The sequence below is a fragment of the Phocoena sinus genome, chromosome 3 (assembly GCF_008692025.1).
Source record: "Phocoena sinus isolate mPhoSin1 chromosome 3, mPhoSin1.pri, whole genome shotgun sequence".
Classification (NCBI taxonomy): Eukaryota; Metazoa; Chordata; class Mammalia; order Artiodactyla; family Phocoenidae; genus Phocoena; species Phocoena sinus.
The window spans coordinates 48,071,933-49,225,365 of record NC_045765.1 but is presented as its reverse complement, the minus strand read 5'-3'; the positions used below and the strand labels follow the sequence as shown (position 1 = coordinate 49,225,365).

At 41.4% G+C, this 1,153,433-nt stretch overlaps 7 protein-coding genes, 1 non-coding gene and 1 pseudogene across 23 annotated transcripts; 6 read left to right on the top strand and 3 right to left on the bottom strand.

Moving 5' to 3' along the window:
- Nucleotides 1-23,493: 23,493 nt before the first annotated feature.
- On the top strand, nucleotides 23,494-24,827 carry POU4F3 (POU class 4 homeobox 3). The gene is made up of 2 exons (XM_032628235.1): nucleotides 23,494-23,613; nucleotides 23,931-24,827. The coding sequence occupies exons 1-2, from the start codon at nucleotides 23,494-23,496 to the stop codon at nucleotides 24,825-24,827; spliced, it is 1,017 nt and encodes a 338-aa protein (XP_032484126.1).
- A 75,987-nt stretch (nucleotides 24,828-100,814) lies between these two features.
- On the top strand, nucleotides 100,815-100,921 carry LOC116752463. Its single transcript, XR_004349529.1, has one exon. It is a non-coding gene; the product is annotated as a U6 spliceosomal RNA (small nuclear RNA).
- A 21,065-nt stretch (nucleotides 100,922-121,986) lies between these two features.
- On the top strand, nucleotides 121,987-182,806 carry TCERG1 (transcription elongation regulator 1). Of its 9 annotated transcripts, XR_004349163.1 has the most exons (24): nucleotides 122,013-122,098; nucleotides 127,906-128,131; nucleotides 130,556-130,708; nucleotides 131,768-132,233; nucleotides 132,544-132,663; nucleotides 136,570-136,812; nucleotides 141,025-141,087; nucleotides 142,629-142,829; nucleotides 143,554-143,666; nucleotides 144,791-144,879; nucleotides 155,853-156,013; nucleotides 157,076-157,132; nucleotides 157,496-157,562; nucleotides 160,063-160,198; nucleotides 161,016-161,105; nucleotides 166,745-166,863; nucleotides 171,303-171,453; nucleotides 175,590-175,754; nucleotides 176,016-176,198; nucleotides 178,167-178,346; nucleotides 179,038-179,121; nucleotides 180,431-180,531; nucleotides 181,354-181,447; nucleotides 181,727-182,806. XR_004349163.1 is itself a non-coding variant. In XM_032626381.1 (23 exons), the coding sequence occupies exons 1-23, from the start codon at nucleotides 122,040-122,042 to the stop codon at nucleotides 181,926-181,928; spliced, it is 3,360 nt and encodes a 1,119-aa protein (XP_032482272.1). In that variant the 5' UTR covers nucleotides 122,000-122,039; the 3' UTR covers nucleotides 181,929-182,804. The 9 variants fall into 9 exon arrangements, 7 of the variants coding, with proteins under 7 accessions (XP_032482271.1, XP_032482276.1, XP_032482272.1 ...); XR_004349164.1 differs by lacking the exon at nucleotides 141,025-141,087 and having other exon boundaries at nucleotides 121,987-122,098; XM_032626381.1 differs by lacking the exons at nucleotides 132,544-132,663; nucleotides 181,354-181,447 and adding an exon at nucleotides 158,641-158,691 and having other exon boundaries at nucleotides 122,000-122,098; nucleotides 181,727-182,804.
- A 3,371-nt stretch (nucleotides 182,807-186,177) lies between these two features.
- GPR151 (G protein-coupled receptor 151) lies at nucleotides 186,178-187,437 on the bottom strand. The gene has a single exon (XM_032625389.1). The coding sequence runs from the start codon at nucleotides 187,435-187,437 to the stop codon at nucleotides 186,178-186,180; it is 1,260 nt and encodes a 419-aa protein (XP_032481280.1).
- Nucleotides 187,438-281,957: 94,520 nt separating this feature from the next.
- On the bottom strand, nucleotides 281,958-960,225 carry PPP2R2B (protein phosphatase 2 regulatory subunit Bbeta). Of its 3 annotated transcripts, XM_032628594.1 has the most exons (12): nucleotides 960,094-960,225; nucleotides 891,425-891,578; nucleotides 810,500-810,586; nucleotides 737,276-737,353; nucleotides 391,825-391,922; nucleotides 388,650-388,815; nucleotides 381,638-381,750; nucleotides 344,837-345,014; nucleotides 331,382-331,546; nucleotides 292,802-292,971; nucleotides 285,341-285,432; nucleotides 281,958-282,683 (listed from the first exon to the last, which is right to left on the bottom strand). In XM_032628594.1, exons 4-12 carry the CDS (start codon nucleotides 737,295-737,297, stop codon nucleotides 282,404-282,406), a joined length of 1,284 nt encoding a protein of 427 aa, XP_032484485.1. In that variant the 5' UTR covers nucleotides 737,298-737,353; nucleotides 810,500-810,586; nucleotides 891,425-891,578; nucleotides 960,094-960,225; the 3' UTR covers nucleotides 281,958-282,403. The 3 variants fall into 3 exon arrangements, with proteins under 3 accessions (XP_032484485.1, XP_032484486.1, XP_032484484.1); XM_032628595.1 differs by lacking the exon at nucleotides 891,425-891,578; XM_032628593.1 differs by lacking the exons at nucleotides 737,276-737,353; nucleotides 810,500-810,586; nucleotides 891,425-891,578; nucleotides 960,094-960,225 and adding an exon at nucleotides 575,707-576,218.
- Nucleotides 295,788-297,494, top strand: LOC116750508 (annotated as a pseudogene).
- STK32A (serine/threonine kinase 32A) lies at nucleotides 854,336-970,326 on the top strand. Of its 2 annotated transcripts, XM_032628596.1 has the most exons (12): nucleotides 854,336-854,486; nucleotides 883,639-883,694; nucleotides 884,756-884,907; nucleotides 915,568-915,741; nucleotides 935,943-935,980; nucleotides 943,013-943,102; nucleotides 951,213-951,310; nucleotides 956,558-956,674; nucleotides 959,057-959,182; nucleotides 960,667-960,795; nucleotides 966,869-966,933; nucleotides 967,326-970,326. In XM_032628596.1, exons 3-12 carry the CDS (start codon nucleotides 884,789-884,791, stop codon nucleotides 967,414-967,416), a joined length of 1,047 nt encoding a protein of 348 aa, XP_032484487.1. In that variant the 5' UTR covers nucleotides 854,336-854,486; nucleotides 883,639-883,694; nucleotides 884,756-884,788; the 3' UTR covers nucleotides 967,417-970,326. The 2 variants fall into 2 exon arrangements, with proteins under 2 accessions (XP_032484487.1, XP_032484488.1); XM_032628597.1 differs by lacking the exon at nucleotides 966,869-966,933 and having other exon boundaries at nucleotides 967,326-967,395.
- A 2,602-nt stretch (nucleotides 970,327-972,928) lies between these two features.
- On the bottom strand, nucleotides 972,929-1,130,878 carry DPYSL3 (dihydropyrimidinase like 3). 5 transcript variants are annotated; one of them, XM_032627694.1, is made up of 14 exons: nucleotides 1,130,720-1,130,878; nucleotides 1,008,530-1,008,618; nucleotides 1,006,374-1,006,558; nucleotides 1,003,746-1,003,910; nucleotides 1,001,408-1,001,469; nucleotides 1,000,415-1,000,495; nucleotides 996,160-996,228; nucleotides 991,545-991,665; nucleotides 987,600-987,756; nucleotides 986,784-986,925; nucleotides 982,651-982,821; nucleotides 981,254-981,433; nucleotides 977,623-977,785; nucleotides 972,929-976,174 (listed from the first exon to the last, which is right to left on the bottom strand). In XM_032627694.1, the coding sequence occupies exons 2-14, from the start codon at nucleotides 1,008,547-1,008,549 to the stop codon at nucleotides 976,086-976,088; spliced, it is 1,605 nt and encodes a 534-aa protein (XP_032483585.1). In that variant the 5' UTR covers nucleotides 1,008,550-1,008,618; nucleotides 1,130,720-1,130,878; the 3' UTR covers nucleotides 972,929-976,085. The 5 variants fall into 5 exon arrangements, with proteins under 5 accessions (XP_032483585.1, XP_032483586.1, XP_032483584.1 ...); XM_032627695.1 differs by lacking the exon at nucleotides 1,130,720-1,130,878 and adding an exon at nucleotides 1,073,385-1,073,449; XM_032627693.1 differs by lacking the exon at nucleotides 1,130,720-1,130,878 and adding an exon at nucleotides 1,037,689-1,037,878.
- Nucleotides 1,113,695-1,114,129, top strand: LOC116751593 (ferritin light chain-like). Its single transcript, XM_032627696.1, has one exon. The coding sequence runs from the start codon at nucleotides 1,113,695-1,113,697 to the stop codon at nucleotides 1,114,127-1,114,129; it is 435 nt and encodes a 144-aa protein (XP_032483587.1).
- Nucleotides 1,130,879-1,153,433: the final 22,555 nt, after the last annotated feature.

The window sequence follows — 1,153,433 nt, the reverse complement described above, 5'->3', positions numbered from 1 at the left end:
TGAGGGTCATTACTGCTGCTGATCAAATGCAAGGTATTCAGAAGTCTGGAAACAAGAAAATATAATTCTCTCACAAATTGTAATATTAATAAACTGTTCATTATGATTCTCCTATGTTTTCAGACTTTGCAGACACTTTGTACTTCTGCTTCCCCGCCATCTAGGGACAAAATTGGACCAGGCATCCCTTACCTCCATGGGGTTAAGTGTGGCCATATGACTTGCTTTGGCCCATGAAATGGGAGAAGAAACATGTATCAGTTCCCTGTAAAAGCCTTTAAGAAACAGTCCAGTTTGCTCTAATCTCTCTTCCCTGCCATGGACTTGGAATTGTCCAATTGTAAAAACTTAGTCAGCCTTTATTGCTGAGTGAGTGTGACCTGGGCAGAGACCATCTCCCATTTCCACTGGAGTATGATGGACACATAATGTGAGAGAGAAACAATTCTTGATTTGAGATGACTGAGATGTGGGTGTTGCTTTTTATTACAGCATAACCCGGCTTATCCTGACTAGTACATGCACTTATCACAGGTGTAGTTTTACATTTGCTAGTGTAATTTTTAGTCTCACCTATGGCGCCTGTCTCTTACGTACAGACACTGTACTAGAACATGGAACCTCAGCAATGAACAAGGTAAACAAAGTCCCCTGCTCTCGTAGAGTTTCATTCTGATGGGAGAGACAGATCATGAGAAAATAAAGCAGAGATCTGCATGAAAACAAGTCATGTGTACAATACGGGAGCAGAGGGCTCCAGACAGAGGGATGAGTGAGTTCAGAGTGGGGTCCTGAAGTTCCTGAGGCTGGGGTGTGGGAAGCAGGGTAGAGAATGGGAAGTGGTGGAGATGAAGATTGTAGAGGCAGTGGGGGAGGGGGGAAGATCATATAGGATCTTGTAGCCCTGGATAAGTCTTGGGATTTTATTCTGAGTGTGATGGGAAGCTATTGGAAGGTTTTGAGCAAAGGTATGATATGATAAAACTCATTTTAAAAGGATCACTGGTTATTGTTTGGAGAATCAGAGAGACAGGGAGATAAGGACAGAAGTCAGGAGGTCAGTTAGAAGGCAACAGGGGTTGCTGGTCTAGACACGAGTGACGACCTTGGAAGTAGTTTGGAAAGTGGGGGAGATAGGGATTGGTCAATGGATTGGATGTGGGGTGTGCAAGAGAGGAATCAAACAACATTCCTAGAAATTGTCCTGAGCAACCAGGCAAATGGTGGTACTATTTGTGGGATAGGCAACATCGAGAGAGGAGAGAGCTTGGAAGGGGTGGTAGAAATGAACTGTTGTATGAACGAAAACGAGTGTCCAGAAAATAAAAAAGAGCAGGATGTTATTTATTAACTGCTATAATAAGCACACAATAAGAAAAAATCGTTTTTAGAGATAAGTTGTATTTTTCCAATTATAATTTGGGGGTTGTGGGAGTCCAGCAAAGTTCTCTGATAGCCCTCAACAATCCTCTAATGTTTTAAAATTTGTACTTTCCTTCCTCATTCAGCAGTACCCACTCCCTTTGAAATACCCCCAGGTCAGTGATCACTATGACATGAGAAGGAAGAAATTGAAGGGAGAAAATATAATTTAGAGAAGTAATATTTTTCAGGGTAAAAATTAATTTTTAACTGCAAAACTGCATAAGCCTAGCACATGCTTGAGCCCGCCAGTTGTGTATGAAGTTACTTCTGCCTGTTCTAATTGCTTTCTGCATCACCGGAGGCAGTATCCTTAGAAGGGGAGCCTCTGAACTCACTCAACCCTGGGTTCAAGTCCAGGTTTTGACACTTCTTCTCTCCATCACCATAGTTATTTAACAATCTGTGCCTCTGTTTTCACACCGGCAAATGGGGAGACAAATAATACAAGCTGCCTAGGCTTGCCGTGAAGATCGAATTCAATAGTGCCCTAAATGCTGAGTATGATGCCTGCCCTTTGTAAATGCTGGTAAATCCTGGCTACTGTTACCCTTGTTGTTAGTTTGGGGAGGGACTAGGGATAGAATAGCCTCGTCGTATGGGGACTAGCTTATGTTTTAGTACTGGTTATAATGAGTACTCACAACTAACCCTGGGAGGTAGGTACTAATAGTACCCCTACTTTACAAATGAGGAAACTGAAACTCAGCCCAGGTCACACAGCTGGGAAGAGGCAAAGTAGGGCTTCCAGCTCCTGTCCCTCTGCCTGTAGGGCTGGTGCTCTTAAGCCATTATTGCACACCATCTTCCAGTGGAGCTGATACATGCTATGTCTGTTGCGTGTATCCTCTGGGTCCCCATTTAGGAGAGTGCGTTCCTTGTTACCCATCTGCCATTCTGATTGTAGCAAACACATGCTGATGGAGCCCTTCCCAACCGCACAAGATTGTTGCCAGAGCCTGACTCACTGTCTTAACTGCACCTCACCTTTCCAACACCAGCCACTACCGTGGGCTAAGCAGGGGCAGGTCCCTGGGGACAGACTCTGTTACTGCCAGGGGTGTTTCGTCCAAACATTTTGTTTTCCAAGTCTGTGAATTTAAAGACTTTTTGGAGCTTATTATCATACCACAAGTTTTTTTTTTTTTTTTAATAAATTTATTTATTTATTTATTTTTAGCTGCGTTGAGTCTTCATTGCTGCGCGCAGGCTTCCTCTAGTTGCGGCGAGCGGGGGCTACTCTTCTTTGCGGTGCACGGGCTTCTCATTGTGGTGGCTTCTGTTGTTGCAGAGCACAGGCTCTAGGTGCGCGGGCTTCAGTAGTTGTGGCTCATGTCCTCTAGAGCGCAGGCTCAGTAGTTGTGGCGCACGGGCTTAGTTGCTCTGCGGCATGTGGGATCCTTCCGGACCAGGGCTCGAACCCGTGTCCCCTGCCTTGGCAGGCGGATTCTTAACCACTGCACCACCAGGGAAGTCCCACCACAAGTTCTTAATGGGAATTGATTACATCAATTCTCTCTCATCCATTTCTGTTTTATGGAACAGACTCCAGGCACTAGTTCTATTGCTACCACTCGTGGTTACCACTTAATGACACAGAGAGAGCTAAGTCATGCTCACAGGTTCACAGACACAAGTCTGAAATGCCCTGGGTAAAGTGTATAACAATGATGCTTTAATCCACAAAAAGTAGAACTGATCCATCGGGAAGGGGCTGTGATGTGTGACTGTGGACTGCACAAACCCTTTCCCAGCTTCAGGGCCCGTTCAGTGACTGAAATGGCCCTTTGCAAAGTGTTGCTCAAGTGGCCTGATAAACCTTCTCCCACGCACATCCCTGCCTTCCAGAAGCCTTGGGGGAAACCATGTAATTAGAACAAGGCAAACATCACACCAGAAGTCATGGGAGGACACAATAAAATGTAGAGCAAAGCTGTAACTTATTCACATAATTAGAAGAGAAACACAGACCTCCTTGTTCCAATTACAGTGATTTTGGAGAAAGCCTTCAAACCTCCGATGAGAAATAAAAGCTTTTGCTTCATTTCAGAACCAACCATGTAATACATTCCATTTGCCTTAAAAAGTGTATATTGGGAGAAAAGATCATTATAATAGGTTTAAAATTGTTATATGTCTTTAAAAAGTGTATGTGATATTTTAAATGTGCATGTTTACACATTTAAAATATATAAGATACTGTATAGCACAGGGAACTATATTCAGTATCCTGTGATAAACCATAATGGAAAGGAATAGGAAAAAGAATGTATACATGTGTAACTGAATCACTTTGCTGTACAGCAGAAATTAACACAACACTGTAAATCAACTATACTTCAATAAAATAAATTTTTTAAAATAATAAAATACATAGGAACTTCCCTTCGCTGCCCCCAAAACTTCCCAAATGAAGGTGGCACATCATAGTTATGATTATTTGCATGTGAACATGTGGATTCTTAGACAGTCCACTTGCCCGTTGCAGTATAATAGAAAGGGACATTGTCCAGGACACCATGATTATATAAGGGCTGGGACTGAAATTCATACTGGGGCTCTTAATAACATTTAACTAGCTGAACATAACATTGATGTTTGCAGTCTGGATGCTGTTAAACATTGCAAAGAATAAAGAAAGATCTAATTTTCTTGCTTTAGAGGGGTATCATCATGTGCTAGGTCTCTCTGGGATGCTTAATTAGTGATAACATTGGGAAATTTGTTTGTCTGTCATTTAAAGATCAGCTGGGTGAGACCTTCTTCAGCAACTCTAAAGTAGTACTTCACTTATATCTACAAATGTGTGTGTTTAATAAGGACTTTCAGTATCTGATACACAACAGGGACAAGTGATTGCAAGTAACAAAATATTTACAAAATATTTAAAACTATTTTTCTTACTACATATGTGATACATTATAATCATTCTAAGAAATTCAGAGAATACAGATGAATACATAAATCACGAAATATCCTTACAATGGAATACTACACAGTCAGGAAAAAGCTAAGACAGAGCTTTATGTACTGATGCGGAAAGATGAACATGGTGACCACTGCCACCGCCACAACAATGGTAACAGCTATTAATGTTAACGAAGACCTACATGTTTCAGACCCTGAGCACTCTGCGCATATTGATCTATTTTTCCCCTTAAAACAACCCCATGAATAGGTACCAAATACTATATTCTGAATGCAGATGAGTTACTCTCTGTAACTTTCCTACCCAAGGGTAGGACTTTCTGGCTCCTAAGCTTGAGCTGAATTCAGGACTGAACAACTGAGTGCCGTCTGACCGTACTGTCCACCAGTAAGTCCCTGTAACCACTTGGTGGGCAAAATAGACACAATTTAAGATGTGACATTTCGACAAGGTATTTCGAAATCAGTGAATATAGGGGGGCTGTCAGTTCAACAGACTTCACCCAGTGTTGCACGGCAGAGTAGTTCCTCTTGGTGGTCTAGACGGGCCCAAGTATTTGCACTATATATAGATTTTAGCTAGTTCTTAAGAAGCATATGATGGGAACTTCTTAAAATTAATGTTATTTACCTGCTAGGATGTAAATGCTAAAAGGATGTGGTCTACATTATGGACAAGGGCTCTGTAAAACATGATATTAGAAAATGGAAATTTTACGAGTTCTGGGAACAGAAACAGGTGATGTGAGTGAAATGGGAGAAAATTCTAATTTTTGCTACCTTGCTAGAACTTAATCCAAAGTACTTTATTTAAAAAAAAACCCATGAATAATAGAACTACAACATTCCTGGTTTAATTGTGCTCACTTTGGCTCCCTCGAGTTGCCTGTTTCTGAGAAATAACCCTTCTACTTAAAACAGTGGTCCTTTACACGGGTGTTCATGGGGTTAGAATCACAGAACTCCTAGCTATTGAGGCTCTCAGGGCTGTCAATCCATCTCCTAGCCTGGGACATGAATTCCTCTTCGTTGGGGGGTTATGTCATCTGGCTTGGAGACTTCCACAGTGGGTGGTGGTAGAGTGTAGTGGGCAAGACCTCAACAGACTTTGCTTTCAAATGGTCCTCACTAACTCTGTGACCTTGGGTGTTGCTTAGCCTAAGATTTTGTTCAATTCATTTCTAAAATGAGAATACCTCATGGGACAGTTGGAAGGGTTAAATGAAGAAATCTCAGGAAAGTTGGTGATTAAAGTGCCTGACAAAGCATCAGTAGCTATCTTTATCCTCATCATCATTATCATCACCAGCATGGCAGGGAGGAGTAACCATGAGAGAGCTGTCATGATGTGGGGCTTCAGACTCCTGCCGTTGGAGAGAGTGATAAGGCCCTAGGGCTATGTTTGACCATAAACCACCCCTTTATCTTGAAATAGGGACCAGTCTCCATGAGCCTGGTCCTTGTGAGAACTCTTCCCTCGTTGTAAAGGAATTCTTATGGTACTCTTCTCCTATTTTGAATGTTACTTGACATCAAAAAAGACCTACCTCGGGGCTTCCCTGGTGGCGCAGTTGTTGAGAGTCCGCCTGCCGATGCAGGGGACACGGGTTCATGCCCCGGTCCGGGAAGATCCTACATGCCGCGGAGCGGCTGGGCCCGTGAGCCATGGCCGCTGAGCCTGCGAGTCCGGAACCTGTGCTACGCAACGGGAGAGGCCACAGCAGTGAGAGGCCCGCGTACCGCAAAAAAAAAAAAAAAAAAAGAAAACCCTAAAGACCTACCTCGTGCAAGTGCTTTCTGTAGTACGGGCAGAACAGAAAACCAAAATTAAATCTATCAAAAAGGGAAACAAGCTGATTGATTCTGCCCACTTCCCTCCCACCCTCCCCAATTAAAGCCTAATTCTTCGAGTACAATATTAACCTACAATATAGTTGTAAGTACATAGTGATAAATACTTTCTCATATTTTATTTCATTTAATTATTACTGGCAAACTTGAGAGGAAGAAAGAGCAGAGTATACATTATCATCCCTGTTCTATAGATTACGGAAACCGAGAGAGGGAAAGCAACTAACTTGCTTAAGATACACAGTTAATGATAGAAAATCAGAATCTCTACCCATAGGCCCATTGTCTTTTCATTGCACCAGAGAACGCGAACATGTGCAGCCACTTTCTCACTCTTCACTCGTAACAGACATCACTAATCAACCACCAGATTCTCTCCCACCACCTGAACGTCTGCTCAGAGCCATTCTCATCACAGTGTTCCAGACAGCCATCACCAGGTGAGTGTAAGTGACATAGGAATATAACAAACTTATTTGCCATTCCTGGACAAGAGTATCTAGCCTTCATCACTGATCTCATCAGCTAATTCACTTGGCGTATCAAAGCTGGAGGGAGGATCTTTCCTTAGAAATCTTATGCCAGGTCCTGTTTCCAGTGGGTATGTGGTCAACATTTATTGTGAGCTCCTCCAGGCCAGAATCCTGGGCGTTTTCATTTCCCATAACCTGGAACGGAACCTGACACAGAAGGATGTTGAACCATGCTTTGATGGATGGATGGATGCGTTTAGCAATTGAATAGGCCCATAGAAACGGGTCCAGTGTTGGGAAAGAGCCTCTACTGCTGATGGTTTTATAGACTTTCACTTCGGATGATGGCTTGACGCCTTTGTGTCTCCCTAGGATTGGGCTGTCAATCTAGAAAGCACTGTCCACCTTCCAAACACTATTTACTCCATTTATCAGAGGATATTATTAGACATTGTGCTGCTGAGGTAGCAAATTAGTCAGGGCTTTTAGTTCTGGGTCTGTGATAAGGATTGGGGGAAATGCGTTCTGCCAGCGGAGGGCAGGTCCATGGTGTCTCTATTACTCTGGCCTGATGACAGCTGCTAGCACTCTGCTGAATGGTCAATAACTGGCTGCCAGTCCAATCACTCCTCATTGGCTATTTTAAGGACTGCTACAGAGATCCACCGTGGACTCACGAGGAAATATTGTGATCAAGGAAGTCCATTGCTTCTCCTCTATACAAGCTTTGACCTCAGTCACAGAGCCCAGGGATGCACGCAAGTCCAGGAGACCCTTCTGAGGGGTACCACTGAAAGCCATTTATGATGGGGCTGAGGGTCAGCCATTCCCATGCACTTAGACATCGATCAGGGTGCTGTCCCACTGGCGCCTCGACTTCAGCATTGTTGGTGAGAATTTGAGGTTCCAGTTATTTCCGCCTTCCCTGGATTGCTTTCCATTTTAGTTGCCTCTTTCTCAAATAAAGATAAAAGGAATTTGCAAGAGGTCCAGACAGTCACCAAAGAGTCTTAGTTTATAAGAACAGTTGCTTTTACAAGGACAGGTTTTTTAAAAATAGGATTTCTTTCCTTTACTTACTTTGTGTTTTATATACAGAACCTCTGGGAAGAACTTACAGGACTGGGCAAAGTTTTTGACCTAATGACAATTTTTGTGGGCTTGGAGTTTATTTACCCTGCAATATGTGCTAGAATTGGTATCACATATGTATTTCCATTTCCAGTACTCTTTTGGAGAACAGATGTTACAATCTCTTTTGTGGTAATGATGACTAATAAAAAATACTTAGTGTAGACTTCAGTTAACTTTATTTTTTTAAGTGAACTAGTTCAAAAATATGAAAAGGCATGGAGAATAAAATTAACCTATGTAACTATCCCCAGCTTAGAAATAAAATATTATAAATACAGTTCAGTCTCCCCAGTGATATTCTTTACTCCAAACTTCACCCCTACTCCCAAGGGAGTCACTACACTGATTCTGGCGTTTTTTATTCCCATGCATGCCTTTATGCTATATGTTTGTATCAGTAGACAATAATATTTTGCATGCTTTAAAGTATTATATAAATGGCAACAAGCCAAATGTTTCTTTCTGGGAATGGATTTACAGAACTCATCAACATATATATGAGGTTTTTTTCCCCATTTGTACATGGAGTTAAAGTTAATTTTTGACTTCAAGCAATTGATTTTTCCAGGACCGATTTGAGAGTCCAAGAGGGGAGACTTCTCTAATCCCTAGACCAGGTTAGCTCTCCCTGTTACGGGATTTCATCACACTCTGCTTTTCTCTGTAATGTTTAATTACACTGCTTTTAATTAGTTTTGTTTAATGATTAAATATGTCATTATGGATTGATGTCATGTCTGTTTTCCCTGCTGGAAGGTAAGCTCCCTGAGGTCAGGGACCATATATCTCTTGCTCACGGCTGTATTCATCACACTTAGCTCAGTGCCTGGCACAGAACAGGTGGATGAATGGAGTAGGCTTTCCTGCCTCCAGTATAAAACTCAGCTTCCTTAGAATTACATATGGCGTATTTAGTGATCTGGTTCCCACTTCTGTTTCTGGGCCTAATTCCTGCCCTCCTGTGACCTGGGCCCTACTCCTTTGTCCCGCTAAAAAGTTTGCAGTTCCTGGGACTTCCCTGGTGGTGCAGTGGTTGGGAGTCCGCCTGACAGTGCAGGGGGCTTGGATTCGAGCCCCGGTCCTTGCTGCGGAGCAACTAAGCCCGTGCGCCACAACTACTGAGCCTGTGCTCTAGAGCCTGAGAGCCACAACTACTGAGCCTGCAAACCACAACTACTGAAGCCCGTGTGCCACAACTACTGAGCCTGTGAGCCTAGAGCTCGTGCTCTGCAACAAGAGAAGTCACCGCATTGAGAAGCCTGTGCACCCCAATGAAGACCCAACACAGCCAAAAATATAAATAAATAAATAAATAAATAAGTTTGCAGTTCCTGAACTCCCTTGGGACTCTTGATTTTGCACACGCTGTCCCTTCAGACTGGAACATCTACCCACCTTTGTTTGCCTGTCAAACTCCCTCTCCTCCTTCAAGACTCACCTGAAATGACACCACCTCCAGGCAGCCATCTGCAACAATTTCAAGCATAATGCAGTACTCCTTCTCTGTGCTCTCACAGCATCATCAAAATTCCCTCATACTTTATTCATTAATTTATTGAAAAATATTTACTGTGCTCCTATGAGCCAGGCCTCTCTCTGTGTTCTAGAGATGCAGAGATGAACAAGATATGGTCCCTGTCATTTACAAATAAGTCAACAGGATCTATGAAGGCCTTAAATGGGGTCATGGGACATGGTCCTTGGCAGTCTTCTTTAGGGAGGGTAATGGAGGAAGGCCTGGCTGAGGAGCTGACATTTGAGCTGAGACCTAAGAAGATGCGAACAAGTCAGTCCCGTGTAGGGCTGTGGCAGTATTTTCCAGAATGCGTGTCCTCACGCCCACTCCCCAACCCTGAGGACAGGAATTGCTTATAATTTATCTGCTTCCCCAATGCCAGCAAATGACCATGAAAAGTATTTCACGGGGAATTCCTTGGCAGTCCAGTTGTTGGGACTCTGCACTCTCACTTCCAAGGGCCCAGTTCCATCCTTGGTCGGGGAACTAAGATCCTCAAGCCGTATGGGATGGTGGGGGACAGCACAACCAAAAAGAAAAAAAAAGTATTTCATGAATGAATGAATGATGGAATGAAAGGGCCAAATTATGCTGGTTCAGAATGAACCTCAGTTATCAAACGCACAACAGCTTCACCTCGCATGAAATATTCACATCAACCCAAATCAGGCCCTTCTCAGGTGCTAACAGCTGTGGGAAGAAAGGAATTCCATTGAACCCTGCGACCAGGTGATACTCAAGTGTAGAGGGAAAGTGGCTTGGCTTGCTGTGGAGTCTGTGTGTACGAGTAGAGTTTCCCCGTGAGGAGCCTGCTCCGTTGTCACTGCTTGTCATTAACGTTTCCACAGCATCAAAGCGAGAGAGAGGCATGGACATGTATACACTACCAAACGTAAGGTGGATAGCTAGTGGGAAGCAGCCGCATAGCACAGGGAGGTCAGCTCGGTGCTTTGTGACCACCTGGAGGGGTGCGATAGGGAGGGTGGGAGGGAGGGAGACGCAAGAGGGAAGAGATATGGGAACATATGTATATGTATAACTGATTCACTTTGTTATGAAGCAGAAACTAACACACCATTGTAAAGCAATTATACTCCAATAAAGATGTAAAAAACATAAAAAATAAATAAAGATAATTATCCCCTGTGGAGTGGTTAGCACGAGCCATGCATGGTCTCACTCAATCCTCACTTTGTTCCCATTATTATCTCTGAGAAAATGGAGGCTCACTGAGGCCTTACCTCTGGTAAAGGTGAAGCCTGGGCTCACCAGAGTTGGTCTCACTCGGAAGCCTGCACAGCTGTACAGGCCTTATGCTTGGAAGGGCCCCGTGCTTGGTTTAACTGTCCGCTGTTGCCATCTTGAAATTCTTCATAATTTTTGAACAAGGGGATTTACATTTTTATTTTGCAATGGGCCCGGCAAATTAGGTAACTGGTCCTGCCTATACCACATGAGGTCCTGGAACATTGGATATAGTGAGCCTCCTGATTTTGTGATAACCCTGCGTCAACCCCTGTATGAGCTGAAGCTGGAATCACAAGCTCCTTTCCTCACGATCTGTATGTTGAAATCTGATTTTTTTTTTTTTTTTTTTTGGCCACGCCATGCAGCTTGCCTGACTAGGGACTGAATCCGGGCCCTCGGCAGTGAGAGCTTGGAGTCCTAACCGCTGGGATGCCAGGGTATTGATCCATGAGTCTTTTTTTTTTTTGATTATAAAAGTTATACAGAGAAATGCTGGAAGTAGCAGTCAAGGGGATTATAGTTTTATCTACAGTGGAACATATTTTTATAAGGAAAAAGTTAATTATGTTGCATGTATAAATCTTTGTGTCCTCTATACAAACGTTTGTATCCTGTTTATAAAATTTCCTGTCCTTACAATGATTTTTAGACTCAGTCTCAGATGGATGCCTGAAGAGAAAAATCCAAGAATTCGTAGCACCCAGGGGATTTTTTGTTATGCTTGCAGTGTACTTTTGCTCAATTATATGCTAGATAAGCATCTTTGACTTTTAACTAAAACATTAACAGTATGTGTTGTAAAATATTCTTACTCTTCCTGGTAAATATTGCCCTCATTTGGAAAAGGTGATTTAGCTCATGTCTGTTTTTAAAAAATTTTTATTGAAATATAATTGACTTACAGTGTTGTATTAGTTTCAGTTGTACAGCAAAATGATTCAGTTATACATATATATATTCTTCTTTTAATATTCTCTTCCATTATAGGCTATTACAACATATTGAGTATAGTTCCCTCTGCTATACAGTAGGTCCTTGATGGTTATCTATTTTATATACAGTAATGTGTATACTTTAATCTCAAACTCCTAATTTATCCCTCCCCCGCCTTTCCCCTTTGGTAACCACAAGTTTGTTTTTTATGGCTGTGAGTCTATTTATATTTTCTCAGCCATAAAAAAGAATGAAATCATGCCATTTGCAGCAACATGGATGGCCCTAGAGATTGTCATCCTAAGTGAAGTTAGCCAGACAGGGAAAGCCAAATGTCATATCATACAGCTTATAGGTGGAGTCTAAAAAAATGATACAAATGAACTTATTTAGCTTCTGTCTTGTACATTCCTTCTGATGTCTCTAAACCCAGCCCATCGGCCCTCAACCCCCTTCCCGTTGCCCAAGCTGAAACTAGCCCCAGTGGGGTTTACCACTTGATCTCTCGTGCTGGTGATCCCTGGGCCCTCTCTTGCCACGAAAAGACTCATATTGTGGAGGGTGCAGTGTTGTGGGCTGGTCAGGTAACTTCTGTTACTTAGCAACTTTCTCCTGCTTTGTTAAGTCGGGCTGTTCAATCTCCTTAATGAATAAGAGCATCAAGCCAGGTAATTGATGCCTGGACGTTTAGCTCATGAATAATTGACTGTCTGGGTAATCCTAGATACATTTCCTCCATCAGATTGTACAATGGAACAGTCATGTCATAGCCAGGGTTGAGTTTTTATTGTTTTTTTGTCCTGATCAGTTTTATGATGTCAATAATCTGCTTTCTTGACCCAAAGGCTCAGGTGAACAATGGAAGCAGTGACCCTCCCAGGGCTGGGACATGCTTCCTCTTCCCTGTACGAGAGCTCAGCATTTCCCCTGGAGTCTGGGCTTAGAAAAGTTTCAGCTCTTCTTGTTTATCTTTTCGGGTATCTTTTCCCACATACATCGGGAAGGCAGTGTGCTCTAAAGGGGAGGAGGGAACTGGGAATTGGATTTCCTGGGCAATGCCAGTCACTTACTCTGCACCTCTAGGCCAACCTTAGCTTGTCTGACTTATTTATTCATTTATGCATTCATTCAGTACACGCTTTGAGCACCTCCTATGTGCCAGGCACTGGGGAGTCCATAAAAAACAAGGGTGACTTCGTCTGCTTTCATGGAGCTTACATTCTATTGAAAGCACGTGAGCGATAAGCACGTAAACAAGGAAAGGAACAAGTTACTTTCGGATAGCGGAAGCGCTAGGTTGAAAAACACCACTGGAGTGATGGAATAGAAAGTGACCAGTGGAGGGACGGGATAGATGGAAATCATTTTGATTGGGTGGCCAGCGAAGGTCAGGGATGTCCCCTCTGAGGCGGTGACATTTGAGTTAAGAACTGAATGACAAGGAGGAACTAGCCAAGTAAAGAAATGGGGGAAGAAACTTCTAGTTAGAGGAACATGAAGGCAGAGGTTTAGAGATGGGGATGGGTTTAGCATGTTTGAGGGACGTAAAGAGGGCCATGGGGCTAGAACAGAATGATGTGGGGCACAGTAGGAGGTGAGGTTGATGCCCACCCCTCCTTTGATACCCTTCAAGAGCACAAAAACTGTGTGGCCTCCCCTTAGACATGAGGGCCTGAATGAGGGATGTGGATGGAGCTAACTCTTTCCAAGTACATGCCTCATCAACAGTGCAGGCAGTGCCATTCTTCGTCTATAGTGAGCAGGTGCCGTCAAAACTCCGCTCGGGTTAATTCGTTTATTCCACCCATACCTACTGAGCTTTAGGCAGCGTCTGTGACACTAGGTATGCAAGAGGGACTAAAGCCACACTCCTGCCCTCATCAAACATATCCTATCTGGAAAATAGGCAATAAGAATCATAAAACAGGAAGATACACATATCTTATATGAAGTACATAAGATAACGAGTGTTATGGAGATGAATAAAGCAGGGCGGGGCAGAGGAAATGAGGGAGGAGGGCGAGAGAGTTGAAATGTTAAAAAGAGCAGTCAGGGAAGGCTTCGCTGAGAAGCGGACAGTTCAGCTGCCACGTGAAGGGAGTGTGAAAGTGAGCCCTGTGACCGTCCAGGGAGGAGAATTCCAGGCAGAGGGAGCAGCAAAAGTACCCCCCTTTTTTTCTGGAAAACCTCCCTGCCAGCAGCCTGCCTCTAGACTGGGTCGTGTCCCCTTTTATGAGACTTTTATCACAATATGTATCACTCTCCTGCTTCAAACCTCTCACTGCACTTGGAATAAAGCATACGTTTCTTACCATGCTTACAAGGTCCTATTTAACCCCTTCACCTCTCCAAACTCCTCTCCCTCATTTCATTGGCTCCAGCCACAGCAGCTTTCTGCCTGGTCTCTGAACACGCAGACTCATTCCCAGCTCACTGCTCTCTCTGCCTAGAAACTCTCCCCAGAGCTTGTCCTATGGTTGCTTCCTTCTTCTCATTAAGGTCTTAGCAACTCAGAAAAGGCTTCCCCGACTCCCCAAATCCTCTGCGCATTCCCTGTCACATGGCCACTTCCCACTCATAGCCTTTATCAGAGGCTCAACTATCCGGAAGACCTACCACTTATTCACAAAGGAAACAGTCATTTCCTACTGCACAGAATCTGGCCCATTATGTATAATACGCTCTTTGGAGAATAAGGAGGTTATAAATGTGAGATGAAATGTAACAGAGTACCCACCTACCATATCGTGAGGCTTACAGCCCTTCAGAATACGACATTCACTTCCAGATCCTTCTACTTACCACCAGACCTGATTTTGAATTTTAAAAGGCTCCACTGCAAATGCATGCAAAATTCTCTACCCTGCTCAGGAAGTAGGATGTAAGAGCAGAAGAAATGGATGAACTGCCCTTTTCACAGGAAAGAAAAAAGGTCTGAAAAAACACTGGAAAAGAGCTTCCAGGTTCCCTGTATTTCTAACCTACTAGAACTTGGATGTTGAACCCACTCGTAAGGCCAGAACTTCATTGTCTTATTTGTTGTGTTAAAAAATTTTGGGGGGAAATATAATAAGTTATGGATAAATATACATGGGAAGAAGGGGAAGGGGGTAGTATTTGCTTATAGTGTTTTGTATTGTTTGTAAAGTGATTAATTTTAGCAAAGAGAAAGCAGCTATCTGTAAAACCCTTCTGGACTAATGTATTAAAATATGTCAACGGTAAGGTCAAATTATGTCAAAAGCTGAAATAATCTTTGATCTCAGTTCACCCAAATGGGTTAGACCAGACAGAAGACATGGGTCTTGGAAGATGAGGTCTCCACCACCATCACCACCACCACTACCACCATTAGCACCACCATCACTCCCCTTCTAAGTCCCATAAGTGAATCCACTAGGTGAAAATAAGCTCAATGCCCAGGATGGCAACTCTTTCAGTAGTGCTGTGCTTAGGGCCACAGGACAAGCAAAAAACATAGACACATATTTATCCTCCAGCTGAAATTTAATGGTGGAGTAAATAGGTAGTTGTGTGTGAGCTTCTTTTAAACCCGCTCTGGGGAGGGGGGTACGTTATCAGAGCGTGGGAAATTAAAGAGCTTTCAAAAGGGAGCTGGACAGTTTCTCCTCAGTAAGAAATGCCCATCCTCGGTCTCTCAAGGAAAAGAAAGGAGGGTCATTAGTTGGGGAAGGTTCTGTCTGCCCCACCTCCGGACAGAAAGCCGCTCAACATGGCTCTACTGGAAGGAACCCAAATGAAGGAAGAGGGCCACGGGGGGCTGTTCTTTATTCCCCAGCCTGTCCACCCTCAGCCCGCTGGGTAAGCTCACCCTCTCCCCATTTCCAAAGGTTCAACCCTGAGTGAGTCATCACTGCTATTTCCAGTTTGGTGGATTTTTTTTCTTTTCAAATGCAGGGGACCCATCAATTATTTAGGGCCCCAGGATGATCTCAGGTGGTGACACCTCTGTAGGTTTGTATGGCCTTTCTGAAGGGAAACCATCTGGCCTTCCTTAGCTTGTTCATCCCTGGGCTTCTCTCCCGGCTTGTAAGGTGTGGCAGCCACAGAGAGAGCCAAAACCATCAATATTTCACGGCCTTAATTAAAGTAAGCCGAGAGCCTCGGGCCTCTCACAACTGGCTTCCTTTTCCAAAACAAGTGCCTGGCGTCTTGAGCAGGGGGCACACACAGGGAAATGGGAGTCTGACTAAAGTTGGGCTGGGGGAGTGAGGGAGCACAAGATTTCATTTACCAGGACCTTCGGGAGTTATAAGGCCGCCAGAGAGGTGCAGTATATCCTCTGGTGCTGGCGGCAGGGCGGGAAAGAGAGAAGGGGGGCTGCCTTTGTGCTTTTTTTGGACAACACTTGAAAGGGAGTAGACACTGGGCAGCCGGGAGCTGTGGCCAGGCTTCGACTTCGGGCTGCATCCGCTAGTCTAATGTGAAATAGCTCCTGGGTCCCAGCAAAGGCTTCACAAAACACGGGGCGCGGCGGGGGGCGGTAGCTTTGGTGCAGGTCTCTTTGCTGCTGCTGCCCCGCCCCTTCCCTCGTGGTGCCCAAGTGCCAAGGAGGCCCACGCCGCCATCCAGCGGGGCGGGCAGGAGAACCGAGAGCCCTGCGATTTATACGTCTATTAATTACCTCCAGCATGGAAGAACTGCCTATAAATACAGTGGCACTTTAGATAAAACTTTCATGCAGCTATTTAGATCCTTTAAAATATAAATGATTTCCTCTAAATTTTTTATCATAAATCAGGGCATGGAGCTAGGCGACAAGACGCCGATTTCCCCCCGATGGGAGCAAAGCCTTCACCTGTCTTCCCTCTTTCTTTTTCTTTTCTGCCTTTCTTTTTCTTCTTCTTCTTCTTTTTTTTTTTAATTTACAGAGGCTTGTTAATGACTCTGCTTCTCTTTGCTGCATCCAGGGCTTAAAGGAAAGTGAACAAGTGGCAGAAGTTTCGCCCATTTTCCTGGAGGCTGTCTAGTGTGTGCAGGAAAGCTTGTGGCCTCTGGGCAGCACACCTGAGTTCAAATCCTATCCCTGCCACTTATTCCTGTGTGACCTCAAGGAGCACACTTAACTTCTCTGACTGAGCCTCAGGGCTCCCCTCTGTGAAACAGATGTAATAATAGTACCTACATCATAGAGAGGGTGGCTGTGAGGATTAAGTGACATAAAGCACAGAGCCAGGCTGGCAGAGTTAGAGCTCAAGAAACAATGAGCTGTGCACTGATAGACAAGTTACTTCACATCTCTGAACCGGTTTCCTTATCTAGAAAGAAAAGGTGGAGGGATAATGCTCACTTCTGGGAGTATTAGGAGGACTGAATAAGACAACAGCAGACTCTAAGCTTCTTGAAGCAGGGACCATGTAGCCCTTGTTTATCATTTGATCTCCAGACCTAGCAGGTGCCGGGCACAGACTAGGTGCTCAGCAAGCATTTGACGGATACACAAAGCAACAGAAGTCCCTGCTTTACTTACAGAGCACACTGCAGAACCATCAGAACGTGGTTTCCGTTTATGGCGATGGATTTGGCCTCTACCTTTTCCCCAAGATCTACACTTGAAACCTTGAGGTATCCACACAGGTCCTGAAGGGGCCTGTGGAGCCCGTCTCCCTAATCCTGTTATAGTGATAAGGAAACTGAGGCCCAGACACCACGAGTGACTTGTTCAGGATCACATAGCAGGTTAGTTATACATCCATATTAGAATCCACACTTCCTGTGCTCTGTCCACCACCTGCTCTGTTCACAGCCAAGCTAGCTGGGTAAGAGAAATGGCCTAATCCGTTGGCCATGGAAGAGGTAACAACAAGCTAGGCCACAGGGGGATTGGCTTTATGACTTTGAACTCTGAGACACCTATGAACTGGAGAAGAGGGAGGCAAAACCAGTCCTCATGTGCCAGAACCATGTGTTTATGGAGTCCAGCTTCTTGAGGGCAAGCACAGAGCTGGCCACACTGCTCACAACACATATGATAATGTCTAGAGCTCGAAGATGAAGACACAGGGGACCTACATAGGGTGTGGAGGGAGGAATATGCAAAAGCTGTGGGAAGTTATTAGGAAGAGTCTCCTGGGCCATGACACCTCAAACTCAAACGATTCCCCATGAAGTCCAGGACTAAACCCAGAAAACATGGGGTCTCTCGCCTCCACTCTGGACCACCCACTGGAAGTAGACCTCGAATCCTATCTCTGTCCTGTTTAAATGCTCTGCTGGCTCCCCACTTTCCTTGGAGCAAAACCCAACCTCTCTGCAAAATCCAGCTCCTACCTTTTGACTCTGCCATTGCCCACATTCGCAGTTTTCCCACCACACTCCCCCCACTCTAGCCTTCCTGCTCGTCCCTGAACACCCCAAGCTGATCCCACCTCAGGACCTTCACCCTGAGCTGTTCCCCTTTATCTTCCGTTTTCTCCTTCCGGTCTTGGCTCAAACGTTACTCCTCCCCTTCCTGTCCATGCATTTTCTGTTCCATCACCCTGGTTTATTTTCTCTGTAGTAGTTATCACTACTGGAGGCTTTCTTTTTTATTGCTCATCTTCTGCTGAAGCAGCAGCTCCAGGAGGGTAGGGGTGGCAGGTGAAAGTCGGGGACTGTTTCACTTGCAGCTGAATTCCTACCTCTTAACATAGTGGCTGCCACATAGTAGGCACTCAGTAAATGTCTTCAGTGAAAGAATGCGTGGTGGAGAAGGGCTCTTGGCGATCCCTGGGCTCGGTCCTCTCATGTTTCAGATAAGGAAACAGGCCGTGAGGAATCAGGGACCTGCATGGAGCCCTACTGCCTGAGAGCCAGCGCTTGGTCTGTGGCGGGGACCCCAGGGGAAGGGGAGGACGCCTGGCGCGTGCCGGGCCCTTACGGATGCTCGGCCCCGGGCTCCTGAGTCCCACTGGGCGTCTCGGATCGTCCAAGGCCGCTCAGACAATACGAGGCAAGCGGCCGACAGGCGAGTCCGCAGCAGCTGCGCAGGCGGCAGGTACATGTGAGAAGTTTGTGAAAGGAGACGAGAGAAAGGGAGAGGAAGGCGAGGCGGGCGGCTGCGAACACCTGGCCAGGCAGCAGCTCCGCCAGCTGCCTCCCCGCGATGGCATCTTGAGTTCGGGCTGTCCTATCGGGGTCGTCTCCCATTCCACCCCTTTTCTCTCTCCCCAGCACTGGAAGGTGAAGGTTGGCCAGGGATGGAGGTGGGAGGGCGGGTAGCTGCTGGCTTCTCCCTGTGGCCTCAGCCGGAAGCACGCCTGGAGCGGGGCCAGACTCTGAGCCTCTGGAAGCATGGCCTTCTGAGAAAGGAATAAAAGCTGGCTCGCCCCGCTGCCTCAGGCCCTGGGCTTGGGTGGTGGGGAACTGGTGCCAGTCCGGGATGTTAGTCAACTTTCAGCATGGGCTTGGGAGTCAGAGACCTGGCTTCCAGTCCCCACTCTACCATGCTTACTGCCTTCAGGCAGCTCAGTCTCTCCGTGCCTCAGTTTTCTTATCTGTGAACCAGAGAGAATGATATCGACCTCACAGGCTTGATGTGGGGATTCAGCGCATAATACTGCTGAAGCACTCAGCCCAGAGTCTGGCACACAAGGAGCCATCCCACCAATGGCTCCTCTTGTTGTCACTGTCATCACAGGCCAGAGTCCTGGGGAGGATATTATTCACGCATTCATTCATTCAACACAAATTATTAAGTTCCTGCACGTATACCTATATATACAGGAGCTTAATATATCTCTATCTGTAGACACGGCGACAGATAAGACTCATCTTCAAAGAAGTCCCGGGGTCCTTCGAGAAACAGAGGCCGTGAAACATCATGTTCTTCCCAAGACATAATAGAGGAAGATGCGAAAGAGTCAAAGAAGGAAAACTCTTTGAGTCCTGGTGAAACTTACATAATTAAATCAGGGCTTTAACATCATCATGTAACAAGTGTGCAGAGCAAGTTTTTCTGAATTGATGGTCCCGGATCATCTGCACACAAATCAAGGATGTCTATTTAAAAAGCGCCTTAGTCCTTGTAGCCAAATCTCTGTGTGTGGCCCTAGGATGCTGTATTTTAAGAGGTTGCGGGGCTTCCCTGGTGGCGCAGTGGTTGAGAGTCCGCCTGCCGATGCAGGGGACACGGGTTCGTGCCCCGGTCCGGGAAGATCCCACATGCCGCGGAGCAGCTAGGCCCGTGAGCCATGGCCGCTGAGCCTGCGCGTCCGGAGCCTGTGCTCCGCGACGGGAGAGGCCACAACAGTGAGAGGCCCGTGTACCGCAAAAAAAAAAAAAAAAAAAAAAAAAGAGGTTGCGGATGATTCCTACTCACAGTAAAGCTGAAAGCCACTCCTCAGGGAAGATGCCTCTCCCCACCCCGCTCTTCCTAGCACTCCTATAGGGCTATAGTCCTTCTGGAGAACATGGTGCTTTGTGTCCTGACTTAGGCTTACATGTAGCCATTCTATTGTCCCCACTAGACTATGAGCCCCTGAAGCAGTGTGCTCTATTCCCGCAGAACCTATACAAGGCCCAGCTGTCAGTAGGTATTCGGAAATGGTTGTAGCACGAAGAAAATGCCCCATTTAGGGTCACTTGCATAAATGCCCATGTGGTCCTTCCCTGGACCCTCAGACAGATTTTGTTTGGTCCATACGTGATGTGTGTGTGTGTGTGTGTGTGTGTGTGTGTGTGTGTGTGTGTTAACCGTAATTTAACGCATGGGGTGGGGACATGTGCTCTCCAGTTTACCACAGTCCCAATCCTCCCTTGTATACACCCAGCTAATTAATTTTACCAGAATTGCCCCTGACAGAATTTAAGTCTGCAAATCCCGTACAGTACAGAGGATGTTATCAACTGCATTCTGGGGCTCTCCTTCCAGTTACTTTCTGAATGGCCTTTTCCTTCATTCTTCTCCAGTCTGTTATCTCCAGGGCCTTCTCAGTAAGAGTGGTCCCTAAAGATGGCAGTCATCTTCCTGCTGGCTGCTTAGAGCTGCTAGTAGACCCTCTTGAAGGGAAGGGTGGGAAAAACCCAGGGAACACAGGTTGTCTGATGCAAGCATGGTTTTTGATTTGTGATCCTAATGCCTCAGGAGGCTGGAGTGAGGGCTGGTGAGCCAAAGGTCTGCACTGGATGCCTAAGGGGGCTAGTTGGTTGTGCTCTGTCTCTGACCCCTGTCTGACCTCGACCCTGGCTAGTATCTCCCAGGCCCCTGAAGGGACAAAGCGGGGGAGAATGGATGTAGACGGGCCTTTCCCTTCATTTCTGGGGGTTCAGCTTCACAGACAACTAGGGTCTCAGGGCACCGCGAAGCCAGGCGAGTTACAGATTCTTCTCCCTAGAGGATCCAGTATACCCAGCTTTTGTCCCCATTTTCTCTTTTGGCTTCTAGTATTGGGCAGAAAACAAGAATGAGTGGTCCTAGATGCTGGTGAGTGATACAATAATGCTGCTTTTAGCTTCTGGAGAGTTGAGGATTCCTGGAGAGAAGCTCCTGACCTGCTCAAATTGTATTTCATTCAAATTAACCAGAATGGTAGTCTTTTGCTACAGCTGGAAGCATTTAGCGATCATCTAGTCCAGCCCTCTCTTATGGGTAAACTGAGGCTCAGCCAGCATCACACTGACACAGTGTTTGAATGCTGTCCCAAGCCCAGGCCTCCTGAGGCTCACGGTCCCGGGTGTGTATTCTGTATTTCAAGAATCCCACCAGCTTTGCTCTGTGTCTTGTGCATGAATCTACATCCCCTCCACTGCAGTGCAAGTTCACTGTCAACTTCCCGCAGTGGATTTTAGACTGGTGATTCCGTGAGGGTAGGGATGGTGTCTGATTCACATCTGTGTCTCAACCTTCACCACGGACTCTGGTGCAAAGCAGGTGAACAGAGGAGAGCAAGGAGCCAGTTTGTACCTGCAGACAAACCGTTCTCTAGAGAGAGGACCCAGGCCACTCCTGTTCCCAAAGGAGGGAGGAAGAAGAGAGGAACAAACATTATTCCATGATTTCAGTGTGCCAGGCACTGTGTCAAGTGCTTATCTCAGCGCATTCCTCACAACAATCAGTGGAGGTGAAACTACAATGTCCATTTAACAGATGAGGAAACCGCAGTACACAGACACCGAGTTGGCTCCTGGCCTCTAGCAAGCAAGATCCCAGGGCAGAGCCTGAGGCCCCAAGCATCAGGTTGTGAGGAAGGTGACTCAGTGCTCTCCTTTCTACTCCAGCTGTCAAACATCTTCACCAGAACCCAAGAAGGCATAGCAATGCAATTCCCATTTCAGAGCTCAGGAAACCGAGGCTCAGAAACGGTTAGTGAAAGGGCCACACGTGGCTTCCGCACCGGGGTTAATCCTCTCCGCCGGTTGGAGGAGAGGACCCAGGCAAGGGGGTTGACTCCGATGTGGAGAAGACCTGAGGGTGGGGAGGCCAGACCCGCAGGCTTCCTCTTAGGCCAGGGGGTGGCCCCTTTCACCCCGCCCCACCCCCGTTAACCTTCGTGGAATCCTGACTCACAGCCCCAGGCGTGGGGTCCTAGCTTACAGGCTGCCAGGATCACTGAAACCCGAAGGCCGCTCCACGGTGGAGGCGACGAGGTGGGCTCAGCTGGGCGCGCAGGGCTCTTCTCCCAAGCCCGAGGGCGGCGCGGCCACGGTCCCAGGATTCCCCATGCATTATTCACGATGTTTACTAGCGCGGGGAAAGGAGAGGAGAGAAGAGGGAAGGAGAGGGGAGCAGAGGGGAGGCGAGGGCGGGGCAGCACTAACCTCGGGGCACGCAAGTCCGAAACTTCGGGAGGAAAGATAAAGTAGCTGAGTGGTTAAGAGCCTGGGAAGTCAGACGTGGCTCCTGGCACACAGTAGGCCACCAGTAAATACGTGTGTAACGGATAACGACAACGGAACGAGTGAGTGAATGGCTTTGCTCCCAACCAGTTATGTTGTCTTGGGCTTAACCCATCTGACCCTCGTTTTCTTCGTCTATAAAATGGCATAACAGTAACTATTCCACAGGGTATTGAGGGCACCCTGAGCCAACTCTAACACACAGTAGGAGCTCTGAAATGAACGCTGCTGTTGTGGGTAATGGGGCTTGTAAGCATCAGCGGCCCAGCAGAAGTCCTCTGATCGACTCCCAAGGCCGGTGGGCAGTTCTAAAAACTAACCTGCAAGATTCCTTAGACTGGCGGCTTGGGGAATGGGGGAGGCGGGGGGCAAATTGTCTTTCTCAAGCGAAGGCAAGAAAGACAAGTGCAGGGAGGAAACTTCAGACCTCCTGCACTGGGCAGGCAGTTACTTTCCCCACCTCCACCCCGGGAGGTGGAGGTCACCTGGGGCTCATTCTAGTAGTTTCTCATCCTCCCCGGAGCCCGTCTGGGCGCTTGGAGGCGCCCCTTCGCTGCGCGGCTGGGCCGGACTCTGGTGGACCGCACCGGCGTGGGACCAGGAGCGCCCTGGAAATGGGCAGTTTGGCGGCAGCCGGGCAAAGTGTGTGTATGGGGTGGGGGGTGGGGAGAGGGAGGGTCAGCTTCCCGGCCTACGGCTGCCCTTCTATCTGGGTTATGAGAGTTGGGACAGGATGGAGAGGTTTGGGACTTTGGGGGAAAGAAGGTCCGAGAAGAAGAAGAAAGAATCCGGAAGGTCTGCGGGCTGGAGCCGGGCAGGGCGGGGCGGACGGGGAGAGGCCCGGCCCGGCCAGGGTATAAATGCTGTGTCTGGGGCGGCGGGGGCCCGCGCGGAGAGCTGCTGCCTGGCCTCGCCTCCCGGGCCGCCCCCGCGAGTCTCGGGCACGTGAGCACGCCTGCGCGCGCGCCCGGGCCCTTCCTGGCAGGCTGCTTGTAAGATGAGTGAAGGAGCAGGTGGGGGAGAGGGGAGGCAGCGAGCGAGAGGGCGAGGGGAGCGCGGGCGCTGAGCGGCGCTCACTTGGAGTGCGGCGAGCGAGAGAGCGACAAGAGCCTGATCCATGTCCCTCGCTGCCTCCCTGCCCGGCGTGCGAAGATGATGGCCATGAACGCCAAGCAGCCTTTCGGCATGCACCCGGTGCTTCAAGAACCCAAATTCTCCAGCCTCCACTCCGGCTCTGAGGCCATGCGCCGAGTCTGTCTCCCAGCCCCGCAGGTACGTAGTGGAGCATAATTACCGCTCTAAGGCACATTTTTTGACAGGCACTTGGTTCATGTTTTTTTCATGTCGCCCAGAACAATCGCCGCTGTCTGAACCCCTCTCCTTGTCTCCCCCGTGCTCTCTCCCGGCGCGCGCTCTCTCTCTCATTCATGTCTCTGATCCACACGTCTGTTTCAGCAGAGCCTCTGTCTCCGTATTAATTTTTATGACCTGGGCTTTGAGGAGAGGCATCTCGGTTGCTTGAAAACGTGTTTTAATCCTGAGTTGACAGTATTCCCCACTGACCGTGCTGTGCGCCTTCTCGCTTGCAGCTGCAGGGTAATATATTTGGAAGCTTTGATGAGAGCCTGCTGGCACGCGCCGAAGCTCTGGCGGCGGTGGATATCGTCTCCCATGGCAAGAACCATCCGTTCAAGCCAGACGCCACCTACCATACCATGAGCAGCGTGCCCTGCACGTCCACTTCGTCCACCGTGCCCATCTCCCACCCGGCCACCCTCACCTCGCATCCGCACCACGCAGTGCACCAGGGCCTCGAGGGCGACCTGCTAGAGCACATCTCGCCCACGCTGAGCGTCAGCGGCTTGGGAGCCCCCGAGCACTCGGTGATGCCGGCACAGATCCACCCGCATCACCTGGGTGCCATGGGCCACCTGCATCAGGCCATGGGCATGAGCCACCCACATGCCGTGGCGCCTCATAGCACCATGCCCGCATGCCTCAGCGACGTGGAGTCGGACCCGCGAGAGCTCGAGGCCTTCGCGGAGCGCTTCAAGCAGCGGCGCATCAAGCTGGGGGTGACCCAGGCGGACGTGGGTGCGGCTCTAGCCAACCTCAAGATCCCCGGCGTCGGCTCGCTCAGCCAGAGCACCATCTGCAGGTTTGAGTCTCTCACTCTTTCGCACAACAACATGATCGCCCTCAAGCCGGTGCTCCAGGCCTGGCTGGAGGAAGCCGAGGCCGCCTACCGAGAGAAAAACAGCAAGCCGGAGCTCTTCAACGGCAGTGAGAGGAAGCGCAAACGCACGTCTATCGCGGCACCGGAGAAGCGCTCGCTGGAGGCCTACTTCGCTATCCAGCCGCGGCCCTCATCCGAAAAGATCGCGGCCATCGCCGAGAAACTGGACCTTAAAAAGAACGTGGTGAGGGTCTGGTTCTGTAACCAAAGACAGAAACAGAAACGAATGAAGTACTCGGCTGTCCACTGACTGCTGCGGGGCGGAGCGTCCGGGGCCGGGAGAGCTGAGTGTATGTCCCCCTGGAGTTGGGGGGCACGGTTATGGGAGCCCCGAGACGTTTCCTGGTAGGTCAGGCTCTCTCCCCCGAAGTCACAGACTTTCCCCTTTATCCCACCTCGTTGCCTCCCGGCCTTCTCTTTCCACTCTTTTCTTTCTATTCCCACCAGAAAAGTTTGGGCGCTAAGAAAAAAATTCCTGAAAGGCAGGCCTGGAGGGGCTTGTGCTGTCCGTGGTGCTGAAAATCGCCCTCGCGCACAAGACCGCGCGACCTCACGGCGGGAGCCCAAATGCAGGGGATGGTCAATTGGCCCGAACGCACGACTCTGGGGTGAAGACACCACTTTACTAAGCGCGACTAGACAAGGGGTAAAGGGATGGGAAGGAAGCGATAAGGAATAACACAGAGTCTAAGTGGGGCACAAACATGTACTGGAGATTTATTTAGAGTATAAAATACATGTATGTTTCCAAAGGATAGCCTTATACTCCGTTCGTCGCCTAAATTTTATCCATTTCATCCTTTGGTTTGTTGTAAGTTGTCTAAGGTAGCATAGATTAGGTTCAGGGAAAATGTTCGGGGAGTAGCGGGCTCCGAGCTGTTCTCCACCATAAGGTGGGCTCCAGAAAAGGTGGACCCAATTCAGCGACTGAAAATGCTGGGGTGGGGTGGGGGGGATCCTGTAGCTGGTTTGCAAGCAGCAGCCGGCCCCTGCTGTGGCCCGTCCGCCACGATCTGCTGGGTAATGACAGCAGTTTGAGGGGTAATGCCCACCTGCAGGAAAGCAGGACACTGGTAGCAGTCGGACTGAGGACTCTCTGACCCCAGCTCGCTCTTCCAGCCAGACTCCCAGAGCAGTTGCGTAGAGGCAGCTGCTCGAACGAAAGTAACTGTAACTTTTCCGAATCATATGCAAGTCCTTCTAACATGTCTCACCTCATTGTGCTTTTATTATTATTGTTAGCACCGTTATTTACTGTTATTTATTTAACTCTACTTCTTTCCATCCCCCAACCTCTCGGCGGAGGTTCACTCATAGCTTTGAACGGAAAGAGGGGCGAAACCCCGGCCTGGATCTTTCTCACCCCAAGTCCCTCTGGCCCCGTCACATGTTTTCTTTCGTTGCTTCATGTAATTTGTGTGTTGCTGTGTGACCTTTGGTTTCATTGTCCGAATAGACACAAATAAAATATTGTTTCCTTCTCTCTTTACCCCTTGAATTAACTTCTAAAATAAATGCTTTATTTTTCAACCAGAATTGCAGTGTTTTTTCTTTCTCGGAGATTAAGGAGTACTAGTCTTGGAAAGGATTTAAAAGTGAGAACCCAAAAGGGCCGGACTTTCATTTCCAGGAGGCCAGTCTCCTGCAATCTTCCCTCCTTGCTCCTCTTTCGGGGCTGCCTCATCTTCTCACCCAGATCCTCCCCGGACCTCAGGGTTTCCAGGCCCTTCCTCCACGCTTCCCACGTGCTAATCTTTCAGCTTCTATTTGCTCAACTTGACTCAGACAGAAAACTTTTAGGCCTGACTGATGGGAGTAGGGGCCCCCAATGCCTCCACTCATTGGCTGAACGATCCTGAAGTGAGTGTAACTTCTCTGAGTCTCCATCGGTTGTCTGCAGCATGCAGATATGAATACTTACAAGGCTATTGTCAGGACTAAGTAAGATTATTTATTTAAGGTGTCTGGTAGTGCTTGGCTCTTCTCGGGAAACGATTATTTTAAAAGTTTCAAACAGCTAGATGGGAGGTGAGGAGAGATGCAAAAAAGGGAGGAAAGTGTTCTTTGCTGGGACAGAGTCGTTTGGGCTTCCTCGAGGTCAATTCAGAAATTCATTTGGAATTGTCACCCAGGAGATTATTCCACGGTCTATCGAGGCTTCTGTCTGTGTGTGTGGGGGGGTGGGGGTTGGATAATGAGATAATTGCGGCAAAGATCCTGGCCTGGTGCCTATACACAGTAGGTGCTCAACAGATGCCGGTTTCCTTCTCTCTCTTCCACATACTCTAAAAGGGGGAGGAAATCTTATCTGTGAGACGCAGAAACACCTTCATGATTTAAAAATTAATGTTCCAAGTCCTGGAGTCGTCTGTACATTTCCCCACTGTGTCTGCAAAGAACTCTGCGTCATCACCTCTGGACTGAAATTCGAAGCAGAGCGGGTCTCCCCTCCGAGCGATACGCCCCCCTATTGCAAAAGCAAACCTGGGGATCATCCCCAGCCCCTGGGTCTCACCCTGTCGCCCCCGCCTTGCGCACCAGCCCCAGCGATTCCTCCACCTCCCTCTCCATCGGGTGTCCTTTAATAATAAATGCCCTTATGCCATTACATTATATTGTGGGTTTTGAAAATTTAAAATACGGCTGATGCAATATTAATTGCCTATAGTGGTATAAAACACAGGGCCAGAGCCCAGCCGGGCTGCAGATGAGGTGGCCGTGAGCGTCCCGCGCGCCGAAGCGAAGTGCTCCAGACAGACGCGCCTTTGCGGGGCTGGGAGGTTTCCTGCAGGTAAGGGCCTTCGGCTTTTTTGGCCCGGGGAAGAACCCGATATCCGCCTCCATCTCCTTTTCGGAAAGTTCCCCGCTGTTATATATTTGCTTATTCATTTGTTTGTTTTATTAATAACCTCAAAAGTTTGGGAGACTTTTTTTGGAGAGGGCGAGATGAGTCGCCTGAATGCAAGGTCTGCGTCAGTAGTGGCCCGGCAGGGTTGTGAGTTGGAGCCGCGCGTTTCGGCGTCATCCGCTTCAGACGCCCGGGACCGTCCGCGCGCACGAGTACTTTGACCAGTTTCTACCTGCCGGCGGGAGCTGTGGCCGGGTCCACGAAGCGCCCCATCCTCTCCCGCCCCCTGAGCGCGCCGGGCAGGCGCCGCTGCCTCTCTCCTTGGGCTCTCTCAGGAAGCGTCGGGAGCTGTGGTTTCTCTGAAACTGTTCAGTCGCCTCTGCCACTCGTCCGGTGGAGGCACAGACTTCTCAAGGGGTGTGTGTATGTGTGTTTGTGTGGCGGGGGTCGGGATCTGGGTACCAGACGGTCTGGGATTCACGCAGGCCTGATTTGCATCCTGGCGGGTCATTTCCTAATCGTGTGACCTTGGGCAAGTCACATTACCTCTCTAAGCCTCTGCTGATGGCTGTACAACCGCACAAAAATTACTCTGAAGAGTAATTGAAAAGCACTCTGGAGCAGATTTTCTTTTACCAAGTCTCATCAACTTGCAGCATTCACTGCCTAAGGCCCAGCTGGGGGTTTCTTTAGACTGTGCCAAGGTAAAGGTGAGGCCAATGTTCTGGGCTGCTTTTATGGAAAGCTGCACTTGGCCTCTCATGATGGGACTTTGAGAGTCATCTGTGGACCAGAGTAAGGCTCCTAGGCCCCTACCTGGCTGGAACCAGGGCCTGACCTGGAATGAGGCAGGCATACACAAGCCAGCACGGCTGAAGCCTTGAGAGGCAGAATGTGGAGGAAGGAGCCCTGGGCTCCTGGGCCCAGGCTGTGTGATCTCTGGCCAGGAGCTTCCTCTGTCTGTGTGCCTCTGGTAGTGTGAGTTTTGTCTGTTTCATGCTTAATGCCAGCTCAGGGTCTGGCTCAGAGTGGCAGACAATACGTATCTGTTGAATGAATGAATGAGGTTTTGTTTTGTAAAATGGAAGGACCCCTCTAGCCCAATCCTCTCTGGATTTTGGGGACTATAGGGAAAGACAGAGGCCGTCAAGAATAAACAAGTCAGGAGCAGGGCCAGGGCCAAGGGTCTGCATATCAAGCTTCCATTTAAAGACAGCGAGTTTCCCTCCTATTTAAATTAGAAGAGGCCTTGCCTCACTCTGTGGTGATCATGGGTAGAGATGGGGTACTCTTTGACATGGGCTTTAGAAACTTGAAGAGGAATCTCAAGGATCAGGGTGTGACCTCTGGCCTGCTGAGTGTGCCTGACCCTCTCTTGGCCCTACTATGAGCCTGGGTTGTTTTACTTTCCTGCTGAGATGTAAACCGCTCCAGCTCTGGAGTGGACAGACCTAGGGTGGAATACCTACTCCATCTCTTAGTTGACTAAGTGACTTTACCACTCTGAGCCTCGGTGCCTTTATCTGTGAAACTGGAAAAAAAAAAATGACTGTCTTTCAGGATTGCTTTGATGAGTAAATGAAATCACAGAAGCCAGGGCCTGACACATAGTAGGCATTAATGGATACTCTCTTTAAAATATTATACTCAGAAAAATGAGAGATTATGTTGCAGTGGCAAATTTCAGGATTTGGAGTCAGGTGGGATCAACATTTTTCCTCTGTAAACCATCATCTGTTCATGTACAAAATGAGAGTAGTGAGAGATGCCTCCGTCAGAGGCAAGCTAGAAAGCATAAAAGAAACTTCTTTGCATTCTGTTCATCCCAGTGACGGAAGGAACGAGGAATTCGCTTCCCAGGAGCCCATAGAGCGATTATGTAGCTCCTACTAAGAGGCTTGACCCTCTGACAGTTCTCTGGACTCAAGCCTTCCTCCTCTGTAGAATCCTGGCAAACATCAACTGTCAGTGACATTTCGAGACTCAGCGCGGCGCTTCCCCTGGAGGGGCGGGGCTCCAGAGGGCAGAGGAGGCGCTGAGGATGAGGCCCCTGGCTGTTCTCCCCGCCCTGCACCCACCATTGGCCGCCGGGGTTAGAATGCGTCAGCCAAGACGCAGAGCGAAGAAGCATCTCTTTTCACTGAAGGAGAGACTGAGGCCCAGAGAAGGGCGGGCACACTCCTTCTACCTTAAATTGTTCTTTTACCCTGTCACGCTATCAAACTACGCCGTTGAATTTCTTTCTTAGTCCTTATTACTCCTATGATAGCACCCCGTTTGTTTATTGAGCAGTAAAAGCGCTTGGGGCGAGCAAGAACCATGTCGGCCCAGTTCCCCGGTCTCCTTGAATCGAGTGTAGGACAGCACACAGAGTGAGTGCTCCACAAATATTTGTTGGATAAATGAGTAATAATGATCTCTGACACGTATTGAGAGCTTCCTGTATGTCAGGTTTTGTTCCAAGCACTTTATATGCATTGGCTTATTAATCCTTAACACCGTTGAGTAGGTACCTTTTTTTTTTTTTTTTTTGCGGTACGCGGGCCTCTCACTGTTGCGGCCTCTCCCGTTGCGGAGCACAGGCTCCGGACGCGCAGGCTCAGCGGCCATGGCTCACGGGCCCAGCCGCTCCGCGGCGTAGGGGATTCCCCCCGGACTGGGGCATGAACCCGCGTCCCCTGCATCGGCAGGCGGACTCCCAACCACTGCGCCACCAGGGAAGCCCGAGTAGGTACCATTTTTAAGCCCAGTTTACAGATGAAAACTTGGAGGCACAGAGTGTTTATGTAACTTGCCCAGGGCAAGTCGTGAACTTGTTTAGTTCAACTGTTTAGCTGTTTGGTGGAGAGATCTGGCAGAAACCTGCTGATTCGCCTCACCCGTCCCCAAGTGAGACTCGACCCTGGCGAGGGGCAGGGGAGGGGGGCCGCCAAGGGTGGGGGCGAAGCAGGCGTGTCGGATTTGGCTGGAGACGCCAGGGGCGCAGAGGAGGTGGCGGAAGCCGACGAGGCCTGCTCTCCTCGCCGGGTTCTGGGGGGGGCTCCATCTCTGCGGGTCTCCCCCTCGTGGTTCTGCGCCTCTCACGTCTCTGTTCCTTGCTGTGTCTGTTTACTTATCTCCCACACACCCGCTCTCAGCTTCCCTCGGACTTCTCAGGCGCGAAAGTCTGGCTCCAAAGTGCAGGAGCGAGGCAGGCCGCGTCCCCGGGGCGAGCACAGGGCCCTTTTCCCTTCTTTCTTCTCTTCCGCTAAGCGGCAGGATCCCCCGCGGTAACCCGCCCGGCGGGCTAGACGGAGCCAGCGAGGACCCCAGCGGACAAATTAGTCTCCCCTTTGATCGCTCTTTTCTGATCAGGTCAGGTTTCCCTCCGCCCCGCGACGGCGCTTCCGCACCGGCCCGGCTCCCTGGGCTCCCCCAAGGGGTCAGGGTTCGCCCGGCTCCGCCCCGCGCCTCCGCAGGAGACTTCTGCCGCGTTCCGGGCCTGGAGCCCCCTAGACTTTGGGCGGGGCGTTTCGGAGAGAGGAGTGGGCGCCGGTCCCAGGCTGCTCGCGGGAGTCCTCCCCTCCTCCCCCATCCCCCCACCCCCGGCCTCGCCTCCGGTCCTCAGCGCGCGGAGTACCTGTCTCCGTAAAACGTCAGTTCTCTGCTCCGTCCCTCAACCCAGTCCGGCCCAGTCCGGCACGGGAGGCAAACTGGTACCGAAATAGCATTCTCTCTCTTTTGAGTTTTTCAGTTTTAGAATTTCACACCCACAAAAATCCAAGTGTTCATCCTGGGAAAATCCGAATTTCATTGGACTTCTTTATACATAGTTAGGATTTAATATTGATTTTACTTTGAATTACATAGGGAGGAGGAACCACCATAATTTCAAGAGCTCTCTGCCCGAATCCCACTCCTAAGGCCAATATCTCTTTCCTCTATTGACAAACTCCCTGCCCCCCATCAGCCCAGCTCCAAGACCCAACATCCCCGCCGTGATAGTGCCCCCCAATGCCTGGGGCTTTGCTAAGCAGCTCACCTCTTGGCAGATATAGTTAACGTCCAGCCCTCATAAATCAAGACCATAAAAAGCTTACTTTCATATGCACTCAATTTCTACAAAACCTAAACTAATTGCATAAATTCCTTTAGGCCACTCAGAGTTGCTCTCTGGGTTGGGATCTGATCAATTAGTCATTAGGCACTCCATTAGCTGGGGTTTAAGCTGCCTCATATAAATGTCTCCTGTCAATTTGCTTGTAATTGAATGAATAAAAAAGGGTATAGTTATTAGCACAGAGGATCAGAATGAGGAGAGGTCAATTTTATTCAAATATTCTTAAAATGTCTTAATCTAATAATATTAATAATAACAATAAGAAGAAGGCATTTGGACACCAGCCACACCATGCTAAGGAAAGCTCTGGCCTGAGACACAGCCACCTGAGTGGTATCCCAGCCCTGCCACCTTGGGAAACTAGTCTCTCCCACCCCAGTGGCCTGAGTTTCTTTACATATAAAACGAGTTGGTTGAGGTGATTTTCTTTCTTTTCTAATTAGTTTTACATTTTGTCAAAGTAATTTATGCACATGGTTAAAAAATTGAATACAGAAGGGCAAAATGACCAACGCTCTCCTTAGCCACTTTTAGCTGTTTCTTTTGGAAGTTAATTATATCTAAATAATATATATTTAGCACTATTTAAAATTCAAGGTTTACGTATGCTAACACGTATATATGGAATCTTAAAAAAAAAGTTTCAGCAGAACCTAGGAGCAGGACAGGAACAAAGACGCAGACGTAGAGAATGGACTTGAGGACACAGGGAAGGGTTAGGGTAAGCTGGGACGAAGTGAGAGAGTGGCATGGACATATATACACTACCAAATGTAAAATAGATAGCTAGTGGGGAGCAGCCGAATAGCACAGGGAGATCAGCTCGGTGCTTTGTGACCACCTAGAGGGGTGGGATAGGGAGGGTGGGAGGGAGGGAGAAGGAAGAGGGAGGAGATACGGGGATATATGTATATGTATAGTTGATTCACTTTGTTATAAAGCAGAACCTAACACCATTGTAAAGCTATTATACTCCAGTAAAGATATTTTAAAAATTCAAGATTTATTTGAATATTAAGAATTTTAAGAAATGTTAAGATTTTGATTAAATGATACATGATTCAAATTCAAAAGAATTAGAAGATTTACAGTGAAAAGTCTTTCTCTCACCCTTGACCCAACTTACCCAGTTCCCTTTGTTGAAGGCAAATAACAATTTCTTGTGTCTACTTCAGAGATAGTTTATTGGCTGCCATTTCTTGATCTGTCTTTCTTAGTCATTGTGCATTAACTTCTTGCTATGATATCAGAGAACTAGAGATATAATAATCTCGAATAATCTCCCCACACCAGTATGCTAAGAAGTTTTGTATAAAATCAATAATTAAAAAGCATGAACTGCATGGGCAGTTGAAAATTCTGATTCTTTGTGTGTGTGTGTGTGTGTGTGTGTGACCAAAAATTAATTTGGAGATGTGGACACCACAAATATATAAAAACTGCCTACTCACAAAGATAAAGAGAGTGTTTATAGGTTGATTTGAGTTCTAGCCTTCCAAATAGAATTCAAAGCAGCCTATCTGGGGAAGACATGGATGAAATGATTTAATAATCCACCTAAGGTTAGGGATTGAGCATCGGACTACAGAAACTCCAGCTGAGCTCCCACACGTGAGGAAGCCAAGTGCTTTGGGAAATAAATTCTACCTCTGACAGAGGTTCAAAGTGGTGATCCTGACTGGCTGCTTGGAGAGGTACACGGAACCATTGTTCCCAGGGCAGGATGGATTTGTATTGAGCCCTGCGTATTCTCAGTGAATTCCTCTTGTTAGTAAAAAGCTTGTACTGGAAGAGAGTTAACTGGGAGAATTGGAATCATCTCTGGTCAGCCTACAGAGCACAGGCCACATGGTTCTTGGAAGGTACACAAAAAGTTCTGAATTCCAGGCCTTACTCTGTTCTACGTGACCTTGGTAACTCTACTCATTTCTCAGTTTCCCCAACTCTAACTTGAGGAAATTGACCTAGGTAGTAGTTCAGTTTTGGTGAGGGTTTTTGGACTTCCTTGAGAATCTGAGGAAAACTGTTTTTTCTAACCCAGAAAAATGCACATCTGTGCACTCAAAAGTTTTGCTAACTTGTTGGAGTTCAATCATGGATTCCCTGGGTTCAACCCAGGAGTTTTTGGTCCACGGTTAATACCCCTTGGACTAGGTGATCTAAAGTCCTTTCTTTATGTCACTATCTGAATTTACAGTCAAATACCTGTAGACACTGAAACCAGTTTAGGAAACTGGGAAGAACTTTACTGAAGGCAAAAATAAAGTGTTAATTAGACTATAAGCCAATTGTTGATAAAGACTCCAAATGGCTTTGGCAAAATTATTTTTCAGATCAATAGTCAGTCTCCCAAGAGGTAATGAGGTGGAGTGAAAAAAGCACTACATTAGGGGTCAAAATCTAGGTGTTTTTTTACCAGTCTTCCAACACCTAGAATTGAGATTTTTGAGCTGGGGGCTTCCCTGCTCTGGCCCCCTCTTTTCTTATCAGTAAAATGAGAGGGTTGGACCACATGACTCCTGAAGCTGTCAGCTGTAACTTCATGTGAGTTTATACGTAAAGACATTGGCATGTCTTACATTTGGTATTTGTTTTGGTTTATTTTATTTTTCTATTTTGTTTTCAAAAGGATAGTTGTACAAAGTGGTGCTGGAAGAAAGGTTAGTTCCTAGTTCCTGGGTTCCTAAGCACTGAGGCTTCTAAAACCACGTGGCAGAAGCACAACACCTAATGGAAAAACAACAACAATTTGTAAGTTTAAAATTTAAAGGCAGGGTGGGAGTAGGAGGCAGGATGAAATTAAAACATTTTGTTAGACTAAATAGTTCTGGCTCAGCCAAGCCAGGTCATCAGCAGGCCTGGGGAGACTCAGCCCAGTGGGGAGCAGAGGGCAGTTGTGGGCTGGGCAGGGCACCCAAGCCTGTCCCAGCTCTGGCTGGAATCCACAGATAAGAGAATGCTGACCAGGGCTCCTGTTGTCTGCTCTCAGATCTTCAGTTTTTCTACCTTCTGACTTGGGTTAGTGTTTGCAGCTGTGAGCTCACTCAGCCCTTGAGGGTCTGCGTTACTGGTCACATTACTCAAGTGAAATGATAAGAATGTCATGTCAACTTCAACTCTTCCATTTCCAACTTACCAGAATTTCTCCTGTCTATTTTATAGTGTCCCCCCCTCCCCCGTTTTACTGAGATATAATTGGCCTATAACATTGTATAAGTTTAAGGGGTACAACATAATGATTTGATATTTGTATATATTGCAAAATGATTACCATAGTAAGATTAGTTAACAGCTATTACGTTACATAGTTCCAATATTTTTTCCTTGTGGTAAGAGCTTTTAACATCTACTGTCTTGGCAACTTTCAAATATACAGTACAGTATTGTTAACTATAGTCATCATGTTGTACATTACATCCCGGGACTTATTTATCTTCTAACTGCAAGTTTGAACCTTTTGACCACCTTCCCCTAATTCCCCTGTTCTGTAGCTTTGACGTCTTGAGTTTTTCACTCACAGCTCTTTACTGTTGCTTTTGGTTGTGTGTAGTATGACTCTATGCTTCTACTAATGCTTTTAGGTCATGAGGGGAAGGTTTGTATTTCTTGACTGTCACAGTAGGGGTTTTTTCATCACAAAAAAGAGTTTTGATAATATTTACTCAAGTGCTTTATATTGTCACTGTCAGAAGCATGGAATCCTAGAATGTGAGCCAAGATGAATTCTTAAGAGATTCACTGGCTGGAGAATATGATGTTGTCATTCTAGGGACCCAGGAATCTATATTTTTCACCATGTCTCCGCATGTCTCTGCTTATTTGCCCAGATTTAGGAAGATGTTTCTTATACTTTTTTTTTTTTTCCTCACCGAAGTGCCCTCACACTGGAGTTTGGGTATATAGCCTGAAACACAAAATTGCTTTCAATTCTGATTTCATTAAATGTGGTGTAAACTTTGCATTCCATCCACAACATGTCTGTGACTGTTTTGCCCTGCCCACCATTGCTATGGTAACTTACTTACCATGGAGTAAATTGTTGCAACACCCAGAACTTTTGGCTACAGCCATACTCTGCACACTGATATGTAGCCTAGTTTGAAAGTAAATTCTAATGCAACCTTTTTATTGTAGGGCAAAAAATGAGACCTAAAAGAAATTTAGTAAATATATGGTATAAAATATATTTAGTATATAACAGTAAAAAAAAGCAACATCTCTAAAAAAAAAAAGGTTCTGAAGAACCTAGGGGCAAGACAGGAATAAAGATGCAGACATAGAGAATGGATTTGAGCACACAGGGAGGGGGAAGTGTAAGCTGGGACGAGGTGAGAGAGTGGCATGGATATATGTAAAATAGACAGCTAGTGGGAAGCAGCTGCGTAGCACAAGGAGATCACCTCGGTGCTTTGCCAGCACCTAGAGGGGTGGGATAAGGAGGGTGGGAGGGAGATGCAAGAAGGAGGGGATTTGGTGATATACGTATGCATACAGCTGCTTCACTTAGTTATGCAGCAGAAACTAACACACCGTTGCAAAGCAATTATACTCCAATACAATAAAGATGTTAAATAAAAAAAAGCAACCTCTCTACTGATCACTTTAGAATAATAGGTATTTAACAAATATCTGACATTAAGTCTATGAATGAGCGATTCTTACTTATTTTCCTCCTGACCACACCCCTTCCCCGCAAAGGTCAAGGAAGGCAAGGATGAAATTTTAAGATATGGAATATTCCTATACTCAAGGTGCTGCCCTTCTAAAATGTTTTACACGCCTAGTTTAATCCATATTTTATAAATTTCCAAGGCCATACAACTAATAAGTGATAGAATTTAGGAGTTAAGCCCAGGATTGTCTGCCTCTAGAACTGACCTCTTTGCACTGTTCCATGCTTGCTCTTGTAGAAGATGATGGACTTAAGTTTTTAAGGTAAAATCTGTAGGACTCTAATGTGAAAGAAGTCTTACTCTTGTTCTACAGGGCCACAAGGGGTACACTAAATAGAAAATGAAAGTCACAGAGAGGAAAAATTTCAGTTTCATAGAAAAAAGAAGACTTTGGTAGTCACCGTGGTCCAAGGAGTGGGCTCTACTGTGAGTCCTTGGGTTGGAGGATCCGAACAGAGATTTTAGTGAGTGACGCTGGGGGTGGATTTCAGTATCAGACGTGTGGTTGAATGAGGTGACATCTCATTCCAACCTGAGAGTCAGTGCTGCTCTACATGGTTGTCCATTTCACCTCCAGTGAAAAATATAAAGGAACTATCTCATAAAAGAACGTACAAGTCCCTTAAAGGAGCATGGGAAGTAAATATTACTTAAAAATATTTGTTCTTTGCATTTGCCTTTTGGAATGCCAAGATATATACTTCAAACTAACAAAAATAAAAACGTTAGGCTCTGGTCCTTTATCGACTTGGTGTATTAGAAGAACCTAACAACATTTGGCTGCCTGAGTGTGGGCAGAGGAAGTCACTAGAGACTTCAGGGGAGAATGGGAGTGTCACTGAGGAGCTGTTATTTTAAAATGGTTTTGTAGAGTAGGGACCAGACTTGGGGTCCTGCCTGCCTTTTGCCTACCGGCATGGCTTTGTGTCCTCTCCCATCTTTTCCCCCTTAAAAAAAAAAAGCTTCTTTTCTTTTGTTCCTTCAGTTCTTTCTCTCCCTGTCTCCCTTTCCCTGATCACAGTGTCAACGTGCTTGCAAGGACTGGTTACTGTTTAACTTTTTCATCTGGACCCTTGAAGGCTCCAGAGGCAACAGACCATGTAGAACGCTCTGAGCCAGGGCTCAGTTACCAGAAGGCAGTCTAAACATGCACTTTGGGTACTTGCAAAGGAAAGACACCCCAAAATAACAAAGGATGTTTTGGAAGACTTCAGTATTTGGTATTTTAAAAAGCATCCTGGGAATTCCCCAGCAGTCCAATGGTTAGGACTCCAAGCTTTCACTGCTGGCGGTGGGGGAGGGGTGCGGGTTCAACCTCTGGTCAGGGAACTAAGATCCCACAAGCCACGTGGCCAAAAATAAATAAATAAATAATTAAAATTTTAAAAAGTAGAAAATCATCCTTGTTGTCGAGTTCAAAAGGGTGCTGGACTTCCTCCCATGTGTTTTATGAGATAGTGTTTTAAATTTCATACAGTAGAATGGGTAACATAAAGCATTCAGGGTTTCAAGCTTCTAAAGATCTTCATTTGACCCAACATAAAATAAATACAATTATAAAAATGATTATGAACACTGTGCCATGTCTAGCTCAAGTTGACCAAAGAATTGAAAAAAAATGGGGTCTCTTCTGGTTTCCGTGGAGATGTTTGGTTTCGTCAGAAATAGCTGAGGTCTAATACAGGACAGACTGGTGGTTGCCCAGGGGGAGGGGGGCTGGGGGAGGGATGGAGTGGGAGTTTGGGGTTAGCAGCTGTAAGCTATTATATGTAGGATGGATAAACAACAAGGCCCTACTGTAGAGCGCAGAGAACTATATTCAATATCCTATGATAAACCATAATGGAAAAGGATATGAAAAAAGAGAATGTATATATATATGTATAACTGAATCACTTTGCCATGCAACAGTATTTAACACAACATTGTAAATCAACTATACTTCAATAAAAAAATAAACAGCTGAGGTCTAGAAACATAATGAGTTAGTTCAACAAATATTTATGTTATTTACTCTGTGACAGACCTTGCCCAGGATGCTGGGGATTCAGCCAAAAACTCGGGACTCAGACCTCTCCCCCGTGGTGCTTACACTCAAATTGGGGTCTAGGATATCTCATTCCTGGGATTCAGGGCCAATATCTTCGTTAGGTGTTGACCAAGTTAACCTGACCTTTACCTGTCTGCAGTGTTTGAGAACCAGTCCTAAAGTTTCGGAATGTCTCTGTTAGCATACTATGTAATCTGTTAATACTGTTCTCCTCTCCCCCCACCCCTGCCCTCCTCTTCAGGGAGAAAAGTCATGGAGCTGAAAAGAAGAGACAGAAAATAACCTCCAAAGCCTGGTGATTTTGCATCACAGCAGTTGGTAACAAGCTGTGGAACCTGACTATGATTTTTTTGAAAAAAATGACAAGTGGAAGTAATAGTCAAGTGGAGAGGAACGTGTGTGTTCCTGGCAACCACACCAGATCATGACACTGATGGCGCCCCTGCCTGTGTCTCCCGTGGGCCACCAGTTGCATGAATCCAGCTTTTACATGACCCTCCTCTTTGTACACGCCGTGTTGAGATGGATGCCTCTTCTCCAGAACAAACTAACTGCTGACCTGTATGCAGCTGGACTCTTCAGAGTTTAAACCCAGTTTAAACGGTTTTCTAAGGTGAGGAGAGTGTAAGAAGAGCTGCTTCTTTTCTGAAGGATGAGAGGTTTGATGCCAATAGGGTCAAAGGTTGTGTTCTAGGATTGAGATTAGTTAGGAACTAGGTGATGCTTATGTTTTTCCCAAGAGTCAGAGCAAGATTTCTTTTCTTTTTAATTTCTTTTTAAAATAAAAGTTATATGTGTCCATAGTTCTAAGATTCAAATAGTTCAGCAAGACTTGGTTTGATAAAGAGCTGTCTTACAGCTTTAAATGCTTCCAGCTGGTTCTTTTGCTATTTACATCACTATCTTTATTTTATTTTATTTTTATAAATTTATTTATTTATGGCTGCGTTGGGTCTTCATTACTGTACGCGGGTTTTCTTTAGCTGGTTGAGCGGAGGCTACCCTTCGTTGCGGTGTGTGGGCTTCTCACTGTGGTGGCTTCTCTTGTCGCGGAGCATGGGCTCTAGGCACACAGGCTTCAGTAGTTGTGGCTTGCAGGCTCAGTAGTTGTGGTGCACAGGCTCAGTAATTGTGGCGCACGGGCTTAGTTCCTCTGCGGCATGTGGGATCTTCCCGGACCAGGACTCAAACCTGTGTCCCCTACATTGGCAGGCAGATTCTTAACCACTGTGCCACCAGGGAAGTCCCTGCTGAGCAATTTTCAATCTTGACATTCACAATTTTTATTACAGGAAGTTTTCTTGCATTATTTCTTTGAAGTTTTCTGGGTTTTTTTCTTTATATTTTCATATTTCTGAATGCCTATTGTTTTGATATTGGGCCACCTGTATTGATTTCTTGATTTATTTATCATTTCTCTACTGTTTTTCTCTTTGTCTTTTTGTTCTTTTGTGTGATGTTTTCTTACATTTTATATTTCAAACCTTCTACTGAGTTTTAAATTTCTCCTATCATTAAAAAATAAATCTAGGGCTTCCCTGGTGGTGCAGTGGTTGAGAGTCCGCCTGCCGATGCAGGAGACATGGATTCGTGCCCTGGTCCGGGAAGATCCCACATGCTGTGGAGCGGCTGGTCCCATGAGCCATGGCTGCCGAGCCTGCGCATCCGGAGCCTGTGCTCCGCAACGGGAGAGGCCACAACAGTGAGAGGCCTGCGTACCACAAAAAAAATAAAAATAAAAATAAATAAATAAATAAATAAATCTAATAGATCTTTTGTTCTTTAAATTGAGGAAAAAATATTTTTCTTGTTTCATGGATGCTATCTTTTTAGTTATAGCTCTGAGTGCTATTCAGTTATGTCTCTAATATTGAAAATAGTTTCTCTTTAATTTCTTCTTCCCTCAGAGTCTATTTCCTCCAAAGTGCTTTTATTTTCCAAAAACGTAAAGCACTGTTCTGTCTCTGTGCCTTGTATTAGGTATTGTTTATTTAATTGGGTAAAACGTTGATTGGAAGCTCTGCACATCTCAGCTGGCCTTGTTTACTTTGGTTTTCTGTCTAGAGTGACCTGGCTGGGCTGTTTCCTTGGGATCTTGGAGTTGTCTCATGGCAGGGGTTTTTTTGTTTTGGTTTTTTTTTCTTTTTTGGACTGGCTGATTCTCTCAATTTCCTGTTTGGAGGGTATATGTCTGGTAGCTGATGTCCAAGGTGCTGAGTGAGGGAAAGGAATGGGGTTTTCAACATTTAGAATGTAAAATTTCACGTAATTCCTCTGTTTTCAATATGGTTTCCCACCCTTAACTGTGGTTGGTGTCTCAAATACAATGACTTTTAAAAAACATTTTTTTCTTGTGAATGAATTACCAGTATTCTGCCAGGTTTGGGTGAGGCAGTTGCCTGCTTGTGCCAAGTGGGTGAGGTAATCTGAGGGTCTGATTGCTTCTTAAACAAACTCTCAACGGAGCCACCCATTGCAGCTTCGTCTCAACTCCAGAGATGTGTGCTACTATCCCTTCCAAAGTCTTTTAGGGAATCTGCTCCGCATTTCAGTTTGCTTATCAGCTCTCCCCAGTGCTGACTTAGATTCAGCTTTTTTGAGTCTCTCAAATCAATTACCTCTTATCTATTTGCTTTCCAGTGTCCTTTTATTTATTTATTTTTTTGCAATTGTCTCCTTTCTCATTGTCTTCATCATTGTAAGTGGTGTATGCTTTAAATGTCCTTTACTCATCATTTTAGGTTAGGTTTAAGGAGAGAATGGAGCTGATGCCTGTGTCCAGTCTCCTACTTTAACTCAAAATCTCCAGAACTGAGATTCTGAACTAAGGTCTCAGGACTCCTGGAAGAGTCAGAGATGGGTTTTATTTGTACCCCCTGAAACTGTATGAAAATTATGTGTATATTTCCACCCTCACTAAGTCTATAGCTTTTATCAAATTCTCAAAGTGATCTGTGACCTCAAAATCTAAGTATCATTTCTTTAGAGGCCAAGACTATGTTACATTGGGAAGAAGATGGCGTAGGTTTGAAGAGACTCAAACTCGGGAGAATATTAGACCAGCCCCAAACTTTTCAATGCTGCTAATAGATGAAGTTTCCAACAGGGACTGGGCATTCCTTGAAAACTAATTCATTCCTATTCGTCACACCATATAGTCCTAGGTCCAAAGAACCACTGCACTATCCCTGGGGACAGAGCACCTACATGTTGAAATCATAGGTGCAAAGTAACTGATGAAACCTTTGAAATGATCCTTTCAGATGAACAGATTCAAATGCCAGAAGGTCATGGAGATGAGAACAATGAGCCACACACAAGGTGGGAGAGAGTGGTGCAGACTGTGGTGAACTGAAGGGCAGGGGCCTGACCTAAAGGGGGTAGAAGTTACTCAGCACCAGCCGGTGACTGCCCTGTGGGGAAATGAGCCCAATGTGAGGTGAACAAATCGGATTTGCCAAGAGAAGCTGTAATGCTTCTAAAATGTGATATCTACTTATCTCTCCTTCCTTAAAGTAAAGGTAAAAAAAAAAAAAAATCAGGTAGGTCAAACTGAACACACGTGCAGGCCAGATTTAGCTCACAGACCACCAGTTTGTGAAATCTGATCTACTCCAATCTTCTTTTGCATATTGGGATCCTGTTGCCCAGAATGAGGAAGCTCCCATGTCAGCGTTATCCAAGAGAAGGTTCTAGACTGGTCCTTGGATCCCTGAGGGGAGCCCTGGGTCCTTCAATATAGACCAAAGGGTGGAAATTGGTGGCGCTGGAGAGTGTGTGTGAAAGAGAGGTAGAGTGTTGGGGGAAAGAGGGGAGGACTCTGGTGAGGAGATAAGATGAAGAGAGAGTGTTGGTTTTGACCATTATAGTTATACTTCTCAGAGTTTGCTGGAAGAGTTATACAAAGTTGGGGGTGGGTGGGAATTGTGAACAAGGCAACAATGACTGAGTAGTTTTAAAAGATTCTAGAAAGGTTCAATGCTGTCCAATAAAACTTTCTGCAATTATGGAAATGTTCTGTATCTGCACTGTCCAATATGGTAGCCACTAGCCACATGTGGTTATTGAGTACTTGAAATGTGGCTAATTCAACTGAAGGACTGAATTTTAAATTTTAATTTAATTTAAATTTAGAAGCTACCTGTGGCTACTGAACTGGGCATTGCAGAACAACAGACCAATATATCCTGAAGTGTGTTATGTCTTCCTTTGCAAGTGACATGTGGTTAATTAAGACAGAAAAACATGTCTGTATTTGTAGCTACACCCACCCTCTAGACAGACAGACAGACACACACACACACACACACCCCAAACCATGATTTCATGGATACTGTTGCCTGGCTGAGACCAAGTTTAAAAAAGGAGTAAGTTAAAGAAAAATGTTAGTTAAACATTTTTAGTAAATGTATTTAATAAATAGTATATGGGTGGTATATACATAAGGCAAATATCATAAAGGTCATACAAATGACTGAAATTTGGGAAACAATGAACTATATGGATTTTTATCAAGCTGTGGTCTTACATACCACTGATAATTCATAAAGTATTGTTTCACTATAAAAAGTATCGCGTCAGAAAGTAAAATAAGTTTGGGAAATTTTCGAACAGGTTTGTTGTTGTTTCTGTTTGTTTTAACTGCAGAACTCTTTGGAGTCTTTTATAAGTTGAGATGAATGTGAATCTCTAGGACAGGAAGCTAGAATAGAGCATTTCTCAAACATATTTGACCAAGGAATGACCCCTCTCCCCCCCTTTTTTTTTCTTAATTATCATCATTGTTTTGAGGGAGGCTAGTTTTCCTTAGAACCCCTGAGAGACCCAGCTTGGAGCAGAGCCACTGAAACTTCTGTGCCTCTGTACCCTACAGAAACCTCTCCTGAGCCCAGTGTGGAGGGTGGGTGGCTCGCTCTGGGGCAGCTGGTTTTTCCAGCTTCAGGGCCCCGGAAAGTGGAGGAAGACATTCTTTGGGAGATTGATGACTCAGTCAGAAGCACCTGTTAAGGAAGGTAGCCTCAGATCTTGGCCACTGCCAAACTGTACGGTAGCTGGAAAAGGGAAGAGGATGCAGTAGAGAGAACAGTACCTCAGGAGACACCTTGCCAGTTTCTAGTTTAACCAACCATTAACCTGAATTTGACCTCATGGCAACTTGAAAGTGGAGAGAGTGGAAAGAGCACGGGCTTTGCAGTCTGAAAGACATGGGTATGAATGCCAGCCATGCCACTTACTAGTTATGTGACCGTGGGCAGGTCCCATGGCTTAGCCTTTCTGTTCTTATCTGGGAACTGAGAATGATGGTAATAGTAACTAACATTCATTGAGTCTCCACTATGTGCCGTGCAGTCACTCAACTAGACTCTGGGCAGACAGGTGAGATGCCTGCTCTCAATGAGCCTCCATTTTAATTAGAGCATAGGAAGAGATAGGCAGTACACAGATGACATAGAGACTTGCAAATTGTGATCCACACATGATGGAAAGTAACTGCAGGGTTGCAAGTACCCACTTAAGCTGAGGTGAAAAGGGATGGGCTTCCTGTATAAGTGACACTTAAGCTGAGGATGAGTATATTTATTGCGTCCTTACCACGAACTGGTCACCTACCTTTAAATGCAGGACCTCATTGGAGGTAAGCACCAGTGTTATCCTCACTTTATAACTGAGAAAACTCTGGCACAGAGAGGTTAAGTATCTTACCCAAGGGCGCACAGCCTAGGAAAGGGCCAAGTAGGGACTTTAACTAGGACTTTCTGACACCAAGTCCCCTACTCCTTTTTTTTTTTTTTTTTGCGGTATGCAGGCCTCTCACTGTTGTGGCCTCTCCCGTTGCGGAGCACAGGCTCCGGACGCGCAGGCTCAGCGGCCACGGCTCACGGGCCCAGCTGCTCCGCAGCATGTGGGATCTTCCCGGACCGGGGCACGAACCTGTGTCCCCTGCATCGGCAGGCGGACTCTCAACCACTGCGCCACCAGGGAAGTCCCTCTACTCCTTTTTTCATTCTACTTATGTTACAACATGTGCTAAAGCTCGAATAAGAATATATGTGAAGTGCTCAAGCTGCTTATTCAATAACAGCCCTGCCCTTAATCCCACTCCTCTACGTCTAAGCTTTTGGGATGTCTTTCCTGGGGTCTTGAGGTTAAGCGACTAGAGAGCAGGCCCCCAGGCCTTGATCCTGGAGGATTTCTACAATGAAATAAATCTAAATGAGGTTCTGCAGCTGGGACTCCACCCCTTTCTAGACCACAGCCCAGCAAAGGGGCAAGGGAAGTAGGGATCCGTTCAGGGCAGGAAGACATTAATCCTTACCTGGACTTCCAGGTGAGTTCAACAGTGTATTGTTCCAGGAACGAGAAGCCATTGCCCCAAGGACTAGGTCCCTTAAGGCGGGTTTCGGAACCCTGCCCTGTCCCCCACCTCCTTTTCCCATTCTCGCATGCTCCTTAATATCCGGCTTTGCATCTCCTGAGAACTGGAGCCTCGGAGATGAAAGCCAAGAAAACGCGACGAGCCATCGGCGGCACTCACTCAATTGATTTTTACACAAAATTTGCCTTCATGAACGAAGGATGGAAAAATGATCCCATAAATAATGGATAACAAAAACAAATGCAGGGAGGAAATCAATAGTCACACACTTGATACTGCAGGGAGATGGGAGAGGAAAATATGGAGCCCGCTCCGGCTAAACAACACCCCAGGGAACCCCTTCCAGCTGGGGAGGGAGAGGCACGTGTTGCCCTAGCAGGCCTCAGGGGACAGTGAGCTGGGAGAATTTGTCTGAGCTTCTCTCAATGTGTCAGAGTCGATCTCAGGACAAAGGAACTATCTGCCCCTCAAGGATCACCCTGATTTGCCGCCCACAGACCAGGGTACCTGCCCTGGTTCTTTTCCTGAGCCGTCCACAGCCTCAGGAGCTCCATCTTTCAGAGATGCCAAAAGGCTTCCATGCTCTCTCTGAGCTTTTCCCCTTTTTCTATTCACAGCAAGTTGCCTCCAGATCTGGTTACCTGCTCTGGTGCTATGGAAGCCCCGTGAGTGGTGTGGGGTTAGGGATTTGAATCCTGGTTCTACCATTTCTTCTACCTGTGTGACTGACTCTTGGTAAGTCATGTAACCTCTCTGAACTTTCGGTTCTTCATCTGTAAAATGGGGCTAGTAAAATCTTTTATGCTGGTAGGAAGGATTAAATGACTCGATGTGTATAAAGTGCCTGGCATATAGTAAATGCTCAAAATAGGGCAGGTAAAATCACCCTCGCCTGATCCCCCAAATCTGTGCCCTTCCTCCATGCTCACCTCCACTGACTCCAGGGCTTCACTGCCTCACGATTGCATGGGTCAGTAGCCTCGTAATTAGTCTCCCTGCCTCTGGCCTCTTTCTTTTTTTTTTTTTTGCTGTATACGGGCCTCTCACTGTTGTGGCCTCTCCCATCACGGAGCACAGGCTCCGGACATGCAGGCTTAGCGGCCATGGATCACGGGCAGAGCCTCTCTGTGGCATGTGGGATCTTCCCGGACCGGGGCACGAACCCGTGTCCCCTGCATCAGCAGGCGGACCCCCAACCACTGCGCCACCAGGGAAGACCCTGGCCTCTTTCCTCTTGGGTTGTTGCTTCTCACAATCTTCATCCTCCTGAAAAATACGTCTGATCATAACTTTTTTTTTTTTAGTTTTAATCATACTCAATTTGTTTGACTAGGTGTTACATTCACATGGTCCCAAATTGAAAAGGTGCCAAATGCTATACAGTTAAAATCCCTTCTACTTCTCTTCCCATCCACCCAGCACAATTATCAATTTCTTGTGTGTCCTTCCAGAGAAATTTTACTAATTATAAGCATATGCATTTTCTTATTTATGTATGTGTGTATCAATACATATTTATGTATATGTGTTTTCATGTATTCTTTTTTTCTCAAGGTGGTAACAAACTATGCATACTGTTCTATGCTTTTCTTATTATACTTAATATATCTTGGAGATTATTCCCTGTCAATATATAAGGAGTTTATTCTCTCTCTCTCTCTCTCTCTCTCTCTCTCTCTCTTTCTTTCACAGCTTCCCATTTTATTCCATTCTAGGGACGTATCATAATTTATTCAACCAATCCCTGTTCATGGAATTGAAGTTTTTTTCCAGTCTTTTGCTTTCACAAGCAATGCTGTGATAGGTAACATTGTACCTATGTGACTTCACAACTTATCTCTAGGATAGATTACTAGATGTGTCATTCTTGGGTCAAAGGGGATATGCAATTGTACTTTTGATAGATATTGCCAATTTGTTCTCCATAAAGCATATGCCTTGAGCGTACCCAACAGCAATGTGAGAAAGTGCCTCTGTCTCCCACTCTGGCCTGCATTCCCAGGATGTCTTCACCATGCCACACAAGTCCCTTTACCCATCTTTCAGCCTCCACTCCACGTGCTCAGGCTCTGCATGGATTCTCCACTCCAAACATTCAGAAGTATCCCTGTTTCCCCATTGTGTCATACTCTTTCCTGCTGCCATAACTCTCACATGCTGTTCCCTCTCCCTGGCAAAATTCCAGCCATCCTTCAAGTCCTTACTCCAAGGCCACCTCCTGTGTGATGCTTCCCTGTCTTCCCTAGGCTGAGTCAGCCAGTAGCTCCTTTCTCTGTTCTCCCACACGACATGCCATTTGTATAGCACTCATCACACATGTCATGTTTGTTGATGTACTTATTCTCCAGGTCTTACTCATCTGTGTAACCTCAGTAGGAACTGTAAGCGCTGAGTTAATATTTACTGGAGGGACATGCAAGGCACTACACTAAACTGTACTGGGGATACAGCGAGAAAAAAGGCAGGATCCCTGCTCTTGAGGAACTTGCAGAGCTTATTAGAACTCTTTGATCTTAGATAAGTGGATAGCTGTTCATTTTAATCATTTTTATAGCTGTCGCAGAATTCATGTGAACCTTGCAGTGAACTCTACACAGAGGTTAGGGAATGTATATGTGCCCTAGAGTTAAAGGAGTATGCACATAAGCAAGCCCATCTTCATCTTAAATAGGTTTTCTTTTCTTTTGCCTTCCACCCTCCTTCCCTCCCTCTCTCCTTCTCTCTTTCTTTTCTTCCTTCCCTTCTTCCTCCCTCCCTCCCTCCCTCCCTCCCTTCCTTCCTTCCTTATTTCTTTCCTTCCCTTCTTTCTCTCTCACTCTCGCTCTTTCTGAAACAGGTAAGGGAAAAATGGCTTTGCCCAAGTATATAGGAACCTTTGAAATGTCAGGTGCATGCCAAAAACACATTGTGCTGCTTTCTGCTTCTAATATATGTATTTCACTTTAAGACCAAATCAGAGAGCTCTCAGGAAGAAGTGATAGCGAATACAGTTTATACTTCAAGAAACCACAGTAAGGTAAAGGAAAAGTTATAGGAAGGGGAAAACATTGACATGAGACAGAAGCCAATCCTGAGAAGTGAAGCTTGAGCCCTGCCAGCCCCAGTCACTTCACTGAACTGGAAGAGAATTCTGAGCTTCTCATTCTCTTGGCTACCCGATTTGAAACCCCAAACCTAGCAGAGGAGCTTGATCCTTAATGTGGATTATTATTTTACAAATTATGAAGAAGAGCAATATCTCTCTGTTTACTGAATGTCATAACAAAAGAGATAGGAGGGAAACCAAGACATTGTCTACCCAAAGAGCCCAGCATTTGGACAGTGTAAAATCACTAAATAATTCAGCATCTATTTGAAAGTATAGTGTTTTGTAATTTCGACAGAACCGTCTTAGTCTGGCTGTCTGTAACACAGAATTTTAAAAAGATGCTTGCCTTCGTGAGGATCTATTTCTAGGAGAAACGGGAGTTGGGTAGAAACGCTGGGCAGGAGAAAGAGGGCTGTCTAATTAGAGAACCTCGTGTTTACTCGGATGTTAAACTTTCATGAGCCTGCCGAGGGTCTAACCATTTTCTAGTAATATCTTTCTTTCTCTGTGCCCACACACGTGCTCTAACTATACAGATCTGTGCCCTGTATGTCCATGGAAAGGGAGACCATTGTGTCTGAGGTGATCATGACACATTGACAGAAAGAAGAATGGAGAAGACAAATGTAACCCCATGAACTGTTGCAGTAAGGTTGGTCGTGTCTGGTTTGTCTCGTTCAGAATAGCTGGAGACTCCAGCCCAGCAGCACGTGGGAGAGGCTGCACCCTGACAGGACTGAGGTGGGATGACGCAAGGAGGAGGAGGGCTGATTCCAAAGGATGCCACCACTCATGATTTGTTTGTTTGTTTCTGACCTTACTACAGGGAGGATTTCATGCCGTTTACCATGGTGCACAAAATTAAAACAAAGCATGCTTAGTATGACTGGGAGACAGAATAGCATGATAAATAAGAGAGTGCTTGGGTTGGTGTCTAGGCTCTGCTACCCCCTGGCTACATGACCATGGGAGAGTGACTTCAGCTCTGTGGGTCTCAGTGTCCTGATCTTTTTTTTTTTTTTTTGCGGTGCGCGGGCCTCTCACTGTTGTGGCCTCTCCCGTTGCGGAGCACAGGCTCCGGACGCGCAGGCTCACGGGCCTAGCCGCTCTGCGGCATGTGGGATCTTCCACGAACCCATGTCCCCTGCATCGGCAGGCGGACTCTCAACCACCGCGCCACCAGGGAAGCCCTCGGTGTCCTGATCTTTAAGATGCAGGTCAATCATTGTGCTTACCTCCCAGGGTTGTTGTGAGGATTATACCAGAAAATAATGTAAAGGAGCAGAACAATGCTTGGCACCTGGTAAGTGCTTACTATGTGTCAGCTACTATTATTCCTTTGCCATTAGTTCCTCTGAACCCCAAGAATTAGGGTAGGCAAGTAGCTACTTATAGAGAACAGAGCTCTGTGTTTTATGTGGCTATTGAGTGAGAGCCTCTGCAAGTGCTTATTGGCAAGACAGACTCCTATGGATGAGTTATGTAAGTGGCATCCCAGAGGTCCCGGCATGGATACAAACCAATTAAGTTAAGCACTTACCGCAGTCACAAGTGCAACTCATAGGTTTAAAAGTGGGTAAGAGAGGATATGTGAAATTGGCTTTGCAGAACTTGGCTTTGTCAAATCTACTAGAAATACAGCCCGTGAATACTTCACTCTTGTTCTTCTAAATTCTGGAATACTTTTTGTCGAACGAAGTGTAGAATTCTGGCTCTATTTTTTCCTAAGCTGTGCAATCTTGGAGATCTATTTATATCTATTATATTTATACTCTCTTAAGACTCAGTTTCATTATCCATAAAAAAGGTTCAGTGTAGGAATCAGATATCACCCTAAGAATTTTGAAACACAGAGATTTATTACTGGGAATGCAGTACTTACAAAATTGTTGGAAGGGCAGAAGGCGTGGGCTGTAGGTTGGACATGTAGGGATGGCTCTCAGAATATGATGGGAGCTATGACCTTTGTCACAATCTTGACAGTGAGTAATTGGCAGCTCACTGGAACAACTGAGGTCCAGAACATATCATCTTGCTGCTATCCAGGAATCAGGAAAGGCTCCAGTGCCAATCCAATGTCCAATGTGGACACTAGATCACTGAAACCAGCTGCCACTACCACTACAACTGCCTATGGAAGCTGGAGATGAGACCTTAGTGTCTCCATACTTTTTCTTGCCAGATGAAAACAGCATAATAGCAGGAAATTGCCCTTCACTTTATTTCTGCCTTCTAAATCTTGCCTGAGCATATCTACTTCATGAAATCTATCTCACATCTAGAGTCCTACAAGGGAGCCTGGAAATGAATGACTAGCTTTCTAGCCTCTCCAAAACAGGAAGCTACCTTAAAGAAGATGGAGATTGAGACTCCCCTGGTGGTCCAGTGGTTAAGACTCCACACTTCCAATGCAGGGGGCGAGGGTCTGGTCCCTGGTTGGGGAACTAGGATCCCACACGCCACATGGTGTGGCCAAAAGAAAAAAGAAGATGATGGAAATTGATGCCAAGTAACAACTGAACCATATCCAGACCAGAAAATAATAATAGTAGCTATGTCATAGAGTTATTGTGAGGATTAAATAAGATAATGAAATAGTTTGAACACTAGCAAAAAGTAGACAATCATGGGGGCTTCCCTGGTGGCGCAGTGGTTGAGAGTCCGCCTGCCGATGCAGGGGACACGGGTTCATGCCCCGGTCCGGGAAGATCCCACATGCTGTGGAGTGGCTGGGCCCATGAGCCATGGCCGCTGAGCCTGCGCGTCCGGAGCCTGTGCTCCGCAACGGGAGAGGCCACAGCAGTGAGAGGCCCGCGTACCGCAAAAAAAAAAAAAGTAGACAATCAATAAATTATTTCTAGCACTACTCCTTCAGTGGGATACAATGCTTCATCTTCTAAAGGTAACCAAAGGGAGTGATTCTTTCCTCAGATGTCGGGCTGAATTTCCTGCAAGGATAGGAGAATTCTCTACCAGCTTAGTGTCCTCAGTGTAACCAATGGTTCCCTCCCTACCTGAGGTCATAGCACAGGTGCCTATAATAGCCCTCCTTGTCTATATGTCAGTGCTTCAGGGAAAGTTTCCAGGCCATTCCTCCAGTTCTCCATTCAGCCCCTTCACACCCCCACTCCCCATTCTGGACTCTAAGTTCCCATCCTGTTGCTTCAGGCCAAATTCCTAATTCTCTGCTTGCCCCTGTCATGGTGAGATCTGAGTAGAATGAATTATTTGCTTCATCTTTGTTTTATCCCCGGTCAGTACTGTTCCTATTTCATACCTAGCCCAGGCCTTTGGACCCTGTACTAAGCGTGGAGCCTAAGGCCCCACTAGTCATCAAGGAAACTATACATAATTAGGTAAAAGATGGAAGAAAGTACTGAGAATTCCAAGACAAAGCTCTAACAAAATAGGTTGGTCTATGACAAACACAGAGAACATTTATCTTTAATGTCTTCCAAACCCCGTTTTGTTGTTCGGTATTTTCCACTTACATATTGAACTTGAGAGTTGCCTTTTTACTTGGTATCATAACAGATATTCTCAACCAGTGTTACTTGTTCTGCATCTCATTTTTTTCAGGGTTTTATAAAGTGGCCAGTTGGCTCAGGGATTCTCAAGACTGCTTGTGCCTCACCTCAGCTCAGTTGAATCTGAATCTCAAGGGGGACAGCTGAGGTCTGGGCAGCAGTATATTTTAAAGGTCTCCAAAGATAATAATTATAATGTGCAGCCAGAGTTGAGAACCACAGGGCTGGCTAATCTGACAATCTGACTGGGGTTGACATGACAACGGGTGCAAATGTCTTAATATACTGGCCCATCTAGGGCAGTTCTGGTTCTCTTTCCCAAGGACTGTCTTCAGGCAATGCCATAGTCAAAAAGTAAGTTCATGATGGCGTCTCCAGGCCCACTGGCAGGAGAAAGTGATAGGTGAAGCTCTGGGGTCAGGACAATATTTTAATATCCCTCAGGTTATACCGTTTAAGCAGGTGACTCTTACACCTATTCACAAAACTAGTTCTGGCAGTTAACATTTAATTCTTGATAAAAAATTTTTTATTCTATAAAATGAAATTATACTTTTAATTCTCTATTCTTCTGTGTAACCCCAGGCAATTACCATTTTGTGTAATCTCTGACCCCTGATTTCTTCATTTATTCAATAGGGATAATAATAGTAAGAGAGTTGTACTGTGATAGTTATATGTGATTGACAACATATATAAAATATCTGGCATATTAGAGATGAAAAATATATTTGATCTACTATTACTATTATTGAATTATTAGTGTTTATAAAACTAGGCATAATGTTTATAAAACTAGGTGATGTCAGCATGTAAATTGGACATTTTCTGGATAAAGAAGATGTGGCACATATATACAATGGAATATTACTCAGCCATAAAAAGAAATGAAATTGAGTTATTTGTAGTGAGGTGGATGGACCTAGAGTCTGTCATACAGAGTGAAGTAAGTCAGAAAGAGAAAAACAAATAACTATGCTAACACGTATACATGGAATCTAAAAAAAAAATGGTTCTCATGAACCTAGGGGCAGGACAGGAATCAAGATGAAGACATAGAGAATGCACTTGAGGACACGGGGAGGGGGAAGGGTAAGCTGGGACGAAGTGAGAGAGTAACACTGACATATATACACCACCAAATGTAAAATAGATAGCTGGTGGGAAGCAGCTGCATAGCACAGGGAGATCAGCTCGGGGCTGTGTGACCACCTAGAGGGGTGGGATAGGGAGGGTGGGAGGGAGACGCAAGAGGGAGGGGATATGGGGATATATATATATACATAGAGCTGATTCACTTTCTTATACAGCAGAAATTAACACAACATTGTAAAGCAATTATACTCCAATAAAGATGTAAAAAAACCTTATTTGATATAAAAAATAATTGGACATTCTCAGTTCTGTGATCAGTGGAAGAAACAGAAATGTGTCCTCTCTGGGAACCGGTGGAGTACTACTTAACATGGAGTAACCCTCATGGAAATTTCCAATAAGGATGGCAAGTTTAGGGTTACCTGCTTGGCTTGTTTATCCAAGTTGGACTGCTCCTGCTTGTGAGCTGCAGAACCAATGAAGTAGGTAACATGTTCTGAGTTGTTTGCTCCACCACTTTTCACATGAAATGGATTATCAAAGTTCATTATATGAATGAGGCTAATATAGATGCAGGGAGAGAAAGGGTGATGGAAAATCCAAGGTGTTCTAACTACCATATGTTCACAACAGCATGAATGAAGATCTTGAAAATTTGGAAACGATTCACGTGTAGCCATACGCAAATGCCAAAATAAGCTATGGTGTGTTCACTCAATTTAATGAGCTTTAATGGACATTTAAATGTGTGCCAGGCACTGAGCTAGTGCTAGGAAGAAAAAGATACATAAGACACAGGCACAGCCCTCCAGAGGTCAAGGACCCCTGGGGAGATTGATAAATAAAGAAATAATTATTAAACAGTGTGATCGAAAGTAATGGTTTTTGGACTATTTGATAACATTGAAAGAATAAGGAAACATTAACTTAAAAATGTAAGATATGGGCGTCTCGCCTTCTGAGATGGCCCACACTCTGTCTGTGCAGTGTGTTTCTCCCTCGGCTTTTCTTAATTTCTGAGATGACCCCATGCCCTGGGGCCGCTCTCGCCTTTTGAGACGGACTGCATTCTGTCTATAGAATGTGTATCTCTCTAAATAAATCCTCTTCTTACCTAAAAAAAATGGTAAGATATGCAGTGACGTATAGAGTATAATTCTCTTGATATTAAAATTTGCCTAGAAAAAGACTGAAAAGAAATACAGTATATCAAATCATTTTGCTGGACACCTTAAACTTATACAGTGCTATATGTCAATTATTTCTCAAAAAAACTGAAGAAAAATAAAAAGTGCATGGGACCAGAAAAAAAAAAAGAAAAGAAAATTGATGGATTAAGATTCCTATAATTTGCAAATTAGAGAAAGCTTACCCTACTGTCAATGCAAGAAGTTCTAACTAATAAAATGAATGTATTTAAAAGATTAATTAATTAAAAAATATAGCATATAAAAATTCTGGCTATAAAAATTCTGGCTAGTAATTTTATTAAGGTGGTGGTATTATGGCTAGGGTTTCCCCTTCAGTTCTCTAGTTCGAAAGTTTCTCTATTTTTTAAATATATTTTTTCTTAATGAATTTAAGCATAAAATATTTTTGAAAGTCCTGAATCAAACAAAAATGATCCACCTTCTATCTATTTACTCGCCCCAGCTTCATACTTGCCTCAGTTCATACGTTTCCTGAAAGCCGAGACACAAACTTAGGAGCAGATATTTTCTATGGGAGGTGATCCCGGGAAGACTGACTGAAAGAATGAGGAAAGTGAGACACAATGAAGAAAAGTTAATACACACAGCGTGCACTTGTGAGCTGGTTATCACTGGAGCAACTGGAGCTCAGCCTCCCTCGCAGTCCCTCTGAGGAACCACGTGATCTGTGCTTCAGCTGAACAGTCCCTCTGAAAGATGGGAAGCTGGGCATTTATCCACTGACATCTATGCACCATTGACTGAGAATTGCTCTTGGAAACTTCAACTCCCTCCCAACTTCCAGGCTTTGCTGTGCCAGGGCTAAGTGGCCACGCTTGGCCTTGGAGAAAGCCTGGAAGTAGAGTAGCAGAGAGACACCAGAGGGAGAACTAGATGCTGACCATGTGTGCTGAGCTATCCACCGCTGCACTGAAATCAGGTGCACAGAAGGCGTGGGCAGGGCACGCAAAGCCCCTGCAGTATCCAGACATGTTCAACTTCAAGGGTCTCTCCTCGCTGCTGTTTAATGTTTATGAAAAACTTAGAAACCTGAAAGGCAGGCTTATCGTGTTTCGAAATAGCACAGAGTTGGGAGATGAGAAAAAATTCAATGAATATCAAGTTCTGAAATATCTCAAGAGGTTGGACTGATGGACCAGATTTAAGAACGGAATTGAAATAGTGAGAAGTGCACATTAAAAATGTATACATAGTTCCAAACAATTGCAGAGGCAAAGGACTGGAAAACATGGTTTAACAAAAGAAAATTTTATGCAACAAAACACATGTGGGTTTGAGTCAAGCCTTAACATGAAATATGAACCAACAGAAATTTCATCTCACACTGCAATGTCTGCACTGCCTGTGGGGAGTATAAGGCCCATGGTATTCTGAATGAACTAGCCAGCAGGAGTGCTGGGCTGGGTTGTGGGCACCCACCTTGAAGTGGGGCGTAGACCAAGTGGAGAGTGGGTACAGGAGAATCATCAGCGTTGGCCCCCCAGTGAGGGGGAGTCAGAAACCATTCACTTTGGGCTGAAGACACTGAGGATTTTCACCTAGAAAGAGAAGCCTCAGAGAGTCAGGAGGGGATAGGGAACACGAGAGCTTACTTCAAGTATCTCAGGGGTTCTTGAGCGGGAAGCAGTGAGAGACTGTGTGGCACGATGGTAAAAAGCATGGGGTATTGAGTCAGACACACCTGGATTTGTTGGAATCCCATTCCAGTGTTTACTGATGGCCTTGTTCAGGTCATCTGAAAGATGAGAACACTAACGATACCCACGTCACATGGTTGTGAGTGGATTAAATGAGATGTGTACGTAAGTTGCTTAGCATAGTACCTACCTACAGGTGTGCTCAAATAATGACGATAGTTAGAAACCCACTTACAAGAGGAGTTAGACTTGGTTTCTTTGGCCACAAATTGGTGAATTAAGACCACTAGAAGTTAGTAATTTGATGTTAATCTACAGAAGGTCTCTGGCACCATCAGAATGGTCCAAACATTGGATAGGCTCCCTTTGGAATAGTGGTGTCCCTGACACTGGATGTATGTAGTCAGCCAGATGGTCTCTGGCTGAACCCTTAAAGGAGATTAGAGAGCTCTTTAAGTCTCCTACATCTAGGGTTTTCTCTAGGCTTTTGCTGCCCCCTGTGACTGGCATGGAGTCACCAGTGGCAAGGGTTTCCATGGGAACCATGAGGGGCTTAGAATTCTGTATCTGAACACTGCCTCCCAGAGGAAAGAGACAAGCACTGAAGCAGTCTCTCCCATAATAGTATTCATTTTCAAAAAACCTGTCTAATTAAATATTAACCCCAGAGATGGATCATTAATGGGTCTCTTATGTAAACTTTGTACACCTCATAACCAACCGGGAAAGGACTTAGGTAGAACATTCCAAGGAAATTAAATCTATATACCTGTCTCTTTCTTCCATGCCATCACTAACAAACGGCACAGAGGGTGGTCCTGGGCTCACCGCCCTCTCTGTATCTCCTTTATTGACCACAGGTGCTTGGGAGGAAGGTGGGGTAGAAGTGTCAGGAGGGAGGGCCCAGGGCCAAACCTGACATCCTCTTTGCACCTATCCTGACTTTCCTTCTCTCCTTCTACATTTTGTACATCTCTGGAGTCCTAAAATAATGGATTCTTGGGAGGTGATGCAGGCAGAAGTAGTAGGGGTGGTTAAAGAGTTAGGGGGTAGAGGTGAGTGGGAGATGGGAACATTTAGTGGAGTAGCTGGGAAACAGGAGACATAGGTTTTTGCCTTAGTTTTGTGATTATGGACAAATCCAGTGATCTTTCTGGGCTCTTCTGGGGGAAAAAAAAAAGAGGATTTGAACTACAGCTCATGGATTTCTTGAGCGAGTATTTCTGAGCATTTCCGATGCACCTGGAATACAGTAAGGAAAAACGCCCAATTCCTGCCTTGGAGGACCTCACAGTATAGCTCAGAGGGTCTCAGTCTGGGGTCCATGTATATCCCTTGTGGTCAAGAAAGGGCCTTCAGTGCACCTGCAAGAACCTTGCCTTTGCACCCTAAATTTGTGAGTATTTGTATTTGTGTTGTGGAGGTGCAAGCAAGTCCTTTGCTTTAATCAAATTCTTAAAAAAAATTTTTCATCAAGTTCTTATAGGGATGCATGACCCTCCAAACTATTAAGAATCGCTGGTTCTCTTGCAGTTCTCTGTCATTTGTGTGTCCTTTATCATCTTTGCCCTCTTTGCATATCAACTGTGTGTAATTTAATATTTCTTTAAAGTTGAACGCTGGAGTATATCTGCTTTAACAACAATATTAATGAAATTGTGAGTATGGGTTTGATGAGTGAGCTACATCTCCGTTTCTATCTGTATCTGTATCTGTGTCTCCATTTCTTCTGTCTCTGTCTCTATTTCTATCCCTAACTCTGTCAACTTTAAAATAAATACAGACCCATGAAAATAAAAGTGTTATCACCCCAATACTCTCCTTACCATCGACACTGCATATTTCGCCAGCAGCGTATTTCTGGAAACATGGGTTTGATTATTCCCCCAAATTCATCCCAGCTGTGGGCTTCTTAGGAGTTTTCCACCCACTTTCCATCTACTCCCTCCTCAGCTTCCTCTGGGGCCAGTCAAGGGGCAGATATTAACGTCCCTCCTTTCCACATTGTCGGAGGCAGCTGCCAAACTCCAGAGCTGTCCCCAGACGCCAGCTAGCGGCAGGGAACGCCAAGTTTCCACCTTGAGCATCCCCTCCCCGCCTCCAGGGCCTGCGCGGAGGGCCTTGCCGCCGCCTAGCTGACTTCCGCGTGAGTGACAGGGGCTGGCGGAAGGCTGGCAGTGAGTGGAAGCAGTCCTGACACCCGAGCTGTGTGAGGCGCGCTAATTACGCGGGTGTGGGGTCTGGGCCGCTCGGTCCTTTGCTCAGAGGAAGGATGCGATGCAGGCGCTGGGAGCAAGCGGCTCTGCAGAGGAAGCAGGGGGAACAGCAGCACCTAGGCGCATCCATAATTTATAAAATGCCAGCAGCAACAAAGGCAAAGAGGGACTAGAACCAGGAGAACAGAATAGCATAAAGCTTTTTAATGGTCTTTTTGTATTAATGTCAGATGGGCGACCGTTTTTCAAGTGGGTGGAAGGGTTCCAACGCCTGCACAGTTCAGTCACAAAAGCTAAATGCTGCCATTTACCCCTCCTCTCCCAGCTTTATGGAAGAGCTTAGCTGTCCTCTAAGGCAAGTGTAATATTTGAGGGTCGAGTGGGCAACTGATCCTCCTAGAGAAGCTGCCTGCTCTTTTAGAGGAGTTTCTAGCAGAAGAACTGAAACTGCTCTGTTCTTTTGCAATGATAATATCCCCAGCAATTTAGTATTTCTAACATTTGTAAAAGGCTCTAGAGTGCAGATTTGAAGAGCACAGACTCTGGAGTGAGACCATGGAAACCTACTGACTCCTCTCTGTGCCTCAGTTTCTTCACTTTTAAAATGGAGATGATAAAATTATCTACCTCTTGAGACTATTGGGATGATTTGCTGATAATGTATATAAATTGACTTAACAGAGTAAGGGCTTGTTAGCTTAACACTTTCCAGGGGCTTCCAAATTCAGTCTTATTTTTTCTGCTATTCACATTCTCCCAGAAGTAACTGGTCTGCTAAAGTTGGGCGTATATTACCCACGCCCATTAAAAAACTTTTTTTATTTTTTTGCTATATTAGTATCTTTTTTTTTTTTTTTTTTTTTTGCAGTACGTGGGCCTCTCACTGTTGTGGCCTCTCCCGTTGCAGAGCACAGGCTCCGGACGCGCAGGCTCAGCGGCCATGGCTCACGGGCCTAGCCGCTCTGCAGCATGTGGGATCCTCCCGGACCTGGGCACGAACCCGTGTCCCTTGCATCGGCAGGCAGACTCTCAACCACTGTGCCACCAGGGAAGCCCTATATTAGTATCTTTAAACAACTTCCTATTTTGGCGATTTGTCCATGTCACTACATGTAGCTCTGCTTCATTTATGAATTCTGCTGGACAGAATCCCATAACTGATTTTTCTGTTTTTGTATTGCTCTTCAAAATATATAATAATTAGATCATTCCAATTCTCTTGCTTTGCTCATAGTCCCCACTCTGTCTGAATCTCCCCCCATTCTCTCTTTTATGGATTTTCCACTTGGTTTTCTAGTAAGGAGCCTGCACCAGGCCCCCAGAATTTTTTTCCCATTGGATCAGCATTTCTTAAGCATCAGATTTAGAAAATATATATATCTTTGACAAATATTTTCTTCTTACACATTTTCTGGAGGCAAGTTTTCTCTAAGAGTCAGTCTCCCATTGAATCCAGGAACACCTTGGGATCAAGGATACCTTTTATGTCTACTGTATACTCATAAGTAGCCTGTGTCACTGAACACCAAAACTGGAAAAATTGGGCTTCCCTGGTGGCGCAGTGGTTGAGAGTCCGCCTGCCGATGCAGGGGACACGGGTTCGTGCCCCGGTCCGGGAAGATCCCACATGCCGTGGAGCGACTGGGCCCGTGAGCCATGGCCACTGAGCCTGCGCGTCCGGAGCCTGTGCTCTAGCAACAGGAGAGGCCACAGCAGTGAGAGGCCCGCGTACCGCAAAAAAAAAAAAAAAAAAAAAAAACTGGAAAAATTATCTGACATATTAAGCAGGAACAAGGTAAATGCTTTCAGTTATATTGAACAATAGCTAATCTCCCAAGGTGCTGTGCAAATGTTTTAAGCTCAAAGGAACTTTAAGGGCTCAGTGGATAGAATTAGGCCTACAGAACAAAATGCAGAATGGTAAAGAGCTAAAAAAGTCAAAAAACAAACAAACAGAAAACGCAAACCAAAAAACCCTAAAAAATATCCATGGTGATAAAGGGAAGAGAAATAGATGCCAAAGCAGGTATCCAGTAACCTCAGATCATTGATCTCTAGTTTAGATGCCAAGATTACTCATTCCAGTGTGCATTAGTTTCCTAGGGCTGCTGTAACAAAGCACTACAGACTGGGTGGTTTAAACGACAGAATTTTATCGTCTTCCAGTTCTGGAGGCAAGAAGTCCGAGATCAGGGTGTCAGCAGGGTTGGTTCCTTCTGAAGGCTGTGACAGAATCTATTCCAGGCATCTCTCTGAGCTTCGGGTGCTCTTCTGTCAATCTTTGGCATTCCTTGGTTTGGAGAAGCTTCACCCTAATCTCTACCTTCATTTTGGCCTTCTCCCTGTGTGCGTATCTCTGTGTCCAAATTTCCCCTTTAATAAGAACACGGTCGTCTTAACTTGATCATCTGCCAAGACCCGATTTCCAAGGTCACACTTACCAGGACTAGTGGTTAGGACTTCAACTTCTTTTTGGTGGACACAATTCAACCCATAACACCATTTATGGGAAGCATTTTAGAGATCTACTAGATTTTTGAAAAGTTTTTACTTTTCAAAAGGATTCACCACATTTGGCCACAAAAAAATCTATACATGAATGTTCATAACAGCATTGTTCATAATAATCTAAAAGTGAAATCAGGGCTTCCCTGGTGGCACAGTGGTTGAAAGTCTGCCTGCTAGTGCAGGGGACACGGGTTCGAGCCCTGGTCTAGGAGGATCCCACACGCCACGGAGCAACTAGGCCCGTGAGCCACAACTACTGAGCCTGCACGTCTGGAGCCTGTGCTCCGCAACAAGAGAGGCCGCGATAGTGAGAGGCCCACGCACCGCGATGAAGAGTGGCCCCTGCTTGCCACAACTAGAGAAAGCCCTCGCACAGAAACGAAGACCCCACACAGCAAAAATAAATAAATTAATTAATAAACTCCTACCCCCAACATCTAAAAAAACCAAAAAAACCCCAAAAAATCCAACACAGATGTGATGCCTCTTAATCAAATATATATGAATTTATTTTTTAAAAAAGTGAAATCAATCTAAATGCCCATCAACTAATAAATGGACAAATTGTGTTATAGCCATAAAATGGAATATTTTTCAGCCATAAAAAAAAATGAAGTACTGATACATGTTACAACATGGATAAACCTTGAAAACATTACGGTAAGTGAAAGAAGCCAGACACAAAAGGCCATATATTGTATGATTCCATTTACATGACATGTCTAGAATAGAGAAATCCTTATAGACAGAGGATAGACCAGTGGTTGCCAAGAGCTGGGGGGAGTAAAGAATAGGGAATGACTACTAATAGGTATGGGGTTTTTGGGGGGGATGATGAAATTTTCTGAAATTTGATACTGATGATTGTCTCACTACTTTGCAAACGTACTAAAAAACACTGAATATTATGAGAAGGTGAGTTTTATGGTATTTTAATTATATCTCAACAAAAAAAAATTTTTTTAAAAAGATTCACCTGTATGAGCATGGTTCCTTTAATTAACAGTTATTTTAATACTTGGAAGAACTGAGTACCAAAAAGGCATCTATATGCATGAATAACATTAGAGTGTTAGGAATGATTATCTCTCAGAAGTGGATTAAGGATCATTATTTGTGTTTTTCTTCTTTCTCTATATTTTCCAAATTTTCTACAATAAACATTTACTAATTTTACAATAAAATTTTTTTAAAAGAATTGTTTTCAAGTAGTGTTGAGTGTAGCTAGAGAGCACAGAAATTTAAAGAAGAGCTAAAAGTAATAATAACTGCTAAAATTCACTGGGTATTTACTTTGTGCCAAGTACTGTGTGTTGTTATGCATTGTTCACTAAGACCAAGACAAACTCTCTTTTACACACATAGAAAACGGGATTCGAAAACAGTAAGTAATGGGCTCAAGGAGATGTAACTAGTAAAAAGTGGAGTTGAATTCAAACTCTCCAGCTGGCTGCTTCAAAAGCCAGAACACTTTACTGCCACATTATCATACTTCGAAAGGCTGAAGCTCAGGCAGCAATGAAGCAATTCTGAACTCATTAGCCAATGGGAAAATGAGTACTAGTTAATTTAACAACACCAAACAAAACAATTCCCAAATTATTTACATGTATCTTTGCAGAAATACATCTCTCTGCAAAATGACTCCTGTTTAAGAGTCTTATTTACCTATCACCCTTTTGCTCCACAGCTTTTTCTCCATGATTGAGTTTAAAAGGGAAAGATCTTGACATTTCCTTTTCCACACAATTAAGTGATGACTGGGATGCACAAAGGACAATTGCAGTCTGGGATAACAGTGAATTGTGTGAGGTTATTTACTACAAAGGCATTGGGACTCAGCCGGCTGCATGTGCCCAGCACAAAGGAAAGTGGGTATTTGATAGCTCTCCAGTCCTCCTGTCTGGGGATTCAGCCAAATGGAATCATCCAGGCTCAACACACACTTTGGGGTCTGAATTTTCTATTGCAGCTGTCTCCACTAATCAAATGAACTAGGTAAGAGAAGTACGGAGCTCAGATGCTCTATCCATCAATGTCCCAGGCTGAATTTGGGGATTTGAAACTCTAATTTGGAGGAAGGAGGAAGATTGGCCAGAGAGAGGACAACAGCATATTCTGCTGTAGTGTCCGAAGACTTGTCTGTATGTTTAAGCCCAGGAAGGAGATAGAGAAAGAAGGGGCAGGTGGAAATCATAGCCAAAGGAGTGTTGCTGGTAAGGAAAGCCACACAGTAAGGAATCTTGGTTTGAATAATTATTGTTCAAAGATCAACTATATGAGGTCTTATATGCAGCTAGGTACTCCAGGACTTGAATCTCCTAGGGGCTGCGGTGAATGTCCAACCTCTATTTCCTGTTCTAGCACCTCACTTGTCCTTGGGGGACATCCATTTTCCCTCTTGATGAAGCTGTCAATCAAGGCATCTTTGCCTCTTGGACAAATATGTTTGTGATCCAGGCAGGCCACACTGTTCCCTGAGAGCACTACCCTCAAGAAAGAGTTCTTATCAGTTCCTGCCACACAGATGCCCCAAGCTACTTTGGTTTCTGCCCTTTCTGGTTCTTTAAGTTTTCTGTGTTTGTGTGAGCTCCTCCATAGCTTTTTAACAAGTGTCCTCCCCCTTTTTTGGCCCAAGTTAACCAGTCAGTCTTTTTCACCTAGCTGATGAGTCCCTACCATGTAAACCTTTCATTGCATGATGCGTCAGTGGTTCAAGAGAAACTTGAAGGATTTGGCAAGCGTTCTGAGGACAGTCACAAAAATGATTAGCAGATGATAGATTTGTGGGGCCCACTTAAAGAAACCTCATTTTGTCCCAAGAAAGGAAATTTGTGCTGACTTAGAATAACCATTTTTGTCTGAGTCTATGCTCTCAAACAAGATGAAGAATTGAGAAAATTGGAAACTCATGTGAAAATGTTGCCCCTGAAATATGGTAACATCTAGGACCAAGGTGTCTTTTAAGAGATAATTTGTGTGAAAATTTGCACCCAATTCTCCATTTTATTTTCTTATTTTTGCACGGAGACATATCAAACTTCTTCAAAGCATTGTTTACATTTGTTGTCTACAATTTTTCATATCCATGTCACTCTTTAATTCACTACAGTCTGGTGTCTACCCTCACAGCTGCCATAGTCAAATCTAATGGGCCTTCTCTAGACGTCATTTTACTTGGCCTCTTGGCAATATTGGACATGGGACCACTCCTTCCTTCTTAAATCACCTCTTCCTTTGGCTTCCATGACTCCACATTCTCCTGATTTTTTCCCTCCCACTTCTTCAGCTGATTCTTCTTATTTTCTTTTGGAAGCCCCTTCTCTCGCCCATCCTTTAAACGCTGGTATTCTTTAGGGCTTGACTTAGGTCTTCCTTTCTTTATACTCCATAGAGATGATGGGTTGTTTTATCCACTCCCATGGCTTCCATTGTCATCTAGTTGCAGATAAATCTTAAATGTACGTCTCTCTCTTTCTCACTTCCCTAAGTGCCAGGCCCTGTGTATAACAGCCCCCAAGAATATTCTTTTGGATATGTCATGCAAACCCAAATTTTCAAAACTGATTTATCTATTCTCTCATGTGCCATATTTCAGCAAATGGCATCACCAGCCACCCAGTTCTCCAGGTCAGAAACTGGAGCATCCTCTTTGACTCATCCTTTTTCTTGACTCTCCAAAGCCAACAAATCAGTAAGACCTATTAATTCAACCCACTAAAACATCTCTTAAATCCATTGCTTTCTCTCCAGCTCCATTGCCACGTCCCTATTCCAGGCCACCATCAACTCTCACCCCATGGCCTTTTAGCTAGTTCTGCTATCCCCAGAGGTGTTTTCCTCTAACTCTTTACCCACACCAAGGCAGCCAGAGTGAAGCTTTCAAAGCACAAATTGATGGTGTCCCTTCTCTGTTTAAAAGCCATCAGTGCTTCCACTGCCTTTAGGATAAAGTCCAAGTTATCGGTATAAATGGGTAGCCCTTCCTAACACGCTCTTGTCAGCCCCACCTGCCTCATCTTGGTTGCCTTTCTCTTGCCTCCCTGTGTTCCTGGCACACTGAATATCTCACACTCTGCTCTCTCCCACCCTCAGCCGTTCATACATGTTCACACATTGTCCCTTTTGCTGTTCATCTAGTCTTTTTTTTTTTAAAGCCAAGTTCCTTTTATTTTATTTATTTATTTTTAAAAGTTTTTGGCTGCGTTACGCGGCATGTGGGATCTCAGTTCCCCAACCAGGGATTGAACCCGCACCCACTGCATTGGAAGCATGGTGTCTTAACCACTGGACCACCAGGGAAGTCCAGCTTTTTTTTTTTTTTTTTTTGCAGTACGCGGGCCTCTCACCGCTGTGGCCTCTCCCGTTCCGGAGCACAGGCTCCGGACGCGCAGGCTCAGCGGCCATGGCTCACGGTCCCAGCTGCTCCGCGGCATGTGGGAGCTTCCCAGACCGGGGCACGAACCCGTGTCCCCTGCATCAGCAGGCGGACTCTCAACCACTGCGCCACCAGGGAAGCCCGGAAGTCCAGCTTTTCACCTAGTCTTGCTCATCTTCCACATCTTTTCTTCCTGGAAGCCATCCATGCGCTTCTCCTTCCCTCCTTCTCTCCATCAATTAGATTACTGCCTCTGTTTTGTGTTCATATAAGACTCTGTTCCACCCCAATTATATCTCTTATCACAGCATATTGAAATCCCATATGTTTAGCCACTTGACTGTATAGTTGGGGAGATAAAGGACCATGGTTTCCCACCGTTCTACACCCAGCATCTAGTTCACAGTCAGTACTCATTTTACATTTCATGAATGAATGAGTTAGTAGCATAAGAGAATATAAGAGAAGCTGGCAATTCATTTTTTATCACTACCATGAATACACGATGAGCAAATAATTACATAAGAGCAAGGGAAGTTTGATTGAGCTATTTGGGAAATACTTCTGTAAGCTTGGGTTCTTCTACATTAGTCTTAGCTTTCTCTGGGGCATGGTGGCATCTTCTTAGGAAACAAAATACAAAAGAGAATCTTGCCTGCTTAGGAAAGCAGACAGACGCTGGTGACATCTTCATGTTGGTCCTATGAATTTATGAAATCTGGCCAGATCTGGGAGCTGGCTGACTCAACAAAGTGCTTTTTATCCGTTTCTATGCTACAAAATCGCACCTTCGTTATGAAAACGCACATTATTAAAAGATAAATAGCTTAAATACTGAGAGGAACTATTATAATGATTCCTTGTCATATATCCTTAACCCCTCGGCTCTCCTGTCACTTCTTCACAGTCGAGGAAAACCACAGCTTTTGTTCATCCTAACACCTACATACTCTGATCCTGTATCCACGCAGCTGAATGTGCTGGAGGAAATCCCACCACCACATCGACTGGATTCACTTTAAAAAGATGACTTTGAAACTCCAGCGGCCCCCTTCCAGGCAATCATATTACTTGTACTGGGTTCATTCATCCTCCTATATTCTACACAATTATTTCACACATTACCTTTCCCATTTCCTAATACCTCCTCCCCAATCCTCATTTTCAACTGGTAAATCAGTTTTATGCTTCACGGAGAAAACGGAAGCAAACAGCAACCAAACCCAAACCTCCCAGTGTCTTCATGAAGCTGTAGAGGAGCTTTCCATACTCGTATCTAAATCCAGTACCTTTGCTTCTGTGCTAAATCCTCTCTCCTCTCACTCACTTCAAGACGTAACTTTGAAAAGTCTATCCTCACTCCCCACGTAATCAATTTTTGCTCTCTACAGCATATTAATCCCGTCTTACAAAAATCTTCTCTTGACTCCATTCCCCTCACCAGCTACTGTTTGCTCCCCTTTTCATCAAAACTTCTCTAGAGTTGTCTGTGCTTCCTGTCTTCAATTCTTCTTCTTTGCATCTCTCTTGCATCCAGTTCACTCAAGTTCCACCCAAACTGCTCTATCAATTTTATCAATGACCTCTACTTGGCTAAATTCATTGGTTAATAATCAGCCCTCAGCATCCTAAACCCATCAGCAGTATTTGACCAGTTGATCACTCCTTCTGTTTGATGCACCTTTCACTTTGCTTTCAGGATGACACATTCTCTTGGTTTTCTCCTACCTCGTTGGTTACTCCTTCACCGTCTCCTTTGCAGGTTCCTTCTCTTTTCTCCCAGCTCTTAGCTGCAGCGTCTCAGGCTCGGTCCTTGGACTTCTTCTCTATCTACACGCTCTCTACTGACCACCTCATCAAATCCCATCTCAAGTCCGTTGACTCACACATATACATTTCCAGCATTCATCTCTCTTCTGAATTTAAGACTTGTATATCCTACCGCTGATTTGACTTCTCTATTCAGACGTCTAATAGACACCTAAAACTTAATATGTCCAAGGACAGAACTACTGATCTTCCTCAGTAAACCTGCTCTAGCCCTAGCCTTCTCCATCTCAGTTTATTGTAATTCCATTCTTCCAGGTGCTCAGGTCAAAAAACTCAGTCATTCTTCATGTCAGTTCATCAGCAAGTCCTGTTAACTCTTCCTTTGAAATATATCTGCCCACTTCTCACTGCCTTCATGGCTACTACCCTAACCCAGGCTGTCATCGTCTCCTAGGGTAGCCTCCTAACAAATGGGTTTCCCTTCTTCCACTCTTGCTCCTCTTTGGGCTGTTCTCAACAAAGCAGCTAATATAAGTCAGATCATGTCACATCTATGCTCAAATCATTCCCTTGGGGTAAATATCAACATATTTACAAAGGCCCACAAAGGTCTGTGTGATCCAGATTCCCACTCCCTCTCTGTCCTCATCCTCTCCCTGGCTTACTCCGTTCTGCACTCTGGCCTCCCTGCTGTTACATGAACATGCCAAGCCACTCTATTTTTGCTGTTACTGTTCCCTCTGCTTGGAATGCTCTTCCACACATATCTATTTGCCCATCCTCCTCACCTCCCCGAAATGTTTGTTCAAATCTCACCCACTCACTTTCTGACCATGCTATGTAATACTTGCCATGTCCCCTACTCTTTTTTTTTTCTTTTTTTTTTTTTGCGATACGCGGGCCTCTCACTGTTGTGGCCTCTCCCGTTGCGGAGCACAGGCTCCGGACGCGCAGGCTCAGCGGCCATGGCTCACGGGCCCATCCGCTCCGCGGCACGTGGGATCTTCCCGGACCGGGGCACGAACCCGCGTCCCCTGCATCGGCAGGCGGACTCTCAACCACTGCACCACCAGGGAAGCCCATGTCCCCTACTCTTGATTCTCTTTACCTTGCTCAACTTTGTCTTTCTTGTTGCAGTACCTATCACCTTCTAATTTACTTATTACTTTAACAGTCTGTTTTCTGACTCCCTGTAGAATTTATTCATCTTTTTCTGTTCTGGGATATTACTTTCCCGAGCCTCTAGGACAGGGTTTCTCATCTGCAGCACCGTTGACCTTCAGGCTTGTGATGGGCTGCTGTTCTGTGCTTTGTAGGATGTCAAGCAGTATCCATGGCCTCTAACCTCTAGTTGTCAGTAGCGCCCCTTAGATGTGACAACCGAAACCATCTCCAGACATTGCCAAATGTCCCCTGGAGAGCAAAATTGTCCCCAGTTGGGAACTAAGCTTCTAGAAGAGTGCCTGCCACTGGCCGACATTCAATCATTATTCGCTGAAAGAAAGAAAACAAGGATGAGCAATTTTAGGTGTGTGTATTCCTCATGGGTTCTCCCAGCATTCATAATTTACCAGTTAGGAGCAGCTTTCACCTTAGAGCAGTAAAAGCAGTAAATCTCACTGAACACAATGGCTGGCTCTGTCCTTGTTTTTGTGCAAGACAACTTGTGGGAGAGAAAGGTACAAAGTTAAGGATAGTAAAAGAAAATTAGGCATCAGAATAGAGACACACTGAGAGGCAAGCTGCCTAGGAAGGTACTGCTTATAAGAATTATGTGGATTTGTTCAGGAGGATTTATAGATCTCGGGACATTGAGTATTTTTCTGTACTGCTTCCATTCCCTTTTACAGTCATCTTTCCTCCTCAATATACATATAAATCGGTCTGAGGTTTCAACAACTGGTTCTGTCCAAAGATAGTAGTAATAAAAAAAAAACAACTAATAATAAGAAGAATGTTTGTTGAGCCCTTATGTGCGCTGTCATTTAATTCATAACAGCTCTGTGAGGCAGGTCCTACTGTTATCCCCCATGTTACATATGAAGAAACAGGCTCAGAAAGGTTAAGTCATTTGTCCAAGGTGCACAGCTAGAACTGAGAATGAGCTGGAATGATAAAGTATATTAATGTAAAATACAGTGCAATCACAAGACCCATGCAAAAGTCAGTCTCACTGACAGCTACAAATGCTATCTGAGGCCATTTCTTTTCCACAGCCAGAAAAGGTATAGCACACCAAATCATAAAGGCAATAATAATTTAAGACTTTGGGCTGGTTCTTTGATTTGAGTGTTCTGTTTCATTTTCAAAGGAAGAGTACTCTGTAGGAAAGAATGAGGCCAACAGTTCTGTTCAGTGAAAAGACTCAGTGGGTTTAACATGATTTGAGGGATAAGGAAAGGCTGCCTTTACCAAAGAGTATTTTTCCTAAAGGATGTGTCCTAGGAGCCAGGATTCAGTTGAGCTTATTTATTTATTTACTTACTTACTTACGTATGTATTATGTTGAAAGGCAAATCATGCACATGGTACAAAAATCAAAAAAAAAGGCCTTCCCTGGTGGCGCAGTGGTTGGGGGTCCGCCTGCCGACGCAGGGGACACGGGTTCGTGTCCCGGTCCAGGAAGATCCCACATGCCGTGGAGCGGCTGGGCCCGTGAGCCATGGCCGCTGAGCCTGTGCGTCCGGAGCCTGTGCTCCACAACGGGAGAGGCCACAGCAGTGAGAGGCCCGCGTACTGCAAAAAAAAAAAAAAAAAGATCTACAGTGAAAAGTCAGTCTCTCTCCCTCTCCTGTCTCCCAGTCACCGAGTTTCTTTTTCTAGAGATGACTCCTGTCTCCAGGTCTATGCGAGTCCTTCTGGACCTCTGCATAAACAGGCATGTAGGTGAATTCAGGGCTTCATCTGGAGAGGGTTTCCTGTTTCCAGAGCAAATCCACATCCAGAGCATCTTCTCTTCTGATCCTCTCCGCAAACAGCCCAACCGTGTGAAGGAAATCTGCTGATTGTCTCCACACGTGTCCCCTTCACAGCGCTCATTCAGGGTCCTGAGACATTTAATTAGGTCTGCTGTTTCTCCCACAAGTGGCTACTCCCTCTCCATCTTCTTCGAAAAAATCTGAACACAAATGTCCCACAGGTATTTAGTCATAAAACCCAAGTAAAATGGATAAGCACTTGCCAGGGTTGTTTTTTTTTTTTTTTTAAAGTAGTGATCCTTTAATTTCCCTACACAGGCACACTTCTCCCCTTCTCTGCTGGGCTCAGATGCCAGCTGTATGTTGCCATGGTCCGAAGAAGGACCTGTGGGTCTCCCCTGGCAGATGTTACCACTGTTTTAGCCTGAAGGCCCTGCAGGAAGCCCCTGGCAACATTTTTAATTCAACATCAAACTTCAACTGGAAATTTGAAAAAGAGGGGGAAAAATGACAAGATGTCAAAGTCTCGGAACCCAGCAAGCAGGGCTTGCAAATGTACTCAGTCTGGATTGCTTTGAGCAGGGAGGTGTGTGAGGGGGAGTTCAATGGCCCAATGTGGCCATTGAAAGTGACTGTATGCTATCAAAGGGACCATAAAGGATGCTGGAAGAACTTGAAGGGGCTGCTATGTCTCAAGAAGAGTCCTCCAGGGCTTCCCTGGTGGCGCAGTGGTTGAGAGTCCGCCTGCCGATGCAGCGGACACGGGTTCGTGCCCCGGTCCCGTGTACCACAAAAAAAAAAAAAAAAAGAGTCCTCCAGATCTGGTCAGAGAGCCTTTTAAGTGAACTCAGGTGGAAAGCTTTCCAGGGTGTATTTTTCATCAAAAGGGCAGGTTGCGAAACAGTGCATATAAAAGGCCCCATCCTTGGAAAAAAATTATGTGACTATATAGCAAACATTTTGGCAAGCTATACTCCCTAAAATTCACAGTTCTAAGATTGTATAATATTTAGAATTTCTTCCTTATACCTTTCTCTATTTTCTGAATGTTTTTTGTGCAGAGACCCAATGTATTACATTTATAACCACAAAAATGCTGTCTATATAAAATTTGAAAATAAAAAAGATAACAAAGCTGGATGCCTATCCCCTCAGTGCCCACAGACTCCTAAAGCAGAAACCAGCAAGTTCTCAACTGCCCAGGCAGCTAGCACTCAAATCTACAGGTGTATAGAGTTCAGGGGGCAAGTTCACTCAGCACAGTGCCTGGCGCAGCGCGAACCAGAGTTCAGTAATAATAGGGTCCATCTGGATAGAGCTTCAGAGCACGGCACTGCTTTCGTCATCTCATTCCATCCCACATTAACGCTGGGAAGTATACAGAGCAGCCATTTTTACTGGCAATTTGCATATAAAGAAACTGAGGCTACAGAAATGTAGAAGGTAAGTAGTAGCCTGGGACTTGAAGTCCATAGCGTTTACCACCGCATATTTTAAGATGTGTGCGCATTTGGGAATGATCTCGTGAACTCCGAACCATACACTGCTCATTTGGGGTGGTGATGAGAAAATTTTCCTCTAGAATCACAAGTGTCAACTTGGCAGGCACTTGGGGGTGAAGACTTCTGAAGGTAATACATTATCAACCCCAGTTAGTTGCGTTACTGGAAACAGATCTGATGATCAGGGAATTGTGCTGTCCTACCTGGCCTCTAATGAAGATTTTGCAGGATTTTAAGGGACTGAAATTTGGGCAGGGGCTGCCTCGTGTTCTAGCTTTAGCTCCGGACCCTAACATGCGCGTGACACAATTTTCTTGATGAACAAAAGAATGAATGAATTTGAATCAGAGCTTTAGAGGAGGGAGACCCTTCCTTCTCTGTCCCAAGCTCTGAGTCTGCTTCCCCACATGACTCACCTCTGATCCTCTCTGCTTCTCATCCCCTACCGGACTCCTCCCCTGCCTCTGATTAGAGCTTCGACTTGGTGGTGGGTGGCATGGAGGGTAGAGGTGAGGGAAGTATGGGGAGTAGAGAAAATAAGATATGCTAAGAAGAGGGGTGAGTAGTCAAATCTAAGATATTAAAAGAAAAACGTAATCCCTTTGCTCCCCCATTTCCCAGAAAAGGAATGCAATTTCCCCTCAATTCTAGCTGCCCTGGGCACTAACTGTAAAAATACTAAATGAGAAACGGAGTCGGTTGTCATTTCAAACACAAATGGGCATGTACATTCAGCCTTTATGGCTAGATAGCTTCCACTTCCAGTGCTCTGTATTTATTGGCTTTGACTTATCGATAGAACATCCTGGGGCCTTAAGTCCTCCTTCCCACAGAGCAAAGATACCATCAGCAACCGCCTTCTCCTCTCAACCCATGAATAATAATGTGGATGATGATGACGGTGTTATTATTATCATTTGGTATTTAGCCAGCGTCTTTCCCCGAAGTACTTAAAGCACTTTATAGGCATTGCCTTATTATTCCTCACAATACCTCCCCTGAGAGAGGGCCAGAAGAGAGATTTGATTTCCATTTCACTGAGAGGAGAAGCTGAGACCCAGAGCGATGAAAGGGCTGCTCCAAGGTCACCTGGAAAAACTGGGCCGAGGTTAGGAGAAGAACTGAGGGCTCCTAATGGCTGTTTAAGGGCACCTTCCCACCCACCTTGAGGGAGAAGGAGTCATTAGCTCAGTCACTGAGCAGAAGTGTAATAGGACATTAAAAGGGAAATTTTCACTAAGGCACATTCTAAAGTGAGGTGCTTGAACAAAACAAACATTTTCAAAGGGGACGGCTGAGAAACCCCTCACTTACCTCAAGGGCATAAAAGGGCCATTAGTTGGAGATGAGAGGAGTTTCGAAGAGGATTTCTTAACCCCAGGGGGAGGGTGGAGGCTGAACTTCACCTGAAGTTCAGGGAAAAAGACTTCAAGTAAACCATCAAAGAGCTTAAAATGAGTCCTTTGCTGTTCCTGGTGTACAGTGGACGGGTGTGAGCCGTGTCCGAGAAATCTAAGGAAGATGAGGTTGGCTGGAGTGGCCTCTGGCACTGAATGGAGGCCTGAAACTTGGGAAATAATTGCTCTCCTAGAGTTTAATGGAGCGAAGGATAGGTGAGTATTTCCCATGATCAGGTGTGGACCATGTGCATGAGAAAGTCAGCCTGGGGTCATTGTGGATTCTGCCCAAGAAGACCACCACAAGAGGCAAAGGGGTCTTGGTAGAAAGAACATGGAAGTGGAATCCAAGACACCCAGGGGTGATGGGTGGAGGCATGAGCAATGATCAGAAGAGGCGCACAGTCGTTCACACCAAGGAAATGGAAGCAAGTGATCTGCATTGATGGGGGTCTCCAAAGAACCCAAGAAAGCGCCTCAAGAGAAAGGGTGAGCTGCATCCTTCTGCCAAGTCTAATATTAGCATTGTTCGGGGAGAACTTTCCTTCTTCTGTGTATGGTCAGGCCACTCAAGATGGCTGTTCTCTTGCTCTCCGTACACCCCCTGCCCTACCAGCGCCCGCTTCACCTACACCCTATGCACGTGACTGACCTTCCTACATACTTGCCCCAGGCCCAGCTGGTGTCTGTTCTTATCAAAGGGGCGGTGAGGGGCGTGCAGCTCTGCTGGTTTCCCTGGTAACTAATGAGCCAACCTGATGTCAGTTCCCCCTATAACTGGCAATCTCTTCCTCCCCCGGGAGCGAAGCCTGCCGCCATGGCCTGCCCACTGTCCGCTGCACACAGTGGGGTGTCGCTCCGGGACCTTGCTTCAGACATGTAAGATCCCCCATCCATTAAACCACTGATGTCTCTGTCACTGACTCTGAGCTCTTTCTTTGGTCTTAAAGCTGGGTAAGTGCAGGGCTTGCAGGCCTGTGAGGTCCAGCCCAACATCCTGTTACCTCTTTTCCCTCAGCCCACCTGGCCCTGCAGGACTTAGGGGGAGTTAGGAATAAGCAGTACTTACAGAAGTCTGTCACATCCCATTCCCCAACTCCAGCTCTAAGGCAGGAGAGCTGAACATTTAACTTTAAGTCATATTAGATATATTTATTAGTACATGGGGACTGGGCATCTTAATTACCAAACTGAGATGATGTTTTATGAATTAAAGTGAATAAAATTTGCCTAAGAGTAAACAGCATAGTCGTGGGAACCTGCCTAAAATTTTATCCTGTGGCAGAAGAACTCTCCCCACAGAGATGTGCTTGTTTAACAGAATGATTATATAAGCTTTCATGAGGTCAGGGGTGGCACCAAGAAGCAATGCTGTGCTGCAAACCTGTGATGTTCACCATCATTTATACCCAGTTTTATCCAATAACATGTAAGAACAGCTACCACTTTAAAGCATTTATCTTGGGTGAGGCACTGAGAAAGCACTTCATATACATCATCTCGTTTAATGCTCTCAGTTACCCTAAGAAGTAGATTTTTCCTCCCATTTTCTAGATGAGGAAACTGAGGCATAGAGAGGTAAAATAAACTTGCCCACAGGCATGCAGCTTGTTAAGTGGCAGAGCTAGAATTCACCCCAGGTTTGTCTGACTCCAAAGCCTTGCTTCTAAAGCACGCTACAAGCCTCCTTTAGAGTCATAAAAACTGTTCCGGGCCCCTTCTTTGTCCAATGCTCTTCCCAGCTAGGGTGGCACACATTTAACCTTTGATCTTCTGCGCATCTATATCACTGTCTGGAAGTTTGCCCAAATTGAGTACCCTGAGCTCAGCAGTGTCTTGGTCCGTAGTGGGAACTTAAAGGCAGCTGCTGACTGGCTGAAAACACATATTCAACTGTGGGCTTTGGAGTCAAGTCGACATCTTCCATTTACTAGCTGTGTGATCTTGGGTAAATTACTTATCCTCAGTTTCTTCATCTGTGAAATGGGTTGATAATGCCTTCCCGGGAGGGCAGCTGGGAGGATTGAATAAGCCTGTTATCACTCTATATGCCTTCAGTGGTTAGGGTTGAATGAAATTACTAAGTCTGGTGCTGCCTTGTGTTGTTCCTTATTCACACATTTCAAGCCTTATCTTTCCAATCAGCTCAGAGGCTCCATAATGGGTCAGCTCTCATCCACTGTACAAGTGTTAGGCAGCAGTGCTGGGTGGATGTTAGCAGCTAATTGACATCGTCTTTGCCATGGAAGACTGCATGGTCTGGAAGCCCTCCTATCGATGTAGAGAAGTATATAGTCAGGGAAGTGCATTTCAGGGAAGTGAAGTAAGGGTACCTGGCTAATAAAGGTGCTCAATTAAGTTGATGGCTAAAAAATATATGTTATGAGTCAGTGCATATCCGAAGTGCCTTACATATAATCTCACTGACTCCTCACACAACGCTGTGAAGTAGACTCTATTATTGCATCCCTTTTTTGTTTTTTTTTTTTTGGCATGAGAAAACTGAGGCTTAGAGACATTAAGTAACTTACCCAAGGTCACATGACTATCATGGGGATGATGGTATTGAAACCCATTAACCATTTACTGGACCTACGAAGTCTGCCTTTAGTAATTCCTACTTCTGATTTTCCTTATACATAATTCTAGTGCTCCCCTAGCATGAAATCAGTTGTCACATGTCTTTTCTTACCTATTGTTTTATAAGCATTTTGAATTCAGAGACCATGTCCTCCCCATCTTTGTGTCTTTTCTGGGCCTGTTCAGAGCATGTGCTTAATAAAGTCTTGTTAAATAGACTCTTGGCCAGATCGACACCCCAAATATGTATCCAATCTGTCCACGTCTCTCCAGCTCCACTGCAACTCCAGTTCAAGCGGCAAATATTTCCTCTGGAGAACAATAAACCAGCTTCCAACTTTCTCTTCAATTTCCACACTGCAACTGCAGAGATATTTTTATATCATTTGTAACAGTAATAGTAACTTGGAAAATTTAAACTAATATACCATTCTTTTCCCCATGAAGAAGAATCTCAAACAGCTGATTGGCCACAGCAGCCTCTGGTAAGAGTGAATGGTGATGTCTCTTCTGGAGGAAGGAGAAAGTGATACAGGAAGTCCCGACCAGAGGAAGAAGAAGAGGGAGCCTGAATCCTTCTACCCCAGGGGGCTGGAGGTAAGATTAGGGGACAGAGATGGTGAAACACATGTGCCCAATCTCCCTTGTTAGGTGGATTGAGGGGAGACTTTTACTTGGCTTCCTGACTCTGATTTGGACTCTGGGAGGAGACTGCCTTGCTGGTGCCATCTGGGCAAATGTGGAAAAGCCACTTCAGGGTAAAACCAGTGGCACGGCATCAGTAGAGTTAAATCGCAAAAAAATCCAACCTTGGCTCCTTATAGCATGAAAAGTATCCAGAAGCTCCCATGTGCTCCGTGGAGGGATGTAGCAGAGCTGTTTGGAAAGCTTACTGACCGTGGAATAACTGAGGACTATAAGGCTGACCCCCAAGCCCAGGGTTGAATGGGAGTTGAGGGCAGGCTGCAGGTCTGTAGCACCAGCAAGATCAAAACTGGGTCAACTGGGTTGGGATGTTGTGGGTTGGGAACATCACTATGGATAAAAGAGGCGTGCTCACTCTTTACAGCCTTTCTGCAACAGGGAGGTAAGGAGAGGAAAGCAAGGGCGCATTCCTGCTGCAGAGTCTAGAAAGATTCCGAGACCCTCACAAGGACCCGCATTAGGTCCAAGACCCTCCCCCCGCCAACGCAAGGATTTGTGTGTAAGCTCCCATACCCCAGGGGCCATCTTGAGAAGAAAAAGGGCCAGGTCCTCCTGGCATTTTCTGAGACCAAGATACGATGAATACTGAAAAGTCAAGTTCCTGCTGGAGTTAGGAAAATTTTAAGATTGGACCCACGTGAGAAAATAGAGACTGCATTTTCTTTGCACATCTGAATGCAGTGGAGTAAGTTTCTACTTGCAGATAAGTTAGATGCAAACTCCTTCCCACAGCCTACGGAGCTCGGCACCATCTGGGCCAGGTCAAACTCCCCCGACTCACATCTGACCTTGCATCAGTTCTGAGCACATGCGCACCTCTTTCCCGGGGACTTGCACCTGCTGCTTCCCTCCCCGGACTGTGCCTCGCCCTGCATTCTCACAACTGCATCCTCCTCTCTCTTCAGGCCTCAGGTTACAAGTCACCCACTCAGAGAAGCCTTCTGTGACTACCTCAACGAAAATACGTGCCTCTCCCCGCTTGTCTGTTATCGTCTATCCCGGTACTCTACTTCCTTCAGAGCAATGGTCACAATTTGGAATTATTTTGTGTGTTTATTCATTTCCTTGTTCACTGCCTGACTCCTTACTTAGACTCTAAGCACCCTGAGGACTAGTTTACTAAAGTATCTGTTGGAGGGAGTGTGGAAAGAAGAGAGGGAGGGAGCCTCGTTTACAGATATTGTCAACGTGAACAGAACTGCTTAGTCATTCTCACATTGTCAAAAACTGTGTCTTAAGCATCATAGCAGACGCAGTTGGTACCCAACCTGGATCCCTTTACCAGGCCAGCGAACCCATCCCCCAGCTGCTGCAGATGTTGGCTGCTACCGGCTCACATACTTGTACTCTTCTCTAGAGGGCTATCCGCGCTTGCAGAGAGCCTCATGGTGGGAGATGCCTGGGAGGTTACCTCCCACCCCAAGGGTGGGAATGACATGGCATTTGGCTTCTTAATGGGGGGAGCATAACGGTCCAGCCCCCTTACCTGGGCAGGACATCCGTGGAGATGCAATTCATCCTGCAGAGGAGAGGTCCCAGGGAGACTGGATCTAGGCTAGGTTTTTCCTAAATCCCATCTTTGCCCAGCTCCTTTTCCTGCCCCGTTCTCCTTCTCTCCCTCTTTCTATCCCCTCTCCCCTGACCCAATAAAGGCTTCTTCTGAGGGTAGTCACTTGCACAAGAATCGCCATCTGGGCCTCTGCATCTAGAGAACCTGGTTTAAGACAAACTTCTTTCACGGACATGGCGCTGGGCAAGGGCAATGGAGGAGGGGGTACAGAGAAGAGGACACAGGGCACCACTGAGGCTGCTGTGAGGCCACATCAGTGTCACCTTCCTCTTCCCCAGCCTTCCCACCCCGATTCAACCCTGAGATGCCACGGACGTGCCACTCAGAACACCATCAGTTACGGAAGAAGCTCCGAAAGGAGGGATTGTAAACGAAGATGAAAGATTCCAATGGAAGACACACAGGTCCCACTGCTTGGGGAGGACCGAAGCAATCACGTCTGGGGGAAAAAAGCATTTTAGTTTCCTGCCGTGAGAAAGCTCCACATGCTTTGGAGCCTGAAGAAGCAGTTCTGACACAGACAGGAGTTTGAGGGCGGGGCTGATGGGTCTTTTGCATCTCCCCTCTCTTTGGCTGATCAAGAGGCAGGCGCTGTAAATCTGATGGCAAGGGCTGAGATGGTAGCAAACCTCTTTTCATCTCCCCTCTTGTGTTTTGGAGACAGGAAGGCGTGGGAAGCCAGCCAGGCCCCAACTATCAGGAAGGTGGCAGCCTCAGAAGGGGAGAGACCGGGTCTGGGGAGTCTCGCCCTGGTCCTCAGGTTTGCGGGGGATCAGCAATAACAATGCCCGTGTGGGGCGTAAGATGACATTCCCTTCCCAGTTGTCCTCAGGGTCATGTCAGGCACTTGTAGCCAAGGAAGAATGGGAGTGAATTCAGGTCAAGAGTAAAATCAAAGCGGGAACATTTTAAAAGGGATATTTAAATGCAGTGTTTTCATATGAAGAAACCTGGCCACCCCCCCCCCCACTCCTTTTGGAAGCCTAAATGTCAAACAACAACTACTAATATTTATTAAGAACTTACAAGGATGTAGCCACTGAGCTAGGCATTGATACAAGTCCCAGCCCCCCAAAATGAGACAAGCTCAGTGGTGGATTCAAACCAGCCGGGGAATCCAGTCGTGCTGAAGATGTGCATCTTCCACCACATCTGTGGATGGAAGTCCAGATTTATGATTCAGGCTCGTTCGGGACGCTGGGAAGGTTGTAAGCTCCTTGAGAACAGGGGGCTTTTGTCTGTCTCGTTCCCCGGAGTATCTCCAGTGTTCAGAACAGTGGCTGGGACCTAGAAGGGGCTCAACAGATGTCTGCGGAATGAAAGAATAAATGGGCAAGATAAGTGTACTGACTTGGGAGTCATTGACCACTCAGTTCTGTTTCTCATGAGCCAGGTTTCTTGAGCAAACTATCTTGAATTTTCTGAGCTTTGGTTTCCTCAACTATAAAGCGTGAAAAAATACTAGCTGCCTCCTAGGTTACAGATGAGGTTTGAACAAGCTATGCTGTACGTAGCACAGCGGATGGCACAGGGTAAGCACTGCCAAACGGTAGTGACTGTCATTATGAAGCCTTGTATATTTCATAGGACAAATGAACAGCAAAAGAATTTTCTAGGAGTGAAAACTGAATGCAAAGGAGATCTGTGAATAAGCAAAGTAAAACAGGGCAGTGACATCCACATTTTCCTGACCGATTATTTTAAAAAGTGCCAGAAAAAACTAAGGCCATTCTTAGTTGTCAAGAAGCCTAAAATAGCAATTTTGAAATAAAGGAGGCAGTAATGTGTTACAAAACCCAATGTGTCTATTCACATCTATTTCAAAAGACTCAAAATTAAATGATCATAAAAAGATCTTGGAGAAATACCATTAAGGGAAGCAAGCTAGTTATCTAATTATGTACTGTGTGAATTATATCTAATTCTAATCCAATTTAATATAAATGCATTCATTTATAATAAAAACCTAATGATGATTTAAAAGCATCCCATTCAGCTTTGATTTTAAAATGAAATACTTACTCCCTCACACAGATTTGATGTGATATGTCCCGGACAGCCTATGAATATTCATAGCCAGTATATGAACTACATGTCCATATTTATACAATACACTTCTTATCCAAGCTGAGAGATGCACCCTTTTTCCTCTGGAAAGAAAATCAGAAAAGTGTAGTGGAAAATGGAAAAGGCAACTGTCCCTTAAAAAGGTACCGTGTCCAGAGGGGCTGCCAGCCTAATAAATTGTTTGTTTAACTCGTTTGGGATGATGAGGTTGACAAGGCAACAGGAAGCTTAAAAAGGAAATCTGCCTCGGTGGCTGATACACCTGGGGCTCAGGCTTCCTGCGGTGCGTCCATCAGGCATGATGAAATTCTCAGAAGCCCCACATGCTCTGCTGGAAGTAAAGGCACAATTCACTGAGTGTGTCAGTTGGAGATCTCGCCTAGCCCCTTCCAACCACAGGCAAGCCTGATCTTGGGACCCAGGAGGTTCTTTGCTACTTAGTGCTGCACCTGGCTGCTCCACCTCCCAGAGGACTGCTAGGTGGAGACATCTCAAATGAGAGGCTGGGGTCCTGAGCTAGGATGTGGACATACACAGATGGACGTCATTTTACTCACTAGATGTGGCCCTTAAAATCACTTGCGTGTTCAACAGATTTTTCTAAGCTGACTATTGTTTTCCATGTACAATGCAGTAAAAGAATCCTAAAGCAAAATCTGTTGTAAGATAAGGAGTGCTTTTGGAGAGCTGCTCTCTCTTCTACAATTATGGGGTGCAGTCTGGCACACAAGGAGCTCTCAGCAAATATGAGGGAGTGGCTTAGCAATGTAGTGCCTGGCCTTTGGGGTCACACATTCTATTGAATTTGGGTTCTACCACTAGGTGAAGTAAGACTGTTTACCCTAGCTAAGCCTCTAAATAGAGGAATCTTCATCTCTAAAATGGGGATAGTAATATCTGCCCTATAAAGGAACAGAGAATGAAATAAGCATGGACACAGTGACACAGGAAATCCTCACTCAGTGTCAGCACTCATTAGTTGATGCTCCTCGAAGTGGAAAGACCCCCCCCACACACACACACACACTCACAAAGGATCCAGCCGAGTCAAGGCTGTAACTCGTACAGGGTTGAAGAGGGTAGACCTCCAGGCAGATTTGCTACTCCTTCCCTGCTCCACAGCCTTTGCTGGAGCCTCTGGGGAAGCTCTTACTCCACTCGCCGCTGACTGTTTGCATGTCTGTCTTCCCATCTAAACTGAAGCTCTTGGAGAGTTGTCTTAGATATGGTATCAATGTGGGACCAGCACAGTGCCTGGCACACACTAAGTGTGGAACTGGATTAATTCAAGTTGCTGTTTTAAATATCTCCACATGTGGCTTTGGGTGGCAAGAAAAGGGGAAAGAAAACCTTGTAGGTTAGGATTCTTTTATTTGTAAGTACAGGAAGCCCAATTTCAATGGGCTTAAACACAGGTAACTGTGAAGTCCAAGAGTTGGGTGCCTCAGGTGATGCCACCAGGAACTGACTTCTCTCTTCCTCTGTCATTTGGCTCTACTTTCTTTCATTGGCTCTGTTTCAGACAGGTTGTTTGCCTCTAGCTAGCAAAATGGCTGCTTAGCTCCAGACCTAAAACTTCCCCAGTCTCTAATCCAGCAGGAAAAAAAAATATCAAGAGTTTTTGTCCCAGGAGGAGAAGTGTGCAGCTTTATTGTGGTCATACGTCCATCTTTGAGACACTGTTGATGTGACAGGTTGACTGGCTTAGACCTGAGCTGTATATTCCTCCCTGAGCCGGAGGTGAGAACAGCTCCCCTTTAATCATGAATTGAGATTGAAGTTGGGGTGGGTTCTCAGGGTTGATACTTGTTTGAGAATATACCTAGGGGACTTCCCTGGTGGCGCAGTGGTTAAGAATCTGCCTACCAATGCAGGGGACAGCGGTTTGAGCCCTGGTCCAGGAAGATCCCACATGCCACGGAGCAACTAAGCCTGTGTGTCACAACTACTGAGCCTGCGCTCTAGAGCCCGCGAGCCACAACTACTGAGCCCACACGCCACAACTACTGAGGCCCACACGCTCTAGGGCCTGTGCTCCGCAGCAGGAGAAGCCACCACAATGAGAAGCCTGCTCACTGCAACTAGAGAAAGCCCGCGCATAGCAATGAAGACCCAACACAGCCAAAAAATAAATTCATTAAAGAAAATGTACCTAGGATTTTGTTTTTATACAGATATGGACAGGTCAACACATCAGGAGGTGACTGCTGTTGAAAAGATAGTTTGTTACCCAGAGTTCCCAAGAGGAGGGGGCATGCCACGCCATGCAGGGCCACAAAGGGGAAGTACCAGGAGTCAGACGGAGCAAGGGCAGAGCATGAGTAAAAGCCCTTATTGTGGTTTCCACAGGAAGCAATGGGCTAGGGAGGGTAAACAGCTGAGTAGGTTTAGAGTTTGGATAATTTTGGAGGGCTCTGGACTGCAGGGGTGGTCCCTAGTTACCTGGTACCTAGCCCTGGGTGATTTAGGGTAGGAGGATGGTGTCCGGGAAGGCAGGAGCCTAGTAAAAGGAGGTAGATATGGGGTATGGGCTCAGGACTGATTGGTTTGCATATTAAAGATGCACTCGCTGGTAAATTGTTTGCTATTTCTAGGAATTAGCTACCCCTGGGAGGGGCCGTTCTTCTCTGGGTCCACAGGGCCTCAAGATGTCAAAGCATCACAAAATATAGAAAGTTAAAGACATGATTAATACAGTATGGGGTGATAAAAAGCCACAGATATGTACTATGAAAACCAAGGTCTAACATAGGGCTGTCATCTCATTGATTTAGCCATTCATGCATCCACTCATTCAGTTATTCACACAGCATTTACTGAGCAACTATAATGTACCACACCCTGAACTAGGTGCAAGGGACACAGAAGTGAACAAACCAGGCATGGTTCTGCCCTCCTGATAATTAGAGCCATTGATCAAATAGTTAGAATTCTTTTTTTTTTAGTGCTGACTTTATTTATCTATTTATTTATTTATTTATTTATTTTTGGCTGCATCGGGTCTTCGTTGCTGTGCGCGGACTTTCTCTAGTTGCGCTGAGCGGGGGCTACTCTTTGTTGTGGTGCGCGGGCTTCTTGTTGCGGTGGCTTCTCTTGCTGCGGAGCATGCGTTCTCGGCGCGCGGGCTCAGTAGTTGTGGCTCGTGGGCTCTAGAGCTTAGGCTCAGTAGTTGTGGCACACGGGCTTAGTTGCTCCGCAGCTTGTGGGATCTTCCCGGACCAGGGCTCGAACCCGTGTCCCCTGCACTGGCAGGCAGATTCTTAACCACTGCGCCACCAGGAAAATCCGTTAGAATTCTTAAGAATGCTTCGTTCTGTCCTACTAGGACCTATTCTACGTGATCTGGGATCCAACAATTCATTTTTAAAGGCTTTAATACACTTATTTATTTTAGGCTACAGTGAGATGTTTGGCCTGGAAGTATATCCTGGGCCACTGGGAAAAGAAATCTGATACCCATAAATAAAAGCACTACCAGTGAGGCTAATCCTTCATGACATGTACAGCATTTCAGAGATTACAAAATGTTTTAACTATTCTCATGTATTCCTCACAACATCCCCATTACAGAGATTATTATCATCTCATTTTACAGCTGGGGAAGCTGAGGTTTTAAGAAGAGGTGAAGTGATTGGCCCGAGGATTTATAATCAGCAAGTGGCCAGGCCAGGGCTAGAAACCAAGTCCAACTCTCCTTCCATTTTACTGGTACTTTCCAAACTAGGGACTGCTACCAGTGGCACACAGGCAAGAGCATCAAAGTACATGACCTTACCTGGTAAGAAGTTTATTTCCACTCCACTTCGCCTTCAATCTTAGTTGCCCTTTAGTTCTGCCAAGGGCAAAGTCTCCTGTCTGTGCTAATATATCTTTAACACCTTTTACTTGCTAATCTCCCTCTCTCTTTAGAAACCAAGAAAGTGCAGGACTCTGTCTCAGAACCTTTGGCAGATAAATTCAATATAGAATCTAATAACATTGTTTTGCTTTATTTATGACAAGCGATATTGGTTTTTCCATTGATGGTTGAGGTACTCAGTTTCCCTTTGAAATAAATTTATTTTTGAAGTTAAGACAAGTGTTGATTTAAAACAAATGCTAAATAAACAATATATAGATGATTTGTGGAGATGGGCAAGTTGTGAAAACAATACCCAAATTACTGCAACCTGGGAACATTGCATAGACCAAGCGAGTAGGAAGAGACACCTGGAAGGCATTAGAGGGTCTCTCTCACTTCTCTCTTTTCCAGGAGGGAAGAGGACTGGGTCAGATCCCGCTCCCCATAGAAGACATGGTCATGAGCCTGGAAGACAGTGGTTCTCAAGCCAGGGTCCAAAATCCAAGATGCTGTTTCCAAATCCTTTGTGAGAAGAAAAATAAGGACGCTGTGTATGTCAGGGCAGGAATGCCAGTTGTTCTTTCTTAGGTAAGGATGTACTTTATTCTGGAATTATGATCTTATTTTGGTATGAGTACATGTGTGTTAAATGTTCATGCTTTAGTGGTTGCCTGATGATAATAGATGGACATTGTTTCTTGTGATTGTTTCAATAGCTTTACTTGGCAAAACAAAAAGCCGGCAATCTTATCTTAACAATCTCCTCCTCTATTTTTTTCCTATATATCACTGAATCTCTGTTCTAGGAGACTTCAATTGCAGGAAACAGCTTGCCTTCTATAGTTAGAGGAAAAAGGTATTGATAGACCCACCATTATAATTGTGGTTAATAGCAATGCAAAAAAGTAAGCCATAAATCCTTATTGAACCCAGGAGCTGCTGTTTATCATTGAAGAGATCATTCTTTCTCTCCAGTGTAACTAAATAAAGATGGGAGATTAGCGAAATAAGATAGCTGTTAAATTAAAGAGGAAAAAAGTTCAAGTTTCAAGGAGGCTGTTACAAAAACAAACAAATATACAAATAAACCAACCCCCAAACTCCTAGACCAATATGTAGCTCTCAGTGGCCTTGAAGACCATCTCACTTGAGATGGGCAAGCTGATAGCCCATTAAAAATGGCAGCCCCACCCTCTCTCATACTCTGTTGATGGAAATGCAAACTGGTGTGTCAGGCTAACTCCTTGACCTAGTGATTCCTTTTCCACTCATTTGCCTGAGAAAATACCATAATTGGGCACAAGTAATTAATTACAAGGCTACTCATCAAAAACATCACTTACAGTAAATAGTGAAAAACTAAATACAACTTAAATATCCAATCCCAAGAGACTGGTTGGGTAAGTCATGGTACATCTATAGACTAGAATAGTGGAAATATATAAAAATATGCTGTAGAAAATACAAAATGTTGTATAAAGATGTTAAGTATATATTGTTAAACGAGAAAAGCAAAAGAGTGAAACAGGTACAGAACGTCGGATACAGGATGATTTAATTTTGACTTAAAAGACTGGTACATTTTATCTGGATGGTGACATTATGGGTGAGTTCTCTTTTCTTCTTTTAGTGTAAAGGTATTTTCTAAAAACGTCTACAGTGAAAATGTACTACTTTTACTTTAAGGGGGAAAAAAAGGTGATTTCTTTAAATCGGGCCCCACTTAACCTGTTTAAATGGGTCAGCACCCATACGCCTAAGCTTAAAGGTATGTATTTGTGGACTTGCATTTTGCAGTGCTGACGTGCTTCCCCTAGAACCAAAGGGAGACACTAAACCTCTCTGCAAACTCTTTGTAGATTCCCATCTGTGACTTGATAAATATTTGATGCAGTGGCCAGTCAACATCCCTACATTAGTGAAACTTCTGCCCAGGAGCAACTGCACAGCTCTCAGCGATGAGATCGGAATAAGTTAAAAAGAGTGTATTCATTAGCTACTTCAAAAGGTTTGGTTTTTTTAGCTGGCAACTTCACAGACCGGATTATTGGCTCTGCTGTCTACTGCGTGACAACCAAATAACATACTATTGCAAGGAGGAGCCTGCTTCTTCCCTTAACAATATTTTCTTTCCTTTTTGTTCACAGCCCAGGAGGCAAGTGCAGCATGACTCACCCCCTCCCTTCCCCTTGGTTAAACAGCTGTGAATATCTAAAATGAGTTTAGGGTCTGCCCAGTAACTTTGATGTCCCAAACCTGGAATCTGGTCCCCCTGTCTGATATAGTTTTACATAATGAGATGGACCACTTATTCTCTCCACACATTCATGGTTACAATGGATAATTAAAAAAGTCAGCACTTCTGTTCCCAAGTAGCTTGAGTTGACAAGTAGAATGGGTGAACAAAATGTAGCAGGGCAGAGAAGGGCCCTGAAAATAGCTGAAATTAATTGCAACTGTAGGGGCCTCCAGAAGGACCTGGGCAAACTCCTACTCATTCCTCAAACCTCAGTTTAGATGTCACATCTTCTTGGAAGCCTACCAGGATCCATCTCTACTGTTTCAGGCTTGGTGTCCCTCCCCTGAGCTTCCATAACTACTGTGATTCTCCTGCAAGAGCACCTAGGCTGTACTATAGTTACATGCTGGTTTCTAGCTCTCTGTAGCCAACTGAGTTTCAGGAAGACTGTCCCGTTCACCACTGCCTAGCATAGTATCTGGCACTTTGAAAAGTGCTGAATAAATAGTTATGGAATTGAATACATTTGTCTGGAAATTACTGCTGCAGAGGACTTAGAACATTGCAGGATCATATGGCATCACATTTGAAAGTTTCCTCCATTCAGTGCTCCATGCCCTACCTGTCACAGCTCTCCAAGCAAGCAGTTGTTCAATCTCCTTGCACACTTCTAATGACAAGGAGTTCACCTCCTTCAAAATAGAGGTAGACTTTGAGTGACTTAGGAAGATGAGTAAAATAAAAGATGAGCATGACCAGTCCTGAGCTAAATCAGGAAGTACTTAATCCAGCTTCTCATTTTTCTGCTGGACCTTTATCTCAACTGGGGAGGTCAAGTAAACCCCACCCACTTGCCCACTGATAGCAGTTTAAGGCTCTGCTTTCTAAGCCAGAGGGCTGGACAGTATGCCAAGGAGTTCTTGAGCTCTAAGAGGAACATGGAGTGAAGCATCATTTTTACTTAGAGATCTGGAGGGAAACATTTTTATATTAAAAAATATATATATATATTATGGAGAAAAATATATGCATGACTTTAAAGAAATAACACAAGACTTAAAAGAAATTGATCAGAATCTTTTGGGCTGAGCCTTCAGACTCCTGGGGGTTAAGAATTCAGTTTTGGTCCAATGGGTTACTTTGGTGGAAAAAATATGAGAAGTACTCCTGGCTTCACATGTTAGCATCTTTTACCCCCTGGGAAGATTTGCATTTCCATTGGTTTCTTTTGGAGACTGGAAAGGCTTTAGAACTAAAAGGAATCACTGTATATAATGGTGGAATTTCAGGCGGCATGAATTGGGATAGAGTGACAGACATTTCCCAGAAGAGGCCTTGCATTTATAAAGCCCATTCCCTAGTACTCTGTCAGCCCTAACAGTTAGTCCCAGTTCAGGATGGGTACAGTAAATGTCCATTTGATTCAATTTTGACACTGTTTGAGCAGCGACTTTAACCCCTCTAAAGCCTCAGTTTCCCTAGCTGTAAAATGAAATGGGAGTATTTGCCTTGTAGAGGTGTTGTGAGCCTACTGTATAAAAAGTACCTAGCTCGGTGCCCAGTACATGATAAGCACTTAATGGTAGTTCTTGTCAGCATTACTTATAAAATGAACATGTGCTGAATTAGACCCACCCCTGAATTTGTGGACCTGGGCAAAAATATAAATGGAGAACCATATGTCTAAATATTTAAAGTTATAAACAAGCCAACAACTGTTAAATAATAGTAAAGTATGTCCTATCCTCCTACAGTTAAAACAAAATTGAAAATAGGTCTTTTTTGTCCTTAAACATTAAAAAAATTTTTTTTTATGGTAAGAACATATAACGTGAGACCTAGAGAACAAGTTTGCTTATTTATTTATTTGGCTGCATCGGGTCTTAGCTGAGGCATGTGGGATCTTTTTTGTGGCACACAGGCTTCTCTCTAGTTGTGGCGTGTGGGCTCAGTAGTTGTGGCACACGGGCTTAGTTGCCCCACGGCATGTGGGATCGTAGTTCCCCAACCAGGGATCGAACCTGCGTCCCCTGCATTGGAAGGTGGATTCTTAACCACTGGACCACCAGGGAAGTCCCTACAGAACAAGTTTTATATGACTGAATATCAGCAGGCTTTAAAGTTGACTGCTCTTTTTTTTTATTTATTTAATTTTATTTATTTATTTTTCTATACAGCAGGTTCCTATTAGTTCTCTATTTTATACATATTAGTGTATACATGTCAATTCCAATCTCCCAACTCATCCCATCTCCCACCCCCACGCTTTCCCCCCTTGGTGTCCATACGTTTGTTCTCTACATATGTGTCTCTATTTCTGCTTTGCAAATCGCTTCATCTGTACCATTTTTCTAGGTTCCACATATATGTGTTAATATACGATATTTGTTTTTCTCCTTCTGACTTCACACTGTATGACAGTCTCCAGGTTCATCCATGTCTCTACAAATGACCCAATTTTGTTCCTTTTATGGCTGAGTAATATTTAATTATATATATGTACCACATCTTCTTTATCCATTCATCTGTTGATGGGCATTTAAGTACTTCTGTGACCTGGCTACTGTAAATAGTGCTGAAATGAACATTGGGGTGCATGTGTCTTTTTGAATTATGCCTTTCTCAGGGTATATGCCCAGTAATGGGATGCTGGGTCATATGGTAATTCTATTTTTACTTTTTTAAGGAACCTCCATACTCTTCTCCATAGTGGCTCTATCAATTTACATTCCCACCAACAGTGCAAGAGGGTTCCCTTTCCTCCAAACCCTCTCCAGCATTTGTTGTTTGTAGATTTTCTGATGATGGCCATTCTAACTGATGTGAGGTGATGCCTCATTGTAGTTTTGATTTGCATTTCTCTAATAATTAGTGATGTTGAGCAGCTTTTCATGTGCCTCTTGGCCATCTGTATGTCTTCTTTGGAGAAATGTCTATTTAGGTCTTCTGCCCATTTTTTAAAATAAATTAATTAAATTAATTAATTAACTTAGGCTGCATTGGGTCTTCGTTGCTGCACACGGAGTTTCTCTAGTTATGGTGAGCAGGGGCTACTTTTCATTGTGGTGCACGGGCTTCTCATTGCGGTGGCTTCTCCTGTTGTGGAGCATGGGCTGTAGGTGCACAGGCTTCAGTAGTTGTGGCACACGGGCTCAGTAGTTGTGGCACACAGACTTAGTTGCTCCGCAGCATGTGGGATCTTCCCAGACCAGGGCTTGAGCCCGTGTCCCCTGCATTGGCAGGCAGATTCTTAACCACTGCGCCACCAGGGAAGTCCTTCTGCCCATTTTTTGATTGGGTTATGTTTTTAATATTGAGCTGCAAGAGCTGTTTATATATTTTGGAGATTAATCCCTTGTCCATTTATTCATTTGCAAATATTTTCTCCCATTCTGAGGGTTGTCTTTTTGTCTTATTTATAGTTTCCTTTGTTGTGCAAAAGCCTAATGAAGCAAAAGCTTCATTACGTCCCATTTTTTTATCTTTGTTTTTATTTCCATTACTCGAGGAGGTGGGTCAAAAAAGATCTTGCTGTGATTTATGTAAAAACGAGTGTTCTGCCTATGTTTTCCTCTAAGACTTTTATAGTATCCAGTCTTACATTTAGGTCTTTAATCCATTTTGAGTTTATTTTTGTGTATAGTGTTAGGGAGTGTTCTAATTTCAATCTTTTACATGTAGCTGTCCAGTTTTCCCAACACCACTTATTGAAGAGACTGTCTTTTCCCCATTGTATATCCTTGCCTCCTTTGTCATAGATTAGTTGATCATGGGTATATGGGTTTACCTCTGGGCTTTCTATCCTGTTCCATTGATTTATATTTCTGTTTTTGTGCCAGTACCATATTGTCTTGATTACTGTAGCTTTGTAGTATAGTCTGAAGTTAGGGAGTCTGATTCCTCCAGCTCAGTTTCTTTCCCTCAAGATTGCTTTGGCTATTTGGGGTCTTTTGTGTCTCCATACAGATTTTAAGATATTTTTGTTCTAGTTATGTAAAAAATGCCATTGGTAATTTGATAGGGATTGCACTGGATCTGTAGATTGCTTTGGGTAGTATAGTCATTTTCACAATATTGGTTCTTCCAATCCAAGAACATGGTATATCTCTCCATCTGTTTGTGTCATCTTTGATTTCTTTCATCAGTGTCTTATAGTTTTCTGAGTACAGGTCTTTTGTCTCCATAGGTAGATTTATTCCTAGGTATTTTATTCTTCTGGTTGCGATGGTGAATGGGATTGTTTCCTTAATTTCTCTTTCTGATCTTTCATTGTTAGTGTATAGAAATGCAAGAGATTTCTGTGCATTAATTTTGTATCCTGAAACTTTACCAAATTCATTGATTAGCTCAAGTAGTTTTCTGGTGGCATCTTTAGGATTTTCTATGTCTAATATCATGTCATCTGCCAACAATGACAGTTTTACTTCTTCTTTTCCAATTTGTATTCCTTTTATATCTTTTTCTTCTCTGATTGCTGTGGCTAGGACTTCCAAAACTGTATTGACTAATAGTGGCAAGAGTGGACATCCTTGTCTTGTTCCTTACCTTAGAGGAAATGCTTTCAGTTTTTCACCATTGAGAGTGATGCTTGCTGTGGGTTTGTCATATATGGCCTTTATTATGTTGAGGTAGGTTCCCTCTTTGCCTGCTTTCTGGAGAGTTTTTATCATAAATCAGTGTTGAATTTTGTCAAAAGCTTTTTCTGCATCTATTGAGATGATCATATGGTTTTTATTCTTCAATTTGTTAATATGGTGTATCACATTGATTGATTTGCATATATTGAAGAATCCTTGCATCCCTGGGATAAATCCCGCTTAATCATGGTGTATGATCCTTTTAATGTGCTGTTGGATTCTGTTTGCTAATATTTTGTTGAGGAGTTTTGCATCTATATTCATCAGTGATATTGGTCTGTAATTTTCTTTTTCTGTAGTATCTTTGTCTGGTTTTGGTATCAGGGTGATGGTGGCCTTGTAGAATGAGTGTGGGAATGTTCCTTCCTCTGCAATTTTTTGGAAGAGTTTGAGAAGGATGGGTGTTGACTCTTCTCTAAGTGTTGGATAGAATTCACCTGTGAAGCCATCTGGTTCTGGACTTTTGTTTGTTGGAAGATTTTTAATCACAGTTTCAATTTCATTACTGTGATTGGTCTGTTCATATTTTCCATTTCTTCCTGGTTAAGTCTTGGAAGGTTATACCTTTCCAAGAATTTGTCCATTTCTTCCAGGTTGTCCATTTTATTGGCACAGGGTTGCTTGTAGTAGTCTCTTATGATGCTTTGTATTTCTGCGGTGTCCGTTGTAACTTCTCCTTTTTCATTTGTAATTTTATTGATTTGAGTCCTCTCCCTCTTTTTCTTGATGAGTCTGGCTAAAGGTTTATCTTCTCAAAGAACCAGCTTTTAGTTTTATTGATCTTTGCTGTTGTTTTCTTTGTTTCTATTTCATTTATTTTTGCTCTGATCTTTATAATTTCTTTCCTTCTACTAACTTTGGGTTTTGTTTGTTCTTCTTTCTCTAATTGCTTTAGGTGTAAGGTTAGATTATTTATTTGAGATTTTTCTCGTTTCTTGAGGTAGGATTGTATTGCTATAAACTTCCCTCTTAGAACTGCTTTTGCTGCATCCCATAGGTTTTGGATCATTGTGTTTTTGTTGTTTTTTGTCTGTAGGTATTTTTTGATTTCCTCTTTGATTTCTTCACTGATCTCTTGGTTATTTAGTAAGGTATTGTTTAGCCTCCATGTGTTTGTGTTTTTTACATTTTTTCCCCCTGTAATTGATTTCTAATCTCATAGCATTGTGGTCAGAAAAGATGCTTGATGTGATTTCAATTTTCTTAAATTTACCAAAGCTTGATTTGTGACCCAAGATGTGATCTATCATGGAGAATGTTCTGTGTGCACTTGAGAAGAAAGTGTAATCTGCTGTTTTCGGATAGAATGTCCTATAAATATCAATTAAATCTATCTGGTCTATTGTGTCAAAAGCTCATGTTTCCTTATTAATTTTCTGTCTGGATGATCTGTCCATTGGTGTAAGTGAGGTGTTAAAGTCCCCCACTATTACTGTGTTACTGTCAATTTCCTCTTTTATAGCTGTTAGCATTCACCTTATGTATTGAGGTGCTCCTATGTTGGGTGCATATATATTTATAATTGTTATATCTTCTTGGATTTTGATCCCTTGATCATTATGTAGTGTCCTTCCTTGTCTCTTGTAACATTCCTTATTTTAAAGTCTATTTTATCTGATATGAGTATTGCTACTCCCGCTTTCTTTTGATTTCCATTTGCAAGGAATATCTTTCTCCATCCCCTCACTTTCAGTCTGTATGTGTCCCTAGGTCTGAAGTGGGTCTCTTGTGGACAGCATGTATATGGGTCTTGTTTTTGTATCCATTCAGCCAGTCTTTGTCTTTTGGTTGGAGCATTTAATCCATTCACATTTAAGGTAATTATTGACATGTAGGTTCCTATTACCATTTTCTTAATTGTTTTGGGTTTGTTTTTGTAGGTCCTTTTCTTCTTTTGTGTTTCCTGCTTAGAGAATTTCCTTTAGCCTTAGTTGTAGAGCTGGTTTGGTGGTGCTCAATTCTCTTAGCTGTTGCTTGTCTGTAAAGCTTTTGATTTATCTGTCGAATCTGATGAGATCCTTGCCAGGTAGAGTAATGTTGGTTGTAAGTTCTTCCCTTTCATCACTTTAAATATATTGTGCCACTCTCCTCTGACTTGTAGACTTTCTGCTGAGAATCAGCTGTTAACCTTATGGGAGTTCCCTTATATGTTATTTGTCTTTTTTCCCTTGTTGCTTTTAATACTTTTTCTTTGTCTTTAATTTTTGTCAATTTGATTACTATGTATCTCAGCATGTTTCTCCTTGGTTTTATCTTGCCTGAGACTCTCTGTGCTTCCTGGACTTGGATGGCTATTTCCTTTCCCATGTTAGGGAAGTTTTTGACTATAATATCTTCAAATATTTTCTCAGGTACTTTCTCTCTCTCTTCTCCTTCTGGGACCCCTGTAATGTGAATGTTGGTGTGATTAATGTTGTCCCAGTGGTCTCTTAGGCTGTCTCCTTTTCTTTTCATTCTTTTTTCTTTATTCTGTTACACAGCAGTGAATTCCACCATTCTGTCTTCCAGGTCACTTATCCATTCTTCTGCCTCAGTTATTCTGCTGTTGATTCCTTTTAGTGTATTTTTCCTTTCAGTTATTGTATTGTTCATCTCTGTTTGTTTGTTCTGTAATTCTTCTAGGTGTTTGTTCTTTAACTCTTCTAGGTCTTTGTTAAACATTTCTTGTCCTTGCAAACAGTTCTAGATCTTTGCCTCCATTCTTTTTCAGAGGTCCTGGATCATCTTCACTATCATTGCTCTGAATTCTTTTTCTGGAAGGTTGCTTATCTCCACTTCATTTAGTTGTTTTTCTGGGGTTTTATCTTGTTTCTTCATCTGGTACCTAGTCTTCTGCCTTTTCATCTTGACTATCTTTCTGTGAATGTGGTTTTCGTTCCACAGGCTGCAGGACTATAGTTCTTCTTGTTTCTCCTTCTGCTCTCTCATGGATGAGGCTATCTAAGAGGCTTATGCAAGCTTTCTGATAGGAGGGACTGGTGGTTGGTAGAGCTGGGTGTTGCTCTTGTGGGCAGAGTTTAGTAAAACTTTAATCCTCTTGTCTGCTGATGGGTGGGGCTGAGTTCCCTCCCTGTTGGTTGTTTGGCCTGTAGGCTGCAGCACTAGAGCCTACAGGCTCTTTGGTGGGGCTAATGGTGGACGCCTTCAAAGTCTGATTCTCTGGAAATTCCTTCTCCCATTGCCGGACCCCCAGGTTGGGAAGCCTGACATGAGGCTCAGAACCTTTGCTCCAGTGGGTGCACTTCTGTGGTATAATTGTTCTCTAGTTTGTCTTGACTGATCTTTAATTTTTTGCACATATCTGAGAGTTTTGTTGTTTGGCTGACAAAGGCATATGTAGTTCATACATTATGATATATGTGTACTCAGCCATAAAAAGAAATGAAATTGAGTTATTTGTAGTAAGGTGGATGGACCTAAAGACTGTCATATAGAGTGAAGTAAGTCAGAAAGAGAAAAGCAAATACTGTATGTTAACACATATATATGGAATCTTAAAGAAAAAAAAAGGTTCTGAAGAACCTAGGGGCAGGGCAGGAATAAAGACGCACATGCAGAAAATGGACTTGAGGACACGGGGAGGGGGAAGGTTAAGCTGGGATGAAGTGAGAGTGTGGCATGGACATATATACACTACCAAATGTAAAATAGATAGCTAGTGGGAAGCAGCCGCATAGCACAGGGAGGTCAGCTTGGTGCTTTGTGTCCAGCTAGAGGGGTGGGTTAGGGAGGATGGGAGGGAGACGCAAGAGGGAGGAGAAATGGGAATATATGTATATGTATAGCTGATTCACTTTGTTATACAGCAGAAACTAACACACCATTGTAAAGCAATTACACTCTAATAAAGATGTTAAATTTTTTTTTCTTATTTTCACTTTAGCAGTATTGCTAATTATGTTGTTATAATTAGGATTTTTACATAATTTGTGTTCCAATTATAGTAATGCCAAATTAGTCAACCTTGCTTAAGTCATTGTATTTTTTTTTTTTGGCAGTACGCGGGCCTCTCACTGTTGTGGCCTCTCCCGTTGAGGAGCACAGGCTCTGGACGCGCAGGCTCAGCGGCCACGGCTCACGGGCCCAGCCGCTCCGCGGCGTGTGGGATCTTCCCGGACCGGGGCACGAACCCGTGTCCCCTGCATCAGCAGGCGGACTCTCAACCACTGTGCCACCAGGGAAGCCCAAGTCATTGTATTTTTAAATCAATTTTCCGATAGAGAAAATTTGCTGTTTAGTCAATAGCAACTGAAATAGTCAATAAAATTATTGTAGTAACATTTGCATTGAGAAATCAACAATGAATTTTACACATAAATTTCAAGTAGTGTGATGGGGTCTTATGTTAATTATTATCATAGAAATATTATAAAATATTCTAAGTTCATCATATAAATCATCACTTGTATTACAGTTTTCACCTTCTCTAAAAGCAGTATCTAGATCCATAAAATATTGAAGTCCTTTTTTAAAAATTTCAAGTCTGAAATATTGTAAGGAAGACCAAAAATTGGTAATATGTTCTACGATTTATTCAAATCTCTATTTAATTGACACTGTACCTTGATCCATAGTAACCCAAAAATAGTCTCATTAGAAGTTAGTTTGGAGATTATTTATATGTGAATATTCTTTTAGAGTGATGCAAACATTTTTATTTACTTGTTTTGATTTTCTTATATTTTATAAGAATGTCACATTTGTTACATACTTCACATACTGTGTATTTCAATTTAGGGGAAAATAGTTTCTCTAAATTAAAAGAATTCATCTTAAAAAGGCAAAACAGCCAAACTTGTATCAGTTTGAGTTTTTGGAGTTTCTGCAAGCTTTGGCTAATATTATTATAGCAAGCAGCAGTTCACAGATAAATGTGGGTAGTGCAAATTCAAAAATAATTTTTTGTCGAAGATCACCATTCTCTTAAGGATCATCTTTTCTCTCTTGTACAATTCTAGTGCATCTTGTCATCTTGTGTAAATTAACTTTTAATGCTTTAATGGTGTTTAGTCAGCATTCCCTTTGTGTGTCTGAAAGTGGTTGTAGTGGTAAATATGACATGTTTTTCTTATCAAGATATTTCATATTTGGGCAAATATAGAAAATATCTTATGTAATCATTGAATTGCTCCAAATATGCCATACTTAGTACAGTTGAGAACGTGTCTCTGAATAAGGAATTCAAATGATGCATTGTCCATGGATCACAAAAAATGCTTGTTCCTTCCTAATGGCTATTATTGTTAGCTTGCCTTCACTAGTCTTTCATTCGATACCTGAAATTCAAAGTTATTTGTGCAGTTCAACATTTTACAGTTAGCATGAAACCAATAAAATGTTCATTAATTTTGACTTCCTCGATTTTCATCTTTTGATAGTTTGACAGTACATGTGATGAATGTTATTTGTTCAATATGATTTGTCCCAGTGTACACTAGTTAAATTAGTTATCATTAATGTTAAAATTGTATGTGTAATTTCTTTTCTCACTTTTAATACTATTTTGAATTCTCTATTTTTATATGATTTTTTAAATTAGTTTTTAATCTATCTTATATTCTTGGCCATTCTGGCATCAAATTTGAAAGTAATTTTTTCTACCAAACTAGAAAATGTCCATTGTTTTCTATCAATGTTGTACTGTTGCCACACAAGGCTTAGCTAAATATGGAACAGCTATGATTATTCTTTTTTTTTACTTGAAGTATAGTTGATTTACAACGTTGTGTTAGCTTTAGGTGTACAGCACAGTGATTCAGTTACATATATATATACGTATATACATATATAAATACATATACATACACACACACACATATATATTCTTTTTCAGATTCTCTTCCCTTATAGGTTATTACAAAATATTGAGTCCTATGACTATTCTTTAAGAATATCATAGCAATATTTTATATCAGTATTTACATGTTTACTGGTTTCTTGGTTGATTACTATTTGCTATTCTTTTAGGTTTTTTTTTTTTTTCAGTTCTAGTATTTGCATATGCTGGGGTTTTTGTTTGTTTGTTTTTGGTACAGGTAACATTTTGTATTCTTTTAGTTGAGAACCTCAGCATTTCCAGTCACAAATAGTTTCACTGGCCAAAGCTAATTGTGAAATACGTAACAATAGTAACAAAATACTTCGGTCTTTTTCAACTTAAAATATTAAAAAGTTTCTGTGGTTTCTTTCTCTATTTGAAAAACATTTTATTTTGATGTGAAATAATTAAAATAATTAAATTTTCTGCCATGTTTATTCAATGGAAAATTCATAGCCAATAATTTGAGTCATCTTACATTTTTCCTGAAGTAGTCTCATGATTTCAGAAGGGTATGACAGACTTTTTCCAGGATACTTTCCAACAAACAGTAAAGAGCCAAAGTTTTCATATTTCTCATCCAATTTGCCAATTTTCTTGCAAGTTCTTTATCTTCTGATGGGCAGGCCAGAATTGCATGTGTTTTTTCTGAGTTGTGAATTTTATAGGAAAAGTATATTTTTTATTGTTTTCTTTTGATCAGGAAAAAAATTTCATTAGTAAAGAACATAAAGTAACAGGTGTTTCATTCAACCTTTTCCAGTCGTGGATGCTAAGAATAATTTGGTTGCATATTTTCCTTGTTTTGCTCAGTAACTAAAATACATTAAATAAAGAACTTGTCATGCCTGTTTGTGAATTGTGTGTGGGTCGTGCTCAGCAAAAGTCTGTTTACTTTCAATGTCTGCAATTTAAAAAATTGAAGCAGACCACCTCTTTGAATGTATTTTACTTTTATCTTTTCAGTCCTTAGTATCCTGAGCCCCACTTTCATATTTTGTGGTTCTACCCCAATCTCAACTTGTTCTCATTCTCAGTGATCTGTAGAATTAAAAGATAAAATGTAATCATATTCAAAAGATTCCAAATTGAATATGTGTCAGCAAAAATATAATTAAAGTAAATGTTAAAATACTGAAAAATTAAAATTATTTTTCTTATTTGCTGTGTCTCACAGAATAGGGATCCCTGAGGAGAGGGACCTCCTCTCCTCAGAAAGTCACTTTTTTTCTAAATATCCAAAATAATCTACTAAACTTAAAAATAAAAATAATAATTAATGATCATTAAAATTTAAACAAAAATTATTCAAATAAGCTTAGTTTTTACTTTAGTTTAAAATGTAATTATATTTTATAAAATATTCTCATAAACAAAATTATTTGCAATTCTGCATTCAATATCCATCAGTTGCTAATGCCAAAAAGTGGTATTATGCTTCATGCCTCAAACATGTTATATCTAGGGTATGCATAAAAATGATTTAAGGATAATATTGTTTAATATTGCAAAATGTTCTCTGGCTGCCTCGTGTAACTATTGCAAATACTGCAGTAATTCGCGAGTGCTTACAGGTCTAGAAACTGGAACTCAAAGAAAGGAAGAAAGTAGATGCTCAGCACTCCTGGGAAATGATACTTTATTATGCAAGAATCTATAACATTCATGACATCTGAAAGGAAGGATTTGACAAGTGAATTAATTTGTCTTTTCTCTTACCTAAATGCTTCCACAGCTCAAATTCTCCTTACACTCCTAAGCAGTGTCCTTCCACAATGCTGGCAGCAAGATAACCAATGATTCTTCTTGACATTTGAATCAAGTCACCTTTTGCTTTCAGGACAGAGGGCAAGAGATGTGGAGAAGCATTTCCTGTGGCCTGAATGGTGTTAGTCATCAGTGTGGATGTTTAGGGTGATGGCTGCTCTGTGTCAGCAGTGGGTACCCAATCTCATAGGTTCTTTAATAAGCTTACCTTTTCATTGTGTGTTTGCAATTTTCAGACTCTCTAATACATGAGGTCCAAGGTAGGAGCCCCTCTTGACCAGATCTGAGGGTCATCCTGAACTCAGTAAAAGAATTCAGGGCTTCCCTGGTGGCGCAGTGGTTGAGAGTCCGCCTGCTGATGCAGGGGACACGGGTTCGTGCCCCGGTCCGGGAAGATCCCACACGCCGCGGAGCGGCTGGGCCCGTGAGCCATGGCCGCTGAGCCTGCGCATCCAGAGCCTGTGCTCTGCAACGGAAGAGACCACAACAGTGAGAGGCCCTCGTACCGCAACAAAAAAAAAAAAAAAAAAAGAATTCAACACTACTTATCTGTGCAACCCATATGTATAAAGTGGAAATAGCTAACCCCCACAAGTACCTGAATAAATTACCATATAAAAAGTTGGGTGTTTCTTTTTCTAGGCAACTTTTACAGTAACGTACACACACATATATTTTTAATGTTTTAAAAAATATATAAATGCTATCATACTATAAACTTTGTAAGCTTCTTCTCTGACTTAACATATTATATACTGCTTTCCATATTGTTATATAAAATTCAACACTGACTTCACCTTACTAAAAACTACAATGATATCACTAAATTTTTAAGCCAGTTCCTCCTTGATTGACATTTGTTTTTTCAAATTTTTATTCTAGATGGACAAGATATTCTCATGAACCTCAAAATATGAGCAGGTGGAGGAAAACTACCAATAGCTCAAGAACCACATCGTATCAGTGTCTGCGCAGGAGGGAGCCATGAGGTATCTGATAGACCTGAGAACAGAACTCTAAAACTGGCAATAGTACTCATTGAAAAGCGGGGTAGACCAATTTGAGAACAACTACTAAAACTGGGAGGGGATTTTCTACACTTCAGTAAAGATGTGGGTGTGTGGGGTCCAAGATAAGGCCTAAAGGAGCTGGTGTGGTTTTTGGCTCTGTGAACTTCAAATTACAAAGCTCCTTTTCAGAAGAAAGTCTCACACCAAAAGAATACTTCTGAGAGTAGAATCCAAATGAAGAAGGATGGGGTAATAGAAGCAAAGGAAAAAGAAAGTCTAGATAAAAGAACAGAGGAACTACATCTCAGAAAGTACAGGCCATTAAAAAGTTCTTGGTAAGGACACCAGAAGAAGGAAATCTAAAGTAATGAAGCCAGAAAAGTTATCCTGATTCACCCTTCCTTCATAAAAGAAAAAGTAAATCCATATAAAAATGAACAATAGAATAAGATTGTGTTCAAATCCAGCACTAAGTTAGATGTGTTAACTAACCATATTGTGGTGATCATTTTGCAATGTATAAGTGTATCACATTATTACATTGTACACCTTAAACTTACACAATGTTATATATTAATTATATCTCAATAAAGCTGGAAAAAAATCCAACTCTAAGTCATTATAAGAAAAAAAGAGGACTTCCCTGGTGGCGCAGTGGTTAAGAATCCATCTGCCAATGCAGGGGACATGGGTTCAAGCCCTGGTCCAGGAAGATCCCACATGCCGCAGAGCAACTAAGCCTGTGCGCCACAACTACTGAGCCTGTGCTCTAGAGCCCGTGAGCCACAACTACTGAGCCTGTATGCCACAACTACTGAAGCCTGTGTGCCTTGAGCCCATGTTCTGCAACAAGAGAAGCCACTGCAATGAGAAGCCCATGCACTGCAACTAAGAGTAGCCCCTGCTTGCCGCATCTAGAGAAAGCCTGCGCACAGCAACGAAGACCCAACACAGCCAAATATAAATAAATTAATTTTAAAAAATAAAAGAAAAAGAAAGGGCAGAATATCATTCTAATAGTGAAAACATATCAGAAAGACATGCTTATAAAACAGATGAAAAATTTATTATTTCAAAATGAGATAAAAAACTAATAAAATAATATCAGAGAGGAAAGGACTATATAAATCAGAATTAGAGAAGCTCAGAAATGATGTAGGAGAACTCAGAATTAATCATTTGAGAGATGGAGACTAAAATAGAAAAAAACAGAAGAGTGAATAAATATATCAGATAACAGTAGGTGAAAAGGAGGGAATTCCAACAAATCAAAGAGATCTGTGAGAAAGTGGTAGATGTGGAAAGGTAAACAAATGAACAAACTATAATAGAAGACCCACCAAAAAAAAAGCAGAGGAAATTTTAAAATAATTTAAAAAGCAAACATTTTGAGAAAAGTTCTCCTGAAGTAAAAAAGATTTGACACTAGTACCTAGGAAAATCAATCCAGAATGACCAATGTCAAGGTATATTCTCAGAAAACTTCTGGACTTTACAAGAAAAGAAAAAACTCTTTTGGGCATCTAGTCAAAATATCAAGTCACCTAAATGGGAAAGAAATGATTGTCTTTGAACTTTATTCCAGAAGAAGTAGAGAGACAGGGACTTCCCTGGTGGTCCAGTGGTTAAGAATCTGCCTTCCAATGCAGGGGATGCGGGTTCGATCCCTGGTCGGGGGACTAAGATACCACATTCCACGGGGCAACTAAGCCCGCATGCTGCAACTACTGAGCCCACGTGCTCTAAAGCCCACGCACCACAACTAGAGAGCCCCTGTGCTCTGGAGCCTGCACGCCACAACAAAAGATCCCGCACGCTGCAACGAAGATCCTACGTGCCGCAACTAAGACCTGACGCAGCCAAATAAAGAAATAAAGAGAGTAACATATTGAAGATATTCAAGGAAAGAAAACATGAGCCAACGATTTTATATCTAGTCAACATGCCACAAATGATGAACATGAAAGAATCAGAGACTACTGCTCCCATGAATTTACTGAAGAAAGGTTTTTTAGACAACCAAAATGGAAAGACATTGGCATAAGGACTGATGGTAAGCATAAAATATGTATTTACCTATAAAACTACGATGGTTATAAGAAGACTACATGACCAGGCAAAGTAGATATTATATAATAATTAAAAGGGAAGAATGGTAAGAGGGATAAAATATAGAATATACTTGTTGCTGATGAGGATAAAAGGATATTTATTCAAATGAGATACTGCTGGATAGGGATAAGAGAGGATAGAAGAAATTATTAATTAATTTTAATATTGTTGAGGAACCAATAGAAAATAACAAAAATAAGATGGGGGGATGGAGTTTTATTTTAGTTTAGTATAAAAGTAACCATTAAAATAAAAATAAAACCTTCCTAAATACCAAATACATTTGAGAGAGCAAATAAGTGAAACACCAGTGCTATAAAACACTTGCATTTGTACAACATAAAACAATATGAAGTGAAAACAATAACGTGCAAAAGAGTATATGCGGTATACTACTATTTGAATAAAAAAGGCAAAAATGAGGATATATGTATATGCATGCACATATACATATATATTATTTGCTTATTTTTGCAATTAAGAAAGGATAAACCAGAAACTTACACGCAGGGATTGAGAAAACTACTCTGAGTTACATTTTATATAGTTTTGACTTTTTAACTATGCTACTGTTTTACATATTCAAAAAATTAAATTAGTGCTTGCTTTGGCAGCATGTATACTAAAATTGAAATGATACAGAGAAGATTAGCATGGCCCCTGAACAAGGATGACATGCAAATTTGTGAAGCATTCCATATTTTTGTCATGGATGTTAACTAAACTTTGGTAATTGTATCAATATATACATGTGCCAAATCATTATGTTGTATACCTTAAACTTACAATCTTATATAGCAGTTATATCTTAATAAAACTGGAAAAAAATTAAGAAGCCCACTATCACAAAGAAAAAAATTAAGTCAACAAGGAAAGGAAAACTCTAACACTGAATATAAAAAGAAACAAATGAACCTATTTCGAGGTTAAAAGTTTTTTTAACAGATCTTTTTACCTTTAGTGGGCTATATTCTAGGGATTAAAAAGAAAGCACTGCAAACAATCTGGAACTTTATTAGTAGATTTGTTCTTGGTAGTGGTACTGATACAGTAATTCTGATACTATTGGGTGTATTGTAAGGAGGAGCAAATGAGTAAATATATTGATGTTGGATTGAAAACCAGGTTTTCACTGTGGGAGAAAAGAGATAAAAAATATGCACTGGGAGGAAAAGAGGAAGAATCCTGTGGTGTTGGACTGGAGTTGGGGGATAAAGATAAATTTATGATTTAAAATCAAACATACTTCCTGGCTCTGTCCACTGAAAGGACCTAGACACAATGACATCCCGATAGCAATGAGCACTCTTACCACCCAGTTTTTGCTTTCTATGAACTACTTCTCACTAAAAGTAATCAAGTTATCTTGGGGAAATGGCTGATTCTAGGTGTGAATCAAAGGAAAATACAAAATGAGCTTGGGCTTTCCTCTGCTAGAGAGCAAAGAAGTGCTCAAACAAAGATGGGGTTATGTCTGAAGGACAGAGACCAGCTGGAAGGGGCTCCCACCTTGAAGGGGCCAAATTTGGGACAAATTGAAAATCGAAAAGAAAATGAGTGGTAATGAAAAATCTGAGTTCATAATAATACTCAAGAAAATTAAAAAGTGAGTGTGAGGGAAGAGAAAGCTCTTTTCCTTAAGCAGTAGAATGCCATCTAATAAATGTAGAGAGGAAATGATAAAATTTAAAAAAATGTGATCTTTGTAATCACATAGTTGATTCAGGCAAGGTTTACTAATGGCTGCTAAAACTTTGGGTGAAAGTTGTTGGGGAACAAGATATTCTCAAAGTACTATCCCACAGATTACTTATTCATTGTAAAGACATCTTTTCAAACTCTTTATAATGGAGCATTCTAGCAGATAGCACCTTAATCAACTGATTAAACTTAGCACGACCAATAATAGGACACAGTGGCTCCCTGTGCCTCTTGTGATGTGCTAAGAAGGACCCAACATCACCTCTGTAGAGTTTTTGCTAAAAATCTTTAACGAAATCTAATTCTGAAGAAACAACCAGATAAAAACAACTGGCCTGAAAGTGACAGGAGAGACCAAAAAAAAAAAAAAAAAAAAAAGCAGAAGAGCTGTTTTAGAATAAAGGAGACTGGACCAAACAAACCAAAGAAAAAATGCTCTAAAGGACATTACTGAGAAAATTGAAGAATTTAGTAAGATTTTTACATTAGAGAATAATCAGTATTAAATCTACTATAATGACTGTTTGGTTATATAGGAAAATGTTCTTGTTTCTTAGGAGATAAATGCTGAAGTACTTTGGGGTGAAGCTTCATAAACTCTCTAACTTACTTTCAAATGGTTCAGTGAAAAAAATAACCTCATATATATGGAAATATTATACAATGAACATATACAGCATTTAGCTGCATATGTTAACAATCTAGGTGAGGGGTATTTCAGTGTTCACTGTATTATTTCCTCAACTTTTCTGTAGGTGTAAAAATTTTCATAATAAAAGTTTGGGGCAGGGGAATAAACACATGGATTGGAGGTAGGTGTGTGACAGGATAGCCTGCTAGTGACCTGGAACCTGAGTGACCTGGCCTGAAAAGATGAGCTATACTGTATCGGTCAGGATCCTTTTGGCTTCATGTAACAGGATACTGGAGTCAAAGTAGCTTAAACTGTAAGGATACCTAATTATCTCATGTAACAAGAAGTTTAAAGGTACATGGCTCCGGGGTTGGTTAATTTGTCAGCTCAAGGCTTTGTAGCCCGATTCTGCCAGTTCCTCTCTAAGTCTCTTGGCTTTACTTCATGGTTGCAAAATGGCTGCCATGGCTTCATATATCATGTCCTCACATGACATATCCAAAGTAGGCAGGAAGGGGATGGACTAGCTCCTCCTTGGGCTTTGCCTTCTTGTATCAAGGATAAAATTCTTTCCATAAGCCTCCCAAGAAGATTCCTTTTACATCTCATTGCCCTTAACAAACCAATTCTGGTCCATCACCCTGGGTTGTTCACCTGAACAAAACTGATTGGGAGGGATGATTGTGGGATGGGCAGCCAATAGTGTTTTGCCATATGAGCCAATCAGACTCTCTTGCTCAGAAATCTGAGCCAAGAAACCCAGCCTGGGTTTGCTGTTAGTGAATGGACAGCAAACCAGAAGTTGAGCTGAGGCCATGACATACCAGGCCATGTACAAGCTAAGGTTATGACAAGAAAAATTCTATAGAGAGTGTGAGGAAGCCATTTGGTAGAGAAAGGAGAATGGCGCGCATCTGCAGAGGTGGGTGGAGCTGCCCTGAGGGTTAGAAACAGTTCCCTAAACTGCCTAGATCCCTGATGTTTTCTGGTTATGATTTCACTTCCAGGCTAGAGAGAATGTACCAGTTAGGACTCAGAAAAAAGCAAACAAAAACTGCCCTAGCACAAAAGAGGAATTAGTTATCAATGTCTTTCCTACCCAAGGCAGGAAGTTTACCCTGTCCTTAGGAAGTACTGGAACCAGAAAGGGCCAGAATGAGGTGACTTCTGTCTGCCTCTTCCTCTGTGTTTCTCCGTAGTTTATTGCATTTTTTTTTGAAGTATAGTTGATTTACAATGTTGTGTTAGTTTCAGGTGTACAGCACAATGATTTAGTTACTATTTTATTACTGTTCTTTTTCAGGTTCTTTTCCATTATAGGTTATTACAAAATATTGAGTGTAGTTCCTGTATACAGTAGGTCCTTGTTGGTTATCTATTTTATATATAGTAGTGTGTATATGTTAATCCCTACCTCCTAATTTATTCCCCATCCCCGTAGTTTATTTCATTCTTATCTCTGCAGTAGTATATCTCTGCTTCATGTTCCCCACATTATCATACATCCGCCCACATCTTCTAAATTTGCGTTTAAGTTTTGTCCCCCTGAAGAACCCAGCTGGTACTCAGTCCCTGGGTCCTAGTTTCAAATTCCCAAAGGAAAGAAGCTGAGAGACCTAAGTTGGGTCAGATGTCCAATCTGCCCAGTCCATAGGCTTCAGGTCACAACACACAAGCATGGGATAGTGAGGAGCAGAACTAGGAGAAAAAGGGGTCATTGACTCAGGCTGGAAAGACACCCCAAAAGATTTCCACCATGATCCTTAAAAAAATGGCTTTCAAGATTGAGGGGTAGGGACTTCCCTGGTGGTGCAGTGGTTAAGAATCCGCCTGCCAATGCAAGGGACATGGGTTCAAGCCTTGGTCCGGGAAGATCCCACATGCTGCAGAGCAACTAAGCCCATGCGCCACAACTACTGAGCCTGCGCTCTAGAGCCCGTGTGCCGCAACTACTGAGCCTGCTCGCCACAACTACTGAAGCCCGCGCACCACAACTACTGAGCCTGCAAGCCACAACTACTGAGCCCGTGCGCCACAACTACTGAAGCCTGCAAGCCTACGGCCCGTGCTCCGCAACAAGAGAAGCCACCGCAATGAGAAGCCCACACACCTCAATGAAGAGTAGCCCCTGCTCACTGCAACTAGAGAAAAGCCCGCGTGCAGCAATGAAGACCCAACGCAGCCAAAATTAAATAAATAAATACAATTAAAAAAAACAAAAAAGATTGGGGAGTGGGAATTTGCCCCTCGGGGACATTTTGCAATGTCTGAAAACATTTTTGGTCATCACAACTTAGGGCATGAGTACTGCCTGTATCTAATGGGGAGAGGCCAGGGATGTTGCTAAAATCCTAGAGTGTTCTCACAACAAAGAATTATCTCATCCAAAGTGTCAATAGCAGTAAGGTTGAGAAACTCTGCCTCCCTTTTGATTCTAGTAACTGTTCTTTCAATCAAATGGAGCATCTGTACCCAGAGAGCACACACCCAGGCCTGGTAAGTCCCAGGGCTCAGTAAATATTTGTAGGGCAGAGATCAAATGAAAACACCATCCTGGGATTCTGTGGATGCTGATTCTACTGCTGCTTACCTGGATTCAGGGTGCATTCTTGGTGAAGGAGCCCACAAAGGCAGGAGATGCCGAGGTTCCTGCCCTGGGTGGGGGATTGTTAAAAAGAAAAGGGAAGATGGAATAAGCAGAAACAGATCCAAGCAGAAGACAGAACTAGAAACACACACACAACTTGCTCTTACAAATGCTCAAAACATAAACAACAGCTGCCTAGCTGGTACCTGCTCCTCCCCAAACACCATAAGGGAGAGCCGTAAATCCTTATGTCCCAAACAGCTGTCGGTGATGACAGAGGCATCTTTTTTTCCACACTAACTTGTCTGGCAGGGAGGTACAGGCTCCAGGCCATTGGGTTTCTTTTTGGCTTAGTCAATACAACATCTGCTATCATTTCCTAAGGAGCATTGTCCCTGGAATCTTAAAACAAACAAACAAAACAAAAAACCTGTAAATGACTCAGAGAGGAGAAGGCTTCAGGAATAAGGAGAAGAAAGAAATTTTAAGGCAAGACATTTCCCTGAAATTCCTGATAAACACGACACGCTGCTATTTGGCAAAGGGGAATAAGTTTTCAAAGGTTTCTGGAGGAAACCCCAGAAATTAGATAACTTAGGGTCTTTGCTGCCCTCTACTGATTACGATGAAGACTAGCAGGGGGTTCGAGATGGAGAACGGTGTTTCAGTGGATTGCTTCATTCCTTCATTTGATTTTCAAACACATATTTACTGTGTATAAGTATACTTTGCCTATACCCTGTGCAGGTGCTGTGCTAAGCATTAGTGCAACGGTAAAAAATACATGTCCCTTTTCTCCTGGGATGTACATTCTAGCAAATGAGACAGACTATGTGTAAGTCAACAAATAAGAAACATTTAAAGTTTGTTCAGATGGCTCTGAAAGCACTTAACAGGCAATTTAAGACTCGGGGGCTGGGAGGTGACACTTGAGCTGAGACCGGGAGGTTGAGACAAACTCAGCTGAGCTGAGAGCAGAGCCCAGGGCTCTGCGGGCAGATTGAGAAGTGGGTCCCTGAACCTGTCGTGGGAGCAGGGACCAGTGTGGAGGGAAGGCCAGAGGGGCGAGTAGGGGCCAGGTCATGCAGGGACCCTGCAGTCTGCGAAGGAACTTGGATTTTCTTCTGTAAATCTGGCCCAATAGAGGAAGCTGTTGAAAGGTCGCTACTTTTGTTTTTAAAAGATTATTCTGGGACTTCCCTGGTGGTCTAGCAGTTAAGATTCTGCACTCCCAGTGCAGGGGGCCCAGGTTCGATCCCTGGTCGGGGAACTAAGATCCCAGATGCTGCGACTAAGCCCCTGCAACCACTGAGCCCGCATACAGCATCAAAGACCCAGCACGGCCAAAATTATAAATAAATAAAATTTAAAAGAGATTATTCTTTCAGTAGGACATTTTCGCTCTACAATTTCCATAAAGATTTTCCCAGAAGTATCAGAAAGTTTACAGGTGCGTACATGAAAGAAATAAGTAAACATCTAGAGGATCACTCTGTCTCCTGTGTGGATCATGGAAGGTAGGGCAGGGGACAAGCCTAGGAGGCAGAGCCAGGCAGGGGCTGTGTGGGGGGTAGGCTGGACCAGAGTGGTGCCGTGGACATGGGCAGAAATGGATGGACAGAAGATGCCTTTGGGAGCTGCACCTTCAGGACCCACTGATGAGTCAGACGTGGCAGAGGATGACTGACAGCTGCCAAGGCTACGAGGGCAAGCCGATCAGCCGTGACACGCGATTGAAGAAATGTGGCACCTGCAAGGCTCCGATCTGGGCTCTTTGCGGGCCGGGGAGCGAGGACCGTTACTCGCCAGCCCTTGCTCTCTCCTTCTGCTTGGCCTGGGTGACTATACCTGACAGGTCTCAGGGAGGCAGCCCTCATAAAAATGGCTGTAAAGCCTTTTGCTAATACACAGCCTCCCATAAATGTCAGGGGATGAGAATTACAGCCCTGCAGGCTCATCAAAGAGAGAGGGGGTTGCAGCTTGAGGAAGCTACAGCGACTGTAAGGGCACTAAGCTGTCTTTCTAAGCTGTATTTTAGTGTCAGGGAAGATGTGACCAGAGGAAGTGGAGTGCTAGCGGAGGCCAAAGTGACCCAGAGCCTTTCTTGTAAGTTTAGGTATCAAATCTGTCTGCAAAGCTCCTCTTCACTCAGCCCAGGGCTTCTTCAAGGTGGAGAGGAGCATAGTCTTCACTTGTACCAATTGAGCCAGGAGGAGTGGCGATGTTAGGGAACCTGGCCTCGGGCAGCCTCCCATTCTGGGAAGTAAACAACATACTGTTTCCCGCCTTTTCCAACCCTTGACCCACCTGTCAGCTAATTAGTACCTAGCACCTAGGAGTGTTCCCCTGCTCACCAGCTGTCTGGCGGTCCTTTGATGCACCGCATATGTCTAACAGCCCTGACCTCCAACTCCCTTTCTTTCTCCCCTTTCATTTCTCTCTTTCTTTAATATGCACTCAACATACAGCTAAAAATCACTGGGATCGTATGATAAGCATGGCATTGTGTTGGGGTCCTGGAAACTGGGCTGGGGAGGGTGGGTAAAGAAATATGATATGAAGACCCTATTCAGAAGAAGTTATTCATCTAGCTGGCTGCCAGCTGTATGAGTAACTTCCGGGAGCACAGACACACTGAAAAATTAGAACAATAACAAGTAATGGTGGCTAACATCTCTTCCGAGGGCAGACTGAAAGCCAGGTACCTGCCAGGGGCATTGTCTCAAGGGGTCCTCATGATAACCTTACGAGGTGAGTACTATTGCCATTCTCGCTTTCAGATGAAGCTGAGGCTCGGGGAGGTGGTGACTTTTGCAGGGTGACAGCTAGTGAGTGATGGAATCCTTTTTTAACCCAAGTCTGCCTGATCCTGAAGCCTGTGCACTACTCTGTCTCTGGCCCATCAGTTAGGTTAACAGGAGATTACTAATAGCATGGGGGATAATCTACATGCCACTCCACTTCTGAGGCCATGCTGCCTTTTGTTTTTCCCTAACTTCTACACACTTGTGCACACAAACACACACACGTACACCCCTTGATCCATACCGCCATCCTGACCCTAATTTTTTGGACCCTAATGGCATTTTTGACATTGAATCAAAATTATACCAACACTGTTACATGTTCATTGAGAAAGCATTTTCAGGATCAAAGTCCAATAAATCATAAACCCCAATAAATAATCCTCCCCCAAAACACCAATACTTTTCTGGATCAGTTTTCTGTATTGGACAGTATTTTTTCATTTTTTGCTATTTTTTTATTTACTAAAGTTTCTTTTTAAAAAATGTTATTTATTTATTTTTGGCTGCATCGGGTCTTCGTTGCTGCACAAGGGTTTTCTCTAGTTGCTGCGAGTGGGGGCTACTCTTCCCCCACTACTACTACTACTCTTCGTTGCAGTGCGCGGGCTTCTCACTGCGGTGGCTTCTCTTGTTGCGGAGCACGGGCTCTAGGCGCGCGGGCTTCAGTAGTTATGGCTCACAGGCTCTAGAGTGCAGGCTCAGTAGTTGTGGCACGCAGGCGCACGGGTTGTGGCACACGGGTTTAGTTGCTCCGCGGCATGTGGGATCTTCCTGGACAAGGGATTGAACCTGTGTCCCGTGCATTGGCAGGCGGATTTTTAAACACTGCTCTACCAGGGTTATTTCTGACAGAATTAGTTCTTCGTTTAAATTTCAGAGTGAAGATTTGAGTCATCCAGCAGTTCTGTCTGCATCAAATTTTATCAATTGTTATATAGTTGTGTGAAGTTTCTTCAATGACTGTTATTTCTACCAGGCTCAACTTTGCTGGCTCAAATTTTGCATATTTGCACTTTAAGATTTGATCTTCAGTCAATTTTTAGTCAATATCACATTTTACTACATGCAATGATAGCTATTTTCAGTTTCAATTTGTATTGGTTATTTTTACCAGAAATATCCATTATGAATTGGACATCAGACTAATACTTTGTATTTATTACTTAGCTAACCTATGAGAAAACTGAGAGCAGTATATGCAACAGAGAGAGCCAGGTAAAACAGAGAGAAAGCTTCAGACATGAGAGATAAAGACAGCAAGAGGAGGTCAAATAATAAGAAAAAATATTATATTTATAGAAAAGGTAATAGCTAATTTTTATTGAGCACTTACTATGAGCCCTGTTCTAAACACTTTAAATGGGCTTACATTCATTTAACCCCCACAGAAACTCTGCGGAGATACAATTATTATTCCCATTTTAAGATGGGGAAACTTTGGCACAAGGAGTGGAAATAAATTGTCCCCAATTGTGCAGCAGGTAAAAGGCAGATCCAGGATTCAAACCCAGGCAACCTGTGACAGAGAAGCTGCAGCAGTCCTTCGATATTGCTTGCTTACTTCTTGGTATTGCAGCATTGAAACATCTCCTGGAACAAAATGGTGGGGTGAGTCAAAATGTCCTTCTTCCATCCCATGCTTTGCTGCTACCTGAAATGCCCACCACATTGTCTGTGCCTAATACAATCACATGCTTCCTACAGGGTAGGCGGCCTGACCTCAGGGAGGAGGGGCCACTGCCCTCAGGGCTGGGTCTCCTTACCCTCTTCTGGGATTCCCAGCATCTGAGCTAATCCTGTTGGAAATTTTATCATCTGTGCTGCAGTTTTAGCTTCTTAGTCTTCCTAAACTAGACCATAAGCTCCTTGAGGGCAGGAGCTGGGTCTCATTATACTGTTTCCATTTACAAGTGTAGAAATGTATAAATTAGAAAGGCTATGAATGAATGTGTCATTTCACTAATAGTGAATTCCACTAAAAGTGATTTGCTTTATTATTTACTTTTTAGTATGATTACTTTGGCCTAACAAGTTCTTCTGCATAAAGGGATCTGTGACCTTTCATGTTAGTTCTGGAAACTTCCTAATTCAAATCTCATGAAGTTTTGATGTTCTGATGCAAGTGACTGGGCTGTGGGTAAACCATTTAATTTCCACATTCCTCTGTTTCTGTTTCGTTCTAAAAGTCCTACAGTATCTGGTTAACAAGGAAATTTGAATATGATACAGAGAGTCTAAACCCAGCAAGTCTATTTAGAATTTGTCTGTGACTATAACTATATACTTGATCTCTGAGGTTGGAGAAGTTATCCCTATGTAACCCAGGCTGCCCCAGTTAGAAATCTTAATGTGGCCTAAAATTCTCCACCTGTCCCACACTCAAATCCAATCACTCACCTAGTTTTGTTGATCCTACCTTTTAAATAGCTCCTGCTCTGGGACAGTGCGGGAACCAGCAATCTTTCAGGTGAGGTGCCCCAGAGGAGGTAGAGCACATGTGCATCTCACGAGGTCAGGCATGAAAGAGGGCTGGCGGAAAACAGCGCCGGTGAAGGGAGACTGTCGGCATGGCCTCTGACGTAAGGGATGAAGTAACAGATTAGGTATGAAAGCTAGTCATTTCCCTTCAACATGTGTCACTTTGCTGCCTTCCCTTCTCTTAAATTGTCTTCACTTAGCCATTAGCTTCAGCAACGCGGATCTTCGGGGGCTGAGGCTTGTATAACTGACCATTTTGCGTTTCAACAATCATCATAATCTCATTGAGATTTAAGAACGCTCGGGAGTTCCCTGGTGGTCTAGTGGTTAGGATTTGGCACTTTCACTGCGGTGGCCAGGGTTCAATCCCTGGCCCGGGAACTGAGATCCCTCAAGACGCACGGGTGCGGAAAAAAAAAAAAAAAGAAAAAGGAAAAAACAAACAAAAAAAACCCTTACTTTGTTTCCACCTGAGTGGAAGAAAGAGAATAGAAGTATGTTCCAAATGGAATACGCCAATATTTCAAGCAAGGGCTACCCACAAAAAAGTTTGCAGAAAAGTGGACAAATGGCTAAAAGTTTCTAAAGTCTTCTTTTTTGATATCACACCTGCAACTTCCTTGTTTAATTACAGGTGATTCCATCCTGTTTTACAAAATATATTTCTGAAAAGTTATATATATATACACACTTACATGTAATAAGGACGAATCTATAAAAGATAACAAGTTCACAGTTACACTTAACCGTTTGTTTAGAGCTTATCTTTGATGATGTATTTGCAACATTTCATATCTCTGGTCTTTGACCAACTCAAATCAAATAACTTCTAATCAGAAAAAAAAAAAAAAAAAAAAAGCTCCTGAACCTGTCCCCTCTTCTCCAGTCTTGCTGTCATTGTCTTAGCTCAAAGTCTCATTATGGTCAATCACAACAATTTCTACTGTCTCCCTGACTGCAAACTTACTCTTTTCTAACTCATCATACTGACTGTAGTCAGCAAATCTGATCCTGTCACTTCCCTACTTGAAACCCCTGAATAAAAACTTATTACCGGGCTTCCCTGGTGGCGCAGTGGTTGAGGGTCCGCCTGCTGATGCAGGGGACGCGGGTTCGTGCCCCGGTCCGGGAGGATCCCACATGCCGCAGAGCGGCTGGACCAGTGGGCCATGGCCGCTGAGCCTGTGCGTCCGGAGCCTGTGCTCTGCAACGGGAGAGGCCACAACAGTGAGAGGCCTACGTACCGCAAAAAAACCCCACAAAACTTATTACCTATGGAATAAATATAACCTCACCCACCTTTCTAGTTCATCTCCTGCCACTCCCCTGTACATTAGTGCTTTAGTTCCTAAAATTGCTTCCAAAATGCTGTCCCTTAATGCATCCTTTCCTGGTCCTTGTTTGCTTCCTCAGTTTGCATCTTCACAGTGGACTTTCCCTCCAATCAGAGCCCCTGCTTCTGTGTTTCTGCCTGCATTCCCAGCAGTATGGCATTCAGATTCAGGGCAAATGCAATAGTGTGGAATTGCCTGACTACACCACTTAAACTGTATGAGTTTGGGCAACTCGATGAACCTTTCTAATTCTCAGCTACCTCATCTGTGAAGTGGGGATAAATTGTTGCCGCATATGATTGTCATGAGGACTTAACTGGGAAGTTCCATGTAAAATGCTTGCATGTGGTAGTCACTTAGTCAACACGAGTCATTTGCCATGGCTATGATTTGGTTTATCTACTTCCTCTTCTAGGCTGTGTACTCCATGGACAGCGACTCTTGTTTCTTTAGCAACTGTGATAGGTCCTAGCACACAGTAAGTGTTCATCAAATGTTTGCCAAACGGACAAATGAATGGATTTGCCAAATTGACAAATGAGTTATCTTCTGAATTCAAAATTAGAACACTTGGTCTGATACGTTTTTGTAATGGAGAGGAGTTCATGTAACTTCTAAGATGGAGTTATTGCTACAGCAATAACAAATTATTACTTTACTTTGTCCTGAGACTGGTGTGGTGCTTAATGATATGCTACAGATGTTGAGTTCTGTAAATTTTAAGAGACAGAGCTTTCAAATTGAACTGAGGAAGCACAATGTTGTCAAGACTTGGGTTCTAGTCCTGTTTTTGCCACTAACTGGATATGTGACTGTGAGAAAGTTAATAATCAAACTCTCAGGGTCTCTGCTTCCTCATCAAATTTGTGCAAAGAACGGACTAGATGATCTCAAAGATTCTTTTTAGCTTTCCAATTAACTGCTTTTGTAACTTCTCAAGTTGGCAATTTGGGGAAATTGTGTATGACAGTATTTAAAACAATTACATTATAATAGAGTCTTAAATATTACTTTTATGAAAAAAAACAAAGACTAAGAATGCTCTTTAGTCAACTTGAACCCTTTCCCTTGGGTCCCAGGATTGCTTTAGGGACACACCTCTTCCTTAGACAGTACACCCATTCATTTTACTATGTGTAGGGAAAGTATTTGTTGTTTTAGTTGGCTAATTAAAGTCTTTTAAAAATAATGTTATCTTTTAGAGCTGTCCTTTCACAGCTTTCAATCATAACGTCTCTTAAAATAAACAAAATCCTTAACTTCCTAATTAAAAAAATAACCATTATGTGAGGATTCCTGAGATGATGTTGTTTTAATTTTGAAAAACAGAAAAACTGGGGCTTCCCTGGTGGCGCAGTGGTTGAGAGTCCGCCTGCTGATGCAGGGGACATGGGTTCGTGCCCTGGTCCAGGAAGATCCCACATGCTGTGGAGTGGCTGGGCCCGTGAGCCATGGCCGCTGGGCCTGCATGTCTGGAGCCTGTGCTCTGCAACGGGAGAGGCCACAGCAGTGAGAGGCCCGGGTACCACAAAAAAAAAAAAAAAAAAAAAAAACAGAAAAATTTTGATAGTATGATTTTAGAGCTGGAATGAACCCCAAAAGACATAATTGTTGTTGCTAAAAGAAGGAAAGAGAAATGCCTTACCAATTTAGTAAGATAAATAGCAGTTACTTTAAACAATGCATTTGATTAACAGTTTATATTAATGAACCAAGAGATTATAAATGTGTCATTGAGTATTTTGGAACAAATCCAGAGTTTCTTGGAGTTAAACTAGTAAAATGCATATATAATACAATAGACTTAGGTATAGTCATTTATGTTAATAAACCAAGAGATTGCAAATGAGTGGTTGATTATTCTAGGACAAATCCAAATGAGGGTAATCCTAGGGAATGTGATTATCATTTAATAAGTGGAAGCCTAAATAATTATATGGTATTCTATTGGGAAAAATTGTGGAAACGAAACATAGATGGTCATCCCAGAGTACTGTACTCTACCCTGTGGCTTGCAGATCCCAGGAGATCCATGAAATTATCTTAAAGGACTGCAAATTCATGAGCTCACTAATTATTTATTGTTTGTTGAGTGAATCAGCCAATGATGTTAATAATAAAAATGACTTCCTTTCTGTTTGCTTCCTATACAGTGGAACAGAAAAGAACACACCTCTTTTTAAATCTCCTCTTAGCTAGAGAAGTAGGCTTAGCTATATATGCAAGGAAGAGGTTCTTGGGTGGGACAGAGAGTTCCCCAATGCAAGAGTAGGCAAAGATGCTCTAAGTGGAAAGTATATCTCTATTTGGGATAGTGAATTTCAGACTATCATGACCCAATCCCACTAAAGATTCAAATCAAATAACTTACTGCCCTTGTTCTGCTTCCAATCACATTGAACTGCTTTCTGATAATTTTGCTTGCTCTGTAATCCTGCCCACAGAGAGGATAGGAATGTCTGGCTCACCTGACAGGTGTAATTCTCTGTAAATAAATTGGCATTCTGGTTTATCGAAATGGATCTTTGGTTCTAGTCTTTTTTTTTTTTTTATAAATATATTTATTTATTTATTATTGGCTGTGTTGGGTCTTCGTTGCTGCATGTGGGCTTTCTCTAGTTGTGGTGAGCACGGGCTACTCTTCGTTGCGGAGTGCAGACTTCTCATTGTGGTGGCTTCTCTTGTTGTGGAACACGGGCTCTAGGTGCGCAGGCTTCAGTAGTTGTGGCACATGGGCTCAGTAGTTGTGGCTTGCGGGCTGTAGAGTGCAGGCTCAGTAGTTGCGGTGCACGGGCTTAGCTGCTTCACAGCATGTGGGATCTTCCTGGATGAGAGATTGAACCCGTGTCCCCTGCATTGGCAGGTGGATTCTTAACCACTGTGCCATCAGGGAAGTCCCTGGTTCTAGTCTTATTTTGCCAAGAAAATATATTTGGAGAACAGTAAAGCTAGGAGTACAATCCTTAACCACACTTATTTCCCAAAGTCAAGGGTACCTTGGGTGCTCTCTTGGCACTCAGGTAACTGAGCCTTTACTAGGGACATTTCTGTGCACTGCTTGCCCTGATCATTGGATGAGCATCTTGTCCAACCCTCTCATTTTATAGATGGATAATAAGGCATACATCACAATATGGCTGTGGTTTCCACCCTCTGCACTTGGCATCATTGAGAGTTAGCTATCTGGAAGCTGAAAACATATTTTAAAAACTTTTTATTTGAAATAATTTTGGATTTACAGAAGAGTTGCAAAGTTAATACCGAAATCCTCTGCACCCAGCTTCCCTTAGTGTCAACATAACCATGGTACATTTATCAAAACTAAGAGGTACAGGGGACTTCCCTGGTGGCACAGTGGTTAAGAATCTGCCTGCCAATGCAGGGGACACACGTTTGAGCCCTGGTCTGCAAAGATCCCACAAGCTGTGGAGCAGCTAAGCCCATGTGCCACAACTAGTGAGCCTGCGCTCTAGAGCCCACGAGCCACAACTACTGAGCCCATGTGCCACAACTACTGAGCCCGGATGCCACAACTACTGAAGCCCGTGCGCCTAGAGCCTGTGCTCTGCAACAAGAGAAGCCACCGCAATGAGAAGCCTGCGCACCGCAATGAAGAGTAGCCCCTACTCACAGCAACTAGAGAAAGCCCACACGCAACAATGAAGACCTAACGCAGCCAAAAATAAAACAAACAAACAAACAAACAAACCTAAGAGGTACAATACTAACTAAACTACACACTGTATTAAGATTTCCATGGCTTTTCCCGCTAGTGTCCTTTTTTGGTTCCAGGATGCAAGCCAAGATCCCACATTGCAGTTAGTTGTCATGTTTCCTTTGTTGCCTTAAACAGTTTCTCTGTCTTTACCTGTCTTTCATGACTTAGATACTTTTGAAGAATAGTGATCAGGTGTTTTGTAAAATGTTCTTCAATTTGAGTTTGTTTAATGTTTCCTCAAGTTTAGATGGAGGTTACAGATTTTGCGGAAGAATAGCACAGAGGTGAAGAGCCCTTCTCATCATGTCATATTAGGGGTGCATGCTGTCACTGAAGATGTTAATCTCCATCACTTGGTTAAGATGATGTCTGTTGGGTTTCTCCACTGCAAATGTAAGCTGTATCTGGTGGTCACTAAGTCTAACTTACACTCAAGGAGAGGGGAGACTTAACTCCACCTTCTGAAGGGAGGACTACCAAAGAACTTGTGGACATATGTTAAAACAACCACAGTGATTTATAAATTTGGGGTGGAGATACTTTGAGTAATGCAATATCCTGTTTCTCCTTAAAGTTTCACCCACTAATTTTAGCACTCATCAGTAGATCTTGCCTGCAGCAATGATTACTGTGGTGTTCTAATGGTAATTTTCTGTTTTCCTCATTCCTTTCATGTTTACTTGAAAACAAGGTTTTAAATGGATATCTATTTGTACCCCAGTGTGTTTTGTGACCTGGTGTCTTTTTATCTGGCTCCTCAATTTGGTCAACTTGGATAAATCCTTCTCTTGAGGATATCTTTTCTTCTAGAAGACAGATTCACAAGTTTCTTTTCCCCTTCCTTTTGTAGTCATCAGATTTTCTACAAGTTTTGGCGTTAAAAAAAAAAGCATACAGCATTGTTGGCTTTCCAACAAAAGGTCAAACGAGTTAATTATATCTCAATTTTTAAGAAGTCAAACATGAGATTTTTGTTACCTTAATCTCCCTTATGAAGATGTTTTTACTCTTTACGTGTGTTGGGGTACCTCATATCATCTCCTTTACTTTCTCATCGACTGTCCAACTAAAAACTAACAATGTAAGCAGACACGTTTTGCTGTGTATCAGTTTAAATACTTTTAGGCAGCTTCCTATAGTTGAATGTTTCAAGGGCTTAGAATATTTTCTCTATGAATGGATGATTTCAATATTAAAAAAGTAGAAAGGATAGTATCATAAACCCTCAACTCCCCATCATCCAGCTTCAACAGTTATCAAGGTATAGTCAACCTTGTTTCATCTATAACCTGCTGCCCTCCCCTCACATTCTCTCCCTGACCTTGCTGCTCCCCATTCTTGTTTATTTTGAAGCTAATCCCAGATATTATTTTATCCGAAAGTCTTTAGTAGGTATTAGAATTTTTTTTTTTGGTGTCAACTAGAAATGATAATCATTAACTAATTTGCTCATTGACTTATTTGTTAACTGGCACTGAGCTATATTCACTGATTAAAAACATGAATGCATTCCTACTCTCTTGGAGTCTGTATTCAGCTGCACATTGAAGTTACTATCTGAGCCACCTTAGTAAATTTCTTAGTTACCTAACTTCTCTTTGTCTCAGTTTCTTGATATGTAAAAGAGACAGTGATATTACCTTACTTAGATGATTGTTGTAAAAAGAAAATGGATAATGTAAGAAATTTCTAGCATCAAAAATGATTATTGATTGTAGCTAATTGAAACGGATTGAATAACTGAAAACCCGTGTGTCTGTAATAATACTTAAAGAAGTCAGAAAAAAGAATCTGTTCCCAGTTGAGATGACTATCAAACCATCATTTTATTTTGAAAGTTGATAAATGAAGGGAAAGAACTAAGCATTTATCCACTTTTAGCATAGAAACTGTATTTGGGGGCAATAGCCCCTGTTGTTGAAGGAGATCTCTAATTTACAGAAGAATTGTTAGCTAGTAAATGTAGAAAGTAACATGTAATTAGAAAATCATTATTTTGCTAGCCCTAAGGAAAGTATTGATTCAGGAAAAGATAAAATCATTAAACCATTAGGTCACGGTGGATAGGTAGGGTGACCATTTGTTCAATTTTGCTGGAGATGGTCTTGGTTTATGACTGTTGTCCAAAAGTAATTATTAATAGTGCAGATAACATTCTGATTACAATGTAAGGATTGAGCTGTCATAACCTTAACCCAATGTCAGTGATTAAGGGTGGGAAATTGAGATATTCATGTGTCTCCTGGTATGATGTGACTGAAATACACAGTACTACTTATGAAGTCCTCTTGATAAAAATGTTCAATTTATATCTGATCAAGTCTTCAGATCTAACTTCCAACTTATAAAAAATACAAGGGTTAGAGGAATCAATCAGACAGATCCAAAAGGTGGAACTGGCCTGGGATCTTTAGCAAGTCAGTGTCATGAAAAAACGGACTGTTCTAGGTTAAAAGGGTCTTAAGTGACATAGCAACCAGATGCATTGTATGGTTCTGAATTGGATCCTGATTGGATCAGAACAAACCAGTTGAAAAGGACATTTTAGCGACAGTTGGGGAAATTTGAATATGGATTTGGTATTACTGCTAATTATGTTAGAAGTGAAAATGTTATTTTTGATATGTAGAAAACTATGGGATTTTTAAAAAGAGATAAATACTGATGTATTGAGGGATGGAATGTCATGATGTTTATAATTTACTTTAAAATACTTCAGAATTAAAAACAATAAAGTGAGTTGACAGGAAAAGAAATAAGGTAAAATATGTAAAACACATTATACCCATAATGCTCAATGTCACAATAGGTAGTAACAAGTGCTTGGAATGTTACAAAGGCATCTTGTGTGCTATAGGAAAATATGATAGGGGAAATTACCTAGATGGGGGTGGCTAGCGGTCAGATTTTCTCTCTGAAGAATGCTTCCTGGAGGAAGTAATTGTGTAAGTTGAAACCTGAAAGGAAGTGTGGTAGGTGAGATGGCCCCCAGTGATCCCACCTCCTGGTATTCAGCTCTTGTGCAATCCGCTCCCCTTAAGTGTGGGCTGGATGTATTGACTTGCTTTAATGAATAGAGTATGGGCAGAAGTGATGGAATTTCACTCTAATATTAGGTTACAAAATGTCTGTGGCTTCCATCTTGGGTATTCTCTCTCTGTCTCTCTCTCTTCCTCTCTTTCTTAGATTGGTCATGCTGGGAGAAGCAAACTGCCATGTTGTCATCAGCCCCATGAAGAGACCCATGTGGTATGTCCTCAGTCTAACAACCCACGAGGAAGTGACATATGCCAACAATCATGTGAGTGAACTCAGAAGCAGATTCTATCAATACAAACTTGGGTGAGTCTTACCCCTGAGCCTCAGTGTCCCCATATGTAAAATGGGGACAGTATGCCTGCCCTGCAGGGGATTAAAACTAGTGTATGCAAAGTACCTACCATGGGCTTAAGATAAGTGTTCAAAAATGGTAGTTATTAAGAAAAAAAAAACTGACTCAGCATTGGAAACACTTCTCAAGAGTCACTTCTGAAGAGTGACTTCATAACAAAGACTTAGAGCCCTGATGATATTAATCAGTTTTGAGCCAACACTGCCTCTTCAGTTCACTTTGATATACTAAATGTTAGGATCTATAACTCAGTTGCTGCCAATTAGGCAAAGATGGTATTTGTTTTTCTGTTCTGTACAGCTATGCTCATCTGTAGTATCTTAAGAGTTATCAAGCTTTGACTACAGGAAGTCTATTTGGTTTCTTAAAAGATTCACTGAATTTCTTTAATTCTTTTTTTACATTGATTTAATAAAATGGTTCACTGAAGACACAGCTCATATTTGCGTTATGTTTTTAATAGCTATTGAGTGCAAAATACCTGAATTTCAAGGACATGTTTATGTGAGTAAACTATAGTAGTGAAGCAATGAAATGATTTTATATCTATCTATATCTATCTATCTAATTATATTTATCGAATTATATCTATCTCTATATCTAATACGTGTGATACGTCTACATATGTATATATGTCTGCCCCACAAGGCATTCTTCCATCCATTCAAACTGACAGTTTGTTGTCATCTTTTATAATATGCCAGTGACTATCTTTCTGTAAGGTATCCATTTTGAGGTGGGTTTTTTTTGTTTTGTTTTGTTTTCCAGCAGTGGGGATTAGTCTGTCTTGAGCCATCTATATAAGTATTATTTTTGGAATAGTTTGCCAGGACTTGGAGATGCATGCTGATGTTGAAAAAGGGATCTAACCATTCACTCTCATTCAAGCTCCAGTTTGTTAAAATGTTACATATTTAGTGAAATTTTAACCATACTTTCCTTTTTCCAAATGATCATGGTCAGAACTGTGTTCAGCCTTTATCACATTTTATCATACTTCGTTGATTTTGAATATTTAACTGGCATTCAGTATAGCATGGTACTTATTGAAATACTGTAATTCACGTACAATAAAATTCACTCTTTAAAGTGTACAATTCAACAGGTTTTAGTATATTCACCAAATTGTGCAATCATCACCGCTATCTAATTTTAGAATATTTTTATCATCCAAAAAGAAATCCCATACCCATTAGCAGTCACTCCCCACCCCCATCCTGGAAATCTACTTTCCATCTCTATGGATTTGCCTCTTCTGGATACTTCATTAAATGGAATCATATTGAGGCAGGAGGTAGATGGGCCCCCCTAGGGTTAGCAATTGGAGTTCATTCCCTGTGAACAGAAACTCCAAAATATCAACAACAGGACAATTGAGAGAGGAGGCTGGGCCCTGCCCAGATAAAAGATAAGAGACCTCATATTTCTCATTTTTGAAGTCAAGGAGACCTTCTCAACTAGAAAGCTCCTTGGAGGTCAAAAGGGGAATGATGTCAAGTATACCCATAGGCCTCTTTGCTGGAATCCATCTTGACTGAGAGATGCACGCACACACATGGGAAGATCCTGAGATATACCAAATACGGACTCTGAACCAGGCAAGTCAAAATGATTGGCCAAAGAAAACCCGGAAGAAATACCCCACATAAGTGATTGTAAACTACCACGAGGGCACAACTCTATCAGCCAAGATTGAGGCAGGACATAATTGGCCACCCACCCTGCCCAGGGTAAGCAACTGGAGTTCATTCCCTGTGGACAGAAACTCCAGTTGTTTACCCTGCAGGGGGGCCCACCTATCTCTTGCCTCAATATGATATGTAGCCTTTGGTGTCTGGCTTCTTTCACCTGGCATAACGTTTTCAAGGTTCATCCATGTTGTAGCATGTATCAGTACTTAATTATTTTTTATGGCTGAATAATATCCCTTTGTATAAATATACCATATTTTTAAATTGATTCACCAATTGCTTGGACATTTTAGCTATTATGAATAATGCTGCTATGAATATTTTTGTACAAGTTTTTGTGTACATGTATGTTTTCAGTTTTTCTTGGATCACGGTGTTTAGCAACGGGGCTTTGCTGACATACTGTCTCAGGTTTAAGGCCAGGCTCTGCCATTTATTAGCTGTGTAAACTTGGCCAAGTTACTTAACTTCTCTCTGCCTCAGTCTCATCTATAAACTGTGGCTATTCATAGTACTCACCTCTTATAAGGCCTTTTTATGAGGCCTAAAACAGATAATACATGGAAAGTAATTAGGACAGTGCTTGGTATATATGCTTAGGTCTGAGTAAAATATATCTATTATTAGTTTAATATTTTGAGTTCCTTAATGGTAGAATTCATCTTCATCATGACTTTGAAACTCCAGTGCCTAAAGTTTTGTTTTGTTTTGTTTTTTTAATAAAAAGACAAATAAATATTCAGAATTCCTTCTGGGTATCAGGGTATGCTCATTTCAGACAAGTGTATTTTGAAATTGAAGGACAGATGGTTTAAACTGTAAATTGCCTGAGGCTTGCCTCCTGCAACTTACTTAATACAGCAACTTACAACACTTCTTAGCCTGCGACTAATTATTTAATACAATTTGAGGTATTCTTGTAGTTAGTAATGTATTATTTAATAACACGGGTATAATCCAGTGGTGCCTTAAGACTGCTGATTCTGAAAAGCTGGGAAATGGCTCATTTCCACAGCAACTCTGTGATTGGTTTACCGGCGACCCAGGTCGATTTTTGATTGGCTCACGCAATGGAAATGGTCTCCGCCCGAGCCAATATGTCCAGTATGAGGCCAATATGGCTCCACAACTGACTTTTCTGGAAGCCGGCAGACACGTGGCTACCGCAGGCCGAGGAGTACGTGGGAGGACCCAGTTTCACTTACCGCGAGAGGGCGCCGGCAGTTCCCCGTTGCTGAAGTCTCGTTTACCATAAAGCCTCCGAGCGACCAATCAACTGGCTGTCTCCATACCGCTTTCAAAGTCGGCGGGCCCTTTCACCAATAATAAGGCAGATACCATCCTCAGCTCGAGGATTGATAGAAAGTCTGGCCAGTCATTTCACAGATCTCTGCTATCTCCGCCTCTGTCGCGCGAGATTGACGATCCGCCCGGCCAATAGGGGACGCTGAGGCGGCGGGTGGAAGAACGCGGCCCTCTGTAATGGCGGAGCGTGGCGGGGACGGGGGGGACGGTGAGCGATTCAACCCGGGGGAGCTCAGGTAAGGGCGCTGCTCTACCTTACATCTTGGCGCTCCGGCGTCCCAGGGGCTCGGCCCGCCGCGCGGAGGGCCGGGGTGGAGGGTGGGCCGAAGACGCGCGGCGGCTGGGGGCCAGGACCGCATGGGATTGGAGAAGGGGGAAGGGAAGGCGGCTTGAATGAGGGAGCCGGGCCGGGGCTGGGTCGCGGCCTCCTGCACGTTCTCGGGGCGCTTCCTGCGGTTTTCGCGGGGCCCCGGCGCCCTTCGCGGCCTGCGGCCCTTGGGCCGGACCCGGCGTTCCCGCTTTGGGGCCCCGCCTCAGGCGCGGGCCGCCTCAGCCTTGCTCCCGGCGCGACGCCGGCGGGGGCCCAGTTTTCTTCCCGGAAGCCTTCCATGCCTCAGCCAACCCCCCGGCTCGGCCTTCTCCACGCCCTCCGCCGCCCTTTGGGGTCCCCACGTCTGCCCTGTTCCTTCTTCCCCACGTTGCTTGCTTTTCATTAACTTCGTGCGGCCTTCCTTTCTCGTATCCTTTGGTTTCTTACCCCGTATTTGTGAGTAGTAACAATAGCAGCAGCCGTTTGTTAGGTGCTTCCAGGGGCCAGAGGACCCTTTCCTTAGACTTGTCTCTTGTGATCCTCACACCCATCCTTTGGAGTAGTTGCTGTTCTTATTTTGCAGGCCCCAGTGCAAGAGCCATCTTCAGTTAAGTGACTTGCCCATTAGGGCAAGTTAAGTGACTTCCTACTTCCTTACAGGTGAGGAAACTGAGCCTCGTAGAGGTTGGGGAAGTAGAACCGGCTCGGTTTGGTGGAATCGTGGCTCCAGGAAGTGGCTTGAACCCAGGCAGCCAGACTCGGTGCACTCTTCCATTCCTCTTCCTTCTGTTTGTCTGCTCACGCCATCGCCCTAAGGATGGCAGTGACCTTTCTTGCCTTGGTTTTTCCCTGCCTCTGGAATTTATAATTAAGTGCCTTGGAGAGAAAAATCTTTAGTCAGTGGTTTTTAAGGAAAACGAGGTACTGAGCTTTGCGTGTATTTGATACTTCTTTTTTTTTTTTATGTTTCTGGGTGGGAAAAATGTCATGTCAGATGTTCAGCTCCCATTCTGAATTGTGCCACTGTCAATCTTTGAGAATGAAAAAGCGCAGAATAAGTTATGAGGACTCTAGTATTGTCTAGAGCACCAGATGAAATTGTATAAGGAAAACGGGTATTGTTACTCAAGTTTTCAGGGAAAAAGAAAAAGTCATGTCTTTTAGATTCTGAATGGTCACAAAAATTCTTACTCTGGTAGGAATAAAGTCTTATTACAGGGATGTATCTCAAATCCTTTAACCCCCACGTGTACACTTAAGTAATGAGTGATCAAAGTGCATTGCCAGGGTTGCTCAGTTTTCGTGATGAAAGGTTCATTCCTGATTCTGACCTTAAGAGAAGGTTACTAGTCTTACAGGTTTATTTGGGAACATTACTTTGCGTTTTAGAGAGTATTTTTCTTCAGTTTTACAATGAGTAGCCTTTTAGACTTTAATAGTAGTCTAGACATTGTTGCAAAACTGATTTGAATAGGACTTTAAATTAGGTGTTCTGTTGGAAATGTTTTATACCTTAGCCTGTTGGGTTGGAAGTTCCTTCCAGAGCATCTTGTAGACTTTTATTTTAACATTTGTCATGGTTTAAGAGAAATTAGTTGTTTTTGTGGCCTCTGATGGCAGAAATTGGGGCTTAATTTTTGTATTTGTATTCTGAACGCATGTCATGGTGTGTCACTATCATAGTGCCTGAAGAATAAGGTGTTCAGTGTATATATATTGTAAATAAATGAATAGAGGAGATTTAGAGATGGTCCGTTTAGTGGACCCACATTGATTAAGTGTGTGCAGTGTGAGAGTCACTGACCTAGGTGCTGGCAGTAGAATCTTGAACCAGACTAAAAACCTCTTTCCTCAGGGACCTTCCATGCTAATTAAGATTGATCTAAATTCCAAACTAACCACATCAAATGAGGAAATCAGCCTGCAAATGTGAAGAGAATTACACAGGGTCACCGAGGTATTGGCAGGGTCTGGATTAAAACCTAGGTCTCCTCACTTAGTCTTCCTTTTAATTTGCCTGCCATATATCAGCATTTAAAAAAATTTTGCTCTTCCTGTTATATTAAAGTATTTGCAGACTTGTCTTCACCATTGGGAAGATTGCATATCTGGATTTAGTACTTCTAGGGAAATACATTTGTTCTTGTAAAAAAAATTTTTTGGGTTTCTGTTCATGCAAGTAGGCTTCTGTTTTCCTAAAGATTGAAAGTGGTAGGAATGCAAATAACCTACAATAGACAGAATTTATTTGGAGTTCCAAATGCCTTTCTATTCCTTTATGGTTGAGGGCCATTAAGATTTAGAGTTATATTTGTATAGATCCTTTACCCAAGGCCTATATTTACTTATTAATGCTTTATGACTTATGATAAGGTACTTGACAGTCTAAATTTCCTCAGCTGTATAATGGGAATAAGAATATGTTGGTGTTACCACTGACTAACTACCACAAACAAGTTCTTTTTCTGTGCCATAGTTTCCTCTGTAAAAATGGTGCCAAACTTATCTCATTGGGTTGTTGTTAGGATTGAAAGACTTAGTACAAATAATGTCCCTATAACCGTACCAGGTATATATATAGGAAGTACCCAGGGTTCACTATCATTATTAAAACAATAATTGAACACTACCATCCTGGACACTGAGATGCATCACTATAATAAGGAGAAACTATGTACTAGTGGGTAGAGATAATACAAAAGTAAACAAATAAGTGAGATGTTTTTTTTCATAGCATTTACCATAATTGTAAACTCAAATTGGGTAATGAAATAGAGAGGGGCTGGGAGAGACTAGGGTGATAAAGGAGTTTAAGGTGAACTTTGAGCTGAGACTGAAGAGTGAGTCAGTTATATAAAGATCTGGGGAAAAGCATGCCAGGCAGAGGGAACAACTGCAGAGGCTTCAGGGTAATCAGGTAGTTGATCAGAAAGACTATAGAGTCTGTAGCGAGGTCAGCAAGGGCCAGGTTATGTAAAGCCTGCTAATAATAATTATAGTAATAGTTAACACTACTAATATTAATACCATTTAACAGTAATTTTAGTATTTTACTAATACTCTTACTATACTGATGTTACAGCAACAGCAATAATAGCTAATACTTAACGTGCTGGGTGCTGTTCCAAGTTCTTTATTAGCTCATTTAATCCTCAGTGCAGGTCTGGTGAGGTTGTTGTGATGAAGAAGTGTATATAAAGAGCTCAGCACATATGCTATACATATCTGACATCAGAAAATGGCAACTTGAGGCTGTCCATAGAGGAAATTATGTGAATTTTGCCACCATTTTCATGGCAGACTTTGAAAGCCATCTAGTCAAATTGGCCACCAAGCTTTTCAGGTAGAGCACTATGCTAGGTTTGTGGGGGAATGAAAGTAATGATAGTTAAAATAGTTTACTGTGTACCAGGTACTATCCTAAATGTTTCATGGGGATTATCTCATTGAACAGAGGTTTTATTTCTATTCCCCCCCACACCCCACTCCCCGCTCATTTACATGTGAGTATATTCAGGCTCAGAAAAAATGTGAGCAGCCTGACAACAAAAGGCAGAGCCCTGATTTGACTCTTCATGCTTTTAGAACCTAAAATGCTTATCTTTAAGTTATAACTAGGAAGTGTGAAATTCTAAAGAGAGAAATAGTATAGATTTTTTGAAAAGGAAGAGGCAGATTCAGGAAATCTTAGATTAAGATACATTGTTAACTGAAGGCTGAAATGGAATATCTTTTCTTGGTGGTTAAGTTTTTTCCTGCCCTAAAGGTTAAGACATTGCTTCAATAACAGTGACCATCTGTCTTTTGGGAGTGCATATAATTTGAAAAAGACTGATTATTCTTTTTGCAATCACTTTTAAACTCATACTTTCTAACATTGGGTGTAGGATCATTTGCAGATTTGGTGAAATATATTTGGTATGGTAGTTCTGGATGTGTTTACAATCCTAGTGCTCTCCTAGAAGGCAAATTGGTTCTTTATTAGGATTTTTTGTGTCAGAATTGAATTACGATGTGGAAAACTTAGAGAACATTGAAACGGGGGTAGTCTTAAGCACAGGATTGAAAAGTGTAGGAAAGTTGGAAGAGCCTGGTGAGGAGAGAATATAAGAATGATTACCATCAAATGTACATGAGGAATATAATTGTTAATCTTCTCTTGAGCACTGAAATGTAAATTTCATGTATAATGGAGAGATTTATCATAGCTACTGGGAAGACTGTGATAGGTGCTCAGTAAATTGACTGGCAAATTATAGTAAATATTTTTTTAACGTTCTATATACCCTATTTGTAAGATACAGTATTACCTAGGTGTTCAGTGGTACATTCAGCAAATACTTATTGAGCCTTACTATGGGCAGGCATAACTATGTGCTGGGGATATAAAGGTGAACAGGACAGACAATTCTTGCTCAAAAGGGGCTTAGATAGAAAGCATGGTATAGCATTTAAGATCCATTCACCTGTGTTTGAATTCTGGCTTTACCACTGAAGCAGCTGTGTAAGGGCAAGTTATCTTACTTTTGTGCACCTTAATCTGTAAAATGAGTTTGATAAAATCTATCTCAGGGTTGCTGTGATGATTAAATAACTTAAAAAGAGCTTATGATTACTGCCTGGCACATAGTAAGCACTTGTTAGAGTTAATAATTTTTTTAAAAAAGCACTTATGAGAGGAGATAGATAATGCCATCTTATGTGATATTGCTTATGTGCTTGAGTGCCATGGAGAAAATAGGGTGTTTAGCTAGAGATTGAAGGGTGGGGTGGGGTGCAGTGTACAGAGGGCTTTCCCTTTAGTTAGAGAATACTAATGATCTCTTAAGCTGCTCCCCTCCCCTGCTATAAAAACCTTGTATTTGGAAGTAATTTCAAACTTCCAAAAAGTTGCAAAAACAAAAATAGTATGCTTAGTGTTAATATTTTACCTGTTCTGCTTTATTACTTGTCACATACATGCTCTCTGTTTCTCTGAGCCATTTGAGGGTAAGACACACACACACACACACACACACACACACACACGGCCCTTTACCCCTAAATACTTGAGTATTTATTTTCTAAGGATAGAGATCTTCTCTTACTTAACTACAGCACAGGTATCAATGTAAATTTGCCTTGATAAAATAATCTGTTGTCTGTATTCCAGTGTTGTCTATTAATCCATTATGTCCTTTATAGCATTTCTTCTCTCTAGTTTAGGATCCTGTCTAGAGTTGGTATTGTGTTGTCATGTCTCTTTGGCCTCTTTAATGTAGAACATTTCCACAGCCTTCCTTTGTCTTTTTTGTATAACATCAACTTTCTGAAGAGTATACTCCCTGCTGCCCCCTTTCTAATAGAACATTCTTCATTTTGTGTTTGTCGAATAGCTCCTTCTTAGACTGAGGTTATGCATTCTTGCCTGGAATAGGTGATGTTGTGTCCCTCTCAGTCACATTAGGTCAGTTTCTCTATTGCATAGGTGTTTTGTTCATCCTTCTTTGCAACTGTAAGAAACATGTGGGAAGATACTTTAAGACTATCCAAATAACCTCCCTCATCTAAATTTCCTCCTAGATTTGGTGTCCATTGATCATTCTTACTGATGCACTCTATTGCAGTGGTGCAATATGACTTTCCAACTCTACTTGCTCTTAAGGGCTTTAAAAATTTGATGTAATTAGAGATTAGTAGCTACATTTTTGTTAAGTTGAGAAAGAAAAATTTATTCATGGCTTTCCCACACAGGATGGCTCAACAGCAGGCCTTGAGGTTCCGAGGCCCAGCTCCCCCACCAAATGCAGTGATGCGAGGCCCACCACCTCTCATGCGACCTCCTCCACCTTTTGGTATGATGCGAGGCCCTCCTCCACCACCTCGGCCCCCATTTGGACGTCCTCCTTTTGATCCTAATATGCCACCAATGCCTCCCCCAGGAGGGATTCCTCCACCTATGGGCCCTCCACACCTCCAGGTAAAGAATATAGAGGTAGCTGTTTCTTTGTTGGCATTAGTGTCAATATTATATATGAGTTTTGCCTTTAAAACCTGTGTTCTTGGTCTTATAGGAAAATGGGAACTAAAGAGAACATCCTTATATTAACGTGTTGCTCTAAAAGCACTGGTAACAATAATTAGTATGGAAATTCAGACTGGAAATGTATATGGTGATAGAAAAATGTGTTAAGTTAGGATTGAATAGGGTAGTTCTAACCTGCCTTCGTCTCTGAAAATTGTCTTTAGTAATCCATCTTCTTTATGGGAGATGAAGTTTGAAATCTTACGTATAGAGTAGAGGAAATTTGTTTTCAGTGATACATATTGCAGGTAAACTTAAATATATATGTATGTATATTCCTGAGCAGTTCTCCCCAGAAATGATGCCTAGTATAGAATGTAGAAAGTGACAACAAACACATTTTGTAAGCACAATATTTGGATTTTTTTCCTTCCCCAGAAAAAAAATACAGTTATCTTACAATTTTAGAAATAGAATTGTTGTGGGATTTCTTCAAATAAAAACTTTCGTGGTGTTTTAACCTGAGGCATGTATCCCTCTTTAGTGTAAATAGACCCAGTTATTGTCTGAAATGAGGTTATGAAGGTATCAACTCTCAAAAATATCTACTTTTGAGATTATATTCTTTTTGACTGAGTATGTTTCTATGTTTTCTTAGTTTATTCAGCCTGTACCATTCTGAAACGAAATAAATACAGTAGTATCATCTCCCTTCTGTTAGCTTGGATAACCAAGAATGAACTTACTAAAAATAGAAAGAGATAATGAGCTACTGTTTAAATGATGTTAACTCTGTTTCAATAGGGTTATATTTATGGAAGAAACACCAGGTTTTAATACTTTGCTTAGTAATTTTGTTGCCTTCCTAGTAATGAGCAGCCCCCCCTTCCCCCACCCCCTTAAACAAATTGTTAAATGGTTTTATGTTTTCTTCAGGATTAGAATAGGAAGTAACTTTGACCTACTGACTGGTATAACTTGTTACATGTGAATTTATTCTACTTTGTGCCTTTAATAGTTAAAGTCTTTGCAGAATATTATAAAATGTAATGGATTAATGTAATCCTCTAATGAAAGTATATCAGATGCTATAATGGGATACTTTCTAATGTTGTGATGCTTTTCTTGGTCTTGATGGATGATTGTGTGGTTTTACAGTAAATCCAAGTGATTTCCAGCTCCTGGTGCATGAGATATATTTGGGGTAGATATTTTATAGAACATGGGCCTGTGTGCTGATGCTTGAAAGACAGCGAGCTGAATCCAGAAAGACTGGAGTATGGAAAAGAAAACATTTTTAGGAAAATGAAATACAGTTGCACATTATTAGCATAATGTCAATTCCATTATCCAGATTAAGATGCTTTGGATAATTGAATTCTAATGTTACTTGTAGATTATAGAGGAAATCTTTTAATCCCTGTTCAAAATCTGTTTTCAAAATGGCAGACCTCTTTTCTGCTTTGGTGAGTAAGATATAGCAGTTACAGTTAAATTGTTTGGTTCAGGATCTTGGCTTGGGTCAGCAGTCGTTGAAGGAATTATCAGAGATAGTGTTGAATCAGTAATGAATGGTTCCAGGAGTTGTTTTTTTTTAACTATAATATATACCATTTAAATTCTCATTTTCCTGAAAAGTAAAAGGGATAATTTTTTTAATTGTATCTTTTAAACTTACTGATGTTAACATCTTTGGTGAGCTACATTATTATTATTTGAAAAATAGGAAATGATGAATATTTTCCTAGCTAATTTTTTTTTTTTCTTGTAGGAAAAGAGAACAAAGGGTTAGGTATATCTGGTTTTTCCTTTTTAGTTATTGCTATGTTATTTGTAAATAAGAATCAGTTTTTTTCTTTTGAAAGTAATCTAGTGCCCAGTGTATGAAATAGGCAGTTAGGGTATAAAGAACAAAGCAAAACTCACCCATAATGCTATAACCCAGAGATGACTATTGTTAGTACTTTTTTTTTTTTTTTTTTGCGGTACGTGGGCCTCTCACTGCTATGGCCTCTCACGTTGCGGAGCACAGGCTCCGGACACGCACGCTCAGCGGCCATGGCTCATGGGCCCAGCTGCTCCACGGCATGTGGGATCTTCCCGGACCGGGGCGCGAACCCGTGTCCTCTGCATCAGCAGGCGGACTCTCACCACTGCGCCACCAGGGAAGCCCTATTAGTATTTTGATGTACTTCTTTCTAGTCTATTTAGTAATCATTTTTATTACAGAGAAACTTCTCTTACATAACCTAGATAAATGTATCTGAATTGACTATAAAACTAGTTTTTCTTACAGTGCTTTACTTTTGGGTAGAATTTAGTAATAATTTGAAGGAAAAAAGATAAACACAAGTGACATTACTTCTTGTGAATTAACAGAGACCACCTTTCATGCCTCCACCCATGGGAACCATGCCTCCTCCACCGGGTATGATGTTTCCACCAGGAATGCCTCCTGTGACTGCTCCTGGTACTCCAGCGCTGCCTCCTACTGAGGAGATATGGGTTGAAAATAAAACTCCAGATGGGAAGGTAAATTATAAAATGTATTTAGGTTGTTAGCTTCTTAGTAACAGAAGAGTAAAACAGGAGTTCTGGCAGATTGGGATCAGTGACTGTATCTTTGCCAATTAGGAATGAGCCTTGGGTAAGCCAGGGTGGGGCAGGACTCCTGGAAAGCCTCACTGGATTGGACTTATGCACAGACATAAAGTGGCCTGGAGCACTTACATAGGTTTGCCTATATGATTCTGGAAGCCTGTATTTTAGATATGTGCCTTGGGTCCCCAAAACAGCCCTCAGGTTTAGTGTTTGCTAGGAGAACTCACAAGACTCAGCATGTAGTTGTATTTGCAGCTAAGACTAATTACAGAGAAAAGATACAAAGCAAAACCAGCAAAGAGAAGGAGGTTGCATGGGCTGCAGTCTGGAGCAACCAAGCACAAGCTTTCCGGAGTCCTTTCAGTGGAATCGTATAGAATATGTTTAATTCCTGCGACTTGGCATTGTGAACACACAGGTGAAGTGTTGTCTGCTGGGAAAGCTCTCTTGAGCTGAGGAGTCGAGGGTTTTCATTGGGGACTGGTCCTATATCTGGCAACATCTGCCCAGCACATACCACATTCCAGACTCCCAGAAGGAAGGCATGTATTCAGCATAAACTGCATTGTTTGCATAAACAGTTTAAACATAATGAGCCATTCTTATCAGTTAGGGAATGATGGGAACCCTCCTGAAATCTAAGTTTCCAGATGCCAGCCAAGGACCAACATTGTGGGCAGGGCTTTCTAAGGATAGCAGTCTCAGGCCCGCTGTGTTAACTTTGTGCACAAAATATAACCTTGGTTCTCCTTTTTTGGTGTGTGTTAAAAATATAGTGTGCTCATTATAGAAAACGGGGGTGGGGGGGGGGAGGAAAAAAGGAGTGAAGAAGTACCTTTAGTCTCATCATATACAAACAGCCAATTTTGGTGTACTTTCTGTTTTGTAAGGTTTTTTTTAATACTGTTTAAGACAAAATATAGTTGTATTATTGTTTATAAATGATAGTTGACAGATTCGTTGATACTGATGATTTTGCTTTCTCTGCAGGTTTATTATTACAATGCTCGGACACGTGAATCTGCATGGACCAAGCCAGATGGAGTTAAGGTCATTCAGCAGTCAGAACTGACACCTATGCTTGCAGCCCAGGCCCAGGTTCAGGCCCAGGCCCAGGCCCAGGCGCAGGCCCAGGCCCAGGCCCAGGCCCAGGCCCAGGCCCAGGCCCAGGCCCAGGCACAAGCTCAAGCTCAAGCTCAAGCTCAAGCGCAGGCCCAGGCACAAGCACAGGCGCAGGCGCAGGCACAGGCTCAGGCTCAGGCTCAGGCCCAGGCCCAGGCCCAGGCCCAGGCGCAGGCCCAGGTGCAGGCGCAAGTGCAAGCACAAGCAGTGGGAGCTTCCACCCCTACGACCAGTAGCCCAGCACCTGCGGTATCCACTTCAACGTCATCATCAACCCCATCCTCTACCACTTCTACCACAACAACTGCCTCTTCAGTTTCGCAGACAGTATCAAGTGAGTACTAGTCAGCATGTGTTTTCTTTTAGGGGCTAGAGAAATGGACAAGTGGGAATGCATTCCAAAATGATCCTAGTGTTTTAGGTATTATCCTTGATGTTATTTAAAATATGTTTTTGACATTAAGAATTTTGGCTAAAAAGAACAGAAATTTACATTAGTAGAAGAAATTATTTGCCCAGTTGAAATTCATGAAGCTAAACTGGGGAAGTGTAGAGTTAGCTATTCAACTTGGCCAACAGTAATGCTGGGTGATGTGGGGTTTGCAGAATAAGTGTAAGTCTTGGCCCCTGCCCCTATCTTGCAGAGTTTCCAGTTTTTCTAATTGAGGAGGCAAGAATAATGCATGTGAAACAATTAGAGAATAGCGTGCAAAGTTATGCAGCGAAAATAGAAGATATAAGAATTCAAGAAAACGGAGAGACAAGTGAGTGGACTACATGGGTATTGAGGTTTATCATAAAGGATGTGTGATAGGATTTGAATAGGTTCAAAGTTTCGGAGAGGTGTTTCAGGTAGTGGGAAATGTAGGTCAGGAAATAAGGATAAATATAGTTTATGAATTGTTAGGTGGGAGGATTTATATTGGTTAATATATTGAATAAGAGACCAGGTTATGAAGAGTTTTAAGAACAAGGCAAATGGGTGAGGCAGGCAGGCACTAGGCGGTCTATATGAATGCAGTATTCTGGAAGATTTTTATGGCACTCGTTCTTTGGGTAGTGTTGAAATCAAGGAAACTTAGGAACTTTTCAGTAACCTTGTTTAGAGGTAGATGGGTCCCAGAATGGGATGCAGGCAGATGAAATGTGGAATTGTGTTAGAAGCAGTTTGAAAGGTAAGAGAATTTTCAGGTATGAAGACACAGAGGCCCAAAGGTTACATCTTTTTTATAAAGATGAGAGACAATTAATAGATTTCAGGGATGAGGAGAGAAGAATATTAATTTGCTTGAAAGATTGTCATTAATATTTATGCTACTAGTTCTGGATTTTATTTTGTTCTTTTTTTTTTGATATAAGTATGCTGCTACTTTTTCTACAGGCTGAGATTGAGCCCCCAAATATTTACATAATTTTATTTATTTGATTATTATGACACTGGCATGAAGATACATAATTATCCCTACAAGGCGATTATAATTTAGATTATTTTGCTACCTGGATAATGGGAGAGAATTAAAAAAAAAAAAACTGTCTCTCTTCCCTCCCCCAATAGCTTCAGGGACTAGGGAATTATTAGTGTATATTACCTTGTAAGAAATATGTACATGAGAGAAATTTAGTCATCCTACTGAATTTAAATTCAAATTTGATTTTATTTTACTGATGTGCGTAGTAACCGAAGAAGTAAGGTACATGTGATATGGAGACAGGTCTTTTAAAGGCCCTATCTGATATATTTTTTTTTTTTTCCTATCTGATATTTTTTAGAGGGCTTGGGAGAAAATGTACTTAATAGGAAGATGTAAATAATGCTTTACAGGTCTCTTGTAGCCAAGTTGAATTCTGAAAATACAGATTAACAGTGATACTAGCTAGTTGGTTGAAGGTCTTTGCCTTTTTATAGGCAAATGCTTCTAAAACCTGCAGGGCAAGGCAGAAAATAGTTTTTATGGGGTACTTGTGGTGGTGATGGGAAAAGGAGATTAATTAAAAGCAGTGTGGTTCTATGTGGAGGCTCTGTGTTGCTTCTGTTTTATTCCCTGCCTCTTCGGAAGGAAAAATAGAAGTACTTTGTTTTAAGGGAGGTGGGTAGCCAAAAACTTTTAACTGTTCTCTTTGTATTTCATTTCCATATCGGAGTGGTCTGTCAGTAGGCCCATAGGTATCTTGTCCATTACCAACCATTCTATTCAGAATTCCTGTTTTTCATTTTTTGTACTACCCTTCAGTGATAGGGAGGCGTTTATTCTAAGAACAGAATAGCAAAATCTTGTTCTTTTTACTGCCTTTAAACATCAATTTTGATGTTGTCTTTCTGAGTATTCCTGATAGCTGTTTTTATTTCGCTTGATTGGGTGTCAAGAAGTGTTATCAGTCTTAATATTTCTCCATCTCTTAGAGATAGTCACTTGTCTTTTTTAGTTAAGATCTGAGGCTGGATTAGTAGTATATTTTGAGGTCTAGTGTTACACTAGTCATTTTAGCAAATGGAGTTAGTAGGAATTTACCTAAAGTCCTAGCTACCATTCTCCCAGCTTCCCAGTTAATTCTTTTGTTGCCTTTGTCCCTTTTCTCTCATGACGCATGGCAACTAATCAAATTCAGAAAATCCTGTGTCAGCAAGAGGAATAGGTTGAGTGAATACTTTTTGCCTTCTCCATTTCGTGTTCCTTTCCCCCTGAAATTTGATGCCTTTGTAACTCATTTTATTTTCCTGACTCAGTACTTTGTATTGTGAGTTTAGCAAATATTACTAAATACTAGTACCATGATTTTTAAAAAAATGTAATTCTGTGAACTGCAGTATAAACCTGTGGGTAAATTGAACTAAAAATTAAGGAATTTATATTTTAACCTCAGTTGAGCATAAACTCATTTTATCCTATGCAAGTTTGTGAAAAATGCTGATGAAATCCTCCTCCTCAGGGAAGTTGGGAAGAATAACTTGATATATATTCAGCCATTGCAGTAGATTACAAATGCTAAATGGTATATGTATGGGACTGGGCAAATGTTGCATGTAATTTGTATTTTTCATACTGTTATAAAATTATATTAATATGATACTGTACCCTAAGGCTAGGTCTATGCTAGACCACCAATTCATTCCTGGGCCCCTGAAGATACTTGTTTGGCCCTGCTGTCTATTTAGCCAAGGTGAGTCCCTCATTAACAAGTATGAAATTGCTCACATCTTCCCAGCCTAAGTGAGTTTTTCATTGTTAGGAGCTGAAGGAAAGACAGTGAGAAATTTTTTCAGTTGGATTATTGGGTGGTTTGCATTAAACAGTGTGCTTTCCCTTAGAATAAAATTGGCATAAAGATTAGGAAAGCACTGTTTTATTTAATTTGATAAATTTCATTTTTATTCCAGTATAGGTAAAGTTTGACATTTTTCTTTATATCAAGATAAAGATGAATTATTAGTTACCAATGAATTATGAAAATGAATTTTGTTTTGGAACTAGATGGGTTGTGAATAAATAACAAAAAATGTTTTATAATATTTGAGAACTGAAACTTAAAAAAAAGGAAATGAATTTTATATATTTTGGGGGTCACAAAGTGTGATTACTAGGGATAAAATGTTTTATTTTTGATATTTAAAAATAACGTATTAGCAGAACCAAATTATCCTGAATTTCACATTTTGCTGGTCTCTCACACTGGAAACCTGAGTTATTATTTTTTTTTCTTTTTTTACCTTTTTATTTTGAAATAATTATAGAGAAACCCAAGTCGTTTTGGACTCCATTTGTTCATATCCAGTCAGTCATTAGTTATTGCATACCTTTTTCTCTCTGTTCTTCCTTGCTTGGACAACTCCAGATACGTTGAAATTGATTTTCCCACCTCTGTTCTTCCTTTTCTTCCTATGCATCTGCCAGGTTAATTCATCAAATGAACAGTGATTGTTACTCTTCCATACAGAAGCCTTCATTCTACCTCCCCCACATCCCTTTTACATTCATGAAGTCACATAAATAACATGTGAATGCATTCTTATAAAAAAAATCAAACTCGTTAACGAAGCATGTGTAGTAAAAAGTAAAAGGTGTACACATACGTTTTGGTGTTCATTCTTTTAGATCATTTCTCTACGTTTACATAAGTTCTTCCCTTTCCCTACCCAGTCAAGTGCGGACTCCTTAGTCGTCTGTTCAAGGCCTCCCACTTTGTGCCTCTGGCCTGCCTTTCCAGCTGTAACTCACTGGTTCTGTTGGTATGCCTAGTGTTTTACTAGTTGACTGCTTGTCTTCTGTTTTCTAAACAATACCTTGTTGTCCCCTACTCTTTGCTTTTACTCACTTTTCTCACCACTTGCTTATTTACTCCTTTCACTTTGTCATTTTCCTTGTTGAAATCCTAATCTTTCAAGGCCTGTCACCACACTATAAAATTTTCTGTACTGTCTCAGAGTAAGAAATGGTCTTTGGGTCTTGAGTTACACTCCTATACATTTATCCCATTTCACTTTGTGTTTTAGTTATTGTTTGTTTCATTTAACTATTTTCAAGCTTCTTGGAAGACAGAGACCTTGTTATAAATTCCTTGCAGTGCATGGAATGGGCCCTAAATACTTACATGCTGAATGAGTGAATGATGAATGAATATAGTACAATGGTTTATGAAGGAGTGATACATATTTCTGTTTTATCTTTTATCAGCACCCACAACACAAGATCAGACCCCAAGTTCTGCTGTTTCAGTTGCCACGCCTACAGTTAGTGTTTCAACTCCTGCTCCTACAGCCACACCTGTGCAAACTGTTCCTCAGCCACACCCCCAGGCGTTACCTCCTGCCGTTCCTCATTCAGTACCTCAGCCAGCAGCAGCAATACCTGCTTTTCCACCAGTAATGGTACCTCCATTTCGTGTTCCCCTTCCTGGCATGCCAATTCCTCTTCCAGGTAAACCAATAGATAATAATAGTTTTTCCAGCTATGTTTTCATATTGTCAGTTAGTTTGTTCTCATGTGTCTGTTGCATTTGAAATTTGCCTTGAATCTCACTTGTTTGAAACATTTTTGAAAGATTCATGGCTAACTGCAGTATTTTTCTCTTCAGTTTTGGTAAATGTCCTTTTCTGTTGTTGTTGTTTACATGTCTTAAAATTAGAGCCACATTTAAAGCTACACTCATTTTGGATAATGGCCCCAATGAATTAAAAATGATCATCTTTTTGTGTAAATATGTTCTAAATGCAATATTTTAAGGGACTAAGTGTATGAAGTTAAGAAATCACAGGTCACAATAGATAACACAAGTTAAGTGATTTCTATATCATGCATTGGTCTAAGCACTTTACATGGAACAATTCGTTTAGTTTTCACAACCGTCTTATGAGGTAGATACACACACAGGTTAAGTTACTTGCCCGTGGTCACATAGCTAATAAGTGATGGTGTTGGGGTTTGAGTCTGGGCACTCCAGATCCAAGAACCATGCTCGTAATAATTACGTTATACTGAGAAGAAAATGTGAGTCACTTAACTTAAAAAAAATCATCTAAAACAGAAAGCATAAGTTTCCCTTGTAACAATTGTGAAGTATAACAGGCACCATTTTAACGTTTAATTATGGTGAGTTCATGTGTTTTATTTTTTTAGGGGAAATCATTTCAACTAGAGAAGGAATTAAAAGATTGTGGAGTAGAATTTTTTCCCACAGGGATTGAACAGTGGTAGTGTTTGGCATCGTAATTTGAGTGTGTTTGCTGTTGTCAAACATATTTACTCCTTAATCCATGGTCCGTTCTCCTAGAATTATAGTTGAAAATGTTGACGCCTTAGAGAGGTCAAGCTCACAAGGCTAGTTTGTAGCAAAGATGAATAGAACCTAGGCCTCTTGTCTCCTAATTTCACACTCCTTTCACTATGGTTGCTGCTTTATTGTACTAGTTTTTGTGTAAGAATAGGGTTGTGATAAAGCTATTTCTTAGATTTGCACACATTTTAATTATCACACTATTTCCTTGTAACTACTTCGAAAAGAACACTTTCGTATATTACACCTTAGCAAGAAAGAAACCAAAAATTTAAGAATTAGTGGGTTTTTTGGAAAACCTTTTTACATGTTGTTGATGTAGTGTTAGATAATTAAATGACCAGTATGTGATGTTTAAGAAACCGAAATCACTTAAAAGTAAGAAGAAAATAAAAAATGTTGTCTCTAATACTAGGGATTACCCTTTTTCAAAATTAAATTTAAGATTAAGCAGCTGATACTTTCCTCTTTGGATATACTCTTTGTAGAAAATTAAGTGATGAATGGATAAAAGCTTGATATTCGTCATAACCTCTTGCAATCTTGGTCTGCTTTAGGGTCAGGGACAGTGTTAAGACCAGATCCTGGATTCTGAGCGATCTTAAGGAGCTGAGATTGTTAATTCTGTAGAGAGAAGATTGAGAGGTAGCATAATAACATATATGAGGTATTGGAAAGGCTGTTGTCTAAAAGAACTTTGGTTTTGCTTTAGAGGTTCTTAATAGGACCAGTGGGTGAAAGAGTAGCAAAATTTATTTCTGTAGAAAGTGGAATTTTGTCACAGTAAAATCCCTTCAGTTATAGCTGTCTTTGGATGCCTTGGTCTTCTCTGGTCCTCATCCCACCGTTAAATTTTAGAACAGGTGGTAACCATTTGTATTACCAGATGAGGTAGTACCTATGAAGTTTGGCAGTAAAAGGCATTTAATAAATGGGAGCCACTAATATTACTTTGTAGGTCAGTTGGAAGAGAACCTGAGTTAGATAATCTGTAAAATTTTATGCAAGATACCAGAGATTCTTTGGAGAGGGAACTAATGTTTTATAGAAAGTAATATTTGTTTTATATAGTAAGGCATCTTAGAATTCGTTCATTTTCTCATTTCCCCTTTTAATTCAGTCATCTAAGGTACTTTAGTAAAAAAAAAAAGAAGAATGGAAAAGAAGACTTGTTTTTCTCCTCCCCAAATCTTTGGTTTTATGTATAATGCCATCTATCTCTGTTTTTCCTTTTTTATATCAATTCAACAGTAAGGTAAACCAGGAGGAATTTGGATGTAATTTATCTTGGAGCCTTATATTCTATTTGAAATAGCAATGTATGGTGCTAATGAGGATGATTAAAGAAGGGATAGTGAAGATGAAGAAAAGGAGTGGAAGAGTTAGGTAAAATATAGGAGTAAGAGGTGGAGTTGGGGATAGTGAATTGGATTAGGATTACAGGATTTCTACTTTGTAGTCTGTAAAATCTTATTTGGAATTTTAAGAAGCTTATGGTCAGTGACATCAGGATTATCCAGAATACTAAATGGAATTTTCTAATTTCCTGGTAGAATATAATTTGAGGGTAGAGTTGTAGGAAAATTGAACAAATGCTCCTTTTTCAAAGAAGGTTAAAAATTTAGATGTTTGGTTATTTTGTGAGTCTTCATGATATGCATATAGTCACCCTTAGAAAACCTTAAGTTGGTCTTTTTAACATGAGAAGAAACAAATATGTCCTTTTATTATGGCCTATAATGTTGATAGTCAAATACAAGAGTTCTGTGTTGGCCCAGCTGATATTTAGCAATGGCAGTTAGGCCTGAATATGAGTATATTTGACTTTCTTCTGTTTAAGTTGTATAGTTGAAATTACTGATTAGGAGATGGTTTTGGAGAACAGTCTTTGAGAGTTCAGAGTCTAAGAATTGAATTTCTAGTGCTGACTTAGTAGGCTCAGTGATCCTGCAGATAGCAGTATTTATACTAATTTAAAACTAATATATGCTGTAACTTCCTTAATCAAATGAATTTTTCCATTGCTTTCTTTAAACATTATGGAAAATAAAACTATACATAAACTTTATTCAGCATACTTTTTTGATCCAGTGCGTTTGTTTTAGTTTCATTGTTAATAGAAAGTTTAGCTTTAATATTTTTATTTAAAATAGTAATTAAGAAATTAAGGCACTTTTCAAAAATTGGCAGTATTTTGTGTGTGTGTGCGCATGAACATAGGTATGTTATTTACAAATGCAGGGGTTTAATTTAATTTTTCTCTGAATTAGGAAAATTTTATTTTTATGTACTTTAGTGGGGAAAAGAATTTATTACTTTTAATTTTTATCGGTACCAAAATAGGTTTAGTGTTTTTTTTTAGCCAAAACAAATAGAAAATAAAATTTAACTTCCCAACCCTTTGCCTTCAGCCTTTTCCTTTAAAAGTTTTAAAAAACTCTTAATTTTGATTTTCCTCAATTAATCAGTCTTAGTTTTCCAGCTTTTCGTTTCATTCCCTTTTTATCACCATTGTAATGCATCATGATGAGTCTTCATTCTTCTAAGAACTGTACGTAATTTCCATTCTTTAATACAAGTGCTACTCCTTTAGCTGGCTTAAACGATTGAGGTTTCTAAAGTAATCAGCCCAGGTAGTCATTAATGATACTAAAGGGACTGTCTTCTTCTTAATTTGTTAGCCTGCCCCCACAGTGTTCCAGGCCCGTGGCATTCCGTACAGCAGGCACTACACATGGATATTTTGTCATTAGTTGAATGCTACCCTCCTCTTCATCTTTGCCCTTTTATTTAAAGTATTATTTGCAGTGGTATATTGGGATCTGTCTTATACTTTATTTTCTTCCTTTCCCTCCCACCCCTCTTTGTCCTATCTTACTCTTTTTCTACTTCTGCATGGTTATGCTCCATGCCTCTGCTTTTGCATGTAGTTCCCACTTAGCAGCAGCACAGAGAAAGTGTCTTGTTAGTGTCATGCTGCGTCTGCCTTTCACTGGTGTCTTAAGCAGCATGGGTTTGATGTCCTGTGGGAAAATGTCCCACATGAAAGCATGAAAACTTGTTATGCATACGTAATGAAGGGGCTTTCCTTTGTTGAATTTAAACTCTTGAGACTCCTTCAAATATTAACTGGTTTGATAAAAAGGTAATTGATGCTATAATTTAGAATTAGTTATCATTGGATTTGGCACCACTTCCCACAAAATGTCAAACAAAAAGAAATTCTACTCCATCCTTGGTCTTTTTCATTGGAAATAACATTCTAAATTGTAGTGGTAAATTATTTCCCTGAATCCCAGTGGTAGCCGACATACAATGGCAGCTTTCCAACGTATGCTTGCTTATCCATTTTACAGGTGTAGCAATGATGCAAATAGTCAGCTGCCCGTATGTAAAGACAGTCGCTACCACCAAGACCGGTAATTTTTAAAACCATCTTAGTTTGTTTTGTCTGTAAGTTGGCATGGTAGTGAATGTTGTTGTTTATCCTTTTATTTATTTATTTTGCCCAAGTGAGTGGATTTTTTTATATTTTTCTTTTTAATGAGCAGTATAAATGCAGTTGTCATATTTGGCCAACACTTAATTTTCCCAATTGCCTGTAGTATTAGCTTCGTTGGTTCACAAAAGCAAATAAGGTCAAATCACTTTATATCTTAATTTTTGTAATAAGTGTAAACAACTTCATTCTCATATTCATAACATTTAATTTTATTTTTTGACGTGTGTTTTTAAGTTAAATATAAAAAAATCATTTCCATGTGTAAAGTGATGTGATTATGCTTGCATGCTAGTGAGTATATGTGTGTGAATATTTGTGTGTGTAGTATAAATTTGCATTTTAAAGTTACTGAAGTTATCTACCTGAAACTTAAATTCTGGTATAGGATTTGAGTTTCTTTTTTTTTTTCAATTTTGATTCACGTTTTTGATTATTTATAATACCAGCTTGTTTAGTTGTCTGGTGAAAAATATAGATCTTGGCTTATCTTTTAAAAGAAAAAAAAAAGAAACATTGCTCTCTTTCCGGAAAAGAATAAACTGAAAGAGTTTACAGGGATATTTCACTTAATCACTTAGTATATTAAAGTTGATTTGATAGTAAACTCAGTCATTTACTTTATTTTTACTTATTTATTTTTTCAGTCATTTACCTTAAAATAGAATTTTATTCATATCCTTTTTAGGTACCTTAGAACAAGAAAACAATTTTGCCTCAGGAAACATGCTTAGTAAATGTGCTTGTTGCATTGATTTCATTAGAATTTGAGGAAATTCTTTTTTTTTTTTTTTTTTTTTTTTCAAATAAATTTTATTTATTTATTTTTGGCTGCGCTGGGTCTTTGTTGCTGTGCACAGGCTTTCTCTAGTTGCACGAGCGGGGGCCCCTCTTTCGCTGCAGTGCACGGGCTTCTCACCGTGGCGGGCCCTTCGTTGTGGAGCACAGGCTCCAGGCACACGGGCCTCAGCAGTTGTGGCATACGGGCTCAGTAGTTGCGGCGCATGGGCCCAGCTGCTCCTCAGCATGTGGGGTCCTCCCAGACCAGGGATCGAACCCGTGTCCCCTGCATTGGCAGGCGGATTCCTAACCACTGCACCACCAGGGAAGCCCAGGAAATTCTTTATAAAAATATATTTCTATTAATAAGTAGAGAATGTACAATTATTTTTATAATTTATTATGTTATATTTTATTAAGATTTCACTTATAGGTGTGACCCAAATTTCTGACTGTTCTTAAGGTACTTCTTGGGTTCAATTTCTGAATCTAATTGAATTTAGGCATTAGAAGTAAACCAGGGATATAGATTTAAGTAATTAAATCATAATTTATATGATTTTTTTTGTTTCAACTGGCTCATTCATTATTAATGTTTAGTAGAAAGATTTAGCTCATATTTCAGAGTTTTATATCACAATTTGATACTTGGATCTAATTTTTTTATTCTTCTTCTTCTAGGTGTATTGCCAGGAATGGCCCCTCCTATTGTACCCATGATACACCCCCAGGTTGCTATTGCAGCTTCACCTGCTACCTTAGCTGGAGCAACAGCAGTTTCTGAGTGGACTGAATATAAAACAGCAGATGGGAAGACATATTATTATAATAATAGAACATTAGAATCAACCTGGGAAAAACCCCAAGAGCTAAAGGAAAAAGGTATAGTTTTAATGACTTGGTGGGACATAGTATAAATAGAAATGCTATTTGAAATTCTGAGTTAATTCCTTTTTTAAAACGTTTAAGGGATTTTCTAGTTACACAGTGTTGGATTATTTATTTCCTCTGAATTGTTAAATATGTATTCATTTAAAAAGCCAGTTCTTCTACTTACATGTTTGTCCATCACTTTACCATCTGGAGAAGTTAAATTATATGTACACACTAATATATATTTTTTACTCTGGTCAGGAATTGCATAATTATTTTACTGAATAATTATCGTTATCCTTATTGAGATTGATAGTAATGATCAGGAAGGAATGTGTTTATTGTATGTGTTCTGAAGAAAAACTTTAGGCTGTTGGAATCTTGGAGGAAGAGGACTCATAATTTTCTATTGCACAAGTCCCTGTTTCTGTTTTTTAGTATGTTATCGCTTTCAGCAAAATGAATGATTGCTACAAATGATATATGAATGACCTGAAAGACTTTATGTCCCTCTGAAATCAGTAGTTCTTTTCTACTGACAGTTTCCTGATTGGTATAGCAAGGTATTTGAAGTTGAACATTACATTAGATGCAAATCAATGATATTACAAGGAAGAACATTTTATTTTTGTGGTTAATAACTAGAAATGGAATATCTTAACTGCCTAGTCTCTGAAAGTTCATCAGAAGTTACTTCAGAACCACTGTGTGATGTTATCTCAATTTTTAATAGAAAAATTAGAGGAGAAGATTAAAGAGCCAATTAAAGAACCTTCTGAAGAACCTCTGCCAATGGAAACGGAGGAGGAGGATCCTAAAGAAGAGCCAATAAAGGAGATAAAAGAGGTAAAGGGGCCATTACCTGTTTACCTGGGAGCCAGCATTGATTGTTGGGTACAGTTTACTTGTAACTGAAAATCCATTTGCTGTAGTTTTATTTTTTACAAATTTATTTTATTTTTGGCTGCATTTGGTCTTCTTTGCTGTGCGCAGGCTTTCTCTAGTTGAGGCAAGTGGCAGCTACTCTTCATTGCGGTGTGCAGGCTTCTCATTGCAGTGGCTTCTATTGTTCTGGAGCACGGGCCCTAGGTGCACGGGCTTCAGTAATTGCAGCATGCATGGTCAGTAGTTGTGGCTCGCGGGCTCTAGAGCGCAGGCTCAGTAGTTGTGGCACACGGGCTTAGTTGCTCCGCGGTATGTGAGATCTTCCTGGACCAGGGCTCGAACCTGAGTCCCTTGCAGTGGCAGGCGGATTCTTAACCACTGTGCCACCAGGGAAACCCATTTGCTGTAGTTTTAGATAATTGCTGTAAATCTGACCTCTGCAATTTTAGGGTTCTTTGAAATTTCTAATTCAGTTTTTCCTTTGAAAGTTTTACTAAATTACTTCTTATACTAAACCAAGACCCCCTTAGAATGAAAGAACCTTGGACCAGAGCTGATGTCCCCTCCTGACTTACAGACTGGTACATGTTATAATTAGAAGTACAACTTCATATTGGAGAATGATCGTTGTATTTTATTTGTCATCTCGTGGCATGGAATAATCTCTGTACAGCACTAAAAGAGCTCTGCTTTTTGGAAGCTTTTCTTACTCAATGAGGGACCAATGGTAGTCTTGTCTTATCAGTAAGGAATTTTGCAGAAAAAAGAAACAACCTTAGATGAAGTGGTCTCCTGTCATCTTCTATACCCTTCTCCTTATTTCTACTCTTAAACAGATGGTTAGTGAGTCTGTAAGATAGGACCTGCTGCTGATGGGGTCTACTGTTGTGCAATTCGGCTCTGTCTCAGGGGCGAGGATTTAGAACTTATTTAGAAATTCTGACTCAGAGTCTCTCCTCTGTATGCTAGCAACACACCTTATGTTGGTTGTACTTTAAGGTATTTGCAATCTTTCTTGTATTTGTGGGGTATTCAGGTATAGTTTTGTAATATTAATTTAATGGGAGTAATATCATTTCCCATAGGAGCCCAAAGAAGAGGAGATGACTGAGGAAGAAAAGGCTGCCCAGAAGGCAAAACCAGTGGCTACTACTCCTATTCCTGGTACTCCATGGTATGTACTTGACTTAAGCTGTTTGATTGATTGATTGCCATGCTTGATTATTACATTATTATCCAATAGGAAGAAAAAGTACTTTAAAAAAGCATGTGTCAAATACCTGTTTGCTTATTTATTTTGGCTGCGTTGGGTCTTCTTTGCTGTGCATGGGCTTTCTCTCTAGTTGTGGTGAGCAGGGGCCACTCTTCGCTGCAGTGCGCGGGCCTCTAATTGCGGTGGCTTCTCTTGTTGCTGAGCACAGGCTCTAGGCGTGCGGGCTTCCGTAGTTGTGGCACATGGGCTCAGCAGTTGTGGCTTGCAGGCTCTAGAGCGCAGGCTCAGTAGTTGTGACGCACGGGCTTAGTTGCTCTGCGGCATGTGGGATCTTCCCGGACCAGGGCTCGAACCCATGTCCCCTGCATTGGCAGGTGGATTCTTAACCACTGCGCCACCAAGGAAGTCCTCAAATACCTGTTTTTATCTACTGAATATTTTTTGGTTCTTGTTCATTGTATTTTGGGTGCTCAAAATTCAACTGCTGCAGTGTCTTCCTCCCTTCATGGAACTCTCCATTAATATTTATTGTTTAAAATTATAGATTTGAACCACTAAGATCCTGAATCTACTTTTTTATTGTTTAAAATGTTTTAAAATTGCTTTTGTGTATATATTCTCATATGTGATTATGTTTACAGAACTTTGTAAAATTATGTCTTTTTATCTTAGCATTGAATAGTCTATTTTTTTTCTTTTCTTCATATGTTTGGTTTTCCCTTTTCTTCCTCTCCCCACATGAGGGCTTTCTCTCCTGTTCCCATTCTAATTTATTTAATCTGCGTACAGTCTACATATGGCAATGAGTTGGCTTGTTTCTTAAGTTTTATAATCTACAGATTCCCCTCCAACTTGTTTTCCTTGCTTTTTTCCTCCTTGTTTTTATATTGAAAAAAATAAATGTGTGTGTTCTATAGAGTCCCACAGTCTGGATTTTATTGCATTCTCATGATACTCTTTAATAGAACCCTCCATTCCTGAATTTCCTGCAAGTTAGCAGGCAGTTACAGAGATGTGCCGGATTCATGTGTGATCTTTATCTCATATATTTCCTATTTCAGACCTAGATTCAGCCATTTTCCAAGGAGCCCTGGTTTCTTTTTGTGAGAAGTGGCATTTTTACACCATGTGGGATCTAGGGATAGTTGTTACTACTGAATTAGTCATTATTTTTAGACCTCTTTGGTAGACAGAGGTGGAAGATACATACGTTTAAAGATACATCTTAAGTTCACACCATTACTTGCAGTTCAAGTCTACTACAAGATTTTTACTGACTCTCATCATCTATCTTAATTCAGTACCTCCTTTTCTTCTGAAAACCATCTTTGAGTGATAGCAACATAATTATTCATTTGCTTTTCTCATTTTCTCATTCATTTGCTTGCCTAAGTAAGGCAAGACCAGTACTATCACCAACAGTGTGATTACTGAAGACAGTTTAAGCTTTTTTTTTTCCAGTTATTTTTATGTTTAGGGTATATTACTCTAGGGATGTATAGTCAAATCATTGTGTTTTAAAAGCATTTTGGGGCTTCCCTGGTGGCGCAGTGGTTGAGAGTCTGCCTGCCGATGCAGGGGACACGGGTTCAGGCCCTGGTCTGGGAAGATCCCACGTGCCGCGGAGTGGCTGGGCCCGTGAGCTACAAATACTGAGCTCTGCGCGTCTGGAGCCTGTGCTCCGCAGCAAGAGAGGCCGCGACAGTGAGAGGCCCGCGCACCGCGATGAAGAGTGGCCCCCGCTTGCCACAACTAGAGAAAGCCCTTGCACAGAAACGAAGACCCAACACAGCCAAAAATAAATAAATGAATAAATAAATTTATAAAAAAAAAAAAAAAAAAAACATTTTGGAATAGTTTGTTTTGTTTTGTTTTGTTTTTTTGTTTTTTATGGTACGTGGGCCTCTCACTGCCGTGGCCTCTCCTGTTGTGGAGCACAGGCTCCGGACGCGCAGGCTCAGCGGCCATGGCTCACGGGCCCAGCCGCTCCGCGGCATGCAGAATCCTCCCGGACCGGGGCACGAACCCGCATCCCCTGCATTGGCAGGCGGACTCTCAACCACTGCGCCACCAGGGAGGCCCTGGAATAGTTGTTTTTTATGTAGTTATTCTACCAACTTGGTACACAGGTTCCCTTTCAAAAATAATTGTGCAAAATATTTACCCAGTTCTAGAATCAAAGTTACGAAAACAATTTGTTTAAAAGAATGCATTTCTTGGGCTTCCCTGGTGGCGCAGTGGTTGAGAGTCCGCCTGCTGATGCAGGGGATTACGGGTTCGTGCCCCGGTCCGGGAAGATCCCGCATGCCGCGGAGTGGCTGGGCCCGTGAGCCATGGCTGCTGAGCCTGCGCGTCCGGAGCCTGTGCTCCGCAATGGGAGAGGCCACAATGGTGAGAGGCCCGTGAGAGGCCCGCATACCGCAAAAAAAAAAAGAATGTATTTCTAGATTGTGGTTTCTCTGAGAATTGTACATGAAAAGCCGGTAACCAGCTCCAAACCCTACCAGTCTGGAGTTTGTGGACGTTAGCAGTTTTCAGACTTGGGTCTTTTCTCAGATTATTAAAATTTTCTTTTGGAATTTGTCTAAGTAATGCTTTTTTTCATCTGTTTCTTTTCCCTTTTCTGGAACATTTGTAACTTGCTTGTTGAGTATCTTGTACTTATGCTAAATCTCTTACTTTTTCTCTCACCCTTTATATCTATAATTCTTATACTTTGTTATTTTCTCATTGATCTGATATGATATTAGATGAAAGCATACAAAAGAAAGCATACAATATAAAGGAATTATATGAAGTAAAAAATTACAGAATTCCACTGTCACCAAGCCCTTCCTCGTTAGTAAAAGTGTGGTACATATGCTTTCTGCACCTTCTGCTATATTGTGTTTTATGCACATGTGTGTGGAGATGTGTGTGTGTTATACATTCACATTACAGTGTCTTTAGAAAGTATATTATTTTCTGAATTTTTTAGTAAATATGTCCTAGACATTTTGCAGTTTTAGTACATGTAAATCTATTTGTGATAACATAGTTTTCTGTTGTATGAAAATAGGTAATTTGCCTACAAATGGGTGATTAGGTGGTCTTCTGTTTTTGTATTGTTTGTGTTTTTTTGTTTGTTTGTTTTGCCCTGGCATTACGAAAGTTGCTGTTTAGGGCATCCTTTATACATACATATTTCTTTGTGAACACATGCAAGTATTTCTGTTGGATTTATCTCTAGAAGTGAAATTGTTGAATCAAGTGATAAAGCTATTTAAAATTTTGGTGAATATTGCTAAATAGACCTCAGAAAGGGTTTTTTTTGTGGGAAGAAGGGGGTGTACCAGTTAATATTCCCAGCAACAGCCTGAGCGTACCAGTTTTCTCTCACTCTCACCAGTGTAGGGATATTCCTTTTAAATCTTTAGTATCCTGATAAGAAAAGAAATCTTGTATGTTTCCAGAATGTTGGTATAATTGAACCTATTTTACGTCTGTTGGCTGTGCATTGCCTCTTTGCAGTTTTTGCTCATCTTTTTATGGACTTGTCTTTTTCTTATTGGTATGTGGGAGCTTTGTACGTATACTGCTTTTAACTCTGACATAAAGAACTCGCACACCTCAATAATATGGAAAACAATCCAACAAAAAAGTAGTCAAAAGACATGAACATGTACTTTACAAGCAGTACGTGTGAAGGAAGCTCCTTGTCATTAGTACTCAGAGAAATGTAAATTAAAACCACACCTATGGGCTTCCCTCGTGGTGCAGTGGTTGAGAGTCCACCTGCCGATGCAGGGGACACGGGTTCATGCCCCGGTCTGGGAAGATCCCACGTGCCGTGGAGCGGCTGGGCCTGTGAGCTATGACCGCTGAGCCTGCGCGTCCAGAGCCTGTGCTCCGCAACGGGAGAGGCCACAACAGTGAGAGGCCCGCGTACTGCAAAAAAACCCACAAAAAACCACACCTATTAGAATGGCTAAAAGTTTTGAAAACTGGGCATGCCAAATGTTTTAGAGGATGGTGAGCAGCTGAAACTCTCATACACTGCTGATGGGAATTTCAAAATGGTAGGACCACTTTGCAAAGCAGTTGGGCAGTTTCCTAGGAAGAATATATAATAAATAATTCAGCCATTCCACTTCTATTTATTCGAGAGAAACAGAAACATATGTCTATACTTTTACAAGAATGTTCCTAACAGTTTTATTTGTAATTTATTTGGGCTGTTTCCAATTTTTGGCTATTACAAATAAGCAGGTATCTAGGAGTGGAAAAATAGAAAACTAGAAACACCCCAAATGTGCATCAACAGGTATATGGATAAACAAATTGTGGCATGCTACTCAGCAATAAAAAGGAACAACTATAGATGCACTCAACAATATAGATGGATATCAAAGTCATTATTGCTAGGTGAAATCTTTTGTGGAAATTATTTTTGTCATGGAATCCAACCCAAAACTAGGGCTTACTGATCCTAGGGAATACAAAATACTTCTAGTTTTGATTTTTCTTTATAATTAATTTAAAGGCAGGAGTTGGGGGGGGGTGAGTGTAATACATTTTCATCCAATTATTCAGTGCAGAGTCCTCTTCAAGAATTTCCATTAGAACCATCCTGAGACACTTAAGCAATCTTGTTAGATGTTTAACTTTATTGGGAAAAAACTAAGCCTAAATTTTCAATACCAATTTCTGAAACACTGTTTGATCCATATTAATAGCAATAACTACTTTGAGATGGAGGTACTATTCTACTAACTCATGTTGGCTTCAAAATACCTAGGTGTGCTAATACAGCTCCAATGGTATTAGCGGTAAATGTGGAGTGAGAAGCTGTCAGGACATTTCAGCATTAATAGAAACACTATGGACAAAGAATTCTTGTGTCGCAAAACTACCCTGTGCTAATAATATGCATGATAAAGTGATTAGGGGTGAAGTGTACTGATAATCTGCATTTTTTAATGTATCAAGAAAAGTAAGACTGGCAGATGCATTGATGGAAGCATAGATAAGTGATAAAGCATATATGATAAAATGTTAAATGTAAAATCTAGGTGGTCAGTATCTAGTGTTCATTGTTCTAGAAACATTCTTTCGATATTTCTGTATGTTTCAATTTTTTCATAATATTGGGGGTAAAAAACTATGGAAACAAAAGAAACCCTAGAAAAGCAGCAGTTGATTGATATAAATGTATATGTAAATAAAAATAAAGTCCCTGTGCCACTATAGGTAAATACAAAAGTTTAAATACTATAAGTTCAAAGATAAATTTTTCATAAGTTAAAACCCAACACAGATTACAGACAAATAAAACATGGCAAATACAGGCAGCCCTCAATTTGCACTTTGTACGGGACTGTAAAAAATTTATGGCAGGGGCTTCCCTGGTGGCGCAGTGGTTGAGCGTCCGCCTGCCGATGCGGGGGACATGGGTTCGTGCCCCGGTCCAGGAGGATCCCACATGCCGCGGAGCGGCTGGGCCCGTGAGCCATGGCCATTGAGCCTGTGCTCCGCAACGGGAGAGGCCACAGCAGTGAGAGGCCCGCGTACCGCAAAAAAAAAAAAAAAAAAAAAAAAAAATTTATGGCAGGCTAAATCTTTGTGATGCAATCTTAGTAAGCAATGGAAAAAGTTACAGTTCTCAATGACCTTAAAAATTTTTGTCAAAACATTAAAAACTCTCTTAGAACCAGAAACTAAAGCTTACTGATCTAGGAAATATAAAATGCTTTTAATTTTGACCTCTCTTTATTCTTAAAACAACAACAACAAAAAGTCAGATTGATGCTCTGAAATACCAGGAAAAGAATTCTAGTATCGTTAAGGAAAACATGGAACCTCATGTTTTTTACATTTAGCTTCTTATCTCTAAAGAAATAATAATTTGAAGAGCAACATCTAAAGATATCAAAAAAAATAAACTAATAAAGTGTGATTATCCAAATGAAATAGCATACTTGCTTAGCTGAACAATTCGTTTAACTTAGAGTTAGCACTTACCCATCTTATAAGAAATAGAAAATAAATTAGGGAATTAAGTTTACACTGATAGTACATTCCTTCATTGACAGAACTTGGAAGATAATTTGGACAAGTGGTTATCTTTCATGTATTCAGATGGACTGTAAAAACACTAGGACCATGTAGTTGCATTTTTGGAGAAGGAATGGGGTGCTTCCTAAGGCACAACCTAGAAGCTGTAAATAAAAAGATAAATAAATTTGACCTCATAAAAATATAAAATTTATATGTGATATGGTTTCATATATTAATTTTGTAGACTAGACTCTTGCTAAATGCATTTATTACTGTTTTGTAGATTCTCTGGGATTTTCTACATAAATAATCGTATCACCCACAGATGGGAGCTCATTTATTTCTTATTCTCTGATCTTTAATGCCACTTATTTTTCTCTTCTTATTGCTAGGACTATCATATCAGAGCAATGCTAAATAAAAGAGGTGAACATCCCTGCCTTATTCGCCATGTAGAATGAGAAAATTCAACCTTTTTTAAAATTTTATTTTAATATAAATTTATTTATTTTTGGCTGTGTTGGGTCTTCGTTGCTGCACGTGAGCTTTCTCTAGTTGCGGTGAGCGGGGCTACTCTTCATTGTGGTGCACGTGCTTCTCATTGCGGTGGCTTCTCTTGCTGCAGAGCATGGGCTGTAGGCTCGCGGGCTTCAGTAGTTGTGGCTCGCGAGCTCCAGAGCACAGGCTCAGTAGTTGCGGCACACGGGCTTAGTTGCTCCGTGGCATGTGGGATCTTCCCGGACCAGGGTTCAAACCCGTGTCTCCTGCATATTGGCAGGCGGATTCTTAACCACTGCGCCACCAGGGAATTCCGAAAATTCAGTCTTTTACATCAGATATAATACTAGCTATAGGGTTTCTTTTTTAATTTGCTACTGTTTTTATCATAAATCTGCATCTTTCAAAATGAGTTTTTCTCCTTCATTCTTTTAATATGGTGAATTACACTGAGTTTTGAATGTTAAACTAGCTTTGCATTTCTGGAATAAACCTTGTCATGGTAGATTAATCTTTTTAGTATATTGTTGGATTTGATTTCCTAATGTTTGATTAAGTATTTTTGCATCTATACTCCTGTGGGATATGGATCTGTAAGTTTCTTTTGTAATGTTTCTGTTAGGTTTTGGTATTAGGCTTATGCTGGTTTCATAAAAATGAGTTGGGTAGTGATTGGTGATTACCATTCCTCTGTTTACTGAAAGTTTGTAAGATGATAGTACTTTTTCCTTAAGGTTTTATAGAATTAACAAGTAAACCATCTGGGATCAGAGTTTTTTTGGGAGGGAAGGTTTTTGATAACAAATTAAATTTCTTTAATAGTTATAGGACTATTCAGTTATTTTTGTTGTTTCTTCTGTCAGCTTTGGTAAGTTTTTCAAGAAATTTGCTTATTTTGTCTAGGTTGAATTTGTTCTCATTATTCTCTTAATATCCTTTATTTTTAAAAATACTTTATTTTTTCTTATGGCTGCATTGGGTCTTCCTTGTGGCACATGGGCTTCTCTCTAGTTGTGGCTAGCAGGTTTCCTCTCTGTAGTTGCACCATGCAGGCTCAGTTGCCCTGCGGCATGTGGGATCTTAGTTCCCCGACCAGGGATCATCTTGTGTCCCCTGCATTGGAAGGCAGATTCTTTACCACTGGACCATCAGGGAAGTCCCCTCTTAATATCCTTTAAATGTCTTTGTTCTTAATTATTCTCTTAATATCCTTTAATGTCTATGACCTGTGGTGATAACGCCTTTTTCTTTCCACATAGTGGTGACGTGTTCTTTTTTTTGGATCAGTCAAACCAGAGGTTTGCCAATTTTGTGGTCTTTCGTAAAGACCACCAGCTTTGGGGTGGTTGGGCCCCTCCCCCCTTTTCCCGCTCTTATTTCCTTTTTTGTAATTACTTTGGGTTTACTTTATGCTTTTCCTAGCTTCTTATGATGTCCTCTTAGGTCATTAGTATTAGTTCTTTTCTAATATAATCATTTAAAGCTTAACATAGTTTCCTTTTAAGCACTACTTCAGCACCAGTCTACAGATTTTGATATGTTGTATTTTCGTTACCATTCAGTTCTTACTATTATGAAATTTACTTTTTGATTTTGTCTTTGACTCATGTATTATTTAGAAGTCTGTCATTTCATTTCCTTAATTTGGGGTTTTTCTAGGTATTTCACTGTTAGTGATTTAATTGTGGTCAAAGAATGCATTTTCTTTGGTTTTGATACTTCAAAATTCACTCTTTTTTTTTTTATTGTTCAGATGGCCTTTAGTACTCTTAGTTTTGGGGTTTGGTTTGTCTGTCAGTTGTTGAGAGAGAGTTCTGTTAATCTTTTATAATAGTGGGATTGTGTATTCCTCTCTAACTGGTCCGTTCTTCATCTATCTTTTTTTTTTTTTTTTTTTTTGCTGTACGCGGGCCTCACTGTTGTGGCCTCTGCCGTTGCGGAGCACAGGCTCCGGACGCGCAGGCTCAGCGGCCATGGCTCACAGGCCCAGGCGCTCCGCGGCATGTGGGATCCCCCCACACCGGGGCACGAACCCGTGTCCCCTACATCGGCAGGCAAACTCTCAACCACTGGGCCACCAGGGAAGCCCCTCATCTATTTTTAAGCTCTCTAAATAGGCTTATATACATTTTACAGTTGTTATGTGTTCCTGATTGTCTTTTTTTTATCATTATGAAATGACCCTATTTATCTCATAATACCCTTTGTCTTCATCTGTTATTAAAATAGCCATGCCTGCCTTAATGTTGTGTGCATCTTTTTCCATCCATTTACTTTCACCCTTTCTATGATTTTATGTTTAAACTTTGTCTCTTAAGACAGCTTATAGTAGTGTCTTGTGTTTTTATTCACTGTCAATTCTGATGCAATTCATGAAATAAATGAAAGAGAAATATGAAATCAGAAATAACAATATAATAACAGAAATTAAAGCCACATTAGAAATAGTAAAAAGGTGAACAGGCTCTGCTTGGTAATAGTCAAGAACAAGAAGAAACATTTGAGAAGGCTGAGAAAAATAAACAGAAAGAACAACCACATGAATGTAACTTTTGGTTGGATTTAGATCTATTATTTTTTCTGTCTTCTTTATTTTTGTTCCTCTGTTCCCCTTTTACTACTTGCATTTGAATTATTTGAACATTTTCCAACATTCCATTTAATAATTTATCTGTTGGCTTTCTGGTGATATCTCTTTGCATTAACTTTTGTTGTTCTAGGGATTACAGTATACATACCTAACCATTATATAGCCTACTTAGAGTTATTATTGTACCACTTCACATAAAAGATGGAAACCTTGCTACCATATAGGTTCGTTTTGAGTAATTTTTCATACATATTTTGAAGAACTTAAGAGGAAAAAATATCTTAGATATTTACCATTTCTGTTGTTTTCCCTTCATTACTAAAGATCCAGGGGTGGTTGTTTTTTTTTTTTTTGAAGAATCATTTCCTTTCAGAAAAACTTTCTTATAGGGCAATTCTGATGGAGATGAAATCTCTTAGTTTCCCTTCATTGGGGAATGTCTTCTTTTCCCTTGTTCCTGAAGGATATTTTTGCTGTATATGGAGTTCTAGGTTTGCATTTCCTTTTTCCAGAACTTTAAGGATGTTGTTTTACTGTATTTTTGCCTCTGATTTCTGGTAATTAATTCACGATCATTGGACTTGTTTCCCTGTTTGTTTTGTGCCATATTTTTCTTAGCTGCTATCAAGGATTTTTCTATTTGATTTTCACCTGTTTGATTATGTGTGTCTAAAAATGATTTTCTGGAAGTTTATCCTGTTTGGGGTTGACTGAGCTTCCTTAGTATTTATGTCTTTTACCAAATTTGGAGATTTTTGGGAGCCATTTTGTCTTCAAATTTTTTCTGCCCCAATAGTCTCTTCTTCTGGGATCCCAAAGACGTGCCTGTTAGGCATTTTGATATAGTCCCATAGGTTTCTGAGACACTTTTCATTCTTTTTTTTCACAGTTTCTCTGCTGAGAACTTCTGTCTTCATTCATTTCAAGTTTTTGCTTATCTTTGTTTTTGTTTTTCTAACTGCTGCTGTAAAGTCTTTGATATTTCAACAATAGAAGCTTTGTTTGATAATTTCAACATCTAGGTCACCTTGATGGCAGCTGTGGATTAACTTTTGATTATCTGGTCATAAAGACCTGGTTTCTCTTAGAGTTTTAGCTGCCTGTGCTACTATCACTGTGCAACTAGGGGCCACCTCAGGGCAGAGGTTTGAGAGAGGAGGCGAAATTTATACCCTTGCTTCTCTAAATTTTCACTCCATATGTCTGTTTTTTTAAAAAAACCTTATAGAGTTCTCATGTACTTGTTTTTTCTATGTTGTTGCTGAGTTTCTAGTTGTAATTAATAGGAACAGTGGGCTGTAGTGGGCTACAGTGCCATAGCACGATAGGGACTTCTCTTTATTTTTTAATATTTGATATAGTCAGATATTAAAGCCTTCATAAATGATTGATTTGAGTTTGTAATCTGGTTTGGTAAGAAACATTAAGAAGTATTATGTAATACGTAGGGTGCCATGGTCTGTTCTTTAGCTTCAGAACTGCTTAATAGCATTATTTTTTGCTAGTAAATTCATCTTTTGTGATAGGTTAAAATTGAGTGTGCCAGACTTAAGTTCCTGAGCACTCTAAATTCTGATAACAAATTGCTTTGCTTTTCCTGGTTTTCTCCATAAGTATGTTGAGCTGCTATTTTACCCATAGCCAGTCAGCTCTGTTCTGTTCTAAAAATCATATTTTGCTCTCTATAAGTAATAATACGAGTGTGTTCTTCCCCACCACCTCCTCCCCTTTTGGTTGGATGGTAGTAAAAGACCTAACTATAAAATAATGTTCCATAACATAAGAAAATAATGTTTGAATCAATTCATAGGTGTGTTGTTTGGACTGGTGATGAGAGGGTCTTCTTTTATAATCCTACCACCCGTCTTTCTATGTGGGACCGACCTGATGATCTGATTGGAAGGGCGGATGTTGACAAAATTATTCAGGAGCCCCCTCATAAAAAAGGAATGGAAGAAGTGAAGAAACTAAGTAAGTTTTAAATTAGGAGTTACCTCTAATTTTAATATTCTTTTAATATTTTTATGGAAAGTGTGAGGCAATTTAGAAATCCTCTCTGTTTTCAAGGAATATAAGAAAAGGAATATTTGAGAAATGGAAAATAGACTGCTTTTCTAGGTTGAGTTCAGTAATTTAAAAAATAGAGAATTTGGGTAAAATTATGTTTTGTAAAATATTATATATATATTTTTTTAACTTCTTGTCCTTTTCAGGGTTGTCAGTCCAAGATATGTAGGTACTGCTCATGCCTGCTCCATGCTTATTAAAATGCTCCTCAGTGAGCCTTTTAGCACCTTTTGTGATTAGTAATATATATTTTGAAATAATCAAACTGTACAGAGTATTTTTAAAATAAAGTTTACTAAAGTTTTGTAAAATAAAAATGCAAAGGTCTTTTAAACTTGATGAAATTTAGGGAAGGTAAGCCTTATTCCTGAGACTAGGGAGACTCCTGCACCTTATTAAGGGATAATCTTTTAATCTACTTTATGTTCAGATAGCATTTCAGTATATATGATATATAATAAATAGGAATATTTGTACATATTTTTATTGCATGTGTTTTATTGGTAATTTGCCATTGTATTGATATGGTTGTGTTTTTAAAGAACCCCCTTGTGTAGTATAGAAGCATGATAAATGAATCATTTAATAATTCAATTGAAATAAATCCTGGTATGTCATTTAATAATAATTGAGAAATCTTCGTAGATTATGTATACGTGGTACTAACATTTTCTGCTTACTAGTGATTTCCAAATTAGTGAAACTTCATCTACCCGGTGCAGAAGACACAAGAATTTGATTCATTTATTTGATAAATACATGTGTTAATAAAGATTTCAAAATGAATCAAAGATTTAATGTAAAGGGAAGATGAATAGAGGAGGTTTAGAATTATCATGCTTTGTTTAATGTTTTATAAAGAAGTGTTATGAGATAGATATATAAACAGTAATTTTTTAAAAGAAAAGATTGTGTACCATGTGCATGTAACTATTCATAATATTTGAAATGTTTTTTTTTTGCCAGGGCACCCAACCCCGACAATGCTGTCCATCCAAAAGTGGCAGTTCTCTATGAGCGCAAGTGAGTGAACTATAAGTTGCAGCTTTAAAAAAATGCTGCTAACACCAGTGTTCCAGTAGTGGTTAGTGGAAGGATTCATACCTAAATATTTAAATTTTTGCTTACTTACTTTATCTTATTTTTTGCGGTACGCGGGCCTCTCACTGCTGTGGCCTCTCCTGTTGTGGAGCACAGGCTCTGGACACACAGGCTCAGCGGCCATGGCTCACGGGCCCAGCCGCTCCGTAGCATATGGGATCCTCCTGGACCAGGGCACGAACCCGTGTCCCCTGCATCGGCAGGTGGACTCTCAACCACTGCGCCACCAGGGAAGCCCCTGCTTGCTTATTTTTATTCTGATAGTTTAATTAAATTTTCTTATAGTTAAAGAAGAACAAGAATTAATGGAAGAAATGAATGAAGATGAACCTGTTAAAGCCAAAAAACGGAAGTAAGTAATACTTGCTGTTTATGTAATTTAGGTAGATTTTTACCTTTTAAAAGCTGTGATTAGGCGCAGTCAGTTCATGATTGGGACAGGTAATGTGTGTGTTAGGAGATAGAAGCCACGATTGCTCTCTTTAGGCCTGTTATTAAAAAGCTTTGCTTCAGGATGTAGAAATGGTGTCCCTTCTGTTGCTAGATGTGCAAAAGATTTGGTTATTTAAATATGTATTATGAAGTCAAATGACATTTTAGGAGTTAGTTGATAAATTATTTTCAGACATTCATTATGCCTGAATTTTATAAAAATGTTACCTCCTTAATGTAGACCCCAACAGACACCATTCCAAAAATCTGATAAATGTAAACCCAGATTTCTCTCTCTTTTTATATACTGGTCACTTCACTAGTCCTTGTGTCCGTGGTCATTACTTGGAGGGAACCTATCAGCTTATTAGAAAGTGCTCCGAGAGAAAGAGAGTGGTATAAGTGGAAGTATTAGCTTGACCAGTGCTTGGTAAAATGAATGTTACTAACTATGGGGGGTGAAAGGGTGGGGTAGAAGGTGTTTGTGTATGGGCCGGGGAGGCATGGGCCCATTATTTAGCAGCAAAAAGGAAAGTTTGAAGACGTTACTATGGACTGGTTTATCATAGTCCTTATCTGAAAAGGACAGATTGAATGCAGCCAAATTACGGCAAAGAAATCAGTAAGACAACCCCTGTCAAGGGTGGTTCTTTTTTAAAGAATTTTCTTTATTGGCAACAATGTTAAAGAAAGTAAGATATTAAAGAGTCACTCATAATTGACCACAGTAACAACAGCTGTTTGAATTTTTACAGTTGACTTTTTTAGTTCTTGTCCAAATGTATAAGTATTTTTATTGGTTGTAATCAACTGAATTTGTGTTCTTTTTTTAAAAAATGTAGAATAAGATGTTTGTTTTCTTAATTATTATAAATGACTGTATTCATTCTGTTTATGTACCATAATTTTGGATGTTCCTACAATGTTAAACTTTTAGGTTGTTTTTAATTGTTTGTTCTTATAGACAACTCTGTAAGGTTTTTAACTGCTTTTATCAGGAGAATGTCAAAGAAGTCCTTTATGTGGATTGCCCGAGCTTCTCTATTTAGGTACAAAGCTAAAAGCCTATTTTTCCTGGCTTAGTTTTTCTTTATTTCTTTTATTGAGATAGATAGTGATAGTTTGTATTGTGACATTTTCATTTAGTATAATTCTATAAAGGTTATTTGTTTTCATTAGTTGTATTTCTTGGATGTCTTTTAACTCTTTATTTAAATAGTTTTTAAATGAATTATTATAAGAGGGTATATTGTTTGGCAAATTGCTTTTACCTGTTTGTTTTGTGCATATCTTAGGTCACAGACTATCTCGCTAAGTTCCTGCAGGTCACGGACTATATCTTCTATTTTTGATTCATTCCCTAAATTGCCAGTTACCTCTCACTGTATTTGTGGGCTGGCCTTATTAGTTCCAATCATCTCCTGGGCTACCTTCATTTTCCTATATAGCATGCTTTTGAATTTCCTGATGTTCTGTTTTCCTAATTCTCTCAAGTTTATGCAGGAAATATGAACCAATTTTATTTTTATACTTAGCAGATCGAATTTAAGAAGGAAGATCTGCTTAAACACACCTGAACGTTACTGAATTACTTTTTTTGATTATTCACATGAATGGTGCTTCTTCATAGGGCAGAGGTTTGAGAGTTGACTCAATTTCATGTTTACAATCTCACTTGAGTACCGTACAGCAGCAGGGTTGCCCTTAGCCCTGAGGTGCATTTTTGGAGAAACAAGAAGTAGTTTAGTCCTTGATGAACAGTTCTAATTCCACCTAACTACTCCGGGGCCTATGTTGCTCTCTGGGACCTGTCCTTCAACTTAAATCTCATCTTATCACCCAGAAAGTGAGTAAAAAAAATGTCAGGTAGGTAAGGTATATATCTCACATATCCACTTGGCCAGGTTTGCAGATATTTTCATTTTATTTTCAAAATAAATATTTGAGATTACTAAGACTTATACCAATTTTTATTAGATTAAAAATTGTATGCATTTATAATGTAAAACATTTTGGAAAATACTGTTTTTCCTATACCATTTCAAGAACTAAAAATTATATTCTGTGCTGTTTGATTCTAACACATAGAGTTTTAATGCAATATTAGATAAGTTTTTTGTTTTTAAGTAAGGTAGTTCATTTTGTGTATCAGCTAGTGTCAGGGAGAGACAGCACATTAAAGGTATTTTTCATTCCTAACAATGCAGCCACTGTAACATCATTAGAAGCTCATTGTAACTTTATTATTTTAGTGAAAGTTGCTTATCCCTTAGAGTTTATTTGAAACCCTCAATATAATTCTTTTTTGCCAAAAATATGCTGCTCAGTAGTGAGTCTTGGATATTCCAGTGATCTTAAGATTTTAATAAGATTCCTTATTAATATTTTGTCAGTTGATGCCTATATTTTCTTTTTTATAGGAGAGACGATAATAAAGACATTGATTCAGAGAAAGAAGCTGCCATGGAAGCTGAAATTAAAGCTGCCCGAGAAAGGGCCATTGTCCCTCTGGAGGCCCGAATGAAGCAGTTCAAGGACATGCTGCTAGAGAGAGGGGTCAGAAAACAATCTTTGGGGGAGATATTTCTGTTTTGTATAAGTAATATAAATATGTCTTGCTAAAAGGTCAAATCTAAGGTTAGTGCTCATGTTGTGGGGGGCGGATAAGGGAAGCCTGTCAAATCACTGTACTCTTTCAAACAGCCTTTTTCCTGGCTAATGATATCATGTTTAACTAGATGCCATTTTACTGTCCTTTTAAGTACAAATAACATTTAACATTTATTGGGTCATTAAATTTTGGTGAGTAATATAAGACGAATATTAACATTACAGAATGGCGGACTACACGGAATAGGTAAGGTATATGTGATTCTTTTAATATCTACAGAATGGCTTTTGGTTAAAGGAGAACTGGTACTTTATGATATTACTGTTAATGAAGCTTAATTGAGAAGGGATTTCAACCTCTTGTTTATATTCACAGATTCATTTGAGTAAGTAAAATTGTTCAACTTTAAATCCCAACATTGTTCACAAGGTTGGAGCAAGCTTGGGAAATCAAAATGCAGATCTTCAAGGCTTTTTCTGATGTACTGATTTTTAAAATGTCACACAGTAGTGGTTATTTTAATGAGTAATTAAGTGTTTGTTATTTCTGTATAATATAGAAATGTTCAGAGCCAATTAGTGTGGAAGTGTGCTATTGCTAGCCTCCCACTGCTTGTCATTTATTAGTGATGGAAACGGCAGTATGGCTTTTATTATGTGTCCTTTTTAAGCAGATGTCCTGTAGATTTCAAGCAAAATTATATGACCTTTCTGTTTTTAGAGCCAACTTAATTATGAGGCAATACATTTTTTTATTTTAAAGGTGTCTGCTTTTTCAACATGGGAGAAGGAGTTACACAAGATAGTTTTTGATCCTCGGTACTTATTGCTTAATCCAAAAGAGAGAAAACAGGTAAAAGGAAAATAACAGTATTTAAGTAATGTATACCCCTTGCCAGCACAGTTTTTTAAATTAATTAATTAATATAAATTTATTTATTTATTTATGGCTGTTTTGGGTCTTTGTTGTGGTGCACCAGCTTCTCATTGTGGTGGCTTCTCTTGTTGTGGAGCACGGGCTCTAGGCACGCAGGCTTCACTAGTTGTGGCACGTGGGCTCAGTAGTTGTGGCACGTGGGCTCTAGAGCACAGGCTCAGTAGTTGTGGTGCATGGGCCTCGGTGCTCCGTGGCATGTGGGATCTTCCCGGACCAGGGCTCAAACCCGTGTCCCCTGCATTGGCAGGCAGATTCTTAACCACTGCGCCACCAGGGAAGTCTCCAGTATAATTTTTAAATTGTAAGGGATAAAGTACGATCCTTTATTTTTCTAACATAGTACTTTAAGAACAGTTTCATACCTTAGAACATAGTGATCCTTTGTGTGGACATTTCTGCCTCAGAAATACTTGGATTCTTTTGCCATTGTGGACATGGCTTTGCCTCATGCACATTTTGTCCTTATGCTTCATACATACTGATGTTATACCAAGGTTTCAGGGTCATTTCACATGCATCTATTAACTTAGTTTTTACTGGTCAAATGATGCAAATTTAATGTAGAAAAATAGCAAAATACAGATGAGTAAAAAGGAATAAAACCTACCTCCAATCATTTCCAGCTGATAGGCCCATTGTTGAATACTTGACCCTTCCCAACTGTTAAGTGCTAATATACATATACATATATGTGTCTGTATTGTAGATAGACAAGACTCAGCGTGTTTTTATCTCACACATGCTACCCACACAAAGTCCACATCTATTAAGTGGCAACTGTTAAAATGTCTTTTCATCGTAAACTTAGAGTAATAATGGACGCTTCAAGGTCTCTACTGAACTAGTACGAATTATAAGAACTAGAGTTAACTTGTTACTGAGCTGCCATTTATTTCCACGATGATTCAGTGACACATACCATCTCATAGTGATTGCTGCTTCCTCTAAAGTCTTGCACACTTCCAACTTACATAATTCCTGAATTACCTGGACCACCCTGACAGTCATTTCTGTAAAATGGTGAGTATGTCGAACCACTTGCTATAGTGCTGCTGAGCTACACGATTTCATTTGCTAGAGGTAGTGTCCATCTTCCATATTTATAGTTTAATGGTTGTAATAATTCTCTGCACAGTTTGTACCATTATGCATGTAGGTCTAATCATAGACATTTTATGAAGAGATGAAATTTACAGTGTACCAAACATGTATTTTAGATTCATAATAGGAAGACATGATTTTCAATATGTATTTGCATCTGTGTTTCATGCACTGTAGTCTTTTTTATTTTAAACTATTTGTGTGTGATGGTCTCATTTTCACCTCAGTTGATGGCCCTATCAAAACCTATAAATTAGCTTGATTCTTTACTTTTCCCCACTGTGCATTTCAAGTCTTATCAGCAAAATCTACCTCCAAAACCTTTTCTAAATTATTTACCATTTATTTACCTCTTATTTACCATTTCCCTTGCTATACCCTAATTCAAGGTACCATGGTCATCTGTGTGGCCCCTAATTGATCTCCTTGCCTCCTTCCATTCTTGCTCTCCTCTGTAGTCAAGTTCTTTTTCCACACAGCAGCCAGACTAATTTTAAAGTTTGACAAGTTAAGGCACTGTTCCCTTGCTTAAAAAATGTGCATTGCATACTATTTCATTTAGGATAAAATTGAAACTTTTTTTCGTGACCTATAAGATTCTACATACACTCATGTCTGCATACTTCTCAAGCCTCTTTTTTTATGTTCATTTATTCTAGCCACGCTGGCCTTGATATGCCTTGGCCAATACAGGCATATTCTGGTACTTATTAGTCCCTTTTCCTGGAATGTTCTTCCCCTAGGTGTTTGCATAGCTGACTAAATCATTACATTCAGATACTTGACCAGGTGCCTTCTGATTAACCTGTCTCTTTGCCTTCTTTACTTTCTTTGTAGCACTCAGAATTCTATCTAAAATTATCTTAACCATCTGTCTTTTCCTACCACAGAGGGCAGGAACTTTGTTTTGTTGATTGCTCTGTATGTGGTACCTGGAACAGTGCTTTAACCTGAATATCCCTGAAGACTTAACTTTAAAACTTTTATGACTTTTACTCTTCATGGCACCGAATGTTGCAGTTTCTGAGTTAAATTACAAGTGCATATTGAGAACTAAAATTCTTTTTTAATTTTGAAGGCATTTTATAAGCTGGTGGTATTATTAACTCCTTAATAGAGTTACAGTTAAAAAGAGAAAAAGTATCAAGCATTATTCTGTTTTAAATAAAAACTCAAAGGTTCTCATACTTTTTGAGTAGAAATCTTTTTTTAAAACTGGAGTGTAAGGAATGAGGGAACGTAAAGCCGATTGTATTGGGAGGCATGGCACAAATAATTAGGAGAAACTTGGAAGCATACCAGAATTTCTAATTTTCTATGAGATGTTCATCTCAGAGAGTGAATCCTAACCTTGGTGTGGGATATCCTAGAGGAGAGGATATGAAGTTTTTTCCAGCTTCTGAAAGGAAACTTAATATAAATTCACTTGGCTTTTATTTATAATTTAGTACTTTTACAAGTAAGAAGTATATACTGAGATAGGAGAGGGGTTGGAAACAACACTCTTCCCCACTTCTGTTAGCCTGCAGGTACTTTCATGAGCTACTACAGTGCTATATTTAGAAGGTTTTGAAAATGACCTACATGCCTAGCAGGGGACTGCTGAGATAATTGTATATATTTCTATATAGCTTTTAAAGATTTGTGGATATATATGAACTTACCTGGAAAGAGGTCTTAAGTGTTTAAGTATTTATTTATTTATTTGTTTGGTTGCACTGGGTCTTTGTTGTGGCAGGGAGGCTCCTTAGTTGTGGCATGTGTGTGGGATCTAGTTCCCTGATCAGGGATCGAACCCAAGGTCTTAAGTATTAAAAAAAAAATCTTTTTCTGTTTTACCTTTTTCCAACACGTGCATGCACATTTTTAAGGAGCCACAGAGTTCTTTAAGATATGTTTGGAAAAATATTAGAGTGTTTTATCTTCCAGAAGACATTTCTTTCAGAGCCTTCTGACTTTCTTCAGTCTGGACTGGTTGCCCTCAACACCTGATGTACAGCTGTCATTTTTGAGGATGACAGCTCTTGATCATCATCCTGGGGATTTCCTTCATCTCTTTTTTTGTGGAGGGGGAAGTTTACCTGTCTCCTGCATTGTATGTCGTTTCTTTCTTGGTTTACTCTCTTCTAATGCATTCTATCTCTGTAGTAGCTTCCTGAGAGAATGTGCATGGGAAATAAATTTTTGAGGCCTTATATATTTGAAAACACTTTTATTGTACCCTTATTTGGAATTGTTTGGCTTGCTAAGGAATTTGAAGTTGGAAATCTTGTTCCTTCAGGATTTTGAAGGCATTGCTCTGCATATAGTTTTCACTGTTATTTTTGGAACTTCTGTTTATTACTTGTTCCCTTGTATGTGGACCTTCTTATTTTTTCTGTAACATGTAGGATCTTCTCTTAGTCTTCAGTGTTCTGAAATTTCATGGTGATTGTGTATGGCTGGTGGAAGGGCCCTTTGTGCTAGGCACTTGGTGGCCCTTCCAATGTAGAAACTTTTATCTTTCAGTTCTTAGATTTTCTTGCATTGCTTTTTTGATTTCCTTCCAGCTGCTTTATTTTTCCATTCTGGGCCAGAGCATTTGTGCTCTGGGCTGGTCCTCAGAGTTTCGTATCATTCCTCTCTTGTTTTCTATCTCTGTCTTTTTAAAAAACTTTCTGGATGATTTTCTCAACTTTATTGTCTAATAACCCTTCAGGTAGATTTTTTATTTTCTTTGTCATGCTTTAGGAGTTCTTTTTTTGTTGAGTTTTCTTGTTTCATGGTTGCAATGTCTTAATTTTATGATATAGTTTAGGATTTTTTTCTTATTTTTCATTTTCCTGTATAGTCTCTCTTTCCCCTAAGGTTTTTCTGTCTTGGTCTCTTTTTTTCATGTTGGAGAGTATCCTTAGATGTCTTTGTGGACCCTAACTGCTGATGATTAAGAACAAGGCACTAAGATGCTATATGGGCACTCTTAGCATCTGGGTGGGCTCTCATGATTGTTGGCTTTACTGTAGAACAGTGGTTCTCAACCAGGGTATTTTTGCCCTAGGGGACATTTTTGTTTGTCACAACTGAGGGAGTGCTGCTGGCATCTTTTGGCCAGCGATGCTGCTGAACATGATCTGGTCCAAAATGTCAAAAGTGCTGAGGTTGAAACCTCCCCCCCCACCCAGCCGCCCCGCTGTAAGGTGATTTAGGCTGGTTTGTTGCGATCCTGCAGAGCACGTAATTTTTAGGCTGGTTAGATCCTGGATAAGGACTTTTAGTCTCCTTGCTCTTGCTGCATTGGTTCTGAAAGAACTGTGTCTTGGTATGTGGTAAGTAACTGCTTAATTCCCTGTTTTCTCAATCTGGTACGCCTCATTCTTAATTTATGTTACCCCAGACCAGAGAGAGTGTTTTGCCTTTTAGAACAAGGGTCAGCAAATTTTTAACATAAAGGGTTAGATAATAAATATTTTAGGTTTTGTGGGCCACGTGGTCTCCATCATGCTTGTGTAACTCTACTGTTGTAGTGTGAGAAGACCCACAGATTTATGTAAAGGAATGAGCATGACTGTGTTCAAATAAAGCTTTATGGACACTGAAATTTAAATTTCATTTAATTTTCGTGTATCATGAAGTTTTCTCTTACTTTCCCCAACCATATAAAAATATCAAAACTATTCTTGTGCTGTAAAGAAAGAGGCAACAGGCCAGATTTGGCTAGCAGATTGCGATTTGGTAACCCTTACTCTAGAGAATAACCCCTTGCCTTACTGAGTTTCAGGAGTGTCAGTGCCCCAGATACATAAAGTTGACAATGAGGATCTAGTGGTTAAACTGCTTCTTAAAAAGCTTTATTGTAGCATTACCCTATCCTCACTTCATGGGTATCTGGTGCTATCAATTCTGGAGCTGTTTGAGGATTCTCTAATTTACAAAATTGGTTACTTTGTTTTCTTGACTGCTGGTTTAGGGCCAGCTTTCTTGTGTCTGCCAAATCCTTTATCACCTCTCCATGTGCTTTTCAGCTTCCAGAGTTGCTATTTCTTTTTTCCACATTTCTCTGTTCTTATTGGTTTGTGACTTCAAAAGTTCATCATCTTGACTATACATTATTAAGTGGGAAAAAATATATAGAATATGTGTAAAGCAAGATTACATTTTGGGTGAAAATAATTATGTCTTAAAGAGAAGCGGGGGCTTCCCTGGCGGCGCAGTGGTTGGGAATCTGCCTGCCGATGCAGGGGGCGCGGGTTCGTGTCCCGGTCCGGGAGGATCCCACATGCCGTGGAGCGGCTGGGCCCGTGGCCCATGGCCACTGAGCCTGCGTGTCTGGAGCCTGTGCTCTGCAGCAGGAGGGGCCACAGCGGTGAGAGGCCCGCATACCGCAAAAAAAAAAGAGAAGCAAAGATTCTACACTTTGGTATTTAGATTACCTATATGAAAGACTAACTTGTCAAATTGGTTTATTTTTGTAATAGGTATTTGATCAGTATGTAAAGACCAGGGCAGAGGAAGAACGCAGGGAAAAGAAAAACAAAATAATGCAAGCCAAGGAAGATTTCAAAAAAATGATGGAAGAAGCAAAATTTAATCCAAGGTATATGGTTTATTACTATCAAATATTGAAGTATGTATATATTTTCTCCTAGATCAGTTGAATATATATATGTGTGTGTATACACATGCACACACACACACACACACACACACACATCTTTTGGACTTCTGGACATGAAAAACTTCTTGTTTCATTATTGGTTTCTGCCTTTCTAAGAATCTTCGTTCTTTGGAGGGAATCCCTGGTGCTCTGTGAGGCATGGTTTTCAAGAAAGGGTACCTTTGTTTTAAAAGCTTCCCTCTGAGAATAAGTTTCCTTCTCTGGAAACTGGTAAATGATTAAAAACCTGTCCCTGTCTTCTTTAAGTTATACATATAATGAATTGCAGAGTGGGAACATTATTTTGATTGAATTGAAGTGGTGAAGGACCTTTCATTTCAAAAATTTCGAAGTGTCTAGATTATTGTCTGACATTTTCATTTAATTGTTAATATATATTGAATATATGTAAAGGGCTAAAGAAAAGGAGACATTTTAAACTTACGTGCTTAGCATTATAATAATAATGGCATCAGTTATTGGATATTTTAGATAGATGTATGAACTTACACATATATGCAGTTAAAGTACATGCATATGTGTGTGTATATTATCTCATTCAGTCTTCAAAACAACCAGTGTGATTTAGGTGCTCATATCCTACCTATTTTACAGATAAGGAAAGTAAGATATATGCAAATTAGGTAACTTCCCTGAGTGAATGTGGGATTTCAGCTAGGTTCCAGTATTACACAGAATAGTCAAGACAGGGAGAATCACTTTCTTGTAGAGATATTAAGTTGCTTTGAATATACAAGAACATGGAGAATCTCTAAAACTATGGGGTAGAATCATGGAGTCTCTGGGTTAAATGGCACTTTTTATAAAAGTTTATCTTGTTTAAACAGTTATTTTTGTCAGTGGAGACAGGGAAGAGTATTGTTGTTTGGAAAAGTGTATTTGGTACACTTTTTCAAAAGTGTATATTTGAAAAATGAAGGGAAACTTAATGGTGTTATTAATACAGATTTCATATAAGCAAGCTGAGTATTTGTGACCATAAAGAATGTAATATTCTTCAGAGGTTAACAGAGTTTCAGACTTTCCAGGGGGTCTTAGGGTTTTTCTTAATCAAAAGGGTAAGTTCATGGGTCAATGCAATTGCGACTGGGTTATAAAAGACGTTTTGGGGCTTCCCTGGTGGTGCAGTGGTTGAGAATCCGCCTGCCGATGCAGGGGACGTGGGTTCGTGCCCCGGTCTGGGAGGATCCCGCATGCCGCGGAGCGGCTGGGCCCGTGAGCCATGGCTGCTGAGCCTGCGCGTCTGGAACCTGTGCTCCGCAACGGGAGAGGCCACAGCAGTGAGAGGCCCGCGTACCGCAAAAAAAAAAAAAAAAAAAAAAAAGACGTTTTGGAAGGCAGTTGAGGAAATTGGAACATGAATTGGTATTATATAATATTAGAGATTAGCAATTTTCTTGGATATTGTGGTTATGGAAGAAAAAGGATTTAGCCTCAGGAGATGTATGCTGAAATGTTTATAGATGGAGTCTCATGATGTCTACAGGTTATTTTCAAATGATTCAGCAAAATATATCTATAAAAACCCTTTATGGGTCTGGGAATAATTGAGACTCCAATGAGATTTCTCTTTTGTGGATTTGACAAATTAAGTCTTGCTGTATCACAGTACCCTACTGATACTCTTTTGGGGCAGATAGAATTGTTGAAGTGATCTTTACTATGCAGGTTACTTCAGAAAGTAAAACCATCAGGCACATAACTGGAAGTCTTAGCACTTGGGGCATTGTGCTGTATTGCTAAGTTGATGCATTTTAATACTAGCATAGAGATTAGGACCAATTTTAGTAAGTAGTAGAAAACAGAGGAAAAACTTAAAGTTGAGAAAATACCGTCCATAGACCTACTTTGAATTGGGAAAAGACCACTAACTGTTCTTCAGTACAGTTCATAGATATAAAGCACTGGAGTTTATTCCAAGGGAAGGAATGGCTGGGGAGAATTACCTAACTTTAGTGCCTGTTTCTTCTATGTCATTTTTCTTTTTTAATGGAAATTTCAGGTGTACCTCCTATGGTCAACTGCGAGTCACTATACTCTTTCCCATCCTCTACCACCAACCAACTATCCACCTCATTTTTTTCCTGCAAAAGATTCTCTACCTTGTCTGTTATAAAATAGCATTTTTGGAATTAAAAGATGAGTCATATGAAAACATCTGTATGGGAATCTAATGCTAAAACTTCATTTTAGTCTCTTCTGGTAAAAAATAGATATATTTTACATATTTTTTTAACCTATTCTAAATAATATAAATATGTATAAAATAATTGAATTCTCACTTTTATACATTGATTTTACATTTTTAAAAGTTTATTTAATCATAGTAATAATTACTTTTTTGTCTTAAAATTATAAAGCAAGGTATACTTAATTTATCATGAAAAGAAAATAGATTTAATGGAGTACATATTATCCCTTTTCTGGGGTATGCATTTTTATTTTACCATATAATTTTATTATGGTTACATATCCATTGTATGTATATGTGTGGTTACATACCCAGTTTTGCAATGTATCCTTTTGTTAAAAACATTGAATTAATGAAGTTAGATATTTTGAGTAATACCAGTTGCATATAAAAAGATTGTTAGAATCTGGCTTTGGTTAGCAAAGCTTAAAAATAGCAAATGTTAGCAGTGAGTAGTACGCCTATTCTTCAGTTGATGTTTTAAACTCTAAATTCTAAAGTTAACCAGCCAGTTTTTTCTTGATAATTAAAGTAGTAATTTAATCTTTGTGTTAATACCTAAGCGGAGGTGTTTTATTTTTGAATTGAGATAAGTAGTTTTATAGGGGAAAGTAAGCTTTATTCTTCACCTCTAAAAATGTGCTAAATATGGGAGTGTTTATTATAAGAGTGAATTCTTATTATGTAAGGTGAAATATATGAAAGCATTATAAATGCCTTTTATTCATGAAGAAACTTTTTTAATACTTAGTTTCATTAGCCCTCATAGACCTTAATTTTCCATATCTCTGCTGGAACTCCCTAATTGTTCATCCATTAAGATCATGTCTTTGAACATATTTTTTAATTCTTCCAGTATAATTATAATAGTTTTTTTTTTTGTTTTTTTTTTTTGTGGTACACGGGCCTCTCACTGTTGTGGCCTCTCCCGTTGCGGAGCACAGGCTCTGGATGCGCAGGCTCAGCGGCCGTGGCTCACGGGCCCAGCCGCTCCGCGGCATGTGGGATCCTCCCGGACCAGGGGCACGAACCTGCGTCCCCTGCATCGGCAGGCGGACTCTCAACCACTGCGCCACCAGGGAAGCCCAATTATAATAATTTTAAAGGATTTGTCTGTACCTAAAACAACATCTGGGCATCCTGGGATAATTTCTATTGGCTTAAAAATATTTTTCCATATGGATCCCATGTTTCTTTGTATGTTTAGTGATTTTTAATTGAATATTGGAAATTGTGGATAATAGGTAGAGACTTGAATCTGTTATCTTTCTCTCAAGAGTGTGTATTCTTATTTTAGCAGGCCAGTTACAGGCCAGTCACTTTAAGTTTAGGTTTGAGTTTATGCTTTGTTAGTATGGATCTCAGAAAATGGAAGGAGTTTTTGTCAGACTTCCGACTTTGTCTCCCTTGTGGATCTTTTGTGGGCTTTGTTGTCTTAATATTGTTCTTTTTCCAGCACTACTCAGTGTCTGGTATCTCTTTTTTGCTCTTAAGCATGTAGCAGTTTGGTACCGGGAGTGGTCTTTCTGCTGTCTTATAGCTTGGCCTTGGCTATCTACTTATTCATGAGGGATTTCGAAATGGTATTCTTCTGGGGTAGTACCCTTTTTCTATAGCTTATTCCTCTGCCATTTTAGCACTGAAACTCTGATCTCTGCTGCTTCTAGCTCATTGGGACCACTGTACTCTGCCTGGACTCTACCTCTTTGCATTTTGGGAAATTGTCCTGAGGCACAGTGCCACGGGGCTTCTTACCTCAGTCTTACTCTACCTGTTGTCCACTGCTTGAAATCAATTGCCTCATATATTTTGTCTGGATTTATAGTTGCTTATGGAAGGAGAGCTAATTCAATAAGAGTTACTCCACCATGGGTGGAAGCAAGAACTCAGCCTCATCTTAGGGTGGAAATAGATGGACCCTTTAAGTCTCTTGAAGTACACAAATTCTTTGCTCTCAGATGTCTATCCCCCTAACACTATGCTGATAGTATACAGATCTCTAACCACATTTTCACTCTTTAGCCCTTTCACTCCTTTCTGTAGGCAGATTTGGGACTCATTGTCTTGTTGGCACATATTCTTACTGGGAAGATGGTATCGTCTACTATACCTTTCTACAAGTAGAAAAAGCTCTACCAAAGTTAGCACACTTGCCATTTTGTTACAGAGCTACTTTTAGTGAATTTGCAGCCAAGCATGCTAAAGATTCAAGATTCAAAGCAATTGAAAAGATGAAAGATCGAGAAGCCTTGTTTAATGAATTTGTAGCAGCTGCAAGGAAGAAAGAGAAAGAAGATTCGAAGACCAGAGGTGAGAAGGTAAGATGGTTTTAGTTCCAGTGGTGTGATTGATGGGAGTGTGAGTGGGAAGGGACTGAACTGGTGCTGCGTTTCTAATCTCATTCATGGGCATACATAACAGGACCCACATTTATTGTTTAGCTTTTTAAGTTAACTTTTACAGTTGTTTATATTATCACTTCACTTCAATGATGCATACATTTTAGTAGTGTCGCTAAGCTGCATAGGTTTTCTTTAAATTTTATTAATACTAGGATGCCCAATAAACCCAGAAGTGGTTATTAGGCCTATCTATTCACTGGTGCCTGCCTGCTAAGATTTCAAGGTTCTTTATAGGTAGTAACATTTAAGTTTTTCAAAAAGCTTCTTTATATTTTTTGCCCTCTAAAAAATAGCATTTTGGTGACTTTCTAATCTTTTAGTAAACATAGCTTACATATGAATTATTGCTTATCAGAATTAAAGGTCAGCTATTAAAGATTAATGAATTCCAAATGTCATTTGATAGTGGTGTCAGGAGTGGAGAGGAGCTCACCACTGAGGAGGCAGACTGGTAGGGAGGTGGCACCAGTGGTGCGTAAACCATCAAAACATGCAGCCAGTCTCCTTAGTGACCCTGTGTGCTTTGTGAATAGAGAAAAAGAACCTCTGAAGCTTTATCATTCTTGACATTTAAAATTGCCTCTTATTCTAGAAAGTTAAAATATTACAGATTCTTATTAAGAAATGTTGTTATGGAAGTAACACCACTCTTATTGGGAGGAAGCCTCTTTCATTGAAAATAGCAACAGTATTAGGTGAAATAACTTTTGTCAGAAATAACTGAAATTTCCTGATTATCTGATTTATTATGCTTCAAGGTAGATTTTTCGAGAATTATTTCACTGTTGACTGTCTTTGGTAAATGATTATGCTTCTCAGAGGAAATGTGCACGGTTGAGTTCTGCATAAACATTTTGACTGTTGAATTAGAATCATGTCAATGAATTGTTTGCTACTTTTGACTTTTAGTAAGAACCTTTTTTTTTTTAAAGAAAACCAAGTAAATAAATGATTGATACTGTATGATTGCTTTTAAACAAATGGAATGTTTTTCTCTTTGCATTTGTAACTAATGTTCTTTTTCTGAACACTTTTTTTGGTAATTATTTTATGTATTCTGTTTTATAACAAGTGGATAGACTTTATAGTTTTGTGCTGTGTGGCCTGTCAATCAGTTTGGTCTGACAGCTGTCAATCACTGCTGTGCAAAGTATTATGGGATTCTCTAGTGAGGAAAGAATTGATATCTCTCTGTGTGGTCACTTTAGCCTCCCACAGTTCCGGTACATTACATTTTTTTTAGTCTTTTTCCTTATGAAGTAATGAGAGTTGTGCCCAGGATGTGTTAATTAAAATAAGAAATTAAATAAACATTGCATCTAAATGAACTTAATATATTCAACTTTACTTTCTTTTGATTGTAAAATTTGAATTCTCTAAATTAAAGGTTTATCTTTGTACTATTACATTGAAAAAAAAGGAAATTACCAAAGTAAAACTTTCTCAGCCAGTTTAAAGAATGCAAAATCAATTACTAACTTATGAAAGCAGAAATCTTTATAAAGGTTTAAATGTACTTTTTATACTTACATTTTGAGAAGTATCTGGTTAGTGAAGTTTTATCATTTCATGACTTTCACTGTGTATTTATTCTTATGAAGTATATTGGCAGTACGTTTTTTAAAAATGGCATTTTAGCTGTGTGTAATTGAATAATAAACTGGTATATTGGAGTTTCTTTGTTCTTAAGATTCCTAACTGGCCTTTGTAACATTGAGACAATTGAATCAATAGCCGAATAGTAAAAATTTAAAGGTAATTACTTGCTGAGTCAAAAACCTGTGAAGGGCATTGACTTTTGGTGAAATCCTTTTTTCCCTTTAGTAGGCATTTTCGAGCTAAAGGGTGCAATCATCATTTTCATGTAGCTTTTCACTGGTAGTTTTATAAAAAATGCCCCCAAAGCTGTTTTACTGGATTATTTTGTTTACCAAAGTAGCTACCCTCTAGTTTTTGTTTATTTGATTATAATTTATTATTATTATTATAACCAATTTTTATTAAATTGTGTTTCAAATAATTTATTTTTTGGAACAACAGATTTGAAGTTGCATATAATGGAGTTAATCCTCTTATGAAGTTGGCATTTTTCTCTCTTCCCTCTCTTTTGAATTAGCTGCTGAGCAATTTTTGTTTCAGTACATTTGGCTGAGGAAACTATTTCTCCCTTTTTAACTAAACAGCTTAGTTGGTAAGGTACTTCCATTTTTGGAGAGAAGAAAATAGGGACAGTAGGACCTTGAATTGTTGCTAATGGAAATTGACATTTATGCAGTTGTTAAATAATTCTTCTCATATAAAAAGCAGCTTCAAAAAAAAAAAAAGCTTCAGTAAGCCATTTGTAGCCTGTCATGGTAATATCCACAGTGAAAGAAGTTAAATTTTATTTAAAGTTCACTTTGTTTATACATCATATATTTTTTAAACTATATGATAATTATTTATAGGCTTCATGTCTAATGTTTGAAATATTTTTAAGTTAATGTGAATTCTTATGGCTTAGAAAGATTCCTATTTGATGCAGCTTACATGTTTTATTTAACATAAATTTTGCCTTCTAGTTATCCCATGCATCTGGGAATTTGGTGTTCATTGTGTCAGATACAAAGTTAGACAGATGAACAGAAAAGTTGTGTTACATCGCTACCTCAAGTATAGTTTCTTTATTGCCATCTAGAAATATTGGGCTTATGAGTTATTTCTCATTAATCCTAACAGTCAAGAGCCAAGTTAGGTGAGTGGAGAAATCCACAGCTGAATAGCTCATATTTTAAAAAGTTCTCTAATGCAGAAGCTCTGTTTTTTATAACCTTACAAGTGTTTTCTAGAAAGGACATCTACCTCCCTTTTAATCCTCTATTAGGAGAAATGAGGTTACAGCGAGAAGTGAGAGGGTTGGAATAGGCAGAAGGAATGATTCATTTATTTTGTGCCCACACAGAAATTCTGATTCCATTTCTAATTTCTCATTCCCTTGGTCAGGTAGGAAGGCAGCATGTTTAATTCCTATGGGGAGGAGAGGTTCTTGACCTGGTCAGAATCCTCTGTTGAAATGACTTTAGCTACCTCGGGTGTCTTCCCTGGTAGCAGTACATAATAATTTAAATGAGACTGAATTTTAGAAGAGGTCCTCAAAGTGCATAGAAACAAATGCCTTGTTTATTCTTTTCTTCTCTTATTAAAGTAAAATTTTTAACAATTCTAACAAATTTTTCCAGTTTTAACAATTTGGAAGAGACGTTCTAAGTATTGTATACGTTGACACTAAAAGGTTAATATTATTTAACACCTTTAGTATAATGTTACTAACTTGGTACTTGATTTGTTAAGAACGTTAATTTCATTGACACTTATATTCTGGTGAAGGCATACATGTTTAATGGCTAAAGAGCACAGGAAATCTGAATATAGTGTTTTTTTTAGAAATGACTAATTATGACCATAGAAATTCTATAATTTTCTTATATATAAAGGTAAAAACATTGCTTTTTTAAAACCAAAATATAAAAGTTTATTTTTTGTTTGTTTTTACACATTTGACAGTATAGTTTCAGATTTGTAATGAATAAAACTTGCTTTTTGTGCTCAACTGTTTCTAAATTCCCCTGTTAGTTTTAACAAACAGTTTTATTCATCTGCTTTTTAAAATATTCTTGCTATCTTGATGTTAAAGTATTTTTGCCATTAGTTCATAAGCCTGAATCTTACGGCAAATTCATATTCTTCATAAAAACATGACAGTTCTGAGATCAGAAGTTATAAACAACCTAAAAAAGTTATTTCTATATTTGAATAATTTCATTGAAGGATATGATTTATTTTGAATTTGGTAGATTTTAAATGAGAGCCTATATGTGTATTGATTTTTATATTTCTCATAAAAGAGCAATTCTGATATTCTTTTTTACTAAAATTCTGCTCTAACTGCATTAAAAAAGTTATTCTCATCTTTAAGGTAAGTGAACTTTTTTTCTAGTTGTAAACATTTATATATGAGGAATTTCTTATGGCATATTGTTTTCCTCCCACCTCACACCTGTTTTGAAATACAGATAAAATCAGATTTCTTTGAACTATTATCTAATCATCACTTGGACAGTCAGTCTCGATGGAGCAAAGTAAAAGACAAAGTAGAAAGTGATCCACGTTACAAAGCAGTGGATAGTTCATCAATGAGAGAAGACCTTTTCAAACAGTACATTGAAAAAATAGCCAAGGTAACCATTGTGTTTACTCATATAGTAACCATGGAATAGTAAAACTCTTAATTGCAGTGTAAAGCCATTTGCTACTGCTTTGGGTTTAGAATTTTTCTTGTTGGTATTCCTAATACTCTCTAGTAGTTGACTTTGAAATGAGTATTTAGGTATATTGGTTAAAAACTAGGTTTGAAATTTTGTATTTGGCCAACTAGTTATTCTGTAGAGGCATATTTTGATGGAGTTAGTAAGAAGGTTAATGTAATTTCACTTTTACAGAATTTAGACTCAGAAAAAGAAAAGGAGCTTGAAAGGCAGGCCCGCATTGAGGCAAGCCTCCGAGAAAGAGAAAGAGAGGTGCAGAAGGCTCGTTCAGAACAAACAAAAGAAATAGATCGAGAGAGAGAACAGCACAAACGAGAAGAAGCTATCCAGAATTTCAAGGCTCTTCTGTCTGATATGGTATTACTCTTTTGCTTTTTTCTCTGAAGTACTGGATGTTAGAAATCTATTACATTACCTTATTAGTGGACATTTTAATATTCTTTAAATTGACTCAGATATAATTTAGTAAGTTACCTATGAAGTATTTTAAAATTGAGTACTTGGTATTAACACCATTAGAATAGGAAAACCCTAGTTATTTAAAATTTTCAGAGGTTTGATGTTTTGTATAAAAATTCATAGTCTTTTAGTCTCAAAGCTTTTTAAAAAATTATCCTTGATGAAGTCATCTTAAATCATCACACACTTGCATGTCATAGTAATAAAGTGTGCTGAACATGAGTTCATCTTTAGATGATTTGGGTCATCATTGTGATGATCAGTTATTGTACATGTAGACGGTATGGAATGTAGGACTGGAGGTTTACTGACCCCTGGGATTTTTTTTGAAAATCCTCCTGTATTATCCAGGGTTGTTGAGGTAGGTAGGGTTTTTTGTCCCTACACCGAATGCCCCCAGACCACTCTGCTGTTCTATTTGTTTTTTTCCTCTTCTCTTCGTCACTGTCTCTCCTACTGTTTCTTTTCTTTCTTTCAAGAAAGCTCTTCTCATCACTCCTGTTGCTTCTTCTGATTTCTTCCCTTGCTTCTGCTGATCTGTTTTCAATGACTTTTTTCTGTTCTCTGGGCAATTACAGTTGTTTCTTGTTTTCTGTCTCTGCCTCTGCTTCCCCCAAATTCATCCTATTTATTGCAATCACAGAAGTCTTTGTAAAAAGCAAATCTGATGATTTTGTCACTCTCCCTGTTACTTGAAGAAGGTAAAGGTCCTCCCTACTTCTGGAAGTTCCCTACATTTCAAATTCAGTCTCCTTAGCATAATATAAGAAACTGTTCATTCCTTGACTCCCTACCTTCATATTACCTTATCCTCTGGTTTCCTCTCTTGCCCCCTAAGCTGTAGCCTTGCTGAACTTACCTTTAATGAACCATACTTAGTTTAATGAATGCTATCATTACACATGCCAATCCCTCCACCTACAGTGTTTTTATCTTTTTTATTATTATTATTTTTTTTTGCAGTACGCGGGCCTCTCACTGTTGTGGCCTCTCCCATTGCGGAGCACAGGCTCCGGACGCGTAGGCTTAGCGGCCATGGCTCACGGGCCCAGCCGCTCCGTGGCATGTGGGATCCTCCCAGACCGGGGCACGAACCCGTGTTCCCTGCATTGGCAGGCAGACTCTCAAACAATGCGCCACCAGGGAAGCCCTATAATGCTTTTAAATTTCCCACCACAGTGGCAAACTTTGTCATTCTTGAGGAGCACACTCAAGTAACTCTCTGTAAGGCTGATCGTGACCCATCTGGGCAGATTTGATCTCACTGTTGCCATTTACCAAACTTGTGCTCAGCATATGCCTTTGCAGCACTTATTACATGTTAGTGCAGTTCTTTATCTTCCCTACAAAAAGTAAGCCCTTTGAAGGAAGACATAACTGTGTTATTTATTTAGTATTCCCAGTGCCAAGTTCAGTGTTCACCTGACATGGTTTTAGGTGCTTGATAAATGTTGTTAAGTCCCAGATTGAACTCAAGAAAAAATTTTTTTATCTGGTGAGCTGCTTGTGCTGTGAGATGGTATATTTCCTCTTTTATTTATATCCATTTCTACTACTAACAGAAGTTGGTAAGATGTTCAGTAGGTACCTAGGTACTTAAAGTTCTTAGGGACCAAGGTTGATGGGAGATATCTTCTCTTCATCCTTGCCACCTCTAAACCCATACTACATAACTTAGGTGAGCTCTGGGAGGTGAGATTTCTGGCTTAAAGAAGTAGATGTTCAGTGACTGCTTGACTAAGATGGAGTCATCAGAAACTTCTTTTATTAAGTGTATTGTTCCTAAACCAAATAAATGAGTCTTTTATTGATGAAATAATGAAAAGGTAAGTCTGTTTGGTGATAGATACCATTCTCTATTTTTAGGTACGTTCTTCAGATGTGTCCTGGTCTGATACTCGGAGGACTCTTCGGAAAGATCACCGCTGGGAATCTGGATCCTTGTTGGAAAGAGAGGAGAAAGAGAAGCTTTTTAATGAACACATAGAAGCACTTACCAAAAAGAAGAGGGAGCACTTTAGGCAACTTTTGGATGAAACTTCTGCAGTAAGCGGCTCTTACTTTTCTACTTTAATCTAGGTGAATCTTTGTTAATAATTCCCAAAGTAAAACATTGATATGACTTTTAATGTCATTCTCTTTAGACCCATTACTGGAGTTCATGGGTTTTATGACACTTTCTTCTCTGATTTTTTTGTTCGTTTGCTTAAATAAAATGTTGATGGTACTTTCACTGTTCAGAAGTTACTTCCTTTTGCAGTTTTTAAGTTCATATCTGCTCCCTTAGTAATTCCATATGTCCTTAGCTGTGTGTGATCATTGATGCTTCCTGATGATAGAGTTAATAGATTCCTTCTTTTGCTCCATTTTCAATTTGGTACCGTGGCCCTCTTGTTTGGCAGTTTGTACCCTTTGTTCAGGTTTTGCTCCTATTTATCTGATCTCTCTTTGGTGATGGTTTCTTCAGAAGTTACGATGTTGCCCATGGAGATACAGGGTTTGCACGTGATTGTCTTAGGTCATCTTGAAAGTATGGCCATGAACATAACTCTTGTGGCAAGCCAACAAAAAGAAATTGCATTAAAGCTGCTTCCCTGTCCCTAACTTAGTCCAGTTATGCTTGGGCATTACAAGAGATTGCAGGTCAGTGTAATGTTATGTACCATATGTGCTGCAGTTTGATCCCCTCGATAAAAGTGAGTTCTATTTATGTTTTTTATTCACTTGTCTTTCAAAGATTACCTTAACATCCACGTGGAAAGAAGTAAAAAAAATCATTAAGGAAGATCCTCGGTGCATTAAGTTCTCCTCCAGTGACAGGGTAAGAAAATTTTGTCTGAGATTTACTTTCAGTTTATAAATATTAATTGGGTGCTTAATCAGCAGCATTAATATCTTGACTGAAATGAAGTTCATGGTTTTAAGGGAATAACTTTTAAGTGTATGAGAAATAAATCTGAATTTCAAGTTTATATTTTCTTTCTTGTACAGTATATTAACAAGACAGCACAAGAGGAACTTTAAAAATTTAATCCTTGGGGTTAAGCCTGTGTTTTGGGATCTTCTAAGAGACTAATGAAGCTATAGTTTTTATTTATTGTATAGCCAGGTCCCACTAGATAGATATTATTCAGCCTGGCAGTTGGTACCAGGCTATCAAAGTGCTTGACTCTTACAGCCACGCTAGCAGAAAAACATAACATGATTTCTAGTTCTTATATGCTCCAGAGACTTTGGAGTAGGGGAACCTCAGATGTGTGAGGTTTGTAGAAGCTGAGCTCTCTTCTGGTGCACTCTGGCTCCTGTGTAGGAGAGGAACTCACCAAGGGTCTGAAATAGTGAATGATGTCAAGGAAAGTGTAGCTTATTCCAGTCCATTTTGTCCCTCAGCCTTCATATGTTCCTTCTTCCCATCATTCTGTCCTGGTTGGTTTCTCTAGGTCTAGAGTCCAAATAGCCCATGATCTATTATTCTTCCCCCTCCTACTCCATTAGGTGGAATTTTAGATGTGTGGACCACAAAATATACGTGGTTGGAAAAGAGTGGTAGACGGATAGCTGAGAGAACCAGTCTCAGTCTCTAACTTTTCTGATTTTTAGAATTGATAATAAGGTCTTTTTTTTTTTTAAAGCTCAGAGTTTATACTTTGCTATTCCCTTACCAAGCTCCCTTACTGAGCTAAACGCTCAGTTGAACTTTAAAAGTTCTGCGCATTATCTTATAAATTATGCCACATTATTTTTGTGCTTGAAGATATAAATACAGTCTTTAGGAATGCACATTTAACCCTTAATTTCCTTATTTTTAAGAGTGTCTACCCCTTGAGGTTGTTATGAAGGGTAAAGGAGATATCTTATAAAACCCTCAGCACAGTGTAGCACATAGCAAGCCCTGAAGTTTTAGCTACTACTAATATATTATATGGTTTCTCATTCTTGCTTTTTCCCTTAAAAATGTACACTGCAGATTTTCCTTTTTAATGAATGTTACATGGATAAAACATACCTTATTTCCTTTCTCTTTTGAATTATTTTATGTCGTGACTTACAGGTTACTTGTTTAATAAATAATTGATACTAATTTTGGAATTAGTAGAATTTTCCCCCCTAATCTTATTGTCTTTTTGCAGAAAAAACAAAGAGAGTTTGAAGAATACATCAGAGACAAATACATCACAGCCAAAGCTGACTTCAGGACGCTTTTGAAAGAGACCAAATTTATAACATATAGGTGTGTGCAGTGAAATGTTTCATATCAGCAGTCATTGTCTTTACTAGTCCTTACTCTGATGGCCAAAGCATACTTTGCATTCACACACATGTTGACATTATTAATTTTTAGGAATAAGAAGAAGGCAACTTTATCAAAGATTGAATACAGCCCATATCTACCCTTACCTTTTTTCTTTCTTTTTTCTCTTTTTTTTTCAAAGAAAGGGCCCAGATGTTAATTCTTATTTTGTGTTACCCACCCATCCAGTTTTTAAACATACTTTTGTTTTCACTTCACTGCTTTTTTAGAAATATTTCCAAATATTATAAGAATTGTATTTCATGAAGAGACTTAAAAAAAAAAACTTTCACTATCAGTTATCTTTGCCTCCTCTGAAGACTATTCAGTGTTCATTCTAAAGCTTGAAATCATCTTATTTGAGCTCAGCAAAAACATTTTTTCTCAGAGGAAAGCAGTTTGCTGGCTACTTTTAAATTAAAACTTTAAATTATAAAATCAGAGCTTTAAAACGAATTTTCTCTGTAACATACCCAGTAGTTCCCCACCCCCAGCAAGTTGTCATCGGGAGAACAGTTTTACATTGCTTAGCAATCAGTGTGCAGGAAACCATTTTTGTTTCATGCTCCAGCTTTTCTTCTTTTAAGAGAAAAATTTGAAATATCTTAATGAAGGGTATGTGCACGGGAGGATAGATAGTGCTGAGGGTGTGGTTTTTAGGTATTTTGTGATTGGATTTTTTGGTCAGGATCCTTAATGTTTTGCATCAGCTTGGGCTTTTAAATTAGATGTGAAGTAAGACTTCTTTCTACATTTTTATAGTTAATTTAGTGAAAGATGTGAAAGTGAAAGCTTGTGAAAGATGCTGGGATTGGCAGCCCCGCAGACTGAAGTCCTCTGTTCATCCACAGAACAGGTACAGCACGGGCAAGATTTACCCACCCACCCTCAGCCCTGATCTGGAGGGACCACCAGTAGGGGTGGGAGGGTAATTCAGTTTCTGAGGCCCTTTCACTCCTTGGAGTCTTTGCTGAGGCGACTTACAAAGGTGACCACTGCAGTGAATTTTTCTTAAAAAAAAAAAAAAAAAAAAAAAATGGAAACACAATTAGGAACTAGATGGACATTTCCAGCTCATTTCTGAAAGACCTATGAACAGCAGTCAGTAATTCTTGGACTTCTTTTCTTATTTCAGATCCAAAAAGCTAATCCAGGAATCTGATCAGCACCTGAAAGATGTAGAAAAAATTTTGCAGAATGACAAACGGTATCTAGTACTAGACTGTGTGCCAGAGGAGAGGCGCAAACTGATTGTGGCATATGTGGATGACCTGGATCGCCGGGGTCCACCCCCACCTCCCACAGCATCAGAGCCCACAAGACGATCAACAAAATAATTCTGAATACTCTTCCACAGGGGTGTCTGTTAATTCAAAACGCTTGCATGAGCCAATTTTCAGGTTTTTACATGTATGTGCATTAGTCAAACTATTGCAAAACCATCTGATGAACAGAAGGAGAAGCATCCGTGAACAGTTTCTGAACAGAGAACACTTTGGAAATATTTATGCTTTTCTTTGTGTGGCATGACTGACTTGCATACTCAAATATAGGCTGTCTCTAGTAAATCTAAAATCTTGAAGCTAAAAAATTATCCTTTTATGAGGTGTGGAAGTCAGTGACTTTTGGTGACGTTCTTTCTAGCAGTGTTATAATACATGCAAGACGTAAGAGCATTTGTGGTTTGAACTTGCAAGATGCAGATACCACAGACTCCAAAAAAACCTAAGTTGGGGTTTGTTTTGTTTTGATTTTGTTTTTTAAAGCGGGTAAAAGACAAAACACTGAAAATTGAATTCTTATCTTCCAGAGGCTAAGATTATTAAAATGGACATACTTTTACCTTTGTCTCTAAAGAACACTTTAGTTTTATTTGTTCACTTATGTGCTTTGATTATCCCCTTTGAATTATAGGCCAAGTCTTGTTGTTTAGCCTAAGAGAAGATTTATTTAGTAATTTCTTCTCAGGTATGGAACCATGGTCATAACTAACATGTTGACCAGACTAGGACTGCTGGTTAAAAACATTTTATTCACCATTAAGTGATCTTTATCAATATTCTGGATTAGACAACAAATTACCTTTCTTGGGTGTTCCCTGTAAACTGTACTCCTATTTGAATGTTAAATTTTTGTTTCTAAAGTTTAATTTTAAGATGTTTGAATGTTCAGTTTATGTATTTGAACTACAATAAACCAACCCTTTTTATATACATGGATTGTATATGATTATTGTTATATAATTTATAAATACTTCTTTTAAACCTGTTCTTAAAAGCAGCAGCAAATGTAATTTGGCACAAAGAAAGTTTAAATTTTGAAAATCTCATCATTTTAAAAGGCTTGAATATAATAAGTTGCCTGCATCATAAAAGGGAAGGAGTTTGAAGAACCATTCTGGTGCTCAGTCTCTCAGCAGTATCTTACTGCTTCATAGCAAGAAGGTGCTGATTTCTGTCTGTCTGTTTTCTTGTTTTTGTCTTTTATATTAACATATTGATGATGAATGCCTTTTTGGGCTCCTTTCAATGTGTCATGCACATCATACCGTGAAACTTACCTTTGATTCCCAATTGCTCTTTCTAGCTTTACCTCCCCAGTTTAAAAAGATCCCTCTATTTCATTCCTTCATAGATTTCTAGTTTGAGTTACCACATAAATAAAATGTTTAAGAAAAATATGTAAACAGGATAAATTGTTTTCCCTGTTACCTCACACCTGCTGTGATTGCAGCAAAACCTAAAAAAAGCGACAACGGTATTTGTATTTGTTGTATGCATACAGACCCAGACATGCATCACACACATACAAAAATACAGTCACATCTCTGTGACTTAGTGCTTAGCTTAAATATATGATGAAGCACCACAGAAATGATGTGAGTTCTATATGTAGAAACCTGGAGTGGGTTATCTGACTAAAGTCTAACCTATAAAATTGGTAATTAACAGGATTTTTTTTTAATAAATCCATTGAGTGATTTTGAAGCTTGTCAGAAGTGAAACAAAATGTGTGCCCAAAGGAACACAACTATTATAGAATAGGACTGTCCTACAAAGGTGAAGTTTCTAGAATGCTTTATTTTGTTATTCTGAATTCCACATATATTGTTTGCATACTCACTATGTTCCATTTCTCACCATAGAAAAGTGTGAAGAAAATGGTTTGGTGATACCTATTTTAATTTCCTACTTTTGCTTTAAAGTATTTGGAATTAATGTTTCACGTAAGGTGTAAATCAAACTTTTCTATGCAGATTTCTTAAAGGGAGTGAGGACTTTGTATATTAGGTTCTTTTTTTTTTAATTGAAGTATAGTTGATTTACAGTGTCATGTTAGTTTCAGGTTACAGCAGAGTGATTCAGTTATACGTATGTATATACTTTTTCAGGTTCTTTTCCCTTATTTAACCTTATAAGATATTGAGTATAGTTTCCTGTGCTATACAGTAGGCCCTTGTTGTTTATCTGTTTTATATACAGTAGTGTGTGTATATTAATCCCAAACTCTTAATTTATCCCCCCTACCCCCTATTAGGTTCTTAATGACAGGGTCATTGTAATTACATTGTGTTTCAATATCTTCATTTTGATCTGGAGCTTATCAGCAAGCTCTTTAAAAATACATGGTTCGTTGGCGCGCTGATACCTGTGCAAGTGTTAAGGTCTGACCTCCCTGTAAAGCCCCCTTGTGCAATGATGATTTCGAAAGCAGCATTCAAAACAAAGACAGCTTTAAGTCTCCAAAACTATCTGAAGTAAAACATAATTGTTTTTATTTGTTTACAAGTTAAAATGTCACACAGTGAAAGCTTACATCCTGCATTTACTATAGATAATGAACATAGAAATCTTTAATTCAAATAGTTCATCACAGTTTTAAAGGTAATCCAAATTATATAACTATTGTCTCACAAGACAGTATTTTAGGTACTTGGATTAACTGTATGTGCTCTTGTGAGCCTTAAAATGAAATATGTTATGAACCAAGGCAAAAATCCTTAACCTTCTGTGTTAAAAAAGCAAATCATGACCATTTATAAAGAATAAACCAAAAAACCCACAGACTGTACATAAAAAAAATTCCATCCACAGCATATTTTTATATTTCCTCCACTGCTTGCCGTAAATGCAGTTTTTTTGTTTTTTTTTTTCAGAGAGAACCCCTCAGTGAAAATATCCCAGAATTCCATTAGAGTAACCAAGAATCATGGATAAATGTCTTTATTATATTTAATAGGGGAAGAAATGTTATCATCATCATTGCTTTATGGGGTATGCTTTACCATGCTGTAAATTGAACAGTTATTGCTTGTTATTCAAATTATACTGGTAATACGTTTTGGAACACAGAATTTAATTTTATTGCTTTTTCTGCATTGCCTTGTTTTCTATTAGCCAGATTCTCTGTCTTATGTCCATTGAATTTTCTCTTTTCCATGCTAACTCTTTCTCTCTTCCTCCCTCCCTTTCTTCCTCTCTCTCTTTTCCCCCACTCCCTACCCCCACCCCACCTTGGGTTACTCTTGATAGTCTTTGTAACTTAAAAACCCTGAGGTATTTTAAAAGTTGGGCACGGTTCATGTTCAGTGTTAGGGCTATGTTTAATGCTCATTCAACAAAAAAGATGACCATCTTTATATTTGAGGGTTACATTCACCAATTAATACCTTTATCATTAACCATAATGGTATGGTTAACCATAACATAGCTTATAGTTTATCTTGAGAGAAAGAAGATTTGGGGAGAAACATTGATTTCAGCTTGTAGAAGATTGTCTCATGCTACTCTTTGGAAGAGGAGTTAATTGGGAAGAGAATTAAGGGTGTTTTTTAAGTTCTTTCTCAAAATCAGAATATAGAATATCATGATAGGCTGCTAAAATCCCCAGACTTAGAAACTGAAGACTCACAGAGGTGCTTTAAAAAGATCAGTGAAGCAGATTTTAGTATAAGGCAAAGTCTGAATTTACTTAAACTTAGCCAAAATAAGCCATGGTTTGAAATTAGTGCAGAATTGGAATAAGGTGATGTTCCTTATTCTTCAACCTTCAGTCATGGAAATTCTGTATGGATTTTCATCAAGTAAATGAATATTTCTTAAGCAAATGAAGATAACTCATTAAAATTTATGTGTTAAAAATCTCAAGTAGAAGTAGATTTTGAGCTCTGGTTATGTGCAATAAGGTTCAATAGGTGAAGTTAGAGTTAGCAGGTTCAGGAGGAAACTAAACGTAAAGAGATTGAAACTTTGACAGATAAGCTGCACTCCAGCCAGTACATGGCTGGTCCTAAGGACTACCCAGTAAAACAGCCATTGTGGACAAGTGACAAAACAGCTGGCCTTTCTAATCACTTGTGACAGAAGCATCTTCAAACAACACAGTTCTTTGGATAACCAGGTTATAACATAGTTATTCTAATACGGTGTCCTACTTACCAAATTGCACATTTTGGAAATGCAGACTGCGAAGCATTTTTGTAATTCCTAATGGTAATTTTATTATGTTTCTTACGGCAAAGTCAACAATACTGATTAGCAGCATTACAAATAAATAACAGTAATCGCAATTTGTTTTGCTTTGAAACTATTTATCACCATCTCCTGTCTCTTGATCTTCGTGTTCCCAGGGGATAGGGTCATTGTCCTGTACACAAGGGACTGTGTCTCTCTCATGCCAAAACTGCTCTACATCAGGGAGAATGGGAATCTCTGCCTTCTCAGCCTTCTCTTTGCTGGATAAGGGAGAGCCAGTTTTCTCTCTCTCTGGTATGGATGATGGGGATTCTGGAGATGGAACATTGTCACGAAGGACCTGTGAGTTACCAGCGGGTGTTTCCTGAGACTCTGAAGCAGTTGGATGTTTTTTGGTTATCATCCATTTCCATAAGCCTTTTAAGCCTTCCTTGAACTCCTCTGACATCACTAGAAAAATGAGAGGATTTGCTGAAGAGATGGAAAACATTAGGACTTGAGACAGGGCTATAAAACCTTGCGGTGGGGCCGGGCCTCCGGCCTTCAGATGCCACATCCACAGCCACGCTATCCATTCAGGGAGCCACAGAATAGCGGAGGTGATGGCAATGCTCAGCAACATCACTGTGAGTTGCTTTGAGTGCATCTGGCTTCGAGGATTTTGAGACTTAGTTCCTCGTTTCTGACATTGGCCATAAGCTCTCCAGAAATAAAAGCCGGCAAAGAGTAACGGAAAGCAAAATACCAGGAGAGGGTAGAGCTTACCAAACGTTGACATGAACTTTTCGGCCATAGCGGGTACATCCATGAGGCACATTTCCACACCTGCGTGATGCCTGGTGGTGCTAAAGAACCATTCTGGCAGGGGTAGCAGGCTGGCCACAGCCCAGATGGCTGCCAGCGCTGACCAGATGGTGCAGTTGTGGATATTTTCTTGCTTGGCTGGGTCACAAGCATACATGAAGCATACTTTGGCCACTGCAACGATTGTCAGGCTCTTGGCTGCCATGCATGTGTGGATGAACCAGTCAGAGGACTTGCAGACAAACCAGCCTAGATCCCAAACACCTTTGGAGTATGCTGTAGCTCGCACAGGTGCAGAAAACATCAGGAGAGAGAGATCAGCCAGGCTGAGATTCAGAATCAGGGAGTGGATCATGGATGGCTTTCCTTTCCAAGCACTGTGGAGGAGGATGCCAATCACACACAGATTCCCCACGAAGCCCACCAGGCAGACAGCCACCAAGAGAGCTGGGACTATGGTCCTCCAGTCCTTGGAGTCAGAGGGCAGGTACCCACCGGCAAAGTGGAGGTGAGCAAAGGACCCGTTCATGGTGCTGGAGTTGGAGTCTGCCAAGGCAGCTGTCAGCATACCCCTTTCCATCCAGCTTCTACTTGCTGAAGTTAGCTTCTATTTGTCTTTCTGCCTTGGCTCTTTTGTGTAGGAAGTAAATACGTCATCGTCAGTGTCAACTGACACCTCTGGACCCTCCTCTTGCTTACTTCCTGAGAGCAGGCTGTGGAAGAAGTTTGACTCTTCTCTGCTGTGTGTGCTAGCTCTTGCCTGCACTGAGTGACAAGCAGCAGGAGAGCATGGTTGCTGCTCATTAGCAAGTCTAATATCAGATTGTCAGCTCTTTGGAGTAAAAAACTCCCCAATATACCCATCAATGATAAATGAGGAGAACATACATGTAAGTGAGTTATGTTCCTGGGGGGGTCACTAGAGCCAGTTAAGGCAATTATTTTCAACTAGCTGTTTCTAAAGCTAGACCTCCGTCCGTAATACAGCAAACACCGCATCTGAATAACCAAGTCCTTTGCACTCAGGCACGTATTAGAATCACCTGCGTGGCTTGATCCAGCGGGTCTGGGGGAGGGCCCTAAAATGTGCATTTCTAACAAGTTCCCAGGGGATGATGATGATGCGGGTTGGGGGAACCACACTTTTAAAGGAAGAACCAACACTGCTTTTCCCCTCCCCTCTGCAGGGATGAGCTTCCTCTTCTTTTACCAAACCCTCACCACCACTTCAGCCCCGTCAACGGCTGGCTGAAATCAAACACACAGAGCTAGATAATGAAAAAAAGCTGCTGGTGAGAAGTCCTATTAAAATCTAATTATGGATGACTCTAAGTTTAGTCTATAGCGAATTTCTTAGAGGTATTTCGGAGCATTGCGTTAGAACGAGTTTACATACTAATAAGACTTTTAAACAAGTGATGGTGATTAAAGCAACCAAATGATGAATTAGGCTTCTTTTCAGAGAGAATTCCTAAAGGATTTACTGACAAGTGAAATAAAAGGAAAATAATTTCTATGCAGAAGACATTTATGAGATTTTAAAGAAAATGACATTTTAAAGTTGGGAAAAGAAAAACTTCTTGGATAAAATGATTCTAGAACCAGTCTTGAAATTTTATAATGGGCAGTGGAAGGATACTCTGGAGGAGGTCAGAGGAGCTGGAATTGTTCAGGGAAAAGGGTTTGTGGAATTGAAAGGATTTGTGTCCTACTCTGTGCTGAATCAGAAATGCTTAGTGTCATATAATGGAAAGTGTGCTGAGCTCAGAGTCTGACGACTGAGCTCTGGTTCTAACTGCTTTCACCAGTTTTTCTCTGGAAACTAAGGATTACATTTAAAATCTCCCCAAAGACCCGGAACTCAACAAATAAGTATTGACTCAATAAAAACGTAGTGGATATTAGGAAAGCTGTCCGTGGTGCTGGGTTACCTTTTCTGTTTTCTTTCCCTTTCCCTGTAGGAAGTAGCTCTATCTATGAAACAGTAAACGAGGGTAATGTCTTGTCCCAGCAATTCACGGTAACCCCCAGTTAGTGCTGTGGACAATGAAATATCCTTAAGCCTCAATAGGACCCCTTTTGAGGGTGAAGAGGCCCACACCATCTTCTAGGAAGGCAAACGGTGAGGGGGGACAGTATGCAGAGAAACACGTTGAGTACTACTTAGAGCAAATGAATGTTTTGTGAATTACAGGCTACAGCAGAGCCAGTCCTACCTGATGTATGTGAAAGAGATGAGTTCAGGACCAGAAAACAAATACTACTTTACATTAGGGCTTATAAACTTGGCATGCTCAAGTCTCCTGAAGATACAGAAGACAAAAAGCTAAATGATTCAAGGAGGTTTTAACAGCATGAAAGTTTGATTCTAACTTTTTGTTTTGAAATAATTGCAAACTTATAGGGGAAAAAAGCAAGAATAGTACAAAGAATTATCCTATACACTTCATTCTGATTTTCTAATTATTAACAGTTTGCACACACACACACACACACACACACACACACTTACATATATATACACACATAAACATACGTATTGTTTTCTGAACCATTTGAGAATTGGAAATGCATTTTTGAGTTTTCTTCCTGGATTATCATTAGATATAAAAATCAAAATGAGACTATGTGCTTGTAGCAAAAAGAAATTCTCTCCTTTGGCAACCCTCATTAACCAATCCAAGTTTCTGTTTGTCTTTTGATATATCAGCACTTGTGCATCTAGATATTTGACAAATGTAATATGTAGCTTGTATCTGCTCTTTGTTTTAACATCATTTCCATTTAAACGATAAGTGTAGCTTAGCCAACCTAAAAGAAGAATTACATCATATGAATTTTTCTTATTTACATTATGAATTCAAGTTATTTTGATCTTTCTTGATAGCATATTCATCTAAAATACAGGATTAAATTATATGCGTGGTGGACATTTGTTAGGTTTCCTTATTTTTATTTATTTTGGGGAGTTGCCTCTTTCTTATTTGATAGAAGGGATCCTGGGGAAAAATGATACAGGTGAGGTGGATGGAGAAGTACAATACAGAAAAAAGACTCAGAGTGTTTGGGATGAATACTGGAAACAACCCCTTACCCTCACCCCAAAATGCTGGAAAGAACTCAACTATCCACCAGTTGGTGAATGGGTAAAGAAACGGATGTATTCATACAACGGACTACTATTTAGCAATATAAAGGAATAAATACTACAACATGGAGGAACCTCACAAATACTATGCCAGTGGAAAGAAGCCAGACACAAAGATGACGTATTGTGAGATTCCATTTATATGAAATGTCCAGAAAAGGCAAATCTATAGAGATGGAAAGTAGAATAGTGTTTCCCTGGAGCTAGGGGTGGGAAATGGGAGTGACTGCAAATGGGCACAAAGGACCTTTTTTGGGGTGAGGAAAATGTTCTCAATTGGGATCGTGGGGATGGTTATAGAACTCTGTAAATGTACTGAAAACCTTGAATTGTACACTGAAAACGAATGATTTTTATGGTATGTAAATCATACCTCAATAAAACTGTTGGGTTTTTTTTAAGTTATTTGGGATGGAGAAAAGGTAAAGAGCAGACGTTTTTGCTCTTAGAATGCTGAGTAGCCTCCAGTATGAGGGGATATTCCATTCTGAAACTGTGATTAAAATATATATATGGAGGCAGGGAGAGATTGTGACCTAGAAGGACCAAGCCAAAGGACAGTACTAGGTGGGAAAGGGCAGTGGGGAGAAGGGAGACCCAGAATGCTGGGATTCAGAACTTGCTGCCCCTGTTGCCTGGCTTCCCCAGCTTGGAAATGGGCTTTCATCATAGCCTTCCCCCTCCGCTTCCCTGCCAAGACACTAGCAGCAGGGCAGCCATCACATCCAAATACCTCAGCTGGGTTCCAGGCTACTTTTCCTTTCCCTGACAGGGACGCCACCCACAGTGATGATGCCAAGAGGTAACCCTTGGAAACTGAGAAACAGTAACAAAACAACGGAAAATCTGAGCCATAGACCTCCTTAAAGTTTTTTTTTTTTTTTTTAATTTAAGTTACAAGGGACCTCAGACAACTTAATCCTCAAAAGAACCCAGGCAAAGCAAATTAGTGGCCAAGATTGTTAAGTGGCTTCGGATAAAAGCAGAGCTAGGTGTGAGCTCTTAAACTAGAGTAAACTAGTTTACTTAAACTAGAGTAAAGTAGGTAAAGTTTATCCTATAGCTCAGTTCCAGGGAAGGGGAGATAATGAAAACAATCATTTATTGAGTGAGTCCTCAGTGCCAACTTCTGTGCTAAGCTTTCTATGTCCTGAGTCTTCACGATAGCTCCTGGAGATACTATTACTATCCCCTTCTTACAGATGATGACACTGGGGCATAAAGAGGTGAATAACTCACCCGTGGGAATGTAGATCACACAGCTATTAGATGAGAGAGTTGGTATAGAGACCCCCATGGGTCTGAGCCCCAAGTCAGGGTTCCAGAGCTGGTGTTCGTAAGCTGTGTGCTGTCCTGCCCCACTAAGGACGTTGTGGGATACTCACTGTTCTCTAAGCATTGCGATTATGAAATTGGTAACTTCAACAAGCATGTATTGAGCCCTTTGGCACTGGGAATATAAAGTCCGCGTATTTTTCTTTTCTTCTTTTCTGGGGACCTGGCATTGTGAGTCTAGGACAGGAGCTGGGGACCTGATATACCTTGGTCTAGGCAGTAAGTTGGGAACCTGGAACACCCTGGGTCTAAGAGGAGCTGGGTGCTTCTGACACCTGGGTCCAAGAGAGGATCCCAGCTACATAGGTATATGGGATTCCTGGGTCTACAGTGGGAGCTGGCTGTCTGGGATCCCTTAGTCCTGTAGGGGGAATGGGTACCTTGGATCCCCCAGTCCTGAATGGGAATTGGAAGCCTGGATGATGCCTGGGTCCAGGAGAGAAGCTGAGGGCCTAGGATCAGAGCTTGGACCTTATGTGAAGCAGGTGTGGGGTGTGGAATTAGAGTCTGGGATCCCTTGGTCCTAGGAGGGAACCAAAGGCCCTAGACCCTTGAGTTCTGGAGGGGAGATGTTCCATGGGTCCTGGAAGAGAAATAGGGGCTCTAAATCCATCAGTGGAGAGAGAAGAAGGGGATCCCTGGATTTCCTCTCGCTCTCGGGCCACCCCACCCCTGGAAGTATCTGTCTCCAATGCCTCAAGCAGGCATGTGCCTGGCTCACCCACCCAGGCTCCTGGGGCACTAACCCAGATCTCGTGTATTTTTCTTTCAGTGAATATTTGCTGAGCCACTTCCCCCGGGCCAAACACAATGCCAACCCCTGGGAACCCACTGTGGTAGAAGGGTCCCTTTTCTAGTGGAGTTACCGTGTAGTTGGAGAGGTGAACACGCAAGAAGTTGCAATGCCTGCGCTGCAGGATACCAGCTGATGATGCCTGCCCGAGGGGCGCCTGGAGCGAACACACCGGTAAACAGCTGCTTCTCATCAGAGAAGTTAGCATGGCTGGCTTTCGGGTTCTAAGAGTAACCTCCTTCCACCTGTGGATTTTCAGGTTCTGAAGGTTGCAGGTGGAGCTCAGGGAGGAGCAGAGTGGGTCAGGTGGGGCTTCTTGACCAGCTGCACTTTGTTGGCTTGTAGAGCATGCTCAGTTCCGTCTCCGTGGGCAGTAGAGAACTGAGCTCTCAGATGTGCACGCACTTTACCACCCTGCGCTCCCACTCCCAAGGTCAGTAATACACGGTTGGTGGTTCCTTCTTTGACAACAGTCTTGCTTTGCTGAAGCTTCCTTTCTCCAGTCCTCTGACGGTGCTCCTTTCTGGACCACAGTTCCTTGTTTTTGTGGAGTATCTTTTGCTGTGCGGCCTTCCTGAGTGACCTGTCCCAGTATTTCGTGTCCAGTGTCTTGGAGTGTTGTTCCAGGCTGCGGGTGCAAAGCTGAGTGACACTCCATCTCTAAGGAAAGTGTTGGGTAAGTCTGGCTGGGTCTGAGTGGCCGCTCCTACAAGACAGCCCCTTCCCTCTCCCTGCTGCTTCTGCTGTTGGTTAGGTAGCTCTTAAGTCCACTGTGGGGAAGATGATGGAAGTAGATGGATTGTGCTGTTAGTTACAAAGCGGGCAAGTCTGGAAACATAGATCATTATCTTGTCATGTTATTTAACATCAATAACCATTTATTATGTGTTAGCACATGTTTCCACACTGGATGGCCTGTCTATTTCACATTCTACAGACTGGGAGTCAGGAGATCTGAACCCTTCCTTACAAAATGAGACTGTTAGATCTGCAAGGGACCCTTTCGGATTGTCTGTGTCACAACTTCATTTTCCAGATTGGGAGACAGATGCTCAGAAAGCGTAAGTGACCTGTTCTAGGTCACTTGGTTCCTTGGTAGCTGGGCACCAGCTGGGATCCAGGAATCTCAGCTGCTAGGTGGATACCTTTTGTTCTTCATACTGTCTTGGACTTTTTCCTGCTGGTTTTTTTTGCCTTTGTTAATAACTTGTGTTTTGACTTTATGGAGGATAAAATTTGGATGTAGATGCGAAGCCCCTTTGGAAAACAAGAAGATGGTGAGAACATAAGGTAGTTGCATTGCACCAGCTTATGTAGAACTTAAACTTGCTTTTCTTGAAAAAAACAAATTTCTTGTCCTATCAAAACACAGCTGTTGTTAATATGATGATGTATTTTTGTTTTACGTTTTTTTTTTTCGTTGCAAGAGTTTGTTTGCTTTTTACATTGTTAGAATGCAAATTGTAATTGAAGCTCTGAGTTTTGTTGTAATGAGAGGCACTGATTGTCCAAAATGACCCTAGAGAGAACTGTCTCAGGGTTGATTTCACCACAGTGAAGATGACAGTCTGCTTTTTGTAGAGACCATAGTCCTAGGAGAACAGCAAGTAAAGGACTAACATATATATATGGGCCCAGAATGGTTAAAATCATGTTTTGTATGCATGTTTTTTCAGGGTACAGTTTGCTGTGTGTTCTTACGGAATGACGTGTCCCGTCATTTAGAGGAAACTCTAGTTGTTAAAAAAAAAAATCAAAAATTTATTGCTATATCCACCTTGTACAGTGAATTTTTTTCACACTTTTTTTTTTTAAAAAAAGAGCTTTATAGAGATATAATTCACATACCATATGCTTCACCCATTGAATGTACAATTCAGTGGTTTTTGGTATTTTACTCTTTTCACATTCTTGCCCATCCTAAGTGGCTAGTGTAGATGTGATGCTGTCTTCAGCACTGCCTAGAGTTGTTTCCATGACTACTGAATCCAGCAGGTGGTGTGGCATCGTTGCACACGTCTCAGACATCCCTGGACTAGATGGGCTGGGGAGGGAATGAGCTGTGTTCAGAGATCTCACGCTAACGCAGTTTCCCGGGGGCCTATTAGAAAGGAGAGTACACCACCATCCCTAAGTCCCCGACTTTGCCCTTGTTTTTAAAATGGGAGAGGCAGCTCTTGTGTCTGTAGGTCTTGCCCTTCATGTTTACTCTTGGGAGGAAAAAAAGTAAAAAAAAATTTTTTTTAAATCCTCAATAATATCATATTCCAAATCCTGGAAAGAAAAAATGTTTGGATGGAAAGGAAGGAGGTGTTGAATTTGATTTCAAATGTTTCAACCTGGGTACAAAATACTGTCAATCAGCTTTTCTGCTCAGTGCATTAAAACAAAACCTTTTAACACTTTTCGGTCCCTCACAAATCCTTGTTGAAAGTTCAGGAAATTCTTCTAAAAGTTTAAAACTTTCCACTATATGCATTATTTTACCCCTTATTCAGTAGTTGTAATTGAGAAGTTGAGATGTGGAAGTTTGATTTATTCTTGTAACGTCTATAATGTTTACCTTCATAAAAAATTTTAATATTAGGTATAAGAGGTGATAATGTCATCATTTTGTAGAAGAAACTGAAGCACCCCAGAGGTTTTGACTTTCTGATAGTTACAAAACTTGTTAGTTACTGAACTGAGAGAGACCCTGGATTCCTGATTCTAGTTCCAGTTCTTCCCACCAGATCAGGCTCCCAACGGGACATCAGTATATTGAAAGATGTTTTCAGGTGTTCTGTTTTAGTTTCTTGTTGCTGCTACTGAAATTACCATGAGTTTACCAGCTTGAAACAACACATGCAATAGTCCTGGAGATTGAGAGTCCTAAAATAAAGGTCACAGCTGGCCTGCATTCTTTCTGGAGGCTTTAGGGGAGTCTTTTCCAGCTTCTAGAGGTCACCCACAGTTCCTGGCTCCTCGCCCTTTCCTTCATCTGCAAAGCCAGCAGCATATCATCTTCATCTTTCTCTCTCTCTTTCTCTAACTTCTGTTTTCGTCCCATATCCTTCTCTGACTCTGGCTTCTGACCCTACCACTTCCTCCTTATATAAAGGACCTTTGTGATTACACTGGGCCCACCGCATAATCCAGGATAATTTCTCCATCTCCAAATCCTTACCTTAATCATATCTGCAAAGTTCCTTTGGTCAGGTAAGGTGAATATTGACAGGTTCCTGGGATTAGGAACAGATGTCTTTTGGGAAGTTATTTTTCTCTGCTCCAAAGTTTGGTGGTAGTAAATTTGGTATATGCTGTGTTAAATAGGACTTCTTGCACTTTAAAAAATATATAGCCAAATAAAAAATAAGAACCAAAGCTTACACTTGTTGAGACTTTACTATTTGTGAAGCACTTTGCTAAATTTTACATGTATTATCTCATTTCATTCTCATGACAGTACTAAGGAGTTCTGTTCCCATTTATCAAATGAAGAAACTAGGGTTGGACGAATTGGGGGATTAGAATTTTGACACATATACACTACCCTGTGCAAAATAGGTAGCTAGTGAGAACCTGCTGTATAGCACAGGGAGCTCAGCTGGGTGCTCTGTGATGACCTAGAGGGGTGGGATGGGGGGATGGGAGGGAGGTCCAAGAGGGAGGAGATACATGTATACATATAGCTGATTCACTTCGTTGTACGGCAGATATTAACACAGCATTGGAAAGCAGATATACTCCAATAAAACAAACAAACAAACAAAAAAAGTGAAGGAACTTGCTCAAGTTCACATTGTTAAATCAGTGGCACAGCTGGTATTCAAACTCAGATCTATTTCATGCTAGAGCATGAGTCTTGGAGTTTTTTTTTTTTTAACATCTTTATTGGAGTATAATTGCTTTACAATGGTATGTTAGTTTCTGCTGTATAACGAAGTGAATCAGCTATACGTATACATATATCCCCATATTTCCCCCCTCTTGCATCTCCCTCCCACCCTCCCTATCCCACCCCTCTAGGTGGTCACAAAGCACCGAGCTGATCTCCCTGTGCTATGTGGCTGCTTCCCACTAGCTATCTATTTTACATTTGGTAGTGGATATATGTCCATGCCACTCTCTCACTTTGTCCCAGCTTACATTTCCCCCTCCCCGTGTCCTCAAGTCCATTCTCTACATCTGCGTCTTTGTTCCTGTCCCGCCCCTAGGATCTTCAGAACCTTTTTTTTTCTTTAGATTCCATATTTATGTGTTAGCATACAGTATTTGTTTTTCTCTTTCTGACTTCTTTCAGTCTGTATGACAGACTCTAGGCCTATCCACGTCACTACAAATAATTCAATTTCGTTTCTTTTTATGGCTGAGTAATATTCCATTGTACATATGTGCCACATCTTCTTTACCCATTCATCTGTCAATGGACACTTAGGTTGCTTCCATGACCTGGCTATTGTAAATAGTGCTGCAATGAACATTGTGGTACGTGACTCTTTTTGAATTATGGTTTTCTCAGGGTATATGCCCAGTAGTGGGATTGCCAGGTCATATGGTAGTTGTATTTTTAGTTTTTTAAGGATCCTCCATACTGTTCTCCATAGTGGTTGTATCAATTTACATTCCCACCAACAGTGCAAGAGGGTTCCCTTTTCACCCCACCCTTTCCAGCATTTATTGTTTCTAGCTTTTTTATTTTTTATTTTTTTGCGGTACGCGGGCCTCTCACTGTTGTGGCCTCTCCCGTTGCGGAGCACAGGCTCCAGATGCACAGGCTTAGCGGCCATGGCTCAAGGGCCCAGCCGCTCCGCGGCATGTGGGATCTTCCCGGACTGAGGCATGAACCCGGGTCCCGTGCATCGGCAGGCGGACTCTCAACCACTGCGCCACCAGGGAAGCCCACATTTTAATTTTTTAAAAAATCTTTATTGCAATATAATTTCTTTACAGTGGTGTGTTAGTTTCTGCTTTACAACAAAGTGAATCAGCTATACATATAGGTATATCCCCATATCTCCTCCTTCTTGCGTCTCCCTCTCAACCTCCCTATCCCACCCCTCTAGGTGGTCACAAAGCATGGAGCTGATCACCCTGTGCTATGCAGCTGCTTCCCACTAGCTATCTATTTTATATTTGGTTGTGTATATATGTCCATGCCACTCTCTCACTTCGTCGCAGCTTACCCTTCCCCCTTCCCATGTCCTCAAGTCCATTCTCTGTGTCTGCATCTTTATTCTTTTCCTGCCCCTAGGTTCTTCAGAACCTTTTTTTTTTTTTTTAGATTCCATATATATGTGTTAGCATACAGTATTTGTTTTCCTCTTTCTGACTTACTTCACTCTGTATGACAGACTCTAGATCCATCCACCTCACTACATATAACTCAATTTCGTTTCTTTTTATGGCTGAGTAATATTCCGTTGTATATATGTGCCACATCTTCTTTATCCATTCATCTGTCGATGGACACTTAGGTTTCTTCCATGTCCTGGCTATTGTAAATAGAGCTGCAATGAACATTGTGGTACATGACTCTTTTTGAATTATGGTTTTCTCAGGGTATATGCCCAGTAGTGGGGTTGCCGGATCGTATGGTAGTTCTATTTTTAGTTTTGTAAGGAATCTCCATACTGTTCTCCATAGTGGCTGTATCAACTTACATTCCCACCAACGATGCAAGAGGGTTCCCTTTTCTCCACACCCTCTCCAGCATTTTTTGTTTGTAGATTTTTTGATGATGGCCATTCTGACCGGTGTGAAGTGATTCCCCATTGTAGTTGTGATTTGCATTTCTCTAATGATTAGTGATATTGAGCATCCTTTCATGTATTTGTTGTCAGTCTTCATATATTCTCTGGAGAAATGACAGTTTAGGTCTTCTGCCCATTTTTTGGATTGGGTTTGTTCTTCTGATGTTGAGCTGCATGAGCTGCTTGTATATTTTGGAGATTAATCCTTTGTCAGTTGCTTCATTTGCAAATATTTTCTCCCATTCTGAAGGTTGTCTTTTCGTCTTGTTTATGTTTTCCTTTGCTGTGCAAAAGCTTTTAAGTTTCATTAGGTCCTATTTGTTTATTTTTGTTTTTATCTCCATTTCTCTAGGAGGTGGGTCTAAAAAGATCTTGCTATGATTTGTGTCATAGAGTGTCGTGCCTATGTTTTCCTCTAAGAGTTTTATAGTGCCTGGCCTTACATTTAGGTCTTTAATCCATTTTTAGTTTGTTTTTGTGTATGGTGTTAGGGAGTGTTCTAATTTCATTCTTTTACATGTAGCTGTACAGTTTTCCCAGCACCACTTATTGAAGGGGCTGTCTTTTCTCCACTGTATATTCTTGCCTCCTTTATCAAAGATAAGGTGACCATATGTGTGTGGGTTTATCTCTGGGCTTTCTATCCTGTTCCATTGATCTATATTTCTGTTTTTGTGACAGTACCATACTATCTTGCTTACTGTAGCTTTGTAGTATAGTCTGAAGTCAGGGGGCCAGATTCCTCCAGTTCCATTTTTCTTTCTCAAGATTGCTTTAGCTATTCAGGGTCTGTTGTGTTTCCACGCAAACTGAAAACTTTTGTTCTAGTTCTGTGAAAAATGCCACTGGTAGTTTGACAGTGATTGCACTGAATCTGTAGAGATAGCTTTGGGTAGTTTAGTCATTTTCACAGTGTTGATTCTTCCAATCCAAGAACACGGTATACCTCTCCATCTATTTGTATCATATTTAATTTCTTCCATCAGTGTCTTATAGTTTTCTGCATATAGGTCTATTGTCTCCTTAGGTAGGTTTATTCCTAGAAATTTTATTCTTTTTGTTGCAATGGTAAATGGGAGTGTTTCCTTAATTTCTCTTTCAGATTTTTCATTAGTGTATAGTAATGCAAGAGATTTCTGTGTATTAATTTTGTGTGCTGCTACTTTACCAAATTCATTGATTAGCTCTAGTAGTTTTCTGGTAGCATCTTGACGCTTCCCTATGTATAGTATCATGTCATCTGCAAACAGTGACAGCTTTACTTCTTCTTTTCCAATTTGGATTCCTTTTATTTCTTTTTCACCTCTGATTGCTGTGGCTAAAACTTCCAAAACTATGTTGAATAAGAGTGGTGAGAGTGGGCAACCTTGTCTTGTTCCTGATCTTAGTGGAAATGGTTTCAGCTTTTCACCATTGAGAATGATGTTGGCTGTGGGTTTGTTATATATGACCTTTATTATGTTGAGGTAAATTCCCTGTATGCCTGCTTTCTGGAGGGTTTTATCATAAATGGGTGTTGAATTTTGTTGAAAGCTTTCTCTGCATCTATTGAGATGCTCATATGATTTTTCTCCTTCTATTTGTTAATATGGTGTATCACATTGATTGATTTGCATATATTGAAGAATCCTTGCATTCCTGGGTAAACCCCACTTGATCATGGTGAGTGATCTTTTTAATGTGCTGTTGGATTCTGTTTGCTAGTATTTTGTTGAGGATCTTTGCATCTATGTTCATCAGTGATATTGGCATGTAATTTTCTTTCTTTGTGACATCTTTGTCTGGTTTTGGCATCAGGGTAATTAATGGTGGCCTCATAGAATGAGTTTGGGAGTGTTCTTCACTCTGCTATAGTTTGGAAGAGTTTGAGAAGGATAGGTATTAGCTCTTCTCTAAATGTTTGATAGAATTCACCTGTGAAGCCATCTGGTCCTGGGCTTTTGTTTTTTGGAAGATTTCAAATCACAGTTTCAATTTCAGTGCTTGTGATTGGTCTGTTCATATTTTCTATTTCTTCCTGGTTCAGTCTTGGCAGGTTGTGCTTTTCTAAGAATTTGTCCATTTCTTCCAGGTTGTCCATTTTATTGGCATAGAGTTGTTCGTAGTAATCTCTCATGATCCTTTGTGTTTCTGCAGTGTCAGTTGTTACTTCTCCCTTTTCATTTCTAATTCTATTGATTTGAGTCTTCTCCCTTTTTTTCTTGATGAGTCTGGCTAATGGTTTATCAATTTTGTTTATCTTCTCAAAGAAACAGCTTTTAGTTTTATTGATCTTTGCTATTGTTTCCTTCATTTCTTTTTCATTTATTTCTGATCTGATCTTTATGATTTCTTTCCTTCTGCTAACTTTGGGGTTTTTTGTTCTTCTTTCTCTAATTGCTTTAGATGTAAGGTTAGGTTGTTTATTTGAGGTGTTTCTTGTTTCTTAAGGTAGGATGTATTGCTATAAACTTCCCTCTTAGAACTACTTTTGCTGCATCCCATAGGTTTTGGGTCGTCGTGTTTTCACTGTCATTTGTTTCTAGGTATTTTTTTGATTTCCTCTTTGATTTCTTCAGTGATCTCTTGGTTATTAAGTAATGTGTTGTTTAGCCTCCATGTGTGCGTATTTTTTACAGATTTTTTCCTGTAATTGATATCTAGTCTCATAACATTGTGGTCGTAAAAGATACTTAATATGATTTCAGTTTTCTTAAATGTACCAAGGCTTGATTTGTCACCCAAGATATGTTCTATCCTGCAGAATGTTCCATGAGAACTTGTGAAGAAAGTGTATTCTGTTGTTTTTGGTTGGAATGTCCTATAAATATCAATTAAATCCATTTTGTTTAATGTGTCATTTAAAGCTTGTGTTTCCTTATTTATTTTCATTTTGGATGATCTGTCCATTGGTGAAAGTGGGGTGTTAAAGTCCTCTACTATGATTGTGTCACTCTTTCCCCTTTTATGGCTGTTAGGATTTGCCTTATGTTTATAAATATTTATAAATATAAACATTTACAATTGTTATATCTTCTTCTTGGACTGATCCCTGGGTCATTATGTAGTGTCCTTCTTTGTCTCTTGTAATAGTCTTTATTTTAAAGCCTATTTTGTTTGATATAAGAATTGCTACTCCAGCTTTCTTTTGATTTCCATTTGCATGGAATATCTTTTTCCATCCCCTCGCTTTCAGTCTTTATGTGTCCCTAGGTCTGAAGTGGGTTTCTTGTAGACAGCATATGTAAGGGTCTTGTTTTTGTATCCATTCAGCCAGTCTATGTCTTTTGGTTGGAGCATTTAATCCATTTACATATAAGGTATTTATTGATATGTATGCTCCTATTACCATTTTCTTAATTGTTTTGGGTTTGTTATTGTAGGTCTTTTCCTTCTCTTGTGTTTCCTGCCTAGAGAAGTTCCTTTAGCATTTGTTGTAAAGCTGGTTTGGTGGTGCTGACTTCTCTTAGCTTTTGCTTCTCTTTAAAAATTTTAATTTCTCTGTCGAATCTGAATGAGATCCTCGCTGGGTAGGGTAATCTTGGTTGTAGGTTTTTCCCTTTCATCACTTTAAATAAGTCCTGCACTGCCTTTTGGCTTGCACAATTTCTGCTGCAAGATCAGCTGTTAACCTTATGGGGATTTCCTTGTATGTTATTTGTTGCTTTTCCCTTGTTGCTTTTAATATTTTTTCTTTGTATCTAATTTTTGATAGTTTGATTAATATGTGTTTTGGAGTGTTTCTCCTTGGTTTTATCCTTTATGGTACTCTCTGTTCTTCCTGGATTTGACTATTTCCTTTCCCATATTAGGGAAGTTTTCAACTATAATCTCTTCAAATATTTTCTCAGTTCCTTTCTTTTTCTCTTCTTCTTCTGGGACCTCTATAATTTGAATGTTGCTGCATTTAATGTTGTCCCAGAGGTCTCTGAGGCTGTCCTCAATTCTTTTCATTCTTTTTTCTTTATTATGCTCTGCGGTAGTCATTTCCACTGTTATACCTTCCAGGTCGCCTATCCATTCTTCTGCTTCAGTTATTCTGCTATTGATTCCTTCTAGAGAATTTTTAATTTCATTTATTTTGTTGTCCATCATTGTTTGTTTGCTCTTTAGTTCTTCTAGGTCCTTGTTAAACGTTTCTTGTATTTTCTCCATTCTATTTCCAAGATTTTGGATCACCTTTACTATCATTATTGTGAACTCTTTTTCAAGTAGACTGCCTATTTCCTCTTCATTTGTTTGGTCTGGTGGGTTTTTACTTTGCTCCTTCATCTGGTGTGTATTTTTCTGTCTTCTCATTTTGCTTAACTTACTGTTTTGGGGGTCTCCTTTTCACAGGCTGCAGGTTTGTAGTTCCTGTTGTTTTTGGTGTCTGCCCCCAGTGGGTAAGGTTGGTTCAGTAGGTTGTGTAGGCTTCCTGGTGGAGGGGACTGGTGCCTGCCTGTGTTCTGGTGGATGAGGCTGGATCTTGTGTTTCTGGTGGTAGGACTGCGTCTGGTGGTGTGTTTTGGTTTGTCTGTGAACTTATTATGATCTTAGGCAGACTCTCTGCTAATGGATGGGGTTGTGTTCCTGTCTTGCTAGTTGTTTGGCATGGGGTGTCTAGCACTGGAGCTTGCTGGTCATTGAGTGGAGCTGGGTCTTAGCGCTGAGACAGAGGTCTCTGGAAGAGCTCTCACCGATTGATATTATGTGGGGCTGGGAAGTCTCTGGTGGTCCAATGTCCTAAACTCGGCTCTGCCACCTCAGAGGCTCAGACCTGACACCTGGCCAGAGCACCAAGACCTTGTCAGCCACATGGCTTACATGTAAATGGGTTAAATTCTCCAATCCAAAGGCACAGGGTGGCCAGCCTTCTGTGCTCTGCACAGTCCTCCAGCTGGACAGTCCTCTGGGCCTGGTCGATACGGAGAGCCTATTTTGGATCCAGGTCCAGCTGCCTTTCCTAGCATCTAAAAGAAGTAGCCGACACCCTCATCCTCCCTTATCCCTGCTGTAACTTGTCACGATCCTGGAGCTCCCCAGTCTTGGAGTTTTATAATATTAATATTGTAATATGTAAAGCAGGGGGTTTAGGATGCAGAAATTTCCAGATTAATTTACCCAGAGTCATGGTATCTTACCAGGCTAGTGTTCTTCAGAACACTTTATGAAACGTTAAGCTTGTTGGCCTTTATGTCAATGCTGTCCTACAGAACTTTGTGTGATGATGGAAATGTACTGTATCTGCGTTGTCCAGTATGGGAGCTACTAGCCACATGTGGCTATTCAACACTTGAAATGTGGTTAGGACAACCGAGGGACTGAATTTTAAATTTTATTTGATTTAAATTATTTAAGTAGAAATAATCACATGTGGCTAATGGTTTCCAAATTGGACAGCCCAGTTCTTTATTCTTCTGTATCTGATGTTTAAGGTTAGCCAGGCCCATGTAGTTACTTTACTTTTGAGCATAATATTGTATTTGGTAATTCCTTGGTATCAAATATCATTTGAAGAATGGTTGTTGATAGCTTCAGGAAATGCTTCTGAAAAGGAGGTGCGTTTGGGGTGGGAGATAATAGTAAGACAGGATTTCAGGTGTCATGGGCAGAGCCAGTGGAGATTTGTAGACCACTGAGTCCTAGTCTTTGATGGAACTTTGTGGGGTGTTGGTTAGTTGACAGTCTCCCCTAAAGATGGATGTCCTAGTGAAAGAACTCTTCAATCATTCAACAAAAGGTATGAAGATAATCTAGAAATTGTGGGGAATCAAGGAAGTAGGAAGGGCCTGTCAGATCTTTGAAGAAATTCAGGGGAAACAGCATGCACTTTGGTGAAAAGATCATCTGTAATGTTATATAAGACTATATCATTGGAAACGTTGTAAAGAAAGTACCAAGTTAATGTTATGGCCAATGATGTTCACACTTACTTTAGCTGTGGAGAACAGTTTTTCAGATGAAATCGTAGGTAGAAGTCCAATAACTGTGACAGATGAAAGGGGAGCTGTCCTGTGTGAAGCAAGTGTTGGGTGGAATTGTGGTCCTATTTTCCGAGGCCCCCTCTTTTACTGCTGTGGCCGTTGAGGTACCTCCCTGAAATTCTAGGGGGTATAAGTCACTGACAAAGTCCAGAAAAGGGTTTAAAAGCTAAGAGGCAGGAGTGTTCCTGGGTTTCTGAGGGAAGCTGCATGGAAAGGAGAGACATGATACTTCCCAGATATCTCTATATGCATACTTTCAAATACATTTTATACACATGTATAATTTTGAAAGGATACCATTAGATGCTATTGTAAATTTGCTTTTTCTTCTTCTATTATGTCATAAGTAACTCTCTGTGTTATCACCTGATCTGCATCTTTAAAATGGTGCTTGAGGGTTCTCTTTTATTCTTGTATGGGACAGGGCATAGGTTGGGGAGAAAGGGGCATCCTTAGGGTCTCATGTCACTGACCTAAGACAGGCCCTTCCCAACATCCTTGGGTATATTCTTTACTCAGAACCAGCCAATTATTTTTTAGAAAGAGCTATTCCCAAATGACACTGGAGATCAGTGAATTGGCTTTAAATCTTGCTACTGTCGTTTGCATTACCTGGGTTATGTGGGCACGGGAATTACATGGATAATTGAATCAGGTTGAGGCTTTGAGTTCTTCATGTAGTCTATTTCAAGGTCTTGTCCCACCCAATCTTGAGCATTCCACTGCATGAAGTAATGGATTCAAGTTTACATGGCTAGTGAGTGATAGGCCTAAAATTTGAACCCAGGTAGTCTGGCTTTGGCATTTGAACTCCAACTCATTAACCCGTCTCCAAAATAGGCTTTCTTTCCAATAATGGTAACAGTAGGTAATGAGTTATCAAAGGGAGGCCCCTGGTGAATAGGACAAATGTAATAAACACTGTCTCTCTTTCTCATATGAAGTCGTTATTTCTCCCATCATATTGACCAGAACCTAGATATCTCCTCCATGGGGTCCCCTCTCAACAGCAGCCCTACTTTACTGTAAAAATAACTCAGTGGTTTGGTGAACACCCTTCCATATATGTCTTTATCCAAATTTACAAATAAACTATATACATGTATGTGATTTAAAATGGCATCCTACTAGATTCCATCATACAGGAATACACTCTTTCTTACTGTGTGCTATGTGCAATACCATTGCTTAAGAGACTTTTTTGCCAGGGGTGTGTGTGGAGGTGACCTACGATGAGACAGAGCTCTGGTCAAGGTGCAATTAATAAATATTATAAATTACCCAATAATAACTTGGCTTTAGAATTAATATTCAATCTGTTTCTTGGAATCAGACAAGGTCTTAATTTTCTTGTTTTTCATAAACAAACACAGCTGATTGTCATGAAGCCTCTACTAAGGCCAAAGAGTTTTCATTTTTATTTCATTTTGGCCTACTTAATCATGGCTATTGCTGTATCACTTGTGCTCTGTTTGAGACTTAGGCTTCCGGTCACCACCTGCAATTTAATTTTTCCAGTTCCCATCCATTTTTAATAATATGTTCATGTAATCCTGCAGTTCCACAGCTCTACCAACGCTGCTGCCTAAGCTGAACTACTGATGGGCAGGCAGTGCCCCTTGTGGGCAGCTCAAAACACTAGTTCAGCTGATGGAGAAAAGAATGATTGTGGTGTTTGTTCTAAAGGTAGTTTTTTGGGTTTTTTTGTTTTTGTTTTTTTTTCCCATTTGCAGCAAAATGGATAGACCTAGAGATTATCATACTAACTGAAGTAGGCCAAAGACAAATATATGATATCGCTTATATGTGGAATCTAAAAAAAAAAAAAAAAAAGATACAAATGAACTTATTTACAAAACGGAAATAGACCCACAGATATAGAATACAGACATGATTACCAAAGGGGAAAGGAGGGGAGGGATAAATGAGGAGTTTGGGATTAACATATACACACTACTATATATAAAACAGATAACCAACAAGGATCTACTGTATAGCGCAGGGAACTCTACTCAATATTTTGTAATAACCTAGGGAAAAGAATCTGAGAAAGAATAGATATACATCTGAATCACTTTGCTGACACTAACACAACATTGTAAATCAACTATATACTTCAACAACAACAAAAAAGTAGTTTGTGGGCATCAGTGACTAACATACAAAATAAAAGTTGAATGAAGGTCAGGGACGTTTGTTGAATGGGACGTGGATGAAAAGTACTTTTAGGATAAGCATGTTTGAGTATAGACGGAGGAAAATGAACACAGAAATAAGAAATGGTTAAAGATGCCCATGAGAGGAGGTGTGCAATCTTCTTCTAAACTGTGGAAGGAGGACCAGCAATGTGGGTACTGCTTGGGAGCTTGTTAGAAATGCAGAATCCCAGGTCCCACTCCAGACCCTCGAATCGGAATCTGCATTTAACAAGGACTGCCGATGATTCCTCTGCCTGGTAAAGTGTGAGAAACACTGGTGTACAGCATGGCAGAAGTGCTTGGCCCGTGGACCTAAGACTTAGGTAGAATTGGGTTGGAATGCCAATTCTGCCACTTACTACCTGGGTGAACTTGGGCAGGTAACACTTCTGTGCCTCAGTTTCCTCATCTGTAAATGAGGAATAATACCAGTATATCCCTCATAGGATTATCGTTAGGCAACTGTCACCACCACCATCACCACCATCACCAGCATCATTGCTAATGTTTAATGAGGGCTCACCACACTCCAGGTACTGCCCTAAGCACTTTTTAAGAATTCATGAATGGGATGCGGAAGGCTACATGCTGGGCAGATGGTAAGCCTCATCAAATCTTAAAAAATGATGGGCTGTGATTATTATAATCACTCTAAAGCATGGCCTTTAGCAAGTGGGATGGAATGGAATTCCTCAGCTGAAGAAGTGAAGACTATAGGTTTGGTGAGTGGACGTGGATCCTGGGACGGCTGGAGCCTTGAAGCCCTGAACTCTGAACACTTGACCCACACTTTTCATCAGTGATGCAAAAAAGATTGTTTATGGTCAAACCAGTTTTCTGAGAGTTTGCTTAATCTAGGAAGCGGCAGGAAAACTGTTTAAAACAGTGGTTCTCAAACTTTTTGCTCTGAGAGGACCCCGTTACCATTATTGAGGACCCCATAGAGCTTTTTGTTTATGTGATTATATCTATCGAAATTGACCCTATTCGAAACTAAAGCTGAGAACATTTAAAAATATTAATTTAAAAGAAACAATAACCCACAGCCTGTTAATATTAAGCAATACTTTTATAAGAAATAACTATACTTTCTAAAACAAAAAAATTTAGTTCCCTGATGGCCTAGTTGTTAGGATTCTGGGCTTTCACTGCCTGGGCCTGGGTTCAACGGGAACTGAGATCCTGCAAGCCGCACGGTGTGGCCAAAAAGAGAAAAGAAAAAATGAGTGAGAAGAGTGGTATTTTCCCACGTTTTTGCAAATCTCCTTAAAGCCTGGCTTCATAGAATAGAGCTGGATTCTCTTGGTCTGCTTCTGCATTCAGTCTGTGGACGTATCACTCATCACGTGGCCTCTAGAAAAGTCCAGTGTATACGTACAGGAGCAAATGAGAGTGAAAAAGGCACATAATACTTTAGTATTACTAAGAATTGGGTTTGATCTTGTAGACCCCCTGAAAATGTCTCAGGGACTCCCAGGAAACTGGGGATTTAAAAGATGAAAGTGCATTCATTGCAAGCAAATATATGTAGTTGAAGTATTTATTTTCTACATTAATTAATTGCTTAATAGGGCAAAGCTCTGCTGGGATCCCACGCTGTACTTGAAATGCATGAAACAGAATTTCTGTAAGAATGATAATTCTCCATTTTTGCTAATTCGGATTGGTCATACACACCTGTGGGTTTTTTCATATTTCCATGGGAGTCTTTGATTGGGTGCCCTTGGCAATTACCCCTAGACTTCCAATTCAGCTGCAAAAATTGTAACTTTTTGTATTCTTTGGTTGTTCCTGCTGCTAGTTGGGAATTGGTGATTAACTTACAGGGTATGATCAAAGCATTGCTTTCTTGTCATATTTCATCTTTTAGAGAGAAGAGAATAGTGGTAAAAAGTAGAGTAGGAATCTCTTTAATTGAATATATGACTTTCCAAATAGAACTGTTGAAGTACATCAAATTGCAGTGGGCTGTAAAATCTCTGCACGCAGATTGGGGATGCCCTGTGAGGCGGTGATTTCCCCTGCTTGGAGGGTTGCATTTGGCAGCAGCTCAGTGACAAAGAGCCTCTTGTTTTGTTTTGACCCCTGTGATGGCTACTGTGAGCACTGAGTTGTGACATTAGTTTAGCATCACAATCTTTGGGATGATTAAGTGCAGTGTAGCTCACGGAAACTTCGGGATGAAATTAATGTGCCTTAATCATATTCAGGAATATGGTAGGAAATGATTGCATACGCAATTTTTGGAAAAAATTAAAGCTTTGTTATGTAAATGAAGTAGTTCTGAATTCTCTTCACAAATAAATCCAAACTGAAATAAGCGATTTGTATTTGATGAATGCACAGGCATCATCTGATGTTGGGAGGAGGTCAGGAATTTTTGTTTTGGTTTTGGTAAAGAATTTTGTTTTTTGAGTGGCTGACCTACCGGATTATTCCAATCAACAGGCTGGAATAATATGGTAGTTTTGTGCAGCTGCATGGAATCGTCAGCAGAGGGCGAGAGACTAACATACCTTGCCGATGCTAACACCAAGGAGGTGTAGCGTGTATGAATTCAGACGCCTAGATGGTACGGGTGGTGGAGGCTTTAGTGAGCTGGAGAGGGGTTCCAGGTCTGAAAGCACAGACTTGCACTCAGTTCTCTAATGGTTGTCTTGTGAAAGAAAGCCCTCGTGTTGCCAGGTCTGATTTTTCAGGAGAGAAAACATTTCAGATTTCTCTCTGAAATTTTCTGATTTAAAAAGATTGCTTAATTTCTTTTAAAGCATCATTCAGGGCAAAAAAAAAAAAAAAAAAAACTTGTAGGATCCCAGGATTATAAATGGCCCAGTCTTGTTTGTCTCTTTTTCTAAAAGGACATTTCCATAGTATTTCTTTAAAAGGGGGGAGAGTGAAGTCTAGACAACAAGGGTAGAGTGGCTTTAATATTTCAGGAGGAAGTTGTGCAGTCTCAACTGGATTAAAATTTCAAGACGACAAGAAGCTTTTGTTTTGGAATCCTGATAGGAATTGACCTGCTTGTTAAACAAGAATTCTCCTTCCAGTAATAAATTACTCTGAGTATCTATAATAAAAATATTTTAAATAAGTATTTATAGTAAGCCTACTGCTGTAGGAATGACCACACACTCCAGGTTTTGTGGGATTGTTGGACTTCTAAATATTCTGCCTTGTTTCCCTATAACGATTTCCACACTTGTGAGGATCGTGTCTTACTTTTAATTTGAAAGACGGAGTACTCTCTGGCTGGTGACCCACAGCCCGCCCTCAAGTTCTACTATGAGAGAGAGCCTCCTAAGAGGTCTGTCTGCATTTTTCTGGTCTTTATCCATGTTCTTCTTGTAATTTTTCTCCGCAAGGCTTACCAGAGTCATCTTTTGAAAACTCCAGTTTGATTAAGTTTTTCCAGCTTCCGCATTCTTCCTTTACTTTTTTTTTAAACATCTTTGTTGGAGTATAATTGCTTTACAATGGTGTGTTAGGTTCTGCTTTATAACAAAGTGAATCAGTTATGCATATATCTCCATATCCCCTCCCTCTTGCGTCTCCCTGCCACCCTCCCTGTCCTACCCCTCTAGGTGGTCACAAAGCACCAAGCTGATCTCCCTGAGCTATGCCGCTGCTTCCCACTAGCTATCTATTTTACATCTGGTAGTGTATATATGTCCATGCCACTCTCTCACTTCGTCCCAGCTTACCCCTCCCTCTCCCCGTGTCCTCAAGTCCATTCTCTATGTCTGCATCTTTACTCCTGTCCTGCCCCTAGGTTCTTCAGAACCATTTTTTTTTTTTTTAGTTTCCATTTATATGTGTTAGCATACGGTATTTGTTTTTCTCTTTCTGACTTACTTCACTCTGTATGACAGATTCTAGGTCCATCCACTTCACTACAAATAACTCAATTTTGTTTCTTTTTATGACTGAGTAATACTCCATTGTATATATGTGCCACATCTTTCTTTTTCTTTTTTTTGTGATGCCATTTATTTTATTTTACTTTCTTAAACATCTTTATTGGAGTATAATTGCTTTACAATGGTGTGTTATTTTCTGCTGTATAACAAGGTGAATCCATTATACATATACATATGTCCCCATATCTCTTCCCTCTTGCGCCTCCCACCCTCCCTATCCCACCCCTCTAGGTGGTCACAAAGCAACATTCGGATCTCCCTGTGCTATGCGGCTGCTTCCCACTAGCTATCTGTTTTACACTTGGTAGTGTATATATGTCCATGCCACTCTCTCACTTTGTCCCAGCTTACCCTTCCCTGTCCCCGTATCCTCAACTCCATTCCCTAGTACATCTGCATCTTTATTCCCGTATTGCCCCTCGGTTCTTCAGAACATTTTTTTTTTTTAGATTCCATATATATGTGTTAGCATATGGTATTTGTTTTTCTCTTTCTGACTTACTTCACACTGTATGACAGACTCTAGGTCCATCCACCTCACTATAAATAACTCAATTTCGTTCCTTTTTATGGCTGAGTAATATTCCATTGTATATATGTGCCACATCTTCTTGATCCATTCATCTGTTGATGGACACTTAGATTGCTTCCGTGTCTTGGCTATTGTAAATAGTGCTGTAATGAACATTTTGGTACATGACTCTTTTTGAATTATGGTTTTCTCAGGGTATATGCCAGTAGTGGGATTGCTGGGTCATACGGTTGTTCTATTTTTAGTTTTTTAAGGAACCTCCATACTGTTCTCCATGGTGGCTGTATCAATTTACATTCCCACCAACAGTGCAAGAGAGTTCCCTTTCCTCCACACCCTCTCCATCATTTACTGTTTGTAGATTTTTTGATGATGGCCATTCTGACTGGTGTGAGATGATATCTCATTGTAGTTTTGATGTGCATTTCTCTAATGATTAATGATGTTGAGCATTCTTTCATGTGTTTGTTGGTGATCTGTATATCTTCTTTGGAGAAATGTCTATTTAGGTCTTCTGCCCATTTTTGGATTGGGTTGTTTGTTTTTATATTGAGCTGCATGAGCTGCTTGTAAATTTTGGAGATTAATCCTTTGTCAGTTGCTTCATTTGCAAATATTTTCTCCCATTCTGAAGGTTGTCTTTTCGTCTTGTTTATGTTTTCCTTTGTTGTGCAAAAGCCTTTAAGTTTCATTAGGTCCCATTTGTTTATTTTTGTTTTTACTTCCATTTCTATAGGAGATGGGTCAAAAAGGCTCTTGCTGTGATTTATGTCATAGAATGTTCTGCCTATGTTTTCCTCTAAGCGTTTGACAGTGTCTGGCCTTACATTAGGTCTTTAATCCATTTTGAGTTTATTTTTGTGTATGGTGTTAGGGATTGTTCTAATTTCATTCTTTTACATGTAGCTGTCCAGTTTTCCCAGCACCACTTATTGAAGAGGCTGTCTTTTCTCCACTGTATAATCTTGCCTCCTTTATCAAAGATAAGGTGACCATATGTGCATGGGTTTATCTCTGGACTTTCTATCCTCTTCCCTTGATCTATGTTTCTATTTTTGTGCCAGTACCATACTGTCTTGATTACTCTAGCTTTGTAGTATAGTCTGAGGTCAGGGAGCCTGATTCCTCCAGCTCCGCTTTTCTTTCTCAAGATTGCTTTGGCTATTTTGGGTCTTTTGTGTTTCCAAACAAATTGTGCAATTTTTTGTTCTAGTTCTGTGAAAAATGCCAGTGATAGTTTGATAAGGATTGCATTGAATCTGTAGATTGCTTTGGGTAGTAGAGTCATTTTCACAATGTTGATTCTTCCAATCCAAGAACATGGTATATCTCTCCATCTATTTGTATCATCCTTAATTTCTTTCATCAGTGTCTTATAATATTCTGCCTACAGGTCTTTTATCTCCTTAGGTAGGTTTATTCCTAGATATTTTATTCTTTTTGTTGTAATGGTAAATGGGAGTGTTCTCTTAATTTCACTTTCATATTTTTCATCATTAATGTATAGGAATGCAAGAGATTTCTGTACATTAATTTTGTATCCTGCTACTTTACCAAATTCATTGATTAGCTCTAGTAGTTTTCTTGTAGCATCTTGACGCTTCCCTATGTATAGTATCATGTCATCTGCAAACAGTGACAGCTTTACTTCTTTTCCAATTTGGATTCCTTTTATTTCTTTTTCATCTCTGATCGCTGTGGCTAAAACTTACAAAACTAAGTTGAATAATAGTGGTGAGACTGGGCAACGTTGTCTTGTTCCTGATCTTAGTGGAAATGGTTTCAGTTTTTCACCATTCAGGATGATGTTGGCTGTGGATTTTTCATATATGGCCTTTACTATATTGAGGAAAGTTCCCTCTATGCCTACTTTCTGGAGGGTTTTTATAATAAATGGGTGTTGAATTTTGTTGAAAGCTTTCTCTGCATCTATTGAGATGATCATATGGTTTTTCTCCTTTTATTTGTTAATATGGTATATCACATTGATTGATTTGTGTATATTGAAGAATCCTTGCATTCCTGGGGTAAACCCCACTTGATCATGGTGTATGATCCTTTTAATGTGCTGTTGGATTCTGTTTGCTAGTATTTTGTTGAGGATTTTTGCATCTATGTTCATCAGTGATATTGGCATGTAGTTTTCTTTCTTTGTGACGTCTTTGTCTGGTTTTGGTATCAGGGTGATGGTGGCCTCGTAGAATGAGTTTGGGAGTGTTCCTCCCTCTGCTATATTTTGGAAGAGTTTGAGAAGGATGGGTGTTATCTCTTCTCTAAATGTTTGATAGAATTCGCCTGTGAAGTCATCTGGTCCTGGGCTTTTGTTTGTTGGAAGATTTTAAATCACAGTTTCAATTTCAGTGCTTGTGATTGGTCTGTTCATATTTTCTATTTCTTCCTGGTTCAGTCTTGGCAGGTTGTGCATTTCTAAGAATTTGTCCATTTCTTCCAGGTTGTCCATTTTATTGGCATAGAGTTGCTTGTAGTAATCTCTCATGATCTTTTGTATTTCTGCAGGTTCAGTAGTTACTTCTCCCTTTTCATTGCTAATTCTATTGATTTGAGTCTTCTCCCTTTTTTCTTGATGAGTCTGGCTAATGGTTTATCAATTTTGTTTATCTTTTCAAAGAAACAGCTTTTAGTTTTATTGATCTTTGCTATCATTTCCCTCATTTCTTTTTCATTTATTTCTGATCTGATCTTTATGATTTCTTTCCTTCTGCTAACTTTGGGTTTTTTTTTGTTCTTCTTTCTCTAATTGCTTGAGGTGTAAGGTTAGGTTGTTTATTTGAGGTGTTTCTTGTTTCTTAAGGTAGTATGTATTGCTATAAACTTCCCTCTTAGAACTGCTTTTGCTGCATCCCATAGGTTTTGGGTCGTCGTGTTTTCATTGCCATTTGTTTCTAGGTATTTTTTGATTTCCTCTTTGATTTCTTCAGTGATCTCTTGGTTATTAAGTAGTGTGTTGTTTAGCCTCCATGTATGTGTATTTTTTTACAGATTTTTTCCTGTAATTGATATCTAGTCTCATAGCGTTGTGGTCGGAAAAAATACTTGATACAATTTCAATTTTCTTAAATGTACCAAGGCTTGCTTTGTGACCCAAGATATGATCTATCCTGGAGAATGTTCCATGAGCACTTGAGAGGAAAGTGTATTCTGTTCTTTTTGGTTGGAATGTCCTATAAATATCAATTAAATCCATCTTGTTTAATGTGTCATTTAAAGCTTGTGTTTCTGTATTTATTTTCATTTTGGATGATCTGTCCATTGGTGAAAGTGGGGTGTTAAAGTCCCCTACTACAATTGTGTTACTGTCAATTTCCCATTTTATGGCTGTTAGCATTTGCCTTATGTATTGAAGTGCTCCTATGTTGGGTGCATAAATATTTACAGTTGTTATATGTTCTTCTTGCATTGATCCCTGGATCATTATGTAGTGTCCTCTTTGTCTCTTGTAATAGCCTTTGTTTTAAAGTCTATTTTGTCTGATACGAGAATTGCTACTCCAGCTTTCTTTTGATTTCCATTTGCATGGAATATCTTTTTCCATCCCCTCACTTTCAGTCTGTATGTTTCCCTAGGTCTGAAGTGGGTCTCTCATAGACAGCATATATACGGGTCTTGTTTTTGTACCCATTTGGCCAGTCTATTTCTTTTGGTTGCAGCATTTAATCCATTTATATTTAAGGTAATTATCGATATGTGTGTTCCTATTAGCATTTTCTTAATTGTTTTGGGTTTGTTATTGTAGGTCTTTTCCTTCTCTTGTGTTTCCTGCCTAGGGAAGTTCCTTTAGCATTTGTTGTAAAGCTGGTTTTATGGTGCTGAATTCTCTTAGCTTTTACTCATCTGTAAAGATTTTAATTTCTCTGTCGAATCTGAATGAGATCCTTGCTGGGTAGAGTAATCTCGGTTGTAGGTTTTTCTCCTTCATCACTTTAAATATGTCCTGTCACTCCCTTCTGGCTTGCAGAGTTTCTGCTGAAAGATCAGCTGTTAACCTCATGGGGATTCCCTTGTGTGTTATTTGTCTCTTTTCCCTTGCTGCTTTTAACATTTTTTCTTTGTATTTAATTTTTGATAGTTTGACTAATATGTGTCTTGGCATGTTTCTCCTTGGATTTATCCTGTATGGTATTCTCTGTGCTTCCTGGACTTGATTAACTATTTCCTTTCCCATATTAGGGACGTTTTCAACTATAATCTCTTCAAATATTTTCTCAATCCCTTTCTTTTTCTCTTCTTTTCCTGGGACCCCTATAATTCGAATGTTGGTGCATTTAATATTGTCCCAGAGGTCTCTGAGACTGTCCTCAGTTCTTTTCATTCTTTTTTCTTTATTCTGCTCTGCAGTAGTTATTTCCATTATTTTATCTTCCAGGTCACTTATCCGTTCTTCTGCCATTGATCCCTTCTAGAGAATTTTTAATTTCATTTATTGCTTTTTTCATCACTGTTTGTTTACTCTTTCATTCTTCTAGGTCCTTGTTAAACGTTTCTTGTATTTTCTCCATTCTATTTCCAAGATTTTGGATCATCTTTACTCTCATTATTCTGAATTCTTTTTCAGGTAGACTGCCTATTTCCTCTTCATTTTGTTAGTTCTGGTGGGTTTTTGCCCTGCTCCTTCATCTGTTGTGTGTTTCTCTGTCTTCTCATTTTGCTTAACTTACTGTGTTTGGGGCCTCCTTTTTGCAGGCTGCAGGTTCGTAGTTCCCGTTGTTTTTGGTGTCTGTCCCTAGTGGCTAAGGTTGGTTCAGTGGGTTGTGTAGGCTTCCTGGTGGAGGGGACTGGTGCCTGTGTTCTGGTGGATGAGGCTGGATCTTGTCTTTCTGGTGGGCGGGTCCACGTCTGGTGATGTGTTTTGGGGTGTCTGTGGCCTTATTATGATTTTAGGCAGCCTCTGTGCTAATGCATGAGGTTGTGCTCCTGTGTTGCTAGTTGTTTGGCATAGGGTATCCAGCACTGTAGCTTGCTGGTCGTTGAATGGAGCTGCGTGTTGGTGTTGAGATGGAGATCTCTGGGAGATTTTCACTGTTTGATACTATGTGGAGCTGGGAGGTCTCTTGTGGACTGTGTCCTGAACTTGGCTCTTCCACCTCAGAGGCACAGCCCTGAGGCCTGGCTGGAGCACCAAGACCCTGTCATCCACACGGCTTGTGATCAGTGTGGTAAATCTTGTGACATCACTGTTGAGAAATCTTTACTTTTGAACTGAGATTTGCAGTGGATGGGAGTTTTGCCTTCCCCAAATAGTTGAAGGTTACAATTTTTGTTTTTGGAAACCCCACCACCTCCTCAGTTCTGTTATTATTTTTGCAAGAAAAGTATAAAGAGAGTTGGAGTGGAGGTGAGATTTGTGAGTGGGAAGGCCCTGGGCACCCTCCTTCTCTGTCTTCCTCCTCTTTCTCTCTGATTAGTTCCTATCCAGCAGCAGCCACATCTTCTTTATCCATTCATCTGTCGATGGACGCTTAGGTTGCTTCTACGTCCTGGCTATTGTAAATAGAGCTGAAGTGAACATTGTGGTACGTGACTCTTCTTGAATTATGGTTTTCTCAGGGTATATCCCCAGTAGTGGGATTGCTGGGTCGTATGGTAGTTCTATTTTTAGTTTTTTAGGGAACCTCCATACTGTTCTCCATAGTGGCTGTATCAATTTACATTCCCACCAACCGTGCAAGAGGGTTCCCTTTTTTCCACACCCTCTCCAGCATTTATTGTTTGTAGAATTCTTGCTGATGGCCATTCTGACTGGTATGAGATGATACCTCACTGTAGTTTTGATTTGCATTTCACTAATGATTAGTGATGTTGAGCATCCTTTCATGTGTGTGTTGGCAATCTGTATATCTTCTTTGGAGAAATGTCTATTCAGATCTTCTGCCCATTTTTGGATTGGGTTTTTTTTTTTTTTTGATATTGAGCTACATGAGCTGCTTGTAAATTTTGGAGATTAATCCTTCATCAGTTCCTTCATTTGCATTCTGAGTGTTGTCTTTTTGTCTTGTTTTTGTTTTCCTTTGCTGTACAAAAGCTTTTAAGTTTCATTAGGTCCCACTTGTTTATTTTTGTTTTTATTTCCATTTCTCTAGGAGGTCTTCCTTGTACTCTTATAATCCTCCAGGGGCCTATTAGTGTTCCTTATGCTAAAGATAGACCTCTCCATGCCTGTTTCTCCCGATTTATCTCAATCATCTCCTCCTCTTTGCACTCCAGCCACCCTGGCCTTGCAGTTACCATGTACCTTCACCTCACAGCTTTGGAACAAATCTATTTTAAACCTCCCAAGAGAGCTTTGCTTAAAGTTATAGTTGAAATCACAGGCAACAAGTTCTGTGGAATCAGATGAGAAGCACTGAGTAAAGGTGGTGTAGACATAAGAGTTTCGAGTTACGGTTATTCTTTATCTTTTATTTAGAGACCTAAAGGAAAAGGATAGGGAATATTGACAAACTGGGAACCATAAAATTTGAGTTAAATATGTACTGATTATCTTATCAGTAAAAAGTTGCATTTCTAAGTGTTCACTTAAAAAGGGCAAAGAAACTTCCCAGTAATATTCAGTGATTGGGTTGAATAGTTATCTTCCAAGGATTGTAGACCTGTAACTTTGAAGCTTCTTATAAGTAAAACAGCATTTGTTAACATGTTTGTTGAAGAATATTGTTCACCAAATTTGTAATATTAACCACAGATCATTAGTTTACTGATCTTCTATAATTAATCCAAAAAATGTATTTACAAATAAAATCAAACAGAACCCCAAACTCCTATTCACCTCCCTGCTTCCAGTTGTTTAGATCAGCAAGGTCCAATAGCCATTTGTATGGTGATGGAAATGTTCTCTCTTTGTACTGTCCAATATGAAATGTGGCTGGTGAAACTGAGGAACTGGATAGTTCATTTTATTTAATTTTAGTTAAAATTGCCACATGTGGATATTGGCTACTGCTATCGTCTGAGTGTTTGTGTTCCTCCAAAATTCATATGTTGAAATCTTAACCCCCAAGGTGACGGTGTTAGGAGGTGGAGCATTTGGGAGGTGATTAGGTCATGAGGGCAGAGCCCTCATTCATGGAATTAGCACCTTTCTGAAGGAGACCCCACAGAGCTCCTTAGCCCCATCTGCCATGTGGGGGTCGAATGAGAAGTTTGTGACCAGGAAGAGGGCTCTCACCTGACAATGCTGGCACCCTGATCTTGGACTTCTAGCCTCCAGAACTGTTAGAAGCACATTTCTGTTTTTTATAAGCCACCCAGTCTGTGGGATTTTGTTATAGCAGCCCGAATGGATCAAAACAGCTAACAGATATAGATTACTTGGTTATTATATATCTGGAAGACTATCCTTCTTCAGAATTTATATTTGCAAATAAAAATACCTGGGTGATTCTAACAGTTGAATTTCAAAGTACCATGTGAACTCTTTGTTTTTTCATAGGATCTATGAATACACAGGGTCCCACTGCCTGGGATATTATTTTTTCCCTTTTTTCCCAGTTAACTCCTTCTCATTCTTCAGATCTTGTTCAACAACTGCTTCCTCTGGGAAACCTTCCTGATATTTCTCATGCCTCCTTTTACAGCACTGGTCCCTGTTCTTCACTAGAGCCAATGTGTGTGTTGGAGAGAATGAGGCAGAGGTGAAAGAGAGACTGATCACTCCATACACACTGAAACAGCCTAAGGAGTGGCAACTGCTTTGGGAAGTCGGGAGGCAGGGGATCCAGATCCCGTGTTGGGGACTGGCCTTAAATAGGAGGAGGGCAGTTAGTTGTCTGCTGTGGAAGAGGGCAGGTGGCAGATGGGTGCAGACACAGGGAGCATTTGCTGTTTGGAGGTGGCCACTCCTGTTTTCTTGATAGCAGCCAGTAAATAACGGGACAGAGTGTGGAAGGTTTGAGAATTAGGACAAATTAAGACCTGTTACTCTGAAACAGCAGAATTGGTGGGTCTGCCCAGGCCAGGCTTCACAGGTGTGGGCATAGAGGAAGCTGATGGTTGGGCTCTTCAGGGTTGTGCTTTGGCCAAGTCTGCAGGTAAATGAGGACAGATCTGTCGAAATCAGGGAGGGTCACTCTCCATTTGTGCCCCATTGTGATACATCTGGGAGTCCTTGCTGATGTTGCTAAAAATGTGAAGCTGGTGAATGTGAATTGAATATGGACTTAAAATCTTAGTGACGTGCCCCATGTCCTCCTACACCTGGCTAGTTAGCTTCCCATCCCTCTGTTATTTGGGGACCAGCAGAATTTGTAAGTCAGCCTTTTATCCTGGGCTCTTTGCTGACACAGGATGGAGTTGTATGGCGTCACTCTTATCACACGGGAGAATGCCGAAACAGCATCATCTCTGTCACTTCCGTACAGCTCCCTCCCAACTTATAAATACTGATCTCGAAAGAGAAAACAATTCTCCGACAGGGAAAGTGATTGAACCTAACCCTTGCCTCTGGAGTCTGATGATTCAGTGACTACAGAGCCCCACAAATATCTCATCTGGTGTTTGTTTTTATTGGGAGGGAACCAGGCTTATGGCCTGCTGGAGGGTTTGGGGCGGTCATTCCACAGGTGAAATGTCTCTGATGGGGGTGCCCAGGTAAGTCCTCTGGTGGGGTGGTTGCTATGATGACCCAGCCCTTCCAGGGCTGCAGCAGGCTAGCCTGGTAAAAAGCAGCTCTGGAGCAGCTGAGGCCCTGGGCTCTGCCAGCTGCTGCTTCCTCAGACTCTTTCTCTTTTTAATTTAACATGGACGTTTCCACCTTATTTAAAAATCAGTTTTTAGGTGTACAAACACATGAATGAATTCTAAAGAATCAAGTATGAAAGAGCCCTGTTTTCCTTGGACTTCTCTGTGCCACTGCACTCCTTTCCTCCTCTCCCCAGAGATGATAACTGAAATTAGTTTAGTGCGTATCTTTGCAGACAGTTGGATTTGCCTACTCTCTTACTTAGGATTAGATTTGGCTGTGTATGATAGGGAAACCTCAAATAAGAATAGCTTAAAATAAAACAGAAGTTTCTTTTTCACATGCCAGGGTTGGCATGGTGGCTCCAGGTTGTTTTCAGGGATCCAAGCGCCAGTCTGCCATCCTCTTTCCATTGTCTCCATCCTCAAGGTCACCTCCTGGTCCATCATGGTGGCAAAGCACTAAACATTGTGTCCACATCCCAGGCCAGACATAGAAGGAAGGAGGTCTTTCACTTCTGAGTACATCTCATTGACCAGAATTTAGTCATAATGCTATGCTTAGATGCAAGAGATCATGGGAACTGTAGTCTTTTGGCTGAATTAATTGCTACAAACCAATAAAATCATGGTTCTATTATTAAATAGCAAGTAGACTGGGCAACTAGCAATCTCGGTCGTGCAAACGTGTATATAAAATTACATGGCATTATTTTTCCTTCTTCCCCACATATAATATTTCAACTTGTTTTTTTTCCCCAGTATAATATGTTTTAGAGATCTTAGCATGTTAGTACATATCTACTGCATTTCACTCACCGCTGCATAGTATTCCATATTGTGAAAATATTGTAATTTGTTCAGCTACTTCTCCACGGGTAATCATTTAAGTTATTTCCAGCTTTTCACTTACAAACAGTACCATGATGGATACCCTTGGACAGTGTTTCTTGTGCACACTTGGCTGCTACCTTAGTCTGTTCAGGCTACTGTAATAAAATACCACAGACTGGGTGGCTTATAAACAACAGAAATGTATCTCTCACAGTTCTGGAGTCTGGAAGTCCAAGATCTGGGTGCCAGCATGACCATGTGAGGGCTCTCTTCCAGGTTTGCAGACTGATAACTTCTTGCTGTGTCCTCACAGGCTGGAAGGGGGCTAGGGAGCTCCATGGGTCTATATTATAAGACCACTAATCCCATTCATGAGGACTCCACCCTCATGACCTAATCACCCCCAAAGGCCCCACCACTTAATACCATCACACTGAATGTTAGGATTCCAACGTGAATTTTTTTGGGGGGTACTTAAACCTTCAGACCATAGCAGGTGTCATATTCCGGAAGAGATATCCGAGAAGTGAAACTGGTGAGTTGAAGTTTATGCTCATTCAAAATGTATCAGATACGGCCAAATTTGCCTCTAAACTGGCTCTATGATTTTATACCCTTTCCATTTGTGGATGAGGGTTCTGTCTCACCTAACTTTGCCTATACTGACGTTCTATTACTGTAAAATTTTGAGCACCTTATATTGGATCCAAAGAGATGCCTGCTGAGACTAATGAGTTTGCCACTAATTTGATTCATAAATTAGCTTTTATCTAAAACTTCAAATGTCCTGTCTATTAAGTAATTTTACCGCCAACTCTGTTTCTCATTTTGAGTGGAACTATTTTACAACCATATGTTGGCCATCAGAGGAACAGGATTTGTGTCAATCAGAGAGAAGACCTTTGTGTACTAGGGGCCTATTACTAAGAGCTGACATTGACTGAGCACTGACTGACTATATGCTTGACACACTTATGTCCAAAGATCATCCCATTATTGATCTTATTGATGAAGAAGGTTAAGTAAATTGTCCAGGATTGTACACACAGAAGGTGGTAGAGTTGGGATTCAGACCGGGCTAAGATCTCTTAATCATTCTGAAATATTGCACATGCCTGTGGTAGATTAATATTTTAAACACATGATTGTTATTGAGTCCCTCCACATGCAAAGCACTCTGATAACGAGCAGTGTGGCTGTTGGGAGTAGGGAGAGGGACAGGAGAGTGAATGGAGAAGCTTAGGAAGATCTTATGTACAACCCCATCATCACCTTCAAGGCCCAGCTCCAGGCCAGAGGGAGAGCGTGTAAGACTCCACTAGTTGTTGCTGTAACCCTTCTGTCAGTCATGACCTTGTATTTTGTGATGAACACGATGTGCTATGTGAGTTTCTGGGGTGGGGAGGATGCCTTTGCATAGGAAGAGGTAGGTTGGGCAATCTATGGCAAACCCTAGTTGAAGCCACTGTCTTCCAGACCTTTCTCTCGTCTCCGTCCTTCTGCCTTTGTCCCACATGGCACACAGAGTGATCGTTTAGAAATGAAAATCAGATAGTATCACTGTGCTCTAACCACACTGATCTTCTTGCTGGAATATGCCAGAACACCTTCCCACTCGAACATCTTGACACTTGCTTTTTTCTCTGGAATGCTCTTCCTGGAGATCTTCTCTTGGCAGGCTTCGGTTCTCCTGCAGGTGTTGGCTTATTTGTCCTCTCAGGGAAGCGCTCCCTCACTTGCTCTGTGATCCTGGCGGGAGACACCCAGTCCCTCCCGCGCTGTACTCTAGTCTCTAAGGGCACTCCCTGGGAAGTTCTCGTGCCTCACGAGGAGCCCGGGTGGGACCTCCACCAGGCAGAGCCCTTGTCACACTGCATCCCCGCCTGGAACAGCATCTGGCACAATTGATGGCCATTTTGTGAAGGATGAAAGCTGGGGCTCCGGCAGATCAATGTTTAGTTTACCTGTAAGTTGGTTCCTTTTTGGAATCTGCCTTTTCCTTTACCATATAGAGGGAAATGAATATGTAATAAGCAAATGTTATGTGGCACACATCGTGCTAACTACTTGACTTACACGATCTAGATCTGTCCCTCTAAAGCTCATGCCCTTCTCACTGCCCAAGAACTCAATGTTGCTAGCAGTTTTTTTGTTTGTTTGTTTTTTCCCCCTGGGACATAACACAGTTGGGTTCTTTAAAGAGCCATAAGCAATTAAGTCTGTCAGCTATTTTTACCTTTTAAAGTCAAAGCAAGCAAAGCAGTCACATGTTTTCTCGGTATTGTCAGACTGGGCCGCACAGCATCTGCCCTGCTCAGCTCCCAGTCTGTCCCGTTTCACCACTAAATAAATTTTCCTAGGCTGGCTTGGCGGGAGATCACACATGTGATGTCGTTGTATTTAAAAAGTGGGTAATTCATTTGTTAAATGAATACAGCAATTATAAATTTCAATTTATCCTGTTTATTGGGAACAGCTGTTCATTAACATTTATTTAACTGCTAATTTTAGAGCCGAGCTAATTACCTCAAACACACAGCGCTGTGGTATCCTGTATGGAGACGTGCTCTAACTGCCCTGCGTGCCAGAATATAAAAATAGCGAGCTCTCCGGGGTGTTGTTTTTCAGGTGGCCAGGTGAGGGCTCTCCACAATTGGAGTTCAGACCTTATGCCACAGTGCTGATCTCAGGGCCTAAATGCTACCACCTGCTCTAATGCCAGAGAAGCAAACTGTTTGGGGGGTCGGGAGGGGCGGTGGTGAGGTTGGCCATAAAAAGGATGAAATGGGAAGGTCTAAGACGTCACACAGCCTCACTGGTCTATATTTGTTTCTGTGCTTTTGATCAACGTAGAGTTACTAGAAAACTTTCTTTTTTCTGTTTATCTAGATATATTCTTCTTCATATTCTTTTCCATTATGGTTTATTCCAGGACACTGAATATAGTTCCCCGTGCTTTACAGCAGAACCTTGTTGTCCATCCATTCTCTATGTGATAGTTTGCACCTGCTAACCCCAAACTCCCAGTCCATCCCTCGCCCAGCCCCCTCCCCCTTGGCAACCACAAGTCTGTTCTCTATGTCTGTGAGTCTGTTTCTGCTCAAGAAATCTTTCTTTATGGTAAAAAAGACTATTTCAAGCATGGTGATAAGGGCCATTGACCCTCAGCCTGAAATTCCAGGAGACAGTAAGGAAGGGTGGAGATTGTAGTAAAGTAGAGGGGTCGGCATCTGCTTCCCAGAGGAGCCAGCTGTCAGTTGGGGATGTGGTCTCCAAATGGTTAGTTCTTCTACTTTTTCAAAAGAAACCAGATATATAGATTTTTACATGAAATCTCCCAAATTTTAGATGTTAGTTCAAATGTTAAAAGAATACACAGTGTATAATATCAATAAAAGAATACAGATGTGGCTTGAGGGCTACCCATTTGTAACTTCTGCATTTAGGGTTTCCTGGGATCTGTGGGTAATACTCAAGTGGCTGGTGAATAGACTTGCCTTCTGAGGTTAAATCTAATTTATTTGGTTTTCAATCATTTCTTTGGCCCACAAAATTCTCTCTCACTAGAAGTATTTTAAGGAAAATTCTTAACCTGTCTGTGCTTCACTTTCCTAGTTTTTAAAATGAAGGTGTTGGGTTTTATTTTCTGTGAAGTCTAAATCTAACTTTTATGATTTGCAACTTTAATGTGATTTAAAACTATGCAAGAAACACGAGCTTTATAGGGGGCATTAAAACAATTTTCACATAGGAGCCATTTTGCTTTGAATCTTTTTCTTCCCACCTCTCCCATTACGTTTATAGGTAAATTCCTTTTGCTATAATCCAGAGGTTCTCAATCTTTAGTGTGTGTTGAAGGATTCTTGAGGCCCTTGTTAAAATGCAGATACCCAGAGATTCTGAGTGTATATGTTTGCCATCTGGTAGGCACCCCCAACAGTTCTGAGGCAGAGGCTCCCTAGAGCACACTTTGAGAATTTGTGCTAGATGTTGTGTCTTGGCACTCAGCATCTGTTTCCATCACCTTCTGTGTCCCCATACCCCTCATCACAGGGGCTAGAAGGCTAAGAACCACATTTTCCTGACTCTTTGGCCACTAGGATTCTGGGTGCAGTTTAGATTTTGGTAAGGAGATGCCCTTGCGATCTTGAAGGTAGAAGAGAGGCAAAGACCATCCTTTTCTTTTTTTTTTCTTTCCCCTTGAGATTTTGTGCTGCTGATATATGTGAATGTTGGCAGTAGCTGGACTTCTCAGTCACTGTTTACCTAGCTTCACCGTCTGGAGAAGCTGTGGCTTCAGCAGTGGTGGTAGCTGTGGAAACAGCAATAGCCTGACACCTCACTGGCAGTAATAGTCCCTGTCCTCTGGATCATGGCTATGGGAGTTATAATTTTGAAGTCAGAACCCGTTTCAGTCAGCGTAGGCGCGGTGCTGCTGTGGTAACAAACAACCTCAAAATCTTAAGTGTTTTGTTTTTTCCTTACAATCAAGCTTTATTTCTTGTTTCTGCTATGTGCTGGCTGTGGATTGCTGAGGGGCTGTGCTTCGTGCTCCTCATGCTAGGATCCACACTGATGCAGCAGCCATCAGCTCTATCTCTGCTGGGTACTGTGGCAGAGGGGTGGTAAGGTGTAGGCATATTGTGCTAGCAATTAAATGCTCTGACCTAGAAGCAGTACATGTCACTTACTCTCAAAATCCAATGGTCATAACTAGTCACAAGTCCCACCTAACCACAGAGGGGCTAGGAAGTGTTCCCAGAAGGTGGAAAGCTGGAAAGTCTTGGTGAACAGTTCTTATACTCCTACAGGAACCTAGAGGCAACCTTTTGAATTCTGTTCAGCTAGCACTTCCCCCGATTTTGCAAGCAACTAATCCCTGATTTAAATCTCATTCTTCTCAAGATATCTAGAGTGGTTTTTGCTTCCTGCACTGAACTCCGACCAGTAAATAAATATTACCTTAGATGTTCTCCCTCCTTCCCCACCCCGTTTGTATGTATGTATGTGTGATATAGTCAATCACACAATCTTGAATTTGTATTTAATGCACTATATTAAATTATGTTCTTTGAAAATGTCTATTCGTATGGTGTTCTTACCCATGGAGGCCCTACCTTAACTTTCTCTATTAGTTAAATGCTATTCTCTGCGTTCTTACAACTGTGGGGTATATGCAATCCATCAAAACTCTGCATTTCCAGAGACCTTCCTCTCTGTCCCTGACACCTTCAGCAACCTGTGAGGTCAACCTTCCCACATCACTCTAAAGAGATGCTTCAGTCTGTGGCCAGCATAGTATTCTAGTTAGAGGACGGCCTCTGGAGCTAGGCTGACTGGGTTTGAATCCCAGCTCAACCATTTCCTGGTAGTATGACCCAGGGAAATTTCTTAACCTCATATCCCATTTTTTTTCTCATATATAAACTGGAGTTGTTTGGAGTATAAAGCTTTTAATATGGTGACTGGTCCAGGTTCAGTAAAACTTAGCCAATTATGCATTGTCCAATGTTTCAAAGATTTGACACTTACATGGTCTGATAGATGGGTTTTGGGGGGGCACACAGACCTAACATAGGTAACGTTTAACTCACACAGGTATACGTTCTTTCAATTCTTTTTTAAAGACTTTTTTGATGTGGACCATTTTTTAAAGTCTTTTTTTAAAAAATTTGTTACAATACTGTTCCTGTTTATGTTTTGTTTTATGGACCTTGGGGCATGTGGGGATCTTAGCTGCCCGACCAGGGATTGAACCCGCACCCCCTGCATTGGAAGGCAACATCTCAACCACTGGACCAGCAGGGAAGTCCCTCTATTTCAATTCTTCTTTCATCTTTCAAGGACAACTTCTTGCTTAGTTGCTAGTATGTCTATTACCACCTCTTTTACACTCACTAACAGGAATGGTATGAATGAATGAAGTTTGAAAAACCCTGATCCAGTCCATTAAGCAGACTTCGGCAGTCACTCATTTCGCTACATGGTTTCCGTGATTATGTAGCCTCTTAAATGAAGAGCTTATTCATACCTATCCAAAGTAGCCAGACTTTGTGGTTTTCCTCTGGCAAAGAGGGCTCAAGAGAGTGAATATTGATCAAGAAGCATCTTTCTGAGGCTGATTCCCGGGTTAATAGGTCCTTGCTGAATTTTACTAGTTTGCTCCTAGACACAACCTTACCAACAAATTAAAATTAGCCCTTTGCATTTCCCTCCAAGCTCAGCTCTCTTTCTTCTCTCCCCTGTTTCTGTTAATGGTGCCACAGTTTTGCTGGATAAGTTTCATATTTCAACTTATCAGGAGTGGCTGCCTGGAAAGAAAGATTCCTGAAATCTAAGAAGAGTGGAATGGACATCAGTAATTATTTTCTGCCTTGGGTATAGAGTGGGCAGAGTTGGCCAACTTGATCAACTACTCAGCTACAACTAAACTGGGCATTTTGTCCCTTTTCTCTGACTTTATTTCCTCCATTACATCTCCCTGGGCTATATTTCTTTCTTTCTTTTTTTTTTAACATCTTTATTGGAGTATAACTGCTTTACAATGGTGTGTTAGTTTTCTGCTGTATAACAAAGTGAATCCGCATACATATACATACAATCCGCATATCCCCTCTCTTTGGCGTCTCCCTCCCACCCTCCCTATCCCACCCCTCTAAGTGGTCACAAAGAACCAAGCTGATCTCCCTGTGCTATGCGGTTGCTTCCCACTAGCTATCTATTTTACATTTGGTAGTGTATATATGTCCACGCCACTCTCTCACTTCGTCCCAGCTTACCCCTCCCCCTCCCCGTGTCCTCAAGTCCATTCTCTATGTCTGCATCTTTATTCCTGTCCTGCCCCTAGGTTCTTCAGACCCTTTTTTTTGGTAAGATTCCATGTATATGTGTTAGCATACAGTATTTGTTTTTTCTCTTTCTCTTTTCTCTGACTTACTTCACTCTGTGTGACAGTCTCAAGGTCCATCCACCTCACTACAAAATAACTCAATTTCATTTCCTTTTATGGCTGAGTAATATTCCATTGTATATATGTGCACATCTTCTTTATCCATTTCATCTGTCGATGGACACTTAGGTGCTTCCATGTCCTGGCTATTGTAAATAGAGCTGCAATGAACACTGTGGTACATGACTCTTTTTGAATTATGGTTTTCTCAGGGTATATGCCCAGTAGTGGGATTGCTGGGTCATATGGTAGTTCTATTTTTAGTTTTTTAAGGAACCTCCATACTGTTCTCCATAGTGGCTGTATCAATTTACATTCCCACCAACAGTACAAGAGGGTTCTCCCTGGGCTATATTTCTTCATTTTCCCACCAATCCAATTTGTCCTCTCTCTGAAGATGCAGTGAAAACCCTATTTTCTTTCATCCATAAAGACTGTTTTTTAGAGCTGTTTTAGGTTTACAAATGTATAATGCCATGTATCTGTCATTGTTTCATACAGAGTATTTTCACTGCGCTAAAATTCCTCTGTGCTTTGCCTATTCACACACCCCGCCTTCCCCACAACCACTGTTATTTTTATTGTCTCCATAGTTTTGCTTTTTTTTCAGAGCTTTGCCTTTTTTATGTAGTTAGAATTACATAGTCTGATTTTCAAAGAAGTAACCTTTTCAGATTGGCTTCTTTCATTTAGCAATATGCATTTAAGATTTCTCCATATCTTTTCATGGCCTGGTGACTCATTCCTTTTAGTGCCAAATAATATTTCATTGTCTGGATAACCCACAGTTTATTTATCCATTCACCTACTGAAGGATATCTTGGTTGCTTCCAAGTGCTGGCAATTATGAATAAAGCTGCTGTAAATATCCATGTGCAGATTTTGTGTGGATCTAAGTTTTCAGCTTCTTTGGGTAAATACCAAGGTGCATGATTGCTGGGTCATATGGTAAGAGCATGTTTAGTTTGTAAGAAAACTGTTTTCTTAGGAAGCTGTCTTCCACAGTAGCTGTACCATTTTGCATTCTCTCCAACAATGTGTGAGAGTTCCTGTTGCTCCATATCCTCATCAGCATTTGGTGTTGTCAGTGTTCTGGGTTTTGGCTATTTTGATAGGTATGTGGTGAACCCTATCTTTCTTGACCCAGATAATGTGTCTCAGTCATTTTTGTTTTCTACACAATGTTGAGTCCATAATAGTTGCTGAATAAATACTTGCTGAATGAATAAAAGACTACACCTTCTGTTGTTGCATTGAACAACCTACACGTTTTTTCTTAACTATTTATGAATTTCTATTGGCTTCAAAACTAGAATGGGTACTATGGAGGGCAGGGATGAACCAGACCTTATTCTCATTTGTGTAATCTTCATTGACCTGTTCATAGAGACTTAAACAATAGTGTTTGATTTGAGAATTTTGTCCTTCAGGTTGTTGCCATTCCATGGCTGGGTCTCGGAGCATATACTTTCCAGCCTGTAAATGATGATGTTCAGGGACCTTTGAATTTCTGAGGGAGGGGTGTGGATAAGGCATGGTGGATGACTGCCTGACCAAATATCCTCCTCTCCACCTACCCCCATCCACTCTTTACCTTGGTACCAGCTCATATCCTTTGGGTTTCAACTTATTGGCCACACTTCCTCAGAGAAGTCCTTGTCTTATCTGGGTAGCTTATCCCTCTGATAGTACTGGCAACTTTTACTACTTTGTGTTTCTTTATACAATCACTAGCTTTTTTTTTTTTTTTTTAAACATCTTTATTGGATGTTATAATTGCCTTACAATGGTGTGTTAGTTTCTGCTGTATAACAGAGTAAGTCAGCTATACGTATACATATATCCCCATATCCCCTCCCTCTTGCGTCTCCCTCCGACCTTCCCTATTTCACCCCTCTGGGTGGTCATAAAGCACCAAGCTGATCTCCCTGTGCTATGCGGCTGCTTCCCACTAGCTATTTTACATTTGGTTGTGTATATACGTCCATGCCACTCTCACTTTGTCCCAGCTTACCCTTCCCCCTCCCCGTATCCTCAAGTCCATTCTCTACATCTGCATCTTTATACAATCACTAGCTTTTTCGTCCACTAGCCTGGGAACTCCCTGAGGTGCCTGACTCCCTTTGTTCTTCATTGTGGCCCCAAACGCTGTATGATTCCTGGAAGATAGCAGACGTTGTGTCGAGATTGTTTGGATGAAGGAATGACTACCCAGTACATTAACTCTTAATTGCATTTTGATTAATTACCATCATTTAGCATTATCACTATCACAACTTGAATTACAACTCTAATATATTAGGATGGGTGAAAGATTTGGCATGGTGGGAGGTGGAGTATGGTTTCTCTAAATAATTACATATTCTAGATTACACTAACCTTACACCCAATGCTAAATTTTCTTTTAACTTCACTAAATTTTACCCGATAATGAACATGTTTTCTTGCTTTTTTTCTTTTCCTTTTTTTTTTTTTAATTTCTTATTGGAGTATAGTTGATTTACAGTGTTGTGTTAGTTTCAGGTGTACAGAAAAGTGAATCAGTTATACATATACATATTCTTTTTTCTTTTTAAAAACTGTGATGGCCCTTCTGAGCCTTTCAAGGCCTCAGATTCATCATGTACATACCATCATATACCTTGGCTGTGAGGAAGGACCAAGATATACACGGTCAGCTTAAGACTGTCAGAGGCAACACAAACCACACATATTTAAGAGAACAATTCTCTTCTTCTGCAATATCAGAATGACTTCAGGACCATGGTTTCCAAGGTAGCATTTCACTTTGAAGTTTAGCTCTAAGCCACTGACAAATAGGACTTGAATCCATGGTAAGAACTCTGCCCTTAGAGAAAAAAAAATCCCCATTGTAGACAGCAGAGGGATGCAAAGAATGAATTGCCTTGTCAGGCTTCATTTTCTGCATAGTTACACTGGGCTATTCTTTAGACTTCAGCCAAGTGTGCAAGCATACCCATGTCCTTTTTTTTTTAAAATTTATTTTTGGCTGTGTTGGGTCTTCGTTTCTGTGCGAGGGCTTTCTCTAGTTGTGGCGAGCGGGGGCCACTCTTCATCGCAGTGAGCGGGCCTCTCACTGTCGCGGGCTCTCTTGTGGCGGAGCACGGGCTGCAGACGCGCAGGCTCAGTAGTTGTGGCACATGGGCCCAGTTGCTCCGCGGCATGTGGGATCCACCCAGACTAGGGCTTGAACCCGTATCCCCTGCATTGGCAGGCAGATTCTCAACCACTGCGCCACCAGGGAAGCCCCCTGTGTCCTTTTTAAATGGTAAGGTTGGAGCCTACTCGTGAGCCCCATGAGGACCTCAGATTTCTCTTTTCCACACATGGGACTTGAGGCAAGTCATTAAAATGGAAGAACCCTCACGTGCCGAGCTGAGGAGCCCGCCTGTGGCATGGTGGAATCTGGAAAATGCAAGGGAGGCCCTGGCATCACAGCGCCAGTTTAGCGGCAGAGCGGGCGATGGTCCCTGGGTGGCCAGGCTAACAGTGATGTCAAGAATAGTACACAAGTGGCCTTGATGTTCTCAGGTGTCAGAGGCACTGGCCTATCTATATGTTGAGTGTCTATAGTTCTACCCTTTCCCCATGACTCTCATCATGGATACATCTAAAATGAGTCTATTTCTATCATCTGCCTGGATCACCCCCAGTGGCCAGAGCAGTAGTTGCTGAAAATAATGCTAATTGTAGCACTAATAATAATAGCTGACATTTATTGGCCATCTGCTAGGTTCTAGTAAGTTGCTAAGGGCTTTCCATGCATTATCTTGTTTATTCTCCACAGCCATCCTATTGTCGTAGGCATTTCTCCTGGGGGAGCACTGCCGTTGTGCATGTCTTTATGTGATTCTCCCTTGTGTGGGGAATCCAGGCAGGGCTCTACCTCCATGGATGCCTCCTCATCTTCCCTCTCCCTGCCGCCAGCCGACAGGTCAACCAGCAGACACTCATGTTGGATTCTTTAAATGTGAGCTTGAGTCCAGAGGTGTGAGGGCAGAGACAGGATGGCAGAACCTGTGCTGCTGTAGCAGAGTTCTAGACGATGTGCTGCCCAGCGGCCAGAGCGTTCAGGGCTGATCCTGCACGTGTGCACATTTTTACTTCTGTGGATTCTTTTTTTTTTTTTTTGCGGTTCGCGGGCCTCTCACTGTTGTGACCTCTCCCATTGTGGAGCACAGGCTCCAGACGCGCAGGCTCAGCGGCCATGGCTCACGGGCACAGCTGCTCCGCGGCATGTGGGATCCTCTCGGACCGGGGCACGAACCCGTGTCCCCTGCATCGGCAGGCGGACTCTCAACCACTGCGCCACCAGGGAAGCCCTACTTCTGTGGATTCTAATACATCCTTCTTGCTTGCAACCGAGTACCCTGTCATATCTACGAATCGAGTGCTGTTATTCTTCCTACTTTACGGGAGAGGAGACTGAAACTCATGTAAGATAAATAACCTGACCAAGGTCGTGTGTGAGCATGTTGCAGGGCTGGGACTCAATCTCACAGACATCAGATACTAAAATTGTCCCTTCCATTGGCCGATTAAGCGGACCCTTACCTCTGCTTGCCTGGTCTGTTAGATGGGGTTGCAGCATCTGAGAAAAACAACAGAATGGCCTATTCTTCAGAAAAGACACATGACTAGGTATTTCCTCCCTTTAACAAGATAAGAGCCGCCTTGATTTTCATTACCCAGTTGATCTCTTCAATTCGCAACCCCCCCAACCAATTTGTTCACCCCTCTTTTCCCCCTTTTAATGCACCAAAGGATTGCAAACCCATGAGTGATTTAAATTAAACACTATATTTTTGTTTCCTGAAATCTAAAGCTCCAATTAAAAGAAAAATAAACAAACCCACAACTGCATAAAACTTTATCACTTGAGCCCCAAGACAGGAAGCAGCCATAAAACAGTGACAGGGGGCTTCCCTGGTGGCGCAGTGGTTGGGAGTCCGCCTGCCGATGCAGGGGACATGGGTTCGTGTCCCGGTCCGGGAAGATCCCACATGCCGCGGCAGCGGCTGGGCCCGTGAGCCATGGCCGCTGAGCCTGCGCGTCCGGAGCCTGTGCTCCACAACGGGAGAGGCCACAGCAGTGAGAGGCCCGCGTATCGCAAAAAAAAAAAAAAAAAAAAAAAAACAGTGACAGGCTGGAAACAAATTACATGCATTTATCAGTAGATGGGGCTGTGTATGCTAATGGGCTTCGGCTTGGGAACAGGAGGCCTGGCTGCATCAGGCTGGTTAAAAGCACAATTCATTACCAGGAGCCAGTGAAGGATAAGACTTGCAGTGGTTAGTGCCTGCTGCCAGTCCCACAGAAGCAGCTGGGCGTGTGCATTTACCTTTGGGATCAATTCTGCAGAGCTGTAGTTGTGAAGGGGCTGGGATTGAGTGGAGACTTCAGGAAAGCACAACCACGCTGAGCCAGCCAAGGCAGGGGAACCTCAGACCAGCACTTGTCAAGCTCCTGGGATGTGTCAATTACTATACTAGGAGCTTTAATTATTTATTTATTTTCGTCATTTAATCCTCAAGGTAACCTTTGGGTACAGGCAGTATTAACCCCATTTAAAAGGGGAAGAAATTGGGGATTCAGAAAGGTCAATTGCTGAAGGTCACATAGGGAGGAATAAGTAGGACTTGAACCCAATTTTTACTCCAGAGCTCTATCTTATGACCTTGGCAGTTGGTTTATCTCACAGGACCTGTTTCTGAGGTAGAGGATCTCCAATAGTCAAAGGATGGGCTTTGATATTGGGCCGACCTGGTTTCAAGCCTCTTTCTCTAACTACCTGTATGACACCTGACAAATAACCTCTCTGAGCGTCTGTTTCTCTGTTTGTTACACGGAGTTTTAGTTAGTTATCAAGACATAAGATCACACCAATATATGACACAGTTAGTGTAGGACACGTTTGACAATCGATGGTCGTCGATACTGCTCTTCTTATTATTTTTTTAACTTATTTTGCCTCTGAGGGCTATACATTCTTTGTATTTATTTCCCTGTGGGCTTCCTTTTCCTGGCTTTAGATTCTTCTGTCATCCCAATGCATGGGCATTGACATAGAGCCCTCATGTTAATGCTGTGAGGCTGGGTGCTGCCAGGAATGCAGGTGAGAATGAAACTGTATCCTATCCTTCTCCTCTTCTTTTTCTGCAACAGGCCATCAGTCTTTTACATTAAAAAAATGTCTGAGCTCTTTCTCTTCCTCATACGTGAGCTTGGTGGAGGCAAAGTAAAATAGGGTTGAGATTTCAAGGAGACCAGCATTTAAGACTATGCACTAGAACTGCTTTGCAACGTTTTTCCTTTTCTAGTAAAGTTTGAAAAAATCAAGATACTATCTTGAGTTATTCATAAAGCTGAATTTATTGTTTTAAAGGATTAAAAAAAAAATCCTGAGACTATGTTCTTCCTACCTTTTTTTTTTTCTGGAGGTACGCGGGCCTCTCACTGTTGTGGCCTCTCCCGTTGCGGAGCACAGGCTCCGGACGCGCAGGCTCAGCGGCCATGGCTCACGGGCCCAGCCGCTCTGCAGCATGCAGGACCCTCCTGGACCAGGGCACGAACCCGTGTCCCCCGCCTCGGCAGGCGGACTCCCAACCACTGCGCCATCAGGGAAGCCCTCTTCCTACATTTTATCTTTCTTTCATATACTATAGTAAAGGTAGGGAACAATCCTTTCTTTTTTTAAGGCAAAAAACCAAAACCCCCAAAACGTGTGTCTCCATTTTGGGGGTAGGTGGGTAAATTTCACGAAATTTGAAGGTCTAAAATAGGAGAGGGGGCTCTGCATTTTTTAGGTTATATATCTCTTTTTATACAAAATTTTGAGCAGGAAATCTTAGTTTATATATATTTATTTATAAATTATGTCTGTTATTGATTCAATATAGGTTAAATATTACTGAAGTATAAATGCTTATTTTTTGATTAAAACAATAAATATTTCCATACTTCAGTGGACCAATTTGCATTTTACAGGCCTTTGGTTTGGTTTAGAAAATAAAAAACCTCTGAGCTTTGAACAAAGAGTCTCAGAAAACATCTCTCCAGGGCTACCTATCCTGGCTTCTATGGATGGTCTTCAGATCATTTTCATCCCCATGGGATCCTATGCAAAATGGTGTATTTATAGTCATTTTTCTGGAGTTTTGCTTCATTGCTTGAATCAGATCCTCAAAGATTAAAGTCTAAAGACAAACCCACTAATCTAGTCCAGCTGCTCCACAAGACGGAAAAGAGAGCATATTACCAGGGTGAAGACAGTAAATTCAGTACTGAGATGGGATTTGCATTTACTGAGTTCCTATTCATTGCTTTTAGGATTGCAGAGATTTCTGTTGCAGTCTCATTTTTGGGAATTAGGTATTCACAAACAAAACTGTATAACACATACCCTCAATCGTAAGGTAGATTTTTCACATTTTTAAATGCTAACAATACTTTATTAAGGAATAGTTTACATAGAGTAAAATGCACAGATTTTAAACACGCAACTTGATGAGTTTTGACAAACACATACATGTGTGTAGCCATCACCCAGATTAAGATACGGAAGTTTTCCACCACCTCTGAATCTTCCTTTAATCCCTGTTGCAGTCAACCCTTCCTTACCACCGGAGGCAATCACTATTACAATTTCTACCACTGGTGGTTATTTGGGCTAGTTTTGAATTTCATGTAAATTGAATCATTTGGTGTTCATTCTTTTTTTTGGTGACTCATTTCTTTCATTCAGCCTAATGTTTTTGGCATTCATCCAAGTTGTTGCTTGTAGTAGTCCATTCTAACTGCTGAGAAATATTCAATGATATGGATATACCACAGTTCATCCATTCTCCTGATAATGAATATTTAGGTCATTTCTGTCTTATGTTAGTATAAATAATGATGCTATGGACATTGATGTAGATGCATTTTTGTGGACATATGCACTCACTTCTCTTAGGAATATAGGAGTGAAATTTATGGGTCATATGGTAGAAAAGTGCCAAACTGTTTTTGAAAGTGATTGTACCCTTTTTCGTTTCTATCAGAACTATGTGACTGTTCCAAGTGCTCTGTATCCTTGTTCACACTTAGTATTGTCTTTTAAAATTTAGCCATGCTAGTGGATGTGCTCTTCTTCTCCCTGCTCTTCATTTTAACATTAAAAAAAATTTTTGTTTCTTAACACTTTTGAAGTTAAGATGTTTTTTGAGTTAATATCAAAAGAAATTTACCAGGCAGAGGAATAAGTAGTGACAGGTCAGAGGTTGTCTCTGACTGTTCAAATTCAAACTTAGAGTTCATAGAAGGACTCTGTCCACTGATTATCACCTTGCCTGAGAGATTTTTTTGGTAGCACCTTTCAAAGTAAATCTAAAATTAAATGTGGATATCTCATTGCTGGTTAAAGTATCCTCAAAAAGATCATACTGTCATGTAACATACAAACAAAATTATTGTAAATATACATTGCCACAGTTGCAACTAAATGCAGTAATGTTTTCTAAACGTCTTAGAATAGTTGATAGAGTTTTCTAAGCTCTAAGAGGCTGGTATGACAATTCATGTGCTTGAACTTCCTATGATTGACTTTAGAAAGAAGCTATTTAACTTCCAGTTGCATATATTTCAGTTAAGGAAAACAGAAATGATGAGTTTAACCAAACAGAAAATGAAAGTGAAGCCTTGTTATACTTTGAGTTGTCTTGAAAGTATTTAAAAAATTATACCTTTACATGATTGCAAATTCAAGAGTTATAAAAGTAAACAGTTAAGTGTCTCCCTCTTACCCTGTTCTCCCTGGAAGCAGCCAGTGTTTGTTTCTTGTGTGAAATTTATATGAAAATAAGCAAATATGATTATCTTCTCTTGCTGCTACCTCATCCTCTTCCTCTTTTTAAAAAACCAAATTAAAAAACTCCCAAAGCAAAACAAACAAAACAAAGAGACGCATACAAAACATGTTGTTCAATACTCAGTTTTTTTCATTTAACAGTATGCTTTGATTTACTTCAATATTTTCCTCCTACTCCTGAAGTAGTGTCATAAAGGTCAAGATCACAAATGTGAGTTAGGGAAAGCTAAGCATTGCTACAATGCCAACAAGACTGCCCAAGGCCAAAAGCAATTCAGAAGAATCTTTGCATTCTGAAGGCTGTCTCAGATACTGCTTGAGAGGACTCAGGAAGAAAGAGTTATGTTGTTATATGCGTAAGTGTATACAGTTATTAGTAAAGTTAAAAATCGTGTATCTTTAATAGAATTTATTTTTTAAGTCCTTGAAATGTTGGTATTTTGTTGGTGGGCACCTCCATCATTTCGAGGAAGATGAAATTTATAGGAAATTTTCTCTTGGTGCAGTATCTAAATACTGTCTGTCTCTAGTGTAGTGGTCCTGTAGCCCTTTGAAAAACTGGTCGAAGCGGTGAAATTTCATCCCAGAAAAATCCATGTAGATATGGATAAATTTAACTTTAACTTTAGGGGGTTCACAGATTACCTGAAGACATTGGTGGCAAATACCTTTAAGCAAAAGTCAGTTCTGATCTGCCTGGGGAATAGGTACACAAACAAATGTAATTTGTGTTCTGTTGGTTGACGGTCCCTTGGGATTATTAGCATGGAACCTATCATTTTTATGATTTCAGGGACTGTAGTAAATAAAAAAGACGACTGCAACTTTTTGAGGGGCCCATGTGTAAGCTTCCAAATGATTTCCTTCCACCATTTCCCCCCAGAATAATGTGTTTGAATTTGGCCACTTAGAAATAGTATACATACAATAATGTAGTTGTTAAGAGTGTGGGCTTTATATAAGTCAGATCTTGAGGACGGGGAGCAAGATCCAAACTCTGTTCTGCCACTTACCTAGCACAGGACAGTTGAATCTTTCTTAGTCTCACTTTTTTTTATCTGTAAAGTAGGGTTAACAGTGAATTTTATGGCATGGTGTGAGGATTAAATGATATAATGAATGAAAAGCTATATGTATACAGTAAGTCCCCTACATACGAACCTCCAAGCTGCGAACTTTCAAAGATGTGAACGTGCATCTGGTTCCAGCAAGGAACCAGAACCTGTGCCATCAACGTCAGGCATGAGTGAAATTACAGCTTGCTCTCCATCTCCTATTGCTGATGATCCTTCAGTTCTATCATCTCCCACCTCCTCTCCCTCCTCCAGTCAGTAACTCCTCTTGCCTATTCACTTGATGCCAGCCCCTGTATGCCAGCTGTTGTACTACTGTACTTTTCAAGGTACTGTACTGTAGATTAAAAATGTTTTATTTTTTATGTTTGCTTTTTATGTATTACTTGTGTGAAAAGTATTATAAACATATTACAGTATTATATAGCTGATGGTATTAGTTGGGTACCTAGGCTAACTTTGTTGGACTTACAAACAAATTGGACTTATGAACACACTCTCAGAAAGGAACTCGTTTGTATGTAGGGAACTTACTGTAGTGTCTGGCATGAATAAGAATTCAGTTAATAATATCTGTCAATTCTTCCCTGATGTTTGAGATTCTTAATATTTTGGAATTGTATCAGATGGATCTATATCATCTTCATCATTATTTTAAGTTATGTAATCACCTTGAGACTAGTTGAGAAGTTCAAGACCATGGTTTGCCAAGCGGCAAAACTGTAGTTAAAACATATGGTTGGAGTACTTTTGGGAACTTGGAGAAATGGGTTTTATAGGGATGCTAGAAATGTTAAATAAAGTTTATGGAACAGAATAATTATTGTAACAGTAACTTCAACATCTTGTATTCATACATATTGGTCTTCTCACTGCTAGGAAGATTTTTATTATCATCACTGTTAAACAAGTAGGTTAAATGGGATCCCATCCACAAAAGCTGAGAAACTTCTTAAAATTACAACATATGTTTGTCCTTGAATTGGTCCCATGGTTCTTGAGAATTAAAAGGAGGCTTACGACTATTTGAAGGAATTTATTGAAGGAATTTATTCATATTCACAGAAGGTTTATTGAAAATACCAGGTTTCCCAAATTTGGGAGATTCTCCCTATCTTTTTTAATTCCAAAGACAAAACTCACCCTGCAGTCAATTATTTACTTATTTTTTTTAAACCCAAGCAGGGAGCATGCTAGCTGGCCATCTGAAAACTAAGCAGGCTTTTGCCAAACTCAGGTTGTGTGTGTGTGTGTGTGTGTGGGTGTATTTCTGTGTACATGTATCCAGTGTGTATGCATGTATCTGTGTGTGTGTCTATGTATGTATCTGTGTATGTGCATGTTTCTGCATCTATATTGTTTCCCAGTCATCTTATGACTGAGAAGAGAAAAGATACTGAGAAATAAAGGCATGAGAAGACTATTCATCACTGGGGTCTGCCTCTCAGTCTGACTAGTAGCTCCCCAGGGAGTCTTCACAAGGTACGGTTGAGTCCAAATTCTTCTCCCCATGCCCACAGAATCCCAGGGACACTATAATTTGAGGCTGTTCTATCACCTTCACCCTCAGCCTCTGCAGGACCACCCCCCCCCATTCATCTCTGGGCCCATCAGGGATGTGGGCAAAGGGAGCATTGCATTAATATGGGTGGATTGATAGCCTCAGGATCACATTGATCTTCATACGTGTTGAATGTTATGTCAATTATTCATCACTCAGAGATATCATTGCAGGGAAAACATCACATTAAGAGCAGCCAGGAAAACTAGAGGTTATAAATTCTAACCCCGGCATAGTTACTGGCAGCTCTGGAATTCAGTGCCATCTCCTTTGTGGTCTCATTGGAATGCAGGAGTCTCAGACCTTCTTTTAGAAATGTTTTCTCTCCTGTCTTGCCTTCCACTGAGCAGAGAATCAACCTATCCAGAAGTGAAAAAAAGCTGATAAATATGTAAACACAATGCTCCTAAGTTTCCTTTGAATTCTGACATCACCTCCAGTTGGCTGTCTAAAAAATGCAATTTTCTCTCAGTTGACTCAAGGAAGCATTTTCTGCAGGGCTAGATGATACCAAAAATGAGTGTCTGAGAAGATGGAAAATGCCACAATGTAAATATAACTCAACCCAGCATACAGAGTTGTTGACAGAGAGAGAGTGGGAGTGTAAGATCTCTGCCACCAGGCAATGACTCAACCTTTCTAAACCTGTATTTCCTCATCCTGTGAGTTTAGGGATCCTGCCAAATCCAGTGGGTGGTTGTGAGGATTAAATTAGGTAACCTAAATCACATAATTCTGAGTCCCCCAACCTTATGGAGCTGCTATTACTTTATACCACACTTTGTGGGAGGGCCACCAAGTTGTTCTTCAGAGTCTCTGAAGGTTCCCATGGTGAAGCTTAGGTGTCTTCAGTGCTGTGATGTCTTCTCTTGGATGGCTGGTCCTGCAGACACTACTCTCCCTCCCCAGCCTCCTTTTCACAACTAAATGTGACTCTTATTTCATTCCATCAAGGAAACACCAATACAGGGGCCATCTATCTATCCATTCATGTGGTAGCTTCTTGAGCTCCTACTATGTGCTATGCAGCAGCAGTTTTGAACAAGATGAAAGGTTCCCCTCTCTAGGAGCGTATATTCCAGTCTGAATGACCAAAAATGAGTCCACAGCAGGTGCACCAGCCAATTCAGGTGGTAACGGGTGCTTTGAAGGTGATAATACCGGGTGATGTGATGCAGAGTGTGAGGTCAGGGAAGGCATTATCAGGAGATGACAATGAAGCCATCACCTGAAGGGTAGAAGGGGGCCAGTTATGTGAAGACCTCAGGAAAGAGTGTTCCAGGCAAAGGGAGCTGCAAGTTCGAGTCTGATATGGGCGGAGATGAGGTCATTTTAGTAGCAGAAAGGAGAACAACATGACAGGAAAGTGTGGTCTGAGATGATCAGAGGGATAGGCAGAGCTTGAGAGGCCATAATAAGGAATCTGGATTGTATTCTTGTACAACTGGATGATTTTCAGCAGATGCATGACACATTTTGATTCGTGGTTCATGTGGGGAGGTCGCTTTAGCTGACTTGGACAGAATAGGTTTGGGGGGGGGGGAGGAATAGGAGTGGGAAGAGCAGTTAGAGGTTCTGCGGTTGTTAAGTCCAAGCTGGTGGTGACTTGGACTAGGGTAGTATCAGTGGAAAGATGTAAATAAATGACAGGGCTCAGGAGCTGTTGTGGAAGCTTTGGAATTCGGTGCTAATTCCTGTGTATTGAGATTGGATGTGGGCGAGGGTGGAGGGAGGGAAAGAGAGGATGGCTCCTAGGTATTTTGTAAGCTTTGGCTACCCCCAAATGTAGAAAAAGAGGGCAAATGTGGCTCATGAAATGTATCAGTTTTTCCCTGCCCTGGGAATTTTCTCACTGGCTATGCATCTCCATGGGCTTTGGTCTCCCGTCCCCTCTGTCTGTTTTCCATGGCTTTCTCCTCTTCTGTGTGTGCGCTGTTCTGAGGGCTGAATATTTTTAAACAGAGGGTGACATTATTCACAGCTTTTTAAAAAAAATTTTATTTTATTTCTTTTTTTAAACAGCAGGTTCTTATTAGTTATCCATATTAGTGTATACATGTCAATCCCAATCTTCCAATTCATCACACCACCACCACCACCCTGCCACTTTCCCCCTTGGTGTCCATACGTTTGTTCTCTACATCTGTGTCTCTATTTCTGCCCTGCAAACTGGTTCACCTGTACCGTTTTTCTAGGTTCCACATGTATGCGTTAATATATGATATTTGTTTTTCTCTTTATGACTTACTTCATTCTGTATGAGGGTCTCTAGATCCACCCACGTCTCTACAAATGACTCAGTTTCGTTCCTTTTTATGGCTAATATTCCATTGTATATATGTACCACATCTTCTTTACCCATTCGTCTGTCGATGGGCATTTAGGTTGCTTCCATGACCTGGCTATTATAAATAGTGTTGTGATGAACATTAGGGTGCATGTGTCTTTCTGAATTACGGTTTTCTCTGGGTATATGCCCAGTAATGGGATTGCTGGGTCATACGGTAGTTCTAGTTTTAGTTTTTTAAGGAACCTCCATACTGTTCTCCATAGTGGCTGTATCAATTTACATTCCCACCAACAGTGCAAGAGGATTCTTTTTTTCTCCATGCCCTCTCCAGCATTTGTTGTTTGTAGATTTTCTGATGATGCCCATTCTAACTGGTGTGAGGTGATACCTCATTGTAGTTTTGATTTGCATTTCTCTAATCATTAGTGATGTTGAGCAGCTTTTCATGTGCTTCTTGGCCACCTGTATGTCTTTTTTGGAGAAATGTCTATTTAGGTCTTCTGCCCATTTTTTGATTGGGTTGTTTGTTATTTTTAATAATGAGCTGCATGAGCTGTTTATATATTATGGAGATTAATCCTTTGTCCATTGATTCATTTGCAAATATTTTTTCCCATTCTGAGGGTTGTCATTTCGTCTTGTTTGTAGTTTCCTTTGCTTTGGAAAAGCTTTTAAGTTTCATTAGATCCCATTTGTTTATTTTTGTTTTTATTTCCATTACTCTAGGAGGTGGAGCAAAAAAGATCTTGCTGTGATTTATGTCAAAGAGTGTTCTTCCTATGTTTTCCTCTAAGAGTTTTATAGTGTCCAGTTTTACATTTGGACCTCTAATCCATTTTGAGTTTATTTTTGTGTATCGTGTTAGGGAGTGTTCTAATTTCATTCTTTTACATGTAGCTGTCCAGTTTTCCCAGCACCACTTATTGAAGAGGCTGTTTTTTTCTCCATTGTATATCCTTGCCTCCTTTGTCATAGATTAGTTGACCATAGGTGCATGGGTTTACCTCTGGGCTTTCTACCCTGTTCCATTGATCTATATTTCTGTTTTTGTGCCAATACCATATTGTCTTGATCACTGTAGCTTTGTAGTATAGTCTGAAGTCAGGGAGTCTGATTCCTCCAGCTCCGTTTTTTCCCCTCAAGACTGCTTTGGCTATTCGGGGTCGTTTGTGTCTCCATACTAATTTTAAGATTTTTTCTTCTAGTTCTGTAAAAAAATGCCATTGGTAATTTGATAGGGATTGCATTGAATCTGTAGATTGCTTTGAATCTGTAGCTTGCTTTGGGTAGTATAGTCATTTTCACGATATTGATTCTTCCAATCCATGAACATGGTATATCTCTCCATCTGTTGGTAACATCCTTAATTTCTTTCATCAGTGTTTTATAGTTTTCTGCATACATGTCTTTTGTCTCCCTAGGTAGGTTTATTCCTAGGTGTTTTATTCTTTTTGTTGCAATGGTAAATGGGGGTGTTTCCTTAATTTCTCTTTCGGATTTTTCATCATTAGTGTATAGGAATGCAAGAGACTTCTGGGCATTAATTTTGTATCCTTCTACTTTACCAAATTCATTGATTAGCTCTAGTAGTTTTCTGGTGGCATCTTTAGGATTCTCTATGTATAGTACCATGTCATCTGCAAACAGTGACAGTTTTAATTCCTCTTTTCCAATTTGTATTCCTTTTATTTCTTTTTCTTCTCTGATTGCTGTGGCTAGGACTTCCAAAACTATGTTGAATAATAGTGGTGAGAGTGGACATCCCTGTCTTGTTCCTTACCTTAGAGGAAATGCTTTCAGTTTTTCACCATTGAGAATGATGTTTGCTGTGGGTTTGTCATATATGGCCTTCATTATGTTGAGATAGGTTCCCTCTTTGCCCACTTTCTGGAGAGCTTTTATCATAAATGCGTGTTGAATTTTCTCAAAAGCTTTTTTTGCATCTATCGAGATGATCATATGGTTTTTCTTCTTCAATTTGTTAATATGGTGTATCACATCGATTGATTTGCGCATATTGAAGAATCCTTGCATCCCTGGGATAAATCTCACTTGATCATGGTGTATGATCCTTTTAATGTGTTGTTGGATTCTGTTTGCTAGTATTTTGTTGAGGATTTTTGCATCTATATTCATCAGTGATATTGGTCTGTAATTTTCTTTTTTTTGTAGTATCTTTTTCTGGTTTTGGTATCAGGGTGATGGTGGCCTCATAGAATGAATTTGGGAGTGTTCCTTCCTCTGCAATCTTTTGGAAGAGTTTGAGAAGGATGAGTGTTAGCTCTTTTCTAAACATTTGATAGAATTCACCTGTGAAGCCATCTGGTCCTGGACTTTTGTTTGTTGGAAGATTTTTTTTTTTTTTAAACATCTTTATTGGGGTATAATTGCTTTACAATGGTGTGTTAGTTTCTGCTTTATAACAAAGTGAATCAGCTATACATATACATGTGCTCCCATGTGTCTTCCCTCTTGCGTCTCCCTCCCTCCCACTCTCCCCTTCCCACCCCTCCAGGCTGTCCCAAAGCCCCGAGCTAATATCCCTGTGCCTTGCGGCTGCTTCCCCCTAGCTATCTACCTTACTACGTTTGTTAGTGTGTATATGTCCATGACTCTCTCTCGCCCTGTCAAAACTCACACTTCCCCCTCCCCATATCCTCAAGTCCGTTCTCCAGTAGGTCTGCGGCTCTATTCCTGTCTTATCCCTAGGTTCTTCATGACATTTTCTTCCCTTAAATTCCATATATATGTGTTAGCATACGGTATTTGTCTTTTTCTTTCTGACTTACTTCACTCTGTATGACAGACTCTAGGTCTATCCATCTCATTACAAATAACTCAATTTCATTTCTTTTTAAGGCTGAGTAATATTCCATTGTGTATATGTGCCACATCTTCTTTATCCATTCGTCCGATGATGGGCGCTTAGGTTCTTTCCATCTCCGGGCTATTGTAAATAGAGCTGCAATGAACATTTTGGTACATGACTCTTTTTGAATTTTGGTTTTCTCAGGGTATATGCCCAGTAGTGGTATTGCTGGGTCATATGGTAATTCTATTTGTAGTTTTTTAAGGAACCTCCATACTGTTCTCCATAGTGGCTGAACCAATTCACATTCCCACCAGCAGTGCAAGAGTGTCCCCTTTTCTCCACACCCTCTCCAGCATTTATTGTTTCTAGATTTTTTGATGATGGCCATTCTGACTGGTGTGAGATGATATCTCATTGTAGTTTTGATTTGCATTTCTCTAATGATTAATGATGTTGAGCATTCTTTCATGTGTTTGTTGGCATTCTGTATATCTTCTTTGGAGAAATGTCTATTTTGGTCTTCTGCCCATTTTTGGATGGGGTTGTTTGTTTTTTTGTTATTGAGCTGCATGAGCTGCTTGTAAATTTTGGAGATTAATCCTTTGTCAGTTGCTTCATTTGCAAATGTTTTCTCCCATTCTGAGGGTTGTCTTTTGGTCTTGATTATGGTTTCCTTTGCTGTGCAAAAGCTTTGAAGTTTCATTAGGTCCCATTTGTTTATTTTTGTTTTTATTTCCATTACTCTAGGAGGTGAGTCAGAAAGGATCTTGCTGTGATTTATGTCATAGAGTGTTCTTCCTATGTTTTCCTCTAAGAGTTTGATAGTTTCTGGCCTTACATTTAGGTCTTTAATCCATTTTGAGCTTATTTTTGTGTATGGTGTTAGGGAGTGATCTAATCTCATACTTTTACATGTACCTGTCCAGTTTTCCCAGCACCATTTATTGAAGAGGCTGTCCTTTCTCCACTGTACATTCTTGCCTCCTTTATCAAAGATAAGGTGTCCATATGTGCGTGGGTTTATCTCTGGGCTTTCTATCCTGTTCCACTGATCTATCTTTCTGTTTTTGTGCCAGTACCATACTGTCTTGATTACTGTTGCTTTGTAGTATAGTCTGAAGTCAGGGAGCCTGATTCCTCCAGCTCCTTTTTTCGTTCTCAAGATTGCTTTGGCTATTCGGGGTCTTTTGTGTTTCCATACAAATTGCGAAATTTTTTGTTCTAGTTCTGTGAAAAATGCCAGTGGTAGTTTGATAGGGATTGCATTGAATCTGTAGATTGCTTTGGGTAGTAGAGTCATTTTCACAATGTTGATTCTTCCCATCCAAGAACATGGTATATCTCTCCATCTATTTGTATCATCTTTAATTTCTTTCATCAGTGTCTTATAATTTTCTGCATACAGGTCTTTCGTCTCCTTAGGTAGGTTTATTCCTAGATATTTTATTCTTTTTGTTGCACTGGTAAATGGGAGTGTTTTCTTGATTTCACTTTCAGATTTTTCATCATTAGTATATAGGAATGCCAGAGATTTGTGTGCATTAATTTTGTATCCTGCTACTTTACCAAATTCATTGATTAGCTCTAGTAGTTTTCTGGTAGCATCTTTAGGATTCTCTATGTATAGTATCATGTCATCTGCAAACAGTGACAGCTTTACTTCTTCTTTTCCAATTTGGATTCCTTTTATTTCCATTTCTTCTCTGATTGCTGTGGCTAAAACTTCCAAAACTATATTGAATAAGAGTGGTGAGAGTGGGCAACCTTGTCTTGTTCCTGATCTTAGTGGAAATGCTTTCAGTTTTTCACCATTGAGGATGATGTTTGCTGTGGGATTGTCATATATGGCCTTTATTATGTTGAGGAAAGTTCCCTCTATGCCTACTTTCTGGAGGGTTTTATCATAAATGGGTGTTGAATTTTGTCGAAAGCTTTCTCTGCATCTATTGAGATGATCATATGGTTTTTCTCCTTCAATTTGTTAATATAGTTTATCACATTGATAGATTTGCGTATATTGAAGAATCCTTGCATTCCTGGAATAAACCCCACTTGATCATGGTGTATGATCCTTTTAATGTGCTGTTGGATTCTGTTTGCTAGTATTTTGTTGAGGATTTCTGCATCTATGTTCATCAGTGATATTGGCCTGTAGTTTTCTTTCTTTGTGGCATCCTTGTCTGGTTTTGGTATCAAGGTGATGGTGGCCTCGTAGAAGGAATTTGGGAGTGTTCCTCCCTCTGCTATATTTTGGAAGAGTTCGAGAAGGATAGGTGTTAGCTCTTCTCTAAACGTTTGATAGAATTCACCTGTGAAGCCATCTGGTGCTGGGCTTTTGTTTGTTGGAAGATTTTTAATCACAGTTTCAATTTCAGTGCTTGTGATTGGTCTGTTCATATTTTCTATTTCTTCCTGATTCAGTCTTGGCAGGTTGTGCATTTCTAAGAATTTGTCCATTTCTTCCAGATTGTCCATTTTATTGGCATAGAGTTGCTTGTAGTAATCTCTCATGATTTTTTTTATTTCTGCAGTGTCAGTTGTTACTTCTCCTTTCTCATTTCTAATTCTATTGATTTGAGTCTTCTCCCTTTTTTTCTTGATGAGTCTGGCTAGTGGTTTATCTATTTTGTTTATCTTCTCAAAGAACAAGCTTTTAGTTTTATTGATCTTTGCTATCGTTTCCTTCATTTCTTTTTCATTTATTTCTGATCTGATTTTTATGATTTCTTTCCTTCTGCTAGCTTTGGGGCTTTTTTGTTCTTCTTTCTCTAATTGCTTGAGGTGCAAGGTTAGGTTGTTTATTCAAGATGTTTCCTGCTTCTTAAGGTGGGCTTGTATTGCTATAAACTTCCCCCTTAGAACTGCTTTTGCTGCATCCCATAGGTTTTGGGTCGTTGTGTCTCCATTGTCATTTGTTTCTAGGTATTTTTTTATTTCCTCTTTGATTTCTTCAGTGATCACTTCATTATTAAGTAGTGTATTGTTTAGCCTCCATGTGTTTGTATATTTTACAGATCTTTTCCTGTAATTGATATCTAGTCTCATGGCGTTGTGGTCAGAAAAGATACTTGATACAATTTCAGTTTTCTTAAATTTACCAAGGCTTGATTTGTGACCCAAGATATGATCTAGCCTGGAGAATGTTCCATGAGCACTTGAGAAAAATGTGTATTCTGTTGTTTTTGGATGGAGTGTCCTATAAATATCAATTAAGTCCATCTTGTTTAATATATCATTTAAAGCTTGTGTTTCCTTATTTATTTTCATTTTGGATGATCTGTCCATGGGTGAAAGTGGGGTGTTAAAGTCCCCTAGTATGAATGTGTTACTGTCGATCTCCCCTTTTATGGCTGTTAGTATTTGCCTTATGTATTGAGGTGCTCCTATGTTGGGTGCATAGATATTTACAATTGTTATATCTTCTTCTTGGATCGATCCCTTGATCATTATGTAGTGTCCTTCTTTGTCCCTTTTAATAGTCCTTATTTTAAAGTCTATTTTGTCTGATATGAGAACTGCTACTCCAGCTTTCTTTTGGTTTCCATTTGCATGGAATATCTTTTTCCATCCCCTTACTTTCAGTCTGTATGTGTCTCTAGGTCTGAAGTGGGTCTCTTGTAGACAGCATATATAAGGGTCTTGTTTCTGTATCCATTCAGCCAATCAGTGTCTTTTGGTGGGAGCATTTAGTCCATTTACATTTAAGGTAATTATCGATATGTATGTTCCTATTCCCATTTTCTATATTATTTTGGGTTTGTTACTATAGGTCGTTTCCTTCTCTTGTGTTTCTTGTCTAGAGAAGTTCCTTTAGCATTTGTTGTAAAGCTGGTTTGGTGGTGCTGAACTCTCTCAGCTTTTGCTTGTCTGTAAAGGTTTTAATTTCTCCATCAAATCTGAATGAGATCCTTGCTGGGTAGAGTAGTCTTGGTTGCAGGTTTTTCTCCATCATCACTTTCAGTATGTCCTGCCACTCCCTTCTGGCTTGTAGGGTTTCTGCTGAGAGATCAGCTGTTAACCTTATGGGGGTTCCCTTGTGTGTTATTTGTTGTTTTTCCCTTGCTGCTTTTAATATGCTTTCTTTGTATTTAATTTTTGACAGTTTGATTAATATGTGTCTTGGCGTGTTTCTCCTTGTATTTATCCTGTATGGGACCCTCTGTGCTTCCTGGACTTGATTAACTATTTCCTTTCCCATATTAGGGAAGTTTTCAACTATAATCTCTTCAAATATTTTCTCAGTCCCTTTCTTTCTTTCTTCTTCTTCTGGAACCCCTATAATTCGAATGTTGGTGCGTTTCATGTTGTCCCAGAGGTCTCTGAGACTGTCCTCAGTTCTTTTCATTCTTTTTTCTTTATTCTGCTCTGCAGTAGTTATTTCCACTACTTTATCTTCCAGGTCACTTATCCGTTCTTCTGCCTCAGTTATTCTGCTATTGATCCTATCTAGAGTGATTTTAATTTCATTTATTGCATTGTTCATCGTTGCTTGTTTCATCTTTAGTTCTTGTAGGTCCTTGTTAACTGTTTCTTGCATTTTGTCCATTCTACTTCCAAGATTTCGGATCATCCTTACTATCATTATTCTCAATTCTTTTTCAGGTAGATTGCCTATTTCCTCTTCATTTGTTAGGTCTGGTGGGTTTTTATCTTGCTCCTTCATCTGCTGTGTGTTTTTCTGTCTTCTCATTTTGCTTATCTTACTGTGTTTGGGGTCTCCTTTTTTGCAGGCTGCAGGTTCGTAGTTCCCGTTGTTTTTGATGTCTGTCTCCAGTGGCTAAGGTTGTTTCAGTGGGTTGTGTAGGCTTCCTGGTGGAGGGGACTAGTGCCTGTGTTGTGCTGGATGAGGCTGGATCTTGTCTCTCTAGTGGGCAGGTTCACGTCTGGTGGTGTGTTTTGGGGTGTCTGTGGCCTTATTATGATTTTAGGCAGCCTCTCTGCTAATGGGTGGGGTTGTGTTCCTGTTTTGCTAGTTGTTTGGCATAGGTTGTCCAGCACTGTGGCTTGCTGGTCGTTGAGTGAAGCTGGGTGCTGGTGTTAAGATGGAGGTCTCTGGGAGATTTCCGCTGTTTAATATTATGTGGAGCTGGGAGGTCTCTTGTTGACCAGTGACCTGAAGTTGGCTCTCCTACCTCAGAGGCAGAGCCCTGACTCCTGGCTGGAGCACCAAGAGCCTTTCATCCACACGGCTCAGAATAAAAGGGAGAAAAAGTAGAGAGAATTAGTAGAAGTATGAGGAAAGAAAGAAGGAAAGGAGGAAAGGAAGGAAGGAAGAAAGAAGCAAAGAAGGAAAGAAAGGAGGGAGGGAGGGAAGGAGGGAGGAAGGAAGGAAGGAAGGAGGGAAAGAAGGAAAAAAGACAGAAAGAAAGAAGATACAGTAAAAATAAAATGAAGTATAATATAGTTATTGAATTAAAAAATATTTAGAAAAAAAAAAGGGACGGATAGAACCTTAGGACAAATGTTGGAAGCAAAGCTATACAGAGAAAATCTTACACAGAAGCATATACATACACGTTCACAAAAAGAGGTAAAGGGGGAAAAATCATAAATCTTGCTCTCAGAGACCACCTCCTCAATTTGGGGTGATTCGTTGTCTAAAGGAGGGAAGGAAGGAAGGAAAGAAAGAAAGAATGAAGGTAAAGTATAATAAAGTTATTACAATTAAAATTAATTATTAAGAAAAAAATTTTTTAAAAAAACCATGGACGGATAGAGCCCTAGGACAAATGGTGGAAGCAAGACTATACAGACAAGATCTCACACAGAAGCATACACGTACACATTCACAAAAAGAGGAAAAGGGAAAAAAATCATAGATCTCGCTCCTAAATTCCCCCTCTTCAATTTGGGATCATTCCTTGTCTATTCAGGTATTCCACAGATGCAGGGTATATCAAGTTGATTGTGGAGCTTTAATCCGCTGCTTCTGTGGCTGCTGGGAGAGATTTCCCTTTCTCGTCTTTGTTCTCATAGCTCACAGGAGCTCAGCTTTGGATTTGGCCCTGCCTCTGCGTGTAGGTCGCTGGAGGGCGTCTGTTTTTTGCTCAGACAGGACGGGGTTAAAGGAGCCGCTGATTCGGGAGCTCCGGCTCACTCAGGCCGGGGGGTGGGGGGTGGGGGAAGGAGGGGCACTGCGTGCGGGGCGGGCCTGCGGCGGCAGAGGCGGCGTGACGTTGCGGCAGAGGCCGGCGTGACGTTGCACCAGCCTGAGGCCCGCCGTGCGTACTCCCGGGGAAGTTGTCCCTGGATCCCGGGAACCTGGCAGTGGCGGGATGCACAGGCTCCGCAGAAGAGTGGTGTGGAGAGTGACCTGTGCTCGCACACACGCCCCTTGGTGGCGGCAGCAGCAGCCTTAGCGTCTCCCGCCCGTCTCTGAGGTCCGCGGTTTTAGCCGCGGCTCGCGCCAGTCTCTGGGGTTTGCGCTTTCAGCCGTGGCTCGCGCCCGTCTCTGGGGTCCGCGCTTCTAGCCGCGGCTCGCGCCCGTCTCTGGGGTTCGCGCTTTTAGCCGCGGCTCGCGCCCGTCTCTGGAGTTCCTTTAAGCAGCGCTCTTAAACCCCTCTCCTCGCGCACCAGGAAACAAAGAGGGAAGAAGAAGTCTCTTGCCTCTTCGGCCGGTGCAGGCTTTTCCCCGAACTCCCTCCCGGCTAGTCGTGGCGCACCAACCCCTTCAGGCTATGTTCAAGCCGCCAACCCCAGTCCTCTCCCTGCGCTCCATCCAAAACCGAAACCCGAGCCTCAGCTCGCAGCCCCGCCCGCCCCGGCGGGTGAGCAGACAAGCCTCTCGGGCTGTTTAGTGCCGGTCGGCACCGATCGTCTGTGCAGGAATCGCCCCGCTTTGCCCTCCGCACCCGTCGCTGTGCACTCCTCCGCGGTCCCGAAGCTCCCCCCTCCGCCTCCCGCAGTCTCCGCCCGCGGAGGGGCTTCCTACTGTGTGGAAACTTTTCCTCCTTCACAGCTCCCTCCCACTGGTGCAGGTGCCGTCCTTATTCTTTTGTCTCTGTTTTTTCTTTTGCCCTACCCAGGTACGTGGGGAGTTTCTTGCCTTTTGGGAGGTCTGCGGTCTTCTGCCAGCCTTCAGTAGGTGTTCTGTAGGAGTTGTTCCACGTGTAGATGTATTGCTGGTGTATCCGTGGGGAGGAAGGCGATCTCCGCGTCTTACTCTTCCGCCATCTTCCTGTTTCCTGTTTCTTAAGGTAGGATTGTACTGCTGTAAACTTCCCTCTTAGAACTGCTTTTGCTGCATCCCATAGATTTTGGGTCGTTGTGTCTCCATTGTCATTTGTTTCTAGGTATTTTTTTATTTCCTCTTTGATTTCTTCAGTGATCACTCGTTATTAAGTAGTGTATTGTTTAGCCTCCATGTGCTTGTGTTTTTTACAGATCTTTTCCTCTCATTGATATCTAATCTCATAGCGTTGTGGTCGGAAAAGATACTTGATACAATTTAAATTTTCTTAAGTTTACTAAGGCTTGATTTGTGACCCAAGATATGATCTATCCTGGAGAATGTTCCATGAACACTTGCGAAAAATGTGTATTCTGTTGCTTTTGGATGGAATGGCCTATAAATATCAATTAAGTCCATCTTGTTTAATATATCATTTAAAGCTTGTGTTTCCTTATTTATTTTCATTTTGGATGATCTGTCCATGGGTGAAAGTGGGGTGTTAAAGTCCCCTAGTATGAATGTGTTACTGTCGATCTCCCCTTTGATGGCTGTTAGTATTTGCCTTATGTATTAGGTGCTCCTATGTTGTGTGCATAAATATTTATAATTGTTATATCTTCTTTTTGGATCGATCCCTTGATCACTATGTAGTGTCCTTCTTTGTCTCTTCTAATAGTCTTTATTTTAAAGTCTATTTTGTCTGATATGAGAATTGCTACTCCAGCTTTCTTTTGGTTTCCATTTGCATGAAATATCTTTTTCCATCCCCTTACTTTCAGTCTGTATGTGTCTCTAGGTCTGAAGTGGGTCTCTTCTAGACAGCAAATATATGGGTCTTGTTTTTGTATCCATTCAGCCAATCTGTGTCTTTTGGTGGGAGCATTTAATCCATTTACATTTAAGGTAATTATCGATATGTATGTTTCTATTCCCATTTTCTTAATTGTTTTGGGTTCATTATTGTAGGTCTTTTCCTTCTCTTGCATTTTTTGTCTAGAGAAGTTCCTTTAGCAGTTGTTGTAAAGATGGTTTGGTGGTGCTGAACTCTCTCAGCGAAACTTTTGTCTTAAATCAAGTATCCACATATCTGCAAATCTGTTTCTGGATTCTATTCTATGCCATCTGTTTATTTGTCTGTGCTTGTACCAGTACTACAGTATCTTAATTGCTATAATTTTTGTAATAAGTCCTGATATCTGGTAGGGAAATTGTTCCTACCAGTTCTTAAGAGAGTCTTGTTTATTATTGGCTCTTTGCCTTTCCATATAAATTACTTGTCAAGTTCCCCCAAAATACCTGTTAGGATTTTTTTTTTTTTTTTTTTTTTTTTTTATTCGTTACGCGGGCCTCTCACTGTTGTGGCCTCTCCCGTTGCGGAGGACAGGCTCCGGACGCGCAGGCTCAGCGGCCATGGCTCACGGGCCCAGCCGCTCCGCGGCATGTGGGATCTTCCCAGACCGGGGCACGAACCCGTGTCCCCTGCATCGGCAGGCGGACTCCCAACCACTGCGCCACCAGGGAAGCCCACCTGTTAGGATTTTGATTGAGATTACACTGAATCTATATATCAGTTTGAGGAGAGCACTTAAAAAATATCATCTGTTCATCTGATGCTATCATCTTGGTAGGATCTGGACCTGTCCTTGCCTTCCAGACTCTGCTACCTTCCACATTCTGGGGTATAAGCAGCCAACTGAGAAAGACGCTCAACATTTAGATCTTTGATGAGAACACAGTGGAAGGCCCCTCCATCTTCTCAAGGGCAGAAAGTCCCTGGCAAGGTTCTAGAATCCTAGGATGCAGAAAAAATTGGAGTCTCAGGGGAACCACACCAAATATCCTTGGGTAGGGACCTTGTGCCCCGTGTGTGAGTTTTCAGGGGCCACTCATTCTTGGGCTCACTTTAACCCAAGGTAGATCAATAGAAATTACCTGCCTAGAGAGCAGATAAGATGCTTTCTACTCCTCACTCTTCTCTACCTTCTCTGTCACTGGTCTTGCTATTTGCTCTGTGGCCTCAGACCAAGTTTCATGCAGAAGCCAATTACAAATGTAGAGAATCATGCAGACTGGCTGATCAGGCAGGAGAGGAAAAGAACAGAAGAAAGGAGCTTCTTAAAGGTGTCTCTGGCATCTGAAGAGGATTGATAAGATGAAGATGAAGGCAAAATAGAGATAGCAGTAAGATAAGCAGGATGGAAAAGAGGTCCTGTAAGGAACCAAGCTTACCTTTCATACTGAATGTTGTTTGGCCTTCTTCTTGAATTCCCTATGTCCATCAGGTCAGGCTTCTGGAAGTCCACAATCCTGGCAATTCTGAACTGAATTTCACCAGATCTGTCCCACTAGTAGAGAACCCATCTCTTCAGGAGGAGACTTGTGAATTACTAGGTTGAGGGTAGCTGGAGCGTCGGTGAGGACCAGAGTCCAAGGGACTAGAAGAAAGGCTAGGAGGAGGAGTAGAGGCAAAGACAAAGGAGTAATGGGAAAGGGGACAATATGAACAGGGTGGCAAGTGGATGGTCCAGAAGGACCAAGGGAAGAGCTGGGCACAGAAATCCTTAAGGTAGGGTGGCAGGAAGGGATGGCACTAGTCAGAAGAGGGAAACAGGTAGGGCCCAAAGCTGAAAGAGGTGGATGGTGCTGGGGAGTAGGCTGAGGGCTGAAAGATGGAGGAGACAGGGGAGGAAGGCGACTTCGACAATGAGAGCAAAAGAAGGAACAGGAAGAGGAGGTGGAGGCTGGGACTGAGATGGGGAAATTGCAGGTAGCTTTCTTGTCATTTTTTCAACTGGTATTCTGTGCTTACTCATCTTGTGAAATTTGGTAACTGGCGGAAGCTCAGACCTGCTCCAGCAGTTATATCACACTACTGCATGTATCACCCCATTCATAATGGAAATACCCTCTATGAAGGGTACATACCACTTCCTTTGGGGCTGGTGAGTAGGCTCCACCAACCATGGAAATGGTCCCAGTTTCTAGGTTGAAGAATGGTCAGGGGAAGTGGCAAAGAGAGTAAATGGATTCTAATAGTCGTCCCTATTCCTTGGGATAACATGTAGTTTTGCCCCCTGGCAAGAAAAGATTGATCAAAGGGTTAGGATGGAGTTGGAGGTTGGGACCTAGGAGAACAGGTCTGAAACAGGAATGGCCAAAATGTGGAGAAATCATTACCCCCATCTATTTAACTTACTACATTTTCCAAAGCCTTTTCACATCATTTATATCACTCCATAAACACAAGGTAATCAGAGAAGAGAGATTATGCCCATTTTACCAATAGGGATACTGAAGGCCACAGAGGGACCTATATAGGCAGGTAGTGGTTGACAGAGCAGACCACCTAGACTAGAACTTGGGCCAAAAGTCAAGGAGTAGAGGGTATGTAGGAGGGAGCATGAAATGGCCCATGACAGCATGACCCCACCCCATGTTTCTGGACAGAATCTTACAGGGGGACTTCAGAGCAGAACTTTATAGTATAACCTTCCTCTTGGTGCCTATGATCCCTTGGTATTTTGCCTGACTCTTAATTAGAACCAGAAACACAGGGTCAAGCTGATAGGATGGCTGCCCACTCCTTAGTGTCTAATGACTGGATTTGGACTTTCTTGCTCACTATCCTACATGCCCAACTCCATGTCAGATGATTTAGGAGGCTACTGCACCCTCTCCCTTTCTTTTGTCTGATGTAGCAATTTTTTTTTGCTTATCATTCCTGGTTTCTTTTTTTTAAATTGTAGTATAGTTGACTTACAATGCTCTATTAGTTTCAGATGTACAAGATAGTGATTTGAAATTTTTATAGTTTATGCCTCATATAAGGTTATTATAAAATACTGGCTGTGTTCCTTGTGCTTTACATTACATCCTTGTAACTTTTTAAAAATACCTAATTGTTTGTACCTCTTAATCCCCTTCCTGTATCTTGCTCCTCTCCTCACCCTTCTCCCCACTGGTAACCACTAGTTTGTTCTCTGTTTCTGTGAGTCTGTTTTGTTAAATTCGTTTGTTTTATTTTTTAGATGCCACATATAAGTGAAAACATACAGTATTTGTCTTTCTCTGACTTATTTCACTAAGCATAATACACTGTAGGTCCATCCATGTTGTTGCAAATGGCAAAATTTAATTCTTTTTTATGACTGAGTGATATTCCATTCTGTGGATATGTGTGTGTGTGTGTGTATCACATTATCTTTATCTATTCATCTGTCCATGGGCACTTAGGTGGCTTCCATATCTTGGCAATTGTAAATAATGCTGCTATGAGTATTGGGGTGCATATATCTTTTTGAATCAGTGTTTTTGTTTTCTTTGGATAAGTCCCCAGGAGTAGAATTGCTGGATCTTATGATAGTTCTATTTTTAATTTTTTGAGGACTCTCCATACTGTTTTCCATAGTGACTGCACCAATTTCCATTCACATCAACAGTGCACAACAATTCCCTTTTTCTGCACATTCTCACCAACACTTGTTATTTGTAGACTTTTATGCAATGGCCATTCTGACAGATATCTGCGGTGATATCTCATTGTGGATTTTGTGGTTCCCTGATTAGTGAGGTTGAGCATCTTTTCATATGTCTGTTGCCCATGTGTATATCTTCTTTAGAAAAATGCCTATTCAGTTTCTCTGCCCCTTTAAAAATCAGATTGTTTGGTTTTCCGAAGTTGAGTTGTAGGATTTCTTTACATAGTTTGGATAATAACCCCTTATAAGACATATTATTTGCAGATATCTTCTCTCATTCAGTAGGTTGTCTTTTCATTTTGTTGATGGTTCCCTTCTCTGTGCAAAAGTTTTTAAGTTGATTAGGTCCCCTTTGTTTATTTTTGCTTCTGTTTCCCTTGCCTAAGGAGACTGATCCAAAGAAATGCTGCTGAGACCACTTTCAAAGAACATGCTGCCTACTTTTTCTTATAGGAGTTTTATGGTTTCTGGTCTTATATTTAGATTTAATCCATTTTGAGTTTATTTTTGTATATGGTGTGAAAAAATGTTGCAATTTCATTCTTTTACATGTAAGGTGTCCAGATTTCCCAACACCACTTATTGAAGAGATTGTCCTTTCCCCATTGTATATTCTTGCCTCCTTTGTCATAGATTAATTGGCCATATGTGCATGGATTAATTTCTGGGCTTTCCTGTTCTGTGTGTCTGTTTTTGTGCTAGTACCATACTATTTTGATTACTGTAGCTTTGTAATATAGGCTGAAGTCAGGGAGTGTGATACCTCCAGTTTAGTTCTTTATTTTCCTTAAATTTATTTTATTGAAGTATAGTTGACTTACAATGCTGCGTTAATTTCTGCTGTACAGCAAAGTGATTCAGTTATACATATATATTCATTCTTTTTCATATTCTTTTCCATTATAGTTTATCACAGGATGTTGAATATAGTTCCCTGTGCTATAAGTAGGACCTTGTTGTTTATCCATTCTATATATAGTAGTTTGCATCTGCTAATCCCAAACTCCCAATCCATCCCTCCCCCACCTCCCTCCCCCTTGGCAACCACAACTCTATGTCTGTGAGTCTGTTTCTGTTTTGTAGATAAGTTCATTTGTGTTGTATTTTAGATTCCACATATAAGTGATATCATACGGTATTTGTCTTTCTCTTTCTGAGTTACTTCACTTAGTTTGATAATCTCTAGGTCCATCCATGTTGCTGCAGATGGCATTATTTCACTCTTTTTTATGTCTGAGTAGTATTCCTTTGTATATATGTACCACATCTTTATCCATTCATCTGTTGATGGACATTTAGGTTGTTTCCATGTCTTGACTATTGTGAATAGTGCTGCTATTAACAGAGGGGTGCATGTATCTTTTTGAATTATAGTTTTGTCTGGATATATGCCCAGGCGTGGGATTGCTGAATTATATGGTAACTCTATTTTTAGTTTTTTGAGGAACTTACATACTGTTCTCTATAGTGGCTGCATCAATTTACATTCCCGCCAACCATGTAGGAGGGTTCCCTTTTCTCCACACCCTCTCCAGCATTTGTTATTTGTAGATTTTTAAATTATGGCTATTCTGACTGGTGTGAGGTTGTACCTCATTGTAGTTTTGATTTGAATTTCTTTTCTCTCAAGATTGTTTTGGCTATTTGGTCTTTTGCGGTTCCATACAAATTTTAGTATTATTCTAGTTCTGTGAAAAATGTCATGGGTATTTGGATATGGATTGTATTAAATCTAGATTTCTTTGGGTACTATGGACATTTTAACAATTTTAATTCTAATCCACGAGCCTGCAATATCTTTCCATTTTTATCACCTTCAGTTTCCTTAATCAGTGTCTCATAGTTTTCAGAGTACAGATCTTTCACCTCCTTGATTAAAATTACTCCTAGGTATTTTACTCTTTCTGATACAATTGTAAATGAGATCGTTTTCTCGATTTCTCTGATAGTTCATTTATTCATGTATGGAAATGAAACAGATTTCTTTACATTAATTTTGTATCTTGCAAATTTACTGAATTCATTGATGAACTCTAGTAGTTTTTTTGGTGGCTTCTTGAGGATTTTCTGTGTATGGTATCATGTCACCTGCAAACAGTGACAGTTTTACTTCTTCCTTTCCAATTTGCATTCCTTTTTCTTATCTGATTGCTGTGTCTAGGACTTCCAATGCTAGGTTGAATGAAAGTGGTGAGAATGGGCATTCTTATCTTGTTCCTGATCTTAGTATGATGTTTGCTGTGGTCACATCATATATAGCCTTTACTCTGTTGAGGTATGTTCCCTTTATATCCACCTTTTTGAGAGTTTTTATCATGATTGAATGTTGAATTTTATTAATTTCTTTTTCTGCATCTATTGAGATGATTGTGTGATTTTTATCTTTTGTTAATGTGGTGTATCACATTGTTTGATTTACAAATATCAACCCATCCTCGCATCCTGAAATAAATCCCACTTGTTCATGGTGTATGATCCTCTTTATGGTTTTTTTTTTTAATTAAATTAAATTAATTTATCTTTGGCTGTGTTGGGCAATCGTTGCTGTGTGTGGGCTTTCTCTAGTTGTGGAGAGCAGGGGTCACTCTTCGCTGCAGTGAACAGGCCTCTCGCTGCAGAGCACAGGCTGTAGGCATGTGGGCTTCCATAGTTGTGGCACATGGGCTCAGTAGTTGTGGCTCACAGGCTCCAGAGCACAGGCTCAGCAGCTGTGGCGCATGGGCTCAGCCGCTCCATGGCACGTGAGATCTTCCCAGACCAGGGCCCCAACCCGTGTCCCCTGCATTGGCAGGCAGACTCTCAACCACTGCGCCACCGGGGAAGCCCCCCTCTTTATGTTTTGTTGAATGTGATTTGCTAATCTTTTGTTGAGTACTTTTGCATCTATGTTCATCATGGATATTGGCCTATGACTTTCTTTTTGTTGTTGTTGTTGTGTCTTTGGTTTTGGAATCACAATAATACTGGACTCGTAGAATGAGTTTGGAAATATTCCCTTTCTTTAACTTTTTGAAAAGGTATTAACTCTTCTTTAAATGTTTAGTAGAATTTTCCTGTGAAGTTGTCCAGTCCTGGGCTTTTTTTTGTTGTTGGGAGTTCTTTGATTACTGATTACTAGTAGTTGGTCTGTTCAGCTTTTCTATTTCTTCCTAATTTAGTCTTGGAATATTGTATATTTCTAGGAATTTATCTATTTCTTGTAGGTTGCCCAATTTGTTGATGTATAACTGTTTATAGTATTCTCTTATGATTGTGTTTCTGTGATATCAGTTGTAATTTCTCCTCTTTCATTTCTAATTTTGTTTATTTGGCCCTCTCTCTCTTTTTCTTAATGAGTCTAGCTAAAGTCTTATCAATTTTGTTTATCTTTTCCAAAAAAACCAGCTCCTAGTTTCATGGGTCTTTTCTACTTTTTAAGTCTCTACTTGTTTCCACTCTGATATTTATCATTTCCTTCCTTCTGCTGACTCTGGGATTTGTTCTTCTTTTTCTAATTCCTTTAGATGGTAGGTTAGGTTGTTTGAGATTTTTCTTGTTCTTTTAAGGTAGGCCTGTATCACTATAAATTTCCTTCTTAGAACTGCTTTTGCTGCATCCCATAGATTTTGGAAAGTTGTGTTTTTATTTTCATTTGTTTTGAAGTATTTTCTGATTTGTCCTTTGATTTCTTCATTTACCCATTTGTTTTTGAGTAGCATGTTGTTTAGTCTTCACGTTTGTGTTTTTCCCATTTTCGTCCTGTAATTGATTTCTAGTTTCAAACCACTGTGGTCAGAAAAAAATGCTTGATATAATTTCTATCCTTTTAAATTTGTTGAGACTTGTTTTGTGGCCTAGCAAGTGATCTAGCTTGGAGAATATTTCATGTGAACTTGAATGTGTATTCTGCTGTTTTTGGATGGAATGTCCTGTAGATATCTATTAAGTGCAACTGGTCTATTGTGCCATTTAAGACTACTGCTTCTGTATTGACTTTTTGTCTGGATGATATAAGTGGGGTGTTATAGTCCCCTACTATTATTGCATTATTTTCAATTTCTCCCTTTTATGTCTGTTAATATTTGCCTTATATATTTAGGCGCTCCTATATTGGGTGCATAAAAATTAATGAGTATTATATCCTCTTCTTGTATTGATCCCTTTATCATTATATAGTGCCCTTTTTGTCTTTTGTTAGACTTGTTTTAAAGTCTATTTTGTCTAATATGAGACAAAGAAAACTACCCCTGCTTTCTTGTCATTTCTGTTTGCATGAACTATCTTTTCTATCCCCTCACCTTCAGCCTGTATGTCTTTAGCTCTGAAATGAGTTTCTTGTAAGCAGCATATAAATGGGTCTGCTTTTTTTTCATCCAATCAGCTACCCTATGTCTTCTGATTGGAGCATTTAGTCCATTGACATTTAAAGTGATTGTTGATGGTTATGTATTGATACTAATTGCCATTTTGTTACTTGTTTTTCAGTTGTTTTTGTAACTCTTCTCTGTTCTTTTCCTCTTCTTTTAGTTTCTTCCTTTGTGGTTTGATGATTTTCTATAGTAGTATGCGTGTACTCCTTTCCTACTAGTTTTTGTGTATCTATTATATGTTCTTAATTTGTGATTACAATGGAGTTCATATATGTTCACCTATAACTATATCCTCTTGTTTTAAACTGGTGGTCATTTAAGTTCAAACACATAGATGTCTACATTGTTTTACTCCTTTCTCCCACATTTTGGGTTTTTGATGTCATATTCTACATCTTCATGTTTATCCCCTCACTTGTTTATTGTAGTTATAGTTAATTTTACAATTTTTTTTGTCCTTTAATCTTTGTACTAGCTTATATAAGTGGTTGGTCCACTGCCTTTATTACATATTTACCTTTGCTGGTGTGATTTTTCCTTTCCTATAGATTGTTACTTCTTGATGTAGCCTTTTCCACTTAAGAGAAGACCCTTTAACATGTCTTTTAGGGTAGATTTAGTGTTAATGAACTCTTAGTTTTTGCTTGTATGAGAAGATCTTTATTTTTCCTTCTATTCTAAATGATAATCTTGCTGGTAGAGTATCCTCAGTTGTAGGTTTTTCCCTTTCAACACTTTCAATATACCATGGCACTCCCTTCTGGACTATAAAGTTTCTGTATAAAAATCAGCCGATAACCTTATGGGGGTCTCTTGTATACGGCTCTTTGTTTTCCTCTTGCTGCCTTTTGAATCCTCTTTCTTTCTTTAACTTTTGCCATTTTAATTGTGATATGTCTTGGTGTGGGTCTCTTTGGGTTCATCTTGTTTGGGACTTTTTGTGCTTCCTGGACCTGGATATCTGTTTCCTTCTTCAGGTTTGGGAAGTTTTCAGCCATAATTTTATCAAATACATTTTCTGCCCCTTTCTCTCTCTCTTCTCATTCTAATGAGACCCCTCTAATGCAAATATTAGTATGCTTGATGTTGTCCCAGAGATCCCTTAAAGTATCCTCATTAAAACATTTTTTTTCTTTTTGCTGTTCTAGTTGGATGATTTTCACTCTTCTGTCTTCTAGGTCACGTATGCATTCTTCTTTATCACCTAATTTACACAGTCTAGTGTATTTTTCATTTCGGTTATTATATTCTTTGGCTCTGATTGGTTTTTTTAAATGTTTTCTAGTTTTTTGTTGGTCTTTTCACTCTGTTTCTCTATTTTCTTTAGCTTAGTGAGCATTTTTATTATTATTGCTCTGAACTCTTTATGAAGTAAATTATTTATCTCCATTTTATTAGCATTTTTTTCCTGGGGTTTTGTTTTATTATTTCGTTTGAAACATATTCTTCTGTCTTCTCATTTTGTTTGACTTTTTCTGTTTGTCTCTATGAAATTAGGCAAAACAGTTACCTAGCCGGGTCAGTCTTGAGGGTGTGCCCTTATGTGGGAGCATCCCTGTGCAGTCTGTGTGTGCCCAGTGGCTTTGGTGGGAAAGCTGAATTTGTTGTGAGCTGTGAGCACAGGCTGTGTCTTCTCCTGGGGTGTGCTGACAGCTGCTGCTTTTGTGAGTGGTAGGGCTAGAGTTGGAGGGGTTAGAGCCAAAGCCAGGTGCAAGCCTGGGCTTCTGCCGTGCTCAGTAGTGATTGCTGCCCTATTGGGGGGAGGGGCTGAAGCAGGAGCCCTGAGGGAGCTGGGCTTTTCCCTGGGGTGATGGCAGTCTCTTCCTTAGTGAGGAGAAGTGCCAGAGCAGGAGGGGCTGGAGCAGAAGCCCAGTGTGGACTGGGGTGGGTGCACTGGGGCAGTCCTGGTAAGCCGATGAGAGCACCAGGCAGTTTTTAATCTGCTGCCTCTGTGCTGGGACTGGGAGCAAGCAAGTCTGTGTGTATCATCTTCAAGAGCAAAGTTCTGGTTTCTTACAGCCCTCCAGTAAGCCCCACTGATTTTCAAACCAGCCAAGGGGGCTCATCCTTCCAGTGCCAGAGCCCCAGGGCTTGGGGACTTACTTTGGGGCTCAACTCCCTTGCTCCTTAGGGAAGATCCTTAAGCCTGTGCTTAAGCCTGTGCTAACCCCCTCCCCTTCTGAGTCACCCACTAGGGACTTGATCCCCTCTCCTCCCCTCCTACCACAGACTCCATGTGGTTCTTTCTTTATAGCCTTGGTGGTCAAAAGCTGTTCTGCTAGTCTTCCGGTCATTCTCAGCAAGAATTGCTCTATATGTAGTTGCGGTTTTGATGTGTTCATGGGGGAACAGGAGCTCAGCGTCTTCCCGCTCTGTTCCTACTCTTGATCCTGCCTCCTGAGTTTAGATTTGAATCATGCTTCTGCCTGGCGTGCCCTTGGTAAACACTTAATTTCTAAGCCTTAATTTTATTTTATTTTTATTTAAAGTGGGGATAATACTCTCTACAGCATAGGGTTGTGGTAACACTTAGCCTGATGGGATCTGACAGAAAACTAATGTTTATCAAGCACTTATTTTTATTAGTGAAATCTGGTCAACTATAACTCTTAGATGAGTAGCGTGTGGTGTGCTTGCAGAGAGCTAATTTTACTAAACTACTTGAAAATATTAATTGCTTTAGTGTACATTTATTTCACAAGCAGCATACAGGTAAATCCAATAAAAATTATCTTAGATTGCAGCAAATTCTAGAATAGTGAAGTTGGAATGGATTTTAATTTTTTTTATTGCACTAGAGCCACCATTCCATAAATCTTTTCCATACCTGAAGGCACCCAGTTTTCTTGTGTTCATTGCTCATTGCTTGGATGTCAGGCGATCTGCCTGGAGCTGGTTATTGGGACCTAAATTCAGAATCTGCCTACCAATAAGGTCCAGAAAGATGGATGACTTCAATCACCTGAAACTGTTATTAGAAAACACATGCACTAACCCATCAAGAGAATGAGAGAGATGGAGAGAGAGGTAAGCCCTGGAGAGCAGGCAGACGTGGCTTAAATGGTGGTGGTGGGGTTGTGATGGATTGGTTAGCATCTATAAACAAATATCTGAGGCCAGGGCTCTTCTGGCTGTTGGAAATCCAGTCCAGATGTTCAATGACTGACTGAATCGTTGTTCAACTTAAGTCCATGCCATTTGTACATTTGATGGATTTTCAGAGACATCTTACAGCAATTCCCTGCCACTGCTTGGAGAAATAGTGTCCTAAGATCCAACTTTATTTCTTGTTTAGTTTTGTGAGATGCTTCCTGCAAAAATAGCTTTTATGTTATATATATATTTATACATATATATGTATATATAAATGAATTTCTGCACTGTATACCTGAAACTAACACAGTATTGTAAACCAACTATACTTCAGTTACAAGAAAAAGCTTTTACGTGGCCCAAAGCACTTGGCTATTGTTGGTTTCTACTAACTGATAACAGCCAGTCTCACTGAGCAGGAGGCCTTTGCATTTGGGTTTCAGAAAGGAATGTGTATGTGAAGAGACTTCCTGGTTTGCCAAGAAGCAAGAATGGCTGAGCCTAACTGTTTTGATGACCAAAAAAAAAAAATTAGTCATGTTGCTGAGGCTCACCTTTTTGTTCTGTTACTCTCCATGGGTGGTTAATGGTATGGGCTTTGGAGTAAGATACATTCAGGTTCATGCCCTGCCTTCATGTCTTCCCAACTGCTATCTTGGACAAGTTACAGGATCTCTCTGAACTTTTCCCCCATCTGTAAAGGGGGGATAACAACAGCATTTCCTAGGGTTGTGAGGGTACTAAAATATGTAGCAGGCCTGGCACAGAGTTAGTTTTTGATAAATGGTATTTATTATAATTACTGGTCTTTCTTCTCTGCTTCAGCTTCTTCCTTGTCTTAGCTGGTAGTTTTGAAGGGCTGGTCTGTTTTCCTTGTCATATATAATTTCCTTCCTTGTATGTATTGCTCTCTGAGATGATCTTGTTTATTGATTTATTTGTTTAGCTGTTGGCTGTCTCTCTCCTCCCACTCTGACATGAACTCCATATGGCAACCTGCATGCACCTGCTCACACCTGTTCACTCAGTGAGAGCACCTAGTAGGCCGTCTCTATATATTTGTTGACTAACGCTCCTCTGTTTCAACCATTTTTATTCTCTTCTCCATGATTCCTACATAAAGAACCATTTTATTTTAGAATTAATGGTCTAGCCAAGGATGAGAATGAAAAGATGATTGTTGCTTTGACTTGCTTTGATGGAGTCTCAGGTTAGGAGAAGTTCTTAGAAAACTAGGATAAAGACCAGTATGGCTTTTTTTTTTCTCTCTTCAGAGACTGGTGTGAATATATTCATTAGGACTCTAGTTTCAAGGCCCATAAAATCACATGAGCTAGCTTCAGCAGAAAAGGAATGTTCATCACAAGGACTCAGGAATGTTTTTTAATCTAATGACATGGGTGTCATCAAGCCTCAGGAATGGGCTGGAACCAGGGCCTCCTTCACAAACATCTGTCTCTGCCTTTTTTTTTTCCCCACTGTCTGCAGATCTATGTTTGTTTCTCTGAAATCCAGTGTTTCCCAAACTGTGCCAAAACACAGCAAAAATTATTTATGCCAAAATGAAATACACCCTAATTTTTATTCTTAGATACCATAGTCATAAAATTACTTCTGTCAAATTTCTATAAAGGTTTCTAAATGCTTATTTTCAATTTCTGTACTTAATTCCTCATGGGCTGTTAACAAAGTGCTTGTAGGTAAGCATGGCTGTAGTGCACATAGCAACTGTAAAGCAGCTCCCCTCAGCTCTCAAGTTTACACCCCTCTATAGGAAACCAGACCAACGTGCCCTGTGATCTTAGCTCCCCAACCCACCCCGGTGTGGGTCAGGCTTTGCTTTAAGCGTCTTGTACAATACTCTGGTCTGTGCAGCTATGGCCACTAGGTGGCAGCACGGGGTAAAAACATGGCAGCCAGGGGTGTGGCCGTGTGGGTGGGAACAGAGTTAAGAGGGGAGGCCAACAATACCCCAGAATGTGTCCACAAGGGAGGTCTCCAGCACTTTTGATTTCTATTTCTCTTGAAAACGTGTCACAAGGAGTTTTGGGTTTCCTGGTTTCCAGGGACTCTGGAAGGTGACTCTGAATGTGTGACAGCACAGAGGAGAAAAGTCATAAGCTTGTGTCCCGATTGTCCTCACCAGAGTCTTTTGGGGGAGTTACCATCATGTTTATACTTTCTGCCAGCCTATTTCTATTCCTATACCCCAATATTTTTTGAGCATACAACTTTCCAGATGGCACTAACTCTTAAAGCCATTGCGTGCTTTCCACACAAATGTTTTGTGGGTTAATTTTCTATTTCATGGGAGGGGTTTTACATGTCCACTTGGGGTTTAGTCAAGCAAATGTCGAGATATTTCCTGGATGGTGACGACTTCAAAAACCATTACCATGTAGGGGAGAGGCATAGAGTACATCCTAAATGAATTTGTCAGTGCTCTTCCTTACTTTACCTAAGAAAAGGGCGTGGAGTATAAACTTACATGAGTGTAGGCCTTGGTTATAATGGGTGGTCCTCTTTCCCATCTTCTTCTCTTGAAACAGGCTTGCTTAGCCGGCAGATACCCGTAAGAACTGGGACTGGTACACTCAAAGAAAGACTTTGGTTTAAGAGACTTAGGCCAATTCAAGTCCAGTATTTAAAGTGCCAAAAGTTACTGTGATATGGGAATTACACAGATGAGAAGTGAGGCACAACAGATGAGTATTTAAGCGTGTGGACTTTGGAGTGAAGCAGCTGTATTTGAATCCTGTCTCTCTGTGTCTTTAGTCAAGATACTTAATTTCTCAGCATCAGTTTCCTCATCTTTGAAGGGGCATAATAGCTCCTTCCAAGGGTTGTTGGTCACTCATTTGACAGCCATTTCACTGAGAGTGGATAGACACTGGGTTAACACTGGTAAAGTAGTGAACAAGAGAAGTAATCTCTACCTCTCATGGGACATTACAGGAGAGTGTTTGCTTGCAAACCATCTAACACAATGCCTGGCATATAGTCAGTGTTCAAATGATCAGTATGAATAATAATGGTGACAGTTTTATTTATATATTTTTATTTTATTTTTTAATTGAAGTATAGTTGATTTACAGTGTTGTGTTAACTATTGCTGTACAGCACAGTGACTCAGTTATACATATATATATATTCTTTTTCATATTCTTTTCCATTATAGTTTATCACAGGATATTGAATATAGTTTCCTGTGCTGTACAGTAGGACCTTGTTGTTTATCCATTCTATATATACCAGTTTGCATCTGCTAATCCCGAACTCCCAATCCATCCCTCCCCCACCTCCCCTCCTCCTTGGCAACTACCAGTCTATTCTCTATGTCCATGATTCTCTTTCTGTTTCATAGCTCGGTTTCATATGACACATATATCATATGTGTCATATTTTAGATTCCACATATAAATGATATCATGTGGTATTTGTCGTTCTCTTTCTGATTTACTTCACTTAGTATGATAATCTCTAGTTGCATCCATGTTGCTGCAAATGGCATTATTTCATTCTCTTTTATGGCTGAGTAATATTCCATTGCATATATGTACCACATCTTTATCCATTCATCTGTTGATGGACATTTAGGTTGTTTCCATGTTTTGGCTATTGTGAATAGTGCTGCTATGAACATTGGGGTGCATGTATCTTTTTAAATTATAGTTTTGTCCAAGTATATTCTCAGGAGTGAGATTGCTAGGTCATATGGTAGCTCTATTTTTAGTTTTCTGAGGAACCTCCATACTGTTCTCCATAGTGGCTGCACCAATTTACATTCCCACCAACAGTGTAGGAGGGTTCCCTTTTCTCCACACCCTCTCCAGCACTTGTTATTTGTAGACTTTTTAATGATGGCCATTTTGACCACTGTGAGGTGATACTTCATTGTAGTTTTGATTTGCATTTCTCTAATAATTAGTGTTGTTGAGCATATTTTCATGTGCCTACTGGCCATTTGTATGTCTAGAATCTTTCAACTTAAGAATGTTGAAATGAGTAGGGAAGAAAAGGTCTTCACTAGGAGGTCTTCATTAGGAGTACAGAATTCATCAGTTAGTTTGGCCATTTGGTATTTATGGAATATCTTTGGGCACTCAGTGTTTGGTGATGAGGACATTGACGCAAAATGGGCACTTTTCAATAGAGAGATAGATAAGCAAATTTATAATTCCATATTGTGAGGTTAAGTACTGGGATAGGAGTTGGGGTAGACAGAATTCTGGGATAGCTCTCATGATTCTGAACTCCTTGGTGTACAACCCTCCCCTTCCCTCTGATATAATCCTCTCATTTTGACTGTAGGTGGAGCCTGTGAATATGATGGGATAGCACTCCTGAGACTGGGTTACTCATCAGCTGACTTTGAGTTAATCCAAAGAGAAATTATCCTGGGTGGGCCTGACCTAATCTGGCAAGCCCTTAAAAGGGACTGGGTCTTCCTGAGGTCAGAAGAGATTCACAGTGTGAGAGACGCCCTCCTCCTGGCCTGGAAGATACAGCTTCCATGAGTTCCACAGTTGCAAGAAAATGAGTTCTGCCAGCACCCATGTAATTACGGACGAGGACCCCAGCCCCAGCTCTGGCACCTTGGAGGCCTTGAGCAGAAGGCCCAGCTAACCCATGCCCAGACTCCTGACCTAGAGAAACTGTGAGATAATACATTTGTATTTTTCAAAGGCACTAAGTTGGTGGTAATTTGTGTTGTGGAATAGACAACTAATACAGAGGTATCACTTATAGCCAAGTACCCACGTCACCTGGGAACCAGTCAGAGATCCAGATTCTCAGGCCCCACCCCAGACCCGCTGAATCAGAACCTCTGAAGATGGGCCCAGCAGTGTGTGTGTTAACGAGCCCTCAGGGTGACCTTGATGCACATTCATGTTTGAGAACCACTGCTCTACACAGCTCATAGATAGCTGTAGAATTACTAGGAATCCTTTTTTAACAAATAGATGGTATCTCTGTTGATTTGAGAAGAAGAAATGCATCTGAGCAAGTTTTCAGGGAGGTGGTAGTGGTATTCCCACCATGTGGGTTAAGAATTTGGGAAGGATAGGATATTCCTAGCAATAGCTAATTAAATTTTAAGGAAAAAAAAGTATCCAGGTTCTTGGCTCATTTGCAATCTGAATTCAAAAGCCCCTCTTTCTATGAATGTAAAACAAATCAAGTTAATCATGCAATTGTTTTTTCTGCTGTAGATTAAGGACATTACCTTCATCAGTGACACTTTACATTTTCAGGACTATTAATTTTATCACTTCCTGGGTTAGAGGAGAAACTTGCTCTTTCAAAGCCTTTGCTGACCTCATTCATGCAAACAGCATTTGTTGAACCTTCTAAGAGAAAATGTACTTGGTAAAGAAACACGAAATGTAGGATGATTTCCAGTTTTTTTCTGCAGGCAGTTTAAAGTATATGGGTTTGAAATGGAATAAAGGCTCATAAATGAAGTTAGAAATGGAGACCACACATCTAAAAATTTATAGCTCTTTTGGCCAATTTCTTTCTCTCTCACAAGCATACACTAAGAGAACATTTACAAAGCTCATTAATATTACTTGGGATCAGCCCCTAGAATTCATGACCTAACGTGGGGATAAAGAGGTTTCATTTCACATACCGACTTTGATTGATTGAGAGAGACTGCTTAGGTCCTGTTTTGAGGGGGAAAACATGTCTGTCTTAATCGACCCGTGCTGCTGTAACAAAATACCATAGACCAGGTGGCTTAAACAATAGGAATTTATTTCTCATCGTTCTGGGGACTGGAAGTCTGAGATCAAGGTGCCAGCAGGGTCGGTATCTGGTGAAAACCCTCTCCTAAGTTTGCAGATGGCTGTCTTCTCACTGCGTTGTCACATGTCCTTTCCTCAGTGTGTGCAGGTGGAGAGAAAGGGAGGAAGCAATCTCTGTGATGTTTCTTCTTATAAAGACGCTAATCCCATATTGAGGACCCCACACTCATGACCTCAACTAACCCTCATTGCCTCCCAAAGGCCCCATCTCTGAATACCATTAACTGGGAGGTTAGGGCTTCAACATATGAATTTGGAGGTGGGGGATGCAGTTCAGTTCACAGCCGCGTGTGAGGCCCTAACTGGGTTTAGTGAGAGAAAAAGCTGTGTTCCATTGGTGATGTCTGTGATGGGCACAGAAATGAGGGAGGTTACACCACAGCTGTTAGGTAATTGTCATTCCTATCCAGATTTCATTCATTTATTCAGATGGAGTAATTTCACTTATAAGATGGAAAAACAGCTCAAACTGTTTTAAGCAAAAAAGGAATTTATTACCTTATGTAGCTGAATAGCCTGGGCTAAGAACTTTGGCCCATTTTGATCTTGGGCTCCAATGATACAAGACTGGGTTTCTTTTTTCTGGCACTGTTGACAGTGATCATGATAAAGATGATAGCAGTTAACACACGTAGCACTTCAGTGTGTCAGGCACTCTTGTAAGCACTTTATACTTACTAATTCATTTAATTCTCATAATGAGTCTAGGAGGTAGGTGGTATTATTATTTCCATTTACAGATGAGACAAGTGAGGCATAGAGAGATGAAGTAACTTGCTTAGGACTGAGTGAATAACAGAGCCAGGATTTGAGTCTATGTGCTATTTCTAGAGCCCATGCATTAAATCAGGGGTTGGCAAACTCTGGCCTACAGGCCAAATTCCACCTCCACCCATTTTTGTAAATAAAGCTTTATTGGAACACAGCCACCATCATTTATTTATGTATTATAAATAGATGTTTTCACACTACAATGACAGAGCTGAGTAGTTACAACACAGACGGTACAGCTTGTGAAGCCTAAAATATTTCTGTCTGGCCCTTTATAGGGAGAGTTGACTGACTCCTGCTCTAAACCCCACCTCTGCTCTATTGGATTTTACCATTCTCAGGCTTCATATGGTGGCAAGACGGCTGCAGCTTTTCCTGTTCCTGAAATCCCTTTCTGTTCATATTCATCAAGAAAGAACATGTTCAATTCTCTCATTGCTCAAACGAAGCCCTAGAATTGAGCCTTGCTGGCCCTGGCTGGCCTGACTCAGGTCATCTATTATGAACAGTGGCCAGGGCTCATTGGCTTGGCTCAGGTCCCATGCTCCATCCTTGGAGCTAGGAGTAAGGTCAGCTTCATTCAAGGTATGTGGCCAGTTGTTGGGAGAGTGCGGTCTACCCTAAGAGATATCTAGGGATTTTGTTGTAAGAAAGAGGGCAGAATTCTGGGTAGTGAAAACAAATGTTGGCTGCATTAATAATGATCTGTTCAGTACATTTTCCTATTTAATGAGGTAAATGAAAATATTGGATGGAAATATTCCAGTAATGTACCAAGATATTTTGGGAAGGTAATGTCTCCACCCCCTAGTTTCTTGATCATATGCTTAATCCCCACAAGAAGCTGGACACTAACAGTGGCTATTCTTTCTTGGGACGGTTAAGAAAACGATCATTGAAGATAGAAGGATGAGGAAGAATTCTGAAAGGAAAGGAGAGAATTTGAATTTACACCCAACTCCCAGGTTGAGCACTTGTTCTCTTTCAGCTATAGCTGCTGTAGCCTCTGTAACTTTCCTTTTCTCTGTTGTGAATTTCACGCTTCTTGCCTTGTCCAGCAGCAAACACAGAATTAGCTTGATATTTTCTTGATGACTCAGTCATCATTGTAAACATGCTGTCCTGTGTTGTGATTCACTGGTGCCCTCCAGGGCTCTTGACAGGTAGTCGGGGCTGTTTTCCCCAACATAAAACGGTCTCATACTGTTAGAGTGTTTGAGTCCCTCTCTAGCATTAAAAAAAATCTTTTATAATGTGAAATATAATACAGAGAAAATTGAATAGCTCAAATGGAAAACTTAGTGAACAATTATAAATGGAAAGCCTTTGAAACGGTCAACTGGTTTTGTGTCCGCTTCTCAGAATTCTTCTGAATGCCTCCTCCTAGTGACACCTTCTTCTTTTGCCCAAAGATAATCATTGTCCTTAATTATATAATAACTGCTTGTTTTGCTTTATGGTCTTACCACCTAAATATTCATCTTAAACATTATAGTTCAGTTTTGCCTGTTTGTGACTTTTTTTAATTGCTTTGAATTTTATGTAATTGTAATCACGAAGCACATATTTTTTGTTTGGTTTCTTTTACTCAACCTATATTTGTAAAATACATCCATGTTGTTGTCCAAAGTTGTAGTTCCTTCATTTTATATCGAATTCCATTTTGTGAGAGGAACATACTGTTTCGTTCTATTGGTGGTCGTTTGTGTTCTTGTCTAATTTTAGCATTTACAAATAGTGTTGCTGTGAACTTGGCTCTTGGTATACATGTGCATAAATTTTCTGGGTATAGCCTTAGAAGTGGAATGTGTTGCTGGGTCATAGGGAATGAATATCTTCAATGCTATTAGATAGTGCCACATTGTTTTTCTTTCTTTTTTTAAAAAATTAATTAATTTTTTATCTTTGGCTGCATTGGGTCTTCGCTGCTGGGTGTGGGCTTTCTCTAGTTGCAGTGAGCGGGGGCTTCTCTTCATTGCAGTGCACGGGCTTCTCATTGCGGTGGCTTCTCTTGTTGCAGAGTACGGGCTCTAGGCGTGCAGGCCTCAGTAGTTGCGGTGTGCAGGCTTCAGTAGTTGTGGCTCGTGGGCTCTAGAGCGCAGGCTCAGTAGTTGTGGCGCATGGGCTTAGTTGCTCCGCAGCATGTGAGATCTTCCCAGCCCAGGGCTCGAACCTGTGTCCCCTGCCTTGGCAGGTGGATTCTTAACCACTGTGCCACCAGGGAAGTCCCCACATTGATTTTCAAAGTGATGGATTTATAATCTCACCAGCAGTGTATGAGTGTTCCAGTTGTGCCAAAGCTTTGCCAACACTTGTTAGTGTCAGCCCTTCTATTTGCATTCATTCTGTGGCTGTACAGTACTATTTACATTTCTCTGATTCCTAAGTAGAGCACGTTTCTTATGTTCATTGATTTTCTGGATATCTTATGTGAATTGCCTTCAAGTCCATTACCCACTTTTTTACTGGATTTCTGTTTGTTTGTTTGTTTTTTAATATAGATTTATAGGAGCTGCATTTTTCAATGAGGGAACTCTACTCCCTTATCTCCATGTTATCCTTCGCCCCCGGTTCTTTTCGTGTCTCCGACGCTTCCTTCTCTATTGCTTTGGGTGGCCACCCCCTCTGTCTATTCCTTAACGTACTGCTCCGCAGGGCCTACTCCTCAGCTAACACAGTCTCACTGTACTTTCTCCCTGTGTCATCCTCTCTAGAAAGGCCAGGACACGCTAGTGACTAACTCTCCATCTTGTCAATGACATCTTGGTCATAGACCTTTTTATCTTGATACCTGCTGGGATTCTCCCTTCACCTGGCTGCCCCACTAGCTCCTCACTCACTCTGTCCCAAATTAGACTCATCTTTCTCTTCTCCTTCCGCTAAACCCTACTCTCCAATTCCTTTAGTCTCCAACTCTGTTCATGCCATTGCTTATTGTCTTAGGTATCCACCTGGGCATCTTTATGAACTTCTCTCTTTGCTCTCATCAAGTCATTCTCTAAGTTATATTGATCTTACCTCCTCCGTTTTTTCCTCCATCCCCAGTTCAGGCTCTCATCATCACTTTTCTGGACCACTTCAACCGTTTCCTGTTTTCAATCTTGTCTACTTCAAATATGTCATTTACACAGTTACCAGAGGGATCTTTGGAAATGTAATTCCAACTATGTCAATTATCTCCTTAAAAATCTTCCAGTGGGCTTCCCTGGTGGCGCAGTGGTTGAGGGTCGGCCTGCTGATGCAGGGGACGCGGGTTCGTGTCCCAGTCTGGGAGGATCTCACATGCCGCGGAGTGGCTGGGCCCGTGAGCCATGGCCGCTGGGCCTGTGCGTCCGGAGCCTGTGCTCCGCGGCGGGAGAGGCCGCAACAGTGAGAGGCCCGCGTACCGCAAAAAAAAAAAAAAAAAAAATCTTCCAGTGATACTCCATTGGCTACTGAGGGACGTCTAAGCTCTCTAAATGGCCCTCTGCAATCTGGTCCCTGTTCAGTCATAAGCACTCCAGCCAGTCCTAGCCAAGAGTCTTTCCTTTCAGCAAAATCAACCTGCTCGTAGTACTCAGAGACAGATGGGGCTTCTCAACCATGTGCCTTTGCTCATGTTCAAGGTCACCTGGCTGCCCTGTCCTCCTTTAGGATTGAACTTCATTTCATCTCCTCCAGAAGATCAGATTCTTTAACTCTGTACACCCCTAATAACTTACATCTCTGCCATTACCTTAGCCATGTTATATTAAAGTCACGTGTTGGAATTTCATTTCTTATTGGACTATATTCCTTGAGGACCGGAATTGTGCCGTGATTATCTACGTAGCTTACTCTGCAGCACATGATCAGGTATGAATTATTGTTTGGTGAAGAGATGTGTAGGAAGGCAAATAAGTGATAGCATTTAAATTTGTAGGTATGTAATGTGATGAATAAAGGCAGTGGGTCCACCTCTGTGAACCTGTGCCAACGTGGACACCAGTGAGCCTGGGTGTGAGGCAGCCCTCTGAGCACACCACTGAGGAAATTGTCTTTGGTACCAACAGGCACAAATGCTGAATGCTCCGGAGTAGGAATTAAAATATCTTATCAAGACCTTTGATCTAGGTTTGAGTCCACCCATTGCTTTTAGACACATGGAAACATGAAAAACAACCATGAAGTAAGGCTGATCTCAGAGATTCAAAAGACCTGGTTTCAGTGTTGGTCTTGGAGTGACTCTGTGTAACCTTGGGCGGTTTGCACAACTTCTCTGGTTGTGAAAGTGCCTCAGTAAATTGAAATGTCTCCACAAACGATAATGTTCAATTATTGCTCATCACCGGGACAGTTATTCCACCCAAAGTGAACAATATCACGAGCAGGTGAAAAAGGAAGTTCTTACAATGTAAAATTTATTATCCACTAAGCCAGTGGGGTTTTCATTTGTAAACGGATCTCCAGTCCTGGTATAAAATACCATAAAACAAATTTATAGCCTTTGTCTCCGGGTTGTGTCATTAATCACCTGGGAAACATCCTCCATTCCTAAAGGAAGGATCACAAATTCGTAGATGATGCTCTGAGAGGGGGGTCTGTTAGTGGGGCGTTGCGGCTGTGTGTGTGTGTGATGTTATGTTAAGAAGAATCCATCATGTGTTTAGTGCTGGAGGAGAGGGAAGAGCTGTAATCACCGCTCTTGCAGGAGCCTCCCCAATGTCCTTCTTGGGACATCATCTGACACCAGTGGAGTTACTTAACTGTTCCTGTGCTGGTCAAAGTGAAGAGCTGCTTTGAACCCCATTCCGTTCCTGAAGTGGTATTCTTTCTGTACTTTGGAAAGTGAGCTTTTGAACCGAGAGTTCTTTTTCCATGATAGACACTTTATAAGCTTCTATGACGTTTGTCACATCTTCATTGAATATACCCATCTTTGAGTTTCAGGTGATTCCGTCGAGAACCATTTCAAATATAACTAGTTAACCTTTTCAAAAAGAGTATGAAAACTAAGAGCGGTATCCTTCATCTTGTCAGAGAGGAAATGAGGGGCTGAAAAATGGAGCCTGCCATTAAATAAATGCACCTCAGAATTAAGAAATCAACCCTGGTGTCCTAGCCCCGGGCTTCTTCCTGTTAGAGTCCCATCAGAGGCTAAGGAATCGTGCTGCAGAGGACTGCACAGCGGTATTGTGTCGTGGTTAGGATGTAACATGACCCGTTCCACCTTCCCCTGCTGAGAAATAGGTGCTGTTTAACATGCAATTGTTTGCTGTTCTCTTTGATCAATTCAGGCTGACTGTTCATAAGGCACCTGCACTTGGAGTTGGAAATCATTGGCCTAGATGAAATATGACTTTCAATTATGCCACAGTCAGAGAAGCTGAAATAAGAAAGCCCAACGGGGTGGGCGGGGGGAGTCAAGTTGTTTTTTTCTTAGAGTGACCTGGGCATGTAGGATGAAATCCAGCATTCACACCTCACACATCCCCGCCAACCCAACCATCCTCCCCCTTCTCATTTATTGTTGTGCTTCTCAGTTGCCCACAAAGGTCCACTTCTATATTGTGGACATCCAGGCAAATGAAGATGCCAATCTTCTCCCATCCCTGTCTTGTTGCATGAGGCATGGGCTCGGCTCTGAGCAAGGGGAACTGGCTTGCCTTCCCCTAAGAACACCCAGGGGAAGCTTTGCCTCACCTCTTGCTTCCAAGCGGGAGGGTTGAAAATAATAGCTGTCACTTCCCTTAGCCTTGTTATGGGGAATATTTAGTGTTCCAGCCGGGATGTGGGGGTAATATCTCGGATGTGATAATGTCGCTCCCTGCATCGGTGAGCATGGTATTGATTGTAAGCTGTCAACCTTTTTGCATACTGTGCGAGGTCCCAGAAGACTAACTACTGCTGGGAGGTAATGCATCAGGCGGGCACACGTGTGCTCTATTAACTAACGCTGCTCTCTGAGCTCGGTCGCTTTTTCTAAACACATCTTGGCTCACTGGCTCTCCATTTTTTCTATTTCATTCCTTGGCTCCTCTGAGCAGTCCAGTGATGCCCTGCACCAAGCTCCCCTTAACTCAAACTCCCAGTGGGACACTGGTCAGCTTGTAAGCTTCCTGAGGGCAGAGTCTGTACCTGTCTTCCTCACACATTTATTTGTTCATTCATTCATTCATTCATTCATCCAACATTTACTGAGCACCTACTATGAGCCAGACTCTTCTCTATGCTTTGGGGATACCAGAGGGGGAAATCAAGAATACCTTGGTCCTCATAGACGTTAGGGTGGTCAGGAAAGGCTTCTCCAAGGAGTTGACACTTGAGCTGAGTTTCTCAATATATCCCCTGTGCCAGGACCATTCATATTTGTTACATTATGGAAACCTAAAATTCCTCAGTTGAGCGGCTCATAGCCTAGCTATTGGAGAACCCCTGATGTGTGAACTTCACTAAGGCCATGCAATTTTATTTCTCATATCATGCATTACTGTCCCCTGACCTTATGTCCCTTTACTTTTCTTGGTTTGCATCCCTGCTTTTTTTTACTAGTCAGTCATACCAGATTATTATAATTCCTTAATTACACCATGTGCTCCTTGCCTTTACATATACCATATTGATGCCTGGAGCACTATTTTCCTCTCTCATCCCCTGGATAACTAATTTCCTGCTTATCTCTCAGGTTTTACAGTAGTCATCAGCTGTCTGGGGAACTCGTGGTCCGGGTGAGGTACTGTTACTTTGTCTTCTCCTGGCACAGGAGATACCCATGAGGGCATGCATAAGACCGGTTTTCAGCACTAGGAGAACAAGAGCAAGAAATGTGCATTGACTCCTTATTGCTGGCTAGGAATCTTCATGGCAATTTTCTGAGACAGGTGCCATTTTTATCCTTATTTCATCAGTAAGGAAACTTGAGACACAGAGATTAATTTGTTAAGGGTCATTTAGCTTATAAGTGGTGGAGCTTCGATTTCAACCCAGGCAAGCATCCTGGGTTCTTACCCTTGATATTCTACTGCTATCATCACCTGGGAGTTTGCCTGCATCTCCCATGACACTATAAGCCCTATGAAGACAGGGACTGTCACTACTGCTTCCCCAGACCACCCTGGCACAGGGCTTGGCAGGTAGTACATGATGAATCTTTAAATGTTTATTGAGGAATGAATGAATGAATGCATGAATATCACCCAGCTGAGTGACTGTTTTATAGAGTGCCCAGATACTGCTTTTTCTTCTGCCAGCGAGGCAGCCTCCTTCCCTCACTGCTACTCCAGCCTTCGTGGGGTTCTCTTTGACCTCCACAAGAATTTACTGTTTTGGCTGGGAGGATGTGTATCACTAGCCGACCACAGCAAGAATCCCAGTGCTTGTGGCTGGTCCCACTTTGCTGTGTTCTCAGGGTTTCCACGCAAGGATGAGTTCAGGAGAAATGCTCTCTCTGCTCAAACCAAATGCAGCTACCAAATGACTGGGGTTGCAACTGGAAGTTGAGACAGGTGAGTAGGAGGGGCTCTGGTGGGAAACTGTCCATCCAAGAGACCAAGCTTGACTCTTCAGGAAATTGGGGGTAGGGAGTGGATTGAGAATCTGGAAACAGTCACTAAACCCCTGTTTCTGGCCCTACAGTGATCATTGTTTTGACAGCGTCCGAGGTAGGAATCAGCAGAGACAGCCGATCACCTTGGTTCTGCCACCAGCAGTTAAACCAATGGGGTGTGGAAGATCTAAATTGGGGGATGGTTAAACAGTAAGAGTAAGGTCAGGGTCAGTGGCTGGAGACCTCTGTGAGCCACTTGACTTCACTCTCTGCTTTGGTGACAGATCAAATTTGTTTTCCTGGTCAGCTGTCAGGCAATGTTTGGTCACAGAGAGATGGTTTGTGAATATCCTCACTAGTGGAAAAAAATAAGACAAGGTAGCTATGCATTACCTGGAAAGAAGTACAGGACAGATCTCGATAAAATGTCTGGCTGTGTCACAGTGACTGTGTCACTTAACCCTTATGAATCTGTTTATCAACTATAAAATTGGAATAATGTATTTACCTGTCAGGTGATTGTAATGATTTTAAAAAGTGCCTAGCACAACACTTGCTGCGTAATAAGTGCTCATAATTATCGGTTTCCTTTTATTCTTTCTATCTATTTTACATTTAAATACAGTACTTGTATGGGGAGGTTTTAACAAATATTTATTATTGGATGAATGAAAGAAAGAAGGGGTAGGCCCGTTCTGGCAAATTGAAAATGTGTTTTTAGTAGAATTCGAGAAACACTGACTTCACGCTTCCCTGCCAAACCCATTCTTGCTTCGGTAACTCACATGTGTTGTTCTCTCTCTTGGAAACGCGTATCATTCTTTGTGGAGGAAACTGCTTTAGCACTCGGCTCAGATATCACTTATTCACTTATGTCACACTTATTATATGAGAAACTTTTTCTTACCAGTCCTCATTAATTAACCATTTCCTTCTCTGTACCATTTCTGCACTCTGTACGTCGTATTGTAAGTATGTCCACCACACACATGGCTGTCATCTCCTGGAGGGCGGGGACCAGCGGCTTACACATCTCAGGAACCCCAGCCCCGCGCCTAGGGCCTGGCTGCTTGGCTGCCTGACAGAAACCGGGCACTCAAATGTTTAACGTTGATGAACTTACTGGCCATTACTGGAACTCGTTTTCTAATCGGTAACTTCCATCTATATATAATGTGAGATGGGGAGAGAGGATAAGAACTTTGACCAAAATGTCTGGCTCTGTCCCTTGTGAACTGTATAAAGTTAGTAAAGTTGTATCATCTCTCTGCTTCCTTATCTGTAAAAGGGAACAATAATAGTATCTGCCTCTAGAGTTTTGGAGGTAAATGAGTTAATACGTGGGGAATTTGTTGACCCAAGCCTGGCCCATAGAAAGCACTCAAAAAATGTTAGCTACTATCATGTATTAGAAGCAGCATTTTAAGAACTCTGGCTTTAGAGTCTGAAACCTTGAGTTGGAGACCAGGTTCTACCACTTACTGGCTATGTGCTCTTGGCTATGTTGAAAACTTGAGTCTCTTTTCCCATCTGCAAAATGGGAATAACACTGGCATGTATCTCATGGGGTTAAGGGAAGGAGATATGAGAAATCACCCATATGTCCTCCGTGAATATTGTTGCTGTTGTTATCTGGTGATGCTTTAAGCTTATCGAAGTGGTTATAAGTAAATGAGTTTCTTGTGTCCCTCACAGTCATTCCATGAGTGAGGGTGGATGGCTTTCTGACCCCTTTTCAGGCGATGTGACTGCTGTAGGCACTGAGAGGCTTGCCTAAGCTCCTCACTCAGCGGCAGAGCCAGGAACAGGACCCACATTTCCTGTCCCCTAGTTCCATGTTCTTTCCATTGACCAGGCAAGTCATTCCCACGGCAAGTGGCTCCTGAGACTTGACCTAGAAGTACAGGGGGAAGAGGCAAGTTAAGGTATGACAGAGGCCCAGAGTGTGAACGTTTCCCAGGGGTGAACGGGGGTTTGCTGTGTCTTGGGGGGTAGTGTTTAAAACACACCAGCCTCATCTGCACATGGCCATGATGGAAGAGGACAAATTAGGAATGGTTCCTTCGTTCAGTCTGTGGACAATAGTGTCCCCCCAAAACTTTGTTATTAGGCCTACTAGGGTCTTCTTGAGCCCTGGAGGCAGCCAGCAGAGGGGCTGAAAAAAGAATGGGGCCCAGGGTGGGGGCGGGTAGGAGGGAAGCTTTGGGTAGTTACTCTGCAGGTTTGAAGGAAGAGAAATGGTCTCCCACGTTGTCAGCGATGAGGTGTTAGAGGGTCTAACTTTTATTATAATGGACCCTGGAGGTTCAAAAGAAATACCTTGGAGACAGCTGACTTACTTCATCGGGTCACTGAGCTAAAAGAATCGTAGCTTCATCTTTGTTCCACCTGACAATTGTTCTGCCTTCCACATGCTGGTTGCCTAATGCATGTTGATACGGTTGAGTTAATTACAAGGTCACTGAGAGGTTGAGAGATGGTCCCCCGCCCTCAAGAGTAAAGGCAGGAGCCAGAGATTAAAGAGTTAAGAAGCATGTTGGTTCCTGTTGCCTCTTCACCTCTGGACATCCCACTGCTGCATGCTGCCTTGTATCTTCCTTCTCTGTTTCTTCCAGCTCACCTTCCTCCTCTGGAGGTGAAAGCATGGATGTCTGCCAACGTTCAGCTTTTGAACTGCTTGTTAAAATGTCAGGAATGGACTGTTGCATTAGGATGATTTTAATCAAAGCCCGGGAAGCTGCAGCTCCCATTTCCCAGAAGTCAACAGACATCCTCCAGTATAACCTGAGGGCTGGTACAAAGCAGCAGGCCTTGTGGGGTAAATTTAAGGTAGGGCAGGATTCTGAGAGCACAACAAACCGTCGAAAAGGTGGCAAGTCAGCTTTCACATAGCTTTGAGTGTCAGCTGGAAAAGGGACTGACTTCTAGGTGCCACCAACCAAGAAAATCACCAGCCCTGGGGCAGAAGGAGATGGCAAGTGTAAATACCTAGTTCTGTACCTGGCGCAGAGCAGGTCATTGGCTGAAGCATGGTGGTGGGGACTGTTGCCAAGGCCTGACCTCTAGGGCCTTCTCCTCCTGCTTGCATTTAGGAGTCTTCGATGGTTGCTCTGGTGCATCCTTTGTTCAGGGGGAAGGGGAGGATGGCGGCCCTCTGCTCTTGGCTCTGACGTCTTTTGCAAGTTCCTCCCACGCTGTAGATCTCAGACTGTACACCTATGTGGTGAGGGTATTGGATTAGTGTAGGAGCTTTGAGATGGAGGCCACAGGTAGGCTATAGGGGGGCCTGTGAACCCCTTAAAGGCATGACCAAAATTGTTCATGTATGTGCTCCGGGGAACACTCTTGACTCCAGTCTGTGAAGAACCGCTGTCCATGGCAAGTCTCTGATGGCTCCAAAGGCTTAAATGTTCTGTGGCATCAGAGCTCAGTGTCCCGAAGTTCGGTAAGCATGCGTCCTGGGGCTCACAAAATGCCTGTAGGTGGTGAATGGGTACGTGTTTGTTACACGAATGGTTATGTGATCATTTTAATGTTAGAACAAAACATTAAAACTGACATTTCATGAATATTCTTTGTGTGGAGGAGGCTAAGTCTTGCTTTTAGAAAAGGTGACTTAAATAAATGTGAAATGAGGAACAGTACAGAGGTGGGTCGATGCTTAAGTATGAGGAAGAATGATCTGTCCTGTCAACTGGTACAGACAGAAGGGCTGAGTGTTGGGGAAGCAGAGAAAAGGCTGTGAGGAAGTTGATGGTCAACTCAGGACAGGAACCGGCTGGTCCTTCTATCTATCTTGATACCACAGTTCTGTGTGAGTTGGACAAGTTTCTGATGCTCTCTTGGTCTCCTCTGAGAACACTGTCCCCCTCAGGCCAGGCATCCTGCCCCAAGAGTTTCCACTGGGGCTTTCATCACAGGAAAGATAAATACGGAGAAGAAAGGCACGCTTTCATCCACATGCTTCCTCAATTTTGAGATGTACTTGTTCACATTTTAATGTTTCTGAAATTGAGCCGCATCTTACGAAATTGTTCATTTAAGTAGTTATTTCCTTGCCAAAAAGCTGTTATTAAATGGATAGTAGCTTAGAATTGAAAGATGGTTCTTTCACCATTTTTCCCTCTTCCAAAACAAATTACACTTGAACGTTGGGACTTCTTATAAATATACAATGCGAAAGAAAATTTCTCTTTAAAAGGAGAATTCTCATGTCAAGCCATTTCACTAAATGCAAGTCTGGGGAAATGAGTCATGGTGACAGGAATGGAGACACTGAGCCCAGGCCCGGCTTTGAGTACCTCCCACCTCCTCCCTGAGCCTCCGTTTCAAATTTCTCTGTCTTTTGAATTCATTTAGTCTCCTTCCCAGAGGTGCGTCACAGGAGACCTTCTGGAAGTTATATGTCTGAATCCTCAACGGGTGGGAAGGATGAACCAGCCTCCCCAGTTTCAAGCAGACTCTACTTTGATGTCAAAGCTTCTTGATTCCCCCATATTCCATTTTTGTAGGAGGAGAACCCTCTGGTCTGTTTTTCTAGATGGTGAGCTTAGGGTGGATTAGAAGCACTTGATTAGCCTTTACAGAGCAGCGTTCTGTATTGGCCATTTTTGTTCTAGCTACAGTGGAGATTGATGGATTGTTACTTTTGGTTACAAAACCCAGGAAGAGGGGAGGGGGCTGCTTTGGAGACACTTTCTCGGGGAGCCAGGGGTGCTGCCATGGCCTCCAACTTACTGTTGCATTTAGAATGCCAGATAATAAACAACCAGGACTCGGCCTTTAGAAAGAAGTCAATGGAATAAATAAGCTGGAAAAGGTTGAAGGGAAAAAGCCAAGGAACATGTAAGTAGACGATTATATGGAGCCATTTAAAACAACAAAAAGCAACAGTAACAAAGCAGCAGATGGAATCTGGCCGCACATGGCCTTGCCAAGTTAACTCTGAGAAGCGAAGTGTTCTCTTTATGTCCCCTGAAGCATTCATGGTGTTTCCTAGCCAAATTCTCAGGCTGTTTCTATGGTGCTTACGAGAAAAGAATATAGCAGAGTTGATGTGGCCCTTTTCCCTCCCCATTCTGCATCCTCTTTGCAGCCTTGTGAAATAAATCTCTGGTTCAAATGAAATTGTGAAAAAGAAAATGGAAAATGGAAAAAAAAAAGTGCTGTAGGGGCAGGATATGCTGACTGGTTCCGATTTTTCACAAAACAAGGAGAATTTCTCTAAGAGTAGAGTAAACGGTGTTTATTTTTCGTTGAATTTTTTTTCAATCATCAAATGGAGTTGCTTAATTAAAAAAAAAAGTATCTCTTTCTTTTCTCTTTAAATACTACAGACAACCTCATTTTATCTCAGCAGACACCTAGAAACAAAACACTGGACCCACCAGAGAAAACGGGGCAATGAAAGCATCAGAAATTCAAGTCAGCTATGGAAGAATTACTGTTAGCTGGCAGCTCTCAATTCTAAACAGAAGTGTCCCAGAACCTGTTGGGTTTGACAAAATTTCTTAGAACTGGGGATTTGGGAAGGTTGGACTCCATGGACTTCTATTCCATTTGTTTCCTGCAGAGGGAAATTAGAGTCGATGCATCAAATGAACACCCAAAGAAACATTTAAAAACGTGTTTGACTAGTACTCAGTATGTGAGATTATTAAGTAATAACTTGTCCTCCTAGTTAACCTTGTCCTGGAATATATATAGGTTATTTGTAGCCGCCACTGCTATAATATTTTCTGAAGGATGCCAAGCTGTATGCAAGATCTTTTTGCTAAAGTCCAGACTGTCGACACTGATCTCGTCTTTTCTCCGCTTGCCCCCCACGCACACTTTGCGCGGTTTTAGGATAGCTCGGGGTTTGCTGTTTTCCCTCGAGGCCTCAAGGGTGACGTCGCGCTTGGTGTTTCGGTCAAACATCCTGAAGAAGTTGTTGTAGGAGCCCGTCATGATGACACTGCAAGGCAGAGAGGAAAAAGGGAGTGACTGAGTGCGACAGACAAAGGCTTTCTAGAGCAAACAGCACCACAAAGTGGCCAGTTTATGGCACCACACGAGAAACAAACAAGAGAGCCAAAACTGCAACAGGCTTTGTAGTGTGACTGTTGAGTTTCTTTGGAATCACTAAGAGCAACAAACTCTTTGGCTGGGTGAAGGATCGTTGAAAGCCCTCCTTGTTATTTACCAATAGATTCCTTTTGGTTCTTGGGCTCCATAAATGAGTCCAGTGGTTTTAATGATCCCAGCCCACCTCCCTCACATCAGGATTCTGAGGCTGGGGTGAAGTTATGAGTAGGAACACTGAGAACAACCGTCATTGTATTGTGTACATTTAAAGCACAGCTACAGTAGGAGGGATTCTGTGTTGCCCGACCGCTAAGGCTTTCTTGCATCAGCACTGCAGGAGGGATGCTGGCAGTACAGCACACATACCAGCATGTTTCCTCCCCCTGCTAAGAACTAGATCTAAATTCAGCCTTTTCCAAAAAATTAGATGCCATCATGGTCTCACTCGGGAAGGGAGTAAACAAAAATTCAATTCTGAAGGGATGTAGGATAAGGAAGTAAGCCTTTGAGGGGACTGACAGATGGTTCCTACCTTTCTACAAGAGTTATCCATTCTCAGGCATATCTCCAATTGATTAAGAGAGCAGTGAATGCCAGAGCCTTCCAGAAGCAATGGACTGACTCTTTAATGGCGACAGTTTGGACAAGATGACAGGCTGAGGGAAAGACACCAAGTAGCGTCCCATTGTGGCTGCCCCCTGCGGAGGTGGGCATGGCCTTGTTTGTGGGTGAGGCTCTGACTGGATGGTTAGGATGGGAGAACGCAGAGCGAGCTATTATTACCTCATCAGGCAGGGTGCTGAGTGCTTTACCCCAGACTTCATTTACTCTTCCTTCATCCCATGTAAGGGATTTACACAGGAGGAAAAGTGAGTGACTTGTACAGTGTCACACATCTAATAAGTAGCCAAGTCAGTTCTCCAGCCCACATCTGCCTGACTCTGGGGCACAAGCATTCAGCCACTTGGCCTCACTGCTTCCCATGCACTGACCTTTGCTTCCCTCACCATGACCTGACTTGTTTTTTTTTTTTTTTGCAGTACGTGGGCCTCTCACTGTTGTGGCCTCTCCCGTTGCGGAGCACAGGCTCCGGACGCACAGGCTCAGCGGCCATGGCTCACGGGCCCAGACGCTCCGCGGCATGTGGGATCTTCCCGGACCGGGGCACGAACCCGCGTCCCCTGCATCGGCAGGCGGACTCTCAACCACTGCGCCACCAGGGAAGCCCGACTCGACTTGTTTTTAAACAGTAAGAGAAAGTCTTTTCTGGGAAAATAATCTCAACCTTATCTGGACCAAGAATAACATTTTCTCAGTTATGGAAAGAAATTGTAATGTGGTGGAAAGCGTGTTGATTTTAGGATTCAAACTCTTCCTCTTGTCTCTACTGCTTACTAGCTCATGAGCTTGGGCAGATTACTTTATCTGGCTGAGCCTCCGTTTCCTCAGCTGGAAAATGGGGATGGTGAAAACAATCTCGATAGATTGTGGTCGGGATTAAAAAACATCATGTGTGTGAAAGTACCTAGTAAGTACAGTTTTTGAATCTTGGTTAAGATAGGAGGGAAACTGGAACAATAACAACCACAAATATTAAAAAAAAAAACCCTATTCTTAATAAACAATGAATAAATGACAGTTGTAAATGAAAATAAATAAAATAATAGGGCTGGGCTAGCTTCTTTTCCCCTCGAGGGCCTTTGTTAATATGTCACAGTTGCTCTGCCCTCTGCCCTCTACCAACTGGGCACGTCCTCTGCCACGTGGTGATTCCTTCCAGGCCTAAGTGGAAGGCTGATTTTGGATCACTGACCAAAAAAAAGCCCAACAAGGGTCACAGAGGGAGAGCCTGCGCTCACTAAGAGCTCGACTCTCCGAGTGCTTTGCCGTGATAGAATTTCCCCGCTTCCGAGCACTACTGCCGGTGCTGCCTTCATCGAGGAACAGCCCCTGGTAGACTGTGCTTACTTCTCCTGGAAATCAGAGGGTCACCTGTAATATTTGTCAAACCAGAAAGAAACTATGGGGAGGTAATAGGAAGTACTGTTGAAATCAAAGGCCTTAAAACAGTCATAAATCACCTTCAGGACATGTGATAAATGAGGCCGAGTAGAATTCGGTTAATGAACCACCAGGGCCTTCGGCCAGGTCTATACTGGCAGCTTCGAGGAATAATTTTCCATCTAGAAAGCCCACTCTGCAATCATCTGAACTATTCATGCTGGAAATGTGCTGGTGGAGCTTCATTTTAGCCATGTTGACCTAGCTCTGGGAGTGTCTTGTGTGTACGAGGTAGGATTTTCTTGAGGTTAAGTGGTCCCCTGAGCCAGTCCTGAAAGAGGAGTCAAGGGTGTCACTCATCCCTCCCTCCTTTCCAGGCCTGCCTCAAGGGTCATCCAGTGGTCTACACGGTGCGTCTCTGCCAGGCCTCGGGGCCGATTTTGATCTCCCTTTGGTTGTATCCCGCTTAGGATACACAGCCCAGAGCCTTCGCAAGGAGAGGGGGACCACCTTTGGAAAGTTCCCAGCCACGCAGACCTTTCTTACCTGTCTGACCCATTCCACACACATTCAAATTTATCAAAAATGCAGTCATTTTCGTAGAGGGAGCACAGCTTGCTGCGGAGGTAGTCGTGAACCTGGTTGGGGGCGGGGAGGACACATTAAGAGGGTGTTATTATTTTTAAAAATGATTTCTCTGTGTGAAGCTCCTCTTTGGATGTGAGCTGTTAATTTTCAGTGTAAATGCGGATTGAATCAGACGGGCTCAGATCTGAACCCAGGTGTGGCCCTTTTCGGCCTTGGCACATTAAGATGAGTTGGTGAGCTGCTTACACGGCTAGTGTGGATTAAACAAACTTGCTTACATAGATGGTGGCATAGAGCAGGGCCCATTAAGCGGGAGAGCCCCATTTTCTAAGCTGATTTAGAGGACACCGTTCATTCAGCCTCTTTTTTTTTTTTTTTTTTTTTTCCCTGCGGTAGGCGGGCCTCTCACTGTTGTGGCCTCTCCCGTTGCGGAGCACAGGCTCCGGGCGCGCAGGCTCAGCGGCCATGGCTCACGGGCCCAGCCTCTCCGCGGCGTGTGGGATCTTCCCGGATCGGGCACGAACCCCTGTCCCCTGCATCGGCAGGCGGACTCTCAACCACTGCGCCACCAGGGAAGCTCTTCTTTTTTTTCATTCAGCCTTTTATTCGACAAATATTTATTGAATGCCTGCTATGTGGTTGGGAGAGAGACCCGTGAACAGAATACCCCTGGGGTGCTTTCCTCCTAGTGTTGGGGAAGAGACTGTATAACCAAGTAAGTATATAAGATAGTTTAGATGGTGATAAAGATATAGAGAAAAAAACATGGAAAAAGGGAGTGGGAGTATTATATTATACAGGGTGAGTAGTCAAGGGTTCACCTGAGATGGTGGCCAGAAGGTGCAGTGTGGAGGCCTCAGCGTGTGCTCACCAGTTCCCGTAGGCCCCTTACTCTGAGTGATGTGAACAGACTTCACAGAAAGGATGCTGAGCCTGCTGTGTCGTGAAAGAATGTAAGCCTGCAGGGCCAAAGGCAGGGAGGCTAGGTGTAACCTGGGTGATAGATGACGGCTTGGACCAGAGCGGGCAGTGGTGGGAGGTGGTCGGATTCTCGACATGTTTGGAAGGAGAGCTGATGGGACTTGGGGATGGATCCACTGTGAAGTGTGGAGAGGAGAAACAGGAGTCAAAGAGGGCTCCTGCATCTTTCTCTTGAGCAAGTGGAAAGATGGAGCTGCCATGTTCACTTTTGGGATCTATAATTTGGAGATGTCTATGCCAAGGGAGCTCATCCAGTAGACTGATGTGATGTGCATGGCGCAGCCCTGGAGTATGCAGCAGTTTTCTCCTGTTTCTATTTTTCAGTGAAACGAGAAGCAAGGTTATCAACTGAGAGTGAGGAAGGGGAGGGGGTTGTTGGGAAACAGTGCAGGGTTTCTGGAAGGCACCGAGGGCCGCTTGAAGTTGTTGGATGTGAATTTTAAATGCATCTGGTCAGCACGGTTGGGTGTTTTTCTCCAGCTGCATTCAGCAACTCAGGTGAAGGTGGCAAATAGGCTGAGGATTAGGGCTTGGAGGGTAGTAATCTGGGTGCAATTTTGAATTCTTCCTGAGCTCTGTCATAGGGACTGGTAATTACAACAGGCATACATAATACGCCAGCTTGTTATTATTAGCCAGGCGCTTTATCCATAGAATCTTATTTCATCTCTAACATCATCTTAGGACGTAAGTGTTGTCATTCTCTTCGCTTTAACAGAGGATGAACTACCGGGTATGACACCATTTGTCCGAGATCACACAGGAAAGGAAATGACAGAATGGGAAGTGAACCCGGGATCTGGGTTCTGGAGCACACACACACTCTTGCCTTCTCTAGCAATCTACCTCCTACTGCCTCTGCCCCATTGGCCTCGCCTTGACGTGGGGTCTCAGTCCTAGACAGGAGCTGGGAACTGAGGTGAGGCCAAGAGGGAGCTAAAATTGGGTGAAGGCAGACGGACGTTATGAAAAGCACTGTTTGACTTTGTTTAGATGGACAGGGATGGTTCACTCTTCCTTTTCCTAGGCCCCTCTCCTCCCTTGACCCCAGAGCTCTGTTGGATGCTGAGCTCAGAGGCTCAGCTGTGTGCTTAGCACTGGGCAGAGGAATGAGGTCAGATTCATTCCTTGCTCCATTAGATGTTCTGGGTATTTGAAAAGCTCTCTGAGTTATTTGGACAGTGGAAGGATTTCTAAGTCTGCAAATTAATTTACTCCACTTTTACTCTCTTGTTCCCAAACAGTTCTGGGCCTTGTCAGGGTATCTGCTTCAATGCTATAGTGACAAGAGAATCCATCTGCAGCTGGGCTTTTGGCTTTGTTAGGTAATGGGATGTAAGGGCGAGGCTTGTGTCTTGAGCCTGGGAACTCTGCTATAAATTAAGTCATTGTCCTTCCCTTCCTCCACCTTTTGTGCGTATTGGAAGTGGCTCAGATCTGATCTGGAAGGCGATTTTGTTTGTAGGGCCATTTCTGCTTGTTGAAGATCTCTAGTTATCATTAAGAATCCTTGAGCAAAACAGAAGAGAGTCCTGGGACAAAGAGAGAGCTGATTCCAGGTCTTGACAAACTTCTTCTATAAAGGCCCAGGTAGTAAATAATTATACTTTGTGGGCCATGTAGCAACCACCCAACTCTACCCTTGCTATGCAAAAGCAGCTATAATAAACAAATGAGTGGGAGTTGTGTTCCAATAAAACTTTATTTACAAAGATAGATAGGTGGCAGACAGGATTGGCCTCTGAGTCATGGTTTGCCTAACCCTGGTCTTGACTGTAATTCCCCCCTCTCCCAAATCAGCACAGACTATTGCCTTGGAAGAAAGTGATGGTGGAGGTAAGGGCATAAATTGGGGGTCGAACTTTTCTTCTGATGGTTGGAGGACCCTGACCTCAAGAATCTGTCTCTTTTCTAGAAAGCAAGCCTGATTCTTGCCTCTTCTTGATTTTATCATTGACTTGCTTCCAAGTTCTGTGTAATAGAGGGAGAAGAGGAAGAGGAGTGGGGCTTCTGAAGGGGAAGGATGTCAAGATGGAATTAGTGCAGTGGGCAATGGGAGCCAAATTTATTATCCTCGTACTCCAGATCTCCTACTTTTTGGAGGAAAAAGACAGGCAAAATCGATCCTATTTTCAATCTTATCTCCCCCTACTTCTTCCTCTTATCTGTTATGGAGCACTTTTTTTTTTTTTTTCATTATTTTCCTGAAACTCTTAATTTATTTGATGCACCGTCTTTTTTTGTAAGTTTAGCTGATTTAAAATGTTTGTTGTGTTAATTTCAGGTGTATAGCAAAGTGATTCCATTATACACACACATATATATATAAAATTGTTTTTTCAGATTCTTTTCCCATATAGGTTATTACATGATATTGAGTAGAGTTCCCTGTGCTATATATACAGTAGGTCCGTGCTGGTTATCTACCTTATATATAGTACTGTGTGTATATGTCAATCCCAAACTCCCAATCCATCCCTCCCCCACTCCGTCTCCCCCTTAGCAACCACAGGTCTGTTCTCTGGAGTCTGTTTCTGTTTTGTAGATAAGTTCATTTGTGTTGTATTTTAGATTCCCCATATAAGCGATATCATATGATATTTGTCTTTCTCTGTCTAACTTACTTCACTTAGTGTGATAATCTCTAGGTCCATCCATGTTGCTGCAAATGGCATTATTTCATTCTTTTTTAGGCTTATTGATATTCCATTATATATATGTATCACATCTTTCTTTTTTAGGCTTATTGATATTCCATTATATATATGTATCACATCTTCTTTATCCATTCATCATTGACAGATGATAGACATTTAGGTCACTTCCATGTCTTGGCTATTGTAAATAGTGCTGCAGTGAACATTGGGGTGCATGTATCTTTTCATATTACGGTTTTCTCTGGATATATTCCCGAGAGTGGGATTGAGAGATCATATGGTAACTCTATTTTTAGTTTTTTAAGGAACCTTCAGACTGTTCTCCATAGTGGCTGTACCTGTTTACATTCCTACCAACAGGATGGAGCAGTTCTGGGAAGTTCCTGACTACCTCCAACTGAGGGCCTCTACAGGAAAAGATGATCTATTACACTATGAAGGTATGTGGCGTATATATTCTGTTGTAAAAAAAAGAAAAATCTTAGGCAGAGAATATAGACTTTTTTCCATCAGAGGAGAGAAAAAGGTAAGATACCGACATGAGAAACAAACATCTAGAGAGCAACAGAGTAAGGGAAAACTTAAGACTCGTGGTCCTATTTGATACTTCTCTCTCCATGTTGCAAAAAGTGTTTCTATGCTATGTTCCTATGAGCTTGGGGACGGCCTCCTTGACACTAAGCCGAGTCTCCCAACACAGTGGTTCTCAAACCATGTACTTGTGGGAGCCTGCTATTGTATAGTTGATAGACCACTGTGAGGCCTAGCACGATTAAACTCTGTTGGTTTGTTCTTCTGTTTCAGGGGTTGACAAACTTTTCCTGTAAAGGATCACACAGTAAATATTTTAGGCTTTGTGAGCCATATGGTTTCTGTCACGACGACCCAACTCTGCCGTTGTGGCATGAAAACAGCCATAGATAATAGGTAAATGATCAGGTGCGGCTGTATTTGGCTCCACAGGTCAGTCTGTCAACCCCTGTTCTATAGGAAAACGTGAACATAGCTCATCATACTTCAGTCTACAGCTTCTTATTCCCAGAAACATGCTTGAGATCGCTTGATGGATGTATGAAGATCCAAAAGAGTATATCACCTGTCTCCCTGCCCAGGGAAGGCACTAGTAATTGATGATGGAATTCCTTCCCACTGGACCAGTCCTTACAATTTTTTTCAACAGTGTTCCAGACACTGACTCACTCAGTTTGTTTACCATCTTTGATATACTATATTACCATCTGATACGGTATATAAACTTAACTAAATTGCTTTGAAATATGTCACCTGAAATAAGTTAAGTAACTTTTGTAGTATTTAATTTCAACAATGAGCTATGAGAGCTCTTCCTCAGTGTTCTACAAAGAAGAGGTCTACATCTACTACTAGGTAAACATGATTTGAGAAGCATGACCTTAAATGCTGATGACTTCATGTCACAGCTAGCTAGCTTTGTTCTAGAAGTCTTTCCCTAAAATAAAAGTAGTAATTGCTCTCCCCCTGTGTAGCCTAATCTACTTTTCTCTAAGCACGGCTCTGCAGCAGGTCACACGCCTGTCAGGTTCTAGTTCCCATCGCCATCGCTTTCGTACTAAGGGATGTAACACCAGCTGGTTTGACTGCGCAGCTGGAGGGGGACGCTCCTGTCTGCTCTAGCCCTGTGCTGAAGGTGAGGGCTGTGAGCGGGAGCCTGAGGGCAGCATGTCGGGCACAATGAGAACGCAAACACACAGGGGATGCTATTTGAACCACAGGGGTAACCACACTACCTTGACCACATCTGTGGTCTTCATTTCTGGCCCCCAAACCTTTTTACAGCTTCACGGTCAGCCATCAAAGTCCTGAGTGTCCTCAACCTCCTCTCTCAATGTTTCCTGCTTCTCCTGAGGCCACTCACGTGGCGGCTGGACTTCTGCCCTCGTGTGCCAAGGTGAGTGGACTCCGTGCTGCTCAGGACAGTCATCCTTCCTGTCTCGGGTCCACAGCTCCTTCCAAGTCATGCCATCCAACGTGACTTCCTGCCACCCATCCTCCTTACAGTCAGCAACAGTTCTCAGCCCCTCTACCCCATTCCTGGAAGCCACTCTAGCGCCTCAGTCTCTCTTCCATCCCTGCCATCATTCTTAGCGAGTCAAATACTCTGGACTCTCGGTTACTTGGCCTCATCATTTTCAGTGCGTTTTGTCCTTTGCTTTCTGGGTCATATTATGAGCCTTGTCATTACTATAACTGTATGTGTTTAGTAAGTATCACTCTTGCTACTTCCTATCATTTTAAGTCATGCCCTTTAGTATCTTGATTCTATCAATTCTTCATTCCCCTTATAACCTACCTTAGATTCAGCCATCCATCATTCCAATCAGTCAATCACTCCCTTAATAGATACCTTCAACAAACTTGCTCTTCTCCCTCTTCCATCGTACTCCCTTGGCAAAACCCCATCACTGGTTAAATCTAACTTTCTGCTCTTCCTTACCTGTACCAAGCAGGTGAATGTGGCTGGAAAAAACACACAATCACACAGATCAGTCTCACTTTAAATCAATAATAGAAACCTCAAGTGGATCCCTGAGCAACCCTACCATACTGCCCCAGTCAATTCACTCTCTTCCTTCTCACTCAGCTAATGACCTTGCTTCTTATTTTACTGGAAAATAGAAGCAATAAGAAGAAACCATCTGTATGTTCCCATCACAAAATTGACAAACCTACTGCATCTGTAGCTACTTACTCTTTTCTCTTTCCTTTGACGGATGAGTTGCCCACCTCATCTAAGTCCAATTCTGCAGTGGAATCTATTCCCTTGAGAAGCTGACTGCTTCAATTAATTATCACCCTCTCTACAGGCTTACTCCTATCAGCATAAAACAAGCTGTGATGACTTCCTCAATCCTGCATTCCATTCCAGCTACTACCCCATTTCTCTATTCCTCTTCAGAACAAAAATCTCTTTCGAAATTTCACTACAGGGCTTCCCTGGTGGTGCAGTGGTTAAGAATCTGCCTGTCAATGCAGGGGACACAGGTTCGAGCCCTGGTCCGGGAAGACCCCACATGCCGCGGAGCAGCTAAGCCCGTGCGCCGCAACTACTGAGCCCGCGCGCCACAACTACTAAAGCCCGCGTGCCTAGAGCCCGTGCTCCGCAACAAGAGAAGCCACCGCAACGAGAAGCCTGTGCACCACAAAGAAGAGTAGCCCCTGCTCACCGCAACTAGAGAAAGTAGAGAAAGCAACGAAGACCCAAAGCAGCCAAAAATAAATTAATTAAAAAAAATTTCACTACGTTCCACATCCTCTAGTTACAGTCTCTCTTGAACCCACTCCAATCAGACATTCATTCCTACCGCTTCACCTACAACTAACTCTTTCATTAAGGTGCCTGATCATCTCCATGTTACTAAATCCAATTGGCCACTTCTCAGTCCTTCCTTGATTCAGCAACAGCATACGGCAGTTGGTGACTTCTTCCTCCTCGATTCACTTGGCTTCCAGGACTCCTCTCGGTTTCCGTCCTACCTCACTGGCACTTTCTCCAGTCTCTCTTGCCAAATCCATTTCCTCTTCCCAGCCTGTAAACACTGGGACCTCAGGGCATGGTTCTTGACCTTTCCTCTAGGCTAGATCTATCCAGACTTACACTGAGCTGTCTACCTGCTATTTCTGGATGTTTAACTGGCTCAACATGTCTTTTATCCTTCTGCTTTGTAAGCCTTTGCAGGCAGGGGCTGATTTGGAACCCTTGAAGAAGTGCCCAATCTACGTATTAGTGGGTGGTGGTCTGTACCTGGTAAGTCTCGATGGGGCGGTTTTCCATGTTGAGATCCCACACTTTGACCGTCAGATAGTCTCTGGTCATGATATACCTCCCACTGTGGCTGAACTTCACATCCGAAATCGAAGAGATGATTTCAGAGAAAAACGACCTGTTGCTTGGATCTTCCGGCTCTTCAAAAACTGCAGAACAAAAGCAAAACAAAAGAAATTTAGTACATCCTTATCAGCTGATGCTAACGTGTTTGGGCCAGCTCGAAAGCCAGCAGTCTAACCTGGAGTAGGGCTGGAATCGGTAGAATTTAAGTTGCTAACAGAACTGTCAGCTCCCTGGCAGCAGAACAAGCTGTCACTGGTTTCCATATTTTGTTTCTCATGGAAGGACTCCCATGGGGCTTGTCACATCCACAGATCTGGCACTGACAGTTCACAAGCTCCAGGTCTATGTATCTGGCTCTTTCACTTTCCCCCATGGTTCCTGGGTGTCACTGCATATACTATAACCTGTAGTCATCTTACACACTTAAAAATTGTGTTTATGCCATTTTTTGAGATATAATTCACATACCATAAAATTTACTCATCTAAATTTTATAGTTGGTGGGTTTTTTTTTTTAGTATAATCAATCATGCAACCATAAACAAAGTCTAAATTTAGGACATTTTCATTACCTCATCCTCTGTAAAAAACCCAAAACAACTCCATTCCCATTAGCAGTTACTCCCCATTACCTACTCCTGCAGCCCTAGGCAACCACTAATCTATTTTCTTGTTTTATGAAATTGCCTATTCTAGAAATGTCACACAAATGGAATCATTCTCCCCCTCTCTCTCTCTCTCTATATATAGATATATATATATATATATATATATATATATATATATATATATATATATATATATATTCTTTTTTGGTGACTGGCTTCCTTCCCTTAGTGTAATGTTCTCAAGGTTCATCCATGTAGTGGCATGATTCATTCCTTTTTATGGCTGAATAATACTCCATTGTATGGCTATATTACATTTTGTTTATCCATTCGTCAGTTGATGGACACTTGGGTTGTTTCTACTTTTTGGCTATTATGAATAATGCTGCTATGAATAAACACAAGATTTGTGTGGACCTATGTATACGTATCTCTTGGATCATGGTGCTTAAGAGTGGGACTTCGCTGCCAGACTGCCTTGGGCTTAAGGTCAGACTACCCTTGACTAGTTGTGTGACCTTGGGCAAGTTACTTAACTTTTCTGTGCCTCAGTTGCATAGGTAAACTCTGGCTACAACGTCTTTTGTATATATTTTCCATTTGCGCTGGTATCTAGCTGCTTATTCTTCCATTCAACAGATTCAGCTGATTTCCACTCACAGGAATAAAAAGCACTTACAGGAATAAAAGACACTGAAGCTTGTTGTAAGCTGCCTTAGTTCATCTTTCTAACCTTGTTTTTGAACTCCTCTCGTTCAAATTGGATGTGCGAAATACATCTTGATGTTTCCCGTCTTTATGCCCTTCATTCCTCCGTCATTGTGTCATATTTTGCTTGATTCATATGTCTCATCTCTTACATGTTATTTTAGCCCCAAATGATCACACTTGGTCTGGCCTGTTCACTTAGCATTTGCTCAGGTATTCTCCCAATGAAAGCATCATTTCTCACATTAGCATTTAACAATCCGTGGCTTATCTCAACTAGGAATGTGAGCTTCTTGAAGGCAGGATTTTGTTTTTTCTCGTCTTTGTACTAAGACTCTTGCACATAAATATTGAATAAATAGTTGTTGCTTGATTGGAACCAAAGCCAGATGAATTAGTGAAATCTTTGCCTTCTGGGTGCTCAGCATGTATGATGTTGAGCTATACATATTTGCCTACATTTAATTAGTTTTGACCTACAATAACGGCAATTGAGTATGGTTCCACCTAATAAGCGTTTCTATCACAATTTTAGGCTGAACCAAACATCAGTCTTCAGGTTACTGAGTAACTCATCCCCCAAGGCTTTCTCTTTCCTGCCCGTTCAACACACTCACGGAGTCATTATCAAATTCTATGTAGAAAATCTATAGGCAGAGACAAGATGGTGGAGAAGAAGGATGTGAGCTCACCTCTTCTTACAAAAACACCAAGATCACAACTGACTGCAGAACAACCATCAACCGAAAAATGAGGGAACCTATCAAAAAAGTTATCCTACATCCGAAGACAAAGAAGAAGCCACAACAAGACGGTAGGAGGAGCACAGCCACGGTAAGATCAAGCCCCGTACCTGCTGGGTGGGTGACCCACAAACTGGAAAATAATTTTACTACAGAAATTCTGCCACAGGAGTGAAAGTTCTGAGCCCCACATCAACCTCCCCAGCCTGGGGATCTGGCAACAGAAGGAGGAGCCCCAAAGAATCTGGCTTTGAGGGTCAGCAGGGTTTGACCGTAGGAATTCCACAGGACTGGGGGGAAACAGAATCTCCCCTCTTGGAGGGCACAGAAACCCCACTCTTGTGTGCACCAGGACCTGGGGGAAAAAGCAGTGGCTTCATAAAAGCCTAAGCCAGACTTACCTCCTAGTATTGGAGGGTCTCCTGCAGAGGCGGGGGGCAGCTGTGGCTCACTGCAGGGACAAAGACACTGGCGGTGGTAGTTCTGGGGAGTACTCATTGGTGTGAGCCCTCCCAGAGGCCACCATTTCCTCACCAAGACCTGGCACCACCCAACAGCCTGTAGGCTCCAGTGCTGGGACACCTCATGCTAAACAACCAACATGGCAGGAACGCAGCCACACCCATCAGCAGACAGGCAGCTTAAAGTCTTCCTGAGCACACAGCTGCTTGCTAAACACACCCCCTGACATGTCTCTGTCCACCAGAGGGACCTGCACCGGGACACCTGCACAAGCCTCTTAGACAGCCTCATCCACCAGGGGGCAGACAGCAGAAGCAGTAAGAGCCACAGCCCTGCAGCCTGCGGAAAAGAAACTGCAATCACAGAAAGTTAGACAAAATGAGACAGCAGAGGATTATGTTCCAGACGAAAGACCAAGATAAAAACCTACAAGAACAACTAAAAGTGGAGATGGACAACCTACCTGGAAAAGAGTAATGATACTGAAGATGATCCAAGATCTCAGAAAAAGAATGGAGGCACATGTCGAAAAGATACAAGAAATGTTTAACAAAGGTCTAGGATAACTAAAGAACAAGCAAACAGAGATGAACAATACAATAACTAAAATAAAAAATACAATAGAAGGAATAAATAGCAGAATAAGTGAGGCAGAAGAAAGGATAAGTGAGCTGGAAGACAGAATGGTGGAAATCACTGGCACAGAACAGAATAAAGAAAAAAGAATGAAAAGAAATAGAGACAGTCTGAGAGACCTCTGGGACATTAAACACCCCAACATTCACATTATAGGGGTCCCAGAGGGAGAAGAGAGAGAGAAACGCCCTGCAAAAATATTTGAAGAGAAAATAGCTGAAAACTTCCCTAACACGGGGAAGGAAACAGTCATGCAAGTCCAGGAAGTGCAGAGAATCCCAGGCAGGATAAACCCAAGGAAGAACAAGCCAAGACACATAGTAATCAAACTGACAAAACTTAAAGGCAAAGAAAAAGTATTAAAAGCAACAAATAACATACAAGGGAACTCCCATAAGGTTATCAGATGACTTCTCAGCAGAAACTCTTCAGGCCACAAGGGAGTGGCACGATATATTTAAAGTGATGAAAGGGAAGAACCTACAACCAAGAATACTCTACCCAGCAAGGCTCTCATTCAGATTCGACAGAGAAATCAAAAGCTTTACAGACAAGCAAACGCTAAGAGAATTCAGCACCAGACTAGCTTTGCAACAAATGCTAATGGAACTCCTCTAGGTAGAAAAGAAAAGGCCACAAGTAGAAACAAGAAAATTACAGATGGAAAAGCTCACTGGTAAAGGTAGGAAATCATCCACATACAAATGTGGTATCAAAACCAGCAAGCGTAAGAAGAGGAGAGTACAAATGCGGGATATTGGAAATGCATTTGAAATTAAAAGAGCAGCATCTTAAAACAATCTTGTTTAAATATAGACTGCTATATCAAAACCTTATGGTAACTACAAACCAAAAAATCTACAATGGATACACACACAAAAAAGAAAAAAGGAATCCAAGCACAGCACTAAAGTTAGTCATCAAATCACAAGAGAAGATTCTCACAGTGGTGGCCTCCTCGGCCACATTGTGCACTAAGTCGGGTGCCTTCCTGAAGGCGCAGTGACCCCTATGTCGAGCTGAGCCAGTACCAGGACCAGCACTGCCGGGGTGACAGTGAAGAACAGGAAAAATTAATTACTGAAGGAAAGCTGTACACCGCATGTTGGAAATCTTTCCTCTTATACACAACTGAAGAACAAATCTATGAACTCTTCAGCCAAAGTGGTGACAGAGAGAAAATTCGTCATGGGCCTGGATAAAATGAAGAAAACAGCATGTGGGTTCTGCTTTGTGGGACACTGTTCAAGAGCAGATACAGAAAATGCCACGTGGTACGTAAATGGAATACGTCTGGATGACTGGATCATTCGCACAGACTGGGACACAGGCTTTAAGGAGGGCAGGCAGTATGGCCGTGGGCGTTCTGGAGGCCATGTACGAGATGAGTATCGTCAGGACTATGATGCTGGGAGAGGAGGCTATGGAAAACTGGCCCAAAACCTGTGAGTGGTGAGAGCCCCGTCATGAAAAACACACTCCTTTGGCCTAGTGAATTTGACGTGCGTTACCCAAGGTCTGCAAACCTGCCCATTTTTACCTGGTTTTAATCAATGTCTCTACTGAGCTGGAAGCCTCTTCATGGTTTTCCACTTAAAAATTATTACAGGACAGAATCCAAAAGAATGCCATTAATTCTACGGTCTTAGCATCTTAGTCATGTGTCAGATTACCAGAATGATTTCTGTTTCCAGGTCAAAAATTGTGTTCCTTAGCAACAGACTTCATGAATAATGTTGATAAGCCAAAAACACACTTCTTTTAGGAAGAGTTAAAAAAATTTTTTTAAGTGTTTACCATGTTTGCATCTAAGTAGGTTCATGGTCTACCTTGGGGCCTGGAATTACTATTTTTAAAATTTTAAGTTTGCATGAGATATAGAGTTTAATAAGTGGAGTTTTGCTATGTAATGTAGCTTTACTCTAAATTAGGAATAGATGTTTGATAACTGATTGTTTTTCTATGTTGAATTTTAATCTCTAAAGGCAAACTTAAAGAGTCAAGGGAACTTCCTAAATAGTTGGTAAGCATTGGACAGTCGCAGGGGACAACACCTCTTATGTGCTTTATATATCAGGAAATTAGGTCAGGACTAGAAGGGTATTTACTAAACACAGTTTTCAAAACACGTGTTTTAGCTAACGCTAAAAAGACCAAGAGTCTGTATTACAGGGAACCTCAACTACTCTAAGGGCAAGGGGGGGACGCTGTCAGTAGGAAATGGGGAGGAAATATCAGGAGATGTGAGTTAAACCATTGCCTTGACATGATGAAGGTTGCTGTGAGAGCCAGCAGATCTATTTTTTTTCATTTTCAAACTGATCTTGGGGATTGAGTGGGATTTTTTGTTTGTTTTGTTTTTAAAAAAAAAGAGCTTAAAGATCAAGAGAATGCTTAACAAAAACAGAATCAGAAATGCTTCCCTCGGGAAATGTTTTGGCTAATTCTCATACTGAAGCCTGTCTGTTTTTTTCCCTAATTGTGCTAAGTTTCAGAGCCTGGGTAGTGAGCTGGTGGTCTCTACAGAGAAGGGAGTCTAGAGGATTTATCTTGCATTTGTAAGGCAAGAGAGAATTTCTCTAATATTATGTGAACTATTGCTTATTTTAAACTGGTAGTCTAGTATAATTTTCCCTGATGTAAGTGATATTTTTTCCTCTAGCAACAAAGTATCCTCTAATTTCTAGTAGTTTGTGAAGTTTGGGGCTGAAGTATCTCAATGTGAACATCTTTCATGTTACAGTGAGTGTATGTTTTCTCAAATTTAAACTAGCTATTTGAACTTTAAAAGATATCTCTAAATTAGCTGTAACTATTTAGGAAAACATTTGCAAATATCTAATTTAATGAGGACATACAATTCATTAATAATAAAATCTTTTTACACTGTAGTTTGAATTAATGTATTTTATATTTTGCAGTAAAACGTAACTCAGATTTCTACAGGTCTTAAAACCACAGATGGCGGTTCCCATTTGAATTGTCTTCTGTAACAGATTTCAATAAAATTGGACCAACTTGGGGCTTCCCTGGTGGCGCAGTGGTTGAGAGTCCGCCTGCCGATGCAGGGGACACGGGTTCGTGCCCTGGTCCGGGAGGATCCCACGTGCCGCGGAGCGGCTGGGCCCGTGGGCCATGGCCGCTGGGCTTGTGCGTCCGGAGCCTGTGCTCCACAATGGGAGAGGCCACAGCAGTGAGAGGCCCGCGCACAGCAAAAAAAAAAAAAAAAAAAAAAAAAATTGGACCAACTTATAAAAAAGAAAAATCACAAGAGAAAAGAACAAAAGAGGAAGGGGAGAAAAAAAGACCTACATAAACAAATCCCAAACAATTAACAAAATGGCAAGAAGAACATACATATTGATAATTACCTAATATGTAAATGGATTAAGTACCCCAACCAAAAGACATGGACTGGCTGAATGGATACAAAAACAAGACCCATCTATATGCTGTCTACAAGAGAACCAATTCAGACCTAGGGACACATACAGACTGAAAGTGAGGGGACAGAAAAAGATATTCCATGCAAATGGAAATCAAAAGAAAGCTGGAGTAGCAATACTCACATCAGACAAAATAGACTTTAAAATAAAGACTGTTACAAGAGACAAAGAAGGACACTACATAATGATCAATCCAAGAAGAAGATATAACAATTATAAATATATATGCACCCACCATAGGATGACCTAAGGCAAATGCTAACGTAATACAATAATGGTGGGGGACTTTAACACCTTACCTACACCAATGGACAGATCATCAAAACAGAGGAAACACAAGTTTTAAATGACACAATAGACCATATAGATTTAACTGATATTTTTAGGACATTCCATCCGAAAACAGCAGATTACACTTTCTTCTCAAGTGCACATGGAACATTCTTCAGGATGGATCACATCTTGGGTCACAAATCAAACTTCAGTAAATTTAAGAAAATTGAAATCATATCAAGCACCTTTTTTGACCACAACACTATGAGGCTAGAAATCAATTATAAGAAAAACACACTGTAAAAAAGACAAACACATGGGGACTAAACAATATGCTACTAACAACCAATAGATCACTGAAGAAATCAAAGAAGAAATTAAAAAAATACCTAGAGACAAATGAAAGCACAATGATCCAAAACCCATGGGATGCAGTAAAAGCAGTGCTAAGAGGGAAGTTTATAGCAATATAATCTTACCTCAAGCAATATAATCTTACCTCAGGAAACAAGAAACATCTCAAATAAACAACCTAACCTTACACCTAAAGGAACTAGAGAAAGAAGAACAAACAAAAACCCAAAGTTAGTAGAAGGAAAGAAATCATAAAGATCAGAGCAGAAATAAATGAAATCGAAACAAAGAAAACAATAGCAAAGATCAATAAAACTAAAAGCTGGTTCTTTGAGAAGATAAACAAAATGGATAAACCTTTAGCCAGACTCATCAAGAAAAAGAGGGAGAGGGCTCAAATCAATAAAATTAGAAATGAAAAAGGAGAAGTTACAACGGATACCGCAGAAATACAAAGCATCATAAGAGACTCTATGCCAATAAAATGGACAACCTAGAAGAAATGGACAAATTCTTAGAGTGGTACAATCTCCCAAGACTGGACCAGGAAGAAATAGAAAATATGAACAGATCAGTCACAAGTAATGAAATTGAACCTGTGACTTAAAAACTTCCAACAAACAAAGTCCAGGACCAGGTGGCTTCACAGGAAAATTCTATCAAACATTTAGAGAAGAGTTAACACCTATCCTTCTGAAACTCTTCCAAAAAATTGCAGAGGAGGGAACACTCCCAAGCTCGTTCTATGAGGCCACCGTCACCCTGATACCAAAACCAGACAAAGATACCACAAGAAAGTGCTGTTTACAATAATCAAGACATGGAAGCAGCCTAAATGTCCATCGTCTGTCGATGATGAATGGATAAAGAAGATGTGGTACCTATATACAATGGAATATTACTAAGCCATAAAAAAGAATGAAATAATGCCATTTGCAGCAACATGGATGGACCTGGAGATTATCATGCTAAGTGGAGTCAGTCAGAGAAAAACAAATATCATAGGATGTCGCTTACATGTGGAATCTAAAATATGATACAAATGAACTTATTTACAAAACAGATACAGACTCACAGACATAGAAGACAAACTTACGGTTACCAAAGGGGAAAGGTAGGGGAAGGGTAAATTGAGAGTTTGGGATCGACATATATGCTCTATTTAAAATATATAACCAACAAGGACCTACTGTGTAACACAGGGAACTCTGCTCAATATTATGTAATAACCTAAATGGGAAAAGAATTTGAAAAAGAATAGATACATGTACATGTATAACAATCACTTTGCTGTACACGTGAAACTAGCACATTGTTCATCAACTATACCTAATATAAAAAATTTTTAAAAACCCAAATTCTTTGTAGAAAATCTAATATAATCTAATATAATGAGTTGTCTTTCAAACCTTGCTGAATTAAACCATAAGTCAAACCAAAATACTAATTTTCACAGAACCATGTAAAAGAACAACAAAAAAACTGATCAATCAGAATTGAACTTGAGAAGTAAAAAACCTATTGAAACAGAAAAACATGAAGTCAATAGTCTCTGACCCCTCGTCTCAGTCTGTGCCCATTTCCCTTGGACATTGATGGAGCACTAATGAAGGCCCCTGGACTCCGATTGGTACCCTCAGAGTTGAGAACTAGATTTTCACCTTAGTTTCTATTCAACGTAATCTCATTAGGACTGCCCCATACAAACATCCCCATAGAGAGAGGAATGGGGGCCCTGAGGCTTGGTCACCCCCTACCCAGTGCATCTGCAAGGCAAGCTTGAGGCAGTAAGTGGGAAGGGCTCTGGAAACTACACACCCGGAGGCAGTCAATTCCTGCCTCTGTCATTTACCAGCTGTCCACATTTTTGTTTTTGTGGTACGCGGGCCTCTCACCGCTGTGGCCTCTCCCGCTGCAGAGCACAGGCTCCGGACGCGCAGGCTCAGCGGCCATGGCTCACGGGCCCAGCAGCTCCGCGGCATGTGGGATCCTCCTGGACCGGGGCACGAACCCGTGTCCCCTGCATCGGCAGGCAGACTCTCAACCACTGCGCCACCAGGGAAGCCCCCCAGCTGTCCACATTTTATTTACTACTCTGAGATTCCATTTTCCCAGCTGCAGAGTGGACATGCACGTTGCTTGGCACATAGCAGGTCCTCAATAAATGTCAGTCGCTATTTTTTATCATGAAAAGCATGCATTGGTTCCGTATTAGCCAATCATATTTCATTTACTAAGATTCTTGGTGGGGAGGGATAAGTTAGGAGTTTGGGATTAGCAGATACAAACTATATAAAAGATAAATGACAAGGTCCTACTGTGTAGCCCAGGGAACTATATTCAATATCCTGGAATAAACTATCATGGAAAAGAATATGAAAAATAATATATATGTAGAACTGAATCACTTTGCTGTACACCTGAAACTAACAAAACATTGTAAGTTAACTATACTTCAATTAAAAGACTCGAGAATTTGGGACTGAGGACTACAGAACCTGGGGATATTTAAATGAAGTAAAGAATATTTACAAGGTTATACCTAGGACTCTGTTCTCCAAATGTTTGGCATACCAGCAGGCCAGTGTAGCAACATTGTAAAGCCTTAAAGTGACAGCCCCAGAAAATGGAGGTGAAATGAAAGAAAAATTTTAATCAAGCCATGTATCGCTAATTATTTATGTAGAATGTAGAGGCCAGGATATAGATAACATACCCACCAGCACAGCACTTTGTAGTTCATTACATGTTTATGCTTAGCCAATTCTTAATATCAACTCCATGAATTCCTTTCATTCATTCAGCAACAATATTTAATGGTGTCAATAACTACTGTTTATGGGAAGCTTATTATGTTCCAGGCCCTACGCTTTGCATGTTTTATCTCATTTAATCCTTACAACAAACCTATGAAGTGGGAACCATGATTTCTTATTTTATAGATGTGGAAAACTAAGGCACAGAGAGGCTTTGCAACCTGTCCACGGACAACACAGCAAGATCAAGTAGCTCAACCGAGGAAGAGCTGAATTTTGAACTTGGGTCTGTCTAACTTCAAAGTCTCTGTTCTTAATCATCATGCAATTCTGCCTTGTACCATCTACAAGACCTTATTTTAGGAGCTGTAAGAAAATAGCAGGGTAGAATCTACATAGCATCATGGAACTATGAAGCCGGAAGGCTCTTTCTTTTTCCTGGTTATTGCACTAAGTACTTTTTATTGTGCACTAATTAGATGAAAGTTAGTGGAAGGGCTCTTAATGCTCTCAGTTCTACTCTAGCCTGTTTACACAGCCCAAGTCCTTAAGAGAATGAATCCATTTCAAACACTTAAGAGCACAGCTTCTGTACCAAGGGCTCATGAGTTCAAGCCTTACCCCATCATTAGCAAGTATAGTTTGGAGCCCCCAGGACTTTGAATGACCCTGTCAACACATCACAAGAAGCCCAGGCCATCAGGTCATCTCTCACCCCTGGATTCTAATCCCCGTGGCCTGTGTGCAATGAGTCAGCCTTTCCTCCCTCTGTCCCTGTCCCCCAGTTTATGGGCACTGACGTTTAATATGTATTATTTGTCTTTCCTAATAGAATACAAGCTCTATGAGGGTGGGGGTTTTTGTCTGTTCTGTTCTGCTGTATCCCCTGGAACATAGGAGGTGCTCAGTAAATATGTTAAATGAATGAATACTGATAATCCATTTAAATTTTTAAATGAAAATAATACCTACCTACTAGGTTCCTTTCATGATCTGTTTAACTATCTAAGCGATACTCTATTCACCTCAAATTTGTTTAAGTCCTTGAAAAGTGTGAAAATAATACAAGTCGTCTGTAATTCAAGGTTTTCACCGATTCAGGCTGAGCAATCACTTATCAGCTATTTAAGTGTCTTTTATGTGCCTGCACACACATGCACTACACGTAGTACGTCACCTAGAACATGAAAAGTATTTGTCGTGTGATACATGCCAGGTCCCGTGCTATATATGCCAAGGACACGAGGAACAACACAGACCCCGTTCTACCATCATGGAACTCACAGGCTACAGGAAGAGACAAACATTAAACAATTACACAATTTTCATTGCAGATGTGAAAAGGTGAGATTTTACTGCTTTCCCAGTGGGGAATAAGGGTGCTGGGGAACCAGCTAGTGGAATGCAAATGGAACATCACTGTGTTCCGTGTAATTTACTGAATAGGTGGTACGATAGTATCCAGTGCTTGAGTGACACATCTTGAGACAAATCAGAACTGGTATTTCTCCTAAAGACCCTTGCCTTGGCATTAGAAATCCTGCTGATCTGCAGTTTTCTACCAGTTTCTAGAAAATAAAGACATCAAGAGAAGAAACGAAGAGAACCACGGTAGAGAGAGGAAGCAGCCTTGAAGAAAATCCTAATAGCACAGACCTACTCATTGGGGATGTGTCAGATTCACCAACAGGGAGCTTGTGTCTTGTGTCTTGTTGTAACCCAGTAACAACGTTAACAGTGATGATCATGACAGCTGCTACCCTTTCTTGGTCCTCCTGCTTTGCAGAAATTATCCCACTTGATGCTCAAATTTATGAGGAAGGTACTCTCACTGTCCTTACTTATAGATGAGACAGACCAGGAGAGGTTGAGCACCTTGCCCAGGATCATGCAGGTAGTGAAGAGTAGAGGTGGGCTTTCTACTGACCATCTGCCTGTTACCCTGCCTCCACAACCTGCCTTTCCTCGCGTTGTCAGTATCATTTCTGTTAAAACAATCAAGTCAAAGTGAGCTCCCTCATCTTTTAGATATACCCGTGCATTCCCACGTCTGTGCCTCTGTTCCTGCTTACCTCTTCCTGTGCCCATCAAGGGATACCGGAAAGAACATCAGACTGGGAGTCAGGGATGCTGGGTTGGAGTCTAGGCTAAACACAAATGAGCCAGCTCTTAATAACACCTACTATCTGTGTTGAGCACTTGTGCCGTGTGCTTTACATGTATTAACTCATTTGATATTCACAGATACTCTTTTCCTTTTCCACAAGTCAGTACAATCAGTCAACTCAGGAACAGAGGTTCTATAGCTACTAGGACGCACAGCCAGGATTTGAACTCAGTCTGCTGCTAGCCTATGCTCTTAACCTCTGCCCTCCTGCCTCTCATTTGAATGACTGGGCAACCATCAACTCTCTGGCCCTGTTTCCTTGTCTATAATAGGAAGGAGGTGGGATTGCCAACCAGGTCCCTCCCAGCTCTGAGATAATGAGAGGTCTACGAATCCCACTGGTCTTGTATTTCAACTACAAGTTTAAAAAAAAAAAAATTGTCAGTTTTTTATTAATGATATACTCTACCAGGGAAACTAGACACGACTAACTTCTTTTCACAGAGAGTAAAACAGCAAGTAAACATGGATAATGGACACATCACACACACACATGTTAAAATAAGTGTTTCATAATTTCAACAAATAAAATGCCCAAGTAAGAATTTTCACAGATAATTAGAAAATATATTAAAAAGAACCAAACGGAAATAATAACGAAACAAGGGCAATTAGAACACAATAAATGCATTTAGCAACTAAAGAGAGAATGAGTGAACTAGAATACGTGGAGAATGTATCTCCCGCAAAAGAACAGATTAAAGAATAGAAAGTATAAAAAGATATCAGGGACACAGGGAATATATTGATAAAGGTTAATTATACATGTAATTGGAGCTACCAAATGCAACAAAAAGAGAAAAGAATAGACAGTATATTTCAAAAAAAAGGGATAATTTTCAAAACTAATGAGTTATTTGGACACTATTTTAAAAGCACTACAATCTCCAAGCAGAAACACACACACAAACACACACGGTACATCATAGTACAACTGCTATAGAGCAATGTCAGCTTCCTCTACTAATGCTCATTACTCTAGGCTAGCCTTCCCACAGTGACTTTAGCAGAACACTCGGGAATACGTCAGGGATTCCAGATTCTGAGGTCAACTGAGCTTTGGAAAGTCCTACTCAATTTTGGGGGTTGATAATGCAATTAGCCTATTAAAAGTGCTGAGAAGTCCTGCAGGTAAACAACAACAAAAGTTCTTTATCTAGGAATCCAGCTTTCTCAACCTTTGCAGTACTGAATTCGGGGCCAGAAAGTTTGGGACATTGTAGGATGTCTAGCAACATCCCTGGCCTCAGCTCACTAAGCCCCATGACCCAACGGGGACAACCAAAAATGGCTCCAGGTATTGCCAAATGTCCCCCAGCGGGGCATGGCTGCCCCTGGTTGAGAACCACTGCCTTAATCCTGATTTCAGATCTTATTGGATCACACCACCGCCCTCTTCCCCATTCCATTTTATTTTTTGAGAAAATCACTTGCAGCCAGCATCTCTCCAGAATGGAGTTCCCCAGAATACATTTTGGGTTACAGCGCTACTGACACTTCCTTTCAAATCCTATAGGCTATATTATGTGTCCTGTACAGACAATGTTTTGTGTTCTAACATGCACAGACATGAATACCTCTCCACGGAGCTGAAAGTATCTTGTGTTTGATGTTATCCTTCACGGTGCCTGGCACAGGGCTATTCACCTGAGACAGTTCAGATGATTGGCTACATGCATGAGGTCTCGGAAACTCATGGGAAAGAGTTGAAATCACAAATAAGAGAGAGGAAGAGTTAAGAGGAAAACTGCTGACTTTAGAGAAGCTAAAGCTAAAACTACATTTATTACAAGCGGGGCAAAAGTAGAAAGGAAGCATGCAGTGTGCTGGGTGCGGAGTCTGGGACAGCAGAAGGAAGAAAGCAGGGAAACCACAGGTAAAGGCTGACCTTGGGTGGGCTGCTTCCTCTGGACCTCACACTGGACAATGCACAGGAACTCATGCCCAAGATGGAGGGTCAGGAGGGGGACCCAAGGCCTCCAGCCCATTCAGTATGGGGGCTAAGCACACAGGTGGTTCCAAGTTCAGCAGGCCTGGGTAGAAATCCCGCTCTGCTGCTTATAAGTTATGAAGCCTTGGACAGGTGGCTTGACTCCTTCTTCCAAGCTTCATTTTCCTTATCTGTCAAATGGACATAAGAGGCGTCTCTACCTTCTAGGGCGGTTGTGGGACAGATGAGATCTTTCACGTCAAGCACTTAGCATAGGGCGTGTACCCAGAATAACAGGGGAGGCAGCAACGATGCAGAAGTGGGTGCTGCGTAAGGCAAGCTTGCTGTACGGTGAGTCCAAAAGCCTGATGTGTTTTTCCACTGGGGTCAGATCTTAAGAGTTACCAGTTGTTAAATTGACTTCTAGGTCTTCTATCTGGGCTGTTACACAGACACACAGTAGTTTGTCTCTGGACCATCAGTTGTAATACACCTTCCTCGGTACACGCGTCTCTCATTTGGTGAACAATGTCACCACCACCCTGGCTCTGATGACTCAGGCAGATGAGAGGGAGAGTAAAGGAAACCAGGGAGGGGGATGAAAAAGGAACAGACACAGAATCACGCACAGGGTTTTAAATCGCCGACTTCTGCTGACATTTTTTCTATGCAGAAGCACAGCTGGCATGCGTTTCAGTTTGGAGACATGGTTGACAATTTCCCCATAATGGGGACACAACTGGCAATCTTCCTACAGAGTGAGGCAGATGGCAATTTTCCTTCAGAGATATATGCAGGCAACAGTTTTGCCCCTGGAGACGAAAGGCTCGCCGATTGAGATGCAGCCAGTAATTTCTACTCTACAGAAGACACATTCAGTAATTCTGTCCAGTGAGAGAAACAGCCAACAATTTTCCCACGGAGGGTAAGAATGCCCATGGACCAATAATGCTGGCCTTTATCCAGCTGAGGACAGTGAGAGAAGTTTAAGATTTAATTAGTGGCTATTGTACTACCATGGGCCTAATGACATAGTCTCCAGACATAGGCTGGAGACTGGAACTTAGATCAGATGAAGACTCAGAGGATTCGGAACTGGGAAACAATGAAGCTTGGCTCTACCTTTGCAATTTGCTTTTCCTACAGCCCTTCATTAATTCTACAAATAAGTGTTTGACAGTGAACACTGTAGCAACACAATGCATAGCTTGATAAAGCAGCAGCAATTCATCTAGAAGAGGTTACACTGGTCCCTGGCTTTTGTATAACCGTTTTCACAATATTTCTGCCTGTATTATAATTCATAAATATCATCTCTTTTATTTTATTTTATTATTTATTTTTGGCTGCATTGGGTCTTCGTTGCTGCGTGTGGGCTTTCTCTAGTTGTGGCGAGGGGGGCTACTCTTCGTGGTGGTGCGCGAGCTTCTCATTGCAGTGGCTTCTCTTGTTGCAGAGCATGGGCTCTAGGCGCGTGGGCTTCAGTAGTTGTGGCACGTGGCTCAGTAGTTGTGGCACACGGGCCTCGTTGCTCCACGGCATGTGGGATCTTCCCGGACCAGGGCTCAGACCCGTGTCCCCTGCATTGACAGGCCGATTCTTAACCACTGCGCCACCAGGGAAGCCCGATATCATCTCTTTTAATAAATAATCGTTCAAAGTGAAGATAGAATGAGTCAAAAAAAAATTTTTTTTTTCCAGACAGAAAAAAATGGACCAAAAATTCACAGGGGACAGAAATGATGAGACAATCTGGTGTGGTGTGATCTGGGTTGGTCTGATTGGGGAAGGCTTAATAACAAGCTGAACCTTGAATGACCTGTAAGCTCTAGATAGATCAGAGGATGGCAAACTGCTCCTGTAAAGAGCCAGAGAGCAAATATTTTAGGCTTTGAGGGCCGTTTGGTCCCTGTTGCAACTACTCAGTTCTGCCTTTGTAGCATGAAAGCAGCAGAGACAATACGTAAACCGATGAGCATCTGTTCCAATAAAGCTCTACTTGTAGACACTGAAATGTCAGTGTCATCTAATTTTTATGTGTCATGAAACAGTATTCTTTTTTCGATTTCTGTTCAACCATTTAAAAGTGCAAAAACCTTGTTCTTCGTTGGAGTTGTGTCAAAACAGGTGGTGGGCCAGAGGTGGCCTGCAGACCACCGTTTACTGACTCCTGATGACTGTGTTTGGCTGGGGGCGGTCTCAGGGGTGCTTCCTATGCTAGACAGGGCAATCAGCATGCGTAAATGCCTGAGGTGATAAATACATTCTGGGGGGACACTGGGACCCTGGGACTAGCAGCACAGAGTGCGCATGTGGGAAGCTGGAGGATGAGATCATCGCTTAGGAAGATTTACTGACATTTACTAAGGCGTGTCCTTCCGGCCGGTACAGGACAAGTTAATGGACTTTGGAGTCAGACATATTTGGCTGGAACCCGTGCCCCACCACTTACAGGCTGGATTGTGTTTGTCAAGTTTTCGTTCCTCTCTAAGATTCAGCTTCATTACCTTGAAAATGCAGACATCTGTTCCCACTTTTGCATGGTTGTAAGAATCCACCTAGCACGGCGTCCAGCACGTGATCAGAAGTTAACAAATATTATTAGTGTCACACACTTCAACCAACGTGTATTGACTGCCTGGTAGGTGTGAGGCGCTCTGACAGGTACTGGGGTTACAAGAGTGAGCTAGACAGAAAAGGTCCTGTGTTCTTTGGCACTTCCTTCAACAAGGAGTGGGCCCACTTACTTACTTACTTATCATGGCTGGAGGCTTTGTTTTCTTCCTTAAAGGAAGAAAAGTTGCTCATTTCCACCTCCTACCCCCCAAGATGTCCACACCTTAATCCCCAGAACCCGTGACTATGGTACATGGCAGAAGGGAATTGAGGTTGCTGACCACTTGACCTTCAAGTGGGTCGATCGACTTCCCTGGTGGCGCAGTGGTTGAGAGTCCGCCTGCCGATGCAGGGGACACGGGTTCGTGCCCCGGTCCGGGAAGATCCCACATGCCGTGGAGCGGCTGGGCCCGTGAGCCATGGCCGCTGAGCCTGCGCGCCTGGAGCCTCTGCTCCGCAACGGGAGAGGCCACAACAGTGAGAGGCCCGCGTACCAGAAAACAAACAAACAAACAAACAAAATGGGTCGATTATGCTGGACTACCTGGCAGTACGCAGTGTAATGACCAGGGTCTTTCTAAGTGAAGAAGGAGGCAGGAGAGTCAGTGTCAGAGGGATGCAGTGTGAGAGGGACTCGATGGCGATCGCTGGCTTGGAGGATGGAGGAAGGGGCCAGGAGCCATGGGAGGCTGCCTCCAGAATCTGGAAAAGGCAAGAAGCATACCCTCCCGCAGAGCCTCCACAAAAGAGCCCAGCCCTGCAGACCCAGTGAGGCACACTGTGGACTTCTGAACTGTAAGATGATAACCTTCTACTGTTTTAAGTCACTAAGTTTACCAAGCGTGTGATCATTTGTTATAGTAATAACAGGAAATTAATACTCCTCTTTCCCCAGACTGTCAATAAAGGGAGGGGACAGGGCTTATGAGCTCCCCCCGCATCTCTGGGAAGCTGCTCTTATTTCTCTGGGCTGCAGTGGCCGCTGGCTCCCTGAAGAGGTCCCTGAAAAGCCTGCTCCCTTTCAGCAGCTTCTCCTCTCCAGCTGGCCTAGCAGGCAGACCAGAGAGGGCCGGGACAGGTTTGCTGCTTCCCAGGGAGCTCGTGAACCATCACAGTTCAGCCATCATCTCCTCCCAGCATTCCTGCTGCCACCACTGCGGCTGCTGCACCCATAGGCTGACACAGTCCAGAGAAACTAGAACACAGCAGCTGCAAAGCAGAGCAAGCCAAGCGGCTCACAGACCATCGGGATTTAGCAGCAGAACATGAGGCTGCGTGTGATCCTGCTGTGCGCTGGGTAACTCTTCCCAAAGCAATGCCACGTCCCTGCTCGGACACCTACAGTGACTCCCCATCGCCAACAGCCACCAGTGCCACCCACTTGGCCTGGCATTCCAGGCCCTTCGTATCAGGCCCTGGACCAGCACCCCAACGTTTCTGCCCACTTCTCTCCTGCTCAGATTCTCCACTGCAACCTGGCTGGCCGACTCATCATTTGCACCAAGGTCAGAGAACTCCTTACTCCAGGAGCCAATCAGGTAGTAAGATAGATGAAGCGTGCATGGGTACACAACAGGGAGTGGTAGGGACTGTGGCAAACTAGTGTCTACACCCTGTTTCCACTCAGCTCCAGCAGCCTGCTGCCACACAGGAATGTGGGTCCAGCATTGCCACATCGTCTCAAAGTCTACATTTTTCTGAGGAACCCTGATGTTTCAATGTTAGTAAGTAGTTAAACATTTTAAGTATGTGCTCAAACACAAGCCACCTGTAAGCCATACGGGCTGTAGTGTGTGACCTCTGTTTTACATGCTGCAATAATGATGCCCGATGTTTATGGAGCATTTAGCATGTGCCAGGGCTTGATCCATGCTTATTCCCCTCCCGTCTTAGTTTGTGCTGCTATTACAGAATACCATAGATTGGGTGGCTTACGAGCAACAGAAATTCCTCATAGCTCTACAGGCTAGAGATCTGAGAGCAGGATGCTAGCATGGTCTGATTTTGGTGAAGGCCCCACTCTGGGACGCAGGGGATCATTTTCTTATTGCGTCCACATGTTGTACTCATGAGGGTTCTTTCTACCTTCATGACCTAATCATCTCCCAAAGGCCCTACCTCCTAGTACCATGACATTGGGGGTTAGTAATATCAACATACATTTGCGGGGGATATACAATCAGTCCAGAATACCATTCTATCCCTGCTCCCCTGTTTCTCTGACTCCTGTTCAACCATCAGGGCTCACTGTCTCTTCCAGGAAGACTTCCTTGACCACCTCAGCCCAGTACATCCTTTCCTTCCCCTTACTGGTTAATTTGGTCACTCTCCATACTTCTCCCTGTTATTAAAAAATAATTATATATATATATATGCAATATATATAAAACATATATATGTTCAGAATTTACAAGTAATCCTAGTTCAGGGAATGGGATCCACAGAAAGGTGGCACTAGTGATAACAGCAGCACGTGCTTCCTGACGGAATGATTTTCATTTCACAGCTTGGTGAGACTGGGACCTGTGCTCCCTGGGTGAGGGCAGTGTCCTAAGGGCTCCTTAGCCCCGGGTTAGACCTTTCTCATGAAGGAGCTAGAATCTGTGATCTAAAGAGAGGGGAGGCAAGAACCTGTTTGGCTCAGGGCTCGCCTGTCACTCTAAAGGCTGAACTTGGGCTCGCACCCACAGGTAAGTTTATTCATGGGGGGCCTGACTGTCCTTCCTTTGTGAGGATTAATCATTTATTAGCCCAGTGGGGGTAGGTGTCTTTTTGAGAACTGTCATTCTGGAAAGATACTGATTGAAGGAGGGCTCTGAGCATCTTCTCGCCAGCTGGCAGCAGGAAAGGACGGCTCCAGTCCAGACAAGATGAGTTGGCAGTGGGCGTCTCAACAGGAGCCTAATGAAGAAATCTGGTAGCAGTGAGGCCCAGCATGACAAGCCCTCATATTTGGTCTTTCACTCCGTGATATCCCTCTCTCTGTCGGGGGGTGGGCGACAAAGGTGTCCATGGGGTTGTATACCTCCTACTGTGGAATTACATGTTCCTATAGCCAGTGGGCTCCAGGAACATGAGGCAGTGTCCCCGGGTCCCTGGGTGCGCTCCGTACAACACAGGTTAGATGTCTTAACTCCCTGCTTTCTCCTCTCTCTCTCTCCCTCTCATAATTTGTTTCCAGCAGGAAACTGTGTGCAGCTGCTCCAGGAGAAGCTCGAACTCCCTTGGGAGTCCCTGCCCAGGTGGCAGAGACCGTGTGTGGCATTATTAAGGGTGATTGCTCGGAAGCTGGTTGTCATGGCACCGCGAGGCCAGGGTTGCACTCCCAAGATGCCCCCATTTTCTAGGCTGTCTACATAATCACTGCAATAAGGGGCATAAACACGGAAAGGGAGAGGGGAGCAGCTCCCTGCTGGTAGTCGTCTCCATGCAAAGCCGGGAGAGGAGGGTCCATCTCGGCATGGGCCAAGCACTGCACGGAGGGATGCTGGTGGGGGCTGGTCACTGCCTGTCTCCTCACGGCTCCTGTGCATGCCTCTGTGCTCCCAGCACTGGCTTTCTACAAGCAAACATTGCTCCTAACTTAGGGACAGTCAGTGCTGTGCCTGAATGCTCCTGGAACTTGCATCCATGGAGTGGTCAGAGCTACCGTGTTGGAGCAGGTGGAGCCATTGCCTCCCATCCACCGGGCCCTGTGCTAGACTCTTTACGTGTGTGATAGCCTGTTCCACTCTCACAAGCTGCCTGCTTTACAGATGCAGAAAGTGTATTGGGAGACACATATCACATTTTACCGATGTTAGATCTTTTCTAAACGTCTCATTCATTCAGTATGCTTTAGTAGCCGTGATACGTCAGAGAGTCATCTGGCTTTGTCACAGGCCAGGAAGAGGCAGAGCTAGGATGTAAACCTAGCTCTGGTTCTATAGCCCACTACTGTCCCCCCATGCTGCATCATTTCTCCTCCAGTCCCATGTTTAGCAAGGGTGACCCCTTCAACCTGGTGCTCACAGGCAGAGGGAGCCCCCATCTCCGAGGGCATGGTCCCAGTAAAATGAATTGAATTGGCCTAGGGCTTAAACCCCTGGTTTGGACTTCTTCATTAGGTGTGTGTTCTCACCAACCACAGAGAATTAACCAGAGCAGAGATGTCTCTTATGGACCTAACATCAGGCACCAGGGGCGACGTGGAGAACAATCTTCAAATCTGTTGATCACCTTATTACCTGCTAGGCCCTCCCACTGGCTCCAGACATACCATCATCACTTCAAGGCCTCTGGGACCTGAAGGCTCTGGACTCCGATGCAGAGAGAAGACACATTTTGTAATCACTGGAGAAAATAAAGGCTTTATCTCTCAGCGAGCACTTTTGCTGGACGACTTGGTCATGGGGAAGAAGGGGCCGTCTGTGCCCTGTTCTCATTTTGAATTTGGCTGAAGAGTAAGAGATCTTTCCAACTCCACTGTTGCTCACACCCTGCGCTTCGGGTCACCCGCCTCAGGTGATCAGGAAACAAGGGAACCATAGCGTGTTGATTTCCTGAAGGCCAGACTCCACCAGTGAAATGCCCGTGCTGTTCTCTGCTCTCCCGGGACCTGGCCTATCCAGCTACCTCCCACTTGGGCCCAGTGAGGCAAAGACGGGAAGCTTTCCTAGGCACTGCCTATCAACAGCTTCCACCACGGGCTTTACACCTGCGTTTGAATCTCGGTTCCACCCTCGATTCAATCCTGACTTCATGTAAATTACTTGCTTTTTTGAGTCTCCGCTTTCTCATCTGTAACTCTGTGCTCCTGCATTGTTGTGATAAGAATAAAACACTCATAAATAAATACGGACTGCTTACTGTGGGCCAGGCGTTATCTTGCTGAATCCTCACCACCATCCAATTATGCAGGCTCTGTTACTGTCCCCATTTTATAGAGGGAGACACTGAGGCTTAGAGAGAGAGGTTAAGTTCAAGTCCAAGGAGTTAAGTTCACACTGGGTTTGTCTGACCCTAGAACCAACACCACTGGCCATAACAGCATGCAAGGTATCCCCTGCTTTTCAAATGTTTGCCTTTTGCCACTTTGCTTTTACAAAAGGCCTACACTAGGATCTGTTTTCGCTAACCTAACTAAAAGAAATCCGAAGAGAATTTTCACTTTGAAGAAAAAAGCTAAGACCCGATGCCTTCATTTACACACAGTCTAAGAATCACAGCACTAGTGTATTGTGAGACACGTACCACATTTTATCTGATGTTAGACCTTCTATGCACATGTCTCACTCATTCATTCATTCAGGATGATTTAGTAGCCATGATACATCAGGCACTATCCCCAGAACGCTTCTACTACTTAATAACCTTCCTAGTGGGCTAGCGACCATGTGTTTTGTAGTTTTGTGCTGTTACAGTGATATGAACACAGAAGATTCTCAGTGAACAGGGATTGAAAAATGCTACTTTGGGGAATACCTAGGATACACCGAGGATGACGTTTGCCATCACAGTTCATTTCAACAGCTAACACAATGTCCAGCACAAACACTATTTGGTCAGCATTTTCTCTCTTCGATGTTGGGAATCTTAAATTTCACATTCAATTTAAAATGAACTTTATATTAGATACCTTCCATAATTTCACGTCCTCTTGTCCCACCATGGTAAGTACACTGAAGTAGTCAGTGCATCTTATAAGGCTGTCACCCCATTGTGTTTAGCACAATACCTTGCACACACGTATCGACAGACTGCTTGCTTTGTTTGATCTCACCATCTTTTTCCTAAGCTTGATGATCCCACGTATCTCAGATGTAACCCTTCAATGACAATTTCACTACATTATAGGGGTTTTCAAATGACACCAAAATTTTAAGATTAAGTTGACCCGGGGATTAAGGATGACCATCTAGGAGATAAATCCTAATGTTCAGGTTAAAGATATAAGAGAAGATAAAAGCAAGTATCATTTTAAGTGCCCTGGGGGAGAGCATTCTCCCGCCCTCTGAGGCCGGCGGGCTGTGCTTGATTATGATGGCAGGCCAGCAGGTTCTTCGAGTAATTCAGCAGATAAAGGGACCTGCACGCATGGGGCTGGAAGCTGCTTGAGTGGACAGCAGATTTCACAGCTGAGTTATTGATGCCACCTACCGAGCTGTCAAAATAGAATTATGTGAACTGCAAGGGGGGCTCAAATTAGCTGATATACTTAAACATGTGTCAATTACACACAAATGCGATTCCCCCTTCCCTTCTTTATCCTCCAGTGCTGGGCAAGTACTGAAGGTGGCCGAATTCATTACATGAAACAATAAATAAACCCATGATAAACCATGATCTTTATCAGTGTATTAGATTTATCTTTTCTGGGCCTTGATTTCCTCAAGCTGTAGAAAGGAAAAAAGACTCTGAACTCAAAGAGTTTTTTTTTTTTTTTTTTTTTTTGTTTGCGGTCCGTGGGCCTCTCACTGTTGTGGCCTCTCCCGTTGCGGAGCATAGGCTCCGGACGCGCAGGCTCAGCGGCCATGGCTCACAGGCCCAGCTGCTCCGCGGCATGTGGAATCTTCCCGGACCAGGGCACGAACCCACGTCCCCTGCATTGGCAGGCGGACTCTCAACCACTGCGCCACCAGGGAAGCCCTCAAAGAGTTTTATGAAGATCAATTAAGATAATGGGCGAGAAGGGGTTCTGTAAGTGGTAAAGTGTGCAACAGTAAAAGGTACCCATTTAATCATTTTATGCTTTGTTTTTTTATGTGAATCTTCCAGTCCACGGAATTTGTGAGTTTCCTCCCCAGACTGTCCTTCCCCTAGTCTTTGCCAACTCATTCAATGCCCTTCATCGAAACATGTGCTCAGGCCAAAAAGCTAGGCATCGCCCTGGATTCTTCCCTTAACCTCACCTTCCACATCTAGTTTTTTTAAAAGGTCCTGGACCTGGAGATTATGATCCTAAGTGAAGTCAGTCAGACAGAGAAAGACAAATATCATATGATATTGCTTATATGCAGAATCTAAAAAAAAAATGATACAAATGAACTTCTTTACAAAACAGAAATAGACTCACAGACTTAGAGAATGAACTTACGGTTACCGGGGGGAAGGGTTGGGGGGAGGGGTAGATTGGGAGTTTGGGATCGACATGTACACACTGCTATATTTAAAATGGATAACCAGCAAGGACCTACAGTGGAGCACAGGGAACTCTGCTCAGTACTCTGTAATAACCTAAATGGGAAAAGATTTTGAAAAAGAATAGATACATGTACATGTATAACTGAATCACTCTGCTGTACACCTGAAACTAACACAACGCTGTGAATCAACGATACTCCAACATAAAATAAAAATTTTTTTAAAAGTCCTGTTAACTTTACGCTCAAAATGTAGCCCAAATCGGCCCAATCTTAGTCCAAGCCACTATAACCCCCCTTGCCTGGAGCATTCTGATGGCTTTCTAACTCTTCTCCCAGTAACCACTCTTCCTCCTGATGCTTCATTCTTTACACAGCCACAGAGTGATATATTTACAAGTATAACCACGTTACTCCTTTCCTCAGACCCTACCAGATTTTCCTTCTTAAATAAAATAAAAGCCAAATTCCTTGCCTTTGCCTACAGGGCTACCATGTTGCCTAACTCCCAAGTCCTTTGCATAGAATCCAGTGAGAATGAGGCCCCTGGGCTGTTGGCGGTGACTACCCTGAGTGTAGAGTCCTCGTGTGATCTGAGCCACCAGCCTCCTCCTCCCATTTCCCCTCTTGCTGCCCCTTCTCACGACACTATAGGTGGCCAAACTGGTCTTCCTCCTGCCCCCTGACTTGCCAAGCACGGCGCAGGTTCACAGCCTCGGCATGGCTGCTGCTGCTTCTCCAGAAACACTTTTCACCAAATCTTGCCTTATCGTATTTACCTATGTGTTTGCTGTCTCTCTTAATCTACCTGGATAGAGTGCCATGGGGGAAGGAGGTACCATTTTCTTAGTGCCTGGAACAGCACCTGGAACATAGTAGCAACAAGAAATATTTGTTGAATAAATGAACAGTAGGTGGATTACCATCATTTCATAGACCCACTTCCCTTTGTCTACGAATTCCAAAGCATTCCAAAGCTAGAAATGAGTGAACGCAGATGGGGTAAGCCACTCTTTGCTGGGAGCCTCTTCATTTGTGTAAAGAGAAGCACTGAGTGGGTACAAGTTTATCAAACTGCGTGACTCTAGTTGTTCTACAAGCATTTATTTAGCACCTTCACTATGCTAAGTGTAGAAGGGAAAAATAAACAGCCTTAGCCATCCCGGAGGAAAACCATTTAGTGGGACAGAAGCGGAAACAGGTCATTTCAACCTATCATATCAGGTGCTCTGATGGAGGGTACTTAGCCTGCGTGGCGAAACTTGAAGAGTATGATAGGCAGAATAATGCCTTCTCAAGGATGTCCATGTTCTAATCTCCAGAACTCATGAATATGTTCCCTTTCTCGGCAAAGGGGAATTAAGATTGTAGGTGGAATTAAAGTTGCTCATCAGCTGACCTTAAAGTAAGGGGATTAGCCTGGATCACCTGTGTGGGCCCACTGTGATCACAATGGTCCTTATATGTGGACGAGGGAGGCAGAAGAGGAGAGTCAGGGTGATAGGGCAGGAGAAGGGTTTGTCCCACTGTTGCTGGCTTTCAGATGGAGAAAGGGACCATAAGCCAAGGAATGCGATGGCCTCAAGAAGCTGGAGAAAGCAAAGAAACAGACTGTCCCCTTGAGCCTCCAGAAGGGAACACAGCCCTCCTCACACCTGGATTTTAGCCAGTGAGACCCATGTCAGTCTTCTGACCCACGGAACTATAAGATGACACGTTTATGTTGTTTTAGTCACTAAGTTGGTGGTCATTTGTTACAGCAGCCATAGGAAACTCAATACAAAAAGGAAGAGGTGAACTTGGATGTCCCCTCTGGTGGGAAGAGACAGGCTATAGTAAGACCCATCCTGCCCTGGCCAGAGCCCTCCCTAGGCTCTGTCAGGGCAATGTCCCTCCCTGGGGAAAATTTCTCCTGGGTATCCCCTGGACTGGCGCTCTCATCCGGTGTCTGTGACTGCTTTGCCAGTGATGGTTTGTCATGGACCGTGATGACAGGTAAGTGGCCTTGAGACGTCCCAAGCCCAGAGCAGCCAGAGCCACCTATAACCTCATGGCCAACCTTTCCCGTTCTGTGTGTCTCTGGGGCTGCAGCCACATGCCTGAACCCGTTTCAGCCTCTGCTGCCTTCTTATCTAAGACCTCCTGCGGGGGAGAGGGCGGGACCTGGGACAGTGGCAAGTGCTAATGAATGACACTTGCCTCCAAAATTAATAAGCTTTCTTGTTCTTAGGAAAATCCACTCAACTGGAGTCTCCAGGATGACTAATTGACAGAACTGGTTAAATTAATCAAAAATGGAAATGAGGAAGGGGGAAGGGATTCTATTTATACTATATGGTTTGGGCCTTGCCTGTTCTTCTGCTAATTGCTGCTAAGCTTGAATGGGGTAGACGCTGGACTGGGGCAGCGGGTGGGTTTCCGTGAATTCTGCTGCTTGTAGCAGGGCTCTGGCTTTTCTCCAGGAGCAGGGGCGTGGGTGTCTGTGTGTGTTTGTAATCCTGTCATCAGGATTTGTAATAAAATTAAAAGCATTTTTAATAAAGGGCCTTATATTTTTAACCTAACCAAGCCCCCCCCCGAAATAAACACTGTTAATTACACCCCCAGTCAATACTGAACCCCTTTCAAAGCTGTCCCAAACCTCAGAGGTTTTAAGATGCATTGCAGTGGCAGCCTCAGCTGATGCCTTTGGACACATTGTATCAGAGCCCTGGGGAATGAGCTGTAGGTATGAAGGGATCTAGTGGCCTATAGAATCAGGACTTGGCAATTAAGTTTGTAGATGAAGGTGATGGATGAGATAGTGGATTTCATGTTCTGTGCAAGGGCAGAGTTAGTGCTGCCACTGGAAGCTGTTGGGCTGAGGAATCCAGCTCATGGGGATTATATAAAATGGAGTCCCGTGAAATTATCCTTGCGGATGTTAGAAAAAGATCACACTCTTTCTTCTGCTGTCAAATACCCAGGAGAAGAATTCATTCTTCTCATTCTTCTCCCAGAAGCAGACAGACCCGGGTTCAAATCTTGGCTCTTTCACTGTGATCTGTGGCAAGTTTCTTCACCTCTCTGTGCCTCATCTGTAAACTGGGGTTACTAAAACCAATCTTCTTCGGTTGCTATGAAACTTAACTGAGACCTAGAAGAGCCCAAAACTAATATCCATCCCCCTCCGCTATACGTACCTTTAAAGGAAAATGGAATTTCTGATTTAGAAGATTAGGTTAGGCATCAAACTTTGCCCCGTTTGCACTGGAAACCAAGCTGTTTTTCTAATGACACTATTCACTAAAACACCTCAGACTTTAAAGCCTAAAGCGCTTATACCTTTTCCCCACAACATGGAAAGGTCAGAGCATCTTCACACCAGGCCTATGACAGGCAGATTTAAGTGCACTGCAGGGTTGTGGCTGACTACCTCTGGACAGCCAGCCTGCCTTGGTTTCATCTGAAGGAGGGAATTTCTGTGGCCATTTAGAGCTGCAGATTTGCCAGTGTGGAAGGGCACCAGTCTCACCGGTAGAGCCAATGCAAGAGGACGGGTGCTGCAAGGCTGCCCGTCACCGCCGCTGAGAGGACCCATGGCTCCTCACCCCGGCCAGCTTCACCTCCTGCAAGTCCCCAGCACAAGCCACACCCTCTCAATAGGATGGGACCTCTGGGGCAGGTGAGGAGTGAGGCAGGTCTGGCCAAACTATGACGGAATTAAGATGCAACTGAGGAATCTGCTCTGTGTCATCAGACACTGAGCATGGAGTTCGCATTTGTGATTGACTTCATCCAGCAAATATACTTTGGGAACCTAATGTGCCCGGCAGTCTGCTAATTGCTTTTACTTTAACTAATGAATGGCCAAAGATTTCCATGAGACTAAAGCGCATGATCACCTCTCTACTCTCATCTTTCTTGACCTCGCAGAAGCATTTGACATAACTGATCCCAGTGTCTTTCTAAATCACTCCCTTCTCTTGGCTTATATGCTTACTCAACGTCACCCCTTGGTTTTCCTCTTACCTCCCTGGCAGCTCATCCTCAGTCTCTTGTAAAAGGCTGCCCCCCTGTTCCCCCCAACCCCACTGGCAAATGCTGACGTGCCCTTGGCCTCCATCCTGGATTCTCCACTCCCCTGCATCTACATCTTCTCTCCTAAGTGACTTCACCTTGTCCCATGGCTTTAAAGACCACGAGATGCTTATGACTCCTAAATTTCTATCTCCAGCCCAGACCTGTCCCCTGACTTCCAGACTCAGGTATCCACTTGTTACCAGGCTTCTCTAACTGTGCGTATCAGGCATCTCAATCCGGACACATCCAAAAGAGACGTGTGTTTGGTCTTTCCACACCAAACCTGTTCCTTCCTGAGTCTTTTCATCCGTATGTGTTACCACTATACCCTCGGCAGCTCAAAACCCAAACCTAAGTTTTCTCAGAATGCTCCCTTTCTGTCACCTCTCCACTTTCAGCCTCTCAGCAAGTCCTCTGAGCCTTACCGCCTCAGTAGATTCTGTGTCTGTCCACTTATCACGCCATCACTACCCACCCCAGCCCTGGTCAGAGCCACTATCATTTCCTCCCAGACCGTGGCAAGGGCCTCCTAACTGGTCCCAGAGCTTCTTGGCCTGCCAACCCTTATAGCAAATTAAGACCATAAACAGAGTATTCACTTTCCTGCTTAGAACTGTCTACTAGCTTCCATCACACTTAGAATGAAATCCAGGCTCTCTGCCCTGGTCTGCAAGGCTCTCCATGATCTGGCCCCAGCCTGCCTCTTCGGTGTCACCCTCCACCCTGTTTCCCAGCTCACCGATCTCCATCCACTGGTCTTTTTTCTCTTCTTTGAACACACACGGTTGTCCCTATGTCAAGGTCTTCCTACTTTGATATTATCTCTCTGTTTGGCTCCTTTTGACAATTCGGGTCTCAGTTCAAAGGCTTTCCCTCACCACCCTGGCTACTCGTTAACCCTTTTAATTTTCTTATAGCTTTTATCAGTGTCAGAAATTAGCTCACTCATTTGCGTACTAGCATATATTTTCTCTCCTCCCTTCACGCTAGAATGTAAGCTCCCTGAAGGCAGGAATGAATGGATGTTGAATAAGTCTTAGTTGAGCACGTGATTTCTGGAGTCCTCGTTAAGAGGCACAAGACTGGATCAAACCCCAGGTGTCACTTGTTCTTTGGTGGCCGCAGAGTATCATTCCTCCTCTTAGCTAGTTTCCTCATCTGTAAAATGTGACAGATACGAGGATGTCCCCCATAGCGTTGTCAGGACCTTGGCTTACTTTCTGGATATAGTAAACGTCACAGAAGTTCCCTGTGATTATGGCTGCTGACAGGACTACATCACGACTGTGGCTGCTTTTCCCCCGTTCCTGCTCTTAGACACGTTTGGAAGGGAAGTAAGAGAGCATCATCTTCACGACCATAACAAACACGGAGCTCTTATCAGTGCCTGGGCCAGGCACCGTCCTAAGGCTTCATGGTGTCTTCTCATTTAATCCTCCCACGGCCCCTAATAAGGTAAGTGCTGCTACTAGTCATATATTATAGGTGAGCAAATTCAGACACAGAGAGGTTAAGTAACCCGGTTAAGATCACCCAGTTAGGCCGCGGACAGAGACTGATAGTGGACACCATGTTGATTTTCCTTCCCTATCTTGGCCCTTCTCTGAAGTCACTCACTACTGTCAGTTTAGTTTGACAGAAGGGAAGAAACAAAGCAGACATGTTCTGGGCTGTGCTCACAGGGAACGCTATAGACTGAATGACTGTGTCCCCTGAAATTTGTATGCTGAAACCTAATCCCCAGTGTGATGGTATTTGGAGAAGGGGGTTTGAGGAGGTGATTAGGTCATGAGAGTGGAGCTCTCGTGAATGGGATTAGTGACCTCACGAAAAAGAGACTCCAAGGCTCCCTCGCATCCTTCCGCCATGCAAGGAAACAGCGAGGGAAGATGGTCATCTATGGACCAAGAAGCTGGTCTTCACCACACACTGGATCTGCTGGTGTCTTATCTTGGGCTTCGCAGCTTCCAGAAATAAGTGTTTGTTGTTTAAGCCATCCAGTCTGTGGTATTTGATTATAGCAGCCCGAATGGGCTAAGACAGGAAATATCATCCTGGGCTCCCCACCCCCTGGCCCGCCCCAGTACCTAAGGCAGGTGCTGTCAACGGTGTGTGTAGAGGGAATCTCCTCTTTCTACCCTTGCAGTACCCAGCGGGCTCTCCTGTTATCCACCAAGCTTCTCCCAATTATAGAAGTAAAACTACAACCTTGTGGAAAATCTGGAAAATAGGGAAGCTGCCCGAATTTTGCTGCCCTGACATCATCCCTTTCACGAAGAGTCCCAGTCTTTGTCTACACGTATTCTTCTTCACACTGCTGAATTCAGGGTGGGCTTGTAATCTTGCGTGCTGCTTTAACATTTATCATAGGCATTTCCCCACCTGCTCCATCTTTAACTGTTCACGGGGAGTTGGCAGGTGACATCTCTATGGACCTTCACAGGAACCTCTTTCTCTAGTCCCACTTCCATTTGAGGGTTCCAACTGCTACTTTTCTTTTTCTTAAAATTTTTTTTAAAAAAATTATTTATTTATTTTAATTGGAGTCTAATTGATTTACAAGATTGTGTTAGTTTCAGGTGTATAGCAAAGTGATTCAGTTATATAAATATGTACGTACATATACATATATATATACTTTCAGATTCTTTTCCATTATAGGTTGTTATAAGATATCGTATATAGTTCCCTGTGCTATACAGTAGGTCCTTGTTGTTTATCTGCTTCATATATAGTGGTATGTATCTGGTAATCCCATACTCCTAACCTGCTGCTTTTCTTTCATGCTGTAAAAACAAACTACTTATTCAAGACCCCCTCCCCTTATGAGTGGTTTTTGAATAGGAAACAGGCTTCTTAGCACCTCATCGCCTCCAAAATCAGTTTAAGTCCTCTTTGTTCAGAGAGCGAGTATGTTTCGGCACCATGGGAAAGTATCCAGGCACCGTCACCATAAAACACATGGAGATCACGGGGGAGGTGTAGAGGCTCCACATACAGGTTTTTATTGCCCCTGTCCTCTGTCCCCCACCACGTTCAATAAGAGTCACACACACTGTGTGCTCACGACAGGTCAGGGGCTGTCCTAAGAGCTGGTCCATGACCACTTTTCACCCTTACCACCTGGAGGAAAAGATCAGCATTGGCGCCTTGCCCAGGCTGCCTGCAACGAGCGGGCCTGGGACCCACACCTGGAGCTGTCAGCTCCAGGGACTGTGCTCTGGATGACTTTCAGGTCTTCTATTAGGGGCTGAATTGTGTTCCCCCTCCCCAAATTCTTATGTTGAAGTACTAATCCTCAGTACCTCAGAATGTAACCATATTTGGAGGAAGGGTCTTTAAAGAGGTAATTAAATTAAAAAATGAGGTCATGAGGGTGGAGCCTAATCCAATACGATGAGTATGTTTATAAGAAGGGCAGTTCTGAACACAGACAGGTGCAGAGAGAAGATGATGTGAAGACACAGGGAGGGGATGGTCACCAGCAAGCGAAGGAGAGAGGCCTGGAAGAGATCCTTTCTTCGCAGCCTTCAGATGAAACGAACCCTATTGATACCTTGGTCTAGGACTTCTAGCCTCCAGAACAGGGAGACAGTAAGATTTTGTTTTTCTAAGCCCCCCAGTTCATGGTATTCTGTTATAGCAACTCTAGTAAATGAAAACACCTTCTTTCATCTGTCTTTTCCCACCTGCCTGCTTTTCTACCGCAGTTGTTCAGTGAAGCCCCATTTGTAGCTGGGTTGGCAATGCAGGGGTTGGTAAAATAAAGTCCCTGTCCTTAGGGAGATTACATTCTAGTCAGGGAGACAGAGGAAGAAAAACAAACATCTATAGCTGAGTACTAAGAAATACATAAAGAAATAAAATAGGGTGATGCAGTAGAAATAGGGTGCAGATGGGGGGAAAAGAGAAGTCCTCTCTGAGGAGGTGATATTTTCCCAGAGACCTACAAAATGAGAGCAGTCTAAACAAGGGAGGGCCTGGTGGGAGAGCATTCCAGGTAGGGGAAGAGCCTGTGCAAAGGGCCTGAGGCACAAAGGGCTTGGTGTGTTGAAGGCACAGGAAGCAGACCAGTGTGGCCAGACTACAGGGAACTGAGGATGGGAAGGTGGACAGGGACCAGATTCCTGTGGGTCTTGGAAAGGAGTTTAGATCTAATTTCTCTCTCGTTTCCTTGGTTGTCATTCATCACACCTGGCCAGTTTCTTCACTCAACTCCCAGTACTCACGCATTAAAAGGGAACAGCAAGATTCAGGCCAGCCCCTGCTGCTGCCATCAACACCCTATTGTTTCAGCCATTAGAATCTCAAACTGCAGATACAACCCTTGTCATTACCGCCAGAAGCGATAGAAAAAAAACCTGAGAGATGAGGAAGAGAATCATCCTTTCCAACCCCTGCTGAGTATGCAGAGCGAGGGACGTATGGAAATTAATATATGCAGCTCTGATAGCACGGAACTCCTCAGCATTTTGATTAAACATTGATGGTTGTTAAATACCCTCCTTCTCAGAGTTCATCTCCGAAAGCCAATGTTGCTTTTCATTTTGAACTCTGATGAACTGTCTCCGTTCCGTTCGCACACCCGGGCTGAACCGTGGTCGACGGAAGGCTGGTATTGGAGGAGGATGGAGAAAATCAATATGAAATGTCAGGTGCGGGGTCAGATTGAACTTGTTTTCCCAGCTGGTGGGAGCTCGGGCCGCTGCCGCTACAGCGGCCAAACAAAGGGAGATGCACACTGACGAAGGTCGGCACTTTGGACGAGTCAGGAAAATGAATTTCGTTCGCTTCTTAATTAGATTAGGAGGCTGGCGGCTGGCAATTCAGAGCACTGCTGGTGTCGGGATGGGGCGTGGGGAGGCAGGGGTCTGCAGGTGGCCGGCTAGCTCCCAGCCTCCCTAGGGACTGTCCCCTGGGCTCTACTTCTCAAGGGCTGTGTGGGACCAAGGCTGCAGGGAGAAGCAGCCCCCAGGGGGTTCCTGGGTGCGAGGGCTTGATGACCCTTCCCAATATTTTCCCCAGGGAACGTCTCAGTCTTTAGGTAGCAGCTCGGTGGTCACTGCCTTGCGGTATAAGGTCCTTGTCACATCCCCTCACGACACCACAAGACTCTTTTTCGTACCACTTATTACAGTCACAATGTCATTATCTATCTGTGATTGTCTGATGAATGCATCTTTCCTCCTTAGACAGTGTGATAGTTCATCTTATGTGTCAACTTGACTGGACCATGGGGTGCCCAGATATTTCATCAGACATTATCCTGGGGGTTTAGGAGGGTATTTTTGAATGAATTGAACATTTAAATTAACAGACTGAGTAAAGCAGATTGTCCTCCCTAATGTGGGTGGGCCTCATCCAATCAGTTGAAGGCCCGAATAGAACAAAAGGCTGACCCTCCTCCCAACAAGAGGGAATTCTCCTGTGTGACTCCTTCGAGCTGGGACATCAATATTTTTCCTGCCTTCGCACTTGGACTGGACCATCAGCTCTTCCTGGGTCAAGAGTCTGCTGGCCTTTGGACTAAAACTACCTCATCAGCTCTCCTGCAGCCCCACTGAAGATCCTGGGACTTGTCAGCCTCCATGATTGCATGACCTTAATTGTTATGAATACTTAAAACAAATCTTTCACATTTATATATACATACACACATGTATGTGTATGTGTGTGTGTATATATATGCATATGTGTATATATATGATATATATATATATCTCCTATTGGTGCTGTTCTTCTGGAGACCCTCACTAGTACAGACCTTGAGCTCTAAGAGGGAAGAAAGCAGATCTGGTTTTGCTCACCATTGTGTCCCCAGAGTCTGGTAGAGTACCTGACATATAGTGTGTGCTCAACAAGTACTAATTAAATAAATGACTAATGGGGCTTGTGGACATGGAATAAAGGTTGGAGTTTCAGGCCTCTTAGAGCTGCAGGTCTGGAACCGGGGGGTACTCAGGAGGCGTAACTGTGGTAACTGCTGCTGCCGTTCACTGTCTCCTGTGTGCCTGGCAGAGGGTTAGGCTCTTGGACACTTGAGTTACTCCTTGGGAACAGCCAGCCCTATGAGACAGTCTTTATTATATTATTTCTATGTTCAGAGGAGGAACTTGAGATTCAGAGGGATTCAGAACTTGATTGGGGGTCACACAGCTGCTGAGCGACAGAGCTGCGTTCTGATTCCAAAGCTTCTTCTCTAAACAATTCTAGTTCCGGAAATGCCTAAGGCCTTATCCTTTCTCCATCTTGAGTTCAGAGTTCACCAAGCCTCCCAGGCAGCTTCCTCCTCACTATCCAGCCCTCCTGTGGGTCTGTCTGACCCCAGAGCCCAGGCTTGTGTCTGCCACTTTGGGTTGTGAACACACCGGGCTTCTCGTGCCATCTCTGGCATCCTCTTTGGGTTGGTGGCCCCTCAAGCCCGGTCAGACAGCTTATGTCACCTCCCACACAGCATGTCCCAGACTGGTCCTCGACCGTCCACTCTCCTTCAGTTTGGCGTCTTATTAGTCCGCAATCCACACGCCGCTTATGTCAACTCTCAGCATAAACTTACTTATTGAATCAATATTTACTGAGCACCTGTTTGTGTGTCAGTCCTTTGTGATACAATGTGAGCAAAACAGATTCAGTTCTTGTCCTCAGAGAGTTTACAGTCTAGAGGGGAAGGATATTGAACAAGTAACATCCACGTGTGATGAACACCAATCTCTAATACTGCTTTACATCCCCACAGTTATTTTGAAAGAAAAATGTTTCTTTTTCCCTTTCCTTTCTTTCAATTTCCATAGCTACCATCCTTTTTTTTTTTATTTTTTATTGGGGTATAGTTGATTTACAATGTTGTGTCAGTTTCAGGTGGTCAGCAAAGTGAGTCTGTTATACATATACATATATCCACTCTTTTTTTTTTTTTTTTTTTTATGCGTTACGCGGGCCTCTCACTGTTGTGGCCTCTCCCGTTGCGGAGGACAGGCTCCGGACGCGCAGGCTCAGCGGCCATGGCTCACGGGCCCAGCCGCTCCGCGGCATGCGGGATCCTCCCAGACCGGGGCACGAACCCGCGTCCCCCGCATCGGCAGGCGGACTCTCAACCACTGCGCCACCAGGGAAGCCCATATCCACTCTTTTTAAGAATCTTTTCCCACATAGGCCATTACAGAGTATTGAGTAGAGTTCCCTGTGCTACCATTCTTATCTAGGTTATGAATTTCCATTGTATTGAGACTAAAGCAAAACCTTCTAATTCTCCTATGTTTCTTCCCACCACCACTGTGTTACTCTTCCATAAAACATAAATTCTATAGCTCTGTTCTCCAGCCAAATGATCTCCAATTGCTCTCCACATATTGGAGCTGCGCTTCTCAAACTGGGGCAGATGTATGCATCCTTGGAGGTCAGGAAGGAGGATGATATGGGGGTGCACCATGTGGTATAGGAAGCCATAGATAAATGCTGCATCTTTCGGAAATGTCAATTTTGCTTGAAATTTGGGGATGGGTAGAAATGTAATATTTAAATTAAATGGAAAGTAGTCATTTTATGGGAATAAAATACAAAATCCATGTGAAATTTTAAGATGACAAAATAAGACTTCAAAGAAAATCCACCGTGGTCAGCACCTCCCCTGGAGCCTCAGGCCTCTGTCAGGCATGTGCAGTTTTGCCTTTGCTGAGAGGCCGGGCCACCCAGAGCACATCAGAGAGGCTGGATTGCCTTTTGGTGCCCTTCCTGCAGAGCAGCCAGGCTTACAGCCTGGGTCTGGGAGTGCTGTACTTGGTGGAAAAGTTTAAGAAGGACTGGCTACCATAGGAGCCAGACTCTGAGTATAGAGCAGGTACTCAATGAATGAATGAATGAATGAATGGATGGATGCAGGCATAACTTCTGATTCTGACCTTCAACGACTGACTTGATATAAACCATCATCCCTATTTGACCTCTTTTCCTCCATATTCCCCTTCTAACCCAAGCCCAACACTTCTTGCTCTTTAAAGGTTTCATGTCATTTCCTAACTTCAGGCTTTTGACCATTCTTGTGTGTACAACCCCAAACACCCTTCTCTCTAGCTCCTACCTATCCAATTCCTACTTGTGCTTCAACACTACCACTCAAGCCTCTGCCTCCCCTGTGGGGTCTACCTCCAATGTCCCTCTCTGCCCCCTTCCCCAAATATCCCAACTCCTAATCGTCTCTACCACTCATTTGGGTGTCCTGGGTACATCTTGCCTCCCCAGCCAAACGTGAAATTCCTTGAGTGTTAGGAGATGTCTTACCCTTTCCACTGTACCCCTCAGAGTGCTTAATAGTAATGGATACATCATAGATACAAGAAGATCATGCTGAAGGACTGCCAATGAATTTTAGTCTAGATCTGTGATTCTCAGCTGGGAGCAATTTTCACCCCAGGATACATCACAATGTCTGGAGACATTTTTGGTTGTCATAACTGGCCTTTGCTGCCTGCATCTAGTGTGTAGAGGCTGGGGATGCTGCTACACATCCTATGATGCATAGGACAGCTACCTCCCCCAGAGAAAGGATCGGGTGCCCCCAATTCAATAGTGCCTCGTTAAGAAATCCTTGCGTACGTTATAGAATCTTCCTAACCTCTTCTCTTGACTCTTTGTTCTCCCAGACAGAACCCAACCTCCATCCTTCTGCCTTCAGTCTAAGCAACTTCTCCAAAAAATAATTCCAATCAGTCCCCCTGGTTACTCTAGTGGCTGTTCACTGACTTTGAGAGAAAATTCAAGTCCGTTATCATGGCCATTATGACCAGTCTCCTACCTTCCTCCTGAACTTCAACTCTTCCCTCTCCAAGTCATTCCCTATATGGCAGCCATATCAGTCACCCTGCAGTTCCAAAAGTGTTATGACCTTTCATGCCTCAGCACCTTTGCACGTGTTGATCCTTCTGCCTTGAACATTTCCCCCTTTTTGGCTTATAAGTAAGTACTGCTCAAAGATCAATACCAGCACAGACACCAGCAAACATCGATAAAGCATCTATCGTGGGCCAGGTACTGTTTCAGGTGCTAGGGAAACAGCAGTGAACAAAACAAAGTAAGTCCACACCCTCAAGGAGCCAACAGTATAGATCGGTACTCTTCAAGAGAACCTTCTACAATGAAGGAAATCTTAAATCAGCACCGTCTAATATGGTAGCTACTAGCTACACAATGGCGACTGAGTACTGGAAGTGTGGATCATCTGAATTGAAATCTCCTGGAAGCACAAAACACACTTAGTATGAAACAACTCATTAACAATTCTTAATAGTTATCTCATCTAATCCCCATGACACACCCATGAGGTGGATGTTATTATCATACCCATTTTACATATGAGAAAACTGAGGCTCAGAAAGGTAAAGGAAAGTTGGACAAAGTCAGGCGGCTAATAAGGGGGGAAGACTGCCTTTGACCTGGGTCTGTATGACTCTGGAATCCACACAGTCTACATCCCGCTACACTAGACATACCAGCTCTCCTGTGTAATACTCCTCACGGCGAATGAGCAAACAGAAATGATCAAAATGACCCGGATACTCACACCTCTCCTAGCCATACACCTACACAGAGAGTCCTTGCTTCACCCGCTTACATCTTAGCCTTTGGCCCCCAAGCACTCAGCCCCCACTAGTTCAGAGCTGCTTTGCTCAGTCAACGCCCTGAAAACTCCAGCGTCATCCCAGGGCCTGTCAGCCTGGTGGACTTTATCCCATCCCTTCTCTCTGAAGCCCTTCCCTGGTGCCCACTAGAATCACCGGGCCTTCTAGGGTGCAGGTTCCCAAAGCCTCACTCTCTCCAAGAAGCCACTAACCCTTTCCCCCAGCTGCTATTTTTTTTTTAAGTTGAGGTATAATTGACATATAACATCATATTGGTTTTAGATGAATAGCATAATGATTTGATACATGTATATATTGCAAAATAATCACCACAATGAGTTTAGTTAACATCCATCACCATGCATAGTTACAATTTTTTTTTTTTTATGATGAGAACTTTTAAGACCTATTCTCTTAAGAACTTTCAAATACACGATACAGTGTTAATTTAGTGTCCCCAGTTGCTAGTCTTGACTCCTGTATATTCTCAGCCTCCCACACGGTCCGGCAAGTCCAGTTAACTCTACTGCCAAGATCTGTCCAGAACCCGTCCACTCCTCTCCATTTTCACGCCCTGCCCTTATCCAGGTCACCTGCATCTCCTGCCTGGATATCGCAACCATCCCCTAACTGGTCCCCCCCCGCCCCCGCCACTTCTACTCTGCAGGTTCATTCTCCCCAAAGCAGCAAGAGGAATCTTAGAACATAATTCAGATCATGTCACAATGTTACATGACAGGGCCCATGTCTTGTTCATCTCTGTATTCCACAGCCGGAAGCCAATGTTTGTGGGATTGGACGTGAGGTTTCCTCTTTATCAAAATACCAAACATGGAACTGACTCCCGGGTCAGGCCAACACGTGTAGTTTCTTTACTCCCAGTGTGTCTGAGGTGGGAAAGGAGATCAAACCCCTCCAGGCCCTCCCCCTTTTCCTCCCACATGTCAGGGGCCAGTGGCCCATCCCTGCCACGAGCCCTGGGCTGCTGGCTACTCACATTTGGTGTGCCTGTCACACAGGGCCGACGCCCGCATGTCACACAGCCGGATTGTCCCTTTGCTGCTGCTGTACACGAAGGTGTTGCAGTGATGGGGGTGGAACTCGGCCGCTGTGATCACCTCTGTGAGCTCCTCCATGTTGGCTGGCTTGATGTCGACGATATCTGGCACAGACGAGTCAAGGAGGGGACCAGGAGAATGGGGAGCCTTGGGGGTAACTGTAGCATCACCGTCTTATTTTACCGTACCATGTTAGCAATGAGCACACACGGGGGATCCTCATCATAACTCTGTGAGCAAATAGGCAGGTATTAGTTGTCCCGGGCAGATGAGGCCCAGGGTTACCCAGTGGCCATAGGTAGCACTAGAACTCAGGTCTCCCTGGCTCCTTATCAGGATTTCATCCCTCATAACATGTAGATGCCCCATCACATCAGAGTTACCTGCCCATGCAATCATGCTAAAATGTATCAAGCTGCAAAGGCTTTCATTTCTCATTTTACAACAGTCGTTAAGAAACCAGCCCCATGCCAACTAAATAATCCAATATATTCCAACTAAATAATCCAATATATTTGAATCTTTATCTGAACTCCTGGGCTGATACATGATATCTAGGACAGACTGCAAAATCCTCTTCCATGAAACCCCTTCGATGTTTTAAAATAACATGTTTTTAAATAATATGTCGATAATAATAATAATAGCAGCTACCATTTATTGAGCACTGACTATAGGTCAGTCACTGTGCAAAAGCATATCAGGTACTTTATTTCATTTAATCCTTATAACAGCTCTATAATCAGCACTTTCTTACCCCCATTATTTCAAGGGGGGAAACGGAGGCTCAGCGTGTGTAAGTAACTTGTCCCAAGTCACATGGCTAAAGAGTGGCAGTACTAGGATTTTATCCCAGGTGCAAGATTTGTACTCTTTAGTAATTACGCAAAATTTCTCTTATTGAAGATATACAGGACCTCAAGTCTCTGTAAGCTGTGATTCGCTTTAGAGCCTATGTGGGAGTTTAAGCATTCAAACGAAGCCATCCAATTGTACAGCATGACAGTTTGAGCCTCCAGTGGAGTATACCGTTAGTTTTATCATCGGGTTTTTTCCCCCTCAGTATTTTCCTTTCTGATCAAGAATTACTATACCTCTATTTTTAAAGACCACATCCTTGTGTATTGAAATGAAACATTTGGCCTTTCATCTATGACGGTGACCCAGTGGAAACAAACGTCTTCAGTGGGAGCGAGTTTGGGCTGATCCCTTCCCACCTCTACTGAGAGCTCGGGAGACACGGGTCCAGGTACGGTGGTACCTGGCTGGGGCTGAGGTGCTGTCCAAGGACCCAGCAACTTCCTGCAAAGGAACAGGCCTTGTGATGTGGATGCTGTGAACCAAAATGATTCTCACTTTTGAGTCACATTTGTGATTTCGCCCCACCCGTATATCACTAGGTAGCATTTTTTAACAACATTTTTTCTCCACATCAACTTAAATCGACTCACTTTTTTCTTTACTTAGCCTTGTCTAAGCAGTAATCCAATATTCATAAAATCATGGGTTTAATGAGCTAGTTACATTTTAAATAATATTCCGTACCTAAGATAAATGCTTTTAACCATTAAAATGAACATATTTATGTCTGTGCCAGGAGCTTATATATCACATTTTGGAAAACACCGCATTGAATCAACAAGCAGTAACTTGACACAGATAATGCTATTAGACTGGGTTGGATAAAAGTCTCCTATGCTTTTCATGAAGTTGGGAACACAATCTCCTCCTTAGAATTTAGATGAGGTACGAGTAATTCTACTGATATTTTTAGTCACGTCAGCACTAACAAAGTAGTCCTCTATTATCAAACATCACCCATGCTCCGGCATGTCATCTGGTGCAATAATGGCTTTATATTTGGTTGTGCCTCTTTCCCTTTCAATTACCTCTTATAAATCCTGTTGGGTTTTTCTCCTAAAATTAGCTTGAGACAACTAACATTTCATTTTACTACAATTTCCCTCACAAATCCAGATGCAACTATTTCTTGGGTCTCCAGAGCACGTGGGTTCCTTTGATTCACAAAATACTACCTTTCAACTCAACTGCTACCAGAGTTATAAATATTATTGCAGTTAGCATCACTTGCTGGGGAGCAGGGGCCAGTGCCCCCCAGAAGGAGGCCCCAAGCTGCAGCTCTGATGTTCTCCCCAGTCCCCTGACCCATGCCCTGGGCTTTGTGGCCACGACACAGGGTGGGGTTAAGCAGAGGTTAGTGTTCAGCTGTTGTCAGATTTTATCACCCTCCAGAAAGAGCCTCCATACCCCTACTGTGCCAGTGAGCATGTTTCTCTTTTCTCAAAATAGGGCAAGAAAATCCGGTGTCAGCTTTCTCAACCTCTACCAGTATAGCTCTAAAAACAAGCTTAACTGGAAGGGATCTTGGCTGTGTGGTAGCGGGAGGTGCCACATCTACGGTTATTTTTTTCTCACCTAAAAATAAAGCCCAAAAGTTAGAATGTGTGAAAATGAAGGGCTTAAACATACATATGAAACCAGGAACATCCTCCACCATCAAAGAACTGCATCAGAACTGAGTCTGCTTAGGGCTGCTGTCTCTGGACCCTTCCTCCTTCCTTCCCTCCCATCCATCCTGGACCTCTAAGCCTGCCCACCATCCCTCATCCCCAAGCATCTTCCTTTTGACTAGAGGGCTTCTCTTGGTCTGACTCTATGGGGTTCAGGGGAGAAACCATGACTCCAATCCTCTTTTTAGTAACTGTAATGATAAGGACAACAAGGAAGGTAATAATAAGCAGTAGTTAATGTTTAGCACGTGCCATGCATTGTCTCACTTGACCTTCATCTCACCCTTATGATGTTAATATTATTAATAGGCCTATGTTCTGGCAGAGGAAATAGTGACTGATGTTAAGTTACCCAAGGTCATATGACCATAGAGGGTGGAGCTGGGATTTGAACCCAAGTTTGTCCAACTCTAGAGCCTGGGTTCTTGACCACACTCCACTCTCCTCCCCTGATGAATGGCCCTCACAGAGCCAGCCTTTCCGAGTGATGTAATTCTGGCTCTCCGGAAACTCCCCTGGCTAATGCAACAGGGATTCTGCTTTGAATCTGTGCTCTCTCAATTCACCGACCACTCTGGGGGCTACATTTTGCAGAACCAGAATTTGGACACAGCATCGGACCTAGGATTTTTGTGTTCCCTGATGTGATGAATGTTTTTTTTTTTTTTGGAACTGTAAGTTGAGACAGAAACGTGAGAAGGGATTTCTTGAATTGTTAACTGCGGAGGATTTTCTGAGTTCTAAAAACATTTGGGAGAAGGAGTCTAGTTTCCAAAAATTCAATGGCTTATGGGGATGACAAGAGAGCATATTTCACATCTGCATCACCAAGAAACCCGGCCTTTTCCCTTACACTGTTCTAAAGGGAGATACACGCCTCCAGCATACGTGGTTGTGCCCTTCATGTTGGGAGCGAAGGAGAAAGGAGGGGAGCAGTGTGGGGCTCCCTGTATTATCTTGGAAATGGAATGATGCATGTTGACAGTCAATTTTCTCTCTCCTATCTTTTAGAGCTCTCTATCCAAATTATTTCCCTGTTGTCCCAAAGAACTAAACGGCAAAAGCAAAACAGAGCACTGGATTCACAGCTAATATACAAGGCAGAAAGCCAACAGATTGCTATTAAATTAACCCTGGGGCTTGACAGATCTGTTCATCCTGACCCCAACCGCTTACGGCATTCCTTATTAATGCGGAGCCCAGGCAAATTACCTCTGCTAACAAAAGGGGTTAATCTGCCTCTCTGCTGGGACTCTGGAAGCAGTGCTGAAGACGGGACGGGGCACAGCCAGTTTGGCAGCTGAGCTCCATGCTTGGAAGGCCGAAGGCGGGAAGGTGAGGGCACTGCTGTGCCAGGCAATGGCCTAAGGCATCATTTAAAATAATAATTGAAGACACTGGGAGGTCACCCCTTAAGGGATGAGCTTCAAACAAATAAGAAGCCAGAGACATAAATTACATCAGCAGTGGGGTGAGGGTATGAAGGGGATTATGGCAGGATGCTAAAGGGTAGCATAGGGACCATTCAAAAGTCATTTCCTTAAACCCAAATTTGGAAAAGCTTTTTATAAAAAAATGTCTGTTGCAATATTATAAAAGAAAAAAATTGACAACAGCCTAAATATACAGAAATAGGGAAACGATTAAGTAAATTCTGATCGATCTCATTTAACTGTTTATGCAATGAAATGCCAAGTCTGTTAAAAAACTTGTATGAAAAATTCCATCTTTAGTGTGATCATAATGTCATTTAAAACTTACACTCTGAAACTGATGACCTAAAAGGCAAAAGTACCAAATGTTAGTGATAATTCCAATGGGCTGGGTCTATGAATATTTTTCTTTTCAATTATGAGTTTTCGTTTCCACATTTTCTTTTGATGAAGTTGTAGTATTTTAAGATGGAAAAAGACAAGATATTTTCTACGCTTATTATATACATGTATAAGTTTAGGTGAGGTAAGTTAGATACAAAATATATACAGTCTGATCATAGCCATGTGAAAAAAATGAGAGAGAGAACAGAATGGAAGGAAACATAGTTATATCTTACAGGGGAATTAGATTCTAAGGCTGGCATTAAGTTATCCTTCAGTAACCCTAGCTTGGGTCCATTCATTCATTTGTTCCTTCATGTATTTCATAAACATTCACAAAGAATCTGCCAGGGTTTTTCTAGGTACAGGGGATACAGCAGTGACCAGAGCAGATCAAAAATCCCCCTGATCTGTGGAGGCTATATTCTAGTAGGGGACATGGTCACTAAACAAGATAAATAAATAGAATATACAGTATATTAGGTTGTAATAACTGCTAAACAGACAAATAAAGCAGGGAAGTGAGAAAGAAAGTGTATATGTGTGAGTGGGTGGGATGTGTATGTGCACACGTGTGTGTGTGTGTGTGTGTGTGTGTGTGTGTGTGTGTGTGTGTGTGTGTGGCCCTAGACTGAACAGGAGAAAGCTTCCTGGATAAATCAAGAATTAAAAAAATTTTCCCTTTTCTTTTATTTCCTTATTAACTTATTTTTCTGAGCCCTTCTTGTTGTGTTAGCTAGCATTAAGTTAAAATTGCGATGTAAATTCGTTGTATATACACAAAATTAGGTGGTGAGATTATAGGTCATTTTATAGTCTCTATAATGAATACATATTATTAAACCAAGAAAACAAACAGTTAAAAAAAGTAGTTTCCTTGGCTTAGAACCATCTCTGAGAGAGTTGAGAGACCAGGAACCTCATCTCTGGGTAAAACTGAAGATAATACTGTGATAAATACTGTAATTGTAACAAAATGGGGTGAAAAGATTGGGATTCAGTTTTGATTCCAACTCTATTTTGCTCGGACAACATGGGAAAGTCATTTTATCTCTCTGGGTTTCAGTTTCTTTGCCTTTGGATGGGTATCATTCTGTTAACTCTGTCAGTCTCGGAGAAATTTGGATGAACAAATAAGATAATGGAGAAAAAGCTATTTATTAAAGGGCTTTACAGTGGACTGAATAATCCCAACTTTCAAAGGAAACACGCATTTTTCCAAAGACAGCTTTTATATGCATTAGGTTTGTGGGCTTTTGAAGGTGTCCTCATATGCTTCTGTCTTTATCACTGCTAATTTTGCTGATACTGACAAGGCTTTTTTTTCCCCCCACCCCTTTCTTTTTATCTAAGCCAACCAATGACAGCAGAGTCCAGCGGGAGGCCTGTCTGCAGGTCGAGCTGGAGAGTGGAATCTAAGTTTACCTGGGTAAGATACCCATGTGCAAAAGCAGTTGAAGCTTTTCAGATAGCACTTAAAGTCTGCCAATACTGAAGGTGGAGAATAGCCTCATCATGGCCTTGAAAACTGAGCATATTAGAGTTGGATTCCGTTTTAGGGCACATGAGTCTCTTTGAAGTCTTTCTTTCCTTTCCAAAGTCTCAATTTAATCTTTGGATATAAAGTAGTGATTACAAAGCATCCAGACCTTGTCAGCTGAATGGACATGTTGCTTGATGATAACACACTGGAAATCTCCAAAGAGGACTCCAAGGGATATTCCTCTCTTAGGAGCTTAAAAAAAGCCAGTGTGCAAATATTCATGGAGGGTTTTGCCAATCGCTGCACTCAATATGAGAGGACTGACAAAGAGACACATGGTGCCCTATTAGGTACTGCTTTTACGTATGTGTTGAGCTCAAAAGACACTGGGATAAGATGTCCTTTATGACTGGGGGTGGGGGGGTATGTGAAAGTCTCATAACCCCAGACTCTCCTATTCATGTGACACAGAGCTTGACATTTCTCCATTAGAAAATACTCAATACTTCACTCAAAGGCCAACCCAAGTGTTACTTTCTGTATGAAGTGTTCTAGCCCTTCTTTCATGATTCTTTCTACCTGTGTATCCACAGCACCTTGAACGCACCTCTATGAATACACTTAACGTGTATTATTATTTGCGTAATTTAAGATAGTGTGATAGAGTACACTTTACTGGAGTATAGAGTGAGACAGATCTAGATTTTAATCCCCAATCCTGTGACCAGTTACCTAATCTCAAATGCCTTTGAACTTGTTAATTTATCAACAAAGAGAGGAAGAAAACTACAGGAGACGATGTAATATACCTGCTACTTAATAGAGGCTCCCCAAAACTGTTAGTCTCATCTTCCTTAGTATGGTTACATGTCTGTCTCCCTCTGTCCACATACTCACTTTGGTAGCTTTGTGATATGTTAACTTGGTTAGGCTAAATATTTCTAAAATGTTTCTGGTTGTGGTAGGCTAACAAGGTTTATTCTCTCAGGTGAGTGGAAGGACAAAAGAGAGAAAGCAGCCACTTTGCACATATGCACAAGTTTTCCCAGTTATTCAGTCAAACAGTAATCTAGGTGTTGCTCTGGGGGATTGTGCAGACACGGTTAGAGGCCCTAACCAGTTGCTTTAATTTAATCATAAGGGAGATTATCCGGGTGGGCCTGAACTGATCAGTTGGAAGGCATTTAAACAAAGGCTTAGGTCTTCCTTGAGGAGGAGACTCCAAATGGTTGCTGAGACTACAGTTTCTCTCCCTTCTCTCTCAATCTTCCTTCTTGACGGCCATGTGTGGATGTGGCCTGTGATGCTCGTGCCTGTGGTGTTCTAGCTTGCTTACGATTTTTCTGTGCCTGACTGCTGGCCTTACAGGCTTTGGATTTGCTTGGCCAGTCACACAATTACAAGGCTAATTCATGGTAATATGTCAATCTGTCTCTCTCTTTCTCTCTCTCACTCACTCTCCACACACACACACACACACACACACACACACACACACACACACACACCCTCTCCTACTGGTTTTGCTTCTCTGGTTGAACTCACCTTCCCTCCAGATTACATGGACCATGATATCAGGGATGGAGTTTTATTCATCTTGGCATCTCCAGTGCACATAGTAAGTGCTCAATAAATGTTTATGGGTTCTTGTTAGTTATCTACAGGGAACTCTACTCAGTACTCTGTAATGACCTATATGGGAATCTAAAAAGGAGTGGATATATGTATATGTATAACTGATTCACTTTGTTATAGAGCAGAAACTAACACAACATTGTAAATCAACTGTACTATAAAAATTAATTTTAAAAATTAAATAAAAAATGTTTCTGTGTTTTACTTTACTTCATTCTTATGACTTAGCAGCCTTCTTTAGGGAAGGTTTTTTTTTGTTTTGTTTTTGTTTTTTTAAGATGCAGAAAACTCACAGTAGGTCAATAGGCCAAGATGCCAGGCCCGTATAGTGTGGCTCATTTAGCCTGTGGTTTTCTTAGGAGAGAATGGGATCCAAGCAACAAGGTAAGAAGAATGGGGGGCTGGGGATATGCCCCAAATAATAAAAGCTACTATTTATAGAGCCTTCTCTTTGTGCAGGCACTTGGCTAAATACCTTACAAGACAACCTCATTTAAACCTCACAACAACCTCCTAAGATAGGTGGTATTATTATCCCCATTGACCGATGAGGAAATTGAGGGCCAGAGAAATGTTAAGCAACTTGTCAAGGTCACACAGATTTTAGGAGATGGAGCTGGGTTCAAATCCAGTGAATCTGACTGCAGAGTCTGCCTTCCCAAATACTTAGTGATACCGCCCCAAGGACGTTCAAGAAGTCCGAAAGAGGTCTGCAGAGTTGCATTCTTGCCCTATCCCCTGATAACACGAGGCTCAAAGGGCTTGCTCTGCGGGAGGAGAAATCCCCAGACTCCAAAAGCCCTAGGTCTGGTGTCAGATACAGCAACCACACAAGCAAGGCAACAGGTCTAAGACAACCCACCAAAGGCTGCATTTAATATGGCAAAGAGGGGGCTGCTCTGGCACACAGAGGCCAATGTGCTGGACGTGTCACTGGAAGGAATGTTCTCCTATGACACTAAATGCCAGACTAAGATTGATATGTACAGTTGTGGATGAAAGCCACAGCAGAAACAAGGGAGAGAAATCTGTACGAGCCCCACAGCGTCCCTCAAAGCTTGTCCGGCAGAATCCTATTGGATTAAAAGGAAGACTGCTGTCCCTAGTACTAAGGAGTGACAGAGCTAGAAGCCAGGAGTTCTGGTTATGGTCCCCTGATAGGGAATCAAATCCCAAAGGGCCTCAGCTCAGTTGACAAGCGAAGCTGATGCAGAGGGCTGATAAAGACCAAGTCAGAGATCAAGTACCCCTGGAATCCAGTTGTTTTCTCCCAGAGAAACCCTCTGTCTCATGCCTAGAGACTGGATTTATGCAAGGTGTGTCTTGTGCTATCTTTCTAGCTTGCTCACGCCATGCTTTACTTCACCCTCGGGCCTTCTTGAGTTCCTCCAACATACCATGCTCCCTCCTGCCACAGGACCTTTGTACATGGTGGACTGATCTTTTCGCACTTCTTTGCCAGGTTAGCTCATACTCTTCCTCTTACAAATCTCAACTTAACAATCAGTCCTCAGGAAAGCCTTCTTTTATTCCCTAGTCTACATCAGGTTTTTAAAAATGCATTCACAAAACCATATTCCCTTTCTTCACAGGACTTATTTCCGTTTGTAATAAGGCACTCATTAGTGTGATTATTTGGTGAATGTCATTCTGAAAGCAGAAAATTTGTTTCTTTTCACTCTTATATCCCCATGGCTTATCACAGTGCCTGGCACAAACTAGGTGCTCAGTATATAGTTATTGAGGACTGTATATTTACTTTGTACTCGATGTGGATTTATTTAATAGGTCCCATATTGGACTAGGTAGGAGCCCAGGTCAACTCATTCTTAGTTCTGAGAACAGAGTTCAAAGGATCCTAGGTATACCATAGTTTTCATAATTAAGAAACATCCTTTTATAGCAATTTTCTTTTATTGAAAAGTTAGGGCTGCCTCTTGCCCTAGAAAATCACTAATCTAGAAATGATTTATTATTGTCCTGATGCAGTTAACCCATTAAGGCCAAAGTTTGCCCACTTTAAGCCAGAACCTGTTACACAAAACAGGGACAGACTGGCTACAGATGGAAGGAAGAGGATTCAAGACCAGGCTAGGAATGCCTAGCCATAAGGCTAGGAATGCTTCCCTCTGATATGGTGCTAAATACAAGGGCTGGACCTCAGAGACCCTGCGGATATCTGGTAACTAGGGTATAATGAGTAACGTCTTGCAAAGAACATCAAACTGCAGAACCAAAGGAGGTGTCTAGAATTGAGAAGATGACACAGATAATGAATTCAGCAGAACAGAATCCACCCTTCTAACACTCAACTTTTCTAGTTTCCCTTTTGTGGTGGTCTCTGTTTACTGATCATTTACTTAGCAAGGTACTGCCCTAAGCATACATGTATGTGTATACATATGTATATACACATGCACATATATACACATATATGTGTGTGTGTGTGTGTGTGTGTGTATAAACACCTTTTTAACAAATTCTAACAATCCCCTTTTTCAGAGCTCCCCTCTACAGATCATGAAGTAGAAGCTTGGCTAAGTTAAAAGACATGTTAAAGCTTACACAGCCAGCAAGTAGTAGAGCTGGCTGAGAATTTTAAGCTTGTTGGACTCCAAAGAATCTGTTCTCAACCATAATGCCAATGTCACACCAAATGCTAGTCACTGGAAGTTATGACTTTTTTAAAAACCATATTGCAAGGCCACTTGCCTTAATATTTACTAATACTTATCTTTACATATATGCACTTTGAAATTTAAATGGATTTTTCAGTATCTGTAATATCATAGGATTGATACAATAGTTGTATTTTATAATGTTCATTATCACAAATACATAATTATGAAAACAAAAAACGTCCATGTAGTATTTAGAAGAACCTCGCCTCCCACCTCAGGGATGCTCATACCATACTTTGGGAACCCCACATTTTTCTATACTGAACCATGTTTCTTCTGCCTCCTTAGTGGATAAGAGGCATTATAGAAATGGTGCTAAACAACATATGATTTATCGATGGTTGGTGGCCTGTCTGGTGGTTGGTGTTTTTCTGAGACTATTTTGAAAGATGGCCGCTTCCTACCCCAGAGGTGGCTGCACTTCAGAGACAATAAGCAAAAGGGTCCCAGTCTGTACAGTCTGCTCAGTGCTTAGGGTGGTCTGGTGGAAAGTAACTGTATAGATATCAGTTATTATCATTCTCATGATGACAATGATTATTTTACATATGGCTGCTTTAAGGGTGAATGGCACGGTCTCATTTGTATGCCAGCATCTGTCAGGCTGTCACACATCTGCAGAATATAACCTCAACTGTGCTATTAATATGTCCCTTTTGCATTCTCCTCAAGGCATCTGTCTCCTAAAATGCCTAACGAAACTTCCCTCCCTCTTGAAGGCCTGGAGGCAAAATTTGGAAAGCATGTCACCTATACTGGGGACAGCAGAAGCTCAGCTGAGCCTGAGCAGATTTCTGGCTCTTGGAATAGACGTCAAGGGAGAAAGGGAACCACCACCCACACTCGTTCTGTTAGCAGCTGCACTTGCAGGCAAAATCTGTAGGCAGATTCTCCTAGGCTCAGACAGTGTGTCGCGTCTGCTCTGTGATCAACAAAAGATGTCAGTCACGGTCTTAATGGTCAGTTCTCAGTCTCCATAATCACCACGACTGGCTTACAGCTGCATTCTCTGAAAAGCCTTGGGGAACTCTGAAAAGCCTTGAGCACTCTTCTGTGGTGAAGGTCAGGTGTCTGTGTACCTAAACCAGGTCTTTTTACTCATTTGCAACAGCTATACTACATTTCCCAGCCTGCCTTGCAGTTAGATGTGATCATGTGACTGAGCTCTAGCCAATGGAATGCACACTACTTTAGAACCTGGCTCATGGGAGTCTCCCACGTGTGGTCCTACACAATCTTCCTCTTTTGCTGTACAGATGCAGATAAGCATGGTGACACTGGGGAACCACAAGATGGAAAGAACCTGAATCTCTGAGTCACTCGTTGGAGGAGGCTGCCTGCTGATGGAGATCATCCATATTGGACTTTACAAGAGAAATAACCTTCTATATGTTTGAGCCATTATGGAGTCTATTTTATATCGGAACATTCAGAGCTGTACTGTAACTAAGGTGAATTTCACACTTAAGGTGAAATTGTCGGCTTCTATTTCACGATTAATTATCCACTGGATAGCCCCACTTTGGTGACCTACCAGTATTTCAAACTCGACATGTCCCATCAAAACGGTACTTTCTGTATGTCAGAATATTCTAGGTACTGGGATACAGGAATGGATCATACAGAGTTCCTTCTGTCATAAAATTCACATTCAAATATGGGGAAACCCAAAATACACAAATAAAAAAACGAATTTCAAATAGTAATACATGTTATGAAGTTAACGGGGATAGAGGGAGTTAGTGGGAGGAAGTGCCTCTGAGGAGGTGTCAGGAGTCTGAAGTCTATACGATGACACACAGTTAGCCATGTGGACTCTGGGGGCAGAGTATTCCAGAAAGAGGGAACAGCACATGCAGAGAATGGAAGTAAGAACAAGGTTTCTCCAGGAACAGAAAAGAGGATAGTTGGCCGAAGCAGAGTGAATCAGGGCAGTCTGGTATGATAGGGTATCAAAGAGGGATGCAGGGCCACTATCATGTGAAATCTTGCAGTCCAGAGTTAAGAATGTGGATCTTATTCTAAGTTCAATAGGAAGCTACCAGCGTGTTTTAATCTGGGGAGGAATGACATCTGAATCACATGTTGAAAGGTCTACTCTGTTATGTGGAACACGTATTGTGTAGGAGAGCAAGAGAGAATGGAGACTAGACAGTAGATTACTGCAGTCATATAGGTAAGACAACAGTGGCCTGTACTAGTGTGGGTCGGTAGAATGGAGATGGAGAAAGATGAGTTGATTTGAGATATATTTTAGACGAAGCAAAGGCAGGGCTCACAGATATTGGGCTGGGGGGTGGGGAGGCTGGTGAGTGGGAAAAAAGATCAGTATTGACTCTTAGGTCAGTTGCTTAGCTACCTGGATGGTGAAACCATTAACTGAGGTTGGGAATTCAAGTGAAGAGTCAGGTTTGTGGTAGGATGGACCACAGGATAGGTGCTGAATAAATGACCGATTTTTAATATTAAATAGAGGGTCAATATAGTAGGGTGAGAATACTGGGTCAGATACTCATTCAGCAATTGTCTCGACTTTTCTAAATTTTAGCTAAACAGAAGATAATAATACAACCCCTTAATGTCAATATGGGGTTGTTATATCAAATATACTCTTGGCAGGTAGAGACTGAAGAAGTGTGATGGGGACATGAACTTTGCTAATAAAGTTTGGTTTTCTGATCTGGATGCTACTTGCACAGGAGTGCTCTGTCTGTGAAAATTCATCAAGCTAGACAATAATGATATATGCATCTTTCAAAATGAGATTCTATGCATTATATTCCCAGTTCAGTGCTTGGGATTCAAGAAATGGCAGCCATTATTATTTTCATTATTACGATACAATGAAAGCCATCTCCTGTGTACCTGTGGTCCATATAGGCCATTTGTGAATCCATTAACAAGAGGAAGGAACCCTACATTGAACTCTAAGGTCTGGTCTTATAGTTGATAAAGTCAAATCTAGTTTGTAATTCATGACACATAAATGCCTCTGCATGAAGGGATTGACTCAGAGTTCTAATCCAGAGGTAGCCCTGGTCTACTACTTGTAATTCAGTACTTCCCTAACTTTGTTTAGATGAGTGAGTATCACAGATGCCAATGTAATTTAAAAGAGAACAGTTCTCCACAAGTTCTAGGTCTTCAATTGTGATTGCCCCTTTCTATTCCACTTTCCCCCAAGCTTGTTCATACCTGAATACTCTTGATTCAAGCCAACTGGTTATTGGCCCCAAAGAAAGGATACTAAAACTTTGATTGGTTATTTCAAAGTTCCATAGGTTAATCCTCAGGTCATCAGCTGACATGTAGGTTTCATAGTCGCTGTTGACTGATATGGAGTTGATGTGATATGTGTGTGCGTTGGCAAATACTCTTCGCGGGGTGGCCTCCACCATCAGGTCCATGGGTCTCAGGACAGGCACCTGGAATGCAAGAGAAACAAATCACTTTAGAACCCAGAGCTCTTTACTAGGAAAAGAGTGTGCATGTTTATGTCCTTTATTATCATATACAAAATCATGACTACGTCAAAGGAGCTCTGAGCTGGAAAAGGAGATTGATAAATTACATGTTGTTCCTATTCCCTTTGGTTCCTTTTAGTTTTATTCCTTCCTCAAAAATGTCACCATCCTTTAGCCCTGATGGGCAATTTCATCCTTTATAGATTCTAAGATGTTTTTCAAGTGGCCCTCAAAGTGGCCTCCTCTCAGGGGAACTTAGAATCCACTGTGGGGTCATTAGCTTCCAGAGCTGTTGTTCCAGATTGTTTGTTTTTTAACCATGAAATCTTTTTTTTTTTTTTTTTTTTTTTGCGGTATGCGGGCCTCTCACTGTTGCGGCCTCTCCCGTTGCGGAGCACAGGCTCCGGATGCGCAGGCTCAGTGGCCATGGCTCACGGGCCCAGCCGCCCCGCGGCATGTGGGATCCTCCCAGACCGGGGCACGAACCCGCGTCCCCTGCATCGGCAGGCGGACTCTCAACCACTGCGCCACCAGGGAAGCCCCATGAAATCTATTTTTGAAAGGAAGTTGTAGGAAAATTTTAGAAACGTCTAGTTCAACTGAGATTAAAATTTATCCTTCATGGCCTGGGAGGTCTAGACCCCATCCTGGCTTTATCCTCAATCCTTAAGGGAATTTTGGGAAAGCATATATAATCACCCAAATTTCTAGTATCCCAAATTCAGCCATTAATATATAGGGCACCCATTGACATCCTTGGTTTAACCTGTTGTCTTGGAGTACCAACAAGGCAGCGTCCACTTGCACATCAAAACTGTCCTCATTTGGACAATAAATTATATGGTCATCTTACTGGTATATGAAGGATAACCAGTAAATATTTGTTAAGTGAGTGAGTAAGAATACGTGAGTAAATGTTACCTTCCCCATGGGTCAGAGAATCAGGCAGTTAAATATAGTTTTGCACACAAGAAGCTCTTCCTGGCAAATAGGAACAAAGACCCACCTCTGTTCTGACTCCCTCTTTGAATTCAAGGGCACTTCTGCCTACACCTGGGTGAACTGGCTCCTGAGAAAGTAGTGGGAAAACTAACGCCTCAGAGGAGACAGACTAAAACACAATGCAACAAACACAAAACACGGGCCTGACCCTTTAACAGAAATGAGAAAATAAAAGCACCAAAAGCTGTTTTCTTTTCAGGGAAGTCATCTCTTGCAACTGAGCCCTGATTTGATACCAGGTGGTCGATCAAGACTTCAAATTCTGGATTTCTGTCAACCCAGTGGGTGAGGGGAAGAAGGCGGAAACAAAGGTTAAATTTTGTGGAGTGCAGTCACCTCAACAATATAACCTTTTACAAAACAGAATTCTCCCAGCTCAGTCTTGAAGGATTTTGAGGTAGTTTTTAAGTTAAATGAACAATTCAATTCAGAAGAATCACAGAATTCTATGCAAATGTGGCAGTGGATATCCTGGAAACCAGAGGAGCTTGAGATACGGATGTAGGAAGAGCCAGGGGTCCTCTGAAAAGCAGCAGTGGGATGGGAGCGAAAGTCTTTGAGAGCCCTCCACCCTGTTCTGGATAATGGTTCTATAGTATAAGCCCAGGAATGGCAAGAACTAGGAGCCCTGGGTTCTGACCACAGATTCGCCCCTCACTGACAGGCTGTGTGAGCTCGGGCAATTATCCTGCCCCTTCTGGGCTCTGGTTATATTATCTGAAATACTCACTGTGCCCTACTTATCAAGAAGGTTGGGGTCTGTTGAGATGATTTGCCCTTCAGTTCAACCTCCCACTCACCCTTTCAGCAACATTTGCTTGAGCTCTGTACAAGGTCCTGGGGGGTTCAACTGGTGAGCAAAACCAGACACAGGTCCTGCCTTCATATGGCTGGTCCAGTTGGTAGAGGTAGGTACAAAATCATCTCATAATAAAATGTAGTAAGTACATTTTATTTGTAGTAAGTACAAAAGGAGAGGAAATAGCATTAAGAAGGATTTCACCTGCTCAGGGAGGTCTGGAGAAGTTTTGCTGAGGAAGTAAGAATTGGTTGCTTAAAGTATGAGAAGGAGTTTACTGGGCCAGGAGGGGAAGGAAGAATGCTCCGTTCAGCGGAAAGAGTGTGTGCAAAGGTCCGGTGGTGAGGGTAAGGCAAGAATGAAAGATCGATGGGTCGATGTAGTTGAGACAGAGAGTGATGAGAACCATGGCGGAAGATGAAGTAACAGGGGAGGTAAGAGGCAGGCCCCAGGAAAGATTTTTGCCATCATCCTAAGAGAAATGGGAAGAAATCAAAAGATTTCCAATGATTTTGATATGATCAGGTTCAAAGTTTTGATGAGATCATTTCTGATGTAGAGTGGAGAACAAGTTAGAGGATGAATGAAGCAGAACTTTGAAAAGGAAGATGATATACTATCGAATGCCAAATGAGGGTGTGTCTGAGTTAAGGCTTTGTAATGGATAAGAAAAGTGCCTTTGCCCTTAGGAACTCTCCTGCAAATATTTATTGGGCATTGACTCTGCGTCAAACATTCTTCATACACCATCTCAGTAATTGTTGCAACAACTCTGTGAAATAGATACTAGTAGTACAAAGTACTATTACAAAGAGAAAACTCAGGCTCAGAGAAGCTAAGTCACTGGCCCAGAGTTGCCCAGCTATAGGAGGCATAGCCAGAATTTGATCCCAGAGTCTATCTGACTGCAAATCTAGTGCTTTTTCCACTGTATCACACCACACTCAAAGAGCATGCATGGTAAGACGTGATAAATGCTCTGTAAGGGATACGACTACAGTGCCCATAGAATTTATGGAATCAATAGGATTATTGGTAGTAATAATGGTAGTGGTAGTCATAGAATTCTGTGGTTAAGCTGCCTCTAGAAATCTCAGTTTGGTGCTGTAGGTGTTCATGTGTGCTTTCAGAGATACACGCCTGCTCTCGCGGTATGTCATAAAGGAACTCCCCCCCTGGAGCTTTTGAGCTCTGCCCAGCCCCGCAAGGTAGTAGAGCTCAAAGCAGGCTCCCCAGGGCTGTGGAAGAAATGGAATCTGTGAGGACTTCCTGTGGCTTCTCCTCAACTCTTCCCTGGGCCTCCTTCATTACCACGCACTGTCCACAGAGGCTTCCCGTGGCTCTGGTGGCAGGGAAGGGAGCAGGACAGCCAGGATAAAGAGGCATTACCAAGCGGTAACTACCAGCCCAGAGTTTCAGTTTAATGTGATGGGCCTGCCTGCTAATTCAGGCTGACATATTGCATGATGTGGCACTTCATGGGGAAGCTCCGGGTAGGTATCTGGGGAGGGAGTGCTAATGCTTTGCCCAGATAAGGCAGGGGATGAACGTCACGCATGATATTTCAACACCATTCCCATGCCCAGGTCAAGGCTATCCACTCCCCAGTGACACCCCTCACAAGAAGGAAGAGGGAGGTAAGGCAGTTCAAGCTGGACAGGATGACCAGTTAAGAAACCCTGATGGGACTGTGTTTTCTACTACTCCTCTTGGGGCCAGGGAGGGAGAAGAGTGGGACACAGTTCCTTGAGTTCGGCCCACAGGCAACCATTTGGGCTTTCCCTTGCAAGATCATGGAGGGCTTCCTGTAGTAGCAGTAACTGCGTTACAGCACCCCTGCCCTTCAGCCCTCTCAGTAGCCGACCTCACAAGGAAGACTTCTTTGTTTGCCATTTTACAGGAAAGGGGAAGTATCCTGTCCGATGTCACACAGAGAGGAAGATGAGGGGCTCAACTTGGACAATTTGGTTCCTGCGTGAGCACACGTAACCACTGTTACAAATGAAACTCTTAGGCTGAAATATGAGAATGTCATTTCTGCAAGTCAAAAATTGTCAAAGCTCAGTAATTTCATGGGTTCAGCCTAACAGTTTGAAAGGACTGTGCCACATGCATGTGACACTGAATCACGGAACACTGAATCTTGGAAGGGCCATGAAAGCCTCTTTCAAGGCTGTCGTGTGTGTAAGTGTGTGTTTTGGGGTGGGGGGCAGAGTGGGAGGCCATGGTGTCTGGGCCTTACCCTCTTCATCATTCCTGGTAATATGTTTGGATTCTCAATCAATATCTTGCTTAAATAACTATTTCTGTGGTTAAGGAAATTTTGAGACCCAGTGGCCCAGATAGTTCCTAAATTCTGCAGATGAGGAAATCAGCAGCCCGAGAGGTGACATGCCACGTCTATGGTCACCCAGTTGGGGTTGTCAACACAGCCTGGGTTTCTGCCACTCATCCCAGAGCTTCCCTTCCTCTGCCCCCCGACAGCAGGTACCTGAGTCATTCTCCACAGAACCAGACAAACTCCAGGATCAAACCAGGACCTTTAAATGGTAGTTCAAACCCTCTTTTCTGAGATATCTTGGCAGTGGCCGTGGGCCTAGACTCATCCCTGAGACAAGGCTGGTGCTGCAATGTGCTTGCGAATGAGAATGGGGGTCAGCCCTCGGCCCTCGCAGGGTACAGGTGGCTCTGGACTGTGATGATGGAATTCATGTCCTCCCCTCAGGTGCCTCGTACTCCTCCCTGACCTTGATTCAGTTTCCGCTCATCACCCGGAGCCTGATTCTGAAGGACGAGCACCCTGGCCTGGTTGGCAAGATAATAAGCATCGCGTTAGAGTATCAGCCGAATAATGTCCCAGGGTCCAAGAGAGCAGCCTCAGAGTCTAACCTGCCACGGGGCTTACAGAGATGTGTCTCAGCTGGGGTATTAGTGGATGAGAGGAGCCCAGGGCACCCCGTGGCTCCCTCCGTCACATCACTCAGGGCTCTGTTCAGTGATCACCTGCCGAGAGAGGCCCTCCACGCCCACCCCACCTCGCATAGCACACCCTCCACTCGCCATCCTCCGACCCAGCTGACTGCTCATAATGTTAAGTAATTCATCAGTGAACCCTCATCCGTCTCCTATCATTTAGCTTGGTGGATAATATGATCTCTGCTGCACAGATGAGGAAACAGAGGCCAGAAAGGTTAAGTAACCTGTATAAAGTCACACAGCTCATACTCATGCCTGGCACTCCCGACTCTGGAGTCTAAGTCCTTGGCTGCTCTGTCCTCTGGGCTTGGAGGATCACCCTCAGGTGTGTGGGAGAGATAAGTACACACGTGGATGTCTCAGTGCAGGTGCACTGCCCAGGACAGTGTCAGCCAAACGGGCCACATGTCTGCTTGGGGAGCTCAAGGGGGACCTCAAAAAGGACAGGACCAGTAAGCGAGCAGGAGGTGAAGGATTTGTGGGAATCCACCAGGCAGAAGTTGGGGGCGGGGAGGGGAGGAAGCTGTGCTCCGGTCAGAGCGACCGGCGTGTGCAGAGCTCGGAGGGGACGGAGCAAAGCGCATGCGTGCAAGTGTGTGATTCTGTGTGTTTCTGGGCGTGGGGGGCGGTCAGCGATTTTGTTATTCACTCAAAACATGGAATCAATCCCTCCTCTATATCAGACATGAAGAAAGCCTGAGCTGGGTGAGGGCGTGCAGGATGGACATCATGCTATGTGAGGTGGGGTGAGGATGGAAGGCCTCCCTCAGGCGATGACACTTGAGCAGAGAGCTGAATGGAGGGAGGGCGCCAGCCATGTGGCTTTCTGGGAAGAGCATTCCAGGCAGAGGAAACAGCAAGTGCAAAGGCCCTGAGGTTGGAATGTGCTTAGAGGGTAGGAGGAACAGTGAGGATCCTTTGTGGCTGGAGAGGAGTGAGCAGGGAAGGAAAGTGGTAGGAGATGTAGGATAAGTAGTCAGGGCTGGATCACAGGGGTAACTGTGGGGATGAAGAAGACTGAGGGAGATGCAGGGAGCTGCCCAATACGGATCCCCCTCTGTGTTAAGAAATCCCCTGCTCCTTGCTCTCTTTCCCTTCCCTCTCCCCGCCTTCTGTCTCTCCCCACCTCTCTTTCAGTTTTCCTTCCTTCGAGTCTTTCTCATTATCTTTCCTGCCTCTCCTCTTGGGAAATCTAAGATCATCTGTCACCTCTCAGAACCCATTTACTAACAAAATGAATGTTGCTGTCATTTGGCTTGTTTGGTGACCACAGTGGTGATGCGTCACAGTCTTCCACGGCACCTAAGCAGGTGTTGGCGGGTCACGAAGCCCCCTTCAGAGACAGACGATGAAAGAGGAGCAGAATCCTGGAAGCCCCTGAGGCCCCCACTTTAAACGACACCTGTGAAAATGCACAGCAGGGAGAGAGGCTAGAGGTGAGGGCTCTTTACAGAGGAAAAACAACAGCTGTGCTCACCGTGGCAACATCCGGTGCCCCTGTAAGTTGACGGATTCAAGGCAAGAGTCTGAGAGAGAAGAGACGGCCGGACAGGAGCTCAAGAAAAGAAAGAAGATGGAGCCATGGAGAAGGAAGGAGAGAGGTGTCCATCAGTACAAGGACGTGAATGGATTTCAGCTATTTTGCAACTCTGGGTCAAATCTGATTGAGTTCAGCAGACAAACATGTGAATACCCTTGGAATATTAAGTACAATCAACATAATCAACATGAAATTTGAAGAAACTGCTATCTTTTTTTTTTTTTTTTTGCGGTACGCGGGCCTCTCACTGTTGTGGCCTCTCCCGTTGCGGAGCACAGGCTACGGACGCGCAGGCTCAGCGGCCATGGCTCACGGGCCCGGCCGCTCTGCGGCATGTGGGATCTTCCCGGACCGGGGCACGAACCCGCGTCCCCTGCATCGGCAGGCGGACTCTCAACCACTGCGCCACCGGGGAAGCCCAGAAACTGCTATCAATTTAAATTCATGCTCGCTCCCTATCTCCTTGTCAGTATTCAACAGATGCTCCCCACTGCTTTCCCCAATAACTGAGATTACTGTATATTTAGACTGACAGGACATATTCAGGCCTGGTGTTACGGGGGTTCCATGTCATCAGTTAGGAAGTTCACGTAGGAATGTTATGACCACACACTGGCCCCAGATAAAACCTTCCATAAACATTCATTAAGCATTTACTACGTGCTGGGCAGTTACCACACAGAGTATCCTTATAAGGCTTAGTGGGGGCAGAGAATACACAACCCCCTACCCACCCCTTCTTGTTCATAACCAGCCCTTTTGGGAAGCTGAAACCATGTTTGTTTGATCTAGAAAAGAAACAGGTAGGAGCTGTTCACCTTTCCCTTGGTGCAGGGAAACCCTGACCCTGGTGCTCTGGGACCACAGGTTCAAGGCCTGGTGGGGAATCTGGGGTGATAATACCATTCCATCCAGAGGCCCTAAATGGTCTCTAGACCATTTCCAATGGAGGAAAGGGTAGAAAGTTCCAGATTTCAGCCTCACTTCAAGTTTGCCACCTTGCCTCTCCTGGGCTTCCTTCAAAAAATATCCTCTGTGACTCTCCAGCGATAATTACTGTAGGTTTGGGATAAAGCCAATAGCTAAAGAGCATCCAGACTTCATTGCCAAGGAAGAGGGAGTGAGTCATCTTGAAGATGGGAGAGCCAGTGGGGTCCTGCTATAAATATCCCTGTTCCAAAGCAACCCAGCTTAGCGGTGCAGAGCAGCTGTCTTCAAACGGGAGAATGTTATGACTTCCCAAGAGCTATCTGGAACAGTTTTAAAGGAAACCACTTCCCCATCTCTAACTTAATATAATTTCCTTCTTAAAATCAAATCATGTCAGGACATACCCACAGCCTAGGTTCTCCTTCTCACATTTGGAAAAGAAACAAACATTCCCCATCCTGAATCTTACCGTGGGGCGCTATCCAAGGTATAAACACTTCAGGGAGGGACAATCAGATGGCACCTTTAATCAAAGCCCCACAAATGCCCCACCCTCAGCTCATTATAATATGAATTTCTAATCAAATTTTACTTCTTATGTTTAATCATAATTTGTCAGAATTGCATGTTTTATGTTGTTTTGGTCAATTGTGTTCTAGTAATAATTTTAGAGACAATTAAATCCACAAGAGAATTTTAAACTCTTATAGTCATACAGTCATAGGGAGGGAGAAAAACTACCTAGTTTTCATTGTAGAAATGATAAAAAAAAAAGCATTTAACATTTATTTGGGGGAAGTGCAGTGAAAAATAAGTAATTAAAGAAGAAAAAGGAACAACAGAAAGTTCTGACTTTTACAGAACCTGTTCATTATTCTTTTAATGGATATTGATGGGTATCCAGTTACAATGGTATTTAAATTCCATGGGATGCATTAAAAAGGTGATATAACAGTTTTATTTTAAACTGCCTATGTTTAAAATACTCCTGAAATCACATTCTCTGTAAGTATTTAACATTCTGATGGAAGTGATTAGTTGTCTACTTAAAAATGCTCAAGAAGCTATGTGGCTTTTCAAAATTCTTCTAGTGGGTACACAAGCACAAAATTTGAAGTTGCATGGTGTTAAAGTGTTTTTAGAGTCACACAGACCTGGGCTTGAATCTTGGCTGGTCTATTTACCAACCATGTGGCCCTGGGCTTGTTACTTCATCTTTCTCCATTTCAAGGCTCCCTTCCACAATGTTAGAGGTATAGCAGCTCTCTGTACCTTTGTTGAGAAAATTTAGCACAGGGCCTGATACATACCATCTACCAAAGAGACATTTCTGGAGAGCTTACTTTTGCCAAATTGTGCTAAGCTGTATGTATACTGTAGGTATACCATGTTATTGAATCTTCACAATGACCTTAAGAGGTGGATACTAATATTGTTCCCACTTTACAGGGCAAATGAAGTGGTGAAACTTGCTCAAGGTCATACAGGTACTTGGAGGTGGAGCTACCTTTGAACTTGACCATCTGGCTCGAGCCCCTATGGTAGTTATCACTAGAATCCTTCACATTAACTTTCAATTGTCGAAAAAATGGTCCGTTCTGAGAGATTGCCTAGGGAAGATTTTCCGAATTTTTCTATAGGCTGTGGGGTTTAGGCATCCCTTCCATCCACCCTAGGGAATTCAGTCGTGATTATAGAACTTAGCAATGCTCAGGAGAAGTGGCCAAGGGAATGACTGGTCATTGGGTAGCAATTAACTTCGTTGGGAAAAAAGGTGGAAGGCTTTTCTGGTCGGGAGTTTTCCTAATAGCTTCTGTCCACATTGTCACGAAAACCTTGTACAATATGGTCGTTCATCCAATTATCAAACCAACCTGGGGGGCACAGTCTGGCATTCTGTATACCCATTATCAGAGGGTAATTCAGTGTAACAAACCAAATCGAGTATGCACAAAGACTGTCAAATAAAATAAACCACTCACAAATTAAATTACTTCCCATTTTCAGTGGGAAGAATGCCAGTCATTTTTCATTTAAAAAATATGCATCTTAATTCCATTTTTTAAGAACATGAAAAGAAGCCTCTAAAGCCCCCTCCTACTGTCTGTACTGAGGTTCATCTTCCCTAGGCCCATCTCTCCTGGTCCTGGGGCATGTTCTCTCAGAGAATTAATGGAGCATTAAGCCTCACATTGGTCAGAACATTGGTTTCCTCCATGGATCAACGGTGGATGGAGCTCAGAAAGCAGGAGTGAGAGGTTGGCTCCAGTCTACAGAGACATAACAGAGCTGTTGTTTCCAGAGTGAAACTGCCACTCAACACCACCCCGCCAAACCCCCAGGGAATCCCATCCAAATAATATAATTTTTAGATTTCCTGGATCACACCCTTCAACAGCCTCAATATGTCCCTGAGTTCTTCTTTTACTGGCTTTGTCAAATAGATTGAAATAAGCCTGAGAGGAAAAACCCCTTTGAACCAAATCAGGCTTTGTGCTTCAGGGTCTTGAATATCTTAGGATTACATTCTTTGACACACATTAAGTGTCAGTCACTGCTCTGGGTGGTACGTGTACAGGGTGAACAAAGCAGATTAGTTGCAGCACTTAAAGTCTAATAGGGAAGAAAGACATTAATGACTTGAGGTAGACACATTGTTACACACTGTCGCTGATGCCATAAAGAGATGTGTATTGTTTCAAGAGAGAAAAAATATTCTTTCATGAAATGAAACAGGGGCTCTAATTTAGATTGGGGAGTTAGGTACATTGCTTTTTGAAGAAGTGACGGCTCCCTCAACTCGAAAAGCAGAGCCAGAAGCATTGCTTTTCACTGGGGGCCAAACTGCCATCTGACAATGTCTGGAGATATTTTTGATTGTCACAATGCGACCTATACTACTGAGTAGAGGCCAAGGATGATGCTAAAAGCCCTACGATGTACAGGACAGCCTCTAGCCGCAAAGAATTATTCTGCCCAGAGATGTGGGGATATATGTCTATGTATAACTGATTCACTTTGTTATCAAGCAGAAGAAGCTAACACACCATTGTAAAGCAATTATACTCCAATAAAGATGTCAAAAAAAAAAAAAAAAAAAAGAATTAGCCGGCCCCAAATGTCAACAGTTCTGAGACTGAAAAATCCAGTTCTTAAGGAAAACTTTCTGGAAATAGTCTAAATCAAAGGTGGATAAAAGAAACCCAGTATTAACTTCCACAATAGGCAGCAAAAAGTTTCAGTCCATAAAGATCTTCTGGTTTAAAAAGTCTTTATATATTCATAAAATATAGGAAAGATCGATCACCCATCCATCTATCTATCTATCTCTCAGAGACTTATCCCTTATTGCCAGCTACAAGAATAACACACAACCCAATTAAAAAATACCTGGGGAATTAATACATATTTTTTTAAACCCAATGCATCAAAGATGGTTTTTATGGCAGACTAACAATTTCATGCTCTCAGTGTCTTTGACTCCATTTGGCCTCTCTACAGAAAAGAGAGGAAAAATATCTTTCCCTCAGAAGATGAACTCACTCTCTAATTACCAGCCCATGCAGCAGCCTGTAATTCTGCCAGTTTTATCTTGTTTTTTTCTCCCAGACACTTCCATTTTCTGCCAACATTGCTATTTCTCAAAGCGTGTTTCCCTGCATTCTGAAAGGCATGTTCACTGCCTTTCCTGTTATTTCCCTTGATGCTTCACATTGTGTAATTCCACAGGAAAAAAGGAGACATCTTAAAATATCACAGTAGAGGAAAATTTCAATTAACGTTTATAGGTGGGGAAGGGGATGGGATGGGAAGAGGCGGTGGTTTAAGTCTGGTTAGGATTAATCACAAAAATTGTTTTAGTTTTATTTTTTAACTGTTATTGATGTAAGTTTTTCTGAAATCTGCCCACACGCTTTCTCCTATTAACAATGAGGATAAATATCACTGAATCGTTGATGATCAAGGATTAACAAGACCTCAGGAGTATCACACTATATTCTGTCATTCACTACTGCGGCTTATACAGATCTAAGAAGATAAGTATAAATTTGATATAAACTTAAAGAATCTTAGAGTTGGAAGTTATTACACTAAAAAGTCATCAGTGTCTTTACACTAAAGAAGTCATTACACTAAAAAGGTGTGGGTGTACACAGAGATGCATCTCTAAGACCTTTGAAACACGGCCTCACATAGGTAGGAACAAAGCTACATACAGAACTAAACTGTGTCAGTTCTGCCTACTATGGTGGTAGTGGTTACTAGTGACATTCTGATTTAGGAGCAAAGTGACTTTTCAGGATTGCGTCATCTGGTTCCCATCCCTGGGTGCACATTAGAATCAAATGAGGCTTCTTATTGAAAACTGATGCCCGGGCCCCACCACTGGGTGGTGGTGTTGGGGAGTGTTGTTAAGTCAGAATGCCTGGGAGGTGGAACCCAAGTACTAGTGCTTGGAAAGCCTGTGGATGACCGATATGTAGAGCAAAGGCTGAGAGTCAGTGAATTGGAGGGGGTAAATGGAGGAGCTTCCATACAACAGACTCTTAACCATGGTTGGAGTATGAGGTTATACGAGTTTAAAATTATTTTTAGAGTTCTATACTGATTGAGGTTTCTATGTTAATATTTTTCTAAAAACCTCTGATTTTAATAAATGGATTAAAAGGTAACAATTGATGGAAGGTAAAAATGACAGGGAAGGCTTACTATTTGTAATATATAAAAAAGTTCCCCCCAACTGATAAAAAGACAACTCAGTAAAAATATGGGCAAAAGGACATGGACAGAACATTTAGAAAAAGCTAGAAGGAAATCACCAAGAAATATATAGAAATACGCCCAACCTTATTAGTAGTCAAGGAGATGCAAAATTTTTAAATCTTTAATCTTACAGAAGATTAATCTTATTAACCTTTAATCTTATACAAATTTTAGTATATGCAACTACTGTTCTAAGCCTTTTCTAACTATTAATTCATTTAATACACAAAACAATTTTATGAGGTAGGTATTCATACCATACCTCTTTTTACAAATAAGTGTAACTAAAATACAAGGCAGTAACGTGTCTCAGCTTAAAGTCACACAGCTGGTACTTGCTGGAGCTCAGATAGGCACTTGGGTGTTCTGGCCAAGAGAATCCTCATCCTTAAGCACTATCCTACCCTCCCTTCTCAGTAGTATCTCTACTGGGATGTGCAAAAATTACAGTGACTGATCACATTCCGTCCTGGAGATAGTATGAGGAAATGGGTACTTGCTGGTGGGAGTATGAATGCAACAAGATTTTCAGAAGGTGATCTGGAAGTAGCTATTAAAATACAATAATGTGCACATCTTTCGACTTAGCAAAACCTACCTTAATGGAAACTATCCTATAAAAACTAAACATTGGTTTACGATGATATACATTGGAGATCATTTATTGCAGCATTGTTAGTTACAATGACATGGTAACAAAATCTGGAAATAAGGTGACTGTCTATGAATAGGGGACTGGTTTAATAAGTCATAGTATACCCACACTTTCGAATTTCGGCAGCTACTTCAAAGAAGATGAATGACCACGAGGGATGTTTACATTACTGAGCAGAGTAGTGTGTATAGTACGATCTTGGGTTTGCAGAAACAAAACAAAATCAAATCCATCCATTAAGGTTAATACATGTTTGTGTAGACATAGAGAAAGGTACGGAAGGACACACACCAAACTAGTAACATGAGTTACCTTAACATGTGGGGTCACGATATAGCGCTACCTGACTTGTTGCTATAACCCTGCATTCGTTTTGTAATGGAAAAGAAAAAAGCAGGGAAATCCTTGCCTCTCATGTCCAGCCAGGGCGGGATTCTCAGGATTCTTCAGCCTGCGCTGGACTCTTCCTGGGAAAGCATAAGCAGCTCTAAATCAGCAATGGCTTCCTCGTTCCTTTGAATTTAGATCTGCTTTCCTTAACTGTCCACCTGTTAGTTCCCTGGCTTGACAGAGAGCCAGACTACCCCTTCCTCTATGCAAAAGCCCTCCAGATTTTTGAGGACAGACCTCAAGCCATCCCACTCTCCATTCAAATAGACCAAGACTTAGCCTCCAATCTTTACTCCTCACCAGTGGTCAGGGCTGGGTCACCTCTACTGACGCTTTGCCTTACTGAACACAATCTACCAGAGTTCGGAACACAGAAGGACGTGTATTCTTCTATACGGTACAAGACGTGTGCTTTCTACTCAGACAGCTTCAAATGGATTTACTTTTATCATAGTCCATATTGCAGCGTCAACTAAAATTTCCAGGTCTTCTTTCAAATAAGTTAATGTCGAGTCAAACCTTTTCTACTAACTACTTTGAACGTGAATGTGATTTCCTCAGTTCTCTTCCCTAGGGTTTATCCTTTTCTCTTAAAAGTGAAATGCAGGAATAGGAAAGGGTATGTACGTGAATGTAGGAATCTAACGAATTGTGGATTCTGGATAATGGCATCTTTCTGCATAATGAAGATGATGGGTCAGCAGATGGGTGAATGCACTAGGTATATGGAGAAGACAATGACAGTGTTCTGAAGTTTGGCTGGAGGGTGGGAGGTACCTTAAATCCTCCGTTCCCCAGTGGCGGGGCTGAATTTGAAATGTAATGATCCTGGCAGATAAAGTTGTCACGGGAAGTGGGCGGGGGAAGACATAACTCTCCAGGAGAAGGTTTGCTAGTTCCAAGGAGAGAGAGCAGGAACGGGCCAAGAACAGAGGTGCAGGAATGGGACAAAGAAGAGAAAAGAGTGTTTGAGAAAAGCAGCTGCACACAGGACTATAAAGAAAAAAGGATGGCAAGCCTCCAGGGATGGGAACGGGGAAAGAGAGAAAAAAGCAGGCTGGGGGCAGGGGGAAGTTCTATTCTAGTCTGGACTCTTTAGAGGCCAAGAAACAGAAACCTTCTCAAACTTACTTAAAACAAAAACAACAACAACTTAAAAAACAAAAGGATTACTGTAGGAGAGAAACATCTTGCAGCTTACCAGGACCAAAAACGGGAGGAGGTGAAATGGAACAGGGGCTTGGCTTGCTGTTAGGGGCCCTGGGGGCGGGGGGGGGGGGGGGGGGGGGGGGGGGACTTTACTTTGTCTTTCTGGCTCTGTGTTTGTCTCTCTTAGGGGCCACCTGGCTTCTTAAACTGCTTCTCTCTTCATGTCAGGCCCTCTCTTCTCTCTTTGCCAATAAAAGTTAACTCTGTCTGTTTACCAGTCTGAACATGGCCTTCAGTGAGTCACTCTAGCGCTGACTCCATCCCACTTTCAAACTAAACATGCAGCACTATCAGGAAGGAGAGAAGGGGACAAGCAGAAAGGGAAACACGGCAGGGAGAAAGAAAGACATAGTCAGACCCTTCTAGGGAAGTCTCATCCCTGCCCTTGAACATGCTGCATTCACAATCACCTCCACACCTTTTCCTACAATGCTCCCCTTTTTCACCCCATTTCCATCTACCCCCCTTCCTAAGCCTTCCTTGATCCCGATCGCTCCAGAACTCACCCCATTCCTCATACCGTGTATGCACACAATCCAGTGGAGAATAATCTGATATTTTTAAGAGTTCTAAATTCTAGCTTCCTTCTTCAAATTGGCACTGTTTTGACAGCCTTCTTGGAATCATTTCCTAACTTGAGTTCCTAGTGCTAATAATTTAGACTTCTAACAGTCTCTTGTTCAAAGAGAGTAAAGCACAATTGGTCACTATTCCCTGGATAGAAATTTTATTTTGTTTGGAATGCTGTTATAATTGCCTTTCAATCTTCTTCAAGCAATGAATCCACTGCTTTAACTCTCTCTTATACACTCTCTCCCCGTGTGCCTGTCAATCTTACGCGGCAATCACGTTTTTTTCAGACTAGCTCATTAAACTGTATTAGACTAAGAGTGTATCCTGAACTGAATAAGATTTGGTAATTACTTCTTCTGGAACAACATACTATTTTGGATGACTTACTCCTGGTCCAGTTTTAACTGACACTTTTATGTTATTATTCACTAAGACCCTGGGGTCTTTTTTACACATTCACTTTGTCTTTCCACATTCTACACACGAATGGTTGAATTTGCTCTCCACATGCGCTGGCTCTGTGCTTTGTCCTCTTAGAACTCTACACCCTTTCCGTCCCGCTCAAGTTTTCAAGGTTGTCGTTCATTTCCTTACTCACTCCTGACCTCTTCTTTGCCCCCTAGTGTTGTGAAATGGGAGCCTTTATAATGATGGGGTGGAGAAGGAAGGGTGACGGGGTGGACCTTATAGCCTTTAAGGCTGACTCATAGGATTATAAGCTCCATTAATTTTTTTTCTTCCTGAAGGAAGAAATATGAATTATTTTCTCAAACAGGCAAAGCAGAGGACCTCTTTAAAAACCATAAGGTTCTGAGGCTCACAGTGAAAAGGAAGGGAAAACTAATCATACAGAGGGAAAACAGGACAAATCTGCATTTCATTTAAAATCACTGTAGTTGAACTTCAAATTACTCTACCTCATTCCCACCTACCTCACATTCTATTAAGGACTTATTTTGCCCTTCATCTAGGAATAATTATATACTGAACTGCATCACGTATGCATTAGTATGTGGATTCAAGTACATATGCTTAGCATAAGCCAGAAAAAAAAAAAAAAGGAAGGAAACACATTTGAATAATGCTGACTGTTGCAACTGCATTCCATTCAATGGTTGGAGGCACCCAAGTAAGTATGACATGTGGGCAGTGGATCTGCTCTTTCCTCAGGCAGATCTGTACGGAGATCATCTCCCAGCATCTTGATGTGTTGAATGAGCTACTAAGGTTTAAAGAAGTCTATTTTTTCATAAATGGCCTTCCACATTTGGGGTATAGCTTTATATTGTACATTATTCTTTATATTACACATATTTACGTGTAAATATTATTTTGTACAGAGTTTATAAAAAAAACTATGTACACTATATCATATAGGTAATTTAAGGGATTCTTCAAGGATATTTTTATGGGATGACTTTGGAATCTAGCCTGTGCAAAATTGCCCACTTTACTGACCCTTTTTCAGGATCAGCGGAGGCAGGATTCAAACCTAATCTGAATTCACAGACCATACTTTTTCTATCACACCAGGGAATCTAAAATCTTGATACTTTTAAGACTCTTCATTAGATTATCCTGGGGATCTTCCATCTTCCTTTGTCAAGGTCTAACTTACAGTAAGATATTCTAACACTTGGAAGAGTTAATGTAACTATTTCCAAGCAATATTTGTTGAGCACTTACTAGATGCAAGGTGCTACTGGTATACTATGGCTATGGAATCATCTTTTTCCAAAAGCAGCTCACAAATTGACAAAACGAAGAGTCTAATCACACAAGAAACTCATCACATAATTTGTAGGCAGGGGTCAATAACAGGGCCTTGTAAGTAATGATAAGGACTTTGGAATTCATTCTAGGTGATAGGGGAAAATATCTGAGGCTCTTAATAGGGTAATGAATGATCTGATCTATAATTTAAAAACATCATACGAAGTGCAATGTGGTTATCAGATTGTGAAATGTGAGGGGGAAGAGAGTGAGTGAAGGTAGGAAGAATAATTGGAAGGTTCTTTTACATGGTAGTGATGGATATAGGTAAGAAACAAGCTAGCTGAACTTAGGAAGGAATTGAAAGAGAAAATAAAACAATTATAGAGATATAAACTGCTTTGAAGGAAGAACAGTAAAACACAGAGAAAAATCTGAAAAATATAGTTATCAACACGGTTTATAAGCATGAGGAAATGACACAAAACAAAGTGGAAAAGTACTAAGACATAAAAATCAGTGGAAAGCAGATTATATTTTCAGAAAAGAAAGAGGATCCAATGTATGTATTATTGTTCGTCATGAAGAGACCAAAAGAAGTGAACAGGAAAAAATACTTAAAATATGTTTTTTAAAAATGCCTATAACAAAGAGTTAAATCCAAGACTGCAAGGATTGAAAGGGTACAGTATACCAACAAAAAGTGATGAGAGTTAATACCAAGGCATACTCTGGTGAAGTTATTTCACTTCAAGTATAAAGAAGATTTATGGGTTATACAGAGCTTTAAAAACGAGTCAAATTTATAAGAGGTAAAAATAAGGCTGGTTTCAGACTTCTCTCCACAGTAAACACCACGTCAGAAACAGAACCAAACAGTGTCCACAAAGTTATAAAGATTTTATATTCTTTCGGGCTGTGATTTAGCATAGAAGCAAAATTCTTAAGCAGGCAAAAACTCAGGGAACACCATATTTATGAGCTTCTACTAGAATGTAAGCTCCGTAGTGGTAGGTTCTGCTTCCACAGTGTTTTCCATTTTCTCGCCAGCACCCAACACACAGAGCATTACACATAGTAGACACTCAACAAATGTTTGTTGATTGAATTAAAAAACCTTTTTATGTAACGAAAATTGGACACTTTCTCATTCAGAGAGTCCCAGACTGTTTTTTTCATCAGAACCACCTGAGAGTTGTTAAAGAGCAAAAGAAAATACAGATTGCCCAGATTCACACTTTGAGATTCAAACTCAGTTGGGCTTGGGTATCTTGATTCTTAAAAAGCTCCCAAATAACCGCAGGGAAATTAGCCTAGTGTTTGTCAAACCTCAGTTCTTTTAGTATCCTTTTCAAGTTTTTTTTACCTTATCTATTTACCCAGACTATTATTTACTTAATATTTTCTTTAAATGAATCTGCTTTTTATAAACTCCATTAGTTTTGATAGGGATCTTTACATCACAGCAATACATGAAAAACTAGTTTTCAATGAACTGCCAAAAAACCAGAAGAATGTTATAAAAATAAATACAACGAAAAATGTTCTTCAATTCTAGACAGATACGGTCACTTTGAAAGGACTCAGAGCTTAAGGCCAGCTCTCAGTTTAAAAAAAATTAAGATTTATAAGTGTTATTAGACGGGTTAACACAATATTAACTCAAAGTAAGACTTTGGGCGTCATGTAATCAGAACAATTTTAAAAAGAAATAAAAAGACAAAAACTTCAGTTATGTGATTCAAAGACAGTTACTTAAAGCTGTCTTGTACCAAGAGAAACACATAGCCCAGACTTTGGGGAACACAGTAATCTTTGAAGGGGACCATCATAGTATCTGGACATTAGGTGATTAATATATGTTGATTTCAAGTATTTATAGGTAACCTACTTTGTGTAAAGCGCAAGTCTGGGTCTTGGGAATAAGACAACAAATAAGATAGGCTCTGTCCTTAGGTTGTTCAATGCTATTTCACATGCCTTTTCACAGAGTTATTTGCATAAACAAAGAGTAGTCCCCCCTTTATCCGTGGTTTTGCTTTCCGTAGTTTCAATTATCTGTAGTCAACTACAGTCAAAAATATTAAATGGAAAATTCCAGAAACAAACAATTCTTAAGTTTTAAGTTGCACGTTGTTCTGAGTAGCGTGATGAAATCTAGCAGACGTGACTCACCCCTCTGTCCATACCCTGCCCGTGAGTCACGTAGTAGTCCTCTTGGTTATCAAATTGACTGTCGAGGTATCGCAGTGCTTGTATTCAAGTAAGCCTCATTTTACTTAGTAACAGGCGCAAAGCATAAGAGGAGCGATGCTGGCAATTCAGATTTCCTCTTACTGTGCCTAATTTATAAGTTAAACTTTACCATAGGTACGCATGCGTAGGAAAAAACATAGTATCAATATATTTAGGGCTCTGTAGTATCTGCAGTTTTGGCCATCCACTGGCAGCTCTTGAAATATACCCCCTGCAAATAAGGGGGCCCACTGTAGAGAGCTGGGACTCCTGAATGGTCACTGACTGTGTCTCTCTCACACATGTATGGCTGCAGCTTCCAAACCCCAAAAAGTGTGGGATTGCGTCTTTTACATTTGCTTCCTATAATCGTAATAGTACCTAATGCTTCCAGAGGGCTGCTATATGCTCTCACCTAATCCTCACAACCACCGTACAAAGCAGGGATGGTAAGTGGTGGTAAACCTCATTTCTCAGATGAGAGCATAGAGGCACAGCTCTGACAGGAAGCCCTATCCAGCCTGGAGAGCATAAATCTACCTACCTGGCTAGCTGAGATCCTTACTATAGTAAGGCTTTTCTTCTATAGTATTACCTGCTACAGCTATTTAAATCCCATTTCCTTATCCTGGTGTGATCAGAAAAGGAGCACATGACTCTAATGGTTAAAGGGGAAATTGCAGAGAATCAAGGCAGGTGCAGATGGGCACCGTTGGACTGAGAATTAATTTAAATGATAAGCAAAACAAAGGGAGAGAATAAGGGGAAGATTTCACTGGAGGTTAAGAGAAAAATAATGGGCTCTTTTTCTAAACACAAAAGGAGAATGTAAGTGGTAAAGAAGGAATCCAGGCTGCTGGAGCCTGGCAGGGGGCAATTTATTGATTGACAAGTAAGAATGTGACAGAAAGAAAGACATAAAGGAGGAAAATTATTTGCTGCAGTTCTCACAATGGGAGATGTCCAAGGAGGCAAGAGATGTAAATTTCCCAGGGGAAGAAGATTATGTAGTAAGATGCTTGTCTTCAAGTCCTCAAAAGGCAAAGCACTGATTATTGTTTGTTTGTTTGTTTGTTTTAAAGCATTGGGTTTGATGCTGAACAAGGATCAAATGATACAAGTGGCCCTTGATACTGGCAGGTGTCTGAAGCTGTTCGGAGTACATGAAAGTTAGGACTAAATATTCCTAAATCTCATAATGATTGAGTCAGACAAGATCTAGATTTGCTTAGGGAGTGGGCTCAATGGATTTCTGTGGACTCTCCCAGAGAGGGGAGGAGAGTCTAGAATTGGAGGCAAAAGAATAGCTTCTCAATTAGGATACTGCTGGAGTGGGGGCATGCCTTGAAAGACACAGAAAGGGTAAGCAGAGTTCATCCAAACATTACAGATGAAAGTTACATTATCCCTCATGACAGGGGAAACCACTAGTAGAAACTGAGATAATTAAGGACAGCTAGGGAAAATGGAAACCATACTATGGTACAGCATGCAAACAAATAAAGGTGGAGGACAAAGCTCCCTTCCTATATAAGCAGTATATGCAGCTGTTCAGTTTGGAGTGTTCATTTAACTCCTTGTTAATTTCCAAGTCTTGGAAGGAGTCTGACTCAAGACTCTCCCCAACGATTTGTTCTTCCTTCCTGAGAACTCTTTCATTTAAAGTGACATTCTATTCTAGATATATTTATAGGCATGCAATTTCTTTTGTCTTGAATTATAGAAAACGAGACAAACCAGCTCTTGAGTTATGACACCAAATACAGAGAGGCATTTTCATTTTTTAAGGTTGCAGATTTAGGCGAGCTAAGTTTACAGACTGTTTGGAATTTCAATCTCTCAACATATACGACACTTGCAAATGCTTCTGCTCATACTTTTTTTTTCTTCCCCAGAAGGGACCAATGCCAGTAAAGCTCATCTGCTTGAGTTACGGCTTTTTCCCTCCGATAATCAGTAAAAATTATTCAAAGGCACACTGCTGTTATCAAACAGAAATAGAGAGCAATGTAATTCTACCTGATAATTTGGCCTGGCACATTGTTTTTCCAGAATCTATCTCACCACAGATGCTGGCAGAATGCTTTTTATATAAAAAAAAAAAAAAACAGACCAATTAAGGGGAAAATTTCTGGAAAGTCAATTTTCATATCCAATGTTGTATCTGAATTTGCAAATGTTAAACAGGTTGGTAACGAGCTTGTGCTGGAAGAGAAAAATAGAATTTTTTTTAATGATCAAGACAAAGGAGAAAATGTCAAGAGAACTTCTTTTGGTTGTTTTTATTTAAGGAAAAGTGACCTGCTTGGAATGTTTCTCTTTATTGCTAATGGAAAATAAAGACAGAGAGTCTAACATCTGACAGTGGATCCTTTGACCTAGGCAGAAAATACTGCATTTCTGATGACTGACGGTTAGAGGCTGAGGCGGAGAAACTAAAGGAAGATTCACAACCAGAGTCCTGGGTCAAGTTTGAACAACTTTACAGGCAGTTCTTGATGCCACCACCCCTTAGGCCGCTCACCTGAGATGTGGCTGCAGCTTCTTCCCTACAGAGGAGTTACTACTAAAGCACATAAAGTTTCTTAGCTCAGGGAGAACTTGAAAGTTCACTGGTCCTTCAAAAACAGGTATGGCACTGTGGGAACACACTTACTTCAACTTATCCAGAGAGATTCAAATTGATGATTTATTTTCCAGTATCTCCTAATCTTTGCTTACAGAGTTTCATTAAGAATCTTTAATGGGGGGCTTCCCTGGTGGCGCAGCGGTTGAGAATCTGCCTGCCAATGCAGGGGACACGGGTTTGAGCCCTGGTCTGGGAAGATCCCACATGCCACGGAGCAACTAGGCCCGTGCGCCACAACTACTGAGCCTGCGTGCCTGGAGCCTGTGCTCCGCAACAAGAGAGGCCGCGACAGTGAGAGGCCCGTGCACCGCGATGAAGAGTGGCCCCCGCTTGCCGCAACTGGAGAAAGCCCTCGCACAGAAATGAAGACCCAACACAGTCAAAAATAAATAAATTTAAAAAAAAGAATCTTTAATGGGAATTTCTTTTAGGCCAGAGATGTGTCATCACTAAAGAGTCTTAAACATTAGGGTTGATATGTCTTAGGCAAATAAACTCTAACCATAGGATCAAGTTAGAAGTCTCTTCCCTCTTACCTATCCTCACAGAACTGTACGCTTCTATCCAAAAGCAGCAGCTGGGGTCTACCAGTTGTCTCTCTGTTCTGAGACTTCTTGATTTCCAAACTGGACCTAGTTACCTATTATGGAATGGTCACTATTAAAAGCTGGATACTGTGTTAGTATTTTTTTTTCTGATAACAAGTCCTATGATGTAGGTACTTGATTGATGATAAAACTGATACTTTGAGAGCTTAAGTAAAAGCCCCAAAGCCATACAAATACAGAGCTGGGATTTGAATCCAGAGCTGTTCCTTTAAAGTCTGTTAACCGCTACACTAGACTCTTTCCCAGAATGGTTCCCACTGTGGGCTTTCCTCCCCTACCAGAGGTTAAGTGGAAAGAAGGTGGCCTCACGTTTCTCCTGGCAATGAGGATATTTTGCTCACACCTTCAGAACAAACAGGCAATTATTTTGTTTTATCGTATCCATACGACTTGTTCCTTCAGCTCCCATATCTCTTTGTGTACTGTCTTGTCTCATTTTGGGTTTGTTCACATAAAATATACTGCATTTCTCTTCTAGGTCCCAGGGAATTTTAACTGTCAGCCAACACATTTCAGGTTATGTTGTAATTTTGAAGATATGCTTCTCTTTAAAATACGCAAAGGGCGGAAAAGAAGAAAGGCTCCTCCATTATTGGCAGCAGGAATATCTGGGCTGGACAAATACCTGGCCCCCTTTTCACACAACTGCCACTGACCAAAGTCCCTTTCAAAAGCTCTGGGAACCGGATTTAACTCTGTCTATCCTGGAGAAGGAAGCAGTTCCCCCACAGTTTTGCTCACTCTGTCTAGAGTAGCCCAGATGAAACACAAAAGAGTGTTTCTTGAGGTCTGTGGTAGAAGTTAGTAGTTTGAGTTTACTCTGTGCTGGGGCTTCTCCACCTGGAATCTTCCAGGCTTCTCACATTTTGCTAGCTACTTGGTATTTTATGACATGAAATGCAGTGAGGATTTGGGCACTGCCCAATCGATTTCAACTTTTAAATCTATATTGAACATCTTCTGACTTCCTGTCCTTCATTCAATCTTTTTTCAGTTTTATGCTGCTTTTTTTTTTTTTTTTTGCCCTGAGAAACACCCTGATATCCTGGATGATAAGAGAGCAGGTTAGCCACTGTTGGCCCCTAACTCTCAGAGATTTCTGCCCAGTGAATGAGAGAAAGGAAAATGGCAACAATAGCAATGATGATTATGGTGATTACACAATCGGGAAATCTAGGACCACACGGAGAACAAGGACAGTACCAAACTTGCTCCCCTTTAGAGTCTGGGAAACCTTTGGTGGCTGCCATTGCTAGATTAGCAATAGAAGCCTTAGGAAATGCCAGGGAAACAACTCGCCCCTTCCTAGAGCCAGTGGGCATTTGTCTCTGTCGTTCCTCTGGGCATGGGGCCCTGTTCTCTCTGCATGGATAGCAGAGCAAATCCTGTTTAGGTGCCAAGCGAGAGCTCTTTGATATGGTTCTGCACTGCTACACAACCTCAGTCCTTGCTTTCTCTCTCTCTGGCCCAATTCTTGCATGGAAAATTGAGGTAATGATTTATATGCCGTTAGTAGTTCTGACAGGTACACTCGATCTTGGCTTCCTCCAGCCCCAGGACTAATCGGAAGCTTATCTTTTCCTTTGTGTAACAGGGAGCTGTCAGGTTCTATGACCCTCCAAACAATTCAATCACCCGTGGGAGGATTCACCTTGGAGGGAGGACACCTTGATACTGGAGGAGCTCCATGGAGGCCATGCCCTGACATGTATCAAAACAGTGGCAGTCAAGGGCTAGAGGGCAACATGGCCACACCGACCAAATGCCACTGGCTTCTGGAATTTAAACTTGTCATATCCGCCAGGAGTTTTCTATGTTGTGCTGGCAGCTTTTCTGCCCTGGTGTATATCCTGTCTTGGGTGCAGAACATTGAGCTATTGAGCAAAGAAGAGCTGTTTCAAAAAATGACCAGAGCAGAGAAGAAAGGGTTTGCATTGCTCTTGGGAGAAAGAGCAAATTCCCTAGCAAGGTCTGTGATGGCCGTAACCTGGCTGCCTTGTCACCTGCATCTTGCTGGTACTACGCATCCCCTGGGATCAGCATTCCAGCCACTTTGGCCTTCGTTCCATCGCCTGTTCTCTGGTGCAACTTCCCAACCTCAGGGTCTTTGTCCACGGCATTGCCTCTGCCTGGAAGGTGCCTCCCTCTCCTCTCCTTACCTACCTCCTGCTTCAGCCCTATTATTAACTGCTCAAGAAATTATTCTCTGTGCTTCCTGAATGGAGCAATTCCTCCATCATCTGCTCTCCTATGCACCTCTGAAGCCCCCATCCCAGGGTCAGTTTTATATCAGGGGCATTTGATTCATGCCCTTCCCACCAAAAGAGACTGAGGGCATGAGGTCATGGGCAGGGATCGTGCCATTCATGTTCACTGCTGTAATTCTAGGGCCTATCACCATGCCTGGCTTACAGTAGATACTCAATAAATACCTATGGAATTAGTGAAAAAATGAGAAAGCAAGAGACCTAGGCGGCACCTATGTTCTTCATGGATTTGACCATCAAGTAGGGAAAGGCACATTTAATCAGGACTGGTGTGACAGCCATCTGAGAGCTCATGTGCAGAGATGACTTTATTATGGGAAGGAATGATGGTGACCAAGTGTGGCTTTGTTTTGCCACTTCTGTCTCAGGATCTAACCTGACAACTCCTGAACGCCTGCTTTCTTGTCTGCATTGATAGTCTCATATATCCCCTCCTTAGGACGCTTTTCCCAGTTGCTCTTTGAATTTGGAAAGCAAATTATTATTATTTTTTAAATCAAGCTTTCAGAAGTTTCTAAACATCTGCGTGTTTGGAATTGAAAGGGCAGGATAATTGGATGAAGTTTTCACCTTGTGGCTGGATGTTTTGCCATTAAACAGACAATGTCCTCATTTAACTCAAAGTCTCAGAATTCTCAACTCCTGAAAATAATTAGAGGAAGTGGGATCACAGGGCAGAATAGAAAATGTTGAGAAGGGGTTCAGGCAGTGTTTAAATACATAACAGGACTGACCATGATGTCAGGCATGGGTACACGAGGTTGGTGCTGTTATTAATTTCAAATAAAAGCTTGTAGCCAGCTAATTCCTCACTGAATTATAAGCCCCATGTGAGGGCAAGGACCACACATGACTCTATATGTGGAACCTTTTTTTTTTTTTTTTTTTGTGGTACGCGGGCCTCTCACTGTTGTGGCCTCTCCCGTTGCGGAGCACAGGCTCCGGACGCGCAGGCTCAGCGGCCATGGCTCACGGGCCTAGCCGCTCCGCGGCATGTGGGATCCTCCCAGACCGGGGCACGAACCCGCGTCCCCTGCATCGGCAGGCGGACTCTCAACCACTGCGCCACCAGGGAAGCCCTACCTTTTTTTAATAGATGCATATTAGATAGATGATAGCTTACACAGAAGGAAACATTTATGAACAGTGATGGTTTTTAGATTGGCTAAAGGGTCATTTCTGTTTCAAGAAGTCTCTGACAATAGGATAAAGCTCACATTGGCCCACATGGGTGAGAACCATTGCTATTGGGAGTCCAGATAACATGGTGGTTAAGAGTGGGGGTCTTCAGTCAGACAGTCAGGGGTGAACTCTGGTTCTGCTACTTGCTAGCTAACCACCTTGCACTAGTTGCTTCCTCCATATGGAGCTCAGTTTCCTCATCTGGGAAATGATGATAATAGCTTTCAGCTGATAGGGTTAAGGTGACGATTAAATGAGGAAGCATGCAAAGTGCCTGGAATAGTGTCAGGCACTAGAAAGTTCTCAGTTAATGTTAATGAACTTGTATGTCAAGAGGGAGGCTCTGTTAAGGCTTTTTCTCCATCATGGGATTCTGAGACTGAACGGCAGGAAAATGGGGGTGGAAACGCTGCCAGGCTAACCCCTGTTCCCTGACCCAATTCCTTCAGTCAGCATCTCCCAAAGTGAGGTCTATCGCTGTACTACTCAAAATAATGGATCCCTGAACTGTTTGCTAATGGCCCGTGACAAGATATGGAGCTCAAGCCAGAGTCAGTGCACTGCTTCATCCATTGAGAAAGTCTTGCTATGGAAAATAAAAGTGTCAGCTGAGGGCTTCCCTGGTGGCGCAGTGGTTGAGAGTCCGCCTGCCGATGCAGGGGACGCGGGTTCGTGCCCCGGTCCGGGAAGATCCCACATGCCGCAGAGCGGCTGGGCCCGTGGGCCATGGCCGCTGAGCCTGCGCGTCCGGAGCCAGTGCTCCACAACGGGAGAGGCCGCAACAGTGAGAGGCCCGCGTACCGCAAAAAAAAAAAGTGTCAGCTGAACTATACAGTGGACATGGTCAATTAGGTTTGGTGGAAAATAATGCATGAACTATATTTTTCTTAGACTTTGATATTGTACATTAGTATATTAAAGGTCTTGAGAAACCCCAAAGTAAATAAATTTGTTTAAATGTATTTAAGCTAGGATTTACCATATTTTCTTGAGCAAGAAACATCTGTGAGCATGTATGTGTGTGTGTTTTTACAACCGCTTTTAACATTTTTTCTGGTAAAGAACACGAGCTCAACTGATCATCTGATGAAAACAACAAATTACAAGAGAGTGATCCACTCTCCTCCATTCAACTACATACAAATCTAGGACCTTTCTGGTAGAAATTCATTTCCTACTGGCTCAATCATTCTAAGGAAACCAGAGAATTAAATCTTTTTCCAGTTGATAACAATCTCCTTTAACATAAAACTACCCTTATAAAATATTTTCCTCCAACCAGTTTCTTATACTTATGCACCAAAGAAAAGAAAGTATCTTCCTATATACACTAACCTCTAGGGAAATACTTAAAACCTTTTTCTCTGGTAAGGACGGGTATTTAAAATCAGTGCATCAGTGGAAGTCTGGTTTGCAATGTACTAAGATCAAAGTGATCTTGTTTTCTACTGAACTTGACTCCAAGTCCATTTTGTGTTAATGATTTTCTAGAAAACTCTTATGTATAATGAGCAGAGGCCTTAGAATTCCTCTTGTGATTTCAAATGAGTGCTTTGCATAACTTGGTAGCAAAAGGGACCTAGGCTCAGATTTTTGATCTCTATTTAAATAAGTCCAATTGAAAAACAAATACTACAAATCAGCTCTAGGCTATGTTAACATTCTAAGGTTTCCTGAACAACGAACTTCTTGGTACTTTGTGCCGTGTGCACGCCTGCACACGCATACACATGCATGTGTAGTTTCAGGGGCTGGACCTCACGCCTCTTACTCCAGCAAAAGTGAGCTCACACTGGAGAGCCAGGACCTGGTCTGTAGACAATGTCTTTCCCATGACACTCATCATTCAGATAATTCCATCCGAAAGATTCAGAAAATGGAGATACTTTTCTTCCTCGAATCATCCAACTATGCCCTGGATTTTCCATTTACTTTAAAAGTATACAGAGAGCCCTTTAAAGGAAAAGATGGAGAAAATCATTCTAATAACTTCTCTTTTGAGAAAAATCCGTCTGGGTCAGTGTGAATTAGGTTTGATCCAATGACAAGATCCTTGCTTGCGAAGCCTGGAAAAGGTTGGCAACCTGCCCCAGCCTGACTAACCGACCCACGTCTCCAAAATTCAGACCATTTAATGACCAAAGTTAGGAAGAGAGAATGGGTCATAGTCTAGAGTACTGTGCCTCCCGACCAGGGATTCTCAAGATAAACTGCACCAGAGACCATGGAAACATCGAGATTTTCTTCTCTAACATGATCCTTTTCCTCTTCTGGTACTAGTGGACTTCTCAGCTTCCCACTGTCATTGAGTGTACCTGTGGGGAGTGTCATTTACTAGTTCCTATCACATTCGAGAAGCCATGGCTGCCTTCCAAAGGGGTTGGGAGCAAGAGACAAAGACAACTTGATCTTAAGCCAGGTATAGGATTCTGCTTATATTTACATTTATCTTGGATCTAATTACTACATGGTAAGTGCAGCACAACGAAGGTAGCTTTGAGATGAAAGCAAATATTTTATTGTCAGTGAAAATATTCTGAATCCAAGGCAGCTTTGGAGAGCCAGGGCAAACACACATTCAAAATAAAGCAGAATGGATTGCTGGATTCACTATTATCAAAACATAATGCTCCTTTGAACTTTTTCAATATATTCATCAGACTTTCCTGAAACTCCTGGTTGTCCAGGTGAAAGACAAGATGGGTAGGAAGAGGAGAAAGGTAATATAACATATATCGAGCATCTGGCAATCGTAAGGCATCACACCAGTACTGTCAACACATTACTCTCTTTTATTAGCATGACCTCTGTGGGAAGAATGTAGGATGAGTTCCACTTTTCAGATGATGGCTGAGATGTGGTCAGAGCCCTAGCCCTTTAAAAATGTCACTCAGCCCCTTAGTAGCTGCAGCCCTTGGGTAAGTAACTTCAGCTTTCTGAATCAAATGTCCACATCTGTCAAATGTCTCAAACCCAGCTGATCTTCAGAACTACCTGGGATACAGCTGTGAACTATGGGTAGATCCCTTGGCCCTGTGCCTGGACATTCTGAATCAGTCAGCTGGGGATGATTTAAGACATTCCTAGACTCTGATGACCATGCAGATTTGGTAAACCATGATCTAACTGCACGCATCCTTTCTGCTCCACCTTCGCCCCCCCCCCCCCCCCCCCGCAAACAAAACGGAAACACCATCTGGGCCCAAGGTTCCCGCAGCATCTACCATCTCCTTCATGGTTTCTTCTCTAGTCCCTGCTTACTCATATTTCAGTTTATACCAAATATTCAGATGAATATATCAGGCATTCTATTTAGTACAAGAGGTAGGATAGTAGTATGAATTTTAGAATCATAAAGACATGAATTCAGGGACTTCCTTGGTGGTCCAGTGGTTAAGTCGCCATGCTTCCACTGCAGTGGGCACGGGTTCGATCCCTGGTCAGGCAACTAAGATCTCACACGCCGTGCGGCATGGCCAAAAAATAGAAGAAAAGAAAAAAAATAAAGCCATGAATTCAAGTCCAAGTACTACCACTTACTAGCGTCTGACCTCAGGCAGGCTGTTTAACCTCTCTGGCTTTGGTTCCCACATCTCTGAAATGAGGTTTATTTTATTACCTTCATTATAGGTTTATCTTGAAGAATAAATGAGCCAACATATGGAGCATCCCTGGAACAGAGCAAATGCTAATACATGTCCGCTGCTCTTACTATTTCAGTTAGTTCCTTGGCCTCACATTGAACCCAACTAATGTTGTCTCACTGAATATTACCCAAGAACAGGACAGGGACATCCACAAGTGTCACCCCTAAAAGGCAAAACATGTCAACACACTGAGGCTTGGTGGTGAGGGTAGTGCCCGGGGTTCCTGTGGAGTGCTTTCTGATCCCATAAATGAAACCCCGTGACACAGACTGATAGAATCAGATAATGATGGCCATCAATAACGGGAACAGAAATTATTATTTATTTTCATAAACACAGAGTACGTGCGTCCTGCTGAGTTACACACATCACATGCCAGCATTCCCTTGTGCGGTAGTCAATCAATAGGGGATTGCAATATCCCCTCGCTGAGACAGGAGGGGGAAGGGATGGAGTGGAGGTTGAGAAATTACCCACACCAGAGTGACACATTCACAAAGGTAATCTAATTCAGGGGCCGTCCGGGGCCACTGCAAGCATGTGAATATGGAGTAGCCTTGATTGATTTTGCACTGCAGTAGCTAAACACTTCATTTTTATTTGCAACAAACATAAGGAAAGGAAAGCTGAAGCTGTAAGAGCATTGGCTATGAAGCCCCTAGAGCATCAATACATCATAAAATGAAGTCTAGAAAAATTAAAAATGGGTACGGGAAGACTGTATCTGTGTCCTAAGAGGCCTCCGTTGTCAAGCAGAAGCCCCAAATGAAAACCTGAGGCAGTGACAGCCGATCCTGACTCAACCAGTAATTTGCCCTGTTACTGGCCTGGGATTACCCATTCTCCTGGAGTGAGCACTATCACACGGTCACCACGGAGGCAGCAAAAAAGCACAAAGGCTGTGTCTAGACCGAACACATTTCATTCTCAGTTCTGCCTCTCAGAGCCTCAGTTTCCTCTTTTCTTAATGGGGATAATCACATCCAGATCACCAGAAATAGGGAAAAGCAATTCATGTCCTACCTGCCCCCCAAGATCCTTGGGAGCGTTAAATAAGACCCCTGCCACCCCCAGCATGAAAGGCCATCTATCCCTCAAGATGCATGTGGAAAATTCCTTCCTGGTCCTATAGCTCTCTCTTTCTGTTCTCCCTCTGAAGTGCCATGGCAATCTTCTGTGCTTTTCTCAGGACACTTACCCGATCCGGTGTTTCTCAAAGTTTGGCCCAGGGATCACCTGTGTCAGAATCACCCGGGGATTTTCTAAGGGGGATCTGGTCAGCGATGTTACTGCGTACAACTCAGACCTTCTAAACCAGAATCCCTAGTGATGAGGCCAGTGCCTGTGTTCTAAAATGTATCCCAGGAGCCTGTGAGGGCACTGTGGTTTGAGAAACGCTGCTTGAATTAATTTCATGTTGCAGCGACTTGCAGCATTCCCCTCCTGGCCCCTGGAGGACACAGAGCATGTTTCACTCATCTTTGTAAGACCCGCTCTGTAGTACGTACTTCACACGTTGCCTGGTACATAGAAGGCACTCAATAAGTAGGATAAAAAATACATTGAAAAGTTCTACGTGTCAGATGCTATTATCCTCATTGTTGTCTAGATCAAGGACCGTGCAATAAATAGTCCTGGATGACGGTGAAGGGCAGGAGCTGTGGGGTCAGATAGACCTGGGTTCCGTTCTTGGCTTTGCCACTTATTATCTGTGAGGTCTTAAGCCAGCGCTTACCTCCCCGATCCTCTGTTTACACACCTATAAAATGGGCATGATGCATAAGCCATAGGATTGTGATGAAGAGCCAACTGTAAAATATACAGAAAATGCTCAGTGTGGAGTCTGTCCCTAGGAAGGGCTGAATCAATGTAGTTGCTTTTATCGGTAAACTTAAACCAGTGGTCTGTTTAATCAGTTCTCTAGAAAACAGATCAGGCAGTTAAACTAGCTGTTTCACAAAAACAATCATTTTGGGGAAAAAAGTGTGTTTAGCCAAGCTGTCTAATCCCATGACCTGTTGGCAATAATCCTCAAGAAGTTCCCTTCAGAATTTGGAGCTGGTGAATGCTCACGTCGATTTGCCATGGTGTCTCAGACTGTGGCTAGGAGGGTGTCTAAATTGCCATCAGTGGGATGTGTAAACATCAGGGTCCTTCTAGGTGGAAAAATTTTAGTCCAGGAAAGTCACAAGAATGTGTGTGTCCTGAGCTGAGAGAAAGATAGAAGCAGTCACCAGCAGAAGGCATGTGCGTAAAAACATGATATAACTGAATCTGTTCTCTAAAATACAGTGTATCCATTGTGTGCTCAACCTGTGACAGAAAAGCCTTTGCAGCCCTCACCCTCGCCCTCCACTCCGCCCAAAATCTAGCTCCTACACTAAGAAAGCTTTGCTGAAGAATTCCAAGAGACACTGATCATGAAATTCCCCTGCTCTGCAATCATGAATTAGTATTCCCTTAGGATGTAGCTGTAGGGAATCATAATGAAAAGCGTCAGATTTGGGGTCAGATGGATTAGGTTTGAATCCCAGCCCCACCACTTTCTAGCCATGAGATCTTGGAGCAAACAAGCACTTGTCTACTCTGAAACTCAGTTTCCGCTTCTATGCAATCTATTCATTTGACAAACATATCCTGAATACCTACCCTGTGCCGGAGCTACAGGAGAGGAGACACGTGGTTCCTGCTTTCACGGAGCTTACATTTCAGGGGAGGGGGAGGGGAGGCCGAGGGGAGGCCGACAGTGAACCAATGATACATCTGGCCAGGAGGAAAGTTAAGAATAAAGGGGCAGGGTAAGGACACCGAGAGTGAACGGGAAGATGTGAGTGTGATACTTCCCCTACAGAATTCTAGGAGAGCTTCTCTGAGAAGGTGGCACGTAAGCAGAGACTTAAATGAAAGGAGGGAGGGAGGCTTTGCATGATCCAGAGAGGATAACAGAACCCGAGAGAGTTACTGTTAGGACAGAATGATATAAGGGTATACAATCCAGCACCTGGCATATAGTAAGCACTCAAAAATGTGGCTATTATTATTATTAATATTAATATTAGCTGTAAGGAATATCCATTAGAAAACCTGAGTTCATTACATCCCCTTCATTTTGGGGAGTTATGGTGTCACAGGTTGGGAGCTCACACCTTCCAGACAGACTCTGTGTAACTCTTTTGTAACTGGTTCAAAAGCACATTTCCACCTGGCCTAGGTTCCCAGGGCGCTGGCAGCCAATCCTAACGAGGGAAATAGTAACTCCAGGCTCATTCTGCACAGATAAGTACGCTACGTATGATTTCTCACCACCCATCTCCCCTCCCGGGCTGATTAAGTTATACGAACCATGAGTTTCCGTTGCCAAGAAAGGGCTCTGAGGTCTTCTTAGCTGTGGGTATTGGGAGGTTGGAAAGAAGGGCATGGAGAATCTTGCTAAGTGGAAGTACATAAGACCGCAAGGTGAGGTCAGAGGTCAGAGGTCTGGAAACTCCGTGTGTGAATGCGTGGGTGAGAGAGAAAAAGGGAGGGGGGGGGGAGGGAGGGAGAGAGAGACACATGCATACACCCTGACCTAGAATAATAATGGCACTAACTATTAAGAAAAGCATTTAAAATGCCCAATGTATGTGTCCAAGTTGAAGAGCCACAGCTCTTGATTTTCAATGCCAGCTCTGGACAAGCAGTTGACAAACACTGGGGCAAGTCATTTTCCCTCTCTGAGGCAGCATCAGGTTGAAGGGCTCAGGGTCCCATAGATCAAGGTTTGATGCTTAGCATGATCTTGGGCATCTCACTGAAACTCTGTGAAGCGCATCTGTTCAATGGGTATTTAACAGTGAACTGTACCTCATGAAGTAGCCAATGCAGATACAGTGTGCAGCATGGTGCATGGCATATAGTAAATGCACAGTAAATACTAGATCCCAGCATCTTCACCTGCCTTCCTACTTGGCTGGGCTGAAGATGAGTCAGAGAATTAAGTAAGTAAACACTTTGTGATAAAAATGGTATTTTACAGGGCTTCCCTGGTGGCGCAGTGGTTGAGAGTCCGCCTGCCGATGCAGGGGACACGGGTTCGTGTTCCTGTCTGGGAAGATCCCACATGCCGCGGAGCGGCTAGGCCCGTGAGCCATAGCTGCTGAACCTGTGCGTCCGGAGCCTGTGCTCCGCAACGGGAGAGGCCACAACAGTGAGAGGCCCGCGTACCGCAAAAAAAAAAAAAAAAGGTATTTTACAGCTTATAAGGTGTTATTATTAAACTATCATCACGATTATTGCTTTGAATGTTATAATGTTAAGCAGGAGATGTAGTGTCCATAGAAGTGCTTCTCAAAGTCTCTCTGGGTAATGAGTGATTGGATTTGCAAAGCTATCTTGCATGAAAAAAGGAAAAAAAAACAACCACATTCGTACTTTGAAAAGCTGAACCTCCCAGCACTGAAACAGAACAGGTTCATTACTCAGTGAGGATTAATTAGCTGTTGGGTATTATTAAACATTCTCGCTCTCAAGATCCACGTAGAACTGGAAACTATGAAGTGTACGAGAGGTAATCATCGTGCAGGGAAGGAAAAAAAAAGCCACAACTGCTGGCGATGCAAATGTCAAGAGCAGAGCATGTTAGTAAATTATGGTCTGATTAATATCACATCAGCTCATTCTCTGTTTGGAGTCATTGTTCTGAAACTATGGTTTTCAGGGCTGCCTGGTTCTTCTTCTACCACTGGGATCAAAAAGAAAGCAGGCTGGCCTTTTCAGTGTTTGCACTGAAAGAACACTGGAGTGTGGATGTTTACACTGAAATGAGGATACTTGAAAGCCTACGAAGGTAGACGAGATGAAATCAGATACGAGTTTTACAGTATGATAGCAAATGTGTCTCATGAGCTGGTACAATAACTTGAAATGACTGAAAAGTAACAGAGGCTCATAAAAACCAGAGCGTGGAGGAGCCTCAGAGATGATAAGAGTCCAGGGATAACAGATCCCTTTGTCTCAACCACCAGGGGCTCAGGATAAAAATGCAGATCCCTCTGGACCACCCAACTTGCTGAAGAGAATCACTGAGGCTGCGTCCTGGGAATCTGCATTTGTAACTGACACCCATGGTTGCAGAACCACTGACTTTGTCCAGTCCTCTGCTCAGTTGCTTAGAAACTAAGCACGGAGAGGAGAAATGAGATTCATTGGCCCAGGGTCACAGACGCTTAATAAGGACGCAAGAACCAGAACTGGGGTTTTCTAAGTCCCAGCCACTCCTCAAGGCCTCCTTCCATGTTTGATATGTACAAGTCCACTTCATACCATCACTGTGTCACTTTGGGGACAATCTCTGTTCTAGTGGAACTTACATAGAGTCCTTCTTTCTTCTTCATCATGGGGATGGCATCCTCCCAGGGGCTAAATACAAGTATACGAAATCCCACTGGATGCGTGGACAACTGGAATTCATAGTGGGGACTAGAGATGGCGTCTGAGAAATTCCATCCACATAGCGAACAAGGGCAAGGTAACATCTGGGCAGAAGTTCACGTTATAAACTCCCCAGTGGTGCCTAATCCATCTGTTTTCTCCATACGATTGCAAAGTCCTGAGGGGTGAAAGACTATCTTGTTCCTTTTGTACCACCAGCACTGTGCTTGCCACTTGGTAGACATCAGTGAATAGCTTGAGGAGTGAATACAAGAGTATAAAAAGTGTATGAAGAGAAAAATGGGAATTTTCTCAAACACGTAGGCCTACTATCATAGGGGGAATAACAGTCATGAAAATGATGCTGAGAGTGAGACAAAAGCCCATCAGTAGGAACTAATATCACTGAGTGCTTTCTCTGCGTGAGACACCACACAGGCTAAGCTCTCTATCACACACAATACTGTACTGAATCCTCACATCAAACCCAGGAAGTAGTGACCATCCCTCATCCCTGTTGTGCAGATGTGACACGGGAGGCACAAGGACTTTAAGAAATGTGTCCGAGGCCACCATCCAGAAAGAAATGGAGCCAGAATTCTAACCCAGGACAGAGTGACCCAATGTTCATACTCTTCATTGTTCTGTCCTCCAGTCTCAAAACCTCTGAGCATTTAGAGCATGGACCCAGTCTGATAAGGTAACCTTGTACGGTCGTCCTCCAGGTTGAAGGCATAGGCGGACGAGAGGAAACAGAGCAGCCAATGCTCGTTGGCCCAGAAGAAGCTCAGTAGAAGACCAGGTACCCACTACTGCTGGGTACACACACGACAGCCTAGCATTATGGGCCGCAAAGAGTCAGTGTTCGAAAAGCATCTTCTGAATAAACAGATGAACAAATGAATGAATGAATGAACAAACCAACAAGCCAGCTAATCAGGCACACGAAGATCATTCAACTCCCACATTTGCCTCTAAACACAGGGCGGCAACCTCTTTTCCCCACAGGTATTGACACTTCAGTGTCTCTTTGCAGTTTTTGGTTTTCAGTAGAGCTGCTGGCATCTGAAAGCACATATTTTACCCAGTTCTGGAAGTGGCTAGGGGCCAGGGCTGGTCCCAACACGTGCCTGGCTTTACCGTTCACAATGAACACTCCAAAACTAAACTCATCACCCAGTCCCAAATCATTTTAATCTCTATCTAGAGAGCCTTCCTTTAAAAGTCCGCTTTTAGAAATCCATTTCTAACACCATTTTTCTAACAGACATATCCCAGTCTCCCAGAACCAAATATAATTTCTCCCTCCTTCGAACAAACTGCAACTCTCTGACTCTCATTGCATTTATCTTACTCTAGTTACTGTCATAAACATTTGCATATTAGTCCTACCCATCCTCTTTCCTTACCAGACTGTGCTTTTCTGGACAGCAGGAAGGAAGCTACCAAGACTAATAGTAGAGATCACTTCTTGAGTACCAGCCATGGAATAAAGGCTTTTCATCCTCACTGCATTTTAGCCTCAGAAGCCCACACACAGTAAGGTACTAGGTTCACTGTTTTGCAGATGGAGAAACTAAAAATAACTTGCACGACTGAAGTTCAAAAAAGGGAGTGACTACGTGAGAGTCTGGTAAGTGGCAGAATTTGAACCCAGGCCTGTTTGATTCAGAAGTTCATGTTCCGAATCACAAGACTCCAACTTCCTATCTGGGGAGTGCCGTGCTTGTACCTTGAAGGTGCTCAAGACATGTTAGATGATGCAAACAGACAGAGGCTAAGAACATAGTAATGCATGGCAGTGACCCTGCAGGTAAGTCCTCAGGGGCGAAAGGAAACGTGGATTTATAGTCATCAGAGGTTGGTGCCTGTCCTGTTCCTTCACCTACCACCAGAGGCTCAGGTAGGCGGGGTCTCTGCTTGACCTCCCTCCCTCATACCTGAGAGGGGCAACCTATAGCAGCAGCCAGCATGCAGCCAAACTTCCCCTCCACTTCCCCTGACCTTGGTTGCCAAGGAAACTGAAAGAAGGTGGAAAACCAGCCGTTGGGCTCACCCGCAAGGTGGTGATGGTGGCAGGATCCCGCAGCCGGCCCTCCTCATCTTTCAGGTTGTAGCCTTCCGGCCTCTTATCACGCTCGCTGACTTTCCACAGCTTCACAGTTTTATCTGCGGAGGGCAACCAGAGGAAATCAAAATGACGGTGAGAGGAAACTGGTAAAGGAGTCTTTTTTTTTTTTTTTTTTTGCGGGACCCAGTTGGGGGCGGTTGCAGGGAGAGGTGATGGTCACGATGGAAGGGACTGCTAGGGAAACTGGCTCATGTCAAGGGCTTCAGTGCATAAATCTCAAGGCCTCTGAAGGCACAGCTCATGTTTCAAAATGAAAACATTTATTGTGCTGAGACAAACGGTTTCCCTGACAATGGGCTGTTAAATCTATAGCTTACATTTAAATTGGATCATTCAATAATAATATATCCTGAACACTGAATAAGAGTAGTCGCAAGATATGTAGAATTAACGATGTAACCATGTTAGCGCTTTCCATGGAGAATTTACTTAATATTCACAATAACCCTGAGATGTAAGTTCAATTATTATCCTCATTTCAGCATCCCACCTCACGAAATACTGTCCCTAGCATGACCTGAGAGGCCCTCCGTCACCTGCACCCCTACGTCCTCACACTTTATGATCTCACTGTCTACCCCACTCCCTGCCACTTCCTGTGCTCCTGCCACCCGGTTTCCTTACAGCTTCTTGTATAGGTTAATCCCACTCCAGCCTCAGGGCTTTTGCACTAGCTGCTCCTCCTGCCAGGAAAGCCCTTTACCCTCTTTTTCACAAGATTTGTTCCTTCACTTTGCTCTCCTCTGTTTTTGTCCCAACCTCAGAGGGGGTCTTTCCTAACCAACCTACAGAAAGATGTTTTCCTCACCGTTCTGTATCCCCTCTTCCTGCTTTATTTTTATTCGGAGTACGTTTCACTCTCTGGCAATTTAATTATCTCGTCTCCCTCACAGTGATTTAAATATCATTGGAGGCAGGGATTCGGTCTGTCTTGTTCCTCACTGTATCTCCAACACCTACAACAGTGCCTGGGGCATAGTGGATGTTCAAGAAATAGGAGTTGGATGAATGAATGCATCTCATTTACACAGTGCATCTTGTTAGCGGTACTCAGGAAAGTAAAATGAGAAGGAGATTCATCCAAATGCTTTCCCCTTTCAGTCTCTTTTCTGAGTCCCCAGCTGAAAATGACCTTTCTTAGCTCTGTACCGTCCCAGGACTCTACACCACTTGGTGACCCCTGTCATTCTCTACAGCAATACAACAGGGGTGAGGACTCCAATGCCTACAAGAGGTAGGCAGTGCCCAGGGAATGAGTGAAAGGGGGTGGGGCATCAGGGGAGCTGGAGATGGCATGCCCCACCTGCAGTCTTTTGATTCCATCTTTTAAAAATTAAAGTAGAGTTGATTTACAATGTTGTGCTAGTTTCATGTGTGTAGCACAGTGATTCAGGTATATGTACATACATATATATATATACACACACACACACATACATATATATATATATATATATATATACACACAGATATATATATCTATATATACTTTTTTCAGATTCTCTTCCCTTATAGATTATTACAAAATATTGAGTAGAGTTCCCTGTGCTATACAGTAGGTCCTTGTTGGTTATCTATTTTACATATAGTAGTGTGTATATGTTAATCCATTTTTTAAGGAAACATGTTTGGGCCAAACAGATCATGTCTGTGGTTGCATGCCTTTGTAGGCCTTTCTTATCAGATCCTGCGTTCATTATTCGTTCTAACTTCTCTTCTGGACGGCAGACACTCGACGGCTCCTCTGCATCTTGCTCTGTGCCTGCACAGGGTGGCTTTGGAAGCAGACAACCTTGGGTCCCATCCCGACTCCAACGCCAGCCACCACGTGGCCGAGGGCTGGGATTCACGTGCAGTAGGCACCTAACCAGTCTTTGGGTGACAGACAAAGGGGAGTAGCAGATAAAGCAGGAGAAAAGGTACAGAGTGGCCAATTAAGTTTGAATTTCAGAAATATGAGTAACTTTTTAGTACAAGTATGTCCTCAATACTCTAATCTTACAAATAGAGATAGTTAACTCCTCTACGCCTCAGTTTCTTTATATGTAAATTGGGGAAAACCGTGTCGCCCTCATGGGGCTCTTTGAGGATTAAATGAAAGAATGCATGTAGTGTTTAGCCCAGTGTTGCACTTCTAATAATGGTTCACAAATAGCAGCTGTTGTTAGAATTAGCAAACTAGGCAACTGTTCTGCAATAATAAGATGTTGCTCTGACAGCGTGAGCTTCATCCCATGATGATGTCAGCACATCTTACTTCCTGTCAGTAAGGCTGTCAGGGGAGGAAAGCCACCCCTGTATCCTGCCTATATTAGGATTCCTTTGCTCCTCCGCCCCTCATCTCCCTCCTCCATCTCTCCTTGGCAAATGCCTTGTCCTCAGTGGTCTGAAATGCACATTATGAAGTGGGCTTCCTGCAACAATTTGGCTACTCTAACAGAGAAGGGCCCCTGTTTCCTAACATGTGGGCATCACTTGGGCTGGCCATGTCTGCTGGCATGCCTGTAAAGTCTACTAAGTATAAGATTTGTGCATTCAGCCCGGCTTGTACTGGGACAGAAGGCGAAGAAGTCTCTCCCAGATGTTGGGTTGAATTTAGAATTTTCTATCTATACTCTTCTGGTCCTACCCTCACTGAATATAGGCTGCATAATGACCTGCTTTTTAGGTTGAGAAGATGAAACATGGGCCATATGTATTCAGTCATTTGATTAACTACTAATCAGAGATCAGAGTAGATTAGCTACTGTGGCTTAGAAGAACCCAAATCAGTGAATTTTAATACTGATTATTTTCTATTGCTGGGCTTTGGAATGTAGCCCATCCCAACTGCAAGGCAATTCTTCTTTTACATTTTTCATATTAGGAATGATAAATTGCTATACAGAGAAAGAGAGAAATTGGAGGTAAAACATAAAGAATAAAAATCCCTAAAATCCCTGCAGTCTGGGACAACCCTTGTTAACATTTTACATAGTTCCTTGTAGTATTTTTCTATGCATTTTTTTGAAGAGGGGTATAAACCTATAATAATATCTCATATATAGATTTTACATTTCTCATTTTATTTTCTTCTTTTTATTACACAACTGGTACATAAAATTGTAGAAAATGAAAATGAACACAAAAAAATGAAAAACTCCTTCAATTCCAGTAGACAAAGACAACTACTATGAAAAATTTATGTATATCCTTGTATTATATTTGTGTGTGGAATTATATAACTTTTTTTTTTTTTTTTTTTTTTTTTTTTTTTGCGGTATGAGGGCCTCTCACTGTCGTGGCCTCTCCCGCTGCAGAGCACAGGCTCCGGACGCGCAGGCTCAGCGGCCATGGCTCATGGGCCCAGCCGTTCCGCGGCACGTGGGATCTTCCTGGACCGGGGCACGAACCCGTGTCCCCTGCATCGGCAGGCGGACTCTCAACCACTGCGCCACCAGGGAAGCCCCTATATAACTTTTTAAATAGCTTTTAATAGATGTATCATGCTATGCATAGTTTATAATACGCTTTCTTCCTATTTACCTATCTATACCAACATCTATTTCTACAAATACATAATGTATTTTATGTATTTAAAACACATAAAAGAATTAGTTAATAATTAAAGGTCTAGTAATGGGAGATTTATTAATAAACTATAGAAAAAAAATACAAGGGAATACCATGCAGTCATTGAAAATGTTATGGTATTTTAGGAGAAATATTTCATAATTAGGAAGGTATTCCTGTTATTATGTGTTATATTATTATATAAAAAAATCTGGTTGCAAAACAGTTATAGAATATGTCATATTTTTGTTAAGAAACAAACAGATTTATCCATGCCTCTTTGCTTTTCTCTTTTTTTTGGGGGGGGTTCACGGGCCTCTCGCTGTTGTGGCCTCTCCCACTGCGGAGCACAGGCTCCGGACGTGCAGGCTCCGCGGCACGTGGGATCTTCCCGGACCGGGGCACGAACCCGTGTCCCCTGCATCGGCAGGCGGACTCCCAACCACTGCGCCACCAGGGAAGCCCTGCTTTTCTCTTTAAAAGACATTAATAGCGGTTCTCTCTGGATAGGAACACTTTCCTTATCTGCATTTTGTTTCTCTGCATTTTCTAAATTTTTTACAATGAACACTTACTACGCTCATAGCATGAAAAATAAATTAAGTATACCTTTTCCTCTCATCATAGGAATTAAGATAGAAGTAGACATTCTAGGTAAAGCAATGTGTCTTCATCTGGCGAATAATTTTAAGGTCTATCTTTACAACTGAAGGTTGGTTTTATTTTTCATTAAAATTTCTAAAGCCGGGAATGTATTCTAGCAGAAGATAAAAACTGTACCCAGCTATAATGAGATAAGCACAATTTTTTTTAAAAAAAGATAATTGATGGTGAATTCAATTCAATTCCCCATGGTTGGGATGCCTGGAGTTATTCTTGACTTTATTATCACACAATTTTTCTTGACGCAGTAGCTTGAAGCTCTCTGGATAAAAAAGTCTGAGGAACATGTAGCTGTTACTATGAGTAATGGCTTTTTCTTTCTTCTGGCTGGCTCTCTGAGCAGTTTATCATTACTTGTGGCAGCTTTTAAACACAATCTTATCATCTATCTTCATTTTCTCTTTTGTACAGTAATTCCAATCGTCTTCCATTAATTTCTGCATGTTAACCTATTTGGCTTAAGGGGGATTCTCAACCTCAATATTAGTATAAAAAAGAAAATCACATATGAGCATGGGAATTTTTCTTCTAAGAATCATTTTGAGATGCTGTTGGCATATGAAATAGCATCCCAAATGGGAAGATAATATCCTTGTTAATCAAAAAACTATTTAAAAACTCAATTAACAGAACATTATGCTATATAATTAATCTTCATTGCATTTCACTGATTTCTTTCCCATCCCCCCCCACAAAGTAGTTAATATGTCTTTTATCTCTTTGAATTCTATTGTAATAATCAACAGGCTAAATTTAATAATATAAAGTAAGCTAGCTATAGGAGATAATCAGATGCTTTTTCTCTGCCTAAAGTAATTAAGTCAAAATCATCAGAAGTTTCTTCCATTCTAAGTTGTGTTGAATCTGCTGAGCCTTTGAGGGAAACTTAAACCAAACTAAAAGCGAAGAGACTGAAACAAATTCATGTGGCTTGACTTTTGGGAAATCAAGATCAAAAAATGTAAACAAGACAATAAATGAGAAAAAATTAAATTACTTGGAATCTGGAAGAACAGCTGAGTGGAGATCTGGTCATGTTGAGATAAGCTCTGCTTGAATAACCCTAAACTGGCTATTTCAGAACTGTCACTTTATATATTTATACCCTGGCTTTTTCATTTGAGGGATTTTTTTGGTTCATATGCATTAAAAACTTTCCCCTCCTGTTTTTTTTTTTTTTTTTTTTTTTTTTTCTTTTTTCTTTAAACCCCACATTTGTTTATTTATTTATTTTTGGCTGTGTTGGGTCTTCGTTTCTGTGCGAGGGCTTTCTCTAGTTGTGGCAAGTGGGGACCACTCTTCATCGCGGTGCACGGGCCTCTCACTATCGTGGCCTCTCTTGTTGCAGAGCACAGGCTCCAGACGTGCAGGCTCAGCAGTTGTGGCTCACGGGCCTAGTTGCTCTGCGGCATGTGGGATCTTCCCAGACCAGGGCCCGAACCCGTGTCCCCTGCATTAGCAGGCAGACTCTCAACCGCTGCGCCACCAGGGAAGCCCTCCCCTCCTGTTTTTCATAAGATTAAAATAAAACTCATTGTGAAAACTTAGAAAATAAAAACAATTTTACTTTCTAAGTTATCACAATGAGTTTTATTTTAATCTTATGAAAAAGAGGGGGGAAATTTAAGGAATAAATTGACAAGTCACCCATAATGCACAGTCAAAATTAATCATGATAAACCTTTCAGTGTGTTTCCTTTCAGTCTTTAAAAATGTTAATATATGTTTGATCGTAGTATATACACAGTCTGCATTTTTTTTAACTTCACGTATGAGCATTACCCTTTCTTAATAAATGTTGGAGATAGGCAGAAAGCAAACCCCTTGTTTCTTGATTTATATTTAAATGTGTACTCCTCAAAGACACATACACAGGATGTTGAAATGAATCACTCTCCAGCTTATTTGCTTGGGAGACGGTGTTTAATTTGTATATACTAATCCTCTAATTGTTATGCTATTCAATTAGCACCCTTTCGTATATGATTTTATTCTGAATTGTTTTGAGTGTAGATGGCCTCTTTCACAGCAAGGGTATTAAGAAGTTTTAGGGTTGGTAATTCCACTGTGTAAAGGTTTACAGATTAATACGGAATCAGCTTCCGTGTTCAACCCCGAACATTCTCTCTCTCTCTGACCTATTTATATCGACTCTCCCTAAACCAACAAATGATATAAGAAGAGTATGAAGGGAGAAGGGAGAAAGAGAAGAAACCATTACTGGATCAGTGTTTTGATGGGGTCCCCTCTCTTCTTGACCTATGTTTCTACTAGAGAGCTTGATTGTGTCAGACAAGGACATCTGCTTTCCAAACCCCCAAATATATTCAGGGATTAATAACTTCTACTGAGTACGCCAAACACACAGGGACGGCATGTTTAGCTTCCCGAAATGTGTTCCCAGAATAACATTCAGTAAATCTTTAGACAGGAAGTCACATTCCCAAAACACCTGGAAATAATCTGCATTAGTCAAAAACTACAGATAACAAGTCTCACATAATCCGACCATAAATTTGTTATTTTTAAAAAAGAATAAGTACTATTTACTGAGGGCCTATTCTCTGCCAGGCATTCTGCTAGGCATCTTGCAGATACGGTTTCTAAGTTTTTCAACAGCCTGCAAGGTAAAAAGGAAGATGGAGGCTAAAAGAGATTGAAATATAGGGTTTGCTGACTGTATCTCTCAAAATACCAAACAAGACAAGTCACCTCCACATACCATTAGTAGACAGAAGGAAGTAGGCTGCATTCTGCTGAGGGAGCCATCTTATTTTATTGATTTTTTCTTCTATTTCTAAACTCTTCAGGTAATCGAACTCGGGTTCATGGCTCTGGAATGTGCTGTAAACATTGTATTCACCCCTACGATGAACCTGATTTTTACTCTGTAGGAAGGGGAAAAAAAAAAGTCACATGAAAGATTAAATCACATAAGCCAACTGCAAATTCACCGGTTCCTTCTTTTTCTGAGTAGAGTCATGAGGGGTGAGACGGGCAGGCCGTGTCCAAGTGGGCTGAGGGCAGGACTACGACGGCCATGGGTTCCTCCTTAGCTCAGTGCCCTCAGGCTGTTGATCATGCACCCCTGGTGGTAAATACTGGCACCTTCAATATTTACAACTTTTTACTTATAAAGTATATACATAAACTGCTGCATGTCTTGGACACCCTTCGGAGCGAGTCATCCCATGCTGATGTCCGTACAGACTTGTATCAATCTTTTAACAAAAACACATAGCTATAGCATCTGCACCTTTCACTGGCCTTTTAAAATCTCATCAGATCTTCATAGAATCTCTGAGAGGTGCACAGAGCAGGGAAGTGAACAAAAGAGGCTCACAGAAATTAAAATGACTTCTCAAAGGTCACACAGCTTATAAGCAGTGGATCTCTCCCTCTCCTTTTTCCAACATGAATAACAAAACAGACATGAGTGCAGAGATGACACGTGAATCATTAGGAGAACCATGAGACTTTGCACTGGCTTCCCCCCAGCGCCGATTATGCAAAGTGCACACAGCAGGAACTAAATAAATGGTGAGAGAACAAAACATAAAGGAAGGGTGTGCAGAAAGGGACGAGAGAAAGAAGAAAGGTGGATAGGAGGAAAAGATGGTGTGAAAGAGAGAAAGGGAAGAAGGGAAAAGAAGGAGGAGAGGTTTGCATTTTAGGACCTAGTGACCAAGAGCCTCAAGATTCAGGCTTTGGAAAACTGTGTTCAAAAATTCAAATCCAGGTCTTGCTAGGCATTTGCCATAAATGCTTGACTCTTCATAAAAGGCTCAGTTAAAAAATTTTTATCTCTGGGTAGATACTGAACATTCAAACCCAAGTCTCAATTTACTGATGGGTGATGGTACCGATACCCAGACGTTAAAAGTGCTTGTGAGGGCACTGAGGTTCCTTGAACAAATTTTCCAGGACAGCACGTCTTGAGGATTCACGCACGGGAGCCACCCACAGGAATCAAAAGAAGGCCTGACCTAGATGTTGTCACATGGCTGTGTTTCTCAAGCTCAGTGTTCATTCAACCCCAAGTCTCACCGCAAATCTCAACATTTAACTGCAGGCTATTATCCTCAACATTTATTCCTTATTGAACAAAACCACCCTCCTTTGGAAAATGTGTCCCCCTTCTTTCTACTAATGAATCAGGCTCCCCAAATATTTCAGTAAATTAAAATAGGTGAAAGCTATAAATACCTAATGGGCAACATGGAGCGGAATATTACTGGCAACACCCTGCCTTGGGTAATTTATGCTAAACAGCTCCTCTGGTTTCTCTTTATCATCACTATGAACCTAATTGGATTTTTTAAAAAATTGAAGAAGAAGGTTTGAAAATCAATTTTAAAAGGACTTTAAAGGCTGACATACTCGCTCCTATCCTGTTTACTGCAGAGAGAGCTAGTCCACCTGAGAAATAAATTTTTACGACTGTTGATTTGCTACCATCCAAATCAGACTGTCAAGTGTGTGTAGGATGTGCCAGACCAATTAGCACTAGGCAGCTCCGGAAAAGCAGGAAAAATTCCAGGTCACGAAGAGCTATTAGTTCCTACTTGCCAACAACATTTTCGTGTTTCCAGGGCCAATGGAATAGGCTGGGTGCCTGATTTAATGCTGAACACTTGAATTCATACAGAACCCCGAGGGATTACGATGCCCTTATAGAAATTAATTGCAAATAATGTACAATTACCAAATATATCACCTCTAAATGAGGCTTTCCTTTTTTGAGGGGAGGTGGAACACAAATGACTTTGAGGCACAAAGCAGGCTTTAAATTGCTAGGGAAGTCTCTTGTGAAACCTCCCTCCTGCACCGGGCCCTCCTGCTACGCTGTGCCGGGTGAATCTCCGAGGCAGGCGGCAGCAGATGGGAGAGTTATTTGAACACAGACTGGCCTGCTGGAAGCTTCAGGACCACGCCGGCGGAGGCCAAGGAAATCAAATTGGGCCATAATTTCATTCTGACAGAACAGAAGCAGACACCAAAAAACTCAATTTATATGAAAAAGAGAAACAATTCCTAGTGGAACCCAAGTCTCAGGAAGAAATGGGCTTTTCGAGATTCACTGGGAGTTAGAACTGCTGCTCAGAATGCATACAGCATTCAGCTGCAGGGAACTTCGTGTCACCTATAGTAAAGTGTGGGCTACATGCATTGCTCAGATGGCATTTTCTGGGATTTCTCTCCCTTTGGTAGGGGGAGCTACCATTTTCTTTTTTTTTTTATGGTTAGCAATAAAGTATTTTTAATTAAGGTATATACGTTGTTTTTTTAGACATAATGCTACTGCATACTTAACAGACCACAGTATAGTGTAAATATATAACTTTTATATGCCCTGGGAAATCAAAACACTGGTGTGACTTGCTTTATTGTGATATTCCCTTTATTGCGATATTCCCTTTATTGCGGTGGCCTGGAACTGAGCCCACGATCTCACTGAAGCGTGCCTGTAAATTGTATGTATTCTCTTCTGACCCAAGTTATCCTTTTCATATCTGTTGGGGAAGGGTTATATTTTTTATCCTAGGTATTCTGTTAGGAGTCCCTGAATTTCAACAGCTGGAGGAGGATAAACCCCACTGAAAAAGGAGGCGTTACACTCAACAAGCACCCGTGGAATTTTGCAGGTCAGATGAGAAGTGAGGCTGTTTTGAATGTGCAATACCCAGGTTTGGAAAGATGAGACCTTGCCCAGAAAAGGCTCTATTTTCCGGTGCTTTTGTGAGCCTGAGTGTGTAACTACTGATGTTAATGACTTTTGGGCAGTTTTAGTTTGCAAGCCAAGCAGCAAGGTTAAGGGCGACACATGAGGATTAAGGAACAGTGGGAGGCCTTCTTTAAAAGAAGAAAATGGCTATTTTGCATTCACTGCCACTTACCTCCTGCTCTCGTTGAAATATTACAACCCGACCCCCCTTGTCCCCTGTCGCTAGTAATTCTCCCGTGTGGTTGAATTCTACCGTAGAGATAATGTCAGCTGAAAAAAAGAAGACAAAGGCAATTTAAGTAACTGCACACTTACTTTGAAACGATAGATAATAGACATACTTTTCTGTGCATTTAAGGGCTTAGGGCTTTGTCTCTGCAGTGGAATTTACAAGGATTCTGTGTTCTGTATTTTAAGTGCCACTAGAAGTGGCACTTGGGAAAGTAAATTTCCTAGATGCCCACACTGCACTGTGGTCTCTAGGAACAACTGGAGAAAACAAAAGGAAAAAGCACATTCAGACCCTTTTGTTTTGGGCAAGAGAAAATGAATTTCTTTACGGGCGCAGGGAAATGGCAATTTTCTTTGATAATTTCTACCAACCACAGGCTCTTTTCCCACCCGTGTCCTTCTGCATTCCCCTTTCTTCTACACCCAGAAACTTCCCCAAATGAGTTTCAGTTGTGGAATCCAAATGAGGGCTGAAGACTGAGGAAGAAGGGGTGAGATGCTTGAAGCTCAGACACCGAAAACAAAGGGGCGGATCACAGAGGAATCGTCGTCGGGAAATCTCCAGGAGCTGGAAATTCAAGGAGGGACCCCACAAATGCTCCCTCTTTTCTGGTGAGCCGAACACACCCTTCTGGAAGAGCAGGGCCTTACTGCAACCCCAGGAGAAAGGTGCTGAGAAAACAGGGTCACGAGGTCAGAGAGAAATTTGTACTCTGTATTTTTTTTTAAGTATATTTTTTTTATTGGAGTATAATTGCTTTACAATGTTGTGTTAATTTCTGCTGTATAATGGCATGAATCAGCTATATGTATATCTATATCCTCTCCCTCTTGTACTCTGTATTTCTAAACAGAGAAAATACACAGGCATCAGGAACTCAGCTCACAGATAATTGCTGAAGGAATGCCAGCCTGCCAAATCTTTCTTCAGTGCTGGTAAGTTACCCCCCGAGGAACACGGACAGGTAAATTACCTATGATTGGATTTATTAGGGCTATTTTTAGAAAAATGTCAGAGGTTAATTCCTCTGCAATTATTCCCCTGCAGGGCTCCAACAATTGCTACCGAGAGTGCAAATGAGTTTAAAAAAAAAAAAAAGAAGGAAGCAGGGGAATTATGACTGTGGCCTTTGACAGAAGTACATTCTGAAGATTATGTCCATGTAAGGAAAGCAAAGGGGAAACAGTGAGGTGGAAAACTAAGGCAATTACCCCTGAATAATTCAAATCTCAAATCATACTTTAATATCATCATTGCAGGATTTTCTTTGTATGCCTGATTGATTCAGGTAAGTAGTGTAAAATTCTCCACTTTGCTTCTAACTGTCCTTTTCCATCCATGAAAAAGCTTCAAATGGTCATTCTTTGCCCAGAAGGAAAAAGAATAAGGCATAAACCATAGGCACTTGCAAGCCAGGCACATTTAAAAGAATAATTCATGATTTCTGTTTTGGCATCTTAGATGACTGACCCCAGTGGTAGCAGATTCAAATCCTACAGGGCCACGCACGAGGCGACGTGAAGTAGCAAGCTTGCGTTTCCTCTTAAAAGACAAGTGGCTACTCAGTTTAAGCCAACTGTGACTATGAAATATTACCTGTATTGCCAGATATTCTGAGTTTTTTTAAAAAAGGAAGCTGGAAATCCAGAGTTTTATGCAAAATCGCTTTAGTTTTACATATTGGCAACCAATTATTTTGTTCAGTGCCATGACATTAAGAAAAATATAATCTTGTCTATCAGCTGAAAATGGTTTGTGGGTCACCAGCTTCTGACCTCTGGTCTCTAGAGTCTGCCTTCAGAAAAGGCCACCCCATTCCTTAATTGACAATCTCAACTGGACATCCCATCCATTCGCTCAAGAAGACCCCTACAACCGGGCTTCCCTGGTGGCGCAGTGGTTGAGAGTCCGCCTGCCGATGCAGGGGACACGGGATCGTGCCCCGGTCAGGGAAGATCCCACATGCCGCGGAGCGGCTGGGCCCGTGAGCCATGGCCGCTGAGCCTGCGCGTCCGGAGCCTGTGCTCCGCAACGGGAGAGGCCACAACAGTGAGAGGCCCGCGTACCGCAAAAAACAAAAAAGACGACCCCTACAAATGAATACTACCCGAAGGAAACACAGAAGAAGCTGCGTGGCTACTCAGTTCCTGAAGTAAGTTTAGAAGGCCCATTTCTAGAACAAGGGCCCAAATAGGAAGGAGCAGGCAAGCCCAGCAAAGCTGGGAAGCCAGCCACCAGGAGAGAATTATCGGCCACTTTCCTTTTTTAGAGTTTGCGTGTCTTAGCAAAGCACTCTCGTGTACAGAGGAGACAAGAAGGCTGTTTAATGTTTGCAGTCGCCTCAGAACGCCCTGGTTGAAAAGCACTCGAGTGCTAGGATACACTTCTAACATTAGTTCCTGCTTCTGCCTTTTCAATGAGTGGCTAGCCATGGGGTTATTCACGAAGCTTCCTGGCTTTGGGGGGAGAACCTAAAGCAGACATGGCTATTTCTTTTCACTTCCAGGCTTCTGTCAGGTACTAAAAAATGAGTCGAGAAAGAGAAGTAAGGAGCGATGAGAGGGTGGTGAGGAGACCAGGCCTGGGGGTTAACAGTGCCATACTCATGTCTTTAGGGCTAAGATTCTACTGAAGGGCAGCTGAAGCCCTTCCTCTCAGCAGCTGTGTGAACACAGATGCTGGAGCTCTAGGTGGGTTCCAGGGCTAGTGCACTGACAACAAAGAGATGGGTCTTCCTTTTTGGTGACATTGAGTATTGGAAGGAAGAGGTAAGTAGCTCTTTCCAAGATCAGCCTCTGGCTCAGTTTCCAAGAAAATGCCATTCCAAGGGAAACAAAATTCAGTCTCCCAGGGATGACATTCATACTGTCTTTTTTGCCTGGACCCTGAAAATGTCTTCACTCTCTCTTTAAGAGGCACACAGGTCAAATCAAGGTAGGATTCAAGCTCAAGTCCAAGCCACATGACACAAGGCGGTATTATTAGAACTTTGCACTATGGGATAACAGGCATGGTCCCAGCTATAAAAATACCTCCTTCGTTTTCCAAGCGTTATCATTGTTTGTGCTATGTCTCCCTCAAGAACCTTGTCAGAGAAAGGTTGACTGGTATGGCAGGATTCTGAAATTCCTTAGTCTGTTGCCAAGTCCTTTCCTTTATTTTAACCCTGCCAGGCAGGTGGTCTGTATATTGGGTTGCTTATATATGGCTACTGTGTGCTTCCCTTCAGAACATACGCGTTGCAGCTCAAGTTAATACGTGTTTTGAACTTTTATGTTTCCTGACTCATTTATCATGGCTAGGCCATAGGCGTAACCAGAGTATTTTACTGCCCTATCCATCTCTGCATGGCTTCATCTATGACTGTTTAATAATTGATGCAAAATTCATGAATCACCCCACATTCCAGTTTCAAGATACAGAAACTTCTGATACAATACTCCTGTGCTTGCAACACGCTCTTGGTAGAGCAGTTTAAATTAGAAAACATACAATGCTCAAAACAACATGACTTTTGTTGAGTATAGAAAGAGGTTATGGCGATAATAATAAACTAGCAAACTTAGACACGATAAAGTCACCTGAAATCATGGTCAGCAGAAATCAATTCATCAAGTTCAATTAAGGTTCAGTTCATCAAGTTCAATTAGAGGACATTTGCCTTTAAATGATAAGTGTGTATGACAACTTATTTTCTTAAATGCACAGCTGAATCATGCTAAAAGCTATAAACTTGAGCATTTTCTCTCTGTTCTATAAAGATGTGAATGAAGTGCATGTTTTTGACTAAAAACAGAAAGCAGAAGCCAAAAACAGTTATAGAGGTCAAATGTCGTTAACATGACTTTTTAAGGAAATCCTGGGAGGTATGACGTTTGCCCTGCTCCACATCTATTTGTGCTGATTTAATTTCCACAAGATGGTGGCCTGGTAACCCCATTTCTAGTTCAAAAGGCACTGATAAGATCAAGTTTTTCATTTTTAAAATCAATCTCAGCATCCTTCAAAGGTTCCAGACTAGTAAGTTCATACATAAAGTTTCCATTTAACTGAATAATAGAAATTGACTTGGCAATTATATGCATGTGATTGTGAGGCTAGAGAAAAGGAAGGACCCCCTTGTTCATGCCTTAATTCCCCCCCCCCCCCCGCCAGTATATCATGCTAGGCTGGAGTCTATGCAATGCCAGAGCACTGGGCTGAGTACTAGTATTGGGTGATTTTTGATAAAACGGTGGCTCAGTGTAGACTTAGGACCTAAAGCCAAATCCTCTGATGGGACAAGATCTCACTGACCAGGTCACTAGCATTGGCCTCTCAGCATCAATCACAGGGATTGAAATGAGACGGTAATGCATTTTAGCCTTCAGAGCCCATTAAATGTTGTATCTTTCATCTTGGAAACATCTGGGAGATAATACTATAAAGTCATATATGTACTTTATCATCTGACTAGTCCTGCAATATTTGGCCTTCTTCCTGATGAGGAGGTCAGTTCTAGCAGAATCTGCTGTTTCTTCAGCTAGGATTAAGGATATCAGCAAGAATGGAAAGTAGGTTTCCTAGCAGATAACAATGGTGAAATGATGGTAGCTGCCAGAAAGTTTGTGTTGAGAAGAATTTGGGAGGCCACTTCCAGGTCAAAGTGCTGTGATTAATTGGCAGTGGTTCCTGCAGTGGGGGGAGGTGACATGTGGAGCCTTTGTCACTGCTGTATAGGAGTTTCCGGCTAGATTGGCCTTGACTTTGTGGATCATTATACAAACGGGATTCTTAGGCTCCCTGGATGGAATTAAAACTACTCCTTCCATCTACATAATACTGTGGACTCCTTGCATTCTGCTTCACAGTCCAAAGTTGGCATCCATTTTCTCGGATAAGGTTTTCCCTGGTATGTTTGGATGACTGAAATAGTACACTGGAGTATATTTTCCACCAAAATACGGGGGAAAAGGAAGTCTGGTTTTGGCCAGACAAGATATACCCAAGTACTGCTACTGGGATTGTGCCAAAATGGTCATGTTGAAAAGATATTAATATATTATAAAATTTAAAAAAAGAATCAGGTAATAAAATAGTATGTGTCAGATGACCTCAATTTTGTTAAAGTATTTACATTTTAATATACATTTTTTAAACTGGTAAAGTAATAAATACTTACTAAAACTTCCATTAATACCAAGATGATGATTAGGATGTAAACTGAAATATCCCCCAAAGATAATAATTAACTCCTATAAATACACACACAAATAATCATAGGAAAAAGTCCATCAGGGAGAGCACGGGATGATATTGTTTTGGGGTAGGACATGGAGGACTAAATTAATTTTTTTATAGTCTTCTAATTTCTCAGCATTTTCTAATTTTTATACCTTGACTATAAATACTTGAACAATTTTTAACTTTTAAGCAATTTTAATTGACTTTCAAACTGAATACAAGATTTTCACATTTACCTCAGTGACTTTTTATTTTTTTTAATTATTTAATTTTTTTTAACATCTTTATTGGACTATAATTGCTTTACGATGGTATGTTAGTTTCTGCTTTATAAGAAAGTGAATCAGCTATACATATACATATATCCCCATATCTCCTCCCTCTTGCATCTCTCTCCCACCCTCCCTATCCCACCCCTCTAGGTGGTCACAAAGCACCGAGCTGATCTCCCTGTGCTATGCAGCTGCTTCCCACTAGCTATCTATTCTACATTTGGTAGTATATATAAGTCCATGCCACTATCTCACTTTGTCCCACCTTAACCTTCCCCCTCCCCATGTCCTCAACTCCATTCTCTATGTCTGCATGTTTATTCCAGTCCTGCCCCTAGGCTCTTCAGAACCAATTTATTTTACTTTTTTTCTTATTTCATATAAATGTGTTATCATACGGTATTTGTTTATCTCTTTCTGACTAAATTCACTCTATATGACAGATTCTAGGTCCATCCACGTCACTATAAATAACAATTTCGTTTCTCTTTATGGCTGAGTAATAGTCCATTGAATATATGTGCCACATCTTCTTGATCCATTCATCTGTTGATGGACACTTAGGTTGCTTCCATGTCCTGGCTATTGTAAATGGAGCTGCAATGAACATTGTGGTACATGACTCTTTTTGAATTATGGTTTTTTCAGGGTCTATGCCCAGTAGTGGGATTGCTGGGTCATATGGTAGTTCTGTTTTTAGTTTTATATGGAACCTCCATACGGTTCTCCATAGTGGCTGTATCAATTTACATTCCCACCAACAGTGCAAGAGGGTTCCCTTTTCTCCACACCCTCTCCAGCATTTATTGTTTGCAGTTGTTTTGATGATGGCCATTCTGACTGGTGTGAGGTGACATCTCACTGTAGTTTTGATTTGTATTTCTCTAGTGATTAGTGATGTTGAGCATTCTTTCATGTGTTTGTTGGCAATCTGTATATCTTCTTTGGAGAAATGTCTATTTAGGTCTTATGCCCATTTTTGGATTGGGCTGTTTGTTTTCTGGATATTGAGCTTCATTAGCTGCTTGTAAGTTTTGGAGATTAATCCTTTGTCAGTTGCTTCATTTGCAAGTATTTTCTCCCATTTTGAGGGTAGTCTTTTCGTCTTGTTTATGGTTTCCCTTGCTGTGCAAAAGCTTTTAAGTTTCATTAGGTGTCATTTGTTAATTTTTGTTTTTATTTCCATTTCTCTAGGAGGTGGGTCAAAAGAATCTTGCTGTGATTTATGTCATAGAGTGTTCTGCCTAAGTTTTCCTCTAAGAGTTTTATAGTGTCTGGCCTTACATTTAGGTCTTTAATCCATTTTGAGTTTCTTTTTGTGTATGGTGTTATCGAGTGTTCTAATTTCATTATTTTATATGTAGCTGTCCAGTTTTCCCAGCACCACTTACTGAAGAGGCTGTCTTTTCTCCATTGTATATTTTTCCCTCCTTTATCAAAAATAAGGTGACCATATATGCGTGGGTTTATCTCTGGGCTTTCTATCCTGTTCCATTAATCTATATTTCTGTTTTTGTGCCAGTACCATACTGTCTTGATTACTGTAGCTTTGCAGTATAGTCTGAAGTCTGGGAGCCTGATTCCTCCAGCTGCACTTTTCATTCTCAAGATTGCTTTGGCTATTCGGGGTCGTTCGTGTTTCCATACAAATTGTGAAATTTTTTGTTCTAGTTCTGTGAAAAATGCCAGTGGTAGTTTGATAGGGATTGCATTGAATCTGTAGATTGCTTTGGGTACTAGAGTCATTTTCACAATGTTGATTCTTCCAATCCAAGAACATGGTACATCTCTCCATCTGCTTGTATCATCTTTCATTTCTTTCATCAGTGTCTTAAAGTTTTCTGCATACAGGTCTTTTGTCTCCTTAGGTAGGTTTATTCCTAGGTATTTTATTCTTTTTGTTGAAAGGGTAAATGGTAGTGTTTCCTTAATTTCTCTTTCAGATTTTCCATCATTAGTGTATAGGAATGCAAGAGATTTCTGTGCATTAATTTTGTATCTTGCTACTTTACCAAATTCATTCATTAGCTCTAGTAGTTTTCTGGTTGAGTCTTTAGGATTCTCTGTGTATAACATCATGTCATCTGCAAACAGGGACAGCTTTACTTCTTCTTTTCCGATTTGGATTCCTTTTATTTCTTTTTCTTCTCTGATTGCTGTGGCTAAAACTTCCAAAACTATGTTGAATAACAGTAGTGAGAGTGGGCTACCTTGTCATGTTCCAGATCTTAGTGGAAACAGTTTCAGGTTTTCACCATTGAGAACAATGTTGGCTGTGAGTTTGTCATATATGGCCTTTATTACGTTGAGGAAAGTTCCCTCTATGCCTATGTTCTGGAGGGTTTTTATCATAAATGGGTGTTGATTTTTTTTTTTTTTTTTTTTTTTTTTTTTTTGGCAGTACGCAGGCCTCTCACTGTCGCGGCCTCTCCTGTTGTGAAGCACAGGCTTTGGACGCGCAGGTCCAGAGGCCATGGCTCACGGACCCAGCCGCTCCACGGCATGTGGGATCTTCCCGGACCGGGGCACGAACCCGCGTCCCCTGCATCGGCAGGCAGACGCGCAATCACTGCGCCACCAGGGAAGCCCCTGGGTGTTGAATTTTGTTGAAAGCTTTTTCCTCATCTATTGAGATGATCATACGGTTTTTCTCCTTCAATCTGTTAAAATGGTGCATCACATCAATTGATTTGAGTATATTAAAGAATCCTTGCATTCCTGGGATAAACCCCACGATCATGGTGGATGATCCTTTTAATGTGCTGTTGGATTCTGTTTGCTAGTAATTTGTTGTGGATTTTTGTATCTATGTTCATCAGTGATATTGGCCTGTAGTTTTCTTTCTTTGTGACATCTTTGGTTTTGGGACCAGTGTGATGGTGGTGTCGTAGAATGAGTTTGGGAGTGTTCCTCCCTCTGCCATATTTTGGAAGAGTTTGACAACGATACGTGTTAAGCTCTTCTCTAAATGTCTGATAGAATTCGCCTGTGAAGCCATCTGGTCCTGGGCTTTTGTTTGTTGGAAGGTTTTTAATCACAGTCTCAATTTCAGTGCTCGTGATTGGTCTGTTTATAGTTTCTATTTCTTCCTGGTTCAGTCTCTAAAAATTTGTCCATTTCTTCTATCTGTCCATTATATTGGCATATAGCTGCTTGTAATAATGTCTCATGATCCTTTGTATCTCTCCAGTGTCAGCTGTTACTTCTACTTTTTCATTTCTAATTCTACTGATTTGAGTCTTCTCCCTTTTTTCTTGATGAGTCTGGCTAATGGTTTATCAATTTTTTTATCTTCTCAAAGAATCAGCTTTTTTATTGATCTTTGCTATCATTTCCTTCATTTATTTCTGATCTGACCTTGATGCTTTCTTTCCTTCTACTACCTTTGGGGTTTTCTTTGTTATTCTTTCTCTAATTGCTTTAGGTGTAAGGTGAGGTTGTTTATTTGAGATGTTTCTTGTTTCTTGAGGTAGGATTGTATTGCTATAAACTTCCCTATTAGAACTGCTTTTGCTGCATCCCATAGGTTTTGGGTCATCATGTTTTCATTGTCATTTGTTTCCAGGTATTTTCTGATTTCCTCTTTGATTTCTTCAGTGATCTCTTGGTTATTAAGTAGTGTATTGTTTAGCCTCCATGTGTTTGTATTTTTTACAGATTATATTCTGTAATTGATATCTAGTCTCATAGCATTGTAGTTGGGAAAGATACTTGATATGATTTCAATTTTCTTAAATATATGAAGGCTTGATGTGTAACCCAAGATATGATCTATCCTGGATAATGTTCCATGAGCACTTGAAAGTGTATTCTGTTGTTTTTGGATGGAATGTCCTGTAAATAGCAATTAAGTCCATCTCGTTTAATGTATCATTTAAAGCTTGTGTTTCCTTATTTAGTTTCATTTTGGATGATCTGTCCATTGGTGAAAGTGGGGTGTTAAAGTCCCCTACTACGACTGTGTTACTGTCAATTTCCCCTTTTATGGCTGTTAGCATTTGCCTCATGTATTGAGGTGCTCCTATGTTGGGTGCATAAAGGTTTACAATTGTTATATCTTCTTCTTGGATTGATCCATTGATCATTATGTAGTGTCCTTCTTTGTCTCTTGTAATAGTCTTTATTTTAAAGTCTATTTTTGCCTGATATGAGAATTGCTACTCCAGCTTTCTTTTGATTTCCATTTGCATGGAATATCTTTTTCCATCCCCTCACTTTCAGTCTGTATGTATCCCTAGGTCTGAAGTGGGTCTCTCATAGACAGCATATATACAGGTCTTGTTTTTGGATCCATTCAGCCAGCCTATGTCTTTTGGTTGGAGCATTTAATCCATTTACATTTAATGTAATTATCACTATGTATGTTCCTATTACCATTTTCTTAATTGTTTTGGGTTTGTTATTGTAGGTCCTTTTCTTCTCTTGTGTTTCCTGCCTAGAGAAGTTCCTTTAGCATTTGTTGTAAAGCTGTTTTGGTGGTGCTGAATTCTCTTAACTTTTGCTTGTCTGTAAAGGTTTTAATTTCTCCGATGAATCTGAATGAGATACTTGCTGGGTAGAGTAATCTTGGTTGTGGGTATTCCTGTTTCATCACTTTAAATATGTCATGCCACTCCCTTCTGGCTTGCAGAGTTTCCGTTTAAAGATCAGCTGTTAACCTTATGGGGATTCCCTTGTATGTTATTTGTTGTTTTTCCCTTGCTGCTTTAAATATTTTTTTTCTTTGTGTTTAACTTTTGCTAGTTTGATTAATATGTGTCTTGGCGCATTTTTCCTTGGATTTACCCTGTATGGGACTCTGTGCTTCCTGGACTTGATTAACTATTTCCTTTCCCATATTAGGGAAGTTTTCAACTATAATCTCTTCAAATATTTTCTCAGTCCCTTTCTTTTTCTCTTCTTCCTCTGGTACCCCTATAATGCAAATGTTTTTGTGTTTAATGTTCTCCCAGAGGTCTCTGAGGCTGTCCTCAATTCTTTTCATTTTTTTTTCTATGTTCTGCTCTGCAGTAGTTACTTCCACTATTTTATCTTCCAGGTCACTTATCCGTTTTTCTGCCTCAGTTATTCTGCTATTGATCCCTCTTAGAGAATTTTTAATTTCATTTATTGTGTTGTTCATCATTGTTTGTTTGCTCTTTAGTTCTTCTAGGTCCTTGTTAAACGCTCCTTGTATTTTCCCTCTTCTATTTCCACGATTTTGGATCATCTTTACTATCATTACTCTGAATTCTCTTTCAGGTAGATTGCCTATTTCCCCTTCATTTGTTTGGTCTGCTGGGTTTTTACCTTGCTCCTTCATCTGCTGTGTGTTTCTCTGTCTTCTCATTTTGCTTAACTTACTGTGTTTGGGGTCTCCTTTTTGCAGGCTGCAGGTTCATGGTTCCCATTGATTTTGGTGTCTGTCCCCAGTGACTAAGGTTGGTTCAGTGGGTTGTTTAGGCTTCCTGGTGGAGGGGACTGGTGCCTGTGTTCTGGTGGATGAAGCTGGATCTTGTCTTTCTGGTTGGCAGAACTGAGTCCAGTTGTGTGTTCTGGGGTGTCTGTGACCTTATTATGATTTTAGGTAGCCTGTCTGCTGATGGGTGGGGTCGTGTTCCTGTCTTGGTAGTTGTTTGGCATAGGGTGTCCAGCACTGTAGTTTGCTGGTCGTGAGTGGAGCTGGGTCTTAGTGTTGAGATGGAGATCTCTCGGAGAGCTTTAACCATTTGATATTATGTGGAGCCAGGAGGTCTCTGGTGGACCAATGTCCTGAACTCGGCTCTCCCACCTGAGAGGCACAGGCCTGACACCCAGCTGGAGCACCAAGACCCTGTTAGCCACACGACTCAGAAGAAAAAGGAGAAAAAAAGAATGAAAGAAAGAATAAAATAAAATAAAATAGTTATTAAGATAAAAGATAATTATTTAAAATTTAAAAATAATAAGAAAAAGCAAAAAATAGAAAGAAGAGAGCAACCACACCAAAAAAAAAAAAAAAAAAAAAATCCACCAATGAAAACAAGCATTAAAAACCATACTAAAAAGAAACAAAAAACAACAACAACAAAAACCCGGACAGACAGAACCCTAGGACAGACAGTAAAAGCAAAGCTATAGAGACAAAATCACACAAAGAAAAGCATACACATACACACTCACAAAAAGAGAAAAAGGAAAAAGTATATATATATTGTTGTTCCCCTAGTCTGCCACCTCTATTTTGGGATGATTCATTGTCTATTCAGGTATTCCACAGATGCAGGGCACATCACGTTTACTGTGGAGATTTAATCTGCTGCTCCTGAGGCTGCTGGGACATATTTCCCTTTCTCTTCTTTGTTCGCACAGCTCCCAGGGCTCAGGTTCGGATTTGGCCCCGCCTCTGCGTGTAGGTCGCCTGAGGGTGTCTGTTCTTCACTCAGACAGGACTGGGTTAGAGGAGCAACTGATTAGGGGGCTCTGGCTCACTCAGGCCGGGGGGAGGGAGGGGCTCGGAGTGCGGGGCGAGCCTGCAGCAGCAGAGGCCGGCGTGACATTGCACCAGCCTGAGGCGCGCCGTGCGTTCTCCCAGGGTAGTTGTCCCTGGATTACGGGACCCTGGCAGTGGCCGGCTGCACGGGCTCCCGGGAGGGGAGGTGTGGAGAGTGACCTGTGCTCGCACACAGGCTTCTTGGTGGCGGCAGCAGCAGCCTTAGCGTCCCATGCCCGTCTCTGGGGTCCGTGCTGTTAGCCGCGGCTCGCGCCCGTCTCTGGAGCTCGTTTAAGCAGCGCTCTTAATCCCCTCTCCTCTCGCACTCCGAAACAACGGTCTCTTGCCTCTTCGGCAGGCCCAGACTTTTTCCCGGACTCCCTCCCGGCTAGCTGTGGCACACTAGCACCTTCAGGCGGTGTTGACGCAGCCAACCCCAGTCCCAGAGAGGCAGAGATTCTGGGAAAGATCTTTCTTCCCTGAATAAAAGGAAGGAAGCAAGTGATGGGAAGCCTTCTGGCTGCACTGACATACTCCTTTTATAATACTATCTTTGTATGTGGTTATATGTAGCCATATGTGGAGCTGTGGCAGCCATCATGTGACCATGAGGTGATAAGTGTAAGGTCAAGCCAAGAGGCTGAGTATGACAGATGGAAGAAAGGGACAATGTCCTTGGTGACATCAGTGAACTGCAAAAACCTACCTGAGGGACAGACTATGTCTGGACTTGTTAAACAAAAGATACCCAGTAGTTTAAGCCGCTGCTAGATAGATTTTCTGTTATTTACATCTGAATGCATACTAATAGACATGTCTTCCCATCTTTGTTTTCCTCATAGCATTTTGCACAGGGCCAGATTATTAATGCACATTGAATTGGAAAAAATGATCTCTTGTCCTGCAACCTCCATGCACAAACTCTCACACTCACATTTTCATTTCACTCTATCACACAACCAATTTTCCTTTGTACTTGGTTAGCTCCCAGTATTGAGGTGTTTATTTTCCCCTCTTCCCCTGTGTGGCAATGGTGCATTAATTTTTGACCATTCAAATATGAGAGCAGGGACTTCCCTGGTGGTGCAGTGGTTAAGAATCGCCTGCCAATGCAGGGGACACAGGTTCGGTCCCTGGTCCAGGAAGATCCCACATGCCGTGGAGCAACTAAGCCTGTGTGCCACAGCTACTGAAGCCCGTGCACCTAGAGCCCGCGTTCCACAACAAGAGACACCACTGCAATGAGAAGCCTGCGCACCGCAACAAAGAGTAGCCCCCACTCGCCGCAACTAGAGAAAGCCCGCACGCAGCAGTGAAGATCCAACACAGCCAATAAATAAATAAATTTATTAAAACATTATATATGTGAAAGCAGCTTACTGGGGTAGGATGCCTCCCCCCTATAATCTATCATGGTGTCCATCATAAAATTATGACTTCAAAGGGACTTAGCCATGCCCTCCTTAGAAGCCAAGTTTCTCCCTGCTAATGTGTAGTAAGCCCACCATGCTTGCTGGGCTGTGAAAGTCCAGATGGTAAGAAGCAGGTGAGTAATGAATGCCATGCTGTTCCCATTAAAATGCACACAGCTTCCCCATACTGACCAAATCCCCAGCACTAACCAGGTTTGAGACAGCCCAGGACATGGGGGTTGATGGAGATTGCCTTTCATTCAAAACAAGTTCCTGCAACATAGAAGCTGAGAAGAGAGAATTTTCCTGTAGTGGAACAAAACTTGCCTAAAGGGCAAAGGAATTTTAAAAATTATGAGTTCTCTAAGTACAGAAAAAGCCAGTGGGAAATTGGTAGTAGTACAGACTTGCCTTCAAGCCTGTGTGGTTTACAGTGGAATCTGCTGTCAAGGTGTCTACCATCTGTCACCCACTCTTTCAGAAAGCAGAGGAGTAATTAACTGCTCAGGTGACACAAACTCTGTCAAGCATTCAGATCTATTATCTACACAATATGGGACCATATAGCACTGAACTCAAAGTCAGTGGGACCCCGGGTCCAAGAGGAGAAAGCACATCACATCTGTGGGGTGCTCTTGGGCAGGGCTTGGAGTCTCTTGGCATGTCTTTGGTCAAAAATCTTGTGCCAAATGCTCTGAACTCAGAAAGACATGGCACCTGACTTGTGGGAGTTAAAGATCCCCATGTTTGTGGGTTAGCTCTAATATCACTTCTTTTTTTTTTTTTTTTTTCCCGGTACGCGGGCCTCTCACTGTTGCAGCCTCTCGCGTTGCGGAGCACAGGCTCCAGACGCGCAGGCTCAGCGGCCATGGCTCACGGGCCCAGCCGCTCCGCAGCATGTGGGATCTTCCCTGACCGGGGCACGAACCTGTGTCCCCTGCATCGGCAGGCGGACTCTCAACCACTGCGCCACCAGGGAAGCCCTAACATCACTTCTTAAGGGAAGCCTTCCATGACTTCTCCTCAAACCCAGACGGCTCCCTTTGTGATGCAGCCTCAAGGCTTCCCATACTTCTCCTCCATCACGGTTATCACCACTTACCATTAGCACTTATCACAACGGTAACAGAACCATTTTAAATGCCTTTCTCAGTCTCTAAAATGTAAAGTCCACAAGGAACTTGTTCACCACTGAACCTCCAGTGCCTAGCTTAGTGTCTTAACGTAGATGCTTCTTAATTTTTTTCTTTAATTGATCACCAAATGAGAGCCCAAAAGAGCCAATGCCAAAGTGGACCAACACATAGAGAATGAATAACCCTAAGCAAAGTATCAAGGAACAAAATACTTATGCTGGATGAATGTAAGAAACATTTTTTAAGGGGTATGAGGCAAGGGGAAGCTCTTATTTGGAACAGTGAGTGTTTTATGACTTTAGAACCAGAGAGATTGATCAGTAAAGAACAGACTTTATCCTTAAAAGGCTCTGTAGCATTGGCAGTTTCCTGTGAATCGCAGGAAGAGAAGAGAGCAGGTGGGTTGGTGAAGAGAGGGTACTGGGGTAGGGTGCTAGTTGAGAGAGGGCATGAAGGTAGCAACGAGACAACCCAAAGAGGATTTTGAGTAATTAGATCTGAGATGCAAGGAATCTATTTAATGAACACCTATTATGTGTATATCACTGGGCTGGGTGCCAGAGATATGCTAATAAAACATATCTGGTCTTTGCCTTCAAGGAGCTTTCAATCTAGAGGACTGGGGGGCAGTGGTAGACTGCGATACAGCAAAATAATGTTGGGAGGAGAGGTTGTTCAAAGACCCTATAAGGAAGTCTTTGAGCCACAGAATAAGAATCCTAGTTTTGACCCAGAGAGCAACAGAAAGTCACTACTGGAACTTAAGATAACTTACATCTCATCCACAGCCCTGCACTGAAAAAAAAAAAAAAAAACTCTTGTATTTCTCCAAAGGACAAAATGAACACTAAATGCAATATATCCCTTTGTTAAATTCTAGGTGAGCCTAAAGAAAAGAATAAAGAATGTATTCAGATTTTTCCTCCTAAAACATGAGGTTTCTGTGTCAAACAAAATAAAGATGCTGTTGACAGTTCATAAGGTATTATGCTTTGATGGTTTTTCAATGGTCTTAGCAAAGAAAGTGGGAAGTATTAGAACGAAATGTGCTATTTATAATTCTATGAATCGGTATGTCTCTTTTCATCTCTGTCTCTTACCTCTTTGTTCCTGTTCCCCACCCTCCCTCCCCCGCTTCCTCCCTCTGTCTCTGGCTAGGAGTTGTGGTGTTTTGAAGATTAGAATAATATTTCTCTCTTACGGATAATGTCCCTATTTTAAAGCACTGAATACAGTAGTTTACACATAATAGGTAAACAATAAAAGACAGAATGAATAAACGTGTTGATTTTTATTAACAGCATGACCCAACCTTGAATAAATATTCATCAGGCAAAAGCATTATAGTACATCCTTACTGCTTTTTTTAATCCGCTGAAAATTGGATATTTAGAAAATCCATTATATTTGATTTCATGTTCATGTAGCAGTTTAGATACCAATGAATAATACAAAAAGTAGAAAAGTCTGGAAAGACTAAACATTGATCAAATCATTCATCATTCTATTTATTCACTTGGCAAATATCCACTGAGCACACCTACTATGTGTCAAATGCTATTCCAGGTACTGGATATACATCAATGAATAAAAGAGATAAAATATCTGTCCTTATGAAACTTCTGTTCCACTTGTGGAGAAAAGGTAATAATCAGTGAACATAATAAATTACATGTGTTATGTACTGTGGGAAACAAATACAGCTAAGGGGAATCAAAAGTGCTGGAGGTGAGAGGGAGGCTACGATTTTAAATAGGGTGGCTTTGACAGGCCTCACTGAGTAGACTTGAAGGAGGGGAAGGAGCTCACCATGTAGGCATCTTAGGAAGAGTGTTCTAGACAGAGGCAAGAGATGATGAGACGACCCCAAGAGAGCAACATGCATGTGCCAGGGGTCCAGTGTGGCTGGAGCAGTGCCAATAGGGAAAAACGAGGTAACAGACTTGAGAGGTTCAGATAATATACAGCCTTGCAGACCATAGCAAGCATTTGGCTTTTGCTGAAAGTGAGATGGGCACAACAATGTGAATGTACTTAATACCACTGAACGGTACGCTGGAAAATACGGTTGACCCTTGAACCACATGGATTTGAACTGTGCAGGTCCACTTACACATGGATTTTTTTTCAGGAGCAAATACTACAGTACTACACGGTCCACGGTTGGTTGAATCCACAGATATGGAGGGATCACGGATACAGAGGGATGACTATAAATTATACCTGGATTTTCGACTGCACAGAGGGTCAACTTCCCTAATCCCCTCGCTGTCCGAGTAGTTAACTGTAGTTAAAATGGTAAATTTTGTGTTATGTACATTTTAACACAATAAAAATATGAGAAAAAATGAGATAGAAGGTTGTTGGTGGGTACAGAATAGAGAAGCGATACAGTACATCAATCTGACTGTAGTGCTGAGAATAGACTGTAGAGGGCTGAGGAGTCAGGGAGTGTAATGAGATAATCCAGGTGAGATGTTGGTGGCTCAGCCCAAGGCGCTGGCAGTGAACCTGGAGAGAAGGGGTCATGTTGTGGATTCATATTGAGAGTTGACCTTCCAGGATGTGCTGACGGATGGGTTACAGGGTATGAAGGAGAGGAATCAAGGATGATTCCAAGGTTTCTGCCCTCAGCAACTGGCAGGATGGATTGCCATCACTGAGATTAGAAGTTTGTGGGTGAAGCAGGTATTTGGGGGGAAGATTAGAGATTCACTTTCAGGCATGTGAAGTATGCGAGGTTTATACATGAGGATATTGAGTAGATAACTGGAAATAAGGATTTAGAGTTCAGAACAGGGGTCTGAGTCAGTGATATAAATTTGGGAGTTATTAGCATTTCCCTTGCTATTTCAGGCCATGAGACTGGATGAGAGCTCCAGGAGTGAGAGTATTAAAAGAAGCGAGGAGGACAAAGGGCTGAACCTCGGGGCACTGCAACAGCTAAAAAATTGGGAGAAGGGGAAGAATCAGGAAAAGGGACAAAGAAGGAGCAGCCGGTGAGATAGGAGGTTTAGCTTCAAGAAAGTTTAGCGTCCTGGATGCCAAGTGAATTACGAAGGAGTGTCAATCACGTCAAACATGGCTGATGGGCAAGGTAAAAGGTTTGGCTGACCTTTGGACTTGAATCATGGAGGTCACTTTTGACCTTGACAAGTACAGTTTCTGTGGTACAGTTGGGGGTGAAAAAACTGGAGTGAGTTTCAGAGCGAATGGGAGGAGAGGAATGAAAGACAGTGACCACGGACAACTCTTTCAAGGAGTTTTGCTGCAAAAGGTAGCAAAGAAATCATGTGGAAGATGTAAAGGAAGTTGGGTCAAGAAAGTGTTCTTGTCACACCATCAAAAACAACAGCATGTGTATATGCCAGTGAGGTTTCAACAGCCGGGGGAAAATGAATGCTGAAGAGATGAAGAGGGTGGAATTGCCAAATGAATAAATAAATGAACCTATGAAGAAGCAAACCAGTAACCAGGACTGGTCCACTGCTAACAGAGGAAATAAAACCTGTACAGGTTCGGTTGATACCTATAGCCAAAACATGGATAGGAAGAAAAATGCTATTGGAACTCTATCTTCATATAAGGTTTAACAAGATCCTCAAAACGTTTAGTATTGTAAGAGTTTCTCCCATAAATCAACATCTCAGAGATCCATGTGGTCACTATGAAAGAAAAACAACTTCTTGGTTTTCTGTTTGGTTCTTCCTCCCTTCCCTCTTCTCCTTCCAATCTCTACCCTTTCCCTCTTTTTCCTTACCTTCCTCTCCCTCTTTCCATCCTTCCCTCCTTCCTCTCCTTTTATCTTTCTTTTTTTTTTTTGCGGTACGCGGGCCTCTCACTGTTGCGGTCCCTCCCGTTGCGGAGCACAGGCTCCGGACGCGCAGGCTCAGCGGCCACGGCTCACGGGCGCAGTCGCTCCGCGGCATGTGGGATCTTCCTGGACCGGGGCACGAACCCGTGTCCCCTGCATCGACAGGCGGACTCTCAACCACTGCGCCACCAGGGAAGCCCTCCTTTTATCTTTTGTAAAGAAGGAAGTGGCGATCAGAAAAGACTCTATTCCTTTTGATACACAACTCAATGCCCGTTAGCTCCTATTTGCCCCAGGCAGAAGGCTCCTCACCTGTATTTACTTTAAAATGATGCGTCTACTGCAAGATCACTTCTACCCGGGTAGCCTGACCTCCTTATGGCCTTTCTTGGATAACTTTATCCAATATTCCTAATGTCTTATAGAAAGAAACAAGCCTGTCAGAGCGGGAAGAAAAAACACCCACACTCTCATCCTGTCCTGTGGAAGATTTATAGACACTTTGTAAATGGCCAGGCCCAGGTGATGGTGCCAGGAACTTTCCAAGTGATTTGTAGATCTCCCTTCCAGGAAGTCAGTATTTAATGGAAAACTCTTCTAGCTTCACATTCCTGTATTACAGTGACTACAGGGACTGGAATGCAACTGTCATGCAGAAGCCTCACTGAAATTAACTAGCTATTGACCTGGCCTCAAGATATTTCAGTCCCAGAAAAACACCAGTATAGCACAGTTTAGAAAAGCACAGTTTTCCTTTGAAACTACCAAGTATGGAGTTGGCCAGCCGTATGCCGGGCGTAGCACAAACTCCTTAACATATATTCTCTTCCTAAATCGATACTATCATCCTCATTTATTAAACACCTACTTTGGCTAGGATTTGTGCTTTGTGTTTTATATTATGTCACTTAATTGTCACTCAAACTCTATGATTTCGGTATCTTCCTCCATTTTTCAGATGGGGAAACAGTAGCTCAGAGAAGTTAAATAACTTTCCTAAATTTGGAAGGCCGATGGTTAGTGGAGCTGGGATTGGAATCCAACTCTAGTTCCAAGTTCTTAACCTGCCTCTTGGGTTCTGCTGCTTCTTCCTCTGCCTTCTGTTATTTTTTCGTCCCCATTCCCATTTGTCTATGATTCCTTTCTCCTGATCCTTTCTTAAACTTTCACGTATAGTTACAGGCTTTATTTCTTAGCATGGGGACTGGTTCTTCTGGCATCAACCTAACTTTTCCATTCTATCATTTGTTCTCCTTGTCACACCTGACACTTCGGTAAAGTTTAACTCTTCAGGCTCCCTAAGCAAATATGGTCTTTGCTGACCAGCTGTCATGCCATTTCATTTTCCTGAGACATTCTTTCCATCACTTGTGCCTGGAGACATCTTACTTTCCTAGACAGTATGCCCCTTGAGGGCAGGATCTTATTCACTATTTTAGTCTGGAGACCTTGCCCATGGACTGGCACTTAGAAGTTTTGTACAGAATTCCTGTTGAGTGCCAGAAGGAGAAATGAATACATGAATCTTTTAAGCCCAGTTCAAATGCCACCCACCCCCTGAAGCCTTCTGTGAGCTCCTTCGATTGGAAAAACACCCCTTCCTCCTCACAGCCCCTGCAACTCTTTATACTTTTCACATGCTACCTATGATATTCTCACTTATGTGTGTACTGGCTCTAGTTTCCTTACTGAAATGATTTCATTAAGGGCAGGGTTCCTATTGTACTCATCTTTGACTCTACCAATAAATCCTGTTAGAACTTATTCTCTTTTTCCTCCCTTCCAAGACCCAGTTGAAAATTAGTCTGTTTAGAAACCAAGGAAGGACAGCTTCCATTTAAAACTTTTCTAACCTAGTTAGCATCTTCTTATGGGACAGGACTCATTTTATACTGGATTATGGTACATATGTGATAGACTGTTTGAATATACTGTGTGTGTGTGTGTGTGTGTTTCCTTCTTAACTAGATTATAAGTTTCCTGAAGACACAATTATATTTACTTCCTTAATAGAGAACATCTTTACCAGTATCTAAGATCTCATTCTGTGCATAGCAAACATGACATAAATGGTCTGCACTTGGAGATTTAGGATTCTCATGGGGACAACTGATTGTTGGCCCACGTAATGCATATGACAGTTCTCCCCCAAACTTAAAAGTTACACATGCTCCATTTTTGTCTACAGCTTACGATTATTTTTTAATGGTTCATTACTAGAGGCGCAGAGCCCGAGACATCTCTAAAATAAAACCAGTACTTGAGAAGCCAACTACCAAGGCCATTTCCAGAAGCACTCCCTCCAAGCATAGCAAATGGGAGAGGAATGGAAGTAGGATCGTATTTCCACATCTCTAAAGACTCTAATTTTGGGGCCATTTCAAGTACCGATTCCAACAACCGAAGTTATGACCTTTGGAGGGTATGGAAAAGCTTAGGGCGTGAAAAAGCTAATAACTGTTAACTGCAGTGGCAACATTCCTTGCCAACACACACCATAGCAGGTTCTTAGCCTTGGTTCTGAAGCATTGATTATTTCCTTCAAAGTCCACAGGAAGATATTAAATGTCAATACTTTATCAGGCAATAGAAGGAATCATACCATTAAACAGTAAAGGTGCAGTACAGACTCAACACTGGTCACAATCTCAAATATACTGCTTGTTCCTTCAATTGAAATTAAATCAACAGTAAAATGCACCAGCAACCATTCTGAGGAAGCCTTGGGATAATACGCCTTTTGCTAATTTATCACTAAGGAAACATTGTGACTGGCCTTTTCCTATCTCTCACACCTCCCCTTCAATCATCTCCCTAACCCGCTAGCCTCACTACATTCTAGCCCCATCAGTTTGCTCTCAGGATCTCATACATGCCATGCTTTCCCCCACTTTGGTGTCTGTAAACATGCTGTTCTCTTTTTCCCCCTAAACTGCAGTTCCTCCCCCACTTTTCCTTGGCTAACAGCTTTTTACTTTTTAAATTTCAGCTTAAACAGCACTTCCCGAGAGAGGCCTTTTCTGACAGCCTACATTGCCCTTTGCAGGACCTTATTCTTTCCCTTTAAAGCATCTATCAGAACTCACCATTATATATTTGGGTGTTTATTGTTAATATCTGTCTCCTCTATAAAACTATAAAATTCAGCAGGGCAAGGATCATGGCCAACTTTTTTTCACTTTGGTATCCCTGGTCCATACTCCAATGTTTGACATGTAGTTGATGCACAGTCAATGTTCAATGAAAGTATAGTTTTCTAGAATATACGCTAATAGTTATTGCCTGATCACTTGGGTTCACATCCTCTTTTTGATATTGTTTTCTCTCTCTCTCTCTCTCTCTCTCTCACACACACACACACACACACACACACACACACACACACACTTTTGGTTTCAGTCAAACTGGGTATAGCAGGCCTATATGAAAATTTAAAGACCAGTTAAATCTGCCTCATTCTTCTTAAAATCTATGTTTGCCTCATCCTCCTCCTTCCCCTTAGCTGATCACATCCATGAAAACGCATGCACTGTGAAATGTATACCACCCTTCTGATTCTTAAATTCTAGCCCTTGTCTAAACCAGTCTCCACCCTTTCCATTTTGAGGGAGAAAGGCAACAGAGCACCAGAGACAGGGTGGGAAGATCTTTATATGCCAAGGAGCCTGATGCAATGAACTATTGCAGTCAAACATGCAGTTTGAATCGGATTGCCCGGTTGCCGAGAAGGGATTTCTGGATTAGACAGTTCATTAGTGGCTGAGCCAGCTTCTAGGGCCTTTGCTCTGCACGCCTGGAGTTAGCAAAGCGACACAGTGAAGGCAGCTTGAGTGACAGGTGCCAGTGAGTCACCTAGAACAGCAGCTGGAATAGCAGCTATCCAGAGGCATCAACCACACCCTTAGGCTCAGGATCCCCAAAGTGTGCGCAGCTGAAAATGAGGTCTGCCGTCGATTGAACACTCTTTGCTGGGCACCTTCTTTCTATCTGCCTCATCAAGGGCATTGTTTTGAGAAATAATTCTAGAAGGTGGTCAAGAGCAGTCTCTCAATGCCAGTTTAAATTGTAGCTTCACTACTTACTAGCTGGCTAATCTTAGGTATATTTCTCAACCTCTTTCTCCCCATCACCTAATCTGTAAAATGGGAATGATATTATACTGAAGATTAAATGAGAAAATTTATGCAAAGCACTTGCAATGCTGCCTAACACATAAAGCACTAAATAAGCGTTAGAGTAATACTTTACCTAAAAGTAATAACAGTGAATGCTGTTGGTGCGAATGTAAACTGGTACAGCCGCTGTGGAGAACAGTATGGAGGTTCCTTAAAAATTAAAAACAGAGCTACCATATGATCCTTCAATCCCACTCCTGGACACATATCCAGAGAAAAACATGGTCTGAAAGGGTACATGTACCTCAGTGTTCCCTGTAACACTGTTTACAACAACCAAGACATGGAAGCAACCTAAATGTCCACTGACAGATGAATGGATAAAGAAGATGTGGTGTATATATATATAATGGAATATTACTCAGCCATAAAAAAGAATGAAATAATTCCAGTTGCAGCAACATGGATGGACCTAGAGATTATCATACTAAGTGAAGAAAGTCCGAAAAAGAAAAGACAAATACACATGAAATCACCTTTATGAGGAATCTAAATTTTAAAAAAATGATACAAATGAACTAATTTACAAAACAGACTCACAGACTTAGAGAACGAACTTATAGTTACCAGGGGGGAAGGGTGGCAGGGGGAGGGATAAATTGGGAATTTGAGATTGACATGTACACACTGCTCTATTTAAAATAGATAACCAACAAGGCCCTATTGTATAGCACAGGGAACTGCTCAATATTCTGTAGTAACTTAAATGGGAAAAGAATTTGAAAAAGAATAGATACATGTATAACTGAATCACTTTGCTGTACACCTGAAACTAACACAACATTGTTAATCAACTATACTCATATATATATATATATATATATATATATATATATATAGTAATATAGTGAATGGTTAACAGCCTCACTTTAAATGTCAGAGAGATACTATACAGCTCTGCCATTTATAACTTTGGACCAGTTATTTAATTCTCTGAACCTCAGTTTTCTTATCTTTCAAAGAAGAATATGGACTTCCCTGGTGGTCCAGTGGTTAAGACTCCGTGCTTCCAATGCAGGGAGCGTGGGTTCGATCCCTGGTCAGGGAACTAAGATCCCACATGCCACGTGGCACAGCCAAAACCAAAAACCAAAAAACCCCAAACCAAAACAAACAAAATAAAATAAAATGAAATAAGAATAACATTGGTAGGGCTTCCCTGGTGGCGCAGTGGTTGGGAGCCCGCCTGCCGATGCAGGGGACGCGGGTTCGTGCCCCGGTCCGGGAAGATCCCACATGCCGCGGAGCGGCTGGGCCCGTGAGCCGTGGCCGCTGAGCCTGCACGTCCGGAGCCTGTGCTCCGCAACGGGAGAGGCCATGAGAGTGAGAGACCCATGTACCGCAAAAAAAAAAGAATAACATTGGTACCACTTTGGAGGTGAGTTATGAGGATTAAACAAGATAAGGAAGGTAAGGAGCTTATTAGCATGATGCCTGGCAAAATGGAGATACTCAATAAATATGATAATTTGTTGTGATTTCTCCAAATGGCTCTCTCCTTTGGATCCCAGAGAAGTCAGGGCAAGGCTCCACAACTCCACATCAAAGGACAGATAGCCCAGAGGACACCAGTTACGCTGGATGCACCAGGACAGCAGAGTTGGTGTTTTTGGCACTGCAAATTTAACCCACACAGTGTTCCAATGTTTTGAGTTAGCTATCAACTTTTAAAAATTAAAATATGAATTGCGTATTTTAAAAAAATCCAGATTTTCAGCTTCTTTAGGAAAATAAAAAGATTGGCACCATTAGGCTGGTATCCTCACACTCCTGGCTTGACCAGGAAGTGGCTTCCCCTTTAGAAGGGCACAAGGTCTTGAATTTGCCTTGTCTCCCACCACTCCCTAGTGTCCCCCTAACCTAGAGGCCAAATGTCAGCTCTCGCTTATCCTCCTGAGGTTTACCTCTGCCTCTCCGCTTTCACCTTTGACTTACGTGGCCCCTGTAGGCACGTGATTAGCAGCTGCTGGCCTTGACGCTTTGCTGGTATCCTCTCAAATCGGATGCCTCTACAAGGCTGCACCTGAGGCAGCAACCTCTCTAACCACACGGCCTCAGGCCATTTGTCTGCGTGGCAAACACAAGTGAGTCAATTCCACAGCTGAAGGCTGGCTTCTCCACTGAGCTGAGCATATCCTTGAAGGCCTCCCACCCAAAAGCTGACCCCATAAATTCACGATTTACTCACCCTGAATCTTCTCTAGTCCCGTTTCAACTGAGGGTAGAGGATATGGGACAAAAGATAGGGGTGCCGTACAACAATGCTTTAGAGACTATTTCTCTAACTTATATCTGTGGGTTATCAGTCCTGTAAGATTCTGCTCCTTGGGTAAAAAAAAAAAAATCAAAACACTTTTCGGAAACAGCTCAGACATTATCTGCCATCTTGGGGACTCATCTGGGCAAATTAAAGACTCAGAAATCCTGTAAGAAAGAAGTTCATCCACAATTTATTCACTTAACAGATATTTATGGAGCATTTCCTATGTGCCAGGTACCGTTCTAGGCGTTGGGGACTCAGCGTTGATAGACAAGAATACTGAATTCGGGTAACTCATTCTTGTGTGGAGTAAAGGAAGATGCTTTACTCTGTTTCCAAATTTATCTGACTACATAATGCTTTGGGGAAATACTGCTTTAGGCGTCATGCAAAGCCCCTTGTAGGATCTACCTCCAGAGGCCCGTCATGACTAGGGAATGGTGGAGATTTTCACCTGTATTAGTGCATTACTAAACAAGACCACTCCAGAAGCCTTCTAAGTCAGATAAACACATAATTTCTCTCTTGAAGAGTCAATGACCCTACTAGGGCAGCCTTATTTGGGAAGAATCACAGCCCCGCCTGGGACCTCAGATTTGGCCAAGGTTTTTTTGCGTCTATCACACAAAGGGTTAACTTGACTATCACCTCCAAAGTGGAGTGTTTTTCTCTGCATCTAACGTGACCCAGTTGGAAACGTATTTGTTTTTCACTGTTTGATCTTCTGCATCACCCACTGTTGATTAGATTTAATTAATTTATGTTTCTATTGAATTTAGAAACTCACAGTGCTGTAGCAGGAAGGAAAATTCTCAGACAGCATCTGGCCACCAAATAGATTGATTACCTTGTCTGCAAGAGTCTTCCAAACATCTGGGGCCTGATTCTGTGAAACATCCGGAAGCTCTTTCAGAGGTAAGTAACACCCACGGCAGGGAGAGAGAGAGGGTGCTGGAGATAGGCAGGGTCCACTGTGATTTGTAAAACTGGATCCTGGCACTCCCCCAACATGAAATCACATTTTGCTGCTGGCTGGCACAGTTTCGATGGCACCAAATAGATGGATCCGAATCTGTTTTGTTCAACATAATCAGAATCCACCAGGCCTGAGCCCAGGCTGCCACCCATGAACCTCTTTGGCACTTCCTTCCGTGTGGAAGCTCCCACTAATCATTAAGATGGAACATTTATAGAAAACATTTATGGAGGAGCGCTTTGCTCTCATTCATTCAACGAGCATTACTGGGGGCCCACTGTGTGCTTGGCATGGAGCCGCGCGCACCTCTTCATTAGCTGCTCTTAGCAACCACCCTACAATGTAGGCCAGCACTGCTCTCTAGTTCTCACAAACACGGCCAAGTACTGTACAAAAATAGTAATTATTAACATCAAATATTAATAAAGGATATAGACACATACACACGCTGCAGACTCCGTGTGAAGCCTCATTTAACCCTCACACTATAACCATGAGGTGGAGGTCACTATTATCACCCCCATTTTACAGATGAGAGTACTAAGCCACCGAGATGTTATGTGACTTGCCCAGAGGAACCCAGCTAGCCTTTGGCAGAGCCTTCTATCATAGGCAGTCTAACTTGAGAGCCTCTGCTCTTAACCACTCTGATGAACTACCTCTGGAACACATCGTGGAAGCCCTCCTCTGCATGGGGCACTCTCCTGCAGATTTGCTACATCATACGCTACGCTAATCATTCACAGCTTATACAGTGGGTATTGTTTTCCCCAGACAAGGGAGCCGAAGCACAGAAACAGTAATTTATTAAGAGCACAAGGAGAATATGTAACAGGGCTAGGGCTTCACTCAGGGCTGCGGGGCTACCAAGGCTTCTTCTGCATACTGAGTTACCTGCTGATGAATGAGAGAAAAAGGGCTGGTGTGAACTCAACAGCTCTCTCAAAGCCGTGCCAGGAGACGTGTCGGACAAGTCAGGACAGAGGGGTGGCCTGGCGGCTTTGCATAGCCCAAACCACCCCGGAAAAAGAGGAGACAAAGAATGTACAAACAACAAGAAAAGAGCTTCATCTAAAAGAAGCAGGTGAAAAGATGCTGAATATCTCATCGCCTGACTGGTTTTTCTGGTTCAAGTTCAAAGAGAGATGACTGAAACCAGGTGGGTTGCTTACAATAAAAACAACAGTGAAAAACCCAGCCACACTGAAGATCTGAGATTTTCTGAACAACGGATGCAGACTGCCGCACAGCGAGGTTGCCACAATTATTATATACCGATGTTTAAAAAGGAAACCCAGTTTGACATGGTTCCTCTGGTATAATATTTACTAAGTCTGGCTACTTCTCGAATTTGAAAACCTTCTCATTTCTTTCCATTCTTCTCTTGCCCAAGCCTCTACTTCAACAAGGCCATACCACCTGTCTTCTTTGGGCCTTTGTACATGCTCCCTTTCTGCCTGGAACCATTTCTGTCTCAATCTCCTCCTTGGTCTGGCTAACCCCTATTTGGTCCTCAAGCCTCAGGTTGGACATCTCTTCCTCCAGGAAGCCTCCCTTGAGAGAGTGCATGCTGGTTACCATTGTATCTTCAATGTATGGGTCTGGTACATAACACGTGCCCGATATATATTTAACTGAATGGATGGATAGAGGTATTCGGAACCTTATGACATTCTCTTGGCTGGTCTCCTGGTTTGAAATCTCTCACCTCCATACTTTACACTACATCCTAGAAGTCATTAAACTTCCCTCTAAACTTTCATCATGGCATTTGCCTTTTTATCACTTTCCTTTGAACACTCATATGCAAGTCAGAATGGTGAAAATCTTGGGTGATGGAGATGATTCAAGTGAGAGGGGACATGGAGTCCTAAAAATATCCCATACTTCAATCTGAGGAACAGTGACATGGGTATATAAATATGTAAAAAGTCATCGACATAAGCATGAGAAAATAGTACACTTTACTAGAAGTAATTAATACATCAGTATAAACAAACAGGTGCTTTTAAAGCTCACTTGTACTGATAGGATCAAATCTGACCCGACTTATCCCAGAGTTCAAGGTTCTTCACTCATTGGCCCACCTGTCAACTTACTTGTTCAAACTCACTTTTCTAATTCACATGCCCTGATCTTCTCATAGGTCCTCTCACTCTTCTCAGTTATCCCCACCACTTCTATGCCTATCATGCGATCTCACCCTCGTGTTCATTTCTCTTCCTTTCTCTTTTACCTTTTGGAAGCTCCTCCCATTCTTGAAGGACCAGGAGGAATCCATCCTCCACAATGTCATTAACCTCTCTTTTCCCTGAACCCTTGACTATTTTGCCTGGTTCATTCATTCATGCCAACACTTCCTGAAGATTGTAAGCTCAATGAAGGCAGAGACGTTTTTCTTATTTTCAATTTTTATATTTAGTGTGGTGCCTGGCACAGTGGTAGATTCTAAATATATATTTGTTATAAATACAATGAGGGCTTACCTATGGAAATTCCTTGGCAGCTATGAGTTTGTATAGAGATGTTAAAGACAGGCTGTCTATGTCCTCCAGGATGAAAACCTAGTGCTGTTCTTAAAACCATGGACTTAGCATTCATATATGGTTCCAGTTCCACATTTTATAACTCACTGGTTCTGTGACGCAGTGTAATCAATTGTCATCACCAAAACCCAGTCTCTTCATCTGTAAAGTGGGGACTTTCTCATAGGGCTGTCATGAGGGTTACACAGGAACATAATTATTTTATTAGTGAACATCTACTGCATTAGCCGTTTTGCCAAATGGAACACAATCATGTCCAAGTAAAAGTCCATGCTCTTCATATTATGCAGCACAGTGACTGACTCACAGGAAACATTTAACACCTGATAGATACTATTATCAGAGCTATTAAATATAGATGTACAGATTCAGTGAGAAAAACCTATGAATTGGTAAAAACATAGAAAGCAAGAAAAGTTGGCTCACTGTGAGATATATACATGTGCCCAGATGTGAATTTAATCCAGAAATTCCATCATGTCCTATTAACACAGTCCCCAAAGCAAGAGCTGGCCTCTGATCTTTACTTACTTAGTATCTTTGAAAAAAATTCTGAAACCACAGCCATCTTAAAATGGTATACAAAGGCAAGTGTATCTGGGAGTTATACGCAAAAGCATACTGCTTTAGTGCTAGCTCATATAATTTTTGAATCACCGTAATTCCTGGTGCTTGTCTGCAAACTTTTGACCTTAGGATAGCTCTTTGATTGTTCAGTGGGATTTTGACAGTGAGGAAAGGAGAACAGTGAAGAACAAGTTCTCAGTGTGTTCTTACATACTCATTTGAAAGACAACATTTCAAGAATTCTAATTCATATACACTTCTATTCACGCAATCAATAATTCATGGCAATTCCTCTGCAGTATTTTAGTGACAACAGAAAGGGCAAGATATTTCTTCTCTTCCCTTTGCCTTCCTTTCTTCACTTAGTCATGCCTAGAGCCTGGAGAGTACAGAATTTCAAGAAAACTGTTTCCATGGTGATTCTTGCTTTGAGTACCCGACTGCACTTCGCTCTTTCTGGAGTGAATTAATGCTTTTTATTGCTTTCATGCTAAATATACTGAAGATTAGATTTGATTTCCTCTGCAGTGATACAGTTTTATCAGGAAAATGGAAAGTAAAAACACAGCATGAAGAAACTCTATCTTTCTGCCACTAGACTGTCAGGAAGAAGATAAAAAAACATTTCAGAAGAAGAAATGACCAGCCATAGGGAAATGGATGCGGACATGTGGTAGCAAGGATATGCATGCGTGTATCTAAACGTTAGAAAGCCTGTCTTGGGATGAAATGATCTTAATTCCTCTGAGTGCTGAAGGTGGTATAAGTTGACCATAAAACACTGAGTTATAAGAAATAACCTGATTTTTCACGTACTGTGCTCTTTTCAGCACAGAAAATATCATATAGGACAAGGAAATCTTGAAACCCATAATGCCATCCCTACTCCATGTTTTATTAGGGAGAGTCTTGCTTTCTACTAAAGCTAAATAACTGGTCTTCTTTACGTTTCAAAATAATCAGGTGACTCTCCTAAGACGCCCACGGCACTCTGAATTTCCTGACATAGAAGTGATATTTACCAGTTGCTACACAAATATCTACCATCTTCCTCAAAGGACCCTACAAGGGCAGGGCCTGTGAATTGACCGTTCACTGTTGTACCCTTGAATCCAGCACAGCACCCGGAGAACATGCAGATTATAACAAGAAAACTCTGGCAGAGTAACTTTGAGGTTCTGAGGTCTCCCTTGGGAAACATCATGGGCTGATATGTTGGATGGAGAGGGAATCATATGCAAGTAAAAATTAAAAACAGCTACTGGTTTTCACAGTCTCTCCTGTCTGGACTCCTGCTCCATTCCTATCTCGAAGCAATCGAGGATGAAAGGGAAGAATCCGTGTGGGAGTGGAGAGGCAAAGAGCGGGACCATCCAGCGAAGCCTCTTTCTCCACCATTACACACCCACCCTGCAGAGCCTGGAGTCAAGTCATCACTAGGCACCACATAACCAGAAGAAAACTCAGATTTTAGCCAATTTGAGCCAAGGACTAAATATTGAGCCTCTACGCCAAACCAGGTACTGTCCTGGGGCTGCTGGGAACAAAGAGTTGAGCCCAAGAATTTTTGCCCTCAGAAGTTTAGAGTCCAGAAGGGCTTTTTCTGAGATTGTGCAGAAGGGGGCGTGGCTGAGTACAAACACAGACGCCCCTGATTACCGACAAAAGCACCAGCAGCTAACATGGACTGAGCAATGTATTAGGCACTCTTTTAGGCACCATACATGCATGAAGTCACTTGTCACACAAATCTATGGGTTGGTGCTGTTGTTTTCATTTAACATAGAAAGAAACTGAGGCTTGCAAAGGTGAGGTAACTTGCCTAACATCCTAAAGCCAGGTAGTAGTGGGGTTAGGATTCGAACCAGTGCTGCCTGGTGCTTCAGTCAATATCTTAAGAACTATGGAGGTTCAAATCTCAGGCTCATGGGATCTCACCGGAGAGACCTACCCTAAGAGCACGTTCCAGAGTCTTCTTTGCTGTGTAAATTGCCCAGAATCCATTGTGTTCATAAATGCCCCTGGGCAACCACTGCGATACATAGAGAGCCATATAAAATTCCAGATTCCAAAAGGGAAACCAGGTCTGTGCCTAAGCAGATATTGGAACAGAGGCACTTACACGTCCCTCTGACTATGACATATGCAACGGCAGGCCTACCTCAGGTTCATAAAGAAGTTTCAGTAAGGGACTAACTGTCCAGTTACTGAGTGTGAGCTCCATCCTATAGAGCCAGCACACTCCAATTTTGCAGCAGCTCTACAAAGGGGGTCTTTGGGAACTCATTTCTAAACAACCTTGCAGGATATTCAAAATTGATGAGTTGTATCCTGAATTCCATTCTATGGGAAACAGTGGAAAGAACAAGTTCTCATTGTCTTAGCTCATAGACATTTCCCTTCATTTCAAAGAGTGTGGATGCCTTCAACCATGTTAAATATATGCATTAAAATAACAGGACAGGAAGGAAGTGTATTAAGGCTTAGAGGGCAGGATTGTGTGGTTTTAAATTTTACTTTTGCTTTATTGAGGTAATTCTATTCTTTGTTTTCTGCAATGTGCATGTATAATTTTAAATATCATGACTCACTTCTTAAAATGCAATGACTCCCCAGCAAAAAGAAAGCAAAGACAAGGAAGACAGAGACATCAATTTAGTGAGCATTACCTAGTAGAGCTCAGAATTAGGAAAGGAAAAAAAAAGGTTTAATTGCCAGTACTACCCATCCCACTGTGTGATTCCTACAAATGAAATCTTTTAAAATTTTACTAATAACTTAAAGCTTATTAAGCAGTGAAAACCTAAAGTAAGTGTGTTTGTTTTTTCTCCAGGAGGAGAGAACGGGCCTCAGAGGTCATGTTCCTCATACACCCAGGATCACAGGGTTAACCCCTCTCTGTGGGTGTGTCGGACTCCAGATCTTGTCGGTTAACACTTTGCTCTCCTGCCTCTTCCATCTGGACACAATAGTGCTCCAACATTTGGGCAGATGATACTTTAATCATTAGAAAGAGCAGTCTGAATAGCCATGGGAAGTCTGGCCAGGAAATGCAGACAGAGATACTGTCTGCATTTTCAGAAGACACTGGTGAGGGCTTCGAGGCGCTCAGTGGAAAGGCGGAGGGGGAAAGCTCCAGGCACCTCCAAGGTGTGAGTTTGGAGAGAAAAACACAGATTAGATGTGTCTTCCTAACGGAGCTACATGTAGCATGCCAGCTGGCTCCTTTTCCAATCTCCTCTTTATTAGCGAATCCAACAATCATATTTTGCTAATCCTCTCATAAATAAAATATTATCCTTATCACAAAGCCATCCCTGATGGCAGGCTGCACTCCAAGTAAGCTAGAATGGATGAAGACGAAAAAGGGACATTTTCAGGTATATACAATGATCACAGTTACTGGCATTTTAAATGTCCACAAAATCTTCATCTTCGGTGCATCCCCAGGAATACAGTCTACTGCTGGGACTTTTTAGGGTCTTATGGTATCTATTTAAGGGCTGTCTGTTTATAGTACTGAACCAAAAATTAAAATTATTTTGCCGAGACTTTATACCATACTATATCACCGTTAGATAATTAGCATCTTGTGTAGCAGAGAGAAGGCCAGCTTGCACTTCTGCATATTCTTCTCTCTGTCTTCATTTTCCCTGGCTTCCCATAGAGTATAACTGAGTAACTAAGATCTTGGGCTTTAAAGTCCGAAGGATCTGGGGTCCAAGCTCACTCTCAATCCCAATTTCCTCTTCTATAAAACACTGAAGAAAATCTTCTCTCTTTCATAGCCTAGTTATGACAATGCAGGGAGATAATGCAAATAAAGGAGCTAGCGCCAGGCCTGGCATCTGATAAGTCTTTAATAAAGATTAGAGAGATAGGGGAAAAAAATGTGACATGACTGACAGGAATTGGGGGGCAGAGAGGGTATGTTCATTGAAATTTTTTTGTCCTTCCTCTATGAGAAGTTTATCATCTCACAATGGGTTCAAACTGGTTTCTCTTATCTATATTATTGGCTATAGCTTTTCTCTTTGACCCCAAAGTTATAACCATAAATACCTCCCATTGACTTGATGATTAAGATAAGGGCCAAGGACTCTTTCCTCATTTACGGTTTAAAAACAACCTTCTGTGGAGATTTTTGATGGATTGCAGGGATATTTATGACTCGGGCCTCCTGGCAAAGTCCCGGATGCTGACTCATGTTACCCTGGGAGGGAAGAAGGCAGCTGAAATCATCATTCATTATTCTGTTGCTCAGTTATGGGGAAAGGACAGAGGCAAGCCACTCAGCACTGGACTGAGTATGAGAATCAGAACTGCAATCACACCTTCTTGACTATAAGAGAAAAAAGAATTTCTTTTTTTTTTTTTTTTTTTTTTTTTTTTTGCGGTACGCGGGCCTCTCACTGTTGTGGCCTCTCCCGTTGCGGAGCACAGGCTCCGGACGCGCAGGCTCAGCGGCCGTGGCTCACGGGCCCAGCCGCTCTGGGGCACGTGGGATCCTCCCGGACCGGGGCACGAACCCGCGTCCCCTTCATTGGCAGGCGTACTCTCAACCACTGCGTCACCAGGGAAGCCCTAAATGCATTTTTTTCATTTAATCCTCAAACAGTTATATGAGGTTGGTTCTACTTCCACACACGTTTATAGCTGGGAAACTCAAGGTTTAGGGCTCAAGACCACACAGTTAGCTAAGGAGACTGATTTCTAAAGCCCATTTTCTGCTCTCGCTGCTTCAGCAAAGAAGAGTTGTGTTGAAAACAATGCTATCCATTGCCTATAAATTATTGACAAACACACATTGCAAAAATATTTCGAAGCACTCAACACTACTCTTGGCTCCAGGTACAGGGTACGGGAGAAAATCTGGGCCAAATTTGGACTTCCAGGCCACTGTGAACTCTTGGCATCACTTCCTTTACAAATGTACATCCATGGGGGTGCCGTTTGGCAATGCAGAGACTCTTACATTCAACTATAAAATATTCAAGTAGCACATTCACTGCAAGTTTTATGGGACAGGATAAAATTTATTGTATTTCCGAAGCACAGGGCTGGATGGCAAAAAAAAAAATAAAAATCAAATAAAATAATGGCATTTATGGTATTGCTAAAGGTTACCTGAGATCAATGTCAACAGAAATATTTTTGCAAGATATGAAATTGGAGGAGGGGGGACTCCTGTCTCATTTCAATGCAGCAGATGCTCCCAACAGAGGTACCCTTGCCCCACATTTTAAATAAGTGAATATGATCTCTAGAGCCTATCCATCAACATTTGGTTTTCAGCAAGAAACATATGGCCTAATAAGTATACTTACTAAAGCTTGAGACTAGAGAGATAAGAGGACAGGATACTGAGTTTCTGAGTGACGGCTGTTCTTTCAAAGCTTGGGCTGGAGCTTTAGACCAAACCTCCCTCAGGCGAGCCTAGAGTTGGCATCTAGTTTGAGAAGGGCATGGGTAGATACAGGGCAGGGAAAGTAAAACATGCAGGCACACACATGTCATTTTTCTTACAGTCGTAAGTCACTGTCGTGATCACTACCATGGATGGCTAAATTCTGCAGACCAGGACCCTACCTCAAGGTCTTTGCAATGTAGTGGTTGGATAGTATCTACCTTCTATATTCAATTTTAGCTTGAATCATGACAAGAGTAATAGTCATAGTAGTGGTGGTGTTAGTGGTAGTGGTCATAGTAGTAACAACAACTAACCTTCATGAGCATTTCCAGGCATTGCTTGAAGTGCTTTATACATATTACCTCATAGGGTTGTTGTGTAGGTAAAATGAGTTAGATACTATTATATATACCGTTTTCACAGATGGAGAAATGCATTAAGGGTCCGATCTGTGACATCTCATTCAGTCCTCATGACTACCTATGTAGGCACTTTATTATTCCCACTTTACAGAAGAGGCAACTGAGGCACAGAGTGGCTACTTGCTCATTGGCCCACAGTTAATGGGTAAAAGAGCTGGTTTGGTTTGCTTGATGTCAAAGCTCATGTCCTTCACCGCCACATTACACATTGGGTACCAGTTTTCTCTCTGGAAATGCTGTAGCGGTATCCCCAGCCCCCAGCCCTCCCCGCATGCCTTCTTCCTCCAACTCTGCCTGTCTTAGTGAGACCGAGAGGCAACGGTTTCCTCAACCGTCAAACAGGATAAAACCAATGCCCACCTCAAAGGGCTGCTGTGACAACTGAAATCCTACAATGTATGGAAAGGGTTTGCAGGGTTCCTCCCATATAAAGACCTGATACTCCTTACTGGAATTAGATCACAGCTCTCAGCACTCCCCTCTTCCTGTCAATAGCACTTCCTTCTCAGGCCCAGAAGGAAGCTGAGGATGAATTTCCTAGGAGAAGTAAGAGGGCCAAGGGTTAATGCGCAGGAGGTGAACTGAGCCAGATGAGAGGAAAAGCAGAGGGAGAATTGCTTTGGATCTCCTTGCTGGGAACCCCAGTCTTTTTTATTATTTGTATAAATCATTTGACTGTGAAGGCATCACGGGCCAAGCCTCCAAGTATGCCGATGATAATGAACTGGCTAGCACAATAAATAATGGGGGAAACCAGGCTGCCAAATGAAGAAGGATTTATACCATTTAAATCCTAGGCTATGAGTTGTCAAATCCAGTTTAATACTGATAAGTGTGGGATAATAACTCATAGCAAACATTGCCCCTACCTCAAAGCCCCCAACCACAGCCCTTCTAACCCCTTCCCTCACCCCATGCAAACAGAAAGAAAGCCCTAAGGGGATTTGCAGAATAAAAAGGGATGGTATATACTGACCAGAAATGAGCCCAAGTTATTACATAATAATCCCAGATGCGTCAGTTTGGGCTTAGTGCAAATACGGAGAGCTAATAGAATGCTTCAAGGTTCGATTAGCTGCCAGAGAGATTCGAAATCAGGGCAGGTTTTCCATTATTACATTGAATGGGGGAAAAAGAGTCTCATGGTTGGGTATACTGAAAACAATGACAGGATTAGGGAAATAAAATCATGGGCATTGCTAGGTGGCTAAGGAGTGGCCTGAGGGTGGAGTCAACTTTGAGGGACACTAATGGCAAAGCAAGAGATAATTTGGTTGTCAGCATGGCCCATTCTCAGCAGCTGAGGCCGTCCTTATATCCACATTCAGAGACACGGCCTAGAGGGCACAAGAAGCTAGATCCTACCTGATAACACTGGTGTTTCAGGAATTGAAACAATCAGTCATTGCTTGATTTGATGACGATGAATTATATAGCTCATTCAACAAATATTTATTGAACACCAAACATGAAATATGTGCCAGGCATTGTTCTGGAGCTGAGGACATGTAAATACAATCTAAATACTGTTAGATGGGTAACAACCTAACAGTTGAGCATTTACACTGTGCTACATTCTTAGTATGTACAAGCTCCCTCAATCCCCACAAAAATCTAATAATACAGTTACTGTTATGGACGAATGTCCAAGTTCACATGTTGAAGTCCCAGGCCACAACGTGGTGGCCTTTGGAGATGAAGCCTTTGGGAGGTAACGACTATGATGAACTCATGAGGGTGAGACCCCCATGATGGGATTAGTGTCCTTCTGAGAAGAAACACCAGAGAGCTTGCTTTCTCTCTTTCTCTCTGCCATGTGGGGATACTGTGAGAAGGTGGCTGTCCGCAAGCCAGGAAGATAGTCCTCACTGGGGAAGCAAATCAGTTGGCACCTTGATCTTGGCCTTCTGGCCTCCACAACTGTGAGAAATAAATTCCTGTTGTTTAAGCCACCCAGTCTATGGTATTTGTTATGGCAGCCTGAGCAGACTAATGCAGTTACTATTATCACCATCATTTTATAAATGAGTAAGGTAAGGTTCACAGAAATGAAGTAACTTGCCCAAGATCACATAGGAAGGAATGAGGCTGACGTCCAAACTCCACCTGTCTACAGCCCAGCTGCTTTTACACTGTTTCCAAATGAGGAAGTGAATCCTAACAGCCATTGTGAGAAGTGAGGATGTCTCTGCCTGCTTTCCCCCACCCCCTGGCATCATCCCCTTTCCTACATATACACACAGGTACACTTCACAAGTGACATAAGAACTGAAGTGAATGAGAATGTTCTGATGTAATCTGGTAACTACTATTGATACCATCGTGAGAGTACGAAATCAGGATCACAGTTTTGCGTTTTCATCCCTGCTCAATCCCTACCTTGTGGGACACGTCTCTAGGTCAATTTGGCATTTCTAATTACATCTTTTCAAAACCAATAACTAACTTTTATTCTTTAGTGTGGTACTTTCCAATACAGGTAATGTGAGCCATGTGTAATTTCCAATTTTCTAGTAGCAACAAGAAAAACAATTTTAAAAAGAAACAGGGAAAATTAATTTACTAATTAGTTAACCCAATTCATTAAAAATATTAGTTACCCCAATTCATTAAAAATATTATAATTTCAACATGTAATAAACAAAAAAATTATAAGTGAGTTTTCTTTTTTCATACTAAGTCTTCAAAACCTGGTTCACATTTTATACTTACAGCACATCTCAGTTTGGACTAGCCACATTTCAAGTGCTCCATAGCTAGTGGGGCCACCATGTTGACAGTGAGCTGTAACTGGATCTTGAATTTTCATTGACTTGTCCTAACTAGATTACAGGAACTGTGCTTTCTAGTGGCATTTATGGAGTATCTACTACATGCCAAGAGTGTACTGAGCATTTTCCTACATATCACACGTATCCTCCCATTGGCTCTCCAAGAGAATGTTGTTGGCCTCACACTACAGGTAAAGAAACGGAGGAAAGTGGTTGAAGAGTCCAGGTTTGTAGAGAATATTTAATGTTATCTCTTCAACACCTAGCATGTTGCCTTGCCTAGAACATGATTTAACAAATACCTATGAAATGAATAGCAGGTTACCCAGCAAGCCTACGGAAGAGCTGGGATTTGAATCAGGTATGCCTGCCTGATTTTGAAGCTTGTATTCTTTCATCGATGCCATCTTAATTCTAGTGTGTCTTCACAGCCCTTAGCATAATACTCAGTGATTGCCCAGTACTCATTAAATATACAAGCTTTTCATTCCAGTCAAATAATTTACAGATGGGAAACTCTTCACCCAGATGTCATATTTACTGGCGTCTTCCTCTCCTTTGACTGTATTTGGTTTAACAAATAGTTGTTAAGTACCTACTCAGATCAGGGGACTATGCTCAACCTTCGAGGCAATAAGATCATCAACACATGGTCCCCAGTCTCCTGCTACAAGAGGATTTAATTCGGTGAAGTGCTATTAAAAACCTTAGATTCACAGATGAGCTAGAAGTGGCTATAAATGTCATCTTACAGTCTCTACTACATAATTTGGCAGTAAATTATATACTGTCTAGATTCCACATGGGGAATGCTTATGTTCCTAACAACAGGTAACTCACACATCTTTGACTCCCCAAAGTATTTTGCAGAGCGCTAAGCAAATGACAGGTGAACATCTCTTAATTAACTGGCCTCAGCTCTGTCGCTGCTTCTGTGTGTACCAAGTAACTGAGAGCCAGATTCCTTACCGGCAAAGAGCAGCTTGATCAGACGTTGTTAAAGTTCTAATTACAGACCACACTTCTCAGAGAATATAGAGGTAGGAGGACTCTCCATTCTGACTTATACTAGAAAGCCTTAAAACTAATTCTGTTAAGGTTTTTTAAGCATTAAACTACTTAGTAAATTAATTAATTCAAATATTTATTAACTATTATACATTAGCTACCAACACTAGAACTATCAACAAGATAGTCCCTGCCCTTGCGGATATCACTGTCTGGTGAAGGACACATACCTATGAAGAGGTAATTGTAATACAGAGTGATGAGAATAAAGGTAAGTACAGAGTGTTACAGTAACATATAGGGGGAGCATCTAACTTGAACTTGGAGAAATCAGGGGAAGATCCCGGGAGAAAGCATCCAAAGTCTAGTGTTAGAGGACAAAAGAAAGCCTGACCAAAGGGCAAAGAATGGCAAGTAAAGTATACCAGGCAGAGGGGACATCTCATAAGAAGACCCATACAGCACAGCACATTTGGGGACCAGAAGAAACTTTAATATGATAGGAGTATAATGTGTGAATGCTGGGCAAAAGAAAGAGCCATGTCCAGATGATACTGGAGAAGTAAGCTTGAGATTCAGGAGGAAAGTCTTCATGGACAATATGAAGAGAAGATATCAAGAGTTTTAAGGGGAGAAGTGAGAATTATGCTTTAGGAACATTTTATTATAACCCTCGCTGTGTTTCATTACAGTGTTTCTCACAGTCTGTGGTCATTGTTTTTCTACCTACCTCCACCACTATCCTGAGAGCCCTTAGACAGAGTTCCTACTTATTTCTCTCTGTATCTCCAGGGCCCAAATGCAGTATCTGCTGGATAACTGATGCTGAATACTTATTTTCATGGATGACGTCTGTGGGACTCCTCGGTAGGTTTGTATTACCAAAGGGGTCCTTAACTTAGATTCCTTAGACTTCATGAAATTACATGCAAAAATGTGGGTGCATATGTGTGTAATTTTTCAGGAGTGAGGGTTTCATTTTCATCATTTTCAGTTAGCTTTTATAGGCACTACACATGGAAAAATAATTCCATTTTGAAGAAATGATAGGCTAGGAATGCAAAAAATACTGCTCAAATCATTTTCATCAGATTCTCAAAGCTCTCTCTAGCTAGGGAAGACCTCTCAGAGGTGAAACATCAAAGGACAGTTTGCACAAACGGTAGAAAAATGAATTGGCAGATGTAGATTTCCAAGTGAAGATGGAGAGGTGGTCAAAGAGAACAGTTCTGTGGTAGGAAGACAATGTTTGCAAGAAAAGGAACAGAACCTTGAAGACAGTGCAGCAATTTCCCTCATGTCTTCTAAGTTGGCAATTCATAGCTACCTAGTCCTTAAAGAAAAGTGTTTTGGGTAGAGCTATAAGGAATTGTGAAATCATCACTGAAAGAGGCCAGTGTAAATGTAGGGCCCTTACAGTCACAGAACCCAAGGAAGAAAAGGTTATTGGTTATTAACACTGAAAGAAAAAGATCTTGTAGGAGCCACTTCCTTTCCCTTCTCTTTCACGAATTTGGGTCAGCAAACTTAATATTTTTAAATAATAGAGATTACACATACACACAGACAACACACACACACACACACACACACACACAAACAGAAAAAAAGTTCTGATGGATATCCATTAAAATATTTATGACAGTTGAGGGTGGAAAATTGATAATTTTTACTCATATTGTCCAATTAAAAAAAAACAATGAGCACATTTAGCTTTTATAGGCACTACACATGGAAAAATAATTCCATTTTGAAGAAATGATAGGCTAGGAATGCAAAAAATACTGTTCTAAAAGACTGAAAACCATAGGAGAGCACAGTACATCTCAAATTACGTTTCATCAGCCATGAAGCTCATAATCACCAGAAGAATACAGTAATATGCAGATTCCTGGGCCTGGCCCCAGTTCTACTGAATCAGATTCTTTAGGAATGGGGCCTAGGAATCTGCAATTTACAAAACTCCTCAGGTAAGTCTTATGCTCACCACAGGGGTTTTAAAAACACCTGGTTGATAAAAAAGAGGCTCTCGGCAAGGAAGGTTCAAAACTAGCAGGTGATCTTTCTTCTCCCTGTATGTATGTGCCCCAGACACTAAGAGGGCATAGGACAAAGATGAGCATAATACACCCTCTTAACTTTCATTTAGTTATTTAGTGTGTTTTTTTCACCTTTCAAAACGTTTTCATATACATTTAAAAAAATGTGCTTATAATCTGAAGTTGGAGATGGTGGTGTCAGGGGAAGGGAGCCCATGTAAATTACGAGCTGACAGTCTATTATATCCATACAAATCCCCTGATCTGGGGAGGGGAGGGTGAAACCAGGCATGATATCCCAGAAGAAAGCACACTTCCTTTTAGATGGCCATGTATGTTTCACTCTCTTGCCTGTCTCCAGGCCAGCTTTGAGTCAATACCTAGGGGTCATAACAAGGCCAGGGACTGCCTCTCTCAGGAATCTGCGAGCCATCCTCAGGGCTCTGAGGATCGTGTTAGATCAGGAAGAGCTGCGTAGCCATGCATCAGGTTTTCTAGAGCTGGCAATGCTGCCTTTGCGGGAAAGTTGGCTTCCAATACTGAGAGACCACGATTTTAGGTCCCCTAATTTTCAATTTATTCTATCATGTCATATTTCATCCACTCTCGTATGTCATCCTAAATTCTTTTGAAACAGAGTGGAGTAAAAATATTCTTGTTCCACAATCCTGTCTGACCGATCGATAGCAACCTAGTTTCCAAATATAAACATGTGGACCGAATGCTATTTCTATGTTTCTAGGTAAGAAACTGTACTTTTTGTGCCAGCGACACTTCGTCTGGGTTTGAACCTCACTGGTGATTCTTTATGGAGGTAATGGGATTTCCTTAATTGAGTCCATTAGCCTATCTTCTTGTAATTATCTCAGGGGCCAATCTGTCTATATAATGGGTTCTGGAGGAATCAAACCTTCATGTTCTTACAAAGGAAAATGTTGTGCCCATGTCAGAAGAAAACCATTTTGAAGAATTACTGGTTAACCATCTATCTCAACAACAGCCAATGGGGCAGGGGGGAGGGGGGTGGAGGGAGGTACTTTGCTGTGATACAGCAGGAAATTGCTAGATTTGGGATTTTATTGCCCCAAAGGGCATTTCTTTTGTTTTGTGGGTGTTTTAATAAATCTTAAGGACGCATGACGCTAGTGGCACGAGGGACTCGACACCATCTGGTGAGGCTGGGCAGGCTGCTGCCTGCCTGCTTCCTATGGGAGGAAACCAGAATCTTAAGGCTGGAGAGATTGCCAACACTCTGGATGGCTTTGGGTGTAACTAATGACAAGCTCTGCTGCCTTGCTGGATGGGGCTGGCCAACTCTCCTGGATCCCTCTACCAGGACCATGAATGCCCTGACGTTGTGGATGTGTACTATAAATTTTCAGCCAGTGCTACTTGAAGATACTCACACTATACAACAATATTCCAATTTCTTCATTCCCTTCTTTGCATATTTTAATATGCTGTACAGAGAGGGTAGATTATAGTGAAGAGAAAATCATGTAAAGCTAAGAATGAAATCATGATTAAAACATAATAATAAATAATAGTAATTGTTATGGATTGAATTGTGTCCCCCTAAAATTCAGATGCTGAAGTCTTGACCTCCAATATCTCAGAATGTAACTTTATTTGGAAATAGGGTCATTGCAGATGTAATTAGTTCAGATGAGTCATGGGCCTTAATCCAAGATGACTGATATCCTTTCAAAAAGGAGAAATTGGGACACAGAGACATGCACACACACAGAACGTCACATGAACACGATGGCAGACATGAGGGGGATTCGTCTACAAATCAAAGGGCACCAAAGACTGCCAGTGAACCACCAGAATCTAGGAAAGGGGCTTGGAACTGTTTCTCCATCACAGCCTCCGAAGGAACCAACCCTACTGACACCTTGATCTCAGACTTCTAGCCTCTAGAACTGGGAGACAATACATTTCTGTTGTTTAAGACACTCATTTCATGGTACTTTGTTAGAGCAGCCCTAGGAAACTAATACAGTAATACGTGAACCAGGTTCTATGCTCAGCGTTTTGTTTATGTTACCTTTTAATCCTCTTTAACAACAGTCTTAGGCTCTGAAGATTGGCATGAATTATTAATTGGAAGGAAATGAATAGCTGGGCGGGTAGGGAAAGAATTATTTTTCTTCTACTTTTTTTTTTTTTTTTTTTTACCACCAACAGTCTATTCGAATAGGGTTTTCAGTGTATGCGGGACTGAAAGGACTTGGGAAATGATGTAGGATTTACAGTCCGTACACATGTGACTTTGCTGAAAATCTGTAAACTATCTTATGAGGTTACTAGAAAGCATCACGTTTAGGACTCTCTCCAATTGTGATACGTGTGAGATGCCCTTTTCAAGAGACAGAAAATGTGTGGTAGCTCCTCTATGCCTAATGAGAGGTAATTGGTATGAATTTTAGCCCAGTGACTCTGATGGCATTTTTATTGGACTCAGTGCCTCCTCTCCCACGTCTGTTCCAATTCAGATCTCTTAGGCATTAAGCATCTATAGTGCTTTAAAAATTTTTCCTTTTCTGATTCTGTTTAAGACTTATTTCAGTTCTTCTCCCTGTCAAATTGATTTTCCCCAAGCTTCCCTCCAATAGGTCCTTTGCAGTAGGGAGAAAAGAGGCACCAAACTATAAAGCCGAAAGGAACAGGAACTATATGCTGAGTCGTAAACTAAAATGCACCCTAAATATGGTCACAAATCATCAAGCAAATATCACTGCTAATCAATACGCCTCCAGATGGAGGGGTCTGTAGCCAGGATTACCACGATTAAAACCAGGACCGATGACGTGCAGAAGTGGGCCTCACTGATCTTATCGATTCTCCCCCACTGAGAGGGAATCGCAGGGTAGCAGGCAGAAATCAATTCAACTGCATTAAGCTAAGTCAAGTGTAGATTTATTCATACCACGCTTGGAAATGTCTTTATAAAAACGGGAAAAAAATGTTAATTCTATGTGCAGCTATACATACTCACTTATAAATAAATATGTATTTATATAAATAGATACGTGCTCTTTTTTATGATATTTAAAAATATGAAATGAAATAGTACAGAACCTAAGGCTGTTTCTACATTTTCTTCCACCTCCAATTCTGATTCTTTCTTTCAAATAAAAGAAGTTATTTGTGTTGAGATGTCGTCAACTTGGCTACTTGAGCTGCACCCCAGATTTCAGGATGGAATGGTAGAGCAGACGCAGATACACTGTAGCCAAAGAGGCAATGGAAGCCATTTGCTCTTGAGGAAATCATCATTCCTGGCTCTGCAGATGAAAGGAACCTGGCCCTTAGGCTTCAATGCACCATAGGGAACACAGAATTCATTCTCCGCCCTCCTCCAGTGAGAACTCACAGGCTGGGACTAAAGAGAGCTTTCAGAATGAACAATGGGTGGAAAACGCTGCCCTTCCAGCAGGGAGAAATGTGAAATTCCACTCCTACCCTCACATGTGTCACCAGGGAATCACCCTGTGTGCTCCATCAGTCCTGGGACACTAGGCAGGCAATCATTTGTCCTCAGGGGCTCAGCCTTAACCTAAAAAATCATCAGGAGAACCAAAGAGGGGGTCCTCCTCATTCCTCATCTCTAAGAAACAAAGAACAACACATTTTACTGTGAGAGTTTGTTGGGGGTCCTACCAGAGAGCAGCTTAGAGCTCGTTTTTTCCTTAGGCAGGCTGCCTTTCGACCTCTGAGCCTGCCGTGCCTGCGAAGACACTGATCCTCTGCCTCTGTGGCCATTCACAGCCACTGAGGCCCTTGAAATGCATCGCTGGGCCTCTGGTGGGTGGCCGGTAAACCAGCACAAGTACCTTCACCAAACACACATGGTCAGCACCACAGAGATCAGGCGGTCAAGTTTATACTCAGTTCAGAATATAAACTGCCAATTCCCGAGTTAGTAGGGAAATAAATCATTGCCCAAAAGCCCTTCAGCTTTTTTTTCTTTATTTGTAAATAAAGTTCTATTAGAACACAGTCATGCACACTCGCTCACCTACTGTTTATGGCAACTTTTGCACGACAATGGCAGAGTTGTGTAGTTGTGACAGAGAATGTGAAATTAATAAAGACAGAAATATTACATCACTATCTATCTCTTCACAGAAAAAGTTTGCTAACCACTATTCCCATAAATCATTTCCATTCTCCACTATTTTTGTGTGTGTTTATTTCAAAAGATTTAAATTTACATAAAATTCACTTTTTGTTGTGCAGTTCTCTGAGTTTTGACAAATACATAGTCATGTAACCACTCCCACAATCAAGATACAGAAGACTTCCATTAACCCCCAATGGGTTTCTTTTTTGTGCTGCCCCTTTGTAGGCAACCCTTCCCCCATCCCTAAATCTGGCAACCACTGATTTCTTCTTTGTCCTGGCCATTCTAATACATGTGTGGTGATGTCTCACTGTGGCTTTAATTTGCATTTCCGTAAAGCATAATGATTTTAGAATCTTATCATGTGCTTATTTGCCATCTATATATCCTCTACAGTGAAGATTCTGTTCAAATCTTTTGCCCAAGGGGCTTCCCTGGTGGCACAGTGGTTGAGGGTCCGCCTGCCGATGCAGGGGACATGGGTTCGTGCCGCGGTCCGGTAAGATCCCACATGCCGCGGAGCGGCTGGGCCCGTGAGCCATGGCCGCTGAGCCTGCGCGTCCGGAGCCTGTGCTCCGCAACGGGAGAGGCCACAACAGTGAGATGCCCGTGTACCGCAAAAAAAAAAAAAAAAAAAAAAAACTTTTGCCCATGTTTTTATTGTGTTTTTATCCTTACTACTGAGTTTTTTCTTTTTTTTTTTTTTTTTTTTTACCCTGCATCGGCAGGCGGACCCTCAACCACTGTGCCACCAGGGAAGCCCTACTACTGAGTTTTTAAAAAAAATATTTATTTATTTTTTGGCTGTGTTGGGTCTCAGTTGCGGCACACAGGATCTTTCGTCGTGGCTCGCAGGCTCTTCATTGTGGCACGCGGGCTTCTCTCTAGTTGTGGCGCATAGGCTCTGTAGTTGTGGCACGCAGGGTCCAGAGCGCATGGGCTCTGTAGTTGCAGCACTCAGGCTCTCTAGTTGTGGCATGCCGGCTTAGTTGCCTTGTGGCATGTGGGATCCTAGTTCCCTGACCAGGGATCAAACCTGCGTCCCCTGCATTGCAAGGCACATTCTTAACCACTGGACCACCAGGGGAGTGCCCCTTACTACTGACTTTTGAAGGCTCTTTACATTTTCTGCATACAAGTTCTTTGTTGTGTATGTGTTTTGCCAATATATCCTCCAAAGCCTGTGGATTGTCTTTCCATTCTCCTATTGCTATCTTTTGTGAAGCAAAAGATTTTAATTGTGATGGAGTCCAACTTATCATTTTTCTCTTCCAATGACTGTACTTCTGGTGTCACATCTAAGAAGTCCTTGCATAACCCAAGTTTACAAAGATTTTCTCCTATGTTTTCTTCTAAAAGTTCTGTAGTTTCCCATTTAGATTTGGGATCCATTTTAAGTCAGTTTTTGTACAAAGTGTGAGGCACAGATTGTTTTTGCAAATGGATGTCCAGTTTTTCAGAACCATTTGTTGAAAACACTATCCTTTCTTTTCTGAATTGCCTTTATCCCTTGGTCAAAATTGGTAGACTTCATTTATGTGGATTAGTTTCTGGACTCTCTACTCTGTTCCCCCGAGTGTCTATTCTCTCACCAATATCAAATTGTCTTGGTTACTGTAGCTTCATCATAGTAAATCTTGAGGTCAGGTAGTATGAGTCTGTCATCTTTTATTTTTTAATTTTTTCTTTCACATCCCTTTTATTTTTAAAATTTTTTTAATATCTCTACTGGTGTATAATTGCTTTACAATGGTGTTAGTTTCTGCTTTATAACAAAGTGAATCAGCTATACATATACATATATCCCCATATCTCTTCTCTCTTGCGTCTCCCTCCCTCCCACCCTCCCTATCCCACCCCTCTAGGTGGTCACAAAGCACCGAGCTGATCTCCCTGTGCTATGCGGCTGCTTCCCACTAGCTATCTATTTTACATTTAGTAGTATATATAAGTCCATACCACTCTCTCACTTCGTCTCAGCTTACTCTTAGCCCTTCAGTTTTTCAAAAAGCGGGGCACTGCGGCAATAGGAGACATCTGGGTCTTCACAGCAGTGTCAGCGGTGCTTCCTTATTGGACCCCAAGTCTAAAATGCACCTTGCATGGGGAGAGGGGAAGGGGCAGGGAATGATGGACAGCAGATAATGCTGGATCAGAGTCAGCAGGCCTGGGTTCTTATCCTAGGCCAACCACCTGGTAACCATCTGCACTTGAACATGTGACATAATTTCACCGAAACCACAGCTTCATCCACTCTAAAATGAGATGCAGAATTTCAACGAATATTCCAAGGTTTTGAGTTTTCTGCATAAAAATGGGATGATGAAGACCTGATTCACAGTGCTGTACTATGGAAGACCTAAAAAATATATATATGTATATATATATATATATAATAGCATTTTGTAATCTGTTAGGTGATGTATAAATGCTAGTTACTGCCATATGGACAGGAGGAAATTCTTTAAGGACTGGATACCAAGAGCAATTTGGCACAATTACTGGGGTCCTATAATTTGGTAAATCACTAAATATCTCTCAGCGTTGACTTCCCCACCTAAACTGCTTGCCTTCCGCATGAGGAGAAACTGAGATCAGGGAAGTATAAATGTGTTGAAAACCATAAACTGTCCCACAAACGTAAGCAATTATTATTTAGAGAACTCACTTTGACTTTTGGCATTAGGACGTACACACTGTTAGTTCTTGGAGCCATGACAGATTTTAATTGGCCTGGCTGTGAAAACCTTATAGAGCTATTATGTGCTACACCTGTGATGGCTGTGCAGCGTGTTAATCAAGACCATTAAGCTGGGGACGCAGAGAGTGGCTTTCCACCACTGCCCATAATCCTCACTTTCAGAGGGAAATTAACAGCTGCTTTACGATCTCTCATATTATCTCACTTTCTTGGAGAAAGAGCCCAATCAGATTCACCTCAACTCAGCAACATCTATCACTGGTGCCTAGGATGACACAACATCTGTGAAGAAATATTAACTTTGACTTTGAAATGGCTGGGAGGCAAAAAAAAAAAAAAGTCACATGGGGTGCTCCCTGGATAAAACAGCCCCTGGGTGACAGCCAGAATCAGGGGGGAAGAAAGTTGATCTCTTTTAAGTGATGTATTCGAGAGAAAAAAGGAACAGGGGGATGAGCAGATCGATTTAGCTCTCAAGCATTTATTGTCTTGTCTGCAAAACGGAAAGGAGACTGAAGCTTCCAGGCCAGACACTGCAAAACCTTTGGGAATTTTCTTCCTCCCCCTCGCCTCCTGATATGCCCATCTCTTCTGAGAAGTACGAGAAATACATCTTGTTGTTTGGATTTCTTTTCACTCTTGGACAAAGCCGCTGGGGTTGATAATTAGTTTTTTAAAAAGGTGGCAAATACAGATACATGCTATATACATTGGCCATCACGTTCTGGGTTTGCATGCATTTATCTCATTAGCTCCTGTGAAGTAAAGGTGCTACGCAGACATTTTAACTTCCATTTTTGCAGATATGGAAACTGAGGCTCGGCAAGGCCAACCTAACAAGTTGGCACGTCAGAATCTGAACTCAAATTCAGGCCTCTTGACTTCCAGGCTTTCCCATAACATCATGCTGTCTGTCACCTGTGGAAGAATCATTACTCAAGGGCTGGGAACAGGGCCCAACTCACTTCTTGACCCCAGTACCTAGGACTGTGCTTGTCACCTTCTAGGTCCTTCTTGTGGAATTTAATTTTGAGAGAAGAGGAGCTTCCCAAATTGTATACTATCAAGTGGAATGAGCCTTGCAACTGAAAGGCCCAGCATCCATTACTAATCATCTCCTCTGACTTGGCTGAGTCAAAGAAAATGACTCTTGTCCCCTAGAGGTGGGCAGTTTGGCTGTGAGACCATCTTGGGGACATGAGTATGTCCAGGAGCAAGTGGATCACTTCAAATGGGAAGGTCCCAGTAGGGAAGCAATTGGTTTGGGTGTACTCTGTTCTGCTTTGGAAGAGGCCAAAGTGAACCATTAAACCCACAACTCCCAATCTGCATTGAAGTGCCCCACGGTATTTCAGCAAACTCACGGGTATGCTGGGGGATGTTTTAAGTTTTGAGGGGAAAACAGCAATATTCAACATCTATTTGATTTGTGAGCACTAGCACAAGGGAACTCACATGTCAACATCAGTGTATGGTTTATTTTCTTTAATAACATCTTTGCAAAGCTGGATTTTTGGCTGTTAATGTGACGAAAAACAAGTACTGCATCGAAAACCAGGTAAAGCAGACAATGAAGGTGGCAGTGGCCAACCTGATTCCAAAGTTTGAGAAGCTGTGTTGGCCCAGCAGGGGCATATATGTCATTGTAAGTAACTGTAGTTAAGAATGCAAGAAAATATGATTCCTTTCCATTTATGCGTGCATGTACACAGTTTATTTAACCATTCATCCACCGAAGGACATCTGAGTTGTTCAATGTGGGGGCAACTATGAGGAATGCTGCTATAAATATGGTGTACAGGTTTGCGTGCAGGTTTTTGTATGAACATCGATTTTTATTTTTCTAAGACAAATGTCAAGGAGTGCAGTTCCTGGGTCATGTTTAGTTTACTGAGAAATTGCCCAATTGTTTAGCAGAGTGAGTGTACCGTTCTACATTCCCACCAATAATATATGAGAGATCAAGTTTCTCTGCATCCTCACCAGCATTTGGTGTTGTCACTATTTTTTATTTTAGCCGCTGTGATAGATATGTAGTGGTATCTTGCTGTGTAGTTTTAATTAGCATTCCCCAATGGATAATGACCATTATGTATATCGTCATTATGTATGTCCTCTTTGGTGAAATGTCTCCATGTTTTCTTGCCCATTTTCTAACTGGATTATTATTTTTTTATGCTGAGATTCGAGGGTTCTTTATATATTCTAGAGACTGGTTTTTGTCTGCTGTGTAGTTAGCAAATATTTTCTCACAGTCTTTAGCTTGACATTTCATCCTTTTTAATAGGGGCTTTTGCAGAGCAAGTGGTTTTTAACTGTGATGAAGTTCAATTTATCGAATTCTCCTTTATGGATCATGTTTTGCATCAAATGGAAGAACTGTTTGCCTGACCTAAATCCTAAAGATTTTCTGTTGTGTTTTTTTCCTAAAAAGTTTATAGCTTTAAGTTTATAAAGTACACGGCATTTAAGTCTTTGATCCGTTTAGAGTTAATTTTTGTATACATTGTGAGACTTAGATTGAGGTTCATGTTTTGTCTATAGATGCCCAGTTGCTCCAGCACCATGTGACGGAAAGGCTTTCTTTCCTCCATTAAACTGCAAGTCAAAAATCAGTTGGGCATATTTGTGTGGGTCTGTTTCTGGAGTCTTTATTTTGTTCCACTGATCTATGAGTCTATCCCTCTGTTAATACCATATGGTCTTGATTACTATAGCTGTATAATAAGTCTTGAAATTAAATAGATTGATTCCTCCTATTTTATTATTCTTTTAAAAATTATTTTACCTATTCTAGTTCCTTTGACTTTTCATATAAATTTTAGAATAATCTTGTCTGTATCTACAAAAAATCTTGGTGGGACTTTATTAGGAATTGTATTTAGTCTGTATATCAATTTAGAGAAAATTAACATCTTTACTATGTTAGGTAGTCAAGGCCTGTGCTTTTAAACACCAAAAAACAACCTTGTTTATTTTGGGACTAGTGTCATGAACTCAATTGCCCAAAAGGGGCTCCAAGTACCATGTTTAATAACATGTAGCCCTCTTTGAAATGTAATTCTGTATCCAAAGAAATGTAATTCTGTATCCAGATTGGACACAGAATTACATTTCTTTACTGTAAGAAAACAGTAACTCAATCAGATGTTAAATGACAAGAAACTCTCACCCTCAGCATTAGAAGTAATAGGGAGTGTTGGGGACTGTGGCTTGCTGGAGAAAGCATGCCCTCTAGGAACAGGGTAGCTGCTACTCAATTTCTCTAGTTGTTGCAACCACGGACACAGCAGTATTACGTCTTATAAAATTCCAAGAGAAGACAGAAATCAAATTTTAACAAAATCTAAAATGTAGGCAGCTGCTTTAAATTAACATAAAACAAACCAGGATCCAGATGGACTGGATCCAGATACCAGCAGCCTCTCTGTGGTTTCTGGGTTGGAGGAGCCAACAAGAGAAGCTTCCCAGCCTCAAGGAGCTTACTCTCCAGTGGGGGTAACAGACAAACAGACACCCCAAGGCAGCACCGCAGGCCCCCTACCAGTGGGAGCTGGGGGGCATGTGGGAGAACCCTTAACTCTGTTTGGGAGGTCAGAGATGGCTTCCCAGGGAAGTAAATTTACATAGCAGCTCAAAGTAGCTAATTCAATATGTGCTGTTTAACCCATAGCATCTCAAGCAAACATCGAGGATCAAAGCGCAGGGCAAAGCTTTATTTCTGGGCATCAAAGAATGTAATATAGAAGAGGTCATATAGTTCAATGTTTCTCCAAAGGTCATGTCACTTGTTAGGAGGAATTACAAAGCAAAAGCTTTCCAGAGGTGAACAGTTTCTCCACCTTCTTAGAGTAATTCTGAGCTTCTTAAAATCACTACAAGGGGTATAACCTGACACAAGCCTGCCTCTACAGCGTGCCCTTCTGTCTCCCCATTCCTGCCTTCTTTCTGTTTTTCCAACATATCAGGACTCAAGTTCTTTGCATTTTGTCATCCATCCATCCATCCATCCACCCATCCAAGAAATATTGGTTGAGGACCACTATTCCAGGTATTGGTAATACAACAGTGAATAAAGCTGACTCAGCTCCCACCCTCATGGGGTTTACATTCTAAGAGGAGAGACAGACAGACATACATAACATATGGCTGGTGTGAGGAGTTCTATGAAGAAAAATTTCAGACGGGGTCAAGGCACAGGAAATAATAATGATTGGTATTTTCAGTAAGGGGTTGGGGAGGCTTCTGGTTAATATTTGAACAGAACTCGAATGAAGTGATGCAGCAAACCACAAAAACACAGGGGGAAGAGTTTCCCAGCAAGAGGAAACCACAAGTACAAAGGGCCTGAGCGGGGAACACATTTGGCCCATTTGTGGAAGAGCACGGAGGGCAGTGTGCATGCAGCAGGAGAGTGGTGGAAACCGGGATTGGAGAGGAGGCCAGATAATGTGAGATTCTGTGGGCCTGGCTCACACTGGGATGTTACCCTCAGTGTAAGGAGAAGCCGTTGAAGGATTTGAGCGGGTCGGTGACAGGATCTGACTTGCAGAGAGCAGACAGTGGGTGGAGACGTGAAGGCACAGGAAACTGTTAGGAGGTTATCACGATAGTCCTGGTGGGAGATGGCGGCGGCTTGGACTAGTGTGGTAGCCATGAGGGCAGGCAGGGGCTGGCCGAGCTGAGACGCTCTGGACATGGAGGCAGCAGGCGTGCAAGCGGAAGGAGTCGAGGTTGACGTTAAGGGTGTCGCCCTGAGCAGCTGGCACACGTACTAGCATTGAGAACATTCTGTGCCTACAACTTCACAAGGCTGGCTCCTCACGATTTCCGCTTCAGGCCAAAGTCCCCTCTTTGGAGCGTCTTTCCTGACCACCCCTCATCCGGTTAGGAGGTCTCAGTTTAATTTTTTTTCTCGGGACTTAACAAATACCTGAAATTCTCTTATTCGTTTTACTTGACTAACTGATCATCTGGATTTCCCCACTGGAAATGCAAGCCCCCAAGAGAATAAGGACCATGTCTACTTAGTTTATGCCTATATCCTCAGAACCTAATTCAGTGCCTGGATCATAGGACACAGTCAATCAACATTTGTTGAATGAGGCTTGGATGGTGTGAGACAGGTTAAACAAGGCTGCAGGTTCCTTAGGGTGGTTCTTTTCAGAACCTTTAATAAAGCAATTGGTTAATGGACTAAATAATATTGATTATCTGGTCCAAGCTCTGTGCCACAGTCTGAGGAAACAGAAGTGAGCACAAAAGGCACAGTGCACACTCCCGTGGAGTTGACGGCACCCTGGTGGAGGTGCAGTAAATAATCTCACACACACACACACGCTTCCACTGTGCTAAGAATCCAGAAGGGAAGGTACCCAGAGCTATGACAGCATGGGATCTGGGGAACCAACCTTGTGAGGTAACCACAGGGAAAGTGGCCCTGAGCTGAGATCCACAGGAGAAATCAGCGTGGGTCTCAGGGATCTCTGAGCAGGGTATACGCTGTGACTATAGATCCCAATTCCACGGAACTTCTTGTGAGAGGAAACACATTTTGGCAAAAGCTGAACTAGTCCAGCCTTCTCAGGCACTGGGGCTCAGCTGGGTTAGGACCTCGGACGAAGGTGAGCAGTTGGTTCATGACAAAACTAGGGTTCTGCGTGTATCATGACACATCTGCAAAATGGCAACGTTACCTACTGAAACAGAACTGCTGTAAGAATGAAAGGTATTGATGTTTCAAAGCACTTAGCGCAGTGCCTGGTACGCAAGAAGCACTAAACAGCTGGTAATAATTACCATTAGATTTCAAATTCTTGAGGGGATTAATCATGTTCATACTCTTCCCACACATATACGCCAAACAACACAGTACTTTACACACAGTAGGGGCTCAATAAATACATGCTGAATGAATGAATGTTGGGTTGCAACAACAACACGCTGTTTTGCATCTGGCCAACCATGCTCGCTGGGGATGATGGGTACAGTAAATCAACAGAAATAAATCAGGCAAAACCCTTTTGTGTTGTTCAGCTGTCGCAGGGTTGGTAGCTGCCGTTAATGATTCTTGCCAGCCAAGGACACTGGGCAGTTTAAATGGAAGGAAATCAGTCTGCTCATTGGTTTTAAAGTAAGGATAAGTTATATGGTGGGAGGGCCCAGAAGATTCAGTGATTTTATGCATCAGTAACTTGCAATAGGAAGGTGCAGCCAGAGTCCAGAAATAGTCGCTACTAAAATGGCATTTCCTTTGCACTGAAATCCACACGCTAGATTGGTACATGTGATTTCTCAGCTGCTATCAGAATACAGGAAGTAGTTTTGAATGAACCCTAATCAGCTCGGCCCTCCGGGGGCCCCTCGAACCTGAGAACCTCTGAGTACTTTGTAAACAACAGTTAAGCCTCCCTGTCTCCCAAAGCAGGAGCCCCTGGATATCTGCTTATACCAAGTAGAGCTGAAGCAGAAAGGCTATAAACGTGAGCAAGGTGGGTGTCAAAAGGCATCATTCTCAGGCCCCTCACAAGTCTAGACTTGAAAAGGGCCAAAATTATCTCCTGGTTCCCTAAGACATTTTACCTAATAAGGTTCTACCACAAGTCCCCCCCTGCCCCGCCCAGTGTCACGTGAGTGATGAGGGATGAATGAATGGTTGAAAATTAGAACAGCCATTTTGGAGGGCAATTTGACAGTAACTGTTACGATAAAACCCTTCAACTCAGCAGTTCCACTTCAATGCATTTTTACTAGAGAAATCCTGGTACATGTGCTAAAGAGGCATACGCAAGCACCCTCATTGCTGTGTTATCTGTGAAAATCTGAGATCAATCTCAAGGTGTTCCTAGCAAGAGGAGAATGATTAAATGAAGAGTGGAATAGTATGCAGCAGTTAAAAGAATAAGCCAGTACATAATATAATAGCACATATAATATGCTCGTCGTAAAGCAGATTATTAAATGACAAAAGCAAATTACAGAATCCTATGTGCTGTATGACACATGTGGAGGTTTTAAAATGTGTCCAGAAATTATTTGATTCTCTTCTCTTAGCAAGTGGAACCTGATTAGCCTTCCTTTGCACGTGGGCCAGCCATAGTGACTCATTTCCAACGAACAGAATATGCCAGAAATGATAATGTGTCACTTCCAAGACTAGCTCAGAAAAAGGCATTGTGGCTTCCTCCTTGATCTCTTTTGCTCTCTCACTCTCTTATCACTTGCTTAAGAGGAAGCCAGATGCCGTCTTGTAAAAACACTCAAGGAGCCCTTGAAAGGAATAGCCCAGGTGGCAGCCTTCTGCCAAGAGCCAGTGCGGGACTGAGGCCTCCAGCCAACAGCCATGAGTGAGCCGTCAGGAAAGCAGTTCCTCCAGCCACAGTCCAGTCTTCAGATAACTGCAGTCCTGGCTTACCTCCTGACTACAACTTCATGAGAGGCCATAAGCCAAAACCCCCCAGTATAGTCATCCATAGGTTTCTCACTCTTAGAGTAATAAAGGTTTCAGCTATGAAAGGTATGTTATTTCAAACCACTAAGTTTTGTGACAGCAATCAATAACTACCATGCCATTTATATAAACACAAATTAAAAAAAATTTAATATACACACATGGAGACAAATGTGTAGAGAAAGGTCTGGAAGGAGATACACCAAAGTGATACAAGAGGTTACCCTTGAAGAGTGCGACTGGGAGAGTGGAGGTGAAATTAGCTTCACCTGTTGTCTCTATTTTTGTCGTACAAGACTCTACACATGTATTACTGGCATAATTTTTAAAAATAGTAAAAGGAAGGAAATGTAATTTAAAATTCCACTACTTTGGAATTTCATGGGAAGTCAGGTAAGGCTGAAGCTTACCTCTGATCATCTCTAAGAAAGAAGGTTGCTTAGCAAACTTGTTTAATAATAAGCAAGGTGATTAGTGGAGCTCTCCAATCTAATTAAATAAGAAACCCAACTCATGTCAGTTACTCTTACAAATCACCTCAGCCTAAGTCATAAACAATAAGTGATTCTTTTTATCCATGCTCTTATCTATTGGTAAAGCAGGTCAAAGAGACCTTTATTCGAACAACACTGATTGGCAATATTTTTGCTCCCAGAGAGTAGCCAAATTCTTTTGAAGGTGACAAAGATACCTCCTTTGAAAAAACTATGTTATATATCAATGCACACTGTTCTTATCAAGTACTTTAAAATCAAAGAGGTTATGTCATCAGGCTAAGGTTATGGAAAAGGTATTTTTAAAGTAACTTTGTGTTGGATTTCTTTCAGGCTTGTGCTAATTTGTTTTTCAACTTTGAGCATGGGGGGCTCTGTATCGTTTAAGGAAAGTTCCGTGGCAAGGACCCTGATCTCCGTCTGTGGCTAGACTGGCTGCAGGCACCAAAGCTTCATGCATTTTCAGTGGAATTGGGTCCAGAGCTTACTGCAAAATGCCTTCTGGGTGACTGACCAGAAATTCAATCACAGCACATTCATTTCAAAAATCCCTTTCATGTATCATTTAGAAGCAGCCTGCATATTTAAATTTGCATATCTCTGACCCTGGATTTTGGAACCACAGAAGAATGAATTTCTGTTTAGTTTTCAGGATGATGGAAGGGAATAAACCAGAGGCATTTCCTTTCCTTGACTACTGGGTAGATTTAGTACTTCTGAAAGATTCTGAACCAGCAGTTCTGTAACATAAGCCTCTGTCTCACAGAGTTTGGGAATAAGAATAGCTAACATTTATAGAGCGTTTTACACTCTACAAAGTGCGTTAGCATTCATTGCCTCATTTAACGGGCAGAGAGGCTCTTAATTATGCTTTCTGATGAGGGGACAATGATTCTTTCAATCCCAGCATCTGCAGAGATTACTCTGGTTTTCTTTTCATAGGGACACACTAAAGAAATAATGATCTGGGGCTCTAGACTCCCCAGGCTGGGAAAGAGTAAACTGTAGCAGGTGTGAGATTGGTGAATTTCCCCATGCTGCAGCCTGTTTCTAGCTTCTTTCAATGAACTCAAATGTGTATGTGACTCTCTGCTACAGGAAGACAGGAAGGTGAGACGGTAACTGCAGGGGCTTCAGAGCCTCGATGCCTGGGCTTGAATCCAGGCTCTGTCATTTTCTAGCTTCACAGTCTTCGGCAAATTATCTGTTAAATATTTCAAATCACTGAACTTCTCAGTTCTCTCATCTGAAAAATGGGGCTGGTAATAATGGCACAAACCTCATAGGGTTTTCATGAGAAATAAACGGCTGAATTTGTGCAGAATGCTAGAAAAGTGGCTGGTGCATCACCAACGCTTGGTAAACGTTGCTACTTGTTACTGTTAAGTGCAATAAGCTGCATCTTAGGTGGGATGGATCACAAGACACATCCATCATTCATTCATTCGAGGAATTATTGAGCAGCTGTCTGCTGGGCGAAGTGCCCAGCTCTGAGAATGTATCAGGTGGGTCCCTCTCCTCAGGACGTCTGCATTCTGGTGGAGTCAGACCCAAACAAAATGAAAAGCGAAGTGGTAGGAGGGTTATGAATGGGGAGCTGAGTTACAGGATGAGTGAGAACAGGTATTCTTTGATTTCAGGATGTGAAATCCAGTCTTTCAAAACATGGGAGGAAGGACAGTCCCAGTGGAGGGAATAGATGAGTGAGAGCCATGAAGGAGGAAGGAGTTTGGCAGGTTCGGGGAGGTGATGGACCACGGCAGAGAGGTGAACTGGGTGTATTCTGGCCATGGTCAAGTACTACGGTTTTGTCCTGTGTGACGCAGAGAGGTAACATGATTTTATAGAGATTATTTAAATACATGGCATTTAGTACAAATTTAAAGCATATAAAATTGTACTATAGATAAATATCTATTACACGCACACATACACACATATTGTATTTAAAGATAGTACTGGCTGTCATGTGGGGTGAGGATTGGGGAGTGGGGTCACTAGAGTAGGAACATAATAACTGAAGGGACACTTGCCAGCAGAAAAGTGCCAGTGGTGTTCATAGGTAAGATGTGGAGAAGCACAGAAGGGAGCACTGTCTGAGGTGACCTTGAAGAGGACATTGCTTTTAGACATGCGGGGGTGTCTGGAAAACACAGATGGCGTCACAAATTGTTGTATATCTTGCAAAGAGGTCATACAGATCTTCCCTCGCAGTGTCCCAAATTTACCGTACGGATCTTGGAAATCTGCAAACAGGTGTGATCTGGGGGAGGGAATGTTGGTGTGTTTCTTGTATCCCAAATTACAGTGGCACTTAGACTACCCTGTGGAACCCAACGGCAAGGATGTTCCTGAAATAACCATGACTTGATCTGCACCCAAGTGGAACTCATTGCCTTGCCCTTGCCCTGGCTTCTGAAGGCCAAGGTAACCTATAGAGCCTGACTTGCATTTTCCACCAGGCACTGAGGTTAAAGGGAACCCTTCCTTGCCCTGAACTGAAGCTGAATAAACACAGGCAGACCGATATCCAAATGAAAACGACCCAGGAAGGCCACGGAGCTTCCAGCGATCACTACGTAGACCTGTCCAAACAGAGACCGCGCATGGCGACACCATTCTTGGATGTGTTTTGTCCACATCATAGTTTTGTTTATGCCATATTTCCGCCTGGTGGGCCAGCACCACCCCCCGCTCAGTTTGCACATCCGTGACATCAGCATTCCCTGGAGTTGCTCATACAAGCATTCTCTTTGGATCAGAGGTTTATGATGGTCATATGACGGAAATTCCAAATGACTGCCCCAAAGGTGCAACCTGCAGCGTCAAAAGAACATGCCAACTAGCCTCGGATTCAAGTCTTGGCTCTGCCGTTAACCCGCTTGGGGATTCTGGGCAAGAACCCGTATCCTTTGAATTTCACTTTCCTCTGGGTTGAAAGTTGCCAACATCTACCTCAAAGATTTGTCACGAGGATCAACTATAAAGCATGACAAGGTATTTTTATCAAATTCGTAAAATACAAGCCCAGTACTATCATCAATACTGTCAAATAACATCAAAGGCTTACGCAGTGTTGAACAATGTTTAACTATTTTCATTTGCTGCATTTAATTAGCCAACTAATGAGGTCTGCACTAAGTTGGCTCTTTGAGAGGCAAAAAATCTTGTCTGATTTTTGCTCCCCAGCAAAGCACCAGAACTTCATAGGCACACGATATACAAGTGCTGAATGCAAGAAGGAAGAATGAACAAAACCACTCTAGGGAAGGGTGAACATCCCTTTGTGGGGAGACAGAGAATATCATTCCCATTTCACCAGTACGGATTCCGGCCACAGAAAGGTTTAGCGGTGCCACAAACTAAAATTTCAGGCTTAAATTTCCGGTGGAACAGGGCCTAATCCTGCCCCTCCAGCATCCTAAATTGGTCTACTTCCGGTCCCTGCTTTCTCTTACTTGGAATGTTTTTTCCAATGGAGTTAAAGCCCCCTGCTTTCTTACTGCAGTCTTTCAGTTCTCTTCCTTAAGCCATCTGCTCCTTTATGTCAAAACTTATTGATTTTATTTGAAAACTTTTAATTAGAAGCTTCCAGGCAGCAGTGGAGTTAAGTTTAGAAGCTTCCAGCTTGTCTCGTCCCCAGCAGCTGCAGTAAGGCAATAAGGCCTATGATTTAAATTCATTATTATCTCCATGTTGATGTCATTTTCTTTTCCCTTGCTATTTCATTGTTCCAGGAAGTTACATAAGGCTTAAGAGCCACCAGACTAATACTGCTTCTTAGAAACGACCTTTCAGGGATTTTCCCCTATGTGATCAGATGTTGGCAAAGCTATGATAATAAGTAATGGACTTCTCTGTTCTACCTTGCCTTTTACCCAAAGATTACTGAAAGCTTTACAGACATTAATTAAGCCAATCTCATTACACTCCAGGAGGAAGGAATTATCCACTGCAGAAAACTAAAACTGAGTTTAAAGTCACCTTAGCGACACAGAATCAGCCAATAAGCAACAGAATTACATCTGTTCTATCAAAGACCTGTCTATACCTTTATCCCTGGGGGCTTGGAAAATTCCTATTCATCCTACAAGACTCTGCTCGGTTATCACCTACTCCAGGAAGCTTCCCTTACTTCACCTGCCAGGTCCAGTTAGGTGCATCCCACCTCCTTTCTAATCTATTGTATGTGTCTTCATACGACCCTTATTAAAAGTTTTGCAGTTTGTATTTTTTCTTATCTCTCTTCCCAGAGTTCAGTTTACTGAGGATATACACTCATTTTTCTCACCCGGGACATGAAGTAAATGCAAAATTAATTATTTTGGTGTCCCCCCTCAATGTATCCCATAGTCTAGCACATAGCAGATGTTCGATTCATTGTTTGTTTAACAGGGTTGGATTCCTGTTTTGGTTTTTAATAGACTTTGGTTTTTTGAGCAGTTTTGTAAGTTTTAGGGTCACAGAAAAATTGAGCAGAAGGTACAGAGATGGTCTGGACAAATGCACAATGACATGTCTCCACCACTGTAGTACCATAGTAGTTTCATTGCCCCCCAGATGTTCTGTGCTCCGCACAGAAATCACCAAAGCACACTTTCTATAGCATGGTCAGAAAACTCTTAGCTTATAATTTAGCACCAAATTGATAAAACAAAACAAACTAAAACAGGGCAATGCAACCTGTTCTAATTTCTCTGTAAAGTACACAGACCGGCGAACTGAAGAACTTATGGCTCATACTGGTCTAGGTCACAGTGAATGAAACAGCTTCTCTTCTGTTTGCCTTACAAGTGTTCCAAGGTCCTCTGTGCTACACATAGAGCCTAGACCAGCAGCTCTCATCCTATTTTGTACAGCAACACACATGAATGAAGTGTCCGTGTGGGATGCTCTGATTAATGACCCATTTCTCCTTTCTTTCTTTTCTCTTTCACTTGAGAGGGAGGGCACAGGGGCAGAATTGAGAGGGAGGGAGAGTATCATAATTATCCTGAATCCACTCTAATTTATATAAAAAAGCAAAACATTTGTCAGCTCCAGTGCTTTAGCTGTCAGCAGTTAATGATTGTGAGAAGTCTAACGATTACTGTAACGTACCAACAGTGTGTTAGGATAGCACACTTGTGCCTGGCTGGCGTGCAATGTGACTCTGAAGACAGTGAGAGCAGCCAGTGTTCTTAAATAACTAAGGGGTAACAGGAAAGGTATGTTGTTTTTGAAGCGGACAAACCTTTTCTATATTACCTATAGAAAAAAATTAAATGAGATCATTGCATACAAAGCATTTAGCCCAGCATGGGACACACAGCAAACACCCAAGGGATTCAGCTATTCTGTAATAACAGCAACACTAATAATTACTATTTATTGAGTGCTTATTAAGTGCCAGGAACTACGCCAAGTGCTGCGTATGTACCCCCTTAACATTCCCACCAACTTGTATGAGGCATTGTTCTAATCGTAGTTTGCAGATGGAATATATGGAATTTATGTAATTTCTCAGTGGGTCTCATAGCTGCTCATAGTAAGTGGAAAACTGGGTCTAGTAACCTCCAGAGCCCAATAAGCTATCCTGCCTCTTTTGAAGCAAACAAGTGGCATTTATTAAGTGCTTGTGTGCCCCACAATGTGTTAGGCAGTTGCCCTATAGATGAAATGAACGCTCTGCCCTCCAGCAACTGCTGGTCTAGCTGGAAAGGACAGGCAAGATACCCAAGTAGAAGATGAGAGGCTATTATAAAACAGTACATGGTGAACTGCCATTTAAGTTTTTAATCTAAATATGCTCTGGGTTTAAAGAAAGAAGGGGCTGGAGGGGTCAGGAGAGACTTCAGAACTTGAGCTGCATCTGGACCTATCCATATGGTCTACATACCCGGCTGTGATTTTGTGGGTGGGGAATGCACTGGAACTACCGGGGGCGGGGCTTTCTAAACTTTGCTTCTCACCCTTAGCACACACACTTGAAGCATTACTACTGAAGTCTGCCATTGGTATTGATAGAAATAATTAGAGGGTAGTATTGTGAGTCTTGACTCTGCCGTCAGATTGTCTACGTTCAAATCTGGACCATGCCCAGTCTCTCTTTGTTTTTGGCCACGCTGAGCAGCATGCAGGATCTTAGTTCCCCAACCAGGGATCAAACCCGTGACCCCTGCACTGGAAGTGTGCAGTCTTAACCACTGGACTGCCAGGGAAGTCCCATCCAGGCTCTCTCTGAACCTCAGTTTTCCCACCCGTAAAATGAGAAAGAATAATTACAGTAATGAGAAACTGTATGGAAAGCCCTTAGCACATTGCCTGGGGTGTAGTGAGCGTTCAGCGCGTGACAGTTAATATTAGTAGTATTTGTCTGGCTTGATGCGGGAGGCAAAGGTGGGAATCACTGATCTAAGATATCTGTCAGACAGCAAACTTCTCTGAGCTCTCTGCAGCATGTGGGGCAGGGAAGGGGCGGAGGAGGAGAATACAAGCACTACATTTTCCATTTATCTTGGGACTTAAACCTCCTAGTCTAAAGCCATCTTAGACTGATGGCTCCTTTTAAACAGCTCTGACTCCAAATGGCCACTTAAACATATGGAATGGTATGATTTCATACAACATGCTCTTGGGACTGGTAGAATTCCCTGAATGGATAACATGTTAAAGAGAAAAAGTTAATGATGTTGGCTAAAACACGAGAATGGTTTACTGCAGGATACTGAATAATCTTTCATATAAGAGATTTTAAAGAGACAATAAGAGTGAACAATGTGGGCTCAAGGGTATGACTATTCCTAAATGCACTCACACATCTCCTGGATGCTTCCTTCTCCCCACCTGTTAAGTGAAGACAATAATAGTGCTGACAGCTCTATATAAAGAGTTGTGAGGATTAAATAAGGCCATGAATATAAAGCACTTAGCCTGGTGCCAGGCACATAGTTAGGACTCAAGAAACACTTAGCACTCTTGTTATTCTAGGGGCTAGGTTAAGATTTGGGGCTACAGAGATGAATAAAACACCTAAGAGTTCTCATAGCAGTATTTAGTAGTTGTTTCTTAGATGTCTGCAAACCCTTTTTAGACAGAGTTCCGGTCTAATCCATTCTATCCATCTCTATCTCTCCAGAGTCAGGCACAGAACTAAAGCACAGTGTTGCTTAATAGTTGTGACTTGAATGAATGAATGGGTGCATGAGATCCAATCCTTGCGCTTAAGAAACTCAGAGGTGGGAAGAGAGACACGTGGACAAGAAATGACAATGCAGCGGAGTTGTGGTCAAGGGGCTCTGGGTTCACAGAAGGCTCGGGTGACTACCTCATTGTCCTGGAGGCAAACCAGATCAAGTTCAGGTCTGCCCGGCCTCAGGCTGGCAGGTACTAAGCCACAGGTGTAGAACACACCAGCAACTGACTGTAGTCACTTAGAGTCTTCTAGCCGAGCCTCTGTCATTTGGTTAATGTTCCCACACATCAGCGCAGAGACCTGTGACCCTTCCGACCCCAGGAACAGGTCTCTGAGCCTGTCGTGTTGGATTTCTGCCCAGAGCACTTGGCTGTAACAAAGTGCAGGGGAGAAATCAATACAGCCTGAACAGATCGCACACTTAAAACATCAGCCTTCAACTCTGCAATCACCCCCTTGTCACTAACATCCAAAGTGCTTTTGCAGCATGATCTGCTCAGTCTAGTAAGCAAACTCAAGGGAGGAAATGGAAATGGCTCCAGGGCACGGGAGGGAAATGTGCTGTTATAAACGGGGATACACACCGTGACAGCTTCCCAGGGTGGAGGAGTGAAAAGAACACAGCCTGTTTGAATGCCCTCTGTGGATCCTTAGGAATTTTCTCAACCTCTTGGAGCCTCAGGTATCTCATTTGGAAAGCATAAGCGCTAAGAGTGGTGAGACTGTTTTGGCAATTCAGTGAGCATCAATGCCTGTAAAGCGCCCAGCACACAGCCTGGCTCTTGAATGCTGTTCAATAAAAGCTGGTAGCTTATCAACCAGCTTTTCTGCTGCTCCTAGGGAAGTGAGCAAGGCCAAAGGCAGTGAACGTGATTTACTAACCACCCAAGTAGTAAATGCTCTAACAATGTAGGTTTCCGTAGTTCTGTGCAAAGAATAACTTACTATACACCTACATGTGTGACAGACTCCATGAAGGGCTGGGGACCCAAAGGTGAATAAGACAAGGGCCCTTCCCTACAAGGACATAAATCATTTTAACATAACTCTTAGGAGAGACTTCGTAGAAGAGAGAATGTACAAGGTGACAGAAGGCACAGAGAGGGGCAACTAGTTCAACGTGGAGAGGATGGAAGGTGACTTGTGTATAAAGGATAAACAAAGTCAGCCTTATGAGGAAAGGCAGACCGGGCCTCCCAGGTTAATGGAACAGCATTGAAGACAGACAGGCCTGGAATACCATGGAGTGTGTGGGATGCAGGGATCTGAGGCTGTGGGCTGGAGCAGGGGACGGAAGCCTTGCGGGCCCCCTTTTGACGGAATGTTCCCTGGAAAGATGTGAGTCTTTAAGGAGGAATGGATTTGCATTGGGACACATTGCTGGCTCCAGGGAGGAAAAGGAAGAGCTACTGTATCATGAGTGTTTAGGGTGTACTTCTTCATTCTCTCCCAATTCAGGCAAATAAGCAAGTTCATAGCCTCTTGTGGGTATCCCAGGTTGGTCATTATACAACCAAGTATGTCTTCTGCACACGTAATCATTCCCTAATGGATAAACTGTTTCACGCAGGCTCCTCTTGGCTCTCATGCTCCCTGTTCCCTCAGAGTCCCTGGTTCCTTGATCACATATTTGTCCACTTCAGCTGCGTCTACAGGATTGAGTTCGTTACCCTCCATTAGGCACTTCCCCTTAGTTGAAAGTCACCTCAATGTGGGAGGTGACAGGTTCTAGCCCTTTTGGTTAAGATAACTAAAGTCCCTCTAATCTCAAGAGTTGATCAATTGAACCAGCTGAAAGATGTCTATATTGTTAAGCAGGAGACAACAGGCCCAAAATGGAGTTGTTTATGCTAAACCCATGTCACCAAACTAGAGACTTAATACCTAACCAAACTGTAGTTTCAACCTCCTTCAGTAATGTAATCTTAACCAGTTAGTCTGGAATTTCTTAGTCACAGCAGTAGTGAGGTGATCTGTTTGACAGACCCCCTTCCATCCCCCAAAGAAAGATGAGGTAATCTGCTTTCCTTGTTCCCCTCCTGCCTATCACAACCAACCCTTTCGTACAGATCCTCAGCACTTCTTTCTATCTGCTAGATGGGATGCTGCACGATTCATGAATCATTAAATAAAGACAATAAGCTCTTTAAAGTTTACTCAGTTGAATTTTGTTTTTTTAACGGATTTGGTGGCAGTAACAGGATCCAAAGGAAACTTCTGACACCTTTGGGAGCAAAGAGAAACATGGCGCCTTCGAACCCTTTGAGTTCTCTTTCTCGCTGTTTCTGAACATCATAAGTTCCAAGTTCTGTTCTCTTTGCATCGAGCTCCCAATCTAATTGGCTTTTTAGTCCAGGGCAGGGTAGCTGGAGTCAGCAGATGGTTCTAACTGGAACCCAAGCCCCTAGCCTTTGGTTCAGTCCACAATTCCCTATTTGATCGGAAATCCCAGCCCTTGGTTCTGTCCCCAGATTCCATGTCGAAAACTGCTGCAGTTTCCCATTTGTTTGGAATTATTCTGAAGCCTCCATTCTTTGGGGTTTGCTGGTTCAATTCTCTCCTCAAACCCCACTTCCACATTGGGAATTGCTGGTGGTGCACACAAGGCCTTCTACCAGCCAGTCAACAGTAATGTCTCTTTGTTACCGTGGTTTGTTAAGGTGCACGTTTGTTTGTGTTGTTTTGTGTAGATAAAGGCTATTGCTGATGGGGATCGAAACCAAAAAGCCACAAAAATTGGTGCGTGTGGATCGAACACTTAAAAAACTGTTAGAGCATTCACTACCTAACTCTAAGACTCCTGTGTTAGGATAAGTTGGTCATGGAATGGGTTAGATTGACACTAGGTCACCTGTCAACATCAAGACAATTTCTGTGCAATGGGATATACTGTAAAACACCCCACAATTCCTAGCCCAGTGGCATATCCCTTTTAGGTGTTTCCTTGGCTATAAGAGACCCAAAGTCTTAGCTAATAATAATAATAATAATAATAATAATAATAATAATAATAATAATAATAATAATGGGATCCACTTAAATCCTGAAGAATTAAGTGTGCCACCTTCCAGCACACCTGCTTATTTCAAACCTCAGAACAATAGTCCCGGGAACTATACTTATCTACAAAACTGGCAAAATCTTACTAAAAACAACCTAAAATTACAATGGCCATTATGGGGAATGTTCCAATTAGACAAGATCATTTACTTAAGAAGTATACTTGAAAGCAAGTGTTCCCAAATTAACCAAACAGCATGGGATGCCTATTTTAATTGGTATGCAGAAGCTTCCAATAAGCCTTCAAGATTCCAAAATGGCTTCATTGAAAGATTTACTGCAAAAGGCTAATGAAAAATTAAAGACACAAGAGGTACCTAACACAAAAGACAAGAAGACTGACGCGACTCGTACAGTTCCTCTGCATACTCCTTTACCTGACTGCTCGCGTTCTACTCATTCTCTATCTCGACGGCCTTTCCATTTTGAAGAGACTATTAAACAGTTACCTTTTAAGGTAAAGCCACCCCAGGTTGCAGGCAATCCTTCTCGGTATCTTTCACTCCCTGGTCAAAGACCGAACTAAGGGCCATAGTTAAACAATCTCCTAAACCCAGGGAGGATTCCCAAAAGATTTTGAATCATTTAGAGTCATTATAGGGGCCTACGGCACCAGGCTGCCAGATCTTTGTCAGCTCGGGCACCTGCTGGAAGGACCCGGTGAAGCTAAAACATGGATGAAGGAAACAAAATGGCAAAACCCCAAGGGTGATACTTAAGATCCTCAATCTTCAACACAGTCCCCTCATGGACCAAAGAAAAGCTCGAAAAATAGCAACTGATCGTATAAGAGCCAGTCCTAGTTCTCACTGCCCATGCTAGTTGGTCTACTGTTTAAGAGAAGGATGAATCTGACTTTAAAGCCCATCTGGAAGCTCTCTCCCTAGGGCATTCTGGGTTTCATATACTAGATAAGGTCACCCAACCTGTTCTAGCTGCCCTATTTGTAAATGGATTATCTTCTGAGATTAGGGGATTGATAAAAGGACACAAAGTAGGACGTAAGTTACCAGTTTGACTGAACTTGTGACCATAGCTGAGCACATTGATAAGACTTTGGAGTAAGACTGTAAACAAAATCCACCAAGCTATTGTTCTCACAGCTACAAGAGCTACAGGGCTAGGCATCTAAAACAACACTTAGAACTCCATTACATCCTCCTAGGGGTCCAGCACCAAAAAGCTGACCTAAGGGTCAAGTCTCATTTCTAATCAACTGGGGCACTGGCCAAAGACTGTCGTCGAAATGTTATGTGAATTCTTCTGCATTACTTCAAATACCTGCATATATGCCCCCAAAGGAGCCCCCCCCCCCCCCCCTCAGAACTGCTGGTGAAACGGAGCCGGACCCTGTGAGGCTCCTGGGCATGGAAGTTTGTCAAACAGTTGCTAATCAGGGAAGGGAGGGGATGCAGAGACAAGGGAGGAGCAGTCCAGAAACAACAGTGCAGCTATCTTTAAGCTCTTTACAGAACTAAAGCCACCAACAGATGGAAGAGGTTAGCATTCTTCATTCCAGAGATCACAGTTTATAACCAGAGAAGCTCATCAGGAGACCACCTGAGACCAGATTAAAGGAGCGCAGGCCCTTCGCACACCCTGATCCTTATCAGCAACCCCGCCCTTGAAGTTTGCTATAAAACTCCTCGCCAAATCCTCCCAGGTTGGGGCACACAGTTTTGAGCGGAAGAAGCCCGCTGTGTCCCCCTTTGCCTGGCAAAGCAATAAAACTGTTCTTTTCTACTTCACCCCAAATTCTGCCTCTGAGATTCGATTTGGCACCAGTGTACAGAGGCCGAGTTTTCGGCATCAATGGGACTCCAAGAAATCTTCTGGTAAATTGCTACATTATTTCATTAAACAGCTAAGGGAAACTAAAATGAATGAAAAACCTTGCCAAATTTTGGTCTGTACTGGAGTTACACCGTCTACTTTAAACCCCACTTGGAGCCTGCAGATGGGGTCCTGGAAAAACTGGCAGAAGCCAGCTCAGGGTAAAAATTCTTACCAGAGTCAGGTCTCCTGGATCTCTGTGTGCAGTATCCAACAAAGAGAGAGAGAAAACAAAATCTTTTGCACTCTCTTTGGGGATGCCTCTCAAGTCCAAGAGGTTATTCAAACTGCCAGAAATATTTACTGTTTTGTACCCGCTAAAGACTGACAAATATTTAAAAGGGTTTTTAAGTAGCTCTGTAGTCAGAAACTGGCCAAATCAGAAGCTGATATTCAGAGCTGGATGGAAATTTATTTTTAGGCATCCTCCCCCAAGCTTAAATAAAACTATGTACCCAGAGGGAAAGAAAAAAACAAACAAACTTCTAAAGCCCTTGTAAAAGGATTTATGGGTGGATCAACCTATGATGTCATTTAAGTTGCAACCCAATTCCTTCAGGAATTAAAAGCAATTGTCCTTACCTTACAAATCTTTTGCCAAACCAGAAATGCTCCTATATCGGTCATCTCTTTAAAATGCCAACTTCAGGGAGGTAATTCTCATCAGAAACAAACAAACAAAAAGGGGAGGTGGAAAGGTCTTTTAAAACTTAGGTGAATGAAAAATATTTTAAGTGTCTTTTCCACTAATATTAGTAAAAAGCTTTACCAATCTCAGCAAGTAATCTTATTTCATCTACAGAAAACAACTTAGATACTTCTTTTATAGCTAATGAGTTTTGAATTACTGCACCTGATTCATGACAATAATTTTAAAACAGAAGCTATAAGGTCTCTGTTTGCATCTGTCTATATATTTACGTGTGTCTATATATATGTTATAGATGTGAGATATTTTCTACCTGTGGATAATATTACCAAAATTAATTTGTAAAAGAGCTCTATTTAATTGGCTTGAAGAGAAATAAGCACTTATGTGAATTAAGGATTCCTAAAACTCTCAGAAACGTAACAGAAACTAACTCCAACGCCTTTCAGATTCATGTGATATGAGATAATCTGTGGTAAAGGAAAACTGGTTTAGGTTTTTTGGATTAATTAAAATAGGTATGTCTTCAGAATTATGAGCATTAAAAATAATGCAGATGTACAACTTTATTCTACTTGGGTTTACTGGTCATATAAGTACATATCATCTGTTATGATATCTGTGAGCAAGAAAAATAGCTTGGGATGATGGCTGGATTTGTCTAATATCTCATGAAATTTTTGTGAGTACTCTAAATGTAATTACTGAGAATAAGTGAATTAAATAGATGTAAACAGGATAAAAGTTTATAGGTGCACTTTTTAAATAGTTTTCTCGGATCTTTTTAGTAACCTGAAACATTAAACTTTTGCTAAGTTAAATTAAATGATGGGTAGTCATTAAAGATTTCAGTCATCTCCATATAAGAGAGTACACTGAAACATCAATTACTGAACACAATTTTATCTACTTTTTGCCTCCTTTTACAGAGAAACTAAAGATATCTGGTTCACTTAGTAAATATGTTTTGTGCCACACTGAAAAATTTACTATAGTTGCCACCATGGTTAAATGGATTAGTAAGTATTGTTTCACAGTGACTTATGATCCTATTTGACCAAGTGTTCTAAAATCTTTTGGTATTTTTGACAAATTTCCCCAAATCAAATTCTAAATAGTCTTTTTTTTTTTTTTTGCGGTACGCGGGCTTCTCACTGTTGTGGCCTCTCCCGTTGCGGAGCACAGGCTCCGGACATGCAGTCTCAGCGGCCATGGCTCACGGGCCCAGCCGCTCCGCGGCATGTGGGATCTTCCCGGACTGGGGCACGAACCCGCGTCCCCTGCATCAGCAGGCGGACTCTCAACCACTGCACCACCAGGGAAGCCCCTAAATAGTCTTTTTGATTTAGAACTAATTTGGGGATTTTCCAGAGGGTTCCCTAAAAATTGCAAAAGATTTGTTTTCTCTCTATAAAAAGGGAGATGTTAAACCAGTTAGGCTTATTTGATATATTAAATGACATGGGAAGCGCTGTCAAATAAGAAGTAATATTAAGCCTTCTCTATGATGTATTTGTATAGGTATATGTAATAAGTGTTCTAGAAATTGTGAGAAATTCCTGGAAATCTATGTCCTAGTATAATGTTATCAATCACAGTTCTAGTTATTATTTGAAAATATGTGTGTCACAGAAATATCCCAATTTCCTCATCAACTACATTGTAATGAACTCTCATCAGATCTTTAACCATGGCCATTTTTAAAGCCTTTTGTCGTTTGCAGAGTTACTGTTTTACTCTGTTGCTTTTGCAAAAGTGTTCTGCAATAGTGTTCAATCTTCAAGGAGATTCATGGAAAGGACTCTGACAAATACAGATTTCTGATAAGTTTAAGATCGTAAAACTGCAATGGGTAAGGACTTCCAGAGCTAATGGAAAAACTGAGTTCAAATGAAGCAAGTATTAATTACATGGCACGGAATGTGCTGAGGAGGAGTATAATTTTTTTAGTGTCTTTTTGTTTGAAATATTAAAACATTCCTTAATGTTTTGTTTTTTTCCAGATTTAAGGAAACATTTTCTCTTAAGCTGTCTGTGTTGTGCAGCAATTTGGTAAAGTATACCTTTGTAAACAACGATGAAACATTTACTTTTTCCCCTTATCTGATGCCTCCAGAATTCAAAAATGCTTGAGTATTCTATCATGACAGTGTCATTATTTGCCTAAGTTCAAATAGAATCTGTTCTCCTTGTAACAGAACACAACTGGAAGGACTGATGTATTACCAAGACTTTGGTATGTTGTATTTGAGAGAGACATGCATAGACTCAGCTGTGGTCAAAGCTTATAGGGTCAATCACTCTTCTTGCTGCACTTACATAAATAATCCGGCAGGTTTAATGCAAACATATTAGTTTTACTGTGATTATCTTTTAAAGAAAATGGAGGCAATTATAGAGAGGAAGATTATGTCTGTACCTTTGTAGATGTTAGATTCTAGTCTGGTTAACTGTCTTCAAGGCATTGCTATATATGCCTGTAAACTGGACTGGATCCTGACCCTTCTAGTTTTCTTAAATATCTCTCTTTGACTCGCCAAACTAGTGTTTCCAATTTTCTCCCACCCTTCTGATTTGGAATCACTAAGAACAAAGACTGCCCTTGAATCTCTTTGGAAGGGACTATAATCGATTCTCCTCACTGCCTAGATGGCAGCCGAACTTCAGGGACTTGAACTGTGGGGACACATCTCCCAGCTGAAGAAGGCTCGACCTGACACTATGCAAATGCTGGAGGTCCCCAAATCTAACTGACAAGGGAAACAAGTCGCCAACACTGAGGTAGACTGCTTCCTCCTAAGATGCACGATCAAGACTTCGTACTTTAGCGAAACGTTTTTTCCTCCCTTTCTCTCCATTACTCTGGCCTTGGCCTGGAAAGATAATGCCATCACGCATATCTCCTAAGGCCACTGACAAGGGTGGTAACCTTTCAGACTGGTAGATTTGTCATCAGAAAGTCTGATCTGTCCATTAACAGTGCCACCTTAGGGGGAATGGTTTGTGCCCTGACAGGATTTACCTTTGTCTGTGCTGGTTATCACTCCTCTTGGGCTTAGGAATGCCTAGATGGCTGGCACATAACCAGGTGATGCATCTTAGGTTATCTAACTGTGCCTGTAGATCTTCACCAAAAAAACGGAGACACTTCCCTGGTCAACTTCCCTGAATTTGCATCACTGAGTTAGAAGGAACCTACCAGGAAGCTTTCATAATTCGGGATTTGCTTCCTTTGACAGGTCTCTACTTCCCTGGTTAGGAGTAAATGGTCACGTGATCAGGAACTTCTCCTTAACTCTTAAAGATGCTGCAAAATCTGCTGCAAAAACAAATTAATAAATTGTCCAATGAAAATCCCTAGACGCTCCAGCCAAACTTGATCTGGATAATAGGATGGCCCTTGATTATCTTTTAGCCGAGCAAGGGGGTGTCTGTGCTGCAGCCAGATTAACACTTAAAAAAAAAAAAATTTTTTTTAAGATGTTTTCATGTGGACCCTTTTTAAAGTCTTCACTAAATTTGTTACAATATTGCTTCTGTTTTATGTTTTGGTTTTTTGGCCCCAAGGCATGTGGGATCTTAGCTCCCGGACCAGGGATCGAACCTGCACCCCCTGCATTGGAAGGCGAAGTCTTAAGCACTGGACTGCCAGGGAAGTGCCCTGGATTAACACTTCTGAGGAAGCTGAAACTCAGTTCAACTTGGCTTGAAAAGGTAACTCCTCCAATGAGATCTTTCTCTGACTTATTTGATTTAGATTGGTTTGGGTCTTGGGGACCATGGCTGTGAAGTATACACTTCGAACATTGGGAATTATCCTACTTAATAATAGTCATAGTCATCTCCCTGGCAGGCTGTATTCTGTCAAAAGCTTTAAATGCATCTTTGTCGCTGCTAACCACCAAGAAAATGATCTCCTTAAGACCAGAATGCCAGGAAAGGAATGAAGAAAATGATTTACTAAAGAACTGTGAGCCTGTGAACACCATAGAGACTCAGCCAAAAAGTACCATGACCTGTGAATTTCACATAGAGGATCAGTAAAAGCTGTGAGAACTACAGAGGGGTAGCTGAGAAGGGCACTAACGCCTTAATTTTTGATCACGTCTCTCAGTTAAGCTGAGAGTCTGATGAAAAGGAGCAAAGTGTTTAAAAAAGAGCCAACAGGCCCTCAGTGGAGTCACTTATGTTAAGCCCTTGTCACCAAACTAAGACTTAATACCTAACCTAACTGCAGTTTCCACCTCTCCCAGGAATATAATCTTAACTGGTCAGTCTGGAAATTTCCTGGTCACCACCAGTGAGGTAATCTGCCTGATAGACCCCTTCTGTCCCCCAAAGAAAGAAGACAGAATCTACTATTTCCTCGTCCTGCCCCTCTGCCTGTAACAGCCTTCCATTTGGTATAGCTCTTTGGAATTCTTTTCTACCTGCCCCGATTCTTGAGTCATTCAATAAAGCCAATAAAACCTTTACAATGTACTCAGTTGGATTTTGTTTTTGTAACAGATTAGATCATCTCCACCCCTCTAAAGAAAGAGAGAAAAACCCACAAACAAACATTTATATGTCTGCGTGTTTTGTACTCTGCCTTAGTTAAACCATCCTAGTAGATTATCATAGTTATTAGTAAAGTATTAATAAACCCTTTAGCCACATACTTCATTGTAACACAATTAAGAATTCCACTCTTCTCAGAGGTAAGACGAGCTAATAAGGTCATCTTATTGAACTCTTGGTAGAAAATGCAGAGTTGGAAATAGAGATTTCAGAAGGAGTAAGTAGATTTTATCAAAAGTGTGTCATATACACTATTTTAGGGCAAATTTATATCCTTCTAAAGTTCTAAATAGGTAAGAATTTTTTATATGTTGTAGAAAATTTAACATTAATTTTAAAAAGGTCACTCAGACTCACAGTTGTAAATAATTATCACAGTTCACCTGCTAATGTCCACATTTATAAATTAAAAGATGATTTTTGTATGACATCTGAAAGCTTTTACATTCCTTAGCAGGAGTGAGCACAGGAAACCCATGTCTAGGCATTGTGTTTGTTCCCACATCGTACTGGGATAATTTTTAGAGTTACTACCATTCTGGTAAGAAAAACTTCATAAGAGGTTTAACAGCGTAAGAGAAATAAGGTAAATTTACTCCCTATTCTTTATTCCCCTGACTTTTAAGGTCAGACCTGTATTCAAAGGGCAGTACCCACAAAGAACACACACATTATAAATAAATCACATTAGGATTTTGTTTTTAGCCTGTACATTAAAACACTAGTGCTTTGGAAATCTAATGGAGGCAGAAGCAGTAAAGGGTAGTCTTATGGGAATAACATCACAGATTTTCTGTAGAATACACGGATTTTGACTGGTTAGAAAGTCAAGGAGGCATGCTTTTGTTCTGAAGATATAAACCCTCTTCTAAATTGAGCTGTTATTGGAAATTAGAAATTTTTTGTTGCTGTTGTATTGCTTTGTGTTTTCATGATTATTCTGTTTGCATCTCCCTTGTTAAATCTTTATTTGGGGAAGAGTGCCATTACTGGAAACGAGTTTACAGAAATATTCTCAAAAACAGAAGGAAATGGTTCTCACCTAAATATTAAGAAACAATCTCTATACTGGTGTACTAACAGAATTATGATTCAGGGATAATAATTCTATGAAATGTAGTTAAACACACAATATATATTTTTTTCTTGTAAATTTCCATTGTTACTTTTTTAAAGTACACTTATAATTCAAGTTCTTTGTAACAAGGGAAATTCAAAAAGATTAAATGATAAGAAAATTAAAAACAAAAACAAAGAGCAGTACCCAGAGCATGGAGGGAACAACATATACTTTCCACAGTGGGAAGTGACCCCAGCCCTTTATGTTGGCATCTGACTTATTATTGATGACATCTGTACTGCTCTAAATTGCAAAAAATATTTAGATTGAGCCCAACTTGAAAACAATACCATACATTCTTTCTTGACATCCACTAGGCTAGCTTCTATGCTTTCATCCAGATCCTTCCAGCACTGCACACATTATTTTTAGAACTTGGTTTCCTTGTCAGATTTACAGAGAAGATAGTTAATTCAGATTTTGCATCTCAGGAAGTGCTTGGAATAACCTTGATAAAAGAAACTCATTAGTTCTCCCAAATAGACATCAGAAAGGCTTTAATTAAGTCACCTAATTAAGTTACCCTGACACACACCATTTCTTATGTTATAACTTACAAGTCCAGCAGAGAGTCACCTTGGGAAAGTGTTTAGACCATCTGTTTGGGACAGATCTTTTCAGATTCTCCACTTGTCATCAACTGGTGACTAAAGAATTATTTTAAGATGGTGGTATCTAAACATGTTCTTTTTAAAGAAAATAATTACTATTAAGTCACTGATAATGAGGGAAAAAAGAGTAAACCAATGGAGTGTCCTGAAGAGCCCTCATTCTACTTTCTGAAATGTGTGCCTCGCTTAAATGCAGAAGGTATCTTTGCTAACTCTATCAGCTCATGAAAAGTTGCTCTACCACATATTCAGTCATCTTTTTTTTTTTTATTCAGTCATCTTTGATGTATTTTGCTGATGATAAAGAAATAATCAAGTTCCAGTCCAAAAGAGAAAATTCACTCCAATACTTTTAAATAAGATGCCTGGGAAAAAACATAAGAGAAAATTTCTCTAAATTAACATGTCGTTAGAGGAAAGGCCATTTGTCAGAGATATCACTCTGTGTATAAGACCACCCCATGTAGGAAGAACTGTGAACGAACGTGGGAAAGAGGCAAGCCAGTGGTCTGGGGTTTCAGGCAGCCAGAAAGGGCCAAGCTAACATCTGACCAAAACTGAGGTGGAAAACACCTAATTCCTTCTAATAAGAGTAGCAACTATTATTATAGCTAGTATTGTGTTAAGTTCTTTATCTGAATGACTTCATTGATCCTCATAAGCAGTTCATGAGATGAGTTCTATTATTTCCATTTTTGAATGACAAAGCTGAGGCTCACAGAGGTTCAAGCCTCAAAGTCTTTCTCTCTCTCTCTCTCTCTCTCTCTCTCTCTCTCTCTCTCACTCTCACTCACACACACACACACACACACACACACACACGAGTAAGTTGTGGAGTAACTCCCACCTGGCGAAAGTTCCCATCCCTCTCCCCGGCTCTGTCACACGTATGAAGAGCTTAGCAGAAACAGTAACAGGACAGAACATCTCAGGTAGAATTCTTGAGTTCCTCCTTGCATGTGTCAAGACTTCACTAAAGGGTTAGGTTGATGAGGCAACCACAAAACAGACATAGGTGAGAGTGTATGCAAGAGTCTCACATCCTCAAAACTGGGTTCACATGCCCCCCCCCCCATTCTTACCTGCTTAAGGAATCTAAAGAACGCACAGACTCTTTAGTCATCTAATCTGTAAGCACACTTCATTTACTTCACATTTCGCCTGGGGCCAGCGGTTCATGGCATCATGCTCGCAAGACTGTCTCCAACCTTAGCTAAGAGAGTGACGACTGCCCGCTGCCCTGCTCTGCAGCTTATTCTTATGTGGGATGTGAAGGAAGAGTGAATCTTCCTACCGGATCGGATGACTCTGCTACTGAGGCCAATAGAGGGCCAGAGCCTTTGAAATGGCAGAAGTTTCAACTATTACCTCCCAATGACATTTTAATTACCTGAAGAGCTCTGGGGAAAAATATCTCACTAGGGATTCACAATGAACATTTCCATTTTAAAGGCTCTGAAAAGTCCAGCAGTTGAAAATAGATTCTAAATTTGCCGTAGCCAATGCTTCCCAAACATTTTTGTGGCTGCAACAGAGCTTCATTCCTTCCTTATTATCTCCACTGTCACTCCCTAGGTCAAGCCGACCTCATCTCTCACCCAGGTCCATGGTCATGGCCTCCAAATGTGGTCCCTTCACACCACTCCTGCTCACTTTCCAACCTTCTTCCTCTCAACAGTGATCTCCTTAAAATATGAACAGCATCTCTTTCCTTCTCTGCTCAGAATCCTTGTTGGCTTTCCAAGGATTGTTGGCATTAAGGTAGAATCCAAACTCCTTCCCATGGCCTCTAAGGCCTGACGTCATCTGATGCTGAGACTAGCCCTCTGACGTCAGCTTTCATCCTCTCTTCCTCAGTACCTTCCAGCCCCATCGGCCTCCTCCCAGCTCCTAAACGAGCCAAGCCTTTCCCGTGTCTGGCTGGACGTCTGCTCTTGCCTCAGCCTGAAATATGGCTGCTGAGACATTATACCCCTCCCCCCCATCCTTCAGGTCTCAGTTTAGCATTATGTATACTAGCCAAAAAAATAAAAAAAGAAGAAGAAGAAGAAGCAACCTAGATGTAAAAGTATGGAGAATAATTTTAAAATTATCCTAGGTATAAGACAGAATACTGAAAAACTTATTGTAATTTAGAAAAATTCTTAATGACATATGAAATCGTTCACAATATACTGTTAAGCAAAGAACTGTATAAAATACAGTTTTGTACAGTGTATATGCTATATATGTATTTACATTTCTATACAATATATAAATATATATATTTGTATAGAAACATACTTAAATAGATTGGAAAGGTGCATACCAAAATATTAAGAGAAGTTACTAGGTGGTGTGGTAACGGAATTTAATTTTCCTCCTGGTATGTTTCCCTGTAGTTCCAAATTAAAATGTACCATTATAGAGAAAAATGTCAAGGGCAATGGGTCAGGGTAGAGGGGGCAAGTAAACCAGCTGTGTGGAGTGGAGGGTATCAACACAGAGGAGGTGTCATTTGAGCTGGGACTTGAGGACGCATGGGACCTGGTGTCAGGAAGAGGTGTGAGCACAAGCAGGAGTCAGGAAAGTAGAGTGTGTTTGGGGCACAAGAAACAGCTCAGCAAGGCAGAAGCAGTTGTACAGGGAATTTGTAGCTTTCTACCAAATTTAGCCTACAGAGAGCAATCTGTTTACCTTCACACAAAAAAGCAAAGCCCCATATGGACAGTGGCATTCTTTATTAATCAAAACCAGAGTTTACTTATGCATGATGGGCCATCCATGCTCCACAGGGCTCTCTTCTCAGTGTTTTGAAAGCCGCAGACGGCTTTCCCATTGTGTAAAGGACAACACAAATAAATAGAAATCGTACTGAGGTTTCACTATGGCTGGATTATTCTGAGATAACATCAGATGGAGGAGGACATTCAAAAATATCCTTCTATCTTAGACCTAAAGCTCCCAGTGCCAGAATTCTAGAGGCAGGCCTAATCCTGTGGTCTGGCCATCGTCGGTGGCCAAGATGACTGAAAGAGCAGTAAAACACCTCTTTGATGTTCATTTATCGCTCAGCACCAGTATAGAAATTTAAATTTCAAAGGCCATGATAAGTGGCTTGACAACCTGGAGACAGATGATAAGTTCTGGGCTTCTGATCACTAAACACAATAAGTCCATTGCAAACAGGTGCTACTAATTTTTTTTAAAAGACCTATCTTGTGCTGTAAATCACTGTCAGGTCAATTACATGAGAACCTGTTGACCTCAAGCATACTTAGATTTACCTAAAATTCAGTGAAATATAAATTTTGGGCAAGGTCCATGTGGTTTAAATAGAGCGGATTGCCCTGTAGATGATTTATAGCAGAGGTTACGAACTTAAATGTCAACAGAGCAGTGACAGATGATGAGTTGTCTTCCAAAATCAGTACTTCCCTTCTTCCACAGGAATCAACTTTTAGCTGGGCACGTGATTATGCAGAAACAGCATTTTCCAGCGTCCCTTGCTGTGGCAGACAAGCTAGAAGCTCACTAAGCTATCTTTTCACTTCTCTTGGGCACACAGCTAACAATATTTCCCACTCTCCCTTGCACTTAAGAGAGGCCATGTGACTGGGTTTTAGCCAATGGATTGTGGGTGGAGATGATATATCCCATATGCTGGCCCACAAAAGTCTCCCAAACTAAATTCTATCTCTGTTGCCACTTGATAGGAGAAGAGAAAGAAATCCAGGGACCTACCTATAGGAAGTCAGGATGTGTACACACTTTGAGTCAGAAACCCTACTTCAAGGAAGCTATCATATAGAAGCACTTGCACATGTCCATGACAAATGACAAAGAGTCATCAATATGGACATTTGCTGTAGCAATGCTTATAGTAGAAAATTAGAAACAACTAGAAGTACATCCATAGGAAAGGAGTTAAATAAATTCTGGAACATCCATACTATAAAATACAATGCAATCTTTAAAAAAGATAAGATGGCTCTAAATGTACTGACATGGAAAGAACTCTAAGACCTACTGCTGAACACAGAAAGCAAGTTGCAGGATAATTCAGTCCCTAATCCAGCAAACATTTATTGATGGTTTATATGTCAGGCCCTGTTCTAGACATGATAAGAACTAGTGAACAACACAGACAAAACTCTTATGGAACTTAAATGCACACAGAATGTATATTTTAAAATCCTAAAACTATACATTAATTAGCAATATATACATTTATTTCTGAACACAGAAAAAAGATCCATAATGATACCCACAAAATTGTTCATGGCAATGACCTCTGGACAGGGGAGTGGATGTTGAAGGCGGGAAGAGCAACTTTTTGGTCTATATTCTTCTATGTTGTTTGAATTATTATCATAGGAATGCATTTGTGCATTTGAATTCCTTTCAATGGAATGCTTTTCAATAATGGAACCAAAAAACTACTCTGTAAAGTCCTCCTTGGAACCCCTCAAGGGCGTCTATGGAGAAGAGTGAGACATTTTTCCTCCTTCTTTGACAAGCACCTTCATCTGCTTTACTTATTTACACCCACAAGTGAGATTTCTTTTGATCAAAGACTTCTGAGGCAACAAAGTTTAAGAACAGCCAACCTTGCTGTTGGCTGTTAAAATTAAAATACACAAAGGAGTAAGGATGAAAAAACCTCATTTGGGCCTAATACTAGACTGATCCCAGATCATTTAAGGGTTTGACTGTCCAATTCTTTTATTGCTAAGGCTCCTCTGCCCGTAAAGGACAAGATTGGAGCTTTTCAGATGTCAAATGGTACTCAATAAGCATCACAAGTGAGTTCAGATGTGAAAAGCACACTTTCAAATAGAAGAGTTTTTGTTTTGTTTTAAAATTGTATTAGCACCTAAAAGACCCCTGTGATAGTGAAGATAAAGTTAATCCGGTAATGCATTTACCATAGTAAACCTCCAGAACAGAAACACATTACCTCCCTCTGATGGAATTTTAAATCAGCATAAGGGATTAAACAGTATTATCCAGCTGATGAAGAGCGACTTGGAAAACATAGTGGATTATGGGATGTGACCATGATGTGCTCTATCGTTCGTGTTCCAGGGACTCTTTTTGAACCTTCCATGATTAATATGTCTGATATAATTCTGGGAAGGTGGTATTTTTTCTCCCTGAACTTCTCATTTCATCTTTTCAAAAGGGCTGCACACAGCAGAACCAGGCTTCATGCTCTTCTTTCAGACTGTGGTTTACATGATCCGGATTTGAATTAAAGCAGTGGAAATGGTCTCCCGCTTCTGCATTTCCTCATTAGTGTCTGGTTGACTAGGGAAACAGAGCACATTCTCCCTTATATTAGCACATCCACCGAAATCATGAATTACGGCCTACCTACTAAAATAAATGTTGTCTCAAAGAACAGAGTAAGTGAACTGAATGACACACAGAACCCCAAGGTATTCAAAGTCTATTCGTTCTTTCTTTTATACCCTTTCAGCTTGCTCTACATTTGGGTGGTCTTCTAAGTTTTGTGCTGTATATACAAAATAAAGCAACTAAACAGCTATTTTAGGGAAAAGTGTCTCCCCATTGATCCAGCTTTGCCTGAAATATCTTTTTTTTAACTTTTTATTTTATATTGGAGTATAGTTGATTAACAACGTTGTGATAGTTTCGGGTGTACAGTAGCTTCAGTTATACGTATACATGTATCTATTCTTTTTCAAATTCCCGTTTAGGTTGCTACATAATATTGAGCAGAGTTCCCTGTGCTCAACAGCAGGTCCTTGTTGGTTATCCATTTTAAATATAGTAGTGTGTACATGTCAGTCCCACCATAGAGGCCAATTTTAATTGCTGTGAGTTTTGTTTTGTTTTGTTCTTGGCCATGCCACACAACTTGCAGGATCTTCGTTCCCTGACCGCATGGAGTCCTAACAATCGGACCACCAGGGAATTCCCCGAGTTTTTGTTTTAATGTGAATTATCCAGATAATCTGTTTCTCTAGCTCTCAGTGGCCGGGTATCCTCAAAGATCATCTCTTCCTCCAAATACTTTATCCTTCCACATTCCCCCTTCCCCAACCCCAAGACAATCCTGTAGTAACTGTACTAATGGGTAATGTCAGCCACAAAAAGAAATAAAATATCTTAGTACTTATAGGCAAAACATAAGAGAAAAATGTACATTTTGTAGGCTTGGTGAATTCTGTGGACTCCTAAGCAAAGGACTAATCCAAGCAAGATGCAATCTCGTTTTTGTCATGCTCCGAGATCTTTGGATACTCTAACTTGGTGAATGACTCAACTGCATGGTGTTTTAGTTTTCCTAAAAACAGACAGAATAGGATGGTAATACCTATCCCATGGGTTGTTATAGGAGTTAAGTAAGATGACATTTGTAAACTGTTTCACACACAATACCTGGCACATGGAAAGCATTTACTAAATGGTAGCTATTATTGATGCTATTGTTATCACTACCAGCAGTACATTTTTATCTTAAACTAAAAAAGAAAATACAGTGAGATCCAGGACCAAATAGTAAAGAGCTTCTTGGATCCAGATTTTAGTAAAAATCAGGTGAGAACACCCTAGTGATGGCAAATATAAAAAATGAATGCATTAACATTACTACCAACCTTACAGATATACAAAGGATTATGAGAGAGTGCAATGAACAACTGTAGATCAAAAACTGGATAACCTAGATGAACTGGACAAATTTCTAGATAACACACAAATTACCAAAACTGACTCAAGAAGAAACAGAAAATCTGAATAGACCCATACAAAGAGATTGAATCAGTAATGAAACAAAGAAAAGCCCAGGGCCAGATGTAATCACCGTGAATTCTACCAAACATTTAAAGAAGAATTAATATCAATCCTTCTCAAACTCTTCCAAAAATACTGAAGAGGAGGGTACACTTCTTTACTTATTCTATGAGGCCTGCATTACTATGATACCAAAGCCAGATAAAGACATTACAAGAAAACTACAGACCAATATTCCTTATGAATATTGATGCAAAAATCCTCAACAATACATAAGGAAAAGAAACTCAGCGGCATATTACAAAGATGATACACCCTGACCAAGTGGAATTTATTCTAGGATTTCAAGGGTGGTTCGGGGCCTGAAAACCAATCAATACACTACACCACATTAATAGAATGAAGGAAAAAACACATGATCATCTCAGTTAATACAGACAAAAGCTTCTGACAAAATCTAACACCATTTCAAGATAAAAATACTCAATAAACTTGGAATAGAAGATATAAAACTTCCTGAACTCAATAAAGGTCATTTATGAAAAACCCTTAACTAATATCATACTCACTGGTGAAAGACTGAAAGCTTTTCCCCTAAGATCAGGAACAAGACAAAAATATCTGCTTTATCACTTCTGTTTGACATGGTACTGAAAGCTGTAGCCAGAGCAATTAGGTAAGAAGAAGAAATAAAAGGCATCCAATTTGGAAAGTAAATTGGAAGTAAAACTATCTCCATCCATAGAAGACATGATCTTATAACTAAAAAACCCTAAGGAATTCAGAGAAAACCTGTTATAGCTAATAAATGAATTCAGCAAAGTTGCAGGATACAAAATCAGTTTTTTTCCCCTCTACATTAGCAACAAGCAATCCAAAAAGGAAATTAAGAAAATAATTCCATTTACAACAGCATAAAAATATAAAATATTTAGGAATAAATTTAACCAAGGAGATATAAGACTGCACACTGAAAACTACAAAACATTGCTGAGAGAAATTAAAGACCAAAATAAATGGGAAGATATTCAATGTTCATAAACAGAAACACAATATTGTTAAGACCATAACACTACCAAATGTGGTATACATACCCAAAGTCATACACAAATTCAATGTAATTGCTATCAAAATTCTAATGGCATTTTTTTGGGTAGAAATTTAAAAATTGATTTAAGATTCATATGGACTGTTCAAGTTTTATTAAAAGCCCACAGCTAACATCACACTCAATGGTGAAAGTTTGAAAGCTTTTCGTCTAAGACCAGGAACAAGACAAGAATGCCCCCTCACCACTTCTATCAACATAGTACTGGGAGTCCTAGCTAGAGCAATTAGGAAAGAAAAAGAAAATGTAGCCAGATCAGAAAAGAAGAAGCCAAACTATCTCTATCCACAGATAATTGATCTTCTACCTAAAAGGGCCTAACAAAAAACCCTTTACAGTTAATAAATGAATTCAGCAAAGTTGCAAGATGCAAAATCAACACACAGAAATCAATTGTGTTTCTATACACTAGCAAGGAACAATCCAAAAAAGAAATTAAGAAAACAATCCCTTTTACAATAGTATTAAAAAACATACTTAGGAAAAGACCTAACCATGGAGATTACAGATTCAATGCTATCCTCATCAAAATCCCACTGGCATTTTTTACAGAAATAGAAAAAACAATCCAAAAATTCATATGGAACCACAAAAGACCCAGAATAGCCAAAGCTCTCTTAAGAAAGAAGAACAAAGCTGGAGGCATCACAATACCAAAATATTATACAAAGCTATAGTAAACAGTGTGATACTGGCATAGTGACAGACACATAGACCAACGGAACAGAACAGAGAGCCCAGAGTTAAACCCACACACGTATAAAGATGCCAAGAACACACAATGGAGAAAAGATAGTCTCTTCAACAATGGCGTTGGGGAAACTGTATATCCATATAAATATATGACTCAGCAATTCCACTGCTAGGTGTATATACCTGAAGGAATGGAAAGCAGGGAATCAGCTACCTGCTCACCAACGTTCACATAGAACTTTTCGCAATAGCCGAGAGGTAGAAACAACCTAAGTGTCTATAAACAGATGAGTGGAAAAACAAAATGTAGTATATACATTTGATGGAATATCATTCAGCCATAAAAAGGAATGAAGTTCTGATACACGCTACAACGTGGATAAACCTTGGAAACATTACGCTAAGTGAATGAAGTCGGACACAATTGACAATTATACGATTCCACTTACATGAAATATCTAGAATAGGCAAATTCATAGAGACAGAAAAAAGATTAGAGGTTACCAGGGACAAGGGGGAGGAAGAAATGAGAAATCATTACTTACTGGGTACAAAGTTTCTGTTTGGGGTGATGAAAATTTTTGGAAAATAGTGGAGATAGAAGCACAGCACTGTGCTTGTAATTAATGTCACTTAAAATGGTTAAAATGGTAAATTTTATGTTACATGTGTTTTATCCCAATAAAAAAGGCATTTCGCTGTTGAAATTAGTAATAGCACCATATTATTACATACACAAGACCATTCACAAATTTTATATGCATATTTAGAAAAGAAAAAGTACTCTTTGCATGTTGGAATTTCGATATATTTTTGGCTAATATAGCTAGAACAAATAAAATCTAATTGATTAAACTGCCTTCATTAGTTCTGCCTAATATATAAATAAAAGTATATAAACATTAAAAATATGAATGCACTGCTATGAGGGATTGAACTTTCAGCACTGAGGCTATTCATAAAAAATAGGATGCTCACTCAGCAGGGAGATCCTAGAAGGAATTATACAAATGGCAGAATGTTGGACAAAATGAGGGTCCAAACTGCCTTCCACTTCTAAGAGTCTAAGCTTCCACGAGAATCGTACACAACCAGCACGTTCCCAAGGTTAAACCATTTCTTTCTTCCTTAAGCGGTAGCAACCCTTTGCATGCCATCCAGCACAACTAGTAGCAATTTCCTATCCTGGTCTGGCGATGAATTCACTGAAAATATTATTTGCTATCCATCTCCTGCCCAAAATGTCCAGAGAACTTATCAAGGTTTCATAAAGTACATCACCTTCAAATAGTTTTAAAATTCCAGAATGGACTTTAATGGGCCAGATACCACTATGAAATTGTAACGTAGAAAATAAAAGTTCTCCTAACCCTAACTGTCTGCACCAGAATCTTCCCAAAGAGAGGATGTGACATGATTAGGAGGGCCATGATGAAGATGCAAATGTCATGCCCACACATGGTGCTAACCTCAAATATGCAGCCTACTCGGAGGCAATTTGAGTACAACTTGTCACGGCTACTGTCAGTGTGGTCACTTCTTAGTTTTCTTCCTTTTAGGGATTGTGTTTTATTCATTCTTGATCTTACTGACGGCATTCGGTCAAGACCTCTCAAGTTAAGTTTTCCCTTCTCCTAGACTTTCTCTATCCTGAGTTTTCTATAACGAAGAGGAGTGAAGGGAGAAGGTGGGTGAGTGGCTGAAACGCCTAAAGCAGGGGTAAATGGCCCAGTCATCGAGATAGAGAGCTGGGCCCCAGAAGGCGTGTTTGAGTAACAATTTGGAAAACTCCGAATCTAATCAAACACATCTGTGCCTTATATTCTCGACCTGCTGTCTCGCCTGAAATGAAGATGCTTAAATCCCCATTAGTGGGGCAGGGCCACCCGTCTATGGGAAAACAGAGCTGGACTCCAATCTGCTTTGTGGGTCCCTTGAATAGCTGTCAGCTGATCAGACAGCATTGAACGCGGGGGATCCAGCGTGGGGCAGGAGGAACACAGCTGGCTGACACAGCAAGCACTTACGAACAACAACAAAAATGCCATTTGATTTGTGGGCTGAGCCAAGCTGTCTGGGAAATCTCTAAAAGAAAGTAGTTGGAAATGACATTTCCAGCTCTGATTTTCCTAGTCAAGTCAGCACGGTTAAGCCAGGGACTCAAAAATCGCACTCCATCTAGATGGTGTCAACACAGTGACATTTGAACCTCTTTTGCTTTGGTGTTTTGAGAGTGATTTTAGCTCTTTTGGAGATAACACTGGAAACTGAATGGGCTGGGTGCTGGAAATGGGACTGTGCCCACAGCTCGTTTCCAGAAAATGGATTACTCCACCTGCTGTGGACTCTTAGATTTCCTATCATGAGATCTGAACCCTGGGCCCGATGTACAGTGAGGCATGCGATTGGCATTTGCAGAAACCTTGACATCCCACACTGCAGTTCAGGATGGGTGTCAGACAAAGGAGCATATTCGATGACTGCCAGCCCGATGATAAGGCCAGTTATTATCGAGGTATAGTTTCCCCAGGTCTAAAGACTCATAGTGGTGGCACTGAAGCATGCCAGGGAGAAGATAAAATTTAATTACTAATTTCCTTAGAGGCCAACAGTCTATTACAACTATGTTCCTTGCTGTTTTCTGCAACGACCTTACAGCTTATAAACATGACACATGCACACTTGGTCATAGTCTCAACCCCGGCTTCAATTTATGGCTCAGGTTGTCCTACATAATTAGCTAGACTGAAATGAAGAGTTTCAGATGCCACTGCTGGAAAGTCACGGCTCTGCATAAGGCAGGTGTGGGCCTCCCTCCCTCTGCTCAGTCCAATGTCTTGAACAGACAGCATAATTTCCTGCGTTAATAATACACATTATGGACAAAGCCGAGTATGAAGGTGAAGTGTGCCTCTGAGTTCTAGGGGGTGCATTTTAATTTCTGTTAGAACTGGAGAGACTGGACACTAAATTAAGTGGCTTTCTTGCATTTCACAGAGTGGCTCAATCTAATTGTTTTTAGAAACACAAAATCACAAAGAATGATATAATAAGGGGGTAGAATTTTTTTCTCCTACAGTAAAACACTTGTTCCTTTAATACGGAACTACCATTTATTTTGGACCTATTATGTGCTGAACACTTACTTGGTAGAGCTCTGGGAGAAACAAACAAAAGTCGTAATTATCTCTGGGATCAGTGCCTAGCATAAAATCTGGGAAAGAGTACATGTTTAAAAAATATCTGTTACATGAATAAATCAATGATTTGATTGTGGGATCTTCTGAATTATTGAAAACATGCACAAAATTTATATAGTCAGAAAAATAACAATAAAACCAACTAAAAATGATCATCTCTACCTTTCTAAAATTGAGAACAAATGTTTGCTGACTGCCTACTGCCAGACCTTGGGGTGCCGGGGATACAAAGGAGGCTGCACTGGTTCAGACTTTAAAGGCTGACTGTCCAATAGCAAAAGTGATTCCCTCAACTTGCCAGAGTAATACCCCAACCTCTAAGTATGACATTTTCTACCTTTATCTTTGGCATATTCCTCTCCCTGTCCTAGGCTGCAGCCAAACTAGACCGCTCCTCGTTTCCTCCAAGCACCCCATGCTTTGCTCTAGTGCCTGGTCAGAAAGAACAGAATCTCAAATGCCTGTTGAATGTATGAAATAAAAAGGGAATTCATCACTATGCCTTTTGTTGTCGGCATTCTCTCTGGTTAGACGTTCTTCCCTAGTTGCCGATCCCTTAAAACTCTCTAACTGTTCTCCAGAGCCGACGTCAAATACCATCTAGAACACAGTAGTGTATTGTCGTTGCCCATTTCATTCATTCATTCATTCATTCACTCGATCACGTATATCTCATCTCATTTAAAATGGTTAAGGCATCGCATATGTTGATTGAATTGCATGGAAGGATAGGAATATCTATGGCTTTGCGAGGATATAGTCTTTGGTGCCAAAACAAGCCACCTTCCTTCCAATTCTCATCCACATCCCAGATGATGATGATGATGAGAGCTGTTAACACAACTGGACAGAACTCTATTGGCTCTGGACTGTGCTAAGCTCCTTATATATAATTACCTCACACACGCAACAACGCCATGATGTTTATGTATTATTATCCCCATGTTACAGGTGAGGAAACTAAAACAGACACACTAAGTAAACTTGTCCCCAAGTTGCACAGCTACTAATGGAAGTATCAGTATGCCAACCCAGGTCTAAGTCTAAAACTTTGCTCTTAACCACTGTATTATTCTACCTCTCCGTTCTCAACTCATCGTGAACAGATGTGAAAGCCTGTCCATGAGCTACATGCTTAAAAAAGAACACTTGGGCATTACAGTTACCTGTCTGATATCCAACTATCCAAATGTGTACAGTCACTCGACCACCTGGATAGTTAGCCTGCATGGACACAGATAACTGGATATTTGGAAAATGGATGCTCAAGCAAGCATTTCAGGTTTTATCTGAGTGCCTGGCTCCATATAAACCCAAGGCAAGGCCGTTTCCCTGAAAACAGAACATAGAGATCTGAAATGAAGAACAAGGCAAAACTTTTAGAAAAGAAGTATATAGTGCTTACTCATTACCAGTGGAAAAATAAACTTTTCTTTCAAGCTATCACATTTCAGAGTCAGTGTTGCCCTAACGATACTTTATGAAAAGAGTTCATCGGAACCAGATCCAACTGAGGTTCAAATAAAGTGAGAAGGAAGATGCTGTGAATGAAGTGAATCTTGGACCAATCCAGATTCTTCCCCATCCACTGCCACAGTAGAACCTGAACTCTCTTGTGGATATTGAAGTTCTTAACACAGTTGCTTCAAATCAAAATAAAGATACCATTCTGAGCCCCTTTACATTTAGACTTATCTCAGTTTCAGTATTAATCTAGGACGCTCAGGATGCAGAAGTTTCCCCTAAAGCAGCTACCTCTGTGGTATACCCATGATCTCTCCCCGACTTATAAAGTTACCGAGTCCAAACAGAAGGCTCACGGTAATTAATACTTCAGCTTGACTTATCAGTGACTGCCCGACTCCTCCAATTCTCAGCAAATTTTTGGTTTGCTCCCTCGTTCTCTTGACTTTCACTCATTGCACAAAACACACTGTAACAAAAGGCATGAGATCCTCCAAACCTAACACCACAACAGCTGTTCTCTTTCTTGCCCATTTTTTTTTTATAGAGTTGGTTTGTAGTTTTCCAATCTGTGCTTCATGTGTGGTGACCACGCTGGTTTCTGAACTCCTCTTGGTTATTTCACTACATCAAATGCGTGACTTAACCAAGGAGATATGGGGTGTGTGTGTGTGTGTGTGTGTGTCTGTGTCTGTCTGTGTCTGTCTGTGCGTCTGTGTGCATGTGAGGGGTGAGGGAGAGAGGGAGAGGATAAGGCAGGATGAAAGAAAGAGATCTAGAGAGACAGAAGAGGGGGAAGTGTGGATAGGAACATGGATATAGGATGACTTATTAATATAGAAAAAATTCCTCAAAACTGCTGTCACATATTCTGACTCAAACTGACCTTTTAGGAAATTTCCCCCAAATTTGCAAAATTATGTAGGTATAGTAAATATTATTAAGATATTGAAAAACTGGAAACAGCCAAGTATCTATGAATAGAAGCTAGGTTAAATAAATCAAGGTGCATTTATAAAGTAGATGATTATACATAAAAAAGTCAAGTGATAGAAGAAGACAGTGACATATTTGTGATCTGTTTCTACGACAGGTGCACACATGGCCAGAGTCTTATCCCCAGGTTTACTTTATGACTCAGGTTTCACTGAGTAATCAACTAGGCTGAAATGAAGATTCTCAGATGCTACTGCTGGAAATGTTATGGGCTCTGCATAAGGTGTCGTGTATAGGCCCTCGTTTTGCTAAAATTGTATATGGGTGGAATAAAGAGACAAACATCTGCACCAAAATGTACACAGGACATATCTCTGGGTGCTTTATGGACCCATTGTCTCTGAACTATCATTTTCTCTTCAATTATTGATTAAATAGCATAAGTGATTTTAAATTCTTCCATTTATGCTTTCCTGCATTTTTTCCTATTTTTCCGCAGTCCACATAATTTTCCTAGTTAGTTAAAACCATGCTATTTAAAAAATAATTAATGTCAAATCCTATAAATAGTTTAAAAAACCACTCATCTAACACAAAAGAAACTTCTTGAAGGCGGGTGCCTTTCTCTGCAACTGTCACCAGACACAGGAGTGCAGATAACACACGTGCAAGCGCCCGTGATGATTTTCCATGAACAGGAGACAAAGTCTCTCGGGACCAAGGACGTTAATCGCTAAGCGTCAGTTCCATCCCAGGGCTCTGCAGTAATTTTGTCGTTATCTGGTTGGAGGATAGGAGGAGCAAGAAGTTAGGTTTCTGCCTTTGTGAACCACATGAGTAACATCACATGGGGAGGATATCAGGGAGAAATAAGATGGGAGTATGTACGTGCATCTGCCTGTGCCCTTTGGTGTGTGTGTTTAGCAGACAATTCCTGGATCTACAGAACTTGGCCCACAAAGGAGGATGAAGTTCTACAATGCTGAAGGTTGATGAGGATACTTCAAAACCTCCCACGTCGAGAACAACAGGCTGGTTAAAATTGATCCTTTCTCTCTTTAAATGGAAATAAGAAAATGGTATGTTCCAGTCTAATTTTTCCCCAAAGTTGCATCCAACTTCTAGTTTTGCGTGTATTATGGAGCTATGTGCAAAGAAGGTTTTCTCAATGAAGATTGATCTATCTATCTTTCCATCTACCTACCTACCAATCTGGAATTCCATATGGAGTCTCAGTAACTAAAACTAAGAGTATGAGAAGTGTAGTCTTGTTCTCCTAATAGAATGAATTTTGATGTATCTGTAAAAGAAATGTAGTCATTACTTTTGTGTCAAGGATTTTTCCATACCACCCTGAAAAACTGCTAGAAATGAAAATTCTTCCAGACCTATTTTAATCAAGTAAGAAACATATTAGCACCAGTAACACTGGTGGAAAGGTGATTCAAGACACCACTCTTTGGGAGTATTGGACATTTTCTCCACGACAGTCTTATTTATCTTCACATCTTAGTAAGTATCATAGCTTCTTGTAAAGGTAGATGAGAATTAACATCAATTCAGATTTGGAATTCTAAATACATAAAATGTAACTATATGTTGGTCTTAAATTTACTATTAAAAGTGCTAGATCAGATTGACAAACATATCAACACAATTTATTTTCTCCTAGATTTCAGCTCTTAAGAAGAATGACTGCCAAATAGATATTAAAACATTGCTTATGTTTATATTGAGGTAAATATCACCACCTCACAAAAGAAGCTTCCATTACCTTAATTTTACAGAATGCCAGGGTCCTGATGAGTTCAGCCTTAGACATACTAACAAGTCACAATCATGAAATTTAAGGACTGGACACACATGAGTTAGAAACAAATTCAGAAACAAGCAAAAGGGGATGGAGAATCAACTTGTGGAAGCCAGGACTGCAAAGAGAGAAGCAAAGAGAAACCAAAAAACCCCCAAGAGTGTATACTTTTGAGAAGAACCTCCTCTTCAGGGCCATTTCTGAGCTGTAGGATGACTCCAGAACAGCCTCACTGCGCCTTTTCTCTCTACTTCTCTGTGGCACACGCTTCAGTCAACACTACCTCAAATGCATTATTGTGGTTCACCAGGTTGTCAGGTTAAGTGCGCCCTGAGATAGTCAGCCAGGTACCAGTTATGAAGTTGGCACCTTCCTGTTTATCCCATATCCTGATAAGGAAGACGTTGCCATTTCCTGAAACTCCTGGCTGCCACACCACTCAGGACACCCGGGGAGCTACTGATAACCACCGTAACTACCACCAAAGTGCTGTTCTTGGGGGCCAGGTTACTTACAGGCAATTGAAGATGTTTATACTGCCCTCTGCTTTCACTGAGCTCTTAGTTTCTAACTCTTTACTGTTTTGTTTTGGTTTTTTACAACCTGTTTTATTCCTTCACCCATTCTCAGTATCATTCAGAGAGGGATGATTTTGGTTTGATTCTCCCTCTCTCCCTGCAGTCCCTCAAACAGGCAGAGAAAAAAAAAAAAAATGAAGACACATTTGAGTATAATGTAACCTATCAAGTTCCTTCTCATTACAGAACAGTCTTCAGGGAAAGAGAAAAGACTCCTGAAAGCAGTAAAAGGATAGGACCTCTACAATTCCCTTTAATTCAACCTTCTCAGGAAACTTTTCTTTACGACCAAGCTAATGATGACACGTGTTATTTACTTTACGCTTATTCTAATCCCAGCCCAATGTGTAACGCTTTGCAGGGTTTATCGTGTTCGCTCCATGCAACATTATGAGGTAGTGATTCTAACAAATCCCCCTTTTGCAGATGAAGACACTGAAGCATCAGTAGGTTAGGGATTTGTCCAAGGTCAATGGGCTCTTTAGTAGCGGATCTACGATTGAACTTTAGGTCAAACATCAAACCAATAAAAACAGTGCTTATAACCACTCAGTTATTTTCCTTCCCGTGGCCTGTGTTGGGGGGTCACAAACTCAGATGCCAGGCAGGTAATTTCCATGAGTGGAGCAGACTGGGAGGGCACTGTGGCAGCCTGGAGTTCTCAGGCATCACGTATGGGAGGGTAACCGCTGCCCACTCCTGCCAGCTGTGGCCATGAAGGATCTATGCGCTCACTGTGGCCACAGGATCAGAGTCTTCAACGGAAGATGGAAATACGGATATTTAAACAAATCATCTGATTTTTAAATGTTGGCAACTTATTAAAAAATATTTAAACAGTGGGCCAACTCCATACTGGCCAAACAAAAGCCATCTTTAGGTGAAATTCAGCTCATGGGTCACCAGTTTCCAACCCCTAGATTTCAAACCTTGACTGGTGTGATGTTACCATCCTGCTTCAGAAACACAAAACATCTCTGACCCAACCATAAAATCTCTTTCTTCCTCTAGCCACTGTGGTAAGGAGTAGAGGGGCCAACTCTCGTTCCCATCTCTGCTCCAGGAGGCAGCGTTAGAATGGAGCAGGCTTGGTGGAAATCCTCTTTTCCAGCTGGTGATGGGAATTTGTCTTTCTCTCCCCTCCAGGCTGTTGTGTCAGCATCTCTGGAGTTGCCTCCGGCTTTCTCATGTGGTTCAGCTACGTGCTGGCTTCCCCTGAGTCTAGCTAGATTTTGTGTCTTGGAGGAGAAAAAAAATTCCCCTGAAACTCTAAAAACTACAGTTCAGCTTCAACTTCAACACTCACTAACCACTTTTTCTCTTTAGCTCACCGTGGTTAAAGAAAAAAATCATCGTTCTCCAAAGTAGGGAGGTGGAGTTTGGGCAGACTAACCTACCATCTTAGCATTAGGTAATTTGGAAAAGCCCTTTAAAATCTGCGGTGCTGGGCTTCCCTGGTGGCGCAGTGGTTGAGAGTCCGCCTGCCGACGCGGGGGACACGGGTTCGTGCCCTGGTCTGGGAAGATCCCACATGCCGCGGAGCGGCTGGGCCCGTGGGCCATGGCCGCTGGGCCTGCGCGTCCAGAACCTGTGCTCCGCAACGGGAGAGGCCACAGCAGTGAGAGGCCCGCGTACCGCAAAAAAAAAAAAAAAAAAAAAAAAATCTGCGGTGCAGGGTATTCTTGAAATACAGTCCTTTGCTTTACAATGAGATCCCCTGCAATAACAGAAGCATCTCTCTGCTCTGGGGTTTAGACTCACACAAACTACTGCATTCATTCATTCTCCTGAGTTTCTCCCAGGGACCTTAGCATCAGGAAATCAAACTCGCTTACTGTTGTATCCCCAGAACCTGGCACAAACATTAGTAAGTGTTTGCTGAATAAATGAATAAAATGAAAGAAAGGCTCAGATCAGTTGGGACCAAGATAACATCTATGCTGTGATTTATTCATTCAAATATGTTGCAATGAGCTCAGGTCCCCAAGGCGCGGGGTTGAGCAACAAAAGGTGGCCGCTCTTCAGATCACTAGGAAACTTTTGTTTTGCTGTGTAGGGTGGAATCTGAGGGCAACAGCTGATTTTCTCAGGACAAAGGAAGGGAAAAGAGGATTTCACAGGGGATGTGTGGTTGAAGAGGAGGGAGAAAATACCTGAAACTTGGGGGGCAAGTGGGTAAGACACGGGAGAGAGCAAAGAGATAGCGGGCTGTGTGATGTAACCTTCCCCTCAGCCTGTCCATAAAACCTTCAGTAAAAACAGTCACTAGCATCAATGATTCTGGAGTCAAGTAATAGTCTGTATTAACAGTGTAACTTGCACACGTGGTCAATGGGGAAAACAAATACGAATACAAAAAAGTCCCTTCTTTGGAGGAGCAAAGAGTCTAGGGTGAAAACAGCCAGAGAAAGAAAATCTTCCACTACTATATGAGAAACTGCTCAAAGATACAAAACACTATCGATTTATGCAAAGACATTTATTGCAGTTACTGTGTGCCAGGCATGTGCTGGGGCCTGGAGATATGGTGGCAAAGGAGACAGTCAAGGTCCCCTGCGCTTAAGGAAAAAGAAGCAATAAATCTAAGGAACGGGATAGTATCAGCAATGGGGGCCTGAAGGGAATAATGTGGAGGTGATATATTGTAAGGATGGATGGGATTCAACATTAATTAGGTGGTCAGGACTGGCCTCTCTGAAGGGTGACAATTGAGCTGAGACGAGAAGGATGGGAAGAGGTCAGTCACTATATGCAGCTCTGTGGGTTAAGCTTTCCAAGAAGAGGGAAGAGCTGCATACAAATGGACCAAGCTGGTACTAGGCAAGTGACGGGGAGGGGGGTGTAGAAGATGCTCAGAGAGGCAGGTGGGGGCCAGATTAGCAAGACACAGAACATTACTAGGTCTGCAAGGGTAACGGATGGACTTGCAAAGACTCAAGGGACTTGAGTGAAAGACGCAAAGGTAAAGTGTAATCACAACACAAGGGCCTTGGCATGCACCATCTCTGGGGGGATGTTCTCAAACACTGGCCCTCCAGGGGGCAGGAAATAATGTAGTCTAGTTAACTGCCCTTTGGGACTGCTGTGTGTATGAATGTAAAACTAGGGATTATCCAGCCCTAAGATGCGAATGAAAAGGGCACAGTGGGTCATTAGTTTTCCAGAAGACTCTTCTCACTCGGTGTAGAAGTGAGAATGCCAATTACCCTCATTTCTGTGGAAGGGAACCGGGAGAGGAGAGACACCCAGAGAATTGTGCTTCCAATTGGCTTGCAAATCATAACAACCCCAAAATTAAAAGAACAGGAAAAAAAAAAAAAAAGCCCCTTTGCTCTTGGGACCTTAAGTGATTAGAAAGAGTGTTTATTTGGCTGATTTTCACACTTCATTAGCATATGCATAATTTAACAAGGGAACATGCTGGGGGCTGGCACTGGTGAGGGCAGCTCTCCATACCCATGGACTAGAATCTGGGGCAGCAGCGTTGGGAGTCCTTAATTACGCCAGCAAGGCAACAGAGAGCAGCGTGTAAAAGGGGGGTGAGCTGACGACGTGCCACAAGCATGGAAAGACACCCGATGTCTATTTTCACCCACGTGTACACCTGCACCGAGCCTTGCCCGGATATTCCTCCCAAGAACAAAGTCACCGGTGGCAATCCTTACTCTTCCCACGTCTTTCGCTGCCAACGCCCTCGATCAGGCAGCCCTGTTTTCTTCTCCAAACGTGTGGCGATGCCAAAAATAATAAAGTACTTTATTATGACCGTTCATATCACATTGCACTTGGCACTGGAGACAAGAAGGATGTAGAGTGGTGCTTCAGGGCTAAATAAAATGGACACTAGAAGAAGGGTCAGGCCTTCCAATTTTAATCCTGAATTTGCTGATTAGATCCACAAGCAGAGCAGCAAAGGACAAAAGTCATAACCAATGCTTTAAATTAGTTAACTTTTAGGTTTTCTTTTCCTCCACTCGTAAAAGTATCCTCTAACCCCAAAGGAAGATGAAAAAGAAGAGACGGCGGCCTGCAATGACAGAACTCACGTCTGCTTGCTCACCTGTCTTTCTGGACTTGTTTCTCTGCCCATGCTCTTTGGAGGGACAAATATATAACTCAAAAATTGATGAGTGGAATCGGATGGGTGTTTTTGAAAAGAAGTGGCAGGGAATTTTACAATCTTCACACCATATCTCACCTCATCACCAGATTCAATGTCATGTAACTTTAAAATTGTGTCAATATCATATTGATGCATCTTGGTCCATTGGTCTATTCCGAGATGATTTACAGGTGTTTTTTTTTGCTTCTGGTACCTCCTCACCATCAATTCTCCTTTCCTCTCTTAAGAAAATCCTAATTTTTCTTGTCCTCAGTCTAAGCTGCTGTGTGTGTGTGTGTGTCTGTGTGTGTATCTTTAAGGCCTGAGCTAATTGGCCTCTATCTCCCTCGCGATAGTGATTGCATTGGGCATAAAAAGAAAATCCAACTTGGACCAATGAGGGTTAGGTCTAGACCTTTTGTTGCTACACTGAGAAGATCCCAACATATTACTCTCACTCCCTTCACGCCAACCCCTCATAGCTCTCCAAACATGTCAAACATTTTCATACCTCTGTGCTTTTTCAGATGCTATCCCACTTCTTGACTGAATGAGGAAATCTATCAGTTCTTCCATATGTTATTTTGGCTTGAATCCCCCCAAACCTTATGCTATCATATTTAACTTAATAAGCCTCTACTGACAACTATTATACCAGACCACTGGCTGTTTCCACAACAACCATTCTTCCATTCTTCTGTCAACAGTCAATCCCCTGACTTTTTTCTTTCTCATCCTCAAGTAAAATTTAGGCAGTGCTGATTCCTCCCTCAACATCAGTTAGGCCCTATTTGGCTTAAGTCCATTAGGTAGTCTATCTCACTGAGTAGAGGGAATAGGTATAGAGATGAGCACAGAATCCAAATAGACCTAATGAGATGTGAGGAGATATTTCCTAAGGGTTTAAGGAGATGGGAAGCCTTGCACTATGGCAGCCAACTTTCCACCACAAGTAGAGAGCCTGGAACAATTGCTGGGTCTATACAGAAAGCAGAGCGGAGAGATTATCAACAGAGGGACATAGCTGAGCTCTGGATCAAGCCTTACCTGAAGCTAGTGTTTTCTGAACTTCAAATTTGTGTGTGCCAAAATCTAGATTAAGCAAAATTTCAGTAGGATTTTTTTCAGCCCTTCAACCAAAAGATTTCTGACCAACAGACTAACAAAAAAATGTCAAACAGCTCAAGAGCCAACCTGTGGGAAATTAAACTACATTCTAAGTCAACTTCAAATTGTTCATGCATTCATCCACTCGAGAAATATTTGAACACTTATTCTACACCAAGTACTGTTCTAGGACATTAGAGATTATAGCAATGAGCAAAACAAATTTTTTTTTGGAGCACAGATTTTAGTGGGGAGAGATATATAACAAATAATAACAATGATAAAATGATAAAGTATATAGCATATTAGAAGATTGTTATTAGGAAACAATAGAATACGTTAAGAGAGAGCAGAAAAGCCAAAGGTGGAAGGGGATTTCAATGTCAAATAGGTAGTCAATATAGGCTTCACTGAAAGGACAATACTTGAACAAAGACTCGAAGGAAGTGAGGAAATTGGCTATGCAGGTATCTGGGAGAAGAGCAGTCCAGGCAGAAGAAACAGCAAGTGCTAGGGCCCTGAGGACAGGTGAGTCCAAGCAGCAGCAAGAAGGCTGTTGAACAGGGAGAAAGCAAAAGGAGTGAAGTCAGAGAGGAAATTGAAGGGCCACCACAAGGATCCTTTTTCACTGAGTAAGATGGAGAGTCATTGGAAGATTTTGAACAGAGGAGTGACATGATCAGACCTAAATTCTTACAAGAATCAGTCTGGCTACTGCATGGAGAATAGATTTGGGGCTCAGAGGCAAGGGTGGAAGCAAGGGACTGTTGCAACAACGCCTGCTAGATAGTGGCTTGGATCAGTAAGGTAGCAGTGGAAGGGGTAAAAAGACATTGGATCATGGATACGATTGAAAAATAGAGCCAACAGGATTCCCTGAGGCACTACATGTGGAATGTGAGTCAAGGATAACGCCAAGGTTTCTGGCCTGAGGAACTAGAAGGATGAAGTTGCCATCAACAAAGAAAGCTGCGGGCAGAAAAGGTTTGTTCAGGAGACGATCCGCAGTCCGCAGCTTGAAAATGTGAAGTCTGAGATGTTTTACTGAACATCCAAGTAGAGATCTGAAGAAGCTAGATATATAAGTCTGGAGTTCAGGAGAGATGAATGGACTAAAGACCTGAACTTGGGAGTTCTCAGCATATAAACAGTGTTTCAAGTCACAAAGTGGGATGAAGGGAGTAACTGTAGATGAGAAGAAGAGAGGATCCAAGGACTTAATTCATTTAATCAACTCATTTAATCTCCACAATAACCTTATAAACTCATTTATTATTACTATCCTCATTTTATAGTTGAAGAAATCAAAACTTAGAGGAGTTAAGATCACACGGCAACTTGGCCGAGAACATACATACTCAACTGTGTATAAACACGTTAAGTCACTGAGCTGGGACTGAAACCCGGGCAGCCTGGCTCCAGAGCCTGTGCTCCTAACTATTTCTCAATATTGCCACCTGTTCCCAAGCCAAATTGTTTAATTGACTGACAGATGTTTAGGATTAGTGATAAAGAGAGTGTACAGGACCAAATAGTGGCCAACTGAACTAAAAGAATTCAGTTTCCTGCCTCCAGAGCTAGACTGGGCTGCAAACACAATGCCAAGACAAAGGTAAGAGCTGAAGTTACTGTATCCAAACACAGGAAGACCGGTTTGCTCAGTGGTCCCCATACTTAGTCTGTATGAATCAACTGCACTTGGAGATCTTGCTAAAAGTTGCAGGTTTCTCGATGACTGTCCTAGACACTGATTTAGTAGATACTACGGAGTGTGGGAATTCCATTTTGACATGTGTCTCAGGAAATTCTCAACACCTTTTTGAGAAACACAACCAGAGGAAATCTACTTTGGCTTACCTCTATCCAGCAGCTCTCTACCTAAAAAGGCAAATAAAATTGGACTTCAATTCAACTTAGCTTCACAGATGGGATTGGAACACAAGGGAGATATTTGTACATAGCTAATGACTACAGCTTAGCTTGGAAAAATAGTTTGATATTCTTCATAAAGATTGTTAGTCTTCTTTTGTTAACTGGTAATCAACTTCTTACTTATCTTTTGTTAACTGGCAATCAACTTCTTACTTAATCTGAAATTGACCTTCTTTATTTATTCATATTAGTAAATAAAATTGGCACTTGAACTTTGCACAGCAAATGGTGGGTTTTTACTAAATACTCATTGAGAAGACAAGATATGCGAGAAATTTATGCCTTGCATTTGTCAGTGGAGACCCAAGCTCACTTGGATACCTTCACCCAATGACAGTTGCAATCAAAGTGTAATAGCATTTAACTTAAGCTAAAAAGTAACCGTCCGTTATTAAAAAAAAACCTGCCAAAGCAGAGCTATAAGCAAAGTGGGTTGGTGTCAACGCCCGCTTCCTTTTTAGTTCTGATTAAATAAACAAATACAGAGCTTCTCAGAAATGCACATAACTCCAATAATTCAGCAGCTGAGTAAGCCCAGAAAAACATGAGGATAATAGCTAATATTTGTTCCCTATTTGGTTAGACTCTAAAGGTAATTGCACAAATGATTTCCTCCAATACCAAATGCCATTGCCAAATGTTTGCACATCGGATTGCTTTCTGTTTCTACTTCGGATTTTGAAAACAGTCCTTACAAATTGTCTCTATTTTAGGGATGTGAATAATCACCATATTAATATGGTGTAGTTTAATTTAATTTCAGAATTTTTTCAGAGCCACTGACTCATCCAATTTATTGGTTTCATTGGGAGGCTACCAAATGGATTTGAACTAATTTCTAAAGCAGGAAAACCAAGACAACAGTGATTTCTGCCTCTACCTCTCCTCCACAGTTTTATACAAATGAAAACATGGTGGCAAGAAGGAATAATTTCTCATTCCTATCCAACCAACTGTCCATTAACAATTCAATCTTTTAACCATGTTGTATTAAACATTTACATGGCAATATAGCGAGGTGATGAAGATCATGGCCTCTTAGTTGCATGGTCATGAGCATTTCAGTTTCTTCATCTATAAACGGGGCTAGGGAAAGTATCTAATTCACAAGAACTGTTAGGAAGATTAAATGCGATGACACATAAAATTACTAGCATAGGGCTTCCCTGGTGGTGCAGTGGTTGAGAGTCCGCCTGCCGATGCAGGGGACACAGGTTCGAGCCCCGGTCCGGGAAGATCCCACATGCCGCGGAGTGGCTGGGCCCGTGAGCCATGGCCGCTGAGCCTGCGCGTCCGGAGCCTGTGCTCCGCAACGGGAGAGGCCACAGCAGTGAGAGGCCCGCGTACCGCAAAAAAAAAATTACTAGCATAGTTTCTGGCACACAATAAATGCTCTCCATTGTCAGTGATTATCGTTTTTATCTATGCACATGCTCGTCTGGGTATAAACATACACACAGCCAAGCCCTACTTTCTGCCACTATGCATTTCACTATTGCACGCAGCTGCCCAGTTACTGCCTGATAAGCATCTCTGCTTCACCTCTTCCACCGTAGCCTTTCATTCAGTGGTTTTTGCTGCTGACTCAAATAGTGGGACACCAACGGATGATAACAACCAAATAAGAAGGGTATTGCAAAAAAAAAAAAAAAAAAAAAAAGATTGTTAGGATGGTAAAAAAAAAAATAATGGCATTGCAACGATCTACCATCTGAAGAGGATTTCAGAATGGCAGTGGCATCACCTTCTTATGAAACTGAGGAATGAAAAAAAAAAAGGGCATCTTCGTGATGGGTCCACAGGTACTGGTGAAGTGGGTGCATGCAAGTGATCTGCTCCCATGCTTCCAAGTCTATATACATAACTGTCCCAAAGCCGAGTCATTATAAAAGAGTCATCATAAGGGATGGAGTGAGCAGAACTTGAAATTACCCATCTGCTTTCACCGTGGGCAATGCAATTTTTACTGAGCAATAGGTTTAGGTGATCAGGAGACAAAAAGCCACTTCCCTGGCACCCGTCTGCTCTGGTAGCTGCAAATGGAAGACCATTCTTTTTCTTTCCATTTACATGCATGGAGTGTCCCCTATGTGCCATACACAGTGCCAAGTGCCTTGGGGGAAACAGGGCAAAATGAGATAGATCCCTGAAGTCAAGGTAATGATAACCTGTGGAAGACACTATTTCTCCAACAAATGCCTAGCAGAAGACCTAGCCCATAACTGATGCTTAATAAAGGTTTGTTGAATGAATAAGTAAATGTGTAATTTGGGCAGTCCCATTATAAGCACAGGGTAAAAAAAATAAAACTAATTAGGCAAAATTTAGGAAGCCTCTGCTGGCAGCTACCATTGCCAAAAGGCATTCTTTGTCTACACCTGGCCAGAAAGCCCAAGCTTTCACTCAGACCATTGGATCTTAGTGAGTTCATACACCTTGTGCTTACTGCCATTACTCAAGGTCCACTCTGGGCTTTTGTAGTGGAGACAGTGGCTTGGTATGGAAGCACGGGCAATGGGAAGAGTCAATCTGACTCCACCAGTCCATGTTCCCATCCTATAGGAACTCCACCTTTCGAGGTGGAAGTCGGAAAGCAGCTCAACTCTTCTGAAAATTTTGAGAGTTAATGCATTGTTAGCTCTTGGCATCCCTGCTGTATTCTGACAGCACGGGGATGATCCACCATGATCCATGCAATGACAAGCTCTGTCTGGGACTTCCCTGGCAGTCCAGTGGTTAAGACTCCACACTTCCACTGCAGGGAACATGGGTTCGATCCCTAGTCGGGGAACAAAGATCCTACATGCTGCACAGTGTGGCCCAAAAAGAAAATAAAGGTGTATTTTACAAAACCAACCAAACAAGCACTGTCCCATTGCAATCAAGAATAAAGGCCTCTGACATACATCCCACTGGGTATTATTCATAATGTGAATACAATCATGCTTTAAAGGCTTTCAGGACACTCAGGAACTTGATGCACCATCTGTGTCATCACGTAAAGCAAATAATTGCTTTTTAAAAAATCCATGCCACTATTGCTAATTTTTTCATTTCCACAAGCTACCCCACTAACCACCTCTGGGTATTTACACAGTTTATTTAATTATGCAGTGGTTTTGTGTGTACTGAACATTAAACAGGGGGTCCATGCATACTGAACTCTCCATCCTGATTTTTAAAACCAGCTCTCTTGCTGTTTCTTTTCTCTGCTTTTAGCAGGAGGACAATAACACCCGTCTTTCTGGCCTCTGAAGGGATTGATGTTCATAAGAGCTGTAAAGCTGAAAGATGCTGCCTCCATGCTGAGTGTGATATAACAAGATATATTTGTAACCGGGTGCTGAAAGAGACCTATCTGCTGGGCATCTCCTGTAACCAGCCGTTCCTGTCGTCAAACGGTATTTATTGAACACGCAGTAACTGTCTTGTGAGCTCCAAATTAATGGGGGGACTCCCGAGAACCTAATTTTAACACATTATCCCCCTCTTTGTTACCCGTATTTGTTTGTTTCAAAGCCTGACACTTTAATTGGCACCGAGGACTCCAACGCACAACTGCAATTTTCCTTGTGAAAGCTTAGAAAGCTGCTGCCTGAAGACGCCTGGTTTAGCTCCTGGAGTTCACAGGCTGGCAGGGAGCTGTGCAGCCACAAGTGCCAGAAAACGCCATGAATATGGAAGAAAACTGGAGCTTGTTTTGGGGCAGGCTGGGAAACTGACACAAAAGCCATTAATCTTCTTTCAGAGTCACCCTTCGTAACCACTCCATCCTCGACAGGCATTTGTCTTATTTTTAGTCTCCTTCTCAGGAGCTTTCCGTTTTATCCCCCAGTTCTTCTGGGGCTTTGCTGAGCCTGGTTTTGATCCTCTAATTGGCTTTTACCCTCCAATCCTTTTTGATTCCCCCAGAACGCAAATTGGCCGGTTCCTTGCCTATGTTATTCCAACTTTTTACACTCTGTTCCCTCATTTTGCTTGTTTTTCATCTTCCAGTGAGACTTAACCTCCCCTTTCCCCAACATATCGCTGGAGAGATTTGTCAAGCCTCTCAAATCCTGGCTTCCCCTAACTTCCCTGATGAAGCGTTCCCCAGGGGTAATATATCTCTCTGACCCACAACTTCCACAGTCCTTGGTTTGGACCTTCCCTATAACACATTCTGTGTGGATCCATATCTATGAGCTCCTTATTGATAAAGATATGCCAGAGGATCAGTGTTCACACTCCATACAGCACTCCACAGAGCACTGAGCTGAGAGCAGCTGCTTAGAAAATATGCTTGGACAAATGGATGCTTTAAGTTATTTCAGTCCTTAAAAAACAAAGTTCTACTGATGTTAAAATCAACACCTAACATAACTAATCATGTGTCGGCCCTAAGAACAAAAAACAAAAAGTAACAACAGTTAGGAACTAAGATTTACTGAGCGCTTACCAATGTGCCAGGCATATGGCTAGGCGCTTCGCTTGGGTTTCCTCTTTGAACCCTCTCAATAAGTTTATGACGAAGGCATTAATGTTATAGATGGGGAAATGCAGCTTTGAGAGTTCACTTTCTCTGGGGCAGAAGCTAACATCTGGCAGATCTGGGATTCGGGCTCATGACTGTCTGACCCCAGAGTTTGCTCTCTTTGCAACTTTACTGCATTGTCTTCTTTTTCCTTGTGGGCCCATTTAGAAAGATCTATTAGGGTGAAAACTAGAGTGACTTTGTCTGAGACTTCATAAAACCTTATACAGATAAGGATAGGTGATGGACACACTGAAGACTGAGAGGTGACTTTACAATTTCTGTAGGGAATGTCTGCTGATTTCCATTCCATGGCAGACAGAACAAAGCCAAGGCTAAACAAAGTTTACCTACTCCACAGTTCTTAGGTAGAATAATGATTTTTTCACTAACAAAGAGGGGGCCAATCAAATCTTGTTACCTGGCAATGACCATATTTTTCCGGCTCTTTGTCTTAGAGGTGAATTGCACCAGGCTAATTTAAATATGCACACAGTGAAAATTTCAACTCAGAGAGAGAGAGAGAGAGAGAGAGAGAGAGAGTTTGAGAGAATGAGAGATTTGGGGTGGTGTTGGTGGGGAGCTCTATTTACTTTTGGTTAAATGCCAGTACCGCATGAGTCCAAGGTCAATAAAAGAAGTGTGAAACCAATTAGGGTTTCTCACCTTCTGGCTGCTTAAGGCTATGCATATTGCATACCCGAAATATATGATTTTACAAGAGAGTATTTCTGGGCTGCAGAATGGCACGGTGCCAAACTAGCCTGGGACAACACATGTCTACTTTTCTGTCTTGGGTTAAAAGTGCTGTAACCCAAAAGAACAGAGGGGAACAAAAGAGATTCAGCAAGAATGGGAATGAAGCATGAATCACAGAGAGAGAAGATTACCATCAAAAGCTTAAAAAAAAAATCTGCCAAAGCTCTCTAGCTCTCTGTTAATGACTATGACTGTAATTTCTGCATATTTTAACAGATGTTCTGTTTATAAAACTGCAAACTGATTTAAGGGTTACGAATAAAGCCAGGAGGCCCTAGAGATGTTTCTTTGTATGATTAACTGACCACAGGCCATTTGTTTTACAACAAAGACGCTCAATGATCCATAGTCCACGATTTATACCAGCCCATGTATACTAATGGCTGATGTCTCCATGGTACTTCTCATTAGCAGCTGAAGGGGAATCGGAGGAAAACAGATTATGGGAATAGCTCCCCATCGCTCAACATGCTAGTTCATTAGTGAGCGTGGAATCGATCCGAAAGAAAACTAAGATAATCATAAGCTGAAATTTGAATTATAAATTATAACAATTAAGGAATCCAGTTCAAGGATGAAAGAAAGAATATGGCTTTTCATAACCCTAGCTGTACGCACCTTGGTAAACTGGGAATGAGAGGAAGTTTTGTATCTCCTAAATAAAAGACAGAGAGACCTTCAAGATGGGGGAGGAGTAAGACGTGGAGATCACCTTCCTCCCCACAAATACATCAAAAATACATCTACATGTGGAACAACTCCTACAGAACACCTACTGAACGCTGGCAGAAGACCTCAGACCTCCCAAAAGGCAAGAAACTCCCCACGTACCTGGGTAGGCAAAAGAAAAAATTAAAAACAGACACAAAAGAATAGGGATGGGACCTGCAGCTCTGATAGGGAGCTGTGAAGGAGGAAAAGTTTCCACACACTAGAAAGCCTCTTCACTGGAGGAGATGGGGCGTGGCGGGAGGGGGGCGGTAGGCTTCAGAGCCACGGAGGAGAGCGCAGCAACAGGGGTGCGGAGGGCAAAGCGGAGAGATTCCCGCACAGAGGATCGGTGCCGACCAGCACTCACCAGCCCGAGAGGCTTGTCTGATTACCCGCCAGGGCGGGGGTTGGGAGCCGAGGCTCGGGCTTCGGTCGGAGCACCAGAGAGGACTGGGGTTGGCGACATGAACACAGCCTGCAGGGGGTTAGTGCACCACGGCTAACCGGGAGGGAGTCCGGGGAAAAGTCTGGACCTGCCGAAGAGGCAAGAGACTTTTCCTTCCCTCTTTGTTTCCTGGTGCGCGAGGAGAGGGGATTAAGAGCGCTGCTTAAAGGAGCTCCAGAGACGGGCACGAGCCGCGGCTAACAGTGCGGACCCCAGAGACAGGCATGAGACGCTAAGGCTGCTGCTGCCACTACCAAGAAGCCTGTGTGCAAGCACAGGCCACTGTCCACACCTACCCTCCAGGGAGCCTGTGCAGCCCGCCACTGCCAGGGTCCTGTGATCCAGGGACAACTTCCCCGGGAGAATGCACGGCGCGCCTCTGGCTGGTGCAACGTTATGCCGGCCTCTGCCGCCGCAGGCTCGCCCCGCACTCCGTGCCCCTCCCTCCCCCCGGCCTGAGTGAGCCAGAATCCCCAAAGCAGCTGCTCCTTTAACCCCGTCCTGTCTGAGCGAAGAACAGACGCCCTCCGGCGACCTACATGCAGAGGCGGGGCCAAATCCAAAGGTGAACCCCAGTAGCTGTGCGAACAAAGAAGAGAAAGGAAAATCTCTCCCAGCAGCCTCAGGAGCAGCGGATTAAATCCCCACAATCAACTTGATGTACCCTGCATCTGTGGAATACCTGAATAGACAACAAATCATTCCAAAATGGAGGTGGTGGACGTTGTGAGCAACTGTAGATTTAGGGTTTGATTTCTGCATCTGCATTGTTTCTGGTTTTATGTTTACCTTAGTTTAATATTTAGAACTTATTATCTTTGGTAGATTTATTGATTTGATTGCTCTCTTCCTATTTTTTAATATATTTTTCCTTCCTCTTTTTGTGAGTGTGTATGTGTATGCTTTTTTCTGTGATTTTGTCTGTACAGCTTTGCTTTTACCATTTGTCCTAGGGGTCTGTCTGTCCATTTTAATTTTTTTTTTTAGTATAGTTTTTAGCTCTTGTTATCATTGGTGGATTTGTTTTTTGGTTTGGTTGCTCTCTTCTTTCTTTCTTTTTTTTAATTACTTTTTAAATTTTTTATTTTTAAAAATATTTTTTGGGCTTCCCTGGTGGTGCAGTGGTTAAGAATCCACTTGCCAATGCAGGGGACATGGGTTCAAGCCCTGGTCCAGGAAGATCCCACATGCCATGGAGCAACTAAGCTCGTACGCCACAACTACTGAGCCTGTGCTCTAAAACCCGCGAGCCACAATGACTGAAGCCTGTGCACCTACAGCCTGTGCTCCACAACAAGAGAAGCCACTGCAGTGAGAAGACTGCACACCACAACAAAGAGTGGCCCCCGCTCACTGCAGCTAGAGAAAGCCGTCATGCAACAATGAAGACCCAACACTACCAAAAATAAAATAAATTCATTAAAAATATATATATATTTTTAAATTTTAATTATTTAATTTTATTGTTTTCTTTCTCCCCACCCCCCCCCACCCCAACTTTCTTTTTTTTCTCCCTTTTCTTCTGAGCCGTGTGGCTGACAGGGTCTTGCTGCTGCAGCCGGGGGTCAGGCATGAGACTCTGAGGTGGAACAGCCGAGTTCAGGACATTGGTCCACCGGAGACCTCCCGGCCCCACATAATATCAAACAGCGAAAGCTCTCCCAGAGACCTCCATCTCAATGCTGAGACCGAGCTCCAGTCAACGACCATCATGCTACAGTGCTGGAAACCCCATGCCAAACAACTAGCAAGACAGGAACACAACCCCAGCATGAGCACAGAGGCTGCCTAAAATCATGATAAGTTCAAAGACAGCCCAAAACACAGCACCAGATGTGGTCCTGCCCACCAGAAAGACAAGATCCAGCCCCACTCACCAGAACACAGGCAACAGGCCCATCCACCAGGAAGCCTACACAAGCCACTGAACCAACCATACCCACTAGGGGCAGACACCAAAAACAACAGGAACTACAAACCTGCAGCCTGCGAAAAGAAGACCCCAAACACAGTAAATTAAGCAAAGTGAGAAAACAGAGAAATACAGAGCAGATGAAGGAGCAAGGTAAAAACCCACCAGACCAAACAAATGAGAGGAAACAGGAAGTCTACCTGAAAAAGAATTCAGAGTAATGAAAAGTAAAGATGATCCAAAATCTTGGAAATAGAAGAGAGAAAATACAAGAAACGTTTAACAAGGACCTAGAAGAACTAAAGAGCAAACAAACAATGATGAACAACACAATAAATGAAATTAAAAATTCTGTAGAAGGAATCAATAGCAGAATAACTGAGGAAGAAGAACGGATAAGTGACTTGGAAGATAAAACAGTGGAAATAACTAGCACACAGCAGAATAAAGAAAGAAGAATGAAAAGAATTGAGGACAGTCTCAGAGACACCAACATTAAACATACCAACATTCAAATTATACAGGCGCCAGAAGAAGAAGAGGAAAAAAAAGGGACTGAGAAAATATTTGAAGAGATGATAGTTGAAAACTTCCCTAATATGGGAAAGGAAATAGTCAATCAAGTCCAGGAAGTGCAGAGAGTCCCATACAGGATAAATGCAAGGAGAAACATGCCAAGACACATGTTAATCAAACTATCAAAAATTAAATACAAAGAAAAAATATTAAAAGCAGCAAGGGAAAAACAACAAATAACATACAAGGGAATCCCCATAAGGTTAACAGCTGACCTTTCAGCAGAAACTCTACGAGCCACAAGGGAGTGGCAGGACATATGTAAAGTGATGAAAGGGAAAAACATACAACCAACATTAGCCAGCAAGGATCTCATTCAGATTCAACGGAGAAATTAAAACATTTAGAGACAAGCAAAAGATAAGAGAATACAGCACCACCAAACCAGCTTTACAACAAATGCTAAAGGAACTTCTCTAGGCAGCAAACACAAGAGAAGGATAAGACCTACGATAACAAACCCCCCAAAATTAAGAAAATGGTAATAGCAACATACATATCGATAACTACCTTGTATGTAAATGGTTTCAATGCTCCAACCAAAAAGACATAGACTGGCTGAATGGATCTAAAAACAAGATCCATATATATGCTGTCTACAAGAGACCCACCTCAGACCTAGGGACGCATACAGACTGAAAGTGAGGGGATGGAAAAAGATATTCCATGCAAATGGAAATCAAAAGAAAGCTGCAGTAGCAATTCTCATATCAGACAAAATACACTTTAAAATAAAGACAAGAGACAAGAGACAAAGAAGGACACTACATAATGATCAAGGAATCAATCCAAGAAGAAGATATAACAATTGTAAATATTTATGCACCCAACATAGGAGCACTTCAATACATAAGGCAAATGCTAACAGCCATAAAAGGGGAAATCAACAGTAACACAATCGTAGTAGGGGAATTTAACACCCCACTTTCACCAACGGACAGATCATCCAAAATGAAAATAAATAAGGAAACACAAGCTTTAAATGATACCTTAAACAAGATGGACTTAATTGACATTTACAGGACATTCCATCCAAAAACAACAGAATAGACTTTCTTCTCAAGTGCTCATGGAACATTCTCGAGGATAGGCCATATCTTGGGTCACGAATCAAGCCCTGGTAAATTTAAGAAAACTGAAATCGTATCAAGTATCATTTCCGAAGACATGCTATGAGACTAGATATCAATTACAAGAAATAATCTGTAAAACATACAAACACATGGAAGCTAAACAATACACTACTAAATAACCAAGAGATCACTGAAGAAATCAAAGAGGAAATGAAAAAAATACCTAGAAAGAAATGACAATGAAAACACGATTACCCAAAACCTATGGGATACAGCAAAAGCATTACAGCAAAAGCATTCTAAGAGGGAAGTTTATAGCAATACAATCCTACCTCAAGAAACAAGAAACATCTCAAATAAACAACCTAACCTTACACCTAAAGCAACTAGAGAAAGAAGAACAAAAAAACCCTGAAGTTAGCAGAAGAAAAGAAATTGTAAAGATAAATCAGCAATAAATGAATAAAAAATGAAGGAAACAATAGCAAAGATCAATAAAACTAAAAGCTGGTTCTTTAAGAAGATAAACAAAATTGATAAACCATTAGCCAGACTCACCAAGAAAAAATGGGAGAAGACTCAGATCAACAGAACTAGAAATGAAAAAGGAGAAGTAACAACTGACACTGTAGAAATACAAAGGATCATGAGAGATTGCTACAAGCAGCTCTATGCCAATAAAATGGAAAAAATGGACAAATTCTTAGAAAAGCACAACCTCTGAAGACTGAACCAGGAAGAAATAGAAAATATAAACAGAACAATCACAAGCACTGAAATTGAAACTGTGATTAAAAATCTTCCAACAAACAAAAGCCCAGGACCAGATGGCTTCACAGGCAAATTCTATCAAACATGTAGAGAAAAGCTAACATCTATCCTTTTCAAACTCTTCCAAAATATAGCAGAGGGTGGAACACTACCAAACTCATTCTAGGAGGCCACCATCATGCTGATACCAAAACCAGACAAAGAAACCACAAAAGAAAGAAAACTACAGGCCAATATCTCTGATGAACATACATGCAAAACTCCTCAACAAAATACTAACAAACAGAATCCAACAGCACATTAAAAGGATCATTCACCATGATCAAGTGGGATCGATCCCAGGAATGCAAAGATTCTTCAATATACGCAAATCAATGAATGTGATACACCATATTAACCAACTGAAGTAGAGAAACCATAGGATAATCTCAAAAGATACAGAAAAAGCTTTTGACAAAATTCAACATTCATTTATGATAAAACCCCTCCAGAAAGTAGGCACAGAGGGAACTTATCTCAACATAATAAAGGCCATATATGACAAACCCTAGCCAACATTGTTCTCAGTGGTGAAAAACTGAAACCGTTCCCACTAAGATCAGGAACAAGACAAGGTTGCCCACTCTCACCACTATTATTCAACATAGTTTTGGGAGTTTTAGCCACAGCAATCAGAGATGAAAAAGAAATAAAAGGAATCCAATTTGGAAAAGAAGAAGTAAAACTCTCACTGTTTGCAGATGACATGAAACTATACATAGAGAATCCTAAAGATGCTACCAGAAAACTACTAGAGCTAATCACTGAATTTGGTAAAGTAGCAGGATACAAAATTAATGCACGGAAATCTCTTGCATTCCCCTACACTAATGATGAAAAATCTGAAAGAGAAATTAAGACTCCCATTTACCACTGCAACATAAAGAATAAAATACCTAGGAATAAACCTACCTAAGGAGACAAAAGACCTGTATGCAGAAAACTGTAAGACACTGATGAAAGAACTCAAAGACAATATATACAGATGGAGAGATATACCATGTTCTTGGACTGGAAGAATCAACATTGTGAAAATGACTATACTACCCAAAGCAATCTACAAACTCAATGCAATCCCTATCAAACTATCAATGGCATTTTTCACAGAACTAGAACAAAAACTTGCGCAATTTTTATGGAAACACAAAAGACCATGAATAGCCAAAGCAATCTTGAGAAAGGAAAACGGAGTTGGAGGAATCAGGCTCCCTGACTTCAGACTATACTACAAAGCTACAGTAATGAAGACAGTATGGTACTGGCACAAAAACAGAAATATATATCAATGGAACAGGATAGAAAACCCAGACATAAATCCATGTACATATGGTCACCTTATCTTTGATAAAGGAAGCAAGAACATGCAATGGAGAAAAGACAGCCTCTTCAATAAGTGGTGCTGGGAAAACTGGACAGCTACGTATAAAAGAATGAAATTAGAACACTCCTTAACACCATACACAAAAATAAACTCAAAATGGATTAAAGAACTAAATGTAAGGCAGACACTATAAAACTCTCAGAGAAAAACATAGGCAGAACACTCTATGACATAAATCACAGCAAGACCCTCTCTGAGACACGCCTAGAGAAATGGAAATAAAAATAAACAAATGGGACCTAATGAAACTTAAAAGCTTTTGCACAGCAAAGGAAACCATAAACAAGATGAAAAGACAACCCTCAGAATAGGAGAAAATATTTGCAAACGAAGCAACTGACAAAGCATTAATCTCCAAAATATATAAGCAGCACATGCAGCTCAGTGTCAGAAAAACAAACAAGCCAAACCACAAATGGGCAGAAGACCTAAATAGACATTTCTCCAAAGAAGATATACAGATTGCCAACAAACACATGAAAAAATGCTCAACATCATTAATCATTAGAGAAATGCAAATCAAAACTACAATGAGATATCATCTCACACTGGTCAGAATGGCCAACATCAAAAAATCTAGAAACAATAAATGCTGGAGAGGGTGTGGAGAAAAGGGAACCCTCTTGCACTGTTGGTGGGAATGTAATTTGATACAGCCACTATGGAGAGCAGTATGGAGGTTCCTTAAAAAGCTAAAAATAGAATTACCATATGACTCAGCAATCCCACTAGTGGGCATACACCCTGAGAAAACCATAATTCAAAAAGAGTCATGTACCAAAATGTTCATTGCAGCTCTATTTACAATAGCCAGGACATGGAAGCAACCTAATGTCCATTGACAGATGAATGGATAAAGAAGATGTGGCACATTATACAATGGAATATTACTCAGCCATAAAAAGAAACGAAATTGAGTTATTTGTAGTGAGGTGGATAGACCTAGAGTCTGTTATACAGAGTGAAGCAAGTCAGAAAGAGAAAAACAAATACCGTATGCTAACACATATATATGGAATTTAAGAAAAAAAAATTGTCATGAAGAACCTAGGAGTAACATGGGAATAAAGACACAGACCTACTAAAGAATGGACTTGAGGATATGGGGAGTGGGAAGGGTAAGCTGTGACAAAGTGAGAGAGTGGCATGGATATATATACACTACCAAACGTAAAACAGATAGCTAGTGGGAAGCAGCCACATAGCACAGGGAGATCAGCTCGGTGGTTTGTGACCACCTAGAGGGGTAAGACAGGGAGGGTAGGAGGGAGGGAGACGCAAGAGGGAAGAGATATGGGAACATATGTATAACTGATTCACTTTGTTATAAAGCAGAAACTAACACACTATTGTAAAGCAATTATACTCCAATAAAGATGTTATTTTAAAAAATAAACAAATAAAAAATAAATAAATGGGCAGAAGACCTAAATAGACATTTCTCCAAAGAAGATATATAGATTGCCAACAAACACCTGAAAGGATGCTAAACTTCACTAATCATTAGAGAAATGCAAATCAAAACTACAGTGAGGTATCACCTCACACCAGTCAGAATGGCCATCGTCAAAAAATCTACAAACAGGGCTTCCCTGATGGCACAGTGGTTGAGAGTCCGCCTGCCAGTGCAGGGGACATGGGTTCGTGCCCTGGTCCGGGAAGATCCCACATGCTGCGGAGTGGCTAGGTCCGTGAGCCATGGCTGCTGAGCCTGCACGTCTGGAGCCTGTGCTCCGCAATGGGAGAGGCCACAACAGTGAGAGGCCCGCGTACCGCAAAAAAAAAAAAAAAAAAAATCTACAAACAATAAATGCTGGAGAGGATGTGGAGAAAAGGGAACCCTCTTGCACTGTTGGTGGAAATGTAAATTGATACAGCCAATATGGAGAACAGTATGGAGGTTCCTTAAAAAACTAAAAATAGAAGTACCATATGAGCCAGCAATCCCACTACTGGGCATATACCCTGAGAAAACCATAATTCAAAAAGAGTCATGTACCACAATGTTCACTGCAGCACTATTTACAATAGCCAGGACATGGAAGCAACATAACTGTCCATCGACAGATGAATGGATAAAGAAGATGTGGCACATATATACAATGGAATATTACTCAGCCATAAAAAGAAATGATATTGAGTTATTTGTAGTGAGTTGGATGGACCTAGAGACTGTCATACAGAGTGAAGTAAGTCAGAAAGAGAAAAACAAATACCGCATGCCAACACATATACATGGAATCTTAAAAAAAAAAAGGGCTCTGAAGAACCTAGGGGCAGGACAGGAATAAAGACTCAGACGTAGAGAATGGACTTGAGGACATGGGGAGTGGGAATGGTAAGCTGGGACGAAGTGAGAGAGTGGCATGGACATATATACACTACCAAATGTAAAGTAGTTAGCTAGTGGAAAGCAGCCACATTTCACAGGGAGATGAGCTAGGTACTTTGAGTCCACCCTGAGGGGTGGGATAGGGAGGGTGGAGGGAGAGGCAAGAGGGAGGAGATATGGGGATATATGTATATGTATGGCTGATTCACTTTGTTATACAGCAGAAACTAAAACACCATTGTAAAGCAATTATACTTCGATAGAGATGTTAAAGAAATAAAGATGTTAGAAAAAGAAATAAATAAATAAAAAACAAATTACATGAAAATTTCAACAACAATAAACATAATAATATTGCTGACTTGTATTGATAATTTAACTATGCATCAGCATTCCACAGGGTGATTTACATAGACCATCTCGCTTCACCCTCCCAACTATATATTGTTAGGATCCTCATGAACTAAAACCAGAAAAACATGAAGGTTTGGGGCATCCCTGGCTACTGGCTACTCTTTTCCTTTCTTAAGATTACTCTCCTTCTCTGTGTTCTCTTCAATGCTCTCTCCACCAAATGAATTTCTTTACCCCTATTCGCCGCTGCCTTATTACTTCACAGCCCCAATTTGACCTCATGGTTTCATTTCCTCTTAAACTCTCAAAGCTAAATGTGTTGGTGGTATTTTCTAGTCTAAATTCCCAAGAGAAGGGATCTGATAGGCCTCAACTGACTTTTATTTTATTTTATTTTATTATTTTTCTGTTACTAGGCCACATCAGAGGTCACAGCCAGCCTACTGATTGGCTGCCTTGCTGTCGGTTTTTCTCTTCCCGTCCAATCAGCTGTGGTTGGACATGATGCAGATGACACAGTGCACAAAAATAGGGTCCCTCTATTAACTCTTTGAGTAGAGACTGGAACAGGGCACATTCCCTTAGACAGGGAAGTCACCATCAACAAGTCAAGTTCAGCCCTGGGGATGGTGGGGAAAGGCATGCGCTGTGGAGTCAGGCCGTCTGCCTCTGCTTCTTATTAGGATCTCAGGCAGTTACGTTCTAAGCCTGAGATTTATTCACTCATCTATAAAATGGGAATATTATAATGACCTATTTCATAAGGTTGTTATGAGAATGAAAGGGATGTACAGGTGCTTGGTACACAATCCACATTTTATCGATGCTAACTACCATCAAAATACTACTAATATATTTTATGAATAACAAAGTATAACTGCAATAATAACTTCTCCACAGATGAGCCCAAATTTGAAGATTAGTTAGTGCTCCAAGGGGCCCCACTTAACCACACTGGAGTGAGAGAGGAGCAGCTGTATGTGTCTGTCATTCAAATCAACTGGGTACTTTTGTTTTTATTGTCAACAGAGAAAAGCTGGTCCTCGACTCATCCTAAACTATGAGATCCTTTGTCTAACAGAGGCCAGGGCCTGGGGGATGCTCCCAGACCTTCCCGAATGACCCTCACAAATGTCCAGTGGTTCTTGGGCCTTAAGGAGTAACATCTGGCTCAAGGAACTCACCACACATTTCACATCCCCCGTTTCAGAGTTCCACCTCCCCAAACTGCTCTCTCTGGAATGCACCAGATTCTTCCATTTGAAATGTCTTGGTCAGTACCCAATATCTGGCATAGCTACCCCCAAATTTGTTGGATAATTAAATTCTACCCAAGAACTCAACAGGGGTTGGCAAATGAATACCTGAGGGCACTGCCTGGCTCTGGAAGTTTCATTTGAGTGCAAATTATCACTATCTGTGTGTATTCATGAACACAAAAGAATTAGTAAGTGCTCCTGGAATATCATCTCTCTCGGTCCATCTGCTGCCAAAGTTCACATTAAGTACCAAATCCGAGGGAGGATAATGAGTTATGTGAAAATGAACTTGTGTTTGGAATTTCAATATCCCCAGGTGATGCAAATAGGCACATTTGAACTTGCTTGGAAAAATCCCAAGCTTTGGGACCTGAACATATGGTCCGAGTTATTTAGCCAGATGAGACATGGGATTTCCTACAAGTAGGGTTTTGTTGGCAGGTTGGTAAACAACTGTCCCTCAGTTTGGACGCTCTAAGTCATGGCAGGGGTGGGACAAGGACGTATCAAGGTGTTTCTGCAAAGGACACACAAAAAAAGAGACCAAACCTTCATGTTATGCCCCAAGGCTCAGAGCCATCGTGAGTCACGCAAGTGATTTGAACCCAAAGGACTTGTGGGGAATTGGAAGGAGTCCAATACGGCTATTAGAATTAAGCCTCAGATAAATTTACTCCCGTCCTCACTATCAACATTAATAAGATGCTCAGGGGGCTAAAACCAGAACCATAAGGAATGTTCATGCCATGGAAGGGAAGGATACGCAGAGAAAGTAGGAATGAACTGAGCTTATGGGTTGCTCCCTTTGTATGATCCAAAGGTTTACTCCATAGAACACATGCCCGACACTGTCAATTCCTCTAAATGCTTTACACCTATGATTACTTAGCTTGAATTAGAGCATTTTTAAAGTACTTATTAGGAGACCAAATCCCCAGGCAATTTGTGATGCAAAATTTTCCTACATTATGTATTTGTCAGTGCTGTGTACAACCCACCATTAGAATGACGCAAGCCCAAGCAAACGCCTTGTGTGGGAGAATGTTCCAAGACAGTGCTGGCTATTATCAGCCACATTTGTTAACTTTAGTACAACTGAGACACTTTTAAAGATAAAGGTCATTAATATTTCAACACATCATAAAATTTAAATTCAGAACTCAGAATGGTTATAAGTGAGAACCCAACCAGTTTTAATTAGGCATTAAATAAAAATTCTCTACATGAAGAGAAATATTCACTGGATAGTGGGAGAAGAAAACCACAATAGAATAAATGTTTGAAAAATGTTATATTCTAGGTAAGTCATGTGGCTTAAGTCATCATTAACAGATCTAGCAAATTAAGTTCCTCAAAACCCTGTGATATATGCAGCTTCTGAAAAATATAAGGAAGGTTGAGCCCAGCCAGCCTGGGGTCACTGTAAGGAATATGAATGTCAGTGCCTGGCACCCCTGTGTTTAAGCCTGCCACTTATAAACTATGTGATTTTTGGTCCGGTACGTATCTGTCAAGTGAATGAATCAATCTTCCTTAGAATGAATGAACGTTGCTTAGAAAGACAAGATCAGGTTCTGTTTGGAAGCAACAAGAAGTTCCTAAGAAAGACTGAGCAGAGACTGGGGACTTTCTGAAATTGATTACGTACTGGACACTAATCTCTTCAAGCTAGAACAAAAAGTGACCAACAGAATAATTGCAAAGTGTGCTAACGGCCTTGACAACAAGCAAAAGCAGCTCGCTTAAGGAAAAGCATAATGTTCAGTGGTGCACGCTCCAGGCTGGGCTCTAGAGAAGAATGAGGCTGAGGAGGAAGGAGGCAACCTAGTGGGGGCTTTGCATCTAGAAGTGAAAAGTGTTCTAACTTTAATTCGAAGAGGGTGCAACTTCTCAAGCTGTAGCTTGAGGAGCTGCTTTGGCCTTCAGAATAAAGCTATTGTGGTCCCGAGATGGTAACATAAACAGCAGCAATTCTCTTCCCTTAAGCTGTGGGGGTCAGATTTTATGCGCTGGGAAGAGATTAACTTTACTGCGAGGAGAAGGATTTAATTTCAGAGAGTGATTAGCCAAATGATTAGATCAATAGTATGCAGGTCAAACCGTGCTCAGAAAGATCCATGGCTCTTATTACATGGAAGGTTAAAGACTGGGAAACCATTTGGGGACCCTGAGTTACTTGAGCACGAAGTCACTTGCAGACCTTCCTACAGACTGCAGATGTACTCTTGTCTTTACCCAGCAAAGATGGCATGCTGACTCAAGGAACATTTGCCCCGCACCCTTGGAACTGGAGAAAGCCAGTAGAACAGCGGGGATCCTTGAATGCTGTTTTTTAAAGAGGGAAAAGAATCTTGCCTCGTCCAGCTCTTCATTCTCTAATTGTAGCAAAAATCAATGGTTTTGAAAATGGAAAGCAGATAGATCTTTCCCATTTATCTACGAAGACACTTGGGCAGAAGATGGAGAGGTGACATCATCTAATACCCTTCAGTTTTTGCATTAGCCAAAGCCCTCCTATTCAATCTGGTCTGTATTGGTATTAACCTTTAGAAGGAATTCATGGACAGCAATGGAACATGGTAAGTCAGATAGGCCTTGAGTACAAACTATGCCTCAGGAGAAACATGGATTGGTTTGAAAGTGGTATTTTATTTACCGGATACCTTACTGTCTCACAAGGCATCCCAACGAATTGAGATTATGTATAATTGGAGCATGTCTCAGGCAAAAACTGTATTTACCAGCTCACCCAAGCTGGGACCCCAGAATACGTGGCTCCATCTGAGACCTAGACCTGATAGGCAGAGGCCACAAATCCACCTAATTATCAGCAGCTCAACATGTCTGAATTCCTAGCTCTTGACATTTATCTCTTAGAATCCAAATCACATGGTGGCAAAGACCTAAGAAAACTGTCTGACCCCCAACATGGGCGCTGAAGCAGTTAAAGAGATAACATCGAGATAAAGGCCACATCTTTCAGAATTCTCTGGGAGAACTGCAGGTACCATTTCACTCATCTTAACAACAGATGTGTGAAATGAGGTGGATGATTATATGAACTGAGTGTGCCATCGAACATAGGCGAAAGCAGGGAGGTAAGTGTGTGTGTGTACCCCTGGGCTGCACACGCACACACACTCACACCTACACCCATACACACCTTTATCCAAGGTCACTTAGAGTCAGGAACAAGGATCATAATTGTTCCAAGCTCCAATTTCTCTCACCCAGTTGTTTTAAGAAACTGTGCTGTTCCTGCCTATGAAGGAAACATTTTCTCTTCCCTGACACTTTGGTGCTTCGTTTCCACCTTGCCCACTTGGAGCTGCCATTCATTTCAGGCTCCCTTGGAATAAAACTTATGACTCCAGGAAATGTGCACAAGCTTTAAGCACACCACTCCTGCTCTCCTGGTGATAACTGCTCTAGAATCCTATGTTTGCAACGTAGAAAAGAGAAAGAAGAGATACTTGACTCTTTCCACTCCTTCATTTTTTGCCGTGTGCTATCCTAAATACAGATGAAACGCCAAGTTCCTGCAAAGACTTAGATGTCAGCCGTCATCACGTTCAGCCAGGAGCTGCCTCACGATGGAGAGTGGAGCGACAGAGGGGCACCGGTATAATGGAGGAGGAGCCCTGGGGTAAGAGCTGGCACATCTGAATGTTAGCTCCAGCTTAATTAGTAGTCACTGACTGGAAGAGTGGGGATAAGGGAGTGGGAGTAATCATCTCCCTTCGTTATCCTTGGCTGACGAATGGAAAAAGAAGTGTAAGACAGAAGGACGTTTGCAAACTGCTGAGTGTCATGTAATGCAAGAGATCGCAGCCGCCTGGGAAAGGGCAAAAGTGCATTTGACACTGGAGTGGGCCACACAGGAGGTGAGTTTTAGCCTTGGCTGTACTTCTCATTGTCCCACGACCTTAAAGTCTTCCCTTCTGGGTCTCCGTTTCCTCATCAGGAATATAGGGTATTGGTCTTATGTCCTAGACTCTAGGTGCTCAATAATCTTGATACTCTACGTGTGGACCCCGGGCCAGTAGCCTCTGCAACACCTTGGGGCCTGGGAGAAATACAGAACCTCTGTCCCCACCCAGATCCACTGAGTCAGACTTGCATCTAACATGACCCCCATGTGATCTGTTTGTATTAAAGCTTGAAAATTACTGGTCCTTGAGATCCCTTCGAGCTTGATCAGTCCACACTTCTACTCCAAATGGTCCAGTGCCTTGCCCTTTCACAGCACACCCATTTCATGAGACACTGCAGAACTTGCTATCCATGGCCAAGGAGGCAGGTGTGGCAGTATTTTGCTGTTTCTAAGTACACTTTTGCATAATCAAATGAGTCCAGCCAATTCCCTCGGTTCCTCCTCTCTCCCTCTGATCACAATTCTCACCAACACTTAAGAAGACCATATTTCATGTTAAAAGATACTATACCAAATTTGCTAAGACATATATTGTACCAGGCACAGTATTAAGTGTTTTCATATAGTATCTCATTGAAGACGTAAAGTAGCTCTGGGCAGTAGGTTCTATTTTTATCCTTATTTTACAGATGAGAAATGTCGGTTTTGGAGACGTTGACCTGCAAAAGATCACAAAGCTGGAACTTGGTGAAAATGGAATTTGAACCCAGATCTGTCCCACAACAGAGTACATGTGTTTAATCACCATGGGACCTGCCCTCCCCAGCCACTTGGTGACAACTTCTGCAGCACCTTTCCCTAGGTATCCCTATTCAACCTTTGTGTCCTACACATCATTCTTGTTACTCTTCTTTCAATCATACAGTATTTTTTTTAATTAATTAATTTATTTTATATTTATTTTTGGCTGTGTTGGGTCTTCATTTCTGTGCGAGGGCTTTCTCCAGTTGCGGCGAGCGGGGGCCACTCATCATCGAGGTGCACGGGCCTCTTACTGTCGCGGCCTCTCCCGTTGCGGAGCACAGGCTCCAGACGCGCAGGCTCAGTAGTTGTGGCTCACGGGCCTAGCTGCTCCGCGGCATGTGGGATATTCCCGGACTGGAGCATGAACCCGTGTCCCCTGCATTGGCAGGCGGATTCTTAACCACTGAGCCACCAGGGAAGCCCAATCATACAGTATTTTAGAGCTCTGTTGTCCGATGTGGTAATCAGTAGCTACGTGAAGCTATTCAAGTTTAAATTAAATTAAAATTCAGCTCCTCACTCTACTGGCAACATTTCAAGCAAGCAACAGTCAATCGTGCCTAGTGGCTGCCATACTGGACAGCACAGAATTAGAGTATTTCCATCATCAGAGCAAGTTTTATTGGACAGTGCTGTCTTAGAGAATCAAGTTGCTCATCATTATTACTCCATCATTGGCCTTGCCCCTTATTCACTACTTCTGAGTCCTGAAAGCTCTACTCTTAAGTGCACACTCTTAGAAAAGTCACCTCCACACGCCTCCACTACGCGGTAAGAGGCTGCCTGGGGGAGAACTGAGAGACCCTGTTTATCCAACAAGATGCGAGTCCTAAGACTTGACCCTGATTTCAAGTTCAAAGGCCACATCCACAGACGGAGAGACAGGCTTCGGTGTGCATTGCCAGCCTTGCAGCCTTGGCCATTATGATTCATTGTGACAACTACTCATTTCTGTCAGGGGAAAAAAAAAGTCCAATCAGGCAGAGTTTTATTTCCTCCCTAAAATAAAATAGAACTGACTGGCCAAGGTATCTCCAGGGATATCTGCTATGGGGCTTTAAATTACCCCATAACACTTCTAGTCAATCCCACTTCCATGTTGGAGTTTGCAATCAACATTTATCTCTATCGGACAGACCATCTGTAGGTGCTAATACCACTTTTATTATTACCTTGTAAATGTAAAATCCTTGAGGCAGAAACGCCAGCTGCTAACACAGAAGCGTGTATGAGCACCCACTTTTCCAATGATGAATGTCCCTGGGTCCCTGAGCTGCAGCAAAAAGTATATCAAAAATTTGCCTGGAATTTGTATATGGATCCAATGTCAAGGGGCTGTGGGGACAGTTCTTTCCAGGGATCCCACTGACAATGACCTTCCCCTTCTCTGTCAGGTATAAAGCCTTCCACTGGGCTGCCAGCCTTCCTACTCTGGAAATTGAGGCAAACAACGGGAACAGAAGGAAATCCTTACCAAATGCTCATAACCAGACACAGCATAACGGTCTCCCTGAAAGGTATTCATGAACACTAATAGCTATTATTTATTGAGAGTCCCACTTTCATTTCTCTAATTTAGCAAATGTTGACCAAGTACCTATCTCGTGCCAGATGTGCTATAATTTGCTGGGTCCCTAACAGAATAATTCGGTCTCACAGAGCTCTCAACCTCGCAAAGGAACTTTGCAAATAATGCAATTTTTTGCATTATTTGTACCAAATACAAATAAGTACCAAAGTACAGTAAGTACCAAATTTTATTAGGTACTTACTCTAGTAAGTACCTAAATAAATGACTAATGATGAATTTTAATAACGGCTGAAAAGGAAAGAATATAAGGTAGTCTGGTAGAAATTAACATGGAAGGCTTTGTTTAGACACAGTGGTCAGAGAAGACCCTCTCTGGGGAGGTGGCCTATCCCTATTGGCTACAACCTGAAGGATGAGGCAGCTAGCCAGTGTGGGCTGAGCTCAGTGTATGAGGATGGGAGATGAGGCCATATCGCAGGAGGTGGCCGTACCGCAGGGCCCCCCTTAATAAGGAGTTTACGTTTTCCACTAAGAGCAAGGGGAAGTGGCTGGAGGATTTGAAGCAGCCCGATGACACATGCTTCATGTTTTTAAACCATCATTCTGGTTGAGGGGGGAGGAAAGGATGGAGGTCAAGGGTGGGGCAGAGAGTGGAGGCAGGGAGGCTGGGTGGGGCTGTTTTCTTAGTCCAGGTGGGAGATGAAGGCAGCTTGGGCTCCCACTGTAGTGTGGGGATAAAGGGAGGCACCGGCAAGATATTTGGGGGGGTGTACAGAAAGGACTTGCCACGCAACCTGCTGTATGGGGGTAGGGTGAGGAAAACAAGTCAGGAATCAGAGATGACTCCAAAGTTGCAGGCTTGGGCAGCTGGTGAGTAGTGGTGCCTTTTGCTAGGACTGGGGTGGGGTGCTTTGCATTCATTATTTGCAAGCCTGATGATTCACCTTGCAGAAGTTTGTATTAACATCTCCCTTCACAAATGGGGGAACTCAGAGAGATCGAGAAACTTGTCCAAAGTCACACAGCTTGTGAACGTTGAAGCCGGTATTTGCACCTTCGGCAAAGTTCCTGGGTGCTCTTTGCTTGGCCTTGACTGTCACACCGCCCCAATTTCTCAGTTGCTGGCTTCAAATCTCTATGGCTTCTCTCTCTGTGTTGGTCCATATTAAGTATTTTCCTGGGCTCATCTCTCTGCTCTAAACATTCCCTGCCTCGAAAACCTTGTCCCCTACCTCCACCTCCATGTGGCTCCCCATTCCCTTTCAAATCGTAGACGTGGTTTTCATTCTCCTGCCATTTGCTCCCTTAATGTACATCAAACGTTATAAAAATGACTTGTCTAATCATTTGATTTCCCTGCTAGGCTTCAAGCTCTATGAATGCAGGACATACCTGCAATGTCCATCATTGCCTTGCTAAGGCCTGGCACAATTCCTGAAACTACATAGTAATAATTCAGTGAATATATGCTAAATGAATTCCTAGGCACTGGTGAAGTTGAGAGACGGCTTGTCCATTTTAACCCAAGGGTTCAGGAGCCCAGATTAGTGTTCTCTTCAGCATGCTGCAAGAAGCTGGGAGTTAGGAGATCTGGGTTAACTTGAGGTTTTTATTACTAACTAGTTAGCTCTGTGATGTATGCAAGGTCTCATTACCTCTCTTTCAGCATTCATTATTTACAAAACTGATGATTAACTTTGCAAAAGGGTTTTTCCTTTTAGCTCAAAACAAAAGGAAATTAAAACCTGGCTCTCTGATCTCAAGGGGTGAGCACAAAATCCAAACAGATGTGAAAGGGCTTTTAAAGGCATAAAACTATACACATGGATGGTGTCCCATTTGTTAGAGCATCAAAATATTGGGTTGGCCAAAAAGTTCGTTCGTTTTTCCCCATAAGATCTTATAGAAAACCCCGAACGACATTTTGGGCTAACCCAATAACATAATTCCCCTTTGGGATGGCCCAGAGGTTAAGATTCTGGAGTCCAGCAGACCTGAGGAGACTTGGTTCTAATACTTAGCTGTTTATGGCTGGGTAAGTCATCTCCTCTGAACTAATGAGAACAGCATTAATTTCACAGGGCTCTTCTGAGGATTAAATAAACTCTAGCATATTACAGGATTGCACACACATGTGTATGTATGTATAGTATATAGTATCACACACATACACAGAACCCATATACCAATTCATATTCCACACCAAGAATTGGGGGTTTGGGCTTCCCTGGTGGCGCAGTGGTTGAGAGTCCGCCTGCCGATGTAGGGAACACGGGTTCGTGCCCCGGTCCGGGAAGATCCCACATGCCGCAGAGCGGCTGGGCCCGTGAGCCATGGTCGCTGAGCCTGCACGTCCGGAGCCTGTGCTCCGCAGCGGGAGAGGCCACAACAGTGAGAGGCCCGCGTACCGCAAAAAAAAAAAAGAATTGGGTTTTTATTATTCACAAATATTTTTGAAAATATCACTAAGGATGAATAATATGTCACTCCCAATCTCAGAAGCAGCTTCTTTAAGCACAGTTTCCTATAACTTTGTACGAAGTAGCATGTCACTCCGAGAACAAGATGCTTTCTTTGTAGAAGTCAAGTGGCAGCCACACTTAGAGGCAAGAATACACGTGTAGCTCTGTTAAGCAAAGACAAATCCAACTGAACACTAGCAGCTGCCTGAGTCCTCAGTGAGCTGAAATGAGTCATAGGGGAAGATAATTATTTTCAACTTCTTAGCATCAGTAAGGCAGTGCCTTCTTTTCTGTTTTTTTTTTTTTTTTTTTGCGGTACACGGGCCTCTCACTGCCGCGGCCTCTCCCGTTGTGGAGCACAGGCTCAGCGGCCACGGCTCACGGGCCCACCTGCTCCGCGGCATGTGGGATCCTCCCGGACCCTGGCATGAACCCGCGTCCCCTGCATCGGCAGGCGGACTCCCAACCACTGCGCCACCAGGGAAGCCCAGCAGTGCCTTCTTAAAGCTCCTCCTCCTAATACAAAATCAAAACCTCCCATTTTCCACCGCTTTGCTCTGCTACTACTCTGGTTGTTAGAAAATCTGCTGCCTGAATGTGTTTGGCTTCCCAGTAGTGGACTAATCAAAAGATAAGGGGACTTGTTTAAGCAGCAAGAAGGATAAATGGTGGGACAAAGGGCGCCTTGACAGATGGCAAGAAGAGCAGAATCTAGGAGTAAGTGGGGACAGAACGGAGAGAGTGAGAGGGAAGAGTCCTGGCAAGATGGCAAGAATTAGATGGAACAGGAGTGGAAAGGTTAGGGAAGGAAGCCATCAGGATCAGAAGGCAGCAGTGGTGCCGGTTAAAGCCCTGTTGGGGCTCACGAAGCAGTGAAAGAAGCAGGGCTCCAGAACTTGCTAAGTGTGGACTCTCTGAACCTCAGTCTCTTCCTCTACAAAACGGACCTCCCATTATCACGAGGATGAATGGACTATTGTACACAGAGCACTTAACCACAGTCTAGTAGTAAGTACACACTCAATAGATGCTTTCAAATAGAGTATAGGCAACAGAATAGGGGTAAAACAACCCCCTTGTGAAATAAATACCGAAGGAAAGGGAGAGAGCTAAAAAGAACTCCACATTTCTCAGTCCCTTTTTCCATTTTTTGACAATGTTAGTTTTTTGATTTACCAATTTTTAAAAATCCTGCTTGCTTCCTTTGTAGCTCTCCTCCACATGGAATCCAAGGATGATTCATCCTTAAGGTAGAAAGGGGATACAGAAGCCAACTGTACTACTTCTCCCCCAGGACCAGAATCTTCTCCACAGCAGTCCCAACCCATGTGCCAGCCGCCTCTGCCTGCACCAATCTGCTGGGGAGCAGGGGATGGGCGGTGCCTCCAAGAAGGTGCCTTTCCTCCCTTGAGAACTTGGTTATAAAAGCTCCTCTTTTTGGCAAGTCAAAACACACCTCACTGTTAGTAGCAATGACTGATCCTGATTAGGCCTTCTGGAGCTGAGTTCCCAAATTCTTTTTCCAATCCACATTCATTTGACACCACCCCTCCCCTGCATGCTGTCACTGCAGGGTTCTTGAGGGCACAGAAGCTGTCAAGTTCATTGTTATGTCTTGCATCTCACACACTAATCAGCACACAGTAGGTGCTCAATAAGCATCTGAATGAATTAATGAATGAATAATATTCACAGCCTCAAAGGATTTAAAGAGCATCTACTAGGCGTAGTAAATTTAAATGTTTTCGGGAGCCCAGGCAGCTAAAATAGATGAGGACGGACTGGCTTGTGGCTAATTGAGGAGTGAATGTTCTGACCAAAGGCACTTGAATTCAAATTGTTTTAGAAGCGTCCATTAGCTCAAACCCATTTAGTGCTGGGTTGTAGCTTGTACCACCATTTGTGGTGGAGTCTGTGACTCCATTTTACATACCCTCCTCCCCCACTTAGAAATTTGAGTCTCCTCAATTACTTCCTTTATAAATGCTAACTCACCCTCCAGCAGCCCCAAGGATGGGGCAGGTGAGACCTTCAAAACTTAATTATTTGAAAATTCATTACCTTCCCCTGAAAGCTGTCTCCTTGCAATTTTTACCCAATTGTCCCTTTGAGGCTGGCGAAACAAATTGAATTCTTTTTCTGTTTGATTTCCCTGCAAATATTTGAAGATATTTACCACCCCCCTCCAAGCCCACTAAATCTTCTCCAGATTAAAGTTCTTTCAGCTGTTCCTATGTCAAGATTATGAAAGTCCCACCATCCTGTTCACTGCCATGTGTCAACATCCCTCTCCAAAGTGTGGTATCACACATGCATGTACAGTGTTATTAATAATAGTGAAAAAGTTTGGAAAAGATCCAAATTACAACAAAAGGAAATGGGTAAAATTTGGTTCACCTCCTATAATGGACAGTTTATGTAACTATTAAAAATCATTCTAAAGAGCCTGGGAAAATGCTCATATTAGAATATTAAGTGAAGAAGTCACATGACAAAACATTGCTTTCCATTTTGGTCCTAATTTTATTTCAACTATTTTATTTAAAACCGATTTGAATAAGATTGTAAGCTGGAATAAAAATGACTCTTGTCCAGAAATCACTTTCATAATCAGCAATAAAAACCCAGGTTACTTCTTTTTTAAACGTGTTTTTCAGAAATTAATCAAAGATTTCAGATTGAAGAGTCCAAGGGGGTCCCCTGCCTTGATCCAGGTCAATGTTTAAAAATCAGAGGCCTAGGGCTTCCCTGGTGGCACAGTGGTTGAGAGTCCGCCTGCCGATGCAGGGGACTCGGGTTCGTGCCCCGGTCCGGGAAGATCCCACATGCCGCGGAGCGGCTGGGCCCGTGAGCCATGGCCGCTGGGCCTGCGCGTCCGGAGCCTGTGCTCCGCAGTGGGAGAGGCCACAACAGTGAGAGGCCCGCGTACCGCAAAAACAAAACAAAACAAAACAAAACAAAAACAGAGGCCTATATGGGGGCAGCGTTTCTGACAATTATGTGCTTAGTCCCTCCCTCTCCTCCCCCAGAATACAGACTGGAATACAGTCAGTTGAAGGGTGGGGACTTGGAAAAAGCAGATTTGGAAAAAGACTCTCAGGTGATTTTGATGCATACCACTGGTTAAGAAGTAAACTAGACGCTAGATTTCTGTTCATGCTGCCAAAGCGCATATCCCTTTTCTTGGCAGCCACAGCATTCTTTTGACTCACTCTGAGTTAACTAAGACCCTGGAGGCTTGTTCTGATGAGCTGCTCTTAAAGGCTACTCCCCTCCCTGCATGCATGCAGGTGGCTTTGTAAGATTTCAGGGAAGATATTGGCATTGATCCCCATACAATTCACTTTATTATTAGATTTGGCCCATCAATCTAGACTGTCAAGATCTCGCTGTTCTGGCTCCTCCTCCCAGCTGTGAGTCATCCTAAAATCTCAATCAGAATGACATTTAAGGTATTTATCCTGCCAGAAAGTCTTCTTTCCCAAGGTAAACATTCCCAATGTCATTGACCAGGAAGCCTAAGACATTTTTTTTCTTCACCATCTGACCTGGACATCCCCTGACACAAGGGCCCATGGCGTAGCCTGGTCACCACTGAAGACAGAGGCTATCGTTCCCCTTTTATCTGGATAATGAAATATGATTTGAAGAGGTCCTTTTTTGTTGCTTGAAAGTCTCTAACTAGGGTTTCTAATTACTCAAGTAATTTTTGCTTATTGTAAAGTGTGTTTTAAATACTATCTGGAAACATGTAAATAAAACTCTCCCTCCATCCCCAAGCTCACTTCTATGAGGCGATCATTATTAACAACCTGGTGTATACAGAAACGTGCATCTCTCTACGGGGTTTGGTTTTATCTCTTTGACCAAGAGACGCAATGTTTCTGCCAGCAATTTGCTGATAATAACTTATTTTGGTATCAGTTTCAAAGGATTAATTCAGTTCATGGTATCTGCTTCCAAAAGCATCTAAAGCATCCCCATTCATATAAACATGAGAGGCAGAGCCAGCTATGTCTTTGCTGGTCCTTCTGCAACTGGACTGGTGGGTTTCTGTGAGGCCTGCACGTGGAGTGGAAGAGAGTGGTTCCCAAACGCTGGGCTTCATTAGGATTATCTAGAGAGCTGTTTCAGATATGCTCCCCAGTGATCACACAGCAGGGTTGGGGTGCAAGTCAGGACAAATTGTCTAGGCTGTACTGATGCCCGCCAGGGTCTGGGCCCAGTGTATTCAGATATTAGGCCGACATGCCTGACGCCATGGGCTTGGTGCTCTGGTGCCATCTGTCCTCCCTCGAGACGCCCCCTCCAGCTGATTCCTCACCTTTCAGTCACACCACCTCCCAGCTGAAAAATGTCCATAGCTTCCCACTGTTGAAATTCAGCAGCTCTCTTTAGAGCCTTTGCAGCTCCTCTCACTTAGCCCTCACCTAACTTCCAAGAACTTTCCTTCACATAGGTTAAAACTCAACCAGACTTTTTATTCCATTCATCTTCTGCTCCCTCTGGGTCTTCACTCACTGTTCTCTTTCTCTGTAAAGGCTGCCTCCTTCTTCCTTGCACTCCCTATATCTGCCTATTTATTCCTGCATCCTTCAAGGTTCACGTCAAACGCTGCCTCATCTATAAACCTCTCCTGAGCCCTGCCTACCTCCTGTCTCCTCCTAACAAACTAGAAGTGGTCCTCTCTTCCTCTGAAACCTCTACTCCATTTTTAAAATACTTTATGGTACTTGCCTCTTTCAATCTTGTAATTTGTTGAATATATCTTATCTCTTCAACTAGATTATAAGTCAATACATGAATGTATGTTGAGTGAATAAGTGAATCCACAAATAAGCATACAGAAGACAAAAGGGGGAAGCAGTGTGGAAGAAGAAGAATCAGCATGATCCTACCTGTACCCCATTGCCTCCGAGAAAATATTAAAAACAGACAAATCCACCAGCAACCACCGTATCGCATGCACAGGCACAGCTTGGTTTGGTAGATTCCTATAAGCATATTTGAAGGACTTGAGTCCTTTCCTTTGCTAGTAACTCAGATTTATTATTACTTAAGTCTTTCCCCATAACTCTGGAGTTAGAAGCCAATTACCTGAAGCACAAGTGAGATACTAGAACATGAAGGGGCCCCCAGACTGAGCGACAGGCACTGTAATATATGCCCCTTTGGGTGGCTCTGCCATCATCAAATCTGACCAGTGTACACACTGCCTACAACTCCACAAAACTTTTCCTTGATCTTCGGTTGGTCCTGCCTGGTTTGGCCCCCACTTCTTTCCTGGTCCCATCTGATGCCATCTTTGCACTTGTTCATGCTTCTCAGTTCCACTCCCTTTCTCCAAAATGATGTGTACCTTTCCACCTCATAGCCTTGCTTTATGCTGTTCCCTCTACTTGGCATGGCTGCCCCACTCCCCCGAGCCTTAGCATAAAGGTCACTTTCATGGGGGAGGCCCGCCCCGATCCCCTAAGACTAGGTTAGGTTATCCCAGCATAGTTTATGATGACTCTGTTAGAAAGAAGCCTTCAGACTTGGAGCTTAGATACTCCTTCTGTGATTATTTGATGAAGGTTTTTCTTGCCCGCTAGATTTTAAACTCCACAAGGGCAGGGAATAAAGCTGTCTTGTTATCTACTCCATCCTAGCACCCACGACCATATCTGGTAATATGATGTCCAAGAAATTTTCTGAATGAATGAATTGAATTCCAAGGACATCCATCTCTGCTAAAAAAAATTAGGTGCAGAAAAATCATGGAGATATTTGCACCACCTCTAATTCAGTCTCTGCTCCCTCCACTTGGTTGATGGACTATTTTCTACTCACCTTCATTCCACATAGAGAGACACCTGCAACTTATAAACCATTACGTTTTTACTGACAATATCTTAGAGAAGCATCACCAGAAGCAGCCCCATTGTTTCAAGGGAACTCACACATTTTGAGCACCTACTATGTACGGATATGATCCTCATGCCTCTTAGGTTATCTAATTTTCTCAGTGACCGAATGAAGTTGTTTCATTATTTCTACTTCACAAATGAGAGAAATCTGAGACTCAGAGAGACTAATCGACTTGGCCAAGATCACAGCATAAGAAATGGCAGGAGTTTTATATTGTTTAATAGGTAGTCAATGGAAAGGATGCTGGCCTGGAAATCAGGAGATAGGAGTTTTGGTCCATTTCATATCACGAATTCCTTGGGTGACCTTGAGCTAACATGTAATCTCTGAGTTCTGACTTCCTTGTAAATAGGGGATAATATCTGAAGATGGATTGAGCCCAGGCTTTCACGAGTTTCTGAACAGGGATAAAGCACAACATGCTACAAAGAGTGATTATCCCGCCTCATCCCCCCCTACCCTCAAGAACCAACAGATGGCCTTCTCTTCATTTGAAAATCAAACACTCCTACCGAGGTCAGTTATGCCTACAAATCAATGTAGGCTTTCTTCTCCTGCACAAAATCTCCAGCTGGAAAAATCAGCTCTAATTCTTTCACTTGCTCAGGCCTTGCTCTGAATAATATATTTTAAAAATGAACTATTTTGGGGCCGAGAAATCTGTAAATCTGAGCTGATTCATCACTTTCACCATCAGGCTCTTACTCTCCTGCTGCTTCTGCTTTGTCAGATAAAGACATTTTATTTCTACCAACAATTTCGCAGTGGGCTATGCGGAGAGTTCTCCTTTTCTCACAATAAAATTCTTTGCAAAAGATTAAAAACTTAAGGATGGGCAGAGTCTCAAAAAATAAATCTAAAGTAAATAAAACACTGGAGGTGGGATGGATGGATGCAGATAGAGACACAATCGCAGAAACGAAATGGCTTGCAACACGGCACCTAACTTTGAACGTGGAGATTCCAAAAGTGTCAAGGGGCAACTGTCTCAACTAATAGAATAGGAAGACAAAAAAAGATAATTCCAGAAAATGTACTAAATACCAGCTCTAGTTAACTTTGGAATGCTTGTAACTCTCTCCCATAAGATTTACCTTTCAATGCTTTTCTCGGATAAATTATATTAAAATGAGTTTAGTCTGAGGAAATAAGGGACATATCCTTAAAACATGCTAGGCAGAATGGAACAGCCAGCCTAAGAATAAAAAAAAAAAAAAAACTGCCATGAACGCTCATGTGTGGATGACTGAGGCCTGAATGTTTTTCTGAGGGGCACAAAAACTCCTTCAGAGAAGCTCTGATGTTCAGTAGTAGCTTTTTTTTTTTTTTTTTTTTTTTTTTTTTGCGGCACACGGGCCTCTCACTGTTGTGGCCTCTCCCGTTGCGGAGCACAGGTTCCGGACGTGCAGGCTCAGCGGCCGTGGCTCACGGGCCCAGCCGCTCTGCGGCATGTGGGATCTTCCCGGACCGGGGCACGAACCCGCGTCCCCTGCATCGGCAGGCGGACTCTCAACCACTGCGCCACCAGGCAAGCCCTCAGTAGGAGTTTTAAATGCTCTACACGAAAGTGATGTAGTCACAGAAGTATAGCACTGCAATATTAGATGAGAAAGGCCATGCTGTGTGGGGACCTTTCCTCCCCATCACTCTTCCTCTAGGCTATACCTCTTCTGAGCTCCGGGCCATATTCCCAAACCTGCCCCTACACTGGTGTCACCGTGTGGATGTCAGGCTGTTCAAAATCATGGAGTCCCAAATTTTCTCCCACCTCATCTTCTCTCCAAATCTGCTTCTGCCCCTTCTTCCCTCATTTAATTTCCTAGGGCTCCATCTACACCACTGCCACCCTAGACCTGGATCTCTTTCTCAGCAACAACAGCCTGACATAAATAGAAGCCCTACCGATTCTATCTCTAAAATACTGCCCTAATAAGTCTCTTCCTCTACACTGTCTTAATTCTGGCCCACACCATCTCTCACCTGCATTCGTATACTAGCCTCCTAATAGGCCTCCTTATTTCTGTCATTCCACTGCCTCGACAGTGGCATATTCTAGCCACATCCTGCCCGCCCACCATGTCACACACCACACCATCTCTCCACACACCAAAACAAAACAAAACAAAATAATCCACAGACAAAAACACACACACCCTGACTCTGCAACACCCAAAAAAAAAAAAAAAAAAAAAAAAAATCCACAGACAACACATACACACACGTATGATAGAACACATCATCAAGTCACACCAACCTGCCTGCCATTCCCCATTCCATACCCCTCTCTCCCATTTCCAGATCTCTGTCTGGGCTATCTTTCCTCCTAAGATGTTCTTCCTTCACCATCATACCACTCCTTAATGTCCCTTGAAGTTCTTGCTTATCCTTCCAGATCAAGTTCAGAGCCACCCTCCTCTAGGAAATCAGCTGAACTTGTTCCCTCCCCCTTCTAGGCTGTCAGATCCCAATATACCAACAAGTTTTCTTAGCCTTGTCTCCCTACCAGGCATTGGAGTCCTTTAAAATGTAGCAGAATTTAACAGCACAGCATGAGATAAAGCAGACCTGGGGTAAAATCCCAGCCATCTCTTGTTAGGTTAGGAAAGTAAGTTCTCTGAACCCCAGTTTTCTCACTCCAAAAATAGAGATATTCCTATCACTTAACATAGGGTTGGAATCAGAAGTAAAGGAAAAAGTGCTTATTACCTAGCACCTAGGTGAGACAATGAAATGACAACCATTATTATTAAAACTATTTAGACTCCCTGTACCCTGTGTTCAACAAACGTTTAATTGCATGAATAGGTTTAACTTTCAGCTCCTTCAATTTTATAATAAGCATATTCAAGCATACTTTCACACCAGAGCTCCCCAAGAGTTATGCAAGGTAAGCAAGTGAGGTATTAATCTTCCCATTTTACCAGTGGGGAAATGCAGACTGAGAACATAAGTAACTCGCTCAGTAAATTAGTGGCTCAGGTTAGACTAGAACTCAGCCTTCAAATGTTATATTACATGTAAAACATTGACTCACATTTTAGAAAACGAATCCATCTAAAAATAGCATGGCTGTCCAATCATTTGCACTATGCTGGGTACTTTTTAAAATATGCTTATTTTACAAGAAAAGAAATTTGTAAAATAACAAATCAGTAAGATGCCAGAAAAAGGACTGGCTTTCCAATTTAGAGCAGAGCCTTGCAAATGAGAATGCAGATTTGAAAGAGCTCTTTTGGAAAGCTAAATCCAATTACATCATTGCCTGGCTTTTAAACCCTCCACTAACTTCACACTGCCCTCAGAATAAAAATCACCCTCCATGTCATGGCCTTGAATCTTCTACATGGTCTGGATCAGCCTACCACTCCTGTCACTCTCTTTCCTTTATTTATTATGTTCAAGTCCCATTTGTCTCTGTTCTTCATACTCTCCAACCTCATTACTGCCTCAGGGCTTTTGCATTTGCTGTTTTCTCTCTGAGAGTCCTCATTCCCTAGATTTTCCCCATCTTGGCACCTTTTTGTTATTTAGGTCTTAGTGTCAAGAACTTCCCTCTCTATTCTATTTAATTGTGGCTCCCTACTGCCCATACTCTCTATTATATCATTAACTTGCTCTAATTTCTTCATATCATTTATCATCCTATAAATTCTTATTTGCTTTTTGCATCTTTTCTCCCATGAGAATATAATGTCCACGAGAACAGAGAAAGACCTTGTCGATCTTGCTGAGTACTCTACCTCTAGCACCTAGAACAGTGCCTGGTATATAGTAGGTATTCAGTAAATATGTGCTAAATGGATGAATGAATAAGCTTCTTTTATCACCAATAAAACACCAAAATAAAACTTTCTATGCATTAGCAATCTAGACTGATAGAACATCCTTGAACCTAAAAGCAGTACAGTCCCCAAAATTAGAACTCGTGGGAAGAAGTGAGCTAACACCAAACACCATTCTTACGTCTTTGAGAACAAAGGACTCTTGTTTTTATTTATATCCAAGGAAAGCTGAGTTTTTTGGCATAGAGGACTGTTTAGAGACACTCCCTCCATTTGAACCAAAAGGTCACACATGTTTCTTCTCTGGCTTGGAGCTCAGCCCCCTGGAGCTCTGGTTTCAATCTGGAGATTTTATCTGACAGCCTGCATGTCACTGCTTTTGGTGAACTTGTTCTGTTGCCAGAGAGTTAACTTAGAGGGAATACCACATAAAGAGCAAAACGTGCATCAAGAGGGGAAGAAGGGATCTTTAAAGTAGTTTAATTTCCAGGATTAACTTTAAAATGATCTGGTAATTTCATTTGCAATGTCATAATGCCCAATCTACTTTTAAGGTAAAAATCCTGGAAACTGATTCAATTAGCCATGACAAGTACACACTCTTCTCAAGCAGAAGGATGAGATGGTTCTTTCTCCCTCTCCTCCTGAATTTTTCTCCCAATAACATGAAACAGTAACAGGACCTGTAATCTAGCAGAGTGACTCTGTAAAACCCAACAAAACAGAAGTCCCTATTGTTTCGTTTCAGGTTAATTTTAGAAAGCAAAGTTGGAAAAGACTCAAATCACACTTATGCTGTACTGGCCCTTGCTAACAAGTAAGCAAGTACCATCTGAAAGGTTAGGGCTGGGAATCCATTTCTTTCCTAGGTCTTCAGTGATTGATGTACATGTATAGTGAATCCAGGCACAAAGTCCAACCTCTCTCCCAACGAATTTGATTTTCCTCTTCCTCATTTTTAAACAGCTGAGCCACAAATTCTTCTTTATCAGATGCCACAGGAAGTTACAGAAAGCAGGATTTTAATTGAACGTATGTAATTATGTCAAATCTGATAACAGCATAATGTACTGAAGATCAAAAAGCTTACTGAATGTGAGGTTATTTCTAGCACAAAAGCTTAGAACATAGAGTCAGTCTCATCCTCCCCCGACGCCCTGCCTTAAAAATCAGATGGAGGTTCATCACGTGGAAAACTTACAGGGAAGGTATCCAAATTGGTGCCCCAAACTCAAATTGCCTCAGTTTATGTTCCTCGCAACTACCTCTTTGGTTTTATGGCCAGTGAGGGCACTTATTGCTTGCATAGCAGCCCTGTTCTACTCTTCCTAATTTATGGGTCAGCTCTTCGACTCCCCAGGGCCCATTCTTCAATAGCTACAGGATTAGCATCTATAGATTTCCATTTGGTCTTTATCATCACAGAGGAGGTTTAGCCATACACTGAATAGTTGAGTTTGGGAGAAAGCATTGGGTAAGAGGAGGAGGAAGAGTATACGCTAAAAAAGTAGATTTATGAAACTCAACTGTGATAGACTGGTAATTATTGAAATGGGGTTTAACAGACATAGAAAGAAAGCTGTGTAAAGGCACTTCACAGTAATTAATTGAGCCTCTCCTAGTTCTAAATTGAGAAAAATACAAAAATCAATAATTTCAAATGTGTCATACTTATTGACACTAATGAAACCTCCTGAATAAGCATTTAATGCAACTCCACTGCTACTTTAAATTTACATTACTCACTGAGTGCACATTACAAGGTCAGGGCAGCTCCCCTGGGCTTCACAGAGCTGATGCTATCAAATAGACAGGACTTTGTTCGTGCTGTATGTGGAACAACCCTTTAGAGAGTTGCTGAGCTGTCCGTGGTGCTGAAAAAGCAGCTCTTTCCCCTTTGGTTCAGCAGGAGACACACATTCAGAAATGACATGGGAGCTCATAGGGCAGCGACTCACACCTCCACATTTACTTGAAAATACACACACACGCGCGCACACACACACACACACACACACACACAGAGTACTTGGATTTCCTAGAAAGCTCTGATTACGCTATCTCACTAAAATCTCTCATTTTTACTCTTTGTACTTTTAGATATTAACCACAATGAGACATATTAAGTTGAATTTGCTGGCATTATTCTCTGTTAAATAAGTGTTCTGTATCTCCAAATGGACTGTAAGCTCAAGGGTCATGGAAATACTCGTGGACTTGTTAAAATATCTGGATTCAAATTTAGGCTCCACCACTTACTAGCTAGGTAACTTGATTGAGTCAAGTTATTCTCAGTGCCTCAGCTTCCTTATGTGTAAAAAGAGGCAATCACTAACATTTTGGGAGGGTCCAGTACAATGCTACATTTTACAGTGCTTTGAAAACTGTAATGAGCATTAAAATTGTAAGCATTTACCATGCCGGCTTTTTTTTGGTATCACATACAGCAAATATTCTTGACACAGCATTCACAGTTAAAGTTTTTGTTGTCTTTCTAATTCCAAACAGGCCTATGGAATTCAGAATAATTAAGATAATTATTTTTAAATCTCATGCCTGAGGAATATTAGGAGTTTATAAATTTAGGGAGAGACTGACCTAGAAGGCAGACAAAGTTGGAAACTGAAATTCAGACTCCAGTAAAACATTCAAAAATTAAGATCCAAATGCTCAGTCATCTCCAGGCTTATCATCATCGCCATCTTTCCAGTACTTGTCATTCACTGAAACAATGCCCCAGTCAGCATGCTATGTACACATAGATTATCTAATTTAATCTGAACACTCTCATTTTGTAAATAAAGTAACTAATGTAGGAGAGATTAAATAACCTGCCCAAAGCAACAAAGAGTAGTATAGCCGAAGTTTGAAACCAGATTATTCTGAATCCAAAGCTTATTCTCTTAACCATCATGCCTACAGCCCTCTATAACTGAATGGGTTCTTTGGACTGGGGTTAACTTAGAAGTTGGCCAGAATTCCTTAGGTCCCTTACACTGGAGGAGAACTTTTGAGATCACATTATCTAGCACATTAGAGGTGATAATGAAAACAAGTCTTTACTGCAATCTTTGCCTTATGAGTTCTAACCCAAGGTAAATTCCCCAGATCACATGAGGCAACAATTCAAGAGAATAGGCTCCTGGAATCACTGACTTACAAATGACCAATTCAGTACCTTCACTCAGAAGTTATTTCCTTGCATCATAAAGGGATTCAGATAAGATGTATTTGGTGTGGGTTTTGTTTTTCTATTAGAACTCAAAAGTCAGCAACTTTAACAATTACATTATTTTAAAATTGCATTTACTGTGGAATTCCATCTCCATCTAAACCCTTTCCATTCTTAAAGACCTAGTCGATATTCTCCTTCCTCTATGAATATGCACAGGTGGCTTCAATTCTAGTAATTTAATCTTTCTCTGAATTCCTATCACCTCTAACTATACCACGCATTTCTCAACAAACCCTCTACTGTCCTGGGATGTATCTCCATTTTCTCACATAGCTATTTAACATATAATAATAAGGTATAGTTATTAACTCATTTATACCTTATTTCTTTAACCTTACTGGAGACTGATTCATCATAGGGGCTCAATAACTATTTGAACTCAAGTTGGCAGTTTCTATACTTCCCTGAAATTGGTTGTTGAATTCCTGCTTTCTCCCCATCCTCTTATGGATCCTCATTAGATCCACGAAATGAGGGCTATTTTTTGTCATACTCACTATTGTATCCTTTGTGTCAAGCACATAATAGGGGATTATGTAATAGTTGGAACAAATGAAGAAATGAATAAATGAGCCAGCTGAACTGACAGGGATTCTCACCCTACACTGAACGCCCATACCCTCACCGTTACCCCAACAGCTACTGGTAGAAAATTTCAAATCTAGTTCAAGTGGATTAACTGTGTTCCTAAATGAATTTATACTATTTGACATGAGAATCACTTTCAAAGTACCATAGGAGATTCATGTTTGGGGATTCTGTTTTTAGGTATTAAAAAAAGGCAGCATGGGTCATAAAAACTTACATAGAAATAAAAGGGAAAAGGGCACTTAGAATACATTATTTTCTAAAGGTTTCCTATCAAGAAAATATTGAGGAATTGTATGTCAGCACAGAACTGAGAAGGAATTTATATGAACCCTTTTCAAGAGCTCACAAGCTGCTTTAACTTGATACATTTATTTCTTCAATAATACTTACTGCAGCAGATGCCGGAGATAGAGAAGTGAACAAAACCAATATGGTCCCACCCTCATAAAACCTACATTCTAACCTAATGAGAAAATAAAGGAAATTTCTCCGTTTCATTTATACAATAAGTATTGATAAAGAATCAATTCCAGGCACAGCACTGGGTTTTCATTTTCCTAGCCTCGCTGCATCTCTGATATTACTGTGTATAGAACAGATGACACTGTAGTTAATCTGATTTAATAAATCCTTTAATTCTTTTGGTAAATACTAGAGAAGCAAGGGGATCACAGGGAAAGAGGGTCCAGAAATAGATTTTAATTCCTTTTTCCATCTTCTTCCTATACTCTTAACCAGAAATACTAAGACAGTTCCTTTAGAGGGAGCAAGCTCTGCCTTGCCTAGGGGGAAAATAGCTGGGAGTTTCCATGGATATATTTGGGGAGGGGGAGGGGGAGAGGGAGAGAGAGAGAGAGAGAGAGAAAAAAACAGTCAAAGATGCTTTCTTTCATGGTGGGTGTCTTGGTCCCTGCAATAGTCACAGGGGGTTAAGAAGCAACCTCTCCTGCATGGACATGCACACCTCCATGGATTCTATGGTCCATGATGAATAATACATTCTTTAGTTCAAAGGTTTTTTTCCCCCCTTTTATTTGTTGTGATGGAATTTTCTATTATACCCTCAAGTTAAATATTACTTTTTTTTCTAAAACAAGATATTCTCTTGCAAGTTTACATACAGTGTTTCAGTTATTACTACAGATCCACACACCATCATAAAGGAAAAGCTTATGTATCAAGGACCAAATCAATGACCAAATCCACAAACCAGAATCAGGGGCTGGTATATTCCTTTAAAAGTGCTCATTATTTATAGTTTAATTGCATTAAGTGCCTAAGAATGTACCTCTTTCTTTGTAATGAGTTTTTATGGTCTTAGTCTTCAGAAGCTCAGATTCCATCTGTGACAGCAGACTATTGTAGAATTTGGCTATTAATAGCTGCTGATACACACTTACTCAGAGCTAAGAGGCCCAGGGCTGTAGAGACAGCCAGATGGAGATAATACCACAGAGTGACTGTATAGACAAAAAGATGATCTATTTTTTTTCCAACACAAAACAGACAACACTAAAAACATGACAATCCTGCTTTGTTGCAGGCCAAACTGTCCGAGGAAAAAAAATGTTTCCTTTGGAATTCTCAGTTCTGGTTCAAACTACATGTGATTTATCACCGTTTCTATTGTTCAAGGAACTCCTCATGCAGGTTACAAAGACAAAAACATTCAGATGACTTAACAACCCTGACTTAGTAAAATGAAATACTGATACAGAAAATCAGAAATAAAACAATTTGGTAATTAATTAAGGAAAATAATTAACTTTGATACTGGACAGTCTTCTGAATCAGAAATATTTTCTCTAACACAGAGAAAAAGGGACAACAAATAGACTGAATAACACATTAGACATTTCTTTATAGAAAGAAAAGACTAAAAGAAAATAAGACTGTTTAATGTGATTTAACATGACTATGGTCTCAGCTTATCTTTATTCTAATGAGAGTAAGAAAAATACACTGCAAAAAGAAGAGCGACACAGCTACTATGCTTAAAGTCATGTCATGATTCTTTGGGACCAAAGTTTTGTAAACGCCAATCTTTTACTTTTAAAAAAGTTTTAATAATCTGTCAGGTGATAAAAGGGGGAAACTATTTTTTAATATGTGATTCATAACAAAACTGAATGGCTAAATTATTCTGGTGGGGGTACCTTTGTAAGTTGCATAAAATATGAGTTCTGTGTTTTTTAAGTATAGAAATATGAATGGGAATGCCTGTACGCAATGGGAAACATCATCATTAAAAAATGGGCAGGGGATTAGCATATCTTCTTATTTGATCTGCAACATGAGTAGAATCACATTGTTCTTATGAAGCCAAGCACAGCTAAAGGCAAGCAGTACAGACTCAGCTAAGACTTTGGGGCTTAGCGATGGGAACTCTCTCTGCTCGCATACTTTAAGGAAATTCCAGGCAAACTGGGGAATGGTGTGTTAAGTACCTGAAACCTATTTCATAGAGACATCATGTAAAGAGTTCTGAAAACAAAGCAAATAAAACTGACCTATACAAAAGAAGCAAAGGTGACAGGTTCAAACAGATGGGTAAGGAATCCAGGATGTCTCAAACTATCCAGAGAATCCAGGTTCTATCCCATGAGCCCCTATTTATTCATGTAACTGTGTTTACATTAGAGAAGCACTCTCTTTTCTTTTTAAAATAAAAAAATACTCCTAATTTATGACTATCTATTTTTATTATGGGCAAATTGGTTAACAGTTTAGGCTTTAGAGTCATACTGCAGTGAGCTCACAATCTTTGTCTACGTCTTACTAGTTGTATAAAAGTGGGCAAGTTCTTAAGCCTCTATTTTCTCAGCAATAAAATAGGTATGGTAGGATCGTGAGTGTTATATAAGATATTCTATGCAAAACATATAGTTCAGTGCCTGGTACACAGTGAACACTCAACAGATGTCTTCTTTTTCTTTATTATTTCTTTATATTTCATTTTTATTACTACTACATGCACAGTGCTTCTAAAAGTTAGAAAGATCTGGGTTTGAATCCTGGCTGGGAGAATTTGATCAATATTCCTCAGTTTATTCATCTGTAAAATGGAGCTAACTGTAATTAATCTCCCACACCTTATAGGAATGTGATAACTAAATTGGATAATTTATGTCATATGCTTAACACACTATCTGACACAGGCTAACTCCTGCGTGGAAATTAGCTATTATGGGTCCCTCATCATAATCATATCCATAATCAATAAAGTTGATGCGACATTTAAATGCAATAATGTATATAAAGCACAAGTGCAGTGCCTGAATCTTAACAAACATTAGTTCACTCTTCTTTCAGTTTGGTTAGCCAGGCTGCATGTATCACGTATCATAATTAACCAATGGCCTCTTCTGTATACCAGCTTTATTATTTATTGTTTCCAAGGTCATTAGGTGACTTGTTACCATACTATCATTTCATAAAACAATTGAGGTGTACACATCACATACTCTCTCCCAACTAGAGAAGGGAGATACATTCATCCTCGTTGTCATACTTTTGTTAATACCAGAGAGCCAACTACTTAAAACATTTCCAGTTACTTCCAGCAGATACTTCACAGGCTGCTTTTGCTTTTGTTACTTCGTTTCTAGCATTATTTCTGAAATGGCCACATAAGCTCATCACTTTCAAATGCTTTCAACACCAACAGATCGAGCTCATCATCCAAAAGAACACTTTACACATGTGTGCGGCAGGCAGAGCTTCGACTGAGCACATTCCACAAAGGGATTTTTTTTTAACCTACATTCCTAAGTAGCAGGGAGATCTTTCTGTGCTACTTTCCCTCTCATGTAATGTTTACTAACTAGCTAATAATTTCATTGTCATCTTTAGCCTTTCACACTAGTCACAGCAAGAGCACATGCAAGGATCTGAGTAAGCCAAGTTCTTAGGCTGCCTTGAAACAAAACCTGTCTGTATCATCACACCAAATTCCCCCTGCCTGTTGGGACACTGGCAATATGGAAATACGCCATTTTCTTCCCAGGCTTTGCCTTCAATGTGACAAGGCAGTGTCTAACTTCAGGGCATCCAGTGGTTATAAAACCTTGACACCTTACTTACTGTGGGGAAGACCTGTTGAAACAGCTTCTCCATTCGCTGAGGCATTTTTACATTAAGCTCTGGTGAATGGGAAGTAATGAGATGGATCACAAAGTGCTCTGTCAGGCAGCCGTGTGTCTGTCTCTGTCTCTCTTGTCTGTCTCTCCCTCTCCTTCCCTCTCTCTCTCTTCCCATCCTCCCAACAGCACCACAGCTGACAACTTCAAACATTTATTATTATTGATCCCCTTGTCTCCTAACAATCAATAGTCGACATCCAAAGAACCAAATAATATTCAGTGTGTGAAACTGTACTTATTTTCACATAATACTGTAGGGAAATTAGGGGAAATTAGAGATGACTCATTATATGAATCAGTTTACCTCTTTAAAATTAAGAAATGTTTACCCTTTCTATCCACATCCTAGGGTTTTAGCTTATGTGGTTCCAAAATAGACCAGGTGAAATGCTCATATAACTTCTCCGGTGACATTTATCTATTGCCTAATGATCTCCATGGTAAAACATAATGTTATGATATCTAGAGTTTTAAAAAAGGATACTTGTTATACATGGTAAATTACTTGCCTTCTAGTAAGTGGAGCAGCTAACACTTACTGAGGCTGTGCAATGCATAGGGTAAGGTCTTAGATGTTTTACATCCATAATCCATTTCATTCATGTAATAACTCTATGGAGGTAAGTCCCATTATTATTATTCATGTTTTACACAGATGACGACACTGGCATTTTGACAGAATGGTGACTTGATTATTTAGTCGCAGAGCTAAATCTAGAATTATTCTAACTGAATCAAGAGCTGAAAGTCTTCACCCCTGCTTTACATGCCTTTCTTGATGAACTGAGTGATTTCAAAGCGCTTTTGTTTTGGTTTAGCTATAAATATCGCACTCGTGTCAACTCACCTAACATCCTTGTTATCAGGTTTCTTTCTCAAGGCTCAGAGCTGTAAGTAATACTGACTGCATTCGCCACATGAAAAGTCATAAATCTTTATGATTTTTCAGAAAGGTCAAACTGCTTTGTGTTCCAAAACTGGATTTCAGAAATCAGAATAAAAGATGATCTCAAAACATTTTAAGGACCTATTGACCCATTTGTAGTTACACTCTAGCAGAAGAAATGTTCATGATGAACAATATGATTTACTATTATATGATTTTTTCATATATTATATTTGGAAAGTGTATTCCAGTCCTCGCAGTCTACAGAGGAAGAAACAGGCCCAGAAATGTGGCCAGCTGGCAGAGCCTGGCCCAGACTCCAGTTTCACCTTCCGCTATGCCACGTTCCCTCTCTCTCTTAGGTTGCATAGCACAGATAACCAGTAAAAATTCATCATTTGTGGTGAAGGGTGACAGAATGTCCCCTCCTGTTAATGTCATTAACCAGAAACTGCTTTATTGTAAGGAAAACAGATGCTGCTAATTCTGCAAAGATACCCTGTATATTATCGTTATTACAGCCTAATGATCGGGGTTAAGAGTCTCAGCTCCAACAGTTGTAAGCTGTGTCACTTTTGGTTAAGTTATAAAAACTTCCTGGGCTTCCCTGGTGGCGCAGTGGTTGAGAGTCCGCCTGCCGATGCAGGGGACGCGGGTTTGTGCCCCGGTCCGGGAAGATCCCACATGCCGCAGAGCGGCTGGGCCCGTGAGCCATGGCCGCTGAGCCTGCGCGTCCGGAGCCTGTGCTCCGCAAGGGGAGAGGCCACAACAGTGAGAGGCCCGCGTATGGCAAAAAACTAAAAAAAAAAAAAAAAAACTTCCTAAGCCTGGGTGAGAAGGTGATACTCATACCACCAACCTCACTGGGTTGTCTGTGATATATAAATGCAAGAATTCATATTTAATACTCAACAATATGTCTAACACGTAATAAACACTCAATAACTATTATTTTCATTATCATTGTTATTTTCCAAATTTTGACAGAAACTTCACTATTTGGTCTACAAGTAATTCTGTTCATTACTCCCTGCCCATTCAACGGCCAACAAGCCCACGGTAGTTGATATACCAGTTGCTAAATTCTCAAATGGATGAAAAAATTCTCTCTCCCTACACTTACCACACACATATCCCCCACCCACTTGGAGTATGAACTCCTGTGAAACCTCTTACAATGCGTACTGTGGCCCACCATAAACTTCTTAAGGCTCTTCACTGGGGGATGTCTCTGGCTAATGGGATAAGAAAATCCCATCAAACAGTATGGAGGTTCCTCAGAAAACTAACAGTTGCCATATGATCCAGCAATCCTACTCCTGGGCATATAGCCAGAGAACACTCTAATTCAAAAAGATACCTGCACCCCTGTGTTCATAGCAGCACTATTCACAACAGCCAACACGTGAAAACAACCTAAATGCCCATCGACAGGTGAACGGATAAAGAAGATGTGAGATATATATATATATATATATATACATATACACACACACATATGTATATGTATGTGTATACACACACAATGGAATATTACTTAGCCATAAAAAAGAATGAAATAATGTCATTTGCAGCAACATGAATTGACCTAGAAATTATCATACTAAGTGAAGTAAATCAGAAAGGGAAAGACAAATACAATATGACACCACTTATATGTGGAAGCTAAAATATGACACAAAACAGAAACAGACTCACAGACATAAAGACAGACTCACAGACATAGAGAACAGACTTGTGGTTGCCAAGTGTGGGGGGCTGGAGGGGTAGGTAATGGAGGGACTGGAAGTCTGGGATTAACAGATGCAAACTATTACTACACAGAATGGATAGCAACAAGGTCCTACTGTATAGCACAGGGAACTGTGTTCAATATTCTATGATAAACAATAATGGAAAAGAATATGAAAAAGAATGTGTGTATATATATATATATATACTGAATCACTTTGCTATACAGCAGAAATTAACACATTGTAAATCAACTATACTTCAATAAAATAAATTTTTTAAAAACATAAAAAAAAGAAAGTCTCGGGACTTCCCTGGTGGCACAGTGGATGTGACTCCATGCTCCCAATGCAGGGGGCCTGGGTTCGATCCCTGGTCAGGGAACTAGATCCCACATGCATGCTGCAACTAAGAGCTTGCATGTCAAAACTAAGGAGCCTGCGTGCTGCAACTAAGAAGCCTGCCTGCCGCAACTAAGGAGCCCACCTGCCACAACTAAGGAACCCGCCTTCCACAACTAAGACCCAGTGCAACCAAATAAATAAATAAATATTTAAAAAAAGAAAGTCCCATCTATAACCATATGGTAGCAATGCACTGGCAAGTCTCCTACACAAGGGTGTTTTGTCAAGATTATAGTATTGGAAACCATGGCAAGAACTGTGTTTATTTTCTGATTTCCTTTGTTTAAGGAGCTGAGTCAGAATGAGGTGAGCCTGTTTCAAACTGCAGCTCAATGGACTCCATGTATATTTTTGTATAGTTGAGTTGATCCTGTTTAGCTCCTGGATGAGAGCTGTTTGCCTGCTCTCCTGAGATGAATCCTTAGCAACTGCTGCTCTCCCTACTTCTGGACTCTTACTCTTCAGGGGGAAGGTGTCTTGGAGGTTCTGTGGCTTTGCTTAATGAGGGGCAGCCAGATATTTGTCATTTGCAAAACACAAACATTTGTGCAATTCTGAAAACTGTTCCTTGTAGAAACAAGTCGTTGCCAAAGGTCACAGAGCTAGCTGCAGACACAGACGTAGTCTTAGGACATATTGATTAGCCTTGTGGTCAGATCTTTATTGTATAATTGGTACAGTACTACCTGACTTTTTGACCACCTGCAGCCACTAAACTTGCCTTCTGCATAAAACACAGTAAGAAACTATGTTCCTCTAAAGCTCACAGGCCTCAGGATATAGAGTTCCCGTCCATGTATCCATCCATCCATCCAATATGTATTGAAGACTTGATGTTAGGTGCTATGATAACAAATGGCAGTATTAATAATAGCTGTAGTGTCCTGGAGGACTTTATAATTTAGAAGCAAAAATAATCCACATGACAAATTCGTTAGGGAGTCATACGGGGGATGGGAGAAGAAAATCATGGGACCATGAAGTGGCACAGTGACGCACTAGGACAGCATGACCAAGAGAAAATGTGAGCCACATATGTGGTTTCAGATTTTCTAGTAAGTACATTAAAAAGCAAAAAAAAAAGAGAAAATATTACCTTTCATTAACTTTACAATTTAATTATTTTATAGTTTATTTAACCCAATATATCCAAAATATCATTCTTTACATGTAACCAATATTAAAATGTTATTAACGAGCTATTTATTTCTTTTTTGTACTAAGTCTTTGAAGTCTGGTGTGTACCTGACACAGCACATCTCAAATGAAATAAGCACATTTCAAGTACACAGTAGCCACAAGTGTGGCGACCTTATTGGATAGCACACCTCTAGGAAGTGCAAAAGAGGGAAGAATTGCCTCCAGGATAGAGGAATCACAGAAGTTGATTCATGAGGAATCTGGGTATCTGAGCTGAATTCTCGCATAAGCTTCCTCCCTAGCCCTGTGTCCCACCCTGCAGTAAAAGAATGTCTTTCTCATTATTTTATGAGCCCCTTGTGAGAAGGTCCTCTGTTTGTTTCCCTAAAAGTGAGCCTAGAATATAGCCATCCTGGTGTTAAAGTCTTTACCTGCTGAGTAAATATATGAAAGAAAAATAAAAACAGCTGCCTCCCACTTGCCAGACTCCGTGTTGGTATTCTGCATACATTCTCTCTAACATTTACAATGAATTTGCAAAGGAGACACACATATCTCCATTTTATAGGAGAGGAAGCTAAAGCACAGAGTAGGTAAATGATTTCCCAAGATCACAGAGCTAGGAAGAAGGGAGGGGGAGAGGAATGTGCAGACAGAACAGGAGGGAGAAGACACAGACAGAGGAATGAGGGTAGACTACAGCTTAGAGTTAAGGTAGGAGTGGGAACAGGACCCAGGATATGTGAAGTGTCTGCCCTCTGCCCCATCTGTGTGTGTGTGTGTGTGTGTTATGTGAACGTATTTATGACGAACATATACTAGCTTATTTAACAAATCTTAAACAATTCCTTATATACTATCCTTTGGACCTCCATTCTATCTCTCCTGATAAGGTTTCCCTGAAATAAAAAACAAATAGCTAGTGTCCAAAGGCAAAGGGCATCTTGGGAAGTGAAAATTAAAGAAATTTTACTAGGAAGGGGCATCAGAGGCTTAGCACAATCTTCCCCACTCTACCCTCTTAACATTTCTGAAAAGTGGATAGCCATCCTCCCTGTGAAAGGACCATCTCCGAAGCCCATCTCTTCCACTCATTGATAGGCTTAACACCAGAAGATTGTTCCACACATTGACCTCCAGTCTCCCTCCATAAATCTTCTAATTAGTTAGGAGCTGCTGGCTCTAATTGTGCCCCACACAACACTCTTCTTCAGAAAGATATCACTTGCTTCATCTGTTTGATGCTGATGTGGGCGGCAGAAAAGCAAACATTATTTATGCAGCACTTGAATTTAAAAAAGCATAGATTCAAATTGAGTCTTAAAAAGTAGATGCAATTTCTAAAAAACTAAAAATCATGTATTTGTGTCAGTTGGGAGGTATGTATAAGAACTAGAGCTTGCCCCTATAAAACTTAATATCAGTGCAAATCAAAACTACAATGAGGTATCACCTCATACCAGTCAGAATGGCCATCACCAAAAAATCTACAAACAATAAATGCTGGAGAGGGTGTGGAGAAAAGGGAACCCTCCTACACTGTTGGTGGGAATGTAAATTGGTACAACCGTTATGGAAGACAGCATGGAGGTGCCTGAGAAAACTAAATATAGAACTACCATATGACCCAGCAATCCCACTGCTGGGCACACATCCGGAGAAATCCATGGTTTGAAAGGACACATGCACCCCAGTGTTCATTGCAGCACTGTTTACAATAGCCAAGACATGGAAGCAACCTAAATGTCCATCGACAGAGGAGTGGATAAAGAAGATGTGGTACGTATATACGATGGAATATTACTCAGCCATAAAAAAGAATGAAATAATGCCATTTGCAGCAACATGGATGGACCTAGAGATTGTCATACTGAGTGAAGTAAGTCAGACACAGAAAGACAAATATCATATAATATCACTTATATGTGGAATCTAAAAAAATGGTACAAATGAACTTATTTACAAAACAGAAATAGAGTCACAGATACAGAAAACAAACTTATGGTTACCATGGGGGAAAGGGCAGGAAGGATAAATTGGGAGATTGGGATTGACGTATACACAATACTGCATATAAAATAGGTAACCAATAAGGACCTACTGATAGCACAGGGAACTCAACACTCTGTAAAGACCTATATGGGAAAAGAATCTATGAAAGAGTGGATATACATATATGTATAACTGATTCAATTTACTGTTCACCTGAAACTAACACAACACTGCAAGTCAACTGTACTCCAATAAAAATTGTTAAAAAGCTTAATATCTCCTCTTTTTTTACTGTAGCTTAGGAAAAGACTTTTAAATTTGCTGACCACGTGAAACAGTCATCAGCAACTTGGAGAGCTAGGATTCTGTTAAAAACAAGGCCACAAACCGGAATGATAAAACATGATAAAGTTCTAACTTGCTGACTTCTTGGCTGTGTCTGGATGGCCACTAGCCCCCCAGCCTGGGGTTGGAGAGCAGGAGACAGAGACTTAAAATGCAAAGAGTGTTACCATTTCGGCAACTTTATTCTTTCCAAATGTTTATTTTTGCTTCCTTAGGGTATCAGGAAGAGTGTGTTCTAACAATTCTCAGTTCCTGGCTGAGTTGTTGCCAGGAAGTCAAGTTTATCTTTAGCATCATCTCTGGGCAAATAGCACACACAGAGGAAAATGATATTTGGGGCCAAATGTTGAAAACTCAAGTCTCACGTAGCCTGAGTTGAAAGAGCAAAGAGCAAGAGTAAAACCCAGCTAATAATGTTGGTTCTGTTTTTTCTCTACAAGAATTTCTACTTAGAGGAGAGGCAGTAGTAGAAAGAGGATGGGCTTCAAGGACCAACAGCTTTGGATTCAACTCAGCCTTGATCCACTGAGGCCCGAACGAAGACCCTTTGATAAATTTAATTCAACAAACATCTAGTTGAATGACTCTGTGCCAGACACTTGGATCTCACAGAACTTAAAGTCCAAGTAAATTAACTGCCTCTCTGAATCTCTTTTTACATCTAAAAGAAGAAAATACATTACTGTTTGCAGGGTTCTTTTGACAATTACACGAGATAACACATGTAAAATTACACAGCCCAGTGCTTAGGTGAAGTTGAAGTTGTTTCTTGACAAATCTTCGTTTCTTTTCGTTGTCTTTAGAATAACCAAATCAATCTCTCCAATGAGTCAACTTGTGGTTTCAAAGTACAGTTCTAGGACATAAGTAAAAATAAAACCAACAGAGAGTTTCATAAAACCTAGCCACTTCCCGAATACCCCACGTTTTTTGGGAGGTCCATCAACCATGACAGCCAAACTTCAAAGATCAGTCTCAGATTCAACCACTTCAAACAGTCCTACTTTGACTCCAATTTGGTTTTATGCAAAGCAAAAATAAACTGCCTTTCTTTTCAACTACCAGTATGTACGTTATAAGTAGCATAAAAATCAGAGCTATAAATGATGCTGAAATATTAGAACTGCTTATTCAAAATTATCTATTTATTGCCTATAATACATGAGACATGGTGATGAAATCAGAGTCATAAAAGAACTAGATGTGTCCCTGACCTGATGAAGCTTACCCTCTAGTGGGAGAGATATAATGCCTACTCTCAAGGAGGCTACAACCAGGAAAAGAAACACGGCACACATCCATTAAATAATAGTGGCCAATATGCTATTTTTTTTTATGCTTTACGCGGGCCTCTCACCGCTGTGGCCTCTCCCGTTGCGGAGGACAGGCTCCGGACGCACAGGCCCAGCGGCCATGGCCCACGGGCCCAGCCGCTCCGCGGCACGCGGGATCCTCCCAGACCGGGGCACGAACCCGCGCCCCCTGCATCGGCAGGCGGACTCTCAACCACTGCGCCACCAGGGAAGCCCCAATATGCTATTTTAAGCATTAAATTATGAATTAGAATCTGTAATATTGGGGTTCAGAAGAGCTGACATAGTCAAGGAGGCTCTTGGGGAAAAAAGTGGGATTTGAGCTGATATTTTTGAAGATTAGGGAGACTATTCAAGGTCTTCTATTCTCCCTGTACATAAGAATCAAATGCACCAAAACTCAAAGCAGAAGCTAGATGCAGTAACACCCCTGTCTGAATGCAGGTAGTCCTCTCTTCACTCCTGAATTATTCACTAGTACAAGTTCTACCCGAGTTCCATCTCATCCAAAAGGCAGCATTAACTACTCCTGAGTAAAAGATAACTGGTTTAGGTATCACTGCAGCATTTTTAAAAGAGCTATTCTGTCCAACTGGCTCTGTCTCCCCCTCTCACCACCCACTCCCCAAAAAAGGAAAAGAGAAGCCCAGGTTAAACGCACTGTTTGTATTTTCCAACTGTGAGAACCACTCTCCCACCATTCCTGCTCCCAAGGTTTCCTGTGGGCAAGAGGTAATCACAACCCAGACAGCTGGTGCTCCCCCTGCTACTGGCCAGAAATGGAATCAGATCAGGCTAGTAAAGAAGGGGTTTGAGGTTAGAAAGCTTTGAAAATTCTAAATCCTATTTGGATTGGACAAACTTCAAGGTGAGCCCTCTGAGACAACAGGGCTTCATCCACATTCCCTAGCCATGTCATTCCGAAGCCTGAACAACCATACTCCATTTCTGGCATGGAATACAATATCCTCCCCTTGAAGCACTGCACATTCGTGCCTCAGTTCTGCATACTTGTTCACAGCAATTTTCTTCAATCTTCCTGATTAGAAATGCTTGATCAGCCATTGAGGGATGAACTTCATGGGAACCTATGATCTCTCTCAAATTATACGGCCCATTGTATGTTTATGGCCTTCTTAGCACTTTTTCCCCCTGTGGAGAGGAACCTTAGCTTTCATCAAATTCTCAAAGGGCTTCATGTGGCCTCCTGACCCCACTCCACCCAGAAAGTTTAAGAACCTCTATTTTAAATATACTAGGGTCAAATTTCTATTTATATCATTTCCAAAAGACTACACTCCAACCATAAGTCAAAGCAAAGAAAAAAATGACACACCTGAAAAAAGGGTCCGTGTTTCTTATCTGCTAACAACAGCCAAGTACTAACTATGAGAAACTTTGGCTCCTAGACTCTCAATTAGTAAATTAGGTTAAAATAATTTTTAAATGCAGATTCTTTCTGTCCTAATGCTTGAAAATTATCCAGGTGTCAGACTGTAAATGACGACCAAGTAGGGTCTTGATTCCATCATTTTTATTAGCTATTTAATGACACTTGGTATTGTACCGAACAGTGTACCTGGAGAAGTACATAAACCCAGTTACTTTGGGGCTTGCAATCAAGCTGCTTTATCATAAGACAGGTTATGAAACTGTCTCCCTGCCCTCAGCAGCACTGGAATACAGGAGATTAGGTTTTAAATAGTCCCAAGGGAAATGTAGTCCCAATGAACTCAGATTTTATTTTATACGTTCCTAAAAGGGGCGCTTCGTAATGGACTGTAAGATCAGATAAGTCACTGGTGTTCTGTCACAAGAGAGAAAAAAGTGCAAGTTAGAGGATATACTCTCATTGTCCATTTTGCCCACAAGTAACCATGTGACTCAATTTCTCAAAGCCTCGGCATTCTTCTATGATTTGGAGGTGTCTGCTCGCTTCATCTAGTTTACAGAATTATTATGACCATGAGACAATGATTTCAAAAGATGTATTAAAATATTCCAAAATGCCACACAAATAAAAGGCCATCTTCTTCCCTGGCCTCCTTGGATCCTTGCTCCTTCATACACACTAACAAGCTGTTGGCAGGACCCCCAAGATGTCACTATGCACCTACGAGCATTTGTTTCAGAAACAGCCAACCACATATCTGGAAATCCAGAAGCCACAGTCAGGGTGGAAGACCTGCCTGCCTAGCTCCACTCTGTGAAACTTAATTTTTGGAGAAGAAAATTGAGATGCCATTCACAAAGCACCCTGGACACTGAAAAATGCAATTCCATTACAAAGAAGAGCTCAAAAGCAATTCCACTATGAAAAGAGCCCAGCAAAAACAGCTGGGTTTAGCACCTACACTTCTTTCTTTTCATCACTTTGCATCTATGAGTCATTATACTCATCACAGAACTTTCACAAACCTTATTCCATCTTTCTCTCTTTAATAACATTGTGAGGTGTGCAGAACAAACTTTCTTCTACCTTTCACTTGACTGAATTTTTACCTTTCATCTACATAGTGATCTGAGGTTAGGGAAATCTTTATAATGAAAAAATCTCTTCCCCTAAAATCCTTTAGATTTCAGAGCACTTAGAACAATATTACAGCTCCTTACTATGACTTACAAAGTCCCAGGAGACCTGGCCTCTGCCCACCTTTACAGATTCATCTCACGCCACTCTCTCCTCCCCTCACCAACCTTCAGCCATCATCATTTTCTTTTCATTCCATCAAGAGCCTCAGGGCTCTTGCACATGCTATTTCCTCTAATTAATCTACTCTTTCTCCAAATTTTTGTAGGGCTGACTCACTTTCATCCTTTATTTTCCATCTTATGTCACCTCAACTGAGATTATCTAAAGCTGTCCCACCGTGGTTATCCAGTATCTCAGTCCCCCATTGTTGTTTTTCTTTTCTCTTTTCTTTTTTCTTTCTTTCTTTATCTTTCTTTCTTCTGAAGTAAAGTTGATTTACAGAATTAGTTCCACGTATACAACAGAGATTCAATATTTTTATAGATTATACTCCATTTAAAACTATTACAAAATAATGTCTATATTTCTCTGTGGTGTACAACATATCCTTGTTGCTTATTTATTTTATACATAGTAGTTTGTACCTCTTAATCCCAGACCACTATCTTGCTCCTCCCCCCTTTCTTCTCCCCACTGGTAACCATTAGTCTGTTCTCGATATCTATAAGTCTGTTTCTGTTTTGTTATATACATTTGATTTTTTTAGATTCCACATGTAAGTGATAACAGAGCATTTGTCTCTCTCCGTCTGACTTATTTCACTAAGCATAATACTCTCTGGTCTATCCACATCGTTGCAAATGACAGAATTTCATTCTTTTTTATGGTTGAGTAATATTCCATTGTGTGTATACATATATATACACACACACACACACACACACACACACGTCTATATACCCCCCACCCCCACCCCCACCCACCCCACATCTTCTTTATCCATTCATCTCTTGATGGACATTCATCTATTGCTTACTGTGGTACATGATTCTTTTTGAATCATTATTTTCGTTCTCTTCAGAAACTCCAGGAGTGGGATTTGCTGGGTCGTACAGTAGTTCTATTTTTAGTTTTTTGAGAAACCTTTATATTGTTTTCCACAGTGGCTGTATCAATTTACATTCCCACCGACGGGGTACAAGAGTTCCCTTTATTCTACATCCTCAACAACATTTGTTATTTGTAGTCTTTTTGACGATAGCCATTCTGACAGGTGTGAGGTGACATCTCATCATGGTTTTGATTTGTATTTCTCTGATGATTAGCAATGTTGTGCATATTTTCATGTGCCTTTTGGACACTTGTATGTCTTCTTTGGAAAAATGTCTATATGGGTCTTCTGTCCATTTTTTTAAATGGGTTGTTTGTTTTTCTGATATTGAATTGTATAAGCTGTTTATATATTTTGGAATATTAATCTTGGTCATATCATTGGTAAATATTTTCTCCTATGGGGCTTCCCTGGTGGCGCAGTGGTTGAGAGTCCGCCTGCCGATGCAGGGGACGCGGGTTCGTGCCCCAGTCTGGGAGGATCCCACGTGCCGCGGAGCGGCTGGGCCCGTGAGCCATGGCCGGTGAGCCTGCGTGTCCGGACCCTGTGCTCCGCAACAGGAGAGGCCACAACAGTGAGAGGCCCGCGTACCGCAAAAAAAAAAAAAAAAAAAAAAAAATATTTTCTCCTATTCAGTAGGCTTTCTTTTCATTTTGTTGATGGCTTCCTTTATTACACAAAAGCTTTTAAGTTAAAATGTCCACACTACCTGAAGCAATCTACAGATTTAATGCAATCCCTATCAAAATACTCAAAACATTTTTCACAGAGTCAGAGCAAATAATCCTAAAATTCACACAGACCCACAAAAGACCCTGAATTCCCAAAGCAATATTGAGGGGAAAAAAAAAAGCAAATCTGGAGGTATCATGGTTCCTGTCTTCAGACTGTACTACAAAGCTACAGTAACCAAAAAAGCATGGTACTGGCACAAAAACAGATACATAGTTCAATGCAATAGAATATAGAGCCCAGAAATAAACACAGGTACCTACGGTCAATTAATCTATGACAAAGGAAGCAAGAATATACAATGGAGAAAAGACAGTCTCTTTAATAAGTGGTGCTGGGAAAACTGGACAACCACATGTAAACCAATGAGATTAGAACATTTTCTCACACTATATACAAAAATAAACTCAAAATGGATTAAAGACCTAAATGTAAGACCTGAAACCATAAAAATCCTAGGAGAGAACATAGGCAGAACACTCTTTGACATAAATCATAGCAATATTTCTTTGGATCTGTCTCTTAAGGCAAAAGAAATAAAAGCAAAAGTCTCTCATTTGTTTTCATCACAGCATAATTTATGATTACCTCATTTACTAGATTTTGTTTTGTATTTGCCTTTCTCCTCTATGACCTTCTAACCTCCAGGAAGGATAGGTAACTTGTAGGGTCAGCTCACAATTAGAACTCCAGTGTGTAAACCAGGACCAACGCTCATATAGTAGGTGTTCCACTACCATATAGTGGGCATTCACTAACTATTAATTGAGTGAAAGAAAGAGGCAATTTGAGTATGTGCACTAAAGTCCGTTTCCCATGTGCAGGTATTAAGGCAGAAATGTTGACTAACGTGTTTGAAAAAGATTTCACCAGCAAGTGTAAAGCTAAAAAGATTTTCTGACTAGGAGTTTGAAAGCTCTAGACCTGAGATGTCCCATACAGTCAGTCACTAGCCACACGTGGCTACCGCACATGTGAAATGAGGCTAGTGTGAATGGCGTGTGCCGTAAGTATAAAATACACACCAGGCTTTGAAGACAAGAAAAAGAACATAAAATATCTAATTCATAATGTTTATCCTGATTACATGTTGAAATGACAATTTTTCAATATATTGGTGAAATGTATTATTAAAATTAATTTCACCTGTTTTCTTTATTGTTTAAATGTGGCTATAGAAAATTAACATTACACACATGGTTTGTATTACATTTCTATTGGATGATGCTGGTCTAGAGCATTTCAGAGCTTTGTTTATGGCTTTTAAAAAATTATCTATGATGGTACATATTAGGAGTGGAAAGTATGTAGATGTTTCAAAGTCACTACCTAAAATTCTTAACATTATCCTACACTTTTTAAATCTTATGCAGATACTAGGAAATTGTCCAGGCATCACATACTATAATATGTCTGACTCCTAGGCAGAAAAAGGTTTTCACAAAATTGTACAGTCAGTATTTGCCCTATTGTTAGACTTCAAATTCTTTAACTCGACTTCCAGATTCCCTACCATGATCTCTCCACCTGTACAACTGAAATAGCTTCCTAAATGATCTTCCACTTCCAAACAATTTTTTTTCAAACAATAGCCAGTACTTTATGGTGACCCTAGGCTAAAGTCCAAATCCTGAATCCAGTCTTCAGTTCCTGACATAATGCTGGCCCTACCTACTTCTCTTTCTCCCTCCTTAGACTCCACACTCCAGCCACTCTCAACTCTATAAAGTTCTGTAAAGGTGCCACACTTCCTTTGGCTTTTGGACATTTGTTCCTTCTGCTAGAGCCCACACCCATCACCCTCCTTTTATCTCATCAACTCCTATCCTGTCCTTAGTGTAGGGTTAGAGAAGACCACTGTGTCTGGTGTGTAGGATTCAAGGCAAGGGCATTCTCCTGGCCTCCAGCACCTCTTTCTTGCCGCTGCCACTACCATCACACCACCACCACAGGGCTTATGACATGGCAGGCACGTGCTAGGTACTCTCCATGATCACCCCATTGAGTCTTCACCATAAATCTGTGAGCTGACAGCAGCAGTAGAAGCTTACATTTATCTAGTGCAGTGTGCCGAGACTTGTTCTAAGCATTTCACAGGTATTACCCCAGACCTCAGGACAACTCTCTGAGGTAGGTACTATTATTATTCTACTTACTGATGAGGAACTAAAGTCCAGATAGATTTAGTAAACCACCTAGCTCTGTAGCTGGGGGTTTGAGCTCCTGTAGTTTGACCTCACAGTCTATATTGATTCATGGCAGGTTTTATCACCATTTTAGAGATGAGGAAACAGAAGATCAGACGGTCAAGTAAACTGTCCAAAGTGGTCATGTCAGGATTTGAAGGACCAGTTAGATGCCCTACGGTTTCTCCCAATCACTCTATAGATCCTCCTTCATTATACTGTATTACGACTGCCTACTAGCTTACTGGATTCCCTCGCTAGACTATAAGCTCCTTATTCTTTAAATTTTAAAAAGTTTTAGACTTACAGAAAAATTAAACACATAGCACAGAGAATTCCCATATACCTCTTGCAGAGTTTTCCCTATTATGAATGTCTTCTGTTAGTGTAGGACATTTGTTATAATTAATGAGCCAGTATTAATATATTGCTATTAACTAAAGTCCATAGTTTAATTTGTATTTCCTCAGTTTTTACCTAATGTCCTTTTGCTGCTCTAGGATCCCTTCTAGGATACTATGTTACACTTGTCACGTTTCCTTAGGCTCCTCTCCTTGTGGCAGTTTCTCAGACTTTCCTTGCCATTTGTCTGATGTTTTTCTCCTGATCAAAGATCACAGAGAAAGTGACAAAGTGTCATAGTCATCACATCCTATCAAGGATGCCTACTGTCAACATGAATTATGACTGTTCATGTGGACCTTGATCACTAGCTGAAGTAATGTCTGTCAGGTTTCTCCTCTGTAAAGTTATGCTTCCTGTCCCTGCCCCCCTGTCTTCCTCACCTTTACTCTGTAGAAAGAAGTCTTTATGTGCAGCCCACACTGGAATGGAGAATTATGGGGAATGGGGAATTATTAGGAATGGGGAATTATGCCTACTTGCTATGTTCCGTGAGGTTGGGTCTTCTATATAATTTATTTGGCATTCCACAAGGGAGATTTTTCTTTTCTCTCCCATTTATTAATTTATTCAATTCTTCATATCAGTATGGATTCATGGATATTTATTTTATACTTTGGGATATAATTCAATACGACTATGTTTTTTTATTCCAATTACTCCATTTGAGCCACTGGGAACTCCTTCAGTCAGCCCGTGTGTCACTCGGACACACTCTCATCAATGTCGGGTTTTTTTTTTCTTTCTTTTTTGCGCACTTCCTTACATTTTGGGACTATAAGAGACTCTGACGTCACCTCATATATTTTCTTCTCCAGTCCCCAAACCAGATATTTCTCCCGGGATTCCAGGGTCATTTTATTGGAGAATGGTTTTAGAAATCAAGAGCTGGGTGCTAGTTGGGCCTGTTGCTACTGGGGTGTCATTTCTTTAAGGTGCTCTCAGCTGACACAGAAATAAATATATGTAGGTATACAACTCCGTGTATCTACACACAGATACTTCCCTATGCAATCATGTGTATCTATATAAACTTAAACAGGAGTTCCTTCTGATGTCTCCAACTCTAATCCATTACCACGTGGGTCACGCTAACCTTCTGCCCTTGCTTATCTGTAAATTCCCACGCCAACACTGGGCAATGACTGTAAGCTTCTTAAAGGTAGCATTCCTCCTTATTCACCACTGTACCCCAAGTACAGTGCTTGCCACATATAATACACATGTTGGGTTTACCAAACAATTTCAACTCTGGAAGGGACTACAGATGAATTTACAAATGTCACCAAATGTGGATTTCAAAGACTAAACTCACAACAATTTATTAGGGCGACAGTAAAAGAGGGTGCATTAACCAAGGTCTGATTTAAGTGTGTTTATTCAACTTCGTGAGGGGAAAATGACAGTAATACATCTAAGCTACGCAAAAAGGTTCAGGCTTCCCTGAAAAGGATTCAAGTGGCATAAAATGGTTTGTTTCTCCACAGCAATTTACATGTATTAAAACAGATAATGGGCATAATCATTGTCAAAATACAGCTTCCACCCTGTGTAATGTCTTAATATATGCTCGAAGTTCCTGACAAACAGGAACAAAGCCACGGCGGATTAGACCCTAAGTGGTGGATGACTCTAACAGCACAGCAGAAAAACCAATCTCACACTTCTGGGAAGGAAAATAAGACCTGAGAACAGCCTTTGAAGGAGAAGGGGAAAGTACAAAGGGAAAGATGCTCAAGCCATACATCAGCTGGATGGGGAACTGGGCGCTAATGTGACACTCTGCTGCATTAATGATGCTAATTTATGTCTGGGTGTGTGTGAATGACACAGAGGAGACTTGAAGAGGTCTATATTATACCATGGAGAAGCTCATCTTGAATGTCTTGGAAGGGTACGTGCTTTATATGGGGACTGCCTCACACGGGCATATATTATGTAGATTGTGTATCAGTTTCATATGACCAAATCACTCGTCTCTGTCAACCTATCCTGGATCGTTCCCATTCTGCCCTTTACACTGCAGCCAGATTGATCTTTTCAGAAAACAAATTTGGTCACTGCTCCCCATCTTCCCTATGTTTAAATATTTTAACATTTCCTTTGACTCCTAGGATAAAAAGCAATAAAGTCCTCACATGCCCTCAAGGTTCTGAAAGATCTGGCTTCTGTCTAATGCTTACCTTGTGGGAACTCAAGCCACACGGGTCACCTTTCACTTCTCTGGACACACACTCTCCTTACTGCTACTACTATACATATATTTTTGCATCTCCTCTTCAACACAGCTAACTCCTACTACCGCTTCAGGATCTAGCCCAATCCCCTCTTCACCAGGGGCGCGTCCCCTGTCCAGGTCACTCTCATAGCACCACAAATCCTTCCTCTGCAGAGCCTGTCACAGTCACAACTGTATATTTATCTTTGTTATTCTTTGGTTAATGTATCTCCCCAGATGGCCTTGTTACTCCATATTCCTGGCATCTAACCCCACGCCTGGCACACAATAAGTGTCCCCTAAATATCTATTAAATAGATGCATGAAAAGTGACCACACCATCCACCTACACTATTGCCAAGGCGTCCCTGAACGTCAACGCCCCTCACTGACTTCTGAAGAATACGACAGTTCACACTAGAAATTTGATCGGTTACCCTTGTGATGAGTATAAGAAATAGCACTGGTAGGTTCCAGTAGTTTCCAAAGGTATAGGAAGTCCCTTTGATCGTACGGGTCATTAATGCATTGAAATGGATATTATGTGGAAGTGAACATACAGGGGACGTAAAAAACAATCCTAGGCAGATGAGGTCAGCTATAGCACCAGTTGTTTACCAGTCCTAATTCTTAAGATCATTGTCATCAAGTAATTTTGCTTTTTCTCACAAAATCCCAAATGATACCATTAGCTTTCAAGCTCTCATCATTGCGCCTGAATTTTATTCAACAAATACTTACTGAGCATATTTATTATATGTCAGGCACTGTTTTAGACCCTGGGATAAATGCTGAGCAAGAGACACAAGGTTCTCACCTTCCAGGGGAGGAGATAATCAACACAGACTGATAGTCCTTTCAGATTAGTGAATTTCAGGTGAGTGTGGGATTAGTTCTGATGAGGAAAGAAGTCACGTGCTATGGGAGTGCGATCATTCCCATTGTCTCAACATGATCTCAAGTAATCTAATGTCTCACTGGGATAACCTGTAATATTATCGCTCTGCGGTATCAAGTGGATCGCAGTGTTTCCACTTGATGAAGGATGAAAGGATTTTATGTTTTAATGTCATGGTCTCGCATAAGGATTTATTATTATTTTTTCAATTTATTTATTTTTGGCTGTGCTGGGCTTTGCTGCTACACACGGACTTTCTCTAGTTGTGGTGAGCGGGGGGTACTCTTCGTTGTGGTGCACGGGCTTCTCATTGCAGTGGCTTCTCTTGTTGCGGAGCATGGGCTGTAGGTGCACGGGCTTCACTAGTTGTGGCACGCAGGCTCAGCAGTTGTGGCTCGCGGGCTCTAGAGCGCAGGCTCAGTAGTTTTGGCGCACGGGCTTAGTTGCTCCGCGGCATGTGGGATCTTCCCAGACCAGGGCTCGAACCCATGTCCCTTGCGTTGGCAGGTGGATTCTTAATCACTGTGCCACCAGGGAAGTCCCTCCCATAAGGATTTAAATGTATTTGCTTCCTCGGGTTAAATAAAAGATTAGGGAAGACATCAGGTATATCTTTTCTAAGGAGTCATTATAATTCCTCAAAATCTCTAGTGCCAGTTTTGGTGTACCCTGAAGGATCAAAGTGCCTTGTTCTCAAAGATGCATATCTCAACAGAGCATCTGTTTCATGCCAAAGGAGTCTTCGTTGGGTTTTAGTGATAAGCACTGAAAGGAGTACTGTCGCAGAAAATTTTAAAGACGTCTATGGAAAGACTGTAAACCTTGCAAAGATTGAGTCAAGACTCTTGAAAACCATTATACAACTTAAGGCCTAAGATGGTGTTTGGAGCATAACTGGCCCTCAATAATTACGTGTTACATGTTTGCTGAATGAATGGTCATACTTTGAGAAAATCAACTGGTTGAAGTTTGGGACCAGAGAGGAGCAAAAAGAGAAAAAATAGTACTGAAGGGGCTTGATTTGCAAGAGGAAAGGCCACAGAGAAAGGGCACCAGAACAGTTATCCTCTTCGTCCCCTTTTGATGAAGGTGGTAGACTTAAGAGGTGTCGGTCAGGAAGCTGGGAGAATCTCAGGAACAGACAGTGGCAGCCCCGAGGTCCCACAGCTCAAGTCTAATGCTCCAGCCGACCGTCTCCAATGGAAAAGAACAATCAGCAGATGGATAAATTCTTCCATTTACACCCCTGAACAAATAAACTAATTGCGTCTTTGTTTTCAACCTAACAAATCATAGCTTGATTACAAGTCATTAGTGACCATTAATACATGAAACTGTTTGCATTGCACTAGTATATCTGAATTACACAGTCTTGCCTTTCACATTAGCTCAATCAAGCTTCCAAAGGGAAAACCCCCTTATCAGGGCCTCAAGTGGGACTTAAACAAACTAACAATTAGCCTCTGGAATTGAACTATGATGCAGAAGAATTCATTAATTTAGTTCACTGCGGATCTCCCTACACTAGATTACAACCAGCCACTCCCTTTGGAGTGGAGATGTGCTCTCTGTGCCCAAAGAGTTTGCAACTGCCTCTCTCTGAACATTCTCAATTACTCCCAATGGAGGCTAATGCATTGGCCAGCAACACGGACCTGCTTGTGTGACCCTAACAGACAGCCCAAAGTTCACAACACAATAGCTGATTAGAGGGCAGACAAATGCAAGGAGCATGTTGGGGAAACTGTCAAAAACATCGAGGTGACAGGAAGAGAGTCTATTTGGCAAAAAAGTGGAGGCAAGGCAGAGAAAAAAAAATATATATACACACACACACATATACACATGTATATATATTTATATCAACCAGGTACTCCAGAATTTTTTAGAGTCCATTTGGGGCTTTGAATTATCCATATTAGAAGCCATGATCTTGAAAAGAATTGCATAGTTGCCAAGCTTCCATTTCATTTCGTGCCGAACAATTAGAGTGGGCATGGAGGGATTAACAGAGATTAATGATCTCAAATGCTTGAGGATTTTTTTTTTTTTTTAGCAGAGGGAGGAACACTCCCAAACACATTCTCTCTCTATTTTTAAAATTTATTTATTTATTTGTTTACTTACTTATTTATTTATTTATTTTTGGCTGCGTTGGGTCTTCGTTGCTGCGCGCGGGCTTTCTCTAGTTGCAGAAAGCGGGGGCTACTCTTCATTGCGGTGCGTGGGCTCCTCATTGCGGTGGCTTCTCTCGTTGCGGAGCACAGGCTCTAGGCACACGGGCTTCAGTAGTTGCGGTACGCGGGCTTCAGTAAGTAGTTGTGGCTCTCGGGCTCTAGAGCTCAGCCTCAGTAGTTGTGGCGCACGGGCTTAGTTGCTCCGCAGCGTGTGGGATCTTCCCGGACCAGGGCTCGAGCCCATGTCCCCTGCATTAGCAGGCGGATTCGTAACCACTGCACCACCAGGGAAGTCCTGTTTGAGGACTTTCTAATATAACAATTGTCTTTTGGGAGCAAATCCATGGTCCATCTCATCTAATGCTCTGTTGCTTCAAAACATGTCCCCCAGGGAAAGCCACTTTTGACTGCTTATGTGCTGAGGCCATGGAATTAGAGGGGTTGCTAACAAGGCAAGAAACAGCAGCCCATATATGGCTGAAAGCAGTTTTCCTTTTTTTTCTAGGTTAGCTGCCGAGAACAGGACTCATGCCTCAGCTCAACACATACAGTGACAGCCCAGAGTTCCACACGGTTTAAAAAGCTCTTTCAAATGAATTGCCCCACTCATCTCTCCATCAGCCCTGTGAAAAAGTTAGATTATGAGCAGCACAGTAATGGTAGAAAATGTGGGCTCTAGAGTCAACTTCTGTTTTTAGATCCTGGCTTTTCCACTTACTAGCAGGGTGACCTTGAGCAAGTCATGTAGCCTTTCTGAACTTCACTTTTCTCATCTGTAAAACAGAGATAAGGGTGCCTACCTCATACAGAGATTGTAAAACTCTGATAGGTAATTAATGCCTGGAAAATGTTTAATATACTTAAACATGGCGTCTAATAAGTGCTCAGGAAATGTGAACTGCCACTGTTTACCTTTTTCTCCGCCCCCACCCCAATCCCCACCACCTGTCAGGACCACCATCTTTGCAACTACCGATATCACCATCTATCTTCCCCCGCAGGAAGATAAGGAAACTAAATCTCCAAGATGGGCTTTTTTTCTGAAGTCAAGCAACTACTAACTAAGTCAGGTAGGACTAACCCATTATCTTCTGACCATACCATCTGCCCTACCTGGAGCACTTCATCCCTCTTCCCTTCACCTTACTCCTCCTCAACCATCAGGTCTCAGCTTAGCCATCTCCTTCTTCATGAGCCCTCCTCTGAGCCCTCCCCCATCATCTTACAGTCCCTTGTCCTTCCCCCATCACAGAACTTCTCAGACTACGTAATAACTGCCTGTTGTCCTGTCTGTGTCCCCCACTAGGGCATGAGTTCCTTAACAGAAGAGTCCAGGTATGTATACTATACTCTCACATCCCCAGTACAAAGCACAGCACATAGTAAGTGCTCAATAAATACTTAGTAAATAAAAGAATGAATGGCAGACTCCTTTCATACCAATCTGCTGCTACATATTAAAGTATTATTTCTCCTTGGAGCACAATTTGGGCAATCAGAGATCGCAACACATGACTTCATGCCTTATACTGCTATTACATCATCTTCACCTCTCGTTGAAAAACTCAAGGCAATCTTAACCAAATTCTAATGGAGTCCATTTCTGAAGAAAGTACCTTAACTTCTGAAAATAATGCCTCGAATGGCACTGATGTTAATACACACACACACACTCATTCATTTCATACCTCATGCTTATTCACAAACTATGCATGTGCTTCCAGTCACCAACCCCTGAGCATTTTGAAAAGGGCACCATCTTTTTTTTTTTTTTTTTTTTTTTTGGCCATGCCCCACGGCATGTGGGATCTTAGTTCCCTGACCAGGAATCAAACCCGGGCTCCCTGCACTGGAAGCGCAGAGTCTTAACCACTGGACCACCAGGGAAGTCCAAGGGCACCGTCTTTTAACTTTGAAGGTATTTTTCAGAAACATTTGGACTTGGTGAGACACGATGAAAAGCCAATATTCATCCTTGCTATTCTTCCTCCAAGCAAGCACTGAAAATTCTCACTCTGAACTGTCTCTTTCTCACTTGCAGCTTTAGTACTTATGGAAATTTTGAGTCCGACATGATGCAGACCCGCAAAACATGACCAAATACTTTAGTCCTTCCCTCTCCCTCCCTCGTGGAGGAGGTGTAGAGGGCATAAATTTGGAAGCTTCAGGGAAATCCTTCGAAGTCCAGCTAGTCTTATCTCATTAAAGTACTGTCACTGAGGACAAACCAAATAAAACTCAGCCCTCCAATCAATACCATATTAGAATGCATTGAAAATGTGACTTGGATGACAGGAATGAAAGAAAAGTACATTGAAATTATAACAGACATAAACCCATTATTAAAATAAGTCAGACAGAAATATGTAAATTTTTCTATAGCAAAGAAAGAGCTGAACTCCACATCACAAGCACCGCAAGGTATTATTTAAAAACAAACCCTGCTCTCCTATTATCTTATTTTAAAAAGCACATTAAGAAACATAACCTGTGTGGAGTCTACAGAAATGTATAAAGCTAAAGTTGCATAATTCCTTTGGGACACCAATGCCTGACACAGCCTTATCCGTAGACTGATGGAGAACATGCATAAACGTACATACGTACATATAAATATACACATCTGCTCTTTCTTTTCTTCTCCCACTAAGTCATTAACCACCTTTTTCATTTCATTTCCCTAAATATTTATTTGGAAACTCTTCTTTCCCCATTCCTTCTCTCAAAAGGAGCTCTTCTCTTCTGAATCTCTTACTCTTTGCTCCGTCCCAGAGTTCTTACCTGCCTCTGTTACAAATTCCATCTCAAGGGAAAATCTCTGATGATTCTTTTTTCTTAAATAAAAATATATTGTTCTTTTGCACTAAATTTTATTTTCCAGGGCCCCCAAAACACAGCCAAATGTGGAGGCTCTGAAGCTAAAGAGTCTCCCTGTACTGTTTCAAGAAATAAATAAAAACAAGCCAGCAGATGTCTTCACGCTACCTCCTCCAAATCAGGTGGGACTGTTTAGGGATTACACTGAAAGGGATTCCAGTATAGAAGCCCATATTGTCTGTCTTCGCCTGCTGACCCCAACCCTTTTATCTGTTAGAACAGTTAATATATCTGTCTGGTTCACTAGCCTATTCTACATACCTCTTAAGCATCTATAAAGTAGGGTCTATTCTTATCTAGCCTAATCCCTCTCTCCTGGTAGTTTCTTGGCTAATTATTATTTGTCTTTGCTGTGAACCAACGCACGTCATCAAAACATGTTCTTAGTTCTTAGAAGAGTAAGTTCAGCGATGCTTACGATTTACATTTTTTTTTTTCAAATGCGAATGAGTGGATTTGGGACCCACAGAACAACTTTTAAGCGATGGGGACTAGTCAACCCTTCCATGTTGCTATTTTATTAACAAGAGTAGGTATAAATAATCATACTAATACCTTTGTTTCCATAGGTGCTTTCCTCTGGATAATTCATGCTTCATTACCGTGCCACTATTCTCTGTCTTGTGCTCTCCCTTGGGTTCTGCGACAAACACAGGGCTCAGATCCAGACTCCAGAAGGTAGTGAAGCTTCCACGTTTGTTAACGTACACAGGTGCGTTACACACTCCCCAGATTCCTCACTAGCATCTTTGTGTGAGGTTGCCCCTGACCTGTCAAAGTCCAGGCTAATGAGGTGACACCACCCACACTACAAAACCTCTCTGTGCTTCAGCCTTCTCGACGGCAACTGGGCTGCCTTCGGGTTTTGAAGAGCAGTGGTTATCAAAGCGTTGCTCTAGACCGGCAGTAGCAGCATCACCTGGGAAACCATTAGAAAGCAAAGGTTCAGGCCCCATCCCAGCCCTAGTAAATTAGAAACTCTGAGAGGAGCCCAGCAATTTGTGTTTAACAAACACTTCAGGTGATTCTAATAGCATTAGAGTGGAAAACAACAGCCATCGGGCATCTAGGGAGTTTGGGGGAGGCCTGCGGTTAGGAGAGCTATCTTTATTGGAAGAGGGATCACGTGCACAGGACCGAGCTTTGAGGTAAGCCTTCCTAGTGCAGTGCTAGGAGCAATGGGTAAAAAAAGAGAGACTGCTCTGACACACAGAACCACTTTTAAGCAATTGGAACTACTCAGAAACAGGAGCAAGTCATTTGACTTCTCCTCATTGATTAGAAGAGGCTCCTTTTCTCTCAAAGTGCTCACAGGTACAAGATTATACTGTGGCAGAATCTACGAATAAGGCAATATAAAAAGTACTAAAAATAAAGCAAGGTTCTTTCAAAAACAACGAAATTAAGCCATAATAGGAAGCTTCAACATACCACTAATATAGAAAGAGAGGTTTATAATTAATCTATTATCATTAATGTTTTAATATCTCAAAGCTATTACCTTTAAAAAATTATCCTACTGATGCCTAGAGTAGATAATGGATTTTTGTTTCCTAATGCCTTATTTCTTATTCAGAAAAGGCCAGCAGTTGGCTTAGATTCTCATAAGATTCCAGTTATTATTATATGAGATTATATTTATTATTTAAAAGGGACCAATCACCACCAGCCAGAATTGATACTACATCAAAGATTAAGGTTGAGGTATTAACTTACTTCTCCTGTTTTGTAACCAAAACAACCATCTTTTGACAGTCATGATTTTGCTTCAGGACAGTTAAGATAACTGAATGAATATTAATGAAAAGACAACCTAATATTATTTAGCCATTATTACATACCATGTACCTGGCACTGTCCTGAGCACATCATATCCACTGTAGTATTTAATATTCACAGCAACCTTAGGAAGTTAAGCATTGTTATCCTCATTCTAAAAAGGAGGCACCTGGGCTGACAGAGGTTCAATTACTTCCAAAACTGCAAGATTTCATCCAGTTGAGAGTTCGATGAAAGTTGATTTATTTAGTATTCTAATATCATGGGAAGAGCTCTGTTTTCAGAATCAGAATCTCTGGACCTCAGTCATGTCTCCACCACAAACCAGCTATGTGATCATGGGCAAGCCGCTTAACTCCACTGGATCTGTTTTCTCACTGAGAAAATGAGACAAAATAAAACTTGTTCTCCAAATTTTTTGTGCATAGTAGATAAGAGCTGTGAAAATACTTTGCAGAAATATAAAACCCTGTCAGAAGTATGAGATGGGATTATTATTTTATGTAACTCCTTCCTCGCCTAAAATTTGGCGGCCAATGTATGAACCTGGTTAGCTAAGAAGTTGGTTTACTGACAGACTAATTTGAAAGGTAAGAGGAAGAGGACTGTTTAAAACTGATAATTAGCAGCTATAGCAAGAACACCCATGCAACTACTTGCTCAGTTGTGTTGACGGTTAAGAGGGATTCATTTCCAATAACCTTACTTCTCTATAACCTTCGCAAATCCCTAGGTCAGTGAATGTTCCTATGAAATAAGCTGAGAAACCTTTCCATGCAAGCAAAAAGGATGATCGGCAAACCATTATGTCACTAAACATGACAGAGCCACTCTCCATGGCTCAACAAATGGGGGCTCATTATATTTTGCCAAAGACACCTTTAGATTCCTATTCAGGTTTCAAGGTGCCAAGTTATTCACCCTCACATGTCTACATCAGAGCAGAAATTAGCCTATATGTAGATTGCTTGGGACAGCAGTGACAGGAGACAGGAAAAAGGGCATTTTTATGCTGGGAGAAAAAAAGAAACTCCATCTGGAGTTAAATCTGGAGAGATGAATAAAAGATAGTATTTTAGTACTATTGATTGTTTTTACATCTCACTGAGAGGATTCAACCAAAAGTTTCAAGAGCAAAGAGATAAACATCAAGTAAACATTGGGATTGACATATATACACTAATATGTATAAAATAGATAACTAATAAGAACCTGCTGTATAAAAAAATCAAGTGAACAATTTCTTCGGTGCCCTTTCATTTATCTTGGACTATGGTTCCCCCTTAAGTTATCTGATAGATTAACGTGGCCTTGTGATGTGACACCATCATCCTGCTTTTCCTATTACACCTCTTTTCTTAAAATATTTTGTGGTCAACACGAACAGGTAAAAGTCTAAATTCTCCCTGTGCCTGTATTTGGAAAGGTAAATTCATTTTTTTTTCAAGTCACTGGTCGTAAAGCTATAAAGCTGATTGCTTGATTAGTCACTCAAACTCTGGCTTTGGATCATCTTACCAAAACAGAGGTTACAGAGGATGCTTAGATCATGGTCAATGACTGGGAAGGAAACCAAGGTTTCTCAGACATAAGACATGCCAAACTTTGCAAAGCCAAGGTCATCTCATTTTCCTGCTTCTGCTTCTCTGATAAAACATACCTATGCTCTGTTACTAACAGCCACTCTGCAATACACTACACGTGAACCTGCTGTCCCCCCAAGTGCAGGCCTCTCCAGTGGGTCTGGTCGTCACTAAACCACTGATTAAACACTTTAAGACTGGCTTTGGCAAAACATACCAGAAATTCCTTCAGGGTAATTAAAACAACCTTCTGTGTCAATAAATACAGACTGTGAGATCCTTCATGTGCAGAGGGGCTGGTGCTGACCCACGGGCTCTAGGACGTTTATTCTTAAGATGGCTTTTCCATCACTGCAATTGATTTTAACTGACTCATCCAGACCCTTCCCCCGCCCCATTATGGAATGACTGGTTGAACTCAGAGGTGTCATCTTACCCTTATTGTTTAAGCCAAGAGACAGGACCAAAGGGGCTCTGAACCTAAGGGCCAAGCTCATTGCCAAAGCCCTTTCACCCAGACCTACAGGTACGAGAACTTGAATGGAATTCTTGTTACAGAATGGGACAATTACTAGTGTCCACTTTTCACTGCTTTTCCAGGGTTCCAACTGATTTTCATTTGAAGAATTATTAATGTGACTTCAAAGTAAAGAGAAGAACTCAGGTGAATATTTACTACATTGATATCCAGTGGCCTGTTCTTCACACATAATAGACACTCCATGAATTATTTTTCACCCCGATAACAGCTTTATAATTTTTAGTATGTAAACAATGCATAATACTTATTGGAAACTGTCATACATTAGAAAATATAAAGAGAAATAGTAAAAATTACTAGAAGTTCCATCAGCCTGAGATAACCATCATTAATATTTTGATAACCATTCTGTTTGTTGAATTCTCACAATTCACACATACAGGAGGAATCATACTGTATGGATCATGGATGTGGTGAACTTTAATATTTTGAATTGTCTTTTTTTTGCTTACTTCTCCTCTCACCCCCCCTTAACCCATGGTAATAACCCTTTATATACTTTTTTCATTTGGATGCTATCATATACCAACTCATATGGCATGACTAAGCTTTCAATTGCTTCATCAATACTGGCTGAATGGTTAAAGAGTAAAAAACAAACATGTAAACAAATGAACGGACGAAAGAATAAATAATGGGTCACGCTCTTAATTAGCTGGTATGATTTCCAAGTGATTGCAAAAAGCACATCTTTTGACAGCACCCTTGTAGCTTTAAACCCTAGTGGGCATAGGAGAACCTGGCTTCAATATGTGAAGAGGGAGCCCCAAGTTCAAACTCCCACGTAAAGAATATGTAACTGGCTGCTGTCCTAACTACAGAGACATAATCAATTTACTCTCCAACTCAAATCCAGTTTAAAAACCATTTACTAAGCGCCTGTACGCCAAGCACTGCACTGTCCCCTGTAGGATAAACTAAAGGGGTAAAGGTGTGATGACTGCGTTCTGGGAATTTCTTTCCAGTCGGGGAGACAACATTCGGTCTGCCTCTTTCTGGCAGGCTGTCTGACCTTGGACCTCAGGTTTCTCATTCATGAAATGGGAATGAGACCTATACATCACAGGATTGTCGTTATGATTAAATAATTCAAGGAATTCAAGAAAAATGTCATGGGAAAATCTGGATTGGAGGCAGGTCACATAGGTACCAGGGAAGGGGAAAGGGTACTTATAGGAGCAGGGAAGCAGGAATGGCCTGGGGTAGTGAGGACCCTGCACAAGCCAGCCTGCCTGGTTTGAAGATCTGTTGGGAGAGACTCGGGTAAACAAAGGGACAGGCAGTAAACAGAAAGGCTTATAAGCACAGGAAAAAATCGTGAACAGACTAATCTTCTTAAAGGGTCAAACAAAAGGCGGAAAATGTGTTTTGCCTCTTCAGCATGTGCCAACGTCTAGATGCCATCCATATGAGTGACTCAAAGGCAACCTGCTTGCCAAGTAACTGGAAAAAGAAAAGACCTGGCCTGCACAATGGGCTCAAATCCAAGTTTCTTAGACTTATAGGAAAAATTCTGATCGGAAAATTTCCATCTCAAATTGTGCTGAGAAAGCTTAGGGACTGAGTAAGCATGTTGGCAGCAGAAGTACAATATGGTAATCAGACTCCTTTTGCATTTTTCACCCCAGTGCACAGTTCTTCAGGTCCTGGGGAGACCTTAGCAGGTTTTTGATCTCTGACGCTGTGAGGGGTCAGAGAACCCATAAGGAAATACACCTTGTTCACAAATGGAACTGCACCCAAATCTTTCCTCCTACATCCTATGAAGTAACCAGAGAGTTCTGACTTCCAAAGCATAGTATGTTAATTTCACCCAGGCTAATCCTACAGACCTGGAGTGGGATATTAGATATTAATCATGTGAGAGACATCAATTGGAGGCACTGAGCTGTCCCAGTCTCTCCTGTTAAGCTCAGGGTCCCAGGGCAGCTCTTCTCCCCTCTGTCATATCTTTTCCTTTTAAACTAGAACCACTGATGAATTCCTGGAAGCCTATCCCCATGCATCTGTGCTGCCCTAATCAATACTCTTTCACTCCATCCCACCTGCCCTGGCCTCCCAGACAGCAGAGAAAGGAGATGAGAGGTAGATTTTAACATTACCATCTCAAATCATCGTTGAAACTTAATGTTTATAGAAGCTGTTTTAATACTTTTAGAACTCTGAGGAAGCAACTGGATCACCTACTAACCACACAAATCTTTATCCATTGAACTGTCCATCCATCCATCCATCCATCCGTCCATCTACACAGCCAGCCAGCCATGCATCCTTTAAATTTTATCTACCGAACACTTAGGTCACAAACTGTGTATCATTTTTTAATACTTCATAAAAGTTTAAACAAAAAAAGTCAAAGAATGTGGTCTTCTTACTACAATACCTCCAGATAGTTCAGAGGGAGAAAAGTGCCCCAAGTATTCAAGCCAAATGAACTGAGACTTCAGATGGACTCCCAACTATAATCCCCAAAGACTGATGAACTACAGACAGCCAACATACAGCTGACTCTGGAACAACACGGGTTTGAACTACACGGGTCCGCTTAAACACGGATATTTTTTTAAATAGTAAATACTTGAGTACCACACAGTCCATGGTTTGTTGAAGCCATGGATGCAGAAGAACTGGGAGTGTAGAGGGCTGACTATAAATTATACCTAATTAACCTCTGCGTTGTTCGACGGTTGTTGGACTAAAAATCGCTCATTAAAAACGTAATCCCAGTGGTAGTTTATAAGATTTTTACTTTTCATTTCCATCAAATCATGCTCTCAAGTTTTGGAGGGAAATTAGAGATGTCTGGAAATCTTGAGCCAACGATAGAGTCTAGTTTTCTCAGATTTATCTAGGTTCAAACTGCATTCAACCACATATAGTAATAATAAGAAAAGGTTAACATAGCTTTCAGAAACGTCAGATTTGAGCCCCACAAGAGGTTAGCTCATTAAACAACCATACTGGTTGTCATATTGGGTCAATCATTCTTTGAAATTACCTACTCACCAGTTTGAAGAAAATTAACATTTCTGGGTCACCAGGTTCCATGTTACTTATCTACAACTGATGCCCGGGAACCAGGAAAGTCATTTTATTTAAAGTAGGTGGGCAACTAAATCCCAGAGAGCAAGCTACTTACCCACGTATTTAATAGCGGAGGCTGAGCACTGAGCTTGTTTTCCCACTAGGAAGGGTAAGAGGACGCGGGGCTTTGGGGAGGGACAAGGGCAACGGGATCAAATGAAAGCTCATTAATTATACCTTCATGACATTTTTTTTCTGATTTTCACCCCACATACATTCTCTAGGATGAACTTAAACACTCTGAAAACGAGTGACAACGTGAAGTAGAGGAAAAACACGGACCAAACAAAAGTAGGAAAGAGCCATAGCAATTACAAAGGCACTCACTGGCACCACTTTTTAGAACGCAATTTATTGATCTTCTCTAGAAACTTAATCGTTCGTACCATTTAACCCGGTAATCTTGACTTTAGACACTTGTTCTAAGAAAATAACCTGAGAGATGATTTAGATGCATGCAATCATTTATCACACAAATATTACATCAAAATCCTGGAAATAATCCAAACTTCCAGCATTGAGTGATTGGTAAAATTATGGTTTAACTATAGGATGTTACAGAAGAATGCTCATAGTATCGTGTTTGGGACCGAAACAAACATAAGTATGATAATATTTTTCATATAATTCCTTTATTCATCCATCTCTCTCTCTCTCTCTCTCTCTCTCTCTCTCTCTCTCTCTCTCTCTCTCTCTCTCACACACACACACACACACACACACACACACACACACACACACACAGCAGCCTGGAAGAAAATACATCAAGAAATGTTTGTAATGATTATGTTCAGAGCTAAATTCGACTTTCTGTTTTACACTTTTCTTTACAGTCCCAATTTTCATCAGTGAGCATATATTTTGTTCTCTCACAGCCTCTATTCTTTTCCTATGTAGCATTTACCAAGATTTATATTCATGTTCTTATGTTTGTGTTTAATGTGTATCTTTCCAGTAGAATGCAAGCTCTATGACAGTAGAATATGTGTCTGGTTTTCGTTTTTTTTTTTAATTGCATATCTGGGTTTTTTTTTAGCGTGATGCCTAGTATATAACAAACATTTTTAAAGTAACCACTGAGTGAGCAGCTGTGGGGACACTACCTGGAAGATGTGTGGTGGTATATGAGGGTTCTAATGGGCATCAAACAGTCGGCTATGTCTCTAGTCTCCAGCTCATTTGCTCAATAATACACCATTTTCCTTGCTTACTTTTGCCTCCTAAGATCACACAAGACTCCACTCTCCATTAGGAATGCCTATGCTGCTCCGCTCCACCTGTCAGAATCCCATGAAGACCCCACCTTCCCCACTGAGCCATTCCTGTTCAGGTAAGCATCCCTCTAGCGCTTACCAAAATCACTCACTTGGAAGATCAACATTTTTTGAACATTATTGGGTACCAAACACTTTTTTTGAATAGGGGTCAGCAAACGATGGTCCACGGGCCACCACCTGATCTTGCAAATAGAGTTTTGCTAGAATACAGCCATGCCCACATGCTACAACGGCAGAGTTGAGTAGGTGGGACATAGACTGTATGGTCAGGAAAGATGAAAACATTTACTATCTGGCCCTTTACAGGACAATTTACAGACCCTGTTCTAGAGCACCTACGTACTTGTGAAAAGCGGACATGACACCAGATTTTCATCCCATCGGGTTATTCTTAGGGCAATATGGGATCCAAAGTATATCTCCAAGAGCTTTGTAAAAAAGAAATTATTGTAATATACCTAAATCCGGGTTTTTTTGAATTTTATTTTATTTATTTTTTATATAGCAGGTTCTTATTAGTCATCCATTTTATACATATTAGTGTATATATGTCAATCCCAATCTTCCAGTTCATCCCACCCTCACCCCCACACCCCGCCACTTTCCCCCCTTGGTGTCCATACATTTGTTCTCTACATCTGTGTCTCTCTTTCTGCCCTGCAAAGCGGTTCATCTGTACCATTTTTCTAGGTTCCACATATATGCGTTAATATATGATATTTGTTTTTCTCTTTCTGACTTACTTCACCCTGTATGACAGTCTCTAGATCCATCCACGTCCTAAATCCATTCTTAAGAACATACATTTCTGTGTCAGATATACATGCATTCAAGTCCCGAGTCTGCTGACTGATGCTGGGCAGATTACACAACTTCTCTAAGCCTCAGTTTTGTCATACATTCCCTCATTTCCTTAATAAGCGCTATTTACCAGATATTGGACTAGGAGATGGATAATAGACAACGGTGACTAAGACCTAAAAAGTCTCACCTAATTCAGCCTTAATTGTAAATACAGCTGAGGATTGCTGTGAGGATTTTATGATGTACACACACACGTGGATGCACGTACCTATTATCATATATATACACACCAATGTAGTACACAATACACATACACGTAATATATAGTACATCATATATAGCAGGGGTCCCCAACCCCCAGACCGGTACCGGTCCTCAGCCCGTTAGGAGCCGGGAGGCACAGCAGGAGGCAGGCGAGGGGGAGAGCGAGCGCAGCTACATCTGCCGCTCCCCATTGCTCACGTTACCACCTGACCCATCCCCCCACCCCCGTGGAAAAACTGTCTTCCACAGAACCGGTCACTGGTGCCAGAAAGGTTGGCGACCGCTGATATATAGTGTATATAGAGTCCTTAACTCAATTCCTGGTACACTCAGTACTCAGTATATGATGGCTCTTCCTCCGTATCATAATTACAACAGAATCTCTTTTAACAGACCTCTAGGAAGTTGACTCATTGGATGAAAATATGCCTTCAATTCCCTCTGTAAAATGGGTCTCTAGCCTGCTCTACATTCACAGCTAATTTATTAAGGTCATCTCTGGTCCACCGGCTCACTTCTATTTCTTTTGGTTGAGCTGCACATGTACTGAGAGTCAGTTGTGTCCGCTCCCAAATCTCTTGATGCCCGTATACTTGTCATTTAATTAAATATCATGGAAGGTGATGAAAAGAATGGTGTGAGAAGGCAGAGAATTATTGTTTGATATGAAAACTAAGTTTAATGCTTTCAAAAAATGATCAAGAATTGTCAATTAAGTGGGGGACGATCATAAAAATCTAGAAGGATCAGTAGTTAAGATTGGTTCTACTTAACCAATCTACACTCTCACCTCAAGGAAACCAATCTCAGACATGGTCTTTGTCATTTTGGGTGTGGTTTGTGCAAGAAAAACGTAAGTCCCGATCAGCAGTTCCATTCTCAGAGACTAAGCCTTGATTCTTCAACAGGCTCTTCATCAAAATTAGGCAATGCTGTTGCAAATAGGTGTATCAGGAACTATACTCAACATTTAGTAATAACCTATAAGGGAAAAGAAGCTGAAAAACAATATATACATATCTCTGAATCACTTTTCTGTACACCTGAAACTAACACAACATTGTAAATCAACTATACTTCAATTAAAAAAAATAAAATAGGTGTATCATTGTTACGATTCTCTGCCTTAACTATTCCAATTTATCATCCACTATTGGTCCCAACTGCATGGAGTGAGAGGGATTCTTCTGTATTTATTAAATGCTCACGTATAAACAATAACATGTTAGCCAGGGGCATGTGGCCTCGGCCGCTGCCATATTTTATAGGTAAAAGAATAATCAGAGAGATGGCGTGACTGGTCCAAGGCCTCGGAACTGGTACTGCCGGAGGGGGGCGTCTTGAGCCAGGCAGGCTCTGATTCTACCATCTCAGCCCCCCAGGGATAACAAGAGAGGCAAACGCAGCACAGACTCACACAGTCTGGCTTATACGATTAGGTACATTTTGAGAAGGTCACAGCATCATCTGCCCAAATGGATGGAAAGATGCTCGAAGAGCAAGAACTTCTATTTCACCACACTCCCCAGCACCACCACCACAGCAAGCTGGCAAGAAATCCAAAAATCAATTTTGTTGGAGTTGGTGAATTTTATTTCCTAATTTATAATAGTAGAAGGAACTGGGGCTTCCTGATTTCTAAAAGGAAAAGGTTCGTGTGGGATTTACAGCCCCCTCCATGGAGCACACAACAGCAGGGGAGACAGTCTATTGTGCCTGTCAGATCATGTCACTGAAGGCTCAGCCTCACCAATTAGCACTTGCTCTTTCCTGTCGGTGCGGCAAGTTGAGCAGTGCCCTGCTCACCAGATGGTTATTTGTTCCACCAGCCACCTTTGCTGCATCCCTGATTCACTCCAGCCCAGGACAGTCTCCAGAATTCGTGCTGCAAGGCAGCTCTTGCCAGCAACTTTGCCAAATGGCTCCTCTCAAAGTCATGGGCCGCCCAGACAGACTGGCTCCTCCGTCTGCAGCAGCTTCAGGTAGAGACGCTTCCCTTTCTGGCTCCACCTCTTGGCTGCACCAGAGCCTTCTTGCCAGAAAGATGATCTGACCCATCAGTACATACAGCCAGACCTGGAGTTCTGGGGCCATTTAAAGGCTACATCTGTGTCCCACAAGTTCACCCCTGACTACAACGTCAGAACACACAAAACAAACCTAGATGATCACAAATACAGACACAGTGCATCACAGAAACTTAGAGCCAGGAAAATCTATAGAGAGCTTGCCTCCCCTCCCCCATCTTCAACCTCATTTTAGTAGATTAGGAAATCAACGCCCAGAGAGTAAAAGTGACTAATTATGGTGGCAGGACTGGGAATAACACCCAGGTCTTCTCATGTGCATTCCAAACCACTGATTACAATAAAGGCTGCATTGCCTTCCAATTTTCCCTCTGTTCATCTTCAAATTCTTGATAAAAATTAGACCCTGTGTATTGGTATTGACTCAAAGGAGAATTTCTTTAGAATGAAGAATCTTTTCTCTGCATCAACATCATGACTTTTTTTTTTTTTTTTTTTTTTCTTAAGCGGGCGTGTCTATATACTACATGGACAGACCTGGAAGTGACTTCTGTTCTGCCACCCACAGCTGGGTGACCTTGAACAAGTAATCTCATTCTGCTTCAACTTTTCACTTAAAGGGGTATAAGGACAGTATCAACGAGAAAGATACTTTAAAGCCCGAAGTTGGTTCATGGTTCATGGTAGCAAGCCCTCCACAACTGCTAGTAATCAACCTTATTCTGTATTAACACTCAAATCCACAGTGGTTTTAGAATACACAGTACCGTGCACATATACATAGGCATGCCAGGTATTTCTTACATTAGGAAGTTCAAGTTCATGAAGTTAAATGACTTATCCAAGGTTACTTAGAGAATAAATGAGGGACCAGAGATTCCGTCTTGCCATTTTGCTAAGAAATGAGAACCAGTATCTCGGCTTTAAAGGAGAATGTTTGAACAAAAACATATGTATATGCATAATCACTGCAGCATCTTATGTAATATAAAAAGCTGGAAACAATTTCCCATCCAGCCACAAGGGAACTGCTAAATAAACTGCAGTACAGTCATACCGCGGGGCACTATGCAGCCATTAAAAAGAACAAGGCAGACGTAGGTGTCCTGACACAAAAAGGTCTTTCAGATATGTCATTGAATGGGCGAGAAAACAAAGCGCAAGTAAATCAAGCAGTATGCATTCAGTTATACAAACGAACAATCCCTCGCCTAATGTGTATCTGTACATGTATATTTAAATGTATGGAAATGTATAGAAAGGTGTCTATAAGGAAGCCCACCAACTATTGACAATGGTAACTCTGGGCAAAGAAGTGGGATTAGTGTGGGGATGGAGAGTGATTCATGCTTTGCTTTATCTACTTCCATAACGCTTGAAGCTTTTCAAGTAAGAAGGCATTTATGCATTATTTGCCTTATAAATAGACATAAAGGCAGAGAGAAACATGAATGACAACAGTACAGCAGCTGTGAATCAACAGACCTCCTAATCTGGGTGTCCCTGGCCCCAACTTACCTCTGCAAAGTTACATGAGCAATGCTACTCTCAAGTTTCTTGTTCAGCTCTCCTCTTCGGTAAAATGCTTCCTGGTGATATTTTGTACTTAGGGATCCAGGTTTTGCCTTTCAGACCACCTGGGAGTGCTCAGCATCTCACTGCAATATCTCCCATTAGGGCCATTTACAGCTTTTCCACACTCAGCACCCTTGTGCATCTGTTGAGGGTCACAGAGCTGAGCCCCCTGCATTAAGTGGAGGAGATGCCCTGCCATTCTGCGACTACTTCGGGTTCATTACTTAATGGATTCAAGCAGTGAAATCAGGCATGCATGATGGAGGAGGCTGTCAGTCGCCCAGCGTCAAGCCCAGTACGCCTAGAATACATCGTCTCATAGGTAAGGTACTCTTTGGCACACTCCTTCTGGTAGACCTCATCTTTCTCACGTTAAAATCCTGCCTGTAGAGGCCCCTCCAGACCCTTAGACTCCATGCATCTTCTTGCCCCTTCATTTCTTTTCATTTGCTGGAATCAATCAGGTCTCTTTCCTCGAAAGAACAGAACTGACAGTCTGACTCACCCCTCTACATGGCCATCCTTTTCCATTACCCACAATGATCCTTTCTCCCAAAAAACCTTTAATACTAATTAGTTGTCCATGGATTTCACAAATACATATCCTATTATGACCACTTCCCACTATTCCCATAGTGAACTTGGAGCATAAGATACCAAGGATTCCTGGATTTACGACAAAACTCCTAATGGTCTTGTAAAAAGAATCTGTGCTTCCAATGGGATAATTATGTCAGAACTGGTTTGTCAGGTCAGAGCTGATTTTCAGCCTCACTCTAGCGTTCTATTGGAAAGGCAACAGAAGGAAATTTGGTGGTAAGAATGAAGTTTGGAGATGAAAGCAAATATCATTTTAATGGGAGATGGGTAGAGCACTACTGGAGAGTTGCTCTGGCCAAAATGATTTCTCAGACACCACCCCTGAGGCGAAAGGACATCAGCCGTCATCCAGCTGCCTCTGGCCCATTCCTTTTGCTCTGCTCCAGACAACTATATGAGTTGCCATCAACTCTGGAGAATGGATGCCTGGATGGCCCAGTGGGAACTTCATTGTGAGTGTCCCAGGCTGGGGGTGAGGGACATGGAGAAGGCTATAAAAACCCAGCTAATTTTTATATCTTGACTGTTCAATTCCGTAAATATTTTCCTTCTTTTCTTATTATAGATAGAGTAGAATAAATCTACAGGATTAAGTCAGCTGAGGATTCCGGCCCCAACTGGGGGAATTCAGCTCCCTCCCTGTGGGAAAAAGAGGAAAGCCTAGACTTGTGCACTATCTTACTGGGATGAGATGAACCGGGTGAACTGAGTAGCACTGAACGGGCACCATGGGGATGTATGCGGAGCATTGAACACAACCTGAATTTTTTTCCCTCTAAAATCCAGACAAGAAGCAGCAGGGGTGGGCAAAGAACACTTGCCTAGAATCCAGGCAGTCATTGGTTCCAGTCTGGGTCTGCCACTTACAAGTATGTGACCTTATACAAGTTTCTCTGCTTCTCCAAACCTTGCAATTTCTTATTCTGAAAAATGCATCTAACGCAACCGTTCCCTCAGAGCTGTTGAAGGAGATTAAATGAGTCAACACATGAGAAACACCTAGGAAAATGCCTGGGATACAGACAGTACTCAAGAAACCTTAGTTCTCCTCCCTCATCTAAGCGTCTAAATTGGGCCCTTAGTTTCTTCGTAAATGCAAATGCTAGAATCTAGGAATGTCAGTCTGCAGCTGTGCTCTTTTCATTGAGCATACCAATATTTTGACAGGACTGGCCTAATGTTATTCACCCCAGGTTCATTGGTACGTTTCTGACCAGCCCTCATAAAGGGCTTGGGATGGCCCCTGGGGACCTGGATGCTAATAATGAATACTTGCTAGTGATTTTCAATGCACTCTGGTTATTATGCTTAGTAGTGGAACATTTCCTATCCCTGGAAAGGTCATTTATAATAGTATAAGGCTGCTTCTTCCCACCTTCCATTTCAGATTTTTCTGAGACTAGCAGAAAACTCAAACAGTCATCCATATGCATTGGAAATACTATTCTGATCTGGCATTTTCATAAAAATACCAAAGCAACTTAAGGAACTACAGGGCAGCTCTCCATCATGACACTACCTCCTTTTATTTTTCTGATGCCTTTCCAGCACCTTCATATCAAAAGTCATTTTATTGTACCTTCCTACTTTTACTCATCGTAGCTTCCCTCTTTCTCAAGCATGTGTGGGATGGATGGGGGGAGGGGAGGAAGCAGGGAATTTCACTTTCTTTTATTCTCATGCCCCTAAGAAGCTGTAACGTTTCACAGATCACACAGATCTCAAGTTTGGAGACCCTATGAACTCAACACACCCAAGACTGGCCTCTTCTTATTCTATCACATTGCTCAAAAATGGCCATATAGCATTATGGTCTAATTTAAGTGTGCGGTTCATTATGCTTACACCAAGGTATCCTGTCCTGGTACAATTTCTCTATACGGAGCCAAGATCAGTTTCCTTGTAATTTTTCACTCACTGGCTCAAATTCTGCCCTGCAGTGCTCTTCTCCTAGGCATCTCATCTATTCACATGCTTTTAAGTACCTTTAATATACCCGTGACAACCCAAACTATAATCTAGTCCAGATCTTTCTTCCGAGCTTCAGTCCCAGATATCAACTGCTTACTTGAGAGTCTCACCGTGAGGCTAGATGACTCCAGTTTCAGTGGAAAGCCCCACTATGCATCCATTCTCATGGCAAAATCCTGGGAGGTCATCCTTGACACCATCCCCATCTAATTCTCCATCTCCACCCAGTTTATCACACCAACTCAGCCCTATCCATTCTTCTCCTACAACGTATCTCGAATCCATCAAATTCTCTCCACCTCTATTGCTGCCACCCTCCTAGGGGACAGCTGTGGCCTAACTATCCCCCTACTTTCACCCCTACTCACTTCCTACCCAGCCCTCTGACCCCACCCTACATAGCAACCAGCCTGAGTTTTGAAAAAACAAACCTGATCATATTTCTCCCCGATCAAAATCCTTTAATGGCTTTCGATCCATCTTTGGATAAGGTCCAAACTCCTTAAGGCCAGCAACGTTCAACATGATCCGCTCCCTAAATACCTCTCCAGTTTCTTTTTTGTAATATTTTTATTACAAACATTTTCAAAACAAATACTCAAGTTGAAAAAAAATTACAGTGAATAGACATTGACCTACCATTAACATTTTATACTTGCTTTATCATCTATCTATCCATTTATCCATCCTTCTCTCCTAGGATTAATTTTTCTTGGTTTTGGTCCATTCCAAAGTAAACTGTAGGCTCCAGTCTCATTTTTGTCACTCTTCTTGTCGTTCCCTACACTCAACCCTAGGCATCTTCTCATTCTTTGAACCTGTCAGACTATTTTATATCTCTGTGCTTTGGACCTATTGCCCCTTCTACCTGAAATGTCTTCAGTTCTTGTTAATTCCTGACTCATCCTTTGGTTTTCAGTTTCAACTCTGTCTGAGAGGCAGTCACTGAACCCCCAGTCTAAATTAGATTCGCCTTTCTGCCTTACACATAATCTCAAGGCGTCTTGTGCTTTTCCTGAATATCGCTTGTCACAGTTGGTAGCTATGTATTTTTTTTGCAAAATCATTTGTTTAATGTCTACTTTCTCCACCAGCCCAAAAGCTCCATGAGAACAGACACAATGTCTGTACCGGAGCATGCAGGATCACCCCCACAGAAAGTTAGTTAATAGTTGTTGAAGGAATTAAAGGCAGAAGGAATCAATAGTTACATAATAATAATATCATATTAATATAATAACAATACATGGACTAAGTGAATTTGTTCTTCTTTTAATATGTACAAGCAGTATGGGTTTTTTAAGGCCTCTAAGAGAAGATGGAACTTACTCACTGCCAGAATATAACCAGCAAGTACATTAAGGCAGGTTGCCAAGTGGCAAGATCCGTGGCTAGTGGCTGAGTCAAGAAAGAGACTGTGGCGGGTCTCAGGGACTCCTCTCCCATTTCCACTAGCCCTTCCCTCAAGATCATCCCAAATCAACAACAATCCAAGGAAAACCAGGGTGCTTGCAATGCAAATGCTGTTTAAGTAATACTAACAACGGCTACAATGTATTGAGGGCATTTATCGAGGATTGGCTTTGTATTAGGCACTGTGTTGAATGCTTTTCCTGCATTAGATATTCTTTTTTCCTGTGGCATAGGTTCTAATGTTATTCCCATTTTAAAGCTAAGGAAACTGAGAACAGAATAGTTATTTTTAAACAATAAGTTCTCCGACTTCCTCTTCTAACCAGATTGCCATTCCTGTAAAAGTCCACCTACGTAGAATATTTATTCTGACTGTGCCCCATATGAGGGTAGAAAGATTAATCTAGAAAACTCTCAGACTGCTCTAATGGAGAGGGGGTTTTAGTTGGTTCTAACAAGTCTAAAAATATAGAAAGCCAACCCTACCGATGCTTTTCCTCAGGTATTAAACCCAAACACACACTTTGACCCCTGCAAAGAATTTTTCCTCAGATGGGAACACCGTTTACACACAAAGATAAACCATTGTGATCTTCCCCATAACAGGAACTAATAGTTAAAGAAAAATGAAGCAGTGCAGAATTTCCTAGTAGAAGAGCATGTCAGCCAGTCTTGAGTTTGAAGACAAGCTTTTCCCCTGACTGTGTGACCTTGACAAATTAGTATCATCCCTGGGCCTCAGTTGCTCAGTTTCCTTATTTGCAAATGGAAATAACAAGATCCACTTAGCAGGGGATGGACATATTAAAATGCTGCTTACAGAAACCTCAGTACAGGGCTTGGAAAAGAGAGGATACTCAAAGAGAGTAACTTTAAGAAAGGGAGGAAAAGATAGGAAAACGTAGGGGAGGGTGGTAACTTAATACTCAGAATAAAAGAAAAGTTATAAGAAATGTTTTTAATAAATGCACGTCATGCATTCTTTTCCCATCAGAGAGAGAGAGGGAGGAGCTTGCGAAAAAGTGTCCTTTAGCATCTGCATTGCTCTTACCCGGATGAACTTGCCCGCAGATACCACTTACAATGCAAATTGAGCTTAGAGTCCTTCACACTAACTACACAGCAAAAACCTTTCAGCTTTAAATAGAATACTGCAGTGTGGAATGATCCGAGCAAAGGGAAGAAAAATTCAGAGATACATGCGAAGGAGATTTGGCAAAAAAAATCTGCCATATCTGGGCAAGGGAGGAAAATGCAGAAATATCAAAGGAGGCAAAAAGAAAAGCAAAGTCTATAGAAGGACCTAGAAATTAATTCTCCAGGAGGTGGGTTTAAGTTAATAAAGGGAAGAGAACTTTGTGGCAAGCCCCCAATGAAGAGGATTTTAACAAAGAATATTGTGATCTAGTGGGGTTCCTTCAAGGTGTACTAGCACTTTGAAGGTAATTCATCATCAGAGGAAGGACACTTCCCCCTCTGGCCAGGTCAACGTTTCCTAAAATGCAATTAGGGATTGCATGTAAAAACGCAATCTACATTGTCTAAGTTCCATTTTTTTTTTTTTTCTTCCCAGACCTTCACTAAGATCAGGTAAAGAAACCTGGAAGCATACTGTGAAATAAAGGTTTGTTTAAATTTTCAATGTGGTGGCAGTTGGGGGGTGGGGGGAGGAATCCAAGAGGCTGATTTGGAAAAATTTTAGAAAGTTCTTTGCTATAAACTCATGCCTCATTTCAGACTATATGAACCCAGATATTTTATTCAGAACCAGAGGTTACAAAAATGTCATCAAATAGGAACAAAGATTAGGTAGTATCTAGGGCCCTGAAAGCGTATAAGGAATGCCGTGTTTAACTCATTTCTTCATTCTACAGATGACGGTGCTACGCACATGGCCTCAATTTCCCCATCTTCCCAGCTCAGTAAGTTTCCTTTGCCTGCACTTGGAGGCATAATGCAATACAGAAGAAAACATGAAGGCAGCCCTCTATCTTTGTTGTCTCAAACAGAAAAAAAAAAAAAAAAAAAAAAAAAAAGTGCGCCCCCAAGGACAATAGACCTGAAAGCCAACTTCTCTTTTGGATGATATGCTCTGACCCAGAGCTGATCATGTTCTACCTGATGAGTCAGTGACAAAGCACTAAGAATGGGGAAGAACATCTTACCACCACGTTGTCACCAGGCAAGTAAAAAGAATCAGCAAGTATCGTGCTTGGTATGGGGCAGGGGCAGGGGCAGGCTGCTGAACATCTTAAAAGCCACTTCTAAGCTCCTGAAGGCCAGAGCTCATAAAGCTCGGCTTGATCTGTCTAGCGCCATGGACGCATTAGGTGTGATGCTCTCTAATAATGATGATGAACGAAGCATGTATTTTCAATAGCGCTGGGCATTCTTTCTATCTAAAACTTCCAGGGATGTTTAGAGAAGATGCCACCTTTACCCCCAAATTGTGTGTCTTTTTATCTTTCAGAACTTGAACTCTTACTACCACCACGCCCATCACATGCCTCTAATGGTCTTGATTTGATTAAATATTACAGAAAATTTAGCACCCAAGGATAAGAAGAAGAATCTTAAATTAACACCCCTTGCTACATTTTCCTAAAGCACTTCCACACATATTTTCTCATGTGGCTATCACAATGTGACAATGCAACACTTTATAGGAGTGGTTAAGGATAAAGGCTGACAGGTACAAAATGAAAGCAAAAATGCAAAAGTTTTGGTATTTAGAAACAAACAAAAAAAAGCCTCCTCTCTCTATTCCCACACAAAAGGCAAATGAGATTCCACCTGCTGACTTTCCTTTCCTGCCTGCACCTCACTCAGGCTAATGTCAGAACAATCTGGGGGGCGGTGGGGGGAGAGAGAGAGAGAGAGAAACACGACAATTTCACCTCTTGGCAAAGCTCAGCTTACTGAACCCTCTTGCTTTCTGCTGGCTGTTGATTCAGCAGAAACTACTGCTGCAGAATTCATAATGGTGATTTTTAAAGGCCCCACTGATCGCATTGCTCGCCCCACGTGTCACACTCATTCGCTCGCCGCCCCAGCACTGTTTCCCCAGCCACCTTTTTATATCTTGCTAATGCACTTCCAAGGGGAGAGGCGCTCGCCCTTTTTCAACGGGCCTTTTGGGCTTTTGATTGTCTAAGCAGGTAACCCGGCCGGAGAGATGAACGGGCAGGAAATGAAACCATGCCCACCCTTGCAGCCACTGAGAGACACATCATTCCGCTCAGAGAGGGGTGGACCCACGGTCCTCTCGGGCCCCCTTCCTTCTTATCTCTCCCCTCACCCCGACCCCTGCATACATATTGGGGGAAGGGGTCATCTGTCTTTGGGGGGTCATTTTTCCAGCCGGGAGCCCCACCCTGAAAAACCTCATCCCCGAGGGCCATTTTAACTCCCGTGGGCGCCGGGTCCACCTGCTGCTGAACGCCCGTCTCGCCTCGCGGAGCCCGGATGGATGTGGGGCGCACCGGCAGCTGCCCCTGCGAGCCGAGCCCCCGCCCCAGCCCCAGGGCCCGCAGGAGTCTCCGCCGCTACTCGCCCGGCTGCCCGCGGAGCTCAGCGATCCGCAACTTGCGCCCTTCCCCAGCGGCGGAATGCGGCGGGGCTGGCGTTACCTTCGGTCGCATAGCTGTGGTCGCGCAGGAAACTGTTGTTGATTTTGCGGGTATCAATGTCCTCCTCCATTGACAGCAGGCTTACTTGCGTGGGAACCAGAAGCCGGCAGACAAGTATCCATGATCCCTCCCCGCAGCCAGTCTCACAGGAGAGGGGGGCAGGGGAGCCAGTGGGACTGCACCATGGTCCGAGCCTGAGGAGGAGACGGGGAGGCGGAGAGAGAAAAAAAATAAAAACCCGGCAATGGAGCTGTCACCTCCTCCGCCCGGGATCTCCGAGGCTGCGGCGGCTCCTCCCGCGGTGCGCTCACTCCAGCTCCAATTCCCGGCGAGGATGCTGCGCCTGCCTCCGCTGCCTCCGGGTGCCAAGATGCGCCGTGCCCCGAGGGGTCTGGTCCCGCCCGCCGCCCCGGAGGCGCTCACAAGCGGGGCTGGGGAGATGCCCAACAGGTTCCCTTCGTTGGCAGCCGCTCCGAAATGCAAAAAAGATCCCTCCTCCCCCTGGGAGAGCGGGCAGCCGCGACAAAATGGTGCCTTTCTGGACCCGAGCTGCAGTGGCGAGATGGCAGGGTCAGGATTCAGGCGGGCCCGGCCCGGATGAGGGTGCTGGTCCCACGGGAGGGCGGCTCGAGCTGGCGGGGGCTCGGCAGCCGGCGGGGAGCCGGGCAGGGCGCTGCAGCCGGCGCCAGCGCACTCACCCTCACACCCACACGCGCGCGCTCGCAGCTGCCGCTGCTGCTGCAGGAGGAGGCTGGAGGCGGCTGGTGCGTTAAAGGCGAGGCTCCTCCCAACCGCGTCAGCAGCCCCAGGACTCTTCCCCAGCAGCGGTGGTGGCCGAGGCCGAGGCCGAGGCCGAGGCCGAGGCTGCGGCTGCTCCCTGCTGCAGTGGGGCGCACGCAGCCGCGAACCCGCACCTGGGCAGCGAGCAGCTAGCTTGCAGGTTGACGTGAAAAGCGTAGACGCGCTCTTCCAACCTCCCTCCCCCTAGCGCCACGCAGCTCAGGGCGGCGTTTACTCAAGCACCCAGAGTCCCTAGCTCGCTGCCTTTCTCCGGACACCTGTGCTCCAGGACCGCAAAGAGAAGTAGGTTCCCTTGGGTAGGCAGGAAGTCTACATCCCGGTCCCTTTCGCTCACGCTTCCATAATGCATGTGGTCTCTGGATGAAGTTCAAGGGCGAGGCCTGGGGATCGAAGCCTCACACAGAGAGGAGAGAATGCTCATAGCCTAGCTTAAGCCCTCTCTGCGCTAGGAGTAGATCGGGGAGCTGGGGCCAGAACTTTTCTGCGGATCACACCTGACTTCTCCCTTTCGAACAGAGGCAAAAACCTCTTCTACCTGTAGGCGTCTGCGTCTACACTGGCAGAGGGAGGAAGAGGGCTGAGTTATGAATCTTGCCAACATAGTCAGTCTGAAAAAGTCCACGTTCCCTAGCCCTTTGCACTTAGTTTTGGACAAACAGCTCCAGGCCCCCCTGCGGGTTTTGCTTGTGAAGACACAGCACTGCAGGAACCGCTGACATTTGCTCTCCACATGAAAGGTACAGTGGAGCCCTGCGCCTTGGAGCCCTGTGCCAGCAGAGCGCCACTGCTTCCCTGAGGGAATTTCAAAGATCCAGTGAACACCAGAAAGAGGCCTATCTTCCTACTTCAACTAGGAGGAAAAAACAGAATCCCACCGCAACCCCAATTTTTCCCGAATCGCAGATCCCAAGTTCCATATTTGAAAGAAAATGAGATCGTTATTGTTATGAAACAACTACAATCATCTCTGAAGCAACCCAAATCACTAGAAAGCCAGTTTGGAAAAGAAACGTCCCCGATTTCCCCTTGCAGAAGGCATTCATTTCAGTGGGTGTCACTGCAGGGAGAGACATCCGGAGAGACATCAGCGAATGTTTTGCTCAGTTAAGCTTCACCAGTTTAGCTGGATGAGCCCAGAGGGACCTTTGAGTTAATTATATACATACAATGCTTCGGCTAACACAATTTAGAAAGTATTTGAAGTCAAAAAAAAATGGGAAAACAAGTCCTTAACTGAGGTTGGGAATTGCCGTTAGATTTCCATGAAGAACAGATGCCTCTGCCAGGTGGAAAATGGCATTGTCCTCATCTCCAGAAAGCAACCGCATATCTCTGGGAGAAGAGAGGCGAAATATTCTTTGATATAATTTGGGGCGGGGAAGTTCATCTTACAGTAGATTCCATTTTATTCTCATCTGTTGGTTAAGTCTCTCCTACTTGTTTGACTATCTGTGCCAAATTCACATATGAAATTCCGGGAACAGATGAAGACTGGTGCAAATTGATTTAATCCACTTCAGCTCCAGTTGCCATGGCTGGTTCTTCATATGATGAGCTGTATCCATCACCAAGGCTCCAGAGGTCAGCTCCGTCTGTAGTTACATAGTCCAGCTTCTCTTGCAGGTAGGCATAAGGCGGGGGGGGGGGGGAAGGGAAAGGGGAGGAAAGCTAAGTTCATCTTAAAGCGGTGAGAAGACATCTTGCTTCGAGTTGAAATGACCTTACGTTGCCACTGGAGACCTTGGAGTACTATTTGGGATATTCTCACCCATATCTTTCTAGAACGTGGGCTAGACTGGAACAGAGTTGCAAGATGAATCAGGAAGGCCCAGTCTCGTTAGCCAGGCTGTGCTTGAGGAATTTTCCACCGTAAGCAATGGGAGAAATGTCCCCTCCAGAGATCAAGCCTCTGGGTTTACTAAATTTTCCCTTTCCTGTTTCCTACAAAATTCTTCCTGCATGTGTTTTATTCAACAGTATAGGCAATCTTTTCCTAAGACACAAGTTGTGAGAAGGCAAATTAGATGGCTCTCCATTAAGTAGATTAAGTAGATTCCAAGGTTTCTATTTTGTGAACCACTCTTTTCTGCTATGGGCAGGAGGGAACCATCCCCTCCAACCAAAACCAAGAAAAATACAGCTGTTGGCTTTGTTCCTTAACACAACGATGTGCAGTAAAGGAGGTCAGGGAGTGAAGGAAGCCCTGTGCAATCCTGTAGTTGTAAGAGGACTACACAGACCATTTCTAAGAAGACTCTCTGACCTTCTTTCTGTTCCTCCAATGTGTCAAGTTCTTTCCAAAAGCTTTTGGCATTTGCACATGCCATTCATTCCCCGTGCCCCTTCCTCGTGTTCCTGGCATTCTTCAGCATCACAGCTGAACTGTCCCTACTTCACTGAGGCATTCCCTGGCCTCCCCATAGTCCCTGCTCCTGGTATTTTGTCTTAACATCTTTTTTTTTCCTTCTTCATGGAACATTTGTCTTCTGTAATATTTGTTTACTTATAATTGTCAACCATTCCACTATATCTCTGCTATTAAGAGTCTGGCACTTAGTAGATGCTCAGTTATATTTACTGAATGGAGATAAATATTTCGTAGATGAATGAGTAAATTACTGAATTTGTTCAGTGATATTTAGGTTTTAAAGCTCTACCTTTATTTAAATTCTTGCCCCCCAAAACCCAACAACAAAGTGTGTTGTAAGCCAGTAAATTTACAGCTTGTAACTCCTATTCCTATTGAAATAACTGTCCTACCCATTCCTGCATACATATGCACCAAAAGTACTTACTGAGCACTTAATACATGACAAGAGTTATTGTAGGTGCTGGGATACAGTTAAAACAAAACAGAATCCCTTTCTTCACAGAACTGAAATTCTATCATCTGATTTTAGTAATATGAGCTTTCTTAGGGATACAACGAATACATTATAAATCAACAGACCAGAGCATAATGTTAAGCGTCAAGACTCTGATATCAAGCAAAGCTGATTTTCTGCCACTTGTTATTATGTCCTTAAGCAAGTTATGAGATGTCTTAAGCCATGTTTTTTTTTTTAATCTATAAATTAGGGAGAAAAAAAAGTTAATGGAGTTATTATGAGGATTAAATGAGATAATACTTGGAAAGAATATACTGCAATCACTTGTTGAGGATTTGCTATCATCACCACCAGTACTATGGAACAAATATTTAAGTACCTACCATGTCAGCCACTGGAATAGGACTAAAGATTCAGCAACATCAGTGCTGAAGATGTACAGTCGTCTCTGCCATCATGGAACTTAGTATCTAATTTACAATTTATAGAAAGGGGGCCACAGGCTACAAAAGGGGCAGCAGGGGATGCTCTGAAAGGCTGGCCTAATTCAGGCTTGTGCTTTACACAGAAAAGGGCAATTACAAATACACAGCCTTCTTAAGTTACACAATCTAGCATGACAGCACGGGAACACATTCGTTTTTTCATCACCTTTATTATGTTTCCCCAATGCTCTCACATACCCCTAGCCCAGTTAAGTTAGCCCTGCCTACACTGGAAACTACTTGCAGGTCATGCTGTCCAATTAGCACATTGAATATCTACAATTTTATTAAAACCTTTGACCTAAGCCAGTCTAGAGATTCTTAATATAGGCTTTAGGTGTCAGACAGTACTGATTTTTTGTCCCAGCTCAGGCATTTATGAATTGCATGACCTTTGGCAAGTAATTTAACATCTCTAGCCTCTGTATTTGCAACATTGGAAGAAAATAATAGGAACTACTTCATAGGGCTGTTGAGTGGCTTCAGAGACATTGTAAAGAAAGTGCTTAATACAGGCTTGGCCCATAGCCAGACCTGACAAAAATGTCGCTTTGGCCTCCTGGTAGTGGCTCATGAGGTCTCCACTGGCAGAGAATTGGAGAGATGCACTACAAGTCAGTCATGTGAACACAAGTGGCCTAGAAACCTGAGTTTACCACCCAGCGATCTGTCTTAACGAGCACTAGACACTGGATATAAGAGATTTTACCATCCTGCAGAAAGCCCTTTATAAGCCACGAAGTCCTGTGCAAGTGGAAGGAATTAGGATTATCCCTTCTTGATTTTTCACATTATGTAAGCGCAGACCTAATCACGTCTGTCTATCATGGAATTCTATGGAATCCCTCTCTAGGATCATTCAGCCCCAAATGCACAACTGTCTCTCTGAGGTGGTTTGCGTTGACTGCCCAGAGGATGACCTCTTGAGTTTCTAGCAGGGTTTGCAATTCTTTATTGTGCGTGTTACAACGTGTAATAAATACCACATGAGTGAGCCTTTAACATGGCATTTAACCTAGGAGAAGAAAACAAAACATCTTGCCTTCAAAATGTTGTATTAATTCTAGATTCTGGATACGTAGTGGATTTCACTGAGTACAACATTCCCTCAATTATCCAGGTCCAGCAATTTATGAAAAGAAACAGTGGTATGCTGGAGCTGGTATGTGCTGGCTGTTGAGAGCTGATTCTGTCGATTACACACATCATTTTTCCAGCTCTGCTTTGAGCGACATCATGTTGGTAGCTTAAAATCTGAAATCTGCCGTGGTGGGTTATTTATAATCATAGAAGTAAAAAAACCTATATAAATCAGGGCTTTGGCTTTTTTGCGGGGGTGGGGGTTAGGCTGGGGGGTGGGAGAGCTGATTGTTAAACATTTACCACTACAACAGTAGAAATACATTAATTGCTGATATAACTTTCTACTTTTATGTGTTACCTGTGCAAAGTTCCTTTCAATTCCTCGATACTAAGTCTCCCAAGCTGTGTCAAATTCCAGAACATTCCAGCATCTGATCAAACTTTGGCCATAATTTAAATAACTCTAAAAAATCCTACCTTTACCATAAACATTCCCACAGCCTTCAGAGGAAACCTGATACCTTTGTCTGACCCCCTTCAGGCTGGTTATGAGGTTGCCACAGTGGATCTGTGAGTGATGGCCCCTGCAAGGCTCCTAGATCTGATGACGTAAGGAAAGTTAGGTGCATTCTAACTCTCAACGAATAGTTCTTTTCTACCGCTTAAGCTCGACTGTCACCTTACTTTTGCCCTTGATTTGCCTAAGTGCAAAACGAAAACATCCATTGTGCTTAGCTTCACCAGTAGCTCTTCTCTTCCTCTTCTCAGGCTAGGATACCGAAGCAATGACAGAAAAAATACAAAAGTCGAAGAGTCCAGATCTGAGAGCTTTTTCTCATTCAGTGGTTTAAATTTAAATTAAATTCAGAGAGTTAAATTTAGACAGTCTTACTCAAGACAGTTTGTATTTGCATTATATTTGTTAGGTACAAAGTGAGGATTTATGAAACCAGTTTAGCAAAGCTCAAGGGCTATTGTCTAGTACCCCATGACATGTCTTAAAGTAAAATTTCAGTATAATTTAAACAAAAAATATATATTGGGGAATGTCTTCAAATTTCTTTAAAAGGCACCAAGCAATAACACTTTACAGAATTTATCCTAAGAAAATAATCATGGATATGGGCAAAAATTTAGCCATAAGGATATTTTCGCAGAGCACTGTCTATAATTATTAAAAATTGGTGACAAGCCAAGTGTCCAACAATAGAATTGTCTAGGCAAATTATGGTGTGTACATATAGTGGGAAATTATTGAGCCACTGATATAATATTAATAGCTACTGCTTATCGAGCATCTATTATGTACTAGGCACTATGCAAAAGGTTTCACTAGCATTATCTCATTTAATTCTAACAACAGCCCCTATGAGGTAAATCATCTCTATTTTACTAGGGCTAGTAGAGAGAAATAATATATCCAAAGTCAAACAACTAGGAGCCTGGCTCTGTGTGTGTGTGTGTGTGTGTGTGTGTGTATGTGTGTCTGTTGGGTGGGTCAAGGTCACAGCAGAAACTTAGAGGTCTTTTTCCAAACCACCCACCACTAGAGTCTGAGCTGTACTTCTTAGAAATGAATAGCCTCTCAGTTGAAAATCACTCCTATTGTGTTGGTGAGGAGGTGGCAAAATTGGAACCCTCACACTGCTTGTGGGATTGTATAATGGTGCAACCACAAATAGTTTGGCAGTTCCTCAAAATGTTAAACAGAATTGCCATATGACCCAACAGTTCCACTTCTAGGTATATACCCAAGAGAACTGAAAACGCATATTCACACAAAAACTTGTAGATGAATATTCTAAGCAGCATTATTCATAATATCCCCAAAGTGGAAACAACCCAAATATTTATCAACTGAAAAATGGATGAATGAAATGTGATATATCTGTATAAAGGCGGTGGTGCATCTAATTCGATAAGTCTTCAGAAATGACATCACTGATCGTGTGACCACACATTTCTACTCTCTGATCCAATCTAAAAGACTGTAATAGTTTTCAGCTATAAGTTTTCAGCTATAGTTTTCAGCTATAAGCTATTCACCGCTTATATCTCTATAAGCAGCTATAATTAGTAATGAAGTACTGATACATGTTACAACATGGATGGACCTTGAAAACATTATACTAAGCAAAAGAAGCCAGCCACAGAAGACCACGTATTGTATGACTCCGTTTATGTGAAATGTTCAGAATGGGCAAATCCATAGAGACAAAGTAGATTAGTTGCCAGGGGCTGAGCTGGGGGAATAAGAGTGACTACTTATGGGTTTGGGATTTCCTTTTGGAATAATGAAAATATTCTAAAATTACTTAAGGGCAATAGCTGCACAACTCTGAATATACTAAAACCCACTGAACTGAATACTTTAGAAACATGTTTCAAAAGGTACAAACTTCCAGTTATAAGATAAACAAGTACTAGAGATGTAAAGTACAATACGATAAACATAATTAACACTGTTGTATGTTATATATGAAAGTTGTTAAAAAGAGTTAATCATAAGAGTTCTCATTGCAAGGAAAAAGTTTTTCCTGTTTTTTGTTTTAAATTTTGTATCTATATGAGAGGATGGATGTTCACTAAACTTATTGTGATAATCATTTCATGATGTACAACAAATCATGCTGGACACCTGAAACTTATACAATGCTGTATGTCAATAAAACTGGAAGAGAAAAAAAAGTGTTTCAATAAAGCTGTTATTAAAGATTAAAAAATCTCTGCTGTCATAAACCATTATTACCTCTAGGAGTATGATATAGCCCTCAGGTTAATATTAGTGCAAAAACCTTAAATGCATGTAATTACAAGTACAGATATTCATGTCATGTTCTTTAAAAAAGTCGAAAAACAATGTATACTGACTGGTCCCCTTTTATGGTCAGAAAAATGTGTGTATCTCAAAAGGAATATATGAAAATACTTAACAGTGGTTATGTGTGGTTTTCCTAGTGGTTCATATTCTTGTCAAAGAAAATTTAGATCTTTTCTTTTTTTTTTGGCTGCACGGCCCAGCATGTGGGATCTTAGCTCCCCAGCCAGGGATTGAACCCATGCCCCCTGCAGTGGAAGTGTGGAGTCTTAAACACTGGACCACCAGGGAAGTCCCCATGTATCATTTTTGTAGTAAGAAAATTTTTTAAAGGTTTTTTTGAATGTTACGAAATACCTTTTAGATGAAACTTTGTATTGAAAAGGTCAAGATCATTTTGTGCACACCTGAAAATTGAGACACACTGAGGTAAATGTGTATGCCGTCAAATACACAGAACAGCTCTACCCAAAAGTAATACAATGCAAGACACAATTTTGTTTGTAAGTTTTTCAAGTTGCCACATTAACAAGTGAAAAGAGACAGATAACATTAATTTTAATGACGTTTAAATTTTTTGAAACTAAAATGAAAATATTTTATTTAATCCAATATGTCAAAAATTGATTTCAACATATAGAGAATATAGAATAATTAACTATATATGTACACTTTTGTTTTTAATGCCAAGTTTTTGAAATCTGGTGTGCATTTTACACTTGACAGCGCCTCTCAGAAAAGGCACATTTTTAGGGCTCAATAACCGCACATGCCTAGTGGCTAAAGCACAAGTATAGAGGAACTATTCCAAAAGTGTTATTCCACTCACAAAATGAGTTTTATCGTATTCTTCCAAAGGAAAATTTTCATCTATCAAGGACTTGAATTAGACTGTAATACTAAAACCAAACCAAGCAACTTTAATCTGATGACCCTCACAACTATTTAAAGTAATACAAACTAAATATGAAAAAATATATAGACATACCCACACGTGTACATATATGTTATATGTAATAGTAAATTTGAACCCAATCTGCATTTCCCCCTAAAACTAGTAAGCTGAATTAATAAAATGATACAAGATCAAGATTCTAAAAGTGCTAAGATGATACTACATAACAATACATACCAGATAGCAAGAAAGATGTAATTCAGTCACTGTATAGTTACCGCCCTAATAAGCCAACTGTTTAGTTCAACACCTATGGCTTCAATGCCAGCCAGTAGAAGAAGCCAAATAACCAGACGTCACTACTAAAAAAGGAATTTTCACAGCTGGGTATCTGGACTCTATTTACAGCCACTAAAGGTGGAGAAATTTAAAGGTACACTTATAGGAAACAGTCTTTTAGATTGGATCAGAGAGTAGAAACGTGTGGTCACACGATCAGTGACGTGATTTCTGAAAACTTATTGAATTAGATGCACCACCGCCTTTAACACGTGCATGCAAAACAGTTTTGTGTGTATAGTTGAGCGCTCCCTCCTTCCTAAACACACTTTCTTCACTGATTCCCAGGTACCACCCTCTCTTGATTCTCCTGTTACCTCAATGTACACTCCTTCTCAAGCTCATCTACTGCTTCTCCTCACTGCTTGCCTTGACCTCTACAAGCACCCTAGAGTTCAAAGTTCTCAGATTTCTCTATCCGCAGTCCCATCCGAGGTGACCTCATCCAATCTCATGGCTTGCCACTCACTTGATGATAAAACCATATGACCTAGCAATCCCACTACTGGGCATATACCCCGAGAAAACCATAATTCAAAAAGAGTCACGTACCACAATGTTCAGCTCTATTTACAATAGCCAGGACATGGAAGCAACCTAAGTGTCCATCGACAGATGAATGGATAAAGAAGATGTGGCACATATATACAATGGAATATTACTCAGCCATAAAAAGTAACGAAATTGAGTCATTTGTAGTGAGGTGGATGGACCTAGAGTCTGTCAGACAGAGTGAAGTAAGTCAGAAAGAGAAAAACAAATACCATATGCTAACACATATATATAGAATCTAAAAAAAAAAAAAGGTTATGAAGAACCCAGGGGCAAGACAGGAATAAAGACGCAGATGTAGAGAATGGACTTGAGGACACGGGGAGGGGGAAGGGTAAGCCGGGACGAAGTGAGAGAGTGGCACGGGCATATATACACTACCAAATGTAAAATAGATAGCTAGTGGGAAGCAGCTGCTTTGCGACCACCTAGAGGGGTGGGATAAGGGAGGGTGGGAGGGAGACGCAAGAGGTAGGAGATATGGGGATATATGTATACGTATAGCTGATTTACTTTGTTATGAAGCAGAAACTAACACACAGTGTAAAACAATTATACTCCAATAAAGATGTTAAAAAAGAAGAAAAAAAACCCACCTAAATGAATATTGAGCACAAACCTCTCCACTGACCCCCAGGCTAATAACACCAACAGCTGTTCCAATATTTCCCTGATATCCACCAGGCAGCTCAATCCCTAATGGCGCCCCCCCCCCCCACTCCTCCTGTTCCTTGACTCCTCTCTCATTCCCTACATCCTTCCAGTCCATCAGCAAATCCTGCCAGCTCTAACTTCAAAATGCATCCAGAATCCAACCACTCCTCACCACTTCCACGGCTACTACCACGCTCCAGCTACCAACGCATCTCATCATGATAGTTTCAATAGACTCCAAGGAGTGTGTGATCCCTCCTTTGCCCCCCTACAGAATAGTTTCTGTGCAGCAGGCAGAATGGGCTTTTTAAATGCAAATCACGTCATGCCACTTTTTTGCTCCAAGCCCTTCATTGGCTTCCTACACATTTAGAGTAAAACTCTTTTAAAATGCTGGCAAGGTTTGGCCCTTGCTATAGCTCTATTTTTTTTTTTTTTTTTTTCACTTCTCACCTGCAGCATCACCAACTCTTTCTTGTCTCAAGCTCCTTCCCTCCACCCCACACACAGACACAGTGGCATCCTTTCTGTCTGCCAAACACACCAGGAAGAAAATTCCCACCCCGGAACCTCTGCATCTGCTGTTCCCACTGGCCTGAGGCCTTCCTTCAGTCAGAAGCATAGCTCAGAGCTTCACCTCATTCAGCTGTCGCTCCATAATCAACATTTCTGAGATGTCTTTCTTGACCACTCTATATAAGGTAAAACAGCCCCCCTCCCTACCAGCAACCCCAGCCCCTGTGTTGTGACCTGACAGTATATTTTTTGGCTTTAATTATTACACGAGGACATAATATTCAGGGAGACAGGGGTGTTTCTGTTCTCTGTACTATATCTGGCCCTAGTAGAGTGCCTGGCACATACTGGTTACTACTTTTTTGTAAGAGGGTAAATAGAAAGTTATTAGACAATTAAGGTGACTTAACTCCCCAGTACTTTAAGGGCAATATCAAGGGGAGAAATTACTACTCTCTTTTAAAAGTCACAGGGATATGGGGAAAAGGGAACCCTCATGTATTGTTGGTGGGTATGTAAATTGCTGTAACCACTATGGAAAACAGTGTGGAGATTCATCAAAAAAACTAAAAATAGGACTACCATATGATCCAGCAATTTCACTCCTGGATATTTACCCAAGGAAAACTAAAACACTAATTAGAAAAGATATATGCACCTCTGTGTTCATTGAAGCATTATTTACAATAGCCAAGATATGGAAACCACCCCAAGCGCCCATCAACAGATGAATAAAGATATGGTGTGTATATATGTGTGTGTGTGTGTGTGTGTGTGTGTGTGTGTGTGTGTGTGTGTGTGTGTATAAAATGGAAATTAGCCATAAAAACAATGAAATCTTGCCATCTGCAACAACATGGATAGACCCAGAGGATATTATGTTTAGTGAAATAAGTCAGACAAAGAAAGACAAATACTGTATGATTTCACTCCTACGTGGAATCTAAAAAACAAAACAAATAAACAAACAAAACAGAAACAGAGTTATGGATACAGAGAACAAACAGGTAGTTATCAGAGGAGAGGGGGCTGGGGGGAGAAAAGGAATAGGTGAGGGAGATTAAAGAGGTACAAACTTCAGCTGCAAAATACAGGAGTCGTGGGTATGAAATGTACAGTGTGGAGAATATAGTCAATAACTAAGTAATATCTTTGTATAGTGACAGATCATAACTAGACTTATGGTGGTGATCATTTTGAAATATATAGGAAAAAATCACTATGCTGTGTAGCAGGAAGTAACATCGTGCTGTAGGTCAATTATACTTCAAAAACAAGAAACCAAGCGTACTGGGCTTCCTTGGTGGCACAGTTCTTAAGAATCCACCTGCCAGTGCAGGGGACACGGGTCGAGCCCTGGTCCGGGAAGATCCCACATGCCGTGGAGCAACTAGACCTGTGTGCCACAACTACTGAGCCTGCTCTCTAGAGCCCGCGAGCCACAACTACTGAGCCCGTGTGCCACAATTACTGAAGCCCACGTGCCTAGAGCCTGTGCTCCATAACAAGAGAAGCCACCGCAGTGAGAAGCCCGCGCACCGCAATGAAGAGTAGCCCCTGCTCGCCGCGACTAGAGAAAGCCCGCGCGCAGCAACGAAGACCCAATGCAGCCAAAATAAAATAAAAATAAAAAATAAGTTAAAAAAAAGAGAAACCAAACATACAGACAAACTTATTGAAAAATATCAGATTTGTGGTTACCAGAGGCAAGAGGTAGGGGGAGAGGGAATCGGATGAAGGTAGTCAAAAAGTATAAATTCCCATTTATAACATAAATAAGTACTAGAGATGTAACGTACAACCTGATTAATATAATTAACCCTGCTGTACATTATATATAAAAGTTGTTAAGAGTAAATCCTTAGAGTTCTCATCACAAGCAAAACATTTTTTGTCTATTTCTTTAATTTTGTATCTGTATGAGATGGCGTACATGCATTAAACTTATTGGGAAAATCATTCCATGATGTATGTAAGTCACATCATTGTGCTGTACACCTTAAACTTATACAGTGCTGTATGTCAATTATATCTCAATAAAACTGGAAGGAAAAAAAAGTCCCAGGGGCCAACCCTGGGTAAAACTGAAATAAGCAAGCTCCTTGATCCTCATCTTCCTCATCTCCATTTTTCTGCTCTGCAGTGGGCCAGGGCAGAGCTGCAGAAGGGCCTGCGTCATTCCCTGCTGACCCAAGGCTGCAGAGGTCTGGGAAGACAGCCTTTATGCTCACTGAGAATCAGCGTTAATCATCGTCTTCCTACACCACCACATTCTGCCTCTTTCTCCTTCTTTGGACGGAAATTTCTAAGTATTGGCACCTTTGGAAGCTACAGGACATACCACGTAGTAAACTTAGCTCAGCACGTGGGAAAACATTTTCATAAATACAAAGTGCTGAGCAAACAAGGATAACACCCTGGCCATCACTATACTAGAGGAAGAAATTCTAGAAGCTGAATTCAAGAGCTCGATGGACCTTGAACTTATAAGCAAGTCTGAGTATATTTTAAAACTCCATAAATATTTATGGAATAAATACAGAGTGAAAATAATTACATTAAACATCCCTCAAATAGAGACCTCTGTAATTTCCATCTGGCATCTGCGGCAGTACAAGGATGAACAAAGTATGATAACAAAAGTTTATGCATTTACATCTGAAAAGTAGCATAAGGCCTTGGAGCAGTGACTTTGACGTGTTGGGGGGTCACAGATCCTTTTGAGAATTTAATAAAGGTTTTGAATTCTCTCCCCAGAAGAAAACATAGTTTAGAGCACTTCTTGCTCCCAAATGCTGACTCATCACATCTATTTCATGGACAGAAAAAGAAGGGGAAAAAAAAAAAAAGAGACCTAGGACCAAAGAGAGGCCCCAAGTTGAATTCAAGTTGAAAATTACACTGTCACTACCTCCCACCTGTATTTTTATAGGGAGACTAATAATAGCTAACACATACATAGCTCTTAATGGTACTGAGGTAAGGCCAGATGTGAGACTTCTATATAAGATGGGTCCCTAAAGTGTAAGAGGAGAATGGTTGAAGGCAGGACTTTTGAGAACCAGACAGCTTGAGTTCAAATCTTGGCTCCGATGTTTCCTAGCAGTATGCTGTTGAACAACTTACTTAATCCCCCTGTGCTTCAATTTCATTTGCAAAATACCAATAATAGTAACTTCTTCAAAGGGTTGTTGTAAACATTAAATGAGATGATATATATATAAAATATTATAAAACAGTCCACGGCACATAATACACACCTAAACAATGTTAGCTGTTGTTATGAGGCACTGCAGACTGTCATTATTATGTGCTCTGATGTCCACATGGACACCAGGTTTATTCACTTTTCCAATTCTCATTCTTGAATTGTTTTGGCAGATGTGCTTCTTGTCCCCGTACCTCCTGTTTTGTTTTTTTTTTAAAGCTAACCCAAAGACATGGTTCCATTACAAGTAAGTGTGAAACTGTTCATGTCAGTGGGCTCATGGTGGAGGCACAGATTCATTCAACATCAATCATGCGTTACCTGCCTGCTATGTGCTTAGCACTAGCCTTTTTAGGTACTGCGAAGCAACTCACACCTCAATTGCAAAGATAAATGCTAAAACTTATGTGTCCATAAGAGACTAATCAAGTGTAGATTAACCACAACGTAAGAATTTAGAGGTATTCAGCTGAGCGAGAACAGGTTCAAAATGTAAAATGGACAAATGACACACTTGATCGAGGGGTAGCTACATAATTTGTGGGGCTCAATCCAAAATGAAAACATGGGGCCCTTTGTTCTTAGTATTGGGAATTTTAAGACTGAGAGCAGAGCTTTAATGCAAGCACAGGTGTAGGAGTAGCATATACTGGACATGTCACTGCACCACGGAGCTGGCCCTGCCTTGAAGGCTGGGAGGACTCATGGACGCTTCCTAGACTATTGGCCATGTCATGCATGTATCTATCTCTGTGTCCTTTCTTCTACTTTTTCCTCCTAGCCAAAAAGATTTTGCTTATTTGTTCAACCTAGGAAAATCCTAAGTATCCTTCAAATTCCAGCTCAAGTCTTAGCTTAGAGGGAAAATGATAGAATGAAAATACCCTGGACTTGAAGTTAGAAGAGCTAAGGCCAAGTCTGCCTTTCCCCGACTCTGGAGCTCTGGGCAAGTCTCTTAACTTTTCTGGTACTTGGTTGGGGAAACTGATTTTAAAAGTCTCTAATAGGATGATAAGAGGATCAAAAGGCATCACAAATAGATAAAACCCTTGAAATAACGATTTATCACATCGATAAAGAATTTCATAGTTTTTGATAAAGCCTTTCCTTAGTGTCTACAAGCTACAAGCAGCATTTGCATTGAGTGTCTAATATATTATCAAAACACACACACACACACACACACACGAGTGCACTCACGCTACTGCACATATGTATCCTGTCCACCACTGCCCCCTCTTTGACATATATGAATTTGAGGTTTTATCCTTTCATTTCAACTCTTAAGGCCATCAAGCTTTCAGTTCCCTCCCAGTCCATCCTCCTCACTAAGTGAGCACGACCTTTATAACTCATAGATCTGGTCCTTTCTTTCTTGCTTGAAATCCTTGCACGGTTCCTCATTACCTGGAAAAGAGTTTTCTAAACCCAATGACACAGAACCATTAGTGTTTTATGAGGTGCTAATCAGTGTTCCAGGAAAAGAGGTATGGAATTTGAGGGAAAAAAAAAAGATAGACCCCCCCTGTTGGAGATTTGTAATGCCAATTAAAAAGCTCTGAGAAGTCCTGCAATAAAGTTAATTTTGTTTAAACCAGAATTTTCCATATTAATCTGACCATATTAACATTCTATAGAAAATTTATATTCTGCAGAAAAATTTTAGCAAATGCTGGCCTAGGAGTGACAGACTCTTCAGTTTGGTTTACAGAGCTCCCAGAATCCCTAGATTTCTAGCTCAATGTCTGCCATCTCCTCCACAAATCCTATGCTCCAGGAACAGTGGGCCATCTCCAGTTTCTTGAAGACCTTTGAGCTCTGTGCCTGTCTTGCTCTGCCAAGAATGTTTCCTGTCACCCCTACTTCTGTTTATGCCCTAGTGATTTGTTACTCGTCATTTCAGGCCCAGTTCAATAGCCCTGCAGTACCTCCTCTGATATGCTTGGTCTCCCACTACCGATGGCTAACTGCTTCTACGTAACTTTGTACATAGAAGTAATTGCTGCTCTTTGCTGGACATCTCTGTGACAGGGATTTAGTTCTTAGTGTACTATAGGCAACCCTACAAGATGACTGAAATAATGCCTACTTTATAGATCAAGAAACACACTGATTAAGAAACTCACTCCTTTTTCTGTGTTTTTTTATCTTTTGAGAGGTGCCCACTGTCCATCTAGCTGCCCAAACCAGAAAACCATTTTTAACCAAAGACATTTTTAATACCTTTTCCTCTACCCTACATTTAGTCAGATGCCAAGTTCTATAAAATCCAGCTTCCTGACAGCCATAAAATCTGTCCCCATCTATCCATTTACACTGCCACTAGTTTAATTTGGGCCATATCATCTCTCAGCAATGTTCCTGCAGTAGCTTCTTAACCAATCTTCCATGTGCCATGCTGACATGAATATGACCATCCTAGAGTACAGATATGATCATGCCAGTGTCCTGCTTAAAGTCCTTGAGTGGGTCCCCGTGACCCTCAGGGGAAAAATAATCCAAGACCCTCAGCACAGCTTAAAGGACCCTTTAAGGACTGGCTACTGCCTACTTCTCCACCTTCATTTCATCCAATCAGGACCTCACAGTCTACACCGGAAGCCTCAATGAGCTTCTCAAGGTTTCCCACCTTGCCAAGCGTTCCTTTGCCTCTGGACCTTTGTACATACTTTTTCTTCTGCTTAAAATTCTCTTCCTTCTCATCCTCATCTTGATAATCCATGGCCAAGGTGAATGCTCTTCCTCTGTGATCCCTGGGCATCCTTTTCTCTTTTCCTGTGAGATCTTTGGGACCAGGGTCTGTGGACCTACTCACTGTTGTATCTATACCTAACACAGTGCCTACCACAGAATAATGACACGGAATAATCATTTGTTTAATGCCTGAATGAATCAAAGAATGAATAAAGGGATGAATGAAAGCAAAACTAAAAGGGCAGCTTGGAGTATCACAAGAGAAGGAATTTAGGGCTTTATCACACACATCCGCTTGCCTTTGTCCTCTAGGTCAAATACATTGTCTTTTAAATTCCCCGAAAGCACCACACTCACTCCAACTGCACGGCCTTTGCATTTGCCTGGAATGCTCTTTCCTCTTCCACCCAGAGTCAATGCCTCCTTATCCTTCACATTTCAGATTAGTCATCCTTTCAGCAGGGAAGGATTCTTGCCAATGCAAAGTCAGCCCCTCTACTATGTTACCCTCCTAGCACCGGGCATCTTTCCTGCATCATTCGCACCAAGATGGAGCTCTATATTTATGTCTATGACTGTTCATTTAGTAACAGTTTCCTCCAGTAGACAGTAAACTACAAAGGACAGAATTCTATCTGGTTTTTTTTTTCACCACTGGATTCTCAGTGCCTAAAGTACACTGCCTGACACACAAAATAAAAGTTTGTTAAATAGATACGTGAATTAAAAACTGTCTCATCAGCAGTTTGTTGGTTCATTTCAGCACTGTGTATACAGCAGGGCTCAATAAGAGTTGTTTGTTAAGTGAAAGATTAGAACTATTTCTCTTTCCCAAGTTTGTAAACAGTTGTTAACTAGTATGCTTGAAATAATTTCATTCCTACAAATTTAGCAACATTTGCATATTTCCACACCACCTTGTAATATATTAATGCTTCCCTTGAAATGAATGTGAATGTTGTCAAAAGACCCCCATCTCCCTGGCTCTTGGACTTGACTGTATTAGGCAACAAAGGAGCTGTGAAGTCTATCCCCACCACAGGAAAGGACTAGAGTTCTAATTCACAGATTGCATAATGTGCCCATAATTGGGAGACATCAAAACCTGTCATGTCATAGATGAGCCAGTGATTCTTCAATAAGTAATTATTAAAATGGCAAAACAAACAGTCTGCAGGAGTCATTACTGTTTGTCCATTCATTGGAGCTAAATGATATTGACTAGATGGTGGCATGCCTCCGTTTTGTAATACTCTGAAGGCTGAGTAAATAGGATAAGCTTGGACCAAAGCAGAGGGACTGAGAGAAACATCAGAAGGTTAACCCGAAGGCTAGCAGAGTTACACAATCTTCATGGAGTCTATAAAGAAGGGCCTTTCCCCCCCATATTTTAAAGAAGTTGGTAAGCAATGAAATTATAAAAGCTGTTTACCTCAAAATCAAGTCTGGTGCAACTTGATGGGCCAGGCATTGTCCTCATTTCTTTATGTGCACATTCTCTCTCTTGCTCATGACTACCCCATGAAGGAGATATTATTATTTTTTTAATTAATTAATTAATTTCTTTTTGGTTAGGTTGGGTCTTTGTGGCTGCACACAGGCTTTCTCTAGTTGTGACGAGCGGGGGCTACTCTTTGTTGTGGTGCGCGGGCTCCTCATTGTGGTGGCTTCTCTTGTTGCAGAGCACGGGCTCTAGGCACGCGGGCTTCAGTAGTTGTGGCACAGGCTCAGTAGTTGTGGCTCGCAGGCTCTAGAGCGCAGGCTCAGTAGTTGTGGTGCACGGGCTTAGTTGCTCTGTGGCATGTGGGATCTTCCCAGACCAGGGCTCGAACCTGTGTCCCCTGCATTGGCAGGCGGATTCTTAATCACTGTGCCACCAGGGAAGTCCCAAAGGGGATATTACTAATAGCACTTATCAGTGAGGCAACCAAGGCTCAGCAATGTTAATTATTCTAGAGCAAGTAGAATGGGGCATACCTGAGGTTCAAACCCAGCTTGACTTGACTCTTAATCAACATCCCCATCATAGTTCTGCTTAACATTTTCCTTTGGAAATTTCTGCTCGAGTAAGTACATACTAAATGTCAAAAAAACGAAGAGCTATAACCCCCCTAATTCTTTGAAAAGAACACCTAAACAGTCATCAGAATCATTTCCTCTCGAAACATCTGTTCAGTTTGAAGTGTCTTGTGAGAACTTTATGAAACTATAAAGAAATCTTTGGACATTTTGTTGTTTAAAAATTTGTTGGTCCATTTCTGTGTTTTTTGATGATTTGCTTCTCTATTACTCAGAATATTATACACCTACACATCAAATAAGACTGAATATTTGAAGATTTGAAGGCATAACAGGGAGCTAACAGTACCTGAAAGCAGGGAAACCCAGAATGATTGGGGAAAAGTGGAGGCTCAAACTGTCAAAGAAGATGTTTTTCCTACTTTAAAACAAAGTTCTAGGATATAGAAGTAGACCAGCTAAGAGAGGGTGGCTTCGTCTCTGAAGAAGGTGATGGTCTTCTTTGATTTAGGACAGGCAGAAAAGGAAAAATTATGGGGAATAGTGAACTTAACATTTATCATCTCTTTTCCCCAAGATCTCCTTCAAATGATAATAAAGGAGCAAAGCGGATACAACCTCACAATAATGAAGAGAATATAAAGAGGGTCATTAAGTAGACTATGGATTTCATGTGTTTCTGGGAGAAGAAAAGCAGATGGAAAGATAACGACAGATGAAGGAGAGAGGTGGCACAACCAAAAAGGGTACCCATCTGCATTGCAGAAACCTGGAGAGGCTTAGGACTTAGAAACACCCAAATGCTGTGGGATAAAGGCTAAAAACTGAGGGGTTGGCGATGCTAAAATAATACCCATAGAGAGAAAAATAGATTCACCTGCTCTTTAGCCCCACTGCTTAACTCCTCTCCCTATTCCGCCCTAGGAGCATGCAATAGAAGGTTCTTCCTTTTGGAAAAATAATTTAATTAGTCTGGAGTGGATACAAAGGCAAGTGTTGGGTCTTCCAAGTAAAGTGCTCTGCATTCTGGTATACAGAGAGTCCAAAATACAAGATCATCTCCCTGCCTGTTCAGTCTACTATGGAAGCAGCCAGCTGATCAATCCTATTCATGTTCATTCAACTGTTCTGTTGACTCATTCTTACATATGAATGGGTGATAGAAGATCATCTAGACAATTCAGTAAAATGTACAATGCAAAAAAAAATCAAGATAAGTATTAAAAACTAAATTATAGATTTAATTAAAGATTAAAACATATTTGGAGAAACATATACTTTTAGGAATAGAAATAAATAAATCCTAATTAGCACACGCAGAAATTTTTTTTTTAAGAAGAGAATAAATCCACAAATGAAGAACAGGAAGCCATAGAAAAGGAAAAAAATAGAGAATAAGAAAAACCTCACAGAATTAAAAAATTTGGTAATTTGTTTTTAAATCATTAGGTTAAAAGATATAGTCAAGGAACTGAACCAATGGAACAGAATGGAGAGCCTAGAAATATGTGTGATCAATTAATGTTTGAAAAAGGTGCCAAGAATACACAATGAGGAAAGGATAGCCTCTTCAATACATGGTATTGGGACAACTAGATATCCACATGCAAAAGAATGAAACTGGACCCTTATCTTACACCATACACAAAAATCAACTAAATGTAAGACCAGAATTAATAAAACTCCTGGAAGAAAGCATCCGGGGGCTTCCCTGGTGGCACAGTGGTTGAGAGTCCGCCTGCCGATGCAGGGGACACCGGTTCGTGCCCGGGTCCTGGAAGATCCCACATGCCGCGGAGCGGCTGGGCCCCTGAGCCATGGTCGCTGGGCCTGCGTGTCCGGAGCCTGTGCCCCGCAACGGGAGAGGCCACAACAGTGAGAGGCCCGCGTACCGCAAAAAAAAAAAAAAAAAAAAAAATCATCCAGGAAAGCTCCTTAATATTGATCTTGACAATGATGTTTTTCTAAGTAGGGCACAAAAGCACAGGCAACAAAAGCAAAAATAAACAAGCAGGACTACATCAAACTAAAAGTTTCTGCACAGCAAAGGAAGCAATCAAAATGAAAAGGCAACCTATGGAATGGGAGACAGAATTTGCAAATGTTATATCTGACAAGGGGTTAGTATCCAAAATATATAAGAAATTCATACAACTCAGTAGCAAAATAACAATCTGATTAAAACAAGATCAAAGGACCTGGAAAAAGAACAGAGACATGTATATGTATAACTGAAAACAAAACAAAAGAAAAACAAACAAACAAAAAAGTACACCATACATTGCCCTTTGGAAACATCACGTGCTGGGATTCTATTTACTGAATCTGAGCACTCTGAGTATGACGATGGAGATTCAACTTTGCCAAATGATGAATAGTTATCTCCAGTCTGAAACTGCATATATTTCCTGCTCAACAAATGCCCAGCCTGATGGTAGCAGAACTCAAACTAACCATATTGCTAATTCATCTGATTTCACACAGACATAGACTTGTCGTAGAAACATGACAAATAAAGACCTTTCAAAATCTGAAAAAAAATCAAAGGACCTGAATAAACATTTTTCCAAAGAAGACATACAAATGGCCAGTAGGTACATGAAAAGATACTCAACATCACTAATGGTCAGGGTAATGCAAATCAAAACCACAGGATGTCACCTCACCTGTTAGAACGGCTATTAGCAAAAAGTCAAAAGATAACAACAGTTGTTGAGGATGTCATAAAAGGGAACCCTTGTACGTGGAAATGTAAAATTATTATAGCCATTATGGAAAGTTTCTCCAAAAATTAAAAATGGGTTTTATCTATTTAAAAAAATTTTTTTAAGTTTTAATTAAAAATTAAAAATGGGTTTTATCTATTTTAAGGACCTCATCATGTGCACGTTTCACAGGCATCTCAAAATCACAAGGCTCAGAAATTGCCTTCCTTGCTCCCAAAGCCTCTACTTCTTTCCATTCCTCCCCACTCCCTCGCATCTTTTTTTTTTTTTTTTTTTTTTTTTTTTTTTTTTTTTTTTTTTTTTTTTTTTTTTTTTTTTTTGCGATATGCGGGCCTCTCACTGTTGTGGCCTCTCCCGTTGCGGAGCACAGGCTCCGGACGCGCAGGCTCAGCAGCCATGGCTCATGGGCCCAGCCACTCCGCGGCATGTGGGATCCTCCCAGACCGGGGCACGAACCCGCGTCCCCTGCATCAGCAGGCGGACTCTCAACCACTGCGCCACCAGGGAAGCCCTCCCTCGCATCTTTTCAAGTATTTATTGAGAATCAACTCTGTGTCAAAATAGATACTTTCTGGGTCCCTATAAGAGTCAAATGGCAAAATATCACTACCTTCACATTTTTAATTTTCTCACCCCCAAATCCAATCAGCAGCTATATTTTTGAAATTTATTGCAAAATGTCTCTCCAATTCTGCCTAGTTCAGGCTTTATTACTGCTCATTTAATATTAGTAATAATAGCAATAGCACAACAGAAGCAACAACTACTACTACAAGTACCCAAGTACTTATAACACAGATGGTGCTTACTGTGGAGTAGGCTTTGTTCTATGCATTTTATATAAATTAACACATTTACTTTTCACAGAATCCTAAGATATACTATGCTATACTGCCTCTTTACAGTGTTCTTACTGATTGCCTTTTCTCTATCCTCTTTCCAATCCATTGTACCCATTTTACTGACAGACTGACTTTCCCCGCATGAAGCTCTGATCAAGCTAAAAGCCATCTATGGTTTTCTCAGTGCTTTCAGTAACAGTCACATTCCTTAACAATACCCACATGGTCTGGTTTTACTCTACACTTCCCACTTCTTTTCTGCACATAATATTCCCTACAGTGGAATCAGTACATTGGTAATGATCCTAATGTATTTAGCAATTCTCAAGTTGTGTTCTGGGCACCTCTAGGGATCTCTGAAACCCGTTTGGGGGATACATAGATCAAAACTACTTTCATAATACTAAGATGTTATTTGCCTTTTGACTCTCATTCTCTGACAAGTGTACAGTGGAGTTTTCCATCCAGTTTTTCAGGATGTGTGAATTCACAACAGACAATGCAAAAGCATATATGAGAATTTAGCTGTCTTCTATTGAGCCAGACATTAAAGAGAGTTACAAAAAATATACAGCAATGCTACCCTTCTTACTAATTTTTTTGAAAATATAGTCATTTTCCACAAGAGTATATTATTGATGTTAACATGTAATGAATTTATTTTTAAAAGGAAATTGATGACTATTTCTAAAGTCTCTGTTTTAACATGTAATAAAGTAAACATAAATAGATATTACATACTAAATTAAAGTTCTTTGGGATCCTTGATAATTTTTAAGGTTATAAAGCAGTCCTCAAATAGTCTGAGAACCACTGTTCTAACGGTTAAGAATATATGCTTTAAAATCAGATTGACCTGGAGTTTAAATCCTGAGAATACTAACAACTTTCTGACCTCGGGAAAGGTAAAGTTGCATCAGAATTCTCAGTTTCCTCAAAAGGAAAATGGGGAAAATAATTATCAACTTTATAGGATAATAGAAAGAAAGTGCTTGAGCCGGAGTTGGCACATTGTACACCCACAATAAACCGTAGATTCTGCCATTATCACGATCAATATAACAATTATTTTTATTGTCATTTTCCAAATATGATCTGGCTTTCCCATCTCTGAGTTATTAGTGATATTCTTGTCTATTCTTGAACCGTTCTCTTAGAGACTGGGTTTACCCCCCACCCCCAAAAGCCAACTGCAGTAGGATAACATTTTGTAGAATCAAGAGGTAACTCTCACTCTTCCTCAGACTTACCATTCAGGCAGAAGAGGTAGCCATATCTGTACATACAACTTAGGAAGAAGGCAAAACCAGAAAGAACAAAGTGGTATATTCTTTATCATTTTCTAATTAGATTTTTATAACTTATAGCAGGGATATTAATCTTAGAGTCTGGTGCCTGAGAGGGGAATAAAAAGGATTTTTGAAGATCAAAAGCTTGGCTTTGAATACTGAGCACTAATGCCTAGAAGACTGAAAACTTGACATTTATTCTATAAGGAAGAAAAAAGGGAAGAATGCAGATTGATTGCATAAAAGCATTATTTTGAAAGGAGACCAAAGTCCAACCAAGTGGCAGGAAGCAGGAAGATGAGAAGGACAAGTCCACCAATTGGATGTCCCCCAAGTCTTGGATAAGGTTCATCAAGCCCAGTCCTGGGAAAGGCAGGTATAGAAATTACAGATGGGTTGTGAGAAATCTGACAGGCAGCAGTGGGAACTTGTGCCTCAGTTCTAAAGTATAGACCAGAGAGGCTGTAAGCTGCTTGGGGATGGAGAAACTTCACATCTAACCAATGTGGTGCCTGAGTGACAGATGTAACAACTGTTCATGTCGACTGGCTGAGTACCTCTGCTCAGAATCTTGCGACCTCAGCATAGGGTGAAAGGGACTGCTAGTTCCTACAGCTCCCTGAGAGAAAAGCAGAAACATTAAGAACACACTGGTGGACCCAAGGTGCTGGGAGTGAGAAAATGAATGCATGGACTTTGAACTGGAGGTCACTGCAAGACCACATTCAGCAGCAGCAAATATTAACATTAACATCAGGAACCAGATTTTTAAAAAGTCACACCCGAGCCAAGACTGTGAGAAAATAGAAATTAAACATATTTGATAAAGAACATGTATCTACCCTATCTAAAACAACACTTACAACTCAATACTATAAAGGCAACCTGATAAAAATGGGGACATAACAGTTGAAGATGTTTCACCAAAGAAAATATACAAAAGGCAAGTAAGCACATGAAAATACAATCAACATTACTAGTCATTGGGGAAATGCAAATTAAAACCACAATAAAAGTATTGCCTACCTAGTAGAATTGCTAAGACTAACTATACCAGGTGTTGGGGAGGATGTGGAGCAACTGGAACTCTCATACACAGCCGGTGGGAATGCAAAATGGTACTTTGGAAAATACTTGGTAGTTTCCTATAAAGTTAAATACACACCATTCAATCTACTCCTAGATGTTTATTTGGGAGAAATAAAATCATATGTCCACACAATATTTGTATTTTAACGTCCATAAAAACAAACAGCTTAAAACTGTTACGAACATTAAAATACATAGCCCCAAACCGGAACAACACAAATACCCACCAAATGGGTGAATACTGTAGTCATCTACACTGAGTAACACAATTCAGCAGTTAAAAGGACCCAACTACTGATAAATCCAACATAGATACGTCTCAAAATCCACGTGGTAAGTGAAGGAATCCAGAAACAAAATGCTATATGCTGTATGATTCCATTTGTGTGACATTCTAGAAAAGGCACAACCATAGTGACAAGAAGTGTTATACCTGATGGGGATAAGTAAGTTACATCTGGAGCCAGACAAGATGAGCTATACCTGGAAGTGGATGCTACAGGGATAGAGGCCAGTACAGAAGACCAAAAATGGTGAGATACTCTTCAGCTGATTCCTGTGAGGACAGAGGATGGAAGAGGGATGCTATTCTGATAGGGAAGGGGGAGGGGAAAGAAGCACTGTGCCTGTGTGAAATTGAATGTTTACATCCTAAATTATCAGTATAAATCTGAAAGTCATTGGATTACTATGAATTGGCAAAACTACATCATCTTCTGCCATTCGCTAAAGCGGAAGTTGAAATCGAGAAATAAAGCTGCATTTTTTGTACCAGTGAGTTGGTGGACTATTGTGACTATATACAGTAAGCCATCTACATGCCCTTTCCTGAAGGTCCAGCTCAAGCAGGACTTTTTCTCCTGGATCCTGGTCAAAATAAGTATTTCCTTTATTGGTGTTGTCAAAGGTTGGCTTACATTCCTATCACAGAAATTTTCAAGTAGCAGATAGTCAAAGAATGTTTGTGGAGTTAACGTCATTACAGAGGGGCCAAATTGACAACAGCACCTATGTGTCGTCTGGTCCTCATGAAGTTGGAGAAGGTGCTGAGGGCAAGGTGGGTGTGAACATTCTCTCACTGGCTGTATAGTGGGAAGCACTAGCCCTGATCTAAATGTTGGTTTGTCAAAGTCCATCTCTCAGTTCCTTCCTTCTCCCAGGTGACTTTCATCATCTTATTACTTAGCAACTGTGAGTTGTTTCCCACTGTTTCATACATGTTTATCCTGACTCTCCAACCTAATTGTGAGGTTCTTGGGGGAATATTTCACTCCCATAGTAGGTAGCACTTGGCTGATTAGAGGTTGACAGCATTGGATTCCCTAGGAGGAAAAACCACATTTTTTCTTCCTTATAAATAACGACCATAAAGGAAATCTGTAGAGCAAAACAGCAGCAGGTACTACTTTATGAACACGTTCAAAGTCAAGTTCTTGATACACCGCTCCTACATTTTGTCCTCTAAAATCAATCAACGTGGTTCCTAAAACCATTGTACCCAGAGTGACACAAGGTACCTCAGGGCATCACAGCAAAGTCATGGGGTGCCACGGCAGATTTTAGAGGGAAACACATCTGCCAGATCCCAGGAAAACTATTAGCTTGAGGTAGATCACAGTGTCAACATTAACTTGTGCTACATGTCACATATTTGCAAAGCTTGGTCTTCAGCGGTTGCTGTGATTAAAACCAAGTATGGTGAGGAAATCAACGTGGAAGAGCAAATGCTGATTTCAAGGCTCAAGAGGCTGTGCGGCGACCAACGGATGCACACATCCAGTTAGCAAGAACTTGTGGTTATTGAAAAGTTTAAACAAAAATGTTTTTCTCTCTCTATATCTATTCTTTCAAAATTCTATTAGATTATTTGGATGTAAATACATATTAAGTTGTTCCGACCTAATTACTTAATAAAGGAATTGTTAGATATTTCTTTTGGCATAGGGGCTCTGGGAAACAATTACTGAGACAATCAGAGCTCTGTGAACTGAGAGAGTTTAGAGGCCTCTGCCCTGTAAGGTGCATATTATCATTCCCGTGTACTAGAGAAGAGGCTGATAACATAGAAGATGGAGGAATTTGTCCAGGGACACACGCTAGTAAGCGCCAGACCTAGGATTCAATCCCAGGTTCCCCTCAATGTAAAACTCAAGCTCCTAACCTCCTAAGTTTACCTTAGGAGCCTTGAGATCAGCTCCTGGAGACAGTCACCAAAGAAAAAGCAGATGGCCCATGAAGAAGTAACAGTGGGAGAGCAGTTCCCTTGGGGGTAAGAGAGCGCGGTGGGAGGTCACGGAAAGAAGCAGGGTCAGTGACCCCAGCTGTTTCTAACCACCAACTATTCCCACAATAGAAATTTACACTGAGAGATTAAGTGACTTACTCGAGGTCCCATGAGGACCTCAGCCATCCTCCTAGACTATGATACCCTTCCCGCATTAAAACCAGAGGAAAGAGGGAGTAACTTAGTATTAGCTTGTTACAGTCCTTGAATTCAGTTCATTAGCTTCTGAAACGTTCCTGGATTTCTATTCTAACCTCAATATACTTCAAGGAATGACAATGTGACCTTTTTCTTATCCTGATGATCTGGGAGCATTTTGCTCACAATTATGCATGTATTACTATCCTCTTAAGAGGTCAGCAAAAGCTTTCATTTTAAAATTTGATTTATTTGCATCCATAATCTTCCTGTTAGTTAGACAATCTGCATAATACCCTGGCATGAAATATTTTAACCAGGCTTTCCAAAATATAGAAGGAAGCCTCCTTAATAATGGAAGGCATTAACTCTCTTAAACAGGGACCCATTTGCAGATTAAATTTGCCAAAAGGTCGGCTTGCAGCTGCCACTGTGTGCAAACCCCACGTGTCCTCTGTGTCACATACTGTGACATATCTTGAGAAGAGTCAGGGTCTTTTCCAGTCTGCTGATTCTCTGTTTCAATTAGAATAGATTTAAGAGTCCCCAAGCTCTGGTTTCTAGGTGGCCTTGCACAGTATTATTAATAATTCAATCATACCTGTGCTGATAACAGATTACATTTCTACCATCCCACCGAAAAAAGCCCAAACAGATTAAGGACTACCTCATGGCTAATTTCTTTAGCAGTTTCCTATCTGATTGACATCCATTTATCTAATTGCAGCTAGAAGATTTAATTTTCATTCTGTTGGCTTAAAATTAATGGGAAAAAAACCTGTTTACTTTTTAAATATTTGACTCATTCTTTCTCATCTCCCGAATAATGTTGAGCTAGTCCGTTCCGTGGGCTGAATCCTCTATTTTATCAGTTTTCATTCTCTGAATTCATTGCAGCTGAGTCTAGCTATTTACAGTTTGAAGACTAATATAAAATTTAATCTTTCATCTCAAATAATCTTTCATTTTTATGGGAGCCCAACAATGAGGAGGGCATCCAAGTGTTCATTTGGAAATGCTTTTTTTAATTAAATTTTTTTCTTCTTTTCTTCTTTCTTTTAATTGTTTCTATATGAGAAGATGGATGTCAGCTGAACCTATTGTGGTACTCATATCCCAATACATGTAAATCAAACCATCATGCTGTATGTCTTAAACTTATGTGGTGATGTATATCAATTATATCTCAATAAAACTGGAAACAAATCCACAAAATTTTAGAGATAGAAAAAAAATTTTGGAAGCCCTCTAGACCTGGGTTCGAAACCTAGTTTGATCATTTACAAACCATGAAGTAACCCAGGACAGGTATACTCAACCTAGATTTGAGACCGAGTGGGACAAGTGAGGTGCCTGGTGTACAAAATTGAAGGAGGTGTTTACTGGCAGGCTGTGGCATGAACCCTGAACTTTTGTGTTGTGGGCTTGTAGCTTGCTTCACTCTAGTGCTGGTCCTGATCTCTGAACATCAGTTGCCTTATCTGTAAAAGTGTGCCGATAATAGCAACCTTCCCCACGGTGACGTAGGGAGAACAAAATAATTCACATAAAGCCCTCAGCACACTGTCTGGCACACAGTAAGCACTGAATGTTGTGTATGCCCCCCCACCCCGCCCCAGTTCATACATTGAAACCCTAACTCCCAATGTGACGATCATTGGAGATGGGGACTTTGGAGGTAAAAGGGGTTAGGTGAGGTCATGAGAGGTGGGCTCCTATGGTGAGATTAGTGCCATTATAAGAAGAGAAAGAGACTGGAGCACCCTCTACCTCCACCATTGGAGAACACAATGAGAAGGTGGCTGTCTGCAAGCCAGGAAGAGGGCTCTCTCCAGCACCCAGCATCATGCCAGCACCTTGATCTTAAGACTTTCAGCCTCCAGAACTGTGAGAAATAAATTTGTTTAAGCCACCCAGTCTCTGGTATTTTATTATGGCAACACAAGCTAATTAAAACAGTTACGTTGTATCATGCCATTTGACTGTGTTACCTCCAGCCTTTCCGTGGTTTCTAATGCTCTTTTTAGAGTAAAGTATAAAATCACTGACTTGTCTCCAAAGCCAAGCACGGTCTGGTCCCTGCACACCTTTCCTGCAATATCTTCTAATACTCTTTCTGCAAATCTCTGCTGTCTAAACGCACTGGTCTTCCTTTGGGTTCTTGAATGTACCATGCTTAATATCCCTCTGCCTGCCACAGGACCTTTGCATAGGCCGTTCCCTGTCAAAAATGCTTTACCACCCCTCTCACATAGTTAACTCTGCTTCATCCTTCATATTAAGAGGTACATGGTAGCCTAAGGAGAGGGATCTTCTCATTCGAGCAATCAATGGCCACTTCCTGAAGAAGATGACTTTTTTTCACTAACACCTGAAGAATAAGTAGGAGCTATATACATGAAGCAGAGTAGAGGGAAGAAAACCAATATTCTTAGGGACTGACAGTGAGGACAGACGAAGGGTGCTGAGGCATTCTGCACATTCAAAACAGGTGACACAGTCTACAATCTCTTTTGTTTTTTCAACTATTCACTTGTTCATTCATTCATTCATTCACAACAAACATCCAAGTACTACTTTGGTATGGAAACATAATAGAAAAAAGACAAATCCCATGCTCTTTGGGGGATTATACACTGGTATGTTTAAATCCTATCTGTTCCAAGAAACGCTCATGTAATAGGTAGGGAATGTTGTTAAAAATGTCCTGCTCCCAGCCTTGTAGTAGATACCCGCCTAATGCTTCAGTTCAGGCCATTCTTGAAATGCAGTAGGCCTGAGGAGACTGCTCAGGGGGTAAGATGCTTTAGGGGTAAGATGTTTTAGAAACAAGATTGAGTCTATATTTGACTGGAAGTGTCTATTTAGTATGAGTTCAGAAGCACAGAGAGAGCCAAGTGCTTAAAACAAAAACGGTGCTAGGGCTTCCCTGGTGGCTCAGTGGTTGAGGGTCTGCCTGCCGATGCAGGGTACACGGGTTCGTGCCCCAGTCCGGGAAGATCCCACGTGCCGCGGAGCGGCTGGGCCCGTGAGCCATGGCCGCTGGGCCTGCGCATCCGGAGCCTGGGCTCCGCCACGGGAAAGGCCACAACAGTGAGAGGCCCGCATACCGCAAAACAAAACAAAACAAAAAACGGTGGTAAATAAATGCTTGTTCTTGTTATCATTACTCAGGAGGATGGAGAAGGCAGAGGGAAAGAAGGATTGGTGCTTTGGAAAAGGTATTCTTCACATGCTACTGGTCTGGAGGAGGGGGCCTTCTGCTCAAGAAAGAGAGGGGAAAATCCTTGGGGCTTACTGTCTCCCATTTGAGTGAGCGGTCATTTTAGCACAAACTTTCAAACTAGCCATACGCCTAAGGCAGAAACACTCAAGGAAGTTCTCTGCTTGGTTAGACTGGAAAGAAGTGGAAGCCAGTATGTGTTTCCAGGAAGACTGAAATTCTCTTTGCATCCTAGGCCTATTTTCTGATTTCTGGTTTTCAAGGATGTTTCCAAATTTGTCACATTAAAACAATTCCTTCATCCTCCCAATCTCTTATTTACCTTTACCCAAAGATCCCAGAGGGCATGGTCCTTGAATGATATGATTATCTCTATTTTGAAAAGATGAAACTGAATTGAGACATGGAGAATTCAAGGGACTTGGCCATACTCTCCAATAAATACAATAAATGTATTTCAGTTACCTCTCAGGAATTCAAGTTCAAGGATTAAAAGCTAAACTCTTAAATCCTTTAATGAATTCAACTGCAACAAGAGATACTTCAGAGTAATGAGACTATGCCCCATTTACCTCCCGTGTTCTACTGAAATGGAACTAGCTCGGAGCTTTCCACTCTCTATGTACGCGTTCTCTGGTAGGATTTTCAGTTGGGGTTCACCCAACTCCAAATCTATGGGTTGTGAAGAACCAGCAGAGAAAATGACATATGGTGGAGAGTAGGTGGCTTTGAGAGGCAATATTAACTATGTATGTGTGAAATCACAACAAGTATAAATATTTAATTTCCAATGTTTGAAAGAGAAAAGAGGGTTTCTTTGAAAGTGGACTTTGATGCATACATACATTAATTATAACTCATGACATTCCTCACACAAATCATTATTTCAGAAAATGATGCAATCCTTTCAAACCAATATTGACATTTGGAATGTTACAATACTTTTAAAGATCGATTGCAGTATATTTTCTCTTTCCCCTGAAGGGGACCTTCTGTCATGAGCAAGATGAAATCCAAGAGGAGCCACGTGGTTTGTATTCGTCAAGCTTGTGTAACTTGGGCACAGGAGACCATGCACAGGGTCCTTTGGGAAGCAGTGGTCAGGGTGGTGGCGGTTTATACAAGTGTCCCAGTGGACTGCATCCTGGTACCTCATTATAACCTGTATAAAGGTCACCTCCAAAGGTTAATGATTTGTATGTTTTCCTGGTGATCTCCATCTTTAGGAGGTGTTCACCATTATCTCTAAATTTGAGCTCAGGGTGCAGCCCGCTAAATAAAGATCTTCAAATCTGGGAACCAATTAGACGTCCAAATGGGGTAAGATGCCGTTGTCGCAAAAAAGAAAAGAAAGTGTTGTTGGCCAGGTTGACCCTAGTTAAGGATGAAACATCAGTGGATAAGGACACTGGCAAAGAATAAAGGTCATATGCCGGTGAGTAAATATTATAGGATTGGGGGCTTCCCTGGTGGCACAGGGGTTGAGAGTCCACCTGCCGATGCAGGGGACACAGGTTCATGCCCCGGTCCGGGAAGATCCCACATGCCGCGGAGCGGCTGGGCCCGTGAGCCATGGCCGCTGAGCCTGCGCGTCCGGAGCCTGTGCTCCGCAACGGGAGAGGCCACAACAGTGAGAGGCCCACGTACCGCAAAATAAATAAATAAATAAAAATTATAGGATTGGGTTTTATGAACAAAGGCATCTTCTTTGGCTACATGATGATGCCAAAAGCAGATCTGGTAGCTCAAGTGAGAGCTCCAAAGAGACATAGTAGGAGATGGCACACCTTGTGTGCTATGATTTGGGACCTAGGTGCTCAAAGTCCCTCATTAGCTCAAAAGCATCTTTCTACATAGTCCACTACTCAAGGCATTAGAATCAACAGTGGCTTCCACAAAGGCCATTTTCACCTGGATGTCCCAGTTAAAATGGACACATTCCAGAGCTAAACTCCAAGGTGTCATTTTCTCTTCCCTCTTTTCCTTTCCTCTGTATCTACTTTATCAGCAAATCCTGTGGCTCTACTTTCTACATAGCTCTCAAGTATGTCCTTATGTATCTTCACTGCCACCACTTTGGTCGAAGCGAAGAGAAAGCAACAGCCTTTTCACTGGTCTTCCTGCTCCCACTTTTGCCCCTGGTCTATGCTGCCAAGAAGCTAGAGAAACACATTTAAAAAATATGAATCAGACCATACCATTCTACTTAAAGTCCTCCAATATCTTCCCCTTGTGCTCAGAATAAAATCCAGATTGCTTACCCTGGCATTCAACTGAAAACATTCTTCCCACAGCCCTTTACATGCCTAGCTATCTCTCATTCATTTTCCTCCTCGCTCTCCCCCATCATCAGTACAAAGAAGTTATCCTACACACACACACACATGCACACACACGCACACACACACGCACGCGTGCACACACACACACACACACACACACTATAGCTACCCCTTCCTCTATCACTATTTCTTCATAATAATTTCCACTATGTGAAATTTCAGTACCCTAGACATTAAGGCAACATCATGAAAATGCTGTTCCTTTACCCAGAGTTCAGTCGTCACACCCAGGTGCAGACTTAGAGAAGGAATCTGCTTTGATCGTTATACTTCCCTAGTGACCTACTCATTGGTTAACTGCTGTTTGTTTCCTGACAGTGTACCATTTTGTTTGGTCCGTACATTATGCTATATTCCGAGCCACTACAGAAAAAAATCAGCTGCTGTTCGTTCCCTCCCCTCTGCCTCAATTCTTGTGCTTGTCTCCTCCTCGTGAATATTTAAAAACTGTTAACAAAAACAAAAACAAAAGAAACCTCCATCTCCACACTGTTACTGCCTCTTTCTCTTCTCACCCCTTTTTGCAGTGAAACTCTTTTAAGGGACACCTCCCCACTCTGAATGCCTCTCGCCCTTCCAGGGATGGTAGAGGAGACCTGCTTTTAAAACTGGACTTGCCAGACACACGACTTTCACTTTGGGGCCAGCTATGTTTCCCACTGAGAGCTCCTTGAGGGCAGTGCACTGGAATAACATCTCTAAAGGAAATCAACAATTTTATTCACTTTGAAGTGGTTCATACAACATCTGGCCCATAGCTGGTACTCAAATATCTGCTACAAACACCACAATATCCACAACCAAAAGATGCAAATGGTTAATATTTTTAAAAGGTATTTGAGTTATTTAAATTCTTTTCAACCCAGAAGAATGAAAAAGGAAATTCTAAACAGATGTTCCCTATTTTTTTGACCACTCAGAGAACGTTCTGTCTCTCTGAGGGTATAGTATAGTCTCATCATATATGTAGCTAATCACATGATTACACTTGGCAGAGAATGACAGAAATAAAACAAGTCATTTCCCTTTGTTCTTTCTCTGTCCTGGTTGCTGTTGTACCCCCAGAGCCAAACCCAGTATGTGGCACGTGAATGGCACCTAAGACATATGCATAAATGAATGAATGCACACAGCTAGTATGTGACAGAGCCAGTATTCTAAGACAGATTTTTCTGATGGCAAGCCCATGTGCCACAGCTAAATTGACTTCCTTCATTCGCCTGAGTAACCGTGATGTTGTTTTCTGTTGCCATTCTTTGGTCCTTGCTGTATGCTCTCCTGGATGGTCATGATCTGTGTTTGTGTTTCTTCTCATCTAGTGCCTGCAGGTGCCTCAGGGCAGGGTCATGCCTGTGCAACATTCTTCAGAGCCAAAAAAAGAAAAAAAGAAAAACAAATTGTCCTGCAGACTGGTGTCTATCAGTTATTCTGTGTGCACTTAAAAAATGCATTTTACGGATAATGATCCTTATTTATAGAGAGGCTCAAAATTATTCCCAAGGACACACAATTCATGGCAGAGTTGGTTTCAGAACCTAGCCCACTTGGTCCCTTCACATTCTTTTATGAGCAAGGAGGATTAGAAATAAATAACTAATCAGTCTCCTGGTTCCCAGTCCATATTCTAATATCACAGTGACTGCCAACTTCAACCATTTCAATCCTTTAGCCCAATCTTACTTCATATCCTCGATGTGGCAAGGTCAGAGGACAAGGAAAATAAACAGTCTAATGAAAGTAGAACGGTTAAGTTCTTCTTTCCTCACCTTTCACCAAGCCCTGTCATTATATTTGCTATCCGAGGATGCAAAGTATTTATTTCATAGTAAAGTGTCAAGCGATGTGACATCTCCCTTCATCAGAATAAAGCTTATTCATCTCAAACACATACGGATCCATGTTATTTTGCAGCCGACCTGTGCTTTCCATAGGTGCTATCTCATACTCTGTGCGCGAGAATGCACCTCTTGCCACCCAGCGCCTTGCCTTTTCTTGAAAACATATAATCTGGTCCACCTGCATTTTTTTATTTGGGCTCCAGCAAAGAAACCATATGAAAATGACAGAACTGCCAGAAAGAATGATGACTTCATTGTTTAGGAAGCATGTGAATTCATGGAGGTAGCAAGGCAGAGGTACAGAGAAACAGGAGGAAGAATTTCAGGAGGAGAATATCGCCCTTGGGCTTCCCACCTCTTCTGCGTGTTGCTGAGAACGGCTTTACCTGCCTTTCAGGATTAATATGTTTGCTCCATAACAAACTACTTGAAGTCTCCTTCTGCAGTACATGGCAGGATTTTTTCCCTTTTAACAGGAGTTGGTAATAGTAGAAGGAAGGAAGAAGGTGATGATGATGATAGCACCCACCTTTTATTGAGAGGTGGCTACATAGTAGCGCTAGGCTAGGCCTTTGGGTATATTATTTTTTTTAATTTATTTTACTGAAGGATAGTTGATTTACAATGTTGTGTTAATTTCTGCTGTACAGCAAAGTGATTCAGTTATACACATATACATATATATGTAAATTCTTTTTCATATTCCTTTCCTTTATGGTTTATTACAGGATATTGAACATATTTCCCTGTGCAATATTGGGTTTGTTATTTTATTCAGTCCTCGAAACTCCACCACACATCACTCCCATTTAAACCCCTTAAGGACTTCTCATCACCTTTAGATAAAGTCCACATGCCTTAACATAGTGTGCGAGACCCTAAGACTCCATCAACTTTTGCCCCTCTCTCAACCCCATCTTGTACCACTCTGCACCTCACTTGAATGGTCTGGTCTCATCTGTACCCAAACACTTCTGGGTCTTCCTATGTTTAGTGCTCTCTCTTGCCTATGGGCCTTTAAATATGTTCCCTTGCAACGATACTTCTTTCTACTTTTCACCTGGCTACCTCAAATTTTCTCTCACATCTTAAATATCCTTTTTCTTGGGGGATCCTCTCTCTTGTTCTAACTAAACTAGGTTGGGTTCTTTGTTGCTTGTTCCATGATTCATTCTACTTCCTCTTTTATAACTCCGTATGGGTAGTGACCTGTTATGTAGGTAACTTTCCTGCCAGATTTAACCTTTGTGAAGGCTGGCAGCCACAATGCCTTCCTTTTTTTTTTTAAATTTTTAAAATATTTATTTATTTTTGGCTGCATTGGGTCTTCATTGCTGCGCACGGGCTTTCTCTAGTTGCAGCGAGTGGGAGCTACCCTTCGTTGTGGTGTGCGGGCTTCTCATTGTGGTGGCTTCTCTTGTTGCAGAGCACGGGCTCTAGGTGCACGGGCTTCAGTAGTTGTGGCACGTGGGCTCAGTAGTTGTGGCTTGTGGGCTCTAGAGCGCAGGCTCAGTAGTTGCGGCGCACGGGCTTAGTTGCTCTGCAGCATGTGGGATCTTCCCGGACCAGAGCTCGAACCCGTGTCCACCACATTGGCAGGCGGATTCTTAACCACTGTGCCACTAGGGAAGCCCACCATACCGTCTTATTCATAGTTGTTCCCCGATCATCTAGCTGAATGCCTGTCACGTGAGTAGACCCTGAATACATGAATGGAAATCGATTCATACATGCAAAATCTATATATGAGCATTTCCATTTCATAGATGAGGAAACAGGTTAAGCGGGGTTAAATAACTTGCCAAAAGATACACAGCTACCAAAAGGTGAAGCCAAGGCTTGAGCCCAAGACTGATTCTCAAACCCATGTTCACCATCATTCCGTAGCATTGCCTTCTCAAAATTTCCTCCTGCTGTAACAGCAAAAATAATGACAATTGCTATAAAATATTTATCTTAGAGAAAAAATTGAGTAGGAAAAACTGCTGGGATTTAGGGAGATGATCTTTCTCTCATCTGATTTAAGAGCTACATGAGAGAATCTGGGTGATTTTGAATCTTTTTGCACCCCAGGCATGATGGTGTGCTTTCTCCAAACATTGCTTCTGTCAATCAACTAGGTGGTGGTGGATAACAGGCAACCTATGACTATAACTTCTAGCCCTCCCTACAGATCTACTTGAAAAAAAGGAAGTACGTTTCTCACATTCTGGGAGAGGTTGCCCAGGCAACAGAGACAGAGCCAGAGCAACAGACCGCCCAGCTGAGACATGCGGCAGCATCTACACCTTCTCCCACCACAATGCCCACTTCTGTGGGGCAGCAGCCAACTGTGTACACACTTTTAAGGGGGTGTTACTGAAAGATTCACTTGTCTCAACTGGACACAGTTTGTAAAGACATCCCCGTGGACAGCCAACCAATACCTCCAGATTCTTGCTATGTGGTAGGGTGAAAAGCCCAAAGTTTAATCCGTAGATTCTCCCAGAAGAGCAACTCAGAAGACGAAAAAAGCTGAGAAGGTCCAGTTTGTGGCTGGTAATAAGAAAAAAAGTGGCCATTGAACTGAACATTGGTTTTCAAAATTGGTAGATCAGTTTGTGCATGATGGCAGTCCCTGGCACAGCTCGGCCACTTAATGCCTATGTAACCTTCGATAAGTTCCTTAATATCGTAATCATGAATTTGCTCATCTATAAATTGGAGTTATAAATATAGTTACTAAAGGTTTTTTGTGAGGAGCAAGAAAATGCATGCAAAATGCTTAGCCTAATGTGTGGCACTTAATCAGCACTTAATACAGGAAAGTTATAGTAATTATTAGCGTTGATTTGACTTCCTGAAAAAGTTGCTGGATGGACAGGTGAGCAGTCTCCTCCTCTGAGCCTATGTACTAGCTTAAGTTTAGTGCAAAAGCGAGCGGGCTTCACGTCTGCTTCTGTAATAACCAGCGGCATGGGCTGTAAACCCCTCGTAGCACAGGCAGCCTTCCCCGTGCATAGAAAGCCTCTGCCAGGCCCACTGCAGTGTGTGAGGCACGTGGAGGGTGCTCAAGAAGAGTTTGTTGGAGCTGTCAACAATAGCACGTGCAGGTGGTTCAAAGCACCATAGGTATCTGGATCTTGAAAGGAAACTGTACCCTCCTAGGAGTCATTAAAAGAGTTCTGCAGGGAGGGCAGGAACAACCCGCCACCAGACTGCTTTGTTCAGAAGTACTTTCCAACTGAGTTACCCCAGAAGAGATGCTGTTCTTTGCTAGATCACTGCATGCCTGCCAGTCCCTCCTAGCAAATAGCTTTGCACGATCGCTTGCTGGTGTGTGTGTGTGTGTGTGTGTGTGTGTGTGTGTGTGTGTGTGTGTGTGTATGAAGAGAAGAGGCTGGCCACAGGGGAGAGAGCAGGACGAAACTCCTACCAATCTACTCCCAGCCTTCAGCACACCATTGTGTCTGATTATGCTGTGCATGTGAGCATATGTGGGAGAGTGTGTGTGTGTCTGTACTGGGGGAGTGAATACAGCAGCGGTACTCATCTACTTCTGTAAAACAAGTCCAAATCTCATGTAGTTCTATTAGAAAATTATTCTTCAGGCATAACTGAGAGTCTCTGAAAGCATTTTATCCTTTGAACACCAAAACCTCTTTGGAGAGAATTAAAAGGGAAAATCTGTAAATGAGCACTTCTCTAAATTAAACAGTTTCTGGCTGAGCAGACCAAATTAGCCTTTTCTAGAGTGTGGAGTACAATGCAATGGCTCTGGTCTTTGTTCTTGAGTAAAAAAATTCAAGAGAGGAAAACCATTCTAGAATGAATAACCTCCAGATGCTAATCCTACAAGACGAATATTGTGACTCATTAATATTTGTAAGTCATCTAGTTTTTGCTATTTTGAAAAACAAACCACATGAAGTACTAATTAATAAAAGATATCATGTCTTATTAACGTTCATACAGTAATTACCAAAATCACAAATCCATCTGCTAAGTAGTCAGCAAACAAGACAAACGACCATGCTCAGTTAAACAGATTATCAAATGCCTCTGGGAGTAAAATCTAATAGCCCCAGCTAAGCCATGAATCAAGCAGCTACTCCTTTTGCCATGAGGACAGGCCACAGCAATCCTGTCTCCCCTGTGAGGCAACACAGAGCAGTGGAGGCATCTGGCAATTCAGCCTCTCTGGAGAGAATGAACTCTTATGCAAGTGTCAGCGTTACTCATGTAGCTTTCTCTTACAGCCTTTGTACTGACACTTCAGATTCGGTTTCTCTAAAAGACATAAGAGGAAAGACCCAAAAGATGTCACCTAAAGTTAAATGCAACCCCGTTAGCTTCTGCATGTACAATGCCTATCAGAGAGGCTTCACCGCTCCCGATACAGAGGAGAAATTTCATCTTCCTGCAAACTTCTATGTCTTTTCATCTCTATTTTTTTTTCCCGACATTCATTACCTGTACGCATTTCACATCCCCTCTCCTAGACAGGCGTCTAAAGAACAGAAACCACGTTTTACTAGTTTTTCAAGTACAACAACTACCACTAATAATAGTTGTGATTAATATGTCACTTGGGTGAGTGCTTTATTTATCTTTTACTTACTTAATTTTTGTCGTCTAATAGTCACAATAGCTGCCTGAGGTAGGTACGTCTTCACTTTACACACATGAGGCAACTGAGGCCCAGAGAGGCTGAGTGACAGAGCTGGGATTCATTTCTAGGTCTGAAGGATTCCAAAGCCTGTGCTCTGAAACACTATGCTAAACTGTACCTATCCTATCCTATACAGTGCCTAGGTCAGGGTCAAGTACACAGTAGACACTGATCTACGTCAGTGGTATAAATGAATACCTTAATATCAACTCATTCTTGCATCCCCTTGGTAGTTAAGGTTAAATCTTTGCAGTTTTCACTTTCTTGTGTATTTTTCCCAGGGGTACATGATGTTAAGGGTTATTATTAATATTGGATATCCAAAAAAGTTGATAAAAGCTCCCCTTACCTGTTTTACATCACAAAATAAACACCTCTCCAGGACTCTACCTCCCAGTTCAGTGTCTGTCAGGATGATATTCAAAATGGAGCACATCTGATGGCTTTTCATTTGTATTGGTGTTACTCCATGTTGGACTGCAGGTAGCCCAGTGTTCTCGGCAGCCCCACCCAGCTCTCTGCATCATCCTGGGCTCTACAGTCATCATGTCACCAGCTCAGGACCTGGTGGCCACTGACTTCACAAAAGTCATTGTTTCCCATTGGTGGGGGTAGGGGGCTTTTTTTTTCTTATTTTTGGACCTGGGTTAGGGATTCTCAGATTTTATCTTGATGACAAAAATCACACAGAGCACAACAAGAATCACAGCTGAAAAACTGGGAGTGGGATATGGGCTGGGAAACATGGGGGATGGGTGTCCAGAGTCCCTGGGATGCTTCCTGGAATCCTGGGTTTCCTTCAGGGCTCCCCAGGTGCCTTGGATACCTCCTAGACCTCAAACCAGTATCAGTATTTCTACCATGCAGCCCATGTTCTTGGAGGAAGCACACCCCACTCGTCCTTAAAGTAGAACTCAGATCGGTTTAAGCCAATCAGCACATCCCACTGGTTTCGCCACAGTGATTAGGTCAAGACAGAAGATGGTTCAAGCCAGTGAGAAACACAGAGATGTTTGCTGGAGCTACTGGAAAAATGCTTCCGGGCTCAGAGGGTTCCCAGGAAAGAAATTCTCTCTCTCTTTGCTTGACATTTATGTAAAACAAGAAAGATCCAGCAGGTAGGGGAAGTCACTCTGAAACTAGGAATTCAACCTTAGGACTAAGCAAGATACCACAGAAGACCAAGAAGAAAAGCGGAAAGAAATCATTTCTGATGACATAGCTGAGCTTACTTAATCAAGCCTTGCTCCAAAGCCTGGACTATTTCCACATTTTTCAGCTACATGAGAGTCTGAATTCTCTCTCTCTCTTTTTTTTTTTTTTTTTTTTTTTGCGGTACGCGTGCCTCTCACTGTTGTGGCCTCTCCCGTTGCGGAGCACAGGCTCCCGACGCGCAGGCTCAGCGGCCATGGCTCATGGGTCCAGCCGCTCTGCGGCACGTGGGATCTTCCCAGACCGGGGCGCGAACCCGTGTCCCCTGAATCGGCAGGCGGACTCTCAACCACAGCGCCACCAGGAAAGCCCTCTCTCTCTCTTTTTGATTAAGCCTGTTTTGAGCCAGTTTGTTTCTGACTTGAAACAAAAAGATCTGTATTACATGTGGGTAACAACTTTGACTGTTTCATGCTCACCACAATCACTTTTTTTTTTTTCCAGAACAGCAAGTAAGAGAGTGCTCTGAAGGACCATGGAGGACCACAGCTTATCAAAAACTGGAAGCAGGCAGATTTTACCTGTCAAAGCCTGAGTAGAATTGGCTTGCATGATTTAGGGCTATGATCCCATAGAGTGCCCTCAGGTGTGTTTGACACTAGTGAACTGCCTTCCAGTCAAGACTTTCCATGGTAGTCATAAAGCCTAATTATGAAGACACGATGAGATCACTGCACAACTGGACCAAGAAGTAATGGCAATGGCTACCCTAGCAAGTAGATCAGCTCATCCCAGCACAATACCGCAAAGACCCTTCTTGGGTTTCGTATATACTAAAAGTTTTCAAATGAATTAGTAAATATTAATTACTTAGAGAATGATGTTCTCTGAGACTTCCGTGCTGCCTTTGCTTACAATTGCCCTTGAAAATATAACGTCAGTACAAGCAAGGGAAGTACGGGTTTTAATGCAAAACAATCTATAGCAAAGTGGATTCCATCTCTTAGATTTCTCGCTGAGAAGGATGGGTCCCTGTCAAATGTGGGAGAATTTGGATACAAGGGTACAAAAGGAAAAGACAACAGAGGAGACTAGAACAGCAAGAATTGAATCTCCAAAGGAGGTTTATCAAGAGTGAGAAAATAGGGTATGGTAACCTCTTGCTATTGGGGTCTGCTTCATGGGTGAGCAACCTGTACACTCATGCAGGGCCCTTTACTCAGGACGATCCCTTGATTATCATAATAATCTCCTGTCGCCATCTTGAAATTCTTAATACTTTTTGAACAAGGGACGCTGAATTTTTATTTTGACCTTAGTTCACAAATTGGGTGGACCGTCCTGTTGGTTATAGGTCTTCAGTTCCCTCTACTAAAATCACACAAGGGCAAAAAGAAGAGAAATTTTGCCAAAGACCTGCCTGTGATTTTCTATATGTCTCCCATCTTTTTTTGGTTATCTGTTCCTCTGTCTTTGTGTTGGACAAATAATTTAGTGTGGCATTCTAATTCTTATGTGGATTTACTGTATTTTGGGGGTTATTTTCTTAGTGGGATTGCAATATGCATTTTAATTTATCACAGCCTTCATTATGTTAATACTAATTTCATTCTGGAAAATACAGTAACTTTTCTCCAATATAATTCCATTCCCTCTTACGTTCTTCGTGCTATATCATACTTATTAAATCTATATGTGTTATAAACTCAACAATAGTGTTAATATTGTTGTTTCATTCAATCTTATGTCTTTTAAGGAAGTTGGGGAAAGATGAGAAAAAGTACGTTATGGAATCTTTTATGCTAACCCACATATTTATTGTTTGCAGTGTTCTTTATTTTCCCTGTGGATTTGAGTTACTTTCTAGTGTCTTTTCCTGAAGGACTTCCTTTCCTCAATATATCTTATAAGACATCTGCTAGCAACAAATTTACCCAGTCAATTGCGTATCTGGGAATGTCTTTATTTTGCCTTCATTTTTGAAGAAGAGTTTTATCAACTGTAGCATACTTGTTTGACAGCATTGTTCTCGGTGCACTCTGAATATGTCATTCTACTGCCTGCTGGCCTCCATGGCTTTAGGTGAGAAGCCAGCCGTTAATTGTATCAATGCTTGCCTGTATATGCCGAGCCGTTCTCCTCTTGCCGCTTTCAGCCGATTTTCTCTTTGGTTTAGGCATACAACAACTTGACTATGATATGGCAAGGTGTGGATCTATTTGTATTTATCATTCTGGGGTTTCTTTGAACTTCACAGATGTGTAGAGTAAGGCTTTTTAAAGATCAAATTGGGGAAGTTTTTAGCCATTATCTTTTCAAATAATTTTTCTGTTCCCTTCTCTTTTCTCCCTATGGGACTCCCAGTCCATGGATGTTGCTACACTTCATCTTTCAAGGTACAGGTTTCTGAGGCTCTGTACATTTTACTTCAATCTTGTTTTCTCTAGTCTTCAGGCTGGGTAATTTCTATTGAATTACAGTTCACTGATTCTTCTGTTCTCTCAAGCCTGCTGTTGAGTCCCTTCTGTGAATTTTTTTTTACAATTATTGTACACTTCAGGTATAGAATTTCCACTTGACACTTCAAACATAATTTCTATATCCGTATGAAGAATACCTATTTGTTCATCTATTGTTGCCACACTTTAATTCTCTAAATATGGTTTCCTTTGGTTCTTTAAACATATTTGCAGTAGTTGCTTTGAAGCCTTTGTCTGCTAATATCTGGTTAACACTGTGAGACAATTTCTATTAACTGATTTTTTTTCCCGAGTACAGGCCACACTTTGTTTGTTGGCATGTCTCTTATTTTATTTTCTTAAAAGCAGAACATTCTGGATAATATGTGACAGATATCCTGAATCTGGTTTTTTTTTTTTTTTTTCCCTCAGAGGTTATTGTTGATGGTCTTGTTTGTTTAGTACCTTGCCTGGGCTAAATCTGTGAAATATGTTTCCTCTGTGGTCACTGATGCCTCTGCTAGGTTGCTGCGGTTATTGTTGGCTTAAATGTACATCCTTCACTTTATTTTTAAACCCGGCTTGCCAGAAGTTGCTCCTTTGTCTCTATAACCTAGTGGTCAGCTAATGATTGCACATCAGCTGTGCTCGAGCACCTCAAACCAGTAAGGCTTTCAGCCTTTGCTGTTGTATCTGTTTGTGGGTAGGGGAGCACACTTAAAGTTCAGGTTGTTTTCAAGCCTCCCTAGGTTCTCATTTCTGCTGGGCTCTGTCTGTGCTCGTGCATTCAGACCTACGATTAACCAGAAGTGTGTGAAGGGCTTCTGCTATCCGCAGTCTCCAGTGCACACATCCACAGCCTCAGCCAGGGATATGCTCTTCCTGCGTACAAGCGCAACCTCAGGCGGCTGGAGCCCGTGGTCCTCCCCACTGACCCCCCCCCCAAGATAATCACGTCTAATGACAGCTTTTCTGAGTGTGTACACTGCCCACCTTTCCAAATTGGGTGAGTCTCCTCCACATTGGCAGAGAAGCTACTGGTCATCATGGATTTCCCTACCTTGGCAGAACCTACGGGCTGGGGTGAGGCTGATGAGAGGAGCCCGAGGCCAGAACTTCATGGATTTCCACTCCTCCCATATGAAGTTCCGTGGTTTTTTAAAGCATGAACACTTCTCAGATTGTTGTATGTCTTTGGTGGATTTCCAAAGCGCTAAATGGTTGTTTTTGTTCAATTCTGCAGCATTATGGTTGCATTTTAGGGAGAGGATTTGCCCAATTTCCTCATAGAACCACAGCTAAAAGTACAACTCTCCCTTGGGTTTTGACTTTGTCAGTTCGTGTCCCGAGTCCACAAATTATGTAGATCATCCTGCTTATTACAGATCTTATTTTTCTCTATTCTCCTTTTATGGATCCCCTTTCACACACTTAAGCCAATGGTTCAAGAGCAATAAAATCTTTCTTACACATGTAAGATAATTTCAGCAACAAGTTACATACTGCTATTGCTGTCAGCCCCACAAACTGACTTGCAACAAGTTGAAACATTCAGTGAACTCTCCAAACACCACTTGATCTATTCTTAGTCCCGTGGCCTTTCCTTTAGGCAAAGAATGCCTAATATCTGATACTGCCTTATTTACTGTCAGTCAGTGCTCCACAACTGCAGCAGACACCACTAATCGATTGAGATTTTCTTTCCCACTAAGCCCCAGAATCTCCTCAAGCAGAACTCCAGGCAGAATTCCTCAAGCACTCACAGAGTTCAGGAGACGAGGTTGCTTAGCTGTACCTTTAAGTCCCCAAAGCTGAAGTTTGTAATTCTTCTACTACCTGTTCTGCTTCGACCCCCAAGTCAAGGCTTTGGGTTTAGTGTTCTTTTGAATTTGGGCCTTAGGCTTAGCTTGTTTCGTGCATTTTTTCCTCTAAACTTCTGTACTTACTTCCTTGGTGATTTCTTATATTTTCATGATTTTAAGTCCCATCCACTTATTGGCCCTTCTCAAATTTATATTTTTAGACTAGATCTCTTTCCCAAACGCCAACTACCTACAAATCGTCTCCAAGTGACCATGCCCAAAACTGAACTCCTGATTTCCCACCTGGAATCTCCTCCATCCCACGAGGCTTTCTCCATCTTGATCGATATTCAATTTATTCTCGTCATCCGTGGTTCTTCCCATTCTCTCTCACACCATCAGGAAATCCTGTCGGCTCTACCTTCAAAATAAATCAGAACCCTCCGCCTCCGCCTCCGCCTCCTTACCACTGGCGCTGCTACCACCCTGGGCTGAGACACACATCTCTCATAGGATTATGGCAACTGACTTTCCTACTTATAACTTTGCTTTTTTTTATATCCTATACTCGACATCGTATCCAGAGTGATCCCTGGTATTCTATATACAACACAGTAGCCAGAAGTATCCTCTTCAAAAGTAAGGCTGATTGTGTCACTCTTCTGCTCAAAACATTCCAATGGCTTCCTATTTCACTTAGGATAAAGGGCTTTTCAATGACTTACAAAACCTTACACAGGATGTCCTGTCACCCCCTTTAATTCACTGATCTCATCTTTTGCTATACAGCCTCTTACTTCTTTCCAGGCATGCTGGCCTCCTTGATGCTTCTTGCAAACACTATACTGGCTTTTTGAATACTTTGCATTGGCAGTTTCCTCTTCCCAAAATGCTTGTACCTTAGATGTCCGTGTGACTAATTCTCTCACCTCCAAGTTTTTGCTCAAATGCCACCTCCTCAATGAAGCTCACCCTGATCACTCTATTTCACACTGCAAATCTTTCCTTCCCGTCTGCCTCTCCCTCACTCTTCCTTCCTGTCCTTCTTCCACATCCCTCTCACCTTTTTCTATATTCTTTTCTTTCCACAGAATAGCACCTTCTACTGTATGATAGAATTTACTTATTATCTTTATGGTTTATTATCTGTCTCTCCCCCTATCTAAAATGTAACTCAAAAAGGGCAGGAATTTTTGTTTTGTTCACTGATATATTATCTCATAGTTTCTAGATAAGTGGCTGGTACATAATAGGTATTCAAAAAACATGTGTTGAATGAATGAATCAGTGGTGGATCTATGGTTCTGATATAGGTAGGTGTTTTTGAAGACAAGGACAGAATGTGAGAACAGTTCCCCAAAAAACTTCAGAGGTAAAACAGTTCAAAGAAATGTCAAGGGAAACTTCATGAAAAAGAGGAGTCATTAGTTAAAAAAAAATTAAGTGGGATATTATATCCTCATCTTGGCAAGTCCTGGGATACATTAGCATTTTAAAGGTTCTGAGAAATCCTGCAGGCAAAAAATGGGCTTAACTTTATTTCTCTCTGGCTTCTTTCAGGATGACTTTCTTTATCTTTGATTTTCTATACTGTGAAAATGATATGCCTAGGTGTAGGGTTTTTGTCATTTATCCTCCTCGTTATTCTTTTGGCTTCCTGGATCTGTGGTTTGGTGTCTGACATTAATTGGGCGAAATTCTTAGTCATTATTGTTTCAAATATTTCTTCTGTTGTTTTGTCTCTTTCTTCTTCTTTTGGTGTTGCCATTATGCATATGTTACACTTTTTGTAGTTGTCCCACGGTCCTTGAATATTCTGTTCTGTTTTCTTCAGTCTTTGTTTTCTTCACTTTTCAGTTTTCAAAGATTCTGTTAATATGTCCTTTAGCATAGAGATCTTTCCTCAGCTGTATCCAGTCTTCTAAGAAGCCCATTAAAAACATTCTTTATATCTGTTAATAGTGTTTTTTATGTTTAATAGTGCATTTCTCTTTGGTTCCTTCTTAAGATTTCCATCTCACTGCTTACAATGCCCATCTGTTCTTTTTTTTTTTCACATCTTTATTGGAGTATAATTGCTTTACAATGGTGTGTTAGTTTCTGCTTTAGAACAAAATGAATCAGCTATACATATACATACATCCCCATATCCCCTCCCTCTTGCGTCTCCCTCCCACCCTCCCTATCCCTGCCCATCTGTTCTTGTATGCTGTCTACTTTATCCATTATCACTCTTAGCATATTAATCATAGTTGTCCTAAATTCCCAGTCTGATCATTTCAACATCTCTGCCATATCTGGTTCTGATGCTTGCTCTGTCTCTTCAAATTGTGCTTTTTGCCTTTTATTACATCTTGCAATTTTATCTTGGTGGCTGGGCATAATGTACTGGGTAAAGGAACTGCTAGAAATAGGCCTTCAGTAGTGTAATGGAAAGAGACCTATGATTAGGTATCTGTCTTTTAATCAGCCTACACCTCTGGACTGTGAACTTCATATGTGTTTCCCAGTTGTTTTCTTTCCCCTTCAGTAGGACAGGATGGCTACAGCTGACTGGAATTGGGTATTTCCCTTCCTCTAGGTCAGTTAGGTTCTGGTAAAACCCCAGTACGTTAGGCTGTGGTTAACTAGTTCCTTGTGAAGGCAGGCCTTGTTAAGAAGAATAGAGTGCTCTGGCATATTTCAAAACGGTTCCTTTTCCTATTCTCCTGCTGGAAGTACAGGGGATTTCTTTCTGAAATTTACTGCGAGAACTTACTTGACCTCCTTGAGGTAAATTTCACAAAACTGTGGGTCCCCTTGTGACAGGATTCCCTTGGAGTTTTTAACTCTCAGAGTTATCCACACTGAGCCTCCAGTAATTCATCAATTAAAGTTCAGATGTTCCTACCCTGCCACTGGCTCTCAAAGCAGTTTCCGGGAAGCCAGGATTCCTTGTATTCATCTGTCTCTCCAATCTTAGGGGCAAGCAGTTTGCCCTGTGCCCTCCCCTCTCTTATAGATCTAAGAAGAGTTGCGATTTTTCAGTCTGTTCAGTTCTGCACTATTGTTATGGTGGAAGTGGCAACTTCCAAGCTCCTTACTGTGAAACTGGAAACTGGAAGTCTTAACTTTTTTTGGACACAATCTCAAACTTCAAGAAAAGGTTTCTATATTACCATGTATAAGTAAAATGAGTAGCAGTTGTGAGTGTGGGCTCTAGAGATAGATACCTGGGTTTGTAGTTTGGCTTTGCCATTTATAAGAATTATTTGTGTCTCTAAGCCTTAGTTCTTTTTATCTGTTAAAGTGGAGATGGTAGCTACATCACAGTTTTGGGTGAGGATGAAATAAGATCATATAGTAGCATCTAGAATAATAAGCACTCTGACAATTTTTTAAACTAAACAACCATTTGAATGCCTGTGGTCTGCCAGGTATTATCCTAGATGCTGGAGATACAGAAGCAGAATTAGGTCCCTGGCCTCATGGAGCTGATGTTCTAGAGGTGAGAGACAGACTAGAGACGTGTAAACTAATAAATGAACATTTTCTAATAGTGATAGAGTATGGAGAAAGTAAATCAGGGTAATGTGATAAAGAGGAATGCAGGGCTGCTTTAGACTGGATACTCCAGAAGCCTTTTCAGAAGAGGGGACACTTGCACTGAGAGCTGAACAGTGAGGACCCAGCCAAGCCACCATCTTTCATCAACACAGCATCACAGTAGAGGGAATAACAAGGACAGAGGTATAAAAGCAGAAGTGAGTTTGGCTTGGTCAGAATTAGAGGAAAAGTCCACGTGGCTGGTCATGGGAAATATAGGAGAGATATAGTGCCTCTGCTGCTTTAAATTGACCAACACCTCTGGGCCTTTATTTGGGGAGGACCTCTCAATTTATAATCCCTTTTGGGGGGGATTAGGGGGGGAGGAGGGAAGAAAAGTGATTCTAGCAGGATTCTAACAATGACCCAGTGGTCTGGAGAGGACATGCAATTATCACTCCTGGGATTCAGGGGGAATTGACCAGCCAATTTTGAATAGGTCTCCAGGTAGGAGTGGTGATCATTGCTCTCCACTACCCATAAAACAGGGCAGTGGGATTAAGTTGGCTATGAGTAATCAACGCAGAGGATAAAGGAAAAGAAATTAAAACTCAGAAGAAAAGGTACATCCTGGGTCTTTATGGTACTGTGTTTTCCCCTGACCCTAATGCTCTCATTCTTGTTAAAGCTCTCATCTCGTCAAACTCACTTCTCTCATTTGACACATGAGTCTAAGAATTCTCTTCTGTGTATTCTTTCCCACCTCCTTCTTTTTGGAGGATGGAGACACATCTCCTGGGTCTGACAAAACATCCAGGAAAATGCTCAGCAAACACCACGTGCTAATACTTTTAACTTGTAAAAGCCTCAATTACTCACCACACCACAATGAAGTCCTTTTCCAGACATAAGACCCTCTGTACATGCCCAGTGAGTATAAACAGTCACTGGTGTTCATCTGACCTTGTCAAGCTAGCCCGAGAATTTTGTCCCTTCTATTTGCCAAGGATAATTATTTTTAGTGCTTTTCTCCATAATAATAGTTGAAAGCAGGAGGAAGTGATCTCTCTGTAACTCAAACCAGATCCTTGTGCAATAGTAACACGGGCAAGTGACATGTGATGACATTGTTTTATGTGGGCATGCTTTTGTCCCACATCTTCATGTTTCTGAATGCAGAACCAACCTGTTTATTTTTCTTCTGCTCCGCAACGGGAAAGTGAAGAGGATGGCTGATCTTACAGCTTCAGGCAAAATCTCTTAACAAGAATGCCTGCTTATAACAGGCCTCTTTGGAAATGTTCAGAAATACTTTCAATCATCTCTCCTTTCTAAGTAAGCAGCATTTTCTTGACTGATCTCAGCCCAGTCAAGGGTACCTTATGGTACCAATTCAAAGTTCAGGGCGTTGTTGGCCTTAGAGGGATTTACCCAGATGTCATTTTCCTTCTTTCTCAAGTTCTTGGCTTTTGAGGCATTTCATTATTCTTAGCAGGCTCTAGCAGGGGGGTAGGCTTAGGGGAGAAAGTTCAGGCCACTTCTAGCTCCTCATTAGCAGGTTTGGGAAAAGCCTGGGTGGCTGGTAGAAAGGATTGACATTGTCCAAAGTGGGGTTTGAGAATTCTCTATAGGTTTTCGTTCTTCCCATCTTAGCTTGTTTTATCATGAATAACTGAAAGTTGAACTACAAATGAGAAAACAGGTCTTAATTATCTTAATGACTAATAAAGAAGTTTCTTCCTCAAATCATCAGTGTAGACTATCATCTAGAAGAGAACTTGTGCGTATGTGTGCACCCCTGTGTGTATGCGTTTTGTACATGGGTGTGCACACATGTGTGTGAGTTTTGTTTGTTTTCCATGTGGGGTGAATGGATTAATGTAACTCTTTTCTTCAACCTCCAAGCAGGTCATTAGCAACAATCCAGTCTATTTCCTGCCATTTCCCCAAGGCATCAGGAGAGTTCCAAACTCTTTGGATGTGCTTTGTATGTCTGTCTTTGGACTTTCCTTCGTATGTCGTACTCCGTTGTTTAGACTGCCTCAACCCACTCATTCAGGAACTAGTCACGCTATGTTACTCCATTTCTGTTTTTCTTATATTATTTCACAGTCATCTCCAGGAAATCAGGATTCTCGAATTCAAATCCTTTTGTGTTTTAGAACTTATCAAGTGATCAGCGTGCCCCTCCATGTTCTACCCTGGTGTTAAGGGATCAGGTGAATTACCTAAGACATCAAATCTTTGGACAATAGATGCTAGGAAGAGACTGAAAAGTCTAGAGGTCCAGGTGGCTACATCCTTTACTCTGAGCTGAGATCTTTTTCACGAGCATCACATTCATGTTCATGATAAAGGTCACAGAGCAGCGAGAAAAGGAAAACTAACCACCCAGTACACGCCAAGATATACCTCCTGCTGAAGTGCATCAAGAGAACCGCTTGAGGAGGGGGGCCAGGTAGAGAAGGCTAAATTAATCAGAGATATTACAGCTGTGGAGGTATGACAAAGGCCTTGAGTATCCGGAAGGACAGCCTAGGATGGTGTTTCCTTTACCTGTAACAGCATTAAGCATGTTAAAATGGTCCATGTGGGAATTATATCGTATGCTGTTTTAATTAAAGCTAATTGTATCCTACCTTGGAATTGTAACTAATTCGTTTGTTCTTGAAAAATTCTGATTTAAGAAGAATATCCTTCAGCATCTTAGATTTCAAGTAAAAAGGGATTGGAAATAATCTCATGTGTTTCCAGTTGGATGAACTGTTTGCTCTCAAGTTATTTCCTAAGATTTTTTTTTTTGTCAATTAACATATTAGCTCCTTCAGGAGTACTCTGGATAAATGCCCAAGTTGCTCTTTGGTTAAGTAGAATAGCACAAAGACTCTGTTCTGGGAACCCAATCCTCTGATTAGTGAGCAGGTCAAACCTTACCTTAATTATTTCTGTTTAAAAAATCAAAAGGCTTTCTATGATTATTTAAGGGTTTTTTTTTTTTCATTCTCTATCAGATTAAGCATTTTGGTTATGGTGCCTGATTCTTGGGAAAAATGAAAGAAAAAAACCCTGTTATCAACAATACTCGTGATGGTATTAGTGACTGCTTTGTTTTGTTCTGAAATGTCTACTTCAGGCAGATTTCCAGGCGTCCAAATACAAATGAAACACATGTAAACCAGGAGCGTGTGGCTTACTGTGACAAACAGAACCTATGAGGAATTAGAAGAGGTACTCTTTCACAAGTGAGAGAAACAAAAGGGGGTGTGTGTGTGGGGGTGGACCAGGGGGTGATTTAGGGCCTCAGGGAACGTTTGTACCTACTTTTCTAGGTTTCGCTGTAGCTCAAATTTTTCAAAACCAATATTTGAAACTTGGATCTTATGTTCATCAAAGCTGAAAGAGAAACTGGAGAGAGAACAAACATTTGTTTTGAGAGTCAGAGTTGTTGTCAAGGTGAACAGATTGCTAATTGGTAACGTCCGTAAACAGGCAGGGCCTGGTCTGAATACAGAATGCTTGGAAAAGGCAGGACTTGCCTTTGGTGTAGATGGGAAGTCATCACTTCCCTACTGCAACGCATTTCTACTCCACCAGTTACCATTGATTCATTTATGCTTTTATTCTTTTTTTTTGCGGTACGCGGGCCTCTCACTGCTGTGGCCTCTCCCGTTGCGGAGCACAGGCTCTGGTCGCGCAGGCTCAGAGGCCATGGCTCACGGGCCCAGCCGCTCCGCGGCATGTGGGATCTTCCCCGACCGGGGCACGAAACCGTGTCCCCTGCATCGGCAGGTGGACTCTCAACCACTGCGCCACCAGGGAAGCCCTATGCTTTTATTCTTTTATTCCACTGTTATGTACTGAACTTCTACCAGATGCCAGGCACTGAAGATATATCAGTAAACCAGACAGACTTACACCCAGTTCTTGTGCTACTTACAGTCTAATGAAGGACGCGGACAATTACACCAGACATAACTATGCCTTATGATCCACACTAACATGGCAAGGGCCCCCAAGCTTTGGGAGCACTTAGTGGTCAACCAAACAATATTTGGGGATGGGGTTGAACTGTCAGGAAATAATTTCTCTGAGGAAGTGGCATTTCAGCTGAGGCTTGAAAGTGTGAGCCAGGTAAAGAAGGATTGAAAGCGAACGGGGAGGGAGAAGAGGGGAAAAAAGTGTTCTAATGTTATGTTGGAGGAACTAAAAGAAGTTTGGTATGTATTAGGTGCGAAGTTTGGGAGAAGGTGGTAGAAAACCTGGCTGGAGGTGTGAGCAAATCTTAGAGCCATGAGGATTTGAGCCCTGACTTCTGAGGTCTGCACAGGCTTAGAATCAGATAGACTTGGGCTGGATTCACGTTCTGATCTTTCCCAGCAACTTGGACAAGTTACTTCCCTTCTAAGCCTCATTTTCCTTATCCATATAATAGGGATATACATACTTCATAAGATTGTTTGGGAAATTAAGTGATGGAACATGTCTCTACCTGACAGATCGGAGTAGTCAATAAATGGGAGCTATAGCTGTTCGTCTTATGATGCTCAGATACAGTGGCCTTCCTACAAGGAATACTATCTCAGAGAAAGTAAGTGCTATTGTCATCAATTTAGGCATCAGCAAGGCTGAATGCATGGACATTTTGGAGTGGGGTGACTTCCTGATATGGCTCAGTTACTAATTCTTTAGAAGAGGTTGGTCTTGAGTTCCAAGAGAGCAACGATTTCCCAATATAAGGAGTGAAGCCACTTGATAGAATATTGTTGTAGGCATTGTGTCCATCTACTATCACACTCATTGCCCTGGTCATTCATGCTGCTTAGTAAGATCCTCAAATTACCACCACATCCCCTGCTGAGTGGACACAGGAAGTAAATGTAATAAACTAATGACCACATGCAAGCGTTCCTAGTACATGAAGTAGTTACCTTTCGTTATCACCTTAAGACTCCTGGTAAGTAGGGAAAAAATAAGACAACCCACACAGTTATTATTATGAATGATTTCTAAAAGAAAGATGGGTCTATTGAGATTCTTATAGCCCTTTCCATTGCTTTTCACATCACTAGTCTCAAACAAACAAAACCTCTCTCAATAGACTGATAGATAGTAGGAAGGCACTCACAGAGCAAAAAAGCTCTGCTGAGCCCAAAGGGAAAGGCTATTGTCTCATTTCTTTTAGGCATTGTGGGCTTGGTGTTTCTGTAGGAGCACTGTAAACCACTGGTACTGAGAATTTACTCCACGCCAGGTAACTGGGACCATGGAGATAAAGGACATACTTCTTGCTCTTCTAAAGGTCATTGGTTGGCCAAGGGAGACAGATGGCCAGTAAGTTAATGCTTTTTTCAATGTTTTCCAATGGCAAGTGCCTGTACCAAGGGCTTCATATGTTTTATTAGAGTTGATCCTCTAAACAACCCTTTGAACCAGGCAATATTGACTTCAATTTGCAGGGAAGAAAATCGAGATTTAAGAGTGCTTCCTAGTAACTTGCCCAAGGATAGCTAGGTAATACATGGCAGAGCTGGAATTGAGCTGAGGCCATCTTACCTCAGGAGTCCTGCTTTTTGGGGACTTCCCTGGTGGCACAGGGGCTAAGACTCCGTGCTCCCAAAGCAGGGGGCACCAGTTTGATCCCTGGTCAGGGAACTAGATCCACATGCATGCCACAACTAAGGAGCCCACATGCTGCAACTAAGGAGCCCTTGAGCCACAACTAAGGAGCCTGCCCAGCACAACCAAATAAACAAATATTAAAAAAAAAAAAAAGAGTCCTGCTTTTAAATGCTAGGCTACACCCCTCCCCCATTCCTTAAGGCATCTAAGTAGGTTGCTATGACGTGTGGTGTTGAATGTATTAAGTACTGTGGAAGCAATACTGACAGAAGGCAGGGAGAGAGGAAGACAGAGATGGAGCCAGAGTAACTTCCCAAGGGAGGTGGCCTCTGCTCAGAGTTTTGAGGGCTGAGCAGGAGTTGGCCAGGTGAACGGCGTGAAGAAAGGAGATACCCTCTGAGTGAGACTGCGCAGCATCTCTATCTTCAGGAAGAGGGTGATTTCAAGGAAATGCTTAGAAGAGCTCTTGATTATCTGCATCCATAAAGGCAACACGTGGGAGAGATGCTCTAAAATTCATGTCTCTTTGGCTTCTGTATAGATAATGTTTTTATTTATTTATATCCTGCCTCATTCCACAAAGGTTTTGAGGTAAAATTTATTACATGGTTTTTATGCAGTGACCTTCCTAATTAAGTTTTTCTTGGCACTGTCACGTTCGTCTTTGTATTCCCTGAGCCATACGCACAGCGACTTGAATAAAAGGTGAATTGAATTTACATACTTTGAGTACACTATAAGTAGTTAGCAAGGGCAACTGGCCCCAGGAGCTTGGTGGGTGGCCAGGAAAGCTGGGTCAAAACTTAAAATTGCTTAGATTGAACACTGTATTTCACTGAATCTAAGATGCCACTGATGAGAAGGCATGCTGTTACTTGATGTGTTACTAAGAAAGAAAAAGAAACACTGCAAATTAAACTGTCACACAGTGTTGAGTCACTATCTATTGCAAGATGCAATCTGATTTCAGATACGGTTAAGTATGAAAAAAAAAATGCGTGTCTTTAAAGAGATGATCTATGGTGATGATACTCCCCCTATCCACCTCAAATAGTTAGAAATTCTAAAAATTAATGAAACTTTTATGTCTTTCTGGGTGGCAATTTCTCTAACAATCCAAAGTGTTCTGGAAACACTTTGACTCAGCAATTGTACCTCTAGGAATTGAACCTAAGGAAATAAACATAACAGTATATAAGGATGTCATCAAAGAATTACTTATAGTCACAAAAATAAAGAAGAAATAACCTAAAGTCTTCATTATATATATATATGTATATATACATATATATGTGATATTAGAGGTATATAATAGATTAAAAATAGAGAAATATTTACTTAAATGGTAAACCTAAAATCTTCACTATTTAAATACACACAAATATATGATGTTAGAATTATATAATAGATTAAAATGATAGAGAAATATTTATTTAAATGGTAAAACATTTTATAATACATTAAGTTTTAAAAATCAGGTAATAAGATATTTGTTATAAAACGAAATTACTATGCTATGAAAAAAATACATTTACACTTCATATTTACATAGAAATAAAGTCTTGAATGACACATCAAAATGTTTACAGGGGTTGTCTGGATGAAGAGAGTTTAGCTGATCTTTTCCTTTTCTCTATGTTCTAATATCTCAAAAACTGGAAAACCAAACACTAGTCAGCCATAGACTTTTAAGTAGCTACATGGATGTGGACAATGGAACATTAACCACCTTGACTTAGAAACTTCATTTTCTATCGAGTAGGCTCCTGAGTCTTTCTCATTTCCTAAACAAGCCTGGCTGGGCTGATTCCAACTGAAGCCCTGGTTAAGAGGTGTGGGAAAGGCGGTTTGGTTTCCCAATCAGCAATACAACTTCCTCACCTGGGATTTTCCCTCAAAAGCTGATACCTAAAGTGAGAAAATAGCTACTGCAGACCACAACTATGCAAAGAGTCTGGGAACTCCACTCTGCGATGTCATTTTAGTCTGAGGGAAAGTGTGAGACCCTGAGCTCAAGCAAGGCAAGTATCCGGTCCTACAAATGGGAGGGAGGGTGGTAATCAGAAGTCAAGGTTAGCCCTCGGTTTGGCCAAAACGCAAAATCCTCTGGATCGGTCTCTAAGCACCATACCTGCTACAAACTCACAGTTTTTTTGCAAGTCACTTATAATTCTTCATAGATGAGGTCATTTCTTGATGGATAAAGCCTTGATGAGCTAGACCCCACTTTCAGGATTAGACTGTATATCTGTAGTGACCTGGTCTTCCCAGAGTTCACAGGAGACACTTTTTTTAAATGGCCAATCATAAAATTTCTGCTTGAAAAGGCAACGTCTGTAACTATGCATTCTACTTGTACATTTTCTCCCCACCCTCATGAGTTGCCTTTTGATATATTGTTTCAATATAGCTTTATATTTATTTATAGCTTGCTTTAAAGATAAGCTGTTCTTTACACTTTCAAACATTATATATATCTAACTCTTCCTTAGTTCATATAAAAGTTTCATTATGCAATCAATTTTTATTTACTTGTTTATAGACTTGGGTTTGTCATTTCACTTGGCAGCTCTGCAAGTTTTACTCCATTTGTAATCTATCTATTAATCATCTATCTTTCTTCTCTATACTGTTGGACAAAATAATAAAACAAGATTTCAAGTAACATGGAAGCGTAGGTCAAGGGGAGAGAGGATAGTGTTGGAGTAATGCTTGGGTATTCTAGTAGGCGTTTACTATTTGTCTTTCTTCCACAGTTTTATTCTTCTTCTGGATAACAGCACCCTCACTTCTTTGGAGAAACTTAAACTTTCCACCCCACATTGTCTTAATAGTCTTGCCAATCTCAGTACCTTGTCCTCCTGGCTGCAGATCTAGGCCTGGCTAATCAGAGCACCCCATCTACCTGGCCAGGATAATGGACTCAGGTATGGATGGGAACCTTATCCAAGCCCAACAATCAGAGAACTTCTCTGGAATTATGTATCGGTACTGAGAAAGGAGAATTTTTCTCTTTATTTTCACTTGGGTTTTAAGCCATGGGAACGCAAGTCTGGAGCTAAATCCTACTTGTTCTGGCCATGTGGGAGAAGCCCATTAGGAGGAGGAGGGAAAACAAGGCCACTTCCCAAGGAGAACCAGAGCAAAAAGGAAGCATAGCGATGGACAGGCACATTTAATGATGAGTCCTTAGAGACAGGATGCCACCTCTACCCCATTAATTTCCCAATACAATCCCTTTCCTGTTTTTTAGGATAAGCTTATTGGGAGTTGCGTTTCTATGCTTTGAAACTTGCCCAAGTTCTTGACTAATACTTGGTCTTTCCACTACTTTCCAAATCACACGAGGTACATAATATATGTCTTTATGCACATAGAATTGGCTGTGATCAGCTGAGTTCTCTATCATAAGAGCATACCAATAGGTATAGTTTTATTAAAATATCATTAGAGCACAGATACTCTAATGATTTCAGTGTCATATTTCCATAAGCTGTAACCTTGCCATAGAATTATATCTTGTATATTGGTTCCTTTGCTTTTTTTTTTTTTTTTTTGGCAGTACGCGGGCCTCTCACTGTTGTGGCCCCTTCCCGTTGCGGAGCACAGGCTCCGGCCGCGCAGGCCCAGCGGCCATTGGCTCACGGGCCCAGCCGCTCCGCGGCATGTGGGATCTTCCCGGACCGGGGCACGAACCCATGTCCCCTGCATCGGCAGGCGGACTCTCAAGCACTGTGCCACCAGGGAAGCCCGGTTCCTTTGCTTTTGTGTTTAGACTTGAGTCCTGAACTGGTGCATTTATCCACTCCTGATACAATTAAACCCTCAATTGTATTTTGCCAGAGACCCAGCACAGTCAAAAGGTATGGGTTTCCTAGAGTTGTGTCTTCTTGGTTTTTAAGTTTATCAAAGAACACTTAGAAAGAAAAATGATTAGGAGGCTACATAGATGCAGTAAGAATTTTCAGAAATCCAGGCTGACTTTAGAAGGCAGCTGGAAAACAGGACACTCATCCTCCCACCCTCCTCTCCCAAACAAATGCCATATGTCTGTTCACAGTGCATTCTGGCTCACTGCAATGTGGTTGACCTTTGATACTGAAAATATGCCAGAACACTTGGGACCTAGTTTTCCCTTCAGCTCATTGTTACAGTCATATTTAATGTGGTTGAGGAGAAAATGAAAATTGTGATAAGCAAGGCTGTTAATTCTTTAAAGTAGTCCATCAGGGGAAAGAGATCTCTAGATATTTCATGATGTTTATCCTGGTCCGTAGAAGAAGGAGACTTTGGGGGGCTTTGGAAAATAATGCTTCTGTTACCTGGGATGTGTTCAGAACCACTTCAGCATTTTGTATCATTTGTTTAACGTCTAAGAAGTGGCCATTTTCACTTCCTCTTTCTAAGTACCACGAATTCAATTCCAAATCAGTATATAGGATGTAGAACTATTAATAGTGGGGTTTGCTATTCCATGTGTGACGTGACAAAATGATGTATCTTCTTACTACATCTATAGAGTAAATGGAATTTTCCCTAAACCAGAAGGAAAGGAATACAAGCATACTACTATAGAAATCATCAAACCACAAGGGAAGAAACGAAAAGAACAGAGAAAAACCATAAAAACAACCAGAAAACGAGTAACCTTGGTAGGAGGCGGGGTTGGAGATGGAGGGGCTAGGGCTGGATCCCCAGGCTAGGCCAGGTATGAGACAGGGCTTCCCCCTCTGCTCAGTGGCCATCAATGTCCTCTTGGGGGGCGGTGGGTAGTAGATCCCAAGCAGATGGAGCAGAAGCTTCAAGGGCTGGGTCTGAGCTGGCTCTGTTCCCTTTAAGTGTGTGCTCTCTCCTCTGCCAACACCAGCACCCTTGCCCCAGAGGGGTGCAGTGCTGGAGCAAGACGGACCTCTGCAGGCTCTCAGCTCATGACAGGGATGGGCTGCAGTGGGCCAGCTATGGACAGAGGTCCGGGCTGCCTCTGATGCTAGGACCATCTATGGCAGCTCTCACTGCATCTGAGTCTCCTTTGTCCCTCATGGCCAATTACTTCCCACAGCCTCTGCTGCCCCTGCCCTGTTGTGAAGCCACGCAACAGGGAAGGTAGGGCATACGTGGTCTCTCAGCATGTACTGGGTTGTGGGCTGTGGTGGTCCAGCTGCTGTTAGAGAGTGGGACCCCCTCTGATGTGCTGCCTGTTTAATAGCCAATAATGGCCACCCTGCTGCACTCAGATGCACCCCCAGGTCTGAGTCATTTCTGCAGCCCATGGCTGAGCTCTCTCCTGCGTTGTGACTGCCCTAGCTCTGGTGCAGAGCTGCAAAGTGACATAAACGGGGCTGGAGAATTTGCTCAGCTCAGGCTGGGGCACATACTGGGGTAGTCCCAGGAAACTGGGCGGCCACTGGAGCAGTCCTCAATTCGCCCTCTCTGCCCTGCCTCTGGAGTAAGCCAGCACTTGCACAGTCCTCACAAGTGGAGCCCAGGCTTCCCACAGCTCTCCTGTTAGTCCCAGTGGTCCTCCAACTAGCCAAGGGAGCTCACTTTCCCTCTTTGGACCCCAGGACTGGGGCGCCCAGTATGTGGCTCAAACTGCTCACTCCCCAGAGTGGGTGTCCACTCATGTAATCTCTCTTTTCCTCTGAGTCGCCTCCCAGGGGCACAGGTCCTGACCTGATTGCTTCTCTTCCCTTCCTACCTGATTCTGTGTCGATCTTTCTTACAGCCTTGGGTACCCAGGAGTCCTTCTGCCAGTTTCCAGTTAGCTTTCAATGAGAATTATTCCACATGTGGATGTATTTTTGATGTGTTTGTGGGGGGACGTGAGGTCCACATCCTCCCACTCTGCTATCTTGATCAATCCTTCCCAGATGGTTTATTTCTTTACCATCAGAAATAAGTCTATCTTGAGCCAATCCCCCGCCTAAGTGGTTTCTTTCTTTACCATCAGAAATAATTCAAGTTGAAGGACAGCGGCAGTTAAAGATGGCTGCAGTTTCACTCAAATTATAATAAACGATGCTATGATATACCTTCTTTCTCTCTCTCTCTCTCGTTCCACTGGTACAATTACCTCTTTGGGATAAATGCCTATAAATAAAATGGCTGCATAGAATGAAAAAATATATTTTATTCATATTACCAAATTATCCTCCAGAAAGGATATACCACCTTTTACTTTCACCAATAATGCATGAGAGTTCTAATTTCTCCCACCTGCTTTGCCCTGTTGATCACAAGCACTGAGATAAAAAAGTTTAAACTTTATAATTACGAATATTTATAAATATGTTCTCTTTTATGGAATTCTAAACCACAGTTCTTCTTTATTCTCAGGTAACAAATATGAATCCATACTTTTCTCTAGGGATTTTGTAATTTGATATTTTAATATTTAAACCTTTGACCATTCAGATTTTGTGTGTGTGTGTGTGTGTGTGTGTGTGTCTGTGTGTGTGGTGTGAAGTTGCGATGCAGAAATTCCAATAGAGTTGAGTTTCATTTCTTTGTTTGGATTTTTAATTCACTCTAAAAATTTGTATTTTGGGGAATGTGAATGGGGAAATACAGTGTGCTTCCTGTTCCCCTTCCCAAGGAATCAGGCTTATTTAATAAAAGACCTATACTAATTCACAGAAAAAAATGCATTGTCAAAGATCAATCAGGGACATAATATTGAGCACACAGTAATAAACAGTATTTTTAGCTTCAATATTCATAGATAATTGAACTTCTTAGTATTCCTGCTATAACTAAACCCCTTTCTCTCCCACTCAAAATAGTCCAGGAAATTGTGACGTATATAAATGTATAGGGTTATAAAGAATCCTAAACATTCTACCAGAAAACTACTAGAGCTAATCAATTAATCTGGTAAAGTAGCAGGATACAAAATTAATGCACAGAAATCTCTTACATTCCTATACACTAATAATGAAAAATCTGAAAGAGAAATAAAGGAAACACTCCCATTTAACATTGCAACAAAATGAATAAAATACCTAGGAATAAACCTACTTAAGGAGACAAAAGACCTGTATGCAGAAAACTATAAGACACTGATGAAAGAAATGAATGATAATACAAACAGATGGAGAGATATACCATGTTCTTGGACTGGAAGAATCAACATTGTGAAAATGACTCTACTACCCAAAGCAATCTACAGAGCCAGTGCAATCCCTATGAAACTACCACTGGCATTTTTCACAGAACTAGAACAAAAAATTTCACAATTTGTATGGAAACACAAAAGACCCTGAACAGGCAAAGAAATCTTAAGAAAGAAAAACAGAGCTGGAGGAATCAGGCTCCCTGACATCAGACTACACTACAAAGCTACAGTAATCAAGACAGTATGGTACTGGCACAAAAACAGACATATAGATCAATGGAACAGGCTGGAAAGCCCAGAGATAAACCCATGCACATATGGTCACCTTATCTTTGATAAAGGAGGCAAAAATATACAGTGGAGAAAAGACAGCCTCTTCAATAAGTGGTGCTGAGAAAACAGGACAGCTACATGTAAAAGAATGAAATTAGAACACTCCCTAAAACCATACACAAAAATAAACTCAAAATGGATTAAAGACCTAATGTAAGGCCAGGTCCTATAAAATTCTCAGAGGAAAACATAGGCAGAACACACTATGACATATATCACAGCAAGATCCTTTTTGACACAATGCCTACAGAAATGGAAATAAAGGGTTTCCCTGGTGGCGCAGTGGTTGAGAGACCGCCTGCCGATGCGGGGGACACGGGTTCGTGCCCCGGTCCCGGAGGATCCCACATGCTGTGGAATGGCTGGGCCCGTGAGCCATGGCCACTGAGCCTGTGCGTCCGGACCCTGTGCTTCGCAACGGGAGAGGCCACAACAGTGAGAGGCCCCCATACCGAAAAAAAAAAAAAAAAAAAAAAAAAAGAAATGGAAATAAAAGCAAAAATAAACAAATTGGACCTAATGAAACTTAAAAGCTTTTGCACAGCAAAGGAAACCATAAACGAGATTAAAAGACAACCGTCAGGATGGGAGAAAATATTTGCAAATGAAGGAACTGACAAAGGATTAATCTCCAGAATTTACAAGCAGCTCATGCAGCTCAATATCAAAAAACCAAACAATCCAATCCAAAAATGGGCAGAAGACCTAAATACACATCTCTCCAAAGTAGATATACAGATTGCCAACAAACACATGAAAGAATGCTCAACATCACTAATCATAGAGAAATGTAAATCAAAACTACAATGAGGTATCACCTCACACCGGTCAGAATGGCCATCATCAAAAAATCTACAAACAATAAATGCTGGAGAGGGTGTGGAGAAAAGGGAACCCTCTTGCACTGTTGGTGGGAATGTAAATTGATACAGCCACTATGGAGAACAGTATGGAGGGTCCTTAAAAAACTAAAAATAGAACTACCATACAACTCAGCAATCCCACTACTGGGCATATACCCTGAGAAAACCATAATTCAAAACGAGTCATGTACCACAATGTTCATTGCAGCACTATTTACAATCGCCAGGACATGGAAGCAACCTAAGTGTCCATCGACAGATGAATGGATAAAGAAGATGTGGCACATACATACAATGGAATATTACTCAGCCATAAAAAGAAATGAAATTGAGTTATTTGTAGTGAGGTGGATGGACCTAGAGTCTGTCATACAGAGTGAAGTAAGTCAGAAAGAGAAAAACAAATACCGTATGTTAACACATATATATGGAATCTAAAAAAAAAAGAGGTTCTGAAGAATCTAGGGGCAGGACAGGAATAAAGACGCAGATGTAGAGAATGGACTTGAGGACATGGGGAGGGGGAAGGGTAAGCTGGGTTGAAGTGAGAGAGTGGCATGGACATATATACACTACCAAATGTAAAACAGATAGCTAGTGGGAAGCGGCTGCATAGTATAGGGAGATCACCTTGGTGCTTTGTGACCACCTAGAGGGGTGGGAGAGGGAGACGCAAGAGGGAGGAGATATGGGGATATATGTATATGTATCGTTGATTCACTTTGTTATAAAGCAGAAACTAACACACCATTGTAAAGAAATTATACTCCAATAAAGTTGTTAAAAAATAAAATTATAGGGTTAATCTTTAATTCATTCTAATTTGCTCTCTTTAAATTGCAATATTGGCCAACTTGGGTCTCTTTAATTATCACTAGTTCAAATTACTTCCAAATCATGTCCCAAACTCTTTATAATAGGCTTGGGGTTCAGACCCCTGGTTCAGAGAGGCATTGTAAATTTTTGATGGCAAAAAAGCTAAAGCCAGGGGGATGTATATTTTTCCCCAGAGAACATCCTTAGGCACCCACATGAGAGGTCCCAAATCGAGCTTATCAAAACAGTATTTTCGGATAAAATGAAGACAACATCTCTGGGCCTCTCTTTCTATGGACCCTCACATGGATTCACTATTGAAGAAGACTTGCTCTCAAAATACATAATTCTTCACACTAGCCTTTTACTGTTAACTTTGCATTGGGTTGGTGGGTGATTCCGTCTATTCTCTTGGCTTCGTCAGCATGTGTTCAAGGAGAGGCAGCCCCAATGCCTCAACTCAGGTGGATGGCATTTCATGTCAGTGACTTGCTATTTAGCTGCCGAGTTCAGCCTCCTCTCCCTTATGTCTTTAAATGAGTAAATGAATACAAATTGAAGTTTTAATCTCAGACTCTAACATCAATGGTACTCTCACTACAAGTAGTTTCCTAATGGTCTTATTACTGTTCCTAAGTGCAACACATTGAGACATTTAAATTGTTGAATCGCTACTACATATAATCTTTAAGAAGAGGTATCCAGGTAACCATGGCAATGGTGTCTCCAGGCAGGATGGAAGTGGGAGTGGGGTGGGAAACTATTTCATTAATTGAAGGGAAGGGATTGAAAAGAGGTTTCAAGCTGTAGATCAGAGCAAAGAAAAAGAGAGAAAGAGAGAGAGAGGAAGAAAGGGAGAGAGAGAGAAAAGGTAGATGTCACAATCTTATTTTCTTTTCATCATTAAATTAAGCAACCCAGAGAAACTCTGAACTATTTGAAAGGTTTAAAGAAATCGTAAGATTAAATAAAGCAGCATTCTTAGCCTTTCCACACTATTACAGCAATTGACCTGTACTAGATTTTACTTGGGTTTTTATACAGTTTGATTGAAACTCAATGCACCTCCTGAGAAAGCAGAATTGTGTCCTGTGATTTAAGGCAAAAAAAAAAAAAAAAAAGGAAGAACATACACATAAGCAAGAAGGCTGTGTAGACAGTAAAAGAGCTCGATTTACTCCAAGTTGATAGCCTGAAAAAGCTGACTTTATCAGTAAATTTATTTTCAACCTTACTTCCCTCCCCTTCTCCCACCCTTGGTAGTCAACATTAAAAAATTATTTAAAGGGTAAAGCAATATTGTGAAGAACAGGGGACATCTGGATGAGAAGGAGCAAAAAACCTAAATGTCTGATATAGTTTCTCAGAGAAGCCTAATATTTTGCTTTCATTTAAAAGGTGCGGCAAATTGGTGGTTAGATGAGCTTCTGTCATTTAACCACATGTGCCCTTGTGCAACTTGCTGCTTCAACTCTCTGACAGAAATGTTATAACGGGCAACTCAGGATTTGTAAAAACCCAATTACCCAGATAGACAGCCTGACTTCTAATATACGTCGGCCGTGGTTTGTAAAATTTCTTTTCAAAGTAGGCCAACGTACGGCACCTTAGTGACCCATGTTGAATCTCTCCAACTCCTGATGAATACCCACTTGCATGTTCCCTGGATGCTGTATCATCTGATTAATTCAGCAGGAGAAATAGCCGGAAAACATTAGATGCAACTATTACCAACAGGGAAATGGGAACGTGGCTGTATTCTTAGGATCCATTTCTCAGATGGTCAATCTAGTTTTCATCAGTCACTGGGAAGGGCCATGCAGGGAATTTTATTTACAGAATTGTGGAAAGCGGCCTAAGACTGGGTGGCTAATTATTAACCAAACGGATTTCATTTCAAAATAAACATTTCTTTTCTGCCAAACAGATTTCTATCTTGGGAAGCAGCTAATTCCCCAGAAGCAGCCCAGAATTCATGGCCTGAATTATAACAGCTGTTGAGGTACATCTAAGTCCAATGTATTGATTACCTTGCTCCCCACTGCAACCCAGAGGCTTTCAGTTCTAAGGAGCTGAAGGTGTGCTGCTGGAGCAGCTGCTGCTGCTGTTTTTTAAGGGCTGTGTTTCCGGGATGTGCCCACTAGGAGAGCCAATGGGAAATAAAGGTAGCAATTTATTTTCCTGAAAGTTTACAGGACAGTAGGGCAGGTATTTTCAGCCTTGTCATCACAGATAACATGGTATTATATGATGCAAGCGTGAGTCTAATTTTTGAAGGCAGAAAATCATCATGCAAGGTAACCTAATTTGAAAAAGAATAGTGCTGACAGTATGGAGGAAGAACCACTGTCTCCAACAACGAGCTGAGGGCTAGGCGCGGCGGTAACACATACCAGTGTCAGGTCTTTTGAATAACAAGGCATTACTATGGGCCCCTGCCACATGCCCAGTGGGCCATCAGCTGTTGGCAACGCATAGCATCCAAGACAAATGTTGGGATTGTGCAGTGAATTCTGGGGTTGACCAGAAGGCTGAGTCGGATTTCTTACATTTAGGTTGTTGATTCTAATCCATTGTTTCTTTTTGGAACCAATTCAGTCCTTAGTTGTGTGAATTCTATAAAGTCATTCATCGAACCCTCTTTATCCTCCTGTTCCATTTCCTAAACTGCAGCCACTTGAGCAACAGCCTTACACAAAAGGGTATACGATTAGCTAGTAGCTAGTATACCACAACTCCCCCAGTGCAAACTTAAGCATTCAACTTGTAGGTGGTACCAGATGCAGAGACAAGTCTCTTCTTTATTCGTTTATACACAGTGGCTCTACTGTATATAAAATAGATAATCAATAAGGACCTGCTGTATACCACAGGGAACTCTACTCAATATTCTGTAATAACCTATATGGGAAAAGAATCTGAAAAATAATAGATATATGTATATGTATAACAATCACTTTGCTGTACACCTCAAACTAACACAACATTCTGAATCAACTATACTCCAATTTAGAATAATTTTTTTTTTTTTTTTACAGTGGCTCTGAATTATTTTGCTTGGAGTCTGTTAGAATACAAGCAAGAACTCACATGCTAAGTGACACTTGAATTCATGGCAATCAGTTCCTCCCTTCCGAGTTCTGGGGTATAAATTAGTGTATCCCATTGAAAGCTGTCCCTTCAAAAGACAGTGTAATAAATGGTGTTATTTTTCTGACCCCCAAGTCTGTTGCTTAGTTCCAGCATCTCAGATGACGGTGAGTCTACTGGCGTGAGCTAGAACTGTACGTGGTATTTTTTTTTTTTTTTTTTTTGCGGTACGCGGGCCTCTCACTGTTGTGGCCTCTCCCGTTGCGGAGCACAGGCTCCAGACGCGCCGGCTCAGCGGCCATGGCTCACGGGCCTAGCCGCTCCGCGGCACGTGGGATCTTCCCGGACCGGGGCACGAACCCGTGTCCCCTGCATCGGCAGGCGGACTCTCAACCACTGCGCCACCAGGGAAGCCCGTGGTGAGTATTTTTATTACCTGAAATCACACTAGAACTGCTAGGCCAAGAAATTGCAATTTGTCACTGAATGTGGATGTATGGAGAATTGTATGTAGAATTTGTAAAACCTTTTCTGTGTCTGATTTGCACTGCAAAAAGAGAAGTTAACCAGAGGTCATAAGGAAATGACATAAGTAAAACATGGCTTCACTACCGTGAATGCTCATTTCATGCCAGAGGAGGCCAGACCATTGCAGAAGGATTGTTTCCATCTAAACAATTCCCGTCTCTGGCACTTCCCCTCGGAAGCATCTGCCAATAGGCTGGGGATTGGGTGAGTGGGTGGGGGAGGTCTATTTAAGCACCTGTGGCAAACCCTCAGCAGAGGGAGCCTGAGAGGCTTTCTCTAGAAATCCAAAGCATGGTTTATGATCCTGCATCTTGTTCTGTGTTGAATATCCTCACAACTGAAGGAGAGACAGAAACCTGCATTTCAACTCAGTTTGAGCCCCAAAGAACAACTCAGAGCTCTCTGCATGGTCAGTGACCAAACAAAGCTCATTGCTTGAGGATGAGAAAAATACTCCATGATATGATACAAAAAAGCCTTGGTAAGTTTAGAAACAATATTTAAGGCCTCTCAGAATCCGAACTTCCACTCTAGTGGACATCTGTTTTATTTCCACCCAGCATTTACTCCGTTTTCTTGTGACCATGACACCCAGTTCTGCTCTGGGGTATAGCTCTTCTCTATTCACTGCCCATGTGCTCTGTGACTTCTTTGTGACTTCCACAGGCAAAGCATGTGCCTAAGGCTAAACCAGTCTGTGCATTCTACCCTCTGGTGACTGGGTCAAGGATGGCAGGGGCCAGCATGTGACTCAAATCTGATCAATCAGGGTGAATGACATTGATTTCTGTGGGTTTTCTGGAACTGCTGGAAAAGTGGACTCTCTCAGTTGCTGAGCTTAGAGCTTTGAGCGTGAGATGACTGAGCCTTGGAGCTGCAGCCAGAGAATGAAGCCGATAGACAGAAGCCCAGGAGAAAGACACTAGATGCCTAGCACACGGTATGAAGTCTTTGTTCCTTACGCCCAAGACCAGCCCTCCTGACTGTTCAATGACGTAATACAGTCTCTTGGTGCTTAAGTCAGCTTGGATCAGACTTTCTGTAAGAGGTCAATGGCTATGCACACCTTTCCTGTCTTATCTCCCACCACGGCACTTTCTCATATCACCATCTACCATATCCTTCTTTGGAGCCACCATAAGTGCACTCAGCCTGTCCACATATACTATGCATTCTCATGAGTCCACACCTTTGGCCAGATTCCACTAATCACCTTTCACGGTTCCACCCAAATTCACCTTCTTGATGAGGTCTTTATTTATACTTTTCTCCCACTACCTTCAAAGGAAACATTTGAAACTTCCTGAACTGTATTCTCATAACCATTTTCTCTTACTCTGTAAAACTTTAACATGTTATTAGAATATTTTTTGAGACTGTTCATCTCTCCCATGAAGCTGTGAGTTCCTTAAGATCAGGGACCGACCCTTATTGATCATTCAGAGGCAGGAAGCATCTTTAGGCTCAGAGGCTGTCTTCAGAACCAGACTGCTTACATTCATCACTGGCTCTATTACTTCCTAGGGTGTATGACTTAAGTACATTACCTACCCTCTCTGTGCCTCAGTTTCTCCATCTGTAAAATTAGAGGTGCTATTAATACCTATATCATAGGTTGCAGTGAGGATTAACTGAGTTAATTGATGTGAAGTGCCTAGTAAAACTATCTGGAACATGATAAATTTTCAATAAACATTAGCTATTATTATTAAATTTTGGTGTCTAATAGTACCTGGCCTAATATAGGTACTCAAAAATATAAATGTAACTACGAGAAGAAGTAGAAAAGAAAGGGCAAGAAGAAGTAACTTAATCCTTATAACTTTATCTTCTTAAATTCATATATCCCTGTGAGAAATCACGAGACATTAAAGAAAATTTGGCAGTTTTGAAATTTGCTCATATTCATTCATTTAGTGCAAAAACATCTATTGAGAGCAAATTATGCTAGGTTCTGGCAATCAAAATTGACTAAGATAACATCCTTGCCTTCAAGGAGCTCCTGGCTTAGTAGATGAACTCTGAAAGGTAAATGAATAATTATAATTGAGTGAATGTGTGATAAGAGACGTGTATATACAGACTATGGGCATAGGAGTGATGCTTCTTGACATGGCTGCACATAAGAATCATCCAAAGAGTTTGCTAAAAACACAACATCTCAGGCCTTATCCCTGAAACTCTGGAAACACCAGGTCTGGGGTCACGTATCTGCATTTGTGGCAGATCTCCATGGGTGATTCCTGGAAAAGAAGAAAGGATGGTAATATTTGCCTGGATAGGTCAGGGAAGGCTGCACGGTAGAGGTGATGCACGTGCTGGGCTTTTACAGACGATTAGGAGTTTGCTAGCCTTTGACACAAGCAGGACAACTGTGCTTCAAGAATAGCTCTCCTGGTGTCACTCTCAAAGACAGACCACAGACCCTGACCATTGTTCCACTGATCCCAAAGTATGTTACAATTATTTTTTTTTAACTTTGGGCCTAGTGGTTTACAGTTGCCTACATAGTGAATCACCTGGAAATCTCTTGAAAAATAGAGATATTTGTGGCCCATCCCCAGAAGTTCAGATTCAACTGGTCTGTAATAAGGCCAAACATCAGTACTTTTCAAAAGCTCCCAGGTGATGATAAATGAGCAGCTAAAGAATCGCCATTTAGGCAGTCCGCAGTATCCTTAGGAGGACTCCAAGTACTGGGTCCAGCATCAGGGATGTGTATATTCCTGTGGGAGGACAGGCCTGTGCCTCACAGATGCCGAGAGAGGCCAGGCTTCTTGCTTAAAGGTATGTCAAAAGAGGGTGACCAATTTATGATACATTTCAAAGATTTACATTGAACAAATGAGTGCTTTTAGTGCAAAACCTAGATGTGCCATGTGTCGGGTTAACAGATATATAGCAGATATTGAATTCCCAGTGCTCAAATATCTAGGCAGCATGGATACAACATTAAGGGATGTGACCGCTGTCATCTTTCAGTCCCGGCCCTGCTGTTCTGTAAGAGTAATACCACCTCATGTAGAGATAAGGTCGATCACCTAAAATTGAGATTTCTCATGACTGTGAGGCCCAGGTGAATGGCCCTTCTATCTGAGGTCTCCACTCACCAGAATGGCAATCCTTCAAATTTACTTATTTACTGTACTTCTGGAGATAAACCCCTGATTAAATACCACACTATTTTTGAGAGTGGGACTTAAGTGTCTATTGTTTGAAAACCCCTGGTGACTTAATACAGCTGGTTCACCCCAGTGTTGGAGAATCACTGAAATTTACTATCTTTAGCACTTTTTTTTAATTCAAAAGTTCTATAGATAAAACTGCCTAGCTGAATACACTGAAAATGTCATTATCTTTCCATGGAAGTAAGAGAATAACTCTCCCTTTACTACCCTTTTGATTTTATTTTTTATTCTTCTTTTGCATGGCTACACTTTCTATAATGATCATTTGTTATAAACAAACAACAAACAACACCATAAAGTGTTTCTGGTGACTTTTTTCCTCCAGCCGTTTACTCGTTCATTTGACTGGTAACATCCTGATGGGGCATTTCTTCTCCACCACTGTCTATGATTTTAGTGAGGCTGTCAGTCAAGGTGCTTTGCTTGTGATCCAAGCTAAGATAATTAGATTTTCTCTCCTAAGATTTTGGACCTTGAGCTGAGCAATGCAAGGGCAGGAAACAATAAGGTTGGGGCTGATTCATTCTGAATAGCTTCCAGACGAGACAGTCAGATACCTAGACAGCCTGAGCTGCCCTGATTCCTGCCCTTTCTCAGCTAGTCTTTCGATTTGCTGAACTACCCAATAGGCAATTGTCAACAATGTCCTATTTCGCTAAAGCTAGCCAGAGTTGGTTTCCGTTGCTTGCAGCTAAAAAGCTCTATAAGGTACAATGTTACAAGCAGTCTGTGTTGTCTAGACTGGTGGTAGATTATGACCAGGGTAGGGGAGAGGGTGAGAGAGTGAGAGTAGGTGACAAACCTTAGCTGTTAGGTGTGTGAGTCACAGTCTTTAGAAATGGCCAACCTGGCTGGTTATCCACTTCAGACACGATGTTAGCAAATGAATAGGAACCAGCAGATGAAAAGTGAGAGGGTAGAGGCCTATGATCACAGTCAGTTTAGGGGTACAGCCACAAGGACTAAAAAACTCATATTTGGGCCTCCCTGGTGGCGCAGTGGTTGAGAGTCTGCCTGCCGATGCAGGGGACAAGGGTTCGCGCCCCGGTCCGGGAGGATCCCACACGCCACGGAGTGGCTGGGCCCGTGAGCCATGGCCGCTGAGCCTGCGCGTCCAGAGCCTGTGCTCTGCAACGGGAGAGGCCACAGCAGTGAGAAGCCAGCGTACGGAAAAAACAAACAAACAAAAAAACCCAAAAAACCCCACCTCATATTTAACAGATGAAATCTATAAAAAATAAACACTATTTGGAAGCCCTGGCTTCACAAAAGCCAAATGACTGATGCCAAGTTACATACCTTCCTGCTAATCAAAACAGATCGCTGAGTTATAATTTACAAAATATAAGAAATGCTCATAGAGCCACATCTGAATAAAACTACTGATAACAAATAAATCTGCCATGTGGCTTCTGATAGTGTTTACATCCTTCACCTTCTCGATCTATAGCTGTTGCATTAAAAATGCATACACTTACAGACGTATTTATATTTGCAATTTATAAATAGGTCTGAAATATGATACTCCAAGTCATTTGCAAAACTGTTACTAAGGCATTCTGGGTATGGTTCTTTCCAGGGAACAGTGGAAGCAGGGAGCTGCAAGCATGGAGCTCAGCTGAGTTCCCACCTATTACCATGGAACAAGCATTTTCCTTTGAACTGAGGGGGAACTTCACATCATTTAGATGCGGAAAGGAAAAAATGAAGTCAGACTGTTAATTGAGTTGGTCAAATACTTGCCATTTAAACCACCAGGTGTTATAAACGGATGCAAAAATGAATTTGATGAATTGCCGGAAGGAAATGAACTCCACCTAGTGGAAGAGTAGATCTGGTACAGTGGTCACCCTTTACGGAGTGCTGAGTCTGGGTTAAACACTGCACTGAGCCCTTCAGTAAAGGCTGTCTTTATTAATTTTAAAACAATCCTATGAGGTAGTTATTATTCCCATTTAATGCTTAAAAATAGGCTTAAATGACAACAGTTACTGAGGGTGTGTCCAATGACAAACTCCTAGGTCAGAATGCATACATCTAAAAACAAATGTGGATCTTTTAACCAGACTTTCAAAGCTAGAGAAAAGATAGAGATGTGTTACAAAAGAACTGCAGAATCTCTGCTAAACAGCCTCTAGTTTGGTCAGCTGCTAAGGAAGAATTGAGTTCTCCACTATTTCTAATTTGGGGTATGAGAGCTCCACTAATTGGTATCTCTGAGGCTGACGGGTGGTGTGTGTGCTTGCAATTTTCCCTATAAATACATGTTACATCAGCATGTCCTGAAGACGAAAAGATAACATAGTTTGGTTTTACCTAGAGAAATGTGTTTTCAACTTGAGGGGCTAAATGGGGACAATTTCTCTCCCTTCTCTGAATACCTCACTCCTTCTGGAAGGTATTTTCTTGGTATCAATTCTCCAGGACCCCCAAGTGTTTAAGGACACTTTAGTAAAAATTCTGCCCTGCTAATGTGGAATAATCAAGACTGATAAGATGCATGGACCAGTTTTTAAGATGGCAGATCCACTGGACCTCTGGAAAACTTATGAAAGTCCAGATCTGCAGAGAAGCACACTTGCCAAGTGCCTACGTGTGTATACGTGTTAAGGGTGTGGTGGTGACGGAATTACCGAGTATTTCCTTCACTCAGCTCTGACCCAACGAGACCTATCATCTGATCAGTAAAATAAACCAAGTACATTGCCACAGTGTAGTGGTTCCCAAACTTCACTGACCCTCAGAATAAAAACAGCCAGAATTTCTTCAATTGCTTGCTGTATACCAGGAACCATGACAAATATCTTATCCTCCCAACAGTCCTGCCAAATAGGTATCATTTCTCTGTTTTGTTGATGAGGTAACAGAGCCAGCCAGGTTGGATCCTTCGACTGCTAACACATCTAGTGAGAGGAAAAAGCATAATCTAAACCTAAGCAGTCTTCACCAAGAGCTCACACTCTTACCCATCATGTTAAAATATAATAACACTAGGGTTGGAGCCTAGGGATAGGAAGAATTAAAAGCCCCCAGGTGATTCTTATGCATCTAGCTCAATCCTGGCTCAAGAATCCACTGGCAAAGTGTCTTTAATGTGCATATAAACTGTCTAGGAATCTTGTTACACAGCAGAGGGTGATTCAGTAGGTCTGGGTTTGGGCCTGAGTGTCTGCATTCCAAACAAGTGCCAGGTGATGCCCATGCTGCGGGTCCTTAGACCACATTTTTTTTTTTTTTTGCGGTACGCGGGCCTCTCACTTTTGTGGCCTCTCCCGTTGCGGAGCACAGGCTCCGGACGCGCAGGCTCAGCGGCCATGGCTCACGGGCCCAGCCGCTCCGCGGCATGTGGGATCTTCCCGGACCGGGGCACGAACCCACGTCCCCTGCATCGGCAGGCGGACTCTCAACCACTGCGCCACCAGGGAAGCCCCTTGGACCACATTTTGAGTAGCAAGTCAGCAGAGCACAGCACTCAGTGATAGAATGCTTTAAATTGTTCTCTAATAATGTCATGAGTTCTGTCCTCAGATAAATTGCAAGCACCTTAAGTATCTCATAAAATATCTCCATCCCCTTGCAGTGCTGGACTTGTAGAAATAAAGTTATTCAATGAATGCTTAAGCAATTCTCGACAGAAATATGCTTTTTTAAAACTCAATGCAAGATGAATTGGAGCAAAGGAGCTTCCTTTCAGAGCACATGTGCCCTGATTTACTTCTACATAGAAGAGGTTATGGAATCTGTCCCTGAATCTGGTTTCTTGACAGGTTATAATCGACAGTAGTCATCTTTCTAGGGAATTCTGGAAAAATGGGTTCAAAATAGATATGAAGAAAGTCATTAGAACTCAGAACAAAGGCAAATGACATGCGTTCTTTGGGATTTATAAAAAAGATTTAATTAACTCAAATAAAACCAATTATATGGCATTGAGGTTCCACATATGTGTTGTTCAATTTTTTTACATTAGTTATTACAACGTCCTTGCCAAATTTCAACTCCTATGCGCGCTAATCACATGAGTGGAAAGCCGCTGCCTGAATTCTTGACGTGCACCCTTCATTTTCCTATCTGATCCACAGCTATGTGGAACTGTCATCACAGAAAACGAATTGCCCTGGTCACTCCCCAAAGGGCTTGCTCATGATTTTATCAACGTTTATTTGACCAAAGATTAGTCTTTTGATCTTGGAAAGAAAATATGTCCAACTAGGTCAGCCAGCTTTTAAAATAACCCAGGATATGGTCACCATGCTTATTTTTTTAAATAACTACTTCAAACTCAGAGAGCTCTCCATTCCTCTCATTAACTCCCCCCCATGCCAAACGCCAAACACACACACACACACACACACACACACACACACACACACACACACCAGTTCACAGACACGAGAGTTAACCTACTTCCAGAAGACAATATAGACATGTGTGTATATATCCTAGAGTTTCTAATACATTTTGGGACTCAAAAACACTTCTTACTGGGAAGATGTGAATAGTCGAGGCTTTCTTCAAGTGGAACACAATACCTAACATCTCATTGTCTAAATATGTGCCTTGCTGTTTAGAGAAATGACCTTCAAAATTGATAGGACTTAAGCTGCCCCAGATAAGTCTTATTTAGAAAGGCAGCTTTGTAGATTCTGTGCCCAGCAATTCTGATTCACGAGATGAGGAGTCAGGCTCAGGAATCTGCATTTCCGTAAGCATCCCAGGGGTACTTTCTCTGGAAGCTCAGAGTTTAGAATGGGAGCCAGTCATGTAAACAAATCATTGCAATGCAGCACGATAAATGCAATGACAGGAGCGTGCCGTGCACTGCGCCAGCAGCGAGGAGAGGCAGAGTAAGGACTGTACTTAGTGCAGAGTAGGGAAGGATGTTAGGGATGGCTTCCTCAAAGAGTTTAAGTCGAGTCTAGAGACAGAAGTAAAAGTTCAGCAGATGCTGGTTGATGGTATACAAGCCAACAAACACATCTTCTGAAGTATGATTGTTGAAGATAAAGTTGGGGGCAATGAGAGAAGGTAGAGGCAGCTGGCACATGACATGATGTAGGTTATATGCTGCTCAACCTTGGGGGCATCAACCTCATTACAGTCATCACAATTTTGTGTACTTATTGCAATGATTTTCTGACATGTGGCAATAAAGTATCCTGAAGAAACAGTGCCTCTTTCTAACTTGTGCAAAGACTAGTGGGCTAGTGGTGGGGCTAGAGGAGGGGAAATCCGAGGACCGTATTCCTTGTTCACTAGTTTTCAGTCTCACAGATGTACCCAGCTCTCGATAAGGAACCCAAGGAATCCTGGGTGAAGACTGCAGTTACACCCCACTGTGTTGACTGCTGGGGCAAAGGGTCAAATGATTGGAGAAGTTGAAGTTGAGCTGAGGATGATCACCAGACATCTTATATATTGTTTTTCTTTCTCCAAATGTTGGTGCCAAGACATTAATCAAACAACCAGTATTAAGAGTGCCTCAGATATGACACCGAGCAGCAGCCAGCAGCCACAGATCTCCAGAGGGTCTCACCCTTTCAAACTCCAGACATCATCTATGGAGAGCACACTCTTCATTTCCCATGAGAACCCTCCATTTTCACCGTCTCTCACCCTTACTGGGTCTTTGCCAGCCCTTCACTCTGTTGAATTGAGTCTTCATGTTCATTCCAAAGACTTTAATCCCAGAGAGATGTTTTTATTTCAGTCTTGGAGGGAACGTCACCTAGTTGATCTGCCTACATGGGTACTTCCCGTGTGTGACACATTTCCCACCGAAGGGGAGATAAGGAATCTACAGGTGCAGCGTTGGCCAGCTTAGTTCTGTGACCATCCTTATGACTTCATTATCATGACTATTTAAAATAACATTTATGCGTCGTTTGCCATGTGCCCATCAATTGTCCTAAATCTTGATATACGTGATTTTCTTTTAATCTTCCCAAGAATTCTTTGATGTAGCTATTATTAAACTCCATTTAGAAGAGAACACTATGGTTCAGAGAGGTTAAGTAACTTATCCTGAATCACACAGCTAACCAAAAGCAGAGCCAGGTTACCAACTCAGCATTGCCTGACTCCAAAGGCCACAGTGTTAATCAGCATGCCCCCTTGTTTTAAAGAAGCTGTATCATCACTATCATGTTGGTAGCTAACCTTTTGTGAGCCAGTTCTTTCAATGTACTAGCTTATTGAAACCTTAAAACAACCTTCTGCAGTGGGTTCTATTTTCCCCATTTCAGAGATCAGAAAACCAGAGCACAGGGAAATTAAACCATATGACCAAGATCATCCAGTTCATAAGTGGTTGGAAGTGGGATCAAATCATTCAAAACAGCTGATGACATATTGTTTAAAACTGCCCCAAGTTTTGTATTTTATTCTTACACAGAAGTCTTAATCCAATTATATCCAACATTTTAAAGGTGCTCTATCAAACATCTAGAAAAACATACTGAGTTATCTAGGTTTGTGTTTCAGTTCAGAGGGAAAGTGCCATAGGAATCTAGAAATTCTAAGGGTCAGATCTTTGCTTTCAAATATAATCATTGGAAACCAAATAACTTTTGCAGTACATGGTCAAAACCTGCCTACCTAACGTATCTTATTGGCATTAATTTCTTCACTCAGTTGTTCAGTGATTGACGTGTGGTTACTGAGTGCCTGTAGCTTCCGGGACTGGGGAATCAAAGTGGACCGTGACACGATCCCTGACTTCGAGAAGCTTACGGTTTGGTGGAGGAGACTCAAAAGGAAACCAGTGATTACACTGCTGATTTATACTGGTACTACAGGGTGTCAGGTGCTATGATAGATGGGGAACTCCATGAGGACAGGATCTCTGTTTCATCCTGCTTTATCTCCACCTAGCCCCTAGCCCAGTGCCTGGTGGAGAGTGATTGCATGGATATTTATGAATGCATGTGAGTGAATGGATGTAGTATGGTGGGGCTGAGGGCAGGGGGTGTGGCGCAGCAGCTAAGTCAGCCAAGGAGGGGGCAGAGGGACAAGGGAAAGGTCCTTGAAGGTGGGTATTAAAACCTGAAAAATTTGCAGACGTGAGCCAGGCAAAGGAGGGGGTTGGGGAGAGTGGAAATGGAGGAACAGAAACACGGATGAGAGCACTGTGAGCTGTGATGCTGATGATGGGCCCATGAGAGGCTTTTTAGGTTTGGTTGGGGACACACAGAAATGCAAACCAGCTGACATAGGGGAAGAACAAGGAAACCTAGAAGCAGAGGGGGAGGCAACAGTGAGAGACAGAGTTCAGGAGCCAGATCACGGTTCTCAAGCTAAGGACTGTCAACCTGACTCCAAAAGCCATGGGGAGTCACTGGTAAGTTTTAAGCAGGGCAATGTCATGATCAGTTTTAGGTGATTGTAAAAGTTGTGACCCTCTTCCCTAACCCTCCACAGGATGGCTTTGTTAGATAATGCTGCAGACCGTGGTATCAAGATTTATGAGTAGTGGGCATCCTACCTCCAGCTCAATTCTAGCGTGACTGTGTATAAATCCCATCCTAGGTTCTTCCTTAGTTTCCCTCCGCCCTATTGAGAGTAGCTAGGATAATCCCAGGCCTTTTTACTGCTCCAAAGGGCATTCCATCCGTCAGATCTATTAGCCCATCCACACCTATAGAAACTACTGAAGGAAAAGACAAGCACATGCTATAGTGAATGAAAATCACCCAGAATCTCAACAGAGCAGAAGAGAGAGGAGAAGTAATTAGAATGAAAAGCCACCAGACCTCAATGGAAATGGACCAGGTAGTAGAGACAAATCTAAACAAATCAGACTCAGAGCTCAGTTCAACATCTTTCCAGCAGGGCATCAGCCCTAAATCCCAGGTGACAGTTTTTCACACATTTGAGGAAGGTAAGCTGTAACTTTCTTAAGCTAGTAATGGACGGTTTTCTTTCTAGCATGTTGAAGCTGCAAGCCCTTTCTCATTCTGTGTGGTGCCCCTATACCTTCCCCCAGCCTCCATGCTTTTTTCTGCCTTATTTGCTATTTTCTGATTGTAAAAGCAATTTAGGCTCATTGTAAAAATTCCCACAATACATAAAAAATAACTTTAAGTAAAAATTATTCTTCATTCCACCAACCAGGCATAACATTTTTGATTAATTCTTGTCCTCAAATGTACATAAAGTTATTGTTATTGTTGTCTTTTAAAGGAATATTAGTTGGATAATTTGCTTTTTTCTACTTAGTATTCTGTGAATATGTTTTTACCTCGTGATTTCTAAAGCCTGCAGAGTATCCCATTATGTGGCTATATCATAATTTTATCAATCTCCTTTTCATAGACTTTAGGATTATTCATAATAACAAAAAAGTTTATGGAGAAGGAAGGCTGTGATGAACACCCGTGCAGCTAAATTTTCTTACGTTTCTGTGATTATGTACTTAAAATAAAATTCAAAAAGTGTAATTGTGGAACCAAATGTAAAACTTGCTACATATGCTACACGTTGCCGAATTGCCCCCTAGAAGGGTAGCATCAACATGCAGTCTCACCAAAAGTGTCAATTTTACACCATCTTTACCAGCTTTAGGTATTATCATTGGTTCTAAACTTTGCCTACCTGACAGGTGAAAATCAGCATGACCTCATGTAATTCTTTGATTAGTGGTAAGCTTGAACACCTTTTCACATGATTATTAGGTATTTATTCTTTTTTATGAATTGTATTTTCACGTCCTTTGCGCATATTTCTGTTTGATGATGCTTTTTCTATATTAAGAATACTAACCCGCTGAAAACTCATTCTATAGACAGAAAATTATATTTGGGTACAGCCGCCTACAGAGATCTTCCACCCTACCCTCTGACTAATATCCACAGTAGACGTTGAAACCTTAGCAATCCATAGCCAAGAAGACATGAGTCCCCCAGGGAGGAGCTCTTTGCAAAAGAAAGGAATCACAAACCAAAAGGGATTTCCTATGGTGGCCCAGTTAGAAAACTGATCTGGTCTGTGACCCACTTTAGCTTTGACAATTTCTCGTCATCACTTGTGTGTGTTCCTAGAGAACTGAATGAATTGTGGAGTCACTCTCTAAGGTGTTTTAGAAAGAGAAGTCTGGCGAAGTTTATTCAGCTAGTCTGGGATTCGTGTGTTTACACAGCCAGCTGTGAGCTGCAAGGAGAAAGGAAAGGCTCAGTCACCTTAACCTCCACCCTTACTCCCATTCCAGGTCTTTTTTTGGTTTTAATTTTATTTTTTTTATCATTTAAATTTTATTTATTTTTTTATACAGCAGGTTCTTATTAGTTATCTGTTTTATACGTATTAGTGTATACATGTCAATCCCACCACCACCCCCAGGTCTTTTTTTAACCTGGTCTATGAATCTGCATATGCCGGGGGACCCTTCTTTACACACGTGTGTTCTGAATTTTAGAAACACTAGAGGTGTGAATAACACTATGCTTGCTTTATACTTTGGGTCAGTCCAGGGTCCTGCTATGCCAACCCTTGTCCAAAATCCTCACTCTGCTTCCAATTCTTCCCTTTGCTTTTTAGGCTAGGAAAGAAGGATCTAGCAGAGAGAGAGAGAGAAAGAGAAATGGGTGGGGGGCAGGGAGGGAGAGAGAAAGAGAGAGAGAGAGAGAGAGAGAGCGACAGAGAGAGAGAGAGAGAAAGGGAAGGGGGGTGGAGAGGGAGAGTGTGTGTATTGAAAATAGATAAGGAGTTTGAAGTACAAAAAACCTTAAAGCTAAAAATCTTAGAAACCAGTACCAACTGGAGGCCCAACCAGAAGTACCATTTCAGAATTATAAGCATAACCTGACTTGATTCTGATCACACTCATTGCACAGATAGTAAGGAACTTGCAGAGCTGGGATTGGAACTTAGGCCTCTATGACTCCAAACCCTTTTTTTTTGAGGCTACAATGCCTCATAAATCACCTGCTCACTCTGGTTTTACAGGTGAGTGAACCAAGGCCTAGGGGACTAAGCCACTGGCCTGAGGTACTCAGACTTCCTTGGCAGAGCTGAGTGGAGAACGCAGGCCTCTGACCAGCAGGCCACAGCTGGTCCCCTTCACGGTGCTGACTCATCTTTGAGAAGATGATGTAATTTAATGAGAAAACATTAAATGTGTACAAATTGGATCGGGGCAGTTATTCCAGAACATGATGTATAAAGTGAGCTAAACCCCACGCTTTTTGCAGAGTTCCCTAGTAAGTGGTGTTGCCTATGAGTCTTTCTAAAACCCTCTGTGATAGTTATAACCCACTGTTGGTTACCTTCAAATAAAAGTCAGTGCAAGCAATTGTTGTGTGAGAGTTGCTGTCTTCACTGAGGTTTTGTGGGGTAAACCCTTGGGCTGATATCACGGAGACTTTCATGTGAAAATGCCTCCCAGACACTCTTCTCAGAGCTCCTCCTCTTAGGCCACAGGAAGTGGGTACCCTTGCGGTGGGGAATGAGGTGTTCCTTCTCTCCTCTGCCAGGTTAGTGCTCTGCCCACACTTGGATTTTCTTATCCTTTAACTATGCAGAGCAGTCAACTGAGCAAATTTTGTTAATTGAAGCCCCATCTGTTCTCCCCAAGTTGTCTAAAAGCCATTGTTTTGCACAAATTTGGCAGTCTCCGTTTTTCTCCATCTTTTCCCATAGATAACATTAGTATCCTAATTTTTCCATAATGTAATTATCTCCACTATAAGGAGTCTGAAGGTCAGTGAGGGGATTTGCCCAAAGCCACACCACTAAAACATCACACAGCCTGAGTTCAAACCCATTTATGTGAGTCCCCAAATCCCAGCTCTGATGACCCTAGCTCCTTAACTCCTCGTACCGAAAGCTTACCATCTTTGCTGACTTCCGAAATATTGTATAAAGGTTTGTCCTCCAAAAAAAGAAGAGCAAAAAAACAGCTTGACCTTTCAGATCTCATTCAGAAGGTTTCATAAAGATGGAGATTTCACCATGAAGGATAATTTCCTTTTCTTGAGGCTGCATCTCCTCTGATGAGACCTGATCTCCTATAGGCAGGAGAGCCCTCCAAATGCAGCCTCTAAACTAGGTGGACATGGGACTCAGAGACGGTTTTGTTTTGACCATACCTCAGTGAAGCAGTTCCTAAGTGTACTTCCAAAACATGCATTCTAGGAGACATTCCTAAACATGGGGTTCCATGATTTGGGGGAACTGAGATAAAAATTAAGTCATTGTTTCCCATTTGTGTTCCATTGTGTGAGCTGTTAATAGATGTGGTAGTGAAAAAAAAAGTTTGAGATCAAATAATTTTGGCAAACTGAATATTTTGATTCCCTTTTGGAGATTCCTGGTAAATGTTAGTACATGAAAGGTTCTGAAAAGTCCTGTTAAAATTTGTTTAATTTTGTTTGACTTGATGCTTCTCTGATTGATTGGATCTTAGGGCCTTTTTTTCATCTTGCAGCTAACAGCCCACAAAGGCCCACTCTGGACAGGCCTCCGGTTTGAATTTTGGTTTGAAATTGTACTTTGAAGGGAGTTAATGGAGGGGCCCCTTTTGGGAATCTAGGCCTGATCCTGCTGTCAACTAGTTGGCGAGTAAGCGAGTCACTCCTTTCTGGGCCTCAGATTCACCATCTGTAAACTAAAAGTTTTGTACCAGATTGTCTGTAACTTCCCTTCCAGTTCTAGCATATCATCACCTAAACTTATGGAACTGGTGGGGCCACAAACCAAAATATGATAAACTGTGTATTTATATCTCCTTAACCTCATTCAAACACCTAGAGACAAAATGATAATAATCCTTTTCAAGCTATAGAAATCTTAAACATATAAATATTAATTTGCCTCCATCTGCTAGTAGATCCCAGAAAGTAACGTATTCTCTGGAATTACACAATCATTTACTTTTCTAGAGCTTTGAGGTTTTCTTTGATCAGCCAGTCTCCAGGACGATGAGAAAGTCCCTAGAATCTCTAGAGTGGTTCTAGAGAAGCTCTGTGCGACCTCCGTGACTTATATTCTCCACCTCTAGAAGGAAAATAATGATAGTTTGCCCTGCATTCCTTTAAGATATTTTGTGAGGACTGTCAGTCATAGTAAAACAAAACCAAACCAAAAACCCGTGTCCTCTGGGTAGATGCCTGCCACCAACCCAAGTCTTCAGAGGTGTTCCTGATCTCACTCCCTGCCCTTCAGTTCCCAGCCATTCCTAGGTGAGGGTTACATAAATACTCCCTTTGATAGTATTAATGCTAGTATGGTACACATGAAAATACGATACCTTAACAAAGGAGGCAATTTGCTCTTTTTCAAGGATACTTATCTTAGTAATAATCTTTCTTCTTAAAATACAGAGCAAGACAGTGTGATGAGTAAGAGCTAGACATTGACATCAGACCAACCTGGGTTTGAACCCACCACTGTCATATACCAGCTGTGCATCCCTAGGCAAGCTGCTGGTCTCTGATCCTCAGATTCTCCGTCTATAAAGTAGGAATAATTTGACTCACTGCAAAGCTGGGGCAACAATGCAACATAGTAATTTCTGTAAAGCTCTCTGTACAGTACCTGGGCTTGTGTATGTTCAGTTACATCATTTTAAAGCATTATCTATTTATTTCAACCATAAAAGAAAAGGAGATCCAGACGAAAACTGTCACCATACCAAGACCAGGAATCCTGCACAGCCATCAGAAAGGTAACTGTAATTAGCGCTGGTACCAAATGTTCATCAGGCCTCCTGCAGTGTTAATGCTGGCCAGAGGCCCTCTTTAATTAATGCTGTCATTGTTCATTATTGAACACTGCCACCTGGTGGATGGGCAGGCCACACGCAGGCAAGGAAATCGCGGAGATTATGTCAGGTCACCTGATCATGAAAGGAAGATGCTATTCCATCCACCTCGTCCACACTGGTTTCAGCTTCTTGATTTAGAGCCCTGGCCATGGAGCAATCTGGGAATTCCTGCTTATGTAGACTCCCCTCCATCTTCACGCAGTTGTCAAACTGACACAAAGACATGAGAACTGTGCTCTTTCGTGGAGGCTGGTGTTGGTCACGTGACCTGAGCCACAGCGCAGCCTCTTCTGACAACCTGAACTAAAGTAACCGCCCCCCCATCATTCTAACCCATCACACTCTTTTGTTTTCTACGTAACCTATATCGCTTTCCAAAGATATTTATTTCTTTTTCCCGCTTCTCTCTCTCCTTCACAACTTTGGAATGGAAGGGAGCCCCTTGGGTACAAGGCTGTGTGGGCTGTATTCCTCCATGCATCCCTCACACCAAGCACAGGACCTGGCACATAGCAGGTGCTCAAAAATTTTGTTGCCTATAGAATAAAAAACAGCAATAATAAAGCTAAGAGTTGCAACATTACTGTTCCGGGATACATCTTTATTTGCCAGGCAGTGATTTTGCCAGGAGTGATTTTCCCAGTTCAATAATCACAGCATCTCTTTGCCCAGCATTAGAATGTCATATCTTATTTAATCCTCTCTCTTTTGTAAACGGTACTATCATTTAACCCATTTTATAGATTTGAAAGCTGAGTCTTATAGAAATGAAGTCATTTTTCCAAAGTTACTCAGCTCACATTTAAAACCCAGATCATGTCTAATTCTGAAGGTCCTTTTCTTTTCACTACAACACACTGCCTTCTATTAGATATATGGGTGAACCGCGCTTTTAATGTTGTCCTGGAAAGCCAGACCTGAGTTTTGATTAAGCATTGGAAATAAGCCTTGCTCCCAAGCTAAATCTCAAGCTGGCTTTTCCCATAGCCAGGTCTTTATTGGTCCGCAGATATCCCCTGCATCTTCACTTCAAAGATAATGATTATCTAAGATTTACTGAGATTTTATGTGTCAGGCAGGGTTCGAATGATCTAATTCTTACAACAACTCTGTAAAATAGGGTTATATTGATATTATTCCCATTTTACAAATGAGGAAACTGAGGCACAGAGAGGTTAAGTAACTTCCCTATTATTACCCAGGTTGTGAGCCAGAGCCCTGCCTTGAACCCGGGATACATTCCTCAGCACCAGCAACCTCTCTAGGGGGCCCATCCTGGTGCATTCACTCTGTTGCAGAGAACCTCAGGGCACCTCCCACAGCATAGTACTTCCTGGAATGTTTCAGCTTAGAAACTGTGCTAAGGTCCTAATAGATAGGGGAGTGGGGTGCCAGGGGAATGGGGGGGGTGGGGAAATTCACCAGGGCACCCTGCGACTCCCCTCCCCTTCCTGTTTGCAGACCTGGCCTACAGTTACTCTCCAGTTAGTTTCCATCTGTAGGAGCAGCAATTCCCTAGGGGTACACAGACCAAAAAGAGAGACCGACTCAGCCAAAATCCAAAAATATCTTCACTGTGGCAAGCAAACAAGTGAAGGAGAGAAGGAAAATTTCCCCTGCAAGCCCTGGATATTTCTCAAAGACGGCCCACTCAGCTTATGTAAGCGGCCTTCACCACTAAGGAATGCAACCAAGGCCTGAATCTAGGACAACCCCGTCAATTATGTGCTAATGAAAAGGTATTTAGGGGCCACCCAGATGCACTTTGGGAAATTTGACCCTGTGCTTACTGAATTGTCTATGCTGGATCACCAGACGGGTTGGAACCAGAAGGTTGATGATGTTGAATCCCAAGTACCTCGCCACCAACCATCAGAAGAGTGCCCACGAGATGATCACACACCCCACAACACCCCTCCCTCATCCTATTTTTAAAAACCTTTCCCTGAAAGCCTTTGGGGAGTTCGGGCCTTTTAAGCATTAGCTGTCTGGACTCCTTGCTTGGTGCCCTGCAGTAAACGCTGCACTTTCCTTCACCACACCTGGTGTCGGTAGATTGGCTTTACTGAGCATATGCAAGCAGAACCAAGTTTTGTTTGGTAACACCTGGTGCTGGGAACATCAAAGGGAGTTAGATACAGTGGTGAGTCTAGACCATCAACAAAACTACTAGCTCAAGCCCTGGTTTGTAGCACTTGCCACTTTCATGTGTAAACATGCCCAAATTAGAACACTCCCTAACACCATACACAAAAATAAACTCAAAACGGATTAAAGACCTAAATGTAAGACTGGATATTATAAAACTCTTAAAGTATAGGCAGAACACTCTGACATAAATCATGACAATATCTTTTTGGATCCACCTCCTAGAGTAATGAAAATAAAAACAACAATAAACAAATGGGAACTAATGAAACTTAAAAGCTTTTGCACAGCAAAGGAAACCATAAACAGAATGAAAAGACAACCCACACAATGGAAGAAAATATTTGCAAACAATGCAACCAACAAGGGATTAATCTCCAAAATAAACAAACCTCTCACACAGCTCAGTATCAAAAAAAACAACAACCCAATCGAAAAATGGGCAGAAGATCTAAATAGACATTTCTCCAGAGAAGATATACAGATGGCCAACACAGCACATGAAAAAATGCTCAACATCACTAATTATCAGAGTAATGCAAATCAAAACCACAATGAGGTATCACCTCATACCAGTCAGAATGGCCATCATCAAAATGTCTACGAACAATGTTAGAGAGGGTGTGGAGAAAAGGGAACCCTCTTGCACTGTTGGTGGGAATGTAAATTGGTGCAGCCACTATGGAGAACAGTATGGAGGTTCCTTAAAAAACTAAAAACAGAGCTACCCTATGATCCTGTGATCCCACTCCTGGGCATATATCTGGAGAAAACCATAATTTAAAAAGACACATGCACCCCAATGTTCATTGCAGACTATTTACAATAGCCAGAATATGGACACAACCTAAATGTCCATCGACAGAGGAATGGATAAAGAAGATGTGGTACATGTATACAATGGAATATTACTCAGCCATAAAAAAGAATGAAATAATGCCATTTACAGCAACATGGATGGACCTTAGTATTGTCATACTAAGTGAAGTGAGTCAGAGAAAGACAAATATCATATGATATCACTTATATGTGGAATATAAAAAATGATACAAATGAACTTATTTACAAAACAGAAATAGACTCAGAGACATAGAAAAACTTATGGTTACCAATGAGGAAAGGTGGGGGGATAAATTAGGAGTTTGGGATTGACATGTACACACTACTATATATAAAACAGATAACCAACAAGGACCTACTGTATAGTACAGGGAACTCTACTCAATATTCTGTAATAACCTATCTGGGAAAGAAAATCTGAAAAAGAATAGATAGATGTATATGCATGACTGAATCACTTTGCTGTACACCTGAAACTAACACAATATTGTAAATCAACTATATTCCAATATAAAATAAAAAATTTTTTAAATATTGCTTTAACAGACTCACAGATACAGAGAACAAAGCAGTGATTACCAGGGGGGAGGGTGTAATTTAGGGGTGGGGGAATGGGAGATACAAACTATTGGATGTAAGATAGGCTCAAGATAGGCTGACCGAGGCTTGCGTCTGTCTACTCACTGCAGTGTTGCTAGTGAGCACTTACTGAGCAGGAACTGGGCTGCACCCTCCTCGCTCCCTGTTGTTGTCACTCTTCCTGCTTCCGCGGTGGCTTGTTTGATGCCCTGCTAGCTTTACAACACACTGATAACTGATGGCGTTTCATGTTGAAGAGTCTTAGAGGTTGTAAGGGAAACCGTGACCCTGCTCAGCTCGACCACCTGTCCCAGTGGATGGGCCTGTGGAACCTGAGCGGGTTGGCCATCCTTTCCAAAGTGCAGATGACTGCCAAAGAATGAGGCAGGGGACATTTAAAGCCATGGGTTCTGAAGAGGCTCAATTACTGAAAAGTCCAGAGGTTCTGAATCAAAGTGAGTTATCTTTAATCAACACTCGCAAACTACGAACTGTGCTGATCGAGGCCAAAGGTCAATGTTACTACACTGCTCTTGGAGGGAGGGGTGCGCCGGCCAGGTCTTCCCGGTATTAAGAAGCCCCTCACATGCGTAAAGTTCTTAGATTCACAAAGACAGGCTTTGGTACTGAAACTGAAGACCTCGTGTACTCAAGAACCTTTACAGCTTCTATTGGACTTATTTTCTTTTTAGGAATGAAGGAAAATTCTCCCATTTTTGAGTCATTCTTTTATGTCAGTTCTACAAAATTGCATGTAACTTTATAAATATTTTTAAAAGATACAGTTTTATGAATATTTAATATTCTGCTAATGTGATTTCGAATGGTCAATGTCAAGTATTCTGTTTTGGAGGTTTTTATGTTTTATTATACTTTGTTAAAAAGGAAAAATTGTACCTTTTTAGAATGTTTTTATGAGTCAATTTTATGTACTGAAGATAACAATTAAAAAACAAAAAGGCTCAAGGATGTATCATACAACATGGGGGAATATAGCCAATATTTTGTAGTAACTGTAAATGGAAAGTAACCTTTTAAAAATTGTATTAAAAAATAAAAGAAGTGTACAGGTGGTTTGGGGAAAAACTAGCAAAGATTGCAAAATCCTTTATAAGAAGTACAAGGTGCTGTGGGAGCATTTGCAAGACAGAACCAGCCAAGAATTGGGGTTGGGGGATGCTTTCTGAGGCAAAGTCATCTAATCTGAGACCTGAAGGAAAGTAAGTATTAGCTATGTGAAGGGTGCAGAGTGGGTTCCAGACGGAGGATGCAACTTGTGCAAAGGTCTTGAGTGAAACCAGACCGCAGAACCCTTTAGAAATATAGAGTATTTCATTATGGCTGGAATCAAGCACTTGTTCACGGTAAGAAAATGACATGAAATAGGTTGGGGGAAAGAAAGAATACAGAGCCAGCCCATACAACCCATATGAAAAGAGCTTGTTCTAAGGTTAGCGGGAACTCATTGACAGCTTATATAGACGAGGACACCTTGATTAGATTTCTCGTTAGAAAGATCATTATTCCTGCAGTATGAGAAAGATAGGATGGGGGCAAGACCAGAAGATTCTGTCTCAACCTAAGAGAGAGATGAAGGTTGCCTGCATGCTGGTCATGGCAACAGGGATGAAGAAGAACAGATGGAATCAAGAGTTTTAGAGGTTGTACCTGCTGGATAAAGTCTGTGTGTGTGTGTGTGTGTGTGTGTGTGTGTGTGTGTGTGTGCGCACGCATGTGCTTCGTGGTGGTGGTGTTAAGGAAAATGAAGTCAAGACTGACACTGAGGTTTCTGACCAAAGCAACCCAGGAGATGGCTGGAAGTAGGAGACAATGAAGAACAGGTCATTGGATTGAGGGGTGATTAGTTCAGTTTTAGGTAGGTTACATGTGTGGGACATCCAAGTGGCAATATCCAGAAAGCCTGAGGCCTGAAGCCCAGGACGCAGATCTGGGCTGAAAAATAAATTTGGATGAGATCATCCAGCGACAAGTCAGAATACCTAGAACTGACAGGCCATTTACTCTGCCAGCACCCCCTTTACATATACCCACTCTTAATCATCACAAGCACTCTCTTATGTATTATCACCATTTTGTGGATGCAAAAACCGAGGCCTGGAGAGGCTGTCCAATAAGAGGCAGAGCCCATATTTGAAACGGGTCCATCTGGCACCAGAGCCTACACCTGGAACTGTAATATTGGGCTGCTTCTCTGTCAAAACATACAAACTACGAAGAGAAGAGGAAAGGACAGATTCTGGGGAAATGAACATTTAAGTCACAGGAGGAGGAATTTACAAAGGTGACTGTTAGGCAGGGTGTGGAGTTGGGGAACTTGAGGCCTATCACTATCAAGGTCAACTTCTTAAAAACTTTCTCACCACAAACAAGGTGACTGACGTTGCCCCCTTAAAACTTATGGTCACACTGCATTTACTAACATTCTCTTCTGACCATAAAAGTAATGCTTTATCCTTGTAGAAGGTTTAGAAAATACAGAAAATATAAAGAAAAGTAATAGCCTCTATCCGACTACCTAGAAATAATGGCCGTAACTGTTGGGCACGTACAGACATTTTCTATACATATAAAAACAAATGGCTATTTTTTTTTTTTTTTTTTTTTTTTGTGGTACACGGGCCTCTCACTGTTGTGGCCTCTCCCGCTGCGGAGCACAGGCTCCGGACGTGCAGGCTCAGCGGCCACGGCTCACGGGCCCAGCCGCTCCGCGGCATGTGGGATCTTCCCGGACCGCGGCACGAACCCGCGTCCCCTGCATCGGCAGGCGGACCCTCAACCACTGCGCCACCAGGGAAGCCCACAAATGGCTATTTCTCGAAAACATTTTTTAACATTTTATTTTGAAGGCATATTTTATTGCTTCTAAAGATGCACATCTTAAAATCAGAATTTATTTTATAATCAGTGGAGTTTTATAGGTAAATGGAAGCTTTTTGTTCTAGTTGTAAGTGAAAGAATGCTGCATCTTGTAATCCACGGCATCTTAGATTGGGAGTATAGTAGATAATACATCCACATCTTTCAAAATTCAAAATATACCGTAAGGTGCCCAGAGAAAGATCTCTCTCACTTCTGCCTACTCCACTCCTCTTTCTTGGAGGCAGATGATATTTTCTAGTTGCTTGTCTACCCTCCCAGATGTATTTTATGCACATCCAAGAAAACATTACATATGTGCCCCTCTCTTGAAGTACCTGGTAACATATTATCTACACCAGGGCATCCTGAATTGTTTTTAACTTAACAATATATGTTGGAAGTTTTTCTTTTCCCAATTGCAAATTTTCAATTGAAAGGACTCCCATAATTCATTAAGAAGTCCCCTACTAATGTGCAAAGTTATTTCTAATCTTTTGCTAAAATAAACAATGCCATGATGAATAATCTTGTGTATTTTGCACACATAAAATTAAACCTATCTTGCACACATAAAAGTAAACCTATCAGATAGATGCCTAGAAATAAAACTGCTGAGTCAAAAGGTAAGCTCAGTTATTTTAACAGATATTGCCAAATTGACCTCCGTAAATGTTGCAAGAGATGCAGTAATGGTCAAGACAGACATAATATTTGCTCTTGTGTGGGTTTTATTACTTAGTGGGAAAGACCAACAAGTGAATAGATAATAATAATGCAAAGTGATAAGGGCTGTGCTGATGGAAGTGATGATGCTTGGGAACGTATAAGAGGGACTTCCGTTTCAAGACTGGGAGGACCAGGGGAGACTTCCTAGAGGCAATAATACCTCAGTGATTTAAGTCACCACACTCTCTTATGTCTGACGTTTCCACAATCCTGTTCCCTTTGCACAGAATACACTATCCTCCGTCTTCTGCTGGCTGTCTCCTGCACACTTTTCGCATCCCCACTTATATGTCACTTCTTCAGAAAGGCTTTTCTGAATCTTCATACTGGGTTCTACTTCTCATCAATATGCTTCCACAGTAATCAGTATTTATATTAACACTAAATAAGAGGAGGGCATGCCTTTTTCATTATTGTATCCCTGGTACTTGGCCCAGTTTCTAACACATAGTAATGTCAATCATTACCTGCTCAATGAAGGGCTGGAAGATCGATCTGTAGAAAACCCCACACTCCCTACTGAGGCGGGGACCCCAGGGAAGCAGGCATTGCAACTGTGCGTATAACCAGTGATGGGCTCTGCATTCTGAGAAAGAATTCTCTAAGGCTGAATGTGTACGTTTGAATTCAGACATGACTTGGGCACTTCCCAGTTCATGGAGGCAAACAGTGATACTCTACCAAGAAGTGGAAAGGAAATAAAGGTTGTCTTTGGTATCCACCAATCTGCCTTCCTACAAGTTCAACTCCACATTTCCTGAGTAGCTACTACATGTGAGGGATCATCTACTGGGGACTCAGAGGAAAATGCTAATGCAATCTCCATTCTAGTGAGTAAGATTGTGAGCTCCAAGAGACAGGAGAGAGAAAGCACACCCAAGATGACAGATCTAAGGCCAGACTAGGGGAGACGTCCAGATCACAAGCATAACACGGGATGGGCAGGGGACCAGGAGGGCAAGATTTCCTCCTCTGGACTTCTGAGAAGCAGCAAGAATACTTTGTTACTGTCGGATGGATAGAACTGTCCTACACCCATAAAGTCAGCAATATCAATTGTGAAATATATGTCGTGTTTCAATTTGTTCTGACATATACACAATATTGATACTATGTATAAAATAGATGACTAATGTGAACCTACTGTATAACACAGGGAACTCTACTCAGTGCTCTGTGGTGACCTAAATGGGAAGGAAATCCAAAAAAGAGGGGATATATGTATATGTATAGCTGATTCACTTTGCTGTACCGTAGAAACGAAAACAACACTGTAAAGCAACTCTACTCCAATAAAATGTTTTAAAATCTCAACACTTGCATCACAATAAAAAATGAAAACTTTCTATGATGATTTTGGTAAGTGTTTGGCAGGAGTCATCGAAATCCTGGGAGTCGATAAACAACCCCTCCTAACTTTAGCTCTTTTTCAGGACCAAGGATAGGAGGATGCGTGTGCCGGTGTGCTCCTAAGAAGTCCTCACAATGAACAGAGTTAAGCTAGGTCCATGACAGATTCACAAACAGAAATGCTACCATAGGAGCTTCCCTGGTGGCGCAGTGGTTGAGAGTCTGCCTGCCGATGCAGAGGACGCGGGTTTGTGCCCTGGTCCGGGAAGATCCCACATGCCGTGGAGCGGCTGGGCCCGTAAGCCATGGCCGCTGAGCCTGCGCGTCCGGAGCCTGTGCTCTGCAACAGGAGAGGCCACGGCGGTGAGAGGCCCGCGTACCGCAAATAAAAAAAAAATAAAATAAAAATGCTACCAGATCATCGAAGAGGGAGAAATCAACTCTAACTGGTAGACTGGGGAAGCCTTTGCAAAGGAGAGTCTGAGCATGACCTTAAATGATGGGGAGAATTTGGGCTGTGGGAAGACATAGTTGCAGGGATTAGTTTAAGCACAGAGTATGGGAGTATAGGGTATGTTCAGGGAGCTCTAAGTCATGTGGTATGGCTAGGACAGAGTTCGCATGGAAGAGTACATAGGGATTCCAAAGTGAAAATGCAGATTCAGGAAATGGACAACTTGAGTGCTATACTGAGAAGATGGGATTGATGCCTATTGGCTCTAGGCAGCTACTGAAGACCTCCCAAGTGGGAGCACTGTTTGCTCACAGAGAGCTCTGGTGGCTCTCTAAAAGGTTGATTTCATTGAGAGTGTAAAGATGAATTAGGAGGCTCTAGCAGCACAGAGGGTCTGGACTCCAGCAGTAGGGGAGGTTATGAAAAGGAAGAGACTGCTGGTAAGACATGGGGACATTGAAAGACAAGTCTAAGTTGACCCTGACATTTCCAGTTTGAGGCCAAGTTGACGGTGTCATTAATAGAGAGGAAATTCAGGAGAGATCCACTCTCCATCCCGCCTGTCTCCTCCCCCTTACTCTACTTCCCCACAAGCCCTCATTCTCTTAGACCCTTCTGGACCCCCCCAACGCCCCGCAACCTGCTCCCCATCCAGGTCTGCCCTTTTCTGGCAGAAACAACTTTTCCCCCCATTCTTTCGGCAGCCTGGCTTTATGACTTTAGGAAAAATAACCTCTTTGAACTTCCACGTTGCCTTTTAAAGTTGGAAGTCTGAAACCCAGCATTGCATCCACCTCTAAAGTTATTTTTTCCAATTTATGTCTTCCACCAGGACCAAACATTCTTGGTGGTTAAGATTTCAGGGCATCCTCATCTTCCCATTAGGTATTGGTATTTCAACAAGGCACAGGGCCTCAATAAGAAACTTAGGAGTAAGAGCCAGATTTCAAGCAGCAGCCGGAGGCAGGTGTGGAAAGGAAGGGGTAACTTGTTTTTAGGGGAGCTCTCTTCTGATTCACGGATCCTGTCATGTAGCTACTCCCTATTCTGGTTCCTGGTGAAGACACTTGTGTCCACCGGCGGTAGCCACAGATGACTCCGCATAAACGAGGGTATCAAACACGACTTAAGGCAGCCGGTCCTCCAGATGAGCCCTGGGGCATAAGACTGAGCAAGCAGGGGCACTGGCACGCAGGTGGCCTTGCACCTTGGCCTTACATTTTCGGACAGCTCCATTTCCAGTACCCTTTTGAATTAAAATGAGGCTCTCGATGTGTAGACCCTGGACCAGCAGCATCATCTAGAAACTCATTAGAAATGCAAATTCTCAGACTCTTCCCAACCAACTAAATCAGAAACTCTGGGGTGGACCCAGCTATCCTTGATTTGACAAGCCTGCAGGAGATACTGGTGCCTGCTAACATTGGAGAACCGATGAACTGAAAGACGGAGAGAAAAAAGAAAAAGGCATTACTATACCTCATTTCATTATTTTGAGCTGAAGGCAGACCCGGTAATATAACGTGGTAAAAATTTTAGAATGGATGGAATTTAATTTTTGTGAATTAAGTAGACGCTTTTGTGAAACCTAGCAACATCTCTATGGATAAAGAAAGAAATTACCCAGGAGCCTTAAGTTTAAAAAAATCAGGTAATTAAGGTAAGTGCTGAGTTTTTATTTGCATCGTCTAAATGTGTGGGTTCCAAGACCTACTCTTTTTCTTTCTTAAAGCTCTATAACCTTTGATTTAAATGCAATCTAAACGTAAACCCCAAATGCAAATCAGATAATTGGGTTGCACTCTAGGGAAATGGGGAGGGAGGCAGATTTTCTCCCTTCCTCCCCCCTCTCTCCCTTCTCTTCCCCCCTCCTCCTTCCCTGGCCCACAGGGCTCCACGCAAGGCCCATTACTGCAGAAAATAGCTTTAATTCCCCTTTCACATTGCATACTCGATTCAAAGGCCTCCGGGAAATTCTATCATATTCCTGGGGCAGACATTTTAATTAACACAAAACGAAAATTTGTTTTTGTTGTATTGTGTTTTTCCCTAAAGACAGGGAGAAGGGAGGGGATCTTTACCTGGGAGAGGCCCTTTCAGGATCTGGATAGAGGTGGGTGCAATGAAAATGCAAGTGTTCCAATCATCTTTGCACTTTGCATCTTTGACTCCGAGCCACCTGTCTAGGAATGTGCTCTCGGTAAACACCCTTCATTGAGCCCAACAATCTGGGCAGCCTGTTAAATTGTCAGCCCAGGAAGCGGGAGTGACTCAATCTTTATGCCTGTCACCGTGTTTTGCTTACGCAGATGCGTCAGACTATGCCGGCTGGCTTCATTTCCCCAAGTTTTTTTTTTCCTGAAAAGAAAAGCCCACCTGGATTTGCATGCCTATATGCAGCCTTCTAGAGAAAAACAGAAACCTGACTGTGGCAGTCATTCGGTCTCCTCGGAACTTTGTGTGAGTCAAGACTTCTTGTCACAGAAATGTCAGCCAGATGGGCTTGTAGGCACCTTTTAGCACAGTGGTTTTTGAACTATTTTTTCTTTTAGACTTGAAACTCTTTCTTCAAAATAAATGTTACCCAGAAATAGATAGAAAGAGAGTTCATTCCACTCACTCCTTCGGTCTTCCCCATTTCTTCCCCCATCACCCACTGACGCTGAGAGATACAGCAAAGCCTAGTTCGAAGGTTCCTGACACTGTGCTGAAAAAGAATGAAGCCAAGAAGTCAAAGGCCTTTTCACTGGTAATGGGGCTTGAAAGAATCAGAGCCTAGATTAAAAATTAATCTCTGGTTCTGAGCCCTTTCCTATGCAATCCATCGGGCCCATGAAATGACTCATTTGGCGTTGCCGTAGTTTCTAGGCATTCACCCATTCCTTCTTTGACCAAATGTTTATTGAATACCTGCTGTGTTCCCAGCAAGAGCTAGTGCTGTGGACTCAATGGTACACCGAAGAAGACATGGTCCGTGTCCTCACCAAGTCTACTGTAGGATAAATATGTGAATTAAATGGCCACACGAATAAATGTAAAATTACAGCTGTTATTTATGTTATGAAGGAGACGCAGAAGGAGCTACAAGAACTGATGACAGGGCTTGTCCCAGGTGAATTTCAATCCCCCTCTCCTTGTTCTTTAGGGAAACCCACAGTTAAAAAAATTATGACCGGAGGATTTTTCCTCCTCAGAGAGGTCAGGAAGGTTTCCCTGCGATGTAAAACCACAACTGAGATGTAAATGTTTAGTGGTTAGCAAGGGAAAGAAGAGAGGAAAGAACATTCCTGGCAGAGGGAACAGCATGTAGCTAGAATGTGACCAATTTATAGACAAGAGGGGCTGAAGCACAGAGTCTGGGGTGAGGTGGGCTGCCTAAGACCACTAGGACCGTGGCAGGTATATTAAGAAGGCTGTCTTATCCTGAGAACAATGGAAGGCCATGAAAAAGTTTAAAGTTGGGGAGGGAGCAACCTATGCTGTCAGGCCGTTGTTTTAAAATGATTTCTCTGCTTCTAGGATGGGGCACAGGCTGGAGAAGTGCCCGAGAGCAAATGGAAAGTACAGTTCTCATGGCAGAGACAATGGCGGGTTGACCAGGAATGATGGCGATCAGGATGGAGAAGCGGATGAACTGAGGAGCAAGGTGTGTGTTAATGTGGACAGGATTCCGGAGTGGAGGGATGTAGAGGATGAGAACAAGGGAGATGGTTAGGATGATGTCCAGTTTATGATCAGTGAACAGTGACAGTAAACATCGCCTGAGACCAGGCTTGGCTCCTCCCACGTTTTCCAACACAGTAGTTCTCAACCCTGGATGTACATTACAATCACCTAAAAGTTAAAAAAAATACTAGTATTCAAGCCCTATCACCAGAGATTCTGGTTTACTTGGTTGGGGTGAGGTCTGGACATCGGTATTTTTCCCCAAGCTCCTAGGCTGATTCTAATATGCCACCATGGTTGACAACCACTGCTCTAAGCAATCTCCCAGGGGACCTATGTGGCTCCTTCTCTATCTGATCATATGTCATCATCAACAGAGAATGCCATGATCTTCAGTTGCAAACTGATTTGCCTCCTAGAAACATATAGAAATCCTGGCAAATAAGAGAGAACAGATTAGGAAGTGGTCAAGGGAAGAGGAAGCAATACAGTAGACTAGAAAGGACCCTAAACTCACAGACAAGTCACAAGTTCTGCCACTAACAAGCAACTTTCTCATATCTGTCAAATGAAGGCATTGGACTAGACCAGTGGTTCTCAAACTTGAACTCACATCAGCAGCATCTGGGGGCCTGGTTCAAACACAGATTACTGGGCCCCGCACTCAGAGCATGAGACTGAATAGGCCTGGGGTGGCACCTGGAAATCTGAATTACTAAAATCCTCCCAGGTGATACGGATGCTGCTCGAGGTGCCAGGCTGAGGTGCCATTAACAGAGAGAGAGAATCCCAGAGGGATCCATTATTTGTTTCGGACAGAGATCCTGTTTTTATTTAAACTTCAATATTTTATTCATCATAAGTTTTTGCAATGATTTTGATTTAAAAAAATATTACGTTAAAATATTATTTATTTGATTACTGGGTTTTTTGATGTCCCTTGACATTTCATACCTAAGGTGAATTCACTTGATTCTAATCTCACCTGGCCAAGGGCCAAAGGCAGAGAACCACTGAGCTCTATGACTTCAAGAGCCCTTCAAGCTCCAACATTTCACTAAACAGAGAGGCGGGAGAGGTGGTGGCAAAGAGAAGGTGTCCTGGAGCCAAGCTGCAGGTGTTCATGCCTGTGTTCCTGTGCTCTGCCATTTCTAAGCTGTGTAACCTTGGGGAAATTGCTAAACCTCTCTGGGCCTCTGTTTTCCTTAGCTGCAAAGTCAAAGATAATAATACTGATCACATAGATTTATAGTAACTGATTGAGATAACACACATAAAGCACAGAGTATGGGCTGAATACTGTAAGCAGTCAGTATCATCAGCAAATGCCTCTTGGTTTAATCATCTCTGAAGGTTCCCTTCTGATTAGGTTTACCCTGACTTCTTTGAGACCTGAGAAGAAAATTCCGCCCCCCCCCCAAGGCTTCATATAATTTATCAAGTCATATAACTTGTTCATGATTTTCTAATTTGTCCCTTGTGGATTTGCATTTCCTTTATTTCAAAGACATGGTCTGTAAGGTTAGCAAAATGAAATGCAGCATCTTAAATGAAAGTCTTTAGAAAAAGCGAGACAAACCTTTTGGATTGATATTCATTATTTAGTGAACATCAATGAAAAAATAAATGGTACTTCTGAGAGTCCAAGAATCCTCCCATTCATGCTGTGGGACACAAATATTTGTCTAAAGGGGAGACTGACAGTCACTGCCTCCCAATAAGGAAGTCACAGCTTCTGTAAATGCAGTAAATACTTGTGAAATTTTGTAATAAATTAGGGCTCCCAATTTACAGATTTGGGGGCAGAGATCTAGTTTCTTTAGAGAGCCCAGGGAAGTGAAGGGAGAGGTTTTCCAAGGAGGAAATGCAGGCTCCCCCTGTGACTATTCAGATACCTTCATGCTGGGGTCTCTTTCCAGCCTCACACCTGCCATGGCTGACCATATGTCCTCACCAAATAGGACTTTCTGCTGTTTGTCGACATACTGTGTAAACCCACTGCCTTCCCGCACTCATGAGGCTATTTATTCACCTGGAATGGGCTTCCCTGCTTCTCCATATCAAAATCATATCCATCCTTAAAGAAGTCGTGGTATATATATACACTGGAATACTATGCAGCTATAAAAAAGAACTAAATTTTGCCATTGGCAGCAGTATGGGTGGATTTTGAGGGCATTATGCTAAGTGAAAACAGTCAGACAGAGAAAGACAAATACTGTATGATTTCACTTATATGTGGAATCTAAAAAATACAACAAACTAGTGAATACAACAAAAAAGAAGCAGACTCACAGATATAGAGAGCAAACTCGTGATTACCACTGGGGAGGGGAAAGGGGAGAGGGGCAATACAGGGATAAGGGATTAAAAGGTACAAACTATTGGGTATAAGATAGGCTCAAGGATGTACTGTACAACATGGGGAATACAACCAATATTTTGTAATAACAGTAAATGGAAAGTAACCTTTAAAAACTGTGTAAAAATAAAAAAATTTCAAGAAATCATATCCATCCTTTGAGATCTAGTTCAAGTGTCACCTAAGGCCCCATGTCATGTCCCTGTGATTGTTACTGTCAGCCTGTTCGAGCACCTTTGAAGTATCAGGGTTTTCCATTCTGTCATACCATCCTTGGTAAGTTGTTTATCCTCCATGGCGTGGTGGTGCAAGGTGGGGGTGGGGGTCAGGGAATCAACTCCAGTCTCTGTTCAGCTGGTTATCAAAGAAGCTTTGGTTGACTGTCAAACTTTAACCAACAACCAAAATAACAGAGCGCTAGGTTCTACTCAAAGAATTGAGCTTGATTTTTTTTGCCACTCGATTCTCATTGAAAGCAAGGTAAGTGATATTCATGAGTCAGAACATAAGGGGAGAGAGACCTTTAAGATGGCATAAGAGTAAGACGTGGAGATCACCTTCGTCCTCACAAATACACCAGAAATACATCTACATATGGAACAGCTCCTACAGAACACCTACTGAACACTGGCAGAAGACCTCAGACCTCCCAAAAGGCAAGAAACTCCCCACGTACCTAGGTAGGGCAAAAGAAATAAGAAAAAACAGAGACAAAGGAATATGGATGGGACCTGCACCTCTGGGAGGTGAAGGAGGAAAAGTTTCCACACACGAGGAAGGCCCTTCACTGGCAGAGACAGGGGTGGGCAGCGGGGAAGCTTTGGAGCCATGGAGGAGAGCGCAGCAACAGGGGTGCAGAGGGCAAAGCAGAGAGATTCCCACACAGAGGATCGGTGCCAACCAGCACTCACCAGCCCGAGAGGCTTGTCTGCTCACCTGCCAAGACAGGTGGGGACCAGGAGCTGAGGCTCACACTTCAGAGCTCAGATCCCAGGGAGAGGACCGGGGTTGGCTGCGTGAAAGGGGGCTGGTGCACCACAGCTAACCGAGAGGGAGTCCAGGAAAAAGTCTGGACCTGCCTAAGAGGCAAGAGACCATTGTTTCGGGGTGCGCCAGGAGAGGGGATTCAGAGCACCGCCTAAACGAGCTCCAGAGATGGGTGTGAACCACGGCTACCATCGCGGGCACCAGAGACGGACATGAGACGCTAAGGCTGCTGCTGCAGCCACGAAGAAGCCTGTGTACAAGCACAGGTCACTATCCACACCTCCCCTCCTAGGAGCCTGGGCAGCCCGCCACTGCCATGGTCCTGTGATCCAGGGATAACTTCCCTGGGAGAACAAATGGTGCGCCTCAGGCTGTTGCAATGTTACTCTGGCCTCTGCTGCTGCAGGCTCGCCCCACACTCTGTACCCCTCCTTCCCCCCAGCCTGAGTGAGCCAGAGCCCCCTAATCAGCTGCTACTTTAACCTCGTCCTGTCTGAGCAAAAAACAGATGCCCTCACACGACCTACATGCAGAGGCAGAGCCAAATCCAAAGATGAACCCCAGGAGCTGTGCAAACAAAGAAGAGAAAGGGAAATCTCTCCCAGCAGCCTCAGGAGGAGCGGATTAAATCTCCACAATCAACTTGATGTACCCTGCATCTGTGGAATACCTGAATAGACAACGAATCATCCCAAAACTGAGGCAGTGGACTTTGGGAGCAATGATACATATATTTTGTTCTTTATTCTCTTTTTGTGAGTGTGCATGCTTCTTTGTGTGATTTTGTACGTATAGCTTGGCTTTTACCATTTGTCCTAGGGTTCTGCCTGTTCGTTTTTTGTTTGTTTGTTTTTTAGTGTAGTTTTTAGTGCTTGTTATCATCAGTGGATTTGTTTAGCTGCTCTCTTCTTTCTTTTTTTAAAAATTACTTTCCACTTTTTATTTTTAATAATTATTTTTTATTTTAATAACTTTATTTTATTTATTTCTCCTTCCATCTTTTTTTTCTCCCTTTTCTTCTGAGCCATGTGGCTGACAGGGTCTTGGTGCTCTGGCTGGGTGTCAGGCCTGAGACTATGAGGTGGGAGAGCCGAGTTCAGGATATTAGTCCACCAGAGACCTCCCGGCTCCACATAATATCAAAGAGTGAAAGTTTTCCCAGAGATCTCCATCTCAATGCTAAGACCCAGATGCACTCAACGACCAGCAAGATACACTGCTGGACACCCTATGCCAAACAAGTAGCAAGACAGGAACACAACACAACCCTTTAGCAGAGAGGCTGCCTAAAATCGTAATAAGGTCACAGACACCCTAAAACACACCAACAGATGCAGTCCTGCCCACCAGAAAGACAAGATTCAGCCTCATCCACCAGAACACAGGCACCAGTCTCCTCCACCAGGAAGTCTACACAACCCACGGAACCAAACTTAGCCACTGGGGGCAGACACCAAAAACAACGGGAACTACGAACCTGCAGCCTGCAAAAAGGAGACCCCAAACACAGTAAGTTAAGCAAAATGAGAAGACAGAGAAACACACAGCAGATAAAGGAGCAAGGTAAAAACCCACCAGACCAAATGAATGACTAGGAAATAGGCAGTCTATCCGAAAAAGAATTCAGAGTAATGACAGTAAAGATGATCCGAAATCTTGGAAATAGAATGGACAAAATACAAGAAATGCTTAACAAGGACCTAGAAGAGCTAAAGAGCAAACAAACAATGATGAACAACACAATAAATGAAATTTAAAATTATCTAGAAGGAATCAATAGCAGAATAACTGAGACAGAAGAACGGATAAGTGACCTGGAAGATAAAAGAGTGGAAATAACTAGTGCAGAGCAGAATAAAGAAAAAAGAATGAAAAGGATTGAGGACAGTCTCAGAGACTTCTGGGACAACATTAAACGCACCAACATTAGAATTATAGGGGTCCCCGAAGAAGTGAAAAAGAAAGGCACTGAGAAAATATTGGAAGAGATTATAGTTGAAAACTTCCCTAATATGGGAAAGGAAATACTCAATCAAGGCCAGGAAGCACAGAGTCCCATACGGGATAAATCCAAGGAAAAATGCACAAAGACATATATTAATCAAACTACCAAAAATTAAACACAAAGAGAAAATGTTAAAAGCAGCAAGGGAAAAACAACAAATAACGTACAAGGGAATCCCCATAAGGTTAACAGCTTATCTTTCAGCAGAAACTCTGCAAGCCAGAAAGGAGTGGCAGGACATATTTAAAGTGATGAAAGGGGAAAACCTACAAACGAGATTACTCTATCCAGCAAGTATCTCATTCAGAATGGAGAAATTAAAACCTTTACAGACAAGCAAAAGTTAAGAGAATTCAGCACCACCAAAACAGCTTTACAACAAATGCTAAAGGAACTTCTCTACACAGGAAACACAAGAGAAGGAAAAGACCTACAATAACAAACCCAAAATAATTAAGAAAATGGCAATAGGAACATACACAGCAATAATTACATTAAATGTAAATGGATTAAATGCTTCCACCAAAAGACATAGACTGGCTGAATGGATCCAAAAACAAGATCCATATATATGCTGCCTACAAGAGTCCCCTTCAGACCTAGGGACAAATACAGACCGAAAGTGAGGGGGTGGAAAAAGATATTCCTTGTAAATGGAAAGCAAAAGAAAGCTGCAGTAGCAATTCTCATATCAGACAAAATAGACTTTAAAATAAAGACTATTACAAGAGACAAAGAAGGACACTACATAATGATCAAGGGATCGATCCAAGAAGAAGATATAACAATTATAAATATTTATGCACCCAACATAGGAGCACCTCAATACATAAGGCAAATAGTAACAGCCATAAAAGGGGAAATCGACAGTAACATATTCATAGTAGGGGACTTTAACACCCCACTTTCACCAATGGACAGATCATCCAAAATGAAACTAAATAAGGAAACACAAGCTTTAAATGATACATTAAACAAGATGGACTTAATTGATATTTATAGGACATTCCATCCAAAACCAACAGAATACACATTTTTCTCAAGTGCTCATGGAACATTCTCCAGGATAGATCATATCTTGGGTCACAAATCAAGCCTTGGTAAATTTAAGAAAATTGTATCAAGTATCTTTTCTGACCACAATGCTACGAGACAAGATATCGATTACAGGAAAAGATCTGTAAAAAATACAAACACATGGAGGCTAAACAATACACTACTTAATAACGAAGTGATCACCGAAGATATCAAAGAGGAAATCAAAAAATACCTAGAAAGAAAAGACAATGAAAACACGATGACCCAAAACCTATGGGATGCAGCAAAAGCAGCTCTAAGAGGGAAGTTTAGAGCAATAAAATCCTACCTCAGGGAAACAAGAAACATCTCAAATAAACAATCTAACCTTACACCTAAAGCAATTAGAGAAAGAACAGAAAACCCCCAAAGTTAACGGAAGGAAAGAAATCATAAAGAAGTAAATGAAAAACAAATGAAGGATACAACAGCAAAGATCAATAAAACTAAAAGCTTGTTCTTTGAGATGATAAACAAAACTGATAAACCATTAGCCAGACTCATCAAGAAAAAAAGGGAGAAGACTCAAATCAATAGAATTAGAAATGAAAAAGGAGAAGTAACAACTGACACTCCAGAAATATAAAGAGTCATGAGAGATTACTACAAGCATATATGCCAATGAAATAGACAACCTGGAAGAAATGAAGAAATTCTTAGAAAAGCACAACCTTCCAAGATAGAACCAGGAAGAAATAGAAAATATAAACAGACCAAACACAATCACTGAAATTGAAACTGTGATTACAAATATTCCAATAAACAAAAGCCCAGGACCAGATATGGCTTCAATGGCAAATTTTACCAAACATTTAGATAAGAGCTAACACCTATCCTTCTCAAACTCTTCCAAAATATAGCAGAGGGAGGAACACTCCCAAACTCAATCTAGGAGGCCACCATCACCCTGACATCAAAACCAGAAAAAGATGTCACAAAGAAAGAAAACTACAGGCCAATATCACTAACGAACATAGATGCAAAAATCCTCAACAAAATACTAGCAAACAGAATCCAATGACACATTAAAAGGATCATACACCGTGATCAAGTGGGGTTTATCCCAGGAATGCAAGGATTCTTCAATACACGCTAATCAACCAATTTGATAAACCATATTAAAAAACTGAAGGTGAAAAACCATGTGATCATCTCAATACATGCAGAAAAAGCTTTCAACAAAATTCAACACCCATTTATGATAAAACCCCCCAGAAAGTAGGCATAGAGGGAACATACCACAACATAATAAAGGCTGTATATGACAAGCGCACAGCAAACATTGTTCTCAACGATGAAAAACTGAAACCATTTCCACTAAGATCAGGAACAAGACAAGGTTGCCCACTTTCACCACTATTATTCAACATAGTTTTGGAAGTTTTAGCCACAGCAATCAGAGAAGAAAAAGAAATAAAAGGAATCCAAATCAGAACAGAAGAAGTAAAGCTGTCACTGTTTGCAGATGACAGGATAGTATACATAGAGAATCCGAAAGACCCTACCAGAAAACTTCCAGAGCTAATCAATGAATTTGGTAAAGTAGCAGGATACAAAATTAATGCAGAGGAATCTCTTGCATTCCTATACACTAAAGATGAAAAATCTGAAAGAGAAATTAAGGAAACACTCCCATTTACCACTGCAACAAAATGAATAAAATACCTAGAAATAAACTTACCTAAGGAGACAAAAGACCTGTAAGCAGAAAACTGTAAGACACAACATTGTGAAAATGACTATATTACCCAAAGCAATCTACAGATTCAATGCAATCCTTATGAAACTACCACTGGCATTTTTCACAGAACTAAAACAAAACATTTCACAATTTGTATGGAAACGCAAAAGACCCCGAATAGCCAAAGCAATCTTGAGAAAGAAAAACAGAGTTGGAAGAATCAGGTTCCCTGACTTCAGACTATACTACAAAGCTACAGTAATCGAGACAGTATGGTACTGGCACAAAAACAGAAATATAGATCAATGGAACAGGATAGAAAGCCCAGAGATAAACCCATGCACATATGGTCACCCTATCTTTGGTAAAGGAGGCAAGAATATACAATGGAGAACAGACAGCCTCTTCAATAAGTGGTTCTGGGAAAACTGCACAGCTACATGTAAAAGAATGAAATTAGAACACTCCCTAACACCATATACAAAAATAAACTCAAAATGGATTAAAGACCTAAATGTAAGGCCAGACACTATAAAACTCTTAGAGGAAAACATAGGCAGAACACTCTGACATAAATCACAGCAAGATCCTTTTAGACCCACCTCCTAGAGAAATGGAAATAAAAACAAAAATAAACAAATGGGACCTAATGAAACTTAAAAGCTTTTGCACAGCAAAGGAAACCATAAACAAGATGGAAAGACAACCCTCAGAATGGGAGAAAATATTTGCAAATGAAGCAACTGACAGGATTAACCTCCAAAATATACAAGCAGCTCATGCAGCTCAGTATCAAAAAAACAAACAACGCAGTCCAAAAATGGGCCAAAGTCTTAGATAGACATTTCTCCAAAGAAGATATACAGATTGCCAACAAACACATGAAAAGATGCTCACCATCACTAATCATTAGAGAAATGTAAATCAAAACAATGAGGGGCTCTCCTGGTGGCGCAGTGGTTGAGAGTCTGCCTGCCGATGCAGGGGACACGGCTCCTGCCCCGGTCCGGGAAGATCCCACATGCCGTGGAGCGGCTGGGCCCGTGAGCCATGGCCGCTGGGCCTGCGCGTCCGGAGCCTGTGCTCCGCAACGCGAGAGGCCACTACACTGAGAGGCCTGCATACCGCAAAAAAAAATAAAACCACAAAAAACCAAAAAAAACCCACAATGAGGTATCACCTCACACCAGTTAGAATGGCCATCATGAAAAAATCTACAAACAATAAATGCTGGAGAGGGTGTGGAGAAAAGGGAACCCTCTTGCACTGTTAGTGGGGATGTAAATTGACACAGCCACTATGGAGAACAGTATGGAGGTTCCTCAAAAAACTAAAAATAGAATTACCATACGACCCAGCAATCCCACTACTGGGCATATACCCTGAGAAAACCATAATTCAAAAAGAGTCATGTACCACAATGTCCACTGCAGCTCTATTTACAATAGCCAGGACATGGAAGCAAACTAAGTGTCCATCAACAGATGAATGGATAAAGAAGATGTGGTACAAATAGACAATGTAATATTACTCAGCCATAAAACGAAATGAAATTGAGTTATTTGTAGTGAGGTGGATGGACCTAGAGTCTGTCAAACAGAGTGAAGTAAGTCAGAAAGAGAAAAACAAATACTGTATGCTAACACATATATATGGAATCTAGGGGGGAAAAAAGGTTCTGAAGAACTAGGGGCAAGACGGGAATAAAGACACAGGTGTAGAAAATGGTCTTGAGGACACAGGGAGGGAAAAGTGTAAGCTGGGACGAAGTGAGAGAGTGGCATGGACATATATACACTACCAAATGTAAAATAGATAGCTAGTGGGAAGCAGCCACATAGCACAGGGAGATCAGCTCAGCACTTTGCGACCACGTAGAGGGGTGGGATACGGAGGGTGGGAGGGAGACGCAGGAGGGAGGAGATATGGGGATATACGTATATGTGTAGCTGATTCACTTTGTTATAAAGTAGAAAGTAAAACACCATTGTAAAGCAATTATACTCCAATAAAGATGTTAAAAATATAAAATAAAGGGGCAATACCAAGAAAAAAAAAGAAGAACATAAGGGGATGCATCCTTAGATCATGTTGTTTTTGCCTCATTATTGTTCTATGCTTCTATATACAATCTCCCTGAACTAAGAAATATTATAAGAATGATCCTATAAAACCCAATGCTATATTACTGTCAGAAAGCTTTTATAGAAAACTTGCAGTGTGCTTTTATTACCCACTGGAGAAATTGTCCCCATGCCCGAAGACCAGGAAAAAATGTACTTCTAAGCAACTGGTGAGTTTTAATCTTGTTGAATGAAGATTAAACAAGAATGAATGAATCCTGACCTGTTTTCTGTTTTGCCCTGGTTAGGAGAAAACTCCAAGTAAACACTTTACAGAATGTTTTGATGGGCATTTTTTATATTGATACTATTCCTAGCTTCACATTATTTTTCTAACTTTAGTTTTGAGTTTTACCTGTTTATTTCATTTTAAACTCTTTTGCTTCTCTATTCCTTTAAGACACTTCAAATCCTTTTATAAAAGAGGTAAGAGATACTTAGAAAATTAATATTTCCTTGAGATAGATAATATATCTTATATGTTTTGAATTTCCAATACTTAACTTAGAACTTGACATGTTTATATATGTTTTTAAAGGGAAAGAGGAAGGATGACAAGGGAGAAGGAAAAATTAAAGTTAGTGGTAGAAGTTTCTATATCCTACTCAGACATCTAGATGAATAGTGGAAAAAAAACTAAAGAAATATTTTAGGACATGTAAGGTGCACCAAATATTTTAGAATGCCTGAAAACCTGAAGGTACCACTCTACATGGTTCCAACAGATTTTAATATTGTACAGATAATTTTTTTAGGTTATATTCAGATATTTGGCATATGTAGACACAACCACTGATTTAACCATTATCCCAAGTATGAAATTATTTTTAAAGCAATTATTCCCTAAATTTCTGAAGCTTGTTTATGTACTTTTTTGGTTCAAGTTATTGTACCTGAAGATAATTTAATGCATTTTAAAATATGCATTATGACCATCCTAATACAGAAATGTTGTGAGTAGAAAATGAGTTGAGAAAGCATTTTATAAAGTAAAAAGTCTTAATCAAAAGTAATGTGATATGTATTTCTTCATAAGCACATACTTTGCAGGGGTATCCTTTATCTGTCAGAAGGAAATTTCAGTTTCGTGGCCTGAAATGAAAAGGCTATAAATTCAGTGTACGTACAAAAGCGTACATATACCAACACAAACCCAGTGAGACATTAACACAAACAGCAGTCATTACTGAGAACAGGGACTATTTGGAGTCATCCTAGGTGTCTCTCTTTCTCTCCAACTCACGCCGCAACCAGTTGGTCAGAACATCTGATGACCACCAACCAACTCCACAGCTCGTACCATCCTCCATATTGCAATAGCCTCCCAGCCAAACTCCTGCCTATCTCCCTCGTCCCATTAAGATATTCTCCACACAGGACCAGAGTTCCCCTTTACAAACACAAGTCAGACCATGCCATGCCTCTGCTCAGTACCCTTCAGTGGCTCCCATCTCACTCGGAGAAAAAGCCAAAGTCCTTGCAATGCTCCTTCTCTGTGCGACCTCTCAGGATGCTTTTCCTACTACTGCCCCTTCCCCAGTCCATTCCAGCCACTTGGCATCTTTATTATGCTTTAAATAGGATAGCCATGCTCACAGCCTTTGGTTATCTTCGTCCTTGTGCCTCAAATGCTCTTACCTGAATTTCTGCATGGCTCATTTTCTCTCCTGCTTTATGTTTTTGTCCATATGTCAGTAAGGTCTTTAACCACCACCCTATGTGAAATTGTAAATGCCCTCCTGTTCCTACCCAGGAACTTTCTGTCTTCTTCTCTTGCTCAGCTTTTGTCCATAACATTTATCACCTTCTAACAGACACATGTTATATATATATATATATATATATATGTATATATATATATGTACGTGTGTGTGTTAAATATATATATATATACTCTATATAGTATATAAAATAAAATTTATTATCTTGTAACAGACACATGCACACAGTATGTATATATATAATATATAATACTATAGAGTTAACAAATTGTTCATGTATGTATATGAGTTCATATGAATATATATATGTGCATGTATATATATATGTTGTTTATTTGTTAATTATCTGTCTCCTGCAATGAGAAGACTTCCATGAGAGCAGGGATTTTTGTTTGGCTCACTGATGTTGCCCCTGCACAGGCCAGTCTCCTTCCTCCCATCAATTTTATAGGCTTTGATGGTATTAATCCTCTTATATCATTGCCCTGTTCTAAAATTGTCATTGGCTTTCTGTGACTCTAGAAGGAAACTCACATTGCTCAGTAAGATGGCATGACCTCCTATGAACATTTCAATTTGCATTCTTACTACTCTTTTTTTTTTGTTTTGCTTCATCCAAACTGATCTCACTTGCTTTACATTATATATGCTACACATCTTCTCACCTCTATGTTTATAGTTAAGCTGTATTCCCTGCCTGGAATGTCCTTTCCTTACTTCTCTGAAGGTCTAAATTTTACTTACATTTCAACATGAGTGGCCTAGATCAAATGCCACCTCCTCCACGGAGTCTTCTCTGATTCCTTCAGCAGGATCCGGCTCGCTTTTTTCTAAGTCTTACTGTTGGCTGACTCTCCTACATAACACATCACAGTATCACAGAGAATACAGCATAGGGTTAAGGGTTTTGAATCTAAGAGTGTGGCCTTGAGCATGTTCCGTAATTCTCTAAGTCTTGGTTCTTTGATCAAAAAAGGAGGTTACTTACAATATGACTATGAGGTTAAACAAGATAATAGAAATAAGTCTGATCTCAATAATTGAGACTATTACCACTATCATCACCAACATCATCATTTCTCCCTTGAAATGTTATTTTCCTGTTAAACTGTAAGCTTTTTTAAATTAGAATAAATGTCTAATTCACCTCTACACGCCTAGGTACTCAGTACATATTTATTGAGTAAATTTGAGAGTCAAGACCATGAGTTCGTCCTGTAAGTTAAAGATACTTGCTAAAAAGATGAGAGCATTTTGGGGGGCAATCACCTTCTAGCAAGGAAATCCATTCCTATCTGACTTTGTTTTAGTTCTCAGATATTGTTAGCATAGAATTTGCAAAGAGCTAGCTTTAGGTTTTCTTACTATATTTCCCAGTGTACAAGAAGAATTCATTAGTTAAGAAAATATCAACCTAACTCATTCTAAGTCCAAGGAAATGTAAGGTCAAGGAAGAAAGTTAAAGAACAAATATAAAGTTCAATAAGATGTGGTCCCTGTCACAGATAACCTCATATACAGATATCCTGGAGAGTCAATATACATAATAAGTGACAGAATAGAAGCAAGCCCAGTGTGTTAACGGGAACGTCAGAGCATATTCAGTCCTTACATGTTGTTTGGGGGAATATTCCCCAGAGGAGATGATATATGAGCTAAATTATTAGAGATGAGTGAAAATTAGTCAAAAGAAGAAAAGTAGAATAAGCATTCTAACTAGGCAAAAAATATGGCATAAACAAGGGTAAGAAAACCTGAAATAGCATGATATATGCTGGATTTTACAAGAATTTTGGTGTGATTACAGCTTCTATTCCAGAGCAAAGAATAGGAAAATACAAAGTTGGAGAGAGTGAGTTGTAGGCTAAGTCATGGAATACCCTAAGCGTCATGCTCCCGGTCTTTATTTTGCAGGCAAAGAGGAGACCTGAAGGATTTTAAATGGGGGAGGGATATGATCAGATTTATGTTTTAGATAGATTTCTCTGGCTACAAGTAGAGGCTAAACCTGAGGAACACCAGAACTGAAGCAAAATACAAACAAATAACAACAATATAAAAATAAGTCTGGAGGCTACTGGAAAGCTCCAAGCTATAAAAAATGGAAAGCTAATCAGGGAAGTAGGGCAATAGATGGAGGGATGAAATCAAGAACTGTAGGCAAGAAAATCAATAAGAATTGGTAATTGGCGCATGAACTGGATGGGAAGAAGGAGGAACTTAGGTTTCTATTTGGATGACTGTGCAGAAGGTGATGCCAATCACCGAGAAAGGATATTGATGAGAAGGAGCAGAGGAGGGGCTGGGCCCATGGGGACAAGATGATGAGCTGGGTTTTAGTCACCCTGGAAAAGAGTCATCAACAGGGAAGGAATATGAGCTGGAGATAACGTTTCAGGATCATCAGGATACAGGGTGGTTAAACCATGGGGGTGCAGAAGCTCACTCAAGGATAGAGTTTATGTAGAGACCAGAATCCTGGTGAACACAGCATATAAAGCAAAGGAGGAGGAGCCCACAGGGGAAGCATATTAGGAACACACAGAGAAAGAGAAGAGGAGAATCAAATGAAAATAATTTGTTGAAGCTAAAGGAATAGAGAATTTCAGGAAGGAGGGATTGATCAAGTGTCCAACACAGCTGCAACACAAAATAAGATATGGACTGAAGGGTTTCTTAGATTTGGCAAAGACATTTTAAATTAGATTTGGAGCATGGAGAAAAACAAGAAAAGGTTAAGCCTGATGCTTGGAAAAGATGATGCAATGTTAACAGGTGACAGTGAGCAAGGAGAAGCATCTAGCATTTCCATTGCTTATCTATCCTATCAAGGGGAACAATCTTCAAACTGGAAAGGTAGCACCAATGTCTTTAAGAGGGAATTAAAGCCCAAGGTAGTTAGAATATAGTCAAGACAGGATAGTGTTGCTTTTCATCTGAGGAAGTCTTCCAGGTCTGAAAGAATTATAATCTAGGACACACACACACACACACACACACACACACACACACACACACACACAAACATGCCGTGCAGTTGTTATTTCAGAACTTCTGTTGGAAAACTTTCAGCATCATAAATAAGAAGGTCAAAGATGCTGAGAACTGCAGGCTAACAAAAAGAAAAAGGAGCTCAGAAAAATTGTGTTCAAATATATAAAGTACTATCATATAGAATAAGAAAGAGTACATTGATTTTGTGTGACTCCAAAAAGCAGAACTCCAAGTGTAGAAGTTGTAGACGTGAAGATTTCAGCTAATTAAATAGGACTTTCCATCATTCAGTCATGACATGAGCCACTTTGAAAAGCAGTGTTTTCCTGCCTTAGAAGTGTTTGAGCCGAGGTTGATGGCCATCTGTCAGGACGGATAGTTGGACTCAATTTGGAAGTCCCAATACCTGCTGTTCATGCCCTCTACCACATTTAAGAGACATCATTTATTGAAAACAGCACTTTCCTATTGAGCTTAGAAAAGAAAATAAATTATTTTTTTATCCCTGAATTATATTATCCCAAAGGTCCTTTCCAAATAGAAAATCCCACGTATCTAGAGTCTAGAAACTACAGTAAACGTGGTTCCTATGGTAAATGTTGAAATGATGATTAAAAAAGAAATAGTTTAGTTAACTAAATTATTTGGGGCCAGCGGTATGGGAACTGTTGCTGTTTAGGCTACATTTCTCATGTGATCCCTTGCAAGGGAACCAAAGTCCTAGGTTGAATTAGGCAGCATTCAATGCTGACTTTAGACTCTCAGATTAATAAACAAATATTTAGTGATGTCCTTCCGGTGCCAGACACAAAGCTAGGTACAGCTACTGTGGAGAAAATGTGTCTACTAGGCACACTTAGAACAGAAGGTGATGATGTTATAAAAAGACTTCTTGCCATCTCCCTCTTGGCCAGTTAAAATGAATTAGAATGATCAAAGGCATTAGCACTGAGTTCTTGCTTTGTATAGTTCAACCTACAAATCTCTATTTATTACTGCAAGACCATAATTCACAAAGAAAGGTTCAGAGAGGTCGGTATTTATGACTACCTGAAGTGTTTCATTTGCAAGAATTATAAATGGAAAATCTGGCACAGAGTTAGAAATGTAGATCTTCTGATACAAAAATTTGCCCCACTGATTTTTACATATTTCTTAAACTGTGCACTGCTGCTTTAATATTGTTTTGGAACAGATTGACCATAAATATTTAAAGAACTGCTGTTCAACAATCAAAGCTATTCACAACAGTAGCTGTTTGAAAATACAAATGAGATCTGCTAAGGTCAAGAAAACAAAGTTAAATAGAAAAGATTCAATGTAAACTATCTCTTGGTACTGTTTGGTAGCCCAAATAAGAGAAAGTTCACGAGGTAATGCTTGTAATAGATTAGGTGCTCAATAAATATTTTTGGAATGAGATGTATGCACAAAAGTATCTACCACTAACAAGGGGATGGGAGAGATGGAAGATTTTTAGCTTTCACAATGACTGAAATGATACAACTATAAAAACATGGAGAAGTGAGAACAAATGCTGGCTAAATGTTTTTACTTTGCTTTTTAATCTGTCCATTAGTTTGAAAGGATACATGCTAAAATCACAGAGTGCTTTGAATCCAGGGTCTACCACCAAAATACAGCAAAGTGGCCCTTGCTTTAACAACTAGTCAAAGAAGTATTCTCATTATGTGACCTGAATACCTAGTCTTTCCACTGTCACATGTAAAAGATGCTAATCACTTAATCATTGTTTTAAATATGTCCTAGAGAATCCTTCCTCAATCTCCTAAGCTAAGTTCAGTTATCCTGTATGACAGCTATGGGAGTGCTCTGCTCAGATCTTCCTTCAGGGAATATGTGCTGTGAGGAGTGTAGTTAGCTGAATCTTCCAGCTGCCACCCTTTCAGTATTCACCACAGCATCAACACCAAGGTTATGTTCTCCCTGGGATGCACCAAACCAATGACTGAGCAATGCATGGGTACTAGATCTGTCCATTCCTGACAATCTTTGCTCTGGGGCTCCCATTAATCTGCCCAAGGCTTTCTCAGAGCTGCATAACTATAAAAGAATTCTTTTCTCATTTTATATATATATTTTTAAATCGACTTACTAGACCAAATATTTGACCTATTAAAAAAAAAGTAACAATGAATTGTGTTTTATCATATGTACATATATATATGTACACATATATCCTATGTAGAAATAGTAGCATAAAGATCAGAAAGGGAAAGGAATACTGCTGTATGCATTATACATAAGTGGTATAATACTCAAACTATGATAAATTAGATTCATATTAAAAATTCTAAAGCAACCACAAAAAGTAAAACAAAAAGGTATAGCTAATAAATCAATAGAGGAGATAATATACTAAAAATAATCAATTAATACAAATGAAGACAGAAAAAGAGGAAACCCACAGGCTATGAGTAAATGTTTGCAAATCTTGTATCTGATAAGTGACTTGTAACTAGAATAAAGAACTCAAAACTCAGTTGTGAGAAAGCAAACAACCCAATGAAAAATAGGCAAAAAATTTTAACAGACACTTCACCAAAGAAGAAATACAGATGAAAACTAAGAACATGAAAAGATGCCCAGCTTCATTAGTCATTAGGGAAATGCAAATTAAATGAACAATAGATACCACTACAAACCTATTAGAATGGCTAAAATTTAAAAGACTGACTTTGCCAAATGTTGGAGAGAATGTGGAGGAAATGGAACTCTCATGAATTGCTGGTGGGAACGTAAAATGTACAACCACTTCGGAGAACAATTTGGCAGTTCCTTAAAATATCTTCCTGTTATTTTATCCAGCCATCCCATTCCTAGGTATTTACCCCAGAGAAAAGAAGAAATATCTCCATATAAAGAATTGCCCATAAATATTCACAGTTGCTTTATTTGTCATAGTCCCAAACTTGAAATAATCCAACTTCCATCAGCAGGTGGATAAATAAAATATGGTATATTCATCCAATGGAACACTTCTCAGCAGTAAAAAATGGAACTGTCGGGCTTTCCTGGTGGCGCAGTGGTTAAGAGTCTGCCTGCCAATGCAGGGGACATGGGTTCGTGCCCTGGTCCGGGAAGATCCCACATGCCGTGGAGCGGCTAGGCCCATGAGCCATGGCCACTGAGCCTGCACGTCTGGAGCCTGTGCTCCGCAACAGGAGAGGCCACAACAGTGAGAGGCCCACGTACTGCAAAAAACCCCCCCCCAAAAAAACCAAAACAAAACCAAAAAAGATGGAACTGTTGATACACACAGCAATACTGATGATTCTTAAAATGATGATGCTGAGTGAAAGTAGCCAGGAAAAAAATACATACTGTATGATTCTATATACATAAAATTCTAAAAAGTGAAAACTAATCTATGGTGGCAGAAAGCAAGTCAGGGAAAGGGAAAGATTATAAAGGGGCACAAAAAACTTTGGGGGTGATAGATATTTTCATTCTTCTAATTGATGATAGATTCATGGGTATGTATATAGGTCAAAACTTATCTGATTGTACATTTTAACATTTACAATTTACTGTATGTCAATTATACCTCAATAAAGCTGTTGACATAGGCAAATATTTGAATAAATATTTCTGAAAAAATGAACAAATGGCCAATAAGCACACTTTCACTATTTCACCAGTAAGTATGACATTTGGTATAAGATTTTTGTGATACCCTTCATCAGGTTAAAATGTTCCCCTCTACATGTAGTCGCTAAGAGATTTTATTATATTTACAATACAGATTTTTAAAATTCAGTCTGAGAACCTTTGCTTTTCAGAAATTTTAGTCCATTTACAATTACTGTAACTAATTGACCACATGATTATTTGTATTTTACTTATCCCACTTGTTCTATATTTTTCATTCTCTCCTTTATTTGCCTTCTTTTGGATTAATTGTAAATTTTTTAACTTTAAAACTTTCTCCTCTCTCAGCTGGTTACTTATACATTATTCTATCCTTTCAAAATAGTGGTTACACTACAGATTATGGTATACACCTATTAAGTATTAGAATATAACTTATGTTAATAGTTTTACTACTTTCCCCTCAAAGCTAAGGCCTTAAACATTTTGATTACCTTGCTCTATTCATCTCTCCCTTCTGCCTTTTATGTTATTTTTACCTGTATTTTGTTTAATTTTTATTTTATTCTATTGGAGTAAAATCGCTTTACAATGTTGTGCTAGTTTCTGCCGTACAGTGAAGATGAATCAGCTATATCTAGACCTATATCCCCTCCCTCTTGGACCTCCCTCCCACCGCCCCCCACATCCCACCCATCTAGGTCATCACAGAGTACCGAGCTGAGCTCCCTGTGCTATACAGCAGGTTCCCACTAGCTATCTATTTTACACATGGTAGTGTATTTATATCAAATCTAATCTCCCATTTCGTCCCCCCCTCGCCTCCCCTTCATGTCCACATGTCTGTTCTATACATCTATGTCTCTATTCCTGTCCTATAAATAGGTTCTTCTCTACCATTTTTCTAGATTCCACATATATATGATAATATATGATATTTGCTTTTCTCTTTCTGGCTTACTTCATTCTGTATGACAGACTCTACATAATATTATAATATTATTTAAAAGTTTTTCATCAATAGTCAATACTTCTTATGGTTCTTCATTCGTTTCTGAATTTTAAAATGTATGTCTGCTTGGTTACAAGCAGACATTGGTTTAAAATGTATGTCTGCTTGGTTACATCCTGCACCGCCCATCATGTCCCTGAGGAGCAACCTCTCACGTCTCTCCCAGACACAAGTACACTCCACCCTGAAGAAGACTGTCCACTCCATGGCTGTTCTTGGAGCCCCATGCTCATGGGGACAGAAAAGAAAAGGAGTGGAATATGAGCCCACTGCCATAAGAGAAGGTGGCCTGATGAAAAGGCTCTCCAGTTTGGGCTGCCACCTTAAAGCCTTTGGAGATTTGAGTTTTATTTCAGTTCTCAAGATGGTCTCTATAACAACCTGATAGTGACTCCTGGTTGGGCCTTGCCAGCCAGGAAATATCAGAGGCGGCTAGTAGAGCAGTGTCAGGTGGCTATAGCTGTGTCACAGTGAGAGGAGACCATAGCCTGGCAATTGGTACCATTAGTGGTCTTGCCCAGCACCGCACAGACTTTTGTGTGACCTGGGTTGATACCCATGTATTTTTTATTTTAAAAAAATGCATGTCTGCTTGTAATAAATCATCCCAGATATTATTGACTTGAAAGTATCTTTATTTTGCCTTTATATTTGGAGGATATTTTTAGAGGATATAGAATTCTAGAGTGACAGTATTTCTGAAACTGTCATGCCACTGTCTTCTGGATTCCATAATTTCTATAGAAAACTCAGCTGTACAATTGCTTTTCCCTTAATGGTCATATGATTTTTGTCTCTGTTTTCAAGATTTTCTTTGTTTATAATTTTTTGCAGTAATATTATGATAGATCTAGCTATGATTTTATTTATCTTGAGTGGCGTTAATACCACTCCTTTAACTGTAGCCCAATGACTTTCATCAATTTTAGAAAAAGTTCAACCAGAGTCTTCTCAAATATTGATTTTGCCCATTATCTGTCTTCCATCTCCTTCTTGAACTTTTGTTACAAATGTTAGACTTATTATGTCCTGTGTAACTTTTAGGCTTTTTCTTATTTCTCGTACTTTTTTACTTTATTGTTTCAGTCTGGATATATTTTATTGACCTGCTTTCTTGGTCAGTAATCTTCTCTACTGCTCCAGTATAGCAGCTCTTACATCCATTGATTGAGTTCTTAATATCAGTTATTGATTTCTTAACTTTCTTAGCTCAGAATTTTCATCTATTGCTATGACATGGTCCCAGAATTTACCTTCCTTCTCCCTGCTACCCCTCAATCCCCACCAAACTATCTTCCTGGTTATCCTTGTAACATCTGCTTGCTCTTTCAAGAAGTGTGACATTGGCTAGATTATATACAGCTGTACTGTCCCTAGAAGCTTTCTCTTGTTGTTTGTCTTCCCCTAGAAAAAAAGCCCATTATGTTGCCTGGTTGGAGTGATTAACTATTGTTTGTATATCATATACCTCCCTGCCAGCCTTGGAGAGCATAACTGTTCAGATGCCTGCTGGCTTAAAAGAAGGAAGATCAGATTGATGTCAGAGTTTCCACAATGCAAGGCCTTGTCTTTCCAAAGGAATTACTCATCTACACTTGGGCCAGATGAATTCTGATTGAGAGGGTACCACCATACATTAATGAGAAGTAGGGTCTCAGTGGTGGGTCCTACCCAAATCCCATTATATATGTTAAAGAAGTCATCATTATCTGAAATTCCCAGAGGATGACAGTCTAGTGGAGGAAGATGGGGTAGAGGGTTCAGCATACATGCTTCTAATGCCACAGTCCTCTGATTTGACCTTTAAGTCTGGATGCTCCAATCTCCTTTGCTGGTTCATGTGTACAACCTATAAATATTGGAGAATTCCCAGAGCTTGGTCTTGGGCCTCCTTCTATTCTCAGTGTTTACTTTTTCTCTTAATGATAACCCAGGCCCATGGCTTTAAACACCACCTCTACTTCTAACTCTGTTCTCTCCCTAATATTCCAGACACAGACATCTAATGACCTATTTGATGTCCCCTGATAGATGTTTAATACATAACTCAAAATTAACTTGCTTCAAAGGGAACTGCTTACACAGGCCCTCTTTAACAACTATTCTAATATAGCAACCCAGCAATTACTAACACATCATTCTGCTCTTATTTTTATCGACAGTGACTGTAGGTGTCTGATATTTCGTTCTATTTACTTATAATTTATACTCTATTTCCTCCCATTACAATATAAATTCCATTAGAACAGAGGTGTGTATGTTTTGCTTGCTACTGTTTGACCAGTAACCATAACTTGTTCCAGACCATAGTAAAAGAAACTGAGTGACTGTTTGTGGAATGAATGTGAGAAGACCATGCCTCTTTTTCCTGAGATGACATTTGTCTGGAGTGGAGTTGGGAGGGATGTGGGTGGTTTGAAATCTCATTCACATTCTTTGTTATATGTAAGCCTACATAGCAAGTCAGCTTTCATTATGGGGATGTCACTCATATCCCTCTACTGATCCCACACACTTCCTTGTCCAAAATAATTTACCCCAAATCCATTCTTTGCTCTCTATTACCTCTGCTTCCTCCTAATCCAAGCCTCCTTCCTCTCTTTCCCATCAGTTCTGATAGCCACCCTGTATTCTCCACACAGCAGCCAACATGATATTTAGAAAAACATAGGATATTATGTCCCTGTCCTGTTTTAAACCACCCAAGGTTTCCTATTATACTTAAAATAAAACCAAGCTCCTCATCATAGCCTTTGAGGCCATATGTGATCTGGTCCCTGCCTTTTTCTTTATGACTGTGGGCCCCCAACTCTCTCCCTTGCTAACTAAGCTCGGCCATATTGCCCTGCTCCCTTTTATGTTAACATAGCAAGCTCATTGCTGCCTGAGGTCCCTTTTACTTACTACTCCCTCTGTCTGGAGGATCCTCTTCCCTGGTTTTTGCATGGCTGATGATCTCACAGCCTTTGAGTCTGGAGCTTCCCTGAGCTTCCCATTTATGGCCACTTAATTTTTCATTATCATATTGTCCTATATTATTTTCTTCATTGTTCTTATAGCCAACTGAAGTTATCTTATTTACTGACATTTTTTTGGACTGTCTTATTCCCTACCATCTCTCCAGCATCTAAAACAATATGTGACACACAATAGATGCTCATTACTCATTTGTGGAATACATAAGTGAACGAATGAAATGGAGAAATTCTCAATCTCTCATACCTTTGCTGCTCTAAATGTCATTTATTTGGGATAAGTCCTTATTTATTCTTTCTTTACTTAAAAAAGAAATAGAGTAAGCTTAAAATCCATAATTTTTCCCCTTGCCTATACCCTCTCCTTATAGAACTATTACCAGCTTCTTTTAATTAAAATGATTTAACATATATTAGTCTCTTATTGGTGCCAGACAATATGCTTGATTCTCTCATTTATTACACCAACCCTCTGCTTTAGATCCTATTATATAATCCATACTTTATAAATCTGAAGTTTGGGATATTTCAATCAGTTTTTCAAGGCCACAAAACCAACCAAGATTCCATTTTAATTTCTCAAGTGAACCTCAGGAACCAAGGAACCAGGTGGGATAAGGAAGAATTTGGGATCACTGTTACTCCCCCACCCCACACACCAAACAATCCTTTGGGGGGGGGGGCGAGGGGAGGAGGGAGGGAGGGAGAGAGAGAAAGAAATTCATATCTTGATGACCAGAGAAAACTTTGATAGCAAACTCTGAACTCAGCTAATTTAGCATCATCCCCAGAAGGAAGGACAAACCAAAGTCAGATCATTGACTGTGAATATCTTCTTCTCCTATTAGAACAACTCTCTAATTAGTAGATTCTCAAGGCTTTGGGTTCAAGAAAATCAGAAAGGCTGACTTTACTCGGTCAATTAATCTCGGGGCTTAGCTTGACCAATTCATCCTGTTATCCGAAAAACAAAACTACATGTGAAGTAGAAACTCATTTACATACAACCAAGAAGTGGTGTACAGTTTGAAGTAGAAGAGACTAGGAGGAGAGAAAAATAGCTAAGGAAAATCTTAGGAAGACAGAAGACCACACGGACCCAGAGCCTGTCTTTATGCAACCTCAAACTTCTTGGTGAAAACTGATGGAAAAGGAGTTTAGGTGTCAAGCAAATTGGCTAAAATTTTAATTTTCTAACTGGTTATTTGGCATCATGAAGACAGAATCGTGCTGAAGCACTCTGTAAAGTGTCTTCAAAAACTGTTGCTTCTGTTCTACAAACTTCCTTAGAATTTTATTTGTCTATATTAATATCTTGGGGTATAAAATATGTTTTTTTTAGTATATGGATAATCAACCTTGATGTAAAATCCATTAAATACAGTCACACAATCATATCATTAGGAAGGCTGTTTTTTGAATCAGTACTGATTTAGTGATGGCTTACTTTGTGTCTAGATCAGCCAACGGTGGGTGCAAAATATTAACGAGATTAGCAAATATTATTAGGCAATTTAAATGCGTCAGGAGTTTTACTAAACACTTTCTGTGAATTAGCTCATTTAATTTCATATCAACCCTTTGAAGAAGGTATTATTATAAGTCCAGCTTTATAGATGAGCAAACTGTACGTCAGAGAGGTTAGTATGCAGTAGCATCAGATGAACCCAGGCAGTCTAACTCGAGTCGAAACCTGCCAACATACAACTCTCCAAGAAGCCTAGTTTTTGGGGAAAAAATACACATGTATGCATGAAACAGTTAAATCACAACAAAAGGAGCTGTGGGATCAATGGTCTATGAATGAGGCTAAATAGGCTCACTTGTGTGACACCATGGCGTTAAAAGCAGGTGAGAGGAAGGGTGGGCTTAACATACGCACACTACTGTATATAAAACAGATAACCAACAAGGATCTATTGTACAGCACAGGGAACTCTACTCAACATTCTGCAATAACCCATCATGGAAAGGAATCTGAAAAAGAGTAGATATATATACATATAGATATATATGAACTAAATCACTGTGCTGTACACCCGAAACTAACATGACCTTGTGAGTCAAACTATACTTCAATAAAAAGAAAAAAAAAAAGCAGCCAAGACTCAAGACAGAATGACTCCTGACATCACAATCTAAGGGAAACTGAGCTCCAAGTGATTAACTTGTGGACAAAAATGTAAGTAGGATGGGAACATACCCTTGACTCTGGGAGATTACGTATATGGACTCAGATTCTCTGCCAACAAACACTCTGAAATTTCCTTGTGCAGTAGTTGTCTGTGCCTCGTTTCTAAAAGAAAGTTCTCCTCAACACAATCTAGTCTGTCTTACAAACAAACAGCTGGCAAATTGAGCGTGTGATATTACGTGCTGTAAAGAGGTATTGAGACTGGCAAATTCTTATGCTCCCGTGCCACTTAGGATTTCATTCCTAGTTCCTCAGGATGGGCTTTTGGTGCGGATAAGAGTTTTATATTGGGTGGTGTGTGTGTGCATGTGTGTGCAGGGTGAGAGAGGAAGAGTTGTGTGCCATGGGGAAGTGGACACGTGTGCCATCTGGAGAACAGCCCTGCAAACCACCAGTCCCCTAGGAGCAGCATGAGATGAGTCAGGCCAGGAATAGCATTTCCTGACTGCCCACTCACTGGCACATTGCCAGAAGGTTTTATTTTCTTCTTTAGGTTCTAATCTTCAGATTCATATGAAAAGATGATATTGCCGAAGCTGGTGATGAGACGCTTTTTATAATAATTAGTATGATTGATTACAAGACTCTAATCTCCTGAGGGCAGGGACCAGGTCTGTTTTATTCACCATTGTACACCAATATCCTGGCATGAAGTCAGGACCTAATGAGTATTTGCTGAAAGAATAAGTGAATAATAAAGGAATGTAATATTTTGTATTTATTGGGTCAGATGCTCTCAGCGAATCACTGCTCTCCTGGGTCACCGAGAAGCTGGCAACTCTGATTGCATTAAATATATGGGATGTTTTTAGAAGCAAGGCCCTCTGACCCATTAGCAACCCACTCCCTAGTACTTTTTTTGGGGGGGTGGTATGTAGATATCAATTCAATCAACAAGCTGTTACTGAGCTCTCCTGTTGGAACACTGTTAGGGGAACTGGGGATGGTACACTGAACAACGCAGACAAGTCTTTGTTCTCTTAGAGGTTCCCTTCTTGTAGGTTAAGCATGATAATAAATACAGGGATCATATGACTGGTGGTAATAAATGCCACGAAAAAGCAAGGAAAGGAGAAAAGGAATGATGGATGAACACAGTTGATATAGTGTAGCCCCAACCATCTCCCCTGAGGAAAGCATCATCCAGGGCCTGGAATCAACTTAATGGGGATTTCACGAGTCCCACCTCTATTAAGTTACATTGGAAACTATTCAAGGGTTTCAATGGTGCCCAAGTCTTTCAGATGTCGGGAAATTATTTTCCACTTGATTGTTCAGAAATCTATTCAATGAGTGACTGGTGGGGTGAAAAGAATGGCAAAAGTGATCAAGAAAGTGCACTTCTAGAGGATATGATGGAGGGATTACCATAGCCAACGTGCTTTGAGCACTTGCCCTGTTTTGGTAAGCACTGAATGTCCATTACCTTAATTTATTACCAAAAGATTCCCATGCAACAGGCACTATTCTTATCCCCCTTTGACGGCAAACAAGGCACAGAAATATTAAGTGAGCTGCCGGCAGTCACTCAGCTAGTGGATGGAAAAGTCCAGTTGGAACCAGGCAGTCTGACTCCAAGGCTATATCATTAAGTCATTCCCTTGTAGAGTTAAGCACACTGCCTCTAGAACCCAAAAGTTTTAAACTACTAGTATACACTGTTTCTTTGAAAAGTATAGTGAATTATAGGACTTAAATATTTGAGAGGATTATTTTTAAACAAAGCTCCCAAGTCCACCACAAAAGGATACAATATTCCACCAAGACCCACAATTTCTTTCAGCCTCCAGGTCTTTGCACTTGTAGGTCCCTCTGCCTGGAATGTTCTTCCCTGGGCCCTTTGCACGGCTGGCTCTTTCATCTCAGTCAAGCCTCAGCTCAAAACATTATTTCTCTCTGTCCACTCTGTTCCTATCAGGACACCAGTCCTGAGTCAATCACTATGCCACTGATCCTATTTTTATTTTCTTCCCAGCCCTGATCACTATTTGAAGGTTCCTGGTTATTGATGTGTACGTGTGGTTACCTGTTTCCCCAACCAGAATGCAAGCACCAGGAGGTCAGGGGCAGAAGCTGCTTTGTTTCCTTCCTGAAATTCCTCTGGAGACTGAACCCTGCCTGGTCCCTCACAGAGGCTTTAAAAACTTGTGAATGAATTCAAGCTCTCCCTGGGTTCTGCAGCCTCACCTCCCAGAGGGCTTTCCTTCTACAGAAGATCATGCTACTGGCAGCGTCTGCCCACTGTTCTGTGCAGAATTAGAGCACCAGATGGAAAAGGAGAGATCTGCACCGGAGGCCTGAGAAATACTGGCCAATAGGCACCCAAATGAGCTGTGAATGTTCTGAGGGCTGCCAAGGAGACCAGATAGGAAGCTTATTTGCCAGCAGACCAACTTGGAGGGTATTTCTATAGTTAGGTAATATGCAAGGTCATCATTTAAATGTTATCTGAATCTCCTTATTTTGGTCTTGTTTTGCTTTGGCTCCCATCTTATTTGCGATCTGATGCCTTCAATGGTTTATCACCTATCTCCCCCGCCAGAACTGAAGGCCATGAGAGCAGGGATCTATGTATCTGTATACCCCTAGATACTCAGTGTCTAGAACCATGATAAACACATAATAAACACATTGTAGGTGCACAAGAAATATTGAATAAATGGACCAATAAACGAGCCAACATTCGGTTGTGTCTGTGGAGAAAGGCAGGTGGAAGACCATGATAGAGCTAATGTATACTGAGTCCCTGCTAAGTCCAAGACACTGTTCCAGCTGCCTGGAACCTACCTTATTTCAGTTATTTACCCTTTTACGTTAGAAGCTTTGGGAGCCCAGGTTTTTTTATTTTTTAATCTTAATTTCAATTTTAATTTTTTAAACATCTTTATTGGAGTATAATTGCTTTACAATGTTGTGTTAGTTTCTGCAGTATAACAAAGTGAATCAGCTATACGTATAGATATGTACCCATATCCCCTCCCTCTTGTGTCTCCCTCCCACACTCGCTATCCCGCCCCTCTAGGTGGTCACAAAGCACCGAGCTGATTTCCCTGTGCTACGCGGCTGCTTCCCACTAGCTATCGGTTTTACATTTGGTAGTGTATATATGTCCATGCCACTCTCTCACTTTGTCACAGTTTACCCTTCCTCCTCCCCCCCCAAGTCCTCAAGTCCATTCTCCATGTCTGCATCTTTATTCCTGTCCTGCACCTAGGTTCATCAGAACCTTTTTTTTTTTTTTTTGTAGATTCCATATATATGTGTTAGCATACAGTTTTTGTTTTTCTTTCTGACTTACTTCACTCTGTATGACAGACTCTAGGTCCATCCACCTCACTACAAATAACTCAGTTTCCTTCCTTTTTATGGATGAATAATATTCCATTGTATATATGTGCCACATCGTCTTTATCCATTCATCTGTTGATGGACACTTAGGTTCCTTCCATGTCCTGGCTATTGTAAATAGAGCTGCAATGAACATTGTGGTACATGACTTTTTTTGAATTACGGTTTTCTAAGGGCATATGCCCAGTAGTGGGATTGCTGAGTCATATGGCAGTTCAATTTATTTTTTTAAGGAACCTCCAGACTGTTCTCCATAGTGTCTGTATAAATTTATGCTCCCAAAAGGCAAGAGGGTTCCCATTTCTCCACACCCTCTCCAGCATTTATTGTTTGTAGATTTTTTGATGATGGCCATTCTGACTGGTGTGAGATGATATCTCATTGTAGTTTAGATTTGCATTTCTCTAATGATTAATGATGCTGAGCATTCTTTCATGTGTTTGTTGGCAGTCTGTATATCTTCTTTGGAGAAATGTGTATTTAGGTCTTCTGCCCATTTTTGGATTGGGTTGTTTGTTTTTTTGATATTAAGCTGCATGAGCTGCTTGTATATTTTGGAGATTAAACCTTTGTCAGTTGCTTCGCTTGCGAATATTTTCTCCCATTCTGAGGGTTGTCTTTGGTCTTGCTTATGGTTTCCTCTGCTGTGCAAAAGCTCTGAAGTTTCATTAGGTCCCATTTGTGTATTTTTGTTTTTATTTCCATTTCTCTAGGAGGTGGGTCAAAAAGCATCCTGCTGTGATTTATGTCAGAGTGTTCTGCCTATGTTCTCCTCTAAGAGTTTGATAGTGTCTGGCCTTACATTTAGGTCTTTAATCCATTTTGAGCTTATTTTTGTGTATGGTGTTAGGGAGTGTTCTAATTTCATTCTTCTACATGTAGCTGTCCAGTTTTCCCAGCACCACTTATTGAAGAGGCTGTCTGTTCTCCATTGTATATTCTTGCCTCCTTTACCAAAGATAAGGTGACCATATGTGCGTGGGTTTATCTCTGAGCTTTCTATCCTGTTCCATTGATCTATATTTCTATTAAGGAGCTAAAATATATAGAGTGGAAGATGCCTTTATTCTTTCACATTGTAAAACTGGGTCTTGCTGGGGAAGTGGTTCTATAAAATGAAGGCTGGGTATCCCTGGGAGCCTCAAACTTTAATCAATTCACTGAGGTCTGTGCTGTATCAAAAAAATTATTTTGTACGATGCCCAGAACATGTCTGAGGATCAATAGAAAATTGTAACTAAAGCCTTGGCCACTGCTTCACACAGAGGATCGTTTCCATTTATCATCTCAGTTTGACTTTATCTGAATGGGAGCCAAAAATACAATTTCCAAACAGAAGACTGGAAATGAGTACAAATGAAGTGAATTTGGAGGAGGCTGTTCCCAGCATGTACAACCAACTTTGCTTGGGTGAGTGAGACGGGGAAGAGGAAAATGCAAGTTGGCACAGAGGCATGTCTGAGATGGGAGTAGGAGACATTGGAAGAGAATTGGTTCAGGCAATATTCGACTGCCCCATAGTCCCAGCCCTGAGCTCTACACAGTCAAGTTCAGCCCATCACTTAGTGGCACTGAAGAGGCACAGTACGGAGGAACACATGTTACATACCCCGGTCCTGAGCAACCTTATTAGGTACTCAATGGGGGGAAGATAGCACTTATGAGAGTATTCTTGAAAGCTTAATACCAGATAATAGTCTTTTCAGCTGATTCTGTGTGTAAATACGGCCAATTTCAAAGAAAAATTAGCTTCCTTTTAAAAACTATAAAGTAATAGCCCCATTCGTTATACATACCTCGCTCAGCCATTGAAAAGTACCTCAAAGCTGGTTCTCTCCTGAGGGCTTATCAAGACACAAGTCTGCTGTGTGAAAGGAAGGAAACTCTTTACAGGGTATCCTGGAGGGCTTTCTCCGTGGACTTCCATACAGAGTCTCCACTCAGATCAGCCTGTCATTCTAACATATCCACAGGATTGTCAGGAACTGTCAAACCACTTTCAAAGGGGACACTGAGGCCAAAACAGTGCAGTGAAGCCACAGGCTGGGTGTCAGTCCCAGCTCTGACACTAACCAGCTGTATGCTTTTAGATGGTTCACTTCATCTCTCTGCCAGGGGGAGGTTAGGGCTCTGAACACGGCTGCCCTGTCTCTTCCAGCTCTAGCTATCCATCTGGTTTGACACAGATTGCCAGGACCAAGGTGATATCCTGCCTCACTCACAGGCGGCAGCAGCCATTCGGAAAACGGCTCTGTGTGCTCAGGCAGTGGAGGAAGTGAATGTTGACCCTTTGCTTCCGAGATCCCCTCTAAGACCCATCGTTGGCATGTCTGCAGTCATGCAAACTCCGACTGAGATTTAGAATCAGGGTGCTTACAAGCAGGGCACCTAACCCCCTTCTCTTGAGCAGCATCCCTCCCTGAGGCTAAATCTAGAGTTCCTGCATCTTGGGCTAGATATGGAGGGAGGAAGGAAACCATGTGACATTCAGTGGTGTTGCCTATATCATCTATACTCTGTTATCCTAGGACAGTGTTTCTTGAATTATTGCTCTTGAGGTTTCTTCCTCAACAGGTTTTGGAGTGCGGATTAGAAATGGGGGCTCTTGGGCTCCACTCTGGCTCTACTGATTCAGAATTTCAGCAGAGAGTGTGTGAGCCCCCAGATCTGCATTTTAAACTAAGCACTCTAGTTAATCTTATGTATGCTAGCATTTGGGAACCACTGTGTTAGTGGAAGGGAGGCCAAAATCTCGCGGGTCACTCCACTTGCCTGTACTTGTTGCCAGCCGTGATAATTTGTCATTCGTTTCCCACCACCATTTATCATCACCTATGTGCCAGGTCCAGTGGGGAGCAAAGGCTCATAGTGCCTGCTCTCATAGAGCTTATGGTCTAGTGAGAGGAAGGAAGCGACGATAAACGAATGCAAACATCTAACACCTGAAGCAGTGAGCAAACCTATGAAGTAAAACCAAGGTAGAGTGCGGGGAGGCACATCCTTTCAGAGATGGTAGGCAGGAAGGCCTATCTGAAGGATGACATTTGTGCAAAGCCTTAAAAGAAGTGAGGGAGAGAATAGTGGGGTTGGGCGAAGAACATCACAGTAAGAGGGAACGGCAATCTTAAGCCTGTACACGGCATGTAAACCATCCTCGTGCACATGGAGAATTGTCTTGGTGGTTCTGAGAAATAGATTTCAGCTCGACTTAAAGATGGAGGCATGGTCATCACTCTTCTGAAGTTAAATGGGCAGCTTGGGCAGGAAGCAAGCTTTTCATAGCTATGTTATCAGGAACATAGCTGTGAGGGGGTTCATGGACCCTGCGAATGTCCCTGAATCAGAGGTCTTCTCCCAGACGGAAATTCTGTGATTCTTTCCAATGCGATGAAAACAGGTGGTCTGTAACTAAATTGTGTTGCCTTTAGGCAGGGCTGGAACACACAGTGATACACTCCACGATAGCCAATATCATGCCTTTGTGGTTAATGGTACCTACTTGGCTCCTGCAGGATGTTACATTTGGGGTTCCCACCGCAAGCTTAGACATTCTATCATCTGGGTTAGAGGACCATGAAAGAATGAATTTATAATTAAGTTAGGACGTGGCTTCCTAACCTTTGCTCCTAAGACTGACTTTTGGCCAACCGTCCCCTGAGAGGGCCACCTTGCTGTTTATATATAAATATACACAGCTGAGCATATGTACTGTTCCTTCCAGAGGCTTGGATATAGCAGCTATTTTGTTGAATAACATGATATAAAAACATTCTTAGTGGTTTTGTCCTAAGACAGCCTTTCTCTTCCTTCTAAATATCGTGCTTTGCAAGTGCTGTGTCTGGAAGAGGAAATGCACTCTATTTTTCAATGCCTGGAATGTTTACTTCCCCTTCAAAACACAGCCTGCTGTGTTCCTGACATTGCTCATTTAGAATACAATTTCTTTGTCCGGATGTCAAGCCAATGGCCAGGTTTCCGCGTTCATAAGACTGTTTTAATAAGACACACACGCAACTTGAGGAATTTGGGGCGTACATAGAACCACCTACAAGTCTACTGCACTACAGCAATAAGGGCTGCTTCAAGCAAAGCAACCATTTATCTCTGTTTTGAGTGGCCAACTCCTTAAAATATGTCCACCCCCTCTTAGCCTCTCTAATCTATTCTCACAGCAGTCAGAACAGTCTTCTCATGCTACAAAGATGGCCAGGCTTCTTTCCCCAAGTTCATACCCTTCCATAATTTCCAGTGGGTCTTTGGATCAAGACCAAACTCCATCATTCACAACACAGAACATGCAGGGTCACAGCACTCATAGCCTCAGTCTCCTCCAAACTCCTTCTTGGTCTCTGTGCTCCAGCCACACTGGCCTTCCTTCAGGACCTCACATTCACCATGTCCCTCTGGTGACAAGACCTTGAAAACATGCTCCCCCCTTTGCAGGGAAGATTCTCTCTCTTATTCTGCCTAGTTAAATTTTACACATCCTTCAGATCTCAGCTCAAGTGACACTTCTTCAGGGAAAGTGTCCCGGTCTTCCTGTGCATTACAAACCCCTGTTAGACCTTGCCCTAGTTCCACGTCCTCTCCATTGCAGCATTTGCCACAGTTTATATTCATTTGATGAGTTTATTTATCTTCCATCAGGATATGAACCACATTTATTTTTACCACCAGTGAACCCATTTCCCAGCCAATATTTGATATAACAGATATATTCTTTAAGTGTTTGTATTTTTAAATAAATGAAAAAATAAATTAATGATGTCTCTTGAAAGGAGGTTCACTGACTAATGAATTTGCTCCTAACATTTTCAGGTAAGTGACATTGCCACGCAACAACAGTAGGATTCAGATAGGGCTTTCAGGCACACCTTTGAATTTATTTGTCTCCCATTTGCTTTCCCTACTAACTGTGCTATTGCAGACACTTGTGGAGACAAAGGCCCTGGTCATCTTGGCCCGTATTTTCTCCCAGCTCAATCTGCCAGTGAAGAAACAATGACTCAGAAAACTAACGGGCCAGACTCTAACAACAGTGATGATTTCACCGCCAGTGATTTCTCTATTAGATTTATAAAATTGAGTCAAAATGAAGGAATTGTCTTGGGGCACAAGTACCAAAGACAAATAATGAATTCAGAAACACAAATCAGAACAACACTGACAACTGTACATTACAGGCAAGCACCAGGAAAGGTGATACAGGTTGAAAGAATCAACCAGCCTGGTATTACCAACTGGTGAGACCTGGACAAACATTTTGTCACAGCAAGTACAGGGAACGTCCATTAGGTGGCTACCAGGCACATGCGGCTCGATATCTTTAATCCTTACAAGAAACGTGAAAAGCCAACATCATTTACTTCCATTTCACAGTTGAGAAAACAGACACTCAGAGGATAAATAACTTGAAGTCACGTTAGGAACTCTGGTTTATCAGATTACAAAGCCAAAGTCTTTTCCAACTAAATATCTCATCTCACCAGTCCTCCATCAGTATCTTCACCTGGCCAGGCTTCTTTCCTGGCAGAATTGTTGTGATAATTATCTCCATGTGATAATAATACATGCAGAGTGCCTGGAGCCCAGTTGGCTTTTATTTAAACATTATGTGCTGTCCTTCCTATTTCTTACCCACTGTCAAATTCCTTACGGATTTTTATTAGAAACTCCTGAAAATGGGGTTACCGTTCCCCGTGAGGTGATTTTATACATGGAGACTCAAGAGGGGGACCTACTTCACAAAGCACCTCTCATTTAATTTCAAACCAGCACCACCAGGTTTTATTATATTGCCGTTTGAGGGCTTCCCTGGTGGCGCAGTGGTTGAGAGTCCGCCTGCCGATGCGGGGGACACGGGTTTGTGCCCCGGTCCGGGAGGTACAGCAGGATTAGTCATTTTCACAAGAGACACCAATGTCAGAAGAGAACTAGAGCCTAGTCCAGACGACTGACCCAGGATTTTTTCCCGTCACCACATCATACCAAAGCGCACAAGGCAGGAGTTGATTTCAGGGGCTTCCAATAATACGGATCATATTAATAATAACAACAGCTAACTCTTAAATTGCATGGGTACCACACTACACTACTCACTTTGTATGACTTATCACATTTACTCACCAAAGCAACTCTTTGGCGTGTGCATTATTTTCATCCTCCTTTTTATAGATGTCAAAACTAAAGCCCCCTCCAGACCAAATAACTTTCTCTATATTAGGTAGATGGTTTAGCCAATACTTGAATAAAACATCTTGAAGCAAACTCATAGATACCATGAAGCCGACAAATGCACAGTTGAGGCCCACTGAATGTTTAAGAGGATGACACTGACCTTGAATCTTCCCAGGACAGCCATTTATCTGCCAGACATCTTGACCAAAAGCAACCTCTTCTCAGTGGCAGGATTTTAGTCCGTCAGTTTTCAAAGGGATCCACAAGTGATCAACCTCTTTCTCCCAGGGCTCCTCCGTTGAGCTCTGAATACGTTCCTCAGTCATGGCTGTTGTTTATCACAGACTCAGCTTCTGACCTCTGACTGCTCCTAAGATTCATCTGGGGGAAATTTAAAAACCAGGATTCCTGGGGCGGACTTCCAGAGAGTATGGGGCGGAGACAGCCCCATGCCTTTGCCGCAGCTGATTCTCATGCACGGCCAGGGCTAAAACGTACTGTTAGGGTTGTGTGCCTATGCCTTTCTCTCTCCTTTAGTTTCTTAAAATAGGGATGAATCTTTTCAGTTTCCATGTGCTGAGAACAGTGCCTGAATATTGTGGGCAGTGGTATGGGGCAGCTAAGAGCCTGGCTGCTGGAGGTCAGGCAGTCTGAGTGCAAACCCTGATCTACCACATATTAGCTGTGTGGTTTTGAGTAAGTTACTATATAATTCGATGCCTTGTTCCCTCATCTGTAAAGTTAGAATATGCACCAATGCTTGTGATGTTTTTGTGAGATTTATGTGAGGTAGGAACTATGAAGTATTTAAGGTAGAGTCTGGCACATAACAAACCCACAAACAATGCTAGCTATGTAAATATATTCAATCCACATGGAACCTTAATGTCTATATGTGACAGCTGTGGAAATGCAGTGTGGGATGCAAAACATAATAACATTAAGTCCAGTTCACTGAATATTCACAGGCATCATGCAAGGTGTTTACCAACATTATTTTTTCACCTTCATGATAATACTTGGACGTGTTATTATTAGAGAAGGAAATATACCAGTTAAGTAACTGAAGGTCACCCAGCTGGTAATTATCAGTTCTGAGATTGGAACTCAGGTTCATCTGATTTCAGAGTTCACTCTTTCCACGTTATCACTAAGACTTCATATAAATGCATTCATTCAATCAATAAGCATCTATGCCATGCTTACCACGTGTTAGAAACTCTTCTAAGTACTGGAGACACAGAAATGAACAAAACAGAGAATGCCTTTGCTTTCATGTAGCTTATATTCTATAGCATGACAAGACTGGTGACAAATAAGTAAATGGATATATAACATGTCAGGTAAAGGTAAGTGCTATGGAGTAAAAATAAAGCAGGGTAAAGGTAACTGGGGACTGTTTGTGTATATGTGTGTGTGAGAGAGAGATTTTTTTTTCATCTGGCTACATCGTAACCTTTCTTTTTTATTGAAGTATAATTTATGTACAATATGTTACAGGCGCACAATATATTGATTCACAATTTTTAAAGGTTCTCCATTTATAGTTATTATAAAATATTGGCTACATTCCTGTATTGTACAGTATATCCTTGTACATTTTTTTATTTTTCTATTTATATTTTTTTGTAGCTTATTTATATATAGTAGTTTGTACCTACCCCTATATTGCCCCTCTCGCCTTCTCTCTCCCTACTGGTAACCACTAGTTTGTTCTCTATATCTGTGAGTCTGTTTCTTTTTTGTCATGTTCATTAGTTTGTTGTATTTTTTTAGATTTCACATATACGTGATATCATACAGTATTTGTCTTTCTCTGTCTGACTTATTTCACTTAGTATAATACCCTCCGAGTCCATTCATGTTGTTGCAGATAGCAAGATTTCATTCCTTTTTATGGCTTAGTATTCAATTATGTGTATATGTACCACATCTTCTTTATCCACTTATCTGTTGATGGACACTTAGATTGCTTCCATAGCTTGGCAATTGTAAATAGTGCTGCTATGAACACTGGGGTGAGGCATTTTATTTTAGATAGGAAGGCCAGGAAAGGCCTCTGATAAAGAAACATTTGAGTGATGGATGTGGTAAGATGTGATTGGATTCTGGATAATTTTTAGGAGTTTAAGCCCAAGAGGATTTATTGTAGAATTAGAAGGATGTGAGAGATAGAAGGAAATCAAAGACAACTCCAAGGTTTTTGGCTTGAGCAATTAGGTTCTCATTTACTGAGCTGGAGAAAAATGCTGGACCAACAGGTTTTTCTTGAGAGGAAATCAGTAGCTCTGTTTTGAAATCTCTGTTGGACGTCCAAGTGGAAATATTGGGTAGGCAGTTAGATGTACAAGTCTGCGTTTTAGGGAGAGGTTGAGGCTAGAGATATAAACTGAATAGATGATACTTAAGAGCATGAGATCACCTAGGAGCAAGCATAGATTAAGGAGAAGACTGAGCCCTGGGCTCCAATAGGTTGGGAAGCCCTATTGGAAGGTTGGGAAGATGATAAGGAACAAGCAGGGGAGTCTGAGAAGGACTAGCCGTGAGGGAGAGGGAAACAGAGAGCAAATATGGGCCTTGAGGCCAAGACAAGAAACCCTCTCAAGAAGGAAGCACTGGGCTTCCCTGGTGGCGCAGTGGTTGAGAGTCCGTCCGCCTGCCGATGCAGGGGACACGGGTTCGTGCCCCGGTCCGGGAAGATCCCACATGCCGCGGAGCGGCTGGGCCCGTGAGCCAATGGCGGCTGCTGAGCCTGCGCGTCCGGAGCCTGTGCTCCGCAACGGGAGAGGCCACAACTGTGAGAGGCCAGCGTACCGCAAAAAAAAAAAAAAAGGACTGATCATCTGTGCCTACACTGCTAAGAGCTGGCAAACGATGATTGGATTCATCAATGAGGTGGCCACCGGTGACTCTCACAAGAGCCATTTTGGTGGAGGGATGGAAAGAGCAGACTGGAGGAAAAGACAGGGTGACTGTGTATAGAGGACCCTTTCAAGGCATTTTTTTGAAAAGGGGAGCGGGGAATGAGGCAGCAACTGGAGGGGGATACAGGATCAGGACATGACTACCTAAAGTGAGATTATTTACAGTATGTTTGTGGACCGCCACAAAAGATCCTGTGGAGAGGAAAGACTTGGTGATAGCAGAGGGAGAGGGGCCGAGTGCAGGAGTGAGGGGCTTGAGTAGGGGTCAGGGGTGGGATCCAGCTCACAGGGGGAGGGCTGGCTGGCTCACTGGCCTTAGATGAAAGCAGGGACAGTTCATCTATTGTATGTAAAAATGGAAAGCAAATTTTAAATGTAAAGCAGTGCCAAACAATGTAAGATTCTGTCTCACTTAATCCTTACGATAACCCCTTCAAGTGATGTAATAAAATTTTGTTACAGAGAATCATAATGTGCATTTGGGAAAGACTTTCAATGTAGGTGTGTATTTGTAACAATGAGAAAATGAGTAGTCAGGGAACACTGCGGGTAGAAGTGCATTTGGACGCGGGCCCAAAGTGGGTTGGTTCTAAATACGTGAAAGGGACTGCGAAGAGAAAGCCAAAAACATGAAATATAAGAATTCCATAAATACATAAAAAGGCACAAAATAGAGCAACACCCTTTCTTAGCCATGTACCTTGGAACCGAACTACATGGATTCTAATCCTAGCCCTTGCACTTAATAGCTGTGTGACCTTGGACAAGTTACCTAACTTCTCTGTGTTCTGGTTTCCTCATGTTTAACACATGAGGACGGTAACAGTACCTACCTCATAGGATTGTGAGGAATACGCAGACGCACCTGTACCTTTATCCATGTACACACACAGTGGAATTGTGCCTAGCAAATGGAAAACACTGCAAGGTTTACTTCCAAAAGTAAAGAGCTAGAAAAATGTGTATTGTTTTCCTCTGTGTGTGTGTGTGTGGAGACTTCCAGCAGCTGTACTTTTGGGTGTCATTGGAAGATATTTTGCTTAAGAAAGGTTCCTCCTCTTAAAGGAGCATTGTTGAAAGAAGACAGGTAAGTGTATTTATTCACTCTGCCGTTCAGTCCTTCATTTAAGAAGAATTTCTTGAGCGTCTACTCAGTCAAGCTCTGTACAAACCAGGTTTCAGAGACTTAAGATGAAGAGCGTAGGATCCCATGCCCAAGCTGCTCCGGGCCACCAGGAGACAGACATGGACATAGACTGTTTCAGTGTAAACCTGAAGGCTATTCTCACACTGATCCTCAGAAGGAAATGTGCGATGTAGGGGCAAGAGCACTGAGTTGTGATTTAGACTGTTTGGACTTGAGTCTTGGCTCTGCCACTTTCCTAACCATGGCTCTGGGCAAGTTGGTGTGTGTCAGTTTCCTCATCTATAACACGGAGATAATCGTGTCGGACGCAAGAGGTGTGAGGGGCCAGTGCCTTCAGCACATAGCCAGTGATCCACAGGGTTTGTGGTACTACTACTGCTCCTCTCTCATTTCTTCTTCTCACTGTTACTGTGGTTTACGTGACTCATAATAACACCTCCATCTTTGGAGTTGTTGAGGAAGTCTTTCTAGAAAGACTTGACTGAAACTGAGTTTTAAAGGATGAACAGGGTTTGCAGCATGGAACCATGACCAAACAACTCAGGGACGGGATATGGCATGTGGCAAAGCGCATTACGCTTTAGGAAAAGAAAGTGCCTCTACTAATTTGTAAGATAACCCCAATAAAGGCCCTCCCACGTCAGGTGCCAAATTAGGTCCATCGGAGAACATTAGGCAAGGTTCCTCATATCTCACTGGTCTCTCATTCCTGTGGGTCTCCCCATCCCCTCTGTCCTGTCTAGAATGGTTTCTTTTTGACTGTGATTGGGATTTTGTTCCTCTAGTCCTGAAGCCATTTTGCTGAATGAATCCTTTCCTGTCAGGGGGATGGAGTTATGTACGCACTTAATGAGGTCCACAGAGAAGGGAATACAGTCGTTGTCTTCTCAAAACCCTATTTCTGCTGTTTGTGTATCAGCATTATTTAGCTGTCCTTTTTTTCTGGTTGTGTCTTCTTATTTCAGGTTAAAGTAGAGCGTGGTAATAAAAGCAGATCCCTCAAGCATGGTCACCAAAAGCTCCCCAACCCACAATATTTAAAACAACTAGCATTCACATAAGAGTTACATACTGGTGATTTACCCTATGTACAATGTGTTCCTGTATATAATGCCCTTAGATAATGCCTTAGAGGTCGTAAATACAAGTGCAGTCTGGTTATCATCATCATCGTCATCACCACCGCCACCCTGTGTATGGCATTCTGAATGTATTTCTTTGCATGTTTTACAAATGAGGACACTTAGGCTCAGAGAGGTAAAGGAACTACCCAACATCACCCAGTTAGCATATGGTAGAGATAGGATTCGAAGCCCAGGATCTTCCTGTGTTGAGAAAACAAAGTGAAGGCAAAGCTGAGAGGACAATGCTAGTCTTCTCAGTAGGACGGTTCCATCCCCGAAGCAGCTCAGGAATTGCTAGAGCTCTTAGAATTGTTCTATAATTACTCTTCAGGGGAGGATGTGGGTCATTTGGATTTATTTGATTTTCACAGGGACAGACACAAGTTATCCATTCTTGACTTTTTCAATGAAATAAAATATGAAGTTCCCAGCCATAACTTTTCCAGAATAGACTGCAGAGGGACATGTTTGCTAACAATATAAAAACACAAACTCAGATTCATTCTGACATCTTTTTCTCCACAAACTCTAAATAAGTGTAACAAGTTTCTAGTGACACTGTGATGTGCTAGAGGAAACCACTTGGTTGCCTAAGACAGTATAGTAAATAACAGAGACTTGACTATCTAAGAAAGCGCGTGGTGTGTGGGACTCAAACGTGATGACGCCCTTCATGTAGCAAGCTTTATGAAGAACTTTAATTATCGCACTTAATTCTTAACGTCCTGGGAGTAGGTCTTTTAATTTCTATTTTAGAGATGAAGTTGGGCATAGAGCAATTAAGGGACTTGGCCCTGGCCGCTTGGTATTTAACTCCTGTCTTTACTACTGTGCCCTTACACCTCATCCCTGATTTTAATGTTTGCCAGATGCTATCTTCCTGGACCATTGTCTTCAATAGGTTTACAACAAATTCAGAGACAAGCCTCCCCACTCCCACGCCTAAATCTGATGATAGTTGGTGATTCAGAGATGGTTTGCTTTGACATGAATAAAATGGGGTTTCCGTTTTGATGGAATAAATCAGTTCAATTTGATTAAAAACACAGTTCAAGAAAGTTCTTGTGTTGGTGGTGTTTTGTCTGTATTAGGCAGGGTCTTTACTTTGATTCATAAACAAAACAGCAACTGAATAGACCAAGTGTTTGGGTTCTCAAAGTTTTAGCTGGGAGGGGAGGTCAGGGGACCAATCGGAAACGACTGAGGCAGCTTCCTATATGAGTTTAAGTCTTTGCATTTGGAAAGTTCCTCTGGAGGTTTCTATCCATGTTACTCCTTATTTCTCCCCAACACATGTAGGGACTGGCTAAGTTTCTCTCTATGAGGGAAGAAAGATTTCTCAATGGGCCACCTCCTTTAGTCCCTAATAAAATTTTAAAGAAAATATCCAATTTTTTTAAAAATCTATGAAATATCAACGTCTATGGAAAATACCATCTTCAGTTTCAATTCAAGGGTGATTCCAAACTTCTACTCCCTTTTCTTGGGGGGTACTGATTAAAAAGCACCTTGTGGTATACATGGCTTCTCTCATTTTATATACACAACCCCCAGTCCCAGGCTCCTCCTATGAGGATGAGAAACGAGGGTGGGTTTTCAGAACAGGCTGTTCACCAGCTCAGTTCCGGAAGAGTGTGTCTGGACCTGAGGTGGAGTTGTCGTCCCTCACTATCCTTAGCCCTCTTCCATCGAGGACCGCTTGTAGGACAGCCCCTAAGGCTGAAAAACAGCCAGCTAGTGGCTTTTCTTGAAATTGCTCTTTTCCAAGGATGTGTCAGATCAAAATAAACAGGCAAATCACACATAGAAGATGCACGTCCAGCTGGTCACTCTAGGAACATTGAAACCTGCTGTGCCTAGTTGAAAGGGAATTGCCAGAATGTTTACAAGGCACACACACGTGCACACAGAAACTCCCCCCTCATGTGTGCATATCATGCTGGGTTAGAGGGCAGCAGAGGAGGTGCCTTAAAGGACCAGGAACTGGGGAACTGTTCATACAAGACTCAGTTCACCCTCGCCTTAAGGTATCAACTTAGAACCCCACAAACCACATTTCCAGCAAGCACTGAAATTCAGCTGCGATCTTCCTGTCCTGCACGCCAAGTACAGACCGAGCAAATCAATCCAACAACCGACGCTCCACAGTCATACAGTAATAAGCTCACTCTATTTTGCTAATTGCTTTCTTGGGCATACACCAAGTTATTAAAAGGACAGTGACAAAACAGAGAGCTTGGATAAATGTATGTGGCAGCATCTACAGCAATTTTTTCCCCCTTTAACGTTAGTTCCAGTTACTTGTTTGCATGTGAAGGAGAACAAGGGAAATTGGCAAAATATTTCTAAATTATTTTCTACTCAGTTGTATCAGTTCTGAGATCACCTTTGCAATATCATCCTGCTCTTCAGAAAATACTTTCCTTGGAGAAGACAGACTGATTTTAGAAGCAGATCTAAGTCTGTGAGATACAAGCTTTTGCCGGGCACGACAGTCATCTAGTAGCTACAGAAGGCAGTATCAGCAGAGCCTGTGGGAAGTCAGACACCAGCCCACTTTTTCCCACCCACCCAGATGCTCTCCCTCTCTGGTCTGTACCTTCTGTGTGGCAGCTGGAAGAGAGGATGGTATTCGGAGGTCTGAAGATGTAAGGCAGGTAACGAGAGAAGCATTTCATCTTCCAAAAACAAGGAAAAAGAAAAAAAATCTAAATAAAAAACCAGTCTCCTGAATCCATAAGGATTCTATCGGCCTTTAAACCTGGCTACATCACCCACATGTTTATGGAGGCTCGCTCCCAGTGCTGCAAAGCTGGGGAGCCCAAGGAATAACTGGAGATGGGTCCCATTTTGCCATCAGCGCCAGGAAGCACTGCCTTACATTTCTGCATGCAGCTCAAACTCAGAAGCCCCCAAGCAAGCCGGGATATAGCCTCTTCATTGGCTGCAGCTCCTCCGAGCAGGATTTGCTGAGTAAGTCAGTCTTGCCTGTAAACACACGCTGAAATGCCCTGCCTGAAACCTCTCCTTTTTCCCGTGTGGTCAGTTTCTTTCAGCAATAGAAATCCAGCAGGATATGGGAGTCGTGAGGATAAGTGACCATCTCTTATTTAGCTGAAAGATCAGATGAAACAAAGACAGCTTAGTATTCCGCCCTGGAGAGAGATGGCTGTTAAAAGAGCCACCCGTAATGCCATGGGTCTCAGGAATATTAAAGTACAGTGCAATGAAATGGGTCTCTGTCCTTGCTTAATCTAGATTGAGTTCTATTTTTTTTAATATGAAGCCCAAACAATAGGACCATTTATCACTTAGGTGAAGCCAAAAGCTGGGTTGAGTAGTCGGTGACAGAGGGCTAACACAGACAGATCCTGTGCTCCACTACGGCTGTTTTTTCCTGCCAGCACTCACACCGAGGCAATAACTTGGTTCTGAGTTATTTGCTGTACGAATTTAAAGCCACAGCACAAGAATAGAGACTAAACCCAAGTGAACTGGCCCTTCACCAAGCCGTGCACCATGATGGCATATGACAATATGTAATGAGTAAGTTGATGCAAGGATTATACAACTTTACCAAAACTCTCACTGAGATTGCAAATGAGAGAGCAGGGGAGAGCGGGAGAGGGGGAGGGAGAGGGAGAGGGAGAGGGAGAGGGGGAGGGAGAGGGAGGGTGGGAGGGGGAGGGGGAGGGGGAGAGGGAGGGGGGGGGGGGGGGGGGGGGGGGGGGGGAGGGGGAGGGGAGAGGGGGAGGGGTGAGAGAGGGAGGGAGGGAGGGAGGGAGGGAGAGAGAGAGAGAGAGAGAGAGAGAATGAGAATATTAAAGGAAAGGACCAATTGCCAAATATAAACGATTTGGATTGGGGAATTGGTTTGGTTATGACCCAGGAAATAGTAATAACTTCGGAAACCTTACCACTGGAAGGTAAGCACAAGGCACCAGTTGGAAATTTATAAGTTCTGTCAAAGACACTAGTGAATCTGATAAAGAGAAATAGATGTTTTTGTGCTGCATTCAGAGGCACGAGGAAATGATTTAAATGGTCCTCAAAGGAAAACCAGTATTCCCCTGAGTGAAATTTTTTAAAATAAGGTTTAATATAAAAGTGTGTCTTGAAATCTGATAGAATAATTTTTGAGCCTTTATGGGCTCTCCTCTTTACAAAACTACTTAACTTAGCATTGGAGAAATGTGTTGGTCCGCCCAGAAGAGCAAAGAATTAGAGCCGTAAGTAATTATAGTGTCAGTGCAGGCCAGGATGTAAATCCACTCTTCCACCAACATGCTCTCTCCCTGATTTTTGGATCATTGCAACATGATGACAAACTACTGGTGGGAACAGGACATTTTAGCCCTTTGATAGCCATACAACCCTTCACTTCCTTAGACCCAGAGACCTGGCAAGGTTGGGCCATCCCAAGTAAGTTGCTGTTTAAACAATGCCTAAAAGGTCTGGATTGGTTGTGTGAATAATCTCAAAATCACAACAGAAGAGCAAATCCAGAGGCATCTTCCTGAGAGATACAGAACTTCTAATCCCTGATCAGTAATGAGTCAAAATGGAAGGAGTGTGGGCTTTGGGGTCAAGCTGACACAGTGTGAATCCCAGTGCGTTCACTCATTGGTTGGGGAGATATAAACACAACTTTAACACCTGTGAGACTTCGTTTCTGCATCTATAAAATGGGAACAAGGTTTTCCTCTTGTATTCTTGAATGAAGGGAGATAAGCATACGATGCGCCTAGTACATTGTAGACTCTTGGTAAACTGTCACTGCCAATGCTGTTCTTACTGTCGCTGTTAGCCTTCTCTGAGCTTCTATGGCCACGTACCAACCTCAGAGTAGTGAAAGAGCGGGTGTGGTTAAGAGGGTGGCGCTGCCATTAGACAGGTAGTGTTGAAGCCTACCTTTGATATTGACTTACTGTGTGATCTTGGGCAACTGACTCAACATCTCTAAGCCTCATTACAGATCTAATAAGGATAATAATAGAATCTTACATGATATCATGAGGGCAAACTAGGATGGCTTAGATGAAAGGTTAAACACAGTGCCATTAAAATGCCTGATTTAGTGCCAGGCCTATGGACCCTATCTACCCACCTGCAGAATGGGCAAGGGACAGGAATGACGAATTGGAAATCTCCTTGGACAGGTGATTCCCATGCAGGTGGTTTGTTCTGCACTATTTGAACTGTTCAACGGGCTTTCACATCGTTTTTTTCTCTTTGATTCTGAACAATCCCATTTTACAGAAGACAAAACTGGCTGAGAGGATGTAATAATTTATCCAAAGTCAAACAGCTCCCTGATGAAATCTAGTGTTTTTACACCAGAATCACTTGATGAGCTTGTAAAGAATGCAGATTTCACAGCCCTGAAGCCTATTGATTCAGACTCTCTGGGGACAGACAAGGAATCTGAGTATTTAACAATCCACATGATTCTTTAACGTTTAAGAACCTCTGGAGTAAGGTATTTCATTTCATGCTTTGGCTTGAAGGGTCAGGGTAACAAAGTTTTTTAAACACCCTTCTTGTAAATCATTTGTCTCACCACGTTTGTCCAACAATTGGTTGCTACCTTAAGTTATATCAGGCATTAGACTGAGTGATGGGGATACAGGATATAAGATACCATCCCTGCTCTAATGCAGTACATTATTACAAGGACTAATAAACTATTATAATACAGCATTAAAGGGGTGACAGCAGAAAGAGGTTCTGAAAAGATTCTTTGGGATTATAGAGTCCCAAAAGCTCAATGTTAAAGATCCATGCTTTTACTCAGGGTCATTCAGGATCACCCAGGGTCACTCAGCATCACCTAGGGCTGCCTAAGGTCATTCCAGAATCACCCAGGGTCACCCAGAATCACTCAGGATCACCCAGTGCCACCCAGGGTAACCTAGAGTCACCCCAGATCACCTAGGGCCACCCAGGGTCACCCAAGGCCACCCAAGATCAGCCGGTGTCAGGCAGTTTTGATCAACCTGCTACATTCGCCTTTACATTCTAAGTGTCTGGTCCACTGGTGAAGGACGGATTGGCCTCCATCTCTGAGGTTTTGTCCAAATGTGTGGTCTGCAATCCAGTAAGAGCAATAATAATAATATGGTATTTGCCCAGTTGAAAAAAAAGTATCCATGCTTTTGCATTAGGTATTAATTATAAAAAGTTCCTATTAAAAGGCAATTATCTTACTGAAGGCCTAGCAAATAAAGAGTTAGCAGTCATTTACTCCATAAGTGGAACTAGACTCTGATATGCCTAATGTCATCACAGATAAGAGCACGGCTACCAGGAGAGGATGGAATCTTTCTCAGGGGAGGGGAGGCTCCAAGGCAGTGGCAGAGGTGCCTGGAGGGAGGGCCCAAGAGCAGAAAGAGAAAGAGAAATGAGAAGCCTAGGAGGAGGGAAAGATAAAGGTGACCCATTTTAGGTGCCATGCGAGAAGGGCCTGGAGTCTGGCCCAGAGACAAGAAACACCCCAGATGACTTCCACATGCCAGGTTCCGACATCAAATGGCAAAAAAAAAAAAAAAAAAAAGTATTTAATTGAGAGATTGTTGAGTGCTGTACTGTGGACCAGGCTGTTCCAAGCTTTCTTTAGACTGACCTCTTGGGAGATCAGAAGCAATCACTTTTGTCCTGCAAAGTCCCAGCCGGACGGAGCCCTTGCCTTGGGGCCAATGAACTTGGGGCCTCCCAGCAGCCCGTTCCCATTGGTCCCATTTACGTTGCCTTCTCTCACTGAAGCCCAACTCTTACGGGAAAGTTACCCTGATCATTCTGTTTTAACATGTTTTTACAACCTTCTTTGGGGAAATATCATCATCACAGTCTTTCATTTTGCTAAGAAGTAAACTAAATTCCAGGGGGGAAAAATTAGATTATTTAAGATCAGTCAGGCTGAGACTGCCCAGGTTTTCACTCTCAGGTCAAAACAGAGCAAATTCCTATTCATTCTTCAAATCTTAAATAGAATGTCACATCATCAGAGAGAGGTTTCTTAATGCCTCAGACAGGGTCAAATCCATCTGCTACAGACTCTCAAATACCATCCTTCCCTTTTAAAACACTCATTTATTATCGATCATATTTGTTGAGCATCTATGTATGCCAGGATGCTAAGGAGTCAATAGTAAACAAGACAGATAAAATACCTGCCCTCTCCTTCAGGTATAATTATCGCTAACATACAGGGCTGTGATGAGGATTAAATAAGGTAACTTATGAAAGTGACTAGAATTCTACACGGCCCAAAGTAAATGCTATTCAATTACCTTGATCACTGCTATAAAGTGTCTATCTCCCTTGCCAGGCTCTAAGTGGGAGGAGGGTAGGACTTTGACTTTTCTCTGCTGAACCCTAAGTGTGAGGCTCACTGCCTGAGACACAATAGGAATTCAATAAATATGTGCTGGACTGAATTGAGTTGAACCGGACAAGGGGAATTCTGTCGTCAATTTCCCCACACTCTCCAGTCAGTGTGTGAAACTCACAATTTGGTACTTTCTGATCTGCAAGGAAGAGGGACCTCTTTTTGTTAGTTCATTCATCCATTGATACAAGATAATATTTTTAGCAGCTTTTAAATTCTAGGCACGCTTCTAGATGTTGGCGATACAGCAGTAAATAATATATTAAGGTTTAGCTCACTGAGTTTACATTTTAGAAGAAGGAGATAGACAATAAACAAGTAAATATTATATCAGCAAGGTTATTTCAGATGGTGAAAAAACGAATAGTGATCCAGCAATTCCACTTCTAGGTACTCATCCAAAGAAAATGAAACCACTAACTCAAAAAGACATACGCACCCCCATGTTCACTGCGGCATTATTTACCATAGCCAAGATGTGGAAACAACCTAAGTGTCCACCAATGGGTGAATGGATAAAGAAGATATGTTTTGTGTGTGTGTGTGTGTGTGTGTGTGTGTGTGTGTGTGTGTGTATACATATATACATACATATATACAATGGAATATTATTCATCCATAAAAAGAAGGAAATCTTGTCATTTGTGACTACATGTGTGGAACTTGATGGCATTATGCTAAGTGAACTAAATCAGACAGAAAAAGATAAATACCATATGATCTCACTTATATGTGTAATCTAAAACAAACCAGCAAAAAAACCCCAGCCCAAGCTCACAGATACGGAGAACAGATTGGTGATATTCAGAGGCAGGGTGTGGGAGGCAGGCAAAATGGGTGAAAGTGGTCAAAAGCACAAACGTCCAGTTATAAAATAAACAAGCCATGAAGATGTAAAGTATGATGACTATAGTTAATAATATTGTATTGCGTAGTTGAAAGTCATTAAGAGAGTAGATCTTAAAAGTTCTCATCATAAGAAAAAAATATTGTAGTGATATATGGTGACAGATAACTAGACTTATTTAGGTGATCATTTCACAATATTTACAAATATAGTATCATCATAATGCACACCTGAACCTGTGTCAATTATACCTTAATTTTAAAACTAGTAGACTGAAGACAATAAAATAGGGGATGTGGTAGAGTGGCTGCTTTGCTTGGATGGTCACAGAAGGCTTCTCTGAGGAGGTGACGTTTCAGCTGAGGGCTGAAAGACAAGGTGCTGGACAAGAAAGGGTTTTGATCCTCTCCTCCACTCTCTGCAGCCTACAATTTACCTTCAGAGAAATTTTCTCTTCCAACTTAATGACTGAAATATTTGATTATTTTAAAGTAATAAAATCAACTAAAATCAATTAAAAATAAAAATACAATATGTGCACCAAAAAAAATAATAAACTAATAAATTGTTTAGCGTTTGATTCACTGCATTACTATAAGTTCGGTGGGGGCAAAGGGTGCACTGTCTTGATCACTGTGGCATCCCCCAGACCTAGCGGAGAAGTCAGTGGAGATTTGATCCACATTTCTGATTGGCAGACTGGACCAGTTGCTGAGTCAGCTGTCTTGGCATATGACTAAAGCAAGTGAGAGGTAGGCAGCCACAGATAAGACTAAAGAGGATTCTGAAGATGGAGGAGAGGCTCAATTTAAAGCAGATGCTACCATGCAGCAAAGAAAGAAACAATAGTCATTTACAACAGAATATTTTGGCTCTCATTGAAAAGACTATAGAATGAAAAGCATAATAAAGCCAAGCACATTTCCCACCAAATTATTTATACTAATTCTCATAGTACCTACAAAAAGTAGACAAATAACTTCTCCTAATTTATTGAGATGTTGGAGCAAGTAGCCGATAGATACATAGATAGATAGATAGATAGAAAGATAAATAGATAGATATACAGAAAGATAAATAGATAGACAGATAGATAGATGATAGATTCTAAACCACAGAAATATGATTTGATTTTAATAGATGATGATAAGAATCGTAATTACAACCACCACCGAATCTGAGTTCTTACTAGGTCCAGCCACTCTACTAACCACTATACCTAGAAGAACTCATTTAATCCTCTTAAAAATTATAATACAGTAAATGTTATTATCTTATCTGTTTATACATGAGGAAATTTGTGTAGTGATATTAAGTAACTTGTCAAGTGTAAGCAGGTAGAGGAACTAAGATTCTAGTGCAGACTTTTCGCTCCTACTCCCATGCTGTGTAGATGCTGTGCTGCTTCCTGGGCTCCGTGATCTTGACGTTCTCTCCTGTGTAGTCTAGTGTAAGACAGAATAACTAGAATGAGACTAAACTTCTGTGTCTACTTATTTGGAACTTGTGAACATTTGATCAGGGCTGGTCAAGTTTACTTCTGACCTATTTGAAAGAAAGGGTTTGCTAATGACTAGCATAATCATGTGGGAGAAATCTAACCAAATCCATGCACCTACCCATCAATGACCCCAGAGAGTCAATATGCATTGAAAGGTTACTATTTCTAAGACACAAAGCCAAGGGCTGTGGGAGTGGGGGGATGGATAAGGCACAACGTGTAAAGGTGAGTAGGGAGGTAAGAAATAAAGAAATAAATGAAAAATATAAATATCAATATATTAAAAATTACAGAAGGTCCATAAGAGAGTAAGAGATAAGTAAGTGCACAGTAGGAAACTCTCACACCTAACTGGGACATGGGATCAGATTCCAAGAAGACTTCCTGGAGGTGGTGGCATTTGAGATAGGATTTGAAGGACAGGAAGAATTTGAATCTGTAGAGATGTGAGTGGTAAGAACATTCTGATAGGAAGTAATAATTAGAGCAATAGTTTGAAGGTAGGGAACCTCAAGAATTATATGGGGGAATAGTGAGTACTTCTGTTTATTAGTCAGTCTATTGTTAAGATGTTTCTTAATGCTACCTTATGAATATGAAAATAATAATATTACATTAAAATTTTTTTATAGTTATTCACAACTCAAATTCACTCTTTCCCTTATTTACTCCAAATTCATGGAATTATAAAACAAGTTTTAAATATATAAAGCAGATCCCAACTTCTATGTTTGGGCTATGCACTAATTGGCTTCCATTCGGAAAGAGTGGACTTCAACCTCCCTTTATCCAAGCTGGATAGAGAACAACCCAATTATTCAGTCCGTATTATGTCTCAAAGCCTTTGTAAGAAGAAAGTATTACAATGTAAATCCAGAATGCGTTTCCAGTTCCTCAAAAGGAATTGCCTTGTCTGCTTCTCTCCTGCACAGCTCTGGGTTGTAATTACACCATGAACAGCAGGGAAAGGAATCAATATGCTAAGGTAATAACAATATATTTCTTCTAGATTTCTCTGACTATGATATCCATTCCAGCCTTATTCCCCAATACTAGGCAGCACTATTTCCTTTCGGACAGATGAGAATATTGGAGGATTTTAAGGCAACCCAGCACATGAATCCAGGTGGTGAGATCTTGGTTTTCTGACCCTTAGGCCACCCTTTAGAGATACAAGAAAAGGTATTTGAGTGAACAGGTTTAATGCCTTCTCTGGAAAACACTTTTAACCCAAGTTTTTCCTTGATTCTGAGAGGTCATAATAGTAAATCTTTCAGGAGGCAGCCGGGGAGAGAATGTTCTACCTGTTGCTCTTGAGGTACAGAGCAAGGCTTGCTCATACAGCCAAGACTTCCCCGGAGATTCCGCACTGCACACACAGCCTGTGAGGAGTTCTGTTTGGTCTGCAGAGTATTTTATGTTTTAATTCAAACTTCATGCCTTTAAATGATCTGTGCACTCACCAGTCTCTCTGCACCTGGAGAGATTTACACACTTACGTTCCCCTCTCTTTCTGTCTATGGACTTTGCTTTCCAGCAGGGTTCCTCAGCTTCAGCACTATTCGGACGTTCGGGGCTGGATAATTTGTTGGTGGTGGCAGAGAGGCTGGGGTGGGGGCACTGAAGGATGGGGGAGGAGGTCTACGCTATGCATCGTAGGAGGTTTAGCAGCATCCCTGGCCTCTACCTACTACATGCCAGTATCAAGCCCTCCCTGCCTCAGTCGTGACAATTTAAAAAAAAAAAAGTTTCTAGACATTGCTGAATATCCCCTGGAGGGCAAAATCCTATCCCACTCCCTATCCGCACAGTGAGAATCACCGCTTTATAGCAATATGTCTTCAGAGACCAGGGCTGGGGTAATGGCCACATTAATTGTACATCAGTCAGCATGATGTGGGCAAGTAACACGCTGAGAGGAGAACTGAGTTCTAACTGGACTTCTTCATATCTTGGAGTCCTCACCTTACCCTCCCACAGATCTGGTGTATAAATCCTATGAAACAGTATTCGTAAAAGTGTTTTGACAATTTGAAAATATAATGTTGTCGCCACTTGGTCTAACTTGGGTCTTTAGGCAGCCACTGGTACTGGCACATTGAAAAATGGCAGCTCTATCCTGTGATAAATTATTTAAGTTTGAACGAATCCCATCCACCAATTTTACTGACAGGGCATTGAACTAGTAATAAGAAACATCACTCTTGCCACCAGGATGAATTTTCTTAGAGTCTACTGTCTTGTTGGGCTTTGCTGACTGGAAAGCTGGTGGTCATTCATTCATGCATGCATTTATTCAATGATATTTGTTCAGTAGCATGATGTGCCAGGCCCTGTGCTGGGTGTTAGGGCTGCTTATACAACTTGTAGTTGTAGTAGACACATTATGTATGGTCCTGCCTTCAGGGAGATTATGATCTAGCCGAGGAAACATGCAAGGAGTAAGGAAATCATAATGCATTTGGCAAGTGCTATGATAGATAACATCCAGGACCTCCTGGAAGGGCCATCAAGCTGAGAGTTCAGGGTTAGGGAAGGCTTACTAGGAAAAGTGAAACCAAGGCTGAGATGTGAATAATGAGTAGGGGTGTGCCAGGGAAAGAGAGGGTGAACAATATTTGTGGCAAAGAGGACAGCACATGTGTAGTGCTGGAGGTGAGGGACTATGGCATGAGGGGAAAATGGAGCACAGGGGACATGAAGGAAAACAGAAAGTGAGGCTGGAAGTATCCTAAGAACAATGGGGCCCACTGAAGGATTTAGGGAGGCAAGTGACATGTGTGCATATGAGAAATACGACTGCAGATACAGGGTGAAGAACAGGCTGGAGGTGGTCAAGACAAGAAGGAGGATGGAGAAAACCAAGGAGGCTGCTTCAATATCCAGAGAAGGGAAGATGGTACCCAAACTAGGAGAGTGGCAATGGTGTTGGAGAGGTCAAGGGATTCTAGAGATTATATCTGACATATTCAGGAGCAAGAATGATATAGGACTTAGACTACATGAGCAGGTGTGTTGAGGGAAATTAGGAATGCAGAGTCAAGGATGACGCTAAGGTGTGTGGGTGGGCTTTTGGAGGAAGTAAGTGGAGTTGACTAAGGCCATTGCTGTTCCTTACAGAAAAATGAAAGAATGTTTATGGGGCTCCTGCTGAGTGCAGTTCCCTGAGCTAAATACTAACAAGCATTATCTCATTTAAGTCTTGCAACATCCCTATGATATAGGATCTATTATTTTTAGTATTTGCTTGAGGACACACAACTGGTAATGACAAAGCCAAGATTCTGACTCAGCGTCCTGATTCCAGCACCTGGTCTCTGAAGCGCCACATGTCAACATTATTAATTCACTTGAGTGTTCACGTCTAGGTTTAAATCATAGGTCTTCTGGTCACTAACAAGTTTAGAGGGATCTCTGCGTCATTTAAACTCTTTGAATCTCAGTTTCTTCAGCCAAAATCTGGGTATTAGAATACCTCCTTCACAGAGTTGGTATAATGGTTAAATTAGTCGTAATACTGAGAGAGCAAACATTTATTGATGCTGACTATATTCCATGCTGTGTTATAAATACTTTATATATATATTACCTAATTTCATCCTCACAAGGGCCCTTGAAGTGGCTTCAATTATTTTCTCTATGTTACAGATGAGGAAACAGAGGCACAGAGAGATTAAATGCATACTCAGAGTTACATAACTGGGATGCAAACGTGAGTGTGCATTTCTGGAGCCTGGGCTGCCAAAATCGATGGAAAGTTTCCGCAATACTGAGGTGGCCAGTAGAGTCTGAACAGCGAAAGATGTGGGTTGTCATGTTACCTAAAGTTTTTTTGCATTTATGAATGTATTTGCATTTTTTTCAGTAATGTACGGAAGAGCCTGGGATTCTCCAATATCTGTGGATAGGTGGACTTCTTGTTACAAGGAGCTTTTTAACTGTAACTTATTGGGTGATGTAGCAATTAAGGGGTTATAACACTGTTCCTCTGAACTGTCTTGTGTTTGCAGCACTTGGATGGTGTGTTGAACAGGTGGGATAGAATGTAACTGACGGGACTTTGTGTTTTGAACTGCAGGTCATTTGCATGTCCTGCCTTTTTTTTTTTTTTTTAATCTCCCAATTAAAAAGTTCTTTAAGTTGTTCATTTTATTGCTTGGAAAGGTGTAATATACTTACTGAATCAAAGGATCATGAGAGATTACTACAAGCAACTCTATGCCAATAAAATGGACAACCTGGAAGAAATGGACAAATTCTTAGAAATGCACAACCTTCCGAGACTGAACCATGAAGAAACAGAAAATATGAAAAGACCAATCACAAGCACTGAAATTGAAACTGTGATTAAAAATCTTCCAACAAACAAAAGCCCAGGACCAGATGGCTTCACAGGAGAATTCTATCAAACATTTAGAGAAGAGTTAACACATATCCTTCCCAAACTCTTCCAAAATATAGCAGAGGAAGGAACACTCCCAAACTAATTCTACAAGGCCACAATCACCCTGATACCAAAACCAGACAAGGATATCACAAAGTAAGAAAACTACAGGCCAATATCACTGATGAACATAGATGCAAAGATCCTCAACAAAATACCAGCAAACAGAATCCAACAGCACATTAAAAGGATCATACACCATGATCAAGTGCGGTTTATCACAGGAATGCAAGGATTATTCAATAAATGCCAATAAATCAATGTGATATACCATATTAACAAACTGAAGGAGAAAAACTATATGGTCATCTCAATTGATGCAGAGAAAGCTTTCGACAAAATTCAACACGCATTTATGATAAAAACCCTCCAGAGTGTAGGCATAGAGGGAACTTTCCTCAACATAATAAAGGCCATATATGACAAACCCACAGCCAACAATGTCCTCAATGGTGAAAAACTGAAAACATTTCCACTAAGATCAGGACCAAGACAAGGTTGCCCACTCTCACCACTCTTATTCAACATAGTTTTGGAAGTTTTAGTCACAGCAATCAGAGAAGAAAAAGAAAGAAAAGGAATCCAAATCGGAAAAGAAGAAGTAAAGCTGTCACTGTTTGCAGATGACATGATACTATACATAGAGAATCCTAAAGATGCTACCAGAAAACTACTAGAGCTAATCAATGAATCTGGTAAAGTAGCAGGATACAAAATTAATGCACAGAAATCTCTAGCATTCCTACACACTAATGAAGAAAAATCTGAAAGTGAAATCAAGAAAACCCTCCCATTTACCACTGCAACAAAAAGAATAAACTATCTAGGAATAAACCTACCTAAGGAGACAAAAGACCTGTATGCAGAAAATTATAAGACACTGATGAAAGAAATTAAAGATGATACAAATAGATGGAGAGATATACCATGTTCTTGGATTGGAAGAATCAACATTGTGAAAATGACTCTACTACCCAAAGCAATCTACAGATTCATTGCAATCCCTATCAAACTACCACTGGCATTTTGCACAGAACTAAAACAAAAAGTCTCACAATTTGTATGGAAATGCAAAAGACCCCGAATAGCCAAAGCAATCTTGAGAAAGAAAAACGGAGCTGGAGGAATCAGGCTCCCTGACTGCAGACTATACTACAAAGCAACAGTAATCAAGACAGTATGGTACTGGCGCAAAAACAGAAAGATAGATCAGTGGAACAGGATAGAAAGCCCAGAGATAAACCCACGCACACATGGACACCTTATCTTTGATAAAGGAGGCAGGAATGTACAGTGGAGAAAGGACAGCCTCTTCAATAAATTGTGCTGGGAAAACTGGACAGGTACATGTAAAAGTATGAGATTAGATCACTCCCTAACACCATACAGAAAAATAAACTCAAAATGGATTAAAGACCTAAATGTAAGGCCAGAGACCTTCAAACTCTTAGAGGAAAACAAAGGCAGAACACTCTATGACATACATCACAGCAAGATCCTTTTTGACCCATGTCCTAGAGAAATGGAAATAAAAACAAAGATAAACAAATTGGACCTAATGAAACTTAAAAGCTTTTGCACAGCAAAGGAAACCCTAAACAAGACCAAGAGACAACCCTCAGAATGGGAGAAAATATTTGCAAATGAAGCAACTGACAAAGGATTAACTTCCAGAATTTACAAGCATCTCATGCAGCTCAATATCAAAAAAACAAACAACCCAATCCAAAAATGGGCAGAAGACCTAAATAGACATTTCTCCAAAGAAGATATACAGACTGCCAACAAACACATGAAAGAATGCTCAACATCATTAATCATTAGAGAAATGCAAATCAAAACTACAGTGAGATATCATCTCACAGCAGTCAGAATGGCCATCATCAAAAAATCTACAAACAATAAATGCTGGAGAGGGTGTGGAGAAATGGGAACCCTCTTGCACTGTTGGTGGGAATGTAAATTGATACAGTCACTATGGAGAACAGGACGGAGGTTCCTTAAAAAACTAAAAATAGAACTACGATACGACCCAGCAATCCCACTACTGGGCATATACCCTGAGAAAACCATAATTCAAAAAGACTCATGTACCAAAATGTTCATTGTAGCTCTATTTACAATAGCCAGGGAATGGAAGCAACCTAAGTGTTCAATGACAGATGAATGGATAAAGAAGAATGGATAAAGATGGCACATATGTACAATGGACTATTACTCAGCCATTAAAAGAAACGAAATTGAGTTATTTGTAGTGAGGTGGATGGACCTAGAGACTGTCATACAGGGTGAAGTAAGTCAGAAAGAGAAAGACAAATACCGTATGCTAACACATATATATGGAATCTAAGCAAAAAAAATAAAAAAGGTCATGAAGAACCTAGGGGCAAGACGGGAATAAAGACACAGACCTACTAGAGAATGGACTTGAGGATATGGGGAGGGGGAAGGGTAAGCTGTGACAAAGTGAGAGAGTGGCATAGACATATATACAGTACCAAACGTAAAAAAGATAGCTAGTGGGAAGCAGCCGCATAGCGCAGGGAGATCAGCTCGGTGCTTTGTGTCCACCTAGAGGGGTGGGATAGGGAGGGTGGGAGGGAGGGAGATGCAAGAGGGAGGAGATATGGGGACATATGTATATGTATAACTGATTCACTTTGTTATAAAGCAGAAACTAACACACCATTGTAAAGCAATTATACTCCAATAAAGATGTTAAAAAATAATAAAATAAATTAAAAATATAAAATAAATAAACACTGAAGAAAAAGGCATAATACTTTCTTGAAACCTTGGGCCCAAAACCAGGTGTCACTCCACAGGGTCCATGTGCTTAATTATTTATTCTTGGCTTTTAAATTACATTAACGAATAACATAGGCAATGAGTGGGACGATGCTCAGCCTGCTTAATCAGTAACATAAGAAGAAAACAAAAGGCTAGTTATCTTCTCATACATCTAGACGGCATCTTCAAGGAAGTCAGCCAAGGGAAGCTTGGCATTTGGATTTACTGGAGCCAAATGTTCTACAAAGAACTAGCCAGTGAACCTCCACCCCTTGCTCAGTGGTAGCGTTAGGATTGGTCTGCCTATGCTTCCTGTAGTTGACACTGTTGTTGGACTACCTGGAATGCCAGCCCATTCCTTGCTGGAAAGCCCAGATTTTATTGTGGCATCCTCTACTCGGAGATGACCATGCTGTACCAAGCTTAGATGCAAGCCTGATCTATGTAAAGCAGCTAGGCTAACCCCACTTTCCTTGTCCATGTCGGTTTAAAAGTGGGTATATGACTCAGACTGAGGCCACGGGAACAACATAAGAAATCGTTAGGGACATCTGAAAGAAAAAAAACTGTCAAAAAAACCCCCCACAACCATGTCTTTTCACTGGATATTGTTGTGCCTCTCTGAGTGTGACACCCTGAATGGCTGCAGTTGTCTTGGGACAAAGCTGACATTCCAAGGATAGCAAGGCAGGGAGATGAAGAGCATCTGAGTCCTCCATGCTGTACTTCAGCCAGGGAATTAGTCAGCTCTGGGGGGCTCCCTGCCTCAGGACTTATGTGAAACTAGGTAATGGCAGTAACTGCTTAACTGGGTTCTTTGCTTCTGACCCTGGCCCCTTACTGTTTATTATTGACCTGATGTTAAAAAGAGCATTTTATGAGCAGTGACTCTCTACCTCATTCAGGCAGAAGTTCAGGTCTTTGTAATGGTCTCTAAGGCCCCTGCTTGCATCTGCCTGTCATCATCTCTCTTGTCTCCACCTCTCACAACTTCTCTCTTTGCTCACTCAACTTCAGCCCCACTAGCCTCATGTCTAGTCCTTGAACATACCAGATAAGCTCTTGCCTCAGGGCATTTGCACTGACCATTACTTCTATCTGGAACTCTCCTTCCCAGATAACCACATGACTTGATCTCTCACCTTCTTCATATCATTGCTAAAATGTTATCTTTTGCATGACATCTTGACCATCCTATTTAAAAGAGAACACCCACACCCCTAGACCTTCTGTTGCTTTACTTTCCGCAATTGCACTTATAACCTTATACGTTATATTCCACTTATTTATTTATTTATCTATTTATTGAGGTACGCGGACCTCTCAGTGTTGTGGGCTCTCCCGTTGCGGAGCACAGGCTCTGGACGCGCAGGCTCAGCGGCCATGGCTCACGGGCCCAGCCGCTCCGCGGCACGTGGGATCTTCCCGGACCGGGGCACGAACCCGTGTCCCCTGCATCGGCAGGCGGACTCTCAACCACTACGTCACCAGGGAAGCCCCACTTATTTATTTTATCTATTGTCTATCCCCTCCGCTACTGAATCTCCAATGCCTAGAATGCCTAGCACACAGTAGGTACTTAGCAGATATTTGCGGAACTAAGGAAGAGGTAATAACTCTTTTGCTGTTCCATATGTTAGATGAATTTTCCTGTTGCAACTAGAAGCATCTTGAGTAAAGGATTTCGCTTGGGCTGCCATGTGACCAATGCCCTGCATTTTCAAGACACTCAACCATGTTTCAAATTCACAGTCAGTGCTTCTAGAACAGAGGGCTACCCACCCCAAAGCCATCTTCAATCTATATTGTGGAGTGGAAGATGAGCAGAAGAAAAATCGCTGGTGTAGGATTCAAAAGTTTGCTTTCTGGTCTCTATGAGACCATGGGCAATTTAAAATTTATCTCTATTAGCCTTAATCTTTTCACCTCTGTGAAGAATAATCTATCTACTATCAGTAATATCTATACTATCTCTTTTATACCTGTAACATGAGATCATAAAACCTACTCTAGTTATCGTCCATGGGGGTTATAAAAAATAAGTGACCCATATAAATTAAAAGCAGAAAAGTGCTATGTTATATTTATAATGGATTGTTTTAAAATGAGTTAGTTTATTCTCCTGTAAACATTCATTATTTTTGTATTAATGGTAATCATAATTTCTTTTGCTTTGTTGACATTTAGTATCTGCTGAAGGCTCTATTCATTCAGGAAGTCTTCACTGAGTCCGTTCTTGGTGTCAGGCTATTTTCCAGGGGTGTGCTATCACACAAACTCTGATTTCAGACAGGTGTGTTACTGGGGTAGGTTGTTGAACTTTCTGAGCCTCAATTTCCTCCTCTGTAAAATGAGGTTGCCTCGTATCTTGTGGCAAAAATTAAATGAGATAATATATTGAAAGTTATTATTACAGAATCTGGCCCGGTGAAGTCTGATTAAATAGAATTATCATTATTATGACTCTACCATGGCCAAGTACTGTGTAGTACTTTACAAGATCTTATTAAGAAAGCTTCAGGGGGAGGAGAGGAAGGGACAGACTGGGAGTTCGGGATTAACAGGTGCAAACTATTATATACAGAATGGATAAACAACAAGGTTCTATTGTATGGCACGGGGAACTCTATTCAATATCCTGTGATAAACCAAAATGGAAAAGAATATGAAAAAGAATATATATGTGTGTGTATATATATATATATATATATATGAATCACTTTGCTGTACAGCAGAAATTAATACAACATTGTAAATCAACTATACTTCGATAAAATAAATTAAGAAAAAAAAAGAAAACCTCTCAAGATAGCCCAGGGAAGATGAATAATTTGCCTAAAGGAAGAGTTAAACCCTAAATAAAACTTGGGTCTATGTGTCTAAAGATCCTGGCTAACTCCTTTTCCTTCGTTGGGCCTCAGATTGGCTGCCACTTACTGTAGAGACCCTTCCCTGCGCCCTCTGCCACCCCGCTGTGGGTTGAGTTAGGTGGCTTACTGTTTTCCTAGCATTTTCCACACTCACCCTGGATTGCAATTGACAACCACTTGTTGATATCCCTCAGGAGAATGTAAACTGCTCATGGGAGGGGAGCAATGGTGCCTTGTTCCCCCAGCCGGTACCTGGCACAGAGTAGATGCTCCATAAATATTTGCTGAGGAAACACATTTAAAGTGACTGGTATTAGGGCAGGGGTGAAATGGACAGCCGTGGAGCTTTTTCTCTTTCTTGGCTTGGAAATGTTTAATTACCTAATGCTTACAGGGGAACAGGATGTTTGAACTCAGTGCTGTGCAGAGTATCTGCTTCCCTTCCCCCACAGAGCCGTGCAAGCTTCCTGCAAGTCCACTTCTCACCAAGGCGCCTTCAGAGCATGGCAAGCCCGCAGCTCTCTAGCATCAAGGCATCCTCAATCACGGCTGAGAAAAATGCTTTCATCTCGTGGCAACTTGTTCATAATCAGACCAAATTTGCTTCTAGTGGATTGGAGCCCGGTACAAAGTACAGTTGCGTAGGAAATCCCTTTGTAGCTGGCTGGATGCAGAGAGGAGATTCCGGGCTTCCTTTTGATGCACAGAGGAGAGACTTTCACTCCCTTCAGTGCCTGGGGCAGAGAACTGGGCTGCACAGTAAGTTCGTATTTATTGACATTCTGATTTCCTTTAAAAAGCACTCAAAACGCTCAGCTGTTCTATCTGCTATGCTCTCACAATAGCTCCCTGATGTCAGGAAAGAACAAATAGAATTTCTCAGTGTGTCTCTTGGACCAACCTATGTTAGAATTATTTGGGATGGCTGTGAAATTTGCAAGCTCTTTGACGTCATCCCAGACCTTCTGAATCAGAATCACTAAGGGTAGGACCTGGGAATATGCATTTTAAACCCTCCTCAGGTGATTCATATGCACAATAAGGTTCGAAAAATCATTTGGTGACCTCAGGTCACTAACCGGGTAACCCAGCCTAAAGTTAGAGATAAGCTGACTTCAGGTTAGAGCTTGATTAATAACCCTATGTTGGTGGCTTGAGATTGTTGATCCAGAAAGCTTCCGTCCAAAAACAACAGTTCTTCTTCCCAAAAGGGGAGGTTTTATCATTGCCACCACTGCATCTTATATCTAGGGGTGGGAGGAACGAGGCAAGCAAGGCTCTATTTTATATATTTTAGGCTAAGATCTGTGAGGTGACAATCACCCTGCGCCATTTATGCTGCGTAAACATCTAAGAAAGGTTATTTGTCCATCACTGGCTTCTTTCTAATATAAAATGAGAAGGTCACAGTCTTTCTGCTGCTTTGAGATAATCCAATCGGTATTTTTCTCTTTGGGTGACAGCAAAGAGTCATAATGACTGAAGGGAAGCTGAAAAATCATTCCTATGATCCCCACATTTCTCAAACATCAGTGCAAAGATCTGACATTCTTGCAAATGTTCTAGGTCGAGGATTCCTGTTTGCTTGGAAGGTCCTTGACATCATCGGTGTTTAGTTTAGGGTGTATCAGATGCATCTCACAGCAGCAGCCAAACTGGTATTTTTCTCTCATTAGGCAACTGAATCAACAGACTGCCTCAACCTTCTCACTATGTGAATTGTCTTTTCAGAAGGAGGGGCAGGAAAGAAGGTTATGCCCACGTAGCCAAACAGAATAAATATCATGTTTATTTCCCATTACCACATTCTGCCACAACAGCTGAGCCTTGATTTAAAACACCCAGAAGTGCTATTCTAGCTCCTTCCAGTTGCCTATCACTAAGCTTTTTTGAAATGCAGACATCCTTTGGGAGAGTCTTGAAGGTCTCCAAGCTCAGGCTTATGGAAAATGAAGAGAATTAAACACAGTTTCTTCAGGAGGAGGAAAAGGAATGCATTTCCCAGGTAAAGGACCAAGAATAGGAAACTCTCTTGAGAGTCAGAAAGGAAATTATACACTGAAAAAGATGAAATGACCTATACCGACTGATATTAAAGAACTGCAGAATGGGGAACAAATAAAATATCCCAGAATTGTAGTGTCAGAAAGAAAATGGTTATATGCAATAGCTAAGAAAAAAAAATCAGACATCCCACCAGATAATTCTGACTTCTCCTCACGCACAGACTCTTACACAAAATCTCAAGAAATTGTCTCATGTCCAGCATAGGTAATTTCCAGCATGTAAAGTGTTCCTAGGATGATGTAGTGTAAAATTGCATAAGATGAAATGATGTACTATATGAAATGTGCATGCTAGGCAAATCAAACACAAGAATTGCACATGGGGAATCAGAAACTTTGAATGTGCATCTTCCAAGAACTAAAGTAAGTGAACAATGCTTAGATGGCATCCTAACCAGCAGCAAGAGTGAAAGCTTCAGGACATGGACGAGTTGTTTGTTGACTGCATGTCGGATGGTCTGCATGACATATGTGATCCCATCCAGTTCAGTGGTTCCAAATACAATCTAGGGGTTGGTGCCACCCTACTTTCTATCTCCATCTCGCATTCTCTCTCTGAAGAGCCACATTCATACATACAACCTCTTTCTTAGTATCTACCCCTGAGTATCTTACAACTTTTTCACACTTATGCTCAAAATGAAGCTCATGATATTTCTCCCTAATGGAGCTCAGGACATGCAACCTCAAAACATGCTGCTTTGGTATATTGATTATTTTGAGCTGAAGGCACTTGAGAAACAGCAAACGTAGGAAGAGGCTTTCTCTGAATTCCCCTTATCCGCCTAAAGACAGATTCTCCAATAGGAACTCATGTTCATAAATCCCCTCCCTGGAAATCTTATCAACCAGGGAAGATTGATTTGTCACAGGCGGACTTATTATCACAGGAGAGAAAACTAGGGGACACCACATCCAGAAAAATTTTGTCACAGTCCCTCATCTCTTCCATCTCTTCTTCTAAGGGACCATTCATCTTTCCTAAAAATAATTAATTCTCCTCTAAGAGGCCTACATCCTTTCTGCTTCCCTTGTTAAGGTGGTATATAAACTCTCAAATCTCACTACATTTTTGAGTATTCACTTTTTTCCTGGGTTTGCCTCCATGCACAAAGTAAAAGTTTATGCATCTGTATACATTTTCTCCTGTCAATCTTTCTGCTGCCAGTTCATTTCATAGACGTGGCTACTGAATGTAGGAGGGGAGAGGAAATCCCCCAATAGCTTCTTTTAAGGTTTCCCAGTCTCAGTACTCGCACCCACAAACCACCCAATTGCTCAAGGCCAAAACCAGGAGCTGTCTTAATTCCCTACTTTACCTCTCCACTAAAATCCAGTTCCTTACCTCCAGAATACATCCTGAGTCTCGTACTTTCTCATCATCTGCAACTTCTCCCCTCTGATAAACCCATATTGCCTCTCATCAGAATTCTGATAAGAACTCTTTCAACAGTTCCCTCAAATATATGAGATTTTGGTCTCTTTTGTATTCAAAGCACTTTAGTCTTTAGTCAAAGCACTTTGTCTTTAGCTCACCTTGCCCTGTATTATATTTATGATGCAATGCCTTATTCTTCTGTACCAATTCCTGTCTCCCCTTTAATGGTGCATTCCTTGAAAGCTTTGACTATATTTATCTTTATAATCTTTTCACTTTCTGGGGCAGTGCCTTGGATCTAATAAGTGCTCACTAAATTTACTGTTGGACCTATAGTATCAACCATCTAATATCCTACTGAATAATTTGGAATGTGAAAAAAATCTAGCCTACTAGTTGATACCCAAGATATACATTTAGGTAAATTAGTAGTAACACTGCCATGCTGAGCCATATTGGAACCTGAAGCAAAAGGAAAAGCAAATCAGTAATACTGATCCTTTCTTTATTAAACATTTTGACTTTTTGTTCATCATGGATTCTTCTCATTAATTTTGTGTTTTTTTAAATATTGAATTAAAATATTTATTTTTGTCACTTCACCTAGTCTCAGCCCTGCCTTTATAAAACAATAATGTGATTTGAGCATCTAATAACAACCTAGATTTCATATTGACCTAGCCCTCACACCGTCCTAATAGATACCTGTATTATTATCTCCATTTTGCAGACAAGCGAACGTAAGCACAGAGACATTAAGTGATTTGGCCAAGGTCACCGACTAGAAAGTGGTAGAAATGGAACAGAAAAGTCATTAGTAGAAATAAGTAAAGTGGAAGGGAAATATTATATGATATCACTTATATGTGGAATCTAAAAATAATACAAAGGAATCTATATACAAAAAAGGAACAGACTCACAGACACAGAAAACAAACTATGATTACCAAAGGGGAAAGAGAGGGGAGAGGGAGTTTTGGATTAACAGATATAAACTATTATACATAAAATAGATAAGCAACAAGGATTTACTGTATAGCACAGGGAATTATATTCACTATCTTGTAATAACCTATAATGGAAAAATAATCAGACAAAAGTATATATAACTGAATCCTTTCTGTACCCCTGAAACTAACACAATATTCTAAGTCAATTATACTTCAATTTTTAAAAAGACACTTCATTAAGCAAAAAAAAAAAAGACAACGTTGAAAGTTGAATAATTTTTATTGACTTAACCAAACTTGGGTAGAGCAGGCCAATTTTTAAAAACCTGATTTTTAAGAACCTTGATTTTTATTAATTGAAAGCCACTCATTAATTCACTCAACGAATATTCAACTGCCATTGAGGTAGTATTAGTTGGACATGTTAGTGTCCAATCTGATTCTCCTCTTAAAAAATGATTCTCCCTTTTTTCACCACTTTAGAGTGATTTTTTCAGACAAAAGTTGGGAGTGATTGTCATTCTGACTATGTCTCAATTAACGGTTAGTTCAAGCAGGCTGCAGTACTTATTTATCATGAGCAGCAAACATTTAAACCCATCCTCTGTTCACCTGCCATGATGATCATAGCATGTGTGAAAAATACAGATTCCCGTGCCTTATTTCAACCTACTAAGTGAGAATCTCTGTCTTCCCAACAATGTTTAAAGAGCTGGGCTTGGGGTCCTATAGACTGGGTTGAAACCCAGCTCACCCATTGATTAGCTATGGAGTTCTTGGCAAAGAACTTAGTCTTTATTTATTTGTTTAGCTTCAATATCTTCATAAGTTAAGTGGGAATAAAAACACCTACCACTCAAGATTTTGGTGAGGGTTAAATTAGAATGAAGATCTAATTATAATGGCATTTATAATAACAGCTTACAAATACCGAGTACTCACAAAGGGTAAAGTACCATGCAAATGCTGTACCTACATTATCTTATTAATTTATTTTAAGCACTTATTAGAGTAATCACTACATAGTAAGTCCTCAACTGATAAGAGCTATGGCTTGAGTAGACACTCAGAACCCTTAACAGTAGGTGGGGAGCCAGTCACAAAGACAAGATTTAAGTCCAGAGTCTGAGAATAAAGGATAACCTGGAAGAAGTCATCTAGCCTGGTGGTCCCCAAAGCCAGTCCACAACATCAAGATCATCTGGGTGAGCTCATTAAAATACACTGCATCACACTGCATCACCCTGGTCCTCAAACCTCGAACTCAGTACCTCTTGGAGGATCTGGAAGTCACTACTATTTAAAAAGTGCAAGTGATTTTGAATCAAAGCCAAGATTTAAAACAACTGATTAACTTGAGCTTCAGTTTTCTTAAGATTCATGGGGTTAGGGAGTAAGTCATTTTTTTTCCCTTCCCTTTTTTTCTAATGCCTAGGTCAGCGCTGCCACATAGAAGACACTCACAAATATTTTTGATTAGATGAACATAAATGGGTCTAGTAAATTCTGCTCTGTCTACTTCATAGGGGCTTTATGAGAATTGTTTGTAAAGCCTCATTTGATCATGCATCTGAAAAATAGAAGATGCTATACAAAACTATAACTCTATAGATTTGTCATTAATTTATGTTGGTGTGCTTTTTCTCACTCTTTAATCGTAAATCACTTGGCTTTGAGATATCCACCATTAATTATATCGAGCTTCTAAAAATGAATTACAGCAAGATTGCAGACCCAATAATTTTTACTTAAATGATTTTTTATTCAGAATTAAAATGCTATAGAATGGCCCAAACGTTCACATGTGTTTATGCATGTTAGTTTCCATATTCAAGTTCAACTCTGTCAACTATTCACATCCTCATTCATTAATATTAGTTTTAGACTGTCTTATACCACATCTGGTATCTATACCTGCCACCAATTTAGTACAGTCTGTTTCAGGCAACCCTTACCACATTCTGCCACAACAGCTGAACCTTGATTTAAAACACCCAGAAGTGCTATTCTAGCTCCTTCCAGTTGCCTATCACTAAGCTTTTTTGAAATGCAGACATCCTTTGGGAGAGTCTTGAAGGTCTCCAAGCTCAGGCTTATGGAAAATGAAGAGAATTAAACACAATTTCTTCAGGAGAAGGAAAAGGAATGCATTTCCCAGGTAAAGGACCCAGAATAGGAAACTCTCTTGAGAGTCAGAAAGGGAATTATACGCTGATAATTGGGACTCAATGTACCCACAGTTTATATTCAAGTCAGACTTGAATTCTTCATTTTCCCCATGTGTTTCACGTATAGGTGCAAGTCATCTTCAACACAGAATGGAAGGACGAGGTGAACGTCTGACCATCTTGAAATGTTTGCTCTCAGAATTCTACAGAGCTAACAGACATCCTGAAACAAGACTTGCATAGTTTAGCCCCCCCCACTGCCAACCTATTTCACTGAAAGTTCGTTTCAGTGCTGCCTCACTGGTGGGAATAAAATAAGCTTCAACAGAAAAAAAAAAAAAAAGGTAGAAAAAGATGATTAAATCCATTACTAGCCCAGAACGCTATTCTGGGATGTGTGGGGACTTACATTCATGGACACAAAGATGAACATTTCAAATCTGGAACCAGCACAAACCCCAAGGAGGCAAGAAAAAGGGCAGCAGGAGTTTTCTCCTACCTTCGGTGGTTCCAGTCTCCATAGTGCCTTTCACTTGGCTGAAGCACCATAGTGTGTCCCGGGTAAACGCCCCAATTCCTGCAAGGTACACAGGGAGACACTTTGGGTTAGGTAAGGGCTCCCAGTTGTCCTTAAAAGGCCAATAAGGAAAGAAACACAGAGTGTAATCTATGCACTTCTAAAAGGAGACTTGCACACCAGGTATCATCTTGGGGAGAGGAGACCCTAGTGGGTCCTGGGAGGATGCCCGGTCTGCAAGTATGGCGTCCTGCTGCAAATCCCTGCTCTGGCTCCTCCATATGACCTTGCCAGGACCAGTCTGAGCTGGAGCAATCGGAGTTGTCCCTTCTTGGCCCCTGGCAGCATCCTGGAGCAGTGACAGCAGGCCTGCAGGGTGTGACTGCCCCTTTTCATGGGAACACTAAGGCTTGCCATTGTTTTCCTTCTGTGATGGTGGAGGGAGAAAGAGGCAGTTTGTCAGAGGGGAGAGAGGAAAAGAAAGGCAACTTAGTTATTTTTTTTTTTTAACTGGTTTCACAGCGTGCATGGCTGAACGGCCAGTAAGGGGTCAGATACTCAGAGAACTTCCATCTCTCTTGTTCCCTTCTTGACTGCTTGCCAGAGTCAGAGCTGACTGGAGAGTAGAGGAAAGCAAAAAAACATTGGCGATGCGGAGTGCGCATTCTGGCCAACACAGGGCTGGGGAGTCAGTTCTGACAAACGTGGCCTGTTTTGTTCCATGGAGATTTCTGTTTCAAATTTGAATTGGACCTTTGGTAGGGTTACATTTTCTGGCTTACTATGACTTCCAGTTTCCAAACATATACGTATCCAATACTAATGCATATACTAATATATATATATATATATAATTTACACATTTATTAATATACATATATTCAAGTCAAAAAGGCACTTTTCAGAACAGTTTTGGAGGGCAGTGGTGACAGCTTACTTCTCAACAGCATGGATGTTCCCTTCAATTCTACTAGATTTTACAATTAAGGGGAACACTGCATCGTCAAATTTTGGGAAAGACTATCCATTTAAGAATGATTATATTAGCAGAAAAAAAAGTCAAATATCAAAACCAAATTGACCTTTTGAAAACACACACAGAACTAAGCAGCCACCCTCACGGTCCACGACAGATTTTTCCTGAACTCCTACATGGAAACACTCATTCACTCAAGCCGCTTGAGAGTAGAATTGCTCCCCATCTGCTTTTCTCACTGTTGCTGATGGCGCGTTGGATGGAAGCAGCACAGGGTCATCATTCAGAGCCTACACTTTGCAGCCAGAGGGGGTTTGTATTTAGTTTTGCTCTGACCTGACACAAGTTCCCAAACATGATGAGTCTGTGTTTTCTCTTTTTAAAAGTGGCAATAATAATTATAGTACCCATCTCTCAGAGTTGTAGATTTTGAAGGCACTGAGCAGAAACAACTTAATAAAGAACACTATTATTGGCGAAGGGTCTAAAATGTTCAATAGTTTAAAAAATAAAAAAGAAGAAGAACGTTAGCTGAGCAAATTTCAGCTAGTTGCTATGAAGTAGACACTGCGCTAAATACTTTAAACGAATTATCCCATTCTCACACAAATCTGTGAGGAGGATACCATTAGAACCCCGTTTTACAGGCGAAGAAACTGAGAGCTGGGAATTTTCATAACTCATCTGAGGTGATATCTAGGACGTGGCAGAGCTGGGATTTCCACCCAGCCTGTCTGAATTCCATATTCCCACTCTGCCAAAGTCAGCCTGCCCATGAGATCCCAATATTCCCAGTGTGCCAAGGTCAGCCTGCCCATCTAATAGTTAAAGCCCGTAGGCCCAGAGAGGTTGCACAGCTTGAACTAGAGTCTTGTTTGGAAGGCTGAGCTGGAATACAGTTTCAGATGTCAATTATTAAAGTACTTGTGTCTCCTCTAAGACTATACAGGGCTACAAGTTCCCAATAAAATTCGCATCTGGGAGGGAAGAAGAAAGGCATTTGCAGCATTTATTAGTGCATAGAAAGGCCACACGCACAGTCCTATTGCTGATTATTTCTTGTACTTCTAGCTCTGGCCTTGGATTTCAGCATTAGGCATTCTTTGATAAGTTCTTACTCTTCCTTGTGAGTCATCACTGGCCCTCTCTAAACTGCCAATTCTGCTGTTGAATCTGGGACTGCATCTGTCTCTTAGCGAATACCAGCTACAGATGAAGTACTTCCTGATTTTTGTCCTAGTACATTTCCTATGTCAGTAGTTTTGATTCTAGGTGTAGACTCTGTACCTATTGTCACAAAACATGTGCCTAAAAATAAGCAGACATATACAACTCTGAAACACACACACACACACACACACACACACACACAGGCAGATTTAAATATGGGCCTTTTCATTTGCAGCAACATGGATGGACCTAGAGATTATCATACTAGGCAAAATAAGTTAGAAATAGAAAGACAAATACCATATGATACCATTTATATATGGAATCTAAAATATGACACAAATGAACCTATCTACAAAACAGAAACAGACTCACAGATATAGAGAACAGACTTGTGGTTGCCAGGGGGATTGGGGGAGGGAAGGATTGGGAGTTTGGGATTAGCAGATACAAGCTATTATATATAGGATGGATAAATAACAAGGTCCTACTGTGGAGCACAGGGAACTGTATTCAATATCCTGTGATAAACCATAATGGAAAAGAATATATATGTATATATACATAACTGAATCTGCTGTACAGCAGAAATTAACACATTATAAATTAACTATACTTCAATAAAATTTTTTTAAAATATGGGCCTTTGTATAGGTATTCATATTGCTTCAGGAAATTTTAGCTTTAGAGGGAAGCTTGCTTTCTGTAAATCAACTTGTTTCACACTTGAAAAGACCAAGTCATAGAGAATTACTGATTTGCTGAGAGTCACAGAGCAAGGGATCATGCGACCAACTCAATGTCAGTGACATTTCCAACCATCACCCATAGATATGGTTGCCTAGGCCCGTGAGCTCAGTTGATTAGTATGAGAGGTCAAGGTAGCCAATGTTATTGACAGTTTTCTCATCCAGGGCAGTCTTTGGACCCAGTTTCCATCTTCCACCAAGATCATTGCCAAATGATGGCATTAGTGATGTAAAGAGTGTTTGGATCATGCCATCTCTATCCTAGAAGAGCTAGACAGCAGCTGAAAACACAAATGCCTTGATCAGTTAGGATGAGAAAGGCTGGCTAGCTGTAAGATACTCAGTAGAGTTGATACATGACCTCAGAAATGGTGGGGATGGTGGGGCCTGGAGGACCCAGGCCATGTATAAAGGGGGCAATAGCTACTCAGCTCCAGCTGAAAGCTGCCATGGAGGATTTCAGTCCAGTGTTATTAGATTGGCTGGGTTTTTGTTTATTTTTCAGAAGAAGGCAGAAATCTGGATCATTACATGAAAACATAAAATTTTTAAATGTCAATCAATTCAAATTTGAATACCGTGTATGTGGCTGACCCAACATAGGGCAGACACACCACATCTGCACACTGAATGTGATATCTGTATCACCAATTTGCAAACCTCTGGCAAGAATATTTGAGCTGAATGACGCCTTCGATAATACCTAGTCCAATTCTTTCCATTTGATAGATTAGGAAGCAAGGCCCCAAGAGGGGAGACAACTCACAACACAGTAAAGTTACTTTTGTTGCAGACCTATGACTCTATGATGACAATTTTATTTCTGATACCAGATTTTCTTTTACCATCAGGCTACCTCTCATGGTGGTTGGTAATATACCTGTCTGGATTTAATGAAGGTTCTTTAGGGAAGTGTACTTAATTGCTAAAGAGGATGACTGGGAGAATGAAGTTGACAAAGGTGAGAAAGGAAAATGCATTTCTCTTAAATTGCATACCTTGACCATTACCCTAAACCTTGGTACCAAATGACACGCCAGTTGCTATGGTAACATTGTCAATAAGCAACATTCTCTACTAGAACCAACAGCTAAACATCCCAGAAGATGCTCATTCCCCTCTCCTTACAGCTATGGCTCAGGAAGGTACTGAGTCCCAGTTACTGGAAGGCCAGGCAGTCAGCCCACTGATGGCACACACCTGTCTTCTTTCTAGGATCATGTAATAGCCAATTTCTGAATTTGATCAGCGCTTGGAGCCATTTGGTCTAATCGCCTCATTTAAAATCAGAGGACTGGGGTCCAGAGGGGGCAAAGCCACGCAGTGAGTTAACAGCAGAGTTGGAGCCAGCTCCCACAGCTCCGACGCCCAGCACTGGCTCTTCTTCTTGCACTGCCCCAGCAGGGCCCTTCAGAGTCGAAGCCAGCATTTGTCCTGCCTTTCTGTGCCAACTCGGCTGGGGAATACAATGAACAGAGGGTGTGACATGCAGCAAATAAAGCTCCTTATTGATTGGGAGGCCACTGTAAAGAGTTGTTTTCATGGGCTTGGCATGAGCAGCCTGCTTCTTTCTGCAGAGAGAGAGACAGAGACAGAGACAAGAGAGGGAGATGATCCTTGCCCAGAGAAATTTTCCCTGAGAAGAATCTAATTTGAAATTGGCTCTGAGACAGGCTGCAGACGCGTAGTCAACTACATAGAAAGAGCCTACAATTGTGCAATTCTCTCTGAGTGTGTTGTCATGAGGAGACCATGATGACTTAAGAAAAGCTCACAGTATGAATGGATAGCTTGCTAACACACCAGCCACAACTTGGTGTAAAAATCTTTCTAACTAGGATGCCTGATCTCAAGAGGAGAGACTCTGCTGCTTCAGAGACAGTTAAAAATAAAGAAAGAGGGGCTTCCCTGGTGATGCAGTGGTTAAGAATCTGCCTGCCAATGCAGGGGACACGGGTTCAAGCCCTGGTCTGGGAGGATCCCACATGCCGTGGAACAACTAAGCCCGTGCGCCACAACTGCTGAGCCTGCGCTCTGGAGCCCGTGAGCCACAACTGCTGAGCCCACGTGCCACAGCTACTGAAGCCCGTGCGCCTAGAACCCATGCTTTCAATAAGAGACGCCACCGCAATTGGAAGCCCACGCACCGCAACGAAGAGTAGCCCCGGCTCGCTGCAATTGGAGAAATCCTGCGTGCAGCAACGAAGACCCAACACAGACAAAAATAAATAAATTAAATAAATAAAAAATTTTAATGTGTTTAAAAATTTGTTTTAAATAAAATAAAGTAAAAAAACAATGTGTATATGTATATAACTGAGTCACTTTGCTGTACAGCAGAAATTAACCCAACATTATAAATCATCTACACTTCAATAAAAAAATAAGGGGACTCCAAACTTAAACTAATAGAAGAGAGGCTTTTATTTTTTACTTGATACCTCAACACCTTATATATGGCTCCATTTCAGCAACTGCTGCTGTGTTTAGTAAAGATAGGTCACTTCTATATCCCCAAATTGCCAGTGAGCTCGTAAAGGGCAGGAACATGGAAACAGGAACAGTGAAGGTAAATACGTCAGGTTTTTAAATCAAATTTTCCTTCGCATCAGATTGAATAAACCATTAGCGATATCACACTGAAACCGTCATTGGATTGATATTGCTGGGTTTAATTCACTGCATGATTTCAATTGACAATCAAGCAAATTGTTAACTGGCTAAACTGACTGTCAAAACAGTCCATCTGATGGGAGAAAGGGCAAGGGGGTGGAAGAGAGAGGCTATATTGACTGATTACTAAGAAAGCAGAATCTAGAGGGACTCAAGGTGATTGGATGAGTGAGGAAGGGAAGAGGCGAAGAAATCTTGGGCTATTGGTGAGACAGTGGAGCCACTCATTTTTTATCGTTCTTTTGATCCTACATCCCAAGAATTTGCTTGCTGAACAAAGGAAAAAAGTTTTTATACTCTCAAAGAAGTAATAATGCTGCAATGTGCCTGACTGGAAATCTCACTCCATTTTACTAATCAAAGGAAATGGAGGTGCCTAACATCCTTGAGGAGATGGATGTAAATATCTGTGTGTTAGATATTGAGAAAATGAGAAGACAGTTACTCTTCCCCAGTGTATCCTAGCATGTCATTTGGGAATAGGAGCAAAAAGTAGCATAGATCAAAGCATTTTTTGCTCAACTTCTCCCTATACACGACTGTTATTTTGTAATCGTTTTCTAATATTTATCATAAGGCCTTAATAGATGGTTATTGTAGTCCTTTCTACACTCTCTTTTAAAAAATCTTTTGGAGGTATACTTGACTTTTAATCAATTGGACATATTTAGAATACACAATTTGATAAGTTTTGACATGTTATATACCATCACTTTCAAACATCACTCCAATCAATACAATAAACACAGCCAACACCCCCAGAATATTTCTTCTGCATCTTTGTAATCATTCTTTCCAGCTCTTGCTTCCTACATCTCCCTCAACCCCCCATCTCAGGTACCTCTGACTGGCTCACTGTTACTATTCATGCCTTTGTATTTTCTATAATTTTATATAAATGCTACCCTATGATATATATTTTTTTCTGACTTCCTTCATTCAGCATAATTATTTTGAGATTAATCTACATCTTTGTGTGTGTTAATAGTTCATTCCTTTTTATTGCTGACTAGCATTCCCTTATATGGATATGCTATAATTTGTTGATCCATTACCTGAGTTTGGGTTGTTTCCAATTTTTTGTCATTATAAATAAGGCTGCTAGAAACATTCATGTACAAGTATTTGCATATGCTTTTATTTCTCTTGGGTAAATACCTAGGAATGGAATAGCTGAGTATTATCATCAAGTGTATTTTTTAAATTGTAAGAAATGCCAATCTAAAGTGATCTTTTTCTAAAATGATTGTTATCACCAACACGTCTGAGAGGTCCAGTTCTTCCACAGCCTCACCAGCCCACTGTATAGGCAGATGTTTTATTGTTAGCCATTCTACTGGGAATATAGCAGTATACTGTGTTTTAAATGTGCACTTTCCTAAGTAAGTATCATTTCTGGTGCTTTGTTGCTGTCTATATGTCTTATTTTTCTTGCCTTGTTCCATTGGCTAAAACCTCCTGTAAAAATTTTAACAAAAGCAGTGCAATTAGATATGCTTGTCTTGTTCCTAAACTTAAAGGGGAAGTCTTTCAGCTTTTCACCATTAAGTATATTAATTGGTGATTTTTCATCTGTTTACCAGGTTAAGGAAGTTCCATTCTATTTCTAGTTTGCTGAGAGTTTTTATCAGGAATACTTGTTAAATTTTGTGAAATATTTTTTTCTGCATCTATTGAGGTGATCACATTTTTTCTTTTAATATTTTATTTATCCAGTCAATTATGCTAATTAAATTTTTAATGTTAAAGTAATCTTGCATTTTGTCATGGTGTGTTATCTTTCTGTATACTGTTAGATTTTAATTGCTAAAATTTTGTTTATAATTTTTGCATTTATATTCAAGAGGGAAATTAGTGTCAGGGACTGCTGACCTCACAGAATAAGTTGGGAATTATTCACCCCTCTTCAATTTTCTGGAAGAGTTTGTGTGTAATTGGTACTATTTCTTCCTTAAATTTGTGGAAGAATTCATCAGTAAGCCATCTGGCCTGGAAGGAGGGAGAGAGGGAGGGAGAGAGGGAGGGAGGGAGGGAGGGAGGGAGGGAGGGAGGGAGGGAGGGAGGAAGGAAGGAAGGAAGGAAGGAAGGAAGGAAGGAAGGAAGGAAGGAAGGAAGGAAGAAGAAAGAAGGAAAAGAAATCCACTAGACTATGTGTACATTCCACATCCCTTTGCCCTCAGGCACTATCAGAATTTTTTGCCTGCTTATGTTTCCATCCAGTGAAGTTCCTGGATTCCCACCATGGCATCCCATCATCCCTGTGGCCTGAAATGTGTTTATCCTCCATACCACTCCCTCAGACTATGTTTTCTGCAAAAGGCAGTGTTAACCAGAGAAACCCATTGTTCTAAGCCATGAGTTACTATTTTATCATTTATAACTAATAGCATTATAAGAGATTCTTTAACAAGTTCTTACAGGATTCCTGAGAGTAGAAATTTAAGTCACCATAGAAGACCATTTCTAGACACAATGAATATTTTTTTTCTCGTCATATCACATTATTCAGGTGACCGGGATCTTTACTCACATAAACCTAACTTTGAAATGACATACAAAATCAAAACAATTTTATGGTATAATTCTGGCTTCTAACAAGATTATTGTTTCCATATCAAACCCCAGCTTCTGCAGCAGACTCTATCTCCTCAGATAGTTATTCTCTCTTTCATATTACCTCTTTACTTCGTACTTATGGTAAATGATGTGTCAGAAACTCCTGGTTGCCTATGCAATATCCATCCCTTCCTTATATCTTAATAACAGATTCTTGATTTTGTTCATTGCTACACATCGTCCTGTTTGAAAAACAAACAAACAAGCACGCTTGGAATCATAGACTCCCTTGCAGCTTGGGACAGCCATGTGACTCATATCTGCCTCTCCTAGGTATATCTGGAAGCATTTTTTGTCTCATGGTACAGATGCCACCTTTCCCGCATTTACCATTGCTCCCCTTTGTCCTTTCTGCAATAGTATGTGATGACAGGAGCTATTGTAGCCTTCTGGTATTCCAAAGAAAAAGGACCACAGAGACCTTGACCCTGATATATTTAAGCCACTGAACCAACACAACAATGGCCTGCCTCTGGCTCTTCAGGGCAGAAAAAAAAAATCCAGCTTAATTTGTCGAAGCCACTCTTTATTCAGTTACAGCTGAATCCAATGCCCCATACACAAATGGAGAAAGAGGATGTTATTATCTCTGCATAATTACATAGTCATTTGTATTTCTTCCACCAAAAAAAACAGTCATTTTTAGATATTAAGAGGTACGTCAGTTTAGAACAATACATTTTACTCATCTTCCGGCTGACTACGTTCAACCTTTAGCCAAAATGTCAAGTATCAAAGCACAGATAGCACTACATTATAATTCTTTATTTACATATCTGTTTATAGACTCTGAATTCTTTAAGGGCAAGACCTATGTCTTATTTATCCTTTCACCTTTAAAACCTAAAATATCTCTTGGCACCTATTAAAAGGTCAGGGAGTGTTTAATTGAATTAGACTAGAAGGAGAAGAAGCTCTTTAATCCCATGGTGGAAGCTGTTGCCACAGGATTAAAAACTAGTGTTCGGATACATGATATGACGGGCAAGCAGAAGGGAGCCAGGATATAGGGCCAGCTCTTCGTCATGAAACCAGTGTCTCACTCCCTATAATACAGAGAACACTGTGTGGTTTTACAAGGACAAAAGTGCCTTCTAGCATCCTGAAAAAAAAAAAAAAAAAAACTGGCAAAAAAGAAGCCCTGATAGATGCTTTAACAAATACTCCTCTATTTTCAGCCTTTTCTGCCTGTAATTACTTTTCACCAAAGACAGCAATCATATTAAAAAATAGCTCTCCTACTTGCCGCACTTAAAATGGATGGTGAATTATAAAGCACAAGTGGCAAAAAGCCAAACAATGACCTGCTTATTTAATTTTATTTTCTCCTATATGGATTATTCACTCATCAATTGCCTTGGAACTGAGAGGTATGGTTTTCTCTGGCCCATGGGGTCTGAGACCACCAGGAACCAGCACCAACTCAAATTCAGTTTCTTCTCAGGCCTGTCCATGAAGGTTAGACAAGTTACTAAGGCATGAAACATCCAACTCCTGAGTCATTCACAACCGAAGTTGCCTAAGTGTGAGGTTACACTTCTGCCTGAAGGCTTGCGAGATCATCTTTGGGATGGGTATTGTTGTGATAGAAAGGACAGATAAGATGCAACTCAGTGGGAATGGGCAATTGTGACATTGTAAATTATTTGTAATTTTATATTATTGGAAGCCATTCTCTTCAAAGCCACAGGCCTATAATCCTGAGAAAGGTCACTCAGTGTGGAAACTGGAGTATTTTGAATAAAACAGGAAAGGCAGGGTTGAAAAGACCACTTGTCCTGCAAGTTGGGGGAATGGATTTACAATGAGGAATTTTAAATGAAGTTTGAATTTGCAACCATTCACTTGAACAGGCATGCCTAGACCACCTGATAAATAATACACTTGTATTGTGCTTATGAAATATGCAAGTGGAGTCCAATTTGCAAATAAATGCCTTGAAGAATATTTTAAAACTTCGAGGTTACCTAATCCTAGGAGTCTCTGTATTCATATTTGTGAGGTTTTTGTCTTACTTTGTGACAGTTGCTACAAATTCAATTAAACTGTATGGCAAATTAAGCTTTGGTGGTGGTTGTTTTCTTTCTTGCTGAAGGAAGAAAATGATCAAAGGGTTAGCAAGATGGGAAGCAACCAGCACGTTTGCAAATAGGGAAATCAAACAATGTCACATCAAAATAAGAAGGACGGAAATCCAGCCAGCTAAGCAGGTACAGCCGGATTTGTTGTCCTTGTCCTTCGCCCCTTGTCCACAAGCTTTCCTTGCTATGGAAAAAAGTAGAAGCAATTAGAATCCACAAAGTTAGAAGCTAAAGAATGCTCTGACAGCAAACGGAAACAGAACGCAAAAACTCAGAATCTGTAGGCACGAAAAATACCGCAAGGGATGGTCATTTAAAATGTGTTCCAGGATCGTAGAGCAGCCCCTGACAGCCACCCAGAGCATCGTAAGTAATCACGCCCAACATTGGCCTCTTGTAAACTGAAGGTTCAAAACTGTGGCCGATGTATATATCCACAGACGTAACACCTAGTAGGAACATACATATGGAAACGCATGAACAAGATGCTGAATTCCCCTTACAAATTAGATGTGTTCTCCAGCCCTCGAGCTTACTGTCTGTTGAGGTTTTGTTGTATGCTGGGCACCGAGAGAAGCAGGACTCAAAGAGTCCTCCCAACAGCCCCACAGGTTAAGTGATTATAAGTAAAGAAATTAAAGCACAGAGAGGTTAAGGGGCTTATCCAAGATCATATGGCTAAGAGTGGCAAAGCTGAATCAAAAGTCGGGCCTCCCTGCTCATCACATCTCCATCAGGTGCCTCTGTTGTAAAAGGCAGATGGAACTTCTGCGACCTAAATTCTTTCCGACGTGTATGAGGGAAGCTTCCTGGTTAACAGGAACCTCGAGGTACCTTTGGTAAATGGAGCATCCATTAGTAATGGTCAGTTAGTAAATTCAGATGTTTCTTAAAATTCTACACACATGCCAAGTACAATAGGTGATAGTCAAGAGTCGCATGAAAGAGGAAATGCTGTGGTTTGCTTTTGATGATTTGAATTTTCTCCCTCTCATGCTTCTTTTAGGTCACACAATTCTCCCACACGGGAAGACCTCTTTGGCTGGAGCCCAAGATGTTGGACTGAGTTTCTCCTGAAACAATCAGGTGCGGGGAGAGCCCCCAAAATGACTAGACACACGTGGCTCACCTGCTGAACTAACCCCATTGAACTAGACTCTGGACCATCATCATTAGGGAGAGGAGTGGCCGAGGGAACTGCAGCTCTGTGGGGCATAAGCTACCCAGCCTCTTGTAGTTGTGTGCAAAAAAAGATGTGTGATTAATAAGCCATAGGAAGGACAATTACAATGGCGGGAGAGATGAAGTGAGCTGAATGTCATTGGAATTGGGCCACTTCCCCAAGCTTTAGGGCTGGTGGGATGCTGTTTCTTATTACATCTAATAAATTGCTCAACAAATATTTACTGAAGGCCAACTATGTCCAAGTTTGTGGGGATATGGAAAATAAGGCTGCTGTTCTCATGAAACATACTCTAGGAGATGGGAAGATAGACAAACAATGAAATAAATAGACACATGATTTATTAAGTAGTGATACGTTCTATGAAGCACAAAGAAGCTGGTTAAGGGGCATATAAAGCTACAGAGGACACTAGTTTATATAAGAAGGTCAGATAAATCCCCTCTGACAAAGTGACATTTGAACATAGATCAAAATACATAAGTGAGCCAGGCAGCTAGGAGAGGTCATTCCAGGCAGAGGGAACAGCCTTTGCAAAATCCCTAGAGTTAGTAAGTGCTCTGTGTTCAGGAAACCCTAAGGAAACTAGTGTGGCCACAGAAGGGGAGGGAGGGGAGCAGAATGTAACAGGGACAGAGAGGATACGTTGGCGGGCAGATTGTGTAGGGCTTAACACTGAGGACACTGCAAGGACTTTTACCTTATACTCTAAATGAAATGAGAAGTCACTGGAGAACCTGACTGCTATACAGAAAGAAGCAAGAGTAAAAACAAATAAAAAAAGAAGAATCAGGTTAGGAGGCTGATGCAATAACCAGGTAAGAAATAGACCAGAGTGGGAGCAGTGTAGGTAGTCAGGAGTGTTGGATGCTGGGTATGCAAGAAGGGCAGTTATGAAGGGTGATGCCAAGATGCACGTGGCCTAAGTGACTGGGAAAATGGAATCACCATGAACTGAAATGGGGAGGAGCAGGCTGGGAGGTGTTGCCTATGTTCCGATGCCCATTAGATATTAAGTAGACATTATGTACCATCATCACCTTCCTTCGCTATGACTCCTTACTCTGTGCCAAAGCTATCTTATTTAATAGGATGTGTAAATTGGATTGACATCCATCTTCTCCCCTGGAGTATAGTCCCCTGAGAGCAGTGACTGTGTCTAACTCTCTCCACTGTATACCTAGCACCCAGCACAGCACCTGACTTGTAGTTAGCACTTGGTAACGGGTGAATGAATAAAAATGTGAAGGGGTGATTCCTCCCAACGATTCCCTGTGGTAGGAAGTGGGGCAACTGCATCTCTGCTTCCTCAGCCTGCCTGGACCAGGTCAGAGAACCGAACTGCCCCAGTGGAATGACCTGCATAGAGGCCACTGGAGCCAGCATCTTCTCTTTCCCTTTGGTTCAGGTCATACCTTTGCTTTAATTCAAGGGTATCAAATGCTGATGTTATTTTATCATTACAAAATTTAGGAGAATTCAAAGAAAATATATTTATCCCTTATATGTGGAATCTTTAAAAAAAAAATGATACAACTGAACTTATTGACCAAACAGAAATAGACTCACAGACATAGAAAATAAATTTATGGTGACCAAAGGGGGGAGGGGGGGCAGAAGGATAAATTATGAGTTTAGGATTAACTGATACACACTACTATATATAAAATAGACAACCAACAAGGACCTACTGTATAGCACAAGGAACTATATTAAATATCTTGTAATAACCTATAACAGAAAAGAATCTAAAAAAGAATATATAACTGAATCACTTTGCTAAAGCTAATATAACATTGTAAATCAACTATATTTCAATAAAAACTTTTAAAAATATACGTATTTACACAATAAATATTGTAGATTTATTTTCTTGATCTTAAATGGCTCTATGGCTGCTAAGTTTCCCATCCATGTTAACTGGAAAATTTATTCTAGGATTCCTCTGTGGTCTCACCCAACCCACCAGAACATCCTACTCACACAGTTTGTACCTCCAACATCACACTCTGAAACTCTCATCCTCATGTTAGTTTTACCTTCAGTCAGAGCATGTTGTAGCCTACACTTGAGCACCAGAGAGACCCTATGACCCACTCCTCAAGGCACAAGCTGATCTTCGTGCTTAAAATTCCACCACTAAGAGGCATTTCTCTGCATTGACTTTTCCTTTCATGAACCCTTCAATAAGATGGGTCAAGAAATGAAGTTGTTATTTTCTATCAATATTTTAACAGAGTAGAATGATCTCTATGTGACTTGCTGCACATGGCCGGGGATGGGTCCCACAAGAGCATTTAAGACAGAAATTTGGAGAGATCTTACCATTTCTGCAATTGGCAGCTCCGTCAACATAAGATTCAGGTGTTAGGCAGCAAAGAGTGTGAGTGCTGGTGTTTTAAAAAGCCTCCATCCTGCTATACAGAGGCAAAGGCATAGGAGTAAAGCCATATCTGTGGTAGACACATTGGCCAACCATTGTCAAACTTTATCTGAGAAAAAAATGTTTCTATAGTCAAATACGTTAGGGACAATCTGCTTATCATTTTCCTGTCCTGGATATTTACAATGCTCATTAGCAGGTTAGATGATGGGAGAAATCTTAGGTTTTAGAAATCTGTTTAACCGTCTTTCATATAGCATTTCCACAAACATACTTAAATTTGTTGCTCAACGTTTTTAGAAATAGCATTTTCAGTCTATAAAAGAAAGAGCTCATTTGCTTTACCTGGAAGTTGATTGTAAGAAAGGAGGCTGCCTAATATACCGAAGAGCAGTCTCTTTTTTTTTTTTTTTTTGTGGTACGCAGGTCTCTCACTGTTGCGGCCTCTCCCGTTGCGGAGCACAGGCTCCGGACGCGCAGGCTCAGCGGCCATGGCTCACGGGCCTAGCCGCTCCGCGGCATGTGGGATCTTCCCGGACCGGGGCACGAACCCATGTCCCCTGCATCGGCAGGCGGACTCTTAACCATTGCGCCACCAGGGAAGCCCCTGAAGAGCAGTCTTTGACTGCGTTGAGGGACCCTGGTTCGAATCTTCCACTAACCTATTTACTGCCTTTGTGGCCTCAGTGAGTTACTTAACGTCTCTGTGCCTTTATAAATTGAAAATCTAAGATGTTTTTACTTCCAAGCATTTTCTTTCTTTTTTACTTATTTTTAAAAATTTTATTAGAGTATAGTTGATTTACAATGTTGTATTAGTTTCAGGTGTACAGCATAGTGATTCAGTTATACATATACATGTATTCATTCTTTTTCAGATTCTTTTCCCATATGGGTTATTACAGAATATCTAAGCATATTATTTGTAGTGCATGTAAAATATCTTGATGCAGAATAAAGAGTAGCCATGCTTTTATAATCTGAGCTTATTTTTGCCCTCTCCAGAACTCTAGTTCCACGTCTGTTTAGCACCCGTGGTTTACAGTAGCCAGGACCAGTGGCTAAGAGCAAGGGTTTTGGATTAAAATTCAGTTCAAATCTTGACTCTGCTATTTACTAGCTGTGTGGTGTTGGGTAGGTTACTCGACCTCTCTGGGCCTCAGTTTCTTTATTTGTGAAATAGAGCTGCTGGAAGGATCAAAATAATAAAGTATATTTTACATTATTTATCGAGTGTCCAGCCAAGGGCCTAGCTCAGAGTAAATGGCACAGTAAATAGCTGTTACAAGGGTTCTGGCTGTTGTTTCCTGTCTCCACACTTTTCACTTCTGGCTTGACTATGATCTCTCCTTAACCCCATCACTAAGAGCGTTCAATCCTGGTAGCTGACACTCCTGACAATGGGGTCTTCCAAATCGTACCCCGTACCCCTTCCCAAACTGTTGCTTCCTCCCTGGGGCCAACTGGTGCTTATAATTTACTTCTGGATCCCTGGCCCAGCTGCAGGGAAGGACAACAGACAATGATTTCTCTTCCCACAGCCTCCCACGTATTAGTTTTCTCTGCATGTCTGACGTTTGACTTCTAACTCCCCTCGGGCTGTGATTACTCAGACAAAGTGAAGTGGACAGATGGAACAATTATTTGGAAAGCTCAGCCAATGGAAAACAAAACAAAAAGACAAGCAAAGAAAACCCTACGCTCAGCCTTGCAGTTGAGGGGAAAGAGTTTATTGGTTTAAATTATTCTTATTGTCTGCTGGCATTGATTGCATTTTCCAGGTAATTGCTCAGTGCTCCCATTAGTCTGCCCACGCAGAGAAACAATACCTTCTTAGATATTGGCACTACAGGTAGCCTTCTGCAGCAGGAAGAGATGTGTTTGGGCAAATCTGGTCTATACAGAAAATTTTTGTTAGCTGACTCCAATTAGTTCATTGACTTTCATGATAAACGCAAGAGGTGTGGTAGGAGTGGGGAAAAAAGGGTCTCTGGATATGATAAGAAGAAACACTTTAAAATAAAGTATACTTTTACAATCATGTATTTGAAAATTTTCTGAGAAAACCTTAATTAATGTTTTATAGGTATTGAGCCAAACAGCCTAGGTTCAATTCCTGGCTCTGCCATACTCTTGTGGTGCATGTGAGTTAGTATAAATTCCTTAGTTTCTGAGTCTCAGTTTTCTGGTCTCCCCCCGTGGAGATAATGAGAGTACTCACTCATATAGTGATGAGGACATCAAAGAGTAATGTATATAGAGGTTATCATACTATGGGAAGTAAGACAGATATGATACGAGATCACATATGTGGAGTCTAAAAAAATGATACAGATGAACTTATTTACAAGCAGAAATAGACTTACAGACATAGAAAACAAACTTATGGTGACCAAAGGCAAAAGGACAGAAGGGGGGAGGGATGAATGGGGAATTTGGGATTAACATATACACACTACTATATATAAAATAAACAAGGACCTACTATATAGCACAGGGAGCTACTCAGTATCTTGTAATGACCTATAATTCAAAAGAATCTGAAAAAGAATATATATATTATATATATAAAATGTATAATACATGTTATATATATAAAATATATATTATATATATATAAAACAACTGAATCACTTTGCTGTACAGCTGAAACATTGTAAACCAACCACAGTTCAATTTTTTTTTAAAAAAAGAGCCTTGTGCCTGCCACGTAGTAAATTCCCAATAAATGGTGATTTATTATGTTATAATAAATGAATATTTTTAATGAATTATTAACAAATAGACATGTTTCTGGTTATAAAAGCTGGAAAGCCTCGAACCCCAGATGATGGCAGCTCAGGGCCTCATGTTCTGGGGGTTTCGAGCTCTCATTTTTCTGGTTCAATCCACAGACTTCTTCAATTTCAAAATCTCTGCTGCATATTTCTGTTCACAGAGAGGTACCTCTATACCTCTAAATACCCATACAGCTACATACAGGAGACTATCACGTAGCGTTTGGAATCCACTACGCACAAGTACGGTGAGAATCTGGTTCAATCGCAACACGACAGGGAGTGTAGGGTGCTGGGGAGGCTACAAGCCCCAGTTAGATTTTTAAGGTGGAAATAGCTGTCTGGGCAGGAGAGCAGGGAGCCTGCTTTGCCCTCTCCTGGATGCCAACCTGCCTGAGTTCGGGGGGACATAAAGCATAACCCAAGGTCATGCAAACTGTGCTTCAGATTTTCTCCTCTTCTAGAACAGAAATCAAAGGCAAACTTGGACGGCGCTGAGTCTAAAATGTTCTCGTCTGTGTAATGGGGTCAGCCAAAGAGGTCAATGACCTTTCCTGAACAGTAATAAAAAATATTAATAATAGCTACCACATATTGAGTACTTAATATATCAGGCACCATTCTGGATGTCTTACCGGAATTGCCTTATTTAATTGTCTTATTTAATTCCTACACCCATCCTCCAAAAGGGGAATCATTATCAAGCTGTCAGGGTTCTCCAGAGAAATAGAATCGATAGGATACATAGAGATATAGATAAGAGGAGATTTATTATAGGGAGAGGCTCACATAGTTATGGAGGCCAAGAAGTCTCACAATTTGCTGTTTGCAAGGGGGAAACTCAGGAAAGCTGGTGCTGTAATTCACTCAGAAGGTCTGAGAATCAAGGGGCCAAGTGGGCAAGTATCAGTATGAATCTGAAAGCCCAAGGACCAGGGGTGTTGATGTCTGAGGGTAGGAGAAGATGGATGTCTCAATTCAAGCAGAGAAAGCAACTTGGGCCTTCCTTTGCCTTTTCTTTCTACATAGGCCCTCAGCAGACTAGATGATGCCTACCACATTGGGAAGGGCGATCTTCCTTACTCAGTCCACTGGTTCAAATGCTACTCTCTTCCAGGACCACCCTGACAGACACACTAAGAAATAATGTTCACCAGCCAACCGGGCATTCCCCTTAGTCCAGTCAAGTTGACACATAAAATTAAACATCATGTAAGCCTACTTTGCGGATGAGGAAACGGGCACAGAGAGGTTAAGAGACTTTACGAGATCACACAACTAGTAGCTGATAGTCTTCTGATTCCTAAACCAGAAGGCCTAATGGACTGCTCTTCTGCAAGAGTTCACTTCAATCTGCGAAAAAGCAGAAGCACCTGTTTTCCTGCAAAATACTCTGGTCTTGATGAGAGCCCCAGACGACAGCTTGAAACCCAGACTTGAATCCCAGGTCTGTCCTAAATAACAGTGACAAAGATAATTGATACTGATTCAACAGAGATAATAATAGCCACCATAATTTAGTGGACAAATACTATATGTCAGCCATGAATCTCTTGAAGGCCTTGAAAATTAACATAACCATCTCTCATAGAAACTGCAGCTCTTGTGTCTAACTCTGCATTTACCAGATGTGGGATTTTCAATAAGGCATTTAGTTTCTCTTTCTCTCTCCCCCACTCATTTTCCTCACTTTAAAAATAAAATTTGCGGGCTTCCCTGGTGGCACAGTGGTTGAGAGTCTGCCTGCCGATGCAAGGAACATGGGTTTGTGTCCCGGTCCGGGAAGATCCCACATGCCGCGGAACGGCTGGGCCCGTGAGCCATGGCCGCTGAGCCTGCGCGTCCGGAACCTGTGCTCCGCAACGGGAGAGGCCACAACAGTGAGAGGCCGCATACCACAAAAAAAAAAATTGATGTGAAAAATAATGTATGGTGAACATTTACACAGTACTCCAAAGGTGGCAGCCCCCAATAAGTAGTAGCGTTACTTTTACCCCTTTGCTACAAGATGAAGAAACCAGGTCTCATAGAAAAGTGGATGAACGGTCTGAGGCCACAAGGCTGGCAGAGTCTGTACTCTGAGTCAGTTTCCCTCCAAAGCCTGATGGCTCTTTCTACCTAGACCAGTGACTCATACCTGGCCACACACCGCCAACAACTGGGTAACTTGTGTACAATCCAGAGTCTTTGGCCCTATCCTTGGACTTGGCTGCCACAGAGCCAGGTTGGCAGCCACTGCTCCAGCTCATGCATCATCTCATTCACCAGGACCACTCTCCTCCCTCCCACGTGAGGGAACACTTCTGTTATCAGTGACTGCAGAGAACCCTCCTATCTTAGTCGGCTTGGGCTGTCATAATAAAATACCATAGACTGAGCAACTTAAGCAATGGAAATGTATACTTCATAGCTCTGGAGGCTAGAAGTCCAAGATCAAGATGCCATCATGGTTGGATTCTGGTGAGAGCCCTTTCCTGGCTTGTAGACGGCTGCCTTCTCACTGTGTCCTCACATCGTGGGGAGAGTGTGCAAGCTCTCTGCTATCTCTTCTTAAAAGGGCACTAATGCCATCACAAGGGCATCACCTTTATGACCTTCTCTAAACTTAATTTCCTCCCAAAGGCCCCCATCTCCAAATACATCACACTGGGGGTTAGGGCTTCAACATATGACATTGGGTGGTGGGGGGGAGGTAAGGGACCATAATTCAGTCTATACCATCTTCCTGATTAGTTTAAGATGTTCTCCTTTTCTATTCTATTTCATCAGCAATAGTCTTTAAAAAAATTAGAAGGTACTGGCTGAGCACTTACTTGCTGGGCACTGTACCCGAAGGACTATTTATTCATTCATTCATTATTTATACTTGGTTTGCTTTCAAAAAAAAAAAATGATGATGCCTTCTAGAAATTTAAGACCGTCACAGGAAACACTGACAAGGACACATCAATTGGCAAGCTACAGAAAACAGGGCCATTTTCTTGGTGGCTGTTTTCATTGCCCGAGTTGTTATCGTTACTCACACAATTGTCGGTACCCGCCCCTGTAGTTCTAGCTTTCATTCCTCAGTCTCTCTGCCTTCTCTGCCCTCCCAATTTTTGCTGCTGGGTACAGAGACTGAGTCACCAGTTGGCTCTGGCCTTCAGGTGCCTTAGCAGAAGCAAAAGGCAGCATCTTTGTCTTAAGTGATGAGCTGAAAAATTCACATCTCCATGTTCTTGCAATTAAAAAAATAATGATGATGACAGCAACTAATTTTCACTAATTACTTACTGTGTGCTGAGCATGATTTCATTTAGTCCTCACAGCAGCCCTAAGAAATAGGTACCATTATCCCCATTCTGAAGAAGTGGAAACTGAGGCTTAGAGAAGCTGGGTATGTTGTTCAAGGTCATCCAAAGCCGATAAATTGGGAAGCCATACAGCCATGCACCTTCCCACCTCGCCCTCTGCTCAGATTGTTTTCATTTTCCGAAATGTTCTCTCCTATTGTATTCCTCTAACACCTTGGCTTAGAAATAGGGTGTCTCATTGGCTAAGTTTTCCACATCATGGAGGTGGTGCAGATATACAGTGGGTAAGGAGGGTGTGTCAGCCAACATGAAAATCCCACCATGCCCAGTCTAGAGAAATAATAGAGTGAAACAGATTCCCAGACCCAGGTCTCATTACAGTATTAAGTATTACAGTATTAAGACTGATTTCAAGAGACAACCACTGAGATGGCTGGGCAATTACAAATCCAATTTAATAAACTCTCTCAGATTTTCCTTGTCACAAGCTAGAGCTGGATTCGGAACCTAAAAATCACTGTGAAGTTGGAAGAGCTGAATAAGCAGGAGATCTAAAAGGAAGTCCAAAAGATGTGAAACGGAGCAGGACCCTATGGTCCTTCCCCGCCATGTCCTCAGCCTGCCTTTTGTCTGTGAAAAAAAATTAGCCAAAGAATAAGTCTAATCAGAGAAGTGAGAAAATGCAGAAACAGAGGAAAACAGTCAAAGGAGACCAGATAATAATAGTTTAGTCGTTAAACATAGCCAAGGACCTTTAGTTCCTCAAGGGCTATAGATAATATTCTGAGCCACATCCTGTGAGCTGTCTTGTAGATACTGAAACCCTCACCAGGTGGAAGAAGTTAACTACATGATGACCAGGCTGTAGCCATGACATAAGCTGCCACGATTCCAAGAATTGGCTTCAAAGAAATGGAAACAAACCGACCCTGGAACTGAAGATAAACTGGACTTAAAACAATCGAGATGACGCTGGACAGACCACCGATGACCGATTTCAAGATGACTGTCAGAGCTGACTGTACTGTTTCTGCATGTAGCCCCCTCCCTCTGTCTATAAAAGCTCTTGCCCCCTGACTGTCGGGGGTGGGGGAAGTCGGCCTTTGGACAGGCGTCCACCCTCCCCACCAGTTGCCAGCAACCAAAGTAAAACAAACTTTCCTTTCCACCAACCTGGCCTCTTTATTAGCTTTTGAGCGGCGAGCAGCCAGACCTGGGTTCGGTAACAGATGGAATTTGATTACATTTTATAAACATCATTTGTTAAGAGATGTTTTCAAAACCCCACTCCCTGTTCAATGTGTATTTACCAAGTAAAACACATAAACTGCACTCTAGCAAGCATTCACATTTACAGAAAAAAAGAAAAAAAAGGGATGGACTGTTTCTTTGGCATTTGTACCCAAACTTCTTTTACATAAACAATTCTCATAAAGTATTAAATGACTATATTAAGATGAAGGAATTAAGACTGAAAAAATCCATCCCCAGGGGAGACGACCCTGCTTGTCACTAGTATATTCCCATCCGCAGGACCTACCGCTTGTGTCCCCAGGACACTGACTGGTGACTGGTCTGGTAGCTGCTTCAGATGTGGCATTTGGAAGCCATCTCAGCTGGTTTGAAGTTGAGGTCTGAAATATTCTATGCACCTTTATCGGTATCTATACACATCCCGGATATTCACTCTTTAGGATTAGAAACGGGACCGAATAATTAGTGGTTAAATACACAAATTCTGAGATTAGCTAGGTGTGGATTTAAATCTGGGCTCTGAGAGGCATGGACATATATACACTACCAAACGTAAGGTAGATAGCTAGTGGGAAGCAGCTGCATGGCACAGGGAGATCAGCTCGGTGCTTTGTGACCACCTGGAGGGGTTTAATAGGGAGGGTGGGAGGCAGAAGCAAGAGGGAAGAGATATGGGAACATATGTATATGTATAACTGATTCACTTTGTTATAAAGCAGAAACTAACAGACCATTGCAAAGCAATTATACTCCAATAAAGATGTAAAAATAAATAAATAAATAAATCTGGGCTCTGTGACCTTGACTCCTGCACCTCACCTCTCTAAATCTTGGCCCTACGTATAGAATGGAGATAATGATAACAGCCACATCCTAGGGCTGTTGTGAGGATTACGTAAGGAAACGCATCTATATCACGTGGCCATGCAACCGGATAGATAGTGTAAACTAAAGAATGAATACTATTATTACTAGCACCACTATCCCCATATTACTACTACCGTTACTAGTACAACTGTTACTATTACCATTACTCCTCCTCCTCCGACTAACAGTACTTCTACTACCGCTATGACAACTATCCTATTACTACAACTATAGTATTTTAATAAATTTAAAAAATATCTTTACCATCCTCCCTTTCTCTTGTGTTCTTTTATTCCTTCTATTTATAATGGGGAATTAAATTGCTTTTCCTGCCAAATGAGTAGCTTGAGAATTGGAACATTAATTTATTTGAACAGCTGTGTGTCAATGTTGCCTTGAATAAAAGGTCCCAGTATGTTCTGCTGACACATTTCATGAAAAAATGAAGTACACATAAATTCACATTTCAGCTCACGTCCCACCTACTTCCAAAAGCCTTTGGGTCACATTGATGTCTCCCTTCTCTGAAACAGTCGTCATCATATTCTCGAATTCTTTCCACATTGTGAGACTTATCTCCCCAGTATGCTCCCTGCGGTTTAGCACCATAAACATAGTAGGCATTCCAAAAATACAGTAAGTCCCCTACATAAGAACTTCAAGTTGCGAACTTTCAAAGATGCCAACATGCCTGGATGCCAGCTGTTGTACTGTGTACTACTGTACTTTTCAAGGTCCTGTATTGTAAGGTTAAAAATGGTTTCCTTATCTTGTGTGTGTGCTTTTTATGTATTATTTGTGTGAAAAGTCTTATAAACTTATTACAGTACAGTACTATAGAGCCAGTTGTGTTAGCTGGGTACCTAGGCTAAGTTTGTTGGACTTACGGACACACTGGACTTACAAACGCGCTCTCGGAACGGAACTCATTTGTATGTAGAGGATTTGCTGTACTGATATATGAAGATGATATTGAATAAACAAGGACTCTGAATTAAAGGTATTTAAGCTCATGTAGCTCAGAGTCCAGAGTTAGGTCAAGTACAGCTGGATCCAGGGGCTCAAAAGATACCACCAGAGTCCAGTCTCTCTGAATCTCTCAGATCTGCTTCCATCTCTGCTGTTTCCTTGGAGGCTCATCCCTCGTGCTAGGAGCACCATGCTCACATCCTCAAAGCAGCAAGTCCAGAGGTATATAGCCTGCCTTTCTCCAGTCACTCTTACATACATGCCAGGAGATGGGCTCTGCACTGGACTGGCTTCAGTCACGTGTCAGCCCTGGAGTTGCAGGTGTGTAGTCAGCCCTATCCAACCACCTGAGCCAAGTGAAGAGAAGAAAAGTTTTCCCCACAAAAAATTTTAGAATAAGGAGAATGAGCTTTGGATGGGGAAAAGCCTTTATAAAGATCTCACTTGTCTTTGTAACTACCCAGCCCTAAACACAGTAAAAAAAAGCCATAAAAGATATTCAATGTAAGTTTTGAGATTGATGGATTTTTATGCATTAGGCTTCCAACCTAAATCCTAATCTGTTTTTCCTTCTGCCTGATGGATAATTTGTGGCCAGATCCTAAAAATGTGGAAATGGTTCACTGAAGATCAACATCCTTCCAAAGTTTAGATTAATTCAGGGGTGGCAGGTCCACAAAGGACTGGTGTCACCCTCTCCCCTTAGAGCACTGCCCCCTTTCCCCGTGCCCTAGGAGGAAGTAATCCTTCTGTCCCCTGAACTTCAGCATTACTTAACCCACATATCTGCTATGTCACTTGCCATATGGTCTCTTTGTTCTTACGTATATTAGTCAAGACTCTGTTTAAATGATAGCAATCCTCCAAAAAAAAAGCTTCAGAAAGGAAAATAAAGGATTATCAGCTCACAAAACCGAATAGTTTAGGGATAGTTCTCTTTCAGAAGTGGTTTGATTCAAGGTCCACATGATGTCAACAGGATGGAATTTTACTTTGTTTCTTGACCTCATCTTTAATATTTACTCCACTGTCAGTCCCACTGCTCACAAGATGGCTGCCACAGCTCCAGCCTTTGTTTCTTGTTTACTTCTCATGGAAAGAGAAAGAGGTTCTTTCTTAAGATACCCATGATAATGTCATTGTTTCTCATGGGCATTAAACGGGGCTTATGCCTATTACTGAATCAATCAGTGCCTAAAGCAAACTGATTGGTTTAGATCTAGGTCACATACTCCATGCCTTGGCTAGGTGTAGAGTAAAAACCAAGTCTAAAAATGGGGAGAAATCGTTCTCAAAGGAATATTCAATTTGGGATCAGAAGGAAACTGTTTACAGGGGCCATGTTGCACCTGGCTGTTCCTTTAGATTATGTATTTATTCATTCTCTTGGCCATAATGCCTGGTGTAGTGAATGACACATACTGATGGGGTGATTAACAAGTAATTACTAGAGGGAGGGAGGAAGAAAAGGCTGGATAAACTACTGAGTAGACATTTCTAACATTTTCACAGTGCTTCAGACAATGCCGTCTTCCTTGGGAATGCATATTTGAAATGGGACTTGAAATTTGGGAATACAAAGTTACACATCAGTCTGGTTAGCTCTGGCCTGTGCCAACTATAAGTTTTCCACAAGCATTAGCTATTTACTCCCTTATTTGAACTGTTTCCTGGTAATAGCACTAGGGACAAAAATAATTCATGTCTTAATGAGGCTGAATTCTTACCTTTTGTTCCCTGGAATTTCAAATTGGACCCTGGAGTCCAATGGACTCCATATGATGGAAGAACTGTTAAACATTTTGGAAAGGTTTTTGAATTGCTACTTACAGAATCGGTCAGAAAAATGATTTAGCAGAGTCTGCCTTGATGAAGTAGTTTACCTCACCTTTTGAGCAACTCTACACTTTTGGCCCAGTGAAGATTCAATGATAATAAGGATCTCTCTGCACAGAGGTTAATTACATTATGAAAATAGAAACTAAACCAGCTTCAGTGTTGCTTCCTCTAGGCAGATTTCATTGATACAAGATGGGGGCTCGTTCTTCCCTCAAAGCATGAACATGGGAATTGGAAATTACAAATTCAGAATCATTGATTTTCTTGTGCCCTTGTCGAAGCCACTTAACTCTCTTGGCCTTTCCCCACACTGCTCATCTCTTCCATTAGCTACAAAGGAGAGATGGGTTTAGGATCCTCTGATGAGGATTAATAAATCAATACCTGTAAATTCCTTCAAAGACTGAATTCTCATGAGCTCAACTTTTCTTCCCATAAATAGAAAATGGCCTGTGTCCAGTATACCACATACTTTCCAGTATATAGATAATTTAAAATTATCTCAAATGAATTCTATCTACCTCACAAAGTTGAAAGCTAGGAGAAGGCACAATATTGAAGATTCAACAGAGATGTGTTTCAGAGTTGAATGTTACTGGTAGGTAAAATATTCTATATGTATGATAAAAACTCAACTATAGAAACTCAGCCACGGGAACATCAAACTTTCATGAATTTTTATTTTAGGGTAACTATCACATTATTATTAGTCACTAGATGGGTTAGTGATAAGGCCCTAAGTAAAGAGAATGACCTATTTACATGGCCACAAAAGAAACAGGTGGGAAGTGGAGAGAGGGGAATGGGGCAGAAAAAGACCCAAAGAAGGTTATTGGCTGTTTATTTTTTAGCTTAACTCCATTAGACGCAGGATATCACTCTGTGCTAAGATATTGTCTGCCAATATAGTTTTTGGAAACACTTAAACTTCAAAATCAATGTGAAGGGGCAGAAGCTTGGCCCAAACAACTGGAACTAATTTTCAAGAGACACAAAGTTTATTTCTGGCTCAGTGTGAAGAACTTAGGAAAAGTAATGAGTACCATGAGACACCTACTGAAACAGAAGTTTCAAGATGAATAGGAAATAAGTATTTTTAAAAGTGTCAGGTTCTGAAAATTGCTATAAACAAATGTGGATCTATAGAATAACAGAGATTAAAATCTGAATACAGTATACAGAATAATTTCGTAATTTAAAACATCATATTACCTTAATTTTAAGAGTAGTAAATGATCAATAAACAAACTTTAGAAAATTCTCAGCATTTTAAAAAATATTATCTAGTCTCATTTAGAAATAGTTATTTTAAGTATTTTACCATTTTTCCTTCCATTCTTACTTGCATTTCTTTCTTATTTTTTTAAGAACTTGTTTTTAAGTCTAAAAATAATTTATATTTTTTTAGGAAAAATTTGGAAATTAGAGAAATATAGAATGGTTTTTAAAATATTTGTCAATCTGTCAACAAGCAGTTTGTCTCAAAAATTAAAAAACTAGATTGAAGCCAGCTCCTTCATGGTTCTGATTATGTCTCATGTAGATGATAGTGGCCCCTCATAAGCCTTGCTAATTCCAACGTTCTCCCACCGCCACCCATCTTACATTCTGTAAGCCAAAGCAAATGGAGAGGACCTAAAATCCTTAGCTTGGATTCAACAACCCAGCCCCAATCTTCTAGCGATACCCAATGCTATTTTTGTCTCCTACGTGCTGGCCAAACTTGCCTAACCATAATTCCATACTGTAGACATGGACTGGGCTGTTCTACTCCACACTTTGCTCATTCCAGTACTAATGCCTAGAAATCCATCTATCTCCTGGGCATGTTCATAACTTACTTGTCCTCACGGGTTCACTTCAGATAGATAGATAGATAGATAGATGATAGATAGATATTTGTAAATCTCTCAGCAAGCAATAATCATTGTTAATATTTTGGAGATACAGTATTTGTTTCCAGTTTTTTACCAAATATTTTTACATAGCTTTTGCATACAATTCTGCTGGGGATTTTGCACTTAAAATTATAACCATAACATATATACACTACCAAATGTAAAATAGATAGCTAGTGGGAAGCAGCCGCATAGCACAGGGAGATCAGCTCGGTGCTTTGTGTCCACCTAGAGGGATAGGTGAGGGTAGGAGGGACATGCAAGAGGGAGGAGATATGGGGATATATGTATATGTATAGCTGATTCACTTTGTTGTACAGCAGAAACTAACACAACATTATAAAGCAATTATACTCCAATAAAGATGTTAAAAAAATTATAACCATACAAACTAACAACTCCACTCCTGGGCATTTATCCTAGAGAAATGAAAACTTCATAAAAAAAAAAAAAACACACAATGGGTCTTCCCTAGTGGCGCAGTGGTTGAGAGTACGCCTGCCGATGTGGGGGGCGTGGGTTCGTGCCCCGGTCCGGGAGGATCCCACATGCCGCGGAGCGGCTGGGCCAGTGAGCCATGGCCGCTGAGCCTGCATGTCCGGAGCCTGTGCTCTGCAACGGGAGAGGCCACAACAGTGAGAGGCCCGCGTATCGCAGAAAAAAAAAAAACACAATGAGGTATCACCTCACACCAGTCAGAATGGCCATGATTGAAGTGTGTACAAATAATAAATGCTGGAGAGGGTGTGGAGAAAAGGGAACCCTTGTACACTGTTGGTGGGAATGTAAATTGATACAGCCACTATGGAGAACAGTATGGAGGTTCCTTAAAAAACTAAACATAGAGCTACCATATGATGCAGAAATCCCACTTCTGAGCATATATCCAGAAAAGACGGAAGCTCTAATTTGAAAAGATACACACACCCTGTTCATTGCAGCAGTATTTACAATAGCCAAGACATAGAAGCAACCTGAATGTCCATCGACAGATGAATGGATAAAGGAGATGTGGCACATATATATATAATGGAATATTACTCAGCCATAGAAAGAATGAAATCATGCCATTTTCAGCAACGTGGACAGACTTAGATTATCACACTAAGTGAAGTAAGCCAGTCAGAGAAAGACAAATACCATATGATGTCACTTATATGTGGAATCTTAAACAAAAATGATACAAATGAACTTATATACAAAACAGAAATAGACCCACAGACATAGAAAACAAACTTATGGTTACCAAAGGGGAAAGTGGTGGGAGGAGGCGGGGGAATTAGGAGTTTGGGATTGACATATGCACACTACATAAAGGAGATAACCAACAAGGACCTACTGCATAGCCCAGGGAGCTATACTCAATATTTTGTAATAACCTATAAGGGAAAAGAATTGGAAAAAGCATATATATATATATATATAATCTATATATATATATATATACATATACACACACACACACATATATATATGTATATATAAACGAATCACTTTGCTGTACCCCTGAAACTAACACAACATTGTAAATCAATTATATCTCAATTTAAAAAACCTGTACAAAAATGTTCATAGCAGCTTTATTTGTAATAGCCCAAAGCTGGTTACAACCCCAGTGTTCTTCAACGACTCGACAGGTAAACAAACTGGTATATTCCTGTCGCAGGATGCTACACAGCACTAAAAAGGAAGAACTATTTATATGTGCAAAACTTGGATGAATCACAAGAAAATTATGCTGAGTAATAAAAGCCGATCTTAAAAGACTACATATTGTATGCATTTATAGAACATTCTTGAAATGATAAAATTATATAGAGACGGAAAACACATCCGTGATTGCCAGGAGAAGTGGGGCAAAGAGGTGTCTGTACCTGCAAAGGGTGGCACGAGGGGTTTCTGCGACGGGACTGCTCTCAACCTTGATGGTGGTGGTGGTTACATGAATACACACACGTTATAAGACTGCGTAGCACTAAACACACACATACACACATGCATGTAAAGCTGGTAAAACCTGAGGAAGGTCAGTGGATTGTATCAATAGCAATTTCTTGGTTGTGATATTGGACCGCAGTTGTGCAGGATATTGCCCTTGGGGGAACTGAGTGAAGGATGCACAGGACCTTGCTGTGTTATTTCTTACAACTGCATATGAGCCTACAATTATCTTAAAATGAAGAATTAAGACAAAACAAAAACAAAACAAGCATTTTACCATGTAAATATAATTTTAGACAGGAAAACTCTTTGTAAACATAATTTTAATGCCTATATAATATCCTATTATAGAAACATTATTTGTCTAACCATTTCTCTAATATGAGATATTTAACACAGAGCTGTGTGAACATTAACATGTCACAAATAACACTGTAAAGAAGATCTTTGTGCATAAAACTACCCCATTTCAGAGTATTTCCTTAGAAAAATATTTCATAAAGCGAGTGCTGTAGGATATTCACAGCTGTAATACAAAATTAATGTTCTATGATTAAATATATTTGGGAAGCAGCTTTGTTCATTCCGGGAATTCTCATAGTCTTTAATAGACAAAAGTATGTTGCAAATCATCCAGAGGCAATAATATAATCAATGTTTCCAAAGAAACCGTATTTTCTCTGGAAACACTCATGACAGATTAAAGATGACTACCAGCTCTTTGACTCTGCACACACACACCCCTCCTCCCCCCACTGCCTGAATCTGGGTGGGCTCTATGACTGCCTTGATCAGTAGAATTCAGTGGAAATGCTGTACCAACTTCTGGGCACACACTTTAAGACACTGGCAGATTCCACTTTCTTTCTCTTGGAACACTCTGTTTGGGAGAACCCAGCAGCCATGTAAGAGGTCTGAGTACACTGTAACTGCCCTGTGAGCCCAAGCTAGCCAAAGGGAGAGATTGTGTGAAAAGAAGGAGATGTTTAGACAGCCCCAGCTGTTCCAGCAATCTCACCTTAGGCATTAGATGTGAGAATAATGCCATCTTAGAAATTTTAGCTCCAACAAAAGCAAGTGGAGTAAAACCAAGGAAGCAAGCCAATAGCCAGGACCAAGACTTGGGATATATACTACCACTGAAGCCTTCTTTGACAATTCAAGACACTTGAGAAACCTAGCTGAAGCCACGGTAAAGCAAAGACAAGCCATTCCCACTGTAGGCTGCCCAGATTCGCAAACCATAAAGTCGTTAGCACAATAAAATGGTTGTTTATACCACTAAATACAGGCTTGTTTGTTACATAGAAATAGCTCACCATGATACCCCTTCTTTTTTTTACCCAAGGACAGTGATGCATGGTGTTTATGATCCACTGGTTTTAGAATCACAGTACCAAAATACTCTGTAATTTACTAATGATTTGACCTTGGGAAATGAAACTCTTTAAAACTGAGTTTTCTCATTGGTATACTTACTTTACTGAGTTGGGAGACTGAAATGAGACTATGCCTGTAAAGTGCTTAGTACCATGCCTAGCAGGCAGTAAGTGCAAAGCAATAATTACGGCATCCTATCACTGGTCAACCAGGGCTCTGCGGGACAGAAAAGGAGTTACTGCATTAAAGAGCATGTACATTTTTACTTTCTTAATAAAGATGAGCAAACTGCTTCCAGAAAGAATGCACCAGTTTACACTCATCTGTATGATGTGAAAGTTGCAAAAACTTTTTATTCTAGAGCAGGGCTTGACAAACTTTTCCTGTATTGAGCCAGACAGTAAATATTTCAGGCTTTGCGGGCTGTGTGATTTCTGTCACAACTACTCGACTCTGCTGTTTAAGCATGAAAGCAGCCATAGACAATTTATAAACAAATGGACATGGCTGTTTGCAATAAAGCTTTATTTATAAAAATTGAGGTGGGCTGGATCTGGTTTGAAGGATTTCACTTGCCAACCTCTTTTCTAGAGATTGAACCCAGAAGGTTTTAACCCTGGGGATATACTCGTAGAGTGTTGACAACATGAGAAACTCTGTGGACCTTTCTCTTTCAAGACAAACTGGCTACTTTTCTAGGCATATCTGTGAACACCCCAAGCAGGATAGCTTCAATTTTGCCATATTACTTCCTGCAAGATTAGCTACATCAGCTGCTTCTACAAATTTTAATGGGTAATGATGTACGCACAAGGCATACATACCCTAGTACTTGGTTAAGCTTGCAATTAGGAAAGTCAGCTTTTTTCTTGAAGCAAAAGTGATTTGGATTCTTTTTTAAGCACAAAGTAGATATTCAAAGTTAACTAAAGCAACAAGCATAATCACTAAATATAGACAGTAGGCTTTGATAGAAAAAGCCTGGGTTAGCAAAGAAAAGGCCTGAGTTCTGCTTCCAGTTTTAGCTTAACTAGCTGTGTGACTTTGGGGAAGTCATACATCTGGCCCTCTGTGTGTTAGAAATGTATAAAATGGGACTAAAAATTGCTTCCTTGGCTGCCTTATAACATTTTAAAAAGCATAAAATGCCACGTGAAATTGATAAATCTCATATTTTCCTATAGTTAATTATTTGTGCTTTCCTACACTTAATTATTTGAGCTCCCCGGTTGAGCTCCTTGGGGATAGGAGTGATGTCTTACGCATTTTAAAATCCTCACTTCTTGGCACAGTGCTTAGTATACCAAGCAATCAATAAATGTTTGCAAAATGAATGACTAAATGGACGGATGAATGCAAGAATTTGTAAACATCCCAATGAATAAGAGCAGATATTAAAACGAGGTTGATTATCATTAAGCAAATCAATAAATTTTGGAAAGATATTTGTGAGTGGACTATTACTTCCATCAGGAGTTTCACTGGGCCATCTTCTCCTCTGAACCCCTGGGATACAAAAAGACTTGGTGTCTCAGGTGACTCACTCTGTATCTAGCCACCAATCAACTTCTGTTCTGAGGGCTCCTGTTAGGTATTGATGTTGGCCTTATTTTTAAACTAAAAGTGACTGCTTTGTCCAAAAGCCATATACATAATTGCAATTTGCAGCCTTTGAAGTGGAAATCAGAGAAAAAAAATATAACAGCTGTGTTTTAATCTGTTACAATCTAAAGTAATATTGTTCCTTTAAGAAACCTAAAGTGAAATTAAAACGGATGGATTATATAAGCACTTGTAAAGTTAATTCAGTACAATTGATGCTTTAAGGCAATATCGTTTAGAGGAGCAGAATTGTTTAGCTTATACAGTGATGCATGTCTTCTCCTTCACTGGTCAAATTGGCCATCCTTGAATGAAACTCTTGAAAGCTTTCACAGCCTTAGAAAGCTTCGGAATTCTCCACTTTGCAAATCCATGATACCTGCTGCCATGGTATTTTATATCTAATCTGACGAACTGATCAACAGTTTGCAAATAAGTGTTCCTCCCAAAAGATCTTTTACAAGGAAAAATCTCCACAGGTGTGACTGTTGAATAATGGATGTACTTAAAGGACTGGACGCTAATTTGCATAAGCAAATGCTTTCCTTGGTGATACTGTCTAAGTGAGAAGGAGATTACATTCGCCCTCCTTAGCAGGGCTGCCTTGGCCACACAGACCTTACTGCAGGAGTAGATAGCCAAGATCTCAAATGAGGATTATTAGAGACTGCTGTTAATCAGAATGACTGTTTCACCTCAGAAAATGCAGGAGAGGAACCTTATTGCTTTCTCAACAACTTTTTGCTGTGACTCAAGAAAGAGGATTTATGTTGAATCTTGCTTTCCTGATCAGCACACTTTTGCATAATTCTGACTCGAGGTATCCCAACTCTTCTCCTCTTCCAGAAGAGACACAGCATAGGATAGACTTGGTAGTGCCTTTTTGGTGTGTACATATACATCAAGGTCTCCAGGACAGAGAATTAAGGAAACTTGGTCTCTCCCATCCCTCATTTACCAGAATTTACATAATTCTGATAATAGGCTGCAGTTTACTTTTTTTTTTTTTTTTACCCAGACACATTTGACTTTTGCCAAGCCTAAGATGTAGACAGAGTATATGTTATTATCCTCGACTGAAAGAAGAGCAAACAAAGGAGATGAGGTGACTTGGAGCTATGATAATTATTCTACCACAACCTAAAATTCCTTAAGTAGAAATGTACTGAGTGGCTTTAAGGAAAAATGCATAAGACGTTTATTGTCAGTTTATAGCGGACCCTGGAGGGTCACAATCAGTCACTGCTCTATACTCCTTGCTCAGATGGAGTTAATATCTCCAATTCTATATTGTGAAACCTGAGGCCCGGAATGGTAAGTCAACAATGACAGTGACAGACACAGGTAAGGCTGTCACTACATTTCAACACTAGTAGAAATCACAGGCATTGTTTCCCAATGTTACAACAATTTTCAAACACACAGGCGAGTTGAAAGAACTTTACAGTAAACACCCACATACCCGCCGTAGACCATTAACACTGCACTGCATTTGCTTTAACTTACCTAACCTCTCCCTAGTCAACCAACCACCTCATTTCTGACACATTTAAAAGTACACTGCCGACATCAAAACACTCCTTCCTAAACACTTCGGTATGCATATCTTTAACTACAATTCAGTATTTGTTTACAGGTTTTTTTCTTTTGAGGCAAATGTCACATACAATAAAGTGCAAAAATCCTCACTGTACAGTTGTTTGGGTTTTGACAGAATCATACACCTTTATAACCCAAATTCCTATCAAGATACAGAACATGACCTTCACCCAAAAATACTTCCTCATACCCCTTCACAGTCAGCAGCCACTCCCACCTCCCATAACCAGAGGCGGCCAATATTCTGATCTTTTTCCACCTTAGACTAGCATTGCCTGGTCTAGAATTTTACATAAATGGAATCATATAGTATGTACTCTTTTATATTAGCCTTATTTCACCCAACATATTGTATCTGAGAGTCATCTGTGTTGTTGTATCCTTAGTTTTTCTTTTAATTGCTGTGTGGTGTTCCACCATATGAGTCATACCAGTTTGTTTATTCATTCTCCAAGTAATTGACCCCAGCGCTGTTTCCAGTTTGGGCAGTTAAGTTTAAGGCTGCTAGGACTTCTAGCAAAAGGCTTTTGTGAACTTCTTTTTTCCTTCCCTATAGGCATATGTTTAGTTACATATGAGGCCATGCAAACATTTCCAAAGTCATCATGCCATCTGCACTTATTCATTTATTTATTTATTTATTCGGCGGTACGCAGGCCTCTCACTGTTGTGGCCTCTCCCGTTGCGGAGCACAGGCTCCGGACGCCCAGGCTCAGCGGCCATGGCTCACGGGTCCAGCCGCTCCGCGGCATGTGGGATCTTCCCGGACCGGGGCACGAACCCTTGTCCTCTGCATCGGCAGGCGGACTCTCAACCACTGCGCCACCAGGGAAGCCCCTATTTATTTATTTTTAATTGAAGTATAGTTGATTTACAATATTGTGTTAGTTTCAGGTGTACAGCAAAGTGATTTAGTTACATATTGGGTTGGCCACAATGTTTGTTTGGGTTTTTCCGTAACATCCTACAGAAAAACTCGAATGAACTTTTTGGTCGACCCAATATATATATTTTTTCAGATTCTTTTCCACTATACGTTATTATAAGATATGGAATACAGTTCCCTGTGCTATACAATAAATCCTTGCTGCTTATCTATTTTACCTATAGTAGTTTGTATCTGTTAATTCCATATTCCTAATTTCTCCCTCCCCCACTCCCTTTCCCCCTTGATAACCAAAACTTTGTTTTCTGCTGTTTCTGTTTTGTGTTTAAATTCATTTGTACTATTTTTTAGATTCCACATATAAGTGATCTCATATGGTATTTGTCTTTCCCTGTCTGACATACTTCACTGAGTATAATATACTCTAGGTCCATCTCCATTGTTGCAAATGGCAATATTTCATTGTTTTACAGCTGAGTAATATTCCATTTGTATATATATACCACATCTTCTTAAATCAGCCATTTGTTGATGGGCACTTGGGTTGTTTCCATGTCTTGGCTATTGTAAATAGTGCTGCTATGAATATTGGAGTGTGTGTATCTTTTCTAATTAGAGTTTTCAGTTTATTCTGGATATATACCTAAGAGTGAGATTGCAGGATCATATGGTAGCTATACTTTTAGTTTTTTAAGGAACCTCCACACTGTTTTCCCATAATGGCTGCACAAATTTGCATTCCCACCAACAGTGTAGGAGGGTCGCCTTCTCTCAACACCCTCTGCAGCACTTTTTAAAAAGATTTTGTTGATGTGGACCATTTTTGAAGTCTTTATTGAATTTGTTACAGTATTGTTTCTGTTTTATGTTTTGGTTTTTTGGCTGCGAGGCATGTGGTATTGATCTTAGCCCCACGACCAGAGATCAAACCCACGCCCCCTGCATTGGAAGGCAAAGTCTTAACCACTGGACCACCAGGGAAGTCCCCTCTCCAGTATTTATTGTTTGTAGACTTTCTGATGATGGCCATTCTGACGGGTGTGAGATGATACCTCATTCTGGTTTTGATATCCATTTCTCTAATAATTAGTGATGTTAAGCATCTTTCCATGTGCCTGTTGGCCATCTGTATGTCTTCTTTGGAGAAATGTCTATTTAGGTCTTCTGCCAATTTTTTGATTTTTTTTTTTTTTTTACATCTTTATTGGAGTATAATTGCTTTACAATGGTGTGTTAGTTTCTGCTTTATAACAAAGTGAATCAGTTATACATGTACATATGTTCCCATATCTCTTCCCTCTTGTGTCTCCCTCCCTCCCACCCTCCCTATCCCACCCTCCAGGCGGTCACAAAGCACGGAGCTGATCTCTCTGTGCTATGTGGATGCTTCCCACTAGCTATCTACCTTATGTTTGGTAGTGTATATATGTCCATGCCTCCCTCACGCTTTGTCACAGCTTACCCTTCCCCCTCCCCATATCCTCAAGTCCATTCTCTAGAAGGTCTGTGTCTTTATTTCTGTCTTACCCCTAGGTTCTTCATGACATTATTTTTGCTTAGATTCCATATATGTGTGTTAGCATACGGTGTTTGTCTTTCTCTTTCTGACGTACTTCACTCCGTATGACAGACTCTAGGTCTATCCACCTCATTACAAATAGCTCAATTTCGTTTCTTTTTATGGCTGAGTAATATTCCATTGTATATATGTACCACATCTTCTTTATCCATTCATCCAATGATGGACCCTTAGGTTGTTTCCATCTCTGGGCTATTGTAAATAGAGCTGCAATGAACATTGTGGTACATGACTTTTTTTGAATTATGGTTTTCTCAGGGTATATGCCCAGTAATGGGATTGCTGGGTCATATGGTAGTTCTATTTGTAGTTTTTTAAGGAACCTCCATACTGTTCTCCATAGTGGCTGTATCAATTTCCATTCCCACCAATAGTGCAAGAGGGTTCCCTTTTCTCCACACCCTCTCCAGCATTTATTGTTTGTAGATTTTTTGATGATGGCCATTCTGACCGGTGTGAGATGATATCTCATTGTAGTTTTGATTTGCATTTCTCAAATGATTAATGATGTTGAGCATTCTTCCATGTGTTTGTTGGAAGTCTGTATATCTTCTTTGGAGAAATGTCTATTTAGGTCTTCTGCCCATTTTTGGATTGGGTTATCTGTTTTTTGGTTATTGAGCTGCATGAGCTGCTTATAAGTTTTGGAGATTAATCCTTTGCCAGTTGCTTCATTTGCAAATATTTTCTCCCATTCTGAGGGTTGTCTTTTGGTCATTTTTATGGTTTCCATTGCTATGCAAAAGCTTTGAAGTTTCATTAGGTCCCATTTGTTTATTTTTGTTTCCATTTCTCTAGGAGGTGGGTCAAAATGGATCTCCCTGTGATTTATGTCATAGAGTGTTCTGCCTATGTTTTCCTCTAAGAGTTTGATAGTTTCTGGCCTTACATTTAGGTCTTTAATCCATTTTGAGTTTATTTTTGTGTACGGTGTTAGGGAGTGATCTAATCTCATACTTTTATATGTACTTGTCTAGTTTTTCCAGCACCACTTATTGAAGAGGCTGTCCTTTCTCCACTGTACATTCCTGCCTCCTTTATCAAAGATAAGGTGACCATATGTGTGTGGGTTTATCTCTGGTATTTCTATCCTGTTCCATTGATCTATATTTGTGTTTTTGTGCCAGTACCATACTGTCTTGATTACTGTAGCTTTGTAGTACAGTCTGAAGTCAGGGAGCCTGATTGCTCAAGCTTCGTTTTTCGTTCTCAAGATGGCTTTGGCTATTCGGGGTCTTTTGTGTTTACATACAAATTGTGAAATGTTTTGTTCTAGCTCTGTGAAAAATGCCAGTGGTAGTTTGATAGGGATTGCATTGAATCTGTAGATTGCTTTGGGTAGTATACTCATTTTCACAATGTTGATTCTTCCAATCCAAGAACATGGTATATCTCTCCATCTATTTGTATCATCTTTAATTTCTTTCACCAGTGTCTTATAATTTTCTGCATACAGGTCTTTTGTCTCCTTAGGTAGGTTTATTCCTAGATAGTTTATTCTTTTTGTTGCAATGGTAAATGGGAATGTTTTCTTGATTTCACTTTCAGCTATTTCATCATTAGTGTATAGGAATGCCACTGATTTCTGTGCATTAATTTTGCATATTGCTACTTTACCAAATTCATTGATTAGCTCTAGTAGTTTTCTGGTGGCATCTTTAGGATTCTCTACGTATAGTATCATGTCATCTGCAAACAGTGACAGCTTTACTTCTTCTTTTCCGATTTGGATTCCTTTTATTTCCTTTTCTTCTCTGATTGCTGTGGCTAAAACTTCCAAAACTATGTTGAATAAGAGTGGTGAGAGTGGGCAACCTTGTCACGTTCCTGATCTTAGTGGAAATGCTTTCAGTTTTTACCATTGAGGATGATGTTGGCTGTGGGTTTGTCATATATGGCCTTTATTATGTTGAGGAAAGTTCCCTCTATGCCTACACTCTGGAGGGTTTTTATCATAAATGTGTGTTGAATTTTGTCAAAAGCTTTCTCTGCATCTATTGAGATGATCATATGGTTTTTCTCCTTCAATTTGTTAATATGGTTTATCACATTGATAGATTTGCATATATTGAAGAATCCTTGCATTCCTGGAATAAACCCCACTTGATCATGGTGTATGATCCTTTTAATGTGCTGTTGGATTCTGTTTGCTAGTATTTTGTTGAGGATTTCTGCATCTATGTTCATCAGTGATATTGGCCTGTAGTTTTCTTTCTTTGTGACATCCTTGTCTGGTTTTGGTATCAAGGTGATGGTGGCCTCGTAGAATGAGTTTGGGAGTGTTCCTCCCTCTGCTATACTTTGGAAGAGTTTGAGAAGGACAGTTGTTAGCTCTTCTCTAAATGTTTGATAGAATTTGCCTGTGAAGCCATCTGGTCCTGGGCTTTTGTTTGTTGGAAGATTTTTTTTTTTTTTTTTTTTGCGGTACGCGGGCCTCTCACCGTCGTGGCCTCTCCCGTTGCGGAGCACAGGCTCCGGATGCGCAGGCTCAGCGGCCATGGCTCACGGGCCCAGCCGCTCCGCGGCACGCGGGATCCTCCCGGACCGGGGCACGAACTCGCGTCCCCTGCATCGGCAGGCGGACCCCCAACCACTGCGCCACCAGGGAAGCCCTGTTGGAAGATTTTTAATCACAGTTTCAATTTCAGTGCTTGTGATTGGTCTGTTCCTATTTTCTATTTCTTCCTGATTCAGTCTTGGCAGATTGTGCATTTCTAAGAATTTGTCCATTTCTTCCAGGTTGTCCATTTTATTGGCATAGAGTTGCTTGTAGTAATCTCTCATGATTTTTTTTATTTCTGCAGTGTCAGTTGTTATTTCTCCTTTCTCATTTCTAATTCTATTGATTTGAGTCTTCTCCCTTTTTTTCTTGATGAATCTGGCTAATGGTTTACCAATTTTATTTATCTTCTCAAAGAACCAGCTTTTAGTTTTATTGATCTTTGTTATCATTTCCTTCATTTCTTTTTCATTTATTTCTGATCTGATTTGTATGATTTCTTTCCTTCTGCTAACTTTGGCGTTTTTTTGTTCTTCTTTCTCTAATTGCTTTAGGTGCAAGGTTAGGTTGTTTATTCGAGATGTTTCCTGTTTCTTAAGGTAGGATTGTATTGCTATAAACTTCTCTCTTAGAACTCCCTTTGCTGCATCCCATAGATTTTGGGTCGTCATGTCTCCACTGTCATTTGTTTCTAGGTATTTTTTGATTTCCTCTTTGATATCTTCGGTGATCACTTCGTTATCAAGTAGTGTATTGTTTAGCCTCCATGTGTTTGTATTTTTTACAGATCTTTTCCTGTAATTGATATATTGTCTCATAGCATTGTGGTCAGAAAAGATACTTGATACAATTTTCTTAAATTTACCAAGGCTTGATTTGTGACCCAAGATATGATCTATCCTGGAGAATGTTCCATGAGCACTTGAGAAAAATGTGTATTCTGTCGGTTTTGGATGGAATGTCCTATAAATATCAATTAAGTCCATCTTGTTTAATGTATCATTTAAAGCTTGTGTTTCCTTATTTAGTTTCATTTTGGATGATCTGTCCATTGGTGAAAGTGGGGTGTTAAAGTCCCCTACTATGAATATGTTACTGTCGATTTCCCCTTTTATGGCTGTTACTATTTGCCTTATGTATTGAGGTGCTCCTATGTTGGGTGCATAAATATTTATAATTGTTATATCTTCTTCTTGGATCGATCCCTTGATCATTATGTAGTGTCCTTCTTTGTCTCTTGTAATAGTCTTTATTTTAAAGTCTATTTTGTCTGATATGAGAATTGCTACTCCAGCTTTCTTTTGGTTTCGATTTGCATGAAATATCTTTTTCCATCCCCTTACTTTCAGTCTGTATGTGTCTCTAGGTCTGAAGTGGGTCTCTTTTTTTTTTTTTTTTTTTAACATCTTTATTGGGATATAATTGCTTTACAATGGTGTGTTAGTTTCTGCTTTATAACAAAGTGAATCAGCTATACATATACATATGCTCCCATGTGCCTTCCCTCTTGCGTCTCCCTCCCTCCCACTCTCCCCATCCCACCCCTCCAGGCTGTCCCAAAGCCCCGAGCTAAAATCCCTGTGCCTTGCAGCTGCTTCCCCCTAGCTATCTACCTTACTACGTTTGTTAGTGTGTATATGTCCATGACTCTCTCTCGCCCTGTCAAAACTCACCCTTCCCCCTCCCCATATCCTCAAGTCCGTTCTCCAGTAGGTCTGCGCCTCTATTCCTGTCTTATCCCTAGGTTCTTCATGACATTTTTTTCCCTTAAATTCCATATATATGTGTTAGCATACGGTATTTGTCTTTTTCTTTCTGACTTACTTCACTCTGTATGACAGACTCTAGGTCTATCCATCTCATTTCAAATAACTCAATTTCATTTCTTTTTAAGGCTGAGTAATACTCCATTGTGTATATGTGCCACATCTTCTTTATCCATTCGTCCGATGATGGGCACTTAGGTTCTTTCCATCTCTGGGCTATTGTAAATAGAGCTGCAATGAACATTTTGGTACATGACTCTTTTTGAATTTTGAAGTGGGTCTCTTGTAGAGAGCAAATATATGGGTCTTGTTTTTGTATCCATTCAGCCAAACTGTGTCTTTTGGCGGAAGCATTTAGTCCACTTACATTTAAGGTAATTATCGATATGTATGTTCCTATTCCCATTTTCTTAATTGTTTTAAGTTCATTATTGTAGGTCATTTCCTTCTCTTGTGTTTCTTGTCTAGAGAAGTTCCTTTAGCAGTTGTTGTAAAGCTGGTTTGGTGGTGCTGAACTCTCTCAGCTTTTGCTTGTAAAGGTTTTAATTTCTCCATCAAATCTGAATGAGATCCTTGCTAGGTAGAGTAATCTTGGTTGCAGGTTTTTCCCCGTCATCACTTTAAATATGTTCTGCCAGTCCTTTCTGGCTTGCAGAGTTTCTGCTGAAAGATCAGCTGTTAACCTTATGGGGATTCCCTTGTGTGTTATTTGTTGTTTTTCCCTTGCTGCTTTTAATATGCTTTCTTTGTATTTAATTTTTGACAGTTTGATTAATATGTGTCTTGGTGTATTTCTCCTTGGATTTATCCTGTATGGGACTCTCTGTCCTTCCTGGACTTGATTAACTATTTCCTTTCCCATATTAGGGAAGTTTTCAACTATAATCTCTTCAAATATTTTCTCAGTCCCTTTCTTTTCCTCTTCTTCTTCTGGAACCCCTATAATTCGAATGTTGGTGTGTTTAATGTTGTCCCAGAGGTCTCTGAGACTGTCCTCAGTTCTTTTCATTCTTTTTTCTTTATTCTGCTCTGAAGGAGTTATTTCCACTATTTTATCTTCCAGGTCACTTATCCGTTCTTCTGCCTCAGTTATTCTGCTATTGATCCCATCTAGAGTATTTTTAATTTCATTTATTGTGTTGTTCATCATTGTTTGTTTCATCTTTAGTTCTTCTAGGTCCTTGTTAAATGTTTCTTGCATTTTGTCTATTCTATTTCCAAGATTTTGGATCATCTTTACTATCATTATTCTGAATTCTTTTTCAGGTAGCCTGTCTATTTCCTCTTCATTTGTTAGGTCTGGTGGGTTTTTATCTTGCTCCTTCACCTGCTGTGTGTTTTTCTGTCTTCTCATTTTGCTTATCTTACTGTGTTTGGGGTCTCCTTTTTGCAGGCTGCAGGTTCGTAGTTCCCGTTGTTTTTGGTGTCTGTCCCCAGTGACTAACGTTGCTTCAGTGGGTTGTGTAGGCTTCCTGGTGGAGGGGACCAGTGCCTGTGTTCTGGTGGATGAGGCTGGATCTTGTCTTTTTGGTGGGCAGCTCCACGTCTGTTGGTGTTTTTTGGGGTGTCTGTGGCCTTATTATGATTTTAGGCAGCCTCTCTGCTAATGGTTGGTGTTGTGTTCCTGTCTTGCTAGTTGTTTGGCACAGGATGTCCAGCACTGTAGCTTGCTGGTCGTTGAGTGAAGCTGGATGCTGGTGTTGAGATGGAGATCTCTGGGAGATTTTCACCGTTTGATATTATGTGGAGCTGGGAGGTCTCTTGTTGACCAGTGTCCTGAAGTTGGCTCTCCCACCTCAGAGGCACAGCACTGACTCCTGGCTGCAGCACCAAGAGCCTTTCATCCACACGGAAAAAGAGGAAAAGGGGGGAAAAAATCATAAATCTTCCTCTCAAAGTCCACCTTCTTGATTTGGGATGATTCGTTGTCTATTCATGTATTCCACAGATGCAGGGTACATCAAGTTGATTGTGGAGCTTTAATCCGCTGCTTCTGAGGCTTCTGGGAGAGATTTCCCTTTCTCTTCTTTGTGCTCACAGCTCCCAGGGGCTCAGCTTTGGATTTGGCCCTGCCTCTGCGTGTAGGTCGCTGGAGGGTGTCTGTGCTTCGCTCAGACAGGACGGGGTTAAAGGAGCCGCTGATTCGGGGGCTCTGGCTCACTCAGGCCGCGGGGGAGGGAGGGGCACTGCGTGCGGGGCGAGCCTGTGGTGGCAGAGGCCGGTGTGACGTTGCACCAGCCTGAGGCATGCCGTGCGTTCTCCCGGGGGAGTTGTCCCTGGATCCCGGGACACTGGCAGTGGCGGGCTGCACAGGCTCCTGGGCAGGGAGGTGTGGATAGTGACCTGTGCTCGCACACAGGCTTCTTGGTGGTGGCAGCAGCAGCCTTAGCGTCTCATGCCCGTCTCTGGGGTCCGCGCTGTTAGCCACGGCTCGCGCCCGTCTCTGGAGCTCCTTTAAGCAGCGCTCTTAATCCCCTCTCCTCGCGCACCAGGAAACAAAGAGGGAAGAAAAAGTCTCTTGCCTCTTTGGCAGGTCCAGACTTTTCCCCAGAATCCCTCCCGGCTAGCCGTGGCGCACTAACCCCCTGCAGGCTGTGTTCATGCCGCCAACCCCAGTCCTCTCCTTTCGCTCCGACCAAAGCCCGAGCTTCAGCTCCCAGCCCCCGCCCGCCCGGGCTGGTGAGTGCCGGTCGGCCCTGATCCTCTGTGCGGGAATCTCTCCACTTTGCTCTCCGCAACCCTGTTGCTGTGCTCTCCTCCGTGGCTCCGAAGCTTTCCCTCTTCACCACCCGCAGTCTCCGCCCGCGAAGGGGCTTCCTAGTGTGTGGACACCTTTCCTCTTTCACAGCTCCCTCCCACTGGTGCAGGTGCTGTCCCTACCCTTTTGTCTCTGTTTATTCTTTTTTCTTTTGTCCTACCCAGGTACGTGGGGGGTTTCTTGCCTTTTGGGAGGTCTGAGGTCTTCTGCCAGCATTCAGTAGGTGTTCTGTAGGAGTTGTTCCCCGTGTAGATGTATTTCTGGTGTATCTGTGGGGAGGAAGGTGATCTCCGCGTCTTACTCTTCTGCCATCTTCCCGGAAGCCCGTTTTTTTGTTGTTGTTTTTTTGTTTTTTAATACTGAGTTGTTCGAGCTATTTATATGTTTCGGATATTAAGCCCCTGTCAGTTGCATCATTTGCAAATATTTTCTCTCATTCTGTAGGTTGTCTTTTTGTTTTGTTGATGGTTTTCTTTGCTGTGCAAAAGCTTTTAAGTTTGATTAGGTCCCATTTGTTTATTTTTGCATTTATTTCTTTTGCCTTGGGAGACTAAGAAAATATTGCTATGATTTATGTTCGAGAATGCTTTGCCTATGTTCTTTTCTAGGAGTTTTATGGTGTCATGTCTTATATTTAGGTCTTCAAACCATTTTGAGTTTATTTTTTCATATGGTGTGAGGGAGTGTTCTAATTTCGTTGATCTACATGCAGCTGTCCAGTTTTCCCAACACCACTTGCTGAAGAGACTGTCTTTTCTCCAGATATAGTCTTGCCTCCTTTGTCATAAATTAATTGACCATGGGTGTCTGGGTTTATTTCTGGGCTCTCTGTTCTGTTCCACTGATCTATATGTCAGTTTTTGTGCCAATACTAAAAATTAAGTTTATAGAAGTCGCTTATCCAACTAAGTGATAAGGTTATGATCCAAATCTGTGTCCATTGTCATCATGCCACAGTGCCTCCCCTCAGAGCTCCAACCCCACTCAGTTATTTTCATTTCCCTGAGCAGCCCTTGCCCTCTCAGACTTTTGCACAAAATCATCCTTTTTCTCCTGAAACACTTTCTCTAACTTTACTTAGTTTACTCCTACTCATCACTTGAGAGTCAGCTCAAATATCACATCCTCCAGAAGCCTTTTCTATTTTTCCCCTTCTACAGGTTGGATTATGGCCCCTCTTACGTCCCACCAACGTGCCTTCTCTATGACTATACTTTCCACATTGTGCTGTGATCATTGCTCTGTCCTATCTGTCTCTCGCCCTGTTGTGTCCTTGAGGGTGGACACCCTATTTATTTCCTGCCCCGCACCACCACCCTGGAACTTTCCAGAGCTCTGCTGTCTACTGTGACAGTCACTAGCCATATTTACCTATTGAGCATTTGAAATTTGGCTAGTCAGAACTGAGATGTGCTATAAAGTATATTACATTTTGAAGACTTAGATGAACAATAAGAATGTAAAATATCTCATTAATAGTTTTTAATATGAAATGCATATCAAAATGATAATATTTTGGAGCTACTGGTTTAAAAATATGTGATTAAAATTATTTATGTCTGCTTCCTCCAACTTTCTAAATGTGGCTACTAGGTAATTTTAAATGACGTATATTTCTTTTGGACAGCAGTGCTCAAGGATTCCATCACATAGTTCTGAGTAAGCCTTTGTAACTAATTAAATGATTTGAGGGAGTACTGCAAAAGCATCCTTATTGGTTTGCTTTCTTTGGTTTTCTCTATTAACTTTAGATAGGCCTCTAGTGGTGAAGAGAGAAATGATCTGGTTTGGGTTTCCACGTGTGCTTGTACTGAAGTTTGGGATATAGATGGCTAGTTGGTTGGGTTAACGGATAGATGTCCTACTAGTTGTGTTACCATGGGCAACGTACTAACCTCTTTCTGCCTCATTTTCTCAAGTACACAGTGAAGATGATTGTAAAGTCTGTCTCATAGGAATGTTGAAAGGATGCAATGAGTTAACTTCCAGAGTCCTTTCACAGGTCAAACACTGCCTGACGTGGAATAAATGCTCAGCACATGTTAGCTTTATTACTCATGCCATAGCTGTGTGGCTCCTGGTGGGGAAATGTGGAGAGAATGCCTCCTTCAGTGATCTGCCTCATTCTGTGGAAAGCCAGAGTAGAGATTTACTGTCTCTGTGTCCTCGGCAGTTAGAGGATCCTCAGTGGCAAGTTGTGGGGACAGTGGCAAGGTCTTAGGAGGCCAGGCCATCCTCTGGCTGAATAACAATCTGGTGACTCTTCCTGTCAGCTCTGGGGCCTTCACACACAGACAGCTTCCCTTCCTCAGGGCACTGGGAGCTGAGCATCTGGACAGCAGCAAACTTCATTAACTTTAAGCAAGGGGAGCTCAGAGGAAGAAATAATGGTCCTAAGTTCCAAGCTTCCCAATTAAGATGCAGAAGGCACTGGGGAGTCACACAGATACCTCAGAAACCTCATTCACGGACTATGCCTTCCATTTGAGTTTCCCCAATGTGTCTATGCAAAACTGATCCTTGACCCATAAAGCAAGACAAAGGGAAGGGAGCTAGATTTGTCTCTGTGTGCATTTAATGCACCTTCAAACCCACCTGGGAACCCCCTAGTTCTTTGATCTCATGTAACATGGCCTCCTGGGCTTGCAAATTAAGTGCCTTTCCATTCAGACCTATAAGGAGTTTTTCAAAGATCAAGTATATCTGCACACTTGAGTGTTCCAGGGGACTGATGGGGTTTTAATGATACTTTCTGGCACTCATTACTAGCTGAGATTCCTGAAGGCAGTCCCCAGGCAGGTCAATGAATAGAACGGTTGGGTATTTTTAGCCTTTCTGCATTCCTAGAAATTTTCAGTTCTGAATGTAACTATGGTGTGGAAAAGGTCCAGCCGACACAGGCAGAAAAGCTGTGATATTCTTGGAAAGAACATGGTTTCAAAATCATGCAGACTGGTTTAGAATGCCAGCCCTATCCCTGACCAGTTGTGTAACCACAGAAGCCACTTATTTTCTCTGAGCCTTAGTTTTCTCAGCTGTAAAATGGATACAATAATAAACTCACAGAGTGTGGATGGGGACTAAATGAGATAGTATATATAACTCTTCTAGCATACACCAGGCACTGTAGTAGGGGCTCAAACATGGTAGCTACTGTCTTTCGTTTGTTGCTAACATTAACAATAATAAACCAGCATGCTCGCTTCTACAAAGAATCACAGTAAGCCTGGAATTTTTAGAGCTCTGCCCAACTAGCGCTAAGACCTCATTATTAAGTACTGAGATGAATTCTTTTATTTATTCAGCTAAAAAATCTGCATTTATACATTTATCAAGCCTCTTTTGAATACATAAAACTGTACCAGCCTCTAGACAAAGGGAAGAGAGGCCTTTCCAGGACTTTCCTGATGGAACGTGAGGCCTTTTCAGGACTTACCTGACTGAACTTAAAATCTTGTTGCTGCCGACATGCTTCCAATATTTCGCACATATTCTGAGCCATTAAAGCTTTTATAGTTGAGGCATAAATTCTCATTCTGTTTATTTTGAAATGCACCAAATGAAACATAAAAAAAAAATTCCAGTCCTCACTCTTTAAAAATGTCACATTACATAACTAATAAGGAAAATAGAGATGAGAAAATTTTCACATGTCATTTAATTCTTTTCACAGTGGAAACAAATTTAGTCTGAGTGAGCCTAAACATGAATACAGAAATTCTTCAGCCAAGAAGGATTTAACTGCTGAAAAGGGAAGCAACATGATGTATTTGGGGCATTTAATGTTACCCAAACAATGACATTTGCCTAGTTTTTATTTTACTTTTTTCTTAGGTTATATCTATAAAGACAAAGAAGGTGAGAGGACATGTATAATTCAATAATTTGAATTTCAGCTTCACATAAATTTTTTTCATAATTATAATAATAATGATGATAACAATAACAGTTAAAACATGAGCATTCCTATGATGCAAGCTCTTTGAATGTCACAAGAAGCTTAATGGCTAAATAACTGTCAAAAGCAAATGATTAGAAAGTGATGGGGGCCGGATATGGTAGGATTTTGTCCTGTTGCATAGAATGCGTGTGTTTTGCATCTTCAGAGTGTCTACATGCATATCAAAAAGAGTGACAGGGCTTCTCTGGTGGCGCAGTGGTTTAGAGTCCGCCTGCCGATGCAGGGGACACGGGTTCGTGCCCCGATCCGGCAAGATCCCACATGCCACGGAGTGGCTGGGCCCATGAGCCATGGCCACTGAGCCTGCACATCTGGAGCCTGTGCTCCGCAACGGGAGAGGCCACATCAGTGAGAGGCCCAAGTACCGAAAAAAAAAAAAAAAAAAAGTGACAAATAAAAATAGACCTGTTTTTTCAGATTTCTAAATACGTAGAGGCTTAGTATATATTAGTTGTTATGATGATTATCTTACTTGTTGGAGTCAGCAATTCGTTGCCTAGAATTACACATTTAGTTCAGAGATTGGATTTTAGCAAATGTTCAACATGACATCATTATTTTTATTGTTGTTTTTGAAGAGATGGAACTAGTGGCTTTATGTTATTATTGTTACTATTACTACTATTATTATTTGGTAGGGTTATACCAAATACTAAGGATGACAGGGGATACATATGAAAAAGCGTACTATTATGTCCATATTATAGATAAAGAAACTGAGGCTCAGGGAAGTTAAGTAACTCACACAAGGTCCATACAGGTACATGGGTCAGTTGTGATTCGGATTCATTTTCACCTGCCTGCAAAACACATGCCTAAGCTACTGACTCAGAGTGAAGCCACCTTGAGCTCTACCCTTACAACCTTGCGATTCTTAGGAAGATTACGTACGTACATGCAGTGACCCTCCAGAAACTGGAAGAAATATGAGACATGATCATCATTTCTTTTATAATAGTCTCAGACTGTATTTCACTAGGACAGCCTGGGCTTCTCATGACATAAGTTAAGAATTAATGGCATTCCGTGTAGTAGATATTCATTCTATTAGAAAAACTAAACTCTGGAAACAGAATGGGTAGGAACTCAGTGAATGGGCTGACTCACAAGGCACAGACAGCATGAAGGGGCTTTTGCCTTCTCTGATGTGTCTGTCATATGCTATGTTGCTGTGGTGGTTGCTGCCTGACTTCACTGAGAAATCTGTGGAATGGCAGCTCCAATCAGTGATTAAGAAAGAACATGTGGTGTGTGTGTGTGTACACAGACACACTGGAATACTACTCGGCCATGAAAAAGAATGGAATAACGCCACTTGCAGCAACATGGGTGGACTTAGAGATTATCATACTAAGCGAAGGAAGTCAGACAAAGACAAATACCGTATGATATCATTTATAGGTGGAATCTAAAAAAAATGATACAAATGAACGTATTTACAAAACGGAAATAGACTCACAGACATAGCAAATAAACTTATGGTGACCAGTGGTGAAAAGGAGGGGAAAGGATAAATTAGGAGTTTGGGATTAACAGATACACACCACTATATAAAATAGAGAAACAACAAGGACCTATTGTATAGCACAGGGAACTATACTCAATATCTTATAATAACCTATAATGGAAAAGAATCTGAAAAAGAATATATATACACACACATATAACTGAATCACTTTGTGGTACACCTGAAACTAATACAACATTGTAAATCAACTATTTTTCGATTAAAATTAAAAAAAAAAAAAAAGAACATAGGCTCTGGAGTGGGTTAGATCTGCATTCCAGTCCCAGGCTTGCTACTGACAGAGCATATAGTCTTGGACGAGGGTTTAACCTCTTGGGCTTCCATTTCCTTACCTGTAAAATGGGGCTAAGAGTGTTTACCTCTAATAGCATTTACCTCGTAAGGTTTTGTGAGGACTAAATGAGATAATGCATTTAAACCACTGGCTACCACACCTGGGCCACAGGAAGCACTCAATGGTGGTTGCTATTACTAAGAGAAATGTCTTTCACATAGGAAAGATTTCAAATGAGATATCTAAACACAAACAGATACCTAGTAAATAAACACTTGAAAGTTAAGAATTAAAATTGAAGGAGTAAAATGTCCCACATGGATTTATTTTTTTCTGTTCATTCTATGCTTTGCTGAAGGCCTTTGAAGATGCCGAAGGAGGAGTGACAGGGAGGACTTGGTATCTGTACTGGGGAATCTCATTTCCTTCAGTGGAGGGATCATGTCCAAGCCCAGAACCACCTCTTGCCATGGAAACAAACACAGGCAGCCTCACAGAGCCCCTGAATGTCCAGCAGTTTTTGAAAACATGACATCAAGCCGGAGAAAGGGATGCAACTGAAAATAGCAAAGGAGGAGGCCCAAGAGGCTGTGGAGTCACCCCTAATGCTGAGCAAGTTTTCAGTAATTTTGTCTGCTGCGCCCCTGTTATCTTTTCTCCTGTTAATAAGCTGTATGGCAAAAAACAATGTTGTCAGCAAAATGCAGAGGAAAGTAAGCCCAATGTAAAATAATGATTCCGTTTTCCTCCTAAAGACACTTGGTTCTCTACAGGCATTGTATACCATATTCTTTTGAGGCTGGGAGTTGACAGGTAACTTCAGAGGGAAGAAAAAAAAAAAAAAGAAGAAGAATTTGCTCAATCTGTGAGATTGTACTTAGGGAAATAAGCCTGGAGTGGAAGTGAGACCCCGGGCTGAGGATCCAGCTCAGCTGCAAAATCAAAACAGGATGTTCCCAATTCCCTTTACCTCTCAGCTGCTAGCCCCAGGTTCTTCCCCTTTGGGATGAAGGTGTTCTAAAGAGAAGATGAGCCCTATGAAATCAAGGACTGCTGAATCTTTGACACCCAGAGTGGTGCCTGACACACTGTTATGTGGTGATAAATTAGATATCGTTGCTGTTAAAGTGAAGAGCTTAATACGATCCTTTGCTTTGCTAAAGAGACCATTCTGTGAGCTTATCCAAGAAGGTATGATTCTGAGACGAGCCAAGTGATTCTTTAAAGGAAATAATGCTCCCTCCCCAAAGCCAGGCTGGTACTGCCTGCTGCATCCACAGGGGCAAAGACACCCAGCCCAGAGCTGAACGAATCCTTCTCAGAACGCCAGGGTTGTGAGGGACCACTGAAGTAGGTCTCCTTTCTCTGAATCACCAACCCAGCATCTCCCCTGAATGGGAAGGCAGGGGTACTTGCAGGAGTCCCAACTTTCTGGGGCAAAGCAATACCACTGGCCTAGCTCTCCACAGTTTGGAAAGCACCTGTCATCCACTGTCTTGTTGAGTTCTCACAGGGGCCCTGTAGGGAAGGGAAGAAGGTGGCTTAGCCAATGGAGGATGGTGACACTGAAACTCGTACGAGGTATCCACTTGATCAAAGTTACTTCGTTGGCAAGTGGAACGAACAGCCAGGAACTGAACCTGGGACTTTTCACTCCAAGGTCTGAGCTGTTAAAACCCATTCTGCAGTAAGGGGCTGTACAATCCACATCTCTTCTCAAACTGTGCCCAAAGATCCTATGTCCTGAGCAGAATAGCATGAGTGATAACCAAGACTAATTACAGCTACTCGTATTACCAGCTCACTGTATCCCAGGCACTGTTCCTGGCACACACATGTATTAACACATTTAATCATCACAAGGCTGGGAGGCAGGTACCATCTTTACTCCCAGTGTCAAGGGGAGTGAGACACACAGATCTGAAAGTAACTTGCTCAAGTTTACACAGCTAATGAGGGAGCCTGTGGGTGGTCAGAGTATCATAAAGTCTTTCCCTCCCCGCAGTCCCAAGAGGTAGAGAACTGGTGCGGGGACGTGGTTTAGAAAGGCCTCCTCTGTCGGCAGCTCACCAGAACAAGCCACAGGTCTGCCTGGAGCTAGGGATGGAAGTCTGCCTGCAGTTGTCACTGCGGGGTTGAGGCTGCTGACACCGAAGGGATAGTTTCCCTTTTCCCCTTCGGGGTCGTGTATCAAGTTCCTCTTCTCTCTTTCCAGCAGCTGTGTCCTTTTGTTTTGCCAAAGGTTTCTCACTGATGCAGGCAGGGCGGAGAGCAGCGCCGCCCTGGTAGTTTTCCAGAGTCTCTTATGTCACCTGTCCCTCAGGGAAAGAGTGGGCAAGGAGAGCCAGGGCCATCAGAACCTCCACCAGATTCAGACCCATCTAAGGCTTTCAAGGGCCTGCCCTGTGCCCAACACTGGATTCGCTCATTCACTCAATCAAAACGTGTTTACCGAGCACCTGTTCAGTGCTGGGTGCCAACCAGGTCGTTCAATATTAATTAATTTTTAAAATAGAAATGCCGTCTCCTGGACTAGAGCCCTCATTTTGCCCCAAATAAAACTTAACTTGCAACTATCGTGTGCATTTTTTTCAGCCAACAGTCACAATAAAAATAATATTTATTGAGAGCTTCCCACTGTTATAAGCACGTGACATTTAGTAACTCCTTTGATCCTCGCAATGAGATGGATACTATCATTCTTCCTATTTTACAGATCATGAAAAGGATGCCCAGAGAGGTTCAAAGAACCAGCCAAACTCACTCAATGATAACGGATAGAGCCTGGCTATAGCGGTAACTAAAACTTGCCCCAGCCTTGGGAAAGACTCAGTCATTATAACTTGTTCAGCCCCTTGCTGTAACAATCCTATGTGAGATAAGCAGTAGTAGTCCTTCTATAGTGGATCATACATATTTAGCTTCTACAATTTCAGTACTAAGGGCTTAAGGGGCAAACCACACATGAAGCCCACATTTTTCATAGAGTATAACCTTTAGCAGCAAAGCAATTTTTCATCATTTATTCAATGAACCAAGGACCTTTTCCAATGCCTAGGTTTGCATAGAACCATACCTAATCCCCTTTAAAGGTGATTCCATTTTACTTAACGATGAGAAACTGAGAGCTTAAGTGATTCACTCAGGTCCCATTGCTGGCAAGTGGTAGACCCAGTCTGTGCTCTTTCTATCAAACCACACATGCAAATAGACCTGTAGGAAAGCTGATTTTCTTTTAAGGTATTTCTAATGCTAATGGTAAATCTACTGATTATGACTCTTTGGGAAAGACAGTTCTTGATTGTCTACAGCCTCAATATGTGTTTCTGAAAAATTACCAAAACCCTTGTTCTGGTTCCCCGTGTAAACAATAACAAACAAAGTGTGTGTTTGCAAGTGAAGGGAGATTTAGGATCTCTGTGGGGTACAGGTTTGGATGCCTGAAGTAGAACCCCCCAAGTATAGTGGAGAAAATCTGCATCTGTATAGTAATGTCCTTGCAAAGAAGGAAATTAAAATGTTCCGTATGAGTAGGTTTCAGGAACCTACTGCTGAGGAAGCTTAGGAAACTTCAGAGATGTTCTCATCTGTTGAGAGAGAGATCATGATTGGAAATACTCATAACCCACTCTTCGGGTGCCTTAACTAAAAATGGAATTTTTGAATGGATAAACTTGTCCCCTGGGATATGGCTGGCACTCAGAATGCAGACACACATGCGAATCCGTGCTATTGGGCACATCACCTTAGCTCTCTGGCTCTTAGTTTCCCCATGTGTTTTTTTAAAAAGGGGAAAAACACAGAAAAACAAATCTTTCTATAACCTTTTTTGAGATCACAAGCCCTTTGGGAACGTTATGACATTTCTGGATCCCTTTCTCAGAAATATGCAAATTTTTATTACACATAAGTTCACAGAGCTCCCTGAAATCCAGTAAGGGGTTCCCAAATGTCTATGAATCCCAAGTTTAAAGACTTTAGTCTAATTTATCTCTAAATTCAATTTCAGAAAAAAATGTTGTATTATTTTTAACAATCATAAAGTTTGAGATTTCTTATATCCCTAGGCAGCCATCTATTCCTATTCTTCTACAGTCAAGTGACTTAGCAGCTTATTTCAGAGTTCTAAACGTCTTTAGGATTAAAAGATGTGTACCCAGGGCCAACAGAGACCCTAGATCCTTCAGAAGTGCCCTTAAATATTTAACGTTGTGAAAGGTTAACCCCTTGAGTGAGAAGACCTGCTCTACCAGTCTCAGAGAGGGTATATGATTACAACCCTAGTAACTTCTAGGGGTAAGAGACTCCTTGATGGCAACTGATTGTTGCTGGGAGAACATAATTGACTACTGTCTTCTAACACTCTTTAAACCTTGAATTTTGATGATCTCTATTACAGAAGCAATTATCTAGCTTTTGCATTCAGTCAACTAATATTGCTTGAATAATTATTATATGCAAGTAATAGGGAAATACAATGATGATTCATTCAACCATTTTTTCTTTAAACTTATTACAAAGAGTTCTTTTTTTATTTGCCTTATTGATAATTCCAAAACCATATAGGTCTTTGTATTATTTTGCTATTGTTTCTTCTGGTTCTTTTTCATGTTGCCTATTTCCATGTGTATTGCATGTTGGTACATGTGCGTGCATGTGTATGTTTCGACGTGAATTCACATTCCTTGCAAATTCATCCGTAGCAATTTTGCGAGAGCTTGACTCCAGGTTTCATTCCTTTGGAGAGAAACTGCAGTTCTTCTTGTAACCACCCGGGGATACTAACAATTTGGGACTTCCCTAATTAAATTCACCTTTGGAAGCATTTCATACCCTGTAGGCAATGTGGCTTGGCTGTAAACCCTTGAGATTTCATAACCAACTTAGAGTTATGAAATCTCAAGAAAATATTTGTGTATTCTGTTTTTTCCCATCATTCAGTGCTGTTCCATCCTGAGCAGTAGGTTTATTTCTCATTTGCTCTTGGTTTGAAGCTATAACCCTTTCGGGATCCCAGGAATGGAGATCTCATTAAATTCCCACCTTGGAAGAGCTGTAGGCTTTAGCACCTGCCCCTTGTCAACCTTCAAAATGGAAGCTCAATGTCACCATTTTTCTGGAGACACCTTCTGGAATGACTTCTCTTTAACTTCATTTTTCCTCACATCGTATGGTCTATAGCTCACTTGCAATTACTCCAGAGGAGGAAGAGATATATTACACATTTGCATGTGTACATAAGTTTTCATCTGCACCACAAGAATTGTTACATCTCATTTTTTAAATTCTCATCTTAAAATCATAACCCAGAATTGAGTTCCACAAGCACTTTAATTATTCTTATCATAATGGATGCAAGAACAAGGCTACTCAAATTTATGATCTTGGACCAGCACCAGGCAACTTGTTAGAAATGCAAATTCTTCAGCCTCACCCCAGACCTACTAGACCAGAATGTCTCAGGTTCAGGAATCTGTGTTTTAACAAGGTCTCCAGTGAAAAGGGTGCAGTCATGACAAGCAGAGAACAAGTTTGAGCAAAGACCAAGGCTGAAAGAGGTGATGGTACATGGGAATAATAAGTCACTGTTTGGCAGGAGCTTCTCTTTGGCAGGGCTAGATCACTGAGCCAAAATCGTTGACGAGTTAAACATTTAATTACTTTCTTTTTCAGTCTCTTCCTGTTCTATAAGAAAGTGGAAAGTAATGGAGACAGGACAGCCTTGGGGTGAAACAATGAGTTATTTCCTAAGACCCATGGAAACAACACAGAACACTGCCATTGTGACTTGCAAGAAGTGAGGAGAATCCACAGAGCCTGATGTTAGCCAAGGTTTGGAATCCTACGGATGCATTTTACAGCCCTGTATTGGCAAGAAGCATGTGGAAATGTATTTTCACAATTCAAATCAGAAGGCCATGGGCGAGGATTGCCAAGTGCACAGATGTTAATTATTCTCATGGACAAAGCACCTGAGAATTTTGTGTGATTTATTAACATGCTGTGCTAACCTATTGCATCTGAATGCCAATTAACTGGATTTCAGTGTAAATAGAGCTTTACTTCAGGACTAAATAGTAAAATTTCTAGTTATCCTCTGCCTCATGGAGCTGCTATTATTGTTGTCTCTATCGAATTACATGGTATGGAAATTGGAATGGTAATGTGTCTGTACAATACTGCCACTAAGGGTTTTTAGAAATAGGTGAAGGACCAAGAGACATTAGAGTTTGTGTCAATGACTTTATTCCTTGAGGAAATAATGTCATCAATTCCCCCAAGAAATGCTATCTTGATGCTCTAATTGTACAACACCAAAGAAAAGCACTTTAACAGTTAAAAGAGGACTTTCCTGGAAGCAAGATGCGGGGGTGGGAAGCCTGTTCAAACCTGCCAAGTAATGACTTGCTAATTAATGCTTCCTCGACATACGCACGTAAATTAACCTCATTTGCTTCTCTTAAGCAGACGCCTAATTTGCGAAGATTAAAGACAAACGGGGGCTTCCCTGGTGGCGCAGTGTTTGAGAGTCCGCCTGTCGATGCAGCGGACACGGGGTTCGTGTCCTGGTCCGAGAAGATCTCACATGCCGCGGAGCGGCTGGGCCTGTGAGCCATGGCCGCTGAGCCTGCGCGTCCGGAGCCTGTGCCCCGCAACGGGAGAGGCCACAGCAGTGAGAGGTCCGCGTATACCGCAAAAAAGAAAAATAGGCTTAGCACAAAATTTCTGGCACACGGTAGGTGCTCAATAAATGGAAGTTTTCGTTCTTATTGATGAACCAAAAGTGCCCCACCAGGAGCCAGACTCAGACCATGTGGCCGATAGTCTATTGCTTTTGTCTACCCAGTGCCTAATAGTCCTCCTCCTGCTGCTAATTTCACGTTATAAATGAATAGATCCACATTTGACCTCTATCCACTATCCAAAGCCACCACAATTTCCAAGTTATGGATTAGAGCTGTACTAGGGGACAACTAATATTCTATGCATGTCACATCTACGTACTTACAGATACAAACACAAATTTATTTTTGGAGAATGATTCCTTCCCAATTATATGGTTTTGGGAGAATGTCAGTCAGGTCCTTGTCCTTCCCCTGCAGAGAGGCCTTAAAGACCCAGGATAGGCCAGTCTGACACTTACCTGCTGGATAGTAAGCAAAGCCCTGAAAATAGGCCTGGGAATAGAATGGACATCAGTTACAACTCTCAGGTCACAAAAGCATCTGTGACTTTTGTCCCTTCCAAGACTGGTTCTTCAGCTCTCTCTTCAATTGTTTGAACTTTCCATAGGTCTCTGTCGCTTGAAAACAAACAATCTTAACTAATGGAATATGAGAGCTGGAAGCATCTTCAATATCATCTATCCTAATTCCATTATTTTACAGATGAAGAAACTATGGCCCAGAGAATGAAAGAGTCTTTTTATGTTTTTCTTTTTGTTTTAGGTCATATTGACAGAGCTGGACTCAAGCCCTAATGGACTGTGCTCCAGTGTTCTTTTCATTATTCCTTATTATTCCTAACCATGGCTAGGGTCCTACTTTTCAGACAATATATGGATAGTGAAAGAAGTTCTAGCAAAACAGCCCCCAAGGTAGCAGCCAATACCAGCTGCTCGGTGCTGTTCTAGCTACGGCTGTAACTGGGCTGGGAGGTGAGATGCCCTGACCACTTAGCTGATGCCTCATGCCAGTCTCTGGGTGGAAAAAAAGCACATGGGGCAGAAGAAATGTGCCTTGCTACTTTTTTTTTTTTTTTTAAAAAAAAAAAAAGAGAGAACCTGGAATTCTTGGCTTTTTGGCTTTCAAATTACCCTGGAGGAGCAGAAGTTTTCATTCAATGAGTAATCACCCTTAGGTCTCGCCTGCCTCCCTTCCCCTCCCCCCTCTGTCCTCCTTCCTTGCTTCTTCCCACCCTCTCCCCTCCCTCCCTCAATAATCTTCCATTATGATTTGTTTCTCTCACTATCTATATATACCTTTGAATATTTCATGACTTTTAGGCCAATTAGTGAAGGATGGACGGGGGAGGGAAAAGTTGATCAGCAAATCAGTATGTAATTTTTTTCTCAAGGGCTTACCTTTAAAACGGAAATGACTACACAGTGAACTTATATTAAGGTTTGATGACTTCTGAAACTTGCCTAAATGGTAATCATCAATGAAATATATAGTTTACTACAGTAATTAACAGCTCAGGCTCCGGACTCGGAGCGGCACAGCACACAAGCAAATACTGGCTCTGCCATTACCATATGTGTGACTGTAGAAAAGTAATATATTCTAAGGTTTCCATTTCTTCATCTGCAAAATGCAGTTTCTAAAAACAGTATTTACCATGATGGACAAGTTGATTGTGTAATATAACTTTACTTTCACACCTCTTTGTCCCTTGCTCGTATCTATTTGAGGTGAAAAGTTTAAATAGTTACTTTTCTAGTTTCTCTTGCTGCTAGGAGAATGAGTTGTTCAGGTTGGGAGGGAAAGGTGTTCCAGGCAAGGAGCAGCACGTGCAAAGGTCCTGAGGCAGAGGTAACAGGGGATTTCCTCTGTTTCTGTTTCTGAAAACAGAACAGGGAGGAGGCCAGGGTGGCTGAGGAAGTGAAGGGGGCTTGGAGACGATGTCATAACAATCACCAAGGGCCAGGTCACACGTGCCTTGTGTTCCATGGAAAGGAACTTAGCTTTAACGTGTGAGATGAGGAAACTTCAGAAGGCTGCCCAACTTGACTGAGGATAATAGCCACTAGAGATTCCTCTGTCTGAGACACTAAGGATCTTAACATCTCTTGTGTGATTTTCATTGCCTCCTCTCTGTAGCATGAGCCTCTCTACATCTGGGCTGTCAGCTCCTTAAAGGGAATTTAGCTTTGTGTGTAAGAGTGTGGCTATGGAGGTAGGTGTACAAGCAGATATTGACATACCACCATTACGGGACCTAACACAGTACCAGTCACATGGTAAACTTGATAAATATTTGATTTAGTTTATCTTAATCTATTAAAAAGATAATCATAGAGTTTCTACAGTTACAGAATAGTTCTTGATTCAGGACCATGCATGTAACATGACAGTAATACTGGTCAGGATTTCCCAAGTGCCTGCTCTGTGTCAGGGTCATTGCACATATTACACAGGCTGCAAATACATTTCCTGTGTCCTGACTCCTGCCTCAGGCCTGCCTGGAGCCCTGGCATGTCTCAGAACATCACTGCTTTCCTCCCTAACACAGACACACACACAGACACACACACACAGACACACAAACACACACAGACACACAAACACACACGCACAGAGTTCCGACTTGAAAAGCTTAGTAATCAATGGATGTTTTTTACTGAAGGTTTCATACAGAACAGAGGAGAATGTTACTCCATATTCCACACAACAGAATTTAAACTAAGCCCACCAGTAAGCATTTCAGTCTCCTCTACAAATTTTCTCTATGCGCCCACCCTGCGGGTCTCCCCTCTTATGTCTGTCTCCCTGCAGCCTCTAAAATGTCTATTTTGCTTTGCCCCAGCAATCCATGTCTTCCCCTTAGATTCCACACTCCACTCGCCAAAGCAAAAGTCCCAAAGTTCATCTACGTGATTTTCCTCGTGAGTCACACTCAATCGTGCCCCACTTACAGGGTCTGTGGAAGGTTGGCCTCATTATCCACCAGAAGTTCAGAGAAATTTGGCTGCATCTCAGGGCTGCTGTTAGGAACTGACAAAGCTAGGGTGTGAACGTCCATCTTTCTTACGCTCAGGCCCCTCCTCTGTGCACTGGACATGCCTCTCTAGATGGCATCCCTGTCGCAGACAGGCAAAGACATGATTTCATTCAGTGAGGTAGCCCTGAAGCTTCAGAGAAGGGATGGCTCACTCAGCAACAGTCACTCTGGAAACCATGGTTTTCTGGTCTGGGATCTGATGATTTGTCAGACCTTGGGCAAGTCATTTCTCCTCCACATTTTCCATTCATAACAGGTGAACTTGACGTAAGCATTTGAGATTAACTACTAAATGGTTAAGAAGTCGGCTGTTCAGAACAACAAAATCAAAGTCTGTGTTTTAAAACCCTCAGGGGGTTGACACAAAACCTGATCCCTATACTGCAAAGACATTTTTTCTCTTTCTTTCCATTTCCCTCCTAACTTCCACTGTTCCGCTCTCCTTAATCAGTACATTTTCTCTTGAGGCTTTTGGGACACTATGCAGTAACCATCAAGGCGTGAAGCATGTGAGTGGTCCAAGGGTGAAGTCATCAGTGTGTTACACAGCTGTCATTATAAATGAGTCATCTGTAGGAGTATATTCACACACATGAATTACATCATCTGGCCAAGACTGAAATCACAGTAGAATAACCAACAGAGGGGATGAAAGTCAGACCCTCATTCAACCAATGACTGCAAAGTTTGGAAATGAAAGAGGACTCTAAGAAAAAAGCAAACAGACAGTTCATCTGGCTTCAGTGGATATCACTGAAATAGAAGAAAAATCAGGGGTGGCGGGGTGGATAAACTTGCCTCTCTGGAGTATTTATTGCATCCTGAACTCTTTCAGGAACTTTGCTTATCATTAAACATTAATTTCCCTAGAAACTGGAGCTTTCACTTCTTATAGCTGTAGCAATTAAGGGCGGTTTTGGCTTGGAAGCTCCGACTTCCCGGCACAAATCTGTGAGCTCTGTGGCCTTTGCTCAACTGAGAGCTTTGCTTGTTTCACAAGACTTTGTAGTTTTCTGGGAAACACAAGATAAATCCTGCCCCAATGCAATAACCCAGGTCAGACGGGTAAACATAATTCTAGCAATAAATGAACTGTAATTGTTGAGAGGAAACTAAAGTTATTGCTTCATCCACCCTTTTATCCCTAAGTAGGGCATCTTGTGACCTTCGGAAGCTTGCTTTTTGTTTCTGAACCACCTGAACTGTCACTGAAACTGTGGAGCATGGCAACAATTGATGCTTCCACCTCTGCTGCGTAACACGCAAAAGAGCCACACGACGCCTCGGAAAACTGGTTTCATTCACAGTGGTCACCTCTCCCAGGAATGGATGCGGTGTCGCACTTGACGCTGCAGGAACAAAGAGGTGACCTCACTGAAGTCACAGAGTCATATCACTGCACTGAGAACAGGTACCTCGTCCCAGGGCCCAGGCTATTTTCTTTACTCACTTTGTGCCTGGCAATCTCCATGATCGTTGGCCACTCATTTTTTATAACAAAAACACACTGCAGGGCTTCCCTGATGGCGCGGTGGTTGAGCCTCTGCCTGCCGATGCAGGGGACACGGGTTCGTGCCCCGGTCCGGGAAGATCCCACATGCCGCGGAGCGGCTGGGCCCGTGAGCCGTGGCCGCTGAGCCTGCGCGTCTGGAGCCTGTGCTCCGCAACGGGAGAGGCCACAACAGTGAGAGGCCCGAGTACAGAAAAAACAAAAAACAAAAAAAACACACTGCAGGTTTTTTGAGCTGATGTGTTCTTTGAGGCTCTGAAAGATTCTGACCCTGGGAGAGGTGGAATCATTATTCTTCAGCGAGCAATTGTCTTTGCCTTAGTTAAGGCTGCTGTTGATCCTTGATTACTCGTGTTAAATTGAGGGGAGCAGAGATTAAAAACACAAGATAATCAGAAAGTCATTAATTGTGCACAAAGATTTGTCTCCAAGGATGAAAAGCTTACCGCTTTTCTCTCAAGGGATTTCAGAACTAGATAGAATAAAACATGCTTGACGAAAGGCAGGCAGGTTTATTGTTTTTGCTTTTTTGTTGTTGTTGTTGTTGTTTTGTTTTTTTACAAAAAGTAAAGCTGCCAAATATTCCTTACCACTAAAGAACATCAGAAATAGAAGAAAGATAAAAGCCGACAAAAGGTGATGCTACTGCGATCTGTACGCTTAAGGAAGGATGAGCCTTTGTGAACAGCCTGGAGAGGCCATGCTACATTCTGAGCCATGTGGATGGGCCCAGGCGGCGGCAGGGGCAAGGGTTACCCTTGAATATCTGGGACCTCATCATGAGCACCACAGGCCTGGAGAGTGGTCAAGAATGTAAGCCAATCTCACACAGGAACCTAGAAAAAAGTATGCCTAGGTATTGAGAATACGTGAGACTGTTTCATTCATCAGGTAGGAAACATAACTGCACAAGTCATAGCAAGGCATTTAGAAATCTCACTGGTGGGCAGGAGGGAGCCGATCAAAGGAGCCGGCATTTGAGATGAAGTCTTGGCAATTAGTAGCTGAACCACATTGGGCAGGTCACACTCGGAGCCTTGGTTTCTCCATCCTTGGTTGTCACGAGGATGAAATGAGTTAATCCATAAGAAAGGTTTAACAGAGCTATTGGCATATGATAAGCCCTTAATACATGTTCACAAATGTTATAATTATTGCTGTTGCTATTACTGCCATCTTATCACAAAAAGTGATTTTCCCATTCCTTAAATGTGGGCTACACTTAATGACTCCCTTCTAAAGAGTTTGGTATGAAAAGGGGTGAAAAGAGTAACCTTTCAATGGAGAACTTGATAAACACTCTCTCAGCCCAGTGATCAAGGTCAACATCCACAGTGATGTCATGTTCAGCTTATGTACCCTCGATGTGATGTCATGAAATAGCTCCTGACCTCTGTAGTATTCCTCCAAAATGTCCATAACTCCAATCTAACCAGGAGTAAATCATCAGATACACCCCCAAAGAGAGGGACACCCTACAAAATACCAGGCCAATAATCCTCAAAACTGTCAAAGTCTCCAAAAACAAGGAAAGTCTAAGAACAGTCACAGCCCAGAGGATCCTAAGGAGACGTGACAACTAAGTGTAATATGCATCCTGAATGGGATCCTGGGACAGAAAAAAGATATGAGGGAAAAACTAATGAAATCTGAATAAAGTATGATGTTTAGTTAATAATAATGTTATCAATATTGGTTCATGAGTTGTGGCCCAGGTACCATGCTAAAGTGAAATGTTAACAGTAGGGAAAACTGAGTGAAAGTACACCAGAACTCTCTGTATTAGCTTTGCAACTTTTCTGTAATAGTCTTCTTTAAAAAAAGCTTATTTACCAACAGGCACGTGAAAAGATGGTCAACATCACTAATGATCAGGGAAATGCAAATCAAAACCACAATGAGATATCACCTCACACCTGTTAGAATGGCTACCATCAAAAAGACCACAAATAGGGCTTTCCTGGTGGCGCAGTTGTTGAGAGTCCACCTGCCGATGCAGGGGACACGGGTTCGTGTCCTGGTCCGGGAAGATCCCACATGCCGCGGAGCGGCTGGGCCCGTGAGCCATGGCTGCTGAGCCTGCGTGTCCGGAGCCTGTGCTCCGCAATGGGAGAGGCCACAACAGTAAGAGGCCCGTGTACCACACACACAAAAAAAACACCACAAATAACAAATGTTGGTGAGGATACAGAGAAAAGGGGACCCTTGTACACTGTTGGTGGATGTAAATTGGTGCAGTTACTTGGAAAGCAGTATGCAAGTTTCTCAATAAACTAAAAATAGAACTACCATATGACCCAGCAATTCCACTCTTGGGTATATATCAAAAAACCCAAAAACATTAATTCAAAAAGATACATGCACCCCAATGTTCATAGTAGCATTATTTACAATAGCCAAGACATGGAAGCAACCTAAATGTCAATCAACAGATGAGTGGAGGGCTTCCCTGGTGGCACAGTGGTTAAGAATCTGTCTGCCAATGCAGGGGACATGGGTTCGAGCCCTGGTCTGGGAAGATCCCACATGCTGCGGAGCAGCTAAGCCCGTGTGCCACAACTACCGAGCCTGTGCTCTAGAGCCCACAAGCCACAACTACTGAACCAAATATTACACCAGACACGTACCAAAAATATCATGCTATTCTTCTGGGTTGCATAAGTAGCTTTCAACATATGATTACAGCATTTGATCACCTCTCTATTACTTAAAGATCTGGAATCACATTGCACTGTGAGCTCCTGCAGGATTAAATGCAGAATTTGTTCCTTGTTCTCTCCCTGGCACTTAACATTGTGCCTGAATTGAATCCAACAGAAACGAACTGAACCAAATGGAATCTTCTTGGGCAAGGGGAAAGATAACACCGTCATTAACATTTCAGCCGTTCTATGTTGCAGATACCAGATCCAATGTAGAAGATCCATGTGACTGACCTCTGGGGAGAATGATGTTAATATTACTGATGTTATTATTAATATCAGAATTCATGCAATAAAAATGAAATTATATTCTTGGAAGTCATGAGTTATTTATTAAGATAATTCATAAGAATGAAGATACTAACTACGACACTAATAGCTAACATTTATTAGCCAAAGAATCATGTAAAGTATTTTCTGTGCATTTTTTTTTTCTTTTTCTCCCTACTCTGGGTCCTAAGGGGATAATAATGTCTGGCTAAAGGCATCTCTATCGGACAGGTCACTTGAGGTTTATGCTATTGTTATCTATATATTATAGATAAGGAAACTGAGCCTTAGAGACATGCAACCACTTGCCTAAGTTCATACACCTGGTGAATTACAGATCTGGAATATGAATTCATGTCAAGTTCAAGTGTAGAGTCTGAACTCTACCTAGCCTCCCCTTTAGGTGTGAAGCCCAGCTCAAGGTAGATGGACCTGAGCTCCCCACACCCCCACCCTGCCCAGTAGCAAAAAGTGTGCGAACCAGCACCCACCACTCAGCTTTCTTCCTCTCTTTCTCTGATGTCCTTTCCATAAAGTTCAAAACCTCTTTATACCTGCCTTTAAACCAAATTGGTCTAGCTTTCCTCCCAAATTTTTCCTCTTAATGAGGGCTTTGCTCCCAATCACCCCTTTACTACTTGCCTTTCTCCTTCTTCAGAGTACCTATTGAAAAGTTACACTATTTTGGTCTTTAGCACAAATCAATAGTCCACATGGGGAACAGATTTCCTCTCCCTTTAGGCTTCTGTGTCTGTAATCCACTTCAGAAACTGGAATGCAGAGAGGATGAAAGCAGAGTCAGCTGTACCTTTCACGAGCACTGATACCTCATCCACGGAAGCCTGAATGGTACAAATGTCCTGCTGCAGGGTTTCTGAGACAGACTCTGCAAGGGGTCCAAAATAAATCATTAATGAAATCACCTTCCTTGTGATGGGCTGAAAAACAAACAGCCCCAGGGACATTGTTTATTTCCTAGGAATGCAATGCCCGTGGCACCCTGAACACAGGAAGTGGCCTGATTAACTGAAGGAGCAACGATCTTGAAGCCTGAAGACCTGGTTGGCTCCGTCTCTTACGAGGTACACAACCTTGGGCAGGTCACTTAACTTCTCTGAGTCTCAGTGTCCTCAGACACTAAAACTAATGGAGCTAACATTCTTTCTTTAATGGTACACAATCCACCATATATAAGCCAGAAATCTACAAGTCATCCATGTTTCTTCTCTCTCTTACCCCCAAGAGCCAATCTGTTTCTGAATTCTGTTGATTTCGCATCTTAAGTATATCTCAAATGTCCCTGTCTCCATTCCCACAAGCTGTGTTAGTTCAGGCACCATGATGTCCTCGCTAGACTAATACAAAGTCCTTCTAACGCATCTCCCTGTTCCTAGTCCAGCACCACCATCAATCCTTTCTTCTCACGGCAGCTGGTTATCGAGCTAAAGTATGCATCTCATTATATTGGTCCTGACTAAAGGCATTATAAGACTCTCCATCACTTATAGAATAAAATACAAATTTGCCAGCCTATACTACAAAGCCCTCCATGACCTTGATCTTACCCACATATAATAGTTAGGAATCTTTCAGATGCAAGTGACAGAAACACCTCTCCAATAGGCTTAATCACAAAGGAGAATTTATTGGCTTAGGAAACTAAAAAAGCCTGGTGTAGACCAGGTACAACCGGGTCCAAAAGCTCAAACAGTCTCATTAGGAAGCAGTTTCTCTTCATCCTTTGCTTTGCTTTTCTCCATAGTGACTTTATTCTTGATTAGGGTCTTCCCACTCAATAACAAATTTGCCGCAGATGTTTCAGGCTTGCCTAGTCCTTATTTAGTAACCCTCTAGAAAGAGAACATCTTCTTTTCACTACTTTTAACAAAAGTCACAAGGCAAGGTCCTTGGGTCATGGACCTAACCCTTAACTAGACACTGTGTCTAGGAGGGAAATGGTGACGAGGCAGGGACATCCAGGAGGCTGGGCTGGGGCCGGTCGTGCCTGATGTACACAACTCAACAATAAAGTTATCCAGAAAAATCAGACTGCTATCACAAAATAATGCTAGGCTTAAAATTACCACTTTATTTTATTCATGATTTTTTTTTTTTTTTTTGGAGATCAGGAATTCAAAAAGGGCTTAGCTCTTGCTTGGGGTCTCTCATGTGGTTGTGTTAGGGGAACCACTGACGGAAACCACCTGCCCTGGCCAGGCTCAATAGTAACCACTTGCCTGAGTTATCTTACAACAGGAGGTCCTGGTAAGGAATGCGGAACTTACAGGCTACCACCAACAGGAAGAATTCGGAAAAGGTTAAAAGGAGAGAGGAGACTCCAGTCCATATGTCCTACCAACCTCCCAGAATCCTTCTCGCTGGAATCCATCTTGGCTGAGCGACGCACGCACCACCAGGAAGGATCCTGAGTCAGAAATGATTGGCCAGATGCAACCCGGAAACTAACCTCATCACCATAAAACCCGAGACTGCGAGCCACGTGGCCGAGCAGTTCTCCTGGGTTCCTTGATCCTGCTACTCTCTGCCCGGGCGCCCCTTCCCAATAACGTCTCTTGCTTTTTCAGCACTTGTGTCTCCTCAGACAATTCATTTCTGAGTGTTAGACAAGAACCCACTCTCGGGCCCTAGAAGGGGTCCCCCTTCCTGCAACTGTTGCAGTGAGATGTGGGCTAGGTCTGTAGACATCTGAAGGGTTACCCGGGCTGGGTGTCCAAAATGGCTCCTTTACAAGATGATGTGGGTGTTGCCTGATGGGAACTCAGCCGGGCTGTCAACTGAATGCCTAAACATGCCTTCCTCAGCATGGGAACCTCCAAGAGGATGGACTTCTTACATGGTAGCCCAGGGCTCTGTGCACTGGCATTCCAGCAAAAGGGGGAAGCTGCATCACCTTTTCTGACCTAGCCTCTGAAGCCATGCCATGTCACTTTTCTGCGTTCTATTGTTTACAAGTCTTCCCAGAGTCAAGGGGAAGGGACATGGACCGCACCTCTGGATAAGAGGAGTATCAAATGACTTGCAGCCACAATTATTTTCTATTGTTTTATGGACACATTCCCATCATTTCAACAATTTTTGTCTTTCTGGATGCATTTTTCTCTGTCTACAATACCCTTTACATCCTCTTTGTCTGTCTACCAAGCTCTACTCTCCCAAGACACACCTTCTGCTTTCTGCTTTCCTCTCTCCTTTGGGCCACATGCTGAGTACATAACCCCTATAATATAGTTTTTTTCCTGATGTATTATAACTCTTTACCTCTGCCTCTATCATCAGCCTTTCCTCCTTGAAGGCAGGGATAAAGTCTTATTTGCCTCTATACTTCACATATTCTCTCTCATAGGTCCTTAGGACATGTTTGCCAAATGACAGAATTAGATTATAGAGCCAGAGAGCTTTTCAAATGTTAAAGTGCTATTCAAACAAAGGCTGTCATTATTTACAAGATAAGGGAGACTTTTACTGAGGAAAATGTAATAGCTTCTGGTGATAGCTTTCTGCCTGGCAAATTCTATCTAAATGGATAATCCATTAGACTGTCAAAAAACAATAAAAAACATTATTTAAATTTTTTTCTTTCTTTCTTTCTCCAGCTTGAATACTAGTGACAACTAGTTGTTTGTCCTTTATCTGTTATTTAGATCACTGTTCTCCAGATTTTTTCAAGTCGTCTTTCCATGAATCTGTTTTATCAGGCCATTGCTTCTCTACATCCTTTACAGTTTTGTACTTAATTTTTTATCATCTAATTTTCCTGGCCCACTACTTATCATCTTTAATTAGTCTTTTATTTATTCAGTCTATATTTTCTAAGGATCTGAGGGGCTACTATGTACCAGGCAATACGATGGACCCCAGGGATTCAGTGAAAAACAAGTTACAGTCCCTCCAAAGGAAACTCAGTGCCTGGTGGAGAAAGAAAGGGTCAACAGAATGTGATAGATGTTAAGCCAGAGGCCTGCAGAGAGGAGTATGGAGGTAGGTACTTACTCCTCTCTGGGGTGATAAGAAAGACTGCAGGAGGAAACAGCAACGCACTTACAAAAGGGGGTAGTATTAAGACTCATAAAGAAGGAGACATCTCAATGAGAGAGAACATTCTGAGCCAAGGCATGGAGATAGAAAAGCATAGGTGTGTGGAAGAGCAACAGACAGTTTCAAGTTCTTGAAAAAGTATGAGACAGAAAATGGCAGATTTCTGAAGCTTCTAGCTCTCAGGATTGTGAAAACTGTCTTGGTTTTCAGGCACCAGAGTCTCTGGAACTCTCTAACTGGGAATCTAGTTAGTTACCCAAAGAGTTCAGGAAACAATCGCAGAAAACCAAACTCAAGGGAATTTTTAAAATTATTATGCAGCCGTTTATCCAAACCAAGCAGAATTTGCTGCTAAAAAAATCTACTCCAAGCTCTACACTTTACCACTTGAGAGACTTTGCAGACAATTTATTCATAGATCCTCAGGACTACATATGGTATCAAACAAGACTACATGATATTTCTCAGAAAGTTGCTGGGAAGATCACAAACGATGGTATAAGCAGAAGTTCCTTTTGTGGACAGTGGTTACTTTTGCATAGATAGCTCTTTTTTGTGTGTGCCATTTTTACTGCTAAGAGAACACTTCTTTTTCCTTCTTTCTTTGGTATCACACCTTCCTTACTTCCCTCCGTGTGTGACCATATGACCTTGGTCTGACCAATCAGAATACTACTTTGCCATGTCCATATTAAACAATGCAGGACTAAGCACTTGTCCCATTTTGGTTCATGGATGACCAAGTAGTTCAACCTGGTTCAATTGAATAAATTCTATGATTCATAAAAAATTTGAAAAAAGAGAGGCTTTCTTTCCCATGGAGCTGCTAAGTCAGTATAGGTCAAATAAAAATCCACTAAAGGGCAACAACAACTAAAGAAATGCCCAAGAAAGAAGACCACAGAAGAAAACAGAGCAGAGACAAGACACAGATAACTGATGATAAGACATGAACACCAGGCTACATCTGTCTTTAAAATAAAAATACCGTACATCTTGCAGTTGATAATTTCCATTTTTAAGTGAATTTTACTTTTGTTTCTATATCTTGCAACTAAAAAGAGTCCACTTCCTATGGTTTCAGTTACCTATAGTCAACCAAGTTCTGAAAATATTAAATGGAAAATTCCAGGAGCAAAAAATTCATAAAATTTGAATTGCACACCATTCTGAGTAGTGTGATGAAATCTCTCAGCATCCTGCTCCATCTCACCTGGGACGTGAATCATGCCTTTGTTCAGGATATCCCATCGGTTAGTCACTTAGTAGCCGTTTGGTTATCAGATGGTCAGGGCGTCACAATGCTTGTGTTCAAGTAACCCTTATTTTACTTAATAATGATCCCAAAGAACAAGAGTAATGATGCTGGCGATTCAGATATGCTAAAGAAAATCCGTAAAGTGCTTCCTTTAAGTGAAAAGGTGAAAGTTCTTGACTTAATAAGAAAAAAAATGATATGATGAGGTTGCTAACATCTATAGTAAGAAAACTTCTTCTATCCATGAAACTGTGAAGAAAGAAAAAGAAATCCATGCTGGTTTTGCTTTCACACCTTAGACTGCAAAAGTTAAAGCCCTAGTGCATGGTAAGTGTTTAGTTAAGATGGAAAATGCATTAAATTTGTACAATAAGATATTTTGAGAGAGAGAGAACAAAAGAGAAACCATGTTCACACAACTTTTCTTACAGCATATTGTTATAATTGTTCTATTTTATGATTTGTTATTATTATCCCTTACTGTGCCTAATTTATAAATTAAACTTTAACATAGGTATGTATATATAGGAAAAAAAAACATAGTATATATAGGGTTTGGTATTATTTGCAGTTTCAGGCATCCACTGGGGGTCTTAGAATGTAGCCCCTGTGGATAAGGGGGGACTACTCTATAAAAGGTTGTGTCATCTGAGATAGAAATAACTTTACTTCTCCGTTTCCAATCTGAATGTCTCTATTTCTTTTTCTTGCCTAATTGCTTTGGGTAGAATCTCCAATACAATGTTAAATAGAAATTGTGAGAATAGTCATTCTTTCTTGTTCCTGATCTTAGGAGGAAAGAATTAAGTCTTTCACCATTAAGCATGATGTTAGCTGTGAGGTTTTGTTTTGTTTTGTTTTTATAAGAGAGATCCTAAATGATCAAGGAAGAACTTTGTAGTACAGTATTTTGGCTTTTGGAGAAAGGACATCAAGAAAAGATGAAAAAAATGGATGAGAATTTGATTTTGTACATTTAGGTTTTGAGTCTTTCTTGGTATTAGAAGATACTGCAGCTGCCCTATTGTAAACATAATTCATAAATATTCTGGCCCCCAGAGTGAATTCTCATCTCAAATAAGTACACTTTCTTCCAATTTGCTGATGTCGTGAAAGAATAATCTGTCCGATCTACACATGAATTCAATTCTAAGCTTATTTTGCCATCTAACTCATTTAACCTAATGATGGAAATTACTAATAAGAAGATCATACAAGTTGATAAGTTGTTACAGTTGTCAAATCCTAATAATCGGTGAAGGAATTTGGCTTTTTCTTGGCTAGCAACTTTTTTTTCAGCCCTTGTATTTAGAAAATTGGTGGATGTGAACATTCATTTACTCACTCAGCAAATACTTGCCAAGTCCCTACCTGTTGGCAGGCACTACATGGTAGGCAGCTTCTAAAATGACTCCCAACAACCGTCCCGCCCCCCAAAAAATTTTCCTACCTGGCCTTTTACAGAAAAAGTTTGGCAACCCCTGCATTAGAAACAAGTCTAGCCTACACTTGAGGGGAGGAGATTCACAAGGGCGTGAATACCAGGAAGCTGGGGTCTTTGGGAGCTGTGAGTTTTTTGTAGATGTCTTTGATCAGAGTGAGGAAGTTCTATTTTATTCCTTGTTTGTTGAGCTTTTATTATTATTATTGTTATTATTAAAAAGATATTGGATTTTGGCAAATGCTTTTTCTGTGTTTATTGAGCAAGATACATTCTTGCCATAATTCCTGACTTCAAAGAAAAAGAAAAAAATATTTGGGCATATAGGCAAAAAGCCAAAGTAACTATAAAGAAAAGAAAATCAAATCACCATCAGAAGTCTCAACATCGGAGTTTTGTGCCAAAAGAAAATGGAGTAACATATTTAAGATACTCAAGGAAAGTAAATGTGAGCCAGATTTTATATCCAGCCAAATAAACTTTCAAACATAAAGGCAGAAGACAATCAAAATATAAGAATTCAGAGAATAATGTTACCATGAGCCCACACAGCCTATGACTATAATTAAAGAATAAACTTTAAAAATCATAACAAGTCAATTTTAGATAAATTTTAGAAACACCTATTTTTAGGAAAACATAGCTTACCAAAACTAACACTAAGGGAAACAAAATGAGAAGAGACTTTACTCATGAAAGAAATTACACCAGTAATTAAAAATTTATCCCAACACACAGAGAAAACTTCAGACTTCCAGAAAATAGAAAAAAACAAAACAAAACACTTCCAAATTCATTTCATGAAGCTAGGATAAACTTGAGGACAGTGAGAACAAGGAAAATTAACAACTGGGTGAACTTATGAATATAAACGTAAATATACTGAGAATATATTAGCACTATATAACCACAGCACTACATAAAACTATTGCCTTATTGTGACCAAGTTACATTTTCTCCAGTAATGTAGGAATAGTTTAATATTAGAAAATTAATGTATTTCATAATATTAAGAGATTGATAGAGAACCACATAGTTCATCTCAATAGATGCAGCAAAACCAGGCATTAAATGAAATTTTAGTCAACACCCACTCATGATAAAGAAATTAGCACAGAAAGAATAGAAGGGAACTTCCTTAATTTGTTTAAGGACATGCCTCTAAATCTACTTGCATAGTACTTAATGTTAAAGGGAAGAAGCAAAACCCTCATTATTTAGATATGATATTATTATCTCTGTTAAAAACAAAAGATAATATACACACATTTTGTTTACTAATGAGTGTTCAATTGCATTTCTATTCTTTATTATTTTATTCCCATTATTTAACTACAAGTAAGAAATTAGCAAATGTAATTTTTAGTAGTACAATGTACTATTTTAGAAATAGATTTAACAAAAGATATATAATATTTTAAAAGAAAAATTATAAAACTTTATTTTAAAATTAAATCAATTTAAATAAATGGAGAAATAAGAATCAACATAGTAAAGATGTCAATTCTTCCAAAATTAATTTCTAAATTTAGGCCACTCACAACACTGATATGTTTTTCATAGAATATAAGAAGTCAGTTTTAAAATTAATGTGTAAAGCAAAGGCCCAGGAATAGCTCAGGAAACTTTAAAGAAAATCACGTTTGAAGATTTTTACCACCAGATATCAAAATTTATTATAAGTTTATCATAATTATGATAACATGGTATTGGTAGATTTAGGTAAATTGACCGGAACAGAACAGAGAGCTCAGAACCAGATCCATGCATATGCAGGAGCCATCTAAGTCAGAGAAGATGTTGAAGATCAGAGGGCAGATGACAAGCTATCTACAAATGGTACTGGGACATATATGGGGAATAGAAACTTAACTACATACTGAACCAAAAATCAATTCTTGGTGAGGTAGGGATCTAAATATGAAAAGCAAAATCCTCAAAACATGGAGAAGAATACCCAAACCACTTTTCTGACACTGGAGTGTTCATTAAGTAAAACATGAAAAACATAAATAAAAATTAATAAATTCAACTATATTAAAAGCTTCCGTTCATCAAAAGACACCAAAAACATACACAATACATATCAGGAACCAAAGATTTTGTTAATAATATGACAAAAGATTAGCATATGTACATGTATGTGTGTGTATCCACCCCCACAGACATGTATTTTCTACCTACTTATAAAATAAGTAATAATAAATTTAAAACATTGATAAGGCATATGAAGTCAGTGCAATAAAAGAAACTCAAATAGATTTTAAAAAGATGAAATCTGTTCACCGTCATGCATAATCATAAAAGTGGTCATTAAAACCACAATGGAAAACCATTTTATACCTGTATGATAGGCAAAAATATTTAAAGAACTGGGAAAGATTTGAAGAAATAGGGTATTTTACATGCTGATGGGTATGAACTGATACAACCCCTTTGGGAAGAATTTGACAACATCTAATTAATTTGAGGATAGTTATACCCTATAACCCTTCAATTCCTTTTCTAGGTATAGAGCTACTTTCATACCTATGAACATGCATAACCATATCCATCATCTGATCAGTGGACAAATAATTTATGGCATACTTATAAAATGGAATAGGATACAGGAGTAAAAATAACCAGAGCTACAGGTATCAACATGGATGCATCTGGAAGAAAAATCACACTGAGGAAATATAAAAGGCAAGTTACAGAAAAACTACCATCTGACACCTCTTAGATGAAAATTTAAGCTACGTGAAACAGTGCTAAAAATACTAAAGCTACATAAATGTGCCATAAAAGAACACAGAGCTCATGAAAATGATAAATACCAAAGTTCGATGTGTAGTTACCTTTGCAGGTGTGATAAGAGATTCAACTGAATTAGTCATGACTTTTTTTTTTTTAAGTGGCGGTGGGTACTTAGCATTTGCTATACTATTCTCTACACCCTTTTGTATGTCCATACAAAATATTTAATAATAATAATTTTTAAAAGAAAAACCTCCCACTATCATGGAAAGATGTTTTTAATATATTACAGGTAAACACAGTGAAATATATATAAACACCTACCATATGCACCACCCATTAGAAAAAAAGTATTCACGAAAAAATAAATGCAAAATAAAAGAATGGAAAGATATATACTATAATGTCAAGAGTCCATAGAAATTGCTAGATTACAGTTGTTTTTAGTTTGTGTTTTCTGCTTCATTTTTTCTAGTGAGCATAATTAACTCTTAATGAATCTGCTGAATTAATTAATAAACATTTTTAATGTCACAGTTATAATAAATCATAACAATCAATGCACTTGTGCTGAAATGTCAAACATAATCAGAAAATGCTTCAGAACTACACTTCTCCATACCATACTTTGACTTAGTTGACAAACTCTCAAACAGGACAATACCCCAGTCCTCCATGAGCTTACCGATTAAAAACAGATGACAAAAAAGTGAACCAGAGCTATAAATTAAGCATTAAAATATTGCATTTGACTTTCAGTGCTCTCCGACATTTTAGACATATGGACAGTCTCCACTCTGCCTTTTCAGTTCTGGGAAAGAGCTAATGCTTTTCCCCAGAGTGTGAAATAGCTGTCAAACATGCCTTTTTTGCCACTGCCGTTTTCACACCAAATGCTCTTCTTTCTTTTTCACACAAGGACAAGATAGCACTGCAGCCTCCCCCGGCTGTGGGAAATGGATATAACTGAAGCATGATCTGTGTCGGGGTTTGTTTTTAACTCACCTCTTCAGTGAGCACGCCTCCTGTCCTCGAAGCAGGCCAGCTCGGTGTGGGTGTGCAGTGCTTCCAAATCTTGCTATGCAGCCCAACCTGGGATAAAACAGAAATAATGAAAATGTCCTATGTTTCCCTGCACCATTTGACTCCTACCAAGAAAATGGGAGGACTATCTCAGGTTACATAAAGGAAAGGTTCTTGAGATACAGGAACAGTTGCTGGTCATTTTACAACTGGAGGCGAGAACCATCAGATAATCCACACCACCTGTATTGAGGGTGTTGGTTAACACATGATCAAAATATCACACCTAAATCTTATTTGCTGCTCACCTGTGCTCCACACTGTGTTAAATGCTTTACATTCATCATCTCAATTCATCCTCCTGGAAACTCTATTAAGTTGATTCTATCTTACCAGCCCCATGTTGTAAATGCAGAAACTGAAGGTCAGAGAGAAGTTAAATGACTTGCCAAGGCCATGAAACTAGTAGATGATGGAGCTGGGATTGGAACCAGGTATCCTATCTCACACCTGAGCCCTTAACCTCTCTACACCTGCCCTCAGAACCATTCAGAGAGTCCCTTTTAATTATCCTCCTATAGTTATTAGTGGTGGATATTTTAATCTGTTTACTGATGAAGTAACTGGGTCTCTGAGAGATCCTGCCCAAACAATCAGAGCTATCCAACTTCAAAATCTATGCATTTAGCACTAGATCACATTCTCTTTCATAGATTCACAACCAAGATATGATCTCTCTTCCAAGTCCTTCCTCCCTCTGTTTCTCCATCTGCAAAAGAAAAGGAATCATATTGTCTCCCTTGAAAATCTCCATGGCTTTTATGGGATCAAATGCGATTCAGTGTAAAGGAACTTTGAAAAGTATAAAAACATAAGGTATTCAAATTTGCACCCATATTTCAGCTAAGTTTCTTTATCAGGCACCAACTATTAGAACATGCCAAATCCTTCCCATCTATGTTTAGAATGCTATGAGTAATAACACAGTCCCTATTCTCTGTTCATAGCAGAACTCAGATGATTCTGCCATTATCCAGCCTTTTCCCAGATAGCCCTGTACTTTGAAGCTAAGCTGACTTTACCTCCAGGTTCAAGGGTGGACTCTGATAGGCCAAAGTCAATCGAAGTCATCTTGGTCCCTTGGACATAGTGATTCCTTTAGTTAACTTTGGCTTAAGGAAAACAGCACATGCATTCTCCTGACTAGGGGGGCTTAACTAAATTTGAGCCGATGAGGTGTGCACTGATGATATGGCATCCAGATGTGAAGCTGGAAACCAGAGTAGCCATTGTTCACCATAGGGGAGGTGGTCAGTGAACAATACTAACACCACTGAAAGTGGTAAGAACTTCATAAATGTTATTTATGTTATTACACTAAAATTTTTGATAGTTTCTGTCAAAAGTTTGATGTTCCTATACCCTTCTCATTGGTAAGTATTTTTAGGACATCTTCATTCAAATTAGCATGTACAGTCTTCAATTCACCCTTGCTACAGAAGTCACCAATATTATTTCATCCAACTAATTGGTATGAAAAAGCAATCTCCTCTTTCCCCTCTTTCCCCTGTTATTGTCTCATTTTCTAAAGCAGTAACCTTTTATGCCTTTGTGGGCAGTGTGGGGATAGAGAGGCATTTCCTGGCACAGGTAATGAGCTCCCAGTTGTTTCCACTCAGAAAAGGCAGGCGCTGCAAGTGAATAACTAACGTGCATTTCACAATTTACCATTTGTTAAGCATAATTCCCTCAAATTGATTTGTTCTAAGTTTCACCTTGCTTTGTGAATTTGAAGTGTCTTTCCCTTCACTGGGAAGCGCCACTGTGTAAGCCTCTTATTTTTCCTTGGAAAATAAGAAATGTTATCAAAATCAAATAACTTGCTTTTTAGTATTAAAACGCTATTGTCAAAGAATTGTGCACTCACGAAGGAAAGATATTTTTTCCATCTCCTTAAAAGAGGAGTTTTGAGACGGAGAAAATATGAGTGGGTTTCCTCCACCCCAGGACTGGCCCTCACATAGGTACTCAGGTTTCTCTTTGTGCCCCTCCCAAGTCTGTATTTCCAGGTGGCCAATTACTTGTAGCCAGGAAAAAGCTAATTTACATTAACTAGCTCCCAGCAAATTTGTCTCCTTAAAAGCTCTTAAATTCGCCCCTTTCTTATCCCTCACAGCAGCTGCTGCCCCATTTCAAAGCCCCATTGCTCTCACCTAGACTATTCAACAGCCTTCTCGCCATTTTCCTTTCCATCCTATTTCTCCCTCTCCCGGGGTCTATACCTTATTCTTGCCGTAGCTGTCTTTCTAAAAGGCAAATCCGATGATCACCTCCCTCTCCTATGTAAAACCTCTCAACAGCTGTCTGGATAAAATTCCAACTCCATGGTCTAGTGTCAAGACCCTTTATGATCTGGCCGTAATGCATGGACAGCTACGTGTCTGGCCACTGCTCTCACATATCTTTGCTGCATTACAACTTGTTCACTGCAGTTACAATACTGGGTCTCTGACAAAATAGAGTGGGGCTGAATTTTGAAAGAAAAGCTTTTTAATAAAATCAGCTCTCTGTCCTATATATTTTTCTAAAAGTTGTTCTTTTCACATATGGTGTTTTTAAGTCTCCAGCATCGATATTTGGGTATAATGTAAGATAGGAATCTGTCATTATTGTTTTCATATGAGCAACTAGTTGAATCAATGGCATTTAACTAACTAACATCCTTCAGGTAGACGTTGTCAATTTTTAGAATTTTAAAAGAGATCTTAGAAACGTGTTTTGAGGGTAGGCAAGCAAAAGCTCTTTAAAATTTGATCCCACTAGAAAAGGGAACCCTCTTGCACCACTGGTGGGAATGTAAATTGATACAGCCACTATGGAGAACAGTATGGAGGTTCCTTAAAAAACTACAAATACAACTACCATATGACCCAGCAATCCCACTACTGGGCATAGACCCTGAAAAAACCATAATTCAAAAAGAGTCATGTACCACAATGCTCATTACAGCTCTATTTACAATAGCCCAGAGATGGAAACAACCTGTGTCCATCATTGGATGAATGGATAAAGAAGATATGGCACATATATACAATGGAATATTACTCAGCCATAAAAAGAAACGAAATTGAGCTATTTGTAATGAGGTGGATAGACCTAGAGTCTGTCATACAGAGTGAAGTAAGTCAGAAAGAGAAAGACAAATACCATATGCTAACACATATATATGGAATTTAAGAAAAAAGAAATGTCATGAAGAACCTAGGGGTAAGACAGGAATAAAGACACAGACCTACTAGAGAATGGACTTGAGGATATGGGGAGGGGGAAGGGTAAGCTGTGACAAAGCTAGAGAGAGGCATGGACATATATACACTACCAAACGTAAGGTAGATAGCTAGTGGGAAGCAGCCGCATAGCATAGGGAGATCAGCTCAGTGCTTTGTGACCGCCTGGAGGGTTGGGATAGGGAGGGTGGGAGGGAGGGAGACGCAAGAGGAAAGAGATATGGGAACATATGTATAACTGATTCACGGTTATAAAGCAGAAACTAACACACCATTGTAAAGCAATTATACTCCAATTAAAAAATAAAAAATAGGGCTTCCCTGGTGGCGCAGTGGTTGAGAGTCCGCCTGCTGATACAGGGGACGCGGGTTCTTGCCCCAGTCCGGGAAGATCCCACATGCCGCGGAGCGGCTGGGCCCGTGAGCCATGGCCGCTGAGCCTGCGCATCCGGAGCCTGTGCTCCGCAACGGGAGAGGCCACAGCAGTGAGAGGCCCGCGTACCGCAAAAAAAATAAAAATAAAAAAATTTAAAAATAAATAAAAAATAAATAAATGCCATTTTTAATAAAAAATAAAATAAAATTTGATCCCACTCACTTTTTCAGTGTAGGAAGGATTTCTTTTTTCTTTTTTTGTCTTTGGAAAGTGTATCATTTACTGGGTCTTTTTTTTAATTTTATGGTTTTGAATTTTATTTTATTTTTTTATACAGCAGATTCTTATTAGTTATCCATTTTATACACATCAGTGTATAGATGTCAATCCCAATCTCCCAATTCATCACACCACCAGCCCCAGCCCCCGCCGCTTTCCCCCCTTGATGTCCATACGTTTGTTCTCTACATCCATGTCTCAACTTCTGCCCCGCAAACCAGTTCATCTGTATCATAGGTTCCACATATATGCGTTAATATGCGATATTTGTTTTTCTCTTTCTGACTTACTTCACTCTGTATGACAGTCTCTAGATTCACCCACGTCTCTACAAATGACCCAATTTCATTCCTTTTTCTGGCTCAGTAATATTCCATTGTATACATGTACCACATCTTCTTTATCCATTCGTCTGTCGATGGGCATTTAGGTTGCTTCCATGACCTGGCTATTGTAAATAGTGCTGCAAAGAATATTGGGGTGCATGTGTCTTTTTGAATTACAGTTTTCTCTGGATATATGCCCAGTAGTGGGATTGCTGAGTCATATGGTAATTCTATTTTTAGTTTTTTAAGGAACCTCCATACTGTTCTCCATAGTGACTCTATTCATTTACATTCCTACCAACAGTGCAAGAGGGTTCCCTGTTCTCCACACCTTCTCCAGCATTTGTTTTTATAGATTTTCTGATGATGCCCTCTCTAACTGGTGGGAGGTGATACTTCATTGTAGTTTTGATTTGCATTTCTCTAATAATTAGTGATGTTGAGCAGCTTTTCATGTGCTTCTTGGCCATCTGTACGTCTTCTTTGGAGAAATGTCTATTTAGGTCTTCTGCCCATTTTTGGATTGGGTTGTTTGTTTCTTTAATATTGAGCTGCATGAGCTGTTTATATATTTTGGAGATTAATCCTTTGTCCGTTGATTCATTTGCAAATATTTTCTCCCATTCTGAGGGCTGTCTTTTGGTCTTGTTTATGGTTTCATTTGCTGTGCAAAAGCTTTGAAGTTTCATTAGGTCTCATTTGTTTATTTTTGTTTTTATTTCCATTACTCTAGGAGGTGGATCAAAAAAGATCTTGCTGTGATTTATGTCAAAGAGTGTTCTTCCTATGTTTTCCTCTAAGAGTTTTATAGTGTCTTGTCTTACATTTAGGTCTCTAATCCATTTTGAGTTTATTTTTGTGTATGGTGTTAGGGAGTGTTCTAATTTCATTCTTTTACATGTAGCTGTCCAGTTTTCCAGGCACCACTTATTGAAGAGACTGTCTTTTCTCCATTGTATATCTTTGTCTCTCTTGTCATAGATTAGTTGACCATAGATGCGTGGGTTTATCTCTGGGCTTTCTACCTTGTTCCATTGATCTATGTTTCTGTTTTTGTGCCAGTACCATATTGTCTTCATTACTGTAGCTCTGTAGTATAGTCTGAAGTCAGGGAGTCTGATTCCTCCAGCTCCATTTTTTCCCTCAAGACTGCTTTGGCTCTTCGGGGTCTTTTGTGTCTCCATACAAACTTTAAGATTTGTTCTAGTTCTGTAAGAAGTGCCATTAGTAATTTGATAGGGATTGCATTGAATCTGTAGATTGCTTTGGGCAGTAGAGTCATTTTCACAATATTGATTTTTCCAATCCAAGAACACAGTATATCTCTCCATCTGTTGGTATCATCTTTAATTTCTTTCATCAGTGTCTTACAGTTTTCTGCATACAGGTCTTTTGTCTCCCTAGGTAGGTTTATTCCTAGGTATTTTATTCTTTTTATTGAAATGGTAAATGGGAGTGTTTCCTTAATTTCCTTTCATATTTTTCATCATTCGTGTATAGCAATGCAAGAGATTTCTGTGCATTAATTTTGTATCTTACTACTTTACCAAATTCATTGATTAGCTCTAGTAGTTTTCTGGTAGCATCTTTAGGATTCTCTATGTATAGTATCATATCATCTGCAAACAGTGACAGCTTTACTTCTTCTTTTCTGATTTGGATTCCTTTTATTTCTTTTTCTTCTCTGATTGCTGTGGCTAGGACTTCCAAAACTGTTTTGAATAATAGTGGTGAGAGTAGACATCCTTGTCTTGTTCCTGATCTTAGAGGAAATGCTTTCAGTTTTTCACCATTGAGAATGACGTTTCCTGTGGGTTTGTTGTATATGGCCTTTATTATGTTGAGGTAGGCTCCCTCTGTGCCCACTTTCTGGAGAGTTTTTATCATAAATGGGTGTTGAATTTTGTCTAAAGCTTTTTCTGCATCTATTGAGATGATCATATGGTTTTTCTTCTTCAATTTGTTGATATGGTGTATCACATTGATTGATTTGCGTATATTGAAGAATCCTTGCATCCCTGGGATAAATCCCACTTGATCGTGGTGTATGATCCTTTTAATGTGTTGTTGGATTCTGTTTGCTAGTATTTTGTTGAGGATTTTTGCATCTATATTCATCAGTGATATTGGTCTGTAATTTTCTTTTCTTTGTAGTACCTTTGTCTGGTTTTGGTATCAGGGTGATGATGGCCTCATAGAATCAGTTTGGGAGCATTCCTCCCTCTGCTATATTTTGGAAGAGTTTGAGAAGTATGGGTGTTAGCTCTTCTCTAAATGTGTGATAGAATTCACCTGTGAAGCCATCTGTTCCTGGACTTTTGTTTGTTGGAAGATTTTTAATCACAGTTTCAATTTCATTACTTGTGATTGGTCTGTTCATATTTTCTGTTTCTTCCAGGTTCAGTCTTGGAAGGTTATACTTTTCTAAGAATTTGTCTATTTCTTCCAGGCTGTCCATTTTATTGGCATAGCGTTGCTTGTAGTAGTCTCTTATGATGCTTTGTATTTCTGCAGTGTCCATTGTAACTTCTCATTTTTCATTTCTAATTTTATTGATTTGAGTCCTTTCCCTCTTTTTCTTGATGAGTCTGGCTGATGGTTTACCAATTTTGTTTATCTTCTCAAAGAACCAGTTTTTAGTTTTATTGATTTTTGCTATTGTTTTCTTTGTTTCTATTTCATTTACTTCTGCTCTGACCTTTACGATTTCTTTCCTTCTGCTAACTTTGGGTTTTGTTTGTTCTTTTTCTCTAGTTCCTTTAGGTGTAAGGTTAGATTGTTTATTTGGGATTTTTCTTGTTCCTTGAGGTAGGCTTGTATAGCTATAAACTTCCCTCTTAGAACTGCTTTTGCTGCATCTCATAGGTTTTGGATCATCGTGTTTTCATTATCATTTGTCTCTAGGTATTTTTTGATTTCCTCTTTGATTGCTTCAGTGATCTGTTGGTTATCTAGTAACATATAGTTTAGCCTCCATGTGTTTGTGTTTTTTACGTTTTTTTCCCCTGTAATTGATTTCTAATCTCATAGCATTGTGGTCAGAAAAGATGCTTGATATGATTTCAATTTTCTTAAATTTACTGAGGCTTGATCTGTGACCCAAGATGTGATCTATCCTGGAGAATGTTCTGTGCACACTTGAGAAAAAAGTGTAATCTGCTGTTTTTGGATGGAATGTCCTATAAATATCAATTAAATCTATCGGTGTATTGTGTCATTTAAAGCTTGTGTTTCCTTAGTAATTTTTTGTTTGGATGATCTGTCCATTGATGTAAGTGAGGTGTTAAAGTCCCCCACTATTAGTGTGTTACTGTTGATTTCCTCTTTTATAGCTGTCAGCAGTTGCCTTATGTATTGAGGTGCTCCTATGTTGGGTGCATATATATTTATAATTGTTATATCTTCTTCTTGGATTCCCTTGATCATTTTGTAGTGTCCTTCTTTGTCTCTTTATTTATAAACATTCTTTATTTTAAAGTCTATTTTATCTGATATGAGTATTGCTACTCCAGCTTTCTTTTGACTTCCATTTGCATGGAATATCTTTTTCCATCCCCTCACTTTCAGTCTGAATGTGTCCCTAGGCCTGAAGTGGGTCTCTTGTAGACAGCATATATATGGGTCTTGTTTTTGTATCCATTCAGCAAGCTTGTGTCTTTTGGTTGGAGCATTTAATCCATTCACGTTTAAGGTAATTTTCGATATGTATATTCCTATGACCATTTTCTTACTTGTTTTGGGTTTTCTTTTTGTAGGTCCTTTTCTTCTCTTGTGTTTCCCACTAAGAGAAATGTTTTTAGCATTTGTTGTAGAGCTGGTTTGGTGGTGCTGAATTCTCTTAGCTTTTGCCTGTCTGTAAAGCTTTTGATTTCTCCATCAAATCTGAATGAGATCATTGCCAGGTAGAATAATCTTGGTTGTAGGGTCTTCCCTTTCATCACTTTAAGTATATCATGCCACTCCCTTCTGGCTTGTAGAGTTTCTGCTGAGAAATCAGCTGTTAACCTTATGGGAGTTCCCTTGTATGTTATTTGTTGCTTTTCCCTTGCTGCTTTCAGTAATTTTTCTTTGCCTTTAATTTTTGCCAGTGTGTTTTCCTTGGGTTTATCCTGTATGGGACTCTCTGCACTTCCTGGACTTGGGTGGCTCTTTCCTTTCCCATGTTAGGTAAGTTTTCGACTATAATCTCTTCAAATATTTCTCGGGTCCCTTCTCTCTCTCTTCTCCTTCTGGGACCCGTATAATGCAGATGTTGTTGCATTTAATGTTATCCCAGAGGTCTCTTAGGCTGTCTTCATTTCTTTTCATTCTTTTTTCTTTATTCTGTTCTGTGGCAGTGAATTCCACCATTCTGTCTTCCAGGTCAGTTATCCGTTCTCTGCCTCAGTTATTCTGCTATTGATTCCTTCTAGTGTATTTTTCATCTCAGGTATTGTGTTGTTCATCTCTGTTTGTTTTTTCTTTAATTCTTCTAGGTCTTTGTTAAACATTTCTTGCATCTTCTTGATCTTTGCCTCCATTCTTTTTCTGAGGTCCTGGATCATCTTCACTATCATTATTCTGAATTCTTTTTCTGGAAGGTTGCCTATCTCCACTTCATTTAGTTGTTTTTCTGGGGTTTTATCTTGTTCTTTCATCTGGTACATAGCCCTCTGCCTTTTCATCTTGTCTATCTTTCTGTGAATGTGGTTTTTGTTCCACAGGCTGCAGGACTGTAGTTCTTCTTGCTTCCGCTGTCTGCCCTCTTGTGGATGAGGCTATCTAAGAGGCTTCTGCAAGTTTCCTGTAGGAAGGATTTCTTAAACAAGACACAAAGAGCACAATTCAAAAAGAAAAAAAAAATGATAGATTCAACACATTAAACTTCATCAACAGGTCCTATAAACAAAGTGAAAAGATCAGCTGTAGACTGGAAATATACATTTGTCACATGTAAATTTGACAAAGGGCTAATATCTAGGCTATATAAAGAACACTTATAAGTTAATAAAATGAACAAAACAACAACAACAGAAATGTGGGCAAAAGTTTTCCAAGAGGCCACTCAGAAAGAGGCATCCTAATCAACCTGTTTTAAAATGCTAAATTTTCTTAGTCATCAGGATATACATGATAAAAACACACAAAAAATGTTTTGTACGTTTAAAACTTTGTTAGGAGGGTAGATTTCATGTCATGTATTTTTACCAAAATTAACAACAAACAATAAAAAGCAGCAGAAAAGGAAGGCGGATAAGGCAACTCTGTGGATACAGAATGCTAGGGAGGATGTGTCAGCGGTAACCCTCGTGCATTGCTGTTGGGAAGGTACGTGGTCCAGCTACTTGGGTACAATAGACCTTTGTTGCACTTAATGGACAATTTCTAGGGGCCTGGGGCTGTGAATCTGGCTTAAAGTTTTGAACCTGGAGCAAGATCTCAGTTTACAGAGTGAGCAACACATGAGATGAAAAAGGCTGCCGTAAAGAGAGAGTCTAGTAAAAGAAGAAGAAAAAAAAAAAAAAGACTGTCCAGAAGAGTATCAATCCACAGCGCTCTGCAGAGGATCAGATATAGGCCAAGAGGTCTGAACAGGTGGACAGAGGAACAGAGTTGAACTTTCCCAACCAAGGAGGACAGAACTCCCAAGGCTTTCTCCAGTGTGGCTTCAGGACCCCATGAAAGGGTCTGCAGACATTCCCAAGGGCAGGGGTGTTAAGCCGGTTTCAAGCAATCAGCAAATTCCTTTAGACTGGATGCAAAATTTGTATACCTCCTTGCTGAAGAAGGAAGAGTCAGTATTCTCCAAGGTCCCATAGCCAGGAAACCGTGGATCCAGAATTCACACCCATGCCTGGTTCCTGATTCATATGCCTGCCATTTTGGTTCAAAATCTAATTCTGCCCATTCTTCCTTTTCTCTTTCAGACTGAAGAAGAAAGTTAACCACCCGATAGTCACTGAGCAACTTGCTTCTGGCACTGTTGAGAATACAATCTACCCAAGACATTATCCCTCCTTCACTCTAGGTTCTGGGTTTTTGGGGTGGAAGAACAATATTTATTGAAACATTAACATGTTTTGGTCTAGGGTTTCCCTCTTCCTTCCCATGAAGATAGCCAGGCCTTTCGCATTGCCTTTTCCTAGGACTTTTGTAGGGGTCAAGTAGAAGTGGCCAGAGGACGACTCTCCTCTTTTCCCTCCCTCCTCACTCTCTCTTCCTCCCTCTCTCTCCTGTGAGTGAAAATGTGAGCTCATGAAAGCAACTCTGATAGGAAGAAAGGAGCAAGGAAGTACCTTTGTGGGCAGCCAGAGAAGGGCTTCGATCCATAACACATCTTTTCTGCTGTGGGTCAGAGCCTTCCTGACTCCGAGACCTACTCATGGATGTTGGGCCCTAGGTTCCCAGCCTAGACAAGGGTCCTCCAAGCAAGAAACACAAGCAGCAGTTCCTTGACCCCAGGAGACCAGTGTGGCCAGAAGCCTCAAAAGCAGGCTCCTCCCTGACCCTTGGACACTCTGTAACACTCATGGACTGTGAGGTAATTAGGGTTGGCGAGAGTTGCAGGGAGCCCCAATAATGACAGACTGCATCTTTCATCAGTCTGGTAGGTTGGAGACTCAGTCATATAATTCTGTTTACTAATAATAATGACAACAACAACAAATGTGACATTTCTTACATACCGTTGTTTACACAGTGCTAATTAAGACTCACAGCACCTTCTACATTAGAAATTGTAGAATGTGAGAGTTGGAGTGATCCTCAGAATTCGTCCAACTTTATCATCTCATGATGTAAATGAATCTGACCCAGGAAGCTCAGTGATAGCCAAAGGTCAGGGAATCACAAATGTAGGACCACAGGTAAAGAAGCTCTCGGTTATTTTATCCAGCACTGTTTCCACAGCCCCATGCTGCTTAGTTGGAAAAGAATAATGTTCTAAAAACTGGGGGCATCTCTAAGCATCTTAAAATGAAAAAACCAACAATACAAAAAGATAGCAATAGAAATGAAGGTGGAGACCAGAGCTCAGTGCCCCCAGGTAAGGCAGCAGGAGTGCTCAGATGGGAAACTCGTCTTCAGAAGGAAACTCTGCCTCATACTGCCCTCTGGTGGATTGAAATAAAAATGTCTCTGCTCAGCTCTGTTATGGTATATTTAAAGTGAACTTGAAACAGTCAGATTAAATTTAAGAAATGGGGAAAAAAAGAAAAACCAAAAAAACCCTCCTGTTCAAATTCAGGTCTTCTCTGGGCAGCTTTATAGATATAAATCCCTTCATTACTATGACTGTTAACCCAACGAAAATGGTAAAGTGTAGACGTTAATAGCATGGATATATAATAGAACTGCAGATTAGGTCCTAGCTCTGGAATTCTGGAGAAGTTACCCAATCTCTCTGAGACTCATTTTGCTCGTCTGTACGATGGACATAATAATAGGATGTCTCAGAACAAGGACCTACTGTATAGCACAGGGATATTCAATATCTTGTAATAAACTATAAGGAAAAGAATCGAAAAAAAGAATGTGTGTGTGTGCTCGTATACACACATACATATGTACATGTGTGTATACATATAACCAAACCACTCTGCTGTACACCTGAAACTAACACATTATTGTAAATCAATTATACTTCAATAAAAATACTACTACTAATAATAGGATGTGCCTCATGTGGTGGTGTATTTGAAGGAGAAAATCTGCATGAGTCCTTAGAAAAGTGCTGGGTACATAAGAGCTCAATACAGAAGTTATTCTTATTTTTCTTCTTATTGTTGATTTTATTATCACCATTTTGATAACTTTTCAAAAAATAAGTTCATATGCACACAAATAGAACCTGGATAATTACAAAATCATCAAGGAATTGTCTTAGAATGGTATGATTATGTGTATTTTTTTTTTGCATGTTCTATGACTTCTGTAACTGGTTAAATTACCTTTACCTTGGTTTTCTGTATATTTACCTTAATGTTCACTTCCCAGTTATAAAAACACCCTAAATATTCTCTCACTAGTGATTTCAATTCTGTCCTTTTTCATTAAAAACTAAAGTAGAGGAGTCACTTGCTTTAGGCCTTATTTGTAGAGAGAGAATGCCTAATTCTCTTTCCTGAGAAGACCCTCAGGAAAATCAGAGTTTATGCTGTCGCATGGTAGATATTCTGGGTCTTTGCCTTCTTGTGAGTTAGCTGTTGCTCTCTAAAAGCCAACCCACATTAACACAATAGCGCTTTCTTACTTCTCTTGGTTTGGGGGTCATTTCTGACCCACTGCCCTAGGATGGCCTTGCTCCCATGGCTGGACCCATCCCTCCACATTGTTACTCATCCTCCAATAGGTGCACCGGGCTTGTCACGTGGTGGCTAAGGGATCTCAGTAGCCAGAGAGGGAAGATCCCAAGGCATAAGCACTCCCTTGCCGACGCCCATTTGCCAAAGCAAGTCATGGGGCCAAGCCCAGATTTGCAGGATGGAGAGGAGAAGTGGCAAAGTCATACTACAAAGGGATGTGCATGCAGGCGTGGGGGAAATTCATTGCCACTTTTTGCCAGCTACCACACCACCCAGGTCCCAGGCTCTGAGAGTGCTGGGCATCTAAGCCAGTCCACAACAACAAAACATCCTCAGTAATAGTAGTGGACACACATGAGTGCTTTCCAGGAGTCTCCCACATCAGTGCCTGTGGGCACCAGACTACCACTGATGGTAAGAGAAGATTTTAGGGAGGAAACTAAGACAAATAAAAGGCTCAGATGCCTGTTTTGAAGCTAAGCTCCATTCAGTTGTCATCATGGGGAATACGGGCTCAATGTTTCTAGATATTCTGATTGCTCAGGAGATGGCAGAAACCTGGATTGTTATATAAAATCTGATATTTAAGTGCTGACTACTAATTTAATTTCTTAAACTTTGTGCAGAAGCAAGCAAACTCTCTGGGTGATTTATGTGATTTATGTCAGTATGGACTGGGGAGCACTCACTTCCTTTTAAAATGTGTGATGTAACATATATAAACACCTAATACAACGCAACATCAAAAAGGCAAAAACCCGATTAAAAAATGGGCAGAAGACCTGAATAGACATTTTTCCAAAGAAGAAATGCAGATGGCCAACAGGCACATGAAAAGATGCTCAACATCGTTAATCATCAGGGAACTGCAAGTCAAAACCACAATGAGATATCACCTCATACCAGTCAGAATGGATGGCTGTCATCAAAAAAACCCCAAAAAACCCACAAATGACAAATGTTGGCGAGGGTGTGGAGAAAAGGGAACACTCGCACACTGTTGGTGGGAGTGTAAACTGGTGCAGCCACTCTGGAAAACAATATGCAGTTTCTCAAAAAACTAAAAACAGAACTACCATATGACCCAGCAATTCTACTCCTGGATATATATCTGAAAAACACTCACTCGAAAAGATACATGCACCCCAATGTTCATAGCAGCAATATTTACAGTTGCCAAGGTATGGAAAAAACCTAAACGTCCATCAACAGATGAATGGATAAAGAAGATGTGGTGTATATATATATATATATATATATATACATACATACATACATACATACATACATACATACAATGGAATACTACTCAGCCATAAAAAAGAATGAAATCTTGCCATTTGCAAGAATGGATGGATGGACTTGGAGGACATTGTGCTAAGTGAGATAAGTCAGACAGAGAAAGACAAATACTGTATGATATCACTTATATGTGGAATCTAAAACTACAACAAACTAGTGAATAAAACAAAAAAGAAGCAGACTCACATATACAGAGAACAAACTAGTGGTTACCAGTGGAGAGAGGGGCAATACAGGAGAAGAGGGAAGAAAATTGTTATTATGGGATTATATGAAATCATGTGTGTGAAACTTTTGAAAATTGTAAAGCACTATAGAATTTAAAGAATCTTTCATTCAATTAAAAAAACGTATAAAAATTAAAATGCATGATGTACAAAGTAGGAGGAACCCCAGAGCAATACCTGTATTTGCCAGGAAGTGGGGGGGGAAAGGGCCCCAAGACTGAATGGGGCTCTTAAAGTTCAGACTTTTGCGGCACTTGCTACAGAGTCAGGAGATCACAGTGCTTTAGTGTGAGGATTTGAGAGTCAGATGGACTGGCTCTGCTGATTACCAATGTTCCTCTCCCTTTTATTGATACTTGTTAATTTTAAATCTCTTTCAAGAATCAAAAGCACAGCCCACAGAGCCAGGCTGTCCAGGGTGGAATCCCAGCCTTGTCAATTACCAGCTGTGTGAATTTGTTGTTGTCACTGCCTTATCTATGCTAACAGGGCACTTTGTGTATAAATATACAAAGCAGTTTTTCTCTGGGTCTTATTCGTTGTATGCATATCTGCTTTCCTCAATATACCATGATCACCTAATAATATTAACAATACTAGAAAAGATTTACAGAGCTTTTATCTTATCCTTTATCTTATGAGTTGAGCAATTTACGTGCATTGTAGCCATTAACGCTCATGACAACTGTAGAACAGCCTTCTTTCTATTCCCATTATATGGATGGAGAAACTGAGTTGGTAGTGTCATCATTTGAACTCAGATAGATCAACTGCAAACATGGTTACTCAACCTGGGATCTGCAGACCCTTGGGGGTGTCCAGGGACATACTTTTGAGGTTTCCACATTCATCTCTAAACATTTTTAAATTTCATGTTCAGTTTGGTTATCCTAAAATACTGACTACCAGCACTTCTTGACTATCTGGATGACCCCTTTCTAAGCAAGTATTGCTGCATGATTCCTGTGCCTGCGTTCACACCTGTGCTTATGCTCACATTGGCACTTGGTGGCGACATTTAATTGTCACAGGCGAACGAGAAAAGAACAGAGGAAGAGCCATTATGTCAATGTCGAGCTCGAGCTATGTGAGGGCCAAATGATCGTCACAAACCAAGGTGTCTTAGTATTTTTAATGGAGAAAAGTCGTGGTAGAATAGAGCCATCATGACCCACACTATTGGAGGTGTGCCAAGTCAAAAAGAATTCCCACCAGGGAATCACGACCATATCCCTGCTGTGAGTGACAGTTTAGTTTCCGTAAAGCAAGATTCATTTCCCCCATAAAATTGTGTTAATTTGGATACGGTTCTTCTTTTATATTTAACTTCCAACCATACTTTGGTTTTATAGTTTTATATGAGCTCTAAGCATAAAAAACACATATATAGATTTATGTTTTAACTTACAGTAAGCAACATTATAAAAAAACAAATTAAGTAAACCAGCTGATTGTAAGTTTTTTGTTCTGTTTTCATTTTAAAAGAGTCAGCATAGTTTTCAACTGTAAGCACATGGAATATAATGGAATGGTTTAGGGTTTGGGTTCTAAAGTCACACCCTATGGGACTGAGTCTCAATAATAACACCTTGAGTTGTGCGACCTTGGGCAAGTCTCTTCTCTCTAAGATTTAGTTTCATAATTGATTAAATAGGAGAAAAAGGGATGCTGTGAGAACAAAATGATATAAGAAGTGGTTGTATGTGGCACAACAGACCTGACTAGAGCTGAGAATGTGAACAGTAGAGCACATGGAGCCGGTCTTTGCCCAGAGAATAAATGGATTCATTGGTAGACTTTGTTGCATGGCTTGCCTGACTGTGATTCTGAGTCAAGAACTTACTAGCTGGTGGGAGAGAATTTACCTCGTGTACAACAGAGCCTGTCATTCCTGAGATGAGAGGTGCAATCACTGTGGTTTATAGATAGCCATTTAATTTCTTTGAGCACCTTCCTTTTATTTTAAAGTGTAACTTTCAAAACTCTGGGATTGCTTCCAAAGAGGCAATTTGATTGGTTTCCCAGAATTCGTTTCTTATTTCCAACCAAATGCACTTTTTTTTTTTTTTTTTTTTTTGCGGTACGTGGGCCTCCCACTGCTGCGGCCTCTCCCGCTGCGGAGCACAGGCTCCGGACGCGCAGGCCCAGCGGCCACGGCCCACGGGCCCAGCCGCTCCGCGGCACGCGGGATCCTCCCAGACCGGGGCACGAACCCGCGCCCCCTGCATCGGCAGGCGGACTCTCAACCACTGCGCCACCAGGGAAGCCCTATTTTTTTTTTTTTTAACCCATCTTCTCTTTGCACATCTTTGTGGTCCAGAATAGAGGAAATTTACTGCAAATATTAGTTTCTTTCTTTAGGGAGTCAGCATACTGCTGACCCATGGTTTGGCAAGTCACTTGCAATAATTTAAGAGGAATAAAAGTAATATTTATAAGAAAGAATGTGATTCTCTAACACCATGAATATTCAGTTGAGATTGATGACATTTTTAAAAATTACGTAATAATATTAACCACTATGCCATTGGACATTTTTTAAGTGAAAGGAACCTGGCCATTTATTGCCAGTCCTATGCAGTAAAAAGGCCGTGCATTTTAGACTTACACAGTTTCAGATTTGAATCCTAGCTTGGCTGTTAGTAGAGTGAACCTGAAAAAATTTCTTTACCTTCTTTGCTCTTGATAGCCTTATTTACAACTGACAAGGAAATATCACTTCGGTAGCATAAATTTTAGCAACTTCTACTCCTTTTCTTTCTACCTTCTCAGCAGGATCTTCTGACCCAATAACCTGTCGTAACAATTTCAGAGTGTTTGACATGATACGTTTCATTCATTCATGCATTCCTTCATTCAGTAAATCATTATTGATTGACTACTATCTGCCACGTACTCTAAAAGCCGCTGGGATTCAGTGGTGGGAAGAGGAGACAAGTTGCTTGCTCTTGAGTTTGTCTTTCATTGGAGAAGTAGAAGATAAATACAGAGACAAATAATTAAGCAAGATAGATTCAAATTTGAGTGACTGCTAAGCATGGTGCTATGATGACAACACAGCAAATCCATAGGTTTGCTGGAAGGCTTCTTTAATCAGGATGGCCACGGAAGTTCTTTCTAATTAGGAGAGTCAAAGAGTTGAAGAATAAGAAGCAGCTGGCTGTATGAAGATCTGAGGAAAGAGATCCTAGGCAGAGGGAAACACAGACGCAAAAGCTGTGATAAAGGGGCTTGGGCAGAATCAAGGATCAATCAACAGGGTGGCTGAAGCACATTAAGCCAGACGAAACAGCAGGAGATGACGTGAGTGAGCCAGATCACATCAGATCCAGTAAGCTATGGTTAGGAGTTTGGATTCCATTCCAAGTGAGATAGGAAATCACTGAAGGATTCCATTCAGGGCAGTGATAGGATCAGGCTGCTGTGTGGGGAATACATTGTAAGGAATCAAGAGAGGGAGACCAGTTAACATGGTCCAGGTGACATGATGACGGCTTAGACCGAGACTACACAAGAGAAGATGGAGAGAGTGAAATTAGAGGGAAGTGGATGGAGTCAGTACATGTTCTAGAAGTAGAAGGGACAGAACCATTGTGTTATATTATCTCTTCGGTGTCTTTAATGCTCTTGTTTGTTAAATGGAAATCAGGATTATAATGCCCTGTTGTCCTTACCTACTTTGTTAAGACCCAGAAGAACTATAGGAAATTGTTTGGCTCTGTTGGGGCAGAGTGCTAAAAATTACATCATCCAATAAATATATATATCTGTCCAGTGCTCTGAAACATGCTTCTGCCCTCTAGGATCTTACATGCTAAAACAAAGCACATTCACAGAAAGAAAAGTTTCAGTGAAAATGTTGGCCATGTGAAGTTTAAAAAGGGCTATAAACTAAAGGAGTAGTTGTATTTGTTCAGGCTTTGGTATGTGGAATATGGGGACCATGTCTTTTGGGGCACCAGTAGAAGTTGCCTTCTGTTAACTCAATTCTGAAATATTCCAGTTTCCTCAGTATTTTGAATAAGAAGTGTGTGTGTGTGTGTGTGTGTGTGTGTGTGTGTGTGTGTGTGTTTGTGTGTGTGTGTGAATGAAATCAATAGGGCAAAAAATATCGATAAAGTATCTGGAGGCTGAAATGGCCTGTCAGAATGGGAAAGGATTGGGTTGAAAGTAACATAAGAGCTAATACATGATAGTTGTGCCAAAAAAAATGTGATTCATAAAGCATATTCTTATGAATTTTCTCCAAAGAGCCTCAAACCCACCCTTTAAGGCAGAACACAGAAAATCAAGACATTTATACAGAATGCAGGAGTTAACTGAGGGATGTGAAAGTATATGTGCTTGGGAGATTTTATTATACCTTATTTATATTATTATAAAAATAAAGTTCAAAGCATTATAGATTATTCTAAATATTCAATTTGTATAACTTCCAAATAATAGCTTGACACAATTCTTGATCAAGACTTTTTGAATGATGGGCTCTTCAAATTCAGGTTAGACATTGTCCACAAAATACCTATTTGTTCAAGAATGTGATTAAACAATGAAACATAATTTTCAGCTTTCAAATATTTGAAAAAAACTTCATTTTTTATCAAGGCGCTAATAGTTTGTCTATCTGTTGATGACAAACATCGTGATAATGAAAACAGGTTTTTTAACCTTATCATTTTTTTCTTATTGTTTAAAAGAGTGATGGAATTTTCATTTGTACAACTCACATTCTTGGTCAGAGAAACTCTGAAGCCAGTCTGCATAACACTAAAAGGGCATGTCTACTGCAGAAGGATAGACGTACCCCACGCATGGGAAGACAGAGATTTGGCTATCAGACTGCAAATACACCTCCCAGGTCCCCATCCAGCTTTGCAGTCCCCCATCCTTACTGGCCACATTTTGGGCATCATGACATGCTCTTTGGACAACTGGAACACAGACTCCTCCGGCAGCTCCATTTGTTCTTTGTCACAATGGGAGGTTGTACCTAAAGAAGACAGGTGGCAGCCAGAGGTAACCAATCTTGAGGTTTTTGTCCCCCCCAGAGCTGACTCAGATGACTTGAGGAGTGGGAGCGGTGATGGGAATTTTTTGATGTGCCCCCACACCCTTCGTTGCTACGTTCAAGAGTGTCACAGTACCCGAGGCTATAAAGTCCAGTGCTCAGTGACAATGCCTTTCTGACTTTCCCATGGTTAGAATATAACAGGTCACAGACAAAACCAGCTCTTATAATTGCACATTCTTTCCACTACATCTCATTCCCTCTCTCGATGCAATAAGCTTTAAAAAATCCAACAGAACAGATCCCAAAGAGTCCTGGGGATTCACATTTATAAGGTCACGTTTCTAGCTTTCACGTGTTGAATGAGAACCTATAAAGATACGTAACGCAAAAGCTCATGTAAAAAATTTGCCTCTTTCCCTTTTCCAAAGCATCCATGTATCCCACAGGGATGGAGTGGGAATTCACTGTATTTTAGCTGTTTGGTTTTATAAACTGAGGCAGTGGATAAAAGTTTGTTACTCTTCAGAAACCAGACGGCTGTAAGCTTTCTATTGTAGTCATTGTTTTGCTTAATAAAAGTAAACATATCCTCTTCAGCTGACAACCATGCAAAGTCAGACTGATGGCTGTAGTCTGAGAGCAGCCTCCACCCTTGGTTCTTACACAATCGGCCAATGGAAGTTTGTGCTTGCTGGTGCCCGTAGACAGCTGAGAGAGGGGAGACTCCAGGTGGCTCTGGTGCCGCACGTGGGCAAAGAGAACACAGGTTCTCTCCACAGCAGAGCACACCTGATTCTCTAAAACTGCGGGAAGAATGGCTAAGAGTGGCATGGGAGGACCACCCCAGGATGCAGGAAAGCTGCAGACAGGGAGTGGAGTCAGGAGAGTACCAGAGGAGCCCTCTGCTTTGGGAAAATTCTGAGGGAGCTGCATGCCTATGTTTGGCCTGTACATACCAGTAGGGCCATAATGATTGTTAATGACCAGTGACCACTCTGTTTGGTCAATGCCCACGCCAGACAGTTGTTAAAAATTTTCAACATTGCCCCTGATAATGTGTACTCAGATGAGGCCAGAGATACACAGAAGATATTTCCCTGGCCCAAACAGTGCTTTTATTACTATATACTATCAATAAAATGCCTCATTTGGGGGGCTTGTACCTATTTATAAAGTAGGTTACATGGTTTATCACCTATAATTCTCCCATGAGGCAGGTATTAGAACTACTGCCACTTTATCAGTGTAGAATCACAGGAACAGAGAGGTTAAACAACTTGCCCAAAGTCACCTAGAGAATAGTTAGCTATATCAGACCTCAAACCCAGGCAGTATAACTCTGGAGCAAGTTATGTGTGTGTCTGTGTGTGTGTGTCTCTGTCTGTATGTGTGTTTAAGGTAAACAAGGAAATGTAGAACAATGATATATATTCATAAATTTTAAAAGTATGAAAGACATTTCCACCCCACCAGTGGTAGCCTTGGTCAAGAGGTAGAGAATAATTTGGACACTTTTTCTGAGATAAAGGTTAATGCTGTAGCCTGAATATTTATGTCCCCCACAAAATTGATATGTTGAAATTCTAATGCCCAGTATGATGTTATTAATAGGTAGGGCCCTTGGGAGGTGTTTAAGTCATGAGGGTGGAACCCTGATGAGTGGAATTAGTACCTTATAAAAAAGGCCCCAGAGAGATCCCCAGCCCCTTCTACCATGTAAGGATACAGTGAGAAGGCACAGGCTATGAACCACCAAGAGGACCCTCACTAGAAGGTGAACATCCTGGTACCCTGATCTTGAATTCCCAGCCTCCAGAACTGTGAACAATAAATGTGTATTGTTTATAAGCACCCAGTCTGTGGTATTTTATTTTAGCAGTCCAAATGGACTCATAGTTAATATTCGTAGTTTTTGCTTAAGGGAAAGTTTCCATGTACACTGCAGATTTTAGTACCTCCCCTCTTGGCTCAGAATAACTATGGAGGAGAGCACATTCAATTGATGAATTCAACAAGTATTTATTAATAAGCACCTTCTATGCTCAAAGTATTGTGGTAGACAGTGGGGATGTAAAATCTGGACTGAATTCTTAAGGAATGATCAAGAGGAGGGGGATAAAGTTACTAGGGATTATAATATCCTGAAGCAACGTGCAGCAGTAAATAACTCTTGTCATCTGTCCTCAGCTGGGGTTATTTTAAGGAACATTCTACAGGTTCCTCAGAGGGTTCCTACAAGGTCAGTCTCAGTTGGCTACAATAAAACCAGCTTAATAATCGTCTCTTCTGTTAGATTTCCTTTTTCCCCTGCTTCAGTCTTCAAAGTCTTCCTCTGCCCTTTTCCTGTTCCCTGAGATTACTTCCCAAAGTAAACTGCCTACAAGCAAGCCTTTGTCAAGAGCGGGTTTTTTGAAGATATCAACAAAATGGACAAATCCTTAGCTAGCCTGAGGAAAAAAAGAGAAGACTAGAAAAATAATATCAGAAATAAAAGTGGAGACATGACAACTGATTTCACAGAAATTAAAAGGATTGTAAGAGACTACTGTGAACAGCTATATAACAAGAAACTACATAGCCTAGAAGAAACAGATAAATTTCTAGAAACATACAACCTGTCAAGATGGAAAAAATCTCCCAAGAAAGAAAAGCCCAGGGCCAACATCATTAACCATCAGGAACATGCAAGTCAAAACCACCATGAGGCAGCACCTCACACCTGCTAGGATGGTCGTTATCAAAAGAGCCCAGAAAATAACAAGTTTTGTTACAGATGTGGAGAAATTGGAATTCCACGCTGTTGGTAGGAATATAAAATAGTGCAGCCACTATGAAAAACAGTAAAGCTTTTCCTCAAAAAACTAAAAATAGAATTACCATACGATTCAACAATTCCAGTTCTGGTTATTTATCCAAAAAACCCTGAAATCAGGATCTTGAAGAGATATTTGCACTCTCATGTACAGTGCAGCATTGTTCAAAATAGGCAAGACATGGATGCAACCTAAATGTCCCCCGACAGGTGAATGGATTTTTAAAAAGTGGTATGTGCATACAATGGAATATTATTCAGTCATAAAAGAGGGACATCCTGGCATATCCTATAAAATGGATGAACTCTGAGAACATTATGTTAACAGAAATAAGGACACAGCAGGACGTATATTACATGATTTCACTAATATAAGGTATCTAAAGTAGTTAAACTCATAGAAGCAGGAAATCAAATGGAGGGAAAGCAGGGAGTTGCTATTCAATGTGTATGGAGTCTCAGTCATGTGGGAGGAAAATGTTCTAGAAATCTGCTGTACAACACTGTGCTTACAGCTGTCAATACTGTCCTCTGCATTTAAAAATTTAAGAGGGTGGTCTCATATTATGTGATCTTTTTTCCACAATAAAAAAAAAAGCTAACTTAACACTAAGATTTTAGAAAGACATTTACCTTGACCTGTAGAGCATTAACTTTCCAAAAAACAAAATTAGGAATTATTGAACCTGGGGGTTTGTAAAAGAGAGCTGTCGTGTCTCTTTATCACCAGAAAATATGATCCTTCACATGTGAGCAAGCCTCTTTGGAAAATTATCAGGGCTACACAATTAGGCAGTGTCTGTGGAAATCATGAAAGGGAAAAACAATTGAACACTGGCGGCACTGTCTTCCTTCCAGAGAATGGAAAGAATGCTTGTCTTCATCTATAACATTATTTTCTTTGACTTTCTAGTTGCATCTGGGATGAAAGGGAACTATTTATAACACAAAGATTATTTGTGCCAATTTTCTAGTTAATATACAGCAAGGGCAATGGATTTTTTGTTCCTGCCCAACCAATAATTTGGAAGAGTGTACTTAGCAAACAGTTATAGGCTGTAAGAAAAAAAGGGTATCTGCTGGTATGTTAGAACTAATTGGGGGGAAATAAGCCCGTTTGTCATAAACCACAAATAATGGTTTGAGCAATAACGTTTATTATCATAATTTTTACATAGTAATGCAATTAACTAAGGAATTATACTGAAGCAGAATATATCATTTACTCTCATAGCTCCCTTGTGCCAAAAGAGACAGATACAGTACTTTCTTTATCCCACAGATAAGAGATGTCGAATATAACCAGCACACAAGGCAGAGCCTAAATAGAAACCGGGTATCTTTAATCCCCGATTAATACTCCAATTTTTACTTAGAATATACCACTTCTGTATTTTTCAAAGGATTTACAGAAATACCTATAGATTAGGAACAAAGAAAGGAATGACATTTAGAATTCTAAATTCTTCTGTATATGTTCCCTTTCTGTCTGGTAACCAATTTCCCTATAATAGAAGCAGTGCTGAGTGTGGAAAAATGGCAGTTGTAACTCATGATTATGTAAATTGGTATCAGTATCGTCACGGGCTGCAAAGGCAGAGACCAAGATTGACCCTGGGCAAGGGCCTGAGCTTATATTGCCGGAGTTCAGTAACATTGCTTGAACTCCTGTTTCTCTGATCCCACTTGTTCTGTAGGGTGGCTGCAAGGGTGAACAGTTAGTATAGATACTTGAATGCCTAAGGTAAACTCGTTGTTTGATCATCCAATAAAGTTATCAGAAAAGTAAAGAATAGTCCCTGGCCCTGCTATTTCTTTACTCCAGATATAAAAGCCTGAGAAAAAGAATAAATAATGAGTAAAGACACCATTCTAGAAGGTCATTCTTAACTTCAAAAGAATAGGATAAATTGATTCAGTTTTACCTAAATGCAACAATGCAGCATCCTTCCTTAAGCATTTGACATATTCTTCGATCACTTGTACCCCTGTCGGTGAGGGTACCAAGTAAAATTAAAAATTGAGTTGTTAACGTCTGGGGTTACCTTGGGTTTAATAGGGAATGTCAAATCTGTGACCTACAGTAGAGACACGTCTTTCAAGGGGCTTGGGTAGTAAGCACAGCACGTAAGGTAAAAATGGATCAAGTCAAAACTGCATTTGGGAAAGTTCCATGTTGGACCTAAATGTAACATGTTTCGAAACATCCAACACAGCCAAATTTTTCTTTCTTACTGAAACATACTTCTTTTTTCTTCTTCTTCTTTTTTTTTTTCTGATTGAACACCATGTTAGGTAGATAGCTTGCATCTGGGACATGTTGCAATTTTTAAAGAAAGTATTTTAAAGCCTAGAATCTCTCTGTATGGTGAATGTGCCTGACTGAGGGAACAAGAGATTCCTACCCGTCTTCTCACACATTGAGGGATATACTCATTGGGTGGAAGGCAACCAGAAGAGCCTGCAGTATTTCAGTTGTTCATTCATTTGTTCTCATCCTCATTCTCAAGTTACCATTCATTCATACAATCTTGACTTCTGTCTCTTTGGTCCACCCTCTTCTCCCTCTCCTTTAGCAGAGCACAAACAAGTGAATTTGCATACATTAAATATCCCTCTGATTTGATTCCACTGCGGCACTCAAGGCAGACATCATCAATCAATCACAACACGATTTTCCTTCCATTCCGCCCAGACTGGACCTCACAGTTCTTCCCAACACAGCACTCCAGGCAGTCACTACAGGTTGACCAGTGCAGACTCTCTGACATTCCATATAATTTTTTTAAACCACTTAGATTCCTTTGCTGTTTTTGAGCTTCATTTCTGTATATGACTTTTTAAAAGCAAGCACTAGATGAGATGCTTTCAAGAACTTATACTGAATTCTATGATTTTATGATCCTTTAGCCAGTTAAGGCCCATGGATCAAATCCACCTCATCACCTGTTTTTGTATGGCCTGTGAGCTAAAAATAGATGTTACATGTTTAAATCACCAAAAAAAATCAAAGAATAATATTTTGTGAAATGTAAAAATCGTATGTAATTAATATTTGTGTCCATAAATAAAGTTTTATTGGAAAATAGTCACTGTTATTTGTTTACATATTGTCTATGGCCATTTTTACACTACATAGAGTTGTAGCTGTGTCAGAGGGTGTACACCCACAAAGTCTAAGATATTTACTAATTGATCCTTTACAGAATAAGTATAAGCTAATGTATGATGAGAAAATAATGGGTTGAATGCCAAGTCAAGAGAATTGGTATCAATGGCAGATTTGATAACAAACATATGGACACCAAGGGGGGAAAGGGGGGAGGGGATGAATTGGGAGATTGGGACTGATATATATACACCAATATATATAAAATAGATAATTAACGAGAATCTGCTGTATAACACAGGGAACTCTTTCACTTCGCTGTACAGTAGAAACGAACACAGCATTGTAAAACAACTATACCCCAATTAAAAAAAAAAGGGCAAGTAACATAACATAAATATATGTATTTGTCGAAAATTCATCTTACGACACACTTTAAAAAGGTGAATTTTATCATAAAATTTATATTACTTTTATTATTTTTTATAAAAATTCATCGTAAGAAAGTAATGCCAAACATAAAAATAAGAAAGAACCGGGCTTCCCTGGTGGCACAGTGGTTGAGAGTCTGCCTGCCGTTGCAGGGGACACAGGTTCGTGCCCCGGTCCGGGAAGATCCCACATGCCGTGCAGTGGCTAGGTCTGTGTGTCATGGCCGCTGAGCCTGCGCGTCCGGAGTCTGTGCTCTGCAGCGGGAGAGGCCACAACAGTGAGAGGCCCGCGCACCACACAAAAAAAAGAAAGAACCAGGAATTTATGGGGGACTACAGAGAGGAATTTGACCTGAAATTAGGGGCTCTGATAGAGGCCACTGAGATGTAAATTTAACATGAAGTTTGTCAGTATTTCATAATCCAGCTAAGAAGTAAGTTCAGTGAATACTATGGGAGTCTTGGGAGGATGCATTCTTTTTCAAATTGTTCACTATTTACTAGTTATATTTTTAAAGTTATAAAAAACAAGTAACTTCTCTAATCTTCTATTTCAGAAGCTAAAATAAGTCCCTCCTTCCCTCATAGGAATGGTGGAGGAATCATTAGGAAAAATACTCTAAATCCAAGTATGATTAATACTATTTATATTTCATGTTAGTATGATAATCCTTTGTAATTGGTTAGTGATATGCTTACACATGCTTTTACAAGTGTTTGAGTCTGCACTGAATAATGCAAGCTTAAGTATAATTTTACTTCCGATTAAATTTTGGTTTATGCAAACTGAAAACTATTTAATATTAACTATCAATATAAGTCAACATTTTATTAGTTCAGAACCTAATTGCTTTCTATAATCTTTGCAAATGAAGTTTTTCTTCTTTTAAAGGATTTTGGGGCCATTAATTTCTCCATATACGTGAAAAGAAACATCTCATTTGCTGAAATGTAATTTGTAATTTCTTTAACTCTCATTAGTATTTGGGTAACATTCAGTTCCTGTTACTGGAGAATAACAATTAACATAGAAGGAGGAAATAGCTGAGCAGCAGAGGAAACGCACTAAGATTCTCACGAGAGTCAGATGTTAAAATTACATAATTAATTAAGAAGAAAAATGTCCTCTACAGAAAAGTTTATCTAATCCTCCATGGTTGGAAGAAAGATGGCTTTTCAATAAAGGCAGAAAAGTATGGTAGGTATTTACTATAATAGTCAAATAAAGGTAGGAAAATTGAATAATAATTCACACATTTTTTAAACTCTTAATTAGTTGTGTAAGAGTAGCCAGGGTGTTTACAATCACATACACACATACACTATAGAATCAGATTAACAATGAATGCATTAAAATGTTTTGAATAATTTAAATATGGCCATAAGTAGTAACCTTGTCTGAGCTAATTAGGCTTACTATAATATACAATAGAACATCCCAGAGAAAGAATTCAAAAACAAAAAAATTTCTGGAATAATTCTGAGATAACATATCCGAGTGTAATTAGGTTGACTAAGGTTCCAATGTGGTCTCTAATACTATCTCTCATATTTCCTAGTCACATAAATTAATCTGGCTGAACTTTAGCTAAATGCTACGTTAGTACAAAAGGAGAAATTATTTACCCATAGGCTTTTGTGAGGATTAAATTCACACAGCATACAATAAATGTTTGTAATACTCCCATAATTTTGTAGTTTTGTTTGTTTAGGCACTGCAAAAATTGTGTTAATGCTAATTAATGATCAGATTTCAAAAATTAGATTTGCATCTATTTCTTTATACTTAGAGTTAAGGATTTTCTAGTATTACATACTGGATTTGAGCAGATACATTTTGTAGTTCATATTATTTAGAATTGTGGTTTTAACAAGTAACTTCTGTTAAACGCTGAGATTCATTGAAATGTTGTGTCTTGTTGCCTGACCTACCTAAGTCCATGGAAATAGGTTTTTCAACTTTCTACTGACCTTGTTTCTTCTAATGACAAAAATACATCTTTGCTTACTCTAACAAGAACTGGAAATATAACTGTTCTAATGAAGCAGGAAACTTACAAAGTAGGGGGAAAATACAGCAGTACATAAGGCACTTGCTTCCTATCTGTCAAAGAAAGGATCCCATTATTCTGTGTAGGAAGAAAGTCAGGATTTGAAAGCAAGAAGCCAGACATCTCAGTGTATTTCACGTGGAGTCTTCAAGAACATAAAAGCACTCACATTCCAAGAAACTAGAAACTGTAGCTGTTTTGAACAGCAGAAGTCGCCATTTGCATGGGAAAAATAGGGACTCTGAACTTGGGGGTGCCAGTGTTCAAATCCCAGTTTAGACTTAGCTGTTAATTTCAGTAAGTTACTGAACTTCTCTGAGTCTCAGCTTCCTTGCCCTTAGAGTGTGGATAATAATAGCTACTTGGAATCACTGCTTTCAGAATTCATTTAGTGCACACAAAATGCCTTTTGAAGAGTAGGTGTTTAATAACATGAAGTTACCCTGACTACATAACCATTTCCTTTCATCAGTGGAGATCATTTCAGGTGGAATACTACTGCTGTAAACTTGTCAGTGTGCACTCCTCAAGTATCAGCCCAAAAGCAAATTTGCAAAACAAACCAGCCCACCACTCTTTTGAAGTAAAAGGAAAGGAAGGTGATACTATCCCGAGCTCTCAAGCGTACCATGCCTGGGGAGGCAAAAGCAGGCCCACCTCCCTTTGAATAATCTACTCTACACTCCAGTTCTTCAAGAGTTTATCTAAGATACAGGAAGTCCCAGTCAAAGGAGTTCAAAGAATTTTCCAAAAATGGTGGCGCTCAGAATAATGAGGTCAAAAGAACAGGTATTGTAGTAGGTGACAAACAGTCCAGGTTTGCCCCAGACTGTCCTGATATCAGCACTGAAAGTCCCACATCTCAGTAACCCTTTCAATCCGGGCCAAACAGAGTTGGCTGTTTGCTCTAACCATAGGTCACACATGTGCTCCCTGGTCACAGAATAACAGTACTAGGAGGGACCATAGAAACTACCCAGTCCAACCTCTTCATTTAACAGATGGAAAGTCTGATCCTAGGTACGGGCCAGTGACATCTCCCCAGGTATAGAGCTAAATCCAAAGAGTGTTTCAGAAGACAAGGGAACTCCAGCATTCTAATTCTAGATTTGTAAGTGTCATACGGAGGAAAAAAATTTATAGTGGTGAAAGGCCCAGACCTTGAACTCAGACTACTTGGGCTTCTATCCTGTGTCTCTGCACCAACTCTCTGACCTTTTTAAGCTCCAGTACTCTCGACTGAAAATTGGTAATTGTTAGCATTGAATGACGGGGTGCAAGTAAAGTGTTGGGCTCAGCGCTTGGCACATAAAAAATGCTAAAGTAGTATTTGTTTTCATCTATTTCTCTTCTTTTCCTTCATTAATCATTATCATCATCATCATCATCATCATCGCTATTACTTGCTACTTAGAACAAGGGAGACGCAAGGAAGGATAATAAGACTCTTTCTTGGGTTTTCACTAAATCATATGGACTTTAAGTATACCAAATGACAGTGTTTCACACTTGGAAATTACTTGAAATAAGTCACTGTGAACTTGTGTCATGCTGATCTGAACAATTTACAGACACTTTTGGAAAAGGTACTTCTTTGATTAGGACAAATACACTGAAATTGCTTTAGTAATTTACCTTCAAAGTACTACATGTAGTTCTTCCAAAAGGCTCCTTTCAAAATGCGGAATCTTTACCACCATTCCCTAGGTCCTGAGCCATTCCCTGTAGAAACCAAACTATTAACAGCACTCACCAAAGGATGGACGTGCCACAATAAAGATGAGGTATATTTGAAACTACTACATAGACCAATGATACAACAGAAGTCTGATTCAGAAGCAATGCTTCATGAATATAACTAGTATTCAGAAGATGTGGACAACTTCAGGATACAAAAAAAGCCAAATACACAATTCCTCTTTCTTCTATTCCTCTTCTACAGTTCAATACTATATCTATTAGAATGTAAGTCATTTCCATACCTAGCAGTGTACAAAATGATGAAAAAATCAGAATTTTAGAAAACCAAGTCAGGTGCCTTTGAGGACCACAGCACGCTTTCTTCGATGTGCGCTGAATGGAGATGAGCTTTGGGAGGAGTAAAGGACAGCATTTTACCCTTAATTTCAGAGACACTTGAAGATATTTCACTACTTCCCGGTTTGATTTATACTCTAGATTGTTTCCTGTTTGCCTTTTCTAAACTTCTCATCGAAATAGCCTCCAAAAATACAAAAATTCACAACAACTCTGGGAGAAAATATCTCGAATTACAGCATGGATAGGCTAAACTGAGAAACATTTGTGTCTAAAGAGGGCAATATTTTAGGGAAAAAAAACACTATCCCCAGAAATCCACAAATGGAGGCAGAAGAGTCCAAAACAAAACACATAAATTAATCCAATGAAACCTAACATTCACCCTAAATGCGAAAAATATGTATTTATACATTAATAGATTTTTAAATATCTCCTTAGGCAATTAAAAAAAAGAAATATAATTTCATCAGATGTATTTTTCCATTGTCAGAACACAACTCCATGTCATTCCCTTCACTTCTGGGTCCTATGGAAGGCCAGCTCATTGCAAAGACATCTAAATAAACAAGAAAACACCAAGATAAAGGAAGGTGAGGGGAAATGGTAGATGAGTACTTATTAACTTGCTATATTATCTAGGTAAATACCAAGTCTACTGACCGTTCCTATATGCTCCTGAATATTCTAATGTATGACTATTTAGGGTGTGTGTGTGTGTGTGTGTGTGTGTGTGTGTTGCGAGTAAAGGCCTGAGGAGGGAACCGGTGACTTAAGGAATTAAATTGTTTATAGGTAAATAAGATCACTCCGTCCCCTCACGGTAACAGCTTCATCTAATCTTTCATAAGAGTGAGGTATAAACTAATGATGTAGAGAACAAAGTCAAGCTGTGATTGTCTCATTTCTTTCTTTATAATATACAGAAACTGTTTAAGAGATTAAATCCTTCGCACATTGTGAGCTGTCATTCATAGATCGTTTGGTTGAATAACAAGAGTAGCTGGCATCAGAAAAGCCAGGTTGAAATATTCTGGCTTTAAAACAACTTCATGGGAATGCTCTCTCTTTAAGGTTATATTTTTGATCGTTATATTTATGATATAAGAAGGGACTAAAATCGTGTCACATGCGCTTATCCATACAAGCACACGCACACACATATGCCATACAGAGAGGAAGCCTATAGCATAATGAAAAGGATATTGACTTTGTAGTAAACCAGAGCTGGGAGTTTGGGAAGCTTACGACACCATTTGAGTTTCTGTTTTCTGTTCTGAAAACAGAAGATAGCAGCACAGGGTTTATGGGTTTGTCGTGACAGGAGTACACACTGCCTCTGTCAGGTTATTGCACTTGCTGTTTTCTCTGTGGACGGTGTTTTCCTCCTTCACGACCCGGCCACACTAATGCTCCTTGGTTTCCCTGAACACAACCCACTCTCTCTTGCCCACGCAGCTTTGCACATGCTGGTCCCTCAGGCTGGAGCACTCTTTTCCCCTTCCCTTTGCACAACTAACGTGTACTTTACCTTCAGGACTGAGCGTCGGTACTATGTTCCTGTGACACCTTTGCTGACGCCCCCAGACTAGGCCGTGTGCTTCATTTATGTACTCGCGGAGCATTCTAACTTCTGTTATCACGCCCCTATTACCCTGGACAGGCCAGCTAATTTGCCTGAATTTTTATTAGACGATGAGCTCTTTAAAATGTGTATCTATTTAGTTCAGGGTTCTAACCATGTCTCCCAACAATGATCTTTCCAAACCAACAGTGCTGAGGAGGGCCCAGTAACAATGGGCATTCTTTCACCACCTTTTGTACACAGAGAGGCATTTGGTGTAATAATAGTAATAATAATGCAATTATTAGGTATCTCTCTGCACCACGCATGGCAAAAAGCGCTTTCGCGCACTATCTCATTTAGTCATTGCAATACTTGTCGGGAATATGTACTACTAGCATCCACATTGTACAGATCAAGAAACAAAGACTCTGAGTCTTAATGACTTCACAAGGGCAGGAAGCTTTAGACGGGGAATTCAAGAAACAAACCCAGATCTGTCTGACGCTAACAAAATTTTTTTCTCACCAAGAATGCAAGTTTTCTGGACAACAATTTAAATGATTCACTCCTCAATGAAACGCTGTGGAATAAATGAGCACACGGATTGTATATACAGTAGGCACCACAACTATTCATTTCTCATGTGCTTTGACTTCATACCCATTTTTCTCTCTTTCTCTTTTTCAGGTAATTATTTTGAGTAAGCATGTATGAGGGAACAATTTGATACTATATCTGTCTCTTCATTTTGGACAATAAATATAAACCGTTCCCATCACATCTTATTGTTTCCTTCTCCTCAATTAAACTGTCACACGCACAGGCTGAACGGTGAAGACGGCGTGATACATACTATGCACTCGCTACAGTGCTTGCTCCTCAAGAACAGGGCTTGTTTATTTATCTTTGTGGCTCCAGCTTCTGGCACGGTGTTGTCTCCACTGTAGACAAATGATAAACTCTGCAGTAACGGGGTTGTTAAATAAATCGTGAACTTGAGGTTACAGAATTTGTAAAGGCTGTTTAGAAACTATGAAATATAACTCATTTAATGAAATTGAGAAACAAAATGGAGGGTCTTTGCAAGGATAATAGCTAAAAGAAATGTCAGGTTATCACACAGTTTCTACAAGTGAGTAAATTGGCAGAAGTGGATAAACCAGGTAAAACTGAACATTAAATTGCATTCAGCGAATATTTGCCAACTTACTAAATCTGAGACACTGTGCTAGGATCTATGATTTATTTGCTAACTAAGGAGAATTTTCTTATTGTTTCAAAAGAGAACTTGTCTTTTTAGTGACGGAGAATAATTTGCATATCAGACCAAGAGAAAATAAAGCTTTGTCTTATGTGGAGAGGACAGAGCAATCTTACTAAAACTTAATGAGGTCCATTTTCCTGCCTAACACATCTGAGGGCTTCCCACTTCCATTATGTTTAAATTTCAAGCTCTTTTCCGTAGCATATTTGGTTCCTCAGATCTTTCTTCCATCCTTTCTCACTCCTACTATACTCCTTATTTTCCAATTACACTACACTTTTGTTGTTGTTGTTGTTGTTGCGGTACGCGGGCCTCTCACTGCTGTGGCCTCTCCCGTTGCGGAGCACAGGCTCCAGACACGCAGGCTCAGCGGCCATGGCTCTCGGGCCGAGCCGCTCCGCGGCATGTGGAATCTTCCCGAACCGGGACACGAACCCGTGTCCCCTACACTGGCAGGCGGACTCTCAACCACTGCGCCACCAGGGAAGTCCTACACTACACTTTGTATATGTCTCCCCAGATACTGTGCTTTTGTATGCCTCCAGTCTCCAGATTTGGAATGCCTTGCTCTCTACCTAGTGACCTTCCACTCATCCTTCAAGACACTGATCAAGTAACTGAAGCTTCTGACACCTTCAGGCAGGAGTAACCAGTTCAGCCGGTGCTCTCCAGGGGTTCCCACTGGGCACCTATCAATCTCAGGCTGTAGTTACACTTCCATCCAAACCACAAAATTCTCATGTCAGCTTCATGTCTTACTTGTCTTTGTACGTTTTAAATAGAGCCCAATAAATGTCCATTTACATCACAGGAATGGTTACTGCTTTGAGGTGTAATACGTCTTCTTTGTATTTTCCTCCTGGATTAAGAAGTGAAAAAAATGGTGGAAATAGACAAGCATTTCTTTATTTAATTAAACACTTTCTATTTATCAAACACTGGTTCAACACTGGATGTATAATGGTGGATAAGACAGATGTTTCTTCCCCCATGGAGCCTGCATTCAGTGGGGGAAAGCATAGCAAAGAACTACATAAGCAAATTAATTATAGTTTGTAATGAATGATAAGATGGAAGAAATTAGAGTACATGGTGGGGAATGGAGAAAGTGGCAGGGAAACAACTTCAGGTAAGAAATTGAGGGAAGGTCTCTCTGAACTAGAGAAAGGTGAACTTACAGGCTGAATAATGAGGAGTCCAGAACCCATGTCCATGCATAAACAAGAGTCATTCAAATGTCCTGGGGCTTGGGGACACACTTAGCATGGTCTGTGGAAAGCCATGGTGGCTGGAGCGGAGTGAGCAGAACACTGGTCCAAGATGAAGTTGGACCAGTTGGCAGGGAATGGACTGGATAAAAGAGTGTCACTTTATTCTCAATGCTGTGGAACCCAGTGGACAGCTTCAAGCCAAGAATGGAATGTTTGGATTGGTGTGGTATTAGCACTTGTGTTGTAAGCCATGACTTAAAGAAAAAAGTTTTCAAATTCGGGATATCTATCTGGACAAGACTTCCTCACTGGTTTACTGGTCACTTCATTCTCCTCTCCACTGGGTGGCTCCAAGATTGTCATAAGTATCTGGGCCTGGTTAGTCTCCCAAGTAACTGCTTTATGGCAGTCTCCTTAAACAGCTATGTTTAAGATAGGAATACAGACAAGAGAGTATGAACAACTAAATAAAAAAAGGGTAAAACACAATCAGCTCTTTGAAACAGACCTGCATTTGATAGACTATATATGATACAAGAATCACTATTTTTTCTATAAAACCATGTATGCCAAGCCTTTACATGACTATATACATTAGGACTGATGAGTAGTTTTTATTTTAAGCAGAAGTGACTGTACCGACAGAAGAATGGTTTATAGAAGATATCTGAGAAGTATTAGGCAGAACCTGGCAGCCTGCTAATTAAAATGACAGGCTTAACAGTTGCCACTTTCTGCGTGCTTACTCTGTGCTACTTAGCACCACGCTAAGTGCATTATGATATATACATTGTCTCATTAAATCTCCCATTTATCATAGCTGATAGGAATGACCGTTATCCCCTTTACTAAAATTGGGAAATTGAGACCTTAGGTCCTTTAAGTGACTTGGCAAACATCTCAGAGATATTAAGAGGTGGAGCTCACATCTGGGTAGAAGGCTGCCTGATTCCAAAACCCCTTATGCAAGCAGGACCAAAAAGAAACTTCCAGAGTTATCACTTCTAGTCTCAATCTACTTTATTGCAATCTCAGTTTTCTCAGTGATAAAATGGATATCATTATCTCCTAGGGGAACGGGGGAGATAATAATAGGGGTCCAATAAATCTGTAGTGCATCTCCAATGTCATGAAGACAATCAAAGTGTTTTGGAAACTACCAGATGTTATATAAAAAACATTAGCCAGACTCATCAAGAAAAAAAGGGAGAAGACTCAAATCAACAGAATTAGAAATGAAAAAGGAGACGTAACAACTGACACTGCAGAAATAAAAAAGATCCTGAGAGATTACTACAAGCAACTCTATGCCAAAAAAATGGACAACGTGGAAGAAATGGACAAATTCTTAGAAATGCACAACCTGCCAAGATTGAATCTGGAACAAATAGAAATATGAACAGACCAATCACAAGCACTGAAATTGAAACTGTGATTAAAAATCTTCCAACAAACAAAAGCCCAGGACCAGATGGCTTCACAGGTGAATTCTATCAAATATTTAGAGAAGAACTAACACCTATCCTTGTTAAACTCTTCCAAAATACAGCAGAGGGAGGAACACTCCCAAATTCCTTCTACGAGGCCACCATCACCTTGATACCAAAACCAGACAAGGATGTCACAAAGAAAGAAAACTACAAAGCCAATATCACTGATGAACATAGATGCAAAAATCCTCAACAAAACACTAGCAAACAGAATCCAACAGCACATTAAAATGATCATACACCATGATCAAGTGGGGTTTATTCCAGGAATGCAAGGATTCTTCAATATACGCAAATCTATCAATGTGATAAGCCATATTAACAAATTGAAGGAGAAAAACCATATGATCATCTCAATAGATGCAGAGAAAAGCTTTCGACAAAATTCAACATCCATTTATGATAAAAACCCTGCAAAAAGTAGGCCATAGAGGGAAATTTCCTCAACATAATAAAGGCCATATATGACAAGTCCACAGCTAACATCATCCTCAATGGGGAAAAACTGAAAGCATTTCCACTAAGATCAGGAATGTGACAAGGTTGCCCACTCTCACCACTCTTATTCAACATAGTTTTGGAAGTTTTAGCCACAGCAATCAGAGAAGAAAAGGAAATAAAAGGAATCCAAATGGGAAAAGAAGAAGTAAAGCTGTCACTCTTTGCAGATGACATGATACTATATACAGAGAATCCTAAAGATGCTACCAGAAAACTAGTAGAGCTAATCAATGAATTTGGTAAAGTAGCAGGTTACAAAATTAATGCACAGAAATCTCTGGCATTCCTATACACTAATGATGAAAAATCTGAAAGTGAAATCAAGAAAATACTCCCACTTACCACTGCAACAAAAAGAATAAAATATCTAGGAATAAACCTACCTAAGGAGACAAAAGACCTGTATGCAGAAGATTATAAGACACTGATGAAAGAAATTAAAGATGATACAAATAGATGGAGAGATATACCTTGTTCTTGGATTGGAAGAATCAACATTGTGAAAATGACTCTACTACCCAAAGCAATCTATAGATTCAATGCAATCCCTATCAAACTACCACTGGCATTTTTCACAGAACTAGAACAAAAATTTTCATAATTTGTATGGAAACACAAAAGACCCCGAATAGCCAAAGCAATCTTGAGAACGAAAAACAGAGCTGGAGGAATCTGACTCCCTGACTTCAGAGTATACTACAAAGCTACAGTAATCAAGACAGTATGGTACTGGTACAAAAACAGAAAGATAGAACAGGACAGAAAGCCCAGAGATAAACCCACGCACATACGGTCACCTTATCTTTGATAAAGGAGGCAGGAATGTACAGTGGAGAAAGGACAGCCTCTTCAATAAGTGGTGCTGAGAAAACTGGACATGTACATGTAAAAGTATGAGATTAGATCACTCCCTAACACCATACAACAAAATAAGCTCAAAATGGATTAAAGACCTAAATGTAAGGCCAGAAACTATCAAACTCTTAGAGGAAAACATAGGCAGAACACTCTATGGACATACATCACAGGAAGATCCTTTTTGACTCACCTCCTAGAGAAATGGAAATAAAAACAAAAATAAACAAATGGGACCTAATGAAACTTCAAAGCTTTTGCACAGCAAAGGAAACCATAAACAAAACCAAAAGGCAACCCTCAGAATGGGAGAAAATATTTGCAAATGAAGCAACTGACAAAGGATTAACCTCCAAAATTTATAAGCAGCTCATGCAACTCAATAACAAAAAAACAAACAAGCCAATCCAAAATGGGCAGAAGACCTAAATAGACCATTTCTCCAAAGAAGATATACAGACTGCCAAAAAAGACATGAAAGAATGCTCAACATCATTAATCATTAGAGAAATGCAAATCAAAACTACAATGAGATATCATCTCACACCAGTCAGAATGGCCATCATCAAAAAATCTACAAACAATAAATGCTAGAGAGGGTGTGGAGAAAAGGGAACACTCTTGCACTGCTGGTGGGAATGTGAATTGGTTCAGCCACTATGGAGAACAGTATGGAGGTTCCTTAAAAAACTACAAATAGAACTACCATATGACCCAGCAATCCCACTACTGGCATACCCTGAGAAAACCAAAATTCAAAAAGAGTCAGGTACCAAAATGTTCATTGCAGCTCTATTTACAATAGCCCAGAGATGGAAACAATCTAAGTGCCCATCATTGGATGAATGGATAAAGAAGATGTGGCACATATATACAATGGAATATTACTCAGCTATAAAAAGAAACGAAATTGAGCTATTTGTAATGAGGTGGATAGACCTAGAGTCTGCCATACAGAGTGAAGTATGTCAGAAAGAGAAAGACAAATACCATATGCTAACACATATATGGAATTTAAGAAAAAAAAATGTCATGAAGAACCTAGGGGTAAGACAGGAATAAAGACACAGACCTACTGGAGAACGGACTTGAGGATATGGGGAGGGGGAAGGGTGAGCTGTGATAAAGTGAGAGAGAGGCATGGACATATATATACTAACAAACGTAAGGTAGATAGCTAGTGGGAAGCAGCCGCATAGCACAGGGAGATCAGCTCGGTGCTTTGTGACCACGTGGAGGGTTGGGATAGGGAGGGTGGGAGCGAGGGAGACGCAAGAGGGAAGAGATATGGGAACATATGTATATGTATAACTGATTCACTTTGTTATAAAGCAGAAACTAACACACCATTTTAAAGCAATTATACCCCATTAAAGATGTTAAAAAAAAACACAAAAAAACAATGTGTTTTCAATCAGGTGTCTGATTTGTGCCTTAAAAATAATATCCTCTCTCCAAAATGATTCCTTAAAAATTCTCTTTTCTTTTTTTCTAAACTTGGTTGCCCTCTTTTTGGAACTTGAGGCAAATTCCACTTTAAATGTTCATTTATATCATCCGATCCTCTCTTAAACAGGTTTTCATAAGGAGCTGGCAATATAAAGTAAGGTTCTACAGAGTTCTGCCACCAACTCATTGTGTGACTCTTGGCAAATTCCTTCCTCAGGACCCCCATTGGTAAAGGAGAGAGTGGGCCAGTTGAAGTTCAAGGTTATTCCAACCTTGAACATTACTAGGATAGAATGTAGCCCATGGCTGAGGTAATAGAAAGAAGATGAAAGGGGCTAAGTCATAATAAAACAAGATAATTACTCTGAAATATTCGTTTGAGTAAATTATGGGGCTCTAGACTGTAAGGTGAGCCACCAACAGCTTCAACAATTTCAGCATATATTTAAGATGCATTAGACACCATTGTATGAGCTAGTACTAAACAAGGTGATCGAAGCCAAGGTGGTTCTTGCACGCTGTGCAAATTTACATCTAGACAGATCAAAAAGTGGAGTCTAAAAATTAACGTTCCAGCCACAGACACATTTTGTTGGACCAACACAGTTTTTAACATTTTTAAAACTTGCCAATGTTTATAAATGATGCGAGATTTCACAGAAGTTCTCGTGTCTCGCTTCCCTTTTAAAATCTGAATATTTGGCAACGCAGAGCTGGTATTTCCACATTGCAGCGAAACGCTGGGCTTGGATAGAAGCTGTTCCCACATCACTCCCAGACTAGACTTACACCCTCTGGTGTCTCCCCCCTCACCCTCGCCTCACCACTGCCCACCATTTCACACCCTGGCAATTTCAGTAAGAAACCTATATGCCAATTCTCTGATGGCTTAAGTGTGTGTGACTCTACAGTTAGAGAGAAAACAGTAAGAAGTTATTTCAGTCGTGTTGATTATTACAAAAGGGAAGTACAGGGAGCTGCCACGGGAGAGAACAAAGAAACTTCAAGTGGGATTGATGTTAAAATGGGGGCTGGGAGCCAGGAGACCCGGGTCTAGAAAAGGTTCTCTCCATTAATTATGTTACACTGGACAAGTATTTTTCTTCTCTGTGTCTCAATTTCCCCAGCCGTAAAACGAGGAAATCTGCAAAACCGTAATCGTTACATGATCCTTCATGTCGGGATCTATAAAATTCTCAACCCTCTCTTGGGTCTTCCTAACACCCCTAGGAAGTCTTAAAGGAAATCGTGCCTCTCCCCATCTGAGATCTGCAGGCTCCTATCAGTCACCTCCATATCCACCATCCTCGGCGGCGCTGCCCGGGTATCTTGAGTGGGAGATGGTAGGGGGTGGGGGAAGGGGTCACTTTCAGGGGAAACGGGTCTCTGTCGGGTAAGTTGGGTCGCGCTCTGAGTCTCTGCGGCTCCGGATCCTGCCAATGCGCCGCGGGACCCGCCGCCAGCTCGCAGGCGCCGCCCTCCCGCCTCGCCCTCGCCCTGGCGGAACTCGGAGCCCTGGAGGACTGCCCAGGCCAATCCCGCAGAGCACTGCGCCCGGGACCGCCCGCCGGCCGGCTGCTCCCCACCCCTGCCCCGACCCCGGAACCACCCCTCCCGGAGGAGCTGCGACCTCTGCCTACGCTCGGACCCCTCCGCAGCTGCAGGTGCCAGCCCGCCCCGCCACGCCCCGCGCTGGCGGCCGCTGGAACGCCCAGGCAGGTAGGTGCCTTCCCCTGCTTGCTCCTCGTTTCTCGGAGTTGATCTTTTAGCTTCGCCTCCCCGGGTGGAAGCACCAGTCTGAGCTCCTCGGAAGGCGTGAAGCGAGAGCCGAGATCTAGGTGAGTGATGGTCTAGATTTTTTCCTTTTAAGTAAACCTGCATACTAAGGGCACTGTTGGGAACCTAGGAAGTTAAAACGGAAGAGAAATATAAAGGCAGGCCGTCAGGATGACCCACTACAATCTGACAGGGCTGGGATCATTCCTAGCTTCTTAGCTATTTTGTACCCTACTTTGTCCCCCAGCCTCTGACTCGGGTCCAGATGCGGACAGACTTCAATAAATATTTGTTGGGTGGAGATAAGTACGGGAGGTATTTCTGCTTGTTTCTCTTATCCGGTCTCAAAACAAGCCAACACTGTCTTTGATGGTTGGCTTCATCTCCACCAGGATTTTTCCCGCCCTAAGCTGAAGAATTGAACGTTTTTTACACTAAGTGCCCAGGGTTCACACAATGGACTGCTATGCAGCGCTTAAAAAGCAGAAATCAGAGCTGTAGAGATCAGCATGGCTAGATGGCACAAGTATAATGGTAATGATTACAGTCAGATGCAAAATATACCTACTATATGATGTCATTTAGGTGACTTACTTTAAAAGACATGTCGTGTGTGTAAAATCGTAGAAAGTGGACTGTAAAATGTATACCAGATTAACAATTGTGGCTGTTTTGGGGAAGTATGAAAGGGGAATTAATTTGGCATGAGGACTGAGGTGGAAAAACTATTTACCTACGGTTTTAATATATAAAAATGATGAAGCAAAAGTTGATGAAATATAAACAATACTTAACTGCAAGTGGTTGTAACTTGGGTCTTTTTCAGGATATTTTCTTTCTTCTCACATTTCTAAATTTGTCTCAGCTTAAGTAGTTCTGTTTTTCAAATGCAAACAAATAAATTATGTCTATGCATATGCTGTGACAATAAAACTAGACAGTTCTGTCAGAAGTTACAACTTTCTTGCATCACAACATAGGTTTCTTCCTGAGAAGACATCTCTTTACCTAGGGAGCCTTAGCTGCTTGGAGCAGCTCACCTGTTGGACATCCCCCCAAAGTGTAGGCCAAAGGTCAAATGTCATCTGCAGTTAATAATCTGATAAGCGGCCAGGTCAAGGTAGAATCTGGAAACTCTTTGTGTTCCTATAAGACACATTGCTGTTTCTCTTATATGTTCTGTTTAGGATGTTCATTTCCATGGGTGGTGACTGTCTGCTTGACATCTCAAAAAGTGGTTATGTAACACTGCAGAGTTAATATCAGGTCAGGAAAGAGGCCTATAGCTCTGCTGGGCCCTATTCAGTGGAACAGAAAAGATGTGTCTCCACTTGCCTGCCAGAAAAAACGTTGATTTCTTTCTGGATATGAGGGAAAGTTACAAATTTGGTTATCCACGAAGGGAGAAAAAGATAAAGACCATTCTAGACTGGATTGAGAGTATTAAGTGCAGTGGAGAAACCACCACCCAATAGTCCGAGCCTGCTCATCCCCCAAACATATACAAAATTTGTTCCCTGTTTACATATTTTCTTCCCGCTAAAAAAAAAAAAAAAATCACCGGATATTTGGTAAACAAATTGTCTGCACATCAGAAGGCAACTCAGAAATATGGCAAATTGTGATAATTTTCCTCTTTCTCTTTCTGACTTGACAACTTGCAAGGTCAGTGCTCAGTACATCTTGTGTTGCAGGAAGATGGGCTACTTGAGAAAAGCCTGAGGTGTGAAGAAAAATCTAAGAAAGACAGGATTAGGGTGTGGTGTGAAAACTACATGTACCGAGGTTTTACGCACAAAATTAAAGAGAACATAGCCCCAGTCGGTAGTATTAACAACTGCAGCTCCTTCAAATTGATATTCTCTTTAGGACTGAGCCTCTCTAATGTCTCATCTGTGGCTCAGCCCTGACACTATTTCCCACTTATTCAGGACTCTAAATGCAGTAATGCAACACACAGGGCACCCCATTTGCTTCTCCCTAGCCCACAAGGAAACACTAAGGGCATCCCACCTGCTTCTTCCTCATCCTCTTTTCCACTGGCATTAAAAGCCCTTTGTTTTTAGCCCAGAGATATAGTTGAGTTCTTTCTATCTTCCTGATCTCCATCATCCCCTCTGAGCTTCCTCCAGACACCTGTTACCTCCTGCCCCTCTCTCCCCTCCCCCATACCATTTAACCACTTGCTTCCTAATTGCTGACTCTGTCTTTGCTCTCCATTTAATGATTCTTTTTAAAGTCCAGAAGGCACTTTGCCAGCAGTTGGCTTTCAGTATGACAAGCCGCATTTCCTTAATGAGTCTGCCTTCCAAATGAAGGCTTTACTTACATTTCCCCTAATAGGAAAAGAAGCTTTTCTTCTCGATTTGCTCCGGGGCTCCTCTAGTTCCTTTTCAATAACTCATCCTTAGCCCAGGTTCACGTGGGATACTTTTTTCAATTCTGACTCCGATCTGTATTTCCTTCACATGCAAAAACTCCAAGAGGAAATCAACAGGTGTCAAATTTAAAAGAAAATAATACGTGATAAGGAAATACCCACTACTAATAAAATAGCAATAGCTAATATTAATTCTTTGCAAATTATGTGCCAGGTGTGGTGCTAGCTGCCTCATACAGATTCTCATTAACTATATGCCGTGAGCTGTATTTGTCCTGTACATGAGATTTGCTCAAGCCATATAGCTAAAACAAACTTTTTTTTAAATTAATTTTTATTGCAGCATAGTTGCTTTATACATAAAACGAACTTTTAAATATAATTTTATATAACATCTGGATCTTGACCCTTTTTTGGGTAAATCTGAAGATCTGGCCCCTGGGCCCATGTTTCCACTTAGCAACAATCTTTTAGATCCAAGAGCAGTGACATCTTTTAGATGGAGCCTGGATTCACTAGGTCACCAGTGTCGCCAGCAGGCAGTAATGTCTTCCACCTGGTCCAGCTCAATTACTTGCATTTCCCTCTGGCTCTTGTGGGCATCTGAGCTTGTTATTCCTACAGAAGGCATTACTGTTTCTCCCATTTAAGAGATGAGAGATTAGGTCATTGAGCCAAAGCCGTTATCAGTGTCAGTTTTAGAAAGAGAACTCTGGATGCCGCCTCTCCTTACCAGTTTCCAAGAAAGTAAAGTTATTTATGTTTAAAAATGAACAAAGCCATAAATACACAACTTTCAGGGCTTTTTAGTTCTCACCTATGTCGTTCAATTTGGGCTCCCTAGTGGCCTGCAATTATCAAGCACTTGTGCTGTGAAAAGACTTTACTTATCTCATGAAATCACATTTAATTTGTCTTTGAGGTAAGGACCGTTATGATCTTCAAGTTCAGGGAAAGGAAAAAAAGTAATGTGTTCCGGACTTCCCCGGTGGCACAGTGGTTAAGAATCCGCCTGCCAGTGCAGGGAACACGGGTTCGAGCCCTGGTCCGGGAAGATCCCACATGCCGTGGAGCAACTAAGCCCGTGCGCCACGACTACTGAGCCTGCACTCCAGAGCCCGCGAGCCACAACAATTGAGCCCACGTGCCACAACTACTGAAGCTCGTGTGCCTAGAGCCTGTGCTCTGCAACAAGAGAAGCCACCACAACAAGGAGCCTGTGCACCACGATGAAGAAAGCCCGAAGATGCAACACAGCCAAAAATAAATAAATATATTAAAAAAAAAAAAAAGTAATGTGTTCCATGAAGCTCAGCGACTTGCTGGTATGATCAAGCCCAAACTCAGAACTTGTTCCTTTGACGTTGTAGTAACTTCCAGGGCAGGAGGAAAGAGGCGTATGTCTTTTCATGACTAAAAAAATGAGTTGTTGATCACACATCAAAAAAATGTTTAAAATTAACATATTTTCTCAAAGACATGGAGAGTCACAATAAAATATATATTAGTTTATAGTGGTTAAATAAAGTATTGCTGACCTCATTTTAAACTTGCCTTCACACTCAGAAAAATATTTTGCTTTCCTCCTTTCTTGTAAGTCCAGGTCCACTTCTGACGAGGCCATATAGTGGGTACTCCCAGATGCTTGACTTTCTCTGTTTTCTCTGAAATTATTATTTTCAAGAACAAAAAAATTCCACTGCAGGGGCATAGATGAGGTTAATTTTCAGCCATCGTCTATAATCAGGGTACCTAGAGTACACCATATCATAAGGATACTGTTTCTTTTTCTCTCCTAGATATCTAGCTAAGGTTTCCGGTTCTCTTTTGAGTGAAGCTGAATGTTTCTGCTGGGATAATGTAACTGGAGGATCCGGGTCTGGGCAGACTTGACCATGGGAGCCAACACTTCAGCAAACCACCGGTGTTTGATGAAAATGACGATGGTGAGAAACGTGCGATAATTGTATATAAACATAGTTTGCAAAATTCAAATATAAGCTCCTTGTTTCATAAGTAAACTGTCATGTAAGACCTTAAAAAAAAAAAAAAAGAACCACAAGGGTAAGCCTGAGGACCTGGTATGCTAAGAGCTGGATTTTACCTTCTACTTTCCATGGGACCTTGGACAACTTTTTTTTTTAATTAGAAAAGTGATATATTAGATTTTTAAAATTTTTTTAACTTTTTATTTTATATCGGAGTATAGTTGATTAACAGTGTTGTGATAGTTTCAGGTGTACAGCAAAGTGATTCAGTTATACATATACATGTAGCTATTCTTTTTCAAATTCTTCTCCCATTTAGGTTGTTACATAACATTGAGCAGGGTTCCCTGTGCTATACAGTAGATCCTTGTTGGTTATCCATTTTAAATATAGCAGTGTGTCCATGTCAATCCTACACTCCCTAACTATCCCTTTCCCCCGGAAAACCATAAGTTCTTTCTCTACATCTATGAGTCTGTTTCTGTTTGTAAATAAGTTCATTTGTATAATTTTCTTTTTACATTCCGCATATAAGTGATATCATACAGCTTTCTTAATCACAACTCTACCAATGCCCTTTGTCCAAAGGGAGCTATGGGTTGTCATCTGGTGGATAGAAGACCTTGAAACAAAATGATTTATTTGTTGTCTGTGCTGCTCCCTTGACAGTTGAAGCTACCCCTATTGCTAGTTGTTATAGAAAAATTCTTATATTATCGAGTTGCATGTGAATGATGATTGATACTCATAATATTGTACAGTGGAGTCAGGCAAGCAAGTTGGTGCCTCCTAGCCAAATTCCACAATGCTGGGTCACAGGAAAAAGGATCAGTTTTATTGGAGAAAAGGGAAACTTTACAGCAGCCTTGTAGGTATATACTGTTTATAGGTCGCCTGGGAAAAAGGTGGCCCTGGGTCCTAGCTCGTAAGTTATCCAGGCCCCCCAGAGGCAGCCCTCAGAATCATTTCCAGGGAGTTCTGCTAAATGGACCACAGAGAAAAAGAACAATGAACTGAAATCCAGGAGATCTGAACACTCGTCCTATTACCAGCTACCTGTGTGCTCGAGAAGTTTATTTACCTTCAGTTTCCTCATCAGTCAAGTGAGAGGAGAGGGTAGTAACCTTGAAGGTCTTTTTCAACTCCAAAAGTTTATCATTTTGAGATCCATACTGCAAAAATTATGAAGCAGCATCTGAATCACCAAGGAAAGCTTGCTCAAACAGAAACTACAAATCACAGTGGCATAAAGAAGATGGTAGCGTTTTTCTTTCTCACGTAACAATCTAGGCATAAGTAATTCAGGTGAGATGTGGCTGTGAAGGGTTAGGGACTCTGGCTCTGACAAGCTGGCTTCTTTCCTTCCCTTCCCTGCCCTAGAGTGTTACTGTCACCCTCATGCCTCAGGATGGCTCACCACCACATCCACATTCCAGCCAGTGGGAAGGGGAAGAGTGGGGAGACCGAGCCCACTTCTTTTCAGGATATGATCTGTCTCTTGCGTGTCACTTTCACTCACATGCTTCATTACAAAGGAGACTGGGAAATTTATTTAGTTATCTTGCGTGGCCATGAATCTTCTAAATACAAGGACTTGTGTTTTGTTACGAAAGAAGGGGACCAATTAGCTATTTGCCATGGCTGGGAGACAAACAGAAGTCTGCTGCAATCTTAATTTTTGAATCTTGATTGGACCCTTTAAAAAACATGTCTAACCAATCAACACACCTTGTTGCCAGCTTTTCACTATCAGTGTAAAGGTGCATCATGACTACCTATACAAAATATTCTCATAGGAGCCCTGAAATTACATAGCTTGAAAATGGTCTTAAGAAAACTTTTTCCCACTCATATCTGTTGCCTTGCTTTGCTTTATCACGTTGTAAAGTAAAGGATCTAGAGGCCAGGGATGTTCCTTGATTTTTCCATCTCTAAAATGGGAAGGCAAGAAGGCTTAGATTTCATTTGTTGGTGCCCTGTGCTCCCTACAGATTCAAAACTAATGTGCATGAGGCTGGTCCTCAGAGAACAGAGGAGGTAAGAGAGGCCAGCTTCATGCTTGTTACTTGCTAGGGGTATGTATTGTTTTAAGGTATTAGGGTAACATGATAATGAGAAAATACAGAGGTGTCTAAATCTTTAATCCAGCCGGCCCTTGGTCTCATGGAGTGCCCAAGAAAGCAACTGCCCCAAGGGATTATGGCAAATGGGAAATCAGGTAGCACTTTATAAGTACCTTCAAGGGGCTCTGGGAAAACTAGGTTGGAGTGAAGTTAGGCTTAATGAGCAAGCAGATCTTTCTTAACACCCTCTAGGTCACCACTTTTTGTGGTCCTGTCCCCCAGGCCAATGAGACGAGCCTACAGCAGCACCCTTAGAGAGAAGAGCTGAGCCTAACAGTATGTGGGCACTTGCCAGGGGCGAAGCTCTGAGTCCGTTCACACACACAGTTGCAAGGCAGAAGTAGAAAGGCAACCTCGCCTACTATGAGCCCATCACTCTGCTAGATGTCCCTCTGCTAGATGTGAGGAACAGAGTAGGAGAGAAGATGGCCCTTCCCCTGCCCTTGTGGAGCTCGTATTCTAATCGTGGGAGGCAAACAATAAACTAGTTCACAAATACATAAACCAGATAACTTCAGATAGTGTTAAAGTGCCACCAAGGAAATGACTGTGAGTGATCTTATGGAGAGTGACAGGTGACGGTAAGGAGACCACTTCAGATAGGGTGTGGCCGGGGTTGGCCTTTCTGACGAGGTGACATCTGAGGTAAAGCCTGAAAAAGGTGAGGAAGCCACTCATGTAATAACAGAAGAACAGTTCAGGCACAGGAAAAAGTCCAAATAATGACAAAATCGGAAATGACCAGTTGCCTATGTCTTCACATTCCGATGAGGATGAGTTTGTATATTATGAAAGGGATATTTTTAAAATAAATTTATTCATCTATTTATTTATTTATGGCTGCATTGGGTCTTCTTTGCTGCGCGCGGGCTTTCTCTAGTTGTGGCGAGCAGGGGCTACTCTTCGTTGCGGTGCGCTGGCTTCTCATTGCGGTGGCCTCTCCCGTTGTGGAGCACGGGCTCCAGGCACATGGGCTTCAGTAGTTGTGGCACGCAGGCTCAGTAGTTGTGGCTTGCAGGCTCTAGAGCGCAGGCTCAGTAGTGTGGCTCACGGGCTCAGTAGTTGCGGCACACGGGCTCAGTAGTTGTGGCTCATGGGCTCTAGAGCGCCGACTGAGTAGTTGTGGCGCACGGGCTTAGTTGTTCTGAGGCATGTGGGATCTTCCCGGACCAGGGGTCATACCCCAGTCCCCTGCAATGGCAGGTAGACTCCCAACCACTGCGCCACCAGGCAAGTCCTGAAAGGAATCGCATTTAATTGCTGTATTAACTTGTTTACAAGATCATTGAGTTTTGGGGAGGAAAAGTATGAAATTCCAGTTATTTACTTTTTTTTTAAGCAGTAAATCCTATAAAGGTGATTTTGGCTCCTTTCATAGGTCTGGATTGAGCACAAGGTGAAACTTTATTTGATTGCTGTGAGGCTTCTGACCAAGAAACAACAACAAAAAGCACTGACTAATCCAAGAACATAAATGCCTATATCATTTTGATCTATTTTTATATAAATAATCAAATGGGGCCAGAATCTAGGGCACTTAAACGAACCAATTTAATTTTTTTTAATATACTGCTGAAAAGAATCCCAAAATGTGATGGAAAAGTATCTAATATTTCCTTCAAAGTGTTTACTATTCCCAATATATAGATTTGAGGAGAAAATGTGTACCCATTTTCCCAAGTAATATTTCAAGATTTCTTTCTCATGGAAAAAAAGTTTTGGTTCACTTTGAAGGTAATTAAGGAATAAGATGTTAGTGGATGTCCCTTGAGATAAGCTGTTCTTGCTGGAATTCATCCTGACACTTTGTGTTTCATGCTGTTCCATCTGATACTGATCTTGAGATCATTCTGTTAGTTACTTATGTTGATCTTTATTTAGTGAAAACAAAGTATAAGCTTTACAGCTGCTGTGGAAGAGCGGAAGGCTTGCTTATGTAATTACTGTTAAGTGAGTTTTTTACAAAGTAGACCTCACATGATATTATTGTTTTCTTTTGTGGCCTAGGGCAAACCCAAGTCCTAGTTACATTTTTTATTGTGGTATAATACATAATAAAGTGTACCATTTTAACGATTTTTTAAGTGTACGGTTCAGTGGCATTGAGTATATTCACATTTGGGACAACCATCACCACCACCATAGAACTTTTTAATCTTCCCAACTGAAATTTTGTGCCCATTAAACAGTAACTCCCCATTCCCTCTTCCCCGCAGCCCCTGACAACCACCATTCTACTCTGTCTCTACGATTTTAACTATTTCTAGGTACCTTATATAAGTGGAATCATGTAATATCTGTCCTTTTGTGTCTGGTTTATTTCAGTTATCAAGGTTCATCCATACTGTAGCATGTATCAGAATTTCATTCCTTTTTAAGGCTGAATAATACTCTACTGTATGCAGATACCACATTTTGTTTATTCTTTCATTCATCAGTGACATTAGGTTGTTTTTACCTTTTGACTACCATAAAGAATGCTGCTGTGAACACGGGTGTACAAGTATCTGTTCAAGTCCCTGTTTTCACCTGGTACATCCTTAGAAGCAGAATTGCTGGATCATATGACAATTCTTCAATTTTTTAAGGAGCCACCCAGCACAATGTCTTCCACCTAATTATGTTTTGTGTTTTAATAGTGGGAAGATCACCTGACATAACAGGCCAGGGCTCTGGTAGCGGAAACACATACACAGTTTCAATCTCAGCTGTGCCACAGCCTAGCAATCTGTGTATTTCTATGAGAAAAAGCAAAGGGGATATAGCCTGATCAACCATCCAACACTAGAGTCAACTTAACTAACAATAAAGTGTTCTAAAGGGATTTGAGATACAATAGAAAAATGTCCCCAAATCTGAATAATGACTAGTGAATTAATTTGAAAAAAACCCAAACAAACCCTTCTATTGTACAAGTTATCAAACCTCTGTAAGCTCAGTTTCTTCATATATAAAATACAAGTTAATTGGGCATACTTCACTGGGTCATTGTGAGGAGAGAATAAAATAGCGCAGATAAAACACTTAGCAAGGTGTCTCATATAAAGTAACCACCCAATTAATGCTAGTTATAAGATTATTTACCAGTGTCAGAGTCTCTGAGCATGAACTCTTGGAAGTCTTTCAACTTCTAAAAGGAACAAAATCGATTACATGCAACTGTGTAGATGCCATAGTTAATATGACCTATTCACACTTCTATCAACAGAGCTGAATTGCCAGATTGCATGCATTCTGTGAAAACCTATATAAGTCCTCTGAAAGAAGCCAAATTATTAACTTCACAAAAACATAATCCCATCTGTTTTTTCTGTGATTCCCCCCGGGGTGATTATATTTTCATTTAAGGCAAAATCAAGAACTCACTGGGCTGAAAAATTGATAAACTTACTTTTTCTGATTTAAGCCCAAAGCAGATTATTTAAATAATCCCATTTGATCAACAGACACAGTGACAGTTGTCCCCCAGACCCAACTATCATGTGGATACTATAAGAAATAATGATACAGAAAAGCATCCTAAGTTTTCTGAAAGAAAAGAAGTACAGGTAATACTTGTTTTACTGTTTATAGCTTGTTCATTATATCTGCTTTATTTCCTCTCTCTGAATGCAGTGCTTTTTGTTTTGTTTGGGTTTTTTTTTTTTTCTTTTGCTTGTTTGATTAAAAAATTAACATTTTTTAAAGTCCAATCATTGAGGTTTTCAGGCAGATTTAGAGAAAGAAATTCTTTAGTACGGGAACAAGTGGACTTGGTTATAATTCACAGTCTGGGCAACAGAAGAGGATCTTGCAATCATTATAAGTAGTATGTGTTTCCAAGCATATACAAAGAATGTAGAGGAGATAGAGTTGGTTTAGTTAAACCAAGAGACAACTTTCTTCTGGAGTGCTGTAGCTAAGAACAGTTGGCCTTAGGTTAAAATGTCTCTACAAAGAGTACATCAATGCCCTGAGTTTGCAAAGAGAGCTCAATTATTGCATTGTTCTTCAGACTTGCTGAAAACCCAATGTTCCACTTTCATTTGGCAACACTTGTCTCCTAGGATATGTGATCGCTTCCAGTTTTCCTACATCTTCTTTGGTGAGGGAGGCACTGGGTCCTTCAAAAAAGTTGGGCCAAAAAAATTGGTCACAGATTTGCAATCCAAAAGAAATGGGAGGTTACTGAATTGATTCCAGCCACGGAAGGACTCTGAGACTCTTGTTATTTTAATGTCCATGCATTGCATATTTGTACCCAGTGGCGTAGGCAAATGAATTTCAGACTTTCCTCTCTCAAACTTGAGTTATGTTGTCTGATATTATTTACTATTTTGTGTTAAAATGATTGGGAAAGTAAAATGAAAATTTCCCTAGTAAGAATTGGCTTTTTTTTTTTAATTTATTTGTTTTATTTATTTATTTTTGGCTGCGTTGGGTCTCCGTTGCTGCACGCGGGCTTTCTCTAGTTGCAGAGAGGGGCTAGTCTTCATTGCGGTGCACAGGCTTCTCATTGTGGTGGCTTCTCTTGTTGCAGAGCACGGGCTCTAGGCGTGCGGGCTTCAGTAGTTGTGGCTCGCAGGCTCTAGAGCACAGGCTCAGCAGTTGTGGCGCACGGGCTTAGTTGCTCTGCAGCATGCGGGATCTTCTCGGACCAGGGCTTGAACCCGTGTCCCCTGCACTGGCAGGCAGATTCTTAGCCACTGTGCCACCGGGGAAGCCCGAGAATCAGCTTCCTAAAATCATTATGTTATCTTGGACGGTCTAATATTTAGTTAAGGTGTTTGTCATAAATAATCTCAGATCCACTAGTTTATAGCAACAAACACTTTTAATTTGGGAGGGTTTTAATTTCCCCTATCCCAAGGGATTGGAGGAATCTGGGAGAAACAGACTAGAAGGCCAAGAAAACAGACATCAAAGACGGAGCTAGTGCTTCTGATTGGCATGCTTGCTGATACATGTTTAGGAGAATCTACTCAAACAAATTTAGGAAACTTACATCCTGCCCTTGGAGATTCACGATGCTTATTAGCATAATAAAGGCTCTGAAATGTGCAACAATATTGAAATCTCAGTACTCTGACATTTTTCAAACTTATTTCAAAATTAAATCAGTTTTGTGGAAAACCTTTTAATACCTTGTGGCAAATAATTCTCTGTGGACCTCAATTTGGGAAACAAAAGGTCATGATCAGGAACACTCTTTTTCTATTGGAAACGTCATTTCTTCCCATTTATCCTCCCCTTCCTCCCCTCCCTGGTTTAACAGCTACAGCTTCTGATTTGCAGAATGTCGACAGCTGAAGAGCGATTATGTTCTCTAAGGTCTCCTCACTACAACTTTTTCAGGCAACACAATTCATGTTTACTCAGGTTAATGAGTAAAACACAAGGTAGCTCTGTTTAATGGTGGGATGCTTCTAGTCCAAGTGGGAATTAGATTGGGAGATAATTCACTTCTTTATTGTTCTTTAAATAAAGAACATTTTACTTCAAAGAGTGTCTTATGAACAAATTATGGTGATGTACTTGCCGGTTATTAAACACTCATGCTATACTAACTTTTTATCCTATCCAAAGCTAGAGACATTTTAAAAATTTTCATCTTGAAACTAACCTAGGTTGAAAACCGAAATCTGTAAGCTGGCTTCAATATTCAGCAGCTACTTCAATGAGAACGGACTGAAGGCCTTCAGAGAATCTGACTTCTGCTATATGGCCTTGCCAGTGTAAACTTAATTACAGTGACCAGCGTTACCCATCACTTTACCAATTTAGGTCCTATGAATTATATGGGGATTTCAACTATGCATTGCTATGGGACCATTTGTGGAAATTTTATTTGGAAACACACATGCACAATGCCAGTGATGGAATTATATTCCTGTTAAAATAGGACGCTGAGCATAATTTATATGGTTGAAAGGACTGAGAAATCTATGGGTATAGATTTTGAATTCAAAGACTGGCAGAGGCTTTATTTTTTTTTTCTCCTGAACTATTTCTTCTTTCCTTCCTGAAGGCATATTTACAGTACCATGAGTAATATTAACCTTGTTTTACACTTGAGTAGCCTATGTTTTTTGTTATTTCTGAGAACAGCTGAATGTAGGGGTTGGCATGCTTTTTCTGTGATGGGCCAGATAGTAAATGTTTTATGTTCTGCTGTTCAGTCTGTGTCACAACGACTCAACTCTGCTGTTGCGGCATGAAGGCAGCCAGAGATAATGTGGAAACTAACGAACATGGCTCTGTTCCACTAACACTTTATTTGTGGACACTGAAATTTGAATTTCACATCATTTTCACTTGTCACAAAATATTTTTATTTTCCAAGCATTTAGAAATGTGAAAGCCATTCCTAGCTTATGAGCCATATAAAAATAGATGGTGGGTTGGATCTGGCCCACGCGCCATACTGTACTGACCTTTGCTCTAAAGCATCCTGCAGACATTTCTTTACATGTGCCAGGGGCTCATCTGATATCCATTCATAACCCTCTAGCTGTAACTGAGGGACTGGGCAAGGAGACTGACATCTGTTCTCTATAGATGCTTAACAAAGGCAGTCTTCACCAACTCTCTTTTGGTTCATTAGTCTGAGTCAGTGGAAGTACTTGAACCGAGAAATCTACTGTTTTAGAGAATAAAATATATCATTTTTGTGATATATATTATTTGGTAACCACATAGACTGGATTCAGTTAAATGGGTACAACCTAGACTTCATTTGAAATATCATTAGATAGAGTTTATTTCCTACTGGGGCATTTAGTCAACTGAGAAGCATCCAACAGTTGGGGGTATTGATCCCCCATCCTGCCCCACTGTTCTACTTCCTGATTTGTTCTAAAGAAATAGCCAGTGTAATTCTGACTTCTGAGCAAATTCATGAACTGGGGTTCAGGCAGCAGAAAAAGAAGCTGTTGGTGCCCACTGCTTGGTCTTGGCACCAGTAATGGATGTCAGTAAAGCCCAGACTCCCTGGGGCACCACATTTCCTAAAAGGGAAGTGGTGACTGTGCAAGCAGATGCCTCAACTGGCCTTGGAAGCTCCTTCCATGGAGACGTTTCAAATATATCCCGAAACTACCTGCCAAGAACCACATGTATTAGTGGCAACCATTAGCTGCCAATCATTTGGTTTGATAAAGGGCAAGTGAACCAGCTAAGTAGTTTTAATTAGTGAATCACCAGTGAAATGTTCTAGAGTGGACCTTCACTAGTGTAGGTGATGCTAGTGTAACTAGCATCATGGTGTCAGAGTTACAGGTTAAATCAGTAGCTTCCAGACACCCTCTGTGGACAAATGTAACATTTTTCTTAGTTTGTTGAGAAAGGTGAAAAACAAGGGCAATGTAGTTTCTCATAAAGCTAACACTATCAAAAATTTTAATTTTTTTAAACATCTTTATTGGAGTATAATTGCTCTACAATGGTGTGTTAGTTTCTACGGTATAACAAAGTGAATCAGCTATACATATACATATGTCCCCATATCTCCTCCCTCTTGCATCTCCCTCCCACCCTCCCTATCCCACCCCTCTAGGTGGTCACAAAGCACCAAGCTGACCTCGCTGTGCTATGCAGCTGCTTCCCACTAGCAATCTGTCTTACATTTGGTAGTATATATAAGTCCATGCCATTCACTCACTTCATCCCAGTTTACCCTTCCCCCTCCCCATGTCCTCAAGTCCATTCTCTATGTCTGCATCTTTATTCCTGTCCTGCCCCTAGGTTCTTCATAACCTTTTTTCTTTTCTTTTTACATTCCATATATATGTGTTAGCATACGGTATTTTTCTCTTTTCTCTTTCTCTTTTCTCTGACTTACTTCACTCTGTATGACAGACTCTAGGTCCATCCACCTCACTGCAAATAACTCAATTTCATTTCTTTTTATGGCTGAGTAATATTCCATTGTATATATGTGCCACATCTTCTTTATCCATTCATCTGTCGATGTACACTTAGGTTGCTTCCATGTCCTGGCTATTGTAAATAGAGCTGCAATGAACACTGTGGTACGTGACTCTTTTTGAATTATGGTTTTTTCAGGGTCTCTGCCCAGTAGTGGGATTGCTGGGTCATATGGTAGTTCTATTTGTAGTTTTTTAAGGAACCTCCATACTGTTCTCCATAGTGGCTGTATCGATTTACATTCTCACCAACATTGCAAGAGAGTTCCCTTTTCTCCACACTTTCTCCAGCATTTATTGTTTGTAGATTTTTTGATGTTGGCCATTCTGACTGGTGTGAGGTGATACCTCATTGTAGTTTTGATTTGCATTTCTCTAATGATTAGTGATGTTGAGCATTCTTTCATGTGTTTGTTGGCAATCTGTGTATCTTCTTTGGAGAAATGTCTATTTAGGCCTTCTGCCCATTTTTAGATGGGGTTATTTGTTTGTTTGATATTGAGCTGCATGAGCTGCTTGTAAATTTTGGAGATTACTCCTTTGTCAGTTGATTCATTTGCAAATATTTTCTCCCATTCTGAGGTTATCTTTTCATCTTGTTTATAGTTTCCTTTGCTGTGCAAAAGCTTTTAAGTTTCATTAGGTGCCATTTATTTTTGTTTTTATTTCCATTTCTCTAAGAGGTGGGTCTAAAAGGATCTTGCTGTGATTTATGTCAGAGTGTTCTGCCTATGTTTTCCTCTAAGAGTTTTATAGTGTCTGGCCTTACATTTAAGTCTTTAATCCATTTTGAGTTTATTTTTGTGTATGGTGTTAGGGAGTGTTCTAATTTCATTCTTTTACATGTAGCTGTCCAGTTTTCCCAGCACCAGTTATTGAAGAGGCTGTCTTTTCTCCATTGTATATTCTTGCCTCCTTTATCAAAGATAAGGTGACCATATGTGTGTGGGTTCATCTCTGGGCTTTCAATCCTGTTCCATTGAGCTATATTTCTGTTTTTGTGCCAGTACCATACTGTCTTCATGACTGTAGCTTTGTAGTATAATCTGAAGTCAGTGGGCTTCTTCCAGTTCCATTTTTCTTTCTCAAGATTGCATTGGCTATTCAGGGTCTTTTGTGTTTCCGTACAAATTGTGAAATTTTTTGCTCTAGTTCTGTGAAAATTGCCATTGGTAGTTTGATAGGGGTTGCATTGAATCTGTAGATTGCTTTGTTTGGTATAGTCATTTTCACAATGTTGACTCTTCCAATCCAAGAATATGGTATGTCTCTCCATCTGTTTCCATCTTTAGTTTCTTTCATCAGTGTCTTATAATTTTCTGCATACAGGTCTTTTGTCTCCTTAGGTAGGTTTATTCTTAGGTATTTTATTCTTTTTGTTGCAATGGTAAATGGGACTGTTTCCCTAATTTCTCTTTCAGATTTTTCATCATTAGTGTATAGGAGTGCAAGAGATTTCTGTGCATTAATTCTGTATCCTGCTACTTTAACAAATTCAATGATTAGCTCTAGTAGTTTTCTGGTAGCATCTTTAGGATTCTCTATGTATAGTATATCATGTCATCTGCAAACAGTGACAGCCTTACTTCTTCTTCTCTGATTTGGATTCCTTTTCTTTCTTTTTCATCTCTGATTGCTGTGGCTAAAACTTCCAAAACTATGTTGAATAAGAGTGGTGAGAGTGGGCAACCTTGTCTTGTTCCTGATCTTAGTGGAAATGGTTTCAGTTTTTCACCACTGAGAACAATGTTGGCTGTGAGTTTGTCATATATGGCCTTTATTATGTTGAGGTAAGGAGAAACAGAGGAGAAGAACCCCCGTATTTAGAAGTCAGGCAGAGGAAAACAATCAGGTAAGGAAACTGAGAAGGAACAGCCTGTGAGTCATGAAAAACATTTGTCATGAAATGTAAGAGAGAAGACTTCTTGAAGAAGGAGGAAGTAGTCTCTTGTGCTGAATGTTCCTGGGTGGTTGAGTAAAGTGAGAAGTATCTGTGGGATCAGGCAATCAGCAGGATATAGGTGATCCTGACAAAAGCAGTTCAAGTGGGGATATGGGGGCAAGAGCCAGAGTCTGGGGGATGAGGAGTGTTTGGGAGGGGAGGACGTGGACACGGCCAGTACAGTAAATAAACCCTTTCCAGAAGTTTACTCTAAAGGGAAGCAGAGAAATGAGCCAAGAGCTGAAGCTGAGTATGATGTTAAGGGAAGATTTTTGTTTTTTTTTTTTATAAAGAGGAGATAGTAGAGCAAGTCTTAGCTGATGGTTTCTTCCCTTTATATTGGTTAATTCCTGTGAAATGATGTGACCAGGAACCAGGGCTGGCTTCATCCACATGAGACCAGTGCAGGCACACATTGCCTTGTGTTCACAAGGGCACCACACGTGGGCTTCACTGCCTCCAGCTGCTGTCTCTAAATTCTTACTAATTTTATCTTAGAATTTATGTGAGGTCTGATGGGGTAGTGGATCACCTGCCAGGGGCTTGGAGCTTTGCCTCATAGTCTGTCCCCTCCCTAGGAAGCCTTCTAAGTCAGTTACCTAGACCCTCCTACCCTCCTCCTACAACGAGGATTTGGGTGCTGATGAGGGGGATGTTTGGGGGTAAGCACCCCCATGACATACTCAGGCGGGGCGTGGTGGTGGCTGTCATTGCCTCAGGCTGGCAGTTTGGTAGGTGGCCAGCTGGGCACTGTCTCTTGGGATCTCACTCACCACCTTCCCATCCAGATACTGAGTATGTCATGGAGTTCGATTTGGAATCAAGTGATGTAAAGATGTACTCACCACCCAGTAAGACCAGCTACCAAAATGCATTTTATCATCAGATCAGCCTACAACTTAAACACAGCAGGACTGAGGCGTAGGAAGGTTAAACCACTGAAATCGGATAGCCACATGGCGACATCCTGAATCTTGATATAAATGAATCTCATTTATTTCAGTTATAGATATCCTCCCACGATGGCCAACCAGAATGTATTTATAAAATTAAACAAACCTAGGGGATTGATTTTACATAAGAATACATCAGACACTCATTACGTGCCTGCCGGTGCATCCTGCTTCAGAGGGCTGAGTCATCTCATTTCACAGTGGCATTCATCTTCACGTCTGGTCTGTGTCTGTGTGCAGGCTTCTCTCCTTACGAGGGTACCAGTCATATCGGTTTAGGGGCCTAGCCTACCTTACTCTGGTACGACCTCATCTTAACTGATTACATCTGCAACAATGTCATTCCCAAATAAGATCACATTCTTTGGTACTAGCGGTTGTGACTCCTATGTATCTTTTTTGGGGGGGACCCTCAACTCATAACCTATACCCTTGGTTTGACTGCTAACTCCAGCCATTACTAGCTCTACGACCTTGAGCAAGTTACCTACTTTCTTCTCAATGTTTTACTTGTGTTTTGGGGCTAATAGGAATTACATGAAATAATGCAAGGGAAATGCCTAGCACAGTGCTTCATATAGTAAGTGTTGGAAAGTGCTCTCAGATTACCATTTGATTCGTGAACGGGGCTTATACTTAGGGTTTTATGTTAGGATGCTGCTTCAGAGGTAGTATCTCTCACTTAGAAGACATCTATTAATTGTTAACATGGGATCTATAAACAGGATTCTGAGGAACCCTGTGATTTATACCAAGACTAGTTTGTATGCTTGTGTTCTTTATTCTCCCTGGAAAAAGAGTCCACGTATTCACCCAAGGAGTCCATGCCGCCCCCTCAACTTTAAGGTTGTGCTTGTAGCAATTCATGGTGAGGTTATAGGGAAGCTTCAATACAGAAAACTTAGAGCTGAGTCTGAGAGACAGGTGGATGTCAGGTGGAATAAGGGAAACCCGTGCTCCCAGGAGTGCGTCTCAAAACGGGGTACTGTGCCTAGGTTATCTCACTTTATCCTCATCACAAATTATGAGGAACATATCAGCCACGCTGATTTCCAGAGCAAGGAGTGGAGATTCTGCAAGGTTAGAAAGGCTGCCCAGTTCACGTGCTAGGAAGAGGCAGAGCAAAAACCCTCACCCAATTCTGGCTGCCTCCAGCCCAAGGAGGCAGCTTTGTGCTGCACGGTATTTGCTCATCCTCTTCTAATTTGACTCTTAAAGTAATCCTGAGATAAATAAGAAAGCGATTATTATCCCTTATTTGGATGAAAATACAAGTCTAAAGATGATTTTAAAAAACACTAGCCAAGGGGACTTCCTTGGTGGTCCAGTGGGTAGAAACTCCACATTCCCAATGCAGGGGGCCCAGGTTCGATTCCTGGTTGGGGCAATAGATCCCGTATGCATGCTGCAACTAAGAATCCACATGCCACAACCAACACCTGGTGCAGCCAAAATTAATTAATTAATTTAAAAAACAAAAACACTAGCCAAGGTAACACAGAAAATAAATGATATATTGATGGCTATCTCTGATTCCCACTGTTAAGTTCCACCTTCCAAAAGTAATCAAAAATAGCTCGTTTACTGAGCACCTACTGTACTCTGGATATATGCCTGCTTTACGTAATCTAATTTAGTTCCCACCGTAGCCCTGTGAGGTAGGTATCTATTTTAAGGATGAGGAAAAATGGAAGCAAGACTTCCAGGGAGAGATGGTGAGTGCAACACATTCTTCTCCTTCCAGTCCCCGGGGAATCTGCAGTGTTACGTGTCTCTCGAAGTAGAGGTGCTTGGATATCTGTTTAAAAACTGGTTGGGTCCTTCTACCACTTTGTCAAAAGAAAGAAACTAGTCATCTGCTCTCCACACATCCACACTGTGGTTTATCCTCTGGAGAGGAAAGTCCCTTAACGGGAAAGACCTGGCACACTGAGGGCCACCAGTGCCTCGTGGAGAATGGAGGAACTGGATAAATTAATGCATGCTGGGTGTGCAAGCCCTCAGCCCTCTTTCCCATTAGGCTCTGATAACACTGACACCAGGGTCCTCCCTCTCCAGACAAGACTCCAGGTAGGGTCTTTCCTGGAGCTTTTGACAACTCAAGAGGAAAATTTAAAGTTAGCCGACTTCAGAATTTTCTAACTCAACATCCTAGCCATTGATTTCTGGAGTGAAGCCTGCTGTCAACAAGTTCCACCCTCATGCTCAGAACTTTCAGACAGGGGTTTAGGTCTCCACACTTAAAGATGAACAGATAACCAAGGATTTTCGGACACGTGGGAAAGGCTTCTAATAGGACCGACAGATACTGAAACACATCAACAGAGAAAACAGCAACTTGACGATAACTATGAGAGAGAGATGTGATATAGCGACCAATAATTTATTTTGATGAAAAAAAATAGGATACCAAGAGAGCAACATTCATAGACCAAAAATTAGTGTGAGGAGAAAAAATTACAGCAAAAATGGAAAAATTCCAAAGGTTCAGAAGATAGATTTAAGAAAATTTCCTAGAATAATGAACAGAGATAGAAAACAGAAGGGTAAGTACAAGAAAACTTAAGAGCCAGTCTAAGAGTTCTAGTTTTAAATAATAGTAGGTACAAAAATAGAGCAAGAGAAAATAAAAGGGAGGAAACCATCACTATATAATTTAAAGGAAAAAGAAAAGCCCAGAACATTTCCAGATTGAATGAGCCTATGAAGTGCCCAGCATGAGAAATAAAATAAGCCCATATAATCATAAAACTTCAAAACATTCAGCACAAATACACAGTCCTGCAAGGTTCCAGAGAGGAAAACTGTTGCTACATCAGAGGGTCTGCCATCAAAATAGCTTTAACGTAACAGCAACACAAAAAGCTAGAAATTAAGGAGAGCCAGGCCTCAAAATTTGGGAGGAAATCGAACCTAGAATTCAATACTCAGCCAAACTTGCGATTGAGTGCGAGTAGAATAATATATTTTGCATATTTATAAGGCTTCAAAAATTTACCTCCCATGCAATCCTTCCTACAAAACTGTTGTAGAATGCACTCCACGAAAACAGGGGGATCAAGCAAGAAAGAAGGAGACAGTGCATGCGATAAGCAGGGACTCCTTCGTGAAAGAGGAGTGAAGGAAATCCCTAGGACGACTGTGACGGGGAGCCCAAGAATGACAGCTGGGAAGCAAAAAGGATAAAGAGTCCAGGTTGGAGGGCTCTGGTAGAGACATTTTCAGGAAGATGGCCTTGTGATTGATGCACTTGAACATGTTGAAAGGGAACTTAGACAACTAGAGAAGAGTTTGAGATCGAATTAGGAAAAAGTCTATAGAAAAGCAAACAAGTATAAACAAGACAATTATTAACTCCAGGGAAAACCAAAAAAAACATGTGCAAGAAGGGAAAACCGGTTGTGGTTTACTACATGACTCAGGTGTGTGTACCATTTCCATACTCATAATAATGGAAATACTGAATATTGATCTAATTGAAATTATTTTATCAGATACAGCTATACTGTATTAGAAAGACAGGAGCATGTTGGGGTAAGACCAAAAGACCAAGGAAGTGAGCTAAATGCCCACCTGCCACCTTGAAAATTCAGTAAGTAATGCCTAAAACTGACAAGAAAAAAAAAAAGATACTATTTAGATGATACGGTGGAAACTACCCAACTTATAAACTCAAAGAGGTAAAAGTGTTAGCTTCTTGGCCAGAAGAGATTGAAGCGTGAGACAAGTGGATCATAGGACTAACATCAGTGTTTAATGTAGATATAGATAAAATAAAAATAAAAATGATAAAAATAAAAATGTCTTTGATAAAAATAAAAATGTCTAAAAGATAGAAAAACTAATCAAAATAGTAATCGGTTATCTTTAGATGATTTTGTTTTTCTTCTACTTTTCTGTATTTATGATAAAAGCATATGAGTTTTATATAAAAAATATTCATTATGAACAAGAAATTGAAACTCAGAAACGGCCAGTAAATTTCCTAATTCCATTTATCTTGTAGGTGGTGCATCTAGGATTCCAGTGCAATTCTGTCTGACTCAAATCATTTTTTATCTTTCATCAAAGCATTCCACCTTCACTAAAAACCAAGAAGCAAAATTGCCATGCCAAAATACTTGCTCCCCTCTCCATAGAGCTTCTTTCTTTCTATACCAAACACTTGATTGCTTTCATTTGTCTACTTATTTGCCTATGTATTTATTTATACTCATTTAATTCCAGAAAGATTAAAAAATGGATTCCAAAGATAAATACACTATAGCAAAATAAAATGTAAGTGGGGCAGGGGCATTCGTTTATCCAGGTTCTCACAAATACAACTGAATGAGTCATACTCAGTTTCCTGAGGATGTGACTTGAACCCAAGCTCCTTTTGTTTTTCCATCTGCCTTCAGTGCCTAGCACAGTCCTGGCCATAGAGATGCTCAAAAAATATTGGTTGATCTGACTTGCTAGTAAGCTCCTTTTGTTTTTCCATCTGCCTTCAGTGCCTAGCACAGTCCTGGCCATAGAGATGCTCAAAAAATATTGGTTGATGTGACTTGCTAGTAAAGCTATGGCTTCTGGAGGAGCAAGCTGAACTTCCTTCCTCCTTGTTGTGACTGTCTTGAAAGGGTTTAAGTAGTTTTTTTGCTAACTGCCTCCATTTGGGAATATAGCATAATTCACCTAATTAATGGAAAACTGGTAAAATCCCCCAAAAGAACTATTTTTAACCAGCACTTCAATTTTTTTTCGGTCCTTTTATTCCCTTTTTGGCAAGTCATGCAGTGTCCATTCTTAAAAATAAATGGGCAAAGTGACATCAGGAGGTATATGGAAGGTATGATGAGGTATATGGAAGACTAATTTAATGTGGGTACCTTCCAGTTGCCATAGTGAGATACATTTACTTCTGTTTGAAGATCATGCAGCAGTGACAAAGGCAATTTGACTCCTGCTGTTAATTATCCTTCAGTTCCTGGGGTTTTCATCCATGTCCCTGCTTAGGATAGCTGTTGGTTATGAGGTTGGTAGGGTGGAAGATGGCAGTTCAGAGAATGGCAGTTCTTGACACTTTTGGGCTCAGAGAATGAGTAAATCAATCCTTGAGGTGTTTAAGATATAAATCTAGTGCCTTCAGAGAAATCTGAAGTTGTCACCATTCTAATGGAGACTTTCTTTTTTAATTGCCTAGCTCATTAAGAAGCCTTTTGATAATGGGTCAGATAATTGGTAAGATATTCCTTAGGAGCTACGTTACCCATTTTATTAAAAAATTTTTTTTAATTTTTAATTGAAGTATATAGTTAATTTACAATGTTGTGTGGAGGTACCAATTTTAAATGATGACATGCTAGGAGAAGAAAAATATCTTTAAAATGTTTCCTCCTAAGCTATTACATAATCTGTTAAACTTTGGTGATGGGACTTCCTTCACTTAATAAGTATTGATTATGCATGTGCTACGTGCCCAACATGGTTGTAGGCAACGTAGATACCATAGTCAACAGGATGGGCCCAGTGTCTGCCTTCATGGAGGGTATATTCTTGGTACTGTTCATCCTGTGTCATGTCCCAACATCATTTTGCCTCACGTTTTGGCAAGAAAAGCATTGTTCTGGGCTGATACCACAGTGACTCATCCAGTAACAATAGCGAAAACAGTAATAATGATACTTTTATTGAGTTCTAACTAAAAACTCTTGATAAGCACCTTTGATATGCCTTATTTCACCTAGTCCTCCTAATAACCTTAGAAGGGATACTAAATGCAATCAGTTTTGCAGAAGAGGAAATTTAAACTCAGAGAAGTTAACTAATTTAAAGTCCATAGCTAGTAAGCAAAGCAGCCAAAACCCAAACCCTGAATTTCATGCTCATAACCACCATATTGTATTGCAAAACTTCCAGGACGCATCTGTACTATTAAAATCAACAAACTTGGAGCCACACATAGTCAGTTTCAAGTCCAAGCACCACCCCTGGGAGAGTTAACTTTTTTGAGTCTCTGTAACTCATCCACAAAGCAGCAATAATCTGACAGCCTTATGGTGTTTTGGTAAGGATTAATTAGGATAATGTATATAAAGCACTGGATCGGTGCCTATACAATGGGTGTACGTAATAGATAATGAGTATAATTATCAACTTTGACCTAAAATGTGGCACAGTGCAGGCAACAGAGGCCTATTAATTATTTATAGACACTATTATTAATTCGCTTCCAATTCATGGGGATGGGGACAGAGGCAGAAGGGGAGGTCTGAGGCCTTGGGAATCAAATTAAGTAAACGATTTATTGAGAGCCTCATCACACTAGGGTTTGAGTCGCTCAGTAAGTACATCCTCCCTGCCCTCCACTGCTTGGTCACCTGTTCAACTCTTACCCTTTCTGCGAGGCCCAAGTGAAATGCTGCCCTTCCCTGAAGCTCTTTTCATCTTCTATAGTAGGAAGAAATTTCTCCCACCTTAGAACTCGCATGGTTTTTAGTGAACAAAACAGTGGTTCGTAAATAAAGCTCTGCAGACTGGTTCCGGCAAGTTTTCATCAAAATCTTAGGTCCAGCCTCCAGAGCCTGATTCAGATGAGGCCCATGTATCTGCATCTTTAAAACAGTTGGGGTTTTTTGTGTTTTTTTTGCGGTACGCGGACCTCTCACTGTTGTGGCCCCTCCCGTTGTGGAGCACAGGCTCCGGACGCGCAGGCTCAGCGGCCATGGCTCACGGGCCCAGCCGCTCCGCGGCATGTGGGATCTTCCCGGACCGGGACACGAACCCGTGTCCCCTGCATCGGCAGGCGGACTCTCAGCCACTGTGCCACCAGGGAAGCCCTAAAACAGTGTTTTGTGTGATTTTGGTGGGCAGACATATTTGGGAATCACTGTAGGACAACATGAGGCTCTCAGTACATATGCATTCCTTTACACTGCAGTCATGTATGTGTAGGTTTCATTTCTTTTCCTTGGAGATGATCTTTCTGATATTCCAATTCAATGTAGGGATAAAAATAAGAAAAAAATAGAAAGAGGAAGTCCCTTGTAACATTTTTCACAGGTCCTAATCACCTCCTCTAAGATGTTTTACTGCATTTCCTGGACAGCTGTTCCTGCTGTATGTTCCCATAACACTCTGATTTTCTCCCTACAGCAGTGGAGCTTGTGTTACTTGGAACTTGAATGAGTTTTGCTAAAAACATAAAAATTGAAAAATCATTGGAAGAATATCAGGGTGCCTGCAGAGTAATCAAGATAGGCCCTATCTGAATAGAAAGCCGCACACTTTAATGCTATCAGGGATCCCTTTTTATCGTGCAAGTCCACTTTATTCCATGTGTTGGTTTCATTTCCTGGGACCTACCGACCTGCTTTTTCTCCATTTGGCCAGTTCTGTTCTCATGTTCAGACAGCTTTGTGATAGCGGGGAAGCATGCATTTCCAGATCAGAAAACCCTGCATGTAGAGTATATAGACTGGAATGACTCAGGTCACAGTCCCCCTCCCAGACCACGGCTTCTGGCAAAGGGTGGGGGACATGATGAGTGACAGATACCAGTGACCGCACATGGTTGGTGGGATCAGTGTTATAAGACAGGATCCATGAAAAAAAAGATCTTGCTGAAGAAGACAAGCCAGAAAAATGGACACTGTTGTGAGACAAGTCTTTCCCTGACTCTGTGCTGCATATATACTACTTTCTCGGGTACAATTACCTACATTTAATGGGCTGCAGCAGAGAACAGCGTTTGAGGACAGCTCCGGACTTCACCCCTTGGAGCTGCCCCTTGCTTACGCTGTGGCCTTGAGAAAATTACTTCATTACTCTGGGCTGCAGTTTGCTCAGCTTAAAAAAATGGCAATAATAGTAGTACTATTTCATCGGATTGATGGAAAATTGAGATAATATATCTCTGGTGTCCCACTAGACTGTCAGCCCCAGGAAGGTAGGCAACCTTGGCTTTCTTTCTCCCCGGCACAGAGCACAATGCCTGGTTGTTACTGCGTGAGCCATCAGTACAGCTTTGTTGTCGGTGAACGCAGACCAAGTTCGGTGAGCATGATCTGTACCTTTACTCCACCGAAGTGTCTATTCTGCCGTAGTGGGGGGAGGGAGGGGGGAGGAATTACACACACGCACGCGCGCATACACACACACACTTCCTGAACTGGAATGAAGAAGGGGCACATGGGGCCAGCTAAGCCATTACTGTCTCCATGTGGAATTGACTCTGCCTTTAGAGAACCACAGCCAACCCCATGTCATGTTTAAGCAACCGATGTGTGTAATGTATCAATTGGGACCAAAGAGCACTGGAATTTAACATCATGCTGTATAAGTAAAGTGTTTACTAAATAAATTACCAGCATAAGCAAGATATGGAGAGCCTGCTTCAAGAGGATATTTCCCAAAGCACTTAGAAGTATCCACTTATTAACAATACATTGGCATGATGGCATGCAAGGAAATGATTGATTGTTTGGGCTTTTAACTTAAGCAGTAGCAGGAGTCTTTAGAATTGTTGGAATTTGGAAACTTTTTTGCTCTGTGTATCTTGGATAGATATAACCTTAGAATAAATTATGTTGTATTTTAATACAAGTACATGCTTTTAACAACAACAACAAAAAATGCCTTTTTTAAAAAGACTTAAGTCCAGAGGGACAAAAAGGGAAAGATGGATACATTTGACCATATAAAATTTGACTATAAAATATAAATTTAACACTTAAGTTTTCTACCTTATTAAAAATGTTTTAAAGTCAAAAGCCAAATGGACAGCCTAGAAAAATATTTCCGAGATGTACTAAGAGAAAGTTAATTTACTTAACACTTTAAATGCATTTGCAAATCAATAAGAATAACTCATTAGAAACAGGGAAAATATATGAATAGGCAGTTCTTTGAAAAAATAAATGTACAAAGATATGAGACTTTACTCATTAAAGAAATACAGCTGACCTTTGAACAGCAATTGTGTGGTCCACTAATTTTTTAAAATAAATACGTACTACGGTAACTACAGTAGTACACGATCTACCTTGGATTAAATCCGCAGATACGAAAACACAGATATGGAGGAAACTCAGATTTGGAAGGCTGACTATAAATTACATGTGGATTTTTGCTGACAGCAGGGCTGGCACCCCTAACCCCCTACATTGTTCAAGAGTCAACTGTATAAAGTAAATAATTCAATTTTTTTTTCACTTGTCAGATAAAGGACAGTTGATGTGATAGTGTTGGCAGGGTGGTGGACAAAATGTCACTCTTACACGTTGCTGGAAGGAGATTGGGTGCAACATCTTTGGAGGGCTGTTGACGATATCCATTAAATTGGAAAATCCACATAATCTTTGTCCCAGTAGTTCTACTTTTATAAAGTTAGCCTACAACACATGTACATAAGCTGATCAAGGATGTTTATGGTAGTATTGTAGGAAATAGCAGATAATTAAATCATCTTTGAACGTCCATCAACAGGCTAAATATTTTATGTATATTTATGCAATGAAGTATAAAGGAGCTATTTAAAATAATTAGATATAGAGCTATATGTAATGGTATGAAAGGACAGAAACAGTATAATTATGTAGAAAGGGCTTATAATCTCTGTCCCTACAGGAATGCTAGTACCTTGCTATTGCTGTCAAAAGGGAATACATATAATATGCAGGAAAAAATCTCTTAAAGGATACAGAAGAAATGGTTAATAGTGGTTGCCTTCTAGGAATAGAACTAAAATTTTGCAATGGGAAGAAGACTTAATTTTCTCTGAATAATTGTACTTTTTTATCATTTGTAACTTTTAGCTTTCAGTGGGCCAGACATTATACTTCTGTTTTATAGCATCTCATCTTCAAAACCACTGGCGAGTCAAGTTTAATTAGCTCTGTTCTACAGATGGGGACCTTGTGATTTGAAAAGATGGAGTAACTTATCTAGGGTCCCACCACTGGTGTCCTTGTTCTCTCATCAATAGAAAGGTTTACAGAAATATCAAGGAGTGCGATTCTCAATAATCTCACGTATGTTCATGATTCCATTCTTAGGAAGGCTGAAATATTTTTAAAGAAAAAATAAAATATTTTCCAAATATTTTTACCTCAAAAGTAGAAAAAAGAATAGATTTTCTGCTTTACTTTCTAGAATGCTCTTCTCCCAAATTCCAAGTGTCAGGGTGGTATAACAAAGTCTAAAAAGTGTTTCCCCTTTTCTTTCCTTCAACACTGTTTATTGACCACAATGTTTAGACTGGGGAGATGGTGAGAGAAGTAGAACAAAGGAAATAAAGAGCATCAGGCCTGAATCCCACCATCAGTACGCTTCCGTTTAGGGAAAGACTTGGGAAAGCCTGACTTGTGATTCTAGAAGGATAGACAAAGAAGTTCCACCTTGCTTCTCCTGATTCTACCTCTGGAATGGGTGGACAGCTATAGAGAGTAAAAATGTGGGTGCAGAATCAGAAAGGTGTATATGAATTTACATGAAGGTGGATTTATTCTATCCACTCCTCCACTCAAGTGTTGGGTGTGGCTTTGTGACAACAGTCAACTGCTGTCCCCTTAGTTGGTCTTATTGTCCATGTGACTTATAAATTCGAGCCTACCAGAGAGCTGAGTGTGACTTCAGTGCTTAAACATTTGTTTTTCATACAGTAGCCCCTAAGTGCAATTCCTTGGGTGCTCACACAAGGGAAACAAAACTGAATTGGACTTTGACAGACTGTCTTGGTCTTCAAATGGGGTACCTTCTCCGAGGATTTACATGTGTAGTTTTGACTGAACAGGTTTTGCCTTACTTTCTGACTTACGAACCTAACCCCAAGATGAGTGAGTCACAATACTAGCTATAATCATGGCCAATTATTTAATCTCTCTGAGGCTGAACACGCCCATCTGTAAAAGCCGTAAGGTTACTGAGAGAATACAATGAGGCATACAAAGGAAACATACATAAACAGACCTCTAATGCTATAGAATTTCTGTGTCTGGTAGATTAGTGGAGAATGTGCACCTATCCAAAAGAAAAACTCTAAAATAAGTCCTTTTAAGATACTTAGTTTTAAAAATAAATAAAAATATTCCGTGGGATCTCATAACGTTAGGATCTGTTCAGCTTTGTCTATTAACCTGATATATCTCCAGGCAGCCTTAAGAATACTGTACGTACTGACGTGATGGTTGCTAAGACTGAGGTGAGAAGACCTGTGTGAAAGCAAGACTGAGGCACAGAGGAAGGTGCCGGAGGTTGAGCTGCTGTTGCCTGTTTCCCCGCAGGCCACATTCCCTGGCCCAGCCCTATCAGCGTAAGTGAGAACCAGATTCTGTCTCTCCCTACACTCAACCATGACCTTCAAAACCCCACAAAGACCCAGGGTCTAACAGGGTCTCCAGGAGACCCTTTTTATCTTATTGGCACCAGAGCTTCTCCAGGAACCAGAAGGAAAGTTTTAGAACATGATACAAGGACAAGACACAAGAAGAAGCCACAACAAAGGTTACTTTGCCTCAGAGATTGAAGAAAACACTGCTGCAAGGCCACCACACCACAGATTGCAAAGCCCAGATGTGTAGAAATGACACTGACAGCTGCCATTTACTTCCGTGTTGCCTGCTAATATCCACGTGTCATGATAGCAGCTTACCACGGTATTTGCTGGGAGGTCTGAATTAGCCTATTCCCTAAGCAGTAGTAGTAGTACTAGTAAAAGTAGTTTGTTCCAGTTCATATTCTAAGTACTTGACATATGTTAACTCATTTCATTTTGCTATAAAACCTATGATGTATATATTACTTTGATCCCTATTTTATCAATGAAGATACAGAGCATGGAAATAACTCGACAGGAAAAAAAAAAAGAAATGGCCAGGATTACACAAGTATTCATTGTAGGAGCTGGAATTTGAACTCAGGTAGTCTGTCTCCACAGACTGTGCTCTTAATCTCAGGGGCTGGTAAATTTTTTGTAAAGGGCCAGCTAGTAAATATTATGGCATCGATTTTCATATGGTCCCTATTGCATATTCTTTATTGTTTTTTTCTAAATCCTTTAAAAATGTAAAACCGATCTTAGCTCACAGGAGACACAAATACAGGCAGCAGGCCCATTTTGGCTGTGGGCCATATGTAATCTGCTGGTTAATACTGCATGGGGTGATCAAAGGTTTAAGCACACAGTGGGTGGGCTATTGCATACTCCCCTTAGGCAAATCCTATATGCCTATAATATAATTGGTTTTCTGTTGACAAAAGAATCCACAGTTCTGACTTCATCTCTCTCTCTCATTTTGTCTGAATTGATGAGGTTTGGTTGCCTTTTCAGTCAGCCTTCCTCCAAACTAGTGTTGCTGTTGTTGGACATTTAAGAAGGGACCGTAAGGATGGAATAAGAGCTTATTTTTCAGTCACTTTCAGCGTGTCATCGGCTTTCTCTCCAGGATGTATTATTATACAGGGAAGTGACCTTAGGCACTATGGCATTGGACTGGAGTTGGATCTTTCTTTGACTGACTAGAAACAAAGGCATAAAATAAGATGTAGTATCTCTAAAACCTTAAGGTTGCCACTTTTCTGGGACCTAACCTGACATTAATTAAGGCAGTTCTGCTAGTAGAAATTTATCAGCAACCTGGCATCTAATGCTTTATCATTTTCATTAAAGCTTAAAATGGCTTAATAAAGAGACACGGTTCGTGAAATGGATTGATATCGCAATGGAACGTCCTGCTTTCTAGGTACCTGCTATATACTTGGAGATTCAAAACATCATCACAGCATTGTAGGCTAGGCTGCTAGTGAAGAAACCACTGTGAGTTATTGGATTTGCTAAAAATGAAATAAATCTTGGTTATTTAACACTTCCATAGTACATAATGCATAACTCAGCCTCATGTGGTGAGTGTGAGGAAATCATTGCATTGGTTATTTCAGTTTGAAACTTAAGAAAAAACTTACAAAAGTGTTTTTCAAGTTATTTTGACCACAACTCATAGTAAAATATAGACTAAAAGAATTCTCACGATACAGTACACGTCTATCTACACACAGATGTAAACTGAAACAAAAGTTTCAGAGTCAATACTACTCTAACTACATTTGAGACATTTCTGATATTTTATTATCTATTCCAGTCCATTAAATTTTTTAATGTTCTTTATTACAACTAAATTTATTTCATAATTTATTAATGGGTCTTGACTCAGTTTACAAAACACTTCCCTAGAAGACCCACATTCTCACACTGCTCTGGTTTACAAGAAGCAACTGTTTGGGGGTTCTTCTGTATCTTTACATCTTACTTTATTTGTTGAGAACCAGATTTATGTGAGATTTATGTGTAAATCACTGTACCAGGCTCCATGGGAAGTGCAAAGAGATGCCTTCAACTACCCCAAGCCAGGAATTTTCTGAGTTGCCAGGAAAATACAGGTGAACAAAGCAACATATAATCTCTGCCCTCATAGAGTTTATGATCTAGTGAATGAAAGAAACTCAGAACTCAAGGAGTTTGGGAAGACAACATAGTCAAGTGAATGACTTAAGTAAACTGTTTTATTAGCATTTTTCTGGATAAAAAGTATTTCTTTATCTAGCAGGGTCAGTCCCATTCTTACAAATGAGAAAATGGAGACTCAGAATCTGTCATTTAGGCTTAAAGACTTAAATATAAGACATGACACCATAAAACTCCTAGAATAGAACATAGGCAAAACATTCTCTGACATAAATTGTACCAATGTTTTCTTAGGTCAGTCTCCCAAAGCAATAGAAATAAAAGCAAAAATAAACAAATGGGACCTAATAAAATTTATAAGCCTTTGCACAGCAAAGGAAACCATAAACAAAAAGACAACCTATGGACTGGGAGAAAATATTTGCAAATGATGTGACAGACAAGGGCTTAATTTCCAAAATATACAAACAGCTCATACAACTTAACAAAAAAAACCCCAAACAACCCAATCGAAAAATGGGCAGAAAACCTACATAGACATTTCTCCAAAGAAGAAATACAGATGGCGAATAGGCACATGAAAAGATGCTGAACATCACTAATTATTAGAGAAATGCAAATCAAATCTGCAGTGAGGTACCACCTCACACCAGGCAGAAAGGACATTATTACAAATGTTGGATAGGGTGTGGAGAAAAGGGAACCCTCTTACACTGTTGGTGGGAATGTAAATTGGTGCAGCCACTATGGAGAACAGTATGGGGGTTCCTCAAAAAACTAAAAATAGAGTTGCCATATGATCCAGCAATCCCAGTCCTGGGTATATAGCCAGACAAAACTATAATTCAAAAAGATATGTGCACCCCTACGTTCATAGCCACATTATTTACAACAGCCAAGACTTGGAAGCACCCTAAATGTCCATCGACAGAGGAATGGATAAAGAAGACGTGGTATATATACAATGGAATATTACTCAGACATAAAAAAGAATGAAATAATGCCATTTGCAGCAACATGGATGGACCTAGAGATTATCATACTAAGTGAAGTAAGCCAGACAGAGAAAGACAAATATCATATGATATCACTTATAGGTGGAATCTAAAAAAATGATACAAATGAACTTATCTACGAGACAGAAAAGACTCAGTTCTAGAGAACAGACTTGTGGTTGCCAAGGGGAAGGGGTGAGTGGGGGAGGGAAGGACTGGGAGTTCGGGATTAGCAGATACAAACTATTATATACAGGATGGGTAAACAACAAGGTCCTACTGTAGATCACAGGGAACTGTTTTCAATATTCTGTGATAAACCATAATGGAAAAGAATATGAAAAAGAATATACATATATGTATAACTGAATCACTTTACAGGAGAAATTAACATAACATTGTAAATCAACTATACTTCAAGAAAATTAAAAAAAAGAATCTGTCATTTACCAGAATTACATCATTGTTTACAGGCCAAATCCAGGATTATTTGTAATAGACATGCTGCCTCACATGGTTAAATGCTTTGGTTTTTTTTTTTGAAATAAAGTGGGTTGGGAGTTTAAAAGAAGTGATGATTAAGTCACATTATAAAAATGTTTTCACCTTGAGAAAGCTTGGAAGATGAGAGGTCCCATTACTCATCTCTCTTTCCTTCAGAAGGAGCTAATCTGATTTTTTTTTTTTTTTTTTGAAATCGACAAATTATGTCTTTTAAAGAGAAGAATGGCACCTTCTTGTACTTTGCAATCTTTTCTGATTAAATTCTTAAAATCCCTCATTTGGAATTTTACTCATCTAAACCCTTATTTCAAAAACCAGGAAAGAAAGTGGGACATTTTCTGCAGATTATCAAGGAAAGGAACCAAAGAATGTCACCTGTCTGGGAGAATCTAGGCTTTGTTCTTCTCTTCACCAAGCATTTCTTGAGCATTGACCCAAGAGACCATGCTATCTATACACTAAACATCTACTGCTCCTAGGAAGGAGTGAACATGTTATTTTTTTTAAATTGATGTATAGTTGACTTAAAATGTATTAGTTTCAGGTGTACAGCATAGTGATTCAATATTTTTATAGATTATATTCCATTTAAAGTTTAGGAGTGGAAATTTTTAAATGTCAGATGGAAAAGATCATCTCAACTTCAAATGAAGTATATAAAATAGACTTTTATACTCATAATCATCCTCTTCTCTTAGATATCTGTGCCTTGGGGATCAACTTATTCTGTAAACTTACATGTGTAATAGTTTCTTACTTGGGAAAATTGAGATCATTTGGATACACTAAAGAGCGGTTTTAGTGAGAAAACAGACAAGGAGAAGATTTTTAAAGTGCCAACCCTTAGTAGAATTGTATGCACAGAGGACCAGGTCTCTGGCCACCTACGTGAAACCCTCTGTTATATCCACTTAGAGCCCAACAACTTCTCTCTTAATGTTCACCAAGAGTTTTAATTGCCCACTCATTTTGTGACTATTTAATCCGTAAGAGTCTCTCTGGGGAGGCTTCACTAGACTACAGTCTCCATAAAAGTAGAGATTTTATTTCTACTCTATTACTACTATATCCCCCAGTACTAAGCAATGTGATTAAGTGTTAAAGAAATGTCTATTGGATGAATGAATGGTCATGTTAAGGAATGTTGTTTTAAATAAAGTACTTAGGTTTAGTTCAATCTTTATATATTATTCATTAGCTACTAAAAGAGCACGTGAATCACTCATGATGTTCTTTTTGTTTGTTTTACAGTCAACTTTGACCACTTTGAAATTTTAAGAGCCATTGGAAAAGGCAGTTTTGGGAAGGTGAGAACCAAAATGATTAACCAATAATGGGGTATGTAGCTCAGAGAACAGAGAGCCCAAGAAGGTTCAGATTAGTTACTGGGACCACAGTAAATGATAATTCAGAGATGTTTTCATAATGGGTTTTTATAAAATTGTTACCACAGTTTGAGCAAAGTATGAGACAGGCAGCTGCATAATGAACATGTATGATCTCAGAATTATCTCAAAGTCAAATCAGTTTACTCACTAGAGTTGGAGGCTTTCTCTACACTAATGGGGAGAGTAAGATTTCATAATCATTTGCAAGTTGTACCAGTACATTCAGTAACAGTTGTCTTGTCAGTATAAGAATTAAATCTTTTCATGTGGGAAAGAAGCCACCTGATTTCTGTTTTCCCCAATTGTACCACAGTTTTATTTTTAAAAACCTACCACAAAAATCCTACCATAAAATTCATACACATTCAGTCCAATTCTTTGTAAGAATCTTCTAGATTCATATCCTGATTACTATTGTGTCTTGTGGAAACATACTTTAACAGAATACCTCATATTTCATAGTGAACTTGCATTTTAGAATCATCTGCTCTCGACTTTATCAGGCATTATATGAACCTCTAAAAGAGTTTCACAAACATGCACATCACGCTTCGTGTTTATCCCCATGCTTCAAGTCCTTTTTGGTTGTATCACCTATGGCTGTCAACAGAAATTCTCACACAATATTGTTCATCTTGACAGTTTAGTCATGCCTATTTTGGTCACTAAAAAGCAGAATACGGATGCTGTTAGTTATTGGAAGATTCCTGACATGGAGGCAGCTATTTTCCCCAAAATGCAAAATCCCCAAAAGCAAAAACAGGCAAACTCATTTGAGAAGGCAGAGATTTAGAAATTGACTTGGTACAGGGGAAGAAAGTGAAATTTTTTACTCTGAAATCAGAGCTAAGTGGCAACTTTAACATCAGAGAATCTGCAAGTGATGGGGCCTCCATGCTGTGATAAAAGGTCTTGTTCGGTCTCATTCCCATGATCCATCATCTCCCTGATCACTTTCTCACTCTGGTTGGCACCATTAGGTCTGCATCGTACAGAAGAATGATACCAAGAAGATGTATGCGATGAAGTACATGAACAAACAGAAGTGTGTGGAGCGCAATGAAGTGAGGAATGTCTTCAAGGAGCTCCAGATCATGCAGGGGCTGGAGCATCCTTTCCTGGTTAATTTGTGGTAAGTGGTTTTCTTGGACCTCTGAATGGGACACTCCTACCTTCACCCCCACATCCTCTTACATAAACACATCCTGATTTCTATGTGTGCATTGGCAAAACCCTCATTGGGATCTTCCTCGGGACTTTCGTTCACCTTGGCTTCTTTGACTTTATAAAGAAACAAAAATGTTATATTATCACCAGTAAATACTGCTCAGTTCAGTTGCCATATTTCCCCTTGTCCTTGAGGTCAGTATTTTTTTTAAAGCATTGTCATTCAATAGGCTGGCAAGGAATGAGTTCAGATGTCTTCTCACTCATTAGGTCTTTTTCCCCCTTACTCGTGGGGCAGGGACTTGGAGTGCAAAGTACGGCATCACTGGCAGAGATGAGGTTGACTGTTAGGACTTGTACAAAACACTTTCTTCTTAAAGTGATTGGCAATCAACCTTTTTTCCTTGCAGCATACTTTTTAAGCAGCCACATATACACCTGTGAGTTGGAAAAGGATGGGTGCTGCCTTTCTCACCAAATAGACTTTAACACAACCGGAGCTAATTTATGTCAGTAGCTAGACATTAAATGACTGATCTGCTCTCAAAGCCATTATCATAATCCAAGCCTTAGAAGACAGCGGAGACGCTTGCATTATCTACTACTTCCTGCTCTCTTCTTACCCATGGAGGTCTTTATGTGGCTGGCTCATTTTGCTCTACATTTTAATGCATCCATTATGTTAAGAGCCAGTTCTTAAAGCTAATTCAGTATGACTGTTATTTAAATATGTATACCAAGCAGTTCTTACTTACTAGCAAAGGGGGAAAAAAAAAAAGAGATCTCTATTCAGAGAATACTAATGGAAAAATCATCGAAATGTCACTGTGTGTTTAGGGAGATTCTCTAGAGGAATCAGTGCAGAAAACCTGTCTCCCTCCATCTTTAATTTATACAGTTCACTTAATACACAATTTGCTTGAAGACTCTATGCCACAGTTGAAAAGAAGATGGTTCTGTGTGACTTGGCAATAGGTGTGTTAGAGTTTATGCACTCTTCAGACATGGGGAAGCTCATTTTGGCCCAGCCTTGGTGTATTTAATCAGTATTTTACAATGGCCTATTCACAATGCTGCCATGTAAAGAGTTAAATGGATGCAGCTCTTTCTTCCCCGTCCTTAGCAATCATCAAATTGCCTTTTTTTACCTCTCTCCACAATGATGATCTTCCCTTTGTTCAAACTCACACTGTCCTCCTTCAAAGGTTCAACCAACTAATTTTCTTCTTTTAAGACCAGGAAACCTTTGTAAGGGCACATTTACCATTTTGCCCTCTCATGCTTGTCTGTCATCCCTGAGTAGGCCACGTTGATTTCATTCTATTCCCTTTTTTTTTTTTTAATAACATGAGTGTTGTGAGACTTTAAGCTGGCCAAAGAGTATAATTTTGCTACTTGCTCGCTTGGTTTCACTCCAGACATCATTCTCTTGTCTGTGCATCCTGACTTGGCAATAACAGGACATATATCCTATTCTACCCTTCTTCTCACTTCTGACACTGAATCTTACAGTAGAATCCTGGGCACCATTAACATGATAGAAGAGAGAGAAGAGACAGCTCCACCCCCATGAGTCTAATACCACATTCAGAACTGGAAACTGATAAGGGACATTCCCAAAGGTACGGCAGAAACCTCTTTGTCTTTCAAACCTTGAGATAAAAGTCTTCAGACTTCAGCATCTTTTCTCCTTCTAATAAATGCTTTCTGCCTTACTCAGTACAGCATAGTAAATATAAGTGATCTTTCCGCAACTATTAAGCACCTTGCAGTGCTTCAGGAGATGTGGCTGTGAGTAATTTACTTTATCATTTTTAAGTCCCATTGTTGTAAGATACGCTTAATGTGTGTAATTTGGGTTGTTTCTATGAGTGAAGTACGCTCAAGTGCTCTGCCCGGTGCCCAGCACATAGTAAGCATCTTACAAACGGTAGCTCTTAATTTCCTTGCTCCATTAAGGCATAGCATTCTCAAGTGCCCATCACTGGTGGCCAGTGTGGAACTCCAAGAGACAAATCTGAAGGGTGCTTGGTCCCAAGGCATCCTGGCAAGCTGTGTGTGGTGAAGGAAGGGGGGAAGAGTCTTCAACTCATTCCCTGTAAGAGCTTATGTTTGTTTTGTCTTCCACCTGCATTCTGCAAATCAAAGGAAAGATTCCCTGTGTATTATGTACAATTGAATCTAGATTTTTCTATCCTGGGTTTAACTAGACTGAGCTTTATATCCCCAAAACTTCAGGAGCCGATTTTCTTAAGAAGCATTGTATGATTAACAAAATAATAGCAACATTTTTTAGACACTCATGTACTTCTGTACCCATTCATGTACTCTCTTTTGCTGATATGTTGTGTTGGCCTGCCAATATTGCTTTTAATAATAATCTTCTCAGGGATGCTCAAAATGTCCTCTGGGGATGTGTTCAGAAAATTCTGGTTTTCAGGATGAAGGAAAACACAAATTGTTTCTCTTTCAAGCAGGTTTTACACTAATGTTAAGAAGTTGGTTTATGACTATATTGGTATAAACACAGACACATGTGATCTTTGAAAACTTTTCTGCTCATTGCAAGTTGAAAAACAGAAAATCACATAGAGAACTGAAAATTCTCCAATAATCCTATCACTTTGAAACCACTCCTAACAGTGTGGACTTTCCAGTAAAATGTCTGCATCTGATTACACATGAGTGCCATTCATTCCTTCATTCGTGTATATATTTCCGGAGCATCACGGTTTATAATCAGGGTTGCCAGATAAAATACAGGATGCATAATTAGATTTGAATTTCAGATAAATAACCAATAACTTCTAGTATATGTCCCAAGGATCACACAGGACATATTTTAAGTAAAAATTACTCATTATGTGAATTTCTAATTTGTGGGCATGTTGTATTTTTATTTGCTCAACCTGGGGACCCTAATTGTAACAGAGGCCCGTATCGTGGGGACGCAGTACTGAGCACAAATAGCGCGTGAATATATCAACTATGAGAAGTGCATGAAGGAACTAAGTAGAAAGAGGGGTGTGGGTGGTATGTTTTGAGGGTTTTCAGGGAAGGAAGGTCACTAGTCTGGGAGCATCAGTGTTAAGGGTGGAAGAAACTTCTGAATTAAAATTCAGCCTCTCCAGACCTCTCCAGACCTGGCTCGACTCAGAACACAGTTATCAGATAAAGGCCTTGTTATAAAGTGAAGGCTGCGGGACAGGGCTGACATCCAAGAAAAGCAAATACAATCTCCCTGCGAGCCCCTCCCTGAGGGCCTCTAAACAAAGCCCTGGCAACCCACAGCCCGCAAAACAATCGCCTGAGTCCTGCCCAGCACAGCCGATCCCCAGGTGTCTTTTGTTCACTGAGATTAAGCCTGCAGCTGCGCACAGCCACTCAGGGCTCTGAGCTCTCCTCACCCTTGTCTCCCGTTCCTCCCGTCCCGTGAACCCCAAGGGTCCCCGTGTGATTTCAGGAAATGAGGAGATGCGATTGTCTGTGTTAAATGAAAAGGACCATGGGTACTGGGAGTGCGAAAAGGGAGCCCCGTGAGATAGCTCAACACAGTCACATAAATGAGTTCCCTGGAAGCAACCTCAATCATCTGTGACTCAGAGTGCCAGCACCTCTTCACGCAATCAGAGACCTTTGAGAACTCAGGGTAGCCTTCAGAGTCCCAGCATCAACCATACTAGCTGCTATTACTTTGGGTTTTACATATATGTTCTCATGTATTCATCCCAACAACCTACGTGGATGGGGATTATTCTTCCCATTTTACACCTGAAGAAACTGAGGCTCAGAGAGGTTACACCATTTCCCCAGAGTCACACAGCCAGGACCCAAACCCAGGAATCCTGATTTCAAAGACCTTGCTCTTCCTGCTATCCTCTACCCTCCCCCACAGATGTCTTGTGAGACTCTGTTACAAAATACGTACAGAAATGCAATTTATTTTGTTGATCTTTCTCCATACCCCACCAGAATACAAAGTCCATGACGCAGATATGTTAGTATCTTTTGTTTACTGCCTCACTCTCCAGCTCCTACAATAGTGCCCAGCTCACAGAAAGGGCTCAATAAATGTATGTTGAATGAATGAATGAACAAACGAAGTGAATTAGCAGTGGGACTAGTCTTCTGGCTCCTGGTTTTTTGCTCTTTGCCCATCGTACCTCTGCCACCTCTTGCACACTCACAAACAGCCCCATATAATCATGCCCATTCCAGATTCTTTGTAGGCCCTGAGGTCAGAGGGACCCGAGTTTGAATCCCTGTTTCGCCACTTGCTAACTGTGTAAATGAAGCAAGTTACATTATGTGTTTTTCTTGGTTTCCTCATCTATAATTGGGAGTAAGAGCAATAGCCATAGCGGAAGGTACTGATACGAATAAGAACATGTATATAAAGCATCTCAAACACAGTAGACATTTAATAAATGATGGCTTTAAACAAACAACTCTGAGGCCCCTCCCAGAAAGGACATGACCCCCCCGCCCCCATAGCCAGAGACGATTCTAAAGATTCTTAGGTGGACAGATGCACCTGAACTTCAGCTGGCTTGGGCATTAGAAAGTCTTTTGTTCTAAAATTTTAACTCAAACAATTTCTTTGAATCTAAAATAAATGTCTTGATATAAAATAAGGAACTACAGAGTGTTCTAATGAAAATAACAAATACCCATATATCGTCACTCAAAATAACTGTTGTAATAGTTTCCTATTGCTGCTTTAACAAATTACCGCACACACCAAACAACAACAACAAATTACCACCAACTTAGTGGTTTAAAACAACAGGAATTGAAGTAGCTGAGGTTAAAGCTATTTTCGTAATATAATGAAAACATTATTTTCCTTTTGCCCTGCATGGTTATTTGCACTGAAACTTCACAGGCAAAACTAATCAGAACAATGATTACCTATGGAATGTACAGATTAACTAGAAGGTTGCATGTGGAAAACTTAGGGAGTAATTGAAAGATTCCATTATCTTTATTGTGGCGTTGCTCACAGGAGAGTATATATTTGTAAAAATTCATTACATTTTATACTTAATATCTGTGCTTTTCACTATAATTTTCCCTCATTAAAATAATATGGAAAATTTTTTTCAAAACACAGATGTATTATATTACAATTCTGGAGGTCAGAAGTGCAAAATCAGTCTTCCTGAGCTAAAACCAAGCTATCACAGGGCTATATTCCTTCTGAAGGCTCTAGGGGGGAGGACTTACTTCCTTACCTTTTCCAGCTTCTCCGGGCTGCCTGCATGCCTCGGTTGATGGCTCCTTCTTCCATCTTCAAACCTCTCTCTGACCTTCTGCCTTCCTCTTCCATCTTTTAAGGACTTCTGTGATTGCATTGGGCCCACCTGGTGATGATGATTCTTGCCCAAGCTCTAGCCACTCTCCACTGGGCCCTCTTCTCAGCTAGGCCTCAACCCTACCCAATAAAGACTTGAACAAAACACTAAAATCCTTTTTAACAGCTCAAGGCCTCATCCTAGGATGACCCTAGCCCACTTACAGTGCTTGCCTGAGAAAACTCAAGGCTGGAGAAAAATTTACTGTTTGCTCCGCGAACACCTGAAGACAGGGCCCCTGTCTCCCAGCCACTGCGGAACGGGAGGAGCCCAATTTCCATACACGGCGTCAGTTAACAAACCAGGTGGGATTCACGCGGACCAACCCCACCTTCCCAGTTTTTGTAAGTTTTCACTTTGCTGGCTCTTCTGAGCCCCTGCTCACCACCCTCTCTATTCCCTATTCAACAAATCAAAGTTGAGTTCAGTTCACAACTGGACTCTTCCTTTTTTTTTTTTTACAGCTTTATTAGAGTATAATTGCTTTACAATGGTGTGTTAGTTTCTGCTTTATAGCAAAGTGAATCAGTTATACATATACATGTGGACTCTTTCTATTGTAGTAGGATATTACGGACTAAACTCTCTCCTTACTACTTTAACCAGTGTCAGCTTTGTTAACTTAGGAAGAGATGCGATTAAATTAAGGATCTTGAGAAGGGGCGATTATCCTGAATTATCCAGTGTTGTCATAGGAAGAAGTTGTCCCTGATGAACCTGGATAGTTGGGGAAGAAGGAAGCAGTCCCTGAAGAAGAACTTGGCAGACAACAGTGTTATTGTGTGGCCAATACATAGTACTTGTTCCATATAGTTGTTGACTGACTGACTGTTGGGCTAATGGCCAAGGAACTGGATCTTTATAATGCAGACTTATTCATTTATTCCTCAATATCACAAAGGATTCCTTAGAAATTCATTGGAAGAACATGTGGTAGCTTACACAGTATCAGAAGTAAAGCTTGAAGAAGTAGGTCTCAGGAGGGTGAGGGACAAAGGCAGTTCTGGGACTCTAGATAGCAGGAAGTAATGGACAGAAGTGCAAAATCAGTCTTCCTGAGCTAAAACCAAGCTACCACAGGGCTGTGTTCCTTCTGAAGGCTCTAGGGGGGAGGACTTACTTCCTTACCTTTTCCAGCTTCTCCGGGCTGCCTGCATGCAGGGTATCTCAGCTGGGATGAATCAGCTCCAGCCAATTTTCTAACCTTGCATCACGGACTCAACATTCAAAGTCCTGGGAGGGAATCCAACTGGCCTTGCTCAGAAACATGCTTACCCCTTCGCTAGAAGAAAGAGTGAAACAGATAATGACTCCCAGATTGTTGGCCGGAAAAACTTGGTGAATAATTGTGTCAGTCACTGAAGAGGAGCAGATTCATTGTCAAAATCAAGAACTCTCTTTAATTAACAAGAACTCTCTGTTAACTTTGAGCTGTATCTTAGTCATGCTGTTGAATAGGCATTGAGTCTGGTGCTCAGAAGAGAAATCCAGAGTCAAAGGAGAAGTCCCACAAAACATGAATATGGGAATCATTGGCTTATAGGTGCTCTTTAAATCAGAGACTTGAAGGAAGCACCTTTGGAGAGAGATGACATAAAAGAAAAGGGCTGAGGACTCAAGACCTAGAGCATTTAATACAGTAGTTCTGACAGAGGAGGAAGACTCAGGGAACTAGACAAAGAAGGTACTCCCAGGAACCTAGCCAACAAGCTAGGGGTAAATCAGGAGAGAATCCTAGAATCAAGAAAGGAAAGTGTTTCAGAAAAGAAGGCATGTAAACCATTTCAAGTGCTGCAGAGAAGTCAAGAATAAGGAGACAACTGCCCACTGACTTGGGAAGGGATAGATGTGGTGACCTTGATATGAGCCAACTCCAAATGGCTGGACAAAAGGTGGAAGGGAGTGGCTTGATCAGAGCATGGGACTGAGTAATTTTCTTTTTCGAGGGTGGAGTGCAAAGTGGTTTTGTTGTGTTTTGAGATTAATCCATGTTGTCACAAGCAGCAATAGTGTATTGTCATTTCCCTATCATAGTCCACTGTATGAATATCCCATGACTTATTTATACATCTTACTATTTTTTATTATGCAACACAATTTTTTTTTTTTTTGCGGTTTGCGGGCCTCTCACTGTTGTGGCCTCTCCCGTCGCGGAGCACAGGCTCCGGACGCGCAGGCTCACCTAGCCGTTCCATGGCATGTGGGATCTTCCCGGACCGGGGCACGAACCCGCATCCCCTGCATCGGCAGGCGGACTCCCAACCACCACGCCACCAGGGAAGCACTGCAACATAGTTTTTAATTGAAGTATAGGTGATATACAGTGTTGTGTTATATATATCCTTTTTCAGATTCTTTTCCCTTATAGGTTATTACAAAATACTGAGTAATAGTTCCCTGTGCTCTACAGTGGGTCCTTGTTGGTTATCTATTTTATATACAGTAGTGTGTGTATATACATCTTATTACTGATGGATGTTTGGGTTGTTTCCAGTTTGAAACTTTTACAAATAGTCCTGCTGTTAACATTCTTCTTTGTGTCTTTTGGTAAACAAAAGTACACACATTTGGGGGCAATAAACCTAGGAATGAAATCACTGGATCCTAAGATTTATGTAGGTTTACCTGGCAAACAGTTTTCCAAATAAGTTGTACCAATTTATATTCACATCAGCAAGATGTGAGAATTCAAGTGACTCTACAACCTCACCAACACTTGGTATTGTCAGTTTCTTTACATATAGGTGTTCCAGTAAATGTGTTAATTGTATCTCATTTGGTTTCATATTGAGTTTCCCTGGTGACTTAGAGTTTGGGAACATTTTTATATGCTTATTGGCCATTGGGAATCTGCTCTTGAGAAGTGCTTGAGTTTTTGGTCCATCTTTTTATGGTTTGCCTCTTTTTCTCATTGATCCATAGAAGTTCTTTATATATTCTGTAAACAAGTCTTTTTGAGGATGTAAATTATTTGCCCAATCTGTGACTTACCTTTTCACTCTCTAATGATGTTTTCTAAAATAATCATTAAAGCTTGAATTTAAATGTGGTATAATTTATCAACCTTTTCCTTTATGGGTAGTGCTTTCTGTGTCATGTTTAGGTAATCTTTGCCCATACCAATGTGAAAATATCTATCCTGTTTCCTAGAAGCTTTGTTGTTTTAGCTTTTACATTTAGATCTATATTCTAGGACCAAGATTCACTTTCTTTCCCCATATGGCTATCTAATTAACCCAACCCCATTTATTGGAGCTTTTATGTTTTCCTTCCTGCATCACAGTAACACATTTGTTATTAGTCATCATATACATGTGGGTTTCCAGACTTTGTTCTATTGATCTACTTGTGTACCTTGACACATTTATCACACTACCCTAAGGACTACAGTTTCAGACTGGTAAAAGAATTCAGTAAAATAATGCTCCTTCTTGGGCTTCCCTGGTGGCGCAGTGGTTGAGAGTCCGCCTGCCGATGCAGGGGACACGGGTTCGTGCCCCGGTCTGGGAAGATCCCACGTGCCGTGGAGCGGCTGTGCCCGTGAGCCATGGCCGCTGAGCCTGTGCGTCCAGAGCCTGTTGCTCCGTGACGGGAGGGGCCACAGCAGTGAGAGGCCCGCGTACTGCAAAAAAAAACCCCCAAAAACCCATAATGCTCCTTCTTGATTATCTTCATTATAGTTGGACCTTTTCAATTCCATATAAATTTCATAATCAGCTTGTCAACTTGTATTTTAAAGCTGCTGTTATTTATATTGGGTTACATTGAATTTATAGACTAGTCCAGGGAGAATTAAAATATTTGAAAGCTATTAAACCTTCCAATTTATCAAATACACACACACATAATTACGGTATCCCTTAATTTCTGTCTTTAGTTTCAGTTTTTAGTGTAGAGTTCTAGCATATTTGTCTTTAGATTTATTTCTAGGTATTTAGTGTTTTTAAATTATTATAAATAGTAATTGTTTATCAAAATGTAATTTTCTAGTAGTTTGTTGCTTGTTTACCAAAATACAATTGATTTTCAATATTGATTTTATGTCCAATGACCTTGTGAAATTCTCTTATTCTTTCTACCAGTAGGCCTGTAGATTCTTTTGGATCTTCAATATTTACGATCATGTCATTAACTAACAGTGACATTATTAGTTCTTCCTTTCCCATCTTCTTACCTTTTACTTTCATGCCCATTGTATTTGCATCGAGAACAATGTCGAATATAGCGGACATCCTTATGTGTTTGTCCTGATTTCATAGGGAAGGTTTTAGGGATTTCAAGATTTCGTATGTTTGCTGTAAGCTCTTCGTAGATATCCATGATCACAATAAGAAAGTTTGCTTCCAGTCCTAGTTTGCTAGAAGTTTTGATCATGAACGGGTATTAAATTTTGTCAAATGTGTTTTTGTTTTATCAAGATCATTTCTATTATGTGGTGAAGTAAATTAATTGATCTGCAGATCTTAAAACAACCTTGATCCTAAAATAAACCCTAGTTGGTCGTGTTCTATTATCCTTTTGTATATATCACTAGACACTATAACACATTTTTAAGTATTTATTTTTATATATTATTTTTATTTATCAACTTTTATTATGTATACCATGTATATTTTTTTTTCAAATGTGCATAAACAAGTTTGAATGCAGAGTATGAGCCCATCAAGAGGAAGGACCTGGTAATGTAGGATAGAAAAGGGAAGATAGCTAGAGCAAGCTGCTGAATGTGGAGAGATGGATGTGATTCAGGGCACAGCTAAGTGTGCTGGCCTTAGGGAGAAGCCAGGGCACTTCTTTCACTGTACTAGGACAGAAGGCAGAGTACGTAACTGTATATATTCCTAAAGTGGTGGATTTATCGCTGGGCAGAGGAAGTAGTTCTCATGCCATTGCCTCTGTGACACATGAGTTACCAATTGAGAATGAGGAATGGGCCCAGTATAGGAAATGTTGAGGAGAAAAGCTAAGTGACTGAAAGTATAAAATCAATAGAGAATTAGGACTTTCTTAATATCTATTTGAGACTTGTGGTTAAAAATGTAAGTGAATCCAGTCAGCACTGTTTGTGTTTTTTCTCCTGAGGGTGCACTTAATGGATATTAGTTTGTTTTCTGTTGCTGTTTTAAAGCATATAGGTGTGTTTAATCAGGATTGGAGTGTAGCTGGGAGAGGTATCTTCACTATGACAGAATTTGATGAATTGAAAAATATATTTGAGGGAGTAGACTCAAGAAGTAGACTCCTGGGGGAAACTTAAGGAAATCATACATTCGTGAAGTCTAAGACAGTTAATATTTTTGAGGTGTTATGCTAAAATATTACATGCATTATCTCATACATCTTCAAATACTAGTTCCTATAAAATAGGAAGAGTATTTGTCCCCTTATAAGTATGAGTAAGCTGTAGATGAGAGGTTTGACTCCTTGCCAAACTACAAAACCAGAAAGTCATGGCACATCTAGATTCTACATCCCACCCCCAAATTCTTTAAAACACTTAGTGTTAACTTGTATTTTATTTTAATGTTGCTTATACATGTATCATTACTTCCAAAACTCTGAAACTGAACTTTAAAAAATTATACACTGCAAAATCAATTTTAAAAAATTTCAGGAGCCTTTTAGTGTGATGAGTTATGATGTTTTAGAGAAACAAAATCACCACTTGCAGCTTAATATATTTCAGTTTGAGATTAAAAAAAAAAAACATTATGCCTACTCCTGCTTCCCTGGTAGAGTTCCAAGGGCTGGATATCAGAACTAGAGTTGCATGGAAAGCCTCATGAGATGGGAGCAGAGACAGGAAAGATCAAAACATTTCTGAAGATGCAATTGATCTAGTTGGACTATAAACACTAGTCAGGTAATCAGAAGTGGGATGCATTACAAATGAGAGAATAGGAGAAGGGCACGGAGGGCAAAGTAAGAATCTCTGTAGTTGGTAGCAGCACTGGGAAGTCCTCTGCCTGCCCTGGAATTCTGAGACAGGGGCAGCTAGGTCAGTAAGGAAATAAATTGCTTTTCTGGCTAGAGAGGCAGAGGGGTAGATGATACCATGAGCCAGATGAACTTGCCCTCTGTCCACTTCATCCACTCTGGAGAAATGACCAATCAAAATGTATGACTCAGCACGTCCTGGAACCCTCTCAGCCCAGCCAGGACCTGCCCAGCCACTCTCTGAATCACAAGTGGTAATTTGTGATCCATCAGTGACCCAAACTCATCCCCTTGGATTGTCTCTCTGCTGGAAGTCTACAGTTCTCCAGAAGCACAAAAAGTGTTAACTTCTAACATTTTTTTCTCTGGACCCCTGATAAATTCTATGGGTAAGAGTCTGATCTAATTGTTCCTCATTATCATCTGAGCTTGGGGCTTGGCTTTTCTTTTTATATGGGTGACAAGATGTTGTTATTCCCCTTTGCCTGTTTACTGGCTATATTATTCTCTGAGGTAACTATCTCAAGAGAATCTGTAGAAGATAATAATAGTGATATTTTCCCCAGAGAAGCTTCATAAATACATCGCCAGAGCCAGCACAGATGAGCTGACAGATCACAAAATAGCATTTAAAGCTCTGCCCAGAGAAAGGTCAGAGCTGGAGGAAATCAGCTATTACATCAGAACATCAGGAAAATAATCTGCAACCTGTTAGGTGTGACATTTAAAAATCATCCACAATCTTTTTCATTGAGTAAATTATGGATTTTTGTTCATTTTATTGGAGGCTATAGGTTATGGTTTGAATCAGGCAAGTAGGTATGTGTATTACTGTCTCTGAGGCTTTTATGATCCCCTGCAATCAAAATTAGGTCCTTCCGTTAGTTTCTAGCACAGTATCCTGCACTTTTCCTTCAAAGCCCTTACCACATTTTATAACTACATATATTTATGTTGTATAGATGATTAGGTTTAAGATGAAGGAAACCATGTTCCTTGGTTTAGTCTTTTAGCCTCATCACCTGTATGATAAATATACAATAAATAGTTGTAAAATGGCCACTGAATAAACAAGTGTTCATTATGTATCAAGCTAATAATATGTGCTGGGTTGCTGATGGATGGAGATGAGCAAAGCACAGATTCCTCAAAGTGTTCAGTCAAATGAGGAATTCAGGCAAAAAGAAGCCTAATGGTTATGATACAATACAATACATTGCAACCATCTATAGCTAGGTTCCTGGAGTGTTCTGTAACAGAGAAATGGCTGGGTGCTGTGGAAGGGCAAAGAGGGGTAACATCTAATTTATGTTTGGCAAGAAGAGGTCAGGAAAGACTAACGTAAAGGAGAAATGAACTCAGACAGAGTCTTTATGTCTTGTGAGATGTACATAAAAGCTGCTTCTGGCTAAAAAGGAAGTTTTAATGAACATTTATCATAACTATTATAGGGTGGGTTCCTCAAATCCATTCTATCCATTGCCAAAAAGATCTGTGTAAGCTCTAAATTTTACATGTTTATGAATTTTAGATACATGGGTTTTGAACCTGGATATCCTGTACACACAAAATACACAAGGGTGGATGAGGTCATCTATGTGTGTTTTGATGAGGGCATTTAAGGTGTGTTTCTTCCCTTTCAGAACATTATAAGGCTACTTATGAGACAGAGAAAACGCACTTTGTAAGTTACGAATCTTACTCTACTGCTGGGTTTTTCTGAAGATAGAAACTTCTGGAAATTTGACAACATATTCTAGAGAGAGAATATGGGGAAATAGGTACTCTCATAAATTCCTGGTGGGGATTCAAAATGATACACCCTCTATGGAGATAATTTGGCAATACAGAGTCTAAAATTACATATTCCTTTATCCTTTGTTTGAACAAACTTTATCTCAGCAAACCCACTTCTAGGAATCTATCTCAAAGTAGTTCTGGCCAAAATACAAAAAGCCAGATGCAAAAAGTTTTTCACTATTGCAGTATCAGTAATAGCAAAAGGCTGGAAACAACCTGAATGTCCTTCAGTAGGGAAAAGGTTGAGTAAACAAGTGACACCCATAAAATGCAGCACTACACAGCTGAAAGAGAGAATGAGAAGTATCTTTATATACTTTTATGGTCTACTGTCCAGAATATACTGTTAAGTGGGAAAAGCAATGTAGCCTCAATTGATCTACAGCTTCTACAAAATGCCTATCAAAATCTCAGCTAGATTCTTTGAAAAAAAATGGCAAGCTGATCTTAAAATTCATATATAACTTTAAGGGATCTGAAACTCAAGAAATTCAAGGGAATAGCTAAAACAGTCTTGGAAAAAAACAAGGTTGGAGGGCTCACACATGGTTTCAAAACTTAATCCAAAGCTACAGTAATCAAGACAGTGTAGTACTGGCGTAACGATGGGTATGAAGCTGAATTGAGAGTCTGAAAACAAACCCTCCATTTATGATCAATTGACTTTTGACCAGTATGCCAAGACAATTCAATGGGTAAAAAGTCTTTTCAGGGCTTCCCTGGTGGCGCAGTGGCTGAGAGTCTGCCTGCCGATGCAGGGGACACGGGTTCGTGTCCCGGTCCGGGAAGATCCCACATGCCGCGGAGCGGCTGGGCCCGTGAGCCATGGCCGCTGAGCCTGCACGTCCGGAGCCTGTGCTCCGCAACGGGAGAGCCCACAGCGGTGAGAGGCCCGCGTACCGCAAAAAAAAAAAAAAAAAAAAAAAAAGTTAAACATAGAATTACCATGCAATCCAGCAATTCCTATCCTAAGTATATACTAAAATAATTGAAAGGGATTCAAACAGATACTTGTACACTAATATTCATAGTGGCGTTATTCATAGTAATCAAATAGTAGAAACAATCCAAATGTCTGTCAACAGATGAATGGAAAAACAAAATGTGGTATATGCATAGAGCAGAATCTTATTCAGCCTAAAAAGGAATGAAATTCTGATACATGCTACATGAATGAACCTTGAACACATTATACTAAGTGAAATAAGCCTGATGCAAAAGGACAAGTGTTGTATAATTGCACTTACATGAGGTGCCTAAAATAGACAAATACATACAGATAGAAACAGAGTTTACCAGGGGTTGGGGAGAGGGAGAATAGGGAGGTATTATTTAATGGGTAGAGTTCTTGTTCGGGATGAAGAAAAAGTTCCGGAAATAGGTAGTGGTGATGATTATACAACATTGTGAATGTACTTAGTGGCATTGAATTGTACACTTGAAGTGGTTAATATGGTAAATCTTATGTTATATATATTTTACCACAATCAAAAAATATTTTTTAAAAAGTTATTAATAGACAAATGGTGGTATTAAAGAAAACAGAGAGGGATAGGAGATTTTTTCTCAAGATACCTTGTTTTGCCGATTTGACTTTGATTTTATAAAATACAGAAATACTTTATATAACTCTAAAACAAAATGAAAATTTAAAAACCATCCTCCCAAATGGAATGTATAATAAAACAAATGAACCCAAGTATCTATCCAGTTTGAGGCATAACCACACAGAAATGTACTATTTCAAGTGAGTTTCAAACAATGACTTTATATCATTAGTGGAATTATACCTTAATGACAAAAAAGAATAGCTATATCTTAAAGTGTTTTCAGTAACGGTATTGTTGAAGGTAATGTTTATATTGCTATTCTGAAAGTGTTTTACATCCATTATGGATAAAGCAAACAGCATTGGAGGGTAATTTGGTAAAAACTTGAGAGATCTCAAAATCTTTGAGAACTAGGATTTTCAGTAAGGAAGAAAGGAGTTACTGATATAATAGTGATGAGATTGGGCTTCCCTGATGGCGCAGTGGTTAAGAGTCCGCCTGCTGATGCAGGGGACACGGGTTCGTGCCCCAGTCCGGGAAGATCCCACACGCCGCGGAGCGGCTGGGCCCACGAGCCATGGCCGCTGAGCCTGCGCGTCTGGAGCCTGTGCTCTGCAACGGGAGAGGCCGGCGTACCGCAAAAAAAAAAAAAATAGTGATGAGATTAAGAGTCACTGCAGTCTTGAATATAAATTGAAACTATCATTATGAATTTATAGTGTATTTATCTTTAATTACATTTGTGTATGCATATATATATATATATATTATACCTATACTTATATCAAATATCTGTATCTAATCCTAGCTCTAGCCATTGAAAAGACCTAGTAACAATGACAATCCAATTGCAGCAGACACTTCTATCGCTCAGTCTGGAGGAGGAAATATCTTTTCATATCAGAAAGTCATAAAGCTATCAAAACCTACTAGGGTCATGTCAAAAAAACACATGATCCAACTTGACTATGTTCCTACTGGCCAAAGAATGGACATCAATAAGGGTGATAACCCATCAAACCCATGATTTCATTATGATTTAAAAAAAAAAAACTTACTGATTGCTTTGGGAGGATTCTAGGAAACCAACAAATCATTTTGAAAAGTGATAAATAAAAGACTTCAGCATTTGTTTTACGTTTTCTGTATGAACTGTACCTCAGAGTAACTAAATAATTGCTGAAAGCCAATTTCTCTTTATAAAAGTACTCCAGCTAAAATACAAAGGAAAAATGATAGAATTCAAATATTACAACCCATAAGAACTTTTTGGATCTAGGCATTCAGATGCCTTTTTAGATCAAGGCATTCACCATGAAAAGAAAGACCTACTGATTATCTACCTCCTGCTCAAAGTACACCCCACCACCTGTGAAGTAGTCCTGCCTGTCCCCCCTGCATCGAAACTGAATCTGAGCAAACCTTAAGATCTAACCAGCAATTTTCACAAAATACAGAGAGTTGTGAAACATGTAGAAAGACGAGCCAGAAATGCAAACAGCAAAATTCAGGCTGTGGAACGGCTACAGCAAAAACGATTTGGTTTCTTCAACAAAAAATTACTAGGAATAAAAGAAGAGTTGGTCAGGGAAGCTATAGAATAAAAAATATCTTAAAGTCACATAAACCAAGGACAAAGTATGGACCTTGTTTGAATCCATTTAAAGGACCCAAATATTCTATAAAAGTTCCTTTTTAAAAGAAGACATTTAATCATATATTAACGCATATATGTGGAATCTAGGAAAATGGTACAGATGAACCGGTTTGCAAGGCAGAAATAGAGACACAGATGTAGAGAACAAACGTATGGACACCAAGGGAGGAAAGCGGGGGTTTGGCGGGTGGGATGAACTGGGATATTGGGATTGACATATATACACTAATATGTATAAAATAGATAACTAATAAGAACCTGCTGTATTAAAAATAAAATTTAAAAAAATAACTAAAAAATAAAAGCAGACATTTATAGAACAATCAGGGAATTGTGAACATTGAATATTTGGTGAAAACCTCGAGTCTAGGTAATTTATAGAGATTAGAAGCTGATTCATCTGTGTTAGTTCCTTTCCTGATGAGACAACATAGATCATTTTTTCTTTTTCTAATGGAAATATATTTGACATCTAACATCGTGCAGATTTAAAGTGTACAACATGTTAATCTGACACATTTATATATTGTAATATGGTTGCCATCGCGATAATTAGCACCTTTGTTGAGTTATATAATGATCCTTTTTTTTAGTGGTTGGAATCACTAAATTCTAATCTCTTAGCAAGTTTATTGATTATAATACAGTATTGTTGTCTATATTCACTATACCGTGTACTAGATCACTGGGATCTAGTACAAGGAGACAAAATATATTAGTTATATCAAAGTAGAAATATTTTTGTTGTATTTATTAGGCCTTTTAAATATAAAAATAAAATGATGCAATCTTACTGTTTAGATAACTGGTTATCTTATTTTCAAAACAAATTTTATGCATATACCAGCATACTTGTGTAATATGTTTCCTTTTGTGGTTGTGTTTATATATCCTTTTTTTACTGTATAGTTTTTATGTACACTAAGCGTTCAGTACTGTAATGCATATTTTAGTCTAAACATTTTCTTTCCCTCACTTTATCTCATAATATCTTGAAAATCTTTTCATATGAGAATATAGATTTGCCTTATTTTTTTTTAATTGCTGTATAATCAGTAACATGAATTTACCATAATTTATTCACATGTTCTCCTATTAATGGGCATACAAATTGTTTTCGATTTTTTATGATGTACTGTGTATCCTTACAAGTACATCTTGGTGTGATTTTTCAAGTGCATCTATAGTAAAAGTTTCTAGCAGTGAAATTACAGGGTCAAACACCATGTGTTTTTTCAAGAAGTATTTCCAAATTGTCCTCAGAGGCACTTTTACCAAACTACCTTCCATCCAGAGCACGAGAGTGCCCAGTTCTCCAAGTTGTCACCGACTGTGCCTCACCTCAAGCCTTGATGGAAGTGTTCTCACTCTGACACACTGAGTAGGAGTCAAACACGCTTGTTTAGGTTGTAAATTCCCTCCTTCTAAATTTATAGCAGAGAGAATTTAGATTCTTGTCTCAACTTGGTTCCCATGTTATCCTAGCCATGTACCTTTCTTTTACTTCAGTTTGTCATGCATGCTTTGGAAATTCAGTTCAAACACACACACACACACACACACACACACACACACACAGAGCAACAACTGGGCATAGTTATTTATAAACTGTTGAAATCTGACTTTTGCAAACCTTAGGTTTTCTGTATTGTCATGGCAAATTCGTTAGATGAAATGATACTAGTTTGATTTTATTTTTTGTGAGTTTCACACTAGACACACTTTGGAAAATTACTACAGAGCCACAAGAAGAGAAATATGATAGAGCAGTGCTCCAAAGAAAGACAATGGGACAGTGCACCCTAACCTCCTCTTTGCCCATTCCTCAAGGATCTCTTCTCACAAGGGCTAATGATTTTCCTAAGCTGTGAAAAGCTTGCTGTGGGCACTCCCTGGTCAGAGTCTGAAAAACACAGATTAATTTTTCTCCCATTTTAGTGCATAGGACGGCAATGGTTCTTAAAAACACTTCTGTGGAGATCCCTGGCTGAAGATCAGAAATGTCCCACCATTGGAATGAGACTACCCAAGAGGCATACAAATTGAATTTTGAGAGCTGAATTGAAGGGGACATAAATAAGTAACTTACTCCCTGACACGATTTTATTATAAGCTTTAGATGCTTTTTTGTCACATGAACTTTATTGGCCGCTGTACACTCATGTATATTAACTGCGTGGGTTTAGGTGCAATCCCGCCTCCACAATTTCCTAACATGTGGTTCTTGAGCAAATATTTAATCTCTCTACACCATAATCTTTTCTTTTCCTCCTAACCACTGTCCTCTTTTTTGCAACAATTTTATTGAGGTATATTTTACACATCATAAAATTCACCCATTTCAAGTGTTCAATTCAGTGATCCTAAGTAATTTTACTGAGTGGTGCAAATCACTATAAATCAATTTTAGAAACTTTTATCCTGCTAGTAAGATCCTTTGTGCCCATTTAGTTAATTCCCATTCCAAGCCTGAGCCCCAGGCAACTAATAATCTACTTTCTGTATCTATAAATTTGCCTTTTCTGACAATTTCATATAAATGGAATTATAAATATGTAATCTCTTGTGTCTCGCTCCTTTCGTGTAGCATAATGTTTATGGGGTTCATCCATTATGTAGTCTGTGCTATTAATTTGTTCCTTTTTAGAGCTGAATAGTATGTCACTATATGGATGTACCACATTTTGTCTGTTCCTTCACCAGTTGATGGACATGTAGCTTGTCTCCAGTTTGGGGCAATAATGAATAATGCTGCAATGAACACTTGCATAGAAGTCTTTGCATAGAAATGTGATTTTATTTCTCTTGGATAGATATCTAACAGTGGAATTGCTGGGTGATATGGTAATTTAATGTTTAACTTTTTGAGAGACTCACAAACTGTCTTCCAAAGTGACTGTACCATTTACATTTCCACCAGCAATGTATAAGGGTTCTCTTTTCTCTACATCCTAGAGCTGACATTTGTTATTGTCTATTTTATTTATTACAGCCATTCAGATGAGCATGGCATTTGTGGTTTTAGTTTCCGTTTCTCTAATGCCTAGTAATGTTAGGCATCTTTTCATGTGTATCTTCTTTAGTGAAACATCTGTTCATATCTTTGCCCACTTTTTTCTTCGGTTGTATTTTTTTTTTTTTTTTTTTTTTTTTTTTTTTGCAGTACGTGGGCCTCTCACTGCTGTGGTCTCTCCCGTGGCGGAGCACAGGCTCCGGACGTGCAGACCCAGTGGCCATGGCTCACGGGCCCAGCCGCTCCGCGGCATGTGAGATCCTCCCGGACCAGGGCACGAACCCGCGTTCCCTGCATCGGCAGGCGGACTCTCAACCACTGCGCCACCAGGGGAGCCCCTGGTTGTATTATTATTGAATTGTAGTAGTCCTTTGTAAATTCTGGGTATAATCCTTTTATCTGTTACATATTCGGCAAATATTCTCTCCTAGTCTGTTGCTTGCCTTGTCATTTTCTTAATGGCATCTTTTGAAGTGCAACAATTTTGAATTTAGATAAACTCTAATTTATCAAGTTTTTAATAGACCTTGCTTTTAGTATTGTATCTAGGAAAGTTTTGCCTAATCCAAGGTCTCAAAGATTTTATCCTGTGTTTTACTGTAAAAGTTTTGTTGTTTTTGCACTTACATCTATGATCCATTTGAGTTATTTTTATGTATGGTGTGGAGGTCTAAGTTCATCATTTTTGGATGTGAATATCTAACTGACCCATCACCATTTGTTAAACCGATTATCTTTTCCTGGCATCTTAGTCAAAAATCAATTGACTATAAATATAAAGATATATTTCTGAACTCTTAGTTCTGTTCCATTGACCTATACCTCTACATTATGCCAGTACCACACTGTGTTGATAACTACAGCTTTATAATACATTTAGAAATTGGGAAGTGAAAGTCCTCTGATTTTTTTCTTCAACATCATTTTGGCTATTCTAGGTGTTTTGCATTTCCTTATAAATTTAAGAGATGCATGTCAGTTCATACAAAAACAAAAAGCCTGCTGGGAATTCGATAGGAATTGCACTGACCCTATAGATATTTTGGGGCATAATCGACATCTTGACAATATTTGAGTCTTTCAATTTATGAATATGAAATGTTTCTCCAGTTATTTAGATCTTTAATTTCCCTGAACAGAGTTTTGTGATTTTTTTGTGTATGTCTTGCTCCTCTTTGCTAAATTTTAATTTAATATTCTTAAGCATTTTATTATCTTTGAACTTTTCTGAACACAATTGTATTCTTAATTTTATTTCCATTTTGTTCATTGCTTATATAGAAAAATACAATTGGTTTTTGTATATTGATCTTGTATCCTGAAACCTTGCTACCTTGATTATTAGTTCTAATAGTATTTTGTAGCTCCCTTATGATTTTCTATATGCAGAATCGTGTTGTCTGTAATTAAAGGAAGTTTCATTTCTTCCTTTCCAATATGCCATTCTTCCTTCCTTCCTTCCTCCCTGCCTTCCTCTCTCCCTCCCTCCCTTCCTCCTTCCCTTTCTTTCTTTCACTGGCTAGAATTGCCAGTACTGTATTGAAAAGAAGTGAGGGGAGGTATTCTTGCCTTGTTTCTGATCTTAGAGGGGGAAGTATTCAACTTTAGGGTTTTATTGCAGATACCCTTTATCAAATTGAGGAAGCTCCCTTCCATTTCAAATTTGTTAAGAGTCTTGATCACGGATGAGTGCTGTGTTTTGTCAAATGCTTTTCCAGTGTCTATTGAGATGATCATAATGTCTTGTCCATTATTCTATTAATATGATGTATTATATTCATTGATTTTCAGATATTAATCCCACTTGGTCATGGCGTATAACTTTTTAAATATGTTGATGGATTTGGTTTGCTATTTTTTCTGATGACTAAACCTGAATTTCTACCATTAGTAAAAATGAGGATAAAGATATTACTTACTGAGAGAATCACCAGACATCACGCATGGCAGAGAATCTAACATGAAGAGCACCAGAATCACAACTAACTGCTGAACAATCATTGACAGGAAGACACTGGAACTCACCAAAAAAGATACCCCACGTCCAAAGACAAAGGAGAAGCTGCAGTGAGATGGTAGGAGGGGTGCAATCACAATAAAATCAAATCGCATAACTGCTGGGTGGGTGACTCACAAACTGGAGAACACTCATACCACACAAGTCCACCCACTGGAGTGAAGGTTCTGAGCCCCACATCAGGCTTCCCAACCTGGGGGTCCGGCAACAGGAAAAATTCCTAGAGAATCAGACTTTGACAGCTAGTGGGATTTGATCGTAGGACTTCGACAGGACTGGGGAAAGCAGGGACTCCACTCTTGGAGGACACATACAAAGTAGTGTGCGCATCAGGACCCAGGGGAAGGAGCAGTGACCCCAGGGGAGACTGAACCAGACCAATCTGCTAGTGTTGAAGGGTCTCCTGCAGAGGTGGGGGGCGGCTGTGGCTCACCATGGGGACAAGGACACTGGCAGCAGAAGTTCTGGGAAGTACTTCTTGGCGTGAGCCCTCCCGGAGTCCACCATTAGCGCCACCAAAGAGCCTGTAGGCCTCAGTGCTGGGTCGCCTCAGGCCAAACAACCAACAGGGAGGGAACTCCGTCCCACATATCAGCGGACAAGTAGATTAAAGTTTTACTGAGCTCTGCCCACCAGAGCAACACCGGCTCTACCCACCACCAGTCCCTCCCATCAGGAAGCTTGCACAAGCCTCTTAGGTAGCCTCATCACCAGAGGGCAGACAGCAGAAGCAAGAAGAACTACAATCCTGCAGCCTGTGGAACGAAAACCACATTCACAGAAAGATAGACAAGATGAAAAGGCAGAGGACTATGTACCAGATGAAGGAACAAGATAAAACCCCAGAAAAACAACTAAATGAAGTGGAGATGGGCAACCTTCCAGAAAAAGAATTCAGAATAATGATAGTGAAGATGATCCAGGACCTCGGAAAAAGAATGGAGGCAAAGATCGAGAAGATGCAAGAAATGTTTAACAAAGACCTAGAAGAATTAAAGAACAAACAAGCACATGAACAATACAATAACTGAAATGAAAACTACACTAGAAGGAATTAATAGCAGAATAACTGAGGCAGAAGAATGGATAAGTGGCGTGGAAGTCAGAATGGTGGAATTCACTGCCACAGAACAGAATAAAGAAAAAAGAATGAAAAGAAATGAAGACAGCCTAAGAGACCTCTGGGACAAAATTAAATGCACAAACATTCGCATTATAGGGGTCTCAGAAGGAGAAGAGAGAGAGAGAAAGGACCTGAGAAAATATTTGAAGAGATTATAGTCGAAAACTTCCCTAACATGGGAAAGGAAATAGCCACCCAAGTCCAGGAAGCGCAGCGAGTACAAGACAGGATAAACCTGAAGAGAAACATGCCACACCACATAGTAATCAAATTGACAAAAATTAAAGACAAAGAAAAATTATTAAAAGCAACAAGGTAAAAATGACAAATGACATACAAGGGAACTCCCATATGGTTAACAGCTGATTTCTCAGAAGAAACACTACAAGCCAGAAGGGAGTGGCATGATATACTTAAAGTGATGAAAGGGAAGAACTTACAACCAAGATTACTCTACCCGGCAAGGATCTCATTCAGATTCGATGGAGAAATCAAAAGCTTTACAGACATGCAAAAGCTAAGAGAATTCAGCACCACCAAACCAGCTGTACAACAAATGCTAAAGGAACTTCTTCTCTAAGTGGGAAACACAAGAGAAGAAAAGGAACTATGAAAACAAACCCAAAACAATTAAGAAAATGATAATAGGAACATACATATAAATAATTACCTTAAATGTGAATGGATTAAAAGCTCCAACCAAAGGACACAGGCTTGCTGCATGGATACAAAATGGAGACCCATACAAATGCTGTCTACAAGTGACCTACTTCAGACCTAGGGACACATACGATTGAAAATGAGTGTGAAAATGACTATACTACCCAAAGCAATCTACAGATTGAATGCAATCCCTATCAAATTACTAATGGCATTTTTTACAGAACTAGAACAAAAAATCTTAAAATTTCGATGGAGACACAAAAGACCCCGAATAGCCAAAGCAGTCTTGAGGGAAAAAAACAGAGCTGGAGGAATCAGACTCCCTGACTTCAGACTATACTACAAAGCTACAGTAATCAACACAATATGGTACTGGCGCTAAAACAGAAACACAGATCAATTGAACAGGATAGAAAGCCGAAAGATAAACCCATGCACCTATGGTCAATTAATCTATGACAAAGGAGTCAAGGACATACAATGGAGAAAAGACAGTCTCTTCGATAAGTGGTGCTGGGAAAACTGGACAGCTACATGTAAAAGAATGAAATTAGAACACTCCCTAACACCACACACAAAAATATACTCAAAATGGATTAGAGACCTAAATTTAAGATCAGACACTATAAAACTCTTAGAGGAAAACATAGGCAGAACACCCTTTGACATAAATCACACCAAGATCCTTTTTGATGCACCTCCTAGAGTAATGGAAATAAAAACAAAAATAAACAAATGAGACCTAATGCAACTTAAAAAAGATTTTGCACAGCAAAGGAAACTATAAACAAGACAAAAAGACAACCCTCAGAATGTGAGAAAATATTTGCAAACGAATCAACAAGGATTAATCTCCAAAATTTACAAGCAGCTCATGCAGTTCAATATTAAAAAAACAAACAACCCAATTAAAAAATGGGCAGAAGACCTAAATAGACATTTCTCCAAAGCAGATATACAGATTGCCAACAAACACATGAAAGGATGCTCAACATCACTAATTATTAGAGAAATGCAAATCAAAACTACAATGAGCTATCACATCACACCGGTCAGAATGGCCATCATCAAAAAATCTACAAACAATAAATGCTGGAGAGTGTGTGGAGAAAAGGGAACCCCCTTGCACTATTGGTGGGAATGTAAATTGATACAGCCACTATGGAAAACAGTATGGAGGTTCCTTAAAAAACTAATAATAGAACTACCATACGACCCAGCAATCCCACTACTGGGCATATACCCAGAGAGAACCATAATTCAAAAAGACACATGCACCCCAATGTTCATTGCAGCACTATGCACCCCAATGTTCATTGCAGCACTATTTATAATAGCCAAGACACGGAAACAACCTAAATGTCCATGGACAGACGAATGGATAAAGAAGATGTGGTGTATATACACGGTGGAATACTACTCAGCCATAAAAAGGAAAGAAATTGGGTCATTTGTAGAGACGTGGATGGACCTAGAGATTGTCATACAGAGTGAAGTAAGTCAGAAAGAGAAAAACAAATATCATATATTAACGCATATGTGTGGAACCTAGAAAAATGGTACAGATGAACTGGTTTGCAGGGAAGAAATAGAGACAGAGATGTAGAGAACAAACGCATGGATACCAAGGGGGAAAGTGGGGGTAGGGTTGGTGGTTGTGTGATGAATTGGGAGATTGGGATTGACATGTATACACTGATATGTGTAAAATAGATAACTAATAAGAACCTGCTGTATAAAAAAATAAATGAAATTTAAAAAAAAAGATATTACTTACCTCACAGGTTTATAGTAACAATCAAATGCAATAATATACATAAAGTACCTAGCATGGTATCTGACACATAGTAAGAGCTCAGTTAATGGTAATCATGTTGATTATACCACTGACAATAAATATATTCATAAAAGGGAACCCTCCCATACTGTTGGTAGGAATGTAAATTGGTGCAACCACCATGGGAAACAGTATGGAGGTTCTTTTAAAAACTAAAAATAGAGTTACCATATGATGCAGCAATCCCACTTCTGGGCATCTATCCAGAAAAGACAAAAGCTCTAATTTGAAAAGATACATACACCCCAATGTTCATAGTGGCACTATTTACAATAGCCAAGACATGAAAGCAACCTAAGTGTCCATCAACAGATGAATGGATAAAGAAGTTGTGGTATATATATACATATACAATGAAATATTGCTCAGCCATAAAAACAAATGAAATAATGCCATTTGCAGCAACATGGATGGACCTAGAGATTATCATACTAAATGAAGTAAGTCAGAGAAAGACAAATATAATATCACTTATATGTGGAATCTAAAAAAATAGCACAAATGAACTTATTTACAAAACAGAAACAGACTCACAGACATAGAAGTCACACTTATGGTCACCAAAGTGGAAGGGGTGAGGGGATAAATTGTGAGTACAGAATTAACAGATGTACAACTACCATATATAAAATAGATAAGCAACAAGGATTTACTATACAGCACAGGGATCTATATTCGATATCTTATAATAAACTATAATGGAAAAGAATTTAAAAAATAGATATACATATGTATGTATAAGTGAATCACTTTGCTGTACACCTGAAACTAACACAATATTGTAAATCAACTATAAATCAATCAGTATCTTCATATAATTACCTCATATAAAATAATAGGAAACAATTGCATAAAACAAGTTAATCTGCTTAATACCAGAGTTATATTACATTCATGGGTGGAAGAAGAAAGGTAATTATACTAGCTATCTTCCAAGTACTTCCATGTACTCTTTTAAGCACTTTATGTGTATTAACTACACTTGATCTTCCCAACAGCCCTATGAGGTATATACTACTATAGATGGGCAAGCTGAGGGCTTATATAACTTGCTCCATCCAGTTTTAAAGATGTTAAAGGGCAGAGCTGGGATTTAAACACAAGCAGTCTGTCCCCAGGGCCAAGTTCCTTACCACCGTGCTCTGAGCCATGCTTTGCGCTAATTACTTTACAAACATTATATCTAATTTGCTCTTTGCCACATGGTACATAAAATCATTTCCAATGTACAAATATCCTCTCAGAGTTTCAGTTTCCTTTAAGGGACTTGCTCCAGATTCACATGTGATATTTAAACCCAGGCCTGCCTAAAGCCTATGCATTTTCCATTTGTATTTTCCTTAAATATGTTTTTAAGTGGATTCCATCTTTGATGAATCAATATCTTTTTCTACAAAAGCTGAGAGCTTAAAAAAGCAATATCTGATAATATTTGTCCTGCATTTCCCATGCTTTGCTAGATGGAGACATCAGAACTGACAGACATCAGAAATGGTAAAGTCTGAATGGGATTTGATACAATAGTTCTGGAATGAGCAGCAGGTTGCCCTAGTGTCACAGTTTTCAAGCTTTTTTTATCTTCAACCCACGGGAAGAAATCTATTTTTCATCACAACCCAGTAGATATACTCACAGAGACACACGTTATATTCACAAAAACAATGTTTGGCCTTATATGTTAATAGCATTTATTTTATTTTATTCAGTCTATTTTATTTCTTCCAAAAAAGTGCTTGTTAGGACCAACCAAACTGATTTCACAACCATTAGTGCGTTATGAGCCACAATTTGAAAAACCCTCCATTGGAAAATACTTTAGATCTCTTCCAGTGCTCCAATTCAGATTTATTTCAAAGTGGCCTGCATCAGACAGCTTCAAGAAGGTGAGTGACTGATTTGGTAGCCATGCTAATTTCTAAAAATAGAACCTAACAAATGTTTATCAGACCCACCCAAACTGAGTTTTGTTTTGTTTTTTTGCGGTACGCGGGCCTCTCACTGCTGTGGCCTCTCCCGTTGCGGAGCACAGGCTCCAGACGCGCAGGCTCAGTGGCCATGGCTCACAGGCCCAGCCGCTCCGCAGCATGTGAGATCTTCCCGGACCGGGGCACGAACCCGTGTCCCCTGCATCGGCAGGCAGACTCTCAACCACTGCGGCACCAGGGAAGCCCCAAACCTGAGTTTTTTTTTTTTTTTTTCAAACCTGAGTTTTAATCTTGCTTTTCTCTTTCCTTTTTTTTAGTTCATTCATGAATTTGTTACTTTTTCTACAACTGTTTGTAGAGTCTACATTTCAGGAAGCATACAGGGACCGAGGAATGAAGGATGAGTAAAAACAGGCATGCTTCCTGATGGCAGAGTGGGAATGAAAGCTGTTAATCCAAAAGCATGCAGGAAAATATTTTCAAATTATGATAAGTTGAGGGAACAAGAATACTGCACTGTGTATAACAGGGAGACAAGGTTTGATATGGAGTGTTAGAAATGTCTCTGTGAGGTGTCCTTTGGGCTGAGACTGAAAGAGGAAGAGACAATAACCAGGTAGTGGACAGCATTGTGCGTGCAGGCAAGGTCATACCATATCGCAGTCTTCTAAAGCTGGAGGGGGCATGAACTGCTAGTTGAGTAATGGAAGGAAAAGATCTTCAAAATAAGTCTGGAAAAGTAAACAGGGCCAGACCACACAGGGTCCTACGGACCATGGAAAGAGGTGAAGGGGTTTTATGGGTCTGCATAACATAAAACTCACATTGTAAAAACATAACCATGGTGTGTAGAATGAATTGGAGAGGTTCAACATTACACAGAGAGAGAGCTGTGTATAGTCTATGGCAATATGATGGAGTAGGGTGGAGCAGGGTGGTGGTCCTTTGTTACTTATCTCCGCTCTTACTGAGCAGACTTTACAATGCATTTCACATGCAGTGGGACCAGATTTACTAATTTTGGAGCTGTCAACTAACAAATAAGCCATGATATAGCAGTTCTAAAAAGTAATGGAAATGCATCCTTGAGTCTATGGGATAAATGGCCAAGGTATAGGGAAGCTCTTTCACTTTTAGGTTTAAAAAATCAGGTTATGATATGAACCTTCATATCCTAGTTATTACCAAACTGTGTTGTGCCCACATATTTTACTGGATATAGTCCTGGAAATTAAAATCTTATCTTCTCTCCCTCTGAGAGTCTGGGATCTGTGATAGAGGGCTTCAGGTCTGATGTGCCGAAGGGGAAAAAGGGTTTTTAACAGCCAACTGGCTCCATGATTAAATAAATTTAAAATCATACTGGCCAAGGGAAGCATGTTGCCTCTTGCCGGGGCTGCTTCTTCTCTGACTAATAATCCCCCGCGTGGCCGGACACTGTCGTTAACTTGACACAACTGGCACCTTTATCACTTTGTTCTTTGAATAAAAATCGCTGAGCCCAAGTCACAATAAAAATGTTCGTTCACTTAGGGTGAATTTAATAATACCCTTGTCCCCCACTTCGAGTTAAATAGAGTAATGGGAGAGGAGTCCTCTTCTCTGTCACCGGGTTTGGGACCTCCGCCTGCCCCCAGTGGGGAGCTGAATGCAGCCAATCCCTGCTCTCTATGCGAACCCAGTCTGCCTGGGTTGTATCCATTGGCAGCAAGTTACGTTCATGGTTAGCATTCTCTTCTCCCTTCTTTTGGTACCCAGTTCTCAGCCACCTCATTTGCCAGCTATCCCAAGAAGACACTGCTCACATCCCATGAGCCATCATCGTTTGTTATATCAGCTAAGGGCAGCCTGAGTGCAATAGATCCCGGGCAGGGTTACGTATAACTAGCACATTATTACTTCCTGAAAGACCTGTAAAACACAATGGATATAACGTGTAGTGGTGCAGCTGGGAGGATCCTGAACCAAATAGCCCAGGTTCGGGAACCTATCCTGGTGCCCATTAAACCTATGGCAGAGATGCCCAGCCAGTCCTTGCAAGGAGGTGAGCAATAACACTTCCTAAAAGACAATACCAAGGATGCGCTGCCCACATTTTTACAAGCCCTTCCCGTGTTTCTGTCTAAATTCCCCCTAAGGGCTTAATTTCTGACATCTTCTGTGTGAATCAGTCCCCAGTGGTAAACAGAATTTTATTTACTGAACAAGTAAACACCGAGGACCTAGTCTTCATTAGAATGTTACTGCCTCAGATTAATGCTTCATTGAATTTCTCTTTTTTCTTTTGTTTGCAAGTCCTCTCCTCCTCTAGCACAACGATCACTCTAAAGAAGAAAATGTACTCAGTACAGTTCTCCCATCATTGATATTCTATGTTTGTTTCCTAAGCAAAGAACTTGTCACTAGGAATTCGTTTGCATCCTGGGCACTGCTTTGCAGACTCTTAATTCTGTGATTCAAATAAAACTTGAAAATACGATCTCAGTGACATGATGTCAAAAGAAACATGTTGACATAGTGCTGAAACAGAGAGCTTTTTGTGACTAGAAATCATATCTGTGCTTTGAGGAAAACAAAACGAGTCATAGCAGCAGTTGGAATGCATTTTTACAGAAGACTGCAGACAGCAGAGGCCAATTCTGCTGGCCTGTGTCTCCTTCCCTCTTCCCGTCCATCCAGCCCATGCTCCTTCAAGTGTGAAGTCCCCGTCTGATCATACGTCCTGCTTAAACCTCTTCACCATCTTTCCAACGTGTACAGACTCGTGTCATGGGATCTGCCCTCTATCTTTCTCTCCAGGCTCAAGCGTCCCCGTAACACCTGTCGTTCCAACAAACCCAAACTATTTTCCTTTCCCCCCTCACACTGTGTTCTTTCCCATGTCTGTGCTTAATTCCTGCTGTTTTCCTCTCTCAGATCTTCCTTTTGGACCTGGAGACCCCTTCACCTCTACCATTTATTGGGTGTTTTACCTTGTGCAAATTACTTAAGCTTCACCGGGCCTTGATTTCCTCATTTGTAAAATGGGAGCATAAGAGCAGCATTGTGGGGTTAATGACACCACATTTGTGGAGTCCTTTAGAGTCTGCCCCAGAGATGTTGGCTTTATTTTGTAGTTATTATTATTGTCACCATCCTTCAAAATTTAACTCAGTTTTCTCCTCTGCTGAGAAGATTTCCCTTCCCTCCTGATCCCAGAGACTGAGCGAATTACTGCCCTGTACTGTGCACTTACTTCTTTATTGCCCTTTTTATATCTTTTTCTTATCATTTATGTGGTTCACGATTTGTTATAATGTTGCTGGGCAATGAAGTTGTTAGTGTGGAAAAATAAGCACGAGGTGCTTCAAGGAGGGCTTGTAACTCATATTTTATGGACCTCCTGCAACAGTGTGTTCAGGATATGATCGTTAATAATAGGTGAATAAATGGGGTGTTCTTTATTTCCTGGGCTTTATAGATTTGTAGACCTCCAGTTAATGGGTTCTTACTATATGCCAGGAATGACATTAAATATTATACTTATCATATTTAGTCTTCACTATGATCAAATGTGGAAGATCTTCTTATCATTCCCATTTTACACAGGTGGAAACTGAGGGCCTGGAGTGAGTAATAGACCAGTACTCCCAAAGCCTGAACCCTTAGCTTAGGAAAGTTCTGCTCTGATCTGTAAGGTGTCCTTTGCCTCTGGGCCTCTTTAGTGTGTAAATGTATTTAACCCACTTGCATTTCTAATTCCCCTCCAGGTACTCCTTCCAAGATGAGGAAGACATGTTCATGGTGGTGGACCTCCTGCTGGGCGGGGACCTGCGTTACCACCTGCAGCAGAATGTCCGCTTCCAGGAAGACACCGTGAAGCTCTTCATCTGTGAGCTGGCCATGGCCCTGGACTACCTGCAGAGCCAGCGCATCATTCACAGGTGAGTCAAGTCCAAGGGCACAGCCTTGGTCTGAATGCACAGGAGGGAATGCACAACCTGAAGCATTCAACAGGTCCTTGTTGAACGTGACATCTAATTCTTACTTAATTCTTACGACATCCCTGGAGGTAGGTGTATTGTCCCCATTTTTCAGATTAAAAAAAAACAAAAACTGAGCACATTGAGCTTAGTCTGCCCAAGGTCACAGTTTGTAAACAACAAGACCAGAATGAGTGAGTGTTGGTGCTGCTTATAACTAAGCCTAGACAAAGAGAAGAAAAGGTGACATATAGGAACTTAAGAAATATAAATGAATTAATCGAAAGAGAAATGGAGGAAGTGCATGAAAGGAAAGAAATAGAATGGGTAGGAAGAAAATACTTTGGGGAGAAAATTTGAGTCCTAACATCTGCCTGTCATCTACCCTATTGTGAGGGCATGCTGCAGACAGAAGTCAGCAAAAGCAACGTATCTCCTTCACTTGGGGCATTTGTGCTAAAGACAAACAAATAACACAAGTAGCTATAAACCCAAACAGACAACAGAGAGAAAAGGATAATGCTTTATATTTATATAGGAGTTCGTAGTTTTTAATGGCAATTTCCTATATAATATCTCACTTGATCTCTGTAATAAGTGATCAGTGAGCTGAGCAGGTATAGTTAGACCAGTATTAAATATGAGATTTTGTAACTTGGAGGCATTAAAGATCATCTAGGTTACTTATAAGAAGTTTGAACCTAATCACCATCAAAGCAGCTACTATTTACCTGGCTTTCTATATGCCAGGTACTGCTAGGTACTTTCATATATTATCCTGTTAAATTCTCAAAACTCAAAGAGGACTCCACATTTCATTACAGTATTCCCATTATACAGATGAGAAAAGTGTGGCTCAAAGATTTGCCAAGGAGAGACCCTGACAATTGGCATTGCCGGGATTCGAACCTATATCTCTCCCATCCTAAAGTCAGAGCTCTGTCTACTATACCACCTTGCATTAATAACACATATGAAATATATACATTAATTAATTATACATTGTTAAATGAACAACCAACATGTGACTCTGCCACTGTCATCTCTAATCCTTGAAGAATCTGCTGAGTTTTTAAGTTTAATTATGTCTCATTTACTGAAAATTTGTCTAGATAAAATTTTTGCCCACCACTAGTTGACATTTATCTAGAACTTATCAGGACTAGTACAGGGCCTGTGGTTGAAGAAGTAACATCATAATTTATAGATTCTCCATGCAAGCACTGTGGACCAATCCTTTTTTTTTTTTTTTTTCTTTTTGGCCTTGGCGCTTACATAATTATTATTTAATTTTCTATCTTTGGAAGGGCCCATTTGTATTGGAAACGTGCTCTTCAGGCAATGGATAAATAGAAAGCAGACCAGTTAATCATGTATGATCTCGGAAGTAAATTCACACACCCGGTGTTTTTGTCAATAACTGGGAATCCTGTTGACAAGCGATCTTTCTCCCATACTGCCTTGCTGCTACCTCCCGCCTAGCTCTTTCCGAGGAGAAACTTTTCATATTTGTAGGCTGTAGAGTCCCTGTCAGGGTCTTCATGCTCACTCATCCTCCCCCAAATTGCCAACTCACAGTCTGTTTGGGGTGCTGACATTGCAGATCTCAGGCAGAAGCCAGGGACTATGAAAAGCCAACATCACCAGAGGCCACCTTGTAACTTTCTCCCTTCTCTGTTTGAATCTGAGTTCTGTGGCTTCTTTCTCTGAGCTTCATTTTCTCAGTTATCACAAGTCAAGATGCTCTGAGCATTTTTGCCATGTGCTTAGAACCATGTTCCAAGAAGAATACAGGAGAAAAACGAAACAGAAAACTGGATACAATTTTCACCCCCAAGGAACATAACCATACCAAATAGCATTGTTTTCTGTCCTTGTCTCCCTCACTCTCTTTTGCTCCTATCACGGTTTTGCCACTTGAATAAGAAACCAAGGACTAAGTTTCTGCTCCTTGCCCTTTACACACTCACAATTACTACTTAGTGCCCACCTTCAGAGGGCCTCTTTGTACTGAAATGTCTCCTCCTCATGGCAGGTGAATGGAAGGCAAACACCATGACATTATGAATGCTGGGTTAAAATGAGATAGCATCCTAGGACAGGAATAAAGATGCAGATGTAGAGAATGGACTTGAGGACACGGGGAGGGGGAAGGGTAAGCTGGGACGAAATGAGAGAGTGGCATGGACATATATACACTACCAAATGTAAAACAGTTAGCTAGTGGGAAGCAGCCGCATAGCACAAGGAGATCAGCTCAGTGCTTTGTGACCACCTAGAGGGATGGGATAGGGAGGGTGGGAGGGAGACGCGCAAGAGGGAGGGGATATGGGGATATATGTATACGTATAGCTGGTTCACTTTGTTATACAGCAGAAACTGACACAACATTGTAAAGCAATTATACTCCGATAAAGATGTTAAAAAAAAAATCCAGATGTATTTCTACTGCCCCTATGTCCTACCTTGCCTCCCCATGCGTTATGTTTTATAGTCAATCGTAACATTTTGTACCTCTCCTGAGGAGTTGTGATGTTTTGGGTATATAATTACCTAATGTCTGTGTGCTGTGCTAAATTGTAAACTCCATGAGTTGGGGCCATGCGTGTTGTGCTTCTCACTGTGTAACCAGTGTGTGACAAAAATCTGAAGGAATGAACACTGCCCGAACCACACGGATGACAGATTGATTAAAAGCCCAGCTTTACAGATAACAAAGACGAAATTAAGCTAGAAGGCATTAAAGCCATAAATTTCAGTTACCTTGGTCTTCACATTGGGTAATCATGTAACTTATCATCCAAACCAGGGTACTCCGGAGAATGAAAGGAGTTGTGTTAATAATTATGCTGGGACAACAGGCAAAACCCCTAAGTGTTTCGGAAAAATCAGAACATATATCAGCCTCATTAGGGCTTTTCAAGACAGTCATGACCAAATAGGCATTTTAATTGTGAGGGAGCTCTAATAACCAGGACTTTCTGCCTTCAGACTAGTAGATATCAATGTGAAGTGATTTCCATTTGAAGTGGTATCAAATGGCTTAAAAGACATGTACATGGTGAAGTAAGCAGTGTCCCTTTGTCTATGGCATTTAGAAGATAATAGTGGCGGCACTCTGAAGCCAGCTTCAGGGCTCCTGGGGCAGAGTTAAAAGCGTGAAGAGCAACATAGAAGAAGAGATAGAGGCTTCTGAGTACTGTAATTCTCTTTCTAAATCTCTTTCTTCAAAAGAATCTGAAGAATTCATGCTGTATTTGATGGAATCTAAGATAACAAAACATCTTTCAGCTACTTAGAGGATTGGATTTAAGACACCACCTGAGTTCCAAAGTATTAAAATGTGAATTAAAAAAAGAAGGACAAAATACAGATTTCCCAGGCAAGGAAAGATCATTTGCATGAAAGTGCAGATGTAAAATATGTGACTTCCAGGGCTTCCCTGGTGGCGCAGTGGTTGAGAGTCCGCCTGCCGATGCAGATCCCACATGCCGCGGAGCGGCTGGGCCCGTGAGCCATGGCCGCTGAGCCTGCGCGTCTGGAGCCTGTGCTCCGCAACGAGAGAGGCCACAACAGTGAGTGGCCCGCGTACCGAAAAAAAAGAAAAAAAAATGTGACTTCCTAATTTCAAAACAACATTTTGTCTCTGGACAGGGTAGAAGGTTCCAATTTGCCTGTGGTGGTCAGCGAATATGTGTGGAGCAGAAGTGGTAATAGGCTGCCCTGACTGAGGGGTTCCTGGGTACCAGGTGCTCTGCTTAAGCACTTGTGAATTATTTCACTCAGTCCACCCACAACTCCAAGAGGCTGATGGTGTGACCGTCCTCATTTTACAGCTGATGAAACTCCAGTTCAGAAAATCACTTGGCTAACGTGTAGGTGAGGCCATCTACACTTGAAGGATATGCAGAGCTCTTAGCCACTCTCCACACCTACTGATGTTCAGCACTGTTGTTGCCCTGAGGAGGGTGTGGCACAGGGTGGGGCACGGCCACCTGCCTTCAGGTACCCGCTGTCAGGCTGCACAAATGAAGATGACACAAAGGGAGCCAACAGACAACAGAAGAGCCTAAAACTAGAAGGTAAATTGGATGAGAAAGACTGAAGTGCTTCAGTAGGGAAGATGCTTTGGGGTAACAAAATAAGTTTCTTCTGAGCTCAGAGGGCTTAAAAGCAGGAAGGAGAGTTTAGTCTGTGTAAGGGGAACTGTATTCTGAATGAAAGTATTAGTTTGTCTCCCTGTGGTAACACAGAATAGGCTCTGTCTTTAGTTTTTTTGTTTGCATTGTTTTTCCTGCCAGCAATGGCCATCTTAGTTATTTTTTTTAAATACCATAAATGCTATTTCTGCCTAAATTGCAAATGAGACATAAATGGGGTTTTGTTTTGTTTGTGGATTATTTTTAATCCACAGACTTGACTTTTTGTAGTTTCCTAAATATGTAGAATATTTAGCTAATTTTTTTTCACTTTTAGAATCTGTTTTCTCTATAGCTGTGAAAGACACAGATTGCACAGTAATCATTAATTTCGAATTGGGCAATTAGACATATTTCTTATTGGGCGGGAAGTCAAACATTTTTCTATGAGTACAGCTTGAAAATCAGCTCTAGTTTCCAAATTATGGCCATTTCCTTGTTCAATATTCTGCTTTACTTACATTACATCAGTGAATCAAGATCTTAAGATATAGATACAGTGATTATTTACTTTTATTTTTTAAAATAAGGAAAATTAAACTCATTACAATCCTTCCTATGGGATAGTACTCTGATTTGTTGATTACCACAGTCTCTCCAGTGAATAAAGTGATAGAAAGTAATTATTACAGTCTAATGACAAATTTGTATTCCTTCCCTTGTCAGATGTTAAAGACTCAATTACAGACTTAATCTAATGAGATGAATTGTTTGGGACAGTTAAATAGTAAGTCATCTTGGGTCAAAATACCACTTGAGGGCTTCCCTGGTGGCGCAGTGGTTGAGAGTCCGCCTGCCGATGTGGGGGACACGGGTTCGTGCCCCGGTCCGGGAAGATCCCACATGCCGCGGAGCGGCTGGGCCCGTGAGCCATGGCCGCTGAGCCTGCATGTCCAGAGCCTGTGCTCCGCAACGGGAAAGGCCACAACACTGAGAGGCCCGCGTACCGCAAAAAAAGAAAAAAAAAAAACCATTTGAGTGGATGTTTGTCTTTCTGTCTTTCTAAGAATTATCTCACTCTAATGAAGTTATAACAGACTGCTTTCTAAATTCCTACAGGAATAAGATAAAAATCTAATTAGGCCATTGGTATCAATGATGGCAGTGCAACAGAGTGAGCTGCAAAAGTTCATCTCCATCTCCAACTGATTACAGATACGCTGAAGTAGGAATAAAAGAAAATTCATGATTGCCAAAAAAAGAATAGGATGCTATTTTTATTAATCGCCTTTGTCTTCTCTGCTATAATCATAGAAATCGTTAACTGACACCCAGTCCATCTCGGAGCCTCCATAAAATACACAAAGGAATTAGTTTTCGCACATCCCCTCTTGGACTGAAGTAGCTGCTTGCCAGGTGTTTATATCGTTCTTCTGGAAATCAGCATTTTGATGGTGAAGATAAAAACTTAGGGATATGCTTCTTTCATAAATATCCATTCAAGAACTGTTTCTTGAGTATCTGTTTGCCAGACAATGTTCTCGGTGCTGACCTTCAATGCTGAAAAGACGGACAACTTCCCCATCATCCGGAGTTGATAATATAGCATGAAAGGGAGTCAAGTAAACAATTCAACACTCGTACCAGAAAGGTGTTTAAATTCTGTGGCATTTACTACAAAGTAAATAAGCAGTTATGTGCCACCCATACACGTCACTCACTCTCTGTGCATCTTCACAGTGGTCTTGATCCTACTTTTACTGGTAGCCCCTGGCTCACAATATTCCTTATAAGGAGTGGTCTCTCCCTTCTAAACTGAGGCCCTATTCCTCACTCCTGTTCTAATCTCTAATCTAATCTCTAGTCTAATCCAGAGCGGTTGCTAAATACATCAGTGACTGAACAAATGAATGAGGACAGAACATACACGTGCTCCTTGGGTGGACGTGGAAGGTAAAGGTTGCTTGGATAAAGTTGTCTTCAGCATCTTTTTAAGTTATTCCCACTGTGTGTCTACAGTGTGTGGGGCTCCATGCTGCCTTTCCTCCATGCTGTGTTAGTTGTTATGCCGTGTAAGGAAACCACCACAGATGTAGTGACTCAAAATAACACACATTGATTATCTCACTGTTTCTTTTTTTTTTTTACATCTTTATTGGAGTATAATTGCTTTACAATGGTGTGTTAGTTTCTGCTTTATAACAAAGTGAATGAGTTATACATATGTTCCCGTAACTCTTCCCTCTTGTGTTTCCCTCCCTCCCACCCTCCCTATCCCACCTCACAGTTTCTTTGGGCCAGGAGTCTGGACACATCTTAGCTGGGTTCTCAGAAACGCTATAATCAAGGTGTTGGCCAGAACTGCATTCTCTTCTGGAGGCTGGACTGGGCAAGGGTCCACTTCCAAGTTCAGTAGGGATGTTGGCAGAATTCGTTGCCTCATGACTATAGGACTCTGCTTGTTTCCTCAAACTCAGTGAGGAGACCAAGACTCCAGAGTGAGTCTGCTAGCAAGACAGGGTATATATCATTGAATAAAATTATGTAACACAATCACTCACAAAGAAGAGCGACCTCGCATCACCCTTGCTGCATAATGTCGGTTAGAAGCAAATCATACAATCAGCCCACACTCAAGGGCTGAGGATGACACAAGACGTGAACAGGAGGAGGTGGGGAACATGGGGGGCACCATAAAGTCTGTCTACCATACTTCCTCTAAACAAGTTTTCCTATGCCTGACTCCGACATCAATATCCTCTATGACCGTAAACATAATCCTGAACATCCTTGTCAAGGAAGCAATGAGGTGGTTTGGCCAGATGAACAGGAATGGTTCTTTCATACCTAAGAGTCTAGGGTGATTCCCCTCAGCCCCGATGGGATGATGCTCTTCAAAGTATAACCTCTTTGACTTTCTGCTCTCCACCACGCACCTATTTCTCCCCAGCAATGCCCCATGACCGAAATGAACTGTCAAAGGGCATGTAACAGTGAGGTGGGATAGTCAGCCTTTAACACATTTAATAATCAAGACCTTTTTGCAATTCAGTTGTGAGCCAACATTCTTTGTTTTAACGAAGGTCTTGAGTTTGTTACGGGCAGAGATCTTCGAGGCTGAGATTTCGTCTTTTTGTCTGACTCATACACACTGCAGCATCTTGGAAAACACATTTTATTTTCTTGGATGATCATTCATAGGGAAGAAATAAGATCTTTCTGCAGCTAATCATTTTAGTCAATGATCATTGAGGGACAGATGAGCTTCTGATGAATGAACTTGCCAACACAGTGACACCCCAGGTTTCTGCAGCCTGTGGAAATGGGTCATCTGGAGAGACGCTTTTCTAATTCCTGGAGGTGTTTACTCCCCTCTGCTCACCATTTAAATTATACTACAAATACCTATCTCATTTTCTCAATGGCTTAAGAAGAGCTGTCATTCATTGTGCATATACCAAGAACTAGGCACTGTGCTAACAAGCGTTTTGCACACACTGCCTAGGCTGATAGTCAGCAATACTGTGACAGGGTTAAGTGACTTGCCCAGTACCATACAGGTGGTATACTAAGGCCACATTCAAAAGTAGGATGAACTGATTCAAAGATCCTACTCTTAATATAGGCTCTTTTAGTTTCATTCTTATGAACATAATAGACTTCTTCAAGATCAGATGAGCTATTTAGTGCTATTTACCCAACAGCAGCAAACATTAGTTTAGATACACATTTTTCGTTGGTATGTGTTATGGGTTAAATTTTGTGCCCCCCCCCCCACCGCCGCCCAAAAGGTATGTGGAAGTCCTAATCCCCAGTAACTCAGAATGTGACCTTATTAGGAAATAAGGTCTTTACAGAGGTCATCAAGTAAAAATGAGTTTATGAGGGTGGGTCCTAACCCAATATAACGGGGATTCTTACCAAAAGAGGGAATGTGGACATAGAGATAGATATAAACAGAAGGAAGATGATGTGAAGAGACACAGGGAGAACTCTGTGTGAAGACGAAGGATTGGAGTGACGTGTCTATAAGCCGAGGAAGGCTAAAATTTGCCAGCAAACCAACACAAGCTAGGAAGAAGCAAGGAAGACCCCTCATCTACAGATTTCAGTAGGAGGAGGGCCTTGATGACACCTTGATTTCAGACTTTTACCCTCCAGAACCATGAAACAGTATATTTCTGTTTTCTTAAGCCACCTAGTTTGAGGTACTTTGTTACAGCAGCCCTGGCAAATGAATACAGTACGTTTTCATAGTTTTATTAGGTGCTGAAATTTCAATCTTTGTTTCTCTAGCACGTACTACTCAGAGCAGCTTCTACTTCACTCCTGATATGCTACTTCAAATCTATTATGGGATGGAAGACCAGAACAAAACTTGTTAGAATTGTTTATAAAATTACAGTAACCCAAGAGAGAGTTCACTAAGTCAAATCCATTAGCTTTAGTAGATGGTAAGCTATTTTATGTTGCCCAGACACTGTCTCTGCTTACTTTCATATTTCAGATTTGGTGAGATATTTCAGATATCTCTGGCTTTTTCATAACGTTTCTCTAGTCCAAGGAGTTTCGTTTTGTGCTTACACATCTCTAAGGGAAGTGAAATCTTTTCCAATTTACCAAAGCAGCATGTCCAGGATGATGAAATTAAAAGTCTAAAAATACTTATAGATGATCTGATTACTTGTATTGTCCATGCTCCAAGTGATGCTGCCTTTCTTCCTCCCAGTGTATTTTTTTTTTTTTTTTTTTGCGGTATGTGGGCCTCTCACTGCTGCGGCCTCTCCCGTTGCGGAGCACAGGCTCCGGACGCGCAGGCCCAGCGGCCATGGCTCACAGGCCTAGCCGCTGCACGGCATGTGGGATCTTCCCGGACCGGGGCACGAACCCGTGTCCCCTGCATCGGCAGGCGGACTCTCAACCACTGCGCCACCAGGGAAGCCCCCTCCCAGTGTATTGTTAATATTTTCTGTTTATTGCAGTGGGATAATAGATTTTGGCTTCCGACTGCCATTTTCTGTGGAGTGGTTGAGAAAATGCCCTTGCTTGTTGTTTTGGTAAATCTTCTCTTCAGAAGCTCACCAGCCCTTGCGAATGTTTTCTCTTCCTAACTCCCATGGCAGAAGGGCCACTTGAGCCTCAAAAACAAAACGGCAGTGCAGTAATGAGGGTATTAGGTTGGTACGTTCTATTCAGCACCTGCTCCCAAGCTACCGAATAATGAATGAGCATGAATTACACATTGTGAAAACAGGAGGCTCTGCCTGCTTTGTGCGTCAGGCAGTTCCGAAAGGAGCTTTGAAACTGTGCTTCTCACGCGAGGGCACCCATTTGTGAAAACCCACGTGAACAAGGCAAAGAGCTGCTCGTTTACAGGTTAACATGTAACTCGCCTGGTGCTGAGCTTTTAATAGTTTCTATAAGGTCAAGAGTTTCGTTAATATGCAACCTGTAACTTAGTCCAAATTAAATTTTACTTTGCCTAGCCTACATTTTAGTACAAAGCTGAAGCTTCATTCTTTCAGGTTTAGTCATTTAACAGGTAGTATTGATGACTTATTTATGTGCCGGGCACACAGCTCTTGAATGGAGGTTTTTCTGGATTCATTAACAACTTTGTTTATTCACATGTATATTTTAAAAATTTTTTATTGAAGTATAGTTGATTTACAATGTTGTGTTAATTTCAGGTATACATCAAAGTGATTCAGTTTATATATATACATATATATGTGTGTGTGTGTGTATATATATATATATATATATATATATAAATCTATTCTTTTTCAGATTCTTTTCCATTGTAGGTTATTACAAAATACTGAGTATAGTTCCCTGTGCTATACAGTAGGTCCTTCTTGGTTATCTATTTTATATATAGTAGTGTGTATATGTTAATCCTAAACTCCTAATTTATCCCTTCCCCCCTCCACTTTGGTAATCATAAGTTTGTTTTCTACATCTGTGACTCTATTGCTGTTTTGTAAATAAGTTCATTTGTAACATTGTTTTAGATTCCACGTATAAGCAGTATCATATGATATTTGACTTTCTCTGTCTGACTTACTTCACTCAGTATGAAGAGTTTTTGAAGAATAAAAACATGGTTTCTGTCCCTTTAAAGCTTACAGTTTGGTTGAGGAGATGGACAATGAATATAATACAGAAACATAAACAATGAACAAATACATAAATAATCATGTTAGTTACAGAGTCTGTTGAGTGCTTTGTGGGAAATAAACAAGGATCTAAGCAAAAGAGTACAGAGTTGGGGGTGAGGGTCATTGCTCTCGAAGAAGCCTCTCCGGTAGGTGGCATTTGAGCCAAGCCTTGCAGGACAAGCAGCTCTAAGGTGGAAGCTTGTTAGGTGTCCTGGAGCAGAACAGAGGCCTCTGTGGTTGGAACATGTGAGAAAGGGGGAACGTGGTTCAAGAAGCCACAGGAGAGGTGAGCCGAGATCAGGTTGTCTTACTACATGCTCTCACAAAGGCTCTAGTTCAAACTTATTTCTTATTTGTGCTTTAATGAACATACAGAGCCAGTCAGGAAAGGGGACATATTTGAATCTGTAATCAGTTTGGAGATAAGGATAGAACATTCACAGTGGGTGGTAGGAAAACAAGGATGGAAATCACAGAGAATGGGATCCATGAGCTATTGTAGATACTAGGGCAAAAAAGAGCCTGGAGATTATTAGTTCAACTTGCTCCCTCTGTAGGTAAGGGATTGGCATACTTTATCTGTAAAAGGCTAGATAGCAAATGTTTTAGACTTTGTAGGCTATAGGGTCTGTCACAACTCATCGACTTTGCCATTGTAGAGTGAAGGCGTCCAGATAATATGTAAGCAAATGAACACGACTGTGTTGCAATAAAACCTTATTACAGACACTGACATCTGAATCTCACATGATTTTTTATGTGTCATAAGATAGTATTCTTTTTTATTTTTCAACTATTTAGAAATGTAGGAGCTCTTCTTAGCTCATAGCCGTACAAAAACAGATGATGTGCTACATTTGGCCCATGGGCCATAGTTTGTCAACCCCGGTACAGATGCTAAAACTGTGGCCCAGGGAAGCAAGTGATATGCCCAAAGTCACAAGGCAAATCAGAGAGAAGGCTAAGAAATCATGTGTTCTAGCTATTAGGCTGGTACTTAAAAGAAAAAAAAAAATAGTGTCTTCATTGATAAAAGTAATGAGAAGATATTATGTAATATCTTATAATAAGATTTTTATGTAATACTTTGGTTCAAATCGATAAAGATGGCATGTTTATTTTAGAAATTTGTGGGGGAATATAGAAAAGTATTGCAAAAAATAAAAACCCAGTGGTAATCTAATGTGGTTTATTTCTAGCCTTATTTCGTTGAGCATTAAATATATACTGATACTCTTTTATAGAATTATCACTATATGTATAGGAATATTACAAATATATACACATAGTCATATCCTTTGTAAACAGAATAATATGAAGGTATTTTATATGCTCAAATCATGTAGTTGTCCACCATGATATTCATATGCCCATAGCAAGGCTATTTGCAAGGTGTCCATCATAAGCAGTGACTGATGGCGTTAGAATTATATAATGGCTCTTCCACTTACGAGAGAGGCAACTGTGGGCAAGTTACTTAGCATCTCTGACCCTCATTTGCTGTATCAGTAAAATGAAGAAACCTATACATAATTTACAGGGCTGTGGTGGAGATAACTTCTAACGTATGCACAACACCTACATAGAAAGTGTTCAATAAATTTATAGCTATTGATTAATATTGATACACTATACCATTTGCTTCCATTACTTTCCTTGCACTAAACTATGGGGAAAACATACTGTTCCTCTCATACTCTAGAATACATCATCACCAAAATGACACATTTATCTTATAATACAACCATTAAGAAAACACAATATTCTCGTTTGAAAGCAGAGTATGACATAGTAGACAGGGTAAGGGGCTTTGGACTAGTCAGATCAGGGCTCAGTTTGGGGCTTCGTCCACTTATTAGCTGTATGACTTTAGGAAAATTAATAAGCCCTGAGATCTATTTCTCTAATTTGTGAAGTAGATTTAATAATGTCGTATATATTAAAGCAGGAAAAATATGACAAGCCTTTATTACATTGCTCAGAAAATCAGGGATGGCTAATAAAGGGAAACCATACTATTTTCCCGCCAGTTGGAAAACAACTATGGGCTATTACAGAACCTTGGGATGTTAGAGTGAAGGTTATTGTAGAGATCAAGTCCTACCTGCATCCAAAGGCAGAATTTCTTCCACAACCTCTCCAACAAGGAATTGTCTTCCTAGCTTTTAAACACTTCAGAGGTGAGATACTCATTACCACGTAAGGTAGATGATTTCATTTTTAGACATGCTGAATTTTTAGAAAGTTCTTCCTTCTGTGGACTCACAGTCAGCCTCGTGGTTCCCCTGCTGCCCATTGGATCTGAACTAAGTAAGGTGTCAAGTCAGACAGGGCTTTTATTAGTCGTCACCCACTCGTAATCTTACTGGTAATTTATCTCTAGCCTCCAGGATTCCTTATGGTCGGTGCCCTGTTGTGATTAGTGTTTGTTCCTTGTTAAGTATGTTGAATATCACTCCTGGTGTCAGGTAAACATGAACTGGAATCCTGACTCTTCTCATAATAGTGGATGACAATGCAGTAATTCCTGGAATTAGCCCTCTGTGTGCCTCAGTGGTCCCATCTGTGAAATAAGGGTAATAATTATACCTACTTCATAAGGTTGTTCGAGGATAATAGGGCATAAAGTATTCAAAGGGCTTATCCTTATCTCACTTGTTGCATTAAATGAGATCTATCATCATGAGTACATCACAATGGTTCCATGATAGTTGAAAACAACTATTCATCATTTATCGTTCTCAGTTTAACACCAGTTTCTTGCCATCTAGCCCTTCCTACACTGACACTTCCTAATTACTTGTTCAATGTTTTCTGAAAGTCAGTTGGACAATTACTATGTGCCAGATACGAAACTAGAAGTTTTACACGAGCCATCTCACTAAATCCTCACAACAGCTCTATAAAGCAGATACAATTGCTGTCCTCGATTTATAGATTCACGGGGCCGAGTCTCAGAAACATATTACCAAACATGTTTCTAGTCTCAATAGAAAACTAACTGACATGGGACTAAACAATGAAGGGGATTTATTATTCTATGATACTTGCAAGTCCAGATGTATACCAGACTTGTAGGCTATCTTGACCCAGCACCTCAGCCTAGGACTCTATGCTAACTCCTTTAAATCCAATGAATCACACACCTTCTAAAAGCTTTCCCCAGGACAGCAAGGAAACTTCTTCCTCAGAAGCCCATAGCTTAACTCTTCTTCCTACTTAACGGCTTAAATAAGCGTTACAGCCCATCCCAGAACCAATAACCAGGACTGTGGAGTGGCATAACTCTCACTAGATTAGGCCTTAGTCACAGAACCGTCTCCTAAAGTCAAGCGTGGGATAGACTCCCCCAAACAAAGGGACTACAGCGTGTGTGTGTATATGTGTGTGTGTGTGTGTGTGGCAGAGAGGTTAAATACCCAGATGAGAACTGAAATGATTAAGAGAATAAAGAATGCATGTGAGGAGGGCAATCACAATGTACATTATACAAGGTTCTAACTTGCCCAAGGTCCCAGAACTAGCAAGTTCTCAGCTGAGATTTGAAACTGGGTCATCTAACTCCAGAGCCCCACTCTTAACATCTAGGTTCTACTGCTTCCCAAATAAACCTAGTAATGCCTGGGAAGGGATAGAAACATTTGTGATTACTAATTGTATTCTACACACACACACACAAACACACCACGCAGTACAACACAGTATAGCATATACAAGGCACACGTTTAGTCCACCAGGGAAGCCTGTACCTTGCAGTTTGGGGTTGTAATCCCAGTTCTGTCTGTTACTTAAAATCTTGAACCATCTCTGAGCTCCCCCTTCTTCATTTGCAAGAATGGGTGTAGGGCTTCCCTGGTGGCGCAGTGGTTGAGAGTCCGCCTGCCGATGCAGGGGACATGGGTTCGTGCCCCGGTCCGGGAGGATCCCACGTGCTGCGGAGCGGCTGGGCCCGTGAGCCATGGCCGCTGAGCCTGCGTGTCCGGAGCCTGTGCTCCGCGACGGGAGAGGCCACAACAGAGAGAGGCCCGCGTACCGCAAAAAAAAAAAAAAAAAAAAAAAGAATGGGTGTAATATCTAAGTTATGGAGCTATTATGAAGAATAAGAGATGCTGTCTCTCAAGTGCCTGCCATGTGCCTGCCACAGCATGGACAATAAATAATAGCTATAACCACTCTCTTGACTCATGGGAAGCACAGCAGTTTGAAAACACTCTTATGGACTAGCCCCAACACCTCTTCCTATGGCAATGGCAGGCATTTCCAATCAATCTTTTCCCTTGGACATGGAGGTCCTTTACCAACACAGCCTGAAAGCCTTCAGTCTCTTTACTTCACTTCCTTGTAATGGCTTCTGTAACTAATACTACCTTGAACAAACTGTGGGAAAGGCTGGGATTGAGTAACAACAAAAAGAAGTAGCCAGAAAGTAGCTAAGAGTGTAGATCTTAAAAGTTCTCATCACAAGAAAAATAAATTCATAACTATGTATGGTGATGGACGCTAACTAGACGTAGTGTGGTGATCATTTCAGAATATACACAAATATTGAATTATTATTTGCACACCTGAAACTGATATAATAGTCACTTATGTCTCAATTAAAAAAAAAAGAAGCGGCATCCAGGTGGTAAGAAAGTTGGAGGATGATACCTGGCCCTTACTAATCCAGTCCTGTGGGACTCTGAAGAAGTTGAGTTTCATTAGGATACACTGATTTTCCTGTTCCCTCTTCTCAAATACCCCATATCAGATTGCAGGGTGAGCAACTTGATTCCAGGGTAGGCACAGTGAAGGGATGTAATTAGCCTATTAAGTTCTGCTAATGTCTTGTTAAAGTCATTCAGGTGAGAACAGCAGATACATCAGTTCCGCCTTGGACCCTGCCACAGGGAGTGTTGCATTTCCACACTGCTATTTGTAGTTCTTACAGTAAGAATCAGCTGATTCAGCAGGACCTGGACTTTTCTGTTTCATCAAATCAAGATGCAATGAAGGATTTCTACAGAATGTGTGTGTTCCCAAAATTGTACTTTACCGCTCTGCAAATGATGGGTTTTTTTCATTGCCAACAGTAAATATAGTGCATCTGGCACATGGAGGGTGTTTTGTTGTCATTGTTCTTATTCTTTGGTGCTAGTTTGCTTTAATACATGGCTTATTATTCCAGAAGTTTGAGAAGCCAAGGGACTAGATTTACTCATTTTTCTGACAAATATTTATTTAAACACTGACTTTGTTCTGGGCACTGTGATGAGCCTAGGAGCTACAGCACTGAACAGCACAGAAAAGATGTCCTTGCTCTGAGAATCTGGGGGAAAAACAAATAATGAACAAATAAAGAAGAAAATAGGTAATGGTAGTGCTGTGCTGAAAATAAGATGGAGGTGAAGAGATGAGGATGGAGAGGGCTACTACTCTAGATTGGGTGGTCAAGAAAGAACTTGGAGGATGTGATATTTTAGCCAAGATCTGAATGACAAGAAGACACAAGCCACCTGAAGGTCTAGGGGGACAGGACTGCAGGCAGAGGGGACAACGTGTGAAGGAGACCAAGAAGAACAGTGCAGTTGGAGCATGGTGTGTGGCAGAGAGAGTAGGCTATGAGATGTAGCTCAGGGCTCCGCAGGACTAGAGCACCTACAGGTCATATAAGGCTGGGGTAAATGGTTCGGATTTTATTCCATGTGGGTTGGGAGCCAATGGAGTCATTAGGCAGGGAAGGTGTGTGTAATGAAAAACACCACCCTGGCTGCTATGTGGATAATGGATTGTCAGGGGACAAGTGGAGAAGCAAGAAGAACAAGGTATTATACTATTGCAGACTTCAGTATGGTGATGGTGGTAGCGCTGGAGATGGTAATTCTCATGTGTGTCTATGTGTAAGTATTTTTTCACTGTAGTAAAATATACATCACATAAAATTTATCATTTTAACCATTTTTAAGTGACAAAGTACATCAAGTACATTTATACTGTTGTGCAACCATCACTACCATCAATCTCCAGAACTTTTTTGTCATCCCAAAATGAAACTCTATAAATATTAAACAATAAATCATCACTCCGTCTTTCCCCACAACCTTTGGGAACCTCTATTCTGTTTTCTGTCTCTGTGAGTTTGACTATTCTAAGGACCTCATATAAGTAGAATCATACAATAATTGCTCTTTTGTGCCTGGCAGATTTCACTTAGCATAATGTCTTCAAGGTTCATCCATGTTAGAGACTGTATCAGAATTTTATTCTTTTTTAAAGCTGAATAATATTCCATATGTATATACCACATTTATCTATACACCCATCCATGGATACTCGGGTGGTTTCCACCTCGTGGCTATTGTGAATAGTGCTGCCACGGGTGTACAAATATCTGTTCAAATACCTGCTTTCACTTCTTTGGGGTATATACCCAGAAGTAGAATTACTAGATCAAGTATTAATTTCATGGGTTTTTCTGGTGTTTGTGTGGGATTTGGTGGATATCAAAGGTTCTCTTTAGGATATATTATATTTATATTTATCATGGCTGCTAAACATACAGATGGAAACATCAGGCAGGAAGTTTTACATATTATTAGTCTAGAATCCCTGGGTCGTGTCTGGTGATAAAAGGTATATGATAGAAGGTCATGCCGCCCGGTGGATAGGCTGTCGTGATGACAAAAGAATGATTAAGGAAATGGGAGTGAGGAAACATTTGGGGTGCATGTTATTTTCAGCTCCCCAGGTGATCCTAGATACACCCAGGTTTGGTAACTACCCAGTTAAACCATCTTATAGATTGCCTTACATGAAGAAAACCATTTAGGATTATTGGAGAAGACAGAAAAGATAAGAAGTTGTGCTTAAATTCTGAACTAGAAAATCTCAACTTGTTCTAGCAGGAATTTTAATACAGCACCTGGGTTTATTTTCATTTCCTTTCTCCTACTGCATGAATAAACAATCTTATCACACTGCCATTCACCCTGTAGTGACTTAGAGGTTACCTCATCACTTTTTAGAGAAACTATGTACTTAGAATTTATGCTTATAAACTTTATTTTTCTGTTAAAAGTCCACTTTTTCTTTTATATTTTTCTTAGATTTTCCTCATAGTCTTTCTCTGAATTTAGTAATAAACATGCCTCTTTACCACTTTAAACCCCTTTGGCATGGCTCCTTTTGAACCTTTCTTACCCTCCCCATCCCTGAGGGAACTATGTCTCATCTATCTTTATATTTCTCATATCCTAACACAGTGACTTATCAAAGTAGATAAATGTTTGATAAATAAATGAATATAAGATTGAAGTAGGACATATCACCTTAAACTATGACCTCTCTGATCTCCATATTATTCTTTAAGCTGCAAGGAAGTTTCTGGGGAAAGTAGTGGATATCACAAAGTGTGGCTATAACAAATTTTAAAAATTGCACCTAGGGATTTAATAGAAAGCCCATAAAGTGCCAAACCCACAGCAATTCATTTCTCCTAGCAAGCCCTCATAAATTCAGGCCACGAAATCATTGTGCTCATCTTGCCACACCCAAGTCTCTCCCTTCCTGGCAGGGCTCCTCAGGGCCTCCTCCTCGCCTGGCAGACACTACCTGATGCTCACTGGTACAGGTCTGAAAGAGGTGGCAAGAGCCTAATGGCTAGTTTACCTCGAGCTTTAAACTGCAGAGTGTTCAATGGTGTGCTGGAGTGCTCTGGTGTATCCTGGTTTATGTATTAATCAAGAAACCATCCCCACCATCAAGGAGTTCACGATCCAGTTGGAGGAAAAATGAATAGAAGTGTGATAAATGTTGTGACGGGATAAGCATACCATGCAGAGCACACAGGAGGGGCCATTGACTCAGAACTGGAAAATCAGGGAAGGCTTCCTGTAGGAAGTGGCATCTGAGCTAAGAGGTGAGGGATGACTCTGCATTTTCTGGGTGCAGTGGTTCAGGGCTCTGATTCAGGCAAAGGAACGGCAGAAGGTGAGGGGATGCAGGGAGCTTTTAGGGGACTCCATGCCCTCCATGTGGCTGGCACAGGAGCCAGATTATGAAAGGGCCTTTAATCCATGTGAGTGAATTTAGACTTGATAATTTTTGGAATAATGAAATCCATCAAAGGGGTTAGGGTGGAGTCTGCAATACTGAGAGCTTAGCCAGGGAAACATGCAATTTGAAACCCCCTTGCACTCTATGTTTTTAGCAAATTATACCCTGAACCAGAGAAAAATTTGCCACAGCTACAAATGACCGCTTATGAATCCAGAGCTAATTTTAAGAACCTAATAAACTAAACGAGAAGATATTCAAAGCTCATGAAAGTACCCATGCACCTGCCTGTTGGGTGGGGCATATACTTGGTTCTGTGTGTAGCTAAGAGGCTTGTTATTCATTAATATTTTCAAAAGAGGACTCTGACAGTCTCGGTCTGTCACAGACTAAAGTCACCTTATTCTAGTGACATAAAAGCCACTTGACTAGGCTGAAAATGTGTTCCCAAACCTGTTGCAGAATTTCTTCCCTAATGGCTTCTGTGAATTTGGGTTTAAGGGCTTTAATGGTACATCAGGGAAGGGCAGTAAAAACCGGAGTGTGGAAGAGTGAGGGCTGCTACGAACTACAGAGCTGTGCTGTCATTGAGGAACACTGCTTACAATAATATTTGTTTCTTGAGGACTTCTGAAACTCTACAGGCCATTCCTCTAAGTACTTACCATCAAACCTCTTAGTATTTACCATCAAACTACGGCCTTCGTTGGAAGAGGGTGGATTATGTTCCCTTCTATGGATTTAAGGATCTCACCAATGCATAGAAAACTGGTCCAAATCCTTTAATTAACAATCCCAGGAATAATACTTATTAAGCAACTAGAGGCATTATAGCATCATCCTAAAAAAGATTCTAATCTCCGCAAGTTTAAAATGTAATCACTTTATAGATCATTTTGTTTCTCTTTTTTATAGTCTTTAAGTTTACCTCATCTTTGTAGCTCTAGAGTTACACAGGCAACAATGATGATTAGTACTACTACTGTACTACTACCTTATGACAATTTAAATGCTGTATGATCACACACTACTATATGTAAGAGAGATAACCAACAAGGACCTACTATATATACCACAGGGAACTCTACTCAATATTCTGTGGTAACCTATATGAGAAAAGAATCTGAAAAAGAATGAATATATGTATATGTAGAAATCAATCACTTTGCAGTACACCTGAAACTAACAAACATTGTAAATCAACTACACTCCAATAAAATTTAAAAAATAAAAATTATACATAAAATTTAAATAAATAAATAAATGCCGGATGATCTATGGAGCAATACTGACACACTTGGATATAATAACGCTGTAGAAATTAAGAGTCTGAGCTTCTAGGGACTTCCCTGGTGGCACAGTGGATAGAACTCCACGCTCCCAATTCAGGGTGCCCAGGTTCGATCCCTGGTCGGGGAGCTATATCCCACATGCATACCGCAACTAAGAGTTCGCATGCCACAACTAAGGAGCCCACCTGCTGCAACTAAGACCCTGTGTAACCAAATATAAATAAATATTAAAAGAAAAAAAGAGTCTGAGCTTTTGAATGCGAGAGACCCAGGTCCAGAGCCCTGTTTTTCTGTTTATTAGCTCTGTAACCTTGGGGTAAGTTACTTAACCTCTTTAAGCCTCAGTTCTGACCTAGAAATTGGGGGTATTAATGGTAACTATCTCAATTCACTGTGAGAACTGAATGAGACTGTGAGTGATGAAGGGCTAGTACATTCATTCCTAGCTAGCATTCTTAAGCAGTTCACCTTTATCCTTTAGTTCTGTTTCTTTGTTTTATTATGAGCAACTTTCTCCTTTCTTTTTACTCCCCTAGGGATATGAAACCTGACAATATTTTGCTTGATGAACATGGTAAGTAAATGATTTGTTTGCAATCAACCATATAACATGCACGTAGAACAAGCTGGTTATCCCCAGCAAAGTAGTACTATATAGGGAAAAAGCGTCTTACTCGGTTCAGTTGAGTTGCATGTACAAACTCCATTTTATGGTGGGAGGGACCATATGGGGGAACTTTATCATTTACTGCAGTGACGTTGTACACCCTTAAATAGCCTTACATTTACATAAGGAGAAAGTTATTCTCTTTTCAATTTTCTTCCATTCCTACTGATTTCTTCAAGAAAACCATCCCAGTTTTTTGGTGCTAGTTTGCTTTAATATCTCTATAGCAATCATCTCCCTTTTTTTTTTTTTTTTTTTCATAAAGACAGAAGAGGCTTAGAGCATTTGGTAGGCAATAGTATCTACCTAGAGATTCGTGACAGACTTTCCTTCTTGTGAGGGTAAACTGGTTTCACATTTACAGAAGAGATATCAAGTTTTCTGTTCAAAGGTTTTCAGTTACTAAAAATCAGTCCATTTAAAGAAAGATATAAAGCAGATAAGAGTATCTCTGGTACCCAGCTATGAAAGTGACAGAGGGATATGGCAATGACCATGATGGTGATACATGAATGCCTGAAGTTCAAGAAGCACTGATTGAAGATGTCCTACAGAACAAGCTTTGACCAACAGTGATTAAATGTGTACAATCTCTTCCTAATATTATTTCAATGTACACTTGGATTTATTTATTAGAGCAGACCTGTAGGACACACAGCCTGCATGTTTTAAATGTTACAGAGGCAATAAGATCCTTGTTAAATTTTTAGAAAGCTGCTAGGGAAGGGAGTCCTAAATCTGAAAAGCTCTGTATCTCTCTAACTTTTACAAAAGGGATTTGCAAGTGGGACTAAAACTCCACGGGCCATCCGTCACTTATTATTTATTTACCTAGTTGCATTTTAAGCCTGATTTGCCAGACGCCACATGTGCTCAGAGGGCTAAGAAACACTTTTGTGTATGACCTCTAATTTCAAAGCTTGGAGTCATTATTTATTTATGGACTGTCTAAAAAGATTTTCTCCACTTTCTTCCGATGCCTTATTTCTTCCTTCCCTTTACTGCTTCTGACATTTGGGAATAGTTTCTGAATCTCAGAAATGTGGGCAATGGTGAGACAACATGAAGGTGACTTTCATTAAAGCACCAGCTGTCTCTGCCTTAAATAGGAAGCAGGATCCCCTCTCACACCGGTGCAGATAAACTCTGTGGAGCTTCACAGCTGTGGACAAGGCCTCCCCCAACCTCTAGAGGCCATCTTTGCACCATGTACAAAAAGGTGCTCTGTGTGCCTACCACAGCCTTGGGAAGGTGACCACTGGTAATGCAGAGCCTGATTTCGGGTTCTGTCCCCACTTCCCCCTCACCTGCTTGCCTTTGCGCCCTACATATTGCTCAACCATTTGTCAGGACCCTGAATGGAGACATATGGGTCCTGTCAACCAAAAACATGTACCTTCCATTCAGAGAACAACGTCTCGGTCTTGGATCTTAAACATGGCTTCATCTTATTCCTACCATGAGGTCGTCCTGTTCTCTCTCATTCAACTTCTTTCTCTTCCTCATTTTCTTGTCAACTTGGTGATTGCAGATTAGGAGAAACATCCAGGAATAAATTAATCTTCGAGTTTATCCACCCTTAGAGACTACCCTTGGGAAAGACTGTGTGACATCGTAGATACGAGCATATGGGGTTCTGAGCTCAAAACCCGGTTCTCTCACTCACCAGCTCTGAAACGCTCGACAGGTTGCCTAAAACTTCTCGGCACCTTAGATTCTTCAGGGATGAAAGGCATCTTTACTTCTCAGGGTAATTGTAAACACTGACACCCTGTTTATAAAGTGCTTGATTGCCACGTGCACAAGGAGATCACTCAATAACGGTTAAATGCTAGTATGACTCCATGAGGTAGCAGGGGCTTTCTCCCCTACAGAAGGAAGCTTAGGTGACTTCATTTTGTTTTATATGACTTTATCTATATCATATAGCGTAAGTGAAAGCTGGGTCCTCACCTGTCTCTACTAAAGAATTATTTTGATTCCAGGTGGGATATACCAAAGATTGTGTGTGGCTACTTCTTAGGTCTTGCGTTTAAACAGTTTTCTCTGACACTTAATTCTCAGGTAACTACACTTTCAGTGGCCCATTCTGCCTGTCCTTCATGCACGCAGGGGGTTAAGCCCACTTTTCAGGGCATTTTATTCTTGGTTGGACTGGGGCTCTGTTACTTAGGGACTACAAGTAGGCATCCCGGTCTGCCTGAGGGACGGTCCTAGTCTACAACTGTCATCTAGTGTACTATTTACAAAGATCTTTTTCACTCTCAAGTTTTGGGGTTTGGACAATGACTTAAGAGGGGGCTCTTCTGTATTTTTTCCCATCCTAAACTGAACTGGAGGATCACTGCAGTCAATAAGAGAAACATTGCTTTGGGAAGGACTGGATATGTGAATGGGATAGAAGCAAACATAAAGGTTGCGAGCCATTCTCTAAGCATTGTCCTGGGGATCCCTTTCTGGAGAAAATAATTTTTTGAGCTTATTTACTTTCCGTTTATTCAAATTCTGAAAAATTAAGCTTTTAGGCATTGCTCAGGGACCATAATTAACTACTTTGAAATGAAGAAATTCCCGGTGGCCCTCGCTCCCCAGCTCATTATGCACAGCTGCTCTTGGGACAGCCAACTGGACCACAAATCAATGCCTGCCTTTGGGAGTGCTTTCTGGTGTGATTTTCCAAGGTCTCACGTTCGAAAACTTCATTTGTCTCCTCTGTCTCCTCTCCTTCATTTATAACTTTTCACCCTTTATGGACAAGAGCATGTACGCCTCTTGCATGGGGACTTAGCAACTGTAAAGGATAACTGTTTACCTCTAATACACCTCCTATGCCCGTTCCTCCAAGTGAGCTGTGTATTACACCACATAGCTTATATTTTAATTCCGCACCATCAGGAAGAGGCAGAAATTTTGTTTTACTCTTACTGATTCATATTGGTACATGTTCATCAGAAAAGGTTGGTATTTGAAGGAGCTAAATTCTTTTGTAAATGGAGAATCCTTCCACTGGTGTGAATGAACATTCCTTATACATCAGAATTTGACTTTAAAAAGTCTGCAATTTACAGCATACCTGTTCTCCTTAAATGTCTCACTCACTAGTTCAGAGCCCAAGGTGGCATTAGATCTTGCATGGCTCATAACCAACTGTCCTGATATATAGGTTTCATGTCCTACCAACTTAAGTACCCCATGCAATTCGATCAGTTCAATAGTGTCTAAAATTCTTGTGTTTTTCCTAAGCTATTCAGGAAATAAGTGCTGCATACAAGGAGCAATAATGTCTCCCTGGTGTATCTGAGAGAATGACAATTACCACATCATCTATAATTTAGGTTTCTTAATATCATCCCTAGTCACAGGGAACAGAGAAAGGCAAAAACTCGGTTTGGGGGTGTGAGGAAGAAATAATCCTGCTACCTTAACAGCTTCTCCCTTGCAGAGTCCCAAAATGTACCTAAAAATCAAGTGGGTAGCATCTTAAAACCTATATATACGTATACATATATGTATATTATATATACACACACACACACGCATATATAGAACTCTGTACCCTATCCCCAGATAATCAGGTGTATACGTCTCTGCTAGTGCCTAACGATATGAATTTTTAATAAGAATCCTAGAAAAATGTGACACACACGATCTAACTATCTTTGAGTTGAGGAAATTTTTGAAAGTTAGGAGTCACGCCAACCAATTGTTTATGGTGTCCTTGAGGGCTTTGTTGAGAAACATCCTCAGGCTGGACACAGGCACAGTGCAAAAGAGTATAAGTAATGACCACAACGATGACTAAATTCAGTGACTCAATACTGTGAGCTCCAATTTTTAATGTGATTCTTTGCCTCAAGGTACAGAGGTGAAAAGAACTGGCAGATCACTCCCTATAGGGTGTTCACAGTGAGGAAGTTCTGAGCCTTGTATCTGAAAAACTTCACAGTAAGGCAGTGGTTCTAACTGGGGACGCTTTCGCTCTATAGTCTCTCCCTGCAGAGGACACTTGGCAATGTCTGGAGACATTTTTGATGGTCAGGATTCTATCTAGGAAAGGGAAGTCCTTTTGGCATCTAGTGGACAGAGGCCAGGGATGCAACTAAGCATTCCACCATGCACCGGACGGCCCTTCACAGCAAAGAATGATCAGGTCCAAGATATCAATAGTTCCAGGTTGAAAAACCTCTGTTCTAAGGCTCCCTCAGAGCCGGGGCTTATGGAAGAGGCCAGAGTGGTCCCTCACACCCAAGCAATTCCTGTGTCCCTCCATCAGCAGGTGACTGAACCTTCCTCTGTGAGCCAGAACTCAGATCCATTTCCACAGCACAGAAGGGAACATGGCAGAAGGATCCCCACGGTGAGCACAGGGAAGTATGGCAGCATCCTGGGCCAGGAATGCAGACGTCGGGGCTGGTGGCCAGGGGCTCTGCTTGCCTTGTTCAGCTTGAGGGCAGCAGGCAACAGTTTCCAGTAGATCCTGACCCTCAAATGATTCCTCCCCATTGTTTACCATGCACCCTGGTGGGGGAACCCTGAGCCAACCAGCAGATAGTTCTTTTCGTTTGTTCAGCTCTTTGGTCTTACGATAAAGCGCAAAAAGTTTTTGGACGATTTATAACCCACCAAAGAAGTCCTGGACCAAATTGTAGATCCTCATTCTAGCTCTGCTACGTCTAAGTACTGAGAACTTAGCCACAAACAGCTCTTCTGTAAAATAGGAACTACTTCATTAGGCTAAAGTGTACAAAAACCTTTTGAAACTTGCAATTAATCATATGAATGTAAAAAATACTACTTATGACATTAACATTCTTTCAACTACATTTGAAAGAAATGTAATGAGTGAGTACTTACTGCAGTCACGATCTTCTACTAAGCCTAGTCTTCTTTTAAAAGTGTGGTCTCAAACTTTACTGGGTATCAGAATCACCTAGGGAGCTTTTTTAAACACTGGGCCCCCATCCTCCGAGTTTCTGATTCAGTACGCAGAGGTAGGGCCCAGGAATGTGCATTTCTAACACTTTCCCAGGTGATACTGATACTGCTGGTCTGGGGACTGCACTTTGAGAACCAACTGATTCTGAAACATCCTCTACCTTCTACATGAACATAGCCAATCTTAGGACTGAGTCGGCTTAGAACACCTGCTCGGGCTAACGTAGAGGATCCCGTGCCTGGCTGCCCATCTGAATCACCTGTGGAGTTTCTTGTTCTGTTTCTAATGTGGATGCCTGGCTCTCCCACCAGTCCCACTGCATTGGTGTCCCGGGAGAATGAAGTCCAGGAGTGTGAGTTTCACAAAATCACTCTGGAGCGTCTGATCATGACAAATGGCAACTTCCTGCCAAATGCTGAGCAAAGCCTTCAGCATTATTGTGCCCTATATATTGTGCCCTAAATAACAGCATTATTTCATTTGATCTTCCCAACAACCTCGTGAGAAGATGACTACTCTCATCTCAACTTTACAGAGAGGGTAAGTCTGAGGATAATACTTTTTGAGGTAGCATAGCTGGTTAGTATTAGAGCCGGGACTTGAAGCCAGGCAGTCAGACTCCAGAGAACAGACTCTTAATCATTAAGTCTCCAGGCTCACCTGTTTTGTATCAAACCTTGTGAAACATTGATCCAGTGCTTTCAGCGTGACCCATGGGGAGAAACAGAGAAAGAAAATACTGAAACAACCTATATTATGATAGGGTGATTTCTGGAAATCATCTGTTGGTACCACTTACGCAAGAATACCTTCACTTTCAGCTTGATGAGCGCTACTTTATTAAAATGTCATCAGATATAAACAAAACACTTTTTGCACCACACAAAACCCTGGTGATAAAGACAGTGAGATTAATCGTTAGCGGCAGGCTGGATGCTATCAGGGAGCAGACAGTGCAGTTGGCAGGGGGAGCGTGGTCTGTGGGATATGGAAGAAGAATCCCCTCCACTTACCACCATATCTCATCACAACCACAGAAGCATGCAAATGGAAATGCCAACACTTCACGATCCTCTCAAAACATATGACTTTCCTGCCAACAGCTGACAGAACAGGCTTATCCTACTTCTGGCTGTAATACACTTTGTAGGGTGTGCTCCCTGCTGAACTTAAGTGTTAGACCCACAGTACACTGCCATGAGTGCGAACACTGCAGAGAGACCCTAGAGATCGTCTAGTCCGCCCATGAATTTTTTTTTTTTTTTTAAGGGAAACAGGTTCAACACAGGAAAGGAACTGCAAGTGTACGATGTATTGGGAGCAGAATTCAGGGCAGGACCTAAGTCTCCTGGCTCCCAGTCTAGGGCTCTTTCTAGAGCCTCTTTAAAAATAAAACTTGACTTTTCCCTACTTTCGCTTTGTACATTATTTTGTTGGGGACCACCGGGGAACAACCTGAACTATCAGACAAAACACTACTAATGATATTCAGAAAAACAAGAAGAGAAAGAACTCTTTCTTGGCAAAGAAATAAATATATGCATCCAGTCATGTCTGCTTTGTATTAACAACATTTGTTTCTTTAAAAAAAAGATGCTGTAAAGATGCTTGGAAATGATACTTCAAATAGTTCTTATCTACCCCGCTCTTGATTCTCACAGGCTGTACCAACTTACAATGCTGACAACAGGCAAAAATTGCCTAAGTAGAATTTACCAGAGCGTGGGCTCTTAAAGACCAAGGTTAAAACTTTCTGACATTGAACTACAAATTTACAACCAGACATTAACCTTTTCGTGTTTTGGCACCTGGAGGGTTGCTCGTTTAGACGATATTGGTCTTGAGGGTAGGATAATTGACTTTTTACTGTGTGTACCCAATTGCAAACGGCGTACAAGAATTTACAAACTAAGCTTCCAGGTGCTATTGATAAAAAAAAAAAGCGTGGTCTGCCGCTGGGTTGAATGGAACTTAACGTTCTCTGTGGTCCTTCTCCCTCGCAGGGCACGTGCACATCACAGACTTCAACATTGCTACGATGCTACCTGTGGAGATGTGCATCACCACCATGGCCGGCACCAAGCCTTACATGGGTATGGGCCCCCTGAGCCGCCACAGCGACTAAGAGGAAGGCTTTTTTATTCATTCCTGTAGACACCATGTACTACGGGTTCAATCATCTGTAGGGCCTTGCGGCTAGAAATGACGAGTCCCCCCTCTGACTTTACCTAGAGAGCTTCTAATTTCACAGGTCTGCGGTGAGCCTCAGGAATTTCCTTTTAGCAAGCACCCAGACTGATCTTGATTCAGGAGAGTCACGGATTACATGTAAAAACACTATTTTATGAGTTATTAAGGACAGTTTCTACCTACTTCCTGATGAAGAATATTAATAATTAATTCAATAAATACCTACTAATTGCCTCTGTGTACTCAGCACTGTTTCAGGTGCTGGTGGTGCCGCAGGGAGCAAAACATACAAGGTCTCCAGCCCATGGAGCTTACCTTCTAGTAAAAGGAGTTAAAAAAAAAAAAAAAAAGAATCAAACAGAGAAGGTACAGCCATAAGTAGGGTGGTAATAAGTGACATAAGTATTATTATAACCATGATTTACATAATCCTGCATAACATGCATAGGGCTGTAAGTTCACAAAGTACCTTCCAGTTATAATTTTGGTTTTAGGTTTATCACCACAACAATCCCATGAATAATTCACAGGTGGAATATTGGAACTTGAAATTAAAGGCAAGAGCAATGCCACTTTCTTTCAATATTTCATTCTCTTCCTCATGGAACTAAAGAGAGAATTAAAGAGAGAGAGGAAAAGAGAACTGTGCAGGGCCACCTCACTTTCCAAGAGAAAGAAATCATCTGTGGGGAAAAATGAGCCTGATTTTATATGGTATTTGAACAACTGCAAGTTCCTGGCTTCCAATTATCAGTGGGGGGAAGAAGCCTCCTTTGTCCTTCTAAAATAATGGACACACATAATTCAGCCTATTTTCTTGCCTGAAACCCATGGTGCTCAAATGATAAAAAGGAATCTCTGAGACTGCTGGTCTGATGAGTTTATTCCCTAGGTTTCCTGGGTTTCCATATTAAGGGCTACCTGCTTGGAGCCAAATCAGAAAATGTGCATCTGGGTTTTCTAAGCCTGGTTTCCATGGTGAGAGGAGTAAAGGAAGACCAACTTTGTTTTCTCTCCCCAGTGATTTTAAATACAATATCTGTATAATTTGATTCTCCTAAAGGTTGGCATTTCCAGTCTTTTCACAACATAGAGCTAGGAGATTGGAATCCTGTCAAGTTTCTCTGCACCTCTCCACCCTCACCCTTATAATTAACAGTTACCAATATTTATTGAAAGCCTTCTAGGGACCAGACAATGTGTTAAATGTTTTGCATTCATTGACTGATTAATTTTTTCTCAACAACCCTGTGAGGCAAACTGTAATTATCACCATTTTACAATGAGGAAAATAAGAAGCTAAGTAATTTGCTCAAGATCACATAGCTAATAATTGAAAAAGCCTAGATTTAGAGCAAGCTCGTTCTGACTTTAGAAAGCCAAGCTTCTCCCTAAAAGACAAAGAAATTTAAAAGTTTATGTATTTATGATTCTTAAATAGATGTAAGCCAAATTAGGTAGGCCATACTCTTAGAAATGTTTCTAGTTTTATTTTTAAAAATGAATATCTGACTGTCAACGCTTATATTTTCATCCAGAAGTTGTTCTTGCCTTTGATTTTTGGATGGGAATCTTTCTAAGAGGTATCACAGGCGGAAGTCTGCTTTCTCTTTTTAAAAATTATGTTCCCGGGCTTCCCTGGTGGTGCAGTGGTTGAGAGTCCGCCTGCCGCTGCAGGGGACACGGGTTCGTGCCCCGGTCCGGGAAGATCCCACATGCCGCGAAGCGGCTGGGCCCGTAAGCCATGGCCGCTGAGCCTGCGCGTCCGGAGCCTGTGCTCCGCAATGGGAGAGGCCACAATAGTGAGATGCCCGCGTATTGCAAAAAAAAAAAAAAAAAATGTTCCCAATAATTTGGTAAAATCTACCTAACAGACATTCACCAGCACTCATTTTATAGCATTCCTGCAGAATGTAATTAGCAATTAACCAGAAAGAAAAAAAATTCTAAAAAGAAAGAAAACTAGGATGAAATACTGAATGAAGATTATAGGAATATACAACATTTTCTAATGTAAGATGCTGAGCATATTATACAGCAGTTCCTCGACTCTGGCAATAAGAAGATGAGCTGTCAGTTCTTTTTTTTTTTTTTAACATGTTTATTGGCGTATAATTGCTTTACAATGGTGTGTTAGTCTCTGCTTTATAACAAAGCGAATCAGCTATACATATACATATATCCCCATATCCCCTCCCTCTTGCATCTCCCTCCCTCCCACCCTCCCTATCCCACCCCTTGTCTGTCAGTTCTTAAGCACCTGCACCCAACAAGGAAGTTTTACTTTTTTGAATTCCTCATCTTCTACCTCCATGCTCTTTCCAATCAACTCCAATCCCTCCTTCTCCCCATCCGTGGTCTGTGTAAATATCATTGTTCGCTTAGAGCTTAACCAGTTAAAACATTCCTCTTCTCCAAATTAACCAAACCAAACAAACAGATATACTATGGAAAATGCTGATTAAGCCATGGGGAAATTAATCTCTCTACTTGTAGCTATTTAGGGTTTCCTTCCAGACCTTTATTCTGCATACACACAAACACAATTTTTTAAGTTGGATCATACTGGAGTTTTGCAACCCAAATTTTCACTTTAAAATGTAATAATAGGCATCATATAGTGAGAATCTATTATGTCCCAAGCATTTTGCTAAGTTTTTAACATTATATCATTAAATTTTCAAAGCAACTCAACGAAATATGTTTTCATAGATTAAAAATAATCAGGCCTACAGGGAAAGCGACGTGATTATAATCACACAGCAAGCAACTGGCAGAGCACAAAGTTAAATCCAAATCGAAAACGTCTCAAGTCTGGAATGCTGATGGTGATGACAACAGAGCAGGAGGGGTAATGGCTGACATTTACTGAGCTCTTCCTATTGGCCAAGCACTGGCCTAAGTGCACGTGTGACATCATTTAAACTAAAAGCAATTCAGTGAGGGATGCTAGAGTCTAACCCTCCACACGCTGCTGTGCTATCTCTCCGCCTCCTGGCAATAAGCGTGTCTCAGCCAGAACGGAAACCACTACTCTCTGACTTCAGAGCCCGGCTCTGCACAACTGACACTACTTATTTTTCCAGGCCCATATATATAACTATCGTTTTTAATGTTCACGTGCTACAGAATTAGAGGGCTGCATCAAAATCTATTGAACCAATTCTTTATTGTTGAATTTTAGGTTATTTCTCATTTTGAAATATAACTAAATTTGTGATAAAAATCCTGTTAGCAGAAATATGTGCTACAACTTATTTCCCGTGATAAATCCCCATTCAAGGAATTTCTGGTCAAAGGGTATATACGTTAATGCATTTCCCTCCTGAAAGTTTGCGTTGATTTCTACTCATTTGCTCTGGAAGCATCTGAGGATATTTACTTCCTTGCATCCTCACCAGGGCTGCACTGTCAATACCTTAATCTTCACAAAAAAGATAAGTGAAAACGGTACCTCATTATGACATTAAAATTGCTTTTATTTTAATTCTTCTGTAAGTTGCCTGTTCATGTTCTTTGCCCATTTTCTATTAGTTAATACATTTTTGTCTATTTCTTATTATGTAAAGAATTCTTGACCTTTATATATAAAGGATATTAAATTCTAATGTATCATGTGTTATAAATATAATTTCCTACTTTTTAGTTGCTGTTCTTATAGCATTTTTGACATGAAAACAATGTTTCTAACATCAAACCCTTAGTCAGTCTTTTGTAGTCTATTTTTTTTATTTTTAAAGGTTCTACTCCATTTATAGTTATTATAAAATATTGGCTATATTCCCTGTGTTGCACAGTATGTACTTGGAGCTTATTTTATACCTAACAGTAGTTTGTACATTTTAATCCCCTACCCTTATATTGCCCCTCCCCCCATATTGCCCCTCCTCTCTTCCCTCCCCCCACTGGTGACCACTAGTTTGTTCTCTATAACTGTGAATCTGCTTCTTTTTCGTTATATTCACTAGTTTGTTGTATTTTTCATTTTTATTTTTTTAATTTTTTTAACATCTTTATTGGAGTATAATTGCTTTACAATGGTGTTAGTTTCTGCTTTATAACAAAATGAATCAGTTATACATATACATATGTTCCCATATCTCTTCTCTCTTGCGTCTCCCTCCCTCCCACCCTCCCTATCCCACCCCTCCAGGCGGTCACAAAGCACCCAGCTGATCTCCCTGTGCTATGTAGCTGCTTCCCACTAGCTATCTATTTTACATTTGGTAGTGTATATATGTCCATGCCTCTCTCTCTGTCACAGCTTACCCTTCCCCTTCCCTGTGTCCTCAAGTCCATTCTCTAGTAGGTCTGTGTCTTTATTCCTATCTTGCCCCTAGGTTCTTCATGACCTTTTTTTTTTTTTTTTAAGATTCCATATATATGGGTTAGCATATAGTATTTGTTTTTCTCTTTCTGACTTACTTCGCTCTGTATGACAGACTCTAGGTCCATCCACCTCACTACAAATAACTCAATTTTGTTTCTTTTTATGGCTGAGCAGTATTCCATGGTATATATGTGCCACATCTTCTTTATCCATTCATCTGTTGATGGACACTTAGGTTGCTTCCAGATCTTAAACCATTAGTCTTTTTCCTTTATAGCTTCTACCTTTGATGATATTCTTAGCAAGATCTTCTTACCTCTAGATTTTAGACATGGTTACCTATATTCTTATTTTTGTTATAGTTTAATTTTTCTTAATCCAGCTATATATGTGGTAAGATATACAGTAAGGATGTGACTTCATTTTTGTTATATTCTTAAATAATTGTTTTGAGACCATGTATCAAATAAGATCCCATACATGCTGATTTGAAACATGTTCATCATAAACTAAGTATTTTTATATACTAGCACCTGTATTCTGTGGCTTTCAAATCAATTATTGTAGCTTTACAATGTGGTTTAACACATGGAATGCAAGTCCCTTTATCCTTTTTCAGAAAACCTTTATTATTCACATATTTTATAGAGGAAATTTAGAATCATTTTTGTAAATTCCATCAATTATTTCTGTTGTACTATATTTATGTATCAGTTTTTGTCCCCTTTCTTTATGTCCTGAGCAGAATCTACTGTCCAGTTGCTTTAAAATCTGAAAGCCAAATAATGGAAATCCAAATAGCTAATAAATGTATTAAAACATGGGCAAGCTTATTAGCAATCAGGGGAATGCCAATTTAAACCACAATGGAAGACCATTACATGCCCACTAGATTGGAAAAGTCACAAAGTTAGTTAATGTCGAGAGTGGATAAGGAAGTTGAGCAAAGTCTCATGCGTTGCTAGTCAGAGCGTTAATTGGTACAACCACTGTGGTAAATAGTTTGGCATTATCTAGCATGGGTGAAGATGCACAGCCCATCCCAGAATTTCCCCTCCCAGAAATGTAACCTAAAGACGTGTGGACTTAGAGGAGTCTTACATGTGCAGGAATGTTCATGAGAGCATTACTCAAAATACTCCAAATTGAAAACAGTCCAAATGGCTATTAAAAGTAGGAAAGGAGGTAAATGACAGTGTATTCGTATGGCTTTGAATGTGAACAAACTATGTGCAGCAAGTTGGATAAATTTTATACACATAATGTTGAACAAGAAAAGTCACTGAAGAAAACAAGCAGTAAGATTTAACACACACACACACACGTTATATATATGCACAAATACATGTACATGTTATACACACATCTGTTATATATACATAATGTCATATACACATATATATACACAACATACATATAACATATGTATTACTAAAATAGGCAAAACTAAGGTGTTGCTTAGAAATGCATATGCAGGTAGTAAATCTATGTAGAAAGGCAAGAAGAAAATTACTGACAGAAATTCAGGATAGTGGTTACTTCTATGGTTGTAAACAGGACAGGACCCAGTGGTGGAGTCAAGATTCTATATTGTGCCCTGGGTAAGGTTACGTGGCCATTTACTTATAAATGCTTGTTAATTTTTCTTTTATGTTATATTTACTTTTCTGAATGGAAGTATGGAAATAGTTTAAGAACTAAATGAAATACTCAACGTCTTTTTGAAGGAAACTTAGTCCCTCTCCACCTCTACTTGTACCATCTCAGGAGCAAGGAGTCCTCCTGCAGGGTTGATGGAAGCCCTCAGCATCTCCCTGCCCTGACTTTTCAGCTCTTTGAGGGCTCAAAGAATTACCCATCTGTTATGCTTTTGTATGTTGCCATCATGTTTTTTCTTACTGTTCTTCCAAAATTCCTTAATGCCTAGCATAGCATGAATATTTGTTGAATGAATGAATGCATATTCAAGTATCTTCATGCCGGAAAACAGTAAGTAGAAGAGGATTCTACTCGTATAAACTCCAAGGGTGGTCCAAGACGACAGAATACACAGCTTTCACAGAGTGATGTTTATGCTGGTGGATAATTTCTTAGCACAGCTGTCTGTTTAACCCTCAAAGTTCTCTGCAGCTTCTCTGAGATACCTGGAGGGACTACGTCATCTACAGATGACTTGCTGTGAGATACTGATAAGGGAAAGCAGAAGTATAGCCCACTCCATCCAGTCTGTGGGAGCACCGTGGGTTCAGGACCATTATCTCCCAAATTGCATGGGGAGCTGTGACTTGCAGAAAGAATGCAGTGACGCATGAAAGGTGAATCCACCAGGGAATGAAGCTTCCTTAGTTCCGCTACGGCGGGCTTTTATAGTCTGGGTCAACCCCGGACGTTGGGATGTCAACATTCTACCTCTCTAATTGGATGTTGCCCACAGGATTTTCCTTGAAATTGAGTGCACCAGGCAGGGCAAACCTGTATGCAGGTCCCACATCACACCAATTTCCTTTGTCCAGAGCCAGCACCTTACTACCAGAGGCTTGGGTCAAGTGTGCAACTTTTGGCTAGGTAAAATTCCCATTATTATGGATGTTTGCCTCTCTAGAAGAGTGCCTAGTTTTTTGAGTCCTTTCCAGGTGCCAGACACTGTGCTGAGATTTTGGCATGCATCATTATCTCACTTAGTTTCTCACCTCTGTAGGAACTGCCTTCTCATTGTTCTGATTTTGCTGGTGAAGATTCTCAAGCTCAGCCCACTGACTCGTTTAAGGTCACAATAAGTGGTGAAGGCAGTTGGTGAACACACACAGCCTGGTTTCAGCTAATGTTTGCAACCAGGGCTTGATGGATTGATTCAGTATTGTTCCTTCTTTTAACCAGTTTCTGTTGAGTGACACTAGATGCCAGATTCGGTACTGGACAAGCAAACAGAGAAGAGACCTGCCTTTGCTTTGTACTTCATTTTCCCCACTCCATCCCTCGGGAGTTAGGTACATTCTTGGAAGGGTGTGTAGAAGGTAGAAGGTTCTCAGTGTGTTAGAGAACACATAACTAGGGGTCTCCACTGGGGTAAGATTGACTGAGGTTCTGCCTTCCACTGGAGCCAATTCACAGAACTATGGGACAAAGGGTAAATGCCCCACAAGTGATGGAAAACCATGTCTCTCTCAGAGTGCCCCACCCTTTCTCCTCTCCCTCAGCCCCAGTACAGGCTGCAAATGCTGCCTTTGCCTCTTCCAGAGGACTCTGAGATGGAGAGTCAATCCCATGTAGTTGCAGCTAAATTCTGAACAATGTCTGCAGCAGTAATACCAATTTACGGCCTGATCACAACCCTTCCAAATCAAGACAATGAATATAACCTCTTCTCAGCCTTCCTGCTTTCAGAGTCAGCCACACATTTGAGGCCTGATGGGATCCAAGTTTTCATAGGTGCATGTTCTAAGTCAGAGAAGAATTTGTCCATTAAGGGCTGTGTATGCCTGTGTGTGTTGGTGATGAATGAGAAAGACTAGAAAATTAGAAACTTTTGCCTGCAGTGAGCAATCTAGCAATGGATGATAAACACACATAAAAGTGTTGGTACCCTTTTCCCTGGTAATTTGCCTTTGGAGGAACATGTTGGGAAGATAGATTTGTTAATGTCTCAGGGAGTAAAACTGACCTAACTCTTCTGTGTTTTTCAGCACCTGAGATGTTCAACTCCAGAAGAGAAGCAGGTTATTCCTTTGCTGTTGACTGGTGGTCACTGGGAGTGACAGCATATGAGCTGTTGAGAGGCCGGGTACAGTAGAATTACATTTCTCTTCAGTTACTCTTCCAGCAAGTTTCATTTTTACAGTGAAAGGATTGATTCTTTTTTTTTTTTTTTTTTTTGCCAAAAGTCAAGTAGTTTGTTTCAGAGATGAAAGCAACAATGCCATGTGATGCTGGTAACAACCCTTGGGATTTCCGCCCATAATTAATTCACTCTCCTACATATGGGGCCAAGCATGTGAGTTGACATTAAATTATGCAGATAAAATTAAATGAATTATAGGGATATTACTAACTCCCAGAGAGGGAAAATCAATACATGTCACTCCATATCTTATATAAATATATTTGTTTGTTTAAAGAAAATAATTTTGCAGTCAGAGTCCAGGGCTCTGATTCAGTGTGAATTATTAATACAACACAATTCATGCCCTGTCTTGTTGGATTCCTGTCTTCCATTTGCCTCTTGAGTTCTGGGTTCAATGGCTAATTAGAGTAGTTTCCTTTTAGAAGAAACATTTCTTAAACTAAGAAAATGCCTAGGAAGAATTTTGCTAAGAAAAGATTTTTTTTCTCCCTCCCATATTATTGTACCTCGTGGTAGTTCCCTGTGATTTGATGTAACTGACAATGTATTAACACTGGCAGATCCATTTTTCTTTTCGTTTTCTGCTTAGGAAAGGTGAAGCATAGTTACTGTTAGGTTGCTGAATTCATATCTACGTATATAAATTCGGGGTTATCAGCTATAGTGACTATGTTACACTTAGATCCTCAGATCTTATTCGGCTCACAACTGAAAGTGTGTACCCTTTTACCAACCTCTCCCTATTTTCCCCACCCTCAACCCCTGGCAACTATTCTACTATCTGTTTCTATGTGTTTGAATTTTTTTTTTTTAAGATTCCATGTGTAAGTGATACGATGCAGTTATTTGTCTTCTCTGTCTGACTTGTTTCAGTTTGTGTATTGGACTCAAGTTCTGTCCATGTTGCTGCAAATGGCAGGATCTCCTTTTTTATGGCTGAATAATATTCCATTCTTCATATATATTGTATATGAATATGTATTAGATATGTTATATATAATATTCCATTATTCATTTATAATTTATCCATATATAATGAATATGATGTGTAAATATATAATACCATATATAAGTATATATTATAAATATATGTATATATGTGGGTGTATAAATATATATATGTATATCATGTACACACACATCTTTATTCATTCATCTGTTGATGGATATTTACGCTGTTTCTGTGCCTTGGCTATTGTGAATAATGCTGCAATGAACATGGGAATGCAGATTCTTTTTTGTAAAGCACAGATATAACTTTTCATGTGAAAAAAAATGCTGTTACTCCCTAATGCCTCATATATTCACACACACACACACACATCCTTCACCTGCCTTACCCACCCCTCTCCTCCCCGACACTCTTCAGACACCTTAGCTTGGCATTCTTTGCCCATTAAAACCATGATAACTTTTCAGATTTTGCTTCAATTTGAATGACCCTGACTCTTCACAAACTCACTTCAGACTCTTTGGACTCCCTCCTGTCTCGAGGCATCCCTTGGAGCTCTTTTCCTCTTGTTCCTTTGCCTATAAAGGTATTTCCTAAGATAAGCCCTGGTCTTTTTTTCAAAAAAATCACTCTTTGAATAAGTTTGGAAATTGCTAAATTAAGTTTGAGTAAAGTTAAGGATGTGTCTTAATTGTAGAACAGAATCCTTATATCTCATGTATATTGATCATTTCTAAGAAAGGACAGATTTAGAAAATTCTCAATTAAGAAATTAAAAACTCATTTGACCTTCCAATCTCATCTTCTAGAATTAACAGCTTGTATTTACTTCCAAACCTTTTCTGATTTTATAAGGATAACGTTTTCACATACATGCGCATATACATAGTTAACTGTTGTTTCAGTAAAAAGAGAATTATGCTTTAACCTGTTGAGACTTTTTTTTTCCACTTAAAATAAAATGTAGAACTTTCTACATCAGAACACGTAAATCTATTTTACATTTTAGGATTAAATCCATTTCGCAAATGTATCACCCTTGTAAATTTTTCCAGATATATCTTATTATTTTTTTTTTTTTTTTTTGCGGTACGCGGGCCTCTCACTGTTGTGGCCTCTCCCGTTGCGGAGCACAGGCTCCGGACGCGCAGGCTCAGCGGCCATGGCTCACGGGCCCAGCCGCTCCGCGGCATGTGGGATCTTCCCGGACCGGGGCACGAACCCGTGTCCCCTGCATCGGCAGGCGGACTCTCAACCACTGTGCCACCAGGGAAGCCCCAGATATATCTATTTTTATGGTTTTAATCTCTTCTATATCATCAGACTGTAAATTTATTAAAGGTGGAGCCAGTGTTTTATACAGTTTAGTATTATCCACAATATTTAGCTTTCAACAGGTACATAACAAATGCTTGTTGAAAGTACAGAGGAACAAGTCACTACAAAACAATTCTGACACATTCTCACAAAGAATCACCAAGGAGCCTGCATGTAATTATGTTTCAAAATATAGCTAATCTGAAGAAATGAAATACCAACATTTAATTACAACTAGCAACACAACTAAACCACAGAGGAAGGGTGCTAAACAATCATTTCCTCCACATTTACAAATTGTGATTAAGAGAACAATATATGCTTCAAAGGGAAATGTGCCTGAAACTTCCCTGTGGTGTCTGATCTTGTCCTGACCATGGTCCGGTAGCCCTTAAGCTGCTTTGTCATCTCTCTGTGTCCCCGCTTGCACTGCCATTGTAAAGGCAAGGTCCACGTCTTCTCTAATTTTGTATTGTCCATAGTATTAGCTTATGATAGGGAAGTACGTCGTTTTGCACTAATTGTACACCCTTGGCTGCAGCTCTTTTGCTTTTGTACTCCTGAAATAAGACTATAATCACAACACCTCACTTTGTCCCATCTAACGTTTTCCCTTTTCCATCTTGGTTATTTTTTACATTCTCATTCTTAATTTATATGCTGCCCTAAAACTGTCTGCTATATCCTGTCATTACACACTATAATTTTTCTTTATAGCATGTATTCCATTGATGTGTGTGTGTGTGTGTGTGTACAGTCTCTCTTATTATTTATGGTTTTGCTGAGTAGACTGTAGGCTCTACCACTGTAGAAATCCCATCTGTCCTGTCTTCATTGTATCCCCAGGGCCCAGCAGAGGTGCAGGACATGGTAGGCATTCAATCAATATTTGGTAAATGAATAAATATAAAGCTCTGGTTGTTGATGGCTTAATGTGGATTTTAAAGTTTGGAACTAGAAACATACATTACTGTATAAGACAAAGGTAATTTGACTATTTTGAACAAGTCGACAGAGCATGAGGATTTAAATATATGTATATTACATTCAGTCATATGGCCTAAAGTAAATGAAAAAAAACACAACATACTTAAACCATTTGCTTGTGGCATTTGTCAGTTCCTTTATTAGTTTATCAAAGCATTTTGTTTTTAGATGTCTCAAAAGCAGGTTTCGAGACATCAATGAATTAAAGAAAATTAGAAAAAAGAAAAAATATATGTGCACATACATATAACCCGGGAAACTTGGTGTGCCAACCTGCCCCAGCTCTTAATGGTAAACATGCAGTGAATCACATGTAGTGACCCACAGTGCCCTTGGCTTGCAAACAGTCAATAAACATTGATGACGCTGATAAGGTACCCGGCACTCTTTTTCTGATATTGAGTTACAAGGGTTATTTCCACTGTATCATTACTCAGACAAATGAATTAACTATGGTCCTTTATTCAGTCTTGAGGGAAGAAAATATGCGGCAGGGGTTTTTAAACCTTGCATTAAAAAAATAAACTTTGGGCAATCTCCCTTTTAGGGAGTCAACCCCTAGCACTTCCTGGTTCCCTGGGTAACTGCTGTTGACATGCCATGCATAGACTTAAGCCTTCCTTCACATCACCTTTGTTGATAACTCATCTTGCTGTTCATTATTTACATTTATAGCCACCATCCTTTATGTCAATAATCATATCTCTCCTGTATTATGTCTAATATATATTAGCCACTCTATTGAGAACTTTACATGTATTATGTGATTTAATTTTCCCCACACTCCCCTAAGGTGGTTCATTTTACAGAAGTAACTTCATCTTACAGATGAAGGAATTGAAACTCAAATTGACTGACCCAGTTTAGCGCTCAAATCCTTTTGCCTTCAGAGCTCCAACACTTAATTACATTATGTTACCTTTTAGTAATGATGTACAACAAGGAAAAAATTAAACTCCTCCATTTCTCCCAATTTAGTTGGGAGAAATCGGTACACAGTCATTATCTCGAAAGAGTCAGGCACTTGATAAATGTACATATCCATATTCACTGTCCTATTGTTGGTTAATCTAATATGAAAACTGTGTTCATTCAACAAACATGTAATGAGCACTCACTAGGTGCTAGGTCCCATGGGCAAAAATGTGAATACGGTAAAATCTCTAGCTTTAAGTAGCTCACTTCACATAAAGAGAGACAATCCCAGGGTGAATCCTTTATGAAAGAGAAATCAATGTAGGTAAAGGCTGCCCTCTAGTGGATATCTGTGAAAATTATAACAAAGCCACCGTTTTGTTTAATTTCTTTTCCCCCCAAGTTAGGACTGTAGAAGAATCTGGTTCTCTCAGGGGTAAAAATACTTTTGCCTCATCACAAAATTCTCCACCCCACTCCGTAGTACTAGCAGCTCATAGCATTAGGAACTGGGGTTGAAGTCTTCTGGGTAACCTTCTAACCTGAGCTTAGTCATTATGATTCGAAGAAGTAAAAAGAGGTGTGTGTATGGCAAAACTCTGAATCTCTTTATAATCAACACTTAAATAACAAGTTTTTAAATTTCCATTTACTGAGCGCTTGTCCAGTGTTTTAGGTAAATACTTACATTAGTTAACCTTACAAAACAGTTCCAAACTGACATCTCAGACGTGGATTTAGCCCACAGAAATGTTTCCTTTGACCCAGAGGGTTACCAACTTTTAAAAATTCCAAGATTTCACAAGGATGTATAGATTTCTGGTACGCTTTTTTAAAAGTAGGAAATCTGGCAACCGTGGACCACATACGCATATGGCAACACAACAATTGGCTGGAGGGGATTAGAAAATGCTATTTAGATTTTACTAGTTGAAAATTGAGCTTGGAAGCATTTGCAAAGGAACATTTTTTCTTTTACCCTTTAAAAATGAAGACTCTTACTTCTCTCCCTTAAGAGACCGTATCATATTCGCTCCAGTACTTCCAGCAAGGAAATTGCACACATGTTTGAGACGGCGCTTGTGACTTACCCTTCTGCCTGGTCACAGGAAATGGTGTCACTTCTTAAAAAGGTAAGAAGGACAAATGCATGACAAAAGGAAGTGATAAAAATGAAGCACATGCTCTGGTTTGAAGTTAAAAGTTAAGTTACAATATCGGAGGCAGTCATGATAAATACATTTCCAGAGTGGGTTTTGCAGCTAAGAGCTTTCAAATACATGGCTTCATTAATAAGGCGACACACGTGTCCTCTTAAATGTCCCAAAGACGTCTCAAACTCCATGTGCCAAATGGAATTCTTGAACTCATTATTTCCTGGACTTTCTCCAGCGTTCCTGCTCTGGCGTCTCCGTCCACCCACTAATATAAGCCAGAACCAGAAATCATTCATCATCCACATACCCAGTTCATCACCATGTTCATATTTGACCTTTTAAATGTCTTCTGGATCTGTCACTTCTCTCCATCTATCTTCCTAGTCCTACTGCCATCAAGTCTTGCCTTTTCACTGGTTTGCCCCTGTACACTTTTATACACTCCATTGTCTTCTCTGCTATGCCCCATAGGGATCTGTTCAATACAAAGTTTACCGCCTTCCCATTGTTCTTAGAATAAAGATCAAAATTATTTGTATGGTATAAAGGTTCTAATTACCCCTCAAGTCTTATTTTGGACTGTTGTCCCCCTTTTGACTAAAAACTGCTTTGAGCTTCTTTTCTCTCCTCTTTGCCCTCCCCCTCCTCACCCTCATATATCATTCTCTAACCACAGGGCCTTTGCACATGCTAGTCTCATTGCCTAGAACATTGCTCCCATCCCCAGCTCTTCCAGCTCCCTCCTTTAGGTCAGTACTACTAATGCGATTCACTGACTGGTTCAAGTCCATGAATTACTTCCAACAGGTCCATAACATGTATAGAAACTGAGGGAAGTATTTTAAAACTTTTATAGCAACTTGATACCTCTGATACCTCAAAGCACATGGTCAGTGGACTCATCTCACTGAATAGGGTCCAAGCCTATGCAGTGATGTTGAACTCAAATCACAAGTTGCACACAGTGTGGTGTTCTACACCAGCCATACACAGTAACACCACATATTGACTTCAGTGGGTTGGAAATTAAACCAAACAAACAAAGAGAAATAACTGGCCCTTCTGCATAGCTTGAGAAACACAGCTTTAGATCTCAGCTCACGTATCACTTCCTCTGGAAGCCTCCCTCTGTTTTCAGATCACACAGCACTAGCTTTCCTTCATCCTATTTTTCACACTTTTAAATTATACATTGCACGTGTGTGACTCTTGGGTTAATGACCATTGTTCTTTAAGCTGCATGAGGGAAGGACCACGTCTGACTCGTTCATGGTGTCCTCAGCACTTAACACAGAGTATGACAGGTGGTAGACTTTGGTATTTAAATTAATGAGGTCCACAGTTTTCCTCAGCTTTTCAAGGTGCCTATGTTCACCAGAAAGATTAAGGACAGCTGTAGTGAGAGCTCAGTCATGTGTAGTGAATAATTACGTGAAAGAAAGAATGAGGAGCCTAAGAGGAGGACCTTGGCTTTTTTCTGAAGAGAGAAAATTGCCCAGGTTGTAACTGGTCAAGGAACAGAGCTTCAGGGGCTAAGAATTCAAAACCTATGTCTCTTGTCTATGGGTCCAGTGTTCTGTTTTGGAATAGGGATATTGCCATTGGTGATGTCAAACATAAAGAATGGGGGCGGGGGTCATTTTCCATAAGCAAATTTTCCTTAGTTCCTATTATCCCAAAAGTGCACACTGATGACCCACGGCTGTCACCTCCAGGCCCATTCTCAAGTGGAACTGCTATTTTCCATTTGAGCCACAGGACTGAAATGATGTTGGCTCTGGAGTGGTTAAAGGGGAAAAATTCTTTAATCCCAGTTCATAAAACCCAGAACTATCACAGCAACCTTAGTTACATCTTATCTGTGTCACCCCAGTATATTTTGATTAGTGGTAAAAACTGCTAAATTTTCTAGTGTGAAATAAATTTCATTTGTTAAAACCAATGTACATTTTCCACGTAAGAAGAACAGACCTTCTCTTGGTCACTTTATATACATGGCTTGATTTAATCATAGCAAACCTTATGAAATAGCTTATTATCCCTTTTTTACAGATGGGTAAACTGAGGTTTAGAGAACAAACTTCCCCATCATTACTAAGTTGGGGAATCAGCAATCACACATAAGTTTGACTCAGTAGGACAAGCTATTTTCACTCACCACATTGCAACTTACAAAAACCAACTTACAATTCATTCTGACCACTCATCTATATTATTTGTTTATGGGGCTAAGAAAGGAGAACACTACTTCTTTCCTTCAATCCTATACTTGGAAATATTCATAGGGAATCTGTATGATTTTTTGCACTCCAAGTTTTGCCCTTCCTCATGATCTTGGTGTTTGTATTCCATTGGCAGCTACTGGAACCGAATCCAGACCAACGATTTTCCCATTTGTCAGATGTTCAAAACTTCCCATATATGAATGATATGAACTGGGACGCAGTTTTGCAGAAGAGGCTCATTCCAGGATTTATTCCTAACGTGAGTCAATCTTAACAAACCTATAGTAACTCTCATTCAATGCACATTAACTCTGTGTGCCAGATATGCACATGGTCTCATTAGATAACGCGCCAATGTTGTAAGACAGCCCAGATTTCTATTTTACAGATGAGAAAACGGAGGCACACACAGGGTAGATTGGCCACCAAAGTCACATAGCTGGGTTGGGATTCTAATCTAGATCTATGTTGGGAGTTCTAGCTCCTAACCACGTTTTGTGGCTTACTTTTTTTTTTTTTTTTTTTTTTTGCGTTACGCGGGCCTCTCACTGTTGTGGCCTCTCCCGTTGCGGGGCACAGGCTCCGGACGCGCAGGCTCAGCGGCCGTGGCTCACAGGCCCAGCCGCTCCGCGGCATTTGGGATCCTCCCAGACCAAGGCACGAACCCGTGTCCCCTGCATCGGCAGGCAGACTCTCAACCACTGCGCCACCAGGGAAGCCCCTGTGGCTTACTTTTAGTGGAAAGAAGTCCTAATCCTACAAACAGTCATTTCTGGGAATCTGCCAATTAAAAAAAAAAGTTTTCTCTGATTCCAAAGATATAGAAATTTGTATCCAAGGAGTTCTGAGTCAAAGGACTGACAGCTGCTGGGGATGGGATGGGGTATTTATCTTTACCATGCACCCCTCTTCCTCTGGCAGTTCTATGCTGGGACCAATATTCACAATGACTAATAGCCAAAGCGAAGTAATTCCCACCGTCTATACCCGGCCAAGGTATCTGTGGCCTCCTGCAGTTGGCTGGTAAAAGCCAGACCCAGAAGCTCCAGCCAAGGGGCCAAGTGAGCGCTCTGACTCCCCTCGCTCCCCACAGCCTGATTTTACACATTCAGTTGTCGGCAGATTGGCAGAATAACAAGCTCATGGAGCAGCGGGGGGGTGGGGTCCTACCTGGCCACCCTCCAGGGTCCAGCAGGGGCCGCTTGCACCGTGGGTGATGCGTGACGCCGTGGAGATCTAGGCACCTTTCCTGTTGTTTCTGCTCTGCCACGCACCCTGCAATGAGCGCTGCCTCGAGAGACCTTCTACCTAGACTTCTCTGACTTAATTGAATCTGAATCATCTGGGCAGCTCGTTAAACATGCAATTTCCTGGCCCTCGTTTTCAGAAACATTAATTCTCCAGGTCTGGTTGGGGGGAACCGGGAATCAACTCAGGTGATTCTGATCTACCCTTGAACCCACTTCAAGAAACAGCCCCAAAGGCAAACTTTAGAAAAATAATTATAATAGGATTTCCTTTCTAACTCATGGAAGGCTCCTTGGGAGTTTAGAAAAATATACAAAATCAAAGAACATGAAAAGCAAGGCTGGCAAGAAGTTATTTCAAACTTCAAGTGCAACTCCGAGCTGGTTATTCTTGGACTGCTCCTGCAGGAGGGAGTGTTATTCTCCTTATCCGGTTGGGTCTAGTTTTAGAAAAATACAGGTATCTAAGGAGTGAGTCAACCCGTCTTCCTTGCAGAAAGGCAGGCTGAATTGCGACCCCACCTTTGAGCTCGAAGAAATGATTTTGGAGTCCAAGCCTCTTCACAAGAAAAAAAAGCGCCTGGCCAAGAAGGAGAAGGAAACGAGGAAATGTGATTCCTCTCAGGTAAGCAGTCCCCTCAGACCCAGGGTCGTGGGAATCTTCATGGCAGCTGCAATTCGTTGGAGAGCTTCTGGTGGGCGGCCATCCCACAAGAACTGGCTGCTTCATGAATGTGAGGCGGAGATGAACACCCCAGCTTCTGAAAGGGCAGCCTTGGGGGTCCCGGCAGCAACATTTCACAGGTGGACTTCCTCCCTAGGTTTCTGCCATTAACTTGATTCCCTTACTGCCCTCTCCCAGCTCTCAATTCAAACTTTGCAATCTCCTGGGAGAAAATCTAATTGGCCAAGCCTAAGTCAGGTGACCATCCCTAAAATGATGGAAATGGGCTGGTTCTAAAGTACACACATGGCTGTTTTGGGCCACACTCCAAGGACTCACTGGGAGCAGCAGACCCTAGACGGGGGTGTCTGTTCTTTGCCAGACCCAGAATTTTATGATATCAGGGTCTAGCAGAAGTAAGGAGTATCTATTCACAGAAAAGATAGAACTCTTATACGGGTGAGCACTATTGCTGGAATTCAGGCTGAGTCAAATTAATTTTGTAACTAACTGTATTATCCTCTGTCAGAGTTCAAGGTCAGATTTCAATACGGTAACCTGCAGGGACTCAGTAGGATTTTATACGTGTGGTTCTGCGTATTATAATGATGGTAAAGTAACAAACATTCATTTTGCCTCTAATGGCCATCCATTCATCCACCCGTCACCCTAGCCACTCAACTAATGGTCGTGCATTCTTCCATCCCTGCATCTCTCCATCCCTCCATTCCTCCATCTCTCCACCCCTCCATCCCTCCCCCTATCCAATTGTTTAGGCTATTTTTATTGAATCCCTATTATCTGCCACATTCTGTGCTCAACGCTGGAGAGAGATATAGATGAGATATTATTCCTGCATTCACTGACATCCCTGTTCTCAAAGATTGCATAGTCTTGTGGTGAAAACAGCTCTTCAAACAAATAAGTATCTTCAATGTCCCTAATTTCTCTAGTCCTCAGGGGCTACTATACCCTTTAACGGTCAGTTAACCAAAGTCCACATCCTGTTTGTCCACAGAACTGGCCTCTTACCAGATTCCCATCCTTAAGTGTTTTCTAGGGCCCTCCAAGGAATGCTTAGCTATCCCACAAACCCATCTTGCTTCTTGCTTTTTACTTCACCCATCTTCCTCCTAATGATCTGTTCTTCTTCATATCATAACCAACCAGCTTCTCCAGGCCAGCTCCTTCCTTTGTACCTAGAAAGCTTGTCTATGCAGGCTCCTCTGTTAACAGACCCCCAAATGTAGCCAAGTACAGGACATCATCTTCATTACAAGTTTTCTAAAGTTTTAGAGAAGACAGCAATCTGTGAGTAACTTTTGCCATGCCTTCCATGCTCTATATGATCTGTCTACTTCCCCCGCCCCAACCCTTGTACTATGCCATTCTTGACCTTCAGATATTTCTGCTTTCTTAATGTAGATATCTACAGCTATAAAGTTCCCTCTGAGCACTGCCTTTCTCTGCATCTCTTAAGTTTTGGCATGTTGTATTTTTGTTTTCATTCACCTCAAAATATTTCCTAATTCTTGTGATTTATTTTTTGACACATCGGTTGCTTAAGAATGTGTTGTTTAATTTCCACGTTTGTGAATTTTCCAGTTGTTCTTCTGTTTTTGATTTCTAGCTTCATTCATTGTGGTCAGAGAAAATATTTTGTATGATTTTAATCTTTTTAAGTCTATTGAGACCTGTTTTGTGGCCTAACATATGGTTTCCTTTGACTATCTGAGCATACCTAAAATAGTTGTTTTAGGGTCTCTGTCTAGTAAGTCCAATGTCTGGGCTTCCTCAGGGATGATTTATGTCAGTTTATTTGGTTTCTTTGAATGGGCCATACTTTCTTGTTTCTTTGTACACCTTGTGGTATTTTTGTTGAAAACTTGCTAGTTGACTATTACAATCCAGTAACTCCAGAAATCAGATTCTCCCCTTCCTTCTCTAGGGTTTGCTGTTTTTTGATTGTTGAAGGCTGTACTTGCATCTTTGAGTGACTTTTACAAACTATTCTGCAAAAAGACTATTCCTTGTCATGCATCACCACTGCTGTCTCTTGTTTTGTTAGCTTGTGTTCAGATAATATTTTGAAAGAGATTTCCTTAAACACCAGGACCATTTTTAAGTTGCTTTTTTCCTGATTCAGTGTTTGTCTGGTTGCTATAAACCTTTGCTTGCTTTCCAGAGTTCTGACAGTGTTGGCCCTAACAGTTTCTGTTTGTTTTTCTGATGTTTCTGTTGAGGGTTGGGGGTTTGGAGGCTGCCTGTGCCATCATTTTGCTCTAGTTTCTCCTAATCTTATAGCCTCCATTTAAAAATAAAAAGGATTTTGTTTCAAAACAAAGAGTAGCCTTCCCTCAAAGAAGAATCAGAAAGATGGTGAATCTCAAAGTAGCACTTTATCTCTATTCAAGGATTTTAAAATGTGAGCGTCAATTTTAGCAGCTCCTTACATTATCATCATGCTTGTTCATTCATTCAGCTGAATCTGGGGGTGTGGCCTGGGCATCAGGATGTTCTTCAGGTGATTCAGGTATGCAGTGACTGTTATCATCTACAGCTGTAGAATGCAGGCTGTGATTAAATAAAGTAAAAGCGCTAAAGTTTTCCTTTCCCCCCTGTATCTCTGTTTCCTCATTTATAAAATGGAGTTGGTATTGCTACCTACTTCATAGACTGTTCTGAGTCAATTAGTACATGTCTGCCAAAATGCTAGCCGTTGTTAGAGAAGATGTGGTACATATACACGATGGAATATTACTCAGCCATAAAAAAGAATGAAATAATGCCATCTGCAGCAACATGGATGGACCTAGAGATTATCATACTAAGTAAAGTAAGTCAGAAAGAGAAAGACATACTATATGATATCACTTATATGTGGAATCTAAAATATGACACAAATGAACTTATCTACAAAACAGAAACAGACTCACAGAGAACAGACCTGTGGCTGCTAAGGGGGAGACGGAGTGGGGGAGGGATGGATTGGGAGTTTGGGATTGACATATACACACTACTACATCTAAAATAGATAACTAATAAGGACCTACTGTATAACACAGGGAACTCTGCTCAATATTCTGTAATAACCTAAATGGGAAAAGAAATTTGAAAAAGAATAGCTATATGTATAACTGAATCACTTTGCTGTACACCCGAAACTAACACAACGTTGTAAATCAACTATAGTCCAGTATAAAATAAAAATTAAAAAACAGAAACAAAAAAAATTAAAGTGCTAACCCTAAAAAAAAAAAAGTTAGCCATTTTTTATGTTTTACTTTTCCACTCGACTTCCTGACTTCTAACTCCATTCTTTTCCATGACTCTGGTTTATGCTCACGTAGATGCCTCTGTTGTTTCTTTGCATCCAGGATGTTCTCCACTGACCCTCTCTGCTCATCAGCCCCTTTAAAGTAAAGAACCAAAAAGACTGACACACACCCAGTCTGCCTGCTATGGAAGCAAATGACCTAAGTCCTCTTTTTCTGCCTCCTGAGATTTCCACCTGCTCTAAGCCCTTCAGATATTTCTGATGCCATCTCTACTTACACCAGTCTAATCTCTGTTTGCTCTGTCATCCCTGAGAAGCACATTCTAACATTTTTTAATCAGTAGTTCTCTTCTCAACCACATAAGACTCATTCGTTCCTCCATTCTGTTTGCTCCCCACTCCTCTCCCTCATACTCTGCCTACTGCTGTTGAGTTGTCCATGTAGCTGCACTTCTTAAACTTTTCCAACTAAAGCAGAGGAAAAAGAACATGTGGCACATGAGCCCTTAGGGCCAGGGTGGGCCTCATAGGGCCTGCAGTGCCGTATCACAAACTCATCTGAGTGTGCACTTTACATCTTTGTTTAAATAAAACAGAGTTATATGACAGAGAAAAGAACTTGAGTGAACTTCTGCATTTTAGTGATTATAATCTTGATTTTTAATGTTAAAATATTTTAAAATGTTAATATTTCAAATATCTTCATGTTAAACTTTATATAACATTTTGTATGTTTATGTATTTATTTATGTTTATATTATACATATATTTTTATGTCTATAATATAAACACATACATAATACGTACATATAGAAATATGTATATGTATATGTATAAAATACAAACATATATAAAACATAAACATGTTTATCCAAACATATAAAGTATTATATAAATGTGTTAAGACGTTATGTAATATTTTATATATTTTTATGTAATATTTAAATGTTAAAAATATTTGTTCTACAATCTTGGGGTAAAGCTGCTGCTCCAAGGAGCTCTATCAGATCATGTTTATCCCATAGCTTCATGTCCCCTACTACTGATACTGGAAACCCCCAGCATTACAGGTACCCCAACTTGAGGATAAGAGTGAGGTGTAGCAGAATCTCTTTTCTCTCCTTTGTTTTGCTTCCCCCCACCCCTTCTCTGAAAATTTCCTCTCCTTTTTATAGTTTACTCTCCCAACACTTAATTATTTGTTCAGGAAAGGTAAAAAAAAAAAACAACTCTCTAGTACTTGAAGACTTAGTATTTTCTAATTCCTAGATTTAAAAACAAAATGAATGAATGATATTTTTTCCTTCAAGAAGAATATTTGTCATCAGAAGTAATTTGGAAGTATTTTGTTACAGACTTTTAAAACATTTGATCTGGGGCTGATACTATACTGGGCCTGGTGATGGTCATTTCTTTGAGGTTAAATTTTCTGATTATGTTGGAAACGTCATCTAGAGATACTGACAGCCAGACAGTGAAGCAGCAAAGCAAATGCTTTGCAAATCTGTGAGAAAGTCACAACTGAAGAAGGCTGCTCACCACAACTGAAGTATAATCAGCCCCAGTGCAGTTGAGGGGAACAGTCAATCCGAATTCAGCGTGACGGCATGTTTGTAGGCTACTCATTAAATCCAAGCAAAACTGTTGTTGAACCCAAGTTTGTGTGCCTGACACACAGTGAGGTCAAACAAACGGAAATGTTTGAGTTTAGAGCAGAGAAAGGTTTATTGCAGGGGTCAAGCAAGGTGAAAGGGGAGGAGGGGATGGGCTCAAAAGACCCAAACTCCCCGATGGCTTTCAGACAAGGGTTTTTTAAAGACAGTGTTAGGAGAGAGGGTCCTAGGATGCGTGTTCAGCTCATGGACCTTCTTCTGATTGGTTGGTGGCGAGGGAACAGGGTGATGTTTTGAGAATCTCAACCCTCTGGTTCCAACCAGCCTGGAGTCTACGTGCTCTGGTCAGCATTTAGTCACCATCCCCCCACTTGGCTGGGGGGGTCTGAGTTTCTACAGAACAACTCAAAGATATGCATCAGATTGTTATCCAGTTCCCTTCAGGAGGAAATGGGAGTCCTGTGATTCTATTGTCCTAATAATTAACTGCTTCAGTGCTCTTTGGAACTTGGGAAAGGCCTAGGAGACTAAAGCCTTTTTTCTCTACAAAGAAAAACGGGGGCACAGAGGGACTTTTGTACCTGGGAAGGCCCCGCAGGGTCCTGCTCAGTTTCAGTCTCCCCTTCTCTTTGAATCCTGAGGGGGACAGGGGCAGGACAGAAAAGGGAATAAAGTTTTGGACCGAGAGATTAATCATAAACTTGGCAGGGGAACTCAGTTTTAGGGGGACTTGGTTTCAGAACCTCCAAACCTTTTACATGAGGGCCAGGAGATGAGAAGCAAATAGGTGACCAGCTTAATAAACCCTTGTGCCCATCTGCCTTGAAGCTGTGGTTTCTTGGGCTAAATGGCTGAAAGACATCAAGCTCATAAACCATAACCCAGGTCTTCTTTGCTGCCTCATTGTGGGGAGCAGAGAGTTGATGTATTTTTCCCCGTTTCTTTCCTATATGCTCCTCTATTAATTTCATTGTGGTCTCACTCCTGCTACAAACTCTCAGATAGCATCTATTTTGAGGACACATTGGTCCTCCTCGATTTGGGCCACTCAGTTAACGGACACTCAGTAGGTTATTGGCTACTTGAGGATCTTCACTGGTCTGCTAACTATACCTCTATTTTTTTTCCAACATTCACCCGGAAGATGTGCCTTCTTCAAGAGCACCTTGAATCTGTCCAAAAGGAGTTCATAATTTTCAACAGAGAGAAGTAAGTAACCCCTGGAAGAACAGCAGCTCAGCGAATGATGGAGTGTTTCAGCCAGATTCAACTTGCAAAGATTTAATATAGTTTTAAACATTTTTTCCTTTCTGATTACAAAAATGATGCATATCCATGATAGAAAATCTGGAAAATACAGAAACTTTTTTTTCTTGTAAGAGATTTCAAAAATTGTAATAGGTAAATTAGCTTAGTATCAGGTTTCTGTTGATGGGAAGGGCAGAAGAATGGGGACTTCAACACTTAAAATCAATGATGTTTGTAAGAGTTACCCTGGCTCACGCCTCTTTATAAACTGTTGGGCTTAATGCTATCATTTCAAAAGCTTAAATCTTTTCTTTTTCACTTCAATGAATAAACCCACTTTTTTTCCTTTTAAGAGTCAAAAAGGACTTTAATAAAAGACAAGCCAATCAAGCCTTGGAACAAACCAAAGACCCACAAGAAAAGGATGGCCGGAATAACCCGTGAAGTCCTCAACATCTTCTTGGGACATTTCCACGTCAGGAAGAGCTGACAGAAATTCTCACCTCTCCACACCTCACACACCTTAGAAAATATGAATGAATACCTTTGGAGGGAGGCAGCAGGACCCAGGGAAGAGTCCCCAGGCTCCCGGGAACTAGATTCACCACCGCGTGACCTTGAGCAAGTTACTTACCCCCTTTCTCTGCTTCGGTTTTTTCATCTAAAACGAGAACGTAATACTAGATGAGCCCTATACTGCCTTTTTACTGCCACCGTTCTCCATTCTGTTATTCTAAACCGCCTCTATTTTTATTTTAAAAGGAATATTTGGACGCAGATTTATTTTTTCCACTCCTAATTACACTGTGACAAATGGACATAGCTGGGTGATGGAGTGAATCTCTTCAGAGTTAGAAAACTTCATAAATTGGTCAGAATCCCCAAATCCAACTGAATAGGAGTAAGGAATTCATTCAGGAAGAAATGAGTGGGACCAGATTATAAGTAACACAGATGGATGAGGGCCTTCCAGTGGTGTGCTCAAGTCAGAACACCGTACGTACCAGCTTGTATCAATTGTAAGAGCCACTATGCGCATCTGTCCCAGCACCCCGTACAGTGATGTGAAGTTGAGAGTTGAAATTGGTGATGGTGGAAGTATTTACATCATTGGCAGATGCTACAAATCAGGGCTTTCCACCCTTTCCGGCCCCCACCGCCCACCCGGCCCCGGGGAAGCCAGTTGTGAAATATTAGCACACCACTGGCCTTCTTCTAGAAGCATGTTCCTTGAGAGCTAATTGTCCTCTTAAGACTACCAGAGACCTGTGTCCAGAGAGCATCAGAAAAGAACACTGTCACATTGAAAGCACCTCCACCTTGTAGTACCTGAAGTTGTATCTTATATGGGAGTTACAGTCTGTTAGATTGTGAGGTGAATTTGGAAGATAGTAAAATTTACCCTTGAAAATTTCCTTTAATATACACAACATATGGTGAGTATCTTTTCTTAGAGAAGCCCAACATCATGAGACCCTTCGCTAATGAAACGAGTCATCTTTTTTGGTTCTTTTTTTTTTTTTTGTCTCACTTTTGGCTAATAAAAGATGCACTAAAGTGTTGAACAGATTATACATGCCTTTATAAACTAGAATCACGCGCTTAGAACCGTGGGATGCCCACACATCTGAGAGGTCTAAGACTGACTAAGGGAACAGCAATACTTACTTGTGCTTACGGCAAGAATGGCGGGCAGAATCCCCTATTTAAAATAGTATTGATATTTCACTTTTTCTTTATATTGTATTTATTTATTTGCCAAACACAAAGTTTAATTCACCTAAGTTGGGATGTAACTCTACTCCCCTGATACACAGAAGATCTTTGCAGAAGAACTATTTTTGGCAACTCACAGATGCTGCTGGGTAGAGTCAAGAATAAACAGGGTTGGTGGGGGATTGCTTTAACTGTTGGCCACTCAGATCACCTAAACCTTGTCCTTACTTAGGGAGACTATGGGCCTCAGCAGGGTGGCAGTAAGCTGGCAACAGGGGAGACCAGACAGGTGGAAATGGGCAGAAGTAACAGAGACGGCCGCAAGCTACATAGGACTTCTCCAGAAGGGAAGTCGCACTGGGGCAACTAGACATGGGCAGAAAGCCAGTGCTGAACTTTAATTCAGCACTGATGGTTTTCTCCCCACTGAGCTAATAGGCCCCACATTTCTGACCTTGAAAAGCTGTGAAATAGTGTCTCTCTACTTTAAGAGTAACCATATTTTTGTTAAGAATTAAAAGCCAGCTCTTGTGTTCTGTTTGATTCCTTTTCTCTACATTTCCCCCATATTATATGTCTGTGCTATGTTTTTCTCCAAACACTATAAACTCTGGCTCAATTTCCCAAGGAGGGGGAATGGGTTGACAAGAGCTACAAGGAGGTGACCAGATTCTGCTCCTGGTTGGAAACCAGGAGTGTCAGGGCCATTTGCATGTTTACCAATTTATTTCATTTGTTTCAATTCAAGCCTTGATGTGCTGTCGCCTCATCTCTCCAGTTACCTGATTCTTTCTCTCGCTCTGACCTTATATATATCATCCCAAATGAGAGACTGGGAAACACCCAAGTGCAATGGGATTGGTAGGGTCTCCACTGGGATGGGAGTTAAATCATTTGTGCCATTTCACGTCTATACAGTTTATAATAGGATAGGAACACAATACAACCTCTGTAGGTTGAACCCCTAGTTTTTACTTCCAATGACCTGATTCCACGCCTACAGTACCCTTACGGGCTGTCAAGAACCATGGATGCACTGACTAGAGAGGTAAGATGGATTTCCCGTCCTAATCAGGTTACAGACCCACCACGTAATATTTCAAGTTAGAAAAGAAAAAGCATTGTATCCATCGGTACAGAACGGCTGATTTTAAACACCTCCCACCACTGGACATTTTGAGTGTTAGGACAAAAATGTTTTCCAAAAAATAGAAGAATTCTTAAATCCTTACCATAGACTTCATAACATAATAGCTTTTCCAGACTGGATTGATGAATAAATAACTGGGGAGAAGGAGTGGGTCATATAGCTAGCAGGGGCCAGTGTTGCTGCTTTGGGCTGACACAGTAATGCTAAGGCTTTAATTCTTCAAGGGCTGAATGAAAAGGCATGAAAAGCAGTGAACTGTTTCAGTATCCAGTTGTCCCTGCATTCTGTCGACACAAATTCCTGTTTCCTAGAAACCGTGCCTGTGATTACCGTTTCCTACAATCTCAGTGTGTCTGATATTCAACACTGATGTGAAAAATCCAAACACAGTTCACAAACTGTGCTGTTGTGAACAGGTAGCCCTTGGATGGGAAAATCTGTGCTTCTGCTGAGCTGTAGCATATGTACTGTCAGTGTGCCTGTGTGTATTAAAATGTCTTCTGTACACCATAAGCCACTTCCTTCTTTGTCAGCTGTGTGTGTGTGTGTGTGTGTGTGTGTGTGTAATCGTTTCCCCTAGGGGTAGGGTCAAAGTCACCTGGTCTTACTTCCATTTCCTGCTGTGAGGAATGTCCTTTACTAGAGACAAGCTGGTGTTAGAGATGATGTTCTAGAACTATGGAATGTTAGAGATGGTGTTCTAACCCTCTGGCACTGTACCTATGAAATGCAGCGCAATCTAGCTGCTCCACATATGTAGAAACCGAAAACCTGACTCCTCCAGTATTCACACCTAAGGAGGCACAGCCCAGTATTCTGGATTTTGCCTTTCACTATGACCTTTAGGCCATGGAGAGTCCCTGCACCTCTTTTTTTTCAGCACTCTCCCTTCTTACCTCTCCACATCTTTGTCCGGTTCCACATACCCAAGCAGCAGGTGGATGGTCCAAGGCCCATATCCCGGGACAGGAAGGTTAACAGACAGCTCTGAACTCTTGGAGCCAGAAGCAACTCCTGCCTCAGGGGAGAATCAAGGGGCCTTCCAATCACCTCTCAGACCCACAACAGCTTAGCAGCCACAGGCTAACTGGTTCCCGGGATAGGTTCTCCTAAGTCTTGTGGGCTCTGCAGTCCTGCATGCAGAGTACTCTTGTCCAGGTCATGTGAAGTGTGCTGTCTTGTTCTCAGCGTCCACCGATCACAAGACCTTCCACCGATCCACCGATCACTCAGCGTCCACCGATCACTAGACCTTCCATTCTGAGGAATGCCAGCCTTAAGGATGCCACCTCATTCCTGCAGGCTGCTTTGGCCCTTTCATCCCATCTCCTACTCATGGTTGGTGTTCTCCTTGTGATAGCTTGATGGTAACGGAGTTGATTCCAGAAAGTTCTTCCAAACCAGAGGGACCTTGTTATTCCTATTCAGCGTTCTCATTCCCCACCTGGTGGATGTGACTCGACCCTGAATACCTCCAGTCCGCAGAGGTGTGAAAGTCAATGTGTGAATTGCACTAACTTAAAAAAAACAAAAAAAACTGCTTCATCCCTTTTAGAGCCCTGCAGGCTGAGATCATTTTAAGCACTGACCCTGCCCTTTACACCCAAGCTTATCCTAAGCAGAGCTCAGCTGCTGCCATGGTCCTGAGCAGGGAGAGGTGTTTCACCGGTCCGGAGTTCAAGCCCCCAAATGCGACTGTGGGCGAAAGCTTCTTAATCATCAAACCTTGAACGTCAAACTGAAATAATTCCTTATACGCTCAGAGTAGCTTCTGACGTGGTTTCACCTGGGCGTTCATCACACTTAAAAGCAATTCACCAGGAATTACCATCCCCTGATCCTCTCCCGCACCTGCCCCAGCCTACACACAGATACCGTGCTGAGAAAACAGTCGTGCCCTGCAGGCTTGAGAATGCTGCCGTGGCCACCTGCTGTGTATCTGCCTAGCATCCATGCCCTCCTCTTCTGGGATCACAAATTGATTTTCTTCGAGTTACGGACAGTCCACGTGGTTCAGGTGGCTCAGGGGGCTCAGGGGCCGGGTGTGTTACCAGGTGTGGCCACTCAGTCCCAGTCTCCAGGCCACAGTGCCGAGGGCAATGGTGAACACGTGACCAAGCCGGACCAATCAGAATCCGTCTCCTTGGCTGGCACTATGGAGAGAACCTCTCTCCCCCTGAAATCTCTTAGGCAGGTAAAAAATGCAAACTTGTTGGCGCTGATGGTCAGTTTTGCTCCCACACGGAAAGAGATTTCCTAAGAATGAGGCATTTACTATAAAGGCAAGCAGGGCTAAGAGATGGAGAGAAACAATATTCTCGATCCAGCTATGCTTCAATCTACCCAAATCTATCCCTGAAGTTTTCAGTTACACCAGACTTCAAAAAACCCTTTCCAAAAGTTTTTCTTTGCCTATACACGTCTAACATTTGCAATGAAAAATGCCCTGCATAAATTCTAATTGGATCCAGGAGTGTATCCCCAAAAGGGTTTAGTATAACAGGTTTGGCAGAGCGTAAAAGATGATATAGAAGGTGGACACATTTTGAAAGACATAAAATTTCTCAGAGCTTTTAACTTGATGATATGTACTTTAAATCTCTCAGATTATTATAGTAAACAATACTTTCCCCACACGCGTTAGACACCTTGGGACCAGTCTGCTAAAGAATATACTTTGAAACGTGCTTTGGTTGAATTTTCTCAAAGTCCAAGTTTTTAGAAAGAAGCAGAAAATGCTTTAAGGGGATGACCTAAACAAACAAACAAAAAACCCAAAACAAACAAAACTTTTCAGGATCTGTCCTGTACTCAACTAGATTTTTCCCAAATGGCCTTGTACATTAATGCTAAATTTGATGAACATTAAAAAAAATTAGTTATTCCCCAAAGTTCTAATAATGGTCATCTAACTCTGTGGCCAAAACAAAACCTCAAGCTCAACTGAAAAGACAGAAAACTCCCAAATTTTCTCAGGGTTTACATCAGATGTGCCCTCCTACTAATAACCCTGTCAGTTCTATGGTACAGTTGTCACACTTTAGGTCGACCGGCATGACACACATAGAAAAAGGCTACACAACCACAGCTGCGATTTTATAGTTATTTTAATAACCAGGTTTACATTAACAGTCACTTGATGAACTTTTTTTTCTTAATTTCAGCTAAACTCAAAACACAGTTTTCTTCACGGTTCAAAGCAAACAGCTCTTCGCGTTCCAGAGCTGCCTCACAGCTACCACAGATCACAGGGAGATTTACTGTCTGTCCATAGTCACCAGACACAACTGAACACCCACACACCATTTCCAAAGGGGAACTTAAAAGGAATGCTGGCTGCTCAGGACAGCCCATGTGTACACTGGGACTCGAGCTGGAGTTTTCCAGGGGAAAAGGCCTGAGAAGCTGTGGCAGGAAGCTGCTGGGAAGATCTCTCAGGGGGAGGCCAAGTGCAGGCTTGGGATTGAGGCCTGTGGAGCAGAACATGACTCTCTGCGTGAAGTCATGAAGAAAAAGGCCATAGGATGGCTGGACTTTGAAGAAACCCATTCTCAGGATAACTACAACACTGCCATCTTTAGAAAACTTAGAGGAAATATCTCTAGTGGGGCAGCTGATTTAACAGTTCTACTAATACCTTCTCAGCTACCCAAGATGGTGGCTGCCCCAGAGAGAAGCCCAGGTGACTGACATCCCCCCCTTAGAGAGGGGCCAGGCCAAGAGATGAGACAGCAAAAGAAAGCTTGGGGGAGACGGAAGACCCGGCATGGCCTCCCACACGTGGATGAGATGCCAGGGAATTCTGAGAGGGCTGTGACTCACCGCCATGTTCTCTTCCTAAACCCTTAGGACAGGGCTCTTGAACGGGTCTCATAGAACAGGGCACATTTGAATATAAATTTTAACTTAAGTAACAAGGCATCAGAAATCAAAGTCAAGAATATGGTGGGAGTTTTCTTGGAGTTCTCAGAACTCTCTATGCTTGGAAAGTTACTAATTGTACGTGAAGACAGGGAGACTTCCTCAGATCCTGTTGCCCATCGTGAAGACATATAGGGGTTGTTCCTACAGCATAGGAAACCTGGGTAGAATATAAAGTTCTGCTTGAGTGTTTCATTCAGAAGTCCCAAGTGCAACCAACTTGGCCATGAAAGATTTATTTTTCAAAGCACAGAGAGGTCATGGGGAGGATGAGTTGGACTCAGGCCGGGTAAGAGCAACAGAGGGCACACAAGTGGATGCTCAGACTAGAGTCATATACGTGTCTTTTCCTCCATCTGGTGTTTATAGCTGGTACTGCAACGTATCCTAAAGCCCAGCCCAGCCAATGAGGCATATATACAGATGCTTCAGATCTGACTAGCTCCTCTGCTTGCAAAACTGTCATTCTGAGTTCTGTTGTACCACAGGCCCCCACATCTTTGAGTTACAAATCAAGAGCTACATCCTCCCCTTCGCTTATGTTTCCCTTAAAATAAAGGCACCGTGAAAAAGCCTTAAAAACAACAAGACTCCTTTTATGAAAGGGAAATCATCTTTTTCATGAGTAGAACAGAAAGTAGCTTGCTAGGGAAATCCTCTTCCTTGGCTATTTCCAAATTCCTTTTTAGCCACGTGTCCCCTTTTCTCTGGTCTTATTAAAACTTGCAGAGATAATGGCTTCTCCTATGTACCTGGAAGGTGCTCGAGGCCTGCTCTTTTCATGAAAGTATTTAGTACACAGAGTTGCGGGATCTACCAGCTGGATCCCCTGAGCACCGAAGTCTGATCCCAGGTTGAATCTATTTTTCCTGCATATGGGCCTCTTGGTTCTACAGATTCTCATTGGGCTCACAGAACTTGCTCCAAAACTGAATTTTCAGAAGTGGCATGATAGGGAATTGGACATTCATGTCTGACAGACAAGGTGGATACTAATGCTTTATGCTAATTTCCTTTACGTGTCATGTCACTTCCACTCACTGGGAGATTCTGGTACTAAAACAAAAAGTTCCCCTAAGGGATATGCTAACAGGAGGGGAAAGAGATGGTTCAGAATTGACAAAGAGAAGCACGGCCACAGAGCTTGCACCTTCTGCTCCAGACTGGCTTTCCCACATCCCTGCTGGCCTCCCATAGGAGCTGAGACTCCCTATTAGTAATAAAAGCTAGGGAACATCTAAGCAAACAAATTTTTAACAATAATGACAAAAAAATCATATTCAATCATGGATGTGCCTGGATCTTAGGAGATCAAGAGAATCACTCACCCCTGGCAAGAGAAGCCCATCTCAGCTCCAGTCCTAACTCGAGAAGCCCCCTGCTTGCCTCGGTTTGCAAAGAGCCGTGAGAGGTGAGCTCCAACACGTGTTTAGAGGGAGGCGCTTTTTAAGCGTGGCTGCCCTCCCCCCAGGGCCTGTGCTGTGCTCCCAGCTGCTGCCTTTTAAGAGCACCAAAGAGGCAGGGAGGGCAAGAGCAAGAGAAAGGTCCTTTCCTCTCTCCCCTCTTCCTTCCCAGCCCAGGAAAGAGAAGAATTTGAAAGCAACAGTGAGAAAGAGGCCCGACCAAACACTGGCACAACCAAGCAGGTGGAAGCAATGGTTGGGTTTTGGTGGTTTGGTGTTTTCATAAAATGTTCCAAGGGATAAAATCTACTAGGAGGGGATGTGACAAGGTCCAGAACGCGAAGACTGCCTGCCTTCTCCGCAGACCCCAGGGGACCGTGATGGCGTGACAGCTGCCCCGAGTGGCCATCTTCCGTGGAAATCAACGTTACTTCATCAACACAATACACAAGACCCCTTATGCTCACCCACCCGCCTCCCCCGCACACACCCTACCCCAGTCCCTCTGAGCCCTCTGCCTTGCTCTGGGCTCCCACCACCCACTCACCCCAAATAATTGGCGTCCCTTTTGTTCATTTTCCTGACGTCCCAGCTTTGTCTGTCCCCTTGTCATAAGATGCAGCACTACACACGCTCTCAACACTATATAGCGGAGGCTTTTACCTTAGTGGCCTGATTGCATGCATGTAAATGGGGGGGAGGGGCGTCCAACAAATCAAGGCTATGCATAAACAGAAAACAAAGCAATAATCGTAAAGCTAGGCAAGCGAGCGTTAACATTGGAGAAACATAAGGCTTGAGGCTTATTGATTCTTTAGATCGAAACTGTTTGGATTCACTTTCCTTCTTAAATATTGGTGTACCATTTTGGCTTCAAAAGAATCGCTTCTTGCTTCTGCCCCTCTCTTTGGGGGAGGGGTCGCTTAACTCAGGGATGTGATGTTAGAGCGGCCTCCAGGGGGCGCCACGATGCGCTTGCTGGCCGAGCGGACCCCCTCATCCACTTGGGTGCCTGCAGGTGGCAATAAGTTCCCAGGGATTAAAAAGGGAGAGAGACAGGGGGGTGTGGACAAGAGAGAAAATGGATTAATTTGAAGAGTGTAAGATATTAAATGCCTTCCTCATCGCCCAAGAAACTTCCGTTCCAGTCTGTCACAGCTATTCCAGGCTTTTCATACCCACCATCCTGAAAACGAGCCTTTGCCAGGAAAAGCCAGGGTCTTAACTGGATTTCATCGGACCCTCGGCATCATAACAGTGATAATAAAAAGAACAACGGGAATGATATGAAAAATAGCTGCTCGCATTCGTTTTGACGAGCAACGTTTGAAATACTCGTCAGATCATTCCATTCAGTCCTCACCGCTACCCTTGAGGCAGGTACTGTTATTACGTCATTTTACAGAGGAGGTGACTGAGGCTGTGAAAGGTTAGGCAACCTGCCCAGTGTCTCACAGCTTGCAGTGGTGATAGTCTGGCCTGGGGCCGCAGCTAAAAGGAAACACTGATATGATATGCACTCATGTCCTTTCAGAAAGGAGCCAAAACAAGTTTACCGGTGACGGTGGCCAGGGAGCAACGAAAAATGGAAAAACACTGAAAAATTTCTGGCAACTAGCATATGTGATCTCTGACAACATCACCTTAACTTTTAGCACTTTTCGTCTGCCTCCCCTATGGCCCGTTATGTCTTTTCCTCCCTATCTTCCTGTTTCTCCCACTTCTTCCTCCTCTTTCTTCCCCACAGATACTGTCCCTTTACATGTCTCTTTCCTTTTTTGTCATCTCATTTCCCTCACTTTACAATTTTCAATATAGTGATGCAAATCTACACTTATCTTTCCCCATTTTAAGGCTACTGGTTATTGAGCAATTGAATATTTTCTATGAATATCATAGTTCTTAAAGATTCATGATACAGCTAAGCCATGGTAAATGTTCAGTAATTGCTAGCATTATCATCATGACAAGGAAGGGGAGAGTAGAATTAAAATCCTAGATTAGAAGAAGCTACTGCAATTTGAGCATAAAAATAATCTGAGCTATCTGGTAACCTGCGCAAACAAAGGAAAGAAAGCATACTGCTGGGCTCTCTGTCTAACGCAGAAAATCACGCTCAATTCATAAGGAAGTCATCCCGGCCCCGCCCCGCCCCGGCCCCGGCCCCGCTCCGCCCCCGGCCCCGCCCCGACCCTCCCCCGGCCCCGCCAGGTGTGATCTCTAAGCAGAATTGGCCATCACTTAAACCTGATCTTTAACCTGGCTGAGCCCTGGCTTCCTTTCCCACCAGGACTTCTCTTTGGTTCAGCAAACCTCCCAGCTTGCGGCCCTGTGACCATCTCCCTAGAAGGCAATCTGGGTTAGCTCCAGGCATCACCGCTAACCTCGCAGCGCTGAACTTCCCCTCCCCCTTCCGTCCTCCCCGTTTCACTACCTTCACCATCAGCTTCTCCAACTCACCTGACAGGCTAAATCCGGACTGATGGAGGTTCCTCACAGGCGGGTTGGGCCGCGTGGGAGAGCCCCGGGTGGAGCCGGCGGGAGTGCCCCCCTTGGGCGTGGTGGTCAGGTCAAACACTGGCCCGTCATACATGCCCCTGGGCACTGCGTGCAGGTCCGCCATCTGCAGCAGAGAAAGCGGGCAGCAAAGTTTATTCGCTCAACAGTTAAGGGTGTGTTCTAGGCAGCACAGAGGTGGCAGTGAATTAAGTGCATGTAGTGAGAGCCAGAAAGTAATAATCATGTTATTTTTACTAGGGATGCAATGTACAACATGATAAAGATACTTAACACTGCTGTACGCTATAAGTCAAATCCTAAGAGTTTTCATCACAAGGAAAAAAATCTTTTTTCTATTTCTTTAATTTTGTGTCTATATGAGATGATGGTGTCCACTGAACTTATTGTGGTACTCATTCCATGGTGTGTGCAAGTCAAACCATTATGCTGTACACCTCAGACGTATGTTTGTGCTGCACAAGTCCATTATATCTTGATAAAACTGGAAAAAAAATTAAAAGGTTATTTTAAGGAAAGGAGAAGCAGTATAAAATAAATAATGTGGGGTGTTGTGATAGAGTGACCATGGAGGTGGCGGGTGAAGGCCTCTCCAAATAGATGCGCTTCTATCTTAAGGACCAAAGGAGATTGTTGGTGGGGCCAGGGTGGAGGGAGGGAGGGAGGGAGGGAGGGAGGGAGGAGCTGGGGGAGGTGTGGATGGCAGTGCTCTCAGCAGAGGAAACGACAGTGGGAACGTCATCAAACAGAAGAACCACCCATGCGGCTGGAGCAGAGCAGGTGGGAAGGGTAGCAGTTTGAGATAAGGTCATAAGTGCTGGCAAGGACCGCATGGGAGTTCCATCCTCACGCTCCTCAGCACAGATCAAATGCGGCTGTCCTCACTGACAGTCATTGAAATGACCGTCCTCATTCAGTGGGTCTGACCCCCTGGCCTCTGGCTGTGGTCCCACAGCACCTGCCCTGGGACCGTGGAACCCGCCAGCAACATCAGCAGACGCCAGGCGTGGTGGAACCAGAGCTCACGGTCACATAGAACAGGGCGCCTCCCGCAAAGGTGCTCACAGTCTATTATGCAAACACTGCAAGACCACCCAAGGCAGCAGAATGGCCGGCGCACAACCTCTGCCTGTTTCTTATCATTGCCCAGAGGTGAGGCAATGAGGACACGCCGACAGCCGACATCACAGGACAGCTTGTTCTAAGATCCAAGGAAGCTGGCCACAGAAGCTTCCCTCGCATCCATCAGTGACTCAGGTGCAGGTGCAGAGGCAAAGCTCACCAAATTTTCAGATGTTAATGATTCAGGTGAGATGATGACTATATCTGTACTCCCCCCAAACCTTGACCAGTAACTGTATTTCATTAACATCTCTTGGGGTCCAGAGGCTAAGTCACATTCATGGAAATACAAAACTGATACCTAGGACGTTTGAGTTTCATTCTCTTCTCTATTAGGCCAAAACCGGAGTGTGGAATTTTACTCCATACTAATTACCTTTAAAATACCACTCATAAAGAGAGAAGAATGGTGAAGGGATTTAGAGCACTGTCATGAATGAATAGCGTAAGGATGCAGGGATATTTAGACCGAAGGACAGATGACTTTGGGAACACACAGGTGCTCAGATGGGTTTAACTCATTCTGTGCAGGTGCCTGGAGCAGAACTGAGCTTGGTCGGCTGCAGGGAGGTAGACCTGCAGAACGAACAAAGTTCGTTCTCCTGTGGAGGCCACGGATACGGCTGCTGCCACCCATTGGGCTCTGGAGGACATGGATTCTCTCTGGCTTCTACTCAACAACTGCCTCGGTAACCCTACATCTGAAACTACAAGGAACTTCCCCAGTAGGAGCTCAGTGATTGGACAACCAAGATCATGCTGGGGCTATTTGCATAAAAAAGGCTTCTCAGAATTCTGAATAATTTATTTCAATTTATGTTTATGTCTCCATCATAATTCTAGAATCCTCTATTTTTGATTTTATAACTGATTGGATTATCTGTTCCCCTTCCAATAAAACATTAAATTTGAAAACAAAAACAGACAAGGAAAAGAAGTTCGTTCTCACGGGCAGGGGTGGGCAGCTGCCTCATGAGATGGGAAGGCCCCCTGTGTTGCCAACATCCACCCAGAGGCTCGACGACCACTTACTGGGGTCTAGAAGTCGGGCGGGGCACTTACATATTGAGTTTCTGTGATTCTCTCTCTAAGAGGTACTGCAGTGGGCACCCATTTTCTGTCCCCAAGCCCCCGCCCCAATGTCGCCACGACTGAAGACTCATTCTCCCTGCTGGTGTGGGTGTTGGCAATAGGAAGGGCTCACTGGAGTCCCACCCAAGAACTGCCCTCAGATGAAGAGAACCGCTAGGCCCAAAGCCCCACCCTCTGCTCCGGGGCAGCCCACATCCCATACTGGTTTGTAGGTTGGCGGGTGTGTGTGTGTGTGTGTGTGGAGGGAGTGAATATAAGGCCCAGACCCCTTTCAAGGACCAGCCCAGCTGAGGTCCAGCTGAGGCCTTGGTTACAGCTGCATCCCAGCCTGACTTCTCCCTCTGCCCTGTTCTGCTTCCTTCATTTGGCCACAAGGGGTGATCCTGAAAGCAACACCCAGGAAACCTCCTGTGTGAAAATCTCCCCTTCGGAGCCTGTTTCCCAGGCAACGTACTCTGCAGGGAAGTTGGAAACCCCTGGGGTGGGTCCAGGCACAGAGGTGGCATACGGTTCTGTTTCCTCTGGCCTGGCCCCCAGTGACTTACAAAGGGAGCCGCCTTCCTCCTCCTCTCCCACCATCTCCCCCATCCCATGTGCACAGATGACTTTATCCTGTCTAACAGACGAGGTCAGCACCACGGCTCAAATCCCACAATCCCAGAGCTGGTCAAACCCTGTTTTGAGGAGCCCTAAGGTTTCCCTACAGGAAGGCGACCTGGAGATGAGTGTGGGGATAGGAGAGGCAGCTGGAAAGACAGAGTTCTGGGCCTCACCCCTCCATCAGCTAGAGCTACTCTGTCTGTAACGTGTAGGGAGGTAGGCAGACATGTACACAAACATGTACCCATATGGCTGTGTATGCATCTACCTATTTATCTGTGAAATCAGGGACATAAATAAGATTTTATATGAACCACAGAACTTGCTAAAAGAGTTATAAACATTTGCGCCAATGGAGCAGCATCAGACAGATGCGGGATGGAACAAGGAGGGGTGGGTGTGGACTGCTGGCTCTCTTTGTAAGCCTTGAAGAGTAAATTATTAACAAAAAATAGATACAGACTTTATTTTGAATTATTAAAATGTTTAATTACTTTAAGGAAAAGCACTCTAAAAATGGAGGGAAATCGTTTGCAAAAAAGCTTTCTTTAGCCAAGAAAGTTTCTGAATCCCCCTTTTATAGTCCATTAAATCTGTGCAATGGTCCTTCGGGAAGAGATCGGTGCTGTGAATTTCTTTGGGAGGATCTAGAGCACACAGACCCCTCCCAGTCTCATGGTTCCCGTCCCTGTGCTGAATGGGACACAGAGCCCATCCCTCCCCCCCCCCCCCCCACCTCTGGGCTCTGCCTGCTTCTCACCTTCCTCCGGGCTTTAATGCGCTTGTAGACATAGTCCGAGAAGGGGCTGCAGGGAATGAAGCGGCCAGCCCCCTGGGTCACGTGCAGGTTGCCATCTTCCAGCATGATCTTGCCCTGGCAGATGACCACCAGAGGAACCCCGCGCAGCTCCATCCCTTCAAAGATGTTGTACTCTGCAGCCTGGAGACAGGGGCGAGGGACAAAGCCTTGGTTATGGGTGTAGTAAGGCCAGAAAGAGGAACGCGGTTCTCCTGTGCTTGGGATCCTGCCTTCAGCACCCCTAGGAACTGACTCACCAGGTAAGCCAGGAACAGCTTACAAAGCATCTGCAAGCTTCTAGTGGGTGGAGGCCTCGGGAGATGGATGCTTGCTAAGAGTGGGCTTCCTGGCCAAGAGAAGCATCCAGTCTTAAGTAAGGTCCTCACGTGGAAGAACATTTTTGTCACTGGCAGTGTTCGAAGAGAAGGTGGATAACTACCAGAGATGGTGTATTTGCCATCTTGGACTGGGTAGATGGGTTACATGACCCTTAAATCCCCACTAGCTTGAAATTAAACAATCTAATATGACACAATGTTGAAGCAAAGGCCACTGCCACCCCAAATGGGCTTCTTCCCTACCTCCTTCATTTATCCAATAAGGGCAAGGCATTATTGAAAAGTGGTTAAGGATATCAGCTTGGAGTCAAGTTATCTGGGTTTGAATCCTAGCTTCACCATTTACTTGCTGTATGAATTAATCTCTGCATCTCCACTTCCTTAATAATAGTGCCCACCTGAAGAAGACTGTTACAAAGATTCAACAAATGAAAAGCACAGTGCCTGAGACATAAGTGCTGGAAAAATGCTCTTTTTACTAACAAGCATTGTATTTTTAAAACCCTTTCTGTTAGGTACCGGGCTTTAACTGTCAGCTTTCACATGGAACTCCTCATGAGGAAGTCATCAGAGCTGTTCACCAATTTTTTTCCCACTCTTTCTCCTTCCAGGCACAAGGTATCCGTGTACTTCCTGACCTCCTGGAATAAAGTACAGCCTCCGGCCTGGCTCTGGTCAGTGCAGGCTGAGAGGAAGTGATATCTCGGAAAAGCTTTCAAAGCCATGTCCTGGTCCCCGACCTCAGCAATCATAGCACGTGTAGAGAGTTGGTGCCTCTACCAGCCCCCAACCCTGAGTGACTGTGATGGGCAGAGCCCCTCTCCTCTGCCGACACATTTTGGAAAGCAGGAGTGAGAAAGAAACTGTTGAGGTTTTAAGTCCCTGGGAATTGGGGGTGGTTTGTTATTGCAACACGTCCCTGCCTGACTATCCCGGTTCACCACAAACACACGTCTCTCACCACCACATTCCCTGCCCACATTCCCCACTCTGCTCCACTCCCACCTGCTCAGGTCTTACCGACTGGTGGTTCTTGGCAGAGACGATCTTGACGGCATCTGGATCCCAGATCACCAGGTCGCTATCAGAGCCCACAGATATTCTTCCCTTGCGGGGATACAGATTGAAGATCTTGGCAGCATTTGTGCTTGTCACGGCCACGAACTGGTTTTCATCCATCTTCCCCGTGGCCTGTTGAAACGTACACACACAAAATGGTCCATCTAGGGCTTCTGAGCTCAGAGCAGGGGGACCACAAAGGCCCACATATACAAAGAGGGACCTCTGAGACGGTGAGCACAGAAGTCCACCCAGCAAGCTACAGAATCAGCGGGGCTGCCACCATCACCCCGAGAAAATGGTTAAATGCATGGCTTAAGATGGAAGTGACGAAGAAGAACTACAATCCTGCAGCCTGTGGAACAAAAACCACATTCACAGAAAGACAGACAAAACGAAAAGGCAGAGGGCTATGGACCAGATGAAGGAACAAGATAAAACCCCAGAAAAACAGCTAAATGAAGGGGAGATAGGCAACCTTCCAGAAACAGAATTCAGAATAATGACAGTGAAGATGATCCAGGACCTCGGAAAAAGAATGGAGGCAAAGATCGAGAAGATCCAAGAAATGTTTAACAAAGACCTAGAAGAATTAAGGAACAAACAAACAGAGATGAACAATAGAGTAACTGAAGTGAAAAATACACTAGAAGGAATCAATAGCAGAATAACTGAGGCAGAAGAACGGAGAAGTTACCTGGAAGACAGAATGGTGGAATTCACTGCCATGGAACAGGAGAAAGAAAAAAGAATGAAAAGAAATGAAGACAGCCTAGGAGACCTCTGGGACAACATTAAATGCACAAACATTCACATTATAGGGGTCCCAGAAGGAGAAGAGAGAGAGAAAGGACCTGAGAAAATATTTGAAGAGATTATGGTTGAAAACTTTCCTAACATGGGAAAGGAAAGAGCCACCCAAGTCCAGGAAGCACAGAGAGTCCCAGGCAGGATAAACCCAAGGAGAAACACGCCGAGACACATAATAATCAAATTGGCAAAACTTAAAGACAAAGAAAAGTTATTGAAAGCAGCAAGGGAAAAATGACAAATAACATACAAGGGAACTCCCATAAGGTTAACAGCTGATTTCTCAGCAGAAATTCTACAAGCCAGAAGGGGGCGGCATGATATACTTAAAGTGATGAAAGGGAAGACCCTAAAACCAAGATTACTCTACCTGGCAAGGATCTCATTCAGATTTGATGGGGAAATCAAAAGCTTTATAGACAAGCAAAAGCTAAGAGAATTCAGCACCACAAAACCAGCTCTACAACAAATGCTAAAGGAACTTCTCTAAGTGGGAAACACAAGAGAAGAAAAGGACCTACAAAAACAAACCCAAAACGATTAAGAAAATGGCAATAGGAACATACTTATTGATAATCACCTTAAATGTGAATGGATTAAATGCTCCAACCAAAAGACACAGGCTTGCTGAATGGATGCAAAAGCAAGACCCATAGATATGCTGTCTACAAGAGACCCACTTCAGACCTAGGGACACATACAGACTGAAAGTGAGGGGATGGAAAAAGATTTTCCATGCAAATGGAAATCAAAAGAAAGCTGGGGGCTTCCCTGGTGGCGCAGTGGTTGAGAGTCCACCTGCCGATGCAGGAGACACAGGTTCGTGCTCTGGTCTGGAAAGATCCCATATGCCACGGAGCGGCTAGGCCCGTGAGCCATGGCCGCTGAGCCTGCGCGTCCGGGGCCTGTGCTCCACAACGGGAGAGGCCACAACAGTGAGAGGCCCACGTACCGCAAAAAAAACAAAAAAAAAAAAAACAAAGAAAGCTGGAGTAGCAATACTCATATCAGGTAAAATAGACTTTAAAATAAAGAATGTTACAAGAGACAAGGAAGGACACTACATAATGATCAAGGGATCAATCCAAGAAGAACACATAACAATTATAAATATGTATGCACTCAACATAGGAGCACCTCAATACATAAGGCAAAGGCTAACAGCTATAAAAGAGGAAATCGACAGTAACACAATAATAGTGGGGGATTTTAACACCTCACTTACACCAATGGACAGATCATCCAGACAGAAAACTTAATAAGGAAACACAAGCTTTAAATGACACAACAGACCAGATATATTTAATTGATATTTATAGGACATTCCATCTGAAAACAGCAGATTACACTTTCTTATCAAGTTCACAGGGAACATTCTCCATGATAGATCACATCTTGGGTCACAAATTAAGCCTCGGTAAATTTAAGAAAATTGAAATCATGTCAAGCATCTTTTCTGACCACAACACTATGAGATTAGAAATCAATTACAGGGAAAAAAAACGTAAAAAACACAAACACATGGAGGCTAAACAATACGTTACTAAATAACCAAGAGATCACTGAAGAAATCAAAGAGGAAATCAAAAAATACCTAGAGACAAATGACAACGAACACACGATGATCCAAAACCTATGGGATGCAGCAAAAGCAGTTCTAAGAGGGAAGTTTATAGCAATACAATCCTACCTCAAGAAACAAGAAAAATCTCAAATAAACAATCTAACCTTACACCTAAAGGAACTAGAGAAAGAAGAACAAACAAACCCCAAAGTTAGTAGAAGGAAAGAAATCATAAAGATCAGAGCAGAAATAAATGAAATAGAAACAAGGAAAACAATAGCAAAGATCAATAAAACTAAAAGCTGGTTCTTTGAGAAGATAAACAAAATTGATAAACCCTTAGCCAGACTCATCAAAAAAAAGAGGGAGAGGATTCAAATCAATAAAATTAGAAATGAAAAAGGAGAAGTTACAACAGACACTGCAGAAATACAAAGCATCCTAAGAGATTAGTACAAGCAACTCTATGCCAGTAAAATGGACAACCTGGAAGAAATGGACAAATTCTTAGAAAGGTATAACCTTCCAAGACTGAACCAGGAAGAAATAGAAAATATGAACAGACCAATCACAAGTAATGAAAGTGAAACTGTGATCAAAAATCTTCCAACAAACCAAAGTCCAGGACCAGATGGCTTCACAGTTGAATTCTATCAAACATTTAGAGAAGAGCTAACACTTATCTTTCTTAAAAAAAAGAAGGAAAAAAAAAAAAGATAAAGAAGATGGAAGTGACTGCTCTGGAAGTACGCATTTTTTTCTGGACATGTACATACATTTACTTACTTATTTATCCCTTCTAACTCCAAAAAGGATTATAGACAGTTCACAGTAAAAACAAATGTAATTATCAGCCCATATCTCAGATAATATGTTTGTATTTGCATGGACACAGGATAAATATGGAAGAACCTCACCCAAATGATAACAATGGCTATCCCTGGGTTGTGGGATTATAAGTGAGTTTTGTTTTCTTTCATGTGTGTACTTTTCTGTACTTTCCAAATGTTCTTTACTGAACATGTATCATGTTGGTAATTTTAAAATATATATTATTTTTTAACAGTTCCAGGTAGTGCCAAGATAAATATACACACACATTCATAAATAGATAACAATGTAAAAAAAAGACCAAAAAAATCTAAGTTTGTAAGAGAAGAGACAAAAATATGTATACTTTCCCCCTTCACAAAACAACTTGGGTAAGGAAAGAAGAATTTAGTTTAAAATCTAGTTTTGCGCTTCCTGGGAGCCAAGAAAAGGGAAACTCGGATTACACTGTGTAGATATGTACTCTATTTGGCTCTGAAATGAGTGGCTTCAGGGTTTTAAAAATAAAACAGAGGGAAGTGATCAACTTAATAATGAGTTATTTATTAATTTTACTCAAATCTTAGGAAGTGACTTCATTTGCATGACTTTTTTTTTAATTTTTCAGCTTCTGTGATGTTAAACAAGGAAAATAAAACCAGGCCACTTTGCCAGAAGACTCTGACAGACAATCACCTGTACAGCCCGGATGACCACACACCACTCCTTGGTGAGCAAATGACCTGAGAAGGGACATTCCCAAACCACCTGAACCACCTGGCTCCAGAGACACCTGGGCAGGTATGAGGCCTCCTCTGTGCCCCCAGCACCCCCATGACAAGGCAAAGAGGAGCAGCGGCAGGGGGCTCTGATCTGGCCCTGGATGCCCTCCTAGGACCTTGGTCCTTACCACGGCCTTGTCCCAGATGACAGACATCCGCTCTTCCACACCGCTGGTGCCCTCGGGAATGGCTGTAAAGTTGTCCTTCCCGATGGCCTTCTGGGCAGTGCTGAAGGTACAGTGGGCACTGCCGGAGAGCTGCAGGTCCCCACTGGCAAAGGAGAAAAGCTCCATGTGAACGGGGAGGCTAGAGGCACCGCAGGGGCCCAGAAATGAGGGTCTAGTGTAGGCACGTGGAGTGCCATGACTTGAGTTTGGAATCCTTCTTCTCCCTCTCGCCAACTATGCGAACTTGGGTGAATTTCTTCCCCTCCCTAGGGCTCAGTTACCTTATCTGGAAAATGAGGGGGTGGGATTAGATCACCTCTTGTGTAACAAAAATGACCCACATGAGTGATGGGACTTATCCACAGAGGGCAGCAGCAAACTAGTCTCCCTGTAATTTTGGTTAGGTGGTCATCAAAACTGAGCAAATGATTTTGTCTCCCGGACCCCCAGTTGCTCAGTCTGTGAAATGGTGATAACAGTTCCTCACTCACAGCGTTGTTATGAGGAACAATGAGATCACACGTGTAACCTCACCCTAGTGCTCGACATACAATACGTATTAACTGCTGTTACCATTACTAATATGATCACTGTAGTATCTTTTAAAATACACTAGGGAAGAGCCTGTTATCTGTGCTCAGCACTGCAGGGGAATTCTCGATGTTTATTCCTCACTGCAGACTCTAGTCTAGCGGATGGATGGGCGGCTCCAGTCTTCATCCCATCGTTCCCAAGATGCCTCCACACAATGCCTGCTGCTTGTCATTCTGCACCAACCTGGCCAGCAAGGAGTTGATGTAGTCAGGGGTAGTTGGGTCAGGACTCAGAGGCGGGGAGGTCACAAACGCAGCTGCCTTGGCCCAGTTCTTGCTCCAGTAATGGGTCCCATCCGTGCCCAGGCTGGCGGTGATGGGCTCACCAAAGACCACGTTTCCTGCAACAGGTAGGACAGAGGTAATGGGTGATATAATATATGTGCTGCCCTGGGCCGGGCTCAGATAATCATAGCCCCTAAGCCTACTCAAGGCTGTGGCTCTGGAGTCAGGCAGGCCTGGGTTCAAGTCCGTGTTCTCCCACTTTTCTAAGCCTCTGCTTTTCTATCTTCTAAATGGGAACAATTCTGTATTCTGTAGAAGCCACTGGTTGCAAGATGCAGCATCAATTCTCAAATTCTGAGGCAAATTAACATTTGAGGCAAAAAAAAAAAAATATATATATATATATATTAATTGGAAGATTCATCCTCATTTCAGAAATGTTAAAATGTGGAATAAATAGGTCCTGGGGCTTCCCAGGTGGCGCAGTGGTTGGGAGTCCGCCTGCCAATGCAGGGGACACGGGTTCACGTCCCGGTCCAGGAAGATCCCACATGCCGCGGAGCGGCTGGGACTGTGAGCCGTGGGCTCTGAGCCTGAGCGTCCGGAGCCTGTGCTCCGCGACAGGAGAGGCCACAATGGTGAGAGGCCCGCGTACTGCAAAAAAAAACAAAAACAAAACAAAAAACAAAAATAGGTCCTGGAATTGATGAAATAAGACGACGTCTACTTCTCAGCCTTGTGAAAAAGAAAGGTTTGGCATACACAAAGTGTCTGCCACATAAGAGACGCTAAGCAAATGTGATTTCTTTTACACCTCTTACTCTTCCCCCCTGTAGAAGCCCAAAGCCCCATACGTGCCCACATCACTGGGAACCACTACATCCTGCTGTCGCAAAGACATGCTTTGGTTCCACAAAGTAAAACCAATTCCTGAGGATGACACATCTTATTTGCATCATGTTTGTTACTCCTTAACCTAAAGCAATGAGTAATTTGCTCAAGGACACCCAACAACCAGGGACACAGCAAAGCTGAGGTTAGCTTCCCAGACCCTGTGTCTAGAATGAGAGGCTGGAATGCCCAAACTAAGGAGAGGGGAGGAAGGATACTGGGACGTACACTGATCTAAACTGAGCTTGTGAAAGAAGAAGGGATAGTGATACAGAAGGTAAATGCTATCTCATAGAAGGTGGGTTGGTATCAAGTTTCTCTGTGCCAGAATCTTGGGCTAACGATTCCCGTGCAGCCCTTGGCTTCTTTAAGTTTGCTCCTCCATCTTCCACATTCAAGTTCCCCACAAGGTGGAAGTTTAAGAAGGCTCTATGGCTAGGATTACAGGTTTTGCCTTGCTTCAACTCCAATCAATTTTAGGTTTTAGTTGCCTGGATTTCTGTGTTGGGAAGAATTCTAAATGTGCTTCTGGTCTCACTAGAAAAGGCTCAGGATTGATTTGTGATGTCTGCCATGGGCAAAAGAAGGAAGCAATGGCAATGATTCATATAGGACAGACCTGTTCTTTGGGGTGGCAGTGAAAAGGATCCACATAGGACTAAAGAGAATTTCAAGGACTCTCCAAAAATATTTACCAAGCTAAAGCATATGAGACCAAAAAGAAATGAAGAAATGAAAGTCAAGGCAAGCATTCAAGTACTATTAAGAGAAATACAACCTTAAAAGTGGAAGACCTCTCCCTTTGGACTATCTTTAGACGGAAGACTAGAATAAGTAGAGATTGTAATTACATTATTGACACAATTGGATTTGGAGACTAGCTCTCCAAGCTGGGAGATTCTGGACAAGATGTGCTTCAATTTCCTCTTCTGAAAAATGGTGATAATAAATGCCAGTTTCTCCTGGTGCTTTGTGAATTCTACATAATAATACATTTAAAGTATTTCCCCTCAATGCAGGGTATACAGTTGGCCCTCATTAAATTGAAATTCCTAATGTTGATTCTGAGCAGCCGTGCAGAGATGCTGAGGAGCACTTGGGGATTAAACACCCTGGGGCTTAAATAGTCCCCTGGTCCAGAGGGAAGAGTGAACCCTGCCATACGCTGTCTTCCTGCTCTGAATGCTCTTGACTCCTCCCCTGAGAATGACGGTTCATGAGATGTTTATTGGCTTCCATCTCAGCAGCTGGTTTTTCATCACTAAAATAATGCCTCCCTTCCACCCTGGAGACACAGCTGTACTAGTTCTCCTTGCCAGAAAGTCATAAGCCAGGAGGCTAAGGGTGAGGAATTTTTCTACATGGAATTTAAAATAAGACCCAGCATATAATTGAAACACACTGTCTTTGAAGCCCTCAGGTCATCCGAGAATGGGTCCCAAGCAGGATGTGGCCATCAGCACGAGGCATGACAGGGTGAGGATAGTAGGTGGCCATGGGGAGAGGAGTGGAGGTGTCCCCGTGCACTTTTCTTTTCCTTTTTCCCTTCTCCAAGAATGGGTAAGCAGCACTGGGCTTCATTCCTGGTTCTGTCCTGATGACTCATACCCAGCGAAGCAGCCAGGCCATATCATATGGAGACACTTAAAAGCCGAGCGAGAAAACAGCAGGTTTCCCATGAGCAGGGTAAGGTGAGCAGGTGGTGCCCCAGAATCTGCCAGCTAGAAAGGCTGGCGGGGCAATTAGGGAGATTCCCCTCCCGTAAGAAAAGGGTCCCGTTTGCCAGAAGGTCAGGCAGCCAAACACTCGGCCATCGGTCAGCTGGGACTATTTTTAGCCGCCCCCGTCACTCACATGCGGAGTTGTACAGACCAGTTCTGGGTTTGGTAGATGAATCATTCAGCTTGGTCCCACGGGCACACGGCAGTCACAATCATACAGCCGGGCCTAGGAAATCCTCCCTCCCAACCAAATGCAGAGCCCTACGGCTCCCGTGTCTCAACCACACTCTGTTCACAAGGGAGCCCATTAGTGTGTCACTGAGGACAAGAACGGAAAGCAGGAGAGCAAGTTTTGAAATGAGGGTAAGCTTGAGCTTAGCACGAGGTGAGCAAAGGAAGCCGAGTTAACAGCCATGGAGAAAAGAAACAGAAGTCAGAAGGCCATGGGGACAGAGCCGCGTCATGAAGTCCACAGCGCTGGATGTCCTTTGGAGACCCATTCAATGCCTTCTCTGAAATAACCTGGGCTACCCTGAGTGGCTCAGGGGGTGGGACCTCCTCCCTGTACTCTGCCCTCAACCCTGACCAATCAATTACACCATCTCCGGAGCAGATATTGGTTCAGAGGTGAGCCCACAACCCAAGCCAAGGCAATGGCAGTATTCCTGGGGACTTTCCCTTGAGCTATTGGAAAAGATGTTCTCTACTCCCTCACCATGCCCCCACCAAGTGCAGAGGACAAGAACAGCTCTTAGCATTTATTCTTGTCATTGTTCATACTGAAAAGAGAGGAAAGCAGAGTCCAGAAAGGAATAACAGTGATAGAGCTCTAATATCAGTGTTTAAACCCCTTGATCCAGCCATGCCTGAAACACCCTCAACCAATAATTTACTTGTTTAAGTCCATTTGAGTAGGGTCTTTGACTGCTGCACCAAATATAATCTTCACGAATATGTCCATATATAAAGTTCAGATAACATGAACTGACAGTGAAAGATCACAGGGAGGAAAAGAGATGCACCAATTCACCAAAGAACTGATTCAAGCTGTGTCATCTCGGGCAGACCACTTACCCTTCCTGAGCCTCAATTTACTCATCTGCCAAGTAGTAGAAATCCTGGGATCCTGCCATCCACACAGGATGCAGAAAGGATCCAATGGGCTAACAAGGATGAGGGGCTTCCCTGAGAGCAAGGCAATGAGCAAAATAGGCACCATTTATACAGGACAGCCAAGGGAAAGGAGCCACATGGCTCGTTAGGGGCTCTGAGATCTTCGGAGCACAAATCACCTTTTTTCCTGGCTTGTGAGATGAGGTCGGCTGCACTCTTGCTCATGACCTTCGTGACGTAGAGAGGACAGTTGGTTTGGCTGGCGATGGTGATGGCACGGAACACAGCCTCAGCTTCCAGCTGCAAAAAAAAAAAGTCCCCGGGAGTCAAGGGGAGCACGAACCTCTCAGAGTGCCACTCCCCTGTCTCTACAAACTGAGAATGCAGTGCTGCACAGAGGTTAAAAGCCTGGAAGATCTGCAGTTAGACGCCCTGGATCCAAACCGCAGAACTACAGCTTCCCAGCTGTGTTGCTTTACTGGGCTTCTCAAAAGTGGAGATCAGCCCAGAGATAAACCCACCCACCTTTGGTCAACTAATCTACAACAAAGGAGACAAGGATATACAATGGAGAAAAGACAGTCTCTTCAATAAGTGGTGCTGGGGAAACTGGACAGCTACACGTAAAAGAATGAAATTAGAACACTCTCTAACACCATACACAAAAATAAACTCAAAATGGATTAAAGACCTAAAGGTAAGGCTGGATACTGTACAAACTCTTAGAGGAAAACATAGGCAGAACACACTTTGACATTAATCACAGCAATATCTTTTTTGATCCACCTCCTAGAGTAATGAAAATTAAAAAAATAATAAAAAAATGGGACCTAATTAAACTTAAAAGCTTCTGCACAGCAAAGGAAACCATAAACAAATCGAAATGACAACCCACAGAAAGGGAGAAAATATTTGCAAACAAAGTGACTGACAAGTGATCTCCAAAATATACAAACAGCTCATGCAGCTCTATGTCAAAAAAACAAACAACCCAGTCAAAAATGAGCAGAAGATCTAAATAGACATTCTCCAAAGAAGACACAGAGATGGCTAACAGACACATGAAAAGATGCTCAACATCACTAATTATCAGAGAAATGCAAATCAAAACTATAATGAGGTATCACCTCATACTGGTGAGAATGGCCATCATCAGAAAACCTACAAACAATAAATGCTGGAGAGGGTGTGGAGAAAAGGGAACACTCTTGCACTGTTGGTGGGAATGTAAATTGATACAGCCACTATGGAGAACAGTATGGAGGTTCCTTAAAAAACTAAAAATAGAGTTACCATATGATCCAGCAATCCCACTCCTGGGCATCTATCCAGAGAAAACCATAATTCAAAAACATACATGCACCCCAATGTTCACTGCAACACTATTCACAACAGCCAGGACATGGAAGCAACCTAAATGTCCATCAACGGATGAATGGATAACGAAGACGTGGTACACACACACACACACACACTGGAATATTACTCAGCCATAAAAAAGAACGAAATAATGCCATTTGTAGCAACAAGGATGGACCTAGAGATTATCATGGCCCTAGAAATTATCGTAAGTAAAGTAAGTCAGAGAGAGACAAACATCATGATATCGCTTAAATGTGGAATCTAATAAAATGGCACAAATGAACTTATTTTAAAAACAGAAATAGAGTCACAGACATAGAAAACAAATTTATGGTTACCGGGGTGGGGGAAAGGGGAGAGTAAATTGAGAGATTGTGATTGACATATACACACTATTATATATAAAATAGATAACTAATAAGGACCTACTGTATAGCACAGGGAACTCTACTCGCTACTCTGTAATGAAATCAACTATACGCCAATAAAAATTAAAAATTAAAAAAGGAAGTGGAGATAGGGAGGGTGTATCAGGGGACGGTGGGGTGAGAGCAGTGTCTGGCCAGAGTGGGCACTGCATCAGTGAAGCTAGAGTTTTCCCTTGGCCTATTCTCTCCTCTCCCTGTGATTATCACAAAGGCCACATGTGATGGAAGTCTTTGCTCCCCAGTCTGCCCAGGGCAGAATCTCTGGCAAAACACAATCCCAACACCAGTATGTATAAATAACCAGTGAAGGCAACTAGGCATTAAGTCCTTTCCTGCAGCAATGGGTGAATAGCGATGGGTTCGTTCCCACAGGCATTTCTTACACTAATAATTCCCAGGCTTCTCAACACAAAGATTTCTTTTATCACTGATTTCCTCCAGCCCACCCTAATGTAGAATTCACGTTTTCAAATATACTAACCGACCCAGTTGAATTTAATGAGTAAGAAATAATAAATCTTCCCTTATTTTATTAACAAAGCAGGATCTTAGAGCTCAGCCTCTCTCATGAGCTGGATCTGTGTTCTGGTTCTGCCACTTAGAAGCCAGGTGATCTCAGGGATGTTACACAACTTCCCAAAGACTCAGTTTCCTGGTCCATAAAGCGGGGATAATAATAGGACGTGACACACAGGGCTGTTCAGAGAATTAACAGAGTTCATCCTTGTAAGGCAATTAGCTCAATCCTGGAACAAGGCAAGTGTTCCTTGAAGGTCGGCTATTGGTTGCATTGCTGATGAAGGCTTCTGACCAGTGCGAGAGCCTGCGTTACCACCCAAAGCCCGAATTAGTCCAATTCAGCCCAACGCAGACACGCCGGCGTTTTTCCTTTCAATCAGCAACAGCTCCTTTTTAGATGGATATGACCCTCTGGTTAGCCATGCAACCCAACACTTTAAAAAATATCGAAAATAGCTTGCAGATACATGCCCAATGTTTGTATAACGCAAACCAGTCACTGCCCTTGGTGAGTGTGACTTAGGAGAAAGACTCTAAGAACTTGGCTGGTCCAGCCAGCATCCCCCAAGCTGCACTTTGTTCCACGTGGTGAGATGAAGATCCTGGAGCCCCAAGCACAGGTGAATGTGGCCACCTTCCTGAAGCACCCAGACGTCAGAGTGGCTGTCTCCGAGCTTCGGCTTCAGCTCTCTGAACGGCATTACTCCAGATGCTATCTAGGAGTGCTTTGAACTGAAGAGGGGCTTCAGAGCCCCTCCTGCGCCCTCCTTCTTCATGCCTGTGCTGCCCACTCCAGCTCCTCCACGACTGCAGTCCCGGCCCCTTTGATCTCATCCCCCCCGCTCCAAGCACCGCAGGGTTTTCAGCACCTTGACAACATGACTATCTTTGGAAGGTTACATCACCCTCCAACTTCACCCAAACGGGCTTCCAGTGTTGTCGAGATCTGCAGCTGAGAGGCTTTTTACTAAAAAGGAGATGAGAACAGGGAGGAGAGTAGAGTTGGGGGGGGGGGGGGTTGGAAAAACAAACCAAGGAACAAAAATAGACTCTGCTCAGAAATCCCCTGGCTGCTGCTGCAGAAATCGATCTTGCCAGGACTTCTCCACAGTGAACAGCATTGAAGAAGTTTCACAAACAGTACTGATCACCCTGGCCTACTCACACAGGGTAAACAATTTTCCAGTCCCTCAAACGTGATGGCCAGTGGCTTAATCTCTCTGAGCTCCTGCTTCTTTATGTAACGATAATACCCAGACTGGGGCAAGGATAACCGTTATCTCCATTAAATGCAATGAGCATAGTACTGGGTATAGGCAAATACTCCAAAGGAGGGACCTGGTATTAAGGAGACCGACTTTTCCGGAGGGCTGTGACTGTAACCTTGATCACACAATTATAAATTATTTCAACTGGCAACAAAAATATCATTAAACACAATGGAGCTTCTAGGGTGCTAAAAATGTTCTGTTTCTCCAACTGGGTGCTAGTTACACAAGTGTGTTCAGTTTGGGAAAATCCATTCCTTGATGAGAGGAACAGTATTCTCTATGTGTGCTACCTTTTCTTTTTTAAAAAGATCCTAACAGAGATAGCCAACGAGAATACTGTGATTTCTGGTTCTGGCTCCTTCTTCTTCCTGTTGTAGAGAGTACGGAGCTTGGGATGATACAACAGGAGAGGATTTGCTTTGTCAACATGGAGGGCCTGGAATTTGCTGCAGGTGCTAGACCCAGGCTGATCTCCCAAAGCCAGTGTGCTCTCAGCCATACGGGCAGCCCATTCCCAGCTCCAGGCCTGTGCCAGCAGCTGAAGTTGCTGACAGCTCAGAGACGTGGAATCAGCCACTAGTTACCATTCGTTGGTTCTTTAGCTCCTAAGCACTGATGCTAATCAGAATTCATCTTACACGTGGGAAAAGCGTACCTGGATGTCCTCATCACCATACACAAATCAACCGATATAATGTCTACGATAATCCCATTCGGCCCCCTGTCGATATTGTGCAGGACTCATAATATGGAATAAAGGAATAGTGGAAATGTCTGAGATTCACATGATTAAGAAAGGATTTAGATATTTACCAGTCCTACTGAGTAACAGTGCAACACCCTCCGACTTGTATTGTCTTTAGAGAGATCAGGGGCCACAAGTAAACACTCCCTTTCCACTCCTTTCTAATTTCCTCAGGGGCCTTGAGTTGGGTCAGTCAGATGTGGTCTTTGGAAGAAATGTTCCAGGTTCTGTCTGGTATTCACAGAGTCCCACCACCTTTCAGAGATGTTTGTTCACACACCGTACGTGTGTGTGCCAACAGAGGGGAAGCTGAACGCAAACACTACAATGTAAAATGGGCAGCAGGCCATAAACCAGGCTGCTGCGATGACGGGAGTCTCCCGGAAGATGAGGCTAAAAAAGAAGAGCCTCCATTGCTACTGCTTCTCTCCCTCCACCCCTCTCCCTACCACATCCTCCTGAAAATTACCTCCTCTGGTCTGCTCAGTACATGGCCTTCTGGGCCGGTTATCCCCATTTCCAACATCCGGGTTTGCTCCTAGAATGAGAAAAGAATGGAGAAGAGTTTTTATATGAGCTCAACCAAGGTTTGAAAGAGTTAGGCTGGTATATTCTGTTTTTTGTTTGTTTGTTTTTGTTTTTGCAGTACGCGGGCCTCTCACTGTTGTGGCCTCTCCCGCTGCGGAGCACAGGCTCCGGAAGTGCAGGCTCAGCGGCCATGGATCACGAGCCCAGCCGCTCCGCAGCATGTGGGATCTTCCCGGACCGGGGCACGAACCGGTGTCCCCTGCATTGACAGGCAGACTCCCAAGCACTGCGCCACCCGGGAAGCCCAGGCTGGTATATTCTAATCTAAAGATGTGTTCAAGGGAAAAAAAAAGAATCAGACGGGGATGCTGAACAAATTTGTTAACTCTATATCTGGAATTGCAAAACAGGGTAGAGTCTTAACTAAAAGAAGAAAAGAGCCTTTAGGGGTGGCTTTTTTTATTAAAAGGACGACAGTCTGTCAAAGTATCAAGTTTTTTCTCCATTACACGTCAAAAGTCGCACCAGCTCACTTATTCTTCATTTCTTCCAGATGCAGACACCTCTGAAAGGACACTGGCTTAACTCGTTTGTTTATTCATTCATGCATTTTGAAACCCATTCCTTCAACAAAATGTATTGACTACCCGCTCCGGGAGAGGCTCCAGGTTAAGCACTTGAATTAACTTCACGGAGCTTACAGTTTCCTGCTCTGTTTCTCGAAGTCTGCTCCATCCACCACCTGCATCAAAATCTGTTGAGTTGCTTTTGTAAAAGTGCAGTTGTCTAGCTTTACCCAGGTCTACCGACTCAGAATACATGAGATAAATTCTAGGCTTCTGTATTTTAATAAACCCGTCGGGCTTTCTCATGCTTTGAATGTTTGGCTATAATAAGCCGATTCAGAATTTCACCAGACTACATCATGCCTCTCAACAGCATTACCTGACTTAGCCTTTTGGTCAAATTCTATTTAACTAGGTTGTGGATGTGGCAGAGCTCTCTACCCCTCATAGCTGACGGCTAACTTCCTCAGACTCGGCCAGCTTTCTGGAAGCAGGAGGCTGGGCTAATCGGAGCTTGCACAAATCCTCAGCCGCAGATCTGCAGTTTTGCAGGCATTCACGCTCAAGCACTGAGGCCTGTTCCTAGGAACCTCGCGCTGGTGACACAGGAGATGAAGGAGGGAGTGAGCTGAACGAGGCATTGTCTCACCTGGAAACTATGAGATGCTCAGAAAGGAAGGGATCCCTTCGCCCTGGAAAAGAAGAACTCTCTTTTTGTTGGGTTTTTTTTTTTTTTAATTCACGTACATTTTTTAAAGAAGAGGAGGAGGAAGGTGCATATGCTATCAGCAACCACGAGAAGTAAAATGGTCACTGCCTCTCGCTCGACAGAACTGGACCAAAGGTCAGACAGAGGCTGATACTTCCAGCAAAGTACCTCCACTTTTCATTCTTCCTGTTCCATGTATCAAAGCTTAGATTACATACAATTTCTTCCAAACTCTGGTGACTTTTGACTCTGAACTGCCTCGTGAAGTCACACAAGGGTTGAGGTGTCCAACTAAAGCATCTTCCATCTCACACGATGCTCTCCTTCCTATCTGGTCCAAAAGTGCTGCGACAACGCACAGGATGGAACTCGCTTGAACGATGGTCTCCGAGCACATTCCAATCACCAGGGCAACTTTTCCATAATACACCTGACTGAGCTCTCCTATGACCTCCCAAATCTGGATCTCTGGAACCCGGAGAATCCCAGGGAGCGTTCCTTAAGCTCCACGGGTGATTCTAGTGCACTGCTCACGTTGGGACGGCCTATTCGCAAAGCCACGACGTCCCTATAGCTGGAAGGTTAAGAATAACATGTAGGGCTTCCCTGGTGGCGTAGTGGTTGAGAGTCCGCCTGCCAATGCGGGGGACACGGGTTCGTGCCCCGGTCCGGGAAGATCCCACATGCCGCAGAGTGGCTGGGCCCGTGAGCCATGGCCGCCGAGCCTGCGCGTCCGGAGCGTGTGCTCCACAAAGGGAGAGGCCACAACAGTGAGAGGCCCGCGTACCGCAAAAAAAAAAGAATAACGTGTAAAGACCCATGAATGCCACCTGACGTGGGTGGGGGAGGTGTGGGCACCTAGAGGCACCGATCGCTGCTGTAATTACGTCACAGTTTCGGTTGCTCCAAGAGGAAAGGGACCCTGTCTTTTTCACCGTTGGACGAAGGGCTAAAGACGCTGTACTCTCCGACTGCCCTTCCAGCTTGAAACTTTTTAAAATGTCCCTTGTTGGTACCCTTAGAAAATACTTCTTGCTCTTTAGTCACTTTGCATAACGTGTAGCAAAAACTCCGAGTATAGCAGCTGCCTTCATTTAAACAATGCGATAAAATCTTTCAGCTTGAGCTGAATTTAATAAACACATACACGAAACTCATCCAAATGGAAAAGAGCCCTTATTCTTTTCCTGACCGGGAACAGATCTTCCCAAGGTGGGGCGGAGGCGGAGAGGCGGTGCGGAAGCAGACACACTTCTGTGCTAAGAAGCCTCAAAAGGAAGCTGGAAAGGGGCTGTGAGTCGGAGTCCGTCTGCCTCCACAGAGGCTAGGATGAAGAAGCAGGGAGTCTGATTGCTAGGGCATCTGGAGGGAGGGCTGGGGCGTCTGGCTGCTGCACGGAAAGCTTGAGAATGGGGAGGAGAGAGAGCTCCACCACCACCAGGATGCCTCCCATGGGAGCAAGGCATCTGGAGCCTCTTCGGAAAATGACTTCATTATCTGGGTGTGCGGGGGATGTGGGAGAAGGCTGTCGGGGGCCTGACTAATTAACCTCCTCGGTCATAAGGGAGTGGAAACTGCACGCTTAACTCACCTCCTCCGCTAGACAGACAGCCCTGAGAGTCTGAAATCCTAACAGCTGGAGCCTGCACAGCCCGGGCGCTGCCTCTCCGGGAGCCTACAGCTGGACTGGTGGAGAAGGACCCTTCTCCACCATCTCTGGGTAAAGATGCTCACTGAGGAACATCCCCTGAGAAGCTAAGATTGTGTTCTCCCAGTTGCTGGCTGTGATCCCTGGGCCAGTGACCTCATCCTTCAGAGCCTCAGTGTCCTCATCTATAAAACAGGGAGGAGGGTGGGCGCCACCTTGAAAGGCTTGGGCGAAGATTAAATGGGAACATACGAGCGCCCTGACTAGGGCCTGGCACATGGTGGGAAGCGCTCCCCAGGTGGGTCCTGCTGTTAGAAGCTGACGGGTCTGAGATGAGGGTCGGCCTCAGTGTGTTCCCACACCCCTGCCGACCACATTCGCCATGTCCTGGACAACTTCTAAAGCACGGCCCGAGTACTCGAGAGCTCTGGAATGCATCTGTTTTGACTCCCCGCTATAGCCTAGTGCTGCACAAGGCACTGCACTGGCACAAAGCACTCAGGAAATACTCTTAAAAGAATGAATAATGGTTTCTTGCTGTTACTGTTATCAAATGGACTAAGAGAGCTGACACTGTTTGCTGGCTGCCGCCTCCTAGCGGAAGCCAATCCTGAACGCCTCTGAGATCAACAAAACCCTGGCGAAGACACATCTGTGCATCTAGCCCATTAAGCAACCCAGGAGATGGAGAGAGAAGTGCTTTCTGCTTCCTTACAAATGATCGATTTGGGCCTTGGGGCCCTTGCTGTCATCACTCTTTCCTCAGGTTTCTCAATATGATTTCTAGGAAATCAGTGGGATGTCTGCTCTGATCCCCACAAGACCTGAATTCATTATCTAAGGCCGTGAGTTCCGCAGTCCTGGCTCAGATTTCCAGCTTCTGAAAAATGCTGTCTTAGAGTTTTTCTTCAGGACTGAGCATGACATGTACCTTGGACTCATTTTCAAAACAGACTCAGCGATGCTCTCCCACTAAACGGCCCAATTAGAAAACCTCCTGTGCCAGGATGCCTTTTCTGATTCCCCAGAATGGCCAGACGGCTCCCTGCTTTTCAGCATCTTCTGCTTTCTCCCTCGCTTGTCTATTTGCCCTCATAACTCCTCCTCCTAGACTGTGAGGTCCTTGAGGGCAGGTTCTGTTCTTAGCAGAGTACTTATGAGGGTGCCTGGCACATATTGAGAGCTCTGGCAACACTGAAGAAATGAGAAAATAAATGGGAGGCAGACCCTAGCCCAAGCAGGAAGTGTACTGCAGGGAGCTGCGCTGTGTTACCTGGGCAATGATATCCCCATTCTCAGCGTGCACCTGAGCGATGGCTCCCAGCTCTCCCAGACAGGTGAAGATCTCGTACAGCTGAAACAGAAATGAGTCTTTGTCACATTCACAAGACCCAGTGCTTTTAGCAATCTCATGCAAGGGCCAACGACTAGGGCCAGAGCTAAAATAAATGGGATGAACTAGAGGAAATAAGTGACTAGGGCAGAAATACAGACTAAAACATGAACAACCAAAGAGGAGTGCTAATCCAAAGGAGCTCTAGGAAACTGTCTATATAAGGAACCCAGCATGTCTCCTAGGCAGACAGGGCACACATCTAACAGAGTGATACTAACCCCCCTACTCTGCCTCCTGCACACACTTTAAATGGAATTACTTCCCACTGAACTCAGACAGAGCTTCAGAATCCTTCTTAACACTCCTGAAAGGCACCGCAGCCTGGCCAGAAGCTAACTCAAAAGCTGAAACCTCTATCTCTTAGCCCCTCAAGGCAGACCACCCTTCATCTCCTTGCCCGGTGGCATGGGAATTCGTTTTCTGTATTTCTTCTGAGAAGCTGAGATTTGTCTAAAACAAGCACACCCCATGCATTTCGGAGACAGAGAGTCAGAGGCAAGCTGGTACGATTACCCCAGAGAGTAGACGGCCCTCCTTAATCCCACAGGGCTGAGCACTTACACTCCCCCCTGAGTTCCCGAGGGGTGTAGAGTTTGTTTGGTAGATGGGAGATTTAGACACGCCCTTCCTCTTGTCCTTTTGAGAAAGCTGCTGCCAGTGGAAATGTTAGTTCCCTGTCTGCCTTGCCCCGGGCACCCTGCCCGTTACCTTATTTAAAATGTAGCGTAAACGGCGAGGACTTCAGGAAGCTCTCTTGCCCAAGCAGTCTCCCACACTGACCACAGTAACTCATGTGCAAAGAGTCAAGGTCACCGGCAACCACAGGAAAGCCATCCAGAGACCCCAAACCACACAGTGATGGGTTATTACCTCTGTGTTTGACACTTGATACAAATCCTTATAGGCCATGTAAACCATGAAGGAGTTCACCCCTGCAAGAGAGGGATGGGAGGGAAGACAGGAGGAAGACAGCATTATCACGACCCTGCCGCATCCTGTGCTCCCACTGTGACACCCCCCGGGCCCTGAGGGCATCGCAGGCCCCTGCCCAATGCAAGGCGGATGAGTCCCATTCTCCAAGAGCATTTTTCTATTTCCTCCTCTACCCTGTAAAATTGACGATTCCTATGACGTCATAGCAGAATGGTCTCTTCTTCTGCGGCTCCTTCCTGCCTCCCCCTCCACAGTTCCCAGCCCAGAGGGCCAACAAGCCTCGACACTGCTCAAGGCAGGATACAGTGTCAGGAATCACTGCAGCACACTAGCCGTGTACACACACTAGGAGTGGCACCACGTGCTGGGTCAGTGAGCTTGGAAACCCTAACCCCTTGAGCCTCGGTTTCCTCATCTGTAAAATGGAAAAATAACACCATCCTGCTTCGTAAGGTGGTTGGAAACTTTAAAAGACAACACATGCAAAACTCTTAGCACCAGCACGTGGCTGATCTCCTGGGAGAGGTTTATTTTGCTCTTGGTGAGTGCCTGCTCTCCACCAGGCCTGGGCAAGGTGTTGGGTCTGAGAGAGAACTAAGATCTACAGCCTGTCCTAGGGGAAGTAACAGAGCTAATGCAGAGAAGTCAAGGTTCACCTTGGGCTTAAATATCTAAGTCATCAGCGTTACAAGGAAAGAGCCATTTAATTTCTCCCCCCAAATACACTATTCATAGAGTAATATACAGAAACAGGTGGGACTGGGGGACAGAGAGTCATTTAGAGGAAAGGAGGGTAATTTTGTTCTCCAGCCATTAGGGCCATCTCAGCCCACAGTACTCCAGGCCAAAAGTGGACTGTAATCTGGGACCTTCCCTACCCAGAATGGTGCAACTCAGGGCAGTTTTTCCCAACACAACCCTTCCCACAAGCCTCTGGGTCATCCGTGGTATGACTCGGGCCCTTCAGAAGGGAAGTGGGTGTTAAAGCCATTCACTTTTCTACCTAGTTGAGATGCAGTGTGAAAGGAGACACAGAGAGAAGGGAGGCAGGAGACTTCCCTGGCGGTCCAGTGGTTAAGACTCCACGCTTCCACTGCAGGGGGCGCGGGTTTGATCCCTGGTGTGGGAACTAAGATCCCGCAAGCCGGCTGTGCGGCCAAAACAAAAAAAGGGAGGGGTTAATCTCACCCTCTGTATCAGATAGTGAGAACTGGGCAGAGCTTGTGGGGTGAGCGGGGGATGCAAAGGAGAGCTCGTCCTCTGGGAGGTCATCCCCTCCCCCGAACCCCGAGCACACTGCCTTCCACTGCACTCCTGGCCTTTGCATCGAGACTGCTCATTGATAACAGTATCATAAAATTCGTATGATAATAATTATAATAGTATTATTAGTACTAGTACCGTAGCACTATTGCTACTGTTATAACAATATTCTGCATCTTGCGGCATTTATCCTATTGCTCTGCACCGGCCTGCTTCCTTCTGCCATGGGTACTGGCAGAGGCCATTCCTCATACTCCCCTAAGTCCTCCAGGCCCCCCTCGGATGCGGAGCACGTCACACGTCTGCGTGCATGTAGAGAGGGTGGTGCGTGTGTGAAATACTTGACCATCAGAACACAGAAAGAAGTAAACATAGAAGAATCTAAGTCAATGGGAACCTAAATCATGGACTCATAGAGAGGACACAGACACACGCAGATACACACACACACACACACACACACACACACACACACACACACACACACACACACCTTTCAGGCCCTAAGCTCCTATCTGGAGTACGAACACATCTTTGCTCCCAGAAATGTCTTAGCCTCTTCCGAGAATGCTATTGTTACATAATAGTAATGGTTGGATCTTTGGAATCACAATGATAGAGGTTAAACATTCCTAATCTCATATGTACTAGCTGTATGACCTCATGTAAGACGTCAACCCCTCCTGACCTCCGTTGCTTCCTCTGTACAATGGGCAGTATTGCACGGAGGTGCAGAGCACAGGCTTTGGGTAGATCTACTGCTTACAAATTCTATGAACTTGGGCTACTTATTCTGAAGCCTCAGGTTCTCCAACTGCGGAGTAAGGATAATAATCCCTATCTCATGGGGATCCTGTAAGGAATAAGTAGGATGGCCTGGTCCATAGTGGTACCCCTATATCTGGCATTCATACTCAGGGTTCCAGGGTCCAGCAAGGAGAAGCGACTAAATGAGTGGACAGTATGGGAAGGACAGGCAAGGGGGAAGGGAGGAAGGCACATCCGGGCTCACCTTTGTCCTTGATTAGGCTCTGCACTTCCTGCTTGACGCTGTCGTTCCAGTGGGTAATGTCCACGTGTAAGGAATAGTCACAGCAGCTCTTGCCATCGGCCCACTCCCGCCACTTCTCATAGGCCTCCGTCAGGCTGGACTCAGGCTCGGGCACCACGTGGTCAACTGAACAACAGAGGCCCCGCATGGGCGATTCATCGACCCAGCCTTTGGTCCCCCGCTGCACAGGTCTGCTCTTTCTTGCTTAGCTACGACAGCAAAGTCTCTATTTCTTGAGCATAGGATTAACCTTAGAAAGGGTTCCTGGGTGGTTTCAAGGTTGCTAATGATTCAACTGTCACTTAGCTATGGGATCCTGGGCAAATTACTAGCTTCTCCAAACCTTAATTTTCTCATTCTTAAAACGGGCACCAAGTGGGGTTGGGGACAGGGGTAACACTGCCTTCCCTCTAAGTTTGTTAAGGGACTAAAGGGGACAATGCATGAAAAGTGCCTCACCTGATGCCTGGCACATAGTAAGCGCTCCATAAATATTAGCTATCAATTGATGAGCGCCTACTGTGTACCATTATTACCAGTACTACAGGAGTCACTGCTGGTGATCAAAGTTGGACTCCCTTTTATGGGCAGAAGGAGGGGCTTTAAAGTTATGTCTGGGCACAAGAGAATGAAGGCTCGTGCGTACTGCCGTGGAAAAGACCTGGTATCAGTCAAGTGAACTTGACGCTTGGCCCACAGATATTATTTCCATGCAAACTCTTTGTCAAGAATATGGTTTCTTTGAGGCCAAAACCTACTCTTGCAGTACCTGCAATGGTGGATAATACTTTTTAAAAGAGTAAGATTTACACCAATAACATTAGTGAGGTTAAGGCAAAAATTAGAGTTTTTCATAGTTCCCCATGGCAGTCGAGAGAAAGTATGAATTGGTACAACTTTCCTAAGAACAATTTTGAAAGGTGTATCAAAAACCATGACATTTTTCATACCTCAACAATTATTCCTAGGCCTAAGAATTATCCCTAAGGAAATAAACATGGCTATATGCAAAATCTGGGCTCTCAAGATGTTTGCCACTATTTATACATTTATGTAAGTGAAAAACTGTGAACAAAGTCTTACAATAGGGAAGTTTGGTTAAATACATAAATTGTGATACCTTCATAAAACGGATGTCAGGAGTCCATTTAAAATTTGGTAGAATAAAAATAAATGAATGGAAAGATATACACGACATATTAATTAGTGAAAATAGAAGGCTAAAGCACAGTATGTTTATTACAATCCTTTTTCTTAAATAGAAAAAAATATATAGCCAAACTGTGACAGTGAAGTGAGATTTATGGAGTTTTTTTTCTTTTCTGCATACCTAGGGTTTTAAAATTATCTACAAAGGACATGTATACTTCTGTTGTTCTTATATGCTTTCCTCTCTTCTCACGTGGAGCTCCTTCCCTAATGCAGAAGCCCAAGCCTAATGCATATGTCCAGGATTCTGAACAGGTCCAGCTCCTCGGCAAGATGGCAGAAAGCCGGGCCAACATCACTGATTTCCTCAGCCTTCTAGCACAGGCAGCCTAAGTGCACTTATCGGAAAGCAAAGGCATGGAGCTACGTTACTGATGCTTGGACCCACACCAGGGCCTTCGTGGGCAGGCAGCTGCCGAGAAGTCAGCTGGCTTCCTCCCTTTGGCTGAAGAAAGGCTTTGGTCTCCCAGAATTGCACCTTTTATGGCCCTGGCACAATTTTCCTGGGTTCCCACACCCAACTAGCTGAAGTTGAACCCTGCTACTGCTCCCGTTGAAAGGAAGCAAAAGACAGTGAATAATACAGCTCAGGCTGTACTGAGTTCTTAAGTGGATGTATACCGTGGTAAACAGTGCTCTTGCTGACCAAGTTGCGGGCCAGGGCTGGGACGGGAGCCAATTCATTGGGATTCCTTTGGTTTAGGAAGGAGTGCCCTGGAATGCTATCTGCTCAGTAATCCTGGCATTCAACTCCCTAGGTCTCTTTGGAATTGCAAAAGTCACCAGAAAAACAAAACAAAACAAGAGAAACAACCCCCCAGCTTGCCCAATCTTAAAGATACGAATTGGTCAAAACACAGCACAGACTAAATAACACTAACCACCAATGAAGCCTCCAGCTCTCAAGAACTGTTAGGTCTCATTATCATTCTCTCTGGGATGCTTCTCAGCCCCATTCTCACTGCTCTGCCTGTACTCTCTGCCCCTGCTGCCTCAGACCCAAGTTGGAAGTCCTGAAATTGCTTTTTGCCCACGATCCACAACTTTTTAAGTCCACTTTCCACAGAGACTGGCCCAGAGGTGATAAGTGCTGATTCCCCACCCATGGTATATCGGGCCCCTGCTCTAAGGCAGACAGAGAAGACACCTGCTTTCAAGGTCATGAACTTCCTGAATCTCCTCTATGTGGTTACAGGAGCTGCCAATGTCCTCACCATAACCAGCTTTTCTCAGGTCTCATCAGGCAGAAAGTCTAAAAACTGAATTGAGGGGAAGTGTACGAGTTACCAACAGAGACCACTGCAGTTAACATGTTGGTTAAACTCACTCCCTAGGACCCCTCGCACGCTTTACAGAAATGTGTAAAGTCGGGGGACTTACTGATCATGGTGGTGCCCCCCGCTAAGGCAGCCTTGGTCCCTTGGAAGAAGTCGTCCACTGTGGTCATTCCCTTGTAGGGCATCTGGAAGTGAGTGTGGACATCGATGCCTCCAGGGATCACCATTTTCCCATTGGCCTCAATGGTCTTCACCCCTCCAGGGACAATCAGATTGTCTCCGATTTGCCTGGTGAGACAGGGAAACAACCAGCAATTTAAAAGAATGACTTCCAAGATAAACATAGTATTATAAGGATTTGAAATGTTGTAACTTATGTTTATCAAAGTAGTCTTTTGCAAGTGATTCACAAGTTTAGCAATCTAGAAACAAATAAAGACAGGTATCCATAACAGAAAGCATTTTTTTTTATTACAAGACATTGAATATAGTTCCCTGTGTTATACAGTAGGACCCTGTTGCTTATTTTATATATAGTAGTGTGTATCTGTTAACCCCAAATTCCTAATTTATCCCTACCCCCCTTTCCCCTTTGGTAACCATAAGTTTGTTTTCTACGTCTGTGAGTTTGTTTCTGTTTTGTAAATAGGTTCATTTGTATCATTTTTTAGATTCCATATACAAGTGATATCGTAAGATACTTGTCTTTAACTTACTTCACTTAGTATGATAATCTCTAGGTCCACCCAGAAAACAATTTTTTTATAGATACGAAACAATCTGATATGCTGTTTGGTAGGACCGTGTGTCCTGGCTTAGTACTGTAACCCCAGTGGCTTAACCATGTCTAGAATAACAATTGTCTAACAATTCCATTTTTCCTGCTTCTAATATGAAAAAGTATTTATGCAAATTGGCAAGGCTACCAAACACAAATATCTTCATTCTTGCATTTGTTACTCATTCATTCATTCACTCATCCATTCATTCAATGCATTGATTAATATGTTGATCTTCAGCAAGTTATTTACTCTTCTTCCTCTTTCTCCTCTATCCTCCTCTGAAAAGGGGGTAATAAGAGTACTCACTTCATAGGATTGCTGGCAGATTAAATGATAAGGCACGTAAAACATTTAACGCAGTGCCGGGCACATACTATATACTCAATAAAAGGTAGCTCTTACGAAAGTCTCTATGTGTTAAGTACTGGGGTAAGTGCTGCAGATACGGAGAAGAATAAGATATGGTCCTTGCTCTAAGAGGGCCAACGGTGTCAGAATTGCTACGACTGCTAAAAGCACAGGGTTTTTAAAAGCTCATCAAAGGGAAAGCTAGCCTAGATTTAGGGGCTGGTAAGGAATGTTGGCCTACAGAAAGTTGTATCTAAGCCAAGTCTCCAAAGGTAAGTAAGCAATCTATAACCAGAATCTTAAGTTAGCCAATGAAGCTGAATAAGATAAAAATAAAACTGAATGAGGCCAGGGATGGCTCATACGGTGGGTTGGATATACCAGTTTTATACGATATCTTATCAGTGTGGGGAAGTACCCTGCTCTATGTGATGAAGGCTATGTGTAAATCAAATCCTTTTTTAAAGGTCACTGTGAAGCTACCCATAAAGGTTACCTGGCTGTGCTGCTTACAGGCATCCAATAGCAAACCATTTTTTAAAGTAATTATATATCCCTAAAGTATCTATTTGGAAATCTTGCCTGTCCTATGTATGCCCTGTCTGTGCTCTGCCTATCCAAGTCCTACCTAAGTCAAGGTTCAGTTTAAATGCCCTCTCCATCTCAAAACCTTCCTCTGAAGGGATTTCTACTCCCTGTGCACTTCTAAATTACTTATCCTCATTTGAACTCCTTTGGTACGTATTACACTAGGCCTTATATTTTTAGGGTGCTGTGATTTGTGGACGTTTTCCAGTGACCTTAAGGACAGTGGTGACATCTCCCAATTCTCCAAGACACATAGAGTGCCCGTCAGTGCAGCTTGCCCAAAGGGGCCCTTAGCATCATTTGGGTGACTGAATTCAGATTTTTCATTTCATTCATGTAATCCAAGTGAACTAAGGCTAGCTCCCATTTTTAAGGGATTATGTGCATCCAGACTGAAGGGCTAAAATAAAAACTCATTTTTAAGGAGGAGTAATGAAACACACAGAAGCGATGGGCTAGTAAGCAAAAAAGAAGCAAGTTTCCTTCTGAGCCTCTAACAAAGAAAGTTCAAAAGACAAAGCAAAGGGTACTATATACCTACTTTATTAAGCCATCTTCCATGTAAATATCAGCGTAAAAGGATTGATCATCGTTGACGATTCTGCCTCCCTTGATCAGAAGACGGTCGCTCTAGAAAGGAAGGAAAACGGGAGTCATTCTCACAGCTAGGATTTCAGAGAAGAGAGGTCTGCCGAGGTGCTCCCAATTCGTTGTTTTAGAGGTTTAGCAGAAACCATTTTCTTAAGACATCTGTGTGCTCAGTGCACTCAGTCTTTCTGTTAGGTATCCAGTCTTTCTCGTTTGACCCTATTCAAATTATTCTGGAGTTTCACCTCTTGCTTCTGCAACCTATCATAGCTACTCAGAAATGTAGCTACTCTTTACATTGGCTTTTTCCAGAAAGCAATATATAATGCAAAGTGGGATAACATCTACCTCAGTGCCTAGCACTCTGTCTGGTATTCTGTTGGCACTCAATAGTGATTCCCAAAGATCAGAACTTAGGGTCAGGCATACAGTGAAATGGCCTTTAAACGTCTTTATATGACAGGGGGATCATGTTATGTTGAAAAGTCAGGACAGTTATACATGTGCACACATGCACACAAAGTTGTGGAATGTATAACTCAAGGTGGAGAAATTATGCAGGATTCATATCGGCTTCACTGTACTCCGTATTTCTCACATTCTCTGAAACATATTTCCTTATTGCTTTTCTTGTGAAAAAAATTCCTTTCTTATGAGAAACGTCTTTTAAAAATTGTAACTTAAACGAAGTTTGGATAAGTGATCCAACTGGAAACAAGGCACATACACTCCGAGGTTATTAATAAAATATAAACATATATTTTATTTAGAGGTCAGGAGAGACACAAATCACTAGTCAGCTTTAGAGATCACAGATTTCATTAAATGAATGGAGCTTAGACCACAGCATGAAGGATGGACATAGCTTTGTTGGGTTCATGGGGGAGAAGAGAATCCCTAGGAGCCTGGATGAGTGGAACTGCAACCTAAAGGACAATGGTGGGCTGCAGTTTGTTAAGAATTCAACATACAGACTTCAACTCTCCACCCATCCATTCATCCATCCATCCATCCATCCATTATTCACACATCCACTCACTCAGCAAATAAGTAGCTAATATTTACTGTTAAATAGTGGGGAGGATGCAATTGTGAGTGAGCCACACCGTCAAGGTCACTGCCCTGGATGGAACTTAAGGGAAGTCTAGCAATAAAGAAATAAAGTCATCAAAATAAGTAAAACAATGTAAAATTGTATCAAGTGTCACAAAATACAAGGGAGTGGGGCTTGTTTAAATAGAGGCTGGAAGAGGCCTTTTCAGGGAAGATCGATTTAGATGGAGAACTGCAAGCAGAGGGAACAGTGTGTGCAAAGACCCTGTGGTAGGAAGAAGTTTTGTTTCTTTGAAAACCTGAAAAAGATCAGTGTGGAGGAAGCTTAGGGATCAAGGAGGGAAATGGCATGAGATGATGCTGGTGAGGTAGGGCTTTCAAAAGAGGACATAGGTTTAATGGGGGAAGGAAGCCCCACAGACAGACTGACTTCTGGCTTCCGAAATCAAAGACTGTGAACAGGGCCAGAAAATGAGAATTGAAGCTAGGACTCCTCTGGGGATATAGCCAATTACCACTTCCTCTCTCCTGCTACCAAGGTATTGGGTAAGAATAAGAAATTTCATCATACTGTATTGTCAGGGGGCAGGATTTTTTAAAGATACAGATCAATGAGGTGTTGAGACAAAACCTACATATATGGCAAAGAAGATGTGCTAATGAGGTCAAATACAAACTACTACCACACGTGATCTCCAAGCCCCTCAGGAGCTGGCCTCTGTCAGTATATCCACTCTGTTAGGTTCTATCACATGTTGCCTCATATTTTATATGGTGGCAAAACTAAGAGACGTGTAGTTCTAGCCGCCTATCAGGCTCTCTGGCCACTAAGCCTTTGCAAACTCTCCGCCTTCTCCTATGTTCACCTACCACTGACAACCATCCTCTCCATTGTCAAGCCTCAATCAAAGGGTTTTTCCCCTAGGATGCACTACCTGACTTTCCAGCAAATTCTACCTGCTCCCTCTGTAGCTGAAACAATGAATTGTTCTACAAGAGTTGGTTTACTGTTCATTGGTCTCCTGACTAGACCAAAGACTCCTGTAGTCTTAGAACTATGTGTCTTTTTATCTTTTTACCTTATTCCCATCTTCGATAGCTGTTAAATATTGGTCAAATGAATGGCTGAAGGGTGGGACACAGGAGGTTGTATGATATATCAGAATGATAAAAAGGCCATCTGAGTCAGAAAGTTATGTGAAGTGGTCGGAATATTGGACTTGTAAGGAAAAAAAATTTTAATTGAAGGCTACTGTAATCTACCACTTTAACAGAAATTGCAAAATTATAGGAGGCAGTCCTAGGACTGTGCTTCTCAAACTAGGGTGCACATTAGAAAAATATAGATTCCCAGGCCCTGCTCTAGGCCAACAACTATGTATTTTATAAGCTCTATAACGGCTCTTAGGCAGCCATCAGCCAGCCCACACCAAGTCACAGACCAGCACCAGGACCACTGCCCAGACACAGTTTGTGTGTCTGTGAAGGCAACAAAAGTTTCTCCAGCAGGAGCTTCATACTAATAACAATCTTGGTAACTATAAGAGTTCCCTCTCACAGCTCAGTGCTTTTCTGATGCTCTTTATCTTCTAGCAAAGAGCTGAAGTAAGCTGGGTTAGGGAAAAGGGGCCAGTTACTGCCTGAACTGAGCCCAGCCATGAAGTATGACCATCCTCCTGCCTGGAGGCATCCAGTCCTGAGCCACTGGGGATCATCACTTCCTTCAATAAGCATCAAATATCAACAAAGGGGAAAAAGCTATCTCAGGCCCCTTGTACATCAGGGGTGTAGTAAGAGGTGACCCAAGTGGAATTAACGTCACTGAGATGGCATCGTTAAAAACTGTTCCAATGCTAGTGAAATAAGCTTGACTCAACCATCAGGAACCTAAACAGAGCACAAAGATGAACTGCAGGCCTGGTGTAAGTTTCAGAGATGGGAGTAACAAGACCCCTGCTGTATGCACTATAGTCTTAACATTCTTATTTGTCTTTATCACGTAGAGCAGAGATATCAAAACCACAACTCACAGAGCTCAAGCAAATGCTGTTCCTGGGGGTCTTCAGCTTGCCCCCTGAACTTTTATTAAAGTGGTTAATAAAACTGCTTTATTAATTTTAACTCTTTCCATGCATGTGGGATCCACTACAAAGGACAACCCAGGCAAACAGTCATCAGACACAGAAGCATGTGAAAGGCAAGTCTTGGACTTGGCATTGAAGAATGATACAGCAATGACTGACCACTCCAAGGCCACATGAAACCAGACCTCCCTGGTTACGGAACACGGTTGTCTGTGAAGTCATGGGCCAGCCTTAGGCAGTAACACATTCTGGGGCCCAAAGCCAACAAGATGAACAGCTCTGACAGCTCTGGTTAAAAGTTACCCTCGACGGTGTTAGAAAGGTGAGTGTGGCTCTGAGGGGCTCTTTGCTCTCGGTTCTCAGTAGCTGAGGCGGTCAGGAACCCGAGAGCTGACGCCCGAGGAGGTAAAGTGGTCTAGATGGGAGCCAACCAACGTTTCTCATGCATTAATAGGTATAAAGGATGAAGGTACTTCTAGAGCACACAGGGATAGTCCGGAGGGTATTTGGAACCCAAGATGAAGCTCTTCAGAGCCTGCAGCACCAGGCCAAGGACTCTGGCTGCTTTGGGCCCTGCACGGCCACCAGGGCTGAGTGAAGCCTGGTCTTGCGGCCCAGAGGGGTGCCAGGGGTGCCAGCTGCCAAGTAGTGGGTTCTCCCACTACTAGGAGAATCGGGCCAACCACTTAACCAGGTGTTTGATCTTGAGTTAGGACTTAACCTCTCAGCACCTCAAGTTTTTTATTAGCTCAGAGCAGATAATAACACCTAGCTCACCTCTCAGGGTGGCTGCCAGGATTGAATGAGGTGGATGAAGGGGGAAAGGTGTGTGTGTGTGGTGTGTGTGTACATGTATATATAAAATATCTAACACAGTAAACGCCTATAAATATTAGTTATATTTATTCCACTCATTATTTACAGTACTTTAAATTTTTATAAAATGCCTTAAATTAAGAAGCATACTGGGGAGGGATTATTGTTCCCATTTTCCCAATGAGGAGATCTACATAGAGAGACAGATGACTTTCTCCAAGTGACAGCGTTGATTAGTTCCAGTTGGAAGTAAATCCAGGTCTCTCATCTCTTGGCACCAAACTGCTTTCCACCTGAGGCCACTGCACCAATAGTGCCTAAACCATATGCCAAGTGGCTCTTTCCGACAGGGCTGTCCTCTCTGTTTGACACTGCATCTGACAGGAATGGCTGACTTCCTCTGCAGTAGGAAACTTCAGGAATCCAATTACTTGTAAGCTACTACTTATAAAATCGGTGGATTAGACCTGCCCCTTATGTGTTAATGCAGCTTATAAAGGGACCTGATTTACAATCCAGGGTAGCAGAGGCCCTTGAAGTTTGATAAAGTCCAACCCTTTTTCCTTCACTAGGATATGACAATGATTAGAAAAATCAAGCATAAAAAATCAAGAGTCTGTGAGAAAATGGGAGAGAAAAGAGACAGAGAGAAACAAAGAAAAGAAGGAAGGAAGGGAGTGAGAAAAGACAGAGGTACAGAGGGGACAGGGGGAGCAAGAGAGGAAAGGGAGGGGCTTCCCTGGTGGCGCAGTGGTTGAGAATCCACCTGCCGATGCAGGGGACACGGGTTCATGTCCCGGTCCGGGAAGACTCCACATGCCGCGGAGCGGCTGGGCCCGTGAGCCATGGCCGCTGAGCCTGCGCATCCGGAGCCTGTGCTCCGTAACGGGAGAGGCCACAACAGCGAGAGGCCCCCGTACCAAGAAAAAAAAAAAAAAAAAAAGAGAGAAGGAAGGGAGGAGGAAATAAACTTATAACAAGGGATGCTGTTAAGAATGGCTGTGATTCAAAGTAGAATAGAAAATACAAGGACAGGATCTTGAACTTAAGCCGGTTGGAGATACTGGTTCCCATTTTAGTTTTCCTCACCTAGTCTTCAACGTAAAGAACTTAAATTACCACGTCTGTCTGAGCTAATGAGAATATGCCTCCCAGAGAACCCAGAGCCCTCTGTGGATTTCTTCTCACTCAGTAAAATCAGCCCCAGAACAGTACTTAGGACACATCTGTCCTATACTCTGCAGACATGCCAGCAGCTCAGAATAAAAACTATAATCCCAGGAAGAGAAAAAGAGAATATAAACTGAAGAAGGAGTCTTCCACAATAAAATCTTTTAGTACCTGTGTTCAAATCACAATGCACAGACTCTGACCCTCAGTGGGGACTCAAGATCCTTTCTAAGTCCAGATGAAGGTGCAGGTGGTTATTTAAAATAAATTCCCATCTGGGTAATTAGATTTGACTCCCTAAAAACACTCCCATGCTTAAGAATACAACAGGATGGATAGACTACACAGATGAAATCTTGTAGCTTTTCTTCCCCAAAGCAGCATCATTTAAAGAAGACAGAGAAAAGGCTTTCTAAGATAGTCCTGGTTGCCTCAACGTGGTATTTAGGAAAAGGTACTGAATAGGCTTTCAGGAGACCAGAGATCTCATCCCACCTCTGCTGTTAAATATGCAACCTTGGGTGAGATGCACAGGCATGAGTTTGAATTCTGCAACGAACACTACCTGTGTTTGGGAGAGTGACTTCACCTCTCTGGGCTTCAGTTACTTCATCTGTGAAACGGGGGACAATGGTATCTTTCTCTCAGGGTGCTGGTTAGGATTATGGGGGTTCCTATAGGTAAAGGGTTGAACTCTGCTTGGCAATTTATAGATGCTTAGTACATGTGAGCTACTATCATAATTATTCTTCCTTTCAATCATAACTGGCCACTGTACAATGGCCCTCTCACAAATATTCTAGAAGAACTGAACTAACACTTTGTTAATCAAAATCTAACAGACCTTGCCATAAAGGGAATTCCAGAGGCGCCAGTCCCCAGCCAACCCCCAGCAACTGTTCTCAGCTCCTGCCACCAGCTGCCAAGGTCAGCCAAGACTTCTTCTTTTAAACCCACTCCCACAGGACAAGTTCCCACGGCCCCTCCAGGTCACTCTTCCGCTGGAAATAAGGCTCCATGAGCAGATAACAATCTACTTGCTCTCCTCCAGCAGGAATGCGGAGTGGGTGGCAAGGTCTCAAACCTGCCCCCAAACTCACCCTCCCTGCCCAATGCATGGATCTGTTTCCAGGCCCCTCAATGACAAGCATGCCATGGAGACGGAGAGAACGAGTAAGGTCAGGGAGGAAATAAGACTTCTTGAAGGGCAATGCAGCTTCCTGGCTCTGAGTCTTTATTGAAACCAGGCATAGTTGTACAGGGCTGGCTATTACAAACCTCTGAACTGCTACAGATGAATCTCAAAAACATCCCTCCTTTCTCTCACCACCCAAACATAATTATGACCAAGTGTGCACCATGGAGGCTAATGGTGGGAGTGGGTAGGGAGGAGAGTGGGGAGGGGAGAGTCGGGGGGGCACTCCCTTCAAAGCACAGCCCACCGAGCAGAATGCATAATGAATGGCAAGCACTGTTGTCTCTTTCATGTGTTTGGTTTGGCCCTGGAAGGACAGACCACAAGGTAGGAAAGCAGTAATGCAGAGGAAGCAGTAGCCAAGGGCAGGTTTAACCAGGGTAGGGTGGCGGCTCCCTCTTCTGAACTAGAACATCAAAGCCAGCTGTGCACATTCTTCCCCCCAGAACTTCATGTTCACCATTTTGAAGACGTAATTATCGAAGGGCCAGACAAGTGATGTGCCCTGCCCTGGGTCAGACTGGAGTGGCGAAATGAACCGTGGATGGCATCTTAATCCCAGCCCCCGATAACACTCTCCCAGTCTTTAACAGGGTTCCAGACACGGATAAGCACGAGTGGATAACCAGACAGGGAACCAGAGGAGGGGGAGGGGAGGGATGACACAGCGATGGACAGAGGAGCCACAAAGCCATTCCAACCTCAAGCAGGAAGGTCAGCTGGGCCTGTGAAGCCCAAACCTCAGTCACTACTGTGCTATTTTCATGATACTGGACAGATCCCGGTACAAACTGTACTGTTATTTACTTAATATTATCCTGAAATAAATATATTTTAAAAGTAAACACTGTCTCACTCTCATAAATTCTAAGCCAGTATCACTTACCAAAAATAGACAGTAAACCTAGGAATGAATACAATAAAAACCTCATGAAACTTTGGCTCCATTCTCTGCCCTCAAAAGGGTTCTGAAGGATGAGCTCAGATCTGCTACCTTTGTTAAAAGGAAGATTACCGGGCTTCCCTGGTGGCGCAGTGGTTAAGAGTCCGCCTGCCGATGCAGGGGACGCGGGTTCGTGCCCCGGTCCGGGAAGATCCCACGTGCCGCGAAGCGGCTGGGCCTGGGCGTCTGGAGCCTGTGCTCCGCGGCGGGAGAGGCCACGGCAGTGAGAGGCCCACATACCACAAAAAAAAAAAAAAAAAAAAAAAAAAAGGGGAAGGTTACGCAGTGTCAGGGTGGGGCGGGGAGTGGAGGGGTGGTGTTCAAGACAAAGTAGCACTATGCTAAGACTTTTTCCTCGACCTGCTCAGAAGGTTAGAAAAATAACTAGAAAAGGGACAAAATTTCTCTCTTTGTGGTTCAGTGTTATTGAATGTCCTCTTCCAGAATGACCTAAAATGATCTAACGTACAGCAGGACTACCATCCCTGCTCTTGAAACATGGACCGACATGGACCAACGTGAGCCACCATGGGCTTGAGCAGTGTCCAAAGCAGAGTCACAGGGACGTCCCAGGTACTGGGCAGCACAGCACACGGAGGAGGTTATTGGAATGAAGGATCACCGTTTCAGAAGGTTAGGGAGAAGGAGAGAGAGGGGCAGGGTGGGTAAATCTAGTGTGACAACAAGCATGCCTTATCATAAAATAGGATGTGACAAATCTGGGTACAAGAAAAAAGATGTGGTCCATCTTTTTTTTTTTTTTTTTTTTTTCCGGTACGCGGGCCTCTCAGTGCTGTGGCCTCTCCCGCTGCGGAGCGCAGGCTCCGGCCGCGCAGGCTCAGCGGCCATGGCTCACGGACCCAGCCGCTCCGCGGCATGTGGGATCTTCCCAGACCGGGGCACGAACTCGTGTCCCCTGCATCGGCAGGCGGACTCCCAACCACTGCGCCACCAGGGAAGCCCATTTTTCTTTTTTTTTTTTTTTTTTTTGATGTGGTCCATCTTTAGCTGGGCTTTGGGGAAGGAAAAATGGAAAGGTTGCTGTCTGGATGGAAACCAGCCCTAATCACAGTTTGCAAAACCATTCAGCATTTAGGTAGCGACCAAGGGAGTTTGGAAGCCACAGCTGCATTGGCATCTCTGCTAACTCATTGTGTGCTTCTAGGCAAGTGGCTTGATCCAGCTCTGGGCCTCAGCGTCTTCAGCTGAGTGAAGGTGGAGCTCTCTAAAAAGGCCCGTTTACGTATCTGTAAAGTACAGATACTAATGCCTACCTCCCCAGCTACTGTGAGAATTAAATATCATGATGCAGGGTCGGGGCACTTAGAAAAAGCTCCATGCGTGGCAGGCATTACAAATATTACTACTAATTTCACGATTGTGCTACCACCTCTATTTTATTGCTCTGATTATGTACATGTACAATTAAAGGCAAATCCAAATTGCAGTATAAATGTAAGGTAGCTACTACTATTACATATAAAGTGCCTGAGAAATGTGTTGCTCAGGACAGAGTATAAAGTAGAATATAGATTGAAGAGAACTCAGTGCTTTAGAGATCTAATTCATGGCAACATTTGGTCTGGGTTTATGGGAGAGTTTTGTGTTCTGCTTGTTATTTGGGGGTTTTTTGTTTTGTTTTGCATTGGTACTTTTAGGCCTCAAATCCATGTGTTATGGGTGAAAGCTCTCTGTCCCATATGCACGCTAGGCAACTGGGGTCCAGCTATGTTCAAACGGGATCCTGTGTCCCATCAGCTCGACAGCCTGTGTAAAAGCCAAACGCCTACTTCATCAGGAAGGAGGGCCTGAAATTTCAACCAGGTCTTGATTCTGGGGATAAACAGGTTTAATAATTCATTCCTGAAACGTACACTTGTGTGACTACTGGCTGTGAAGATGTTATGTTAGGTGTACGGGAAGGCAAGAACAAAACAGTCGGAAAAATTAAGCCATGACCACAAATAATAATGTATAGTAAAAAGAGCGAGGGTAAAACTATAGAGGCAGTGAAATGATCAGTGGTTTGGGGAGGGAGGGGGTGGGAGGGAAGGGTGAATAGGTGAACAGACAGAGCACACTGAGGGTTTTCAGGGCAGTGAAACTATTGCATAAGATGTTTTAATGGTGGATACAAGGCATTATGCACTTGTCAAAACCCATAGAAAGGTACCCCCAAAAAAGAGTGAACCTTAATGTAAAACTATGGGCTTTCATTAATAATATATCAATACTGGTTTATCAACTGTAACAAATGTTTACCACACCAATGCAATATGTTAATAAAAGGGGAAACTTGGGGTGGGGGGGGAATGGGAGGGAGCAGATGGGCACTCTTACTACTTCCTGCTCAATTTTTCTGTAAACCTAAAAGAGATCTGTTACACAGCGGAAACTAACACACCATTGCAAAGCAGTTATACTCCAATAAAGATGTTAAAAAAAAAAAAGTGATCTGAAGAGCAAAGTCTATTAATTAAGAGAGAGAGAGAGAGAAATGGGAGAAAAATCCTCGGTAGAAATCAAAGAAGGGTCCACAGAGACGAGCTGAGGTGGGTCTTGGGAAAATGGTTAATCTGGACCCACAGGTATGACCCAAGGCAAGTGGGGGAACAATAATTCGTAACTAGCATTTACTGAAAACTTACATGTCAGAAACTCTTAGAAGCTTTATGTACATTTTGTTCAATTAATCCTCAATGAAATGAATTATCTGCTGTTTTCTCCCCACTGGGTTGATGAAGACATGGAAGCTTAGGGGGGTTAGTGCAGGGTCTGGTGTCACATAACCAGTCACTGGGAAAACCAAACGTATCAAGGCAAGAAATGCATTTCAGGGGAAAATTGTGGAAATAGGTGGGGTCCCTGATGCTTTGGATTCTGGACGAAGGGGATGCAAACAGTGGCTGGCTATGGGGTTTGACCTTTATCCCATAGGTCCTGGGGAGCTGTGGAAGGATTTTGAGAAAATGAGTGAAATACAATCGAAGAGTTAAAAAAAAAAAAAAAAAACGCTGACAGAATGGCCATGCTGGAGATAAAGGAAGGAACTAGTCAGAATGTAACAGCAAGCGGTGGGGGGTGGGAAAAGGAAGAAAAAGCAACAATCTGTATCACTCAGGATGCCAGGAAACAGATGCAATACTCAAATTGGATTATTAAAGTGCATTTAACAAAGGGATTATTTAACAAAGCGTGGGCAGGGTTTAGGGAAATTAAATGGATCCAGAGCACACCAACAGCAGGGAGAAATGCCATCCCCAGGCCCAAGGAGGCCAGAGGAGCGATTACCGGAGCTGAAGAGGGCAGCTGTGCGGAGAGGGCGCCTGCTGTGACCTCCAGCAGAGGCACGTCGCCACTCCACAGCAACCCAGCAGCAAGGAATCAGAGGGAAAACACCCTGATTTCGCGGTCCACCCTCCCTCCAGTCCCCTAGTGGTGCCACATCAACTAAATCCAACCAGGAGCCCAAGGGCAAAGGACCTATTGGTGCAGCCCAGACAGGTCCAGGGTGTGGAGCAGGACAGAAAACCTTGGCGAGGGCAGCTGAAGAGGCAAACAGAAAACATCCAGCCTAGTCCCTGAACATCCAACCATGGGACACAGTTTAATAAACTGCAATACGGCCACACTGTGGATTATGGTGCAGCTACTTTTTAAACAGGTTAAATCTATATCTTGAACTGAAGAAATATCTAAAATAAGTAAGTGGCAATGTGCAAAATACGATACTGGTCTTGCAAAAGCAAACAAACAAATACTGTTATTATGTTTCTGTATGAGCAGGAGAAAGGCCTGGAGGGATGTATACCAAATTTGTCAACATTAGGTATGGTAGGGGGAAAGGATGCAAAGGGAGGAGGTATAAGGAACTTTTTTCTTTTCTCTTTCTCCTCTATTTACATACATTATTTCACTAGTTGCACAATGCATATGCCATTTTATAACTTTTTAAAAGGATTTAATATAGAAAATTATAAAAAGGAAAAAAGAATAAGGAGTTTGCTATGGTCCAGATGACAGCAAGAGTATGGATTAGAACATGTACGGCACACTGCAGAGGAAAGCTGGAATCTAATTAGCAACTGAAGAGGAAGAGAAAGTGACGTGCCACTATTTACAGTAGCCAAGGCATGGAAGCAACCTAAGTGTCCATCGACAGAGGAATGGATAAAGAAGATGTTGTATATATACACAATGGAATATTACTCAGCCATGATAAAAGAATGAAATGATGCCATTTGCAGCAACATGGATGGACCTAGAGATTATCATACTATGTGAAGTAAATCAGACAGAGGAAGACAAATACCATATGACACCACTCATGTGAAATCTAAAAAATGATACAAGTGAACTTACTTACAAAACAGAAACAGACTCACAGACGTAAAAGACAAACTTATGGTTACCAAAGGGGATAGGCGTGGGGGAGGGATAAATTTGGAGTTTGGGATTAGCAGATATAAACTACTATATATAAAATAGATAAACAACAAGGTCCTACTGTACAGCCCAGGGAACTATATTCAATATCTTGTAATAAACTATAATAGAAAAGAATCTGAAAAAGAATATATATGTGTGTGTGTTATGTGTTGTGTGTGTGTATATATATATATATATGAATCACTTTGCTGTACACCTGAAACTAACACAACACTATAAATCAACTATACTTAGATAGATAGATAGATAGATAGATAGACAGATAGATAGATAGATAGACAGATAGGAAGTGAAGTGCCAAAGGTAAATGATATTTCAAGGCAGGCTGGCCAGGAAGAACCGATGAATAAAAATGCAGAAGAGAAACGAGTCACGAAGTTGGGGTGCAAGAGCATGAAGAATAATTTTGAGGTGCTGGTTAGCCACACACCAAATAGGCAGGAATGGGGATTTGAGATTAAACAGGCTGGTTAGAAGCTGATGGATGGAGTTGAGTTAACCCTACACTGAGATGGCTATACCAACTGAAAGGCAATGAAGGGTAGTACGGACGCCTGGAATGGTAGTCAGGACCCGGATTCTGGTCCCAGCTCTGCGAACCCAAGCAAGGCACTTTGCCTCTCGGGGGCTGCTGTCCACTGAATGGGACCCTCTTCCCTCTTTGAGAAGCAGCTCTCTCTCCACTTTGATCATGTGTGCCTGGCAGCTGGCTTTGACTGGGCCTTTGGAATGACAGGAAAGCCCAGTGAATTCCCGCTATTGCTTCTCAGAAACAAAAAACTCTTTCACTAAATCTGAAAGCCAGCCAAAATGCAATCCCCAGAGGAGCAATACGGGCTTGGGCCTTGGAATGTGTGAGCGGCACCTTCAAATGACAGGCAATTGCTCCCCCTCTATTTGTGAAGGCCACAGCGATTTTTCTCCAAGTCTGACCCTTTTCAATTGGCCAGGGCTGCCTGGGGATTGCGGTTGCAAGCACGCAACCACTGGCTTCTTCGACTTCCTAAAACTGGCCTGTGGTGGATGCGTTGACAACGTACGGCTGCCGTGTTGCAGCTCACACCAGGTGGCCACAGAAAGGGCCCTTGGAGAGACAGCATGGGAGGGAGGGACTGTTTCAAAGAGCAGAGATGCTCTCGGTTTGCTCTGCCAAGAAGTCCAGACATCAGAGATTGGGTCTGTACAGGACAGCAAAGGGGCCTGCCTCGTCAGTCACTTTGCAGCTAAAAGATCTAAGTGGTGAATCTGCCAGGGCAGCTCAGTGGAATGGTGAGAAAGAGAAGGGCTTTACAGTCACAGTCCTGGCTGTAAAATGAGGACAATTATATCTGCTCCAAAGGACTGAGGTCAGGAGTCAAGCCCAAATTCTGGTGCATGGTAGTGCTCAAGAAACGCACGTTTCTTTCAAAGTTGGACTCAAATCTTATGTCAGTACCTTTCACCTGGATGCCTACCCACTCTCACTGCTATCTCTGAAAAGTAGCTTGACTTTTCACCTCTTTTTAGTTTACATATAGGCCTTAACTACCTTCCTATAAGAACCCAAACTTCCTAAGGAGTATGGGAAGCAGAGGAGGTGGGGCATTCTCTCTTTTTTCTGGCTCTTTCTTGACACAAGAAGCAGACAGTGGTGATGACTGACTCTCTGGGTCACAGCCTTCTGATACCTGCAAACCCACAGCTCTGCTTTCATTTGATAGATCGGTGTTTAAGCACTGACTATTTTTGACTCTTCGGCCCCAAACGTGTCCAAGTTATATTGACAGAGAAAACTGCAGATGCTCTGAGAACAAGGACTTCAGGAGATCAGGCAGACTTGGAATGAAATGAACCCTTGAAATAAATATAATTGAGGCACCACTTGAAAATTATCAGAACGCAAAAATGAGACTAGTGGGCAGTTAATCCTGCTGTGACAAAAGGTTTCTTCATCTTCAATGAAGATCTAAGGCTTCACACAACAGGCACTTCCTGGGATATATTCAAGACTGCTTTCTATTTGCAAATGCTATGCTGACATTACAGGAATTGATTCCCTGTGGCTAAGGGCCCGCAGACTTCATCCCTACCTGCAAAGCCATGAGTTACCCGCTTCTTTTCCCAATGATCACTGGTTCACTTTCTGTGATTCTAACACCAGGAGAATAATCTTCTTTGGAATAGTTCCAAAACAGTCTGTTCTTTTATGACGTGTCTCTGCTCAGAAATGTTTCCAAAAGTGCTAAGGCAACTGAAGTTTCCAGTTGCAGGTGTTTTCTGCATTCCAGAATGTGTATTGTGACATGTATTAAATTGTGTCTAAAAGAAATAACAAAGGAGTTAGGACCTTTGCAAGTCTCTTCAAGTCATCTCAGATGCAGCAGGTTTTCATCTGTGTTATGACTTGTGTCTGTTATCCCAAGTCTTTTCATCTTTCATTGATCATTTCATTCACTTGAGGTTAGACCATGGGGCAGATAGTTTAGTTGTCTTCTGATAACCCTGTTTCCTTGACACCTGTTCTCCCTAAACCACTTACTAAGGGAAAGCACATTAGTTTAAAGTAAAGGAACAACATGCCTTTTCATTCATTTATTTATCCATTCGTTCCTTCATTTAACGTTTGTAAATGCCTCCTTTTCACAGTACTAGGGATACACGAGTGAACAAAATTAATTCCCTGCCATTGCAACTGTAGGAGTTGAAACAGCAAAGAATAAGTCAGCCAATAAATAAGTACTGTAATTTCAACAGTGATAAGTGACATTTAGAAAGAAGGTGAGGGACTTCCCTGGTGGTCCAGTGGGTAAGACTCTGCTCTGCAATCCCAATGCAGAGGGCACGGATTCGATCCCTGGTCGGGGAACTAGATCCCGTGTGCATGCCACAACTAAGAAGTCTGCATGCCACAATTAAAGATCCCACATGCCGCAACTAAGACCCGGCGTAGCCAAAATAAATAAATTTTTTTTTAATTAAAAAATTAAAAAAAATTTAAAAACATAAAGAGGTGAGGGGATGGAGGCTTGGAAGAAGGTCTGGGACTGCTTCTGATTAGGTCTTCAAAGAGGGCATATCTAGGAAGCTATCAGCCAAACTGAGCTCCACAAGTAAAGCCTCCTAGAAAAGACTGCTCCCCGCTCCAAGGGTGCAGCAAGGACAGAGCTCTGAGCTGCAGATAAACACATCAGGTCCAAGGGAGAGTGAGAAGGGAGGACAGCTGATGCCAAGACACTGGGGGCAGTGGAGATAGTCAGGGCCAGGCCACGTGGAACCTTGAGCACATGGGTCTGGGTTTTATTCCAAGTGCCAACCGATTTTTGAGCTGGGAGTGACTTGATCTGATTACATTTTAAAAGGATCACGCTGCTTATGCATGGAGAAATGACCTGATGGTTGCAAAGTGGAAGCACTGAGACCATTGGAGGGTTCCTGCAGTAAGCTGATGGAGGGTCAGCTAGGGTGGTGGCAGGGATGAAAAATGGTGAGAAGTGGCTGGATTAAAATTCTCTTTTAAAGGTAGGGCCCATTAAGTTACACAGCTGCTATATAGCTGAGCTGGGCCTTAACCCCAATACCTGCCGGAAACAAAGCCCAGCCACCTCTTAACTTGATTGTGTCTTCTCACTGATAAAGTCCAAGTAAGTTTAACCCATATGTTTTAGAAATGATAGACCACACAACCTTAAAACAGGGAGGGCACAGCTGCAAGAGAGCCATCCACATTCAATATTTCAAGCACCTTCTGTTTCCCATATCATAACAAGTGGTTTTACCAGCAGCTCAAGTTCATTTAATTTTTTTTTGATTGATTACATATTTATCAGGTCTTATTGTTGAAAACACTTCTAAAATAAGTAATTGTAAAACTCTGGCACAGTTTCCACCTCCCCTCATGTTACAGATATACAGGTCTGGTTTCCTGCTTTAGCAAATGTGACCCAGCACACGTAACTGATTCTCCTCTGATGGGTCAGATTTCTTTGGGGCCTGGGGCCCATCACTATGAACATTCATTCTTCATTATGTGTAGCTGTCCACTTTGACGTGTGAAGGTATAAGCCACTGGGAAGACTCTGCAGTAGACCTCAAATACCTTGATTATCTTTAAAATGTCCCTGATCTCCCTTTTTACCCTAAAATCAAGGGCCAAGTATTTCCTGTTCAATCGATTAAGTGGATTCCGGTGATTGAGACTTCAGAGTATATTTTTTCTCTTCCTAACTTTAAGCAACTTGATAACAATGGTTACTAAACCGCTTGGGTTAACTTCAGTGTAGTGGGTGAGGGTTTTAAGTCAGACAAGGAGATGGATTTGGACCTACCACCACCCCACTTAGCTAATAAATACGAAACTTTAGATAAGTTAAATTTCTGAGCCTCAGTTTCTCATCTGTAAAGTGGAACTAATAATAACTATACCTTAGGCATGTTATAAGCATGAAATGAGATGCCATATATAAAAATATGGATTGAAAATCAAGTTAGTATGGGGCTTTGGCATGGCATTATTTCTTAGAAATACTAATTACCTGGGTTTCCCTTTTCTATTCATTGAGAACTTCCCCGGTTTGAAGTTTTGAATTTTAAATGGCTTTGTTCTTAACTTCTCCCCCATATTAGTTTGCAGCTGCCACAACAAACTGTCCCAGACTGGTTGTCTTAAACAACAGAAATTTGTTTTCTCACAGTTCTGGAGGCTAGAACTCCAACATCAAGGTGTCGGCAGGGTTGGTTCCTTCTGAGGTCACTGTCCTTGGCTTGTAGATGGCCAGCTCCACCTCCCTGGGTCCTCACACGGTATCTCTTCTGTGTGTGTCTGTGTCCTAATTTATTCTCATAAGACACCAGTCGTACTGGATCAGGGCCCCCTCTTAATGACCTTATTTAACTTAATTACCCCTTTAAAGACCCTATTTCCAAAAACAGTCACATTTTGAGGTACTAGGGGGTTAAAACTTCAACACATGAATTTTGAATGGACACAAATCTGCCCATAACAACCACCCCCTCACATTTTCCCCCCAGGGGGGAAAAAATTGTGAGAAAAGCACTGAGCCAGAGCAAGGGAAATGAGTCCTTTGCCTCATGCTCTTAAAAACTATTTTGCTGTGTGACCTTTGGCAAATTATCTTCCCTCTTTGGCCCACTTTTTCTTTTTTTTCTTTCTTTTTTTTTTTGCTGTACGCAGGCCTCTCACTGTTGTGGCCTCTCCCGCTGCGGAGCACAGGCGCCGGATGCGCAGGCTCAGCGGCCATGGCTCACGGGCCCAGCCGCTCCACAGCATGTGGGATCTTCCCGGACCGGGGCACGAACCCATGTCCCCTGCATCGGCAGGCGGACTCCCAACCAGTTACGCCACCAGGGAAGCCCTTGGCCCACTTTTTCTTAATTATTAAAATGAGAGGGTTGCAATAATGGATCGCTTATTTCTCTTCCTGCCCTTACTGAGCAAAGCTAGGTTGTACTCTCACAGCAAGGAATCTGAGATAGAGCATGCAATGAAATAACTGGAATCAAAGCACAACAAAACAAAACAAAAACATGCCTTCTTTATGGAATAAACCTAGGATGAATTTTTCTAGAAGCAGAGGATTACATTCAATTGGTTTAAAACGTTTTAGGTTGCTTAAAGCCCTTTCTCTCTGTAAGGCCATAATTTAAACCAACTTAGTTGGATAAACCAGAAACCCCATTCTGAATTTATCAATATCCCCAAACAAAGTAATCTCATCAAGATATGGGGCACAGATTGGCTTGGAGGGAAAGAGTGTATGATTTCAAATAAAGGTCTCCTTGAAAGAATTAAGGGGGAAAAAATTTAAAAACAAACGCACATACACACAGAAAATGTGAAATTAAAACCAGCTCCCAAGCTTACAGGTTAAGCCATTAAGGCGAGGGAGGGGAAAAAGGAATAGGCATATTTCCTCTCCAGCTGTGCAGCTTTTGGTCCTAAGACACTGTGTACCTCCACAAATGTCAACAGCCTCAGCAAGACAGGGAGGCGAGCAAGGGTGGTGGTGAAGGAACAAATGTGCTCACTGGAGAGCAGGAGAAAACAAAGACGGAAAGCAGAGTTTTCCCTGGAAAATGGCAAAACTGCTGGAGCAAGTGGAGTGATGACAAGAATATAAGACTAAGATTAAAGATACTAGGACTCAAATCAGAGTCTGATACTCACAAGCTGAGCAACTGTGGGCAAGTTACTCAACTTCTCATCCTGGGGTAGCTTTTAATTTAACTTCAGCTAAAAAACAGTAACTGAAAACACACCCACCATTTCATTTTTGCTGTTAGTACCAAGATCTCGGAAACAACCAAAAGAGTCAAACAAAATGGAATTAATTGAAGCACTGGGATAATATGTATGTATTTAAAATTATGATATGTAAAAACAGACTTGCCATATGATCCAGCATCCCACTCCTGGGCATATACCTAGATAAAACTGTAATTCAAGATGATGCATGCACCCCAATGTTCATTGCAGCACTATTCACAAGATACGGAAACAACCTAAATGTCCATCGACAGATGAATGGATAAAGAATATGTGGTATATATATACCATGGAATACTACTCAGCCATACAGAAAAGAATGAAATAATGCCATTTGCAGGAATATGGATGGACTTAGAGATTATCACACTTTGTGAAATAAGTCAGAAAGAAAGACAAATACCATATGATATCACTTATATATGGAATCTAAAACATGACACAAATGAACCTATCTACAGAACAGAAACAGACTCACCGACATAGAGAACAGACTTGTGTTTGACAAGCAGCAGGGGAGTGGGGGAGGGGTGGATTATGAGTTTGGGATTAGCAGATGCAAATTATTATATGTAGGATGTATAAACAAAAAGGTCCTATTGTATAGCACAGGGATCTATATTCGGTATCCTGTGATAAACCATAATGGAGAAGAATATAAAAAAGAATGTATATATATATATATATAACTGAACCACTTTGCTGTACAGCAAAAATTAACACAACATTGTAAATCAACTATACTTCAATTTAAAAAAAGAATAAAATTATGCTATGAAAGAATATTTAAAACATAGAAAGATGTCATAATATATTATGGAATGAAAAGCGGGACATAAAATAGCATGAACAATATGCCATACTATTTTAATAAACAGCATATATCGTAGGAAGAAAAAATTTTATTTTATTTTTTAATTATTTTTGTTGTTGTTGTTTGTTTTTTTTGCGGTACGCGAGCCTCTCACTGTTGTGGCCTCTCCCATTGCGGAGCACAGGCTCCGGACGCGCAGGCTCAGCGGCCATGGCTCACGGGCCCAGCCGCTCCGCAGCATGTGGGATCTTCCCGGACCGGGGCACGAACCCGCGTCCCGTGCATCGGCAGGCAGACTCTCAACCACTGGGCCACCAGGGAAGCCCAAAAATTTTAGATGGGTATACTCAAACTTTACAATGACTATCACTGAATGATTTCACTGTAGCCTATTTTTATTGTCCTCATTTTTTTTTTTTTTTTTTGGTAAATATTTCTACAACCATCGTGGGTTTTTTTTGTTTTTTGGTTTTTTTTTTTTTTTTTAATTGGAAAAAAATGCCTACTCACTTTGTAAATTTCAGTATCCTACAGTAAACCAGACAGTTGAAAAAGCGCTAATTCAGTCAGTCTCAAATTGGGACTTGGGTTTCAGTTTCCTCATCTGTAAGGGGTAAGGGGAGACTAGACTGAAAAATTCTTTAAGGAGTTTCTGATTCCATGAGTTTTACAAAGCCCCATCAAGTCAAAACCTCAGCGGAATCTTGCTTAGGATTTATTCAAGAAGCTGGGGAGGCCAGCGTGGGATATAGAATGAGGAAGTGGCATTCAAATCCACCTGAAGAAGAAGCCCTCGTTGGTATTTTTTGCTAATTCAACTCAAATAGCCTTGGGTGCTGGGCATGGTGGGCACCTCCCTGGCAAGCTGGCTCTGAAAGTACAACAGTGTGGAACTGCTCCTGGTGTTCCTGGAAGCAAGGCTGCTCCGAGGGGAAAGCAGGAGAGCTTCCTGAACCAGGCAGGGCTCCCGAGTCCAACCCCATGCAGACCAGGGCACCAATAGGCTGTGCTTCCCATCTGCCATAACCTGACCCTCATGCCCCACTGGAAACAGGTGTGGAGGAGGACTTAATCCTGGACTTAAGTGAACTCCAATTTGGACCAATGTCTCATGACCCCAGAGGTGCAAGAAGATAAAAGAAGGTAGACTTTAAGGTAGCACCGTAGAGTGGGGTTAAGAATGCGGTTCTGAGTCAGTATGAAGTTTGGTTCCACCACTGAAAGGCTTGTGTGATCGTAGGCCAATTTCCTGATCTCTCGAAGTTTCCTCATCAATAAAATGGGAAGACCTAGTTGGAAAGCCAACTACCTAATTGAGTGGTTTTCAGGATTGCATGAGATAAGGGGAAAGAAGCACTTAATAAATGATAAATACATGTTAATTCTTATCATTATTTTAGATGCTTCTGCGACAGCATCGCATTGCTAGGCAAAGAGACGGTGGTCAATAAAATATTCAATCAAAAATAGAAAAAAGGTATTATTATACATGATTAATTATATAAGACACATTTTAATACACATAGTACTTTAAATGCAATATTTTAAGCTCCATGAATATATTTAATTCTCCCCTTTGTCTTCCCTTATAGATGCTCCCCTTAAAAAGATCTAGCGAGTATTATTACACTTAAGAGTATTGAGACCATCGACTGTATAGTTTACAGACAGAAATGAGCTTGGTAAAATGTGCTTGAACTGTCCCCATCCCTCAAACCAAAAATGAATTTTAGAATAAAAGCTAATAACAGGAATAGCTGCAAGCCCAGAGAAAGCTGACAGACGCGATAGGATGAGGGGCCGGAAATCTCTGGGAAAACACACACACAAGCACAAAAACATTCCATTTTAAAATGGCCAACACTACTTGAGAAATGAGAAGGAACTACAGGCTGCTCCTCAGCCAAGCCTTCTGAAAGGTGGAGTTCGCCGTGCAAATGCATACTAGGCTATCTACTGGCTGCTAACAACTGGAATGACTTGTGGTTTCTGGGTAAAGGCAGCAAGCCCAGGAGATCAGTTAAGATCTCTGTTAGATCCTGGTTCAGTCATGTAGTTTTCTCTATTTGAAAGAGGACATAAAGGCCTCCATTAACTCTTTTAAATCATTTGCAGTAAGAGAAACGATGAATCTGTTTGCAAGTAAGAAGCACCCAGGTAGGCCCCTGAAAGAGGCTGAAAATGAGGCCAGATGCAGAATTTGGAAGAAGGAGAGGAGTGGAGGCCTGAGAAGGAAGAAGTACAAACGATGGATAGACTCCATGGCACATCTGCCCCAGTCAGGTCCTGGACTACAGTTAACTCTGACTGGTCTGCTAAGGCGCTGTCATGTTTCTCTTCACCCAGGGATCCCATGCTGGTTTCTTAGAGCCAAGCCTTATCTCTTAAAAGTGAATATTCTAGAAAGTTGTCAGTGAAAGTCAGGATGACGTAGAAGCCAAATGTACACACGTTCTGATCATCTGATCATTTTCTCGCTTGCAATTATTCCTGCAAGGTAAATGTTAAATAAATGTACCCGTTCATTCAACAAATGTTTACAGAGGGCTTACTATGTGCCAGCCAAAGGCTACGTGCTGGAGATTCAGTGGCAGTGAAACAAAAATGCATCCCTACCTCATGGAGCATCCGTGGCGTTATTTGGCCTTTGGGGGGAAGTTATTTCCATCGCATGGGAGCCACCGCATTTCAAATACCGGCAAAAGCAAGTGAAAAGAGCTTGCGGAGCATCTATAGACTCGGAGCTGTTCCCTGTTGGTTTGCTTGTTTGTTTGACCAGTCTAGATTTGGGGCAACTGCTGCTTTTGTGCCATTATCAATGGTAGCCTTATCCAGAAGAGACACCGTACGTTCCAGCGAATGAATCGTGCTATTATTTTAATAATACTCGTTTAATACTAAAGCTCTGCTAAGGAAAAAACCTATCAAACATCGTTATTCCATTGCTCTCTTGCACAGAGCCTATTAACCAAGTCTACTCTCTGAATGAGAAAAAGGCTAGGATTTTAAGGGTAAAAAACAACCAAAGACCCTTATATCCAACACAGATGTTGGCTGGTCCCACTGAGCTTAAGCCAACAACTACTGCCCTCGTCCATTTTCTCACTGCTCTCTCTTCCCTTATGCGGAGGGATCAGAACTCCTCTCTGCAAGTTTGGAACATAGTACAGAGGGCTGACCATGATCTCAGGAGAAAATAGAAGACAAAATAAAGGCTCACAGGGTCATTTGCCCTGGCAGGGACTCGCGGATTATCTAGTCCAATGCCCACATTTGACTGATGCAGAATCTGAGAGGGATAATAAGGGGTTTGCCCAGAGTCACACATAAATTAGAGGCAAGGGCAGGCCTGAACCGCAATGTGCCAACACTCCATCCAGGGCGCTCTTCCTTTCCCTGTGTCATCAAACAAGAGGGCTGGGCTTCCCTGGTGGCGCAGAGGTTAAGAGTCCGCCTGCCGATGCAGGGGACATGGGTTCGTGCCCTGATCTGGGAAGATCCCACATACCGCAGAGCGGCTGGGCCCGTGAGCCATAGCCACTGAGCCTGCGCATCCGGAGCCTGTGCTCCGCAACGGGAGAGGCCACAGCAGTGAAAGGCCCACATACCGCAAAAAAAAAAAAAAAAAAAAAAAAAAAAAAGAGGGCTCCTTTGCTCTACCTGTCAGAGGAACCCCTCTCTTAAAAAATAAAATCTCATTTTATCCTTCATAGCTCACTGTCCAGCCCGTCCATAGAAAAAAGACTAACTTAGCCAAGAGAATTGTGCCCTTTAGTTCCAGATGTTCCCGTTCGTTCCTGGACCATTCCCGAGCAGAGCTCCCCCATCTGGCTTAGAGCACTGGGTGTGTCCTCTGTTCCTCGGCCTGGCTGAAGGAGAACAGAGAGCCTGGCTCGTTCTATGTCTGGGAAGAGGACAGGGACAGAGAGTGAGAAGGGGCCCTGGGCCCAGATCTGCACTTATGCAAGGCAGAAAAACAGCATCTGCATTTCCACCCTGAACACACACATGCTCCTGGGGAAAAGAGCCAGAAGCTAACTCAGACAGCTGGCAGAGCAATGCACGACCCACTATTAGAAGGACATGGGCTCAGTCGTTCCAGTGGTGATGTGATAAGGTTTGACCTGACCATTCCCACCCCTTCCACCCTGTGAACACTGGCCCCCTTTTTCGAGCTAACAGGTCTGGCTAGCTGACGGCAAGGGGGTGGGGATAGTCACCTGTGAGTATGGAATTACTGCTTTCCTACCTATGAAACCAACTCATCTCTGGAGGGATCAATGCCAGGATCTTACTTTTGCAGCTGTGTGACTTTTGTCAAGTTACTTAATCTCTCTGAGCCTCTATCCAGAACACAGAATGATGATTAACCATTATAGCTATAGGAGCTGTCATGAGTCAAATGAGATAACCCATGTGATTTGCGCTAAGGCTCTCGATAAATGGTAGTGATAAATAATAGCTCCACTATCCTTACTCCAAGCACTGAGTCCCCTGTAATCTAGTTAACAGAAGAAATGTTCCCCCAGAGAAGTCATTTTTACACTAGACTCCACATACAGACTAGGGCCAAAGAAGAGGCCAAGTTGAGGGGCTCACCCTATTCCACCAAATTATTTTTTTGGTCTATTTCATATATTGAAATAGATACATATTGAATTTTATGAAAGGGAGATTTCACAGTAGAAGAGTCTGAAAACAGAGGAGCCTATCTCTGGGTTGTCCAGGGTCCTTCTCATTTGTTTTCCTCCGGCTACAGAAAATAGGAGAAAAGGTAAAGAAGAGCATTGATTTGAGGAGGGTGTGGCCAGGGCCTAGTCCAGTCCTCCGATTAGCATCCATTCCAGGAGGTCATGGCATATTTACATTTCCAGTCCCTTTAGGATTAGAAGCAGTGATTTAATCAAAGAGAGGTACATTTACCTCCTAGGGAGGCATTCCAACTGTTGTAAATATTTTGTGATTTTTCAAATATAATAAGCAGACATAAACAGTTCTATGAAATATGTCAATGGGTAAAGAAGAGAGGGCCCTTTAGGATATGAAGAGTTTCTTGGTTCTTTTCCAAATCATTTTTTTCTCCCTAACTAAGGAGAAAGGACAGAGAAAAAGCCATTCAACAGTGAGTTGTGAAGAAACTGCTAGAAAGGGTATCCATAATCTGCGGTCAGTCTAGGCTAGAAGCTGATTAGGACCGAAAGCAATATAGTTCAACTGAATAAGGAAAATGCCCTTTCTTTAGGTTAAGGGAGAGTCTCTGTATCCAAGTCCAAAGGTAGTCTAATGGCCTCGTTAGCGTGTCAGAAATTAAAAACAAGCATAATTCTGAGAAACACTGTAAAATAACTAAAGCAGGAAAAAAACAGAGCTTTTATATAACATTGTGTTAATTTTTGTTTGGGTTAGAAAACTTGTATTAAAACATTGATCCCTAAGTAGCCTCTTCCTACTTCAGACCTTTGTCAAGTCCTCCTTTATTAATTTCCACATTCCAAAGTAGTTAAGATTTTATAAATAAATCAGTGTTTCCTATCTTGCATACATTCGGGGTTCAGAGACCACGGTCCACAGTTGCTCCTTCATCTGAGCCTTTCAACATCCCGGTGAGATAATGAGGGAGGATTTTTATTTATAAACTGACAGTTCTACTACACAGACTTGAATCCTCACAGGAAATCTATTCCTCCAGAATTCCCCCAAGTGCCCAGCTGGCTCCGTCACAGTTACTAATAGTCAGAGCTCTCTTTATCCACCTGAGGCATTTTGCTAGTGTTTGAGCAAGAGGAATAACCTGGCTGCGAATCACCACAGACCTGTTCAAAAAATAAAGTAACAAACACACACCCCAGGCAGGGCTTGAGCTGAGGTTTCTATGATCAGATATCTAAGATGCTTCCCATTCCTAAGTCTTTGATATTTTTCCTCTGTCTTTTCTCTGGAATTTCCCTTCCAAGATGCCTTACACAGATCAAGCTGGCTTTGGGTGACACCTCTTCTTTTGGTCTCCCAAACTCTGGACCTCCATCTCCTAATATCTGCTCCCGATCCAAAGTGACACCTACTGAAGCAAAAGGAAGGCACAGGTCCAGGGAAGGAGTTGCACTGTCCCTTCCCCAGGTTCTAGTCTAGTTCAAGACCCCCAGTTCAGAGATCTGGGTTTTCCTCCAGTTCACATAGCTCCTTTACTTCTCCTCCCAAGTGAGAAATTCCCATGACACCCACAATGCTCACAATCACACCCTTCAAATGAGATCACAGCGCCCTGACTACGTACCCTAAGACCAAACTCTCCAGGTCGTGTTCTGGACAGAGGATGGTGTCTTCCAGCAATCCTAAACATCACACACATACACCCCAACTTTCAGTGCGGCAGAAATGCATGAGCTGCAAGATGGTATTTACAGAAATCCAACTGGTATTTGCCAAAAGCCAGTTCTCGGTGATTTGTCTCCTAGAGGGAATTCTGGAGCTCTTTATCCACAGCTTTCAAAATTTCCACTGCAGGTACCTCTGGGAAGCAGCTGAGGCTGTGAAGTCAGACAAGACTTGTGTTGGATTTCCAGCTTTGCCTCAAATCCTCAGTGTGTAACTCTGGATAACCGACTTCATCGATCTAGGTCTCAATTTCCTGAACTGTAAAATGGGCTTTTGCAGAGACCCTGCTAAGAGAATACATGTAAAGCACTGGAGCCTAAGTGTTAGATCTCCACCCACTCTTGCAGTGAGCTTCAAGTTGTAGCTTATCTCAGAAGAATACAATGACTTGCCAAACTTTCTACCTGCAGAATTGAGATGGTCAGCTACCATCCCCCAAGTTTACATTTATTCAATGTAAAAAGTAAGAGAGGCCATGTTATAGGACCTAAACCATTTGCCCTACTAACACCACATAACAGTGATGGTATGGGCAGAGCCACCAAGACCAGTGCGGTGGTGAGGGACATGCACTTTAATTTCTATCAGGTGTGGAGGCTTGAGTCCTGCCTCGAACATTTATTATATCTATGACCCCGGGCAGAAGCAAAGAATCTATACAATAGAGATAACTCTAGTACCTCTCAGACAGTGTTGATTTGAGAGATTAAATGAAACAATGCACATAAGGCACAATACTTGACACAAAATAAACACTCAGTAGGTGTGAGCTGTTCTTAGTAGGAACAATTTTTAATTCATTTATTGATTTAACCAATCATCACTAGGCATCTATGTGCCACGCACTGTGTGAGACAGAGGAGACAGAGGTGGATGACAATACCAGGTCCCTGCTCTGATTGGCTGGGCCACCCAAACTGCTGTCTCTGCCATTTAGAAGCAAGGGCTAGTGCTGGGGTAACGACATGCAGATTACTCAGGTAGGTGACCTGAGAACAATAAGATCTGAGGCCTGAGCTACTCCCAGGGAAAGCCCCAGCCAATTCTACCAGCGACACAGAAACCAATAAACACAGGGTAGTAGGAAGGCTTTACTCTCAGGAGGGCAGCAAAAAGAGGTAGAAGGAAAAGCAGAAGATAAGCAAACAAAACCTTACTGTGTCCCCCAAATTGTGCCTGTGAGGCAAAGGTACTCAGCAAGAAAGACTGCCCCCATCGGTCCCCAGATTACAGTGACATTCCAGCTACTGGGTGGGGCAGTTCACAGAGGGAATAGAGAGAGGATAGGAAACTTATCTCAAATTCCATAATCTTACCATTTTAAAAAACGGACTAGAACTGACAGCATGAGACATATGTTCTATTTAGATCTTTAATCATATTTTCTGTATATATAGACCTGTGTCCATATTTTTATGTTTTTAGCTATACCTAGGAAGGGTATCTCACCCCTGGTAGTATGTAGATAACCGTAATCATCTATGGACCTGCAAATGTACAAAAATTAAAACACTGTTTTGTTCTAAAATAGAATTCTTGTTCAAGGAAATACAAAAACAAAGCATGAGAAAAATCAACAAATGGATTCCTTGCCCCCAAGGACCCACACTCCCATCCTGCCATGTCCCTCTGCCTCTCCCCAGCCCATACCCCTCTCAACAATGAATGCAAGTCAGGCCGGCTGGAAGAAATTCACAGCCACCGTCCATTCCCGTCACAGCTGCCGAAGGCACATCCTCAGCTTCAAGGCAGAGGCTGCTATGCAGCACCACGCCCCACACGCAGAGAAAGGATGGAAGCAGCACTGAAAATGAAGGATGCACCCCAGGGAAGACAATTCAAGTGGGAACAAAAGGGAGCCCCCTGCAAACCTGGCCCTGGGACTAGGGCCCAGCCACACTTACAGGGGCTTCTAAGGCTGTTATCATATGGGCTAAATTTCTGTATCTTTCCTTAAAGGCGGCTTAAGTGATACCTAGAAGAATGGGCATGGCTCAATGCCATAGCACAGGCTGAATCCATAAGAAGAACCATTGCAGTCTTCAGACTGGGAAGAAAAAAATAATCTGTTCTCTGCTTATCCCAAACAGGAGGACTGGCAAATGCACACTAGATATAAAGCAAGTGGCATACATGCAACATAACTTCCACACATCATAGCATGAGAGCTGAGGCTCGTCTCTCCTGAGTTAGAGAAATAAGTATAAAAATTAAGCTTTTGTCTCAATCAGCTTTTAAAAAAAATAATACCATCCACAGCTCTTTGCAAAGACAACTGGCACTGAGAAAATACTGTGTATTATAAAAGACTCACTATGCTTTTACAATAATGTGAAGTCAGTGATATCAGGCAGTGGTCAAGGAGGATGGGCTTAAACCCAATGCCTCTACCTGGCAAAAGGATCCCTACCCATCCCAACTCTATCCCCCTGGGGAGTGTTGCTTCCCTAGGAGCAAGTGGACAGCAGGTAGGGGTGGGGCACGCTTGTGTCCGGTGAAGCTCAGGTGCATGAAAAAGGTAGGGTACTGCCACAGAAATAAACCACTTGACAATAAAGTGCACTAGAGGCAAGAACAGCTTCCTCCTGCCTGCAGAGGGGAAGGTCCTGCCTGCAATCAGGTTGCTCCAAGCCTAACCCAGCAAGTGCAAAGACACTCATGCCCACAGCAAAACCTAGTGGATCCCGGCAAATGAACTACAGTAGCAGGTACAGCACTGCCCTAGGGCAGCTGCAGAGCCTCCCAGGGGCCAGCTGATCACTTCCTTTGTTCGTCTTGCAAAGATGGAGTAGCCACCCATTCCCCCACTACACACACACACACACACACACACACACACACACACCATTCACTACAGACAAAGCACAACCGCACTGCTTCGTGCTCAACAAATGACAGTGGGTTTTCTGTTGTTTTTGTCTTGCCCCCTTTTTGAAAATGCCCATTCCAGCCTGCCGTATGTCCCTTCCATTCGAGGCGTCATTTCAGCGCAACCTGGAGGAATCCCGCAGCAGGGAGCGGTATTCTGCCGCGAGAGCTGCTTGCTGGACGCCAGCGAAGATGAGGCTTCTGTACCTGATTATGGCACATCTCCTCTCCACCCCGCCCTAGACGCTCGCCCAGCGCATCTGACACCCGCCGGCCGCGGGAGGCTCGGCTTTGCACACAATGGCAGTTGGACACGGCATGCACACAGCGTGCGCTGCCACCGCAAACTAAAATCTGCTCTAAAAACTCAGCCTTTTCTTGGGATGAGGGGGAGAAATGACAGGAAAAATGTAAATGCATCAAGGGCAAAAAAAAAAGTTGGTCATTCTCACTACAGCCACGTTAGCTGTCGAGTCCGAGTATGATGCACCGAAATATGAACTGGGGTGAATACAAGCAAGGAGTGGCCAAGGTGAAGACGGATGTCCAGGCATCCCATCACCGTCGCGGGGTGGTAGGGTCGGGGGGTGGGGGCGGGGAGCCACGGGGCTGGAGCTCAGAGAGGGGCGCGGTCGGGCTACCAAGTACCCCTGGGGAAAGGTGTCATCTCTCCATACCCCGCCCCGCCAAAAGGAACCTTCTACAAAAAACATACCTCGCCTGGGGCAGCACACACTGACGACCCAGGCGGCGCGGGGGTCCAGGGAGGGCCGAGACCCCTGTGTTATTTGGAAACTACCGGGTGGTGAGGAAGGAAGATAAATAATCCAAAGTTCTCCACGCCACTGTTTTGGTTTCCTCTTTGTTTGATTTTCCCCAAATCCCAGGGTCGCTCCGTCTGGGTGGCGCCCCGCCGCGCCGGCCGGACTGACCACCGCTCTCCACACACCACCACCCCCGCCCCGGCCCCGGGCCCCCGTCCCTCTCCGGGTACCAGCCCAGGGAAGCCGGCGGGATCCAAGCCGCCCCCATCCACGGTGCAGCCGGCCAGGAGCTAGCGAGCCACGGCGGCGTCCGACTTACCGTGATCCGCGGGATGTTCTTCTTGCCTTGGTAGGACATGGTGGCGGCGGTGGCTGCAGCAGCTGCCTCCCTCCCTCCTTCTTCTACTCCTGCTCGCCCGCGCCTTCCTCAGCGCACAGCGCCCCAAGATCAGGTGGAGCGAATGGTGCGCTGGCCGCGGCCGCCGCCTCCTCCTCTCGCCTCCGCCCCCCTCCCCGGCTCCCGCGGCGGCTGCCAGAGACAATAGTAAATCTCCCCGGTCCCCCTTTCACCCCCGACCCCCCCACACACACCCTCCTCCACTCGCGTTCACGCCCGGGCTTTTTTTTTTTTTTTTCCTTTCTTTTGCGGTGCCAGCTGGGACCCCGTAAGACAAGAATGGCTGATCCGCGACTCCTCCCTCTTCTCTCTTATCCCTATTGATTTTCCTCCTTGCATCTGCCTCACCCACTTTTTCTTCCTTTTTTTTTCTGGTGACTTGAGAGCGCAGCGGAGCCAGCCTGCTCCACCGCCACCAGGGGGCGCGAGGGACTGTTCGGGGCGGGGATGCTGCAGTCCCTGGTGTCGGCGGCAGAGAGGCACCGGCGTAGCCCTCCTGGCCCCGCCGCAGCCCGGGAAAGCGCCCACGCCTCCGACTTGCCCGTGGTCCGATTCCCCACCTTCCCCACCCTGGTTTCAGAAAGGAGACGGCTCTGGACTTCCCTCCCGGAACCCGCTCTCCTTCGCCACCGCGCGGGCTGGATGCGACGGCAGCTGCCTTTGTTATCGCGGAGGCCGAGCGCCGCCTCTGCTGGTCGCTGGGTGTGTAAACAGCCGCCGCGACCCCTTAGAAAGCGGAGAACTGGGCTGACTTTGTGCAGCCTGGCCGGCCGCTGCTATCCCGAGACCATGAAAATAGGCATCAGAAAATGCGAAGCAACCCCTCACTCTCGGACGGCAGCGAGGGGGCACCGTGTCAGCTACCATCAGCCGTTCTCTGTATTGTAAAAATAATTCTCAAAATAATGTTTTAAAGGAACTCCACTGTCTGGCTCTCAGAACCGAAGGAAAAGCATTAACGCTGCTCCGTGAGTAAAGAGTAGAAAACACCTGTAGTGAGAAGCCAAACGCCCTGGCACATTACTGCGCAGCCGTGGGTTTTGTGAGCGATCTGGTGTGCGCTGTTCACAATGCCGAGTTTACTTTAGGCAGGGCTGATAGACAGAGATCAATGTGCTATGAGGAGCAAAAACATGACCTTTCGGTGCTGGAATATATTATCATTTTGCTACCGGCTTCAAATAGAAGGCCAAGGGGGGCATGTTTGGAGGAGCCACTGTGGCTCAGGGCTGAGGGATGGTCGGATGAGGGAGCTTTCTCAGCTCTCCTGAAAAAAATAATCCCAAATATACCACTTGGATAACAGCAACAACAAAAATGGCTTGCTATGCAAAAACTATAAAGCCCTCGCAAGACAAGTCTCCCACGACCACCACACCCCATTGTGGATCCTAATGCTCCCTAAATAGAAATTCTGTAGGTATCACGGAGCATGACTAGGTCTGTGTTAGAGATCTTTAATTCACATCTCTCCAAGGCAGGCCACCGACCACACTTCAGGATATCTCCTCATTAACTTGAAGGCTTCCTTTGCAATAGAGAAGCTATAAAAGCATCCACAGAAAGAGGGTACAGAATACTCCAGCTTGGGCTTTCCATAAACCTGAAATGAACCAGCCTGGTCACATAATCAAACGGCAGACTAAGCCCCCCTGAAACACTCCTTCTCAAGTGAGTTAATCCAGCGGCTGGTTATTCATGGGTAACTAGACTGAATGCAGTCTTCACAGGAGAAGTCCACAGAATTCTCCACTTTATTTCTGTGATACTCTTGGAGGATGAATGCAAAGCAAAGGTCACCTCCCTGTACTCTTTTGCAAAGCACGGGGTTGGGGGGGGGGGAAGACTGACGCGAAAGGCACGCCCTAAACATTTTGCTTTGTTCTTAAAGCTTAAGTGCTGAGACCACTAGCCAAGAGTTGTGAAATTACAAAGCATTCTGGGGATTGGCATGCAAATGAGCAGGATTATATTTAGAACAGAGTAAAAAGAGAATTAACTACATACTATGCAACCCTGCAGAGGTCTCTCTGAATCTTTCCCATAGTTTTAACTGCTCCAATTTTATTTGAAGGGATCTTGCAAGTTCTTCTTAAGAAAAGCAAAAACTATGTAGGGGACATTTGCAATCCTAAAGAAATACCACTGCCTTCCTTTTTTTAATTTCATGGGTTTGTCGGGTTTTTGTTTCCTTTCTTTGCATCCTAATTATCTCTTCTGTTACTGTCATTATAATCCAGAACACTCTCTACTAAATAGATTTATACCATATTTTTGATCACTTGATGACTTTGTGTGTGTCTGTTGTTTCAAATTACAAGACTTGGTTAATCTCTTTGAGGTCAGGCTTGCATGCAAGAAGCCATGCAGAATAGGACTTGTGATGTGTTTTTCTGGATCAGACTGCTGTGAAAAGCCATGCACAGGAATGCATAATAACCAGCTAATCGGTTCAAGCTGTTGCCATCAGCAGAAATGTACAACAAACACTATTTTTTCCCTCTTTCATCCCCTTCAATCATCTTTCTCTTTCTTAAATCAAAATCAAGTGTCTAAGATGAGTTTGAAGAAAAAAAGCCTTCCTTGGCGGTGCCTTTCTTATTCAAGGAATAAGAAGAAAGGCTGTGATCAACACAGGATGCCTGTGTCTGGCCAAGAGAGTGAGGAGTGGAACCAGTATGGGTGTTTTCCACAGTAGAATGACTCTGAATGGTTTTCCTTGGATACACAGCAGTACTTGGCTTTAGATATCTCAGGAAACTATGAGAGAGGGAGAGGGAGACACTGAGCGACTTTATGGTCCCAAAGAAATTTAATTTTGGCCACCAAACCTACCACATCCATAGACTTCCCACACCTCAGCCAAGGCTACTTTATTCTAGTTGCTCAGACCAAAGGTTTGGCATCATCCAAACCTTGACTTCTCTCCTTCAGTCCAATCCAGTTTGCACTCCACATCCAATCTGTCAGGAAATACTATTGGTTCTGTCTTTTACATATATACACACTGTGATCTCTTCTCTCCATCTACAGAGCTTCTCTGTGTCCAGCCACCATCAGCTATCACCTGGACTACTGCAGTAACCTCCTAACTGGGCTCTCTTCTTCACTGTTATTCATTCATTCTCACAATACTCACACAGTATTTACCCTGTGCTACAGATGTCAATAATAATAATAATATCCTGGACCTCAGGGAGTTTATTTTATACCCTTATTCAAGAGAATACCATCTGTCAGCTGTTAGCCCCCTTCTATGCTTTATTTATCTTCATAGTACTTTTTCACCACATAATATATTAATTTATTATTAAGTATTATCTTCCTTCTCATCCCTAGAATGTAAACTCCCTGAGGGCAGGGAATGTGTCTCTTTTATTCACTGCTGAGTCCTGAGTGTGTGAAATAGGGCCTTGCCCATAGAAACTGCTCAATTATTATTAGGTGAGTGAATGTAGGAATGTTTCAAACTGTGTCTGAAGAAAGAGATGGAATAAGAACTTTCCTGTAATTGAAGGGCATGTGGTAAGAATCTAGATTTAAGAATATTTATGCTTCTGTAAGCCTTCTTAGAGTTTCCTGATTCTAGATTTCAAAGCAAGTAAATTCAAAATGGTGAGGAATCACTTTGCTAATAGGATACAATCACAAAATTCCAAGGCAATACATGGGCCAAAGAATGACTCTGTAGAATAGATTTGGTACCTGAGCAGTGATTAGAGAGTTGTGGCTCGAAAGGACCTGCCATCAAAGTGTAAGAGAAGATCAATGGCCTTGTGTTCATTTAAAGAACTTCCTTTTTTAAAAAAATGAAGGAACTTCCCTGGTGGTGCAGTGGTTAAGAACCCATCTGCCAATGCAGGGGACATGGGTTTGATCCCTGGTCCGCGAAGATCCCACATGCCGCAGGACAACTAAGCCCAGGCGCCACAACTACTGAGCCTGTGCTCTAGAGCCAGTGAGCCACAACTATTGAGCCTGTGTGCCACAACTACTGAAGCCTGTGTGCCTAGAGCCCGTGCTCAAGAAGAGAACAAGAGAAGCCACCGCAATGAGAAGCCCGCACACTGCAACGAAGAGTAGCCCCTGCTCACCACAACTAGAGAAAGCCTGCCTGCAGCAGCAAAGACCCAACATAGCCAAAAATAAATTAATTAAATAAACTAATTAAAAATGAAAAAAATGATATTGAGTTCAGAAGGAAAACTATGGACTAGAATCCAGGATGGTATACTGTTTAAGGATCTGGACTTGGGAATAGAGGGACCTCTGCCACATTCCAATTCATCCAGCTCCTGTTTCTATGACCTTCAGCAGATTATTTCAACCTTCTGAGCCTTGGTTACCTCACCTCTAAAATGAGCATCTTATTACCTACCATACAGTGTTTATGTGATGGTTTATTAATTCATTCAACTAATATTTATTGAGTACCTATTATGGGTATCTAGGCACTAGGGATACAAATATTTGAATAAAATTGACAAAATCCCTGCCCTCTTGAAGCTTCCATTCTAGAGAAGGCATAAATCAAGAGTAAAAAGTTATATAGTGTTTTAAAAAGTATATAGCGTTTAAAATGGTGGCAAGTGCATTGGGGATAAATACAGCAGGGATGGGGAAATGAAAGTCATTCCAGTGTCTTGAGGATGGGCTGGAATTTTCCGTATCAGGGATCACAGAAGGTCTGGTGAGATGGCGGTTGCTTGAACCAAATCGTAACAGTGGAAGCAGTGTGAAATGGTCAGATATTGGATATGATTCAAGGTTAAGCCAGCAATATTTGCTGATGGATTTGACTGGGGTATGAGAAAAAGAGGAATCAAAGATTACACTAAATGTGTCGGCCTGAGCAACTCAAAAGATGAAGGTGAGATAGGGAAAATTGCGGGAGAAATGGGATTGGGGGGGAAAGTCAGGAATATGTTTGTGGACCTTCCTATTAAACATCCGAGTGAAATGTTGAGCAACCAGGTAGATATTCGAGATTAGAAATCTAAGGGAACAGCTGGGCCAGAGATACAAATTTGGGAGCAGTCAATCTCTAGCTATCATATAAAGGAACAATGCTGGATGAGCTGACCAAGGACGTGAGTGGAGGTACAGCTCTGAGATAAGTGAGAGCACCCTGAGGATAAAGGAAGAACCAGAAAAAGCATCAGAGACAGTGGTCAATGAGACAGTGGGGACACCATGAGAGTACAGTATTGGGAAGGTCAAGAAATAAAATTATTTCGAGAAAGTGTTCACATGCTGTTGAAAGGTCAAGGACGATGGGAAACGAGAGTTCATCAGTGCGTGAAATCACCAAGGACCTTGACCAGAGCACCTATAAAATGAGTATCTTCATACCCACCTCACAGTGGGGTAGTTTTGTATATGTGTAAGCAAGTATTAAATTATTCTGGTCAGATTTACTGCATACCTACCATGTGGGTATGTGTGCCAGAGGAGTCTTAATGAAGTTGTGGAGCTGAAATCTGATTGGAGCGTTTCCAAAAGAAAATCAAAGTGGAAACTGGAAACACCTAATACAGGCAACTCTTTCAAGGGTTTTTTTTTTTGTAAACGGGGACAAGGATATGGAGCAGTAACTAGCAGAGAAAGTAGAATCTAATATAAGGGAAATAGCACGGCTTATGCCAACGGGGCTGATTCAGAAAGAAGAGGAAACTTCACGATGCAGGAGAGAAATGGAACAACTGCTGTCGGGGTTCTTGAATAGACAACACAGGTGACATCTAGTGTTCAAATGGAGGGCTTCCCCTTAGCCAGGAGCAAGGACTGTTCCTCCTCGAGTAACTAAGGGGAAGAGTATACAGCACAGAGACAGGCAGCTAGGTCAAGTTCACGGTGGGAGTTTACGGCAGCTCTCTTCTGACTGCGTCTGTTTTCTCTGCCATCAGCTAAGACAGTCTGGGAGAGAAGGTTCTGAACGTTAAGAGGGGAAAGGAGCTGGTATAAAATCAGTTTTTAGGAGATTCAAGGGGCTAGGGAAATACCGTGGGATTCCCTGGCAGCACTAAGGATTCCCCTCAGGGAGCGGCCATAAATTTAAAGAGAGACCCGCAAGCATGGTGTGGCTATGCCTCCAGTCATGTACAGCTGTATACATGCAGGCATGGAGTAGGCAGCGTGTGGACTTTCACAAGGGTTTTGCTAGATGAGTGCTGAGAAGGGAGAAAGAAACTCAAGGGAATTGAGGATAAACCGTGGGATCTAAGCTGGTTAAGAGGGAAGGGAGGGCACAAGTGTATATGGGGGTAAAGGACAGTGAACATATCGAAGATTAAATAAGATTATTCACGTAAAGCTCTTAGCACAAGACAGCACCTATTAGACAGCAGCTATTCCTACCATTATCTTTAGTGTTCTGATTATTATTTGCTGAACTCGTTTGTGTCCAGGAAATAAGACACTCGTTTGCGTCTTATTTATCTTGGTAGTCTCCAGCTCTTTTATAAAGCTTGGAATAGAGGAGAATCAATGGGGGGAAATTAAGTGAACAGAGGGGAAAGTCAAGAATATTCTGTCTTCCTTTTAACCTCAAAAATATCTAAAATAAGTGCTTAGTAATTCACACAGTTTTGACTATTAAAAACACTTTCTACTTTTTAAAAACAAATTTATACTTTGCTCTGTTGATACGGGTAAACGTTTCCCCCGGTCCTGATTTGAAGGATGAAGAAAAACATAGTCCCAAAACAAATACGGAAGAGTTTTGAAGGGGCAAAAGACATATACCAGGCTTTTGTGAAATATATAGGCTATTCTAATGTGAATAAACATTTCATCTCAGAACTTCCCATTAAGTCATTTGGATCCATTAATTTTACCTACATTTCAAACAAAGGAAATCCTAGTCGTATACTTCCAGTGTCACAGAATGAAAATCAAAGTGGTGATTCACCTGCTATTATTAGATGTTTACATATTAAATACACAGAAATAACCTGACAAACAATCCTACCCTTGAAACATATAAGCCAAAAAAAGAAAAAAAAAATACGATAGCCACAGGAAAGTACTCCCATGGGCTTATTCCAAAATCAAACTTATATCGGCATAAGCAAGGTATGCAATCCTACTTCTTCCTGGATGGACGTTCTCATTCATTTCCTCAGTAGAGAATGATTCTGCAGGCGCCTGGCCTCCTCCGCACAAAGCCTGGGAGGCCTCTTCAGGTTTTAAAGACAACTTAGTCCTGGAAATACTTTTACAGCACATTTACATCAAAGGCTGTCCATTCTGAGCCACGCCTGGGGCAGGAAAGGGCTCTGCAGCAGATCCAGGATGCAAGTGCAAACAGCCCTGCCACTTCAGCCATAAGACCCAATAAACTCTACAGCACTGGAGGTATTTGTGGTGGGAAAAGCCACCACGTGAAGGTTATGCAGTCCCAACAGAAGTATCACAATTTACACTCTTAGGGCTCTGGAGTAAGAAAATTATGCACTATTTGAAAAATAGGTCCTTGAGTGCTATTGGGCCCTGGTAGAGATGGAGGGCTTGACCGGGGTCATGAAGTGGCCAGAAATGTCCATTATGAGCTGGGTTCTATCAGACCCACCACGTCACAAGACCAAGTTGGCCCAGCAGCAACTGATCCTGAGAAGGGCGTGGCCCTGTCTCCCATGTCATCCACTGCTGCTGCTCCGGTACCTTCCTGCTAGCACACACCTATGGCCCTGAGGATCAGCTGGTGGAGGAGGAAAACACCTGAGCCTGACTTCTAGATGCGATGGCTCGGCATCTAGATCACACTGAAAACAGACCATGGCCACTTGACAGTCCCACCCAGGGGTGGTGTTGAAAGACAGTAGTGAAGAGCTCTCTTCCCAAATGTCCAGTTTCAGACAGTACAGCTAGTCATCCACTTTGGAAAGAACAGTGACTCAAGATTTTACATAATGTTGAGGAAGAAAAGTAGCTCAAGAGTGTTGAAGTATTCTTAGGAGGTAAGAAGAAGGATTAAAGATCAAGGAAAAGGTGGCCTTAGCTAGCAGCACGTGGTAAACCAGGGGAGTGGGCATAAAGAGTGAAGATATATGTATTGTATTTTAACGCCCTCCAGAGAGCATCCATCACGGAAGAGGCACTAAACGATGCGGCAGACAAAATGACTCAGATGACATCGGCCACCCTCCATCATCAGTCACCCCAGTACTGGTTCAGTGAGCCCGTGGATGGTGTAGACAAGACATGGTGACAGGGATAGAGGCCATGCAGGGAACCAATACCCAGTCACCAGCTACTGGTGCTGTCAAACATCCATCCTGTCAGCAACACAGAGCAACACTTCCTCCCCAAGGTGGGACCATGCCTCAAAGATACACACAGCCCCTTGTGTAGACGACCTTAGACCCCTTTCACACTGGAAAGCACAGTGATTCACTTTTACAGAAACAAACACATATTCTAGATATGGATTTGCATCTCCTGTTGCTGTGGCCTCAGTCAACCCTATGTGAGGGCTTAAGGAGTGTTTGAGGCACTGGCATGGGATCCACATAGCAGCACACATCAGACCAAGGGGCTTGTTTAACAGCAAATGAGATGCAAGAAAGGCCACGTGACTGCGCGATCCACTAGCTATATCAAATACCACATCACTCTGAACTTGCCAACCTGAGCGAGTAGGAATGGCCTACTGAAGGCACAACTAAAGCACCATTCCAGAGACGACTCCCTGCAAGGATAAGGCACCACCCTCCAGGATGCACTGTGCGTTGTAAATCTGTGCCCTTTATAGGGTGCTGTGTTTCCAAAGGAAGAACACATGGATCCCAGAAACAAGGGGAAGAAGCAGGAGTGACCCCTTTTACCTTCACTGCCAGGGACCCAGTTGGGAAATATGTGTTTCCCATCCCTGCAACTCTGGATTGTTTAGTGTCTTTTCCCCAAAGGGCAAGTGCTTCTACCAGGGGGCGCAGCAAGAACTCTGCTGAACTACAAATTACAGCTGTTGTAGGGCACCTTGGGCTCTTTGTGCTCAGGGACTAAACAGGCAAGAAGGAGAGTTGGCATCCTTCTGGGTAGGACCGTGAAGAGGAGGAGGAGATAGGGCTACTATTGTACAATGGGGGCAGGGAGGGGTATGTCGGACACTCTTATGATCCACAGGGTTTCTTTCAGGTACAGCCCTGCCTGATCTTGATGGTAAATGAACAAGTACACCAGCTGTAACCTGAGATGGACATGGTGACCGGGGTCTCTTACCCCTCAGAGACGCAGGTCCATGTTCCAACACCAAGTACACCACCTGGACCAGCAGAGGAGCTCGCTGAGAGTGAAGGGAATCTAGAATGGTTAGGAGAGGACATTAATGAGTACTACCGTGGCCCTAAGAGCAGCTGTGGTAAAGAGGCCCTGAGACCCCCAAGAGAAGAGGCACACACAGATCCTGGAGTTTTTGCTCCCAGAAATTACACAAGGAGGTCAATCTGAGCAGAGCAAGGAGGCGTCTGCATAGACACAAGAATCTCCACCCAGCGCCCAGTTCAGAGCTGAGGGACTCAGCCCCTCAGGTGCTCTCAGCCCCTTCCTGGAAACTGCCCTTGTCTAAGGTACCCACTCCCGTAAAGGCAGCCTGATCCAGTAATTGCTAATGTGAGCATATAGAGGCCTGGCCTCCTAGGTACAAAAGGGCAACAACTCTAATGGATTATCCCAGTGTCAGACCTATAAGGTCAACTGAAGCCTTTGTTAAGACCACATCACAGCTCAACTTCTCTCTCTGCCCAATGCTTCCTTTCCCTTCCCTTCCACAGATGTTGAGCCTAAGCACACTCCCTAATACGCTTCCTACATCTTATTCTTCTCAGAATTTTGCTTCCCAGGAAACCCAACCTGCAACAGTGAGGCTGGTATTAAATGAATATTTATGTGGAGTGACATTTTTTATTTAGCCAATGTTTTTTTTTTCTCTTTTTGCGGTACGCGGGCCTCTCACTGTTGTGGCCTCTCCCGTTGCGGAGCACAGGCTCCGGACAGGCAGGCTCAGCGGCCATGGCTCATGGGCCCAGCCGCTCCGCGGCATGTGGGATCTTCCCGGACCGGGGCACAAACCCGTGTCCCCTGCACTGGCTGGCGGACTCTCAACCACTGTGCCACCAGGGAAGCCCAATTTAGCCAATATTTTTTTTTTTTTTTTTTTTTTGCGGTATGCGGGCCTCTCACTGTTGTGGCCTCTCCCGCTGCAGAGCACAGGCTCCGGACGCGCAGGTCCAGCGGCCATGGCTCACGGACCCAGCCGCTCCGCGGCATGTGGGATCTTCCCGGACTGGGGCATGAACCCGTGTCCCCTGCATCGGCAGGCGGACTCTTAACCACTGCGCCACCAGGGAAGCCCTAGCCAATATTTTTAAATGTATAAATTTCATTTTCAAATTTAGATTTCTTTAAAAATCGGAAAACTTGGCAATTCTGGGCTCGTAGATACACAGTGTCGCCCGTCAGCTACAGCTGAACACTGGCTGCCCTTTGGAACAAACATGTATTCCCCAATTAGCTATAATGTCTGCTGCTTCCTCTTCCTTCACGTAGGGTTGGCTTCCATGTTTTTATGCCACCTGCCTGGCTTAGAGTCACCTGAATTTCTGATATCCGACCATTGGAGACTGAGTTATTTAGGCATTATGGAATAGGAACTCTGTGTCTCAAAGGTGAGGGCTGCTCTTTCCCGAAGCAGACTTTGGTGCCCGTTCAGAACTGAGACAGCAGTGAGTTATCTCTGGGGAGCAACCTCCTCCCTAGCCCACCCTCACTCCACCCGCATTGGGCCCTAAACCACAAGATTGAATCCTGGAACTGCCCAACCCTCTGCTAAAAGCCTGTTTGACAGCATGGGCTGGAGCCGCTGGATCTATGGTCACATGCAATCAGTTTCACCTTTGGGCTGAATGGAAACACATGTGATTGGATTCAGATCTCTCCGGGCCCAGCACAACAGCTCACCCCCAGATGAGGGATGTGAGACTCACTCTTGGATGGAGGCTCAAAATAGCAAGCCAACCCCCAAGTGCAAGGCTGCAACCCCAGTTTATATTTCCCAGGTTTCCCATCCGCCTCCAGGAAGGGACTTTGGCTGCATGTTTCTTTTTTTCCCTTCCGGTTTCCTGTAGTCAGCTGTAGCAAAGGCTCCAGGGCCATAGGGCCTCATCAGCCTCTGGCTCCCTATCTTTTCAGACAAATAGGAATGGCAGAGACATATGCCTGAGGGTCTAGTCACAGGTTTTTCTGAGCAAATTCCCAAAGGAACAGTGGAGTGGAAAACAGGCTCCTCCCACACATCACTGGTATGTCAACGGATAAGCGCTTCTTAGTTGGATGGGTCACCTGTGTGCACTGAATCCCAAGTGAAACCCTGGATTTCTGACCTCAAGACAAATGCTGACCTGGCCCCAGGCAGAGTGCTTGGTCACTTCTGAAGGTCCAGATACTCATTTTTTTATTGGAGACAGTGAACATAAGAGGCAGGAACCAGAGACTGAAATAGAGAAAAATTTAGGTTTTCTAAATTCATTTCAAATTAGCTGACTTTGGAATTAGCCTGAAAAACTTCTAAGCTTGCCTCATCTGTAAAATGGGTCAGTAGAAGAGCTGAGTGGATATGCTGACACATACATGTTCTTTTGAACATGAAAGAACAGGTCTGATAAAACAAACAGATGAGCGGATTCATTTAAAAGGAGTTGCTGGTGTGTATCTTTATGGCATAGAGTGACTAAAAGAACAGGTTTTGGAGTCCCTGTGACAGTGAGTGGGTAAAAAATGGAGAAGCCCTGACCAACCTAGACCCCAGTCAAATTCTACTCTTGCTTCCCTGCTGTAATCATACCAAAGTGGATAAGGACTGTCTGAATTTATAGTACAATATACTGAGCATCTTCCAAAAAGGTATGTATAATTAATACATACTTTTAAAAGTAACCAAGTCCTGTTTTCATGACTTCATAGCCACAAATAATTTCCAATGACCTCCAAAAACCCCAAAGTATTGCTGACAAGAGAGATGAACACATTCTATTATTGACACCTGCCTAGTTTATACATTTCCTGGGGATTCTCCATAGCAAGAGAGAAAGTAATATATAACAAGATGGTGGCTAGTAGAATAACGGTTCTGTTGTAAGCTAATGCCACTGTGGAAGACAGTTATTATAAACAGCCACATGTCTTTGACTCAGCTTTAATTAAAGTTAAGATTAGGGCCACTCTCTTTTTTCTAAGCAGGAGCCCTGGAAATCACTTGTAGGGGTAGCTTTAAGGGAAACGGTTACTGAATATTTACACATTTACTAAACAATTTAAGGCGAATCTGTATTTAGTCTCTACTTGGTCAGCATAAAGTTGAGTTTCTCTCTAAATCCCTAAAGCTTCTGTAATGTTTTAATGCAAGGTCTCCTCACTTAAAACCTTGGGACTATGAAAGGTTCTCATGGGAAACTACTTTATCACAAACTTTGTTGTAAGAGATCCTACTCAGATAAAGGTAGAAACTATGTTGGCCACACAAGGTTGATTTGACTCATTCACTTTGTGATGACAGATTTACTATGGTCTTGTTAACTGACTTCTCATTAACTAGTATAAAAAGATGGTACCCTGGTGGCGCAGTGACTGAGAGCCCGCCTGCTGATGCAGGGGACACGGGTTCGTGCCCCGGTCTGGGAAGATCCCACATGCCACGGAGCGCCTGGGCCCGTGAGCCATGGCCGCTGAGCCTACGCGTCCGGAGCCTGTGCTCCGCAACGGGAGAGGCCACAACAGTGAGAGGCCCGCGTACCGCAAAAAAAAAAAAAAAAGAAAAAAGATGGTAAAGGCTCTTAGAAGTAAGGAAAGTATGAATGACACTCATATGACATTTTTTTTCAAGTAAAATAGAAAGTAACTAGCCCATGAACTTGAGAACATAAGATAGGCTATTTTCCATGACAACATCCATACAAGAGAAAAATATCTGAGGCAGCCACCTGCCCACCAGGGACAGAGTGAGGGACTGGCTGGTCCTCCTCCCCTGCCAAAACTCCTATGACCACTGGGCCCCCCTCAAGCTAACGTCACCCTGGGAGCCTGGCCTGCACCCCCCTCCCCTGCACCCTGGAGCCGTCTGCCTGATGCCAGCAGTAGATTCTCCTTCCCTAGCAACGCAGGTCTCTGTACCCTGATGGCTGCTGGAGGATGGTGTCCATAAACCTTGTTGACTGATCCCCGGGGCCACTGGCTTTCCTCCCCACTTGGCAAGAATCCACTGTTACCCTGATAATGCCCAAGTGGGCAAACAGAGAGCCCACTATGGAGCTCAGAAATGGAATCCAACTCTGCTAGTCACACAGACAGCAATTCTAAGCCATGTGGTGCCTGCTAACAATGATGCCCCTGGACAAGTTCATTTAAACTCAGTTTCCTCCTCTGTAAAATGGGCTAACATGGTTAACTTATATGGTGTGAGGATTAGGTGGAATAATGGACAGTACCTGATATTCTGTGAATGCTTCAAGAAACTGGATGGATTGACCTGATTAATTAAACTACTGCATGATGTGGCCCAGGGTACAGAGTGTTATTGAGCGCACCCAGTCCAAAGAAAGCCGAGCAAATTCTGTAGGTATGTATTTTGGCACATTTTTTCCTGGGGAGGGCGAGTCTCTAGTTTTCTTCAGATTCTCCAAAGCGTGCATGTGCCCGAAAAGATCAAGCATTCTCATCACTGATGCGACACCACCTCCCAGCCCTCATGCCTAGCCAGACCTACTCTCTCGGTGTCAAGCTCATACATCCAGTAGCACAAGGGGTGTCTCCACCTGAAGCCACAGGCACCTCTACCCCACTGTGGTGGGCTCTGTGGTGCACCACCCAGATCCCCCTTCGGGAGGAAAGGGCTTATGATCCCAGCTACATAAGTGCCACCAGCAGAGGCTCTCATCTGTCAGCCACCTTTGCAATGTTGCTTCAGCTAAGGAGGTCCACTTTGCCCCAGATGACATTGCCTTGGGGGGTGGCGCACATCCAGTGACACAAATGACTCAGGTCAGACCTGAAGGTTCGTCCTCTCTCCAGACCTCCTGGTAGGGCCAAGCTGTGATTTCTGTTGAGGCTACACTTTCCTTCTACTCAATTCTGCTTCCTTTTCCCCTTCCCCTTCCTTCCCATCCACTGGTGTTGATCTCAAGAGCATCCCATAGAAAACCTTCTGCATGTTAATCTTGTCTTATGGTCCGATTCCTAGGGAAACCGGAACACTCAACATGTCTCAGATAGGTTCCAGAACCTTCTGTACTTTCTCCAATGCTTTGCACCTCAGTGGGTGATACCTCGTTTCACCTGGTCTTTAACCAGAAACCTGAGCCTTAGTCCTTGGTGCTTTTGTACTGTCCGCTTCCCCTGCTTGGATCAACCTCCACCAGTTTGGGTCCTTCTTATCATTCTGCTCTCATCTTAAATGTCATTTATCTGTATGGGAGTCTCCAATCATTCCCCAGTCCTCTCAAGTTAAAGTCTAAGATTCTTAATATGATGAACAAAACTTCCCATACTAGGCCTCTCCTCATCTCTGTGGCTTCATCTCTCTTAACTCCTTACTGTACTTTATGTTCCAATAACCCTAGGAACCAGGCATTTCTTTCACATCATGTTGTTGCCTCCAAGTGCTTGCCCATGTCATACCTTCCGCTGAAGCGATCATCCCCCCTTCTTAACTTGGGAATCTCCAAACAATCCTTTATGACTCAACTCAGGCACTACCTTCTCCAGAAAGCTTTCCCTGACACCCATCCAGTGACCCCTGGTGATTCCCTGAGTCTCTGCCAACTTCCAGCACCGCGCTTATAGCGTATGTTATAATTATCTGTTTTGTTGGCCATCTTCCTCGGGCTCCTTGAGGGTATGGCTCTGTTTATTCATTATTGTATCCCAGTGCCAGCACAGTGCCCTAGCACATAGATAAAGGCACTTATGAGATGTGTGTGAAATGATGGCCTTGGATGAATACGTACCAATGTGCATATATACATACATGCACGCATGCATACACACACACATACATACACAAACAACCTCATACCAAACGTAAACCCACCTTGGAGCAGAATCCCGGAGGACTAATGGGTTGGCTGAGGTGGAAAAAGTTTAGGATGGGCTCATTTGCATGTGAACAGGATATCAATTCAGTTGACTCAGTGAAAACATCTTGTTAAAAAGTTAATCTCAATAAAACAATTTTTTAAAATGGGGGTGGAGGGGACTGCATTAAAAAGATTCAACTGTAGGTATCCAGCCAGGCTGGAATCAGGATCTGTCAGCCACCATCTCTTTTCCCCTCTAAGGCCTCACGGACGTTCACTGTTAACATTAGCTACATCCTTTCTCTAAACATTCAGTTACTCCATATTTCTTTGTTCTAATCACACTGAGAGAATAAAAGGAGTATCTCTTGGTTCTAATTCCCAACTGGAAGGAACGGGCTCTGCTTGAGCCAGGTGTTACCCTACAACCTAATCACCTATGGAGACGGAATGGGGGAATCATGACATAAACATGGCTGCAAGGAGCCTACCCATGTGGATGCAGAGGCCATAATGAGCTTGGCAGAACTCAGAAGACATCTAGTGATTCCTACTTGCAGTCCACACAAAAGGGGCAGAGGAGGGTGCACCGAAACTCACACTTCATTACCAAGGAAAAGAAAAAAATGACGAGTCAGCTTTAAGATAGGAACTAACAAGGGCACAAGAGAAGAGCCTGAGATAAGTTTTGCAATGGCGATCCTTGAAAACGTAAATTTGCCTGCTTGCCACATGCTAATAAGTGTTCACAGTCCGGATGTCACACGCATCTGCGTCGAGGTCTCTCCCTCTCCCCCCACCACCTCTCGGGCTTCTTGGTCTCTGTCTTTGATTGTCTATTTGCACTAGCTTCATTCTTTTTTCAGATCGTCAAAGAGATCAATTCCATGAGACCATAAGCAATCTACCCACTCAGTCCTACAGGTAAAACACACAAGACTAGAGAAGGCATATGGTTTGCCTACCCGGACCCCTTAAGTTAGTAACACCATTATTGTAGGGTTCTGACTCCTAATCCAGAGATCCACCATCCATTACCTACTGCCTCACTTCATCCTGGAAATACAGGACTGTGGGGCAGGGTGGGGTTTATCCCCTGTTCAGAGCTTCAGTCGCACTAAGCTCAGTCTCAGGTGAAAGAAAATTGGGCACAATATCAGAAAGAGATGGGTCAATCCTGAGCCAGAAACAGTTACTATTCTGAGATCCAAGACGTCATGACAAGGTGTTGTCGTGAAAAGAGAAAAAAAAATAAGGAGTCAAGAGATCCACGTTTTAACCAAGTCTATTTTATGAACAAATTGCTTGACTTTAAGCAACTCACTTAACCTCTCCTCATCTCTTTAATGGAGAATCAATTATTTGCTTCCAACCTCTGGGCTGATAATCAACTGAGATAATAGAAATGCCCTTGTTTGAAAAAAATGCTCTCCAAAAGGCTATCTGAACACCAGGCCTTCATATTACTTTTCCATCATGTCTCAAACATATCCAAAATTGATATCCGCTCAAAAGCCCATTTACCATTGTTGCTTTCCAAGTATGACCCTTCCTTTATGTACCTCTCTGTTTTTCAAATTATGTATTTCTCCAGATGCATGTTTCTACTTTCCCAGGCTGATCTCATTTGTTCATTTCCTGTCCATATTTCTAATCTCTCTAGGTTGCTCTCTTCCTCACTAGTGTCTCTAACACCATCCTATTTACCCTCATCTGAAGATATAATTGCCATAATAGGTTTACAGACTCTTTCCAAGCCATTAATAACAATGCAAAATGAAATGTGTCTGAAGCCCATCTCTCCAGCATCCTCCTGGAAATTGCAACATGCCATTTTTCATTCTTGGGTTTTTCAGCCAGTTTTGAGGTCATCTGTCATAGTTCAGAGAACTTCCTAACCCAACCCAAGACCGTTTGGTTTTGTTTTTTTAATCATATGGGAACCAGACCTTGTTTCTCCTGCTCCTGTTTATTATTATTTTATACTAAATAAAATAAAGGACAATAAGATAAGTTATAACATGCCAACGCATGAAGCCAGGCCCTTAAAGCCCTGAGAATCAATTAGTGGGTTCCTATCCAAGCATCTCCTGTCTCACAACAATACGAGTGCTCACTGGGATTCTGCCCCTGTGTCGCTCCAGAAATCAGGAAGACCTAAGTTTTCCGACTGGAATTCCAAACCCTTGTTGTTTCTTTCCAGGGGAAACCTGCAGCCAAGTCCCTCCATAAACCTGAAGAATGGGAGGTATAATCTTTGAGGCTCACTGCAAAGAAACAGTTTCTCTTTGTGGTTTTTCTCAATAAATTTGCTGACATTAGAGTCCCGTCTTTGCTACCACTACAAGAAGACAGAGGAAGAACACAGAGACTAATCCACGAGTGAATAAACTTGAGAAATGGTTTCGCTGTCATATTATTGCACACAATTTTCTTCTTGGCATGGAATTCTTTTTTTGTTTCTGTTTTGTTTTTTAATTGAGTCTGGCAGTGGGTGCTTTGCCTTCTTCGAATCTTTAGGATCTATCTCTTCACATCTTCCTGAGCCCTTCTGGCCTTGGGCTTTCCCACCAGCACTTCTGTTTTTTTGCACTTTAACTTTGATTCAAGCTCCAAACAGTTGGAAATCCAGGATGAACAAAACCTCTTTCTGAACTCCCAGAAGGATATCCAAATTTTTTTTTTTTTTTTTTTTTTTTTTTTTTTTTTTTTTTTGCGGTACGCGGGCCTCTCACTGCTGTGGCCTCTCCCGTTGCGGAGCACAGGCTCCGGCGCCCAGGCTCAGCGGCCATGACTCACGGGCCCAGCCGCTCCGCGGCATGTGGGATCTTCCCGGACCGGGGCACGAACCTGTGTCCCCTGCATCAGCAGGTGGACTCCCAACCACTGCGCCACCAGGGAAGCCCAGATATCCAAATTTTGTCAAAATTTAAAATATGAAATTTAAATATGAAATTTAAAATATTAAGAATATTTTAAACACCAACAACCTTAGACATGCTAAATTTTAGCATGAAGCGGAGAGAAAAGCTTCAAGGACCTAAATACCCTAAGTTAATTCCAGAGTCTGAAGAAAAGTCTAATTTAAATTAATTCCTTTCATCTGCGAAAGTAGAAAAACATGAACTTGGGGCACAGACCTGGTTTGCTAACTTGGTTACATCAAATACTTGTTTTATGAAACCGGGAAATTTTCTTAAGCTTTTTGAGTTTGTTTCCTCTTCTATTAATGGCGATAATACTACTCCCATCGTGGAGCAATGTTTGGATTAAATGTGCATAACAGAGGCTAGTAAATACAGTGTCTGGTGCATAGTAGGTGATCGGTAAACATCAGCTGCTTCCCTTGTCCTCTTATATATACAATGGGAAAATATGTCATCTTTTATTAATACACATAGCTCACTTTCTCATAATTCTGTTACCAGGCTGTCACGAACTGGTAAGGGGAAAATGCCTTTTCATGAATTTAATATGAAGATGATGATACTAGGCAGGCAGCATTCTAAATGAATTTATATGCATTATTTCATTTAATCCTCACAAAGGAAGGTAATTTTACTACAGAAAAGGATGCAGATGTTGAGAATGGTTAAGTGACATGCTAGTTGTTAGACGGGTCAGGAGTTGACGTGTATCCTGTAAAGCATTACATGTAATGCCTGCCACATGGTCAGTTCTTAACCAATACTAGAAATTTAGTGAAGGAGTAAGTTTTTTTTGTAATACAATTAGATCCCTTCTTGTAATATCCTTTTATTTTTTTACCATCTTTATTGAGTTCTAACTCACATACCATAATGGTCACCATTTAAAGTAACCAATTCAATCGTTTTTTAGTATGTTCAGAGTTGTACAAACATCACCACAATCTAAGTGGTGAACGTTTTCATCACCAGACACGTCTTTTATTTTCTAAAATCTGGATATTCAGAGATTTCTTAAAGGAGAAAATATCATATCAAAAATGGCAGTTCTCTCATACATTGTTGGTTGGGGAATATACAGCCACTCCAGAAAATAACTGGGTAGCTTCCTATAAGACTAAATATGTATTACATAATTCTGTATGTCAGCTACATTTCAATTTTTTTTAAAAAAAAGACTAAACATGCATTAACTATTCAACTTAGCAACTGTACTTTTGGGCATTTATCCCCCAAAAATGAAAACTTACATTTCCATAAAACTTGTACGGGAATGTTCATAGCAGTCCCATTCCTAAGAGCCAAAAAGTAGAAACAACCCAAATGTCCTTCAACAGGTGAATGGACAAACAAAGTCTGGTACATCCACACAATGCAATACTACTCATCAATTAAAAGGGTCAAATTATTGATAGGTGAAAAACTAGGATGTATCTTAAGGGAATTATGCTTAGTGAACAAAAATAATTTCACAAAGTGACACACTATATAATTCCACTTATATAATGCTCTGAAATTGACAAAACTGTAGAGATGGAAAACAGGTCAGTAGTTGCCAGGGGACAGGGACTTTAGACAATAAAGTGGTAGCATGAGGGATTTCCTTTGTAGTGATGGAACAATTCTGTATTTTGCATCATGATGGTTATATGAATACGCACAGAATAAAACTGCATAAAACTATACAAACACACACGATGACCAAGTTGTGTCAAGCCTAAGAACTGTCTCAAAATCATACATGTTCCAGTTTTCAGGTCTGGGTATCTTCTTTAAAACTCATTTTGACTTTCCTTTTGAAATGCCATTATTTTCACTTTTTATTTTGAAATGATTATAAGTTTACAGGAAGTTGCAAAAATGGTACAGAGAGTTCTTTGAACACTTCACTCAGCTTTTGTCAATGGTCACATCTTACATAACAGAAATACAATACCAAGACCAGAGAACTAACATGGGTACATCTGTCGTCATTGTTAAAGACCTGACAGAAATATCTAAATCACAAAACAAATTGCTCAAAATGGAAAATTATTCAAGGGAATGGAAAGAACACCTGGAACAAACAGGTGAAAGCAGAGCCTCAAAGCTGGTTTATAAATATAAGCTAAATTAAAGAATAAGTAAAAGATTCCTTAGGAAGGGTGGAAATATCTAAGTAATTAGAAACTACAGAAGAAATCCCACAACAAGGACTGTCTTAACATGTTATCATAATGAGGAAGGTGACTCAAACTCTTGAAAACACTCCTAAAGGTTTTAGACAGGAAAATTATAGTGAAAAAAATCTGAAGTTAATTTATTTGGATTAAAACCATGAATACAAAGTAGCTTGGACACAAAGTAGGACAAATGAACACATCCTCAGAAATAAGTATGCAATTACTATACTGCTTCTACAGATAATAACGGTAATAATAATGATAAGAAGTACAATTATTAAATGTTATGTGTCCAAGAACTTTCCTAGGGACTTCCCTGGTGATCCAGTGGTAAAGACTACCCGCTCCCACTGCAGGGGGCCTGGGTTCAATCCCTGGTTCGGGAACTAGACCTCACATGCTGCAACTAAGAGCTCGCATGCCACAACTAAGACCCCACATGACACAACTAACATCCTGCATGCCGCAACAAAGACTCCGCGTGCCGCAACTAAGACCCGGTGCAGCCAAATAAATAAATATTAAAAAAGAAAAAGAACTTTCCCAAATGTTTTACATCTTTTTCATAATTCTCATAACAACCTGCTAATACTGATACTATTATCATGGCCCTTTTTACACTGACAGAACTGAGGCACAATGAATGTATATAACTTGATCAAACTCATATAGCAAGTAAGTGGTGGACCTAGAGCTGAAATTGATATAGATACAAATGGACATAAATCCCATTTTGAAATGCAAATTAAATAAAGGATATGAATTAATCTATAATTTTAGCATGGAAAATTAATCCCTAATACCAATTAGTCCCTCGATCACCTAAGAAAGGGAGAAACAAATTGATTTTATTGAATATTAGAATTAACAAAAGCTTTCTGTTATCCAGGGTCCAGTCAGAGGACAACTTTTTATGACTATAAAATAATTGATGTTCATAATGATGAGAAGAGCAATATGATAGATTAGACAAACTAACCTTTCCAACACAAAATATAAATGCATAGTTAGGGGCAAAAAAACATGAGAACTGAAAACAGAAGTAAGCAGAAGAGCTGACACTTTGGCTGCCTTATGGGAATTTACCCATCTTGGTAACCAAGGGTCTGGGTTTTAAAGCTCTGGAAGGACAAGAAATGAGGCCGTTTGGTCCTCACCAAAGAGGGAGAGACTGGAACAGAGACCGACCCCCCCACATAAATTTTGGCCCTCCCATGAAAAAAGTAAATTAGGAAAGTCTTCTTATTAAAAAAGGATGATGACATGGAACTTTTTTGCTTTGGCCCATGCTCTTGATGGGATATTGTGGGCAAGTCTCCTCAGAATTTGTCACAATGGGAGGATGTTCACACAGGTTTAGATTTTATTTTAAACCAGTAGGAATTCTTAAAGTGGGATATTAACATTAAAAATGATCCTGGCAAAGAAAGCACTGGGGTATCTGGCAAAAGCAAAACCACTCAAAAAGAGATACCCTAGACCCAGGTTCATTAGACTCTTTCAGAAAAGACATTACCTAAAATGAACTCACAGTTAGAAACTACAAAACACATAAGAAAATAATGTACCATGAGCAAGATTTAGCAAACACAGTAAGTTTACAGACAACCAAAAACTTCATATAGAACAATCAGATACAATAAAATCAATATGTTTAAACTGATGAAATTCCCAGTAAAAATAAGAGATAAGTACAGGAACAGAATCAGACACTGTCAAAACAGAAAATGCAAATTTAAAAAAGGAGAAAGGAAATATATCTTCTGGAAATGAAAAAATAGCCAGTGAAATTAATAACAGACAGCCAGCAAACTTTCTCTCTGAAGAGAAAGTTTGTGATCTGGAATGTAAATATGATCAAATAACTCTAATTGTGGTGAAGAACAAAAAGAAGTGGAAAATATAACAGAGAGATTAAGAAACCTAGACATTAGTGAGATGGTTCACCATAATTAATAGGCATTTCTGATAGGAATGGAGAGAGGCTACTCTCCACGGATAATGGCTAAGACATTTCCAGAACTGCTGAAAGACATGAATCCTCAGATTCAGAAATATGTTGCATTCAGAGGAGAAAAATCTTTACTAAAATTGCAGAACTCAAAGTTAAAGATGCTAAAGGCAAGCAGAGAGAAAGAAAGATGATTGACAAAGGAACTTAGATTCTGAAACCATATAAGATTTTGAAAGTTCTCTGACATCTTTAAAGAAATATCAAACTCCACCCAGTACAAGGTGAACGTCTTAGCATATGTTATTTATTCCTATTCTCAGTGACCCATGCAAGTCACATGTGGAAATGGTAACAGTCTTCCCTTTGGATGTAGTATACAGTTTTTCAAAATCTCTACCGCATGATGAGATTAGTCTTAAGAATGTGATCTTGGGCTCTGGAGTCAGATGGCAGGGATTCTAACCCTGACCCCTCCCACTAGAAGCTCTCTGACTTTGCACAAGTTATTTAGTCTCTGTTTCATTTCATGTATCTATAAAATGGTAGCACTCATAGCTTATTATAATGTTTTGAGTTTTAAGTGAAATGATTCATGTAAAATGCTTAAAACACTGCCTGGAATACAAGAAACACTCAATGAATATTACCTAGCATTATTATTATTACCATATTTCATTTGATCTTCACAATAGTACTGCAGTGGAGACTTTGTTTCCATCTTCCCAGGGAATTGTATGATTTGATAGCTAATTGCTCATTCAGAATTACAATTAGGCTTTTTAGAGCTGGGACCAGAATTCATGTCTCTTGTGTCCTACCATTTCGAGCTCTGTCTATAATTATTGCACTTATAAAAATGTTTTTCAATCGTGGATTTATCCTGAGTTATCCACTACATAAGACAACACACCTCTCAAAGCTTCAAATGTTTCTTTCGTTATTACTGGTCTCTTAGAAGTGGGTCACAGGTCTTATTAACATACACCCTGACTTTTTATTTTCATTTTATCCGTACACACCAGCGTCAGTGAGGACTGGCATTTAGCTGTGCATATCTCTATCTATAAGGGAGGCTGGAAAATGGAGTTTTTCAAGCTGGGCACACCGCCTCCCTCAACAAAATCGGGGCTGTCTTAGGAGACAGTTGAGTATTGGTTAGACAAAGGCCATAAGATATAAGAAGTGTGGTCTGAGACACAGATGGCACTTTTGGAAGGAGGCAGCCAAGAGGATGCAAGAGGCTCCCAGAGTTTGTGGCCCTGCACATGCTCTGTACAGCTCTGCATAATTTGGCCCTGGCTGACCTCTCCGACACTGACTTCTGCCCCGTTTATGCCATCACCATCTATAAGATTTCTGGTTCTTAAGTATGCCATACTTTCTCTTTCACAGATCACTGGCCTGGAAACACCCATTTCCCCCACCCCACCCCATCCCCCCACCAGCACACACAGGCGTACACACCCACCACCAGCACAAATTTCCATCACCAGGCATGCACATTTTGCCAGGCTAACACAAACGCACACTGGGGCCATGTGAAGCCTTCCCTATGCCCCAGGTCCCAGTTCAGTCTCCCATCTGTCTCTTAGCCCCTGCGGCCCCTTGTGCAAACCCCTGTTGTAACACTGATCACACCCACCATACTGCAAGTGTGTTTGTGAACATAACCAACCTCCCTCCCACCACTTCCCAAACTGTTAGAACCTTAAAGGCAGGAACTCTATTCTATTTTCATCAAGTCAGGTGTGCGTCTTACTCATTTTTGGCTCACCAATTATTTGCACAGTATCTGGCACCTAACAGGTGACCAATAAATATCTGTGGATTAAATAAATTAATACTTTCACTCTATTTCAGGAGTTCATAAAAGGAAAACCATAGTGCAGATAGGCAGTCATAATAGTTATCATATATTGAGGGTTTATGAAATGTGAGGCATGCTGGTTTTAGGGCTTTACATGAATTAGTTTCTCTGTTTTTTCCAACAACTCTATGATATATATACAATTCCCATGCTCATTTTACAGATGAGGAAACTGAGGCTCAGAGATGTGATTTGCCCAGGTCACAGAGTTAATAAAACATGGTGTAGGGATCTGAACTCTGGTTGTTTCTACTCCACCACCTAAATCCTTAATTACCAGGCTATGTTGCCGAAACTCAAGCTGGCTGCATATTCCTGAGAGGGCGCTCCAGAAGGAAGTTCCAGAGCACTGAGGAGCTGGGTGATAATGCAAATCTTGCTGACTCCGAGAAGGACATTTTATCATCTCCGAAGAGAGAATGAGAAGAGAGGGAAGTGAAAGCCTAGGGGAGCTTTAGGTTGGGAAAGAGAGGAAGCAGGATGACAAACTAAGTAAACTGAGAATCCCACATGAGAGCAACCGCAGATCCAATCTCAGACAGGCATTTCATCTATTAACACCATTCTGACAACGAGCTAATTAAAGACCTCTGGGGAGAGGGTTCCCATCTTGACTCGTAAGGGCAAGTGCTGAGTTCTGAAGCCTGTTCTCTACATGGGGCTTAGCAAAACCAGCTTCCCAGCTGGCCCTATAATCCCCGAAGCAAGCGTAACACCCAAGTCCCCCAGGAACACAGGCAAAGGCAGCAGATTACTCAGAAAGCAAGCTTAGCACAACAAGAGTAATAAAAGCTTACATTTATTGGGTACTTGCAATCAGTCTCAAGCAACGGAGTGGTTATTTCATTTAATCCTCCTTAAATATAATTCTTATATTTAAGAATATCATGAGATAGACATCATCCCCATTTTACAGGCAGGGGACCAAGGGACAGCAATTGTGTCTGTTACTTTTCTACTGTTTCTCAGCCCCAAGTTCATCCTTCCACATTCTATACACTCTAATCTCTACGTGGCTGGAACTCTGCAAACTACATCACCCAGGGCCCTTAACCAGCTAGTTTCCTATTCGGCAAATAGGAGGCAGACAATGGAGAAGAGAAAGCCAAAGAAGGGGAAACAGACCCTTTCGTGCTTCCCCGTTCCTGTAGCTGCAGTCACCTCCAGACTCCAGCTTCTCTCCACACTTCCACTCCCAGTTTTTGCTTGTTTGTTTAGATGTTTTCACTGAAGTACAGTTGATTTACAATGTTTCAGGTGTACAGCAAAGTGATTCAGTTATACATATATATATATTCTTTTTCAGGTTCTTTTCCATTGTAAGTTATTACAAGATATTGAATACAGTTCCCTGTGCTATGCAGTAGGTCCTTGTTGTTTATTTTATATATAGTAGTGTGTTTTGCCACTCCCTCTCATGGGCAGCAGGGGCAGCCAGGTGGAGCTCTCTCCTCAGAACTCTGAGTGCCAACCCTGCAGGGCAGCCCCTCTGAGCACCGCATTCTGGGAGCCTCTTTGTTCCCTCAGCCTTGGGTGGTTGGTATTTCCTCTAGTTATCTCTAAATTCACTGCTAAGTTCCTTTTTGCTCTGGCAGCTTCCAACACGTGTACACTCAATTCTCTGTATTAAATCCTTCTTTCCGAAGGACCTATTATGGTGTCTATTTTTATGACTGAGGCTGGACTGATACAAAGATGTTGACTATCTGTCCAATATCACACAGCTTGTAAGCAGCACACTGATTAGGAAGCCCAGGTTCTCCACAGAAGTTTCATAGGCAGCTTTATCTGCCCTGCAGAGCTAGGGCCATAGCAGACAATCGATACAAATGTGTTAAAATGAATCCATTTCTTAGTGTCACGTCGTAATTATATTTTCATTAATAACAATAACATGTGTATAATGCTTTAGAGTTTGGAAGGGATTTCACAGCCATCACTTCCTATGATTCAGGAAAGAAATATATTATAGTTAAAGGTATAACCTCCGGAGTAAGATAGATAGTAGTTTAATCTTGGTTCTGCCATATAATAGCTGTGTGATCTCTGGAAAGTTACTGAACCTTGTTCTGAAACTTAGTTTTGTTATCTATGAAATATGGTTACTCAAACTATGCACCACATGTGATTGTTGTGATCATTTAATGTCATATAATATATAAATATATATATAAAACATGTCAAGGACTGTGTAGGGTCTGAGATTTTATCCTGCTTACAGCCTAACAAGTTAGCTTGTTAGTACTTCCTGCAGGCTGGCAGAAGACAGGAGACTCCTGGGTCAGAGACAAACAATGTTATTACTCAGGACAAAAGCATTAGCCAGTTTCATGTTGGTTTTCAGGTTTTGCTCACGCCTCCCAAGTCTCATAAGGATGAAGACTACTCTTTGTCTGGGGGAAACGTTACCTCATCTCTCAACTCGCTCCTTGAAAACATAGCCATGAGAAATGATCCAAGAGCCTTCAGAGCCTTGCATTTGGGGGGCAACCAGCAAGAACATGCAGCAATACTAAAAGGGGCTTTTAGTATTGGGGCTTCCCTGGTGGCGCAGTGGTTGAGAGTCCGCCTGCCGATGCAGGGAACACGGGTTCGTGCCCCGGTCCTGGAAGATCCCACATGCCGCGCAGCGGCTGGGCCCGTGAGCCATGGCCGCTGAGCCTGCGCGTCCAGAGCCTGTGCTCCGCAACAGGAGAGGCCACAACAGTGAGAGGTCTGCGTACCGCAAAAAAAAAAAAAAAAAAAAAAAAAAACCCAGTCATGAAGGAATACTTGCCCCAATTTAGAGTTGAGGAAAGTGGCTCAGAGACATGAAATGACTTGCTCAGTGGTGATACCCTTTGGGGAAGTGGTGGTTATGCGTCCAAAAATCAGAAGTCAAGACACCCAAATCCCACCCCCATTCCTCTCTAGCACAATGCCCATTGGTAAGGACAGGTGTCAAATACCATCAGTCCAGGACTGGCTAGATAGTTTGTGGGGCTCAGTGCCCCTATTTCTAGAATTCTTGAACTTTAGAAGCAGAGGGGACCTAAATATAATCTATTCTGCAGGTCCCCAGCTGTGTTTACCAGAGACATAGTTGTCCACTGAGCTCCCTCAGAGGCCACCAAGAGTGGAGGTGGGACACAGGAAAGGAAGATTGGGGAAAGCCTCCATCCAAGCAGCTCCACTTTTATTGGGGTTATAGATAAGATTACTTTCGATTTTTTTTTTTAAAGGAGGTGTATGCTCCTAGGAAATCTCAAATTTAACTCAACTAAAATTTGATTTTAAAAGTAGAGAAACTAAGGCCCAGAAAGGCCAAGTGATTTGGCCAAATTTACACTGTAAGTTACAGAACAATGTCTCACCCTTGCTCTCCTGGCTATCAGACAAATGTTCTTTCCACCAGGCTGGGGGTGGCCTCAGATAAGTGCTAAAGCTGTTATACAATGAGATGTGCTTCGAAAAGCAGATGGTACCAATCCACTACCAGAAAGCCATGCACTTTGAATTGCCTGGCCAGACACGACAATGACCTCTCCTACCAGCACATGCAACGGACTGCCTGAAGTCAGACAGCCTGGCGTGACTCTGAGACACTGCATAATGAGCTAGCTGATGTTCATTTATTCACGATTTCATTCAAATATTTAATGAGGGTTTATTATATACCAGGGACTGTGCTAACTGCCAGGAGTACAACTGTGAAAAATAAATTTTGATTAAGTTACTGAAACTTTCTTACTGATTCATTCAAAAATATGTACTGAGCACCAACCACGAGTTAACCACTGTGCAAGGGCATTGCCCTCAATGGGTTCCAGGCTAGTGGGAAAGAGGTAAATGAGAACTTATAATACAGAATAATAAGTATCAAACAGAGGTGCGTTGGTGAGTACATAGGTGCACCCCACCTGGCTTTGAGGGTCCAGAGAAAAGTCCTGGAAACACTCAAGATGAAGCTGAGATCTGAAGGAGAGGGAGTGACAGTAGCCCAGCTACCTCATCTGTAAAATGGGAATAATAATAATATCTTCCCCTCAGGGATGCTGTGAAGGTCCAAAGAGATATTCATGTGAAGCGTCCAGCCTGGCACACAGGGATGGCATTACATGTTACTTCTCTCCCTATCTTCATACACACAGGAGCTGACCAGGGCCTTCTGTCTGTCTGTCTGTGGCTGATGAACAAGGAAGTCAGCAGCCCACATAGGAAGAAATCTGGCTCCAGCTTCCTTAGCATCAGGGTCCAAACAAATAACCAGGCCCAGACACTGGCCTTGGAAAGGAGCCTGCACGGCTGGCCACTTCATTCAGGAATTTCACCCTGTGGCAAAGACTGTACCAAACACAGTTTTCCTCCTGAAGTGGCTTCCTCCCCCCTACCACCACCCGGCACCAAGTGATTTATGTCCCATTGAGGACCTTTTCCCCTTCATAGCCCATCTGGCCTTCCTGCCTCAGCCTGCAGGGCGGGTGTAATCCTGTGTTTGCAGCTTTACAGATGGTTTCTATGGAAATTATGACAATATTACAGTTATTGTGGAGCCACGTCACTGCTAATTGAACGAGGAGACGGGACTTGAAAGGGGAAATGTGGAATTAAATATCAACAACTTAAGTCCTTAGCAACAATGACTAGTTTTTCGTAATGTGGTTCCTACCCACAGTAACAAACAATAACAAACTAGTATTTTTCTTGTATTAACAATGTGAAGAAGGGTTATTTCTCAAATCCCTTCTGGAGATTACACAGAGAAGATGAAAATCAGGCCCCAAGCCAGTGCTTACTGGCAATAGTCAGAAATGAGAATCTCACTTATATGTGGAATCCTAAAAAAAAAAAAAAAAAAAAAAAAACCAAAAATACAATTCATAGATACAGAGAAACTGGCGGCTGTGGCCAGAGGCAGGGGAGGGCAAATGGGTCGAAGGGGTCAAAAGGTACAAACCTCCTGTTACACAATCAGTAAGTCATGGGATGTAATGGATGGCATGGGGACTACAGTTAATGCTACTATATTGTATATTTGAAAGTTGCTATGATGGTAGATCTTCAAAGTTCTCGTCACAAGAAAAAAAAAATCTGACAAAAGAAGAAATGAGAGCAAGGTAAAATTTTAGATAGAGGTTAGAGAATTGAGGGGTGTAACTTAAGTAACTGAATACTTCTAATTTCCACCATATCACACAAGACCAGGCTACAACTGCATAGGATTTGGTGTGGTTTGTTAACTGCTTTCTCTAATCATCAGAAGAGCTTTGCAGGGAACTGGGAAATAGAAATGCTTATTTAGGGAAAAGGAGTGGTCAGCACCCATTAATGGTTCCCAAATGTTGAGGCGATAAAGCAGCCATAAAACCAGACCTCCACTGAGGGTATCTTGCCAGCACTGTTCTTTACTTTTCTTGTGGCCTGTATTTTCTTCCATGAGAGGTTTAATCTTTTCTTTTTGATCAACTACGTCCTGAGGTGTATTTAAGCAGGATTCTTTTCTTTGAAAGAGAAAATGCAAAGCTCTTATTCAGTTTGAAAAGCAACACAAGGTCACTGTAAAAAAAAAAATGTGAAAAATGTTCTGAAGAAATAGAAGAAAACATAAGTTAATCCACTATCCCACTGCTAAGATTTTGTTAAATTTCTGTTTACTTTTTTATTGTGGCTGAGAGTGTGGGTTTGGGGATTCAGACAGAATTCTGGCTTTGCAAACTGTTTGAGCTCATGCAGGTTACTGAACCTCTGTAAATCTATTTTCCTACTCAAGTTGTTGATGGTGACTTCCTTCAGAGAGTGGAGGGACTAACCCAGGAACACCTTCTCACGCCTCTATGCTTCCACAGCATTGTTTTTAATGGCTCTATAGTGTTCTGTCCTATGAATAGGCCATAAGTTATTTACAATGTCCTGCTATGAGTCAGGTGTTCTCTATATTTAATATTAAAATAAAAAGCGACTTCCTATAAATAATCTCTAGTCCTTCCTTTGCTTCCTATGTATTATTCAGCAGAGGGGTTCAATTCACCTAGTTTATAGCAAATACACTGTGCACATTTGACTGTGGTGAACATGAAGGAAGAGCAGCCAGGAGTGAGTGGTGGGTCCTGCCCTCACAGAGCTGAGCTAGTGTTTACAGTGGAAAGAGCGCTGGGCGGGGAGATAGGAAACTTGGGTCTTAGCTCCACCCTCCCCACCCCCTTCTCGTAAATGTGTGACTTGGGTATGTGACCTAATCTCTTTTTTCTCATTTGTAAAATCGATGTAATTAGAGAACTTCCCTCCAAGGTTTTTGTGAACAGAATTAAACTAATAAACGTAAAATGCTTTAAAAAGTGCCTGGCACAGCACCATTCACAACAGCCAAAAAAGCAGAAATGACCCAAATGTCCATTCGCTGGTGGATAGAAAAACCAAATGTAATATATCCGCACAATGGAATATTATCCTGCCGCAGAAAAGAATAAAGTACTGATGGGTGCCACAACATGGATGAACCCTGAAAACATTATGCTCAGTGAAAGAAGCCAGACACAAAAGGGCTTCCTAGTATATTTTTCCATTTATATGAAATGGCCATTACAGGCAAATCTATAGAGACAGAAAACAGATTAGTGGTTGCCAAGGGCTGGAGCGAGGGGGGCATGGGGACCAACTGCTTAATGGGTGGAGAGTTTCCTCCTGGGGTGATGGAAAAGTTCTGCAACTAGATAGTGGTCGTGACTATACAACATTGTAAATGGACTTACTACCACTGAAATGTACTTTAAAATGGTCAAAAATGATAAATTTTGTTATGCATATTTTACTACTGTTTAAAAAAAACAGTGCCTGGCCTGTAATAAGCACTCAATAAATTTTATTTTTCATCTTTATTCCCATCTTGAGCTCTCAGTTTTCCTATTTCTAAAGTGAAAGAGACAAAATGGTCTTCGAAACGGCTTCTAGCTCTGAGATTCTCCAGTCTAGTTGGAAAAATCTGTCTTGTGATAGAGAACTCTTTTCGTGAATATCCATTTCCTCCCCTCCCCGCCCTCTGACCTGATGCAGGCCCAGCTCCCCGCTTCTGAGCGCTCATTTTTTGAAGCTGCCACCACCTCTTCCACACGAACCCTTCAAGTACCTGACAGATCCCCGATTGCTGGTGACCCGGAAGAGGCTCATAGTGGACGCTCAGTAAATATCTGTTGGACCCACGAATGGTTGAGAGAATCAGTGAAGGAAACAGTGAGTGGATAGCCACTGACACTGCCTGCAGGCCTCAAGGGGAGCCAACTGCAGCGGAGCTCCTGACCCCTAAGGCAGGTTTCCTGAATGGTGAGCACACATCTTCCAAGAGGTAATAAACACCGGCCCAAGGATACCCTTTCCCTGAAAATTCCTAATCACCCTTCTATTGGACAAGCCATTATGTCAGCTCTCAAAGCTCCCCATTTTTAATCTGTTGACAGGTCTTAAGAGTAGGAGGGTGGTTCTCTTTCTGCTCAGGTTCAAGTAGGCAGAAGGAAATTAAAAAAAAAAAAAAAAAAGAGTGAGTGAGCCTAGCCTTCTCCCCGTTCACTTAATACTACCACCTTCTGTTAACATCTCCAGGAGGTCTTTTCCACAGGCCCCTCTCCTCTCTGCAGCTCCAAGCTGTTTCCTGCCCTCGCACCTCTCCTTTTTCGAGCACCCCAGTAAAGCTTGACCTCCTCCTTCCTAACTGTTCAGACTTCCTTTCTTTCTTTCTTGCTGTCGTGTCCAGGTCATCCCCCTCACCCTCTCCCTTTCTCCTGTCTGCTCTTTACAAAGCCTTGTCTCCACTTCATATTTCATTCTCTTAAAATAGCTTACATAGTTCTCCTCTCCATGGTCAGATATGTATTTATTTTTAATGACCTCCTCGAATCTCGGACACCCGGAAAGGGGGTCAGGTGTTTCCGAGCCTTTTAGATGATCTCGTGTAGTTCCTATACCTACTTCAAATTTCTACATCTTTTCCTATTGACAAGTTGCCATAACTCACTCTGCCATTCCAACATACACGCAAACACACACACACACACACACACACCTATGCCCCTTTTCTTATATTCAAGATCAGGGGTTAGCAAACTATTGCTCTTGGGTCAAGTCCAGTGCAACACCTGATGCTGCAAATAAGGTTTTATTGGCACACAGCCACAGCCATTCATTTACATATTGTCTATGGACAGCTTTGCTATACAGAGCTTAGTAGTTGGGACAGATAGCTTATAGCCTCAAAAGCCTAAAATATTTACTATCTGGACCTTTACGGAAAAAGTTTACAAACTCCTATTGTAGACAACTGAGTGACACCTAATCCTTTTATTTGCAGACACTTAGCTGAAAGCAAGCATTGCCAGATACTGTCTTCATTTCAAATCACCTCCACCCACTTCAAACTCCCTGCTCCCCACCTGTAATCTCACTGGCTTCCTGACTCTCCCTTGGTGGTGTGTAGAAGAAAACTGTATCTCTGGAAAGGTTTTCCCTCACTACCAATTATGTGACATATCATCATTTATCAACTGTATTATTTTCTTTCTTACTCAGTATCCATTTATCATACAATTTTCCATTTCATTGGCTTTATTTATTTCTATCTAAGTGACAGGATGTAGTCAGAGGAAAACAGCCCTTCCCCAGCCCACTTCCAACTCCCTGTAAACACTGCATCTTTTCTCTATGGTGGACATAGTCTAGCTTCTTGGAAATAAACCAAGTGATTCTGCCCTCAAAAGAGACTGTCATTAATAGTGGTGTGTGGGCTCCAGAGTCCTGCAGACCTGGATCTGAGCTCCATCTCTGCCACGATCCTTTGAATACTATCTGCCCTTAGCAAGTGCCTTTAAATCAGGTCAAGCAACCAGCAAGCCACAGCACCCAATAAAAATAATTATTAGACGAAAGTAAAAATAAACAAATGTGACCAAATCAAACTTACAAGCTTCTGTACAGCAAAAGAAACCACAAACAAAATGAAAAGACAACCTATGGACTGGGAGAAAATATCTGCAAACGATGCAACCAACAAGGGCTTAATTTCCAAAATATTCAAACAGCTCACACAACTCAACAACAAAACCACCCAATCAAAAAATGGGCAGGGGCTTCCCTGGTGGCGCAGTGGTTGAGAGTCTGCCTGCCGATGCAGGGGACACAGGTTCATGCCCCGGTCTGGGAAGATCCCACATGCAGCGGAGCAGCTGGGCCCGTAAGCCATGGCCGCTGAGCCTGCGCGTCCGGAGCCTGTGCTCCGCAACGGGAGAGGCCACAACAGTGAGAGGCCTGCGTACCGCAAAAAAAAAAAAAAAAAAATGGGCAGAAGACCTAAATAGACATTTCTCTAAAGAAGACATACAGATGGCCAACAGGCACATGAAAAGATGCTCAACATCGCTAATAATTAGAGAAATATAAATCAAAACTACAATGAGGTATCACCTCATACCAGTCAGAATGGCCATCATTAAAAAATCTATAAATAATAAATGCTGGAGAGGGTGTGGAGAAAAGGGAACCCTCCTACACTGTTGGTGGGAATGTAAATTGGGGCAGCTACTATGGAAAACAGTATGAAGGTTCCTCAAAAAACTAAAAATAGAGTTGCCATATGATCCACCAATCCAACTCCTGGGCATATATCTGGACAAAACTATAATTCAAAAAGATACGTGCACCCCAATGTTCATAACAGCACTATTCACAACAGCCATGACATGGAAACAGCCTAAATGTCTATCGACAGAGGAATGGATAAAGAAGATGTGGTACATATATACAATGGAATACTACTCAGCCATCAAAAAGAATGAAATAATGCCATTTGCAGCAACATGGATGGACTAGCAATTATCATACTAAGTGAAGTAAGTCAGAAAGAGAAAGACAAATACCATATGACATCACTTACATGTGGAATCTAAATTATGACACAAATGAACTTATCTACCAAACAGAAACAGACTCACAGACATAGAGATCAGATCAGACTTGTGGTTGCCAAGGGGAAGAAGGGGTGGGGTGGAGGGGGGGAGTTGGACTGGGAGTTTGGGGTTAGCAGATGCAAACTATTACATAGAAAATGGATAAACAACAAGGTCCTACTGTATAGCACAGGGAACTATATTAAATATCCTGTGACAAACCATAATGTAAAATAATATAAAAAAGAATACATATATGTATAACTGAATCATTTTGCTGTACAGCAGAAATTAACACAACACTGTAAATCAACTATTCTTCAATAAAGTAAATTTTACAAAAATAATTATTAGGCATTTGGTGCATTTCAAGACAACTATCTTGAGTCCCTCTCTACTTCTTCCTTCTTTTGCTCTATCTCCTGGTCTCCTTCTAGGGCCTCCTAGCTTCCAGTATTTTCTGCTTTAGCCACTGAGCTCACCTTTGGACTTGACCAAACTCTGCTTTCCTATTTCGATTCTGAGAGCCCCATCCTCTTACTCTCCAAAAAGTCTCACCAGTAGATATTTTATTCTGGATAATCCTCTTAGCCAAGCCAGTGCTAGGTGCTTGACCCCATTCAGAACTAATTCTTAGCTGCCACCACATACCAGGAGAACAGCAAAGTGGTATAAAAAGCAGTTGGACAGTCTAAGAGCTTAAATCCTACTTTGTCCATTTCTAGTTATATGACTACAGGAAGTCAAGTAATCTCTCTGAGATTCCGTTTCTCTCCCAGAATACGTAGCTATTAATACCTATTTTGTAGATTTATTTTAAGGGTTAAAGACAGCAGTACCTTGCATAAATTAGTATTCCATAAGTGGATCTTTGCATTAGAACACACCTTGAACCTCATATTTGTGCCCTAAACTCAAGGAAAAGTAAAATAACAATAGATTTTGGTGGGAACTACTTTGGTAGAGAAAAATTCTATTTTTTCATGGATCTCCTTTTACAACTTTAACTTTCTTCCTGTCTATATTTTTATCTCCAGCTAAGATTTAAAATCTTCTTCTTCCCATGTCTTTTACTTTGTCCCCATTTACCTGGCTTTGTGTCCCCTTAACCTCATCTGCTATTGAGCAATTTGGCCAAGACTGTACCCATGTTTCTTACAGAATTTACACAAAATACTCTCCTGGCTTTATACACTGCAGAATCCTGGCGCGTGAAGTTTCACATAGCAAACAACCATTCCATACTCAGTGTTCCTGCAGCTGAAAATGACCACACCACAGGTGTCCATTTCTAGGAACTTTCCACTGACCAATGGTAATAAAGTGAATATGCAAAAAGATTTAGCTAGCAGGAGGTCTAGCACTTCCTTATTTGCAGTAGCAAAAGAAGAGAAAGTAAAAATGAAGTCAAAACTGAAAACAAAAATATAAATGTCCAATTAAAAGGCATAAGTGATTAAATATGTGATGCCTCACAGTAGAGTACTATACTGCTATTATAAGTTATATTTTGGAAAATCTTTGATGCTCTGTAAAGACGCCATAATAACTTAAGTTTAAAAAAATAGTTTAGGGTTTCAGATCCAACATGTAAGGAGCTAAGAAGTTGCCACTCCATCCTGACAAGGAAAATGCTGAGCAAACTAACACACAAACAACTCTTAACTTGAGGACACGGGGAAAACCACTGCCCCCCAAACTGGAGAAAACAGGTGAATACAGAATCACAACTTACCTGAACAGAAAATCAGAAGCAAACACTACCAAGGGAACCAGTGCCAAGGTAGGAAAACCTGAACTGGGATTGATGAATTGCTGGAGGCTCAGCTTGGACAACTCTGAGAGTTAAAAACTTCAGGGGACCCAGTTATCCAGTTAACAGAGAACCCTCACAGTTCTGTGACTGTTACCTCCAAGAGCTTCCCCTGGTCCTCAGAGTGAAAAATCAGAGAAAAATCCCCTGCTGCTTCTGGCAGGGGGAGGAGAAAAAGAACCCTTTTGAAATACACCAGAGCTTTCTGTTCTTAACAAGGCCTGCCTTCAGAAGTAACTAATTTATCAGAGCCTAACCTCCCTGAGGGGGAGGAAGAAATACCCAGCACTAGCCACCTCCAGCCTCCTGTGTGGGAGAAGGAAAATAGGCAACTCCAGCCCCCTCCAGCCATCCTGTCCCACCTAATAGGTGGCAGGGAAGGACTCTGAAATTGGTGAAGTTCACAGTTCAGAGGCACAGGTTCACCAAAAGACTGAGACCTAATCATAGCACTACAGAATGCTTCCCCTACATCCACATCTTACCACCACATTAGAAAAGGTCTATTTATTGTAGTTCCTTTTACCCAGTACATTGTGTCCAGTTTTCAAAAAAAAATAACAAGGCAGGGACTTCCCTGGTGGTCCAGTGGCTAAGGCTCCAGGCTCCCAATGCAGGGGGCCCTGGTTTGATCCCTGGTAAGGAAATTAGATACCACATGCCACAAATAAAGAGTTTGCGTGCTGCAACTAAAGATCACACATGCTGCAACAAAGATCCTGCATGCCGCAACTAAGACCCAGCACGGCCAAATAAATAAATAAATATTTTTAAATAATAATAATAAATAATGAGGCATACTAAAAGCAAAATAAACAAACCAACAAAAAAATGCCCCACAGTTTGAAGAGATTGAATAAGCATTAGAAACAGAGTCATATATGTCAGGAATGTTGGAATTATCAGACAAGGAATTTGGAAAAAGTATGATTAATATGTTAAGGGTGTCAATGAAAAAGGTAGACAACATGCAAGAACAGAGATATAATATAAGCAGAGAGATGGAAATTCTAACAAAGAATCAAAAAAAATTGCTAGAGAACAAAAACACTGTAACAGAAATGAAGAATGCCTTTGATGGGCTCTTTAGTAGATTAGATACAACTGAGGAAAACCTGAACTCTGAATTTGAGGTTATAACCACAGAAACTTCCAAAACTGAGGAAAGAGAAAAAAGACTGAAAAAGAAAAAAAAACCAGAAGAGAATATCCAAGAACTTTGGGACAACTACGTAAGGTGTAACATGTATGTAATGGGAATACCAGAAGGAGAAGAAAGAAACAGAAGCAATATTTAAAGCAATAATGACTGAGAATTTCCCCCAAATTAATGTCAAGACACCAAACCACAGATCCAGGAAACTCACAGAATGGTAAGCCAAAAAAACAAAGCAAACAAATGAAAAAACTACACCTAGGCATATCATATTCAAATTTCATTAAATCAGAGATAAAAAAATCTTGAAAGAAGCCAGAGGGAGTAAAAACATCTTACCTACAGAGGAGCAAAGACAAGTACTGCATCTGACTTCTCAGAAATGATGCAAGCAAGAAGAGAATGGAGTAAAATACTTAAAGTACTGAGAGAGAAAAAAAAACAGACTAGAAATCTGAACTTGCAAAATATCCTTCAAAAGTGAAGGAGAAGTAAAGACTCTCTCAGACAAACGAAAATTGAGGGAATCTGTCGGCAACAGATCTGCCTTGTAAGAAATGTTCAGAGAAGTTCTTCGAAGAGAAGGAAAATGATATAGCTCAGAAATCTGGATCTACATAAAGACAGAAAGAGCACAGGAGAAGGAACAAGTGAAGACAAAAAAAAAATTTTTTTAATTGATCTAATATGTAACAATTTGTTCAAAATAATAATAGCAAAAATGTATTCCTTTATTTATTTATTTATGCTTATATATAAGTGAAATGAATATCAGCAATGACACAAGGAGCAGGTGGGAAGAAATGAGAATATTTGGTTACTATATGGCACTTGTACTACCTGTGAAGCAGCACAGTGTTATCTGAAAAGTAGACTTGGGTTAGTTGTAAATGTATATTGCAAACTCCAGTGCAACCAATAAGAAAAGTAAAAAAGAAGTATAACTGATATGCGAAGAAAACAGAGAAAATGGAGTCACATAAAATGCTCAATTAAAATCACAAAAGGCAAAAAAAGAATGGAAGACAAAAATAAGAACAAAGAACAAGGACAACAAGTAGAAAACACTAACAAATACAGTAAATATTAACCCAACTATATCAATAACCATTTTGAATGTGAATGGTCTAAATGCACCAATTAAAAGACAGATTGTCAGAGCTGATCAAAAAACACAACCCAGCTATACGTGGTCTACAAGAAATCAACTTTAGATATAAAGACACATATAAACTAAAAGTAGATGAATGGAGAAAAACATACCATGCTAATACTAATTAAAAGAAAGCAGGAGTAGCTGTATTAATTTCAGAGCAGACTTCAAGTAGGAAAGTTATCAGGTATAAAGAAGGGCATTACATAATGATAAAGGGGTCAATGCTAAAGGAAGGCATAACAATTCTTAATGTATACATGCCTAAAAACAGAGCATCAAAGTATGTGAGGCAAAATCTGATAGAATTGCCAGGAGAAATAGATAAATCCACTGTTAGACTTAGAGATTTTAACACCCCTCTATCCAAAATGGACAAATCCAGCAGGCAGAAAATCAATAAGGACATGGTTGAACTCAACAGGACTATCAATAAACTAGATATAACTGATAGCTACAGACTATTTCATCCAACAACAGCAGACTATACATTCTTCTCAAGCTCACACAGAATATTCACCAAGATATACCACATTCTGGGCTATAAAGCATACTTTAACAAATTTAAGAGAATAGAAATCATATAATATTTATTCTCAGACCACAATAGAATTAAACTAGAAATCAATAAGAGAAAGATAGCTGGAAAATCCCCCAAATAATTGGAGATTAAACAACACCCTTCTAAGTAACACACGGGTCAAAGCAGAAATCTCAAAAGGAATTTTAAAATGTTTTGAGCCAAATAAAAGTGAAAATACAACATATCAAAATCCGTGGGATGCAATTAAAGCACTGCTTAGAGGGAAATTTATAACACTGAATGCATATATTAGAAAAGAAGAAAGATCTAAAATAAATAGTGTAAGCTTCCATCTTAAGAAACTAGAAAAGAAAGACAAATTAGATCCAAAGTAAGGAGAAGAAAAGAAAGAATAAAAATTAGAACATAAATCAAAAAAAACAGCAATAGAGAAAATTAAACGAAAAGCTGATTTTTCAAAAAGATCAATAAAATTGATAAGCATCTAGGCAGGATAATTAAGGAAAAAAGAGAAGACATAAATTACTTATATCAAAAATAAAAGAGGGGACATCACTAGAGACCCCATGTACACTAAAAGGATAATAAGGGAATATTATGAAATACTCTACACCCATAATTTTTATAACCCAGATGAAATGGACTAATTCCTTGAAAGACACAATCCGCTAAAACTCACACAAGAAGGAATGGACAATCTGAACACTTAATGGTGAGAAACTCTAAGGAACTGACATTATCCAACTTCAACACTTACAGTAATCAAGACAGAGTGGTTTTGGCAAATGGATAAAGAAATAGATTAATGGATCAGAATAGAGAACCTAGAAATAGAACCATATAAATACAGGCAACTGATCTTGGACAAAGGAACAAAGGGAATACAATGGAGCAAAGATAGTCTTTTTCAACAAATGGTGCTAGAACAACTGGTCATCCACATGCAACAAAATGAATCTAGGCACAGATCCTATACCCTTTACAAAATTTAACTCAAAATGGATCACAAACCTAAATGTATCAATAAAACGAAAAATTCTAAACGCCTAGAAAATCAGATAGAAGAAAACCTAGATGACCTTGGGTATGACAATGACTTTTTAGATACAACAACAAAGGTACAATCCATGAAAGAAATAATGGGTAAGCTGGACTTGATAAAATTTTAAAACTTCTGCCCCACAAAAGAAAATGTTAAGAGAATTAGAAGCCACAGACTGGGAGAAAATACTTGCAAGAGACACATGAGATAAAGGATTCTTATCCAAAAAGTACAAAGAACTCTTAAAACAATAAACAATAATAAAATGAACAACCCAATTTAAAAATGGGCAAAAGACCTGAACAGACACCTCACAAGAAGAAGATATACAGATGACAAGTAAGCATATAAAAACATGTTCAGCATTGCACATCATTAGGGAATTGCAAATTAAAGCAACGATGACATACTACTACACACCTATCAGAATGGCGAAAATCCAAAATAGCGATAACACTAAATGCTGGCGAGGATGTGGAGCAAAAGGAATTCTCGTTCATTGCTGGTGGGAATACAAAATGGTACAGCTACTTTGGAAGACTTCTTACTTCTTCTACTTTGGAGATTTCTTACAAAACTAAACATACTCATCATATGATCCAGCAATCACACTCAACTTACTCAAATGAACTAAAAATTTATGGCCAAGACAATGGACTTGAGGACACGGGTGGGGGAGGGAGAAGCTGGGGCAAAGCGAGAGTAACATCGACATATATACACTACTGAATGTACAATACTTCGCTGGTGGGAAGCAGCCGCATAGCACTGGGAGATCAGCTCAGTGCTTTGCGATGACCTAGAGGGGTGGGATAGGGAGGGTGGGAGGGAGACGCAAGAGGGAGGGGACGTGGGGATATATGTATGCATATGGCTGATTCACTTGGGTGTATAACAGAAACTAACACAGTATTGCGAAGTAATTATACTCCAATAAAGATTAAAAAATAAATAATAAATAAATAAAAGAGAAAAAAAATTATGTCCACACAAAAAGCTGCAAATGAATGTTTACAGCAGCTTTAAGTCCTAATTGCCAAAACCTGGACACAGCTAAAATGTCCTTCAGTGAATGTATAAATAACCTGTAGTTAATCTAGACAATGGAATGTTTAGTGCTAAAAAGAAATGTGCTATCAAGCCATGAAAGGACACAGAAGAAATTTAAATGCATATTACTGAGTAAAAGAAAGCAATTGAAAAGGTTAGATATTATATGATTCCAACTGTATGACATTCTGGAAAAGGCAAAACTATAGAAACAGTAAAAATATTTATAGTTGTCAGGGGTTAGAGGAAAGGGAGGAATAAACAGGCGGAACACAAAGGATTTTTAGGGCAGTGAAAATACTCTGTGTGATACTGTACTAATGGATACATGTCACTATACATTTGTCAAAATCCACAGAATGCACAACACCAAGAGTGAACCCTAATGTAAACTATGGACTTTGGGTGATGAGAATGTGTCAATAGGTCCATCAATTGTAACAAATATACCACTCTGGCGGGGGAAGCTGATAATTGAGGAGGCTATGCAAGAGTGGGTGCAGGAGAAATATGGGAAATCTCTGTACTTTCCACCCAATTTTGCAATGAACCTAAACCTGCTCTCAGAAATAAAGTTTATTAAATGTTTTAAAAAGTGGTAAAAAAAGCTGTTTAAAAACAGATAATACCGCATGTTTCCACTTTTATTTTGGAGTAAAGAAAATACACTCTTGTGTTAATGGCAGTTTTCTCTGAGAGATTATGACAAAAGGCAGTTTATGTTTTCCTAACGTGCATCTATTTGGTTCACCTTTGTTCCTCTAACATTAGTTTTTGATTGCTCACCTACATAGCTGGTGCTCAGTAAATGTTTTTGAATCAATGAGAAAAGAGAAAATTAGTGCATGAAGGGAGATTTGGGGACTCCTCATCATATTTATGGTGACCCTTGTTATCCACACCCCAGTGGCCCAACCCCAGACATATATTTATAAAGAGCACACTGAGCAGTAGCCATCATCTGGCCTGCAGCCTCATCACAAGCCTTCAATGGTTTGAAACTTTTCTCTTAGATGTTGGTCCATAAAAGACGACATGTCCCTGAAGAACTCAGGCTGACAGTGAACTCATTAATGACTGTTATATTGATATTAGAACCACTGACTGCTATGGCTTTGTTCCAAAGATCATAGACTTACAAGCACTCACCCAACTGGGTAGGCAAGATGAGCCACCAGGGTACAAGAAAAAAAATCACGATTTATATTTATGATGATATCTCTTCTTTTTTAGTTTGTACTTTTCTTTGTATCTAATAATGTCATAAGATATTAATATATTATTTGTATATGTAATTTATATATATGTACATGTGTGTACATATATGTACATACACATATATAGAAAGAGAGCATATGCTCAAAAAATTTTTGCATAAAGGTACACAATCAGAAAAGTTTATAGACCACTGGTCCAGCCCCTTCATTTTAGAAAGGAGGAAACTAAAACTCAGAGAAAAGGGAGGTACCTTTCCTAAATTGTATAGCTAGCTGGATAAAGGAAGCTAATGCTTTATCCAGTTGTCTTTTTTTCTGCCTCATCTCACTGTTTTTTTGATGGTGTTGAACTATTTTTTGAATGCCATGTGAGTCCACGTTAAGAGTACAGATATATTTTAACATGACATTTTCCTGAAAGTTTAGTTTTTTAAAAGTGCTTACACACCCAAATAGACCTTCTGCCTCCTCTTGCAAAAGAAGGGCTGAACTTGCATTCAAGGATTCCATTCCCCTCGGCCAGATTTCCTCTTCCTAGGAAGCTTTATCCACTGTCTCACAGGAACATTATTTGATTACTGGAAACTAATCATAAAGAGAATCAGCTATAGAAATCACTCACAGAAAAGTATCACAGACCAACCTCTGGCTTCCAAAACATTACTTACAAGAGCCGTCAGCAAAACCTTGTCTCCAGGGCCCATTACTTTGAGGGAACTCTGCCAATCGCAGCATTACTTAGAAGGCACATTTTTTATGTCCCTCAAATGCCTACTGTCAGACTAAACTAAAGTTCTGAATGGTTTCAAACACACCCAAGTTTGGCTAAGTAAACGTACTCCCAGATTCAAGTGTGGCCTGAGGGCCAGGTAAGTAAGAACTTCTTTTCCCAGCCTGAGTGCAAACTTTAGTTTGTCCGAGCAGCCTTGTAAAATTCATTTACACTACAGCGTTTCGATCTGGATGACTAGAGAGGCCTTTATAAGCCTAGAATTCTATTGCCAGCTGTCTTCCTTTGTGTAGGTTAAGGAGGAAGACTTCAATTTCTCTGAATCATTTTGAAAACCATCACCAGGACAACAAAGACAAACGGTAAAAGGTAAGAGGCACAGCTCATTTGTTTCAAATCCTCTCCTCCTGGACCCCAAAGCCCTGCTGACTTCATAGGGAAAAATCTTGCACAAAAGTGGCCCACGTGAGAAGCGGGGAACTAGAAATGACCCCCAGTTCCCGAAAGGGAGTTATCAATAGACCCACCTAATCATAATGTCTTTACTTTTGTTTTCACTGGATGACAGAGTCTGCAGAATCATTTGCTCTTGGCAAACTATATATCATAATTCTCCTCCCTTTAGTAATTTCCTCACTGCTAGAAGTGATTTCCTTTCTGCATGCATGGAAACCATCTTGACAAATGGTGAAAAAAATATTTACTTTTCACTTAGAACTGCTTTTTTATGTACTGACTGTCAAAAATCATAAACAAAAAGTTGTGTTGAAGAATTTGGCAATATGAATGCCTATCATGAGAAAAATGTAAATACATAATTTAATAAGGTGTTTACAAATAGATCCAGAACCACAATAGAAAGAGCCAGTGATACCTCAAACCTGGAACATGGCATTTGGAGTATAACTCAGTGACATTTTTTACATTTTTATTCTGCCAAACACTTTTGCTATTTAACCCTTTCATAATTTATTCTTTTATTAACTAAACTCATTTCCTTCAGGTGGGAATTAATAACTAGGAATGCTAGAGACAAAGCATATTTTAATTTTATCATGATATTTTAAAAACCTCTTTCTATAGCTTCAAAACCAACTTGGAAGAATAAGGATTTTGCAGCAACTGTTCTCAAAGACTGAGCAACTGAGCTCCAAGAATTCTGAATAATGGACTGGCAGGGAGATGGAGACGGTTTCTAAGGTGTATGTAGTGGGAAGGTCCGTCCTTGCCTTGCATTACGGTAACATGTCCGGAAAAGACATAGATAAAGAGATAGAGATAGAGATGTCAGGCACATAGAAAGTGCTCAAAAAGAGATATTTATTATCAAATCTGCAGATAGTCCAAAACTGGAGTAAGGGATATTGTACTATAGAATTAAGCTTCAAAATTATCATTATAATAGAAAAATAAGCAAAATGGTGATGAATATTACAGAGGGAAAAAATAAAATCCTGCCGTTAAAATATTTTTTTCCTTTTGGTTTTGTTTTAAGTTCAACTGTACCAACATAGTATGTAGATATCCTGGCTTATGTGGAAAAGTTTCTGAAGGCTGAATGACATGGAGTTTATTATGGAGACAACAGTAGGACTTGGATTAATGAATTATTATGTGTAATCTTTACTACAGAAACATATGTTGTGTATAAATCACGGAAAGTAACTAGCCTAATGCATTTTGCCATGGCCATATCCCATCTAGAACACTGTGTTCAGTTCTGGGCACTATATTTTCAAAAGAATCTTTACAAAATATAGTATAACCTGAAAAGGAAATCCAAGTGATAAAAGGCTCATACAATGCAGAGCTGAAGAAGCTAGGAATAATAAGGCTAAAAAAGAGAATTTTAGCAAGAATGTGATAATTGCTCTAAAACATATAAAAGGCAGTAAAAATCAATGAGTAACAGTAACAAACATGTATTGAGCACCATACGCAAAGTAGTCACTGTTATCTGCATTTTGCAAAAGAGAAAAACTAAGGCACAGAGAATAAGTTACACATTTATGGTCACATAATTTGTAAGTGTTGAGCCAGTTTTCATCCCACTAATGCACCCCAGATCTGGGAGAGATCTTAAAGCTATTTCCCAAATATTTCTAACCTCTATCTTACAGGATCCCAGTAAGACTGTACTTTCTCAGTTCTTCTGAAGTTGGACATGGACTGATGATTTGCTCTGGCCCATGAAATATGAGCATAAGTCATGCTCGTGGCTTCAGTGTGGGAATTTAAGAGTCTGTGAGCAATTTACCACGTGCTTTTCCCACCATGGATGTGAGGACATGGGACCTCCATCAATCTAGGTCTCTGAGGAGCAATAATGAACAGAGCAGCCCTGCAGATCCATCACAGACAAGGAGCAGGAGCAAAAAACACTTATTGTTTGATTAAGCCACTGAGATTTGGGGACTGTTTGTTACTGTGGCATTACCCCACCTTTTCTGACAGATGCACAAGCCTACATGCCTAAAATGATTAAGATATCTCAGAATAAGGAAACATAGTTATTCTTATATTTCCAGTGGTCAGAACTGAGAATAGTTTGTAGAAACTGCAGGTGGTAGACTTGGGCTTATTTAATTTTTTTAACATCAAGTCATCCAAAATGGCTTCATGAAGAAGTGAGCTCCCTGAAAATGGCAGTATTTAAACAGAGGCCAGATGATGATTTTGTACCTATGTAGCAAAAGAGATGGCTTCGTTAAGGGGGTTTTATCAAACTTTTATCCAGCACCTCCCAAGTGCCAGGCATTTCAGCCACAAAGATAAATGCAAACACCCGATCCCTATCCTCAAGGAGATAATCAAGTTCAGAAGTAGATAACCTCTGCTGTCTCTTCTAACAGTGTGATTCAACCAAATTAGAGATAATAACATGGTCTGGATGAAGCTGAGAGCAAACCCAAACTTAGAAATAACCATGTAGCACTAGAAATCCTGGTTGTATGATTATTTTTCAATTAAGAGGCAAAAGTACAGGGTTTGCAAAAGGAAGGAAAACGAAAGACTTATTGGGTTTAAAAGAGGAACATTTTCCCTTTCTCTAGTTACCATTCTTAAATCTTGCAAACCAGGCATATTATCTGGCTTACATCAGGGGTGTTCCAGCAAAGGGAATAGCACTGACTCAGGGCAACTGTTACCGACCTTTTCCATCACCTCTCCCACCCCTTAGAGTCAGAAAGGGAACATTTCAATACTGATCAAAGTCAGACCTGAAGAGAGGCAACAACCTTTCCCTAGGGCCATTCTTCAGCTTAGAAATCAGCCAAACCCTTTCCAAAAGATCAGAAGATTTTCCTAGAAGGGTATTTGAGCAAGGCCTAGAGAAATCCCGTATACTAAGGATGATGTGAAAATCACAAACTAAGTAAGTGATTCCAAGACACAATGACATTGTTCCCCAAAGGCACCTTAAAACAGTACTGATTTCGGTACTTTCTTTCCCACTATTAATACTTAAAGCTTTATTATTTTTAAACTTCCAAAATTCACACAGTGCAGAGAAGTCCTGTCCTTTCACTGGCTCGCTGCATTTTAATGGAAAAACATCTAAAACTTGGGTTAGCATTAACTGTAATAGTTCTCAGGCAAACATTTCCATTTCAGGTTATTATTCATAACAGTATTAGTGCAGTATAATATATGCAGCTAGATTTTGCAGCCATTATCTAGACAAGGGTGAGGTATCTGATTACTATTGTTCCCCAACTCAAAAGCGTCCATCTGAACTCTGAATACTCCAACTCTGCCCAGGCCCTGAATTTTCTGGACTATGGTCCTGATTTTCTATGAAACAAACAAATAAATCAGGGCAAGCTGGGTTTCAGTGCCATATCTTAAGTCAGCTCAGTGTGACATGAGTTTCTGAAAAACACACACACAAGAAATTGGCTTTGGCACAAGGAAAAGCAGCAGGGAACTTGCAGCTCGTGCTAGTTCAATGTGTACCCTTAATCCTCTCGCCTATTTTTTAAAAAATACAATTAATACTCTTCCAAAGACAGCTGGATCCCCAGTCTTGTACCAAGCTACCTACACAAATATACTCTTTACAAACAGAGACGTGAAATGTCGATCTAGGACAGAAGAGAGGCATGGGGTTTTGGGTGTTTAGTCTAGTGGCTCCACACTCAAAAGTTTCAGGGACAGAGCTGATGTCGGAAGAGCGAGAGGGGAGACCGCCCACCCTGTACTTTCATCCGGGTACTATGGAGATGACCCCATTTTCCCAGGACCAGTCTGCCCTCTGCCCTGGTGACCTGGGTTGAGATTTAATCTAGAGTCAGAGGGGAGACCGAGACAATTGTGCTAATGGGTACTCAGACCTAGAGAAGGGCTGGAAATCACTCAGCCCTCCTGGGCTGGCCCGGCTGACACACCCACACAGAACCGATGGCCCGGGGATGCGGCAGGGAGGCGAGGGGACCCACGCACCCCGTCCCGCGCGCACTAAGATGCTACAGTTGAAGACACGCGCGAATAATCCAGACCCGGGCCGGGAGGGCTCGCTGCACTCAGAGGAGGATGCCCTTTTCCTCCCCCTAGTCCTCCATCCCCTTGCAAAGTGAGCAGGAGAAAGTTGTGCCTGGGCCATGGCGCCCCGGGCTGGGAAGGGAACGAGGGCAGGCGGAGAGGAGATCCTGGCCCACCTACCTTGTCCTTGGGGCCGAGGTTCTGCAAAACCTCCTTGCCCGTGGCGCTCCGGATCTCCACCCCAGCGGGAGCGGGCGACGTGGGCGCGGGCTCCCGGCTCTCCTCTCGGCCTTGGCCCCGGCGCGGTGTGTCCCCCTCGGCGCCGGACCGGCTCCCCGAGCCTCGGGCGCTGCCCTGGCTGCTCCGGGGAGTCTTCGCGCCCCGTTGCCCCACGCTCAGGGCATCGAAATCCAGCGTCTTGCTCTCGAAGGCGCCCTCCACGTTGCAGAACATGCCGCCGTACTTCTGCCGCGGGACCTGGTCGGTGGTGCCCGGCCTGGCCAGGTACACGGGCAGATCGTCTTCGTGGGAGCTGTCCCAGCCTCTGCGGCCCGAGGCCATGGTTGGATCGCGACAGTGGCCCACGGGTCCTCTTCCCGAGAGGCGGAAAGGGCAGCCGCCGGCAGCGTGCGCCGAGCCACAGTGATTGGGGAGGGAGGAGGCGCCTGAGCCTTCGCGCCAGAGGCGGCAGTGCTGCTCCGGTTCCTGCCAGTCCCCTGCGAGCCCCGAGCCAGCGAGCGCGGCGCGGGGGCCGGAGCGGCGGCGTGTTCTGCTCGCCCGCCTCGCCCGCCTCGCCCGCCCTCCCGGCCGCACCTCCTGCGCGCCCAGACCCTAACGTGTGGCCTCCCGCGATCACGCTTCCCCGCCGCCCATCCAAAGGAGAAATCCAATTTGGCGCGCGCGCGCACACACACACGCACGCTTCCCGCTCGCCCAGCAACCCTCAGATTCACCCTCAAGAACTCGCCTCGCTCACACGTGCGCACAAACCCTGCTTTATACACACTCACTCCGGAGTTGGCCTTCCAAACACAAGTCTCTCTGCCCTACTAAAGTGAAGAAACCTTGTTGACTCAGGTGGGTTGATTTAAAAGCCAAGTCTTTCCTGATTTAGAGCCACACACATGCACAAACTCAGATTTACCAGACTCACAATCCCAGACCTGTCTCATCCTAATCTTAGAATTGTCTCACAATTGCTCCCAGTTCTAGAATCTGCCTCACAAACCTGCACCCTCACATAATGAACTCCTGAATTATTGGTTTACAGAGCCCTACAGACAGACCAGCTTACTTCACTGACAATCACAAAAACCTGTAACTGACTCACACATTTCAACCCATTCTTACTTCATATCTACCGCCCTAGATTTTGCTTTTCATCCACCCTTAATTTGCATCACACACAATTACACAACAGATCAGACTTGCCTTGCAAAATACTCTTCATACCCTGTCTTCATAGCACAGCCCCCTGGCTGATACCTCACTTACTGAGGCCAGAACTGTACCCCTGACCTCACACAAGGGTCCAGATTTACCTCAAAAATGGACAACCAAAGACTTTGCTGTTCCTGTTAGCTGACACACACACAGGTTTTACTCGTGCTGGTGCACACTCTCACAACCTCATCCTCTTCTCCACGTCCACCCACATGCACTCTAAGCCAGACTTCGCCACATAAACACAGAGTCCACAAACTGCAGAGCTCACGTCGTAGGTGCCCACACAGCCTAAACCCTGAACCTGTAACGCTCACCTTCAACTGCGCCCCGTCTCAGAAATTCACTCATGCGGTTATTCAGTCTTCCAACGTGAACTGTGTGCCTACTATGCTCTTCAGAAGGTACTGGAGCAACAGTGTGAAACGAGGCAGATGGAGGCCTGTCTCCAGCAAGAGTGTACACTACAACCACCCATCTGGGTAGCTCAGTCATTCACTAATCTGCCCAACTTCATCTTCTGAATTCTCCACTACATCATAAGCTCCATGAAGGCATATACCGCATCTGTTTAGTCTACCTTTGAATATCTTGAGTCTAGAGCATCTATAGGCACCTAAGGTACTCTGTAAATCCTTTTTGAATGAATGGATAATGATGACAATAATAAGAACAATAGGGAACATTTATGATGTGGTTGCTGAGTGCCACTCATTAATGTAATTGTTTCGCATATATGTATTAATTCATTTAATGCCCATAAGCATCTGGCAGGCCTCTCATGCACACAGAAAGGATGTTTAAAGGCATCTGCACTGAAGTTGATGAACTGAAACTCTGAACTCCAATATGGGGGGGAATTAGGATATTGGAAAATGGGATCTCGCTGAAAGGCCTGTACAAGCCTTGGAGGTTTGAGGGATGGAAGTTGACATGAACTCAGATCAAAGCCAAGTATGTTGACACAAGTTATACTTATCCCGAGTGAGGAGAAAGACACTTAAAAACTGTCTGTGTTCTATCACAATTACTCGTGATTTCTTAAGCTGACTTCCTCTGGGCAGCTGCTCCTTTTTTTTTTTTTGTGGAACGTGGGCCTCTCACTGTTGGGGCCTCTCCCATTGCGGAGCACAGGCTCCAGACGCGCAGGCCCAGCAGCCATGGCTCACGGGCCCAGCCGCTCCGCAGCATGTGGGATCTTCCCAGACCGGGGCACGAACCAGTGTCCCCTGCATCGGCAGGCGGACTCTCAACCACTACGCCACCAGGGAAGCCCCAGCTGCTCCTTTTTAACAAATGCTGGTTGATGATGGATAGACTCCGAAATTCATGTGAGAAATCAGGGAAACAGGCCATTCCCTCCCTCTTTGCTCCCATAGGTTACTTCCCCCCTCCTCTTTCCTATTGCTCTCATCTTTCCTCCTTTCATTAATTCACCTACAGACCGTTAGTGGGACACTTGCTATGTGTCCAGCATTGTCCTGGGTTCCTCCTCTGTGGAACATAATTCTAGTGGCAGGGAACTGACAGTAAGTAAGAAAGATTAGGTCGGATAGCCACAAGAGCTATGTAGAAAATAAGATAGCCAACATTTTAACTGGCTGATCAGGAAAGACTTGAAATCTTCCCCATCTGACTCTCTATAAACGCCACTGGCACCTTCACCATCAGCAAGGGCAACGGTAAAGATATTAGCTAACATTTATTAGGAATTTATTCTGTGCCAGCCTAAGGATTTCCACTGCGTCTTGATTAATCTTAATAACGCTACAAGGGAGGTGCCATTATTTTACTAGTGAAGAAGCTGAAGCTCTGAGTAAATGCCCAAGTTATGACAGAATCATAACTGGAAGCAAAGTATGGGCCAAACGTCCAAGGTTTCCTTCGAGACAAGCACATTCTGAATGTAGATGCAGGCTTGTCTGTGCTCCCACGTGTGGGCGCAGATAAGCCCCATTTTTAGAGCTGCATTGCCTCATGACTAGTCTGTTGCAATGTGTATGCTCCATAATTACATTTGTTGATGAAACATCACATTTAAGAGTCAACAGCTGCATATGCACATATGTGTTTAATTAAGAAAGCCAAGCAGTCTTGAAATGAAGACTGAAATGGGAACGGTTGATCTGACTCCAGTTCTGCAACTATGTGGCCTTAGGCCAAGCATCTTACTTAACTTCTAGATGTCTTTCTCCTTCATATTTACCTCACCCACTTGACAGGATTATTAAGGACTTCATTCCTTGAGTAAAAGACATTGTGCTGAGAATTCCATATGCATTGCCTTAACCTTCCTAACAACCCCATACATTGGGGATGATTATTCTCATTTTACTGGTGGGGAAAACGAGGCCTAGACAAGTTAAGTCCCTTGCCCAAAGTATCACGCCTAGTACTTCAAGCTAGAATTCATATCCTCTACCAGCTAATTCAGAGCCTGTGCTCTTAAAAACCACTCCACAACAGAGTTTTCTTGTAAGAATCCAAAGAGACAGTTAAAGACTAAAAGTAAGATGTTAACAAAGGAAATTATTCTAAGCACCCCCAGCTGTTGTTGGGCAGAAGTTAACTTTAATTAAGACAAACATTCACATAAAGAAATATCCTACCAATGTCCACCCAACGAAGGCCTTAGCCCTATGAACACATGGTGATTTTGTTACATCTCTGCCTGGTAAGGTAGAGGAGACATTACTTAAGGCAGTCACAAACATAGGAGCACCATTATGTCTATGGCCACCTTAAGTCACTTCCTAGTGAAAAATTTATCCAAAACCATATGCAAACAGGAAACTATTTCTACAACATGGGCAACAAAATAGAGCTTTCAACTTGTCACACACCAGATCAAATTTGCATTTCCTGTAACTGCAGTAAATGACTTGCCACTTTGCATTGAGATGACTTGTGAAGCGAGCCCATTGCATATCCGATTATAACTTTAGGGCAATGTATTCCGGAGCTGTCTTCTATTACCTATAGATCAGAAGAAGGCAGAGAGACTTCTAGACGGTAAGCAATGACATGTGTGGAGCAATCCCAATACAGCAGAGGCTAGGATACCTTTTATGCGAAATAAACTGCACTGCAGTCTTATAAGGCAAAAATCTACCCAACAGAAGATAAAATGTTAATACTCACTAAGGCTGTGCCTCCATACTCAAAACAAGGAGAAGATAGAGGATTTATGCAGTTTACTTTGACTCAACAGTGAATTTAAATATCTCTGATCAGAACCCACCCTCTGTCTTTTCCTTCCTTGAACTGCAAGAATTTGAACCTACATTATCTCTTTCCCACTTCATGGGTACAGACACTAGACACCTCATTGTTCACCCTATAAATGCCATATAGGAATCAGACAATCTTTTCAAACTATTCAGCACTCTACCTGACACACAGTAGATGCTCAATAAACATTAGTTCCCCATTTCCTCAGAGTATATTTAGATATATCATTAATATCACACAGAGTTTGTAATAACGAGCTTAACCATGTCCTGCAACTTTAACTTTGCAGGGGTTTATGGAGCGAATTGACACTGGAATAATGTTTTGTATGTGTTTTGTATGTTTAAAAATGACTATTTTTAATATACTTCCATCACACTCTAAGAATTTTCCTGACAGGCCACTACTCCGTTTCAGCTCAATATTTGGTGACCAAAGTGTTCATTACAAATCTAAAAACAGGTTGTTTTTCAAATACATGCACAATGATAAAACCATCTTATAAAAAATATTAATAATCCCAACTGTGTACACAGAAAAAAAAATCCCTGCTATTTCATGAATATATACATGTAGGGGGGAACTATAAGAATACATATAAAAATATTAACAGAAAGATGAGTTGTAAGATTATGAGTAACCTTTAGTTTCTTCTTTCAAGCACTTCTATATTTTCCAAAATCTCAAAATTTCTATAAGTGTGAGTTAACTTTTAATAATTATAAAGTTTGTGAATTTTTAAATGTGTGTCCAGGATGTTATTTTAGATCAAAATACATTTATTGATCATGTTGAAAATTGCTGATGAATTATTGAGCAAAGCTGTTAGCTCTCTATTATGAAGACCTATTAACTAAAATGAAAAATAAAAATAAAGGAAAATTAACCTCCTCATCAGGGTCAAGCTGTCATCTCATGCAAAGCATCTCAGCAGTTGGACAGCTGAGTGAGAAAATGATCATTACGATGAGGATGTGAAATGAGGGCTTAAAAAATGTCCTCGAGGCAAATCCTTTCCACCAAAGGATTAGTTAATAAGACAAGACATAATCACCTTCCTAGTATGGAGTTGTTGGGGGTTCCCTTCCCCATTTTATACACAAAGCATCTCTCTTTGATATTACTGTTCTCAAATGTTTGAAAGCCATTCCCAGTCATGGAAGTTTCTTTTGCCTTAAGTGTGAAGAAGACAAACGTTGAAGTAGCTGCTAAGATGATAAAATAGATACTCACGTGGAATGCTCTAATGCTCTAATTTCCTTGATGCCAGTTCACAGGTGCAACTTAATCTCCTAAATGAAAATCTCTAAGTAAGGGCCAGACATAAATCGAGTTAAAGGATAAAACCGAAAAAACAAACAAAACTTATAACCTGTCCAACCTCCTTACAAGCCTCAATGTTCATAATACGTTTCCAAGATTTTTTAATATGTACTTATTTTGTTGTTTTTCCAGTTACTCTTCCTGTTTTTTTGCTCATTTACAAACTAATCTCATTGGTTTTACATTATTGTTATACCAATCTTCCTCTGATTATTCAGAATAAAAATAATTCTCTCTTACCTTTTGCCATTCAGGGAAAAATATAACAATAATGAATTATTTGCTTATCTCTCCCTCCCTCCCTCCCTCCCTTCCTTCCTTTTCAATGAAAATTTCAAAACTACAGAAAAGCAAAGGGTAGTTTAACAAATGCCCATGTATGCATTCTCTAGAATTTATAAATGTTAACGTTTCATCATATTTTAATGACATATTTTAAGCAATAAAACAAAATAGAGTTGAAGTGCCCTATGTATCCCTTACCTGTTCTTTCTTTCTCCAAATGAAAAAAGAACCATTAATCTACATTAATATCTCATATTCTCCTAGGGTCTTCTATCTGTTGGAACATGATCCTTTACAATTTTTATAACTCTTTTTCTTACCAAATAAACTACTCTCCTAGTTTAATTACTTGTTTTAAAAAATAACCACTAAAAAAAAAAAAAAAAAAAACCACTAATCAGGGATCATATACAGAAGCCCCTTACTCCTAGAGAGCCAAGACTTGCAAAAGTAACTTTAGGGTATCTCCTGTTAAAACAAAGGTGATCATACTTCATGCATTAGGGCAGAACATGTTCAACTCAAACTCTAACAGAAGGTGTGTGTCTTCAGAAGACTGGGTTTCTGAATCAACCAATACAAATTCTGTTAGAGACAGGGTCAAAAACCAACTAATTTTCTCTTAGTGGAAATATTGCTGTTATCGTAGCTTGAGTGGCTCAAGGACCCCAGACATATAATGTACACTTAACATTTAAAAAGATGACTTTATTTCAGTTTTCCCTTGAGCCTAAATGAAGTAAAGCGCAAAGAAAGGTAGTCAAAAGAAAAATGACAATCTAAAAAGAGAAGCTTTTTTCATTGCAGACAGAAATTTGCTGGCTCCACAAGACTAGCGAACATCCTGGCCCCAACATAAATAGCTGACAGGCAAGAGTATGAACGACAGATACTAAGAGATACGGGAGAAAAAATGGAAACGTGGTGAATAATTCTTTCATTGACAATTTTATAGCTATGTACAGATTCAGAAAACATGACAATGTTTTGGCATTTTGGCAATGTCTTCGTATCCCAGGGCTTTTGTCTGATTTCATTTTTTCCGTTAATAAATAACATTATTCCTCCAGATCTTTCAAAATTAAGAAGAAGGGATAGGAAACAGGATCCCTTCCATGTTTCAAGTTTTTACAGTGATTTATATTGGAAACATGAAGAAAAATGTAGAGAGATAATTAGATTAATCATATAGCCCCAATTTCCATCTCTGATTAAGAAATATCAGAGTATTCATGTGGAGTTTGTTACATTTGAGAAACACGTGGGACTTGAAGTAAAGAAAACTGGACCGACAATTGTGGGTCCACCACTGGCTTAGTGAATTTGGGGGAATTGCATAAACTTTCTACTTCTGTTCCCCTCCTCAACAAAATGGGAATAAAAAGCTGTGGTGTTGAAAAAACAAATGAGATATGGCATACTAAGCTGCAACTGTTCTCTATAAACGTTGTTGTTTGAGTTCCTTCCATGCCTGGTACCAGTTTCTGTGATTCAACAGATTAACAATAAACATGTGTTGAATTAATGGTATCTGGAATTTTTGTTTTTTAATTGTAGGTAGAACTGTATATAGTATATAACTAATAATTACGAATCAGTCTAAGTCATGACCAAAGTGAAAACATATTTTGGGAAACCAAGTCAGATTCCCTTCTCTCCTAATCCTAAAACTCTTAGGCATTTGTCTCCAAAGGTATCCTAGACCAAAGATACAGTCAGATGTATAGGTGAAACTTATTATATAAAAATACACTAAAAACAATAAGAAACAGACAGAAGTTTTTAAAGATTGTTATTTTCAAGCAGAGCTCATATTAAAATTTACTCAGTTCTGACTACATGACGTCTGATAACGTATTTAATCATTTTTAATGTGGGCTGGTCACTAGGAATGGTAACATTGTTTATTTCTTTTCCAAAAAATATTCAGTATGGACTATACACTCAAACAATACACTACAAAATCATTAGTATATCAGAAAAAAAATAATTTTTTGGCTATAAAATTTATACCTACAAAAATATACATTGCAGTCTTTTACAATAAGATTGACTGACTTGTTCTGGGAATAACTAGAGTATATCAAGATGGACTAATCTAAAATTCTCAAAATCTCAAATCTAAAATTCTCTAAATCTAAATTTCTCTAAAATTTCTCTAAATTTCTCTAAATTTCTCTAAAATTTCTCTAAAATTCTCTAAAATTCTCAAAACCATACATTTATTGAGTACATAAGTTAACAGTTTTCAAAAAAAAACTGAGGTTAAATACCATGCAAAAATTATAGTAGTAGTGAAGTAGTGAAGTATTTTATCTTTAATATAATTATTTTATGGCTTAATTTTAACTAAAACTTAGTTCTCGAACTAAAAAATGTGAGTGACTCAAGATTTGGATGGGACTTGTCAAACGTCTATAATATCGTGATAATTCCAGTGGATGTACCTTGGCAATTACCCTATAACACAATACAATAAGGATGTAATATTGTTAGCTGGATTATTCTTTGTTATGGATATAATTTTTGACATTGGCTGGCAAATACATAATTACTTATTTAAAAATTCAATAGTCAGTAATTAGAATACAATCGTAGATCATACAATGATGATTTATTTTACCATTTGGATTTTTACCAGTGCCTTTTACACCTGGATCCTGAGAAGTCTTTAATTCAGGACAAGGCATAAATGAAAACTCCCCATGGGGAAGGCAGATTCACTTTTATTAGAAATATAACTATTTCTGTAGATCTTTAAGTACTCTTTCCCAAGTTCTAGAATACTTGATGATACAGAAATCAAGATTGCTTTTTTTTTTTTTTTTTTTTACCTTTGAAGACACTGAAAACGTCTAAGAAACCACTTTGAAACTTGTCCTTATAAAAAACTGTGAGTTCTTGAATTAGCCTATTCAATCTTCTTTTTTTTTTTTATCCAAAGACCAGTTCTGTTTGCTGTCCTAAGATAATTCAAAGGCAGAGGAGACAATACCTGAGCCAAGTCCAAGCCTCAGCTAAGGGGAAAGAACTCTCTGGAGTGACAAAAGGGAAACAGTCAGTTTAATCTATTCAATTCATTACATATTTATTGAGTACTTATTTTGTGCCAGGGAATATTCAAGGTGCTGTGGGAGTTTATAAAATAGGAGATGAGAAGTATTCAAATTTAATGCTGCTTAGATTGTAATAAGTGTCACAAGAGGAAAAGAGCTACAGATCAGCAAAAACTTTCTGAAAAGCAAACCCAAGTCACAAAGGGTGAGGGGGATTTTGACAGAGGAAGGTGGGTGTGGTCATTACTGGCAGAGTTGAGAAATGGTGGAGAACAGAGAGCAGTCTTGCTTGGATGGAGAGCGCAGGGCTTGCAGGGTAGTGATGGGAGGCCAGGAAGATTGGACAGGGCTTGAATGTTGGGACCCTGAATTAGAGGCAAGAAAGTTTTTTGATTAGGAAAATGAGTATGCACTGGGTCTGACCTGTTTTGCAATATTAACCTTACCTATAGCCATGAGCTCCAGGGATTGATTTCAGATGTCACAAATACTTCTGCATATGCCCTCTGCCCAAATTTCTCCTGTCTTCATATTGCTGTCTGAAAATCATTTTTAGGACCTCTGTTCTATTACTGAAGATTTTATGCTTTTGTAGAAAACACTGAAATTCTCCTGATAAGGATAACGTCTCCAGCTATCAGCATACAGAATTCCCACCCCTCGCTGAGTAGATGTGGGAGGTGAAGAGAATGTAAACAGCACGAAATCTCAATGTGCGGGGCAAGGAGTATCTGGAGAAAGGTTTAGAATTGGCAGGCAAATTTCCAAATGAGTCTGCAGTGTGTTTAAGAAGAGAGTTGAACATTTTTGTCAAGGGATGATAACAGTTGTAGGAAAACCAGTGATTCAACAGCAAAGCAAAAGGCTTAGAGCTGTGACTGATGAGATGAGCAGATTTCTATCTCACTGCGGGGCAAGCTGGGGGATGAAATACAGGAGTAAATAATGCATATGAGCGCCTGAAGAAAGGTTTTATGTGATCATTCTCTCTGTATAAGAGAGTATTACATTTCCATTGCTATATGACAAATTACCACAAATTTGGCAGCTTAAACAACACACATTTGTTATCTCATAGTTTTCAGGGGTTAGGAATTTGGGGACAGGTTTAGCTGGGTTCTCTGCTCAGGTCTCACCAAGCCGAACTCACGGTATCAGATGAGGCTGAGATCTCATAGCAGACTTGGGGTCCTCTTCCAAGCTCCTTGGTTGGTGACAGAATTCAGTTCTTTACAGTTGCAAGCCCACCAGCTATTTTCTGTCACACAGGGACCACTCCCAGCTCCTAGAGGCCACCCTCATGTCCTTGCCGTGTGATTCCCCTTCCTAGGTAGTTCACAACGTGGCTGTTCACTATTTCAGGATCAGCGAGAATCTCTGTTGCTTTCAGTCTCTGAATTCTTTTCAAGTCTCACCTGATTAGGTAAGGCCCACCCAGGATAAGCTTGCTAGCTTAAAATCAATTGATGAATGCCCTTAATTACATCTGTAACATCCCTTCAGAGCAGGACTTGGATTAATGTTTGATTAAAGAACTGGGAGAAGTGTATACAACCAGGATAGTGGGACTGTTGGGGGCCATTTTAGAATTCTGCTTGTCACAAAGAAACATATGCCAGAATCTTTAATAGGTGAGGATTTCATACTAAGGCTCTTTTTCCATCAGGAAAGTTGTTGAAAAGTGGGCCAGGGACTTCCCTGGTGGTCCAGTGGTTAAGACTTCGTGCTCCCAATGCAGCGGGCCTGGGTTCAATTCCCTGGTCAGGGAATTAGATCCTGCAGGCATTATGCAGCTAAAAAGAGCCCACATGGCACAACGAAGGTCCCGCGTGCCGCAACTAAGACCTGGCACAGGCAACTAAATAAATAAATATTAAAAAAAAATAGAAAGAAAGAAAAGTAGGTCAGCCCAGCCATGTCTTATATGTCTATACAATTCGTTCCTCTGCTTAGCATTTAGTGCTTAAGACTACACTAAGTATCAAAATATCTACATTTATAATATTTGAGTATGGTTATATGGATATGGATATGATCAGATGATTCAAAATTATAAATTTTTTTTTTTTTTTTAAACTTTTTTTTTTTTTTTTTGGACTTGAGAGAGCTTTTTTAATGGAGCTTTTTATTAATTAATTTATTTTTGCTGGGTTGGGTCTTCGTTTCTGTGCGAGGGCTTTCTTTAGTCGTGGCATGCGGGGGGCCACTCTTCATCACGGTGCGCAGGCCTCTCACTATCGCGGCCTTTCTTGTTGCGGAGCACAGGCTCCAGACGCGCAGGCTCAGTAGGTGTGGCTCACGGGCCCAGCCGCTCCGCGGCATGTGGGATCCTCCCGGACCGGGGCACGAACCCGTGTCCCCTGCATCGGCAGGCGGACTCTCAACCACTGCGCCACCAGGGAAGCCCCAAAATTATATTTTAATAAAAGAATCTTACTATATAATATTCACGGTCCAGCACAAATGCACAAAACTATTGTACAGTGCCCAGTGATATGCAATAAAATATATTGAATTAAAGAAAATGCTTTGTCTTTTTGTTGAGTGGGATTTTTTTGAGAGTCCTTGTGAAGCAGTGGGAAGACCAATTAGGGGATCTGGATTCTATTTCAGGCAGCATCAATTACTAGTAGAGGGCTCTCAGGCAGGCCACTTCAGTTCTCTGAATGTTTACACAAGGGAACAGTAAACCTAACAGACATCTATTTTGCAAAGTTGCTCTACAGATCCAAGAAGATTGGTAATATAATGTGGAAATTTATATGGAATTTAGGGAGAAATTCTTAGGCAAAATCTTGATGAGTTATTAGTTGTGTAAGAGCCCCGTCCCAAATATTTAAGCCAGAGAAGCCAAATCTTGTGAGTCAGATCAGTGGCAGACTCTTGCCTATGCAGCCTTCATCAGCTGGTTCTACTGCAGCCTCAGCAGCTCACTTCAACTCTAGGTGGCCTCAGAAGTTCTCATGACGAGGTTCAGAAGTGGTCTAAAATCGGAGACTTGAGGACTTAATTTATGGCCATGTGGCTAAGCCAGGCAGCTCCTCCTCAGGAGACACCTTTGCAGGACTTTTTCCATTGAATTGAAATAAAAGTTTCTTCTCTTCCTATATCTTTAAAAGGGAATGATGGAAGTACATAGGGGAAGATTCAGCAGTTTTACCTTTTATACATGTTGCAAAAGTTAAGTGCAAATTCAAAAGTAATTTCTGTAATTACTACTACAGCTGACTTGTGGCGTCTATCCTGGCAGTCAGCAAACGACAGCCTACAGCCTACAGACCAAATCCAAGCTCAATGCCTTTTTTGCTGTGGCACACAAACTAAGAATGTTTTCTACATTTTTTTTTAAGAGCATGAGCTCTTCCATGCCCTTTATTTTTTTTTTAAATACTTACGTATTTATTTATTTGGCTGCGCTGGATCTTCATTGCGGCACACGGGAACTTCATTGTCGTGTGCTGGATCTTTGTCGCAGCACGTGGGATCTTTGTCACAGCATGTGGGATCTTCAGTTGAGCCATGTGGGATCTTTTAGTTGTGGCATGTGGGATCTAGTTCCCTGACCAGGGATCGAACCCGGGCCCCCTGCACTGGGAGCGTGGAGCCTTACCCACTGGACCACCAGGGAAGTCCCCCAACATTTTTAAATAGCATGAAAAAAACTAAGAGTTCATCTTAAAAGTCCTCAACACAAGAAAAAAAGAAAATAATTCTTACTATATATGGTGATGGATATTAGTAACCAGACTTATTGTGGTGGTCGTTTTTCAAGGCACACAAACATCAAATGTTGTGCACCTGAAACAAATATAATGTTGTATGTCAATTATACATCAATTTTTTTTAAAAAAAGGGATTACAGAATGGTAATGGTTGCACACCATTGTGAATATACTAAAAACCACTGAGTTATACACTTTAAAATGGTGACTGATTTTATGTTATGTGATTTTTTATCTCAATAAAAAAAATAAGCAGCAAAAAAATCCTAAAATATTTTATGACATGCGAAAATTATATGACTGAATTTTCCATGTCTACAGATAAACTTTTATTGGAAAACAGTCACACTCGTTTGTTTACCTGTAGCCTACGGCTACTTTCACACTGCAACTACAGAGTTGAAAAATTGCAACGGAGACTGCACAGTTCACAAAACTGAAAATATTTGTTATCTGGCCCTTCACAGCAAGAGTTTGCTAACCATTGATCTATAGTGGGTTCAGGCTGGTAAATATATAGCAAAATATGTTCTCATCACTTCTGGGAATGTTTGTAGGTACACCATTTTTAAAAGGCAGTTTGACAATAGATAAGCAAGAGTCCCAATACGTTCAAGAAATTTGCATGCATTTCCCAGTTATTTCTGCTGCAGGTGATTCTCAATCAGGGCACATTCTGAGAAATACTGTCCTCTGTTATCTCTAATTGGATACTGTCTCTACTGAAACTATTTTTGTTTCCTGTTGCTGATGCTTCCTAACTTGGAGAAGATTCCCAGGTCTTCCTTCCCTGTGCTGGTGTAGGTGAAAAAGCTTCCCTAGGAACTGTTCTTTCAGCACCACAGCCCATAGGTCCTGTCAAAGGCAGTTCACACACCTAAAGGCAGTTTGGGAACTGATGGATCATTCAAGCAAATCCTCAGAACTCTCAGGATCCCCTGTATTAAATAGCAATAGTTCATATTGATTGCAAATCATACAACTTGGGATTTTTCCTAATTATACTAGAATGCCCTGACTGGTTCTAGATTTATTTTTCTTTGAAAAGAGTGCTTTCACCTTCTATGTGGAGGCAAGGATTTATAGTTTCAGAGTCAGGAAAAAGATCTTGCACCTTACAGCATACCATCCTGTTTCGGCTTTTTTTTTTTTTTTAAGCCAAAACACTCTGCTTTAAATTTTAACATTAATTCCAAAGGGTTGAAATTGTGTTCCAGGTGTCAAGAAGGACAAAAAACACCTGGACTGAGATTAGCAATTTAATTAATCTAATTGCTCCCTAGTCCTGTTTCTAAGTCTGCACCAGACTGATTTTAGCTAATCTTTCTATGTCTGTCAAAACGTGAAGTTTGAGAATGGCCCAGGAAAAGTTAATAACTGAAAAAGAAAAGAGAAAGTCATTGATCAAGTAAAATAGTTCTATACAGTCCTGTTATAAATAGCTTTTGGTTCCACCTCACCAAGGCTGGCAAGGCAAGGATTTGAAATATGGCATGTGGTGCCACCTAGGTGGTTTAGTGTGGATTACAGAAATTGGAATGAATTCCCTTATTTAAACAATTTTTACGAGGGAGGAACAAAGATGGCGGAGTAAAGGACGTGCTCTCACTCCCTCTTATGAGAACACCAGAATCACAACTAGCTGCTGGACAATCATCGACAGGAAGATACTGGAACTCACCAAAAAAGATACCCCACATCCAAAGACAAAGGAGAAGCCACAGTGAGATGGTAGGAGGGGCGCAATCACAGTAAAATCAAATCCCGTAACTGGTGGGTGGGTGACTCACAGACTGGAGAACACTTATACCATAGAAGTCCACCCACTGGAGTGAAGGTTCTGAGCCCCATGTCAGGCTTCCCAACCTGGGGGTTCGGCAACGGAAGGAGGAATTCCTAGAGAATCAGACTTTGAAGCCTAGTGGGAATTGATTGCAGGACTTCGAAAGGACTGGGGGAAACAGAGACTCCACTCTTGGAGGGCATCAGGACCCAGGGGAAGGAGCAGTGACGCCGGGGGAGACTGAACCAGACCTACCTGCTAGTGTTGGAGGGTGTCCTGCAGAGGTGGGGGGTGGCTCTGTTTCACCGTGGGGACAAGGACACTAGCAGCAGAAGTTCTGAGAAGTACTCCTTGGTGTGAGCCCTCCCAGAGTCTGTCATTAGCCCCACCAAAGAGGCCAGGTAGGCTCCAGTGTTGGGTTGCCTCAGGCCAAAGAACCAACAGGGAGTGAACCTAGCCCCACCCATCAACAGTCAAGTGGATTAAAGTTTTACTGAGCTCTGCCCACCAAAGCAACAGTCAGCTCTAGCCAGCACCAGTCCCTCCCATCAAGCCTCTTAGGTAGCCTCATCCACCAGAGGGCAGACAGCAGAAGCAAGAAAAACTACAATGCTGCAGCCTGTGGAACAAAAACCACATTCACAGAAAGATAGACAAGATGAAAAGGCAGAGGGCTATATACCAGATGAAGGAACAAGATAAAACCCCAGAAAAACAACTAAATGAAGTGGACATAGGCAACCTTCTAGAAATAGAATTCAGAATAATGATAGTGAAGATGATCCAGGACCTCGGAAAAAGAATGGAGGCAAAGATCGAGAAGATCCAAGAAATGTTTAACAAAGACCTAGAAGAATTAAAGAACAAACAAACAGAGAAGAACAATACAATAACTGAAATGAAAACTACACTAGAAGGAATCAATAGCAGAATAACTGAGGCAGAAGAACAGATAAGTGACCTGGAAGACAGAATGCTGGAATTCACTGCTGTGGAACAGACTAAAGAAAAAAGAATGAAAAGAAATGAAGACAGCCTAAGAGACCTCTAGGATAACATTAAACGCAACAACATTTGCATTATAGGGGTCCCAGAAGATGAGAGAAAGGACCCAAGAAAATATTTGAAGAGATTATAGTCGAAAACTTCCCTAAGATAGGAAAGGAAATAGTCACCCAAGTCCAGGAAGCACAGAGAGTCCCATACAGGATAAACCCAAGGAGAAACGCGCCAAGACACATAGCAATCAAACTGGCAAAAATTAAATACAAAGAAAAATTATTGAAAGCAACAAGGGAAAAACAACAAATAACATACAAGAGAACTCCCATAAGGTTAACAGCTGATTTCTCAGCAGAAACCGTACAAGCCAGAAGGGAGTGGCATGATATACTTAAAGTGATGAAAGGGAAGAACCTACAACCAAAATTACGCTACCCAGCAAGGATCTCATTCAGATGCGATGGAGAAATCAAAAGATTTACAGACAAGCAAAAGCTAAGAGAATTCAGCACCACCAAACCAGCTCTACAACAAATGCTAAAGGAATTTCTCTAAGTGGGAAACACAAGAGAACAAAAGGACCTACAAAAACAAACCCAGAGCAATTAAGAAAATGGTCATAGGAACATACATATCAATAATTACCTTAAACGTGAATGGATTAAATGCTCCAACCAAAAGACACAAGCTTGCTGAATGCATAAAAAAACAAGATCCATATATATGCTGTCTACAAGAGGCCCACTTCAGACCTAGGGACACATACAGACTGAAAGTGAGGGGATGGAAAAAGACATTCCATGCAAATGGAAATCAAAAGAAAGCTGGAGTAGCTATACTCATATCAGAAAAAAATAGACTTTCAAATAAAGAATGTTACAAGAGACAAGGAAGGACACTACATAATGATCAAGGGATCAATCCAAGAAGAAGATATAACAATTATAAATATATATGCATCCAACATAGGAGCACCTCAATACATAAGGCAAAGACTAACAGCTATAAAAGAGGAAATTGGGGCTTCCCTGGTGGCGCAGTGGTTGAGAGTCCACCTGCCGATGCAGAGGACACGGGTTCGTGCCCTGGTCCGGGAAGATCCCACATGCCGCGGAGCAGCTGGGCCCGTGAGCCATGGCCACTGAGCCTGCGTGTCCGGAGCCTGTGCTCCGCAATGGGAGAGGCCACAACAGTGAGAGGCCCGCGTACCACAAAAAAAAAAAAAAAAAAAAAAAAAAGTGGAAATTGACAGTAAAACAGTAATAGTGGGGGACTTTAACACCTCACATCAATGGACAGATTATCCAAAATGAAAAAAATAAGGAAACAGAAGATTTAAATGACACAATAGACCGGATAGATTTAATTGATATTTATAGGACATTGCATCCAAAAACAGCAGATTACACTTTCTTCTCAAGTGAGCATGGAACATTCTCCAGGATAGATCACATCTTGGGTCACAAACCAAGCCTCAGTAAATTTAAGAAAATTGAAATCATATCAAGCATCTTTTCTGACCACAATGCTATGAGATTAGAAATCAATTACAGGGAAAAAAACGTGAAAAACACAAACACATGGAGGCTAAACAATACGTTACTAAATAACCAAGAGATCACTGAAGAAATCAAAGAGAAAATAAAAAAATACCTAGAGACAAACGACAATGAAAACACGATGATCCAAATCCTATGGGATGCAGCAAAAGCAGTTCTAAGAGGGAAGTTTATAGCTATATAAGCCTACCTCAAGAAACAAGAAAAATCACAAGTAAACAATCTAACCTTACACCTAAGGGAACAAGAGAAAGAAGGACAAACAAAACCCAAAGTTAACAGAAGGAAAGAAATCATAAAGATCAGAGCAGAAATAAATGAAATAGAAACAAAGAAAACAATAGCAAAGATCAATAAAACTAAAAGCTGGTTCTTTGAGAAGATAAACAAAATTGATGAACCATTAGCCAGACTCATCAAGAAAAAGAGGGAGAGGACTCAAATCAATAAAATTAGAAATGAAAAAGGAGAAGTTACAACAGACACCACAGAAATACAAAGCATCTTAAGAGACTACTATGAGCAACTCTATGCCAGTAAAATGGACAACCTGGAAGAAATGGACAAATTCGTAGAAAGGTTTAACGTTCCAAGACTGAACCAGGAAGAAACAGAAAATATGAACAGACCAATCACAAGTAATGAAATTGAAACTGTGATTAAAAGTTTTCCAACAAACAAAAGTCCAGGAACAGATGGCTTCACAGGTTAATTCTATCACACATTTAGAGAAGAGCTAACACCCATCCTTCTCAAACTCTTCCAAAATATAGCAGAGGGAGGAACGCTCCCAAACTCATTATATGAGGCCACCATCACCCTGATACCAAAACCAGACAAAGATACTACAAAGAAAAGAAAATTACAGACCAATATCACTGATGAATATAGATGCAAAAATCCTCAACAAAATACTAGCAAACAGAATCCAACAACACATTAAAAGGATCATACACCATGATCAAGTGGGATTTATCCCAGGGATGCAAGGATTCTTCAATATATGCAAATCAATCAATGTGATACACCATATTAACAAATTGAAGAATAAAAACCATATGATCATCTCAATAGATGCAGAAAAAGCTTTTGACAAAATTCAACACCCATTTATGATAAAAACTCTCCAGAAAGTGGACATAGAGGGAACCTACCTCAACATAATAAAGGCCATATACAACAAACCCACAGCAAACATCATTCTCAATGGTGAAAAACTGAAAGCATTTCCTATAAGATCAGGAACGAGACAAGGATGTCCACTCTCACCACTATTATTCACCACAGTTTTGGAAGTCCTAGCCACAGCAATCAGAGAAGAAAAAGACATAAAAGGAATACAAATTGGAAAAAAAGAAGTAAAACTGTCACTGTTTGCAGATGACATGATACTATACACAGAGAATCCTAAAGATGCCACCAGAAAACTACTAGAGCTAATCAATGAATTTGGTAAAGTCGCAGGATACAAAATTAATGCACAGAATTCTCTTGCATTCCTATACACTAATAATGAAAAATCTGAAAGAGAAATTAAGGAAACACTCCCATTTACCACTGCAACAAAAAGAATAAAATACCTAGGAATAAACCTACCTAGGGAGACAAAAGTCCTGTATGCAGAAAACTATAAGACACTGAAGAAAGAAATTGAAGATGATACCAACAGATGGAGAGATATACCATGTTCTTGGATTGGAAAAATCAATATTGTGAAAATAACTCTACTACCCAAAGCAATCTACAGATTCAATGCAATCCCTATCAAATTACCAATGGCATTTTTTGCAGAACTAGAACAAATCATCTCAAAATTTGTATGGAGACACAAAAGACCCCGAAGAGCCAAAGCAGTCTTGAGGGAAAAAAACAGAGCTGGAGGAATCAGACTCCCTGACTTCAGACTATACTACAAAGCTACAGTAATCAAGACTATAGGGTACTGGCACAAAAACAGAAACATAGATCAATGGAACAAGATAGAAAGCCCAGAGCTAAACCCACGCACCTATGGTCAACTAATCTATGACAAAGGAGGCAAATATATACAATGGAGAAAAGACAGTCTGTTCAATAAGTGGCACTAGGAAAACTGGACAGCTACATCTAAAAGAATGAAATTAGAACACTCCCTAACACCATACACAAAAATAAACTCAAAATGGATTCGAGACCTAAGTGTAAGACCGGACACTATAAAACTCTTAGAGGAAAACATAGGAAGAACACTCTTTGACATAAATCACAGCAAGATCTTTTTTGACCCACCTCCTAAAGTAATGGAAATAAAAACAAAAATAAACAAATGGGACCTAATGAAACTTCAAAGCTTTTGCACAGCAAAGGAAACCATAAACAAGACAAAAAGACAACACTCAGAATGGGAGAAAATATTTGCAAATGAATCAACGGACAAAGGGTTAATCTCCAAAATATATAAACAGCTCATGCAGCTCAATGTTAAAGAAACAAACAACCCAATCCAAAAATGGGCAGAAGACCTAAATAGACATTTCTCCAAAGAAGATATACAGATGGCCAAGAAGCACATGAAAAGCTGTTCAACGTCACTAATTATTAGAGAAATGCAAATCAAAACTACAATGAGGTATCACCTCACACCAGTCAGAATGGGCATCATCAGAAAATCTACAAACAACGAATGCTGGAGAGGGTGTGGAGAAATGGGACCCCTCTTGCACTGTTGGTGGGAATGTAAATTGATACAGCCACTATGGGGAACAGTATGGATGTTCCTTAAAAAACTAAAAATAGAATTACCATGTGATCCAGCAATCCCACTACTGGGCATATACCCAGAGAAAACCATAATTCAAAAAGACACATGCACCGCAATGTTCATGTAGCACTATTTACAATAGCCAAGTCATGGAAGCAACCTAAATGCCCATCGACAGACGAATGGATAAAGAAGATGTGGTACCATATACAATGGAATATTACTCAGCCATAAAAAGGAACGAAATTGAGTCATTTGTTGAGACATGGATGGATCTAGAGACTGTAATACAGAGTGAAGTAAGTCAGAAAGTTGAAAGCAAATATCATATATTAACGCATGTATGTGGAACCTAGAAAAATGGTACAGATGGACCAGTTTGCAAGGCAGAAGTTGAGACACAGATGTAGAGAACAAACGTATGGACACCAAGGGGGAAAAACTGTGGTGCAGTGGGAATGGTGGTGTGCTGAATTGGGCGATAGGGAGTGACATGTATACACTGATGTGTATAAAATTGATGACTAATAAGAACCTACAGTATAGAAAACAAACGAACAAACAAAAAACAACAACTAATACTAAACTCTCTTTGGGTTATTTTTATGGAAATATGTTAATATAAATGTTTCAGACATTACATGAAATTTCTAAAAATCTTATATAGTCTGGTATAATAAGTCATAATTGTAGTTATTACTTTAAAATGTATATCTCAGAAATAACTAAATTTCCTTGTCAATTGCATTATTATGAACTTTCATCAAATCTTTAACCGTGGTCATTTTTAAATCTTTTGTCATTTACAGACAGTTCTGGGTATACGCTGATGCTTTTGCAAAAGTGTTCCTATAAAAGGCTTTCATCTTCAAGGAATTCATGGAAAAGACTCTGACAAGTACAGGTTTCTGGTAACTGACTATACTGCTGAACTGAATGAATACGCATTTTCAGACCTCTAATGGAAAACGGATGAATTCATAAAAGTGCTAACAAAAGATCAAGATAAAAAAAATTTATTACGTGGGACTGAGTGAACTGATAAGGATGATTATAATTTTTTTGACTTTCTGTTTGAATAAAAAAAAAATCCCACAAGGACTCAGAGGCAAAAAATATACAAATTAATTATCACTGCAAAGTAAAGGAGCTGTTACAGTGGAGGATTACTGGACTGAATGTTTGTGTTTCGTGTTTGGTAATTGCAATCATTTTTGCTTTTGTTGTGGTCATCCATTTACAATGCTTGGTGTCAATTTATTACCTCTTGTAAAAATAAAATACAGTGTGTGTGTGTGTGTGTGTGTGTGTGTGTGTGTGTGAAAAAACAACAACAAAAATAACAACCAAGCAACACCATAGAAAAGTACTTGGTATGTTTGGTCTTCACTAGGAAGAAAAATGATGAGGGAGGAGTTGAGAAAACTAGAACATTGAAGAGAAATCTGTGAAAATTTGAATTATTATATATATTTTTAATGTTGGCAGCTAATTCTGTATTTTGTAAAACAGTGTACAGGCCAAACAACACATCCGTGGGCAGCTGGCCTGTGCATCCCCATATTTATTGATATTACTGAATGTGTTTTAAAAAGTACATGTTTCTAAATAAAAATAAATAAAAATAAAAATGTAACTTCTAAAAAAACAAATTTTTTCCCCAAAGGTCTACCATATGTGGGCACTTTGCTACGAACAGCTGATGCATCCGTCATTGTGGTATAGGGGCTTCCAACATCATGGGGGAGACAAATTTTGAATAAACAATATGTAAACACGGCATAAGCGCTACCAAATAGATCAGCTCAGATGTGGGTGACGTAAAGCCATCTTTGGAAGGTGTGGGAAACCGAGTTCTAAAGAATGAGTAAGGAGAAGGAAAATGAACTTGAAGGAACACCTCTCAGAAGAAGACTGTATGCAAAAGTCCAGAAGCAAGAGATAGTGTGGCTGGTATTTGGAGCTGTAAATAGTTTCCTATGAGCAGAGGGGGAGGAGCAAAGAGTGAGAACTAAAGTGAGTAGACATGATACATGTATGTAAGAACATATACCTAATTGTCAATGTGTAAAAAAATCCATTACTTTAAAAATTTAAAAATACATGTAGATAATCTAGAAGAGGTGGCTCAAAGGAAAGAATAAGGAATACAGGGTATACGTGCCTGCTAAGCCCTCAAAAATGTTAGTTATTAGCGTAATAAAAACACAAAGTAGCAGTGTTCTGAGATGGAGACCTTATTTGTTCTCTGATTTGAGCTAGAACAAAGGGCAGAATCTGGGAAGGCCAAGAAGGAATTTAGTGCAGTGGTTAAGAGCCAGAGAGACTGGATTTCAAATCCAGGTGTTAAATATTAGCTCTGTGCCCATGGGCAGGTTTTTAACCTCTCTAAGCCTATTTCCTCATCTGTGAAATGGAGATAATGTACTTCATTCACAAAGCTGTTGTGAGGGTTAAATGCAATACTCTATGTAAAATAATTAGCACAAATTGACTGGCACAGAGAAGTCACTCAAAAATAGTTGCTGGTATTATTACAAAAGGAGGCAAAGGACAGGTGGCAGAGGTTGGGGAATGTTCCCAGAAGATGCATGGTGATAAGGACAATTGTCTCAGCTGGGCATAAATTCCTCTTGCTGTGGCTGGGTCTGTTGTAAAGAATAATCCCATGGATGAATAGGCAGCCAGCCAAGGTAGCTTGATCTTCCACACCGGTTCTAGCCAGGAAATCCCTCGAGTGTGAGTAGAATGTGAATCACCTGCTTACTGTAAATTAGTTATTATTATTCACTCAGCAAAGGGGGAAAAAGTGCTTGGTCAGAATTAATCACCTTTAAAAACCCAGTTATTTTAAATTCATTACATTTGAATATGGTAATGAGGCATTTGTCATTTTTATAACTCTTTGTGGGGGAGAGTGTCTATTGTAGGATGGAAAAGGATTAATATTTAATCCTAAGAGTGTGCCCTTCTGTTTTTCCTTTTTCCATATTCATGGAAGTCTAGTATAATATTTGTTGCATGTCCCTACTTTACAGATAAGCAAACAGGCTTTGAGTCTGAAGGGATTTATCGTAAAATGGTGTTAAAAAATCCAGATTTTTCTGACTCTAACTGATGATTCTCAGTTGGCTTCACATTAGAATCACTTGGAGAACTTTTTTTTAAAACTAATGATGGTCAGGGTCTACTTCCAGAGATGCTATGGACTTGTTCAGAGGTAAACAATTCCTAAATATGAAATTCGTTGGTCAAAAGCAAAAACCCTTTTTTAAGTCTTGCTAAATACATGATTAAAAAGTTTTTAAATATGGCCGTGCTGCCTACTGAGGAAGCATGCTGAAAAATCGATGGAATCCCCCTCCCCCGTGCCCCTCTGCTTTATCCAGTTCAGAACATTTCAGAAGCAGGTTGAAAGCTGGGAGAATGAATTCAACCCTTTATGCTGTACTGAGAGCAGGGAGTAGTTCCCCCCACCCCCGGACCTTTGCGATGAATCATTGATAGCCTTAATGTGGTGATTTTTCAGTCTCATCAGAGAACAAACCCCTCCAAACATTCTAAATAATCAGAACATTATCTAACACTGGAATGAAATTGGTCCACATCACTTAACCAGTTGACCTTGCAGGCTTACTTCTCCAGAGGAAAGATGAACCCATTTCGCTTTATTTTTTTGTGGCACTGAATAAACAAGAATTTTGAAAAGTGGTCTCTTGTTAGTCTGTGAAATTGCAGTGATCACACGCTCTGTGGCTTCTTGCAGTCACTCTCTCCCTCCCTGAATTACACTACTCACACCAAGTTCTGGCCTTAGAGGGGATGGAACAAAGGCTGAGTCAAAACCTCTTCTTTGGAAGGAGATGCAAGAAGGAGGAGATATGGGGATATATGTATATGTGTAGCTGATTCACTTTGTTATACAGCAGAAACTAACACACCATTGTAAAGCACTTATACTCCAATGAAGATGTTAATAAAAATAGCAATTTATAATACTTAATGGACACTAGTTTATGGTGATACAGTTTTGTACAACAATAAATGTAATTATGATGCAAAAAAAAATCTCTTCTTCACGTGCATGCCCTTATTGCCTACTGACTGGAAGAAATGATAAAATGATTCTATTCTTTTAAAATCGTCTAAAGCAGTGAGACTTAAATTTGGGTTAATCTTCAGCCCTTTTAAGTAGCTAATAAAAGTAAGGCCCCCAGAAGAATTTATTAAAATATACATACTTCAAATATTCACCTATCTTGACCTCTTAAGGGTTCATGAATTCATAATTAAGAAACCTGACACTTTAAGAAAAAAATAGACGTGGCTTTCATCTTTTACCAATGCAGATGAGCACATAGCAGAAAACGAGACAATTCAAACCAAATTCAATTCAACCAAACGAGACAATTCAACCAAATGAGACAATTCAAACCAAAACTATGTATCAAAAAATTTTTTTAAATTTGTTCTGAAATCAAAAAACAAACAAACAAAACTTTCCTCCTAAAAAAAAAAACCAACGCAAGCACTGTGTTTGGTTCCCTGAGATATAATTTCTTCCTCGTGAGCATAGTTCACAAATTGCCCTGTGTGTGCAGATAAAGGCTGCTTTTCCTAAGCTGGCTTTCCAGTTCAGTCTGACACTTCCCTTCCCTACCCTACTGTTTCTGGGTTCTTTATCTTCTTTTTGTCTTTGTCTTCCTGACACCCAATCAGAGATACTTATGAAGGAGCTTTTTTATCAGCTAACCAAAAAGAGACAGTAAAATGTAAGGTCATGGAGGACCCAAAAATGTCTCAGAAAATACATTAGCAGGAATTGGCTAGAAAGGGATTCTAAATTGGTACCTTGAAAATGGGTCTCCTGAGACCAAAATAACCCTGATAATTGTGCCTCTGCCCATTTTCTATTTTGAGTCAGAGGAGAGATTTGTAAGAAGTCCTGGGAGAGGGAGGGTGTGGGAGCTGGTCTAAAAGAGAGAAACAGGAAGGGCCCATTGTCTGTCAACTAAGAGGCTTTGTTTTGAAAATCCCAGGGCTAACATTTTAATGCTTTATTTGCAAAGGGGGACAAGATTGCAGAATAATAGCTCAAAGTTTGATTTGAGTTTGATTCTACCTCTTTCTGTCACCTCAACTTGTCCTCCTATACATGGAACTGTGACTGTGAATACCTGAGATATGTGACTGGAAAAATTCTGCTTTCTGTCTTTAACCTGCTAAGATTTACTGGGACCCAGAATTTACTTACATGTTTCCTTATTAAATAATAATATCAATAGCTGGTATGTATCGAGCCCTTACTATATGCCACACATTGTTTGAGGAGCTCGTGTAGTCCTTACAATAATCCTATAAAATATGTTCTGTTATCTCTGTGGAGGCACTGAGAGGCTAAGTAGTGTGCCTAAGGTCAGAGAGCTTAGGAAAAAAAAAAAAAGTGGTAGATCTGGGTAGATCTTAAACGCAGGGAGTCTAACTGCAAGTCCTGTATTCTTCACTACTACACTTTACTTCCCCTGAACCCATTTCCTCAGTGAACCCTGATGATCTGAGCAATTTAATGAAGTTCAATCTTGGTAAAGTATAATTTTCAAAAAAAGGTTAAATTATGACTCTCATATAGATATAAACATGAACATGTGTCAAAGATTTTATTAACTCGTTAATGAGAAAACTAGGTATGTGTTAAAAGTGCCACTAAAAAAAGACACATTTATAGATCAGGAATATTGAAATGAATGTGATATAGAGGCGAAAGAGGACTCTTCCACAATGGGAGGCGGAAGTCAGCTAGACTTCCTCCACCGGATAGAATTTGCATGTTTATAGACAAGACTTATTTTACTTTGCTATCAGTTATTTACAGCTTACAAAATAGTAACTCCCATGGAATCAGAATAAGATAACACTAGAAGGATATGCTATAGACAATGTATAGTTTTCCACTTAAGTACAGTTGTTTTTTGTTTTTGTTTTTCCTATAATAAGAACATTTCACACTTGTTCCTCAAACCCAGGAAGATTTACAACTGATAGGTGTCAAAGGCATTTTAGAAGATAGACATATGAATAAAAAATGACTTACAAACTACCAGAGCAGACATTCATAAATGATTTCAATAAGGCAGATTGTTAAAGAATATAAATAAGGGAAGGAGAGATTCATTCAGCTCTGAGAACCTATTAGAATTTCTATGTGAGGCATTTAGGAGAGGCAATCTAGTTGGAGGAGGGGACTGGAGGCTATCCTGAAGCTGCTTTTAGATACCACTTTACATAAAACTAAGAAAAAGTAGATCATCTCTGTTAAAGAATTCCATGGTGCTTGGTAGGAGTCATTAAAGCTATCTCATGGACTTCATTTGAAATCTAGAAAAATTCCTTGGTATTTAGATTGACTTGGGAGTTAGTACAAAAATGTAGATGTGCTATCCAGACAAAGGGGTATCTTGATCCAAGACACAGAAACCAAGAGAGGAGAGGTGACATGGGAAGGGGAACGATAAGAAAGAGTGTGCCTCAAAACCCATGCTCCCTCAGCCTATGCAGGTCAAGACACCTACTAAGCTCTGTTTCCTTTCACAAGGACCTGACAGCAGGATACTCTACCTTCAGCCCAGAGCCCTAGCCCCAGCATAAGAGTAGATATTCAATATGTATATACTTCCTGAATGAAAAACAATATGGAAGGAAGAAAGAAGGAAGGAAAGGAGGGAGGGTGGAAGGGGAGATGGAAGGAAGGAGAGAAGGAAGGAAGGAAGGAGGGAGGAGAGGGAGGAAGGAAGAGAGAGGGGAAGGGGGGATGGAAGGATGGAGGGAAGGAAGGAAGGAGGGAGGAGAGGGAGGAAGGAAGAGAGAGGGGAAGGGGGATGGAGGGACGGAAGGAAGGAAGGAAGGAAAGAAGGATGGAAGGAAGGGGGAAGGAAGGAAGGGGGAAAGGAAAGAAAGAAGAAGGGGGGATGGAAGGATGGAGGGAAGGAAGCAAGGAAGGAAGGAGGGAAGGATGGAAGAAGGGAGGGAGAAAAGGAAGGAAAGAGGGATAGGAGGAAGAGGGGAAGGAAGGAAGGAGGGAGGGAAGGATGGAGGGAAGGAAGCAAGGAAGGAAGGAAGGAGGGAGGAGCGTGCGTGGGAGGAAGGAAGAGTGAGGGGACGGGGGGTGGAAGGATGGAGGGAAGGAAGGAGGGAAGGAAGGAAGGAAAGAAAGAAGGATGGAAGGAAGGGGGGAAGGAAAGGACAACATTGAACTTCATCTAATTGTTCCTCAAGCTTTACTGTTTCAGGGGAGAGCTAACCACCAAGGACCCTTCCCATGTGACTCATTTAAGACCCTCCTCCACTCTGCCTCATGATTCCTTGTCTACTTCCCTCTATAAACCACAGGTCTCTGTCCTTTCCTTTGAGATGCTCCTCATTAATGAACGTTTTCCATATTGCAATACCCTAAATAAAATCATCTCTTTCATTGTCCTGTGCATTTTTGTCTTTCACAGAAGGAAAGAAGAGTTCCGGACCCTCCTGTGGGTCTGTGGTTTAATACAGGATGAAGGCATCCAAGCTTTTAATTTGTTTTGACTGCATCCTCCTTATATACATGAAAGAGCAGGGACCAGGCTGCTGTGAAAGCCTCAGAATATAACTTGACCAAGAAAGAAGAAACCATTGTCAGTAGCGCTGGCATAAGCATCTTTGTCTTTGGGACACAGGGTGAGTCCAGGGACTTGTTTGAATTCCTCATTTGGGGGATTAGGGCATATAATGGAGAGTGTTTTTCCTTTCCCTTTTGGACAGTGGACTGGGGTGAGGGGGGAAGATTTGAGTTGACTAACTTACAGCATGAACAGAAAGACTAGTTTAGAGTAAGAAATAGGAATGTATTTTTATTTATCCGAAGATGTGGCTAAAGGTGGATGCAAGCAACAAAGCTACCTTTGACCTGCTTAAGGAAAAAAAGATGCGGGACTTTATTGGAAGGATTCGGTACAACTCAGTACTTGAAGAAAAAGTTGAAGAATAAGAACAGCTCTGAGATATAGATAGTAGAAAGTGAACAGACAGTGATGAGCGAGTTCCTACTCCTTTCAGCCTCACTGTCCCTCTGCCAAAGAATCAAATTCCAGGGAAAGGGCGTCTGATTGACAGGACGTGGATCACACGCTCACCTCTTGGCAGAGGGAGGTGGCTCAATCCTGATGAATTGATTGGCAGTAGCCAAAGTGGGAGAAATTATACAGCAAGATGGGAGGTGGGAAGGACTGTTACGAAAAGGAAGAGTCAAGGATTTGGGGAAGGCAAAACAGCAGATTTACATAGAATTACCACGTAACTCAGTGATTCCACACCTAGGAGATATAAAAACATACATCCACACAAAAACTTTTACCTGAATATTTCTAGCAGTCTTATTCATAATAACCATGAAGTGGGAAACCTAAATGTCCATGAACTAATGAGTATACATTCATACAATGGAATATTATTCATCTATATAAAAAAAAAATGGATCTGCTCTGGGCAGTCCCCGCAGGTTTGTCTCTTGCTTCAACAGTGTTTGGACGGAATAGACCCAGGGTTGCCCCTTGCTCCCCCCTCCAACTACCCTCCAACCTTTTTTCCAGTCGCAACCTTCGGAATCAGCCACTCAGCTATCCTCGGCCTCCAGGCCCAGCCAGCGCCATTTTTTGAGCTTAGCTCCTTTTTACCAATTAAGCATGAGCTCCCAGGTTCGTCAGAGTTATTCCACCCAGGTGGAGGCCGCCATCAATCTCCTGGTCAACATGCATCTGCGGGCCTCCTACACCTCCCTCTCTCTGGGCTTCGATTTTGACCACGACGATGTGGCTTTGGAGGGCGTGGGCCACATCTTCCTTGAAATGGCTGAGGAGAAGCATGGGGGCACCCAACGTCTTTTGAAAATGCAAACCCAGAGCCACGGCAGTGCCCTATTCCAGGACGTGCAGAAACCATCTCAAGATGAGTGGGGCAAAACCCAGGATGCTAGGGAAGCCGCCATTCTCAAGGAGAAAAGCCTTTTGGATCTACATGCCCTGCACTCTGCCCGGGCAGACCCCCAGCTCTGTGACTTCCGGGAGAGCCGCTTCCTGGAGGAGCAGGTGAAACTCATCAAGAAGATGGCAACCACCTGACCAACCTCTGCAGGCTGGCTGGTCCCCAGGCTGGGCTGGGCGAGTATCTGTTCCAAAGGCTCACCTCAAGCACCACTAGGAACCCCTGAAGCCCACAGCCTTTGAGGAGCCCCTCTGGTGTCAGGGCTTCTGCCCAAAGCCTCTCTCTCTCCAGCCACCAGGCAGCTTTTTAACCACCCTGGGGCCCTCTCCCAAGACATGGACCAAATGGAAACAATAAAGTTTTTTGCAGAAAAAAAAAAAAAAAAAGAAATGGAGTACTGATACATGCAACATGATTAACCTTGAAAACATTATGCTAAGTGAAAGAAGACAATCGCAAAAGACCATATATTATATGATTCCATTTATATGAAAAGTCCAGGATAGGCAAATCCATAGAGACAGAAAGTAGGTTAGGTAGATTAGTGATCACTGGGGATGGGGAAGGAGGGGTGATGGGGATTGTCTGATAATGGATACTGATTTCTTTTAGGGGGAAAAATTGTTTTATAATTATATTGTGGTGATGGTTGCACAACCCTGTGACTAAACTAAAAACATTGAATAGTATATTTCATTATATGAAATGTGAATTAATCTCAATAAAATTATTTATAAAGAAGCAGCAGCTTTTCCATTACAATATTGTTATTGCAATAATGAAATCTGTTCTAATTAACTTTTTTGTTTTTACTTGTTGGTAAAGTAGGTAGAAGCTACTGGAGTGGATCTTAAGAGATAAGAAAGGAAGTCACTGGTCAGTCATGAAACATAAATTACTCCTTTGGAATAGGGCATTGTTTTATGTTAGGAACAACTACCACCAGTGTGTTCCTTAGTTAGCTTTGTAAGTTATCAAAAAAGTATGGATTATTCTGTCAGTCCCTTACAAATGTGTCAACCAAACTAAAACAGGACCTGTCCGGAATGAAACTCACGTGAGGCAACATGGAATACTCTAGAGGATGCAGGCTAAGAAGTAGGAAATCTGAATCATCTCCATTGATAAGCCATTGACACATACGTGGTAAAAGACTGTAGGGAAGTTCCTGCCCTTCTCCAGGCCTCAGTCTCCTGACATGGAAAAGGAGAGTGATGGACTAGATTAGTAGTTCCCAAAGACCGTTTCTCATTAAGGGCTGTGATTTAATATTTCCTCAAAACAAATCAACGTAAACAAAAAGTGAACCAATGTAAAGAAAATTCTAGGCAAATAGTATGGATATTGTAGAGATATGGCAAAAACATGACATTAGTGTAAGAATTACTGAAGTTTGCCAAATGCTACGTGATACCTTTTGCTGTAATCTGGTTACGTGCAACAGAGGTGGGAGAATCCATTATTTTGTAAAGCTGGATTTTACCCCATTTATTTGATTTATGATAAAAAGTTTCTAAATAAGAATGATATTAGTAAATAATTATCATTTGTTAAGTTTTATTATGTGCCTGTCCTGACAAATAAAGGGAAAGTTCAGGAAGATGTTATGATCAGCCTAAAGTTTAGGTGAGTGGGGAAGGCTTCCCCAAAACTGAGGCTGGAAGGATGATAAGATTTAGTAAGGTGAAGGGCTAGGGAGCTTTTTGTAGGTGCAAGGGCATTGGTGAAGGTCTACGGTTGAAACTGAACATGTAGTTCATTGGGGGAACTAATCTATCCCGCGTGGTTGGAACATAAAGAATGAGCGGGAGAGAATTCCATCAGCCACCAGCACTTACTGAGCACACACCTCACTTCCCACAGTGTGCTAGGTGCTTTGCTTATTTCATTCAAGCCACAAAAAACTCTCTGGGGTCAGCATTTTTACTCCATTTTACAGATGGGGACTGAGGCTTAAAGTTAAAATATCTTGCCTGTGGCTGCAGAGCCAGTAAGAGGGAAAGCCTGGATTTGAATACAATCACTTTGCTTCCAGAGCTGGTCCCAGCTCTGGTCCCAGCTAGACGACAGACTGATTGAGCCATAGATTCCTTGCTCTGTGAACCTGGTTAGGAAGCCCATTGTTAAAGTAAATAAGACACTTGGAAAGCATAGCCAAAGCTATTAAAATTCTATAAGCCAGTTTTCTCCAAGATTTTGCACTTGGGGATGAATGTCAAAAGGACTTGTTAGGAAATCATATCTTTTAGAACTTCCATATAATTTCTTTCTCCTTAACACAGAGTTGAGAAAGGTAAAAATAAGAGTGTTTTGTTTTTTCTGGGGAAAGTTGTAAGTCTTTAGTTGGGACAATGATTGAAAAATAACTGGTCAGTTTTTGCCTCCACGCTATGATTTGGTACAGAAAGGGCAAAAGTCACTCTTCACTACATGTATAAGAGGCTTGCTTAAAGTAATGTAGTTTCTCAGGGTTCAATGTGTGTTCCCCATAATAGAATAAATCTCTAATAATAACAAACAGCACTCTTCCCATTGTTGATGCTCAAGTTCTTATTCCACACCTCCAACTGTATTGTTATTGAACAAAGGCTGAAGAGGATAACACAGTGCAAGAATTTCTATGCTACCCATTCCAACTTCAACAGAGGGAACAAGTGACCCAAACACTTTAATTCCAGCCCAAACTTTGAAAGAATGCACTTTCGTTAATGTTTGAGTTCATTATCTTACCATTGGAATATTAAATTAAAAAAAAAAAGAAACAAAAATAAAGGCAATGTTTACCCATGATGGCTAAGGATTGGACCTATATTTTGGATAAAATTGTCATTCTTTTGGCCTATTCCTAAGAGGCATTTTTAAATGGAGTCATAACAGCTAAGATTCCCTATTGTATTCTCTTAAATAAAACGTTCATTGGAAAGGAGAAACGTTCAGGAAATTAGAAGATTAAAAAAACTAAAAGGTTTTTCTTTTTTCTAATGTGATCACTTTGATGTCTTCAATGGTCCAAGAAAGATGACTTGTGCATTTCAAAGATTTCACTCCATTCTTTCTGTTCTTCATTTCTCTGTGTTTACACCATAACTAAAAGTGAGTCAAGTGTATGTCCTGGTTAGGAGTCTGAGAAGATGATTTAGGATGACCAACTGGCCCTGTTTGCCCAGCATTGAGGAGTTTCCTGGGATGCAGGATGTTCAGTTCTAAAATCAGAACATGCCTGAGAAAATCAGAATGAGGTTGGTCACGCAAAGATGGTATTCTTTTGGCCTAGTTAAGAGGTCTTTGCTTAAACAAACCAGAGAGGACACTCATCCCTTGTCTACTGAGTCACAGTCTCCTGTGAGCCCAATCACTTATTATTTTTAAAAGCTTCCCGGTTGTTCTGATAACCAGCCAGGTTTGGGAGTTTCTGAGATGCTGCAGGTAATTCCTAAATAGAATCGTTTCTATCGGTCTCAAATGGAAAATGCAATCGATATAACATTTCCTTTTTCTAATTTTTGTAATATCTTTGAAGTCGAGCTGTGTTTAAAAACAAAAACAAACGGCTTCCATGACAAGAGGGACGGCTATCGTGTTAACATTTCACAAGGTGCGTGATCTTTTGAAGATTGACTCTTGTCCAAGACCCCAGGGACTGAAACATCAGCTCCCCATGTGGTTTTGAGAAACCTGAGGGTTACATTTGGCCTCAATGATCTTCCATTCCCTCTGGTCTCTCATCCCTCACGGAGGGAGAGAGATGGGAAATGGAACTCTGGACAATTTCTGCTACTCTCAGAATCTTCAAATAAGATGCTGACTTCCCCCACTTTTGACTTCAGATTCTTAATTCGTCTTAAAACTGCAGTTCACAGCTTTACATTATAATATAATCTGTGTTTATTACAAAATATTTGGAAAATATAGAAAAATAAAAGAAGAGAAGAAAAATGATCCAACTGTCTTCTCTCCAATTCAAACAACCTTAATATTCTGATGTATTTCTTTTCTGCATTATTCCTTTGTATTGCCTTTGTATTATAACTGTCATACTCTATTTGCATACTACATTATATTGCTTTTTTTTTTTTTTTTGCGGTACACGGGCCTCTTACTGTTGTGGCCTCTCCCGTTGCGGGGCACAGGCTCCGGACGTGCGGGCTCAGTGGGCATGGCTCACAGGCCCAGCCTCTCCGCGGCATGTGGGATCTTCCCGGACCGGGGCACAAACCCTTGTCCCCTGCATCGGCAGGCGGACTCTCAACCACTGCGCCACCAGGGAAGCCCTATGTTGCTTTTTTTTTTTTTTCTATATTGCTTTTTAAGTAACTGAACATGCTCCTATATCATAACATACCATAAATAGTATGTTTAATGACTACATTATATTTAAAGAGGATGGGCATAATTCAACTTATCAGGCTCTTGGCTAACTTTCCAGAGCAATGTCTTTAACATAATCTACCAAATGCTAGAAGACCATTATGAGACACAAATCCCAAAAACGTAATCTGGAGAAGAATCACGATCCTGATGGTTCACGTACAACTAAGTCTTTCCTTTAGGTTAAGAACAGGTCATTTCTCAGGAATATTTCTTTATTTTGGTATTTTGTTGTGGTTGTTTTTCATTTAGATAATAGAATAGCTTCAGATAAAATTTTAAAAAGAAAAATTCACCCATAATTCCACTGCTCTACCAAAGCCACTCAAAGGTATATAGACACATAGATTCTTATACAGCTATCATCATACAATACATGCAGTTCTGTGTTCCTCTTTTCCACTTTCTATTACACTATAGTCATTGTGCAATGTTATTACATACCCCTTACAATGATCACTTTTTAAATGGTTGTGTAATCATCTGCAAGTTGTTGTCTTTGGCAACACAATTATTTTGGTTTAAGAACAGGTAACAATTATATGAAATAACTGAGGAAGAAAAAAATTACTTAAAAAAATTATCTAAGCACATTCTAAAGCAGTGATTTTCAGATTCTGATCCTTAGTATATACCCCAAAGATTACCATGGAATAGGAGTTGAGGAGAAATCTGGGACCACCCAATCTTCATTCTAGCAAAACATTTCTCCTTTACGTTTTCTTTTGAAAATATGCTCTTAATCAAAAAGAAAGGAAGAGAAAAAAGTATAAAATTAAATGATGCAGCTTTTATGGTAGAGTCTGTCATTAACTAGCAGTGTGACCTTGGGCAATTAACACACATGCCTGAGTTTCCTTGCCTAAAAAATGAGGATACTAATTACTAATTTTACCAAACTCATTGGTCTGTGATAAAGATGAAATATACGTGCGATATATATAGATTGCTTAGAACAATGCCGGGCCCTAACTATTGTATCCGTTTTTATGAAATAAATAAAATAAAATACTGGAAAAAACAGCACCAGGCCAACAAATCTAGAGCATGTTCATGTGAACTTTAAAGCAAGAAATAGAACATTCAGACAGTGATAGATCTATGGATGGTAGTGATAGTTCCCAAGTAGAAAAAAACTTACCCACGATTTTGGGGGTAAGATTATCAAGGTGTCTGACTAGACTCTGATATTTCATACCTGTGTGACTTCAGGCAATTGACTTAACTTCGCTAAGTCTCAGTCTTCTCATCTGTCAAAGACTGTTAATAATATTAACTATATCCTAGGATTCTTATGAGCAGTAAATCAAGTCATCCCTATGAAGAATTTAGCCCAGGACCTGGTCCATTTTGCATCTTCAATAATAGACAGTTAGAACCTTCCCAGGTACAATGTATGTTGATCACTTACTGGAATTTTTGGGGCACATCCACAACTTAAAGAGCCAACATGCACAGCAGAAATTAATATGACATTAAACCAACTATGCTTCAATAAAATTAAAAAAAAAAAAAAAGAGCCAAAATGCTACATATGGAGTCCAGGTGGTCAGGATGGAAAAGAATTTTGGTTTCAACTTGCAAAAAAGACAATAGAAGGAGGAAATCTACACTGATAACCCTCTGGAAGTTAAGGTGCCAAGACCCTCTTATCCATAATTGCAGGCAGTGGAGTTTGGGGAAGCATGGGAAAGATGTGAAAAGCACTGTCTTAGGAGTTAGGTGACCTAATCCTAGTCCCAGATTTGTCCTAAACTTGCCACGTGGCCTTAAATAAATCAGCTTTCTGCTTCACTCTTAAATTAGCCCCTGTCTAAGCAGTGGTGGTTGAACAAAAGATAACCTCAAAGATCTCCTCATCTCTATTATTCTTATGGAGTAAGGAGTCCTTTGCTATTTTTAGAAGCCCTGGGATCATCAAGGTTTTGTGGACAAGAAGGTGTTACATTTTACAGAGTAGCATGCAACTTTGATGAAGACTGCCATTTGTCAATCAGTTATATTGCCTCTACCTTTTTTCTCTATAAGAGAGAAATTATCACACTAAATAACCAAGATTTGGTGGTTACATTCCCGGAGAATAAGAATGGTTTGTAAGAGTCTGCTCTTAAAAAAATATTTCTCCAGATATTTGTAGTTGGAATCCTTGTATTTAGCTTAACCACTCCCTTGTCTGTGAAATGAAATGAATTACCACCAAGCCTTAATATTGTCTCTGGCTCCAAGCAGAAGGGGAAAAACAGTTTTGGTCAGCAATACAGTAGAATTAGAGAATATTTGCCTTATTTAATCATGGTCTGGCCGAGTCATTCCAATTGATATTGTTTGGAATGAAAACTTTACCAGATGTTCACTTAAATGAGCTAGAGAGATTAATGATCAGTCCTACCACATTATCTTGAAGGGTGGGTATAATCATCTCCAAGGAATTTCCTGGAGCTGGACACAAAGGTTGCTGATTGTAATTACAGCTAACACTTTATGAAGTACACACAATGTACCAGGCACCACTCTAAGTGCTTCATATGTATTAATTCATTGAGTCCCACAGTACCCCCTGAAGGAAGGTACTAACGTTATCCTTTTACAGGAATGAAGTCACTCAGCTAGTAAGTGGTAAAGGCAGGATTTGAATCAGGAATGTTGACCCATAGGCCTACACTTTTAAAACTACGCTATACCCATTGCCCAATACTATACCCTGTTTTTGACCCAAGGTGCTGTTAAAACTTGAATGAATTAGGCTTGTCATTAACCTACAAGTGGGTGAAGAGGAATCTGAACTATTGTGAGTAGGGAAAAATATAATGTCTGACCTGAGGGAAGGAAGAATGCTAAATTTTGGAGAAAACATTCGTATACCTGATCTGAATCTCTTGGGTTACCAAAACAACATATCCACCATTTATTTATCTTTTAGAATAATTTGAGGAATGTAAGGGGAATTGAAATTTAGACCTCTACTCCTTGTCTGCATAAGATATCTGGAATGTTTTGTTGCTATGATCAAAGACAAGCAGATAATGTTGGTCGATGCTTCTTGGTTAACCTTAAGAAGAAGCAAAAAGAACCGTCAGATTTTCCTCATTTCCAACGGAATCCCAAATATTTCTTTGTTCTTGGGGTTTATTGGAAGTACTATACTAGTTGACATTGACATTCTTCTGAGCTTACTATCTGAGAGCTCCCTTATCTTTTGTTAGCAGGTACTCTCCAACAATACAAAGAAAGCATAACATGTAAGCTATCCATTTAGGTTTTGAAATAACGGAGTGGTTTGAAAAGGGTGTTGATTCTGGATGTGGAGATTTGTGGACAGAATCTTTCAGATCTGAGACTGAGAACTCGTAATGTATTTGAACGGCATAATTTCATCTCAGACCCAATCCCCCATTTTTTTTCTCTTAAAGAGTGTGTTAAAGATATTTTTATTACAGCATATTTTTTTTCTTATTCCTCTCTCTGTGAAGGTTTTCAATCCATTTGCATGCAACACAAGCTTTCATCTATATAATTAGGATCCCAGAAACTTGCAGCAGTTGGCTATGACATTCACATATAAGCAATTTTGTCAGTTCAAGCATCATGATATGACATTAAAAACTTCAGTAATAGGGTAAGAAAGACTGCGAGGGAGACAACTTTGACACAAGTTAAATATTTTGCTAATCACAAGCAACCAAAGAAATTTGAACTCAGATTAAGACTTTAATTAACTAAAATATAGCCTATCTTAAAAGATGCCATCTCTATTATGCCTCCTTATAAATACAGAATTTCTCCAATAGGAAATAATCTGTCTCCTATCACCTGGAATTTTTTTCTTTTTAAACAATATATTTTTTCTACTATTAAAAAATTATACATGGGCTTCCCTGGTGGCGCAGTGGTTGAGAGTCCTCCTGCCGATGCAGGGGACACGGGTTCCTGCCCCGGTCCGGGAAGATCCCACATGCCGCGGAGCGGCTGGGCCCGTGAGCCGTGGCTGCTGAGCCTGCGCGTCTGGAGCCTGCGCGTCCGGAGCCTGCGCTCCGCAACGGGAGAGGCCACAACAGTGAGAGGTACCACACACACACACACACACACACACACACACAAATATATATATACATTATCAATGAATAAAACAGAGAAAAGTAGAAAGATTACCCAGGGTCTCACCACCTTCACACTGGTACTTAAACTTTGGCATACCTCCACTTAGTTATAATTATGCTCTGCATATAAATGCTGCATCCTTCATTTTAAAGGCTGAACTGTAGTTTTTAATGTATAGAACCATAACTTTTAATGGTTTTCATAGTAGTCTTCTGAGTGGATGCCCTATAATTTAACTACATATTCCTAGATTCCTAAACTAATAATGTTTCCAACTTTTCTATTCTAATAAATATTAGTTCAGTATTCATCTTTATGCCAAAACATTTTCCTTTTTTAGGGTTATTTCTTTGGATTAGCTTCCCTCAAGTGGAATCACTACTCAAAAATGTTGTATTCTGAAGTTTATTGCAGATAAACAAATTTTATCAGCATATACTAACTTCCTGCAATAAATTCACCCACAATACACTGTTAATTGGTTTGTCCAATTCCAAAAATAAGGCTTGGAAAGCAGAAAGTCACTGTTCCCCGAAGGCATTCTGAATTTTTCTGTTACTTTAACCAGAGTTTCTGAATTTTCCTTATGTTACTTTACCTTCTTGCTTTGGCATGTATTTCTGCCATGAACTTAAGTCCTGGAGTTTATTCACTGGAAGGTTCTGACTTTGATTGCGGGCTCTTTCCACATTGATGAATTCCCTCTTGTGGCCTTAATCTTCTGCATCCCTCTCAGTGAGAGTGAGAGTAGATACTGTGGCTATTTCCCCACAATGATTCTATGTCTGCCCTGTGTCAATTCTCTGGGGGACTGGCCCTACCATGGCTGCAGAGGTAGTCCCTGATTTAACCTAATTGACCTTTTCTTGCCCAATACGCTATTGAAACCACTCTGGTCATGTCACCACTGACCTCCCTCCATTTTGTTCAGTCTAATAATCAATCCTCAGCCCTTATCTTACTTGACCTCTCAGCAGAGCTTAGCATAGTTAATCACTCCTTTCTTTTTGACGCACTTTCTTCACTTGGCTTTCAGGATCAAATCAAGTCAGGATCTAATCAAGAAAACAAAAATTATTCTTAGCGTCTGACAAGAGGGAATTTAATTCAGAGCCTTGATAACCTAGGTGACAAAAGAGCTGAAAAGGAGAAAGTGAGAAAACCAGAGATGGGCAACAGCAGAAACACGGTATCAACCTTGGCTCGAGGAACATAGAGAAGAGGAGGTGCCCATGGGCTTGAGGGACCCAGCAGAAGCTAGCGTCATGAAGGGTTTGTCTAGCAGAAGCCGGAGCCGGAACAGAGGTACAGCCACAATAAGAGACACCACCGCAGAGGAGAGGAAATCCTGGTTTCTCCTTTTCTCCCTCCCTCCAATTTTCCATCAGTGTCCTTCATAAACTAATCCCAGCTGGAAACCAACTAACATCAGAATCTTGGGAAAAGCAGCTTGCAGTGGTCAATCCCACTGCCATATAGACTCAAGAAGAAGGGGAGGAGGGTCTACAGGGCCAACAACAGACTGCTTTATCCCCTGCTCTACTGGTAACTCCTTCTCTGTCTTTCTATTGGCTCTTCTTCTTCTCTCTGCCCTCTTAACATCGAGGTTCTCCAAAGCTCAATCCATGTTCCACTTTCTTGTCTAGTTATCCATGAATGCTCAACAAATTCTCGCCCCCAAACCCTAAATTGTTTAGAACAACAATTTATGGTCACCTCTCATGATTCTGTGGGTTGACTGGGCAAAGCTGGGTAGTTCTCTTTTGGGATCTATCATGATGTATGTGGTGAACCCTGGGATGTGTCGACCAGATCCTGATCCAGAAATGAACAAATTATTACAGCACTTGCTGGGAGTCTGGCTGACAGCCCTCAGCTGTCAGTCTTTTTCAGGGAAAGTCTCAGTTTGTGAGGGTCACCTCACCCAAGGTCTCATACCCTTCCGAGAGTAGCCCATATCCAAGGACTGGTTAATATAGAGGATATAAAGCACAACACTTTCATCCCAACTTAGGGCAGATACAAGGGATCACCCCATCCTCAGAACTCCCTAAAAGCATCAGTTGAGGTTCTGATGGAATTGCTTAACAGCGTGATTTCTCCCTTTGTCAATCCTGTTTCCCACCCTTCCCTTCCATACATTCCACAGGCATATATCCCCAAAGCACTCCTTAATGGAACCTCTGTGTCTCAGAATCTACTTTCTGGGGAACCCAACCGACAACATGGTTACCTCAAGATGGTGGCTAAGGCTGGAGTCATCTAACAGGTTGGCTGGGTTGGACATCTACGATGCCTCAATCACATAGCTAGCAGTTGATCCTGACTATCAAATGGACTATCAACTGGAATGTCTAGACATAGCGTCTCTATGTGGCCTGGGTTTCTCTCACCATGGCCACTGGGTTCCAAGTGGGACCACTCCAAACATAAGTGTTGAAGAGGCCTGGGCATATTTTTACGTCCTAGAATATTAATTCTATTGGTCAAATAAGTTACAAAAAATCAAAGGTAGGAGTATTAGACTTCCTTCTTGATGTGAGGAACAATATTCACATACAAGGAGGAAAGAAAGGATGGAGGCTTTCGTTGTAAACTCTACCACATCTTTTCCTCTAGATCACTCCATTAAAACTCCTCTTCTCGGGCTTCCCTAGTGGTGCAGTGGCTAAGAATCTGCCTGCAAATGAAGGGGGCATGGGTTTGAGCCCTGGTCCGGGAAGATCCCACATGCCTCAGAGCAATAAAGCCCGTGTGCCACAACTACTGAGCCTGAGCTCCAGGGCCCGCAAGCCACAACTACTGAGCCTGTGTGCCACAACTACTGAAGCCTGAATGCCTAGAGCCTATGTTCAGCAACAAGAGAAGCCACTGCAATGAGAAGTCCATTCAATGCAACGAAGATTAGCCCCCGCTCACCGTAACTAGAGAAAGTCCGTGGGCAGCAACAAAGACCAAAAGCAGCCAAAAATAAATTAATTAATTTTTTAAAAACCCTCCTCTTGTCATGATCACCAATAATCTCCATGTTGCTAAATCCAATGTTGTATTCCCAGTTGTAATCTTACTTGATCTCCCAGCAGGATCTCTCACTTCTTTGACAATCTCATAATATCTATAGGCTGATGACTCCCAAATTTTTACTCCTGTTCAGTCCACTCTGACAACCTATAAACTCCTATAAGCAACTATATGCCAATAAAATGGACAACCTAGAAGAAATGGACACATTTTTTAAAAGGTACAACTCCCAAGAATGAACCAGGAAGAATAGAAAATTTGAATAGACCAATCACAAGTAGGGAAACCGTGATTTAAAAATTCCCAACAAACAGGACTCGAGGGCTTCACAGGCAAATTCTATCAAACATTTAGAGAAGAATTAACACCTATCTTTCTGAAACTATTCCAAAAATTGCAGAGGAAGGAACACTCCCAAACTCATTCCATGGGGCCACCGTCACCCTGATACCAAAACCAGACAACGATACCACAGAAAAAGAAAATTACAGGCCAATATTACTGATGAACATAGACACAAAACTCCTCAACAAAATACTAGCAATCCAAATCCAACAATACATTAAAAGGATCATACAACATGATCAAGAGGGATTCATCCCAGGGGTGCAAGGATTATTCAATAAACGTAAATCATTCAGTGTGATACGACACATCAACAAATTGAAGAATAAAAAACCATAGGATCATCTCAATAGATGCGGAAAAGCTTTTGACAAAATTCAACACCATTTATTATGAAAACTCTCCAGAAAGTGGGTATAGAGGGAACATACCTCAACATAAAAAAGGCCATATACAACAAACCCACAGCTAACATCATACTCAATGGTGAAAAGCTGAAAGCATTTCCTCTAAGATCAAGAACAAGACAAGGGGCCTTCCCTGGTGGTGCAGTGGTTAAGAATTTGCCTGTCAATGCAGGGGACATGGGTTCAATCCCTGATCCACAAAGATCCCACATGCTGTGGAGCAACTAAACCCATGAGCCACAACTACTGAGCCTGTGCTCTAGAGCCCACGAGCCACAACTACTGAGCCCACACACTGCAACTACTGAAGTCTGCATGCCTAGAGCCCATTCTCTGCAATAAGAGAAGCCACTGCAATGAGAAGCATGCACATCGCAACAAAGAGTAGCCCCCAGCTCACTGCAACTAGAGAAAGCAAGAAAGCCCATGCACAGCAGCAAAGATCCAATGCAGCCAAAAAAAAAAAACAAGACAAGGATGTCCACCCTTGCTACTTATATTCAACATAGCTTTGGAAGTTGTAGCAACAGCAATCAGAGAAGAAAAGGAAATAAAAGGAATCCAAATTGGAAAAGAAGAAGTAAAACTGTCACTGTTTGCAGATGACATGATACTATACATGGAAAATCCTAAAGATGCTACCAGAAGACTACTAGGGCTGATCAGTGGATTTGGTCAATTGCAGGATACAAAATTAATACGAAGAAACTTGTTGCATTTCTATACACTAACACCGAAAGATCAGAAAGAGAAATTAAGGAAACAGTTCCATTTACCATAGCATCAAAAAGAATAAAATACCTAGGAACAAACCTACCTAAGGAGACAAAAGACCTGTATGCAGAAAACTATAAGACACTGATGAAAGAAATTAAAGATGATACCAACAGATGGAGAGATATACCATGTTCTCGGATTGGAAGAATCAACATTGTGAAAATGACTATACTACCCAAAGCAATCTACAGATTCATTGCAATCCCTGTCAAACTACCAATGGCATTTTTCAGAGAACTAGAACAAAAAATTTCACAATGTGTATGGAAACACAAAAGACCCCAAATAGCCAAACCAATATTGAGAAAGAGAAATGGAGCTGGAGGAATCAGGCTCCCTGACTTCAGAGTATACTACAAAGCTACAGTAATCAAGACAGTATGGTACTGGCACAAAAACAGAAATATAGACCAATGGAACAGGATAGAAAGCCCACAGACAAACCCACGCACCTATGGTCACCTTATCTTTGACAAAGGAGGCAAGAATATACAATGTGGGGGCTTCCCTGGTGGTGCAGTAATTGAGAGTCCACCTGCTGATGCAGGGGACACGGGTTCATGCCCTGGTCTGGGAAGATCTCACATGCCGTGGAGCGGCTAGGCCCGTGAGCCATGGTCACTGAGCTTGCATGTCCGGAGCCTGTGCTCCACAATGGGAGAGGCCACAACAGTGAGACGCTCGCGTACCACAAAAAAAAAAAAAAGAATATACAATGGAGAAAAGACAAACTCTTCTATAAGTGGTGCTGGGAAAACTGGACAGCTACATGTATGAGAAAGAAATTATAACACTTCCTAACACCATACACAAAAATAAACTCAAAATGGATTAAAGACCTAAATGTAAGGCCAAACACTATAAAACTCTTAGAGGAAAACATAGGCAGAACACTCTATGACATAAATCACAGCAAGATCCTTTTTGACCCACCTCCTAGAGAAATGGAAATAAAAACAAAAATAAACAAATGGGACCTAATGAAACTTAAAAGCTTTTGCACAGCAAAGGAAAAACTAGAAGAAAAGACAACACTCAGAATGGGAGAACATATTTGCAAATGAAGCAACTGACAAAGGATTAATCTCCATAATTTACCAGCAGCTCATGTAGCTCAATATCCGATAAACAAACAACCCAATCCAAATATGGGCAGAAGACCTAAATAGACATTTCTCCAAAGAAGATATACAGATTGCCAATAAACACGTGAACAAATGTTCAACATCACCAATCATTAGAGAAATGCAAATCAAAACTACAATGAGATCTCATCTCACACCAGTCAGAATGGCCATCATCAAAAAATCTACAAACAATAAATGCTGGAGAGGGTGTGGAGAAAAGGGAACCCTCTTGCACTGTTGGTGGGAATGTAAATTGATACAGCCACTATGGAGAACAGTATGGAGGTTCCTTAAAAAACTAAAAATAGAACTACCACACGGCCCAGCAATCTCACTACTGGGCATATACCCTGAGAAAACCATAATTCAAAAAGAGTCATGTACCACAGTGTTCATTGCAGCACTATTTACAATAGCCAGGACATGGAAGCAACCTAAGTGTCCATCAATAGATGAATGGATAAAGAAGATGTGGCACATATATACAACGGAATATTACTCAGCCCTAAAAAGAAATGAAACTGAGTTATTTGTAGCGAGGTGGATGGACCTAGAGTCTGTCATACAGAGGGAAGTAAGTCGAAAGAGAAAAACAAATACCGTATGCTAACACATATATATATGGAATCTAAAAAATAAAAAAAAAAGGTTCTGAAAAACCTAGAGGCAGGACAGGTATAAAGATGCAGACGTAGAGAATTGACTTGAGGACATGGGGAGGGGGAAGGGTAAACTGGGATGAAGTGAGAGAGTGGCATGGACATATATACACTACCAAATGGAAAATAGATAGCTAGTGGGAAGCAGCCACATAGCACAGGGAGATCAGCTCCATGCTTTGTGATCACCTAGAGGGATGGAATAGGGAGGGTGGGAGGGAGACGCAAGAGGGAGGAGATATGGGGATATATGTATATGTATAGCTGATTCACTTTGTTATAAAGCAGAAACTAACACACCATTGTAAAGTAATTATACTCCAATAAAGATGTTTAAAAAAAAACACATGGTATTGGCACCAAAACAGACATATAGATTAATGGAATAGGATAGAAAGCCCAGAAGTAAACCCATGCACCTATGGTCAATGAATCTACAACAAAGTGGGCAAGAATATACAATGGAGAAAAGACAGTCTCTTTGATAAATGGTGCTGGGAAAACTGGACAGCTACATGTAAAAGAATGACATTTAGAACATTCTCCAACACCATATACAAAAACAAACTCAAAATGGATTAAAGACCTAAATGGAAGACCAGATACTATAAAACTCTTAGAGGAAAACATAGGCAGAACACTCTTTGACATAAATCTCAGCAATATCCTTTTCCATCCATCTCCTAGAGTAATGGAAATAAAAACAAAAATAAACAAATGGGACCTAATGAAACTTAAAAGCTTTTGCGCAGCAAAAGAAACCATAAACAAAACAAAAAGACAACTTACAGAATGGGAGAAAATATTTGCAAAGGAAGAGACTGACAAGGTATTAATCTCCAAAATATACAAACAGCTCATACAGCTCAATAACAAAAGAACAAATAACCCAGTAAAAAATGGGCAGAATATCTACGTAGATATTTCTCCAAAGGAGACAAACAGGTGGCCAATAGGCACATTAAAAAGTGCTCAACACCACTAATTATTAGAGAAATGCAAATCAAAGCTACAATGATGTATCACCTCACATCGGTCAGAATGGCCGTCATCAAAAAGTCTACAAATAATAAATGCTGGAGAGGATGTAGAGAAAAAGGAACCCTCCTGCACTGTTGGTGGGAATGTAAATTGGTACAACCACTATGGAGAACTGTATGGAAGTTACTTAAGAAACTAAAAATAGAGTTAGCTGATGATCATGTAATTTAATATACTTATTTATTTTGTTTATGTCTTCCCCTGGAAGGTAAATGTTTTGTTCTGCTTAAAAATTATTATTATAATCCCCGTGCCTTTACAGTGGTGGGCACATGTATGGGGACCCAGTAAATATTTGTTGAATGTATTAATTTAATAAATGAATGAATGAATTCACATAGGATAGCGTAGATGGAAATAACTACTTTTCCAGTGAAGTTATCTTGCATGCTTTTTATATTGATGTTCTACACAGTACATTAACACTTCTAGTAATTCTGAGTAAATATCTTACAATATTCCGTTCAATAACTTCTTGCAAATGAAATATTACACACAAAAAATCAGAAAATGCATGCATTTTACATTGGACAGCTTATGCAAACCACAAGGATAAACACACTCACACACAACCACTGATATCCTTCTGTGGACTCAGAAGTTTATTGGGAACTAATGTGAGTCTCTTACATATTCTCACCTCTTAGAAGTCACCTAATTCCCTTGAGGTTGGAGCTACATTTCCTAGAGAAGCCAGTATGCCTATTCAGGTCACTATTTCTGACATGTTGTTCAGAAGCCTTGAAATTATCTCTCTGGGCTGATTTTACCCCACTACATTGTGTACGTCCCAAAGTCAAATCCGAGTCAGCCCTGTGTATATCTGAATTACTTTGAGTCAAAGAACGAAATAATAGAAATGTCATACTTCCTAATTAACTTACCTTATGGCCCAATAAGGAAGAAACCCTGGTTTGGAGGAGGCTTCTAAATTGTTTCTTGCAAAATTGGATGGTACAACCTCTTCATTTTATGTTGTCTTGTTTTTTCCATCTGATTCTAGGGAAAAGGAGTCAGGCATCTTCAGATGAAAATGGTGCCCTGAATAGGAGTGTAAGTAAAACCTAAGATGAGAAAAGGAACATCTGGACTACAAACTGATGATGAGCACATGTGGAATGTAGATGGTAAGATGGAAAATAGTCTCTAAATTTCTCCCTGAATCACTTTTTGGTTCCCATAGAGTTAACCACAGATGGATGCTTGGGAGTCCACTGTGTTTGATTTCTCTTGCATGGTTCTGTCCATTGCCCAGTCTCTGCTCCTTCAAGCTTCCTGGTCAAGGCCATGGTCAGGGTGACCATAATCCTTGCTGTATCCTGGGAGAATGGTGCCAGCTCCTTTATAGTCCTAAGTGTAGAATTAGTATGCACTGCATACAAGGCAAAGACATCTTCCTCTGACTGACACTGGCTCTCTCTCAGAGTAATATTAATAATAATTTTTTTAAATAGTAAGCTGAAAGACTTCTCACTAGTAGTTAAAAGGAAAAGAATAAATGGATTAGGGGTATAGTGGGGTATCTGCCATGACAGATGGACATAAGGCACTTGGCTGGTGGTGGTATAGTAAAAGTTGTTTAGGTGTAAATAGGGGTTAGGCCTAAGAAGGCAGGCACTCAAAAGAACCTACTTACTCAATCAATGAGTGAACCAATGATTTAAATCCTGTGTCCAGTTTTCTTAATTTAAATTAAATTAAATTAAATTAAAAAAATTTTTGGCCACATGGCTTGCAAGATCTTAGTTGCTGGACAAGGATTGAACCCAGGTGCTGGGCTGTGAAAGTGCAGAGTCCTAACCACTGGACTGCCAGGGAATTCCCTATCTTCAGTTTTTTTTTTTCTTTTGCGGTACGCGGGCCTCTCACTGTTGTGGCCTCTCCCGTTGCGGGGCACAGGCTCCGGACGCGCGGGCTCAGCGGCCATGGCTCACGGGCCCAGCCGCTCTGCGGCATGTGGGATCTTCCTGGACCGGGGCACGAACCCGTGTCTTCTGCATCGGCAGGCAGACTCGCAACCACTGCGCCACCAGGGAAGCCCTATCTTCAGTTTTTAAGTCTCTTCTACACTCAACTTCTTTCAGCTACAAACTGTAATAATTAGGATTACATAAAATAATGTTTGCAAAGCACTTAGCACAGCACAAGCGCAGAGTGGTCAGTAAAGACATATTTTTACTCTTCTACTTGACAACTTCACAGGTTTGAACAAATTGCTGAAAAATGTTAAGGGAGGGTCCACACAAAATAAGAGAGTTGGGTAGACCAATGAGGTTGAAGATGATGGTTTCACAGTGGTCCAACTTCTGCTTTGCTTTGCTCCTATTATTGCAGGTCTGCTAGATGCATCCAGAAGATTTCCTGCTAGCTGAATATATGAACAGTTTTACCCGGTACAGAGAACTATATAATTATCTATCTAGGTAGTCACATTGTCTTCATATTCTGCTGTGAGTTTCCTTAGGATTGTATAGAGACACCGGAAGACAATCCTGCATTGTAACTCTACTTTTATATACTTGATGTATCAGGGATCTGCATAAGATTTGTTGCTGCTTCGTTAAAAATGTTTGGAAACATATTGACATTGGTAACTCACAACAGTGTTTAGTCATTTATTTTATTTGTATATCTTCTAGGAACTGGATATATAACAAAAGAACCAACAAAGATTTATCCCCTGCCCTAATGAAGCTTATGGTCTTGTGTATGAGACAGAAGTTAAAGAAGCCAAGTAAATGTACAACTACAAGTGTAAGTAGTGATGAAAATGAGGGTTTTTTTTAATTGGGAGTTCTGATTATTAAATTTATGATGAAATATTTTGGGTGGCAAAATGACATCACCAAATATAGAAATGACTGGGTGAATGAATTTGAAATTTTTTTTACAGAAAAATACACATATCACTATTTTTTGGTAAGAATCCATTCAAATGCATTTCAAATTGGATCTCAAATAGCTAACTGAAAGAAGGAAGAAAGGAAGGAAGGAAGGAAGGGAGGAAGGAAGGGAGGAAGGAAGGAGAAAGAAAGAAAGAAAGCGAAAGAAAGAAGAGAGAGAGAGAGGGAGGGAGGGAGGCAGGAAGGAAAGAAAGAAGAAAGAAAATTCCTGCTGTGCAGAGCAACGAAAATGGTAACACAAATAGATGTGTAGAAATGGAAGAACTTTTTTCATTTTTCTAAGCCTTTGAACAGCTCTGAATGGAATTACCGGCTTGTGGGGAACTGACAGCGATATGTGATTTATTGCTTAGTTCCTTTAAGAAATATCATTGTTTTTAGGTTATATTGTGGTAAGGCCAGAGTCTTTTCTATGAACGGTGATGGAGACTGAAAGTTTGTGATCCTGGGAGTAGAGAGCAAGTATCACCTTGGATCTAGTGAGGGCTAACCCTGAATCCAACCTTATCAAGGGTCCTCTTTTTAAAAAACTTCTCACTGAAGTGTAACAGGGCATGAATCATAAGCATGTAGTTTGAAGAATTACGGCAAGGTGAACATACCTGAATAGCCCCTTCCCAAGGAAAAAACTAGAACATTACTAAAAATCCTGCTTGTGCCCCTTCCCAATTATTACCCCTACCTCTTCAAGGTCCTTACTACTCTGACATTTAACACTATACATTCATCTCACTATATAGTATTCAACAATGTAGGTTCATTATATATTAATTACACTGTTTATTCATAACTCTATGTATTCATTGCATATAAATGAACCATTAATTTCAAACCATTCATTTCTTATTCTCCTGTAGGCTGGATATGACCCAGATGTACCTACAGCATATTTTTCTTGATTTTCTTAAAATACACCAGTACAAGTAAATGTACTATATTAGTTAAAGAGAGTTATGTCACATAACAAAGCTAATGATATAAAATTTAATGTAAGGTTCTCATGTTCCTAAAATCCTACTGCCGGTCAGACCACTGGCAATGGTTACTGGCCAATTTCTCTGCAGACCCTCACACTGCCACCATTTTGTTGTTCCATTTCATCCTCTCTTTAGTATATTCCTTTCGTATCTCCAGTCTATATATTCAAACCCCATACATGCCTTTCTTAGCTTTTACACCATTCTAGGCTTACACTAGAAAACTTTAAAAAATCTTCTTTTAGATATAGAATTATTTAGTTCTTCTGAACTGATTTCTTGGTCTTTCAGTCTGTCTCTTGGGGCCTTTATTTTCCCAACCAAAATGAATGATCATGGTGTTTTGCTGACACTGTAGCCTTCTATTAACCTGATCAAATTCTTAACCATGGCCCCTTCATACCAGCCTTTCTTTAAGTGGATGAAAGCTTGTATTAGGTGAAAAGAGCTGCTATAACAAAGAAATCGCAAATGCATAATGGCTTGAATACAAGAGAAGTTAATGCTGTGGCCTTACCACAATATAACCTAAAACAATGACATTTTGTTTTAGGAATGCTGTCAGTGGAATGCCGTCCTTTTTAAGCATCAAGTCAGGGGAAGGAGAAAGAACAAAGAGGATGAGAGCTGGGAGATTTTTATGACCAATCACACCTAACCACAAGGCATCCAGGAAAACATTTTCTAGCTGCAGACCCATGAAGAGAATATGGTTCTGAAGACTGGCTAGCAGTCTCTGCCCCTGAGCAGGATGGAACTCTATTCTCTTCTGCTATGAAATGGACCACCTCCCCTACATCAAAATGATGGAAAAGAAAAGTAGTTTAAATGATGGAAGCAAAAGTAGTTTCTGTCATTTTGAAATGTTAGGAAACCTGTCTGATTAAACATAGAACAGGGATTGTGCTTATGAAATAGGTTTTGGGTGGCTTCAGATGCAATGGGACCAGGGAAGGGTGGGAAGCAGGAGGTCAAGGTTCATATGGACCAGAAAGAGGAAAAAGGGAAAAAGAAGAGCAGTCTACCTGCATCACTGGCCCCGGGTATTACTTTGCCTTTATCATACCTCTATTTATAAATCCTTTGTGTTCAAAGCACTCAACAAAGGATCCATACTTTGCAATTGTTGCCTGTGAGAGATGAAGTAGGAAGGATGTGATTTCACAAATGGGGGAAATGGGAATTTCAAACAGGTGGATGTCATGCAATAAGGGACTCTAGACAAGAATCTGAGCTTCCTTGTCCATTTTATGTAATGACTAAATACCGTGTGTGTGTGGCAGGGGTGGGGAGACAGGGGTTTATGTTTGGTCCCCCACTCCCTCTTTCCCTTCTATGGCTAACTCCATGCTCTTTGCTGAGAAAGTTGACTGGATTTGACCCAAAGGGAGTTGACATTTTACTATCACTTTTTAAAACTATTTCTACTTGGAGGATGCTGGATAACTGACAAATTTTATTCCAGTTAAACTACTTTTTTTGTCTTTAAGCAGTTGAAATTTTTTTCTTTTTCATTCCCATTTCTGCTCTCCAACCATGAGTTCTCTGCCTTATGGTTGTATCTACAGGTATTTATCTACAGACATTCACTCTCCCTCAGATTACTAGAGGGCAGGGGCAATAAGCAGAAGTGGGGAGCAACACTTTTCTGACTTTTAGATATAGGATCTCCCCATCACTCAATTTGTTGACTATTTGTAAAGGTATGGAAAACAAAGGGATAGTTTGAAGATTTTAAACTACATGTTGGTAAGAACAAATATTACTGACGGGTATTAAAATAATATGGGCAGGCGCTCCTGCACCTATAGACACTCTTATACAGGAAATATTTCCCTATAGTAAATGGAGAAATCTGTAGTTGGTATCTTTTGATAAGGACAGAACAAACATCTTGGAATTAGAGATTACTCTGCTGATAAGCATTTATTTATTTATTTATTTATTTACTCTCAAAGCAATTAGCTAGGAAGCTAAATATTGGTTAAAGAGGAAAAAATTTGAAGTCAGTGCCACGGTAGACTCATGACTTTGGCACTTTACAGTAGTGTGATATCAAGAAAGTTACTTAATCTTTCAGTGCCTCACTTTTCTAATCTTTAAAATGGGAATAGTAATAATCATATTAATAATAATCACCTTACAGATTGTTTGGATGATTAAATAAGTTATTGAAGGCTAAAATGGTTAGCAAAGTATTGGCTGTTTTATAAGGGAAAAAGTGGTATCCTCATTGATGTGTTCTAATCTTAAATTTAATATATCACTTGCTCCCCTACACCTATACACACACATATAATACACACATAGTAGTCTACAATCCACATATATTAGTGCTTGGTGTATATTCAACCAAGCTTTTATTCCTCTATAAATAAATATGTACATGTACATATGCATATACTACCTAACTATATTTTTTTATTTAATAACAATTAAAATAAGATCTAATTAATAATCCTATTCTGTAACTTCATTGTTTTCCACTTTGTATTTCTTGGCCTTTATTCTAAGTCTATTATAAAGACCTATTTTTAAATTTTTGCTTAGGATTCCATTGTTTGAATGTGTGGTTTACTTAACAGGTCCTCTACCAAAGGATGTGGGAGTAGTTAAAATTTTCTCACTTAACCACACAAAATAGTGAAAGCCCCAAGTATCAATACCATGATATACACCTTTGGAATATTCAAGGAAATGTAATGAAGCAGGAGCCAGAGGTTCCAGTCGTTGTAAAGGTTATTTGTCATCATTTTAAGGGTGTCAACACTGTGACTACATGACTTGTTCAAGTTATAAAGCTAATAAGTACTGAAATGAGATTCAAATCCAAGTCCCCTTCCTTTCAGCACAATAACAAACTATGGTAGGGGTGGGGTGTTGGTAAACGTACTGGGCCTAGAAATATTTGATTTTGATATTAAAAACTAGAGATCAGAGATGATATGTGACTCATCCAGGATCACTCAGCTTGCAAGTGATAGAAGACAAAGATTCTCTCCCTGACCAAGCTCCAGCCAGGCCCTCTGAGATCTCTTCTTGACTAGGTCTCAAACTTGGCCTATAAAGACATGAACAAAATGCTAACACCAGAAAACACATAGAGCTAATCAATGAATTTGGTAAAGTAGCAGGATAAAATATTAATGCACAGAAATCTCTTGCATTCCTATACACTAACAACGAAAAATCAGAAAAGGAAATTAAGGAAACACTCCCATTTATCACTGCAACAAAAAGAATAAAATACCTAGGAATAAACCTACCTAAGGAGGCAAAAGACCTGTATGCAGAAAGCTATAAGACAATGATGAAAGAAATCAAAGACAATACAAACAGATGGAGAGACATACCATGTTCTTGGATCGGAAGAATCGATATTGTTAAAATCACTATACGACCCAAAGCAATCTACATATTCAATGCAATCCCTATCAAATTACCAATGGCATTTTTCACAGGACTAGAACAAAAAATTTTACAATTTGTGGGCTTCCCTGGTGGCGCAGTGGTTGAGAGTCTGCCTGCCGATCCAGGGGACACGGGTTCATGCCCCGGTCTGGGAAGATCCCACATGCCATGGAGTGGCTGGGCCCGTGAGCCATGGCCGCTGAGCCTGTGTGTCCAGAGCCTGTGCTCCACAACGGGAGAGGCCACAACAGTGAGAGGCCCACGTACCGCAAAAAAAAAAAAAAAAAAAATTTTTACAATTTGTATGGAAACACAAAAGACCCCGAAGACCCAAAGCAATCTTGAGAAAGAAAAACGGAGATGGAGGAATCAGGCTCCCTGACTTCAGACTACACTACAAAGCTACAGTAATCAAGACAGTATGGTACTGGCCCCAAAACAGAAATATAGATAAATGGAACAGGATAGAAATCCCAGAGATAAACCCACGCACCTATGGTCACCTTATCTTTGACAAAGGAAGCAACAATATACAATGGGGAAAAGACAAACTCTTCAATAAGTGGTGCTGAGAAAACTGGACAGCTACATGTATGAGAATGAAATTATAACACTTCCTAACACCATACACAAAAATAAACTCAAAATGGATTAAAGACCTAAATGTAAGGCCAAACACTATAAAACTCTTAGAGGAAAACATAGGCAGAACACTCTATGACATAAATCACAGCAAGATCCTTTTTGACCCACCTCCTAGAGAAATGGAAATAAAAACAAAAATAAACAAAAATAAAATGGGATCTAATGAAACTTAGAAGAATTTGCACAGCAAGGAAACCATAAAAAAGATGAAAAAACAACCCTCAGAATGGTAGAAAATAGTTGCAAACAAATCAACAGACAAAGGATTAATCTCCAAAATATATAAGCAGCTCATGCAGCTCAATATCAAAAAAACAAACAACCCAAACAAAAAATGGGTGGAAGATCTAAATAGACATTTCTCTAAAGAAGATGTACAGATGGCCAACAAACACATGAAAAGATGCTCAGCATCACTAATCATTAGAGAAATGCCAATCAAAACCACAGTGAGGTATCACCTCACACTGGTCAGAATGGTCATCATAAAAAAGGTCTAGAAACAATAAATGCTGGAGAGGGTGTGGAGAAAAGGGAGCCCTCCTGCACTATTGGTGGGAATGTAAATTGATACAGCCACTGTGGAGAACAGTATGGAAGTTTCTTAAAAAACTAAATATAGGGCTTCCCTGGTGGCGCAGTGGTTAAGAATCCACCCGCCAATGCAGGGGACACGGGTTCAAGTCCTGGTCCGCAAAGATCCCACATGCTGCAGAGCAACTAAGCCCGTGTACCACAACTACTGAGCCTGTGCTCTAGAGCCACGAGCCACAACTACTGAGCCCACGTGCCCCAACTACTGAAGCCTACACACCTAGAGCCCATGCTCTGCAACAAGAGAAGCCACCAAAATGAGAAGCTTGCGCACCACAATGAAGAGTAACCCCCACTCGCCTAGACCAAAAAAAAGGCCATACGCAGCAATGAAGACCCAACGCAGCCAAAAAAAAAAAAAAACCCTAAAAATAGAACTACCATATGACACAGCAATGCCACTACTGGGCATATACCCTTAGAAAACCTAATTCAAAATAGTCATGAACCACAATGTTCATTGCAGCACTATTTACAAGGGCCAGGACATGGAAGCAACCTAAGTGTCCATCAACAGATGAATGGATAAAGAAGATGTGGCACATATATATAATGGAATATTACTCAGCCATAAAAAGAAACAAAATTGAGTTATCTGTAGTGAGGTGGATGGACCTAGAGTTTGTCATACAGAGGGAAGTAAGTCAGAAAGAGAAAAACAAATACTGTATGCTAACACATACATATGGAATCTGAAAAAAGAAATGGTTCTGAAGAGCCTAGGGGAAGACAGGAATAAAGATGCAGATGTAGGGACTTCCTTGGTGGCGCAGTGGTTGAGAGTCCGCCTGCCGATGCAGGGGACACGGGTTCCCGGTCCGGGAAGATCCCACATGCTGCGGAGCGGCTAGGCCCGTGAGCCACGGCCACTGAGCCTGCGCGTCCGGAGCCTGTGCTCCACAACGGGAGAGGCCACAACACTGAGAGGCCTGCGTACCACCAAAAAAAAAAAAAAAAAAGATGCAGACGTAGAGAATGGACTTGAGGACACAGGGAGGGGAGAAGTGTAAGCTGGGACGAAGTGAGAGAGTGGCACGGACATATATATACTACCAAATGTAAAATAGATAGCTAGTGGGAAGCAACAGCATAGCACAGGGAGATCAGCTCCGTGTTTTGTGACCACCTCGAGGGGTGGGATAGGGAGGGTGGGAGGGAGGGAGACACAGGAGGGAAGAGATATGGGGGCATATGTATATGTATAACGGATTCACCTTGTTATAAAGCAGAAACTAACACAACATTGTAAAGCAATTATATTCCAATAAAGATGTTAAAAAAAAAAAACAGATACATATACCACAATGTTCACTGCAGCACTATTTGCAATAGCCACGACATGGAGGCAACCTAAATGTCCATCGACAGATGAATGGATAAAGGAGATGTGGCACATATATACAATGGAATATTACTCACCCATAAAAAGAAACAAAATTGAGTTATTTGTAATGAGGTGGATGGGCCTAGAGAGTGTCATACAGAGTGAAGTAAGTCAGAAAGAGAAAAACAAATACTCTATGCTAACACATATATGTGCAGTCTCATAAAAGTGGTACTGATGAACCTAGTGGCAGGGCAGGAATAAAGATGTAGAGAACAGACTTGACACAGCAGGGAAGGGGAAGCTGGGATGAAATGAGAGAGTAGTATTGACATATATACAGTACCAAGTGTAAAATGGATGGCTAGTGGGAAGCAGCCACATAGCACAGGGAGATCAACTCATTGCTTTGTGAAGACCTAGAGGGGTGGGATACGGAGAGCGGGAGGCAGGTTCAAGAGGGAGGGGATACGGGGATATATGTATACATATAGCCGATTCACTTTGTTGTACAGCAGAAATTAACACAACATTGTAAAGCAATTATACTCCAATAAAGATGTAAAATAAATAAATAAATAAAATAAAAAGAAGAAACAAAAACAAAATGCTAACATCATTTCTACCAGCTCAATGCCTCACCCTTAGAATGACACTAGCCCCTTTAAAGGGACTGCCTGAGAAAACTTATGGCTGCCAAAAGAATTTACTGTTTGTTCCACCAACACCTGAAGATGGGGTCCCCTGTCTCTCAGCCCCTATGGGAGGGGAAGAGCCCAACTTCCATACACGACATCAATTAACAAACCAGGTGGGATTCACATGGACCAACCCCACCTTCCCAGTTTTGGTAATTTTTCACTTCCTTGGTTCTACTGAGCCTCTGCTCACCATCCTCCCTTTTCCCTCATTCTCCCTTTAGAACACCCAGTCTCCTTTGTACAAATCAAAGTTGAGTTCTGTTCACACTGGACTCTTTTCCTATAGCAGTAGGATATTACTGACTAAAATCTGCCCTTACCACTTTAACTAGTACCTGGCTTATCTTTGACATAGAACAGGCTGCCCTAGAACCCAGACTGCCCTTTCTAATCTTGAGCTCTTCAATGAATCCCAGGATTTTATCTTTCGGGGAACCAACAGTAATCCAGAATACTACTGTAATGCTGAGTCCAGTGACTTAGGCTGCTGGGACATTCTGCTCCATTTTCTCTCTTTTTCCTTTCTGGAAAATGAAAGCTTAGCACTGTGACTGATAGTTTCTCTCTTGGCAGCAAAAAGAGAAGGGATCACAGGCAGTTTTTAGTGCACTTGCTGTGACACCTCTTTTAATATATCCCCTAGGTCTGCCAGGTTTCCTGGACTTTCCACATTAGTTCAATCTTTGAAGTCTCAGAGGCTCTTTATCAAATGTGTTTATTCATAGGAACTCACTAGGCCTTTTAAAAAACATAGACATATATCATATTAGTTTTTAGATAGCAGGATGAAAAGGAAATGGGGCATAGTTAATTTTGATGGAGAAGAAGAAAGAAATATGAATTTCTGGATATAATGAGAAGGAATGTGATGGACAGCCAAGATTGTTATTAGATGCCTAAGTAGAGGGACTGTCCAATGGCAAAAGATGTTTCTTTTTTTAAAATATAACAACCTTTTGACATATAATGCATATATCACACAGTTCACCCACTTCAAATATACAATCCAATGGTTTTTAGTATTTCACAGAATTGTGCAACCATCAGTACAATAAATTTTAGAACATTTTTTATAACCCCCCAAAGAAACCTTTTACTCATTAGTACTTACTCCTTATTTTCCCCAACCCCCTGAAGCCTTAGACAACCAATAATCTACTGTCTGTCTCTATAATTTGCAGCAAAGGGCTTTATTTTGTTTTGTTTTGTTTTTCTTGTTTTCTTTTTTTATTTTACCATTTTAACCATTTTTCCATATACAGTTCAGTTGCATTAAGCACACTCACATTGTTGCTCGATCATGACCATTCAGCTCCAGAATTTTTCATCTTCCCAAACTAAGACTCTGTACCCATTAAACTATAACTTCCATCCCTACTCCAGCCCTTGGCAACCACCATTCTATTTTCTGTCTCTATGAATTCGACTACTCTAGGTACGTCTTATAAGTGGAATCAGACAGTATTTGTTCTTTTGTGATTGGCTTATTTCACTTAGCATAACGTCTTCAAAATTCATCCATGTTGTAGCATGTGCTAGAATTCCTCTCCTTTTTAAGGTTGGATAATATTCCATTGCATGTATACAGCACATTTTGTTTATTCAGTCATCTGTCAGTAGACACTTGGGTTGCTTTCATCTTTTGGCTATTGTGAATAATGCTGTTATGAACATGGGCATACAAATATCTGTTTGAGATACTGCTTTCAGTCCTTTTTGGTAGATACCCATAAGTGCAATGGCTGGATTATATGGTGCTTCTATGTGTAGTTTTTTGAGAAACTGCCGTACTGATTTCCATAAAGGCCACACCATTTTTCATTCCTAACAGCAATTCACAAGGGTTCCAATTTCTCCGCATCCTTGCTAACACTTGTTATATTCTGGGTTTTTTTTGATAGTAGCCATCCTAATGGGTGTAAAGTGATATCTCATTATGGCTTTGATTTGCATTTCCCTAATGATTAGTGATGTTGATCATCTTTTCATGTGCTTAAAAGATATACAAAAGCCCTTTGTGTATCTTCTTTGGAGAAATGGCTATTCAAGTCCTTTGCCCATTTTTAAATTGCATTGTTTGTTTTTTGTTGTTGCTGAGTTGTAGGAGTTATTGATATATTCTGGATATTAAACCCTTATCAGATACATGATTTGCAAATATTTTCTCCAATTCCATGGGTTGCCTTTTTACTATGTTAATAGACTCCTTCAATGTACAAAAGTTAAAAATTTTTGTGCTGCCCAATTGATCTATTTTTTCTTTCATTGCCTGTGTCTTTGGTATTATATCTACGAAATCCTTGCCAGAGCCAATGTCATAAAGGTTTCCCCCTGTGTTTTCTTCTAAGAGTGTTATAGTTTTAGCTCTTATGTTCAGGATTTTGATCCATTTTGAGTTAATTTTTGTATGATATAAGGTAAGGGACCAACTTCATTGTTTTATATGTGTATAACCAGTTTTTTCAACACCAATGTTGAAAGCAAAGGGAGTTCTTAAAGGAAAAGTTAATGTTTTATTTTGAGGTCCTTTTAAGCAGAGCCTGTGGCAAGAACTTATTTACACATAGTTTATTTGGCAAGTGATCTCAGGAATCAGGAGTGAGAGAAAAGGAAGACTGACACAAGGAAGGATAGAAACCCAGTATAAAGGTATATTATGGAGGTTGCGGCCATAAATGACAGCGGCTTGGTTCATAGCAGCACTGTTTACAATAGCCAAGACATGGAAGCAACCTAAGTGTCCATCAACAGATGAATAGATAAAGAAGATGTGGTACATATATACAATAGAGTATTACTCAGCCATAAAAAAGAATGAAATATTGCCATGTGCAGCAACATAGGCAGACCTAGAGATTATCATACTGAGTCAGACAGAGAAAGACAAATATAACATGATAACAAATATAATACGATAACACTTATATGTGGAATCTAAAAAAATAGTATTTTTTTAGAATGTTTACCAAAGGGGAAGGGGTGGGGGAAGTATAAATTAGGAGTTTGGGATTAACATATACATAATACTATATATAAAATAGATGAACAACAAGGACCTATTGTATAGCACAGGGAACTATGTTCAATATCTTGTAATAACGTACAATGGAAAAGAATTGAACAGAATATATAAATACATATATATACACTTTTAAAAAGGAAGAAAGTGATCAATATCATGTAGGTGATACATATGGGAGGGAGAGGAGGTTTCTAGTAATGGGTAACAAAGGCTTCAAGAAAGGTCACATGTAAACCGAGTCTTGAAAAATGAGGTTTATACATTGATTCATTCAAAAAATATTTATTGATGGCCTTTTGTGTGCCAGAGACTTTACCAGGAGCTAGGGATTCTGTGGTGAGCAAACAAAAATAGTCCCTGCCCTACTTATACTCTAAAAGAAAGACACATGATTTATAAATTAATTTATCAAATTAATAAGCAAGAGAACATAAGATAGTGGTAAGCGCTATCAAGGAAACAAAATATGACAATTTGATAGAGCGTCGAGCTGGGATTGGAGGGGTATGACTGTGGATAGGGTGATCACAAAATTCTCTAAGGAGACCACATTTAAGTGGAGACCTGAACAGTGATAAGAAGGGGTCAACCCCATAACTATCAGAGGAAACTCTTCTAGACTAAGAAAATGCAAAGGCCAGATGCAGAGAAAGGGCTTGCGCATTGAAGGAATGGAAATAGAGGCAGTGATTCTGGAGAGTAAGTGCCAGGGATGGAAGAAGGTTATGCAGTGAAGTCAGACGGATGGGCACAGGCCAGGTCACACAGGACCCAGTGGGGATCCCACCCAGTAAGGCCTCTGGAGTTAATTTTTGTGCCAGGAACGTCATGGGAGGGTTTTAAGCAGGAGAATGAACTAACACAATTTATGTGTTAAAAGCTCATTCTGACTGCTGTGTCAAAAACAGACCACGCAGGACAGGAGCAGAAGGGCTCAGCCCAGTGCTGAGGCTCCTGCAGATGTCACCCAGGTTGGACTTGGGGATGGCTTGGTCCAGGCTGGTGGCAGTAGAAACAGAGAGGAGGGGAAGTTTTAGATTCAGTGTTGGAGGTGGGCTTGAAGATTGCCTTGGTTGTACTGAGATGATAGCTGGAGGCATGGACAGAAGTGCCAAGTCAGGCAAGAGGCTTATAAGGAAATGAGGCTTTTCTCCTCCTTGAATGGTTTAAGAGGGCCACTGATCAATAAATGATGGAGATGTGGCCTTGAAAGAGATCAAGATGGTGAAAGAGATCAATTCCTGTGCAAAGGAATCGGACTTAATTCTGTAGGCAATGGGGAATAATTGAAGGTTTTTTAAACAAAAGGGTGATAGGAACCAAGCTGCGTTCTTTGTCTTGTCACCATTGGGTCAAATAGCTCATAAATTTAACCAGAAAAACAACCACAACAATAGTGTGCATAAGTGTGAGCGTGTGTGTGCGTGTGTGTGTGTGTGTGTATTTAAGCAAGGAAAGTAAAAGCCATTTGGACAGTAAAACCAGTGACCTTCTTCTTCAGAGGTTAATTTACTTCTCTGTTTATTGATGTTGCTATGGTGATGCTAAACCGCTAGCCAGGAGGACAGAGAACAGTTGACTGTCTCTGCACTTAATAATCTGATTTTATGTAAGACATCAAGAAAGAATGCAATAACTCAGGCCCTTTGCTGCGAGCATTAAAAGAAACCAGATGAGGCTGAGCTCACAACCTTTCCAGCCACAACAGTGCCCCTCCTTGGGTGCAGGGTTTCAGGCCCAGCTGTCTTGGCACTACCCAGCCTGACATTTGGAGGAACTCACCCTGCATTTTGCCCCCTCTCTCCCTTTCACTCCCTTAAATGAGAATATTGCAAACAGCCCACAGAGTGAAATAAAACCACAAGGAAATAGAAAAGGAATTCTGCCTATAAAAGGGGATTTGCAAAGGGAAGCTAGTTTCATTGGTGGATGGAAATGACTCCCTCCCAGAGTATTAGCTGATATGGCCCTGAGCATGGGAATTGGAGAAGCTGCAGATTTTAATTTAGATTTGGATTTTTCCACTTTCTTTCAGGAAGTTGACGTTTGGAAGCTGGTGGTCAAGGTATTTTTTTTCCTTAATTAGAAACACATTCTTTCTGTTGTTGTTTAGGATAAAACCACTGAATTTTTCACTTTTCTCAGTGTCATAGTAAGGTTGTGTTCTCTAACTGGAGTTTTTGATGAGAGCAGTAAAAAACAAAAAGGGACTTTTCGTCATTCCAAATTCTAAACTCTGAGCATTGCAGATTTTTAAATAATATCTCACTTAAACCTCCTAGCAATCATAGAAAATATTAGTATTATCCTAATCTCATAGATGAGGAAGCTGGGGCTTCACTGGTGTGGCAGCCCACAGATTATTACGGCATTACGTGTGATGTGCTTTGAGCAATAACAAGAAAGCCTGCTGCCATTCTGAAATAGCTGGGACTGGACAGTTTTACATGAATAAACTTTTCTTTTGCTCAGACATTAGAGGATTTCAAGAATGGTTCAAACTCCAGTGCAAAATTAAGTTTAAAGCTCATAGTTTTGACAACCCTGTATTTAACAGAGTGAAAGCTCCCTTTCTCCCAGTCTGTGATGACTTTGTAAAATCACAATACCCACAGCACGTGCTAGAACAAGATGCTGAATCAATCTGATGTATACACACTTAAAATCTGACGAAACTATCCTGAGAGTCAAAGGCTAATATATTTATTCAGCATAACCCAGAACCATTTTTAAGATAGATTAAACAAATATATTCACCCTTGCCATCTGCTCCAGGTTAATTTTCCAATAGTAAAGAAAAATGCTGCAAATCACAGTAATAAGACTTCTATTTGACCATCCTCTTTTACAATCTAGCATGAGGGGCCTTAAAATGAGCATCTTTAAAGTATATGCATGGCAAGAAGTAGAATGCCCATAGGTAACAAGAGTGCAAAGGAATGTATTGATAATTTTAAAGTGCTCATTTTATCAACAGATGCATGAACAAATAAGATGTGGTATACACACACACACACACACACACACACACACACACACACACAATGGAATAATACTCAGCCATAATACAGAATGAAATTTTGCCATTTGCAACAACATGAATGGACTTGAAGGGCATTATGCTAGGTGAAATAAGTCAGACAGAGAAAGACCAATACTGTATGATATCACATATATGTGAAATCTAAAAAGTAAAACAAATGAGTGAATATAACAAAACAGAAACAGACTCACAGATGTAAAGAACAAACTAGTGGTAACCAGTGTCAAATGGGAAGGCGGGGAGGGGCAATAGAGCGATGGGGGATTAAGAGGTGTAAACTACTAAGTATAAAATAAATAAGCTACAATGATATATAATATGTACAACACAGGGAATATAGTCAATATTTTATAATACTGTAAGTGAAATATAACCTTTAAAAATTGTGAGTCAATATACTGTACACCTGAAAGTTACATAATACTGTTCATCAACTATACCTCAATGAAAAAAAAAATGTACTCATTTTAAAGTTCATTCCTGCCCAAGTGCTAGAACAAGACATTGGGGAGTTGTTGCACAGTTTGCATAGTGCCAACTGTCTGATAAGCTTGGTGGAGAAGTCCAATGGGGTGATCACTGGCTTGGTGAAAGGCAAAGTGGGGCAAAGCAGTCTCCTTCAAGAGTATTAAGTCTCAACTTCAATATCTCTTCTTTAGGGAGGATTCCCCTGACACTTTAGACTGGGCACTGTCCCTTGATATATCTACACTCTCACCCTCCAACTTTCATTCATAACATTTGTCACGGATGTAATTTAAACCACTATTTGGGTAAAAATTTGTTAATGAGTGTCTTCTACACTACAACATAAGGTCCATGAGATGATGTCTGTCCTGTCACTTTTTGAAGGTGAATAAGACGACTTACCACTCAATGATTAGCACAAAACCCCTCCAAAATCTCAAAAATGCCTTCCAGCCTTCAGCAGTGCATAGTAGAGATGATGGCCCCTATGCTCCTGAGGACTCTTTAAGGTAACATAGGAGTCTGGTAAGAAGGGAGTGGGAGTGAAGGAGTAAACACCCTCACCTCTGCCGCTATCACCTCCTTTCTCTAATCTCTTATTGTTCCTTCCCATGGGCCAAACCCAACAGAAGCCAGGGGGCAAGGGAGTCTGGACAATACAGTCCAAAGACATCAGCGTCTCAAGGCACAGTCTAGCCCAGAGAAGGGCATAGAGTGGATCTAGTGGAGCAAATTTTGTGGTATAATAAGAAATATATTTAATCTTTGTCCTGGGTTCCTGGCACAAAGCTCCCAAAACCATTGTAATTTCCTAAGTGATAAGATTATCTTTTGTTATTCATGACAAGCTCTTTCAATCACACCTGAGTTTATGCTAATGAGGTGATTTAGAGTGAGGTCCCAACAAAACCTCAGGATGGGGCTGGTCACCAAAAAAGATCAAGTAATTAAAGAGTTGGGGGACTGCCCTGGTGATCCAGTGGTTAAGACTCCGTGCTCCCAATGCAGGGGGCCTGGGTGCAATTCCCTGGTCAGAGAACTAGATCCCATATGCCACAAGTAAAGATCCAGCGTGCGGCAACGAAGACCCAGCACAGCCAAAAAAATAAATAAATTTTTTTTTTTTTTTTAAAAAAAAGGCTTAAGACCAGACACGGAAGGCCATGTATTAAAGGGTTGGAACTTTTGGTCCTACCCATTGACCTCTGGGAAGGGGAGGGGTGCTGGAGACTAAAGCTCTATAAAAATTCTAGAACAGCAAGATCTGATGAGCTTCTGGGTTGGTGGACACTTGGAGGTGGTGAGAGAGTGGTGTGTCTAGAAAATGCATGGAAGCTCCATGGCCCTTTCCATACAACTTACCTTGTGCATCTATCTCTTCCATCTGGCTGATCCTGAGTTATATCCTTTTATAATAAACTAGTAGTCTAGTAAGTGAATGCTTTCCTGAGTTCCGTGAGCTGCTCTAGCAAATAAATTGAAGCCAAGGAGGGCATCGTAGGAACGTGAGACTCACAGCCCCTAGGTCAGAAGTACAGGTGGAAACCAGGGACATGAGATTCCCATTGGCAGTAGGGGGAGGGGGAGGGCTGTCTTGTGTGACTGAGCCCTTAACCTGTGGGATCTGAGCTCTCTCCAGGTAGATAGCGTCAGAACTGAATTAAATTGTAGGCGGTGTTGCAGAATTGCTTGATGTATGGAAAACTCACAGGACTGGTGTCAGAAGGGAAATAGCGTTGTAGAAGGGGATTGAGAAGAGAGGAGACACGCAGGAGTGTGGTCTTCCTTAGACCAGCACAGCAGGGAAACTCTCACATTTGTAAACTTGACAGTCACCAAAGCACTCCTTCAATCCTCAAAGCTGGGGATTGGGAAACTGACAATGGTATGAAATAGAGGAACAGGAATTCAGGGACTTGCCCAAGGTTAAACAGCTCGACAGCACAACTGGACCTTTCCTTAAGCAATCTGACCTGCAACCAGTGTCTCTGTTGTATTTGTGCTTCCCACCTTCCCCTAGCCTCCACAAACAAGATACCATTGTAGCTAGAGATTCTTTGGTGCTAGGGCTCAGCAATGTGGGTGGTCCGTGTTCAGTCTCTTCTCTGTTTCTTTGGGGATTTTGCCTCTATTTGTAAAATATTATCTCTTTGTGCCTGCAGTATTTGTTGTTGTTGTTGTTAATGCACCCAGAATCCGTCATACCCTGGTTTTAGATGACGCCTGATTAGTCATACTGAGGTGGGGGGAAGGGGGGGATGGGGGGAGGGGAAAGAAAGCGATTGTAAACCTACACAGGGCTGCCCCCTGGGGGCCAGAAGAGTGAGCCCCTCTGGCAGGGAGTGGAGGGGCTGCAAGAGGCTGAATTAAATTGTAGGATTAAATTAAATTAAATTAATTTAAATTTAAATTAAATTAGGTGAGAATGCTTGTGAGCCTCTGGGCTTGGTGGGTTTACCCCCAGAAAACTTCAGTAGTGACAGGCTATGGGGCTCTTTTATGCCAACGTATAGTTTTTCTGTGCCTTGCTTTTCTCTTCCCTTAGATATCTAGATTCAGCGAAGATTACCAAAAACTAACTTTTAAAATTTAATAGGTATTCTTAAAGAAAACTTAAAAAAAGAAAAAAATTGCCCATAATTCCAACCCCGGAGAGAACATTTTCATCTAAATCTTTCCAGTCATTATTCTCTGCATAGATATACATGCCTATTTATATAAAATTTATTTTAAAGTGCAATTATTCTATACACAGTGCTTTGCAGCTTACTCTTTCATCCCATATGGTGTTTTAACGGCATAGATTTTTCAAATTTCATACAGAAATTTTCTCAGCTATTTCATATCCAGAGCAATGCCGTAGCTAGAAATGAATGCCCTCCCCAGTGGTGAGGCTGATATGGCTGGTCTGAGGCCCACATTCTGAGATCTACACAGGTGTGGTGGAAAGAACTTCGATCTAGGAGCCAAAAACATGTCTTCAAATCTCGGCCATGGATTCTGGATAAGTTTCTAAACCTCTTAACTTTAGTTCTTTTATATAAAGAAGAGATCATAAAAATCTGAAGATGCTTAGCACAAAGTATGTATTTACAGTTTGTGGAATAGTTATATATGTATGGTTATATGGAAGTATAGCTGAATTGGAATCAGATCATCACAGAACAGTTAGTTGAGGGGAAAAGCAGAACTCTTCACTCATGTCCCCTAGTCCCCCCTCCCACTGCACCAAAAGAATAAAATCTGCTATCAAAATAGAAAAGAATGTTCATTAAATGGCAATGCATTTAGAGAGATAAATTGATCCCGTTTTGCCTTTTCAAAGTATTCAGGAAAAAAGGATCTACAACTCAAATGAGATTGGATCGCCTAGCCATCTCTGCTCACCCATCAGCAGCTGTAAGATTGAATCATTTCTTTTGCAAATACACTAACATCTCAAATATATGTCCAGATTTCATAAAATCCACTTTTCCTGTTTTTGTTCTTTTTCTATGTTTTCTGTCCTGGTGTCAGACATGTTCTTTCTTTTTCCCAAATCTCCTTTTCCATGGCCTCCCTATGAAACCGAGCTGTACATTGTGGGGCTCCTGGGGATGGGAGCCTTCCTGTCCCCTATTTCTTGTTTCTAGGGAATAGACTCCAGCCTCCATGACCTTCGCTGAATCCCAACGGGCAGATTCCAACAGTTGCTAATCAGGGAAAGCAAAGAAAAGGAAAGGAAAGGAGCACATATTACATACACAGTTGTGTATATACATAATGTATACAAAGTTCCCTGAGTGGGAGCCCGGGCACCCTGCTGGGGTCCAGCCACAGTTGTGTATATGCATTGTGTACCCATAGTTCCTCTGTGGACACATAGTATGTCCACTATTGTGTATGTGCATTGTGTATCCAAAGTTTTTTTGTGGACACATACGATGTACACAGTTGTGTGTATGCAATGTGTACCCAAAGTTCCTTTGTAGAAACATTGTATGTCCACTATTGTGTATATGCTTTGTGTACCCAAAGTTCTGTTGTGGAAACATAGTATGTACACAGTTGTGTATATGCATTGTGTACCCCCCCCACCCCGGGGGTCCTGCCAGGGAGGGGGACAGATTCCACCTCAAGGGATACTCATAACAATATCTTTGAGCTCTTTACAGAACTAAAACCACCAACTGATGGAAGAGGTTAGCATTCTTCATTCCAGAGATCACAGTTTATAACCGGAGAAGCTCATCAGGAGACCAGATTAAAGGACCGCAGGCCCTGCACACACCCTGATTCTTATCAGCAACCCTGCCCTTGAAGCTTTGCTATAAAACTCCTCACCAAATCCTCCCGGTTGGGACACACAGCTTTTGGGGGCATGAGCCCACTGTGTCCCTCTTTGCCTGGCAAAGCAATAAAGCTGTTCTTTTCTGCTTCACCCAAAACTCTGTCTCTGAGATTCGATTTGGCACCAGGGCACAGAGGCTGAGTTTTCAGCATCACCTAGTCTGCTGGCTTTAACTTCTTCTCCCTCCAAGACCCTCCCTCTGGACCCCATTCACAGATCTTTCCTTAGGAAGTTCTTGGCTTCTTTAGTTTGTATCTTCATATGCATTTCTGGGAGTCTGGTGGGGCCTTGTGTTTTTCTTGCATAATCATTATCATTTGAATTTTTTTTTTTTAAACTGGCATTTAAAAACAGAGTATAGAATTAGACTTTTGTGTTTCTCTTTTCAGCTGAGGAACCTGTCAGCTATATCATCTTGTAATACTTGATAATAACTTTTTCAACAAGGACATACCCTTAATCACTCTTTGTTGCTTCCCTTACGAGGTTAGGGGCAGAGGGAGCCATGATTGTCCTGGGAAAAATGACTTGTTCCACCTTTACTGGGAGGCCCTTGAAGGGTTGGTAGTCTAGTTTCTTATGGGTGGGGGCCATGGTAGGTGTAGATGTCAGGCTGAGTCAGTCGGGCACCTGCCTGTGTCCCAGGAAGTTCTCTGTCTGAAAACTGAAAGAGCAGATTCTTAAGTGCTGTTTAATTGTGGACCCCAGTGATTGAATTCTGAAAGGCCTCACACTGAGATCAAAATTGGGGGATTAGGTTATCTTGAAATACCACCCTGGGTGTGTTTAGCTTGGGGATAGGTAGTTACAGTTAGACAAAGAAAAAGAGTAAACTAAAATAGTTTAATTAATTGACCAAATCAGGCCAAGATAAAATTTCCAAGGCTTAAATGTTCAGGTACTTACTGAGCAAATGCCGTCCTTTACTTGAATTATTTAGGTAGTTATGTCTAATTCACTCGGTTGCTGTTTTCTTGTTTATTCCCATGGAGCCTAGCATGCCCTCCAGCTTCTTAGTATGAGGACTGCAAATTCTTCCCTGCAAACCCACAGCAGTGGGGGAGGGGTAGAGGATGGCTGGTTTCTTTGCTGTGACCTGGTCATTTTTTTATACCTCAGACTCTTGATTTTACATAATAATTTTTTGTATGTGTATGTGTGTCAGTTGGCTGTGGGTTATGGTTCACATAAATACATATGAGATTACTCAAATCATTTTTAGAATAATTTGGGTATACTTCTGATATAAATAGAGTCCACTTATATAGAAGGGAGGTAATGCACGAGTGGAAAGAGGATGGAGTGAAGGGAAAAAAAAACATACCACCTCAAAATACTTCTCTTTGGGGGCTTCCTTGGTGGCGCAGTGGTTAAGAATCCACATGCCAATTCAGGGGACGTGAGTTTGAGCCCTGGTCCGGGAAGATCCCACATGCTGTGGAGCAACTAAGCCCGTGCACCACACTACTGAGCCTAAGCGCCACAACTACTGAAACCAGTGCGCCTAGAGCCCGTGCTCCGCAGCAAGAGAAGCCACAGCAATGAGAAGCCCACACACCGCAACAAAGAGTAGCCCCAGCTCTCCTCAACTAGAGAAAGCCCGCGTGCAGCAATGAAGACCATTGCAGCCAAAAATAAATAAATTAAAAAAAAATTTTAAGTAAAATAAAATAAAATAATCTTTATAGAAAAATACTCCTCTTTGGCATATAGGTTATTTTGGGTTGATTATTTTTGAAAAGCTGCAGACACAGGAGAATCTCTGAAAACAAGCAGAAGTTACCCTTTATACTTATATTTATAAGGGAAATCTCTATTTGTAAGGGTGTCTCTACCAGGAAGAGGAGGATGGCCAAATCTCTAGAAACTCTTACCAATGGAGAAGGCATGGACTTAAATACTTGTTTACTGCACTTTGCCTGTAAAACTTCCATAGGCGCCCTCCTCCCCGCCCAACACATCTTTCTTTTATCGTTAGCTGAAGGTATATAAGGTGGTGACTTGGGCCATTTGGGGAGGTACTCAGTTTTCCTGGGTATCTGCCACATATACAGGAGGTATACATATTATTAAACTTTTGTTTTTCTCCTGTTAATTTGTCTCTTATTACACGGGGTTCTCAGCCAAGAGCTTAGAAGAGTAGGGGGGAAATTATTTTTCCTCCCCTACAGGAACTATAG

Excerpts from the sequence above, each read along its gene's own strand:
- GPR151 (XM_032625389.1), bottom strand. The coding sequence starts at position 187,437 with ATGCTGACAGCTGCCTTGGCAGACTCCAACTCCAGCACCATGAACGGG.
- STK32A (XM_032628596.1), top strand. The coding sequence starts at position 884,789 with ATGTATGCGATGAAGTACATGAACAAACAGAAGTGTGTGGAGCGCAAT. Across the intron at positions 915,742-935,942 it reads AGCCAGCGCATCATTCACAG|GGATATGAAACCTGACAATA; the intron begins GTGAGTCAAGTC and ends TTACTCCCCTAG. Across the intron at positions 956,675-959,056 it reads TGGTGTCACTTCTTAAAAAG|CTACTGGAACCGAATCCAGA; the intron begins GTAAGAAGGACA and ends TTCCATTGGCAG.
- POU4F3 (XM_032628235.1), top strand. The coding sequence starts at position 23,494 with ATGATGGCCATGAACGCCAAGCAGCCTTTCGGCATGCACCCGGTGCTT. Across the intron at positions 23,614-23,930 it reads TCTGTCTCCCAGCCCCGCAG|CTGCAGGGTAATATATTTGG; the intron begins GTACGTAGTGGA and ends TCTCGCTTGCAG.
- DPYSL3 (XM_032627691.1), bottom strand. The coding sequence starts at position 1,085,397 with ATGGCCTCGGGCCGCAGAGGCTGGGACAGCTCCCACGAAGACGATCTG. Across the intron at positions 987,757-991,544 it reads CTCACAAGCCAGGAAAAAAG|GAAACGTGGTCTTTGGTGAG; the intron begins GTGATTTGTGCT and ends TACCTGTTGCAG. Across the intron at positions 981,434-982,650 it reads CTGCCAAGAACCACCAGTCG|GCTGCAGAGTACAACATCTT; the intron begins GTAAGACCTGAG and ends CCCTGTCTCCAG.
- LOC116751593 (XM_032627696.1), top strand. The coding sequence starts at position 1,113,695 with ATGAGCTCCCAGGTTCGTCAGAGTTATTCCACCCAGGTGGAGGCCGCC.
- TCERG1 (XM_032626379.1), top strand. The coding sequence starts at position 122,040 with ATGGCGGAGCGTGGCGGGGACGGGGGGGACGGTGAGCGATTCAACCCG. Across the intron at positions 144,880-155,852 it reads CCTATTCCTGGTACTCCATG|GTGTGTTGTTTGGACTGGTG; the intron begins GTATGTACTTGA and ends ATCAATTCATAG. Across the intron at positions 180,532-181,726 it reads ACCAAATTTATAACATATAG|ATCCAAAAAGCTAATCCAGG; the intron begins GTGTGTGCAGTG and ends TTCTTATTTCAG.
- PPP2R2B (XM_032628593.1), bottom strand. The coding sequence starts at position 575,776 with ATGGAGGAGGACATTGATACCCGCAAAATCAACAACAGTTTCCTGCGC. Across the intron at positions 381,751-388,649 it reads CTTCCTTCTGTCTACTAATG|ATAAAACTGTGAAGCTGTGG; the intron begins GTATGTGGAGGT and ends TGCCCTCCGCAG. Across the intron at positions 282,684-285,340 it reads GTGTGGAATGGGTCAGACAG|TGTCATCATGACGGGCTCCT; the intron begins GTAAGAAAGGTC and ends TCTGCCTTGCAG.